At 42.2% G+C, this 1,153,433-nt stretch overlaps 1 protein-coding gene and 1 long non-coding RNA gene across 2 annotated transcripts; one reads left to right on the plus strand and one right to left on the minus strand.

Annotated features, from left to right (window-relative positions):
- Positions 1-15,403: 15,403 nt before the first annotated feature.
- On the plus strand, positions 15,404-958,334 carry GRIN2B (glutamate ionotropic receptor NMDA type subunit 2B). Its single transcript, XM_089687695.1, has 14 exons — positions 15,404-15,543; positions 16,404-16,787; positions 238,061-238,474; positions 501,789-502,387; positions 676,344-676,458; positions 786,420-786,628; positions 853,489-853,660; positions 860,756-860,909; positions 875,656-875,781; positions 876,007-876,236; positions 926,880-927,040; positions 928,181-928,368; positions 934,988-935,226; positions 956,333-958,334. The coding sequence occupies exons 3-14, from the start codon at positions 238,079-238,081 to the stop codon at positions 958,094-958,096; spliced, it is 4,353 nt and encodes a 1,450-aa protein (XP_089543821.1). The 5' UTR covers positions 15,404-15,543; positions 16,404-16,787; positions 238,061-238,078; the 3' UTR covers positions 958,097-958,334.
- On the minus strand, positions 658,092-659,235 carry LOC149454172 (uncharacterized). Its single transcript, XR_016314357.1, has 4 exons — positions 658,804-659,235; positions 658,592-658,699; positions 658,320-658,498; positions 658,092-658,237 (listed from the first exon to the last, which is right to left on the minus strand). It is a non-coding gene; the product is annotated as an uncharacterized LOC149454172 (long non-coding RNA).
- Positions 958,335-1,153,433: the final 195,099 nt, after the last annotated feature.

The raw sequence follows: 1,153,433 nt of genomic DNA on the forward strand, positions 1-1,153,433 counted from the left end.
CAAGATCTGACAGCAAGGTTTAAATCTGAGATATGAAAGAGCTGTTTAACTAGGGTAGTCAATATCCCTTTAAACGCAGTGAGGAGTCTTCTGCATGCTTGTTGGGGCCCAGTTGGTGCACTACAATGATCCAGATCTTTTAAGTGGAAAGAGATGAAGGTGCTAGTCCCTTAAAGAATTAATAAAAGGAAAAAGATTGACTTGTACTATCCCTTTAAGTGGCTCTTGACTTGGGTGGTGTCTCTTTACTGCACTGAGCAAGCTGCAAATTTTAGGCAAAAAGATGTCAGAAGTTGGAAGAAACACTTGCTGGCAAATGGCAATTCCTCTCTGGGCTGCAGTAACTAATGGCAATGATGGTAGAGGTTCCTTCAAGAGGGTAAACCGATGATTAAGGGAACACTGATATAAGGTGTGCACTGCAGTCAGCTCTGATGATTGGACTGTGCTGAAAATGCGTTTAACAGTAGAACAGTGGCCACAACACGTGTTAACTATATACATTGTCCATATCTGTGTGCAGGAAAGTAGCAGATATGAGAGGAATGTCAGTGTTCACTTGTTTGCCTGTTGTATGGGACTTTCTCACCTGATCGGTGGCTTCCATCAGGTCTTGACAGTCTCTCTCTCTCAGCAGATGGGGACCCCACAGGTTCTCTGGTTTCCCTTGTAGCGTTCCGTCTGCACACCGCGCTGGCAGAATTACTTGCTGAACAAGGTGTCAAGGCTGGTGGTCAGTGACTTCTCCTTGCCTCTCTCCTATCTATCTCTATGGCCTAGTCTGGTACCCACACACCAGCTCCTCTAGAAAATGTAGTCCTCTGGTACACTGCTCCCCAGTAAAGTCTTGTGGTTAAGCATACAAGGTCCATGGGGCTGTTTTACAGAGTGTGAGTGCCAATGAATTTCCATCTCATGTTTCTTTTAACATCCTGCACCTAGCATTATAGCTGGGAGTTACACTAGTATTGTACGGATACACTTGTTACACTAGCATTGTAAGGATTACACTTGTAATGTAAGTAGCAGTCTTCCTTCTGTAGCAGGGTGCCTTTTTACCTTAACAAGTGGGAGGCACATATGCAAACTGTTGTAATTCCTACACCGTTCACCTAATTTGGATGTAAATACCCTCAAATTAAAGCTTACAGTCTGCAGTTAAAGCACATCTTGTTAGTTTCATTTCAAATCCATTGTGGTGGTGTATAGAGCCAAAAATGTTAGAATTGTGTTGATGTCCCAATATTTATGGACCTGACTGTATACAGAGTATAGGAGATAAGCAAGGAGATAGATTGTCTCCTGACCTATGAGCAGGATTCTATATCAAGGGAGCGTGAAATGTGGAATGTTGAGTAAGAACAGCACAAGATGCAGCTTAATTCTGTTTCGTGTGTCCATGAATTGGATATGTGATTTATGTGGAACATAGCACACCTGTTTGAAAGTTGATGCTCTGTGTCGTTTATGATATAAAAATGATAGGAGTTGAATACAGGTGTGAACTAAAGATCCGACAGAGAGGAGGTTAAATAGAAAAGGGTATGTAGTGTAGCATAGTGGTAAAGGTAAGTGTATAGGATAGAAAGAAAGGGTAGAGAGAGAAAAAAAAAAAGGGGTGGGAGGGGAGGGCTTTGGGTAAGGTGAAAAGTGGAGTGTATACTTGTGGATAAATGGCTCACTTCATGTTGAGAGAGTCGCACTAGAAATATTGACCTATAGCTTAAGACGTGGTATGTATCAAAACAGTCAACAAGGTAAAACGTGGATTGAGAGTCCGAGAGAATAAGTCATGGTGAAAGACCAAGGCACGTCCAGACGTGTATCTAAATGTATCTCGGAAAACAGTGTACTCCCCAGTATCATAATATGTCCAAGCATTTAGTCCTGTACTAGTATGTGGTAAGTAGGGGTGGTTTTAAAATGCCTCCAACAAGCCCAGGTTTCCCTGAATCTCTCAGGATGTTCCTTAGCAACAGAGATCAATTCCTCCATTTCCTCAATTGTATTGATCCTAGCAAACCATTCATGGATAGTGGGAATACGCGTTGAGCGCCAATGGACTGGGACACACTATTTTGCAGCATTAATTATATGCATGGCGAGTGATTTTCGATATGTCTGGAATGGTAGGGAGGAGTGGTGCAGCAGGAATTGTGCAGGGGAGAAGTCTAGGTTATACATGGTGACTCGTGCAATTTTGGATTGGACTTTCCCCCAAAAAGGCTGCAGCACTGGGCAGTCCCACCAAATATGCATGAGAGTACCCATCGTCTGATGACATCTCCAACAAGAGTTTGAGATATTGGGATCGAATTGGTGAAGGAGGGGTGGGACTCTGTACCATCTAGAGTATAGTTTGAAGTTGCTTTCCTGTGTGGAGACATATGGATCCTTTGTGGATATGTGCGTAGATGTGATCCCAATCTTCCGGCGTTAGTTGGAGTTGTAATTTAGAGCTCCAGGCCTTACACGCTTTCCTAGACTGAACATCAATAGTACTTTCAAGGCAAGAGTAGACCTGTGATATAACATGTCTCTGGGGGGAGTCCGTAGAGTAAAGTTTTTTGAATGGGGTAAAAAGTCTAGTATATTGGTCAGTATGCGAGGAGCTATGAACAAAGTGGTGCAGTTGTCTGTACATCCATGGCGTCAAGGTCAGAAGTGGCCAATTATTTAGAATGCTGTCTCTGGATAGAAACGTCCCATATTTAAAATGTTGGCACATACTCAAACTGTCTGTGGGACTGGATCCTGCAAGAAATGCATGCGACAAACCTGGAGGGAAGTCGGGGTTCATTGTAACGGGCGAGAGTGGGCCCGGGGTAGAAGAGAAATCTGTTTTCTTAATTATCTGGTGATAGCAGGATAGAGTGGGACCTATAAGAGGATGTGACAATTATAAATAAACAGCGCAAACATAGACTATATTAATAGTGAAAGTCCATCATAATAATAAACACCAAAAGTTCGTAAATCACAAAAAAATTGTGTGAAGATAAGAAATCCAAAAATTCTTCAGTTGCAAAGAAAACTTCCACCGTCCACCCGTGCAAACCAACATCAATTACACTCACCAGATTTTGGTGAATGAAACGCCTTTTAGGGATTTAAAGGGATCCTAAGCCCTCTTTCGTATCCACTCTATAGGATTCCTCACCATCAGAATAGGCTCCACCATTCAACCAGGGAGAAAAAAATCTCAGATAGTGTGATATTGCTAATTGCTACTATTAATAAAATCAAAGATTAAGGCCACTCACATTTCAACCACTTTAAAAAGGCACATTTATTGAAACAACCTCTTCCAGATGGAAAATGAGTGATATACAGCCTCCTCAAGAATCTCACATCACAGCTCCAGGGTACAGCAGAAGCTCCACAGAGAAAACCATACACAGATCCCAAAAGATGGCCGCTGGAACGCACCGCTAAGCGTGTGTTCCACTCACCGGAAGTGACATCAGACGTACGGGGTATAGACCGGAAATGCGTCAACGCGTTTCGCCCCTCCCATCAGGTGTTCACGAACTTTTGGTGTTTATTATTATGATGGACTTTCACTATTAATATTATTTATGATATATTTAGTATTATTATGCACTTTATAGATTGATTATATTTAGAGGTCTATGTTTGCGCTATTTATTTATAATTGTCACGTTTTGTGTGTTTTTTCACATTGCACAGCAGCAGGGTAGATCCTGTATTAGTTTCTTTGGCGCAGGAAGAATTTTCAGTCTATAAGAGGATGGGCCGTGAACTCAGACGGAAGGTAAGAATTTTCCAGCCAGGGAGAGGAGGCGAGTGGGGTCTTGGAAAAGGCAGCTTCCAAGTTAACCCTAGCTTTACGACGATGATTCGTAGACCAATCTACTATTCTTGCCATTTGGCATGCTCTGTAGTAGCAGGCAATGTCCGGTACCCCAATACCTCCGCTGGTTTTGGGCATAGTAATTTGGTCGAAACCGATTCTGGGGCGTTTGTTACACCATAAGAACGAGGTACATAATGTCTTATAAGACTTAAAGAATGAATTAGGCAGTTTAATCGGAATCATTTGCATTAAGTATAGAAGTCTAGGAAGCACATTCATCTTAAGGATCGCTGCTCTGCCGAACCAAGAGAAAAACGTTTTATCCCAAGTTTGTAGGTCTTTAGTATGCTACCAAGGATAGGTAAGAAGTTTTGGGCATAAAGATCTGAAAGATGGGTCAGTAGTTGAATTCCTAAATACCTAATGGCTTCGGATTGCCGGGTAAAGGGAAAATTGAGTTTTGCCTGCCGAACCATATCTTGTGGTAGGGAAATATTTAGGGGTTGAGATTTATTGAAGTTGATCTTAAAATTGGCTAGATAATGCAACAGCCTAAAATCATGTAGTAGGTTAGGCAATGTAATATGTGGGTCTGTTAAGAAGAGTAAAATGTCATCAGCGAAGGCCGCAGTTTTGTGCGTTTTTCCATTAATTGTAATCCCTTTAATATTGTCATTCTGTTTAATACAGTTCAAGAACAGTTCAAGTGTAATGATAAATAGGAAGGGGGATAAAGGGCAGCCTTGTCTGGTCCCATTGCTGATTGAGAAGGCTTCTGAAAGAAGACCATTTGCTCTCACTTTAGCCGTTGGTGTCATGTATAGGGACATAATGAAGTTCAAAAAGCGGGGAGAAAGCTCGAGGCCAGATAGAACAGCCTCCATATAGTCCCATGCCAGTCTGTCAAAGGCCTTCTCAGCGTCTAGAGAGAGGAAGAAGTCAGATTGCTTCTTTTTGTCAACCAATGGTGTATGTTAATAGCCCTGATCGTGTTATCTCTAGCCTCTCTGCCAGGAACACCTTTTTACCTTTCTATTCTGTTGGCATTATTAATTTATTCTGTATCTATTTTTTATTTCAATATCAAGTTACCATTACCTTTTGTCTGGTTATTTGGCCAATTCCACACTGTTGTTCTCATGCTTACCACTAATATAATCAATAGTCTTACACAGACAACACAGTAAGGGGCAGTCTTTTTCTAACAGACAGCAAAATAGCCTTTGTCCCACTAACAAAAAGAACATTCTTCCTCCCAATAATACCAATGTACAGGACACTCCTCTTTCCACTGTCAACAGGCACAATGCACCATATATACTCCTGATCACTGTACTTTGTAGGCTGGGCTGTATGTTACATTATCCTGTCTGCTGAATGCTGTGCTGTACATTACATATTTCTAATTGTTGCACTTTGTACACTTTGTTGTGTGCAGCATACTTCTGACTGCTGCATTCTTTATGCTGTGCTGTTGAGATGGAAACTGATCCTTATAGTTACTTGTCCCATGTAGGGATAAGCTCTTTGTTTGGGTCAATGTTGGGTTTAAGACAAACCAACCCATTTGCAGCTCAAAGGCTGAACGAATCCGCACCACAGCAACCAACTACCAATAATGCACTTCCTGATTTCTGAAATAAGGCCAGGTGGCTTAGAATAGCCTATAATTAGGGCTTTCTTTTTGTGCCAGCCCCTTACTTTAAAAAGGCAGGTATATTGAAAATCTATTTAGTTGGGATAGGGAAAGGATAGGGGCCACTGGTGCTTTTAAAGTTTATAGGGACCGATTAATGTAGGGCTTGTATGCACCAGTATCCTACAACAGATGCAAACCCTTCCTTGCCGACTATTAGGGAACAAAATGCTGTGTATCTTGGGGAATTTGGGGGTGGAGGACAGGATTTTTACATCTTAGTCCTGCAGCCTCTATACAGGCTCTTAGCATGCACTGTCTACAGTTCTAAGGACTGAATTTGAGTTGTTTTTTAAAGGCATGTTTTATTTTTATTTTTTGTTGGCTGCAATTTTTTTTTTACAGCTTGAATACTCATGCATGTGTATTTTCACAGGGCATATTTCCCTGGGCATCTGCTGGCTGCATAATTGTTAAAAAATACTTGAATGTATAATATTCCTGGACAAGGTGCAGCTGCACAGAAGCTTATTTTTTTCCTTTAGGAAAGCATGTGACAGGGCGATTGTGTAATAGGGTAACAATGCTCAGCAATTGTCTCCTGTCTTTAAAAGTGCCCAAACACTGACCTTTTATATCAGTGAACCGAACACTTGTAGTCCATTGAAGCTTCCTCTAGCTTAGTATGTGAAAGCCCATACTGTACCTCAGTATAGGCAGGGAGCTGTAGAAAGAGTCTGCAAAAAATATATATGTACATTTTATTTTAAAGGTGGACTTAGCTTTGAAAGAGGAGGTTGATTTTGGAGTGCATTTACTGCCCCCATAGCCCTGCCTGTAGGGATGAGAATCACTACTATGAGGACCACTGCAGCCCCAGGAAGGAATTGATATAGGATCACTGGAGTGGAGTGGGTGTCAGGACACTACTAGGGATCTGTTAAATTTTCACAGGAATATGGAATATGCGTTTCAGAAGCACGTAAAGTCTGATGAAGGAGGCGTTTTACTACTTCCAAAATATGTCCAAGAAAGGAGACATTGTACTGCTTCCAAAACACGTATCCCACAATCCTGTGCAAATTTGACAGGTCCTTATCAATGTCCTGACACTCAGTGGCTGCTCCAGTGATCCTATACCAGATTCAGTGAGAGGTTCTTGCCGGCTGCCGTGGTCTTCATAGTGGTGATCCTTATCCCTTTTGGGTCTGGACTCTTTCCGGCACGAACCTTCCTGCAGCCTGCCACCAGCATAATTAAGACATGCTAACATGTATCAAGTGTTTGCTAGTGCAATACATTATTTTAAAGTGTTATTCAATAAATGTTATGCTACACTACTTGGCTGTCTTGTACCCTTCTCTCCCTCCCTTTTGATTCTTTGCAGATATTGGGTTCCCAGCCTGATTAAGAGGAAGTAGCCTAGCTCAGCCAGTTAGCTTATTATTATTTAGTATCAGGCTTACCTCCTGGCCTGTTGCTTGATTTGCCCCTTCATTGATAACACATAGGTGCTGCAGGGTTCTTCCCCATTAATAATCATTCTAACAGCTTTTGTAGTTGGAGACTATAGAATATACCAGTTCTGCAGGTGTTTCCCTACAGGTTGTGCGCCATAAACATTTTGTTTTCTTTTTATGTCTTGGACTTTCCTGGTTGGTGTGCCTGCTCTGTTTTAATTTGAAGTGGTTCATTTTCACTGTTGCTTAAGGAAAAGTCTGTTGTTTTTCTGTTTGGTGACAAATATTAAACAGCAGATTTTAAGTTTATGCAACAGTGGTGTGTCGTCAGGGGCGGACTGACAACTCATGGAGCCTCCGAGCAATAGGGGGTCATGGGGCCCCTGTGTCCTTGCCCACACTCAAAAAAGCCTATAAAAGGTACAAGGGGCATTTCATGGGCCCCCTACTGACTCAGGGCCCTCGGGCAGTGCCCGAGTGCTCAAATGGTCAGTCCGCCCCTGTGTGTAGTTATGTTTTCCTCCTATCGCTCGCAATTGGTGGAGGATGCAATTGGCAGTTGAGGTGTTCAGGCCAGTCCCATGTCTTGGGGTAAATCTGCATAGGCTTCAATAAACACATAAAAAGCTGGCACTGGCCAGCAGGCAAGCACAAACCCAGCATAAGCAGGCAACAGTTGCACAACAGTAGGCCATAGCACAAGCAGTCGCAATCCAACAAGATTCCTTTGCTGACTGAACAAATAATGGTTCTACAGAATGCAGTAACCTATGCGCTAGAAGACTCCAAGATTTACTGAAACATATTTTGCAATTTAAAAGTGAACTAACCCTTTAAGGTTATGAAGGCACTCTGTAAATTTTTTAACGTTAAGCACTTCTGTGTTATATCTGCAAACTGATGGGCTATTGGAATAGTTCAACAAATGACTAAAGCTGATTCTAAAGATAGTGGTTGAAAAAGATACTCCTAACAGAGATTGTTTACTGCCTCACTTATTGTTTCCTATACAGAAGGTACCCTGGCATTCACAGGGATTTTGCGTTTGAGCTGGTGTATGGAAGATACCCCCATAAATTGCTGGATGTGGTTAAGGAGACATGGGAATTGGAGGCTATGCACTATAAGACGGTAGGGGAACATGCCATCTAGCTAGATAGGATTTTTGTCTGTGAATCAGTCTTGCTGGAAGCCTGGGAAGAGTAAGCCTGGGGGTGAGGCAGTGAGGTTATTTCAGGTTATCTCAGGGTGCGAAGCTCTACAAGTCAGAGCTTCTGAAGCCCTCCCACCCTTAGAGAAACTGTTGAAACTTTTTAGAAGAGGGGCAGAGGAGGGGAGGAGGCCTCAATTTACATGTTTAAGGGAACCTGGCCAATCCTCAGGCAGGAGGCCTGGCATGGTGGTTAGGACAACCCTTAAATATGGGAGAGCCTGATCAGCAGTGGAGTTGTTGGAGTCAGGTGGAAGATGGGAGCAGGGGCGGACTGACAACTCATGGAGCTCCCAGGCAATAGGACATCATGGGGCCCCTGTGTGCTCACCCACACTCAAACCACACCCAAAAAAGCCTATGAAAGGTACTAGGGGCATCTCATGGGGCCCCCTACTGACGCCGGGCCCTCGGGCAGTGCCCGAGCGCCTAAATGGTCAGTCTGCCCCTGGATGGGAGTGAAGGAAGGTGCTGATGTGGAGCCTGGGTGGGGGCCCCAGTACAGGATGGCATGCCTACAGGCTGACACTGGACAGAAGAATGTCCACTGTTCCACAGTCTACCAGGAATGAAAGCCTATCAGCAGGGAAGCAGCCAGCCCAGCATAAGGCCTGAAAGCAGCAGCAACCCACTAAGCTACAGGAAAAGGACAGTGTGAGTGCTTCTACACCCCCTGGGCCAGAGGGGGAAAAGGATGGTTAGGTGCAATAGCAGGGGCGGACTGACCATTTGAGCACTTGGGCACTGCCCAAGGGCCTGGGGTCAGTAGGGGGCCCCATGAGATGCCCCTGGTACCTTTTTCATAGGCTTTTTTGAGTTTGTGCAAGGACACAGGGGCCCCATGATCCCCTATTGCCCGGGGGCCCCATGAGTTGTCAGTCCACCCCTGTGCAATACATAACTGGTTCTGCTATGGGACTACTTCATTGCAGATCTTGGAATCCCAGTGAGGCAGTGAGGTTATCTCAGGTTATCTCAGGCTGGGAGGCTTTACAGATCAGGGCTTCTGGAGCACTCCCACCCTTATAGAAACTGCAGGAACTTTCTAGAAGAGGGTCATGGGAGGGGAGGAGGCTTGGATTTGCAGTTTTGAGGGAACCTGGCCAATCCTCAGGCAGGAGGCCTGGCATGGTGGTTAGGACAACCCCTAAAAATGGGAGAGCCTGATCAGCAGGGGAGTTGTTGGAGTCAGGTGGATGATGGGAGTGAAGGAAGGTGCTGATGTGGAGCCTGGGAGGGGGCCCCAGTGGAGGGGGGCCATGCCTACAGGCTGAAGCTGGACAGAAGTATCTCCACTGTCCCACTGTCTGCCAGGAAAGACACTCTGTCAGCAGGGAAGGATCTGGGACTACTTCACTGTAGATCTTGGAATCCCTTGTCCAGGGATATTCTCAAGACAGCTGGGTGGATAAGATTTTCACCTGGGGTCTGAGGAAGTTCACCAAGGGAGACTCAGCGTTCCTTACTAAAACTATGATTTAAAAAGCTGACTTTTGTCCATATTATGTACATTTTTTTTTTGCTAAGAAGTGTTCTTCAAAGTTCTACAGTTCCTTGGCTTCCCATATACCACTAGATCCCATCCAAACCTAGCTCATGGACTGTTTTACTAATTCTTGGAGAAAGTGTGGAAATTGCATGTTGCCTGGCTGTGGCTGTAGGGGGACCCAGCAAAATCCAGTGGATCTCACAGGGGTAGCACTACACATGTAACTTCCCTTGACTTCCTAAAGTGTTACACTTAATCTTTTATCCAGCATTTAAATGATTGTATTGCTTTTTGAAAACACCAGTATAAGGGCCTGTTATTGACAGGCTTTTGTGTCAGACAGGTCTGCATTCCTATACAAGACTATGAAAATGTAAAACCCTCTTGAAGCAGATTAAATACAGATCAGAACAATGTCAACTGCAAGGCAAATCTACCTGTCAATGACTACCGAATGTCAGAAGCATCTGAAAATGAAGACAAATTGATGCCATCCACACAAGCCAAAAGTCTATCAACATACTTCATGATCAAAGGTGTCCCTCTTTTTCATCATAGAAAGTTGGGAGGTATGCAACTAGAACTGACTACTACTAGATATTGCCAAAGGGCTAACACGGTAGTAACGTCTAAGCAAAGTGACTTTCAGGTGTTTTCTAGCATTTGTGAATACAAGTGGTTCAGAAGCATATTTCAAGTGTCTAACGTGTTCCAGCTTTAGGCAGTTTTGTTTTAGCCAACAAAAACCTGTTCTTAGAGGTTATAACATGCTTGATTCACACATTTTGAGGTAGTCCTCTCCTAAACTGTGAGGCTAAAAATATCCAGTTCTGACTCAGAAGTAGTTTGTGTACCTTTGTCAATCTATAGATGCCTTAGTGCTCATATGTGAACAGGCACCATTGAAATAAATGGGATTTGGGATGTTGAACATTTTGGAGCTTTGACCTCCAAAATGTTCAGGTGTGAATGGGGCCTCTTTAAGTGGAAATAAACCTAACTTTTGGCAAACCGGGAGCAGGCAGATAGTTATTGCAAAATTTACTGGGCTCCCTGATTGAAAAAGGCTGCTCTATTGAATGTACGCTGAGCTCTGCATTTGCAGCTTAGTGTGCATTCCCAGCACACTCTGGCTGTGCTGGAATGACTGACGCATAGAGGGATGCCATCATTCTTCAATCAAAAGGCTCAGGATCCAGAAGTACTGTAGCCAAGGGAGAAGATGACAGTGGCCAGTAAGGGATGTAATCGCCATATCTCTGGAAGGTGGAGATGAGTTTTTGCAAAATGAAACAATTTGTTTTGTTTTGTTTCAATTTGTTATTTAAATAATTTTGTTTCATTTAATTCTTTTTCGAAATTAGTTTTGTTTTTTTATTTGAATTAGATTTGAATTCAATTCGACCAAATTCAAATTGGCTTTAGAATTCTAGTTTATTCTATTCGAAATTCGAATTTCAGAAGATCATTTTATTCTTTCTATTTTATTCTATTTTATTGGTTTTTTTTCTATTCTATTCTCATATTTTCTATTCTATTCTTTTCTAATCTATTTGAATGTATTCCATTCGAAATTCGAGTTTCAGAAGGCTGTTATAATCTTTATATTGTTTTTTCTATTTTATTCTATTCTATTCAAATTTCAATTTATTCTATTCAAAATTCAGATTTCAGAAGACAGTTATTTTGTATTGTATTCTATTCTAATGTTTTGTCTGTTTTATTTTCTATTCTATTCTCCTTTTTTTCTGTTCTTTTCTGTTGTTTAATGTTTTATTCTTTTCTAATCTATTCAAATTCAAAATTATTCTAATTGAAATTCAAATTTTGGAAGACCGTTATATTCTTACTATTGTTTTTTCTATACTCTTCAAATTCGAATTGATTATATTAGAAACTTGAATTTCAGAAGACAGTTATATTCTTTCTATTTTAGTCTATTGTTTTTTTCTATTCTATTGTATTTTTTTTTATTTTTTTCTATTCTTTTCTATTCACATTCAAATATATATATTTAAAATTTTAATTTTGGAAGACAGTTATATTTTTTCTATTTTATTCTATTCTATTGTTTTTCTGTTCTGTTCTATTCTTTTCTATTTTATTCTGTCATTTTCTATTCTATTCTTTTCTGCTCTATTATATTCTACACTATTTTAATCTATTCTATTCAAAATTGAATTTATTCTATTTGAAATTTAAATTTCAGAAGACAGTTATATTAAATTTTTTCTATTCTATAGTTTTTTTCTATTCTATTCTCTTTATTATTATTTTCTATTCTATTCTTTTCTATTTGATTAATTACTAATCTATTCTACTCTAATGTATTATATTCAAATTTATTCTATTTGAAATTTGAATTTTGGAAGACAGTTATATTCTTTCTATGTTATTCTATTCTATTCTAAAGCACCTGGACCGGATAGCATACACCCACGGGTCCTTAAAGAACTGAGCTCTGTAATTTCAATGCCATTGTTTCTAATTTTTAGGGACTCTTTAATGACTGGCATAGTACCACTGGATTGGTGTAAGGCCAATGTGGTGCCAATATTTAAAAAGGGGTCAAAATATATACCAAGTAATTACAGACCTGTTAGTTTAACTTCTATAATTGGGAAGATACTGGAGAGTTAAATAAAAGACCACATAGATGAGTTCTTGCTGGAAAAAAATATTTTAAGCAACAGACAGCATGGGTTCATGAAAGACAGAAGTTGTCAAACAAATCTGATTTCTTTTTATGAGGGGATGAGCAAAACCTTGGACAGAGGAGTGGCTGTGGACATGGTATACTTGGATTTTGCAAAACCATTTGACACAGTTCCCCACACACGGCTAATGTGTAAGGTAAAGTCTACAGGCTTGGAAAAATCTGTATGTAAATGGCTGGAAAACTGGCTAAAAGACTGTATTCAAAGAGTAGTGGTTAATGATTCATACTCTGAATGGTCTAGGGTTGTTAGTGGTGTACCCCAAGGTTCAGTGTTGGGACCCTTACTTTTTAATATATATATAAATGATATAGGGTCTGAGATTAAAAATCCCATTTCAGTCTTTGCAGATGACACCAAGCTGTGCAGTGGAATAATGTCCTTACAGGAATTCTCCAACTTACATGCCGACCTCAATGCACTGTTTAATTGGGCAACTATGTGGCAAATGAGATTTAATGTTGATAAATGTAAGATTATGCACTTGGGGGCTAAGAATATGCATGCATCATACATACTAGGGGGAGTACAACTGGGGGAATCAATGGTGGAGAAGGATCTGGGGGTTCTGGTAGACCACAAGCTTAATAATGGCATGCAATGCCAAGCTGCAGTTTCTAAAGCGAGCAAAATCCTCTCTTGTATTAAAAGAGGTATAGACTCCAGAGAGAGATATCATATTACCCCTGTACAAATCATTAGTAAGACCTCATCTGAAATATGCAGTTCAGTTTTGGGCACCAATTCACAAAAAGAACATTGGGGAACTTGAGAAAGTACAGAGAAGGGCAACTAAACTGATACGAGGCATGAAGAAGATCAGCTATGAGGAAAGATTAGAGGAACTGAATTTATTCTCTCTTGAGAAGAGGAGATTAAGGGGGGATATGATCAACATGTATAAATACATCAGTGGTTCATATAGTGAACTTGGTGTAGAGCTATTCACCCTGAGGTCATCACAGAGGACAAGGAGGAACTCTTTATGTCTGGAGGAAAAGAAATGTAATCTCCAAACACAGAAAGGTTTCTTCACAGTGAGAGCTGTGAAAATGTGGAATAGACTCCCTCAAGAGTTGCTTCTGGCCAGCTCAGCGGATTGCTTCAAAAAAGGCCTGGATTGTTTCTTAGATACACAGAATATAACTGGATACTAACATTTATAGGTAAAGTTTATCCAGGGAATATCTGATTGCCTCTCGGGGGATCAGGAAGGAATTTTTTTCCCAGCAGGTGCAAATTGGATCATGCTTTGCTGGGGTTTTTGCCTTCCTCTGGATCAACTGTGGGTATAGGATTATAACTTTTTTTTTTCTATGGTTGAACTAGATGGACTTTTTTGTCTTTTTTTAGCCAGACTAACTATGTAACTATGTACTGTTCTATTCTTTTATATACTATTATTTTTCTATTCTATTATTTTCTATTTTATTCTTTAATTGTCTATTCTATTCTTTTATGTTCTATTCTATTCTTTTATATTTTATTCCAAGTTATTATATTCTGAACTATTATAATCAGTTCAAATTTCAATTTATTCTATTCGAAATTTGAATTTTAGAAGACAGTTATATTATTTCTATTTGATTTTATTCTATTGTTTTTTCTATTCTATTCTTTCCTGTTCTATTCTATTCTTATTATTCTATTATTTTCCATTCTATTCTAATCTATTCTATTTGAATGTATTCTATTTGAATTTCGAAAGAAAGTTGTATGCTATTTTATTCTATTCTATTGTTTTTTGTATTCTATTCTGTTCTTTTCTGTTCCATTCTATTCTTTTCTATTCTATTCTGTTATTTTATATTGTATTCTATTCTTTTATTGTCTATTCTTTTCTTTTATTTTCTATTCTATTCTGTTATTTTATATTAGAATTTGATTTGAATTAGAACTTCATCCAAATTTCGTTTTGTTATTTTGGATTCGTTACTAATGTAATTAGGAAATTTGGAGACATCTGAATGTCCGAGTAACAAAAAATGTGTTTGAATTCAGAACAAGACGAACCGCACATGTCTATTTCAGAAGTTTAGTTGTGCTTTAAAGTGGAACTACCCCATTGATTTAACCACTTGAGCTCTAGAAGGTTTTACCCCCTTCATGACCAGGTTATTTTTTTCTATTTAGCACTGCTCCACTTTAACTGCTAATTGCGAGGTCATGCAACACTGTACCCAAATTACATTCATATAATTTTTTTTCACACAAATAGAGCTTTCTTTTGGTGGTATTTTTCACATGATCAGCTCCAGCTTCAGTATAGAGGAGGGACAGCTGGCAACAAATGCCCCATAGTAAGCCTATGGGTGATGTCACTTCAGTAAAGAGAGCTCTGAGAGCTGATTGGAGGAAAGAGACACAACCCCTTCCACACAGCACACAGGAACAAAGCTGAGGCTGTCAATCTGCTGGAGCTCACTCCCCTTCACCATTTTTCTCCTGGTGTCAAAGCTTGTCAGAAGTGACTCATGCTGATAGTAGAGGAAGGAGGCAGCAGAGAGAAATGACAGTGCTCTGGACTGAGGAAAGTACACACTATAGAGGGATGTGCTTTGCTCATATTTCATGTCTGAGGTTTTCAACCACTTTATGATTTAAAAAACCTCTGAGTTTAGAACCACTTTAACTGTTTTGTTTTTTGTTGTGCTGTAAAAGACAGGAGGGTTTAGTTCCCCTTTCAATGAAATCAAACATCTAGAACCAGTGGAGTCACATGTGGGGCACATGGGTGCTGTAATTACAAGGCGCAGTCATTGTAGAAAATCTATTTGCCGTCATATAATGCACACCCACTGATCCTGCTTTCTAAAAAAGCATGGATAAAAGCAGAAAAAAGTGCAGTGCTAACAAAACACGATGATGTCGTTAAACTCGTCTTCGGCAGATGAGATGTTTCCAGGCGTCTTTGAAGAGTGAGGAAGTTTGTTGGAACTTCTGTGGTGAAGGGAAAGGTTACCAAAGGTACCGGCACTGAACATAACGAAGCAGAGCTGCAATGCCCTCTGCCGCCATTAGGGGGAACTCCCTCTCTCCATCTCTCTCCCCTGTTGCAGAACGTGACGTTGGAGATGGTTTGAAGACAAGTCACAGGGAAGGGATTCTTCCAGGGAATTTCTCCTTCTCCCACATCCCCACACTGTGTGTATAGCGTGGATGGCAGCACGATCCCGGGCTCTGCAATACAGGGCTGCAAGACACGGGCATGCCTGTAAGTAGTAGAAGCGCTCATTGCACCTTCCTGCTCCATCCTCCAGCCATGCGATCCGTGGCAGTGACAGCTGCAGTGTGTGTCAGGATCCCTCCTCATGTGTGATCGGGGATCAGGCTCGATTTTAGGGGATCTCTGGAAATATGGGCGCCATTTCATCTCCCTATAGATGCATGTGAGCTGTCTTTTACAGATCTGTGAATAGATGAGGAGGAGGAGGATAATGATGGTGAGGATGCTGATGAGGAGAATGATGATGGGAAGGAGGATGATGATGAGAAGGATAATGATGGTGAGGAGGAGGATGATGGTGATGGGTGCTCCTGGTACAGGTTGAATGATGAGGAGGATGAGTGCCCCTCGTACAGGTTGGTTGAGGAGGATGGTGATGGAAATAATTATGATGAGGATGATGATGGGTGCTCCTGGTACAAGTTGAATAATGATGAGGAGGACGACATTGAGGATGATGAAGGGTGCCTCTGGTACAGGTTGAATGAAAAGGATGATAATGATGGTGAAGAAGAGGATGGTGAGGATAAGAAGAAGAAAGATGAGAAGGATGATGAGGATGATGATAGGTGTCTTGGTACAGGTTAGTGGCCAGGAATGGGCTCCATGTGCATGGAGGGAGGGGGGGGGGGCAGATGGTTGCTCCATGCGGTCTATCTTTAGCCCTGTGCATATTTTGGGGATGCTGTAGCGGAACCGATCTTATTAATAATGTATAGGCTATCTTTCGGCCATTTCCCTCTCCTATTCGGGGCTGTAGATGCAGATGCCAGCCTTTTCCCCCCTATTTTTTTTTCACCATCTTCTCTCTAATAAAATATTGATTGAATCTTTTTTCTCCTCTCTAGGATGGGGGTGTTGTAAGGAAGAACAGTATGCTGCAGATAGCAACAGCACTGATCAGCTAAGGAGAACCTTGTGACAGCTAGCAGGCACCTTCCTAAACCTGCCGGATCTCAGCACAAAGGGATTTACTGAACAATTCCTCCTTCATTCATCTCATCCCTGCACATTTCTTCTTTTCCCCTCATCACAGCCACTAAAGGATTCTGCTTACTACACAAAGGATTTGATCTGCAGCTCCCAAATCCTCCACTCTTGCATTGATTTAGATGTATTTCTGCACCCTGTTTGCCTATGTGGATATGCAAGGTAGAACAGAGAAGAGCATAATCCCACCATGTCCAGTGCTTTAACCCAGCAGACTAAGGGATCTGTGTCTTCAAGTCCAGGTATGTACGCCAACCACGTCCTCTGCCTGAAAATATCCAAATGTGCTTCTTTAGCAAGCCTTGTAGACGTCTGCTTTCCTCGTATACCTGTAGTAGCTGTTGCATCTTCCATCTTCTGTAAACATCATGACTGTGGTTATAGTCAGGAATGAAGCCCAGTGTGAATTATACGTATCCCTTTCCATCAAGATGCAGTCTGTGAAAACCAATATTGATCATGTTGATTTGTAATGTGAAATGTGAACCATGTATGTTTTATATTGAATGTGCTAGTCCTCAGGAAAATGGAAATATTTGTATCAGCCTTTCCTTTTCAGTGGGAGTAAATTCAAGATCACTATTTTTGACTTTATTTCTATGAAAAAAGCCCCAATTCTTCTTGTGGTTTTAGTTAAGCACGTGCACAATATGGTGGTCTTCACTATGGGCCTTCACCTGCTCCAATCACATATTGATGCAGGACAGTTGTACAAATGCAGGTTCTGTTCTGGGCCCTGCGAGTGGAGGAGGCCTGGACTTTGATCCACTGCGATCTCTTGTGGAATTACAGGTTAGAGCCATATACCATAGATCTACACAAAGATTCAAAGCAGATCGTCTCGTGTCAGTGTATGCAGGCATGTGATCAGTTATATAAGATAAAAATTAGACCCCCAAATTTAAGTGTACATAATTAGCTCAGTGATCATGTCCCATTACTGGATGCAAAAATAGGCTTGTAGTTGACTGATCCGTAAATGTTTCATTCCAAGTATCATTCGGATGATTTTATTGACTCATTCCTTACCAACACATATCACATCCTTATGGCTGCCTTAGAGACCAGATATATAGAAATCGCAAGGTGATCATGTTTTAAAAGTTCAGAGTAAAAAAATATCAACAAGTTATTCAACATTTTTATTTAAGCAGTGCCAATGTTACATTCTAATTAACCTTTTTACATAGCATTTTAAATTCTAATTTCAAAATGAATGTTGTGTGGTAGCAGCCAGAGTACAGCTTATTACCATAACCTATATATTGTGCTTTTGAAGTTCATCATCAGACTGCTTGCAGTGGCAGTGTAATAGGAAAGGATTATACATTAAACCATCTGTAATATATATCTGTCATGGGTCATTTTTTTTTCCAAATTTGAATATAATTTCCAATGACATTTTACTAGGGGGCATGTAGGCAAACACAAGGTTGTCATAGATTACAGTAACCCAAAAAAGACATTGTCATTGGACACATGTAGATCAAGATTCCTTTGCCGTGTTTGTGCATCTGTGTATATGTACAGATGTATGTATGTATTTGTCTGCACATACTTGTGTGCCTGCGTGCATGACTATATATATATATATGTATATATGTATATGTGTGTGTGTGTGTGTGTGTGTGTGTGTGTGTATAAACACACTCACACACACACTGAGAGTAGTGCATCTTGCACAAAAGAAGCAAGTCATTGCAACTGTACAATTCATATGTTCTTCTGGAGTCTATTAGCATATTTTCTGAAAAAGAAGTGGAACGGCATATATTCAGAAGCTGATTGCCCTGGAAAATAACATTTGGAAACATTGCCTGTACAGATGTTTGATGTGTTTTATTCTATACATCAGCCATGTAATAATGTTTCAATCTGATTTGTTGTTCCATTAATGCTGTGTGTAGTTCACATGCTGATTTCTACAAAGACTGGAAAAATGAGCTTTGCATTCCTGCAGGTCTATCATAAGTAATCATCAGGAAGCCTCATGACTTAATTTTATGTTAAAGAAAATAGCTTGCCTTATTTTAACAATGGTGTACAGAATGGTGCTGGTGCCATTGCTACTTTCTTTTATATATTGGCAATATATTGCCATTCATAGCACTATGAACATTCCTGTAATCACCATGATTGTGATGGCTGTTGTTCTGTATGCTCAACCAGTGTTCACAATATGCCATATTCCACAGTGATGTCACTTGTTCTCAGTGAAATATCTATAGCTAATTTGACAAAATGGCTGCTTCCATCTTTTGTGAGTGGAAACTATAGATTAAAGTCAGGGATTGGGAATCGGAGAAAGGTAAGTATGTGTGTTAAATAGTGCTACCCTGCTTGGTCATGGCCTGTTGGCCATGGATATTGCAATCAACTTCTGGGACCTGTAGCCAGTATCACCAAGTCTCTAGTATTAAATCCTCAACCCCTCGGGAATTTTAAACCATTGCAACATGCTCTGAAGCAGGATTGCGCTCCTATACTCCATTATTTATTGAACTACTTTTTTTTAGCTAACATATTCAGTTTATACATTTTTGCTGTGGGCTTGGCTTTTTTATAGCATTTTCTTTTTAACATAATAACATTTTTTTAGATATATATATATGTATTGTGAAGTTGATCAATCATTTTTACTTTAGAATTATATATAACAGATAATGTATTACTTCATTCTTAATATTGTATACAGGATCAGTGTTATGAATGTCCTTGATGTAGTCATAAGAAGTCAAGCACAAGATTTTGATGGGACTGGCTTGGTGATTTTGAGACATTTATTTATTATTATATATTGCCATTTAAACTCTTATCAATAACTGATACACAATTATTTCTAACCGGAAAAGAAATATATACAAATCCTGTATATTTTTCATCCACAAAATACTCTGCTTATCCAAAACCTTTTATCCCCCCCCCCTTGTGACCGTCCTGTGCTAAATATAGAAAGTTCCTGGACAGAGGAGGGAATTTTAGATGCGTGTATTGCCCCAGTGTTCCCTGTGAGAATTGCAGATCAGAAAGGGAAACATGATTTGTAGTAGACCTTAATGGTTATCTATTGTATCACTGCCGGTTAAGTATTATGCGTTCATCCTGAAGTAGAGACTGATTAAAAAAATCTAATCTGTTTAAATCCTTTAAATTTTTTTACAGAGCTGTGATTTTTAACATTGATAGTTTTAGAGTATATATGTGACTGATTTTGTGTGTCATTAAAATCCTTTAACTGAAGCACCAGTGTTCCTATAATGAAGCAAAATCTTTTATTTAACAAAACAATCTTGTTACAAAGATTTTTAAAGATACAAAATATTTGTAGAAATTGATAGCATGTTGTTATTATTTTTGTTTCATTGTTGAATGTAGCACTGTATTACCATAGCTTACTATCGTCGGTTTTTGCCCATATACCATGCTTATAATATACAGTTACAGTGCATATAAAAATACATACTGGGGGAAATTCAACAAAGTATTTGCAATTTTTGGCCATATTAAAATGTTCTGCACTAAATTTATGACCCTTTTTTTTGCTATTTCCAACATATGCAACAAACTCATGTTGTTCCCACACCGACACGTTCACATTCTGATGCTATGGATACAACAAATTATAAATAAATACTGCTATATCAGTGATAAGAAAAGTGGAGGTAAATAATATGCTTTCCAAGTTGGAGTAAATTGTGTCACATGTGTAAGTAGGCCATGCTGCAAAAGATACGTGTACACCTTACTGACAGTTACTGACGATTTGTCTCAAGCTGCACCATTTGTTGCTCGAATGGGACAGATTTTTAATAAGTGTCTAGGACACTCTGAATTCCTGGGATTGATTGTCAATATTTGACCTTCATAAAGCAGACAGCTTTTATCCATGTCATAACTTGTGACCTTTACCTAACCCTCACTCCTTGTGATTTCCCAGTCTTGAGATACACTGCAGCAGTTTGTTCCCTTGTGGTTGGATTTAAAAGTTACTGAAATCCAACTCTAAATCTTTTTCAAGAGCACTCTCAGAAAATTGTAGGAACTTCTTTCCTTTAATATCTATATTTTGTAATCTCTCCTTCTACAGCTCTAGGAGGCACTCCACAGATGAGGACAATGCTGGGGGTGGTACATCTTTATGAAATAGGCTCAAAGTATTCGTCTAGAGTTCTATAGCTGACACTTTCCCCTAGGAAGCTGGTAGACTTATTTTTCAAGTGTATTTATGCTTCTTTGCACTTGGAGTTTAAGATATGGACAGCCTGAGCTAGAGAAAAAAAAATATTTTAGAAACAATAACTCTTAAGCCACGAAATTATTGCTAGGGGCTGGGTTTAGGAAGAGACGCCAGCAGCTGAACGTAGAAAGGCACTGATTGTCGAAGAAGCATGTCAAATGCTGTTACATAAATGCATGCGATGCTGTCTTAGTGGTGCTTTTACTATTCTAACATTCAAAGCACAACTATAAGCATGGGAAATGTCCAAATACATAACTAAAGAGCATACTCTGGAAAGAAATATTACACATATTACATAAAACAATAAGCTATTGCTACTTGATACTAATGCATTTCTCAGAGAGGAGATGCAGTCATTTTGTGAGGCTGATGTTTTTTTTAAGAGCGTAGTTCTTGTGTTAGGCCCCAAAGTCAGAATATACCTCAGCAAGGGCACTCAGCTTTACTGCAATACAGGGTAAGTCCTTCAAAAAGTCTTGGGTGAATAGAGGAAGGTTCAATCCTATCAGCTCTCAAAAACTTCAGCTGCGTTCTATCCCTAACCCTAAACTTTACTTTAGGGGCCTATTTATAAGGTTTGCCATTTCCTTTCAAGATCATCTTGCAAAATAAGCAAACATTCAGTTTCCTGGAAATGTATAAAAGGGCAAATTGATTTTTGGTGTAATGTGAAAACAGCTAATAGGCACAAGTGTCCAATGCCAATACCGCCAATAATAGTGCCTGGGACAGGATCTTAGTTGTGGTCTCAATGCCAAGACAAAATGATTTACTGGATCACAACATTAGCTAACCAGAACTTTTTTGGAAGGTAGGCCAAATCATATATATATATATATATATATATATATATATATATATATATATATATATATATATATTTCAATTTTATATTGAGTTTAGTTTTGGTGGTTGGCCTACAGTAGACTATTATGGCCAGTTTTCTGTAAACTTGATGAAGATCTCTGTCTTTCTTTTTGGTAGATAAGATTCAGTAAATTGAACATTAACATCAGGCTCAAATACAAAGCATTGTTGTAATATAATCCTGGGAAATATTTCACAAAATAATAAGTATATGTAAATTTGACATATAGTTGGAACATTTCATACCTGTGGATGCAGGCTTTTGGATGTATTTTATGGTATAGTATGGAAAGATAAACATTTTTGGAACCTTGAATTGCGTACAGCAGGGTTCTCCAAACTATGGCCCTCCAGCTGTTGAAGTACTACAAGTCCCATTATGCCTCTGCCTCTGGGAGTCTTGCCTGTGGCTGTCAGAGTCTTGCAAGGTCTCATGTGACTTGCAGTTCCTCAACACCTAGATGGCCATAGTTTGGAGACTCCTGGTGTACAGAATCGCCCATACTGTATATATTTATTGGAAATGGAAGTAGATACATTTTGTATATCCATTTGCATATGTACTTCATACCTATCAGTTGCATCCAGGAGGTGATGAGACACAAACAACAGCAACATTTTTTCTCCAGCTCATTCAAATGCTTTGCCCTGAAATAACTGAAATGTATGATGAAAGTTTATTCAGAATACTGAGTGGGTCACATAGTAGGGGCACTCCATTTCGCTCTCTTCAAGTAGAAACTGAATCGTCTGCTTTAGTTATACACAGGACTCTACCAAGCATGGAGGCTGTGCTGGCTCTTCGTAGAAATGATCATATCATGGATATTTTCTATTAAACCGGAACTAAATCCTCCTGTCCTTTACACCCAAGGAAGCTGCCTTCTATTTGATGTGTAGTTGCCATGGTGTTGCACATGTGATCAGTTATGACACCAGCTATGTGATGGCTTGACAGTTTGGTTGAAAGCACACACAACTGTGACAGTCATCATTCCAAGCATACCTTGAATGTAACTTTTTTAGAAAACTGTTAAATCAATGAGTTTAGTTCTGCTTTAACTGCTTATTTGCAAAAGAGAAAATGTTATATAACATATATTTCTAAACGTTAACAAAAAAACAAGTTTACCAAAATCCGTTGAATTACCATTTTGTATAGTTTACTTTTAAAAAACTATTTAGCTTGTATCCACCTAATGCCAGAGAATTCCTATTAAAGACAATAGAATACATATAAACTTCCACCCCATTTTACATGGCTGCTCGGATGGAGAATTTCTGGTTCATATCCCCGGGAGAAAACGCCACAGACTGCACCTTCAGGTCTAATCTGAGAAAGGATGTAGGGAACACGGTTTCAGGTCTACAATTTATTTTAAAGCTTTGGTTGGTTTATTAAAAGCAAATAGTCTGTGCACTGCAGTGCACAGTCTATTTTCCTTTAGTAAATCGGCCCCTATGTGTATATTTACCTGCTTGCAGCACATAAGTCATCATTTAAAATGGCTGTAGCACTTTGCAAAATATGTAGAACATTGCTTTCTAATGTTTATCTCCATTAAATTCACTTCTAGTAATGGAACTTGTACTGATAATAAAGATGGGTGCCAAGTTTGCCTATTCTAAGGTCTCAGCTTCTGTGTTTTTTTCAAGTGGGATATCCCCTGGGGGGCTTTGTGATAATAAAGGCTGCAGTGCTAGTGTTGACAGATGCTGCAGCCAAAGATCATCTTTAGCTAGATGCGAATGAGCGTTTCAGTGTATTAACCACACTTTTGTTTCCAGATATTATTGAGCGGTCAGCAAATCAAGCATCCTTATCTACAGGAAATGTTTGTTCCACAAGATGTCAAAAAAGAACATAGTAGAAGACTATATGAAAATATATACTTGTGTCTCGTCCAGGAAATTTTTGTTCAGGTTTTTTAGCAATGTTCTCTAGGGACTGCTAAGATAACGTGATTTTCAATAGGTCTTAGTTTCAGTAAAGCTAAAGTAATTAGCGGTTGAGTACTTTTATTGATTATATCAGCACCTAATTGATTATACAATTGATTCTAATAAATTATTAAGCTAGTTGTATTCTGCCTGGAAGATAGTAAAATGTATACTGCCAGCTATGGAAATATATTTTATGTCACTGGGGCCAGTCCTGTTTATATCTCATTTGTAGTTAATGCAGATGTAATAAGGTGACTTAACTTCGTGGTACACACCCAACCTGAACAAAACCCAATTTCCATTTACTTTTTAGGAGAAGTTAATTGCTAAGTGTGGCATTATCATTATAATTTTTTGTATACTTACTTATAACTATCTTCAGACTGAAATTTATTGAAAAGGACAGAGACCCCAGTAAAAAAATAATAAAGAATGTTCTGTATAAAATATGCACATACTGGTATTTACCAAAGTATGCCATTGGTGATACTCACACCGTCTGTTAATAGAATATTCAGAATTTCCGTACAAAACTGCTTTGTGAAGAAATATGCTCACTTTGGTGTCAGCTACCAGTGGCTTCTAGGAGCCTAGTAAAAATTTGCATAATGGCTGTATGTGTTCTTTTATACATTATTGCCTAACTAACCTAAAAACCCTCCATGTGGCTGCTTTCTCAAATTAGCAAGATAACTGTGTCCTCCTCCAGTATTTATCTCCCCTGAGCCAAAATCTTCTTCAGCACTGGTCACCCTGCAAAATGAACCTTGTAGACCTGTATAGGACTGTACCCCAGGCATCCGTAGTGGGAGCACAGCCCTGTACAAGTTTAGGTGGGCTCATTACAAGCATACAAGCATGGGCAGTGCTGAAGAAGAAGAGCTCAACTAAATGATCTTGTCTTTTGAGGGCCCTTTGCAACATCACTGCAGAGTAACATGTTTTGGTGTGATGCAGTTCCTTTCATTCTAAATGGCATCCCAACAAACCTTGCCTATCCACATGCTTTCCAGTACACTTGTGCATTGTACTGTACTAAATTACAGAAGTCTAGATTGGAGTGTAGTCTTTGCATTCTGCATTCCAAGCAGATTTTTAGCACTGGTTACTTACTTCACACAATGATTAATTCACATGTATTCCTGAGAGCCATTCTTAGAGCAGTCTGGTCATAGGTTTGAGAATCTATGGTCTAGACCACGGGTCTCCAAACTACAGCCTGCTACAAGATTTTATCTGATCCACAACTATGGTCAATGGCACTGACTGAGGATTAAGGTCAGCAGAGATTGCTTTTTATCTCCAGTTTACAGTGTTAATGGGAACTCTGATGGGGATCCTGGTGTAAGGGGGGGGGGAGCTCTGTTGGGAAACCTGATTTAAGGGGGGACTTTGATGGGGACCCTAATGTTGGGGGGTACTCTGAAGGTGACCTTGATGTAAGGGGGGGGGCTCTGATGGGGACCTTGATGTAAGGGGTACTCTGATATAAGGGGAACCCTGATATGATTTTTTTTTTTGGCCTGCAATAGTTTGTAAAATATACAATGTGGCCCATATACTGAAAAGTTTGGATACCCCTGGTCTAGACAAGTTCAAAATATTTATAATTGAGGCTACATTTATACTTGTATTTCTAAGCATACGTTTTCTAATGAAATCAGTGGAAATGCATGAAAACATAAGTTGATGTGCAATCCGTTTTGCACTGTAATTTAGTGTGTGTAAAAAAGCACTCCAGTGCATTGTGAATGTGGGTACATGTGCGTTTACACAGCATTCATGTACATTTTGTATATGTTCAGGCATGTTTCAGTGTACATTACCATGCACCTTACCATGTTTTTTTTTTATTTCCACACATAGATGTAATTTCAGAGTCTCTTATGGTTCTTGACATTCTCCATAAAACTTTCACACAGTACTTTGTTGAAGCGTCCATATGAAATGATGGAAGGAGGATGATTATAGTTCCATTTATAATTATGAATCACTATCCCAATGAACATTGAACCTAGAGGTAAAAGAAGTAAGAAGTGTATTCACCTTCCAACCCTTTTGCTGCTGCTGTCAGTCACAACACATCCACATTAAAAAAGCAGATGTTAATATGTGTCACTGTATACTTATTCCTGCAGTTATTACATGCAGAAGTGATGAATGCCCCCAGGCACTGTGCAAATTGGAGGAAGTATCTAGGGGCCTCAGGCAAGGTGATAACCGTTTCACTTGCAAACCTAGAAATGTAAAGTTCTTGCCTTACAAGAGTATGTGCTGTATATGTATTTATGGCACACTTTTTAATCATTTAGCAGAAACCAATCAGAAACCAATCTAGTCTTTTTAAGTACTTCTGCATTGGTGTGAATCCAGTTTTGGAAGGCTTTAGAAATGAAGAAAAATAGGTAGGAAGTAAAAGTGAAGACCATCATCAACAACTTGGAAACATAAATTTAATTTTCCCATAATTGTGACCATTTATGGAGAATACAATTTTATTATGATGCAGAGAACTGACAGGTTATAAGACTTATCATACGCTACACTTTCTGATTGTACAGCCTCCTTTAGACCCACAGTCAACTATGTAGTGCAAGAGCCTGTCTGATTTGATACTAATTGAATTGATAGTTTAGCGTTGTTCTTATACATTTTTGGTATGGCCAGCTTATGAAAAACACTTTAGACCAGTCTCAACTAGGGTTCAATGGAACCTTAGGGTTCCTCCAGAAGTTACTTTTTTAATCTGTAAGTAGGGCATTCATTACAATGACTAAAAGTGAAAGGAGTATTGTTCCCAGTGTCCATCACACTAATGTACCATGAGCTGTAAATGTAGTAATTATTAGCAGAGGTTCCCTGAGACCAGAAAGTTATTTCAAGGGTTCCTCCAAGTTAAAAGATTGAGAAAGGCTGCTGTAGACTGCAAAAGATAAAGTTCAGCTGGTCATAAAATGTTTCCCCATCAAATAAGGCTTACATGTTCAACTTATTTTATTATCAAAAATAACTCCCTCTGTATATACCTGATTGAAATACAGAATACTGGCAAGCCTATGCCTTCAAGATTTTTTTCTACATGGGAGTGTGTATTATACTACCAGTGCAGACACAGGGCATTTGTGTATTGAAGACAAAGATAATACTGCCTCCTTGTTAGAAACTAAGACTAAAGATGAAGAAAAGAAAACTGATGCAGCCCCCACATCTAATGATTTCTCTCTTCTCCACCCCTCTCTCTCTCCTCCCCTCTCTCTCTCTCTTCCCCCCTTTCTTCCCCCCTCTCTCTCTTATCCCCCTCTCTCGGCCACCCCCCCTCTTTCTCTCTCCTCCCCCCTCCCTCTCTCTTCTCCCCTGTCTCTCTCTCTTCTCCTACCCCCTCCCTCCCCCCTCTCTCTCCCCCCTCTCCCCCTCTCTCTCTTCTCCCCCTCTCCCCCCTCTCTCTCCCCCCCCTTTCGCCCCCCTCTCCCCCTATCTCTCTCACCCCCCTCTCTCTTCTCCCCTGTCTCTCTCTCTCTCTCTTCTCACCTCCCTCTCTCTCTCCCCCCTCTCCCCCTCTCTCTCCCCCTTCTCTTACCCCCCCTCTCTCTCTCTCTTCTCCCCCCTCTCTCATCCCCCTTCTCTCTTCTCCTCCCCCTTTCTTTCTCTTCTCCCCCCCCTCTCTTCCCCCTCTCTCTTCCCTCTCTTCTCCTCCCTCTCTCTCTCTCTTCCCCCTCTCTCTTTCTCTTCTCTCCTATCTACCCCCCTGTTCTCCTCCCTCTCTCTCTGTCTTCTCCTCTCCCTCTCTCTCTCTCTTATCCCCCCTCTCTCTCTCTGCCCCCCTCTCTCTTCTCCTCCCCTCTCTTCTCCTCCCCTCTCTCTCTTCTCCTCCCCTCTCTCTCTCTCTTCTCCTCCCCTCTCTCTCACTTCTCCTCCCTTCTCTCTCTCTTCTCCCCTCTCTCTCTGTCTTCTCCCTCCCTCTCTCTTTCTCCCCCCCGTCCCCCTCCTCTCTCTCTTCTACCTCCTCTCCCTCCCCCCCCTCTCCCCCCCTCTCTCTCTCTCTCTCTCTCTCTCTCTTCTCACCCCTTCTCTTTCTCCCTGTCTCTCCCTCTTCTCCTCTCCCACCCCCCTCTCTTCTCCTCTCTCCACTCTCTCTCTCCCTCTCACCCCTTCTCCTTTCCCCCTCTCTCTCTCTCATTTTGCACAAGATAAAAGTAATCTGGGGCTAACAAGCCGCTGGGTTACTTTTACAGGCGGCGGAAGGGCGTTCCTCCCCTCCTGCCACCGACGCCTTTACCAGGCTCTACCATGCAGTCCCAATGCAAGTGATCAGAGTGATCTGTGTCTGATTTCATGCATTGGGAGGCCAGAGAAGAGATTTGGGGTCTAATAGACCCCAGATCTCTCCATAAACAGGAAAAGTAATGGCCCATGCTATCACAAGGGATGTTGTTCATCCCTTGTAATAGAAATAAACTACCGTCCTGGGACTCCAGGAGGTGCAACGGGGACACAGGGAGGGGAAGAGCCCAGCCAGGCTGTGTGTGCATGACAGGGACTGCCCACCTCTGGAGGGGTGACACCAACCCTAGGGACGCCTCTGACACTAAGGCTAGGTTTACACTAACAGCAGAACTTGCAGCTCCGTGTTTCAAAACTCAAAATGCCAACCCACTGTTTTAATCAAAATGCTGATTCATTGTGCTGTAGCCATATGTAGTGCAGGCAGTTGTGGCATGGAGAGTCAACACCAATGGCTTGAATGAGATGCATTTGGCAGTACTTCCAAACACAATGGAGAGGATTATTTTTGTCACAAAGCATTGTGTTTGCATCATTTGTACACCCCTCTCTGGCTGCCTTTACAGCTTAAAGGGGGGGCACAGTAAAAACATGGTCTAACCATGTGTATTTACCACTTCCCCCAACCGCAAATGTGAATGCGCCCTAATTTATGAGAGAATATATAAATCAGGGAACTCTAATAAAGACCATGCCAGAGAAGCCATGGAAATAAAGTGTTTTGGGGGGCGGGTCTTCTAGATCTGGGATAGCAGGGCAGAAAATGTAGGTGAACCTCATGAGTGTGAAAAGACATGGCACAAAATTAACCAGCGTAGTGTAATGTATTCACATTTTTCTTTGTGTTTAAACTAAAACAAGAGTATAGATACACTTTCGTATGTTTGTGCATCCTTATTTTGTGTTGGATAAAAATTGATTGTGAGTTGTCTTAACTACCTTTCTAATAATGAAAGTTAATGCTTGAGGTAGGCCGTAGCCTATACAAATCATGGCTGTTTTGGGGACTTTAAGCATATCTAATAACAATTTGATATATTGCAGTGTACCAGTCTTTCTATGGGATGGCTTCAATAGTTTTCTTTTTTTTTAGGCTAGGTACATTTTCTTCAATGATCCTGTCAGAAATCCAGTGTGCTTGTAACTGTGCACTGAACTGAAATCCAAGAAAAGTTTTAAGCTTTTACTGGTTCTCTTTTGTAAACTACAGAACATCTCCCCCTATGTCATTAAGATGAGGCAAGGAGGGGGTTTGTGTAGTCCTGATCAGGAGAGCAGCCTACGGTGACAACATTGCTCATCCATATATAAAGTACGGTGAGTGAGCGTTGTCATCCTAGGACAGGAAGTGTGTTACTGAAAATGACCAGGTGAAAATATAAAGGAAAGAAAAAACTCATAAAAAAGAAAATATGCAGCCACCCCATCTAAGAGCTGATAAGCTGCAATATATTAAATGTTTTATAAGTTTTGATAAACTTTAAATACCAAACATAATTTACAGGCAAATTGTTTTAAAAACCCACATTAGAAAATTGATTGAAGAGCATTTATTTTCAGTTTGTGTGTAAAAGAAATATATAGGGGTTTAATGTTGAAAAACCAACTCTGGGCAACTAAAAAAATATCCTTTGCAGTGGAGCAAGGGATAATTGCTTGTTATGGTCTACTGGAAAACAAAATATTTTCTTACATGATGCTCTGCTTCTCCCCACAGCTAGACACCCCCCCCCCCCAGCTTCTTCTTCCCCTAGGCTACAGAAGTCTAGGGTCCTGACATCATCAAGACCAAAGTAGGGTCCATAGTACTCTACTTGGACATGATGGCATCAAGGTACAGTCCAACAACAGAGTGTGGGGAGTGCCATATGTCAGAGGAGCGAAGGATCAGGTGGAGCCTGCCACACATGGAAATTCAGCTAGCCCGATCAACTTCTAGACATTCAGCCTGTTGGAAAGCGGTGCTGATCAGTGTATTCAGTGGGTCAGTCTCCCAGCCATCAGAATACAATAGCTCCGTTATGTGGATAACTCATATTGAGTTATCCACATAACGGGGAAACCAAGTTATTTTCTTTCGTTCAACCTGCTCATTTCTCATGTAAGGCCAGGTTAAGTAAAACTGGTTCTTCTCCGCTCTGGACCAATTGAACTCTTAATCCTTGCAGTGCAGGTGCAGCCCCACTGCAAGTCCTTCCAGTCCGGCCAGCTCTGCCCCACACTCCACCTATGGACAAGAAAGTGCACTGAAGACAGTGTTACAGTGTTGGTCTTGAAGTAAAATGCTCGGTGGGTGTTCAGTGGCTGTAGTCTTTCATATCTCTGTATCAGAAAGCAGGATTAACTGTGAGTAGCTGAATGCAGCTATGGAAACGTATCGAAAGCTCCTATGGGGAGCTGTGACAGAGGAAAAAACTCTGCTGACACTGCACATAGACCCACCCATGTAACACCCAAACCGCAAACTAATATCCCAATACATGGTCAGATGTGAAGTTGACTGTGGAGAGATAGGAGGAACTTATGAGCAACATCACTGTCTTCCCTCCCACACAGACCAGGCAGACCAGAAACAAACTGCTACTGTGATGACATCACAGGTACCTGTGCTTTAATTTTTTCCCCCTATGTAGCACTACCCTCTTAGGAGCTGCTGAAGATTTGGGTCCTATAGTCCTGCACAGCCAGGCAACACACATTTTTCATAGACTTGCATTCAGAGTCAGTTAACAGTCCTTGAGCTTGTTTTTTTTTTATGTTTTATTAAGGGATGTTAAACTTGGATAGGGTAAGGGGTGTATGGGATGCCCAATAGAACTACAAACCGAGGACAAACTCCTTAGTAACTATTTACAAGTCTTTAGACAGCAGAAACTCTTCTTGAAGAGCTCGCCAGCATCTCCTGGTTTACTATCACAGATCCCAGATAATCCTCTCCTTATCCAGCAGCCTGAGGGAATTCCAGTGCCTGCCACTTTAAAAGAAACAGTCCTGGGTAAGGAGCTAATCAGGTTTCCCACAAGAGTGCTCTTTTTCCCTTATCTGGCCCAGGGGTTGTAAGAATACTCACTCACACTCAGTCCTGCAAGCATATTTAGATAGATGGATGCCTTCAGGCCTTCTGCTGGGCTGTCTTCTTTCTTGGATGTACAGGTGGTCCTCGCTCTGGGGGCTGGTTAGGTTGAGCGATCCTCCTTTCCAGTTCCCTACCTGTAGGTAAGTCCCTTCCCGCTAAGCCCCCCCCCCCAGACTCCTGCATCTCAGCTTCCTCATATCATCCACCCAAACTCTCCTGCTGCTGAGCAGGCTCAGCCACTCTCAAGGGCCGTCCTGGCCCCATGGCAAACCTCCTGCTGGGGACTGGCCAGGATCTCCTGAGAGTTCAGACCAGCCCCTTCTCACCCCCACTCACTCTTTCTAGAATCTTCTTCAAGATTCTAAAACAGTGGGAGGTATCAAGAAACTGGTCTGCAGAGCCTCTAAGCCCTGACCCATATTTGACCCAGCTGACTATTGCCCAGGCTGCTGCTCAGCCTTCCTAACTAAAAAATAATCAGCTAGCTCCCCCTAGCTAACTAGGAGGGTGCTACACCCATTTGAAGCTGCATGTTAAAAAAAAGGAATTCTAGTTAGATTCAGTGGATCAGCAGAAAATATTACAGTGGTTGTAAACCCTTACATATACCCAGTGACGTGACTGACCTCAGGTGATACACAGAGATTAAACAAATCCTCCTGCTTGGGTTGTACCTGTTTATCTGCAGGCATCTTTTCTCTACATGTGTTCAATTCCAGAATTTATAAAGCTTGTCTGAGCTTTCAGAAAACAGGGCGGGAAGCTGAAATTACACACTGCAGAGCTCAGTGAGGAGAGCTGACTGCTAATTGGAGGGAACACACCCCTTCACACAGCTCACAGGAACAGAGCTGAGTGATTCATGCTGATAGCAGACAAACAAAGCAGCGGATAGAAATGATAGTTAGTGACAAGTACACACTATAGAGGGACATGCTTTGTTTATATTTCCTGTCTGAGATTTACAACCACTTTAGTGTTTTTGTTAATGTTATCCTAAAGTGGCTTTAAAGTGGAACTAAACACTCCTATCCTGCCATCTTGGCCTCTGTTAGATCTGCATGTTTATGGCACAGACATTTGATAGTTTGGCAGTTTAGTTGAGAACACAAGCAATTGTGACAGCTAGCATTTCTGGCATGCTGGGAATTAAACAGTTTTTTAATTAAACTGTTAAATTGATTGGTTTAGTTCCGTTTTAATGCTGAAATTTTTACTCTTGGTATTGTGCCATATCAGGAAGGTATCTGTTTAGCCCTGTAAGTTATTGAAAGATCCATGAAGAGGCAATGAGATATACTTTGTGTAAATATTATTGATGGGTGATGAGCAGGGTAATAAAAACCTAGGCTGTATATTGTGCACTTATCATAATCTGCCACTTTCTCCCCGTGTTTTCCTTGGTCCTTGTAGCAGCTGTTTTGGCGCTGCACCTGCCGTTGCACCGATTTTATCAAGGATAAAAAGTAACACTTAGGCCCTGTTCACAAGGGTTTTTCCGTTCAGGTCTGCCTGTCAATTTTTCAGGCCGACCTGATCGGAAGCTCCATGCAGGCCTATAGGTTGTGCACGGACTTGTGTCCATTTACATCCGCCTACCTCTTAGTCCAGGTCTGAGAGAAAACAGAAATGGACTGCATCCTTTTCTGTTTCATCACCTAAATGTGATGAATCAGAAGTAGCTGGTTGTAAATGGACACAAGTCTGTTTACATAAGGCAGCCTATAGATCCAGCATTGGTCAGCCACAGTCTGCTGTCAAACGTGGACATCTTAGTGAACGGGCACAGCTGTCAAAAAAGTGACATCCGTCCTGTTGTGCTCCAATTCAGCAGGGGATCTGCTCACAGAGCTGAACGGAGTAGAGCATGCCGTGTAAAAGACCCCTTATACAGATATATATTGTGCACGATAACTCTGTTAGGCCTAAAATACATAGAAGATTCATAAACACTCAGCAGTATGAGATGAGATTAGCCTCTTTTTGGCAGTCACTTCATTTGTAACACCTTAGTTTGAATCAAGAAGGGGATTAAGCTCAAACTACCGAGTGCTTAAAAGTTCCCTCTGTCATTTAGACTTTTCCACACATGCCAGCTTTAATGTCAGTGTTCAATGGAAAGTTGTGTCAACCAGTGCTAGAACGTGATCTGTGTAAGCCACCTGAATAAAGAAGAGCTGGTCTCACCTTTCTTAGTATTTTTCAGTATGTCACATACAGTATGCATTTACCTAACGATAATCTGTAATAAATTATTCACAAAATCATCGGTGAATGGGTTAATGTAAATCTCGCCAGGACTCCATAGCTGAAGATAATGGAAATGCTGGTTTGGGTAGCTGTAAAAGCCAAGCACAAGCCGTTTTTGCCTCCCACACAAGAATTGCTGCATTCTAAGTTAGCCCGGATATGCTATCTCCATAGTAACTCATTGCAGAGTCACGGGAAGCTCTGCAGGTCCACTCTCCTTTTATGTGCTCGCTAGCAGCAAGTAGGTTTAAACAAAGCAATAGCAGAGGGGTTAACGGAGATTGAAGAATACAAAAGTAAATGGATTGTAGATTTTGCGGGGAGAGGTATTGGCAGTAGAAAGGTGGAGGTGGTTGTACTTGCTATGACGGTATCGTTAATCTTCTTCTACATGGTGTGCAGGAATGTTTTACTACTATGGTTCCTGGTCCTTCAAACCAAGATCTTTCCTTGTTTTACTCAGACATCGGACTATCATCATTTTCCAAACATACTGATATATGAGATGTGTTTAGCAGTGTAATGAAAACTCTCTACAGACAGCTCTCTCCTCTGCCTGTGGTTATGTAAAGTGGAACTGGCTTTGTAATTAATTGTCTTGTATTGGACATAGACATCAGCCTCCACGAGACAAAATCAATTAAATGTAAGGGTCCTTGCCCAGAAAGCTACATTTTAATGAGAAAGTTCAGATTTGTTTTTGTGATTTTAGTATGAAATAATAATGTCGAAATAATATTGAAGTGATGTCTGACTGATACATTTAAATATACATAAAAAATGGAGAATAAGGCTAGGTTCACACTGCTGCATTCCAATTTTGATCCCACTTTCAGGGCGATTATATAACTTTGGTGCCATAAGATTTGTATATTTTATGGGGTCAAAATTGTGCTGGGATCGCACAAAAGTAGTAAAAGAAGTTTTTCCAAAGTCACACCGTGCTGAGTTGCATTGATGTGAACGGGCACCATTGAAAACAGTGTGATCTCCATTATCATGCAATTCTTTGCAACTGGGTTTTAAGGCTGATACTCCAGGGAAAGAAAATTTTCATCTCAATGTATTCCAATGTATTCCACAAAAGATATGCAGAAAATATCATTTGGGACGGTCAAAATTCCTTTTTTTTCTAATTGCTTACATAGTTAGTCTGGCTGAAAAAAAACAAAAGTACATCAAGTTCAACCATTTAAAAAAAAAAGAAAAAGAAAATATGTATAATCCTACACCCACAATTGATCCAGAGGAAGGCAAAAAAACCCCCAGCAAAGCATGATGCAATTTGCTCCTGCAGGGGAAAAAATTCCTTCCTGATCCCCTGAGAGGCAATTGGACATTCCCTGGATCAACTTTACCTATAAATAGTAACCAGTTCTATTCTGTATATCCAAGAAAGAATCCAGGCCTTTTTTAAAGCAATCCACTGAGCTGGCCAGAACCAACTCTTGACGGAGTCTATTCCACATATTCACAGCTCTTACTGTGAGGAAACCTTCTCGTGTTTGGAGATTAAATTTCTTTTCCTCCAGACGTAAAGAGTGCTCCCTTGTCCTCTGTGATGACCTCAGGGTGAATAACTCTACACCGAGTTCAGTATATGAACCACTGATGTATTTATACATGTTGATCATACCCCCCCTTAATCTCCTCTTCTCAAGAGAGAATAAATTCAGTTCCTCTAATCTTTCCTCATAGCTGAGCTCCTCCATGCATCGTATCAGTTTGGTTTCCCTTCTCTGTACTTTCTCCAGTTCCCCAATGTTCTTTTTGTGAATTGGTGCCCAAAACTGGACATCATTTGAACATATTCCAGATGAGGTATTACTAATGATTTGTACAGGGGTAAAATGATATCTCTCTCTCTGCAGTCTATACCTCTTTTAATACAAGAGAGGATTTTACTCGCTTTAGAAACCTCAGCTTGACATAGCATGCCATTATTAAGCTTGTGATCTACCAGAACCCCCAGATCCTTCTCCACCATTGATTCCCCCAGTTGTTCCCCCCATAGTATATATGATACATGCATATTCTTAGCCCCCAAGTGCATAACTTTACATTTATCAACATTAAACCTCATTTGCCACATAGTTGCCCAATTAAACAGAGCATTGAGGTTGGCTTGTAAATTGGAGAATTCCTGTAAATACATTATTCCACTGCACAGCTTGGTGTCATCTGAAAAGACTGAAATGGGATTTTTAATCCCTGACCCTATATTCGTATGATCATAGAAGATCATTATATAACACAGAATATGACAATTTTTGTTAGAGTTGTGCAGATGTATGTCACATTTGTTCGGCACACCTTGTATACACAGACCCAAATGCATATAAAGCAAATGCATTTACAAACCCAGTTATTAGTTTGTAAATGTAGCAGAGACATCATCACTGTGCAGCCTGTGCAAAGAGCAGAAATGTGGGAGGAATCCAGAAGACCCACCCACTGCAGGCTGACTACAGAAAACTACAGGGGAGGAGACCAGTCACAAGGAGAGCAGAAGTGACCATTCTTTATTATTGGAAGCTCTCGCACAAGTAAAGTTTCACACTGGATTATTTCTTAGGTTTGGAAGAAATAAACAAAGGACCGCAAGATTCAATTAAGAATATACACGTCTCTTGTATTTAGACAATATTTGCTTCATCCTGGAGTTCAGCGCTACGCTTAGCTCTACTTCATACACCATCTTATACGGTTTATTCTATAGTAGAGGTTATAGTAGAGCTTATGGAACATATTTAATTTGCTCCACCAATGATTTCCCCAATTTTTTAAAGACTTTTTTTAGCTTGGTGATTCATCATGGTTCAGCAGCTGGACTATAATCTCTATCATGTCAATTAAACTGAAGTGGCTGCTGCTGCTCCTTGCAATTCTGGCAGAGGCGGTGGAGCATTGATGCAGAGAGGAACAGAGAGGAGTCTTATCCTCAAAAGCAGAAGTCATAGCCATCTCTTCAGTCCGAAATGTAAGATGAGCGCACAGTGGGGGTTATTTACTAAAACTGGGGAGTACAAAATCTGGTCCAGCTCTGCATAACAACCAATCAGCTTCCAGGTTTTATTGCCAAAGCTTAATTGAACAAGCCAAAGTTAGAAGCTGATTGGCTACCATGTACAGCTGCACCAAATTCTGAGTGCTCCAGTTTTGCTAACTTCATCATCCAGTGTGCCATATTTGAATATTCTCTTTCCAAAGTAGTACCAGTGAATACTGGTAACCTTGTTAGTATCAGATTTGCTAAAAATCGCATAGACTTTCCTGGTTGTTGCAAGACATCTTGTTTTTTTTACCCCTTATTTTGATCTCACCTTGCTGAGTTTGCTGATTATATCAAATTGCCTACCATATGCAATTTTACAATGCTTGTGTAACAGAAAGGAGAAGCAGTTGGCAGCCATGTTTAGAGAAGGGAGCATCCCTGCTTGGAATATGTGAATTCCAAAGATTAGCATCTAGCCTCAGACTTTAGTCAGACCATGTAGGGACATTTACATTATGTCACATAATATTATTGCAAATTTCAGGAAAAATCACACTAAAGTGAATTTTAGGGCAAACAAACGCAATAAATTACCAAAATGTTTTGTAAAATATAAAAGATGAGTTTGTGCAGAGTAAATAGATACCCAACTTGCCAAACCTTAAATTTGTGTGCCTATGAAATTGCGTCCAAATTCACTACCCTATATTTTTTATAGACTAAAGCCCCTATAGGTCATCAGTTTAGCGTTATGGAGGAGGTCTGGTGCTAGAATTATTGCTCTCACTCCAGCATGCGTGGTGATATGTAACATGTGTATTGCAATCAACGTTTTCACACGTTCGTACATGCGTATATGTGGGAGGGGCTTTAAAAAATTTTTGGGGCGATGTTATGTGCTTGGGTGTAACTTTATTTTTTTACAAAAAAAAAATATTTTATACATAACTTTTTTTTTCATCACATAGGGGACACAAAGTCCCCTATGTGATGATTTTTTGGTGACAGGTTCTCTTTATTGAGACATACAGGGTCTTTCAGACCCTGCATGTCTCTGTGATCCATTAGATGTATTGTAATGCAAACTGCATTGCAATACATCTTTCCCTGGCTACTCTAGTCAGGAAAATGACAGCTGTTACCCGGAAGTGACATCATGGATGTCGCCTTCCAAATCACACAAAGAAGGGGCAACGGCATGGCTCTCCCCAAGCCCAAAGAATGGCAAGCGGAGCCTGGATATGTGGTAGGAGTGCGCACATGGGGGGGGCACCATCACTGAGGGCTGTGGATGCAATAGGCAGCAGTGGAGATGCCTAACTGCTTCCATCTAACAGGGTGGAGTCTGTCTGTCAGTTATATACACAATTCCAGTGGCTGCAGATTGTGTATAAACCCCCCCGCGCTGTCAAGTCCAGATGGACCTGGAAGTGAAAGGGTTAAGCCACACCTATTTTAGTTTAGTGTGTGTTGGCTGGTGCCACACGCTGCTCCTCTGCTTCACACAAGTAGAAGGTAATGGAAATGTCCCCCCAAGAAGAAGGAACAATGGTTCATATGTGACTTTAGCTGGCCCTAAATGGGTAGAATTTTGAATGAAAATTCTTAGGAATAGAATGTTCTAAGAAAGTACATTCGTTTTTCTAATCATTAGTGGGTCAAATCGACATTCGTTTTTGACTGCAGTGATGAGAAAATTCAAAGGAGCAGAATGGAAAATTTTTCTTGAATGAATGAATTTAGTTCAGTAAAGTCCATTCATTTTGAAATCAAATGTTAAAAGCAAACAACATTCAAATGTTATGAGAATTCTAGAGTACTATTAGAATATTATAGTGTATTGTAGGTAAAATCATTGTGTATGACTCATGGTAGTTGTGTGAGTCTGTGATGGAGGTCAGGTTATTGCAGGTCAGCTGGAAGACTCAACAGGTTGTGCCTCTATCACCTCCTCCTGACTCTGGAGGGCCATAGAACCTTCCAGAAGTCAATAAGCAGGAAGGGGTGGAAACCTAATCTGCATGTTCATGGGAGGCCCTGGTGAACTGGCCCATAAATATGGGAGAGTAAGGCTGACTGAGGAGCCGGGTGGAAGATGGAGTGCTGAGGAGACTTTTGGTGCCTGGGAGGGGTCCCTTAGATTTGGGGGGGCGGCCACCAGGCTGGGCTTAGGATGACTCAGGAGAATACATTCAGCAGTGAGGCATCAATGGGATCGAAACCTGGAGCAGCAGGGAACAAAGAGGACAGTGTGAGTACAGCAGCACTCTCTGTTATCTACAAAGACTGACACACATAGCAAGCTTTCTAAGGACAGCGCTGAGCTCAATTCTTTGTCCTTGTCCCGAATACCATACCTCTCCTCTGAGAAAAATGTAGTCCATATTTAATAATTTGATCAAAATAAAAATGTAAAGAACAACATGTATGTTAATGTACAATTCTTATATAAAGTTTAATTTCATGTTTGTTGAAAAAAAGGCCAATAATATAAATTGTGAGGATTTTAGCAAACTTTTGTTTTTATCACATCATTTTCATGCACAGTATCAGCGACCACAGCTTTTTAAAAAGCATTTTATCTAATGCTACACTGATGAATTGTCACATGTGGTCTGCTGAGGATAGTCACATGATCCATGCCAAAGTTGTCTTAAGCGAAGGCAGAGAGAAGCAGTGCTTGGTATGCTAAGCACGAAAGGGGCTTCCCTTGTAGCATAGTGACCTGATTAGCTTGTTTCTGGTTGGCTTACTAGAAGCAGTGTTGCAACCCCTTTTAATGTTTATCATTTAAAGAATGGGTAGATTTTTACTACACAAATATAAATATTGTGATTTTTATCATTTTATTCAGAATTAAAAGCTAGGTGTAGGTTTTTGAGCATATTGTGCTCCTCCCACACAGCTGCGTCATACGTGTCTGGATTTGTTTACGTGCATTTATTACAAGTTTCATCTGCCACCACAACAGGGGGACATGTGCAGAGTGTGCCAGCGATTCCCTCCTCCCTCTTTCTCCTGTAGTCCTGCCACACTTCTCCAGCCCCAAGGTAGTGGGTCTGTACCTCTGCACGGACCTGAGGCTGGGCAAAGACTTTACAACACCCTGTGTATTGTGCCCGCGATGCACTGATCATGTGTGCAAGCTCTGCATACTTCAGTGCGAAAAATGCTTAACTACACATTGATTGAGAGATCAATATTGCTGCATTTACTGGATTTTTGCTGAAAGGTGGACATTTTATTTATTTATTACAGGTACTTATATAGAGCTGTCAATTGTTGCAGGGTGTTACATTGTAATGTATATTGTACATTCACATCAGTCCCTAACCCTCCAGGGGCGTACAATCTAAAGTCCCTAACTTACATTCTTACACATACTAGGGCCAATTTATGGTGGTGGCTGTCCTGGAGTCATAGTGGTAAGAGGAAGCAGGATAGAAAGCTTTCACTGTCAGCACAGCAATTTGGACATTTTTAACAAACTGGTAGGTAATAAATATTCAGTTTGGGGTGCATTTACTATTGAAAATCTTTTACTGTAAAGCAGCAGTGAAACTAAAATGCACTAACCCTCTGGAGCATACAACCACTTTTCATTATGTTCATGGGCTTCCTCCATCAGCAATTTCTTACTGTTTCTTCCTCATAAAGGGCAGGCCAAAAATGTGGCTCCACTGTGCGTTTTTAAACTCCCCCCAACCACAAGTTTAAATGAGCCCTTATTGGCCCCCCTTACGTCAGTCGAAGTTCAAAGACCAGGCAGTGCATTATAGTTACTATGGCAAATTTCCACATTATTAAGCTGGGTCCTTGAACATGTAGGATTCATTGTGAACACTAACTTCATCCCAATTCTTCACCTTGCATAGCTACCAACTGGACATTAAATTTGCCCTTTATGAGGAAGACACCATAGGAATGTGCAGGAAGAGCAAGCCCATGAACATAATGAAAAGTAGTTATATGCTCTGGAGGTTTTCTGTAATTCATTTTGATTGCTGCTTTTTGGAGGTGCAGTAGCTTAGAAACAAGTCTAAACTTAGCCTCAGGAAATTTTTGGATAGGTCAGTCCCCTCGTTAACCACTTCCCACTTGTAGTATGGCATGTGATATCCTGGACATTCAGTTACAGGCATCATCCTGGTATTGTTTTTGGTCTGGTGATTCTCTACTATGTAAAAGCCATCCTAGCAGCTAATTAGCTACTGGATTGCTTTTGCAGGCAGTGGGAGGGGTTGTCCTTCCCTGCCGTGGCTCTCTGGGCTCTCCTGTCCTTTTAGATACTGGAAGCGATGAGTATTGTGTCACTTCCGGTTTCTGTCTTCTGTTTACCCGCCATTGCCCGCTAGTACAAGCATTGGATCAGATCAATATTGGTCTGATCTGATGCTGTTATAGGCAGAGGAGACAACTGGGGTCTAATAGACTCCAAATATCTCAGTAAAGAGGACCTGTCACTGCTGATTGTTGTCACAATGTTTACATTCCCTGTGACAGCAATAAAAGTGATTTAAAAAACAAAAAAAAGAAGACAGTGTAAAAATTAAAGTGCTCCTTCTCACCATACTTAGTGCAAAGGTGAATGCACGCGTCGGTCCTGCATGTATGCGTAAATGGCAATCTCACAATGCATGTAAGTTATCATGGCAAACATCACAGCAAGAGCAATAATTCTAGCACCACACATCCTGTGTAACTTTTAACTGGTAACCTGTAGTCTTTTAAAGCGTCACCTATATATTTTTAGGTACTGTAATTTGGCACTGTTCCACAGGCATATGCAGTTTTAAAGTGTGACATGTTAGGTATCTATTTACTTGGCGTAACACTATATTTTATATACTTTATATTGGGTTTTATGCACTAAAAGTCATTAAAGTGTATATTTTCCCAAAAAATTGTGTTTAAAAAAACGCTGCACAAGTACCCTGTGACATAAAAATTGCAACACCCACCATTTTACTCTCCTGGGCCTCTGCTTTATATATATATATATATATATATATATATATATTGTTGTTTGGGGGGTTATGCTTTTTACATGTAGGAGATAAATGGCACAATTGGCCTGGGTATGGAGTAAATAAACAGTGAGGTCACAGTAGCCATATTCACAATGTAATTTAGCTGTGGTAGGAAAGGCACAGGGGGGGCTGTTAAAAATACATAAGAAGAGATTAATGTTGTGCTTGTAGGCCCTGCAGGTTTGTTAAATTAGATGGTTATGTAGGTAGCAAAATGCTGTGTGCCTTGGAGGGAGGGAGGGAGGGAAGGGTTTTTACTTTTTTCTTTCATTGTTCCATCTGAATGCTGCTGATATCCTGTAGCTTCTTCACATACTGGCCACATGCACTACAAAGATTACAGTCTGCATATGGTTTTGTGCACACATTTTATTAAAGTTTTAAGACAACGCAGTGCGGAACAGTGAAAAAAGAAGCTCACAAACTATATTATTAAACTCTTTTGCCACTGGCCAATTTGTATGAAGTTGAAGGCTTTAGCTTCATTTATTTATTTTTTTTTAGAATAAACTTTCTTTTAGCTGTGGATGCAATTTTCACCAATTTACAGTATGTCGGGATAAAGAAATCCGGTTTTCCTGCTAAAAATACCTAAAGATGCTTTTTTTTGAAGAAAATGGACATAATGGACAGAATTTAATAAGACTCACACATCAGCGGGGTTCACAGCTAAGTTCGGGCTTAGAGTTTTCTAAGTATCAGGGCTCCTGGGGGCTCATGATGGTAAGTGTAGGCACCTGACAGTGCTTGTACTTTTTTTCACACTGCCAGTTTAGGTAATTTTTAGTATTTCAAAGCTCACATTAAAAAAGACCAATTTTTCATGAAATACTGTTTTTACTATTATACCAAGCAAACGTTTTGATCAGCATAAACGTTTCAGGCATATGCACATACATTATTGGATTGTTACTGGTTTTCAGCTTAATTGAAGGGACTATTTACTGCCTTCAATAAATTATATTATTCACTACAGAGTGCAGTGACCATACAGTATAAATATATGAGCTAGCACATTTATAATGGTCTTAGTAGAGAACACACTGACAGATGCATCCAACACAGAAGGACACTAACTATGATAAATGGACATGCTGTAGATATACAAACCTAGTTGAAGTTTCAAATAAAAAAAAAATTTTGTTGACACAAAAAATCCCCAAAACCACAAAGGTCATTTGAAATTAAGATGGGATTTATTAGATGGACATATATGCATTATGCTAACAGCCTTAAAAATATATGTATGAAGGTAAAAAACCTTGAGCCTTTACAACCACTTTAAATGCCCCGTGTGCATGAGGCCTTGTGGAGACACAGACAGCAATAGAAACCTGACATTGGTTTTATCACAATTCACTGAGAGCCATGATTGGCCAAAGCCACGATTACTTTGGCCAATCCTGACTCACGGCCCACACTATATAAGGCTGCTTACACTGCAGCCTTATGCAGCGTGTTGCTGGACACTGCCAAAGACAGAGGGGAGAATACCCCCCCCCCAAAAAAAACCTAAATAAAATAAAGCAAAAAATACACTAACAAAAAGAAATAGTGTGGGTACCCCCCCCCCCCCCAATCCATACCAGGCCCTTTAGGTCTGGTAGGAGGCTAGGAGGGACCCTACAGTAAAAAATTATTTTTAAAATAACCCCACCCCAAAAATGGGGGGGAGAATGAAGTCCCCCCTAAATTCCTACCAGACCCTTGATACAAGCACAGACCTGGCAGGGCAGGGAGACGATCAAGCCCCCTCCCCTCTCTGCGGCTTACCAGGCCATGTGCCTTCGGCTTTGGGATGGTTTCCCCATGCTGATGGGAGCAAGTGCCTCTTCCCCACAACCCTGGGATCAGCATGTTCCTGTGAAGTACACACCACCGCCCTCTAGTAAAACACTCCCCTCACACAGATAACCCTTTCATTGCCTAAAAAAAGTTAACCCCTTCCTCCCCAGTGCCGATAGTACAGTGTCAGTGTTTTTTTTTGCATTGATCACTGCATTGGTGTCACTGGGGATGTCAGTGACCCCAAGTCAATTTCCCCCCAGTGTCAAAATGTCCGCCGCAGTCCCGCCATAAGTTGCTGATCACCGTCATTATTAGTATAAAAAAAAGAATCCCAGTATCTTTCCCGCCATTTGTATACGCTATAACTTTCACGTAAACCAATTAATTTACATGTATTGGGATTTTTTTTAGCAAAGACACGTCGCAGAATACATTTTGGCCGAAATTTATGACGAAATTTGATTTTTAAATTTTTTTACTGGACTTGTTTTATAGCAAAATGTCCAAAATATAGTTTTTTCTCAAAATTGTCAGCCTTTTTTTTAAAAAACGCACAGGCAATCAAATACCACCGAAAGAAAGCTCAATTTGTGGGAAAAAAAGGATGTAAATTTAATTTGGGTGCAGTGTTGCATGACCGCGCATTTGTCAGTTAAAGTAACGCATCGATGTAACACAAACCACTTCTGTAACCGCTTTCTGACCGCCCTATAGCAGAAATACTGCTATATATACGTGATTCGCGCTCCCGTGGTTTTTCACGCCCCTCCCAGATAGCGTCAGATTGCCCGTCAGTACACCAGTCACCACATTTAACCCCTTGATTGCCAGGAGCACGCTCATGCACAATAAATCTCCATTGCTAGTATAGTGTCTGAACGGATCAATATCTTTGATCAGATCAGCACTATACCAGCGTTCACATTAGTACAGTGTCCCCAAAAACGCAGCGTCAGCCCCGGCACCTGCCAGCACCTGTGTTTAGCCCCTATGCTTACCCCCCCTTCTCCCCCAGCAAGTGCAGTGTCAGTAGGTCACTGTCACTTGATACATTGCACACAAAACCACAGTGTTCGCAGAATCAGGCCTGATCTCTGTTAGCACTTGCCGGTAAATTTTGATGAATCTCATATGCAGCAGAGTGCCAGTACTAGTGCCGCTCTACCTTTTGGTGAACTGGCGAGTACCAGCGGTCTAGTACATCTTGGTCTTTCACCGCCGTGATTTTTGGAGCTGTTTTTTATCTGTAAGTGTTGCTTGTGGATCAAAGCAATTTATATGCACAACAATTTATCGCCACCAACCCAAATTCAAACCTTGCCAGACCAGTCGCATGGAAACTCATTACGGTTTCCGAATTTACATTTTTTTGGGGCCTAACCCTCAACATGGGCATTACTAAAAAAATGAATTGCGGTTGTATTGGTCCGCAGACCCAATTCATCATATGCCCGTGTTCTCTGCTGCCATGGCCAGGCAACGACAATACACTCTGTCATCCTCGGGGTGACCCTGAATTTGATTGGCTCCACAAAATTCAGCCCCTCGCAAATCACCTTAACCAAAAATTTGCATTTGCCTATACTCCCCAGCAAAAAATCTGCGTTGATGAGTCCCTGATTAATTTTTCTGGCCGCCTTGCATTCAAACAATTTCTCCCCTGCAAGAGTGCCAGATATGGGGTCAAGATGTAGAAGACCTGTGAGAGGGCAACAGGCTATACTTATAAGTTTCGGATTTACGAGGGAATAGATAGTCACGTGGAGCCCCCCGGATGCCAAGACTACATGGGGAGCAGTGGCAAGATAGTTTGGGACTTGGTGTCATCCTTTTTCCATATGGGGTACCACTTATACATGGACAATTTTTATTCAAGCGTGCCACTATTTATGGGGAAAGAACAAAGAGAGGGCGCACAGACCTAGTGCATTACCATAAAAAATGTTTAATAAAAAATAATAAAGTAGGTGTTGTACTCACAAACGACAATATAGTCAAGGCACATCATAAAAAAACAGCTGGGTCAACACCGCGCTGAGTAACAGTCCGCAATAGGGAGTTTAGACATCCACAAGGCTGACGCGTTTCGAGGACTTGCCTCTTCCTCAGAGCCAACTGACCAAATGTCTGCTCCCTCTTTTATATGCTCTTTTAAATAAATGGAAAGTTACACATATATATAAAAAAATAAATAAAAATCCTTCCCTGGTGATGCACTGCACTGCTCGCCTTTAAATAAATGGATGGATGGATGAGCAACGCTACAAAGCTGCCTAGTGCTCTGCTTGCCATAGACAACCATGGGACATGGATTTAATATAGAGAGTAGATCTGAAACCCAGCAGAGACACTTATTAATTCATAGAGATGCAGCCTACAGGGTGTGTGCTTATCATTTTTTATATATATGTGTAACTTTCCATTCATTTATTTTTCACTATGCACACTTATGGTTCATATGATTTTATGATTGTCACTAGTTTCAATGGTTTTATTTGTACGCGTATGTGTGTATATATATATATATATATATATATATATGTATATATGTATGTGTATATATATGTGTATATATTTTTATAGACCTTTCGTGTTTACTTACACTATGTCGATTGCCCCTGTGACTCCTCCACCTTCACAGGGGAGTGTCCAGGATGGCCCATGTGACCTTTGGTTTAACTAGTAGTGAGCATATAAAAGAGGGAGCAGACATTTGGTCAGTTGGCTCTGAGGAAGAGGCAAGTCCTCGAAACGCGTCAGTCTTTTGGATGTCTAAACTCCCTATTGCGGATTGTTACTCAGCGCGGTGTTGACCCAGCTGTTCTTTTATGATGTGCCTTGACTATATTGTCGTTTGTGAGTACAACACCTACTTTATTATTTTTTATTAAACATTTTTTATGGTAATGCACTAGGCCTGTGCGCCCTCTCTTTGTTCTTTCCCCATTCAGTATATTTGGATTCCCCCGGTCCATTTGAGGGCAGCAAGGTGTGCATGTTCCAGGACATTCTTAATGTGGTTGTAGCCTGCATCGAGTCCATCCCCAAGCGCAGGAGCATTTGTGTTTGCTGGTTCTTTGTGCCACTATTTATACATTTGTACAATCTTGGAACTGGCGCATGTAGCAAAGTGTGACCTAATGTGTGCCCACCATTAGAAGTGGGTGGATGCAGGGTGGTATATTCTAATGGTGGGCATACCACACACCTTTTCTGGCAGAGATTTCTTCTTTTTTTTCATTCAGTTCACAGGCTGCATACAAAAAAAAGAACATAGCATGTACACCCAACAAGGACCAGTGATGTACTGGTACATCACTGGATTTTGAATGGTTATACCAGGATGATGCCTACAGCTGCAGGCATCATCCTGGTATCGTTTTTTTCAGCCGGCGATTGGCTTTCATGTAAAAGCAATCCTAGTGGCTAATTAGCTGCAGGATTGCTTTTACAAGCATCGGGATATGATGCCCCCCCTCCCCCGCTGCCTTCCACGGCCTTCTCGGGCAGTCCTGTGCCATCGGAGAAACCGGAGATTGCAGCCGGTGTTTCTGCCAGCTGACCATAGAGCTGATTGGAGACCAGAGTGGTGCCAATCATCTCTATAGTCTAAGATTTTGGAAGCTACAAGCATTTCATCACTTCAGTTTCACAGGATATAAACAGCGCCATTTGTAAATTGGGAAAACGTCTGATCACACCGATTTTGGTTTGATTAGATAATGTAAGAGCAGAGGAGATATCTAGAGCCTGATAGGCCCCAGATTTCTCAAAAAAGAATATATGACAATGCCCATTGAAGTTATAGGGGATATTTGCATTCCCTGTGATAGCATTAAAAGTGATAAAAAAATAAAATGAAAGTTACAGGTAAAAATAAAAAAAAAATCTAAATAACTTAAAAAAAAAAAACCTCGCCCCTCCTACGCACGCACACCTATGTGCACAAGCGTTGACCCTGTGCCGGTATGTAAACAGCGGTTGCACCATACATCACCGGTATCGCCGTGAATGTCAGATCAAGGGCAGTAATTCTAACACTAGAACTCCTCTGTAAATCTAAAATGGTAGCTTTTAAAGGCTTTTAACCATTTCAATACCAGGCAATTTTACACCTTCCTGCCCAGGCCATTTTTCAGGTTTCAGCGCTCTCACACTTTGAATGACAATTGCGCGGTCATACAACACTGTACCCAAACTAAAATTTTATCATTTTCTTCACACAACTAGAGCTTTCTTTTGGTGGTATTTAATCACCGCTGGGGTTTTTATTTTTTGCTAAATTAACAAAAAAAGACCAAAAATTTTGAAAAAAAAACACATTTTTCTTTGTTTCTGTTATAAAAGTTTACAAATAAATAATTGTTCTTCATAAATTTAGGCCGAGATGTATTCTGCTACATGTCTTTGGTGAAAATAACCCAAATTAGGATGTATTTTTTAGTTTGTAGGAAAGTTATAGAGTTCACAAACTATGGTATAGATCTGAATATTGATCAATCCTGAAGTACTGACAGCCAATCTAATTTCTTGAGGTCCAAGAATGTCAGAACAGTACAGATATCCCACAAATGACCCCTTTTTGCAGAGTAGACAGTCTGACGTACTTCATAAGAGGCATGGCGAGTTTTTTGACGTTGTATTTTTATGTCATAATTTTTCGGAAAATTAAAAAATTAAAAAAATTATTTTCACAATTTTTTTTTTTTTACATACTGTCACCAGTGCAGTACAGCGTCATCATATAACTGGCATGGCGGTTAACAGGGACACTGACTGGTGACAGTATGAAAAAAAAAATATTTTTTTTTTTTTTTTTTTTTTTTATTTTATTTAATTTTTTATTACATTTTTTTTATTTTTTTTAAGATTTTTTTTCATATTTTACTATGACCAAAGTAGTACAATGCTACCATAGTAACACTGTACTACTTTGGGGAAGTGATCAGTATTTTATTTTTTTTTTACACAATTTGCTTATAGCAAAGAATTACTTTGCTATAAGCAAGCATTTACCTGAATGAAATCGATTCATTCAGCTTTTTTTTTTTTTTTTTTTTGTGCTTAGCTGTGATTTGGTCACAACTAATCACATGACATGTGCATGTGATTAGCTGTGACCATTCACAGCTAGGCACTAGTATACAATGGATGGCATCATGAATGAAGCCATCCATTGTATACAACTGTCATGTGACCTGCTGTGATTGGTCACAGCAGGTCACATGGTACCAGCAACGGGAGCCGGTACTCGGATCTGTCATCGGCCGTGTCCGAGGTGCACGGCCCGTGACAGATCCCGCTGCTGCGCCGCTCTGCATTACCGCAAATGGCGCATGTGCGGGAGCACGCCAAATGGCGTGCACCCGGAATGAAGAGGCACATCTGAAGCCGCCAAACGGCCATTGGCCGGGCGGCTAATGGTTAAAGTGTTGCCTATGGATATTAAAAAAGTATGCAGTTTGTCGCCATTGCACGGGGCATGCACAGTTTTAAAGCATGTCATGTTCGGTATCTATTTACTCGGCATAGGATCATCTTTTATATCTTGCCAAATAATTGGCCAATATTGTGTTTTTGTGCATTAAAAGTAAAAAAGTTTTTTTTTTTTAAATTGCTTTTGAAAAATCGCTGCGCGAGTACTATGTGCCATGAAAAAATTGCAGTACCCACCATTTTATTCACTAGGGTGTCTGCTTTAAAAAAATATATAATGTTTGGGGGTTTAAATTAATTTCCTAGCAAAAAATACAGATTTTTTTCATGTGAACAAAAAGTGTCAGAAAAGGCTTGATCTTCAGATGGTTAGAAGAGTGAGTGATGTGTGGCATAAACTTCCAATGCTGGGCATAAAATGCCCCCACCTCCCAAAACGACCCCTTTTTGGAAAGTAGACACCCCAAACTATTTGCTGAGAGGCATATTGAATCAATAGAAGAATTTATTTTTTTACCACAAGTTTTTGGAAAATGACAAAAAAATTTTTTATACAAAATTGTCACTTAAATGATTTACTGCTCACACATGCCATGGGTATATGTGGAATAACTCCCCAAAATACATTCTGCTACTTCTCCCAAGTATGGGGGTACCACATGTGAGAGACATTTTGGCAGTCTAGCCAAGCACAGGACCCCAAAATCCAATAAGCACCTTCAGGCTTTTAAAAGACTTTATTTCCTCATTACACTTCCAGACTACCTATCACAGTTTCGGAGGCCCTGAAATGCCAGGATAACACCAACCCCCCCCCCCAAATGACCCCTTTTTGGAAAGTAGACACTCCAAGGAATTTGATAAGAAGCATGGTAAGTATTTTTCAGATCTCATTTGTTGCCACAAGTTTTTGGAAAATGAAGACAAAAAAACAAAAACATTTTTTCTATTTTTTTTTATATTTCAAAACCTTGTGAGAAAAAATGAGATCTGCAAAATACTCACCATGCCTCTTTTTAAATTCCTTGGAGTGTCTACTTTCCAGAAAGGGGTCATTTGGGGGGGTTTGGTGCTATTGTGGCATGTCAGGGCCTCCGAAACTGTGATAGGTAGTGAGGAAGTGAAATGAGGAAGTTACGCACCTTCAGACTTTCAAAGTGGTAATTGGATTTCAGGCTCCTGTATGTGGCTAGGCTCCCAAAAATTCTCACACATGTGGTATCCCCATACTCTGTAGAAGTAGCAGAATGTATTTTGGGGTGTAATTGCACATATACCCATGGCTTGTGCGAGAAATAAATGATTTAAATGACAACTTTGTGTAAAAAAAAAAATGTTTTTGTAATTTTCCAGAAACTTGTGGAAAAAAAATAAATCTTACATGGACTCAATATACCTCCCAGCAGATAGCTTAGGGTGTCTACTTTCCAAAAAGGGATGTTTGCACTATCCTGGTATTTTAGCACCTCAAGAAATGTGATGGTCAGTCAGAGAGTAAAAGCTGTATAAATTCCATTATCTATACCATAGTTTGAAGACGCTATCACTTTCACACAAAGCAATAAATATACACTTACTCTGATTTTTTTTTAACCAGAAACATGTAGCAGAATACATTTTGGCCTAAATACCTAAATATATGACGAAATTTTAGTTTTTTTGGATATTATTTATGACCGAAATTAAAAATATTGTTTTTTTTTTAAAATGTTTTCTTCAAAAAATATTTTGTTTATAGCGCCAAAAATAAAAAGTGCACAGGTGATCAAATACCACCAAAAGAAAGCTCTATTTGTGTGAAAAAAGGACATAAATTTCATTTATGTACCGTATTGCATGACCGCGCAATTGTCCGTTAAACTAGCGCAGTGCTGTATAGCAAAAAAATGGCGTAAATTGCAGTATCTATACCATAGTTTGTAGACGTTATAACTTTCACACAAAGCAATCAATATACACGTATTGGGATTTTTTTTTACCAAAAACATGTAGCAGAATACATTTTGGCCTAAATTTATAACTAACTTTGAGTTTACTATATACTTTTTATAGCTGAAAGTAAAAAATATTGTTTTTCTTGAAAATGTTCAGTCTTTTTTTGATTATAGCGTGAAAAATAAAAAGCGCACAGGTCATCAAATACCACTGAAAGAAAGCTCTATTTGTGTGAAAAAAGGACGTAAATTTAGTTTGGGTGCAGCATTACATGACTGTGCAATTAGCAGTTAATTAATTGCAGCGCCGAGTAGCAAAAAGAGACCTGGTCATTAAGGGGGGTAAATCCTCAGGAGTGCAAGTAGCTAATTGAACAAAAAACAAAACAACAGTTTTTGACAAGTCCTTTAATAAAAAAAAACAAAAGAAATGGTTCCATCAATGTAATCCATCCTCAGTCGTGGTGTCCAGCATTGCTCTGACGACGCCGACTCGCTGAAATAAAAAAAAACAGCCCACCGACCCTTCCGCACCCGCCGAGCACTTGCCACAGTACGATAGGTCTGACAGTTGGCGGTCGGATGTAAACGATTGAGCGGAGCTAGCGATCACATCGGCAGTGACGTCACCATCACTAGCCATTCCTATTTGTTTACATCCGATTGGCAAATGTCAGACATTTCATATTGTGGCGAGTGCTCGGCTGGTGCAGTTGGGTCGGCGGGCATCGTTTCTTTTTTTTCATTTCTGTGAGTCGGCGTGACAACACTGGGAGCTGTGAATGACAATAAACTACAATGATGGAACCATTTTTTGGCTTTTTTTTGTTTATTAACCACTTGCTTACTGGGCACTTTCACCCCCTTCCTACCCAGGACAATTTTCAGCTTTCAGCGCTGTCACACTTTGAATGACAATTGTGCGGTCATGCAACACTGTACCCATATGAAATTTGTATCATTGTTTTGATAAACAAGCCAAAAACAACTGGAAATTTAAATAAAAAACTTTTTTTCTTAGTTTCTGTTATAAAATTTTGTAAATGAGTAATTTTTCTCCTTCACCTATGTGCGCTAATGAGGCTGCAGTGATGGGCACTGATAGGTGGCACTGATGGGCATTGACAGGCATCACTGGTGGGCATTCACAGACATCACTGATGGGCACTGAAAGGCAATACTTATATATGGCACTGATAGGTGGCACTGATAGGCACTGTTAGGCGTCACTGATAGACGTCACTGATAGGCAGCACTGATTGGCACTGATAGACGGCACTGACTGGCACTGTTAGGTGGCACTGACTGGCACTAATAGGTGACACTGACTGACACTGATTGGCAGTACTCATAGGCAGCACTAACTGGCACTGATAGGTGGCACTGACTGGCACTGATAGTTGGCACTGAAAGTCAGCTCAGATGGGCACTGATATGTGGCATTGATGTGCATTGACAGATGGCATTGATGGGCAATGACAGGTGGCATTGATAGACACTGACAGGTGGCACTGATGGGGCTACACTGATCATCAGGGCACTGATTATCAGTGTAGATGTCCCCTCTGAGGAATGACAATTACCGGCTCTCCTCTCCTCATGAGCTGTCAGCATGGCAGCTCATGTGGAGAGAAATGCCAATAACTGGCATTTCCTTAGTTACATACGCTCAGCTGTGATTGGATACAGCTGATCACATGACCGAGCCAAAGTCATCGGCTCTTTCCACTGATCGGTGATCCGAGGGAAACAGCGCTCCACCGATCGCCGTGCAGCGCAACCCCAGGGGCGCGCAAGCACGGTTAGAGTGGGAGAACGTCATATGACGTCCTCCAAGAACAAGAGAACCGCCTTGGGCCCATCATTTCCTTATATGGCGGGAGGGAGGCGGTTAAAGGACTTCTCAAAAATTGTTGCTTTGTTCTTTATTCAGCATCAGGGTGCCGTCCCAATGCAGTGGGCAGCTGGCTCACTAAGTTGCAGAGGGGGGGGGCACTCGATCATCTCCCCCCCCCCCTTTCCTGCCCTGCCAGGCCTGTGCTCAAATCAAGGGTCAGGTAGGAATTTAGGTGGGATCCCACACTTCCCTCCCCCCATTTTATTGGAGTTGGGTTCCCCTTATAAGTCCTACCAGGCCTGGTATGAGCCTGGTATGACTTTAGGGAGAGCCCCACGTACTCTATTATTTAAATTAATGTGGGGCCCCTGTTAACCTTCCTACCAGATCTAAAGGGTCTGGTATGGATTGGTGGAGGGAGACCCCAAGCAGTTTTTTTTTTTTTAATACATTTTTTTTTCTTTCAATGTCAGTCCTGCTGCAGCAGGTTCTATACATTGTAGAGATGTGCAACTTTGCAGGTAGTTTAAGGGGCCCCCCAAGCCTGATATTTAAAGGAATGTTACTTTTTTTTTACTTTAAGCAATGAAAAATGACTGCCCCTTTAAAAACTGTACTTTTTGAATTTTTTTTCACTGATTTATGTCCCTGGGGGCAGTACCTGAGTCCCTATACCCCTTTTATGGCCAATAACTTGCATATAAGCCTTCAAAATGGGCACTTTAATTTAAAAGTTAGAGTCCCATAGACTTGCATTGAGGTCGAAGTTCATGGTCGAATGTTCATTAGATTCGAACGTTCGACAACACGGGGTGTTTGGCCCATCACTAGTCTTTAGTTATACTTCAGTTTTGCTATGTAGCTGTGTTACATCCCACAAACTAAGAAGAATCCCTCAGCGGAGATTAGCAGCACACTTATTGTGGAAATGGAGATGTGTGGCAAAATTTAGCATCATCAATATTTTTGGTAAAATTAGTGGAACCTTGGGGTGACTACACTTAAAACTGAATTTTAGTTATGGGATTATTGGACTAATGCAAGTTTACCAATGCCTCTGGAAGTAAAAAATCACTGTATTAGTCACTGCTACTACAATGATCCTTGCCGTTTTTTAGGTCTCATGCTGAACGGCTATGAGGACATTGTAGAAGTGGCAACTACTGCAGTGATTCTCCATTTCCACAGGGATCAGCCAGATATTGTGCATGCATGCTTTGCTAAGCTGGACCATTGTACAGTAACTCTGCAAATACATCTCTACCTGAAATGCAACTTGATGCAAGTATGTTAATTTAAAAATATAAATCAGGCAAACTGAAATCAATGTAAATTGATCTAAACGTTTATACTTAGATACGTGAGCTGCTCCAGAATCTAAAATGTAGAGATTTATAACTGTTCCATGCTAATCCTAATTGTATTTACCATGTCTCTTTAAGAACCCAACTTTATTTTGTAAAATATTTTATATCCCCATTTTATCTCCAACTAATCGGATATGTAAGGGACAAATTCTACACTGCAGTTGGAGCTTTTCTGTTTATAAAACTGGCAGACAGCAGGCACACTTTGTAGAAATGAAAAAGGTAGCTAAGCCCGGGTTCACATATGTGAGGGTCGCTTTTGACAGTGTGATTTCATCAGTTCAGGTGCAATTCAAATGCAAATTCATAAAATGTATAACATTGGAAATCACACCTGACATGTGCTGAACATCTTATTTGACTCTTTTTTAATTTGCACTGTGACCAGCCTCCGTAAAAAAGGCTACAGGTTCACATGTCATGCGAATAGAATGTAGTTCCAAATGCATCCAATTTGCATATAAGTGAACCGGGATGAGAAATGAATGGCAATAACTGTGATGGAGACGTATGATGCTTGTTATAGGCTAGGCTATCCAGGTTAGTCCTAATAATATAGGCTAGTATTTTATGAATTGTTCCCAACTGTCTCTGTTCAGTGGAGCAAACATAAGCTTTCTGCCATTCATCTAAAAGCTTGCTCCGTAGTATTCTTCAGTTCCACACCAGTATCACATATAATCTTTCTCTGCCACATAATACTTTAAAAGCAATTTTGAAATTAAAATCCAATAATGGAAGAATATCACTCATAATAAATACAGTTTTCACTGGCCATCACATCACTTCAATGAACGTATTCAAATCGGTATATTATCACAGTATTACATATAGATAAAGATGTGTAAATTACACGAAGGACTTACTTCAGCAATGTAAACAGTGTGGGGGTTATTTACTAAAACTGTATGGTGCAAAATCTGGTGCAGCTCTGCCTAGAAACCAATCAGTTTCCAAGTTTTATTCAAAGCGTAAGTCCTCATGCACACTGGAGGTTTTTACAGCTGATGTTTTTGGCTTTTGGCGTTTTTTTTCTAAAGCCAGTAAACTCCCCAGCATGTTATCCTATGTGTCCATACACACATAGACTGTAATCAACGTTTTTTGGCAGGGGTGTTTTTTGGCTGGAAAAACCCCCCAGAACTAGTGGGTTTCTAGAGGAGTTTTTTAGCTGTAAAAACGCACTAATGCTGGAAAACATGGCAAAATGCAGTAAAATGTGGTAAAATGCAGTAAATCATGGTAAATTGCAGCAAAGCAGTGTTTGTAGACTTTTATTGATCAAAAAACATTTTGTTTGGTCAAAAAAACTTCTAAAAATGCTAAAAAAACCACAAATGTGAAATAACTCCGCTAAACGCTAATGCAAAAACGCTGAAAAACTCACGTTTTTAATGTGACTTTACACAGCTAACGTTACCAGCGTTATTAAAACGCCAAATGTGCATGGAGCCTAATTGACCAAGCTGAAGTTAGAAGCTCATTGGCTACCATGCACAGCTGCACCAGATTCTGAGTGCTCCAGTTTTAGTAAATCTCCCCCGTATGTCCAGTCTATTTTTTTTTTAGTTTTTGAGTGTGGGGATGGAATAGAACTCCTGTTGGATTTTTACTACTATTTTGGGTTCCATTAGGGAGGTTTCCTATTGTTTTCCTCAAACAGGAAATGAGGAAATATCTGCAACAGATGTGTTCTTGTTAGGATACCACATACAGTCAGGGCTGCTGTTAGAAACCAAGGGCCCACATACAGCCAACCTGACAGCCCCCCCCCCCCCAAAAAAAACCTCATACTGTTTACTATGCTTCGCTTATGAGTGAACACAGTGAGTGATCGGTACCAACTACTTATTGTGTTAATTCAGGAAAGAAAGGAGCTGGTAAATGTGACATATTTACTGGGAAAAGGGAGAGCCATACAAGGGATCGGTTCCAGAAATTGCCTCCTACCATGCCGATCACCCTCCGTGCTCACATCCAATTCACCCAGCTGCTTGGGCCCTGAACAGCCCTGCATACAGTATGTTGCAGATTGTATATTTCCATATGTGTTGCTGCGTTGCTGTTGGAGGATCTTTACTCACTTTCTGTCTGATTAAACTGTTATACCCAATACTGTAAGTTAGGGGAAAATTTACTAATGTAGTACTGAATCACAGTATACAACTTCTATTTTGGGAAACATGAAAATGGCGTTATTATGAAGACTTCAGAAGTTTTATAGAATGTTTATCTTTTATTTACTGTATAAGCAGATCTGAACATGGCAAAATTGTACCTAAAAACTATCTAGCAGAACACATCTCGTTGATATTGCTGAGAAATACTCTCTAGTAACAACACCAATGTCACATGAACTTTCTTTTTCACACAATACAATCCCATCAGGAAACAATCTGAGCCTAGAATGCTGTTTTCTGCCCTCTGCTGTTTGACTCATAAAAAAACGTTTTATGATGCTTTTCATCGAGAGTTGGAATTTGAACAACAATGCAAGAGTATCACTCAAAATCAATTTACAGTCTCTGCTGGCCACCACTCCACTTGAACATATCAAATCAATAGACTATCTCTGTAACAAAGAAGAATTTGACAAATAACTGAATTCAGCTTATAGTCACATTGGAAAGCTGCACCAAAAAAGAACTTATTCATAGAGTCATCCAGTGTAGTAAGCCTTGTGCCTGCTCATGCATCCTATTAATTCCTGCAGTAGAACAACTCTTCTGACTCCTGCCTCCCCTGTGTTGCATCTTAATTGCTCTCACTCCAAATAGCACCATCTCTTTTTATAGACTGGCTAATATCACCACTATGTTCTTACAGGTAAGCAACATAGTTATATAGTTACATAGTTAGTCTGGCTGAAAAAAGACAAAAGTCCATCCAGTTCAATCATAGAAAAAAAAAAAAGTTATAATCCTATACCCACAGTTGATCCAGAGGAAGGCAAAAAAAACAGCAAAGCATGATCCAATTTGCACCTGCTGGGAAAAATTCCTTTCTGATCCCCCGAGAGGCAATCGGATATTCCCTGGATCAACTTTACTTATAAATGTTAGTTTCCAGTTATATTCTTTGTATCTAAGAAATAATCCAGGCATTTTTTGAAGCAATCCACTGAGCTGGCCATAACCAACTCTTGAGGGAGTCTATTCCACATTTTCACCTTTCCGTGTTTGGAGATTCAATTTCTTTTCCTCCAGACATAAAGAGTGCCCCCTTGTCCTTTGTGTTGACTTCAGGGTGAATAGCTCTACACCGAGTTCACTATATGAACCACTGATGTATTTATACATGTTGATCACATCCCCCCTTAATCTCCTCTTCTCAAGAGAGAATACATTTAGTTCCTCTAATCTTTCCTCATAGTTGATCTCCTCCATGCCTCGTATCAGTTTAGTTGCCCTTCTCTGTACTTTCTCAAGTTCCCCAATGTTCTTTTTGTGAATTAGTGCCCAAAACTGAAATGCATATTCCAGATGAGGTCTTACTAATGACTTGTACAGGGGTAATATGATATCTCTCTCTCTGGAGTCTATACCTCTTTTAATACAAGAGAGGATTTAGCTTACTTTAGAAGCCACAGCTTGGCATTGCATGCCATTATTAAGCTTGTGATCTAGCCGAACCCCCAGATCCTTCTCCACCATTGGTTCCCCCAGTTGTACCCCCCTAGTATGTATGATGCATGCATATTCTTAATCCCCAAGTGCATACCCTTACATTTATCAACATTAAATCTCATTTGCCACATAGTTGCCCAAATAAACAGTGCATTGAGGTCGGCTGGTAAATTGAAGACATCCTGTAAGGACGTTATTCCACTGCACAGCTTGGTGTCATCTGCAAAGACTGAAATGGGATTTTTAATCTCAGACCCTATATCGTTTGTAAATATATTAAAAAGTAAGGGTCCCAACACTGAACTCTGGGGTACACCACTGATAACCCCAGACCATTCAGAGTACGAATCAGTAACCACTACTCTCTGAATACGATCTTTTAGCCAGTTTCCTATCCATTTACATACAGATTTTTCCAAACCCGTAGACTTTACCTTACAAATTAGCCATGTGTGGGGAACTGTGTCAAACGCTTTTGCAAAATCCAAGTATACCACGTCCACTGCCACCTCTCTGTCCAAGGTTTTGCTCACCCCCTCATAAAAAGAAATCAGATTTGTTTGACAACTTCTGTCTTTCATGAATCCATGCTGTCTGTTGCTTAAAATATTTTTTTCCAGCAAGAACTCATCTATGTGGTCTTTTGTTAAACTCCAGTATCTTCCCAACTATAGAAGTTAAACTAACAGGTCTGTAATTACTTGTAAAGATTTTGACCCCTTTTTACATATTGGCACCACATTGGACTTACGCCAATCCAGTGGTACTATGCCAGTCATTAAAGAGTCCCTAAAAATTAGAAACAATGGCTTTGAAATGACAGAGCTCAATTCTTTAAGGAGCTGTGGGTGTATGCCATCTGGTCCAGGTGCTTTATTCACCTTTATTCTGTCTGAATATTTTTGGATCATATCAATTGTGAGCCAATGTGGATCATCTGGAGCTGTGTCAATACCTTGCCCATTATGGACAAGAGCTCCCCCATGCTCCTTTGTATATACAGAGCTGAAGAAGGTATTAAATAAATTTGCCTTCTCTTTGTCCCCAGTCCCCTTGGTCTTCTATCTTTTGCAATCTGTCATTCGTTTTCAATTTTTGCAGCCTTTATTTCCTTTTTGCATATTCTGTTATATTCTTTGTAATGTGTAAACAATGATAGCGTTCCTTCATTTTTATATTGAATAAAAGCTTTTTTCTTATTATCTATAGCTTTTTTAACTTTGGCCGTAAGCCACATAGGTTTGATTTTTAGCCTTTTAAACTTGTTGCCCATGGGAATATATTTTTCAGTGTGTTCACATACAGTCTTTTTAAAGAACTCCCATTTCTGTGATGTGTTCATCAATGCCAATATTCCCTCCCAGTCTAAGTCTTGGAGAGCAGCTCTCAGCCTTGGAAAATTACCTCTCTTGAAATTGAGCGTTTTTATTTTTCCGTATGTGCTTGCAGTTTACAGCTAACAATAAATGAAATCATGTTATGGTCAATGCTACCCAGATGTTCTTTTGTATGGACATTCGTAAATAAGCTCTGCATGGTTTGAGATTACCAGGTCCAGCACAGCATCATTCCTAGTAGGGGCCTCTATGAATTGTACCATAAAATTGTCCTGTAGTAGGTGTAAAACTTTTTGCCCTTGAACTGTTCCCGCATAACCATTACTCCAGGCAATTTCCAGGTAGTTAAAATCCCCCATTATTATCACTGTCCCAGCCCTTTTGATCTGTGCAAGGAGCTGAGTTTCCACCTCCTCATTAACACTGGGAGGCTTATAACAAACTCCAATGTTTACCTTTGTAGTATGCACCCCCATGTGCAGTTCCACCCATAATACTTCAGCCTCATCACACTCTCCATCAACTAGGTCCTCTTTCACACTCACTCTGAGATCACTTCTCACATAGAGACATACACCACCACCTTTCCTATTTACTTTGTCTCTCCGAAAGAGAACATAGCCAGGAATATTAATGGGCCAGTCATGCAAAGAATGAAGCCAAGATTCAGCAATACCAATTAAAGCATAGCTATCTTCATGCAACAAAGCTTCCAACTCACTTATTTTGCTTGGCAGACTTCTGGTGGACAAACACTTTAATTGATTGACACCTTGTTCACACGTATTTTGCATATATTTTATTTTCATACAAATGGTACCAATTCCACTGGTTGTTTGCAACATGGGAACCTTCTTATCATCTGCCATAGCCTTCCCCCCATCTTTCCCCATTCCACCCACCAATGAGTACTGTCCCCTGTCTGATCTGTCTACCCCATTATAATCTAATTCTCCCTCCCCCCGTCGATCCTAGTTTAAATACTCCTCCAGCCTTCCCATAAACCTCTCCCTCAGCACAGCAGACCCCCTTCCATTTAGGTGCAGACTATCTCTAGCATATAGGTTGCACCCAAATGAAAAGTCAGCCCAGTGCTCTAGGAACCCAAATCCTTCCCTCTTACACCAGGTCTTCAGCCATGCATTGAGTTCTCTAATCTACCCCTGTCTTTCCTGAGTTGCGCATGGCACAGGTAATATTTCAGAGAATATCACCTTGGAGGTCCTTCCCTTCAACTTGAAGCCTAGTTCTTTAAATTGATTCTTAAGGCGCCTCCGCCTTTCATGTAGTCTGTCATTGGTTCCAACATGAACCAAGACAGCTGGGTCATGCCCAGCACCTCCCAGTAATTTATCAACCCGGTCCACCACATGCCGAACCCTGGCACTAGGGAGACAGCAAACCATTCGGTTGAGGCGATCCTGGCGATAAATTATTCTATCAGTCCTTCTGATCATAGAATCCCCTACTACCACCAGCTGTCTAGGCCTTCCTGCACTACCCTCACCACCCCTCCCAGATGGTCTGCCCTCCCGGCTGTTAGGGATAGCAGTGACATCCAGGGCTGCCATCCCTGAGCTTGCCACCCCCCCATCTTCACCCAACTTGGCAAATCTGTTTGGGTGCTCAAACCCAGGGCCAGCCTTCCTTTTCTGTGAGCCCCTACCACTACCTCTCGTTACAGTAACCCATCTTCCTACCTGATAATCCTGATTAGCCTGTCCGCCCTCCACATCAATCCCAATAGCTACCTGCTCAGAGAGCAGAAGACTCCTTTCAAGGTTGATAGCTCTGCCTAGTGTTGCAACTTTCTCCTCCAAACCTTTAACGCGAGATTCCAGAAGGGCAAGCCGCTCAGATCTGTCGCAGCGGTATCCATCCTGGAGCTGTTGCTCCATTGCTGCATACATGCGGCACAATGTGCACTTCACAAAACCTTCAACCCTGCTCATATCCCCGTTACAATATTAACAGGAAAGATCAGTTGTCACTTACAGGTTAGCAGACTCCTGTTATAATTTCCTGTTTTCAACTCTGGTTTTTAACTCCACTTATCAAATGTCCAGCAAGCAAAATACAGGCAAGCTGAAAAATGAGCAAGCTCAGAGTGAGCTCTACAGCAAGTTATATAGGACCTGTATCACCTGTGACCAATTAACCCCTCCCCTTAATTAGCAGAGTGAAGGAAAACAAGGAAAGGAAGAAAATAAATGCTATTTAAAAAGTGACAGAAAAAGGGATTTAAAAAAGTAAAAGCTTTTAGCAAGACCCAAATAAGAAAGTAAAACAACTACAAGCACCAGCAGTCACTTCCCACTCTTTTTAGCCATCATCCAGCATAAAATGCCATCATCATTCTAAATCCCTGTGATTTTTGGGTAAAAGTGAGAATGTTGCTTAGCCACCGCAAGCAATATGTCACAGTTCAGGTCCATCCTGCTTTTTTTTGCTACAAAAAGTCACAGGTTTTAATCGCAATACATTACATTACATATTAGAACTTCATTTCTTTTCTTTTTTAATTTAAACTGAATGGGTTGTTTTACAAGGTAAGGGTTCACATTTACTTTACAATCCTTTTTGATTTCTCAACCTCTGTATTTTAACTTTAAAAGAACACCAGTGCTTTAGCAGAAAATAATGGCAGAAAAAAATGCTAATTTTGAGCATTTTTTGTACTAGTGGTTAGGCACGTTTAACATTCTTTTCTGCAAGAAAATCGCTCTCAAAAATGCGAAAAGGGTTTTTTTCTGCCTCTAAACGCTGAGCATAAAATATGCCTCTAAACAACATAATGTGCATGGATGCATAGTATAACATTAGTTGCTTCTCTAGGAAAAATACTAAACTCCTCTCGGAGCAGCATTGTTTTTAAGCCAGAGTGCATGGACCCCAATTGTGGCTATTACAATGCTCCTTGGTCCACAGGTGCCCACCAAACACACTAGTGGACCTTGTATGAAGACTTACAAGAGTACAACAGATAATTGTGTACTAAGGAACAGATCAGTAGAACAATCAGAATGTATTTATTTAGAGTCGATAGCCTATGTCTCAGGAGACATGTGAATTTCTCTTCTTTGGGAACTGGCATCAGATGCATGCTGTCTAATGCTATTGCAGGGATACAAGACAGATGGCCATCAGGTCAAGGTACTGCTTTAATGTGGTTCCCATATGTTTTTTTGGGAATGCAGAAAATTGTTTTTGTATCAAAAATAGCAAATGTACTAGCAAATATAGTATGTCAGTAAGGGGACCTCAAGTTGGTATGTTGTCTGTACATCTAGAACACCTAGGGGTTGATTTACCACAAATGGAGAGTGCAAAATATGGTGGTGCATGGTAGCCAATCCGCTGATTGGTTTCTATGCAGAGCTAATCCAGATTTAGCGCTCTCCAGTTTTAGTACGTCAGCTCCCTAGTATTTAGCAGTTGTGCAGAACCCCAGTTTGTTCATTTGCTTGTCTAGAGTGTAGTGTCATACCACAAAGTCCAGTTTTAAGACCATATTCTTTTGTTTAAAAAATAAATGTAATCAGTGCTGCACAGTACTATGCAATAAACAGACCAATGTATACCCTTTAATTGTTCTTCATAAAGTGTTCCATGTCATCACTCAAAACAAAACAAAAAAAATTATCCACATTTTTTTTGTTTTATTTTGTTTGGGTGATGATATGGAGCACTTTATGAAGAGCAATTAAAGGGTATAGATTGGTCTGTTCATTTCATAGTACCGCGGCACTGATTATATTTATTTTTTATTTCTTTAACTTGTGGGAATACATGAGTGTGTGCAGCAGTACATAAAGTATACATATATTCATAAGTGGAATTATAGGAGTGATTGAGCTCGGGTATTATTGGTTGATACTTTTTTGTTTATCTATAAATTATACAAATGAGATTTTGATATTAAAAGGTTAGGAAACTTTCCCACAAAGTTTCCTTACCCTTTTGCTCCCACCCACCTAAGTAGGTTCAGTTAATAACCTCACAAATCGCTATATTTTCCTATATGTGGCTCCAAGGCTATAAGAACCATAAAAGTATTTGGAGCCAAAAAGGACAGACACGGACACAAGAAGCAGGCAGAAAGGTATAATGGGGGGGCACATGTGCAGGCTCCATCCATAGACACACACGGCTTAGCCCTGCTCCCCGCTCACTGCTCACTGGATTTGACCGACAGCAGCAAGAGCCTGTGGCTCCAGCTACTCTCATTCTGTCCTGTGAGAAGAGGAATAGAGAACAGTGCTGCTGTAGACGGGCATAGCGCCGGATCCAGAAAGAGTTCAGTTAAGTGTTAGGGAGGGGGGAAAGATAGAGGTTGTGGGACATTTTTAATGCATTAATTGAAAAAATTATTTGACTTTATAACCACTTTAACCCTTGTAGTGCTGGGGTAGCCCACTTAAAAGGAGTATCTTTTCAGAATTAAAGTGTATTTGCAGACAAAAATTAAATCAAGCAAGTAGAGTAGAAAGCATTCAGAAAAAATAAAGAAGCAAAATGTTTTCTATTTGTACATAGCACAGGTGTTACATTTTAATCCATGTTCCTTTGGGTGCAGTTTATATTAACAGATTAACCTCCTTCCAGCTGACCGAGCCGTTACAGGGTACAGTTTAATACATTAAAGCTAAGAAGACATAAAAGTCCATCAATTAATCCAGTTTTCTATTCCTTTAAAAAAACATTGACTGTATTTGAAATACATCTGATTTAAGTAACCAAATCTGGATTTTTATTAGCTTCCAATTTCTTGCACAGCAGGGCTCAAACTGGGAGAAGGAGGGTGTTAAATATTGGATGTAGAAATATTTGTTGAGAATCTGCTGATAACGGGATTTATTACTGGAGCTCTGTGTTAGGTTTCTTTTGAATGTTTTCATATGTTATTGTTTCAGGTTTCCTACTACAGTACGCATGACTACAAACACATGGCTTGTATCTATTTCTAAAATCCTCTCAATCACAACAGAGGGGCAATGCTGTGCATTTATCAGTGTGGTTATTCAGAAACTCCTCTTTAATATCAAGTTCAGGGAGGAATGGCATTCATTTCAGTGTTCTTTTTCGATGATCAGCATATTATTGCTACAATCATGATAATCCGTACAAAAAAGTAATTAATGTACTTTGTGATAATAGACATTTTTCAGGGAGAAATGATAAGTTTGCATTAAGTATACACTAAAAAAATTACATAAAAAACATTAAATGAAAATAAATAAAAAAATATTACTGCATTTAAATCCTGATATATGGAGGGAATGCCAAATATAGTAAATGACAGTCCTAATTATCCATGCAGTATTCTCATAGGGTTCTACTGCGCTTATGGATAAATTCTATTGCTATTCCTTTCCTCCTTTGCTTGGTTTCTGGTTCAGTAAGGGTTATTGTTGCAAACATTATTGCATGCTTCATTTGCTCTGAGTCCATCTCTATGCTGACAAGCCTGCAATATATGGACCCTAGTGGACAGATTCAGCATTTGATGGACTGCTTCAGGAAGCCACAATCTTAGATCTTATTTCCTTGGTTATACAGCAGAGATTGTACAAAATGCATTTTAAGAAACCCTAATGTGTATGTGTGTGTGTTATTTCTAAAGTACTGTGAGAAATGAGAAAAATACATATGAGAAATATATGTAAAAAAATACAATTTGGATGTTAGGTGGCATTAGAAATGTGCAGCAATATAGCTCTTTTTTCTGAATTTTGTTTTCATGTTGCATTGATACTGTAGCTATTAGTATTTTAATACAAGTATTTTTAATATTTTTTTCCCGGTTTAAAGTCATATTCAGCCAGGAAATAACTGCAAATGATGGAATATTGCATGTTATTGCAGGGATGAAAAGGAGATTCCCATAATTTTTGGGGGAATGTGAGAAATGATTCTTGTATCAAAAATAGTAATAAAATCTACTAGCACATATGGTATTGTAGTAAGGGGACCCCAGGTTGGTATTGTATTGTAGTAAGGGGGCCCCTGGTAAGGATTTTATTTTGTCTGTACACCCCTGGGTTAGAACACCTAGTACTTAGCAGTTGTGTAGAACCCCAATTTGTTAACTTGTTAGGTGGCATTGGGAAATGTGCGGTATTATAGTTCTTTTGTGAAATTTTACTTTCATGTTGCTTTGTTACTGTTACTATTAGTAGTTTAATATCAGTATTTTTAATATTTTCCCCCAGTTGCAAGTAATATTCAGCCAGGAAATAACTGCAAGTGGTGGTAAACCTTAAAGGAAGGGCTGTTCCCAATGTAAAACCAGGTGACTATCATGTTCTGGCTGCTGACTTAGACTTTGGCTGCTTCTTCTCTTTTGTAATGTTTGGAGGTTAGAAGATGCAGTATTGCCCTGGCACTGAATCTCTTATATCTGCTATATATTAACGATTAGTCCTCAGCCAGGCCTTATGCATTACCGATTTAACTGCTGGAGCAAGGAAAAGATGTCCAGGATTTATAGAGCAGTTACAAGAAGAATCATATAAAAAATAGCTTTTCAGAACTGGCTCTGATGAACACTAGCTGCAAAACTGCAGCAGTGACCGTAACAAGAGCTTTCCTTGTTATATAAATAAAAGGTGCAATCTAAAACATGTTTTCAAGGGTGGGTGAACAGGGCAGTAACTTTGACCATGGGTCAACAAGTACCTGATTAAGTGGATAGGTTTTCCACTCAGTGAGTATTCCATTATCCCAGACACTAATACATTGCATCTCAGTCATAGGAAAGTTTCCTTACATTTATGCTAATATGATATACTTTTACATTACATGAAAATACTTGGGAATATTTGTAACCTTGTAAGTGTGAGATTCCACAGGGGAATGCTAGTGGCACACATAGCCAAATTGTGAACATGGCCAAAATTTCTGAATTTTAGTTGCATGGTTTGATCATTACTAGCCTGGGAGGGAAGGAGTCAAGGGTAAATAGGCAGTGGCTGTATATCGATATCCACACATCCAAGTGCACAGGAATGTATGAACTGCCCCCTTTGTCTTTTAGGTAAAGTTTCAACTGTGCAACATGAGAACAAACATCGTACTTACCTCTAAGCAGAGCAGATTGTTGTAATACTAAACTTACTGAGAGGCTAGTTCAGCATTTATATCCATAGCTCCTTATTGTTTGTGTTATGGCAATCTACTATAAGCCAGCCTAACATCAACCCTATGTTTAATTGTAATATGCTGCCTGCCGCCTTGACTCTGTACTCAGTGGTCATATTTACAAAATACAATCCAATGATAGAACCAAACAAATGTCCAAGGTAATTTAATGATAACATTTATTTGTAGCAGAATAGAGCCAACACATTTGGGGGACCAAACACACTCCCCCTTCATCAGGGGTTAAGAATTCTGATTGTAATAAATCAGAATAGAACTGCGCTGTGATTTACTGCTTGGAAAGTTTCTGGAAGGCAGGTAATGCCAGTGCTAGTGAATGCAGCAAAGGCCATATTTACACAATATGTACAGTAGACTTGTTTCAGAGTTCAATGTTATTATAAATATAGCTATTCCTTAAGAGCAACTCTTTTTATCATTACCCACGTCCCGTCCGGCCCATGTACAGAAACTGCCGGACGGGAGCAGTACAGGAGTGGGTTGCCGTTCATAAATGGCACCCGCATTTACAGCCTGTGCACGCTCCCTGATCCGCTGCATCCCTGATTGCTGCATGGGACCACTGTGTGAGGTCCCGATCATGTGATCACTGGTTGGCCAATCAGTGATCACATGAATAGTAGTAAGCAAGATGTCACTTCCTGACATCATTGCTTACTACTAGTGAAATCTGTGAATGATCACAGAGGTTACATGGTACAAGGCTATTCACAACAGCCTTGTACCATGTGACAAGCTGTGACCAATCACCGATCTCACAGTATTTCTCAATGGCTGCAAGAATGCAGCCAGGGAGAAGAAGAAATGATTGCATTTACAGCCTTTATGGGTGTAAAAGCAATCAGTGTAAAAAAGAAAAAAAAAAATCATCACCCCCACAAGTAGTACTTCTAGGGTGACAGTATGTAAAAAAAATAAAAAATAAATTTGGAAAAATTATAATTTTTAGTTATAAACTAATTTGGGTTTTTTTTTTTTTTTTACTAAACAGATAACTGAATAAATTTTGGCCAAGAAAACACTTTTTTTTTTCAAAATCTTTGGACGTTTTCATTTATATAGCAAAAAAAAAAATCCTAGTGGTGAATAAATACCACTAAAATAAAGTTTTATCTGGTTAAAAAAATGATAAAAAATTCATATGGGTACAGTGTTGCATGACCGCGCAATTGTCATTCAAAGTGTGATAGCACTGAAAGCTGAAAATTGACAGAAAGGGGGTAAAAGATGCCGGACTTGAACTGGTTAAAAGCACAAGGCAAAAAAACCCAAAAAACTATTTTACACTTAGATCAGATGTTTAGAGTATGGTGTGCAGTTTCTTCAATAAGTAAATGATTCCTAGTATAGCTGACTTTAATGGGTTTGACGCATAAATGATATATGAGTTATTTAAGTTATTTATAGAGGGCTGGGCTGAGCTCTCAAAGAATTTCACTATGCTTTGGTTCAGGGGTCTTCTAACTACAGCCTGCAAGCCAAATCCAGCATGCTGCAAGATTTTATCTGACCTGCAGCTAGGGTCAGTGACTTCTCACACAGGTCTCACACAGATCTTCAGATCAGCCTATGGCCTATGTTTTTCCCCAACATCTACATTTCTTCCATTGCGGTCCATGCTATGTTTCCATGGCTGCACTGTCATTTTATCTGTCTTTGGTTTCTAGGACTGCTGGTGTCCTAAAAACCAATCATGCGCTTGCCCTAGCACTCAAGCAAGGATTGCACTTTTTCTGCCCAGAGTTGCTGCACCTCCACCTGCTCCTACAGCCTGACTCACAAGCTTTCCAGGCTCCCAGCCATGCTATTAGTGTGTGAGGTAAGGGTGGACTCTGATGGGGATTCTGATGTAAGAAGGACTTTGATAGGGACCCTGATATAAGAGGGAACTCTGATGTACGGGGGACTCTGATGAGAATTCTGATGAGACCTCCAATGTAAGGGCAGACTTTGATGGGGACTGTGATAGCAGAGGGACTATGATGGGGTCCCTAATATACCATAAAAGCTCCAAGTAAAACATATGCATTCAGTTTTTATTCATTCATTTTCATTTGAAAAACTGATTTTTTTCAGACCCCAAATATTTATGATAAATATATGAAGTGGCCTTCATACTGAAAACTTTGGATACCTGCCTTTGTTTGAAAACTGATCAACAGTTACAAATATGCTTAAACTATTCCGAATTTTACACTGAGAACAACAGATTCTTCTTCACTTGAATCGAAAACCAGTGATGTACAATGGAGAATTTTTCTATATACATTAAAAGGAACCTAGTCACAAAAGCAGAAGGTTGAGTAAAGTCTTAGTCATTTGCCAGATATAAAACCGTGAAAGAGAAGTACAGCCAAATCTTTTGTTGTTATACTTCTATGGATCACAGGAGTGCAGTTCGTTCTGCAGTCCTGTGACCTGTTTTCAGCTGACGTCATAGAGCCAATCCAGGCTCTGAAAAGATTCTGAACATATGGTTGGGTCCACCCAAAAGCCCAGACTGGCAGCTGGCTCAGTCTCTCAGAGAGCCACCAAGATCCTGAGCAACCCCTCCCGCTTTCTCCGCAGCCCAGCGCTGACATCTTGGTGACACCTCTCTCTGGCCAGGTTTAAGGTCTTTATTCAAGCCCTGTGAAGTGTCCAGGAGCTGTGATGCCTATCCCCACCCCTATCATCATGAATGAATGAATGAGTTCTTTCGATTCTTTAGACACTAACAAAGTCCCATTTGTAATGTCATTTTTGTATCTTACAAAGCTGGAGAATCTTGTTTATATTTATTTCTTGAATGTTCTTACATTATTTTTTTGGCTGACTAGGAATTATGAAATTTAATTTAATTTAGAGACCTCCGACTATTACATTTAACATCACCATGGCAGACATTTGACAGGCAGTATTTGACAGGCTGCTAGACAGCATTATGTCACCTCCTTGTCATTTGTTTTAAAGCAGAAATAAACCTTCCTGTCCTTTATAGCCAAGGAAGCTGCCATCTTAGCCTTTGTTTGATCTGCAGTTGCTTTAGTGATACAGATGTGATCAGCTACGAAACCGGTCATTTGATGGCTTGACTGTTCGCTTAAAGAGCACACATGGCATGTCTTGAGTGTAACAGGTTTGAGAAACTATTAAATTGATGGGTTTAGTTCCAACCTGAAAGCCCACAGTACTGTGCCACAACTGCGCCACAACTGCATGCAGTTGCAGGGTGGCTGCGCCTCAGCCCTCGTTCACTTGAAGGGATCACGTGTGGTGGCGAGTTTAATTGAGACCCTATCCTGTAAAGAAACCAATCATTAAATAATTTTTTGGTGTTGTTTAGTAATTTTCCACAGATACATCAATAAGACAGTCTGGTGGTACCTTTCATGGGATAGCAGGAGTAAGATTTCCTTCTCAGTTTTTGTTCTTTTGCTCTGCATTTTCCTCTGCATTTTGATAAAGCAGAATTCCAGGCAATGTGTAAATCATTTCTCGTCTGAATAATCAATGTATTAAATATATGCATCTATCTCCCACATGCAGCTTCTAGGTCTTACAGGAACCAAAATCTTCCATTTCAGATGTTACCTTCAGCTCCCTCTACAAGGAAAATATTACATCAGGCTCCAACCATACTGACAGAATTGTTGTTTATGAGGATATGTTTGAATAGTTTTACTTAAAATAGAAGTCCAAGCTATACATAAATATTCCGAAAATGCCCCCCCCCCCCCCAACACCTATGCTGATGTAACTGTGTAAGAAAGATAGATAGATATATATATATATATATATATATATATATATATATATATATACAGTTGTGTTCAAAATAATAGCAGTGTGTTGAAGAAAGTGAATAAAGTTCAAAATCCTTCTAATTGCTTTTATTTTCATACACACAAATGCATTGGGAACACTACACATTCTATTCCAGATCAGAACATGAAAAAAAATATATCAAATTTGTGTTGTTCCTCTAAAAAAATTGAAGAAAAGTGAATATTAGACTGTTCAAAAAACAGCAGTGTTTGTATTATTCTTTACAAACTCAAACATTCACTATATAAACTGAAAAATTTTGAAGATTTTGCTTTCCTTTGAATCACTTCATGAATATTTAGTTGTATAAGCACTGTTTCTGAGAACTGCTGTACATCTGTGTTGCATGGAGTCAACCAACTTCTGGCACCTGTGAACAGGTATTCCAGCCCAGGATGATTGCACTACATTCCACAGTTCTTCTCTATTTCTTGGTTTTGCCTCAGAAACTGCATTTTTGATGTCACCCCACAAGTTTTCTATTGGATTAAGATCCGGGGATTGGGCTGGCCACTCCATAACGTCAATCTTGTTGGTCTGGAACCAAGATGTTGCACGTTTACTGGTGTGTTTGGGGTCGTTGTCTTGTTGGAACACCCATTTCAAGGGCATTTCCTCTTCAGCATAAGGCAGCTTGACCTCTTCAAGTATTCTGATGTATTCAAACTGATACATGATCCCTGGTATGCGATAAATAGGCCCAACAACGTAGTATGAGAAACATCCCCATATCATGATGCTTGCGCAACCATGCTTGAATTCAGTATTGTTCAGCTTGGCTTGAATTCAGTGTTTGGGGGTCGTCTGACAAACTGTCTCCGGCCACTAGACCCAAAAAGAACAATCTTACTTTCATCAGTCTTCAAAATGTTGCGCCATTTCTCTTTAGGCCAGTCAATGTGCTCCTTGGCAAATTGTAACCTCTTCAGCACATGTCTTTTTTTCAACAATGGGACTTTGCGGGGGCTTCTTGCAGATAGCTTGGCTTCACATAGGCATCTTCTAATTGTAACAGTACTCACAGGTATCTTTAGACCTTCTTTGATCTTCCTGGAGCTGATTGTTGGCTGAGTCCTTGCCATTTTGGCTATTCTTCTATCCATTCGAATAGTAGTTTTTTGCTTTCTTCCACGTCTTTCAGGTTTTGGTTGCCATTTTAAAAGCATTTGTGATCATTTTAGCTGAGCAGCCTATCATTTTCTGCACTTCTTTATATGTTTTCCCCTCTCCAATCAACTTTTTAATCAAGGTACACTGTTCTTCTGAACAATGTCTGGAACGACCCATTTTCCTCAGAATTTCAGAGAGAAATGCACTGTAACCAGCATGTACAACATTTGCTGCCTTCCTTCCTTAAATAAGGGCAATAATTGCCACCTGTTTTTCAAAGAATGAATGACCTCACTAATAGAACTCCACACTGCTATTATTTTGAACATGCCCCTTTCAATTAGTGATTCAATTACACAGAATCAGCAGCATGCATGTGATGACTGTTGGGTCTGTTGGATTTCTATTACTCTACTACACCTGCTAGTAAATTATTTGCCATGTAGAAATATCATTTCTACCAAAAACAGTGATTGATCAGGTTAGTGATGTCTGACTGCTATTATTTTGAACACAACTGTATATATTTGCCCATTTTCAGGCCGCTCCAGTCCAGTCATGCGATACCCCTTGTGTAAGTCAGCAGCGGCTGCAGGGGAGAGGACAGGGTGCTCAACAACAGCTGGTAATGCTTGGGAGTGGTGACATCACACATAGGCTCCTATGGCCCCTCTGTTGTCAATGCTCCATCCTCCCCACCGCAGCCACTGCTGACTGATACAAAGGACATGGATTGTGTGACTGGAGTGGCCTGAAAATAGGAAAGTATATACGTCTTTTTTACAGGTTAGAGAGCATGGTGTTTGCAGGGGGAGAATGCATTTTTAAGATTAGTTACAGTGCTCAGCAGAAATGAGAACACCCCCTTTGAAAAGTAAGTTTGTAATCAATATCTCAATGAACATAAGAACAATTTCCAAAATTTTGACAAAACTGACTTTTATAGAACATTTGTTTAGCTCATTACATGAAAGTAAGTTAAATAATATACCTTAGATTACAAAATATTCAGTTTTACTCAAATGAGTTGATGCAAAAATGAATACACCCCACAACAAAAACTGCTCCATCTAGTATTTTGCATGACCCCCATGATTTGTTAGGACAACACCAAGTCTTCTAGACATGGAGTGAACATGTTAGTGACATATTGCAACATCGATCTTTTTCCATTCTTCAAAAAACAACCGCTTTTAGAACCTGGATGCTGGATGGAGAGTGATGCTCAACTTGTTTCTTCAGAATTCCACATACTGTAGGTGTTTGATTGGGTTCAGATCAGGAGACATACTTGGCCACTAAATCACTTTCACCGTTCTTCATAAATTCAACAGTGGCCTTAGATGTGTGTTTTTGGTCATTGTCATGTTGGAAAAGTGCACGACGACCAAGGGCACAGAGTAATGGTAGCATCTTCTCTTTCAATATAGAGCAGTACATCTGTGAATTCATGAGAACATCAATGAAATGCAGCTTCCCAACATCGGCAGCACTCATGCAGCCCCACAGAATAATACCAGCATGTTTCACTGTAGGCACCATGCATTTTTTTGTAGTCCTCATTTTTGCGACATCATACAGTTTAGAAGCCATCAATTCCAAAAGCATTTATCTTGGTCTCATTACTCCAGAGTACAGAGTCCCAGTAGTCTTCTTTTTCAGCATGGACCCTGGCAACTTCTAGGTGGGATTTTTTGTGCATGGGCTTTAGGAGAGGCTTCCTTCATGGATCTACCCATGCATGCTATTCCTCTGCAGTGTACGCCGTATTGTGTCACGGGAAACAATCACCCCAGTTTGGATTTCTACTTCTTTAGCTAACTGCAGTGAACTTGCATGGTGATTGTCTTCAACCCTTCTCATCAGAAGACTCTCCTGTCGAGGTAGTAACTTCTGTGGACAGCCTGGACATCTCTGTGAGATGGTTGCAGTTCCATCTTTGTTAAAATTTTTTATCATTTTTGCTACAGAATTCTGACTGATAAGTTAAGCTTTGCTGATCTTGTAGCCTTCACCTTTCTTGTGTAATTGAATTATTTTCTTTCTCAAGCCTTGTCACATTTCTCTTCCATGTGGTGCCATTGTTGACAGCATGAAATGGGAAGGGGTTTTCTTTGTTAAAGCAGGACATACATGGGTCGAATCCCAAATGATTTTTCGCTCAAAAATCGAAAACACCATTCGTTCTGTAATCCAATGGTGCCACCAATTATCGGTGCCACCAACTGGTCCTTTTTCACAAATTTTCCAGCATGCCCGATAAACGAAATCGGCCATTGCCCCACTAACAGAGCAAAAATCGGCCGATTATTCTTAGGTCCGATTTTCGAATGAAAAATTGTTCGAAAATCGACCCATGTATGGCCGGCCTAAGTAACGCTCTTTTATAATCATCTGCCTGCTGGACACTTAATTAATGAATAATTAGACTCACCTGTAGTCGAATTCTTGTTAATTAGGATTTTGTTGTCTAAAATTTAGCTTTGCTCCTAAGACTTTCATTGGGGTGTATTCATTTTTGCAACGTGGTCTTGAATGAATTTGTTAGGAAAAATAATTTTTGTGTGTGCAAATTAACAAATCTTCTTTGCAATCAATGGCCCACATTTGTGTGAGTATTTAGTGGTATAGTGTCCCATAGAAAATGTTGATTCTGAAAGGAAAGTAAAGGTTTTCTGACAAATCTGTTGGGGTGTACTCATTTTTGCTGAGCAATGTATGTATAGTCTGGAATTCTACTTTAAAATAATTAAGTAGTTTGAACAGTGGGTTTAGAATTCATTAGCGGTTTAAAAGAGACCAGTGAGACAGGATACATGATATGAGGGAGCATGCCTCTGTGTTTACACAACAAGGTCTTAATTAGTTTGGGGTTTTCATTTTACACCTAAAATCGTCATTAAAGGTCAGCGCTGAGTTTCTTAAGCCATCATTTATTTAATCCTAAAAAATATTTTAGATAGGTGGAATACTTGCCCTGCTTTCTAAAGCAGACCTGTGACCTTTTTAAAAATCTTAGACTTTCGACACCTGGGGATGCCTCTATGCCAGTCCCAATTCACTTCAGTTAGCACACATATTAGCATACCTTCCAACATTTGAAATTGACAATGAGGGATAGCCTCAAAGGCAAAAAGATGCAGCACAGAGTGGGTGTAGCTAAATTGCACTGGATATTGGGCCTAAAGGAACATAGTTAAACTAGTGCTCTGTGGAGGTAGAGGTGGGCACTGGTGTTCTGGGGAGGTAAATGGGAGCATTAAAGTTGATCCAGGGAATATCTAATTGCCTCTCAGGGGATCAGGAAGGATTTTTTTTCCCCTGCAGGAACAAATTGCATCATGCTTTGCTGGGTTTTTTGCCTCCCTCTGGATCAACTGGGTATAAGATTATAACTTTTTTTCTTTGGTTGAACTGTATGGACTTTTTTCAGCCAGACTAACTATGTAACTATGCTCTGCATGAGGGTGAGTTTAGCAGCATGGCACAAGTATCAGTTCTGGGTCGAGCTCTTTTCAACGTATTAATAGTCTGATGAAATAGATCGTAATAGGGACATAGTTGCTGATGACACAAAATTATGCATAATTATTAAAAATCAGCAGCATAATATATTGTAGTGCAGATAGCAGGCCATCCAGCCAGGCAAATCCTTTGAGTCAATATACAGTGGGGCAAAAAAGTATTTAGTCAGCCACCAATTGTGCAAGTTCTCCCACTTAAAAAGATGAGAGAGGCCTGTAATTGGCATCATAGCTAGACCTCAACTATGAGAGACAAAATGAGAAAAAAAATCCAGACGATGACATTGGCTGATTTGGAAAGAATTTATTTGCAAATTATGGTGGAAAATAAGTATTTGGTCACCTACAAACAAGCAAGATTACTGGCTATCACAGACCTGTACCATCTTCTTTAAGAGGCTCCTCTGTCCTGCACTCATTACCTGTATCAATGGCACCTGTTTGAACTTGTTATCAGTATAAAAGACACCTGTCCACAACCTCAAACAGTCACACTCCAAACTCCACTATGGTTAAGACCAAAGAGCTGTCGAAGGACACCAGAAACAAAATTGTAGACCTGCACCAGGCTGGGAAGACTGAATCTGCAATAGGCAAGCAGCTTGGTGTGAACAAATCAACTGTGGGAGCAATAATTAGAAAATGGAAGACATACAAGACCACTGATAATCTCCCTCGATCTGGGGCTCCACGCAAGATCTCACCCCGTGGGGTCAAAATGATCACAAGAACGGTGAGAAAAAATCCCAGGACCACACGGGGGGACCTAGTGAATGACCTGCAGAGAGCTGGGACCAACGTAACAAAGGCTACCATCAGTAACACACTAAGCTGCCAGGGACTCAGATCCTGCAGTGCCAGACGTGTCCCCCTGCTTAAGCCAGTACATGTCCGGGCCCATCTGAAGTTTGCTAGAGAGCATTTGGATGATCCAGAAGAGGATTGGGAGAATGTCATATGGTCAGATGAAACCAAAATAGAACTGTTTGGTAGAAACACAACTCGTCGTGTTTGGAGGAGAGAGAATGCTGAGTTGCATCCAAAGAACACCATACCTACTGTGAAGCATGGGTTGGCAACATCATGCTTTGGGGCTGTCTCTCCGCAAAGGGACCAGGACTACCGATCCATGTACAGGACAGAATGAATGGGGCCATGTATCGTGAGATTTTGAGTGCAAACCTCCTTCCATCAGCAAGGGCATTGAAGATGAAACGTGGCTGGGTCTTCCAACATGACAATGATCCCAAACATACTGCCCGGGCAATGAAGGAGTGGCTTCGTAAGAAGCATTTCAAGGTCCTGGAATGGCCTAGCCAGTCTCCAGATCTCAACCCCATAGAAAACCTTTGGAGGGAGTTGAAAGTCTGTGTTGCCCAGCGACAGCCCCAAAACATCACTGCTCTAGAGGAGATCTGCATGGAGGAATGGGCCAACATACCAGCAACAGTGTGTGCCAACCTTGTGAAGACTTACAGGAAACGTTTGACCTCTGTCATTGCCAACAAAGGATATATAACAAAGTATTGAGATGAACTTTTGATATTAACCAAATACTTATTTTCCACCATAATTTGCAAATACATTCTTTCCAAATCAGCCAATGTGATTGTCTGGATTTGTTTTCTCATTTTGTCTCTCATAGTTGAGGTCTACCTATGATGCCAATTACAGGCCTCTCTCATCTTTGTAAGTGGGAGAACTTGCACAATTGGTGGCTGACTAAATACTTTTTTGCCCCACTGTATGTGTTTCTAGAGGCATAGTTCAAAAACTACAGAAATGGCTGCAGGCTACCAAAAAAATGTCTCACAGGTATATGGTATGACTTTTACTAGCAGAATCACAGGTTGGAAGCAGAGAAAAATGTTTCTTCTTTTTGTAGACTTTTTTCTTTAGAAAACAACATAAGTTATGTTTCATAAATAAGTTTGCTTTCAAGAGTGTGTTGCATTTGTGGTCTCTGCCTCTCTGCAGCCTGGGACAACCGTGTTCATGTTGTCCCAGGTTCAAGTCCAGGCTCCTTCTAGGGGATTCCTCTGACTGGATGACTGTGTGTGCAGGGAGGGGTCTTCCATCTGAAAGTTATGGGGGTGCCCACTAGAAGGATGTGGCTGTGTGTATTGAATGTGCCATCTTTTATTAACAATTGCTATATGGGAATGTCTCTTTGCTGGATTGGGATGTCTCTTTGCTATATGGGGATGTCTCTTTACTGAATATATGGGTGTGTCTCTTTGCTAGATTGTTCTGTCTCTTTGCTGAATATATGGGGATATCTCTTTGCTGTATTGGGCTATCTCTTTGCTGAATATATGGGGCTGACTCTTTGATGGATTGGGATGTTTCTTTGCTGAATATATTTGGATGTCTCTTTGCCGGATTGGACCCTCTCTTTCCTGGATTGGGTAATCTCTTTGCTGAATATATGGGGAAGTCTTTTTGCTGAATATTTGGGGCTGTCTCTTTGCTGGTTTGGGATGTCGCTTTGCTGAATATATCGGTCTGTCTCTTTGCTGGATTGCACCATCTCTTTGCTGGATTGGGCCATCTGTTTGCTGAATATATCGGGATGTCTCTTTGCTGGATTGCACCATCTCTTTGCTGGATTGGGCCATCTCTTTGCTGAATATATGGGTCAGTCTCTTTGCTGAATATTTAGGAATGTCTCTTTGCTGGATTGGGCAATCTCTTTACTGGATATATGGGAATGCAAGCCCCGATGACTTGGAATACATTTTTAATTTTCATATATTTAGTTGTAAGTTCCCGATCACACCGGGTGCGACTTGGCATACGATTTGCAAATTGCATGGCAGGCCGCACCCTACTGTCCGCAATTACAACAGTCATATCGGCGCGGTTCCGACTTGGTTGGAGCCACACCGATCTCTAAAGTAGTACATGCACTACTTTTGGTGCTATTTGCTTAGACATCTGTATCAGATGTCTTGCAAATTGCACCTCAAATTGGCATGTTATCCGACTTTGAAATTGTGCGACTTCACATCATTGTGACCGCAGTGTAAGAATGTTAAAATAAAAATGGATGCACTGAAAGACTCGGTGGGATGGCCAGTGGGTGGATGCAGTGGGACAGCCAGTGGGTGGGCCCTGAGGAATGTTGGTGGTCAGGTCCTGGGGGGGGCAAGTCTAAAGCTAAGTAAGGAGCTATGCGATGGCTGACCTGCTCAGGGAATAAGATGAAGCTAAAAAAAAGGAAATCCATACTTCTTTTTTGATGTTTTGTAGATGTTCCCTTTACTCTCAGTTCAGCTCCCCTTTACAAAACACTGCAAGTACAGAGAAATACCTGTTAATTCTGCTAAAAATCCAGTGAATTGACAATTTTGTCTCTGCTAAACTGGAATTTCAAGCTGTGTTATCAGCCCTGCTCAGTTCCTCTGTGCTAGACTACAGAACTCGTGGACTGTAGATAAGGAGATGAGGAAAGTGTTGTCTGTAATTAGAAATCTGTTTTGAAACTTCAACCTTTATGAACTTGTAAAGCATTTTTTCTATTAATACCTGTTTAAATGTCTTTAACAGTATAACTTCCCAAACTATGATACTTAAGTGGAATTCCAGGCTAGAACTAACTAAACTTAAAATTGCTCTAACCCCCCTTCTAACTCCTATACCAACTACCCTATAGAGAAGGAAGATGCAGTGGTGTATCATTCATGTGTACAGGGTGTGCGGTGCCAGGGGGGCCCATTGTGCCTGTCGCACTCTGCCCACATGGAGTGCCACAACAAAGGGAATTACATCATGCCCCATGGGGGTCCCTGTAGTGTACAGAGCTGGCAGCTTTGGGGACTTTCTTTGTTAAGTGTGTACACAGGTGGCGGCCGCATTTGCTGATGCCTGGCCCATAGATCATGCTGCTGCTACCCACAGCCGCTGTAGTGGCAGAGTGATCTGACTGCAGCCAGTGTGCTCCGCCCTACACTCCATAAATTGCAAGGGAGGAGCTGTGGAGATACACATCCGGGCAGCAGCGGAGGAGTGAATGGGAAGCTACAAGTCAGTGGCAAAACTGCCAGGCCCTGGTGTTCATCCACTGTGGGGGGGCCCCAAGCCTCCCCCTTCCCCCCCCTCAGAGCCCTCCTTGCAGTCGCTTTGAGATTTCTGGGGAAAGCACCAAGTGGCATAACAGCATAGCGCACCTGATCAGTGGACCTGATCCTACCCGAACTGAGCTTAGCCGATTACTAATCCAGAGTCTGCTGATCAGTAATCAACTGAGCTCAGCACTGGTTCAGTCTCAGCTGGCTCTCAGTTGTGACAGGAGCTGGAATTTCCCCACCGTCATTCAGAGTTCTGCTCCAGGCTTACTATTTTAAATTGCTTTTTCCATCACATTCAGCTGAAATTATGCTTACTAAAGCTGATGATTTTGTAATTTTCTTCTCTTTGATCTGTCCTCTCTTTTTGACATCTTTGTCCATCCTCCAGTGCTGGAAACCCTGTACTCTCTTGGCATTAGGTGCACTGCCTACCCATGATTTCTCAGGCATTAGACTGTTGCTTCAAAGATTTCTTGAATGGTAAATTAAAGCTGAATTCCTGTCAGTGGTGGAACTACAAGGATTGCAAAGGTCACACTTCAATTGGGGCTTGATGTTCCACCACTACGGGGGGGGGGCCTCAAGCCTCCTCCCCCTCCCACGCGCATCCATGCAGTGGCTTTCAAATTTGCGTCACCAGGTGCCTGACCAAAGGACCGCCCACCCGTCCAAGCCAAGCTCAGCCAATTACTGATCAGCTGGCTCCAGAACTGCACTTGCGCATTTCCGCAGCCGGATGGTCAGTAATCGGCTAAGCTCAGCACTGGATTTGTCTCAGCTGGGCTTCGGCCGCTAGTCAGGTACTCGGTGAGTCATGGCGATTTTCCCGTTAATTTAAAAGCGAATGCAAGGAGGCCATGCAGGGGGAGAGGAGGACAAAACGATTAAGCCAGTCAATTACAGGAGATCAGTGTGTGACAGCTCCAGGTCACTGTGGAGTCTGTGCAGCAGTCAGTCACTGGTTGGATGGTCACTGACATAAGGGGGGACACTGATATCAAGGTCCCCCTTTATATCAGTGTCCTTACTCCCCTCTTACATCATTGAACTCCATTACCTTAGTGTATTCACTCTGCAGACTCTGGTGTAAAGGGGAAATCTGATATAAGGGAGTCTTTGGTCATCAGAGCTCCCCCCACATCAGTTCCCAGTATTTCACCTTAAATCAGAGCTCCCAGAATTACCCCTTACATCAGAGTCAGCAGAGTTCACTCTTACAGTGCAAGAGGAAGCTTTGTGGACTCTGCAGTACGGAGGAATTCTGTGAACTCTGATGTAGGGGAGAACACTGAACACTGTGGACTCTGATGTAAGAGGGAACTCTATAAAGGACCCTGGGTTTGGGTCAGGGGGACCCTTCATGGTTTCTTTCACTGGGGCCCTAAGGGTTCTAGTTATGCCTCTGCTGCATGCAGCTTGTTGTACTGATGGGGTTGGCAGTGAATTTGGGTGTATGGTACCTGGTGACCCTGCTGAGTGGATTGGCACACACAAGTTTTTTTTTTTTTTGGTAAGAGAGCCCCCCCCCCTCCAGCAGCGGGAGTACCTGGGTCCTGGCCCTGCTGAGTGGAGTGGCACACGTGTTTCTTTGGTAAGAGAGACCCTCCCAGGTCCAGCCCAGATATATAGAGTGGCAGTGAGAGTACCTGGATCCTAGCCCTGCTGACTGGAATGGCACACATGTTTCTTTGGTAAGACTGCAGCCTGTACTGATGCAGTGGCTACTGTGGTGGTGGGACAGGGGACTCGGGTATACCTGGTGGCCCTGGTGAGGTGAGTTGTGCACGTATGTTTTTTTGGTAAGAGAGACCCCCCTCAGCCAGCTGAGAAACCCCTTAGCCAGCCCAGACAGTGGGAGAACCTCAGTCCTGGCCCTGTTGAGTGGAGGGGCGGATGTGTTTCTTTTGTAAGAGAGACTCCCCCCCCCCCCCCCAGACCCAGCCCAGGTGTTTAGAATGGCAGTTTGAGTACCGGGGTCCTGGCCCTGCTGAGTGGAGTGTGTTATAAGCTACCTTGTTTCCCAGATAGCAAGATTAACTTTGTTTCACCTTTTTTTTTACTACATTCCACATGTGAAACACCCCTCCCTATCCTGTAAATTTTCTTAATGGTTCAAAAATCTAGGGTTGTCATTTTGGTACAATATGCAAACACAGCCACTCTATACAAGATTCAACCGTTTTGGTTTGGGCAAGGTTCGCACGTGGCATCTTTGCCCCCTCGTTCTGCACTGTACATTCCCTATTTAACATTACCGCATTCTACATTATGTAAGTAATCTGAGACTATTCAACCACACCCTGTAAGCCACAGCCAGTAGTTAGCACAATTTAAACCACGCCTACTTTTCACTTCACATGCCTAATTTTTTCCCCTTTTCAATGCTTGGGGGGGGGGGGGGGGGGGCTACTTTTGATCTTTCACACAGGCTCACTGATTTCATGATACAACCCTGGGAAGATTCATATACTTGCCTATTTTCAGAACTCTCCGGTCCAACCACTTGATCTCCCCAGTGGCCGGATTCAGGGGAGAGGAGAGAGTGCCGACAATAGATGGAATGTCTTAGCTATGATGTCACTTAGAGGCTTACTATGGGACATTCATTGTCGGCTGTCCCTCCACTACCCTAGGAGCTGATCACGTGACTGGACTAGAGTGCTTTGAGAATAGGTACAGTAAGTATCCTCCTTTCACAGGCTGGTTAATGTAGGCATTAGAAGGGACATGCAGTTTTAAGCTTAGATAGTTCTAGCCTGGAATTCCACTTTAAGTGCTTGTACTTTCCTGAAATACATAACTTCTGGAACACCATTGCCAAACATTTTTGTTAAAAATCAACTCAAATGTACTGTGGTTACTGTTGCCCAAATGCTTCCTAATTGTCACCTTAGATATGTTCTGGTCCATTACCTATGCCAAAATCTAGACATTTGTGAGATAAAAGTGGTGTGGTGGTGTGCCAAACTTGAGGCATTTTCCCATAATATCACTAAGAAACTATCATAAGTTGTTTTGCTTCACAGAGAATGTATACTTCTGTTTAGCCTTTTTACTGCCAGAGTTTTTTTTTGCTTTTTGCACATGTTATAATGAATATTTTATGCCAGAAGATTATGTGATGGTTGCGCGGCGTCAGACTCCAGCCCTTCTCACCAACTTGTGACCGAAGGACCATCCAATCTCGCACCGCGCTGTCACTTGCGTAACAATGCCACTCTCAGTTGCGCCCTGCACAAAGATTTTCCAGCTTGCGGAACCACAATCTATGTGCCAGCAGCCTGAGAGCGATTGTTACTGGGTCAGGTTAATTACGCAATTAAACCTTTACACTGCCACCACCACCTTTTTGCAGAGAAGGAGGAAACTCACAACTCTTAGCAGCAACGCTATGATATTAATATAAGCTTCTGTAATACATACTTTCACCATAGACAGATGTATTCAGAGGATTATCACATACAGTAGCACTCTTCAGAGACAGGGACTCTTTAGTTTGCATTAAAAGCTTTAAAGACAGTTCAACACTTTTTAAAAAAATAGGATTTAATACTAAAAAGGTCAAAATGGTGCAATTAAAATATTTACAGAACAAGTGACAAATATATATATATAAGAGAGTAATAAAACAACAGAGAAATAAAAGAAAGAAGTTTCAGAAGGCAGAATACTTGCGAAAGTCCTTGGTTTGAGCAGAGTCCAATTGTCCAAACAAAAGGTTGATTTTGCTCTCAAGATGGTTCCTGATTGATGTTAAAGGGAGAGCTACCTTTTCTCCAGGCTGTCAGTCTTTTTCTATTATAGGGGTGTCCCTGAGAACAAATAGCCAATCACCCCATTTGGGGATGGGTGTTAGGCGGTGACCAAGGTTAGGACCAAATCCCTTACAAGTTCATACTACGGTCAATAACCTTCAATAGGTACAGGTAGCATCCTAGCAACTGGCAGATTCATATTTAGAATTATATTCCGCTCGCACAGATACCAAACTTTAGCATATCTTGCCACTCCGGATAAAAGATATTGCTTTCAACCCTCTTGTAGGCGCTACATAGGGATGTAAGGTGTCATGTGACTCATATTAAAATTACAAATATATACTTCATATCAATGTGCCCTGTTCCTGCTGAAGTTTATGAATTTGTATGAAAAATGACTCTTGTGGAATGTACGTTTTATGGCCCAACAGGTCATGACCGACTGAGTTATGGTTTTACGACCGGGCAGAGGAAAGTGGTTTTTCCAGCAGACCTTCTGGAACCAGGCTAATTAGGGATTTACAGCCATGGAGCATATCCAGCTGTGCATATGCACTTTTGACCCCTGTTCACTTACAGACTCACATTCCATTCAAAAGGGAGGAGGGAGGATCAGGAAACAAAATGGCTGCCAGTGTCCAGGTCTCTATGTGCACAATTGTCACAGAATACTTTAACCACTTGCCTACAGGGCACTTATACCCCCTTCCTGCCCAGGCCAATTTTCAGCTTTCAGCGCTGTTGCACTTTGAATGACAATTGCGCGGTCATGCAACACTGTACCCATATTACATTTTTATCATTTTTTTGAGACAGATAGAGCTTTCTTTTGGTGGTATTTAATTTGATAAACAAACCAAAAACAACAGAAAATTTTGAAAAAAAAAATGTTTTCTTATTTTTTGTTATAAAATTTTGTAAATAAGTGATTTTTCTCCTTCACTGATGTGCGCTAATGAGGCTGCAGTGATGGGAACTGATAGGCTGCACTGATAGGCGGCACTGATGGGCACTGATGAGGAGGCAGTAGTAGGTGGCACTGATGAGGAGGCACTGGTAGGTGGCACTGATGGATATTGACAGGCATCACTGATGGGCACGGAAAGGCAGAACTCATATATGGCACTGATAGGCAGCACTGACTGGCACTGTTAGGTGGCACTGATAGGCAGTACTGAAGGGTACTGATAGGCGGCACTGACTGGCCCTGATAGGTGGCACTGACTGACACTGATAGGTGGCACTGACTGGCAGCACTGATAGGTGGCACTGACTGGCAGCACTGATAGGTGACACTGACTGGCAGCACTGATAGGTGGCACTGAAAAGCAGCTCAGATGGGCACTGATATGTGGAACTGATGTGCACTAGTAGGCACTGATATGTGGCATTGTTGTGGCACTGATGGGCTCTGGCAGATGACATTGATGGGCACTGATAGCTGGCATTGATGGACACTGACAGGTGGCACTGCTGGGGCTACACCTGCAGTGTACATGTCCCCTCTGAGGGATGCCGATTAACGGCTCTCCTTTCCTCTCGAGCTGTCAGCATGACAGCTTGTGAGGAGAGAAATGCTGATAACCGGCATTTCCCTATTTACATGCGATCAGCGGTGATTGGACACAGCTGATCACATGACCGAGCGGACATCGTCAGTTTTTTCCATTGATCGCTGAGTTGCTGTGTCTGAGGGATACAGTGCACCACCGATCTCCGCTGCGCTCCCCCGGAGCCGCGCATGCGCGGTCAGAGTGGGAGGACATCATATGACGTTCTCCCAGAATGAGAGAACCGCCTTGCGCCCATCATTACCTTATATGGCGGGCAAGAGGCGGTTAAACACCCAAAACATTTTATATTTTTTGAAGGCAGAGACTTGATCCAGTTTATCAATTGTACAGTTGTGACCAAAATTATTCAACCCCCACTGAAATTGAGTGTTTTGGCCAGTTTGACATTGCTTTTGATCATTCAGTCATCTTGCTTACATTTACATTAAAGAGGCACTTGTAGGTCAGACAAATATAACATAACAGTTATAATGAAATAACCACAAATGTCTTTTCTGTGCTCACAGCATTATCAGTTTTATTCAACCCCCAAGTGACATTCAATCTTAGTACTTAGTACAGCATCCTTTTACAGTTATAACAGCTTTTAAACGTGAAGCATAGCTTGACACAAGTGTCTTGCAGCGATCTACGGGTATCTTCGCCCATTCTTCATGGGCAAAGGCCTCCAGTTCAGTCACATTCTTAGGCTTGCGCACTGCAACTGCTTTCTTTAAGTCCCACCAGAGGTTCTCAATCGGATTTAAGTCTGGTGACTGCGATGGCCACTCCAAAATGTTCCAGCCTTTCCTCTGCAACCATGCTCTAGTGGACTTGGAGGTATGCTTGGGATCATTGTCCTGTTGAAAGGTCCAACGTCTCCCAAGCCTCAGGTGTGTGACGGACTGCATCACGTTTCCATCCAATATCTCCTGGTACTGAAGAGAATTCATGGTACCTTGCACACGCTGAAGCTTCCCTGTACCTGCAGAAGCAAAACAGCCCCAAAGCATGATTGACCCTCCACCATGCTTCACAGTAGGCAAGGTGTTCTTTTCATCAAAGGCCTTGTTCTTCCTCCTCCAAACATAGCGTTGATCCATGGGCCCAAACAGTTCTAATTTTGTTTCATCAGTCCACAGAACACTATCCCACAACTTTTGTGGTTTGTCCACATGGCTTTTGGCATACTCTTCTTATTCTTTGGAGACAGCAAGGGGGTACGCCTGGGAGTTCTGGCACGGAGGCCTTCATTACGCAGTGTGCGTCTTATTGTCTGGGCTGAAACTTCTGTACCCACATCTGACAAATCTTTTCTCAGTTCCTCAGCAGTCACACGGGGACTTCTCTCCACTCTACGCTTCAGGTAGCGCACAGCAGTCGAAGTCAGCATCTTCTTTCTGCCACGACCAGGTAGCGTTTCAACAGTGCCCTTTGCCTTGAATTTGCGAATGATGCTTCCTAAGGTGTCTCTTGGTATGTTTAACATCTTTGCAATCTTCTTATAGCCATTGCCCTTCCTGTGAAGAGAAATCACCTCTTCTCTTGTCTTCCTGGACCATTCTCTTGCCTTCACCATGTTTGTAACCACACCAGTAAATGTCTAGAAGGAGCTGAGTATCACAGTCATTTTAAAGCTGCCTAATTGGTGCTTATTATGCTTGATTGCTGCTCGGTGACATCCACAGGTGTTTTCAATACCTGATGGAAAGCACCTGTATGAACCTCTGTTCTTCAGAGTGGTAGTCTTTAAGGGGTTGAATAATTGTGGCAATGAAGAAACCACATAAGAACCATTTACTACTGTATTACATAAACAATTGATGTCATTTTAGTTGCATTTGGGTAGTTACAACGTCCTTGTAGGATTTGATTCTGAATACAATTCCAAATGTACACTATAGTCCCTAAACCCCTTTACAGCATTGGGGGTTGAATAATTTTGGTCACAACTGTATATATTCGGTAGAATATATAATCAAGTTAATTTTAGCGTGCACAAACACAATATAATGCCCAGTCCTTGAGTAAAATATAAAAGATCAGGTTGTGTTGAGGAAATGGATACCAAATATGTCAAGGCTGAATATTGTGCATGCCCATGAAATGACAAAAAACTATGGTACCAAAATTGTCCATAGGTGACAATTTAAAAGCCTTTACAGCATATCAGTTTAGAGATAAAAGTAAATGATGGCTGTAGTATGTTTGCCCTCTCTGGTATGTGTGGTTGTTTTTGATACATGCACACACGACGCAAGTATACATGTGTATGTGTGGATGGGGGACTTTAAACATTTTTTGGAGTGTAAGGCCCCTTTCACACAAGCGGTTAGATTTCAGCTTTTAGCTGCGTTTAGAGGAACTTATTTACCGCAGTTAAATGCAGACAATGCATACCTATGGCTTAATTCACACACTGTGTTTAGCAACGTTTACATAACATACCGTTTTTTGCGTTTAGGAAAAATAAAGTTAACAGCGTCCAGGAGTGATGTACTGCAGCTATCTGTACATAAATGCAGGTAATCGCAGTACAAAGAAAAAACTAGAAAAGCTACAATTTCTGGGGACATTGTGTGAAGTGTTCTTGCCTCCACCATTAGTCTACAACTGGGCAGAGTAACTGGGTGGAGTGGCTTGAGTAACTGTTGTGTGGTTGGAGTGGCTGGAGTAACTGTGAAAAGGTTGGACTGGGCAGAGTAACTTTATGGAGTGGGCAGAGTAACTGTGTGGAGTGTTTGGAGTGAGTAAAGATAGTAAACATTACACTAACCAATTGATTGATCAAATTTAAAAAGTGCACATGGCAGGCTTGATAGAGTGAGAAATGCATTTTATATTGTGAGAATCACAAGACCCAGACCTACATTTTGGTGCATAGTTTGTGAAATATTAAAAATGAAGGCACAGTTGCAGTTTAGATATTGCCCTTCAAATTTGAGGTGGCTAGAGTGGAGTTTCAATGAATGTCAATGGGCGGCGTGAGTTGCAAACAAATGGTCATATTGTGAAAACTATCAGGACTATGGCTTAGCCGTTGACATTTTGCAGTGGCAGCAGGGATAGCTGAACGTTTTGATATAAGATTTGTGTAGGTGGGCTTGAAAATGAGGGAGTAATGGCAGTTTAGAAATCATGTCCAGATTTTTCAGGTCACACTCTAGCTTTTGTCAGCTCCCACTCTAGTTTTGAAAATTCCGCTATTCATTCCTATGGGACCAATCTCACCACAAAAACGCCGATATTTTGTGAACCATTCGGCGAAACGTTCCACAAAGTAATAGCTCACCAATCGGAAACAATCTGCACGTTTCAGTATATTACTGTCTATGTAGTGTAAAAATTGTGGGAGGAGTTAGGGTGGTAAATTTGGCTATAAGAATATATATGTGAGATAACATGCAAGAACACTTAATAAGTAAATGGTTTCTATAAAAAAAGGCAAGAATTTACTAAATGCTAAATGCAGTGGCATGTAAATGCACATAATCGCAGATAAACGCAACATACAAACGCAAGTGATTGCATAGTGCCAGGAGTGTTGGAATTTCAAAATAAAAAAATATGCATTTACAAGCGGCAGAACAACCGCCCATGTGAAAGAGGCCCTATTAATTTATTTTAATAAACTTTAATTTACTTTTTTACTTTATTGTTATCACAAAGGGGTTTGTAAGCCATGTAATAGCATAGTGCAGGTAACAGGTTCTCTTTAAGGAGACATAATGGGTCAGTTAGACTGCTAATATCATCTATCGCTCTGTTAGGGCCAGTTTACAACAGAACTCAGAGAGGAAAACCCACACTCTGTGTACATTTCCCGTGTTCAAAACGTACTGCAGTTGCAATCTGCAGCGGGTGTAAATAATAAGTTAAGGGCACCCTAAACACAGGTCGCAAATGCAGTGCATTTGCCCACACCAGATCGCATGGTACAGAAGTACCATGGAATGCGGTTGCAGTGAGTTTCTAAAAGTAGTAGATGCACTACTTTTGTTGCAGTGCGGTGTGATTTCATCTCATTCAAAATTAATGGGCTGAAATCACTCTGAACAGAGCTGCATGTGAATCATACCGGAATGCATAGCACGTTCCTGAGCGATTCCTGGAGTGAACCGGCCCTTACAGGGAATTGAGCCCATAAAGTCCTATACCACTTAGTTAAGTAAGTGCAGCCTAGGCATCTGTCTTGTCTTGGATTCATTCCTATCTACATTCTCAGTGCAGCAGTTATTCTTCTGGTTTCTAGGGCATATATTCTTCTGCAGCACAGCTAATCCAGGACTTACATCCCCAAAACTAGTCAGACATATTTATTAGGGTCTGTCAATTAAGGACTAGTCTTCCTGACACTCTTCCTATTACCCCCTCTTCTGATTGCAACTTTGGATTGGTCACTTCCCCATCTCCATCCCTCTCTTCACGGGCCCTAGGTCAGTGCCTGTTCAGTGACCAACAACTTCTTTTTGCTGTCTTGAACTTGGGTACCCATATGATTGCTATATGTCCCCTAGTACAGCAGCATTCACCCTTAAGACAGCATTATCAAACATGGAGCACATATTAAATAACAAGATGAGGATTCTTTCAATAAGGCATTGAACATAGAAAAAACGTTTTATAATGGTAGGAGGCTTTACACTGCCTAACCCAGCTAAAAACCAACACTCTAGGGAACGAAGAGCAGAGGTTTGACTTATTAAAGTGTATGTAAAGCTAAAACTGTTTTTGGATTTGGAGAGTAGTAAATGGTTAAGATCCCACAATTTCTTGATATATGTGTTTTGCTTGGGATATTTCCCTTTCCTTCCTGTTCCACAGACACAGCAGAAAGTAAGAGGTCTCTACAAAGTGAGGGGACATTCCCACCTATACAATTCTCATGAGAACATGTTTAACTGCTCATTCTCTCTTGTGCCAACATGGGCACACTATAACTGCTACTGATACAAAATGGTTAGTTGTTCCCAGTATAGTAATTGTGGGCCAGCAGCAATTGGCATGCGGACCATTTATTATTATTATTATTATTATTATTATACAGTATTTCTAAAGCGCCAATAGTTCGCTCAGCGCTGTACATTACAAAGGGGGACAGAACATGTGACAGAACAATACCAATACAATGCAAAACATGAGGGGATCGAGGGCCCTGCTCTTTCGAGCTTATAATCTAGGAGGGAGGGGGTGGTGGCACAGGAGGAGATAGCTGTGGGGGATGGAGTGGTAGGAAGAGTGGAGGAGGTCGGCAAGTTAGCAGGGGGTGGGGTAGGCTTCCCTGAAGAGATGGGTTTTCAGGGTGCGCCTAAAGGAGAGGAGAGTAGGTGATAATCTGATGGGTTGGGGCAGGGAGTTCCAGAGGATGGGTGACACCCTGGAGAAGTCCTGGAGGCGGGCATGGGAGGAGGAGACCAGGGAACTAGAGAGAAGGAGGTCTTGTGAGGAGCGGAGTGTGCGTGCTGGGCGGTACTTGGATATTAGGTCAGTGATGTAGTTCGGGGCAGTATGGTGGACAGCTTTGTACGTCAGCGTTAGGATTTTGAATTTGATCCGTTGCGCAATCGGAAGCCAGTGGAGGGATTGGCAGAGGGGGGTGGCAGAGACAGAGCGGTTGGAAAGGTGAATGAGTCTGGCAGCCGTATTCAGGATGGACTGAAGCGGGGATAGCCAGCGGCGAGGCAGGCCAGTGAGGAGGGAGTTGCAGTAGTCGAGTCGTGATATGATGAGGGAGTGGATGAGCTGTTTAGTGGTTTCTGGGGTTAGGAACGTGCGGATTTTGGCGATGTTGCGGAGGTGGAGTCTGCACGAGTTTGTTAAAGATTGGACTTGGGGCTGGAAGGATAGGTTGGAGTCCAGAATGACACCCAGTACTCTGGCCTGTAGGGCGGGTTTGATGGTAGCGTTGTTGGAAGTGACGGAGAAATCAATGGGGGGTGGTGTCCGGGCTGGGGGGAAGACAAGAAATTCGGTTTTGGAGAGGTTCAATTTAAGGAAGTGGATTCAGGTTCTACCTTTACATTGCCACTTTTAATTACTTTTAATTACACATTCTTTTTTTATGTATATACAAAATTGCTTTTGATACAAACACACATACTGTACATACATATACAACAAAATCTTGTAATTGAATACATGTTCGATTGTGGGTTTATTGACACAATTGAACAGCCAAATGTATGTGACTAGAAATTTTAGCATCAAGTGTGTCTTTTAGAATAATTCCTTCTATGTTGTCACAAAACCATCCCACTTTCACTTGACCAATCTGTTCTGCATAATGCAACATGGCTCAGTTTAATTTAGTTTTTGTCTTCAACAAATAAATCACTTGGGTATTAATTATATTATGTTGTCTACATCCTTCATCACCTCACCTGTGTTCCTCACCTGTCTACATCTCCTTTCACTTAAGTAAATCCCTGGAACTGTTTTATTGCAATTAGAGTCTTCTTTTTATACAGCTATCCAGATCTACTATCCTCAGCAATAGCTTTGTGGCCACACCTTGACCCTGCTGGAAAGGATGTTTTAGGGCCTGCTTGGAATGTGGCCTTCATGTACTGGACTTTCATTGTGGTGCATTCCAGATCTATGTTAGCTGTGGACTGCTTTTCAGGTCCACTGCATTTGCACAATCTTGTCATTCAGTATGAGATAGAGCTTTCCTGTCAATTCTCCTATTCACAAGACATACGCGGTTCAACCTAGGTTAGCCCATGCTGTTGCCTGGAGTTACCTGACCACCTACAATCTTTATGAACCTCTCCTGCTTTTAACAACTGGTTAATGAGTATGTGTTTCATGGGCCAGATTGCAGATTGCAGATTGATTGTGGACTCTGACTGCAGAGACTTTAAGTGTTCCTCAACGCCTTCCCCTCTTGAACCATCATCTGATCTGCCTGCAGCTTTATTGGCCTTTGCGACCTATTGCGGCTTTATCTGATGAAGCATCTCGGAAACTTTTGCCAGATAATATTGTGCCCAAGGAGTCACAGGAAGCTTTATCAAGAAGTGGGCTGTTTTCCACTGTTCATGTCTTAATTAAGCACCAACCATTGCTGCGAAGGATGAACATGTGGAGAACTCTTTGGTTAAAATTTTGGTCTTCGGAGCAGATATGTAAAAAACAACTTCTGCACATGCCCTTCAGGGGTCACCATCTCTTCGGAGCTGCATTTGACACTGTCATCAAAAATGTTACTGAAGGTAAAAGTACTCATCTACTCCAGCAGAAGAAGTGTTTGCTACTTCCAAGCTTCGTTATCTCCTTTCCTTACTTCCAGTCCTCAAGCTCTAAGACCAAGCTAAAATCAGGAGCTCAGTTCAGCTGCAAACCCTAGATCTCAAAATCCTTCAAACCAGTAAACAGATAAGATAAGAGAGTGCAATGCTGAAAACTATATAAAAATTATAATAATAAACAAATCCTCTTTGGCAGAAGAGATACTCTCGCTTTTCATAGTCGAAAGATGTCTGTTCGCCTTTTGGACACATGGCATCTCAGATGTCTGGGTATGGGGGTGGTTTTCAAGGGCTAGAAACTAGAGAACGTCGCTCAGAATATCCCCTGCTCCATGTCTTTTAATTTCCTGTGTCACCACATAAGCTAGCAGCTTTCCATGCTGCCTTTGCGGGTTTTCTGGATCAGGGAATTATTGTCCTAGTTCCTGTGGCAGAAAAGGTTTCAGGGATTTTATTCCAACCTTTTCATATTTCCCACAACAAAATGAAGCATTCAGCTCATTTTGGATCTTAAGGCTCTAAATGCATTAATTTAGACCTCAAAATTCTGCATGGAATCCACCAAGTCTGTTATAGACTTCCTCCATCAGGAAGACTTTCTGGCCTCTGTAGACATCATGGAGGCATACTTGCATGCCTTGATTTTCCAACATGTGAGCTATTCCTTCACTTTGCAGTGGGCCCCCAACACTTTTAGTTTGTGGTCCTACTATTTTGTCCCCCTTCCACACTCGTAATATTCACCAAAGTTCTTGCCTCTTTTGCTTGCTTTGTTATGCTCCAGGGCATCACCATTGTGGAATATCTGTACATTCTTCTGTTTAGGGAGCACTCAGTACAATTCTTGAGTGACAATGTGACGTGGACAGTTCAAACCCTAAAAAACTTTCAAACCCTTAAACTTTCAGTTGTTAGTGTTGGCACCAACTCATTGCTTGGAGTATCTGGGCTTCAAAAATTTTCCTAGTACTGTTATTTTTAAAATCAGGCTTTATGTTTGTAAAATACATCAAAAAGCCTGCAGTCAATGTTTTTGGACATTTTTATGCATCACATATAGGAGTTCCCATAAAACCAGATTACCAAATGAAATTTGCTGGGATAGACTAGTGCACTGAAACAATGCCTGTATGAAAAACTGATGCACTGTGGAGGTAGAAGTGCTCCCAGTATGCATTTCAAGACTTTACTTTCAAGTCTTATTGTAATGTACCTTTCATTAGAATCTTTGAATAGAAAAAATGTGAGCCGCGATTGATGACTTGATTTTAAAGGTATGGGCTCTCGGGCTGTTATGCTGATCCTGGCTTTAAAACCTAATGAGTGTATGACCAAGAACATACAGTTAGGTCCATATATATTTGGACACAGGCACAATTTTAGTTTTTTTCAGGTATTTACCAAAACATATTCAAGTTATAGTTATATAATGGATATGGGCTGCACACTCTCAGATTTAATTTGAGGGTATGTACATCCAAATTGGAGGAATAGTTTAGGAATTACAGCTCTTAAGAGTAGCCATTCTGCCTTTTTCAAGGAACTAAATGTAATTGGACAAATTAATATAATCATAAATAAAATATTCATTTTTAATATTTTGTTGAGAATCCTTTACTGGCAATGACTGCCTGAAGTCTGGAACCCCTGGACATTACCAAAGACTGGGTTTCCTCCTTTCTGATGCTTTGCCAGGCTCTAACTGCAGCTGTCTTCAGCTGTTCTTTGTTTGTGGGTCTTTCTGCCTTTAGTTTTGTCTTCAGCAAGTGAAATGCATGCTCAATGGGGTTGAGATCAGGTGATTGACTTGGCCATTGCAGAATATTCCAGTTCTTTTCCTTCAAAAGCTCCTGGGTTGCTTTTGCAGTGTGTTTTGGATCATTGTCCATCTTTACTGTGAAGCGCCGTCCAATCAACTTTGCTGCATTTGGCTGAATCTGGGCTGACAGTAAACACTGAAGAATTCATCCGGCTGCTTCTGTCTTCTGTCACATCATCAATAAACACCAACGACCCAGTGCCACTGGAAGCCATGCATGCCCATTGCATCACACTGCCTCCACCATGTTTTACAGATGACCTTGTGTGCTTTGGATCATGAGCTGTTCCAAGCCTTTTACACATGTTTTTCTTCCCATCATTCTGGTACACATTAATCTTAGTTTCATCTGTCCAAAGAATGCTCCAAAGAAGTCTGGCTGTTTTAGATGCTTTTTGGCAAAGTCTAATCTGGCTTTTCTATTCTTCAGGCTTATGAATGGCTTGCACCTTGTGGCAAACCCTCTGTATTTGCTTTCATGAAATCTTCCCTTGATTGTAGACTTTAACAATGATATGCCTACCTCCTGAAGATTGTCCTTCACTTGTCTGGATGTTGTGAATTGGTTTTTCTTTACCATAGAGAGGATCCTGTGATCATCCACCACTGTTGTCTTCCATGGACATCCATGCCTTTTTATGTTGCTGAGCTCACCAGAGCTTTCTTCTTTCCTCAGAATGTACCAAACTGTTGATTTGGCCACTACTAATGTTGCTGCTATCTCTCTGCTGGATTTGTTTTGTGTTTGAAGCCTTACAATGACCTGTTTCACTTGCATGGACAGCTCCTTTGAACGCATGATGTAGGTTCACAGCAATAGATTGCAAATGCAAATACCACACTTACAATCAACTCCAAACCTTTTACCTGCTTAATTGATGAAGAAACAACAAATGAGTAGCCCACACCTGGCCATAAAACAGCTGTTGATTCAATTGTCCAATTACTTTTGGTTCCTTGAAAAAGGGGGGGATGGCTATTCTTAAGAGCTGTAATTCCTAAACCCTTCCTCCAATTTGGATGCACATACCCTCAAATTAAATCGGAGAGTGTGCACTTTCAGCCCATAGCCATTATATCACTATAGCTTGAATATGTTTTGGTCAATACCTGAAAAAAAAATAAAACTGTGCCTGTGTACAAATATATATAGACCTAACTGTATATGCGATATGGGAGTTAGACTTGTCATATTTCAAAGGATGCATGGTTGTTACAGGTCCTTACTACAGGTCACCATGGGATCTAATGTTAGCATATCTTCTTGTTGCAAAACCTGCTAACTTCAACATGTACACATGGAAAGGCCATGCATTAGCTGTTGACTTAAAAACTTTTACCCTTTGCAATTCTTTATGGATATTTATTTTTTGATCAGGTTAGTTTAAGGAATTATTTTATGTCTTCTGAACACATACTGCATGTGAAGCTTCCTAATAAGGCTTGTGCTAATATGCAAACTTCATTGAATACCGGCAACAAATTCTTGCATCTCATACAAAATTTTGGAAGTTCAGCATCCAAATAATGCAATTTTTTTTATAAAAGGTTTAGCAGAGTGTATTGTTTTGTGAGAAAGACGTTGTTTTGAAATATTTAATGGACAGTAATCTAGACAGTAATGTAAATCCAGTAAATTACATTGATTTTTGTAAGAGGATGATGCCATTAATGTTTACAGCCAGGGGCGGACTGACCATTTGGAAACTCGGGCACTGCCCGAGGGCCTGGGGTCAGTAGGGGGCCCCATGAGATGCCCCGGTACCTTTTTTATAGCCCGGGGGCCCCATGAGTTGTCAGTCCGCCCCTGTTTACAGCTAAACTATAGGCTAATCAAATGTTGTTTAAATACAAGAAGTATGTGTATTCTAAGTGTTCTTTGATACTGGCCCGGTCTGTTTGTTCACATGCGCATGTACCTTTTATCAAGTGAGTACAATACTTTGATTATAATAGCATTTTAAAAGATTTTTGCACTATGGAGAGGCTTTCTCTTTTATACGTTGCCTAATGACATACACTATATTTCCAAAAGTATTGGGACTCCTGCCTTTACACGCACATGAACTTTAATGGCATCCCAGTCTTAGTCCATAGGGTTCAATATTGAGTTGGCCCGCCCTTTGCAGCTATAACAGCTTTTACTCTTCTGGGAAGGCCGTCCTCAAGATTTAGGAGTGTGTCTATGGGAATGTTTGACCATTGTTCCAGAAGTGCATTTGTGAGGTCAGGCACTGATGTTGGATGAGAAGGCCTGGCTTGCAGTCTTCACTCTAATTCATCCCAAAGGTGTTCTATCGGGTCGAGGTCAGGGATCTGTGTAGGCCAGTCAAGTTCCTCCATCGAAAACTCGCTCATCCATGTGTTTATAACCCTTGCTTTGTGTACTGGTGTGCATGTTGGAACAGGAAGAAGCCATCTCCAAACTGTTCTCACAAAGTTGGGAGCATGAAAATCTCTAAAATATCTTGGGATGCTGACACCCTAAGAGTTCCCTTCACTGAAACTAAGAGGCCAAGCCCAACCCCTGAAAGACAACCTCACACCATAATCTCCCTCCACCAAACTTTACACTTGGCACAATGCAATCAGGCAAGTATCGTTCTCCTGGCAACCACCAGACCCAGACAAGTCCATCGGATTGCCAGACAGAGAAGCGTGATTTGTCACTCCAGAGAACATGTCTCCAATTCTCTAGAGTCGAGTGGTAGCGTACTTTACACCACTGCATCCAAAGCTTTGGATTGCACTTGGTGATGTAAGGCTTGGATGCAGCTGCTCGACCATGGAATCCCATTCCATGAAGCTCTCTATGCACTGTTGTGCTAATTTGAAGGCCACACGAAGTTTGGAGGTCTTTAGCTGTTGACTTTGTAGACAATTGGTGACTTCTGCTCACTGTGCACTTCAGCATGCGCTGACCACGCTCTGTCATCTTACGTGGTCTACCACTTCGTGGCTGAGTTGCTGTTGTTCCCAGTTGCTTCCACTTTGGTATAATACAACTAACAGTTGACTGTGGAATATTTAGTAGCAAGGAAATTTCATGGAATAACTTATTGCACAGCTGGCAACCTATCACGGTACCATGCTTGAATTCACTGAACTCCTGAGAGCAACCCATTCTTTCACAAATGTTTGTAGAAGCAGTCTGCATGCCTAGGTGCTTGATTTTTTACACCTGTGGCCATGGAGGTGATTGGAACACCTGAATACAGTGATTTGGAGGAGTGTCCCAATACTTTTGGCAGTATAGTGTATGTGCATGGGTGACAGAGTTCCTGATTCCCATTGAAATGGTCCCTGGAAGGGAGTGAAACACCTTGAAACATCATACAAGCACCCTTAAACTATTTTTTTATTGTCAAGGAGAGTCTGTAAGGAACCATCCTTATATCACCTTGGGTATCCGGTTGGTGTTGGCAGCACTTGGATATTAATATTGACCTTTTGATTATCAGATCTTGGACGGGGTGTTTTCTTGATGCTAAATTGATTTATCACTGCTTTTAAAATTGAATGCTATTTTGTTTATTTAATACAGTATGTGGTTGTTTTCACATTTGAGCACAACACTGTTTATTTGCATACACTAGTTGGGATTTTTTCTAGTTTGTGTTTGCTGCTACTAGTTGTGTGGTTTCTTCTTTTTTCCATGTGTATTCTTACTGTAATATGTGCATCTTTTGCATATTTCCTCCAGATCTGTGCGGTAATCCAGCAATAAACAAAATAAGCAATAAACAAAATCAGAACTTTTCCTTTGTTCAGCAATTTCCTGCAATAAGAACAGTCACTGTTGACTAGTCTACAGGTAGACTAGCAGGAGGATCTGCTTTGTCCCTCCCTTTGCTCTGCCCTGTGTGCAAGCTATGTGGAGTTATGATGTCACACCTACCTTTACAAGGTGATATCTGGGTTCGAAAGGTATTTTACGAACATAACGTGTATGCATGTCCTGCATATCCACTTATTAATATTTTTAAATGACAGCTTTTGTGTCTGTAGTTAGGCTGTCTGATTAATGAAATTCCTTAAAGAGTTGTTAAGTCTTTTTGGGACATCTGATTGCATAGGCCTTGTTAAATGTGAGTGGGTGTAGTATAGCAAATCTTTTTTCTATGCTTCTGGCATGTGTGTAGTATCTGCCATGCTCTGTCTCCATGGTGAGTTAATCAAGAATTCTGGTTGGAAGCTGAATCATCTTGTTGTCATTACAGTGTGCTGAACAGAGGACAGGGGGAGGGCAGCTGTGCGTTTCTAAACTGCCATTGTTCACCCTGGTAAGCTTGTGTATAATTATACTTCGTGATTGCAGACCCTCGGAAAGCTTGTCACTGAACTGCAAGCTCAGAAATGCATTCACCGTAAGGTCGCCCACACAGAAGTATTCACAGGCATTACATGCGGTGAATGGGAAACAACAAGCATATGGCCACATGAACATTCAGAGGCAAAAAACGTACATCCATCAGCCACCAAGAAACATAACAAGTCAGGATCCCGGATCTTAAGAACAAATATCTGCACAGACATTCATTCTGTAATCCTGAAATATGTTATATTGCAAAATGGTTAGTGCAAGAGAACCAGAGCTTTTTTTCTCAGAGAATAGGTGCAGGTCACCCCTTGTCTCCACCCCTACCCACCTCCGAGCTCTGCTCCTTGGTTCCACGCCCTACCCACCTCCCAGTACCACCCATTTAGAGAATACAGAAACAAGTATTATTTTGTGGTGCTAAATAATTTGTATGGAATTTGTTAATGATAACAAGAAAAATAGTAAAATAGATGCCCTGTAACCAGCAGTAATGGACCCCCAGCATCAATAGGTCCTCCAGCAGTCAGCAACAATAGATCCCTCCCATAACAGTAGATCCCTCCCAGCAACAATTGACCCCCCAGCAACATAAGATCTGTCCCTAGCAATAATAGATCCCCTACCAGCAACAATAGACCTCCACAGCAACAATACACCCTCCAGCATTAATAGATCTCACAGCAGCCAGCATCAATAGACCCTCCAGTGCACCCCAGCACCCCTTGCTAATGCATTCAGTCAGTGATGGAGGTGCCAGAACTGCATTCCCTCATGTTCCCGCTAAAAGCTCTAAAGAAAACACATCTAAAGCCCAACTTTGGGAATCTAAAAACTATTACTAGCAGTGGGATTGTGCCTGTTTAGGTCTAGGGCATACAGAAAATCCGATTTACTTACTCTATCCTCCTCTCCTCTTCAGCGTCTAAGGCCCTGACATCATTCAGACCAGTGCAGGGTCCAAAGTTGATCTAGGGAATATCCAAATGCCTCTTGAGGGATCAATTTTTCCCCTGCAGTAGCAAATGGGACCATGCTTTTTGCCTTCCTCTGGGTAAACTGTGGATACAGTTGATGTTCATAGTCATAGTTAGTCTGTCTGAAAAAAAGACAAAAGTCCATCCAGTTCAACCATTAAAAAAAGGCAAAAAAAACAGCAAAGTATGATTCTATTTGCCTCTGCAGGGGAAAAAATTATTTCCTAATCCTCCGAGATGCAATCGGATATTCCTTGGATCAACTTTACCTATAAATAGTAACCAGTTATATTCTGTGTATCCAAGAAAGAATCCAGGCCCTTTTTAAAGCAATCCACTAAGCTGGCCCAGAACCAACTCTTGAGGGACTCTATTCCACAATTTCACAGCTCTTACTGTGAAGAAACCTTTCCATGTTTGGAGATTAAATTTCTTTTCCTCCAGATGTAAAGTGTACCCCCTTATCCTCTGTGATGACCTTAGGGTGAATAACTCTACACCAAGTTCACTATATGAACCACTGATGTATTTATACATGTTGATCATATCCCCTCTTAATCTCCTCTTCTCCAGAGATAATAAATTCAGTTCCTCTAATCTTTCCTCATAGCTGAGCTCCTCCATGTCTCTTATCAGTTTAGTTGCCCTTCTCTGTACTTTCTCCAGTTCCCCAATGAGGTCTTACTAATGATTTGTACAGGGGTAAAATGATAACTCTCTCTCTCTGGAGTCTATACCTCTTTTAATACAAGAGAGGATTTTGCTCGCTTTAGACACTTGCTTAGCATTACATGCCATTATTAAGATCTACCAGAACTCCCAGATCCTTCTCCACCATTGATTCCCCCAGTTGTACCCCCCCCCCCCAGTATGTATGATGCATGCATATTCTTAGCCCCCAAGTGCATAACCTTATATTTATCAACATTAAACCTCATTTTCCACATAGTTGCCCAATTAAACAGTACATTGAGGATTATAACTTTTTTATGCTTAAACTAGATAGACTTTTGTCTTTTTTCAGCCAGACTAACTGTGTAACTATAGCCATGCACTGGACATGAGGATGTTGAAAAATGTCCATGCTGGAGCATTGGAGAGCACCGTCAGCTGGAGGAGCAGAGGATCAGATAAGTAAAGGCATTTCTCTTCTCTCTTAGACAAAACCAGCAGTTAATCCTCGCAGTGCAGGCGCAGCCCTTCAGAAAGGGATCATTTTATTGTTTCTCGGAGTTGGGAATAAATACAGGCATATTAGACAATATGCTCAATTCACAATGCTGTAACTGCTTCCTGCCCTCCATATAAGGAAATGATGGGAGGGCGGCGGTTCTCTCGTTCTAGGAGGACGTTATATGACGTTCTCCCACTGTAGTTGCACATGGGCGCCCCCGGGGGCACACGGCACAGCTATCGCAGTAAAGAGCCGATGACGTAGGCTCTATCATGTGATCAGCTGTATCCAATCACAGCTGATTACATGTAAATGCCAGTTATCGGCAGTCCTCTCCTCACGCTGACAGCATGTGAGGAGAGGAAATCTGGTAAGCGGCATTCCTCAGAGGGGACATGTACACTGATCATTAGTGTCCTAATTATCAGTGCAGCCCCATCAGTGCCACCTGTCAGTGCCCATAATTGCCACCTGTCATGCCCATCAATGTCACAATACCAGTGCCCGCCAGTGCACATGAATGCCACATATCAGAGCTGCCTTTCAGTGCCACCTATCAGTGCCAGTCAGTGTTGCCTATCAGTGCCAGTCAGTGCTGCCCATCAGTGCCGCCAATCAGTGCCACCTGTCAGTGCCAGTCAGTGCTGCCTATCAGTGTTCATCAGTGCTTCCTAACAGTTCCAATCAGTGCCGCCTATCAGTGCCAGTCAGGGCCACCCATCAGTGCCACCTATCAGTGCCATAGATGAGTGCTGCCTTTCAGTGCCCATTATTGATGCCCGTCAGTGCCCACCAGTGATGCCAGTCAATGCCCCTCAGTGCCTCCTCATCAGTGCCGCCTATCAGTGCCCATCAGTGCAGCCTATCAGTGTCCATCACTGCAGCCTCATTAGCACACATCAGTGAAAGAGAAAAACTACTACTACTACAAAATATTATAATAGAAACTAAGAAAAAAAAAATTTTTTTTCAAAATTTTCATTGTTTTTTAGTTTAGCAAAAAATACACACCCCCCCCCCCCCGTTATTAAATAACACCAAAAGAAAGCCCTATCTGTCTCAAAAGAAATTATGCAAAATTTTGTTTGCATGATCGCACAATTGTCACTCAAGTGCGACAGCGCTGAAAGCTGAAAATTGGCCTGGGCAGGATGGGGGTGAAAGTGCCCGGTAGGCAAGTGGTTAAACCAAAACATAACCCATTGATTTAACAGTTTCAAAAACAGTTAAATTCCCGACATGCAGGGAGTGCTAACTGTCACATTTGTCAAATGGCCGGTGTCATAGCTGATCACATGTGCAGCACCATGGCAGTTGCAGGTCAAACAGAAGCCAAGATGGCAGCTTCCTTGGTTGAAAGGGATAAGAGGGTTTAGTTCTGCTTTAACACAAGGATAAGGATTTTTAGTTTAGCCATGTGAATGTAATTTTCAAATCTCATTGGACTGTAAATATTTGGCTGTAAATATTTGTCTTCCTGTTATGTTGCCTTTGTGACTTAAGCCTTAAGCCCGGTACACACAATGAGATTATTGGATGAATGATTGTCCATTTTTTTTTCTAGCATGCTAGTGTCCATATCAAAAATGAAAAGGTTACTAAAGTTATGAAAAAACTTGTATGATAGAATAAAAATTTTGAAGTGATGTAATGGAATGTATTGTATTGTATTAGTATTGTATTTTTGGACGAAAACTGTATTGATTAAACAAAATTTGTACCTTCCGCTATCGTACGAGAAAACATTTTGTGCTTGTCCCTTTGGATAATTTTTCTCGGCCTGTCCTGATTGGCTTTCAAAAGCTGTGTACTAACGATCAGATTATTGTACAATTGATTCGAAAGTGGTATTTTTTGTACGATTTGCTGATCGTGTGTACGAGCTGTAAGGCTCACCATACATATTTCATTTGTATTGTGCAATCTCCACTAACAAATATGTAGTTCAAGGGCCTGCCTGATTGGATACAAATATTTAAATAGTTTATGTAGGTTGAATGCTTGAACTATGGAAGCTGTGCCCGAAAAGCAAGCAGAAAGCAAAACTAGTTACCAGTATACCTGTATCCTTAGCTGATCTTTTCCCTGTTACCGGATTACCATGCCTTGTGCTGCATTTTGTCTCCATATGTCGGAAGCCGTCTTGGCACAGAAACATGGTCAGAGCTTTGATTCCTCATGTCAGAATCACCCCCTTATGACTGATGATCTAAATACTTTTGATTAAAGGGTTAGTTCACCTTTTCTGAAAAAATGAAGAAGTGAACTAACTCCATACAGCTTCCCCAAATCCAGCTTTAGTTTTTTTTTTTAATTTCCCAGGTGCAATCAATTTTGGTGCTTGCCATATTTACTGTAGAATACAATTGCTGATTATATTGTGTTTGTATGCACTAAAATTTATTTTAATACAACATTTACTGCAAAGACCCTGATGTAAGGGGGGGGGCTCTGGTGACCACCTTACATCAGAGTACTCCTTTAAACCACAGCATTCCCTCTTAAATCATGGTCCGCAGCATTACCCTTTACATCAGAGTTCCCCTTTACATCAGGGTCTGCCGAGTTCCCCCTTGCACTCTGAGAAGGAATCCTGCAGACTCTGATGTACAGTGGGGATCGAAAGTTTGGGCACCCCAGCTAAAAATTTGTATTAATGTGCATAAAGAAGCCAAGGAAAGATGGAAAAATCTCCAAAAGGCATCAAATTACAGATTAGACATTCTTATAATATGTCAACAAAACTTAGATTTTATTTCCATCATTTACACTTTCAAAATAACAGAAAACAAAAAAATGGCGTCTGCAAAAGTTTGGGCACCCTGCAGAGTTAATATCTTGTACTGCCCCCTTTGGCAAGTATCACAGCTTGTAAACGCTTTTTGTAGCCAGTCAAGAGTCTTTCGATTCTTGTTTGAGGTATCTTTGCCCATTCTTCCTTACAAAAGTCTTCCAGTTCTTTGAGATTTCTGGGCTGTCTGTCACACACTGCTCTTTTAAGGTCTATCCATAGACTTTCAATTATGTTGAGGTCAGGAGATTGTGAAGGCCTGGCAAAACCTTCAGTTTACACCTCTTGATGTAATCCCCCATGGATTTTGAGGTGTGTTTAGGATCATTATCCATTTGTAGAAGCCATCCTCTCTTTAACTTCAGCTTTTTCACAGATGGCATCAAGTTACCATCCAAAATTTGCTGAAATTTTATTGAATCCATTTTTCCTTCTACTCGTGAGATGTTCCCTGTGCCACTGGCTGCAACACAACCCCAAAGCATGATTGATCCAACCCCATGCTTAACAGTTTGACAGAGGTTCTTTTCATTAAATTCTGTGCCCCTTCTTCTCCAAACGTACCTTTGCTCATTCCGGCCAAAAAGTTCAATTTTAACCTCATCGGTCCACAGAACTTGTTTCCAAAATGCATCAGGCTTGTCTATATGTTCATTTGCAAAGTTCAAACGATGATTTTTGTGGTGAGCATGTAGAAGAGGTTTTTTTCTGATGACTCTTCCATGAAGACCATATTTGTACAAGTATCTCTTTATAGTGGAATAGTGTACCACAACTCCAGTGTCTGCCAGATCTTTCTGGAGGGATCGTGCAGTCAAACGTGGGTTTTGAATTGTATTTCTCACAATCCTGCAAGCTGTTCTGTCTGATATTTTTCTTGGTCTTCCAGATGTTGCTTTAACTTCCACTGTTCCTGATGACTGCCATTTCTTAATTCCATTCCGAACAGAGGATATTGACATCTGAAAACGCTTTGCTATCTTCTTATAGCCTTTGTGAGCGTCAACTATTTTCAGTTTCAGTTCTAGACAACTGCTTAGAAGAACCCATGGTGCTGATTATTGGGGCAAGGTCAGATGAGTCTGGGCATTTAAAACCTTTGAGATTGACATCACCTGGTCTTCCCAGACAATGATTGAGAACAATCCATGACACTGGCAGGTCTCAGCTTGCAAAGGGGGCAGTGCATGCTATAAATTCTGCAGGGTGCCCAAACTTTTGCAGATGCCATTTTTTTGTTTTCTGTTATTTTGAAAGTGTAAATGATGGAAATAAAATCTAACTTTTGTTGACATATTATAAGAATGTCTAATCTGTAATTTGATGCCTTTTGGAGATTTTTCCATCTTTCCTTGGCTTCTTTATGCACATTAATACAAATTTTTAGCTGGGGTGCCCAAACTTTCGATCCCCACTGTAAGGGGGAACTCTGTGGACTCTTTTTTAAGGTGAGGGCTCTGGTGACCAGAGACACCCTTACGTCACAGTTCCCCTACATCACAGTACTCCTTTACATCAATGGGGTCACCTCCTGTTCACCTCTCCCCGATGTGGGGGTTTCATTGTGCTGATGTCTTCAGGGGGTTAAGACATCAGCACAAAAAAAATGCTGTGACGGGCGGGCTGGACAGGAGGCGACATCATCCCACTGATTGATGAATGCTGTGGTGAAGGATATCTCAGTAAGAATAGCACTGCTCGTGCTGGGAATTGTGAATGACCAGTTACATAGAAACATAGAAAAGTGACAACAGCTATACACTCACCAGCCACTTTATAGGGTATACCTTGCTAGTACCGGGTTGGACCACCTTTTGCCTTCAGAACTGTCTTAATTCTTCATAGTATAAATTCAATATGGTGTTGGAAACATTCCTCAGAGATTTTGGTCCATGACATAATTGCATCACGCAGCTTCTACAGATTTTTTGGCTGCACGTTCATTACACAAATCTTCTGTTCCACCAGATCCCAAAGATGCTGTATTGGATTGAGATTTGGTGAATGTGGGGGCCGTTGGAGTACAGTGAACTCATTGTCATGTTCAAGAAACCATTTTGAGATGATCTGAGCTTTTGTGATCATTTAAACGATGCTCTATTGGTACTTAAGGGCTCAAAGTGTGCCAAGAAAATATCCCCCACCAAAATTACACCACCACCACCAGTCTAACCCGTTAATACAAGGCAGGATGGATCCATGCTTTCATGTTGTTTACGCCAAATTTTGACCCAACCATCTGAATGCCGCAGCTGAAATCAAGACTCTTCAGACCAGGCAATGTTTTTCTAATCTTTTATTATCCAATTTTAGTGAGCCTGTGCGAATTGTAGCCTTCATTTCCTGATCTTAGCTGACAGCAGTTGCACCGGGTGTAGTCTTCTATTGCTGTAGCCCATCTGCTTGAAGGTTCAACGTGTTGTGCGTTTAGAGATGGTATTCTGCGTAACTTGGTTGTAACGAATGGTTATTTGAGTTACTGTTACCTTTCAGTCATCTCGAACCAGTCTGCCCATTTTCTGACCTCTGACATCAATAAGGCATTTTCGTCCACACAACTGTCGCTCACTGGATATTTTATCTTTTTTTGAACCATTCTCTGTAAACCCTAGAGATGGTTGTGTGTGAAAATCCCAGTAGATCAGCAGTTTTTTAAATACTCAGACCAGCCCGTCTGGCACCAACAACTATGCCAAGTTGAAAGTCACTTAAATTCCCTTTCTTCCCCATTCTTATGCTCGGTTTGAACTTCGACAAGTCTCCTTCACCATATCTAGATGCCTAAATGCATTCAGTTGCTGCCATGTGATTTGCTGATTAACAATTTGTGTTACCAAGCAATTGAACAGATGGACCTAATAAAGAGGCCGGTGAGTGTAAATGTATAACTAATATTTTGATGCACTGTGGTGTAGGATAGCTATAGCTTGAATTAATAAATATAATAATTATTATATTGTTCTATGTATGTATATGTGTATATATATATATATATTTATATATATATATATATATACTGCTCAAAAAAATTAACGGAACACTTTGAAAACACATCAGATCTCAATGGGGGAAAAAAATCATGTTGCATATCTATACTGATATGGACTGGGTAATGTGTTAGGTATGTAAGGATGCCCCATTGTTTGATGGAAATAAAAATTATCAACCTACAGAAGAATGAATTCAAAGACACTCTGAAAATCAAAGTGGAAACATTATGCAGCAGGCTAGTCCATTTTGCTGAAATTTCATTGCAGCAACTCAAAATGGTACTCAGTGGTTTGTAGGGCCCCCACGTGCTGAGATGAGACAACAGCTGGTGTCCTGGGAAATTTCCTCCCAGATCAGGACCAGGGTATCACTGAGCTCCTGGACAGTCTGAGGTGCAACCTGGCAGCGTCGGATGGACCGAAACATGATATCCCAGAGGTGTTCTATTGGATTTAGGGCAGGCGAGCGTGGGGGCCATTCAAATTGTATCAATTCCTTCATCCTCCAGGAACTGCCTGCATACTCTCGCCAGATAAGGCCAGGCATTATCATGCACCGGGAGGAACGCAGGACCCACTGCACCAGCGTAGGGTCTGACAATGGGTCCAAGGATTTCATCCCGATACCTAATGGCAGTCAGGGTGTCATTGTCTAGCCTGTGCGTCCCTCCATGGATATGCCTTCCCTGACCATCAAAATGGTCAAGCTGAATGATGTTACAGGCAGCATAACGTTCTCCACGGCTTCTACAGACCCTTTCATGTCTGTCACATGTGCTCAGGGTGAACCTGCTCTCATCTGTGAAAAGCACAGAACACCAGTGGCAGACCTGCCAATTCTAGTGTTCAACGGCAAATGCCAATCGAGCTCTATGGTGCCGGGCAGTGAGAACAGGGCCCACTAGAGGATGTTAGGCCCTCAGGCCACACTCATGATGTCTGTTTCTGATTGTTTGGTCAGAGATATTCATGCCAGTGGCCTGCTGGAGGTCATTTTGTAGGGCTCTGGCAGTGCTCATCCTGTTCCTTCTTGCACAAAGGAGCAGATACCGGTCCTACTGCTGGGTTAAGGACCTTATACGGCTGTGTCCAGCTCTCCTAGAGTAACTGCTTGTCTCCTGGAATCTCCTCCATGCTCTTGAGACTGTGCTGGGAGACACAGAAAACCTTCTGGCAATGGCACATATTGATGTGCCATCCTGGAGGAGTTGGACTGCCAGTGCAACCTCTGTAAGGTCCAGGTATCGCCTGGTACTGCTACCATTTGTGACACTGACCATAGCCAAATTCATAACTAGCGAAAAACTGTCAGAAAAGATGAGTAGGGAAAAAATTGTCAGTGGCCTCCACCTGTAAAACTATTTCTGTTTTGGGGTTTGTCTCATTGTTGCCCATCTAGTGCACCTGTTGTTAATTTAATTAACACCAAAGCAACTGAAACTGATTAACAGCTCCCTCTGCTACTTAACTGACTGGATCAATATCGCAGGAGTTTAATTGACTTGATGCTATACTCTTAACACTTAAAAAGTGTTCCTTCAATTTTTTTGATCAGTGTATATATTTTTTTTCTGTGGTGCAGGTTTGTAGGATTTTTTAGTTAAACATTTTGAACTGTCAGTAGAAATGTGGCGGTCAGCAAATTTTTTTGTTGTGTCAGTAAAAAAAATGGCTCTGTCAGTACATTTTTTGGGGTCGTGTCAGTAAATTTCACATGAGAAGGTTGGCAACCCGGATGTTAGTTGCAGTCTTGTGCACTACTCTATGCACACTACAGATCCCATTGTCCATAATCCATCTCAGGAGCAAGCAAAAGAGGGTGGCTACATTCCTACCTACAGTGGGACCATGGAGAACAAACGTAGCCACCCACCTACTAGGTTCACAATATTGCATCTCGAAAACATGCACACAATTGCAAACGTCCCTGACATGCAAGAAAAACGTGGATCTTTTATTCATTTTTAAAGGCACCCCCTACACATCAGTAAATTGCATGGGGCCACAGCTCGATCCCACCCCCTCTCTTCTCATTGGCTCAGTGGCTGTGATTGACAGCAGTGGTAGCCAAATGCTCCTGCTGCTGTCTCAGCCAATGAGGAGAGGGAGTCCTGGGATAGCCAAGAATCCAGTGTACATCGCTGGATTGAGAGGGCGGTTTAGGTGAGTACTAGGGAGGGTTGGGGGGGCTGCTACACAGAGAAGGTTTTTCACCTTCATGCATTCTGCATGAAGGTAAAAAACTTTGAGCCTTTACAATCACTTTAACATAAGAAATAGGAAACACTGTAAGTAAAATGTGCACTTTCCAAAATAAGTTATAGTTTTTTGTTCATGTACCCAATAAACTTTGTAGATTTTTCTTTCACTGTTTTTGTATTCATTTTTGCATAGTGTTGGTACAAAATGTCCACAACTGCAAAAGCAGTTGCTTTTTCATTTAAAAAGTAAGTATATAAAAAGGTCTATGTTTGTCCTATTCTAGGGATTCATGTACTAAGGGTGTAGTTTTCACTTGTGGAAGCGAATTGTGCATATATTCATATGCATTGAATGTTCAAGCTGGTTCTCCTGCACCAAACTGAAGTTAACCACCGGATTAATTCACCAACAGTAAAAAAATTATCTTCTGGTAAATTATATTCTAGAGTGCAAATTAAGAAAAACTGGAGCATAGAGAACAAATAACGGAACATAGGAAAAAAATATCTATTTGCCAAGGAAACTGGTTTTAGGTTATACTTGATAATAGCTTGAGCATGTACTAGCAATCTCTATGCTTTTCTTTAGCTCAGTTCAGGCCCTGTTCTCTGAATTTGAGAAAGGTAATGTGGTTATGAAGTTAGTCCCACAGGTTACCTTTTGCCTTCTGTTTCTTTGCTTTGTTATCTTCTTTCAGTGAGATCTCATAGCACCATGGATTAAAAAGAGTTGATTTAATTCCATGGTATGAATCTTCTATGCAATAGTGCAATGCAAGTATAGCACATATGATTAATACAAAACCTATTGTAATTTATGTTTACAATAAAAATGGTACCATTATGAAAACTCAACACAAAAATACCTAATAAATGTAAAGTAATATTTAAAACTAGTTGTCAGAACATTTGTAAAAAATGAAAATTGGTGGTTATTGAAGTGTCAAGCAATTTCAGCGTCCGTCTTCAAGAAATTAGTAGTGATCTTCATGAATATTTATTTGTTTTATTTGGTCTTTAAATATGCTTTGTGCAAAGTAAATTTCCCTGCTGTATGGAATGACATATTAGTGAAATAGAATTTATGCTGTGCATACTAATAGGCAAATTCATTAAAATACCAAATGTTCAGTGCATACCAATATTACCCATGCTTACACGGTGTATGTCATATTACATTCCCTGCATGTAAAAAGGAACACCAAAGCACAATGTGATAAAGATACCATTAGACTACAATTTTCAGCAGCAGATGTCACTGCTGTGTGGTTTGGAGCACCTTTCAAAAGGTCTTTCACTCCACTCTTAATTGTGTGTATGACTATAATAAGAAAGAGTCATAGCATGTAGGGCTTTTTACAGTTTTCTAACTGCACACCACTGAACGTGTGTTGGATATAGATTTACACTTGTTTTTTTGCCCTGTAGTACACAAAGAAAAACACATGTAAAATGTACTTCAGTCAAATATAAAACAGCAGTAGTCATCTTGGTTAACACAGGGGTCTCAAGTACAGCTGCAACCATAAACAAACAGAGAGCACACCAGCCTAGTGCATTATCCTTAGGTATCCTTTATTGATGAAATAAAAATGTATTGTATACTCACAATCCAATGTATGTTGAAGCTCATTAGAACAAGTCCAGGTTCCGACCTGCCAAGGTTCCTGTATATCATCTCAACACATCACAAGGAGGAGTAGTACAAGTCTAGAAGGCTAACGCATTTCTAGAGACATGCCCTCTTCCTCCGAGGAAGGAAGAGAGTATGTCCCTTGAAACACGTTAGCCTTCAGGGTCTGTACCTGGACGGTTCTGATGAGCTAAGGATATCTAAGGATAACGCGCTAGGCTAGGGCGCCCTCTGTTTGTTTATTGTTGCAACTTGTCCAGACTACCCCAGTCTTAAGAGGGCAGCAAAACATGGCTTTTCCGTTTGAGTCAAGATTGGAACAAGGAATGGAATAAAGTATCTATAGCATCTGAGTACCACATTCAAGTGCAGGAGGCTTTTTTCGGTCTCAAGTAAGGCCCCTGAAATATTCAAAATGTCAAACACAAGCTTAATTTCTTAATTGTATAGTACAGGACAGAGGCTTGTTTAAATCATTACATCTGGCTTGTATTCAGCTACTGTACCATCAGGTGATTGAACACTGAAAAAAAAGATTGCAGGGATATCCCCCTGTATAAACCCTCCAACTCTCAGCTAGCTTCAGATTTATAGAAAACAATAGGAAGATAATAAGAACAAAGCAGATGGTTCTGTGGTCTGTACTATACTCTAGGAGATCCTATTTTCCTGGTTGTCAAGTACAGGGCACAGAGTCCATTATATCATTAGGACTGGGATATCTAATAGCAGTGAAAGATACTAAGAGGTCCACATGACAAACAGGTCAAAAAGGACTCAACAGACTCAGAAACAGCTTGTAGCACCTTGTGCCCGTATCTGGCATCACAGAAGGCTTCAACACCTACCTGTTAGAATTGAATAAGTGTTTAAATAGAAGCCTAGCTGATAGCCCTGAAAATCTGAGAAATAGATGCCCAATACTTTAAGTCCCATGAAGCCCTAACAGATCTGATAGAATGTCCTTCAGACTATAGCCCAAACAATATCCTGTCTCATACACTCAGCAATGGTGGAGAGAGAAGCAGGGAAATCCTTACAGGAACCTTCAGGTGTGAATCTGATGTCCTAAAAGTGGCAGTAACTGAGAGGTAAATTCAGGATGCTTCAGGGCAGGACATAAGAAAGGAAGGACAATATCCTGATTAAGGGTGACCATACACTGATAGATGTTTGGACAGATTCCACCTGCTAGACCAATGGATTTTGTCAGCTGCTGATGGCAACTATCAGAACAACAGCTGCATCTGATTGGATGCAGACCCTTTGTGGATGACAATTTTATGTTTGGCTGATTTGATTGAAAAATAGTAGGATGTTGGCGGGGGGCTGATGGGATAAGGACAGGATAAGGCTGCTAACTCAGACTCTCCTTGCAGAAAGGAAGGCTACCATACAAGAGATGTCAGAAAAGGGAATATCCCTAATAAGTTCAAAGGGCAGCTTCTGAAGATCTGAGAAAACCAGATGGGGAATCCAAGCATACATGGAAATATACAGGGAGCAAATGTAAGCTACTTTCTGAACATAGGTATTAAAGAGTATAAATGATCAAAATGTAAAGTCATATATTCATTTCCACATTGTATTTAAATTATTTTTAGCATTTTCTCTTAATGTGAATGATCTTGAAGTTTGTAAACTTACTTTTTTCGTAGATTCCCACACACTTCTTTGAATTCTGTGACATATATTCACTATGCCCTTTAGAGTAGGCACGGCTGTGTCACACATTTCACAGAACCTGCCTTCTCAACTACAGAGGTACTGAAAGGAGGAGTTTCAGGAAGCGAAGTAAGTACAGGAACCACTGCTTGCAGGCAGCAAGGTACCATGGGATATGTAATCTATTGTAGCACCCTCTAGTGTGCTACTAGAGTAGTGTAGTGAATTATAGATAAAATCATTATGTATGACTCATGGTAGTTGTGTGAGTCTGTGATTGAGGTCGGGTTATTGCAGGTCAGCTGGATGACTCAACAGGTTATGTTGCCTCCTCGTGACTCTGGAGGACCATAGAACCTTCCAGAAGTCGGTAAGCAGGAATGGGTAAAGACCTAATCTGCACATTTATGGTGATCTGGCTGATCCCAGGCTTGGAGGCCCTGGTAGAGTGGTGGACTGCCCCATAAATATGGGAGAGTCAGGTTGACAGGGGAGTTGGGTGGAAGATGGAGTGCTGAGGAGATTGTGTCTAGGAGGGGGCACCTAGGTCTGGGGGGGGTTGACGGCCTCCAGGCTGGGCTCAGGCTGGCTTGGGAGGATACATTCATCAGTAAGGCATGAATGGGATCGCAACCTGGAGCAGCAGGGAGCAAAGAGAACAGTGTGAATACAACAGAATTCTTGGGTATCCTCAAGGGAAATGACTGCCATACGGAGCAAGATTTCTAAGGACAGCTCTGGACTCAATCCTCAGTCCTTGTCCCAGTAGAACTTATGAGAAGCCAGAAGGGCTGGTAGTGCTTGCAGGCTGTGGAACTGGGAGCAGCTGTAGAGGGGTAGAGAGAAGCTGTCTCTGCATGTAGCTACTTGAAGTTAAGTTGATATTTGAGGGGCTGCTAGTTCCTTGCCCATAAAGGGCAGCTGCTACTGATCCACAACAACTGATGGCTTTCAGGAAAAGGACAGTCTAGGATCTGCCTTTGTACATAGGAAGAAAATGTCCCGCTTCCATTGATTCAAGCCAACTGGGCATCCCATAATCCTTATCCAAGTTGAATTCCCCTAATAAAACAACAAAACTAGGTCCATAGTCTGGTCACTATCTTTGCATGCAAGTCTGTGTGAAAAGTACCTGTTGCCTGGCTGTGTGGAGGGAAGCTTAGGGATACCCTCAACACAGTGGCTCTCACGAGGGTAGTACTACATTTAAAAAACAAAAGTAAACAGCAGAGGAGAAGCTGCAAAGCATGCAGGGAATCTAGGCAGTTATGGAATAAGATGGACAGAAGACAGGTAACACTTACAAAATGAAAGGAGTTTTTTAAAGCAAGAATATATTGGATCGTCAAAAATAACTTTATTGTATTGCTATTGCAATGTTGATGTTATACAATTTAAGTGTGCGCTGCGACCAAAGATTTTGTTTACCTGAAGAGTGAGTGGGCAAATGTCTCTGAAACAGAATGGCCAGGGATGAAATTTGTCCATTAATGGTGCACAAGGCCAATGTTTGGTCCAGATCAGACTGGAGGAAAGCCAGGTTACATCTCACAAAGTACTTTCTTGGACAAAAGTTCTCAGCAAGCTGTCTAAAGCTTTGTTCACATGGGCTTTGGCTTGTATAAGACCAGTGTGTACAACAAGCTTTTTTTTGCAGGGCTTTGGTAAGCAATCCAAAACTTAAAGGGTTAGTTTACCTTTACCAAAAAGAACTGCCTATGCAGGAAAGGAGCATCTTTAGATAAAAAAAAGCTGTGCAGCTTTGACTGAAGTGAAATAATTCCCTTGCTATAGGTGAAGGCCATTTACATACCTCGGAAATCCCTATCCCAGGATATTGCTAGGATGTTGCTAAGCTAGGCCAAACTATTAATATTTATCTTTACCATCACAGGAGCAAACTCTCAAACTCTGAGCTCAGAGCTACTACATCAGGGGAGAGAAAGTGCATGAGGGGAGGTTTGAAACAGAAAAAGAGCTTACTCCTGTGATAGGGAAGGTAAACAGAATAAACACCTATACCTACAGCTATAGAACTTTGGTCAAAGCTGCACAGTTTGTTTTTGTCTGCAGACATCCCTTATCTGCATAGGCAGTTTTTTGGTAAAGGGTGATCAAATCCTTTAAATGTGAATTCTGCATGTCACTGTAGGGGCTCGTTTACATGTGCAGCCATGATTGCTGAGATTGATCAGAACGCACGGTTGTGGCCCCATACGTGCTAAAGTCCATGTGAACAAGGCCTAACTGGATTCATTAGTCAGTAAAAAGATGTACCTTTAAATTATAGCCACTTGCCTACCGGGCACTTTTACCCCTCCCCTGCCCAGGCCAATTTTCAGCTTTCAGCGCTGTTGCACTTTGAATGACAATTGCACGGTCATGCAACATTGTACCCATATGACATTTTTAGCTTTTTTTTTTTTTACACAAATAGAGCCTTCTTTTGGAGGTATTTAATTGCCGCTAGTTTTTTTTAATTTTTCCACTATAAACAAAAAAGAGCAAACAATTGGAAAAAAATGTTTTTCTTTGTTTCTATTATACAATTTTGCAAACAGGTAATTTTTCTCCATCACTGATGTGCATTGATGAGGCTCCACTGATAGACAGCACTGATGGTTACTGATGGGCACTGATGAGGTGGCACAGATAGGCAGTACTGATGGGCACTGATAGGCTGCACTGATGAGGTGGCACTGATGAGGCGGCACTGGTCGGCATTGATGAGGAGGCACTGCTGCTGCTGCTGCACTGATATGCAGCAATGATGGGCACTGATAGGCGGTACTGATGGGCACTGGTAGGCGGCACTGTTGGGCAGCACTGACTGCCGGCACTGACTGGCAGCACTGACTGGCGGTACTGACAGGCGGCACTGATGGGCACTGATAGGTGCCACTGCTGGGCACTGATGGGTGGCATTGCTGGGCACTGATGGGCGGCACTGCTGGGCACTGATGATTAGGGAACTGATCATCATTGCTCTGATTATCAGTGCAGATCTGCTTTGTGACATTTGCCGGTTATCGGCAGTACTTTGTGTGACGCTGTGACAGCATGAGGAAAGTGCTGCCGATAACCGGCAACTCTATTTACTTTGTGATCTGCTGTGTCATTGGACACAGCTGATCACGTGGTAAAAGGCCGCTGTGATTGGCCTTTTACCTAGCCATGTGATCAGCTATGTCTGTAGGACACAGCGATCACTGACAGTGTCGGGTGCTGCCGCGGGGAGGGCGAATTCTTGGAGGACGTCGTATGACACCCTCCCAGAACTGGACAAACACGCTGTAGCCGTCTTTCGGCTATAGCGCGGTTCTAAAGCAGATAACCAAAGGCAAAACTTTTTTTTTTAGTTTTGGATAGAGTGGAAAGGGATTAGAATGCTTGTCAGTTTTTATTGCTGTTTGTGCCCACGTCAGGGAAATGCATCCTCTCTATTTGTCCTGTTTACCATTATCGTTGAAAGTGAAAGTAAAAGAAAATCACAAATTTTGGGTTGTCCCCAGAGGAGGGATCTTCAAATGGGGACATCAGTTCTGGTGACCTCTCACTTCCTGTTTGGCTATGGGACAGGAAGTAAAGTAAAGAGAAGTCTCTGCAATGGGACACAGATGACAAAAAAAAAAAATCTGACATGGGTTACAACCCTCCCATGCTCTATCCAAAAAGAAAAAAAAAAAGGTTTTTCCTATAGTTATACTTTAAAGATAATTCCCCAAAGCAATAGAGAACAGCCTCAAATGTGACAGTGCCTAGGAGATCTTCCAGCCATACAGGAGCCTATCGGGTGTTATCAAGCGACGGGTCTACAAACAGCAAGAACCTTTCAACAGAGATGCTGTGCAATGGAGGAAAAAGTAGGCCTGGCCAATAGAGCAGCTGCAGAAAGTTTATTGTAAGTGCTATCTGATTTACAATGGACTGTTTAACCCTTTTGCTGCCAGAGTTGTTTTTGTGTTTTTTGCACATAGGATAAATTCACATTTTAGACCTGAATTAGTTTAGATTAGTTACAACCCCCAAACCTGATATGTACATTTTCTGAAATCAGAGACCTTGGAGAATAACAGGGTGGTAGTTTTATGCCACACAATTAAACTGTATTGTTTTATCAAACACATGTATTTTGTGAAAAATGATACCCTCATGTCAAGTCTTAAAATTGTTCAGCACAATTGTCTTTTCTTTGCGTAGCTGTACCTGCATTTATGAATGTATGTACATGGAGGGGTTTTAAATCTTTTTAATTTGTCATTTCAAATCAAAGGCTAGGTGCTACAACCTGATCATGCAATTCTCATGCTAAAGCTCTATTTGCCGTGCTAGAGCAGCAGTCTCCATTTGCTTATATATAAAGTCCTATATATTGAACAAGGTGAAAAAAAATTCTTCTTTCTTTTTTTATGCAAAGAGTAGAATATTTCAAAGAGCAATAAACGCTAATGCGTTTCAGTAAAAAAAAAAGACCTAGTCTATGAATAACACCTGTTGCTCTATGGAATATTTTACTCTTTGCATACAATAAAGAAGAATTTTATTTTTCACCTTGTTGCCGACATGCAGTATTTTGGAATCTTTTATTTGTTACTTTAATTTTTAAACTTTTTTTTTTACATAACTTTATTGCCATCATATAGGGGACAAACATCCGCCTATGTGATTGCATATTTTTAGTGTCTCTCTCCTGCACTCCACTGAAGCACATATTGTGCTGCAGTAGCACCTTCCCTAGCTCTGAATGTAGGCTCTGAATCAGGAAGTGACAGAATGCACTTCGCTTCCTGGTTCATTCACTTGTGGGAGGATCAGCAAATGGATGTTTGCTGAGATCCATCCGCCCTACCCAGTGACACCTGCCATGCCTGTCTTAGGCCTGCAGGTGGAACAGCAAAGCCCAGGTTGTGCAGGGAAGTAGGTTTACCTGTGGAAGTGATTGGTTGACTTTAAATGCATACATACATATACCCTGGGACTTCTACTTCCTCCATTGGTAGGAGGCTATCCTTGGGAATACTATCCCACTTTGATTCCCAATCTTTCTTCCAAGGAGTCTGATAACATTTTGGGTGCTTGCACTTCTTGCAGTGCTCATCTCTCTCAGGCCTGTCTTTCACCTGAGAGACTGACAAGCAAACATAAGTTCCTACTAATTTCTCCCAAAAATAAGAAACTGGCTGTGCCAAGTCCTCAAATGGTTCTGGATTCTGTATACAGCACTGACTATTAGACCTACCTAATTGCCCCTTTTTGTCTGGTCTCTTTTATGTGACACTCAGCAGACCTTATCTAAAATAATCCAGTTCTGAGAATTTTACACAAATTCTTGTCCTCTGAAATCCTAGTACAAAAGTTCACTCTCTTTAGATTAAGTTATTTTCCCATTTACCCCTATGGAGTTTATGGGATTGTTCTGAACTGTATCCATCCTATGAATTGGTATTTCAGGCCTTTTCCAACCAGAACAGCCTTCATTGTTATTGCTGGACTTTGCCAGGTTGTAGCTGTTCTCTCCATCCTGATGGACTGTTTTTCTGGAAGTATCCTCAGCTATGATATCCAATACTGTTTCGTGTCATCAGAGAATTCTTCTTGATCATCCTATTAATGTAACCTATGTCGCACTGCTTCTAGAAAGTATCAGATCACCCCTTGCTATACACAGGTCTTCTTCTTAAGTTGGACCCATTTTCAGTATATCTTTTGTGTGCACACAATTTTTCATAGTGTCTAGATGTTGTTGTTTTTTTTATTTCAGATGTATCTATCTAGTCGTGGAGGGGTCTTCATGTATGTACCCCCTTTTAAATTTTAAGAAAATATACATCTGTTGCAGGCCCAGTATTTCTCCAACAGTCATGTCATGTTTACCCTCCTAGGGGAACAGGGTATTCTGAAGGCACCTCATTGAACCTGCGTGTACAAGATTTTTCTTCTTTATTATTGACCTGCAATACCCTACCCCTATAAAGGGTTCTGGGGCAGTTCAATTAAAACAGTTTTTCTCTTTTTATGTTTAAATCTTCCTCTCCCTCATGTAAACAATAAGTTATATCCTGCAGAGCTGTAGCAGCTCAGCTTTTATTTGGACATGCCATGCCTATCCAAGATACCTTCCCTAAAGTTAAGGGTTACTTGTGCTAGGCTTAAAGTGGTGGTAAACCTCAGACATGAAATATGAACAAAGCATATCCTTCTATAGTGTGTACTTGTCTCAATTATGAGCACTAAGTGTCATTTCTGTCTGCTGCTTTGTTCTTCTGCTACCAGCATGAATCACTTCTTACAAGTTTTCCTGACACCAAGAGAAAAATGATGACATAAGAGAGACCTCCAGGAGATTGACAGCCACAGCTCTGTTCCAGTGATCTTTGTGTGTGTGTGTGTGTGTGTTAACTCTCCAAATTCTTACTGAACTCTGCAGATTGTAACTTCAGCCCTCCGCCCCCTTTTTTCTGACTTGAATTCTGAGACAAGCTTTAAAAATCCAGCACTTTGAATGAATGTAGAGAAGACTGCAGATAAACAGCTACAACATATGAAGTTGGATTTGTTTCATCTCTGTGTATCACCCGAGGCCAGTCACTTTTCTGGGTATATGTAATAGTTTACAACCACTTTAGGCCTTTTCTGTAATTGTCCAAAGTATTTTTAAGACAACCTTCTGTTTCCTGCTATAGGCTGCATTTTTAGATTGTTTAGTGCCCCTGTTTTGTCCAGGTATTATACTGTTCCACCTATTTTTGGTAGCTGTTACTTGGTCCCTTATTTTGTAATTGAGGCTCATAGTTCCTAGGTACACTTTTTCCTCTTAGAGGTGCTTTTCTATCCTGATTTGTAGCTCCAGGCTTTGCCTTAGTGCTCTTCTTACTTGTGTCATTTCTTTTTTATCAGTCCTTCTCCACATAGCCTTCTATTTCAGGCATTGCTTTCTTCTATTTTAATGTTTGGAAGAATTTCTAAGTTTATTGAATCTCTCTGTTGCTATTGCAAGCCCCTCTGTTGAACTGCTTTCAAATGTCCTATTTGTCAGAGGTTAACTTCAATTACTGAGTCCCTCGATGGACAATAAAGTAAGATTTTTGTGCTCACTGTAAAATATTTTTAGGTACATTAAAAGATACCAGTTCTGCCCCTCTGTGTTATTGACCTTATTGTTTGCATCCAAACCTCCTGCAGACAGTAACATTCCTAATTTTACTGAAATTATCTGCAGTTCCTGTGTCCTTCAATGGACTTCAAGAAAAAGGTTTTACGATAAGTACAAAAATCTTATTATATGTACTAATTTGCATTAACATTGGTTTTTCAAGTTAACTCCTAAAAAGAACTCGTACAGAGATAAACATGAAGGCTACCATTACTGACCTCATTCTGAAACTACTAATTACCTAGCTGTTTCTGGTTGCAAAGTCAATGGCTTGGCACAAGTATTCAGCAAGTAAGGTCAGACTCCTTGATTTGCATAGCTGTGCTAGGTCTATGACTCAAACCCACTGAAACCATTGGATAATAATGACAGTTAGACAACTCAAATTTTTGAGTTAGCAATAGAAGCCTACCTGGTTTATTTTAAAGCACACTCTCCTGCTTGCATGCCTAAGCAGATGGATTCCAGGAAGTGAATGCTACATGAATCATCTGCCCTTACTCAATATGGCCATATCTAGAAATGCAAGGTGGTGGTTTTCCTTGTTCAGTTTGTTTATTGAGTTTACAAAGAACAGACAAGTAGACATTTCATAAATAGACAGAGTACAGGCACATGTATGTAAAATTAATATAAGAGAATGCATGCCTAAGGTGTCGTGGTGAGCATTAGGCAAAAAACAGTATTCACAGTAGATGGTGTACATAGTGGGCAACATCCAATTCCAATAAAAAGGCAATTATAACCTACGTTACATATAACTGCTTTAGTATAGTAAGACCAACTAGATACAAGCCACTTTATCAGTGTTGTTCATTGAAAGCCTAAGGCATCAAGGGGCAACATTTGCTAGAGTGCCAAGTGATTTATCAGGTACCATAAATGGACTACTGTCATGAACTTGCTCAAGAGAGAAGTAACATAAAGAAGGAAAGGAAGAAGAAAGAAAATTAGTATTGAGCATGAAAGAACGAGAGGGAAGTTCCCCGAAGAGAGTGCGATCCCCAACGTCTAGGTGCCTATGGCCATTGTGCCAGGATAAGTCACCTGGGCATAAGAACTGTATCGTTGATGTCCAAGGGCTAGGTGGTGTTTTTTAAAGTGATTTCTCAACAAAATAAAGCATGGAGACGTGAATGGATGATGAGTTTGCTTTGAATATTAAAAATAAATTAAATAGAGTTTTCAGTTTGTGGTGCTCAGATACAGTTTAGTTCTGCTTTAACACAGGTTTCCTTCAATGTCATACATCTGTACCGTTAAAGATTGTTGTAAAAGCAGCTCTCTCAGTGGCCATATTATATTCTTGTCATGGTGTTGTGTTTTTATCATATAAATTTTTATTAGTCGGTACATGTTCCATTATTTATTTATACAACAAATATAAATAGTTTCCTTTCATCACACTGCATAGCTCTCTTCAATCTCACTTACCTGATCATCACTTCTCTTCCTTCCTTCAGCATCTTATTTTTTTACATTCCCATAAATCATACCCTACTCCATTCTGTGTGCTTGGCAGGCTACAGAGGGATGCAATTTGGATTCAAGAGAAGTAGGTTTTAGCAAGCCTAAAAGGACACAGTGCATACAAATGTTCTTGCCAATAAAAGCAGTGACAGGGCCAAGGAAGGTCATTTATCATGGTAAATCCTTATAAATAAATCATTTTTCTATTTGAAGACAATACCCATGCCAAATTCATACTATTTAGGGTATTTTTAGGGATGAATCATATTTACATTGCAAATCATGATTACAAAATACACATGTTAATATCACACATGAGAATAGGATTCAAAATGTACTAATAATAGGCAAAAGAGAAAATATCTAAAATATGCAAAATTGGAGTTAATTGTACTGATTTACTAAAGTTCACTTAGCCAAGTAAATCTTTGTTCACTTTAAATATCCATCATGTGCAGGAAAAGAGCTTTACTGGGTTAGTGAATTTTGTAATTCCACCTCCTTCAGTTTGTCCAGGGCAAGTGAGAAATTCCAATACAAAATATTGAGATTACACACTTAGCTCCCACAACAAACTTTTACTGATCATACTCTGCCCACATGCATTTTACCTTACCTTGCAGTCTCTATGTTTTATATTAAAATACATTTTCAAGGAAGATAAATATACAAGGTATTTTATATGTATTAAATTATTTTAAAATAGCTACATTGACACTTAATCCTATAGTAAAAGGTCATCAAAGCCTAGATGCCCAGAACAAACTTAGTCATGTCAATATGTATCCAGTAACTTGACAACAACTTTATGACATCTCCCTACCTAAATAATTGTAGCATTGCTTTTTAACCCCTTAACACCACCTCACTTTTTAAGTGGGCTTTAATGCCCTGGAGTCGGCATGGCATTTATAATGTGACTGATGTAATTGACAATCACAGCAGTAACATAGTCAAGATCTATTAGAAACTTTGGCTGAGATCTGTAAATTACAGCTCGTTCGGTGTGCTGGCAGTTTGTAGTGTACACTCTCAGCACATAAACCTCATACTGCTGTAGACGTGTACTGTAGGTGTGGTGGCTGGGCATTAAAGCCCGCCTTTCTTGTCATTGCATAAATGCATTACATGGTCAGCAAGAGAATACATTTTTACTTATTACACAGTTTTCAAGTGTATTTGTTTTTTAGGTTTTTATAGTGTCAAGTTTTTTTTTTTACTGTCTGTCCCCACTGGGGAGATTTTCTCCTTTTTATTTGTGCTGTTGACCAGTGTCACCAGCAAAGAAAGTGAGGGGAAATACAAAATATTACAGTTGTCCCCAAAACAAGTGGTAATGGTGCATTTTCCAATGGGAACCTCTGTTTCTTGGACAACTGCCTAAGAGAGGACTTACCCAGAAGGGAAATCACCTCAAAGGTATACAGATATCCAGAGTTTTAAAACTTCTCTATTTTATTTAAAAAAAAAAAAAAAAAAAAAGGTTTTGGATAGGCATATGCGTAATAAGGTACCCTTTCTGGAATGAATGAATATTCTCCTGTTTTCTGAATAAAAAGCACTGAGATTAAATAATAAGTTCATCTTTAATAACATGTTATATGTCAATAAGTCACACCCATATTTGGGGTGAAACATGTTACTAAAGTAAGCCCCCCCAACCCCAACTCCCCATTGTGACCGATCCTGATACCCTCCCCACACTCGTTGTCACAATTTAAAAACAGTGTGGCTGTGCAGGACTCTGACAACACAGCTGCTTAATTTGTTCACAGTGATTTGTGCATGCATGAACTACAAGTACTGTCTGCCACTGGGGAAGACGGTACTTGTAGTTCTCAACAAACTGTGACTTGTAGTTTTCAATGAACTGTGAGGGTGCCGATGAGCATTCTTGTAGTTTATTGATTCTTTCTGCACTTCAGTAACTATCTGACCATACAGGAGGTAAAGACAGACAGCTGTACTGAATGTCTGCAGCAGCCTGACATTGCAACCATGATTTGCTTACCTGAAAAAATGTACATTTATTATTTTTTGAACCTATCCTTTAACTAAAAATGTCAAGGGATGTGAGCGGAAACTAATCTGTGTTTTGAGAGTCATCATCTTTTGCTTTCTAAACCATGTGTGGTCATAATGATTGTCTGTCAAGGTGATCATATAAACGAGATCCATACTAAATGGCTCTCAATAGTTGGTATGAGGTCTGCAGCTGACAGTTCAAACACACTTTAGCGTTCTCATGGCACATGGATTTGTGAGTTATTCTACAAATAAAAGGTTTTTGGAGTTTTGAACTCTTAAAGTAGAAATAAACCCAATTGCTAAAATCACATACAAGGTTTAACATGCTATTGTAATTTCAGAAGTAATTTTAAATCGTATTTAAATTGGCAGTTTTTCTTAAAACAATCCCTGGTGATGTTGCTGTGAAGCTCCTTAGTCAAGCATTTGCTTTTGATGGACGACAACTGTTCTCCTAATTGTTCTACTGAGTTGTCACTCTGCATATAATGGATACTACAAGTTCCCATTATAACACACATTATGCAGGAATGGTTCAGAGTTTTCACCATCAGGAAATCTGCCCTATTTAATGCAATGCCATAGAATGCATGTAGGCAGAGAGTGGCTGCAAAGAATCTATACGAGATCAGTAACACTCATAAAAAATATTTTTGAAAAATGGCAATGATTCAAAATAAAAGACATTTTGCGTTGGTTTCCATCTGCGGTAAACTTTTCCTAAACACTTAACTCCTAATTTGAGCCAATAAAATGTAATCCCTAAGATCTAACTCTACCTAAACAAATCAATAACACCATCTTTTGCATGATCACTTTGCCCTACAGTGAAAATTAAACAGTGTCTGTACCGAACCTTCCCAAAGCCGATCTCCTGGTGCAAAAGTAACTGTTTATAAGTTTATATGATACCCAGGCATGACAACTGCATAGAACAGAAATGTAAAGAAAAATCTGCAGGTGAGTGAGAGAAACAAATGCCAGCCTCGTTTTTCATTTAAATATAGAGGATTTACTATTAGATTATGGATTCAGGGAGATGGCACTTTCCAAGGAATCATTAAACATCCACATGTGCACACTCATCTCTTGAAGCCAAAGCAACTTCAGCTATTGAAAGGCTGTTCTCCTGAAGCACACATGCAAACTAATCTCTTGAATAAAACATTCCCACAAGCACACTGATCTTGAGAGTAAGACATTCAAATATGCACAGTGATCTCTTGAAGTGAAAATGATGCACTCGTGAAATAATATAGCAAGGCTTGTAAGGATGAGTGTGACAATGTCTCAGGATGATAGAGACGAGCAAAGTGATTTAGAAAAGTTTGTAAGTTGTCTGATTTTGGCATTTTGCACAACACAGGATTATTAATAATTTCTTGTCAGTTAGTAAATGTAATGTCTAAGTGTGGTTTACCATCATTATGTAAACAGCAACACAACATGACTACGGTAACCTTCTTATGAAATGATTTTCAATTTATGTCAATCAATATGTTGTATAGTAGTTAGAGTACAGGAATATCACACTGTCAGAAGGCTGTTCATTTCTAAAATGGGTCAATTTTCACTGGCTTTTTTTAACCTCCATGCAGTTTAGGGAGTTTTGTAGGGCTAAAATTCTGTGTACAAATTGCAGTAGAGGAGGGTGAGAGAAACACAGTCAGTATCAAATTTGTTGCTCTTTGGACATTTGCTAGTTTTGTCATGCTGCAATATAAACCCTTTTTAAAATCATATTTACCACATGCAGGCAGTAGCTTAAGGTGAGCATGAGCCCAGATCATGCACACTAAATGATTCATATATTCTAAACAAGCATCACAGCACTTAAGAAAAAAACCCTTGTTCATATCTGTATCTTTGAAAGAAAGAAATCTTTAAAGTTCACAACACAGGCGCTGAAATCTTCATCTTTGTCTATGGGAGCAGATCTTGGCAGGCTGCCAGCCCTCTACAATCTTTATTTTGATCTTTTGAGATGTGCAAGATTATTAATTATTAACATCATATTAAACTCAGTTAGGGAGGTCAGGAATGACTTGTAAAGCTCTCTTATTGCTGGTTTACACTTACATCAGCCTATGCCACCCCTCTAAAAGGTAGTGGTGTTACTTTTTATAGGGCATTTGACAGGCTACAGGGAGGTGATATGTTGCCTCCTTACTGCCTGTTTCAACCCTGGTACAGTCCGCACAACTGATACTGTATACTGAATATGACAGGGGGTATAATTTTTGCTGCAGGGGGGGCAGTTAGGGGGCTGAAAACCATTGCTGAACTGCTGATTTTTACCATCCCAAAACTGCAAATGAAAATAAGCCCTTACTGCTTGTTAACAATCTGAAAATACATCTGGACTGGACACAAGTTTACTTTAAGACTCAGACTAGGAAGTAAAAAATTTTTCTTGGTGTGAAATTTAAATGCTTGTTGACATTCATCTAATTTGTGTTAACGGTATGACAATGGGTTCACTTTATATATTTAAGAGCTGTTCAATCACTAAAATGTTAAGGCCAGTCAAGTGTATTAGGCAAATTGTTAAATATCAGGGCATCCTCCCAGAAGGGGCTTGGATCTTGGATCCTAGGTCCTGGAACTTGGTTTCTGATGGCTCAGCCGTCTGGGTTGAGAAGCAAAAGTATTTTGCTTCTTAAAACTGCCCATATGTCTTAGATTGGGAGCATGGAATCCTGGAGTATCACTTGAACCACCAATGGCATAGTCTTAAGCCTATTACACACTATGAGAAAATCAGATGACCAATCTTTGGATCTTCCACTAAAGTGTATATCATGATGTAGTAGGGATGGTATTGACCTAAAAGAAAAGTCTCAGCCTTCAAAGACAAACATAGGCAAATGTAACTACGTTCTAGCGTAGTAATATTGGAAGTATAGGGTCGTTCTTTGCTTATGATTATGCGCTTTTCTTTCCATTTGATTATTTCCATAAGATTACTGTACATATTAATTGAAAATCAGACGTTGAGTTCACGTATGATAAAAATTTTCTAACTTGCACCCTCAGTTTTGTCATCTAAAAAGTCAGAATTGGTTATCGAAAGCACTATACTAATGATTGTTCCTTTTGCAGAATTTTCGTATGGTTTTCTTATCATGTGCATGGGCCATTCACCTTGAAAATATACAAGAACCTCTGCTCTTTTGAAAACTGTTTTTGTCTGCTGTAGGGATTACCATACCGAACACCGTGGGGTTTATTTACTAAAGCTGGAGAGTGCAAAATCAAGATTACTACTGCATGGAAACCAATCAGCTTCCAGGTTGTATTGGTAATGCTTAATTGAACAAGCTGAGGTTAGAAGCTGATTGGTTTCCATGCAGAAGTGAGCCTGATTTTGCTCTCTCCAGCTTTAGTAAATAAACCCCCAAGTGTCCACCTGAGACTTGTTAGCAGTGAGAAACTGAGGGTGTAACACTTCTTGAGTATTCTATGCACTTTTTTGCTCCTCAAGTAAACCTCAATAAAGCTTTAGAAAAAGGGACTTGCTTTATTCAGCAATTAAAAAGTAGAATAACCCAGGGGCAAAGTTTGTCCATCTTAATTGGGGGTTTTAATCCTATGGCCCAAGCGGGAGGCTGCACCACAGAAATGTTCGGAGAGATAACCACATTATTAATATTTCAGGTACTTATATAACGCCATCAATTTACGCAGCGCTTTACATATATATTGTACATTCACATCAGTCCCTAACCCTCAAGGGGAGTACAATCTAAGGTACATATTTCCAAAAGAGCAGATGCTCAGCCTTAAAATGCCATAAAGATGTAAAATATGTTAGAAGTTACATAAAAGGCCACCAAGACAGCTAAACAAATTCTTTAAAGTATGTAAAACAGTTTATAAAATAGTAACCTTCAAACAATAAAATTGACCTTCACGCTTTAAATCATATTTGACAGTGTAATGTACAGCATTTTGCACAGTAGCCCATAGCTGCCAGTCAAAAGTCAGGTTTTATTAGTATGTTTAGTGTACAGTTAAATTGGTGGGTGCTACTGAATCAGCACAGTAGTATTCTTTACACTTTTGAAACAAAAGTGATATGATTTTGTGAGTATTTAGAATCAAATGCAAAACATTTATCTGTGGTTGGCTTTAATGTGAAGGACCATGTGACTGTTTTTTTGCATTATGCCAATAGTTAAGAATTTTAATTTGTAATATTCTACTAAATGTGGATTTTTTTGAACTTGATAAGAAACAAGTTCTTTAAAAGGTCTATCAGGATTCTGATTAATGTAGCGTATAATAGGTAAATCTCTCTGAGTGCAGTCATGCTGAATGATTTTCTGCACTGTCCAGGCTTAGAGAAGTGTTAGGAACTCTGACTGTACATAGATTTTGTACAGTTTTATGCCAACATTTGGAAAATAAAATGTTATAAAAACTCCTATTTTCCACTGATGATTAGTTGACAACAGCATCATGAATTAAAAAGTAAAATACATTTCTGCATGTTGGTATCTTGTATGTAAAAGTGTGATCTTAACTCTCATGTGACAGATTTTCTTCAAGCTAACATTCTCTTAATGCTGGTCAAAATGAGCTCAGTTGGATTATACAGTACATTAATTACTACAATACAGCAAGAAATGCATTTTGAGGATGCTGCTTATCATTATGTTCCTACCACATTAACTATGACATAAAACTTCATGTGACCAGTAGATATTCAGCAAATCTGCCAAATTGCTGACTTGCTGGCAGTGTTACACATATGCTATGCTACAAAATGTTACTGGTCCTTATGGTATGGCTACACTAGCAATGGCTTTACTGAATAATTAAGCATTTCGTTAGATTCCTATGTATATCATGGTTGGTATTCACTTATAGGTGCATTCTCACCATCAGATATGCTTGAAGACAACACATGCATTCTGGGATGTTGTGTATCCAAGCATCTTTTGGTAGGTTTCAGTTTAGTTACCTGAATGGAAAGCTGCAGTTCACCACAGTTAAAATGCTCCATGCTGGGATATTTTGCAAAGCATGGTGCCTTCATATTCGTGACAACAGGTCCAACTGAAAATATTATTATATGAAACTAAAACTTATGTCCATTATTTTGTTTTTCCTCTACATTGGAAACACAGCAAAACAGCAGGTATATAGAGAATTAACTTCTGAGAGAATGGGTGAAAAGGTCAACTTACTGTTGAGCTACAGTCGTCATTGGCCAAGCTGGTGATGTAGCTCTCCACTGGGGTCACATGTAACAGTAAAGTCCTAGCAAAGGACTAAACTATGCTTCACTCCACCCAAAACAAAAAAGTTATCCAATTTTTTTGTAGAGCAAAAAAACAATAAGGCAGCAGTGCCTGCATCCAAAATCCTCAGTGGCCACAAACAGTACTTATTTCCAGGATATCTTTCTAGAATAAGAGGTGAAACAAAAAATGTGAGGAAAAAAATCAATGAAATTATTACACACATTCATATGGATGCGAAATGCAGTGTGTGTGGTGTAAAACTCAGCAGTATATATCATATGTTGTGATGAGGTTGGATTTGCTCAGACCCCATCACCTCTGTTCATCCCTTTTGAATGGAAGAGTCCAAGGTATGGATATACTTCAGGAAATAGTTTGATGACCGATTTGCTAAAATAATCTTTTATCTCTGGTGTTAATTTCAAATACACAGTTAGGTATCTTCCATTAAATCACTTTTCTGCTTTTTTCTCAATTTCAATGTAACTTATTTATCTGATGTAAATACAAACTACAGTGAAAGTCGCTATTTTAGTAAATGAGTAATTTGTTCTGTTGTAGCAACATCCATTCCCTATTTAAAAATCCGTATTTCCACCTGACCATTAACAGCTACCAATGGCCAGGGATTTACAGTCCCCAAGTTTAGTGATGATAGAGCCTCCAACTGTATAACTGAGGTGATTGTAGAGTTGCTATGTAGCCAGTTCAGCTCTTGCATCTGTATACCCCTTATAGTCCAGAGTAATTTTTGCATTTCTCTCATGAGCTTATTAATTTGGCAATACCTTTGACATTACTTAATATAGTAATAATAACACAAGTAATTAATGGTAATTGTTAACAAAGTAATGCATGCACAGTATTTTTCAGAGCAAAGATTTTTTTGTTAACTTTACCTTGCATTACAAACATTATTTTTGCTTTCATTAGTGTTTGTTTTAAAGCACCTAGTGTTACTGTAGAAAATGTGTAAGCTTTATTTTATAATTTGTCCTGTTCTATAATGATTTTAAAATTGTATTTCTGGTGCAAAGCATTGCAAAGTGTTTTTAATAAATTAAATAAAGATTTTTCTTTTACTGCTGTGCCAATTTTAAGGTTACACACAAAAAAATAAAATAAAATAAGAAATAAAGTTTAAATAGTAATGGTAAAGAAATAGATATTAGAAACATCAGTAAAAAGATAAGTGGAGGAAGGAGTTAATTAGGGCTGATTAAAGTTAACTAAGCAGTAATAAGTGGTTAAATGGAAAACAAAATTGTGTCTTTTTTTTTACCTTCTTTTAAATTGCATTGTATGCAGACCAAAGTTCATATTAATGCAATATTGCAAAAATTGCATCTCATTTCTTAATGAAGCTTTGAAATGCTGTTCAGAAGCTTTATTTTACACAGCAGGTTTTGTTGACAACAGTGGCTGAGGATTTCTAGTAGGTAAAAAGGAACAGGGTGTACAGGGGACATGCCATAAGATATGCAATATGCCCTAGGCCATATTGGACTATCATTTAAAGGTTCTATATCTGTGTGCAGCATCCCACAGTCCCATCCAAAAAAAGCTTGGGGGAAAAAGTGACCCAACAGAATATAAATGCCTGCGCATCTGCTGCTGTTTGCCATATCACTGGCAGCAGTGAGATGCAACATAGGATGGAAAAAGGTGAAAACGAGTGTTATATTAAAAAAAGAAAATGTCTATGACACATGGTACATTAGCAATTAAATATCATTCAGTTATGCTTTATATCTACTTTAAGGATTCCATTTCTGATGTGCTAAGAATTCTGATATTGGAAATGTTCAAAGTACAATACTTTATAAAGTGTTTTGAGTGCTTCAAAACTGTAGCCAGTTCTTTAAGAATGAAGTTGTCTGATTCTGACGTTTTATCGGACAAGAGATATTAGCAACTCTTCAGCTCTACTAACAGCAAAATCAAGTCTATCAAGCAATTCATGTTTTTATATCTAGAAAATAGCCATGAAACAGTTGATTGGGTAGTTAATAAAAATTATTTTTTTGATGTCAGCATAAAAAAAAACAAAAACTATAAAATTGGATTTCTAGCAGTAATTAGAATTATATTCTGTAGTCATAATATAATTAATAGAAAACATTCTTCCGAACAGATTATTAGAAATTCATACTGTCAATAAGATTTATGCTCAAAATATGCATAGTTGTCAAAATAGGACACTTGGTATAATTTTATGATGCTATAGAGCACTACCCAAATACCTGGGCCTGAATGGCTTACTTGGCTTAATGAGATCACCTATTTATGTGAAGTAGTGAAGCCTTTACTCTACTTTAAACTCAGGAATAGTACTTACAGGGGTTGATTTACTAAAGGCCCATAGACAGTTCACTTTGCAAAGGGAGGTGCACTTTGCAAGGGGATTTTCTGTTGACTTCCATCATCCAATCATGTGCAAGCAAAAATGCATTTTTTTTCCTTGTATGTACTTGGGTATTCTTTGGAAAGTGAAATTTCTCCACATTTACTTAGCTTTGGGCCAAATTCCCATGCAAAGTGAAAAGTTTTTTTCCTTTAGTAAATCAACCTCATGGTGTCTGACTGGCTTTAACACTGTAGCACCTGTCAGTAGCTCCCCTCTAGAGAGCACAACATTTTTTGTCATAAAAGAAGAACTATAAGGGCTACCCTTAATAGTAACCTTCAAAAAATACTACTTAGCTGGCTGTGTCTAACTTCAGTATTGTCCACTCACAAGGCTGGAAAAAGCACTCAGCATAAGAGAAAAGTTGAAACTCCATATGTATCTATGTATTTATATTTAAAGTATAAGTTCACCTTTCAGATCATGTTACACATAACAGCTATAATGGGTGTAATGTGTAAGATGCTGCAGACCTGCCTTCCCCACGATCCCCACTCCCTGTGACAGTGGGTGGGGGATCTTCTCCCTGTACCGCTGTCAAATGTGGAAAATAGTGTGTCTGTGTGCAGTTCCGCAGCTGTCTGTGAATGAGAGAACTACAAGTACCATCAGCCATTGCAGCTGATGGCTTGTAGTTCTCAATGAACTGTGAGAGCGCTGATAAGAGCTCTTGTAGTTCATTCACATGGGCTTGTCATTCACAGGATTAGTCTGTAGAAGCCTGACATTGCACCCCTGATCCACTGATCATGGGTGTAATGCTTTGCAGGCTTCTAAGAGACAAAATAATAAATGCGTATTTTTTTACCTGCAAAAATATGTTCATTTAATATTTTTTTCCAAAAGATGAACCTAGCCTTTAAAAGGATATTTTTAATATAATTCCAAAAACATGAACACAAAAGGAATAAAATAAGGTACTTGGGTCCCGGTGAACAGTAACAAAATCAAGGCAAACCAAACAAAGAAAGAAGAATAAATATGAAAACATAAGTATAAAGATAAAATTGTGATGACAAATCATAACAGTAATAATATTATTATTATTAATAATAATAATAATAATAATACATTAACACCAATTTGTTTAATGTGAGCAACAACTACAGAGGAAAAGCAGCAGGATGATCAATAGGACTGCAATATTATCAATTATAAAGTGCATTAATCTCAAAATGCTGCATTGCTCTGGAAAGAAATAATACTAATATAAGCAGCAATAATTCAGGGTGATGCAGAATTTGTCAATTTCACAACATTACTGAAAAGCCTGTTCCTCAGCCTGGTGGTTCTAGGCCAGGGGTGGGCAAACTTTTTGACTTGAGGGCAGCAATGGGTTCATATATTGGACCCGGGGGCCGGACCAAGAGTAGATGAATGATGTGTATGTGTCATCCATAGTAAGTATAGTAATATTCCCCCATAGTAAGCATAGTAATTAATCCCCCATATAGTAATTCATCCCCCATAGTAATTCATCCCCCATATAGTAATTCATCCCCCCTATAGTAATTCATCCCCCCTATAGTAATTCATCCCCCATAGTAATTCATCCCCCATATAGTAATTCATCCCCCATAGTAATTCATCCCCCATATAGTAATTCATCCCCCCTATAGTAATTCATCCCCCATAGTAATTCATCCCCCCTATAGTAATTCATTCCCCATATTAATTCATTCCCCATATTAATTCATCCCCCATGTTAAGTCCCCAAGTCCCTCCTGTGTCAATTCACTTACCTTTGCTCCGCGCGTTCCTCTCGCCGTGTTCCCGCGCCGTTGCGGTGTAGCATGAAAATCTGTCTCCTATGAGGATCTGTCCCCCTCGACGTATCTGCGCATGTGCCAGTTTCAGGCATTAGCAGCCGATCGGCGATCTCCGGCACATGCGCAGATACGTCGAGGGGGACAGATCCTCATAGGAGACAGATTTTCATGCTACACCAGTCTTCAGGGCGGACTGTTAGAGGAGCCTAGCGGGAGCCTAGCTCCGCGGGCCGGATTAAAAGGTCCGCCGGGCCGTAGTTTGCCCATTGCCGTTCTAGGCCCTAATGCTGTATAATGCCCGACCAGAAGGGTGGGGGGCAAACAGTCCATGAGCAGGATAAGAGGAGCCTCTCAAACTATTGAGGCTATACTCCTATATCTGCTTCTGTAAATATTACTGATGTTGGGCAGATTGCTGTCAATAATCATCTTGGCAGTCTTTACCACCCACTGCAGTGTTATTTTCTCCTTTTTTTTTTTTTTTAAATTATGGGTCATTGGAGTTTGCTGCCTGCGTATTCACCTGGCGATTCTACCAGTAACACACTTCAAGAAACAGACACAAGATGGGTTTACAGAACACCAAACCTCTCCTAACATAACATAGTGGATGGGTATGTAGTCCTAAGAGAACAAAGTAACTAATAGAGTCAGCACAGGGTTTTTTCAGTTCACAAGAGTTTACAAGATCAACTGATTTTTGTTGAAATTATCAAACAAATGACAAAACTGTTTTTTTTTTTTAATAAGAATCTTTATTAAAATTTTGCAAAAATACAAAGAAGTCAAAGAGACATTTCAGAAATTTGAGTTTTTGAACAACACAAAAATCAACATAGGTTTTCATACAGATATATTACCAAATGAAAATTGCTCCATGGGTGCAGGGTCATTGGTTTTCCTGTAGTTAGGATGATTGTGTTTTTGGGTGGTGCACGATTGAATGTGTTGATAGGATGATTGTGTTTGTGGGTGGTGCACGACTGAATAGACAGAGAAGCAGGTCTTATCCAAAATATACAATGGATAACTTGGTTCCTGTAAGTCTGTATAGGTGTGCACAACCAAAACCAGTGAAAAAGAGTAGGTCTAGGAGCTCCACACCACGGACAGACAGCCATTGACGGGGTTGATGCGTCCATCTGGGCAGGTATAAATGCCCTGTGAATTAGTTTAAATTGGATCTCCCTCCATTTCTCGATTTTGTGGATTGTTTTGTATCCGTCCATTATTTTAGTGGTGTCATCCAGCTACGGGATGTCTTTGGACCAGCCCTTAAATAGGGAGAAAGTCTGTGGAGAGGAGTTGTGTTGCAGGAGCTGAGAGTACAGTGACGAGATAGAATAATGCTTCTGTCTTATTGCATTATCCACCACTGGGTGTGCCAACTGTAACCTGCCCCTGCCTAGCTGAGATTTGATGAAGTTTACCAGCTGAAAATAATAAAAAAATGTGATGGGGGGGGTAGATGCAACTATTGGGATATCTCCGTGAAAGAGCGGTAACACATATTAAGCCTTTGGAGGATCAGTAGCTGAAGGCCTCATGGGTCATTCCTGGGGGGAATTGAGGATTTCTCTGATGGGCAGGTGTTTTGAGATGGTGGAGGGGGCGCCAGTTAGCCTGCATATTTCTTGCCATGCTATCACTGTGTCTCATATGAGCAAATTATTTTTCAAATGGTGGGTAGGACTTAAGTGGTGAGTGTAGAACTGTAGACAGATTGAGGGGATATACCAGGGCTGCCTCTAGGGCATAGTTAGAATATGTAGACCTGTGTATCAGCCAGTCTATACCCTGCCTAAGAAGACAGGCCAGATTGTATAAGCGCAGATTAGGTAAACCCATTCCCCCATCGCTCTTCGGGAGATGTAGTTTGCAAAGAGCAATACGGAAGCGTTTGGAGCGCCATAAAAAATTTGTCAGGGACTTGTTGAGATTTTGAACATCCTTATGTTTGAGTAAAAAGTGTAGTGTTTGTAAAGGGTATAATAGCCTGGCAAAGGATACCATCTTATAGAGACGGCATCTTCCGAAGTGCGAGATGGGAAGCGAGGTCCACACTTCCAGTTCCCTTGTGATTCTTTCAAAAATCTGAGGAAAATTGATCCGAAATAGCGCTGAAAGTTTCCTCCCTGTTCTGATGCCCAGATATGCTATATATTGGGTGGCTACTTGGAGTGGAGAAGATTTTGCCCATGGTTGGGAGCGGGATGGATTTAGCGGGAGGATTTCACTTTTAGTGAAATTGATACTTAGACCCGAACACTACTGAAATGTGGAAAAAGAGATATTGAATGATGGGGAGATCAGAGGGGACTGCCGAGGAAAAAATAATAATGTCATCTGCAAAAAGAGCTGCGCACATGTTGACGTCGCCAATTTTGATCCCTGTAAGGAGGGGGTGAGAGTTGAGCAGTCGGGAAAGGGGCTCTATAGCCAAATTGAAGAGTAATGGGGATAGGGAGCACCCCTTTTTAAGATGAATGGGGGTGGACATATTACCCAAATAACCACTGAAGGTTAATATTGTCGAAAGCTTTTTCTGCATCGAGGGATAGGATGGCAGTATCTTGGTTGGGGAAAAGTTTGACTTGTTCTAAAGCCAAAATGACCTTGCGAATTTGAAGAACGGTTGATCTGCCCATAACAAACCCCACCTGTGCTGGGTGTAGGAGGTTGGGGAGGATACTAGCCAGTCGAGAAGCGAGAATTTTAGATAAGATCTTGGCGTCAACATTAATGAGAGATATGGGATGTTAACATCCAGGGAGGGTAGGATCCTTGCCTTTTTTTGGCCAATAGCTTTATAAATGCTGTTGATCCCGTGGGAAGGTAGGGCCCATCCTGCCATATACCATTATATTCATGGAGTAGGGTTTGAGGTATTTATTCTTGGGTCAATTTGTAAAAGCATATTTGTGGAATTGCAGGGATCTGTAAGAGGATTTGATCCTTTCCCTTTGATCTACCCATAAATCAAAACACCGCTTAGCCTCCAGCCATGCCCATCTTGTGTACGGGGATTGGTTTTGATTTAACTCTATTTGGGCTTTCCGGTGGGTACTGCTGGCCTGGCAATATTGTTCCAAGGAGTGCTTTTTGTATTGGGAGATATAGGAGATAATCTTGCCCCTCAGGACTGCTTTGCCCATCTCCAAAAATAAATTGGGATCAGAGACATGCTCTGCATTAGTGAGAGTGTAGTCGTTCTAAGCATTAAGGATAGCATGGCAAAAATCTTCATTGTCTGCCAGGTAGGAGGGAAACCTCCACTGGGGGGTTGTGTCACGGGGCTTGTAGTCATCTATAGTGACCACTATAGAACTGTGATCAGAGATAGCTATTTCTAAAATCTCAGTCCTGTATTGCTAGATGTAATGAGCATGAGCAGAAAAAATAGTCAATGCATGTTAGAGCATCATACGATGGTGAATAAAATTTAAATTCCCTGTCTGTGGGGTGGGATAGATGCCAGACATCCGCCATGTGCAAGAAAGAAATAGTGTAGGCCAACAGTGTTGTAGGTTTTTGGGTATGAGGCAGAGTTGTTTTGGTTAGTGTGCGTGTGAGGCTTTATCTTCAGCAGTATTCATTAGGCTATTGAAGTCCCCGCCCCTGATATGGAGAGGCTCAGGGGCATGTGCAACCCACAAGGAAAGATCCTGAAAAAAGGTGTGCCTGGAGAGTTAACTGCATAAATGTCCGTGAGTGCTATGACTTTGGATGCGATAGTTAGATGGATTGTTAATTTGTGACCTTCCTGGTCCCTATTTAAAAGTGGATGGAGTAAGATAGTCGTTTATGGAAAATAATGGCTACTCCTGCCTTATGTCCTACAGCTGGGGAACCAATAGCCTAACCTACTCATAATTTCTGGAGACGATGGAGATAATTTTCTGGCAAGTGCCTGCTCCTGAAGAAGGGCTATATTGGCCCTTAATAGTTTCAAATGGCATAGGATCTTCATCCTCTTGTTTGGGGATCAAAGTCCCCTGACGTTCCAAGATATGACCCGCATGCTGCCAGGTGGTGCACTGCGTATTCACCAGAGGAAACGTTCCCAAGCAATAGGATGAGGAAAAAAGGGGAGACGCATGAGTGTCTTGGCTCTGTGGGTATTATTTCGCCTGTGCCAGACAGAGAGGGCAGGTAGGCTATGTGGGACCTCAACCCCCTATTATCCCCAGAGTGAGAAACCTTTGCTAGTACAGTAAGCAACTCAGAAATGGACAAATTATTAGGCTGATCTTGTTCCTAAAGATCAATGAATAAAACAGGAAAAAAATAACCAAATATCACTAGGGACTTCACTTTTTTATGTGTGAGAAATATGCATACACCAGAATGTCTAGCTTCCATGCCCCAAGCAAATGGGTGGTACGCGAGTGCATAACAAAGATGTGCCGGTGTCCATGATGCATGGAAGCTAGTAATTCTTGGCTAGATATCTTATGTATTATAACTGCATAACAGGGTTCTTCGGCTAGAAAGCCTGTGGAGAGAAAAAAATACCAGTTTGGAAAACGTGGTACAGCTTAAGCTGTAGCTAGCATACCCTCCTTGAATTGAAGTTCGATGTCCCTATATTTTCAGGTGTTGCCCCGTTTCCTGGGAACAGTTGCGTAGCTTCAACTCTTGCAGGGGTGTTTCATGGGGATGCTTTGATGTTTAGCAGTGTTGGATCCTGTAGCGGATGGATCAGCTGGTGTATCATCCATGAGATGAGTAGAAGTTATGTCGCCAGCTAGCATGGATTCCACATACTGTTTAGCCATCAATGGAGATGTGAAGGATAGTTGTTTCACTTTGGTAGATCGTATACGTAATTGCCGGGTAGGCCAGAGAGAATTTCAGGTTATGTTGGTAGAGAAGGGAGCAGGTGGTGGGGAAGGACTTGCGCTGTTTCGATACTTCCACCAATTAGTCAGCGAATTATAGTAATTTGTGACTGTCCATTGTCCAATAATATTGCAAAAGGAGCTGTTTGTCTGCATAATTTAGATACCGCACAATGACCGTTTTGGGTTTAGGCTGTTGTTGCGGAGGGCCCACACCTCAGGGATGCTGTGGCTGCATAACTCCATTAAGGAGGATGGTTTATATAATTCTGGCAATCTTATAATGCGTAGGGTATTCCTACGAGACCTGTTTTCAAGGTCTATTATTTTGCCAAGTAGAAATCGGGCCCCCCCCCCCCCCCACGAGTAGAGAGTGGTGTGGTGGAGTTGTTTTACGATGATATACGCCGTGCTGCTTCCTCTAGCCTGTGTGTTTGGCTGTGAATCTCTTGCCGCAGCTGTTCAATGCCATGTTGCACCGCCTTGTCCACAGCCTCCAAGATCAGCGGGGTAAGTATGTGAGCAGCCACCTGTGCAATCCCAGCATGCAAAGCTTCAGTGTCCTCCACTGTCCGCTCAGTCAGAGGAGGAGGCACAGGAGGAGGAGGAGGCACCAAACCCCAAAGGGTCTGGTATGGATTTTAAGGAAAACCACACACCAAAAAAAAAGACATGTGGGTCCCCTCACAATCCTAAGGTATTTTGGGTCAGGTATGGATCTGGGGGAGACCCTACGCCATTTTTTTTTTTTTAATAAAATTTGGTGCCGGTTCCCCTTAATAGCCATACCAAACCCTTAGGGGGGGATCCTCTTGCTGCATCTGAAAAAGTACCACATTTGATACCGCCAGCAAAACCCTAGTGATAAATATCACATTTTTTAAAACTTTCTGTTCCGTTGGTGAATTGGACTTAACAGCTTACCGCATGATTTTTTTGCAGAATTGTTATTTTTTTGTGTGAATTGGTCATTGGTCTAGTCCACTGCTAGATTGTACCAAGCTTCCAGCTTGTCTCAAGGCCAGACACCTTACATTCATCTCCAGTCTTTACCTATGCCATTTATCCAAGCCATTTTACATGGTACACACAATTTTTCTTGAGCTGCTAGGAATCACTTCAGTTCTGTAAAAATAGCATGTCCTGCCTTAAATCCTGGGAGCCTTAAGGGAAAGGTGGCAGAGTTAGGTTAAACCATACAAAAGCCTTGTTTTGCAGCAAAGGATACAAACTGGTAAACCTTCCACAGAGGTCCTAGCCTAGCATTGTGAGAGTAAGTTAGGGTAAATCTCTCTAATGGAGCTACAGATAGCATTGAAACCCACTATAGATCTAATCCTTCCTCAAAACCAAAAAACATTTAACTGGACATACATTTTTAGCTAAAAAGAGGGTAATTTTTTCTGACAATAGGAGTCAGGAAAGCTTACAGTGTTCTGGGAAACCCTGTAGAAGAGGATGGCAAACATGATGGTGAATAATCCTTAATGTACAGCTCTAATGAAAATTTTACTGGAAAAATGATTACAACAAGTACAAGAATTTTTAATTTATTTGGTTTCCCTTATTTGAAATAGAATTTTATTTATTCCAATACATGTTAGAAGAAAATAAAATGTTACAGTTTTTGAATGTGTTATATAACTGTAGTTTAGCTAAGCACACTGTGCATTTCATACATGCTAGAGATTAGGGCTAACATGGCAATCAAACAAAGGAAAATTTGAAAAGGTGCCACCATCTTCAATTTCACATAGAACATAGAAGCAAGTTTTAGGTGTATGGAACTTTAAAGGCATCAAAAGCCCCAATAAGATTTTTAAAAATATATAACTTAAAATTAATGGCTGATCTCCTAGTAACAGTTGACTTTCAGTGGCTTATCAATTATATTGTAATAAAATACATTTACTGCAATGTTCATTGCATATAACAAAGGAAGATAAACATAAATATATCCTCCTTTGTCATCATATGAACATTGATATGTAATTTATTACATTACGATGAATATCTGAATGAGAGTCTAGTGTTACATGTGTAACAATAAAAGTTTGATTTTTTTTAAATAAAAAATATGTTTTCTTATTGCAGATATTGGTGCCTTTAAAGCTCCTTATACCCAAAAACGTCTTCTATGTTCCCTCTTAAACCGAGGATTAAAGGAGATTAGACTGAAATACAGTATTAGCTCATTCACCTTGTTTTGAGCACCATAATTTTGGGGGCCGGATCTGGGATGGGTCACGATGATGAGTGCTAGTCACTTCGCTTTTTTTCAATATATTATCATCAAATAAGCTGAAGGAAAAAGGTTTGAAAATAGAGATGTACTCAGTTCAAATGTAGGTTTGCAAAATTAGAGTCCTAATTTTCCATACATTTTTACAAGATTTTTCCCTGGAAAAGTGACATTGTCCAGCTTTACATCAAGATTTGAATGTGTCCAGCCTATTCAAAGTACAGCATGCTTTCATGTGCAAAAAAACTATTTGAGTTCCAAAACCTGTACTTGTAAATCCACCCTCTCCCATCTCCATTGTCTCTAACTTGTATAGCAATGAGGTGTAGATAGTGAGAGGGGCAGACTCAGGCACAATTTCAAAAACTTTGCATATTGGAGTGCCTCGTGTTCTTTTCATGCCAAAATAATTTTTTCCCGGTGTGGATAGTGAGAGGGGCAGACTCAGGCACAATTTCAAAAACTTTGCATATTGGAGTTCCCCATGTGCTTTTCATGCCAAAATCATTTTTTTTTCAGGTGCCAGGCCTTGTGGGTAAAGTCTGCTGCACTCCTGTTTCTCTTAGCAGCAATGTACAGTCCTTCTATTATGAGTATAGTGTGTTTGCCCCTTGTCTGGTAATGGTCAGGCAGAGACAGTGGGTGGACACACAAATAAACAGCAAGGAGTTTGAGAGTGTGAGGGGCAAGAATTTATTAAAGGATTACTGACAAAATAGCTCCAGTAATGGAGCCAAGTGTAACTAAAGTTGCATACCTCTTGTTACTCAAATAGTTAAGCTTTCCTCTTTGTGCCAAGACCAGGGAGAGTCGGATGTTTACTTAGCAGAGCAAGAAGTAACAAAATAGTTTTTTTCTGTTGGGAATACCTGACCCCACTTAGGCCACCACTAGGAAATCCAACATTAATCAGGCAGGCTAGAAAACCTGTCCTGATTACTATTAATTCTCCCTAATATAAACACCTTCCAGCACCACTCATCTCATCAACTCTTACCACTTCATTTACTGAACAAGAATGATCCGTTAAGCAGAATATTCCTATTCATGGAACTGCCAACTGATTCTGCTGTCTAAGCAGAATGTGTCATTGTAACACCACTACTTCTATGAAATCTGGATCTTTTTTTGCACAATATTTATCTATCTCCAGATGCAAAAGCTATAACATAATAATGACTTTGTTTATAAAGGTAACACATGGTATAGCCTTGTGTGAAAGAAGAAAGGGAGTTGTGGTGTAGCTTGTGCATAAAGCAAGATCTATAAAGACATGGATGGAGGAACTTGACTGGCCTGAACAGAGTCTTGACCTCAACCTGATAGAACACCTTTGGGATAAATTAAGCAGAGACTGCGAGCCAGGCCTTCTCATCTGACATAAATACCTGACCTCACAAATGCGCTTCTGGAAGAATGGTCAAACATTCCCATAGACACACTACTAAAACCTTGTAGACAGCCTTCCCAGAAGAGTTGAAGCTGTTATAGCTGCAAAGGGTGGGCCAACTCAATATTTAACCCTACGAACTAAGACTGGGATGCCATTAAAGTTCATGTGCGTGTAAAGGCAGTCATCCCTATACTTTTGGCAATATAGTGTATATGTGCAATGTTTACCTGCCAAACGATTTCTACCCTATTTATATGTAATTTAATTACATTTTTAAAGTGAAAATCAACCCTTTGTGCCAGTGTGAGGCTGTGCCACTGTGGAAATGGAGGAGAAAGTGACACATGCAGAGTCCAGAACTCCAGAATGTAAGTTCTGAGCAGAGAAAGGTGTTTTTTAAATTTTTCTACAGGTTTTGTAATTCCTGAATAAGGGGCTGTAGGTTAGAGGCTCTGACGTGTTATGGAATGGAAGCAGTTTCCAACCTAGTGTCTGGCTTTTGCCAGAAACAAGCAAACAGAGTGGGCAAATTTTCACAATCCCTATAATCTGGGATGTGACATCAATTTAAAGGCTCCACCTGAGAGACAGGATGTCTCTACAAAGGAGTCAGGAGGACCCCAATGCTTCCCCAGGAGTCAGAAAGGCTGCACAGTGCAGCCAGAGTATGTATGTCTGTACAGTACAGGAGCAGACTGTGACAGAGCGGCAAGGAGCTGGAAGAGAGGCCAAGGTACAGAGTGTGTACAGGGTCTGTGTTTAATGGCCTGGAGGACCATGGCAATAGACCTGAGAAGTGGCATTGCTAGAGAGAGCCACAAGGCTGAAGTCGTTTATGTTCGAGTTGATGATGAAACCCCCATGCTTGTGAAACTGATTTTTCTGAACTTTTCCGTTTTATTCATAAAAGTTAGTGCCCTAGCTCTTTTACTGTCAGGCCAATGTTTTTTCACAAATATTCTAAAATGCACATTTTTACTTGAAAATGTTCTTAATAACCTCCAAGAGGTTTGTTACTGCTCTGTGGGGATGACTTAGAAGTTCAAGAAGTAAAGTCCTGTGGGAACATCCGCTAATGGACTTTGGTGATGGCTGGTACTTACAGTAGGCTAAAAAATAGGTGTAGATGGAGAGACTTCAAAAGTAGTTGTCCTCAGAATCAAGTAGCCAGAGAGCTTCTAAGTTTTCCTTGTCTCATCCATAGATGTAAAGCAGTAGGATTTCCTGTCATAAGGGGATCATAGCTTAAAAACCTTCTCCATCTCCCCGTCCTCCAACACCTCCGCCCCCAAACGTCAAACCTTCACCAGTCGTAATCTCCGCAACCTGAACCCAGCCCCTCTCCACTCTGCAGCTGACTGTCTGTACGACAGTATCCTTCCACTGTCATGCCCTGACCTGGTCACTGCTGCGTATAACATGCTAAAAGCTGCCCTAGACTCCTTAGCACCCCTAGCCACACGTAGCATTAGACCCCGACCGCTTCAACCCTGGCAGAATGACCACACTAAACATCTTAAATGACGCAGTCGCGCGCTGGAACGATTCTGGCGCAAAACCAAATCCCCTCAAGCATTCTCCCTCTACAAATCCGCCTTCCTCACCTACACCTCCTCCCTCCACGCCGCCAAACAAACCTACTTCATAACCCTCATCAACACCCTCTCCTCCAATCCACGTCGGCTCTTCTCCACTTTCAACTCCCTACTCTCTTCCCCCCACCCAGTACCTCACGCACCGCCCACGAGATTGCCTTTCATTTCCAAAATAAGATTGACGCTGTAACGGAAGCGTAGGCAGGACAGAGCACACGGAGAAGATGGGGAACACACAAAACTTTATTGAAACAACAAATTGACAGACACTCAATAGGGAAATGGCAGGGAGGGTGATGTGTGCGCAAACCAGGGACAATTCCAGGCACAGGGGGGGTCTTCAGGCAATCTCCCCCCTTTAGGCTTGGGGCCTCAGCCGGGCTCCCTCCGTGACTGGACAGCGGATTGGAGACTCGGGCAACAGGCGACAATCTACCCCTGGGCAGGGGCTCGGGCAACAGACGGCAACCTACCACTGGGCAGGGGCCTCGGGCAACAGAAGGCAATCTACCCCTCAACAGGGGCTCGGGCAACAGACGGCAACCTACCACTGGGCAGGGGCCTGGGGCAACAGACGGCAACCTGCCACTGGGCAGGGGCCTCGGGCAACAGAAGGCAATCTACCCCTCAACAGGGGCTCGGGCAACAGACGGCAACCTACCACTGGGCAGGGGCCTCGGGCAACAGGCGGCAATCTACCCCTGGGCAGGGGCTCGGGCAACAGACAGCAACCTACCACTGGGCAGGGGCCTCGGGCAACAGGCGGCAATCTACCCCTGGGCAGGGGCTCGGGCAACAGACAGCAACCTACCACTGGGCAGGGGCCTCGGGCAACAGCCAGCAACCTACCACTGGGCAGGGGCCTCGGGGACTCAACGGGACTCTAGCTGTGGAGGCTGGCCACAGCACAGCTCCCACCCAGCTTTCTAGGGTCATTGGGTTCACGGGGACTCAACAGGTAGCGATGGCTCAAGCACTCAGGGGCACCACAGGTAGCTATACTCTGGGCATGCCATCAGGACACGGGTGGTCAGTGCACACACAGCGGGGAGGTTCGGAACACGGGTGGTCGGTGCACACATCGGGGACAGTTCAGGACACGGGTGGTCAGTGCACACAGCAGGAACAGTTCAGGACACGGGTGGTCAGTGCACGCAACAGGAACAGTTCAGGACACAGGTGGTCAGTGCACACAGCGGGGACAGTTCAGGACACGGGTGGTCAGTGCGCACAACAGGAACAGTTCAGGTCATGGGTGGTCAGTGCGCACAACAGGAACAGTTCAGGACACGGGTGGTCAGTGCACGCAACAGGAACAGTTCAGGACACAGGTGGTCAGTGCACACAGCGGGGACAATTCAGGACACGGGTGGTCAGTGCGCACAACAGGAACAGTTCAGGACACAGGTGGTCAGTGCACACAACAGGAACAGTTCAGGACACAGGTGGTCAGTGCGCACAACAGGAACAGTTCAGGGCACTCACGGTAGGCAGCTTGCAGACCCTCAGCGGCAGGCGGCTCCAGACAGGGATGACCAGCGGTCAGCGTTCCAGGGACAACCAGCGATCAGCAGACAGTAGCAGCTCCCGGGGCACTCAGCAGAAGACAGCCTCCAGGGACACGCAGCCACGGATAGTATGCAGGCCCCCTCAGCAACAACTCCCAGGGCACTCAGCAGCAGACAGGGTGCAAGGGTGCTCAGTAGACAGGCTTACAGACTGGCAGAGTCTCAGTTGTGGGGTCTGACCTTTGAGGAGAAGGCTCATGCAGAGCTGTGGAGACTCCCAACCCCGAGGTATTGCAGAGGGCTACAGTCCTGACCTTTTGGGGGTCTGCAGAGCGCGCAGGGGGGATGGCTGGGGAGACTCGATCCCCCTCACCCGAGCCTCCCAGCATCTTTCTGGGAGCAGGATGATTCTACTCACATGGCCAGGAACAAAAGGGAAAGCTGCTTCCTGTGTGGGTCTCTTTAAGATCATGTGGGACGCGGCTAGGTTGCCTCGGCAACGGCTGGCCCAGCCCTGTCCATGGAAGCCCCACAGACCTTCTAATGTATAAGGGGGAAGGGAGGGGTGGAGGAATATGGCGGGGGATGGGAGAGGCACTGGCAGTCCGTGACAGACGCAATCTGTAAGAACATTGCCAATGCTCCACCTACCTTCCCACCTAGCCTCCCTCCCACTACAACCCCTCCAACTCTTCCCTCCTCTGACCTCGCAACCGCCCTGCCCCCACCACCCTTAACATCCTGCACACCATAACCTCCCCAACACTCTGCTCCTTCAGCCTTGTCACTACTGAGGAGGTCACTAAGGTCTTCTCAGAAGCCCGCCTCACCACTTGCCCCCTTGACCCTGTCCCCACACAACTCCTCCGGGCACCCTCCCCCTCCATCCTACACTCCCTCACCCACACCTTCAATCTCTCCCTCTTTACTGGGGCATTCCCCTCCCCCCTAAAGCACACTCACATCACCCCCATACTCAAAAAACCGTTCTTGGACCCTACTGACCTGAACAACCTTAGACCCATCTCCCTGCTGCCATTCACTTCCAAGCTCCTTGAACGCTTAATCTACAATCACCTAAGCTCCCACCTCACTGACAACAACCTCCTCGATCCACTACAGTCTGGCTTCCGTCCCCTACACTCCACCAAAACCGCCCTACTCAAAATCACTAATGACTTGCTAACCGCCAAAGCTAATGGCCACTAGTCAGTCCTCTTACTCCTTGACCTCTCCGCGGCCTTCGACACAGTTGGAAAAAAATGTCACCAGCACACCGAGGATCACCAATATGGGTCCAAGGGTTTTAATAAACCATCACATAGTTACAGCTAGGCAATGTTTCGGAGTCTCGCAGAACCCTTTCATCACATGCCTGATGAAGGGGTCCTGCGAGACTCCGAAACGTTGCCTTGCTGTAACTATGTGATGGTTTATTAAAACCTTTGGACCCATATTGGTGATCCTCGGTGTGCTGGTGACATTTTTTCCTTGCTGATTTTGTTCGGTTCCAGCCGACGGTCACTGCAGCACCCACTTATACACACAGCCATTTTTAACGCAGGAACGTGTGCGTTTGGATCATACACTTGTAAATCTTCGACTCAGTTGGACACCCCCTCCTCCTCGACAAACTACACTCCCTCGGCATCAGAGACTCCGATCTCTCCTGGCTCTCCTCCTATCTCTCCCAACGCTCCTTCAGCGTTACCTATAACGCTACCACCTCTCCCTCTCTCTGTTGGGGTCCCCCAAGGCTCTGTCCTCGGGCCCCTTCTCTTCTCCATCTACACCTCCTCCCTTGGCAAACTGATACACTCCCACGGCTTCAACTATCACCTCTACGCCGATGACACGCAAATTTACCTCTCCACCCCTCAACTCACCCCTTCAGTCTCCGCCCGTATCACCCACCTGCTGAATGACTTATCAGACTGGATGTCGCTCCACTTCCTCAAACTGAACCTTTCTAAAACTAAGCTCCTAATTTTCCCCCCAGCCTGCACCCCCCCACCCTCTCTATCACGACCAACAACGCCACCATCAGTCCCACCCCACAAGCCAAAGTCCTAGGTGTCACTCTAGATTCAAACCTGTCCTTCCAACCCCATGTCCAATCGCTAGCAAGCTCATGCAGGCTCCACCTCCGTAACATCTCCAAAATACGTACGTTCCTAACCCCAGACACTACTAAACAACTCGTTCACTCCCTCATTATCTCACTCCTGGACTACTGCAGCTCCCTGCTCACCGGCCTACCTCATCACATACTATCTCCCCTTCAGTCAATCCTGAACTCAGCAGCCAGACTCATCCACCTTACCAACCGCTCCTCTTCTGCCCTCTCCCTTGTCATTCCCTCCACTGGCTCCTGATTGCCAACGCATTAAATTCAAACTACTAACACTGACATACAAAGCCATTCATAACGCTGCCCCAAACTACCTCACTGACCTGATACCCAAATACCACCCAACCCGTAATCTTCGCTCCTCACAAGACCTCCTACTTTCTAGCTCCTTGGTCTCCACCTCCCACGCCCGACTGCAGGACTTCTCCAGGACTTCCCCCATCCTCTGGAACTCACTACCCCAATCCATCAGACTGTCACCTACTCTCCTCACCTTTAGGTGCACCCTGAAAACCCATCTCTTCAGGGAAGCCTACCCCACCCTCACCTAACTGCTGATCTCCTGCACTCCTCCTACCACTCCATCCCCCACAGCCACTTCCTCCTGTGCCACTATCCCCTCCCTCCTAGATTGTAAGCTCGAAAGAGCAGGGCCCTCGAACTCCTCGTGTATCGTTTTGTTACTGTACTGTCTCATGCACTGTCCCCCCCTATAATGTAAAGTGCTGAGCAAACCTTTTGGTGCTATATAAATACTGTATAATAATAATAATAATAATAAATGGTAATCCTCATTAATAGTGAAGCTGCCAGGATTGCAGTTGCTGTAGGACTGGCTTGAATTCCCAGCATATTGCAATTGTTGCTGGGGAGAGGTCTGCAAATAACTGGTATGTGTGCCCTGAAATTCCAGGAGCTCATGATCTCTCTCGGCCTGCAGCAAATGCTCCTTAGTATGATAATAATGGAGGCATAGTATTATGTCATGTGGTAGATCTGTTTGTAAGAGCCCAGTAAATTATGTCAAACTCAAAATGATTGACAGGTATCTCTCATTCCAGTTCCTGAAGTAGATCAGTGACGGGAGTTTGGAGGTCCACTATTGACTCTGAAAGACCTCTCAATCGCTAGTTGTGCCTACAGTCTCAGTTTTTGGAGTTCTGAAGTGCATTAGAGAGGACAGATATGTGGATATCAGTTTTTTTTTTTTAATCTTCGTGTCTTTTAAGGACAGCATTAATGTAGTATTGAATCTCCAGATTGATTTGCATTTGGTGATGCCTCACATTTCTTTGATGAGCTGTTTAGAGATCCTGTTTAGGGCTTTGTGTGTATTGGCCTCATACTTGGCAATCAGGGCTTGAGAATGTATCGTTTGAAGTTGTTGTGCTGCTTAACCATTCTAGAAAGGACCAGAGGATGCCCCTGATGCATGTGTTTCATCCTCAGCTAGTTCTATCACCTGTGCCATTTTGCAGGATGTGTGGCCTAGTGCCTCACACAATGTGGTCTGAGCTGGTTTAACCCTCTTTCTGTGCAGCATTTCCAACCTACTCTTTCACGACACTGTGGGACCGATTTACAAACAGTAAATCGGTCAGTAATAAGGCCATAAAAAAAACAAAAAATAAAACAAAACACAAGAACATTTATAAATCTCAGTGGTTGAAAAATAAAAACAACCAGTAGGAAAGCCTGTTATATATCCTATCAAAGTCATATTCTTCTAATCATAAGTTCTTTCTGTTGCCGTCAGTAGAGAGAATTCTGTGGTACCATAGGCTCAATAGCACAACTGCTTTTATTATTGGACCACAAGATGCAGGCGGTAGTATTAAGTGAAATTGCAGAGTGCAAAGCAGATAGCAGTATCAGCTCTTCATTATAAATCAGCCTCTATATGATCATTTTTGTTTTGTGCACACTGTATATTTTTGTAATCTATTCTTGTCATTTGAATAATTATCCCAACTTATTACAGAAGCTGTTTCAGTTTTAGAAGGACGTCAACATGCACAGTTTGATCATTTGTATCCGGATTCCCAAGCTGTGTACAGACTTAATTTGTGGTATATTACATAATGAGGACAATATCCCTCAATTTCCTTTCCTGATAACTACTTCCTGTAAGTATCCTTTAAACTGAGAGATCCATCCTAAATACACTTGTCATAACATAATTGCCTCCAAACAGCTGAAATATAAACCCACTGACCTTTTAATCAACTATGAAGTGTTATGATGGAATGGACAAGTTATAAATAATGACAAGAAGTGACAAGACAATGAATCACTCCTCCTTATGGCAGATACATTCTGCTGCTTTTTTAAGCATGTGGAACCCTGGAGACATACAGATCTACAAATGTCTGTTAATATATAGTGAGCAAACATGGATAAATCAGATCACTGAATCGTTTTCACTAACTATAGGAACCTGAATTTAGTGTGTTTGACGTTATTGTGTAGTTTCTAGAGGTCAGAATGGTACTAGTTGCCTAGCAACAAAGATCTCAGCATGCAATAAGCAGAAGTGTTTTATTTTTGTCCTAAAAGAAGCTAAAATCATTACTATTATGATATTGTACATCTGTCGAAAGTAAAAACAAAAATCTGAACTTTTTTTTCTAGATCAACAGCTAACTAGTGTCTAATTACTCAATTATAATAGCTAGTTGACTGAGCATTGCTAAATGAAACATACCGCATATGTCAGCAGAAGAAAGAGTGCTTTTTTCCAGGTCATTTTATTGATTTTTAGAAAAGTTGGAGATAGAGGGAACAAGGGGTCATACTAAAAGGTAAAAACAAGAAAAATACACATCATAGACATTTGCTCGTAAAGAATCACAACTCAAGGAGCGAAGATCTCAAAGATCTCAAGTGATAACATTGCACAGGAATTTACCATTTTAGAAACCTAAGAAGGATATGAACATTGACAGCACTTAAACAGTTGAAGTGACAACAATCACAAGTAGTTGCACAAATAGTCCAGATTCTGAGTCAAATAGGAGGGAAGAGCTGAAAGGAGGATTCAGGGTGTGTGTAGAGTGGAGGTGCACCTAGTATTGGGAAATAGGAGGATAGATGAAAGTTCTGGATAGATTGATGGTCAAGCCAGATAGACCACATTTTCTCATATTTTGCAAGACAGCCTCTAAATATATAGGTGAGTTGATGCTGTGCTATACCAGTCTACACAAGACAGGGGGGTGAAAGTTTCCACTTAAGGAAGGGGGGGGGTTCTTGTCTGACAAAAAATGCTGTATAAAATATTAGGAGTTTTCGGTATCTGTGTATAGTCAGGACATTATGGTAGCCTAGAAGAAATATCAGGGCATTCGGGTCCAGGGACAGCCTCAGAATGCTGTGGAGCTTACTCACAACTTTGTGCCATTAGATATGAATCAGAGGACCGCTCCAGACAGGTTGCAGGAAGGACCCAGTTTTGACTTGGCTGGGATTTCAGGGTTAATTTTGTGCAGTATTTGAGGGGTATAATACATAAATGTTTCTTTAGCTAAAACAGTGTGGTAAGTTGTCTCAGGCTTTTCCACCAGTCTTCCTCCAGGAGAACCAGAATGTCTACTTTAGATTTATGGAATAAAGTGTTCAATTTGGAAGAATGAAAGCTCATACTGTACGTTTTGCATACAGGGAAGACAGTGGTACAGGTAGGATAGATTGCAACATGATATTTATAAGGTCTTATGGCATAAATAGCTTCAAGGGAAATTGAGATTTAATAGCATGCATGACCTAAGTTTATAAAAAAATACATTCAATTAGGCAACTCATATTCTCCCTTCAAGACATCAGGGGTGAGAGTAGATAGCCTATTGGGAGTAATTGACCAAAGGTTGATATTGCCAGTCTAGGTCAAATGTGCATGTCTTGGTTCATGTTTAGGTGTTGGTGATTAAGGTTGTCACAGAGGGGAGTAAGGGGGGGGAGCAAAGATATAAAAGGGTGGGTCTGTTTGCAAACAGTTTTCAAGGTGCTGAAACTTACCTTCATGAGAACAGTAAGGTGAGGAGTGTGGACCTATATAAATAAAGATTTTAATTCCTTTTTTATGCCAAGAATGGCTGCCTCTAAACATTCTGCTGGGTTGTCTGCAGATAGGGTAACCCACCAATCGTGACTATAATGGATGCTGAGTGATAAAAAAGTAATTTGGAAGAGCTAAGTCTGCTTTAGTTGATGGTAATTGCAGGTCAGTAAGTGATATTCAAGGGTTTCTTTTCACCCATATGATGGAGGTGTGTATGCTATCAATTTTGTGAAATGTATGTCGGTATCCAAAAAATGGTTTGTCTAAAATCATATTTCAATTTCAAGGAAAAAAAAATCCTCTTAATAAGGTTGGTTCTACCAACCTCTGAAAGAGGTTAAGAGCACCAGATCTTACATTTTACAATGAGTTGCTGGACAATTGGGTCCTCATACTGTGCACCAGCTTTTGTTGTAGTTATGCCCAGAGAAACTGAAGAGTGTGAGTTGTCAGCTGCTAAGCCTAGTGGTCTAAAGGGAATTGTGTGGCCTTGATCTAATAGATTCTGATGTCTAAGTATTTTCCAAAATTGTCAAAAGTTTGTACAGCAGCCAAAAGTCAGGATTGGGTGCCAATAAGATAAAGTAATGCATCATCTGCAGATAGGGCAAGTTTATTTTTCAGGAATCCTGCCCTTAAACCTCTAATTTCAGTGGATTAGAGCCACGAGGGGCTAAATTGCTAAGGCAGAAAGGTCCTGGGAGAGGGACACCACTCTCTCAAATCCCTCCAGAGGCCAAAGCAGGAAAGGGTTTTGATGGCATACACCCTAGCTGTTGGTGTTTAATCCATGTGGTATATTTAGGACTAAATCTAAATTTGGCTAGTATTGCCGAGAGTTATGGCCACTCAAGTCAAAAGTCTTTTCTGCATCAGAGAGGCAATACCTATGGTGCAATTTTTAGAAAGTGGCCTCTCAGGCTTATATCTGTGCCTTTACCCAGCATGAAACCACAATGATCCTTATGAACTAATTAAGCAGGGACATTTATAACCCATAATGACCACTGAAGCAGGGGCATTTATTATTCCCACTGACCACTGATGAACGGGCATAGTTTTTTCTTACTGACCACTGATGTTGGAACATGTATTTTACTCTCACTGATGAAAGGGCATTTAAAACTCCCACTAACCCAGGACCATTTACTACTTACACTGACCGCTGAATTAGGATCATGTTTTGCTCCCACTGGCCACTGATGCAGAGGTGTTCACTACTACTACCACTGACTATGGATGCTGATATATGCTTTGCTTACTTAAAATCTGAAGAAAAAATAAATCTAAAGTAAAAATACAAATAAACATTTAAGCATTGGATACAGTAGTTAGGGGTTAGAACCCCTGTCAGGATGTCTACACTAGATAAATTCATTTGACTGGATGACCAGTCATTAATACTGAAAATGAAGCAATATCTATTATGTTTTAATATGAAGGTTCAGTATTGTATTGTATCATAATCTATTTTATAGTAATGTGAGCATACTACTGACAATGATTCAGTGTAGATTTTCTTTTACTATAAGTATGAAAATAAATGGTGTGCCCTGCAGAAAAAGTGATGGCTACTGATGGATTATTTACTAAAATTGTTGGGTGCAAAATCTGGGGTAGCTCTGCATATAAACCAATCAGCTTCCAGGTTTTATTGCAAAGCTTAATTGCACAAGCTGAAGTCCGAAACTGATTGGCTGCCATGCACAGCTGCACCAGATTCTGAGTGTTCTAGTTTTAGTAAATCTCCCCCAATCTGACAAGTGCTGGTGAGTAAAATTTAGGAGCTTAAAAAAAAACATTAATTTAAGCTTTGAAAACAGGCAGGCAGAACAATGTGGTTAGTTGCTATAAAGATTTTACACATCAATCCATGGCATTCTGCTGACTACTACATATGTTCTGCATATATGAATTGTCTGTTTTGGCATGTGATTGATGTGGGAAATAATATGACTTCCAAGAACAGATGGCAAAGATCCATCATAGAAGCCACTATAATAAAGGATCATATATCGTCCTATTTTATAGATGGTGATTCTGGCCTGCTAGTCTTTATGCTTTCCAGTTCTTAATTTCTTAATGCTTTTATTACTCTGTGAGCCTGAAGCCTGGAACATATGACTAATATATATTATATTGATGAATCCATCCATTTGTGATTGTTCTGTTCTGCAGTTAACTGATGAACCTGTGGGAAATTGTGATTTTCCATCCACCTAAGTAAGAGCATGCCCATATGTGGCAAATCTTTCATGATGGTTTTTTATTGGCCTCTTTATTTGGAGATCGACCCCTGGATTGATCAGTGATTCACCTAGCAATATTGCATATGTTTATGTAAATGTATATGTTGTAAAGCCTGCATATAACTAGTTCTGTGTCCATTTATTCAGTAAATGCTTCCCAATTTGCAACTCATGCACTGATAGAATTGCATTAAAATATCATGAATCTACAGATCTGAAGTGTTCTGCTCCCCTTTTCACATTGTATAGAAAAAACTACAAGTTACAAGTATAGGAATTGGTGCGGTCATGTTTTTATTCTGTTCTAATTAATATATTTTCATTTCAAATGTACAGTATTTTGAATAATAATTAAAATATTGATTTATTTGTTACATACTTTTTTTTGGGCAAAGCAGTTTAAATTTTAAAATATGTGTTGGAATAAGTTAAGTTTTAATATTGCATTTTTATATAATTTACTGTATATGATTTGCCAGCATATAAAATGTGTTTAATTTTTTCATTTTCTCCTTGCTTGCCATGTATCTACTGTACATAGCAGCAGCAGCAATTTAACATGCTATGCTTGAGCATATTAATTGTTGTCATTTTTTGTGTATACTGTTGCCAAAATGTACTTTTTACCATGAACTGATGTTTTAAAACACATCACATGTGAATCACCTTTCACTCATGGCCGGATTCAGGGGGTGCTGGGGTGGGCTGCACCACCCCCAGAATTCAGGTCTTCCCCAGGCCAGCTTTCCCACAGACATTGTGCCTGGCTGATAAGCCCCTCTCCCCATCCCCACACTAAGGACCAGGACAAGTGGAGGGCAGTGTTGTACAGTTAAGTGAAGGTGGCAGGACAAATGACAGCAGCAGAGAGCGGGAGGAGGTGCGAGCTGTGCTCTCTCTCTTTCTGTCATAAGAGCACTCCTCTATGCAACAGGTTAGAAGGGATCACTCTTACATCGGTCTGTACACTGACTGTACCCGCCCCTCTACCCACGTGTTCTGCAGCTGGGAGATAGTTTGCGGGTAATGAAAGAGTATGTGAATGATCCGATGTCAAAGCAATCCCTTCTCATCTGCTGTATAGAGGAATAGAGAAGCACTTTTATGACAGGATGGGAAAGCACAGCATGGCTTGCACTTCCTCCCAGCTCTTGGGGGGAGGTATGTGGACCTTAAGGTAGGAGAATTGTATACAATGGAGGTGGGGGATTTATGCCATAACGGTGGATTGAGGGAGGGGATTTGGGCTAAGAGGGAGATTGGGGGGGCTAAGAGGGAAGTTGGGGAGGGAATTTGGGCTAAGAGGGGGGATTTGATCTGGGATGGGGGATTTGTAGGAGAGGATTTGTTTAGGGAGGGGAGATTGGGGGTGATGATTTATGTTAGGAAGGGGATTGGGCTAAGAGGGGTATTTGAGGGGGGATGGGAGGAATTGTGCTAGAAGGAGTGATTGGGGGGATTTGTGCAAGGAGGGGTAGTTGGTGGGATTTGTGCTAGGAGGGGGGATTTGTGCTAGAAGGGGTGATTGGAGGTGTCTGTGCAAGAAGGGGGGACGGGGGGGATTTGGGCTAGGAGGGCGGACTTGAACTAAGATGAGGTATTGGGGTGATTTATGGAGGGGGGATTTGCCGGAGAGGATTTGTGCTGAGAGGGGGATTTGGGGGTGAGGATTTTTGCTGTGAGGGGAATTGGCCTAAGTGGGGGATTGTGGGGGGGTTGAGCTAGGAAGGGGTGGAGGGATTTGAGCTAGGAGGTGGGATTTGGAGGTGAGCATTTGTGCTAGGATGGGAAATTTGAGGGGAAAGAGGATGTGAGGGGAGATGGGTGGGGGGGGTAGATTAGTGCTAGGAGGGGTCAGTTGGAGAAATTTGAGCTAGGAGGTGGGATTGGGAGGGGGGCAAAGATTTGTGCTGAGGTGGATGTGGAGTGGGAGGAGGAATTTTTGTATTTTTGTTTGGGAAGAAGTTTGGCTTGCAGGGGGAATTTTTGCTTATGGGGTTAGTGTGCTGATAAGTGCTTTTTAAAACATTTTTTTATGCTGAGACATGATGCTCACACTGGGGATGGGGGGGACACAGTTTGTCATTTCGCGGTACGTGCTAGATAACCTTGTCTTGGCACTAGCCACACTGCACACAGGACATTTAACAGATCTCCTCCTCCCCACACCGCCCATAGCTGACATCAGATTCCTTTACAGACACAGCCTCCATCTGCACAGTGTATGGCGGGCTGCTATATTACAGTTCTGACTTGTGAAATTCCCAGATTGGAATGGCAATGCAGTTGTAGTAGTAAGCTACACACTGTGCAAATTGAGCCTTTGTCTGTAAGAGAATTCAATGTGACGTGTTGTGTTGGGTATATGTAAAGGAGGAGATCTGCTGAGTACGCAGGCTGTGTGCGGTACAGGGATGGAAGGAAGGGCTCCGCTGAATACTCTGCTGGCAGTGACCCTGTCCTGTTTTCTGCTGACCCCTGTCCACTCACCTGCTAACCCCCTGTGCCCTGCTGATCCTTGTCCTCTGTCTTACTGACCCCTGTCTTCTACCTGGATAATCCCTGTTCTCCCTCCTGCTGACCCTTGTTATCTGCTCTGCTGACCTCTGTCCTCTGCGTTGCTACTCCCTATCCTCTGCTCTACTAACTGCCTGTACACTGTCCTACTGATATCTCATCCTCTGCCCTGCTTACCCATTTCACACTTCCCTTCTGACCCCTATACACTGCTTTGATAACCACATGTACACTACTGACTGCTGACCCTATCCTCTACCCTGCTGACCTCATATTCTCTGCTCCCCTGACATTTTTGACTGCACCCCCACAACAGACAGGCTAGATCTGGCCCTTCTTTCACTAGGAAAAAATGGGGGAATGTATTTTTTTTTATAAATGTTAATAATTTGTTAATTATTACAACTATGTATTTAATACTGCAGAGTAATTTATATATTTTTTTTAATTTTTACCAAGACTTGAAACACCAAGATGTTTGTGTTTGGCAGTATAGCTACAATTGTGTTATGTAGTAGCCAGTACGTGTCAGAAATTGGCTCTACATTAAGATCAGAATTTTTTAGCTACAGATCTTCTCCTGCAGATTGCTGTATTTAACGGCTGGTAGCCGTGGGCGACTTCAATCTGTACGTCGTCATAGCTTCCAATTTAAGTGCCTTCTGTGGGAAGCAACCTTGCCTCTCACACTGCACACAAAAAAGATCCCAAGCAGTGAGGTTTTATACATATATATACTATATATATATATCTGTGTATTATATGTGTGTATATATATATATATATATATATATATATATATATATATATATATATATGTGTGTGTGTGTGTGTGTGTGTATATATATATATATATATATATATATATATATATATATATATATGTATATTTGGTGGGAACAGCACTGGTAATAACGCTGAGTCTCTGATAAACATATAAATCTCTGAACCTTCGAAAACACTGTTTAAGTAGACATCAAACCACCACATGAATGAAAAATGGCCAAAAAGTGAATCCAAAAACTGTCTTCATAGTTATGTTTATTAATACAGCTATCCACTACAGATACACTATTAGCAACCACGGTAACAAACCCCATTAAAAACTGTGGTCTGCTGCAAAAATATATTTCCCGGTTGTAGAAAATATACCCAAAATTTGTTGAACAATTATATGTGGCAGTTTAACAGCAAAAATGACAGTTCTAGATGATTTATATTTCAAATACATATTTATGCCACATTATAATTTATTCAATGAAGCTGATTAACTTATGACATATCCCTCATTAATACTATCCAAACCCACTCTTATAACCCACATCTGGAACACTGTGAATTTCCATAAGACAGCCTGAATATTTATCCTTATCAAGATCACTTGGAGCAAGATACCCGGATTCACTCTTGCTTGTCCCCACTTACCAAACTATGGGCGTTATTTACTAAAACTGCATGGTGCAAAATCTGGTGCAGCTCTACCTATAAACCAATCAGCTTCCAGGTGTTATTGCCAAAGCTTTATTGAACAAGCTGAAGTTGGAAGCTGATTGGTTATTATGCAAAGCTACACCAGATTCTGAGCGCTCCAGTTGTACTAAATCTCCCTTTATACCTTTAACATGTACACACATTCCTGTTTGTGAACTCTCTACAATGTTGGAGAAACTGAGGGGAACAAGACTGTGATCACTGGGCCTATAGCCTGACTAGAGCCATGTTCACATCCCTTACCGCCCTCAATAAGCATATGTGCATATGAAGTCAGCCCTAGTAAACCTAAGAATAAAGCATTTAAATGTATGTTTGTCATATCTATATATTTAAACACTTGTCATCTGCTTAGTTTGCCATCATTCACTATATCTCCATGAACACTTTGACTGACAAAATATGATATCCAACATATGTATGCAAAAATATATGTAAGAATACAGCATCTGCATTATGCTGCAAATATATGTTCTAGAAACCATGAAAAAATAATCAGCATGAATACTCCCAGCAATTTACACATATATTTTCTGGATATATTTCTTTGCCCAGAAGCACACAAAATCTCTGTAATAAACTTGACAAGTATGAATGAAGTGCATGAATCTGTTGCTGATGACCATGTCATCTAATTCCCAGTGTACTTGCACAAATCTATGTATATTGAAAAGTATGTCCTTGGAAGATTTTGCTAATAAATAAAAAAAAACTGTACACTGACAGTGCAGACTTATTTGCAAGTAAAGATATGCAGAGATGTCACCAATCCAAGCAGTTATGAATATCATTTGCCTTAGGCCAGTTTCACACTGGTGGTCTTGGCCACAGTCCTATAGATTTTCTATTAGGCTGCACATTTTTACTGCAGTTTCTGAAAGCGCATCAAAGATGCAACATTCAGGACGTTTGGTACACTTTCAGAAAATGCGACAAAAATGCACGGCCTAGAAAAAAGTCTATGGGACCATGGCTAAAAAAAGTGGGTAAAGTTCATGAAAATTGGGGAAATACCTGCACAACGGTCAAACCACAGTGCACCAGTGTGAAGCTGGCCTTAGGAACTGCAGGTGCCAACCAAGGGGAGCCCAACCATGAACTCAGCCCACATTGCACCACTCTAGAGAGGGGCAGTCCTTGGAAGGACTGCAGTGTGCAAAGTTCATTCTGTGAGTGTGATGGGGGGGGGGTGAGAATCCTGTCATTAATCCACCCCTCCCCACTCACAGACTAGTTTACATTTAGTGAAATTAATTAATTAACTTTTGTCAGTGGAGGAGAGGGTAGAAGTGGGCTGCTGTCAGGGGCAGCTCTGGAAGTTAAAGCAGAACTTCACTTTAAAGGGGATGTTCCACTTGTCTGCATCCTCCCCCTCTCCACTGCCACATTTGGCACTTTATGGAAGGAAGTGGGTACTTGTGTTTGATAGGTACCTGCTCTCACTTCTAGTCAGATGCACCATGGCAATCTGAGCCGGAAGTTTAGCCCCCCCCCTTTTCCCGCAGCCTTCTGGGACACTTCACAGGTCCCACAAGACTGTGACCCATTCACAAAGTGCAGCATGATTTGTGCATGCGCAGTAGGGAACCAGCTGTGAAGCCATAAGGCTTCACTGCTTGTTTCCCTTACTTAAGATGCCGACCCCTGCACCCGAAGCTGATTGAAGAATTGGCTCGGGTGAGGACATGACTGGATATCTGGACAGGTAGGGGAGAGGGGGGAGCCTGGCGCTCGCTTTAAGAGATGTGAAGAGGCCAGGGCGTCACAGGACAAGATTTTATCAGGAACAATCAGCCTGCAGGAGATGAGAAATTCCTCATGAAAGGTAAGCTTTAAAGAGACTGCTATTCAACATATGTCAGTGGTGACATAGTGACTGACATTACTGCTGTTCCTGTGCAGGTATTTAGTTTTTTGCATATGCAAAGTTCTATAGGAAAGCTCTCCAGTGTGGTATTTCCCTGCAGCCTTTGATATTATAGCCATTTACAGGGCAGATCAGATGCTTGACTGATAGCTCTAGTCCACTCTGCATGGTCATGAGATGGATCTGAAAAAACTGATGTCATGTTACCAACATGTAATGATCTTCAGCTTAGCCATGTCCTGGGCTGTGCTGACAGAAGCAGGTAGGATGATTTGTAAGGCATGAGGCATACTTGTTACGGAAGCATGTGCACTGTATTGGTAACATTACAGAGGCTCTATAAGCCTGCAAATCTGTATCACCAAGCAGGAAGCATAACTCATTAGACAGTGCTGTCTAATAAAGGAAAGTTTCAATGCATAAAGGGCACAGAGAGATTACAAAACACACTAGAAAAGTTTAATATAGTTATCTCTATTTAGGGGGTGGGGGCTAATTGACACCTTATTAAAATCTTGATATACTCTATATTGGGACGCCTGTTTTTACACACACATGAATTTTAATGGCATCCCAGTCGTAGTCCGTAGGGTTCAATATTGAGTTGGCTGACCCTTTGTAGCTATAACAGCTTCAACTCTTCTGGGAAGACTGTCCACAAGGTTTAAGAGTGTGTCTGTGGGCATGTTTGACCATTCTTCCAGAAGCGCATTTGTGAGGTCAGGCGCTGATGTCAGACGAGAAGGCCTGGCCTCCATTCTAATTTATCCCAAAGTGTTCTATTGGGTTGAGGTCAGAACTCTGTGCAAGCCAGTCATGTTCCTCCACCCCAAACTCGCTCATCCATGTCTTTATAGACCTTTCATTGTACACTGGTGAGCAGTCATGCTGGAACAGGAAGTAGCCATCCCAAAACTGTTCTCACAAAGTTGGAAGCATGAAATTGTCCAAAATGTCTTGGTGTGCTGACACCTTAAGAGTTTCCTTCACTGGAACTAAGGGGCCAAGCCCAACCCTTGAAAAACAACCCCATACCATAATCCCCCTCCACCAAACTTTACACTTCACACAATGCAGTCAGGAAAGTACCGTTCTCCTGGCAACCCCCAAACCCAGACATGTCCATTGGACTGCCAGACAGAGAAGCATGATTCATCACTCCAGAGAACATGTCTCCACTGCTCTAGAGTCTAGTGGTGGCGTGCTTTACACCACTGCATCCGACACTTTGCATTGCACTTGGTGATGTAAGGCTTGGATGTAACTGCTTGGCTATGGAAGCCCATTCCATGAAGCTCTCTACACACTGCTGTTGTGCCAATCTGAAGGGCATACGAAGTTTGGAGGTCTTTAGCTATTGACCCTGCAGGCAGTTGGCGACTTCTGCGCACTGTTCGCTTCAGCATGCACTATGTTTTTAAAAATATCTAAAATCTAGAAATCTGTAGAAATGTAAAATATACATGTGTTAAGCGACCTTTCAGCACATATACATATATATATATATATATATATATATAGTATTATACTGAAATTATGATTTTGATAGGTATAGTGGTTGTGGTTGGGTAAACTGGGGCATATCAAAACTGGTATTTCAGTGCATGGTCCTTCCATAAACAAAGAAAGATCAATGTAAAGCCTATACATACCAGATTATTTATAGAATGTTATCAAATTCTGTTCCAAGTAAAGAAGGTGAATCTTGTTAGCAGGGCAGCATCATTGCTCCAAGGTTGTGTCCCTAAAAGCTCTAAGAATTGTAATCCAGCCACAATTTAAACTAATGTACAACAAACTACCATTAAAATTAAATATATACCTTTATTTATATTTGCCCCATGTTGTGTGTGTGAATAGAAACGGTAATCAGTGTTTTCCTTGCCGGCCTTGCAGTGGGATTTATATAAAAACAACCACAGAAATATCTTGCACTTATATAAATGACTGTGTGAAAGTTCACATACTAGTATTTACAATTGGCTGAAAAGCAGCATGCAACACTAAAGTCCCTATTACAGTGTATATAGCATTTTATTGGGTCTTTATACATAGAATTTTATTGGTTCTAGTAAATGACCAATTTTTTATTGACATTGCAATACAATTATCTTGTACAAGAGGTGGATGAGCAAAAGAAACTGCCCTTCTGAAAAAGCTCACAATTAAAGTGAACCGTCACTACAGCGTTGGACATACAAGCTGGCTGAAAGGACAGCAGCGTTCAGAGGGGGAGCAGATATTCTATACACTTGAGGGGTTGAGTATATTGTTCCTTGTTTTGCAGGTATGTGTTCTTTCAGCTTTGGCCCTTTAGAGCTAGGATCATATTTATACATCAGAAACTTCCTGCCACCAGTGATCATGCACCACAGTAAAGATGGACATGTTTCTGGTGTCACAACCCCTTTCACAAAACCCTAAAATCGGAAATATCGGTGCCCAATTCTGGGCCCTAGTTATGATTTTTCTCAATATCTTTTATTTGTTAATTCTTGTAGATCATATGCTTACCACACTGCCCTGTCCCTCAACATCTGTTTTTTTCATGTTATGCACAATTAGTGCAGGTTGCATTTTTAATATTTTTTCTGTAGCTCACCACAATGCACACCATGTTATCAATATTTCTATCTTCAGTAACACTAGTTTGGTCAAAGTAGCAAAACATGTCTTTTTCAGTTTTGTTAATTTTTTTATCTATAGATTGCATAGAAGCATTATGTTTACAACAATCTGCTACAAACCAGTCTACAGAGCGCTGTGTAGGAAGATCGTAAGCCAGAAGTTGATCAGAGAGGTAGCAGCCAAGGTCCACATGCACTAAACCTCCGTCATGGATCAACTTTGTCTGCAGGTAGCTCATAGACAAAAGACTAAAGTACTAATTCTCCAGCGCCTCGAAGAGGTAAATACCAGGGAGAGGCCAGGGATCAGGTGTGTGAATGACCTATGGATAAAGTCCCGGAGATGCAGCCCTCCTCAGATGGGGAGAATAACAAACTAGAAGAAAGCACACAGGTGGCGCAAAAACCTAGCTCTTTATCCAAGGTTTATTAAAGAGCTATCTGAGGAAAGGGGCATGTTCCTGAAACACATCAGCAGGCAGACCACACCACCAGTCAGACACTCTACCATCATTACGGCCTTCTCTGTGGCCTTACAGGCTTTATATATGCGCTAAGTTTGTGAGTATGTTTTTTGTCTTTTTATACTTTTTAATAAACCTTGGATAATGTGCTAGGTGTTTGCGCCACCTGTGTGCCTTCTTCATAGAAAAAAGACTGTCTGGAAGTAATTTGAGCCCTTGCCTTGGTGTGGAATGTCATAACAAATCGCTGCTTTCTGTTTTCCTCTCAAAATATTCTTCAGACTTGAAGTGCATACTGCGTGCTGGATCAGCATTGTACAAGCCAGGTAACTCAAAGCACACAATATTCTGCAAAGAAATACCCAATTATACGTACACTTTTGCTGTGTATCATATGCCTCCAGCCATCTAACCTGAGTCTCATGCATTACTTTAATCAAGGATTACCCAACCCAACACCATAATCCGTTAACCACCAAGTACAGAGTGTTCCACCTGAATAATAATTTGTTTACATATCAAATGCTAAAGTATATCTCTATGTTTGTGTTTTGCAATGGTAATGGATGGTTAAAACCCCTGTTAGTTTTCTTTTTTGCTGTCTCTGTCCCATTGGGGAGATTCCCTTTAACGCTGTGTTGCAGAGACACAACAGAAAATAAGGGGAAATGTGTCTCTAATATGAGTGGCACTCCTCTATGACATAGAACAGGTGTCCCCACACACCTTCTGTTGCATTGACAACTGTGAAATGCTGGATTTCCCATAATGTTCTGTTGCAGTGAGAATAGTCACCTAACTTAGAGAGGGTGGATCTGCCCAGACATAAGCACAGGCAGCAATCAAATCCTATAGGAGTCCAAATCATTCCCCACTCTATCCAAAGCTAAAAAAAAACACGTTTAGGCTAGAGATACATTTGAATCCAAACAAGCTGCACACTGAATCAGTCTTCAATGCAAAATACTATATATACAAGAGTTCTACCCATTTACTGCACATTTTCTATATCTATACCAGGACAATAGAACCTGAACTGTTTTCTCAAGTATTTAAAGTCCATTTGGATAGTGTAGTTTAGGGTTAAAACTACTGTCAGTGTTTTTTTTGGCTTGTCTCAGATTTCCCTTCATGTCTTGTCATGTAGACTGAACAGGAAGTGAGAGGATATTGTTCAAATGTGAGGGTCATCAAAGTGCCCCTATTGACATTTCACCACATCCACTTGGCATGTTTCCAGTTATGCAGTATTGACTCAGGTGCCCTTTGCTATCTTATCTGTGTTGTCACAGATGCATGCTGACAACATTAACCACTTGCCCTCCAGAGGATTTAACCCCCTTCCTGCAAAGGCCATTTTTTGCGTTATAGCACCGCGTTACTTTAACTGACGATTGCGCGGTCATGCAAGGAAGTGAGGAGAAACTTGGTTTCTGTTTGGATTCCTGGTCCCCTGAGGCAGCATACCAGTTGGCTATGCTACATTCAGGTGACCTCTGGTGGCTATTTTGGGTCAGGAGTATCTTCTTAAGTCCCTTCCCCAGATTTTGGTGCACATTTTGCGCGTGGATAGGGAAAGAGCACCCTTCTGTCAGAGAAAGTATTAGTGGCATGGAGAGGTTCATGGTGAGGGGAGATAGGCTAGGAACATGCTAAACTACTTTGGAGGACTCCCCATTGAGACTGGATCAGCCAGGCAGCATTCCACCCTCTGAGACAGATGCAGTTGATTAATGATTAAATGCAACTTCTTGTTTCTTAAACTGGACTGTGTAATTACTCCTCCGCACCAAGCTGCACCTACCCACATGCCTTGCCTCAATCCTGTCCAACCTCTAATAGCTTACTTTAGATGAGCTGCTGACTAGACCTCAACTACTCATAGGTACCCATATGAGATGCTGTGATATGTGATTGTAGAAAGATTGTTGACCCACCTGGTAATTATAGTTGATCACATAGTTATTAGCACCTCCTGACTTCCCATATATCTGGTATCGTTTACCAGAGATAAGGTCAATGTCAGGGTTGTTTGCAGAGTGGATAACAACACATGCTTAGAATTTGAAACTCTACCTGTTCATATAAGAATCATTCTTTACAACGATTTGCAGTAAGATTTTCCTAATGCCATAATACATCTGTGAACACCAACTCTGAATTGCCTGGTCATGGCTGACCCCACTGTCTACTGCTACACCTCTCTTCTCCCATATTTCCACATCCTTCCCCACTTACTGTATATGTACCCCATCTATGCACCCACTCTGTTTTGCTCACAAAAAAATTGGCCACATAATTAATCATTAGGAATTAGATGTGGATCAAACTTTCAGGCTTCATATTCGTGGTCAGCAAATTTTATTGCTGATCCATAATGCCGTGTGCACCTTTTCTTTACTAGACAGTGTCATGATCGCGGCGTCAGACCCCAGACCTTCTCACCAAACTCGTGACCGAAGGACTAGCCAATCTAAAACCGCGATGTGACGTGCGTAACAATGCCACACCCAGCTGCACCCTGCACAACGATTTTCCAGCTAACGGACTACGATCGATGTACCGGCAGCCTGGGCAATTGTTACTGGGTCAGGTTAATTACGCAATTAACCCTTCACACTGCCACCACCTCCTTTTTGTACAGAAAAAGAGGAAACTCGGCGTTATCAGCTATAACACTATAATGATTGAAATAATCGACTACATAACACGGTCATAACACAGGCCTGTTCTACAGAGGGTTAAACAAACAGTAGTGTTCTCTTTAGAGGCAGATAATTCGTAAATTGCAATACAGAGCAATAGAAACAGTTCAACACTTTCAGAAAGAAAGATTTATTACTAAAAGGTCAAACGGGTGCAATAAAATATTTACAGAAAAAAGATGTAACTAAGATATATATATAAATATACAAAGAACCATAGCACAGCAAAGAGATATCAGAGAGAGGTGAAAGGGTTAAGGTACTTGCCAAAGTCCTGAGTTAGCAGATCCAAGTTTCAGAGCAAGAGGGCACGTGTCTCCCCAGGTGGTATTGATGTTAAAAATGGGAGACGTCTTCAACTTCTTACACTCTTAGGTCTGACAGCCTATTTTGTAGTCCCCAGCAGGGGGTGTCTCTTAAGTCAAGGCCCGATAACCCGTTTAGGGCGTGTAGTTGTAGGCGGATGCCTCAACTAGAGCAAAGGATTGATTAGATATGAATTATGAAATTATATACTGCATGGTTCACGAGATCTATGTTTCTGCGTTCCTATGTGTCCAAGACAAGGCGAGTGACCCATCAAACTGTTCGCCTGCTCATTGGCCATCTGACGATATGTCTGTTTTTTATGTAAGTCTCTCATATTCCAAGATATGAGACATAGGGGAAACTTGGATTTTAACAAAGGTTATGATTCTGTCACCTACGCTGAGTTAGGTTTATGAGGTTGGAATCTCAACTCTTGGGAAAGCTTGCCTTATCTCTTACGAGGTGTGAAATGGCACAGGTTCTTGGGACAGTGAGGCACCTCGTGGCTTCCTGCTGGGATCTGGCCTGTGGAACTTTTAACACACACATCTGTCACTGTGCCTCTCAGAGTGAGAGGGGGGGAAGAATGAGGGAATAACATGGCTACTCTTAACAAAATGGCAGACTGCGTCAGTCTCTGGTGCGCACGTTTACGACAGACAGCATCTAGTAAAGTCTTGAGCCGAATAACCCAGTCCCACACTATGGTGCTGGCGTTTGTGATAATGACAGAACAGGGAGAACTTATTCACTAGAGGCAGATTGATGTAGGTGATTTAATGAACTGTGCTGAATTTTTTTGTATTGCAGGTGTGGGGTACACTCTTTGTCACCCTCTAGTGTTCACAGAGCTTTATTGAAACCAGCTCCCCACTTTGGGGTGATTCGCATTTGTAGTTGATCATCCATTTGCAATCTGCCTAAAAAATTAAAAACAGTGTGCACCAAAACACTTCACCCCCTCCCCCCCTTTCCCCACACCCCCATTCCCATATCTCCTTTAACCACTAGCCTACAGGGCACTCATACCCCCTTTCTGCCCAGGCCAGTTTTCAGCTTTCACTTTATCATTTTTTTTTAGACAGATAGAGCTTTCTTTTGGTGGTATTTAATCACCTCTGGGTTTTTTATTTTTTGCTAAACAAACCAAAAAATGTTTTTGAAAAAAAACACGTTTTTTCTTGGTTTTTGTTATAAAATTTTGTAAATAAGTGATTTTTCTCCTTTACTGATGTGCGCTAATGAGGCTGCACTGATGGGCACTGATAGGTGGCACTGATGGGCACTGATGAGGAAGCACTAGTAGGTGGCACTGATGGGCATTGACAGGCATCACTGAAAGGCAGCACTCATATATTGCTCAGAGCTGGAGAATCTGAGAAACCGCAAACAAAGCAGCGATAATTTACCTCTGCTTAGTAAACTGTGTTTGACTGATCTCTTACTGTAATCTCGCAAGATTATAGTAAAAGCAGCCATTTTCCAGCGTTTGTAGATCGCTTCTGCCTTCATTCAGAGAACTGATCTACACCGCTTCATAAAAAGGCATTCAGAGGAGAACTGTGCTCTCCGAGAATGCCGGAGAACTAAGCAGCGGTCAATTACCGCTGCATGATAAAAGGACACCTAAGATGGCTGCCGTATGGGTCCTTATAAGGGACAAAATAATAAAAAAGCATTTTTCCCCAATAGAGTTACATGTAGCATTTCAACACAATGCACCACACTGGAACTAACACCAATGTTGTGGTGTAAACAGGTCACATAGAAACCAATTGTTTTCTGTATGTCCACGGAGTGACCTCTGTTTTCCAATGCAGGTCAACGTGGTATTTGTGAACAAGCCCTTAATTTAGAAACACAGGTTGCTGTTCTCCTAAATAAATTGTAGTTGTGAGTAAGTAAAAATTGGCTAGTAGCAACACAATTTGATGGCAGCCAAAACGATTTGAAAAAACACAAGCTACAGAGTTGTGTATTTCAAAAGCTTTTAGTGTTCTGAAAGCGTTTCTTTTTTTATTGTTTAGTTAGTCACTATATCAATTTCATTGTTTTGCCTTCTCTACCTCTGTATGTATGCCTCGCTAAAATGATACATCATAGTTTTTTGGTGTTACGTTGTATTAAATTGACGAGGTTATTATGTCCAATGCTCTTGAAAGGCACTTCCCCTAACACCACAATAAGCTCAATCAATTTCAGCCTGCTGCCATTTTGCAATTCCCTTTAAAATCTAACCCCACTTTTGTTGAGAAAAAAAACATTCCCCTCTGGGTGATCTACGTACATTGCAAGTATTTGTTGCAGATTCCTACCTTTTGTTATTCTCACGAAATAGCTGTTTATCTGTGTCCATGTGCAAAATGAACGTGAATGGGAGTGACTTTATAATTATCAAAGAGCTGTTGTACTTGCAGAGCTCTAATGAGGAAAGTGGCAGGGTTTGAGCCCCTCTAGACATGATTTCCCTCTGGGATTATTTCACCAAAAGTGACAGTTTTTTTGCCGGGGATGCCCAAAATCTGACTTGTATCATAGTGCAGACTTATGGGAAAATCAGTGAACCAATCACACAAGCAGAAATGACATGTCTGAGGGGTGTTCTGTGCACCGTCTGTGTACAGAATGCCTCCAGGTTGCTATACTGCATTCCTTTTTACAGAAAATTACAGTTTTGCAGTTTGAGAATTAAAGGTAACTTTTAATAACATTCAATTACAATATGACTTGTGTACCAATTGTATGAGGGGCGTTCAAGTCAAACCCGGACGTTTGAGTTTATTTAATAAAAGAACAAATTTCAATGAGTGAAAACTGCATTTATTTTTTTACATACTCCCCCGCTACTAATATACACTTATCCCAGTGTTTGCCTAATGCATGGAAAGTTTTGTCATAGAAAGATATGTCTCTTGTGCAATTCCACAACAGGTTATGCATTGATTATCCAGGATCGGGCATTCCACACACTGAATGTTCACAGGAATGACTGCTGTGGGCTGGGAATCACCACAGCCGGGATCATCACTGTTGGACGTATGGCCATCTTTGAAATGTTTACACCAGTGGTCCCAAAACTGCGGCCCTTTGCTTGCTTTTATCTGGCCCTTGGGTATAATTTTCCCCACTGTCAGCAACAGTGGGGCATTATTCTTGCCACTGACACAGACAACAGGGCACTATTCCTCCCACTGACACCAATGATGCTGCACTATTCCTACCATTGATGCCAATGATCGGGCACTATTCCCCTCATTAATATCAAAGATGGGGCACTATTTCTCCCCCAAATACTAATCATGGGGCATTGTTTACTCCCAAGGCAGGATATATTTTTCTCCCGCTGACCAAAGTCCGGCACCCCTAAAGTTTGAAGGACAGTGAACTGGCCTTTTGTTTAGAAAGTTTGGAGACCCCTGGTTTACACCATTCAAATGTCTTACTGCGGCTGAGCGTCTCATCACAATACTGTGCTTGAAGTCATCTGTAGATATCCGTGGGTTTTACACCTTCGTTCACAAGAAACCTCATCACTACACACTGTTCCATAAACGCACTGACACTGTTGTGTGCCATCTTGATTAACAGTCTCTGGACTGGCCTGCGACATATGCGCCATCTATCAGTAATAGGATACACTTGCCACTTACTACTGCATGTAGTACTGTCATATTAGCATCCTTTTTTATACCTGTAAAATTAAAAGTCCTAGTTCAACTTGAATGCCCCTCTTATATACGCTGTATATTTTTTTTATTTGTTATTTTTTTCCCACAAAATTGGAGTTATCCTTTAAGTGCAGGGTCGACTAGTCAGTGAAAGAGAGTAAAAGCATGCTTGCAAATTAATAATAATTTATAAACAATATTCTATATGTTTTCTATGCTAGCTAGTTTCTTCAAATTGGTACAATAGGACATGCGCCTTTATATTTGGCAGTGACAGATCCTTTAAGATCTCAGATAAATAGGATAGTTATTTCATTTCTTGTAGCTGATGAAAAGTTTTATATCTTTCAGTGCCTTGGGTAGTTACTGCATATTTAGTGGTGCTGCTCAGACTGACATGCATTTGACTGCAGATAAGCCATGGATTTTTTTCTGCAGCAGCCTATTTTATCTTCAGCTCCTGTGGGTTATGGTTTGGAACTGCAGAATCTGTACCTGCCTTGGGTGCAAATGTGTCTCTCCTGCAGAACAACACACTGTGGAGGAAGAGGCTGAGCTCAGTCCTCTTTGCTGAATATCACTGACAACCCTGCGCCTCTTCCTACCTTTTGTAGGAGTTAAAAGGGAGCCTGTCATTAGCTGGTATTAATATGCAAAGTGCTTGTTAGGGGAGGTCAGATTAGGATGAAATCCAGATGTAGGCAGCACAAATAGAAGCAGGGCAGCTTGTTATGGAGTCTCCGAGTCGGCTTGGTCTGGTGCACGCTGCTAATGTACTGTGAAAGCAGATTGAAATCAGTCAGGGACTTTTGCCATTTACTGGTCATTACCTTTATACAGAGAGGGTAGGGAATCAGGGGCTTGTTCTGTAGTCACAAAGTCTTTATAAAGGTGTACAGGCATACAAAGGATCACATTCTGTGAAAGAGTTTAGCTTCAGATTTCAAATAAAAATATCCCTTTGCCATTCATTTACTGTGTCATTAGCCTTTATAACCCAGTGTATCTACTGTACATTAATGGCAAACATTGGAGCTCTTCAGTATGCTTTGTACACTAATCTGTTCAGCAACCAGATGAATTTCCTATGAAAAAAAAGTTATTTACAGCAAACAGAACTGCTGGCTTATGTCCTTTCTATTATTTACATATTGTTGCATACGTTAATATGATCTAATACATATAACGAGATACAGCACATTTTCATTTTAATGTTTTTTGAAGTAAACAACTAGAAAATAAACAGGAAAAAAGTAAATTATACAGTACAATACAAAACTACAGTGCAAAACAATACAATATGTAAACCAAACATTTCATATTCCTGTTATGTGCCTCCTGTACCATGTACTTGTTTGAAAAACCATTCTGTTCTCTTTGTAGTGCCTCCTTTGTGTGAAATCCCTGGTGTTCCTGCCAGTCCCTCTGCTACCCTAATAAAAACTAACCAAACTATGCAGGAGCTCAGCATTTCACTGGGAAGTTCAGTGTTCTGCTGTTTCTCCTCCCCCAGCTCTTTATGCAGCTAAGAACAGAGGATATGTGATCACTCATAACAAAGGAGAAGAAAAGGTATTTATAGTACTTATTAGATCTATACACAAATGTGTTGCCTTTCATTTCTCTTTTAACACTAGACAACCAGGCTATAGCAGAATGACAGCTACAGTGTGGTCCTCTAGTTCTGGGAGAGCGTCATATGACATCCTCCAGAACATTGCCTCCCACGCGCCCCCTGGGGAGCGTACCCAGCGAGTTCTGTGATCCCTCAGACACAGCTGGTCACATGACATGGTAAAGGGCCAATCACAGCGCCCTTTTACTACGTGGTCAGCTGTGTCCAATGACACAGCTGATCACAATGTAAATAAATTTGCTGGTTATCGGTTGCATTTTCCTCACGTTGTCACGGCGTGAGGAAAGAGAAGGGCCGGTAATCGTCAAATGCCAGAGGCAGTCCAGTGCAGTCCCCCAGCCCCAACAATGTCCATCAGTGCAGTCCCAACAGTGTCCATCAGTGCTGCCAGTCAGTGATCATCAGTGCCGCCAGTCAATGCCGCCTATCAGTGACCTTTAGTGCCGCCTATCAGTGGTGCCTATCAGTGCAGTCTCATCAGTAAACATCAGTGCAGCCTGTCAGTGCCACATATCAGTGGAGCCTCATCAACTCACATCAGAGAAGGAGAAAAATTACGTGTTTGCAAAATTTTATAACAGAAACTAAGAAACAAAAAGTTTTTTTCAAAATGTTTGGTCTTTTTTTGTTTGTTTAGCAAAAAAATAAAAAACCCACTGGTGATTAAATACCACCAAAAGAAAGCTCTATATGTCTCAAAAAAATTATAAACATTTCACATACATGTGAAACGTGTACAGTGTTGCATGACTGTGCAATAGTCATTCAAATTACGACAGCATTTAAAACTGCAAATTGGCCTGGGCAGGAAGGGAGTGAAAGTGCCGGGTAGGCAAGTGGTTAAACTGAATGGGTTGTTTTACAAGGTGAGGGTTTATAACCACTTTAAGGCCCCATGTACACGGAACACTTCTGAACGATGGAAGCTGACTGCTGGAAAACATAGGTTAAAAAACGTCTGTTTAGCCACAATTGCATAATGTGTTTATGCGCGTTTGCGTTTAAAAGCGTTTTTTAAAGATAAGCACAGGAGAACCTCCCAAATGCCCAGAATCCACTATAAAGTGGTAAATTATTAACTATTTCAGACTGTTTCGGAGAAATACAGAGAGTAGAAGCAGAGAGAGCAGTAAGTGTTGAGATTAGCTTAGGTGTGAGTTGCTCATTAACATTTCTTTTGTTTCCAAGGGTGGGATAGGTGTCTGGTGGAGTGAGTCAATAAGGCCACCTGGCAGGGGGTCTTCATGAGGAAATTGAGGTGTGAATGGTCATTAACATATCTTTTGTTTCCAAGGGTGGGAGAGCCCTGAGGTGTGAATTGGTAATTACAATGTGTGACAAGCTTGGTAGAAACATCCTGTGTTAAGTGTTTTGTCCATTTGAGTACCTTGAAAATGCTTAGCATGCATTTTTCATGATGAGAAAAAAGGCTCTGGACAGCATTGGGAACTATAAGAGTTCAAAAAAAATTTCAAACGCAAATGCTTATAAGCGTGATTTTCAGCGTTTAGTCGTGCTTACAAGCATTTTGCTTTTGAAACACTGATAAAATCGACTGCTGAACACAAGTTTTCTGCTTTCAAAAAAATTGCTGTAAACTCACATGCCTGTAAATGAAGATGTGTACATGGACACATAGGAAAACATTAGGGTGAGTTCAGGAGCTGCTGAAAAAAATGCTGAACACCTCCTAAACGTGAGTTTATCAGCTGCAGTGTACATGAGCCCTTAGGCTATACCTGTGATTGTGGTATTGTACTCAGCTGAATCACATAGGGAGGTCGGGACCAGACTCCCAATTTGGCTTTAGGAAAAATGTGGAATACAAGCATAGTTACATAAAAAGAAATCTAATTACCATACAACCACCGTGTTTTGACATGATTAGCTATCATCTGTCACAGACCATGACATAAAGGCCCTGATTCACTATTGGGCGTGGGTGCATATTTATGGGCTTAAGCCCAATTTTCATGGGCGTCCGTCATTTTTTACCCTGCAACCTAATTCACTATTGAGCAGAGCCCATAAGCAGATGCCCAATCTAATTCACAAAAAGACACACGCCCGAAATCAGACTCACAAAACAGACTTGCTAAGAAGCAAGTCTAAAACCATGAAAAATCACTGCAGAGACATGTTCACTTAGAAATTTGCTTTGCCAAATATCAGGACTTCACTTTAAACAATATCTGCTATTTCCAAAAAAATTAAGAATGTGTTAAAAATCGTTTTTTTCAAGGAAATCGACACAGTAAAAATCTAGAAGCCCGTGCAGTGTCTTTGGCAGATACAACTGAGCATGTGCAGAACACATTTTAGACTTCTGCCATGGGCGTTTGCTTTTTAGCCACTGACTAATAGTGAATCTGATTGTGGATTCCTCTGACAGCCGGCACTCGCTCGCGTCTATTGTGTTTAATAAACAGCACTCGGCATATCTTCATGTCATCTAATTAGATTTCCTTAGTTCTAGTGATTCTATTTTTGTTTCTTATCCTTTATAATTATTTCTGTAATGATTTTACTTATTTCAAAGGTCTAGATAATATTTATTTTGACAGCTGAATGTAAAAATAAAGGTCCACAATAAAAAAAAAACAAAAAAAAAAAACAGCGTGGGTCCCCCCTCTCATCCTTACCAAGCCCTTCAGGTCTGGTATGGATATTAAGGGGGAACTCCACGCTGAAATTTACAAAAAAAACAGCGTGGGTCCCCCTCAATATCCATACCAGATCCTTATCCGAGCATGCAGCCCGGCAGGTCAGGAAAGGGGGGGGACGAGCGAGCGCCCCCCCTCCTGAACCATACCAGGCCACATGCCCTCAACATGGGGGGGTGCTTTGAGGCAGGGGGGGTCTCCCCCCCCCCAAAGCACCTTGTCCCCATGTTGATGAGGACAAGGGCCTCTTCCCCACAACCCTGGCCGGTGGTTGTGGGGGTCTGCGGGCGGGGGGCTTATCAGAATCTGGAAGCCCCCTTTGACAAGGGGGCCCCCAGATCCTGGCCCACCCCTACGTGAAGGAGTCTGCGGTACATGCTCCCGCAGACTCCTTCACAAAAAAAAAAAGTGTGGTGTAAAAAAAACACAGTACAGGGTCTTTGACAAGTCCTTTATTAAAACAATGTCCCCCGAAGTAGATCCAACGTCAATCGCGGCGGCGGCGGCAGGGACCCAAAAAAAGAAAAAAAAAAAAGGTTCCGCTCCCGTCCCAGGCTTCCAGCCTTGTGAAGAAGAGGCTAGCTGACAGTTCTTATATAGGTATGGGGCGGGGCCAGCCAGGGACATCATCCGAGTGACCCGCCCCATGTCACATGCTTGCTGTTCCCGGCTGGCCCCGCCCCATAGCTATATAAGAAATGTCAGACTGTCTCCTGCATTCAGCTAGTTAGCCTCAGTGGAGAGACAGGGTGACATTTCTCAAATAGGTAAGGGGCGGGGATGATGTGCCCGGCTGGCCCCGCCCCATACCTATATAAGAACTGTCAGCTAGCCTCTTCTTCACAAGGCTGGAAGCCTCCGACGGGAGCGGAACCTTTTTTTTTTTTTTTTTTTTTCGGGTCCCTGCCGCCGCCGCCGCGATTGACGTTGGATCTACTTCGGGGGACATTGTTTTAATAAAGGACTTGTCAAAGACCCTGTACTGTGTTTTTTTTACACCACACTTAGTTTTTTTGTGAATAAGTCTGCGGGACCATGTACCGCAGACTCGTTCACGTAGGGGGGGGGGCGGGATCTGGGGGCCCCCTTGTTAAAGGGGGCTTCCAGATTCTGATAAGCCCCCCGCCCGCAGACCCCCACAACCACCGGCCAGGGTTGTGGGGAAGAGGCCCTTGTCCTCATCAACATGGGGACAAGGTGCTTTGGGGGGGGAGCCCCCCCTGCCCCAAAGCACCCCCCCATGTTGAGGGCATGTGGCCTGGTATGGTTCAGGAGGGGGGGGGGCGCTCGCTCGTCCCCCCCCCCCTTTCCTGACCTGCCGGGCTGCATGCTCGGATAAGGGTCTGGTATGGATATTGAGGGGGACCCACGCTGTTTTTTTTTTTTTAATTTCAGTGTGGAGTTCCCCCTTAATATCCATACCAGACCTGAAGGGCTTGGTAAGGATGAGAGGGGGGACCCACGCTGTTTTTTTTATTATTTATTTAATTCACGGAAATAATTTGAAATTCAGCTGTCAGTGGGAAACCCCGATGACAGCTGAAACATTCCTTCTGTCCCTGCAGAGAGCTCCGCTATTATATTTGACATTAAAAAGTATAGAGACTGCAACATTGTATCTATTTGTATCCATTCCGGATATAGATGTTTTTATTCGGATATAAATAGATACAATGTTGCAACCTTTATACTTTTTAATGTCAAATATAATAGCGCAGCTCTCTGCAGGGACAGAAGTAATTACTTTGCTATTATATTTGCAGGCCGTAGACGGGGCGAAAATCGAACAATTTTTTTACCATTGGTGGTAACGTCGGCCCATTGAACAACCGATTTTTTTTTTTTTTTTAAAACGGTCAGTTTTCGCCCCATCTATGGCCTGCATTTTTCTTTTTCTTATTCTTTTTTTTTATTCTTCTTTTTCTTGCAGGTCATGGCTCATGTGCAGATTTTTTATCTGTTAAAAGATCAGCCAATTTGCCGATCAATGCAGCTAAAATCGGCCGATCTGCAAAATCGGCCAATTTTTATCCAAATTTACCAATTAAAAAAAGTTGCAAAATCCCCAAAAATGGCTGACCAATTAACCCACTAACGGGCCGAAAATCAGCCGATTTTTTTTGCGGACGATTTTAGACCCATGTAAAGCAGGCCATAGATGGGTCTAAAATCGGCCGATTTTTCTGCCGAAAAAAAAAATCGAACGATTTTCGGGCCGTTAGTGGGTTAATTGGTCAGCTGTTTTTCGGGATTTTGGCACATTTTTTTTATCAGTAAATTTGGAACAAAAAATTTTCAACTTTACTGGTAAACAAAATATGCTAAAATCCCACAAAATGGCCGACCAATTATCCCAATAACGGAAGAGGCCCTTGTCCCCATTAACATGGGGACAAGGTGCTTTGGGGGGGAGCCCCCCTTCCCCAAAGCACCCCCCCATGCATGTGGCCTGGTATAGTTCAGGAGGGGGGGCGCTCGCTCGTCCCCCCCCTTTCCTGACCTGCCGGGCTGCATGCTCGGATAAGGGTCTGGTATGGATTTTGGGGGGATCCCCAAGCTGTTTTTTTTTTATTTCAGCGTGGAGTTTCCCCTTAATATCCATACCAGATCCGAAGGGCTTGGTACGGATGTGAGGGGGGACCCCACGCTTTTTTTTTTTTTGTACATTCAGCTGTCAGTGGGGAACCCCGCTGACAGCTGAAACATTAACACATGGCTGTCGCTCCTACAATCCCGCATGAGTTATGTTATCAACTCATGCAGCATTTTAGTAGCGAAAACCAATGCAGCGCTCATGTTTCAGCTGTCGGCGGAGTTCCCCACTGACAGTTGATGTAAAAGTATTGCAGGGAATTATAAACAATTTGTAAAAAACCCGGCATGGGGTCCCCCCTCTCATCCATAATAAGCCCTTCGGGTCTCGTATGGATGTTAAGGGGTAACTCCACGCTGAAATTAAATAAAAAACAGCATGGGGTACCCCCCAAAATCCATAACAGATACTTATCTGAGCATGCAGCCCAGCAGGTCAGGAAAGGGGGGGGGGGACAAGCGAGCGCCTCCCCCCCTCCTGAACCATACCAGGCCACATGCCCATACCAAATTATTCAAACATTTGTAAACAGACCAATTAACTGAAATGGTTTGGCATTTGTACCCCAAATATGACGTTCCCTGAGGCATTGGTAAACCGAGGTACGCCTGTATTAGTATTGCAATCCTTTGTATTGGGATACATAGAACCAACATACATCTGAATTGGCAACATAGCACAACATTTGTGTCACATTGGAGATATCTGGTAGTTATACTGACCTTGCCCAGGGACCTAAGATTGATTCACAGCACAGAAATATAGGCTGGATTAGCAATGTAGCTCCGTGGATTAGTGGTTAGCACTACTGCCTCACAACTCTAGGGTTGTTGGTTTGAATCCCAACCCTGGTGAGGAAGTAGCATGATCTCCGTGTGTGGCTGTCTTCAAATAGATGTTCTGGCAACATCTTTGCTTTCTGTCTAAATGATCCCTAAAGTGTGAATTAGAATGAGGCCTTGTCTGTTGAAACACCTTCAAAGCTGCACCTTATGTGAATGTCATACAATGGGATAAGAGCCTGGAGCACTAATAGATTTGATAATGATGGTTTACACTCCATCCACTTTTGTGAAGGATTTGGCAAGCAAAGAGCTGACAGAGAGAGGCAAAGTCGCACCCTATTGTATGCTATTAGAGCGACCACATGGGTGTGTTTCAAACATTGATTTCTATAGTACATATAGTATATGTATATAGTATGTAGTATATGTATATAGTATGTAGTATATAGTATATAGTAGTACATGTACTACTTTAGTGGCAATTTGCATAGAGATCTGTGTCAGATGTCTTGAAAATTGCATTGAAATGGTCAATTTTACTGTAAGTCGCAGGATTTGTAAATCAGCTTTGCCCAGAGTGTAATGTTTGGTGAAGTTTGATTTCTGGAGTGTTTTGCCAATTGATGGGAAATTCACCATACTAGTCAAATCGATTTGTCATTTTCAGTATTGCATACAAGATGTGGTCATGTGACTGTCTTAACTCATGCGAGAATCTGGAGGGAATTGTGACCATAGTAGCAATAACGGTTCCAATTGGGGTTCCCTTTCACATCCCTGCTCAATGTTCTGTTGTATGCTGCACACGTACATTTCACTGTATATTTCTTTCTGCTTTGTGGGGCCTGTATACCAAGGGTTAATGCAGGTAGGAAGCGGATTCATCAGGTGAAAACACTTTCACTGACCAAATTAAGGTCAGTGGTGGGTGAGGCTTCATTGGGTGTGGGGCCTTGTTTGGCACGCTCCAAATACAACCTAGCTTATATAAAGACGTGCAGTAGTGAGTAATTTGGCCTGTTACTAGGCTGGGTGGTTTGTGACTAAGTCCTTGCATGGTGTGGTTTGGGGGAAGAAGAGATTTTGTGCTGAATTGCCCCAGACACCACTCAGGCTGTGTTTGGAAGTGGGCTGGAAATGTTTGTGCAATAACACACAAACACTTTACAAGGCCAAAAATATGCAATGATTGTGTTTTTTCTCTTTGCATTGAAAGCCTCACACATGTCAATCGTTTTGTTTAAAATCTGCTCTTGTTTTAATTTTGTTTGCTTATTTAGACTCCAATGCATTTTTCTGACAAACCTGCTGACAAATGTATGTGTAGGGGGTTTGTAGAGGTGGGAGGGTTTTTTTTCACATGCTTTGTTTTCTTGATATTTTGATCTGTAGACTTTTTTTTTGTGAATGGATCTTCATACTAAGTGATTGTGTAAGTAAATCTTATGTGCACGAAAATGTTACTTGATTCATCTTCCCCTTTGTTTCCTGCTATAACCTGAGCACACACAGTTCATTAGAAGTATCTTTAGATTGTAAACTCTTATGAGCAGGAGTGTTTTATTTTTGCCACATCAATCCTATTTTTGTGACTCACCAAGATATTGACTGTACCTACTTGTTCCTGCTGACCAAATAAATGAAGATATATTTGATCAATAAATGTTTGACCGATGTTTTTGTGTTTATTTTATGTTCAATATATGAACAACCTTAATAGTTACTTTGTATATTTATATAATCTGCTCAAATGTAGCTTGTAAGAGCGTGAATATGCAAGTGTGTGCAAACTGGCTTTTTCAAAACCAAAAAAAAAAAAAACCCACTTGCACCACAATATTGTTATGTACTAATGAATGTCACATTCTCTGTGCAGCCAGCTACAGGTTTTCTACAATTCGATTTATAGTAATAAAATAGTCCACACTTTGTTGATTTTTGGCCTTTGGCAACAAATATTAGCCAAGGTTAAAAAAAACAAATCAATAAGAAACACACATTTGCGAAAGCTATCATAGCCGTGCATAGAAATGCGCGATTGCAAACAAATAAGTACCAAACAGGTGTCCGCATGGCGCATGAACGGCTATCCTGGAAGTCCGTCATCACGTGCGCACGCACCCAGAAGTGGTTGTGGGGAGTGTAAGTGGATGAGAAGTGGTTGGAGGTTTTGTGTTGGTTGAAAATTTTGATAACTTTATTGGCATTTGGACATGGCGAGAGCACAGTTCTCAACTGAGGAGATGATCCTTATATGTAAAGTAACTGTGGCCATTGCAAATATGTTTATAACATGTGAGGGACAGGTAATTGCAATTTTGTGGGTGGGGCCTAGCAGAATCTCACTTGGTGCACATGCTACTTATCTGTACATTAGCTCCTGGGTATTGATGGGTCAATGATATTAACCACTTGCCTACTGGGTACTCCTACCCCCTTCCTGTCCTGGCCAATTTTCATCTTTCTGCACTGTTACACTTTGAATGACAATTGTGCGGTCATGCCACATTGTACCCATCTTAAATTTGTATCAGTTTTTTCAGACAAATAGAGCTTTCTTTGGGTGGTATTGACTTGCTGCTGTGAGTTTTACTTTTTGCTCGATAAACCACAAAATAGCTCATAATGAATATAAGTCTGTTTATATTATAACATTTGGTAAACTGGTAATTTAGCAACACTGATGTGCGTTGATGAGGCAGTACTGGTGGGTGGCACTGCTGGCCACAGGTGGGTGGAACTGTTGGGTGGCACTGGTGGGCACTGATCATCGGGGCCGACCCCTACTTTGATAACTGCTGGTTCTCGGCAGTACTTTCCACACATTCTGACAGCGTGATGAAAGTGCAGCCAAGACCCGGCAAATGCATTTCCCGGTGATCAGCGTGTCATTGGACATGGCTGATCACATGGTAAAAAGCCGCTGTGATTGGCCTTTACCACATCACGTGATCAGCTGTGTCCTTAGGACACAGCAATCACGGAGAGCGCGTTCTGCCAGGATGTCATATGACACCCTCCCAGAGCTGCCTGGATGCAGTGTAGCGTTATTCGGCTATCTGCGGTCGCCAAATAGGAAACTAGCTAGGCCTTCATGGCTAATCTTTGAATATCTGGACATGTATACTGCGTATAATGCATTACATTCTACAATGTGTTGGTGTACATGGTATTACAGTGTGCAATGCGTTGCTGGATTCTGCATGACAGTGGACAGCGTATCACAGTGTGCAATGCGTAGCTCCAGCCTGCATGACAGTGTACAGTGCATTACAGTCTACAATGTGTGGGTGTACACGGTATTACATTGTACAGTGTATTACAGTGTGCAATGCGTTGTACACTGCAGTGTGCACTAAAGCATTTTACACTCATGCACTGTACACACTAACGCATTTGACATTTCTAGTGTGCAATGCCTTGGACAGTACAATGCATTTGCAGTATTGGTGTATGTTTATGAAGCACAGATAATTAATCTGATTTTAGTTATCAAGGAGAAGTCTTCTCTGTCCCCCTGTTTATGAGGTGGAGGACAATTGTTTTCCGAAGAAGAGAGGAGACATTTTTTCAAGGAGATCTGTATAGATTTCCAGAGATATGTGTAGATGGTTGAGGGGCTGCATGTGATCTCCGGAGATAATTGTGATTAACGATCACCTGAGTTAAACCAGTGAATGAAAAGTGTAAAAAAACATGGATTGAAAATAATCTGCAGTGACCACTGTGCTTTGTCAAGCCACATATTGGCACATTCTGGTGTCACACAGATGCGATGTGAAATTTGCAGTGTTTTCTGTGCAAGCGCTGCACCGCATCACAACCGCAACCCCTTCATGCCACCTGCTGCGGCTTTCTAGGTGAAGTTACCAACACACCAATATTGGTACACAAAGCGTATTGCGATTTGCCAAATTGGATGGCATGCCTATTCACACCCATGTGCATACCCTGAAAAAGGGTCCTGCACATTTTTGGCCCGGATGCGGTGCAATTTGAGGTGTGCAAAATGTTTGTCTCTAATTGCAACGCACACAAATTGCATGTGATTTGCCCAGGAGTGCGGTGTTAGACCACAATGCATGTATGTGAAGCCAGAATAAAAGGATGTGGATTTTGTCTATTTTTACTTGCGCATGTTAACATTATGGAAGTGCATTTTTCTTCTGTTTAACATGCTATAGAAATGCAACATGCATTTGGATGTAGTGTTTTTGTATGTGCACTTTGGAAGTATTCTAAACACACATTGACCCTAGGGCCACACCATATCTTATGCAGGCCATAGATGGGTCGAAAATCGGCCGATTTTTCGGCCGAAAATAAAATCGGCCGATTTTCGGATCGTTAGTGGGCTATTTGTTCGGCCGTTTTTCGGTATTTTGGCAGATTTATTTTTTCGGTAAAGTTGGAAAAAAACGGCCGAATTTGCCGATCGGCCGATTTTCGCGGCAATGATGGGCAAATCGGACGATTTTTTTACTGATAAAAAATCTGCACATGAGCAGTGACCTGCAAGAGGAAGACAAAAAGAAGAAAAAGAAGAAGAGGATGATGATGATGAAGATGATGAAGAAGAGGATGATGATGATGAAGAAGAAGAAGATGATGAAGAGGAAGAAGAGGATGATGATGAAGAAGAAGAAGAGGATGATGATGATGATGAAGATGAAGAAGAAGATGAGGATGATGAAGAAGAGGATGATGATGAAGAAGAGGATGATGATGAAGAAGAGGATGATGATGATGAAGATGAAGAAGAAGATGAGGATGATGAAGAAGAGGATGATGATGAAGAAGAAGAAGAGGATGATGATGATGATGATGATGAAGAAGAAGAAGAGGATGATGATGAAGAAGAGGATGATGATGATGAAGAAGAGGATGATGATGCAGAGGATGATGATGAAGAAGAAGATGATGAAGAAGAGGATGATGATGAAGAGGAAGAAGAGGATGATGATGAAGAAGAGGATGATGATGAAGAAGAAGAGGATGATGATGAAGAGGATGATGATGATGAAGAAGAAGAGGATGATGATGAAGAAGAAGAGGAAGAAGAAGAGGAAGAAGAAGGATGAAAAATGAGAGGAATTCCAGTATGGCAAAAGTGTCCCTGCAGAGAGCTCCGCTATTTCTTTGACAGTTCCTTGACATTTACAGCGGTTGCAACATTGTATCTATTTGTTTCCGAATAAAAACATCTGTATCCGAAATGGATACAAATACATTGTTGCAACCGCTATAAATGTCAAAGAACTGTCAAAGAAAAATAGCGGAGCTCTCTGCAGGGACACTTTTTGCCGGCTGTATACGGGATGAAAATCGGCCGATTTTTTTTTTTACCATTGCTGGTAACGTCGGCCGCTTGAACAACCGATTTTTCATTTTTTAAAAGAAAAATCGGCTGTTTTTCTCCCCGTCTATGGCCTGCATAAGCATTAGTGTGCCTGGGGGAGGGGGGGACCTTTGGCCTTTCCAAACACAGTAGATGCTCCAAGAATGTTTCCTTGAACTCTTGAAATGGTTAAAAAGGAAAGACACTCTAGATAGCCTGCACTGAGAATTGACTGTCATGATGACGTGTCAATGATTATTTGCTCTCATTTTTCAGGAGTGGTACTGCTTGCGGTTGAAGCTGGTAGAAATCCACCTTCACGTCCTCCACTCACCTTCACTTGTGGACAGTGGATATTTTGTGGCCGCAGGCAAGAACTGGCATCGAGGACCTGCATAATGACCCTGGCATGCCAGAGGTGGTTTGGAAGCAGCACAGCAATTTGACCATCCCTTTCCTCTATGTTGGTTTTAGGGTGCAGAATTGCTTCTCGTTCGTGAACGGACTGTCGCCGGATATCAGAGTCCCCATATTTTCAAGATATGTTTTAGCCATGTTGGCTTATTTTTATGTTATTTTCCAAGTGTGTCGCACCTAACCGCACAGTAGTGTGGTGCCATGCGTATTTGTGGCTGTGAATGGGGCTGTTTTTAATAGACGTGTGTAGGTGCAACAACGTTTTCATCATGGTACCTGCGCACATCTACATAGGGCATTGCATTTCTTTGCTGTGCTGGAAAATGTGTGTTCTTGCATGCGTTTCTGCACCACCATTGGTGTGAACAAGTCCTAAGGGCTGGTTCACACTATAGAAACAGTCTAGATGTGTTCCTGATGGGTTTTTTTCATGCCCTTTTGGCATGCATGTTTAGTGTGTTCCAGTACATTTTGGATGCGTTTTGGACATGTTTACATTGCATTTTTGTATCCCTTCCACTTATTTTTTTCTATTTTCTTTGTATTCAATGTAGTTAGGGACATGTGCGTTTTAGTACATTCAAGGACGTTTCAATGTGTTCCAGTACAGTTCTGTGCAGAAACAATGCAGCGTGGTCAACTTTGTTTACAGCACCTGCAATGCATTGAAAATGCAAGCGCTGATGTGAACTATGACATTGACAACCATATAACCTTCTTTCTGTGCGTTTGTGATGCTGAAAAAGCAACTGAAACACATGTAGTGTGAACTGGCCCTAAAGGTTATTAGAGGTCAGGGAACAGGACTGACCAGGAATTGTGAATTCAATCAGACTAGTGGTGAGATACAATCAGCAATTGTATAATAATGTGAGATCTGAGCTGTAGCTGATAGAAAATGAGACACATTCACTTGATCAGTAAATAGATAGTTAAAGAGTGGGGCGGTGATCCATAGATTTGCATATGGGACAGGTGATGATGGGGTGGGGGAGGGGGTCAAGTTGTATAAGGAGACAGATTTAAAAGAGAAAAAAGTTACAATGAAATATACACGGCATGAAACTTGCACATGACCTAATTGGCAGAAGAACAGTACGCAAGTAACATTCATCCACTTTCTAGTCATTAGGCAAAATCATAATTGATTGATCAATATTCCTGCCACAACCCAGAAAATTGATCTCCATTTTTTTGGGATGTTGCCAAGACTGGGATTAGAACCCATGACCCAAGTGCTGTAAGTTCTGAGCTCTAACCACTAAACCACTGTGGGAAACACAGTTTGAGTTATAATGTAGAATAGTTACATTGTTTAAAAATGATAAAGCGAGCGCTGGTCAAATGATATAGACTAGTAAAATGGTATTACACAAGATAAATATAACCACGAACAGTAGTGCATGAACTCGTGAAAGGTCATCCACCCCTGTGACAGTGTACTACACTATTGAGCACCTTTCTGGCTCCTGTGGCTGAGCTAATTCCTCCCCAGGATCATTTGGGCACCCACCCTGATGGATGGATGGATGGAGCTGGATGACTAACCCATAGCTGCCAGCATACCGCTGCACCCCCAGATGTGCGATGTGTATAACCCATGCACATTAATACTTTTGTTCTGGTGAGTGTAGACCAGTCCCAAGGGTGGTTGACCTTTCACGTGTTCATGCACTACTGTCCATCACGGAGAGACCACACGTGCCATTCATAGGCACTCTCTGAGTTGGTACTCTCACACGAAGGACATTCCATTATTCAGGAATGATTATATGAACTTATTTTAGCACGATTTACCAGTTTACATCATTATTGCAATTCTTTGCACTTTTTGGTTTTTACATGTGTTCATTATTGATCACATGCATTTATAGCGCTGCACTTGTCTTTAACATAGAATAGTTATGTGATTAAAGAGAATGAAGATATATAACTATATTGGGAAATTAGAAGTATATAAATTATTTGAGATATAAGTGTGAAAATGTTTAACATTTGAAAATAGAATGTATGACATTCATTAGTAAATGCATTACTTTCCTGATCATTTTAGAGAAACAGCAAAAAAAAAAAAATAGAAAATTCTAATACAGCTGTACTCTTTATTACATTCTAAAAATTCTCTTTTGCTATCAGAAAAACGCCAATGTTAATAAAGCCTGTGCTTGTGCGCCATCTAGCGAATATATCCGGTATTGCACCTAAAAATGTGCCAGACAGGATACCACATTCACTAATGGCAAAGTAGACGCTCGTTAATGAGCTTGCTAGACGCTGGTCAGACGACTGATTGATTGACCGGAGTCTGCCTGAATGGTCAGTCTCTGCTAATACACTCACATCTTAGTGAATCAAGGCCAAAGTTTCAATGCATAATATCCATTCATCCCAAATTCTGTTGTATTTCCATGAGTGCCCTCATTGTGTTTTTAAGCTTCCACTATAAGAGACTAGCATTGGCTCTACTTTTCCATTCTGCCAAAGTTGGGATTTCAGCAATTATTCAATATTTAAAGTGGTTGTAAAGGCTAAAAGTTTTTTTTTGTTAACCTAAATGCATTGTCTCCCTCCTCACTGAACTCAGTGAGAATAGTGGGAGCCGTTGCTTCCTGCTGCTGTCAATCCGGTAATGAGAGAGTGGGGGGTGGGGTCATGTAGCACTGTGTATGTCAATAGACACACACAGCACGGCTTGGGATTGAACCTGCACGTGTACCAACATAGGAAACAACTCCTTATGGTGGCACACAGAAAAGAGGAGGAGCCCAGAGCATTGGCAGGGAGCTCAGAAATGGAGAATCAGGGCTTCTCTGTGCAAAACCATAAGTGCAACATGTTTGTTATTTAAAAAAAATAACTTTACAATCACTTTACCAAGAAGTTTTCTAACAGTAAAGAGTACTGTATATCTATCAAACATCTGAGATGACTCTATGGGGCAAAAAATCCAGCAGCCCAAGTAGGCACAATTGGGAATTTAAAGCCAGAGTTTGTTTAATCATCCTTCAGGCATCTATGAGAAAGATTTGTGTACTTTTGGCTGGTTTTGAAACAGAAGCGTTGGGCTATTTATTGTATGTTAACACTGTCCTCTTATTCTATATGCAGGAATCTCTTATCAGTCTTCTAGTTATTGTATCTACCTGTACAGTGGGTGTAATTTTGTATGTGTTCCTCTGTTGACTTCATATGTTAAATCTGAATGAAAGTTGCCTTCAGCTGTCCATAGCAACCAAAATGAAATGTTTCCTTCATTTTATACCCAAACAGAAACAATCTGGTTGCTTTGTGGAAAGTACATATTTCTTTTCTCAGGATCGTGTGATCATCAGTAGAGATGAGCGAATCGAAGTAGGCGAAGTGGAATTCGAGTCGAATATTGGAAAAATAGCCGAATCCGAAAAATAGCCTACTTCGGACGCGCGAATCGAAATTTTTCCTAAAATGGCGGCGGACATGTGCGGCGACGGAGCGGGGATGTCTGGGAAGGCGCGCAGACAAGGCGCGCTGACCCATAATGCATTCCTTAATGACATGTGATCGCATTAGACAATCAGCAGCCAGCCAGCCAGCACTGTGTAATGGTCGAGCTATAAATAGCGGCCATTTTAGAATTCTTCATTTGCCTCCAGTCATTCAAGAGAGGCAGACCGCTCTGTATTAGGGACAGAGTTAGGGCCACAGAAACGTTACTTGGGGACAGAGAAACGTTACTTAGGGACAGAGAAGCATTACTCAGGGACACAGAATTGTTAATGAGGGCCACAGAATCGTTACTTAGGGCCAAAGAAACGCTAGTTAGGGCCACAGAATTGTTACTCAGGGACAGACAGAATTGTTACTGAGTGCCAGAGAATTGTTACTTAGGGCCACAGAAACGTTAGTTAGGGCCACAGAATTGTTACTCAGGGACAGACACAGAATTGTTACTGAGGGCCACAGAACTGTTACTTAGGGCCACAGAAACGTTATTAGGGCCACAGAATTGTTACTCAGGGACAGACAGAATTGTTACTGAGTGCCAGAGAATTGTTACTTAGGGCCACAGAAACGTTAGTTAGGGCCACAGAATTGTTACTCAGGGACAGACACAGAATTGTTACTGAGGGCCACAGAACTGTTACTTAGGGCCACAGAAACGTTAGTTAGGGCCACAGAATTGTTACTCAGGGACAGACAGAATTGTTACTGAGTGCCAGAGAATTGTTACTTAGGGCCACAGAAATGTTAGATAGGGCCACAGAATTGTTACTCAGGGACAGACACAGAATTGTTACTGAGGGCCACAGAACTGTTACTTAGGGCCACAGAAACGTTAGTTAGGGCAACAGAATTGTTACTCAGGGACAGACAGAATTGTTACTGAGGGCCACAGAACTGTTACTTAGGGCCACAGAAACGTTAGTTAGAGCCACAGAATTGTTACTCGGACAGACACAGAATTGTTACTGAGGGCCACAGAATTGTTACTGAGGGCCACAGAACCGTTACTTAGGGCCACAGAATTGTTACTCAGGGACACAGAATTGTTACTGAGGGCCACAGAACCGTTACTTAGGGCCACAGAATTGTTACTCAGGGACAGACACAGAATTGTTACTCAGGGACACAGAATTGTTACTGAGGGCCACAGAACCGTTACTTAGGGCCACAGAATTGTTACTCAGGGACACAGAATTGTTACTGAGGGCCACAGAACCGTTACTTAGGGCCACAGAATTGTTACTCAGGGACACAGAATTGTTACTTAGGGCCACAGAAACGTTACTCAGGGACACAGAATTGTTACTGAGGGCCACAGAACTGTTACTTAGGGCCACAGAAACGTTAGTTAGGGACACAGAATTGTTACTCAGGGACAGACACAGAATTGTTACTGAGGGCCACAGAATTGTTACTTAGGGCCACAGAAACGTTACTCAGGGACACAGAATTGTTACTGAGGGCCACAGAACCGTTACTTAGGGCCACAGAATTGTTACTCAGGGACAGACACAGAATTGTTACTCAGGGACACAGAATTGTTACTGAGGGCCACAGAACCGTTACTTGGGCCACAGAAACGTTACTCAGGGACACAGAATTGTTACTGAGGGCCACAGAACCGTTACTTAGGGCCACAGAATTGTTACTCAGGGACAGACACAGAATTGTTACTGAGGGACACAGAATTGTTACTGAGGGACACAGAACTGTTACTTAGGGCCACATAATTGTTACTCAGGGACACAGAATTGTTACTGAGGGCCACAGAACCGTTACTTAGGGCCACAGAATTGTTACTCAGGGACAGACACAGAATTGTTACTGAGGGACACAGAATTGTTACTGAGGGCCACAGAACCGTTACTTAGGGCCACAGAATTGTTACTCAGGGACAGACACAGAATTGTTACTCAGGGACACAGAATTGTTACTGAGGGCCACAGAACCGTTACTTAGGGCCACAGAAACGTTACTCAGGGACACAGAATTGTTACTGAGGGCCACAGAACCGTTACTTAGGGCCACAGAATTGTTACTCAGGGACAGACACAGAATTGTTACTGAGGGACACAGAATTGTTACTGAGGGCCACAGAACCGTTACTTAGGGCCACAGAAACGTTACTCAGGGACACAGAATTGTTACTGAGGGCCACAGAACCGTTACTTAGGGCCACAGAATTGTTACTCAGGGACAGACACAGAATTGTTACTGAGGGACACAGAATTGTTACTGAGGGCCACAGAACCGTTACTTAGGGCCACAGAATTGTTACTCAGGGACAGACACATAATTGTTACTCAGGGACACAGAATTGTTACTGAGGGCCACAGAACCGTTACTTAGGGCCACAGAATTGTTACTCAGGGACACAGAACTGTTACTGAGGGACACAGAACCGTTACTTAGGGCCACAGAATTGTTACTCAGGGACAGACACAGAATTGTTACTCAGGGACATAGAATTGTTACTGAGGGCCACAGAACCGTTACTTAGGGCCACAGAAACGTTACTCAGGGACAGACACAGAATTCTTACTCAGGGACAGACACAGAATTCTTACTCAGGGACACAGAATTCTTACTCAGGGACACAGAATTGTTACTGAGGGACACAGAATTGTTACTGAGGGACACAGAATTGTTACTGAGGGACACAGAATTGTTACTCAGGGACAGACACAGAATTGTTACTCAGGGACAGACACTGAATTGTTACTCAGGGACAGACAGAATTGTTACTGAGGGCCACAGAAATGTTACTTAGGGCCACAGAAACGTTACTCAGGGACACAGAATTGTTACTCAGGGACAGACACAGAATTGTTACTCAGGGACAGACACAGAATTGTTACTGAGGGACACAGAATTGTTACTGAGGGACACAGAATTGTTACTGAGGGACACAGAATTGTTACTGAGGGACACAGAATTGTTACTGAGGGCCACAGAACCGTTACTTAGGGCCAAAGAATTGTTACTCAGGGACAGACACAGAATTGTTACTGAGGGCCACAGAACTGTTACTTAGGGCCACAGAACTGTTACTTAGGGCCACAGAAACGTTACTCAGGGACACAGAATTGTTACTCAGGGACACAGAATTGTTACTGAGGGACACAGAATTGTTACTGAGGGACACAGAATTGTTACTCAGGGACAGACACAGAATTGTTACTGAGGGCCACAGAACCGTTACTTAGGGCCAAAGAATTGTTACTCAGGGACAGACACAGAATTGTTACTGAGGGCCACAGAACCGTTACTTAGGGCCACAGAAACGTTACTCAGGGACAGACACAGAATTCTTACTCAGGGACAGACACAGAATTCTTACTCAGGGACAGACACAGAATTCTTACTCAGGGACAGACACAGAATTGTTACTGAGGGCCACAGAATTGTTACTCAGGGACACAGAATTGTTACTGAGGGACACAGAATTGTTACTGAGGGACACAGAATTGTTACTCAGGGACAGACACAGAATTGTTACTGAGGGCCACAGAACTGTTACTTAGGGCCACAGAACTGTTACTTAGGGCCACAGAAACATTACTCAGGGACACAGAATTGTTACTGAGGGACACAGAATTGTTACTGAGGGACACAGAATTGTTACTCAGGGACAGACACAGAATTGTTACTGAGGGCCACAGAACTGTTACTTAGGGCCACAGAACTGTTACTTAGGGCCACAGAAACGTTACTCAGGGACACAGAATTGTTACTCAGGGACACAGAATTGTTACTGAGGGACACAGAATTGTTACTGAGGGACACAGAATTGTTACTCAGGGACAGACACAGAATTGTTACTGAGGGCCACAGAACTGTTACTGAGGGCCACAGAACTGTTACTTAGGGCCACAGAAACGTTACTCAGGGACACAGAATTGTTACTCAGGGACACAGAATCGTTTAATTAAAGAGTATGTCAGACAACATGCAGAGGAGTGGCAGAGGAGGCAATGTTTTAGGAGCGAGCAGACGTGGCAGCAGAGGAAGGGGTCGAGGCAGCACTATTCGCAGCCAGAGGCTAGTGCTCCCGGTGTCATCCAGTACAGTGAGGAAGAGCTAACAGAGGGCGGTCAGGAACGGGGGGAGACATCCGCCTCTTCAGCAGCCAGGCGAAGAAGTAGTGGCGAGGAGAGTGGCTCGGTAGCCGGTGTAGAGACAGGTTTGTCTCCTGACCCACACGCAGCCGAGGGGGCTAGTAGTGAGGCGGAGACCCTAATTGATGATGATGAGGCTGATTGCACTTGGCAGCCTCGACGTCATCAGGCTATTGCTTCCGCATCATCAGGAGAAGAGGGTGGCAGCTTGGCAGCGAGCAAAACAGTCGGTGGGTTGTCTCCATCGCCACACTCTGCCATGTGCCACTTTCAGATCTCCTCACACACTGCTGGTGTGTTGAATTTTTTGACATAGGGTGCTGGCAGATTACGGGTCTCCCATAGCTGCTGCCAGGCCTCTAATCTGCCATGGGCCCCTATACCGCCTCCTCATGCTGCTGCCAGGTCCACAGTCTCTCATGCCATGTGCCACTTTCAGGTCTCCTCACACTGCTGGTGTGTTCAATTTTTTGACATAGGGTGCTGGCAGATTACGGGCCTCCCATAGCTGCTGCCAGGCCCCTAATCTGCCATGGGCCCCTATATACCGCCTCCTCATGCTGCTGCCAGGTCCAGAGTCTGTCATGGGTCCCTGTACGGCCTCCCATTGCTGCTGTCTCCATCGCCACACTCTGCCATGTGCCACTTTCAGGTCTCCTCACACACTGCTGGTGTGTTGAATTTTTTGACATAGGGTGCTGGCAGATTACGGGCCTCCCATAGCTGCTGCCAGGCCCCTAATCTGCCATGGGCCCCTATATACCGCCTCCTCATGCTGCTGCCAAGTCCAGAGTCTCTCATGGGTCCCTGTACGGCCTCCCATTGCTGCTGTCTCCATCGCCACACTCTGCCATGTGCCACTTTCAGGTGTCCTCACACACTGCTGGTGTGTTGAATTTTTTGACATAGGGTGCTGGCAGATTACGGGCCTCCCATAGCTGCTGCCAGGCCCCTAATCTGCCATAGGCCCCTATATACCGCCTCCTCATGCTGCTGCCAAGTCCAGAGTCTCTCATGGGTCCCTGTAAGGCCTCCCATTGCTGCTGTTTCCATCGCCACACTCTGCCATGTGCCACTTTCAGGTCTCCTCACACACTGCTGTTGTGTTCAATTTTTTGACATAGGGTGCTGGCAGATTACGGGCCTCTCATAGCTGCTGCCAGGCCCCTAATCTGCCATGGGCCCCTATATACCGCCTCCTCATGCTGCTGCCAAGTCCAGAGTCTGTCATGGGTCCCTGTACGGCCTCCCATTGCTGCTGTCTCCATCGCCACACTCTGCCATGTGCCACTTTCAGGTCTCCTCACACACTGCTGGTGTGTTGAATTTTTTGACATAGGGTGCTGGCAGATTACGGGCCTCCCATAGCTGCTGCCAGGCCCCTAATCTGCCATGGGCCCCTATACCGCCTCCTCATGCTGCTGCCAGGTCCAGGCGAACGTAGTCACACAGGGGAGGAACTTCTCAGTGTAATGAACAGAGAAATCGACAGATGGCTGTCTCCGCGCAAACTGAAAATCGGAACCATGTTGACCGACAACGGAAAGAACATGGTGTCTGCTCTGCGTCAAGTAAGGTTGTGCCATGCGCCATGCATGGCTCACGTGTTCAATCTGGTTGTCAAGCGGTTCCTAAAATCCACCATCCCACTGCAAGACATCCTTAAAATGTCACGTAAACTTTGCATGCATTTCAGCCATTCCTACACCGCAAAGCACACCCTCCTTGAGCTGCAGCGGCAGAACGGAATTGCACAGCATCGCCTGATCTGCGACGTTGCAACAAGGTGGAATTCAACCCTACACATGTTAGACCGCCTTTACGAACAGCGAAAGGCCATCACAGATTTCCTGATGTTACAAGCCGATAAAGGTACTCCCCTGTGTAACTTCGATGTCAGCCATTGGCAGCTCATGCGTGACACCTGCCGCTTGCTCAGGCCCTTTGAGGAGGCCACGCTATTCGTGAGTCGGCAGGACTATGGGATGAACGACGTCATTCCTCTGTTGCACGTCCTGGAACAAATGCTGTTAACAATGGCTGGTCAGGGTGCGGTAGACGTGGCGCACAGATCTCAACGCCACATGACCCCTGTGGGGGCAGGACAGGAAGAAGAGGAGGAGGTAGAGGAGGACATTTGTGCTCAGGAATTATTGAGTGAAATGGGTGGTTTTTCCACTCAGCGGACAGGAGTGGAGGAGCAGGAGCATCTGGTAGAGGAGGAGGAGACAGAGGACCCAGACGCACCATGGCAGTATGCTGTGGAGATGGAGGCAGGGAGTCCCTCGCATTCCTTGGCACAAATGGCCCATAGCATGCTCGCTTGCTTGCGTAGCGACAGCCGAATAATAACCATCAGACAGAGGGATGACTTTTGGCTGTCCACCTTGTTGGACCCTCGCTACCGTTCCAAAATGGTGGCCTTTTTCACACCTGCTGAGAGGGAGGCCAAAATAACGTACTATAAAAACCACCTATGTAGTCAGTTGGTCTCTGCCTTTCTGCGCCAATGTCCATCCTCAGACACTGTGGGCCCTGTGCGCTCGCGTTACGCTGCCATGGCAGCAGGGGAGGGGTGGGGTGGTAGGAGCAGTGGCAGCTCCACCAGCAGCAGCTGCCTCAGTCTGCAGTCGATGATGAGTAGCTTTCTTCACCAGCGCAGTGAGGAAACTACTAACCAGCCGCAGCAGCAGCAGCATCAGGTGGACCTGGAGCAGGAGCTCAAACAACAGGCTTGGGCCTACTTGGACAGCACCCTGCCAACCGAGGTAGACAATCCCCTTGACTACTGGGCAACGAAACTTGACCTTTGGCCCCAACTAGCTGAATTTGCCCTTGAAAGGCTGTCATGCCCGGCCAGTAGCGTGGCATCGGAGCGCGTGTTTAGTGCGGCAAGAGGTATTGTAACTCCGCGGAGGACACGACTGTCCACCCAAAGTGTGGAGAGACTCACGTTTGTGAAAATGAATCAGGCGTGGATTAGTCTGGATTTCAAACCACCAGTTCCTGACACAACTGACTAAATCCGCCATGAATCATGCCCCAAACATGTGCCACTTTCAGGTCTCCTGACACTGCTGGTGTGTTGAATTTTTTGACATAGGGTGCTGGCAGATTACGGGCCTCCCATAGCTGCTGCCAGGCCCCTAATCTGCCATGGGCCCCTATATACCGCCTCCTCATGCTGCTGCCAGGTCCAGAGTGTGTCATGGGTCCCTGTACGGCCTCCCATTGCTGCTGTCTCCATCGCCACACTCTGCCATGTGCCACTTTCAGGTCTCCTCACACTGCTGGTGTGTTGAATTTTTTGACATAGGGTGCTGGCAGATTACGGGCCTCCTATAGCTGCTGCCAGGCCCCTAATCTGCCATGGGCCCCTGTACTGCCTCTTCATGCTGCTGCCAGGTCCAGAGTGTGTCATGGGTCCCTGTACGGCCTCCCATTGCTGCTGCCAGGAGGCAGCAGGGTCGCAGCAGTGTCAGTGGAGGCAAACGGCCACGGAGTAGAGCACCAGCTCCACTGCAGCCTACCAACACGGCCAGTAGTGGTGCCGGTGTGCACGGAGGAAGTAGCAGTCAGCCAGTGAGGAGTAGCGGGGGCAAAGTTTCCTACTCGGCGGTGTGGCAATTTTTCGTCAAGCCGCCCGAGGAAGTAAACGTAGCCGTATGTCGACTATGTGGCCAGAAAGTCAAGCGTGGCCAGGGGGCCCATGTTGGGACTACAGCGTTGCGTCAGCATATGCAGCGTCGCCATTCGGTGGCCTGGGAAAACCGTGATAAAGATACGGCGGTTCTGCCTGCCCCAGCCCAGGGTTCCATTTTGTCATAGGGTGCTGGCAGATTACGGGCATCCCATTGCTGCTGCCAGGCCTTAATCTGCCATGGGCCCCTGTACCGCCTCCTCATGCTGCTGCCAGGTCCAGAGTCTGTCATGGGTCCCTGTACGGCCTCCCATTGCTGCTGTCTCCATCGCCACACTCTGCCATGTGCCACTTTCAGGTCTCCTCACACACTGCTGGTGTGTTGAATTTTTTGACATAGGGTGCTGGCAGATTACGGGCCTCCCATAGCTGCTGCCAGGCCCCTAATCTGCCATGGGCCCCTATATACCGCCTCCTCCTGCTGCTGCCAAGTCCAGAGTCTGTCATGGGTCCCTGTACGGCCTCCCATTGCTGCTGTCTCCATCGCCACACTCTGCCATGTGCCACTTTCAGGTCTCCTCACACTGCTGGTGTGTTGAATTTTTTGACATAGGGTGCTGGCAGATTACGGGCCTCCTATAGCTGCTGCCAGGCCCCTAATCTGCCATAGGCCCCTATATACCGCCTCCTCATGCTGCTGCCAGGTCCAGAGTCTCTCATGGGTCCCTGTACGGCCTCCCATTGCTGCTGTCTCCATCGCCACACTCTGCCATGTGCCACTTTCAGGTCTCCTCACACACTGCTGGTGTGTTGAATTTTTTGACATAGGGTGCTGGCAGATTACGGGCCTCCCATAGCTTCTGCCAGGCCCCTAATCTGCCATGGGCCCCTATATACCGCCTCCTCATGCTGCTGCCAAGTCCAGAGTCTCTCATGGGTCCCTGTACGGCCTCCCATTGCTGCTGTCTCCATCGCCACACTCTGCCATGTGCCACTTTCAGGTCTCCTCACACACTGCTGGTGTGTTGAATTTTTTGACATAGGGTGCTGGCAGATTACGGGCCTCCCATTGCTGCTGCCAGGCCCGTAATCTGCCATGGGCCCCCGTACCGACTCCTCATGCTGTGACGTTGCAACAAGGTGGAATTCAACCCTACATATGTTAGACCGCCTTTACGAACAGCAAAAGGCCATCACAGATTTCCTGATGTTAAAAGCGGATAAAGGTACTCCCTGTGTAACTTAGATGTCAACCATTGGCAGCCCATGCGTGACACCTGCGCTTGCTCAGGCCCTTTGAGGAGGCCACGCTATTCGTGAGTCGGCAGGACTATGGGATGAACGACGTCATTCCTCTGTTGCACGTCCTGGAACAAATGCTGTTAATAATGGCTGGTCAGGGTGCGGTAGACGTGGCGCACAGATCTCAACGCCACATGACCCATGTGGGGGCAGGACAGGAAGAAGAGGAGGAGGTAGAGGAGGACATTGGTGCTCAGGAATTATTGAGTGAAATGGGTGGTTTTTCCACTCAGCGGACAGGAGTGGAGGAGCAGGAGCATCTGGTAGAGGAGGAGGAAGAGGAGACAGAGGACCCAGACGCACCGTGGCAGTATGCTGTGGAGATGGAGGCAGGGAGTCCCTCGCATTCCTTGGCACAAATGGCCCATAGCATGCTCGCTTGCTTGCGTAGCGACAGCCGAATAATAACCATCAGACAGAGGGATGACTTTTGGCTGTCCACCTTGTTGGACCCTCGCTACCGTTCCAAAATGGTGGCCTTTTTCACACCTGGTGAGAGGGAGGCCAAAATAACGTACTATAAAAACCACCTATGTAGTCAGCTGGTCTCTGCCTGTCTGCGCCAACGTCCATCCTCAGACACTGTGGGCCCTGTGCGCTCGCGTTACGCTGCCATGGCAGCAGGGGAGGGGTGGGGTGGTAGGAGCAGTGGCAGCTCCACCAGCAGCAGCTGCCTCAGTCTGCAGTCGATGATGAGTAGCTTTCTTCACCAGCGCAGTGAGGAAACTAATAACCAGCCGCAGCAGCAGCAGCATCAGGTGGACCTGGAGCAGGACCTCAAACAACAGGCTTAGGCCTACTTGGACAGCATCCTGCCAACCGAGGTAGACAATCCCCTTGACTACTGGGCAACGAAATTTGACCTTTGGCCCCAACTAGCTGAATTTGCCCTTGAAAGGCTGTCATGCCCGGCCAGTAGCGTGGCATCGGAGCGCGTGTTTAGTGCGGCAGGAGGTATTGCAACTCCGCGGAGGACACGACTGTCCACCCAAAGTGTGGAGAGACTCACGTTTGTGAAAATGAATCAGGCGTGGATTAGTCTGGATTTCAAACCACCAGTTCCTGACACAACTGACTAAATCCGCCATGAATCATGCCCCAAACATGTGCCACTTTCAGGTCTCCTCACACTGCTGGTGTGTTCCATTTTTTGTCATAGGGTGCTGGCAGATTACGGGCCTCCCATAGCTGCTGCCAGGCCCCTAATCTGCCATGGGCCCCTATACCGCCTCCTCATGCTGCTGCCAAGCCCCTAATCTGCCATGGGCCCCTATACCGCCTCCTCATGCTGCTGCCAAGTCCAGAGTCTGTCATGGGTCCCTGTACGGCCTCCCATTGCTGCTGTCTCCATCGCCACACTCTGCCATGTGCCACTTTCAGGTCTCCTCACACTGCTGGTGTGTTGAATTTTTTGACATAGGGTGCTGGCAGATTACGGGCCTCCTATAGCTGCTGCCAGGCCCCTAATCTGCCATGGGCCCCTATACCGCCTCCTCATGCTGCTGCCAGGTCCAGAGTCTCTCATGGGTCCCTGTACGGCCTCCCATTGCTGCTGTCTCCATCGCCACACTCTGCCATGTGCCACTTTCAGGTCTCCTCACACTGCTGGTGGGTTCCATTTTGTCATAGGGTGCTGACAGATTACGGGCCTCCCATTGCTGCTGCCAGGCCTGTAATCTGCCATGGGCCTCCGTACCGCCTGGTCACGCTGCTGCTGGGTCCACAGTGTGACATGGGTCCCTGTAACGCCTCCCATTGCTCCCACTCTGCCATGTGCCACTTTGAGGTCTCCTCACACTCCTGCTGGTTTCCATTTTGTCATAGGTTGCTGTATGACCTCCCATTGCTGCTGCCTCCACCGCCACACTGTGGCTCCAAACACTGGTTTTGGCCCCGTGACTGGCCAAATGAGTGAAGTGTGCGGTGATTCTAAGATCGACGGCACTCATCTGCATGTCATACTGACTGACAGTATTATTTCTCTTCCCCAGCAGACTCCAAGGACATTTAAATTAAAGGTACAGTGTTCTGCACTAATATTAAGTCTCTCTGAAGCCTAGAAACACCCTTTTTTAAGTTAAATTCACAGCGAATATATTCGACTCGAATCGAATATTGTCCACGAATTCGCCGAATCAGTCGAATCGAATTTTTGAATACTTCGCTCATCTCTAATCATCAGTGTCAGATGAAGGCATACCTGTGGATTTTTTAAACGTGGTTCAGTGTCCCCTGCCCTGTCAAGCAGGTATGTTTAGGTGACTACTGCAGGGGAACTTAAGTACATATGCATTAACCTGGGTTCACAGTAAATCTAGTCAATCCACAGTGACCAGATATCAACTATGAATCATTGATTATTTCACTGGCAAACTAATTTATTCAGTGAACTGGTAAATGAGGTCTGTAAAAAACTGCAGAACACGCAGCAACCTCCTCCCTTTTACCAATTCAGGGAGCATGTGCTCCATTCAAAGTCATAAATTGTGGGCGACATTTTTATATATATATTTTATGTACAGTGTATGTTGATATTTGCATGTAGTGGTCTCTTCTGGTTCTGGGTGGGGGTTTACATAGTTAGTAAATTTAAAAAAGGCATGTGTCCATCAACATGAAAAAACTGAAAACCTTCATCCACAAAACTTTAAAAGAGAAGTACAGCCAAAGCTCATTTGGCTATACATTATATTGCCAAAAGTATTGGGATGCCTGCCGTTACACAGACATAAACTTTAAAGAGTTTAGGAGTGTGTCTATGGGAATGTTTGAGCATTCTTCCTGAAGCGTATTTGTGAGGTCAGGCACTGATGTCAGACGAGAAGGCCTGGCTTGCAGTCTCTGCTCTAATTCATCCCAAAGGTGTTCTATTGGGTTGAGGTCAGGACTCTGTGCAGGCCAGTCAAGTTCCTCCACCCAAAACTCACTCATCTATATCTTTATGGACCTTGCTTTTTGCACTGGTGCGCAGTCATGTTGGAACAGGAAGAGGCCATCCCCAAATTGTTCCCACAATGCTGAAATTGTCCAAAATGTATTGGTATGCTGACGCCTTAAGAGTTTCCTTCACTGGAACTAAAGGCCAAGCCCCTTAGTTAACACTAGTTATTCAGATTGTATAACAATTGAAGAACACCAGACAAAAGAAAATAAAAAATGCAAGAATCAAATTGTTATACATTTTTGGCTGTTATTTCAATGAATACAAGCAGTGATCAAGACTGATCCAAGTAACGAAGAAAGTTAGTATGGATTCCATTCATACAGTTGCAAGAAAAAGTATGTGAACCCCTTGGGATTACATGGAGTTTTGCATGAATTGGGCATAAAATGTGCTCTGAACGTCATCTAAGTCACAACAATAGAAGAACACAGTCTGCTGAACATAATACTACACAAACATTAGATGTTGCCATGGTTTAATTGCACATAACATGTAAACATTCACAGTGCAGGGAGGAAAAAGTATGTGAAACTTTGGGCTTAATAACTGGTTGACCCTCCTTTGGAAGCAATAACGTCAACCAAACATTTCCTGTAGTTGCAGATGAGACCTGCACAACGACCTGGAGTAATTTTGGACCAATCCTCTTCACAAAACTGTTTCAGTGTAGCAATATTCTTGGGATGTCTGGTGTGAATTGCTCTCTTAAGGTCATGCCACAGCATATCAATGGGGTTGAGGTCAGGACTCTGACTTGGCCACTCCAGAAGGCGTATTCTGTGCTGTTGCAGCCATTGTTTTGTTGAATTACTTGTATGCTTTGGGTCATTGTCCTGTTGCATCACCCATCCTCTGCGGAGCTTCAGTTGGCGGACAGATGGTCGTACGTTTTCCTGCAAAATGTCTTGATAAACTCTGGAATTCATTTTCCCATCAATGACAACAATCCGTCCAGGCCCTGAGGCAGCAAAGCAGCCCCAAACCATGATGCTCCCTCCGCCATGTTTTACAGTAGGGATGAGGTTTTGATGTTGGTGTGCTGTGCCTTTTTTTCTCCACACATATTGTTGTGTGTTCTTCCCAAACAACTCAATCTTGGTTTCATCTGTCCACAGTATATTTTGCCAGTAGTGCTGTGGAACATCCAGGTGCTCTTTTGCAAACTTCAAACGTGCTGCAATATTCTTTTTGGACAGCAATGGCTTCCTCTGTGGTGTCCTCCCATGTACTCCATTCTTGTTTAGTGTTTTCCTTATTGTAGATGTGTCAACAAAAATGTTAGCATGTGCCAGAGATTTCTGTAGGTCTTTAGCTGACACTCTGGGATTCTTCTTTACCTCGTGCAGCATTCTGCGCTGTGCTCTTGCAGTCATTTTTACAGGACGACCACGCCTAGGGAGAGTAGCAACAGTGCTAAAATGTCTCCATTTGTAGATAGTCTGTCTTACAGTGGACACATCAAGGCTTTTGGAGATACATTTGTAACCCTTTCCAGCTTCATGCAAGTCAACAATTCTTGATCGTAGGTCTTCTGAGAGCTCTTTTCTGCGAGGCATGGTTCACATCAGACAGTGCTTCTTGAAACCAGTAAACCCAAAACAGGTGTGTGTTTTTTAAGGGCAGGACAGCTTTCAGCAACACATCCAATATCATCACACTGATTGGAGTCAAGGTTGGCTCACTCCTGGCTCCAGTTAGCTCTGGGAGAAGTCATTAAGCTAGGGCCTCACATACTTTTTCCTCCCTGCACTGTGAATGTTTACATGTTACGTGCAATTAAACCATGGCAACATCTAATGTTTGTGTAGCATTATGTTCAGCAGACTGTGTTCTTCTATTGTTGTGACTTAGATGACGTTCAGAGCACATTTTATTCCCAGTTCATGCAAAACTCACTTACTTTTTCTTGCAACTGTATACTTTCAAAATCTGTGATAATTCAGGAATCTGCCAGAACTATATATTATATATAGAACAATTAAAGCTGATTTCCAGGCAACCACTAAAGCCTACCTGTGAATTAAAAATACTATCCTGTAAACTCTGAACATGTGCTAAAGTCAGGAAGCACACTTGTTTCAACCATAATCCAAATTATTATCAGTTCACTGCAGCCAGAATCCAGAAAGTGACTTTACAGGATTATTAGAAATGTCTCTCTTTCTGGTTCCCGTCTCACAAAATACTTTCAGGCACACGAGGCAGAGTTGAACCTGAAGTGTGGTTGTGAGAAACAATTTTAGTACTGACTGTAGCAAGTGTGCACACAGAGATAGACGCGGTTCAACCATTTTGCTCCAACCCTCCATTTGTTTAAGAATTCCCCATGTTGTCCCATCATCTCCCCTCCCTCTCTGTTCATTTACAGTGACATGTGGCCTGAGTGATGAGGAGTGTCACAGGAGGCCAGAGCTATAAAACCCCCAAGGGAGCTGGGGCCTCACTGTCTAAAGAACCTGTGCAATCTGGCACATTGTAAAAGGATAACCCAAGCCTTCCCCTGAGTTCAAAGACATTCCAGAGGAGTAAGAAACTAGATAACACTTTTAAAATCCATTTTTCCCCTATGTCTCATATCTTGGAATAACAGGCATATCTTCAGATTGGCCACGAAAAGACAAACAGTTTGATATGCCACTTTCCTTGGCTGGAATATATAGGAAAGCAGAAAATTACATCTCTTGAACCATTCAAGTCTGTATTTTATATTTCATATCTAACCGTTCCGCAGATGCGTCTGCATATAAATCTACCCGCAGGTGGAATGTTACTTGTGCCTAGGAAAAGTTATGAGCCAAAATATAAGCTATGAGGGATTTTGGTTCTAGCTTGGGTCTCCGCCAAGACAACCCCTCCCCAAATGAGGCATTGGTCCTTGGCTTCAGAGACACCCCCTGCTGGGGGACTACAAAATAGGCTGTCAGGCCTAAGAGTTGAAGTTGAAGAATTCTCCCTTTTAACATCAGAACCAACTTGGGAGACGGTGCCCTTTTGATCTGAAAATTGATCTGCTTAACCCAAGGCTGATTGGCAAGTACTTTAACCCTTTAACCTCCTTTCTGTTATTTCTTTGCTGTGCTATTGTTCTCTGTATATTTATATATATATATATATTGGTTACATCTTTTTTCTGTAAATATTTTTATTGCACGCGTTTGACCTTTTAGTAATAAATCGTACTTTCTGACAGTGTTGAACTGTTTCTACAGCTCTTTATTGCAACTTACGAATTCCTGCCTCTAAAAGAGTGCTACTGTGTGTGTTTAACCCTCTGTATAACCTGTCTGTGGTGACATTGCTATACAGACGATTATCTCAACCATCATAGTGTTATTGCTCATATTGCCGAGTTTCCTCTATCTCTGTACAAAAAGGAGGTGGTGGCAGTGGGAAGGGTTAATTGCGTCATTAACCTGACCCAGTAACAATCACACCCAGGCTGCCGGTACATCGATTTGTGGTCCATTAGCTTGAAAATCGTTGTGCACGGTGCAGCTTGGCGTGGCATTGTTACGCACGTGACATAACAGTTTTAGATTGGCTAGTCCTTCGGTCATGAGTTTGGTGAGAAGGGCTGGGGTCTGACGTGCGATCGTCACACTGACGTCTTTACATCAGGCTTTCTGAATGTAATAAGAAACAAGGAGCCTGTAGTAGCTGTGTTTGGAAATACTTATCATAACATTATAACTAGAGTGTGCCTTAAAAACCTGTAAGTGCTAGGATAAGAGATCATCTAAAAAAGTCCTAGTGCTATAGAGGTAGATTATTGACATTAGTCGGTTAGTAGGTTGACAACCCTGCCTATAACCAAAATTATCCAGCTTACCCACTAATCTGTTTTGGGCACAATTTGTATCAATAGTTTTAGATTACATTTAAATTGTATAGTTTTCATTGCCATGCGTATGGCAGGGGCATGCAGTGCTTTAGTCTCACTGCATTGAATTAGATATGTGACATTTTATTTGCATCTTATTAGCATTCAATAATTATTGTATACAATCATACAATACACTGTCCAAGACTTCATTCACCATTAGGTTGCACAGAACTGTATAAACTCTTTGGGTGAGATTCAATATAATGTTTATAACAGATTTCTGGTGGTAATCCACTAAAAGACAGACCTAAAAGACAGGTGCCAAACTAAAGCCATGCAACACTTTCGTTATTATTTCCCACATGTGCAACAAACGCACAAAGTTTTTATTTGTGACTCTTCACTGTCAAGTAGCTCTTATTTTGTCATGACATTATTCAGCCACTGGTGCCCTTGTAACCATGAATGCAGTTATAAAATGTACTACATCAGGGGAGTAGCTACAAGTGCCGCAATTGTGACCTGGCCCCATGCTGCAGGGGGCCTGTGTATATTCCTGGATAGGAGGCGCGGCAGAGGCGACTGCATATTGAGGAGCTGATCTTTCCAGGTTCCTCCTACAGCCACAGAATGCCTGTGGGAGAGGATGAGCATGCATTCAGTGGCTGCAGGAGGAACATGAAGAGATGGATTCCTCTATATGCAGCCACCCCACCTCTCCTCCTATCTAGCTTCTTTCGGCTGCACCTGAGCTGAGAGAGTTAGCGCAGACAGTTCCCCACCTCCAGCCCCACCCCACGGATGGGAGAGGAGGGAGATCTGCTTCTGCTTTGCACTGACAGTTCCCCCCTTCCCCCCTGCTTCGCACAAATGGGAGAAAAGAGGGAGCTGCTTCTGCTCCTTCCTTCCCTCCCTTCTTTTCTTTCCTTCCTTCCTTCCTTTTTAGATTCCTGATATCTCACTTACACCTCCCCCAACTAGGTTCCTAAAAATTAAAAAAAAAATTATATTTAAATTAAAAAAATGTAAATACTGAAACCAGCAGCGGAACTATCAGGGTCTCAAAGGTTACACTTGTGACCGGCCCTGGCATTCTGCCACTGGGCTCAGAGGGAAGGGCCCCCTCTAGGGGTCAGGGGGGCCCATCATGGTTTCTTGCACCAGGGCCTTGAAGGGTCTAGTTACGCCACTGTACTACATCATAGGTTTGCTTCATCATAGATTGACAGAGCACAGATAGCTTCTAGACAGCCTGCTAGTGCCAATGGAATCGTCCTACTGCCATCTGCTGTCAATCACAAGGAAGGTGGACCTGATGAAGAACTAGCCTAGAGAGACAGACCTGGTGGGGAAGTTGTGTCTTAACTAATTAATTGGGTACCACCCACCCAGCTGCTCAACTCCACACAGCAGACCTGAAATATACCAGTCATTCAGTAACTGAACAGATTCAGCCATTGCACCTGTCACCAGGCAGAGTGCTCAGTAATGCTGAGCCTATTAAATTTATCAGGAATTACTAAACTGAACTGAGGAGGGAGTGCCCGGTATGAATTAGTGATATTTTCCACTCTAAAGCTGGCCATACACGCTTCTAATTTCTTTCATTCAGCCCACAGGGTGATTAAAAGAAATTCATTGATTCCTCCAGCCACACTAAACAGCATTAATAGAGGAATGTTAGTGGCCATCTATTGTATTCAGCAGTTGCTATTCCAGAGGCTGCACAGTGCCTGGTTAGATGCAAGTGCTGCGATGCTGAGAATTTTTGGACAAGCTGCCTCACCCCTATTATAAACTCAGCAGGTGCACTGGGAGGGGGGCAAAATGAGCTCTTTTGTGAAATCTGATATGTTGCTCCAGAGTGCTTGCAGCTACAGAGGTGAGTGAGGGCTTGTAATAAATCTCATTTATTGCTAGTTCAAATATAAAATACTGTAAATACTTGAATGTACATACCTAATCACAGGTTCCCTTTATGGGTGAATTGAATATTTCTCAATTTAAAGTAGAAATTGCATTTCATAACTTTATATACTCATATACAGTAGCTAGAAAAAGATTGTCTAAAAGATTTTAACATACTGTATGTAAGTATGTTCCTTTTTAGCAGTCACACACTTAGACAAAAAGGTTATATTGAATCTGTGTAGAAACATCAATAAGAAAGTATCGTTCACATTCTATACCTTGTGACAAGACACAAAAAGTTTAAATAATAAGGCTTTTCATGTTGCAGTTTGGCAATAGGAGACGACAAGGCTGAGGTTATATATAGAAAGTATGTTACATAATCATAGTCCGAATTTAGTAGAAAGACGTAGGGTAACGCTGATTGATTTTTTATAGGGATAAAAGATTCAGGAGAAACTCAGAAACAGATCAGATTTGCATGCAACTCACTGTTATTTGCTGCCAAATGTTTGTAGAAACTCTTTAGGCCATCAGTATTGTTAAAATACTGGAGAGCTGGAGAGGTGAGGTGTATAAGAGCCTGTAGAGTATTTGTAAACATATTTTCTAGAGGAAGTATCATTGATTTGTAACCTGTCTCCTTAAGCCCTCATTCACATTATGTTGCATGGCATAAGGCATCGCGTGTATATACGTTTTTGTGTGAATTGTTATACTTCACATACAGCAATCCATTCAATTTCAATGCTTCATGAAGCAAAGAAACTCATGTGCCTTTTGAGCTTCAGATTTTATATATGTTTTACCTACAATTTTTTGTGAACAAAACATGAGTCTTACTTGTGTTTGGGTGCTATTAACAATAACTGGCAAAATCATGTGATTTTACTTCTATTCATGCGCCACTATAGCACGAATGCAGCCTAAAGGTTTTTTTTTTTTTACAAAACAGGAGTGCTTTATTGAAGCATAAGAGCATTACATGGAAGAACTGAAAACAATTTGGCATAGTACAAAGCAAGTGTGAGATACAAGGATGAAATCCAAACATACTGGCCCTGATTCACTATTGGGCGTGGGCGCATATTTATGGGCTTAAGCCCAATTTTCATGGGCGTCCGTCCATTTTTGACCCTGCAACCTAATTCACTATTGAGCAGAGCCCATAAGCAGACGCCCAATCTAATTCACAAAAAGACACACGCCCGGAATCAGACTCACAAAAGCAGACTTGCTAAGAAGCACGTCTAACACCATGAAAAATCACTGTAGAGACATGTTCACTTAGAAATTTGCTTTGCCAAATATCAGGACTTCACTTTAAACAATATCTGCTATTTCCAAAAAAATTAAGAATGTGTTAAAAATTGTTTTTTTCAAGGAAATCGACACAGTAAAAATCTAGACGCCCGTGCAGTGTCTTTGGCAGATAGAACTGAGCATGTGCAGAACACCTTTTAGACCTCTGCCATGGGCGTTTGCTTTTTAGCCACTGACTAATAGTGAATCTGATTGTGGATTCCTCTGACAGCCGGCACTCGGTCGCGACTACTGTGTTTAATAAACAGCATTAAGCATATCTTCATGTAATCTAATTAGATTTCCTTCGTTTTAGTGATTATATTTTTGTTTCTTATCCTTTATAATTATTTCTGTTATGATTTTACTTATTTTGAAGGTCTAGATAAAATTTATTTTGAAAGCTGAATGTAAAAATAAAGGTCCGCAATAAAAAAAAAAAAAAAAAAACAGCGTGGGTCCCCCCTCTCATCCATACCAAGCCCTTCGGGTCTGGTATGGATATTAAGGGGGAACTCCATGCTGAAATTTAAAAAAAAAACAGCGTGGGTCCCCCTCAATATCCATACCAGACCTTTATCCGAGCATGCAGCCCGGCAGGTCAGGAAAGGGGGGGGGGACGAGCGAGCGCCCCCCCCCTCCTGAACCATACCAGGCCACATGCGCTCAACATGGGGGGGGTGCTTTGGGGCAGGGGGGCTCCCCCCCCCAAAGCACCTTGTCCCCATGTTGATGAGGACAAGGGCCTCTTCCCCACAACCCTGGCCGGTGGTTGTGGGGGTCTGCGGGTGGGGGGCTTATCAGAATCTGGAAGCCCCCTTTAACAAGGGGGCCCCCAGATCCCGGTCCCCCCCCCTACGTGAATGATTCTGCGGTACACGGTCCACAGACTCATTCACAAAAAAACTAAGTGTGGTGTAAAAAAAACACAGTACAGGGTCTTTGACAAGTCCTTTATTAAAACAATGTCCCCCGAAGTAGATCCAACGTCAATCGCGGCGGCGGCGACCCGAAAAAAGGAAAAAAAAAAAAGGTTCCGCTCCCGTCCGAGGCTTCCAGCCTAGTGAAGAAAAGCCTAGCTGACAGTTCTTATATAGGTATGGGCGGGGCCAGCCGGGGACATCATCCCAGTGACCCGCCCCATGTCACATGCTTGCTGTTCCCGGCTGGCCCCGCCCATACCTATATAAGAACTGTCAGCTAGGCTTTTCTTCACTAGGCTGGAAGCCTCGGACGGGAGCGGAACCTTTTTTTTTTTTTTCCTTTTTTCGGGTCGCCGCCGCCGCGATTGACGTTGGATCTACTTCGGGGGACATTGTTTTAATAAAGGACTTGTCAAAGACCCTGTACTGTGTTTTTTTTACACCACACTTAGTTTTTTTGTGAAGGAGTCTGCGGGAGCATCTACCGCAGACTCCTTCACGTAGGGGGGGGGGCCGGGATCTGGGGGCCCCCTTGTTAAAGGGGGCTTCCAGATTCTGATAAGCCCCCCGCCCGCAGACCCCCACAACCACCGGCCAGGGTTGTGGGGAAGAGGCCCTTGTCCTCATCAACATGGGGACAAGGTGCTTTGGGGGGGGGGAGCCCCCCTGCCCCAAAGCACCCCCCCCATGTTGAGGGCATGTGGCCTGGTATGGTTCAGGAGGGGGGGGCGATCGCTCGTCCCCCCCCTTTCCTGACCTGCCGGGCTGCATGCTCGGATAAGGGTCGGTATGGATATTGAGGGGGACCCACGCTGTTTTTATTTTTAATTTCAGCGTGGAGTTCCCCCTTAATATTCATACCAGATCCGAAGGGCTTGGTACAGATGGGAGGGGGGACCCCACGCCAGTTATTTAAAAAACTGTTTCTAATTCCCCGCAATACTTTGACATTCAACTGTCAGTGGGGAACTCCGCCGACAGCTGAAACATGAGCGCTGCATTGGTTTTCACTACTAAAACGCCGCATGAGTTGATAACATAACTCATGCGGGATTTTAGAAGCGACAGCCATGTGTTAATGTTTCAGCTGTCAGCGGGGTTCCCCACTGACAGCTGAATGTAAAATAATTCCCTTTATAGCATAAATAATAATAAAAAACAGCGTGGGGTCCCCCCTCCCATCTGTACCAAGCCCTTCGGATCTGGTATGGATATTAAGGGGGAACTCCACGTCGAAAATTAAAAAAAAAAACAGCGTGGGTCCCCCTCAATATCCATACCAGACCCTTATCCGAGCATGCAGCCCGGCAGGTCAGGGAAGGGGGGGGGACGAGCGAGCACCCCCCCCCCTCCTGAACCATACCAGGCCACATGCCCTCAACATGGGGGGGTGCTTTGGGGCAGAGGGGCTCCCCCCCCCAAAGCACCTTGTCCCCATGTTGATGAGGACAAGGGCCTCTTCCCCACAACCCTGGCCGGTGGTTGTGGGGGTCTGCGGGCGGGGGGCTTATCAGAATCTGGAAGCCCCCTTTAACAAGGGGGCCCCCAGATCCTGGCCCCCCCCCTACGTGAAGGAGTCTGCGGTAGATGCTCCCGCAGACTCCTTCACAAAAAAAAAAAGTGTGACAAGTCCTTTATTAAAACAATGTCCCCCGAAGTAGATCCAACGTCAATCACGGCGGCGGCGGCAGGGACCCGAAAAAAGAAAAAAAAAAAAAAGGTTCCGCTCCAGTCCGAGGCTTCCAGCCTAGTGAAGAAGAGGCTAGCTGACAGTTCTTATATAGGTATGGGGCGGGGCCAGCCGGGCACATCATCCACGCCCCTTACCTATTTGAGAAATGTCACCCTGTCTCTCCACTGAGGCTAACTAGCTGAATGCAGGAGACAGTCTGACATTTCTTATATAGCTATGGGGCGGGGCCAGCCGGGAACAGCAAGCATGTGACATGGGGCGGGTCACTCAGATGATGTCCCCGGCTGGCCCCGCCCCATACCTATATAAGAACTGTCAGCTAGCCTCTTCTTCACTAGGCTGGAAGCCTCCGACGGGAGCGGAACTTTTATTTTTTTTTTCGGGTCCCTGCCGCCGCCGCGATTGACGTTGGATCTACTTCGGGGGACATTGTTTTAATAAAGGACTTGTCAAAGACCCTGTACTGTGTTTTTTTTACACCACACTTAGTTTTTTTGTGAATGAGTCTGCGGACCGTGTACCGCAGAATCATTCACGTAGGGGGGCGGGATCTGGGGGCCCCCTTGTTAAAGGGGGCTTCCAGATTCTGATAAGCCCCCCGCCCGCAGACCCCCACAACCACCGGCCAGGGTTGTGGGGAAGAGGCCCTTGTCCTCATCAACATGGGGACAAGGTGCTTTGGGGGGGGAGCCCCCCTGCCCCAAAGCACCCCCCCCCATGTTGAGGGCATGTGGCCTGGTATGGTTCAGGAGGGGGGGGTGCTCGCTCATCCCCCCCCCCCTTCCCTGACCTGCCGGGCTGCATGCTTGGATAAGGGTCTGGTATGGATATTGAGGGGACCCACGCTGTTTTTTTTTTTACATTTCGACGTGGAGTTCCCCCTTAATATCCATACTAGATCCGAAGGGCTTGGTACAGATGAGAGGGGGGACCCACGCTTTTTTTCTATTATTTATGCAATAAAGGGAATTATTTTACATTCAGCTGTCAGTGGGGAACCCCGCTGACAGATGAAACATTAACTCATGGCTGTCGCTCCTACAATCCCGCATGAGTTATGTTATCAACTCATGCAGCATTTTAGTAATGAAAACCAATGCAGCGCTCATGTTTCAGCTGTCGGCGGATTTCCCCACTGACAGTTGAATGTCAAAGTATTGCAGGGATTTAGAAACAGTTCTTTAAATAACTGGCGTGGGGTCCCCCCTCCCATCCATACTAAGCCCTTCGGGTCTCGTATGGATGTTAAGGGGTACCTCCACGCTGAAATTAAATAAAAAACAGCATGGGGTACCCCCCAAAATCCATAACACATACTTATCCGAGCATGCAGCCCGGCAGGTCAGGAAAGGGGGGGGGACGACGAGCGAGCGCCTCCCCCCCTCCTGAACCATACCAGGCCACATGCCCATACCAAATTATTCAAACATTTGTAAACAGACCAATTAACTGAAATGGTTTGGCATTTGTACCCCAAATATGACGTTCCCTGAGGCGTTGGTAAATCGAGGTACGCCTGTATTAGTATTGCAATCCTTTGTATTGGGATACATAGAACCAACATACATCTGAATTGGCAACATAGCACAACATTTGTGTCACATTGGAGATATCTGGCTAGTTAAACTGACCATGCCCAGGGACCTAGGATTGATTCACAGCACAGAAATACAGGCTGGGTTAGCAATGTAGCTCCGTGGGTTAGTGGTTAGCACTGCTGCCTCACAACTCTAGGGTTGTCGGTTCGAATCCCAACCCTGGCGAGGTAGTAGCATGATCTCCGTGTGTGGCTGTCTTCACATACATGTTCTGGCAACATCTTTGCATTCTGTCTAAATGATCCCTAAAATGTGAATTAGAATGAGGCCTTGTCTGTTGAAACACCTTCAAAGCTGCACCTTATGTGAATGTCATACAATGGTATAAGATAAGGGCCTGAATCACTAATAGATTTGATAATGATGGTTTACACTCCACCCACTTTTGTGAAGGATTTGGCAAGCAAAGAGCTGACAGAGAGAGAGAAGAGTGAGACGAAGAAGAGTGAGCGAGAGATACATATGAAGAGTGATAAAGAGAGACATTCAGAAGAGTGAGCGAGAGAGAAGAGCGAGCCAGTGAGACGAAGAAGAGTGAGCGAGAGAGAAGAGCGAGCCAGTGAGACGAAGAAGAGTGAGCGAGAGAGAAGAGCGAGCCAGTGAGACGAAGAAGAGTGAGCGAGAGATACATACTGAGGAGTGATAAAGAGAGACATTCAGAAGAGTGAGCGAGAGAGAAAAGACTCGGTTGGTGAATCCACACATCAAACTTGTCACAAATCCTGGCGTGCATTTTTCCCCCAAATGCATAGCAGACCCTTATCCCAGCAGGCAGGTACCGCACGCCTTCAAAGATTTATTTCCTTTGTTGATTTTCCTGCTTCGCTCACACTATATGCAATTGAAAATTACTCTTTAAGTTGCCAATTTTACTGTGTTTTCTAGAGAATTACTAACTAGTTGTGTTTTCAATTGTGTGTAGCATTGCGATTTCTATTTGAGTCTAGATGTTAAATTGCTAATAAATGGCCACAATTCTCAAATACCTTTGAACTCTCGCTGCAACAAATGGTGTATGTTAATACACTCACATTCATTATATCCAATATCAGGTACGATGTCAATGCACAAATCGCACCTGAAATTGCACACCCTGGATGTGACTTGTCATGTGATTGGCATGGCCAGCAGCTTGCTCTTTGCATGGCAAATTGCACCCAATGTTACTGGGGGCCAACACCACTGTCACATCTAATCCGATGCGGCAATTGTCCAACTTACAGTGAAGTTGCACGAGTTCACAATCCAATTGGATGTGAACAGAGCCTACAGTGGCCAATAGGGTGCGACTTGGTCTACGATTTGCAAGTCGCCTGTCATGCCAATTGCATGGCAATCGCAAACAATGTTACTGGGGGCTACCCGGTCACATTAAAGCAGATTTCTAAGTGGTGTTATTGACACCACAGTCACATCATGTGACTTGCATAGAAGTTGCATGATTTCAAAGTCGGGGTACATGGTGATTTCAAGTGCAATTTGCAAGACATTCGACATCGATCTCTCAGCAAATTGCATGAAAAGTAGTGTATTCATTACTCTATTATTACTTGCGGCTCCTACCAAGTTTGAACCACAACAATATGAACGCTCCAATAGCGTGCTCATTGAGTGGGACTTGGCATGTGATTTGCACAACATGCAAGTTGTAAATCGTCTGCAAAGTCGCACCCTATTGTCTGCTATTAGAGTGACCACATGGGTGCGTTTCAAACACTGATTTCTATAGTAGTACATGTACTACTTTAGTGGCAATTTGCATAGAGATCTGTGTCAGATGTCTTGAAAATTGCATTGAAATGGTCAATTTTACTGTAAGTTGCATGATTTGTAAATCAGCTTTGCCCAGAGTGTAATGTTTGGTGATGTTTGATTTCTGGAGTGTTTTACCAATTGATGGGAAATTCACCATACTAGTCAAATCGATTTGTCATTTTCAGTATTGCATACAAGATGTGGTCATGTGACTGTCTTAACTCATGCGAGAATCTGGAGGGAATTGTGACCATAGTAGCAATAAAGGTTCCAATTGGGGTTCCCTTTCACATCCCTGCTCAATGTTCTGTTGTATGCTGCACACGTACATTTCACTGTATATATCTTTCTGATTTGTGGGGCCTGTATACCAAGGGTTAATGCAGGTAGGAAGCGGATTCATCAGGTGAAAACACTTTCACTGACCAAACTAAGGTCAGTGGTGGGTGTGGCTTCATTGGGTGTGGGGCCTTGTTTGGCACGCTCCAAATACAACCTAGCTTATATAAAGATGTGCAGTAGGGAGTGATTTGGCCTGTTACTAGGCCGGGTGGTTTGTGACTAAGTCCTTGCTTGTAGTGGTTTGGGGGAGGAAGAGATTTTGTGCTGAATTGCCCCAGACACCACTCAGGCTGTGTTTGGAAGTGGGCTGGAAATGTTTGCATATTTTTGGCCTTGTAAAGTGTGTTTGTGTGTTATTGCACAATGATTGTGTTTTTTTCTCTTTGCATTGAAAGCCTCACACATGTCAATCGTTTTGTTTAAAATCTGCTCTTGTTTTAATTTTGCTTGCTTATTTAGACTCAAATGCTTTTTTCTTACAAACCTGCTGACAAATGTATGTGTAGGGGATTTGTAGAGGTGGGAGGGGTTTTTCACATATGTCTTGTTTTCTTGATATTTTGATGTGTAGACTTTTTTTGTGAATGGATCTTTATACTAAATGATTGTGTAAGTAAACCTTATGTGCACGAAAATGTTACTTGATTCATCTTCCCCTTTGTTTCCTGCTATAACCTGAGCAGACACAGTTCATTAGAAGTATCTTTAGATTGTAAGCTCTTATGAGCAGGAGTGTTTTCTTTTTGCCACATCAATCCTATTTTTGTGACTCACCAAGATATTGACTGTACCTACTTGTTCCTGCTGACCAAATAAATGAAGATATATTTGATCAATAAATGTTTCACCGATGTTTTTGTGTTTATTTTATGTTCAATATATGAACAACCTTAATAGTTACTTTGTATACTTATATAATCTGCTCAAATGTAGCTTGTAAGAGCGTGAATATGCAAGTGGGTGCAAACTGGCTTTTTCAAAACCAAACAAAAAAATAAAAAACCTGCTTGCACCACAATATTGTTATGTACTAATGAATATGTCACATTCACTGTGCAGCCAGCTACAGGTTTTCTACAATTTGATTTACAGTAATAAAATAGTCCCCACTGTATGTTGATTTTTGGCCTTTGGCAACAAATATATATTAGCCAAGGTTTAAAAAGAAAAAAATCACTAAAACACACATTCGCGAAAGCTATCATAGCCGTGCATAGAAATGAGCGATCGTGCATAGATATGCGCGATCGTGCACAAATAAACGCCAAACAGGTGTCCCCCATGGCGCACGAGCAGCTATCCTCCTGGAAGTCCGTCATCTGGTGCGCACGCACCCGGAAGTGGTTGTTGGGAGTGTAAGTGGATGAGAAGTGGTTGGAGGTTTTGTGTTGGTTGAAAATTTTGATAACTTTATTGGCATTTGGACATGGCGAGAGCACAGTTCTCAACTGAGGAGATGATCCTTATATGTAAAGTAACTGTGGCCATTGCAAATATGTTTATAACATGTGAGGGACAAGTAATTGTAATTTTGTGGGTGGGGCCTAGCAGAATCTCACTTGGTGCACATGCTACTTATCTGTACATTAGCTCCTGGGTATTGATGGGTCAATTATATTAACCACTTGCCTACTGGGTACTCATACCCCCTTCCTGTCCTGGCCAATTTTCATCTTTCTGCACTGTTACCCTTTGAATGACAATTGTGCGGTCATGCCACATTGTACCCATCTTAAATTTGTATCAGTTTTTTCAGACAAATAGAGCTTTCTTTGGGTGGTATTGACTTGCTGCTGTGAGTTTCACTTTTTGCTCGATAAACCACAAAATAGCTCATAATGAATAAAAGTCTGTTTATATTATAACATTTGGTAAACTGGTAATTTAGCAACACTGATGTGCGTTGATGAGGCGGCACTGCTGGCCACAGGTGGGCGGAACTGTTGGGTGGCACTGGTGGGCACTGATCATCGGGGCCGACCCCTGCTTTGATAACTGCTGGTTCTCGGCAGTACTTTCCACACATTCTGACAGCGTGATGAAAGTGCAGCCAAGACCCGGCAAATGCATTTCCCGGTGATCAGCGTGTCATTGGACATGGCTGATCACATGGTAAAAAGCCGCTGTGATTGGTCTTTACCACATCACGTGATCAGCTGTGTCCTTAGGACACAGCAATCATGGAGAGCGCGTTCTGCCAGGATGTCATATGACACCCTCCCAGAGCTGCCTGGATGCAGTGTAGCGTTATTCGGCTATCTGCGGTCGCCAAATAGGTAACCAGCTAGGCCTTCATGGCTAATCTTTGAATATCTGGACATGTATACTGCGTATAATGCATTACATTCTACAATGTGTTGGTGTACATGGTATAACAGTGTGCAATGCGTTGCTGGATTCTGCATGACAGTGGACAGCGTATCACAGTGTGCAATGCGTAGCTCCAGCCTGCATGACAGTGTACAGTGCATTACAGTCTACAATGTGTGGGTGTACACGGTATCGCAGTGTGCAATGCGTTGCTCCAGCCTGCATGACAGAGTACAGTGCATTACAGTCTACAATGTGTGGGTGTACACGGTATTACTTTGTACAGAGTATTACAGTGTGCAATGCGTTGTACACTGCAGTGTGCACTAAAGCATTTTACACTCATGCACTGTACACACTAACGCATTTGACATTTCTAGTGTGCAATGCGTTCGTGTGCAATGCCTTGGACAGTACAATGCATTTGCAGTATTGGTGTATGTTTATTAAGCACAGATAATTCATCTGATTTTAGTTATCAAGGAGAAGTCTTCTCTGTCCCCCTGTTTATGAGGTGGAGGACAATTGTTTTCCGAAGAGGAGAGGAGACTTTTTTTCAAGGAGATCTGTATAGATTTCCAGAGATATGTGTAGATGGTTGAGGGGCTGCATGTGATCTCCGGAGATAATTGTGATTAATGATCACCTGAGTTAAACCAGTGAATGAAAAGTGTAAAAAAACATGGATTGAAAATAATCTGCACTGACCACTGTGCTTTGTCAAGCCACATATTGGCACATTCTGGTGTCACACAGATGCGATGTGAAATTTGCAGTGTTTTCTGTGCAAGCGCTGCACCGCATCACAACCGCAACCCCTTCATGCCACCTGCTGCGGCTTTCTAGGTGAAGTTACCAACACACCAATATTGGTACACAAAGCGTATTGCGATTTGCCAAATTGGATGGCATGCCTATTCACACCCATGTGCATACCCTGAAAAAGGGTCCTGCACATTTTTGGCCCGGATGCGGTGCAATTTGAGGTGTGCAAAATGTTTGTCTCTAATTGCAACGCACACAAATTGCATGTGATTTGCCCAGGAGTGCGGTGTTAGACCACAATGCATGTATGTGAAGCCAGAATAAAAGGATGTGGATTTTGTCTATTTTTACTTGCGCATGTTAACATTATGGAAGTGCGTTATTCTTCTGTTTAACATGCTATAGAAATGCAACATGCATTTGGATGTAGTGTTTTTGTATGTGCATTTTGGAAGTATTCTAAACACACATTGACCCTAGGGCCACACCATATCTTATGCAGGCCATAGATGGGTCGAAAATCGGCCGATTTTTCGGCCGAAAATAAAATCGGCCGATTTTCGGATCGTTAGTGGGCTATTTGTTCGGCCGTTTTTCGGTATTTTGGCAGATTTTTTTTTTTGGTAAAGTTGGAAAAAAACAGCCGAATTTGCCGATCGGCCGATTTTCGCGGCAATGATGGGCAAATCGGCCGATTTTTTTACTGATAAAAAATCTGCACATGAGCAGTGACCTGCAAGAGGAAGACAAAAAGAAGAAAAAGAAGAAGAGGATGATGATGATGAAGATGATGAAGAAGAGGATGATGATGATGAAGAAGTAGATGATGAAGAGGAAGAAGAGGATGATGATGAAGAAGAAGAGGAAGAAGAAGAGGAAGAAGAAGGATGAAAAATGAGAGGAATTCCAGTATGGCAAAAAGTGTCCCTGCAGAGAGCTCCGCTATTTCTTTGACAGTTCCTTGACATTTACAGCGGTTGCAACATTGTATCTATTTGTTTCCGAATAAAAACATCTGTATCCGAAATGGATACAAATACATTGTTGCAACCGCTATAAATGTCAAAGAACTGTCAAAGAAATAGCGGAGCTCTCTGCAGGGACACTTTTTGCCGGCTGTAGACGGGATGAAAATCGGCCGATTTTTTTTTTACCATTGCTGGTAACGTCGGCCGCTTGAACAACCGATTTTTCATTTTTTAAAAGAAAAATCGGCTGTTTTTCTCCCCGTCTATGGCCTGCATAAGCATTAGTGTGCCTGGGGGAGGGGGGGGCCTTTGGCCTTTCCAAACACAGTAGATGCTCCAAGAATGTTTCCTTGAACTCTTGAAATGGTTAAAAAGGAAAGACACTCTAGATAGCCTGCACTGAGAATTGACTGTCATGATGACGTGTCAATGATTATTTGCTCTCATTTTTCAGGAGTGGTACTGCTTGCGGTTGAAGCTGGTAGAAATCCACCTTCACGTCCTCCACTCACCTTCACTTGTGGCCAGTGGATATTTTGTGGCCGCAGGCAAGAACTGGCATCGAGGACCTGCATAATGACCCTGGCATGCCAGAGGTGGTTTGGAAGCAGCACAGCAATTTGACCATCCCTTTCCTCTATGTTGGTTTTAGGGTGCAGAATTGCTTCTCGTTCGTGAACGGACTGTCGCCGGATATCAGAGTCCCCATATTTTCAAGATATGTTTTAGCCATGTTGGCTTATTTTTATGTTATTTTCCAAGTGTGTCGCACCTAACCGCACAATAGTGTGGTGCCATGCGTATTTGTGGCTGTGAATGGGGCTGTTTTTAATAGACGTGTGTAGGTGCAACAACGTTTTCATCATGGTACCTGCGCACATCTACATAGGGCATTGCATTTCTTTGCTGTGCTGGAAAATGTGTGTTCTTGCATGCGTTTCTGCACCACCAATGGTGTGAACAAGTCCTAAGGGCTGGTTCACACTATAGAAACAGTCTAGATGTGTTCCTGATGGGGTTTTTTCATGCCCTTTTGGCATGCATGTTTAGTGTGTTCCAGTACATTTTGGATGCGTTTTGGACATGTTTACATTGCATTTTTGTATCCCTTCCACTTATTTTTTTCTATTTTCTTTGTATTCAATGTAGTTAGGGACATGTGCGTTTTAGTACATTCAAGGACGTTTCAATGTGTTCCAGTACAGTTCTGTGCAGAAACAATGCAGCGCTGATGTGAACTATGACATTGACAACCATATAACCTTCTTTCTGTGCGTTTGTGATGCTGAAAAAGCAACTGAAACACATGTAGTGTGAACTGGCCCTAAAGGTTATTAGAGGTCAGGGAACAGGACTGACCAGGAATTGTGAATTCAATCAGACTAGTGGTGAGATACAATCAGCAATTGTATAATAATGTGAGATCTGAGCTGTAGCTGATAGAAAATGAGACACATTCACTTGATCAGTAAATAGATAGTTAAAGAGTGGGGCGGTGATCCATAGATTTGCATATGGGACAGGTGATGATGGGGTGGGGGAGGGGGTCAAGTTGTATAAGGAGACAGATTTAAAAGAGAAAAAAGTTACAATGAAATATACACGGCATGAAACTTGCACATGACCTAATTGGCAGAAGAACAGTACGCAAGTAACATTCATCCACTTTCTAGTCACTAGGCAAAATCATAATTGATTGATCAATATTCCTGCCACAACCCAGAAAATTGATCTCCATTTTTTTGGGATGTTGCCAAGACTGGGATTAGAACCCATGACCCAAGTGCTGTAAGTTCTGAGCTCTAACCACTAAACCACTGTGGGAAACACAGTTTGAGCTATAATGTAGAATAGTTACATTGTTTAAAAATGATAAAGCGAGCGCTGGTCAAATGATATAGACTAGTAAAATGGTCCTACACAAGATAAATATAACCACGAACAGTAGTGCATGAACTCGTGAAAGGTCATCCACCCCTGTGACAGTGTACTACACTATTGAGCACCTTTCTGGCTCCTGTGGCTGAGCTAATTCCTCCCCAGGACCATTTGGGCACCCACCCTGATGGATGGATGGATGGAGCTGGATGACTAACCCATAGCTGCCAGCATACCGCTGCACCCCCAGATGTGCGATGTGTATAACCCATGCACATTAATACTTTTTTTCTGGTGAGTGTAGACCAGTCCCAAGGGTGGTTTACCTTTCACGAGTTCATGCACTACTGTCCGTCACGGAGAGACCACACGTGCCATTCATAGGCACTCTCTGAGTTGGTACTCTCACACGAAGGACATTCCATTATTCAGGAATGATTCTATGAACTTATTTTAGCACGATTTACCAGTTTACATCATTATTGCAATTCTTTGCACTTTTTGGTTTTTACATGCGTTCATTATTGATCACATGCATTTATAGCGCTGCACTTGTCTTTAACATAGAATAGTTATGTGATTAAAGAGAATGAAGATATATAACTATATTGGGAAATTAGAAGTATATAAATTATTTGAGATATAAGTGTGAAAATGTTTAACATTTGAATATAGAATGTATGACATTCATTAGTAAATGCAATACTTTCCTGATCATTTTGGAGAAACAGCAAAAAAAAAAACATAGCAAAAGAGAATTTTCAGAATGTAATAGTACAGCTGTATTAGAATTTTCTATCAGGAAAACGCGAATGTTAATAAAGCCCGCGCTTATGCGCCATCTAGCGAATATATCCGGTATTGCACCTAAAGATGTGCCAGACGGGATACCTCATTCACTAATGGCAAAGTAGTCAGTAGACGCTCGTTAATGAGCTTGCTAGACGCTGGTCAGACGACTGATTGATTGACCGGAGTCTGCCTGAATGGTCAGACTCTGCTGATAGACTCACATCTTAGTGAATCAGGGCCACTGAGTCCAGCAGACATAGAAGCATGAATATGCATCCAGCTATAAATATACACTATATTGCCAAAAGTATTGGGACGCCTGCCTTTACACACATATGAACTTTAATGGCATCCCAGTCTTAGTCCGTAGGGTTCAATATTGAATTGGCCCACCATTTGCAGCTATAATGGCTTCAACTCTTCTGGGAAGGCTGTCCACAAGGTTTAGAAGTGTGTCTATGGGAATGTTTGACCATTCTTTCAGAAGCGCATTTGTGAGGTTAGGCACTGATGTCGGAAGAGAAGGCCTGGCTAGCAGTCTCTGCTCTAATTCATCCCAAAGGTGTTCCATCGGGTTGACGTCAGGGTTCTGTAAAGGCCAGTCAAGTTCCTCCACCCCAAACATGCTCATCCATGTCTTTATGGGCCTTGCTTTATGCACTGGTGTACAGTCATATTGGAACAGGAAGGGGCCGTCCCCAATCTGTTCCCACAAAGTTGGGAGCATGAAATTGTCCAAAATGTCTCTTAAGTGTTACCTTCACTGGAACCAAGGATCCAAGCCCAACCTCTGAAAAACAACCCACATCATAATCCCCCTTCCATCAAACTTTACACTGGGCACAATGCAGTCAGGCAAGTATCGTTGTCCTGGCAACTGACAAACCCAGACACATCTATCAGATTGCCAGACAGAGAAATGTGATTCATCACTCCAGAGAACATGTCTCCATTGCTCTAGGGTAAGGTGGCAGCGTGCTTTACACTACTGCATCCGACTGTTTGCATTGCATTTGGTGATGCAAGGCTTGAATGCAGCTGCTTGGCTATGGAAATCCATTCAATGAAGCTCTCTACACACTGTTGTTGTGCTAATCGGAAGGCCACAGGAAGTTTGGAGGTCCTTAGTTATCAACTCTGCAGACAGCGACTGCTGTGCACTGTACGTTTCAGCATGCGCTGACCCCGCTCTGTCATTTTATGTGGCCTACCACTTCGTGGCTGAGTTGCTGTTGTTTCCAGGTGCTTCCACTTTGTTATAATACTACTAACAGTTGACTGTGGAATATTTAGTAAAAATAAAATTTCACAAATGGACTTATTGCACAGGTGGCAACCAATCACAGTACCACACTTGAATTCACTAAGCTCCTGAGAGCCACCCCGTTCTTTAACAAATTTGTAGAAGCAGTCTGCATACCTAGGTGCTTGAATAAATACACCTGTGGCCATAGAGGTGATTGGAACACCTGAATCCAATAATTTGGAGGGGTGTCCCAATACTTTTGGCAATATAGTGTATATCAGTATGAGAAATAATGGTAAGGCTCACAAGCACGCCAGGGTAACGTAGATTCATTATGGGGGCAGACAGGGGAGGACCAGAGGAAGGCGAGATAGGCATTCGACCAAGGACCTCACATATCTCAAAGGTAGAGGCTCCAATACCACAATCCCCAATCAAGATGTCCAAGGGAGCCATACCTTGTCAAATTTCCATGGATATCCTTAGTTAATATATGTCATCTTATTCAAGGGCAAGGCAGCATCCACCATGGCTTCCCAGGAGAACTGTGGAAGCTCATTTACATAAGATTTCATCCATGGCATAATAGATAAGAGATCAGCAGTTTTGTATGAAGTGGTCTCTGAGCATCATTGTGAATTCCCAACAGAGCAAGCTCTGGGGAAACAGAGGGATAATTTTAGTCGACTATTAATAAACTCAAAAACATCAAACCAAAAAGTAGCTATCTTAGGACACTCCCAGAACATGTGAAGGTATGAACCTGGATGAATGCGACAGTGAGGGCATACAGGGTCATGATCTGAGTATATTTTATGGAGTCTCAGGGGAGTGTAATATACTCTGTGGATAAATTTAATCTGAATAAGCTTGTCTCTGGAAGAAATTACCAATTTAGGGTAATGCTCAGGACACTCCTCCCGATCTTCTTTATCCAGGGACCGGATGTCACCCTTCCGCTGCAACTCGATTTTAGAAGAATCTACACACAGGAGGGAACCATATAAAGCAGACAGAGGTTTACTGAGTTCACCCTGGGCCAGGAACTATTTTAAAGGATCATCTTGAAGGACAGGCATCTGAGGAAATTGAGATCTGGCAGCATGTCTTAACTGAAAATATCTAAATAACATCCGGCCTGACAACCTGAAGGACCCAGAGAGCTGGGAAAATGACAGCAAGGAACCAGTGGGTATAACATCACCAAAGGTTTCAGTTATATACCTTACCCGAATCTGGGGGTCCAGAATGGTACGGAAATGTGCTAAATTGGGGTTTATCTATAAAGGTTGGGCAGGGGAACGCTGATTAACCAGCAGGAATCTACGCCTAGCAATAGCCCAAACCAGTAGGGTTCTCAGAGTAGGACCCAGAACCACATCATAATCCCTCGCTCCTCTATACACCAGACTGCGGAGGTCAGACAGGGAGCACAGATAGGTCACCTCCAGGCATACTGCAGCAAATATTCAAACCATCAGTAAACCGTTACTAAGAGGTCAGCCCAAAATATACTTGAAAATTGGGCAAAGCCAAACCCCCCAGTCGTGTGGGGAGATGTAGGGTAGATTTCGCTAGTCAGGGAAGGGCACCATTCCAAATAAAGTTTACACAGCGAGCTATGTCTTGGAAGAAAGAACCAACCGCGGACTACCGGAGACTCCCTGACTAAAATTTCCAGAGGCTCCAAGGCTAGGGTGAACAGACCAGGAGAGAGAGGACAACCGTGGTGGTTGCCCCGATGGATCCTGAAAGAGTCTGACAAGCAATCATTAGTACGAACTCATGCCTGAGGGGCTCTGTAGAGTAATTGAGTCCAACAGAGAAATTTAGGACCAAAGGCAAAGCGATGGAGAACTTCCCAAAGATACTCCTATTCTACTAAGTCAAATGCCTTTTTGACATCAAGGGAGACTATTACCTAAGTGCCGCAGTTGTCATGCTCCAGAGAGGTTCAAGAAAAGATGTATGAAATTGATGTCAGTGACCTTGCCTGGCATAAAGCCTGTTTAGTCTACATGTATCAAATCATCTATCACCTTAGCGAGATGACTAGACAATACTTTAGCAAAAATGCATGCATCAACATTTAATAGGGAATTGTAGGAGGCGTAGGAGTAGGAGGGAATTGTAGGAGGGCTTCTGTAGGAGGCGCAATGCTTACCAGGCTTGGGCACCAGCACAATATCTGCCTCCTCCATAGATTCAGCCAGAGAATCCAAGGAGGCGAGTTCAGAAAATAAAGCTGTAAGCCTAAGAGCCAGAAGTTCAGCAATGTGGGAATACTGTATGCCCCCCTATAACTGCCCAATTGCTTCCTGGACCTCTTCAAGAGAAATATCTGCATCAAGCTGTTCCTGGTCAGAGGTCTCCAATGTAGGGAATGGGATAGGGTCTAAAAAGGCAAGAAGCTCCAAAGATGTGATTTGGGCTCTAGAAGAATACAATTCTTGGAAGAATTCAAGAAATTGAGCATTGATCAGGTCAGGAGAAGTCAAAAGATGGCCCATCGCCATCTGAGTCACGAGTAGCTTGTGTAGAGATGCTTGAACAATAGAAGAATATAAAGTCTCCTGGATATCAGGGGCACAAACTTAGTAGGATACTACATAGAGCTACTAGAGGCAGAAGGTTTCTTCACAGTGAGAGCTGTGAAAATGTGGAATAGACTCTCTCAAGAGTTGGTTCTGGCCAGCTCAGTGGATTGCTTAAAAAAAAAGCCTGGATTCTTTTTTGGATACACAGAATATAACTGATTACTAACATTTATAGGTAAAGTTTATCCAGGGAATATCTGATTGCCTCTCAAGGGATCAGGAAGGAATTTGTTTCCCCTGCAGGAGCAAATTGGGTCATGCTTTGCTGGGTTTTTTTGCTTTCCTTTGGATCAACTGTGGGTATAGGATTATAACTTTTTTTTTTCAATGGTTGAACTCGATGGACTTTTGTTTTTTTCAGCCAGACTAACTATGTAACTATGTAAAATCCATACAGTAGTATGCAAACATACACATATCCATACAAAATGGGGAGGGATCAGCCCTCTGGTTTCCTGAGAAAGCATAGATCTGATGGTATAGAAACACAGTCTCCTGGGTACTCAGGAGTGTGAGTGTGTGTGTGTGTGTGTGGGGGGGGGGGGGGTAGAGGGGGGTGTACACAAATTCTAAGTTATCTGAGCACACCAAACCAGAAGGCGTATGGTCACCTTCATTTGGTCAAATGATTTCCGCAACTTCTGCGTTTCCACCAAATAATAAGGGAATATGGGTAGCTTGCTGTTCTGATATGCCAGGTCAGCCCCAGCCCCAGCCCTGGCAGCACGGAGCACTTCATCTTGATTCCTGAAGTCTAAAAGGCATAGAATCAAGGTGCAGGGAGAGGAGTCTGTTGGCCCAAGCTTAGGTAGAATGCGAAGTACCCTCTCCACAGTGTGGTAGGGTGAGAACTGGGCTGCTGGTAGTAGAGTGCACCAGTACCTCCACAAAGATCATTGGATTATTGCCCTCCACTCCCTCCTGCAAAGCCCACAATGCAAGGATTATTTTTCCGACTGCGATTCTCGGCATCCTTGGCTTTATACTCCAGGACTCTTATCTTGTTCTGTAGGGAGTGAATGGAGGAGATATGCTCCATGACGGTATGCTCGGCCTGGGCAACCCGCTGCTCCGCTGCTGTGAGCCAACAATGAATCTTGTCCAGGTCTTGTCTAAGCAGTCCCACATCTAGCTGCACAGCCTCAATCTTAGATGTCAGAACAGCCTGACATGAGGTGATGGCTGTCATAATAAACCGCAGTCCAAGTTGTGGAGCTAATGGGGGTTCCTCAGCCTCCGTTGGGACACCATTTTGGAGACCGTTCTAGTGCACTCCTCCACATGGTTTCCTGGGGCCGGGACCGCTTCCTGAATTAGCGGTGGAAAATGCAGTTCCTTCCCCCCCTTCGGCTTTCTGGAAAGCCTGTGTGGCATCAGGGCACAGGAAGACTGCAGATCAAAAACAGAGGCATGCAGGGGACAAAGAAAAAGATATCTCAACCAACAGAGCTCTGAAACCTGCAGCCATTCAGGTTGCCATTTTGGCCATGCCCCCAGCCTAAAGGTATTTAAGGTGCATAAATTAGGTCTACCATTTAGATTGGGTGACAGCCAATTCAATGAACCATCAACAATTATAATTGTTAATATTTACTGGAGCTTGTATCTTGTAGAAGCTGTTAAACCTGGAATGAAAAGTGTAAGATATACATTCTATGCGGTAGCTCCACATGTTCTTGGATACCATTTTTCCAAATGGAGGGATATTTTGTGTTTGAATACAATTTGTAAATGTTGGAGAGTCAGATGTGTCACAGGATCCTCTCTCCCAGATGCACTAATGATGTTACACGTAGTGTACACTATGGAACAACTTTTCACAGTGAAGGACAAGTGAGGAAGTGGTGGGTAATGTCAGGAGCTTGTCTATTGCAGCTTCACAGAAGACTTGTAGCTATTAACCACTGCAGCATCAGTAGTTCAGAAGCAGGAAGAGCACTGGGCATCCCTAAAGGTAGAGAGAATAGTTTTTTCTTTTTAGCTAAACTTTTTGTTTATAATCCATTTATGGTCCATATTTTCCAGTTGTGATGAAGAAAATAGGTGGAAAATGTGAATTTTTAAAGACTGGTTCCAGTAGAGAGTATGTATTTCTCAGTTGCAGCACTTTGCATTCAAAATTCCACGGCCTGCCTATTATATGGCAGGCAGTAGAGGATTTCAAGAGGTTACTTTTTTTTTTTTTTTTTTTAGTAATGAAGTGAAATTGGACTAGAATAAGACTCCCTTTTCTGTTCTATGATGGACTCCTATTCAGTGTTATGTTATTCAACATGTTTGCCAGAATCTTCTGTTGGTGGACCAAATAGAAAGAAATCGCCTCAATAGACAAAACTATTCAAAAAGCTGAAAGAGATTTAGAAAACCAGTGTTTGGGTTGATAACTGTAAATAGGTTTACTTTTACAGAAAATTATACATTATATGTATTGTCTCATAAGGTGACTTCTTGTATGTTCTGTGAAGCTCTAACCATTTTGGATAGTGGTTTGTTGCAAATAATAAAGAGGAGAGCAGAAATCCCAGTCGTGTGTAATTTCTTATAGGACAGGATGTAGTCATCAAGCCTGTGTTGCAGATAGTAGCGAAGCAATAGTGCATAAACTACAAATTCTGGTGAGGAACAGGCCTGAGATGCCAAAGGTTTTTATGCTTTGTTTGAAGTCAAAAAGTATCCTGAAAGGCTTGCTTAGATTTTTCATGCAAGGTTTAGGGTTCATCTGATGTTGTACTTTGTCTGGTAGCCAATATACACCTGGTTTGATCAGGATACATTCATTTGAAAGAAAAATTGCCTGGTGGAAAAAACATTTTTTTATTTTATTTCTCTATCCAGTCCTGGAATTTACACTACTCTGACATACAGCAAACAGTTACACACACTCAGCGTCACCATCATCACACAGTGATCATCACTGGGATGACACCCACCACATATTTTAATAAAAAAGCACATTGTTCACAGCATCTTCTGTTGCAATTCTGACCTTTTCAAAATGTCTGTATCACTTTTACACTCACATTTACATGAAGAAAAGGTCAATTTAAAATATAATCAAGCAGCATTACACACACACACACACACACGCACACACACACAGAGTCGCTTCTCCCTCATATCTTCAGGCTCCACCTAATGTGTTTCATCATCAATGACATCACTGGGGATTCTGTTGATTATATTTTAAAGTGGCCATCTCTTCATGTACAGTAAATGCAAGTGTAATTCTAATGTAATTTGGAATAAAGTTTCCACGGAGAACACTATGGTTTTTTCTACTTTTCTTTTGAGTTTATATGTGGGATCCTTCCTTGGGCTGTCATTTGTGATTGTTTTGTGTGATTGAACCATGAGAGCTGGTTGATCCGTGCTGGAGATCCATATGTTTGGGAAGGCATCTACTTACTTATCTGGGTCCTGATATTAACACCATGCCTATTTGACCTTTTTGTGTAGGTCAAAAATTTGAGGGGAACAGACACTCATTAAGGGGTCAGTGGAGATTTCTTGGCTGGGAGCCTACCTTCTTTTCTTTGAAGACTTCAAAGTATTTATGAACTTGGTTGGACTGAATATTTTGAGCACTAGAGGTGTATGCAGTATATAATTGTTACATATTTAAGAGACACATTTAGATGTTCCATATTTTATTTTATTTTTTTTGTCACATATTTGAGAGTTATACTTTGATGTTTCACGTTGTCACTTTAATTTTCCAGATTTAATTTTTTATTTGAATATTGATTGTTATGTTTGGGTGACACATTTGTGATGTTCCATATCTCATTTTGATTTGAACATAAAATATGTAGAAGTTATGCCAATATATAGGCACTTTCCTAATGGGTTACTTGGAGTAGATGTATATTGCCTCTGTTTAATTTATTCTTTTGAGGCTATTATGCACATATAAGGGACATTTAGACTTTTTGACATTATGGGAAATGATGGTGAACAGGAATGATCTCAGGCATGTTCAGACCCTAGTCCAAACCCACCTGAGCAAGCCTACTAGGAAGATGTCACTGTACTGTATCAATAATAAGCGGCCAAGGTATTCCCAGACCTGTAGCCACATTTATACATTCACCTTGTACCCAGGATTGTACCTTGTTCCCAAACTACTGTGTGATTTAGCTATGTATTCAGCCAGATAGGGTGAAATCGTACTTCAACTCTCAGAGATAGATCTGTACTTGCATAGCATTCTTACAGCAAAATAATTTTTAGGAAGAAAACGTTTTCAAGCAGCTTGGGATTCCTTTGTTCAAATCCTACTCGGTACAATATCTGCATAGAGTTAGCATGTCCTCACTCTGCAAAGACATTTAGAGGAACTAAATAAAACTATAAATCTTAACAAGAAGAAATAAAACATTTTTTTTTTCAAATTTACAAAAGAATGTAATAGGGTATATTACCCCTAATAAACCTAACATAAACTGTATACTATACAAGTGCTGGAGTACAGTGCTACAAGCATTACAGATAATAAATTATATAACTAAATAAATAGTTATGTGAAACCTTTACCTAGCTCTTGGGTATAGATTCAATATAGGATGTCTGAAGGTGTATACATTTTTGGCAGGATATTCCACCTGTGGCCCAGGTTGCAGTAGGGGAAGCCTCCCTCAGCTGCTTGCTTACCTGAGTAGGACAGCCACTGCCTCCTTTAATGTTTGTATATAGCCAAAAGACGGCTACAGCGTGGTCAGCTAGTTCTGGAACGGCATACATGGATGTTTTCCCAGAACCACACCCCCTGTGCGCCCCCTGCATGAGCTGTGATCGCTGTGTCCTTCAGACACACCTGATGACGTGTCCAGGTAAAGGGCCAATCAGAGATGCCTTTTACCATGTGATCAGCTGTGTTCAATCACAGCTGATCACAGTATAAATAGGAAATGACGGTTATTGTCAGCACCACATATTGGTGCAGCCTCATCAGTGCCTTCTCATCAGTGCCCATCAGTGCAGCCTATCAATGTCCATCAGTGCAGCTTCATCAGCTCAGCTGAAGGAGAAAAATCACTTATTTACAAACCTTTATAACGGAAGCTAAGAAAACATTTTTGGTCTTTGTTTAGCAAAAAATAAAAACCCCAGAGGTGATTAAATACCACCAAAAGAAATCTCTATTTGTCTCAAAAAAATAACAATTTAGTTTGGGTACAGTGTTGCATGACCACACAATTGTCATTCAAAGCACTACAGCGCTGAAAGCTGACAATTGGCCTGGGAAGGAAGGGGCTAAAAGTGCCCGGTAGGCAAGTGGTTAAAATTATGTTGCTTCCAAAAAAGGAATGTTTGTTCTGGGTCAAAAAATGTGAGGTTGTTAAACATGTTACAGTTGTCATATTAAATTAATTACATCTAATAATGATGATGTTGTGAAAAATATTTGTACTACAACAAATAAGATTGGGTGTCAGAATCTAGTATTTTAGAACAAGCTCTGAACAGGGAAAATAATTCCCACAAAAAGAACAGAGCGAAGAACTTTATTTTTTCTCATATAAAATATTTTATGTTCATATCATACAAAATTAATTGTTAATTGCAACATAATTCTTTCCATCTAATTCATAATTCATTGTTAATAGGAAAAAGGGATGATGGTACATAATCTATCCCTCAAATGTTTTTTTAATTGATGCTGCAAACCAGTTTCTATAAACTTTTGCTACACAGCACATATAAAATTCACCAAAAACCCATAATGAAATTATCTAAGCTCCCACATGCATAGCTCCATTAACAGGGCCAAATTCATAAAGCAGGCATGATGAGTACTTACATAATAAACAAATACAGATGGCAAGAAAAAAAAAACTAGCATGCTTTAGAAGAGGAAGTGTTCAATGCCCATGAACAAACACTCACCGGCCACTTTATTAGGTACACTTTGCTAATGGCAAGAAAATATCCCCCACACCATTACATCATCACCACCAGCCTGAATCCTTGATACAAGATAGGATGGATCCATGCTTTCATGTTATTTACATCAAATTTTGACCCTACCATCTGAATGTTGCAGCAACCAGTCTGCCCATTCTGTAATGACCTCAGCAAGGCATTTTCATCCACACAACTGCCGCTCACTGGATATTTTCTCTTTTTTGGACCATTCTCTGTAAACCCTAATGATAGCTGTGTATGAAAATCCCAGTAGATCAGCAGTCTTTGAAATACTCAGACCAGGCTGTCTAGCACCAACAACCATGCCACATTCAAAGTCACCTCAATCCCCTTTCTTCCCCATTCTGATGCTCGGTTTGAAATTCAGCAAGTCTCCTTCACAACATCTGGGTACCTAAATGCATTGAGTTGCTGCCATGTGATTGGCTGATTCAGGGGCGGACTGAAAACTCCTGGGGCCCCCGGGCAATAGGGGATCATGGGGCCCCTGTGCCCTTGCCCAAACTCAAAAAAGCCTATGAAAAAGGTACCAGGGGCATCTCATGGGACCCCCTCCTGACCCCAGGCCCTCGAGCAGTGCCCGAGTTTCCAAATGGTCAGTCCGCTCCTGGGCTAATTAGCAATTTGTGTTACCAAGCAATTTAACAGGTGTACCAAATAAAGTGGCCGGGGAGTATATAATAATAATAATCATAATAATAAAAAAAATACTGACAATTTTATTCAGTGTAGAGAAAAGATACTGGTCGCAAGTACTGAATAGGAGCAGATACTTAAAAAGACCCCCATTGTGAAGCATTAGGGAAGGGCTACTGTGACGCACACAGGAAAAGTGCAAATGTGAAAGACAAGAGCAGCACTTTTTGAGTGTATTATTTCAAAAAAGCAAGTTTAATAAAACAAAAATTAGCAACTCAGGTGGCTTGAGAAAGGAGCATGCACACTCCAAACACGTGCCGATCCAGCCAGACTGCAGTCCTGCTTCCGCTCACAGCTGACAGCTCTGCAACTCTGTGGATCCCCAGAAGTCTTGGAGCCCTGGAGACCACCAGCGCACTGAGCAATCCTGGAACGCACCATTTGCAGCAATTTGGTTCTTTGTTTAGGGCAAAGGCTTTACATTCACTCTTTCCTGATTACTGTGACTTTTGTGAGTTGCTAATTTTAGTTTCATTAAACTTGTTTTTTTGACATACTACACTCAGAAAGTGCTGCTCTTTCACATTTGCTCCCTAGAGTCCCTTCTTCACTGACAGCTGGCTGCTTTCCTGCGGATTGTATTTGGACTATCTTTCCCCCCATGGACTTCTGACCCTTATGTGGTCAACATATGGACATTTCTACTGTTATTTATCAGATGTCCTAATTATTTCCCTTATCTCTCTGCCATCCTCCAAGTGCTACTGCCCCTCTCCTTAACAGGAAAAGTGCAGTTGCTAAAAATTAGATGCAAAATATGGAATAATAGCAGTGGTAAGGTGAAACATCCAAATATACAAAATAAAATAGATAGTAAATCAAATCTAGCATACAGAACAAGAGAAGTGGTACTGTGCAGCAACCAATGAGAATGAGAAGACATAGGATATCACCCAGCATAAAGAACAAGGAAAGTGGGGCGCCATAACATATCAAATAAGAGTGGGTACCTAGATTTACCCCAGTATACAAAAGAAGAAAGTGGTGGTGTTTTATGTCTATAAATAGTAAACATGTGGATTCACAATCTCTAGTACCGATTGATACATGATGGGAATGTATAGCTTTTGTAGTAGTATTGATGTGCTTATAAAATGTAGAAAATAAGGGACATTTTGTCTGTTGTAAATCTTGCACCCGTCTTATCCTAGTTTTAAATCATGATTAAGGGGCCATCATTGTTTTTCTCTGCTTTTTCTGTCTCTGAGCCTCGGAAGCCTTACTTTTATATGTCAAGAAAGCAGTCCCTCATCTGAATCTTGATAAATGTTAGCTGATGCAATAATGCAATCAGTGGTACAATGCTCGAAACAGAAGGAAATCCATATTTTGTAATGGTGAAGTCCAAGTACAGAGCTATTCTCAGTTGAGATGCTATAGTAAGACCTAAACACATCTGTTTAAATAATGTTTCCAGAAATGTCAATGAACTTTTGTTTTAATGAGAGATGGTCTTCTATTCATCCCAACTACTGAGTAAGCCATATCAGCAACCAGAGGAAATGTTTGGTGAAGATTTTATCACGTACAAAATACAAGTGTTAAATATTTTTCCAGCCAGAACTACATGTCATGTGATATATTGTATTTGCCTATTATTATGGCATAGTGGAAGAACAGATGATATTGTAAAGTAATTCCAAAGGATTCATAAACGTTTTGCAAAGTGTATGTGTATATGAATGATTTAAAAATGCTATTTCATCTTCACCTGCTTCCAATAGTAAAAAAGTAGCCCTTTTTAACAAACAATATGCACAGCATATTAGTTTGCCAAATCTCTGTACTAAACAATAGGTTCATGCTTAGCCCTGGTTCACACTGATGCGGTGCTGAATTTGCACCCTGGTCATGCGAACCACTGCGGGTGTGTATGTTAAGTTGACAACACCCCGAAAGAGGTTCGCAAAACGCGGTGTGATGTGCAGAATCTGATCGTATAGGTGTAAATACCTATGTGATCCGATTCTAGTGCGGACCCAAAAAATGGTCCTGCGCATTTTGGGTGCGGTGCAATTAGAGCCATACAAAATATATGGCTCCAATCGTACCACACAGAAATCACATGTGATTTGCATAGGAATGCAGTAATACAGAAAAGGAGGCCAGTTCAATCAATTATGTATGTTTCTCTCCAATTACCTTAAGCCTGTGTTCACATATGTGCGGTGCGGTATATCGCATGTGATTCGCACAGGAATCGCACCGCACATATGTGAACACAGGCTTAAGGTAATTGGAGTGAAACATACATATTTGATTGAACTGGCCTGCTTTATAAGAAAAACAAAATCACAGTTTTTGTTGATTGCTCTTCATAACAGAGTTACCAGTCCTTATCATTTTACGTTGAAGCTTGTAAGAATAGAAAGCACTACAAAAGATTTCTAAAGACTGGAATTTCCGTTAGTAGTATTTATCTATTTGAAGTTAGTAGCAAAACGTTTGCAAAAAAATAAATGATTAATTAAATAAATATTGAGCTTTGTTGCTGCCAATCCTAGGATTAGCCATTCTATAGTGGTTCATGCAGGGGACATGGTGCATGGGTTTGAACAGGTATCCGAAAGTGACAGCTAAGGTTCTATTCTCAAAAATTCAACACACAACAGGTGATTTGCTGTCATCATGAGACTAGTACTAAACCAGAATGCTATGCTCAGGCAACTCATTAGAGCAGAGGTAGATTTTTCCCCACCCATCCCCCACCCATAGGGAGATATCTACTAATGTATGGCCACCCTAATACATAGAACTCCTTTTAATATCCGTTTGGGTTGTCAAGGCTGTAAAATAGGCAGTCACTGCAGTGAAATGTATTACTTGAAAGATTTACAACTCAATACACAAAGAATGTTGGAGATGCTATATATCAAAGGACACTGGGAGTTTTAAGTGGTTGTCTTTAATAGTGGTTGTCTTAGGACAAATAATTAAAAAGAAAAACATCTGTACTTTCCTATTAGAAATAAGAACACCATTTAAAATAACTACAATGTTATATTATTTTCCATTCAAGATAGGTCTACATTTAGAGGCGCCTCTCTTTCTTCCCTTTTCTCTGTATATACATCCTGGAATGAGCTTCAATTCTAGACATAGGTAGCCACAAGTGAATGGACATTATTTCCTAATTTTGTTAAGGACTATATTGCAGTACCCCATTTATTATCTCAATCAATGAAATTGTTATTTTATGGTACTATTCGTTAATTTAGATCACTATTGTTATTTTATGGTACTATTGTTTTACTAGATCACTGTTGGTCTATACCAGCAATGGGCAAACTACGGCCCGCGGGCCGTATACGGCCCGGCGGACCTTTTAATCCGGCCTGCGGAGCGTGGCAAACATCGGCTGTCAGAATGTGTGTAGGCGGGGCAGCGTGAGGAATGTGAGGGGAGCTAGGCTCCTCTCACAGTCCGCCCTGAAGACCGGAACGGCGCGGGAACACGGCGAGAGGAACGCGCGGAGCAAAGGTAAGTGAATTGACACGGGGGGACTTGGGGACTTAATATGGGGGATGAATTAATATGGGGAATGAATTACTATAGGGGGGATGAATTACTATATGGGGGATGAATTGCTATAGGGGGATGAATTACTATATGGGGGATGAATTACTATGGGGGATGAATTACTATATGGGGGATGAATTACTATATGGGGGATGAATTACTATGGGGGATGAATTACTATATGGGGGATGAATTACTATGGGGGATGAATTACTATATGGGGGATGAATTACTATGGGGGATGAATTACTATGGGGGATGAATTACTATATGGGGGATGAATTACTATATGGGGGTTGAATTACTATATGGGGGATGAATTACTATGGGGGATGAATTACTATGGGGGATGAATTACTCTATGGGGGATGAATTACTATATGGGGGATGAATTACTATGGGGGATGAATTACTATGGGGGATGAATTACTATATGGGGGATGAATTACTATATGGGGGATGAATTACTATATGGGGGATGAATTACTATGGGGGATGAATTACTATATGGGGGATGAATTACTATATGGGGGATGAATTACTATATGGGGGATGAATTACTGTGGGGGATGAATTACTATGGGGGATGAATTACTATATGGGGGATGAATTACTATATGGGGGATGAATTACTGTGGGGGATGAATTACTATATGGGGGATGAATTACTATGGGGGATGAATTACTATATGGAGGATTAATTACTATGCTTACTATGGGGGAATATTACTATACTTACTATGGATGACACATACACATCATTCATCTACTCTTGGGCCGGCCCCCGGGTCCAATATATGAACCCATTGCGGCCCTCAAGTCAAAAAGTTTGCCCACCCCTGGTCTATACCATAGAAAAGTGTATTTATACTATCTTCATTGTGCCTTTACATCCTAAGTTCTTTTCAAGAAATAAATAAATTTTATTGAAGTCCTTCTTCAGCCCATTAAAGTATTGAGGACCAAGTGTACAACTTGCTATGAAATATACTGATTTATACATTTTGAACAAATGGAAGCTTATCACCTTCTAGTACCTCACACCATTCCATAAATAATCAAACACGCATCATTACATTACTGCATTGTCAGTATGGACCTATATTAATATAGTGAAACAATATTATCTAAAGAATGGAATGAAACGTACTATGTGTACAGTAGGTTTCGTTCAGTTAATACTAACATGTACATAGCTGAATTGTGTCCGCAGTATTTTCTTTTCTTGGTAAACTCCCTTAATTAGTTTAAATATATCAATACAGGCCATGAGAAATGGCTGCCGCAGTTAAATCTGTTTATTTGTGGAAGTGAATACTAATGAGACTTGACCATGCAGTATATCATTAGATGGCTGTAATAAAATGGAAAGAAGATTTGAAAGAATAAATAAATGAAGATTAGAGCCCAACTGTACATGCAACAGGTTGGGAAAAAATATATTCTTAACTGAGTTAAAATGGAACTCCAGTCAGAGAGAAAATAATTAGTAAACTTGAACAAAATGTCAAGTTGTGAGCAACTGGTGTTTTTTCTGATTTTAAGCTATAGTAGTATCCATACACTGACCAACACCACCACCCCCCCTTTCCCCTCCCACGGAGAGAGCCTGATATTGACCAACAACACCCCTGCCCCCCATTCAGAAGAGCCTTCCACTACCCCCCTCCCGACGATAGAGAGAAAGACACTCATCTTCAATGCTCCAGACATCCCTGGGAACGAGAGTCAGGCTCTACATACACCATCAAGCAGCCCGCAGCCTCTCTTGGATCCCACCTGGTTCCCATGGCATGCGTGTCCCTTCTTTCATCCCTTCTTCTGAAGGGGGTGCTACCGCCCTGAAAAATGTCACCCTAGGCAAGTGCCTTGTTTGCCTTGTAGTAAATACGCCCCTGATAGTATCTCTCGCTGAAGTTTACAGTGCAAAATTCTCTCTCCTTTCTCAGGACACTTTTTAATTTCTAGTTTCCAACACTCAAGTAAAATTAACATTTGACATATTTATTTTTTCAATGATAAACATCAATTCTTTGTGGATACCCACCATGTATACTCCTCGAATGCACTGGGGTTTAGAATCCAATTCAATTTGCATACTTTGACACTCTTTTTATAAAATGTATCTAGAGGGCCATTTTAGTCATTGTTTGTTTAATTTTCTTTAAACACTGTAACCTATTTAGGCTTGGGCAAAGGAGAAAGGAAGAAGTATGACAGGAGGATAGGTGCGGTACACTCTTCCCATAGGCCCGTAGTAAATGTTCTCTGCATCCTGCCACCTTCTTACAGTTGTAAACTTACACATGTGGCTCCATGTCCTTTTATATAACAGCATCTATCATAATTTTGCTGACTTGCACATATGAATACCTAACAAGAACACACGCTTGACACACTTGTGGCCCACCATTTTCAGATATTCAGAGCTGGTTCACCTGCAAAATGACCTTGGTAAAAGCCTCTTGTTTGGCAGGTGTTTTCTTGGCTGCACTTGCACTTTTTTAATCTGACACCCTAAATGCCCCCAAGCTCCCCAGACCCTGCTAAATCAGTACCTTCTTACTGTGCTACCCAGTCAGAAGCGGGGACTGAGATTACACATTGCGTTCAAATACTGTAACAGTCTATCATGTCAGTAATATAGCTTGCCACAGCCTGTTAAGTGCTGAAGGTGGCCTGAAACCTGATAAATTCTTTTAGATGCCAAAGTAACTATCTACATAACAGAGAGCCCCAGGTTTTCAGGGTGACGGGGCAATTAAGGGACTGTGCTAATGTACCTGAAAGCACCTGTGAGTTTTACCACTTCCTTCACAATATCACTTTATAATGTTTAAATAAAACAAAGGGTTACTATCAGGGGCAGACTGACAACTCCTGGGGCCCCCGGGCAATAGGGGATCATGGGGCCCCTGTGTGCTTGCCCAAACTCAAAAAAGCCTATAAAAAAGGTACCAGGGGAATCTCATGGTGCCCCCTACTGACCCCGGGCCCTCGGGCAGTGCCTGAGTTTCCAAATGGTCAGTCCGCTCCTGGTTACTATATGGATGGCCTGTTATTTTTTAGATTTGACAGCTGAGAAGTAAAATAAAATAAGTAATAAAAAATCATTTTGTGTGACACACATTGGCAGCATTGGTTGGCTTTGCAGCATGTTTATTAAACATTTGTGGAAGTATCTCCCTTCCTGTAGAACAGGAAATATACTTATTATGGTATAAGACAGAAGAACTTACAATCTAATAGGGTATTGGAGAGTATAACAGAAGAGCTAACAGTCATTTATAGCATTAGGACATAGTAGTGAAGAGCTTACAGTCCATTGAGATAATTAAAAGTGATGTACAAGCTGTAAGAATGTAAAGTCTGTTAGGGTATATGGTACAAAATGTGGGATAACATATACTGTAGTCTGTTAGGGTATTAATTACAGAAAGTTAGAGAGCTTACAGTCTGCTTTACACAAAGAGGAACAATGTAAATTGTAAATTCAGGAGACACAGAAAGATTGACAAATGACTGTTTATAAAGATGTGAGGGGGGTAAAAGGAGGAAGAAATCAATCATTCTATGAACATATTTTTACTGAAGTAGTATTTACGGGGATGCACAAACCTTTGTGTCTTTTGAGAAGAGGGAGGGGACGGTAGTTGTGAACCTGCCTTAGGTAGGACCCTGTTGGCTCTGAAGATACTAGCTGAATTCCTTTGCAAACCAAACTGGGATTCCTTTGTGCTGTTTTAAAAATACTTTTTCTTTTCCCTTATAACATGAGAGGAGCAGTGCCTGTAGATATAAAAATGTTTTTTATGGTACATACCTTTTTTTTTCTTTTTTTATAAGTGATCACATACCTCTGTTCTCTGCTGCATAAGAGCTAGGGAAGGAGAAACAGCAGCACACTGATCTTCCCAGTGAAAGGCTGTGCGGGGGGGGGGGGGTGTCTGACCTTTGGGAGGAGAGCAGACTGACCACGCTGTGTTCTCTTGCATAGTGTAGTCAGTTTTTAGTAGGAAAGCAGAGGGACTGCCAGGAACACCATCATACATATCAAGAAGGTGAAATGTTGGATTTATAGTACATATTCTTTAGGGGTTTATTCATAAAGCTGCAAGTACAGTGTAACTGCGGTCTTTCTATGGCATTAAAAATGCTCCAGCACATTTATAAAACACAACTTTTTGCTTGCTCTACACTTGCTTCAGGACTTTGAATATAAAAAAAGTTGCAGGAGGAGGTGGAAATCTGTCACATTCCTTGTTTTAAATAGTCCCTAAAGGTTTGCTTTTTCATGCAGTAAAGAAGCTTCATGAATTAGATGTTCATATCAGTAGCATGCCTTTTTTTACCCAAGATTCAATTTCAAAAATGTGTGAATCATCTTGTGAAAACATTGTTTAATAGACCTGCTAATGTGCACCATTTATTCAGGTCCTCTAAAATATTAGAAAATTCTACACAGAAGGAGAGCTAAATTTCAGCAAGGAAACTTTTTTTTTCTATGTCTGATATTTGCTACTGCCAGAATGTCTGGAAAATTATTTAAAAAAATGCTTATTCCCCTCAAGCAAGAATCCAACTTGAGTTATTTTTAAAGACACTGATAAATAATCTGCAAGTGATTACTAAAGGTTCTCAGGGTGCACACTTGCAGCATTGGCTTCATTAATATAAAATGTTTTATAGCTTAATGCACACTTACAATCTTAAAAAAACACTGACTGCTTAGTTTATTTCAGTTTATCAAAATGAAAGCATATTTTTATTTAGTATGCTAGAAGTTTGCTTACTGGAAATGTAATTTTTCACAGTCAATAAGACTGATTATGTACAATAACAAACATTGCAGGCACCCAGGATCTTGAGCACTCAGTCCTGTTCCTCACAGTGCCCTGTGTTAAGAAGTGGGAGGCAATGGTGTATAAAACCGGCTTCCATTCTTTCTGCATGCCTGGTATGGGAGAAAGGAACAAGTAGAGACAGAAAATAAAGCATACTCCTGCAGTTTCCTGTGTAGAGAGTAGGAGGGAATAAAGTGGATTGCAATAAAAATGTCAAGGTTAATGAACACATGTGTAGCGTATTCACTCACTTCATACAGAGTAATAATGCACATTGTGCTTACATAATTATGATTGCTCTAAAACTAAAACTGGCGGTGCAATTCATTTTATCTTTGGTTCTTTAATGATTATATTTATTGCAGTTAAAAATATTTAATGGTGTTAGGTTACTATTCAGTGGTATTTATCTACCAATGTTTCAAAACAGTTATGTGTAGAAGAATGTTATGTATGGTCTTTAATTAAAAATGCCACACATTTACTTTGACATGAATGTAAAGTTTTTAGTTCTTCCAAGTTTTGTGATTATCCTAAAAGTAGAACAATAAAACTTGAGTACTTGATTGCAAGCTTTCATTTACATAGGAACAGGAAAGCCTTCACTCTGGGACAACACATCTGGACAAGGGAGCTGCTCACCTAGAAAGGACATGAAATGAAAAGAGTGTACATATGCTTCACCTTCTTTTATCACGTTCAAACCCTTGCAAAGCACAAAAATACTTCACGAGTACTTCAGTGAGATATTTTTTCAAAGTTTCTTCCTTTTGGCTCGCAAACAAGTTATCAAATATTAATCCTCTCCATGTTCAGATCTGGAATCCATAGTTTGAGTTGACAATGTATAGGTTGTGGATTGGATTGATCTGGTAGAGCTAGTCTTAATGGTTTCCCTGCTTAGTCTTCTGGGTTTGCAATTGTTTTCCAACCCTCTCCCCCACTTCCTCCAGTCTTAATTTGGAGATGGTTCCCGGTGCCAGAGGACCTCTGAGAATGCCCCTGATTTCCTTTACAAGGACATCAATTCGCCATGCCCTCCTGCAGCTTCTCCCCCAATTCTATTCGAATAACGGGACATGCAGTACCTCATCTATGAGAGGCGTGGCAAACTTCTCAGATTCTCATTCTAAGATTAAAAAGAGTGCTGCATCCTTTTCACAACTGCACAGTATTGGAATGGCTTCTTTGTGTAAGTCACTAGTTTACAGAGTGGCAGGTTTAGATACAGTTGCAAGAAAAAGTATGTGAACCCCTTGGGATTACGTGGAGTTTTGCATGAATTGGGCATAAAATGTGCTCTGAACGTCATCTAAGTCACAACAGTAGAAGAACACAGTCTGCTGAACATAATACTACACAAACATTAGATGTTGCCATGGTTTAATTGCACATAACATGTAAACATTCACAGTGCAGGGAGGAAAAGGTATGTGAGGCCCTAGCTTAATGACATCTCCCAGAGCTAATTGGAGCCAGGAGTGAGCCAACCTTGACTCCAATCAGTGTGATGATATTGGATGTGTTGCTGACAGCTGTCCTGCCCTTAAAAAACACACACCTGTTTTGGGTTTACTGGTTTCAAGAAGCACTGTCTGATGTGAACCATGCCTCGCAGAAAAGAGCTCTCAGAAGACCTACGATCAAGAATTGTTGACTTGCATGAAGCTGAAAAGGGTTACAAAAGTATCTCCAAAAGCTTTGATTTTCATGTATCCATGGTAAGACAGACTGTCTACAAATGGAGAAAGTTTAGCACTGTTGCTACTCTCCCTAAGCATGGTCATCCTGTAAAAATGACTGCAAGAGCACAGCGCAGAATGCTGCATGAGGTAAAGAAGAATCCCAGAGTGTCAGCGAAAGACCTACAGAAATCTCTGGCACATGCTAACATTTTTGTTGACACATCTACAATAAGGAAAACATTAAACACGAATGGAGTACATGGGAGGACACCACGGAGGAAGCCATTGCTGTCCAAAAAGAATATTGCAGCACGTTTGAAGTTTGCAAAAGAGCACCTGGATGTTCCACAGCACTACTGGCAAAATATACTGTGGACAGATGAAACCAAGATTGAGTTGTTTGGGAAGAACACACAACACTATGTGTGGAGAAAAAAAGGCACAGCACACCAACATCAAAACCTCATCCCCACTGTAAAACATGGCGGAGGGAGCATCCTGGTTTGGGGCTGCTTTTCTGCCTCAGGGCCTGGACGGATTGTTGTCATTGATGGGAAAATGAATTCCAGAGTTTATCAAGACATTTTGCAGGAAAACGTACGACCATCTGTCCGCCAACTGAAGATGCGCAGAGGACGGGTGATGCAACAGGACAATGACCCAAAGCATACAAGTAATTCAACAAAACAATGGCTGCAACAGCACAGAATACGCCTTCTGGAGTGGCCAAGTCAGAGTCCTGACCTCAACCCGATTGAAATGCTGTGGCATGACCTTAAGAGAGAGATTCACACCAGACATCCCAAGAATATTGCTACACTGAAACAGTTTTGTGAAGAGGAGTGGTCCAAAATTACTCCAAATCGTTGTGCAGGTCTGATCTGCAACTACAGGAAACATTTGGTTGAGGTTATTGCTGCCAAAGGAGGGTCAACCAGTTATTAAGTCCAAAGGTTCAAATACTTTTTCCTCCCTGCACTGTGAATGTTTACATGTTATGTGCAATTAAACCATAGCAACATCTAATGTTTGTGTAGTATTATGTTCAGCAGACTGTGTTCTTCTATTGTTGTGACTTAGATGACGTTCAGAGCACATTTTATGCCCAATTCATGCAAAACTCCACGTAATCCCAAGGGGTTCACATACTTTTTCTTGCAACTGTACATAGGTAGAGTGATGACAGATGTGGAAAGAATGTATGAATGGGGTTGGCTATAAAGCTAGTGGGGCACAAGATCAGGATTTATGAACGATGGTGAGAGCAGTCAAACAGCTATTGTCTGAGGAGCCCTTGTGGCATTGAGAAAGTGCAAAATCCAAATAAATCTTAAAGAAAAGGGAATTTTTCTAAGGTCACTGAAATGCGTAAAACATTACCCAAGATATTCTGTAGTCTAAATAGCATTGCCTTTGCATTAGAGGCTGTGATGAAAACATGAAGCAGAGAAGTAGGCTCCTTCTGTGCTCTCTAAGGATAATCAGGTATGACAACTATGGGAAGAGAGGTGTGTGAAAGGAATCAGGAAGGAAATTTTCCCCCCATTGGAGTAAATTGAATCATGCTTTATTGGGCTTTTTTTTTGCCTTCCTCTGGATCAAATGTGGGTATATGATTGTGTATACGGGGTTTTTCAATACCTTTTTCTGCTGGTTGGTTGAACCTGATGTACTAGTGTCTTTTTTTCAACCTCACTAACTATGTAACTAAGAAAGGAAATGGTGTCATATTGGTGCTTTCATACAGCTGTCTTATCAGATTACTATAGGAATCTGAATGCAATCCCATAGTGATCGTTTGTCTGTTTGGCCAGGTCATTTGTACTGCTTAGCATGCCCCCTCCAGTGACATGGCACCCCACAGTTTCAGAAACTCTACACTAGAGTGTAATAAACTGTAATGTTTGATAATTTTAAGGTTTGTTAGCAGCTAAAGAGTATGAGGTCCAAAACATTTGTAATTTTAGAACAGAACTCAAGAAAAAACTAACTGTTATAACTGCTGCTGCTAGATGTCTTCAGTCTGAGGGTCAGTATCATTCAAGCCACTTCCTTTGAGCCCAGGTGTTCCTGTTCTTTCCCAACCTGTTACTGGACTGATAAGCTTATCTCTTTCTACTACTACCTCTTCCAGAGTGCTTCTTGTCAGCACATAAACGCATTGACTTCTTCCTCTCACACTCCAGATATGCTATACAGGGATGGCTGATACCAGATTAAATTTATGTATTTACTCTACTTGCATTTAAAAATACATTTAATTATGTATTACTGACTACAGAGCTGCCTTAATTTGTGTCTTTTGTACCTACCTAGAGTTCAGCCTAAAATATTTTAATAGAAATATTTAAATGATGTCTCTGTTTAGCTATTTCTAGTGCTGTATATATCTGTGTCTATCAGCCTATCTCTTGGTTTATATGTCCCATATTAAATATATGTTGCTTATTTAGCATATGTTTTTTTTTTCAGGGAGAATAAGAGTTGAAGATGAGGCCTACAGAAGCCTGCTACGTCTTAAAAATCAGCCTCTTGATTCTTTTCTACATGGGTTCCTATGCCCAGAAACATCCCAGTATGGACATTGCGGTTATTCTTGTAGGCACCTCAGACGAGGTAGCCATCAAAGATGTCCACGAAAAAGATGACTTCCACAATCTGTCAGTGACACCAAGAGTGGCTTTGGTTACCATGAATGAGTCTGATCCGAAGAGTATAATTACACGAATTTGTGACCTCATGTCTGACAAAAAAGTACAAGGGGTTGTGTTTGGTGATGACACTGACCAGGAGGCTATTGCTCAAATTTTGGACTTCATATCTGCCCAGACACTTACCCCTATTTTAGGAATTCATGGTGGATCATCAATGATTATGGCTGATAAGGTAGGCAAAACAGTTTTTTTTTATCTTTTCAGAAACAAAGTCTTTCATAGATAATAGTATTTTAATTCTATTCTATAGTATGTACTGCATGTACAGTGAAATACAAGCTTGCTTTGTGACTGTAAACTAACCTGCTTCACACAAAGTTTCATACTGTATTTGGCCATGGCAGTTAGTGGACACTTTAATTTGGTATAAAGCTTCCAACATTTAGGCTATGTACTGAAATTAACACACATTTTGTTTCATATGGAAAGTAAATGAGAGATGTGTCTCATACCAAACACTGGTTGAGATAAAAAAAAATGAAAATGTTCCTGCTTTTAATACATGAAATTTATTTGCAAGTGGTTTTAGTTAGCTGCAGTCAGTTACACTATTTACATCCCCACTGACCTGTCTGTCATAAATGATGATTGTGGGCAGGGGCGGACTGACAACTCATGGGGCCCCCGGGCAATAAGGGATCATGGGGCCCCTGTGTCTTTGCCCAAACTCAAAAAAGCCTATGAAAAAGGTACCAGGGGCATCTCATGGGGCCCCCTACTGACCCCGGGCCCTCGGGCAGTGCCCGAGTTTCCAAATGGTCAGTCCGCCCCTGGTTGTGGGTTGTACTGTAGTTGTCTGTGAATGTTTGCACAATAGCATAAACAAACAGTTGTCGGAGCATCACAAGTAAACCAAAAAATCAACTTACCACTGTGACCATGTCCGAACTTTCATTTCCTATGTAAAAACATGGTTAACAGTGTCAAAGGCTGAGGACACACCAAAAAGAATGAGACTGTAGTTGTGGCCCTTAGATTTTGTAGTTAGGACGTCATTTGTCAACTTTGGTGATAGCAGCTTCAGTGCAGTGAAGCAAACTGAAGATAATCAAACAAGGGGTTCGTAAACAGATAGCTTGCTTGTTGAAAGGAAAAGTATACTTTGGCTAGTTTGGATAAGAGGAGGAGGACAGAGCAATAGCTGGAGGTGGCAGATGGGTCCAAAAGTGTTTGCTATGACTGCATGTATGAATTGAGATTGGGAACGTCCAATGTCAAAGCTACTCTGTCAATCACATAAACTAATTAAAAATCAGGTTCTCCTATAATAGAAGAGCACTTATAGTTACAGCACATGCCTGTTACCTTTCCAGCATGTCAGCTTCCATCAGTCTCTTCTGCATTTGATATTTCTGGCAGTGTCGGATGCCTGTGTCCCCCACCATATGCTGTTTTTCCTTACACACAGCAGTGATGTAGGGGTTGCAGGATGGAACCATGGCACGCAGAAGGGGACGTAGGCATCAAACATACATAGAAGTGTTGTATGCATAAGAGACTGACAGAGACTGCAACATTGGATCAGAGGGAGGTAGAAGACCCAGGCTGTGGGAAAGCTGACTATAAGAGCTCTTTTATTTCATGGAAACCATATTTTGATTTTTTTAAGCTATTGACAGGGTTGCTTTAATTAGTTACAGATTGGTGTTACAGCAGGAATGAATAGTAAGGAGGGATTAGTAAAATAAAATGAAAATGATTAGGTTGAAAAGGAAAGGAATAGTGATGAAATGAACAGGTAGAAATATATGATTTAAAAATTCACAAAGAAAGCATTTGTTCAGTCTAGGGAAGAAAGCTTGTTAGAGAGGAGGCTACAGAAAGGTTGTAGTGGCATACTGGGTTGTTTTAGGAAGGCTTTTTGTATGTGGTCAATTTGTTCAGTGAAATATGTGGTCTTCAGACAATAGGCAGGAGGAGGACACAGAGGACAAAGAAGCGATTCAAAAGTATTGAAAAGCTTGTCTAGGTTGTGGGATTGTGTGGTTATGAAAAAGTGAGAAGTTTAAATTAGATAAGAGAGCACTCTTGAATTTCTGATTTATCAGCCTACAAAGCTAGCCCTATAAGACCATGATCAGCTTTCAGTTTAAATGTATGTTTATTTAAATTGGAGCTGAATCCACAAAGATTTTCTAGGTTACAGGGAACATCTAAAAGTGTTAATTATGCCTAAGCGGTACCTTAAAATGTTTGTCTGAAATTCTTTCTGAGAAATTGCTGTACACTTCTCAGTGTGTGATGGTGCCAAGGCTTCCATATTCTGTGGCTTCATAGCTGTACACCAATAAAACAGCTGACATACATATTTTTAGCAGCACATTTAGCTGTTTCTGCTGTAATGTATGAAGGCATTTTAAAATAGAGAAGTTCTTTAAACTCTTCTGTCAAACATGCCTGCAATAAAGAATATTCAATCTTATGTATGATGCATCTGACATCTGCATCTGAGCAATCTGTCTTTCCAAATTAGCCACCAGTCAGTGTAAACCTTAACAACAAATTTATCTTATATAAATATATTTCTCTTATCTCTTAATTTATTTATTTAAACACACAGTTAAGTATTTTTGTGTTATCTGTGTTTATTAAATGCAAACAAATAGCCATTGATCATGTCAGAAATTCAAAGCCATACTGTGCATACATCCTATAAAAATAGGACCATAAGTACTTGGTGGTGCCGCTTCAGGCTTAGGTGTAGAGCCCCATTGGCACTCAGGACATTAGGGATACCAGAATAAGAAGAACAGAAGAACTTGGCAATGAACATTTTAGCCTGGAACCTCTGCTTGCCTTAGTCAATCCTAGTATGAATGTATACATGTGAAAGCCTCAGTCAATGTCGCTCCTGGAGCGGGAGGAGCAGCACTGAGGCTTTCACATGTATACATCCATACCAGGATCAGCTAAGGTGAGGGGTAGTTTTGAGCTAAAATATTTCCTTTAATAAGTTTAATTAGCACCCCCCAACTAGTTCATATCTTTAACTACTGAACAATTAGTCCATTTGTTGTGTAGATGAGGATTGTGAGAGGGATAAAACAGGGCAGGGCTAACACCATTCAGTCCACAAAAGGCTGTGTGTTGTCAGCTCACAACATAAATTAGAAGCCAAGAGCATTTCTGGCAAATCAACAGGTATTTTCAGTACTTGCAGGACCTTCATAAAACATGGGGAAACTTACATGTACTGCAAAGTTGCACTGTGTGGTTTTTTTTTTGCCCTGAAATATACTTTGACAGATGGACAATACCATTAGATCCATTCAAAACAGATTGTAAAACATGACACTGCATATGCACATAGTTCCAGCCATGTCAGTGTCTGGGAAGCCATAGACAGGAAAGACAAAACTGTCCATTGTTGCTCTAATCGACACACTACTAAACACAACACAAGACTTTCCCAATTGAAGCCATGTTAAATCCCAATATATATATATATTAATGTCCTTTCACAACAAAAACATACACATTTTTGCATGGATCACTGCTTGCATGAATGTGCAATTTTGTCTTTTAACATATTATGCAAAGTGATGGAGAAATATATGGAATAGAGATTTTTCTATCATGTAGCTGCACTAAAATGCAGGAAAATGCTATCTATCTATATATATATCTATATAGATATCTATATCTATTTATATGGGCAGCACAGTGGCTAAGTGGTTAGCAATTCCGTCTGACAGTACTAGAGTCATTGGTTCGAATACCAACCACAGCACCACCTGCCTGGAATTTGCATGTTCTCCCTGTGCCTGCGTGGGTTTCCTCTGGGTACCACATATTCGTCCCAGACTCCAAAGACTTGCTGGCAGATTAATTGGCTCCTGTCTACATTGGACCTAGTACGTGTATATATGAATGTGAGTTAGGGACCTTAGGAGCCTTGAGGGTTTGGGACCCTTGAGGGTTTGGGACTGATATGAATGTATTATATATGTAAAGCACTGCATAAATTGACAGCACTATATAAGTACCTGTAATAATAAATGCAGTTTTGTGCAATTAGTGTTAATTTAATGGGCTTTCATAACACATATAAATGCAAACAATGCTATGTTTTATTTTTTTTAAAGAAGCATGCTACATAAATGCAAATAGTCATGAATAAGATTTCTACTTTCATGCAGTAAAATGGACAAGCATGAACAGGCCTAATGATCCACTTATATTTCTATGCGGAAAAGAAAAAGATTGTTCATAAGTCACATAGATTTTGAATCATGTTTAAAAATACAGCAAGCAATAGCAAGGACCTCTATGTTTGCTAATTATTGAAACCATTCAATGCCTTGTAAAAAGGTGGACTTATCTTGACAGTCCTATTTGTATGCATTTGATCCACTTATACAATGTTTCACAAAAACATGCAAAAAGATTAACTCACTGGTCACACCACTGTGATTTAAATTGCACGATTTGTGTGCGATTTCTGAAGACTTTATTGCTACTTGTGAAGATTTTCAATGATTTCTTGCAATTTGCAGTGCGATTTCCATTATATTCTATGTATGTGAAATTGCAGCAAAACTCCAGAAAAAGTAATGCAAGAACTACTTTAGAAATTGTATTGCAGCAAATCACAAATGTTAAGACAATGACATTCACATTCATTAGATGTGATTTCAGGTGCGATTTAAATTCTCAAATCGCAGCTGAAATTGCACCAGTATGACCGGGCACTGTAGCTGGATTTTTTTCCAAGAAAAAAAAATATTTACATTTATATATGCTGATATCAACAATTTATACAAATATTTGTAAGAACCGGCCATTCTTAGATACAGTACATATTTTAGTAGCAATGTGTTAAGGTAGCCTATTGACTTTTAATGGGCAGTCAACGTGCCTCTACACATAAAGAAAGCAGCTGCACTATTTTTGACAATACGCAAGATATTCACATCTGTGTATTGTGGTGCACTATAGCTCAGGTGCTTTTTTTTTACTGTACTAGTTCAGTGTGGTGCCATTTAAAGCAAATGACCGAGTACTGTGTTACACATATACTGATAATGAAACTTGGACACAGCGTTACACCATTATTTTCTCTCCCAAGTTGGCCAAATGTCTTACATCAATGATACACATGCAGATACGCAGTAAAATCCAGTTTTTAAGTTTTACCTGCAAATGTGCCTTGTATGACTATTTTGTCATGAGATCTCATATGCTGTGACAAGGACAAATATACTGTAATTTTAAAGTATTTTTAGAAGAACACTTTAATTAATAACAACTTTTCCATTTTCTCCTAAAATAAAGTTCATTGGAGCATCACTTATATTCTGGATCTAAATAAATCATGAGATAAGACAGCATCAAGGCTGGTTTTAATTCATGTGCCACATTTTTAAAATATAATGTTTTAAATATATTGGATTATGTGCACATAATATGATTTTAACCCATAATGTTCTCTGAACATAATGGACAAGAATCAGTTAATGGCACCTTAGAGGATGTATAAAAATCAGTTCATTTTGGGGAGAGAGAGCGTGTGATGACTTTTTGGGAATACTCGGAATTAGAACATTTAATCTAGATATGTAGAGTTTCTAATCAATAAAATTGACTTTACCATTTTAACTTCAATGGCATATCTGAAAAGATGAACATGGCTGAACAATCTGAAAAGGAGATCTGATGTGTTTTCTAGTTTAAACTTTATTTTAGGTATTCTTATGAAAATAAGGGGCATGGTAAGATACATATTGCAAGCAAAATAAGGTATGACAATTATCAAATAATTTAGCAAACTGATGTAGCAAAAAAATGTCTGACAGTATGTTGTCAGCATATATGTTACCTTAGCTAAAGACTGAAACCCCAACCTAGTTTTTATACCCTTCTGTCCTATCAACTAAACTGCTGTTTAATACTTAACTCTTGGTAGTACAAACAATAATGTGGCCTGTGTCAGAGGATGACAGAACCAACACATGGTGACTCTGCCTGAACAGTGGCTCTACCTTTGACTGTGACCACACATTCTGAAACAAGCAATTATTACACAGTTTTTTCACATCTTAGAATATATGATGTGGAAGTAAAATTCTAAAATAGGTTAGTATTGGGTCTGTTTTATACATGAAGCCTACTGCCTGGGAGGTTTGGGCAGACTACAGAGAATGGAACTAATAAAAAAAAAGGCATGTAACTGTGACTAATTTTATTGATTTGCAAACTAAGATTGCAGTGGTGTTGTCACTAGTTGTAAGGAAAAGGGAGGTCCATGTTAAAACCTTTTGTAATATTAGAGCCTGTCTTGTAAAAGTCCCAAATCATCACCCTGGTCACAACAAGGTATTTTGTGTTTATATTTATATTGATAATGTCCATTTCACCTAAATATGGCACAATATCTATTCTGCTACCTGAGTTGACCCTGCCTCTTTTCTGTTTCAAGAGTGGTTATTGAGTTTTCAACAATTTAGAGTTAGTCAAACATAGAAGCACATAATTTAGGTAGTACATAATTAGAGATGAGCGAAGAAATGAAAAATTCGATTCGGCTGATTCGGCGAATTCCAGTGTGAAATTCGATTCGATGCGAATTTCTCCGCTACGAAGATGACTTATTTAAAGGGTTTCTAGGCTTCAGAGAGCCTTTAAATTAGTGCAGAACACTGTACCTTTAATTTAAATGCCCTTGGAGATGAGGAAGGAGAAGGAGAAGGAGAAGGATGAGAAGAAGGAGAAGGAGAAGGGTGAGAAGAAGGAGAAGGAGAAGGGTGAGAAGAAGGAGAAGGATGAGAAGAAGGAGAAGGATGAGAAGAAGGAGAAGGAGAAGGATGAGAAGAAGGAGAAGGAGAAGGATGAGAAGAAGGAGAAGGAGAAGGATGAGAAGAAGGAGAAGGATGAGAAGAAGGAGAAGGATGAGAAGGAGAAGGATGAGAAGGAGAAGGATGAGAAGAAGAAGGCTGAGAATAAGGAGAAGGATGAGAAGAAGGAGAAGGAGAAGGATGAGAAGAAGGAGAAGGATGAGAAGAAGGAGAAGGAGAAGGATGAGAAGAAAGAGAAGGATGAGAAGGAGAAGGATGAGAAGAAGAAGGATGAGAAGAAGAAGGATGAGAAGAAGGAAAAGGATGAGAAGAAGAAGGATGAGAAGAAGGAGAAGGATGAGAAGAAGGAGAATGATGAGAAGAAGGAGAAGGATGATAAGAAGGAGAAGGAAGAGAAGAAGGAGAAGGAGAAGGATGAGAAGAAGGAGAAGGATGAGAAGAAGGAGAAGGATGAGAAGAAGGAGAAGGATGAGAAGAAGGAGAAGGATGAGAAGAAGGAGAAGGAGAAGGATGAGAAGAAGGAGAAGGATGAGAAGAAGAAGGATGAGAAGAAGGATGAGAAGAAGGAGGAGAAGGATGAGAAGAAGAAGGATGAGAAGAAGGAGAAGGATGAGAAGAAGGAGAAGGAAGAGAAGAAGGAGAAGGAGAAGGATGAGAAGGAGAAGGATGAGAAGAAGGAGAAGGATGAGAAGAAGGAGAAGGATGAGAAGAAGGAGAAGGAGAAGGATGAGAAGAAGAAGGATGAGAAGAAGGATGAGAAGGATGAGAAGAAGGAGAAGGATGAGAAGAAGGAGAATGATGAGAAGAAGGAGAAGAAGGAGAAGGATGAGAAGAAGGAGAAGGATGAGAAGAAGGAGAAGGATGAGAAGAAGGAGAAGGATGAGAAGAAGGAGAAGGAGAAGGATGAGAAGAAAAAGGATGAGGAGAAGGAGAAGGATGAGAAGAAGGAGAAGGAGAAGGATGAGAAGAAGGAGAAGGATGAGAAGAAGGAGAAGGATGAGAAGAAGGAGAAGGAGAAGGATGAGAAGAAGGAGAAGGAGAAGGATGAGAAGAAGGAGAAGGAGAAGGATGAGAAGAAGGAGAAGGATGAGAAGAAGGAGAAGGATGAGAAGGAGAAGGATGAGAAGGAGAAGGATGAGAAGAAGAAGGCTGAGAATAAGGAGAAGGATGAGAAGAAGGAGAAGGATGAGAAGAGGGAGAAGGATGAGAAGAAGGAGAAGGAGAAGGATGAGAAGAAAGAGAAGGATGAGAAGGAGAAGGATGAGAAGAAGAAGGATGAGAAGAAGAAGGATGAGAAGAAGGAAAAGGATGAGAAGAAGAAGGATGAGAAGAAGGAGAAGGATGAGAAGAAGGAGAATGATGAGAAGAAGGAGAAGGATGATAAGAAGGAGAAGGAAGAGAAGAAGGAGAAGGAGAAGGATGAGAAGAAGGAGAAGGATGAGAAGAAGGAGAAGGATGAGAAGAAGGAGAAGGATGAGAAGAAGGAGAAGGATGAGAAGAAGGAGAAGGATGAGAAGAAAAAGGATGAGGAGAAGGAGAAGGATGAGAAGAAGGAGAAGGAGAAGGATGAGAAGAAGGAGAAGGATGAGAAGAAGGAGAAGGATGAGAAGAAGGAGAAGGAGAAGGATGAGAAGAAGGAGAAGGAGAAGGATGAGAAGAAGGAGAAGGAGAAGGATGAGAAGAAGGAGAAGGATGAGAAGAAGGAGAAGGATGAGAAGGAGAAGGATGAGAAGGAGAAGGATGAGAAGAAGAAGGCTGAGAATAAGGAGAAGGATGAGAAGAAGGAGAAGGAGAAGGATGAGAAGAAGGAGAAGGATGAGAAGAAGGAGAAGGAGAAGGATGAGAAGAAAGAGAAGGATGAGAAGGAGAAGGATGAGAAGAAGAAGGATGAGAAGAAGAAGGATGAGAAGAAGGAAAAGGATGAGAAGAAGAAGGATGAGAAGAAGGAGAAGGATGAGAAGAAGGAGAATGATGAGAAGAAGGAGAAGGATGATAAGAAGGAGAAGGAAGAGAAGAAGGAGAAGGAGAAGGATGAGAAGAAGGAGAAGGATGAGAAGAAGGAGAAGGATGAGAAGAAGGAGAAGGATGAGAAGAAGGAGAAGGATGAGAAGAAGGAGAAGGAGAAGGATGAGAAGAAGGAGAAGGATGAGAAGAAGAAGGATGAGAAGAAGGATGAGAAGAAGGAGGAGAAGGATGAGAAGAAGAAGGATGAGAAGAAGGAGAAGGATGAGAAGAAGGAGAAGGAAGAGAAGAAGGAGAAGGAGAAGGATGAGAAGGAGAAGGATGAGAAGAAGGAGAAGGATGAGAAGAAGGAGAAGGATGAGAAGAAGGAGAAGGAGAAGGATGAGAAGAAGGAGAAGGATGAGAAGAAGAAGGATGAGAAGAAGGATGAGAAGGATGAGAAGAAGGAGAAGGATGAGAAGAAGGAGAATGATGAGAAGAAGGAGAAGAAGGAGAAGGATGAGAAGAAGGAGAAGGATGAGAAGAAGGAGAAGGATGAGAAGAAGGAGAAGGATGAGAAGAAAGAGAAGGAGAAGGATGAGAAGAAAAAGGATGAGGAGAAGGAGAAGGATGAGAAGAAGGAGAAGGATGAGAAGGAGAAGGAGAAGGATGAGAAGAAGGAGAAGGATGAGAAGAAGGAGAAGGATGAGAAGAAGGAGAAGGATGAGAAGGAGAAGGAGAAGGATGAGAAGGAGAAGGATGAGAAGAAGGAGAAGGAGAAGGATGAGAAGAAGGAGAAGGAGAAGGATGAGAAGAAGGAGAAGGATGAGAAGAAGGATGAGCAGAAGGAGAAGGATGAGAAGAAGGAGAAGGATGAGAAGAAGGAGAAGGATGAGAAGAAGGATGAGAAGAAGGATGAGAAGAAGGAGAAGGATGAGAAGAAGGACAGTTCTGTGACAGTTTCTGTCTATTTCTGACAGTTCTGGGACATTCACTCCATACAGCGGTTTCAACCGCTGTATGGAGGGAATGTCATAGAACTGTCAGAAATAGACTATTAATGACAGTTCTGGGACTGTCCTTCCATGCAGCGGTTGAAACATTGTATGTATTTGTTTCCATAAATGGATCCATTTATGGAAACAAATACATACAATGTTTCAACCGCTGCATGGAAGGACAGTCCCAGAACTGTCATTAATAGTCTATTTCTGACAGTTCCATGACATTCCCTCCATACAGCGGTTAAAACAGCTGTATGCAGTGAATGTCCCAGAACTGTCATAAATAGTCTATTTCTGATAGATCTGGGACATTCACTCCATACAGCTGTTTTAACCGCTGTATGGAGGGAATGTCATGGAACTGTCAGAAATAGACTATTAATGACAGTTCTGGGACTGTCCTTCCATGCAGCGGTTGAAACATTGTATGTATTTGTTTCCATAAATGGATCCATTTATGGAAACAAATACATACAATGTTTCAACCGCTGCATTGAAGGACAGTCCCAGAACTGTCATTAATAGTCTATTTCTGACAGTTCCATGACATTCCCTCCATACAGCGGTTAAAACAGCTGTATGCAGTGAATGTCCCAGAACTGTCATAAATAGTCTATTTCTGATAGATCTGGGACATTCACTCCATACAGCTGTTTTAACCGCTGTATGGAGGGAATGTCATGGAACTGTCAGAAATAGACTATTAATGACAGTTCTGGGACTGTCCTTCCATGCAGCGGTTGAAACATTGTATGTATTTGTTTCCATAAATGGATCCATTTATGGAAACAAATACATACAATGTTTCAACCGCTGCATTGAAGGACAGTCCCAGAACTGTCATTAATAGTCTATTTCTGACAGTTCCATGACATTCCCTCCATACAGCGGTTAAAACAGCTGTATGCAGTGAATGTCCCAGAACTGTCATAAATAGTCTATTTCTGATAGATCTGGGACATTCACTCCATACAGCTGTTTTAACCGCTGTATGGAGGGAATGTCATGGAACTGTCAGAAATAGACTATTAATGACAGTTCTGGGACTGTCCTTCCATACAGCGGTTGAAACATTGTATGTATTTGTTTCCATAAATGGATCCATTTATGGAAACAAATACATACAATGTTTCAACCGCTGCATTGAAGGACAGTCCCAGAACTGTCATTAATAGTCTATTTCTGACAGTTCCATGACATTCCCTCCATACAGCGGTTAAAACAGCTGTATGCAGTGAATGTCCCAGAACTGTCATAAATAGTCTATTTCTGATAGATCTGGGACATTCACTCCATACAGCTGTTTTAACCGCTGTATGGAGGGAATGTCATGGAACTGTCAGAAATAGACTATTAATGACAGTTCTGGGACTGTCCTTCCATGCAGCGGTTGAAACATTGTATGTATTTGTTTCCATAAATGGATCCATTTATGGAAACAAATACATACAATGTTTCAACCGCTGCATTGAAGGACAGTCCCAGAACTGTCATTAATAGTCTATTTCTGACAGTTCCATGACATTCCCTCCATACAGCGGTTAAAACAGCTGTATGCAGTGAATGTCCCAGAACTGTCATAAATAGTCTATTTCTGATAGATCTGGGACATTCACTCCATACAGCTGTTTTAACCGCTGTATGGAGGGAATGTCATGGAACTGTCAGAAATAGACTATTAATGACAGTTCTGGGACTGTCCTTCCATACAGCGGTTGAAACATTGTATGTATTTGTTTCCATAAATGGATCCATTTATGGAAACAAATACATACAATGTTTCAACCGCTGCATTGAAGGACAGTCCCAGAACTGTCATTAATAGTCTATTTCTGACAGTTCCATGACATTCCCTCCATACAGCGGTTAAAACAGCTGTATGCAGTGAATGTCCCAGAACTGTCATAAATAGTCTATTTCTGATAGATCTGGGACATTCACTCCATACAGCTGTTTTAACCGCTGTATGGAGGGAATGTCATGGAACTGTCAGAAATAGACTATTAATGACAGTTCTGGGACTGTCCTTCCATGCAGCGGTTGAAACATTGTATGTATTTGTTTCCATAAATGGATCCATTTATGGAAACAAATACATACAATGTTTCAACCGCTGCATTGAAGGACAGTCCCAGAACTGTCATTAATAGTCTATTTCTGACAGTTCCATGACATTCCCTCCATACAGCGGTTAAAACAGCTGTATGGAGTGAATGTCCCAGAACTGTCATAAATAGTCTATTTCTGATAGATCTGGGACATTCACTCCATACAGCTGTTTTAACCGCTGTATGGAGGGAATGTCATGGAACTGTCAGAAATAGACTATTAATGACAGTTGTGGGACTGTCCTTCCATACAGCGGTTGAAACATTGTATGTATTTGTTTCCATAAATGGATCCATTTATGGAAACAAATACATACAATGTTTCAACCGCTGCATGGAAGGACAGTCCCAGAACTGTCATTAATAGTCTATTTCTGACAGTTCCATGACATTCCCTCCATACAGCGGTTAAAACAGCTGTATGCAGTGAATGTCCCAGAACTGTCATAAATAGTCTATTTCTGATAGATCTGGGACATTCACTCCATACAGCTGTTTTAACCGCTGTATGGAGGGAATGTCATGGAACTGTCAGAAATAGACTATTAATGACAGTTGTGGGACTGTCCTTCCATACAGCGGTTGAAACATTGTATGTATTTGTTTCCATAAATGGATCCATTTATGGAAACAAATACATACAATGTTTCAACCGCTGCATTGAAGGACAGTCCCAGAACTGTCATTAATAGTCTATTTCTGACAGTTCCATGACATTCCCTCCATACAGCGGTTAAAACAGCTGTATGCAGTGAATGTCCCAGAACTGTCATAAATAGTCTATTTCTGATAGATCTGGGACATTCACTCCATACAGCTGTTTTAACCGCTGTATGGAGGGAATGTCATGGAACTGTCAGAAATAGACTATTAATGACAGTTCTGGGACTGTCCTTCCATGCAGCGGTTGAAACATTGTATGTATTTGTTTCCATAAATGGATCCATTTATGGAAACAAATACATACAATGTTTCAACCGCTGCATTGAAGGACAGTCCCAGAACTGTCATTAATAGTCTATTTCTGACAGTTCCATGACATTCCCTCCATACAGCGGTTAAAACAGCTGTATGGAGTGAATGTCCCAGAACTGTCATAAATAGTCTATTTCTGATAGATCTGGGACATTCACTCCATACAGCTGTTTTAACCGCTGTATGGAGGGAATGTCATGGAACTGTCAGAAATAGACTATTAATGACAGTTGTGGGACTGTCCTTCCATACAGCGGTTGAAACATTGTATGTATTTGTTTCCATAAATGGATCCATTTATGGAAACAAATACATACAATGTTTCAACCGCTGCATGGAAGGACAGTCCCAGAACTGTCATTAATAGTCTATTTCTGACAGTTCCATGACATTCCCTCCATACAGCGGTTAAAACAGCTGTATGCAGTGAATGTCCCAGAACTGTCATAAATAGTCTATTTCTGATAGATCTGGGACATTCACTCCATACAGCTGTTTTAACCGCTGTATGGAGGGAATGTCATGGAACTGTCAGAAATAGACTATTAATGACAGTTGTGGGACTGTCCTTCCATACAGCGGTTGAAACATTGTATGTATTTGTTTCCATAAATGGATCCATTTATGGAAACAAATACATACAATGTTTCAACCGCTGCATTGAAGGACAGTCCCAGAACTGTCATTAATAGTCTATTTCTGACAGTTCCATGACATTCCCTCCATACAGCGGTTAAAACAGCTGTATGCAGTGAATGTCCCAGAACTGTCATAAATAGTCTATTTCTGACAGTTCTGGGACATTCACTCCATACAGCGGTTTCCGGCAAAAAGTGTATGTGCAGAGTTCCTCTATTCTGCAGATACACTTAGAGGAGCTCTGCAGATACACTTAGAGGAGCTCTGCACATACACTTTTTTCCGGTTTGGAATTATTCTTATTTTCATCCTACTTCTTCTTCTTCTTCTTCATCCTCATCCTCATCCTCTTCTTCTTCTGAGGATGAGGATGAAGAAGAAGAAGAAGAAGAAGAAGAAGTAGGATGAAAATAAGATTAATTCCAAGCCGGCAAAAAGTGTATGTGCAGAGCTCCTCTAAGTTTATCTGCAGAGCTCCTCTAAGTGTATCTGCAGAATAGAGGAACTCTGCACATACACTTTTTGCCGGCTTGGAATTATTCTTCTTTTCATCCTACTTCTTCTTCTTCTTCTTCTTCATCCTCATCCTCAGAAGAAGAGGATGAGGATGAGGATGAGGATGAGGAAGAAGAAGAAGAATGAAAAGAAGAATAATTCCAAGCCGGCAAAAAGTGTATGTGCAGAGTTCCTCTATTTCTGACAGTTCTCTCACAGCTTCTTCACATGTACAGCGGTTGAAATATCTGTATCCTAAATGGAAACTAATAGATACAAATTGTATCTATTAGTTTCCATTTAGGATACAGATGTTTCAACCGCTGTACATGTGAAGAAGCTGTGAGAGAACTGTCAGAAATAGAGGAACTCTGCACATACACTTTTTGCCGGCTTGGAATTATTCTTCTTTTCATCCTACTTCTTCTTCTTCTTCTTCTTCTTCTTCTTCTTCTTCATCCTCATCCTCATCCTCTTCTTCTGAGGATGAAGAAGAAGAAGAAGTAGGATGAAAAGAAGAATAATTCCAAGCCGGCAAAAAGTGTATGTGCAGAGTTCCTCTATTTCTGACAGTTCTCTCACAACTTCTTCACATGTACAGTGGTTGAAACATCTGTATCCTAAATGTAAACTAATAGATACAATGTTTCAACCGCTAAACATGTGTTCCTTCTGTCAGAGAACTGTCAGAAATAGCGGAGCTCACTGCAGGGACACTTTTGCCGGCTGATCGGGAAATGTTCGATTCGCGCACCCGAAGTAGGCAAAATTTCGGTTTCGACACGAATCGAATATTTCCTGAAATTCGACTCGAATTCCGGTTCGCCTAGTTCGATTCGCTCATCTCTATACATAATGTTTGTGTTACACTCAAAATAACATCACACAGAGTAGGCCCTACAAGGAAAAACAACTAAATAAAACTAACTAAAACCAACTAACTAAAAGTTGTTAGTCTGTTTCTGCATTTGTAACATGCACTAGAAGTAACAATCCCAGGGATATCTCATCCTGCAACTGAAGGTTAGGGAGCTGCATAACTTGAAAAGGGAATAGCGTCTGGTGGACAACTGAGGGGCAAGAAGAGGACAGCAACCAGTAAGGACCAGCGTTGTCAATAAAGGGTAAGTCAGAACCAGAAAATGAATAGGTGGGAAGCAGGGGGAAATGAAGAGGAGAAGGAAAGGGTAAAAGGTAATAAAAAGGAGGGGAGAGAGAAAGAGGAAACAATGCCTGCTGGGGTAGGATCCAGATGTCAAGGGTCTCATCAGAAAGTTTACAGAGTAAGGATGCAATCATAATCTGCTGGTAAATGGTGTGTAATCCAAGGCTTCAAACGTTTGTTGAATTTAGATGTTAACCAGAGAGGTTGCCATTTTATTAAACATCATTCATAAGGTAATACAAGATTTAAGTTCCTCAAAAAGGATCTTTGGGTTTTCTCCAGGACCAAGCCATTGTCTGTTTTGCTGCAGTAAATTTGTGGGTAAACAAATTGAATTCTGATTTTTTACAGTCAAAAATATTGGCTGTTCAGGCAGTCCCACCATACCATGGGCGCTGCATCCCCACTAGAGCTGGGAGGCATACCCAGGTATTGCACTGGAAAGGCAGAAGGGGAATTAGTATCAATGCAATAATAACTTATAATTGGTTTCCCTAGCTAGAATGGTAATGGAACTCTTTGAAGTGTTGGACCAGATATCTTGCCAATCTTCTGGAAAGATAGGAGAATCTAAATCTAGTTCCCAATTAGTAGTTTATGTAGTTACTGAAAGGAAACAAGATAAAACAAAAAATGGATGGATGATAGAAATAATCCCTGGACCCCACCACTTTTTAACACTTAGCATTGTAAGCATAGTAATATAAATCTTTCTTGAGATGTAAAGCTTGTCTCTAAATACAATAATATGATAATATTGCGTGTAAGGGAATATGATATTTTTGCGTGTAAGGGAACAATAAAGAGGGGGGGCAGAAGACCTTCCAATCTGCTGGGTTTTAAGAGCCTACACAAATATATAATTTTATAACTTATTTATATAAAGAGGTAATACACAAGGTGAAAATATCAGGGAAGAAGCATGTGATACAGAAATCGGACGTTTACAATTTCTCAAAAAGGAATTCTACAAACTGGAAGTTCCTGGAGGAAATTTATCAAAACTGGAGCAGAAAAAATCTGGCAACGAATCAACTTCTACCTTTAACCTGTTCAGCTTTAAAAATTAAAGAAATAAGTTGATTGGTTGCCACGCATAGCTGCTGTAGAATCTGGCTGCTCCAGTTTTGATACATTCCCGTCACTGTAGATCAGAGTACACAGGAGTTTCCAGAAGGTCATAGAGCTTATTAACTAAATGATTAATATTTCTGAAACGTGGTTTAGTGTGTGGGGGCCAGAGCTGTTACCCCGTCTAGGACCTGTTTAGCTCTGCTTGTGCTTTAGGTTGTAGATACCGCCAAGCCTAATACTGAGGAATGGTAAATTAGATAACTTACAGGAGGAGGCCTGCAATTGAAGCTCTAAGATTACTGATATGTAACCACGCTGCACTGTCAAGCTACTTACTAACAGTATGATGCAATACTGTTGGTGTTGTATGTGTTTGAAATTCATGGGTCTATAATCCTAGACAGCCTAGACAGCCAATTGTGACATCTTTGTTAAAAAAGTGCCCTAAATGTATCATATCACCTGTTTTAACCTAAGGGTATTGTACACTTTCAAATGTCTTCATTGTTTTAACGAAGTATTAGAGTAGTTCTATTCCTTGAGTTGTCTGTTTGTCTTACCTTGTAATGATTGGCTCACATGTTGTGGCTGCAGGTTGTAGTGTCATGGCAGATCAATTTTCCTAAGTGGGAATGCTAATATGATAAAAGAAAACAGCTTCCCACTGCATGGTGATCTCTGTGTGTGTCTGGAAATGATCTGCCAGCTTGTGTCTGTATCAGATCTAATTATTATTTAACTCTCACTTGCAGAGCACTAGACTAACAGACCAAAGGATTGTGTGATATATAGTTTCTTCACAGGAAATGTCCATTCTCAGTTTACAGACAGAGGTCATGCATTATTCTGTGTAGTACCATGTGGCATGCCTCATGTTTGAACACAAACAGAAACTTCTCAACACAAGAATGTAAAGATTTACACAATTCTAGGCTGTGCATACAGGGCAGCAGTGACACCACAACACTACATGATCAATGCACTTCTGATGCAGGTGAAAACTAGCGATGCACCAATGTATCGTCTGTCTAAAATTATCAGCCAAAGATAAGGTTATCTGCATTTTGCAGATAGATAAAAAGGGTGCTGATAATGGCCATTTTTTTAAATGATTGTGCAGCATATTTACATTTTTTAAATATATTTCATTTTATTTTCTGTTCAGTTTTTGTGTGTTACTTTCAATAAAAGTTATTTTACGCTACTGGATTGTATTTTTTAATTAATATTCATTTAAATTCATGATGTAAATTAAAAAGTCAAATATAATAAAATTATATATAAAAATATATACTTCATTTTTTAAAAACTGTTCATTTTGTTTTTCGTGCCTCATGAATTTTCAGTTTTGGTTTCGGTCCAGAATTTTCATTCTGGTCACCACTAGTGAAAACACAAATTACAGGTAGGAAGGTATATCCTTTAGTGTTTGTTACGCAGTTATACTGAACATAAAGTAAAACTGTCTGTGATGTACTGTTTTTACCTCAATTCAGAATATTTGTTAGAAATTAGAAACTGTACTGCATTGAGAGTCCCTCCGTATGTTACATTGCACTTCCCTCCGTATGTTACATTGCACTTGATGAATTCTTTGCATACATCTACCACTAAACTGGTTGCTGCTTTTCCCCTCACAGTTTTCAATGGGCAACATGGTCAGCAACAGTTCAAACTTATCCCTGTCCCATACTCAGTAAACCTCATGCACTATCCCCATTTACCTGATGTTATTGTTTTGGCAGTCCTATAATGCAGGGGAACTATCCACATTTGCTGTATTTGACTAGCAAAGTCAGTTCATGCTTTTTGAGATCATACCCTGTAAAACATTTTCTACAGGAATTTATATACAGCACATAAATGATGTAATGTTATAGGCAGAACACACCTGCCCCATGTGGATTGTCAAGAAAAAAGGATCTAGGATCAACTTTCTGCTGTGTACTGCTGTACAGGACTGATTATTATCTACCCCTAATGCATAACCCCTTTGATGTCTCTACCAGCACCTACAAGGGCAGCAGGGCAAGCCATGTAGTACATTATTTTCTACCACAAAATATTTTACACTGTTACTTTTGTATGCCTGCAGTGTTGGCACCAGTGCATTCAACACCCATAATACAGTTGAAAAAGAACACCCAAAAAGCTAATGTATCACACCAGGAATATACAGTAATTGTTAGCATTCATATTAACCTAGACCCTGAACCCAATCTGAAAGCAGCCCCTAACTTCTGGCATACCCTTAAATCTAACCATTGGCCCAACTTCTAAACCTAACTCTGCGATTATCATTTTTTAGACTGGCACTCCACCAAATTTGACATCATGAAGTTATGTTGCATTGCAGGTTATTGCTTAAATATCTCCTATACTATCTCTGCACGCTTGAAGCTTGAGACTATGATATCGGTATATATTAAACTACTAATAACCCTTATGATTACTCTGCTGCTACTGTGTTCTGTCACCTTTCTCTTTGTCAGCAACCAGAGAAGGTATTTTCACTGTGTGACTGAAAATTATAATTTCTGCTGGTGCATTGTAAAAAGGTAAGAGATTTTTACAGTGAGAGATTTTCATTTTACTTTAGTATAAATCAGAACACATGATTGAAAGCTGACAAATTATTTATTGATCAAAGTGTCCACCCCCCCCCAACCGAAGGAGAAGAGTGAGGGATAGGATTTTTTTAAGTAACACGCCTTCATTTATATGTCCTATAGAAATCAAATCAGGTCTGACCTTCGTCCTCTCAACCCTTCTGTGCACTGTGTCCATTAGTTATTGGATTACAGTGCATGGCCCTAGATAAGTCATGGTTTATGGCACCACTTGAAAGCTACTGCTTAGTGTTATACCCTTAGAGACTTATAATTACAGTATATAAATTGACATAGTGCTTTTCATGGCTAATGATATTTAGCCAGTGTTGCATAAGCATGCACTTACTGAATACTGCCATATATGTCAGGTAACTATTGTACTAGATAATAAGTAATGATATACTGTACCTCTTACGGTAAAGAATTGTGTACAGATTCATTGATGAATCATTGTTTCATGCACACAGACTTTTTCGTTGTTATGTTCCTACAACAGCTTGATGCCCAGAACAGCCCATATTTCTGTTTTTGTGCTTTTTTGTGAATTAAGTCTTAAAGTCACACACTGTCAGGTCACAACATTGATACTTTTCAGCCCTCACCTATGCTATGTGTATGTTATTGGCTGAGGGGTACTTTTATTATAGTAAATACAGTCTAAATTTATTTTCAGTGTAAAAATAAAATATCTTTATATAGCAAACTAAACTGACCTGCCTCTGTCAAGTTCTGATCCTATGCCGTTTTGTTAGCAAATGGGATGCTCTTATTCACATTCATTTTTTACTGGCTTGGTCCAAAAGAACCTAAAGCACACCTAAATTTAGCAAAATGGCTTTAGCACCCAAATACTTATGAGTGCCCACTCTATTCTGACAGACTCTCTAATACCTGGTTACTTCTTGCCTCAGGCAGTGAGAAGGGCCAGCAAGAGAGAGGCATGTAGGGCAGAATGAACATAGCAGGGAATCATGAGGCTTTTTGGGTTTTTCCCAATCACAGTAAGTATTTGGGTGCTATATTTAGCATTTACAAAACATAAGCAGCTTCTGACTTCTGGTCAGCCTTAAAGAGCCTATATAAAAAGATTGGCAAAGTAATCTTTTTTATTTCTCCATACCTTTACCCCTTTTTTGCTGTTATATTTTTACATATATATAAAATGAGCCAATGCAAACTTGCAATACATTGTTCATAATAGTGAAAAAATGGTTAAACTGGCCAAAAAATGTAATTCAGCAAATGTGGGAAAACGAATTCTTAGCCTCACTTGAACTATAGTAAAGGTGAGCCATTGATATATCTAAGAACCATTCCAAACCCCTATTTTACATGAAGCAAAATGTAATATAAAGTATTAAAGTGCATCTGTGGTCAAAATGTAAAAACATATTAATTCAACTTTGCATTCAATTTTTTCTAACCTATCCTTTCTTGAAGTTTGAAAAGTTACTTTATGAAGGTACCCACAGATTTACTTCTTTGAATGCTGTGGCACATATTCACTATTCCCTGTGGAGCCCTAAAAGCCTACAGGTATGACAATAAATTCAATGAACTTTTACAAACCTGCACAGTTTAAAATCTACTGAGACCTCTTGACTGCAGTAGCTTATTTCCTGGAGAAGGCAAACTTAGCTTTTGAATTAACCACTTGCCATCTTGAGGATTTACCCCTCTTCCTGACCAGGCCATTTTTTGCATTATTTTAGCTGAGAATTGCGCAGTCATGCAACGCTTCACCCAAATTAAATTTTGTCCCATGAATTGAGCTTTCTTTCCGTGGTTTTTGATCACCTCTGCATTTTTTATTTTTTGCGCTTTAAAAAAAAAGACAGACAATTTTGAGAAAAAAGCAATATTTTTCAAATTTTGCTATTAAACATGTCCAGTAAAAAAATTTAAAAAATCAAATTTCATCATAAATTTAGGCCAAAATGTGTTCTGCTACATGTCTTTGCTAAAAAAAATCCCAATATGTGTAAATTAGTTGGTTTACGTGAAAGTTATAGTGTTTACAAATGGTGGTATAGATACTGGAATTTTGAGCTGACAGGGAGAACTGTGCTGTTTATAAACAGTTCTCTTCCCTGTCAGAGATCCTCAGCAATCACCGGGTGCCGACAAATAATCACTCGATGATTGACAGCTGCGGACGTGAATGGCGTTGCTGGTTAGGGTGTGCACGTGCCTCATATGTGCCCCCTATCCGGAAATGAAAAACCACGTATATATCCGTGATTTTGCGCAATTTTTTATATAATTTTTTTGGGTAGTTTTCTTACAGTGGCAAAATTAATAGAATGCCATGAACGTCTGTTGTAAATTGATGTTAACATCAAACAATTTCTAAATGCTGCAGGCATTTTAAAATTTGATTTATATTGATATTGTACCATAATCCAGCAAGGAGCCAGTGACAACTTTGCTACAGGTCTTAAAGAGGAACTGAACTCTAGAATCTGTGTCCAAAACAAAGCATACAAAAGGCAAATGAATAGTCATCAGTATTAAAAACCGTGGTCTCTCTCCAGCTGCTCTTTTTTCCTTTATTGATTTGTCATGCTTTGTTCTGCACTGTGTATCTGTGAGGAGGCAGCTATCTTGGTAGAGGCAGGGCTTTTACTTCCTCCTGTCAAATCCTTCAACAAGAAGTACAGTGAGCAGCAAATAGTGACTTTACCAAATCTAGCTTTAAATCTACAGAGACTAGCAGTTGAGGCAGCAGTAAGTGGGAGCCAGCTGTTGTTATCAGGTTCTTGCACCTGGTCCCCGATGCCGTTCTGTCAGGTCCACACTTCAGCTGCTGTATATTCCTAATACCGTGGCCTCCAGTGATATGTGATGGGGGCAAATATGGTGGTTGCAAGAGCAGGACACATCGTTCTTGCCTAGGTGAGAATAAAGGAAAGGGGATGGGCCAGATTAAGAAAAAATAAGGGCTGGGGAAAGAGGAGTTTGGTTGCAGGGAAGAAACATGTATTTCAGGAGTGAAGGTTTGCTATAAAGTAAAGCTGGTCGTGGATGGGCCAAAAATTGGCCAAGAACTGCCAAATTTTGATCCAGAGAGACATTGATCTACTGATTAGCTTCTCTTGAATAGGAATGTTGGAAATTTTTCATTTGATCAGTGTATTCTGACAGCTGGGACTCCTCAGCTGTCAGAATACACTGATCGAATGAAACATTTCCAACATTCCTATTCAAAAGAAGCTAATCAGTAGATCAATGTGCTATACAATAGTGCAATGGGGAGGATTCCTCCATTGACCTTGAATAGGAGAATCCATTTTTTTTTTCTCAGCCTAATGGCTGATCAAAAAACAAGTGATTCATCTTTGACCAGCCTTAATTTCCTAACCCCTGATCCTAACAACTAACCTAAACCCTAATATAATCCCCAAGGCTAGTTTAATCCCTTCTGCAGCATATTCACCTTATCTGGAGCCAGAGCTGTCAGAATCAAAAAAATCACAGTCCTGCTGCAAAATAACATGTACAGGATCCCAGAGCTAAAATCATTCAATAGATAATCCGTTAGAGTGGATGTGAGAAGGCAGTATGGGTTAATTGTTATCGTTGCTCCACAAGGCTTGGGTACGTTTTCCTATGTATATGCCTTAGCCTGTACTACAGTGAAATAGTGCAATCTGGATGTCATTATTTTGTTTGCTTAGTCTGTCACATATTGCAAGAATATAGATAAAAAGTGAATCTTTCATCTCGTGTTCTTGTTAAGAAAATGTATTTGTCCCTCATTCAACCAGGAATGTTGGTTTTGTTCACAAGCAATTCATTCCCCAGCTCTCACAACTTAGCTTCTCCCATGCATACCAAATGCAGTGTTCATATAGAGAGAAAGCGAAGGTCATTCTGACTGACAAGGAATCATATTCATTTATCGTGCATGCTGCTCCACAGCTGTCAGAGATTTTTATTTTAGGAGCTGGACTGTGCCGGCTTTTGTCACCAGCTGTTTCTGCAAAGTCAAACAACAGTGCAGCAAGACATACGTATTTTATACAGGGACATCCTACAGTCAAGATTTGTTAAATCAGAAGTACTAAAGCGAAAAGAGATTGAAAAGCTAATGATACAATGCCAGCATAATATAGAATGCTATGTACACAACTATTAAAACTTAGTTCATGTTCAACCCAATTGCAGTGACCATTAAAGACACAATAGATGGTGTCAGGCTCTAAATCAGTGACTCCAACTGAAAGACTGGTCTTCTGAGAAAGGATTAAGATACAAATGACTAAAAGGAAGGTTCCTGTGATCGTCAAAAAATAAAAGAAGTCAGCGGGTTTTTACCTATCGGTGTTTAGACAAATCTGAAAAGACAATTTTGGGGAAAAATTTCCTTTATTAAGCTAGATTTATTTATATTAGGATAGTATATTTTCTTACAGAGGAATTTAAGACTTGGTTGATATGGACATTGACTGCCAAGGGTTGTTCGTATGACTACTTTGGCGATGCTTTAGTGACATTTTTCCACACTCTAGTCACTTGGCGAGCACAGTACTTTGCACAGATGAGATATGGTTCTGTTAAAACCCATGAAGATTGTACTTGCCTAAATTCAAAGGGAGACTTACTGTAATGGTATCCTGGAACAAAATAAGATACTTAAGTGATTGATATATACAAGGCTATATGGGGATTGAATACAAATTCTGGAGAATCTTTAATGTTTTTGTAAAGACTGTGGTGGAAGGCACCTTTAGAAATGCTTAGTAATTGCAATCTACAAACAGGTGCTTAGAGATGGTTATTCTTTGCAAACATGTTTTCTTTTCATCCACATTCTTCTCACAGTGACCATTTTCACTAAACGCTGGATATACATCGGATCAAAATTTGCCTGGTTCAGCAGGGACTGGATGAAGTTTGATCCATGTGTGGTCACTGTGATTGAACAGAAGTCAGTCTACCGATAGACTTCTGTTCAACTGCCCTGTCAGTATATTTGCACTTGAGCAGCGTCACAAGCAGGGGCGGACTGACCATTTGGAAACTCAGGCACTGCCCGAGGGCCAAGGGTCAGTAGGGGGCCCCATGAGATGCCCCTGGTATCTTTTTCATAGGCTTTTTTGAGTTTGGGCAAGGCCACAGGGGCCCCATGATCCTCTATTGCCCGGGGGCCCCATGAGTTGTCAGTCCACCCCTGGTCACAAGCAATAGGCTGCAGCACTGACTGGGGTTTATTTACTAAAGCTGAAGAGTACTAAATCAGACTCACTTCTGCATAGAAACCAATCAGCTTTCAGGTTTTATTGCCATAGCTTAATTGAACAAGCTGAGATTAGAAGCTGATTGTTTTCTATGCAGGAGCGAGCCTGATTTTGCACTCTCTAGTGTTAGCATATAAACCCCAGTGTGTATTCTGATGGCGGGGGAGTCTTCCTGCTGTCAGAAAACAATACCACAGTGGGGCGGATTTCCACATCCACATTTAGGCTAGGTTCACATCTGAGCAGGTGGTGCCGCTGCGGATCCGCATGAACATCCGTGCAGCTGCACCACCCGCACAAAGAAATGAGGACCCACACCGAGGTTCCCTTGCGAGCTGAGTTTTCAGAAGAAGTGCAGGGACTTCTTCTCTGCATGTCACGGGGCACAGGAGTCCATTCAAATGAATGGGCTCTCGTGCCTGCACAAAACGCGGCCCGCACGGCTGCATATATGTGAACCAGGGCTTAATGTGTGGATGGGGGAATTAGGTCAGTTTTCTTTCGTTCAACCTGCTGGCTGAACTAAGAACACTGACCCATGTATGGCCAACTAAAGGGCAAATGAATCAATCCTACTACTTCCTGGAACTCTTGTCTGCCTCTTGGAACATGTGACAATGCCTATCATTTGAGGGGAAAGGCACCTGTGATGTAGACTTCCCAGAATGCACCAATGAGGCCCTGGTTACAACACCAGTACTTCACTTGGTCAAGAAGTGCAAAAACAGTCATTATAATTAAAAGCAAAAAAAAAAAAATGAATGAATGTAAAATGATTCCGTGTGCTGCATGCTGTTGTGATTTTTAGTGATAGACAGGAAAAGTGTGCTTTAAGAGAGGGGATATTTTCAGGCAGTTTTGTACTGTGGATTTTATGTGTAGTTATAGGTGGTGATATTCCTGTTAAATTAATTCTAAGCTTTTTGACTCATATGTGACGACAGTGATACTGTGTTCAATATTTAGTGTATAGATGCTGAGAACTAATTATGTCATGGTTTACGGTTGTATAAAACTGCAGTTAAATACAGGATAACATTTTACGTTACAAAAATGCTGGACAGTACAGAATTTTTTTTTATAATTCTACAGCTGTTTTGAAGATTGCTTAGTCTTTCCAGTCTATTTCATTACTTGCTACACCATGTCAGGTTCTATTTAATTTACCCATCACTGACCTATATCAACCACCTGTGCTGAGATTCTGCGTGTTTATAAGCTTGATGATGTTCAGTTTAACAAAATGCAATACCATAGTCACAGAGCAGCCAAAATTACATTTTCTTGTGCTTTCAAAAATGCCTTGAATAATGAAAATGACTTTTATTTGCATTTTACTATAGAATATGCATTGTATGGATGTCAACATTTTTTCCTATTAATGCTTTTAGCATTCAGTTCTGTTTATAGCACTGATGAAGTGATGTAATCAACAAAGAATGAGTATGTTGTGTGGACTTGTGATGCAAAAAAGAGAAAATCACCCTATTGCATTTGCTTTTAATGTCTGCATTGGAAAATGGATTTCAGAATAATTTAAGTTAACCCAGGGTTATGCAGGTGATTTTAAATTTCAGAGAACTAAAAAAATTAGCTAGATGTAAAGGGGTAGGACTCAGCATGCTGCACACTGAACCTGTTACACAGGTACTGTATTTGCAGTCTAGGCATGTGCAGGATGAAAAAATTTCGATTTGTTATTTAAATAAATTAATTTACTTAAATTCATAAAATTTGTTTTCAGAATTTGTTTAGTTTAGTTTTGTTTATTCTTTTTCAAATTCAACTGAATCGAAAAGTATCGAATTTGCATTCAAATTTATTCTGTTCAAAAAATTAGAATTTTGGAAGACAGTTAAATTCTTTCTATTCTATTCTATTCTTTTATCTTCTATTATTTTCTATTCTATTCTAATTTATTCTATTGTATTCCTTTATTCCATTTTGTTATATTCCTTTATTTTCTATTCTATTCTGTTTCACTCTATTCTATTCTCATTTATTCTATTCTTTTCAAAATTCGAATTTCAGAAGACGGCTATATGCTATTTTATTCTATTCTCTTCTATTCTATCCTATTCAAATCTATTCTATTTTTTTTCTATTCTATTTTATTATTTTCTATTCTGTTCTTTTTTTTCTATTCTATTTTTTTCTATTCAATTCTATTTTGTTTCAATGTATCCTATTCTTTTCGAAATTTGAACTTTCCAAGCAGTAAATCACAGTGCAAATTTCTATTTGGCATCTACTCAGTCCATTTAAGCATAGTCAGTCATTCTTAATCCATGATGAAGGGGACGTTTGTTTAGCCTTCATATCAGCGTTGGCTGCTATGAATCAATTTTATAAATTTCCTTGGACTCCTGGATGTTTGTTTGGAGCTCTCATTGGATTGCATGTGGCTAATTGCTAGGAGGCTGTTAGCTGTGAAATGACAGGTAAAGAGAGGAAAGCAGCAAATATGCTACCTCTGTATTCCAAGTTAAAGTTGGTCTTAATTACCTCCAGTTTTGTAATCTGTGAGTTGAAGGTAATTATTTTTTAAATTGGTGCAGTAAAAGCACCACTGTATGAGTGGTGAAATTAATAACTACCTGAATCTGTTGCATGTGTCAGTAAAGCTAATGCTTTTGAATCTGACCCAGGCCATTTTAAATGGCCCTACCACCAGAAAAAACTGTTGGTAGGACTGTATAGAATTTCCCTGATTGTGCCTTGTTCCTGCTGATGAGTAAAGTGACCTGATACAAGTTAATAATACTAGTTAATAATGACCATATTGGGTTTGTTTGTGATAGGAGCTAACAGGTCATTTGCCATACAACAGATAGGCTCTGTACAGACATAAAGTCTGGAATAATAACAATGATCTTTGAGAAGTGTAATGCCCTTAGCATAGTACATTTTCAGACTGCTACCTAGACTTTGCTGGCTTTGTGCAGACTTGAGCTCTGGAATAATAATAATGATCTGTGACCAGTGTAATCACTCTTATTGCAGTACAGTGTCAGGCTATTACAATGAGGAACAGAAGTATTTGAACACCCTGCGATTTTGCAAGTTCTCCCACTTAGAAATCATGGAGGGGTCTGAAATTCACATTGTAGGTGCATTCCCACTCTGAGGGACAGAATTTAAAAAAAATTCAGGAAATCACATTGTATGATTTTTAAAGAATTTATTTGTCTTGCACTGCTGAACATAAGTATTTGAACACCTGAGAAAATCAGTGTTAATATTTGGTACAGAAGCCTTTGTTTGCAATTACAGAGGGCAAACGTTTCCTGTAGTTCTTGACCAGGTTTGCACACACTGCAACAGGGATTTTGGCCCATTCCTCCACACAGATCTCCTCTAGATCTGTCAGGTTTCGGGGCTGTCGCTGAGCAACACGGAGTTTCAGCTCCCACCAAAGATGTTCTATTGGATTTAGGTCTGGAGACTGGCTAGGCGACTCCAGAACCTTGATATGCTTCTTACGGAGCCACTCCTTGGTTATGTGCTTCGAGTCGTTGTCATGTTGGAAGACCCAGCCACGACCGATCTTCAATGCTCTGACTGAGGGAAGGAGGTTGTTGCTCAAAATCTCACAATAAATGGCCCCATTCATCCTCTCCTTAATACAGTGCAGTCGTCCTGTCCCCTTCGCAGAAAAGCACCCCCAAAGCATGATGTTACCACCCCATGCTTCACAATAGAGATGGTGTTCTTGGGATGCAACTCATCCTTCTTTTTCCTCCAAACAGGACGAGTGAAGTTTAGACCAAGAAGTTCTACTTTGGTCTCATCTGACCACATGACTTTCTCCCATGCCTCCTCTGGATCATCCAGATGGTCATTGGCAAACTTCATACGGGCCTGTACATGTGATGACTTGGGCAGGGGAACGTTCCGTGCAATGCATGATTTGAAACCATGACGGCGTAGTGTTCTACCGACAGTGACCTTTGAAACTGTGGTCCCATCTCTCTTCATGTCATTGACCAGCTTCTCCCTTGTAGTTCTGGGCTGATTCCTCACCTTTCTTATCATCAGTGATACCCCACGAGGTGAGATCTTGCATGAAGCCCCAGTCCGAGGGAGACTGACAGTCGTATTTAGCCTCTTCCATCCTCTTCTAACAATTGCTCCAACAGTTGATCTATTTTTACCAAGCTGCTTGGCAATTGCCCCGTAGCCCTATCCAGCCTTGTGGAGGTCCACAATTTTGTCTCTGGTGTCTTTTGACAGCTCTTTGGTCTTGCCCATGGTAGTAGTTGGCATCTGACTGACTGTGGGGTGGACAGGTGTCTTTAAAGAGCTCAGACAGGTGCTACAAAGTTAGATTAATAAGTGGAGTAGAGGTGGACTTTTTAAAGGCACAGTAAAAGGTCTTTGAGAGCCAGAATTCTTGCTGTTTCTTTGGTGTTCAAATACTTATTTTCAGCAGTGCAAGACAAATAAATTCTTTAAAAATCATACAATGTGATTTCCTGATTTTTTTTTTTTAATTCTGTCTCTCAGAGTTGGAATGCACCTACAATGTGAATTTCAGACCCCTCCATGATTTCTAAGTGGGAGAACATGCAAAATCGCAGGGTGTTCAAATACTTCTGTTCCTCACTGTATATAGAATATATTGGCTTTGAACAGACATGTGCCCTAGGATATTAATAATGATCTGCGATTAGAGTGTGATGACCCTTATTGCAGTACAGTGCCAGGCTGCTGCAGGTGAAATATCTATATAGAGTGGTGATAGTACTTTTCAGCATTCAGTGCTACTATGTATGCATGGGATATCTTTTGCATATTGCTCATCGAGGAGCAGACAGGTCACCTTAAACGGAGACATGCCCATTTTTCAGGAATCAGTCTCTGCATGTTCTCTATATTAAAGGGGCTTAGTCCTGAAAAATGATCTTGTCTCAGGGTAAAGTGACCTGGCTGTCCTCATGCAGCTTTTGGGGTATTAGCATGTTGTCTGAAGTTCATCTAATATTGCACAGTAGCTGAATTGTTAAAACTAGTACATACGTTAAACTGTTGGCCATAGCAGTTAAATTTTTCCATCATGATCTCTGGTTGACTGCGAAAGCTCCATTTATCTGCATTTTCACAAATGAGGACTCCCTTGATCAGGGCCCTTATTGTCAGGAGTGTTTGTTTGGAGAGAGGGGGGTTACCCCTGATGGAGATCCCATCCCTAACTACTACACTTTATATATTAGGTTGTAAGTTACATAGTACTGACCAAAGTGTTCATTGTCTCAACAGTTACTATTTTTATTCAAGTTCTTCTTTAACCACTTGTCTACCAGTGCTATTTATAAACAGCGGCTGTTAGATAGGGATTTTAAACACAGCCTGCTGGAGGCACCTCCATTCTGCCCGACTATTCCCACAGTACAGTATATCTTGGGCTCCACTATCCCACCTGCAGAACCAGGACTGGCATGGTGGGTGTCAGTGCATGGAACAGAGGAAGACCAGCTAAAGCCTGTTTGCTGATCTCCCATCCGGCAAATGACCATAGAAGCAACGTGTATTGCATTACTGCCATGTTCAGCTGTCACCTGAAATATGCAGTTCAGTTTTGGGCACCATTTCACATAAAGGATATTGGGGAACTGGAGAAAGTGTACAGAAGGGCAATCAAACTGATACAAAAACATAGCATAGCTTTCAAGTGCCACATCCCAATATGTATATAAGAAAAAAATGATTAGGAACTTGTATGGTAGAAGGAAGACTTTTATAGCACAGCATGAGACAATTTGTGTACAAAACCTTTCTTTAACAAAACCCCATCAAGTGTCCAAAACAAATCCCCACTTGTGTAAACTAAAAGTTCAACCAAGTCTCTTTCGTTTCTTCTTTCAACGAAAATTCTTTTCTCAACACCCGCAAATTCTGATGACCGTATCCCTCAAAAGAAGAAAACTTAACATAGTGTCATACCTTTTTAAAAATTCAAATACACACGTGCCCCTTCCAGTGCAACATGCAATAATAGTGAACAAACAAACACACAAAAAAAAAAAAATAATTATATTGTATCCCCTTATTCAGTGCAACACTCACAAACCGTGTACACTCTAAACTCTGTGTTTAGATAACTCAAAAATTATCACTGCAAATGTGTACCACCACACTAGATATGCATCAGTGATCACTAAATCCTCTACACATCCTCACACCCAAAAAAATCTCCAACTCGTGTGTAAATGGATAATTACCCTATATACCAGAAAATAGGGCATAACAAAGATCTGGATTCACTTCTTAGCTGTCGGATTCCATCCAATATTAGGTCCAGTATTAAAGTTCTCCTTCCATTCTCCTCATAAGAAAGACCGCAATTATATATAGTAGTTTCAGTAAAATACCATTCTTTATTCAATAACTCACATTACAATTCGGATAAGGCAGCTCCTCCTCATAAGAATGCACATGCAGACTGACTAGGGAACACTGGCCACATGTTCCCACTTCCAAGATGGCCGCGATCACACTTCCTGTCAACGTCGATGCGTCTGATGTCACGTGTCGCTGACGCGTTTCGTCACTTCCTGTGACTTTTTCAAAAGGATAAGGACGTCTGCGCATCTGTTCCTTAAATACCGCCCTTCATCCCTTAAGGGCGCCACGAAACGCCATCTTGGAAGCTGGAAAATGCCGCCCATACCTATCTCTATACAGCCTCACTAAAATAACCGATCGAACAACCGATCGAAAGACTAATATGAACTATTTTGAGCATCTCATCACAGTCTATAACCCTATTCATGGAATATCTAATAATAACAATCCACAATACAGAATACAACATACAATATACAAATATAAATAAAACGATACTGTACAAACATATATAACAATAAAGCATATATATATACATATATTCATTTCTTTTACAGTATCCTACCTACCTATAAAATATAGTTAACCCCATCTTTCTATACATATCTATATCCATATCCATATATAGTATATCATCAAAATCCCCAATACTCCCTCTGCTGGTCACCATTTAAACAACCACCTTTAAAATATTCCCTAAGCATTTCATATTCTTCTAAAACCAACCCCTCATTATAATTCATAGTAATTCAATATATAAATACATCATACTCCTCTACTATTTCCTATCCATACCGGCATCTATTAGTTAATTCAGACACATTACCTAACTTCCTACCTCTCTCATATTACCTAAAATTACATAACTAAAATTCATAAATACCATCACTCATTAAAATTTGGATTAATACATTAATTACTCAAATAATCAATATAATACCTTTTGGGAAATATTATTTTATAGAAACTTATATTACATTACCTCCATATGTCCAAGTATTAATTTCATGATTCTATCCATACTTCCCTTAATAACTATCAATTTATATAATTTTCCCATAAGGTAAATAGTATCAAATTAAAACCCATCTCCAATAATAAATATAATCCAATTAAAAATCCGAAATGAAACAGTTTAAGTCCAATTCTACATTTAAACCGTTCGGCTTCAAGGTATTCAATTTAAAAATCCAAAATGTCTCATTTTGTGAGATGCTTTTTACCCTATTGCTTCCCCTCCAATGGGCATCTACCGTATCTATACCATAAAACTTAATTCCCTTTGGGTCCGAATTATGATGCTCCTTAAAGTTTCGTGAAACACTATGGTTCTTTTTACCTTTAATTATATTGGCCACGTTCCTTTAATCTGGTACCTAGATTTCTTTTAGTTCTTCCTACATATTGTAATGGGCAAGGGCACTCTAACACATAAGTAACATATTTAGTATTACATGTAATCAATTTTTTAATTAGAAATTCTTCTCCCGTACAAACAGATTTATAACTTGTTATTTTTCTATCCTTAACACCTGTTACCCTACAGATTTTACATTTTTTACAAGGATAAAAACCCTGTAAATCAAACATCCTTTTTTTTTTGGGGGGAGAAATAACCCCCTTCACTAACATGGTTCTCAAGTTGTCGCTTTTTCTATAAATAAAATGAGGTCGAGTGGGTAACACCTTACTTAAAACTTGATCTTTTTTCAAAATAGGCCAATATCTTTTAAAAATATCCTCTACTTCTTTATACTGACAGTTAAATTTGGAAATAAACGCATACTCAGCTCTATTTTTGTCCTCTTTCATCTTCGTTTTAGCCTTCATCCTTGTTCCCCCTATATAATTTTTACTCACTTTAAATCTCACTTTTTCTAATTCGATTGGATTATAACCTTTCTTTACAAATCTTTGTTTTATCAATTCAGACTGGGCAATATAATCCTCTAATTTTGAGCAATTCCTCAATATTCGCATAAATTGTCCAGTGGGGATTCCACAAATCCATTTAGGATGGTGGCAACTCGTAGTAGGAATAAACCCATTCCTGTCAGTTTCCTTAAAAAAAGTTTTAAAACAAATTCTCTTTTCATATTTAAAAATATTCAAATCTAAAAAATTGGCCGATACCCTATCAATATTACATGTAAGTCCAAGCCCATATTCGTTGTTTTTTATAAAATCTAAGAATATTCCTAAATTCTCTTCAGTGCCCTCCCACATTAGTAAAATGTCATCAATGTATCTTCTCCAAATCCTAAGGCCTTCCCATTGCTTTCCAAAAATGACCTTATCTTCCCATTTGGCCAAAAAAATATTGACCAAACTTGGGGCGAATTTGGCGCCCATTGCCACGCCCTTCTTTTGTTCATAAAACTCCCCTTTGTACCAGAAAAAAAAAAATTTTCATACTAAATTCAAGCAATTGAATAATGAACTTCCTCTGTTTTATATGCAAGTCTGAAAATTTCCTCAGACCCCATTTAATAGCTTCAATACCATCTTGGTGCCTAATATTGGTATAAAGGGAATTTATATCTATTGTAACAAAAAGAGTATTGTGTGAAATCTCCATTCCCTCCAGAAGGTCTATCACATCTCTACTATCCTTAAGGTATGATGGCATTGCCTTCACAATTGGTTGCAGAAAAAAATCTGCATACTCCCCAATTCTTGAATGTATAGACCCAATGCCGTTAATAATTGGCCTCCCTGGCGGTTTTGTCAGACTTTTGTGTATTTTTGGTAAAATATAGATAAACGGAGTTCTACAATGCGAGGGAATTAAATATAACGCTTCTTTCTCATTTAAAATTTTATTTTCTTTCGCTTGATTCACTAATTTTTTCAACTGTTTTTTATATACTAAAATCGGATTATTTAAAATCTTAACATATGTGTCTGAATCACTTAAAATAAGTTCCAACTCTTCCTCATACTGTTTTCTATCCATCACCACCACCCCTCCACCCTTGTCCGCCGGTCTTATCACTACATTTTTTTCTTTTTTTAGAGTATTCAAACCCTGAAAAATTGATTTTTCTTCTCTAACCTTAGATATATGTAATTTATGAAGGTCCTCAATCACCATTTGTTTAAAAACTTCTACATTTTGGTTCTTCGAATTGACCGGATTGAACGTGGATTTATTTTTGAGATTACTATGGACAAAAGCTGAACCACTATTTCTATTAATCAAGGTAGTGGGTCCTGGCAGAGACGTAAAATATTTCTTTATATTAAGTTTTCTAATGTATTTATTGATATTAATATATGTATCAAATTTATTCAAATTACCTTTAGGGGCAAACTTCAAACCTTTATCAAGCACCTTAATTTCATTTTCTGTTAAAGTCACGGAACTGATATATATACCTTCCCCTATGTTTCCTGCCTTTTCCTCTTGTTTTCGTTTCCCATCTCTTGTATATGGTTTTCTATTCTCTGATACTGCATTCCTCCCTCCTCCTCTCTTCTTGGGGCTGGTCTGCCCTCCCATTCCCTCCTGTACGGGGATTGCTCCCTTGGTTCCCTGTTTTCCCATTGATATGGGTAATATGGAACCATTTGCTGCGGGCCCGGACCTGGAGGGCGACCTCTGAATTCCCTCTGAAAAAAATTCCTTTGAAAACCTCCTCTCCCCCTATTTCCTCTGGGGTTGTTTGAATATCCATTTCCATAGTTATTTTTCCAGCCCTCCAATGGCTGAAATCTGTTATAGACTGGGACATTATATGTCTGATAATATGGACTATTAGATTTCCCATATCCATTTCCATTATTCCTTTGGGGTGTCCTCGATTGACCTGGTTTCTTTTGGAATATAGGAGCCTTTATTGGCATATTAGGGGGAACCACCCTCTGCAACTCCTGATCTCTTCCCCCCTCTTCACTCAGTGATTTCACAGGTGATGACTCATTAGACTGGCAGTTGTTAGCTACTATTTCTTGCCATTTGTAAATCTTATTATTCCGATAGTCTTCCATATCACTATTGAACTTTTTCTGCTTTTTTTTCCTAATTTCCAAATCCTTCTTGTTCAAATGTTCATATACTACCTTAAATAATTCATTATACTCTTTTTTATCTTTAAAAATTTCCACTTTCATTTTTATATCTGATATTTTTGATTCTACCATTATCAACTTCCTTCTTTTCCTTTCTAGTAGTAAATTCAATAACTGATTTTCACATTTATGGAAAAAACTCATCCATTCTTTCATAGACTCTTCATCCTCATTTAGACCATCATTAGGTCCCAGCATGAGACAAACCGTTTGTTAAAAAGAAAATACACTTTATTGCACAATGTTTAAAAAGCTAGTGAGTTAAAAATTGTTGATTCACAACAAACCAGGGGTATATCCCCACACTGGGGGTTCCCCTTATTCCTTCTGACAAGATTGAACTTCAATATTAGATGATCACAATATTAACAAAGACCATTTTTGTAGTCAGAAAATACTCTTATCCAGTTCTCATGGTTTCACTTGGATAGCTTCTTCAGGACCATATAGCATGGAGGGAGCAACTATTACTATCACTAAACAGATAACAATTAGGTTTTTATATACATTACATACAGAATATACAAAAATAATACACTATAGAAAGACTGCAATGCTTACATAGATATGGTGGGGATACCTGGAATCCAGACAAAACTAGTCTTGGGGGTGGAAACAAGGAACAGAGATGTAATAAACCCACCAAGCAGCCAGACACATATGAAAAGGTGAGATGATATCCTACAAAATACAACATATGGCATAACTCCTAGTATGTCTATGACTTACTGGCCCAAGCATATTATACGTAAACGCCCGTGTAGCACAAGCAAAGGTATACTTACAGTGTCTTCACATTAATTACGGTAGCAAAGACCAGAATACTCAAAGATATGGAGAGAGGGGCATTCAGAAGGGCCAAACATCCATAAGTTAGATAGCATACCTAAAGAGAACCAGACAGGCAAATTAGTATATATGCAATGGTTACCATCTATATAATAAGGAGGGAATAAACTAAAAAAGGTTGTACCCACTTACATTGGTCAAGACTGGATTATATGTTGGTAAATATTCATTAAACGAACACTAAATCTCCATTTGCCATACTTTACAAAGACAAGTATCAAAATTCCATGATATAGTCAACGCCCCCAAGAAAGTAGGTCTAAACCTAGTAAAACAAACAACAAATAACCACCGAAATAAAATGTTTCTCTAGTAAGCAAGATATTCAAATATTTGTATATACTGTATATATGTAATCACAAAAGATGTACTCCATCCATCTCACCTGCCACCAAAAGGGGGGCCCAGAGCAGAAAATCAGACTACCCTTCAATGTTTATCCTACCCTCAATGCCTACAAACATGACCACAAAAAGCCAACATTTAGCATATGGTAATAACACATATATATATATATAGAGGGGCAAAAAAGTATTTAGTCAGCCACCAATTGTGCAAGTTCTCCCACTTAAAAAGATGAGAGAGGCCTGTAATTGGCATCATAGGTAGACCTCAACTATGAGAGACAAAATGAGAAAACGAAATCCAGACAATCACATTGGCTGATTTGGAAAGAATTTATTTGCAAATTATGATGTAAAATAAGTATTGGTCACCTACAAACAAGCAAGATTTCTGGCTCTCACAGACCTGTACCTTCTTCTTTAAGAGGCTCCTCTGTCCTGCTCTCATTACCTGTACAAATGGCACCTGTTTGAACTTGTTATCAGTATAAAAGACACCTGTCCACAACCTCAAACAGGCACACTCCAAACTCCACTATGGCGAAGACCAAAGAGCTCTCGAAGGACACCAGAAACAAAATTGTAGACCTGCACCAGGCTGGGAAGACTGAATCTGCAATAGGCAAGCAGCTTGGTGTGAACAAATCAACTGTGGGAACAATAATTAGAAAATGGAAGGCATACAAGACCACTGATAATCTCCCTCGATCTGGGGCTGCACGCAAGATCTCACCCCGTGGGGTCAAAATGATCACAAGAACGGTGAGCAAAAATCCCTGGACCTCACGGGGGGACCTAGTGAATGACCTGCAGAGAGCTGGGACCAACGTAACAAAGGCTACCATCAGTAACACACTACGCCGCCAGCGACTCAGACCCTGCAGTGCCAGACGTGTCCCTCTGCTTAAGCCAGTACATGTCCGGACCCATCTGAAGTTTGCTAGAGAGCATTTGGATGATTCAGAAGAGGATTGGGAGAATGTCATATGGTCAGATGAAACCAAAATAGAACTGTTTGGTAGAAACACAACTCGTCGTGTTTGGAGGAGAGAGAATGCTGAGTTGCATCCAAAGAACACCATACCTACTGTGAAGCATGGGGGTGGCAACATCATGCTTTGGGGCTGTTTTTCCGCAAAGGGACCAGGACGACTGATCCATGTACAGGACAGAATGAATGGGGCCATGTATCGTGAGATTTTGAGTGCAAACCTCCTTCCATCAGCAAGGTCATTGAAGATGAAACGTGGCTGGGTCTTCCAACATGACAATGATCCCAAACATACCGCCCGGGCAACGAAGAAGTGGCTTCGTAAGAAGCATTTCAAGGTCCTGGAGTGGCCTAGCCAGTCTCCAGATCTCAACCCCATAGAAAACCTTTGGAGGGAATTGAAAGTCCGTGTTGCCCAGCGACAGCCCCTAAACATCACTGCTCTAGAGGAGATCTGCATGGAGGAATGGGCCAACATACCAGCAACAGTGTGTGCCAACCTTGTGAAGACTTACAGGAAATGTTTGACCTCTGTCATTTCCAACAAAGTATTGAGATGACCTTTTGATATTGACCAAATACTTATTTTGCACCATAATTTGCAAATAATTTCTTTCCAAATCAGCCAATGTGATTGTCTGGATTTTTTTTCTCATTTTGTCTCTCATAGTTGAGGTCTACCTATGATGCCGATTACAGGCCTCTCTCATCTTTTTAAGTGGGAGAACAATTAGTGGCTGACTAAATACTTTTTTGCCCCACTGTATACAGTTGTGTTAAAAATAATAGCAGTCAGACATCACTAACCTGATCAATCACTGGTTTGGGTAGAAATTATATTTCTACATGGCAAATAATTTACCAGCAGGTGTAGTAGAGTAATAGAAATCCAACAGACCCAATAGTCATGACATGCATGCTGCTGATTCTGTGTAATATAATCACTAATTGAAAGGGGCATGTTCAAAATAATAGCAGTGTGGAGTTCTATTAGTGAGGTCATTCATTCTTTGAAAAACAGGTGGCAATTATTGCCCTTATTTAAGGAAGGAATGCAGCAAATGTTGTACATGCTGGTTACAGTGCATTGCTCTCTGAAATTCTGAGGAAAATGGGTTGTTCCAGACATTGTTCAGAAGAACAGCGTACCTTGATTAAAAAGTTGATTGGAGAGGGGAAAACATATAAAGAAGTGCAGAAAATGATAGGCTGCTCAGCTAAAATGATCGCAAATGCTGTAAAATGGCCACCAAAACCTGAAAGACGTGGAATAAAGCGAAAAACTACCATTCAAATGGATAGAAGAATAGCCAAAATGGCAAGGACTCAGCCAACAATCAGCTCAAGGAAGATCAAAGAAGGTCTAAAGTTACCTGTGAGCACTGTTACAATTAGAAGACACCTATGTGAAGCCAAGCTATCTGTGAGAAGCCCTCGCAAAGTCCCACTGTTGAAAAAAAGACATGTGCTGAAGAGGTTACAATTTGCCAAAGAACACATTGACTGGCCTAAAGAGAAATGGCGTGACATTTTGTGGACTGATGAAAGTAAGATAGTTCTTTTTGGGTCTAGTGGCCGGAGACAGTTTGTCAGACGACCCCCAAACACTGAATTCAAGCCACAGTACACTGTGAAGACAGTGAAGCATGGTTGCGCAAGCATCATGATATGGGGATGTTCCCCATACTACGGTGTTGGGCCTATTTATCGCATACCAGGGATCAGTTTGAATAAATCAGAATACTTGAAGAGGTCATGCCTGCTTATGCTGAAGAGGAAATGCCCTTGAAATGGGTGTTCCAACAAGACAAAGACCCCAAACACACCAGTAAACGTGCAACATCTTGGTTCCAGACCAACAAGATTGACGTTATGGAGTGGCCAGCCCAATCCCCGGATCTTAATCCAATAGAAAACTTGTGGGGTGACATCAAAAATGCAGTTTCTGAGGCAAAACCAAGAAATAGAGAAAAACTGTATAATGTAGTCCAATCATCCTGGGCTGGAATACCTGTTCACAGGTGCCAGAAGTTGGTTGACTCCATGCAACACAGATGTACAGCAGTTCTCAGAAACAGTGGTTATACAACTAAGTATTAATTAAGTGATTCAAAGGAAAGCAAAATCTTCAAACATTTTTCAGTTTATATAGTGAATGTTTGAGTTTGTAAAGAAGAATACAAACACTGCTATTTTTTTGAACAGTCTAATATTCACTTTTCTTCAGTTTTTTTAGAGGTAAAACACAAATTTGATATATTTTTCTTCATGTTTTGATTTGGAATAGAATGTGTAGTGTTTTCAATGCATTTGTGTGTATGGAAATAAAAGCTATTAGAAGAATTTTGAGCTTTAATAACTTTTTTCAACAAACTGCTATTATTTTGAACACAACTGTGTATATATATATATATATATATATATATCTATATATATATATATATATATATATATATATCTATTCCAGACCTCTCTTATGAAAAACTTCCACATTGGTTACCTTCTGCGTCACCTCCTGAAATTAGAGAACCACTATGTAGGATCCACTCCCAAATGGGACTCATCTAAATACCCCTATGACGCCAATAATGACCGGTCAATTACATCATGCATGCATCCTACCCAGTGCGTCTGCGCAAGATGGTGCCTGGCACAATGACGTGTGCTGTACGACAAGTCCTGCCACACAAACCCACAGGAGATTATCTCAAGGGGGCGCATGTGCTGGCCACGCACAAACCCAACCCAAGTTGCCACACCCAGAAGTGAGGCAGAGGCACAGGCCAGATCCACATCACCTACCCAAAAAAACAGCCTTGGGAGGTATGTAGGATGCATGTGTCCACACACAGACCATTCTGGCTCCACTGATCCAATCCCACCATTTTCCTGGAGACCAAAAACAATATACGATACAAATATAATCAACAAATATACAATGTGCTTACTAAATGTACAAACTTTCTAAAATGTCACATATTACCCAAATAGCGGATACTCTAGGGATAGATAACAAAATCCCACACTCTCCTAATGTGAACCTCATTTACATTTATAGATTCATATAGGTGGGTACCTAGATTTACATATCCCCCCCAGGCCAGAACAAGTTTTAATAAAGTCTAAAGGAATGGTTTGAAACTTAAGGTCTCATTTAGACCGGGTAGGGATGTTGCCTTCAACTAATATACCCAACGAGTTTCCTGTTGCAAAATACTTTTGTCAAAATCACCTCCTCTGGGATTTACCATAATTCATTCTAACGCTGCAAATCTAATGACATCTATATTATTTCCATGATGCAAACTTACATGTCTCGCTATCGGGGTCGATAATAAATCAATCAAACTAATACGAGGCATACATTAATTCGTCTATGAGGAAAGATTAACTGTTCTGAATGTATTCACTCTTGAAAAGGGGCGATTAATGGGGGACATGATCACTATGTATAAATGCATACAATAAGTGGTCCATATGCTGAACTTGGTGTAGAATTACTCATTTATTCACTCATTTAAAAGAACATCTGGGTAGCAGTGACCATACACATACTGGAAAGATAAAAACACTCAACTTTAAGAGAGCAAATTTTCCAAGGATGAGGGCTGCTCACCAAGGCTTAGACTGAGAGGGAATATTGACATCGATGAATACAGACCAGTAATGGAAATTCTTCAAAAACACTGTAAGGGAACACACTGCAAAATATATTCCCAAGAGCAAGTATAAAATGCTAAGAATAAAACCTATGTGACTCACACCCAAAGTTAAAAAAAAGCTATAAAGAATAAGAGAAGAACTTAAAAAATAAAAAAAATGAAGGAACACTATCATGATTTAATTGTTACAAGGAATATAACAGATTGTGCAAAAAGAAAATCAGGGCCGCAAACATTCAAAACGAGTGATATGTTGCAAAAGAAAGAAATGAAGGAATGCTATTATCGTTTAAACATTACAAAGAATATAACAGAATATGCAAAAAGGAAATAAAGGCTGCAAAAATTGAATACAAATGACAGATTGCAAAAGATAGCAGGACAAACCCCCAAACATTCTTCAAATATGTTAATAATAAAAAGGTCTGGTCCGAGCATGTAGGCCCTTTACATAATAATCTAGAGTGGTGATTGGGGACAAAGAGAAGGCAAATTTATGAAATACCTTCTTCAGCTCTGTGTATACAAAGGAGAATGTCCATAATGGGGATGGTATTGACACAGACCCAAATGGTCCACAATGGCTCAAAATTGATATGATCCAGAAATATTTAGACAGTATAAAGGTGAATAAAGCACCTGGACCAGATGGCTTACACCCAAGGGTATTAAAAGAATTGAGCTCTGTCATTTCAAAGCCATTGTTTCTAATATTTAGAGGCTCTTTAATGACTGGCATAGTACCATTGGATTGGTGTAAGGCCAATGTGGTGCCAATATTTAAAAAGGGGTCAAAATCTAACTAACTACAGACCTGTTAGTTTAACTTGTATAGTTGGGAAGATACTGGAGAGTTTAATAAATGACCACATAGTTGAGTTCTTGCAAAAAAAAATATTGTAAGTAACAGACAGCATGGATTCATGAAAAACAGAAGTTGTCAAACAAATCTGATTTCTTTTTATGAGGAGGTAAGCAAAACCTTAGACAAAGGAGTGGCTGTGGACGTGGTATACTTGGATTTTGCTAAAGCGTTTGACACAGTTTCCTAAACACGGCTAATGTGTAAGGTAAAGTCTACAGGCTTGGAAAAATCAGCTTGTAAATGGATGGAAAACTGGCTAAAAGATTGTTTTCAGAGGATAGTGGTGATGATTCATACTCTGAATGATCTAAGGTTGTTAGTGGTCCCAAGGTCCAGTGTTGGGACCCTTACTTTTTAATATATTTATAAATGATATAGGATCTGGAATTTAAAGTACTATTTCAGTGTTTGCAGATGACACCAAGCTATGCAGTGGAATAACGTCCTTACAGGATGTCTCCAACTTACAAGCTGACCTCAATGCACTGTTTAATTGGGAAACTGTGGCAAATGATGTTTAGTGTTGTTAAATGTAAAGTTATGCACTTGGGGGCTAAAAATATGCATGCATCATACATACTAATGGGAGTACAACTGGGGGAATCAATGGTGGAGAAGGATCTGGGGGTTCTGGTAGATCACAAGCCTAATAATGGCATGCAATGCCAAACTGCAGTTTCCAAAATGAACAAAATCCTCTCTTGTATTAAAAGAGGTATAGACTCCAAAGAGAGAGAGATATCATATTACCCCTGTACAAATCATTAGTAATATCTAATCTGGAATATGCAGTTCAGTTTTGGGCACCAATTTACAAAAAGGATATCGGGGAACTGGAGAAAGTGCACAGAAGGGCAATCAAACTGATAAGAGGCATGGAGAAGCTCAGATATGGGGAAAGATTAGAGGAACTGAATTTATTCTCTCTTGAGAAGAGATTAAGGGGGATATGGTCAACATGTATAAATACATAATTGGTCCACATAATGAACTTGGTGTACAGTTATTAACTTTATAGTCATCACAGAGGACAAGGGGGCACTCTTTATGCCTGGAGGAAAAAAGATTTAATCTCCAAATATGGAAAGGTTTCTTCACAGTAAGAGCTGTGAAAATGTGGTATAGACTCCTCCTTCAAGAGCTGGTTCTGGCCATTTGAGTAGTAAAAAAAGGCCTTGATTCTTTCCTAAATGCACATAACTGGATACTAACATTTTGATCCAAGGGAATATCTGATTGCCCCTTGGGGAATAGGAAGGAATTTTTTCCCCTGCTGAAGCAAATTGGATCATGCTTTGTTCTTTTTTAATCTTCCTTTGGATCAACTGTGGGTATAGGATTGTGTATGTAGGATATTATATATTTTTCCCTTTTACTGGTTGAACTAGATGGACTTGTGTCTTTTTTCAATCAGACTATTTAAATATGTAGCTATGTAATATGCAAAAAGGAAATAAAGGCCGCAAAAAATGAAAACGAATGACAGATTGCAAAAGATAGCAGGACCAACCCCAAAAAATTCTTCAAATATATTAATAGTAAAAAGGTCCAGTCCGAGCATGTAGGCCCTTTACAAAATAATCTAGAGTGGTGACTGGGGATAAAGAGACAGCAAATTTATTTAATACCTTCTTCAGCTCTGTGTATACAAAGGAGTATGGGGGAACTCTTGTCCATAATGTGCATGGTATTGACACAGCTCCAGATGAACCACATTGGCTCACATTTGATATGATGCAAAAATATTTAGACAGTATAAAGGTGAATAAAGCACCTGGACCGTATGGCATACACCCATGGGTCCTTAAAGAATTGAGCTCTGTCATTTCAAAGCCATTGTTTCAATGTGGTGCCAAAATGTAAAAAGGGGTCAAAATCTTTACCAAGTAATTATAGACCTGTTACTTTAACTTTTATAGTTGGGAAGATACTGGAGAGTTTAATAAAAGACCACATACATGAGTTGTTGCTGGAAAAAAATATTTTAAGCAACAGACAGCATGGATTCATGAAAGACAGAAGTTGTCAAACAAATCTAATTTCTTTTTATGAGGAGGTGAGCAAAACCTTGGACAGAGGGGTGGCGGTGGACGTGGTATACTTGGATTTTTGCAAAAACGTTTGACACAGTTCCCCAAACACGGCTAATGTGTAAGGTAAAGTCTACAGGCTTGGAAAAATCCATATATAAATGGATAGAAAACTGGCTAAAAGATCGTAATCAGAGAATAGTGGTTAATGATTCATACTCTGAATGGTCTAGGGTCATCAGTGGTGTAACCCAAGGTTCAGTGTTGGGACCCTTACATTTTAATATATTTATAAACGATATAGGGTCTGAGATTAAAAATCCCATTTCAGTCTTTGCAGATGACACCAAGCTGTGCAGTGGAATAACGTCCTCACAGGATGTCTTCAATTTACAAGCTGACCTCAATGCACTGTTTAATTGGGCAACTATGTGGCAAATGAGGTTTAATGTTGATAAATGTAAGATTATGCACTTGGGGGTTAAGAATATGCATGCATCATACATACTAGGGGGAGTACAACTGGGGGATCAATGGTAGAGAAGGATCTGGGGGTTCTGGTAGATCACAAGCTTAATAATGGCATGCAATGCCAAGCTGCGGTTTCTAAAGCAAGCAAAATCCTCTCTTGTATTAAAAGAGGTATAGACTCCAGAGAGAGAGATATCATATTACCCCTGTATAAATCATTAGTAAAACCTAATCTGGAATATGCAGTTCAGTGTTGGGCACCAATTCCCAAAAAGAACATTGGGGAACTTGAGAAAGTACAGAGAAGGGCAACTAAACTGATATGAGGCATGGAGGTGATCAGCTATGAGGAAAGATTAGAGGAACTGAATTTATTCTCTTTTGAGAAGAGGAGATTAAGGGGGGATATGATCAACATGTATAAATACATCAGTGGTTCATATAGTGAACTTGGTGTAGAGCTATTCACCCTGAGGTCAACACAGAGGACAAGGGGGCACTCTTTACGTCTGGAGGAAAAGAAATTTAATCTCCAAACATGGAGAGCTGTGAAAATGTGCAATAGACTCCCTCAAGAGTTGGTTCTGGAAAGCTCAGTGGATTGCTTCAAAAAAGGCCTGGATTCTTTCTTAAATACACAGAATATAACTGGATACTAACATTTATAGGTAAAGTTGATCAGGGAATATCCAATTGCCTCTCGAGGGATCAGGAAGGAATTTTTTTGTTCCCAGCAGGTGCAAATTGGATTGTGCTTTGCTGGGGGTTTTTTTGCCTTCCTGTGGATCAACTGTGGGTATAGGATTATAACTTTTTTTTTTTTCTATGGTTGAACTGGATGGATTTTTGTCTTTTTTCAGCCGGACTAACTATGTAACTATGTAAGGTAATCACAGAGGAAAAGGGGGCACTCTTTATGGCTGGAAGAAAAGAGATTTAATCTCCAAATATGGAAAAAAATTTTCACAGTAAGAGTTGTGAAAATGTGGAATATACTCCCTCAAGAGTTGGTTCTGGCCAGCTCAGTAGACTGTTTTAAGAAAGGCCTGGATTCTTTTCTAAATGCACATAATATAACTGGATACTAATATTTATAGGTAAAGTTGATCCAGGGAATATCCCATTGCCTATTGGGGGATCAGGAAGGATTTTTTTTCCTCTCCTGGAGCAAATTGATTGGATCATGCTTTATTGGGTTTTTTGTCTTCCTCTGGATCAACTGTGGGTATTGGATAGTATATATGGAGGTTTTCTATTTGTGTGCATGTGCGAACGTGTTTTTTTTTTCTGTTTGTTGAACTGGATGGACTTGTGTCTTTTTTTAACCAGATTAACGATGTAACTATATGTAACTATGTAATGGAGTGCGTTCTGTGAAGTTAAGGTGTTTTTTTCATTTATTAGAAATAAATACTTAAAAAAAAGAAGCAAAACATATCTTTATTGTTGAAATGGAAGCCAATGTTAATTACATCACTTTAAGGAGTAGCTAGTGGGAGGTCTCTTGTCATCTTAAACTAACCTAACACTGAAAAGTGGGGCCAGCATGTAATTCAGGAAAAAAGAAACATCCAAAAGCAGTAAGACATTGTTAGCACTGTGCAAATGCTTTAATAATAAAAGGAGATAGTGGCAGCATTATACAAGTGGGGTTTATTTATGGAAAAAAAAAATCACACGGCAGTTTACACAGTGAAAGTGCATGTGCATTTGTTCTGTGCGAATGGGGAAAGAAAGGGCCGTTATTAGGTTATTTCCTGTGCTGGATGAATGTGGCATTTGGCCACTAGATGACACAAAATATTTTTTGCTCCATTTGCACAGAACAAATGTACATGTACTTTCACTGGGCTTCATTGCTGTGCAGATATTTTTATAAATACACCTTATAATGCAAATATAAAAAACACTAAATGGTCAGTGTAGCACATTTTAAAAAAATGAAAGAAAACACCCTTTATAATCACTGGTTAGGTGTTGATGGCTTTTGTGTAAAGTCATCTAACTATCTGGTCTTAGACATTCTGGAAATTATTTATTTATTTATATAAAAAAATAGAAAAGAGAAAATGAGAAAAAGACTGAACTGTTAGCCATGATACAAAGTCAATTACCTTGATTTGTCACTAAGGACAAGTAATCTGTTTTTTGTTCTCAATTATCTCTAGTTTATTTTTATAGCTAACTCACGTTTTATTGTAGTTTTTCTGTTTCAATATTTTTATTAAGAAAGTTTTGTTTTAAGAATACAACAAGCTCAAGATACGCTCACGCAGGGGCAGAGCAGAACAATGACACATAAACAGATACATCCTGCTGACTTGCATTAGCCAAATAACGAAATGTCCAATGACATCAAGGAGGGTATGGCAAAAAGCCAAACCAAATACTAGCAGCAGCAATCCAATATATTTCCAGAAAAAGAAGAAGAAAGAAAAAAGGTTAGAAGAAAGGAAAAAGAAAATAAAACAAAAAACATAGCAAAAAAAAAAAAGAATCAGAAAGAAAACATGGAGGAAAGGAAAACCAGAAGGATCATGGATCCAGGGCTAGCACAGGCAGCGAATATGAGAGGCCATAACTAGTAGGAGGCAGGGATGGCAAGGAATAACGTATCCAAGGTTCCCAAACCTTAAGGAATCTTGGATGAGAATCATGAAGAACGCTAGACATCTGTTCATTGATCAACATAGCATTCATCCGGGTCTTCACCCCCTGGAAGACAACTGAAGGGGTTCTCCAAGCTTGAGCTATAGCACGTTTGGCTGAAATAGGAGGATGACAATTTCTGCTGAGACCTAGACAGACCCAAAATTGGGCAATGCAGGAGGGCCACCCTTGGACCGTAATATGAAATAGCGTTTGTAGCAAACCAAAAACCCTAGACCAGAAGCCTATCAATTGTGGGTATGACCACCAAATGTGCAAGACATCCCCACGTGGACCTCAGTTCCGGAAACACCTATCTCCACCAGTTGGATTACAGTGAACAGTCTGAGCCAGGACCCAGTACCACCGCAGGAGAACTTTGTAGGCTGCCTCAAGAGTGACTGTATTGAATGAACATTTCGCCACCATCCCCCAGGCCCTACGCCAATCCTCAGCCGCAATTGAGACACTCAGATCTCGCTCCCATTGAGAGACATAAGACAAGGGTGGTGAGGAGGACCTACTGTTAAGGGAGGCATAAATTACTGAAATGAGACCGTGGGGACCCTGGGGAATGCTGACAGACCTGTTCAAAGGGCGTTTTGCGGTAAGGGTATGTAGAGGTACGACGGAGGGATAGGACCCAGTGGCACAATTGAAAATACCAATAAAATTCCTGTGGTGGGACCCCCCTTGATGGAAGAGACTCCCATGATGGAAACGTACGAGCGCTCAGAAAATCATGTACAATAACAAAGCAATGGGAGGTCCACCAAGATAAAGAAGGAGGATGTTCTAGGCCTGGCGGAAATAAAGGATTATGCGTAATCGGCAAAGAGGTAGAAATGATGATATTAAATGACCCAAATATTTTGCAGAATCTGTCAGGAATCAAGGAGTGACCAGAAAGGTGTGGACTCACACAGGGAAACGCAGGTTTCAGGTATAGTATAATACAGGTTATTATTAGCCACCCAGATATATATATATAAACGCACAGTGAGCAAACTAACCTTCCACTAATCTTAGGAGGTGCAGGAACACAGGCGTAGTCAGGGCTGGAGAGGTGGAATGGTCAGGCCGGCCGTAGGGTTCTGTAACGACTGCCTGGTGGTACCTCTAGCGGTCCTCAGGGCAGGATTCCCCAGGGCGCGGAATCTAAGTCCCAGTCTGCTATTCACCAGGGCCCCTGATGGTGGGGATGGACTTGGAGCAGACAGGAACCAGGTCGCGGCCCCTGAGTACACCTGCTAGTGATAGAGGGATCCGCCAGAGGTATGTGCAGGTACGGCTGGATCCGTGCAGGATGAATGGATGGCAGAGTAGTGAGCGTGGTCAGACGGGCCAAGTCGGCAACGTGCGGGCAGCAAGGTATCAAAGGAGCAGGCAGAGAATGGTCAAGGTCACAAGCCGGGTTCAGTAACTCACGGACAGCGCAGTACAGAGGATCAGGCAGAAGGATGGTCAGGGATGAGCCAGTAGTCAGAACAGGAGACGGTCAACAGGAATCAGGATCAGGCAGGGTCGGCAACAAGGTATCTTCTCACAGGAACTAGGAACAGGATACAGGGGCTCATGGGAAAACATACACCAAGGCCCAGAGCACAGGCCTGGTCATGCCTTATATACACCTTTCTGTAATCAGCCCCAGGTTTGGCTGATTGTGAGCTTCTGGCTGCTAAGAGCACCCGCTGGTCAGCTCTGGTACTGCAGCCCACACGGCAGGAGAGTCCCACCACCAGTGCTGAGAGCACCCGCTGGTCAGCTCTGGTACTGCAGCCCACACGGCAGGAGAGTCCCACCACCAGTGCTGAGAGCACCCGCTGGTCAGCTCTGGTACTGCAGCCCACACGGCAGGAGAGTCCCACCACCAGTGCTGAATCCATTCCTGACAGAATCCCAGGTTCGTAAACTGTGAAGCATGATAGGGCTCAAATCTGGAGGGCGCAACTTAGGCGGGAGCCAAAGCAATGTAGTTAAGGAAAACGGAGCACAGTTGGGTAATTCCAAGAGTACCCATAATGGGATATCTGTCGTGGCATGAAGCATAGACAACTGGGAAATCTAAGCTGCCAAGTAGTATCTAGAAACATGTTGCACTCCCAAACCTCCCTGTAATCTATGAGTATACAGAGTGTCTCTAGGCACCCTGGGACGTTTGTGAGCCCAAATAAAACTGAGAATCCGGCTTTGCAGTACACAAAGAAAAGACGCAGGGACCTGAATAGGAAGAGTGCGGAAAAGTACAGGACCTTTGGCAAGATAGTCATCTTGACAGCATGTATCCATGATAAAGAAGGAAACTGCCAAGAATGAAGCAGGGAAGTAACATAGCGCAATAAGGGGTAATAATTAGCCGAAAATAAGGCAGAGTAGGAGGAAGTAAGTGTAACGCCAAGATAAGCCAGAGAATGGGATGCCCAATAGTAGGGAAATTGAGTCTGCAACCGTTCAACCAGGTTGGCAGGAGCGTAATATTCAATGCTGTGGTTTTAGACAAATTCATGCGAAGGCCAGATATAGTTGAAAAATGGTCCATAATGACCTGGAGATTGGGTAGAGTGATGAGAGGATTGGTTAAAACCAAAAGAGCATCATCCGCATAAAAGTTGGCCTTGTATTGAGTGCTGGCATATGGGACACCAGAAATATCTGGGTGATTTAGAATGGCTGCTGCTAGAGGTTCAAGAGCGAAAACAAAAAGAGCAGGTGATAATGGGCACCCCTGTCTCGTGCCCCTGAAAATAGGGAAGGATGAGGAAAAAACGGGCCGAGGGAGACGAAGCTTGCGGTTCAAAGCCATGTACAGTTTTCTTAGGGATCATAGTAATATGCGCCTGAAGAGACTCCAAAGAAAGCCGGGAACCCTGCTTCAAAGAATTTAAAAAGGCCGTCAAATGAGGAACCAGAACGGTGGCAAATTTTTTATAGTAGAGCCCAGAAAACCCATCTGGACCTGGAGCCTTGGAGGCCTTCAAAAATTTGATGGCTTGGTAGAGTTCAGATTCAGAGATATCCGCATTCAGGGCATTTTGGGCTGCAACGGATAAAGAGGGTAGGTGCAGCTCAACGAAAAAACTATCAGCATGTTCAGCGACAAAGGTGTTCGGTTTTTGGTAAAGAGAGGACAAAAAATCCACAAAGCTATGAGTAATCTTCAAAGGGTCTGAGGTAAGGCCACCGCCCCTCATTCAGAGTTGAAAAGGTTTATGCGTGCGACCAAGAGAATTAAGTTTCTTGTCCAACATTGGCCCCGGTTTATTGGTGCATGCCCAACGTAAGGTCTTCTCAGCTCGTGTAGTGGAGAGAAGATCAAGTTCAGCAGCCACCACATCTCAAGCTTTCCTATTGGCCATAGTTGGGCAGGCTTTCCAAGTTGCGTCTACCACAGCCAATCTCGAGGTAAATTCCAACATCCTCTTCTCTCTGGCCCGTTTTCTGGACGAGGCAATCTGAACCAAGTGACCCCTAATGGTGGCTTTGTGAGCCTCTCACAGAGAGAAGGCCGAGGATACAAAACCCACATTGTCCGTAAAATAGGATTGAATGTGCAAAAGAACCTGGGAGCAAGAAGCCTGAGTGGTGAGCAGGGATTCATTGAGTCTCCACAGAAAAGAGGGCCGAGCCATACCATAAAGACACAGTGAAAAGACCAATGGGTCATGATCAGACCAGGGTGAGGTCGAGATTACAATCTTTTGAATTAAAGATAAATGTTGGAAGGAAATTAAAACGTGATCGATTCTACAAAAGCTCAAGTGTGGGGCCGAATAAAAAGTGTATTCCCGCGATGTAGGATGCATTTCCCACCAGACATCAACCAAACCATAAGCTTGCAGCGTATCATGCAATTTAGATTCCTGAGAATCCCCTGTGGCTAGGGGTCCCTCCTGTCGGGTAATGGCGATCGACAGAGGAATTAAGAGCAACATTCAAATCGATCAGCAATAAGAGAATACCTCATTGGTGGTGCGAAATCACCTTCAACAAGTGAGAAAAAAATTTGTGTTGAAATCTATTTGGCGAGTAATAATCTACCAGGGTCACCTCCTGGACCCAAACGGTACCCCGGAGGAGCAAATACCTACCAGATCAGCTATTTCCACGTTGCAAGAAAACAGCAGATTGTGTCTAAAAGAAATCATCACGCCCCTATGCTTCTCAAGGGCTAAAGCAGAGAAAAAGGTCAGATAATGGTGAGAGAGGCAGCGCGGTGCAGAGGATTGAGAAAACCTTGTCCTGGGACTTAAGATGATGGAACACTTTAGAACGCTTGGTCGGAGAATTAAAACCATGGATATTTTGAGAAAAAATCTTCAAAGGTTTTAAAGCCATACTGAGTCAAGGGAATTCAGCTGCCAAAGTACGCTAGGAATAACTGTCCAATCCCTAAATGCAGCCTTACCCTGGGCTGCCCCGGATCTGTGAGAAAAGAGAAAAAAAAACAGACAAGAAACAAGAGACAGAAGAAGAAAATGTACACTCTAAGGTAGTGTAACGAAGCCACAATCAGTGGAAATTGTATCCCAACCCCAAGGACACACATAGGGGGTGGTTCTACCACCGGGCACATGGGTGCGTCATAAACAACATAATACAAAAAGAACCTTCATGGGGAGGGGAAGAAAGGGGGAAGGGGAAGGAAAAGGAGGTCTGTGGCCTGCATGGAGGACTGTGGGAGATCTGTGTCCCGCAAGGAGGGCTGTGGGAGGTCTGCAGCCAGCAAGGGGGGCTGTGGGAGGTCGGCGTCCCGCAAAGCGGGCTGTGGGAGGTCTGCAGAGATGTCAGGCAGGCTCTCCATGTTCAAGGCGGCAGGTAGCGGCGGGGAAGCGACCAAAATTGAGGCCGGGGCTTCTGCCAGCGAGTAGGCCGCATCGGTGGACCAGCTCGGCAATCGAGCGCTGTGGATTTTTTCCCCATAGGTGGTGGGGGATCAGCGGAGGCTGAGGGCAAGGGTGGGGGAGAGAGCGGGCTCCCCAGGAGGCAGAGAAAGACTCAATGTGCCCGATGGTGGAGGAGCGCTGCTAACGAGTGGCCAATCACATGCGCTGCTCACGAGCGCCCCCTTTATTGTAGTTTTTAAAGCAGTAGTGAACACCACTTACACACTTGTACCTACAGGTAAGTTTATAATAAAGCTTACCTGTAGGTACAAGGAATATATTCTATAGGTGCACCACTTTGGAGATATTCACTGTTTCTACAGCCAGTGATGTCGCTGATGCATGCGCTCTGAAGGGATGGCATACTCAAGCCGTCCCATCAGGGCTTTGTGCTGCGGTCTTGACTTCTCTGCGCATGCCATTCAAACGGCCAGAGCTCACAAGCCCAGAAGGAAGACCAGGTGAGGATGGAAGCCCTGTCAGTGGTGACAGCACACTGCTGGAGGGCTTCATTTTTTTAATGCAAGAGTTTACTATCATTTTAAAAGTGTGTACACTGTGAACAGCTTTTCGGTTAGTATGCCATTTTGAAGTGTATCGGTTGCTTCTAAAACTGAGCATATTTTAGTACTGTAAATGCAAATCCCTTTATTTAAAAAATGAAGGTATTATGTAGCTAAACTCAGAAATTATTGTGAAAAGGATGCTCTTCTGACAAGACCCTGTCATTTTTATGAAGCTGAGAGGCACTTAAAATCAATGTATAGATTGAAAGGCTCTTCTTCCACAACAGAATTCCGCCATCTTTGGTAATAATACCAGTCTGGCACTGAGCTTAATAATCCCTTAAATTTTTGACCTTTAGCGCTATTGATCTTGGTTCTGTTCTGTTTGGTGTGATTTGCTTCAGTGAATTTGACACTGTTGCAAAAAGACTATTGGTTCAAAAACACACACAATGTAATTTGTATTAAACAGCAAATATGCTTCCCTGGGAGAATCAGAATGGCAGTGCACTTAAGTAATATGTATTCCTTTTTTGTATACATATTTTACAGCGTTCACAGTTTAAAGAATTTGACTGGTGAACAGAAATGCAGACATTCTTATGTAAGTTCAAATTGTTAGGTCAGGTAAGCTTTTCAGGAGAACCTCTGTGATTTATATGTAGGACATTGTACTGGTGACTGAGAACTAGTTTTACCTGTTCCATTCTATGATATCAGGTGTTATGGGCCTTCCAGTCTGGGCGGCAAACTCTTATTCACTCATGCCTGGTTGCTGCACCATGGCTGCATGGTTATTCACAGGGATGTCTCTCAATGTGATTTGTATGTAAGGCATAACTTTACTAATGTCTTATAGCTTTTATGACATGTTCCATTTATTGATGTCAGTTGTTATAGGCTTCCTTATCTGGCCAACAACGTCATGCTTGCCCATGCTGGCTTGTTGCCCCATAACTGCATCTTTATTCACAGGAGTGTCTCTGTGATTTGTATGAAGGACATAAATGTACTAGTTGAAGAATATAGGCATGGCACGTTTTTAGTTTGTGCTAAATTTACAGAAGTTGTCATTCACATTAAAGCTACGCTGCAGGTATGATCTTAACTGCATATTACATTGGTCCAGCTTGGACTAATGACTTTACTTGTGTGCTTTACTTTTGTGCTCACAGTTTTTATTGTATCCCCTAACTGGGACTACTGTATGTGTCAGCAACATGGAAAAGACACAAATCCTTTAAATTACAATTTTGGGGGATGATTTAAAGCCATACGTGATGTTATGGAATAGCGCAACATTCATTGACAGCCTCAGCAACAGTGTACTTTGGGAAATACATATTTGGCTGTGGAACTTGTTTAGTCTTTTAAAACTTGCTTTGCTTCAACAATACAGCATCATCCCAGTCTGATCATTTAAAGTGATACAATATTCACCTCAGCTCCAGCAATGTGGTGTGTTCGAGCTACCCACCCAGCCCCTGACATCTTTGGGAGGCTGACTTCTGGGTCTCGACCACTGGTCACTGCCTTTAGCCATGCACGTGCCGGAGTTTAGTCAGATTCAGCATTGCTGAACTTGTACAGTTAGCTCACTGTGCAGGGGCAGACAGGCAAGTAAGTAGCTTTAATGCAGTAGAGACAAAACATGTCTCTTCTGCATTAAAAATCCTGCCTGACCACCCATTTTAATGCCTCAGCCTAAAGTTTCACTTTAAGTTAATCAAAAGATATTTCTCAGGTAGTTTTAGCAGTGAACCATACTTTTTCATCAAGCATTGATAAGCCTGGTTTTGACTGGCAGATAGAAATTGGCTGGATTAAGGATTAGGAAGCACCCCCTTCACTAAGTAGCAAAACTGCTCCTCCTTATTTCCTGAAAGACTAAAAAAAAATATATAACAGGGGATGTGGATTTTAGGATATTCATTTCTTTTTAGGATTTTGATTTAATTTGATTTTACTAGGCCCTTATTTTAAGTTTGGAGTGCTCAAAACACAGTATTCACTTGGTAAGGTTGTTGACTGTTTGTTTGCAGCATACCAATGCACTGTTTAAGAGAAAAAAAATTAAATAATGCATGCATGTAAATGCCATTACATTATGTCACTCACATGCATATCAACATAGCAACAATAAAGGTTAGGAATGTACTAGTTAGGCCTATTCTCCCTGACTAAAAATGTCCTACCTCTGGCTGTATCATTTGTGTAGTGACTCTTTCTTCTTCTAAGAAATCACCTACCTTTGCCTTGCATCTCTGCATTTTGGCCTGCTCTTGTTGATTAAAACAGTCTTTCTGCTGGGCAATTATTACACAGCTAAGCTAAACTATCACTTGGTTGTATGCTCTAATTCTTGTATGTAAACACCTGACTCCTCAAACTGCTATCCAGCTTCTATCTGCTGGTCAAAAGTAGGCTCTGCTAAAACTACCAGAGAAGTATCTTTTGCAAAACTGAAATTATCAGATTGGGGTGGTGGTGTTGTATGTAAGCAAAACAACTTTTAAGAGAAAAAAGTCAGTTCCACAGGCCAGCCAAATATGTTTGTTGTTCCACAGCCAAAGTATGCTGTGGCTGAATCTATTCCATAACACTACATACAGTTTTAAGGTATCCCCAAACCTGTAATTTCAAGGATTTGTGACCATTGAAGCTGCATGAAAAGGACCCTCTCCCCAGTGTAAGGCTTTTTTATTGTAAATTTGGGCTTTGGTACATTTCCCATGATTTCCATTCCTTTTTTGAGCCACAATGGCCACAGTTGACTAATAGGATTCGCCCAGCATAGATTCTGCAAAGTTTCTTAAAATTTGTAACAAGATTCACATAACTGACAAATCAAACCTGAATGGATATACTCATCACTAAATCATCATGATCTATAATATCATATATCAATATACTTAAAAATGTTTGAGACAAACATAAATATATATACTTAGACAAAGAGGTTCAAAAACAAAAGCAAACAATCAAATAGATAAATAAATACATAAATAAATAAATAAAGGAGCACATTTCATAGACCCCCTCTCTTTTTCTGCTGTCACTCTTATCTTTTTCTGAGCACTTCGAGTCTTCTTTAAAATGTTACTAAACCCACAACAGTGAAATCAGTCTGTAAATGCAGTAAAGCATGCTTGTTATTCTGACTGTTGAACCTAAAGGGTTAATCCTCTGCATTGTTTAAAAATGCTGTTTGATCCTGACTTCTGTGATCCTCTCCTTCTTTTAGTGTCTCCCTCTTATCTCCCGATAAGACATATCATGTGGAGACACTCTGCACATGCTCAGTTTAGTGTGTATTGCTAGAGAGGCTTTTTTTTTTCTTGGGAAACTCCTCTTTTTTAACATGTGCTCTGCTGGACACTGATAGAAGTCACAAGACTGCTCTAACTGCTGATGAGAAAAGGTATTTAGCAATTTATATTTACTAAAATATTTGCATTTCCATGTTCTGTGTACTTTGGGAGACCAGATAGACTGAATGCAGGGTCCTGGGTTTAGTAACACTTTAAATAACTTCACTGCTATATCTTCAAAGGTATAAGTTTGGTCATACATGAATCAATTTTTTTTGATCAGCCAGAGGGCTGATTGAAAAAATTCAATGGATTCTACCTCCCATACAAGTGAGGTGAATGAAGAAATCCTCCCCACTGTGGTATTCTGACAGTAGGGACTCCTCCTCTGTTAGAATACACTGATCAGTGCTGCAGGGAATCAATAATTAGATCAACTTCTCTGGAATGAGAACGGCCATTGATGGATGGAAATTCAGCCAGTCCTTGCTGAAGCTGCCGAATTTCAATCCATCTGTGGCCATCTTTAGATTCCCAGTGATGGCCTATGTTCTGTAGCATTATTAATGTGCATATAGTACACTGCATTCTTTGTCCCTTACTTGGTCGGCATACAGATATATTGCACAAGGTGATGGATCTGATACATTCTTACTCCTTGAACAGCATTCTGATGTGTTACAAAGGAAGGAATTGAAACAGAACAGTCATTGATCGCAAACATCATTTTGCATATTCTCTTTGTATGATGTTTGGAAATAATCATTACTGCCTTACTGCCTAGAAATAAAGTCTGTACAACCTTATTAAATAGCAAGTGATGATTGCTTCCAAATATTGGGTTCTATAAGGTATATTCTAATAGATATCACAGATCCTCATACATTACTTTTTTTTACCGTAGATCAGTCTGACTTGGATTATTTTGTTTTACAGCAATATAGCTAATCATTTCTTTTTAGTAACACTAACTTAGTCCGCTTGTAGAGCTGTGATGGTAATGATATTTCCGTATTTCACAAATTCTGTTCCAATGGTTAATTTTCAAATATGTATTTTGTGCTATTTATTTACTTCTTTACCATGTAAATAACTTCTGTAGCAGTTTGTGTTGGACTACAAAACTTCTTCTGTAGCTAGCTATATCGCATGTCCAAATAGCTGCAAGATCATTAGTAGATGTAATGGACAACAAGTATCTATTGACGCTGCTGATTGTGTAGCCAGCTCCAAACATAAATTGCTTAGCAACTGAGTAACAACCTGGTAGAATTACTGTGACACGTTCCTTTAATTTTCTTCCTTCTATGCAAACTACCTTTCACCAATGTGGTTTTGATGTTATCAATTCCCTTCGCATCTGGTAGAGTTGGCAACCTTTTGTTTATTAATGATTAATAAAATAGTGTTCCTATGACCTGCATTTTTCCACATACCATTGATCAATGCTTAAAGTGGACCTTGCATTACAGACAAGGTCTGTTATTTACTTTGCTTCTCCAGCTCATTCTAAAATGCTGCAAAAAAAGAAAAAAAATGAATAAATGTACTTACTTTTCCATACTGCAGGGGGTGATGTTATCGTCCTTCACAGAGATTTGCCTACTCAAGGGTTTGACAGAAGAACCAATAGATCCCCTACCCCCCCCCCCAAAAAAAAAATAGATTCCCCTAATCTGACAGCCAGTGCAACCAGATGTAGTGAATATATGCTAACAAATACAACCATGTTAGATACATGGCCTGACTGCAATTAAGTAGTCCCATTTCCTGGCATCTGCTAATGTTGGCAATAACCTAGCTAGAGATGTAATTAAAATATATTAATAGGATATAGGGGTCTCTATGGCCACTACTGTTTGGGGGTGCTTGCCTTCATGCCCAGTCACCCCCTACCATTACATACTGTACAGTGCTGAAGGGGCCTGTACAGGCTGTAGCAATTCTGACTTTTAAGAAACATCTACAATACACTCTGTCACACCAGACAGGAATATGCAAGTATTTAAACTATGGTAATGTTCTTCATCAAGCAAGAATAATTTTAAAATATTGTTTTAGTGCAAGCAAAATATTTAAAGAAAATGGTATTACAAAATAGATAATAATAGATATTACTAAAAATAGATAGATAATAATAGCAACAACAAAATAAATGGGAATAAAAATTAAAATTACTTTAGAAGGTTTTCCAGCTCTTTAGACTCTGCAGTCTAGTTCAGTGTAGCATAAGTTTGATCCAGTGTATCAGAGTCATTGGCCCTCAGAATGTCTCTCAGGATGTGTGTGTTGTTTAGATGGAAAAGGAGAGATGGAGAATCTTTTCAGGACCCCAAGAATAGCTTTTACAGCAAGTACATGACCAATAAAAGAGGGGATGTGGAAGGATTCATGGTAGTCAGCAGACCCTTCTTTAGATAGTTTTCCTAACTATATTAATACAGTGGGTATAGAAAATAGTCACCCCCTTTAAAAAATTGCGTTTTTTGCTTTGCAGCCTGAAATGAAAACAGACACAGTTTTGTTTTATCCAGCTGTAGTTACTTATAACATCCAAGCTATAACACCAACATGTCAGACAATGACCCAAAGCACACTGCAAAAATGACCACACCGTGGTTGATGGAGAAAAAAATGAATGTCCTTGCATGACCTAGTCAGAGCCCAGACTTAAACCTCATTGAAAATCTGTGGGATGACTTGAAGACTGCAGTCCACAAACGGTCACCAATAAATTTACTGAACTTGAGCAGTTCTGCAAAAAAGAATGGGCAAATATTACAAATTATAGATATGCAAACTTAGTAGAGAGATATCACAACAGAGTAAAGGCTGTAATTAAAGCAAAAGATGGTTCAACAAGATACTGACACAAGGCGGTGATCCTTTTTCCATACTCAGTAATTCTGTTTTTTACTTTTTTTCTGACATGTGGGTGCTATATCTTTCACTTGGATGTTATAAGTTGCACAGTAAATACAGTTGGATAAACAAAAACTACTGTATGTCTGTCTTTATTTCAGGCTGCAAAGCAACAAAATGTGATTATATTAAAGGGGGTGATTCTTTTCTATACCCATGGTATTTCCCTATGATCACATACTATAATCTAACAGCTGATATGTTCTTACCCAGCATAGAATTATCTTTTGAACAAGACCACACATTGTATATCTTTTACATGTGCCTTCCTTAGAAGAAGTAAGGAACCCCATTTGCACCTTTGGCACCCTGCAATTTAGGGGTATTTAGTCTTAAATTGATTGTGATTTTAATGTCCTCCTTTGTTTTGGTGACTGATTGTTATTAACATAATTTAATAATATCAAGAATTATGAATTATGTGTAGATTTTGGCTCTGTAGTATGGGATAAACAGGAAGGACTATGGCTGCCAGTTCATTTCTTGCTAATATATGTTTGACATGCCATAAAACCTCAGATATTAGGCTGTTGGCTTGGCTGTTGGCCTAATGGGTTTAGTTACCATGCCTAGATCGTGTCAGAGACTTTATAAACTCAAAATGTTTTCATGACTATTTTACAATAGGGTTATTCAAAATCTCTGGGTTTCTGTGATTATCTTTAGTGCTGATAATGTGTAAATTACTGCTAAAATTGTAATGGTACCATTATGAAACTTAATGGAGGTCCTTTGAAGCTTAATGAAAGGTCTCTGTTTGTGTATTGCCTTATTTGTGTTCCTCTTAGACTGTCTAGATGTATTCTACTATTAATGTACTTCAGCTGTGTGGGAGAAGGAATCAGAGAAAGAACATCTCCTTAAAAAAATGCCATTGAGTCAGAGAAATAATGTAATTTAGAAAAAAAATGTCCATGACTGGGACTGGCAAACTTTAGAAAAATACAGTTGCATTGCATTTTCTTGCACAGTTTTGGGGTTTCTCAGACCTCATCATTTTCACACTCACCATTCATCTTACCATGTCATAATTTGTATCCTTTCATCTTGTCATTTTCTGTTCAGAAATATCCTGGAGTTTTGTTTTGAGTCATTATATTGCATCAAGAGGAGACCAAAACCTACTAGGCATAAACCAGAGAGTATCGCATAGTGCTTCAAAGCATACCCTTGCTTTCATTGTGTCTGTAACAGCAGCTAGGATTTCTGCTAGATGTACCCCAAGCACATCGTTAAAGCCTTGACTATGCATTGCAGGTCCTTGCTTGTTGCAGGTCCCTGCTTGTTGCAGGTCCCAAGTAGCCTGCTGGGTACCTTTTGGTCCAAACATTGGGTACCATGTTTGACACACTTGAAACCCCTTCTATATGATTTTCTAGGTGAGGTTCTTACGCGATAGATCGCCAAGTATTTTTTCTTTACAATTTACCACTTAACTTTGTAACATTTCAGGTTATTAATTGGACTTATATTTATATTTTAATAAAGCCAAAGCCTCCGGTCAAAAAACAGGAAGCTTGAATCCTCTTTTTTAATATAGGAATAGGATGGTTTGCAATGGTGTTGTAAAATGTTTTAATTGAAGAGTTGTTTTGGTTAATGTGAATATTTTATACTAATGCAAAGTGAAAAATAACACAGTACTTATACCCAGCAAATCTCTCAGCACAGTAATCCATGGAGACATGGATGGATGGGTAAGTTTGCTTTGAATTTGAATTTTGGTTTCTCATGCTCAGATGTAGTTTAGTTTTCCTAAACAGTTACATTCAAGGCTACAGCGGGTAAAATAAATATTGAACAAGTCACCATTTGTATTAATAAATATATTTCTGAATGTGATATTGACATGACATTTTCACCACATGTCGGTAACAACCCATGCAACCCATACGTACAAAGAAACCAAAACAAATAAGTTCAGAAATTAAGTTATGTGTAATAAAATTAAATGCCACATGCAAAAAGTAATGAACATGAAGCAAGGGAGGTGCAAAAAGGCATGGGAAGCCAAGAAAACAGCTGAAATCTATCAGTAATTAGAAAGCAATCCTGCCAATTGTCAGTGCAAATTAATAGCAGCTGGTTCAGTCTCAACTGATATAAAAATGTGTCTCGTTACCAAGGTGTCACACAAGAAACATTTCTTAATGGATAAACGCAAAGAGCTCTCTCAAGACCTTGTAACTTTATTGTTGCAAAACATACTGATGGTATTGGTTACAGAAGAATTTCTAAACTTCTGAATGTTTCAGTGAGCACTGTTGGGGACATAATCCAGAAGTGGAAAGAACATAATTTCACCATAAATTGGCCACGACCAGGTGCTCCTAACAAAATTTATGACAGAGGAGTGAAAAGAATTATCAGAAGAGTTGTCCAAGAGCCAAAGACCTGTAGAGAGCTTCAGAAAGACCTGGAAATAGCAGGTACAATTGTTTCAAAGAAACAATGACCTGTATATACGCGCACAACGCAAGCCTTCATTGCTGAAGAAAAAACATGTTGGAGCTCATTTAAAGTTTACTGCACAGCATTTAGACAAGCCTGTGAAATATCGGGAGAATATATATTGGTCAGATGAGACCAAACTTGAACTCTTTGGATGCCATAGTATACATCATGTTTGGAGGTACCAGTGGCAGGCACTGTACATCACCCCAAGAACACCATACCAACAGTGAAGTTTGGAGGTGGGAACATCATGGTGAGGGGCTGTGTGGCAAACTTCACATCATTGAAAGAAGGATGAATAGAAAAATGTACCAAGACATTCTTGATAAAAAATCTGCTGCCATCTACCAGGATGATGAAGATGAAATGAGGGTGGACATTTCAGCAAGACAATGATCCCAAACACAAAGCCAAGAAAACTTTCAATTAATTTCAAAGAAAGAAAATAAAGATGCTAGAATGGCCCAGCCAATCACCTGATTTGAATTGAATAGAAAATCTATGGAAAGAACTAAAGATCAGAGTTCACAAAACAATGAAGATTTGAAGACTGTTTGTGTAAAAGACAGGGCCAAAATCACACCTGAGCAATGCATGCAACTAGTTTCTCCATATAGGAGGCGTCTTGAAGCTGTCACTACCAAGAAAGTATTTTGTATGAAGTATTAAATAAATTTCAGTTACCATGTTTGATACTTTTTCCCTTTGTCATTCCATTTTTATTACACGTAACTTAGTTTATGAACTTACTTGATTTGGTTTCTTTGTTATGGATTGCATGGGTTGTCACCGACATGTGGTGAAAATTTCATGTCAATAGCACCTTTAGAAATATATTTACTGAGAAAAATGGTGTTGTGTTCAATACTTATTTTACCTGCTGTATATTTAATGTCAAGTCATCAAATAACATGTGTCATAAGTGATCACATGAACAGCTCCATGAAAACTGCAGACCAAGCAGAGGCTAAGATGGCAGCTTGCTTGGCTATAAGAAAGAAGAATGTTTAGTTTTACTTTAATTAAAGTGATACTAAATCCAGGACTTTGCATTCACTATATCTGGTCTCCCACAGTACACAGAACATGGAAATGCAATTATTTTAGTAAATATGAACTGCTAAATACCCTTTGTCATCAGCAATCAGAGCAGTCTTGTGACTTCAGCAGAGAACTAGTTAAAGCTTGTAGGAGGAGTTTTCTTAATGCTCTAGGAGGACGTGAAACCTCTAGCCCTCTGTCTGGATTGGCCCTGTGCTGATCACATGCACCCTCCTAAGAAAAAAAACAAACTTCTCTAGCAATACACACCAAACTGAGCAAGTGCATGTGACCACGAGTTCAGTCTGTATCAGGTGGTCATTTCAACAAGAGGAGAGGCAGAGAAGAAAGGATCAAACAGCCTTTTTCCACAATGCAGAGGATTAACCCCTTAGGTTCCACAGTAGGTATAACAAGTATGCTTTACTGCATATACAGACTGATTTTACTGTTGTGGGTTTCATAACACTTTAAAGAAAGCATGGTTTAAATGTTTATTTAATGCAGCTGGGGGTAAAGGCAATACATATAGATTTATCATGGGGTATTTTGGAATAGACTGACCCACATACACTTGGGTATGCTTTGCCAGGGGTTGTATACATTTAACAAAGTTGAGAAACACTGTATTAATGACATTGAATTCTTGCATTATCTGTTACGGTTGCTAAGTTCCCTTACCTTATTAAAAAATAAAAAGAGGTAATGTTAACTGTGTTTGTTTTTAGCATCTCTGTCATATTTGGGCTTTGTAGACTTTAGGTTCTAAATGATAAATCCTTGTTGCCACCAGTTATGTCTGATTGCTTGAATTCAGCTATTTTCCGATCACTCAGCAAGTATTATTCTGAGTTGCTAATTGTAATCCAAGTAGGAGGATGGATGTATGGGAATGCAGGTAGCAGAAAGAACAAAAGTCCTAAAGAGAAGATGAGAGTGTCAGTAAAACGTTGATACGGGGGAGTTATTCTTTCTACTTTTTTGTAAGACATGATTTCCCCTGTCCTATTCCAGCATGAGCATCCACTATCTGCTAATTGAATAGATTGTTATCGTTATAGCAGGAAACACTGATTGTGTTGCCATGGAGACCCCACGTTCCTTAGGAAGACAGGCTGGGGGTGGGAATAGAGTGGGCGACCTTGAGAAACATAAAACAAGGGGGAAAAAAGAGGAAGAAACAGGTGGGAATTTGTGACACCAACCAAGAGACGAAGATTCGGGAGGGCAGATGAATGTGTGTGTCTGTGAGGGGGAGGAAAATGTAAGACCATGTTGTAAGCATCCTCTGACGTAGGAGGGAATCCCAGCAACAGGACACATTATTAGGCTCTTAGTTTAAGCTTCGGCGTTTTTCTATTTTTGTCCTTGCTGTAAGATCACTGTTCATGTCAAATTGCCTGTTCAGATTGTAACATCAGTTCATTATGTTTGACTTCACTAGTGCTGTTTCACTTGAAAGAGAAGGCATCCATGTGTCTAATGGTCTATGTGCCATTTCTCCTATAATTTAGGACAACTTTTTTTTTAGGGGTTTTTTTGGTTTGCCATCATTTCTTCTTTGGTCTCAATTTTAGGCTTCTACATTGTAACGATGTTTCCAAACATCCAGGGCCAGGCCCAAAGACAAACTCATCACATTCTAATTAGTGACACTGATTAAAGAGTTAACAGGCCTAATTTACAGAGCTACAAGGCCAGGATGGTATAGGTATTTTTTTAAAGTGAGAGTTATTGTCCAGTGAGTTTATAGAGATGTGAAAATAACAGTTATGTGGCTAAAATAAAGTTTCACATCCTTTTGTTAAAGTGGAACGTAGTGATAAAATCAAGTCCTGATTAATGACTCCATGTTGACCTCTTTTTTAGGTATAGCTATGTAAAACATTAAAAATAAGTGCCTGTACTGTTTAAAATCAAGTAACGCATTGTCTCACCCTGCACTACACATTCTCAGTTGCTCTCTATTCTCGGCATTGTGCCTAAATTTAGAGCCACTAAAGGCTGATCAGTTGACAGCTTTAAGAGTTATTGTATCTGAAAGGAGATGAAAGCAAAAGGAATGACACAGACTGGGAACACAGATTAGGAAGGGAGAAAAGAAAAGTAGGAGAAGTGACAAGACCGACCGTGATTCGAACAGTCTATGGCCAGCTTAAAGCCTCTGACAGCTTTCCTGTTTAGCTAAGCCAAGACATACAATCCAAGCTGGAAATGTACACATTTTAATTGAAGAAAGTTGCATATAGTTTTTAAAACTAAGGAGAGGGGGAGAGTTTCCAATAGGGAAGTGACTGCTCTTGGCTTCAACAAAATGGAGTCCGCCAGCACGAAGAAGCAGGAGCAATGCTAGAGACATATTTACAGCACACACTAATTTTGTTAGCATAATTATTAATGTTGAATGTTAAGTTATTATGTTAAAAAACATTAATTGTTATCAAACTGTAATGGGTAAATTTCCGCTTCAAAGGGCTAGTTCAACTTTTCTGAAAAATAACATGACACTATCCCATATGGGTATAGCAGCACGGTGTGCTAAGCCTACCTTTCAGCCTGGGCTCCCTTTCAGTTCAAAGAATGTAGGCCAAAGCTGCGTTAAAAATTTTTGTAAGAGATTTGACACACTATTACTTACATGTATAAGCTGGCTTACTAATGCATATCAATGTGCAAATATTGTTGTAGTGTTAATTTATTAATATGGGGCCACATGTAGTTCTTTATCCCACAACTATAACTCACGCAGACATCAGAGGGTAAGTGTACTCAAATTAATAAGAGGTGATCTCTTGTTTATTATCTTGGATCACAGTACATCACTGCATTAAAAGTATTTCAAAGTCAAAACTTTTTTTCATTTCTGATAGAGCCATAACAGGAAAAAAATGTCTCAGTGTCTTGTTTTCTTCTTTTTTCTAACAATTTTGTGTCCTACTGGAAAGATTTTCTTTTACTCTTTTCCCTGAAGACACAAAAGGAAGTAACTTATAAATACCCTCTTAGACAGTTGTCACCAGTACAAGTGTCCCCACTGAAAGATCCTCCTATTTTTGTTCTGGTAACTCAAAACTTAGAATTTTTCCTTCCTGTTCACCGGGACAATAAAGAGAGTGTATCTTCCTACTGGGGACACAGATAGCAATGAAAAAGCAACAAAGGTCCACCTGTATCCAAAAATGAAAATAACTCATCTGCTCTAAACGCATTTTAAATAAGCCTTTTAACTCCTAAAACCCTGCATCTGTCCCAACAACTGTAATAATGGCACAATATAAAGTAAAGGACATATTGGAAAAGAGATATGAGGGTCTTTCAAGTCAAACCGGGACTTTTTATTTTAAAGGTATAAAAAAGGATGCTAGCATGGCTGTACTACATGCAATAGTAAGTAGCAAGTGTGTCCTATTACTGTTAGGAAGTGCAGAAGTCAAGGCCAGTCCAAAGACCCTTAATCAAGATGACAGACAACAGTGTTTGTGCGTGCATGGAACAGCATGTGGTGATGAAGTTTCTTGTGAATGAAGGCTTAAAACCTGCAAATATCAACAGAAGACTTCAAGCACAGTATTGTGATGAGACACTCAGACGCAGTAAGACATTTGAATGGTATAAATGTTTCAATGATGGCCATACGTCCGTCAGTGACAATCCCAGTCCTAGCCCACAGCAGTCATTCCTGTGAACATTCAGCATGTGGAACACCTGATCCTGGATAATCAACGCATAATCTGCCGTGAAATTGCACAAAAGACTAATCTTTCTGTGGAAACGGTGAACATAATCATTGGTGAATTGAAGCAAACTGTCCTAGGATAGTTCAGGCATACTGCAAGTCTTTCTCTGCCGAAGCATTCCATGCATTAGTTAGACGCTGGGATAAGTGTATAAATGTAGCAGGGGAGTATGTAAAAAAAATAAATGCATTTTCCACTCAATGAAATTAGTTCATTTATTATATAACCTCAAAAGTTACGCTTTGAATTGAATGCACCCATATAATTATATATTCATTAATTTATATTAGGTTGTAAACTCCTCCACCTTCTGTATCATCCCTTATATGCTAATAGATTATAAGCTCTTCACTTACACTATATATTACTTCACAGTTCAGCAGAAGAAGATCAAAGTCTCAGTCACAACCTAGTCCACACTGCTCACTAAACTGTGTTCTGTTCTACTCTGATTCTGATTCTTTTCTGCACCTCTTCAAGCTTCCCTGGTAAGCAAGTTAACTCTTTTCGTACCAAAATCCTTGTAATTAGGGTTTGGAGGCTCTTTCTAATCCAGAGTCTCTCTGAGCCTCTGAATTCCGGGTCCCAAATAAGGGCTTGCCAGTACTGAGAGAAGTGCCAACCAGTGCTTTCCTCTCCAACTGGTCCCTCACACTGCATTGGGAAAGAACCCATGAGTACTCAAAAATGTCTTTTGAACTCTCCCTTAAAGGGACAACAACCCAAATAGTGGGGAAATATACTGTACCTCCTGCTCTACCCTGGCGACCTGTAGAATGCTTATTGACTTGTGTACATTTAATGATAATGACTAATAAGCAGAGCTGTGGTTGAATAAAACTATAGCATATATGCACGGGACTGAAATACAAGATTTTAACAAACAGCTGTACAGTGCTGGTGAGGCTATACAGCACTGGGAAAAGTCAGTGAAAGACTGGCAGGGGGGATAGAGGTGCAGTTACACTTTAATCTTTGCCACTAACAAAATTAAAGATACTGTTGCCAAAATCACTGGGGTCAAGGTCAATAACCAAGCTTTTACCTTTGAAATAATCTACAGTGTTTTTCAAGTTTTTTCTTTTTAAACCTTATTTTTAGGCAAAAAAAACCCCAGGACTGGGGACCTGACTTTTTATTAATTCAGTGTTTTTCTTGTACTTCTAGCTCCTGGATTCCTTCAAATATTTATCTGTTTATCCTCTAACCACCCCCACCATCATAATCTGTTGGTTTGAGTAAAGCTTTAATATAAAATAATTACTACTGGCATAATAAAAATAATCTTGTCAGTATGGGTTAATATTTTAATAAAATTTTAATTGGTTTGTAATGGCATCAAGTGCCAATACAGTTCCTCCTTTTGTTCTAAAACAGTGCATCTAATTTAGTTTTCTTGACACAGCTCAACAAAAAATATAATCTTCAATGCAATGTAAATGTGGGTTTCTATAATTTACACCCTCCATTTCTGTCAGATAATACACCACTTTGCCCAGACACCATAAAGTGGAGAAACAAAAAGCCAAATCTGACACATTCAAAGCAAACCCCCAAAAATGGACTGGAAAAAATTATTGACATTTTCTCAAAATTGTAAGAAATAATTGCATTCCAAGTTTGTGATGCTCCTGTAATTAAACTCACCTGTGTCAATTCACAGACATTATAGAAATCATGCCGGCAATCAGTTAAAATGGTGAATTGACTCAACCTTTCTGTTGTGTGTCTCTTTGTGCCACATGGAGCATGGAGAAGAGAACGAGCAGCAAAGAATTGTCTGTGGATATGAGAACAAAAATTGTGGAAAAACATGGACAATCTCAAGGTTACAAGTCCATTTCCAGAGATCCTAATGTTCTTATGTCAATTCTGTGCAACATCTCCCTGGGTGTGGATGAAAGAGAAAATGATCAAAGATTGCAATGAAGGATTTTTTGAATGGTGGCTAAAGAACCTCAATCAACTTCCAAATTCAAGCTGACCTTAAGGCACAGGGTACAGCTGTGTCAGCTTGCACTATATGTCGCAATCTGAATGAAAAGGACCACTATGGTAGGAGCTCCAGAAACAGAAAAAAAGCCAGATTGGAGTTTGCCAAAACTTACATGAGGAAGCCAAAATCCTTTTGAGAGATAGTGCTGTGGACAGACAATACAAAGTTACAGCTTTTTGGTAAAGCCCATCATTCTAATGTTTTCAGAAGAAGCAATGAGGCCTTTAAAGAAAAGAATGCATTCACTACAGTCAAACATGGTTGAGGTTCACTGATGTTTAGGGGTTGCTGTGCTGCTTCAGGCACTGGATGTCTTGACTGTGTGCATGACATTATAAAATATGAAGACTATCAAAGAATTCTGGAGTGCAATGTAGGGTTCAGTGTCAGAAAGTTGAGTCTCCATCAGAGGTCATGGGTCTTACAGCAGAACAATGACCCAAAGCATACGTCAAAAAGTACCCAGAAATGGTTTCAGACAAAGCGCTAGAGAGTACTGAGCTGGCCAGCAATAAGTCCAGATCTCAATCCCATAGAGTACCTGTGGAGAGATCTCAAAACAGCAGTTGGAAAAAGGAACCCTTCCAATCTGAGAAATTTGAGGTGGTGAAAAAAAAAGTGGTCAAAAATTCCAGTAGAGTAGAAAAAACTCATTGATGGTTACAAGAAGCGATTGATTTCAGTTATTTTTTCCAAGGGGTGTGCTACCAAATATTAAATTGAGGTTGTCAGTAATTTTGTCCAGTCCATTTTTGGAGTTTTGTGTAGATTGTGTTTGGCTTTTTGTTTCTCCATTTTTTTTGTTTCATACCAATATAAACAAAAGAAATAAACATGAGAATGCCCAAACATTTGTAATTGCATCAATTTTCTGGGCAAGTGGTGCATTATCTGAAAAAAATGCAGGGGTGCCAATATATTTGGCCATGACCATATATATACTGTATATATACACACACGCACACACACACATTCTCTTTAAAGGGTAAGTTCATAAAAAAAAATAATAATAAATGCATACATGTTTGCAGGAAAAAAATGTGCATCTATTATTTTTTCCACTGGAGCCTGCAGAGCGTTGCACCTGTGGGTCAGGCTCTTGCACACACTGCCAAGAGCTCTCTACCTGTATGGGCAGACAGTTGCTGAACTGTAGGCAGTGTGAATGAACTACAAGCATGCTAATCAGTGTGCTCGTAGTGCATTGATACTTCCAGTCTGTCTGCCATGGTAGAATGACTTGTGGAGTAAACGAATGATACAGCTGTGTGAGTGGAGCCCAGCACATTTTCCAAATGTGACAGTGGGTTTGAGGAAAATATGCCCTGCTGCTGTCACAGATTGGAGAGTTCTGGAGATGGGAGGCAAGTACATAGGAGCATGGCACGTGGTACACCCTAAATATAGGTGTATCACATAACATGCTCCTAAAGGTGAACTTATGCTTTAATATGACACACCTACATCCTCACTGGTGCAGCCACTTATTTTCCAAAGTACTATAATTAACCACAGAGATCATTCCTGTATAGTCAAGGGGTTTTAACTGATTGTAGTATAAATAAATGAGTATATGGTAGGCCACGCTTCTGGTGATTCAGTATCATGGCACAACATATACCGTGATGACAAAAGAACACTCCAAGCAACTCAATAAAAAGGTGACTCAAAAACACGAGTACGGGACATATAGTATACACGTATATTTCAAAGCTGCTACTATATATACCTTCAAGTACAGGTAAATCAGTTGTTTAAAAATAGCATAGCCACATAGAGTATTTACCATGAACAGCTCATCCACTAAAGGTGAGGAACCATACAAGAAAGTGAGTAAGTAGTAAGAAAGCTATAAAAAACTATAGAGGAGTTACAAGCCCCAGTGGCTGAGATTAGAAACTGTTGTCTGTGTATTTCACCAGTCGCAGCTTTATGAGAGAGTGGAATACAAGCCTAAAATTTACATGCCATCTCCTCTACAGTTAGCTAGAAGGAATGTGCAAACTCTAAAGTCATTTGGATGAAAATGATATGGTCTGATTAGAATAAAATTAAGCTTTTAGACTATCAAACTAGATACCATATTTGGCAAAAGCCAAACACCGTAGATCATCATAAATGTACCACAATGAAGAATGGTGCAGGCAGCATCATGTTATAGGAACGCTTCCCTGCAGCGGGCCCTAAAAAGCTTGTGAGAATATAATAATTGCAGTAAAGAACAGGGAAATCCTGTAGGAAGACTACAGTGTAGCTCGGGGAAAAGTTTCAGTACCACAAGCGGTAACCCCGAGCTACACTCGGGCTTACCATGCGGCGCTGCTCCGCGATCCCTCAATCACTTACCTTGTCCTGCGTTCCCGCAATTTCCCTCCTGCAGTGTCCCCAGCAATGTAATACAGCAGATGCCGGCATCTGTCATCTGGGTTCCGTCCCCTGTGAGCATCAGGACGTACGGAGGATGGAACGGCGGGAAATTTGAAAATGACAAAAAGTGACATTCACTAAAATCACATAGTAAAACATTACTGTATCAAACCATTTCACATGCATTTTGTCCCGAGTGATTTGTCCTGTGCCCTGCCTGCATTTTTACTGTTCTTTCTGGACCCAACTTCACAAATGGAAAGCTGCACTCCACCTTCTTCACTGTACGAATACCTTTATTGTGTAGAAAGGGGCTTATACCACCTCCACCTTAGGCCAATGATCTATGTTGGCTATTGTATGTAGAAATCCAGCCCCATCTCTGTCAGTGTCAATGCAAGTCAGAAGTAATTCAAGTTGATCTCAAATTTGAGCCATTTTCCCTGAAAGCGTGGTTGACTTGCTTCTGAATCTAGGGACCATATATATAGGCCATAACAGTGTTGCACAGTGATTGTGCTGTATTCCTTTTCTCTCTCTCTCTGATTCCAAGTCTGTCACTGCTCAAAATGCTTAAAAACAAATCTTTATTTGGCTATTTTTGTATTTTAATATCTCTTCTCTAAGATCTACATCCAACAATGCCACCATCAGGCCCGCCCCGCAGGCCAGAGCACTTGGTGTCATTCTTGACTCCAATCTATCCTTCCAGCCCCAAGTCCAATCACTAACAAACTCATGCAGATTCCACCTCCGCAACATCGCCAAAATACGCACGTTCCTAACCCCAGAAACCACTAAGCAGCTCATCCACTCCCTCATCATATCACGACTCGATTACTGCAACTCCCTCCTCACTGGCCTGCCTCGCCACAGGCTATCCCCGCTTCAGTTGATCCTGAATATGGCAGGCAGACTCATCCACCTTACCAACCGCTCCGTTTCCGTCACCCCCCTCTGCCAATCCCTCCACTGGCTTCCGATTGCCCAATGGATCAAATTCAAAATCCTAACACTGACGTACGAAGCTGTCCATCATACTGCCCCAAACTACATCACCGACCTAATATCCAAGTACCACCCTACACGCACTCTCCGCTTCTCACAAGACCTCCTTCTCTCTAGTTCCCGGGTCTCCTCCTCCCATGCCCGCCTCCAGGACTTCTCCAGGGCATCACCCATACTCTAGAACTCCCTACCCCAATCCATCAGACTATCACCTGCTCTCCTCTCCTTTAGGCGCACCCTGAAAACCCACCTCTTCAGAGAAGCCTACCCCACCCCCTGCTAATTCCCGACCTCCTCCACTCCTCCTACCACTCCATCGCCCACAGCTATTTCCTCCTGTACCACTATCCCCTCCCTCCTAAATTGTAAGCCCCAAGGAGCAGGGCCCTCGAACCCCTCGTGTATCGCATTGTATTGTTATTGTACTGTCGCATGTTCTGTCTCCCATTGTAATGTACAGCGCTGAGCAAACTGTTGGCACTTTATAAATACTGTATAATAATAATGTTAGACTACAGTACATTTGTTTTCATCATCAACTTTGACACAGTAGTTTTAAGCATAATCACATAGCTGCAAAGCGGTTTACCAAAAACATTCATTCGATAGTATTTCATGTTGCCCTGCCTCATTCCTCTCTATAGTTGGACATAAGCCTTTGGTGTTTTTGTGCATGTGCAGGAAATCACCTGTGTGTGCACAGACGGCCATAACTCAAAGGTGGAGCTACCTAAGAGAGGGACTGAAGATCTGCATTTAGTTTCAAAAAAGTATTCAGGGACTCCCCCTCTTACTGTCCCCCCCCCCCCAAAACAAAATCACATACATACCAAATTTATTGCACTTAAAACACTAAAGGGAAATAGGCTGTTCACTTTGTAAATACATTTTCTGTTTGCATGAGTTTTTTTTTTCATTTCTGTGCACCAGATTAAGCATTCTGTGTGATGTGAATTTTCTCCACATTCACAAAGCTGAGTAAAAATTCCCTTGCAAAGTGAATATTCTCTTGTAGCTTGAACTGCCTATTTACCTTTAGTAAATCATCTTCTATATTTTAATTTGGACATACCCCAGAGCAAACCCTTTACTTACCTACCAAAATGTACTGAATACCCTGGAGGTACTGTAGCTCTAACTGTTATCATAAAATCAGAGAGAAAACAGAGGGCATATTCTAAATGTAGAACTTTAACCCCTTGCCCTCCGGAGGGTTTTCCCCCTTCCTGACCAGGCCATTTTTTGCGATACAGCGCAGTGTTATTTTAACTGACAATTGCGCGGTCATACCATGTTGTACATAAATGAAATTGATGTCCTTTTTTTCCCATATATAGAGCTTTCTTTCGGTGGTGTTTGATCACCGGTGCAGTTTTTATTTTTTGTGCAATAAACAAAAAAAACCTCACAATTTAAAAAAAAAAAAACACAATATTTTTGACTTTTTGCTATAAAACATGTCCAGTAAAAAATTAAAAAAAAATCTAATTTCATCATAAATTTAGGCCAAAAATGTATTCTGCTACATATCTTTGCTAAAAAATATCCCAATACATGTAAATTAATTGGTTGACTTAAACGTTATAGCATTTACAAATGGTGGTATATATTGGATATTTTTTTTTTTTACTAGTAATGGCAGCGATTAGCGACTTATAGCGGAACTGCGGCGGGCATTCTGACATTGACATCCCAATGACACTAATACAGTGATTAGTGCTAATAAAAAGCACTGACACTGTACTAATGACACTGGGCAAGAAGGGGTTAACATCTGGGGCGATCAAAGGGTTAACTGTGTGCTGTTTTACATAATGTGCTGTGTGTGTTTTACTAGGAAGACATGCTATACCTTTAAGATATATACCTTTAAGATAGTTTTATACTACTTAAAATCTTTTCCTATTGGAACCCTGAACAGCATCATTACAGTACAGTGATTGCAGCCATCTTGGATTCCTCCAGGAGAGATAGGGGCAAGTGATAGATATCAATGATCAACCCTCACCTGCTCTCATTAGTTCTCAATGTTGCATTTTTACTCTGTTCTTGTCCCCCTACGCAGCATTTGGGAGTGTAACCACTAAACTGAATTATAGCAAATTCTTTAACTTACCTTAACGCAGAAGGATAAAGTTGACATTTTTGTGTGTTAAATAAGATATTATGCTTCAAACTCATCACTCAAAAATTCAAACTCATTAAAAAAAACCTTGTTAGTTGTAATGTGTGGTACTAATTAAACCAACAGAAAGACTTAAGCCGGCCATAGATGAATCAAAAGTTGTCTGGTTCCACAGAGAACGGCCAAATTCGATCCATATATGGACAGGCTGGTTATATAGAAGTTAATCTCTTGATTGACTTTTGTACAACCAGCCTGTTGGAAAATGTTTGCTCGATCAGTGCCGCGGCTATAGCCAGAAGTGCTGATGAGTGTATTCTGACTGCAAGGAGACCTCAGCATAATCAGAATACAATAGCTCTTCTGGAGGGATTGCCCCATCCACCATGAATGTATGGATGGGGCAGTCGATTCATTTTCTTTTGTTCAACCAGCAGAAAATGAATCATGTATGGCTTAAGAGGTACAACAAACAGAAATAAAGCAACACACTGCCCTTGATAACAGTTCAAAAACTGTAGAGGAATACTGAAAGGCATTATGCAGCTCTGATAAAGGTAACACTCAAATGACAAAGAACGTCAGAAGATTTATTATATGTAATTATCTCGAATCTGTCTCCACTGAATTTTAAATCTCCCATGAGTACTGTAAGAAATCTTGTTTTCTCCCAAGGGTGCAAGGGTGTTTCCATAAAGTGTATCTGAACCCAAGAAAAAAAATGAATTTATTGCAGCTTACCATATCTTATATGTAGTGGCTACAGTGGTTTTCTTTTTCCTTTCCTAGGCTTTTTTTCACTTTTTTTTCACCTAGTGTTCCTGTCAGTAACACACATCCTGTTTTAAGATGGCTAGGCTCACTACTTGACTGTATCTATAGCAGAACCATGTAGCCATCCTTGGAAAACAGCATTGTTAACCTTTGGAGAGGGTAATGTTGGATTGATTAGTAGATTTAAGTGGACTTTACAAACTAACAGATTAAAGACTAACTCATTTCAGTATTTACTTTGCAGATGACACAAAGCTGTACAGTGGAATAACGTCCTTACAGGGTATTTTCAACTTACAAAGTGATCTCAATGCACTGTTTATTTGGGCAACTATGTGGCAAATGAGGTTTAATGTTGATAAATGTAAAGTTGTGCACCTGGGGTCTAAAAATATGCATGTATCATATATACTAGGGGGAGTACAACTGGGGGAATCAATGGTGGAGAAGGATCTGGGAATTCTAGTAGATCATAGGCTTAATAAGAGCATACAATGCCAAGCTGCAGTTTCTAAAGTGAGCAAACTCTTTTGTTGTACTCAAAGAGGTATAGATTGCAGAGAGATATTTTGCCCCTGTACAAATCATTAGTAAGACCTCATCTAGAATATGTTAGAATACAGTTCAGTTTTGGGCACCAATTCACAAAAAAGATATTAGAGAACTGGAGAAAGTGCAGAGAAGGGCAACCAAATTGATACGAGGCATGGAGGAGCTCAGCTATGAGAAGAGATTAGAGGAACTGAATTTATTCTTTCTTGAAAAGAGCCCATTAAGGGGGGATATGATCACCATGTATAAATACATCAGTGGTTCATATAGTGAACTAGGTGTAGAGTTATTCACTTTAACCGCTTGCCCACCACCCTATAGTAGAATTACTGCTTCAAGGCAGCAGGTCTGCGCAAAATCTAGTATATATACATGTATGTATGCACAGTAGAGAAATACACAGCAGCATGTTTCACTAGTAAAACACACACAGAACATTAGGTAAAACAGCACACCATTAATCCTTTGATTTCCCTAGATGTTAACCCCTTCCTGTCCAGTGTCATTAGTACAGTGTCAGTGCTTTTTATTAGCACTGATCACTGTATTAGAGTCATTGAGATGTCATTGGCAGTTAGTCAGTTCCCACCCAGTGTAAGAATGCCCACTGACGTCCCGCAGTCCCACTATAATTCGCTGATCGTATAAAAAAAATAAAAATACAAATCCAGTATATATACCACCCAGGGGCGGACTGACAACTCATGGGGCCCCTGGGCAATAGGGGATCATGGGGCCCCTGTGTCCTTGCCCAAAATCAAAAAAAGCCTACGAAAAAGGTACCAGGGGCATCTCATGGGGCCCCCTACTGACCCCGGGCCCCCGGGCAGTGCCCGAGTTTCCAAATGGTCAGTCCGCCCCTGATACCACCAATTGTAGATGCTATAACTTAAACCAATTAATTTGCATGTATTGGAATTTGTTTTTAGCAAAGACATGCAGCAGAATACATTTTTTTACTGGACATGTTTTATAACAAAAAGTCAAAAATATAAATATTTTTTTTTTCCAAAATTGTTGGTCTTTTTTTGTTTATTGCACAAAAATAAAAACCACACAGGCGATTAAATACCACCAAAAGAAAGCTCTATTTGTGGGAAAAAAAAGGACATAAATTTAATTTATGTACAGCGTTGCATGACTGTGCAAATTGTTAGTTAAAGTAATGCAGCGCCGCAGCGCAAACAATGGCCTGGTCAGGAAGGGGGATAAATCCTCTTGAGGGCAAGTGGTTAAGGCACAAGGGGGCACTCTGGATCTGGAGGAAAAATTATTTAATCTCCACATACAGAAAGGCTTCTTCATAGTAAGAGTTGTGAACATGTAGAATAGACTCCTCAAGAGCTGATTCTGGTCAGCTCAGTAGATTGCTTTAAAAAGGTCTCGATTCTTTCCTAAATTTACAAAATATAATTGGATACTAATATTTACAGGTAAAGTTGATCCAGGAAATATACGATTACCTCTTAGGGAATCAGGAAGGAATTTTTTTGGATCATTCTTTATTGTAGTTTTTTTGCTTTTCTCTATATCAACTGTGGGTATAGGTAAGTGTATATGGAGGTTTTCTATGTGTGTGTTTGTGTGTTTTTTTCCTCTGTTGGTTGAACTAGATGGACTGTGTATTTTTTCACTCAGACTAACTATGCAACTATGTAACTCCAGCCACCACTTTTTAAACAGTTACAACATTTTTTTTTTCTTTTTGGGATAAAAGTTTGGGTTTTAAAGGTTGCCACTTGTTTAAAAGTGACACTGTGGTGACACGGTCATTTTAATGCTGGTCTGTAATCAATAATACATCATCAAATGTATTTTTTAAAAGCAAGCAGTATACCTTCCTAAAATGTATCTCTTGTAGTCCCTATACAGAAGAGCTTAGAGTAGAAAAGGAAGAAGCAGGTATGCTACAGAAAAAGAAACATGCTGATAGGAGGAAAAATCAGAGTGACAGACAGATTAGTTCATTAATCTGCTGCTTTTCCTTTTATTATCCAGTCACAGGATTAGGGTAAAAAGATTACCTGTGTGTGAAAATAAAACTGCAGGTCCCCTGCCCTGTCAAGCAGGACCATGCTCTGAGCTTAAGTTGTTGTGCACATCTCAGGATTGGATGGAAAGAAATACAAATCCTTTGGCAGGCAGTACAGCTTTCATAATTGTATTTCACCTGTTTTTGGCTGTATACTTGAAGTAAATGTTTAATTAGTCTATAAACATTTTCATTTAGTCAGGGTTTGGTAAAGCTAGAAGTAGATGTTCCCTTTAACTGGAAATGTTCTGTATTGTTAAAGATGATTTATAGATTATACAGGCCACGTCTTCATTTCTTATGCGTGTCAGAAACATATCCTAGCATTTATACATTTATATACTGTACAGGCAGGTCCACACAGTCATTTATATCTAGTCACCATGAAATGTGTCAAGCCAGATGTTAATTGTACAAGAACAGGAAAGGAGGTGTGAAAGTTATGGAACTACCCTTTCCTAGTTACATAAACTTGTCCTTAGTGTCAGGCTGTCTACGTAGGTGTTAATCCATTGATTTACTTGGCTGAAGGTGTAAATTGTTGTCAAATTTCTTGGTCAGAGATAGGGAGGGAAAAATTAAGAAGGAAATTTAACAAACATCACAGCTCTGTCTTTTTGAAGTCCAGCAATGCACAGAGACAGAGGTTTGTACAACCAAAAATCCTAACACCCACACACACGCAAAATAACTTTGTATAAGCTTTGCATTGTAGTGAGGCATGGAAAGACCTGTACATTAGGGAGACAAAACAATCTGTCAACAATTGAATGCCCCAACGAAAGAGGGCAAATTCGACAGATCAAGACTCAACAGTATTCCTATACCTTAAGGAAACACATTCTTTGGAGAACAGTGAGGTGCATATTTTAAACATAGAGGATAACGGGTTTGCAAGAGGCTATCTACCTCACGCTGGAACAATCATTCCTCAGGGGTGGGGTCTTCAACACTGTCTGTCTTCCACATTTAATGCCATTTTTCATCACTAGCCAGGAGATTTGACAACAATTCACACCTTCAGCCATATTAAATTAATGATTAACACCTATGCAGACTACCTGCCACCAAGAATGAGATTATGTATCTGGAACAGAGTGTCTCCACAATTTTTATACCTTCCACCATGTGATTGGATATAGGTGACTGTGCTACCTGTGTAGATCTAAATTCTATGTATTCTCCTGACACTTATTAGAACTTAAGAATTGGCTTGGATAAGCTATAAAATGTCTTCAACATTATGAAACAAGTCCAGTTGAATGTGATTAACTACTACTAGCTAATTTTATTAACTCCTTTCCTCTGACGGCCTTTAAGAGCTTCCAGTATGCATTGGGAGCTTACCATTCCCCTGGCTTCCATGTTGGGAGTGTGCAGAGAGCACAATAAGTTGTTTATACAGGGGTGCATCTATGTGGCCACTTGATGTTAACCGCTTCCCCGCCGCCGTATAGCAGATATACTGCTACACAGCGGCACGGGTGCACAAAATCATGTGTATATATACGTAATTTCGCATTTCCGGGTAGAAGGCGCGCGCAAGCCATGAGTGTGTCCTATCTGCACCACCATTCGTGGTCGCGGATGTCAATCACCGGGTCCTGGCCGGTAATTACCCGGCCTAGCCCGGTGATTACCAAGCATCTCCGGTGAGATCGGGCACACTGCTCAGGATAGCTGTGCACAGCACAGCCATCCTGATCGGTGTGCTTACAGTAAAGCATACACCCCTCGCCCCCTAGTAAAACACTCCCTGCACATAGTTAACCCTTTGATTGCCCCTCACATTAACCCCTTCCTGCCCAGTGCCATTAGTACAGTGTCATTGCTTTTAGCACTGATCACTGTATTGGTGTCAGTGGGGATGTCAGTGACACCATGTTAGTTCCCCTCCAGTGTCAGATTGTCTGCCACAGTCCTGCTAAAAGTCACTGATTGCCGCCATTACTAGTAGAAAAAAAAATCCCAGTATCTGTAACACCATTTGTAAATGCTATAATTTTCATGTAAACCAATTAATTTACACGTATTGGGATTTTTTTTAGTAAAGATATGTCACAGAATACATTTTGGCCTAAATTTATGACGAAATTTGATTTTTTTTACTGGACATGTTTATTAGCAAGAAGTCCAAAATAATGCTTTTTTTCTCAAAATTGTCGGTCTTTTTTTGCTTATAGCGCAAAAAATAAAAACTGCACAGGCGATCAAATACCACTGAAAGAAAGCTCAATTCATGGGAAAAAAGGACATAAATTTAATTTGGGTGCAGCATTGCATGACCGCGCAATTGTCAGTTAAAGTAAAGCAGCACCGTAATGTAAAAAATGGCCTGGTCAGGAAGGGGGGGTAAATCCTCAGGATTGCAAGTGGCTAAGGCCCACCTGTCAAGAGACCGCGTATGTGTATGGCTGGCGGGAAGTGGTTATGGTAGAGGAGAGGATGTGTACATAAGACCAGTAACACATGACAACCAATACATTTTACCTTTAGAAGTCAGAAAAGTGGAGTTTGGTTACTGATTTATTGCTATGAGCTATTGCTTTATTGTCTAACTACAACTAGCATTTTGGTCTTTGCCCTATTGAATGTGCTGGACTGAGCTACACCTCTTTAACTAAATTACTATGTAGACATTTCCCTTGCCACCAGTGGCATGATATTTACCTTTTAGAAGAAATTGTTATAGTCAGAGGTTGAATACATAAAATATTTCTTGTTAATGCCAGGATAAATGGCTGCTATTATAAGCAAAAGCCAATGTGTACCTATTTGAGACACAGAAAGGGTTGGCATAAAGGGAAAGGCAATACTATGCATTACTATTAATTGAAAAGTTATGCATTTTGTTATTAAAAATACATATTTTAATTGATAGTTGTGCTTTGATGTCTGTGATTTGAAAGGGTGCGCACTTTCATTTACAGAAACAGGAGAAATGTAAGTAAAATGTGCTGAAACTGGTACTTCTAAATAGAGAGGAGCAATGTAATTATGGTATCCTGGTGCCCATAGCTCTATTGAAACATTGCTTGAAGGGCGAGAGGAGGAGCAGAGACATATTATTGCTTTAATATATGATCACAAACATAGGCAGTTCAGTGCAACATAGAAATTCTTATACTTTTCAAAGTTTGTAAAAAGAGCCTTCAGGTCACTTAAATGATCTTCAATCTTTTCACATGGTATATATCCAGGGCAGCGATTCCTTCTACAATGATCACAACGATTTTTTTCACATTATAAAGGATAGAATATATGCTAAATTATTTCTTAGCTATTAGATAAGTTTTTAACAGCAACATCATGATATTGACTCAGAAAATTAGAATTTATTTCAGCCTGCTTAAAAAGGTCATTTCACCTCTCATGATCTAATGCAGAAATCCATCAGACTTGGACAATGCTCGGCAAATGTTTCTGCATGTTCTAAGATTAACCTTCTCATCACCCTGTGGCCTAATGAGCTGTGAAACATTTTGTACATTAATACAACTTAACAGTGTGAAGTAAGTATGTATTAAGGGCTGTACAGTACAGTTCATTTATGTAATAATAGTATATGCTATGCCAACTACAGGAAAGTACAAAATAATATGCTTACAGAACTGTACAACTGATATTTTTAGGTTCTAAAATTAGCATCAGGAAAATGGAAAGATTGTATTAGTAAATGAATTTGTTGTACAGCTTCTTATTAGTTTGTCCCATAACTGTTTGATCATGTGTATGAACTAGATATTAATCAGCATATAGATGCACAGTTTTCACCCTCCTGTGTGGTCATATAAGACCACAATTATATCCAGTTACTAAGGAAAAAATAAAGCATATGAATACTTTACATCAGTATGGTAGAAAAATTGCATGCATGCAAATTAATGGTGGATCTGTACTGCCACTGCTGCACATGTGCTGGATCTGGCCACTATGTTTCTGATATTGCAATAATGCGACCTTAGGGATATTGAGCTACAATGCATGAGCAGTATACTGCTGCCATATTATGATGTCAACTGAGCATGCATGTTGCTTGTATGGAAGCTTGATTGTGTGTGCTCATATTAATGCTGTGTTTGTGTAAATATCATAACAGCACTCCATAATGTAGTTTTAAACCTTATGCATGCAATATGAACAAAGCATATCACCCTATAACTTGTGTACTTGTCTCAGTTAAGACTCCAAGTGGCATTTATGTCTGCTGTTTCATTCCTCTGTTGTTAGCAAGAATCACTTCTGACAAATATTCCTCACACCAAGACAAAAATGGTGACAGGGGAGGGACCTACAGCAGATTGACAGCCTCAGCGCTATTCCTGTGAGCTGTGTGGAGGGGCAAGTGTCCCTTCCCTCCAATCAGCTTTCAGAGGTCTCCTCACTGAGCTCTGCAGAGTGTACCTTCAGCTTTCCGCCCATTTTTTCAGAACTCTCAGACAAACTTTATAATTTCAGCACTTTGAATGACTATAGAGAAGACTGCAGATAGACTGGTACAACGTATGTAGGAGGATTTGTTTCATCTCTGTGAATCATCTGAGGCCAGTCACTTCACTGGGTATATGGAAGGGTTTACAACCACAATAATGACCCCACCAGCAGCTATATTTGATGAGACCCCAAAGAAACCCTAACACCAACGTGGAAAATGCCAGGGGGGTGAAGTTGTTGCTTAAAAATGTGTCCTTTGCTTATCCAATGGTATTATTATTAACCTGAGATATGCATTTCAATATAAAACTAAGAGGGAAAAACACATAAAAACTTAACAGTGGATGTGATTTTTACCATTCTCTGATGGAAAATTAATCACTGTCTTTTAAGACATGGCACTGGCAGATGCAGCTTTTTAAATAGACCGCATACTGTCCAACACTAAAGCCAACATATTCTGAAGCTGGTTCTCCTAATAGACAATAGCCTTCATTTTTCAGTGATTTCAAAAGGAGATTCAGAAGGTGATTGTTTGCTATGAGCAACTGCACCTGTTATGATGAAAATCTCTCATATTTAGAGCCTTTAGTATAATATATAGTATAGGCTACTATAGACTAATCAACACATACACATAATGTGTATAGCTAATGTTTACATTCACACTATATGATTGAAACATACATAAACTGTCACCAATAGTTGCACCTCAGCAGACACGCTCTTTTGCATGTTGGGTTCAAGATGGGTAAGTTGGGGGTTAGAAAATCTCTAGCAGCTTGTTAAACGCAGAGCTAGACATGCGGGACAAGCTAAAAAAAGGTCTCCTCAACAGCACCAGCAAGATTGCTTGATCGATCAGATCCAGCCATCTTGATCTGTTAACTGTCCATCTAGATACTCTAGAGAACAACCTCACACCTCTCTCAGCAGCAGGAAGCAGCAAGCAGAAGAATATGGCCTCATTTATTTTTTAAATAAACGTATGCATGCGCAGACAATTCTGGGATTGAATGGGAGCTAAAGGAAGAATAACTTTATGGATGTAAACTCACTATTACATCCAGTTTTTAAACAAAATCTTTATGTCAGCAAGGTAAGTTGTAACACAGTACTGCTGTTTCACCTTTAGTAATTTACATGATTGTGTATGTCTCTAAGGTGAAGCCTATGAACTCCAATAATTGAGATATTCACATTACTATAAAAGGTTCTATGGTTAATAAGTCTTGCAGCTATTGAGCATCATTATGATAAGGAATTCAATGAGCACAATGTGGAGCCACAGAAGTGGAATAAGAGTTGTGTGAATATTCTATTTCCTATCACCGGTTTTCTAAAAAGACAAAAACACTACTATTGCAGCAGATGTTCATAGCTGCAGTTCCATTTAACAACCGTGTACAATTCAGGTGCCAATATCAGATCTGCTGGCTCTCTAGTCTAGTACTCAACCCAGGAGTAGGTTTAGATTCTGCTGATAAATGCTATGTAAGGCTCCATGCACACTAGTATTTTTTTTAAACTACAAAAATGCTGGAAAAATACTGGATACAAAACGCTTGTAATAGCGTTTTTTTAGTAGTGTTTTTGTAGAATTTAGGAGTGTTATCATTTTATTAATGTTTTTACAGCACATGTGGAAAATAAGCTAGAAAAAAACCTGTTAGGAGCATTTAGTAATTTTTTTTCTGCTAGAAAAACACTAGAAAAACTCCAAAAACATTTCTTTCCTGCTTCTAGACGCTGAAGCTCAAAAAATGCTAATAGCCTAAAGTAGTGTGCATGGACACATAGGATAACGTGAAAAACAATTTCTAGGAGCTGTAAAAAACCGCTAGTGTGCATGGAGCCTAAGAGTGTCCTAAAATACACAAAAGGCTTATGCAATGTAGTTGCTAGAGAAATTCTTATGAAGTCTCTTTATGTCTTTAATTTTTTTAATACAACCTAGGCAATATTTTGATCATAAGACGCGAAGCCTGCTTCATTAGGTAAGCATTTGGGTGGGGGTAGTGGGTTACTTTTGTTCAGGGATGCAAGGCAGTTAGGATAATTGACATTTTATGGAAGTTGAGCTATGCTTTTGAATAAATGTAATGCAAGGAAATTTTAAGGCCAGTTCTAAAGGCCTCCATAAACAAGAGGGCACTAAGGCATACAGGAACAATCATACCACCCTAGGCATCTATGACAAATGCACAGTCACTAATCCCAGTGAAACAGTGGCACTGTGCATTCCTTTGTGTTTAGACTATGCAAAGTGGTAGAGGAAGCCCACTGCAGATGCCTTATGAAGTCATAAACAATAGAAGTTGCACAAAGTATTAAAAAATATCGAATCAGCTTCCCTGGAAAAGTGTTGGCTGGTGATATCTGATCATATCCAACAGATATCTCCTCTCCTGATCTAACACTGAGGCTGTAGTTTGGGTTCCCATCTACTATGAGTTTCTTGCAAATCACTGGGATTCTTCAAGTGCGTTGATTGCTGAAAAGATCTCAGGTTTGCCACAAGATATAAGGAACAACCTATAATGCAGTGCATAGCTTTTGACCCTTGTCAGCTGAATCACAGCAGCTAATAATTTGAAGAAATCAGTAACCCAGCACCCCTTCTAGTTTTTTAACTACTGATAGATATTTAAAGTTTACAAAAAGAAAATGTTACAGTATAGACTTTGGTATACAGTACATTTCCATATATTTCTAATTATGGTGGGCAGTGCCATATCCATAGCTGAATTAAAATGATAATGGGAAAAAGAGAAACCTGGATTTTTGAGGCAACACATAAACCCCGTATTCAAGTTTCAATAAAAACATTTATTACAATAAAAATATCTACATATGCTTAAAATACCCAGAAATGTTGGATATTATAGCAATATACAGCCCCTATATATTAGGCCTCCCCATTTGTACATTCTGTGGAAGTAGAGCTATGCTTTTGAATAAATTCAGCTGATGTACCATTCACATATCAGAAATATCACTTTGTGTACAAATTACAACAAATCAACTGTTGGCTTTACTATCAAACAGGGACAGGGGCGGACTGACAACTCAGGGGGCCCCTGTGTCCTCGCCCACAATCAAACCAGACCCAAAAAAAGCCTATGACAGCGACCAAGGACATCTCATGGGGCCCCCTACTTGAGTGCCCAAATGGTCAGTCCGCCCCTGAACAGGGGTGACTTCACTCAATATGTTTCACAGTCTATTAACACTGCTTTATCAGAAATATCATTGGAGACACTGATGCACAGGGAAGGATCTGGACAGGGCCCCCTTCTTACCACATGATTATATAACCTCTGTGGACTTATCAGTGAATGGGTGGTTTAACAGCTGGAGGCTAGAATTAAATAAGGTTTTCTACCCAAGTTCCATTCAAGTGGTGATCCTACACCATGATACACCTCATGGACTCCATGGGCTTTTTTGCGTATTGTGAGCAAAGTTGAAAGCGACCATATTGAGATGCTCCAACTTGTGGCAGTAAGTCACCCTCTCCCGGATGTCTGGGAGTGGGGATAATCTGCCTGCACATGGTGGGTCAGGCGTGTTTGACAGTCAAAAACAATGCATTAGATTATGTGATTTCACCTCTTTTGATACTCCTGACAAAACCTTGACAGTATATTGTGAAATGCGTTGGGTAAAGCCACCCCCATTTGATCGCAAAGCCAACAGTTGGTTTGTAATAATTGCACACAATGTGATGGTTCTGATATGTATGTGATACAACAGCTGGATGGATACAAAAGGGGAAGTGTATGGGGGAGTATATTATTGTAGAATCCAGCATTTATATGGATATCCCATGTTGTTTTATGGGTAATTTATGCATATATAGCTATTTTTAAGAATGTTGTCATAACATAAGTTATGATTGAAACTTGAGTGCAGGATCTGTGTGGTGTCTCAAAAATACAGGGTTCATTTTTTTCCTTTGTTGATATTGGTATACTTTCTGTCATGTTGATGGCAATATGCCACAGCATTCCAAAATGAGTTGAAAAGAACCAAATGAGCAAGTTTCAGCTTTTCTATTAGGTGTAATTTCTACCTTTATTGAAATTAAATTATGTTCAGTAACCTGCTGCAGTAAGGTTTTTCTTTAATGCATATTGTGCTAAAATATTGGATTCTGTGTTTAATACCAACATACTGTTCCTACGTCAGTTTTATGGTCATAAAGCTTTTGCATTGTATTATGGAACACGGCTGAACAAGGTCAATATCTTGCTTGTCTTCCACAATCCTGAGGGCATTTTATCCTGCAGCTATTTTGCAAGAGATAAATTGAAATTGTTACCGCCTTGATGAATGTACTGTTACTGTGCATTAACAAAGCAGCTGAATGTAGCTCTACACATAGTTAAGTGCAATGCAATACATATATACATTATATACTGTGTATATATACTACAGTATATATATATATATATATATATACATACACACACAGTTGTAATGGTTATTACAATTTGTACTTAATTTTAGCTCATTTGCATAACTGGTGTGTGGTAATGTGCATTATATCATGCTTTAACATGCGTTGCGCTAAGGCAGCCCATTCATTTGAATCAGCTGCCTAATACACCAGACCCCACAGAAAATGTGCAACACAGGAGTGTTTGGAAGGTGCACCAGGGAACCACTCAGAATGCAGTGCAATAGTGTGAATCCTGCCTTAAGGTGATGTGCAGCATTTCTTGTGCCTGTGATACTTTTGATAAGCTGCACCCAAGGCAGATACTGCAGCCAGGGTTTAAGGAAACATTTGACCAATCATTAGTACAATGTCTACCTGGCTTTATATCTTTTTCTGTAACCTTCAATTGGGTTTATATTTTTCTTAAAACATAAACCTTGGTGTACAGAGCTCAATAGCTAAAGATCGAACAAAGCATATATCTTAATGAAATATGTATAGTAGGGTATGCAGCGCTGTAGGATGATAAGGTGAATATTATGATATATAGATTAACCACATAATATTAGATAAACATATAGCAGTCCTTATATTGAGACTAGAGATGAGCGAATCGAACTAGGCGAACCGGAATTCGAGTCGAATTTCAGGAAATATTCGATTCGTGTCGAAACCGAAATTTTGCCTACTTCGGGTGCGCGAATCGAACATTTCCCGATCAGCCGGCAAAAGTGTCCCTGCAGTGAGCTCCGCTATTTCTGACAGTTCTCTGACAGAAGGAACACATGTTTAGCGGTTGAAACATTGTATCTATTAGTTTACATTTAGGATACAGATGTTTCAACCACTGTACATGTGAAGAAGTTGTGAGAGAACTGTCAGAAATAGAGGAACTCTGCACATACACTTTTTGCCGGCTTGGAATTATTCTTCTTTTCATCCTACTTCTTCTTCTTCTTCATCCTCAGAAGAAGAGGATGAGGATGAGGATGAAGAAGAAGAAGAAGAAGAAGAAGAAGAAGAAGAAGAAGAAGTAGGATGAAAAGAAGAATAATTCCAAGCCGGCAAAAAGTGTATGTGCAGAGTTCCTCTATTTCTGACAGTTCTCTCACAGCTTCTTCACATGTACAGCGGTTGAAACATCTGTATCCTAAATGGAAACTAATAGATACAATTTGTATCTATTAGTTTCCATTTAGGATACAGATATTTCAACCGCTGTACATGTGAAGAAGCTGTGAGAGAACTGTCAGAAATAGAGGAACTCTGCACATACACTTTTTGCCGGCTTGGAATTATTCTTCTTTTCATTCTTCTTCTTCTTCCTCATCCTCATCCTCATCCTCATCCTCTTCTTCTGAGGATGAGGATGAAGAAGAAGAAGAAGAAGAAGTAGGATGAAAAGAAGAATAATTCCAAGCCGGCAAAAAGTGTATGTGCAGAGTTCCTCTATTCTGCAGATACACTTAGAGGAGCTCTGCAGATACACTTAGAGGAGCTCTGCACATACACTTTTTGCCGGCTTGGAATTAATCTTATTTTCATCCTACTTCTTCTTCTTCTTCTTCTTCTTCTTCATCCTCATCCTCAGAAGAAGAAGAGGATGAGGATGAGGATGAAGAAGAAGAAGAAGAAGTAGGATGAAAATAAGAATAATTCCAAACCGGAAAAAAGTGTATGTGCAGAGCTCCTCTAAGTGTATCTGCAGAGCTCCTCTAAGTGTATCTGCAGAATAGAGGAACTCTGCACATACACTTTTTGCCGGAAACCGCTGTATGGAGTGAATGTCCCAGAACTGTCAGAAATAGACTATTTATGACAGTTCTGGGACATTCACTGCATACAGCTGTTTTAACCGCTGTATGGAGGGAATGTCATGGAACTGTCAGAAATAGACTATTAATGACAGTTCTGGGACTGTCCTTCAATGCAGCGGTTGAAACATTGTATGTATTTGTTTCCATAAATGGATCCATTTATGGAAACAAATACATACAATGTTTCAACCGCTGTATGGAAGGACAGTCCCACAACTGTCATTAATAGTCTATTTCTGACAGTTCCATGACATTCCCTCCATACAGCGGTTAAAACAGCTGTATGGAGTGAATGTCCCAGATCTATCAGAAATAGACTATTTATGACAGTTCTGGGACATTCACTGCATACAGCTGTTTTAACCGCTGTATGGAGGGAATGTCATGGAACTGTCAGAAATAGACTATTAATGACAGTTCTGGGACTGTCCTTCCATGCAGCGGTTGAAACATTGTATGTATTTGTTTCCATAAATGGATCCATTTATGGAAACAAATACATACAATGTTTCAACCGCTGTATGGAAGGACAGTCCCACAACTGTCATTAATAGTCTATTTCTGACAGTTCCATGACATTCCCTCCATACAGCGGTTAAAACAGCTGTATGGAGTGAATGTCCCAGATCTATCAGAAATAGACTATTTATGACAGTTCTGGGACATTCACTCCATACAGCTGTTTTAACCGCTGTATGGAGGGAATGTCATGGAACTGTCAGAAATAGACTATTAATGACAGTTCTGGGACTGTCCTTCAATGCAGCGGTTGAAACATTGTATGTATTTGTTTCCATAAATGGATCCATTTATGGAAACAAATACATACAATGTTTCAACCGCTGCATGGAAGGACAGTCCCAGAACTGTCATTAATAGTCTATTTCTGACAGTTCCATGACATTCCCTCCATACAGCGGTTAAAACAGCTGTATGGAGTGAATGTCCCAGATCTATCAGAAATAGACTATTTATGACAGTTCTGGGACATTCACTGCATACAGCTGTTTTAACCGCTGTATGGAGGGAATGTCATGGAACTGTCAGAAATAGACTATTAATGACAGTTCTGGGACTGTCCTTCAATGCAGCGGTTGAAACATTGTATGTATTTGTTTCCATAAATGGATCCATTTATGGAAACAAATACATACAATGTTTCAACCGCTGCATGGAAGGACAGTCCCAGAACTGTCATTAATAGTCTATTTCTGACAGTTCCATGACATTCCCTCCATACAGCGGTTAAAACAGCTGTATGGAGTGAATGTCCCAGATCTATCAGAAATAGACTATTTATGACAGTTCTGGGACATTCACTGCATACAGCTGTTTTAACCGCTGTATGGAGGGAATGTCATGGAACTGTCAGAAATAGACTATTAATGACAGTTCTGGGACTGTCCTTCAATGCAGCGGTTGAAACATTGTATGTATTTGTTTCCATAAATGGATCCATTTATGGAAACAAATACATACAATGTTTCAACCGCTGTATGGAAGGACAGTCCCACAACTGTCATTAATAGTCTATTTCTGACAGTTCCATGACATTCCCTCCATACAGCGGTTAAAACAGCTGTATGGAGTGAATGTCCCAGATCTATCAGAAATAGACTATTTATGACAGTTCTGGGACATTCACTGCATACAGCTGTTTTAACCGCTGTATGGAGGGAATGTCATGGAACTGTCAGAAATAGACTATTAATGACAGTTCTGGGACTGTCCTTCAATGCAGCGGTTGAAACATTGTATGTATTTGTTTCCATAAATGGATCCATTTATGGAAACAAATACATACAATGTTTCAACCGCTGCATGGAAGGACAGTCCCAGAACTGTCATTAATAGTCTATTTCTGACAGTTCCATGACATTCCCTCCATACAGCGGTTAAAACAGCTGTATGGAGTGAATGTCCCAGATCTATCAGAAATAGACTATTTATGACAGTTCTGGGACATTCACTGCATACAGCTGTTTTAACCGCTGTATGGAGGGAATGTCATGGAACTGTCAGAAATAGACTATTAATGACAGTTCTGGGACTGTCCTTCAATGCAGCGGTTGAAACATTGTATGTATTTGTTTCCATAAATGGATCCATTTATGGAAACAAATACATACAATGTTTCAACCGCTGCATGGAAGGACAGTCCCAGAACTGTCATTAATAGTCTATTTCTGACAGTTCCATGACATTCCCTCCATACAGCGGTTAAAACAGCTGTATGGAGTGAATGTCCCAGATCTATCAGAAATAGACTATTTATGACAGTTCTGGGACATTCACTGCATACAGCTGTTTTAACCGCTGTATGGAGGGAATGTCATGGAACTGTCAGAAATAGACTATTAATGACAGTTCTGGGACTGTCCTTCCATGCAGCGGTTGAAACATTGTATGTATTTGTTTCCATAAATGGATCCATTTATGGAAACAAATACATACAATGTTTCAACCGCTGCATGGAAGGACAGTCCCAGAACTGTCATTAATAGTCTATTTCTGACAGTTCTATGACATTCCCTCCATACAGCGGTTGAAACCGCTGTATGGAGTGAATGTCCCAGAACTGTCAGAAATAGACAGAAACTGTCACAGAACTGTCCTTCTTCTCATCCTTCTCCTTCTTCTCATCCTTCTTCTCATCCTTCTTCTCATCCTTCTCCTTCTTCTCATCCTTCTCCTTCTTCTCATCCTTCTCCTTCTGCTCATCCTTCTTCTCATCCTTCTCCTTCTTCTCATCCTTCTCCTTCTCCTTCTTCTCATCCTTCTCCTTCTCCTTCTTCTCATCCTTCTCCTTCTCATCCTTCTCCTTCTCCTTCTCATCCTTCTCCTTCTTCTCATCCTTCTCCTTCTTCTCATCCTTCTCCTTCTCCTTCTTCTCATCCTTCTCCTTCTCCTTCTCATCCTTCTCCTTCTTCTCATCCTTCTCCTTCTCCTCATCCTTTTTCTTCTCATCCTTCTCCTTCTCCTTCTTCTCATCCTTCTCCTTCTTCTCATCCTTCTCCTTCTTCTCATCCTTCTCCTTCTTCTCATCCTTCTCCTTCTTCTCCTTCTTCTCATCATTCTCCTTCTTCTCATCCTTCTCCTTCTTCTCATCCTTCTCATCCTTCTTCTCATCCTTCTTCTTCTCATCCTTCTCCTTCTTCTCATCCTTCTCCTTCTCCTTCTTCTCATCCTTCTCCTTCTTCTCATCCTTCTCCTTCTTCTCATCCTTCTCCTTCTCATCCTTCTCCTTCTCCTTCTTCTCTTCCTTCTCCTTCTTCTCATCCTTCTCCTTCTTCTCATCCTTCTTCTTCTCATCCTTCTCCTCCTTCTTCTCATCCTTCTTCTCATCCTTCTTCTTCTCATCCTTCTCCTTCTTCTCATCCTTCTCCTTCTCCTTCTTCTCATCCTTCTCCTTCTTCTCATCCTTCTCCTTCTTCTCATCCTTCTCCTTCTTCTCATCCTTCTCCTTCTTCTCATCCTTCTCCTTCTCCTTCTTCTCTTCCTTCTCCTTCTTATCATCCTTCTCCTTCTTCTCATCATTCTCCTTCTTCTCATCCTTCTCCTTCTTCTCATCCTTCTTCTTCTCATCCTTTTCCTTCTTCTCATCCTTCTTCTTCTCATCCTTCTTCTTCTCATCCTTCTCCTTCTCATCCTTCTCTTTCTTCTCATCCTTCTCCTTCTCCTTCTTCTCATCCTTCTCCTTCTTCTCATCCTTCTCCTTCTCCTTCTTCTCATCCTTCTCCTTATTCTCAGCCTTCTTCTTCTCATCCTTCTCCTTCTCATCCTTCTCCTTCTCATCCTTCTCCTTCTTCTCATCCTTCTCCTTCTTCTCATCCTTCTCCTTCTACTTCTTCTCATCCTTCTCCTTCTCCTTCTTCTCATCCTTCTCCTTCTCCTTCTTCTCATCCTTCTCCTTCTTCTCATCCTTCTCCTTCTTCTCATCCTTCTCCTTCTCCTTCTTCTCATCCTTCTCCTTCTCCTCATCCTTTTTCTTCTCATCCTTCTCCTTCTCCTTCTTCTCATCCTTCTCCTTCTTCTCATCCTTCTCCTTCTTCTCATCCTTCTCCTTCTTCTCATCCTTCTCCTTCTTCTCATCCTTCTCCTTCTCCTTCTTCTCTTCCTTCTCCTTCTTATCATCCTTCTCCTTCTTCTCATCATTCTCCTTCTTCTCATCCTTCTCCTTCTTCTCATCCTTCTTCTTCTCATCCTTTTCCTTCTTCTCATCCTTCTTCTTCTCATCCTTCTTCTTCTCATCCTTCTCCTTCTCATCCTTCTCTTTCTTCTCATCCTTCTCCTTCTCCTTCTTCTCATCCTTCTCCTTCTTCTCATCCTTCTCCTTCTTCTCATCCTTCTCCTTATTCTCAGCCTTCTTCTTCTCATCCTTCTCCTTCTCATCCTTCTCCTTCTCATCCTTCTCCTTCTTCTCATCCTTCTCCTTCTTCTCATCCTTCTCCTTCTCCTTCTTCTCATCCTTCTCCTTCTCCTTCTTCTCATCCTTCTCCTTCTCCTTCTTCTCATCCTTCTCCTTCTTCTCATCCTTCTCCTTCTTCTCATCCTTCTCCTTCTCCTTCTTCTCATCCTTCTCCTTCTCCTCATCCTTTTTCTTCTCATCCTTCTCCTTCTCCTTCTTCTCATCCTTCTCCTTCTTCTCATCCTTCTCCTTCTTCTCATCCTTCTCCTTCTTCTCATCCTTCTCCTTCTTCTCCTTCTTCTCATCATTCTCCTTCTTCTCATCCTTCTCCTTCTTCTCATCCTTCTCATCCTTCTTCTCATCCTTCTTCTTCTCATCCTTCTCCTTCTCCTTCTTCTCATCCTTCTCCTTCTTCTCATCCTTCTCCTTCTTCTCATCCTTCTCCTTCTCATCCTTCTCCTTCTCCTTCTTCTCTTCCTTCTCCTTCTTCTCATCCTTCTCCTTCTTCTCATCCTTCTTCTTCTCATCCTTCTCCTCCTTCTTCTCATCCTTCTTCTCATCCTTCTTCTTCTCATCCTTCTCCTTCTTCTCATCCTTCTCCTTCTCCTTCTTCTCATCCTTCTCCTTCTTCTCATCCTTCTCCTTCTTCTCATCCTTCTCCTTCTTCTCATCCTTCTCCTTCTTCTCATCCTTCTCCTTCTCCTTCTTCTCTTCCTTCTCCTTCTTATCATCCTTCTCCTTCTTCTCATCATTCTCCTTCTTCTCATCCTTCTCCTTCTTCTCATCCTTCTTCTTCTCATCCTTTTCCTTCTTCTCATCCTTCTTCTTCTCATCCTTCTTCTTCTCATCCTTCTCCTTCTCATCCTTCTCTTTCTTCTCATCCTTCTCCTTCTCCTTCTTCTCATCCTTCTCCTTCTTCTCATCCTTCTCCTTCTCCTTCTTCTCATCCTTCTCCTTATTCTCAGCCTTCTTCTTCTCATCCTTCTCCTTCTCATCCTTCTCCTTCTCATCCTTCTCCTTCTTCTCATCCTTCTCCTTCTTCTCATCCTTCTCCTTCTCCTTCTTCTCATCCTTCTCCTTCTCCTTCTTCTCATCCTTCTCCTTCTCCTTCTTCTCATCCTTCTCCTTCTTCTCATCCTTCTCCTTCTTCTCACCCTTCTCCTTCTCCTTCTTCTCATCCTTCTCCTTCTCCTTCTTCTCATCCTTCTCCTTCTCCTTCTCCTTCCTCATCTCCAAGGGCATTTAAATTAAAGGTACAGTGTTCTGCACTAATTTAAAGGCTCTCTGAAGCCTAGAAACCCTTTAAATAAGTCATCTTCGTAGCGGAGAAATTCGCATCGAATCGAATTTCACACTGGAATTCGCCGAATCAGCCGAATCGAATTTTTCATTTCTTCGCTCATCTCTAATTGAGACTCATATATCCAGATGATCAGGAAAAGTAGCACTTATAGTGATAAGTTCATAAAACAATGGTAGCCGATATAAAAGATATGAAATACACCAGGTGATATCAAAAGCAATTGGTGCTCGGTGCGTTCCAAATCCAGTTCGTATATTCAGAAAATCTAGTGCAATTATGCACTTACCACAGGAACATACAGACTGAGCGTTGTATGTATGACATCAAGTACGTCGTTGGTGGACATCAGGGCCCCATCAGCAGTAAAGATAGCATCCGGTCATCGGGGATGGTGAATCTCACTCTGGAGTCATCTCAGTCTATCAAAGGGGATAACGAGCTTGTTGCTTGAAACATGTCAGGGGATCCACCCAATCGACGCCACTTATTTATGAACCCATTCTAATGAGGCAACCTCATATTTAAAATAAAAGTTAAAAAAAAAATATATATATATATATATATTCTGAGAATGTGAATTTGGGGTTTTCATGAGCTGTAAGCCATAATCATCACAATTATGACAAATCACGGCTTGAACTATCTTGCTTTACATGTATTGAGTCTATCTCATATATTAGTTTCACCTTTTAAGTTGCATTACTGAAATAAATAAACTTTTGCACGATATTCTAATTTTTCAAGTTTCACCTGTATATATATATAAAAGAGATGGTATCAAAAAGCTTCTAGACTAGTTTTGTAACACGCCAACAGATGGCAGCACAAGGCTGCACGCAGAAGTCACAGGGAGCACCAACTTCCATAAGACAGTGTGCCAAAAGACATTGTCGTTTGTACATCGGGAGTTGTGCAACTGGTGCTATTCTGAGTACAAAAAAAATGGATACTGCCCCAACTTCTAACTGGCCTTCACAGCAAGGAGGACATGGAAGGGCGATGCATGTGAAACAATAAAAAATAAAAATTCCCAGCTCAGCTTTCTGATCAGCCTACAACCAACCGAATTGTCCTGTCTAACAATTTGTGTTAAAAACAGGTTTAGTTTGCACACATTTGCAAATACATGTATAAGCTGCAGAGCCTCTTCACAGCACCCCAATATTCAGCAGTTCCTAACTCTATAAATTGTGAGAGCCAACACAATTCAGTTGGTTGCAGACTGGTCGGTAACTTGAGCTGAGTATTTTTTTCTTTTATTGTTTAATATGCGTCGCCCTTCCATGTGCGCCTTGCTGTGAAGGCCAGTTATAGATTGTACATGGATAGTAGCCATTTGTTTGTACTGTTGATAAACCGTTGAGGGGACGCACTGAACATCTTGGTTGCCATTGTGCCATATGCTGGGTGTCCAGTGCACCCCTGTGCCTTTAAGGAGGTGTGGACTCCCTCCAGGCTCGCCTTCCCTCAGTCTATCCATTATGATTCATGTGCTTCTACTATGGAGGTTCTCAAAGTTTTCACTTTTGGTGCTGACATTGAGAGAAAGATCCACAATACAAAAGAAAAATAATAGCTGTACACAGGCAGGGTTTTATGTTGTACTTTGTGCGAAACTTTAAACGTACATGTACAGTATTTTGGGACAAGTTTGGTTTGCAGTCATTTTTTCTTTCGTATTTAGAAAATGATAGGAAATCTTGGTCTAAATTCTGTAGAAACTGCCATTCTGCACCACCTTAATCTTACTTTTAGGCCCCATACACAAGGGACATTTAGCCCCAATGCATGAGGCTCTTGCTTTTAGGTGTGGGCAGCAGGCACAGAGGCTGACAGCTGCTGCGGCTGACTTTGGCACCTAGAGGTACTTGCTTTTACGGCAGTATGTGTCCAGGAATGAATGCTCAGAATGCAAGCAGTCCACATTCCAGACATTCTACCCTGAGGATATGCTGCCCTAAACACACAGTCCTGTGAGGTGCACCATCCAGCCACAGCAGCTGTCACTCTCTCATAGAGTTTGACAGGCTGCCGCCAGTGTGGCTGGATAGTATACCTGTACACTGGAGCCTCATGCCTTGGGGCCAAACACACAATGTGTAAGGGGCCTTAGACCAATGTTTGCAGAGTGTTTGGCAGTAGTCAGGACTGCCTGCCAAGCTCCTGTAAAAAAAAAAGCCTAGGAAGTGTGAGCAAGCTATTAGGGAACCTATATTTTATATCATTTTTTAGATAATGCTTGTTTCCTGGCTATCCTTGTAATGATCTTTACTACTTATTACCTTTTTCTCTTTTCTCTGTTATGCATACAAAGAGCAGACAAAATACAGCAAATGTTCTTCTGCAGTAGTAGCACATGCAATGTAGTGAGCAAACATTCTGATCTGCTAAACCAGCCTGAATTATCTGTTTATGGGAAATTATAAATTATATATATTTTTTAAAGTCTAAGAGGAGGTGGTAACACTCTCAAATCCTATCCGAGAAAGAAAAAATAGTACTCCGTGTACTGAAGTCTCTGACTCCTACTAATCTGTGCTGGCTTGAGGCTAGTAGAGTCTGAAAATGTGTTATATATGTGTGGACTGACTGCAGACAGAACCAACTGTGCGTTCTGTTGCAGTGTATAAATACAACATTGTGGGGCAGACTTGTAAATAAATATTTTTTTTGGTACATTGTAGAACACAGGATAGTATTTTGAAACACTGAGTTATACTGCCTCCTTCAGGAGAATTGGATACTGACAAAGCAAAGCTGTAAGGATAGCTCATTTTTACCCCTCCTGCTCCCAGCATGCCTCCATTTTTTGCAAATGTCCTTAGGATAACAGACATCTTCTCTCTGCTCTAACAGAAGCATTTTTTTCTACTTTTTATCAAGACATTTATTTTACTTCTAGCATGAATCTTTGTTTGTTTTAGAATCACTGGGGCTCTTTTATGCAACCTACAAATTGGTTACTCTTCCACTTTGCCTTAAGCCGGTACTTGGATTCTGCCAGGAAGATGATGTGTAATCTAACTATTTGGCACTAGATACTGTATTAGTTGCAACACAGTAAGTTAGCTGTGCTACAGGTCCAGGAATGTGGTCTACCCAACTCGAGAAACCCAGATCCTGAAGACACCTTTGGTTTATGCCCACCAGAGAGCCTAAGACTGCCTTAAAGGGGTACATCCCTCTGGCCCCTTCATGGCACTCTCCAATGTGCACTGTGTGAGCCACAGGGCATATTCTGGGCTGCCACTGCAGTGCTTTACATTGCTCCTGTCGCATCTTCCAGGGGTTAAATCTGGAGACACCTTCTACAGCTCTTTTAAAGCTATCTAGTGGCAGGAACAGAGCAATAGACACTTAGGAAATGGCAACTTCACCATAGCATTCATGCATGGGCTTGGTGTACACACTTTACTGGACACTGCTTCCTGGTATGTATGCACACCCTCTACTTTCCTGTCCTCTCTGAAATCCACACAACCTCACGCTCTGTAAAAACTCATACAAAGCTTCCTGCAGCCACAAACGATGCAGTTATAGACAGCCAGACAACCTCACCTGCTCCTGCTATTGGTTGTGAATACCTTTTATGGGATCTCCCAATACACCAGCCGCTCCTGATTTGCCTATGGTTCCAGGATGGTTTGCAGCATTCCTGTCCATAGGCCTGCTACTAAACTTGGTCTCTTATAGCCTACTAGGATCTTCATGTTCAATGCAGCTCCTCTTCACTCCTTATGTGGGAATTCCCCTACATTATCCAGATGTCTCCCAGATCATCCAGACCTTCTGTTCCAGTGGCTATTTTGCTACTGTGTTTTTTAATTCAGTCATCCCCATGCTCTTTAAAGGTAGATACCAGATTTCTCGATAAGTTTACCATCGCATTTGGAGTGCATATTTTCTCTATGCAAGACTAGAAAAATACAGGAAGTTGATCCTGTTGATCCTTGATAACCGTTTTGTTAACCATCAAGTTTCAGACTTAATGTTTGCCTCTCCCACCCTAGTAAAGGCTACAGGGTGTCTCTCACGTTGTTCACCTGTACACATTCCTGTGGCTTCAGGGGATCTCAACCCGATTGTGTTGGTTGTTGACAATGGGGAACTTTTTAGGTGCGCTGTGTGTTGGTATTGTTGCTTGTATTTTATAGCAGGAGCACATGTAGGGGTGTCAACACTGCCATTACATAGGAAGCTGGTGGTTAACAGTGTCACCCTATAGCAGAAAGTTTATAGAAAGAGCAAAAACTTGCAGGACCAAAAGGCTTTATTTCAAACTTCATTATGAACAAGCTAGCATATGTGTGCCACTGTATTGAGGAATTGAAAAAAGAGCTTTTATGGAATTTTACTTTTTGAGTTTATATACACTTCATTGTATAGTTTTCTATCATGTATTTTTATTTTCATATTGTATGGATATATTCCTGAGTACATAGCAGAGAACATGTAACTGTAAATATTAGTTGTTTTACCTAATAGTACTAAAATGAAACCTAGGACTGCTGCAAGAATGAATGAACATACCTGTACTAGTTTGCATTTGGAAATAATATTGGCTTTAGCAGTGTGAAATAATATGTAACCAAGAAAAAATGTCAGCCCTGTTGGATATACACACACTGTTTAGCACTGTTGTTACCTTGGGTATTTTCTAGATCATTTCAGGTAACCTTTAGGCCCCTTTCATATGGGCGGACTCTGCCTGCTCAGTGGGGGATCTGTCCGCTGATCCCTGCTGAGCAGGCGGATGACAGGTTCATGTTCATTCCACTTATGTAGAGTGGACACAGACATAGCCCACTTTCCTCTATGGGCGGTCAGATGTTAACAAACACATGCCTGTTTACATCAGCTGCTCTTTAGAGGGCAATGGATGGTCCAATTGGGTCCTTCTGAAAAACGGACAGACGGACCCAATCAGTTTGCCCGTGTGAAAGGGGCCATAACATGGTCTATAATGCTGGGGATTATTACAGAAATAAGGGTTAGTTTACTAAAACTGCAAAATCTGGTGCAGTTCTGGATAGAAACCAATCGGCATCCAGTTTTTTTCATTAACGCTTAATTGAACAAGCTGAAATTAGAAACTGATTGGCTACCATGCACAGCTGCACCAGATTTTGCACTGTCCAGTTTTAGTAAATAAACCCCATAGTATATCTTTCATCTCACTTTTTACATTCTCTAAACCATAGGTCATAACCATTCATGGGTGTAAAGTGCATACAGTATATGATATAGAAATATTGAAATGTAAAGAGGGAAAGTTACTAAAACTGGTTCAGACAGAATCTAGAACATCTGTGAATAGTAACCAATCAACTTCTATCTTCTATCACAGTGGGGGTATATGTAGCCCCACCTGGCCACCATTGCAGCCTAAAGGGGTGGTCATGGGGCAGTAATACCCCAACTCAGCCACCTATTTTTATCACTCCCCAGGACTGGATTTAAAAATAGAAGATACAAGCGGATTGCTTGCCATGCACAGCTGCTCTAGATTCTGGCTGTTCCAGTCGTAGCAAATTCCCCTCAGTATATTTATTATACTGTTCACTTTAGTATAATATGTATTTCTATGTGCTGTGTTTAAGGATATTACATGAGATTTACACATAGGGCTTTAGTCCTATTAGCATAGCAATAGAAAAAAAAGACTGGCAAGGCAGCTCTTAAAGTATTTAAAAGCAATACTTTGCAGCCAATTATTTATTCACTTTGTATATCCACTTGCGGACCGCCCGCCTGCAATGTACTGCAGACGGGCGGCCCGTACAGACACAGCATTGTACCTGTACGGGAACAATCTCTTTGCAAACAGGGAGAAGAATCAGAGAAATATTTAGTAATAAGTAGCACACACTACACAAATTAACACGTTAGGCACATATTTAACCCATTGATTACCTGAGATGTTAACCACGTCCCAGCCAGTATAATAGTACAGGGACAGTGGATAGTATTATCACTGATCACTGTATTAATGTCACTGGTGATATCAGTGATAGTCAGTTCCCTCCCAGTGTCAGTTAGTGTCAGTTTATCCGCGACACTATCAGAGTCCCACTATATGTCGCTGATCACCGCCATTAGAAGTATAAAAAAAAAACATTCTGGCATACAGTATATACCATAGTTTGTAGATGCTATAACTTTCACACAATATACACTTATTGGGATTTTTTTTACCAAAGACATGCAGCAAAATACATTTCGGCCTAATTTTATGAAGAGATCTGATTTTAAAAAAAATGTGATGTTTTATAGCAGAAAGTAAAAAAAATATTTTTTTTCCTAAAGTTTTTTTTTTTTTTGTTTCTATAATAAAAAATAAAAAAAAACAAGTAGTGATCAAATATCACCAAAATAAAGCTCTATTTGTGTGAAAAAATGATATAAATTTTGTTTGGGTACAGTGTTGCCGGACCGCGCAATTCCCAGTTGCAGTAGCGCAGTGCTAAGTAGCAAAAAATGGCCTGATCATGAGGGGCGTAGAAATGAAGCTGAAGTGGATATTGATGCCTTGTAGTATATACTGTCGCATACAAAATGCCTCTGAATATATTGTACTGCAGTTATTCTATTATAATGTATTTTCTCCCTAATCCTAGTTCTTATTTTGCAGTCTTGTCTTCTGTATGTGCCAAGAAATGCATGCAGACTGGACTGTGCCCACCTGACTGCAGTAGCTAGTAACTATTTTCATATGTAGATTTCATGTTATTTAGTAAGCAAAGTGCTTTTTTTTTTACAAGCACTAAGCAACAAGAGCTGTCCTTGGTGCAGTACTGGTAGATCAAGGGCTGCATACAGAGTGTTCTCAGAGCTGCAGTCAGACAGCACGCTTCAAGATCTGTGCATTTTAATTTACAAATCAATGGAGAGAGAGCACTGAATCCCAGGGCTGCATGGAATGCGTGCACAGAATTTTCAGCGTTGTTCCTGCCTGACCATGCCGAATGCCTTTCCTGATCTGCTTGTTTTAAACTGTTGATTTCCTTGCTGCAGTCTTATTTGTTACTCAAGGTCACACAGCTTTGACATTATGCTTAAATAACTTTTTGCCTATAATTTTATATAAAAAAAAAACAGTCCCAAATTAGACAAAGCAAATAGACATTAATATCAGGGCTATTCAATAAGGCAGTACAAAATGCAATATTGATGTGTCAAGTGCAGTAACCCAAGGCGACCAAACTGCGTTCTGTTCATTGAAATCAATTAAAAGATAAGACTAAAGCTGAACTTTGGGCAAATAGAAAAAAACCACACAGGCATGTATTCCTATATTTTATGTGAGTTATGAGTCTCATGTAATCAGATATATCACAGCATATTTAAAGTGTTACTAAACCCTGGATCCTGCATTCACTATATCTGGTCTCCCACAGTAAACTGAACATGAAAGTGCAATTATTTTAGTAAATATAAACTGCTAAATACCTTTTCTCATCAGCAGTTAGAGCAGTCTTGTGACTTCAGCAGAGCACTGATTAAAGCTTGTGGGAGGAATTTTCTTTCTTCTCTAGGAGGATGAAAAACCTCTGACCCTCTGTCTAGACAGTGCTTGGCCCTGTGCTGATCACATGCACTCTCTCATGAAAAAACCCCAAAAAACCTCTTTAGCAATACACACTATCCTGAGCATGTGCATGTGACTACCGGTTCAGTCTTTCTTATCAGGTAGACATTTGAACAAGAGGAGGGTCAGAGAAAACAGGATCTAACAGCCTTATTACACAATGTAGAGGATTAACCCCTTAGGTTCCACATATAACAAGCATGCTTTTACTGCATATGCAGACTGATTTTACTGTTGTGGGTTTAGTAACACTTTAATTCCCTATACAGAGATTGGGAGAAGCAGAGGCAGAGCTAGGACACAATCAGGTATACTTCATGCTTAAACATGCTGACAAGAGAAGTGTGAGCACCCAGGTAAGCTGTTCAATCACAAGCTGGGGGCAGAAAGCTTCATTGCTACAGCAGAAAAAAAAAGTCCGCTCTCCAGCTTAACTGTACAGTTTGGCAGGGATGTGTCAGTTTCAGAACTGCACGGACAGAAATTCTAATACTTTGGCAGTAAAACATCTTCCATAAATGTATTTCATTTGTGTATTTAGCTGTTTGCCAGGAGTTCAGTTTTAAAGGTTGCATAGTGATTGGTTGCTCAGGGATTCCAAACTTTGCACATTATTGCTGCTCATTATTTTATTAAATACGTTTATTAGCATGGCAATTGCGATACTATGTAGTGCTTGTAGTCCTAACTGGAGTGGAAGAACAGGGATTAAATTAACTCTTTAAAGAAAGCCATTGTATACAATGTTATGACCAATGCATTCTGACTATATTAAAGCAGAGCTCCACTCAAAAGTGGGAGCTCTGTTTATTTGCCTCCTCCCCCCCCCTCCACTGCCATATTTGGCACCTTTTGAGGGGGAGGGGAGAACGGTACATGGTTTTGACAGGTAGCCGCTCCCACTTCCGGCTCAGTGAGAAGGAATTTCGGCCCCCTCCTCCCTTCTGCAGTCTCCTGGGAACTTCACAGGTCCCAGAAGACTGCCAGACCAATCAGGAAGTACAGCACAACTTGGGCATGTGCAGTGGGCACCAGGCTGTGAAGCCACAAGATGTCCCAGCCTGGTGCCCACAGTTGAGATGCCAGCGCCGTAGAGGGGAGAAGGGACTGTGTGGGTGAGAACATGGCTGGACTCTGGGGCAGGTAAGTGTGTGTTTATTAAAAGTGAGCAGCTCCAGTTTTTGTAGCTGCTGACTTTTAATAAACACAAAAACATCTGTAACTCCGCTTTAATTATTATTACAATCATATATTGTAACATCATTAGAATATTATTATTCATAAATAAATTAAATCTCTCCTTATTCATGTTATTCAGAATGAGCGAACCAGGCAATGTTCAGTTCACTGGTAGCTTGATGTACTAGTTGGGAAGTTTGCAAGCCCTGAACATATCAGCAAACCCCATTGACGTTGCTAGATATGTGCAAAACAAAAAAAATAGTTTTATTTCATTTCGATTCGAAATCTAACAAGTTTTGAGTAGTTGGATACGGTAAATTAATTCAATTCGCTTTCGGGATTCGTTTTGGTAATTCGTATTCAAATTCAGTTCGAAAACATTTCAACCAAATTCAAAAAGTCATTTACATTCGAAATTGATTCTACAAAATTCGAAAAGTTGGTCAAAATCAAAACGATTTCAACCGAATTCAAAAATATTCGACCAAATTCGAAAAGTTAAGCTGGCCATATACGTGTAGATTTGAAAAAAAAAAGTTTTTTTAAACAACGGACACTTACCTGTCCCTGGATCCCACGTTGTCCCCACCCCCGCAGCCCGTTTCACCAGCTGCCCTGTGTTCCCGGCGCCGGCATCTTCAGTGTGGGCACCAGGCTGTGACAGCTTGCGGGTTCACTGCTCACTGTGCATGCGCAAGTAGCGCTGGGCTTTGTGAATGTTTATTACCTGTTTATTACCTACTTTGGTAGTTGGCTCATGGCAACTACTACTTCTTTCCGCAGTCTTCTGGTACCTGTCGTGTGTCCCAGAAGACTACAGGAAGAGAGGGGGGGGCAACTTTTGCTTCCAATCGCCTAGGCAATCGCAGAGGATGTGGGAGCGGGTACCTTTCAATTTTGAGTACCTGCTCCCCCCACTCCCCAAAGGTGCCAATTGTTAATGGGGAGCAGGGGACCAGTCCTTAAAGCGGAACTTCCCCTTTTGGGTGGAACTCCACTTTAAATTGGTTTTGGAATGTTTGTTTGATTTTGTTTTCGAATTCAAAATTTGTTTTCAAATTTGTTTTCAAATTCAAATTTGTTTTCAAATCAAATTTTGGTCAATTTTTTGTTTTGTTATTTCAGATTTGTTTAAATTAGTTATTTTTGTAATTCAGAATTCTGATACATCCAAATCTCTGAATAACTTTCCTAAATTCGATTTGGAACGAAATGAACTGCACATGTCTAGACGTTACATAGTTGATAAGGTTGGTGTGTGTGTGTTTATGTCAATATAATTTTCAATATCCCTGTGCATTGTGTTAGCTGCGAAACAGGTCTCTCATTCATTGTGAAAACAATAGTTTTTTTTTATTTATCTACACTTCCTGCTGACACAAGCAACTGTGGAGGGGAGATCCACATCCATATAGCTCTAACAGTAAAGAACCTCCGCAGTTTGAGTTTGAACTGCTTCTCATGCAATTTCTTTATGCGGCCACATTAATAGATTCCTCCAAATGCTAGTCCGCATTTAAAGATTTGTATATTGCAATCATATTTCCTGTTAAGAGTCTCTTCTCTGGGGAGAAGATGTTTAACGTTTGTACTTGTTCCTCATAACTGAGATCCTCCAGCCCCCTTATTAGCTTTATTGCCCTTCTATGGACTCTCTCCAGTTCAAGCACATCCTTCTTGAAGATTGGTGACCAAACCTGAGAGGCATACTCAAGATGTGACTGAACCAGATTTTTAGAATAGAATTGTAGTTTTAACTCTTGAGTAGATTCCATATTTCATTCATGGTAATATTCTGCTGGCCTTTCTTGCTGCAGCATGGCAATGCATGTTATTGCTGAGTCTGTGATCTAGAAAGAAAACGAACTCTCTTGCGCTCTATGACCCAACACGGGGTAGGTAGATGGAGTCAGGACTTGGAAGTTTCTACCACCAGTGAATATGGGGTTGTGCAGCTCCAAACAAGGCTGGGGAAGCCCGACCAATACTGTGAAGTGAAAACAAAGAGCGCACCAACCTTGCGCATTACCTCAGTAAGCCAAAATTTATTAATTACAGAATAATACTCACAAACACTGAAGTATATCATGCATGTAAGTCCTCAAAGGGACTAGGGATAAAAGCAGCCTGCGCAAGTCCCATCAGAGGCGTGGACACAGGTAATGCGCAAGGTTGGTGCGCTCTTTGTTTGTTTTCACTTTACAGTATGAGTCTGTGATCTACCAGGACCCCCAGATCCTTTTCCATCCTCAATTTCCCCAGAGGTTCTCCCCTGACTAACTACCGTTCATATAGTTTAGCTCCCAAGTTCATTATTTTACGTTTTTCAGCATTAAACCTCATCTTCCAAAAAGCTGGCCACCCCTCTATTTTAACTAGGTCTTTTTGTAAAAGTTCCATATTCTGTTGTGAAGTTATCACCCTGCTTAGCTTTGTTTCATCAGTAAACACAAAGATTTAGCTATTTATTTAAACATCTGTATCATTTTTGAACAAGTTAAATAGAATTGGACCCAGGACAGAGCCATGGGGCATACCACTCACAACTCTAGACCATTCAGAAAAAATATCATTAATCACCGCCCTCTGGATGTGTTCCTGCAACCAGTTTTCTATCCAGATGTATGCAATTTCATTGATGCCAAAAGAACTTAAGAAGTATAAAGCTAGCCATACACTAGTCGAAAAATCGTATAAACACATGACTGAAAAGCAAAAACACGGTCATGAGAGCAAAGGATATTACCATCATGTAATGACTGAATTTCGTACAATAAATTGTTCAATGGACATAAATGAAACAGTTTTCCATTAATTTTGTCACATATGCGCAGTACAAACAGTTTGATTTTTAATGGGCGAGAAACAAATTAACTTTTTTCGTCTGTAAATTTATCGTCTGTTCGGCAGAGGTTTTCCAAACTTTTCTTTCGATTATTTGGCTCAAAAACTTCACTGATTTTCTGTTTGTGCCCATTAACTGGACCAAAAATTAACAAAGTGTACTAATGACAGATTTTCAAACTATTTTTCTTCTAGTGTATGGACACCATGAAGGGAGCAGAATCTTATTTTTGTTTCCTGGCCTTTTTCAAGACTAATTGGCAAGCATATTAAAAAAGAAGACATGGGTAGCTGTATGTTTCCCTGGGGGAGGTCTTTTTCCTTATAAATTATGGGTCCTTAGAGCAGAGCCATAATTATAGAGGTCCAGGCAGAAATATTGAACTCTGACGCTTATTTTGTTTTACCTACTGCAATGAAGCACAAAATGCACAATAGGGTTGTCAGATGGCACATACTGCTAGAAATATTTCTTGCACGGTCCAATTTGCTCCCACAATTCCAAAAACATACTGGTAGGTGAATGAATATATATTTTACATAGAATATGCTATAAGATGTAAGATGTTTAAGTATATTTGGGATTTGTGACCAATGTTTTTTAAGATATACTGTATTTTCAAAGCTTTTGTTAAAATGTTTCATAATAAGAAAAAAAAAGAGACAGAAACAAAGCAAAATACATCATATCCAGAATATGATGAACACAAATGTTTAATCAGGTTTAATGTTGATAAATGTAAGGTTATGCACTTGGGGGCTAAGAATATGCATGCATCATACATACTAGGGGGGGGACAACTGGGGGAATCAATGGTGGAGAAGGATCTGGGAGTTCTGGTAGATCACAAGCTTAATAATGGCATGCAATGCCAAGCTGCGGCTTCTAAAGCGAGCAAAATCCTCTTTTGTATTAAAAGAGGTATAGACTCCAAAGAGAGAGATATAATTTTACCCCTGTACAAATCATTAGTAAGACCTCATCTGAAATATGCAGTTCAGTTTTGGGCACCAATTCACAAAAAGAACATTGGGGAACTTGAGAAAGTACAGAGAAGGGCAACTAAACTGATACGAGGCATGGAGGAGATCAGCTATGAGGAAAGATTAGAGGAACTGAATTTATTCTCTCTGGAGAAGAGGAGATTAAGGGGGGATATGATCAACATGTATAAATACAGCAGTGGTTCATATAGTGAAGAGTTATTCACCCTGAGGTCATCACAGAGGACAAGGTGGCACGCTTTACGTCTGGAGGAAAAGAAATGTAATCTCCAAGCACAGAAAGGTTTCTTCACAGAGAGCTGTGAAAATGTGGAATAGACTCCCTCAAGAGTTGGTTCTGACCAGCTCAGTGGATTGCTTCAAAAAAGGCCTGGATTGTTTCTTAGATACACAGAATATAACTGGATACTAACATTAATAGGTAACGTTGATCCAAGGAATATCCAAGGGAATATTGCCTCTCGGGGGATCATGAAGGAATTTTTTTCCCAGCAGGAGCAAATTGGATTGTGCTTTGCTGGGGTTTGCTGGGGTTTTTTTTGCCTTCCTCTAGATCAACTGTGGGTATAGGATTATAACTTTTTTTTTCTATGGTTGAACTGGATGGACTTTTGTCTTTTTTCAGCCATACTAACTATGTAACATAGGCAACACGTGGAAGAGATTCATATAAAAATTGCATTAAGCATTGGGGACAATGGCTGCACGAAAATCATTCTCTAACATTTACAGGTTGCGGGTACGTACTCATTTAAACCTTGACATGGTCACCAACATTCTTTATGTAAATAATAAGATAATAAACAAGAGATAACAACATGCAAATAATCATCTCATTTCTTATACCTATCATCACCATCAGAGGGCCAATGAGTTATCTGGGTTAGAGCAACCTTTGGGAAGGGTTGAGCCCTGAGGAGCTATCAATTCTCTCAAGCCAGGGAGACCATAACTTCAGAAATTTTGATGACAGACTCTATCTGAATATGTCAGCTTTTCAGATGAAAGGGCATAGTACATTCCAAAAAAACACATCCTGGCAATTAGTTTCCATGCAGCACTCAAGAGAGATGCCAAACACAGTGTTTAGTGAAAAAACCACATAATGTTTATATCTGAACAACATTGGGCATCTCCATAAGATATTCAGTCCTCTTCATTTTTTCCACACTATGTAGTTCTATATTAAACAGAAACTGGGATGTGCATTATGTCCAGTATAGTCTAACCTAACTGTGATAGAGACATTTTAGGTAACATACTAAGAATCTCCTTCCATTGATCCTCCTAAATATGTCCTAGATCTACCTACAACAGCCTCAATATAGAGATAGACTTAAATTGTTTCATCTCTTACTTTTAAGCTTGTAGTAGTATGATTGTATGTTCCACCATTCAGTTTTTAGTTGCAGGATAATAATGATGTATTGATTATAGGGTTATTGTAATTAGCATAATATACTCAATAGGGCACTATATGGTTTCTATAGATAAGCAGCACAATATTTATTTATTTTTTAGGATTGATTTTTTAATTAAGTGGATTTTATTTTGGTAGCAGTTATTTCTGTTATTTGGTGTAATTTTATGTAATTTATTGTAAGCATTTAAAATGGAACAAGCTCAGTCAGTTAAAAATGAGCCACAACTTTATTCAATCCAGTTACAGGAAGTGGCAAGTGGTTCCTGCCTTTCTGTACAAGATTGAAGTCAAGTACACCCAACGGGATGTGAGATCATAGCAGTTAGAGGAAGTGGAAATTATCTCTTCAGTAATGGGTGTAGTGGGAGGTTCTTTTGTCCCTGTTTAATATGCAGAGTCCATACCAGAGATTCCTGTTCCTGAGGATGCCCAGTAGGAGAGGTGAAATGTATTTGGCGGGGGTTCCAATTTTACATAAAAATGGTACACTATGATGGCCTATTCTCCCCCTTTTGCCCATAAAACTTCCTGAGTATTGGTGATCCTATACTGAAAGTGATACTTACCTGAACGGAAGCAGATTGTTTAGGAAAATACTAGTAGAGCAGACAGAGGAGTCCAGGAGGCCTACCACTTGAAAGCTGGTTTTGACTCTTTTGCTCACTGCAGGAGGCCATAACCTTCAAGGGAGTGTGGGAGCACTTAGGAGGTTCATGGAGCACAAAGAAGCACGTTGTCACTTTCTGGATGAATTTCACGCACTGGGCACTTTTTAATGATTATTGAAGAAAGAGAACTGTTTATGGTGGACTCTTTTATGCACTAAATGCATATAATTGATATCTCGGCTTACAATTTAAAGAGAAGTATGGCTTTCCTTATATTTACCTAGGTGGATGTAGCATCCGTCCAATGCTGCATTTGTCCCCCACTGGCTCCAAGTGTGAGAACTGTGTCACATGACCGCTGATCGCTGAGTTCTCACAGCCGCTCTGAGCAGAGAGTGGTGACTGTCAGATTTGTCAGTTGTGTGTCACAATGGAATGAAGTATCCTGGGTATAAAACAGCCCAGCCCTGACACAGGATTCATCAGTAACTGCCATATGCAGTGCAGAAGAGTAATTATAATATAGAAGTGCAGTAAGCAACATCAATCAGCCAGATTTCGGTTTAGGTCATTTATGATACCAGTTTCTATTGGATATTGCATTTAACACATCATAATTGCACTTTCCCTACTGATTAAGCTTGACTGAGGATGTATGTCCCTCTTGAGTTCCTAAATATATGTCAAATAATTCATGTTTAGTATATAAAGTTTACAATTTGGTTGTAAAAGAAATGGTTATTCTGCTGCACTACCCATCACAGTTCTCCCTAGTGAATCTGACATCAGCATAAAGAATGGTTTATTAGAAAATGGTTACTGCTGCTTGCCTCATGGTTGACCAGCCAAGCATGAATTAACCTAGCATTCATTATATCAGCTCTAGTATATGTGTAAGCTTTTGTTCCAAACCTCATTAGAAAATATAAAATATAGCATCTTCTTCAGCATAGTCATATACTTTTTGACCCTGACACTTTCCATGTATGTGTGCTGACATCTAGTCCAATAACCTTGTCAGTCCATCATATGACGCTTTCTGGTAAAGTTCCTTAAAGATGCATCTGTCTGCCACATCCAGTGTCATTAATGCATAATGGTGTTCAAGTTAAAGGAGAACTAAAGTCTCTTGATACTTCTGTAGAGATTATTTTACCACAAATGATTCCTTTCCACACAGTAACAAGAATAAAAAATGTTCAGATGAGCTCAATGGCACCACATGACAATTTTAAACAATAACAAGACAAAGGGAAAAAAAGGGGGAAGAAAAGGGGAAACCCCCCCAAATGCAGAGGAGATAACAGGATTTCTAAGGTGCCATCAATAATTTAACAGCAACAAAAGCTAAAATGTACACATTTTATTGCTATTAAAATTAAAAAAGACATAAGATTCAGTAGGAATAAAACGTCTGTATCAAAACATTAGCGATTGTTACTCATTCAAAAGATATTTCCGGTGTGATACTTCTCAACATGTTTCGCCTATTTCATGCTTCTTCAGGAGATATTTTATAACACAAACAACAGACAAATTCATGTTCATACAATGTATTTCCACAGTTACATTTGCTGTATCATCAAAGGCGTCAAAGCAAGTTCACATGTTTACAGACTGTTTATATCATACACCATGTATGTACAAAATACCTACCTTTGAAGTGATGCTTCAAAGGTTGAAGGAGGGCCACTTACCGAATAAATCCATACTTATACAATGAATTGAAAACCATGTAAGAAGTTCAAGGAATTTTTGGATGGCTGACATATCATGTGATTTAATTAGACAAACAATCAACTGTATAGCCCAGTCACGATGATGTATGTCTTAGCCAAGGGAGGGACTCATGAGCTGGATTGGACAATAAAAATAGGGAATTAATCGATATATATTAAAAACACCTATAGTGACAAACAAAATATCGGAAAGAGAGACAATACCATGAGACCCAAATGAATAGAAATTTACCTTTAAGAAATGTTGTTCACACCGCTAGATGACCAAGCAGCATATAAATACTCTTAAAGTCCCTTTATTTTAATTGTATCTCTTCAAAAGAGCCAGAAAAATGTCCCAAAATGGGTTCTAAAATATAATATAAAATTGATTAATATGATGGATACGTGAACTGCTGCAAGTATAATAATGCAAAGAATACGAAGGTCCTGTGGAATGATAGCTTACCTCTCACAAAACACCAGTGTGGGGATGGCTCCAAAAGCCATTTTTTGATCTAATTGGAACAAATGACCCTCAAACAAGTGTGGGAAATATCGACACATAGAGGCGGATAAAGCTGCTCTAGAACAAAAAAAATGCAATAAATTGATACCAGTGGGAGACCAAAACTTGTATGCAAAGAGCAGAAAATGGCAGCCGCAGGCTTATGATAATCAATATTTGCTGGGTCTCAACAGAAAGCACCAATGTTGCAAATACCACCTCCCCATCAGCCAACAAAACAATAGACCAAACCAGCTCCTTTGTATATGAGTCCCTCCCGCCACGCTCGACGTCAATGACATCATGACGAAGCACAGTGACGTACTGTCAGATGTCACTTCCGGCCATCACCTATACAGGGTCATCCACAACACACAGAAAAATGCTATTAAGCTCACCGCACGCTGGCAAAAAAAGGACATATGAAAAGAACACATCAGTGATACCAATAGTTAATGAAAATACCATCTTCTAAATTTACATGCGTTTGTGGTGTGATGATATTAATAACACCATCTAGTGGATTTACAACACATTACAAAATTAATCTGTAAATTGATATATCCATATCATAAAATGGACAAAGCAAACATCCTTGAGAGGGGGCCCTTTAGGAAATTGGGAACAACACAAACGGTGGTCAATTCTCATTTAATGTCCCAGGGGGCACCCGCAAAATGTCCATGTAGCCATTACAACATCACATGTCCAAGCCAGAGACAGGTAAAAATATATATCTCCATTACCAATTTTACCAAGCAATTAGGATACTAATTTGTTGAAACGTAGATGCCCTCCAGAAAACTTTTACAATCACACTTATAAAAAAACATATACAATAATTATGATGTTAATAAGCAGAAACAAAAATGGGTGGCTATACTCATGTTCAATCCGAGAATCAAATTTCTCATTTATTTTCCCTACAAAAAGGACTTAAAACTTATGGAATCATTTAAACCTGGAAATATGGTAGCTTAAAGTAGAGATCTACTTCATCTCACGCTGCAATAGGAGACAATCCACTTCCCCACCTCTTTCATGAATGGGGATATGTTCCAGTGCAAAAAAATGTGTCTTGCACAAATCATAGTTATGATATAGGCCTACATGTCTAATAATAGGGGTCTCTGGTCTTTTTTCAGTGATAAGTGATGTATGATCACATATACATTAGAAAAATATACGCTTAGTCTTTCCTACGTAGAATGACCCACAGTCACATTGCAAGAAACATACAATGCCCATAGTTTGACAATTTACTGAGCATCTTGGAGTATATACACATCCATTTAGTAAATTAGTGTTGGCATTTAAAAGAAAACGGCAAAAGTTACATCTTTCACAAGGAAATAAACCTGTTTTGAAGTATTTTTGCTGATATAATGATTCTGTACCAATTGGTCCTTTAATGATTTGGCTCCACGAAATGTAATCTGTGGAAGGGGACTAACATATTCCACACAGATTATAAATATTAATTTTTTATGTGTTTAAGCTGTATCTTCCAGGTTCCCATGTGTTGTTTCCCCGAACTTCCAGATAGGGAAGCGTGCAATCATAACCTGCCCAGTTACAAATCATGGTACTACATGTCCTGTCAGTCTTTGAGCTACTGCACATTTGTGCCTCTGCATTCATATAGTTTGCCCAATGTGGGGACACTGCGCAGATACACACAGGCAGCCTGGACTACACACACAAGATACACCCTCTGCTCCTCCTCCATGGAAGTGATTGATAGCAGATCATGAGGCAATAGAGATGGATGAGGAGCACAGCGTGTGTGTTCTGTGTGTATCCTTTCAGACTGCCTGTGTATATCAGTGCAGGCAGTATCATCACGTCACCTTACATTTTTTAAAGGATGGCTCCATAAGACCCTGCTAGGGAAGACAGCCACCTTGAAACAAGAAAGCAGGAGCAGTACAGAGGCCCAGCTGAACTGGGAATAAATGGTAACTTGACTACAACAATGTAGCCCCCTCTAGTTTAGGTAGAATTTGTGTGTTTATTTAAGAGGCTTGCTAGAAACCTGGGTATGAGTCAGCCTGGAAGTGAGTCAGTGAGGTCACTTCCACTTTGGTTGGAAGGCTCTACAGGTCAGGGCTTCTGGAGCCCTCCCACCCTTCTAGAAACTGCTGGTACTTTCTAGAAGAGGAGTAGAAGAGGGAAGGAGGCCTAGATTTACATGTTTGAGGGAACCTGACCAATCCCCAGGCAAGAGGCCTGGCATGGTGGCTAGGGTAACCCTTAAATATTGGAGAACCTAATCAGCAGGGGGAGTTGGAGTCAGGTAGAAGATGGAGTGAGGAAGGTGCTGATGGGAGGGGGCCCCAAAGGAGGTGGGTCTGCCTACAGGCTGAAGCTGGACAGAAGGACCTCCACTGTCCCACAGTCTACCTAGGAAAGACAACCTGTCAGTAGGGAAAGAGCCAGCCCAGTGAAAGACCTCAAAGGAGCTGCAACCCATTAAGCTACAGGAACAGGACAGTACGACTACACCCCCTGGGCCAAAGAAAGGAAAGGTAGCCAGGTACATTACCCAACTAGTTCTCCCTGGGACTACTTAATTTGTATGTCTCGGAATCCTTTGCTCAGGGATACTCTTAAGACAGCCAGGTGGATGAGGAGATTTTCATCTGAAGTCTGAAGGAGTTTTACTAAGGGGACCAAGGGGACCTCCTTGCAAAGACTGTGTGCTGCTGATTTTTGTCCTTTTTACTAAGATGTTTGTACTCCAAAGTTGTACAGTTCCATCGGGCATCCCATATACACCCTAGATTCTATCCAAGTGCCCAAATCCATCCTAATGCCCCTGTGCAGAGCTTAGGGGGACCCAAAAACTCAGCGGCCCTCAAGAGGGTAGCGCTACAACAAAAAGCATAATGCATAGTAAGTCTTCACCTCAGCAGTAGAAATGAAAAAAAGGGGCTCTGCTTGCATGTGTTTGCACCATTTCTATAGACCCATAACTATTGTTTTTGGTGTTGCACTAGCTTTATTCTGTATAATATCTATGAAAGTAATCCGATATCTACCTAAAATGTGCCTTCAATTTGTAATACAATAGTGATTCAGTGACATTCCCAAATATGTATTATTTACATTGATCTCATTTCAGCAATTTTAGACCTAACCAAATGCACAACATAAGCATTCTGCATAAATTATTTGATTGTTCATTTTGATGATTTACATTTTCTTTATAGCAAAAATACCTTTTGATTGGTTTTAAAGGGTAACATTGAGTGAAAGGGTAAATCCCTTATTTTCAGCAATGACATCCAGTTGGATTTTTAACTTAAAAGAGAAGTTGGGGTATTTTTTTTCCCCAATTATACTTACCTAGGTGAATGATGTATCGGACCGATGATACATCTGTCCCCCTCCAGCTCTAACAGTGAGAACTCAGCAATCACATGACCGCTGATTGCTGAGTTCTCACAGTCGCTTTGAGCAGAGAGCGGTGATTGTCAGTCACAGCTATCTGCTCAACCCCTCTGCACTCACTGGAGTTCTGGGCTGTGCAGGGAGGGAGTGGCTGGCTCAGGCTCTCAGTGCTTTTCTTAGAAGCTGAGCCATGTGCTGTTCTAGACTCTGGAGTAGATCCCGACTTTAAAGTCGAGATCTTTCCCCAGCCTGGACCGACTGAGTGACGTCAACCAACAGCAGACTTCAGCCCTCTGTCAGCTGAAAATTTGTCACAGGAGTGCAGAACGAACTACACTCCTGTGATCCAAAGGAGAAGTACAGCCAAAAGAGCTTTGACTATACTTCTGCTTTAATCTATATCTCACCAGTACTTACAAAAGTACATAATGATCTCCACTGACAGTAAAATCTATATAAAAGTAGAGTTTCCCTTTATATTAAGTTGTCTAAACATGAAATACAGAAAGGCTTGGTAATCCAAATGTCCTGGAGTTTGTGTGCTTTCTGTGATGCTGCTATATAAATATAATAGAATATAGTGCGCATATTAGTTGTGTTGTAAAAGAAGAGACTTACAGTCTGTACTGTAGGACAAAACAATGAAAGCCGACATTATATCTGCTAGCTAGAGACATAGATGACAGTTTTGTTACCCTAGCAAGAATGTAGAATAAATCACTTCAAATTTAACATGCTGAGGATACAGATGTAGGAAAACTAGCCTTAAAGAGAAGTGGAACTCCATGAAAATATAAAAACTTTCATTTAGTCCAGTTACATGTTTAATAAATATTTTAAAAAGTATCTTTAGACAAAACATCTTTTTTGTTTTTGGATAGCATAGGGATGAGATAAAACTTGTTGCTATCTTTGCCCCTGCAAAGAAGATTCGCTACCTCTATCTGTCTTGGTGACAATTTTCCAGATCAGAAATTGATGGGAAATTCAAGTGCCACAACATACTGTATTGCTTTTGCCTTTTTATTTCTGCAGCACACCACATCAAAACACACATTGCACGTTTTATTGTTCTGCAGCGTATGGAAGCGCATTCTCTGCAGTGCCAAGTGGAATTCAGGTTGACAATGAAACAACACAATGTATGAACAGGTCCTAAGGCTACTTTCGCACTGATCCACTGCAAAAAAGCAGCAAACCATATATGCGGTTTTCCAGCATTTTACCTAGTTTTTTACCACTTTTGCAGTGCATTTTTTAAAGGACATGTGGCTCAAAAACCACACCAAAAACGCAAAGTAGGTGCAGTTTTTATGCATTTTTTTGCCACAATTTCCATTGATTTCAATGGGGAAGTGTGTTTTTGATGCAGCAATTAGGACTTTGAAAAATGCACCTGACCTGATCAGTGTGGAAAGTTCCATAGGAATACAAAAGTCACACATTTTTCTTCTGCTTTTTTAATGCAAAAGAAGAAGAAAAACGGATCAGTGTGAAAGCAGCCTAAATTATTCTTTTTATAGTATACAAAATTCTGAATCTAATAAATGGGTTTTCAATGCTGGAAATAGTGAAAAATATGTTCACATTTTCCCTTGCTGCTTTTTGGCAGGAGCTACATACACTCCAATTCTGTTCACCAGTTTTTTTAAAGTAAGCTACCAAACATCTCCAAAACTACTACCATTATAATAGCTACTTGGCTCTTTTCATTTGCTATTTGTTATTTTCAAAGATTAGGTTTTGTCCCGCTGGAGAAGGCAGAGGAACTTTGAGTCCTATGGCAGCATCAGAGTTTTTTAATGTTTCTTCAAACAACTCCTGGGGCAGGTAGAATGTGCTCACGTTTTCCACATTCCGGCAGTCTCCACTTGGTTCTGACTCTACAGCTCAGACGCAGCCCTGCTTTGTAATTATCCATTGTGGTACCTTAAAGGCCAATAGAGAGGAATTAGAGATTATTAAGGAAAGCTATATTTGGTAACGTTAATTTTAAGCAAATAACCCTGTATTGGAACAAGTACAGTTTATAAACAAGTTCTACCCTTAGGGCCATATTAATTTTTTGAGGCTCCAAGAAATGTTAGTATTTAAATAGTGATCAAAAAATGGCATGGGTATATTAGACAGTCTTCAATAAACCTATTATAAAGAAAAATGGCATGGATGAATGCCAATTGTCTTTTTTATTTCAGTATCTAATAAAAATTATAAATTATTCATGACTTCATATTTGGATCATGAATAAAATGCTTTTCAACCCTAGAGTAAAATGAATTTCAACCGTAAATGTATGCATTTCAACCATACAACATTATCTTTACATAGTTACTGGGACCCTTGAACCAAATGTAGTTGGGACAAATGACCTCCTGGGGTAGGCAGCTTTGTTTACTTTTACCAAGAATATCATTACGAGAAATTGTTAAAGATAGACTTCCTGAGGCCTCATGCACACGGATGTTTAGCTTTTAATGAGGCATAGGCTCTCTGGTGCTTTCTGGCACCTGGGGAGCTGCATGTGCTGCATACAGCTGCCATTACAATGAATGGCTGTACCTGGCCATGCTTGGGTAAATACTGATGAACACTGATGCAGAAGCCATCAGCATTTTCCCTAGCATTGCTGCATACAATCATCCAAAAGGTGGAATAACCCCTTTGTTTTTGGGATTTGGCATGAAGGTGAGAAATGCAGATAACTTCTGTTTTAAGGTGTACCTTGTAATCTAAACTTACTATTTACCTATCTGTTGGTTCCCCCCACTTTGCAAAATTGCTAGGTGAAAAAATAAAAGATTACTTACATAGACTCTAGCCTTCTAGCCTGTTTGTCTAGGTGCTGGTGATTTCACCGAGCCCTCTTGTGCTCTCCTAGGAAATCAGACCTTCTATGCTATTCTATTTTTATATCACAACATGTCAGTCCAGGTATTGCTGGGTAAGTTTATATATAATCTTTTTTGTGAATGGTTGAATGGTTCATGATATACTGTATGTTTGGTTATAAATAAATGTGTTGTGGAATTGAATATTATTGTGTATGTTTAGAAATCTCAATTAATTTTTTAATACTTGACGAGAAATATTTATCAACATAAAATGTTTAACCACTTGCCCACAGGGCACTTATACCCCCTTCCTGCCCAGGCCAATTTCCAGCTTTCAGCGCTCTCACACTTTGAATGACAATTGCGCGGTCGTGCAACACTGTACCCATATGAAATTTTTATCATTTTTTTGTGACAGATAGAGCTTTATTTTGGTTATTTTCTATTTTTTCTTAAACAAACCAAAAACCACTGAAAATTAAAAAAAAAAAAGTTTTTTCTTAGTTTTTGTTATAAAATTTTGTAAATAAGTGATTTTTCTCCGTCACTGATGTGCGCTAATGAGGCTGCACTGATGGGCACTGATAGGCTGCACTGATGGACACTGATAGGTGGCACTGATGGGCATTGACAGGCATAACTGATGGGCACTGAAAGGCAGCACTCATATATGGCACTGATAGGCGGCACTGATAGGTGGCACTGACTGGCACTGATAGGTGGCACTGTCTGGCATTGTTAGGTAGCACTGACTGGCACTGTTAGGCGGAGCTGATAGGCAGCACGGACGGGCACTGATAGGCGGCACTGATGCACACTGATAGGCAGCACTGACTGGCACTGATAGGTGGCACTGACTGGCACTGATAGGTGGCACTGATTGGCAACACTGATAGGTGGCACTGACTAGCATTGATAGGTGGCACTGACTGGCACTGATGGGTGACACTGAAAGGCAGCTCAGATGGGCACTGATATGTGGCACTGATGTGGCAATGATGGGCACTGGCAGGTGGCATGGATGAGCACTGAGAGCTGGCTCTGATGGACACTGACAGGTGGCACTGCTGGGGCTACACAGATCATCAGGGCACACTGATCATCAGTGCTGTGATGATCTGTGTACATGTCCCCTCCAAGGAATGCCAATTACCGGCTTTCCTCTCCTCACGAGCTGTCAGCGTGACAATAAAACTACACTTAGCTGGTCGTGCCCTCTATTTTTTATGCTTTTGCAAATGTGTACAAGTGGGATTTTCCCAAGATCCTGCCTTTAGCGAGGTGTTGCAGCTATGTTCCCTTTCATCTATGGATTCTCAAGGATAATCATTATCTTTTGCTTAAAGCACCATAGGGGCAACAGATTTTTTTCGAATTATTGTGTGATTTTTAAGGTATTATTTGTATAACCATTTTTGCTCCCACTAATCATTGATATCAGGGATTCTTGCTCCCACTGATCACTGATACCAGCCATTTTTTCCTTCCACTGATCACAAACTCTGGTGCATTTCATTATGTTCCTTCCACCTGACCACCAAAGCCAAGTATCTCCCCCTCACCCCCCCCCCCCCCCCCTACACACACACACACACACATACACACACATATGTATACACTCACTGGTGCTAGGACATTTTTTCTTCTTCCCACTGATGTCAGGGTATTTTTTTTAGCCCTCTGACCACCAATAAGGGGATCCCCCCCCCCCTCCTCAATGACTCCAGGACATTTTTCCCTCCACTGATTCATAAGCATTTATTTCTTACATTGCTGCCAGTGCATTTACCTCCCACTGACCACAAGTACTGAGTCTTTATTCCTTCAGCTGATGCTGAGGTATTCTTTTTCTACTAACTAGCAATTTAAGGGGACATATGATACGTACTCCTGACCACTTCACTCTGTACACTATGTTGTACATTTCATAGTTCTGACACTCTGCTGTGTATAAAGTTACATAGATCTGACCCTGAACTCTATATATTATGTAGTTTCTTACATTGTCTCAGCAGTTGCCATGTAGTGTGCTGTGTTTCCAAACTTTTTTTTAATGAAGTTCTTATTTAAGAAATTCTCAGATATTATATTTTATTAAAAAAAATATCTTTTGTCCTGAGATACATGTATATCTGTGAGACTTTTGCTCATTGCACAGTAATTAAGATGTATTTTGTATTTAGGGTGCAGACTATGTACAGTGTATAATGTACGTTTGGTTCAGACTCTGTTTAACCATCTCCATATTCACAATATTCAGAGCAGTTCAGGTGTGATCATTGTGTGCTGCATGCGTTTTCCCACTTTTCCAAGTGTCTCTCTTTCCGAAGTTCTGATTTTGGGACGTATGACATTGTGCCTAAATGTCAGCTGCAATAACTGCCTTCTTGTTCCTCTTTTCATTTCAAGGGGGGACTGCATGGTTACAGTGCATGCCTCCGCTGTTTAATAACAATGTGCAGCTCCTCTTGTGATAGCGAGGCTCCTATGAGCAGGCTGACAGTTAGGCTGGCTATAGGGACTACAGGTAAAACACAGCGCACTGAAGGTCTGATTCAATATTGGAGATGTAAACTGACCACATCAACAGTGATCTTTTTCTCTGCTTATAATGGTCAGAAACCAAAAGGAAGGTGACATTGATAAAATCACTGGATAGTTGCTGTGGATTTCACACATAACATTAAGAAAAAAAACTTTTATGAGGATTAGGAGGAACAGAGGATTGCACTAACAAAGTTTTACCATGATGTACAAACATGTTAGGCCTTGTCCTTTGTGGCCTGCCAAAAACGTAGGCCTCTTTAAATTAACTTATTACGACAGTTAAGTTACTTTTTTGTTCACTCTTTAATCTGCATCAATGTATTATTGTGGGCCAGAGATGCCATCCTAGCTGCTGGGGGATAATAACAATAACTGTTATTACTTTATGTGTAAGTTTCCCTGAGCAAAGGTTGCCCTTTACTAGGATGTGCCATATTTTCATTAAACAAATGATTCCTCGACCTGCAATTTCACAGCAATAAAAACAATAATATATACTGTATGCTCTTCCACACAAGATTAAGGACAAGGGAATATATAGTTAGATCAATAAATATTTGGATAATTTTTTGCTTTGTATGCCAGCATCATCAGTTTGAAATGGAACAGTCATAATATAATTGAAATGTAGACCTTCCGCTCTAATTCAAGGAGTTGAAAAAATTTCATGAGGCGTTTAGGAATTGCAGTTCAAATGTAATTGAAAAAACTAATATAATCATAAATAAAATGCCAACGGACATCCCAAAATTATAGGGTTTCTTCGTTGCATATTCCAGGCCGTCACTGCAGTTGTTTACAGATTCTGATTTTTCATTTCTTTTCTACTTTCGGTTTTGTGAAAGACATGCTCAGTTGGGTTCGAGGTCCTCTGACTGACTCCCCATTGAAGACTTCAACCTATTTGCCAAAATATCTTGGTTTGCTTTGGGTCAGTATGCATTTGTGTTGTGTAGCACTGCCCCATCAATTTCACAGCATTAAGCTCAATATAGGAAGTTTGTATAGCCATATGTACTTCAGAATTCATCTTGCTTCTGTCAGCACTAGCAACCCAGTACTTTTGGCAGCCATACATTTCTATGACCATACACTAGAGATGTAGTATGCTTCAAATCATGAGTCATTCCTTATCTTCTCCATACTCTTCTGATCTGGCCTTCCTATTCATGAGGATTACAAGTGGAGTGCAGTTTGCATAAACCCTCAATGTCTTTTTCTGATGGTTGACTTGACTTGTTGTGAAAGGCTTTATTTTCCACTGTATGACTGACTGATAGTGTTTTAACCGACCTTATGTTCAATAGATTTTGTTTTGCTCAGTAAACAACAGGAACAAGACCAAAAGTACCTTTACAGGATTCCTAATGTTTTATTTTGCTTTAGTATACATACATTCACAATACAAAGACATAGAACAGTGATTTTAGTCTCATCCCTTAGGACTGCTGTATCAACAAGGTGTTTTACATGCAGGTACCCCGACTATTATTCAGTTTACGGCCAACTAAGAAGAAAGCTCATCTGAATCAGATGTTTACAGTTCAGTTTCCCTTTTACTTTATCTTGAGATTGCCAGCTCTGTGGGACCTTTTGTGAATCTCAGAAATGCCTAAGGCTGCAGTGACAGATCATGTACTCATCTTGCTTCTAAAGTGTTTCAATTCAAGAAAAAGGTTAGGCAGACGCACCCAAAGGACTGCAACCCTTGCCATGATCTTTGCCTAAAGGACTTTAGCAAGCAAACAGGAAATAACTTTAAGGCAGCCATAAGGCCTGGAGTATTATAGGAACAGTCTATCATTGTTTTACAAATAGCTGCAAAGGAATACTAGTTGTATTTCAGTAGGGAAGCTTTGCTATTGTTTAACTCATCAACGATACCAATATGGACATGAGAAAGTCATTACAATAATTGTTACTGAGATAAAAATATTGAACTATTTTCTCCATCGATGCTGTTATAGTGTCACTCAGCTGATCACATATTTTATTATTTCCTGGTCTTGCCTCAAAACTATCTGAATTAAGATAGATGGACACATTTTAGCACAATGTATTTAGCAAAGGCCCTTTCATGCCCCCAGTTATGGGGACTATGAAAAATTATTATTAAAAAAATGTTCTGTAAATATACAGGTGTTTGTTTTCCACCTTTACCTTTCCTTTATACTGGCATTTCAAAATAACAAATGCAATATTTTATAGGTAGGGTGAGTGATTTAGAATAGTATAACACTTTTGATACTTAATATGTTTTTTTGACAACTTCAAGTAAGGAGGAAAGAGAGAACAGTCCCTACAAATGAAGGACAAATTAGGAGTTATGCCAGGGTGCAAAAAGCAATACAGAGATGTACAAGCAACAATGCCTCTAGCCAAGCACGTCCTTTTGGGTTAATTGATATAAATACATTTAATTCTATTGTTTTCATGCTTTAACTGCTTGATTCCCAGGTGCTGTTATAAAATGGCACAGAGACGGTGGCTGTTTCTCCCAGTGCCATTTTAAAATGTCATTGGGATTCAGCAGCTTTTGTGAGTTCCAACCAAACCGTGCATGCTGGAACTACTAGCTGTCACTACCAGCCAATATACAGCACTAGTCTCACATACAGTATTGATCATGTCCTGGGATTCTGATCTTGCTATATAGGAGCACTAGTAGCAGATCACTGTAAACACAATGCTTCTGCATTGCGTTTACAGATGAAGTGACATCACCAAGCGTAGGACATACAGTATATAGTCTTGCATGATATATTCAGTACAGAATAATATCAGATCATCCTGGATTATCTATCACTTGTTCTTGCTTACATTTGTATATAGTTGCTGTATCCCAAGTTTATCAAATACAGATATTGATAAAAACTGTGACTAGCATATAAGCAATGCTAGAGTGAAGGTTTGCAGGTGGTTCCAAACATAGTTTGTCTATATCCGTGCAACAATAATTATATACAATATATATATATATATATATATATATGTACTGTTTATATATTGGGACAGTACAAGATTCTGTCACTGTCTAATTGGTCAGCAAAAGGACACAAGGTGTGCACTTTTGCTGAGTACAGGACTAGGGAGCATATGATTTGAATGGAGAATACTGTTTGTGCAACTTTCTGCAGATTTTGGTAGTCCTGGATGGGGCTCCACAGTTTGGAGATTCCATAGTGCCTTGGGCAGTACGAAATATCAAACTCAGTGTCCGGGTTTTGTGGAGGAACAGCAGGGTGTGTCCAGGTGCACACAGCCCTTATAATGGAGGTTTAGGAATACCTCAGGGCTCCACCCAAGAGAGACAGGAGGTATCCTATAGGAGTCAGAGAGGCTTCATGTGGCAGCCAGAGTATGATTGTCTGCAAGAGACAGTTAACAGCCTGAGGACTAGGCCAAAGGAGCTGTGTGTATCTGAGATGCTCTACGCTGTGTGCCTGGAAGAGCTGGTAGTTGGAGGGACCAGTATCTAGAGCAGCAGTGCTGCTGAAGAGTAGCCAGATGGGCTAGCATTTTCATTTGGACTGTGTATATTTTACTGGAGAAGAACCCCTACATGGGAAACCTTATGTTGGACTTTTGTTTTTGTCTTTCCTTTTAATAAAAGTGGGCTACCAAGCCCTGAAATAAAGTTCCTGACGTGTGAACTCTTGAAAATGCATCTACCACTGAGCTAAATATCCCTCATGTCACAAATATATACAGTGGGGATCGAAAGTTTGGGCACCCCAGCTAAAAATTTGTAATAATGTGCATAAAGAAGCCAAGGAAAGATGGAAAAATCTCCAAAAGGCATCAAATTACAGATTAGACATTCTTATAATATGTCATCAAAAGTTAGATTTTATTTCCATCATTTACACTTTCAAAATAACAGAAAACAAAAAAATGGTGTCTGCAAAAGTTTGGGCACCCTGCAGAATTTATAGCATGCACTGCCCCCTTTGCAAAGCTGAGACCTGCCAGTGTCATGGATTGTTCTCAATCATCGTCTGGGAAGACCAGGTGATGTCAATCTCAAAGGTTTTAAATGCCCAGACTCAGCTGACCTTGCCCCAACAATCAGCACCATGGGTTCTTCTAAGCAGTTGTCTAGAAAACTGAAACTGAAAATAGTTGACGCTCACAAAGCTGGAGAAGGCTATAAGAAGATAGCAAAGCGTTTTCAGATGTCAATATCCTCTGTTCAGAATGTAATTAAGAAATGGCAGTCATCAGGAACAGTGGAAGTTAAAGCAAGATCTGGAAGACCAAGAAAAATATCAGACAGAACAGCTCGCAGGATTGTGAGAAAAACAATTCAAAACCCACGTTTGACTGCACGATCCCTCCAGAAAGATCTGGCAGACACTGGAGTTGTGGTACACTATTCCACTATAAAGAGATACTTGTACAAATATGGTCTTCATGGAAGAGTCATCAGAAGAAAACCTCTTCTACGTCCTCACCACAAAAATCATCGTTTGAACTTTGCAAATGAACATATAGACAAGCCTGATGCATTTTGGAAACAAGTTCTGTGGACCGATGAGGTTAAAATTGAACTTTTTGGCCGGAATGAGCAAAGGTACGTTTGGAGAAAAAGGGCACAGAATTTAATGAAAAGAACCTCTGTCCAACTGTTAAGCATGGGGTTGGATCAATCATGCTTTGGGGTTGTGTTGCAGCTAGTGGCACAGGGAACATCTCATGAGTAGAAGGAAAAATGGATTCAATAAAATTTCAGCAAATTTTGGATGGTAACTTGATGCCATCTGTGAAAAAGCTGAAGTTAAAGAGAGAATGGCTTCTACAAATGGATAATGATCCTAAACACACCTCGAAATCCACGGGGGATTACATCAAGAGGCGTAAACTGAAGGTTTTGCCATGGCCTTCACAATCTCCTGACCTCAACATAATTGAAAATCTATGGATAGACCTTAAAAGAGCAGTGCGTGACAGACAGCCCAGAAATCTCAAAGAACTGGAAAACTTTTGTAAGGAAGAATGGGCAAAGATACCTCAAACAAGAATTGAAAGACTCTTGGCTGGCTACAAAAAGCGTTTACAAGCTGCGATACTTGCCAAAGGGGGCAGTACAAGATATTAACTCTGCAGGGTGCCCAAACTTTTGCAGACGCCATTTTTTATTATTATATATATATATTTATATTATTTTATATATATATATATACACATACACTATATTGCCAAATGTATTGGGACACCTCTCCAAAGCATTGGATTCAGGTGGTTCAATCACCTCCATGGCCACAGGTGTATAAAATCAAGCACCTAGGTATGCAGACTGCTTCTACAATCATTTGTGAAAGAATAGTTCGCTCTCAGTAGCTCAGTGAATATATGCGTGGTACTGTGATAGGTTGCCATTTGTGCAATAAGTCCATCCATGAAATTTCCTTCCTACTAAATATTCCAGGGTCAACTGTTATTGGAATTATAACAAAGTGGAAGCAACTGGGAACAGCAGCAACTCCGTGTCTGGGTTTGGGTTGCCCGGAGAACGGCACTTGCCTGACTGCATTGTGCCAGTGGTTGGGCTTGGCCACTTAGTTCCAGTGAAGGGAACTCTTAAGGTGTCAGCATACCAAGACATTTTGGACAATTTAATGCTCCCAACTTTCTGGGAGCAGTTTGGTGATGGCTCCTTCTTGTTCCAACATGACTGCACACCAGTGCACAAAGCAAGGTCCATAAAGACATGGATAAGTGAGTTTGGGGTGGAATAACTTGACTGGCTTGCACAGAGTCCTGACCCCAACCTGATAGAACACCCTTGGGATGAATTAGAGTGGAGACTGCGAGCCAGGCCTTCTCGCCCGACATCAGTGCTTGACCTCACAAATGCCCTTCTGGAAGAATGGTCAAACATTCCCATAAACACACTCCTAAACCTTGTGGACAGCCTTCCCAGAAGGGATGAACCTGTCATAGCTGCAAAGGGTGGGCCAACTCAATAATGAACCCTATGGACTAAGAGTGGAATGCCATTACAGTTCTTGTGCGTGTAAAGGCAGGCATCCCAATACTTTTGGAAATATAGTATATATATATATATTTTTTTTTTTCTTTTATAGTGAATAATGAACTACCGGCGTATAAGACGACTGGGCGTATAAGATGACCCCCTACTTTTCCTGTTAAAATATAGGGTTTGAGCTATACTCGCCGTATAAGACCTCTTCCAACGCACACCAAATAAAAATTAAAAAACATCAGATTTGATTTCAATATGGTATGGTATTTCAGTATGGTATTCCAATGATGGGGTGCTATTCCTCCCACTGACACCAATGATGGGGCACGATTCCTTGCTCTGACACCAATGATGGGGCACTATTCCTCCCACTGACACCAATGATGGTGCCCCATCATTAGTGTCAGTGTGTGAGGAATAGTGTCCCATCATTAGTGTCAGTGGGAGGAATAGTGTCCCATCATTGGTGTCATTGAGAGGAATAGTGCCCCATCATTGGTGTCAGAGCGAGGAATCGTGCCCCATCATTGGTGTTAGTGGGAGGAATAGCACCCAATCATTGGTGTCAGTGGGAGGAATAGCGCCCCATCATTGGTGTCAGTGGGAGGAATAGCGCCCCATCATTGGTGTCAGTGGGAGGAATCATGCCCCATCATTGGTATCAGTGGCAGGAGTAGTGCCCCATCATTGGTATCAGTGGGAGGAATAGTGCCCCATCATTAGTATCAGTGGGGGGAATTGTGCCCCATCTTTGGTGTCAGTGGGAGGAATCGTGCCCCGTCATTGGTGTCAGTGGGAGGAATAGTACCCCGTCATTGGTGTCAGTGGGAGGAATAGTGTCAGAACATTGGTGTCAGTGGGAGGAATAGTACCCCATCATTGGTGTCAGTGGGGGAAGGAAAAGTGTTTCATCATTGGTGTCAGTGGGGGGGGAATAGTGCCCCATTGTTGGTGTCAGTGGGGAGGAGGAATAGTGCCCCATCATTGGTGTCAGTGGGGGGGAGGAAGAGTGCCCCATCGTTGGTGTCAGTGGGGGGAGGAATAGTGCCCCATCGTTGGTGTCAGTGGGAGGAAAAATGTCCCATCATTAGTATCAGTGACACCAATGATGGGGCACTATTCCTCCCACTGACACCAATGACACTTGCTGACCCATGTTCCAGCATGGTGTTGCTGCAGCCAGCATACGTGGTTGCAGCAGCACCTCTGCACGGCACACTTACCAGCCGCTCCCTCACTCGATTTTTGTGGGGCCGCTCAGCTCTGCCTCCTCACCGGTGATTGGCCGCCTGTGTGCCTTTCCTGAGCTACAGTTCTGGCGCCCAATCACCGGTGAGGAGGCGGAGCCAAGCGGCCGCGTGAACATCGAGCGGCCGAACTGAATGAAGGAGCAGCCGCAGTTCCTGGACTAGATCATCGTGGGACTGGGACCGGAGCCAGGTAAGAAACAGCAGCCCCCTGCCCACCCCTGTACTTAGTGTCCCTTCCGTTGGAAGGGGGGGGCGGTGGCGGCACCGCACCGCCCCCCTAAAAAGTGCCGACCTGACACCAAGTGTCAGCATGCAGTATACCGGTGTATAAGATGACCCCCGACTTTTGAGAAGATTTTCATGGGTTAAAAAGTCGTCTTATACGCTGGAAAATACGGTAGTTTGATGGTCCTCTAAATGGATTATTTATAGTTACATAGTTAGTCTGGCTGAAAAAAGACAAAAGTCCATCCAGTTCAACCATTAAAAAAAAAAAAATTATAATCCTACACCCACAGTTGATCCAGAGGAAGGCAAAAAAACCCAGCAAAGCATGAACCAATTTGCTCCTGCAGGGGAAAAAATTCCTTCCTGATCCCCCGAGAGGCAATTGGATATTCCTTGGATCAACTTCACCTATAAATGTTAGTATTGCATTATATTCTGCGTATCTAAGAAAGAATCCAGGCCTTTTTTAAAGCAATCCACTGAGCTGGCCAGAACCAACTCTTGAGGGAGTCTATTCCACATTTTCACAGCTCTCACTGTGAAGAAACCTTTCCGTGTTTGGAGATTAAATTTATTTTCCTCCAGACATAAAGAGTGCCCCCTTGTCCTCTGTGATGACCTCAGGGTGAATAACTCTACACAGAGTTCACTATATGAACCACTGATGTATTTATACATGTTGATCATATCCCCCCTTAATCTCCTCTTTTCAAGAGAGAATAAATTCAGTTTCTCTAATCTCTCCTCATAGCTGAGTTCCTCCATGCCTCATATCAATTTGGTTGCCCTTGTCTGTACTTTCTCAAGTTCCCCAATGTTCTTTTTGTGAATTGGTGCCCAAAACTGAACTGCACATTCCAGATGTTGTCTTACTAATGATTTGTACAGGGGTAAAATTATATATTTCTCTCTGGAGTCTATACCTCTTTTAATACAAGAGAGGATTTTGCTCGCTTTAGAAACCAAAGCTTGGCATTGCATACCATTATTAAGCTTGTGATCTACCAGAACTCCCAGATCCTTCTCCACCATTGATTCCCCCAGTTGTACTCCCCCTAGTATGTATGATACATGCATATTCTTAGCCCCCAATTGCATAACGTTACATTTATCAACATTAAACCTCATTTGCCACATAGTTGTCCAGTTAAACAGTGCATTGAGGTCGGCTTGTAAATTGGAGACATCCTGTAAGGACTTTATTCCACTGCACAGCTTGGTGTCATCTGCAAAGACTGAAATGGTGTTTTTAATCCCAGACCCTATATAGTTTATAAATATATTAAAAAGTAAGGGTCCCAACACTGAACCTTGGGGTACACTACTAACAACCCTAGACCATTCAGAGTATGAATCATTAACCACTACTCTCTGAATACGATCTTTTAGCCAGTTTTCTATCCATTTACATACAAATTTTTCCAAGCCCGTAGACTTTACCTTACACATTTGCCATGTATGGGGAACTATGTCAAACGCTTTTGCAAAATCCAGATATACCACGTCCACCGCCGTCCACCGGGGGGATCACAGCAATGGTTTTGCTCACCTCCTCATAAAAAGAAATCAGATTTGTTTGACAAAATAAAGGGGGTGGACTCATGCGCTGCCAAAGATATAAAAACGAAGAAGCTGCTGACACCTAACTAGACTACAATGGATGAAACATAAGTAGATTAGGTGGTGTAGTGCTAATACCATGTGATAATAGACATTAAAAATGAATAAAGGACTTGATATTAAATGGATGAATACATAAATTATATGAATAAATATATAGGTGTACAGTGGTGCACCTAATGTGTAGCCCAACAACATGCCATCAAGAATGTGACTAAATATAAGTGATATTTCACTTATATCACCTATCACTTATATTTAGTCACATTCTTGATTTATATTCTTGATATTTTTTTTTATGTCTATTATCACATGGTATTACCTACTCTCCTCTCATTTAGGCGCACCCTGAAAACCCACCTCTTCAGGGAAGCCTAACCCACCCCCTGCTAATTTGCCAACCTCTTCCACTCTTCCTACCACTCCATTCCCCACAGCTATCTCCTCCTGTACCACTATCCCCTCCCTCCTAGATTGTAAGCTCGAAAGAGCAGGGCCCTCGAACCCCTCGTGTATCACATTGTACTGTTTTCGTACTGTCGCATGTTCTGTCTCCCTTTGTAATGTACAGCGCTGAGCGAACTGTTGGTGCTTTATAAATACTGTATAATAATAATAATAATAATAATTAGCGCTACACCACCTAATCTACTTAGATTTGTTTGACAACTTCTGTCTTTCATGAATCCATGCTGTCTGTTGCTTAAAATATATTTTTTTTCAGCAAGAACTCATCTATTAAATATTGGCACCACATTGGCCTTATGCCAATCCAATGGTACTATGCCAGTTACACCCCGTTCACATCAGAGCAACTTGGCATGCGATTTGCATGCCCTTGCAACTTGCAAATCACATGCCAAGTCGCACCCTATTGTCCGCAATTGGAGCAGTCATATACTTCAAAAGTAGTACATGCACTACTTTTAGTGCGATTTGCATAGATATCTGTATCAGATGTCTTGCAAATTGCACCAGAAATCGGCGGGTCCCCCGACTTTGAAATCGTGCGACTTCACTGTAAGTTGCACGATTTCAAAGTCAGGCTTGATGTGAACAGGGGGCTTAACCTCACTTGCCATGTAGTTGCCCATCCCTTTATTTTATTGAGATCTTCTTGTAGAGTTTGTACATCCTGCTGTGCCGTTATTGCCCTGCTTAGCTTTGTAAAATGAGTGAACAGTGAGATTGAGCTATTTATACCAATCTCTGTATCATTTATGAATAAATTAAACAGAATTGGACCCAGAACAGAGTCTGGGGTAACCCATTTACAACTCCAGACCATTCTGAGAACACACTATTTATTACCACCCTTTGGAAGCACCCCTGCAACAAGTTTTCTATTCAGGTACATATCATAAGGTCCATGCCAGCAGACATCAATTTTGAAAATTAAGCGATTATCGGGAACTGTATCAAAAACTTTGGCAAAATCCAAATATACCACATCCACAGACATTCCTTTATCTAGATGGCAGCTCACTTTCTCGTAGAATATTAACAGATTGGTCTGACAAGAATGCTCTTTAATTACTACTAAAGATACTGTTTTCATAAGCAAATTCTTGGATAGTATAGTCCCTTATAATCCCCTCCAATAATTTGCAAACTACTGGTGTTAAACTGTTTGGTCTGCAGTTACCAGGCATATATCTTGGCCAGGGGCGGACTGACCATTTGGAAACTCGGGCACTGCCCGAGGGCCCGGGGTCAGTAGGGGGCCCCATGAGATGCCCCAGGAACTTTTTTCATAGGCTTTTTTGAGTTTGGGCAAGGACACAGGGGCCCCAAGATCCCCTATTGCCCAGGGGCCCCATGAGTTGTCAGTCCACCCCTGATCTTGGCCCTTTTTTAAATATTGGTACCACATTGGCTTTTCACCAAACAACTGGTACAATTCCTGTCAGTAAGCTGCACTTTAAAATTAGAAATAACAGCCTGGCTATAAGTTCTTTTTATTAAAAAGGAACACAAATAGGGTGAGGAAACATATTCCATTTTTTTTGGCATGAGTGTTAGGTCCAGAGGTGACCTGAAGTTTTAAAGTTTTACCCAACTCTTAATACTACAAAATATCATAGAGCTGTAATTATCAGGAATAAAAACACCTAGACATGTTAAATGGCATGAGTATGAAGACACTGAATAAGGTGATCAGTTGCCAGGGCAGCAACTGTCAGACTTTCAATGACCTCTCATTCTTGGCAGTCAAGCTGTTAGTGTCAGACACATTTTAGTTTCAGGCCAAAGCATCAAACACAGTAAATAAGCGAAACAATTAAGCTAATATACATCTTTTTAGATGAGCCTGCACAATTACAATATATCAAGGCTAAATATTCAGATTCTTACATAAGCATAGTGATGACCAGTTCTCTTTAAAACACACTGCATGGAAGTTAATTAAAGCATACATTTATTTAAAGTGTGTAGGAAAAAGTCTATATTTATTCTGTGTGCGTGGGAGAGGCTCTGGTGGCTTGATCAATATGCTGATTGGGAAGCTTAGCATACTTATCATCCCATCCATCATGCTAAAATGTTTGTCTGTTGTTGTCAATATCATCACTACATCTGTGCTGGATATGAGCAGAGGGCTGGAGAAAAGGACAGACAGATATTTGGTGTGCAGTTCACATGTTGTACATACTGGTCTTTTTTATTATTCCACAAGCTTGTTTTATTCTTCAGATGTTGGCAAGATGATTGAGCTGTCATTTTTTTTGTCTTTGCTAAAACCATTGCTAAAACCATCATAAACCACAGATGGCTTCCTCTGCATATGGAAATGGTAATTAGCTAGTCTTGTGCTCCTCACCTTGCCCTACTCTTGAGATTTTTTTTTCCATTGGAAGCAGGTTTACTCCGGTGTTTACATACTTATCTTGAAGTCCTGTCCTCTAATTAAAGTTACTAAAGTGAATAAAAAATATTTTTTTAAAATACAGTAGAACATGTAATAAGGGCGCCTCGACAGTGTAATAAAAACACCTCCACATCCATACATGATAAAAGACTGTTGTCTTGGAAATTCGCTTTAACGAATTTCTCCTTACCGTGAGTACTCGCAGTTGGATGCGCAGAAATCCCCCATAAAGCTGTGCGGATCTCGCTTACCACGACTGCAGCTAAACTACACGATTCCTGCCCATCCAGCTACTTTAGCTTCTGTTGAATTGTGGGTGATGGAGCTCCGTTACCCTAGAATCATCACACGACACTCTAAAGCTAGTGTTGCAATTCACATAAAGGGCCGGCTTCAGACTCAGCCCCCGGTTTTATTACAAGCACACACATGCCCCCCACATGAATAAAGTCAATCCCCTCCAACTGAACAATGCAATGGGGAGTGCCTATACACAGGATATACATTCCGATTGGAGCATAGCCTTTCCTATTATCTATCACTGGTCCTCCCCCACGAGCCTTCTGAGGTCAGCAAACTTCCTCCCCTTCCCCCCCATGAGCCTTCTATGGAGGGCATATTTCCTGTCCTACTAGCTCCTATTGGTATGTAAATTCTTTGTACAAGCATTCCCTAAGCTAGACACCAGTCTGTACCTGGATGGGCCCGGTACGATCTTTATTAAAACACATCCATCCAAGATACAGTTTCAAGTTGGTAATGGGTTGTAAGATATGCATAAGCCTACACGCGGAGTTCGTACTGCTTGGCGCCTTGTGGCACGAAGTCCATGTGGTACTATGCTGCTGATATGTGGATACAGGCCCGCGGTCTACTGCCAGCGGCATTCGCATCGAATGCCGTGGTGGTATACACGCCGGTCTATAAGCGCAGATCCGCCATCTCATCCATTACCGAGCTGAGTACTGTAATACATACATTGTACATGCGCATGGCCCAATTGCAGCCTTCAGAGCTTTAATTAAGCCACACGAGAGACATATGAATAACACGAATATATGACACATTTAAAGTTCGACCAACAATACAAAATTTCCATGACATTCCCTCCTGTTTTATCATATTCTCCTCGTGTCCCTTCTTGATCTTCTTCAGCTTGATGGGTGTAGTCTCAAAACCTCAAAGAGTTCCTGTAGTTGTCCCTGAGAATAAAGCTCCACGGGGTACCTGAAACAACAAGACCCGACGCAGACTCGACGCAAACAGGCTTGATTGAAGCGATGATCCTCAAGAGCGTTGGAACCTTCACTACAGGAAGGTTCTTGCAAAAACCACAAACAGACTTGTAGTATGAATAAGGCTTGTGATCCCACGGTGGTCTGGGGAGGTCCAGCAGCAGATTCTCAAATTGCCCCTGCAGACGGGGCCACACAAGGCTGGTCTCGACCCAGACAGTTTTCCAAATCGCAGACACAAACCATGATGAGGCTTGAAGCTTGCTTGGAGGTCTTGGAGAATGTGGTCTTCAGGGAGATAAATTAGAGGGAAGCCAGGACGTAATCTGTAGAGAAGGTGGTTGGTTGGTGAGGTCTTCCTCCGATCAGTGGTTGGAGTGGGATCCCAGGAGCGGGCATGGAGATGTGGTCGTCTGCCCGAGCTTGGCTTACACGGTCGATGAGGCAACAGGAACATCTCACCGCGGCATATAAGAGGCAGAGGAAAAAGAGAAGCATCAGGATATACACTCCCACTTCCTTCAACCAAGATCCGATGGAGAACAAGAAATCTCCCAATCCTCCCAAACCCTTGAACGGATTCCAACCCTCACTAGCTATAGCTCTAGCTTTTCCCTGTAGTTCACTAACTTTGTCCACATGGGCCTGGACCTTGTCATTGGTGTCTTCTATCCAAGTACAACAATCCTCTCCGATGAACTCACAGAACCCCCCTTTGGCGGCTAAAAGGTAATCAAGGGCCATCTTCTCCTGAAGCACTAAAATTCCCATCTGCCGTTGTTCTTGGGCAATTTCTCTGACAGCCTCTACGGTCTCGTTAAACATACTATCCACGATGACAGAAAAATTGTTCAGGCGCTTCATAAGTTCTATTCCCCAACCTGTCCATGAGGGGAAGCAAGCCCATGCCTGGTCGCCCTCAGAGAACAGCTCCCTGCGAACTCTCCCTGTCATCCTTACCTTCTTGTGGACCATCAACTCTTCATGATCCATCACTACATAGGATGCTGGGACTAGCTTTATGAGGGCACATGAACCTTTCGCGTTCTGGGGAAATGTTCTATAGGCTGCCGAACAACACAGAAAATAGTATGGACCTGTCAGAGCAGAGCAGGAGGAGTTCCTCATTCGGCCTCTGGCACTGAGCAACAGTTGCACAGACTGGGGGATTGCTCCCTCAGTCTGCACATCACATCCGTCCTTCCAACACACGTGGTCTGGTCGGTCAGTGTGGTTACTCAGAAGGGAAGTCTGGTTAGTCAGATTGACAGTTATACCTCCCTCACAGGTGGTAGTCCCAACAAACTTGTTACCTGTGCCAAAGCTGATGTTAAAGCACACCTGAGGGCTGCCTAGCTGTCCAGTTACCCATAATGGACTGACGAGGGTCCTACAGGAGCTAGAGCTAATATTGGTGCTAAAACTGATGTTACCTGCTAAAAATGTGTCATTAAGTTCTACCGACAAATGTCTACGTGGGGGCTGACCAGGGGTCTCTTGCTTTTTCATGCCGACGCGGATGTCATATAGGGCATGAACAGCGGCCATTGCAGACATGTGATGACTGGGTGGGGGCTTAGAGCATACCCAACAGTTGGTTTTGTTGGCGGTTCTGGCTAAACGCAGATGCATTTTAAATAAAAGGTTGGGGTATCTGCCGTCTTTTCCTCCGTTCACACACATGTAAGACATACAAACAAAAAGAAAAAGGAAAATGACACCCCTCATTCTCTGGTGTAGCTGAAAAGCTTCTTGCAGTGGCTTGCGTGCACCCAGTTGTCTCGTCCCTCGAGCTTGAGTGAGGTAGGTGTCGTCAGCTGGACTTGGTATGGTCCAGTGAACCGTGGCTCGAGTCCGGTTCTTTGATGTTTCTTTAGGACGACCCAATCACCTGGCTCAATAGAAAGAACACCTGTTATTGCATTTGGATCGGGGAGCGATTTGCGAACCCGATGGTGTATCTTCTGCAGCTCCCGTTGCAGAGATTGCACGTAACCTGTAAGCTGTGAATGCAAAAACGACAACTGTTGAGGAAAGTACAACCCTGTTTTGGGAGGTCCCCCAAACAACACCTCGTAGGGTGACAGCCCATGTGGTTGCCGAGGGGCATTCCGGATGGAATAGGTGGCAATGGGGGGACACTCAGGCCAAGGTTTTTGGGTATCGACCATGATGTTGGAGATCCTGTTTTTAAGGATTCCGTTAAGACGTTCAACCTTACCGCTACTCTCGGGGTGATATGGGGTGTGTCGCCGCTGACTCCAGTTCCACCAAAGAAATGCAGTCGTGTCCTTTGGAAGAGAGGTTAGTAGTGGACAAAGAAGACATGTTAGCAGAAGAGGTGTTAGTATTGTTAGTCGGGTTGCAAAATTCAGCACTGTCGTTGCTGTCCTCCCCCCCTTCTCATCTTCCGACACAGGAAGAAGAGAAGCTGGGTTAAGAATAGTGCATCGTTTGATAGTGAGGTTAGTAGGGGTTAGGAGGGCTTCCCCCTGAGAGGGGTACCTTGCCTTGGATGTCCTGTTTTCGCAAGACCGTTCTTGCTGCACTGGTGTTGGTGAGGCAAGGGAGGGGATATTTTAATTCCTCTAGAAAAAGATGGATCTGGGCCGACACCGATTTGTCAACTTCCTATGAGGATTCATAAGAGTTACTTACCATGGTGGTCACCGGGGCGGAGGACTCATCAGGAATGAACTGCCACCGACCTTTAGGTAATTGGGGACAGCTCCTCCTCATGTGCCCCGTTTGGTGGCATTGGAAGCACCTGGGTGGGGGCCTATCCTTCCTGTGACCCAGATCCCTTGGTTTTTCGTGTGGGGTCTGGGACATAAGAACTTTGGCCTTGTCCTGTTTTCTTCTATCCATTTCCCTCTCTATTGCCGCAAGAGTGGAAAGGATAGCAGGGATAGACATCTCATTATATTCGGGTCGGGCCAGAACCAGCCTTTCCCGAATTTTAATATTGATGCCTTCCAAAAATTTGGCCCGCAACAGAATGTGCGTCGCGGTCACCTTTACCCCTTCAGTTGGAGCATCAGGTCCAACTTCCAGATCCGCATCCAGTGCCGTCTGCTTGAGACGGCGCCAGAAGCAGGCGCTTTCCTCATTAGGACCCTGGGTGAGCTTCATCATGTCCGTAGTAGAGGTAGCACCATACATTTCTGGAAGCTTTGCCTTTAGCTGTGTACAGAACTCTTTGCCCCCTGAAGTCATCTCCTCATGAGTGGTTATAGAGCACCCTGCAATCACTGTACTGGCCACTTCCATGCCCACCTTTGCCCGCAGGATCTGCGCACAATCTGACCCGCTCATACCATAGCTGAACTGGTTTTGTCCAAACATTCGAGCAAATCCTCTCGGATTGACTCGATAGTCCGGGAGCTCAGCCAGAATAGTGCGGATCTCTGCCGGGGTGAAGGGGACATGCCAAACTACCCGTTCCCCTAAAGTCCGTTCCCCCTGTGCATTGGGAGGACCTTCAAATTGCTGCACCCTGACTGGATAGGCCTTGGTCCGGGAAGAGTGCAAGGGCTGGCCCAGCTTCATCGGTGGGCTTAGATTAACCACCTTGCTTACTGCACCTTCAGGTTTGAGGTCCCTCAGATCAGGGTATAGCTGGGGGGCAGGGGTCTGATCAGTGGTTCGTAGCGCTTTGATGCAATCCGCCCTGTTTCTTAACCGGGTGTCTATTCCCCTTGATTCACAGATAGTCTGCAAATCGGTTGTTGAGAAGGCTTCATAGTTCGAAACAGAAGGAGCTGGGGTGAAGCAGGGAGAAGGGAGAGGTAGAGGTAGAGGCTGAGGCATAGATACAGAAGACACGGAAGGTACGTCAAGAGTGACGTCACTAACAGAAAAGACAGGTGCAGTTATACTTATCTCAGCCACTGTTGGTTGTTCGGGGGCCCCAGCAGACCCTGATCCTGCCAGCCTTAGTAGAGTCAGCCCTGAAAGAGCTTCCTCCACCTCTGACATTGGATCCTCCTGTTTTATTCCCTCTGGAGGCCAGGTATACATCACCTGGTTCTTCTGGACAGAGACCAGTTTCTGTATGCCCTGCTTCCCTAATCGGATTGACCTGTGAAGCCATAGCTGTGCGATCTCTAGTTCTGACGCCTGCATCCGTGGTCCAAATTCAGAGATGAATTTTTCCCACCTCCATGCGTCAAATGTACCTTCCCGGGGAATTTCCCATCTGGTACCCTTCGACCATTTATTCCACCTTTTGAGGGGTTCTGTAGACTTCCCCCCCAAACTCACCTTCATCAGTTGTGCAGCTGTCCTTACCCTGAAGAGGGCTGGTTCCCCCTCTCTCTTCATGGACTGACTACTGCCCATCGTGACTAGTCACTGGTATATATCCCGCGTCCGGGTACCTTCGATCACCCGAAGCGCATCAAGTGGCGGTCAGACTGAGAGTACCCCTCCCACTCCCACAGCGCAATTTATGTGATCCTGACCACCCGAAGTGTTTGTGGTAACCAGGCTAAGCGTTACACTTCCTGGACCGCCCACTCGCACAGCGTAATTTATGTGGTTCTCATCACCCACTGTGTTTGGCAGGCCACACCGCACAATGATGAAAGTGGCTTTTCTCTCCCTGCACACAGTAGCTAACACAAGTCAAAACAAAAAGAGGGGTTCTTGGATGTTACTTAGGGGTCACTGGTTGGCCGGAAACCTGCTAACTGACCTTTAGGAAATTTGTGTAAAGAAAAATCTTTCCTAATACACACAGAAAAACCCCTTTTCAACCTGAAAAACCGTTAAAAAGGACAAAGTGGATCCTTATGAAAAACACGGGACGTTTCACAGTAAAACAATTACACTGAGGTAAACCGAAAAACTGCGCCAAAAGTAACCTTGTTGCTGACGCAAAAATCACTCATACCAGCACCGCTAAATGATCCACGTTACACACGCAATCTTCGCTGCAACCACCTAAAACCGTTTACACAAAAAGTCTGCTGGAAGTGAAACACGTGACGCAGTAGCTTAAAACAAACCCGCTTTACAATAAGGAACTACTTTTAACAGGAAAAACACAAGAAAAACATAATCACTATACAAGAAATCTATGTGCAAAAACCCAGACTTCACCGCGCTCACTAAATGTGGAACACGTGAGGGAAAAACTCGCTTAACATACTTTAAATTGGCCGGCAGTACGCAAATTTAAAGCTAAAAACAAACAACTTAAACTGTAAAAATTTGGATTAAAAACACAAAATGGGTCAAATGCATATAGGAAACTGCATGCACATTGCATAGAGATTACTACACATGTGGTAGTCAACAAAATGGCCACCAACAGGGAACACATGTGGTAGTCAACAAAATGGCCACCAAACAAAAGGAGCACATGTGGTTAGTCAAGAAAATGAGCCCCCACAGAGGAGCACATGGTAGACACTAGAATGGCCCCCCACAGAGGAGCACATGGTAGACACTAGCCTCAAAATTGCTTCTAACCTCTTACATAAAACAGACTTTAGGACAGAACATACACTGGATAATTACACAGCAATATACAGCACACATACAACACAATTTGGCACGATCACAGAACGGACATAAAACACCAACATATCACACTAACATGCACATGTAACAGAAAGGACCCCCTGCTGCATGCTTGCTGGGAGCAGTAGTACCACAAAACATTGCACAGACTACATACACACAAAGGTCTTACAACAGTTAACAATTAACCTAAACCTTTCAGCACTGTAATAATTACCTCACGTGGAGGGGGGTAGAGCAATCACCACAGTACCTACAACCCACAAATACTTACCTAACACTATGCAACAACTTTTACCCACTAAGACATATACTCGTTTAATTTTTGGTTGGAAGATTTTTGAACTTGACCAAATCCAGCCAACCAAACCCACCCCTCTGCTGCTCTCCGCAGAGACAAACCCTTGTCTTTCACCCACAAATCAAGATTTTAGGACAAAACTAGGTCCTTGCTAAGCGGTAATTCTTGTTAGCTAACAGAGAGCGAAATCAGCCACACGAACGTGCAAAAAGCGATCCTCTTAATGGCAGAGAGACCTGAAATGTGCCGGCATACTTTTTGCTAGTTCATGATGGCTCATTCCCCCCTCGTACTGGGTTAGCTATCCCAGAATACGCGTTAGTATCCACCAGGCTCGCCAAACTGTCTTGGAAATTCGCTTTAACGAATTTCTCCTTACCGTGAGTACTCGCAGTTGGATGCGCAGAAATCCCCCATAAAGCTGTGCGAATCTCGCTTACCACGACTGCAGCTAAACTACACGATTCCTGCCCATCCAGCTACTTTAGCTTCTGTTGAAATGTGGGTGATGGAGCTTCGTTACCCTAGAATCATCACACGACACTCTAAGGCTAGTGTTGCAATTCACATAAAGGGCCGGCTTCAGACTCAGCCCCCGGTTTTATTACAAGCACACACATGCCCCCCACATGAATAAAGTCAATCCCCTCCCACCGAACAATGCAATGGGGAGTGCCTATACACAGGATATACATTCCGATTGGAGCATAGCCTTTCCTATTATCTATCACTGGTCCTCCCCCATGAGCCTTCTGAGGTCAGCAAACTTCCTCCCCTTCCCCCCCTATGAGCCTTCTATGGAGGGCATATTTCCTGTCCTACTAGCTCCTATTGGTATGTAAATTCTTTGTACAAGCATTCCCTAAGCTAGACACCAGTCTGTACCTGGATGGGCCCGGTACGATCTTTATTAAAACACATCCATCCAAGATACAGTTTAAAGTTGGTAATGAGTTGTAAGATATGCATAAGCCTACACGCGGAGTTCGTACTGCTTGGCGCCTTGCGGCACGAAGTCCATGTGGTACTATGCTGCTGATATGTGGATACAGGCCCGCGGTCTACTGCCAGCGGCATTCGCATCGAATGCCGTGGTGGTATACACGCCGGTCTATAAGCGCAGATCCGCCATCTCATCCATTACCGAGCTGAGTACTGTAATACATACATTGTACATGCGCATGGCCCAATTGCAGCCTTCAGAGCTTTAATTAAGCCACACGAGAGACATATGAATAACACGAATATATGACACTATTAAAGTTCGACCAACAATGCAAAATTTCCATGACACTGTGACTACCACTAATCATAAAAAAAAACAGATTGTATTTGACAGAGATCCTGTTTACATGAAAAAGATATATATATATGCTATTTCATTATACAATTCATTGTGAACTGCACATCAATGGACTTGTATTCCAGCATACCGCAACACATGGTAATGTTGTTGTCTGCGGCATTGCTTAAAATGCTGCAAGTTGTTGTTTTCTTCTGGTGCATTTGCAGCCCATTTGAATGTTTGGCAGCTTTAATACAATGCACCAGAACTTAACTGTGTGAATGGACCCTTACACCAACAATAGTTTGTAAATAATAAACAGTATATTGAGGATTGTAGATTACACTTCATTGTTCCAATGCAACTAGTTTTCCTTTATCAGGAGCCAAAATGTTTTCTATACAGTACCTGCCTTCAGTTCAAGGTTAGTTCACAAACAAAAGCCTATATAGGAATTGTGCAGCATAAAGTTCCCAGCAAGCATTTAAATTTCTGCATATCAAATGGATGTTGTTATGGCGTCTTTGGTATTAGTCTCGGTTCGCACTACTGCGACCTGAAAGTCACGAGACTTACTGTGCGTCTTTGCCAGGAGACTTCCTGGTGACTTTGATGTGAATTGTTGCGACTTTGAAGCAACTTTCAGGGAATGCCTGGGTAATCTTCCTGTAATTTTGGATCCAAATCACATCAATATAGATGAAGATCTGACTTGGAGAATAATAAAAATAGCAGTTTTTTCATTATTCGCTCTACTTACTGCTGTTGAAAAAACGTATTGTTTACAGCGATGGATAGAGCTAGCCGAAATATTTATAGAGCTGCATGAAATGACTTGGCCTCCATCTGTCTGAAAAGAGTATATGTTTGCTGTGCTGACCCTTTAGTTAGTCCATAGTGCTTTGGCAATCCTTTGTAATGTATTAAATTAAAACAGACATTGTGTACATGTAGTACAGAAATATACTGTATAAAATATCAGTTAATATATAAGCATAAAAGAAAATTCACCCCAAACTATTATAGTTTACTTTAAGTGTCTATACACCTTTCTCTATAGGCTTAATCTTCTCATGACATGTGAAATCCCATGTTAGTCAATGAGAGCCATCTTAATTACCACTACTAAAGTTGCTCCAACTTTACAAAAAGGTTCCTGTACTACTTCAAGGCGACTTCTCTCCGATTTGTGCCTATAGACTTTAATAGAAGTCGCCTTGAAGTAGTGCAGGAACCTTTTCTAAAGTCGGAGCAACTTCAGTAGTGCTAATTAAGATGGCTCTCATTGACTAACATGGGATTTCACATGTCATGCGACTTGGGATCTCACAAGTCACATCCCAAGTTGTGGCAGTGTGAATCGAGCCTTACAGCTGCTCTGTCTGTGTTGTGGTTGAGCCAATGTTTACTTGTAGAGCTTCACATTGATGAGACCAAGCCCATTATGCTCCTGTGGCTCTGATTTAAGTATAAAGCCAAAACATGTTTTCAGTGGGTTTTCTTTGTTTTTAGTGTCAGGATTTTATTTTAACAATAGAAACTGAATAAAAAAACTTGCCTTTTTTGAGTCATCCGTGTCCCATTGGGAAATCCATTTAAGTTCTTTCCTGTACATGCAATGGGAATTCAACATGGTTCATACATATAATGATAGTATTCTGTGAATGCTATTTTTGTTTTATTTACAGTATATTCATATTTTTTCCTCAACATTTACAAGTAAACTAAGCGGTTTATTAAAAGTGACAGTAACAGGGGTTGAGCAAACTAGAAAGCAATTTTCATTATGTGTGCTAAAGTGTATCTATGGTAATAATTTAAAATCATATATTCATTACCACATTGTATTTGAATAATTTCTAGTCTACTCCTATTACTTTGAATGATCTTGACATTTGTAAGCTTACTTTGTGAAGAATCTCACACTTTACTTCCTTGCATTCTGTGACATGTAGTCACTATATCCTGTGAGTAGGCACTGCTGTATCACACATTCCACAGAGCCTGCCTTCTGAACTACAGAGGTTCTGACTGGTGGATTTTTAGGAGACGGAGTCAGTACAGGAATCACTGGAAACATGAAATATTGCATGTTAGAATTGTGTGTTTTATCCAGCCAGGTGGAGCACATTTTTTACTTACTGCTGTTGAAAAAGCTTGTTGTTTACAGTGATGGATAGAGCTAGCCGAAATATTTATAGAGCTCCATGCAATGACTTGGCTTCCATCACACGGTATAGTATAATGTTTCATTCAGAGATAGCTGTGTCTGAGAAGAGTATACTTTTGCTGTGCTGACCCTCTAGCTTGTCCAGCTTTGTAATGTATTAAATTAAAACAAACATTGTGTACATGTAGTACAGAAATATACTGTATAAAATATTAGTAAATATATAAGCATAAAAGAAAATTCACCCCAAACCATTATAATTTACTTTAAGTGTCTATACATGCATGATGGTGCAATTGTGACTTAACCACAGTGCAGAGTCGGGTGGCCGTTTATAAACGGCCTCCCCGCACCCTGCTTGTGCGCGCTCCCTCAGAGCGCGCAGCACCGCGATCCGGTGCCCGCTGTATCCTCCGGACACAGTGAAACATCGATCATCGGACGGGACCTCTGTACGAGGTCCCGATCATGTGATCACTGATTGGCCAATCAGTGATCACATGCAAAGTAATAAGCAAGATGTCACTTGTGACATCATTGCTTACTACGTGTGAAATCTGTGAATGATCACAGAGGTCACATGGTACAAGGCTATTCACAACAGCCTTGTACCATGTGACAAGCTGTGACCAATCACAGCTCACTCAGTACTTCTCAATGAGTGCAAGAATGCACACAGATAGAAAGAGAAATGATTGCTTTTACACCCATATAGGATGTAAAAGCAATCAGTGTAAAAAAAAAAAAAAAAAATCTTCATCACCCCCCACAAGTAGTACAGTGTCACCATGGTGACACTGTACTGCTAGGGTGACAGTATGTAAAAAAAAATAAATAAATAAATAATAATATAAAAAAAATAAAATAAAAATGTAAAAAAAAGTTTAAAAATTTTAATTTTTGGTTATAAACTAATTTGGATTTTTTTTTTTTTTTTACTAAAAAGATAACGGAAAAAAATTTGGCAAAGATTTAGGATGAAATATTATTCATTTGCAAAATTTTATTAAAAAAACCACTTTTTTAAAAAATTTTGGGACTTTTTCATTTACATAGCAAAAAAAATAAAAATCCCAGCGGTGAATAAATACCACCAAAATAAAGCTTTATCTGTCTCAAAAAAATGGTAAAAAATTCATTTGGGTACAGTGTTGCATGACCGCGCAATTGTCATTCAAAGTGTGATAGCGCTGAAAGCTGAAGATTGCCCTGGTCAGGAAGGGGATAAAAGTGTCCGGTCTGGAAGTGGTTAAAGTAACGCAGCACCATATCACAAAAGTGGCTTGGTCATGAAGGGTGGTAAATCTTCTGGAGGCAAAGTGGTTAAAGATTATTCTCACTTCCATATTTATAAATTTCACAGTCTTTCTTCATTTAAAGAGTTACTAACCCCAGGACCATGCATTCACTAGATCTGGTCTCCCACAGTAATCAGAACATACAAGTGCAATTATTTTAGTAAATATAAACAGCTAAATACCTTTTCTCATCAACAGTTAGAGCAGTCTTGTGACTTCTATCAGTGTCTGGCTGAGTACTGGTTAAAGCTTGTAAGAGGAGTTTTCATTCTCATCTGACTGTCCTATCAGGCTGCATGACCCCTAACCCTCTGTCTGGACAGCACTGATTGGCCCTGTGCTGATCGCATGCACTCTCCCAAGGAAAAAAAAAACCTCTCTAGCAATACACACCAAACTGAGTATGTGCTGCTTGCCCCCAAGGGTCTGTGTCTGTCAGCAGATGGATTAGGGACAGTAGAGGAAGGGAAAGATCAGACATCCTTTTTACACAATGCAGAGGATTAACCCCTTAGGTTCCACAGTGAGTATAACAAACATGCTTTACTGCATATACAGACTGAGTTTACTGTTGTGTCTTTAGTAACATTTTAACTATTAGAAGAATTTGATTAGTTTAATAGTGATCTACATTAATCAGGAGCAAATCAACAAATATGAACAGTGAATAAATCTGAGGTGCCATTGACCTTGGTTCTTGCATGGTCTGCTGCTTGTGCTAGTAAAGTGCAGCTTTTGGTTTGTTAAGAAGACTAAAGATTGCAGAGCAGAGATGACACCTAACATATAAAGATTATGCACATACATTGGCACATTGATTGTGCACAAATATCCATATCTTATCCTCACAGTACTTGCTAGACTACTGCACTGTGCACAAGCCACACCATACATGCAGGGAATGTATTCAGAATTATGTTTTGCTACAAGGTGTTGATTCCAGTGGTATGCCTAAAATAAAAATGAGATTTGTTTGTAATGTTCTGACCACTAATAGAGATTTAGCATGTGCATCCTATAAAGAAAAAACTGAATGTGAACTGTACTAAGCCACTATTTCTAATTTTTAAAAACACCTTACTGACTGGAATGGTAGCAACTGATTGACATTGTAAAGAATATATGGTACCAATTTACAAAAAAAGATCGATATGTATACCACGAAAATGCAGACCAGTCAGCCTAACATCAATTGTCTTCAAGGTATTTTAAGGAATGGTAAGGGCCTCTATACAGAAATGTGTTTGTGATAGAGGTATGATAAGTGACACCAGCATAGATTTATGAAAGACTGTTCTTTTTAGACTAACCTGTTACCATTCTATAAGCAAGTAAGTGAGAATTTGGATAGTGGGAGTCCAGTAGATGTAGTGTGACGGGAGTGACCTTGGGTGGGGGGCCCATGGAACACAGCCCCCTTTTGGAGAGGTGGGGAAACCCCTGTCTCAACTCCCCATATTCCAGTTATGTGTAAGTCACCCTGTGCCTGTTAGGGGTACAGGGTGATCTGTCCTGATATTGTGTAGACATGTATAGGTGGGGTGTGGGGGTTGTTCATTGTTTACTGCCATGTGGTCCCATTGTTCTATTGTGTGTCCTGCTTGGGAGCAAAGGATTATGGGATATATGTGTTTGTACTGGCTCGGTGAGGGGTGTTTCTGGCAGCCCTTCCCCCTGATGGGACGGCCTGGTGATGTGTTTCCTGTTACTGGGTGTATGCCCCCACCCTGTGTATATATCTTGTATCTGTGTTAAAATAAAGCAATCCACTTCCTGTTTTAAGATGAGTCTGGTGCTATTTCGTCTTGTATGGCCAGCAGCGGTGTCCGTGGATCTGTGTTCGGACAGGGAAGCGGGAGTCTTATGGAAATACCCTAGCGCAGTCGGGGCTTGGCTCCTTTACATGTAGTTTATTAGTTTATTGTCATACATTAAAAGGGGAAACTTTACAGAGATAAATGAATAATTTTACCCCTTTACAAAACACTAGCTCAGCCTCATCCGGAATATGCAGTTCAGTTTTGGTCTCCAATCCTCAGGAAAGACATTGTTGAATTGAGTTCAGCAATGGGAACAAAATTAATAAGGGGGAAGGAGGACCTCCGCTATGAGAATCGTTTACATAGCTTACAGTCTTCACTCTGGGGAAGAGGCCCTTAAGAGGGGATATGATTACAATGTATAGATATATCAAAGATGACTTCAGGACAAATGGCTTATTCTAAGATCTCTGAAGAGGACATGTGGCCATGATTTTAGGATAGAAGAAATTAGGTTTAACCTTAAATTCCGAAAAGGGCTCTTTGCTGTTAGAGCAGTAATATTGTGGAACTCCCTTCCCCAGGAAGTGGTACTAATTAAGAGTGTTGACAGCTTGAAAAAACTTTTTAGATGTTTTCCTCAGGACATAAAACATACAGGGCCATGGGAATTGTTACTGAATAAAAGTCAAATACACACACCACACACACACACGTTAAACTGGATGGACCTGTCTCTTTTTTTTCAATCATATAAAATACATTATGTAACTTATATATATAAAATATTAAAAGCAACTGTAAAACTGTTGTCTGGGGTGTATCACAGGCATGCCCATGTGTATGCACTGTAACCATCACAGAATGGAGGTCCCGATGATAAATATCCTTACATACACTTTTTTTTTTTTGTCGGCACAGCATACAGTTTTTGACCCACTGCTTTGCTTGAGGAATTTCATTTTTCATCAGGTTTGTCACATTCTATTTTTTTCTGCTGAAATATTGACACTTGTATTCCTTAGTGCACTTTATCTGAAGAGAAGTCATAAAACAAGATTATTTGGATGTTCCACACTCAGGGCAAACATCATTGTACAATTTGCTAGAAGATGTATGTATTGTTTTTGGTATTGCAAGTACATTAATGAGTTGCAATGCAGTGTAATAAGGTGATTTATCCCTATTGCTAATTTCCTTTAGTATTTCAGGCCCATTGCCTGTAGAACCATGTGCAGCACTGGCTTGACCGCTAATTTGCCAGCACTGCTTGTACCTGCCTCTGCTTATTGCCTAACCAACAAAACACAAAATTAACTCCGAAACAATTTATTAAGTTTATTTACCTATGAATAACAGTTAACCTTATTTTCATACAGGCGATTCAACCGTATTACATATGGTCAATAAAGCCATACTACATACTGTATGATTAGTAAGGCAATACATGAGGTAGAAAACAAAACTTCAATGAAAGAGTTACAGCCAGGACGTAGTCTGAATCAGAAACAAACGGGTCCTGCATATTGCATCCACTCACAGATGAAGCTTCAGTCTCCCCGTTCCAAGTCTCCATCTTTAAAGTTTGCTTCAATGACAGCCTTATTCTATTTATCAAAAGTGTTTACAATTATCTGGATCAGGGTAGCTTGGTTGCACAAACTGAATGCTAGCCAGGTGCCCAAGCATGCTTAAGAAAGCAGCCCCAACCATTATACTGGGGCAAATGACCATAGCATGTTCTCTGAACAAAAATAGGTGATACAGGTGACCACAAATCTTTGCACAGTGCTTTTCATTGTTAATTGTGTGAGGTTAATTATGCAAGATATTGCTCAAAGAGGCATGTGAGAACTTCTATTTTGCACCATAAGTTAAAATTTAGATTTAATTAACCCCTAACTCACTGCTGACATGTAATCAGTAGTCAGCTTTAACCCATTTGCACTACACTCTGGTTCTTTGTTATATGCTGCAGCTGAATATCTTTTTGCTTCTACTCCATCTTTTCTATCTTCTTCCATCATCCCAGCTAACAGCAGCCAATGCTTTAGCTTCATTGACCTGAGTGGGTCATTGCTGATCTCTTCCCCATTTATTATTTTCATAGCCATGGATGTTACTTGGGGTTGGAATAAGGGGTCAATTTTTATTCCAAGCAGTTTACAAAGGAGGGTGGACACTAGGCTCAATAGAGAAAAGAAGATTTTACCATTGCTGTAGCAAGATGTTATTTATGATGAGAATGGTTAAGTTGTAAAATTACCTACCTTTTGGTGTATTTAAAGTCAGTAACAGGAATTTTAAAATAAGGACTGGATGATTTTCCAAAAACTAATGAAATTATCTGAAATATTTTGATCCTGGTAAAAGGCTTGACTGCCTTTGTTGTCAGTACAGATTTTTTACACTTGTGAGGCAAAAATGATCACCAATGTGCAGCAGGATTTTTTTTTTGCCCCCACTCAGAATTGCTTCGATCATTCTTGTTTCAGCCTTGTTAACTGTTTAAAAGAGTACTATAAAATTGTGCAGTCTTATTTCTGACTCATCAGATTAAAATACACTTTACTCTTTTGTCAGTCACAAGATAGTTTTTTTTTTAATTAATTAAAATAATAATTATTTTTACTTGTTTGTTGATGATGATCAAAATGCTACTCTTTACTTTTCTTCTTAAAATTATTTTGAGAAAAGCTACTGAGATTTCTTATCATTTAAATAACAATTACAATGAGTTTTGATGAAAGGGTTGTTTTTCCTTGAATATGGATCTGCTTTAGGATTGGGAAATAATTGGCAACTGACAGCATGAGAATCTGCCAGAATTCTCCATGTTATTCATAAATGCTCAAGAAGCCTGACTCGAGAAAGGAAAGTCTGGTGTGGATTCCTTTTTTTAACCCTTTAACCAAAAAAAGGGTAATTTTCTTTTCATTGCTCTGTAGATGCTGGTCTTCAAGCCATAGAGGGAAGGGAAACTTTAGATGGATTTTTTTTTTTGTTATTTTGCATAGCTGGTAATTTAAGAATAGATATGCAACCTGTGGGGTTACAGAGGCCTCTAAATTGCAATATACAATACATTATTTCTGGAACAACCTTATTTTGGCACTTATGACAAAACTGCAGTTAGTGTACCAGACAAAAAGAACCCTAATATGGTTTGGGTGTACTGTACCACTGATTTAAACTCATTGAGTGCATTTTTTGTGGTGAAAACTATGTCATAGCATACATAAACCAATAACAACATTAAATTACAATACAGAACCTTAATATTTAAGTCTTCAGATTTCAGATCTCATTTCTCTATAGCTAATTAGAAAAAAAAAGAATAAGAAAATGGGTTGTCAGAGGAAACACATATATGTATTCCTTTACAATTCAACTGCAGAGCTGATAAATACTAACAGAATTGTTTAAAACTGAGCTCCAGCCACTGATTAAAAACAAGGAAATCACCAAGTAAAATATAATCATTTTCAATCCATAGCTGTCCCTTACAGTTATTCTTTCCTGCCAATAGATGTACTCAGTCTTTCTGTTTAAATGTGGGCTAGTGTTATCCAGCCCACTTCCTCTGAGCCCAAAGCTGTCATGGATCTGCTCCTAGAGGTGACATCTTCATACAGCCTGGGCTCAGAGTAGGATCCCCTCCCCCTACTGCCACTGGAGGGGTATGAACATTATATGAAAAGTATGTATTTTTCTTATTGAACTTTGGTGGAGAGTGGATGTTTATATTAAGTGTGTTGTTCCTTTTATGATTGGGACCTTCCATATGGAACTGGCATAATACAAAAAAAGTATTGCCAGTGTCCTGCAAAGGTTACAGTCAAATTTCAGAAAATAATATCAAATAAAAAGAAAACATAAATCAGAGTCAACTTAATGATAAGTCAGATATCAAGTTAGCATTGCTTTATATTAGGATTACAGCTCAATTGATCAATAAGGATATGACCTAAGATTGGATCATCTCCTTCTTGCATCGTAAGAATAGGGAGAAGAGAGTCCAATTCACTGCATTCTTTTTTGGACATCCAAATATGAGCCTGTGTACTGACAGTTCATCAAACCAGTGTATTCGTGGATACCAGTGATATAAATAGATTAAATTATCCTCCTGTTTTCTAGTCAAAACATGTCCACAGTGCTGTAATCAGGGACCTTGTGACCTTCTTGGTTGGAATTGCTTTCAATTTATAATGACATGGCTCTCCACTACAGCCCTGTACACATGAAATGTTATTCTGTACTCATTTCACACATTGCAAGCTGACTTCATTGTAACTGCCTCTACATGAATTTTGTTTGGTAAAGCAATGATTTTAACTCTTCCAGCTAGAGTAGCACAAATTTGTATCCATTCACTGACATTACTTTTTAGATACTTTCCCACTATCTTTCCAAAAATTTCAAATTCACTGTGACATTTCAGTGCTTAAATACGGACTGCATTGTTTACTGATGATCAGCTGAGAATATGGATAATTGCTCTGCAGGTGTTCTGTGATATCCAAATCTGAGATTCCTTTTGTTGTGCTAGATTATCTGTTGCTGACCTCTAGCATTGAAAAAAACCTGGTAAATAGGTTCAGTAGTAGAATACATGACAAACCTCCATTTGTACAATGCCAAGTGAATGTGTTGTCTGTGTGCAGGGCTGAAGGAGAGAGGCCTTGTTAACTGCATAGCAAAGATTCTGTTTTGTATGATCCATCCCTGGTAGTATTGCCACGATTACCAATTCTGTATTGGTGACGTAACAACTTCTCTGGTGAAGTATATTGTCTGTATGAGTGTACTGAACTACTGTTGACCAAACCAAAGGATAAGAGTCCAAATTCATTTATTAGGTTATACTAAAAACAGCATTTGGGGGGGTCAGAAAAAAACTCCCCTTTCATCAGAGCTTCAGTTAAGATAATAATCTACTTAAAAAAGAGCTTTCCTGTGTGAATCTGTTTAGGGAAGCTAATTACTGGATCGAGAGTATGATTATGTATGCCTCGTGTGAATGAGGCCTAAAAGTCACTAAAAAATTTAAAGTCAATACTCCAAGAATTACTAAAAATGTATATTAATCAATAAACCCCTTTCTGTTTAATGAATTGTGTAGTTACATAGTTAGTCTGGCTGAAAAAAGACAAAAGTCCATTTAGTTCATGAAAAAAAAAGTTATAATCCTATACCCATAGTTGATCCAGAGGAAGGCAAAAAAAACCCCCAGCAAAGCATGATCCAATTTGCTTCTGCGGGGGAAAAAAATTCCTTCCTCATCCTTGCCTTTTTTAAAGCAATCCACTGAGCTGGCCAGAACCAACTCTTGAGGGAGTCTATTCCACATTTTCACAGCTCTTACTATTAAGAAACTTTCTTGTATTTGAAGATTAAATCTCTTTTCCTCCAGATGTAAAGAGTGCCCCTTGTCCTCTGTGATGACCTCAGGGTGAATAACTCTACACAGAGTTCACTATATGAACCACTGCTGTATTTATACATGTTGATCATATCTCCCCTTAATCTCCTCTTCTCAAAAGAGATTAAAATCAATACCTTTTAATCTTCCCTCATAGCTGAGCTCCTCCATGCCTTGTATCAGTTTGGTTGCCCTTCTCTGTACTTTCTCCAGTTCCCCAATATTCTTTTTGTGAATTGGTGCCCAAAACTGAACTGCATATTCCAGATGAGGTATAACTAATGATTTGTACAGGGGTAATATGATATCTCTCTCTCTGGAGTCTATACCTCTTTTAATACAAGAAAGGATTTTTCTTGCTTTAGAAACCGCAGCTTGGCATTGCATGCCATTATTAAGCTTATGATCTACCTGAACTCCCAGATCCTTCTCCACCATTGATTCCCCCAGTTGTACCCCCCTAGTATGTATGATGCATGCATATTCTTAGCCCCCAAGTAGATAACTTTACATCTATCAGCATTAAACTTTATTTGCCACATACAGTTGTGTCCAAAATTATTCAACCCCCAATGCTGTAAAGGGGTTTAGGGACTATAGTGTACATTTGGAATTGTATTCAGAATCAAATCCTACAAGGACGTTGTAACTACCCAAATGCAACTAAAATGACATCAATTGTTTATGTAATACAGTAGTAAATGGTTCTTATGTGGTTTCTTCATTGCCACAATTATTCAACCCCTTAAAGACTACCACTCTGAAGAACAGAGGTTCATACAGGTGCTTTCCATCAGGTATTGAAAACACCTGTGGATGTCACCGAGCAGCAATCAAGCATAATAAGCACCAATTAGGCAGCTTTAAAATGACTGTGATACTCAGCTCCTTCTAGACATTTACTGGTGTGGTTACAAACATGGTGAAGGCAAGAGAATGGTCCAGGAAGACAAGAGAAGAGGTGATTTCTCTTCACAGGAAGGGCAATGGCTATAAGAAGATTGCAAAGATGTTAAACATACCAAGAGACACCTTAGGAAGCATCATTCGCAAATTCAAGGCAAAGGGCACTGTTGAAACGCTACCTGGTCGTGGCAGAAAGAAGATGCTGACTTCGACTGCTGTGCGCTACCTGAAGCGTAGAGTGGAGAGAAGTCCCCGTGTGACTGCTGAGGAACTGAGAAAAGATTTGTCAGATGTGGGTACAGAAGTTTCAGCCCAGACAATAAGACGCACACTGCGTAATGAAGGCCTCCGTGCCAGAACTCCCAGGCGTACCCCCTTGCTGTCTCCAAAGAATAAGAAGAGTCGACTGCAGTATGCCAAAAGCCATGTGGACAAACCACAAAAGTTGTGGGATAGTGTTCTGTGGACTGATGAAACAAAATTAGAACTGTTTGGGCCCATGGATCAACGCTATGTTTGGAGGAGGAAGAACAAGGCCTATGATGAAAAGAACACCTTGCCTACTGTGAAGCATGGTGGAGGGTCAATCATGCTTTGGGGCTGTTTTGCTTCTGCAGGTACAGGGAAGCTTCAGCGTGTGCAAGGTACCATGAATTCTCTTCAGTACCAGGAGATATTGGATGGAAACGTGATGCAGTCCGTCACACACCTGAGGCTTGGGAGACGTTGGACCTTTCAACAGGACAATGATCCCAAGCATACCTCCAAGTCCACTAGAGCATGGTTGCAGAGGAAAGGCTGGAACATTTTGGAGTGGCCATCGCAGTCACCAGACTTAAATCCGATTGAGAACCTCTGGTGGGACTTAAAGAAAGCAGTTGCAGTGCGCAAGCCTAAGAATGTGACTGAACTGGAGGCCTTTGCCCATGAAGAATGGGCGAAGATACCCGTAGATCGCTGCAAGACACTTGTGTCAAGCTATGCTTCACGTTTAAAAGCTGTTATAACTGTAAAAGGATGCTGTACTAAGTACTAAGATTGAATGTCACTTGGGGGTTGAATAAAACTGATAATGCTGTGAGCACAGAAAAGACATTTGTGGTTATTTCATTATAACTGTTATGTTATATTTGTCTGACCTACAAGTGCCTCTTTAATGTAAATGTAAGCAAGATGACTGAATGATCAAAAGCAATGTCAAACTGGCCAAAACACTCAATTTCAGTGGGGGTTGAATAATTTTGGACACAACTGTAGTTGCCCAGCTAAACAGTGCTTTGAGGAATGTACAAAACAGTGCATTGAAAGGTTTAGTCTTAGTGCTGATATTTGTTCTTGTTCAGTGATAAAATCAGCTGCTGCAGCAGGTCACTAGACAGGATTCCATTACTGATTAGTGTGGATGGAGTAGAGTGATCAAGCATAGATTAATTTATTAGTGTCTTTCTAGCTTTTAATTTATGTTATGCAAGTGATTATATTGGTCAACCAAAACATGTATTGTACTGAAGAAAAATACATTTATGTTATCCCACAGTGAAGATGTTCTCCTTGAAGTTGTCTTTTGGATTCAGAAACGAAAATGTGGTGACCAGAATTAGAATGTGCAAAATGAGTCTATACTTAGTGAATATTTATAGGTAAAGTTGATCCAGGGAATATCCGATTGCCTCTCGTGGGATCAGGAAGGATTTTTTTTCCCTGTAGGAACAAATTGGATCATGCTTTGCTGGTTTTTTTTGCCTTCCTCTGAATCAGCTGTTGGTGTAGGATTAGAACTTTTTTTTTTTTTTTTTTTTAATGGTTGAACTGGATGGACTTTTGTCTTTTTTCAGCCAGACTAACTATGTAACATGTATATTACATTTTATCTGACTGGTATAAATATGAAATGAACATTTTACAGTTAGAACTATGAAAGATGGTATTGCTAACCTCCTTATGAAAATGCTTGCTACCTGGATGGCATTTTGGTCCAGTGCTTTCAATGACAGAGCCAGAGCCTTATTTCTGTATTGCCAGCATAGGTTGTGCCTTAGAGAGGTAAGGCTGTCAGGGGCAGCACACACTTTTCCATTGTTTTCTGACAAGGTCTGTACACATAAAACCAATATTGTAGCAAAAACCAAGTACAGTTGCTTCTCTGCTTCAAGTCTTGGCATGTCTTGGGTGGCTGTGATGTCTGATTCTGTTAGTGTGGTTCTAAGGCTAGCCAGCCCAAATGAACAGAAGGGCATAAAAAAAATCCTATAGGGGTAGGAAGTGTAAATCTAGCACTGGACCCAGAACATGTATGCAGCCAGTGAAGTCAAGTTGATGCTAGAACTCCTGATCCTCACATCTGTTCTGGGTCAGTGATTGTGAGAGTATTGAAGTCACTGGACCAGGATAACAGGAAGGCATCTTGAATTTGCAGAATAATGTCTAAATGTATGTTGAATCACTGAATCACTGATCAATACAAAAATGTAGTTTCAGTCCCAAGGGTAGTCACCACATTGTACATGAGGTAAGTGCCCTTGTGCTCACTCACAATAAGAGATCCATAAAAATCCAAAAAAGGTATAAAGACAATCACGCATCTTGAAGTGTAGATTAAACTGTAGTTTCATGTATGCCTGAAGGTAAACACATTAGCCTACATTATTAGCTTGATCTGCCCTCAAGAAGTGGTCTGTTCAAAGTGCATGTATTAGGAAAAACACTAGAAGACTGTACTTCTTAACAGTGCACATGAATCAAGGTTGTGGTCGGTTTATTTTACTGTGTGTATGCTTTGTCTAACTGGAGAGGACTTGCTAAACCACTGTGGACATTTTAATCAAATACCATATGTTATTTGAATGCCTGTTTAATGTGTCTATATCTTCAAACACAAATGCTTATGTAAAACGTTTGTAATTTGTACAAGTTATTCATTCTCAGATGGATAATTTGTAGGTGCCAGGATGCCAGGGATCCTAAACTTTTATTTCTGCCACTGGGGTATTCTATATTTCTGCTAATGACGCAGCCTTTTATTTGTGTGTCACATGTTTTGTCAATCCCCTTACTTACATGCAATAATTCAGAGATAAGAACATCTCTACATATTTTACCTTTGAAACATATAGAGACTCTTCAAGAAGCTGCAGAAATGTTTTTGTTCTGTATGTTCTCAAACACAATGATTTTTCAAGCTGGATTTAAGCTTCCGATAGACACTGGAGGTTTTGCTTAAACACACTCATTTCTCCAAATTGGAGCATATTAATTATGGAAACTATGTTCCCAGAAGACGGCAACTCTTGCCTCATAGAACAGGCAGGGACCATCAGCTCTTTCTTAATTAGGGAGAGGCTGCCTTGTAAAAGCTTCCTCTTCAGGCTCTCTTGGGACTAGACTGCATATAACCACACTGACAAGCAGAATTAAAACATTCATGCAGGACATTGTACAGTGCATAAAACCTTTCATAATTGCACCATATTTCACATCCAGGTACTAGAAAATATTAAGAGGAATTATTAATTAGTGATGAATTGGGACATAGAGGTAGAAAAATATTAAATTGCATCAACCCCCAACAGATAGTAAACGCAGACATTTTGGAAGGTTAATCAACAGGTATTTCTAGCTAATCTTTTTTACTGCTCTGATCTATTATGCTCTAGGTCACAAATAGAATGTATGGTCATCATGCAAATCAGTCCAGGTCATGCAAATTAGTCACTGTTAAAATGAAACTAACCATTTGATGTCCTCACATTTATCACACTCACACTCTCCATGAGCAGTGTTTTCCTTCCTTTTTTGGAAAAAATGGCAAATGGAAACCAAAGCAAACATGGGGGAACATAACATCCTAATGAACATAAGATCTGGTGAAATCAAAACCAAGGACTTTAAAGCATTAATGCAAAGTGCTCTTTAAAGTTGGTCTTAGGGTGTATTTTTTAGTAAAAATGGCTCATATTCAGGAACATTTGCTTTGCTGGATTCACCTTGGAACATTGCACCATATTGCTTGTATATGAAACTAAGAATGTTTTGCTCATGACTGCTGGAGAAAGCAAATGTTCAGCTGGCAGCTTGACAGGTCTTTAGGGAATTGTTCTTGATGTTGGACAGATGCCCATTGGAAATAATAGGGTTCACCAGATCAGAGTAGGCAAATCCAAATCAATAGATCCCATCAAGCATGAACAGCAGCATAAGTTTATAAATACTATAGCAAGAGAGGCAACCTGGTGGAAAAGTGACAGAATGAAGACTGAAAACAGGCGAATGACAACAAATGCTCCATCTAAGATGCATGTAAAACATGCATTATTACCCTTAAAATGTATGCATCTGATACAATAAAGCTCAATTGGGGAACAGGAATGGTTTTCTGGAACAGAAGCTCTGCAAGATATGCAAGCTAAAGTGATTGTATAGGGTAACTCTCAGCCAAAAACCAAATGGTCTACTTTTGCAGACATCCAACAACCTTGGTGGTATAGTATCACCACCTTTCAGTTATGCTAACTGACCAAATAACTGAGGAATCTATGGCCGTGAATTACAGGACAACAGCTCTCTATCCCAGAGTGTAATTTGGTGTATGCCCCTGGTATTCCAGCAGCTATGCCTATATTGGATAATTCATACTTTTTGAAGCTGTATGCAATACTAGATTCTAGTTGATGGACATCACAAAGCATTTTGACTTTATTTCAGCTGTATTTTAATTGTTTCCTACGCTTTTTCTTTCAACTGCAAGACACATTGGGTTCCCATGAACTAAATTTTGCAGATACTTATAATTGCATCATGATTTATAAACTCAACTTTGAAGCTAGCAAGGACTCATGTTAAAGTGGAACTTCACTCTCTCAGTCAGCATTGACTATTTTTAATACTTATGCTGCTAGCAACATAGCATAGCAAGACTATAACAGAATACTCAAAAAGGAAATAAAGGCCGCAAAAATTGAAAACGAACAACAGATTGCAAAAGATAGCAGAGCTTCTTGGGGGATCAGGAAGAAATTTTTTTCCCTGCAGGAACAAATTGGATAATGCTTTGCTGGGTTTTTTTTTCCTTCCTCTGAATCAACTGTGGGTATAGGATTATTTTTTTTTTTTGGTTAAACTGGATGGACTTTTGTCTTTTTTCAGCCAAACTAACTGTAACTATATGAAAGCAGACATTTTGTGCAGAAGACAAGCGCAGAGGGTATGAGAGCAGGCCGTATGTGCAGAAGGAGTGCAGAGGGTATAACAATGGTCAGTATGTATCAGAAATGATTTTTGAGGATATGAAAGCAACCAATGGGTGAAGGACATAAATTCAGTATGACAGCAGGAAATACAGTATATCATAAAAAACATACAAATGTAGGCTGCACTCCCTATGTCATACAACTAAATAATACTAACTCTGTGAAATCATAAACAAATAGCCCATATTCATACTTTCTTCTTTCAATTGTAAAAAAATGATTACTTTCTCAAATGAAGGTAAGTTAAATATTGTTCATGATATCCTCTGTACTTTGTATTCTCTTTTTTAGTAGTAACAGACTCAGCATATAAAGTGATTTCCCTAGTAGGTCCACATGGCCTCCCATCAGCATTGCAAAGTATAATGCTCAAGGAAAGAGAAGATATAGGCTATATGTAGTCCCTATAAAGGCTATAGGAAGTTGTCTTGTCTATTTCACAAATAGGAACAAGCTAGCTGCAGCAAACCATGGACATAGGGAAACAGATCAGCCATGACACTACAAACTTCAGCCACAACATTGTGAGCCCATCATTACAAGGTAAGGCAAATAAATAACTCAGGGAATATTTGCAGTAATACCTAGTTAAAACAATGAAAATGTGCAAGGGTACAATGTATTTAAGCAACTAGAAGCTTGTATTACTCAGAGCACTTCCAAGTATAGCAGAAATGTATAATGCTGCAATGGTCCTCTTGAACAGAAGTGTTGAGTTTTAGGGTTATAGCAGTACATTCAGTAACTGCATTAGAAGCTCTGCTAGTCTCAAACTGTAAATAAAATTTAAGCTGGAGAGTTGGCATCAGGCAGTCACGGTTGTGGTGGGCCCTTTGGACTTGCAGACCCAATCTGCCTTGTAGATAAGGCGGCCAAGATGTAGACATGGAAATTGTAACTATATAAAAAAACAAACGTCTCCTTTTTTACTCCAATAAGGGGTAGGGAAATAGCAGCTGAAATCTAATTTATTGCAAATGGCAATCCAAAAACTCTAGTTCATACACCATTGGCACACAAAACTGGTTATTTTTCCTCAGAGACCAAATGATATGTTAGGAGGTGTTTAAGAAGTGTTATTTGCCTCCGTCAGATGTACATGGTAACAGTTTGGTCTCTCAGGTGATTGTGTTCTCCAATCAGGAGCAAGTGGAAGGAGGGGTTGGTTGGAGTTGGAGTAAGGAGCAGGCATGTTATACTCTGTGAATACAAAAACATGTTGTTAGCATGTGACTGGTATTGCCATGGCCTTGGGGGAAGTAAGTTCCTGTTAGCTGTGTTCCCTCTAATCATTGTATAGTATGAAGCCTAAGATAATTTATCCATTCTTATCTTCCAACCTGTTAGGTTGTAAAGAGATTTTTAGCAAGTACACCACAAATTAACAAAATATCATGCTGCATGTTACAGGAATGGCTTGTAAAGTAAAAAGTTCATAGTTTTTTTATATCTCCAGTCGAATGGACCTCTACTACTGCTGTCAGACTATGAAGACAGCCTCTCCAGAGGTAATACAGGTATTGGCAGAAGGGGACTGAAGGTGAGAAGACAGAGAGTATAGAGAATGTTCAGTTCTAAAATGAGTAGCTTGATGGGTGGAACTTGGGGCTACAGTCAAGCAAAGTTGGTAACCTTCTTGTGGGAATTTTTGTTTTCCCACCCATAAAGCCCTCTGAGAGGAGTGGAGTTGGTATAAGTTTGTGGGAGCGCAAGCTGAATAGGCACTCAATAACAGAAGTGGCATGTCTGACTTTTAGTGAGGTCGTGACCAGCATGGATGAGGAAGCATCCTGAGTAGGGTGCATTGACTGCAGTGTGGCCCTGGAACATGTTTTGCCATCTGCTTCAGTGATGGGCATCCTGGGTTGTTAATCAAACAATCTTATTCTGCTTTAATACAGCTCATACTTTATCCCAAGAATCTTTCCTTACCTGTTAAAGATATATTTTACCTTGATTCACTGACATTGTAATGTCTACCTTTAGCTTTCATGCAACATGTGCTTACATGGATGTTTTGTTCTGTAGTACCCATGTTAATTGAAACTTTAATTTGTACCATAGTTATGATTAAGGCTAAATTATGAGATGCCCTCTTTATATCAGCAAAATAGACTGTGGTTAAATACACTGCAAAACAATATAATTTAAAGTAATCTGCTAGGCCTCTTTTTCAATCCACACTGAATCCCTACTGCCAGTGCACCGGACATATGTGAACAGGCACCGTAGGAAGCAATGTTATTCCACATGTCATGCGGACTGGATGCGGTTCAAACCACATTCAATCCGTATATATGTGAAACAGCACTTATACATGATTTTGATGTTCAAAGTGAACACAGGTTTACCTCATGTCACACTTTTTATCAGTAGTGTTTTATTGAATTAGTACAACGGTTTACAAGCCAAACCTTATGTGACACTTTAATAATTCAGGCCCATAGACTATGTGAATGCAGTGCAGCTCTGAATAGACTGTAAACCTGGCTATGCACACTTCAGTCTAATTGTACATCTCTGTTCAGTCTTCTTTAGATGTATTAACAGCTCTTTAGTTTACAGGCTTGCCTAAGCAATTATTATCCAACAAGGCAGCTTTAGGATGCAGGGGCGGACTGACCATTCAAGCACTCGGGCACTGCCCAAGGGCCCGGGCTCAGTAGGGGGCCCCGTGAGATGCCCCTGGTACCTTTCATTGGCTTTTTCATAGGCTTTTTTGGGTGAGGGCGAGGACACAGGGGCCCCATGATCCCCTATTGCCCGGGGGCCCCATGAGTTGTCAGTCCACCCCGATGGCCACATATATTATAATCTGGCTGTGCAATATTATTTACCTAAATGACTATACCAATATTGAATGGAGTGTTTGTATCTAGTCCTAAAGTGTATTTAAACCCAAAAATGTAATGTGTTGCAATTTATCCATCCTTAGACAAAGTGGCTTTTTTCAGGCTCTTTTCCATTTATTTTCACTTGGTAATCCTGTAAATAATACACTTACTGTTCTTGGGAGGGCACGCTCCCTCCTTTTCCTTCCATATCTATGGAAGGAACCATGGAGTAAACCAGACTTTACACATGAGTGTTTTCTGTTTCCACTACATAGTGGGGGGAGGGGGGAGGGGGGATTAGTAGTTTACACAAGAAAGATTACAATGATTTTGCTTCCACTTCATCTGAAGAATACTTTGTTTCTAGCAATATCAGCAGGTATTTTATGTACTTGCTAAAAATGTTCTTAAAGCGGAGCTCCACCCAAAAGGGGAAGTTCTGTTTTAAAGACTGGTCCCCCGCTCCCCATTAAGGATTGGCACCTTTGGGGAGCGGGGACCCAAAATTGACAGGTACCCGCTCCCACTTCCACTCGCCTAGGGGATCGGAAACTGTCCTCCGCCCCCTCTCTTTCCCCGTAGTCTTCCTTGACAAGTGACAGGTCCCAGAAGACTATGGGACCATTCAGAAAGTGCAAAGCTACTTGTGCATGCGCAGTGGGCACCCGGCTGTTAAGCCGCAAGCTGTCACAGCCGGGTGCCCACACTGACGATGCCGTTGTCGGGAGCACAGGGCGTCCGATGAACTGGGCTGTGGGGGGGAGACAATGCGGGATCGAGGGACAGGTGAGTGGCTGTTTTTTCAAAAGTCAGCAGCTACGGCTTTTGTAGCTGCTGACTTTTATTTTTTGACAGTGTGATTGGAACTCCACTTTAAGGTGTTACTAAACCCACAACAGTAAAATCAATCTGTATATACAGTAAGGCATGCTTGCTATATTCACTGTGCAACCTAAGGAGTTACTCCTCTGCACTGTGTAAAAAGGCTGTTTGATGCGGTCTTCTCTGATCCTTCCCTTGGTCTACTGTCCTCCATTAATTTGCCATAGTACAGACCAGCAGTGGCAAGTTTGCACATGCTCTGTTTGGTGTGTATTGCTAGCGAGGTTTTTGGGGGGGGTTTTGGAAGGGTGCATGTGATTGGCACAGTGCTGTCTAGACAGAGGGTCAGGGGTCATGCAGCTTCATAGGACAGTCAGAGGAGAATGAAAACTCCTACAAAATTAACCAGCACTCGGCTAGACACTGATAGGAGTCACAGGACTGCTATATACTGCTATTGAGAAAAGGTATTTAGCAGTTTATATTTTCTAATATAATTGCATTTCCATGTTGTATGTACTGCGGTAGACCAGATATTGTGAATGCAGGGTCCTGGGTTTAGTAACACTTTAACCCTAAAAATGAAAACAAGTGCAGCACCCACATCTGACTCTCCATTCTTCTTCAACAAGTATAAAAACATGTCTGATTGAACACAACATGATTTATAGTTTAGCTATGTCCTCATATTTCATAGTTTTATTATATCTTAGGCTTGTCATACACATTACAATGTGACTGTACAGTCTTCTTTATATTTCCCAACTATAGAGTGCACATTTTTCATTATATGTGGAATAGTGACTGTTCCAAAGTTCTATACAGTATATAAAATAATTGCAACCCTAACCATTTTATAATGTAATACTGTGAAACGACTACCCTTTTTTGCAGTCTGCATGCAGCTGATTTTTCTAAAACTGCCAAATAATGCAAATTTAGTGATTCATTTAGATGATGCAATTGGCTACATCTCAGAGTTAGAGGTAACATTAGGCATCCCTAGCAATTTGCCCAGGTTTCTTGCATTAAATCTGACCTAATGAGATACATGTTTTGCTTATCAGAAAGGATGGGGTGTGGGCTTCAAAGTGTATGTAGAGCCAAAAGGCTAGAATACGAAAGTATCAGAACCACTGTCAGGCATTTATTCTATTCGTCCTGTTGCATTTATTGTATTTCCTGTTGCGTCTTTGAGACAGGAGATAAATATCGCCTGTCTCAAATATCTCAAAAGGGAAAAAATAAAAATTAAAGGGTTTTAATCTATTCTTACTTAAAAACAAACCCCAAAAAAACAAACAGAAATGTTTGTTGTACATGCACTTTAATGTTACTTAAAGTGGACGAAAAGCCCAATTATTCTAATAAAAACCTTCGCTCCCCTCCTTCCTATCTATCCTGCCTAACCTGTATAAAAAAGATCTGTGTACTTACCTATTGTTAATTCACTCTGGTCCGGTCATGTGCTTCCACAGCTCCAGCTCCCCTGTGTCAGTGAGTGGCTGCTGCAGGAGATCAGAGGGAGTGCCAACAAAGGCTGGGCAATGGGAGAATATGGGTGATCTCACAGCTCCTAGAATTCCGAGCCATTGTTGAGCGCTCCTATAGCCACAGCTGCGGATTAGCAAATAGGTAAGTATACACATCTTTTTTTTACAGGTTAGGGAGGATATGTTGGGGGGGGGGGGCATTTTTAAGAATGGTTAGACTTAGGCTTTTCTTCCACTTTAAAGCTGAACTCCAATCAGACATACCAAACAAATTAATATAGCTGTTTTCATTAGGATAGCATTTATTTCCTAAATATAAACACTGTAAGTACCTGAATTTGAACTGGTATCAGGTTCTAGCACTCCTTGTACAGAAGAACTTAACTTTGGAGAGAAGCAGCACAAGGTATCAGTCAGTTGTGCCCCAGTACAAGGAGTATGATGGGAGGAGGTATAAGGAGTATGATGGGAGGAGGTACAAGGAGTATGATGGGAGGAGAGAAAACACGATCAGTTTGCTGATTCTCCATTTCTGTCCAATCAGAAGGTAGGGAAGGGGTAAAACCTGTAAGTGTTACTGAGTTGCAGCAAACTAAAATCAGGTCCCCTGCTCTGCCAGAAAGGGATGTGCTGTGTTATGGGAATGTGTAAATCTCAGGACTGAACCTAAAAAGACTCAAAGCCTTTGGCTTGTAAACCAGTTCTCATATACTCTACAGTATCTATTTCAAATGAATATTTATCTGTTTGCCAGGAGTTCGGCTTTAAGAGAACACTGGGCTGATAATGATGATTTTAATGGGCAGACTTCCCCACTTAACATTCACTTTCGTGAAGTTTGCTAATATCCCTGCAATGTATTGTATTTATCTGATCCAGAGCGAATTCACAAACCTTTATCACCTTAAATAGAAAAAATTTGGACTATTTTTCATAGCCTAGTCAAGTGACTTCTTTTACGTAACAAAGATCGCTTCACCTACATGTTTTTTGGCAATATGCTGAAAAAGCCAATATGAATGCATGCATTTTTTACTGCTTGAATGCACAATGATATGCACACTTTGCCTGATTGTATTTCTGCTTTGCTGTGCACATTGAAAACACAGCAGACTTATTTAATTTAACAATGTCAAAACATAGGTTTCCATTTACAATTTTCATGCTGCACACTGGATAGCATAGTGAAGTCCCAGAGTTGCCTCAGGAAAAAGGATCATGTCCATGGATTTTGCTTCTAATTAAGATAGGCCAAACAGTTAAAGTGGACCTCTCATTAAAATTCATATCATATATAAGTTTATTAAGTGCATGTCAGCATTATCAAATCACATTATAATTCTGATTTAAAAAGGTCTCTTTTCTAGCTGTAAATAAACGGTTGCTTCCAAGCTCCCTTAGCCTAAGCGTTTTTTCTAGCTACCAGCCAACACTGCAGAAAATCCAGTGTTTTCTAATCGGCACTAAGGCTAGCACTTTGAACATAGTTAATTATAAACCATACATTGAAGATTTTTCATATATTAACAAATGGTATTAACATCAAACTGATATATTTTGCACATACCAAATATACAGTATATTAGTTGTTTAAAAGACTATACCTTTTTATTAAGAGGATGGGTTAATTCTTTCATCAATGGTGCCTAGACGCCCAGGCCAAATGTAATCAGAATTTAGTCAGAATGATTTGGTTAACTTGACAACAATTCTGTAGTTAATTAGCATGCCTAAAATGTTATACGTTTTTAAAGACATATAAGGCTTTTTTCAGTGCCCTGCTTTTTTTTTTGTTGTTCTTATATCTGACAATTACTGTATTAAACAGAGGCCCAGTGCCCTCTTAAGGCTATAGAACATCAGTAGGCTGAAGGCTTATTTTGTCAATGAAGTCTCCATTTTGGATATGTGATCATAGTGTCATAGCTGATATAGTGATACCTTTATTGGGAATGACACTGATTGGTTCCCGATTCTTAGTGAGGATCTGAGCTGTCAGTGACAGCTGGGTTTTGAGAGCTAGCACAAAGTGTCAGCTGTAAGCTTTCAAAAGGAAGGTATAACTGAATCCTCAGGACATATCATCATGCTTATCACACTCGGCCATTCAAGTCAATAGGACCATGCCACAATGTGCTAAACATAGTTACATAGTTGGTAGGAAAAAGTGACAGTGCTAATAAACAACATGGGTAATCGCTCATATACAATACATGTACAGTCCCATCTTCACAAAAAATTCTAGACACTCTATATACGTGATTTTACACACCCATGCCATCCTGTAGCAGTATATGTGCTATAGCACGGTCGGGAAGCTGTTAACATTGGTGTGAAACACTGTTCCATTGCTGGCTTGCTTTCAGTTGTTTTGGGTTTTTTTTGGGTAATGCAGTTAGGCATAATTAGCAATACAGATGTTTTGTATTTTGATATCACATAGTTTGTAAGGTTGATACCTAGACACTAGCCCATCCAGTTCAACCTGAGAGTGTATGACTTCAAATGAAAGTCAAAACAGCACACCCTGGTGGTGAACCACCCATTAGTAATACCTCACCTGGAATATGCAGTTCAGTTTTGGGCACCAATTCACAAAAAGAGCATTGGGGAACTAGAGAAAGTACAGACAAGGGCAACCAAACTGATACAAGGCATGGAGGAGAGGTTAGAGGAACTGAATTTATTCTCTCTTGAGAAATGGAGATTAAGGGGGGATATGATCAAAATGTATAAATACATAAGTGGTTCATATAGTGAACTCAGTGTAGAGCTATTCACCCTGAGGTCATCACAGAGGACAAGGGGGCACTCTTTACATCTGGAGGAAAAGAAATGTAATCTCCAAACACGGAAATGTTTCTTCACAGTGAGAGCTGTGAAATTGTAGAATAGACTCCCTCAAGAGTTGGTTCTGGCCAGCTCAGTGGATTGCTTCAAAAAAGGCCTGGATTGTTTCTTAGATAGACAGAATATAACTGGATACTAACACTTATAGGTAAAGTTGATCCAGGGAATATCCGATTCCCTCTTGGGGATCAGGAAGGAAATTTTTTTCCCAGCAGGAACAAATTGGATCATGCTTTGCTGGGTTTTATTGCCTTCCTCTGGATCAACAGTGCGTATAGGATTATAACTTTTATTTTTTTTTTTATGGTTGAACTGGATGGATTTTTGTCTTTTCAGCCAGACTAACTACAGGTGAAACTCAAAAAATTAGAATATTGTGCAAAAGTTCATTTATTTCAGTAATGCAACTTAAAAGGTGAAACTAATATATGAGATAGACTCATTACATGCAAAGCAAGATAGTTCAAGCCATGATTTGTCATAATTGTGATGATCATGGCTTACAGCTCATGAAAACCCTAAATCCACAATCTCAGAAAATTAGAATATTGTGAAAAGGTGCAATATTCTAGGCTCAAAGTGTCCCACTCTAATCAGCTAATTAAGCCATAACACCTGCAAAGGGTTCCTGAGCCTTTAAATGGTCTCTCAGTCTGGTTCAGTAGGAATCACAATCATGGGAAAGACTGCTGACCTGGCAGTTGTGCAGAAAACCATCATTGACACCCTCTATAAGGAGGGAAAGCCTCAAAATGTAATTGCAAAAGAAGTTGGATGTTCCCAAAGTGCTGTGTCAAAGCACATTAATAGAAAGTTATGTGGAAGGGAAAAGTGTGGAAGAAAAAGGTGCAGCAGGGATGACTGCAGCCTGGAGAGGATTGTCAGGAAAAGGCCATTCAAAAGTGTTGGGGACTTTCACAAGGAGTGGACTGAGGCTGGAGTCAGTGCATCAAGAGCTACCACACACAGACTGATCCTGGACATGGGCTTCAAATGTCGTATTCCTCTTGTCAAGCCACTCCTGAACAACAAACAACGTCAGAAGCGTCTTACCTGGGCTAAAGAAAAACAGACCTGGTCTGTTGCTCAGTGGTCCAAAGTCCTCTTTTCTGATGAGAGCAACGTTTGCATCTCATTTGGAAACCAAGGACCCAGAGCATGGAGGAAGAATGGAGAGGCACACACTGCAAGATGCTTGAAGTCCAGTGTGAAGTTTCCACAGTCCGTGTTGATTTGGGGAGCCATGTCATCTGCTGGTGTTGGTCCACTGTGCTTCATTAAGTCCAGGGTCAACACAGCCGTCTACCAGGAGATTTTGGAGCACTTCATGCTTCCGTCCACAGACGAGCTTTATGGGGATGCTGACTTCATTTTCCAGCAGGACTTGGCACCTGCCCACACTGCCAAAAGCACCAAAACCTGGTTCAATGACCGTGGGATTACTGTGCTTGATTGGCCAGCAAAGCCGCCTGACCTGAACCCCATAGAGAATCTATGGGGCATTGCTAAGAGAAAGATGAGAGACATGACACAGAACAATGCAGAAGAGCTGAAGGCCGCTATTGAAGCATCCTGGTCTTCCATAACACCTTAGTAGTGCCACAGGCTGATAGCTTCCATGCCATGCCGCATTGAGGCAGTAATTGCTGCAGAAGGGGCCCAAACCAAGTACTGAGTGCATATGCATGCTTATACTTTTCAGAGGTCCGTTATTGTGCTATGTACAATCCTTGTTTTATTGATTGCATGTAATATTCTATTTTTCTGAGATTGTGGATTTGGGCTTTTCATGATCTGTAAGCCATAATCATCACAATTATGAAAAATCACGGCTTGAACTATCTTGCTTTGCATGTAATGAGTCTATCTCACATATTAGTTTCACCTTTTAAGTTGCATTACTGAAATAAATGAACTTTTGCACGATATTTAAATTTTTCGAGTTTCACCTGTATGTAATAGTCACAAACATGCACAGATTAGCTTCAGCTCAGTCTCCTCCCATCAAACCCCTCTAACATTTTCCCCCAATAGGGATTATTCATGGAGGAGGGTATGACTCGCCTTTCATTTGGAGTTCTACTAATGAGTCAGATGTGCCCTAGTAGCAGACTAACACCTGGTAATAGTTTATTTGAACTGACAGTTCTGAATGGCATTGTTCTTCTCAGCTTTTGAAGTGAGTTTGTGTGTGACTTCTGTTTTTGATATCCCTGTATATTGTGCTCACTAAGAAATACATCTAAAACATTTTTGAAGTTATCTAAACTCCCCGCTGACGCCACAACTCCAGACCATTTAGAAAATATGCCATTAACCACCACCGTCTGGACACACTCATGCAGCCAATTCTCTATCCAGTTTCAGTATCATCAATTATTATTATTATTATACAGTATTTATAAAGCGCCAATAGTTCGCTCAGCGCTGTACATTACAATGGGAGACAATACATGAGACAGTACAGTAACAATACAATGCGATACACGAGGGTTTCGAGGGCCCTGCTCCTTGGAGCTTACAATCTAGGAGGGGGGGATAGTGGTACAGGAGGAAAAGCTGTGGGGGATGGAGTGGTAGGAAGAGTGGAGGAGATCGGCAATTAGCAGGGGGCGGGGTAGGCTTCCCTGTAGAGGTGGGTTTTCAAGGTGCGCCTAAAGGAGAGGAGAGTAGGTGATATGAGTGTATAACATCTATAAACATTAAATAGGAAAAGCAAACCTGTCATAACATGAACTATCCATTACTTATCTTTTGGAAAGGTAAAGTTCAAATATTTTAGTAACCCCCTTTATCTTATACATCCAGAGTGCACCGCTGGTGAAAATATTTCCTCCAAAAATGTCACGTCATATATGGCAATTAAAAGTCCGCAGAAGGCAGAATCCTGGCAGAATCAGATGGTAGAATGTGACGGAATCAGATTCAGAATATTAGAACAGACAGCACAGCACAGTTCAGTGGTTTGGGACTCACGCTAACTCAGCCTTTAGTTTAACCCCTTCCCGCCGGCGCCTCCCGGTCCTTTAAGAGTTCCAGAAGCCAGAAGGCGGGGTTTACAGACCATGTGATTGCCGTGACACGTCGTCATGGCGGTCACATGATTGGGAAAGGTCCCGATCGAAAGAGCAGACGGGGACCTTTCCGTGACTTTCAGACAAAATGCCAAAAGACCTTAATTTGTAAGTTAATCATTTGTGGTGTACTATATCAAATGGCTGTGAACCCAGCATAACAGAAATTTGTATTGAATCTAGTTTCAGCTATGCATTTACAGCAATACTAAAGGTTTTGTATTTTTTTTTTTTATATATCTACCTGTTCTGTGCAGTGGTTTTACACAGAGCAACTCGGATGCTTCTCTTCTCAGGTCCCCCACCGGCACTCCTGGTTCCTTCTTCCTGTCGGGTGCCCCCGTGCCAACAGCTTGCTATGGGGGTACCCGAGTAGGTGCACTCCTGAGCCGCTGCTCTATGTATCCATTCACACAGAAAGCCGTGGCTCGGCCCTGCCCCAATGGCTCCCACTGCTGTCTCAGCCAATGAGGAGGCAGAGACCCAGGACAGCCGAGGTTTTTGTGTATATCGCTGGATCGCGATGAGGCTCAGGTAAGTATTAGGGGGCTGGGGGGACTGCTGCACACAGAAGGTTTTTTACCTTCATGCATAGAATGCATGAAAGTAAAAAATCTTGAGCCTTTATAACCACTTTAACATTCCCTATAATTGGCTTAATAGAAATTGCAGTGGATTTGTTTGAGGAAAAAGTATTTTATAGACATATTAACAGGTACTGATGTAAAATACTAAGATGGTATTGACACAATTTCCAAGGCAGAACAGGGTTAGTTTTAAAGTGGTCCTGAAAAAAACTGGACTAAGTACAGGTGATTAAAGTGCCTGAACCAGATAGTTTATACCCAAAAGCTCTCAAACAGTAGGGAGGAAAATAACTGTTTTTGCCAAAATCTTTTTCTAAAATCCCCACGAAAATTTGAACATGTTGCCATAATCTTGCTATTTCACCAAGATGCATTCAAATCAGTGCTAAAAGCAAAATTCAGGTTGCTTTTGGTAGTTTATAAGGGGAAAATGGCCCCTGAGGGTTGTTGCCCCATTGAAAATATGACAAAAAAAAAAGTAGAACATTTAAAGTGATAGTTCACAAATTACGTCCTGTCACTGACTGTTTTTTAATGGAAGCATTAGTAAAAACTCAGCTGCAATATATGGTTTATTTTTGGGCATCACTCCACAAAAAAAGATGTTGTGGAACTTCAAAGGATGCAAAAAAAACAAAACAGCTCAATATATAAGGGGTATGGAAAACTTCAGCAATGTGGAAGGTTAACTGAACTAAATGTATTCACCCTTGAGAAAAGGCATTTTGCCAGTATATGATTACCTTGTATATTATATAAACTGCCTATATAGAATATTCAGGGGAAAGTTATGCCTTTAAGGTCACCACAAGGGATGTGAGGGCACATCTTACAACTGGAAGAAGACAGGCATCTCCCCTGTAGTAGCTAATACGTCTTTCGATGGATTGTTTTAAAAATTATTTTCTGTATTTCTAAATCCACAAAATATAAATGACTACTAATAGGTGCACAATGAAAGGTTAATCCAGGTAGTTATCTAATTGACTTTGGATGACTTTTTTTGTCAAATATTATCATACTTTATAAGGTTTTTTTTGCCTTGTTGGATCTAGATCAGCTGGGCTTTAAAGTATAGCTAAAGGCAAAACTTTTGTGGGGGTTTTGGATAAAGTGGAAAGGGGTTCTGAAAACCTGTCAGTTTTCATTGCTGTGTGTGCTCCCATTAGGGGGATTCACCCTCTCTATTTGTTCTGTTACCATTAAAATGGAAAGTAAAAGAAAATCCCAAATTTTGGGCTGTCCCCATAAAAGTAATATTGGGGAATCTTTCAATGGGGACAGGAAGTGAAGGGAGTTCTCCGTAATGGAACACAGATGGAAAAAAAAAACCTGACGGGTTATAACCCTCCCTTACCAAAAAGAAAAAAGTTTTGCCTACTGTTCTACTTTAAACTTAAATTCCAGGCAATGAGTTAAATATATGCACAGTTGAAATACAAAACACACCGAAAAGTAGTCAACTCTTTCAACATTGTTACCTCCTCCTATCTGTATAGTCCCTGTCAGCACATGTGCATGCTGCAGAGCCTGATTGGTTCTTGTGCTGCCCCTCCCTTTCCCTGTTGCTGTGCAAAGGATGACACAGGTTAATACTGATACAGATTCAGGTAATTATACTAGTTTTTTATAAATAGATTTAGTTTTTTTTATATAAAGAAATGCAGAACTGCATTCATTTGTGTTTTTTAAATCTGATTGTATTTCAGCTGTGAAGCTGAATGCCAAGCATATATTAAAATAAATACATTAATAAATAATGGCACTCTGTATTTGTTATCCATTATTACATATGTTTTTAAATGCAGGCAGCAACCTGAATTTGACTTAATATTAGCCTCTTGCACTCACTGTACAGTAGTTCTCAGACTGGGAGAGAGAGAGACATTATACTGGGACAGTCAATTGTGCTGTAATAGTCATGTACTAACAAGGAGCATGCGGATAGTACGGGAGAGCAGAAGGAAATAGAAAAGAGCTCATCCGTCTCCTGATTCTCCTTTCACTTTCTAGCCACAGGCCAGGAGAGGGATAAGAACGGTCAGTGTTGCCTAAGTACAGTGTAGAAAAAGTTTATTTTTGACAATCCAATATAAGTAGAGATGAGCGAATCGAAGTAGGCGAAGTGGAATTCGTTTCGAATATTAGGAAAATTTCGATTCGCGTCGAATCCGAAAATAAGCAGACTTCGGATGAGCGAATCGAAATTTTTCCTAAAATGGCGGCGACATGTGCGGCGACGGAGCGGGGATGTCTGGGAAGGCGCGCAGACAAGGCGCGCTGACCCATAATGCATTCATTCATGACATGTGATCGCATTAGCCAATCAGCAGCCAGCCAGCCAGCCAGCACAGTGTAATGGTCGAGCTATAAATAGCGGCCATTTTAGAATTCTCCATTTGCCTCCAGTCATTCAACAGAGGCAGACCTGGCTGTATGCAGGGAGAGAGTTAGGGACAGAGAAACGTTACTTAGGGACACAGAATCATTACTTAGGGCCATAGAAACGTTACATAGGGCCACAGAAATGTTTACTTAGGGCCACAGAATCGTTAGTTAGGGCCACAGAAACGTTACTTAGGGACACAGAATTGTTACTCAGGGACAGACAGAATTGTTACTGAGGGATACAGAATTGTTACTGAGGGCCACAGAATCGTTACTTAGAGCCACAGAAACGTTACTTAGGGCCACAGAATTGTTACTTAGGGACAGACACAGAATTGTTACTGAGGGACACAGATTTGTTACTGAGGGCCACAGAATCGTTACTTAGGGCCACAGAAACGTTACTTAGGGCCACAGAATTGTTACTTAGGGACAGACACAGAATTGTTACTGAGGGCCACAGAATCGTTACTTAGGGCCACAGAATTGTTACTTAGGGACAGACACAGAATTGTTAGTGAGGGACACAGATTTGTTACTTAGGGCCACAGAAACGTTACTTAGGGCCACAGAATTGTTACTTAGGGACAGACACAGAATTGTTATTGAGGGACACAGAATTGTTACTGAGGGCCACAGAACCGTTACTTAGGGCCACAGAAACGTTACTTAGGGCCACAGAATTGTTACTTAGGGACAGACACAGAATTGTTATTGAGGGACACAGAATTGTTACTAAGGGCCACAGAAACGTTACTTAGGGCCACAGAAACGTTACTTAGGGCCACAGAATCGTTACTTAGGGCCACAGAAACGTTACTTAGGGCCACAGAAACGTTACTTAGGGACACAGAATTGTTACTCAGGGACAGACAGAATTGTTACTGAGGGATACAGAATTGTTACTGAGGGCCACAGAATCGTTACTTAGGGCCACAAAAACGTTACTTAGGGCCACAGAATTGTTACTTAGGGACAGACACAGAATTGTTACTGAGGGACACAGATTTGTTACTGAGGGCCACAGAATCGTTACTTAGGGCCACAGAAACGTTACTTAGGGCCACAGAATTGTTACTTAGGGACAGACACAGAATTGTTATTGAGGGACACAGAATTGTTACTGAGGGCCACAGAAACGTTACTTAGGGCCACAGAAACGTTACTTAGGGCCACAGAATCGTTACTTAGGGCCACAGAAACGTTACTTAGGGCCACAGAATTGTTACTTAGGGACAGACACAGAATTGTTACTGAGGGACACAGATTTGTTACTGAGGGCCACAGAAACGTTACTTAGGGCCACAGAAACGTTACTTAGGGCCACAGAATCGTTATTTAGGGCCACAGAAACGTTACTTAGGGCCACAGAATTGTTACTTAGGGACAGACACAGAATTGTTATTGAGGGACACAGAATTGTTACTGAGGGCCACAGAACCGATACTTAGGGCCACAGAACCGTTACTTAGGGCCACAGAAACGTTACTTAGCGCCACAGAAACGTTACTTAGGGACAGACACAGAATTGTTACTGAGGGACAAAGATTTGTTACTGAGGGCCACAGAAACGTTACTTAGGGCCACAGAAACGTTACTTAGGGCCACAGAATCGTTACTTAGGGCCACAGAAATGTTACTTAGGGCCACAGAAACGTTACTTAGGGCCACAGAATTGTTACTTAGGGACAGACACAGAATTGTTACTGAGGGCCACAGAATTGTTACTGAGGGCCACAGAACCGTTACTTAGGGCCACAGAAACGTTACTTAGGGCCACAGAAACGTTACTTAGGGCTACAGAAACGTTACTTAGGGCTACAGAAACGTTACTTAGGGCCACAGAATCGTTACTTAGGGCCACAGAATCGTTACTTAGGGACACAGAAACGTTACTTAGGGCCACAGAATTGTTACTTAGGGACAGACACAGAATTGTTACTGAGGGATACAGAATTGTTACTGAGGGACACAGAACCGTTACTTAGGGCCACAGAAACGTTACTTAGGGCCACAGAAACGTTACTTAGGGCCACAGAAACACTACTTAGGGCCACAGAATCGTTACTTAGGGCCACAGAAACGTTACTTAGGGCCACAGAAACGTTACTTAGGGCCACAGAATTGTTACTCAGGGACAGACACAGAATTGTTACTCAGGGACAGACACAGAATTGTTACTCAGGGACACAGAATTGTTACTGAGGGACACAGAATTGTTACTGAGGGACACAGAATTGTTACTCAGGGACACAGAATTGTTACTGAGGGACACAGAATTGTTACTGAGGGACACAGAATTTTTACTCAGGGACAGACACAGAATTGTTACTCAGGGACAGACACATAATTGTTACTGAGGGACACAGAATTGTTACTGAGGGCCACAGAAACGTTACTCAGGGACACAGAATTGTTAATCAGGGACAGACACAGAATTGTTACTCAGGGACAGACACAGAATTGTTACTCAGGGACACAGAATTGTTACTGAGGGACACAGAATTGTTACTGAGGGACACAGAACTGTTACTTAGGGCCACAGAAACGTTACTTAGGGCAACAGAAACGTTACTTAGGGACACAGAATTGTTACTCAGGGACAGACACAGAATTCTTACTCAGGGACAGACACAGAATTGTTACTCAGGGACACAGAATTGTTACTGAGGGACACAGAATTGTTACTGAGGGACACAGAATTGTTACTGAGGGACACAGAATTGTTACTCAGGGACAGACACAGAATTGTTACTCAGGGACAGACACAGAATTGTTACTGAGGGACACAGAATTGTTACTGAGGGCCACAGAACTGTTACTTAGGGCCACAGAAACGTTACTCAGGGACACAGAATTGTTACTCAGGGACAGACACAGAATTGTTACTCAGGGACAGACACAGAATTGTTACTCAGGGACACAGAATTGTTACTGAGGGACACAGAATTGTTACTGAGGGACACAGAATTGTTACTGAAGGACACAGAACTGTTACTTAGGGCCACAGAAACGTTACTCAGGGACACAGAATTGTTAATCAGGGACAGACACAGAATTGTTACTCAGGGACAGACACAGAATTGTTACTCAGGGACAGACACAGAATTGTTACTGAGGGACACAGAATTGTTACTGAGGGACACAGAATTGTTACTGAGGGACACAGAATTGTTACTGAGGGACACAGAATTGTTACTGAAGGACACAGAACTGTTACTTAGGGCCACAGAAACGTTACTCAGGGACACAGAATTGTTAATCAGGGACAGACACAGAATTCTTACTCAGGGACAGACACAGAATTGTTACTCAGGGACACAGAATTGTTACTGAGGGCCACAGAATCGTTACTTAGGGCCACAGAAACGTTACTTAGGGCCACAGAAACGTTACTTAGGGCAACAGAAACGTTACTTAGGGCAACAGAAACGTTACTTAGGGACACAGAATTGTTACTCAGGGACAGACACAGAATTCTTACTCAGGGACAGACACAGAATTCTTACTCAGGGACACAGAATTGTTACTCAGGGACACAGAATTGTTACTCAGGGACAGACACAGAATTGTTACTGAGGGACACAGAATTGTTACTGAGGGACACAGAATTGTTACTGAGGGCCACAGAACTGTTACTTAGGGCCACAGAACTGTTACTTAGGGCCACAGAAACGTTACTCAGGGACACAGAATTGTTAATCAGGGACAGACACAGAATTGTTACTCAGGGACAGACACAGAATTGTTACTCAGGGACACAGAATTGTTACTGAGGGACACAGAATTGTTACTGAGGGCCACAGAATCGTTACTTAGGGCCACAGAAACGTTACTTAGGGCCACAGAAACGTTACTTAGGGCAACAGAAACGTTACTTAGGGACACAGAATTGTTACTCAGGGACAGACACAGAATTCTTACTCAGGGACAGACACAGAATTCTTACTCAGGGACACAGAATTGTTACTCAGGGACACAGAATTGTTACTGAGGGACACAGAATTGTTACTGAGGGACACAGAATTGTTACTGAGGGACACAGAATTGTTACTCAGGGACAGACACAGAATTGTTACTCAGGGACAGACACAGAATTGTTACTGAGGGACACAGAATTGTTACCGAGGGACACAGAATTGTTACTGAGGGACACAGAACTGTTACTTAGGGACACAGAATTGTTACTCAGGGACAGACACAGAATTGTTACTCAGGGACAGACACAGAATTGTTACTCAGGGACACAGAATCGTTGAATTAAAGAGTATGTCAGACAACATGCAGAGGAGTGGCAGAGGAGGCAATGTTTTAGGAGCGAGCAGACGTGGCAGCAGAGGAAGGGGTCGAGGCAGCACTATTCGCAGCCAGAGGCCAGTGCTCCCGGTGTCATCCAGTACAGTGAGGAAGAGCTAACAGAGGGCGGTCAGGAACGGGGGGAGACATCCGCCTCTTCAGCAGCCAGGCGAAGAAGTAGTGGCGAGGAGAGTGGCTCGGTAGCCGGTCTAGAGACAGGTCTGTCTCCTGACCCACACGCAGCCGAGGGGGCTAGTAGTGAGGCGGAGACCCTAATTGATGATGATGAGGCTGATCGCACTTGGCAGCCTCGTCGTCATCAGGCTATTGCTTCCGCATCATCAGGAGAAGAGGGTGGCAGCTTGGCAGCGAGCAAAACAGTCGGTGGGTTGTCTCCATCGCCACACTCTGCCATGTGCCACTTTCAGGTCTCCTCACACACTGCTGGTGTGTTCCATTTTTTGTCATAGGGTGCTGGCAGATTACGGGCCTCCCATAGCTGCTGCCAGGCCCCTAATCTGCCATGGGCCCCTGTACCGCCTCCTCATGCTGCTGCCAGGTCCACAGTGTCTCATGCCATGTGCCACTTTCAGGTCTCCTCACACTGCTGGTGTGTTCCATTTTTTGTCATAGGGTGCTGGCAGATTACGGGCCTCCCATAGCTGCTGCCAGGCCCCTAATCTGCCATGGGCCCCTATACCGCCTCCTCATGCTGCTGCCAAGTCCAGAGTCTCTCATGGGTCCCTGTACGGCCTCCCATTGCTGCTGTCTCCATCGCCACACTCTGCCATGTGCCACTTTCAGGTCTCCTCACACTGCTGGTGTGTTCCATTTTTTGTCATAGGGTGCTGGCAGATTACGGGCCTCCCATAGCTTCTGCCAGGCCCCTAATCTGCCATGGGCCCCTATACCGCCTCCTCATGCTGCTGCCAGGTCCAGAGTCTCTCATGGGTCCCTGTACGGCCTCCCATTGCTGCTGTCTCCATCGCCACACTCTGCCATGTGCCACTTTCAGGTCTCCTCACACTGCTGGTGGGTTCCATTTTTTGTCATAGGGTGCTGGCAGATTACGGGCCTCCCATAGCTGCTGCCAGGCCCCTAATCTGTCATGGGCCCCTGTTGTCGCTTGTTGGCATATTCCGCTCGTTCAGATGCTCCTTCTCCTGCTACTCCTCTTCACGGATTCCGTCAGCAGTCTTTCTTGGAATCCGTTTCCAAGAGACAACAGTTTGCGAGCACGCACCCGACGGTGCAGAAGCTGAACGTCCTCCTGTCCAAGTTGCTGCTGCCAGGCTCGTAATCTGTCATGCGCCCCTGTACCGCCTCCTCATGCTGCTGCCAGGTCCAGAGTGTGTCATGGGCCCCCGTACCGACTCCTCATGCTGCTGCCAGGCCCGTAATCTGTCATGGGCCCCTGTACCGCCTCCCCATGCTGCTGCCAGGTCCAGAGTGTGTCATGGGTCCCTGTACGGCCTCCCATTGCTGCTGCCAGGCCCGTAATCTGCCATGGGCCCCCGTACCGACTCCTCATGCTGCTGCCAGGCCCGTAATCTGTCATGGGCCCCTGTACCGCCTCCTCATGCTGCTGTTAGGTCCAGAGTGTGTCATGGGTCCCTGTACGGCCTCCCATTGCTGCTGTCTCCATCGCCACACTCTGCCATGTGCCACTTTCAGGTCTCCTCACACTGCTGGTGGTTTCCATTTTTGTCATAGGGTGCTGTATGGCCTCCCATTGCTGCTGCCTCCACCGCCACACTATGGCTCCACACTCTGGTTTTGGCCCCGTGACTGCCCAAATGAGTGAAGTGTGCGGTGATTCTAAGATCGACGGCACTCATCTGCATGTCATACTGACTGTCAGTATTATTTCTCTTCCCCAGCAGACTCCAAGGGCATTTAAATTAAAGGTACAGTGTTCTGCACTAATATAAAGTCTCTCTGAAGCCTAGAAACACCCTTTTATAAGTTAAATTCGCAGCGAATATATTCGACTCAAATCAAAATTTTTCCACAAATTCGCCGAATCAGTCGAATCGAATTTTTGAATACTTTGCTCATCTCTAAATATAAGCTTACTTGGAAAATCTCATTTCATGTTGTGTGTTCTGCCTGTGTCAGGGCCTGGATTTGAACCTGGGACATCTACTGTGTCAGGCAGTAACTCTACTCACTGAGCTACCTAGGATGCTGGACAACACTTTGCCTCATCTATTGGATAATCCTGCCTTGTGCCTTGTTTGCTCTTGAACCTTGAACTCCTTGCTCCTCCCATGAACTTCCTATATAAGCCATGTCCTTGGACTTCCTCCTTGCCAGATTATTGTGCCTTTCCAGCCAATATCCTGCTACTGTTCCTGCTGCTGTCTACACCTCCGCTACTGACCTTTGGCTTGTTCCTGACCACGATTGATCTGCTACCATTTGTGACCGACCCTTGGCTTGTGACCGACTCTGCTTTCATCTGATCCCTAACCTGTTGATCCGCTATTGGTTCCCAGTCTGCTCATTCCCTGGTGGGGTGATCCTGAGATCTGCGACCTGGTATTAACACGCAGCCCAATCCATCTCCACCATTAGGAGCTCTGGTGAATACCGGTTAATACTTAGACCCCGCACCTCAGGTGAGCCTGCGTCATTCCCAGGGGGATCCGCTGGTGTACCTATCCTGCTGGTTCCAGGTAAGCCTTTTACTGCTATAGCAACTGGTCTCTGAACCTGAGCTTACACCGTGACAGCCTGTCTGTTGGCCATCTCTTTTCACAGCTTCCCAGATTTCCCGAATGCTTTACAGCTTCTCCTCTGCTGTTTACTTTTAATTTCTAAGGACTACATATCCCATGGTTCCTGCTGCCTGTACTGACTCCGCTTCCTGAAACTCCCCCCTCTCAGCATCTCTGTGGTTCAGAAGGCAGGCTCTGTGACATGTATGACACAGCAGTGACTTTCAACAGGGGATAGTGAATGTGTGCCACAGAATTCAAGGAAGAAAATACATGAGGATCTACACAAAGTAGGTCTTTGAACTTCAAGGTTATACACATTAATAGGATAAAATATGAACAATTGAAATACAATGTGGAAATTAATACATTTTGATCACAGATACACTTTAGCTAACAATGTAGTTGTTAGCTAGCAGTAATAAAACCAAAAGCAAACATTTATTATATTGCAGATTGCCTGTTCTTAGATATGATGGCTGCACTAGTTTTTCCTTTTTAGTCTTTCTTTCATTTTCACCTGGTGATCCAGCTAGTAATTCTGTTGTTATGCAAAAGAACAAGCTGTCCCATATATAGCAGTTGGAGGGTTGAGACAAAGCATTTACCACTGACAGGGGAGTTTACACTTATAAACATTGTGTTTTAACCTTTTGCCCTCCTGAGGATTTACCTCCCTTCCTGACCAGGCCATTTGTTGCGTTACGGCGCTACATTACTTTAACTGACAATTGTGCGGTCATGCAACGTTGCACCCAAATGAAATGTACGTCTTTTTTCCCAAAAATTGAGCTTTCTTTCAGTGGTATTTGATCGTGCGTTTCTTATTTTTTGCGCTGTAAAAAAAAACAACCGACAATTTTGAGAAAAAACAATATTTTTTTACTTTTTGCTATTAAACAGGTCCAGTAAATGAATTTAAAAAATCAAATTTCATCATAAATTTACACCAAAATGTATTCTTCTGCATGTCTTTGCTAAAACAAATCCCAAAACGTGTAAATTAATTGGTTTGCATTAAAGTTATAGTGTTTACAAATGGCGGGTTTTTTTTTTTAATTTTTACTAGTAATGGCGGGGATCAGTGACTTGTAGCGGGACTGCAGAACTGCATCGGACATTTTGACACTGGGGGGAACTGACTTGGTGTCACTGACTAAAAAAAAAAGCACTGACACTGTGCTAATGGCACTGGGCAGGAAGGGGTTAACCTGAAGGGTGATCAAAGGGTTAACTGTAAGCTGGGAGTGTTTTACTAGGGTCTGTGTCTGTGTGCTTCACTGTAATCCCACTGCTCTGGATGGCTGTGCTGTGCACAGCCATCAAGAACAGTGTGCCCGAGCTGACAGGGAGGAGGACTGTTAGTAAACAAAACAGTCCTCCTCCCCATCGGAGATCTTCAGAAATCACTGGGCACTGGCAAGTAATTACCCAGTGATTGACAGCCACAGCCACGAATGGCGGCATGGGTAGGGCATGCGTGCGCCTAGCACATGCCCCCGACCCAGAAATGCGAAATGACATATATATACGTGATTTTGAGCACCTGTGCCACCCTGTAGCAGTATTTCTGCTATAGGGTGGACGGCAAGCTGTTAAACAATGTTTACAATGATCAGCTTTTATTTATTCATGTAAAAACCTTTATCCAAAAAGGAAAAAAAAAGTTTTCTGTAACTGCTTGTAAAGTAGCTGCTTGTGCAACTGCAATGGGAGCTGGAGTTTGGCTTCAATCAGTTTACCAAAATCTACTAGAACATCAAACACTCCCCTCCTCCCGGACTGACAATGCTGCTTTCCAAAAATGTCTCTTTTGCTCCTTCATCCAGAGTGTAAGCACTCTAATACAGAGGGCCATGGATAAGGGGGTACCACCTGTCCTCCTGTACAGGGCCCAGGCCAGCAGGGGGGACCAGGCAGCTGAGTGAATTGAATGTGGGCAGGGAGGGTTATCAACACGGCAGGGGCAGTTACTGGAACTGATCCTCTGCATGGCTCTCTGCAGCAGCTGAAAGCTGGCTTCTTCTCCTCTCCCTCCCGCTGGATTTCAACTGCTGCAGAGAGAACTATACAGGGGATCGGTTCCAGTAAATTGTCCCCATCGCAACCATCACCCTCCCTTTGCATCATACGTTTCCCCCTGCTGCCAAAGCGCCCCTGTGTGCCCTCATCCCTGCAGTGCTGCTGACTTCCCTCCTCTCCTTCCCACCGGCAGCTGCAGTCACGCAATAGGATCCTTCAGGATGGAGACTGGGGGAAAGGTCTGGTAAATATGTCACATTTACCAGCCCCTTCCTTTCCTGAATGAATACAAATGATTGGTACCAGTCACTTACTGTGTTCATTTATAACTGAAGCATAGTAAACTGTTATTTTTTTTCAAGGGGGCCCTGTCAGGTTGGCTGTATGGGGCTCCGTGATTTCTAACAGCAGCCCTGCTAATACAGGAGGTGTGTTACTGGTCAGATCACCAGGTAAAAACAGAGGGAAAAAGACCAAGAAAAGTAAACGAATGCCACCACCACACCTAATAATTGGTAAGCTGCAATATATTACATATTTGGTTCTGGGTTTAAGACCACTTTAAACTTTAAAGAAAACCTTCACCCATAAGTATGACTTCCTCTCCTCTAAAATCTCCCCCCTTTCTCATAAACATTTGGGGGGAGGTATTTTTAAACATTTTTAAAATGTATTTAACTTCATTCTTGCCTAGGCAAGTGAGGCATATATATTGTGATTTTACGCATGTGCAGACATATCATTGGATCTATAAGACCTGCATAGCCTCTCAATGTCTGCGAATAATTGAAATCAAATCATGTGAACAGCCCTGTGCACATGCAGAAAGCATCAGATCTCTGCCAGGTCTATACGACCTGACAAAGTCATATGGCATCTCTGCTCATGCATAGGGGGAGGGTTCGTGCTATTCCACCCATGCATAGACATGCCACGCAACTCTGCTAGGTCCTATAGACCAAAGAACAGTGGACTGGAAGGAGGACAACATTGGACTCCATGGACTAGTAAGTATGTATCTTTTATTTTAAAACTGGAACAATTACCAGGGAAAAAACCAAAATAGCTAGGTAGGGGTGAAGTTCCTCTTTAAATTAACCACATTCCCATATCGAAAAAAAAATGCTAAACAGACTAGAGGCTCCCTTTACATTTTTGTAGACATTGCAGCATAAATGTCCGTGGATGGAAACTGCTGTGCAACACGCACCAACACTGTAGGGTTGAAGGATTTCTCCAGAGCGGATAATAAGAAAAGATGCTCAGCATGGATTTTTACACTGTAATTTTCTGGATATAACCTACACATTCCTTCCATCATATTACTGCCAGGACAGTTACTGCGCTCCGGGAAGCTACATTGAGCTGGGATCACTGGTATTCTGTCTTTTAACCTACTGACCCAAGTGCTGTCTGCAGGTCTTTAAGATAAGCAATCCAGTAATGGAGATCTCCATAGGGAGAGCAGCTGGGATGTTTCTGCTCTGCAGAGTTATGTACTTAATTAATCTCAGAGGGATATTTTTTAACTCTTGTGCTGTCTGCTGAGAACAGAACTACATAGAAATACGAGTCACTGACCATTTGGTTAACAAGTTCAAACATACAGTAGATTATGACATTGTTAATAAATATTTGATTCTATTTACAGTTTGCAATCCTTTTCCTATTGCATTAAAAATACATGCTTCTCTCTCCGTGTAATAAAAACTGGTTGTAATCATGTTTACTGAACTCATGCTATTTTATTTCAGCGATATACCAGGCAGAAATATTAAAGTGCAGCTATAACTTTGGCTGTCTGTGACTTGTGGGGAAATTTTATACGGAAAAAATGTTTCATGTGTGAAATGTTCCTGTTTGCTCTGATGTCATATGCTCTGTGGGAGAGCCCAGCTTGTTGACCATGCTGCAACGTGAGTTTTGTATGATCAGTGTGGTTCCTGATTGTCATTACCCACTAGAGTGATCAATGTTCATATTTGCCAGCACACCACGGATCACCGGTATCATCTGAAAGGCTATTTTTATTGAAGAATGATCACATCACAAAGGAAACGTTTCAGAGTCGCGCAGAGGCCCTTCGTCAGGTATCACATCCATGGCGAAGGGTCCCTGTGTTGCTCTGAAAAGTTGCATTTTTTCTTTGTTGGTGATCCGTGGTGTGCTGGCAAAAATGAACGTTGATCTTTGATGGTTTCAGTTTCCAGCTGGATGTTGCTGCAGCACCCGTTTCTTTTGAGCCTGATCCAGGAACGTGTGTGATGGGAATATTGACATACCCACTAAAGTGGTCACAGCAAGAGTCTCTCACATTACAGTTGTAGCAAACAGCCCGATCTGCTTGCCTTGCTGCATCTTTCCAGGGATCGATGTATCAATGTAAAAGAAAAAAAAAGTTACAAAAATACAATTGTATCCCCAGCTATTCCAATTAAAATGGTATTAAACCCAAAAGCAGACATTTATTATATAACAGCTCTTTTATTTATTAATGTAAAACTTTTATTCCAGTAGGAAAAAAAACTGTTTGCTGTAACTGCCGAGCTGGAGTTGGCTTTAATTTGTAAGTGTATTTAAATCTGCTAGTATATCTAACACTTCCCTCCCCCCTGACTGGCAAAGGTGCTGTCTGCAGTGCTGCCTGTACTCCTTCATGCCGAGTGTAAGCACTCTACTACAGGAGGTGTGTTGCTGGCAGGATCACCAGGTGAAAACAGAGAGAAGAAAGCCTTAAAAAAAGAAAACAAATGCAACCACCACATCTAAAGATTGGTGAGCGGCAATATATTACATTTTTGGTTTTCGGTTTAATACTGCTTTAATGTTATCACAGTAATTGAGGTTTATTAGATCAATTTACAATTTAATCCATTGATTGCTAGGTCGATACTCTTAAGTGATGTCCCCTTATTGCTTTATTGTCCAATTCTAGTCAGTTGGAAGTCTTGCATGCACATGTTGACCTGCTATGGCTTCTTACACCCTTGCACTCTTCTGTCAAACAGCAAACATGTACCAGTACTTAGGGCACTTCAAGACCATCTCACTTACTTAACACCATATTTTACTAAACAATCCAAAATCATTTTTGTGTTTAATACCCAGTTTCGTTTTGGGCCAAAATAAATTAAACTGAATCCCCTGGCAAATGGTTAAAAAGAAAAAAGTAGCTCCAACTACTATACTCAACTAACCTCCAGTGTTTTTCCTCTCAGAGCCAGTAATGTGGCCTCTTTTGGGTTGAATGGTGCCCAGTGCCATTCTACCCACTTCCTGTGAACCAAGGGTATCAAAGCTCCACTTCTATTCTGAACTCACAGAAAGCGCATCATTAGCATGTAGGATCTGGGGATCTACCGCTGGAGGAAGAAGAAAGTAAATGAGGTCCAGTGGAAGACACCTGTAAAAGAGGGTGGGTATACTAAATTTTTCTTAATGGGAGTTGGGGTGTTCCACTGGGGTGGGAAGTAGGGAGAAGCCCAGAGTAGGGCTTTAAATTAGAGCATATATGCACAGGGTCTATGGTTAAATCTTCATCCAAAAAACTGTCTGGTGAACCAGACACTAGGGTTGATTTACTAAACCTGGAGAGTGCAAAATCTGGTGCAGCTGTGCATGGTATCCAATCAGCTTCTAAATTCAGCTTGTTCAATTACGCTTGGACAAAAAAACTGGAAGCTGATTGGTGCCTATGCAGAGCTGCACCAGATTTTGCACTCTTCAGTTATAGCAGATCAACCCTTTTGTAGGAAAAGAAATTTAATCTCCAAAAATGGAAAGGTTTCTTCACAGTAAGAGCTGTGAAAGTATGAAATAGACTCCCTCAACAGTTGGTTCTGGCTAGCTCAGTGGATTGCTTTAAAAAAGGCCTGGACTCTTTCTTGGATACACATAATATAACTGATTACTAACATTCATAGGTAAAGTTGATCCAGGGAATATCTCATTGCCTCTTGGGGGATCAGGAAGGAATTTTTTCCCCTGCAGGAGCAAATTGAAGCATGCTTTGCTGGGTTTTTTTGCCTTCCTCTGGGTCAACTATGGGTATATGATTAAAACTTTTTTTTTTATGGTTGAACTGGATGGACTTTTGTCTTTTTTCAATTCAGACTATAACTATGTAACCCCACTGCTTATGGAAGTTATACTTTGTGCATAAGCATGAAGCTGTCCAATTTGTTTTTATCTTTCAGCTCTTCTGTATATGTCTCTGACTGGTACCTCTGCAGCAAGCCCAGGCAGAGTACAGTGACTTGCAGGACTGTAAAATACAGACTGTAAAATAGGACACTGGAAATAATTGTTTGCTTATGTAGAAACTTCTGCTGGAGTTCTGCTATGCTGGCCAGTTGAACTGTTTTGGAGCTTCTATTTGCATATACTGTCGATAGATAAAAGTGTTTCACTTCTCAGTGGCTGGGAGTCACCTAGGCTCTCTATTTCCTCTGTTTAAAAGATGGGTAGCATGTGCTCCTCCATAGGTATATGCAGTGGTGTATTTAGGTTTTGTGCTGCCCTAGGCAACACAAAAATTGTGCCCACCCCAATGAGAGAGCGAGTGAGTTCAATAAGTGTGTGTATATATGATTATCTCTCTCTCCCTTTCTCTCTTTCCCTCTTTCTCTCCCCCCCCCCTGTCTCTCTCTCCTTCTCTTTCTCTCCCTCCCTCTCTCTCTTTATATCTCTCTTCTCTCTCTCTATCTTCCCTCTCTCTCTCCCTTCCCTCTCTTTCTCTCATCTATGTCCCCTATCTCTTCCCACTCTCTCTCCAATCTCTCTCTCTCTCTCTCTCTCTCTCTCTCTCTCTCTCTCTCTCTCTTTCTCTTTCTCCCTCTCTCTCTTTTCCCTCTCTTTCTCTCCCTTCCCTCTCTCTTTCTCTCTCTCTCGCTCTCTCTCTCACTATCTTCCCCCCTCTCTCTCTTCCCTCTCTATACCTTCCCCCCTCTCTCTCTCCCGTCTCTATCCCCTACCCCCTATCCCTTCTCTCTCTGTCTCTCTCTCTCTCCAATCTCTCTTTCTCTCAATCTCCCCCCCTCCCCCCCCTCTCTCTCTTGTCCGTCTCTTTCTCCCCCTCCCCCTCTCTTTTTCTCTTACTCTCTCTCTCTTCCCTCTCACAGATCGCATGGGACTGTATACACACACAGTATGATTACCCCCCCCCTTCCCCAACACCTCCTTCAAGGGCTGATCTCCGGGCAGCAGGAAATGTGGGCAGGAGGTGGTAATCACACTGTATGTGTGCAGTCACATATGATCTGTCAGTGATGATCATGTGCTGGATGGACAACAGGAGGGAGAGCCCAGAGAACACAACACAGCTCACCTCCTCCCAGCTTTTTCCTCTCCGCCACTTCTCTCCCTGCTCCAGGCTGTCCCCTGGTCCCAGCTCTGAGTGTGTGTGGGGGAAGGAGCTCAGAGACGAGCAGCCATTCAGGAACATCAGGGCACCCCCTCCATCTGTCCAGGTCTGTCTCTCCCTCCAGCAGCAGAAAGTCAGCGGGAGGGAGAGGGGGAGAAACCTCAAACCGGCTTTCAGCTGCTGGAGGGAGAGATGCACAGTGCCCTCCTCCACCACACCGATCTTCCTGCTGTCCGGGCCACTTACAGGAGTACTAGTGGCACCCCTCTGAGGGCAGCCCTGCATGGCTCTGTCCAGCGAAGCTCACCAGGCCCCTTCTTCCAGGGGGTGGTGCCACCCCCCTAAAAATTGCTGCCCTAGGCAAACGCCTTGTTTGCCTTGTGGTAGATATGCCCCTGGGTACATGTTGACAAGGCACAATTGATCTTTTCACAAGACACAGAATAGCAAGAATTTTACAGTGACATACACTTTAGAAATGTCACCCCAGATAAATGCTTTATAAAATATATTATGAAAGGGATAAAGCATGACATCATCTTAATTGCCTTTCAGTCCGTAAAAATATGCATTAAAGTCTTAGTAAACTCATTAGTTCACAATCTGGTAAATAAGATCTGCAGTGCAATCCACATTACAATCTAAGCAGACATGTCACAGCAGCATTGGGGTGTCCTTACTTTTATTGCAGATGACGTTTTATTTCTTCTAATGCTGATGAAGCTCCATCTTTAGGGAAACCTTCCGATGCCATTCCCAGCCCTATTTTCACCCTTCTTCTAAATCACTGTGGCAATCTTGCGCATGCGTAATACATTATAGTAAACCTTAATGAAAATACTCCGATCTCTTGTGGGACTGAGCTACAATGCCAGGAAGTAAGGACTATGTCAATACAGTACATTCACGGCACGGACAATGTCAGTGAGCATGTCATTATTGCTGCGAATGTGCGAATGACATCACACGGAGAACAAGCAAAATCTCCAAGAGCATATACAGGAACTTACATGCAAGTCGTATGTTAAAGTTTTAAATGGAGCTAAGTAAAAAAGTAGTGTTTACTGCCACTTTACTTCCTGTAGAATAAGTTTTTAGATCCATGAAACACAACAAATTTAGGTGACCAAGAAAATCCTGTGCACTTAGGACTCTTTCTGCTTGGAGGTTCTAAGCACAGCAACAATTAATGTTCTATTATCTGGCCTATTCTGAAACTTTGCCAGGGTGACAAACTGGAGCAATGCTTGCTTACTGTCGTGATGTTGAAGCAGTGTGGTTACCCGTTTTTATCCTGGCCTTAATCTTGTCCCTTTAGGCTTGGTTCACATTTTTCAGTGCGTTTTCAGTTTTGCAGAAATGCACTACAGTCCATTATATTGGTTTCCTATGGGTCACGTTCACATCTCTGCATTTTCCACCGGTGTATTGTTTGGAAAGTGTCAGGGACTTTTTTCACGCAGCAGGTTGCAATATTAATTCCGTAGACCTCAATGGAAATGCAGAGGAAATTTATCAAAAACGTATCAAAAACATAAGCACTGCTGTGTTTTCACTGGTTTCTCCCACAAGACAAGAGGCACCTCCCAAAAACACAAAACGCATCAAAAATGCATTAAAATGCATGTAAAAAAAAAAACACAAAATGCACTGGGAAAACACTTCAACCACAACCTGCATATGTGTGAACCAGCATTAATAAGACCTCATTTTGAATGTGCAGTTCAACTTTGTGCACCAGTTCCTAAAAAGGATATTGCCATTTTGAAGAGAGTGCCGAGAAGGGGAACTACATTAATAAGGTGCATGGGGGACCTCTGCTAAGAAGACATTAACCTAACTGAAGTTATTCCATCACGAATATAGGCAAATAAGGGAGATGTAACCATGTAAAAGTGTATTATCGGTTCATATATTAAAATGCTGCAACATTGCTTTCTATAAAGCTGAAGTTTACCCATAAAACATTACTTTAGAACTTACCTGCAATGAAGATGTCCTATGTATTGTAGATAGCTGGATTGCATCAAAATCTTCACTGCGGAGATGTCCTGTCCTCTTCCTGTCTTTGAACTTCTGGTACTGCAGGGGTTAATAGCTTCAGGTCTTTTGTGAAGCAGCTGAACTTCCTGGCCTGGCCTTTTTGCCCTGTATCCTTTAATAAGAAATGTTCTTTCATTGCATTAATTGTCTGTAACACAATCTGTGAAGCAATGAAAAAACATTTCCCAATGGAGGAGGAGGGGCAGGTCCTTGTCTGAAACCTTTCACTGCAGCTTCAGGGAAAACCCAAAGCTATTAACCCCTCTGGAATGTATGCCCTTTTTAATGCATGACAGTATTTTGATTTTGTTAACTGTGGCTTGGCATTGCATGCTATTGTGGGGCATCCTTTATAATGGTAAGTTAACTCACTAAACTGTAGAGGATTTTTTTATGGCTAAACGTCAGCTTTAAGGTAATTGCAGAGGACAAGAGGGCACTCCATGGACCTGGAGGAATAAAGGATGGTGTCCACAGTTTGCACCAGTAAGAGGTGTGTAAATGTGAAATAAACTTCCTCAGGAGCTGGTTCTAGCCATCACTGTAGATGGGTAAACAAGGTTAGATCTATTTTTAAATTCAGAAAATATAGCTGGCTAATGAGATTTATAACATTAACACAGTATATGTTTATTGCCTTAGAGGATCCAGAAGGAATGCTTCCCTGCTTGGAGCCAATGTAACCTTGCTTTCTTGGGGATTTTTGTTTTCCTTCCGGATCAGCTGTGGGTTTAGGGTTGTGAGGATGAGGATTTTTAAAGTGGTTGTAAACCCTTACATATACCCAGAGAACTGACTTGCCTCAGGTGATACACAGAGATAACACAAATCCTCCCACATAAGTTGTACCTGTTTGTCTGCATTCTTTTTATCTCTACATCTGTTCAAAGTGCAGAATTTATACAGCTTGTCTGAAAGTTCAGAAAACTAGGAGTGGAGAGCTGAAATTACATACTGCAGAGCTCAGTGAGGAGAGCAGTGATAGCTGATTGGAGGGAAGAGACACACCCCCTCCACACAGGAATAGCGCTAAGGCTGTCAATCTGCTGGAGGTCCCTCCCCTGTAACCATTTTTCTCTTGGTGCCAGGTAAACTTGTCAGAAGTGATTCATGCTGATAGCAGAGGAATGAAGCAGCATACAGAAATGATAGGTAGGTGTTGATTTACTACAGCTGGAAAGTGCAAACTCTGCTGCAGCTGTGCATGGTAGACAATCAGCTTTTAACTTCATCTTGTTCAATTAAGCTTGACAAAAAAAACCCTGGAAGCTGATTGGTTGCCATGCAGAGTTGCACAAGATTTTACACTCTCCAGTTTTAGTAAATCAACCCCTTAGTGCTCTTAATAGAGTACACACTATAGAGCAGGGGTGGCTAACCTGTGGCTCTCCAGCTGTTGTGGAACTACATTTCCCATGAGGCATTGCAAAGATGGGAAGTTACTGACTTGCAGAGGCATGATGGAACTTGTAGTCCTGCAGCAGCTGGAGAGCCGCAGGTTGGCCACCCCTGCTATAGAGGGAAATGATTTTATCATATTTAATGTCTGAGGTTTGCAACCACATCAATGTATTTATTGTTGTCTTTTCATTTAATTCAGTGGACTTTTTTTCAAGTAGACTAACGCCATATGTAGTAAAGAGGAGGAATTGTAGACAGTCATTAGACCTATAAAAAGGCGACTTCAGCTTTAATTAATGTGTGCATTATGATGCATTCACATTACCTTCATCTTTCCTCCGTGCTCTCTCTTTCTACACTGTTTGCATCAGCTAGCATTTTATATTCACCAAACATTCACATTGCAGTCTTGGCGAATGCAATTTATTTCACACTTCTCTGGTCTTTGGTTGTCTCAATGGCTTACAACAGCTAACTAACAGTCCCATGGGTGTTATGGGCCCTCCCTTAGGGTTTAAACAATGAAAATTATCTGAGGGTCATGTATGATCTAAAATATATTCTTTTCCGGGTAAACTGCTATGTGTTTTCCTTGCCTCCTTGACAAAGGTGTTCTTCCTTTGAATCAAAAAATTGTCAGGTCCTTTGTAGCCTTCATTAAATTTAGAGCTTATGTCTCACAGGAGACTTTGTCTGGTTCTTTTTCCCTATCTCCAGCACAAGCTTGTCAGGTTCTCATTTTTTAGGTCGTTGAGACAGATGGCAAAAGAGAACCAATCACTTGGGATCCTATAAGCAGGACAAATTGTAATACAAAGAGTCCTTTATAGGACATTAAGGAGTGTTGTTCCTTATACTTTGGTGAATATATTTTTCTACAGTGGATCCAAAAGCTAGTTCTATATTAGAGCATTCCACTGGGTGAATAACAGTTTTCTCATATTAAGTGTTCAAAAATCAACTTAGACCATTACCTTTTAAAGGGTCAGTTTCAAACATTACACATAATGTTTAGATGATACTGACATATTAAACCACCTGCTTCTCATTTTCTTCAGGCTAAGAACATTTTAAGCATACTGTATATATTGAATTATCTTGCAAGAAAAGCAGTATCTTTGTCACTTCCTGTGAATTGCACTGAATGCAAAAACAATGTAATCTTTCTTATGGAAATGTCTAATTTCCCCATCCTTATGTAGGGGAGATGAACTGCTAACATATTTATAGTTAAGCCTGTATGACAGCCATGGCTTCCTTCATAGATACAATAGAGTGAGTGACTGTAGCCACCCAGGCACAAGACTTGAAAATGAAAATAAAGTGAATAAAAAAATAAAGGATTAAAAGAAGTAAAAAGAAAATTAAAAAAGCCAAAAAAACACTAATGTAGTCACCCCATTTAAGGACTGGTAGGCTGCAACGTGTTAAGGCCCCATTCATTCTTGGCAATTTGGAATAACCAGTGGAATTGCAGTGATTCTGCCTGCACCCATTGGGTGCCATTCATTCTAAATGGCACCCCAAAGGTGGTGTGATTTTGCCATGATTGTTGCGTGACAGAATTGTGCCCATAAAGCTCACCTGAAGTTTATTGCCAAAAAAGGAACAGAATCTTCTTTTGAGCAACAAACCTGCATAGGGCAGCCCATTGCAATCGCCTGAAATTGTGAACAACAATGTGAGTGCCAACTAAAAGAAGTATAAATGGGGCTTTAACCCCTTGACGTCAACTGCACACAAATTAGCAGCCTCACAGAACTTGACTTTTTTCCGTGGAGCCGCTAATTTGCATACATGTCTTTCTGCTGGGAGCAGCCATACAGCGCACTCCCAGCACAAAGACCGGGGTGTCACTAAGAGCCCCAGGTCTTGTTCTAACGATCGGGACCCAGAACTCCCAATTCTGGGTCACCTGACCGCTATGATAGCCTCTGATTGGCTGTCAAAGTGATCAGTCACTGTGAAGCCCACCCCCCCTTGTTTTCTCTCTCTGCATGAAGGACAGAGATATATTGTATCTCTCTGTCCTTTCAGAGAGAAAAAAACAAGTGTGCATAAAAAATAAATAAATAAATACATATAATAAAAAAATAAACAAAAATACCTAGATCAAGGTTTGATCTAGGTCTGTGCCAGGGTTAGTCTTTTGGTCAAGGTCAGGGTCAAAGGTCAGGGTCAGTTTTTTTTGGGGTGGGTCAGGTTGTTTTCTTAAATTTTTTAATTAATAGTGTCAGAATAAAAAAAAAAATCAAATTTTGCATTATGGTTTCCGGGCTGTACTACGGGTACAAACAACGACTAACATACACACATCATTGTGATCGTCAGAAGCAGGAGAAATTATATTGGGTTGTTCTTTGGTGGTAGGTAGCAAGAAATATACAGCTAAATTTGAAAAAAAGTTTTTTTTTTTTACTATTTTGGACCAGTTTTCCTTTGGTAATAAAAAAAAAAGGAGATATCCATTACCATTTACCACCAAATGAAATTCCAATTTGTTCTGAAAAAAAAACAAGGTATAATCCACATGGATGCACAAAGTAGTTGCAATGATTTGTATGGTTATGCTAACTCATGTCAAAGTTGCAAAATTGTGCTTAGGTGTTAAGATTTGTTTTACCCTTAGGCATGAAAAGGTTAATGTTTGTTTCTCTTTTGTTTTCTTCACTGCAGTAAGGAAGTTCTGGCAGGCACCCTAAAAAAACTTTCATGTGAGAGGGGCAATGATTTCATACCCTCAGATAAGCTCCAAAACCATTGCCATACTTTAACCGCTTCCCGACCGCCCTATATCAGAAATACTGCTACAGGGTGGCACAGGTGCGGCTGTCAATCACCTGGTCCCAGCTGGTGATTACCTGCCGGCGCCCAGTGATTACCAAACATCTCCAACGGGGAGGAGGGCTGTTTTGTTTACTAACAGTTCTTCCTGTCCGCTCGGGCACACTGCTTTGGATGGCTGTGTATAGCAGTGAAGCACACTAACACTCCTTGCACACAGTTATGTCTTTGATCGCCCCTCACATTAACCCCTTCCTGCCCAGTGCCATTAGTACAGTGTCAGTGCTTTTTCTAGCATTGATTACTGTATTGGTGTCACTGGGGATGTCAGTGACACCAAGTCAGTTCCCCCCAGTGTCAGGATGCCCGCTGCAGTCCCGCTATCACTGATCACCACCATTACTAGTAAAAAAATAAACCAAAACAGAAATTCCAGTATCTATACCGTCATTTGTAAATGCTATAACTTTCACATAAAACAATGAATTTACATGTATTGGGATTTTTTTTTAGTAAAGACATGTCGCAGAATAAATTTTGGTATAAATTTATGATGAAATTAGAGTTTTTTAATTTTTTTACTGGACATGTTTAATAGCAAAAAGTCTAAAATATAGTTTTTTTTCTCAAAATTGTTGGTCTTTTTTTTTTTTTAGCGCAAAAAATACAAAATGCACAGGTGATTAAGTACCACCGAAAGAAAGCAAATTCGTGGGAAAAACAGATGTAAATTTAATTTGGGTGCAGTGTTGCATGAACGAGCAATCGTCAGTTAAAGTAACGCAGCGCCGTAACACAAAAAATGGCCATGTCAGGAAGGGGGGTAAATCCTCAGGAGGGCAAGTGGTAAAAGAAAGAAAGAAGGGCCAGGGAAGTTTGTCATCAAAGAAGAATGTTGCTGGCAAATCTGTCTGTGGTTAAGGCCCCTTTCACATGGGTGTTCTGTTTGTCCATTTTTCATCCATCCCTTGAAGAGATGAAAAACACATGTAAACGGACAAACAGTCCATTTTTGTATGTTTTTTTGGCTTTGTATTGGATGTAAAAAATCTGATGAAAAACTGATGTCAACTGAATTAATTTTTTCTTTGAAAAAACGTGACCGAACTGATGAAACAAATAGAACATCTGTGTGAAAGGACCCTTAATACGAAGACAGATTCCCAAATGAAAAGTTGACTTTTTTTTTACAGGCAAAAGAGAACAAGTTGGACATTAATCAGGGATAAAGTAAGAGAAAATAAACAATGCATTTATAATGGAACAAACATTTAAAAACAACAAACTAAGGGCAGGCCATTTTTTTTTTTACAGAAGATGCATCCTATGTTTCATTTGTAATAAAATAAACTTCTCTGCCTGTTTGTAGTCTTTACAATGTACACAGAGCTGTGCATGAACAATTATCAGTAGGTGCCTGTGTGCAAGATGAATTGATTCCTGTGCACCAATGCGACATGTGCCATCCCATGTCAGCCAATCAAAACAGCTGAAAAATTCCTGATCCACCGAGGGCCCTCTCAGGTGTCAGATTGTTGGAGCTTTAGTTCCCCCATACTTCGGGGGTGCACTGTTCCTCACCATCCTCATGTCCAGTGTAGGGTTATGGTAAGGGTAACTAAAAGTTCTTTACCTAGTCCTCTAGACATAAACAAGCTGCCCTTGCAAGGTGGAGGACTTTAACTGCTTCCCAACCATGCTATAGCCAAAAGACGGCTACAGCGCAGTTGACCAGTTCTGGGATAGCGTCCATGGACATCTTCCCAGAACGCGCCCCCTGCGCACCTCTAGTGGCGCGCACCCAGTGCTGTCGGTGATCGCTGTGCCCTACGGACACATCTGATCACATGATTAGGTAAAAGGCCAATCACAGATGCCTTTTACCACGGGATATGCTGTGTCCAATGACACAGCAGATCACAATGTAAATACAGTTGCCGGTTATCGGTAGCACTTTTCTCACGCTGTCACAGCATGAGCAAAGTACTGCCGATAACTGGCAAATGTGACAGGGCAGATCAGCACTGATTATCAGTGCCACCCAGCAGTGCCCAGCAGTGTCACCCATCAGTGCCCAGCAGTGTCACCCATCAGTGCCCAGCAGTGCCACCCATCAGTGCCCAGCAGTGTCACCCATCAGTGCCGCCCAGCAGTACCACCCTGCAGTGCTGCCCGTCATTGCCCAGATGTGCCGCCAGTCACTGCTGCCAGTCAGTACCATCTATCAGTGCCTCCAGTCAGTGCTGCCAGTCAGTGCCGCCTGTCAGTGCCGCCTATCAGCGTCCATCAGTACCACCTATCAGTGCCCATCATTGCTGCATTTCAGTGTATCATCAGTGCCTCCTCATCAATGCCCACCAGTGCCACCTCATCGGTGCCCATCAGTGCTACCTATCAGTGCTGCCTATCAGTGCCCACAAGTGCTGCCTATCAGTGAAACCTCATCAATGCACATCAGTGTAGGAGAAATATTTCATATGGGTACAATGTTGCATGACTGCACAATTGTCATCCGAAGTGCAGCAACACTGAAAGTTGAAAATTGGCTTGGGCAGGAAGGGGGTGAAAGTGCCCGGTAGGCAAGTGGTTAAGGTTTCGTGGAGTTCAGCTTTAAGTAAAACATTCTGGTAAAATATACTGCAGTTGTAGTAATTTTACTGCAGGCAGCGTTGCAGTTTAAAATCAAATAATAGTATTGGTCACCATTTTCTCTGTGATCACTTAAAAAACACTATAGTACATTCAAGGTTCTCATTTTAACTGAAGTCCTGATGAAGGGGGAGCTCCTTTGACCCCCAAAACATGTTGGCTGTCTTTTAACACAATATCAGTAAATTCATTTGGACTCTTTTACATAGTTACATAGTTAGTCTGGCTGAAAAAGACAAAAAGTCCATCCAATTCAACGATAGAAAAAAAAAAGCTATAATCCTATACCCACAGTTGATCCAGAGGAAGGCAAAAAAACCCAAAGCACGATCCAATTTGCTCCTGCAGAGAGAGAAATCCTTCCTGATCCCCCGAGAGGCAATTGGATATTCCCTGGATCAACTTTACCTATAAATGGTAGTAATTTGGACTCTTTTATCTTTCAGTATGGTGCTCGTTCCTTGTTTTCTGCTACAGAGAGCTTGTCATCATGGTACTAGCCCTAGTTATCAGTGCTTAAAATGCTGAAAGCATTCAGGACCCGAGAAATGCTTTGTGTTTTGTGACATTTTATTATGGGACAACACTGTTGGACTCATACTGGTGGAGTGCACTGAAAATGAATGAGAGTAAATTCTCTATTTGGTGTGAAACCCATGATTTCCTCCTTAAGGCCTTGTCTGCAGTTCAAGTTCCCAGCTTCTTGCAGTCCGTTTTAGATCAGTGCTTGCTGATTAGAACAATCAAAGGTCAGATCACATATATTGGAATCCTGATTCAACACCCATTGGGATATTTTACGGGGTGTTTACTGGACTATAACCAGGTTCTATGTGTTCTTCAGGACACTTCCTTTGAGCCCTTTCATGAGGTAACTTCTGTGACTGAAGCACACTGAAGCTAGGTTATATTTCAGGTATACCGGAGCTGTAGGTGCCTCCTGGGCCTTTCAGCACAAGGCACCTGTCTCTAAGGTATGCAAAACTACTAGATGGGCTTCAGTTTGCTTACCAAGTCCTGTTGTATGGTTATTATAGCATCAGCCAATGCTAATTTTGGGCTCATGGTCTTTCTGGCAGCATCACAACACTTGAGAGTCACCTATTGGTGTAACTTTGTTTCTTTCTTTTTAAGGTACTGCTTTTGGACATCCCAAAGGTCTCTTTTACCCCAAAAGAATGCGGGAAAACTGATTTTTTTTTCACTTACTGCGATATATTTTTCTCATTAGGAGACAACAGATCCCACACATTATTTGTATTTTTCTGCATATTGAGCTTGTTGCCATGGTTAAGTCTGTTCTTTCAGAAGGCTATGTTCTTTTACTGTAATTTTTTTTTACTGTTCACTGCTCTTGGGCTTGCCTAGTATTTGCAGGGGTGCAGCCACTAGGAGGAGCTGTGTCCTCCTGATTTGTCTCCAAGAGGCCCAAAGCCCACTTACAGGTTGTCAAGGTATCTTTTTTCAGCAAGTAGAATTCAATCTTTGCATGTACCAGGAATTGGATGCAAGGGGGAGAAGATTTTGAAGACAGGCAGACCACACACACTGGAGAGATGCATTTTTGGTACGTATGTTACATTTTAAAAAATTCAGCAGAAGGGATTTCTAAAAAGAATATATGCATCTTACCTCTAAGCTTACTGATTGCTAGAAATGTTTCCCCGGCTAGCATAAGGATTTCTCCTTTGGTATATCGGATTCATTATGAGAATAATGCCCAAGTTTATTTATACTTCAAGGGTCAAACCAACCTAAGTATACATATTAAACATGAAACTTTTTTTCCCCTCATAATAACCAGAGACTTGATTGCAGAGCAAATTACACTCACCGGGCTATAATTTCCAGTGCTTAAAAACAGAATGTGTGTCCAACTGTGAACACATGGGCTGTGCTATGTTCCCAAACATTAGAAAGAACTAAAACCTGTTGCCTAGCAATCCATGAGGTTTGCTCCCACATACAACGAAATGGCGTTTCACAAACCATCTCTCTAAAGTCAAAGCTGTAATATAAAGACTTCATGTTTCTCTTATCAATGCAAGGAGATAGATATTTACAGAACTGGCTGTGTGATTTTTTTTTTGGATAGTTTTAGCTAAATAGATTTCCTTTATATTTTTGCAGAAATATCTATAAATATAGCATATCATTACTAAAGACCTACATTTCCCGACAATTAAATTGGGTAAAGAGAGACACACTATACATAAATGAGAAAGCAGTCACGCATAAAGTGCCACTGTGAAAAAGCATTGCTAAATAGGTATTGTACTAAAGCGGTAAAACCAAAAGCAATCATTTACTATATTGCAGCCTACCAATTCTTAAATGTTTTCTTTGTAGGCTGTATTTTCCTTTACTTTCATCTGGTGATCCAACCAGTAAGTATGTTGTTTTTAACAGAACAAGCTGTCCTGAAAATGTAGCTGGTTAGAGTGTTGAACAAACCATTTACTGACAGGTGTACTTACAATGATCAGCATTTATTTATGTAAACCTTTATCTCAAAAGAAAAGAATATGTTGCTGTAACTGCTTGTGTAACAGCAGCGTGAGCTGGAGTTTGACTTCAGTTTGTTAGTATATCTAAATCTGCTAGTACATCTAACACTCCTTGCTGCTGTCCAAAGGTGCCCACAGTGCTCCTTTTTCTAGAGTGGGGGAACTCTAATACAGGAGGTGTGTTACTGGCCAGATCACCAGGTAAAAACAGAGGAGGAAGAGACTAAAAAAGAAAAAATGCTGGCACCACGTCTAATGATTGGTAAGCTGTAATAAATTTCAGATTTGGTCTTGGGTTTAATACTGCTTTAAGGTTAAAATATTGCCAACATCTTGAAAAAGTCTTGTTCATAGCTGTTCCAGCTTGTCATAGTCGCTGTCTCCATATTTATTGATATATTTATTTATTGCTAGAGCGCCCTCTTATTTCTTCTAGTATGTAGCATGTCTCTGTTTGATTTGAATCCCCTTCCCTCAATTCCCAACCACTGAATGCACCTTCTTCAATGAATTTCATTGCCCCAGGCAATTTCCCCTCATATAATCCCAGGCACTGAGTTTTTCATTACATGCTGCCCCAGACACTTTGCTGTTAACGCATGAACCCCTAGACATTGGACCAACATATACTTTGCTTTTTATCACCTATACTGCAGGACATTTTTCTCCTTCTCACATGGGACATCAGATACTTTTCCTCTTATCACTTGCACCTGGAGAAACTTTGCTCAATGTCACATGGACCAACAAACATTATGGGGCTGATTTCCTAAAACTGGAGAGTGTAAAATCTGGTGCAGTTCTGCATAAAAACCAATCAGCTTCCAGGTTTTATTGCCAAAGCTTAATTGAACAAGCTGAAGTTAGAAGCTGATTGGCTACCATGCAGACCTGCACCAGATTTTGCCCTCTCCAGTCTTAGTAAATCAACCTCATAGACAATTGTTTTTTATCATATGATCTCCCACATGTTAAGTTTGCCCCCTTATGTGCTGAGAGTGCAGTGATGGTTCCTTTTCAGAACATCCAGTCTCATGCAGCAACATAGCAGTGCCAAAAAAGAACATTACTAGTGGAAGTTTGAGACAGCAGGTGAACCTGGGAATTTGGATGTGCCAAGATTAGTGTGCTTTTTATAAGAATGCCCCTGTGAAGTTTTTTGTAACTTTAATGCTTTCATATCTTGGCTGCAACTGATACTGAAATGATATAAGCCTGGCTTACCATGAAGTATGAGAAGAAATTTGCTTATACCTCCCCATTATGCAGGTTTGAGTCTGCATGTTTACTGTATATAAATAAAACATGCAGAGCTTTCTTGCTCTGCAGTTCCTAGCTCTTGGGTTGTCAAGGTATTTTATTTATTCCCCGCATCACAGGTTTCACTGCAATGAGTTTTTACTTACTCATAATACTGACAGCAAGATAAGGCCTCTCCCATTATCTGTCTCATTCACCGCTACAGAGCTTTATTCACAGACATGTCTGGGGCTCATTACTCTGCAGTGCAGCCTCATTCATCATTCTCAATGCTTGTGTGATACGAACATATCCACTGCAAGGGGAATTCACCAGCAAGCTACTTTGTGGTTCCAGAGATCACTAAAGATGATTTCTGCTAAGATGAGAATCACATACCAACTCTTTTATTTTCACCGTTATCAGGAACACATAAGGTTTAATCTTCTTTCATAATTTTATATTCCCCATCTTTACTAGACCAAACATGAAGATACACAGTGTTGCTGCATGTAAACAGTGCCATCATTTCAAGTGTTGTATAACTCTGTCCTTCAGGGTTTTGGTAAACGAGAATTCTGGGTATGGATATTGTATACATAATTACATCAGTCCAGCTTGGCCCAGTGTAACTATCCATATACCATACCTGACCGATGTCGCTGGAAATCACTGAAGTAGACACTGCTACTCCACTGATCGCTACTTATTTTTGGGTCCTGTGCCAGGCGGCTGCCCTGCTGCATTTTTGACACAGGAGGACAGTGCCAGTGCATTTACTAAATGAATGCAAAGCATTCTTTGATTGGACAAGGTGGAGAGGCAGGCTGGTGACTCACTTCACTAAATTCCATCTTCCAGGGGGATCGACCAGGTATGGTATATACATAGTTACAAGCTGGACCAGTGTATAAAATATCCATAACTGGAATTCTTTTTTAAACTCCCAATTTGATGTAAGACCATACATTTACAAACACAACTCCTGCATAAGATGGCCTTAAGACCTGCTTCACAGCATTGCACAAAAATGCACATCATAAACAATACAGATGGGTTTATTTCCCAAAACTGAAGAGTGCAACATTTGGTGCAGCTCTGCATAGAAACCAGCTTCCAGGTTTTTTTTGTCAAAGCTTAAGTGAACAAGCTAAAGTTAGAAATCTGATTGGTTTCTATTCACAACTGCACCAAATTTTGCACTCTCCAGTTTTAGTAAATGGACCCCATGGAATCCATTGGGGCTGTTCACAGCTCTGTGCTGCATTATTAAAAATGATGTATGCCTTATTGTCTAGGCTGTGATTCCCAATAGAATAATAAAAATGTGCATGCAACGCATGTTAAAATTGGACATGGATAGATGTGAATCTGGCCTTAGGGACATAGGTGAATGCTTAGTTTATACTTATGGTCAGCTGAACAGTGTACTTGATAGGAAAGGAACTCTTTCAACAGATCGCCAAGGGACAGCAAGTTTGGGTAAAAATGTGAAGGCCAAAAAGGTGACCGGCTGATTTGAAGATTGAAGCCTATGACTTTGTAATGGATGCTAATATTTGAATTTAGACATTTATTTCATTTTTTTTATTAATGTCTGTTATAGCAGTACATATTTCAAGCTGCTTCAGCTGTTGCCTGCACTATGCCTGTCAAAAATTTCCTCCTTCTGTTCCTTTTCTCTTGGAATTTTGAAGCAGAAAAGAACTGAACACCCTGCTGCCTTTGACTAACGTTGCTACAGCAACAAAACTTGTCTCTCTAAATTAGGACATTTTTTCTAAGCTTCATTTTTCTTCCTGTTCCAGAACCCCTGTTCCTCCCCTTGTTCTCTCTCCTTCATTCACCCTGGAGAAGAATCATCTGATCTTGACAACACTGGCCGATACATAGATTCCAGGCCACTTCCCTGAGACTGATCTCTATTGGGTTTATTTACAGTATGGGTGAAGCAGAAGGTTCCAGATACATTTTATATATTAAAGAAGATTAAGATTAAAGAAGATATTAAAAATATTTCTATAGTTTGTAATGCCAGAACTGTTAAGATATTCATTATAACCTATCAACAATGTGTTAGAAGGTGAGAGAAAAACTTATATGCAAATCTGCTGATACATACACCAGGATAACTTGCACCTACCTTATACACCATGTAAAATGGTAAAATGTAAAATTATTGTTTTGCACATGTGTGCACACATAAACACACACTTATTTTCTTATGCATTGTCAATACCTACAATGGGGAAATTAGTTATTTGTTCCCCTGCAGATTGTAAATTTGCCTACTCACAAAGAAATGAAGGGTCAATACATTTTTATCATAGATGTATTTTAAATGATAGAGATAGAATATTAACCAATAATCCAGAAAAAAACATATGATACAAATGTTATAAATTGAGTTGCAGTTCAGTGAGTAAAATAGGTATTTGATCCCCTACCAACCAACAATAATTCTGGTTCCCACAGACTGGGTATGTGCTCATGTGGTACACAGATTAGTCCTGTCAGTTTAGGAAGGTGCTCCAAATGAGAACTCAATATATGTATTAAAGACACCTGTTCACAGAATCTCTTTTTTCCATTCAAACCTCATAACCATAATGGGCAAGACAAAAGAGCTGTCAGAGGAAGTCAGGGACAAGATTGTAGACGTGCACAAGGCTGGAATAGACTACAAGACCATCAGCAAGAAGTTTGGTGGAAAGGGGATAACTGTTGGAGCGATTATTCGCAAATGGAAGAAATACAAAATAACCATCAACCGCCCTCGGTCTGGAGCTCCATGCAAGATTTCGCCTCATGGGTAAGGATGATCATGAGAAGAGTGAGGAATCAGCCCAGAACTACATGGGAGGAGCTTGTGAACGATCTCAAGGTTAGTTGGGAATACAGTCACCAAACAAACAATGGTAATACAATACGCCGCCATGGATTGAACTCTTGTAGCGCCCCAAGGTCCCCCTCCTCAAGAAGGCACACATACAGGCCCGTCTGAAGTTTGCCACTGAACATCTAAATTATTCAGAGAAAGATTGGGAGAAAGTGCTGTGGTCGGATGAGACCAAAGTGTATCTCTTTGATATTAACTCGTCTTGCCGTGTTTGAAGGAAGAAAAATGCTAAATATGACCCTAAGAACACCATCCCTACAGTCAAGCATGGAGGTGGAAACATTATGCTTTGGGGCTGTCTCTCTGCTAAAGGTACAGGCCGACTTTGCCACATTGAGGGGCCAATGAACGGGGCCAGGTATCCTGAAATCTTGGATGAGAACTTTCTTTCCTCGACCAGAGCACTGAAGTTGGGTCGTGGATGGCTCTTCCAGCATGACAATGACCCAAAACATACCGCATACAAGACAACAAAGGAGTGGCTCAAGAAAAAACACATTAAGGTCATGGAATGGCCTAGCCAGTCTCCAGACCTTAATCCTACAGAAAACACTGGCCTGTGTTTAAAAACTTTTTTTTCAAAGGTCAAACGTTTCACAACAGATATAGGATCATTTTTGCATGCTGAATTCAAAAATATCATTCATTTTCATTGTTCTTTGTCCGGTTTCGAGGATAAGCTGAATTTTTTTAAAACATGTTTTTCCAAAATAGTGCTATCATTAAAGCTTCTATGAGCTTTGTTTTTGTTACAAGTGGTCATGGATAACCGTAAATAACCTTTTTTTTCCGGTGTATTTAAATGAATCGGAAGTGTAAGAACCATCCTAATAGGTTCTGCTATATCTGCGGACATGTGGTTCTTCCAAACCGTAAAGCAAAAATCACAGGTTTTTTGAAGAAAGCATATCATGCTTACTTTGGAGTCAAACTAGGGGACCAGGATAAGCCAGTCACTCCCCATATCTGCTGTAAAACATGTATGGATAACCTATGGGATTGGAGGAATAAGAAAAGGAAGAGTATGCCATTTGCTGTCCCAATGGTGTGAAGGGAAAGATCACATCACCGACTGCTACTTCTGCATGACAAACCTAAAAGGCATCAATGGCAAGAACAAGCATCATGCTCAGTACCCTGATGTTCCTTCTGCCATACAACCTGTCCCCCATGGTGACCATCTTCCTGTTCCTGAGCACGATGTTACCATGGAATCTAGTTCTGATCCAGAATGTAGCGAGACAACTGATACAGCTGAGTGTGATGCATACCAGCAAGAAGAGGCCGACTGACCGATGCCATTAACCCAAGTCGAACTCAACGACCTGACACGAGACCTGAACCTTTCCAAGGAGCCTGCTCAGCAATTGGGTTCACGTATTCGAGAGAAAAATCTGCTGGCACCAGGGACAACATTCTATTGGTATCGGGACCGTGAGAGAGAATTTAGAAAGTTCTTCACGTTTGATAAAAGTCTTCACTGGTCTATTGCAACAACATTGCTGACCTGATCAAACTAATGGGTGTGAAATATGATGCCATGCAATGGAGACTTTTCATTGACTTATCCAAGAGCAGTTCTTGTGAATAACGGAAATAAGTTGTCATCGATCCCCGTTGGACACAAAGAAGCGCACAATAGCATGGACCGTCTGTTGTCTGCTCTCAACTACAAGAAACACAGTGGTTGATCTGTGGAGATCTTAAGGTTGTTGGACTCATTCTAGGACTTCAAGGTGGGTACACAAAGTATCCATGCTTTCTTTGTTTGTGGAACAGCAGGTCTGACGACCAGCACTATGTCAGACAAGAGTGGCTTGTGATTAAAACCGGCACACACAACGTTCTGTCCGACGCTCTGGTTGAAAAGAGCAAGACATTGCTTCCACTCCTACACATAAAACTTGGACTTATGAAAATCTTTATAAAGGCACTGGACAGGGAAGGTGGAGGATTTGCTTTCCTCCATCAGACGTTTCCATGGAAAAACTTAAGGCAGGTATATTTGATGGTTCTCAGATAAGGAAGCTCATCAAGGATGCTAGTTTTGATGAAGCATTGAATCCTGCTGAACTCTCTGCCTGGCTGTCCTTTAAGTCAGTCATTGCAAATTTCCTTGGCAACCACAGAAGTCCTCAGTATGAGACGGCCATTGATGAGTTAATGGAGAACTTCCGCCAACTTGGTGCGTGCATGCTGGTGAAAATGCATTTCCTTCAGTCCCATCTTGATTATTTTCCAGAGAATTGTGGAGACTTCAGTGAGGAACAGGGTGAGCGTTTTCACCAAGATCTCCGTGTGATGGAGGAATGCTATCAAGACCAATGGAATATCAACTTTCTGGTGCCTGCCAAGGGATGTGATGGCTGCTCAGCATAATTGGAAGTCCCTGAAGAGACCTTTCATTCATGATTAGGTTTTTTTGTGTTTTTACTATTTTTGGTATATTTTAAGATTATTTTAAGAACATTTTGTAAATCTGTGAATAAACAAAAAAAATTGCAATAAAGCAATATCTGGTATGTGCTTATATCTCAAAAACTTGATCTGATTTGGGTAAAATGAGCATGATTTTTGGAATCATTGCAAAAAAACTGGCTTAAAATCAGGTATTATATCTTAGACCTTCAAAATATGGCAGGCCAGTGAAACTTTATGGAGGGAGCTGAAACTTCGAGTTGCCAAGCGACAGCCAAGAAACCTTAAAAATTTAGAGAAGATCTGTAGAGACGAGTGGACCAAAATCCCTTCTGAAATGTGTGCAAGCCTGGTAACCAACTATAAGAAACATCTTACCTCTGTGCTATGGAATGCACCTTGGAGCGCAATGTCAGCATCAGCGTGATGATGTAGAGAGGACCAGCATCCAATGCGACGCATTTCGGAGCATGCGCAAAGCCAATGGACGGCAAGTGTGCTCCCTTCTCAAGCACCTTGCCAATGTTGCACTCCAAGATGTGTTCCATCATTCATTTTCTGAGAGACACACACAAGGCGGCCGGCTCTCTCCATCCACAGTCTCCCCAAGCGTGGATCGCGGCCCACCCAGCGAAGATTTCTCCTTACAATCCATTATGGATGAGCCTTTTTAATCTTTCACCAAGTGAGTGATTTTCTATTGTTTCTGGAATAAATGTCCTTATACTGCACTTAGAGGAGCTTTTTCTTTTTCATTGTGTCGTACCCAGAGCCTGCGACATCTGCAAGAGCATGCCCTAGTGCTATGCGGACTTACATACATTGAACTTTAATATGAACTTTAATATTTTCCTTTACTTTGTTCTCTGGCACCTTGATTTGGGGAATTATTTTGCGCTGATTTTTCTGTTCTTTGTTTTTAGTAAGCCATCTCATCCTGGTGGTTTATTCACAGGAGGTTCAAGTGGATATAAAGACATACTTTTTTACCTTGCATTTGTTGCCCAGTAGAATGCACTGATAAATGCCTTTGCTTATGTCTCCTTTTTCTATGTTTTATGGCAAATGTAAATACTCTGTGGTCACTTTTATCTAAATTATCCCTAATTCCACCTCTGAAATCAGCTCTTTGTTGTTTGTCATTAGTAGGTCCAGCAGAGCATGACTTATGTTCACCATGACAATTGGAAATACAAATAATGTTGCATATATTCTAAAAGTTGCATCACAGAATCCACCCATTACAAATGGTGTTAAAATAACATGAATGTGTCATAGGGAACCCAATGTTTGGTCCCGGGAAAAGTAATTGTCAGTTTCCTCTGCCTTTCAGAATGGTTGGCTTAAGCCTCTGACAGAACTGCTAGGAGACTTGCTTCATACCCCTGGACTCTGGTGGCAATATTTCCAACTTTGCCTGTCCAGGTCTGCTTCCCTAGACAGGGATTTGACTCCATTTGAACATTTATGTACACAGGCCAACCCACCTATACATACCATGGCACAAATTTATGCTATTCTCCGGAATCACTCCCACAAGGGAACCCCTTTCTTTATAGAGGAGTGGGAAAGAGATTTGGATACTAAATTTGCAGGTCCTGACCGGATAAAATCAACACTCTCACCCATAAATCCTGTGTCTGTACAGCGGTACAGGAGAAGAGCTATAAAATTCTAACACACTGATACAGCTGCCCCGCAACACTTCACTGGATGTACCAGTCATCCTCCCCAAACTTCTGGTGGTGCGATCATCCATAGGGCTCTATGTTCCACATCTGGTGAGACTGTCCTGTCATTCATGACAGGACAGTCCCACCAGATGTGGAACAGTCCTGTCATTCATGAGTTATGGTCCCGTATCTTTCGTATTTATGACACTGTAACCACCTCTCATACTCCGGTGGCCCCTTCGATTGCTCTTCTATATTTACTTCCGGGTTCTATCTCCTCTGCTAAAAATATATTGTTGTGCTTCTTTCTCATGGCAGCCAGAAATGTGATCGCTAGGCACTGGAAATCGGCAGAAGCCCCCACAATTACAGAATGTACTTCTGAGCTTAATCATATACAATGTCTTGAGGAACTGGTGGCACAGCATCATGATAGATTTTCAACCTACAGTATATGGCCCCCTGGTGTATCTGGATATTCTTTTCAGACACTCCCTGATTTCAAACCATATTCTTCTAAATGAGCTGTCTCTACGATCTCAGTATAAGCCAGAGCTGCCCACGTCAGTGCCCCAATCCCCAGTCTTTCTTACTATCTCCCCTCCGTTTCCTTTCTCTATGTCTGTGCTTTGTTTTTTCTTTCAGTCCTTCTGTCGTCTGGGCATTATACCCAACTGATACATATATTTCCATAAGGAACTTCTTGTTGTTTTTTTTCTCATTTAAGTGAGAAGTGGTTTAGGATAACCTACAGTTGATCTCCAAAGAGATTCTAAGTCTCTGGGAGGAGCAAGTTTTTCTTGCTATATGATTTGATGGAGAGAAGTCTTTGTTTTGGATTTGCCCCAATTTTCTTTTTTTGTATTTTTCTTATGGAAAAGTTAATAAAATCTTATTCTTTAAAAAAATAATAACATGGATGTGTAAAAAAAAAAATTGTGTTAAGAATAACATGAAATAAAAAAATGTGACCATCTTACTTGAAAACAAAGCATGCATATGCTGCTGTATAATGAAGTCAGCATATGTATATTAATCTGCTTTCCAGTCACCAGCATATGGAATCTTTTATGCTGACTATTGCTCGAACTTCTGGGTGTGCCTAAAAAGATTTGCCCAAGCACAGTTCATTTGCCCCAAGCACATTCACTAAGACCTCCTAAAATAATGTTTTTTGTCTGATTTACTGTTAGTCTTGTGTATATCAGGCAGTTATATTTCTACATGATATGTGCATAAAATTGCTAAAAGAACTTAGACCTAGCAACTATAGAGAAAAGCTAATTTTTATTTTAAGCACACCAAGGGTTGGCCAGCTTACATTTAGACACAGAATTATATATTTTATAGCAACCACCATTATCAATAAATTCAGTGCAAATACACTGTAACCTGTATGTTCTGCCCTGAACTGATGAATGATACATTTCATTTTAGTAAATCTGATCCCTTGTCACCAGTGTTCCAGAATTACATTTGTAGCTGGTGGTTAGGTTAATGCATTAGGGCTCTGATTCATAAAGCTATAGTAGTGTTAAAGATGCCAAAGTGCTGTATACTATCACATTTGACAAAATTGTTTCTTTGTAACTTGTAGCATGCTTTAGTTTAAATTCACAGAGCTGTAACATAAGAATTGTGGGAATGAAAATAACTGTCCCTTTTTTAAAAAAATAAGGATCCTTATCTCGGTGTGTTAGCTTTGTGAACTGAGCAGCCTCTGTGATATTTGAGCATGATAAATCATGTCCAAGATCTCTGAACTTCCAGATCCACCTACTTCAAACAAATGTTGCTGGATTATCAATTTATTAGTTATTTGATTAGTTATATACAAGGTGAAGTGAGATTTCATTGCTTGGGTTCACAAGAGTTTGTTCACTTTGCAACTACTGCATTAGCAGATACTTAGCTGATGACCGTGACATAAATTGAGATGTGTATTGTGGTTGCTAGAGGAGAAGCGGCATTGTTTCACAACTACCTAAATGCTATATTCTGCATTTGGCCCAGTTTGCCCATTGTTTCCTGTTGCTTCTGCCAGTAGAATTTCCTATTGGGACAGCAGGGAACACAAAAAATGCAGTGTTGGATGATTTTTTGCATCCAACGAAGTGTGAACCTTGCCTAATGGTTATACCTGGTGGGAAGGTACCATGAATTCACATTTTTTTAAGGTGAAATAAACATTCCAATGGTCATTGCTCAAGTGGGAAAAAAGGATATGATTCTTCCACAGAAATAGTGATTATAAAATGCCATGTTCACGGTTTGCTGCTTCCTGAGAGGCATTTGGAACATGTGTAGGACAAACACCATCATCATGTAACATATGTGACACATTCACAAAACCTTTATTGTATGATACCAAAGACTAGTACTCACATTTTTTACAAACTTTCCTTGACATGTAAAAACATCTGGGAAGAGATCTGCTCAACCCGCAATACATGGAAGAAATCCCTGTAGCTGATCCTGTTAGACAGAATGCAGCTGCTGCCTCTAGCGTGTGTTATGTCATCAGAGCTATAGTGTTCATTTCATCTGCACAATCCTTGATATACATGAATGTGAGAAGCTTATGCAGTCTACCAACATCCATGGTAGTATTAAACCACCGGAAATTTTTCAATCATAATAAAGAGAATTTTTCTGCTGAAGCCTTGTACCAAGTTAAAAAATTGCATAGCTTTTTCTAGGCCACCATAGTGCTAATGCTCCAGTTTTATGGCTCTTTATTAATGTATTATCCTATATTATATAGCTGTTAGCCTTACTTCAGGGTGAGCTGGTTTAGGGATCCTTAGGACTCCTTAGTTGTACACTACAAATAATACAGACTCCAGCATAATGTGACCCCAAATCCAGGGACTGCAATAAACAGCAGTGTTGAACATGGAAGCAACTACAAGTGCGCGGAGAGCAGCATGAATAGTACAGGAAGAAGTAAAGGATGTTATCTGTTGCATATAATTACCCTAACTTATTTGAATTTGAGATTTGAAGTTCTGCAAAGTCTGCTGGCTAATATTCATGGTGTGTTGTTAATGGTCACAACGAATGTTCTTTAGGGCGTTGTATGCATTGATATGCGGTTCAAGATATTGGTCTGCTTTAAAGTTAATATTATTGAGTGACTTGCATGATTAGCTATATATTATATGTAATGCATTGTAAAGCCATTTCTGGAGTTATATACAATTTAATATTCTGTATATTGTTATAAAAATACTTTACTATAAGCAGCATGTTACAGACCTCCTTTTATTTTAACATCCAACAGAATGTTAAGGTTGGTCCTGGAGGACGGTATTCCAGGGACAGTGTACAGTATTTTGGCTGATTCGCAATGCCATTGTTTCTTTCCTGTATAGCTTGATTAAGGGAGGGGGTTGAGTGTTAATAGGATATATGGCAACATTGTCAGTTTTAATTGATGAGGTGGGTGTTCAATGTGATCTTTTGATGTGCAAATAATTTAACATAATAAATTATTGTGAATTTGCATAAAAGGGGATATGCCTTGGTGGTGTCTTTTTTCACCAGTTCTATTTTTTGTTTAATTATGCTTAGAGTGATGACACCTGCCTAAATTATGGGATGCAATCTCCTGTATTTGTAAATAATTTTTCACAATTCTCCTTGGTTATCTTTTTATTTTTTCTTAGGACAATTAACTCTAGTGGTGATATTGGAGCAGCACAGGTAGTGTGTACAGGAAGTTAGCAACTCATTAGATATTTGGGAGGATCAACAGGGTTTTCTTGCACTTATTCAACAGACATGACAAAACACTTTCAATGATACATGTAACAGACCAAAAGGCAACATCAAGAAGACGTTTATTCTTAGGGTTTACATATGCTCTAAATCAGTCTCTCAACCTCTTTTCAGTCAAGACGCCCTTTAAAATTATTCACAAATTTTGAGGCACCCCATTCTACAATGTAAAACAATTAAACTAATAGTTTTACATAATGCAGCAACATCCACACGCACAGGACTCCCAATGTTAGAGATGAGTTATTCTTCTAATGCACCTTTGCACAATGGAACTGACTAGTATTCCAATGTTTCTCTAACTTAAACAGCTAATGTGACCCAAGGGCAAAGGAAGGGCAAACAAGAATGCTGTTTTCTTTGCCCGAGATCCTCCTTATCAACCAATCATGTCACTGGTTATTATACTGGCGGCTAGAAGGTTGTAATGGTGCACAATGAAAACCTATGGCTTTCTGTAACTAAAAGACATGCTTCATCCACCTGCTAGCTTGTAAACAATTTTTGGGCAATTTTTTGGCATTTTGCAAAGGAACCCTTGAAGAAACCTGAAGGCACCCCAGGGTGCCTGGGCTCCCTGGTTGAAAAAGGTTGCTTTAAATATTGTTACAAACATATTGCACAGAACTCCTGTATTATTGTACAGAACTCATTATTATTGGATTAATATAAATATTCACATTTAACTAAAATACTTTATTTTCTTGAGTTGCATTCAGTGAGGGGGAGTTGCTCTGGACAATGGCAAAACCAGGGAAGCGATTTGATTCTCTTGAGAAGCGAAGTTGGCAGAAGGACAAGAATCAAGAGACTGACGAAATAACTGTTGCCATGGTAGCAATATGAAAAACATCTCTTCTTTTCCAGCTTCTCGGAGAATTGTACAGTTTACTTAAAGAAAAGACCATAAGTGCTGTGTACATTTTGTATTTATTCACTAAGAAAGGGAAGAGGAGTTGAAATAATCTGCCGATCGTTCTTGATTTCAACCCTGATTTGTAATGAATGATGTGCTTTGGTTTGTTTTCTTTTTCTTTTTAATATGCTTGTTGGTATAACAAAATTCTTTATAGAAGAAATCCAGGCATGGCATATTTTTACAGAGTTACATTGGTCCAGCTTGGACCAATGTAACTATGTGTAAACCATACCTGGTTGATACCCCTGGAAACTGAAAATCACTGAAGTAGACTCCCATACCCCAGTGATCTCTACTTGCTTCTGGGTCCTGTGCTAAGCAGCCGGCCTGATGCATTGTGAATACTGGATTTCCACTGGTTGGTACAGGTCTCTGATTATTCAGTCTGTTACCATCTTTGTAGAGGTAGAAAAGAAAAAAAGGAACATACAATTTAGTTTTTTTATCAGAGAGCAGGGTAATGAGATAATAGATCAACATAACATTTCACTTTGGCAGAAATGCATCACATACAAGCTTTGTATTAGTATAAAAGAATTGTTACAGAAAAGGGCGCAGAGCACCCATATTGGGAAAAGTATGGGTTCATAACTAAAATGTATTAACAGAAGACTTAGTAACACACAATGTGAAGGAAATAAGTATTTGATCCCCTGCTGATTTTGAATGTTTGCCCACTCACAAAGAAATGTTCAGTCTAAAAATTGAATGGTAGGTTTATTGTAACACTGAGAGACAGAATAGCAACAAAAAATTCAAAAGAAATGCATGTCTAACAAATTATGCACTGATTTGAATGTTCATGAGGGAAATAAGTATTTGATCCCCTTCACAAAACATGACTTAGTACTTGGTGGCAAATCCCTTGTTGGCAATCAGAGAGGTCAGACGTTTCCTGTAGTTGGCCACCAGGAGGGATTTTGGCCCACTCCTCTTGACAGATCCTCTCCAAGTCATTAAGGTTTTGGTGGTTGACGTTTGCTACTCCTTTGTTGCCTTGGCTGTGTGTTTTGGGTCATTTGCATGCTAGAACACCCACCCATCCACAACCCATTTTCAATGCCCTGGCTGAGAGAGGAAGGTTCTCACCCAAGATTTGATGGTACATTGCCCCATCCATCGTCCCTTTGATGTGGTGCAGTTGTCCTGTCCCCTTAGCAGAAAAACACCCCCAAAGCAGAATGTTTTATAGATTATTTTCTGTAGTTACACATATTGTTGCTTATAAGCCACCGTAGTTTTCCCATCATCCTATGGTCTTCACCATGAGGTTTTAGAGACATTTCCTAGCAGCCATCTTGCATCTCCTCCTCCTTATTCAGCTGCAGTTCTGTCGTCAGCGTAACGGAAACATCGGCAGTATGTTTAAAACCCTTTTTTAGTTAGACTAGTGTGTCAGGACCGTATATTTTGTATATTGTATACACTGATTGAATGTTATTTATTTCATTTTTAGTTTTACTCTAACTCCCCTGCAATAAAAGTTGAAAAGAGGATCTAGCGCCTGCATCAGTGAGTTGTTAAGGGAGGAGGGTTAGCTGTCTGTTTAATTATACCTCAGTCACATGTAGTGAGAGCAGAACAGTTTCCACCACCATGTTTGACAGTTGGGATGGTGTTCTTGGGGTCACAGGCAGCATTCTTCCTCCTCCAAACACGGCGAGTTGAGTTGATGCCAAAGAGCTCGATTTTGGTCTCATCTGACCACAACACTTTCAACCAGTCATCCTCTGCATCATTCAGATGTTCAGTGGCAAACTTCAGATGGGCCTGGACATGTGCTTTTTTGAGCAGAGGGACCTTGCAGGCACTGCAGGATTTCAATCCTTGTCGGCGTAGTGTGTTACCAATTGTTTTCTTGATGACTGTGGTCCCAACTGCCTGGAGATCATTGAAAAGATCCCCACATGTAGTTTTGGGATGATTCCTCACTGTTCTCATGATCATTGACTCTCCACGAGCTGAGATCTTGCATGGTGCACCAGACCTAGGGAGACTGACAGTTGTTTTGTGTTTCTTCTATTTGCGAATGATTGCACCTGTTGTCACCATCTCACCAAGCTGCTTGGCGATAGTTTGGTAGCCCAGTCCAGCCTTGTGTAGGTCTACAATCCTGTCCCTGACATCCTTGGACAACTCTTTGGTCTTTGCCATGGTGGAGAGTTTGGAATCTGATTGTTTGATTGCTCTTGTGGACAGGTGTCTTTTATACAAAATGAGATTAGCAGCACTCCCTTTAAAAGACTGCTTCTAATCTCAGCTTGTTACCTGTATGAAAGACACCTGGTAGCCAGAAATCATGCTGAATGATAGGGGATCAAATACTTATTTCCCTCGTGAACATTCAAACCAGTACATAATTTGTTAGACATGCATTTCTTTTGAATTTTTTGTTACTGTTCTGTCTCTCAGTGTTACAATACACCTACCATTCGATTTTTAAACTGATAATTTCTTTGTGAGTCGGCAAACATTCAAAATCAGCAGGGGATCAAATACTTTTTTTCTTCGCTGTATAAAAACAATATTGATGGGAGCACATCTCAGGCTACAAAGTGGTGATGGTAAGTGTAGTGGGCTACACACTGCTGCAAATGAGCAGACAAAAAAAAGAGGGATATAAAGGGGGAGAAGGTAAAATGTATCCTCTGACAAGGCTACACAGAGGAAAGATTTTTGTCACTGTCAACCCAAGAAAGAAACTCAGAAAAGTAGCAAAACATGAACCATGAGATCCAGGTGAATGAGAACTGGTCCTCTTTTCTTGCTTCCTGTGCCAAAAGGTGTTACAGGGCAAGCATTCTCTGATTGGACAAGATGGAGAGACGGTACAGTGATGTTACATTCTTCAACTCATCCAATCAGAGAGAGCTTTGCATTCATACAAAAATGCTTTTCGCTGAATGGCGCCCAGGCTGAGCACAGACCTTCTGTATTCACAATGCATCAGACCAGCTGCTCAGTACAGGACCCAGAAGCAAGTGATCACTTGATTGGCTGTGTCTGCTTAAGTGATTTCCAGCTTCCAGGGCATCAGACAAGTATTGTTTATACATAGTTATATTGGTCCAAGCTGGATGGAGATGTAAAAATATACTATACTTAGAGTTCATCTTCAAAGTGATTCTACATGCAATTTTTTTTTTTTTTTTTTTTTTTACATAACAAACATGTCATACTTACCTGCTCTGTGCAATGGTTTAGCACAGAGCAGCCCGGATCCTCCTCTTCTGGGGTCCCCTGCCGGTTCTCCTGGCCCTTCCCACCACTTGCTATTCATGCATGCTTGCTTCTGAGCCAGTTCTGTGTGTCCATTGAAAACATTGCGCAGCTCAGCCCTCCTTCCCTCTTTCCTCACTGGCTGTGATTGACAGCAGTGGGAACCAATGTCCAATGGGGAGAGAAAGCTGAGAGAGCCACTCCTCTTGTGCACATCACTAGATTAAGATCAGGCTCAAGTAGGTTTTGAGGGGGGCTGCATACAGAAGGTTTTTTTTACCTAATGCATAGAATGCATACAAGGTAAAAACCTTCTGCCTTTAGAACTACTTTAAATCTGGGAGATGATATTGCAGAATTCCTTATAAACCAAATTACATCATACACAGACTCAACTGCAAAATTATTGCCAGTCAGTAGCTGTTTAAAAGCTCCCTAGAAAGGTGCAACAGTCTGTGTGTGTCTAGGGAGCCACAAAGCAGAATTAAAGTTTATACAAGACATTGTGATCAGACATCTCCCAGTTGATCAGCTCTGCACAGTGCAACCACAAGCTGATTTCCCGTTTGGCTATCTCTACAAGGTCCTTGGCAGGGATAATGTTCCTGCTGATATGGGCAATAAAGTTTTCCACACTCAATACAGCTAGCAACAGGCAGATTTTGACAGGAAACATTAGTGTCAAAAAGAAAGTAGAGACGGAAAGGTGCAACAGAATGGCAATAATTTTGTCAACAGAAGGGACAATTTAATATATTAGTTGATAGAAATATTCCTATGTGTGCATTCAGTAACACATTGTTCTGCACTTGGCTTCTGGGTATCGGTCCTCCTACCACCATATTTTCCATTAATTTCTTGTTCCCACCTTAGAAAACTATCATCCTGTGTGTGCTGTATTTTGTTTTAGGACACTGCTTCTAGATTGTTTAAGCATGTTATAAAAGTACGCAGTAGAAACCTTTTTCTTGCAAGTGTTGTTCTGTGCTTGGAATTTAGTATATGCTTCCTTTAGCTATTTAAGATTGATGTCATTATAGAATAGCTCAGTAGAATTGGAATCTGTCAAACTCTAAAGGTAACTATATGTCAGGATTGAATAGGACACACACACATACACACACACACACACGTGAGACCATGATGTGGGAAAACTAATTTTCACGCTACTAAAGGTACCTCGTATATTGACACGAGTGAAATATTGTACTATATATAATGTCTCTTTACTGCTTTATTTAATGCTTTATAAAACCAGTACTACATTATATTTTGTGAACATTTAATTGGGATCTGCCTAATCTTTCATAAGCAATTTGCATCTGCTGATGGTACTGTATTTTTCTTAAAAGGTGAAACAAAATTGCCAGTAACCTCAGATATCTCAGATTTCTTGACAATCAGTGCACAGCTAGCAAATCATTTCACAGAAATGTCCAGCATTCAATTATGAAGCAAGACTGTAAAATCTACTCTTCTCTATTACATAAAGTTTGTTAAAAAGAGTTTTCGGTTCACTTACATTCTATATGAATAGTTTGCAACATATTAAGGTTAGGGGGTCTTTCACATGAAACACGTTGTCATACATTTTCCTGCCATTTCCTAAACAAAATGTATGGGCAAGAGAAACTATATTGTTTTCAGAAGGATCTATCTCCACTAATGCATTGCAGTGCATTGAAAAAATGTTCTGCACACTACATTTTTGGTGTGCTGACTTATATTTTGCCATTAAAATCAACAGAATTAAAACTTTAACAAAACCTAACACAATGTGCTTAACTACTTTCATACTTTGGGCATAGACAGACCCTAAACACTTAAACTAAAGCTGGCCATAGATGGATTGAGTTTCAAATGAAAATTCCTAAGACAATTTGTATGAAAATTCTCAGAACATTCCAATGCCATTTGAAAGATTTTGTGCACTTAGAAATTCCTTTGTGTGAGAAAAATTTTCCATCCTACTCCTTCAAATTTTCTCGAAACTGTGGGGCATGTCCAAGATGGCGACCGGAGCGGCCGCCTAATCCAGAGCTCCGGTGACTGGGATTGTAATCCGCTGTCATCCGGGCAGCGGGGACATCGTGCAGGGTGCCGGAGGCTGCCTTACTGTCCCCTGCATCTGGGGGAGGGGATCTGGGCTATATTGCCCGTCTCCGCAATCGCGGACATCCACGGCCTAGTGCGGCTGCGGAGCCTCGGCACCTCGGCCTCATCTCTGCTGCAATCTGGTGGCTACGGACCCATCCGAGGTACAGGGGGGCTCCCTCACTATCATCTGCATCTGGGAGGGGGGCTCAGACTGAATTACCCCTCTCCGCGACCGCGGAGGTCTGCGGCCTGGTGCGACCGCGGAGCCCCAGCGCAGAATCCGCAGCCATCCAGGTGGAGGTGGACCCATCCGGGGCATCGGAGGCACCTTGACCACCCCCTATATCCGTTGGGGGGCGCTGGACCTTATTTCCCCCCTCTGAGGCGGCGGAGGCCTCTGGCCTAGCGTGATCTGCTCCATCCAGATCTGGTCCTATCTCATCTAGATCGCAGTGAGTACAAGCAGTATAGAGGGGGGCGAGTACTGGTTATCTGGTCTCCCTCCAACGTTCGGTGGTCTGTGGCCCCCACTCTCTGGTCCGCGTGCTCCTCCCCCTGTGAATGTGACCCCTGCTGGGCCCAAGGGCCTCCTGTGGTGGAAATTGGATCCAGCTCTTGGATCCTTGGCCTTGTTTGGGGGAGCCTGTTGCAGCATATGTCCACTCTGCATTTCTGCGGCTTAATAATCATTTTTACAATATAAAGATCCTGCTGATGTGCCTGACCGCATCCATGTAACTATCATCATTTACCTGCTTAGGGCGTTATAGGTCTCCTGGGGTTATTTTCCTTGGCCATCTAATTTTCAGCTGATCACCCTCAAGGGACTTCCTATATGCCATCCACCAAGAAAAAAAAAGGACAAGCTTAGAAGTCCCTTACGACATACCTACTTAAAACGCACGAGATAAGTAACATGTCTCAAGATAATATAGAACGAGCATCTGCATCCGGTCCCACGCAGGATACCGTAGTTCATCCATTAACTCAGGACAATGAATATGGACAACAATTTACAAGGGGGGACTTATAATCTTGCTTGGAAACTATGTACACTAAGCTAGCTGCTAAATTCCAATCAGAACTCCACAATAGCACGAATGTTCTATCCCAGGAAATAGCAGCATTGGGTTCCAGAACCGACCCCTTGGAAACCAAACATGATGAACTCAGCCTGGCTTATGGTGAGCTTTCCAGGGATTATGATCATTTACAGGCAGCCTTTGCACAATTGCAGGCACAGGTTGAAGATCTTGATAATCGTAACCGCAGGAATAATTTGCGAGTCAGAGTCCTGGAGTCTGTGAATGACCTTTCAAAAGCCATGACCAAGATATTCCAATCACTCCTCCCGGACCACAACACCGGGTCCTTTGCTTGTGACCGCATTCACAGAGCCCTGCGCCCAAAACCTCCTAACGATAAACCTCCTCGTGACATTGTCCTTTGTATGAAGGATTTCCTGATTAAAGAAAATATACTCAGGGCTGCCCGCAATATCCCAACAATCACATTTGAAGGCTCCGCTTTGCAAATATTCCCAGATGTCTCTCCAGCTACGTTGGAGAGATGTAGAAAAATGAAGGAGATTACGTCCACCCTTTTTTTAGCTTGTATCCGCTATAAATGAGGCTTCCCCTTTAAGTTGATAGTCCCCCACAATGGAAGCACATACTCAGCTTCATCTTTTCCTGAGGGCCAGGATATTCTGGCCAAATTAGGCTTGGTTGGTCCTCCTTCCCCTCGACGCCCTCCTTCCACTCCTCGGGTATCTCCAATATGGCACACTCCATCTCCGAGAAGGGAATGGAGGAGACTCCGACAAGAACCAGGATGAACCGTTATAAATGGATTTTGCTCGTTTGTATCTCATACATCCTTTGGATGGTTTTCATGGTCACTGCTGAGATGTCTCTATATACCTGCATATTATGTTGCGTTTTTGGTATTTATATCTGGATGTGTTAAAGTTTAACTAAGGTCTTCGGACCTATATTACACCGCCCATATGTTCATGATCTTAAGACTCTTGGACACGTGACCCCACCCTGCCGCTTGGCATGGCTGGAGATGTCACCGCCCGATTGTGGGGTGGCAGCTCTGGTTTTCATGTTTCAAAGCATCAGGGTTTGGGCCTGATTGGCCCTTCGATGTTTGATTTTTCTGCTTTTTCAGGTATGGCACATGGCCCACCTGATCCATGTTTTCTAGCTAACCTTTTAATTGTAGAGGCTCTTAAAGCTTCACCTCTATTGGTTTCTATCTCTCTTCTTCATAAAGCTTTAGTACATGATATTGGTTTTGTGCTGATTTGTGGATGTCCTGGCGCCCACACGGGGGTCTGGATGCTCCTTAAATTGTCAATACAGATTATTGCTCTTTTTGTTGTGGATCTGCTGATTCTAATGTCTAACCAAATAGTTCTCAGAGATGTCCTGTCAATATGTACTTTTATGCTGATAGCTATTATTTCCGTTTGCCATGGTTATTCAATGTATTTCGCATAATGTCCAGGGTTTCAATTCACCAAACAAGCGCAAAACAGCCTTTCTTCAATACAAGCGATTAGGGGCTAAAATTATTTTACTACAGGAGACCCACTTTGCAGCCCCAAAATACCTGACATGTTTTCATAAATCCTATAGGCAGGGCTATTACACTTTACATTCCTCTAAAAGCAGAGGTGTAGCCATTTTTTTGCATAATTCATTCCCTTTTGAGGTTCAACATGTGTACCGTGATCTGGACAGTAGGTTTATCATTCTTAAAGGTACCCTTTCGGGTCATGAACTTATGATTGCTAATATCTATGCGCCTAATTTGGCACAAGCTTCTTTTTTTTCTCAATTTTTTAACATTCTGGATAAGCTTTTATCCCCCCAACTATTGGTGGGTGGTGATTTTAACCTGGTAGCAAACCCACTTTTGGACCGCAGCTCTCCCTCGCAATCTTCCCAAGCTTTCCCAAAATCACTCACTAAAAAACTGGATGCCCTCCAGTTGGTTGAAACCTGGAGGGCACATAATGTGGGAGCCAGGGAATATTCATTTTATTGTCACCCACATGACTCTTATGCTAGATTAGATTATATCTACTGTACCCCCATTTTACTAGCTAATTCTAGGAAAGCTTGCATTCACTTGAGTCCCTGGTCGGATCACAATATAATAGCCTTATCTATCACATTTATAGGGTTGGCACCTACCCCCTACTCTTTGAGACTTAATGACTCTATGCTCACTGATATTAACTCTTGCCAAGCGGTGGTTACCTCTATTCAAGAATATTTTCAATCTAATTCTACTCGTGATATATCTCCAGCCACACTATGGGTAGCACATAAGGCGGCCTTATCTTCATGGCTTCTTCCAGAAATAGAAAACGATGGCAGCAGATTCTACAACTTACCCGATAATTAGAAGCACATCACAGAAGTCACATTGGGAACCCATCTCTCCTCAATAAACAGCTATTATCTCAAAAGCGTTTAGAATTGAATACTCTTTCTCAAAAGACCGAAAAAGCTCTTTGCTGGTCGAAAGCCTCGTTTTTATTACACAGCAACTCAGCGTCTACTATGTTCGCAAAGAAATTGAATCACTCTTTGCGCCCCCCACATATCTATAAGTTACGCACTAACTCTGGCGCTGTATCGTCTCTTCCTCAAGAAGTTATGGGTATTTTTGAAAATTTTTATTCCAATCTATTAGCTCCTCCACAGTCGAATTCTGTTCCACCACCTAACTTGTGGCTGGATTCTATACCCCTCCCTGCTCTCTCACCTTCTCAGTTAGCCTCTCTTAATGCCCCTTGTACTTTAGAGGAAATAACCTGTGCGATTAGCACGCTAAAAAGCCCCACTGCACCGGGTCCTGACGGATTTACTGCTCATTATTATAAGCACTTTGCTTCTACGTTGGCTCCCTATCTGATAACTTTATTTAATGATGTTTTGCAGGGAGGTAAGTTTCCTGAGGAGATGCTGCTGGCTAATATGTCTTTATTGCCCAAACCACAGAAAGACCACCATCTACCACAAAACTACAGGCCAATTTCAGTAATGAATAACGATCTGAAAATATTCAGCCGCATTTTGGCAGACAGGTTGGCCCGTCATCTCCTCTTTGGTCTCTCCAGACCAATCAGGTTTTATCCCGGACAGATTTATCACTGATAATATTCGCCTCACTTTAAATGTTATTCAAGATGCCAATTTGCATTCTAAAGAGGTTTTGTTGCTAAGTTTGGACATTAATAAGGCCTTTGATAGTGTCCTTTGGCCTTACTTGTTTACATTGCTGCAGAGAATGGGCTTCAATGATGAGTTTTTGTCTGGTATACACACCCTATATGACTCTCCTAAAACGAGAATAAGGTTTCCCGGATGTAACTCTGACTTTTTTACATTGGGAAGAGGTCCCCGTCAAGGTTGTCCTCTCTCACCCCTATTGTTTGCGCTGGTGCTGGAACCTTTGGCAATTGCAATCAGATCACACTCAGATATCTCTGGTTATCCATTATTAGTCTCACATTTCAAAATATGCATGTATGTGGATGATGTAATGCTTTTCCTCAGTAACCCGTTAACTTCATTACCTAATTTATGCACAGTATTGAATGACTTTGCTAAAGTGTCAGGTCTTACTGTTAATTTTACCAAATCGGTGATTATGCCTATTAATATTCCTGATTTCCTAAGTGCATCTCTTCGTAGCTCTTTTCCATTTCGTTGGGCCACGAATCGGATTTCCTATTTAGGTATCAATCTCACTCCCAGATACTCAGATACATTTGCTGCTAGTTACCCACCATGTGTGTCGCGCCTTTCTACTCTGCTGAAGATTTGGCATGGTTACCCCATTTCCTTTCTGGGTAGAGTCACGGCGGTCAAGAAGAATATTCTGCCCAAACTACTTTATCTATTTAGAGCACTTCCAGCCCCGGTTTGGAAAATATTTCTGGATCACTTTCAGTGGATTATTAATAATTTTATTGATAGATGTGTCTTTCAACTCACTTTATCGTATACATTCTTCATGTACTTAAATTCTTTTCTCTTTCTTTTTCCTCCCTATCTATCTTTTTTACGCATATGTACTCTTCTGAAATGTACTTTTCAAATGTGCCTTGTTATCAATGTATGCATTACTTGTAACTGTACTGTTGTTATCCAGTCTACCCTTGAAAAATAAAACCGTTTGTAAACAAAAAATTTTCTCGAAAATGTGGTACAAAAACGAACGCCAATTGCACCCACTACTGTTCAGAACAACAAACAAACTTAGAATGTTCTTTTCTAAGAATTTTCATTCAAAATTCTACCCATCTGTAGCCAGCTTAAAGCGGAGTTCAAGCATTTTTTGTGTTTACTAAAAGTCAGCACCTGCAAAAACTGGAGCTGCTGACTTTTAATAAACACACACTTACTGTAAGTAGGTAGGTGGTCTTTTTCCTTTTCCTTGGGGGCCCCCTCAAGATACCAATGGTCACACCTGGACACAGCTATGAGATCTCGGAAAGTGAATGCACTCAAGTCACCTCAGTTGCTATTGCAAACACTTCAGTTTTATTGGCATAACATCAGGGTTTTTATGCTGTAGTCTTTGGGCACAACACACCCTCAGACCATCCAATCAAATACATGTACATTTTTTTACCTTAACTCAACAATTATTTGTATGAGGTTTGCATTTTCACTCTTCTGCTTTATCTGTCACACCATATCTGGTCTAACGCCCAGACCATAGCTATAATCTGACCCAACGCCCAGACCATGGCTATAATCTGACCCCATGCCCAAGCTGTGGTTACAACTTTTCAGAAATGAGAGTAAAGCTAATCTCTTTTTTTTGTAAAGTTTGAAAAACACACTAATTTCTACATGAAGCTGGCATAGACAGTTTTGTTAGTGTGTACAAATCTCATATATATGTATGTTAAACAAGCATCTTGTATTAGTGTATACAAAATGGATTCAGTTATATTCCATTTAATCCTTTCACTTACCTGTCCCGGAGTCCAGTGATGTTCTCACTCATGCCATCCCTTCTCCTCTTCTCTCCTTCACGGCACCGTCATCTCTACTGTGGGCACCAGGCTGTGACAGTTTGCAGCTTCACAGGCTGGTGCCCACTGCACATGCGCGTGTCCCGCTGCACCTCCTAATTGGTCCGGCAGTCTTCTGGGACCTGTGAAAGTTCCTAGAAGACTGAAGGAGGGAAGAGGGGACTAGGGAGGAGTAGGAGCGGGTACCTGTCAAAAACAGGCATCTGCCCCCCCCCTCAAAAGGTGCCAAATATGGCAGTGGAGGGGGGGGGGCAAATAAGTGGAGCTTCCACTTTTCAGTTGAAGACTACTTTAAGTTCATAAGTGTATCTCCCTTGCCCTACCCCTTGTCCCCTGATAGAGCTCCCCATCCGCTGTTGCTGGCAAATCCCTGGCTGCAGATATTCCTGTGTAACATCACACTTACATATAGTGTCTGCCAGTGTCTTTGGGAAATATGATGTAACACTGTATTGTTACGGTACATTGTATTTACTTCATTTTTCATTTTGATCTGCATACGGCATTACTTTAGTTAAAGCAACCTTACAAGCAAAATAAATATAATTTGTTCCTCATTTAACCCTAAATTGCTCTAGTCCATAAAAGACATACAGATATGAGAGCTGAATTGGTTAAAGTGCAATTGGTGTTAGTGGGAAAGGAGCCCCGGTCATTGGTTTGAGTGAGAAAAGGGTCCCCTATCATTGCTATGAGTAATAAACAGCAACCTGTCTTTGGTGTCAGTAGGTGATTTGCCCCTTGTTGTGATAGTCAGTAAAGAAGGATTGTCATTGTTGATGTCAGTGAAAAAAGGTGTTCATGTTATTGGTGTCAGGGGTGAATGCCCCACTGTCATTGGAGTCTTTGGGAAAAGGCCCACCATCATTGATGTTAGTAGGAAAGGTCCCGCCCATTGCCTGAGGGTACTGTAATGTATCTGAAATTACTCCAGTGGCAGACAACTAGTTTTTGAGGCCCAAGGGCCTGTTACAGGCAGGGACATACTGTAGAGACCTCTGCCTTTAAAGTGCCCCAGGTCCTCAGAGGCCCCTTACACTCACACCACTGCTGACAACAATATTGATACTTTTTTATTCTCCTATGTCTTAGGTGTATGCCAGGCCCTATTTCTTGTAAAACATAGCAGATTATAGAGGGAAAGATACCACACTACAAGTCATACACCAACTTTCTGGCTACAACAACATGTATTTGGGTGAGCTATACATGTCACATTTTTCTTCTCTATCCCTTTTAGGCGTCCCTCCTAATGATATTGCTAATTATGCTATTGTTAAATGTGCTGAACAACATTATTCAATCCAATTTGTGATCTATAGCATGCTTACAGTATGTGAAGAGTGTCCTATCTTAATTCTCTACTTAGTCTTTCCTACATAACCAAGATCACAAAGTTATTTAAAAATATAAATAACAAATAAAGAGTTGCATGCAAATGATCTGACCAGAAATATCCCTCCTATATTAGAGTGCCCCCACTCTGGATGAAGGAGCACAGAGGGCACCACTTTATAGCAGCATTGTCAGTCTGGGGGTAAGGGAAGTGTTAGGTATACTAGTGAAGTGAAATACATTAACAAACTGTAGCCAAACTCTGGCTAATGCTTTATAAGCAGCTACAGCAAACAGTTTTTCTTCACTTAGGGATAAAGGTCTACATAAATAAATAAACACTGGTCCTTGTAAACACCCCTGCTAGTGTTAATAGCTTTGTCTCATCTCTGTAGCTGATACATTTGCCAGAGAGCTTGTTATTTTGAAAAAGCACAACAGACTTATTGTCTGGATCACCAGATGAAAATAGAAGAAAAAAAGTCTTAAAAAAAGGAATGCAGCCATTACACCTGGTATGGTAAGCTGCAATATAATACATTTTGTTCTTTTGGGTTTAATACAAGAAACTTACAACAATACCAAGTATTTTGCAGAATGACAAATGTCCCATTCAGACCTCACTTTATATATGTACCTTAGACTGCAATTTGTAGAGAAAGCCCTGCAAAGTACATTTTTTAGCACTGCATTTTTGTGTGTGTTGTACAGTGGGCCATGAAGCATGCTAATAGTTGAAATGGTAATATGATGGTTAGATACAGCCTCAGCTTCTTTTTTTATGTAGCACCCTGTCTTAAGCAGGGACTACTGACCAAATTTAGTTTTTAGCTGGGTGGTAGTCAGCCCATATTGATGTGTGTAGTTCCTTACTTGCTCTTTCGCTAAGCTAAGTGGGGTTGTGATTTTTCAGTATTGCTAGTAGGTTTTGCTGGGTCCACTGATAATAGTATGAGATTTTACAACAAGACTGAATTATGAATATTTATATTTCCTTCAGCCAACCCAGCAGAGGTTCAAGTCACTGGTGCACGTTAGGGGAATATATAGATATTTGGGGCAGACCATGTGAATGCTCTTTTCCCTCAGGCTGAGGCCTGGGGAGGTGCTGCTGGATTGGACTATGCTGTTAGGCCCAATAGCTTGTGTGTGGCCTAACATGTTCTCTGGATGTGGAGATAGGTATGAAGTGGTCCTGGAACTCTCCTGCCTGTTAATGGGGGGGTGCCAAGATCTGGACCCAGGCTGGAGTAAGGCAGGAAAAATAAGGTTTCTCACAAGGCCTGGTCATTCACTTGGCAAGGGATGCACCAAGGCCTAGGATACATCACAGAGAGCACTTGGACCAGCAACAGAGAGAGAACATCTGTGTGACAGCCAGCATACTACTTGCAGTGTTGCAGATTAAAATGGTTGTAAACCCTCTCATATACCCAGTGAAGTGAATAGCCTCAGATGATACACAGGGATGAAACAAATTCTCCTACATACATTTTACTTGTTTATCTGCAATCTTCTCTTCTCTTCATCCCTTCAACAGTGCTGAATTTAGATATAAACCTTCTACATCTGTCAGTAGCACAGAGGATGGGGCAGGGAGCTGCAGTTAGGGCTCCTGTACAATGTGAGAGCTGATTGGAGGAAAGGGACACATCCCCTTCTCACACACACACACACAACATAGGAATGATGGCGCGCTGTGTTGGGAATAGACGAACTCTCCTCCCCTGACACCATTTTTTTCTCTGGTGTTGGGAAAACTTGTCAAAAGTGACACATGCTGATAACAAAGGAATGAAGCACTGTAGAGAAATGGCACTCAGAGCTTTGGAGAGAGACAAGTAAACACTACAGATATACAGTTGTGTTCAAAATAATAGCAGTCAGACATCACTAACCTGATCAATCACTGTTTTTGGTAGAAATTATATTTCTACATGGCAAATAATTTACTAACAGGTGTAGTAGAGTAATAGAAATCCAACAGACCCAACAGTCATGACATGCATGCTGCTGATTCTGTGTAATTGAATCACTAATTGAAAGGGGCATGTTCAAAATAATAGCAGTGTGGAGTTCTATTAGTGAGGTCATTCATTCTTTGAAAAACAGGTGGCAATTATTGCCCTTATTTAAGGAAGGAAGGCAGCAAATGTTGTACATGATGATTACAGTGCATTTCTCTCTGAAATTCTGAGGAAAATGGGTCGTTTCAGACATTGTTCAGAAGAACAGCGTACCTTGATTAAAAAGTTCATTGGAGAGGGGAAAACATATAAAGAAGTGCAGAAAATGATAGGCTGCTCAGCTAAAATGATCGGAAATGCTTTCAAATGGCAACCAAAACCTGAAAGACGTGGAAGAAAGTGAAAAACTACCATTCAAATGGATAGAAGAATAGCCAAAATGCAAGGAGCAATCGGCTCCAGGAAGATCAAAGAAGGTCTAACGTTATCTGTGAGTACTGTTACAATTTGAAGACGCCTATGTGAAGCCAAGCTATCTGCAAGAAGCCCCCGCAAAGTCCCACTGTTGAAAAAAAGACATGCTGAAGAGGTTACAATTTGCCAAAGAGCACATTGACTGGCCTAAAGAGAAATGGTGCAACATTTTGTGGACTGATGAAAGTAAGATTGTTCTTTTTTGGGTCTAGTGGCCAGAGACAGTTTGTCAGACGACCCCCAAACACTGAATTCAAGCCACAGTACACTGTGAAGACAGTGAAGCATGGTTGCGCAAGCATCATGATATGGGGATGTTTCTCATACTACGGTGTTGGACCTATTTATCGCATACCAGGGATCATGGATCAGTTTGAATACATCAAAATATTTGAAGAGGTCATGCTGCCTTATGCTGAAGAGGAAATGTCCTTGAAATGGGTGTTCCAACAAGACAACGACCCCAAACACACCAGTAAACGTGCAACATCTTGGTTCCAGACCAACAAGATTGACATTATGGAGTGGCCAGCCCAATCCCCAGATCTTAATCCAATAGAAAACTTATGGGGTGACATCAAAAATGCAGTTTCTGAGGCAAAACCAAGAAATAGAGAAGAACTTTGGAATGTAGTCCAATCATCCTGGGCTGGAATACCTGTTCACAGGTGCCAGAAGTCGGTTGACTCCATGCAACACAGATGTACAGCAGTTCTCAGAAACAGTGCTTATACAACTAAATATTAATTAAGTAAATATTCACTTTTCTTCAATTTTTTTAGAGGAACAACACAAATTTGATATATTTTTCTTCATGTTTTGATTTGGAATAGAATGTGTAGTGTTCCCAATGCATTTGTGTGTATGGAAATAAAAGCTATTAGAAGGATTTTGAGCTTTATTCACTTTTTTCAACACACTGCTATTATTTTGAACACAACTGTACATGTGCTTTGTTCAGATTTCATGACTGAGGTTTACAACCACTTTAAGTCCTCATGCACACTGGATGTTTTTACAGCTGCTGTTTTTGTCTTTTGACATTTTTTTCTACAGCTAGTAAATCCCCCAGCATGTTATCCTATGTGTCCATGCACACTTAGACTGTAATCAACATTTTTTGACAGTAACATTTTTTGGCTGGAAAAAAACCCCAGGACTAGTGGGTTTCTAGAGGAGGTTTTTAGCTGTAAAAACGCTCTAACGCTGAAATACGCTGGTAAAACACAGCAAACCGTCTTTTTTGGACTTTATTTGACTTTTTTTATTTTTGTAAAAAAAAGCTAAAATATGTTAAAAACCGCAAACGTGGGAAAACACCACTAAACGCGGCAAAACGCTACTAAATGCTAATGAAAAAACACTAAAAAAAGCTGAAAAACATTACACAGCTAACATTACCAGCATTATCAAAACACACAGTGTGCATGGACAGTAAAAGTTCTGATGTTGTGAAGCTGGACATGGAAGAGCCTGTGAGTGATCTGCTTGGGTATCTGTGACAGTTAAACCTCACCTCCTTCTATGTTGTCCAATAAACCTTCTAAATGATAGAAAGTGATTGTCACCCATCATTCTTTCTTGGTCCCCCATCTTAGCAATGGGCTTAACCCTGCGGTGCAATGCTGGCCCATCCTTGTCTATGGAGGTGCCACCATGCCCCTGGGGTTCAGGGGGTGCTACATTTAAATTTTGTAAACAGCACTGCTTTCAGTAAAAAGGCTCTTCCACAACACAAGCAAGATAGCCTTAAATATGCTATTTTTTGCCTACTTGAAATCAGCTGTCAGTACATGTAGTGTATAAATAAATATGTCAGCAATAAACACAGATCTGTTCTAAGTCAAATAGCTGAAAGTAGCAATAGTTGAAAATAATTATTATGACAAGTAACACATGCATTGTATATCTTAGTGAAGTGGTTTCTTAGTAGTGGGAGTATTTATAAAGATGACATTCAGCAAACATTCACTGCAGTTGAATCTTTCAGGTACATGTGTTTTAAATGACAGTGGTTGATTCATCACCAGTAAATGTTTGTTGAAAGTCACATTCACCACTTTAACGTGTGATATATGCAGTTTTAAGATGCATACTGTTTATTTGTGTGTGTGTCTATTTGTACGTGTATGTATGTATGTGTATACATATATAGAGAGAGAGAGTGGGTAACATAAATAAGTATTGGACACAGCACCATGTTTCTAGGTAAATATATTTCTAAAAGTGCTATTGACATAAAATTTTCACCATATGTCAGTAACAACCAGTGCAATCCATATATATGAAATATGGTGGCATGTTCAATACTTATTTATACCATATATATATATATATATATATATATATATATATCCAATTGCTGAAAATAAAGAACAATAGCAAACACAGCAACTACAATACTTCCAGGGTTGTTTCTCTGCATGGACTCCGAGACAAAAGACTGTACTCAGAAAGTATTGATTAATGATTCATACTCAGAATGGTCTAAGGTTATTAGTAATGTACCCCACGGTTCAGTGTTGGGACCCTTCCTTTTTAACCTATTTATAAATGATATAGGGTCCGGGATTAGGAGTACAATTTCAGTCTTTGCAGATGACACCAAGCTTTGCAGTGGAATTACAGCCTTACAGGATGTCTCCAACTTACAAGCTGACCTTGATGCATTGTTTAATTGGACAACTACAGTATGTTGCAAATGAGGTTTAAAGTGTCACTAAACCCAGGACCCTGAATTCCCTATATCTGGTCTCCCACAGTACACACAATATGGAAATTCAATTATTTTAGTAAATATAAACTGCTACATACCTTTTCTCATCAGCAGTTAGAGCAGTCTTGTGACTCCTATCAGTGTCCAGCTGAGCACATGTTAAAGCTTGTAGGAGGAGTTTACATTCCGCTCTAGGAGGATGCAGGACCCCTGACCTCTGTCTGGACAGTGCTGATTGGCCCTGTGCTGATCACATGCACTCTCCCAAGAAAAAAACAGACCTCTCTAGCAATACACACCAAACTGAGCTTGTGCAGAGTGACTCCACATGATATGTCTTATCAGGAGATAAGAGGGGGCACTGGAGGAAGGGGAGGATCAGAGAAGACAGAATGAAACAGCGTTTTTATGACATGCAGAGGATTAACAGTTTGGGTTCCACAGTGAGTATAACAAGTATGCTTTACTGCATATACAGACTGATTTTACTGTTGTGAATTTAGTAACACTTTAATGTTGATAAATGCAATGTAATGCACTTGGAGGCTAAAAACATCATACATACTAGGAGGAGAACAGCTTAGGGAGTCAATGGTGGAGAAGGATCTGGGTGTTCTGGTGGATCAAAGACTTAATAATAGCATGCAATGCCAAGCTGGAGTTCCTAAAGCAAGCAAAATCCTTTCTTGTATTAAAAGAGGTATAGACTTCAGAGAGAGAGACAGAGGTTTGCCCTGTACAAAGTATTACTCAGACCTCATTTAGAATATGTAGTTGAATTTTGGGCACCAACTCGCAAAAAGCATATCAGAGATATGGAAAAAGTACAGAGAAGGGCATCCAAACTAATAAGAGGCATGGAGGAGCTCAGTTATGAATAAAGATTAGCTGAACTCAGTTTATTCTCTTTTGAGAAGAGTAGATTAAGGGGAATATGATCACCACATATAAATACATAAGTGGTCCATGTAGTGAACATGCTGTAGAGTTATGCACTTTCAGGTCATTACAGAGAACAAGGAGGCACTCTTTACAGCTGGAGGAAAGGAGATTTAAGCTTCACAAATGGAAAGGCTTCTTCACAGTAAGAACTGTTAAAATGTAGAATAGACGCCCTCAAGAACTGCCAGCTTCGTAGATCTGGCCAGCTTCGTAGATCAGGTAATAACACCAGGAGTAGCTGATCCAGGAAATATTGGAAATATGACTCCCCCCTCTTGAGGGATCAGGAAGGAATTTTTTTCCTGCACTTAGGCAAATTGGGTCATGCTTTATTGGAGTTTTGTTTGCCTTCCACTGGATCAACTGTGGGTATAGGAGAGTGTATATGGACGTTTTCTGTGTGTGCGTTTATGTTATTGGTTGAACTAGATGGACTAGTTTCTTTTTTGCAGCCTGATTATGTGACTATGTAGCTATGCTTTATGATCCACTTAGGGGCATGCATCCAACATTTCCTCTAAAATATTCCACTCATGTTCTGTAGTAGCTCTGCAAAGTGCAAGCACAAAAGAAACTGCTAATCAGATGTAGGGATTTGAAAATATTGCACTTATAAAATAAATCAAAGATTGAAAGTATGTACTCCACTAAGTATCGATACCACTAAGTATCGGAAGGTGCTAAGAATGAGATTTCTACCATGGTGTTTTACTAGCATTAAAATATAGGTATATTGGCAGAAGCAATGTATTGATAGTTTTAAAAGGAAATCTATCAAGGACAAAATGTCTATTTAATTAAGGCAAAGCATAGTTGCTGTTTCTTCAACAATGCCTGCACACTGAAGGCAACAATTTGCAAAATAACCTTCCCTCTGCAGAGGAAAAATATTTGATTGGAAAGGTGGCACTGCAGTGGAAATTTGCATTTTGTGCAGTGGTTATTAAGATTGTCTGAGTGTTGTTTGTTGTCTAAGATAGGCTCTTTTTTGCTACAGGCTAAAAACAATTATGAAACTATTCTTTTTATTTTTTGTCATTTTTTTAAATTATATTCAATAGTGCACCAAAACCCCAAAAATAGATAGTGGTAAATACTTTTCCATTTGAAATATGCATGACTTTGTGAATGAAATTACAAATTATTAGAGACTAAATATGATGTAGATATGTTGTGTGATTTGCTTAGGAGATCTAATGTTCCTGGACATTGTAATATAGTCCCTCCTATTTTTCTTATTATTTCTATTTAAATAGAAATGTCCAGGGGTGTACAGAATAGGGAAACAATTTGTAGGTTTTTAAGTGTGGTACTTAATCCTGCTGTTCAACTTACTGGCCCCCATGTGTCATTATGTTGAATGCAACTCTATGTAGGCTCCTGGCACTTTCTTGTGATAATAGTAGTGCAACACTAAGGACACATTCACAATGGGGTTGACAAACCTGTGATTATAAGCATTTATAGGACATTTTAAAAGACAGATAAATGCATGTAAAGGTTTTAAATAGTAAATTTCACAAAGTATTTACTTGTGCTTATGTGTGTTCAGTTTAGCTGCATTTAGAGAAAAATAATTCTACACATCCAGGGTCATAATAGATACTCCAAATGCATCTAAATGCATATAATTGCATGAAACAATGTGTACACATATGAAAAGGCAAATACATCTAGAAGCATAAAGTTTGTTAATACTTCCCAGATAATTCCCCCTGTATTTAACACTGGGTGTTTAGTCCATATGTGTCAAATTCCAACATTTTTGTATGCTTGGGAGACACAGTTGCAGCGTCCAGCCCAACTGCCTGCATCCTGTCAAAGTCTGGCAGTCTGAAATACATTGCTAGTAAAGAAAGGAAAAACCTCAGCGCCCAGGATTCTCTTATTCCATACACTATTCCCCGTGAGATGCTGCTGTACACAGGTGCAAAACCAAAAAAAAATTATTTCAACTTATACCAGCGCAAAACCCACAAAACAATAAAATACATCACCCAACCCATAAATAATTACTAAATATCACAAACCTAAAATACACTGTGACACAAAAATATTAATTAAAATATTAATGAAATAAAAAATTTATATAATTTAGAAAATAATAAGTCCAGTGACAAAATCCAAAAAAACAGTCCCGTGAAACAATTATATTTTCATTGGATTCTTCCGTGCCAGTGATACCTCCACCATCCACCAGTGCAAAACCAACATTAACCGCACTCACCAGATATTGGTGAGTAAAACGCCTTTCAGGGATATTAAGGGCTCCTGGACCCCCTTAATTATTGTTTTGTGGGTTTTGCGCTGGTATAAGTTGAAATATGAAATACATTGCTGTTGGACACTGTGAGTGGTACTAACATTTATGGCTGTATGCAGCCATATGCACAAGAGGATAGTGTGAATGTAGCATACGATATACAATAACTTCCAGTATTTTCCTGCTATTATCTTTTACTGTTTAAACCTTATTTCTATTCAATTTCAAATGCACGTTTTGGTTAACTTCTACTTATCTTTTACCTCCTTTTCCTGAAGTTTTCTATTTCTTTAAGGGTTTCATCGGTGTACAACCATAATATTGTTAATAAAGTTTATAAATCAGATAGAATTCTACCTTTAATAATGCTGAAAGACTTAATTGAGTGGGTCATTCTATCACAAATGAGGTTAATTAGACTCTTAAGAAATAAAGATTGTCTCTTTTAATGAAGGGTCTATTTTGATAGTATGAAGGAACAATCCCTGCAACTGTTTTTGCTTCCAGGATCCTGCTCACATTTTCTGTTCTAGCTGGCAAAGTCATCTTTATTAACCAGTATATATTTTCTGAAAACAGAGATTAGATAATATAGAATTAAAAGATAGTATTCTTGTTTTCGTGTTTTTAATCAAATTTACATAAAGCCTTTTATTGGCAAAAATACAATATAAATATATGTAATATATATATATATATGCTTGAGTATATTATATGTGTAATTCCATATAGCGCACACACTGTGATTTGTTGGGTATGTCATATTTATTTTCATTATTTGCACTGATTTTGTTATGATACAGTTACGTTATTGTGCCAAGGAGCAGTTTTGCCCTGTGTGACATATATTATAAACTCCCCTTAGAGAAGCATGTTGTTTTCTGAGGGTTTCAGCTTGGAATCAAATGGGAGAGGGGAGGGAGCTTCTCTCTTTGTAGTTTGTGAATATGAACAACAGCCAATCACATGGGTATCTAGGTAAAGACCCTCAGGGGTCCACTTGGGCACAAAGTTGTGGTTATTTATCAACCATGAGCTTGTAATCAGATGGAAAGGAGAAGGATGTTGATTTAACAGCAGTGATAGCAAAAAAGAGAAGCACCAAACACTGCCATAGTATAATAACTAGAGCAATTTATTAAAGTGGTTCTAAAGGCAGAAAGTTTTTTTTCTACCTTTATGTGTGCAGCAGCCCTCCCAGCCCCCCTAATACTCACCTGAGCCCCATTGCGATCCAGCAATGTGCACGGGGGCCTCAGATGTTTCGGGACTCCCTCTCCTTATTGAGTGAGACAGCAGTGGGCGCAATAGGCTCCCACTGCTGTTAATCAAAACCGGTGGGCAAATGAGAGAGAGGGGGCGGGGCAGAGCCTTCGCTCTATGTGTAAATGGACACACAGAGCAGCGGTTCAGGAGCACATCTGCTCGGGTGCCCCCATAGAAAGCTTCTTGCTCTGGGGCACCCGTCAGGAGGGAGGAGTCAGGAGCGCAGGTGGAGGGGACCCGAGAAAAGGAGGATTGGGGGCTGCTCTGTACAAAACGACTCCACAGAGCATGTAAGTGTGATATGTTTGTTATTTAAAGTAAAAATCCCTTTAGTATAGCTTTAAGCAAAAAAAGGTTAAATGCACATTGGATGATGGATGATTCCGTTTACATGACTGAATGCTTATTTACCATTACTAAGCTTTTTAATGGCAAGAGGTAGTCAGGCACGTTAGGCTGATAAAGGGGAAGTGCTTTCCCAAAATGCTTTCTGTACCCTGTGACATCATACCTGGAATGGGCAGGGTGATCTTGTACTCTTTGCAATTACATAGTTACATAGTCTGGCTGAAAAAAAAGTCCATTTAGTTCAGCCATAACAGGGAAAAAAATATATCCTATACTCACAGTTGATCCAGAGGAAGATAAAAGAAACCCAGCAAAACATGATCCAGTTTGCTTCTTCAGTGGAAAAAATTCCTTCCTGATCCCCAAGAGGCAAGAGGATATTCCCTGGATCAACTTTACCTATAAATGTTAGTATCCAGTTATATTCTGTGTATCTAGGAAAGAATCCAGGCCTTTTTTAAAGCAATATACTGAGCTGGCCAGAACCAACTCTTGAGGGAGTCTATTCCACATTTTTACAGCTGTTACTGTGAAGAAACCTTTTCGTATTTGGAGATGAATCTCTTTTCCTCCAGACAACAGTGCTGCCTTGTCCTCTGTAATAACCTTAAGCTGAATAACTAACTGTGCACCAAGTTCAGTATATGGGGCACTTATGTATTTATATATGTTGATCATATCCCCGTTAATCTCTTGTCAAGAGAGAATAAATTTAGTTCCTCTAACCTTTCCTCATAGCTGAGCTCTCCCATGCCTCTTATAAGTTTGGTTACCCTTCTCTGCACTTTCTTCAGTTCCCCGATATCCTTTTTATGTGTGGCCAGGGTAGTTCTTTACAAACAAACTAAGTTCTTTAGACTGCTGAGAGGCTCTGCTTTTGATAGATGTTTGTACTGTATTGAGCTACTTTCTGGTATTGTACAACTAAGTGCATTTATCCATGTTTTCAACTAATAAATGGTGCTCTAATTGCTATGCTATGCTTCAGTAGATGCCTTTGGAGTCCCCGCTTCTCTCCTTTTTTCTGAGTTGGCTACATAACTTTTTTGATCACAAGAACTGGTCAGATAGGGTATGCTCATGCAGGAGTAGGGTCTTCCTGAAATGTTTTCCACACCCTGTGACATACCTGGAAGGGGCAGGGTTGTCTCACATGCTGATCTTGTTCCTCCTTGCAGTTGCCAGTTCTCCTCCCCTGACAGAATGAGACTAGTATTCTACTTGTAGACAGGGTAGGTGAGAAGGACTGCTTGTTATGGACATTTGTACATATAAAGCCACCTCCTGGATTAATGCTAGTGAGTGCATTTAAACATGTCTAATAAATAGTTATCATTTTGCACTACTATTTGCTTGTTTCAGTTGATGTCCCTGTTTTTCTGTTGGCTGCATCACTCCTCTATAGTCTAGTGATAGCTGATCTTTATTTAGGTTCAAGACAGGGGTGGACTGACCATCCGAGCACTCGGGCACTGCCCAAGGGCCCGGAGTCAGTAGGGGGCCCCATGAAATGCCCCTGGTACATTTTATAGACATTTTTGGGTGTGCTTTGAGTGTGGGCGAGGACATAGGGGCCCCATGATCCCCTATTGCCCAGGGGCCCCATGAGTTGTCAGTCCGCCCCTGGTTCAAGACGATTATCTTTTCACATACCAGTGTATTCTCTCTTGTTCATGTGCATTGCATAGCCCAATTATTCTTTCTATTTATCCAAGTGCCACAACTTTTTTGTTGAATGCTCTTAGTAAAGTCGTAATATGCTGTCAACTAGAGATGAGCAAATTATTCAAAAATTCGATTCGGCCGATTCGCCGAATTTGCGGGAGAAATTTGATTCGATGCAAATTTATTCGCCGCGAATTTAACTTATTTAAAGGGTTTCTAGGCTTCAGAGAGCCTTTATATTAGTGCAGAACACTGTACCTTTAATTTAAATGCCCTTGGAGTCTGCTGGGGAAGAGAAATAATACTGTCAGTCAGTATGACATGCAGATGAGTGCCGTCGATCTTAGAATCACCGCACACTTCACTCATTTGGGCAGTCACGGGGCACGACGAAGAAGAAGAAGAAGAAGAAGAATGAAAAGAAGAATTAAAAGAAGAATGAAAAGAAGAATTAAAAGAAGAATGAAAAGAAGAAGAAGAATGAAAAGAAGAAGAAGAAGAATGAAAAGAAGAATGAAAAGAAGAAGAAGAATGAAAAGAAGAATGAAAAGAAGAAGAAGAAGAATGAAAACAAGAAGAAGAAGAAGAATGAAAAGAAGAATGAGAAGAATGAAAAGAAGAATGAGAAGAATGAAAAGAAGAATGAAAAGAAGAATGAGAAGAATGAAAAGAAGAATGAGAAGAATGAAAAGAAGAATGAGAAGAAGAAGAAGAATGAAAAGAAGAATGAAAGAAGAAGAAGAAGAATGAAAAGAAGAATGAAAAGAAGAAGAAGAATGAAAAGAAGAAGAATGAAAAGAAGAATGAAAAGAAGAATGAGAAGAAGAAGAAGAAGAATGAGAAGAAGAAGAAGAAGAATGAAAAGAAGAAGAAGAATGAAAAGAAGAAGAAGAATGAAAAGAAGAAGAAGAAGAATGAAAAGAAGAATGAAAAGAAGAAGAAGAAGAATGAAAAGAAGAAGAAGAAGAATGAAAAGAAGAAGAAGAATAATGAAAAGAAGAATGAAAAGAAGAAGAAGAATGAAAAGAAGAAGAAGAATGAAAAGAAGAATGAAAAGAAGAAGAAGAAGAAGAATGAAAAGAAGAAGAATGAAAAGAAGAAGAATGAAAAGAAGAAGAAGAATGAAAAGAAGAAGAAGAAGAATGAAAAGAAGAAGAATGAAAAGAAGAAGAAGAAGAATGAAAAGAAGAATGAAAAGAAGAAGAAGAATGAAAAGAAGAAGAAGAAGAATGAAAAGAAGAATGAAAAGAAGAAGAAGAAGAAGAATGAAAAGAAGACTGAAAAGAAGAAGAAGAAGAATGAAAAGAAGAATGAAAAGAAGAATGAAAAGAAGAATGAAAAGAAGAAGAAGAAGAATGAAAAGAAGAATGAAAAGAAGAATGAAAAGAAGAAGAAGAAGAATGAAAAGAAGAATGAAAAGAAGAAGAAGAAGAATGAAAAGAAGAAGAAGAATGAAAAGAAGAAGAAGAAGAAGAATGAAAAGAAGAAGAAGAATGAAAAGAAGAAGCAGAAGAAGAATGAAAAGAAGAATGAAAAGAAGAATGAAAAGAAGAAGAAGAAGAAGAATAAAAAGAAGAAGAAGAAGAATAAAAAGAAGAATGAAAAGAAGAAGAACAAGAAGAATGAAAAGAAGAATGAAAAGAAGAAGAATGAAAAGAAGAATAAAAAGAAGAAAAAGAAGAATGAAAAGAAGAATGAAAAGAAGAATAAAAAGAAGAAAAAGAAGAATAAAAAGAAGAAAAGAAGAATGAAAAGAAGAATGAAAAGAAGAATAAAAAGAAGAAAAAGAAGAATAAAAAGAAGAAAAGAAGAATGAAAAGAAGAATGAAAAGAAGAATAAAAAGAAGAAAAAGAAGAATGAAAAGAAGAAGAAGAAGAAGAATGAAAAGAAGAAGAAGAAGAAGAATGAAAAGAAGAAGAAGAAGAATGAAAAGAAGAATGAAAAGAAGAAGAAGAAGAATGAAAAGAAGAAGAAGAAGAAGAATGAAAAGAAGAATGAAAAGAAGAAGAAGAAGAATGAAAAGAAGAATGAAAAGAAGAAGAAGAAGAATGAAAAGAAGAAGAAGAATGAAAAGAAGAAGAATGAAAAGAAGAAGAAGAATGAAAAGAAGAAGAATGAAAAGAAGAAGAAGAATGAAAAGAAGAAGAATGAAAAGAAGAAGAAGAAGAAGAAGAATGAAAAGAAGAAGAAGAAGAAGAAGAATGAAAAGAAGAAGAAGAAGAAGAAGAAGAATGAAAAGAAGAATGAAAAGAAGAATGAAAAGAAGAAGAAGAAGAATGAAAAGAAGAAGAATGAAAAGAAGAATGAAAAGAAGAAGAAGAAGAATGAAAAGAAGAAGAATGAAAAGAAGAATGAAAAGAAGAATGAAAAGAAGAAGAATGAAAAGAAGAATGAAAAGAAGAAGAAGAAGAAGAATGAAAAGAAGAAGAAGAAGAATGAAAAGAAGAAGAAGAATGAAAAGAAGAATGAAAAGAAGAAGAAGAAGAATGAGAAGAAGAAGAAGAATGAAAAGAAGAAGTATTCCAGTACAGCAAAAAGTGTATCTGCAGAGAGCTCCGCTATTTCTGACAGTTCTCTGACAGTTCCTTCACATTTACAGCGGTTGAAACATTGTATCTATTTATTTCCGAATAAAAACATCTGTATCCTAAATGGAAACAAATAGATACAATGTTTCAACCGCTGTAAATGAACTGTCAGAACTGTCAGAAATAGCGGAGCTCTCTGCAGTGACACTTTTGCCGGCTGATCGGGAAAAATTTGATTTGTGCACCCGAAGTTTGCTAAAATTCGGATTCGATGCGAATCGAATTTTTCCTGAAATTCGAAACGAATTCCACTTCGCCAGGTTCGATTCGCTCATCTCTACTGTCAACATATAAAGATAGAGCAACACTGCTGTCAATTGTTTATATACTTATGTAAAATGACCTAAAACCCCTTTTTTTTACATTTTTGATCAGCGGGTATGTGATCTGCTCTTCTCTCAAACCAGCTCCGCAGGATGGGGATGGAGACAGAAAAAAATGCTCAGTGGTAGCAGGCACTGCCTACAGCCTCCTAAATAACACTGCTGTCAATCGACAGCTAAGGGCAGGCTGCCTGTGTAACCAAAGGGTGACTGAAGTATTGTGCAAAAAGCGTATTTCTCTTCAGCATGCAGACTAATGCATATATGTTAAACTTTGTGCTCAATCACTAGTGCATTTTTGCTTACCCCTCAGTGGCCAGTCCTAAGCACATGGGCATTTTCTCCTTACCTCATAGTCTTCAGCTTTGGTGTAGTAACCCCTCAGTACCTGTAATAAAATAATACCAAGTCACTAGAACATGTGCATCATGTGCAATAACCCCTCAGCGCCCCATCACTGGCACATGTGCATTAACCCCTCACTGTCCAATTCCAAAATGATGTGCCTTGATCCCTCAGTGCTCAGTTCCCAGCACATGGGCATTAACCCGTAAGCATCCAGTGTTAACTCCCTGGTAACCATTCCTCCGTATACGTTAATCCTTAATCCCTGACATCCCTATGCATATGGGGTAATCTGTCCGCACTCAGTGCATTAGCCCCGCAGAACTCTGTCCCCAGCTGAGCTATTGTACGTTAACCTTTAAGCCCCCATTTCCCAGCTATTTTGTATTAGCCTGTTAACTTCCAGTTCCAAGTGCATGTGTGTTAACCTTTTAGCACCCGGTTTGTGTTTGTGTGTCTGTAAGAACTGTTGCCAGAAAACAGAGAAGCTTCTCTTTCTTCTTTTATTGAACATAGGAATAGCCAACACAAGCAAATCTTTTCAGTTGGATATGATGCCACTTGGCTATTTTCTGTTTCATCTCAACTGCAGATGTTTCGTTTTTGTTTTATGTTTGGGATCAGCCATATATTTATCCATATTTTTGTCTGCATTCACTAGTTCTCATTTTAATCCCATTTAGTATGTTATTCCTCCATTTTGTTAAAAGAACAAGGCATTAATTAGTTGAAAAGACTGAGATGGTAGGTAGGATACAGTTAATGTGACCTTTCCCCTTCATTTATAAGATACACTGTAACCACAAACATGAAAAGTTAATTTCACAGCCCAGTGCTGCTGACTCCGAGGGTTTCAGCAGCAGTGATGAGTGTTTGCTTGATGCCTTGACAGCCTAGCACAAGGTATCCTATGTTATTTGTACGCCAATAGCATAAGAATACCTTTAAAAACTCTCTGACACATTGCTTCTACACAGCACTGTAAATGTAGCTGAAGAATAGAAAACCCTACTTTAGAGCTTTGTATCAAACCAAATATGGCAGTGTGCTGTAGGTACCTATCATACCTTCAGTATTAATACCTATATTAAAGCTAAAATAACACGTAGTAAATAAAGCCCTGTTTGTGCTGATGAAACATAACAAAGTCACCCATCTTCTGGACTTCAGGAGGGGATGGCGCCATCCTTCCTAGAAGATTCAGGGGAATGCCAAGTAGCCCAAACAGACAGTGCTCTAAAACAGTGAAAATCTCATCTTTTTGTTTAAACCCCAAGAGCTTGCCAGACAAGATGGTGGCACTAAACTTACCTATCTACTTTACCTACTCTCCTATATTTTTGATTTGTAGTGTAGTGCAGTGTTTTTGCAAAGGGGGGGGGGGGCTTCAGAAAAAGCACAACTTATCTTTTTTTTTTCTTTTTACTTTTTAATTGAGTACATTTGGGCACAACTGATCTACAAACTTATTTTAACCACTTGACTTCAAGAAGGTTACCCCTTTCATGACCAGATAATTTTTTGCTATTCAACACTGTGCTTCTTTAACTGGCAATTGCTCGGTCATGCAACAAATAGACTTTTCTTTTGGAGGTAATTGATCAGAACTGAGGTGTTTCTATTATATAGATGAAAAAAGTAAAAAAAAAATATGTTCTACTTTCTGTTATAAAACATATCCAACAAAAAAAATTCAACAATCAAATGTCTTCATAAATGTAGGCCAAAATGTATTCTGCTACATGTTGTTGTTAAAAAAAATCACAATAAGTGTATATTAATTGGTTTGTGTGAAGTTATAGCGCTTACAAATTATGGTATACTGTATATACTGGAATGTATGCAGCTATGACACTATACTGGTAATGACAGTGATCAGTGACTTACAGTGGGACTGTAATAGTGTGGTGGGCATACTGGCACTAACAGACCCTTGCTGTGAGGTACACTAACTGACAGTGACATCAAACATGACACTAATACAGGGTTTAGATCTAATACTGTACACTGTCACTGTACTAATCAAACTGTCTGGAAAGGGGTTAACAACAAAGGGCAATTAAAGGGTTAACTGTGTAATGTGTGTGATACAGTGGGGCAAAAAAGTATTTAGTCAGCCACCAATTGTGCAAGTTCTCCCACTTAAAAAGATGATAGAGGCCTGTAATTGTCATCATAGGTAGACCTCAACTATGAGAGACAAAATGAGAAAAAAAATCCAGACAAACACATTGGCTGATTTGGAAAGAATTTATTTGCAAATTATGGTGGAAAATAAGTATTTGGTCAATATCAAAAGTTCATCTCAATACTTTGTTATATATCCTTTGTTGGCAATGACAGAGGTCAAACGTTTCCTGTAAGTCTTCACAAGGTTGGCACACACTGTTGCTGGTATGTTGGCCCATTCCTCCATGCAGATCTCCTCTAGAGCAGTGATGTTTTGGGGCTGTCGCTGGGCAACACAGACTTTCAACTCCCTCCAAAGGTTTTCTATGGGGTTGAGATCTGAAGACTGGCTAGGCCACTCCAGGACCTTGAAATGCTTCTTACGAAGCCACTCCTTCGTTGCCCGGGTGGTATGTTTGGGATCATTGTCATGTTGGAAGACCCAGCCACGTTTCATCTTCAATGCCCTTGCTGATGGAGGTTTGCACTCAAAATTTCACAATACATGGCCCCATTCATTCTGTCCTGTACATGGATCAGTCGTCCTGGTCCCTTTGCGGAGAAACAGCCCCAAAGTATGATGTTGCCACCCCCATGCTTCACAGTAGGTATGGTGTTCTTTGGATGCAACTCAGCATTCTCTCTCCTCCAAACACGACGAGTTGTGTTTCTACGAAACAGTTCTATTTTGGTTTCATCTGACCATATGACATTCTCCCAATCCTCTTCTGGATCATCCAAATGCTCTCTAGCAAACTTCAGACGGGCCCGGACATGTACTGGCTTAAGCAGGGGGACACGTCTGGCAGTGCAGGATCTGAGTCCCTGGCGGCGTAGTATGTTACTGATGGTAGCCTTTGTTACGTTGGTCCCAGCTCTCTGCAGGTCATTCACTAGGTCCCCCCGTGTGGTCCTGGGATTTTTGCTCACCGTTCTTGTGATCATTTTGACCCCACGGGGTGAGATCTTGCGTGGAGCCCCAGATCGAGGGAGATTATCAGTGGTCTTGTATGTCTTTCATTTTCTAATTATTGCTCCCACAGTTGATTTGTTCACACCAAGCTGCTTGCCTATTGCAGATTCAGTCTTCCGAGCCTGGTGCAGGTCTACAATTTTGTTTCTGGTGTCCTTCGACATCTCTTTGGTCTTCACCATAGTGGAGTTTGGAGTGTGACTGTTTGAGATTGTGGACAGGTGTCTTTTATACTGATAACAAGTTCAAACAGGTACCATTGATACAGGTAATGAGTGTAGGACAGGAGCCTCTTAAAGAAGAAGGTAAAGGTCTGTGAGAGCCAGAAATCTTGCTTGTTTGTAGGTGACCAAATACTTATTTTCCACCATAATTTGCAAATAAATTGTTTCCAAATCAGCCAATGTGATTGTCTGAATTTTTTTTCTCATTTTGTCTCTCATAGTTGAGGTCTACCTATGATGCCAATTACAGGCCTCTCTCATCTTTTTAAGTGGGAGAACTTGCACAATTGGTGGCTGACTAAATACCCCACTGTATATGCTGCTTTTAACTAGGTATCTGATTGCTGATTATTGATCTGTGTATAGAGTCAGTTGTGTTTGTAAACACAGGGCTCTGTGCTGTGATTGCCTACAGCTAATCAGCAGGTCTCAGCCTTAAATCATTGGCCAGGACCTGCTGACAAAATCCCGTTGTAGCCAGTGACAGTGGGGGTTAGCATTGGGCGTGCACCCCGACCCGGAACAGCCTGGATGATGTTCATGTATGTGATCCAGCCTGCTGGTGCCACCTGCTCACAGTAAATGTACTGTGGGCAGGCTGGAACTGGTTACTGTATCACTCAATGTTATTTTCACTTGATGTTGACAGTTTTTGTTGGTATTATGTAATTTAATTTTAATGTATTACTTTTCAGTTTTCATTTATTTATTATTTGTTACTTTTTACTGTACAAACATTGAGAATAATATGGGCAAAAGCAGGTATACGTCACTGATCAGGTCATGTTTAGTCTCTCAGGTGCTTGAAATGTCCTCCATCAATGTTGCAGCATTCCTGGATCCTGTCCCCAGCACTGTGACCCACAGTAACACACAAATTCCAGCTAGCATCAATAAATGCTAGAGAGATGAATTCCTTCAATTTGTCCACTCTGTGAGGCTTCTGTCAAAAAATGTATGCTTTACTACAGACCAAAAAAAGAAGTCCATTTATATCAGGTTGAGTGATAGTGGTGGCCTTTGAATGCAGTCATTTAGCCTGATCAAACGCTGTGGGAAGGGCTTGTAAAGGACACGTCATACCAACAAAGCAACATGAGGATGGGTCCCATTGTAACGTGTAGTGTACAATAATGTATCATTTAGAATAAAGTATACCTACTTTTGCCCCATCCTGTATAAAAATCTGTAGCTAGGCTAGAAAGCCCCAGCGGGTAGATTATTATTATTATACAGGACTTATAAAGCGCCAACAGTTTGAGCAGCGCTTTACAATATAAAGGAAGACAGTACAGCTGCAATACAATCAAAACAAGAGGGTTAAGTGGGCCCTACTCATAAAAGCTTACAATCTAATAGGGTGGGGCAATTGGTACAAAAGGTTATAACTGTAGGGGATGAGCTTAAGGAAGTAATAAATGTCTATTTGAAGGCATGATAGGCTTCCATGCAGAGATGAGTTTTCAGGGACCACCTAGAGGCAGCCAGAGTAGGGGATAGCCAGACAGATTGAGGTAGAGTTCCAGAGGATGAGAAAGGCTCTGGAAAAGTCCTGGAGATGAGCATGGGAGAAGGAGACAATGGAGCTTGAGAGCAGGAGATCATGGGAGGAGTGGAGAGGACGGTTTGAGTGATACTTGGAGACATGATTGGTGATGTAGCTCGGGGCAGAGTTGTGGATGGCTTTGTATGTTGTTGTTAGTATTTTGAATTTAATTTGCTGGGCAATCGGAAGTCAGTGAAGGGATTGGCAGAGAGGGGTGGCAGACACTGAGTGGTTGGTAAGGTAGAGTATCCTGGCAGCAGCATTCATGATAGACTAAGAGAGATGATAGCCTACGGAAAGGTATGTCTATGAGAAGGGAGTTGCAATAGTCAAGGCAAGAGATAACAAGGGAGTGAACGAGTAGCTTGGCAGTTTCATTGGTTAAAAAGGGAGGTGAAGTCTACAAGCATTAAACAATGATTGGATTTGGGGCCAAAAGGATAGGTCAGAGTCTAGGACTGCACCAAGTACCCTGGCTTGAGGAGAGAGACTGATAGTTGTATTATTGATCTTGGGAAACGTCATGTAGGACTGCACGAGCAAGGGGAAATTATCAGCTTGGTTTTAGAGAGATTTAGTTTAAGGAAGTGGTGTGACATCCATGCTGATATGTCAGTTAGTAAGTTAGTAACACAAGAGGAGACTGATGGAGTGAGGTGAGGAGTAGAGAGATAGATTTGGATGTCATCGGCATAGAGGTGGTATTTGAAGCCATGGGAGGTTATCAGGTGACCAAGAGAGGATGTGTAGATAGAGAAGGGGTCCAAGAACAGAGCCTTGGGGGACCCCTACAGAAAGAGGAAGTGGAGAGAAGGAGACAGAGTTGTAGGTAACACTGAAGCAGCGCTGTGATAGGTAGGAGGAGAACCAGGATAGAGCTGAATCTCAGAGACAAAGGCAGTAGAGTTTATTGAGAAAGAGCAAGTGGTCAACAGTATCAAAGGCTGCAGAGAGATCTAGTAGTAAGAGTATGGAGTAGTGGCCATTGGTTTTAACACCTAGTAAATCATTAGTGAGTTTCAGTATGGCAGTTTTTGTGGAGTGCTGCGATTGAAAGCTAGACTGTAGGGGGTCAAGAAGGTTGTTTTCAGTTCGGTTGGAGCTAAGACGGTTGTATAGTAAGTGTTCTAGAAGTGTAGAGGTGAGTATAAGCAAGGAGATGGGTCTTAAGTTGTTCAGGTTGTTGGGGTTAAGTGAGGGCTTTTGAAGTATGGGAGTAGTCTGCGCATGCTTTAGGGGGATGGGAAGGTGCCAGTAGAGAGGGAGAGATTGAAGATGAAGATTGTGAGTGAGAGAGCATAGGATAGAAGAAGAGAGTGATCGTAGTAGTTAGGTATTGGTTAGGTTAGGCATCTGAGAACAATTTGGTAACCTCTTCAGTAGTAGCCAGGTCAAAAGAGGAAAGTGTTGACTGCGCTCTTGGACAAGGTATGTTAAGTGGGGAAGATATTTGTATCTGTGAGCATATGAGTTAGTGTGTAAAGGAGGTGGGGGACAAAGCAGAGAGTTAAAGGTAGCGAAGAGCCGGCGAGGACTGGATTACAGGGTCTTAATAAGAGAGATAAAGTAAGTTTGTTTGGCAGCATGGAGGTATTTAGGAGGGCAGATTTATATAGGGTGAAGTCCTGCAGGGATTTGGTTTTACACCACCTAAAGAATAGATGTATTCTTTAGGTCTGTGTCAATAAACTGAAGTAGACACCTCAGTTAAGTACCTATTCACAGTTTAGACTGTTTTTATGAATAGGCTAAACCTCTGATAGGTACTCACTTGAGGTTGCCTACTTCCAATGTCTGGGTAGCAGCATTGCAAATGTCAATTAGTATTACAAGTACTTATATAGCACCATCAATTTACAGAGAACATTACAAATATATACAGTATATATATTGTACATTCACATCAGTTCCTAACCCTCAAGAGGTGTAAAATCTAAGGTCCCTAACTCACATTCACATTCATGCATACACATACGAGTATGTCTTTGGAGTGTGGGAGGAAACCAAAGTAAACCCATGCAGGCACAGGGAGAACATGCAAATTCCAGGCAGGTGGTGCTGTGGTTGGGATTCAAACCAATGACCCTAGTGCTGCCAGGCAGAAGTGCTAACCATTTAACCACTGTGCTGCCCCAATTATCCTAACCTGGTAAATTTACCTAATTAACAGTATGTAAGATCTCCAGACCACATTTTCCCTGTTTCTCAAAGGTACTGTATATAAATGAATTTTTAGAATTGGTAATGCACCACTTTCCTCCTCAGGAGTGTGTTTGAATGTAATTTGATAATTGTTTGAAAAAATACATTTTTTTGGATTACAGATTAATAATTGTATAGCCGAGATACTGGATGTGTGGAATTTATCACTGGCTGTTACTATGGACTTTTTTTATTTCCTTCCCATGTGAACCTTAATGCACTACAGTATCTGGAAAATGATGTCTAATGTTGATAAATCCAAAGTACTTGCACTTGGGGGGCTAAAACATGTATGCATCATACATTCTAGGGGGACAGTGGGGGGAATCAATGGCGGAGAAGGATCTGGGTGCTTTGGTAGACCAAAGACTTACTAATAGCAAGTGATGTCAAGCTGCAGTTTCTAAAGCTAGCAAAATCCTTTCTAGAATGTATTCTCTCTTGAGATGAGGCAATAAGGGGGGATGTGATAACTATGTATATATACATAAGTGGTCCATACAGTGAATTTTGGTGTAAGGTTATTCACTTTAAGATAATTACAATGGATATGAAGCACTTTTTTCATCTGAAGGAAAAAGAGATTTAACTTTTACATATGGAAAGGCTTCTTGAAAGTAATATCCAGGGAATATATGATTGCTTTCTGGGGGATCAGGAGGGTATTTATTTTTCCCACTGGAGCAAATTGGATCATGTTTTATCCAAGTGTTTTTTCTTCTCCTGGATCAACTATGGGTATAGGATTGTGTACATGGAGGTTTTCTATTTATTTATTTTTCTATTGGTTGAACTAGATGGATTTGTATCTTTTTTCAACCTAATTTCGGAACTCTGTAACCACAAGTATACATTCATAGCCAAAAGTTTCCTTTTTTTTTTGCTAGCTAGTATTTGGTAGATTACAAATTATTAACCTACATAGTTTTGAAATAGATGCAGACTTGTTCTTAGGAAATGACCATTTGTCTAATAATTCCAATACCATTTGTTGATATACATTTCTGTATTCTTTGTTTTCAAGAATTGTTTTCATGCCACATTATTAGGCCTGTACCAGCATTTTTCACAAACAGAACATAAAGTCTATAAACCTTTTATTGCTATTTTGTCTGCATGGTGTTTGTTCCCCTGGCTACCCTTTTGGTACTGACATTTTACCCCGAGCTGCACTTGGGAATACCGCTAGGGAGGTTAATGCTACTTTGATAACACATGATGCCAAGCTGCAGTTTCTAAAGCTAGCAGAATCCCTTTTTATACTAAAAGAGGTATAAAATCCAGAGAGAGATATCATATTACCCCTGTACAAATCATTAGTAATACCTCATCTGGAATATGTAGTTCAGTTCTGGCCACCACTTCACAAAAAGGATATCTGAGAACTGGAGTAAGTGCAGAAAAGGGCAAACAATCTGATCAGAGGCATGGAGGAGCTCAGCTATGAGGAAAGAATATATGAGTTGAATTTATTCTTTCTTGAAAAGAGGCAATTAAGGGGGGTAAGTTCACCATGGATACATATGCAATTGGTCCATATAGTGAACTTGGTGTAGAGTTATTTACTTTCAGGTCATTACAGAGGACAAGGGGGCACTCTTTATGTCTGGAGGAAAAAAGATTTAACCTCCAGATGTAGAAAGGTTTCTTCACAGTAAGAGCTGTGAAAAAGTGGAATAGACTCCTTCAAGGATTGGTTTGGTCCAGCTCAGTAGATTGTTTTAAAAAAGAGATGGAATCATTACTAAATGCACAAAATAAAACTGGATATTAATATTTATAGGTAATAACACCAGAGATTGTTGATCCAGGGAATATCCAATTGACTCCAGGGGATCAGGAAGAATTGTTTTTCCTTGCTGGAGAAAATTGGACCATGATTCATAAGGGTCTTTTTTCCTTCCTCTGGATCAACTGTAGGTATAGGATTGTGTATATGGAAGTTTTCTATTTATTTTTTCTATTGGTTGAACTAAATGGACTTGTGTCTTTTTTGAACCGAACTACCTATGTAACCTTAAAACTCTTTCCATTGTAAATTTCAGTTTCTCTTCTGTGGCAGTGTGTGGCGAGACAGGGGTACACAGAGACATTGCAGCTGGATCTGCTGGAGGGGAGACAGCACTGCAGGGTGTGCTGGAAAACTCCTCTTTCAGAAGACTGATATGGTCACTTGGTCAGCTCCTACAACTTTTACTTATTTGTTGCTGGTTGCTTTGAAAGTGTTCTGCTGTGGGTGTCATTCCAAAAACTTTTGTTTTTTGATGAGGTAGTATTTTCTATGCGATCTTATGTACATTCATGTTGCCCTATACCAAGTGTATTACACGATTGGCATACCAATCATTCCAATATGGATGGTTCTAATAGGTTACTTTACCTGATCAATGCACTTTGAACACTGGGTTGTGTTTGACATACTCCTGACCATGGCTCAACCTTCTTTCTGAAACTTCTCCAAGTAGTAGATCACAGTATGGAGTTATTTGGTATCTGCTTACCAGAGTCCGCTTAAGCACAGTCAAAATTCCTAAGCCCTCATTGGATTGTATGTATGAATTCTCAAATCCCCTTCCTCTATTCCTGAAGGAAGTGGAGTGTTGCTGATATAGAGCCTGTGTACCCAGTGGCAATTTCACAGACCCTCAGAAAATCTGAATCCAGCACTCTGTTCTTGTGTTTAGTAATGAGCTATGACTAGGCAGTGCTTGGTGGTGAAATTGGGTCTTAGGGCTATGCTGTGATTGTGAAAACATTTAGAAAAACATCTCTATAAATTATATTTATATTAAAAAGCAGAGAATGCTATCACAGTACATGTCTGAGATGGTATTAATCCTATTTGAAATGCTCAATCCAGAGTTAGGTATGGTAAAGAGCTGGTGTAATAATGGGTAATTTTAATACCCATCTGACACCATCTGCCTAAATCTCCTTCCAAACAGGCACTGTCAGTCTGAAATGAGGTAAATATGGTTTTCAGGGGAACAATTTAGGAGCTTTGATGAAGGTGATAACAGGGTAGTACCCACACATTATGCTAGATGGACCTCAGAGTTAGGTAGTGTCAGTGGAGAGAACCAAGCAACCAAATGTTTTCATTGTCCTACTAAATAATGTAAAATATTCCCAGAAGGACTATCCCTACTTCTTTCCTTGGTTCTTTGGCGTGTGGTCAGTTTCAGCTTCAGTCTAAATTTGCACCAAATAAATGGGAAAAAGCAAGCCTTCCAATTTTAATGCAAGATTTGCTTTCAGGTGAACCCCAGGCAGATAGAGATACAAATGATTGCATCTCTGTATTACCTACTACATCATTAAATATATACATTTTTAATGCAAGCAGTGTAAATACCTTATTTTGACTTGATATCTGCATCTCACAGACTTTATACAGCAAAGTTTCAAGTGGGTGAGGGAGGGGGCAGCACAAAGAGCCAATCGGTTGTGCTGCAATACAAGAAATATGCTAATAGGAGGAGAGAACAAAGTGACAGAGATGAGCTCATCAGTCCATTACTTCTCTTTGTACGGTCTAGTCACAGGCTGGAGGTAGGGAGGAGACCTGTAAGTGTTAAGCTGGCCATAGATGGTTCAAATCTCATCCAGTTCAACAGGGACCGGCGAAGATTCAAACCATGTATGGGCAGGCTGAATGTACCCAGGTTGATTGATGGATTGATCAACTTGGGTACAACCAGCTTGTCAGATTTTACATGTGATTATTGCGAGCAGCTATTTTTGCCACTAGCAGTAATAACTGTGTTCTTCACGGGAGGCATTCCCTCATCAACACTGACTGTTAATGGAAGAATTAAGTGATTTTCTTTCCTGCAGACCATGTTTGCAGGAAAGAAACTCACACCGCCTATGGCTGGCTTTAGTGAACTTGTGAACAGCAGCAGACACAAATCAAGTGTCCTGCCTTGCCAGACAGGGCTGATCTGTGTGTCAGAACTGTGAAAATTTAAGGACTGGATGACTATAAATAAGATTTCCTTGGTGGGTGAATGGCCCTCTTATATCTAGTTGGTCTCTGTATGTAAATGTATTAATGATCTTAATAGAAGAACTTCAGAGAACTTAAGAATGTATTTCCTTTGTCAGCTCTTCAATTCATCTACTGTATGTATATGACATCAGTGAGGTAGATTGCCATTTTGCAACATGGACTAAACATCAAGACTTATCGGGGTTGATTTACTAAAGCACTTTGTCGTCAAATTGTCGCAGTTCCTTGCATGACCGACTCATTTTAGATAGAGAAGAGATTTACTAAAGCACTCAGTCAACAAATAGACACAATTTGGAATTTACTAATGATCACAAAATTTAGCGACTATCTGACCTCTTAGAACCAGGTGAACAACAGACAAAAATCTTTTTAATGACATGATCTCAAGTAATGTATACTTCCTATACACAAGTTGAACATTTTAAAGAATACCTGCTTTAAAAGAATTCTAAATTTGTCTGTATAAAGTGATATATTTCAAAAAATCCAAACAGGCATTGACTTCACCTAGTTCAAACATCTCAGTAGTGACACTACTGAGCATGCCCAGATCAGGAAAACTAAAGAGTGCTTTCACTCTGTTGTGTTTTTGGGAAGTGCTAAAGTAAATGCCTTTGTTGTCAAGCCTGGAAAATGTTGTTGAAAAGAGTGAACCTGTTTTTGTGAAAGTGTGATTATTAAAAGGATAACATTTATATTTATGTATCTAATGGTATACATCAATACTTGTAACTATAGAACTATGCACAAAAACACCAACATAGATATTCTAAGAACTTTTTCATTTCCTTTGTAATTTTATTTAGCTTTCTTTTTTTTTGCTTCTTATACAATACTCTTTTTTTTCTTGGTTTTTAACCCCTTGGTGCCGGCACCTCCTGGCCCTTTAAGGGTTTCAGAAGCCGGGGTTTTAGGGTCATGTGACCGCCGTGATTCGTTGTCACGGCGGTCACATGATCGAGAGAGGTCCCGATCGCAAGAGGAGATTGGGACCTTTCCGTGAGTGCCAGACATGTGTGCTGGGAGCTCTCAGGGCACGAGCTCTCAGCAAATATGTTTTTCTTAATTGCAAGCAAATGTGCGGCCGCTCGGCCACAAGGCCCAGATGCCGGGAGGCTACACATTTGCATGCGGCCGGAGCCAAGTGGTTAAATAATGCTAGTGTTGTGTTGTATTCTTTTTTTTTTTTTTTTTGAGCATATATTCTCTGCAGTATATACACTAATGTACAGTATGTACTTCCATGTGCATTGCTCATGTCCAAGGACTTTTGAGATATATTAACTAAATGGTAGAAAAACTGCACAAAAATGTATTTTTTTACTGTGTGAATCCAAACTCCTTCAGCTTTCTTCATGAACCACACACAAAACCAGTGCTGAAGCAAAACAAAATGCGATGTTGTGTTGGTTATACTGTATGTATCCCAATACAAAGACTCATGATATTATTCCAAAAACTGTGATATGTGCCTCAATATCATAAATATACATAAACTGATGAAAAATGAAGAGGGTGACACCACTATTCCACAGTGACACACCAATAAAGAAAAAATATCAATTCATAAATCAATAAACATAGATCAGATGGCAGTCCACCACCTATATGTAAATGTACAAATAAAATAAATAGTTATGTGTAGGAGAGTTTCACCATTATTGCAAATCTTGCCATATGTTTTCACTCGTGAATGTCAATAGCAGCCTTGTGAAATCCACACCAACACCAATTATCAAACGATAAGGCCCCAAATTATAGGTGGTCTTATAACAGCATGTTGTCAGTTATCATCCATCACCAGCCTTGGAACCATATGGCAGATCACAGCAACAGGTTTTCAGTGGCACTCAGGAACTCCAGGGCACTTCAGCAGGGATTCACAGTTTGCAATCCACTCCACCCCCACCTTTCCTGGCCTACAGGATTGTAAGCTCAGATAAGGGTATCTTTGTGATTTTGGGGGAAGCCACACTTTTTTTTTTTTACCATGGGGCTCCTCTTCAAATCCACAACAGGCTGAAGGGTCCATGCTCTTTTAGTCCATCTTGGATATTTTCAATCTGCTGTCATTGGGGAATCACTGGTTATTATAATGCCAGCAGGTGTCATCTCCTAACAACCCACAGAATCTGCAGGCAACAATGCATGGCAGTGCGCTTAGGAGGTGCTTGGCCATGTCCTAGTGTAGGTCCATGCAGAACACATTGATCGTGATCTAATTTGGTGGACTGCACAAGAACACGCTGCATTGGGGTGAACTAGAGCCATTTGAATAGATGGGAAATACTGGACATGTGTTTTGGCTGCTGATGACGAATGTGCTTGTCAGCAATTTGGGGGAAGCAGCCATCACAAATGTGAGATTTCCTGCTCTGTACCCTGCCTATGTCCAAGGACTTACCACTTGCATTTTTTTTTTTTTAGCACTGAGCATGCCCAGGGACTTGGACATTTCACATTTTATATTGTATACTGCACAGGTACATAGATAACTGTTGCTTTCTTTTTGTGCATGCTAATGTACTTAGATCTTTGGCCTTCAGTCTGTGAACTGATGCACATAGCCAAGGCAGGGCTAACACATTTGGGAGGAGTATTTGCCTGCTAATCAGGTGCAATCACTTGAGGCATTTATGAAGAGACAGATTGTATGGGCTTGTCTTTCATTGGGCATATGAAGTTGTTTGGTGTGCTAACAATACTACCTATGTTATATAAAGGACTGCAGTAGTGGAGTTTGCTTGGCTTAAGAAGAGGCCAGATTATTTGCAGTCAGTCCTTGGTGGCTTATTGGTTTCAGGAGGGGAGGGAGAAAGAATATTGTGTGTAATGACCAACACTCCATATTTGAAGGTTGTTTTGTGAGTTTGCTGTAATTGTTGTGCATTTGTCTCTCAAAAGTGAGCTTTTGTGGGCATGGCTTCAATTTTGTGTGTATTTTTCCAGTCTGACCATGTGTTCATGGTTTGTGAGCATCTGCTAACCCTTGTTACTAACAAATGTCATTTGTTCTACTACTACAACTCCTAACTTTGCTATAGTTTGCTTCATCATGTAGTGTAGACAGAAATACAGCTTCCTGCTTACCATCATCAGAAATGTAGAAGTGTGGGAACTGGGGGGGGGGGTGCTGGAGCTATGTGTTTTTTGTTTTGTTTTGTTTCTCTTTTTTAAGCCCTGTTTTGTTTTTGAGAATCTTGCAACAAATTAATGTGGGTGGAATGCTGAGATCTGTTGTAATTGTTGTTGTGCAATGTGTTGCCTAGTTAATATTGGCCTTATTTTGTTCCTAGCTGTACACTGTGAAAGTTAAGTTGTGATCCCTTTTAGAATGTAAGCTCTTATGAGCAGTGCCCTTCTAACCCTCTTGTAAAGTGTTGTACAAAATATAGTACCATTAATACTGCTGATGTGTAAAAAAACACACAAGTAACTGAATGTACCTAATTGTGTTGCTGCTGTCAAAATGTAGAATATTGACCTATTTCTTAGATCAATAACTTTTTTTCCTCAATTGGAATGTATTAACATCCATACAAATAGTCTACAACACTAAACCTTTTATCATTTGTCCTCTAGAGGATTTACCCCCCTTCCTGACACGGCCATTTTTTGCGATACGACACTGTTACTTTAACAATTGCATGGCCATCCAACGCGGCAGCCAAATGAGATGTACATCCTTTTCCTACAAATAGAGCTTTCTTTCGGTGGTATTTGATCACCTCTGCGGTTTTAAATTTTTGGCACTATAAACAAAAAAACAACAATTTAAAAAAACAAAACAACATTTTTGACTTTTTACTATAAAACATATACAGTAAAAAAAGTCATAAATTTAGGCCAAAATGTATTTTTCTACAGGTCTTTGCTTAAAAAAAAATCCCAATACGTGTAAATGAATTGGTTTATGTGAAAGTTATTGCATCTACAAATGACATTATATATACTGTCTTTTTTGTATACTTGTAAGGCAATTAGTGACTTATAGTGGGATTGCAATGGGCTTTCTGACACTGGGGGTGGGGGGACTGACTAACTGCAACTGACATCCCCAGTGACACTAATACAGTGATCAATGCTAATAAAAAGCACTGGCACTGTACTAATGACACTGGGCAGGAAGGGGTTAACATCTGGGGGATCAAAGGGTTAAATGTGCCAGGGGCGGACTGATAACTCATGGGGCCCCCGGGCAATAGGGGATCATGAGGCCCCTGTGTCTTTGCCCAAACGCCTATCATAAACGCTTTCATAAAAGCATATGAAAAAGATACCAGGGGCATCTCATGGGGCCCCCTACTGACCCTGGGCCCTCGGGCAGTGCCCGAGTTTCCAAATGGTCAGTCCGCCCCTGCTGTGTGCTGTCTTACTATGTGTGCTGTTTGTGATTTACTGTGTAAGCATGCTGCTTTGTATTGCTCTGCATGCTGGAGCTGACAGGGGAGACATCTGTATTTTGTATACATACAGACCTCTCCCCTGTCAGTGTTCTTTGGCGATCGCCGGGTGCCGGTGGGGAATCTCTGGCTGGGACCCGGTGATTGATAGCCGTAGCCGCCAATGGCACACACCTCTTATCTGGAACTGCAAAATCACGTGTATGTATGTGTGTGTGTGTGTGTGTGTGTGTGTGTGTGTGTGTGTATATATGTGTGTGTGTGTGTATATATGTGTGTGTGTGTATATATGTGTGTGTGTGTGTGTGTGTGTATGTGTATATATATATATATATATATATATATATATATATTGTATGTATTAGGGTTGGCACTCATGTCTTTAACCACTTGTCTACCGAACACTTTCACCTCCTTCCTGCCCAGGCCAATTTCCACGCTGATGCATTTTGTATGACAATTGTGCGGTCATGCAACACTGTACTCATATGAAATTATATTTTTTTTAAGACAGATAAAGCTCTGGGTTTTTTATTTTTTGCTAAACAAACCAAAAACTGAAAATTTTTAAAGTTTTTGTTTCTTAGTTCACTGATGTGCACTAATGAGGCTGCACTGATGAGGAGGCACTGGTGGGCAGCACTGACTGGCACTTATCGATGGCACTGACTTGCACTGTTAGGCAGCACTAACATGAACTGTTAGGTGGCACTGCTAGGCAGCACTGACTGGCACTGGTAGGTGGCACTGAAAGGCAGCTCAGATGGGCATTGACAGGTGGCATTGATGTGCACTGACGGGTGCCACGGATGGGACTACACTGATCATTGGGGCACTGATGTCTCCTCTGAGAAATGCTGATTACCGGCTCTACTCTCCTCACGAGCTGTCAGCGTGACAGCTCGTGAGGAGAGCAGTGCTGATAACCAGCATTTCCTTATTTACATGCGATCAACTGTGATTTGACACAGCTGATCACATCACAGAGCCAACGTCATCGGCTTTCTGCTGATCGGTGATCCGCTGTGTCACAGGGACACAGCGCCCCACTGATCGCCACGCTTAGTGCCTTGGGGGCATGCACGTGCAGTTGGAGTGGGAGGACATCATATGATGTCCTCCCAGAACGAGAAAACCGCTGCCAGTCCATTCTGTATATGGCGGTCGGGAGGCAGTTAAAACCGAACACATATTAAATGCTCAGATTCTCACTTGGTGCCTTATCTTCCTCAGAACCTATGTAATAAATGTGTTTGGTTTTAAAGGGATGAGGTGGAAACCCTAGTATATATGCATGATTTTGTGCAGCCCTGCAGCAGTATTTGTGTTATAGGGTGGTTGAGAAGCGGTTAAAAAAAACCTAAAGAAAACAAAAACCCCTTAAAAAAAAAAATAAAATAAAACTTTAATAGCTCCAAAGCCTAATTTCAGCTTTCATTGAATTCAGCTGGTGGATAGGTATAGTCTTTAACATGTCAACTTGGGCATTATTTTTTTTTAATTCACCAGTTGCAATCTGAGGCACACCAATCAATTTGTAAAAGTAAAAAGATTTTCATAATAAATGTATTGCACACAAAAGGAAATCTATTTGCATGTGTTGGAGCCAATGATTGTGCATAAAAATGTATTATCACACAAATGGTATCAGGACCAGCTCCTGGACTGGAATGGTGTTGTTACATTTGCAGAAGTATGTTCGCATGTACCCAGAGACCAAGAAATGTCAGTTCCTTGGCCAAAGGTAAACACACAGCAGCTGGAGGCAGGTGACACTTACCAAACTCAAAAATGTAGGAACACCAAACAAGTTTTAATGTTGTGTATTTATTTGCGCCAATAACCACTTCTGCCTGAAGAGGAGGTGGTGCTGCATTTCCAAGAGCCTTCTGCAAAGCAGAGAGGAGGCATGCATCCTAGCACCTTTTGCATCATGTCTATACTCAGGGAACATGCAGGACTCTGATGTCCATTGCAGGTTTTGTTTAGGGAAGAGGCATTTATACACCTCTTTGAGCTCATCCCTACCCTCAAGGAGCTCAGAGTCATACAGACTAGTACCAACTAATCTACCAGCATGACTTTGGAGTTTGGGTTAGAAACAGGCACAGGGAGAACATCCAAACTTTAGGCACGTGGTGCCATGGTTGGGGTTTGAACCAATGACCCTAGTGCTGCAGAGCAGAAGTGCTAACTACCAAACCACTATGTTGCCCTTCCCATTAATTAGAATATATAGTAGTACCATGATTCAAGAATTAAGATATATAATTATAAGTAGATAAAAAAAAAAATCAAATTAGACATTAAAAATGTAAAATAAAGTGCAGCGCTAAACATATATAGATAATGACATGTATTCAATCAGTTCGATCAATAAAAAGTCCTCCTCAATTAGGTGACAGAGATTAGGTGCTCAAGTATGCAGGTGACTTAGGTATTCAGGTGACTTGGTTCAGGTATCCGTGCACGAAAGTGATAAAGCAATGCGCACTCACCAGACCCGCATAAAATATGCGCCTTTGTGTATAAATGATCCAGATGTCATCCGATACTGGGTGGTCCTCCCTCAGCTGTGTATGAGGCTGATGATCCTCTCCACTTAGGGGTCCCCCTGGTGTTGGACGTTAAAGGATCTGGTCTGGGTCCCTCCGGTGTATCCAGGAGCAGGTCTGCAAATTAGAGTGCTCCTTGCTGTTCCTTCACATGTGATCCTTTAACGTCCAACACCAGGGGGACCCCTAAGTGGAGAGGATCATCAGCCTCATACACAGCTGAGGGAGGACCACCCAGTATCGGATGACATCTGGATCATTTATACACAAAGGCGCATATTTTATGCGGGTCTGGTGAGTGCGCATTGCTTTATCACTTTCGTGCACGGATACCTGAACCAAGTCACCTGAATACCTAAGTCACCTGCATACTTGAGCACCTAATCTCTGTCACCTAATTGAGGAGGACTTTTTATTGATCGAACTGATTGAATACATGTCATTATCTATATATGTTTAGCGCTGCACTTTATTTTATGTTTAGTAAGGTCTTCTAGGGGTTATTGGTACCTCATTCGTGCATAGCAGCTTTACAATTGTTTAGTACTAAGGCGCTTCTCTCCAGTCACTTTCAGACATTAAAAATGATTTGTCATATAACAGAGATAAAACTGTCATGGATGTGAAGGAAAACCCCATGGTCAAAATTTTTAAAAAAATTGTGGTTTCTCCCCAAAATCACTAACACACCCTTATCTGAGCAAACAATCCTGCAGGCCAGTAAGGAGGGGCGGTAAGCAAGCCCCCCCTCACAAAATTAGTTCAGGTACTTATATAGCACTGTCAATTTGCACAGCGCTTTACATATATATTGTACATTCACATCAGGCCCCGCCTTCAAGGACCTTACAATTGAAAGTCTTGAACTCACATTCATACTAGAGACAATGTAGACAGGAGCCAAAACAACTACAAGCATGTCTTTGAAGTGTGGAAGGAAACCCACACATGTAAACTCCATGCACTTAGTGCCATGGTTGGGATATGAACCAGCAACCCTACTGCTGCTAGGCAGAAGTGCTAACCACTAAGCCACAGTGCTGACCATAATTTAGTGTATATAGTAGTACCATTATTCAAGAATTAAGATATAGTGAAGTAGATGTTATAAGAAAATGTGAATTAGATAGTAAAAATTATTTGTCATATAACAGATATAACTAATTTTTATATATATATAACATTAGAAAATTGTATGCATTACTCTGTAACATTCATTAAAAAAATGCATTTGTTTGCAGAATATGTAAAAAAAAAAAAACTACAAAAGAAGAGAGTTAATAAAAGAATTAGCATCAAAAGAAGCCAAACAAACATAGCAGAACTGCCCAATTACACACTCACACACTCACACACTCACACTCTCTCTCTCTCTCTCTCTCTCTCTCTCTCTCTCTCTCTCTCTCTCTCTCTCTAATCCTGTGCGCCTACGCCCTCTATGCAATTTAGCCTTGCCTATTATGTAAATGTAACTATGCCAATTTGACATTTACTAAAATTAATTTGCCTATGTGAAGATACTTTTCCATTCACAACGTTTCAATTAGGTCAAGTTTGGTGTCTAACATCTATTGCTTCACCTTATTCTTAGTAAACCAACCCCATCATGTCTTATTCAAATTTACTTTTCAGGCATTATTGTTTTAAATTATTGTTTTAATTGTATCATAGTGATTTTCTGACAGTGGAAACCCACACTGAAACAGAAGAAACCAATTGATTTAAGAGTAGAATGTATTTTATTCACAAATGCCAGACATTGGCTGTGATCTTTTTTTTCTGACTTGGCAATTTTGCTGTGAAATTACTAAGCAAATTGAGGACAATCCAACCCATTTGCAGCCAACGAAATGAGCTTAGAAATCCAGAGGCAAACCCCCACCTATCCTTTCGGGCTTTCCATTCATCTCATTACCCCTACTATTTTGAAATGGTTTATTTCCCTGATCTCATTGTGACAAGCTGGGACACAACACAAGCAGCAGTTGCTTCTATGACCAGAGCCAGAGAACATATAACAGATGTCAGCAGCTGGAAAACAATCACTTGGGAGAATATTAGAATATTAGCATGTGGGGCTTTTCTCTTAAAGGGATATTTTACCTATATCCTGTATAAACATTAAAGCAAGGGCTATTCAACTGAACAACTAATAAGATGCTGTGCAATGTATAGGAAATGGAATAGAATTTATTTTCAGATGAAGAGTGGTTAGCTATCTTTTATAAAGGCCACTGCTGGGTTCTCTGATATGTGGAATGGGGCTGCAAAAGTTGAGGGAAACAATGTGTAGAATGTACAAAGGATAAGTTACTGAAAATATGCTTTAGTATATTCTGCAGTGCATGTTCTTTAATACTACATATCTGAAACCATATCTGTACATTACAACTAAGATTAAACCACTGAGCCAATCACTTTGCTGGCTAATGCTGCTGTTCACACTTCACAAATAAGGGGGGCAAAGAAATCCTGATGGGTGCAAGCTTGTGTTTGAGAGGGTAAGTGTGAAGAAAATGAGGCTTTGCGGACACATAAATTATCACTTGTCAGACTAATGAATTGCGGGTTTGCTACACTATTGACATATTACAGACTTCATGGTAAGTTTCATGGAAGCTCAATGTCCTTAAGTAATCAGATAAATCTAAATGAGAAGTAATTCACACCTCTTGTCCTTAAGGATAACAGCTTTTCTTTGCACAGCCAGTGACTACTAAACAAAAGATGTACTAGCCCCATGATAGAAAAGATCTTAAAAGTAATGTAAAAGTACTTCTAAAAAGACATTTGCCAGGAATCAAACACAATAGGCAAAGTGCAATTAGCAAATTTTATGGATTAGCTACAGCAAGCTCTGCACTTTTTAGCCTTGAAGGTTTAGAGAAACTATGTAGTTTTGGTATTTAACTATTTTTGTTTTTAATTTTTACTGCTATGCTGCAATCTCCTGAATAATATGATCCCCTGCTGCCGAGGTCAGTTCACATACAGTAGAGACTTCAGTATTTTCAAATAAACCAAGATAATTTAAACGTAAGCAGTCAGTGCTGGGTTTTCTTTTTAGAAAACCCAGTATGCTTTGCAACTTAAGTATTAGGTTAACACACTGTTTGTTTTTTTTTATACATTTTTTTTATTATGTATGGAACAAATGCATAAAAGATTTATTTATCTTTATCTTTTTTTCTTTAAGTAGAAAAGCATTTTATGGGTTTAGACTTATTTAACAAGGCAGTGGGTGTATGCCAAGCTCAATATCTCTTAGCAACTAATTAATTCAAGTTAACTGTAGTCAAAACAGTAAAGAAATTAATTCTGGCTATTTGCTATCCATTTTTCACAGTGACTACTATTTAAACTACCTTATTAAGTATGTCTAAAGGTGTCACGTGTTTTGTTTTTATTCCCGAATGAAAGAATATGCATAGATTTATTGTACAGCGAGTTATTACATTAAGTAGGCATACTTGAGGTCCCTGTGCATTGTCCTATAAATAAAAATACCCATACTTACACAAAGGTTCCCTGCAGCAATAAATTGGATATGTTCTTTCACTTTGCAAACTGATGATCTGATTAGTTGATGCACAGCATCTCCACCTTTTTCCTCCAAATTTTTTTTGTTTTACAAAAGGCAAAGTGTTGGGAATTTCTTTAAATGTACGCTTGGGGCACACAACACTTTCATTGTCTTTAAACCTCTGTAAAGTTATCTTGCTGAGGTAGAAATAGTCAAGAAAAAGGCTTGATTTAATGCATTTACAGTTTTTTTCAGAATTATTTTAAGGGGCTTAGATATTCTATGGATACATTAAAATGAATTCAGAGTATAACTACAAAGATACATTGAGGTTAAATAGGTAGATTGGCAAAACGCAGAAACACAGGCATCAATAAATATGTAACTGCTGCTAAATTAATTTGCAGATAAATACACAAAGAGCTTGATCACACCATGTCCATTGAGCTGTGCTGTTCTATGTGCCCTCTTCACACCCTAGATGTTTAGTGGTTTGCACTGTATAAAATGCATCATGGATGCATTTTTACATAGCTTATTTCACCCCATCAGAGCACTGCAATGTGCTTTGGTGCATTGAATGAAATATCATGCCCTATACAAAGCACACCAGCATGCATTTTAGCATGTGAGATGCTGTAAATGAGCCTCAAAATATTTAAAGGATCATTCGCATTTAACTGGTTACATTTTAATTTTTTTGAATACTTGGATTAGATTGGAGGAGATATAATTCTTACAGTGTACCAGAGCATGAAGTATACTTTATATAAGCATGGGTATATGTGATGGCAACTGGCATTATAATCTTGCATGCACATTATAACATTTCTCTATCATTTGATCTGGATAGTTTGAGAGGTAGAACAAAAGTTAAATAGTAGCATTATGAATACTACTATTTTTTTCCCTTGAGGGAATAATTTCACTGAAATCAATAACTAAATTATAAACCAGGTAAAACATTCAACAAATCACAGAGCTGGATTATATGGTGTCACATATATTGTTCAATACAGTTTTAGTGAAAAAAAAACAGGTTGCGCTAAATAAAAAATACATCCAAATAAATATATATATATCAGTTAAACCACATATAAATAATATAATTAAAAGTCCAGAAACAGAAAGTCCAAAGTGAAGTGATGCTTGATAATTGCAGGAGTGTTCAAAACAAATATCACCAAAGTGAATCCACCACCAAAACAGGTTAAATAAACTCACCAGAGCAATATGCTGATCATATTATAAATCAGCATACAGCGCTTGTTGCTCTGGGAGCAATGATCTGCAAATGGTTGAGGCAACACTGGGAGCTTTATATCGAATCTCCAGGGAGCAATACTCTGCAGGACTATATACCATATGGATCCACTTCAAAAGATCCAGCCACCAAATTCTCAGGATAATCAGACTGCCACTTGGGATATAAAGAAGTAAAGACTCATGGTGCAGTATGTACTAAAAACTTCCAATTTAATAAAAATATTGCACTTGCAACAAGTGGTGTCTATGCCGACACTAGCATATAAGGCGGAGCCTTTGGATGTGACGTCAGGACGCTCCCAGGTCAATTGGTATGGCTCATGCGCGGCCAGGCTGGGTTCGCGTTGTGTTTTATACTGATCATGCTGTGTATTCCGGTGTCGGCATAGACACCACTTGTTGTAAGTGCAATATTTTTATTAAATTGGAAGTTTTTTTAAGTACGTACTGCACCATGAGTCTTTACTTCTTTATATGCCGAGTGGCGGTCTGATTATCCTGAGAATTTGGTGGCTGGATTTTTTTAAGTGGATCCATATGGTATATAGTTCTGAAGAGTATTGCTCCCTGGAGATTCGATATAAAGCTCCCAGTGTTGCCTCAACCATTTGCAGATCATTGCTCCCAGAGCAACAAGCGCTGTATGCTGATTTATAATATGATCAGCATATTGCTCTGGTTAGTTTTTTAACCTGTTTTGGTGGAGGATTCACTTTGGAGATATTTGTTTTGAACACTCCTGCAATTATCAAGCATCACTTCACTTTGGACTTTCTGTTTCTGGACTTTTTATTATATTATTTATATGTGGTTTAACTGATATATATATAGATATAGATATATATATATATTTATTTGGATGTATTTTTTATTTAGCGCAACCTGTTTTTTTTTTCACTATTCATGCACCCTATATGTGTTATAGGTTAGGTTCTGCAGCTTATTTATTTGTCTATATATATTTTTTCTGTGGCGCTATTTCAATTACCCTACTCAATACAGTTTTACCATGCATTTTCCCCAGCACCATTGTTACTCTAATAGAGAACCCAAGCACAACTCTATGCACTGTAATAATATGAAAATGTTTGGAAGAGGACACAAATTGTGTGTCACAGTAAAAATAAATACATACAGCAGGTAATAAATAGTTAAATTAATGGGGCAGCACAGTGGCTAAAATGTTAGCACTTCCTGTAGCAATTGTGCACACAGATATGGATGCGAACCTCCATTTTGCCAAAGGCCCTCCATCTTGTATAATTTCTACTCCAAATCAGCTCCCCCCTCCCTCTCTGTTGAGTGACACGTGGTCCCTGTGTGCTGGGTTCAGAAGTGCACAGGACACAGTTGGATGTCCTTCATGGTTGTAAATCCAATTAACTGATACCAGGGTGTCTGACAAACTCTTGCTCTGAAGCTAATTGTAAAGCCATAAACCAATCCTTCACTGGACTTCAAACGCATTCCGAGATAGCCGTAAAACAAACATCACATTTGAAACCCACTTTTCCATATAATTTCGTATCTTAAGCTAGGAAATAATAACAATGAAGCAAAGCATATATTCGGAGAGCTCAGTTTTTCATGCGAGTCGCCTGATATCTTACACCCCTAGTTGAAGTCTACAGGAGAGCAGAGAGCCATGTAGTTCTAGCTGAAATAGTGAGATATGGCATATTTGATGTCGGAACATTCAGGATATAATTCTGCATATTAATCTACTAGTGGCTAGGCTGCTACATGTCCCTATGGAACGTTATTGACCATGATATAAACTGCAAGGGATTTGGTCATAACCTGAGTTCCCCCACCTAAACACCCCTCCCCAAATGAGGCGATTGGTTCTCTGCTCTAAGGAGACACCATGCTGGGTTCCTAGAAAAGAGGTTGTCAGGTTTGGAGAAGTAAGTTAAAGAATTCTCCCTTTTTAACATCAGGAACCAACTTTGGGAGAAAAGGCACCCTTTTGCTCTGACACTTGAAAGCTGCTTAAACCAAGGCTGACGGCAAGTATTCTACCTCTCTAAACTTCTTTCTGTTATCTCTCTGTTGTGGTATTGCTCTTGGTATTTATATATATTTATTGGCTACATCTTTGTCTGTAAATATTTTTATTGCACCCTTTTGACCTTTTTAGTAATAAATCCTATCATCTGAAAAGTGCTGAACTGTTTCTAAAGCTCTTTAATGCAAACTAAGAATCCCTGTCTCTGAAGAGCGCTACTGTGTGTTTTTAACCCTCTATATACATCTGCCTGCGGTGACAGTGTGTATACAGATGATTATTCAAACATCATAGTGTTATTGCTAATATTGGCGAGTTTCCTCCTCCTCTGTACAAAAAGGCAGTGGTGGCAGTGTGAAGGGTTATTTGCGTAATTAACAAGACCCAGTAACAATCGCTCTCAGGCTGCAGGTACATAGATTGTGGTCCATTAGCTGGAAAATATTTGTGCAGGGTGCAGCTGAGCGTGGCATTGTTATGCACGTGACGGCGCGGTTTTAGATTGGCTAGTCCTTCGGTCACGAGTTGGTGAGAAGGGCTGGGGGTTTGACGCCGCGACCGTCACACTTCCGCCTGGCAGTACTAAGGTTGTTGGTTCGAATCCCAGCCAATGCACCAGCTGCCTGGAGTTTGCATGTTCTCCCTGTGCCTGCGTGGGTTTTTTCCGGGTACTCCAGTTTCCTCCCACACTCCAAAGACATGCTGGTAGGTTAATTGGATCCTGTCTAAATTGGCCCTAGTATGTGTATGTATGGATGTGAGTTAGGGACCTGAGATTGTACGCCCCTTGAGGGTTAGGGACTGATGTGAATGTACAATATACCGTATTTTCCGGCGTATAAGGTGACTGGGTGTATAAGACGACCCCCTAATTTTCTACCTAAAACATAGGTTTTGGGCTATACTCGCCGTATAAGACTACCCCCCTTCCGAGGCGACACCATTTAAAAACATCATATTTTTTAATTGAAATGGTTATGACTTACTGGTACTTAAAATCCTTCAAAATCCTCATGTTCATCCTCTGACATCGTAAGTTCATGAATGACCTCATGTGATACATTTGTAAGACAGTCATCATATGGATCAAATTCCAAATCAGATGGTTACCTCTGGATGTGCGGTAATACGGCAGCTTCGGCTACATACAGTATACAGTATATATACAGCCCGCTGGATGTGCAGTAATGTACATACAGTATACTGCGCTGAGCCAAGCTGGCTCAAAACAAATTTCCCCATGACAGATTAATCTGTCAGCCTGCTGGATGTGTGGTATATACAGTATACTGAGCCAAGCTGTTTCAAAACGTACCGGTACGTCCCTACTGTAATCAGCCCACTGGATGCTTGTATGTACGGTACCTGCGGCTACATACAGTATACACTGGGCCAATCACGGCGAGCGATGTATTCTACTAATAAATACGAAGCCTGCTCGGATTGGCTGAGGTTGTGACATCATCAGCCCACCTCTCTGACTCAGCCAATCAGAGCAGGCTTCATATTCATTAGTAGAATACATCGCTCGCCGTGATTGGCCCAGTGTATACTGTATGTAGCCACAGCTACCATACATACACGCATCCAGTGGGCTGATTACAGTAGGGACGTACAGGTACGTTTTGAAACCGCTTGGCTCAGCGCAGTATACTGTATATACCGCACATCCAGCGGGCTGACAGATTAATCTGTCATAGGGACATTTGTTTTGAGCCAGCTTGGCTCAGCACAGTATACTGTATGTACAGTATTACCACACATCCAGCCAGCTTGACCCAAACAAACTCAAGGTTCACATTTTATACCCCGCGTATAAGACGACCCCCATATTTTTAAGTATAAAAAGTAGTTTTATACGCCAGAAAATACTGTATATGTGTAAAGCGCTGCGTAAAATTGATGGCGCTATATAAGTACCTGAAATAAATAAATAAATGAAGAAGAACTTTACTAAATGGTATTTCAATATTGGGTAGGCTTTGTGGCCGGAGTCATTTATTGTATATTTCTGAGACTTTAGTGGGTGGGTTTCCCTGCAGTCCTGTGTATCTCTGTCTCCTTCCATACAACCATAACAAAGATGTCAATTTCTACATTATGAAGAATTCATCTCATGAACCTAATTGCTTTGTTATTTGCTATGGCAGCTAAGAATTCTGGTAGGGATATTTCATAGTGGAGCAACTAAAGATAATAAACCAGTATACAATTGTGCAACTACACAAAACTAAAGAGTCATCTGTAAGTGGAGTTACCATTTTTGTAAAATTTCTTTATTTATATATATATATATATATATATATATATATATATATATATATATATATATATATATATATATATATATATATATGAAAATACAAAAATACATCTTGTATATCTCCCAAGAATACAAAAACAAACGTGCAAACTATGATACACATCATAATCCAAAGCACAAAAAAAGGCATATAAACTTATTACAAAAGTAACTAAATACTAAATGAATATTGAAATTGAAGATATATGCTGCTCTACTATTCAGTAACCTGTCTACATACCCATCTCGGCAAAAATGTTGTATCCTTCAGTTTTCAAATACTTAACCAAATAAAACAAAAAAAATTATGTTACCATTTAACAGGCTAATATTCTGCTTAACTTAGTCTAAAACATAGCGACTAACTTACTGAACCTGAAACAAAGTAAAAGTAATGAACTTGCTAACAGTCACAATAAATTTCAGACATATGACTGTTTTTTGCTGATAACACCCCCATTTCCTGCACAATCCTTTTCTACAAAAGATCTGTATTTGTGGCTCAAAGACTTGGAGGTCTTTGGACTGGGGTTCTTGCACAAGGTAACAGACACTCAGTTGGGATTGATATCGAAAGGTAACTATTTTTAGGGTACATTGTCCTAGAAAATTAATAATGTGCTATTATCTATTTATTAAAGTTTCTTCATCCTATTACAGACTGTGATATGATGTTAAGCATGCAGACTGTTAACTGCTCTCTTTACCTAACTCTGGTTTCTTTTTAATTATAGGAGGAATCGTCAATGTTCTTCCAATTTGGACCCTCCATCCAGCAACAGGCTTCTGTGATGCTAAACATTATGGAGGAATATGACTGGTACATTTTCTCCATCGTCACCACATACTTCCCAGGATACCAAGATTTTGAGAATAAGGTGCGGAGCACCATTGAAAACAGTTTTGTCGGTTGGGAGTTAGAAGAAGTTATCCATTTAGACATGTCCTTAGATGACAATGATTCAAAAATACAAAACCAACTTAAAAAGCTTCAGAGTCCTGTCATCTTGCTGTACTGCACAAAAGAAGAGGCCACTTATATATTTGAAGTGGCCCATTCAGTGGGATTGACGGGCTATGGCTACACATGGATTGTACCCAGTCTGGTGGCTGGAGACACTGACACTGTGCCAGCTGAGTTTCCTACAGGGCTCATCTCAGTGTCCTACGATGAGTGGGACTATGACTTACCTGCTCGAATCAGAGATGGAATAGCTATAATCACAAGTGCAGCTTCTACAATGCTGTCTGAGCACAAATCCATTCCACAGTCCAAGAGCAGCTGCTACAATATCCAAGAGAGCAGACATGATGATGCGCACGTGTTAAATAGGTAGGATATTGATTTTTATTTCAATACTGCTTCTGTTGGTTGGCTCATTTTTAAGACAGTTCTGCTTTGTTTGTAGTATGGATGTAGTGTTGATTATTCCATAGCAGCAAAAAAGTATTAAAAACGTCTCAAGTCAAAAACATGAAATCTACTTGTTGTTATGGTTAACAGTGAAGGAACGTCGATGTGTAAATGTAATGGAGAAACTAAAAACACTAAAAGGATCAGTGGCTCTTGTGGTTATAAGAGTTAGTATATATAGATTTGAAAAACAAAAGACAAAAACAAAGATATATATCAGTAACCCCTAAAATGTATTTTATAATAGATACAAAGACTGGTCTATGTACACTGTTATTGATTGATCTCAACCCGTGATAAAGTACAAGAGCCAATTCTTCAGTCTCACACCAAGTTCTTTAGAATTGTGAAAGGCAAGAAGCTTTTGAGAGGTTTGTAATGTGTCAACCCCTGTTACTAGGCTTTAAATAGATAATTTTTTCTTGTGTGGAGAAAAACATTGCCACACTGCACTACACACCATACCTCCTACAAAGGTGTCAAAATTTCCAGAGGTTTAAATATGCTAAACCCATAACATCAAGCACAGAGGCTAACTGTCAAAAATATCCAACACCTATCTTTATAAATAGATACATTGACCAATCTCCTATCAATACAAATTAGTTCTTATGTAAATATGCAAATGATAATAATGTGTGTAGTGGGAGATTTACAAATCTGAGTACAAGATGAGTAGGTTTTATATGATAATCTCTTATGGGCAGTTCCAGGTTTAATGTGCCCTCTTTAAAGATATTTGTTGCATGCAATCGGTGACCTTCTTCTTCATATGCTAGTTGCCCATCTGTGTTTGGTTCCAGTAATTCGGATTCAGATTCACAGACCAGCAACAGGGGCCTATTTAAATGTTTGCAGTGCCTTAGCACATGTGAATGTTAACATGTGTTACATTGAGGCAGCCTATTGAAATGTGCCAACTGGTGGATGCCCCGACTAGAAAGAATGCATTACTATATCTAGTAATTACAAATAATGCAGATCTGATCGCAGATGTTGAGATAAAGGATAGCTTGGGAACCAGCGATAACAGGGTAATTACATTCAGCATAAATCATGGGAAAATGAGGCACGTGGATAATACAAAAACGCTTAATTTCAAAAGAGCCAACTTTCCTAAACTGAAAATCCAAGATATTAAATGGCACCAAATTCTTGAAACATTGAACACATTGGAAAAATGTGAGTACTTTAGGAACACATAAATAGAATTATTAGCCAGTGTATCTCAATAGGCAACAAAAATAAAACAGGTAAGATTAAACCAGGGTAGCTAAACTTTAGCATAAAAAGTAATATTAAAAGGAAAAAATGGCCTTTAAAAAATATAAGGCAGAGGGATCTTTGACAGAATTCTGACACTACTGCAATAAAAAATGTAAGAACACAATCAGGATGGCTAAGATACACCACTAGAAACACATAGCAGAGAAGAGTAAAACAAATCCCATTATTTAAAGTGGAGTTCCAGTCACATTGTAAAAAAATAAAAATGAGCAACTAAAAAAAATGTAGCTGCTGACTCTTAAAAAAAACAACCACTCGATCCCCCACATCCTGGTTCATCGGCCACCCTGTGTTCCCATGCATCTTCAGAGCCGGGTGCCCACTGCACATGCGTGAGTAGTGCTGCACTTTCTGAATGGTCTCATAGTCTTCTGGGACCTGTCACATGTCCCAGAAGACTATACGAAGGGGGGACAACTTCCGCTTCCGATCACCTAGACCAGGGGTCTCCAAACTGCTGCCCAAGGGCTGGATGAGGCCCTTTGCTAGCCTTTATCTGGCCCTTGGGCACTATTCCTCCCACTGATACAAAACATTGGGACACTATTCCTCCCACTGAAACAAACGTTAAGGCACTATTCCTCCCACTGGTACAAACAATGGGGCACTATTCCTCCCACTGATACCAACGATGGGGCACTACTCTTCCTTCTACTGACTACCAATCCTGAGACCATGTTTATGTTCACTAATGCTGGGCCCAGGACGTTTTTACCTCCACTGGCCACAACTCGGCCCTCTTAAAGTCTGAAGGACAGAAAACTGGCCCTTTGTTTGTTTGAAAAGTTTGGAGACCCCTGGCCTAGGTAATCACAGTGGGAGCAGATACCTGTCAATTTCAGGTACCTGCTCCCCAAAAGTGCCAATCCTTAATGGGGAGCAGGGGACCAGTCATTAAAGCGGAACTTCCCCTTTTGGGTGGAGCTCTGCTTTAAGTATATTAATAGTAAAAAAGCAAGGCCAGAACATATTGGCTCCATAATGGATGACCAAGGGAAGTTGGTTACAAATGACAAGGAAAAGCCAACTGTACTAAGTACATTCTTCTCTTCAGTTTTTACTAAGGAAAAGTAGGGTTATAGTAGTCAAAATTGCATTATTAGTAACGCACCAGATAATGCACCTTTGTGGCTTACAGAAGATGGTGCCCAAAATAGACTTGAAAAGCTTAACGCAAATAACTTACCAGGACCAGATGGCTTACAGCTGAGAGTCCTCAAAGAACTCAGATTATTGCCAGGCCATTATTTCTAATTTGTATTCCTAATTCCTAATTTTTATGGCCAGCATGCTAACAGGAATAGTACTAGCTGATTGGCGAAGAGCCATCGCGGTACCAATATTTAAAAAAGGGCAGAGATACAGTCCTGGAAACTACAGGCCAGTCAGTCTAACATCAATAGTATGTAAACTATTGGAGGAATAATAAGGATACTAAAAATGATAAACAACTGGAGGATAATAAGGGACTATATCCAAGTTTTTGCCGATGAAAACAGCATCATTAATAGTCATCGGCATGGATTTACGAAAAGTTGTGCTTGCCAAACCAACCTGTTAACATTTTATGAGAAAGTGAGCGGCCATCTAGGTTAAAGAAGGGCAGTGGATGTGGTGTACCTGCATTTTGCTAAAGCAATCAATACATTTACCCATAAATGCTTAATTTACAAACTGAGGTCTGTAGGCATGGACCAGAGGGTTTGTAAATGGATAGAAAACTGGTTACAGGGGCATGTCCCAAAGGGTGGTGATTAATAGCATTTATTCAGACAGTCTGGAGTGGTAAGTGGGGTACCCCAGGGCTCCATCCTGGGACCGATTCTTTTTAATTTTTTTCATAAATGATATACAGATTGGTATAAATAGCTCAACCTCAGTTTTTGCTGATGATACAAAGCTAAGTAGGACAATAACATCATAGCAGGATATAGAAACCTTACAAGAAGACCTCAATAAAATTAGTGAGTGGGCAAATACATAGAAAAGGAGGTTTAATGTTGAAAAATGTAAAGTAATATACTTGGAGGCAAAAAAATATGAATGTAGGTTTCATACTGTGGGGAGAACCTCTGGGGGAATCCAGGATGGAAAAGGATCTGGGGGTTATAGTAAATGACAGACTCAGCAATGACATGCAATGCCAAGCTGTAGCAAGCAAAAGTAACAGAATTTTAACATGCATAAAAAAGGGTATTTACTCCAGAGATAAAACAATAATCCTTCCATTTTACAACACTCTGGCTCGACTGCATCTGGAGTATGCCATCCAGTTCTGGTCACCAGTCCTCAGAAAGGATGTGCTAGAACTGGAGAGAGTACAGAGAAGAGCAACAAAGTTAATAAGAGGTCTGGGGGACCTCAGTTACGAGGAAAGGCTACACACATTAAACGTATTCCCCTGAAGAAGAGATGCTTGATAAGACAGCGATTTACTAATACCTCAAGGGTGATTCTACCATAAGGAATAAACTATTCTGTCTCAGGGAGTATAAGAAGACACGGGGCCACTCAATGAAATTGGAGGAGAAGCGGTTCAGCCTCAAACTGTGTAGGGGTTTTTTTTACTGTCAGGGCGGTAAGGATGTGGAACTCACTTCCACAATCAGTGGTGTCAGTGGGAAGTACTGATAGCTTCAAAAAAACTCTAAGATGGGCATCTTAGTAAACACAATATACAGGGATATAGGATATGAGTTTTGACCTGAGCACACACCCACATAGGCTTAACTGGATGATGTATTGTCTTTATTCAACCTCACCTACTATGTCACTATGAAATTAATGGGCTGTCAATGCAGCAAAATGTCTATACTTAGTCATTATATGTCAATACTTTTGTAATGCAAGGCTCGTGAATGGCACAGCAACACATATAAAGTGTAAAGATATGAAGGATAAAACTATAAGTGGGCCTTAAAGGGTAACTCCTCTTTCATGGGAAAAAATAGCAAAAAAAAATATAGCATATACATTTATGACACAAGCCATATTATAATTACAGTAATTGTTATTAAAAATTACATTTCCTTTTTAATCTGCAGAGCTGTAATTTTCTGTAAAATGCAATATAGCAACCTGGAGGCATTCTGTACAAAGATGGTATACAGAGATGTCATTTCCTGCTTGCGTGATTGGCTCACTGATTTTACCAGAGGTCTACACAGCCTTGGCATCCCCTGCACAAAATTTAAATTTTTAGTGAGATACTCCCAAAGTGAAATCAGGTGTAAAGCGATATAGAACCTGTAATTTTCCATATTAAAACCCTGTAAGTGCAGAAGCTGATTGATAATTATAAAGTCAATCCCATTCACATTAATTTTGCACACGGAAACACACAGACAAGCATCTATTTCTTCAGAATAACAAAAGATGGGAATCTGCAACAAAGTTTGAAAAAATCCTTGCCACGTACATAGATCACCCAGAGAGGGAGGTTGTTTTCTCAACAAAAGTGGAGTTACTAATTCACTTATACACTAATATTTCTTAAAGCCCAACTGAGCTTTAAGTTTGAATCAGCCAAACATATTCCAGGTGCATGAAAACAAGAGGCCTGCAAAGTCTGACAGTTTGTTTTCTTTGAAAAGCAGCCCCAGCCTAAGTAGAAAAACCTGTTGCATTGCTGGGGCCTTGCTATTTATGTGGACACCGTGATCTCCCTTTAGAGGTCTGAGATGCCCCCTGTTGAGTCAGAGCTAGAATTCTCCAATCAGCAGAAAAGATAACATTTGTGAATTGCAGAGCTACTGTATAGTTCTAACTCCACACGCAGAGCAAAGGTCCTTCTCTGCAGCATGCTGGCAGGGGACAGACCTCTCTACTTGTTCTGCTTCTAAAAAAATAAATGAACTGTAAAACTTTGTACATTTTTTATTTGATGCATCTGAAATCAGAGCTCTAGGTATGTAATCAGAGCCAATAGGTATACAGCTATTGGTGCCCTAAGTAAAATCCCTCAGGTAGGGTCATCATTTTTACACAGGAAATGTCCTTGTTATTCTTACCTGTCCTAGAATGTTGTGATAATGTGTAGCTAACCTCATATGAACTGATTATTCATATTTATAAAGAAATTGCCAATAGTTATATAGGATAAAGCCACCTCTTTACCTCTGCTACCTATATGCACATGCCTACTGTGCATAATGGGGAATCCTCCTTACCTGGAATACATTTACAGCTATCACAGTACTTGTTCAGTGACTTCTAAAACATGTGACAGGAAACTAGCATTGCAATGGCAACCCACATATGTCTGCCATGACTATATAAGATAGGTTCTAGTTTCAGTTAAAGTAGTTGTAATAAATCTATCAGAAATAAACAAAATAGAAAAAAAATGCTTTCCAGAAATACCAGCATGGTATTGCAGCACCTTGATAAAATGAGCCTTTGCATTGAGCAGGGCAATTATCTAATGCTAATGGTAACTGGGACTGGCAGAATGTGTTTGCTACATTTGTGCAGGTCCATACACATGAACAGATGCATGCAGAAGATAGATTAAAAGCTTTGCAGAAGACCCCAAGCTGTTTTTCTGAAATATTCAAACCATCTATAAAGGTGCCCATAGCCGATACTTAATCAAGATAACTTTCAGTATCTGGAGATCTCAAAAGACTTGAGCTAATGGATCTTGAGATACAGAGGCTGGAACCAGAATGTATTGCAATATGATTAGACATCTACGCTCATTGGAGCCCATTCTGAATATCATTTTTTTTTTTGTCAAAGGGGATGGTCTTTCTGTGACACCCTACTTCTGGCAAACATGTGTAGCCAGCTTGAGTTCTTGGCTGGTTTACACCTGAGATCTCACAGGAAGTGTTCTCAGTGTCTAACTTTGATGTCTATACTTTCTCTTGTCTTTCCCTACTTCTTTTACCTGGCTGGTAGCAGTAGCAGACTGCTGCAGTATTTGTATTCATCATTTATTAAGAGAAGAAATATAGAGTTGTCTGTTTGTTACACGGCCTACCTCAGGATGCCTGCCTGTCCCTGTTAACAGTTCCCAGTGTCTTAAAGGAAAACTGATGCTGAACTTGCTTATAAACTATGAATTGCCTGGCAGTCATGTCTGATCTTCTGGCCTTAGTACATTTTTAAGTTGGCCATAGATAGATCGATATTCGGCTGGTCCATGAATGTCATGCCTGTTCAACACAAGTCAATAGAATACAGTGTCAGAATATGCTGTTAGAATACAATGTCCCAGCGGAGAGCATTCCCCCACCCACCTAGCTTGTGTGGATGGAGGAATCCATTTGTTTTTGTTTTCGTTCAGTACTTGCTGATCACAAAAAAAAGTCTATGACCAGCTTAAAGTGATTGCAAAGGTTTTGATGTAAAAAATAAATAACAAACATGTCATACTTACCTGCTTTGTGCAGTTGTTTTGCACAGAGCACCCTGATCCTCCTCTTCTTGGGTCTCCTGCTGGCGCTTCAGGCCTCTCCCTCCTACTGAGTGTCCGAGGAGCAAGCTGCTTGCTCTGGGGGCACTTGTGCATGCTCGCTCCAGAGTCACCTCTGTGTGTCTATGAGCTCAACCCCACCCCCTCCTTCCCACTGCTGTGTCTCATCCAATGAGGAGGCAGAGGCCCGGGAGAGCTTCTGCTCTCATGCACATGGATCGGGATTGAGCTCAGGTGATTTATAGGGGGGGGGGGGGAGCTGAGGGGGCTGCTGCACACTGAAGGTTTTTTACCATCATGCATAGAATGCATAATGGTAAAAAACCTTCAGGCTGTAGAACTACTTTAAGTCACTGATCTTGTCACTGATCTGAAACATCTATGCAGGCAGTGGACTCTTTATTTGCATACTTGTTCCTGAACCGTGATTCAGAAGGTACTAATTCCATTAAATCAGTATAACAGCCAGGTAACTGCAATGGCAAGGTCCAAATTTTCTCAGCACAGGTTCTTTACAGTTTTGTTTTCTCGCTAATACTGTCACTAGCTTTTGTTGCTATTGGAATATATCTTGCTCTGTTTAGTTTGTCACAGCTGGCATCTTATCTCTGGTCTGTTTCTTTGTTGTCTTGTGCCTAATGTCTCATATGCGGCCTGATCATGCACTCAGTTTTCATGGTCTGGAATGATAATTAAGCTTACACCGGAGTGATATGGGTTACCTTGAGGGTAACGATGGACATCCTATGTAGGAAAGTCTAAGCTATCCCTCATTGAGATGTTTTACACTGTTCGTAAATCTCAGGACAGTGGATATAATCATATACTCATTTTTCCCTGAGAAAGGTAAAAACAAAAGCAAGACAGACTGTGTGGAACAAACAAGTCATATTTATACAGGCCAGATGTATGCCAATGTGTGCAGGCCATGAAAATGGCGTCATCCATAACTCTTCCCATCTATGGTCTCCTTGGCATTGCATTGCTTCTTAACTCAAACTCTTAACATATCATTTGTCCAATCATCTACATATTATTCTTGTCTTTTTTCATATTCTCATACCTTAAAGTGGTTGTCAACCTCAGACATAGAATCTGAAGAAAGCACATATTTCTATAGTGTTTACTTGCCTCTCTCCAAAGCACTAAGTGTCATTTCACTCTGCTGTCTAGTTTCTCTGTTATCTGCATTAGTTACTTCTGAAAAGTTTTCCTAACACTGAGAGAAAAAAGGTGATGGAAGGGGATCTTCAGTACATAGCTTGTGATTGACAGCCTCATTTCTATTACTGTGTGCTTTGTGAAGTGGGGAGAGGGGTTGTCCCTTCCCTTTAATCAGCTCTCAGAGCTCTTGTACAGTGTGTGACAGCAGCTCTCCGCCCCTGCTTTGTGAGTCTGTGAGAAATCCTTCATCTCTGAGTTTTCAAGGATGTACAGGATAAATTGCTGCAGATAAACAGGTACAACATATGTAGGAAGCTTTGTTTCATCTCTCTGTATCAGCTGAGGCCAGTCACTGCACTGGGTATATAATATGTAAGGGTTTACAGCCACTCTATTTTGTTTTATACACAATGTACCTCAGATATTTATTTAGATTTTTGGTTTTATAACTTGGTACTAATGAATGTGCTTTTAAAAAACCTTCTGTTGTGATTGCACACTAGGACAGTCTTTGTTTTTTGGATTTTTCCTTTACAAGTGTATAATTGTTTCTGATAGATCACAAGGCAATGAACCTCACCTGTGTAAAGGGAAGCTCTGGTTTTGATCCCTTCCATGGCTTTGATTTTGTCCTCATCATTATATATTTGTCCTTTTTGTTCTCTTCTCAACTCTTAGAGATTCCAAATTCCAAGTCTATGACTTGAAGTGGCGTAATCACAAATACACCAAGCATTACTTTGCAGGAAAGAAATGAGTTCATTTCCACGGTTTGCCTCCAGTTTCGCATCAGTGCTTTATTTGTTAAGATAATTTGATTACAAATATCACAAAATATTGTCACAAATAGCCAGCAGCACCGTGAACTGTGATATTACTTCATGTGAAAATTTTGTACTTTATATAAATTGGTTCTTTCAGAAGCTTACAATCACTTAGTGACATATAGGAGTTCCATGGTGCCTGATTGTGCTGCAACCTTCTTTTGTTAGTTATGTGCTTTTCCATAGATGTTCTGCTGCTTGGAACAGATCAATGTTATGACTTATTTAAGATTACTGTTCAGATATTACATTTATTACTGGGATTAACAGAGGTTAAAGTGCACATTCGCTTTTCTGTAATATGTTGATGCACAGGCAAGGCAACATACCTTACTGGTACTCTGGTCCACATGTTAACAAAAAGTGGAATTCAAAAATCACCTTTGAAAAAAGTTTCTGAAACGTGTGGTAAGTAGAGAAATCTGATGCACATCCAAGTCTCTGTACACTGATCAAGTTAATTGATGTTTGATTGTTGTGGAACATGAAGCATATCTGTTCTAATTTCATCATATTGTTCCAGAGGTTCTAGAACCTCCAGGGCCTCGGCGCAAGACATCACAAAGGGCTCCCCTGACCGGAGCCTTTCCCACTGATCCCGGGGTCCTTTACTCCTGTTGCCGGTCACTGTATTCTGTCCCACAGCAGGACCCTTTCTCATGTTTTGCAGCAGATACCCTTTCGGCCATCTTGGAGTGCCCCCATGGTGGGGCACCTCCAGGGCCAGGTCACAAGTGCAACCTTTGAGACCCTGGTAGTTCTGCCACTTGTGTTAGTTTTTTTTTTATTGTTGTAATTTTTTTTTTCATATTTGTGACCATATTATTTATTTATTTACAATTTAATTTTTTATAATTTTTACAATTTTTGGTGAAATATCAGGGGTTTAAACAGACCTCTATTGTTCCACCTTTGAGATAGAGAAAAGAGATTGAGGACATAGCCTTCAAACTCCATCTCCGTAGCCTCAGCAGCACATAATGAATAGAGAGGAATAGCTCTGTGCAGAGCTTTCCATTCATTCACAAACTGAAGCATGGTAAACACAGTTTATTATGCTTCAGTTATGAATGGACAGAGTCAGTGATTGCTACAGGTACCGGACATATTTACCGACCCATTCTCTGCTCTCCATGCTGGGAACATGGCTGGTAAACTGGCAGCTATGTGGGGGGGGGGCAGGGGATCACACAGGGGCCTGGGGGCAGCAGGACCTGAATAGAAGGGGCAGGGGCAGCATATAGAGGAGCCAATTGCAAATACATTTATCCAAATGCACACATTGCTGCAGAATGGCTGTATGTATAGATGGGTGTTGCAGCAATCACTGACTGGAAACCAAAGACATCAAAGTGAAAGTATGTCACCAGCACACCACGGATCTCCAGAAAGGGTCCACCGGGTTGGACTCATTCTGCAGATATGTGGTGTGCTGGTAACATATGTTAACTTTCATATAGTTGAACTGATCCCCTCCATTTGGTAGTCTCATGTACAGTGTCTCCAGTCTATGGTTATCTCCAGAGTCAGGTTTGCAGTTTTAAACAAAACTTATAGTATGTTCATAATGTCTGACCACCTCCTGTAGGATGTCTATAATCTCTGACCATCTTTCGTAGCATGCTAGTAGGTGCTGACAATTTCCATAGAGTTACACTTTCTGAATATTAGGTGCAACCCTTTAGTGATGTCAAGGGCTAACATAGGAGTTTTCCTATATTAAATAAGTTGACCACTACTGTTTTAAAGCAATGTTGTGTCTGTTGCATGAGAACGATCAAGCTTTGGGGGGCCCAATAATGGTACAGCTTTTTTACAGGGACTTGGTCCTAAAGGGTTAGTTTACCTTTGCAAGAAAAACTGCCCATGCAGATAAGGGATATCTGCAGATAAAAACAAACTATGCAGCTTTGGCTAAAGTTGAATAACTCACTTGATATAGATGTAGGCCATTTACCTATGGCATGGCAAAAAAACTCCCAGAGGTGGCATGTCACCATCATGCCTTGTTGCTAGGACATTGCTAAGATGCTCCCCCTCAGCATCACAGGAGCAAGCTCTGTCTCCCATTCCAACCCCCTCACATGCCCTTTCTCTCCCCTGTCGCAGTAGCTCTCTTCAATGAGGAAGATAGTGAACCACGCATGTAGGGATTTTGTTCCTGTGATCGGAGCTGAGCAGTAACAGCTAGCAGTGTCTTAGCAATGTACTAGCAACAAGGCAGGACAGGATGATGTCATTCTTGGAGTTTTTTTGACTGAGCTTCATGGAGTATGTAAATGGCACTGTTTAACTTTGGTCAAAGCTGTTGTTTTTATCTGCAGGTTCCTCCTGCAGGAACCTGTAGACAGTTTAACTGCTTGCCATCAAGCCACTGTAGAAAAATGGCCACAAGTCGGCACCGCTGGGCAAAATCACGTTTTAAAACATCATTTTGCAAAACAGGTAGAGGGCGCGCACGAGGCGCGTGCCCGCCCTACCCGTTCCGCCGATCGCGGCAGCGGGTGTCAATCACCGGGTCCCGGCTGGTCATTACCCGCTGGGTCCCGGCGATTGCCGGCAAACAGTGACACAGAGCACAGCTGCATTGTTTACTGTCAGCTGTCAGCTCCTAACACGCTGATCCTGAGAGTGGAGTTTATCTCTCGGGATCAGCATGTTCCTGTGAAGCACCCCCCCGCCCCATAGTAAAACACTCCCCTCACACAGTTAACCCTTTCATTGCCTAAAAAAGTTAACCCCTTCCTCCCCAGTGCCATTAGTACAGTGTCAGTGTTTTTTTTTGCACTGATCACTGGGGATGTCAGTGACCCCAAGTCAGTTCCCCCCCAGTGTCAAAATGTCCACCGCAGTCCCGCCATAAGTCGCTGATCACTGTCATAAATCGCTGATCACCGCCATAAGTCGCTGATCGCCACCATTATTACTATAAAAAAAAAAGCCCAGTATCTTTCCCGCCATTTGCAGACGCTATAACTTTCACGTGAACCAATTAATTTACACATATTGGGATTTTTTTTAGCAAAAGACAACGCAGAATACATTTTGGTCGAAATTTATGCCGAAATTTGATTTTAAAATTTTTTTACTGGACATGTTTTATAGCAAAAAGTCCAAAATATTGTTTTTTTTCTCAAAATTGTCAACCTTTTTTTTTATAGCGCAAAAAATAAAAAAACTCACAGGCGATCAAATACCACCGAAAGAAAGCTCACTTAGTGGGCGAAAAAAAGGATGTAAATTTAATTTGGGTGCAGTGTTGCATGACTGCGCATTTGTCAGTTAAAGTAACGCATCGATGTAACACAAACCCCTTCTGTAACCGCTTCCTGACCGCCGTATAGCAAAAATACTGCTACAGGATGGCATGGGTGCGCAAAATCACATACAGTCATGGCCGAAATTGTTGGCACCCTTGATATTTCTCCAGGAAATCATGTATTTCTCACGAAACGTATTGCATTAACACATGTTTTGCTATACACATGTTTATTCCCTTTGTGTGTATTGGGACAAAACAAAAAAAGGGAGGAAAGAAAGCAAATTCGACATAATGTCACACAAACCTCCAAAAATGGGCTGGACAAAAGTATTGGCACCCTTTCACAACTGCGGATAAATAAGAATGTTACAAGCATGTGATGCTCCTGTAAACTCACCTGGGGCAAGTAACAGGTGTGGGCAATATAGAAATCACACCTGAAAGCAGATAAAAAGGAGAGACGTTCACTTAACCTTTGCATTGTGTGTCTGTCTGTGCCACACTAAGCATGGACAACAGAAAGAGGAGACGAGAACTGTCTGAGGACCTGAGAACCAAAATTGTGGCAAAATATCAACAATCTCAAGGTTACAAGTCCATCTCCAGAGAACTAGATTTGCCTTTGTCCACAGTGCGCAACATTATCAAGAAGTTTGCAACCCATGGCACTGTAGCTAATCTCCCTGGTCGTGGACGGATGAGGAAAATTGATGAAAGATTGCAACGCAGAATAGTCCGGATGGTGGATAAGCAGCCCCAAACATGTTCCAAAGACATTCAAGCTGTCCTGCAGGCTCAGGGAGCATCAGTGTCAGCGCGAACTATCCGTCGACATTTAAATGAAATGAAACGCTATGGCAGGAGACCCAGGAGGACCCCACTGCTGACACAGAGACATAAAAAAGCAAGACTACAGTTTGCCAAAATGTACTTGAGTAAGCCAAAAGCCTTCTGGGAAAACGTCTTGTGGACAGATGAGACCAAGATAGAGCTTTTCGGTAAAGCACATCATTCTACTGTTTACCGAAAACGGAATGAGGCCTACAAAGAACAAAACACAGTACCTACGGTAAAATATGGTGGAGGTTCAATGATGTTTTGGGGTTGTTTTGCTGCCTCTGGCACTGGGTGCCTTGACTGTGTGCAAGGCATCATGAAATCTGAGGATTACCAAAGGATTTTGGGTCGCACTGTAGGGCCCAGTGTCAGAAAGCTGGGTTTGCGTCCAAGATCCTGGGTCTTCCAGCAGGACAATGACCCCAAACATACGTCAAAAAGCACTCAGAAATGGATGGCAAAGAAGCGCTGGAGAGTTCTGAAGTGGCCAGCAATGAGCCCAGATCTAAATCCCATTGAACACCTGTGGAGAGATCTTAAAATTGCTGTTGGGAAAAGGTGTCCTTCCAATAAGAGAGACCTGGAGCTGTTTGCAAAGGAAGAGTGGTCCAAAATTCCGGGTGAGAGGTGTCAGAAGCTTATTGAAGGTTATAGGAAGCGACTGATTTCAGTTATGTTTTCCAAAGGGTGTGCAACTATTAAGTTAAGGGTGCCAATACTTTTGTCCAGCCCATTTTTGGGGTTTTGTGTGACATTATGTCATATTTGCTTTTCTGCCTCTGTTTTATATTTGTTCCAATACATACAAAGGGAATAAACATGTGTATAGCAAAACATGTGTTAATGCAATACCTTTTTTGTGTGAAATACTTGATTTTCAGGAAAAATATCAAGGGTGCCAACAATTTCGGCCATGACTGTATATATAATACATGATTTGTGCTCCCGTGGTTTTACCCCCCTCCCAGATAGCGTCAGATTGCCCATCAGTACACCAGTCATCACATTTAACCCCTTGATTGCCAGGAGCACGCTCATACACAATAAACCTCCATTATTTATTTATTTCAGGTACTTATATAGCGCTGTCAATTTACTCAGCGCTTTACATATATATTATACATTCACATCAGTCCCTAACCCTCAAGGGGTGTACAATCTAAGGTCCCTAACTCACATTCATACATACACATACTAGGGCCAATTTAGACAGGAGCCAATTTACCCACCAGCATGTCTTTGTGTGGGAGGAAACCAGAGTACCCAGAGGAAACCCACACAGGCACAGGGAGAACATGCAAACTCCAGGCAGGTGGTGCCGTGGTTGGGATTCGAACCGACGACCCTAGTACTGCCAGGCAGAAGTGCTAACCACTTAGCCACTGTGCTGCCCAATTGCTAGTATAGTGTCTGAACAGATCAATATCTTTGATCAGATCAGCACTGTACCAGCGTTCACATTAGTATAGCATCCCCATAAATGCAGTGTTAGCGGGATCAGCCCCGGCACCTGCCAGCACCTGTGTTTAGCCCCTACGCTTACCCCCCCTTCTCCCCCAGCAAGTGCAGTGACAGTAGGTCACTGTCACTTGATACATTGCACACAAAACCGCAGTGTTTGCAGAATCAGGCCTGATCTCTGTTAGCACTTGCCGGTAAATTTTGATGACTCTCATATGCAGCAGAGTGCCAGTACTAGTGCCACACTACCTTTTGGTGAACTGGAGAGTACCAGCGGTCTAGTATATCTTGGTCTTTCACATACCTTCTTGATTTTTGGAGCTGTTTTTCACGGAATATCTGTATGCGTTGATTGTGGATCAAAGCAATTTATATGCACAGCAATTTATCGCCACCAACCCAAATGCAAACCTTGCCAGACCAGTCATATGAAAACTCATTACGGTTTCCGAATTTACATTTTTTGGGGGCCTAGCCCTCAACATGGGCATTACTAAAAAAAATTAATTGCGGTTGTATTGGTCCGCAGACCCGATTCATCATATGCCGTGTTCTCTGCTGCCATGGCCAGTCATAGATATGAGAGTATAATGTGTTTTATGCATTTCAACGACAATACACTCTGTCATCCTCGGGGTGACCCTGAATTTGACCGGCTTCACAAAATTCAGCCCCTCGCAAATCAACTTAACCAAAAATTTGCAGATGTCTATACTCCCCAGCAAAAAATATGCGTTGATGAGTCCCTGATTCATTTTTCTGGCCTCCTTGCATTCAAACAATTTCTCCCCAGCAAGTGTGCCAGATATGGGGTCAAGAACTAGAAGACCTGTGAGAGGACAACAGGCTATAATTATAAGTTTCGGATTTATGAGGGAATAGATAGTCACGTGGAGTCCCTGGGATACCCAGACTACATGGGGAGCAGTGACAAGATAGTTTAGGACTTGGCGTCATTCTTTTTCCATATGGGGTGCCACTTATACGTGGACAATTGTTATTCAAGCGTGCCACTATTTAGACATTTGTACAATCTTGGAACTGGCGCTTGTGGCAAAGTGTGACCTAATGTGTGCCCACCATTAGAAGTGGGTGGATGCAGGGCGGTATATTCTAATGGTGGGCATACCACACACTTTTTCTGGCAGAGATTTCTTCTCTTTTTTTCATTCAGTCCACATGCTGCATACTAAAAAAAAAAGAACATAGCATTTATAACCAACAAGGACCAGTGATGTACTGGTACATCACTGGAATTTGAATGGTTATACCAGGATGATGCCTACAGCTTTTTTTCAGCCGTCGATCGGCTTTCATGTAAAAGCAATCCTAGTGGCTAATTAGCTGCAGGATTGCTTTTACAAGCAGCAGGATATGATGCCCCCCTCCCCCGCTGCCTTCCACGGCCTTCTTGGGCAGTCCCGTGCCATCGGGGGAACCTGAGAATGCAGCCGGTGTTTCTGCCAGCTGACCATAGAGCTGATTGGAGACTAGAGTGATGCCAATCATCTCTATAGTCTAAGAACTCCGAAGCTACAAGCTTCATCACTTCAGTTTCGCAGGATATAAACAGCGCCATTTGTAAATTGGGAAAGCATCTGATCACACCGATTTTGGTTTGATTAGATAATGTAAGGGCAGAGGAGATATCTAGAGCCTGATAGACCCCAGATTTTTAAAAAAAGAATATGTGACAATGCCCATTGAAGTTATAGGGGATATTTGCATTCCCTGTGATAGCATTACAATGATCAAAAAAAAAATGAAAGTTAGAGTGCAAAATTAATTAAAATAAACAAAATAACTTAAAAAAATCCCCAAAAAACTCGCTCCCTTCCATACACGCACACCTGTGTGCACAAGCGTTGACCCTGTGTCGGTATGTAAACAGTGGTTCCACCATAAATGTGAGGTATCGCCGTGAACGTCAGATCAAGGGGAGTAATTCTAACACTAGACCTCCTCTGTAAATCTAAAATGGTAGCTTTTAAAGGCTTTTGAAGTGTTGCCTATGGATATTAAAAATGTATGCAGTTTGTCGCCATTGCACAGGGCATGCGCAGTTTTAAAGCATGTCATGTTTGGTATCTATTTATTAGGCATACCATCATCTTTTATATCTTACCAAATAATTGGCCAATATATTGTGTTTTTGTGCATTAAAAGTAAAAAGTAAAAAAAGTATATAAGTAAAAAATTGCTTTTCAAAAATCGCTGCGCGAGTACTATGTGCCATAAAAAATTGTAGTACCCACCATTTTATTCACTAGGGTGTCTGCTTTAAAAAAATGTATGATGTTTTGGGGTTTAAATTAATTTCCTAGCAAAAAATACTGATTTTTGTCATGGGAACAAAAAGTGTCAGAAAAGGCTTGATCTTCAGGTGGTTAGAAGAGTGAGTGATGTGTGGCATAAACTTCTAATGCTGGGCATAAACGCCCCCACCCTCCAAAACTACCCCTTTTTGGAAAGTAGACACCCCAAACTATTTGCTGAGAGGCATGTTGAATCAATAGAAGAATTTATTTTTTTACCACAAGTTTTTGGAAAATGACAAAAAATGTTTTCTTTTTTTTACACAAAATTGTTACTTAAATGATTTACTGCTCACACATGCCATGGGTATATGTGGAAATACTCCCCAAAATACATTCTGCTACTTCTCCCGAGTATGGGGATACCACATGTGAGAGACGTTTTGGCAGTCTAGCCAAGCACAGGACCCCAAAATCCAATAGGCACCTTCAGGCTTTTAAAGCACTTTATTTCCTCATTACACTTCCAGACTACCTATCACAGTTTCGGAGGCCCTGAAATGCCAGGATAGCACCTAACCCCCCCCCCCAAATGACCCCTTTTTGGAAAGTAGACACCCCAAGGAATTTGATAAGAAGCATGGTAAGTTTTTTTCAGATCTCATTTGTTGCCACAAGTTTTTGGAAAATGAAGAAAAAAACAAAAACATATTTTTTCAATTTCTTTTTATATTTCAAAACCTTGTGAGAAAAAATGAGATCTGCAAAATACTCACCATGCCTCTTTTTAAATTCCTTGGGGTGTCTACTTTTCAGAAAGGGGTCATTTGGGGGGGTTTGTTGCTATCCTGGAATGTCAGAGCCTACGAAACTGTGATAGGTATTGAGGAAGTGAAATGAGGAAGTTACGCACCTTCAGGCTTTCAAGGTAGTCATTGGATTTCAGGCTCCTGTATGTTGCTAGGCTCCCAGAAAAGTCTCAGACATGTGGTATCCCCATACTCGGTAGAAGTAGCAGAATGTATTTTGGGGTGTAATTCCACATATACCCATGGCTTGTGCGAGAAATAAATCATTTAAATGACAACTTTGTGTAAAAAAAAAAATAAAAAATATTTTTGTCATTTTCCAGAAACTTGTGGGAAAAAATAAATCTTACATGGACTAATTATGCCTCTCAGCAAATAGCTTAGGGTGTCTACTTTCCAAAAAGGGGTCATTTGAGGGTGTTTGTACTATCCTGGTATTTTAGCACCTCAAGAAATGTGATGAGCAGTCAGAAAGTAAAAGCTGTGTAAATTCAATTATCTATGCCATAGTTTGTAGACGCTATAACTTTCACACAAAGCAATAAATATACACTTACTGGAATTTTTTTTACAAAAACATTTAGCAGAATACATTTTGGCCTAAATTTATGATGAAATTTTTTTTTTTTTTTGGATATTTTTTATGACTAAAATGAGAATATATTGTTTTTTTATGTACCATATTGCATGACTGCGCAATTGTCCGTTAAACTAGCGCAGCGCTGTATAGCAAGAAAATGGCGTAAATTGCAGTATCTATTCCATAGTTTGTAGACGCTATAACTGTCACACAAAGCAATCAATATACACTTATTGGGATTTTTTTTACCAAAAACATGTAGCAGAATACATTTTGGTCTAAATTTATAACCAACTTTGAGTTTACTATATATTTTTTATAGCTGAAATTAAAAAAAATCGTTTTTCTTCAAAATTTTTGGTCTTTTTTTGTTTATTGGGTGAAAAATAAAAAGCGCACAGGTGATCAAATACCACCAAAAGAAAGCTCTATTTGTGTGAAAAAAGGACGTAAATTTCATTTGGGTGCAGCATTGCATGACCGCACAATTATCAGTTGCATTAGTGCAGCGCCAAGTAGCAAAAAGAGGCCTGGTCATTAAGGGGGGTAAATCCTCAGGAGTGCAAGTATTTAAGGTGAACTAACCCTTAGATATTTACAAATTAATTTCTGCTGGTTATCATGCGGTTATCAAGTTATCATGCGGTTTGGATGCACATTGCCCAGACGTGCACTGAAATTTGCAAATCTATTTGCATTTATACTTGCTATGACTGGGATGTTGCCAATAGCTACAATCACACTAAAAGGAACAGAGACCAAACACAAAGCTGGTGATCATAGTCATCTGACCTGACAACTGTTGCCTAAACATTGCTTTGCCATAACAATCTATGTCCCTCTCTCCAGTCATGAAGGCATAAAATGCAGATGGTCGGGTCATGAAGGATTTATTAACTGTGTTTGCTAACAAATTATGGACATTGTTTATGGACAGTCTTTTTAAGTGTGAGTGATGTGTGAACGTGTACAGCAGCTGAGACATGTTGACCCTTAATCCCGGGAGCCAGCCCTATTTAGCAACATTTCAGTAGTATATCCCAGGGGAATCCTCTTGTCTTTTTTGCTGTGTATTTTCAGGGTCTGCTTCTCAGTGAATTTCTCCTCCAATTGGTTTTATGATTTACAGTTGTGCTATAATCTCTCTCCACCTAAATTATTAACCTAAATTATGCACATAGACTTTTGTATAAAACAATATTGTGCTAAGTTTTGTAGAACGGTTTTTGCATGGCCTTGTGGGCCTGTAAACCTGTAATGTGATCATGGGAAACAAGTTCTACTTTTTATTTGTATTTCTGCTGAGCGATAGTGTTCAGCACATGGTGTTTTAGGGGGTTGATTTATTAAAGGTAAATGGGCTGTGCACTTTGCAAGGGAGTGCACGTTTCACAAGGGAATTTACCCTTAGCTTGATGAATGTGGTAAACATTTACTTTGCAAAAAATACCCAATTAGGTGCAAGAAAAAAAAACAAAACAGAGTTTTACTAAGCTAAGGAAAAATTCTCATTCAAGAAGAACAGTCTTGGTAAATCATCTCCAACATCAGTCAGACAGCTTTGTAAATGTTTTTGTTGTGCACAGAGCTGAACTTTAAGACTAAACTTTCCAGTGAATATAGCATGTTTTGTCTCATGTCTTGATTTATAAATAAGTAAGGGTATATCAGCTCTAACTAACCTAGGCCTCATGCACACTTCAGCTCAAAAATGCTGCTTTTACAGGACTTTCAGCTTTTGTTTTTTCTGCCTCTAAACACCCCCCATGTTAACCTATGTGTCAATGCATACAGTTTAGAGGCAGGGTCATTTAGAGGCAGAAAAAAGCATCACTTGTACATTCAGGAGAGGAGCTTTTGAGCACAAAAGAACTCAAAATCACCGAAATGCGTGTTAACGCACATTAAAATGCATCAACACTAGGAACATTCCCCTATTTATGTGAGAATGCATTTTAATGGCCAGAGTTCTGGCCAATAGAATGTATTAACACCAGGCACTGGAGCACATGTAAGTGCCCATAAAAGTGCATGAATGTGCATGCACAAACGTAGCTTTTAACTAAAAGCATAAGAGCCTGTGAGGGACTAGATGCCAGGTCAGTTTCCAACCACCTTTCCCATGCTTCATAAATATGCCTGGACAAACTGGGGATGATAAATAGGTTTTTCTCTTTAAATAATGAATCAAAAGTAGGGGGAGCAGATGATATCTATTTGGTGCAACAAATAATAATTGAACTATAGCAGTATGTATTTATGGAGTATTATTTTCTTCATCAATTAAGCCCAAAATACACATTTTTGAATTAAAGAGATTGTAGAATATAGATTTGTTTGAAATGCATTATAAATAGTGTTAGTTTCTGCACTCCAATATTTGAATCATTTGGTGTATCACTGTGTCTATGCCTGTCTCACACCTGGTGCGTAACGGAATGTCTCTGGGGGTTATTTACTAAAACTGCCTGGTGCAAAATCTGGTGCAGCTCTGCATAGAAACCAATTAGCTTCCAGGTTCTTTTTCTCAAAGCTTAACTGAACAAGCTGCTTGGCTACCATACACAGCTGCAGCAGTTTCTGAGTGCTCCGGTTTTAGTAAATCTCTTCCTCTGTGTCCCCACTGATGTGATTTTTGAGGGATATGATAGGTCCTGTGTCGGATGTAAAGCTGACTGACTTTTTGAGTGTGGGATATAGCTACTTTATACAACACCAGACTATTCTGCATCCAACGCAATCCCACGTCTGTTTACCAGCCCTTCTTACAGAGTGGGATAGCCTGTTCATGTTTTGAAGCACCAGTGCTTTATAAACAGCAGAAATTATGCTTCTTTTAGGTTCTACACTGTCTACATGCCTAAGGTGTATCAACATATAACCACTTGCAAAGTTTTCACTGTTACAGCAAAGTTTGGTGCAGTTCTGACTATTTTTTACAGTATTAGGAAGTACTTGTATTGATGAATTCTATTGCATACATTTTTTGAGATTAGCTTTTATAAAAATTGATAATAGTTATGGACAATACAACATCCCTTAGCATCTAATCATCGGTTACTTCCATTGATCTGACTGCTCCAAAGTGACAAAAGTCATCTTAACTGGAATAACAGACAAAATAAACAAAATGGAGAATTAAAACTGTATGTGATATTTCAGGAAAATATGTGTATCTTTTCACACCAGTAAATCTTGTGCAGGTCCAAGGCATGATAGCATAAAACTTATACAGCTAATATGAAGCTTTAAAGTGTATTCGGCAAATGTAGCCACATTACAAGTATTTAGTGAGCCATGTTAGCAGGCTTATTTCATTAGACTGTATTGTACTGCAGACCAACCTGTGACTGATGACTTCTGATAACTGTAAATGAACTTTACACATCGTCTTTACTGTTTGCATCGCCTTATTAAATCTGCTTGGTTTTGTGCATCTTGCTAACTGATCAGCAGATCTTGTAGACAGTCAATGTGCACAAAGTAAAAATCGTTATTTGGGTAATGTTATGTTTCTTGGCATGCAACCTCATCCCTTTCTTTTCAGAACAGATATCTCTAATGAGAAAAGTAGATGTTTAGTAAAGACAAACAAGTATAAACAAAAGTGGCTATATTTTAATGAATCTTAGGCCTCATGCACACTGACGTTTAATTGTAATTCCCTTAGAAGCCAGCAGCGTTTTGGTCATAAAAATGCTTGAAGGTTGTAAAAGTGTGTACCGTGTTTACCCACGTCAAGTGTTTGGGCTTTAATTAATTTCATTGGCCAGAATGAATAATTTATTCTGGCCATTTAAATAAATTAACGTTCAGGCTCTAAAGGCGCCTAGCGTTTAGGCGCATTTACATGTGTTTAAGCACATCAAGCATTTTTTCAGCCAAAACGTCACTGCTCAAGGATGCCCTGGCAGTCTTTCTTTTTTCTGCCTTTAAATTCTCCTGCCACAAAATGCTGCTAAAATCCTATGTGTATGGGCACATAGGATAACATGCAGGTGAGTTTAGAGGCAGTAAAAAAAAGAATGCATGACACCCCTAGGAGCAGCTGTTAAAGCGTCTAGTGTGCATAATTTCTTAAACATAAAACTCATAGGGTCACTCTTAGTATAAAGTAGTTACACTCTATGGTAAATGCATCTCTGTCCTTCATACCTAGTTAATAACTGATATAAAATGCATTACTGGATTTAAATTTAAAATAGTTTGAACTGCTGAACTCTTCATTCCTTGAGAGTTTCACTCATTTTTAGTATGTTTTCAAGTAACGATTAGTACATTAAGCAACATTTTTGTGACTATCATTGACTATTATTGTTTCTCATATCTACCGTAATTCTTAAAGATGAGAGTTGCAGAGCTTGGGTGGTCTGTGTAGCAATTTGTTTCTACAGACGCCACCATGTGGTTATCATATGCACTGTGCTGACACTATTGTGCATGCTGTACAGATCATGCTGCAGATATCATAAGCTACACCAATATTTCTCATTGCTAAAAGAAAGAAACACACTGAGCGGACTGATCCTTTTAAAACACACCTTCTATGGCTCTTTTCAAGCCAAAACACAGTGATATTTAAGAAAAAAAAAATAGTAGTAATAAATGAATAACAATCATCTATGGCATATATATATATATATATATATATATATATATATTTGTACAGTATATAATTCTTTATAGAATTGCTCTATAGAAATTGGTGTTTGTAGGAAACAATAATTCCTGGAAATGCATATAAACCGGTTCAAGGCCATCCCAACAAGCAGGAACTTAGAGGAGTCCATCATTTTCATTGGCTACTAGATCTGTTTCCATGACAATGTAACTTGCATGGGTTTCAGCCTTTATTGCTAAAACATACATTATATCTAGTTTGTCATCCATCTGTTCAGGGAAATGTGCGTTTTTTTTTCAATATCTGTTTCTTTATGGGATTCTTAGTATTAGTTAAAGTGTATTTCTGATAGTTGTTTCCCCTGAGCTTTTAGTGTAATGTGATTAAAAAATAATAGAGCATTTTACAGATAACTATGTATAAATCCAATCATTTTCATGAATCAGTATAGCTAAAATAATATTCCTCTCTTGCATATCATTTGTATTCGTCATCTTTTTTCCTGCTTATGTAATTTGTTCAGGTTAATGTTCACATCTGGTAAAATATATAATTTTAATTAAAAAAAAAAAAAAAATAAGGTTTATGCCTATAGATGCAATTCATGCTTTAATGATAGTCACATGAAAATTCATAGTTGCAAACATTTAAAAAAAGTTTAAAGGGGCACCTTTTTTCTGTGAGTAAAGCCGCTGTAGGCAGAGCATGTACTTTAATTAGGGGTGGGGCATTTATTTATATGGGTGTGGTTCTACAAAAAGGTTAATCATGTCCAGCCACAAAGGATATGCTAGCAATAAAAGGGTTAATCATGTCCATCCACAAGGGATCTAAGGCTAGTAAGAGCGCTGGTGGCTAGAGACATGATTAACCCTTTTATTGCTAGCAGACCCTTGCTGGCTTTACATTCTTGTCAACTATGCCAGCTACTAAGATCTCTGTGGCTAGAGACATGAGCTAGCAGAGATCTACCTTGCTGCACACACAGACTTACTGTTCCCATAAGATCAGGACAGTTGACAACTATGCAAACACCTCTACATCATTCTACATTTTCACACATCCCTGCTTGCCCCCTGTACACCTCTGCCTCCACTGTAGCCATCTCACACCTCTCAGTACCCCTTGAGAACACCTCTGCCTCCACTGTAGCCATCTCTCACCTCTCAGTACCCCTTGAGTACACCTCTGCCTCCACTGTAGCCATCTCACACCTCTCAGTACCCCTTGAGTACACCTCTGCCTCCACTGTAGCCATCTCTCACCTCTCAGTACCCCTTGAGTACACCTCTGCCTCCACTGTAGCCATCTCACACCTCTCAGTACCCCTTGAGTACACCTCTGCCTCCACTGTAGCCATCTCTCACCTCTCAATACCCATTGAGTACACCTCTGCCTCCACTGTAGCCATCTCACACCTCTCAGTACCCATTGAGCACAGCTCTGCTGCAACTGCACTCCCACTGCACACACACCTCTAACATCATTGTGCCCCTCTGCACAACCCTGTCACCACTGTACTCCCTTGCACACCTCTCTCAACAACTGCACTCCCCCTCACTCTTGTGCCACCCCTGTTCCCCCTGCCACTACTGGATTTCCTCCCTCTACCACTAATGTTCCCCCTGCATACCTCTGTACCCCCCTAATATACCTCTGTCACCACTATACTCCACAGCATACTCCTATACCTCTCCCCTCCCTCCACATTTCAGTAACTAACACATCTCACATCTAGGTAATATTAGTAGGACACCACCGCCACTTATACTGCTGCAATTACTGTGGGACTCACAGTGCTGAGATCTTTCTGCAGCCACACCACCCTCCTACTGTGTAAACAGCAGCAGATAATAAGAACAAAGCATGCTGTGCCATTGATGAGGGGGTGGACTTCAATGAAAACGCTGCAGAAAAGCATGTATTGTGTTTTTGCTGCATTTTTGCAGCATTTTTTATACATTTTGCATTGGGAATCTGCCTAGCAACAAGGAAAAAAAAAAGAAAAACCGCAAAATGCAACAAAAAAACAGGTGTAAAAAAAAACACAAAACGCAATGCAAAAGACATTGCAAAAACGGTTCAAATGCAACCTGCATAGATGTGAACCTAGCCTTATAGTGATCCTATGCTTGGCAAAGTGACTGGGTCACCTAAATGCTTCCCCCACACTGTTTATACTTCCCTTCGCTCCTGCACTCCTACATTCACCCACAGGGGTAAGGAGAAGAAGCCACGTTCAAGTCACTCTGGTCACAGCATAAACTAGCTCTTGCCCCACAAGACAGCCACTGGGTCTGACAAGTTAGCTGCTCAGGCATTCAGTGATTTTTCATAGGAGAAAAGCGAAAGAATTTGCATACTTCTCATACCTGTAAGTACCAGATATATCTGTTAGCTCAAGGCAGCTGAACAGAGCAGTGGGGGAGTAAACAGAAGATGAGTTTTATATATTTTATATACTGTTAATGATCATATGTATTTGTCCAGGTGTATAGCACCGTGCCCTTTTGTTCTGTTTGGGGCTTTATGATATTTAGGTTCAGGTTACCCTATTGGTGCCTTTTGGCAGCAGCTGACACGGGTAAAATTTTTTAGTGTAGGTGTTACTGCACCATTACATTTATTACATATATATATATATATATATATATATATATATATATATATATATATAATTTTTTTATTTTTTTTACTATAACTGGTTTATGCTGCTTTAAACTATCACATTCTTTAGTGAGAAGGATTCACAGGTAGCATTTTCACTCACTGCTGATCCAGGCTTTGGAGATTTTCAGAGACACACTGCTGCCGATCTGAGGATGAAGAAACAATGGTAATCTTATGGGTACTGCAAAGTCTGGGATGGGAGGGAGCAGTATTTTCAGGGACAATGTGCAGTTGAGTAAATGGTGAACATTACAGAGATTTCCAGATACTGTCATATGTAAGGATGGAACCACAGGAACATTTCCAGAGACAATGCAGGACTGAGAAAGGGATGAGGTTGTTTTAATACTGCTAAGGTTGAAGGTAGTGATATACCCAGAGACAGAACACTGTTGTGTGGAAGTGGAAAGAGTGATATTTCCTGGAACAGTGGAGAAAGAGGCATGGATGCTTTGACTGTCCCACTCATTGGATTACTGTTGCGCTAGGAGCGTATCCTACCTTTTCTGACCTTCTGCATTTGGTAGCTGCCTAATTGGAGAGTGGTAGGGAACCCTAGTTTCCTGTACTATAAAGAGGTGAACAGGTTGTTTGAGCATCAGCCAGCAGTTTATACCTCAGAGAGTGTCCTTTAAACCCAACAACTTTTCTTGTTGTGCCCAGATAATGTTGTTGCTTGTTTGTTTTTTGTTGGGTTTTTTTGGGGGGGTGCAGTGGTTTTCAATTTGATAGTGTATGAATAATTAATACACACCTTGTATTCCTATTCATCCGAAATCAGTTATAAAGGGTCATTTTGGAATAATGTAATGCTTAAAACATCCCTTTGTAATGTTGCATTACATTATACATTTCAGTACCATGAACAGCTCACTAGCTGCATCTCCCACTTCCTTCAGCATTTCTGTGGAATGTGCTGGCTGGGCAGTCAGCATTCCAGCCCTACAGGCAAAGGTTGCCTAAGGATTCTGTATTTCAAATGCAAATTCCAATTTTCTCCATTGAGGGAAAAATTTTCCTTCCTAATCCTCTGTGAGGCAATTGGATACTCCCTGGATCAACTACCCCGTTATTATTATCTCTAAATCCATGTTTCTCAAGTACTGGGTCACAACCCAAAAGTGGATCGCGACCAGGGGCGGACTGGTCCCCCCAGGCCTCTCTAATGCCCCAATAAAATGTGCGGTGCCCTGACAATGTAGCTCACTAAAAACCACTGGCTTCACTAATGTAAATGTTAAGATAGCCAGGACTGAGGCCAGGACTTTCATTTTCACTAGCGCTGTGAGTACTGCAGTATCCATTTTGGAAGGAAGCAGATTGTTTACTGTTTAAAAAGTGCATATACATTGTAGAATACTGCACAAGTTGTTTTGTGGAATAAATTATAATGTTTCTGAAATTAAATTATTTTTCAATCACAACTTAATGAGCAAGGACAAATGTGGATCCTGGGGCTCCACAGGTTGAGAACCACTGCTCTAAATTATTACATCCAGTTATATTTTGTGCATTTAGGAATGCATTCAGCTCTTTTTTTAAAACAATCTAGCCAGTACTAGTTCTTGAGGGAGTCTGTTCCACATTTTCACAGCTCTTACTCTGAAGATGGCTTTCCTTATGTGAAGGTGAAATCTCTTTTTCCTCCAGGTGTAAAGAGTGCCTCCTTGTCCTCTGTATTGAATTGAAAGTAAATAACTCAACACCAAGTTCACTATATGGACTACTTGTATATTTCATAAAGATTGATGATATCCCCCTTAATTTTTTCTCTTAAGAGAGAATACATTTAATTCAGTGAATCTTTCCTCATAGCTGAGCTCCTCCATGCCTCTTATCAGTTTGGTTGCCCTTCTCTGCCCTTTCTCCAGTTTGCCAATATCCTTTTTGTGAACTGGTGCCTAAAATTGAACTGCATATTGTAGATGAGGCCTTACTAATGGTTTGTACAGGGGCAAAATTATATATCTCTCCCTCTTTTACTAAAAGAAAATATTTTTCTAGCTTTAGAAACTGCAGCTTGGCATTGCTATTATTAAGCTAATGACCTACCAGAACACCGAGATTCTTCCCCACCATTGACTTCCCCGACTGTTCTCTTCCTAGCGTGTATATTTCATGTGTGTTTTTAGCCCCCAAGTGCATAACTTTACATTTATCAATATTTTTTTTTCCAAAAAAAATATTTTATTAGTATAAGAGCAGACAAGTTAGCATATACAGCTTTAGATCACAGTCAGAACATAGACATGACACGTTGTCTCCTGTTTCGCAGACGGGACTTATTGTAAACTGTAAAACAAGGCCATGTGGAACGGAACAGTAAATCAAACATACACTACAACCAATGGATACGCAGAGGAAAGAGAATCCAGCAATGTAGGTGTGCGTTATCTCGTCTTGAATCTCAGCATATATTTATGATGGAGTGGTATGAAGATTAGGGTATGGAGGGCACTGAATGTTTTGGACATCATGGCTTACTTATTCATAACTTAAGTATATGATACTGTTGAGGTGAGTCATATCTGTGTAAAGGTAGGTGCTCTATTCTGGTTGGTGATGAAGGAATGATAAGGTGGTGTGACAGGTGTGAAAAAGGAGAGGTCGGAGAGAAGAACAGGACGAAAAAGAGATGCGGGATGAAATGGTGGGGGGATATGGGGGAAGGGAGAAAGAAGAAGAAAAAAAAAAAAGGTATATGGGGAAGGGGGGGAGGGGAAGTAAGAGGTTACGCGGAGGTAGCGTGTATAGGAACTAGAAAATTAAGGTGGAGCACATCCCCAAGTATTAGCCAAGCCAGAAAGGTAGTTATAAAGCTTAGAGTATGGAACGTGCAAGGTCGGACAGCGGGGTAACACTTGGATCAGAGACCCTGTTAGGCATGTCATAATATATCTCTACAGCCCATCTTTACGCATGGTAAAAGTGTCCACGGTGATCCGGGTATTCCCTTATACAGCGTTGTATTGGGTCATTTAGTCCGGGGATATAGATTGATCATTTACTATTAAGTGATAGGTAGGAGTGGATTTGAAATGATTCTAGCAGGCCCATGTTTTCCTAAATCTCTCCGGATGTTCCTTAGCTATAGAAATTAATTCCTCCATTTCTTCAGTTTTGTTGATCGTAGCAAACCATTCTCGTACAGTGGGAACATGTGTTGAGCGCCAGTGTACTGGGATACATTGCTTTGCAGCATTCACCATGTGCATAGTGAGTGACTTACGGTATGTCCGAAATGGAAGTGCGGTATGGTGTAGCAGAAATTGTGTGGGGGAAAGGTCTAGGGCATACGTGGTAACTTGTGCGATTGTAGATTGAACTTTCTCCCAGAAGGGTTGCAACAATGGGCATTCCCACCAGATGTGCAGGAGTGTACCTGCCGTTTTATGGCATCTCCAACACAAATCAGGAATGTTGGAGTCGAAGCGGTGAAGCAGGGATGGAACCCTATACCATCTAGAGTATACTTTAAAGTTATTTTCTTGTGTGGAGACACATAAAGACTCTTTGTGTATGTGTTCATATATGTGGCTCCAGTCTTCAAGTGAAAGTTGGATTTGTAAGTCAGCGCTCCAGGCCTTGCAAGCTTTCCTGGTTGAGAGATCACTGGTGTGTTCTAGACATGTATAAAGCAGGGATATAACATGTCTCTGGGGGGAGTCCGTTGAGCAGAGTTTCTCAAAGGGGGTAAGATGTCTAGTGTAGTCTTTTAGATGGGGTGAGCTGTGGATAAAGTGGTGGAGTTGCCTGTACAGCCACGTACATTTATCAATATTAAACCTCATTTGCCACATAGTTGCCAAATTAAACAGTGCATTGAGGTTGTAAGTTGTATACATCCTGTAAGGCCATAATACCACTACATAGCTTAGTATCATTTGAAAACACTGAAATGGTACATTTAATCCCAGACCCTATATCATTTATAAATATATTGAAAAGTAAGGGTCCTAACACTAAACCTTGGATTACACCAATAATAACCTTAGACCATTCAGAGTTTGAATCATTAACCACCACTCTCTGAATTTGGTCTTTTAGCCAGTTTTCTTTCCATTTACAAACTTATTTTTCAAGCCTGTAGACATTAATTTGCACATTAGCCATGTTTGGGAACCTGTCAGATGTTTTTTTTTTTTTTGCAAAATCCAAGTATACAATGTCCATTGCCACTTCTTTTGTCAAAGTTTTTGCTTACCTCCTCATAAAAAGAAACCAGTTTTTGACAATGTCAGCCTTTTGTAAATCCATGCTGACTATTGCTTAAAATATTATTTTCCAGCAAAAACTCTTCTATATGTTATTTATCAAACTCCTAAGTAGCTTCATGACTATAGAAGTTAAACTAACCAGTCTGTAGTTACTTGGTAAAGACTTTCATCCATTTTTAAATATAGGCACCACATTGGCCTTGCACCAATCTGGGGGTACCATGCAAGTCATTAAACAGTGAGGAGCTGCTGGGGTCACATACCATTTTTGTGACAGTATCTTACCTGGCAGCCCTAAAAAGATCCAAAAGTGAAAAGCAAAGTGACATAACTATTATTCATTGATTTGTATGCAATTTGTCATCAAATATGGAAAATTTTCATGTGTAAATTGTTACATAGTTCACACTTCACTATTTTTTGCATGGTCAATGAGGGTGCACTTCAAAATTGTTAGAGAATGCAAGCAATTATGAAGTACTCTGACTAACAATGCCAAGACACAAGCATGTAAATTGGCAGTTCACTTTGAAAGGTGAAACTGGTGAGTGCCATCACCCAATTATGTGCAAGCAAAATACTGTTTTTTTCTTATATTACTTGCAGTTGATTGGGTATCATCTGCAGAGTGAATTTAACCAAATGCTCTTGCAAAGTACTATTTGCCTTTAGTAAATCAACCCCATTGTCCTTTCCATCTCAGTTGCCCTGCGGCCTCTCACTCTGTGAGCTGCCAGAGTTGAAATATTTGTCCAAGAGGAAAGCAAGAAATAATTTTACTTAGTCTAAAGCAAACTGATTAAATTATTCTCCTAAGATGCTTTTCTCCGGATGAGGTTTAGTCACTTTAGTCATAATGCATAGTGCACAGATCGCAGGAGTGCAGAACACAGTGAGTACAGGGGTCAGGAGTACGTAATTACTGTATATGAGAGAAGGGATCATGAGTGCGTAACACACAGAGTGCAGGGGTCAGGAGTATGCAACACAGAGAGTACAAGGCATAGGAGTGTGTAGCACACAAATTGTAGGCTCAGAAGTACTCACACAATGCAGGGATCAGGATTGTATAACGCACAAAGTGCAGGGGTTAGCAGTGCATAGCTTACAGAGGCTAGAGAGTGCATAATGCAGGGAGTATATAGGTCAAGAGTGTGTAACGATAAGTGTGCAGGAGTCTTGAGTGCATAAGGCACAATGTTTAGGGAATAGAAGTGTATAACACACAGAGTGCAAGGCTCAGAAGTGCATATTTGATAGTGCAAGGGTCAGGACTGCCAACACAGAGTGCAGGGGTCAGGAATACTTAACATACAAAGTGTAGGGCTCAGGATGTTAACCTGGTGAGTGCAGGGTTGTAACACACAGGGTGTAGATGTCAGAAGTGCATAGCACACAGAGTACAGTACCCAGGAGTGTGTAACAGGGAGTACTGTGTTCATGTGTGCATAATGGAGTGAGCACAGTGGTTATGAGTGCCTAATGCAGTGAGTACAGGAGTCAGAAGTGAAAAATGCAGAGAGTTCAGGGCTGAGGATTGCATAACTCAGTGCAGGGGTCAGGAGTCATAGTGCAGAGAGTTCAGGGTCAGCAGTATGTAACACACAGGACACTCTACAGCAGTGGTTCTCAACCTTCCTAATGCCGCGACCCTTTAATACAGTTCCTCATGTTGTGGTGACCCCCAACCATAAAATTATTTTCGTTGCTACTTCATAACTGTAATTTTGCAGTGGGAGGAGTAGTGTCACATCATTGGTGTCAGTGAGAGGAGTAGTGCCACATCACTGATGTCAGTGGGAGGAATAGTGTCCCATCGTTGGTATCAGTGGGAGGAATAGTGCCACATTGTTGGTGTCAGTGGGAGGAATAGTGCCCCATCATTGGTGTCAGTGTGGGAGGAATAGTGCCCCATCATTGGTGTCAGTGGGGGGGATAGTGTCCCATCGTTGGTGTCAGTGGGGGGAGGAATAGTGCCCCATCATTGGTGTCAGTGGGGGGAGGAAGAGTGCCCCATTGTTGGTGTCAGTGTGGGAGGAATAGTGCCCCATCATTGGTGTCAGTGGGGGGGATAGTGTCCCATCGTTGGTGTCAGTGGGGGGAGGAATAGTGCCCCATCATTGGTGTCAGTGGGGGGAGGAAGAGTGCCCCATTGTTGGTGTCAGTGGGGGGAAGAATAGTTCCCCATCGTTGGTGTCAGTGGGGGGGGGAGGAAATAGTGCCCCATTATTGGTGTCAGTGGGAGGAATAGTGCCCCATCATTGGTATTAGTGACACCAATGATGGGGCACTATTCCTCCTACTGACACCAATGATACTTACCTTGCTGACTCCTGCTCCAGCCTGGGCTCGCTCTCTCCCTCTCCCATCTACAGCCAGCATACCTGGCTGCAGCAGCGCCATCTGCACGCTACAGACACTTACCTGTCAGCTGTCTTCCTTCTCTGGCTGCTCCCTTGCTTGATCTTCTTTGATCTTCACGCTGCTGCTCGGCTCCTCCTCCTCGCCGGTGATTGGCCGCCTGTGTGCCTCTCCTGAGCTACAGTTCTGGCGGCCAATCACTGGCAAGGAGGCTGAGCTGTTGAGTGATCCCGGGGATGTGGCCAAATGACAGGGGCGGCATGTCATCCCACGCACACATCGCAGTCCAGGGAAATGTGGACGTATCTGCATGTGGGCGGACCCGCCTGGAGACTGACAGAGGAGCGGTGTCTCGGTTCCTAAGACCATCGGAAATATGTGTTTTCCGATGGTCTTAGGAGACCCCTGTGAAAGGGTTGTTCGACCCCCAAAGGGGTCGCGACCCACAGGTTGAGAACCGCTGCTCTACAGAATACAACTGAAAGTTACCTCCTCTGCCAGTACAAATCCTTTACCCCCAAACTGATATTTCCCATCTTACAGATCTTCAGTAGTCTGGTTGGGAGGAGATACCACTGTATTCCCTATCTGTGCATGAAGAAGTGGCATTATCCTCCTTGCTGTGTGGCAGAGGTGTTTGAATCACACAAGTGACTACAGAGAATGACAAATCCTTTGGCAGTTAAGATGATTATATAGGTAATTGTATTTCAGCTGTGTATTTGGCTGTTTGCCTGAAGTTCTGCTTTTAGTGCCATACAGCAACCAGTCAGAATCCATGTTGTGTTCAGCAAAATGAATTCTGGAAGATTACAGTGGGACATTGACTCAGGCACAAAGTTTTTGCTTAGAAGCTCTTAGCTTTACCAGATTGTTTTTAAAGCTGAACTCCAGGAAAAGTAAAGGTCTATCCTTGCAGTGGGGCTGTGCCCTTCTGTACACCAAGGGTTAACTGCTTGTCAGTCTCTATGTAAAGCAGTTTTATTTATCTAATCCTCCTCTCCTGCAGGCTCCTTTGTGCTGCTAGATCCTGGCAGTCTCCTCTCCCCGACACTCTGGTGGTCAGATGCCTATGATGTCATCAAGGCAGATGCAGGGACCATAGTCCTACAAGGGACATGAGGTTACCAAGTAACAGTCCACTGCTGGAACTGAGGGGCATACCATTTTCTGGAAGAGTGGTCAAACATGCTGCTCTTTAGCAGACGCATAAGGGTGTCATTAACTCTTACTAGTACCCCAATGCAAAACGCGGTGCATTTTTTTGGTGCAGCACAATTTTTGGGCTGCCCTACATGTAGCATGCAGCTCCTCACACGTGAACCAAGGGCTTATTCATATGTGATGTTGGAGGAGGGAAGTAAAACCGCACTGCCAAACCATTTTTTACCACTCCAACTGCTCTCCCATTAGCTGCAGAGCCAACAGCCAAAGTTGTACATACACTGTGACTGCAGCTGGAAGCGTACCCCCAGGTGAATGGGGTCGTGCTGCAACCACTTGGTGATGCTGTATTTAGGGGTTAAAACAGATGTTCAGGCAGTTGTGTTTCACACATTGGGATATAAATATACTGTGTTTCTGAAATTAGTCATAAGAAAAGATGCACTTTGTTCATTGAATAGAATAGGAAAAGTATGACACAATGATGATGGTGTGCAATGACAATTAAAACAAGAGCTTCCAATCCCAGCTCTGGGTTCATCTGTAAAGTAGTGATGAATAAGAGGAAAATGACTTGAGCTGGTGTTTTGCAGTTTCAGCCCAGAGTCGAGGCATTCTTACTCTTTATAAAGAAACAGTATAGTCTTACTGTATGGTTTGTTTCCTAGGTTACAAAGATGGAGAGACTGTTGCTAGGTTACCCCCTCCCACATTCCATTGCTGGAAGGATTGAATCTGGAAAGCACCTCCTTTCCCTGTTTAACTCATTTCAAACCATAGAAGCTCAGCACCTTGCTCTGGATGGTCATAGTCTGCTTCTAGTGGTATAAGAAAGAACTTCAGCTGATCCTGAAAGGATTTTACTCCTTAATGAATTAATGAATGAGATTTTAAAAGATGTATTCTGCTGCACGGGGACACATCCATTGAACTGCTTTCTTTTTTTTTTTCATTTTCTGAAGATGTCTTTTGTTCAGGTAGAAGCGAGTGTGTGAGATCTGTATACAGCACACATATATTTTTATTTTTAGGTCATGTATGAAAACAAGGCATCTTGCTACAGTTAAAAAAAAATGATAGATATAGATTGCAGATGTTATTTTTCAGTTTCAGCAAAGAAAAGATCTTATCTTCTGCTACACCTTTCTCCTAAAGGATCTGCTTTATGATTTGCCTTCAGATGGATGTAGAGATGAAAATGACAGTAGAGTATTCATTTTAATTATGGAAGTGTGAACTGTCTAACTTATAACAAGTTTTAGAATAACATAATAATAACTTATAGTACCTCCATTTTTTAGTTATATAACATAACTGATTTAATTCACAGTCAATAAGATGTATGTACTGAAAAGATACCTGATGGCCTATTTCTAGACCTGCACCATTCAGACAATCAGTTCAAAAACGACTAAACCAAACATTTCCAAATTTGCTTAACTGGGAACAGATCAGGTGATCTAGTATTGTCGCAAACATATCGAGTTCTTGTCTAGTGAGTGCACTGCTATAAAAAGAAGCATAACTTGTTTGGCATTTTTTTCATTGGTTTAACACCAAGGTGTGAACACTACCTGGATGTCACAATGCTTTTGGCTAACACTTTTCAAGTTAGTGTCTTGTACTCAAGTCCTCCGAATTATTTGTCTTTAGGTGCCACCGATGTACGATGTTCCAAAACTGTCAACTCAGCTTTCTTCTGCTCTTTTCTAAGCATATTGTGTTAAGTCAGATTTATCCAAAGAGAATATGAACTCATCATTGAAAACATCTTTCTATCACTCAGTCAACTAGTTCTCCCATGATGTATAGCACATTTATCAAGCTGTGTGAAAAAAAATGAAAGCTAGAAGCTGATTGGTTGCTATAGGCATTGGCACCAGTTGGGACAGAACTCACCTCAGATGCTCTTTAATAATTCCCATACTGTGTGACTGTAAATCAATCCCAGCCTAGGTCATTCATTTCACATGAATGCTGCTTTACTCATCCACTTATTTGTTCTCTTATATCTCTGATAAGCCCTCTACCTTGTCTTCTGGTATATGCCCCTCATTTCCTGTTGAATGACTTTACAGTGAAGTGTACGTATTTATTTCAGTGGTAGAACGAGTCAGTGCAAAAAAAGGCGATTGTCAGAATTGCCTAATTTGGTTGGTCAAAGGATAGGCACAAGACATTCTCTTTAGTAAAACATCCAATTACTTTATTTCTCAGAATAAAATGTTTGTGGCAGTGTTGTCATCTAGGTGGATTACATGTAGCTGGGAAGGCAGCTGTTTGTGTTGCTTATAAGTAGAATATGTTCCACCATACTGAGGCTTAGAGTGTACCACTTCCGTCCCTCCACAGGAAGTGTGGCTGTGGAATACAATCTACTTCTAGGCAGCAGAAAACAAGCGCCCGCCCAACTACATGTGATCCACCTATATGACATCACTGTCACAAACTCAACTCTCTACCTAGTGGCCAATAAAGAATATTTCCCAAGTGGAGCACAATAACAGCTGATACTAGACACCAATTGTATTACCTTGAACAGAAAGTGGAAAATTAAACCACTAAAGGCATTTTATTCAGTGAAATAAAGTAATTGGATGTTTTTACTAAAGCAGACCACTTGTACTTAGCCTTTGAACTACGACATTGGGTGCTTTTGCCAATCAAACTACCCACGGGCCCCTTTTTTTGCACTGACTCTTTCTACCATTTCATTCATCCACCTGAGAACCCCCACAGAGGAACCAGGATGGGAATGCCCATTGAGGCATAGAGAGCAACCACACTGACCCTGCGTGGAGACAGGTTTTCTCCACTCGTGCAATAGGAAGGCCGCATGCTCCTCACTAGCTGGGTAACTGAACATCTATTTTGACCTTTTTTTCCTTTTATTGTGGAAACACTGTATACTGGTTTCTGAATTAATCTACTACACTATAAGAGGTCTCCCACCTCCCTCTTTTTTCTTTTTCAGTGGAAACTCAGAAATCCCTGGCCAGCTCCTCAGGATCCTTTGGTCCGTGGTCTACCACCACAACCCAGACAAATATTTTTTTCAGCTCTTAGGGCAATTTTATGTACAGTTAGGTCCATACATATTTGGACACAGGCACAGTTTTAGTTTTTTTCAGGTATTTACCAAAATATATTCAAGCTTTAGTTATATAATGGATATGGGCTGGAAAGTACATTCAAATTGGAGGAAGGGTTTATAAATTAAAGCTCTTAAGAGTTGCCATCCCCCTTTTTCAAGGGACCAAAAGTAATTGGACAGTTGAATATAATTACAAATAAAATGTTCATTTTTAATATTTTGTTGAGAATCCTTTACTGGCAATGACTGCCTGAAGTCTGGAACAGATGGACATTACCAAAGACTGGGTTTCCTCCTTTCTGGTGCTTTGCCAGGCTCTAACTGCAGCTGTCTTCAGTTGTTCTTTGTTTGTGGGTCTTTCTGCCTTTAGTTTTGCCTTCAGCAAGTGAAATGCATGCTCAGTTGTGTTGAGATCAGGTGATTGACTCGGCCATTGCAGAATATTCCACTTCTTTTCCTTCAAAAGCTCCTGGGTTGCTTTTGCAGTGTGTTTTGGATCATTGTCCATCTGTACTGTGAAGCACCGTCCAATCAACTTTGCTGCATTTGGCTGAATCTGAGCTGACCGTATATCTCTAAACACTGCAGAATTCAGCCAGCTGCTTCTGTGAAATCATCAATAAACACCAATGACCCAGTGCCACTGGAAACCATGCATGCCCATGGCATCACTCTGCCTCCACAATGTTTTTCATATGATGTTGTGTGATTTGGATCATAAGCTGTTCCGAGCCTTCTCCACACTTTTTTCTTCCTGTCATTCTGGTACAGATTAATCTTAGTTTCATCCACCAAAGAATGCTTTTCCAGAACCGGTCTGGCTTTTTAGATGTTTTTTGGCAAAGTCTAATCTGGCTTTTCTATTCTTCAGGCTTATGAATGGTTTGCACCTTGTGGTGAACCTTCTGTATTTGCTCTTGTGAAGTACTCTCTTGATTGTAGCCTCCTGGAGAGTGTCCTTCACTTGTCCGGATGTTGTGAATGGGTCTTTCTTTACCATAGAGAGGATCCTGCGATCATCCACCACTGTTGTCTTCTGTGGATGTCCATACCTTTTTATGCTGCTGAGCTCACCAGTGCGTTCTTCTTTCCTCAGAATGTACCAAACTGTTGATTTGGCCACTCCTAATGTTGCTGCTATCTCTCTGATGGATTTGTTTCATTTTTGAAGCCATACAATGGCCTGTTTCACTTGCATGGACAGTTCCTTTGAATGCATGATGTAGGTTCACAGCAATAGATTCCAAATGCAAATACCACACTTAGAATCAACTCTAGACCTTTTACCTGCTTAATTGATAAAGAAATGAAGGAGTAGCCCAAACATGGCCATGAAACAGCTTTTGATTCAATTGTCCAATTACTTTTGGTCCCTTGAAAAAGGGGAAGTGGCTAATCTTAAAAGCTGTAATTTCTAAACCCTTCCTCCAATTTGAATGTACATAACCTCAAATTAAACCTGAGAGTGTGCACTTTCAGCCCATATCCATTATTTAACTATAGCTTGAATATGTTTTGGTAAGTACCTGAAAAAAACTAAAATTGTGCCTGTGTCCAAATATATATGGACCTAACTGTATGTAATTTTGGTCTTAGACGTGCCAAACAATGCCTCAGGCAACAGTAACTGTTATAATAGGTTTTCGGTCTGATTCCCTGGCATGTCAGTTCAACACACCATTTTGTCAATTCAAGCTTTGAACTTTTTAATAATAATGGCAGCATTTTTAGGGGAAGCAAATAATATATGATACAGTGTAGTACCTTAATATTAACATTTAAATTATAAGATTAAATTCTTTTAACATTTAGGAGGAAGCCTAAGTAAACTTTGACATTGTTATGTATGTAATTAGTCATTATGTTGCTGTGCATTCCTAAGTCCACTCCTTCATCAGATCATTGCAGCAGTGCGTAGTTCCTTCTTCTTCAAATGTTTCTCAGTCATCACTGTCCCTAAGAAATCCTCTGGGATAACATCTGTAGTCATGATGTCCTTTGAAAGACTAGTGTTGACCCACCGAAAGGACATCATAGGCCCCTGCTGGACCCACTGCAGTTTGTGTATAAATCAAACTGTTTAGTGGAAGATCTGCCACTGTGCTACATCCTGTGCCACTTCTACTTGGAAAAGGATTATCAACATTTTGACAGAAGGAAGCAGCAGAGATACTGGGGAATACCATATCTAGCACCTGGATAATCAGTACTGGAGCTCTCCAAGGATGTGTGTTCTTCTGCTACTTTGCCACAGTGGCTAAATGATTAGCGCTTCTGCCTGGCAAAACTAAGGTTGTTGATGTGAATCCCAACCATGGCACCACCTCCCTGGAGTTTGTATTATCTCCCTGTGGCTGTGTGGGTTTCCTCCAGGTACTCATGTTTACTCCCACACTCCAAAGACATGCTGGTAGGTTAATTGGCTCCTGTTTAAATTGGCCCTACTATGTGTGTGTATTATGAATGTGAGTTTGGGACCTTAGATTGTAAGCTCCTTGAGGGCAGGAACTGATGTGAACGTATATATATATATATATATATATATATATATATATATATATATGTAAAGTGCTTTGTAAATTGGCAGCTCTATGTAAGTACCCGTAATACATAAATCTATACCAAGAACAGCACCTCAGGGAAGTTATAAAATATGCAGGTGACACAACTGTAATTTTTCTCATCTGAGATAAGTCAACATACAGACATGAATGAGACCTGCTGGCCTTGTGGTGCAGTCGTGGTAACCTGGAGCTCAACATGCTCCAAATCTTGCAGCTGATAGTGGATTTAAGGAGTTCCACAAACACCTGCCTTAGGATTTGCTGATTTAATTTTATGCTGCAGTAATCAAGTCTGTTCTTTACACTTCCATCATTGGTTGGTTTAGCTTCCAAACAGGACTACAAGAGTGGACTACAGCGAAAAGTTAGGACTGCAGAAAATATCATTGGTACTGACCTGCCCACAATACAACTCCTGATTCACTAAATATGCAGAGAAGATTACTGCAAACCCCTCGCATCCTGGACATTATCTGTTTCAACTTATCCCCTCTGATTAGTGTCACAAATCAGTGTACTCTAGGACAACCAGGACAACCAGATGTAAGAACAGTTTCTTCTCTCAATCACACTCATTAGTACTTGAATCCATTTTCACAATTGCCATTTTGCACTGTTTTACTACTTCACCTTTAAGGGTTTATTCCAATGGGCACTCGCACTGTACTGCATGCAAAAGACATTTGTTTTGGAGTCTGCATCTGCCCCTGCCTCCAGCTGCATGCAGACAGCCTATTGAAGTGCATGCAGATGCAGCACGTCCGGTGACACAACAGCATGGAAAATATGAGAGACATGCAGGAGCACAGTCCTGAATGCACACTGTCCGCACACAAACACATAAATGTTTTCTATGTGCAAAGTATGTTGAGAGTCATTTTAAATTTTATACTGTAATAACACAAAACTAATACTAAGTTGCTTGTAAATCAATAGCCCTTAATGACCTGCAAATCATCTAGAGATCACATCTGTTTCAGAGGGAAAGAAGTAGGAAGAAATTAGTAAAAGTGTAGAAGTAGTTGATGATAATAACCAAGTACAATATACATGAGGATTAGTTGTTAGCTGTGACGTATATTATGTACTGATTGATTGCACTATGAGCCCAATGGAAGCCACTGTGAATATGAAAGTCAGGAGACAAAATTATCTATTGGTATAGTCAGGGGCCTTCATAATCACGGGAACCTCTTTGGGGGTTCCTTGAAAATAACTCTTATACAAATTGATATATGGCATTTCTGTAACTCTTTAAAGCAGTATTAAACCCAAAAACAAAAGTTGAATAAATTCTTAGATGTGGTGGATGCATTAGTTTTCTTTCATTAGGCTTTTTTCTTTATTTTCACTCAGTGATCCAGCCAGTATGTCAGTTATTGTTCAGTTTACTTTAACAGACCAAGCTGCCCAGACAAAGTAACAGTTAGAGGGATGATATAAACCACTTAACACTGATAATGGGTGCTTACAATGGTCAGATTTTATTCAGTTATGTAAAACCTTTAACCCAAAACAAAAATACAACTGTTGCTGTAACTGCTTATGAAGTGTTGGCTGGAGTTCATCTTCAATTTGTTAGTCAAGTCTGTTGATTTCTGCTAATCTGACACTACCCTCTACCCAGACAGACAATGCTGCTGTCCAAAGGTGTCTGCTTAGGTACTGCATCCAGAATGCAGACACGTTAAAGCTGGTCATAGATGGGTAGAATTTCAAATGAAAATACTTAGGAAAAGAATGTTCTAAGAAAGCTTGTTCATTTTTATAGTCATCGGTGGGTGAAATCTATGTCTGTTAACTGCGGTGAAAATTTGAAGGAGCAAGATGGAAAATGTTTTCTTGATTTGGAGCTTTGCAGTGAAGTTCACACAGTAAGTTTATATGTAGGGCTAGGCATGTGTTGTTGATGTACAGGTCTAAAAGTTCTGCAATTGTTAATACAGTAAAATTAGGAAATTGGATAAGAGCAAGATAACATTGTCAAAAACGGTTTATGATGATACCTCGCTAGATGCAGCCCTCGCATATTGGCAATTTGCCTTATAAAAATTACCAAGGTTTCCTTAGACAGTGCAAAATGCAAAGGAGACAGGACGCTGTATACCCCTGCAGGGTGCTTCTGTGAATCCCAAAACATAGTTTGGAGTCAAGATAATGTATAAAGGCCCTGGGGTTTGTATATAGGGCATTGATCCTCTTTGAAAAATCGGGTCCAAAACCACAGATTACATCTATTGATATATTTTTGCCTTAAACAAGTAAATGGGACTGTGTTACTACAAAGGTCTATGGTGGCACAAACACAGTATGAATTGGGGGAATATTGCACAGTGGAATACAAATAAAATTTCAAGGTTTGTTTATTTAATAATTTATTAAAACAGCTAAGCAACAACAAAGAAAAATTCCCAGCTCAACTTACCAGCCAGCCTGCAACCAACCAAATTATCCTGTCTAACAGTTCACATTAAAAACTGAGGTTTCATTTGCACACATTTGCAAATACATGGGAAAGCTGCAGAGCCTCTTCATGGCACCCCAGTATTATCTGCAGTCTTAACGCTGTAAATTTTGAGAGCCTTCATAGTAGAAGCACATGTATAATATTGGATAGACTGAGGGCAGGTGAGCCTGGAGGGAGCTCTCTCCTCCTTAAAGGCACAGGGCATCCACCATATAGCAGAATGGCAGCTAAAGTATCCAGTGCATCCCTCAACAGTATATCAACAGTACAAAAAAATGGCAACTGCCCCAATCTATAACTGGCCTTTGCAGTAAGGAGCACATGGAAGGGTGGCATATGTCAAATAACAGCAAAAAAAAATTCCCTGCTCAACTTACCAACCAGCCTGCAACCAACCAAACTATCCTGTCTAACAGTTCACGCTAAAAAATGGGGTTTCGTTTGCACACATTTGCAAATACATGCAAAAAATGCAGAGCCTCCTCACGGCACCCCAGTATTTTCTTCAATCCTAACTCTATGAATTTTGAGAGCATCCATGGTAGAAGCAAACTCCAGCTAATACTGTATACACAGTTTTACAGCAAACATTTTTTTTTCCGTTTGTGATACAGAATTTACAATAATGAATAAAAGCTGATTATTGCAAGCACCCTTACTAGTGTTAAATGGTTTGTCTCATCTCTATAACTGATTCATTTTGCTGGAAAGATTGTTCTTTTGAAAACAGCAGACCAGATCACAAAATGAAAATAGAAGAAAGAAAGCCTAAAAAAAATGAATGTAATGTGCAAAAATGAATAATGCAATATAATACATGTTTGCTTTTGGGTTTATTACTGCTTTAAGTAAAATGTAGTTCACTGATTCCAATGTCTTTGGCTGTTCTAAAATCCAAACCTGTTTGTATGTATCCAGGGCAGTGTTTGGACACCCCTGTTTTAAAGTGACGTAAGATGACGTTTGAGAGGCCAGATAACCTTGTGTTGATTTTGGTGTTCAGTGCAGTCAGTTAAAGTTATGCCCTTACGTAAAATTGGTGATTTTGTTTTGACTTCATTCCTAAATTTAAACAGCAACTGGTCTCCTCTACACCAGCCAAGGATGAAATCAATTATACACTTAACATTTAGGCTGCATGCTAGGCTCACAAACCACGGCAGAACAAAAATGAGTATCCTTATGTTAATCCTTTGAGTTCTAAAGGTGAACGATGCGAGTGCATATAATCCACAGGATTACCTGTTGGCAAATGAGGACCACAGTTTAACCTATTGATTGTCTGATGTTTGCTGGATGGAGAAATACAGAGGGAACATCAGCAATATTTATGCACAAAGTAGTTTTCCAACTGATGAACCTTTTAAAATTGGTAGCTCTAAAAATAGCTTTTATTCAGCATAATGCTAGGTTTGCATCTCTTTGCCACCTGGATACCCACAGCAGTGCAGTCTTGAGAGATCTTTAACCCTTTTTTCTGCAAAAGTGATTTATAAATGTTTGTTACCAACTTCATAAATCTCATGGGTATATCAAGTAGAACCGATTTTTATATTTTATTTCTTCGCCAAGCTGTTCATGCATCAGTTCAGTTCTGTGAAGAATAAGGTAATGTGTAACACACCAAAAGGACATTTTAGATATAAGCCACATTTTAGCTTTGCTGATTTGTGTATTTTATTTCCAGATGTCTGTATCTGTTACATAGCAGTGCCTCCCTCAAGTTTTCCTCATAGTTACATAGTTAGTCTGGCTGAGAAAATACAAAAGTCTATCTAGTTCAACCATTAAAAAAAAAAGTTATAATCCTATACCCATAGTTGCTCCAGATGAAGGCAAAAAAACCCAGCAAACCATGATCCAATTTGCTCCTGCAGGGGTAAAAATTCCTTCCTGTTCCCCCGAGAGGCAATCGGATATTCCCTGGATCAACTTTACCTATAAATGTTAGTATCCAATTATATTATGTGCATCTAGGAAACAATCCAGGCCTTTTTTAAAGCAATCCACTGAGCTGGCCAGAACCAACTGGCCAGAGGGAGTCTATTCCACATTGTCACAGCTCTTACTGTGAAGAAACCTTTCCATATTTGGAGATTAAATTTCTTTTCCTCCAGATGTAAAGAGTGCCCCCTTGTCCTCTGTGATGACCTCAGGGTGAATAACTCGAGTTCACTATATGAACCACTGATGTATTTATACATGTTGATCATATCCCCCCTTAATCTCCTCTTCTCAAGAGAGAATAACTTCAGTTCCTCTAATCTTTCCTGATAGCTAAGCTCCTCCATGCCTTTTATCAGTTTGGCTGCCCTTCTCTGCACTTTCTCCAGTTCCCCAATGTTCTTTTTGAGAATTTGGTGCCCAAAACTGAACTGCATATTCCACGAGGTATTACTAATGATATGTACAGGGGTAATATGATATCTCTCTCTTTCTGGAGTTTATACAAGAGAGGATTTTGCTCGCTTTAGAATAGCTTGACTTTGCATGTCATTATTAAGCTTGTGATCTACCAGAACTCCCAGATCCTTCTCCACCATTGATAGCTTTATATTTATTAACATTAAACCTCATTTGCCACATAGCTGCCCAATTAAACAGTGCATTGAGGTCGGCTTGTAAGTTGGAGACATCCTGTAAGGCTGTTATTCCACTGCACAGCTTGGTGTCATCTACAAAGACTGAAACAGTATTTTAATTCCAGACCCTATATTGTTTATAAATATATTAAAAAGTAAGGGTCCCAACACTGAACCTTGGGGTACACCACTAACAACCCTAGACCATTCAGAGTATGAATCATTAACCACTACTCTCTGAATACGATCTTTTAGTTATTTTTCTATCCATTTACATACAGATTTTTCCAAGCCCTTAGACTTTACCTTACACATTAGCCATGTGTGGGGAACTGTGTCAAACACTTTTGCAAAATCCAAGTATACCACGTCCACAGCCACCCCTCTGTCCAAAGTTTTGCTCAGCTCCTCAAAAAAGAAATCAGATTTGTTTAACAACTTTCATGAATCCATGATGTCTGTTGCTTAAAATATTTTTTTTTCAGCAAGAACTCCTCTATGTGGTATTTTATTAAACTTTCCAGTATCTTCCCAACTATAGATGTTAAACTAACAAGTCATACTTGCATTAAGCTGCCTGCTTTAAAGTGGAACATCACACTGTCAATTAACATTGACTATTTGTATCCTTACGTTGCTAGCATTACTAAATAGATAGATCTACTGATTGTATATACTGTCAGTCATTTTTTTGCTTTGTTTTATATGAATATTTAAAATATTTAACATAATCTAATTTTATATTTTGTGTACACATATTGTGAATGCCAATAAAGTCCCATGCATTTTGGGTAGTAGTATGTTAATGGTGTGCTAAGACTTACCACAAAGGCATAACTAGAGATTGGGTCACATCAGAGGCAGTCCCAATACTCTGAATTAGCAAGGTACACTGCAGCTAAAATAAAACATTAATCTAGAATACAGAATAATGCAGAGTCCTATGCTTGTATTTTCACCTCTTGTGTAGGCGTATTCCCAAGTGAATCTTCAGAGACTGGGTCACACCAGAATCTGTGCCATGGCTCTCGGCCCATATAGCGCACTGTGGCATTTTAGGGGCTAAGGCATCAAAACTGGCAGAAGAAAAGAAAAACATAAGTGGAATTGTTTTTAAATGAACTTATAAAACATCCACCATCACATCCTTAAGGATTTTTTTGTATTCACACTTACAAACTCCTAAATTTGAATACTGTGCAATCACTTTTCAACATTTAATTACTCAAAAAAAAAAAAAAATTAAAGAATTTATGTTGAGGGCTAAGAGACACATTTAATTTAAATTTCATTATAAAAACAAGTGTAAAATTCAGAATCTGTGCCATGGCTCTGGACCCATAAATCGCACTGCGGCTAACAAAATAGTACATTGTATGGGGAGCACCACAAGCAGAGCCCAGTGCTTTCAGTTTACATTTAAGTAGTAACTCACACTCTTCGTTCCAGCAGGGTCCAAGTGCGACCTCCAAGGCAATGTTGAGGATTAGCTAGTTTAGATAGCTGTTTTACATAACTCAAACAGTGTTTTCGAAGTCTTTATTGAAGATAAATTGAAGAAAATATGTTTTATCTATGGAGTATGGAAATGATGATAGAATAGAAAAATGAAAAAAAAAACCTCAAGTTACCCTCAGTGGAGCTGAGGGAAAATGTATCCATCTACCTAGGACATTAGCAATAAAACTGTGACATGATGGTTGGAGGCAGGGCTATACAGAGGGCTTTCTTTAGTTTTTCTTCATGGTTTCCAAGCCTCCTAAAGGCAGCAGTATAACTGAAATGTCTATAAAATTGTTCCTCTTTTCCTCATTGAATGATAAAGAAAAATATTTATTTTGGTATTTGCATGTCCTATATGGTTTTCAGGTCTGCAATAAAGTTCCATTAGGATTGTTGGAAATTATTTTGTAATAAACAAGCAGGCAACACATATCACAGTTATTTGACCACTGTCAAAACACCTAATGATAAAACAGTTATTACACTTAGTGATCAATTAGCATTAGTCCATCAAATTCCACTATCAAATCCTTATTAATAAAAGTGTTTATATGTTCACGTTTGCAACTATTCTCCAAAGGATTAGCATTAGGCTCAGTCCCTTTGTAGCTTTCTGCTAATGAGTAACATTTTGCTGACCATGGAAAATTATTAAATACAATTGCATTCAGCCAGATAGCATTTTAGGGGCTAAGGCATCAAAACTGGCAGAAGAAAAGAAAAACAAAAGTGAAATTGTTTTAAATGAACTTATAAAACATCCACCATCACATCCCTAAGGATTCTTTCATATTCACGCTCAAAAACTCCTATATTTGAATACAGTTCAACCACCTTTCAGCATTTAATTACTCCCAAAAAATTTTTTTTAAAATGAAAGAACTTATGTTGAGGCCTAAGAGACACATTTAATTCAAAAGCCATCCTACTACTACCCACTGCTATTTGACTCTGCAATGCCTATGTACCCTTAGTTTATTATTAAATCATGGCAATTTTTTCATACGGATATGTTTCAACTGAAAGGTGTCTTAGGAATTTGTCTGCTGCCTAATTTGCTTGATATGTTTTTAATGTACCCACGATCTGTTGAGCCATCTCTAACGTACCTGAGGAGATGTCATGAGACCATTTCTTTCACAAAAATCTTCACATAAGATGATATGTGCATTTAACATATTTTAGTCATACTATTAACCTATAAAAGCCTCCCTTGTGTTGACATTCAAAAGCCCTGAAACTGCTGCTGGGTGCTACCATCTTGGATGTAATGTCAGCAGCCTTAGCAGACTGTCAGTCAAGTCACACTGTATAATATTCCCCTACACTTATCTCCAGCAGCTACCTAAAAATGATGTGGGGGTAAAGGGGGGCTAAGGACATTGGCCAGCACAGACTGTTGGTAGATACTTGGAGTAGGCTATGATGTGCAAGGAAGGATGGGATTGTGCTAGAAAACTGACTGGTCACATTTTCTAACAAGTTCAGAGGCACATTGCAAGTGAATAAAAAACTATTTATGGAAAAGAAAAAAAAACAATGCTTTTAAGAATGTAAAATACTTGACTTTTCTGTGCTTTTACCAGCAATTTTTTTAAAGTTTAAACTAAAATAAAAACTGAGCTTAGAGCTCTTAGTGGAAATCTCAATACATTATACACAGCAGAACTCAAAACACAAAAATACAAGTGCACAAAATATGTATAAATATTGTTGCACTGTACCTTTTAAATAAATCAAATGTGCTAAAAATAAATAAATATAAATAAAACAGCACAAAAATAGACCTCTAAACAAATACTCAGGCTCACAAATATATGATGCTCATAAGTAAATCACAAATCATAAATGTCCACTCAAAATTAGTGAATATCCCATATAATAATTAATTTATCTTTCTCCAGAACCAAAATAATAAACACCAAAGGACCGTGTGTGATGAAGACTGAAGATTCCAAACAATCTTTAGATCAAAAAAAGCTTCCACCTTTCACCCGTGCACACCAACATCAATTGCAGTCACCAGATAATGGTGAATGAGAAGCCTTTAGGGATTTTTAGGGATCCTAAACCCTCTTTTCATCAGCTCTATAGTATCCTTACACCGCCAGGTTATGATCTTCTTTCAGGTACCCACCACAGCCCTATGAATCCTCTCCACCGTGTCACCAGGGAAAAAATCTTATTTAGTGTAATATTGCCAGATCAATAGTATAGATAAAGAAACAAAATCCAGGCCACTCACATTTTACCAACTTGTAAAAGGCACATTTATTGAACCAATACCAGCCAGATGATAACGACCAGCTCACAGCCCCATAATCCAGAATTCTCATATCAAATGCCACAGGATGGAACAGAGGATCAGCAAAGAAACCAGCACAGATCCCAAAAATTGGCAGCTGGAACGCACCGCTCAGCGTGCGTTCCACTCACCGGAAGTGGCGTCAGACGTATGGAGTGTACACCGGAAATGCGTCAACGCGTTTCGCCCCTCCCATCGGGCGTTCTCAAGACGCATTTCCGGTCTACACTCCATACGTCTGATGCCACTTCTGGTGAGTGGAACGCACGCCAAGCAGTGCGTTCCAGCGGCCATTTTTTGGGATCTGTGCTGGTTTCTTTGCTGATCCTCTGTTCTATCCTGTGGCATTTGATGTGAGAATCTTGGATTATGGGGCTGTGAGCTGGTCGTTATCATCTGGCTGGCATTGGTTCACTAAATGTGCCTTTTACAAGTTGGTAAAATGTGAGTGGCCTGGATTTTTGTTTCTTTATCTATACTATTGATCTGGCATTATTACACTATATAAGATTTTTTCCCTGGTGACACGATGGAGAGGATTCATAGGGCTGTGGTGGGTACCTGAAAGAAGATCATAACCTGGCGGTGTAAGGATACTATAGAGCTGATGAAAAGAGGGTTTAGGATCCCTAAAAATCCCTAAAGGCTTCTCATTCACCATTATCTGGTGACTGCAATTGATGTTGGTGTGCACAGGTGAAAGGTGGAAGCTTTTTTTTGATCTAAAGATTGTTTGGAATCTTCAGTCTCCATCACACACGGTCCTTTGGTGTTTATTATTTTGGTTCTGGAGAAGGATAAATTAATTATTATATGGGATATTCACTAATTTTGAGTGGACATTTATGATTTGTGATTTACTTATGAGCATCATATATTTGTGAGCCTGAGTATTTGTTTAGAGGTCTATTTTTGTGCTGTTTTATTTATATTTATCACTGTTTGTGTTTTCACGTTGCACAGCAGCAATTTAGATCATTATTAGTTTTGTATTGGCGCAGGAATATTTTTTTTTCAAAAATAAACAATCAAATACAAACCTAAAACGAAAAGCAATAAATAAAGTGCCAACACCTCAAGTGATATGTGTACTCTGTGTTATATAATAGGAACCAAAAAAGTCCATCCAAGTGAAATTCGAAATCTTCCGGTGAGTTATACCACCTTTGCCACACACAGCCTCTTACCAATTGCAAAGACCCCAAATCATAGGTGGTCTTAATGCGTTCATAACCAAATAGGATCTGTTGCAGTGAGATGTCTCCTGAAACATGGAAACCACAGGCAACACCAGCAAGGCTATAGCAGCAAGGTGTTTCTTAGGACATGGGAACTGCAAGACACATCAGCAGGGTCACTGTACAATCCCTTCTCATGCCACTCACATCAATCCGCTAAGAGAAATAAACAGCATCCCATAGTTCAAAACTGATAGCTTTAATGTTCTGCATACCGTATATCTACTCACATCTCTCACCCCCTCTTTTTATGAGGGGGCAAGCAAAACCTTGGACAGAGGGGTGGTGGTGGACGTGGTATACATGGATTTTGCAAAAGCATTTGACACAGTTCCCCACACACGGCTAATGTGTAAGGTAAAGCCTACGGGCTTGGAAAAAGCCATATGTAAAAGAATAGAAAACTGGCTAAAAGATTGTATTCAAAGAGTAGTGGTTAATGATTCATACTCTTAATGGTCTGGGGTCATCAGTGGTGTACACCAAGATTCAGTGTTGGGACCCTTACTTTTTAATATATTTATAAACGATACAGGGTCTGAGATTAAAAATCCCATTTCAGTCTTTGCAGATGACACCAAGCTGTGCAGTGGAGTAATGTCCTTACAGGATGTCTTCAACTTACAAGCCAGCCTCAATGCACTGTTTAATTGGGCAACTATGTGGCAAATGAGGTTTAATGTTGATAAATGTAAGGTTATGCACTTGGGGGCTAAGAATATGCATGCATCATACATACTAGGGGGGGTACAACTGGGGAAGCAATGGTGGAGAAGGATCTGGGAGTTCTGGTAGATCATAAGTTAATAATAGCATGCAATGGCATGCAATGCCAAGCTGCGGCTCCTAAAGCGAGTAAAATCCTCTCTTGTATTAAAAGAGGTATAGACTCCAGAGAGAGAGATATCATTTTACCCCTGTACAAATCATTAGTTATACCTCATCTGGAATATGCAGTTCAGTTTTGGGCACCAATTCACAAAAAGAACATTGGGAAACTTGAGCAAGTATAGAGAAGGGCAACCAAACTGATACGAGGCGTGGAGGAGATCAGCTATGAAAAAAGATTAGAGGAACTGAATTTATTCTCTCTTGAGAAGAGGAGATTAAGGGGGGATATGGACAACATGTATAAATACATCAGTGGTTCATATAGTGAACTCGGTGTACAGTTATTCACCCTGAGGTCATCACAGAGGACAAGGGGGCACTCTTTATGTCTGGAGGAAAAGAAATTTAATCTCCAAACACGGAAAGGTTTCTTCACAGTTAGAGCTGTGAAAATGTAGAATAGACTCCCTCAAGAGTTGGTTCTGGCCAGCTCAGTGGATTGCTTCAAAAAAGGCCTGGATTGTTTCTCAGATACACAGAATATAACTGAATACTAACATTTATAGGTAAAGTTGATCCATGGAATATCTGATTGCCTCCCGGGGGATCAGGAAGGAATTTTTTCCCAGCAGGAGTAAATTGGATCGTGCTTTGCTGGGTTTTTTTGGCCTTCCTCTGGATCAACTGTGGGTATAGGATTATAATTTTTTATTTCTATGGTTGAACTGGATGGACTTTTGTCTTTTTTCAGCCAGACTAACTATGTAACTATGTAATGCATGTAACAGTCAACACAAAAGCTCCAGCATGCACAATGATGTCTACACAGGCTCTGCTTCCATGCGTTTTATCCAATAACACATTCTCAAGGGGCCGATCCCTCTGAGAATGTCCTATTTGCAGCAGCTCTCTTCATTATTGGTGAAAGCTAAGCATTGCTAAGGCTGTCCTGACCTTGTGAAGTGGGTACTTGCTAATTACCTTCAGCAGACTGAATAGTGGCATGTCATCCTGCCCTAGAATTATGGGGCCTGGGAGGTCTGAATAACCAACCAGTGCATTAATGTATTTCTCTTGCAAATAGAAAAAGTATTACAAATAATGAAGCGCTATCAGTGCAAAAATCCCAAATCAATAAAGCATAAACACTATATAAATAAATGGATAAATATATATACAAAATCTGTTAAGATATGATAAATTAATGAGTGGATCAAACCTCAATGTGCAGTTGGCCTCCTTTTATCAGTGGGGGTCCAACAATTAAGGTGAATTGATACCCTTAAGGCGGGATGAAGGGCACTCTAATGTGCATGGTGTGGGAACTGGAGCTTACCTGCACTGTCCGAAGATCCACATAATTGCAATAGCACTTTATATTGACTTTGGAATGGATATATTTAATATCACTGTAACATATGGATTGATTATGTTATTTATTTAATCATTTACATGATTCAGTGCACCTTTTTTGTATTGAGGTTTGACCCACTCAATGATTTATCATGTCTTAACAGATTTATATATATATATTTATACATTTATTATATAGTGTTTATAATTATTGATTTGGGGTCTTTGCACTGATAGCGCTTCTCTGTTTGTAATATTTTTTTCTGTTATAGTGTGATGAGTGCACATTTTGTAGTGATAGCTGCTTTCTGATGATTTATCCTTATTTTTTATATATTTATATTTTTTGGAATAGCGTGTGGGGTTTTTATTATATATCTCTTGCAAATAGGCTTTAAAAAACTGTTGCTAACAGCAAGCAATCGTTTTTCGCCCTTGATGTAAAAAAAAAAAAACAGAAGTATTTTAATTGATTGCTGTTGATGAGTCCAATTTGTTACCATTTCTGTGTATATAGTCAAAATAAATCAGCTACTTAGAGGTGTTCTAACTAATATCTGCAAATATTGTGAAGTTCAGTACAAGGATTTGACAGAGGAGCTTTTTATACCGAAGACAGTACAAACAACAATCAGTTGCGTATAATTAAAAAGTTTTACCATTAGTATGGAAATGGGTTCTTTAAAGTAAAATAGTTACGTAGTGTAATGTTTTATCACAAGAGGTAGTAAAGGGAAAATCACTTAGGGAATTTTTAAAGTTTGAATTAATTACTTACAACTAATGGTATGCAAAGTTATAAATACTAAGGATAATGTGCTATTATTTCATCCAGGTGCTCTCCCTGGCTGCTGTTCATCTAATGTTTTAGCTCCCTTTGTTGGATCCTCCTTTACTGTAGATTGTGTGAACCTGCATTTTATCCTTGCATTCAAAATCAGCGTGTATCCTAATCAGTCTGGCAGCTTATAAAACAATGTATAAGCAACTTGTTTCACTCTCAAGATACCAGCTGTACCTGTGTGTGACTTTCTGTTCTCAGTTTAATTCTTGTTCCTGAGCTCACCTAAACCTAACTTTAATCTGACTCCTGCCTATCATTTTGTTCCTTGCTCTTGTTTTGAGTCTTAGATCTGTATTTTCTTGGCCATAACCTCTAGGAACTATGCTTCCCTCTGATCTTTTGACGTCTGTTTATACTCAACTGGTTGTGACCTCTGCCAGTTTATGCTCTCTATAAACCTCCTGGATCACTGTTCTGTACAGACTTTGAATTGGTTGCTCATCCTCTAGCCCTAGTTGGTCTCATTGGGGTTTATTTACTAAAGCTGGAGAGTCCAAAATCAGACTCCCTTCTGCATAGAAACCAATCAGCTTCTAACCTCAGCTTGTTCAATGAAGCTTTGGCAATGAAACCTGGAAGCTGATTGGTTTCTATGCAGAAGGGAGTCTGATTTTGAACTCTCCAGCTTTAGTAAATAAACCCCATTGTGACAATGATCACCATTCCCATGTGCCATGATCTGTCAGATAAAATTGTGGGTGCACTTGAATACCAGTAGATGCATATGTGGTTGCTTAGCACTAAAGGCCATTGCAGCTGACATTATAGAATCTAAACTAATGCCCCTTACACTATGGACTGGCTGTTTTTATCAGGTAAAGAGGCAAATGTGGGTCTAGTTTTCCAGGATTTAGTTCTGTCTTCCTTTAGACTATAACAAGTTGAACTTGACTGACATTTGTCTTTTTTTGTCCCCATGTAACTCACTATGTTAATAATAACATGGACTATATTACAATGAGTATCATGCCTTAGTATTTTTTTTATTATTTTCAGGAATGCATAAACAAGTTATAGAAAAGGCACTACCACTAACTCTGTGAATAGCTTGCATCCTATAATGTAATGATGATTATACTTATTTCACATAAAAGTACTTTACTTCCAGCATTGACATTTACTCAAACACCTATATTAATAATAAAATATATAATAGTTTATTTACATCTACAAAATAAAATGAGCAAATACAGGACACCCTGCCCTACCATTGTTCTGGCACATTAAAGGAACACATCACCAGATAATATGAAATCAAACACAATCATATGCATGCCACATATTAATAGTACTGCCTCTTGTGGGGTCTATGTGTTTTGTGTCGACATATATAAACCTGTAAAAGTTTGTGTCTCCTTTACATGATATTATTTGATTTGAAATAACCTGGTAATGTATTTGTCATAGTTCAACGTACCTGTATTTTTTAGTACGTTTCTCTGAATGCTGGAAGTAAAGTCCCATTGTGTGAAATGGATAGAAATGTGATATTTCCAGGGATGGACAACATTAATTTAGGAAGTTTAGGCATGGATGCTGCATTTTCACCATACACAGATTTTAATTTTAAAACTTTATTATCAATTACCTTGATAGCATTTTTTGGTAAATATTTAAAACTTATCTCCATGCACAAAAACTATACATTTACAGATATTCCACAAGAGCAACAAAAAGATATACATTCACTTTGTGTGCACCTAATACCTTGCAAACCCAAACATTACCTTGTAAAGGTAGTGGTGATACCATCATTGAGTATAGGTGATCCTGAGATCAGAGATGTGGGGCAGCTACAATCATCGAATGCGGAAGATTTCTCAGCATGTTTTGCTCTTGAGTGTAGCAAATGTAGCAAGTAAATGGATAAACCTCCCAGTATTGCTAATACTGGGCCACAGCTAGAAGGACTGCTAATGATTTGTAGGGTGACTTCCAGAGACTAACAACCAACAAGCTAACACTAAACTCAGAATAAGTGAGCAACATCTGTTTTCTGTTCTGATCTCGAAACTGGTTAGTCACACTTGGTTTTTGTTATCTTTGTTCAGTTTTCTGTTTGTTCTGACGCTCACTTTCTTTGTTTAGTATCCTATATGTTAGTAATGGTAACTATCTAACACAAACTGATCTGCTTTTGCATGTGGCCTGTGATGCCACTATAAAGAAAGTAAATTATCCATTTCTACTTGCAACATGAAACTTGGAATGAAAGGAATTAGCAAGTGAGCAATGTGTGTTTTCTGTTCTCCTCTTGATACAGATACTGCAGGCTGCATCTTTGCCATACCTTACACTCAGATCACAGATAATCCTGTAACACAAACTTGGCCGCATTGGTCATGGGACAGATGGCTTAAACTGCTTGCTTTACAGGGAGCTGATAATTTCAGGTTTTTCCAAATCCTGACAAAGGTCACTATAAACTCATTTTTGATGTGACTTTCAATTCAAATGTTAAATTCTTCATGCTCAGTGTATGCATTTGTTCCCAAGTCTAACATGATTCAAGCATAATCTGCATTTAAAGTAGCAACATAGATGGCATTATAATTCGATTTTTCCACCTAAAGCTTTAGGCAATAGAGACTCTAATCCTGAAGGATGTATTAGGTCAGCATTATTCACATCAATGGGAGTGGGGGGGGCGATACACAGAAGCCCCACTCACTGATCAGCCTTAACTCAGCCTTCCCTGTGGGTTGTCCCTCTCACTGGTATCCTGCAGCATGATATGTTCCCTCCTAGTGGCTATAGCACTATACATCACTATAGCAGGAACAACCCAACAATGGAACCCCATTGTGAATCAGGGTGGATCAAGTATTTACCACATCTGGAAATGGGATACCTGCAGTTCCTGGAGACTAGGATCATGGCAGAAGTTTAACAAACAAGGTGACAGAAAGGTAAGTATAAATAATCTTCTTTTACAGGCTGGCTTTATTTATTTTCCACCCTGTAGCCTTTTGTTTCCTTAGCAGTGTCAGTGCTACTATGGTAGTAATTTATGTGAAGCTAGTGTGGGCTGGAGTGTGATAGTTGCTGACTAGAAAAACATATATTCAGACTTTACTGCATGAATAGAATGATAATATTGACCTTGTTGTGTGCTGACTGCTTTAAAAAGGACATCATTAGAATTGAACTGATACAGTTGAAAGCACATTTCACATGGATATATTAAAAACTTACAAAACCTGTGTAGAGTGCTGAGGAAAAAGGAACGTTTTGTTTTACTTTTGAGAGAGCATAGGTTACCCGTGGCTTCAGGGAGATAGTGTGCTACTAATTTATTATAAAACTGCAGAAAATGCGGGACCAGTTCAGCAAAGCTGTATTTGCACAGGTCGCATCAATGTCCATACATACGCTGCTCAAAAAAATTAAAAGAACACTTTGAAAACACATCAGATCTCAATGTGGAAAAATAACATGCTGGATATTTATACTGATATGGACTGGGTAATGTGTTAGGAACGTAAGGATGCTCCATCGTTTGATGGAAATGAAAATTATCAACCTACAGAGGACTAAATTCAAAGGCCCCCTGAAAATCAAAGTGAAACAATTATGCAGCAGGCTAGCCCATTTTGCTGAAATTTAATTGCAACAACTCAAAATAGTTCTCAGTAGTTTGTATGGCCCCCACGTGCTTGTATGCATGCCTGATAACATTGGGGTATGCTCCTAATGAGACGACGGATGGTGTCCTGGGGTATTTCCTCCCAGATCTGGACCAGGGCATCACTCAGCTCCTGGAGAGTCTGAGGTGCAACTTGGCGGTGTCGGATGGTTCGAAACATGATATCCCAAAGGTGTTCTATTGGATTTAGGTCAAGCGAGCGCAGGTGCCATTCAATGGTATCAATTCCTTCATCCTCCAGGAATTGCCTGCATACTCTTGCCACATGAGGCCAGGCATTGTCGTGCACAAGGAGGAAACCAGGACCTACCGCACCAGCATAGGATCTGAAAATGGGTCCAAGGACTTCATTCCGATGCCTAATGAAACATGTGCTCATTCATGTGGGTGTCAAAATTATGCAACAACTGGAAAAAGAGCAAACAGGAGGAGCAAACCCCTAGTGCATTATCCAAGGTTTATTTATAAGTAGAAAGGATGAAAACATACTCACAAACATGGCATAAAAGTAAAGCTTACTAGAAAGGTAGAGATGGTGTCACGTACCTGATGGGAGACCGAAATGACGAGGTCGGCCTCACTTGTGTCACTAGCCCTGACCCCACAGGAATTGGTACAGAGGGAGTCTAGGGACCAGGGGGACAAGAGGGCCAGTAGTTGTTGTTTGCAGCTCTTGCGGATGATGACCTTGGAAGGCTGATGATCCTCTGATTCAGGAACGGTAGTAACAAGCAGAGCAGGTCTTGTAGATTGCCAGGCGTGCACCAGAGCAAGGCAGGTAATGAGGACAAGAGACAGGAGCAGTGTCATAGGAATAGCCAGGGTCATCAACAGTCGGGCAGCACGGTACAGAATCAGAAGGAAAGCCAAGGTCAGGAGCAGAGCCGAAGTCAGGAACCAGTATCAATCAGGAGAGCAATCAGAGTCAGGTCAGGGACAAGCCGGGTCAGCAACAAAGGAATCACACGGGAACAAGCAGGACACAGGGGAGCTGAAGACCAGTCAGCACTAAACATGGGCAGAGACACTCTTTAAATAGGCTGTCTGGCGCCAATCTTTGCCGTACGTGTGCACGTGCGCGATCGCGCATTTCTGCACGCATGCGCACAACCGGCAGTTCTTCTCTGGGAATTCCTATGCGCATGTGCATTTCTAATCGTGATTTGTCTTGATGGAAATCCCTTACAGATGGCCATAACAATGGGGTGTCTGACTGTCAGTGTGGTCAGCTACTGACGCGTTTCGGGGACAAATCCCGTTCCTCAGAGCTACATCCAAGTTGGTCACCAGCTCTGAGAAAAGGGATTTGTCCCCGAAACGCATCAGTAAACAGACCACACTGACAGTCGGACACCCTGCCATTGTTATGGCTATCTCTACCTTTCTACTAAGCTTTACTTTTATGCCATGTTTGTGAGTATGTTTTCATCCTTTTTACTTATAAATAAACCTTGGATAATGCACTAGGGGTTTCCTCCTCCTGTTTGCTCTTTTTCCAGTTGTTGCATAATTTTGACACCCACATGAATGAGCACGTTTCATGTTACACCCTAAGTATGGATATAAAGTAACAAGTAATATAACATGGTGTAAATAGTGGACTTAGCTTTTAGGGTTGGCGTCACACTTGTGCATTGCGGTAATGAGCAATGCAACGCTTTTTAACAAATGTTTTGTGTATATGCAAAAATGTAAAGGGGACTTTAAAGTGAACCTATAGGCAAAATAAAAATAACATACAGTGGGGATCGAAAGTTTGGGCACCCCAGCTAAAAATTTGTATTAATGTGCATAAAGAAGCCAAGGAAAGATGGAAAAATCTCCAAAAGGCATCAAATTACAGATTAGACATTCTTATAATATGTCAACAAAAGTTAGATTTTATTTCCATCATTTACACTTTCGAAATAACAGAAAACAAAAAAATGGCGTCTGCAAAAGTTTGGGTACCCTGGAGAATTTAAAGCATGCACTGCCCCCTTTGCAAAGCTGAGACCTGCCAGTGTCATGGATTGTTCTCAATCATCGTCTGGGAAGACCAGGTGATGTCAATCTCAAAGGTTTTAAATGCCCAGACTCATCTGACCTTGCCCCAACAATCAGCACCATGGGTTCTTCTAAGCAGTTGTCTAGAAAACTGAAACTGAAAATAGTTGACGCTCACAAAGCTGGAGAAGGCTATAAGAAGATAGCAAAGCGTTTTCAGATGTCAATATCCTCTGTTCGGAATGTAATTAAGAAATGGCAGTCATCAGGAACAGTGGAAGTTAAAGCAAGATCTGGAAGACCAAGAAAAATATCAGACAGAACAGCTCGCAGGATTGTGAGAAAAACAATTCAAAACCCACATTTGACTGCACGATCCCTCCAGAAAGATCTGGCAGACACTGGAGTTGTGGTACACTATTCCACTATAAAGAGATACTTGTACGAATATGGTCTTCATGGAAGAGTCATCAGAAGAAAACCTCTTCTACGTCCTCACCACAAAAATCATCGTTTGAACTTTGCAAATGAACATATAGACAAGCCTGATGCATTTTGGAAACAAGTTCTGTGGACCGATGAGGTTAAAAGTGAACTTTTTGGCCGGAATGAGCAAAGGTACTTTTGGAGAAGAAGGGGCACTGAATTTAATGAAAAGAACTTCTGTCCAACTGTTAAGCATGGGGTTGGATCAATCATGCTTTGGGGTTGTGTTGCAGCCAGTGGCACAGGGAACATCTCACGAGTAGAAGGAAAAATGGATTCAATAAAATTTCAGCAAATTTTGGATGGTAACTTGATGCCATCTGTGAAAAAGCTGAAGTTGAAGAGAGGATGGCTTCTACAAATGGATAATGATCCTAAACACACCTCAAAATCCACGGGGGATTACATCAAGAGGCGTAAACTGAAGGTTTTGCCATGGCCTTCACAATCTCGTGACCTCAACATCATTGAAAATCTATGGATAGACCTTAAAAGAGCAGTGTGTGACAGACAGCCCAGAAATCTCAAAGAACTGGAAGACTTTTGTAAGGAAGAATGGGCAAATATACCTCAAACAAGAATTGAAAGACTCTTGGCTGGCTACAAAAAGCGTTTACAAGCTGCGATACTTGCCAAAGGGAGCAGTACAAGATATTAACTCTGCAGGGTGCCCAAACTTTTGCAGAAGCCATTTTTTTGTTTTCTGTTATTTTGAAAGTGTAAATGATGGAAATAAAATCTAACTTTTGTTGATATATTATAAGAATGTCTAATCTGTAATTTGATGCCTTTTGGAGATTTTTCCATCTTTCCTTGGCTTCTTTATGCACATTAATACAAATTTTTAGCTGGGGTGCCCAAACTTTCGATCCCCACTGTATATGATACAGTTTGTCGCTAGCACGCAGCGGTTTTTGTTTTTTGGAGCCCTGCTGTATTATAGTTTTGTTACTGGCTCATCCTACCAGTCAATTTGTTATTTTTCCATTCCTTTAACAGGTCAAGCTGTTTATGAAAATTTTCAGTTAGAGGGGTTGGAACAGCCCATCTAACAATGTCGGAGGTACTTATAACAGTCAACGTTTATGTTTATATTTTTGTTTCCAAGAGTAAAGAACCTGTTGCAATAACAATTAAAGTTTTAGCTGGAATGTGCTTTAATGTATTGGTGCCTTACATAAATTCCATTTAAAACTAAATGTTCCTCTAAGACTACCCTGTCCACAAGGTGGCAACACTCTTCATTCTGCAGTAAAATTACACAGTAGTGTTGTTACTCTGTAAACAGCCTATTACTGGAACTATAACAAGAAAAAAGGTTCACACTTATGCAAATTTCAGTGCATTTTTCCGTTTTCAGAAACGCACTACAGTCCATTCACCATGATTTACTATGGATCTAGTTTACATCTGTGCGTTTTGAGCAGATGCATGCTTTGGAAAGGGTTGGAGACTTTTTTTCTCGCAAAAGATTGCGTTTTGCGTGTAATAACTTTTCACTGCACCAAAAACGCAAGTGTTGCGTTTTTGGTGGATTTTTAATGCGTCTTTGATGTGTTTTGGGTTTTGCTTTTTTTTTTTTTGCTAATAGAAAAGTATGGCAGTTCTGTTCATGTAGAGCACAGGTATTGAATTAAAATTCAAGGAGGTCCAGTCACTAAAATTTTCTTCTGGCTGAGGTCCGAATAGGGTGTGCCCATCAGTGTTCCCCCTTACATTAGGTGTCGCCATCAGAGTGCAACTTTACATCATGTATTCACATCAGGTGTGCCCATCAGAGTGCCACCTTACATCAGGTATTCTCGTCAGAGTGCCCCCTTACACTCAAAGTATGCCTTTCCATCATAATTCCTTATCAGAGTGCCCCTTTACATCATATTCCCCATCAGAGTGCCCCTTTCCATCACATGTGCCTATCAGAGTGCCCCTTTCCACAATATGTGCCCATTTGTGCCCCCGTAACATAAAATGTGCCCATCAGAGTGCCCCTTGGCATAAAATGTGCCCATCAGAGTGCCTCTTGACATAAAATGGACCCATCAGCATGCCCCTTAACATAAAATGTGCCTGTCAGAGTGCCCCTTGACATAAAATAGGCCCATCAGCATGCCCCTTAACATAAACTGGGGCCATCAGAGTTCCCCTTAACATAGAATAAGGGGCTGTCAGGGCAGGGCTGTGGAACGGACAGGTAGGCCTAGTGGCAGGGTAATGCACTGGCTGACGACAACCACCACCCACAGACCGAAGTCCCTCAGGGCGCGGAGTCTAAGTCCCAGGCTGCCCTTCACCAGGGCCCCTGATGGTGGGGATGGACTTGACGCAGCCAGGAACCAGGTCGCGGCCCCCAAGACACCCCGGCTGCGGTAATGGCCACCACCAATGGCGTGTAGCTGGTGAGAATGACAATAGCGTGGTCAGGCAGGCCGGGTCAACAACAACGGGACAAAACGGTACAGAACAGTAGACAGAGAATCACAGGTCACGGGCCAGGTTCAGCAACGGAAGGTCAGATCGAAGGAAAACACAGAGAATGGTCTTAGTCACAAGCCGAGTCAGATACCAGAAGAGTCACGAGCATATACACAGAGTTGTAGCAAGACAAAGACACAAGACACAAGTGCAAAGAGCATGTGCAGATCACAGGCTTATATGTACTCAGCCACACCCCTCTGGGGGATGGACCTCAGAGACCTGAAGGCATAAAAGATTCCCACCATGCTCAGCAGAAATCCAAGATGGATGCCAGCACATGGAGTAACATAACCTCTGGGAAAAGGTAGGACCTTGACAGGGGCATGCTGATGGGCACATTTTATGTTAAGGGGCACTCTGATGGGTACATTCTATGTTGTGTCCATCAGAGTGCACCTTAACATTAAATGTGCCCATCAGAATGCCTCTGTACGACTACACCCTACCTTGAGGTCAGACAGGAGCTGGGCCAGGATCCTTGCTGAACGATGTTTGTGTACAGGCAGGGAGCGGGAGCCAGAGAGAGACAGTGATCTGCAAGGGGCGGAGCGCACACGTGATGTCATGTTGCCATTACTACTGCCCTGCTCAGTGGCGGGCTGGTGGTCCAGAAGGGAGTGCTGCTGGGACTGTTCTCAGACTGCGGTCTGCCATTTAGTGACGTAATGAATTTAATGCGACTTTAAACTCTCTGTCACTCAAGTAGCATCAAAGTCACATCAAAGTAGTGCAGGAACCTTTATGTGACCAAAGTTGCATGTAAGTGTTAAGGGCTAGGTTAGGGTTAAGGGCTAGGGTTAGTGTTAAATGTTAGGGTTACGGTTACAGTTAGGGCTAGAGGTAATTGTTAGGGTTAGCAGTAATTGTTAGGGTTGAAACGCAACAATTACTGCTAACCTTAATGATTACCGCTAACCCTAGCCCTTAACTCTAATTTAACCCTTAACTCTAACCCTAGCTCTTAACCCTAACATGTGACTTTGGTCAAATAAAGGTTCCTGCACTACTTTGGTGCAACTTTGATGCTACTTGAGTGCCAAAAAGAGTGTAAAGTTGCATCAAAGCCGCACTACATGAACAGAACTGAGTGAATGAAAAAAAAATGTGAACCTAGCCTTCAACTATGTTGGAAGACTCAGAAAAATACAAACTGCTGATGTTAGAGACAGACTGCCTCATATATGTCATTTTTTTTAATTTCCCAAAAATCACACTTACACGCACAGCCACTGGTGTGTCCAGGGCGGAACATTGCTGATCGTGGCACATCACGCTGTTTCCTTTTTTCCTTCTCTCTTTTTTTTTGTTAAATTTTATTCACATGTCCCAAGTGACATTTCATTCAGTTCTAATTACTGCAGCGTTGTAGTGTAGTATTTGTAGTACTTTTCCTCAGCACACACCACAGCAATGCAGTGATGTGAACTGACTCCATAGAAAAGAAGTAAAATTGCTTTGTCTTTGCATTAGGTCCAATGCAAATGGTGTGAGCAGCCCAAAGGATGAGAATCCATTTTCTGATGGTTATTTTTTTTAAATTTATTTAGTTGCAGTTTTTGACATTAGTACAAGCATATCAGTATCCAAAGAGATATATAGCATATAGAAACATATTACAACCAATATCAGCAGTAAGTCATCGTAGATCAAAGACAAATTGGACGTAGACCAGAGTCTAAACGACCATTGTACTCTTGAGCGTAATCACTCAAGGCAAAACATAGCTTCTAAAAGATGATCAAAATATTTAAAGACACTTAACTCTAGATCAGAAGGGAACCTGTGCCTCCAGCTGCACCACACATTTTTCCATTTTAGACAGAAAAGAGGCCCCAAAAGGGGCAAAAGTATAAAATCAGAAAGTCCACAAGCGGAAAGAAGAACAAAGAAAGAAATATAGATAAGGAGAAAGACAGACAAGAAAAGACGAGGATAGGGCACAGAAGGGGGAATACATACAACACCATCCTCTCCCTGGCCAAACCCACAGCTTCTTAGGACCAACAGCAGAACCCCAAAATAATCACAACACTAGGGAAGCATATTCCTCAGAGTATATAAACTCGTGCCAATAATATAATTTTTAAAGGAAGCGCTGCCGATCGACCCCTGTCCGTTGCCACCATATCCTCTGTGGCGTTAATTTCTGCCACTCTCCGCAGCCATACCGAAACAGTCGGGGCCTGCGTCTGCTTCCAAAACATGGGGATGCAGCTCTTCGCTGCAGTCAGCAATAGAGGTAGAATAGAGCGCCTGTAGGACCTTTCCAGAAAACTGGTGGTGCAAAAGATGATGGGTGCCTGACAAGTACGTGATCAGTAAACTTTTAAATGATATGGTGTACGCCGTCCCAAAATCCCTGTAAGTGGGGGCAGGACCAAAAAATGTAAAGCAAGGAACCAGAATCTTCCCCGCCCGCACTGCCAGCATTGACAACTACAATGAGCAAACATCGCCCGCAATTTAGCCTTAGTGTAATACCAGCGCATCAGCAGCTTAAAGCCCTTCTCATGAAACTTAGAGCAGATCGATGATTTAAAAGAAAATTTGAAAATCCTCTCTACCTGTGCGTCCGTAAAGTCCTGTTCCCATATACGAATATAAGGTAACTCGTATGACGAAGACTGGGATACCAAAAGTTGATAAGTTTGAGAAATCGCATGATGAATCGGGGAATCCTCCAAACAAAGTATCTCAAAGGGAGTAAGTGCCCGCCGAAATACTTGTGCAGCCGGTAGCACTCCAAGGTAATGAGATAACTGCACTTTATGCCAAAAAGATAGTCCCGAAAATGATGCTGACTCAAACAGCTGGCTCCTGGAAATCCAACCATCCTGTGATAAAAAATGCCGGGCCTGATAGAATCCAAACTATCTCAGGACCTGAAATCTCAGCTCTCGTAGATGCGGGCTAAAGGCAGGGTTCCCCACAATGGGAGTCAGAGGGTAGGGCATCGGCGCTAAAGACGAGGTGCAAAATAGTTTCTGGCATACCTTCCATGTTTTTCCCACCATAGGGTGTCACAAAACTGCTAATGGCAGGTCTTCTTGACACCAAGGCAGCAAGCCGAGCGGTAATCCTGCCATTAACTGTTCCAGGCGTACCCACTGCTTCAACGTCCCATTCTTACATCAGTACAACACTCTGGTCAGGTGGCATGAACAAGTTACGAGGTTTATGAGCCCAGATGGAATCAGAGATACAGCATTCACAGAAAGCAGAAACTGTGGAACACAGAGCGGTAACATTCATCTTAACTATGCATCAGCGGCCAAACCATGAAAACAAACCACCCTGTCAATTCGTCAGGTCTTTTCGATTAGCTGTCAGTAACAGTGGAAAAGTCAACTGAAAAACATCCTCCAGTCTCTCCATCAGATAAATACCCATATAAATACCCAGATATTTAATATGCGTAGTTGCCCACTTAAAAGGGAAGTCCGCCTTTAGCATGGTAGATATGGAACGTGACAGTGAGATCCCTAAGGCTTCTGACTTTTGGTAATTAATCCTCAACTGGGCAAGGCGTTCAAAAGACTTCAGTTCCGGAATAAGATTCGGGAGGGAGACCAAAGGGTTGGAGAGAAAAAAAAGTAAATCGTCTACGTAAGCGGCAACTTTCAGACCCAAACGGGAGTCGACAAAAATGCCTTGAATATTGCATTTCTTTCACACCATACATAGGTTTGGCTCCAGAGTGAGCATAAAAATCAGTGGCAGAAGGGGACAGCCCTGGCGGGTCCCGTTGGTCAACGCAAATGGAGAGGAGAGATGACCATTTGCCTTCACCTGAGCCGAAGGACACGAGTAAATATCCCACATCCAACTGCGCATCCTCTGCCTTAGGCCAATATGTCGCATGGTTTCTGGTAGGAAGGTCCAGTCCACATGGCCAAAGGCCTTCTCAGCGTCAGTGGAAAGTAATAACATTGGCAATTTGCTCTCGCTGGCAAAATGTATAGCCTTCATCGTGTTATCCCTGGTCTCCATGGAGGGAACAAAACTCACCTGGTCATCATGTGCTAGAGCTGGGACATACTCCATCAGCCGCATCGCTAAAAGTTTGGTAAACAATTTGAGATCGCTATTTAAGAGCGATATAGGTCTGTGATTTTGGCTCAAAAGCTTATCCTTCGGAATCACTGTGATGTGCGCCCGTAGCGTATCCCGAAGGAAATCATCTCCCGTCCCTACCCTATTATAGGCGCAAGAAAATGCGGGGAAAGTATCGCACCAAACACCTTGTAATAAAGCAAGGAATAGCCATCCGGACCTGGGGCCTTTTCCGTGTTCATGTAGGAAAGGGCCACTCCGAACTCCTCTGTCATAAAGGGAGCATCCAAGGAAGCAACTGCCTACTCCAGTATATTCGGTAGGCCTGAATGCAACAAATAACGTGGAATATCCTATACTCCAGCCGACTCCCCCCCCCGACGATGATTCCGCTGATGGTTATTTTTTTGACACTTGTATAATAAAAAGATGTTTTGATAAAGTTCACTAAGATTTAAAGTATATCTAAAGCCATGTTTTTTTTCTTGATAGTATATATAATGGTTGAGTTGATAGTGGTACAGGTATCCCCATTTAAATATTTCCACTTGCAATTCTAAAATGTTGGATTTTTCAACAAATGCTCCAAGGGTTGAAAGTGGTGACTAAGGCAAATAAAGTGGATCTTCCCAATCTCTCTGGACACAGAAAGCAGTAATAAAATCATTTTTGTCTAGCTTTGGGTATGCTTGTGGACTGTTTTTTTTAAAAATATATTTTTAGAATACATTTAAATGCAGGTCGTGCCCATTGATTGGATATATGCATTATAGTTGTATAATATGTATAAACCAAAAGGAAAGATTTTGTCCTTTATATCAACCTGCTTATTATACATACTGTTAGATTCTTGGTGTAAAGCAATATAATAAAACCCATGTTTGGAGCAATCGAATGCTTTCTCATAGTATCACCTTCCAGGTCTTTTCTGTATGTGCAAATATAAAACTTGTGAAAACTGTCATTTTTAGGAACAGCATTACAAGCTAGACTCTGAGACTGCATGTTCCTCATTTAGTAGTGCATTTGCAAAACATTGCTGAATATGTTAACTTTGGTTGTATTCAGAAAACAAGAAGGTAGTACAACTGTAGTCTGTGTTTTTTTTTTTTTTTAATATCAAACTACAACGTTTTCATTAGATTTTACTCAGACAAAGAAAGTATAGAAGTGTCCAACAATACCAAATAGCTCCTGGACTTTGAGAGGAGAGAACCATGCAAGATCACCGTTCTGTTCTGCATGAATGGTTTAAAAAAGTAGTGCATGTGACCTGCCATTCATTAGTCCTACTAAGAACTAAGTCCGTCTTATTTAAAAAACCAAACAAACCTAGCAACAGAATTTTGTTAAGGCTGAACCCCACGTGGATATAAAGAAAACAGAATAATGTAGCTCTGTGTTCATGATTATATCTTTAATCAGTTTAAGTACCTGAATTTGGATTGGTCTTTTGTAGTTCACAGTATAGTAGAGCTCAGACTGGGAGAAGAAGCACAAGGAACCAGACAGGTATGTTGTAGTGCAAGGAGCATGCTGTTAAGCAGAAATGAAGCAACTGAGAGTGTGCTGCTTCTCCTTTTACTGTCCAGTCACAGGACAGGGATAGGAAGGAGACCTTTAAGGGCCTTGTTCTCACACCCAATGTCCTCTGAAGAAGAATTCACATTTGTCAGATTTGCCAGTGTGCTTATGTCAGCTCTGAAATGAGCTTTCAAGCCCTCAAATGGCTGATGTCATAGATCATCACATGTGTAGCATCATTGCAACTACAGATCTAAATAGAGTCTAAGATTGCACTACCTTCTGCTGCAAAAAGATACAATGATTTAGTTCCACTTTAAGTAAGCTCTGACAAATTGTTAGCTCTATATCTGTATTCTGTTTGCAGAAAAGTATACTGTATGCAAGAAGTGCTTCATTTTAAATAATTCTTTGATCCTCAGGTTTATGTTTGCCTATGGTACTCTTATGTTAGAGTATTTAAGACAAATTATTGGGTAGAAAGGCTGTGGCAAATGTGTTCATTATCTACAGTACATAGGCATAGGCTCTCAATGTTCATGTGGTCACATGCACAATGCATCACATATTTACTCTCCTCGAAGAATCAAAGTGTGCTACAAGTGTTTCATGGTCCTAAAAACACCCTTGAACCTCCACCAAGATGTCCTTTCTCATCAGACGAGAAGAAATGGTAAGCAGTCAAACACACTCCATAAAACTATACCTACATTTAGGTACACTGAGCTTTGCAATGCAAGCACTTTATGCCCCTCATTTCATATTTTTTCCTATGCCCCACATTTTTGTGCCATCCCTGATCCTCTTCATCCAGTTGCAGCTACTCTTGTCTTCTATCACCATTCTTTTCTTATGCAAATTTTCTACAGTCCTGACAGTTTTCAGAAAACTGATTTAGTGATATAAAATCAGTCTGTCAAAGGAGCTGGCATGTGTTTCTTAAGAGAGCACAGATTTTCACACCTTTAGCATTGTCTGTAGGAGAAGCCTATTTTGTTACAGGGGATTGAGCCGTGGACAATGGAATTAGGTCTTAGCACTGATGGACCAGATCATGATAACCTGAATATTTTGGTCTGTGGGTCAGACTAATCACCAAGCATTCCAACATTGCCTCACAGGTAGCGTATTGCATGCCTCTGACATAAAAAGTTGTACGTTGAATCTCAAAAAAATGTAAATAAATCTGCCTGGCAGACTACAAACAGGCTGAAAATATCTAATGTCAGCAATGTCTAGATGCTGTGCTCTGCAGTCATTTATAAAACAGCTGTATTCAGGAGCTTGCTTTGTGTCAGAGGAAATCTCTGTCAGCCTATGGCCAACATTGATAATGCATTCACATATCTTGGGGGTGACCTACTAAAAGTTTGCCAGACCAATCAACTTTTGTTTGATACAAATACCCATTTAGGGTTAGCGATTAAAAAAAAATTGCAATTACTAACTTGCTGTTTGATGCAGAGGTTTGCTGGTCTATAGTCAGGAGAAAAACAGACCTATTTTCAAGGAGAATGCCATACTTGTTTATTAAGGCAATCCATACATTATTCATATTTTTTATTGAACAAAGAAAAATGATCCGATTCACCTATCTACACATTCGAGGTGGATGGGGAAATCACTCCCACTGTGCTATTGTGTTCTAGCGGTGGGGAGACTTTTCCTCCATCTGTATACAGAGATCATTGCTGCTGGCTATGGCACTCATTGATTGGGAAAAATCCAACAAGCTGGTTGTACAGAAGCCAAACAGTAGAATGATTTTATGTACAACCAGGGTGCCCATACATGGATTGAAATTTGGCCTATCCCTGCTTAAAATGATGAATTTTGATCTATGTATGGCCAGCTTTAGTAATGTTTAGTTAGTAACATCCTAAGGCAAAGATGCTTATTTAAAAAAAATGTGCTAACATAGGAATTTCTTGTTACCTGTAGTAACTAATTCGATTTTAACCACCTTAAAATGAAACAACAATTGTGATGATAGTGAGGTCTGATGAGGCTTAAACTGAGTGGGGAGAATGGAGGAGTCATACTGAACAAAGTGTCACCTTAATTTTTTTCCCCAAAAAGTGGTAACAGAGGTGACACATTTGAGGAAACACATACCAACTTAAGATATGTTGAACAAAAAGCAGAGGTATCATAGAATTTCACTGTAAGCCCTGGTTCACACTAGAACTTGGTGCTGGAAACCCATGGTCCATGTGCATTTTCCACACCACATTCAAATCACACTGCCATTGCAATCTGCATTGAGTGTTAGTACAATGTTAACGACACCCCAAATGCCGGTAGCAAATGCAGTGTGTTTCCCTGGACCATATTACATGGTCCAAAACGACTATGAGTTATACACTACTGTGATGCAGCGCAGTGCAATTTGAACCCATTCAAAATGAATGGGCTCAAATCGGACTGCACTAAATTGCATGTGAATTGCACAGGAACGCGACGCATATATCTGTGTGATTCATATGTGATTCATGTTATTCGTTGATAGTGAACCTAGGGACCAAAAAGATTACTGCATTTACAGATCAGAGAGTCTCATTTACTTTCACTCTGGTCTTTTATGGGGGCCATTGACTCTACATTAGATTGGATTTACTTTGCATACTTTGCAGATGAAGAGGAGTTGGCATGGAACCATAGAAGAGGTGAATGTTGCTTAACCACTCTTAGACCAGCAACCCCCCTTTCTGTCTAGGCCATTTTTCAGTTTTCATGATACTTTGACTAACAATTACTTGGTCATGCAACCAATTTCCAGCCACAAAATGACCACGAAGAGGTATAATGAGTCTTTTGAAGATTGTTATCTGCCACAAGCTTTTGGGAAATGTGGAAAGAAAATTAAAATGTACATTTTTACACAAAGTTGAAAATTAATAAGGTATTTCTACCACATAGCATGGGCATACTTAGAATGACACCCTAGAACATGTTCTGCTACTCCTCCTGACTATGAGAATACCACAGATGTGAGACTTTTATGTAGTCCAGCTACATAGAGGGGCCCAAAATCCAAGGTTCACTTTCAGGCTTGCAAGAGCATAAATTGTGCAATAATCAAAGCTTTTTTACCACCTTGAAAGAAATTTACTCTAAAGAAAAACCAAATCTAAGACTTTGTCCCCTGGGTTAAAAGTTCTGATTTCAACAGACTGGCTATAAACTCTATCCTGCACCCTTGGGCTTGCTGCATATGTTTTTGAAGTATTTGCGATCCTATCCTACATCCAAGGATGCACCCAGACATCAACCCCTTTCATGTGAATAAATGGTACATAGTATAACTACGTAATTACTCATTTACAAAAAAAAGTAAACAGTAAACAAGTTTTAGAAAATACCTGAAAAAAAAATACTACAATGTACATACATTGTCAATCAAATCACCAGTGATGCAGATCCATATCCACATTCACATGCAAACTCAACTGTGAATGAGAGCTCCACTGGATGACAGTATATATAAAAAAAAGAGGGGTCTGCCTCGTGACATCATTGACCAAATATGGCTATGTCTATATTTGGTCAGTGACATCTCCTGGGATTTCCCCTTTGTTTATATAAGTTGTCATCCAGCAGAACTCTTATTTGTGGGTGAGTAATTGCTGAAATTGCACATGAACATGCATTGCTGGAGAACGTGATTTTCAATGTATGTACTTTGTGTGACATTTTTGGGTTTTTTTACTCATTCGGGGGGAGTGGGTAGTATATTTTTTAAAGTGGGCTTCCAGATTGTGTTAAGCCCCCTACCCTCAGACTCCCACAACCATTGGGCCAGGATTGTGGGGAAGAGGCCTTTGTCCTCATTGATATGGTGTTTTCCCAGGGGGTCCTCCATGTTGAGGTTATGTGGCCCAATATGGTTTAACAGAGGAAGTATGTTTTTGTTGCCTCCTTTCCTACATGCTCAGATAAGGAACTGGTGTGAATTGTTTTGGGGGGAGACCCAAAGCAGTAGGAGAAAAACACGCTACTATATATGATGTTTATGAAAGTTAAAACTTGAAGCACCACCACATAAACTGAATATTTTTACATTTTATATATTATACAATCAAAATATTAAGAAAAAATTCTGAAAATTCTCAGAAAACACCAAGCTTTACAATCAAGTGTTATATTCGTGGATCAGCCACATATGTAAAATCATTGTCCAACACATACAGTTGTGTTCAAAATAATAGCAGTGTGTTGAAAAAAAGTGAATAAAGCTCAAAATCCTTCTAATAGCTTTTATTTCCATACACACAAATGCATTGGGAACATTACACATTCTATTCCAAATCCAAACATGACGAAAAATATATCAAATTTGTGTTGTTCCTCTAAAAAAATTTAAGAAAAGTGAATATTGGACTGTTAAAAAAAAAAAATAGCAGTGTTTGTATTCTTCTTTACAAACGCAAACATTCACTATATAAACTGAAAAATGTTTGAAGATTTTGCTTTCCTTTGAATCACTTAATTAATATTTAGTTGTATAAGCACTGTTTCTGAGAACTGCTGTACATCTGTGTTGCATGGAGTCAACCAACTTCTGGCACCTGTGAACAGGTATTCCAGCCCAGGATGATTGGACTACATTCCACAGTTCTTCTCTATTTCTTGGTTTTGCCTCAGAAAATGCATTTTTGATGTCATGCCACAAGTTTTCTATTGGATTAAGATCCAGGAATTGGGCTGGCCACTCCATAACGTCAATCTTGTTTGTCTGGAACCAAGATGTTGCACATTTACTGGTGTGTTTGGAGTCGTTGTCTTGTTGGAACACCATTTTCAAGGGCATTTCCTCTTCAGCATAAGACAGCATGACCTCTTCAAGTATTCTGATGTATTCAAACTGATCCATGATTCCTGGTATGCGATAAATAGGTACAACACCGTAGTATGAGAAACATCCCCATATCATGATGCTTGCGCAACCATGCTTCACTGTCTTCACAGTGTACTGTCGCTTTAATTCAGTGTTTGGGGGTCGTCTGACAAACACCACTAGACTCAAAAAGAACAATCTTACTTTCATCAGTCCACAAAATGTTGCGCCATTTCTCTTTAGGCCAGTCAATGTGCTCTTTGGCAAATTGTAACCTCTTCAGCACGTCTTTTTTTCAACAGTGGGACTTTGTGGGGGCTTCTTGCAGACAGCTTGGCTTCACATAGGCGTCTTCTAATTGTAACAGTATTCACAGGTATCTTTAGACCTTCTTTGATCTTCCTGGAGCTGATTGTTGGCTGAATCCTTGCCATTTTGGCTATTCTTCTATCCATTCAAATTGTAGTTTTTTGCTTTCTTCCACGTCTTTCAGGTTTTGGTTGCCATGTTAAAGCATTTGCGATCATTTTAGCTGAGCAGCCTATCATTTTTTGCACTTCTTTATATGTTTTTCCCTCTCCAATCAACTTTTTAATCAAGGTACGCTGTTCTTCTGAACAATGTCTGGAACGACCCATTTTCCTCAGAATTTCAGAGAGAAATGCACTGTAACCAGCATGTACAACATTTGCTGTCTTCCTTCCTTAAATAAGGGCAATAATTGCCACCTATTTTTCAAAGAATGAATGACCTCACTAATAGAACTCCATACTGCTATTATTTTGAACATTCCCCTTTCAATTAGTGATTCAATTACACAGAACTAGCAGTATGCATGTCATGACTGTTGGGTCTGTTGGATTTCTATTACTCTACTACACCTGCTAGTAAATTATTTGCCATGTAGAAATATCATTTCTACCAAAAACAGTGATTGATCAGGTTAGTGATGTCTGATTGCTATTATTTTGAACACAACTGTATATTATTGATTGATACCCTTGCAGTCAGAATTTAGACTGTGCTTGATCAGCTTCTACACCCGCCAGGGCAGCTGGTGTTTACAGCTCAGAACCTGAAAGCGATCAGAGCTGAGTGCCTCTGGGTTCAGTTTACTCAGAGACACCTTATTTCTACAACACGTAAGGGCCAGCAGCTGTGAGCAAAAATGTAAATAAGATCCCAGTTGTTTTAGTGGCCGCGTTGGTTTAGATGCTTTCCTTTATTTTGGCAGCACCAAAAGGGTTCAATATCAGGGATTCTAAGCAAAAAGGCAGAGAGATGATCAGGAGGAGGGTGTTCTGTGCCAATGGAATAGGCCATGTTAGAGTGTCTACAAGCAAAAAAACAATATCCTACAGTTAGACAATTTCCATTAGTCATATATGACCCTTTATTAAAGTGTACATCAAGGCAATAACTTTAGTTTAGTTTTGGATAAAGCTGGGAAAGATTAGAACCTTTTAGAGCCCTGGAGGCCAGTAAAAACCTCACGTCAGTACTAACCCTTTACCACTCTATCCAAAGTAAGAAAAACAGAAACATTTCGGCTATTCATACACTTTAACACACAATCAGAACTCATGAAAATACTCACACACAGGTCTGTACTATATACACATACTGACACAGTCCTGCACTATAGACAGACTCATACAAACTAACCAGCCTACCTGTACTAGCATAATACTGGTCCAGGCTGCAGTTCCTAATGCAAATTCCTCCTACAAAGAAAGAAAGATCAGTGCCAATGTCTGTTGAGAGGACATGTACACTGCTGAATGAACAATATCTGTGGGCAAAGACATGGACATCAGTCCGTAAGCAATGTGTGTGGATGCTGCAGAGTGAGGATGAGGGGAGTGAACACTGGAGAGTGAACAAGCTGTGTACTGAGGAGGTGCGTGGTGTGTACAGCTAAATTCATTACTAGAGCAGACTTCTTTGGGACTAAAACAGGAAGTTGCAGTCTCACTTTATATTTTTTATGAATCAATAAATGAATATTAATTTTTAATGTACAATATTCACAGCGTATGCTTGTAATTGTTATTTCTAATATGCATATAATACCACATTTTTCAAGCCCCAAGTGACACAAGTATGGCCAAGCCATACTTTGAATATAGGTTTCCCTACTGTGGCTTCACGTAGAATTTCCCTTAGTGTTCTAATTATGTTCATTTATATAATTAGTTAGGCACACTGAAGATCTTTTGTGTCTGGCTTGTACAGATGGTCTCCAGAGGCTATTGACTTTGAGCTGATATATTTGTCTACAGCTGCTGAATAGAGACGATGTTCCTGCGATACCTTCAGTTCTCCCGTTAGCAATGTCAAGAGGTCTGTTAATGTACATCTGTAATCTGCAGCTTGGGGTTTGGAGAACTGGCAGTGCCAAAGGAAAATAAAAGCACTACAAAGAGAGAAAGTGAAAAAGAAGAGTCATGCATTAAAAGGACAGAACCCAAAATGGACTTACACACAACACTCACACACGCACACGCACACGCACACACCACACATACACACAACACACACCACACAAACTTTCTCACTACAGATATTTGTAAATCCTAATGAATATGTTTAAAATTATTTATTTTGCTTAAATATTTTTATTTCCTTCTATCTTTGGTAGCAGTTAAGAGCGTTTTTGGTATATCTCGCTAAAGTTGAAAAAGACATAGTACATTGAATTCAACCAGAACAAAGGAAACCATAAATAAATTGAAAAGATCCAAATAGCCACATTTGATCCATTTTAGAATTTTTTCTTCCATAAAGTTTATTAATAAACTCAGAGCATTCAATAAGTACAGGTAATACAAGGTATCATTCGGAAATACAATAGGAGGTAATGCACATACAGCAAACAAAAAGATACATAACAATACATAGACAAAGAATCAGACGTAAGTCATCCCAGGGAAAAGAAAACAGGGGAAAAATGAGAACATGCGAGCGCAGGAACATTAAAGGCATATCTGGTCTCAAGCCCTTATTCAGCATATTGGAATCACAGCACTGGCAGGGTCAATGATATATAACCTCAGTTACCGAGCAGCAGCAAAGAGCAGGGCCAGTGAGTCAAAGGTATGTGTTGGAAATGTATACAGTATGTGTGGAGGGGGGGTGCAAGGGCTTGTAGGATATGGCCTTGTACTTTTAATGAAACTGAGGTAACCCACTACAGGTTGCCAGCACGTGGGTAAAGGGTTCAGGAATGGAGATATGTAAAAGTAAGACATATGCGCAGCTGGATTGCAGATAGGGAGTAGGGCTCCTATGAGTAGAGTAGTGTACCAAAATAGAAAGGGGAGAATGAAAGCTAAACTCTGAGTAAGAAAGCAGGGAAATGGGGATTAAGAATTTAAGAATAAGCATGAAAAAGAAGGGAAGAGAGGAGAAGAAGAAAAAAAAGGGGGGGGGGCTGGGGGGTTGGCAAAGGTCGGACAGGGAGGTGTGGAGGAGTAGGAGGGTAGGTAAGTCACCTTTACTCTAGACTCCCAGGACATGAGAGATACGCGCAACCCTGGCAGAGAAGCGAGCTGGGGACAGTTGCAGGCACATCAGGGTGCCAAGCGTAGCTTGCTCCAAGCAGTACAGGACATCGAGACAAAGGACCTCAATCACAACCTTGAAAAAACAGAGAGCCGATATATCGCCAGAAACACTACGGGGTATCAGAGAGATTCAGAATCAATCAGCAAGGCCCAGGAAAGAACGATATTCAGGGGTCGTTCATAAGTGAATCCAACAGGACCACGTATGATAAAATTTAGTAGGGTTTTCCAGAGAAGAAGCAATCAGCTCTTCCATTTCAGCAATTCTATTCAAGCGTATTAACTAATCTCGCACTGTGGGGGGGGGGGGGGGTGAACAAACCCCCAGAGAACTGGTAAGCAGAGTTTGGCCACGTTAAGCATATGCATAGCCAGAGATTTGAAATATAGACGTTTGGGAAGGGGAGTGTGGAGGAGGAGGAGTTGGGCCGGAGAGAACTCAATATCAAGAGTAGACACCGAAGAAGTAATCCAATGTACCTCCTGCCAAAAGGGCTGAACCATAGGGCAGTCCCACCAGATATGAAGAAGAGATCCAACAGGAGCCCCACATCTCCAACAAATACTGGGTCTGGATGGATTAAAATGATGGATTCTAGAAGGTGTATTGTACCAACGTGTCGCCAACTTGTATCCGTTTTCTTGTGCCGAAACATTCAAGGAGTACTTATGAGAAAAGGTAAAGATTTGGTCCCAATCAGAGGAAGAAAAGTCAATGTTTAAGTCTCTTTTCCAAACTTTGCAGACGGGAAGTGAATCAGAGGTTCTGTCACCAAGAAGAAGCAGATAGGTAAATGATACTAAATGCCTCCGTGGTTCATCCTTTAAACAGAGTGACTCAAAGGAGGTGAGAGGGCGGACCCATTTATGGCGATATGCAGGAGAGAGAAGAAAATGTCTGATTTGAAGATAGGCCCAAAAGGGAAAGGTGAGATCATCCATAGTACTTGCGAGGGAAGAACAAGACTTCAGCTGACCTATGTGAACAAAATGGTTCGCTAAAACTTGATTATGTGGCCAATGTGCTGATGGAAAGGACTTATGCATACCGGGAGGGAAGTCCGGATTGAGGCGAAGAGAAGTTAGTGGGTTGGGGGCATCCGAAATGGAGGCCGATTTACAGGCTAAGCAAAAGGTTTTAAGGGAAGGACCGATTATTGGATGTAGGAGGAGGTCTTAAGGAATGTGTTTGGTCAGAAGCCACAGGATCGAAGCCAAGGGGGAAGTGGAACAAGAGTGTTCCAGCTGGACCCACGCTTTGGTGGTAAAGTGAATATTCCAATCGATTATCCTAGTAAGATGGCAGGCCCGATGGTAGAGTTGCAGGTCAGGTAGTCCAATCCCCCTTTGGATTTGGGGAGCACAAGTTGGGAGAAGGAAATATGTGGCCGTTTATGATTCCAGAGAAAAAAAGAGCACACCCTTCTGCATGAAACAAAAAAGGTGGGTGGTAAATGGATAGGTAAAGTTTGAAATAGAGGAGGCACGGGAGGATATTCATTTTTAGTATAGCAGCCGTACCAAACCAGGAGAAGCATGGGCAATGCCACCTAATTAGGTCTGCTCGGATGGCACCAAGGGTTGGAAGAAAGTTTTTGACATAAAGATCAGAGAGGTTACTCGTAAGCTGTATTCCCTGATAGGTAAGGGAGTCCCTTTCCCATTGAAACGGGAACTGTGACTGACAAAAGGAAACCAGATCTGGAGGAAGAGTAATGCTTAAGGCATAGGATTTGGAATGGTTAATTTTGAGGTTCGAGATATATTGAAAAAAGGAAAAATCCTTAAGTAGGTTGGGCAAGGTGATCCGGGGCTCCATCAAAAACAAAAGAATGTCATCTGCGTAGGCAGCAAGTTTGTATTCCTTGTTCGCCACGGAAATACCCCTGATATCTGTGTTTAAGCTGAGTTTGCGTAAGAATGGTTCTAGTGATATCACAAAAAGAAGCGAGGATAGGGGGCAACCTTGGCGAGTACCATTCCCAAGAGGGAATGGATGAGATAGATGCCCATTCACACGGACCTGAGCCGTTGGACCAGAATACAGTGCCATAATGAAATTGAGCATGGTGTCCCCTAAACCAATCGCCTGTAGGGATGCCTTTAAGTAATCCCAGGACACCCTATCAAAAGCCTTCTTAGAATCTAGGGAAAGAATAAATCCTGGACTGCGAGAATCGTGAAACTGGTGGAGAAGGTTAAGAGCCTTGATGGTGTTATCCCTTGCTTCCCTTCCCGGGATGAAGCCCACTTGGTCAAGGTCAATCAGGGAGGGTAACAAGGGAAGGAGATGGTTGGCTAGGATCTTTGCGTAGATTTTGATGTCTACGTTCAAAAGAGAGATGGGTCTATAATTGGTAACCAGAGTGACATCTTTACCTTTTTTGGGGATGACAGTGATATGAGCTTCCAGGAGGCGATGATGTTGTGTGAAGGGTGAAGAGAAAGTGTTGAAAGCAGAGAGGAAGGGTCCACTCAAAATATCTAGAAACTCCTTGTAATATGACACAGAAAGACCATTAGGGCCTGGGCTTTTACCAGGTTTGATTTGCTGGACGGCTCGGGAGAGTTCCTCCGCTGTGATATGATGTTCCAAATCCCGAACAGTATCATCAGGTACAGAGGAAGGACTATAGAGGCGAAGAAAGTCAGAGATTAGGGTGTCTCTAGGTTTATTGGCCTCAGAAGGGCGACGTTCTGGAGGGAGATTGTATAATGTTTTGTAGTATTGCTCGAAGTGAGATGCTATATCTGCATTTGAGGTGGCCAAAGAGCCATCCGAGCCCCTAATCTTGTGAACCGTTAAACTCGACTTTTTTGTCTGGAGGAAACTGGCTAAGAATCTCCCGCTTTTGTTAGCAAATTCATAAAAAAGTTTGTGCGACAAAATGAATCTGCGCTTAGCTGCCTTGCCTAGTTCGTTTATGAGCTGTGTGCGGTTGTCCGTAAGATCAGATAAAGTTGAGGTGGCCTGATTATGATTGTGCTCCTTTTCCAGGAATTTAATGTGATCTAAGAGTTGTTGTAAGCGAGTCTGTCTCTCTCTTTTTTACATTTTGTGTCCATATCTATTAGGACTCCTTGAATGATGCATTTATGTGCCTCCCATTGAGTTAAAGAAGAGGTATCTGGAGTTTGATTGTTCGAAAAGCAGTCCGTTAATTGGAAGCGAACCTCTGCTTCATTGGCCGAGTCAGAAAGAAGAGAGGCATCGAATCAAGGAAAATCACGGATATGAGATGTGTGCGATACTGACAACTGCTGTATTTCCACTATGGTATCAGCATTAGATCTGCTTGTGAATTCCACCTCCTCTATACTTTTACTTAACAAATGAAGGTCTTCCATTAGGTCACTGAGGGCTGTGGTAAAAGTAGCTTTAATGTCAGCTGCAACTGCCTGCAGATCTCTTAAAGAAAGTGTATGAGTGTCTGAAGAGAGATCATGCTGTGGGACAGATGCAATGCCAGCCCCAGTGTCTGTGCTCTGAGCACATGTTGCTGTAGTGGAGGGAGGAGGGGGGGGAGAGGGGGATGCTGCATGTGGCCTGCCCCTCTGCTGAGAGCTGAACAGCTCCTGAATATGTCTGGATTGCTGGGGGTTATGTGCCCGAGGAGAGTGGGAACGAGAGCCGGTGAATTTCCGGTCCGCTTTACCCATCATGTAATGGCTCTGTCTCACCCGCTCCTCTGCTAATATCGATGCAAGGTCTCTGGCTGGCAGGAGCTCCTGTATCACACGACCATCTTGGATCTCGGCAGACCACGCCCCCTCGATCCATTTTATCATATCACCTATTATATAGATCTATATTACTACCAGCTGTCTTGGCCTTCCTGCATTGCCCTCAACACCCCTACTAGGTGGGCTCCTAGGGATAGTAGTCACATCTAGGGCTGTTTGTTTTGGTTCTCGAACACAGGACTGACTTACCTTTTCTGTGAGTCCCTGCCATTTCTTCTGACTACTGTAAGCAAGCTTTGTACTTGACCATGGGATTAAAGATGGCTTGATCCAGTCCCACTGAACCAATACCTACCCCCCATCCTTAAACCTAATTAACCACACAGACAACAAAATGGAGTTAATGGCCCAAAACTGCCTTTTATTACAACCATTAATAAATAACATTTCAATAACAGAAACACAGTATAACATACATTTTTCAAGGTCCCAATAGGCATCAAGAAAACGAATACCTGCATCCTGCTTAACTAGTCCTCCAGCCGCAACACCACCGACTTGAAGACACCACCGCAGATACCCCTACCAGAACAACTGGAAGCCGTACCTCAGACGGGTTCCTACAAAGTGCCTTTCTTGTGCCCACAGTAACCAATGAGGACCATGCATCCTGCCACTACTGCACAAACATGACACCTTATGTTTGTGTGGACCGCCACACCCGCAGGGCCCGTTCAGTGCCATCCTCCAGACCCAAATTCCACAAATCAACACCAACAGCATTCAAGTGGACCCCATCACCCCTCAGATAACGCCAAGTGTTTACCTCCAATTCCTGATGCCACACCACTAAACCACTATTCCACTCAACAAACTGAGAAACCTCCTTATTAATTTTAATACGAGCCTTGTTCAAGGCCACAACAGACCTGGCCAACCGCCACCATGTACGCGCCACCAGCTCGACCACACGAAAACCGTCTTCGGATACGCCGTACAGAGGCAAAGAAAATCAAACTTAATGTCCCTCACCAGATCACGCATGGAGCAAATCACCAAATCATTACCCCCCCCGCATGAACCAGCAACACTGCTGGAGCCCTATCTAGGCAAACAAAACGCTCCACCTCTGGCACCACCCTGCCCCACAATTAGCCCGGCACGCCAATCCAATGCAAAGTGGCCTCCTCCCTAGGGATCCCAAGCTGTTGACCGGCTGGTTGCACGTCTCCCCATCGAGCACCCCAATACACGTAGGAGTGCCCCAGGATCCACACCAAACACGGACCCGCATCTGTGAAGAAAAAACAGGAAAAAAACAAACATCCGAATAGTCATCCAGAAACAACTACAACACCACCACCCACACAGAGAACACAGAAGAACCACTACAACAACTGTGCCCGAACATACAAGCGATATCGCCGCAATTCCCAATGCCCAATACAGTGAAGCACACCCTCACGTAACCCACATCTAGCTGCCTCGGTGGCAGCCCCAATACGGAAAGAGTGCGAGGCAAAATCAGTTGCACAAAGCCCCAAATTCAACAAACCCTTTCGAAAAAACTGAAATTAATTGAAAACGAGATAGCGCAGAGCCATCAGTGTGCAACAAAAAAGAACCACCTTGCCCCGGACATACTTCCAAAAACCGGGAAACCACGTGAACTGGACAGACAGTAGAACCGGGCACTGGAAACAATTCCACCCGAACACCACTTCCTGCCTGGTCCGTCTTCGACCGACGGATCCAAAAGACAACAGACACCTCGCTACATACAGTACCACGTCCTCCACCGACAAACCATCCAACCCCTGTCTAGAAGAACTTACAAGTTCTCTGATGCGCAAAGCCCCAAAAAAGACCAACTCAAAGGCCGTCCGGAACATAACGACTTTGCAAAGTGAAGAGCATACCCGAGGAAAAACACCCGACAAGGAACATGACAATGCAAAAGACACAGGCCTATGGGTATCAGACCGCCAACCCTTCCGATACCCCTTAACCACCTGCCACACCAAAAACTCCTTAGTATAGTCCGCCCAGCCCGACAATTTAAACAAAAAGGCCAAACCTGACAACTTATGGGTGAGTATCGACACCGAGACCAGTCCTCAAAATTCCGAGCAATAAAATACAACACCAAAAACTTAGCTTCCAGTTCCAAAAAACCACCCCCCTTACTGTGAACCAGATTAAATCACTCCTCCCACACCCCAGAGTAAGCAGACCAGGTAACCTCGCTCACCGAACGACGAATCAGCGCAGCCATCACTCCAAGGCAACCTTCCACAGCCAAGCTGGAGAAGGAACCTCCAGTTGCGCCGCTCCCTGAGCCAACGAGCGAGACTTGTCCCACTGAAACCAAGGCCAAGGAATTAGTACAACCAAGTACATGAACAGCATAGACAAGACAGTTTAAACGCAGACAGGACCAATCCAACTGGCATAGCATACGAACCACCGGAGGCGAGGGTGCGGTAACATTGTTAATCGCCCCCACCACCCCAAGGTTATCACAATTGAAACAAAGCTTCTTATCACGAAAAAGCGGATCCCACAAAACCACCGACAAAACAATCGGGAAAAGTTCCAAAAGAACCAAATTGCGCATCAAACCCGCCTCCCTGCAGTCCACAGGACATGGGCCGGCACACCACTGACCATCAAAATAAGTACCATAGCCAGCCGACCCCGCCGCATCTGTGAAAAGCTACAAATCGGAACTACTCAAAGCCTCGGACATCCACACTGACCTCCCATTAAAGGACTCCAGAAAGGTTTCCTACACCAACAAATCAGCCTTAACCACATGCCGCCCAGCCACTGTAGAAATACGTTGGCAGGGCGGCACGGCTGGGCAAAACCACATTTTAAAACGTGTGTTTGCAAAACAGGTAGGGGGCACGCAAGGCACGCCACTGCCCTACCTGTCCCGCCGATCACGGCCGCGGATGTCAGTCGCCGGGTCACAGCCGGTCGTTACCGGCTGTGTCCCACCGATTAGCGACAATCACTGCAGTAGCTCTGCTTTCTGTCAGTTCCCTGTCAGCTCCTGACATGCTGAGCCGGAGAGAAGAGTTTATCTCTCCTGATCAGCTTGTCCCCTGTGCAGTACACACCCCCGCCCCCTAGTAAAACACTTCCCTCACACAGTTAACTCTTTCAGTAAATAAAAAAGTTAACCCCTTCCTCCCCAGTGCCATTAGTACAGTGTCAGTGGTTTTTTTTTTTGCACTGATCACTGTATTGGTGTCACTGGGGATGTCAGTGACCCCAAGTCAGTTCCCCCCAGTGTCAAAATGTCCGCTGCAGCCCCGCAGTCCCGCAGTCCCACCATAAGTCACTGATCACCGCCATAAGTCGCTGATCGCCGCCATAAGTCACTGATCGCCGCCATTATTAGTATAAAAAAAATTAAAAATCCCAGTATCTTTACATCCATTTGTAAACGCTATAACTTTCACGTAAACCAATTAATTTACACGTATTGGGTTTTTTTTTTAGCAAAGATGTCGAGGAAAGCATTTTGGCCGAAATGTATGACGAAATTTGATTTTTAAATTTTTTTACTGGACATGTTTTATAGCAAAAAGTCCAAAATATTTTTTTTTCTCAAAATTGTCAGCCTTTTTTTTTCTATAGCGCAAAAAATAAAAAACACACAGGTGATCAAATACCACCGAAAGAAAGCTCTATTTGTATGAAAAAAAGTACATAAATTTCATTTATGTACCATATTGCATGACTGCACAATTGTCCGTTAAACTAGCGCAGCGCTGTATACCAAAAAAATGGCATAAATTGTAGTATCTATACCATAGTTTGTAGATGCTATAACTTTCACACAAAGCAATCAATATACACTTATTGGGAATTTTTTTACCAAACACATAGCAGAATACATTTTGGAAAATATTGTTTTTCTTCAAAATTTTTGGTCTTTTTTTGTTTATAGCGTGAAAAATAAAAAGTGCACAGGTGATCAAATACCACCGAATGAAAGCTCTAGTTGTGTGAAAAAAAGGACGTAAATTTTATTTGGGTGCAGCACTGCATGACCGCGCAATTATCAGTTGAATTAGTGCAGCGCCGAGTAGCAAAAACAGGCCTGGTCATTAAGGGGGGTAAATTCTCAGGAGGGCAAGTGGTTAAGCACACGCGTCAAACGAATACGGTGCCCAGGTGCAGTAACCCTGGCCGCGGCAGCCGCCAACCAACGGTTAACAATGCGACCCAAAGGCATGATCCGACAAACAAAATTAAGCTTCCCCAGAAGAGACTGTAACTGGTGCAACGTAACCTTACCGCACTGCCGAACAGAACACGCAGTAGCCTGCAAATCAGCTACCTTGTCATCCGGAAGCTGACATTCCATGGCCTCTGTTTCAATCAAAATACCAAAAAAACTCAAAACCGTGGAAGGGCCCATCATCTTGTCTAGAGCCAAAGGAACACCAAAACGGGATAAGACAAATGATGAATAACTTATTCGGCTTCTTCTTAGGTACCACCCCCAATGGCAAAACCACCAGATCAGACAACAGTGGAGAGCCAAAAGGACCCGCCATGCAACCCAGCACCACCTCCTTCGCCAGCTTCAAAGACACAACCAGTTGGTGAACAAAAACCGAGCGCAAATTATCTGCTGGAGGAGGGGGCGAGTGAAAATCGCAGGGGATCCTGAAGCCATAAAAAAACCCCTCCTGAAGCAGGTGAGCCCCTCGAATATCTGGATACTTACTTAGAAAAGGAAGCATCCTTTCCAAGCTCACCGGTGTTGTCCCTTTTTCCTGCAGCATTGCCCGATCTAGCTCTTTCTCTTGCGTTACATCGCAGACCGCGATGAGAGCCTCTGCAGCTGAGCACTCATGCTTAAAGCGGCACGATGCTCCAAACCGACAGGCTCCGTTGTATAGCTAACAATATCCCTTCTTATGACCGGCCGGGGGACCCGAGGCTGTGACCCCACCAACCCCGGACTGAAAAAACGAAGTACTCACCTGAGCCGAAGTCATCAGCCGCATCCAAAGACTAATGTCCTTGTGATCCCAATGTAAGGACGGTCGAAATGCTCCGGCGCCTTCTCACCAATAACACTTGTGAATATAATGAATGCTTGCAACCAATTAGGAAACTTGCTCAGAATCAGGTAATACCGATGCCTTTCCTCCTTTTCCCGGTTTCCCTCCTCCAACCGACCCCTGTCCAGGTTAAATTTTTCAAACGAAGTAACTAAAAAATTTCGACGTAATCACCCGCCCAAATCTTTTCCATTACCTCCAGCTTCAAATGTGGGCACACCAACGGGCCCTCAAAACACAACATAAACTACGCAGTTCGCGGAAACCGCTAGGCGAAACCTCTCCACCTCAACATCACCATGCTGCCCCGTTGCAGAAGACACGCCAACCCCCTCCGCCATCCATGAAGAACCATCCAGGGAGACCACAGGAACAGAAACAACCGCTGGCGCAGACCCTGACGCTGCATCCACAGGCGGGACCGACACTGCCGGAGCCAAAACGGCACCATCCAACAGGACACCCCATTCACCCCCCAGCCCTGGGAAGAACAGGCTCGTGGGGAACCCAAGCAACAACTGGCGAAACACCCCCTGAAGCAGCCTTCAAGCGCACAAGCAGGTCATGCACGCCCCCTAACAAGACCCCCAGATCCGCTGCACCCACCACACCGCCAGGCGTAGCCATCCTGACAGCAACACAACCCCCATCAACCATCCCCAGATGCAAACTGGACCCCTGCACCGCCGATCCTGCACACCGGAAGACGCCACCACAGACAAAGACAAAGGAGAAGACAAAACAGACTTACCAAGCTGCACAGGAGGACCCACGGGAAGAAGGGGTGGCTGAGCTCCTGTCCTGAACAGTAGAAGAAGAGGGAGGGGAAGAGGCCACAGGATCCACCGCACACCTCCCTCTGGGTCCCGCCGAGAAAGAGGATTCCTACCAGGCTGCTCTGGATGTCTCACAGACGGACGTCTCGGTGCAGGTCCTGAAGGGTCTCTCGAGGCACTCTGAGAGGGGCTCCTAAGATAACGCTGGACCCGGGGAGTCACTTCAGGGCTCAAGCTCTCCGGAGGCCTCGACCACCGAGCACACCGGGTGGCAGGGGAAAAAGAAGCAGACTCCCTCCGCCCGACTCCCACCAGCAGACCCGTGACCTGGGAATGCAGCCAGCCCATCCCTTACTCAGTTGCAGCAGATCTAAGCTGAGAAAGAAGGCTCTCCAAATCCCCCATACTGAGGCCCAGGAGCCAAAATCAGAAGAGAGAGAAACTGGCGTGAAGTTTGCCTTGTGAAAACTCTCTTCAGACTGAAGACCCCCTGCCACACCTTGTCAGACCACCCTTTGTAGCTCCATCCGCTCCCTCCTTAAAACCATTTAGACTCCCCCTTTAGCTAATGGGACTCTCCTCTCCCAACCCCTTTAACCCGTCATGCCAACCCTTCATTCAGGCCTTCTTTCTCTCTTTTACTCCAGGCCTTCCTTTATTGCTACTGACTTGCCCCCTCACCCTATACATCAGCCATGTTAACTGTCTGCTTGATGAGCAGAACACTCCTCTTAGGTTGATGATGTCTCCTCGGTGCTGCTCGTTATCACAGTTAACAATATCTTTCTTACAGTATTATTTACCAGCACTAAACCTGGGCTGTGAAAGGATCAGCTCCTTGCCTTTGGATCCTGCTACACAGCATGTTGTGCTGACATGCATACCCCCTATGACTGTGTGCTAGAGCACAAAACACGTCAGGGAGGAGCTACAGCATCGTGACATCACACCGCCAGTGGCGGCAATCTTTGGAAACACATGGTCAGTCTGTTTTATTTTTACCAGTACACCCTATTTTGGCATGCAATAAATTCCTCTGTTAAGCAGTATCACACTATGTGGCATCCTTTTCTTAGGCTCTTTGTGAGTCTAACCATCCGCAGAGCCATTTAAAGAGAAACCTAGAGGTGCTGATACCAAACGGAGGAGCCAAAAGGGGAACTGTGACCAGGCTGTACATACCACTAGATGATCTGGCTGACCTGATGAGACAGTTCTCAAATGCAGGATGATATTGCGCATCTGGTGAGTGCGCAATTTTTCTATTACCAGATATACCACATGTAATTTGGAGATAGGAGGTTGGAACACCTATTCTGAGATCTCTTGGAGGATCCCCACGTTCAATAATTGGACTTTCACACTATTAGCACTTTAGCCACCTTTAGTGGCTTTCTCCAGATTCATACACACTGGATCACTTATTGGACTTTTGTATATGATCATTTCACAAGCACGTATGTCACTTTATATCTCATGATTTATTTATGGTCACCAATAGCACTATTGGCACTTTATTGTTTATTTATCGATTTGATTTTGAATGATTCAGTATTTACCATTTACATTAGCACTTTACTTTTTGATTTTACCACTGCACCCATTTATTATTAGTATTGACTTTGGGAAGTTTTTGGTACCTTTTGGTGTCTCAGCAGCTTCATTGTAGCGCTCACTTTGCCTTTCTTGTTCTAGCCTGCAATATATCTCTATAGCAGTGATCTATTGCTGGCTGCTTACCATTTTTCTTAAAAATGTAAATAAATATATATATATATATATATATATATATATATATATTCTCCCCCAGATCAATTCCCAGGTCCCAACAATGAAGTTGATATGAATGCCATCTGCATTTGCTGCGCATTTACATATGTTATCTGGATTTTTAGAAATCACAAGCCTGTGAATGTGACATCATTTTAATCGACAGTCTTTGAAGCTAATGTTTTGGGGTAAATATTTTTGGGGGGGGTTGTATGGCGTGTTTTAAATAGTACAGGAAAATTATTGATTTTATTTTTTAATATTTCTTCTAAAAATTTCAGAAACAAAATGATTCAAGTCTGCTATCTAATTATAGCCTCGTATGTCCTAAATAAAGATATAACACATTAGGGTAACCTACAAACACTAAAAGGTACAAGAAGTAGAACTGGGACATCTCCAAAACATAACAAAAAAAACATTCTGGAACCCAAGTTGATTAAGGCAGAAAAAGGCTTAGCGACTCAAGTTAATGTGAATATATTTCTCAGTCTGTTTTTCAGTTTGTTTGACATCGTGTTTCACTATATACAGTTTTTGTAAACAAATACTTTTTTGTGAAGCTGTTGCAGAGTCTCTTAACTTGGAGATTCTGCGGGTAACAGCACTTGCTGTTGCAGGCTGACACTAAAGCTGGCCATACATGGTTAGAAAATCAAATAAAAAATCGAGTTGGTAGACTGATCGATTTTTGTATGTTTACTGTGCTTACTGTGACATTCAATTTCCATTTCAAGATCAAAAATGAATGAATGAACATGTTGGAAATATTTTTTTTTTTTCAAATAAATTATTTTCTAATTGTTTGTAGGTAGGTCAATCATTTGAAAAAATATTAAGTGACAAGTACATGAGCAGTAGGGTTAGCAGTAGAAATTAGTCAGAAAAAAACAATGTTTTGTTGTCAAAAATCTGGAAAATGTTGAAAGTTTCTGAAAAATTTCCTATACAATGGTTTTTTAATTTTTTGTATTTGTATTCATTTTTATACTCATCTATGGCCAGATTTAGACTTTACTTCACAATTATCAGCAGCATTGTCATCCTACTTAACCTGTTCCTGTCCTGCCAATAGCAAAATGATGAATGAGCGTGACCCTCGTTGATCCGGGTGAGCGTCATATGAGGAGCCATGCTGTGGCGAGATCTGCTGATGATAGATCCGTGTACTAGCCTGATGCCAGTACCATGTGACCAATCACAGCAGGTCACATGACAATTGTAAACAATGGATGGCTTCCTTTCATGCCATCCATTGTATACAATTATGTCACTAGCTGTGATTTTGGTTACAGTGATCACACGTACAGACTGGGCCAATCACAGCCCATCTGTGTCATGTGATTAGCCATTGCCAATCACAGCTAATAACAACAAAAAACCCTAAATTAATCGATTTCATTCAGCTAACTGCTTGCTTAAAGCAAAGGAATTCTTTGCTATAAGCAATCATAATGTGTAAAAAAAAATACTGATCACTTCCACAAAGTAGTACAATGTTACTATAGTAACATTATACTAGTCTGGAAACAGTATATTATGTAGAAAAAAAAGAAAAAAAAAGTATTTAACCATTTGCCACCCACCCTATGGCCGAATGGCGGGTGGCAAATGTCATCAGCGTTTCGGGTGGATGCCATATGGCGTCCTCCCGCACATGCGCAGATTGCGCTCCTTCAGAGCGGCGCAGCGGCACGATCTGTCACCAGCCGTGTACCTCGGACATGGCCGATGACAGATCTGAGTATCGGCCCCGTTGCCGGTACCATGTGACTTGCTGTGACCAATCACAGCAGGTCACATGACAGTTGTATACAATTCATGTCATCCATTGTATACTACTGCCTAGCTGTGAATGGTCACAGCTAATCACATGCACATGTCATGTGATTATCTGTGGCCAAATCACAGCTAAGCACAAAAAAAGAAAAAAAAAAAAACCCTGAATGAATCGATTGTCATTCAGGTAAATGCTTTGCTATAAGCAAATTGTGTAAAAAAAAAAAAAAATACTGATCACTTCCCCAAAGTAGTACAATGTTACTATGGTAACATTGTACTACTTTGATCATAGTGAAATATGAAAAAAAAATCTTAAAAAAAGAAAAAAAATTTAATAAAAAATAATAATATATCATTTTTTTTTTCATACTGTCACCAGTCAGTGTCCCTGATCACCGCCATGCCAGTTATATGATGATGCTGTACTGCACTGGTGACAATATGTAAAAAAAAAATAGTGAAACAAATTTTTTTAATTTTTTAATTTTCCAAAAAATTTTGACAAAAAAAATACAACTTAACAAAACTCGCCATGCCTCTTATGACGTACGTCGGACTGTCTACTTTGCAAAAAGGGGTCATTTGGGGGATATCTGTACTGTTCTGACATTCTTGGACCTCAAGAAATTAGATTGGCCGTCAGTACTTCAGGATTGATCAATATTCAGATATATACCATAGTTTGTGAACTCTATAACTTTCCTACAAACTAAAAAATACATCCTAATTTGGGTTAATTTCACCAAAGACATGTAGCAGATTTTATGAAGAACAATTATTTATTTGCAAACTTTTATAACAGAAACAAAGAAAAACTTTTTTTTTTTCAAAATTTTTGGTCTTTTTTTGTTAATTTAGCAAAAAATAAAAACCCCAGTGGTGATTAAATACCACCAAAAGAAAGCTCTAGTTGTGTGAAGAAAATGATAAAATTTTAGTTTGGGTACAATGTTGTATGACCGCGCAATTGTCATTCAAAGTGTGGGAGTGCTGAAAACTGGCCTGGGCAGGAAGGTGTAAAATTGCCCGGTATTGAATTGGTTAAAAAATAAAACAAACAATTAAAAAAAGGTTTTATTTTTTTTTTTTTTTACTGTGACCAGTCAGTGTTCCTGATCACTGCCATGGCAGTTATTTGCTGATGCTGTACTGCACAGGTAACAGTATGTAAAAAAAAAAAATGTGAATTTATTTTTTAATTTTTCCATTTCCCAACAAATTATGACAAAAAAATAACTCATCATGCCTCTTACTAAATAACTCAGACTGTCTACTTTGCAAAAGGGGGTAATTTGGGGGATATCTGTACTGTCCTGACATTTTTGGGCCTCAAAAAATTATATTGGCCATCAGTATTTCAGGATTGATTAATCTTCAGATATATCCCATAGTTTGTGAACTCTATAACTTTCCTACAGACTAAATAAAAAATACTGATTTGTGTTATTTTCAAGAAATGTAGCAGAATATATATTGGCCTAAATTTATGAAGAACAATTATTTATTTGCGAAATTTTATAACAGAAACAAAGAAAATAACGTGCTTTTTTTTCGAAACTTTCAGTCTTTTTTTGCTAATTTAGCAAAAAAAAACCCAGTGGTGATTAAATACCACAAAAAGAAAGCTCTAGTTGCGTGAGCAAAATGATAAAAACTTTGTTTGTGTACAGCATTGAATGACCGCTCAATTGTCATTCAAAGTTAGAGAACTGAAAGCTGAAAATTGGCCTGGGCAGGAAGGGGGTAAAAGTGCCCGGTAGTGCCCAGTGGTTAAATGACTAAGAATGCTCCAGAGTCCAGACCATAGCTATGCACATAAGCTTTGCATTCCCTAAAGTGTTTTGTTCACCTAATCTGATGAAGTGGCCATTTTGATGCCACAAAACACATTGATTGTAACAGATTTACTGTTGCTTGAACAGTAAATACCTTTTAAGGGGAACGCTTTCACATTTCTTCTTATTGCTGCTTTCTTCATTGATCTCAACCTTTCTTTTTACAAGTTTTTCTGCCACCTAATTAACTACTGTGACTGTGACATGCAACTTTAAGGCCTCTTGCACACTGCAGCTTGAAAAAGCTCAGTACAGTATTTTTTTTACTGAGGTAAAATGTATCCCATTATTTACAATATGCATTTGCACACAGGCATGTAAATAAGCGCTGCGTATTCCTCAGTAAGAAAAAAATAGGAAAATCTGCATTTTTGGCCAGTAATTCACACCGCATGCGCATAAATATTAATACATTTTCCCTAAGAATATATTGGGCTTACTAAAGCTGAAGAGTGCAAAATCTGGTGCAGCTGTACATGGTAGCCAATCTGCTTATAACTTCAGCTTGTTCAATTAACCACTTGCCTACCAGGCACTTATACCCCCTTATTTACCAGGCCAATTTTCAGCTTTCAGCGCTGCCGCACTTTGACAATTGCGCGGTCATGCAACATTGTACCCATATGAAATTTTGATCATTTTTTTCTCACAAATAGAGCTTTCTTTTGGTGGTATTTAATTGCCACTGGGTGCTTTACTTTTTGCGCTATAAATAAAAAATTGCCAAAAATTTGAAAAAAAAAAAAGTTTCTTTGTTTCTATTATAAAATTTTTCAAACAGGTAATTTTTCTCCTTCGCTGATGTGCGTTGATGAGGCAGCACTGATGGGCACTGATAGGCGGCACTGATGGGCATTGATAGGCAGTACTAAAGGGCACTGATAGGCAGTACTAATGAGGTGGCACGGATAGGCGGCACTAATATGCAGCACTGATAGGCGGCACTGATAGGTGACACTGATGGGTACTGATAGATGGCACTGACTGGCATCACTGCTGGGCACTGACTGGCGGCACTGACTGGCACAACCGCTGGGCACTGACTGGTGGCACTGACTGGCACAACCGCTGGGCACTGACTGGTGGCACTGACTGGCAGCACTGCTGGGCTGCACTGGTGGGTGGCACTGGTGGGCAGCACTGGTGGGTGGGCACAGGTGGGTGGCACTGGTGGGCATAGGTGGGTGGGCACAGGTGGGTGGCACTGCTGGGCACAGGTGGGTGGCACTTCTGGGCACAGGTGTGTGAAATTGCAGAGTGGCACAGGTGGGTGCACTGCTGGGCACAGGTGGGTGATCTGCTGGGCACAGGTGGGCGGAGCTAGTGGGCGCACTGCAGGGCACAGGTGGGCGGAACTTGCGGGTGGCACTGCTGGGCACCGATCATCAGGGCACTGATCATCAGTGCCCTGATGATCGGTGCCGATCCCCGCTCTGACAACTGCCGGTTCTCGGCAGTACTTTCCTCATGATCTGACAGCGTGAGGAAAGTGCAGCCGAGAACCGGCACTTGCATTTCCCTCTGATCAGCGTGTCATTGGACACTGACCCCTGGGGCGCGCAGGAGAGCGCGTTCTGGGGGGACGTCATATGACGTCCACTCAGAACTGGCCGGCCGCAGTGCAGCCGTCATTCGGCTATTTGCGGTCGGCAACAAGTTAAAAAACCTGAAAGCTGATTGGTTTCTTTGCAGAGCTACACCAGACCAGCACTCTCAGGTTTTAGTAAATCAACCCCATTGTGTGCCTGAAATGACATTAAAGAAATGCAAATGCTCAAACATCAGTACTGTATGCAAGTGGCCTAATTAGATGTAACCCTAAACAGATACCCATATTCTCCAAGTAAATATATATTCTTGTAGAAATAAACATTCCCATGCACAGGTTTTAATAGTATTTTAAACACAAAAAGCACAAATTGTCTAGTGGCGCTGTCAATTTAAGTTTTTTTGTATTTAATTTCAGTTATTTAATTTAAGGTGTTTGATATTTGTTAACGGGTTCCCGTCTGCCCTATAGCAAAAATACTGCTACAGGGCTGCACGGGTGAGCAAAATAACGTGTATATATACTGTATGTATATATATATATATATATATATATATATATATGTGTGTGATTCTCGCTTCCACAGTGATCGCGGGCCAAGGGGCATGTGCGCACCTGCCCGCGACCCACAGGTGCTCGTAATTCAGTGCCCAAGGGATCAGTCATCTGATTTAGGCCAGTGATGTGCGGACTAAATCGGATGACTGATCCCTAGCCTATCACAGATCTTCCTGTACCTGGGTTTACACTTGCACAGGTACAGGAAATGAGGTAATCTTCTCTCTCTGGGCACATCCCATCCCAGAGAGAGAAGAAAGAAGACACAGTGGGTAAAAGCAGCACTTTTTTACAGTTAGAATAGTTTTAGGACACATTTAACCCCTTGATCGCCTCCCAGTTAACCCCTTCACTGCCCTGTCACCAGTGTCACTGATCACTGTATTAGTGTCACCAGTGACTTCAGATAGCTTTAGTGTCAGTTAGCGTCCCTCCCAGATAGCGTCAGATTGCCTGTTACTACATCAGTGATCACATTTAACTACTTGATTGCCAGGAACATGCTCACATACAAAATAAACCTCCATTGCTAGTATAGTGTCTGAACGGATCGATATTTTTGATCAGATCAGAACTATACCAGCGTTCACATTAGTATAGTGTCCCCAAAAATGTAGTGTTATCAGGATCAGCCCCAGCATCTGCCAGCACCTGCGATTAGCCCCTACGCATACCCCCCCTCTCCCCCAGCAAGTGCAGTGTCAGTAGATCACTGCCACTTGATATATTGCACACAAAACTACAGTGTTCGCAGAATCAGGCCTGATCTCGGTTAGTACTTGCAGGTAAATTTTTTTGTAGCGGTTCAAGCAGTCCCTGACAGCCAGGTGTTCTATAAATTTAGTGGCCAAAATGTCCAACGAAAGATACTTTAGTGAAGAGGCCTACAGGATTCTGAGCATGTCAGATGAGAGCGAAGGGGAAGCCTCACTGACAGAATCTGCATCAGAATATGAACCTGTAGACAGCAGCGGCACCCTGACAGATAGCTCAGGCAAAGGAGAAGAGGTCCCTGCTAAGGTCAGGCGTACCCGACCCCATTCCCAGGCTGCTGAAATGTTACAATCGCATGATGATTCTCATATGTAGAAGAGTGCCAGTACTAGTGCTGCTCTACCTTTTGGTGAACTGGTGAGCAATAGCGGCCTAGTACATCTTGGTCTTATACATACCAGCACTGCAGTATCACTTGGTGACATGGCGAGTCCCATAAGTACAGTACAAGCTGGTATGGTGGCTAGCATAAGTAGTGTCCTTCCAGATGTGCTTGCAAATCTCGATTGGCAGCCCACAAATTCTGAAGCACCCATACTTCCCCCATTCCCCATTCAACATACATTCCCCCAATCAGGATTGCCCAACCCCAAATTTAGGTGGAAATAGCACATTTAACTACTCCCCTTGATTTTTGTGGAGCTGTTTTTCAAGGAAGATCTGTATGCATAGATCGTGGATCAAAGCAATTTATATATGCACAACAGTTTAGTCACGTGGAGCCCCCCGGATGCCCAGACTACATGGGGAGAAGTGGCAAGATAGTTTGGGACTTGGTGTCATCCTTTTTCCATATGGGGTATAATCTTGGAACTGGCGTATGTGGCACCGTGTGACCTAATGTGTGCCCACCATTAGAAGTGGGTGGATGCATGGCAGTATATTCTAATGGTGGGCATACCACACACTTTTTCTGGCAGAGATTTATTTTCTTTTTATTATTCAGCCCACAGGCTGCATACAAAAAAAAAAAAAAAAACCATTGATGTGACCCCAGATTTCTCAAAAAAGAATATATGACAATGCCCATTGAAGTTATAGGGGATATTTGCATTCCCGGTGAGAGCATTAAAAGTGATAACAAAAATAAAAATGAAAGGGACAGTGTAAAATAATAAAAAAAAAAAAAACCTATGTGTGCACACCTGTGTGCACGATCGTTGACCCTGTGCTGGTAAGTAAACAGCGGTTGCACCATGCATGTGAGGTATCGCCGTGAACGTCAGATCAAGGGCTGTAATTTTAACACTAGACCTCCTCTGTACATCTAAAATGGTAGCTTGCAAAGGCTTTCAAAACATTGCCTATGGATATTAAAATGTATGCAGTTTGTCACTATTGCACTGGGCATGCGTAGTTTTAAATCTTGTCATGTTTGGTATCTATTTACTCAGCATACCATCATCTTTTATACGTTAGCAAATAATTGAGCAATATATTGTGTTTTTGTGCATTAAAAAGTAAAAAAAGTGTATTTTATTTTAAAATTTGCTTTTAAAAAAATCGCCCCCCGGATGCCCAGACTACATGGGGAGAAGTGGCAAGATAGTTTGGGACTTGGTGTCATCCTTTTTTCATATGGGATACCACTTATATGTGGAAAATTTTTATTCAGGCGTGCCACTATTTAGACATTTGTACAGTCTTGGAATTGGTGCATGTTGCACCGTGCGACTTAATCGCTGGGGCTTCTCCCAACAGCTTGTAAATACCCGTCTTAGAAAGGGGGAAAAAGCCTGCTTGAGAAATGAGGAATTGCTCACAGTGAAGTGGAAGGACACACGGGATGTTCTAGTCCTGTCTTCCATTCACGCAGACACAACCATCCAAATTGCCACAGCAGCTGGTGTTGTTAAAAAACCCCTCTGTGTCCATGGCTATAACCTTAACGTGGACTTCAATGACCAGATGATGAATCCGTACTTAGTTTCTCGAAAAGCCAGATGCTGGTACAAAAAAAGTGTCTATTTATTTCAATAGGCTCTATATAATGCTTTTGTGCTTTGCAAAGCAACTCAACGCAGTGGATCCTTCATAAAATTCCAGGAAGAGATCATCATGACCCTTTTGTATCCAGATGGTGCTATGGCCCAAACCCACAACCCAGATGCAGTTAGCTGGCTGCATAAGAGGCATTTTCCTGATGCCATTCCTGGTACCCCAACCCAAAGGACACCCCAAAAAAGATGTGTCTGTAGCAGACATGGAATTAGGCAAGACACCCGCTTTTTTGTTCCTCCTGTCCAGGCCAACAGGGTCTCGAAAGATGTTAGGTAGTCAGGAAACTGGTTATCACATTTTGAGAGACCCTACAATCTGGTTAAGTTCAAAAATAAAAAGTAAAAGTACAAAATAAACTAAAAAATGTAAAAAAAACCAAAAAATTTTTTTTTTGTCGTTGTCGAGTTACTGTTTTACTGTTACGGTTTTACTGTTTTATTGTTAACCATTGCTGTTTTCTTTGCAGGAATGCCATTCAGCTGCAGCACCGACCTGTTTCTTCTGAAAGCAACAGGGGTCTTGCTCTCACAATATACATAAGTGTGTGCAGCGCTGTTGAATGAGATTTTTTTCATCCGCAGTTAAAAAAAAGAGCATATATGCTGAAGCATGGGGGCCTGGGGTGGCCAGTGGGTTGATGGCCCCAATGGTTTGGTATATATTTACAAATAAAATTTGGGCAGAGATTTCTTCATCCACTTTGACCGATGTGAATAGAGGAATCTGTTATGTTCTTCATTTTTCCTTCAGCCCATGGGCTGAATGACAAAAAAAAGAACATTTCATGTGTGCCCTCCATTAGAAGTGGGTGGATGCAGGGCGGTATATTCTAGTGGTGGGCATACCACACAGTTTTTCTGGCAGAGATTTCTTCTCTGTTTTTCATTCAGCCCATAGGCTGCATAAAAAAAGAACATAGCATATATACTCAACAAGGACCAGCGACGTACTGATACATCACTGGATTTTGAGTGGTATCGTTTTTTTCAGCCGGCGGTTGACTTTCATGTAAAAGCAATCCTAGTGGCTAATTAGCTGCAGGATTGCTTTTACAAGCAGCAGAAGAAGATGCCCCCCATCCCCCACTGCCTTCCACAGCCTTCTCGGGCAGTCCTGTGCCGTCGGGGGAACCTGAAAATGTATCCAGTGTGTCTGCCAGCTGACCATAGAGCTGATTGGAGATCGGAATGGCGCCAATCATCTCTATGGTCTAAGAAATTGGAAGCTACGAGCATTTCATCACTTCAGTTTCGCAGGATACAAACAGCGCCATTTGTAAATTGGGAAAGCATCTTATCACACCGATCTTGGTGAAGTTAGATAATGTAAGGGCAGAGTAGATATCTAAAGTCTAATAGACCCCCAGATTTCTCAAAAAAGAATACCTGTCAATGCCCATTGCAGTCACAGGGGATATTTACATTCCCTGCGATAGCAATAAAAGTGATTAAAAAAAATGAAAGGGACAGTTTAAAAATAATTTAAAAAAAATCAAAATAACTGAAAAAAAAACACCCCCACCCCCCGCACGTGTGCCCCTGCGTGTGCGAGCGTTGACCCCGTGTCGGTATGTAAACAGCAGTTGCACCATGCATGTGAGGTATCGCCACAAACATCATATGAAGGGCAGTAATTCTAGTACTAGATCTCCTCTGTGAATCAAAAATGGTAGCTTGTAAAGGCTTTCAAAGCATTGCCTATGGATATTAAAAATGTTTACAGTTTGTCGCAATTTCACGGGGTGTGTGTTTTAAAGCATGTCACGTTTGGTATCTATTTACTCAGCATACCATCATATTTTATATAATACCAAATAATTAGCCAATATATTGTGTTTATGTGCATTAAAAGTAAAAAAAGTGTATTTATTTAAAAAAAAACGTATATACTATGTGACATAAAAGATTGCAGCACCCACCATTTTATTCACCAGGGTGTCTGCAAAAAATACGGATTTTTTCATGTGAACAAAAAGTGTCAGAAAGGCTCGGTCTTCAGGTGGTTAGAAGAGTGAGTGATGTGTGGCATAAACTTCTCATGCTGATCATAAAGTGCCCCCCCCTCAAATGACCCCTTTATGGAAAGTAGACACCCCAAACTATTTGCTGAGAGGCATGTTGAGTCAATAGAAGAATTTATTTTTTTACCACAAGTTTTTGGAAAGTGACAAATGAGAGACTTTTTGGCAGTCTAGCCATGTACAGGACCCCAAAATCCAATATGCACCTTCAGGCTTTTAAGGACTTTATTTCCTCATTGCACTCCCTGACTACCTATCACAGTTTTGGAGGCCTTGAAATGCCAAGATAGCACAAAACCCCTCCAAATGACCCCTTTTTGAAAGAAGACACCCCAAGGAATTTGTTAAAAAGCATGGTGAGTATTTTCCAGATCTCGTTTGTTGCCACAAGTTTTTGAAAACGAAGAAAGAAAACAAAACATATTTTTTCTTTTCTTTTTTTATAGTTCAAAACCTTGTGAAAAAAAATGAGATCGACAAAATACTCATCATGCCTCTTTTTAAATTCCTTCAACTGCAGGGGGAGCTTGAGAAGAGGTGTTAAAGATGGCCGCAGCTCTATCCAGACTGCTGGAGCACACGCTGGAACACACGCTGTCCACGGACTGAAAGTGACGTGAGCATGGAGTGGACTTCCAAGCCGTGGACAGCGTGGGTTCCAGCATGCGCTCCAGTGGTCCGGATAGAGCTGCAGCCATCTTTAACACCTCTTCTCAAGCTTCCCCTGCAGTTGCTGGCTGGCACAGCGGCTTCATTGCTTAGAGGACAGAGCCCTGCTATTGACGGATTATATTAGAGCCTGTTTATATTACCACATTGTAAGTGTTTTAAACTGCTTTTATTAAAAGTTGACCTTGGAATACTGCACTTAGAAGCGTCTTCCTGTTTTATCTTCTTCTGCACAGAGTTTGCTTCCACTCTTTATAAGTGCTGCTCAGTACCTGTTTTCCTAAGTATCATCATTGGCTGCCATACTTCCACAGCATCGTCCACCGACGCGCCCTGCTACCCACTTTACTGGCATTTCAGGGCCTTCGAAACTGTAGTAGGTAGTGAGGAAGCGAAATGAGGAAATTATGCACCTTCAGGCTTTCCAAAACTTGTGGAAAAAAAAAAAAATCTTCCATGGGTTCAACATGCCTCTCAGCAGATAGCTTAGGGTGTCTACTTTCCGAAAAAGGGGTCATTTGGGGGTATGTGTACTGTCCTGGTATTTTAGCACCTCAAAAAATGTGATAGGCAGTCAGAAGGTAGAAGTTGTATAAATTCCAGTATCTATACTATAGTTGCTATAACTTTCACACAAACCAACTAATATACAGTTATTGGTATTTCTTTACCAAAGACTTGTAGCAAATACATTTTGGTCTAAATTTATGATGACATTTTTGGGATATTTTTTATCAAAGAAATGAGAAAATATCATTTTTTTCCACAATTTGTGGTCTTTTTTTGTTTATAGCGCAAAAAATAAAAAGCGCGCACATGATCAAATACCACTGAAAGAAAGCTCTATTTGTGCAAAAAAAGGACATAAATTTTATTTATGTACAGTATTGCATGACTGCGCCATTGTCAGTGAAACTAGCACAGTGCCGTATAGCAAAAAAATGGTGTAAATTCCAATATCTATACCACCATTTGTAGACGCTATAACTTTCACAAAAACCAATTAATATATACCTATTGGGATTTTTTTCTACTAAAGACATATAGCAAAATACATTTTGGCCTAAATTATGACGAAATTTGAGTTTATTGGATATTTTTTATGACAGAAATGAGAAAATATCGGGCTTTTTTTTCAAAATTTACGGTCTTTTTTGTTTATAGTGTAAAAAAAAACCCAGAGGTGATCAAATACCAACAAAAGAAAGCTCTATTTGTGTGACAAAAAGTACATAAATTTAATTTATGTACAGTATTACATGACCGCACAATTGCCAGTTAAACTAGCGCACAGGGGTGGACTGACAACTCATGGGGCCCCCGGACAACAGGGGATCATGGGGCCCCTGTGTCCTCGCTCACTCTCAAACCACACCCAAAAAAGCCTATGAAAAGGTACAAGGGACATCTCATGGGGCCCCCTACTGATCCCGGGCCCTCGGGCAGTGCCCGAGTTACCAAATGGTAACTGCCCCTGCTAGCGCATTGCTGTATAGCAAAAAATGGCGTAAATTACAGTATCTATACCATAGTTTGTAGATGCTATAACTTTCACACAAAGCAATCAATATACACTTATTGGGATTTTTTTTACCAAAGACATGTAGAAGAATACATTTTGGCCTAAATTTATGAATAACATTTAGTTTACTATATATTTTTTATAGCCAAAAGTAACAAATATCATTTTTTTTTTAATTTTCAAACTTTTTTTTGTGCTATAGGCACAGAAAACCCCCCAAAGGTGATCAAATACCACCAAAAGAAAGCTTTATTCGTGTAATAAAAAGGACATAAATTTAATTTATGTACAGTATTGCATGACCGTGCAACTGTCAGTTAAACTAGCACAGCGCTGTATAGCAAAAAATGGCGTAAATTGCAGTATCTATTCTATACCATAGTTTGTAGACGCTATAACTTTCACGCAAAGCAATCAGTATACACTTATTGGGATTTTTTTACCAAAGACATGTAGCATAATACATTTTGGCCTAAATGTATGATGAAATTTGAGTTTACTATATTATTTTTATAGCCAAAAGTAACAAATATCATTTTTTTTCAACATTTTCAGTCATTTTTTGTTTATAGCACAAAAAATAAAAAGTGCACAAGTGATCAAATACCACAGGAAGAAATCTCTGTTTGTGTGAAAAAAGGACATAAATTTAGTCTGGGTACAGCATTGCGTGACTGCGCAATTACCAGTTGAAATAGCGCAGCACCGAATAGCCTGGTCATGAAGGGGGGTAAATCCTCTGGAGGGCAAGTGGTTAATTATCGCCAAAGCAAGATAATTTATTTATAGGTTATATTGAGCACGCATTGAGTGCAAGGTTTTTATTACTGATTGTTTAATAGTATTTTGTCCATAACCTGAAATCTTACAAGGGTGTTCCAGTTAATCCTCACAGTGGAGAAACTACTTTTTAATTTTACTGACAACAGACTGTAGCTGGCTATAAACATGAAATGCCGTTTTTAAAAGATCATGATATAAACAGTCACACTCTGAGCATTTGCTTATGCCTGTTGAGAGGATAGGAGGGATAGTTGGCATATACACAAGCTGCCAGACCAATTCTAGGGAAATGGCAAACTTTTTACGCAGATGATCACTTTTTCCCTGAGTGCGGGCAGCCAGCAGTTTCTACTCATGCCTCGTAATACTCCCAGACATGAAGACTGTTTCCAAAACTGTTGTGAGTGAAAAACATTTGTGTTCATTGTGGAAGTAAGTCAAGCAATATAAAGTCATCCCAATTTGTAGGGTTTGTGAAAAATTTACAGAATATTTTCTAATGTAAACAAAATTCCCAGAGGGAAAATCACAAGCAACAGTCTACAAAACCACTGAAATCCAATCCAGAAATGTTTATCGGCAATATGGAAGCAACATGGAACTTGCATTGTCCATACTTGTGCTCTAGGGTTTCAGAGATACAAAGAAATCCCTTGGGCATATTTTGCTGATTGTGGGAAAATGAATACAGTGAAATTGTAAGGAAGTAATTTAATCTCAAAGGCTTCTTTTGACTGAAATAAATGATTTTTCTAGTGCATTGTGTTTGAGAATACGATTCAATGAAATTATTTTTAAGTATGTCGTTTGTTTTGTCCTTAGCTAAAGATGTGCAAAGCAAAGATTGCAGCACAGTGGTAAAAAAAAAGATTCAGCTATTAGATTAGACATCAAGTTATCAGTCCTTTTCTTTCTGGGAGTGAAATTCTATGCAATTATTTAGTATTCTATTTGTTCTTAAGTCAGAAATTTTTGTAAATGAACACTTGATACGCCTATCGTGTATTGATATACATTATTGAACTTCTAGTCAGTGCACTTCCCTACTGACTTTGTTTTCTGCAAAAGAAATGTTGTTTCTAGGAGACATTGCTAAATATACTTCTTAAAGTGAATGTAAAAGCACTTTGTACATATTTTATTTTCTTATTATGGTTTGTAATAAAAAAATTAAATGAATAAACGGTAAATCTTGATTCATATACTCTTTTTTGGCCAGCGGATGGAGCTCTCAGCCACTTCCATACAAAAGTTGAATTGGATGACTCATCCCAGTCACTCGTAGAAACAACTCATTCCATAGCTGATGACTTAGTGGGGAGCTTCCATCAAAAAAAGCGAGGATTAAGCAGGCAGCTTCTGCTGAGCTTTTCAGCTAACCTATAGTGCTCTACACAATTACATTACATTTTAGAGTCACCCTCAAATGTTATTATATTTATAGAAAAATATCTTTATTCACTAAGTTAGTTAGTGTTAAAACAATCATAAATTATATTTAATACATTGACAGGGTCCTAACATTTTTATTTACAAAAGTGTTCTAATCATCAAATATTGCATTCATCAAATAAAGCTTAATTTCAAACAAATGCAGCTTTGCAGCTATTTAGCACTTTTTAATGGTATACAGTAAAATTTTAGAGCATTTTTGTCTGGCCTTACTGGGAACTCCTTCCACAAGCTCTTGATTGGATTGAGATAGAGGGATTGTTCCAGTTAGTCCATAAAAAATCAGTACTCAAGGTTCCTGTTTCACCAGATTTCTGGATCATTGTCCTGCTGCTTGATGAAATTTGTACCAATCAAGTACATCACAGGGGATGCAGTGACATTGTAAAAGAGAATGACGAACTTTCTGGTTCATTTTGTTGCACTCTGTGTAAATTTCTCACTTTACTAGCACCATAGTAGAGCCATATTGCCATGGTAGTACTCCAGAATCATATGATTTGGTCCACATCTTCATATGTTCTCCTTGATACAAACACCTTGATCTTAAGCTCACTAAAGCCAGCATGCTGGGGCTATCTTCATGTACTATTTAAAGAGTATCGAAATCCAAAATAAAATTTCAGAATAAAATGTCATTGCAGCTTAGATATGGTATCTGCATTGGTTTTCTTTTTTTTTTTTTATTTCAATAAATGTTTTTTTTTTAAATATTGTTTTCATGTACTATTTAAAGAGTATCTAAACCCAGAATAAAATTTCATATATTGCAGCTTACCAGGCCTTAGATATGTTGCCTGCATTGGTTTTCTTTTTTTATTCTTTCAATAAATGTTTATTAAAAAGTATTCAAGTTTACAAAACATTTTTTGTATGAAGAACATTACAAGTAATACAAGGATGCCTGACAGTGGCAATAATAGACATTGGGCTCCATTAACAAAAACAGATCGCAAGTGGCATTGAGGTGTCCAGACCCATTTTCCCTAAATATCGCATGCGACCCTAAAACTGTCAATTCACTATGCCGTTGTGCGTATTTACTGCAAAACGCTCGGTAAATACTGCATGAAAAGGCGTTAAAGTCAATTCATAGAATGAAATAGATAATTAAATGCATGCTGATATTAGGTATAGGTCGAGGCAGGCAGTATTTAAGGAATATAAAAATATAATAGCCAATTTGGAATAGATTCTACCTTTCTGGATCATTTCTTTCAGCAGTAATGCATAGAAACATAAATATGGAAATATGAAAATCATTGGGGTTGATTTACTTAAAGTAAAGACATATTTTGTTGTTTTGCATAGAGTGGAGGTGGATTAGAACACCTGTCAGTTTTTTTTATTGTTGTCTGTGCCCCCATTAGGAAGATAAACCCTCTCTATGTGTCCGATTTACTTTTTTAATCATTGAAAGTGAAAGTAAAAAGAAATCCCAAATTTTGGGTTGTCTCAATAACAATAATAAAGGGGCAATTTTGCAATGGAGACACTGGTTCTGGTGATCTGGGGGACCCCAAGGGGTTCCTTTAAACTGTAGGGATTTCTTCTCATTTCCTGTTTTTCTATGGGACAGGAAGTGAAGGTAAACCTCCCCAATGGGAAACAGATGGCAAAAAAATTAAAAAAAAAAAACCTTACAGGGGTTATAAACCCTCCCTTACTCTATCCAAAATGAAAAAAGAGTTGTGTCTATAGCTTTACTTTAGAGCAAATAGACTGTGCACTTTGAACGTTGTCCCAGAGCTTACTAAATGGTCTAGCCTTGGCATCCAGATTCTTTGAAACTTTTAAAGTTAGTCCTCCTGTAATGCTGGAAGAACATGGTTAGAAACATTTTGGTCAGAAATTCTGCAAAAGGCAGTGTTTGGATTTCCATTCTTTATTAATAGTCACCATAGCCACTGTGAAAATGTGGGTTACTAGCTGAAATCTGCTGTTATGGCAATTGTCAGGTTTCATGAAAAGAAGTTCCAGTGGATTTAAATGGAGGCTTCTGCCTAAGAACTTTTCCAACTGTTTGGTATACCCCAGTCCAAAAGGTTGCCACAGGGTAATCCTACCAAATATGTATGAAGGTGCCCTGTGAAGAGCCCTCTCTAAAGCATATAGCAGGATAAGAGGGAATTGCCTTAGATATCTAAAAGGGAATAATGTACCACTGAAGAAAAAGCTTACAATTTGCCTTGACAACCAACACATTATCTAAGCTTTTGGATAGAATAGATATGCTATTCTTTAGGAGATACTGATAACTGTTACCATCAAGGATGGGCAGCACAGTGGCTAAGTTGGTAGCACTTGTGCCTAGCAGTGCTAGGGTTGTTGGTTCAAATTCCAAACCAAGTGCTACCAGCACAGAGTTTGCATGTTCTCCCTGTGCCTGTGTGGGTTTCCTCCCACGCTGCAAAGAACTGCTGGTCAGTTAATTTGCTTCTGTCTAAACTGGCCTTGATGTGTATGAATGTGAGAAAGGCACCTTAGATTGCTCCTTGAGGACAGGGACTGATGTGAATATACAATATATGTGTAAAGTGCTGTGTCATTTGATGGTGCTAAATAAGTACCTGTAATAGCAAATAAATCAAGGATGACTAAAATTGGAAGTATAGATGTGATATCATATTGATTTGCTTTGCATTTTTGTTCAAAGATAGTAAGTGTATGACTATCAGTGGTTGACTTTTGTATGACAGAATTTGATTTTAAGTAACGGTATTTTGACAGACCCAGCCAGGACAGTAGCTTTTGGAGTGGACTAGGGGCTGGCCTTGTACCCACTGATTATGGCTCATGGAGGATGTGATGATCGCAGCGTCAGACCCCAGCTCTTCTTACCAAACTCGTGACCGAAGGACTAGTCAATCTAAAACCTCGCTGTCATGTGCGTAACAATGCCACACCCAGCTGCACCCTGCACAAAGATTGTCCAGCTAATGAACCACAATCTGTGTGCCTGCAGCCTGAGAGCGATTGTTACTGGGTCAGGTTAATTATGCAATTAACCCTTCACACTGCCACCACCTCCTTTTTGTACAGAGAAAAAGGAAACTCGGCAATATCAGCAATAACACTATGATGTTGAATAATCGTCTGTATACCACTGTCCCCGCAGGCAGCGACATATAGAGGTTTAAAAACACACAGTAGCGCTCTTCAGAGAGAGGGGTTCTTAGTTTGCATTAAAGAGCTTTAGAAACCGGTCAACACTTTCAGAAAGTAAGATTTATTACTAAAAGGTCAAAAGGGTGCAATAAAAATATTTACAAAAAAGATGTAGCCAATATATATATATATATATATATATATCTATATATATATATATATATATATATATATATATACACGGAGAGCAATAACACAGCAAAGAGATAACAGAAAGAAGTTCAGAGGGATAAAGTACTTGCCAAAAGTCCTGGGTTAATGTCAGGGATCCGGGTGTGACCAGAAATATGTGGACTGATACAGGGAAGTAGCAGGCATCAGGAACACGGGCGTAGTCAGGGCTGGGCTGGAGAGGTGGAATGGTCAGGCGGGCCGTAAGGTACTGTCAGGCACCGCCGGCGGGATCTCTAGTGACCCACAGAACAGGATTCCCCAGGGCGCGGAGTCTAAGCCCCAGTCTGCCTTTTCACCAGAGCCCCTGATGGTGGGGATGGACTTGGCGCAGGACTGAGACCAGGTCGCGGCCCCTGAGTGCACCCAACTGTGGTAGAGGGGTCCGCCGAGGGTATGTACCAGGGGAAAGCCTGATGTGAAGGAGCTGGCAGGTTTGCACAGTAGTGACTGGATCCGTGCGGGATGGATGGATCGCCTGGGTAGCATCAGGCATAGTCAGGCAGGCCAGGTCAGCAACGTGCGGGCAGTGAGGTACCGGAGGAGCAGGCAGAGAATAGTCAGGGTCACACGCCGGGTTCAGTAACTCACGGGCAGCGCGGTACAGAGGATCACGCAGAAGGATGGTCAGGCAAGCCAGGGGTTCAACAGGAGACGGTCAGCAGAGGTCAGGATCAAAGCAGGGTCAGCAACTAGGCAGATAGGCAGGAACAGGGGCTCATGGGAAACATACACCAAGGCACCGACTGCAGGTCTGGCCATTCCTTAAATACACCTCCTGCAATCAGTCCCAGGTGTTGGCTGATTGCAGGAGTGAGCTTCTGGCTGCTGAGAGCACCCGCTGGTCAGCCCTGGTACTGCAGCCCACATGGCAGGTGAGTCCCACCACCAGTGCTGAGTCCATTCCTGACAGTTAAGCAGCTTTCAAGTGTCAGAGCAGAAAGGCTTTATCTCCCAAAGTTAGCTCCGATGTTAAAAGGGAGCCTCTTCAACTTAGCTCAACTTAGCTTAGCTTTTCTAGGAACTCAGCAGGGTGTCTACCTGAAACAGAGAACCAGCGGCCTCATTTGGGCAGGTGTTGCAGGCGGAGACCCAAGCTAGAACCAAAATCCCTTCCAAGTTGATACCAGGGTAATAACTTTCCCTGGATACATGTAACACTCTATCCACGAATAGATTAATCTGCAGAATCACCTGCCGAACGTCTAGATATGAAATATGACATACCTGCTGGGACGGTTAAGGAGATATCATTTTCTGCTCTCCTGTAGATGTCAGCTAGGGGGTGTAATATATCAGATGACTTGTATTAACCTCCCTGGCGGTATGATTATTTCAGATTTTTGGTGCTGAAAGCGGTACCATTTTTTTGCATGGAAATATGTATTTTTTTTATTGTAGGCTGTAATTTTTAGGAAAAACTCACTGAAATCTGTCCGAACAAGAGTCTAGTAAACATCCCGGGTATGATAAAATTTGAAACACAAAATCATAAATTATAATTTAATAAATAATCATAAAAATAATATAAAAATAATAAAAAATTTAATTCAATAATATAATCAAACCAAAAACACTGAAATGTGAAATATAGCGCCAAGTTCGCACATTGCTGAGCTCAGTCGCAAAATCGTTTTCAGTTTCTGATGACGAATTTCCCCCACGAATCATTATCACTCAATTCTGAAAGTGGTTCTGATTTACTATCGCTGTTCTCTAGCTGATCTAAACCCGCTTTTGACCTAAAGGGACACTTTTTGGACGCCATGGACATTTCTCAGTTTCCAGGCAGAAAGAATAGACAAAATGCAGGCAGGGCGCAGGACAAAGCACTAGGGACAATATGTATGTGAAATAGGTTGAAACAGCAATGTTTTACTGTGTAAAGTGTAAAAAAAAAAAAATGAAATTTTTTAAAATTTTTAAATTTCCCGCCGGCGGCGGCGCCCATACGTCCCGACGTCACAGGGACAGGACACAGAAGCCGGATGCCGGCATCGGCCGGAGGAGATGGCCGGGGACGCTGCAGGGGACACATCGTGGGAGCGCAGGGTAAGGTAAGTGAAGACAACTTGCCGGAGCAGTGCCGCAGGGTAAGCCCGAGTGTAGCTCGGGGTTACCGCTTTTGGTACTGAAATGTTACCCCGAGCTACACTCGGGAATACCGTCAGGGAGGTTAAAGTGACCGATCTGAATATATGCCTGGTTTTTATGTAAGTTTTTCATATTCCAAGATGTGAAATCATAGGGGAAAATGGATTTGGAATGTGATGTCTGTTTTACGGTTTATCTGGAATGTCTGTGAAGCTCAGTGAAGGGCTTGGTTTATGGCTTTTCCAGCAAGAGTCTTGCAGACATTAGGGGGTCCAATTTAATTGGGGTTTATAACCATGAGCTCTCCCGTTGGGCCTTGATGCCTTTTTGAACTCCGCATCCAGGGACCACGTGTCACTCAACAGAGAGGGAGGGGGGGATTTGTCTAGGAGAGAGAGATACAAGATGGAGGATCCTTAGCAAGATGGAGGACCGCGTCCATCTTTGTATGCACAATTGCTACAGAGGAGAATGGGGATTTTATCTGCTTCTCCCAGTCAGAGACTGGAAAAGAGAAATTTCAGCCTCTAATCCCATAGTCATAGGGAGCAGATCTTTCTCTAATGATGGACAATAGCATGATAAATGCTGAGAGCCAGGCTTGGATTAATTCTCTGCTTAAAGACAATAAAGCTTCCCTTCTGGAGTGGATGGAAAGGTGTAATATTAATCTTGTACAGGTTAATGGTCAGAGGAAATATTGCAGGCCTTTTGCAGACTGGGTTCCTATACTTGGGATACAAATATTTATCAGCATTTACCTTAAGAAATCAATGAAGATAAATTATTTACACTTTTTCAGACTTTTGGAATATTGTATGAGTTTTGTCTTATGATGGACAGATTGTAATGTATTTTGTGTAATCAGGGTTCGAGATGCCGAGCTGTCTGGGGTGGGGTCCTGGCTGGCCTGGGTGCCTGGCTTTTGATCAGTTTTGCTGTTTAGATTAGTGTTAGCTGTTGACTGTTCATTAGATGTACTGAAGATGTTACTGTTTGCCATTTGCAGTTTTTAGGATAATGTGATCAAGCCTGATAGTGTGGGATGTTTATACCAATGTGTAATACAGTTGCAAGAAAAAGTATGTGAACCCCTTGGGATTACGTGGAGTTTTGCATGAATTGGGCATAAAATGTGCTCTGAACATCATCTAAGTCACAACAATAGAAGAACACAGTCTGCTGAACATAATACTACACAAACATTAGATGTTGCCATGGTTTTATTGCACATAACATGTAAACCTTCACAGTGCAGGGAGGAAAAAGTATGTGAAGCCCTAGCTTAATGACTTCTCCCAGAGCTAATTGGAGCCAGGAGTGAACCAACCTTGACTCCAATCAGTGCGATGATATTGGATGTGTTGCTGACAGCTGTCCTGCCCTTAAAAAACACACACCTGTTTTGGGTTTACTGGTTTCAAGAAGCACTGTCTGATGTGAACCATGCCTCGCAGAAAAGAGCTCTCAGAAGACCTACGATCAAGAATTGTTGACTTGCATGAAGCTGGAAAGGGTTACAAAAGTATCTCCAAAAGCCTTGATGTTCATGTGTCCACGGTAAGACAGACTGTCTACAAATGGAGAAAGTTTAGCACTGTTGCTACTCTCCCTAGGCGTGGTCGTCCTGTAAAAATGACTGCAAGAGCACAGCGCAGAATGCTGCATGAGGTAAAGAAGAATCCCAGAGTGTCAGCTAAAGACCTACAGAAATCTCTGGCAAATGCTAAAAATTTTTTGACACATCTACAATAAGGAAAACATTAAACAAGAATGGAGTACATGGGAGGACACCACAGAGGAAGCCATTGCTGTCCAAAAAGAATATTGCAGCACGTTTGAAGTTAGCAAAAGAGCACCTGGATGTTCCACAGCACTACTGGCAAAATATACTGTGGACAGATGAAACCAAGATTGAGTTGTTTGGGAAGAACACACAACACTATGTGTGGAGAAAAAAAGGCACAGCACACCAACATCAAAACCTCATCCCCACTGTAAAACATGGCGGAGGGAGCATCATGGTTTGGGGCTGCTTTGTTGCCTCAGGGCCTGGACGGATTGTTGTCATTGATGGGAAAATGAATTCCAGAGTTTATCAAGACTTTTGCAGGAAAACGTACGACCATCTGTCCGCCAACTGAAGCTCCGCAGAGGATGGGTGATGCAACAGGACAATGAGCCAAAGCATACAAGTAATTCAACAAAACAATGGCTGCAACAGCACAGAATACGCCTTCTGGAGTGGCCCAGTCAGAGTCCTGACCTCAACCCGATTGAAATGCTGTGGCATGACCTTAAGAGAGCGATTCACACCAGACATCCCAAGAATATTGCTACACTGAAACAGTTTTGTGAAGAGGAGTGGTCCAAAATTACTCCAGATCGTTGTGCAGGTCTGATCTGCAACTACAGGAAACGTTTGGTTGAGGTTATTGCTGCCAAAAGAGGGTCAACCAGTTATTAAGCCCAAAGATTCACATACTTTTTCCTCCCTGCACTGTGAATGTTTACATGTTATGTGCAATTAAACCATGGCAACATCTGATGTTTGTGTAGTATTATGTTCAGCAGACTGTGTTCTTCTATTGTTGTGACTTAGATGACGTTCAGAGCACATTTTATGCCCAATTCATGCAAAACTCCATGTAATCCCAAGGGGTTCACATACTTTTTCTTGTAACTGTATTTGTTTTTATTGTTGATGTGGGGACTGCCCCTATTTCTGAAGAGTATAAAAAAAGAGTATAAAAAACCTTCAATAAAGAGTTCCAGTTGCACCTAAGCTAGTGTTGTCTAATCCTTGGGTGCATTGCTCAGTTATAGTAGTTTGGTCTTGGGTCCCAGCAACGAGGAAGCACTCCGTCCATCACAGGTATAGTTCTCTTCCTATGGTGTTTGACTCTCAAATAGTTGAAGGCCACTATACTACCCTGTTTAAATAAACCTAAAGTGGTAAATTCAAAATATTTTTTACATGAATGCATTCCCTCCATTAAGGTTAAAAATGTCCCACTACTTTCCTCTCCCCTTCCTAAACACTTACCTTTCTCAATACAGAGCTGTGCCCATCTGCAGAACAGCTTTTGTCTCCTATGGTTCTCACAGGTCACCCTGAGAGCAGTGGAAACGATATGCTCTTGTTGATGTCAGTCAAATCTTGTGAGGAGGGAGTGAGGGGAGTGGACGAGCCACACTGTATGTTTGTGAGCACACACAGATTGGCTCAAGAGCATGTGGCTTGCTGAGGGAGCACCTACAGGGAAGGAGAAGCAGAGCATGTCAGCGTGGAACTTCAGAAGAGGTGGTAATGGACAGTTCTGTGCAATACCATTGCACACAGCAAGGAAGTATACCTTGTTTTTATTTTAAGAAAACAAATTGCCAGAACCACTACGTGTATGAAACCATTGAGCTTGAATACAAAGAGCTGCAATATTTATTGAAAAGAACGTAGGCAAAGTAGAGAAATTTAAGTAGCAAAGTCACCTTTACTGTTGAAATAAGGTCATCTCTTTCCACTGGTGCAGTAAGTTGTATAATTTTCTAAAGAGGTGGAGTAATGGGCTTGATATTGTAGTCTGAATTGAGACAAAACCCTAGATAAGGGAACCTGGAAAAAATTCAGATGTACGTAAAGTTGTCCTTTAGGTGGTTGCAGAGAAGTGGGGAGAGATAGAAGAATTGATTTCAAGTTGCTTTTTTAGATAGTGAGTCCCGATACTGCACCAAATTTTTGGATGATAATGGGGGGGATAATGAGGTTGATTAACAAAGCAAGGCCATAAGCGGCAAACAAGGTTATCATATGTTAGTGGCCATTGCCCCTGAATATGGAGAATTTATCAGAGCAATAACCACTATATTTTATGAAGGTAGAATGGTGAGAATATACAGTAGGGCCTGTATCCATGTGATAAATCTAATCCTAAAATCCCAACACTCTAGAAAAAAGAAGAGTTATTCCTAGGATATGCTTATGTACAGTTGTGTTCAAAATAATAGCAGTGTGTTGAAAAAAGTGAACAAAGCTCAAAATCCTTCTAATAGCTTTTATTTCCATACACACAAATGCATTAGGAACACTACACATTATATTCCAAATCAAAACATGATGAAAAATATATCAAGTTTGTGTTGTTCCACTAAACAAAAATTGAAGAAAAGTGAATATTAGACTGTTCAAAAAAATAGCAGTGTTTGTATTCTTCTTTACAAACTCAAACATTTACTATATAAACTGAAAAATGATTGAAGATTTTGCTTTCCTTTGAATCACTTAATTAATATTTAGTTGTATAAGCACTGTTTCTGAGAACTGCTGTACATCTGTGTTGCATGGAGTCAACCAACTTCTGGCACCTGTGAACAGGTATTCCAGCCCAGGATGATTGGACTACATTCCACAGTTCTTCTCTATTTTTTGGTTTTGCCTCAGAAACTGCATTTTTGATGTCACCCCACAGGTTTTCTATTGGATTAAGATCCGGGGATTGGGCTGGCCACTCCATAATGTCAATCTTGTTGGTCTGGAACCAAGATGTTGCACGTTTACTGGTGTTTGGGGTCGTTGTCTTGTTGGAACACTCATTTCAAGGGCATTTCCTCTTCAGCATAAGGCAGCATGACCTCTTCAAGTGCACCATACACCAACACCGTAGTGTGAGAAACATCCCCATATCATGATGCTTGCGCAACCATGCTTCACTGTCTTCACAGTGTACTGTGGCTTGAATTCAGTGTTTGGGGGTCGTCTGACAAACTGTCTCTGGCCACTAGACCCAAAAAGAACAATCTTACTTTCATCAGTCCACAAAATGTTGCGCCATTTCACTTTAGGCCAGTCAATGTGCTTTTTGGCAAATTGTAACCTCTTCAGCACGTCTTTTTTTCAACAGTGGGACTTTGCGGGGGCTTCTTGCAGATAGCGTGGCTTCACATAGGCATCTTCTAATTGTAACAGTACTCACAGGTAACTTTAGACCTTCTTTTATCTTCCTGGAGCTGAGTGTTGGCTGAGTCCTTGCCATTTTGGCTATTCTGCTATCCATTCGAATGGCAGTTTTTTGCTTTCTTCCACGTCTTTCAGGTATTGGTTGCCATTTTAAAGCATTTGCGATCATTTTAGCTGAGCAGCCTATTATTTTCTGTACTTCTTTATATGTTTTCCCCTCTCCAATCAACTTTTTAATCAAGGTACGCTGTTCTTCTGAACAATGTCTGGAACGACCCATTTTCCTCAGAATTTCAGAGAGAAATGCACTGTAACCAGCATGTACAACATTTGCTGCCTTCCTTCCTTAAATAAGGGCAATAATTGCCACCTGTTTTTCAAAGAACGGATGACCTCACTAATAGAACTCCACACTGCTATTATTTTGAACATGCCTCTTTCAATTAGTGATTCAATTACACAGAATCAGCAGCATGCATGTCATGACTGTTGGGTCTGTTGGATTTCTATTACTCTACTACACCTGCTAGTAAATTATTTGCCATGTAGAAATATAATTTCTGCCAAAAACAGTGATTGATCAGGTTAGTGATGTCTGACTGCTATTATTTTTAACACAACTGTATATGCTATGTATAATGTCCAATGATAGGGGCTTGGCAGGAAGAGATCTTTGTCTGTTAATGTAGATTGGACGAAAATCATGGACTTTATAGGCACTACTGTAATTGTCTGTTAATGTAAATAAAGTACACGTTTCTTTTGATATTGTCATTAGCTTCTCATCCTGATTTGGTCCTTCTTTGTTAAAACATTTAAACCAGTGCTGAATCCGGAGGCTAGTGTTTTGGCCAGTATCTTTATATCTAAATTGATTAAGGATATAGTTTGGAAATTGACACAAGAGGAAGTGTCATTGTTAAGCTTTGATAGCATACAGACTGCAGCAGTGCAGGATTCTTCATTAAAAGGTTTGTTTTTTGTATGTTGGTGAAGGATTGGATCAAATAACGGCATAATTAGTCTGCAAACTTTTATAATAGTTAGTTGAGAAGCCACCAGACCTTGTTTTTTTTTCAGAATTTCAAAGATTTGATCGCTTGAAGAATTTCAGGAGATCTCTTGGTCAGGTAAGAGAATGGGGAGTATCGATTTATCGAAATCAGAAGATCGATTTTTGCAAAAAGATTATCCACTGACTGTTAAACTGGTCTGGAGATGAGTATAAGTGAGCTAGTTGAATTTGAAAGGTGTGTAGTATGTGTTTAGGTTTGTCAGGATTCCTTCTACCATGGTAATATGAATGTGTGATTTGGGTTGCATAGTTTGCTGGCAAGTAATGAGTCTGACTTGCTGCCATTGAGGAGGAATTTGTGTTATACCCATTTGATATGTCTTTTATCTGCTTGAAAAAGACCAAGATCTAGTTCAGTTTTAATGTTAAATACTGTAAAGTTGTTCTATTTGGAGGTGTGGGATCCAGGTTTAACTTGTCCAGACAGGTAGTATAGTCATATTCTAAGTCTATTCTGTATGCTTTTCTAAATATTTTTCTGTTGCAAAGCCCTCTGCAAAAGAAGTCCCTGGGTTACAACTTTGTGCAGCCCCCAAAGTGTAATAAGGGAAGAGACTTATTGGTTTTACATGAAAATGGAAAGGGCAAATTTCCAAAAATTGTCAGGCTGAAAAAAAAAAATCAAACTTGCTAGGCTCAAAAGGAACATTTTATGAAGATGAAGCAAAAGTACAAATGGCCACTTGCGTTTTTATCCCTGAAAATTAAAAAATTATGAAAAAATTAAGATTGGCAAGCATCATGAGGTAAATAGGGAGAGATATAGGCTGACAGTATGTAGAATCACCTACTGCATTGTATATACTTAACATCAGCAGGGCATGTTGATACCCAGTGTGAGGAGGCAGCAGGGTCATTTCCTGTGAATGAAATCGGCCAATTTACCAGCAGTTTCTGGGAGATCCTTCATATGATGTATATAGAGAATGTTAACTGTGCTGGAAATCATGGCGACAAGCATTCTCTTAGTGTTGTAGGTTAATCCTAATGAAACCTTCAAGCCTTTGTATAGCATACATTGAAAACATAACATACCAGAACAGTTAATACTGTAAAAATCGTGACAATTTGCACATATTTGGCTGGGAAGGTACTAGTAACCTGAGGATTGGTTCCTGGAAGCCAAATATGAGGCTGTCAGGGATCTCCTCGATCCCTGCCGCGATGGTCCCGGCGCAGGCGCAGTGCACCGCCCTGTGCAGGGACACGGGCACTAGGTCCGGGCCGGCCGCGGCGTTCGAGTTCGCGCATGCGCAGTAGAAGCCGCGGCCGCCCGCTGGGCACCAATGGCAGCGCAGGGCGGGATATTTAAATGGCCCTGAGCTGTCATTCAGTGCCTTCTGGTCTTTCCTGCATCCTGTATCCTGTGAACCTGTACCCTGTAAGTTATTGACCCGGATTGTACCTGACCTTGCTGTTTTCTCCTATTCTGACCCTTGCTTTGCCTGACCTCTCTCCTGAATGCCCCCTATTGGATTTGACCTGCTGTTGCTGACCTGGCGTGTGACCCGACCATTCTATGCCCGCTGCCTTGTACCTTGCCGCCCCCTCTGTTACCGACCCGGCCCGTCTGACCTTGCTCATCCATCCATCCATCCCGTGCAGTGGGGTCTTCTGACCTCCTCACATCAGACTCTTCCCCGTGGGAGCCCCTTGCGCATACTACTACCACTGACGGACGCACCCAGTAGTCACGACCTGGTCTCAGGGAGCTCCAAGTCCATCCCCACCATCAGGGGCCCTGGTGAACAAGCACCCTGGGACTTAGACTCCGTGCGCTGGGGACGCCTATTCAGTGGAGTGCTAGTAGTACCGCCGGGCGGTCCCTTACAGTACCAGAAGGCCATGACTGAGTCTAGAGGAGGTCCCTCGCCGCTGGAGGAGATCTGCAGGCACCTGTCCAATTTGACACAGACCGTATCGGCCCTGCAGGATAGATGTCAGCGGATTGAAACTCAATTCCAGACCTGCACTATATCCGCTCCTGCCCCACAGGCCGCGGTCCCCACATCTCCAGCTGTAGCAGCCCCTGTGCTGGTGTCTGGGGCATCCGCACCACTCCCGGCGGCCGACCCCCGAGTACCCTTACCGGAACGTTTCCACGGGGACCGCACACGTTTCAGATCATTCCGCGAGTCCTGCCTCCTCTATTTTGAGCTACAACCCCGAACCTTCGTGACTGAATCCGTGAAGGTGGGGTTCGTCATCTCCCTCCTGCAGGGTGAACCCCAAGACTGGGCCCATCGATTACGGGGAAAAAACGACCCTCACCTCAGTTCGGTTGACAGTTTTTTTGATGTTATGGCCATCCTTTATGATGACCCGCAGCGGGCAGCTTCTGCTGAAGCTACTCTGTACACGCTCCGGCAAGGCCGCCGAGCGGCGGAGGAGTACGCAGCTGAATTTAGGCGGTGGATGGGGGATACTCGCTGGAACGAGTTCGCACTCCTGCATCAGTTCCGTATTGGCCTATCAGATGGCCTGAAAGACGAGCTCGCCCGGGTGGAGGTACCTGAGACTTTAGAGGACTTAATAGCACTGACCATTAAAATTGACCGTAGACTGCGGGAACGCAGGTTTGAGAGGTTTGGCCAGGGTCATGGAAATCCCTGGGGATCATTTCAGGGTCCCAGTCAAACACCTAGGCCAATCATCCAAAACCGGCCACCTGGAGACAACCCCGAACCCATGCAGCTCGGCCTGGCACGGCCTAAACTGTCCCCAGAGGAACATCTGCGCAGACGATCCCAGAACCTGTGCCTCTATTGTGGCGAAGCTGGTCATATGGCGCGTTCCTGCCTGCAGAAACTGAGTAAGTGCACCTCTTCTTCCTTATCCATTGGCAATGTTGGTCCATCCCAATACTTAGTGGTACCCCTTTCCTTTCAGCTTCCAGAAAGGACCGTGGAAGTATCGGCCATAATTGACTCTGGGGCATGCAGCTGCTTCGTGGATATTAATTTTGCTCACCAGCAGGGTATTCCCCTTCAATTGAAACAGAAGGGGTTCAATATTTATTTGGCCGACGGTTCCCGAATAAAATCGGGGGTAGTGAACCAGGAAACCCCCTCCATCACCACTGTCATTGCCGGCCAGCACCAGGAATTCCTCCGCCTGGATGCTATAGCTTCACCCCTCTTCCCAGTCATTCTGGGGCTCCCATGGTTACGGGCCCATAACCCCCAGATTGACTGGGAGACCGGAGTAATCACGTTCCCTTCCCCATACTGTCGGATATACTGCCGCACTTCGGGCCCGGGGGCCCCCCAAATCCTCCTGTGCTCTGAGGGGGAAGCTGAATTAAAACAAGTAATCCCTGCGGTCTACCATGGGTTTCTAGATGTGTTCAGCAAACGGGGAGCTGATACTCTACCCCCCCACCGCCCTTATGACTGCCCCATTGACCTGTTACCCGGCTCAGAAATTCCTTTTGGGCGAATCTTCCCCCTTTCAGAGCCCGAATTGGGGGCCCTAAAGGAATATATCGAGGACAGCCTCCAGAAGGGGTTCATCCGCCACTCCACCTCACCGGCGGGGGCGGGAATCTTCTTTGTTGAAAAGAAGGACAAAACCTTAAGGCCATGTATCGATTACAGGGAATTGAACAGGGTCACGATAAAAAACCGTTACCCACTACCGTTAGTACCTGAGCTGTTTCAAAGTTTAAAGTCAGCAGTGGTTTTTACCAAGCTGGATCTGAGGGGGGCGTACAACTTGATTCGCATAAGGGAGGGGGACGAGTGGAAGACGGCCTTCCGCACCCGCTTCGGTCATTTTGAATATCTGGTCATGCCGTTCGGGTTGTGCAATGCTCCGGCCACTTTTCAACACTTTGTAAATGATATTTTTAGGGACTTTCTGGATGTCTTTGTGATCGTTTATTTAGACGACATTCTGATTTTCTCCCCGTCTTTGGGGGAACACAGAATACATGTAGCAAAAGTATTGGGGCGGTTGCGGCAGCATGGGTTGTACGCCAAGGCAGAAAAATGTTGTTTTGAACAATCCAGCATTGCCTTCTTGGGCCTGATTATCTCCACTGCGGGGGTCGCGATGGATCCCCAGAAGGTCGCTGCAATACTGGATTGGCCTGAACCCACAGACAGGAAAGGCGTCCAACGATTCATCGGCTTTGCAAATTTTTACCGGAAGTTCATCAAGAACTTCTCGGGTCTGGTCTCCCCCATTACTCAGCTAACCAAGCTGGGAACCCGATTCAGATGGACACCAGAAGCGCAGGGAGCTTTCGAAGTCTTAAAGAAGCTGTTCACTTCGGCACCCATTTTGGGTCACCCAGACGCCGCTCTGCCCTATATCTTGGAGGTAGATGCATCGGAGAATGCGGTAGGCTCCATCCTCTCCCAACGAAAAGGCACCAAAGAACTGCTCCACCCTGTAGCGTTCTTCTCACGGAAGCTGACCCCAGCGGAGAGGAACTATTATATCGGTGATCGAGAGCTACTAGCGATCAAAACGGCGTTAGAGGAATGGAGGTACCTGCTGGAAGGTGCGGTGCACCCCATCTTAATATTTACTGACCACAAGAACTTAGAGTATCTGAGAACCGCCAAGCGTCTACGCCCGCGACAGGCGAGATGGGCACTATTCTTTTCGAGATTCAACTTCCACATTACGTACCGGCCGGGATCAAAGAACACTAAGCCGGATGCGTTATCACGGATGTACGAAGACGCCAAGGAGACCCCAGTACCTGACACCATCCTGTCCTCGGGTAACTTCTTGGTCCTTCAGTCGGACCTTCGTTCCAGGCTAATGGAGGCATCCACAAACTTCTCTACCCCAGGCGGAGGGCCGCTCCGGAACAAGGGGGGACTCCTATGGAGGGAAGACCGAATTGTGGTGCCGGAAGAAGCCCGAACCTTGGTCTTGGGGCATTGCCACGACCACCCAATGGCGGGGCACTTTGGCCCAGAAAAGACCCTGGAACTTCTCCGACGCTCATTCTGGTGGCCAGACATGGCTAAGGATTGTAAGGGCTATGTCAGGTCCTGTGTCACCTGCCAGAAGAACAAGCCATCAAGAAACAAGGTTTGGGGTCTGCTACGACCCTTACCTATTCCTGAACGGCCTTGGCAAAAGATCTCACTAGACTTTATAGTCGAGCTTCCGCCATCCCGAGACCACACGGCAATCCTGGTAGTCGTGGACCGCTTGTCCAAGATGGCCCACTTCATCCCGTTGAAGAAAACCCCCTCGGCGGCCGAGACCGCGCGAGTCTTCATTCGTGAGGTAGTCAGGTTGCATGGGGTCCCCGAAGACATTGTCTCGGACCGAGGGGTCCAGTTCACGTCCAGATTCTGGAGGGCACTGTGCAAAGCCCTGGACATCAAATTATCTCTCTCCTCTGCGTTCCACCCTCAAACTAACGGTCAAACCGAAAGGACCAATCAGACCTTGGAGCAATACTTAAGATGCTATACCTCGTTTACTCAAGATGACTGGCTGCCACTTCTTCCTTTAGCGGAATTTGCGTATAACAACACCCGCCACTCAGCAACAGGGCAGTCCCCGTTCTTTGCCAACTATGGCTTTCACCCAGTCTTCCTCCCGGATTTGGTGTCGGAATGCCCAGTACCAGCAACACAAGATGTGGTAACGTTCTTCGCTGCGAACAATAAGAAGCTTCAAGTGGCCATCAGTCGGGCCCAGGAAGACTACAGGAAAGCATTCAACAGGAAACGGAGAGGAGATCTGGTATTGCGGCCTGGGGAGAAGGTTTGGCTGGCGACGTCCAATCTAAAGATGCTTTGCCCGTCAAAGAAATTGGGACCCAAATTTATAGGCCCCTTCTGCATTAAACGGATGGTTAACGAAGTAGCCTACGAACTCGCCCTCCCTGACACGCTCAAGATCCACCCGGTCTTTCATGTGTCCCTGCTGAAGCCAGTGGTCCCAGATGCCTTCCCTGACCGGGAATCTAGACCCCCGGAAGCGGTAACGGTCGAAGGAGAAGAAGAGTTTGAGGTTGAAACAATCCTGAAGTGTCGAAGGAGGGGAGGCCAGACCCAATTCCTTATCAAATGGAAGGGCTATGGTCCTGAGGACAATTCTTGGGAACCAGCCCATAATGTCCATGCACCCAGACTTGTCCGGAGGTTCTTTCGCGATCACCCGTGGTGGAGAGATCGGGTGGGCATCCGGAGGCTGCCCGTAGGGGGGGGGCAATGTCAGGGATCTCCTCGATCCCTGCCGCGATGGTCCCGGCGCAGGCGCAGTGCACCGCCCTGTGCAGGGACACGGGCACTAGGTCCGGGCCGGCCGCGGCGTTCGAGTTCGCGCATGCGCAGTAGAAGCCGCGGCCGCCCGCTGGGCACCAATGGCAGCGCAGGGCGGGATATTTAAATGGCCCTGAGCTGTCATTCAGTGCCTTCTGGTCTTTCCTGCATCCTGTATCCTGTGAACCTGTACCCTGTAAGTTATTGACCCGGATTGTACCTGACCTTGCTGTTTTCTCCTATTCTGACCCTTGCTTTGCCTGACCTCTCTCCTGAATGCCCCCTATTGGATTTGACCTGCTGTTGCTGACCTGGCGTGTGACCCGACCATTCTATGCCCGCTGCCTTGTACCTTGCCGCCCCCTCTGTTACCGACCCGGCCCGTCTGACCTTGCTCATCCATCCATCCATCCCGTGCAGTGGGGTCTTCTGACCTCCTCACATCAGACTCTTCCCCGTGGGAGCCCCTTGCGCATACTACTACCACTGACGGACGCACCCAGTAGTCACGACCTGGTCTCAGGGAGCTCCAAGTCCATCCCCACCATCAGGGGCCCTGGTGAACAAGCACCCTGGGACTTAGACTCCGTGCGCTGGGGACGCCTATTCAGTGGAGTGCTAGTAGTACCGCCGGGCGGTCCCTTACAGTACCAGAAGGCCATGACTGAGTCTAGAGGAGGTCCCTCGCCGCTGGAGGAGATCTGCAGGCACCTGTCCAATTTGACACAGACCGTATCGGCCCTGCAGGATAGATGTCAGCGGATTGAAACTCAATTCCAGACCTGCACTATATCCGCTCCTGCCCCACAGGCCGCGGTCCCCACATCTCCAGCTGTAGCAGCCCCTGTGCTGGTGTCTGGGGCATCCGCACCACTCCCGGCGGCCGACCCCCGAGTACCCTTACCGGAACGTTTCCACGGGGACCGCACACGTTTCAGATCATTCCGCGAGTCCTGCCTCCTCTATTTTGAGCTACAACCCCGAACCTTCGTGACTGAATCCGTGAAGGTGGGGTTCGTCATCTCCCTCCTGCAGGGTGAACCCCAAGACTGGGCCCATCGATTACGGGGAAAAAACGACCCTCACCTCAGTTCGGTTGACAGTTTTTTTGATGTTATGGCCATCCTTTATGATGACCCGCAGCGGGCAGCTTCTGCTGAAGCTACTCTGTACACGCTCCGGCAAGGCCGCCGAGCGGCGGAGGAGTACGCAGCTGAATTTAGGCGGTGGATGGGGGATACTCGCTGGAACGAGTTCGCACTCCTGCATCAGTTCTGTATTGGCCTATCAGATGGCCTGAAAGACGAGCTCGCCCGGGTGGAGGTACCTGAGACTTTAGAGGACTTAATAGCACTGACCATTAAAATTGACCGTAGACTGCGGGAACGCAGGTTTGAGAGGTTTGGCCAGGGTCATGGAAATCCCTGGGGATCATTTCAGGGTCCCAGTCAAACACCTAGGCCAATCATCCAAAACCGGCCACCTGGAGACAACCCCGAACCCATGCAGCTCGGCCTGGCACGGCCTAAACTGTCCCCAGAGGAACATCTGCGCAGACGACCCGGATTGTACCTGACCTTGCTGTTTTCTCCTACTCTGACCCTTGCTTTGCCTGACCTCTCTCCTGAATGCCCCCTATTGGATTTGACCTGCTGTTGCTGACCTGGCGTGTGACCCGACCATTCTATGCCCGCTGCCTTGTACCTTGCCGCCCCCTCTGTTACCGACCCGGCCCATCTGACCTTGCTCATCCATCCATCCATCCCGTGCAGTGGGGTCTTCTGACCTCCTCACATCAGACTCTTCCCCGTGGGAGCCCCTTGCGCATACTACTACCACTGACGGACGCACCCAGTAGTCACGACCTGGTCTCAGGGAGCTCCAAGTCCATCCCCACCATCAGGGGCCCTGGTGAACAAGCACCCTGGGACTTAGACTCCGTGCGCTGGGGACGCCTATTCAGTGGAGTGCTAGTAGTACCGCCGGGCGGTCCCTTAGAGAGGCTTTGCTCCTGGAAGCTGAAAATGAGACTTAGTTCCTTGAAGCTGAAAATGAGTCTTGGTTCCTTGAAGCTGAAAGTGAAGCTTGGTTCCCGGAAGATGTAAGTATGCACAGCAATGATTGGCTTATCAATGAAAATATACTGATTTTGGATACTGGTATTGTGCTTATCTTTTTTATTTTGGAGGCGGTTTAAGGAGAAGAGGAAGCACTACAGAGCTATGATTTAATAAGGACACAAAGGCCACATAAGGTAAAGTATCTGATGGAGCTAGGACAACTAGAGCCAGTGTCTCAGGGTCTCAACAGATGAGCTGATAATGCTTTTTTCTGAGGGGGCATGGGAAGCATTGTGGATCAAATGTATGCACTGAGGGGATAATTTAACTTCCTTAATCTATTTACAGAGCACAGAGAGCCTTGATTCAACCATTACATTTTTTACCAAATGACTATAAAATAGCCATTAAGAATCACCTCCTTTACAATTCCTATCCTATACTGATTATTGTCCTTGACAAAGCACACAGTTTTGCCTGGCTAAACCACACCTGCATTATTTCACTGTTTTTCATAATTCTTTATTAATCTGTGCCATCGCTATCAACCCATCCCAAATTTGCTTAGACCAGATTTGTAAAAACTGAAAGAAAACGTAGCTTAGGAACTCCATATAGCAACCATATTCAGGCAATTTTTGCAGACTTGAAAATTAAATGAATGAAAACCTCCATCATTCTTCATACAGTAAGTTTCCTAATTGTGCATTGTTGTCCTTAGTTAACCCTATTCCATGCAATTTTTTTCTGGGCACCATCTAACCCTTTACTAAGCTATGCCATTATGTGACTGAGTTTAGAAAAGTTCAATTGAATGTAACTTTTTTTTTTCCTAACACAATAAATCCAGCTTTGGCAGCGTGTAAAATTCTCCCTCTCATCTGCACATTCTGTATCTGGAAACAAGTTCAAAGTCGGAGACAGGGGCTTGAATGAGGCTCGTGTTTTATGTGGCATTTTAAAGTAGTCTTTGAAATTCCAACAGACTAGTTTCATTAAATGCATTCTCATTATATCTATTCCCCTCATGCAGAGTTCCTCGGGGGGAATGGGAACACGAGCTATTTTATAACTAACAAGCAACAAGCCTAATCTATTTGTCTGAGAAAGGAAGTTTTGGTTTATATATTCCTTTTGCTTTGGGTTAAGAGTTACTTTGAATCAAAATTATTCTGCAGCTTTCAGACTTTTTTTTTTTAATACTTTGGTGAACAGTATTCATAATAAAAAGCGCTTATTAATAGGGAATTGATAACTTACCGAATGCATGAAACACTGATGATATAGACTATTTTTTTTTCAAAGGGTGAGGCAGGTTCCACTGATGGTATACTTCCTCCATTGGGGTGGTTTGTGGTAGAACTTGTGATAGGCATTAAAGAAGAATGGTCAGGTAAGGTACACATAACAGCTATTTTGATCTGATGCCGTAATAATCTAATATCAGTGGGGAACCTGTAACCACAGGAGGCTAAGGCTTATTTAAGAAATAACACTCAGTAAGATTTAACTTTTTTTTTCTCATTACTGTTGTTGTCCTCTTGATATTCTCTTGATAAATTTCCTCTTGATATTCTCTGGATAAAAATATAGAGCACCTTAATCCCTCTCCATAGGCCTAGAAAAAAAGCCACCCAAAAAGTCACCCTATATGACTAGAGAAACTCAACCTGAGAAAGTTGCCTAAGGGAGGTGGATCATGTCTGCACATCTGAGCATCCTCTAGGTCAGGGGTCTCCAAACTTTCTAGACAAAGGGCCAGTTTACTGTCCCTCAGACTTTACAAGGGACGGACTGTGGCCAGTGGGAATAGAAAAGGTCCTGACTTCATTGGTGCAAGTGGGGGAAATTATACCCAATTGTTGGTATTAGTATATGAAATAGTGCACAAAGGGCCAGATAAAAGCAAGCAAAGGGACGCTTCTAGCCCCGGAGCCATAGTTTGGAGACCACTGCTCTAGGTTATATGTCCAGCTTAAAACCAATAACCAGAAAATGCCTATTAGACTAGATTGTTGTGAATATTGTGGAGAGAGCAGCGTTATGTAGTGTTCATCTGACAGATAAAGCTGCCAAGATATTGTCAATAGGCAAGCTTATTAGATAATGGAAAATGTGCACAATATTAAACTATACTATACTATTAAAGTATATGTGAACCCTTACCCTGCAAAACTTCCCATTTTGTTTAAAATAGAAATAAGAGAAAAAACATTTGTTTGTATGTATGTATGTATATATAAAAATGTTTTATATATACCTTTATACCTACGTGATTACACAATCTCTGTTCACAGCTGCATAAAAGACTTAAAGAGCTGGGGGAGGAGAAAAAGCAGGACACTGATCTTCCCAGTGAATGGCTGGGCAGAGGGGGCATGCCAGAACTAGTCTGACCATTGGAGAATAAGCAGACTGTTCTTCCAGCACAGCCAGAAAACTGTACACACTAAGATGAATGTGTTCTCATGCTTAGCGTGGTTGGTTTGAAATAGGAAAGTAGGGGGACTGGCAGGATCATATGCTATTTCACCCAAAGGAAGCAATACAAAGAGAACAGGATATTTGTTTAACACAAATACATTGTACAACAGACACATATCAGGAATATGAAATGTTGGAGTAACATATTATTTAACTATTAAAACACTCATCCAAAAGAATATTTTTTTGCAGAGGTTTATGTTAAATGTCAAAATGTTTTCTACATCCAACATTGTTAACCACTTTCTGACCAGCCACTGTAGAAATACAGTGGCAGGTCGGCACGGCTGGGCAAAAGCATGTTTTAAAACGTGCATTTGCAAAACGATCCCGGCCGCGGGTGTCAGTTGCCAGGTCATGGCCGGTCATTACCGGCCGTGTCCCACCGATTAGCGGCAATCACTGACAGAGAGCAAGGCTGCAGTAGCTCTGCTTTCTGACAGTTCCCTGACAGCTCCTGACACGCTGATCAGGAGAGAAGCGTTTATCTCTCCCGATCAGCGTGCCCCCGTGCAGTACACACCCCCACCCCCTAGTAAAACACTCCCCTCACACAGTTAACCCTTTCAGTGAATAAAAAGTTAACCCCTTCCTCCCCAGTGCCACTAGTACAGTGTCAGTGGTTTTTTTTTGCACTGATCACTGTATTGGTGTCACTGGGGATGTCAGTGACCCCAAGTCAGTTCCACCCCAGTGTCAGAATGTCCACCGCAGTCCTGCCATAAGTCGCTGATCGCCGCCATAAGTCGCTGATCGCCGCCATAAGTCGCTGATTGCCGCCATAAATCGCTGATCGCCACCATAAGTTGCTGATCGCCGCCATTATTAGTATAAAAAAAATTAAAGATCCGAGTATCTTTCCCGCCATTTGTAAATGCTATAACTTTCACGTAAACCAATTAATTTACATGTATTGGGTTTTTTTTTTTAGCAAAGACATGTCGCAGAATGCATTTTGGCAGAAATTTATGATGAAATTAGATTTTTAAATTTTTTTTACTGGACATGTTTTATAGCAAAAAGTCCAAAATATTGTTTTTTTTTCCTCAAAATTGTCAGCCTTTTTTTTTTAATAGCGCAAAAAATAAAAACCGCACAGGCGATCAAATACCACAGAAAGAAAGCTCAATTTGTGGAAAAAAAAGGATGTAAATTTCATTTATGTACCGCATTGCATGACTGCGCAATTCTCCGTTAAACTAGCGCAGCGCTGTATAGCAAAAAAATGGCGTAAATTTCAGTATCTATACCATAGTTTGTAGACACTATAACTTTCACACAAAGCAATCAATATACACTTATTAGGATTTTTTTAACCAAAAACATGTAGCAGAATACATTTTGGCCTAAATTTATAACCAACTTTGAGTTTACTATATATTTTTTATAGCTGAAAGTAAAAAATATTGTTTTTCTTCAAAATTTTTGCCCTTTTTTTGTTTATAGCATGAAAAATAAAAAGCGCACAGGTGATCAAATACCACCGAAAGAAAGCTCTATTTGTGTGAAAAAAGGACGTAAATTTTGTTTGGGTGCAGCGTTGCATGACCGTGCAATTATCAGTTGAATTAGTGCAGCGCGGAGTAGCAAAAAGAGGCCTGGTCATTAAGGGGGGTAAATCCTCAGGAGGGCAAGTGGTTAAAATGAAACCTGTAAAAATACAAATGTATGAGATGTCATTGCTCCAGCTCTAAGTAGAGCTCAGCGCTCCAATGAGAGCTGGAAGGGCAGAGCAGAGAGCTGGTGACCGACAATCACTAGCTCTGCAGCCTCCAGGGGTGGCTAACCTGTGGCTCTCCAGCTGTTGTGGAACTACATTTCCCATGAGGCATTGCAAAGATGGGAAGTTACTGACTTGCAGAGGCATGATGGAACTTGTAGTCCTGCAGCAGCTGGAGAGCCGCAGGTTGGCCAAGACCAAGAACCAAGTGATGTTTGATCATTCAGTTGTGGTCTTAGATGCAGCATCAGTATGATATACTCACAGTAGGTGAGTATATTTTTTTCTTTTTACTGAAACATTCTTCAACTTTAAAGTGTTGCCACATTAGATTTAAAGCTGAAATATAAGCGGATTATATTTTGTCTTTCCTGGTTTGAATCCCTCCCACATTAACATGCTTATGAAGTTTAATAATGAATCCTTTTCAGTTTCCTTATTTTAGACCCAGTGATGTTGTCACTGGACCTCTGGGCTTCATTGCGCAGTGCAGGCTGTTTATGGTTAGTGAAAGGGAGGGCTGGCAGGGTACATGCCTTCCTGAAAACATCACAGCACCCTGCCTCAGTACTCCTCTACTGGCAAATTAAGTTAATAAAAATGCAAAGGTTTCTCTCTCAGGCATTCTATTAGGTTTGCCAATAAAGGGTATCACATAAACTCCCATCTGTCTATTTTAATCACTAACTAACATGTATAAAGAGCTGCTGCTTCTCTGACATTCTGACATACCAAAAGACAGTCATGTATTACATGTTTATGTTTGTATATACAGTATATACAGAATAGAAAGATAGATACACTATATTGCCAAAAGTATTGGGACACACCTCTAAATCATTGGATTCATGTGTTCCAATCACCTCCATGGCCACAGGTGTATAAAATCAAGCACCTAGGCACTCAGACTGCTCATACAAACATTTGTGAAAGAATGGGTTGCTCTCAGGAGCTCAGTGAATTCAAGCAAGTACCATGATGGGTTGCCACCTGTGCAATAAGTCCATCCGTGACATTTCCTTGCTACTTAATATTCCACGGTTAAATGTTAATGGTGTTGTAACAAAGTGGAAGCAACTGGGAACAACAGGCCATGTAAAATGGCAGAGAGGGGTCAGCACATGCTGAAGCACACTGTTAGGGATCCGGGTATGACCAGAAATGTGTGGACTGACACAGGGAAACACAGGCTCCAGGTTTAGTATAAACAATACAATTTATTAAAGACTAAACAGTACATAAACGCAGTGCAAGACTAAACATAACCACAGTGCAACCAAACCTCCAACAGATAACAATAAGAACAATACTAAACGTAGTCGGGCAAGCCGGGTCGGTAGCAAATGGGCAGGCAAGGTACAAGGAGCAGGCGGAACCATAGTCAGGAATAGCCGAGGTCAGGACGGGCAGAGTTCATGCAGAGTCAGGATTAAAGCAGAATCAGGATCAGGCAGGAAGCAGACAGGATGCACGTACAGGGGCTCATGGGAAACATACACCAAGGCCCTGATCACAGGCCTGGCCATTCCTTAAATACACCTGCTGTAATCAGGAGTGAGCCTCTGGTTGCTGAGAGCAACCGCTGGCCAGCCCTGGTACTGCAGCCCACAAGGCAGGTGAGTCCCACCACCACTAGCAAGTCCATTTCTGAAACACACAGTGCACAGAAGTCACCAACTGTCTGCAGAGTCAATAGATAAAGACCTCCAAAGTTAATGTGGCCTTCAGGTTAGCACAACAACAGTGCGTAGATAGCTTCATGGAATAGGTTTCCATGGCCGAGCAGCTTCATTCAAGCCTTACATTACCAAGTGTAATGCAAAGCATCAGATGCGGTGTTGTAAAACATGCCGCCACCGGACTCTAGAGCAGTGGAGACTTGTTCTCTGGAGTGAGGAATCACGCTTCTCTGTCTGGCAATCCAATGGACGTGTCTGGGTTTGACAGTTACCAGGAGAACGGTACTTGCCTGTCTGCATTGTGCCATGTGCAAAGTTTGGTAGAGAAGGGATTGTGGTGTGGGGTTGCATCAGCATGCCAAGACATTTTGGACAATTTCCTGCCCCAATTTTCTGGGAACAGTTTGCTGATGGCCCCTTCCTGTTCCAACATGACTGCACACCAGTGCACAAAGCAAAGGTCCATAAAGACATGGATGAGTGAGTTTGGGGTGGAGGAACTTGACTGACCTGCATATAGTGCTGACCTCAACCTGATAGAACAGCTTTGGGAAGAATTAGAGCGGAGACTGTGAGCCAAACCTTCTTGTCTGACATCAGTGCATGACCTCACAAATGCGCTTCTGGAAGAATGGTCAAACATTCCCATAGACACATTCCTAAACCTTGTGGACAGCCTTCCCAGAAGAGTTGAAGCTGGTATAGCTGCAAAGGGTGGGCCAACTGTAAGGGCAAGAGTCCCACTATTACTACTACTACTTTTAGCAATATAGTATAGATAGATAGATAGATAGATAGATATTTTTAAAAGATGGAATTATGACAGCATCCAAAACTTTTATAATGAGGGAGGCAGCATACAAGTGATCATATTCTATGCCAACACAAACACATTGGCTTTCTCTGATATTGATTCATTCATGGAAAGAGATCATTTTGATCAATACAATTGTTACTGACCCAGAGATGGGTTATGTTTGTATATTTTCATGTTTACAATATGCAAAGGGTTTTGGAATCCATTAGAAGCAGCAAATAATCTAAGATGATAAACCCTCCAAATTCAAGTGCAAGGTGTTAAAAACATTGTTTAAAGTGGATGTTAAGTGGGTTGAACAAAAAAACGTATTCAGTCTCCCCATCCATACCTTTGAGGTGATGGAGGAATCCTCCCTGCTTAGCTACTATATTCTGACAGCGGGGAGACTTCACTATACACTGATCAGTGCTTCTGGCTACAGCTGGCGGCACTAATTGAGAGACGGCAGTCTGACAGGGCAGTTGTACAGGAGTCGATGGTAGAACCTCGGTGCCCATGCATGGATCAAAACCCAGCCAGTTCCTGCTGAACTAGCTGACTTTCAATGCATGTATGGTGGCTTCAGTGTTGTCAGCCTGCTGTGCACGCTTCATGTGGCTGTTGGGCTGTTTATCTGAAAGACCTGATAAGCCAAGTCAACATGTATGTAAAGGCAATTTGTTTAGTTTTGGATAGAGTATGGAAGGGTTAGACACCTTGTCAAGTATTTATTGCATTCTTGTGGTGTCTACAGGGCTGGAAATGAAGAGAAATCTCCCCAGGCTCCCCATGGGGGTCAGGAGAGAACTCTTAAGCCGGTGTAAGCTCTGACTGGAGTAAGTCAACTTCCTTCACTCACTCCTGACAGAAATGCATTATACTGTCCTATAATTTAAGAAGCCAGCACAAATTTTCTAATTCACTAAATTAAGTGAAAAATCACCTTGAAAAAATAACATTCACTTAATTTAGTGAATGAACAAAGTTGTACTGACATTTATCATCTAATCATGTGCAAGCAAAAATCAATGTTTTTCTATTCACTTGTTTTTGTGCTCTATCAGGTTACATAGCTACATAAAGTTACATAGTTGGTAAGGTTGATAAAAAGACACCAGTCCATCCAGTTCAACCTAAGTGTGTATGTGTGTGTGTATGTGTGTGTGTGTGTGTGTGTGTGTGTATGTCACTATCATTTTCCATAGTCTTGTACATTATGTTTGCTAAGAAACACATCTAAAAATGAATTTTCACTTTAATTCACCTAATTCACTAAGTCAGGGGTCTCTAAACATTTCAGTATGAGGATCACATAATATATTTTACAAATATGCACAAGTTTTCTATAATATTTATAACTAATATATTTAATATATCATAATACATACATAATAATAATGTAAATAAATGAATATGTTTTCCTTAGATTTGTTTTGTAAAGCATTGTGTGCCAGCAGTTACTTTCCCAGCCAGGGTCTGATCAGTACAGGGGAAGACAAGGAACAGGACAAACAAAACGTTTTAAACAATCTATGCAGCCATTGTGATCTGTACTAAACTTGTAGTGCTGCTCCAAGTCGGAAGATGAAAGGTTTTCACCACTGGTGATTCAGAATGGGAGCAGGCATCTATACACCATTCAGAAGTGTAGACCCGACAGCAGTGGCATAGCGTGGGGGGGCAGCTGGTGTGGTCACCCCGGGTGCAACATTTAGAAAGGTGCAGGCAGGGAAATCTCAACAGTGGGGAGACTGCTTTAGATCCAAGGATATAGTGGTTGAAGCAGTGCCCTGAGGTTCTTCCATTGTGGCCGCCAGGTGTTGCTGTTGTGCGCCGACACTAACCCCGGAGATTGGCTGGCTGGTGTTATCCTATTGGAGGAGTCAGGTGGTGGGTGTGTCCTTGTGTCAGTGAGAAGCAGTTACCTGGTCTGTCCGCTCACTTTCTGCCATGCTTAGGTGGTTGGGGGAGGAGGAGAGGGCCCCTGGGTGACTGGGAGAGGGGGAGAGGGCCCCTGGCTGGCTTGGGGGAGGAGGAGAGGGCACCTGGGTATTTTTAAGAGGAGGAGAGGGCACCTGGGTGGCTGGGGGAGGGGGAGAGGGCCCCCAAGGTGTTTGGAGAAGGAAGAGTGTGCCCCCAAGGTGGTTGGGTGAGGAGGAGAGGGCCCCTGGGTGTTTGGGGGAGGAGAGGATCCCTGGGTGGTTGGGAGAGGGCACCTAGGTGTTTGGAAGAGGAGGAGAGGGCCCTTGGGAGGTGGAGAGAACCCCTGGGTGACTGGGGGAGGAGGAGAGGGCACCTGGGTGTTTGGAGGAGGAGGAGAGGGCCCCTGGTGGTTAGGGAGGGGGAGCAAGCCCCTGGGTGGCTGGGGGAGGAGGAGAGGGCCCCCAAGGTGTTTGGAGGAGGAGAAGCAGGCCCCCAAGATGGCCAAGGGAGGAGGAGAGGGCCCCCAAGGTGTTTGGAGGAGGAAGTGCGTGCCCCAAAGGTGTTTGGAGGAGGAGTCGACCCCCAAGGTGGTTGGGGGAGGAGGAGAGGGCCCCTGGGTGGCTGGGGGAGGAGGAGAGGGCACCTAGGGGAGGGGGAGAGGGCCACTGGGTGGTTCGGGGAGAGGGCCACTGGTTGGTTGGGGGAGGGGGCCCCTGGGTGGATGGGGGAGGAGGAGCTGACTACCAAGGTGGTTGTGGGAGGAATAGAGGGCCCCAAGATGGTTGGGGGAGGAGGAGAGGGCACCTGGGTGGCTGGGGGAGGAGGAGAGGGAACCTGGGGGAGGGGGAGAGAGCCACTGGGTGGTTGGGGGAGGAGCTGACTACCAAGGTGGTTGTGGGAGAAGGAGAGGGCCCCAAGATGGTTGGGGGAGGAGGAGAGGGCCCCTGAGTGGCTGGGGGAGGAGGAGAGGGCTCCTGGGTGGTTGGCGGAGAAAAAAAGGGCACCTGGGTGTTTGGAGGTGGTGGAGAGGGCCCCTAAGGTAGTTGAGGTAGAAGGAGAGGGCCCCTGGGTGCTTGGTAGAGGTGGTAGGCCCCGAGTCTGTCAGCAGTAGAAGTGTGGGCCCTTGGGTGGTTGAAGGAGGAGGGGGCCCCTGGGGAGCCTGGGTTAGGAGGAGAGGGTGGTTAGGAGGGTGGTTGATGGAGAAGGAGAGTCCTTCGGGTGTTTTTTTAAAGAGACGGGGTAAAATGGGCAGGGGGGGCAATTGCCCCACAGGTCACTCTGATGCCCCATAAAAAAAGCCGCACCACTGTACACACTCAGCCTCCGCTTGCTGGAGACCTGGCCGTGCCCCTGCCCCTGTAGTGACACCAGAGCCGGTTGCCAGGGAAGAGAGTGGAGCAGAGCCAGTCCCACATATCCGAGCTGGACATGACATGAATGGCACAGCCAAACTGCCCAGCTCCCTGGAGGGCACTGCTCTGGCCTATAGCATCCTGCTGGAGATGGCTCTGCTTGCCATCTTCTTGAGGGTCTTGAGAAGTGTTAGCTGTGCCCGGGGAAAGGTGAGGGGGAGCGGAGATCTGACATTATATAGCATATGGACACTGTACATTATTAGTAGTTTTGGTTGGAGTTTGCCTTTGGATGTTTATCCCTGCGTTGTTTGCCCCCCCCCCCCCCAGCTGTGGGGGACTGAGCAATGACAGGCCACTATGCTGGGACTTATAGTGGCCTAGACTGTGGGGGACTAAGGAATCCTCAGTCCCTCACAGATGGCACTACAAGTCCCAGCATAGCAGGCTGCCATGCCTCAGTCCCCACAGAGGGCAGTAAAAGTCCTAACATCCTAGATTTTAAGCTTGAAAGAGTAGGGCCCTCGAACCCCTCGTGTTTTGTCTTGTTACTGTATTGTCTCGTGTACTGTCCCCCACTATAATGTACAGCGCTGAGCAAACCTTTTGGCGCCATATAAATAATGTATAATATAATAATAATAGCGGGCTGCCATGCCTCAGTCCCCATAGAGAACACTACAAGTCTCAACATAGCTGGGTGTCATTCCTCAGTTCTCTACAGAGGGCACTACAAGTCCCAGCATAGCAGGCTTCCTTTCCTCAGGGATAAATGGCAGCCCACTATACTGGGACTTACAGTGCCCCCTATGGGGACTAAGTTATGCCGGCCATGCTGGTCTTGTAGTGCCCTAGACTGAGGGACTGAGGAATGGAAGTGTAAGGGGGACTCTGAAAACTCTGATGCAAGGGGTTGCTCTCGCACCCATGGAGTTCCCTGTTACACCATAGTCCACATCATTCCCCCTTAAATAAGGCTTCCCAGAACTCCCCTTACATCAGAGTCTGCAGAGCTCCCTCTTGCAGTGTAAAGGGAAATTGTGGAGACTCTAATGTAAAGGAGGCTCTGCGAACCCTGATTTAAGTGGGGAACTCTAATGTAAAAAGGACTCTGATGTAGGAAAAAATGCTGGGGAGAGTCTGATTTAAGGGAAAACTCTGTGGACTCTAATGTAAAGGGGAAGTCCTATGTAAGGTGGGCACTCTGGTGCAAGGAGGAACACTGTGGACTCTGATGTAAAGAGGGACTCCATGAACCTTGACCTATAGGTAAATGCTGGAGTCTGTGATATAAGGGCAGACTCTGATGTGAACAGAGGGTTCATCCTGATTGCTGCACTCTATATGCTGTTTTGTAGGTTAGTTACTCCTGACCCCTGCACTCTATACATTATGTCGGTCATTACATAGTCCACAGGTTAGGGTTAGGCAATTACTTACCTTGCTCTGGGCGCTGACAACCTACCCTATGCCACTGCCCAACATAAGCAAAGACAATGAGATGCCGCTCAAACCTACCTGGTGCCACGATTGTGTGTGGACTCAGCCAGTGCTGCTCTGGCCACATCCTCTGATGCATTTTGCCCCGCCCACTGGGCGGCTTGATCACAGAGGTCCTTGACCCTTGGGCAGGGCAAAACGCATCTTGCAAAACCGCATCTCTCTTTTCATTAATACACGTTAGCATTAACTTTAGTGCGTGTTAATAGATGTGTTAGACTCGCATTTAACGGGTGTTAAAAATGCTCCCCCAAATTCCCTATGTGCAGTTTTTTGCGTGTTTGACGCGCGTTAAAACTGCACCACAAACACCTATTTTTTTTTACAATAAACTGTAATGTTATTAACGCAATGCAACCATGCTGCAAATGTGCCACAAACATATGCCCAGTGTTTGCAGCTCCTTACCATAGACTTGAATGGAAGGAGTTGAAAGGAAACAACTCCTTCAAACTCCACATGAAGCTTCAATTTTGAAGCGAAGCAACATAACACAATGCTAGTACTTTATGTTTTGATAATGCGAACAACACTGTGTGCTGTCCGTATTATCATTTGCTAAGGAGTTTGAGGAGCATTAAAAATGCCCCTCAAACTCCTGCTTTCAATGCCAGTGTGAACTAGGCCTTAGTTCTCATGCACACTGGATGTTTTTTCAGCTGCTGTTTTGGGCTTTTGCCATTTTTTTCTACAGCCAGTAAACTCCCCAGCATTTTATCCTAAGTGTCCATGCGCACATAGACTGTGATCAATGTTTTATGGCAGGGGCATTTTTTGGCTGGAAAAAAAACCTAGAACTAGTGGGTTTCTAGATGAGTTTTTTAGCTGTAAAAACGCTCTAATGCTGTAAATCACAGTAAATCGCGGCAAACCAGCGGTTTTGGACTTTTTTTGACCAAAAAAACCCTAAAAAATGCTAAAAAACACAAACGCAAAAAAAAGTGGCAAAAGGCCACTAAACGCTACTACAAAAATGCTAAAAAACGCTGAAAACCTCCCATTTTTAACGTGACTTTACACAGCTAACGTTACCAGCGTTATTAAAATGCCCAGTGTGCATGGAGCCTTAGGCTGTCAGTGATGTTGCAACATCTTTGCATGTGTTATTGAGTCTCATTATCACGACATATGCCTCCACTCTTGGCATCTCACATGGCCTGTGCATGTATTGCAGGCAGTGTACAAAAAAACAAAATGTTACCAAAAAGACAAATAAGTAATTTGGTAGAAGAAGAAAAAACTTGATTTAATAGGCAATTCTTGTTTTTCTTTACGAAAACCAGTGATTTGATTGTTTTTTTCTATTATTTGGTACAATATTCACAATACCTGTCAAGAATGTGCATGTGCCCTCTGAAAAGACCTTGCACCAGCTACTGACTGTAATTTCTTGTGTATAAAAGAATAATTCCATCCTTTTCTTACAGTTCCTGAATTGGGTATCTATTCTGCTAATTGTATTACACTTAACATCTTCCAAATGCCTAGAGGTGTCTCTGTAATCTGTATCTAATTGCCTTTTTTCCTAGCATTTACCAAGGATTGTGCAGTCGGTAAACTATGTCACATATACTGTACATGTTTTTGCAAGGCTTCCTGAAATTGATTCTTGTCAGCTTTGGTATAACAAGGTTAAAAAAAAATATTGCAGAACTGATCTAGTTTCTGGAATAATTCCCACAGATGTTCTAATGTAAAAAGTACATAGAAGTGAAATTATGGGATAAGATCTATTCTTCATTTCACTAACAGTGAAAATTCAAATAAGTCTGCAAAGATCACTTTTTCTGACATTCATGGGATATTCAGCTTACACACCCTCTTTATAATATTCGGCCAACTGATATAAATAATTCTCCCATGGCAAATAAAATTTTCCAGTCAGCAGGGAAAGCGTTGGTTATCCTAACCCCATCCATTTGAAGATGCTCATTCTTGCAAGGGAAGAACACCTTGCTTCTGCGGTTTTGGAGCCCTAGGGAGTAACTGAAGTTATGTACAGATGCCTCTATCTGTCTACATTACCAGTCTTTGCCCTTTCTGCCTCTCCTAAAGCATTTTTAGGATGTCTCCAATTTACAAACTGCCCTCAATGCACTGTTTATTTGGGCAACTGTTCTGTTTCTCCAATCTAAGCATTGATAGTGTGATCTCTGTAACTTACAGTTGTGATGAGAGTCGGTGACTCAATCAGAATGATATCTTGCAGATCTTGTGAAGTTTATTCCATAAACTGAGGGAATCTTACAACAATAAACATTCGATAGGTCAAAAGATCATACTGTTTCTGCTTCTTGCCATGAGACTTGCTGCAATGCATTCCTGGAGAAAAGGGGAGGGCTATCTATACAACATTAGCTAAACCAAAGGAAAGGGAGGAGCAGAGACAAAATATTGAAAACATTTAAAGCATATGACAGTCAATATGACAGCCATGTGAAACATGACACTCCCTGTCGAAATCTATGATTTCTATTATAATAAACTTTAGTTCAAGTCCAATATAAATAATGAAGATTCTTTCCAGGAACATCTGCAAAACAAGAGGGAAGGGAAGAACAAAGGAAAACAATGCAAACATTTAGCATAATACTTGCAGATGTTGGTCTTGAAAGTCCAGGCTGAGACATGAAAATCCATATTCAGAGGGGAAGGCAGCAACACACAAGATTCCTTCTTACCTACCTTTAACCTCCCTAGTGGGCTGATTATGTCCATATTTCTGTGCTCAAAGCGGTACATTTTTTTGCATGGAAATATGTATTTTTTTATTGTAGGCCTGTAATTTTTAGGAATAACTCACTGAAATCTGTCCGAACAAGAGTCTAGTAAACATTCCGGGTAGGATAAAACTTGAAACAAGAAATCATAAATTATAATTTAATAAATAATCATAAAAAATAATAATATAATAATAAATTTAATTCAATAATATAATCAAACCAAAAACACTGAAAAATTTGAAATATAGCACCATGGACGTTTCTCAGTTTCCAGACAGAAAGGACAGTAAAAATGCAGGCAGGGCACAGGACAAAGCACTAGGGGCAAAATGTATGTGAAATGCTTTGATACAGTAATGTTTTACTATGTTATTTTAGTGATTTTAGTGAATGTCACATTTTGTCATTTTCAAATTTCCCACCGTTCCATCCCCCGTACGTCCCGACGCTCGCAGGGGATGGAACCCAGATGACAGATGCCGTCAGCCGCCGGATTACATTGCCGGGGACACTGCAAGAGGGACATCGCGAGAGCGAAGGATAAGGTAAGTGATTGAGGGATCGCGGAGCAGCGCCGCATTGTAAGCCCGAGTGTAGCTCGGGGTTACCGCTTGTGGTACTGAAACTTTACCCCGAGCTACACTCAGGAATACTGCCAAGGAGACTACATCAGGTTGATGACTTGTCTTCCTCTGTGGGCAAAAGAAGTACTAGTTCCTTTATAGGCCTGAAGTAAAGGTGTGTAGAACCTTCTTTCATGGTGGATATAGCCAAGATGTGTCCCAAATTGCAGTGGTAGGTACTGCACGACTGCCACGGTCAGCAGGGTTGAGGCTTGTGGGAACATACTGCCATTGTTCAGGCATAGAAAAGACATGAATCTCTCTTCTGGTGGCATTCTTTAGGATGCTTGGGTGTAAGAGCGTGGTATCTGGAGTTGTTCTAATGCTTTTAGAGACTGTTTCCAGGATTCCCACCGTTGTTGTTTCTCCTTGGGTAAGGGGGTATCTCAGTCTGAGTTTTCAGAAGTAAGTTGTCTCAGCAGTATCTTACCCTGAATGGTGAGAGGTGTAATGAAACCTAATGGATCATAAATGCTGTTTACTGTAGACAATACTCCTCGTTTTGTGAAGGGCTTTTCACAGGCTGATGCTTGAAATGTGAATGTGTCTTGTTTAACATTCCAAAGCAATCCAAGACTGCGTTGTGTAACAGAAAGGTCAGATCCTAGTTGGAATTTCTTCACACTGACAGCATGGTCGTCAGAAGGAAAGGCTATCATGACCTGGTCGATGTTAGAGATGATTTTGTAAAGTCTGAGGTTTGCAGTGGCAAGCATGTTCTGGGTTCTAGTAAGAAGGTCAATAGCTTCTTCTTCATTGGGCAGAGATTTGAGTCCGTCCTCTACATAGAAATTACGCAAATCTATGTTCTTCCTTATACTTTGATCCAAGCGCTGCCCATCTTTCTTGAATTCCATATGTTAGTTTGAGAACAATAGATTTGATGCCATGAGAGGTGTCAAGGTAACTGAGACCAGGTACGTTGATATCAGCCTTAGCAAGTTGAAGCTCTAATAGAACATTGCTGAGTTCTTGAAACTTTAGATTGTCGCTAGCAGAAATCCTTGGGAAGCTTTGCAACCTTTTGAATAAAGCAGATTCAATGGCCTCTGGGCTGCCAAAGGTACAGTTGTATTCAGAATAATAGCAGTCAGACATCACTAACCTGATCAATCACTGTTTTTGGTAGAAATGATATTTCTACATGGCAAATAATTTACTAGCAGGTGTAGTAGAGTAATAGAAATCCAACAGACCCAACAGTCATGACATGCATGCTGCTTATTCTGTGTAATTGAATCACTAATTGAAAGGGGCATGTTCAAAATAATAGCAGTATGGAGTTCTATTAGTGAGGTCATTCATTCTTTGAAAAACAGGTGGCAATTATTGCCCTTATTTAAGGAAGGAAGGCAGCAAATGTTGTACATGCTGGTTACAGTGCATTTCTCTCTGAAATTCTGAGGAAAATGGGTCGTTCCAGACATTGTTCAGAAGAACAGCGTACCTTGATCAAAAAGTTGATTGGAGAGGGGAAAACATATAAAGAAGTGCAGAAAATGATAGGCTGCTCAGCTAAAATGATCGCAAATGCTTTAAAATGGCAACCAAAACCTGAAAGACATGGAAGAAAGCAAAAAACTACCATTCGAATGGATAGAAGAATAGCCAAAATCGCAAGGACTCAGCCAACTATCAGCTCCAGGAAGATCAAAGAAGGTCTAAAGTTACCTATGAGTACTGTTACAATTAGAAGACTCCTATGTGAAGCCAAGCTATCTGCAAAAAGCCCCCGCAAAGTCCCACTATTGAAATAAAGATGTGCTGAAGAGGTTACAATTTTCCAAAGAGCACATTGATTGGCCTAAAGAGAAATGGAGCAACATTTTGTGGACTGATGAAAGTAAGACTGTTCTTTTTGGGTCTAGTGGCTGGAGACAGTTTGTCAGACGACCTCCAAACACTGAATTCAAGCCACAGTACACTGTGAAGACAGTGAAGCATGGTTGCACAAGCATCATGATATGGGGATGTTTCTCATACTACGTTGTTGGGCCTATTTATCGCATACCAGGGATCATGGATCAGTTTGAATACATCAAAATATTTGAAGAGGTCATGCTGCCTTATGCTGAAGAGGAAATGCCCTTGAAATGGGTGTTCCAACAAGACAACGACCCCAAACACACCAGTAAACTTGCAACATCTTGGTTCCAGACCAACAAGATTGACAATATAGAGTGGCCAGCCCAATCCCCGGATCTTAATCCAATAGAAAACTTATGGGGTGACATCAAAAATGCAGTTTCTGAGGCAAAACCAGACAATAGAGAAGAACTGTGGAATGTAGTCCAATCATCCTGGGCTGGAATACCTGTTCACAGGTGCCAGAAGTTGGTTGACTCCATGCAACACAGATGTACAGCAGTTTTCAGAAACAGTGGTTATACAACTAAATATTAATTAGGTGATTCAAAGGAAAGCAAAATCTTCAAACATTTTTCAGTTTATATAGTGAATGTTTGAGTTTGTAAAGAAGAATATAAACACTGCTATTTTTTTGAACAGTCTAATATTCACTTTTCTTCCATTTTTTGAGAGGAACAACACAAATTTGATATATTTTTCTTCATGTTTTGATTTGAAATAGAATGTGTAGTGTTCCCAATGCATTTGTGTGTATGGAAATAAAAGCTATTAGAAGGATTTTGAGCTTTATTCACTTTTTTCAACACATTGCTATTATTTTGAACACAACTGTATGTTCAAGTCTGGCCCAAGCAGCATGAAGGCCTGCAGCAGGGTTGTCAATATGAACTGCTTTGAGTCTCTTGATGCATTCAGTAGACTGGGGACCTAGCCATCTGATGAGTAGATTGAATTCCTCTGTGGCATTGATGTCTAGGTCACTCATTGTGGCCTTAAATGTGAATTTTTAGCCTCTGTAATTTTGATGCTTGTCATCAAACTTGGTGAGACCTGTGAGACCTGCGGAGCATGTATTTAGCAAACTGTGACATGTCTGTGTTTTCATATTTTGGGTGCATGACTGCAGATGGAACAGAGTTGGTTGTGACGGTTGGTGGACTTACATGGAGTGATTTGGGAACATATGTTGCTGCTAAGGAATTCAGTGCCAGAGCTGGCTTAGAGTCCATTGGCATGTTGATTTGTAGAGTAGTGCGTTTGCTAGGAGGTACTCTGTTGGTGCTAAAGTATGATGGACGGTCTATTAAATACACACCAGTGTCTGCGGCTAGCTGAGATGCTGCAGTCTGATGTATTGGAGGATATAAGGGTAAATGGTCTTGAGGTACAGTGGGTGCAGAGAAGAGACTTTGATTGAGCACTTTGGCTGCTGTGAAAGGGAGTTGATGTTCTGGAGGTGTGTGTGAAGAATCTGAGACATAAGATACAACTGAGTGTCTGGAACTGTTGTCTCTTTCGTTTTCACTAGTGGCTTGTTCTAAGACTCTTAACCTTGCCATGGCTGTAGCATGCTCACATTGTTTTTCCAAAACTTCAATTTCTGCCTTTTGGCGTGTGGCATCAGCTTCTTTTTCTGCGGCCTGAGCCTCCATTTCTGCTTTCTTTTGGGCGAAAGCTGCCTGAATTTTAGAAGCTTCAGCATCAGCATGGGCTTTTATTAGTTGTTGACTGAGTGTAGAAGACCTTGACTGTTTGGATTTGGAAGATCTTGAGGAGCATCTAGTAGATGCAGAGTGATAAGGTCTGGATTCATGGAGCAGTGTTATTCTCACTTCTGCCTTTGTATTTGTTTGCACCACTAAATTGTCTCTTTCAAGATTGAGCTCCTCAAAACTCCTTAATTCTTTTAATGACCTTTGAGTGTGGCACCGCTTTAGTAGAGCAATATATTCAACACACAGTCTTTGATAATTCTCATGAGCAACATTCAATTGCTGGATAGCACCATCTAGTTGTATTGGCTCATGTGGCTCAGTATTAGACCATAAGTCATTAATATTAGACAGCAATTTTTCTTTATCAGTATTACAATTCTCTTGCACTTTCCAGGTTGGATTTCTTAAGCGTTTTTCTCTTTTATCTAAGTCCTGCTCTGGATGTAGCTCTGATTGTGGTTGTGTATTAGTTTCCCCAGACTGTATATTACTTTCCTGAAACATCATGTTAGCAAGGAGAGGGGTTGATAGAGTTTACAGAGAAATGTATCATTTTTTTCTGTGGGTGTGCAGGTTTCCTAGGCATTGGCTGCAGGAAGATTTTCTTTTTCTTTCTCATAAGTTCACAGACAAGAGTTGTGTGGTAATGTGTACACATGCAGTGAATAAACTGGCAGTTGTAAAACATTCACATCAACAATTTGTCCTGACAGTGATGAGTTTTATGCTGGGATATACTTGGAGGAATGTACAGACTTGTGTAGAGGTAGCTGCACTCTCTATAGCTGTTATATCCAGTATCCATGTAACATCTCACTGTGTATACTAGCTAGCAAGGATTCCTATGAAGACAGTTCACTGTTCCTTTGATTAGTCAGGTTCATATGAAGCATTCCACTGATCGTTTGACTGTTCTGTCTCTCCAATCTAAGCATTGATAGTGTGATCTCTGTAACTTACAGTTGTGATGAGATAGCGATAACTTCAACCGTCACGGTTGAGGTCAGGTTCAGAGACCAGTTGCTATAGCAGTTTAAGGCTTACCTGAAACCAGCAGGATAGGTACACCAGCAGGTAACCCTGGAAAATGATGCAGGCTCACCTGAGATGCGGGGTCTAAGCACTAACCGGTTTTCACCAGAGCTCCTAATGGTGGAGATGGATTTAGCTGCGTGTTAGTACCAGGTCGCAGATCTCAGGATCACCCCACCAGGGAATGAGCAAGGCAGAATCCAATAGCAGATAGAGCAGGTAGGGATCTAGCAGAAGCAGAGTCAGTCAACAAGCCAAGGGTCGGTAACAAGTGGTAGTAGATGGGATGAGGCAGAATCATAGTCCAGGAACAAGCCAAAGGTCGGTAGTGAAGGTATAGACGGCAGCAGGAAAGACCAGTGAGATACTGGCTGGAGAAGGCACAATAATCTGGCAACCAGGAAGTGCAGAGACATGGCTTAAATTAGGACATTCATGGGAGGAGCAAGGAGTTCAAGGTTCATCAGAAAAAAGGCACAAGGCAGGATTGTCCAATAGATTAGGCAGAGTGTTGTCCAGCATCCCAGTTAGCTCAGTGAGAAGAGTTACTGCCTGACACAGTAGAGGTCCCAGGTTCAAGTCCAGGCCCTGACACAACCTCAGTTGGATACCACAATCAGTGACTCAATCAGAATGAGATCTTGTGAAGTTTATTCCATAAACTGAGAGAATATTACAACAATAAACATTCGATAGGTCAAAAGATCATACTGTTTCTGCTTCTTGCCATGAGGCTTGCTACAATGCATTCCTGGGAAAAAGGGAAGGGATATCTATACCACATTAGCTAAACCAAAGGAAAGGGAGGAGCAGAGACAAAATCTAGAAAACATTTAGAAGGCATAAGACAGCAACTGTGTGGCAAATGAGGTTTAATGTTGATAAATGTAAGGTTATGCACTTGGGGACTTATGCATGCATCATACATACTGGAGGGGGGTACAACTGGGGGAGCCAATGATGGAGAAGGATCTGGGAGTTGTGGTAGATCACAAGCTTAATAATAGCATGCAATTCCACGCTGGGGTTTCCAAAACAAGCAAAATCCTCTCTTGTATTAAAAGAGGTATAGACTCCAGAGAGAGAAATCATTTTACCCATGTACAAATCATTAGTAAGACCTCATATGGAATATTCAGCGCAGTTTTGGGCACCAGTTCACAAAGAGGGTATTGGGGAACTGGAGAAAGTGCAGAGAAGGGCAACCAAACTGAGAAGAGGCATGGAGGAGCTCAGCGATGAGGAAAGATTAGAGGAATTTATTCTCTCTTGAGAAGAGAAGATTAAGGGGGGATATGATCAACATGTATAAATACATTAGCGCTTATCATAGTGAACTGGGAAAAGAGATTTAATCTCCAAATACAGAAAGGTAAGAGCTGTGAAAATGTGGAATAGACTCCCTCAAGAGCTGGTTCTGGCCATCTCAGTAGATTGCTTAAAAAATGCCTGGATTCTTTCCTAAATGTACATAATATAACTGGATTCTAACATTTATAGGTAAAGTTGATCCAAGGATTATCCAATTTCCTCTTGGGGGATCAGGAAGGATTTTTTCCCCCTGCTGGAGCAAATGGTATGATTCTTTGCTGGGTTTTTTTGCCTTCCTCTGGATCAACTGTGGGTATAGGATAGTGTATATAGGATTGTATACATTATTTTCCTCCTTTTTTTGGTTGAACTAGATGAACTTCAATCTTTTTTCAACCAGACTAACTATGTAACCTTTTACAGGTACACTTTATATATTTCAATTAAATCACACAATCATATTGTTTCCCATAAGTGATTGAACTAATCAAACAGTTGGCACAGGGAAATCTCCCAGAAACCTCTGCTGCAGTGTACAGCAATAAGATGGCATTCATTTATTCTACTTCAGGAAACCACAAAGTACAAATAAAGGGAAGAAAAGTTCCCATAACTTTACACCTAGAAGACTTTTTTTTTACTGGAAGAGATCCTCTCCTGCACCAAAGGCTTGTAGTTGTACATAGCGCCACCCCACACAGTCCAAAGCCCTAGAGCAGTACTGGAACTGATGAATACCTCAGAGGCATAAGGCTGATAGTTTGAGAAGTGATACAAAGTTACATGGTTGGCAAGGTTGAATAAAGACACCAGTCCATCCATTTCAACCCAAGCATGTATGTGTGTGTGAATGTATGTGTGTTTATGTCACTACTCCTTTCCATATCCCTGTATATGGTGTTTGTTAAAAAAGGTTCTAAAAGTTTTTGGAATTTATCTACACTCCCCACTGACACCATCAACTATTGATGGGCTCTCCACATCTTTACTGCTCTAACAGTAAACAGTAAATATCCTTGAACATAGTTTAAAATTGAACTGCTTCTCATCCAACTTCATTGTGTAGCCACATGTTCTCTTTAGAGACCTTATATAGTTTACTCCCAATGCTAGAGTCACCATTCAAAGAATTGTATATTGTGATCATATCCCCTCTTGTGTCTCTTTGCCAGGAAGAATAAGTTTAATGTTTGTAATTATTCCTCATAGCTGCGACCCTCAAGTTCCCTTATCAGCTTTGTTGCCCTTCTCTGGACTCTCTCCAGTTGAGGGACTTCTTTCCTGAGGATTGGTGGCCAAAATGAGATTGCATACTTAAGATGAGTTGTTGATGAGTTGTTCTGGTTCTCTTGAATCTCTGACCTAGTGCTGCTTCACATGGCCTTGTATCAGTTTAGCAGGAGACTGCATTCCTGCCTGCCCTCTTGCTATACCAATTCATATAGGCTTTGTGCTTGGGCTGGTATCTCTGGAAAGAAGAAAGGCCACAGTGTTGTTTTCATTTATTTATCTAAAAAGCAAATTCATGGACCTGAACTTGGGAAGCAAGATCTCAGGGGGTGATTGAGTGCCCTGAAAATGTATTCATAAGTATCTAGACATGAAGTTCCATAATCCTTGGGCATGACAGAAATTGAGGAGGGACCTCAACATATAAGTATGCATAACATGATCAAGATCATCTGGGAAAGTAATAACTGCTGAAAAAATGCATTCATTTCTATAAAAGCACTGCTAGTAATATTTATATGTTCAGCATTTTTTAAGCTCTAAAGTGAGATTTAACCTATAAACGCTGTCAAACCTACTTCAGATGCAAGGTTCACTCACCACATATCCCAGAAAGAAAGATGGTAAATACATATTGCATAAGTCCTGTCTTCAGAGACTTCCAGAGCATGCTTAACCACATTTTAAGAAGCTGATGAAATGTGTCACAGCCTTCTGGTGTCTGCTGCCTTACCATAACCTTACATTGCCTATCATAGTATTAAATTAAAGTTATATTTATAATTAGAACATCAGTAAAGCTGGCTACATAAAGTAGTCCAGTTGTACAATCTGTGTACAATCTGCTTTATTTTTACCCACAACTATATAGTGCAAGGACCTACCAAAATGATCCATATAAATTCCATACAGTCAGGAAGGCTCTTGTACCACACACTTTGTATAAATCTAAAGGAGACTATACAGTGATATATGTAGCTTAATGCATATCACTGCTTACATTTGTATTTATAAATATACAGTATACATATTAGAAAGAAGACCTTTCAAATGTGTGCTTCCCTTCAGGGTCAGTCTTAGTTTAAATTGCTCTCTATGCAAGATTTGTTTAAGGACTACTTGGCAATTAGGTACTTATGAGACAAAAGAATGTCATTCTGCGCAGCTTAAAAAGTACTGCTGTCAAGAATATGTAACATACAACCCAACATATGCAATGCAGGTGTCAGGAGGATGTTATGTACAACAGGACATATATACTGTAGTGCAGGGGTATGGACAATTAGGAATATGTAACTGTGCAGAGGTCAAGACTGTGTTGTGTACAACATAGCACGTAAAGAACAGTGGTCAGATGTGTGCAATGTACAGCAACAGTGAAATGGTCAGAAGTATTTACTATAGGGCCTCTTATATTGCTGATCAATGGGAGGAAAAATGCCTCAACATTGGTTCTCAAGGGAGGAAGAATACCCTTGTGTTGGGTGCTCAGTGGGAGAAAAAAATATCCTGGTGCTTGTTATCAGTGGGAGAAAAACATTGACCTGGAGTCCGTGAATGGAGGGAGCAATGTGCCAGGGTCAGTGAGAGAAAAGAGTATGTAGTTGTAGGTGATCAATGGGACGAAAAAATGTCCTGCCATTAATGGCCATTGGGAGGAAATATTCCCCCACGTTAGTGGTCAGTGGGAAGATAAATGTTTCCTAATTAGCTGACAGTTAAAATCAAATAATTCTTGCTTTGCCCTTCTCATGAACGTTGGACACCCCACAGACTGGCCCTAGCTAATCTGTCCATTGTATTTACTTTATTGGAACACTATTTTATAATATTTTCATTGATCATTGGATCGTCATTGATCATGAGTTCATCATAAAAAACCGTGTTGCTACTGCAAAAAAATAAGCAGGTATTTAATGTAACACTTTTTTCTATCTAGCTTAGTATGAATTATGCTAATACTTGATAGCTATGTATTACAAATTTACTACATAATAATAATTAGTTACATCTTTAAAGCAGTATTAAACCCTAAAACAAAAATGTAATATATTGCAGCTCACCAGTCATTAGATGTGGTGACTGCATTCATTTTCTTTTTCCCTTTATTTTTACCCGGTGATCCAGCAAGTAAATCGATTATTTTTTAACTTATCTTAACAAACTAAACCAAGCTCTCCAGACAATGTAGCAGTTAGATGGCTGAGAAGGAATCATTTACCACTGACAGGGGTGCTTACAATCATCAGCTTTTATTAATTTAAGTAAACCCCTTAAAGCGATACTAAAGGTTCATATTTTTTTTTTATAAATAACAAATATGTCTATACTTACCTGCTCTGTATAGTGGTTTTGCACAGAGCAGTCCAGATCCTTCTCTTCTCGGGTTCCCTGCCGGTGCTCCTGGCTCCTCCTTTCTCTTGGGTGCCCCCATAGCAAGCATTCCTATGAGGGCAGCCGAGCAGGCGTGTTCCTGAGCCACTGCTCAGTGTATCCACTCACACACAGAGCTGTGGCTTGGCCCCACCTCCTCTCTACTCTTTGGCTGACTGGCTGTGATTGACAGCTGTGGGAGCCAATGGCTCCTGCTTGCTGTCTCAGCCAGTGAGGCGGCAAAGACCCAGGACAGCCGAGGCTGTCGTGCACATCGCTGGATCACAATGAGGCTAAGGCAAGTATTGAGGTGGCTGGGGGCATTGCTGCACACAGAAGTTTTTTTACCTTCATACATAGAATGCATGAAGGTAAAAAAAAACCTTAAACCTTTACGACCCCACTTTAATCCCCCCCCCCAAAAAAAATGTTTGCTGTAACTGCTCATAAAGTGTTAGCTGGAGTTCAGCTCTCCAAAGGTGTCTATTTTACTGCTTCATCTACAATGTAGACACCCTAAGGTAAAGTTCACATTTGTGTGATTTCTGTATGCCACAGTTGCATGGGCACAGGGGCTCATTCATTTAAATAGTCTGCTGTGCCTGCATTTTCGGCAGAAAAAAAGTCCCTGCATCTTTTTTAAAATGTGGCCGCATGCAAGCCTCGCCATGTTTTTAGTGTGGCTGCGGAAACATGTGTGATTTACATACAACTCTCATGTGCACACACACAAGTGGAAACCTAGCCTAAGACAGGAAAAGTGTTGCTGGTAGAATTACCAGGTGAAATAAAAAAAAAGCCATACCAAAGAAAAATAAAGTAGCCACCACATCACAAGATTAGTAAACTGCTAAATATTACATATTTTGTTCCTTGGATTAATACAGCTTTAATTGTCTATATCTCTTTCACCCTTTTGGATTTTCAATTATCAAACTAGAATGGTGTTTTTATTATGCACAGTATGATAAAACAGACTGTTTTTTCATAAACTACAGTATGCACTTAACACCCATAGGATTTTCTTCTCACTGGAGATTTGTTTCATTTTATTCTGCATGGCTCATAACTGGTGAACCAATAAGCGGAGCTAGGAAAGATTTGTATGAAAGCGAAATGGAAAAAGGTCATTTTGCAGTATGATATATTTAGATATATTTAGTTCAACTGACACCTGTGGGCTTGATATTCTAAATGATATTTCCAAATTTGATTTTTTTTTTCTGGCAATGTCAGATCCAACATTATGGATATCAATGGAATATATATCCTATGTAAACTATGATTTATTAAAGTGAAACTCCAGGCAGACAGTTAGTTGCAATACAAATATTTGTATTGTTTTACCTTTCAAATGATTTATACTTCTGCATGGCTAGTCTTGTGATTTACACAGATCTTTCACAGTGCAATGCGTGAGAGGGTACACATGTACATTCTTATTATATTAAAGCCAGATTCTGCACATGGGAGCCTGGCTCCCACATTTGCCCCGACACCCATGCAGCACCCCCCCCCCCATCTTTTTTTTTTAAAGTAGCTATAACTTTTACCAGGTATGTACAGTCCAGTAGTGTGGGTGACATCATCTACTTCCTCTGGCAGTGGGCCATAGTGTTTTCTGTATTGGTAAGCTGTAATTTTTTTGCCCACTCTTCACTTGGGCTTTAGAGTGGGGAAAACAGAAGAAAAGAAAAGAAATTGGATAACAGTCCTTGGACTTTATGGGCAGTACATCAAAAAAGTTTTTTTTTTTAAATACAATCTTTAATTTTGCACATGTTAAATAAATTACAACTCAGAGTAGCATGTTGCACCCTTATGTTGATTAGGGTGGTGAATCACACTTTACACTGGCAAAAGTGCTCTCTAAGGCTGGTGCCTCCTATACACTCACAGCTGCTGTTGTCCTTAGGCCTCCCGGACATATATTACAAAAAGTAATTTCTAGCCATTAGTAATGATATGTCAATATCTGGGAATCCAACACAGTAGATCTTAAATGTAAAAAGACAGGATTCCACAAGGGTCTGTGACCATCTGCCACTACATTTGGGATCCCTCAGCCATGTCCTTTAAAGTGGTCATTACAGTGGTTATAAAGGCCCAAGGTTTTTTACCTTCTTGCATTTATGCACGAAGATGAATAACCTTCAGTGTGCTGTTCCCCCCTCAGCCCCCCTAAAACTTAACTGAGACCCATCTTGATCCAGCAATATGCACGAGAGCCTCAGCTCTCTTGGGTCTCTCCCTCTTCATTGGCTGAAGCAGCAATGGAAGCCTTTGCCTCCTGCTACTTTCAATTACAGCCAGTAAGCCAATGAGGAGAGAGTGGGGAAAGTGCTGAGCCATGCTCTGTGTGTGAATGGACCTGCTTGTGTACCCCCATGGGAAGCTGCATGCTATGGGGATACTAGGCAGGAGGGAGGGGCCTGGAGCTCTGGCGGGGGACCCAAGAAGAGGAGGATCAGTACTGCTCTGTGCAAAATCATTGCACAGCGCAGGTAAGTATGAAATGTTTGTTATTTAAAAAAAGACAGCAAACTTTTAGGCTCCATGCCAATAGCATTTTGTAAGCTAAAAAAAAGCTGGATAAAAAATGCTGGCAATAGTAGTTTTTAGTAGCGTTTGGAAGCATTAAGGTTTTATTAGCGTTCATAGTACATGTAGAAAAAGCTGTTAGGAGTGTTTGAGTAGCGTTTAGCATTTTTTCTGCTGGAAAATTGCTCAAAAAAACTCTACAAAAACATTTTTTTTTTTTGGCTCCTAGACTCTGAAACTCAAAAAAGGCTACTAGCCTTAAGAAGTGTGCATGAACACATAGGATAACATTATTTAGCTTCTAGGAGCCAAAAAATGCTAATAACAGCTGCTAGAAGGTTAACAAATGTTAGTATGCATGGAGCCTTAACCGCTTTAAGACCGCCCACAGTAGATTTACTGCGCGCGCCCTATCTGCGCCACCGATCGCGGCCTCAGGTGTCAATCATCGGGTCCCGGCGATCACAGACAGGGAGGAGGGATGCATTGTTTACCAACAGCCCTCCTCCCTGTAAGTTTGGGCACACTGCTGGGGATGACTGAGCACACACCCCCTGCCCCCTAGTAAAACAGCTCCTAGCACACAGTTAACCCTTTGATCGCTCCTCATTGTTAACCCCTCCTCCCCAGTGCCATTAGTACAGTATCATTGCTTTTGTTTAGCACTGATCACTGTATTGGTGTCTCTGGGGATGTCAGTGACACCAAGTCAGTTCCTCCCAGTGTAGGAATGCCAGCCGCAGTCCCGCCATAAGTCGCTGATCACCGCCATAAGTCGCTGATCGCTGCCATTATTAGTATAAAAAAAAAATTCCAGTATCTATACCGCCATTTGTAAACGCTATAACTTTCACATAAACCAATTAATTTACAAGTATTGGGATTTTCTTTTAGCAAAGACGTCGCAGAATACATTTTGGCCTAAATTTATGATGAAATTAGATTTTTTAATTTTTTACTGGACATGTTTAGTAGCAAAAAGTCAAAAATATAGTTTTTTTCTCAAAATTGTCAGTCCTTTTTTTTTCATAGCGCAAACAGTCAAAAATGCACAGGCGATCAAATACCATCAAAAGAAAGCTCAATTGGTGGGAAAAAAATTACATTAATTTCATTTGGGTGCAGCATTGCATGCCTGCGCAATTGTCAGTTAACATAAAGCAGCGCCGTAATGCAGACCGCTTTTTTAACTACTTCCTGACTACCCTATAGCAGAAATACTGCTACAGGGCGGCACTATGCGCAAAATCATGTATAAATACGTGATTCACGCTCCTGTGGTTTTCACGCCCCTCCCAGATAGCGTCAGATTGCCCATCAGTACACCAGTAATCACATTTAACCCCTTGATTGCTAGGAACATGCTCATACACAATAAAACTCCATTGCTAGTATAGTGTCTGAATGGATCAATATCTTTGATCAGATCAGCACTATACCAGCATTCACATTAGTATAGTGTCACCAAATACACATCATTAGTGAGATCAGCCCCGGAACCTGGCAGCACCTGCGTCTAGCCCCTACGCTTACACCCCCCTTCTCCCCCAGCAAGTGCAGTGTCAGTGTTCGCAGAAGCAGGCCTGCCGGTAAATTTTGATGACTCTCATATGCAGGAGAGTGCCAGTACTAGTGCCGTTCTACCTTTTGGTGAACTGGTGAGCACCAGCGGCCTAGCACATCCTAGTCTTTCACATACCAGCACTGCAGTATCACTTGGTGATGTGGCGAGTCCCATAAGTGAAGTAGAAGCTCGTGCGGTGGCGAGCACAAGTATTGTCCCAAAACCACCAAGAATTCGCATACAGGCCCATAGAGCCCCTAGTATCCTTCCGGATGTGCTTGCAAATTCTGCAGCACCCGTACTTCCCCTATTCACTTCCCAATGCAGAATTCAGGTGGAAACAGCAACTTTAAACCAAACCCCCCCAAATGACCCCTTTTTGGAAAGTAGGCAACCAAAGGAATTTGAGGAGAAGCATGGTGAATATTTTGCAGATCTCGTTTGTTGTCACAAGTTTTTGGAAAATGAAGAAAGTAAACAAAAACTTATTTTTCTTTTCTTTTTTTATATTTCAAAACCTTGTGAGAAAAAATGAGATCTGCAAAATACTCACCATACCTCTTTTTAAATTCCTTGGGGTGTCTACTTTCCAAAAAGGGGTAATTTGGGGTGGTTTGGTGCTATCCTGGCATTTCAGAGCCTCCAAAACTGTGATAGGTAGTAAGGAAGTGAAATGAGGAAGTTACGCGCCTTCACACGTGGTATCCCCATACTCAGTAGAATTATTTTTATGACAGAAATGAGAAAATATTGTTTTTTTTTCAAAACATTTTTTATTTATAGCTCCAAAAATGAAAAGTGCACAGGTACTACCACTGAAAGAAAGCTCTATTTGTGTGAAAAAAAGAACGTACATTTAATTTATGTACCGTATTGCATTACCACGCAGTTGTCAGTTAAACTAGTGCAGCACTGTATAGCAAACAAATGGCAGAAATTGCAGTATTTATACCATAGTTTGTAGACGCTATAACATTCACACAACGCAATCAATATACACTTATTGGGATTTTTTTAACCAAAAACATGTAGCTGAATACATTTTGGCCTAAGTTTACTATATAATTTTTATAGCCGAAAGTAAAAAATATTGTTTTTCTTCAAAATTGTAGGTCTTTTTTTGTTTATAGTGCGAAAAATTAAAAGCACACAGGTGATCAAATGCCACCGAAAGAAAGCTCTATTGTGAAAAAAGGACGTAAATTTTGTTTGGGTGCAGCTTTGCATGACCGCGCAATTATCAGTTTAAATAGTGCAGCAACGAATAGCAAAAAGAGGCCTGGTCATTAAGGGAGGTAAATCCTAAGGATGGCAAGTGGTTAATGTCACTTTAAGCCATTGATTTCCTTACCTAAGTAGTTCCGTTTCCTATGTCATTGTTCTGTCTACAGCCTTGTCATTGGACAGTGAATCCATATTTATTTCTTCTGTACCGTGAGCATGGAGCTGACCGAAAGAGCAGAAGTGCTAAACCAGGAACCAGTGATCTGTCTAGAACAGGTGTTTGTATCACATTAGTAATTCACAGTACGGTAGCATATATTACTATATAGTACATACATATGTCCTATACTAAAATATATTGCAGAAATTCATCCATGTAGCAAAGCTTTGTCAGACATTGCCAACTGTGCAGGTATCTTATGAAATATTCTGAACCATAGAAATCTTGGTTTGATCACTGGACTGTGACATCCATGGGTAATATTCCGGCACCTTGTTCACTTTTCTCTTCTTCCTACAGTCTGCATCTCGCCCTCTGTGGGTAGATGTTTCCATGGCAACGTTATCCTCTATGCTTTTGAAATTACACTCTAAATTGTTAACCATGTAAGGTATGAGCAGAGCTCAGCTTTATTTAGTAACACCAATGGTTATAATGTACAAACATGTGTCTGAGTGTATGCACCTTCTCTATCATTTACTGTTATATACTCCTAAGTCATTTAACATATTCAAATGATATAAGATATGGTATTTAACTTGTACATACAAAAATGTAAATATTTGATAAGTTTTACTTTTTATATTTGTCCTTTTATAACTTTAGATCTTACACGCATCTATTGTATGAACAAAAACCAGTAAAATAGAACCATTTAAAATAGTATTTCATGTGTTTGTATGCTTATTTATGCACATATAAATATTGTTTTATGAATACATATTTACACTTGGAGAAAATGTAAAAATAAGAATGATAAGGATTGAATTAAGCATTGCCTACTGACGTATCTGAAAGGCTGTCACAGTCTTTGCTCCTTGCATGGTATTATCAGTAAATACAATCAGTCTACAATAGATCAATTCATAAATGATACATAATTAGAACTGGTAAATATATATTTTTATAAAAGTTAAATTGGCCTCTGATATAGATTCAAATGCAATGGTAGAATTAAAATAAATCAGTGGTAATATCTAGTGGAGTAAAATAAGACTTGCATCTGGTGACTAATAGCATAAGCAATCATGGCATGCCTTTTTGCTCGTAAGTATAGGTTCTCCAATTTCCCTTCTAAAGGTGGTGTAAGTGCATGCCCCCTACTTCTATCCCACGATGTAGTACTCATGACCTGAGAAAACCATTAGCAGGATTGGACTTTGCAAAATTGGTATGGGCATGTGTACAGGTTTGCAGTCATTGGCTCTCAGAAAGTTGCTATCTGCATATCCTTTTCAGGAGAAGTAAAGGTGGTACTGGAACTGCAGATAACTACAAAAAAGTTATTCACAAAATTCTGATTCACAGTCAGATATCACCATAGGTGTTCTGTAAGCTGAGGAGGGACCCATCAACGAAGCCTTCCTTGCACCATTGCAAACTGTAGAATGTACATTTCCAACAGTATTTGTGATAACATCAAGAGGTTAGCAACAGATTATTCACAAGTACTGACTTATGTCAATCTTACAAACCTATTGACTGGCAGATTATGAGAAGATCCATTGGCCATTTGGCGCACTCTTCTCACAAAGGAAGTTCTCAAGCAAAATGAGGTATGATATATGTAATGAAAAGGCTGATTTTTTTGCCATGGTTGGGAGGAACATATATGAAATTCAACATCACACTGTCAAAGTATGGAGAGACATGCCTTTGCAAAGGAGGAGGGGGGGTGCATTGAATGAATTTTCCAAAATGCTTGTAAACCAGCTACAATGTAATGCACACTATTTCCCATGTCTTTGGAACAACACAGTAAAAAGACAGTTGTCTGTCTTTGTCAGCTTCCTTGTTCTGTTAAAACTGTTATTTTTCAGGCTTTATCTCAAAATATATTTTGGCTACATGAATACTTTATATATTTTGTATGTATACTGACAACCTTATAAGTCCTTTATGTGAAATTATGAGGGGTGGTAAGCATGTCAGACCTGGAACTGTTTATAATTTAAAGCTGAGCTCCAACTAAAAGGGCAAATTCCCCTTTAAGGCCTTGGGGGAGGGAGCAGATACCTGGTTTTGTCTAGGCGATCAGAGCAGGAGTCCCCCCTGCAGTCTTCTGGGACACATCACAGGTCCCAGAACTGTGGGACCATTCACAAAGCACAGTGGGCACCCGGCTGTGAAGCCGCAACTTGTCACAAATGGTTGCCCACAGTTATAATTATTATGCAGGATTTATATAGCGCCAATAGTTTGCTCAGCGCTGTACATTATAATGGGAGACAGTACACGAGACAGTACAGTAACAATACGATTCAATACACGAGGGATACGAGGGCCCTGCTCCTTGGAGCTTACAATCTAGGAGGGAGGGGATAGTGGTACAGGAGGAAATAGCTGTGGGGGATGGAGTGGTAGGAAGAGTGGAGGAGTTCAGTAATTAGCTGAGGGCGGGGTAGGCTTCCCTAAAGAGATAGGTTTTCAGGGTGCGTCTAAAGGTGAGGAGAGTAGGTGATAGTCTGATGGATTGGGGTAGGGAGTTCCAGAGGATGGGGGAAGCCCTGGAGATGGGCATGGGAGGAGGAGACCAGGGAACTAGAGAGTAGGAGGTCTTGTGAGAAGCAGAGAGTACATTTTGGGTGGTATTTGGTTACCAGATCAGTGATATAGTTTGTGCCAGTATTATGAACAGCTTTATACGTCAATGTTAGCATTTTGAATTTTATCCGTTGGGCACTCGGAAGCCAGTGGAGGGATTGGCAGAGGGGGGTGGCGGATACGGAGCGGTATGTAAGGTGGATGAGTCTGGCCGCAGTATTCAAGATAGACTGAAGCGGGGATAGCCTGCAGTGAGGTAAGCCGATGAGGAGGGAGTAACAGTAGTCAAGGCGTGAAATAATAAGGGAGTGAATGAGTTACTTAGTGGTTTCCAGGCATTAGGAACGGACGTATTTTGGAGATGTTGCGGAGGTGAAGTCTAAATGAGTTTGTCAGCGATTGGGGCTGGAAGGACAGATTGGAGTCAAGGATGACACCTAGTACTCTGGCTTGAGGGGTGGGACTGACGGTGGTGTTGTTGGTCTTGATGGAGAAGTCAGGGGGGGGGGGGGGGGCGCGGGCTGGGAGGAAAACTAGGAGCTCAGTTTTGGAAAGATTTAGTTTGAGAAAGTGAAGTGACATCCAATCCGATATGTCGCTCAGTAGGCTTGTGATATGGGTGGAGACTGAAGGGGTGAGGTGAGGGGTAGAGAGATAGATTTGCATGTCGTCGGCATAGAGATGGTAGTTGAAGCCAGTTGGGATGCCAACCTGCGCCACACTGGAGGATTACAGCGGTGGGGGTGGATTGATGAGATGAAGTTTTCAACTAAAAGCAGAAGAATGAGCACAAAGGACACACCCTACTTATGTCCCATGTACTGATTTTTCTGTTCTTGATTTTAACTGCAGTTAGGCTTTATTCTGCATGTGGTAATGCAAAACACCAGGATGGAAGCTGAGAAAGTTCCTATTAGGATGAAAAGAGGTATAAAGTCTAGCATTTTCAAACTAAATGTGTAAATGTGCATCTCGATATGTAACAAATATAACATACAAAAATGTGGGCACCCCTGTTCAAATTGCACACTTTGTTGACTTATAAGTTATAACAATCCATGCATTGAACAAACTTAGTTTATATATTTCTACAATTCTCAGTTACTTTTTATTTTTTTAACTTTCATAACTAGAACAATTATTAAAACGTAAAATAATCTTGAAATGTAGATCAGTATTAGTGTGTAAATCAGTGAGCTAAGAATGAATTTCTGTGCCCACATCAGGGTCTTTAGGGGTTTCTTCTATCAACCTGTATTTAGTATACAGCCAGACACCCTGACACTGGCTATTTGGCCCAAGCCTGATGTCTGAGCCCCTTTTATGATAAAAAAAAGAGTTTGTTCCAGAGACCAACACAAAAACTCTCACTGCTGCAGGGTCTCTTTAGAAGGAGACCATCATGGTGAGTGACAGATGAGAGCCTGCTCTGAGGCAAAGCTCTGTCTGTTTATTTAGAAGAAAAGCAGCACAGAGGACAGCACTTGGGCTAATCTGGCAACTGCACTGAGGACAGCATCTGCATTCATCCTGGGTGGACTGCCTAGCATCTGTGGTCACTGTAAATACTTTGCTGGACCTAAAGTTCCATAACTGCTATATGCTGCTATATGGATACTAGGATTGCTGAGATTTGTAGTGCTATACCTGCTATATGCCGCTACTTGAGCACTGGGATCTGTAGTTCTATATCTGTTGTATGCTGTTACTTGAATGCTAGGACTGTTGTGACTTTGGGACCTGTGGCTGCTGCAGACTGCTATTTTAATACTGGAGTTGATGGGATTTGTAGTGCTCCAGGCATTGTGTAGGATTTACAGCTGTTCCCTAGACATGTGGTTGGATCACTGATGCTGAATTACCAGGGGGTGCTCCTGGACCTGTATTTTGTGAATTGTTGGAACGCTGACTCTTCCTTCTTGTATTTGTGCCTGATGTTACTGTCTTTCCTGCTCTGTTGTATACTAGACCCAACAAGAAATGGCCCTCTGTCAGGGCCAATGTAATTAGCCTTGGTGTGTGCGCTCTCTCTCTCTCTCGTTCACTACAGTGGTATCTGCAAATGTTTAGGCAGCATGTCTCTGTATTGCATATTGTCTTTTTGGTAGAAATGCAGCCTCCAGATGCTTTTTTTTTCTGACTAGCTAGCTGTCTGTCTATTCTTGCTTTAGGGGTTATTTCTCACTCTTTTACAAACAGAAATCGAGTATCTGGCTGCTCATCTCAATATAAATACAAGAAAATATGACCCTCTTTGGAACTTTAAAGTGTTCCTAAACCCAGGACCATATATTCTATATACCCGGTCTCCCACAGTACACAGAACATGGAAATGAAATTGTTTTAGTAAATATAAACTGCTAAATACCTTTTCTCATCAGCAGTATATAGCATTCTTTTGACTTCTATCAGTGTCTGGCTGAGCACTGGTTAAGGTTTGTAAGAGGAGTTTTCATTCTGCTCTGACTGTCCTATGAGGCTGTATAAATCCTGACCCTCTGTCTGGGCAGTGCTGATTGGACCTGTGCTGATCACATGCACCCTCCCAAATAAAAATAAAAAAAACTCTCCAGCCATATACACTAAACTGAGCATGTGCAGAGTGACTCCAAGAGCTCTGTAATATCAGCAGATGGATTGGGGACAGTGTAAGAAGGGGAGGATCAGAGAAGACAGGATCAAACAGGCTTTTTACACAATGCAAAGGATTAACCCCTTAGGTTCCACAGTGAGTATAACAAGCATGCTTTACTGCATAAACAGACTGATTTTACTGTTGTGGGTTTAGTAACACTTAATGCAGCTAACATAACATGACACATATATTCATAAGAAATTTTTTTTGTATATACTTTATTGTACAAAAATATTATTTAAAAATCCATTACAACTTAAAATCATACTGGTAACTGATAACTGTTCAAAAAATATAGTCCATTGAAGGGTTACAGCAATACAATGTTCCCAAAAAGCCCCAACGCATTTTAATAATTTCATTCCAAGATCTTCTTCAGGGGAGATGAAATCCAGGGGAATCTCTAAATGAACACATTTAAAGTTAAAGGCAAATCATTGTCATGCCATCAATAACAGTCATACAATCTCCATTTTCATACTTACAGAGCAGCAATTGGACAGTTGATGTGTATCAGAGCGGTCCTAAAAACTCTGGCGTTCAAAGTGGAATTGTATGTTCTGATATTTGATGGTGTGAGCAGTCAGGTGGACTTGAGTGATCACATGGACATCTCATAATAATGGCAGCAGAGGAGGAAAACATACAACCCTTCTAAATCTTTCTATAAAGTCATTATAAAAGAAAACATAGATATTAGAAACAGAACATCCTAAACGCAAACAATTTTACACCTATCAATACACGGAATACTGACCATATATAGGGTGGAACCAACAGGGAACGAGAACCCAAATATTCCTCTTTAAACAAAAATGGGTTGCACAAACTCCAACTGACTGGAAAATATCCCCAGTTACCTCATCTATAATAAATACAAAAAACAGAGCTATATAGATTTAATTATAACCAAAGAGAGAGATTTATATATGTGTATAAAAATTGGGCAGTATTTTAGTGAATACATACCATTATCTAAGGGAATAGGGGAGATGTTATCCAAGCCCCTAGGCAGCTGTCCATAAATGCCTCCCTCAATAAATCCACTTACTGTTGTAAAAATACATACAAAAAAAATTGAATTGAATCTTGAATTGAAATGATTGAAACGTGCTGGGTTTGGGAACATTGTATACCCTTCAAGGGACTATCTTTTTGGAACGGTTACTGGAGCTACCAATATGATTTTAAGTTGTAATGGTAATATTTTTTAATAATATTTTTGTACAATAAAGTATATACAAAAAAGAATTCTTACGAATTTATGTGTGATGTTATATCAGCTGCATTAAAGTCCCAAAGGGGGTCACATTTCCTTGTTTTTCTCACTCTTTTTTGCACATGCTTGTCTCTACCACAAAATCACCCAATCTGGTGTCAGCACTGATCTTGTCAGCACAGGGACATTTGTATTTAACGGCTAAGGAGCAGAAACTTTTGAACACACAGGCTACCAGAAAGGTAAATATATTCACTTTACTTTAGGATGGCTTCACACTGCCCTGGTGTGGTCTCTCTGCATTTGGGCAAAGCGCAGCTAAGCAGAGCTTTCCCATAGACTTCTATGATGTCCCGTGGTTTTAGAGCAGTTTCAGGAAGTTCAGAAAGTCTGTGCAAAAGTACAGCTAACCTGCACAAAAACCACAGATTAGCTGTGCTTTACAAAAGCACAACAGGGCAGTGTGAAGCCACCAGGTATGGGTTTTTATACAAAAGACCAAAAACGACATTTGCTTTAAAATGTGTCTTTCAAGTTAGTATAGTTTATTTTAGTTTGTGTTCTTTGTATTTGTTTTCCTTTTTTGAATTATTGTAATTTTTTTTTCACTGTGTGCTTTTTTCCTGTAAATATATATGTAAAAAATTAATCTTACGAAAGGCCAACTTTTTGGCACAAGAAAAGGTCCAGGGTAGTTAAAGTATATGTGAGCCTTCACCTTGCAAAACAATCAATTCAATTTAAAATACAAATGAAAGGCAAAACAGTTGTGTGTGGGGGTATATACTGTATATTTATTTATAAATACCCTCTTTTTTTAATAAGTGAGCATAAAACCTCTGTTCTCAGCTTGGAGAGGTGGGGGTAGCAAAACAGAAGTACAGTGATCTTCCCAGTGAATGGTTGTGTGTGTTTGTGAGGGGGGGGGGGAGTGTTAACACAAGTTTGGTCATTAGAGGACAGGTAGGCTGTTCTCTCAGCACAGCAAGAAAACTGACTGTACTGGGATGGATGAGCTTTCATGCCTAGCATGGTCAGTTTGCTAAAGAAAACAGGAGGATTGGCAGGAACACATGTTATTTCACACAAAGGAAGAAATGCAAAGAGAGCAGCATACTTTTTAACAAACGTATATGGCATGACAGAAACACGTCAAGAATATGAAATGTTGGGGTAAAATATTCTTTAAAAACATTTTCTGTAACCAGTGGTGTTTTCAGATTTTCTGCTGCCCTAGGCAACACAAAAATTTTTCGCCCCCCCCCCCCCCCAATGAGAGAGCGAGAGAGTCAATAAGTGTGTGTGTGTATATATGATTATCTTTCTTTCTCTTCTCCCCCCCCCTCTCTCTCTCTCCCCTCTCTCTCTCTTCCCTCTCTCTTCCCTCTCTCTCTCCCCTCTCTTCCCTCTCTGTCTCCCCCCTCTCTATCTCTTCCCCCTCTCTCCTCCCTCCCTCTCTCCCTCTTCCACTCTCCCCCCCTCTCTCCCTCTTCCCCTCTCCCCCCCTCTCTCTATTCCCTCTCCCCCCCCTCTCTCTTCCCCCCTCTCTCTTTACCCTCTCTCTCTATTCTCCCCCCTCCCCCCCTCTCCCCTCTCTCCTCCCCTCTCCCCTCTCTCCTCCTCTCTCTCTCCCCCCTCTCCTTCTCTCTCTTTCCTTCTCTCCCTCTCCTTCTCTCTCTCTCTCTCATCCCCCTCTCCCTTGTCCCTCTCTCTCTTTCCTCTATCTCTTTCCTTCTCCCTCTTCCTTCTCCCTCTCTCTTTTCCCTCTTTCTTCCCCCTCTCTCTTCCCTCTCTTCGTTTCTCAGATCGTGTGGGACTGCACACACACACCTGCACCAAGGGCTGCTGATCTCCGGGCAGCAGGAAGGAGGGGGGGGGAGGTGTCTGCAGCACCATACGATCTGTCAGTGCAGGGAGGGAGGCAGGAAGATCCCACAGAACACAGCACAGCTCACCTCCTCCGGGCTTTCTTCTCTCCCTGCTGCAGGCTGTCCCCTGGTCCTGGCTCTTCAGCTGCTGGAGGGAGAGGTACAGGAGCATCGCTCTGCAGCTGCCCTCCCCCACATCAATCCACCTGTTCTCCGGGCCACTGAAAGAGCACTGAAGGTACTCCTCTGATGGCGGCCCTGCATGGCTCTGTTCCCCGCTGCTGTGGTGCCGCCCCCCTAAAAATTGCTGCCTTAAGCAAACGCCTTGTTTGTCTCACGGTAGATACGCCCCTGTCTGTAACCCTCCTGATCTATTTAATGCCAAAAATAATGCCTTAATTTCCCCTTTCCTATTTACTCCAATGCTTTTCCCTGAAATTGCAAGGTTTTACCAGAATCTCATGATATCACTCATTACTATTAAAGATCTTATGCAAATGCTGACTGTTTAAATAGTTAGTATGTTAATATAGCCCAGACCAACCCCTGCCTCTTTATGGCAGTGCTCAGGCCTAGTAATATTTTGTGCAGACACTAAGCACTGGATTTCCCTTCCTCCTAGATTGTAAACTCTAATGAGCAGGGCCCTCTGTTTCCTCTTGTACCAAATTGTATTGTAACTGTCCAACCTTCATTGTCTACCTTTACTTTGTAAAGCGCTGCGCAAACTGTTGGCACTATATAAATCCTGTATAATAATAATTGTGGGAGGTGGAGGGAAGTGAACATTTGCTCATACCCAGGCTGCACTTTCTGACTCAAGTTCAAGTCAAACCAGGACTTTTACTTTTACAGGTATAAAAGGGATGCTAGCATGCAGTAGTAAGTGTGTTCTATTACTGAAGTTTCTTGTGAACGAAGGTGTAAAACCCGTGGATATCTACAGAAGACTTCAAACATAGTACGGTAATGAAACGCTCAGCTGCAGTAAGACATTTGAATGGTGTAAACATTTCAAAGATGGCCATACGTCCATCAGCGACAATCCCAGTCATGGTGGTTCCTAGCCCACAGCAGTCATTCCTGTGAACAGTTAGCATGTGGTAGAAATGCTGGATAATCGACCTGCATTTAACCTGTTGTGAAATTGCACAAGAGACAAATCTTTCTGTAGAAACGGTGAACACAATGATGACAAAGTGAAGCAGACTGTCCTAGGATGGTTCAGGGGTACTGAAAAACCTTTTTATGCCAAAGCTTTCCAGGTATTATTTAACTTGTTGCCGACCGCAGATAGCCGAATGACGGCTGCACTGCGGCCGGCCAGTTCTGAGTGGACGTCATATGACGTCCTCCCAGAACGCGCTCTCCTGCGCGCCCCAGGGGGCGCGCACCTGGCGATCTGCGTGATCGCTGTGTCCTACGGACACAGCTGATCACGTGATGTGGTAAAAGGCCAATCACAGCGGCTTTTTACCACGTGATCAGCGGTGTCCAATGACACGCTGATCAGAGGGAAATGCAAGTGCCGGTTCTTGGCTGCACTTTCCTCACGCTGTCAGATCGTGAGGAAAGTACTGCCGAGAACCGGCAGTTGTCAGAGCGAGGATCGGCACCGATCATCAGGGCCCACCCTTTGCAGCTATAACAACTTCAACTCTTCTGGGAAAGCTGTCTACAAGGTTTAGGAGTGTGTCTATGGAAATGTTTGACCATTCTTCCAGAAGCGCATTTGTGAGGTCAGGCACTGATGTCAGACGAGAAGGCCTGGCTCGCAGTCTCCGCTCTAATTCATTCTATAGATGTTCTATTGGGTTGAGGTCAGGACTCTGTGCAGGCCAGTCAAGTTCCTCCACCCCAAACTCGCTCATCCATGTCTTTATGGACCTTGCTTTGTGCACTGGTCATGGACAGCCAACAGTCATGTTGGGACAGGAAGGAGCCATCCCCAAACTGTTACCACAAAGTTTGAAGCATAAAATTCTCCAAAATGTCTTGGAATGCTGACACCTTAAGAGTTCCCTTAAATGGAACTAAAGGGCCAAGCCCAACCCCTGAAAAACAACCCCAAACCATAACCCCCCCACCCCACCAAACTTTACACTTAGCACAATGCAGTGAGGCAAGAATCGTTCTCCTGGCAACCGCCAAACCCAGACACGTCCATCAGATTGCCAGACAAAGAAACATGATTTGTTACTCCAGAGAACATGTCTCCACAGCTCTAGAGTCTAGTGGTGGCATGCTTTACACCACTGAATCCGACACTTTGCACTACACTTGGTGATGTAAGGCTTGGATGCAGCTGCCGTGGAATATTTAGTAGCAAGGACATTTCACGGATGGACTTATTGCACAGGTGGCAACCTATTATGGTACCACACCTGAATTCACTGAGCTCCTGAGAGCGACCCATTCTTTCACAAATGTTTGTAGAAGCAGTCTGCATGCCTAGATGCTTGATTTTATACACTTTATACATTTGTCATTATAGCAATATAGTGTATGTGTGTGTGTACATATATATGGTATGTAACCTTAAAATGTGTGAAATGCAAAAGGCTTTTCATTAAACATTTAGGACTTCAGTACTCTGGGAGTTTTAGACTGTGATGCTCCAAACCAGCCTTATCATCCAGAAAAATGGTATGCTTAGCTAAGCAAAAGAATAAGAGCTTATCATTCTTATGTTCCATGTTATCATTCTTCCACACGCAATGTTTATGGAACATTTTGTAGTGCACATTAATGGTGCAGCTTGCTGAGTCACACATAAAATTTCCTAATAATTGAAACACATTTAAATATAATAATAATGGGTCATGCTGAAAATAATAAAAAACAAACACATTCTTACTGAATGCATTTTACCCAAAAATGACATAGTTTACGATAATAAATGCGTTTCTATATTGTAACTTTTCAGTGCAATACCACAGAAGGGACCTTTGAGCACTCCCTTCAGCTTTATGCAATATTTGTATCCTCATTCTGATGTTGTTTATTGTGCAGTATGTTTGAAATAATATGTTCTAAGGCCTGGTTCACATATATGCGACTGCACGTGCTGTGGTCGTGGGGGCACGGCATTCCATTCATCTGAATGGGCTTCTGTGCCTGCGCTTTCTGAAAGAAAAAGGTCTTTGCACCTTTTTTTAAAATGCAGCAGCACAGAAAACGCATAGTGTTTTTGCATCATGCAATTTCTGTACTTGGAAATTGCACCCCCATGCAGTTTCCTTGCAGTACTGCATTTTGTGTGCACCTGCATGCGGGTGCAGGAATGTATGCGATTTACATGCTGTGTCACACCCGCATATGTGTGAACCTAGGTCTATGGCTCTTTCACACTAGGAATCGCACAAAAATCACACATGTGGTTTGGTGTGATCTAATTTCAGCCCATTTATATTGAATGGGCTCAGTCATACAGACCCCACTGAAAGTAATGCATGCGCTGCTTTCAGAAATGCACTGCACTGTATTTCTGTACGATGTCACCCAGTGCAAGCAAACGCACTGCATTTGTGACCTGAATTTGGGGTGTCATTAAAGTGACATTGCCACCTGCTGCAGATCAAGAATGCAGCTTGTTTTGAATGTAGGAAACCTGCACATAACATGTTGTGGTGAAAGGGGCCTAAATAAAAAAGTGTATTGCTTGTAAAGTGTTCGGTTTACTTCACTGGTGGATACCTAGTGCAAGGCTGCCACATGCAACACTAGAGAGAGCCAAGAGTTACATTCTGACTTAAGATATTATGCCATGGTTGGGTATCTTCCTCCACAAGAACATAATTCAGAATGCTTTTTTTTTAGGTTGGCAGAGATTAGCTACAGGTCATTGGAAACCTGTACTTACTTCTGTAATGTAAGTAAGTAATGGAGGCTGCCTTTCAGAGACACAACTTGAAGCTTGTGGGTCCTGATGTAAAAGTTGACCTTGGGGCCCCCCACTACAACCTGCCGCTTCCACCGTGTGCCAACATACTCAAAGTTATTTCAGATCTATATTTACATATTGAGAGGGCACTTCAAAAGATTTTGAAGAAGCTGTCCACATTTAGATATACCTCTCCAACTATTTTTAATACTTCTAAGCAGACTCCAGTGTAGAATGCAAAAATGTTTGCAAGAATTTATTACGACCTTTTATTTCCATCCCCCCAGTGAAATCATAAATCTCTCTCTCTTGTCCGTCTCTTTTTTTGTCTCTGTCTCTCTCTCTCTCGTCCTTCTCTTTTGCCGCCTCTGTCTCTCTCTCGTCCTTCTCTTTTGCTGTCTCTGTCTCTCTCTCTCGTCCTTCTCTTTTGCTGCCTCTGTCTCTCTCTCTCGTCCTTCTCTTTTGCTGTCTCTCTCTCTCACCCTTCTCTTTTGCTGTCTCTCTCTCTCGTCCTTTTCTTTTGCTGTCTTTGTCTCTCTCTCGTCCTTCTCTTTTGCTGTCTCTCTCTCTCTCATCCTTCTCTTTTGCTGTCTCTCTCTCTCTCGTCCTTCTCTTCTGCTGTCTCTGTCTCTCTCTCGTCCTTCTCTTCTGCTGTCTCTGTCTCTCTCTCGTCCTTCTCTTTTGCTGTCTCTGTCTCTCATCCTTCTCTTTTGCTGCCTCTGTCTCTCTCTCTCATCCTTCTCTTTTGCTGTCTCTGTCTCTCTCGTCCTTCTCTGATGCCTGTCTGTCTCTCTCGTCCTTCTCTTTTGCTGTCTCTGTCTCTCTCTCGTCCTTCTCTTTTGCTGTCTCTGTCTCTCTCTCGTCCTTCTCTTTTGCTGTCTCTGTCTCTCGTCCTTCTCTTTTGCTGTCTCTGTCTCTCTCTCTCTCTCGTCCTCTATTGCTGTCTCTGTCTCTCTCTCTCTCGTCCTTCTCTTTTGCTGTCTCTGTCTCTCTCGTCCTTCTCTTTTGCTGTCTTTGTCTCTCTCTCGTCCTTCTCTTTTGCTGTCTCTGTCTCTCTCTCTCTCTCGTCCTTCTCTTTTGCTGTCTCGGTCTCTCTCTCTCGTCCTTCTCTTTTGCTGTCTGTCTCTCTCTCTCTCGTCCTTCTCTTTTGCTGTCTCTCTCTCATCCTTCTCTTTTGCTGTCTCTCTCTCATCCTTCTCTTTTGCTGTCTCTCTCTCTCGTCCTTCTCTTTTGCTGTCTCTCTCTCTCTCGTCCTTCTCTTTTGCTGTCTCCGTCTCTCTCTCTAGTCCTTCTCTTTTGCTGTCTCTGTCTTTCTCTCATCCTTCTCTTTTGCTGTCTCTGTCTTTCTGTCATCCTTCTCTTTTGCTGTCTCTGTCTTTCTCTCATCCTTCTCTTTTGCTGTCTCTGTCTCTCTCTCTCGTCCTTCTCTTTTGCTGTCTCTGTCTCTCTCTCTCGTCCTTCTCTTTTGCCGTCTCTGTCTCTCTCTCTCGTCCTTCTCTTTTGCTGTCTCTGTCTTTCTCTCGTCCTTCTCTTTTGCTGTCTCTGTCTTTCTGTCATCCTTCTCTTTTGCTGTCTCTGTCTTTCTCTCATCCTTCTCTTTTGCTGTCTCTGTCTCTCTCTCTCGTCCTTCTCTTTTGCTGTCTCTGTCTCTCTCTCTCGTCCTTCTCTTTTGCTGTCTCTGTCTCTCTCTCTCGTCCTTCTCTTTTGCTGTCTCTGTCTCTCTCTCTCGTCCTTCTATTTTGCTGTCTCTGTCTCGTCGTTCTCTTTTGCTGTCGCTGTTTCTCTCTCTCGTCCTCTTTTGCTGTCTCTCTCTCGTCCTTCTCTTTTGCTGTCTCGGTCTCTCTCTCTCATCGTTCTCTTTTGCTGTCTCGGTCTCTCTCTCTCTCTCGTCCTTCTCTTTTGCTGTCTCTCTCTCTCGTCCTTCTCTTTTGCTGACTCTGTCTCTCTCTCTCATCCTTCTCTTTTGCTGTCTCTATCTCTTAAATTCTCAAACTTTACTTTTATCTCATTCTCTCTTTTCATCTTTCTCTTTTTCTCTTTCCATTTCTCTCTCTCCCCTTCTCTTTCTCATTTTCACTTTCCCCCTTTTTCATCTTCATTCACCCTAGGTTCACACCTAAGCGTTTTTCTATAGCGTTTTTCAGAAACGCAGTGCAGTCCATTTAACATGATTTCCTATTGGACATGTTCACACCTGTGCGTTTTCACCCAGTGCATTTTTTGTAAAGGATTAGGGACTTTTTTGAATGCAAAAAGTTGCGTTTTTGATTCTATAGACTTCAATGAAAGCGCTGCAGAAAAGCATGTATTGTGTTTTTGCTGCGTTTTTTATGCATTTTGCATTTGAAATCTGCCTAGCAACAAGAAGAATTTAAAAACTGAAAAAAAAAACAGCAAAATTGTGCAGTGCGATCCCAGCGCATTCATTTTTAACAGGCAGAAATTGCATGCACTACTGTTTAAAATGCACTGCAACAAAAGTACTATGTGATCTGGTGTGGACAAACACACTGAGCTTGTGACCTGATGATATACAGTATAGGAGAAATCTGCTTCTGCTTTAAAGAATGGGAGCACAGTAGCTAAATGGTTAGCACTTCCACCTGGCAGTTCAAATCCCAACCACAGCACCACCTGCCTGGAGTTTGCATGTGTCTGTGTGGGCTTCCTCCAGGCACTCTGGTTTCCTCCCACACTCCAAAGACATGCTAGTAGGTTGATTGGATCCTGTCTAAATTGGCCCTACTATATGTATGAATGTAAGTTAGGGATCTTAGATTGTATGCTCCTTGAGGATTAGAAATTTATGTGAATGTACAATATATATGTAAAGTGCTGCGTAAATTGATGGCACTATATAAGTACATAAAATAATATAACAGGAGTTGACAGGCAGTCCCTAGGGCTCCCTGGAGCAGGGACCAGGTCACAAATGCAACTTCTGCAACCCCTAATGTTATGCCATTGATGTGTTTTTCTAAATAAAAGCAGCACAAATACCTGAATAAGACTTGCTATAGTTCCTGTACAGCAGTGGTCAGACAGAGAAGGGAAGTAGCAGTGCAGGGAGGCAATCAGTTATGTTCTGGAAAGAGGCATGCTGATAGGAGGAGAGAACAGAGTTAGAGAAAAGCTAATCGGTTTTCTGCTTCTCCTTCATTGTCCAGTTACAGGCTGGGGATGGGGAGGAATACTTTAAGTGTTGGCTGCAAGAGAAATAAAAAACACGGGCCTCTTGCTAGACAGGGCTGTACTGTGCGAAGGAGCTGTGTAAATGTTAGAAGTGGATGAACAGAAATACACAGCCTATGGCAGGTTTAACAACTCCCATATATGTATTTCATCTGTGTATTTAGCTGTTTGCCAGGAGTTCATCTTTAATAGTTATGCAAGGAGGCTGATTCTGGGTTCACACTGATGCGGTGAGGAATTTGCAGCGTTTTCTGTGCGAATTCCGCACCGCATCAGAAACGCACTCCATTCATGCGAACCACTGCAGGTGTGTAAGTTAAGTTAACAACACCCCGAAATCAGTCCGCAAAATGCGGTGTGATGTGCAGAATCGGATCGCATGGGTGTGAATACTCATGCGATCCGATTCTAATGCGGACCAAAAAAAAGGGTCCTGTACCTTTTTGGTGCAAATGCGGTGCAATTGGAGCCATACAAAATGTATGGCTCCAGTCGCACTTCACAGAATTCACATGTGATTTGTACAGAAATGTGGTGCGGTTCCTGCACAAATCACCCAGGGGCATATCTACCGCGCGGCAAACAATGCATTTGCCTAGGGCAGCAATTTTTACGGGAGCGGCACCACCCCCCGGAAGAAGGTACCTGTTGAGCAGCGGCAGACAGAGACATGCAGGGCCGCCATCAGAGGAGTCGCACTGGTACTCTTCTAGTGGCCCGGACAGCAAGAGGATCGATGTGGGGGAGAGCAGTTGCAGAGCGATGCTTGTGTATCTCTCCCTCCAGCAGCTGATGAGCCAGGAGCAGGGGACAGCCTGCAGCGGGGAGAGAAGAGGTGGAGATGAAAGAGCCCGGAGGAGGTGAGCTGTGTTGTGCTCTGTGGGATCTCCCCCCTGTCATCCATGCACTGATAGATTGTATGACACTGCACACACCTCCCCCCCTTCCTGCTGCCTGGAGATCAGTAGCCCTTGGAGGAGGGGTGGGTGTGTGTGTATGTATCATACAGTGTTGTGTGCAGTCCCATATGATCTGAGAGAGAGGGGGGAAGGGAGGAAGAGGAGGGAGAGAGGAGAGAGAGAGAAGGGAGAAGAAAGAGAGAGGAGGGAGAGAGAGGGGGGGGAGACAGGGAGGGGAGGGGGGGAGAGAGGAGGAAGAAAGAGGGAGAGGGGGGAGAGAGATGGGGGAGAGAAGGAAGAGGGGGGAGAGAGAGGGGTGAAGAGAGAGAGGGCGTAGAGAGGGGGAGAGGGGGGGGGAGGGGGGAGAGGGGTGAGAGAGAGTATAATTATAAATTTTTTCAAATAAGTGGGGTTTTTTTTTTCATAAATTTAGGGCAAAATGTATACTGCTATACTGCTACATAGCTTTGCTAAAAAAAACCCAAATCAGAGTATATTATTTAATCTGTGTAAAAGTTAGTCTACAAGCATTGGTACATATCATTGAAAATTGATCAATCCTGGTGTACTGATGACTTATCTCATTTCTTGAGGCTCTAAAATGCCAGGACAGTACAAATACCCACCAAATGATCCCTTTTTGGAAAGTAGACAGTCCAAGATATTTAGTAAGAGGCATGGAGAGTTTTTTGAAGTTGAAATGTTTTCTCACAATTCTTTAGAAAACAAAGAAATTAAACAATGTGGTTTTTTTTTCCACAAAATTGTCATTTTAACAAATTATTTCTCACACACGGCATCAGCATACTTGCAATGACACCCCAAAATTCATTCTGCTACTCTTCCTCCATGTGGAGATACCACATGTGTGAGACTTTTTCACAGCCTAGCCACATAGAGAAGCCCAACATCCTAGGAGCATCGTTCTAGGGACATACAGTAAATTACACTTCTAATTTCCTGACTACCCATCACACTTTTGAAGGCCCTGGAGCACCAGGACAGCAGAAATACCCACAAAATTTTGGAAACAAACACCCCCAACGTATATTCTATGAGGCATATTGAGTATTTTGAACATGTCATTTTTTTCCACAAGTTTTTGGAAAATGTGGAAAGAAAATGAAAATTTTTTGATAACTTTATAAGATACTTCTAACACAGAGCATGGACATACCAAGAATTACACCCCAAAATACATTCTGCTACTCCTCCTGAGTATGGTGATAACACGTGTGAGACTTTTTCAAAGTCTAGCCACATAGAGAGGCCCAATATCGCCCAACATCCAAGGAGCGCCTGCAGGCCTTCTAGGCACATGATAGGCTGCACTGATGGCTGCAGTGAAAGGTACACTGATAGGCTGCACTGATGGGCTGCTGTGACAGGTACACTAATTAGGGCTGCACTGATTGCTGAAGCTGTAACATGCAAACAGACAGGCTGCACTGATGGGTGTTTTGTGACAGGTACACTGACAGGCTGCACTTATAGGTGTTTTGTGACAGGTACACTGAATGGCTGCACTGATGGCTGCTGATGTAACAGGTACTCTTTTATTACAGGGTTGATCAGGCAATCGGCACAGTACTGAAGGGGTTAAAGCAGTAACCCACTGTTCCTGTGTTTTCCTCCTCACAAAAGATCTGTGTGTGAGAGAAGAAGCCAGTAACAGTGAATTACTGCTGTTTGTTGAAATGATGTGATTGGCTCTGATTGGACACAGCCGATCATGTGGTAAAGAGCTGCTGTCATTGGCTCCTTACTCTGATCAGTGATGTGCTGTGTCCAAGGGCCACCTGGGAAGAGGTTAAAGTAAACACTACATTAAGGCTGCATTCACACCTGAGCAAAGTGTAAACAGGCATATTATAGGCATTTAACATATTGTGTATTCAAGCTTCAGGCTTTTTGTTTTAGGCAATGGAAGTCACTAGGGGAGGAGATCAGATAATATAGGCTAAAATTTTGCTTGTTGAGCGTTTTTGAGCTTCGAGCTACAAGCTACAAAATGCTCAAGTGTGAACGGGGCCTAAGGTATTACACTTAAAAACAAAAATTTTATATATTGCAGCTTAAAAATTCTTGTTCTTTTTTCAGGCTTTTCCCCTTATTTTCACCTGGTGATCCAGCCATTAAAGCTGCCTATATATGGATAGAAATGGCTCAGCAAGGACTAGGAAATGTTTAATCTATATATGAGCAGGCCAGATGTACAGCAGTTGATCCAAGATCAACTTCTGTACAGCCAGCATGTTGGAAAATCTCTGCACAATCAGTGCCGCCAACTATAACCGATGGTGCTGATCAGTGCATTCTGACAGTGAGGAAGTTTCCCTGCACTTAGAATACAATAGTTTAGGGGGGAATTAGGTAATTTTTTTTCTTTTCAACCCCCTTGTTGAACCAAAAAAAAATGACTAATATTTGGGCTGACAGTCTGTTATTTTTTTCACGTTTTTTTTCACGTTCAGACCAAGCTGTCCAGTGAAAGTGGCAATTAGAGGATTGAGACAAACCATTTAACAGTGACAGGGTGCTTACAATGATCAGCCTTTATTTATTTGTGTAAAACATTTCCCAAAAGGAAAAAAAAGTAGCTATAACTGCTTAAAGTTGTTCTAAAGGCAGAAGGTTTTTTTTTTTTTTACCTTATGGCATTCTCTGTGTTAATGTACTAAACCTTTTGCATGCAGCTCCCCTCCAAGCCTCCTTATACTTACCTGAGCCTGATCCCTATCCAGCAGTGTGCACAGGAGCAGAGGCTCTCTATGATCTCTCTCTCTCCTCATTGCCATTGGCTCGCACTGCTGTCAATCACAGGCAATAAGGAGGAAGTGGGGACAAAGGTTGAGCCGCTCTTTGAGTGCCAATGGACAAGACATGAAGCAAGCACGCATGGGTGCCCCCATATCAAACGGCTTGCTATGGAGGCACTCTGCTGGGGGGAGGAGCCAGGAGTGCCAGCAAGGGATTCGAGAAGAGGAGGATCAAGGGTGCTCTGTTCAAAACTATTGCACAGAGCAGGTAAGTATGACATGTTTGTTATTGTAATGAAAAAAAAAATCAGAGTTTACAATCACTTTAAAATTACTTTAAAAAATGTTAGCGTGAGTTTTGCTTTTATTTGTTATCAGGTCAGTCTTCAGTAAAAAGCCAACAAGAAGTATAATCTCTGATGCATAAGTGCAGTGGCCCAGTAGGTATAAAGAGTATTCCACTTCACATGCGGATAATCTCATAAAGCCTTGCAGCCTAGGACTGGGGATGTCCTGTAGCCACTAAAAGAAAACAACAGACAATAGAGGTCGTAGTGTATTATCCAAGTTTTTAATATAAATTTGATTTAAAACATTTCTCACAAGCATATAAGCTAAAAGTGCTCATCCAACCACACATCTGTAGCTAAGTGTTTCAAGATTAGACAGGCTCCAAAGCATAGGGGGTCCCTGCAGGCTGACGCGTTTCGATGGAATATCCTTCTTTCTCAGAGCCAAACAACAAGTGATATTTCAGCCAAATAAATACACTCTTTCTTGCCCACATCATGAGAACCAGAAGCACCTCCCTATGAATGGGAGGAGTCAAACCATCGCAAAATTTGTAAAAAATGAAAAAGATGAATATATGTAATCCCTTCCTTATATAATAATGGAAACTCTAATAAAAATCTCAACAATAATATTATTTGCCCATAAAGTAGACATATTATAATAATAGCATAGCAAATAATATATTATGGGCAAATAATATATTGTTGAGATTTTTATTAGATTATCCATTATTATAGGTCTATATATCTAATCTTGAAACACTTAGCCATGGATGTGTGGCTTACCCCTGGTTCACGTTTTGCGCGGGCACAAGAGCCCATTCATTTTAATGGACTCTCATCCCCCAGGACACGCAGGGAAGAAGTCCCTGCACTTCTGAAAACGCAGCCCGCACGGTAACCTCGGTTCCCAGTACGGTTGCAATTTCCAGTGCGGGCGGCATGCCATTAGAATTAATGGCACCCGCCCGCTGGTCAGCATTCATCTGTGTGGGTGGTGCGGCTGCACAGATTTGTGTGCGGATCTGCAGAGGCACCACCCGCACATATGCGAACCTAGCTTTAATGAGCGCTTTTAACTTCTATACTTGTGAGTAGCTTTTATCAAATTTATATTAAAAACTTTTTGGATAATGCACTAGGCTGGTGCGCCCTCTGTTGTCTGTTGCAATCTAGTGCATCTAACACTACTCTCTCCCCAGACTGACAATGCTGTTGTCCAAAAGTGTCTCTGTTGCTCCTACCTCCAGAGCTGAGACACGCAGGCATGTGTGATTATCGGGTGAAAATAAAGAGAAAGAAGAAAAATAATAAAGGCATCATGGAATATGGAAAGCTAAGAGTCGCATTGTAAATTCATCTTGGTGCTTTATTTCATAATCAATAAAAAGGCTGCATACATGTCTCCACCACAGTGCTGTTATTTGGGTGAAGAAAACATGCATGCAGCCTTTTTATGGAGTATGAAATAAAGCACCAAGATGAAATTACAATGGAGTATGACTTTTATCTTTCAATATTTCTTGTTGGAGCAGAGGCGAGCTACAAGAAGCCAGCAACTGAATGGTCGGTGTCTATCAGGAGGCTTGGAGTGGTGCCGTGTATCTGGAAATTCTTTTACAATAAAGCCATTACATTTCAGGATTAGTGAGCTGCAATATATAAAATGTTTGTTTTTGGATCCAGTACCACTTTAATGGCTAAAAATATTTGCTCACCTAAAATAAACAAGAAAAATATCCCAAATGGGTGGAATAACATTGTGCAGTATGTGCCTGGAAGTCTTTGGGTACGACACTGACAGGTTACCTGTTTTTTTTGTCTCTTTAATGTTAATACATTTATATACATATTCCATTTATGTTTGTACAAACATCATGAATGTGAAACAAATTATGGCAATAAAAAAAGGACATTGCTAGTTGGTACTCAGAATGGTGCTGACCTGCTGTATAGTGCGTGGGCACTCCCACAGTCCAACTACCTAAACAGCATATCATACCACATAGCATTTATTTCTGGTAAGGAGGTTTTCCCACTGCGCTCATACATACAACTGGAACTAATGAAATCAGCCACAAGGGAGCCGTTTTACAACTGGATGCAACTTATCTGTGTTTTCAGAGAGCACAGATGCTGAAAATCAATACTTGAAAGTATGAAATTACACCTCAGTGTTGTCAGTTGCACTGATGAAATGAATCACTAAACAATGACAGCTTAGAAAGTATTTTCTATACAACCTAAGTGATTTTAAGAAGTGATTATGGCTAGCCTGTTTTTCTAGCAAACAACCAATCACCTTAAAACAACTATTTAAAAAAGTGGAAATAGATGGTCCCTGCAAAGAAAGCGATTAATATTTACCTGTCTGTGCCTCCGAACTCTGTTGTGTTGTAGACAAAAGCTTGCAAAGAATGTTAAGTATCTGGCACACTTCTTGGTGTCCAAAGCCTGATCCCCTGCTGCACTCTGGTTCCATTTACTGACCTCTATGCACCTACTGTGCATTGCAGTGAGCGTGGGGTTCCAGGCAACTGATACTCTTGGAAATGTTGGATATGATTTTTTGGCTGTTTATTCAGCACAAAGAAATTTTGTGGCAATGCAGAAGGACAATAGATTTACCTTTTTTTATTTTTTGAAGACAGCTCTTCTTTTTAACAAAAAAAAAACAAGTCATGTGATTAGAAAGATGATTACACATGTTAAACAAACCCAAATGATCATAGTACAGTGGATAGATGAAAAGGTACAGAATATAATTAAATACACAAGTACAAGTTGGCAAGTACACACATTTTCATATAATTAAGTTAGGATGACTGACATTTTAGGAAACAATACCAAGGATTGGCCTAAAAGGGAAAAACAACAAAGGCACCTTTAGAAATGTTTAAAATGGTAGTCTACAAACTTATAGTTAATTGCCATCTTTTTATTATATGCATACTTTTTTTTCTTCCCTGTGCTTCTCACGGCGGTCATTTTCACTAAGAGTAGATTAATTAATTTCCCTTTACTTCTTGCAGCTTTGGGTCTGCTTCCTAGAACATGTGACAGTGCACATCATTTGAAGGGAAGGTATGGGCAGCACAGTGGCTAAACGGTTAGCACTCCCGCCTGGCAGGACTTGGGTCGTAGGTTCAAATCCCAGCCACAGCACCACCTGCCTGGAGTTTGCATGTTCTCCATGTGCCTGCGTGGGTTTCCTCCCACACTCCAAAGACATGCTGGTAGGTTAATTGGATCCTGTCTAAATTGGCCCTAGTATGTATGCATGTGAGTTAGGGACCTTAGATTGTACGCCCCTTGAGGGTTAGGGACTGATGTGAATGTACAATATATATGTGAAGCGCTGCATAAATTGATGGCGCTATATAAGTACCTGAAATAAATACTGCTGATGTTGCCCTCCCAGGATGCATCTATGAGGTTCTGGTCACATCACCAGTGCCTCACTCAACCAGTAAGTGAAAATACAGCAATTGTAAGCAAAAGCAAATATTTGTTCAAAACTTTAAGCAGTTGTTCAGTCTTGAAAAAGAAAATTCAAAGTGAGCACCTACAAATCCTGTAGCTGGTGACTTTTAATAAAAGGACACTTACCTGTCCAGGGATCCAGCGGCATCCTCATCTGGGTTAGGTCTTTACTAGCCTTCAGAATTCCAGTGCTGGTATCCTAACTGTGGGCAGACAGCTTTGCTGCATTCGGTTTCACAACCGGCTGCCCACTGCGAGCTCTGATGCACTCTGTGAATGGTCCCGCAGTCGTCTGGGACCTGTGACATGTTTCAGAAGACTGCCGGGAGGGAGGGGGTAGGAGAACTTTTACTCGGGTCGCCTACAGAATCCAAGTGGAAGTGGGAGTGGGTACCTGTCAAAACTAAGTACCCACTCCCCCAAAAAAAATGATATGCCAAACATGGTAGAGGGGGAAGGAGGACTTAAAGCAGAACTTTCACTTTAACTTAAATTTTTTTTAAATTAGCACAACATTAGGATGGGACTTACAGTACATTGAATGAGAAGTGTTTGTTGTGTTGGTGATTGCTCTGTTCATTGAAATGTTTATTCCTCTATCCCCTGCATAACCAAAACTGTGATCTTCTGGTTCTGAAGGGGTTAATAAGATCGTGGCTGGACCTGTCACAGGCACTCATCCAAAAGGCTGACTATTTCCACTCCCTGCTGCATTCATTAAAGCTGTATTATCAAGGTAAAATAAAATAAATGGGAACAAAATGTTAGTGCAAATAAAAAAGTATCATGCACAGTGCTCAACTAAAAACAAAAGACTAATGACTAAAATCCAGGCCAAGCTTGCATAACAATTCTTTTATTGAATAGTTTCAGAATTAATTGTGTTTAATATTTTTAAACCTTTTTCTTTCAGGTACTTGATGAATGTAACATTTGAGGGTCGGAACCTCTCATTTAGCGAAGACGGATACCAGATGCATCCGAAACTGGTCGTTATTTTACTCAACCAGGAAAGGAAGTGGGAAAAGGTAAGTCCTGTATTTGAGTTTGAAAAGTGCAACTATTCTGTTGTTTTATGCCAAAAAATGATTTATGAAAGTACAGATATGACATTTCATATGGGGTGTATAGTATGGTCTGTTATAGTTAAAGTATAACTAAAGGCAAAGCTTTCTTTTTTGTTTTGGCCAGAGTGGAGAGGGATTAGAACACCTGTCAGTTTTTATTGCTGTCTGTGCCCTGTTAAGGGATGTTTACATAGTTACATAGTTAGTCTGGCTGAAAAAAGACAAAAGTCCATCCAGTTCAACCATAAAAAAAAAAAGTTATAATCCCATACCCACAGCTGATCCAGAGGAAGGCAAAAAAAACCCCAGCAAAGCATGATCCAATTTGCTCCTGCAGGGGAAAAAATTCCTTCCTGATCCCCCGAGAGGCAATTGGATATTCCCTGGATCAACTTTACCTATAAATGTTAGTAATCAGTTATATTCTGTATATTTATTTTTCATGTTTCCATTATCATTGAAAGTGAAGTTAAAAGAAAATAGCAAACTTTGGGTTGTCCCCAGAAATGTAATAAAGGGGACATTTTCCAATGGGGACACTAGTTCTGGTGACCTGGGGGTCCCAAGGAATTCCCTTAATTTGCAGGGATTTCTTCTCACTTCCTGTTTGGCTATTGGACAGGAAGTGATGGGAAATCTCCGCGATGGGACACAGATGGTGAAAAAAATCTGACAGGGGTTATTCCTCTCCCTTGCTCTATTCAAATAGAAAAAAAAAGTGATGCCTATAGTTCTACTTTAATGCCTGAAAGCTTTGTCAGCAAGTTAAAACAACAGAATTTTATTCCATAATCTGTCTGACACAGGAGTATCATCCCCATAAGAGTCTCACTCTAATATCAGAGTCCTCATCAGAGTACGCTCTTACAGTCCCCCTTATATTTGAGCCCCCATTTTCCCCATAAGAGACTCCTCTTACTTCAAGGTCCCCATCAAAGTACTACCTTATGTCAGAGTCTCCATCAGAGTGCCTCCTGGGGAACCTGTGCTGGAGACTAGAGGAGGGGGATGTTGGGGGGAAATGGAGACCATAGGCTGACCTAGAGACCTGTGTGAGTGGCTTCTGATCCTAGCTGTGGGCCAGAAAAATGTTGCAGTGGGTCAGATTGGAGACCCCTGATCTACCAAATACATTGTAATAAATATTATAGTTAAAGTACAGCTAAAGGCTCCTGTATTACTAAACAAGTCCTATATCCAGTTACTGTGGGACTGCGAGATGTACAAACCTCATAAAGTAAACAGAAACAGGAGCAGTATGGTCAATCCAGAAAGCAAGGGGCAGGTCATCCCTAGATGTTAACCCCTTCCCAACCAGTGTCATTAGTACAGTGACAGTGCACGGTATTAGCACTGATCACTGTATTAGTGTCCCTGTTGATGTCAGAGTCAGTCAGTTAGTGTACCCCCCCCCAGGCCAGTGTCAGCTAGTGTCAGATTGCCCATTACAAGTCTCTGATCGTTGCCATTACTAGTATAAAAAATAAATAAATAAAAATCCCTGTATAAATGCCATAGTTTGTAGACGCTATAACTTTCCAAACAAACCAAATAATATACACTTATTAGGATTTTTTGCCAAAGACATGTAGCAGAATACATTTTGTCCTAAATTTATTAAGAAATTAGATTTTTTAAATGTATTTATTGTTTTATAGCAGAAAGTAAAAAATATAGTTTTTTCCCAGAGATTTTCGTTTTTTTTAAATTTATATAACACAAAATAAAAACCCCAGTGGTGATCAAAAACCACCAAAAGAAGCTCTATTTGTGTGAAAAAAATATATATAAATTTCATTTGGGTACAGTGTTGCATGGCCACATAATTGCTAGTTAAAGTATTGCAGTGCAGACTAGCAAAAAATTGCCTGGTCATGAAAGGGGTAAAACTTTCCAAACAGCAAGTGGTTGAATAGTTAGTAGTTAAATCCTAAGTAATTATGTATACCACAATAAAATAGCCTTTAAGGAAACAAGACAAATGCATTTCTATACAGCTGTACTATGTTAGGATCATGATTGCCTATCTGGCCACCATGAAATCACCTTTACCACCTCTACATCATTGACCAAGACCTGTGACTGGAGAACTCCTACTCTACTATCACATTCCAAGTCTCCCACAATCGATATTCAAGCACAAAACCACCATTTTGAAACCTGATACATACAATTAAACTAAACAGTCTTCCCCTACTACAGATTGATCTCAGGACAAACTGTTGCCACCTCAGGGTAGTTTTAATGAAGGAGTATTTTGTAGTATTTGCCACCCATCAGAAAAAAGGGCACTTGCTAGCAGATTTGGTTACCAAGAATCATGAGAGCTGGTGATATAAACTACTGTCATTTACAGCTGAGCCACTGAGAACAAATAAGACAACTGACCCATAATTTTAAGGACATGCTTTAACTGTTAGAGCATTACAGTCCTAACTAAGCAGTGAGCGTTCCCTACAAATTAAAAATTTTTTTTTTATGCAGTAAAAAATATTGTAGGTGTGCTGCTTTCTTGAGAACCTAATACAGGTCTCCTCTGGGATATACATGACATTTTATATGTAAAGATAAGACAGCATTCTTTGAGCCCTGTTTGGTCTCTCCTGTTTGAAAGGAACCTGTCTTTAAAGAAATATGGAGGCTGTCATTGCTGTCTTGTTTTTACAAGTGTATGTTTTAGGGATTGCTGATATTTTTCTTTCTCTTCTTGGTGAATCACTGACGGGGAAGAATTGTGTATATGTACGTTTCTGAAATACATGATATGCACATGTTTATTGCAGGTCAATGAGTCAGTAAGTAGTAAAGAAGTTACAATGACTATGGCCCTGGAGCAGCTTCAGAAATAAATCAGATTGCATTTAATGGTAATCGGCCATGATAACAAAATATCAAAACAAAATATCAAGATGTCTCTATTCAGACTACCTAAACATGCACGCTGTTTAGCCTTATCAGCGTACCCGTCATGATCCAGCAAGCCATGGAGTGTTTTTAGTGTTCTTTAACCACTTGTCTACCGGGGCAATTGTTTAACTGTTTGCACACATGTTAAAATCAACATTTTTGCTAGACATTATTGTAAACCCTCCAAAAAAGTATATATTTTCTGAAAGCAGAATATTATACCCACTTTTTGGTAAAATATAAAACATCGGGTTGTGTCAAGTCAATAGATACCAAACCTATCAAGTCTTAAAATTGCACACGCCTGTGGAATTGCAAAAAACTATGGTACCCAAAATTCTCCATAGGCAACACTTTAGAAGCCTTTACATGTCATCTCTTTAGCGTTAACCATAATTATGGCCCAAAAACAATTGCTCTCATCCCAAGGTTTACAACAATACCTCACATGTATGTGTGCAATTTACTTAAACATACATGTGCTCACTCACTTAGTTTGTGCTTTTTATATGGGTTGTGTGCGAGGGTGCTTTAATAATGTTTTTGAATTATCTTTATTTTAAACAATTCTTTCTTTTACACTTTTTTAACATTATTGCTATCACAATGGGGCTAACAAGCCCCCTGTAGAGAGGCGGACTGACAACTCATGGGGCCCTTGGGCAATAGGGGATCATGGGACCCCTGTGTCCTTGCCCAAACTCAAAAAAGCCTATGAAAAAGGTACCAGGGGCATCTCATTGGGACCCCTACTGACCCCGGGCCCTTGGGCAGTGCCCGAGTTTCCAAATGGTCAGTCCGCCCCTGCCCCTGTGTGATAGCATAGGCAGGTGACAGGTCTTCTTTATGCATACATTGGGAGTCTCCAGTGCAGCTATCCAAACATGGATCGTGCTTGAATAGCTGCATCCTTAACTACGCTAGCCGAGGAATGACAGCTGTGACCCGGAAGTGATGCAATATTTTTATTTATTTCAGGTACTTAGTTGCAGGAGGGATGAGGGAACAGATGTTCCTGGAGTTCCTCCTGCCTTCACTGGGGAAGTTTTTGGTCTGTTACAATGGAATGGGAGAGTCCAGGAACCACAGTGGGCTCCACCAGGGAGTTGGGGTGCTCCTTTTGAGAGCGCCATAAAAGTGAACGAGCAGCTTTCCAACCACCCAAGGCAGTCCAGATGCGTTCCAGATGTGTTTCTGCATGTGCATTTTTTACACGTTGTTCCGGTGCATTTTTGATATGTTCCAGTGCATTTTTGATGCATTACAATGAATTTTTTGCCCCTCTCTTTTTCTTCAATTTAAATAGAGACATGTGCGTTCCAGTGCATTTTTGGTGCATTCCAGTACAGTTCTGCAGCCTGTGCTATTTTTTTTCTGCATCTGGAACACACTGGAACTATAACATTGACAACCATATAATCTACTTTCTGTGGGTTTTGGATGCAGAAAAAAAAGCACGCTGAAACGCTTGCAGTGTGAACTGGCCCTTAAAACGGAGCTCCACCCCAAAGTGGAAGTTCCGCTTTAAGCCTTTGGCTCCCACTCCCCATTAAGGATTGGCCGCTTTGGGGAGCGGGGGGGGGGGGGGGTACCCGAAATTGACAGTTACCTGCTCCCACTTCCGTTCCAATTGCATAGGCGATCGGAAGCAGAAGTTGTCCTCCCCCTCCCACCCCGTAGTCTTCTAGGACATGTGACAGGTCCCAGAAGACTACAGTGCCATTCACAAAGCGTACTGCTTCTCACGCATGCACAGTGGGCACCGGCTGTGAAGTTGCAAGCTGTCACAGCCGAGTGCCCGCACTGAAGATGCCGGCGCCAGGGAGAGAAGATGGGAGGTGAAACCAGCGGTGGTGAGGACATTTTAAAGTCAGCAGCTACAGTTTTTGTAGCTGCTGAGTTTTATTTATTCATTTTTTTCAGGTGCAACTCCACTTTAATCAGCCCTATAAATGGCTATGGATAGAGCACTGCTAATATACCACATACTCTGTTTTCTTTAAAAATGTTAAGGAAACCTGTAGAGAGGTTACATATCTAAAAAGTGTATTGCATTAAAATTGTAGGCATTGAAAGATGCCCGGACATATCTTGCTGTTTTACATACCAACTCCCCTACTTAACTCCCAGAGTGCCAGAAAGGCAAGCCAAATAGCTACCTTAGGAAAGTCAAAAGTTTGTTCAGTTGAGTGATGTTTTCATATATGAATGAATAGATATACTGTAAGTATATCATGTATAGCTCAGGGTTGTCAATCGTCAATAAATTTACTGACAGTTTGTAAAAATGGGCGACTTTTACAGTTGTCAGTAAATATCCGTTAGATAAATTTTATATCAGTAAAAATCAGTAATTTTTTTCACACAGGTTAGCATTTGTGTAAGAAAGAACACCTTGACAGCTTGATGCAACACCAGCAGTCATTTATCCAGGCAGACTTTGGATCCAGTTGGGATTATTTTTAAACAGAAGCAGGCTGGAGCCAACGGCAGAAGGAGCAGGTGGCCACATTTGCTGGTCTTGCTCCTCTAATTTCAGTTGTGGAGTGATCTCAATTGTACTCCGCCTGCCCCCTCTCGTGCTTACCTGGCAGCAACAGCTCCTGAAGCCTGTGTCCATGGCACTACATGCCCCGCAGCTACACTATACTCTCCTCCTAAGTAACCTATCCTGCTCTTCTACAGAACCAGTTCTTTATCAGGTACTGTTAAGGAGGGGGATTTGGGGGGGAATAGAGCACTGTACTGGGGAAGGGGGAAACTTGGGAGAAAAGGAGGCACCCCTGTACTCTGCATTCTGCACACAGTGCACCCCTAAACCATGCACTCTGTATGTAGTGCACGCTTGAACCCTGTCCTCTGTATGCAGTGTACCCCTGAACCCTGACCTCTGTATGTCGTGCACACCGGAATCATGCACTCTGTATGTAGTGCACACCTGAACCCTGACCTCTGTATGTAGTGCACACTTGAATCCTGCACTCCGTATGTAGTGCACACTTGAACCCTGCACTCTGTATGCAGCACACCCCTGAACCCTGGCCTCTGTATACAGTGTACCCCTGAACCCTGACCTCTGTATGTAGTGCACTCCTAAACCCTGCACTCTGTATGTAGTGCACACTTGAACCCTGCACTCTGTATGTAGTGCACACCTAGACCCTGCACTTTGTATTTAACACACACTCCTGGTATGTATTGCCAATTTAAGACCCTCCCACTGTTAGTGCAGAAGATGATACTGCTGCCTCCTGAATGTGTTTTTTTTCCAGCCAAATGGGAATTTTGCATTGAAATACTGTGTTACAACCGCAAGCCAAGCATTTGGCTTGTGTATGGTGCGCAGCCCCATTGAGCTCAACGGGCAAGTTTGACAGGCAATGCCGTCTGTGAAACTTGACATGTTGAGTTAAATTGCTCTATGAAGCTAAGCATCAAGGTCATGGCAATGTGTATTCACCCAAGCAACTGCTATGTTCATTTAGAGGTAGGTGTTCAGGGACCGGTTCTGTTTAATTATCCTCTTTTAGGCCACTCCCACTATTAGACACAGTTTGGTCATGTCCATTGCTGTCTTTGACATGCATAACAGAACTTATTTTTCAACTGTATCCCAGCTGGGTGACTGATAATTTGTCATGCTGTGTTGACTTTTTAAATGTAAACCAGGCCAAAAACCTGTTATGAGTATTGTCAGTGTTTAAAGATTGTTCATGCTGTTTTAACATTATTGTTTTAGTTTCTAAAAGGAGTCCTGTCATTTTTTCAGGTTGTCAGTAAAAAATGTGCTCTGTCAGTAAATTCTCCATGCTCTGTCAGTAAAAAAAAGTTGTGGGAGGTTGGCAACCCTGGTATAGCTATCTAACAAAGAAAAAAAATATCTATTAGGGAATTAGGTGTACATTGCATCTAAAACTGGCATAAGTTAAATGCGTGTGTTCTCAAGGAGCACATTATGCTAGTAATTGTGCAAAATATAAGTGCACATCAGGATGTCCATTAGGATCTAAATGTTTCTAAACAATATTTATTGTGGCGTGTTTGTGTTTTTTATCAATTAAAATGAAAAACTAAAATAAGATAAATTCTACAGCAATTTATAGTCTTGCGGTACCTTGAAATTCCCACTATCTTCTCTTTTGCCGTGATATAACAGAGGTCTAAATTAAAAAATTAAATTTAAATAAATGAACACATTTTACTTGGAGTTTTTCCTTGTAATCAGCATGATAGCCCCAGCTGATGCCCCTTCACCGAGCGCGGGATGTTGTATTTTCGTCATGTTCATGTTGCTGAGTGACATCATCAAGACCCACCGACACTCACAACGTTTGCTCATCAAAAAGATGCTGCAGGTGGGGGGAGGAGGGAGATGGACAGACCAGGAACCCAAAGGGGACTACTATCACATCATGTGACGTCATCCGAATGAAGCAAAAGAAATGCCCGTAGCGAAATAAAGAAGAAATAGCGCAGGGCATACATGACTAGGCCTAGAGTGGGGGAAAGAAGAGCAGAAAGGGTTAAGGTAGCTCCAGGGGGATTTGTTATTGTTAGTGGGGGGTAGCTGATTGGTAGAGGTTGGTGTAGGTGGGGTTTTGCTGCACCTTAGGGTGGGAGGTTCTGTGAGGGGGCGTCAGTTAGCTGGACGGCAAGAGTGTGAGCTTGGTGTCCGTTTAGCACACCTTGCTTCAGGCCACCTTTAGCCCTGCCATGGACGGCCTTTTGGCTCAGCTGCGGGAGGCAGCGGAGGACAGGGGGATGGACTGGCTGCAGAGCCGTGTCTCGGATCTCTTGCAGGATCCGGGCTCATCACCTGCAGCAGGGGGGCGGGAGCGCCCACGTGCTCGGAGGTCTAGGCCTCCGGAGCGCTTTAGCCCGGGCTCCCCCCCTCCCCCAGAGCTCTGCGCCACCCTGGGAGCCCCGCTCGGGCCCCTCTGGCTCCGCTTGCAGGGCGCTCCTTTGCCTCTGCTAGCGGGGAAGCCGGGAGGAATCCCCGCCATCGGCGGAGCTCGGTGGGCGGGGCCTCGCACGGGGGAAGCCCCGCCCCTCCCAAAGCTCAGCGCCACCATGGGAGCCCCGCTCGGGCCCCTCCGGCTCCGCTTGCAGGGCGCTCCTTTGCCTCTGCTAGCGGGGAAGCCAGGGGGAATCCCCGCCATCGGCGGAGCCTCGCGCGGGGGAAGCCCCTCCCCCCCGCCCGCACAGCATGGAGGCAGAAGAGGAATCTGCGGCTCCTCCACTGACAAGGTGCCGGTCAGGGAAGGAGCCCTGCGTGGGAGGCGCACTGCTGCGGCTGCCGGGCTGTCTCCTGCCGCGGCCGGCGGGCCCCCTGAGAAGTCTGGGGCTCCGGTGAGGCAGCAGCGTGGGATCGGCACTGGACGGAGTGCAGCAGGGAGTTCTGCGGCTGCTGGGCTGTCTACTGCTGCGGCCGGCGGGCCCCCTGGACGGTCTGGTGCTCTGGCTCCACAGCAGCATCAGCGGAAGACTGGAGCTGGGTGGAGGGCAGCTGGAAGTGCTGCAGGTCGGAGCCCAGGGACGGCGGTGAGCGTGTCTGGTGCCGGGAGGCGGAGTCGTGTGCGGTGCAGACCAGCAGGACCCGTGGCTCCTGGGACCGGGAGGCCATCTGAACAGCGTGCGGAGGACGAGAGGTCGGAGGGCGAGCTGTCGGAACCCGATGCGGGGGCGACGGCTGGCCGCTCTACAACGGTGGATCGTGAGCGCGCGGCTGAAGGGGCATCTCCTGGGCAGCCTGGTGAGTTACCTGTTCTGGGGTCTATCTCTTTTTCTTCTGCGTTACGGGACCTGCTGGGGGGTGGTAGGGCCGCTACGGTGGGCGCGGCCTCTGCGGCGTGCGCTGTCGGCGTTCCCATGTCGGGTATGGGTGGGGGTCTCAGTGATGTGATTTCCGGTTTGCGGGACCTGTTGCGGGGTCTTGAGTGGGGCGGTGGTGGGGCGCTTGGGCCTGCTTCTGCGTGGCTCCCGCCGGATGGTGGGGAAGGTTTCGGGGTTCTTGTACAGGACAGCGGAGACGTGCGGCGTCTGGGGGTCTCTTCTCCTCCGGGGTCTGGGCTAGGGGTTGTTCCGGCCATGACAGGTGATCGGGGTTCTGCGGCCCCCTCCGCGGTGTTGGGTACGGTTTTGAGGGTGTCCGGGCCTGTCAGCTTGGCGGACTCGGCCAGGGGCGATGTGTACGGGTGTTTTGAGGGCCCTTTGGGTGTGCACTTACAGTCTGAGGTACGGGAAAAGATTTGGAGTGGGGAGTACGTTGATATATTCTCACTCTTGCCTTTGGAGCATTTTCCTTTTTTGAAGGGTCCCGGGTTGACGAGAGTAGGCGGGTGGAAGCGGAGCAGCGACATTTTCGTTTTATCCCGCGTGCCTTTGCAAATTGGTTGCAGGCGTTCGCGATCTTGGCTAGTGTGATTGGGGAGAAGCCTCCTGAACATTGCTCGGCACTGGTCTGTTACCTTGATGCCATTGGTGAGGCTCACAGGGTTTATGGGGGTACTGCGTGGCTTCGGTACGATGAGCAGTTTAGGCGGCGGAGGGCGGTTCGCCAGTCGTTGCGTTGGGATCATAAGGACATTGGCCTCTGGATGCGACTCATGACACCGGTGAGGGCCCCCGGCGGTTCGTTCTCCCCGGGACAATCGGCCTCCAGGCGTCAGGGGTTCTGCTGGCAGTTCCAAGAGGGGACGTGTCGATTTGGTGGGTCTTACCGTTTTCGGCACGAATGATCCGGGTGCGGGGGCTCCCATCCCTTGTTGCGCTGTTTCCAGCGGGGTCGAGGCCTTCCCGGAGAGCATGCTGGTAAGAGGGACGACTCCGGTGCGTGTGGAAAGGATGGGGCCTTTCTTAAAAAGGTTTCCTGATTGGGCAGCTGCAGTGCTGCTGACGGCGGGTTTTTCGGAGGGTTTTCGCATCCCGTGTACTTGGACTTTGATTCCTCCCTTAGCTCGGAATTTGCGGTCGGCCTTGCGGCATGAGGAGGGGGTTTCGGCTAAGTTGCGTAAGGAAGTGGGGTTGGGACGCATGGGGGGGTCCGTTTGCTTGCGCTCCGTTTTCGGATTTGGTTGTTTCTCCCTTGGGGGTGGTGCCCCAGAAGGAGCCGAATGCGTTTAGGTTAATTCCCCACCTGTCTTTCCCTAAGGGGGAGTCGGTGAATGATGCTATTGATTCGGAGTCGTGTTCGGTGTCTTACACGTCTTTTGATGCGGCTGTTTTCTGGGTCCGTCGGTATGGGCGCGGTGCGCTCATGGCGAAATCGGACGTTGAGTCGGCGTTTCGGCTGTTGCCAGTCCATCCGGACTGTTTTCGTTTTTTGGGTTGTCTTTGGCAGGGCTAATTTTACGTTGATAAGTGCCTTCCTATGGGGTGTTCTATATCTTGCGCTTTGTTCGAGAAGTTCAGTTCATTCATGGAGTGGTTGGTGCGGGATGTCTCTGGGGTGAATTCGGTCATCCAATATTTGGATGATTTTCTTTGCGTGGGTCCGCCGGATTCCGGAGTATGTGTAATTTTGCTGGCCACTTTGCAACACGTTGCGGTACGTTTCGGGATTCCTCTGGCGGTGGATAGAACTGTGGGCCCGGCTACGGTGATGCCTTTCTTGGGCATGGTTTTGGATTCCGGCACGATGGAGTGCCGCTTGCCTGCGGTTCAGCTGGTGGCTCTACAAGGGGAACTCCGTGGGGTGCTGGGGCAAGCGAGAAATTCAGCTGCGGGCCTTACAGTCGTTGTTGGGCAAAACTTAACTTCGCTTGTCGGATTCTGCACATGGGTCGGGTGTTCTGCTGCCGGCTGGCGGCGGCGACGGCAGGGATTACCTCCCCTTTACATTTTAGTCGGTTGACTCGGGATCATCGGGAGGATTTGCATTTGTGGCACGCCTTTTTGGGATTCGTTTAATGGGCGGGCTCTCTGGATGTCTGGCCCTGTTAGCAATTTTGACTTGGAATGGTTCACGGACGTGGCGGCGTCGGCGGGCTATGGGGCTTTTTTCCAGGGGCGATGGAGTGCGGCCTCGTGGTCTGCTTCCTGGCGGGAGGCGGGTTTTCTTCGCAACTTGGTGTTGTTGGAATTTTTTCTGGTGCTGTTGGCGGTTGAGGTTTGGGGAGAGAATTTTTCGAAATCTAACTGTGCCTTGTCACTGTGACAATTTGGGGGTGGTTCAGGTCGTCAATCGGGTCTCAGCTTCTTCACGACCGGTGGTGGCCTTGCTTCGCCAATTAGTGTTGCGTTGTCTGCGTCTGAATGTTTTTCTCCATGCGCTGCGTCTCCCTGGAGTTGATAACACCGTGGCTGATGCTTTGTCTCGCTTTCGGTGGGACAAATTCCGAGAGGTGGCGCCGGCGGCAGAGCAACACAGGGTTCCTTGTCCCGACGGGCTGTGGGAGATTGCCTTGGAGTCCTTGCGGGCTGGATCCGGCGTTCGGTGAGTGAGGCGACTTGGTCTGCATACTCTAGGGTCTGGCGGGAGTGGCTGGATCTGCTACAGCGGGTTGAGATTGATCCCTGGGGGCCGGAGGTGGTTTTGGCGGTATTTTGTGATGGAATTTTGAGCGGGGGGTGTCGGCTGCTGCGGTGGATCGCCGACTGGCGGGTTTGGCATTCTTCTTTAAGTTGCAAGGGGGTCTGGATTTCACTGACGATTTTTGGGTTCGGCAGGCTCTCCGGGGTTACCGGAGCGCTCATCGCTGTAAGGATTCTCGTCGTCCGGTGTGTTTTGAGTTGTTGGGGTCTTTGTTTGTGCATTTGTGGTCTGTGTGTTCTTCGGACTTTGAGGTGTGCTTATTTCGGGCGGCTTTTGCGGTGGCCTTTTTTGGGGCATTGCGTATTGGGGAGCTCGTTAGTCCGTCCAAATCGGTTCTTGGGGGGTTATTAGTGGATGAGGTCAGGCGCTCCGGTGAATGGGTGGAGGTGCTGGTACGTCGGTCTAAGGCAAACCAATTGGGACGTGGTGGTCGGGTGCGTTTTTTCGTTCTTCCGGCTTCGCTGGTGTGCCCAGTGCGGGCGGTTCAGGAATTTTTGTCCCGTCGTCCAGTGGGGCAGGGGTATTTTTTCAGGCACGCTGAGCGGGAGCCGGTGCGAGATGTCAAGCTGGACTTTCTTCAGTTGCGGCGGGCTTATCCGGGGATGGTGGTGGTGTGGTCCGACATTGCCGCCCGTACCTCTTGGCGTTGGGCGCGGTCGGTGGAGAGGCTCAACAAGGCTCGGATCAAGGTTAACAGAGAGGTGGGGCGTTTCTTTAGTCACCATGGGGGGTTGGTGGTCCAGCACTTGGAGTTGGATACTTATATCTCAGGTGCGATGGGGTGCATTTGACTGCGGTTGGGACGGATTTATGGTCCTTGGATCTGCAGGATGACATACAGCGGGCTGTTCGTTTGTGGCGTGGCACGCATGGGTAAGGGCTTACCCAGCGTGCTGTGGCGGTTGTTGGTCTTTGGAGGCGGTTCTTATTTGGAAGGTAAACAACAATGGTGTGGGACCCATCCGTGGTATGGGATGCCCGGAGACATTCCCAGTTAACCAAGGTTTAACTGGAAGGTGGTGGTGCTGCACTGCGGACGGTATGGTTGTCTCCGAGCTGGTTGGTTGCAGCTGGAGGCCTAGTGTATATGGTTGTCCGCAGGTGCATTTCGGATCATTTTGGGGTGCCTTCGAAGACCAACAACAATTCTGTGGGTTTCTGTTATAAGGAATGGTTGGTGTATTGTAACTTGAGTTAATAAAAGGCCATGTTGGCCATTTACTCCAAAATTGGTGTTATGTCTTTTGTTAGTATAATTGGTTAAGGGGAAGGGGGTTGGCACGGAACGGTAATGGTGGTAATGGGGAAGTGGACGAGCCTATCTCTGGTGCAATAGTCAAGAAATGCCCGTAGCAAAATAAAGAAGAAATAGCGCAGGGCATACATGACTAGGCCTAGAGTGGGGGAAGGAAGAGCAGAAAGGGTTAAGGTAGCTCCAGAGGGATTTGTTATTGTTAGTGGGAGGTAGCTGATTGGTAGAGGTTGGTGTAGGTGGGGTTTTGCTGCACCTTAGGGTGGGAGGTTCTGTGAGGGGGCGTCAGTTAGCTGGACGGCAAGAGTGTGAGCTTCCCTCCCACCCTCCCTGTTTGGGTGAGTTTTGGGTCCCTCCAGGTAGAGGGGGGGATTATGTTGGTTCATGGACGGTTGTTGGTCTTTGGAGGCGGTTCTTATTTGGACGGTAAACAACAATGGTGTGGGACCCATCCATGGTATGGGATGCCCGGGGACATTCCCAGTTAACCGAGGTTTAACTGGAAGGTGGTGGTGCTGCACTGCGGACGGTATGGTTGTCTCCGAGCTGGATGGTTGCGGCTGGAGGCCTAGTGTATATGGTTGTCCGCAGGTGCATTTTGGATCGTTTTGGGGTGCCTTCGAAGACCAACAACAATTCTGTGGGTTTCTGTTATAAGGAATGGTTGGTGGCGGTTGTTGGTCTTTGGAGGCGGTTCTTATTTGGAAGGTAAACAACAATGGTGTGGGACCCATCCGTGGTATGGGATGCCCGGGGACATTCCCAGTTCACCAAGGTTTAACTGGAAGGTGGTGGTGCTGCACTGCGGACGGTATGGTTGTCTCCGAGCTGGTTGGTTGCAGCTGGAGGCCTAGTGTATATGGTTGTCCGCAGGTGCATTTCAGATCATTTTGGGGTGCCTTCGAAGACCAACAACAATCCTGTGGGTTTCTGTTATAAGGAATGGTTGGTGTATTGTAACTTGAGTTGTTAATAAAAGGCCATGTTGGCCATTTACTCCAAAATCGGTGTTATGTCTTTTGTTAGTATAATTGGTTAAGGGGAAGGGGGTTGGCACGGAACGGTAATGGTGGTAATGGGGAAGTGGACGAGCCTATCTCTGGTGCAATAGTCATGCATTTGTTAATTTTGTTATAACGTTTTTCGGACAGATTTGATATTTTCGGATGCTACTCCAACCCACTAAGAGAAATGGCATGAGCTGATTGGACATCATGTGCATCCAAATTAATGAATATAGCAAAATTCAGATCACTTTGTTTTCCAAGTCTGAATTATCGAACAGATTTGTCAGTTGAATTTATTTCTCCATGGGCTTAAACTACTATTGCATCATACAAAGACTATATTCTCCCAATAGGACTTTCAAGGCACTGTTACCACAACTTATTATAAAAACTTTTTTATATTTTTATTGTAGTACAAAACCATTAATATGGCTTACAACATAGAATGTCACAAAATACAAAACTGGCATTGGATGACTTACTGTATGCTTTATGATGTGTCTTCATTAACCCAACGCGTTTCAGAAAAATGTGACTCTTTCTTCAGGGGTTTGGGATACCACATCTCTATGATACAATACGGAATTATTAAGCAGCTCGTACAAAAATATATGTGCTTACACGTATAAAAATCCCAAGTATTACAAGTATTTATCTGTTACTTACAGTTAGACAAACAGTAGTGAACAAGTAAAGCCATATAGATTAAAAACATGCAATTGTCACCACCACCCCAACCAGCCACGAGGGGCCAGCCGCCCAATCCCACCTAGAAAGGAAGGGGGCATATATTGACCACTGGGGTCCACAAATGCCAAGCCTAGGAAATAGATAAAATATAGGGTTTTACATTGCATGTCTACACAAATATGAAAAAAGAGTTGTCAGCAAAGGAAATCTTACCCGTAATGTGTGGCTGACTTGCCACTTACTGTATATGACGTTGATATAATCAAAGAAACTTCAGGAGATATATAGCAATACCTGAAGCAGGGGTCCTCAAACTACGGCCCGCGGGCCACATGCGGCCCGCCAAGGCCATTTATCCAGCCCACCAGCAGGGGCGTATTTTCCGCGAGGAAGGGACACTAAGTACAGGGGTGGGCAGGGGGCTGCTTTACCTTACCTGGCTCCAGTCCCACAATGATCCAGTCCAGGAAGCGCTGCTCCGTCATTCACTCCGGCCACTCCCTCACTCCTGCCGCTCGGCTCCGCCTCCTCACCGGTGATTGGGCGCCAGAACTGTAGCTCAGGAAAGGCACACAGGCAGCCAATCACCTGCAAGGAGGCAGAGCCGAGCGGCCCCGCGACCATCGAGTGAGGGAGAGGCCGGAGTGAAGAAGGACAGCTGACAGGTAAGTGTGCCATGCTGATGGTGCTGCTGCAACCAGGTATGCTGGCTGCAGCAGCACCATGCTGGAGCAGGGGTCAGCAAGTTAAGTGTCATTGGTGTCAGTGGGAGGAATAGTGCCCCATCATTGGTGTCACTGATACTAATGATGGGGCATTATTCCTCCCACTGACACCAACGATGGGGTACTATTCCTCCCCCCACTGACACCAACGACGGGGCACTATTTCTCCCCCCCACTGACACCAACAATGGGGCACTATTCCCCCCCCCACTAACACCAACGATGGGGCACTATTCCACCCCCCACGGACACCAACGATGGAACACTATTCCTTCCCCCACTGACACCAATGATGGGGTACTATTCCTCCCACTGACACCAATGACTGAGCACTATTCCCCCCCACTGACACCAATGACGTACTATTCCTCCCACTGACACCAAAGATGGGGAACTATTCTTCCCACTGACACCAAAGATGGGACACTATTCCTCCCACTGACACCAATGATGGGACACTATTCCTCCCACTGACACCAATGATGGGACACTATCCCCTTCCCCCACTGACACCAATGATGGGGCACTATTCCCCCCCCCACACTGACACCAACGATGGGACGCTATTCCTCCACCCACTGACACCAACAATGGGGCACTATTCCTCCCCCTACTGACACTAACGATGGAGCACTTTTCCTCCCACTGACACCAATGATGGAGCACTATTCCTCCCACTGACAACAATGATGGGGCACGATTCTTCCCACTGACACCAATGATGGGGCACGATTCTTCCCACTGACACCAATGATGGGGCACTATTCCTCCCACTGACACCAATGATGGGCACTATTTCGCTCCATAAGACACACTTGGGGGGAAATATCTGTGCGTCTTATGGAGCGGCTGGCCCAGTATTCCCGCCGCCATTGTATGTCCGCAGTCTCTGGTCAATGCTGTGTCAGCATTTGTTCATAGTTTTTTTTTTTTGAAACTATAGTCCGGCCCCCCAACGGTCTGAGGGACAGTGAACTGGCCCCCTGTTTAAAAAGTTTGAGGACCCTTGACCTAAAGGATAATAACAGTATATATATATATGATTACAAAATATATATCTAAATATAGTATAGTAATCATTATAGTAATAATAATCTAACTGATTTGATAGGATTCCCAAACTTAAAAAAAATCTAAATCAGAACAAGCCATGAAGGAAGTGAGGCATATACAATACACTGCATGAAAAAGCTAGAATGCCTCTTCCACTCCTCCTTCTCATTTTCCTCTCCTCCATTCCCAAAATCCATTCACTATATCCCTCTGCTCCTCCCAAACAATTGTATATTGTGTCCTCACTGCTTCCTTCACCCCTCTACGGCACCCACCACCTCCTCCTAATTCTCCACTCTCCCACTGACCCGAACACCTCCACTAATAGTTTCACACGCTCCTGCACATTCCGCCTTTCTCACCCTTCTCCTCCTCCTAACCGCAGGGGACATCTCCCCGAATCCTGGCCCTCCATCACCTCCCTCACCCACACAACACCCTCCCGCCTCCACATCCTGCCGCTACCCCCGCAACTTAGTATCTGTCCCCCTGCTCCCTAAAATCACCCCCCCGTTTTCATGTGCACTCCTGAACGCCCGCCATCCACGACCTCTTTGTTTCCCCCTCCCTCAACCTCCTAGCGATCACAGAAACTTGGATCCAGGCCACTGACTCTACCTCCCCTGCTGCACTCTCCTACGGAGGTCTCACCTGGACCCACTCACCCAGACCCAACGGTCGTAAAGGTGGTGGGGTTGGTCTGCTCCTGTCACCACAGAACACCTTCCAAGTCCTCCCAAACCCCCCCTCTCTATCCTTCTCCTCCTTCGAGGCCCACTGCGTCTGACTATTCTCCCCAACCCCCCTGAAGATTGCTGTGATGTACTGGCCTCCTGGATCCATATCCCGCTTCCTGGATGACTTTTCCTCCTGGCTACCCTTCTTCCTCTCCCCTGAGCTACCCACCATCATCCTTGGGGATCTCAACATCCCTGTCAACCACGACAACCTGGCCACATCCCATCTCCTCCACTTAACCTCCTCCTTTGCCCTTGCACAGTGCATACAATCCACCACTCACTCCGACGGTAATATCCTTGATCTCGTCTTCTCCAACTGCTGTGCTCCCCACAACCTCACTAACACCCTCTCTCTGACCACAACCTGATTACCTTCTCTATCTCCTCGTCCTCCAAGGCCTACCCCTCCAAATGTCACACTACTACCAGCCGTAACCTCCGCAACCTTAACACTGCCCCCCTCCACTCTGCAGCTGATCAACTCCACGACAGCATCCTCCTCCTGTCCTGCCCCGACTTGGCTATGACTGCCTATAACAAAGCGCTGTCAACAGCCCTTGACTCACTAGCGCCTTTAACCACAAGCAACATCAGACCCCGACCGCTCCAACCCTGGCAGACTGATCACACCAAAACCCTCAAACGACACAGTCGTGCCCTGGAGCGACTATGGCGCAAAACCAAATCTCAACAAGCCTTCACCCGCTACAAATCTGCCTTCCACACCTACACCTCCTCCCTCCACGCAGCCAAACAAGCCTACTTCCTGATCCTCATCAAGGCCCTCTCCTCCAATCCTCGCCGACTCTTCTCCACCTTCAACTCACTACTCTCTCCACCCACACCTCCACCCAGCACCTCACTCACCGCCCTTGAGATTGCCAATCACTTCAAAAACAAGATTGACACAATTTGCAAGGACATCGCCACAACTCACACTCCCTCTCAACCTGTTCCCTCTCACACAGCTACCCCCTCGTCCCCCCTCTCCCACGACATAACCCGCAGGGACTTCGTCACTGCTCATCCCCCCTCTCCCTCGACATAACCCGTGGGTTCGTCACTGCTCAAACTCCCTCCAACCCGGTTCCCCCTCACTCAGCTACCCCCTCATCACCCCTCTCCCATGGCCCCACCACTGCTCTGACCTCCACTTCCACCCCACCCTACATTCCTCATACTGAAGCCCCCTCAACACTCCGCACCTTTGACCTTACTACCATCGAGGAAGTCTCCAAGGTCCTCTCTGATGCCTGCATCACCACCTGCTCCCTCGACCCTATCCCCTCACAACTCCTACAACCTCCTTCCCCCTCCATCCTTTGCTCCCTCACCCACATCTTTAATCTCTCCCTCTCCTCCGGCACTTCCCCTCCCCTCTGAAGCATGCACACATCACCCCCATACTTAAAAAGCCCCTTCCTGGACCCCAATGACCCGAACAACCCATCTCCCTGCTCCCATTCACATCCAAACTCCTCGAGCGCCCAGTCTACACCCGCCTAAGCTCTCACCTCAACGACAACAACCTCCTCGATCCCCTACAGTTCGGCTTCCGTCCCCTACACTCCACCGAAACTGCCTTACTCAAACTCTCCAACGACCTGCTAACCGCCAAAGCTAATGGCCACTATTCAGTGCTCCTACTCCTTGACCTCTCCGTGGCCTTCAACACAGTCGACCACCCCCTCCTCCTCAAAAAACTACACTCCCTCTGCCTCAGAGATTCTGCTCTCTCCTGGCTCTCATCCTACCTGTCACAACGCTTCTTCAGCGTTACCTATAATGCTACCACCTCCCCCTCACTCCCCCTCAAGGCTCTGTCCTCGGGCCCCTTCTCTTCTCCATCTACACCTTCTCCCTTGGCCAACTCATACAGTCTCACGGCTTCAACTACCACCTATATGCGACGACACGCAAATCTATCTCTCAACCCCCCACCTCACCCCTTCAGTCTCCGCCCGAATCACACACCTACTGAGCGACATATCAGACTGGATATCGCTCCACTTCCTTAAACTGAACCTCTCCAAAACCGAGTTTCTTGTCCTCCCCCCAGCCCGGACCCCCCCCCCCCCCATTGACTTCTCCATCATGTCCAACAACGCCACCATCAAACCCACCCCGCAGGCCAGAGTACTTGGTGTCATTCTGGACTCCAACCTATCCTTCCAGCCCCAAGTCCAATCTTTACCAAACTCATGCAGACTCCACCTCCGCAACATCGCCAAAATACGCAGGTTCCTAACCCCAGAAACCACTAAACAGCTCATCCACTCCCTCATCATATCACGACTCGATTACTGCAACTCCCTCCTCACTGGCCTGCCTCTCCACTGGCTATCCCCGCTTCAGTCGGTCCTGAATACGCCTGCCAGACTCATTCACCTTTCCAACCGCTCCGTTTATGCCACCCCCCTCTGCCAATCCCTCCACTGGCTTCCGATTGCGCAACGGATCAAATTCAAAATCCTAACACTGACGTAAAAAACCGTCCACCATACTGCCCCGAACTACATCACCGACCTAATATCCAAGTACCACCCAGCACGCACACTCCGCTCCTCACAAGACCTCCTTCTCTCTAGTTCCCTGGTCTCCTCCTCCCATGCCCGCCTCCAGGACTTCTCCAGGGTGTCACCCATCCTCTGGAACTCCCTGCCCCAACCCATCAGATTATCACCTACTCTCCTCTCCTTTAGGCACACCCTGAAAACCCACCTCTTCAGGGAAGCCTACCCCACCCCCTGCTAACTTGCCGACCTCCTCCACTCTTCCTATCACTCCATCCCCCACAGCTTTCTCCTCCTGTGCCACCAGCCCCTCCCTCCTAGATTGTAAGCTCGAAAGAGCAGGGCCCTTGATCCCCTCATGTTTTGCATTGTATTGTTATTGTTCTGTCACATGATCTGCCCCCCTTTGTAATGTACAGCGCTGAGCGAACTATTTGCGCTTTATAAATACTGTATAATAATAATAATAATAATAATTGCTGGTTGGAGCATAACACTGTCCAAGCCCCAAAAACAAAAATTCTCTTGTATCTCACCTGGAGTAACAAATGGCATAGGTAACAATTCCGGAAGGTAGTAGGCAAACACATCGCCTGCTGTGCTGTGTGTCTTAAATATATTTGAACACTCGCCCCAAATTCTGAACACCTGGATCTGGAAGTGGGTGTCAATCACAGTGGATTGGCATGCATAATGGCCTCCCTGCATCTCGGCCTGCACCGCCACCCCTCCACCGAGTGCGGGATGATGTAATTGCGTCATCATGTCCATGTTGCAAAGTGACATTGCGCACCCAAGGCCCACCAACATGCACAATGCCTGTGTCAGGGCAGGGCTGTGGAACGGACAGGTAGGCCTAGTGGCAGGGTAACGCACTGACTGCATCACCAACAGACCGAAGTCCCTCAGGGCGCGGAGTCTAAGTCCCAGGCTGCCCTTCACCAGGGCCCCTGATGGTGGGGATGGACTTGACGCAGCCAGGAACCAGGTCGCGGCCCCCAAGACACCCCGGCTGCGGTAATGGCCGCCGCCAATGGCGTGTAGCTGGTAGGAATGACAATAGCATAGTCAGGCAGGCCGGGTCGACAACAACGGGACAAAACGGTACAGAACAGTAGACAAGAATCACAGGTCATGGGCCGGGTTCAGCAACGGAAGGTCAGATCAAAGGAAAACACAGAGAAGGGTCTAGTCACAAGCCGAGTCAGATACCAGAAGAGTCCCGAGAGTATACACAGAGCTGTAGCAACACAAAGACACAAGACACAAAAGTGCAAAGAGCATGTGCGGATCCCAGGCTTATATGTACTCAGCCACACCCCTCTGGGGGATGGACCTCAGAGACCTGAAGGCATAAAAGACTCCCACCATGCTCTGCAGAAATCCAAGATGGACGCCAGTACATGAAGCTGCAATATCTCTAGGAAAAAGTAGGACCTTGACAGCCTGCTTATCAAAAAGAAGAAGTGGATGGGAGGGAGGAAGGAGATGAACAGGCCGGGAACTCAAAGGGAACTACTAATGTATCATGTGATGTCATCCAAATGAAACAAATGCAGTCGTTAATCTCGTTAAAACAATTTTCGAATTCATTGCTATTCATTTCTGTGTCCAATCTCCAAAAGTTAATTTTTTGTCTGAAAAAAATGTCTACTTCTCACTAATACCAATTATGGAGGACTATTCTCCTCTTGATGATTACGGGTGCTATGTAATTTTTGTTACTCCCACTGGCCATCAAGCCTGAGGCATTAAATACTCCCACTGATGCTGGGGCATTTTCTATTGCCAGTCTGGCCTCTCTCAAGTCTGAACGAGAGTACACTTGCCCTTGCTTAGAAAGTTTGGAGACCCCTGATTTAGAACAACAGAAACGTACTTCAGTAAAACAAACGAAAGACACTTCCAATAAACTTGAGCCCACCAGAACCCCCCCTTAAAACAGAGTCTCCATCAGAACACCCCCTTACATCAGTAAAACCAGCCATAGACAGTTCGAATCTTGACTGGTTCAGCAGGGCCTGCTCGAGATTCGAACCCTGTATGGGTAGGCTAAATGTACCCAAGTTGATCAATCAATCCCCTGCTGGGAGAACACAATGGTTCAGTAAGAGTCAGTGTTCAGTCAGTGTTGATGGGGGAACCAAGCAATTTTCTTTCCGGCAACCCGTGGTTGTCTTAAGTCCTCCTTTGACCAGAGTCTCCCCCCTTACATGAGACTTTCCATAAAAGTTCTCCCTTATATCAGGGACCCATCAGAACCTCACAGGCCATTGTTTGAAGACCCCATGTGTTATAATATTATGTTGTTGGCACAGAGCTTAAGCTTATTAGTTTGGGAGATCCCATATGTTTACTGGTTGTCTGTATGCATGTATTGTGTAAAATAGTATCTTCAGATATCCTGTCTAATGCTCTGTACGCTGTCTGTTCCCATGGACCACTTTGTAAGGCTGCAGGACACATGTAAAACTGGTTACTCTACAAATTCTGTGCACACTGTAATGGGAATTTTCAGTAAGATAAATTGCATAGCCTTTATCAGTTAACAGAAAAAGAACATTTTCTGGTTTCTGTGGGTTACTGCAATCTACTCTGTCCTATGCATTTACTGAAGGCCTTGTGTAGGAATGTGTGAAAGCTGAAAATATTTCAAGAAGCCATTTACAACAAAATTGTAACTAGCTTGTACAATTGTAAATGTGTACTATAACTTAACTTTTGGTCACCTCTATAATAACAGTCAAGAAAATTGTTGAAACAAGGATTTCTGAGGTTGTTTTCATAGGAAAGTGTTGACTGTTCTGGTATCTTTTTTTTTTTTTCATGTAGCGGGTTTGTACTAGAGCCATATGTTAAATGCAAAACATTTGTCAGCTATAAAATTTACATTTGACCTAAGCATCAGAAGTATATAAAATATTTTTTCCACAATGGTTTTACCTAAAATAAAAATCTTGTTCAGCAAGGTTGCTGTTTTGTTTCATGTCCCACCTCAATCAGGTTTTGTTCAGTAAAAGTCTTTTTCAATGTTTTGATTTCCCAGTTCACATTTCTTCAACAAGCATGACCCAAATATTCCTGCATCTGTTTATTGCATCTCTTTAAACTGTCCATCATAAGCAAGCTCTCCTGTCATCCGCCCAGGCTCAGAAAGTACAAACAAGTGAGAGAGAGAGAGTGATTAAAGAGGACAGCAGGAAGAGAGATAAGGAAGGAAGAAAACAGAGAACAGCAATGTTGAAATTACTTTACACTTTTAATAATCAGTATTTAAATACTAAAACCTAAGCGGTCCCATGATGCTGTATTTCCAGGGTGCATGGTATGAAGCCACGGCAGGAGTGCTCTAAAGCTCTGATGTCAACATAGTTTTCAGTGAAGGCAAATAAGGATGGGGATGGTGTTGACATCCAAACAATATAAACATACGGGTAAGGGCTTAGAAGGGACTAAAGCACCCAAAAAGTCCTCACATGAATCGAGGCACAGCACAGTAAAGTTAATGGGATACAGTGGAATTAAAGCAGTAGCAAATCCAAAAGCGTACATTTATTGTATTGCAGCTTACTAATTCTTGGATGTGGTGGCTGCATTCATTTTATTTTCATCTGGTGATCCAGCCAGTAAGTTTGTTGTTTTTCCAAAAGAATAAACTCTCCAGCAGAATGTGTCAGTTACAGAGATGGGACAAACCATTTAATACTAGCAGGGATGCTTTCAATGATCAGCTTTAATTTATGTATTTATATTCTAGTGCATCTAACACTCCTCCGAGACTGACAATGCTCCTGTCCAAAGATGCCCCCTGTGCTCATTCATCCAGGCACTCTAATACGGGAGGTGTGTTACTGGCCAGATCACCAGGTGAAAACTGGATAAAAAAAAGAAAACCAATGCAGCCACTACATCAAATGATTGGTAGGATGCAATATATTACATTTTTGGTTTTGGGTTTAATTCCGCTCTAAATTTACAGTTTAGATCTACTCTATGGGCTTGTTCACAATAGTGTTCTGATCACACTTCAGAGAGCATTTGACAGAGAGGAGGTGTTGTACTGCATCCTCACCACCTGTTTTAACTCCTTAAACCTCGCACTACCACAAGCACAAGCACAACCATATGCATTGCATACAGTTGCTGGGCAGTTGTAGAGTGGAACCATTCAGGGTGTGTATTTCCTGATGAGAAGAAAAGCATTGCTGATGTAGCCTGTGTACATCCACAGCCTCTAGGGCAGTGTTTCTCAACTCCAGTCCTCATGGACCCCCAACAGGTCATGTTTTCAGGATTTCCATTATTTTGCACAGGTGATTTGATCAGTTTCACTGCCGTAGTAATTACCACAGCTGTTTCATCTGAGGGAAATCCTGAAAACATGACCTGTTGGGGGTCCATGAGGACTGGAGTTGAGAAACACTGCTCTAGGGGAACGGTGGTGGTGGTGGTGGTGGGAGGGGGGTTTGGGTAAAAGCATGGTTAAACAGTGGGGCTTTACACCCCCCAACCACTAGTGTGAACAAGCCCTGATGGATGTGTGCTTTCAGGGCACTTGTCCTTTTATCCTTTACCTGTCCTAGATGTTAAATCATAGTTTATGCTTGCCATGCTCCTTTGAGATCTTTGCTGTGTGGCCTACAGGCTTTCATTTGGACTTTTCAAAATTTGATGCAGCTTTACCCACACATTCTCACACATATACAGGTGCATTGCAAAATTCTAAAGAGTTTAGTTGAAGGCCACTGCATAGTGAAAATCTTGCAGAAGTGGGGGTGCAGGTAAGTAGGGAGGAAGAGCAATAAGGATACATGCATTAGAAGACCTTTAAGATATTTTAGGCCGGGCTCACTTTAATTGTTGGGGATATGTAAGTGTCAGAGATTGGTTTTATGTTGGAGGACTTGCTGCATATATCTTTATTCACATTTGTTTTTTTAGCCCACATTAGTCCATGAGAGCCCAGGAACTCCCCAGCAATGCCTAGGTTGAGGCCTTTCTGTCTGGTTACAGCCAAAGATCTTCTATATATGAAGGTATCTAGGTGGCTTACCAGATTCCCAATCTACTTCTAAAGCACTGCAGAGAGATCATCAGATAATAAAACAATTATAGGTTTACAACACCAACTGTAAAGAATGTACAAAGTGCTAATACCCAAATGTATTACATTTTGGATGGGTTAGAGCAAGGTTTTTCAACCAGGGTTCCTCCAGAGGTTACCAGGGGTTCCTTGAGCAATGAGAAATTTCTACTTCTCAGATAAGTTCTCATTGACACCACTGATCTTTTTAGCTATCTGTAAGGGAGTAATTCTTTTCACTATCACACTATTGTATCAGGAAATGTAGATACACTGCTAAAAAAAAAGTAAAGAAACACTTTTTAATCAGAATATAGCATCAAGCCAGTTAAACTCCTGGGATATTGATATGGTCAGTTAAGTAGCAGAGGGGGTTGGTTAATTAGTTTCAGCTTCTTTGGTGTTAATGAAATTAACAGGTGCACTAGATGGGCAACAATGAGACGACCCCCAAAACAGGAATGGTTTTACAGGTGTAGGCCACTGACATTTTTTCCCTACTCATCTTTTCTGACCAGGGGCGGACTGACCATTTGGAAACTCGGGCACTGCTTGAGGGCCCGGGGTCAGTAGGGGGCCCCATGAGATGCCCCTGGTACCTTTTTCATAGGCTTTTGTGAGTTTGGGCAAGGACCGAGGGGCCCCATGATCCCCTATTGCCCGGGGGCCCCATGAGTTGTCAGTCCGCCCCTGTTTCTGACTGTTTTTCACTAGTTTTGCATTTAGCTAGGGTCAGTGTCACTACTGGTAGCATGAAGCAGAACCTGGACCCTACAGAGGTTGCACAGGCAATCCTACTCCTCCAGGATGGCACATCAATACGTGCCATTGCCAGAAGGTTTGCTGTGTCTCCCAGGACACCCTCTGGAGCATGGAGGAGATTCCAGAAAACAGACAGATACTCTAGGAGAGCTGGACAGGGCTGTAGAAGGTCCTTAACCCATCAGCAGGACCGGTATCTGCTCCTTTGTGCAAGGAGGTACAGAATGAGCACTGCCAGAGCCCTACAAAATGACCTCCAGCAGGCCACTGGTGTGAATGTCTCTGATCAAACAATCAGAAACAAACTTCATGAGGGTGGCCTGAGGGCCTGACATCCTCTAGTGGGCCCTGTGCTCACTGCCCGGCACCATAGAGCTTGATTGGCATTTGCCATTGAACAACAGAATTGGCAGGTCTGCCACCGGCACCCTGTGCTTTTCACAGATGAGAGCAGGTTCACCCTGAGCACATGTGACAAACGTGAAAGGGTCTGGAGAAGCCATGGAGAACTTTATGCTGCCTGTAAAATTCAGCATGACTGTTCTGGTGGTGGGTCAGTGATGGTCTGGGGAGGCATATCCATGGAGGGACGCACAGACCTCCACAGACTAGACAATGACACCCTGACTGCCATTAGGTATCGGGATGAAATCCTTAGACTCATTGTCAGACCCTACGCTGGTGCAGTGGGTCCTGGGTTCCTTCTAGTGCACGACAATGCCCGGCCTCATGTGGCAAAAGTATGCAGGCAGTTCCTGGAGGATGATGGAATTGTTACCATTGAATGGCCCCCACGCTCACCTGACCTAAATCCAATAGAACACCTCTAGGATGTCATGTTTTGGTCCATCCGACAATGCTAGGTTGCACCTCAGACTGTCCAGGAGCTCAGTGACACCCTGGTCCAGATCTGGAATTACCCCAGGACATCCAGTGAGCATTGGAGGAGCAGAGAGCAGTGATTGACAGTTACAGCTCTCCTCTTGGAGCAGATCAAGAGTGATCCGCAGTCATGTCATCACTCAGTTCTTGGTATTAAAGTTGGCGTGGGACAGCTGCAGCATTACACAGGTGCTGCAGCATAGAGGGGAGTATGGACATTTAAAAAAATAAATAAAAAAGAGATCCTGCTTACAACCAAAAAAACATCAAGAGACAGAGCAGCTTGCCATATGTTCTGGTAAACAATATATAAATTAAACAAGCTTCCTAAAAGGCAGTGCCCTAAAAGGCAGTGCTAAATCTCAGCAAACAAAATAGCAAGTCACAAATAATTAAATCCTAAGACAAAAGTGAAAATAAAATATACTGAGCAAATTGTGTATTAAACATAACATATATGCAACCTATGCAGTGATATGATTGCTACATGAGTGCGCCACAATATGACAATAAATCATATCAATCAACAATAGAACAAAATAGTGTATCATGAACTGACTGTGCGTTTAGTGCATTGTATGTACATATACAATAATGCAATATATATCAAGTGTCAAGCAATGTGATAGCAAAACATATAAGTGGCCGGCACAGTGGTTAAATGGTTAGCACTTCTGCCTGGCAAGTACTAGGGTCATTGGTTCAAATCCCAACCAAAGCACCACCTGCCTGGAGTTTGCATGATCTCCCTGTGCTTGTGTGGGTTTCCTCCAGGTACTCCGGTTTCCTTCCACACTCCAGAAGACATGCTGGTAGGTTAATTGGCTCCTGTCTAAATTTGCCCTAGTATATGAATGCAAGTTAGGGACCTTAAATTATTATTATACAGTATTTATATAGCGCCAACAGTTTGCTCAGCGCTGTACATTATAAAGGGAGACAGTACATGAGACAGTACAGTAACAATACGATTCAATACACAAGGGGTTCGAGGGCCCTGCTCCTTGGAGCTTACAATCTAGGAGGGAGGGGATAGTGGTACAGGAGAAAATAGCTGTGGGGGATGGAGTGGTAGGAAGAATGGAGGAGTTCAGTAATTAGCTGAGTGCGGGGTAGGCTTCCCTGAAGAGAGAGATTTTCAGAGTGTGCCTAAAGCTGAGGAGAGTAGGTGACAGTCTGATGGATTGGGGTAGGGAGTTCCAGAGAATGGGGGGAGCCCTGGAGAAGTCCTGGAGACGGGCATGGGAGGAGGAGACCAAGGAACTAGAGAGTAGGAGGTCTTGTGAGGAGCGGAGAGTACGTTTTGGGTGGTATTTGGATACCAGATCGGTGATGTAGTTTGGGGCAGTATTATGAACAGCTTTATAAGTCAATGTTAACATTCTGAATTTTATCCGTTGGGCAATCGGAAGCCAGTGGAGGGATTGGCGAGAGGGGTGGCGTATACGGAGCGGTTAGTAAGGTGGATGAGTCTGGCCGCAGCATTCAAGATAGACTGAAGCGGGGATAGCCTGCGGTGGGGTAAGCCGGTGAGGAGGGAGTTACAGTAGTTGAGGCGTGATATAATGAGGGAGTGAATGAGTTGCTTAGTTGTTTCCGGGGTTAGGAACGGACGTATTTTGGAGATGTTGCGGAGGTGAAGTCTGCATGAGTTTGTCAGGGAATGGACTTGCGGCTGACAGGACAGATTGGAGTCTAGGATGACACCTTGTCACGGTGTAAGGTCAGGTTCAGAGACCAGTTGCTATAGCAGTAAAAGGCTTACCTGTAACCAGCAGGATAGGTACACCAGCGGATCCCCCTGGGAATGACGCAGGCTCACTTGAGGTGCGGTGTCTAGGTATTAACCGGTATTCACCAGAGCTCCTAATGGTGGAGATGGATTGGGCTGCGTGTTAATACCAGGTCGCAGATCTCAGGATCACCCCACCAGGGAATGAGCAGACTGGTAACCGATAGCGGATCAACAGGTTAGGGATCAGATGAAAGCAGAGTCAGTCACAAGCCAAGGGTCGGTCACAAATGGTAGCAGATCAATCGCAGTACGTTAGGATGAGACGAAATCGTGGTCAGGAACAAGCCAAAGGTCAGTAGCGGAGGTGTAGACAGCAGCAGGAACAGTAGCGGTATATTGGCTGGAAAGGCACAATAATCTGGCAAGGAGGAAGTGCATGGACATGGCTTTTATAAGGAAGTTCATGGGAGGAGCAAGGAGTTCAAGGTTCAAGAGTTTTCAAGGCACAAGGCAGGATTATCCAAGAATTGTCAAGGGAGCTGTCCAGCATTCCAGATAGCTCAGTGAGAAGAGACATTGCCTCTCACTGCAGAAGGACCAGGTTCGATCCCAGGCTCGATCCCAGGCTCTGACAGTACTCCCCTCCTCACAGGACGTCCCCTGGACGTCTTAGGACCAGGCTTGTGAGGAAACCTCTGGTGAAATTCTCTTGTCAATCTAGGAGCATGGACATTTTCCTCAGGCTCCCAAGAATTTTCCTCTTGCCCATATCCTTCCCATTGGACAAGATACTGCAATTTTCCTCTAAACATCCTAGAGTCAAGAATATTCTCTACCACATATTCTTCTTCACCCTGTACCTCAACAGGAGGAGGAGGAGGAAGAATTCTTCCAGAGAAAGGATTTTCATGAAATGGTTTGAAAAGTGATACATGAAACACAGGGTGAATCCTCATACTGTCAGGAAGTTTTAAGCGAAAGGCGACTGGGTTAATCTGAGCAGAAATCTGGAAAGGTCCCACAAACTTTTGGCCCAACTTTGCAGATGGAACATAAACCTTTAGATTTTTAGTAGATAGCCAAACCTTGTCACCCACATGAAAGGTAGGAAGTGATCTGCAATGACTGTCGGCAGCACTTTTATAACATTCCTGAGCCTCCCCCAAGGTCTCGATCAACTTCGCTTGAGTCTCCTGCAAGGTAGTTAATCTGTTGGCAACAGCAGGAATTTGAATTGTGATAGGGAGCTCCGGAATAAAAACTGGATGATACCCCATATTGAGGAAAAAAGGGCTTTGGGAGGTGGAGCTATGTTTAGCATTGTTATAGGCAAACTCTGCCGTAGGTAAATAGTCCACCCAGTCATCCTGAAGATAGCTGACAAAACACCGAAGGTACTGTTCCAAAGTTTGATTGGTCCTCTCTGTCTGACCATTAGACTGTGGATGAAAAGCAGAGGATAGGTTAACAGTTACCCCTAAGGCTGAACAAAAGCTTTTCCAAAATTTCGATGTAAACTGTACACCTCTATCAGATACCACATCATCAGGAATTCCATGTAATTTAAAAACATCTCGAATAATCAACTCTGCAGTTTGTTCGGCAGAAGGTACCCCCTTGACAGGTATAAAATGAGCCATTTTGGTAAGGCGGTCGACGACTACCAAGATAGTAGTCATTTCCTTTGAGGGAGGCAATTCAACCACAAAGTCCATAGAAATTGACCCCCAAGGTCTCGATGGAACAGGAAGTGGCTGGAGTAACCCCAAAGGAGAAGCTCGGGGTGTCTTATGACGTGCGCACGTCAGACAAGAGGCCACGTAGCGCTTGATATCCTTCTTGTAACTGGGCCACCAGAAGGAACGTGACAGAAGGTCATCAGTCTTTGAAATCCCAAAGTGTCCTGCCAGTTTGGAGTCATGAACTAATTTGAGGACTTCCACCCGAGCAGACTCAGGTACATAGAGACGATGTGCTAGAGTCCAAAAGCCATTCTTGTACTCAAGGTTTATGTCCCTAGGAGGATCCCTAAGAAGTGGATCATTCTCATACCCCTCTTTAAGAAGATTCAAGAATGCCTTAGGACTTGTGGCCCCTAGAAAGTTCTTTTGAGGCAGGATTGTGCATTCAGAAGTGTTCTCCTGGAGAGGCCCAGACGACATTCGTGATAAGGCATCAGCCTTTCCATTTCTTGACCCAGGTCGATATGCGATAATAAAATTGAACCTAGAAAAGAATAGTGACCAACGTGCTTGTCTAGAAGACAATCTCTTGGCAGAACGGATGAATTCTAGATTTTTATGATCCGTGAAGACAGTCACAGGATGCTTAGCCCCTTCCAACAGATGCCTCCATTCGGAAAAGGCTTCCTTAATTGCCAGCAACTCCTTATTCCCAATGTCATAATTCCTTTCAGCAGATGACATCAAACGAGAAAAATAAGCACAGGGATGAAGCTGCATTTTTTCCCCTCGTCGCTGAGAAATGATAGCTCCCACAGCGGAGTCTGAGGCATCCACTTCCACAATAAAAGGTAGCTCAGGATCAGGATGTACCAATATTGGTGCAGATGTGAAGAGAGTCTTTAGCTTACTAAAAGCAGTTTGTGCCTCAGATGACCATGCAAAGGGCACTCCTTTCTTTGTCAGCTGTGTAATTGGTGCTATTACTTTAGAGAAGTTTCTTATGAATTTCCTATAAAAATTGGCAAATCCAATAAATCGTTGTATTTCCTTAACGTTTCCAGGGGCAGTCCAATCCACCACTGCCTTGATCTTTTCGGGATCCATGCTCACTCCTTCTGAAGAAACGATATATCCCAAGAACTGGATCTGGGCTCGTTCAAACTCACACTTCTCCAGTTTGATGTAAAGTGGGTTCATCCTTAACCTTTTGAATACAGTGCAGACATGCTTGCGATGCTCCACCAGGTTGTCCGAAAAGATGAGGATATCGTCCAGATAAGCAATAACAAACTGGTCCAACAAATCTCGAAACACATCATTTATGAAGTGCTGAAAAGTCGCGGGAGCATTACATAGGCCAAAAGGCATAACTAGGGACTCAAAGTGTCCATATCTGGTTCTAAAGGCAGTCTTCCATTCGTCGCCTTGACGCATGCGTACCAGGTTATATGCCCCCCGTAAGTCAAGTTTTGTGAAGACTTTGGCAGAGCGGAGTCTTTCCAACATCTCTGCGATTAAAGGGAGTGGGTAACGGTTTTTAACAGTGATTTTATTCAAGCCCCTAAAATCAATGCATGGACGCAAGGTGGAGTCCTTTTTCTCAACAAAGAACAGGGCTGCTCCTGCAGGAGATGTTGAGGGTCTGATAAAGCCCTTCTCCAAATTCTCATCAAGCCACTCCCTCAGCACTTTTAACTCAGGTTCTGATAAATTGAAAATGTGGCTGAATGGTATTTCTGCGCCTGGAAGCAGTTCAATGGGACAATCGTATGGACGATGAGGAGGTAGTTGATCCGCATTTTTCTTATCACAGACATCTCGAAACTCATGGTATTGTGGAGGCAGATTGTCATATGACTGTGTAGTCACCATATCAGCCTGTGATTTCCTGATTGGTAGACAACTTGTAGCACATGGTTTCCTACAATGTTCCTCACAATGGGGAGATGTAAAATTTATGGACCGTGCTCCCCAGTTGATGAAGGGATTATGGGTAGAAAACCAAGGGATGCCCAGGATGACAGGAAATTTAGGTGATGTAATCAGCTGAAAGCTGATGGTCTCAAAATGGTCAGCCTGAAATTGGAGTACTAGAGGAACTGTTTCATGAGTAACTGGTCCTGATGATAAAGGTGAACCATCAACTGTCTCCATATCAATAGGGGCAGATTTGTTTCTCCTGAGAATATTATTATTGTGGGCAAACTCTATGTCCATAAAGTTTCCCCCAGCCCCAGAGTCCAGCATAGCAGAACAAGGAATTTCATGGCCCTCAGTGAAAAGTTTGATAGGGACAACAAAATGAGACTTTTAGATTTGTTAGATTGTACACTCCTTGAGGGTTAGGGACAGATATGTACATATGTAAATTGACAACACTATATAAGTATCTGTAATAAACAAATAAAATATATGAGCAAATAAAAGAAATAAAACCATATTAAAAAAGTCCAAATAATATGACTAATCAAGTGACAAAACAGAGAAAGAGTCCTCCACTTCTGTGAAAATGCCGCAACGAAAAGACACCAAAATGCCATGACCCCCAATTACAGAGCAGTCATGGCAGGCATGTTAAAATAATCCAGCTCAAGATGCTAAATGTTCAGCTCTCAAATCTTGCAAGGGTGTATATATAAAACCAATATGTTTGCAATAGTGTAATTCTAGAAAAACACTTTATTTTTTTATAGTTAAAACCACTCACAAAAAAAGTTAAAAAGGTGGTTTGTCTGGGGATAAAACGCTGCAATTTAAGTTGGCAAAGCCAACATGCGTGGTGAAGTCACTGCATTCAGGTCCCCCTTGTATACATTTAGTAAACAAATGTCTTCAAGGGATGAGAATGCCATTCATCCCGCATTTACATAGTATAAGAGAAGAAGGATGGACCAATACAGCTTGATTGACATCTAGCAGAGCAAAATGAAAATTGAGCATGAAACGCTCATTGCTCCCACAGAGGTAGAGATGAAGTAAAGGGACATTTCCCCACAGGACTCCAAGCAATGGTTTTAAAGCTGAATTCCAGGTATGGCAATTTTTACATAGTTGTACCGGTCCAGCTTGTACCAATATACTGTACCTCTCATACCTGTGGGATCCCTGTGGAAGCTGGAAATCCTTGTAGTAGACACTATTACAGTGATCTCCATTAGCTTCTGGGTCCAGTGCCCTGATGGTTTGTGAACACAGGAGGTCATGCTCAACATTGATGCCATTCAGAGAACACTTTGCATTTTCTCAGTGAATGCAAAGTGTTTTCTAATTGGATGCATAGGAGAGTTGGGACAGTGATGTCATAATCTCCACCTTGTCCAACCTGAAAATACTTGGCATTAATTAAGATGCAAAGTGCTCTGTGAATGGCAGCCACCTATGTTTTGTAAATAAAGTGCAGCTGCTCTACACAGGATCCAGAAAGTTAGAGGGTCCTACTACAGAGATTTCCATCTTCCACAAGTTGTGGAATTGTCATACATGGAATTTAGCTTTGACTCTTCTCTACCAAAACGTAAAGTGGTATTAAACCCAGAACCAAAAATAGAATATATTGCAGCTTGTCTATCATTAGATGTGGTTGTTGCTCTAGTTTTCTTTTTTTTGTAGGGTTTTTTCTCTCTGTTTTGTCCTGGTGATCTGACCAATAACACATACACACACTCTTGTATTACAGTGTCCCCACTCTGGATGAATGAGCACAGGGAGCACCTTTGAATAGCAGCATTGTCAGTCAGGGAGGGGGTGTTAGTTACATAGTTAGTCTGGCTGAAAAAAAGACAAAAGTCCATCCAGCACAACCCAAAAAAAAAGTTGTACTAGAAGATTTAAATACACTAACTAATTGATGCCAAATTCCAGCTCACACTTTATAAGCAGTTACAGCAAACTGTTTCTTTTGGTATACAAATGTTATATAAATAAAACATAATCATGTAAGAACCCCTGCTAGTGTTAAATGGTTTGTCCTATCCCTGTAAGCTATACATATGCAGGAGAGCTTGTTTAAAAAAAAACAAAAAAAAACAGACTTACTGGCTTGATCACCAGATAATAGAGGAAAGAAAGCCTAAAGAAAAAGAAAATGAATGCAGCCACCGCATCTAAGAATTAGTAAGCTACAATATAATATTTGCTTTTCGGTTTAATATCACTTTATAAAAACCGTGTTATGCAATAATCAATTTTTCCTGTGAGATTTAAACTTGCCCGCGCCCCCCCCAAAAAAATCTCTGGATTATTATTATACAGGATTTATATAGCGCCAACAGTTTGCTCAGCGCTTTACAATGTAAAGAGAGACAGTATAGCAATGATACAGTTCAATACAAGAGGGTTGGGAGGGCCCTGCTCTTTGAAGTTTACAATCTAAGAGATCTACTTGCATGCAGTTTTAAATGAATCACTTTTTATTATAATATGCTCAGTTCGAAGGTTTATAACAGGATTTCTTTATTACGATTAGTGTGTGCTGCAAATGTAATTTTTTACTTAGTTTTGTACTTGCTATAGAACTGAAGATGATCATTGAGGCCATAGCAGCCTGGAGCTCCAAATGCAGAAGATCTCCTGCTGTGGTGTTCAAATGCCTCAAGAAGCTGAATATACCTGTAGTGTTTCCTTAAAAAAGAATTCCCACTTTTCTGTGGCGTTTTAGTTTAAGCTTTCAACTATAGCTGTAGGAAAAGTTCAGTTGACATTTTCATGACTGTTCCAGTGTCATTTCTTCTTTATTTTTCAAAAATGTATGAACTATATTACTAAAAACATGCATAGAACATTATTATCTGAATATGAGGGCTATTACCAAAAACTGTAAAAATGAAATGAAAATACAGATACATTCCCATTCCTGGATTTGACTTCATTTGAAGTTCCTTAGTGACAGGTCGAATGCTAAAAAGGTTTTTTAGGCTAACATCCTTATTTGTGGTAAATTGGACATACAGAGAATGCATAGCAATGCTGCAGGATGAAACACAGAGAGTGTTCCATAATAAATTATATATATATATATATATATATATATATATATATATATATATACAGTGCCTAGCATAAATGAGTACACCTCTTTTGAAAAGTAAGATTTTAATCAATATCTCAATGAACACAAGAACAATTTCCAAAATTTTGACAAAACTAACTTTTATAGAACATTTTTGCAACACGGTCTTGAATGAATTTGTTAGGAAAAATACTTTTTTGTGTGTGCAAATTAACAAATGCTGTTTGCAATCAATGGCCCACATTTGTGGGATTATTTTGTAGTATAGTGTCCCATAGAATATGTTGGTTCTGAAAGGAAAGTAAAGGTTTTCTGACAAATCTGCTGGGGTGTACTGATATATGATGAGCATTGTATACATAAATGGTGAATGCATAAAATTGATGTTGGCCAGAGAATATAATGTTGGCTGATTTATAAATAGAGCAAATGTTACTGAAAACTGGATATCCAATTGCAAATATCAACTGTGTTAAAATGTGGGGAAACCTGGCCAACATAGGAGCTATCAGTGCAGCATATGTCTCAATACATGTACAGCAAAAAAAAAAAATGCAGGAAATTGTTAAATGAATCATAGGACTGAACCCTCCTAGTCCATTCTTTGTAATCCCATATACTATCCTAAGCTAAAAAACCCCTTTCACACATTTGAACACTTTAGCACCTATGATGTCAGCCTCCCCTGTTGTTTACATCCTGACTGGCAAACTCTGAGATGGCACTTCCCAGGGTCTGCTGGGTAATATCCCAACACTATTCTCGGCACTTCTTATTCTGTAAGACATTGCTACAAAGTACAGGCATCACTACACTAGATTTTGGGCTGGGGGGATGGGGGATACTTAATAGTAAAGACAGACACAGACTGCACGCTAAAGTATTTACATAGTCAAAATAAGAAGTAAAAGTCCTTAAAATAAAAGCCCTCATTCACCTCTGTAGCTAGCATAGCAGTTCATTTTCTTTAGAAAGGAGCCACAACCTGAGTAGAAAAAACAACCCCCTGCCAGCATGCTGCAGGAATGCCTGCCTGAGCTAGAGCTCATTCCACTCTGCTGATGGGAGAAGACTTGTTCTTACTTAGCAGGGGAGAGTCAGACCTTTGCAGAGAGACTACTGCTTTGACACAGAGCGCAAGGGTCCTTCTCTGCAGCATGCTAGCAGGAGATTGTTTTTCTACCCTATGTCCAGGATTTCATGCATCTATTTAGATGATTTAAACTGAAAGTTCAGTTGGCTGTTTAAACAATAGCCACCTTCCTTTAACATGCTTCTACATGCTGGGGAAAGCTGCTCTCAAGTAAGCTTACTTTTTGCCATGGGGTCTTATGTCCTGATTTAAACTAAAGGCTGACGAAACTGTTTAACCACTTGCCGACCGGAGATAGCCGAAAGACGGCTTCACGGTGGCCGGTCAGTTCTGGGAGGGCGTCATCTGATGTCCTCCCAGAACGCGCCCTCCCACGCGCCCCCGGTGATCTCCATGATCGCTGTGTCCTATGGACACAGCTGATCACATGATGTGGGAAAAGGCCAATCACAGCAGCCTTTTACCACGTGATCAGCCATATCCAATGCAATTGCCGGTTATTGGCTGCACTTTCCTCACACTGTCACAGCGTGAGGAAAGTACTGCTGATAACCGGCAATTGTCAGAGGACGGATTGGCACCGATCATCAGAGCACTAATAATCAGTGCCCAGCAATGCCACCCACCGGTGCCGCCCATCTGTGCCCATCAGTGCCACCCACATGTGCCCAGCAGTGCCACCCACCAGTGCCCCCATCAGTGCTGCCCAGCAGTGCCACCAGCCAGTGCTGTCAGTCAGTGCCACCTATCAGTGCTGCCTGTCAGTGCCCATCATTGTTGCATATCAGTGCTGCATATCAGTGCTGCATATCAGTGCCGCCTATCAGTGCCACCTATCAGTGCCCATCAGTGCTACCTATCAGTGCCCGTCAGTGCTGCCTATCAGTGCAGCCTCATCAACGCACATCAGTGAAGGAGAAAAATTACCTGTGTGCAAAAGTTTATAATAAAAAAAAGAAAAACTTTTTTTTTTTAAATATTTCCTATTTTTTTGTTTATAGAGCATAAAATAAAACACCCAGTGGTGAGTACATACCACCAAAACAAAGCTCTATTTGTGTGAAAAAAATGCTAAAAATTTCATATGGGTACAATGTTGCATGACCGCGCAATTGTCATTCAAAGTGCGACAGCACTGAGAGCTGAAAATTGGCCTGGTCATGAAGGGGGTATAAGTGCCTGGTAGGCAAGTGGTTAATGAGCTGTGCACTACAGCATAATGTGTAATGTGTTTGCAGGTATTTTTCTTACTGTGGTCAGAACTAAAATAATTAACTAAATTATTTAAATAAATAAATAAATAAATGTAAAGGAAAATATCAAGAAAAAACATCAGGATAGGTAAATGCAAAATACTGGGTTGTCTTTTATCCAGCATGGAGCCATAGGGTCCTTTTTATATTTATCCCAGGTCACACCCTCTTGAAGAAAGCTCTTTGTTTACAGGTTCTGTTGCTCAAGCTTCAATTGACATATACAGCTGAGTAAATATTAGCTTGTAAATTTTTGCTTTTTAAATGTCAGCAGCTACAGTACTTGCAGCTGCTAATGTTTAGTTTTGTAAAATCCAGGTGAAGTTCTACTTTAATGCTCACCCAGTTAATGCATAACGCATATTTATTAGGACCTAGAATTTATTTTTTGCATTGAATTAGACATATCAATTATAAATGTATTTTTTACACATTTTTTCTTCATGAGTGTTTGGATCAGGTTACCCCATATACCTACTTATAATAGTAAACTTTTACTTCCTGTTATCAGCTGAATCAACAATCAATTACTTAAGGATGGTTGCTGAACTTGTAAGTTCCAGTTCTGACACAGAAGTTGTAATGGCACCTTCATTTTAAATACAATTCAGAAGCATTGTGTGGCACTATGTTATTGAGAAGCATTCTCAATGAACACTCTGTAGAATGACCACAATCCCAAGAACTGATTATTTTAGCTCCTGGACCCAGCGATGGATTTTGGCTGTCACTGACAACATCCAGCTATAGATTAAATCCTTCAGGAACTGACACTGCCACTGTGACTCATTTTGATCTATAGAAGGGACATAAAGCCAAACTAAACTAAAAAATACTTACCTCTATTCCAACGGACCATTGCCCCTGTTGCTCTGGTTACTTCCAGATGTTGGTCTTCAGCCACGTTGATTAGCCAACACAGGATGAGGTCACTGCAGGCCATGGGCAGAAATGCACTCATCCCGGCACACAGGCACTGTGCTAGAATACACTATACATATGCGCAGCTCTGTGTAGATTTTACAGAGGATTGTGAATGGGCAGGTAAGTGTGTTTTGTTGCAGAAGAGACATTGCATGTCTCTTCTGCAGTAAAGAACCTATCTGTTAACATATTTTTCAACTTTCGTTCCACAATAAGTGGTTAAAGGGCAGCACCGGGCAACAACTAAAATCAGAGAGTTTACCTAATGTACCTTGTTCTAAGTTCTTGAGAGTTGATAGAATGGCAGTAGGAGTGTCATTTTTGAAGCATACATTGTATAACATTTATTCTCTCTTTCTCTCTTACTCTGCTGACTATCAAAATCACATTCAGTAATAGATGTATCACAATTCCATATTTCCTCTAAGCCAGATGTTTTGTCAAGCACTATAGAATTATTTTAGGATTTAAAGGAATAGGCATATTTTGTAATTAGTTCAAATTCATTTTTACTACATTCCCACACAGTATGAAAAAGGAACCCACAACTAAACTGCACATTGTAAACATGGTTACAGATCAAAGAGTTTGACATGTACATCACACTAGAAATAGGTTTTTAGACATGGACACTTATAATTGTGCACAGTGGGACATTCCTTTCTTTTTCTACATTATTAAATGTTGAAGGGGATGAAAAGAATGCTTATAAAAAATAGTTATTGTCAAAAACATTGCTTTCTTTAATCGAGCAGTGGGGTTTAACACTGATCGACAGTGCTATTCTTATATACAACATTGCTGCAGTTTGTATAAACTAACATTGAAAAAGGCAAAGGGCTGGTTTAGAAGCAAGAAACTTAATGGTGATATACACATTGTCCTATATAGTAGGACTTCAGTTATGCTGCTCAAGATATTCCATAGATTGTCAGTCATAGCCTTTATGTTTAACAACTTTATGTTTAAAATAAACAAAAGAGAGTAAGTAAGAGGTAAAAAGTGTTGGAGTGGTGAGGTGTTGACAGTAAAGGTAAGTAGGCACCAGAGAATGGCTGGGACAGGGCGGGCGGAAACCTTATATAAAATGAAAAGCAATAATACCACAGCCACATGTGGAGACACATAGGAGAGAGCACCAAATCTCAACTGTTGGCAGATCTGCTGTAACTCCACCTATAGTTTGCAAAGGCTAAAATGATAAGATCTTCTGATGATAGATATAAGGTCCAAATGTTCCAAATTAGTGTAGAGATAGTAAGCTATAATGGTATCTTCCAGGTATAAACATGAGGTTGTAGATAAACCTTTCAGACCAGGGGGAAAATTATCAAAAAGCAATATAGCCCCAATAGGCAAAAATGTCCAGTAAGGAATAAAATGTATATGCAGAAGTTGGGGTGCAACCTATATGCTAGAGATGGTTTGCACCTAAATGGAAGGGGGTCTGCTGTGCTAGAGGAGAGGTTTATGGGAAGGTTTGAGGAGTATTTGAACTGGGGTCGAGGGGGCGAGGGAGAATTAGATTGTAACGGGGTAGACAGATCAGACAGGGGACAGTACTTATTGTTGGGTGGAATGGGGAAAGATGGGGGGAAGGCTATGGCAGATAATAAGAAGGTTCCCATGTTACAAACAACCAGTGGAATTGGTACCATTTGTATGAAAATAAAAAATATGCAAAATACGTTTGAACAAGGTGTCAACGAATTAAAGTGTTTGTTTATTAACCAATGCCAGAAGTCTGCCAAGCAAAATAGGTGAGCTGGAAGCTTTGGTGCATGAAGAGAACTATGATTTAATTGGTATTGCTGAATCTTGGCTTCATTCTTCACATGACTGGGCCATTAATATTCCTGGCTATGTTCTCTTTCTGAGAGACAGGGTAAATAGGAAAGGTGGTGGTGTCTGTCTCTATGTGAGAAGTGATCTCAGAGCGAGTGTGAAAGAGGACCTAGTTGAGGGAGAGTGTGATGAGGCTGAAGTATTATGGGTGGAACTGCACATGGGGGTGCGTACTACAAAGGTAATCATTGGAGTTTGTTATAGGCCTCCCAGTATTAATGAGGAGGTGGAGACTCAGCTCCTTGCACAGATCAAAAGGGCTGCAAGGGCTGGGACAGTGATAATAATGGGGGATTTTTAACTACCCGGAAATTGATTGGAGTAATGATACTGCAGGAACAGTTAAAGGGCAAACATTTTTAAACCTACTACAGGACAATTTTATGGTACAGTTCATAGAAGCCCCTACTAGGAATGATGCTCTGCTGGACCTGGTAATCTCAAACCATGCAGAGCTTATTACGAATCTCCATATAAAAGAACATCTGGGTAGCAGTGACCATAACATGATTTCATTTATTGTTAGCTGTAAACAGCGAGCACATAAGGGAAAAATAAAAACGCTCAATTTCAAGAGAGCTAATTTTCCAAGGCTGAGAGCTTCTCTCCAAGACTTAGAGTGGGAGGGAATATTGGCATCGATGAACACAATATAGAAATGGGAGTTCTTCAAAAAGACTGTATGTTAACACACTGCAAAATATATTCCCATGGGCAACAAGTTTAAAAGGCTAAAAATCAAACCTATGTGGCTTACGGACAAAGTTAAAAAAGCTATAGATAATAAGAAAAGAGCTTTTATTAAATATAAAAATAAAGGAATGCTATCATCATTTAAACATTACAAAGAATATAACAGAATATGTAAAAAGGAAATAAAGGCCATAAAAATTGAAAATGAATGACAGATTGCAAATGATAGCAGGACCAACCCCAAAAAATTCTTCAAATATATTAATAGTAAAGAGGTTCGGTCTGAGCATGTAGGCCCTTTACAAAATAATCTAGAGTGGGTGACTGGGGACAAAGAGAAGGCAAATTTATTTAATACCTTCTTCAGCTCTGTGTATACAAAGGAGCATAGGGGAACTCTTGTCCATAATGGGCATGGTATTGACACAGCTCCAGATGATCCACATTGGCTCACAATTGATATGATCCAAAAATATTTAGACAGTATAAAGGTGAATAAAGCACCTGGACCGGATGGCATAAACCCACGGGTCCTTAAAGAATTGAGCTCTGTCATTTCAAAGCCATTGTTTCTAATTTTTAGGGACTCTTTAATGACTGGCATAGTACCACTGGATTGGCGTAAGGCCAATGTGGTGCCAATATTTAGGAAGGGGTCAAAATCTTTACCAACTAATTATAGACCAGTTAGTTTAACTTCTATAGTTGTTAATAAAAGACCACATAGATGAGTTCTTGCTGGAAAAAAATATTTTAAGCAACAGACCGCATGGATTCATTAAAGACAGAAGTTGTCAAACAAATCTGATTTCTTTTTATGAGGAGGTGAGGAAAACCTTGGACAGAGGGGTGGCGGTGTGGACATGGTATACTTGGATTTTGCAAAAGCGTTTGACACAGTTCCCCACACACGGCTAATGTATAAAGGAAAGTCTTCAGGCTTGAAAAAATCTGTATGTAAATGGATAGAAAACTGGCTAAAAGATCATATTCAAAGAGTAGTGGTTAATGATTCATACTCTGAATGGTCTAGGGTCATCAGTGGTGTACACCAAGATTCAGTGTTGGGACCCCTACTTTTTAATATATTTATAAACGATAAAGGGTCTGGGATTAAAAATCCCATTTCAGTCTTTGCAGATGACACCAAGCTGTGCAGTGGAATAACGTCCTTACAGGATGTCTTCAACTTACAAGCCAGCCTCAATGCACTGTTTAATTGGGCAACTATGTGGCAAATGAGGTTTAATGTTGATAAATGTAAGGTTATGCACTTGGGGGCTAAGAATATGCATGCATCATACATACTAGGGGGAGTACAACTGGGGGAATCAATGGTGGAGAAGGATCTGTGAGTTCTGGTAGATCACAAGCTTAATAATGGCATGCAATGCCAAGCTGCGGTTTCTAAAGTTAGCAAAATCCTCTCTTGTATTAAAACAGGTATAGACTCCAGAGAGAGAGAGATATCAATTTACCCCTGTACAAATCATTAGTAAAACCTCATCTGGAATATGCAGTTCAGTTTTGGGCACCAATTCACTAAAAGAACATTGGGGAACTAGAGAAAGTACAGAGAAGGGCAACCAAACAGATATGAGGCATGGAGGAGATAAGCTATAAGGAAAGATTAGAGGAACTGAATTTATTCTCTCTTGAGAAGAGATTAAGGAGGGATATGATCAACATGTATAAATACATCAGTGGTTCATATAGTGAACACGGTGTAGAGCTATTCACCCTGAGGTCATCACAGAGGACAAGGGGGCACTCTTTACGTCTGCAGGAAAAGAAATTTAATCTCCAAACATGGAAAGGTTTCTTCACAGTGAGAGATGTGAAAATGTGGAATAGACTCCATGTTTCTTAGATACACAGAATATAACTGGATACTAACAATATAGGTAAAGTTGATCCAGGAAATATCCAATTGCCTCTCGGAGGATCAGGAAGGAATTTGTTTCCCAGCAGGAGCAAATTGGATCATTCTTTGCTGGGTTTTTTTTCCCTTCCTGTGGATCAACTGTGGGTGTAGGATTATAACTTTTTTTTTTATGGTTGAACTGGGTGGATTTTGTCTTTTTTCAGCCAGACTAACTATGTAACTATGTAAAAAAGCCCACACTGGACCCCATCAATCTTAACAACCCACGCCCCAACTCCTTTCTCCCTTTTCCTTCAAACTCCTTGGACACTATTCTGTACTCCTTCTCCTGGACTTCTCTGCTGCCTTTGACACAGTCGCCCACTCCCTCCTCCTCAAAAAACTCTACTCCTTTTGTCTTTGTGACTGTACTCTTCCCTGGCTCTCATCCTAACTATTCCACAGCACCTTCAGTGTCACCCAAGGTTCTGTTCTTCGACCTCTCCTATTCTTGATCTATACTTCCTCCTTGTGTCAATTAATAGCCTCCCATGGTTTCCAATACCATTTCTACACTGATGACACCCAAATCTATCTGTCTACCTCTCAGCTCTCTCCATCATGCATTACTAACTTACTAACAGACATATCCATCTGGATGTCACACCACTTCCTGAAACTCATTCTATCCAAAACCAAGCTCATATCTCCTCCCCCATATGCCCTTTCCCTGACTTCTCTGTCAAGATCGATATCTCAACTATCAAACCGTCCCTGCATGCCAAGGTTCTAGGTGTAATCCTGGACTCTGAACTATACTTTCTGCCCCACATCCAATCAATGTCCAAAGCTTGTCAACTCAACCTCTGCAAAATCTCCAAAATACACCCTTTCCTAACCAATGACACCACAAAGCTCCTACTTCACTTCCTGGTCATCACTTGCCATGACTACTGCAACTCCCTTCTCATTAGTTTACCTTTACATAGGATTTTCCTCCTTAAGTCCATCATGAATTCTGCTGCCAGACTCATTTACCTTACCAACTGCTCAGTGTCTGCTACACCTCTCTGCCAATCCCTCCACTAGCTTCTGCTCACCCAACTAATTAAATTCAAAGTACTATCAAAAACTTACAAAGCCATTCACAACTCTGCCTCCAACTACATCATGACCCTAGTCTCATAATACCAATCTAATCATTCTTTTTGTTCCTCCTAAGACCCCCTACTCTCTAGTTCCCTTGTTACCTCCTCCCTTGCTCGTCTCCAGGATTTCTCCAGAGTCTCTCCCATCTTCTCACACTCCCTACCCCAATCTGTCCATCTATCTATTACTGTGTCCACTTTTAGATGATTCCTAAAAAAATCCTTGTCTTCAGAGAGGCCTACCCTGCCCCCACCTAACAACTGTATTTTTATTTTCTCCATCAGCTTATCCCTCACAGTTATTACCTTTTTGTATCTCTTGACCCTCCCTCTTAGATTGTAAACTTTAACAAGCAGGGCCCCCTGATTCCTACTGTATTAAAGCATATTGTAATAGTACTGTCTGCCCTTATGTTGTAAAGTGCTGTGTAAATTGTGGTGCTATAAAAATCCTGTATAATAATAACAATAATAGTAATAATAATAAAACACAGCTACACTTTTTTCTAAATATCTTTGTGGGGGATTGGCACACTGAAAACTCTGTGGCCTTATATTTCTTTTTCTTTCCTTAAATCCCTATTCCCTACTTTCTACCCCAAGGGAGTTCCCGCTTTCAGCTAACACCAAAATACGCCCAAATATTTAGCTCACCCCTTCCCCTCTCCTCATTCTCCTTCTCTCTATCTTTTGCTCTCTTCTTTCCTTTCTGAATATCCCTCTAATACCAGAGAGAATATTGTAGACTGCACTTTCCTTCTAAATTAATGATCATTAACATAAACTTGCTATAAATAACGATGCAGCAATTATGTAGCACTTTATGAATATCTACATCCTATATAAACGTATTAACGGTGACAATGATCAATATGTCACTCCTTGTGACTCTGAAAAATCTCTTTAGATAAAAACCATTGAAACTGAAAACATTTCTATATACAGTATTCCCACAAAATGGCAATGCCAATAAAACATTCACACATTTTTCTGCAGCCCCCAAGAGAACCTGTTTCATGCCACAGAAATACACATGACCAGTTAGTATTCCCACTTGGCCTACAAGAGCCTAAATATGTGCCTTGATTATAGTCTGGTTCAATTTATCATTTACCTCTTTGTTTGAGTCAAGCAAACACCTAATATACATACAACAGTCATGCACTTCCTGTATTTGCCAGTTATGGGCTGCAGTTACCTCTTCCATGTAAGGACATACCTTTTGAACTACCCACAGTTTGCCAAAGCTATTAGCTGCCAGAGAGAAAAATGTATTTAGAGTATAATCAGTCAATTTGAATAAGCAGCACATTTGGCTATGCAACACATTAACTTTCTAAAAAGATTGTAGAGTGCAAGGATTAATTTCAACAATTTAGTGTTCATTTGTTCCTTTCATTGAACTGGTTTATTTCATTGAAACCTTTTCCCAGTATGTTGCATTAAAAAAATAACAAAATACCAGTTGAACTATTTTTCGCAAGCCTATATGTATACCTATAAATGTAATTCTCCAAAAGTAATAGCCTCACTCAGAAGTTATTGTCTATCTCATTACAGTAAAGCTTCAGACCTTCATAGATATTTCGACAGCAGTACCCCTGAAGCCACCTTGGCTTCAGGGGTCTGGCAAATAGTGTCTAATCACCAAAAAATTATCTAGTGCTCTAAGAATGTTGTTGGTATAGCAGCTCAGGATCTGGCAATAAAGTAAACATTTCGGAACATAGGTCAGTAAGTGTATGTTGTAATTGAATGACATGTTTAGTAAAAAATTTCCTGAGCCAAGGTGAATGATGACAATATATTAACAGTTCAGTCATTGGTGCTTGTGCAAAATGTTTCTCAAAAGGTGCAACATTTGACTACTCACTGGGTGTTTGTAATATAGATGAGGAATAGATTAAAAATGTAAGCTTATCTTAGCCTGTTTGCCCACGTATCTTCCCAAGTTTATTTCCCAAAGTAACATCATATCTCTTCACTTTCCCACTAACTTCGGGGGGTGATGTAGGATTTGAATACTGATGTAACTTCAACCCTTTTTGCAGTGGCTTTAGCTGATGCCCCTTTAATTGTCTAAGCTTCTACCCATCTCAGAAAATAAATCTGTACACACACCAACACAATACTCATCAACATACACACAGCATCACCTACATATCTAAACAGATCATACTTTAGTAATTGAATACAACACATGCAGTATGAAACCTCTGAAAAGAGATTGCCTCTGCCGCTTATTAGCATATTTCAGCAAAATTAGTACAGATATCCTTTAAATGCCCCCTTCTCCCCAGCAATCCCCAAAGTCCTCTAGGTACCTGTCCATGCTCCTCCAAAATCTTCAGATCTTTCAGATACTCTTCACTGAAAGTCTTCTAGATAGGCACTGCTTCTTTTACACATGATAGTATATATACATATACAAACAGAAAAACCTCCATATACAGAATCTTATACCCAAAGTTGATCTAGAGGAAGTAAAACCCCTAAAAATCATGGTCCAATTTGCTCAAGCAGAGGAAAAATAAATACCTTCCCGATTCCCCATAAGGCAATTGAATAGTCCTTGGATCTACAATGAGGGATAGAATCCAAATCCGGCGGAGGTGAGCCTGCCACGCAACCTACAGCAGCCACAGACTCCGGGCCCTACAACACCTACAGACGCCTGACCCTACCGCTCCCACAGACGCCGGGCCCTATAGCACCCACAGGCGCTGGCCCACAGCACCTACAAGCGCCGGCCCACAACACCCACAGATGTCGGGCCCTACAGCACCTACCGACGCCTAGCCTACAGCACCTACAGAAGTCGGCCTACAGCACCTACAGAGGCCGGGCCCTACATCACCTACAGACGCCGGGCCCTACAGCATCCACAGACGCCGGGCCCTACAGCACCTACAGATGCCTTGCCACAGCACCTACAGATGCCGGCCCACAGCACCTACAGACGCCGGCCTACAGCACCCACAGACCGCCGCGACTAGCCAGCAGTTGACCCAGCTGCCCACCACTCTCCCTCTCCTCCCACAGATGAACCCAGCCTTCGAGACCCGACTCAGCCTCCGCCACTGCGCAACAGACTCTCCAAATCACTATGCCCTGATGTGAAACCTTTCACCTCCCTCAATTGACCAGCACTCCACTCACCCTCCTAATATGCCACCTGTACTCCTCCTCCTTGTACTCCTCTCCTCCATTCCCAAAATTTCCTCCTTCTACCCCCCTACTCCCCCAAAACAACTATACATTGCGCCCTCACTACTTCCATCTCCCCACTACGGCTCTCACCACCTCCTCCTGATATTCCACTCTCCCACCGACCCACATGCCACCAGTAACAGACTCACACGCTCTTGCACATCCCGCTCCCATGCCACCCTTCTCACCCTTCTTCTTCTCCTAACCGCCGGGGACATCTCCCCGAACCCTGGCCCCTCACCACCTCACTCACCCAGTAGGCACCCACCTACTCCCACAAACCGCTGCAACCCCTCAACCTTATACCTGTCCCCCTCCTCCCCGCATCCACCCCTCCACTCTCGGTTGCACTCCTGAAAGCCCGATCGGTTTGCAACAAACTCACCGCCATGCATGACCTCTTTATCTCCCACTCCCTCAACCTCCTAGCGGTCAGCGAAACCTGGATCCAAGCCACCGACTCCACCTCCCCTGCGGCACTCTCCTATGGAGGTCTCGTCTGGTCCCATTCTCCCAGACCGAGCGGTCGTAGAGGTGGTGGGGTCAGCATGCTCTTGTCACCGCTGAGCACCTTCCAGGTCCTCCCAAACTACCCCTCTCTATCCTTCTCCTCCTTCGAGGCCCACTGCATCTGGCTCTTCTCTCCCACCCCTCTGAGGTTTGCAGTAATCTATCGGCCTCCTGGACCTGTATCCCGCTTCCTCGATGACTTTTCCGCCTGGCTACCCATCTTCCTCTCCTCTGAGCTACCCACCATCCTCTTTGGTGACTTCAATATCCCTATCAACGTCAACAACCCGGCTACATCCCAACTCCTCCACTTAACCTCTTCTTTTGCACTCACACAGTGCACACAGTCCTTCACCCACACCGACGGGAACACCCTGGACCTCGTTTTCTCTCATCTTTGCACCCTCCACAACCTCACAAACACCCCTTTCCCTCTCTCTCACCACAACCTCATTACATTCTCCATCTCCCCGTCCTCTAACACCCCCCCCCCCCCAAACGTCAAACCATCACCAGCCGTAACCTCCGCAACCTGAACCCGGCCCCTCTCCACTCTGCAGCTGACCGTCTGTATGACAGTATCCTTCCACTGTCATGCCCTGACCTGGCCACTACTGCGTATAATGACTTGCTGTCAGCTGCCTTAGACTCCTTAGCACCCCTAACCACACGCAGCATTAGACCCCAAACGCTTCAACCCTGGCGGAATGACCACACTAAAAATCTTAAACGACGCAGTCACGCGCTGGAGCGATTATGTCGCAAAACCCGATCTCCTCGAGCGTTCTCCTTCTACAAATCTGCCTTCCTCACCTACACCTCCTCCCTCCACGCCGCCAAACAAGCCTACTTCGTAACCCTCATCAACACCCTCTCCACCTATCCTCACCGGCTCTTCTCCACTTTCAACTCCCTACTCTCCCCCCCACCTCCACCCAGTACCTCACTCACTGCCCACGAGATTGCCAATCACTTCCAAAACAAGATCGATGCAATCCGTAAGGACATCGCCAATGCTCAATCTACCTCTGACCTCGCAACCACCCTGCCCCCCACCACACCTAACATCTCGCACACTATAACCTGACTATGACTATGACTTCGCCGCCTGGCTTCCCTTCTTCCTCTCTTCTGAGCTACCAACCATCATCCTCGGGGACTTCAATATCCCCATCAACGACAACAGCCCGGCTACTTCCCAACTCCTCCACCTAACCTCCTCCTTCGCACTCACATAGCACACTCAGTCCTCCACCCACATCATTGGGAACACCCTGGACCTCGTCTTCTCCCACCTCTGTACCCTCAACCAGTTCTCTAACACCCCCTTCCCTCTCTCCAACCACCACCTCCTCACGTTCTCCATCTCCCCTTCCCCTAACTCCCCCCCCCAGAGCGCCAAACCATCACCAGCCGCAACCTCCGCAACCTGAACCCGGCCCCCCTCCACTCAGCTGCCGACCGCCTACACGACAGCATCCTTCCACTGTCATGTCCTGACCTAGCCACTAACACGTACAACGACTCACTATCAGCTACCCTAGACTCTCTGGCACCCCTAACCACACGCTACATCAAACCCAGACCGCTCCAACCATGGCAGAACGACCACACTAAATGCCTCAAACACCGCAGTCGCGCGCTAGAGAGACTATGGCGCAAAACCAGGTCCCCCTGTTCATTCTCCCTCTACAAATCTGCCTTCCTCACTTACACCTCCTCCCTCCACGCCACCAAGCAGGCTTACTTCGTAAACCTGATCAACACCCTCTCCTCCTGCCCTCGCCGACTCTTCTCCACCTTCAACTCCCTACTCTCTCCCCCCCCCCTCCTCCACTCAGTACCTCACTCACCGCCCACGAAATTGCCACTCATTTCCACAACAAGATTGATGCAATCCGTCAGGACATAGTCAACTCGCAATCTACCTCCCCACCTAGCCTCCCCCCCCTATCTCCCCCTCATCTCTTCCCTCCTCTGACCTCGCAACTGCACTGCCCCCCTCCACACCCAAGACCCCGCTTACCAGAACCCCCCCAGCTCTGCACTCCTTCAGCCCCGCTACCACTGAGGAAGTCACCAGGGTCTTCTCAGAAGCCCGCCTCACTACCTGCCCCCTGGACCCTATCCCCTCTCGACTCCTCCAGTCACCCCCTTCTTCCCTCATCTGCTCCCTCACCCACATCTTCAATCTCTCCCTCTCTACTGGCGTATTCCCCTCCCCCTAAAGCATGCGCACATCACCCCCATACTCAAAAAGCCCTCCCTGGACCCCTCTGACCCAAACAACCACTCACTTCCAAACTCCTGGAGCGCTTAGTCTACGACCGCCTAAGCGCCCACCTAACTGACAACAACCTCCTTGATCCAGTACAGTCCGGCTTCCGTCCCCTACACTCCACCGAAACCACCCTCCTCAAAATCACCAACGACCTACTAACCGCCAAAGCCAAAGGCGACTACTCTGTCCTCCTCCTCCTGGACCTCTCCGCGGCCTTCGACACAGTTGACCACCCCCTCCTCCTTAATAAACTACTCTCCCTTGGCATCAAAGACACCGCTCTCTCCTGGTTCTCCTCTTACCTATCCCGATGCTCCTTCAGCGTTTCCTACAATGGTGCCACCTCCCCTTCCCTCCCCCTCTCTGTTGGGGTCCCCCAGGGCTCTGTCCTTGGACTCCTTCCCTTCTCCATCTACACCTCCTCCCTTGGCAAACTCATACACTCCCACGGCTTCAACTACCACCTCTACGCTGATGACACTCAAATTTACCTCTCCACCCCCCACCTCACCCCCACATTCTCCGCCCGCATCACTCACCTCCTAAACGACATCTCTGACTGGATGTCGCTCCATTTCCTCAAGCTTAACCTCTCCAAACCGAGCTTCTCGTCTTCCCTCCTGCCCGCGCCCCCCCCCCCATCCTATCCATCACTACTAACATCACCACCATCAATCCCGCCCCGCAAGCCAAAGTCCTTGGAGTCATTCTGGACTCTAACCTCTCCTTCCAACCTCATGTCAAATCACTTACAAACACATGCAGGCTCCACCTCCGCAATATCGCCAAAATACGCACCTTCCTTACCCCAGACACCACTAAACTACTCGTACACTCCCTGATTATCTCACGCCTTGATTACTGCAACTCCCTCCTCACCGGCCTACCCCAGTGCAGGCTCTCCCCGCTTCAGACCATCCTGAACTCAGCGGCCAGACTCATCCACCTCACCACCCGCTCCACCTCTGCCACCCCCCTCTGCCTATCCCTCCACTGGCTCCCTATCGCCCAACGCATCAAATTCAAACTACTCACTCTGACCTACAAAGCCATTCACAACACTGCCCCTAACTACCTCACCAACCTGATTCCCAAGTACCACCCTACCCGTACCCTTCGCTCTTCACAGGACCTCCTTCTATCTTGCTCCCTGGTCTCCTCCTCACACGCACGTCTTCTCCAGGTCCTCCCCCATCCTCTGGAACTCACTACCCCAATCCATCAGACTTTCACCTTCCCTCCTCACCTTCAGGTGCTCCCTGAAAACCCACCTCTTCAGGGAAGCCTACCCCACCCTCACCTAACTGCTACTCTCCTTCATTCCTCCTACCACTCCATCCCCCACAGCCACTTCCTCCTGTACCACTACCCCCTCCCTCCTAGATTGTAAGCTCGAAAGAGTAGGGCCCTATAACCCCTCGTGTGCTGTTTGTAGTTGCTGTAATGTTTCATGTATTGTCCACCCCTCTACTGTACAGCGCTGAGCAAACCCTTTGGCACTATATAAACTCGATGTAATAATAATAATAATAATAACCTCCCCAACACTCCGCTCCTGAGGAGGTCATTAAGGTCTTCTCAGAAGCCCGCCTCACCACTTGCCCCTGTCCCCACACAACTCCTCCGGTCACCCTCCTCCTCCATCCTACGCTTCCTCACCCACATCTTCAATCTCTCCCTCTCTACTGGCGCATTCCCCTCCCCCCTAAAGCACACGCACATCACCCCCATACTCAAAAAACCCTCCCTGGACCCCACCGACCTGAAGAACCTTAGACCCATCTCCCTGCTGCCATTTACATCCCAGCTCCTTGAGCGCTTAGTCTACAATTGCCTTAGCTCCCACCTCACTGACAACAACCTCCTCGATCCACCACAGTCTGGCTTCCATCCCCTACACTCCACTGAAACCGCCCTACTCAAAATCACTAATGACCTGCTAATGGCCACTACTCAGTCCTCCTACTCCTCGACCTCTCCGCGGCCTTCGACACAGTTGACCTACCCCTCCTCCTTAATAAACTACACTCCCTTGGCATCAGAGACTCTGCTCTCTCCTGGCTCTCCTCCTATCTATCCCAATGCTCCTTCAGCGTTACCTATAATGCTACCACCTCCCCCTCTCTGTTGGGGTCCCCCAAGGCTCTGTCCTTGGGCCCCTTCTCTTCTCCATCTACACCTCCTCCCTCGGCAAACTGATACACTCCCACGGCTTCAACTATCACCTCTACGCCGATGACAAGCAAATTTACCTCTCCACCCCTCACTTCACCCCTTCAGTCTCCGCCCGTATCACCCACCTACTGAACGACATATCAGACTGGATGTCACTCCATTTCCTCAATTGAACCTTTCCAAAACCAAGCTCCTAATTTTGCCCCCAGCCCGCACCCCCCCCCATCCTCTCCATCACAACCAACAACGACACCAGCAGTCCCACCCCACAAGCCAAAGTCCTAGGTGTCACTCTAGACTCAAACTTGTCCTTCCAACCCCATGTCCAATCGCTGGCAAACTCATGCAGGCTCCACCTCCGCAACATCTCCAAAATACGTACGTTCCTAACCCCACTACTAAACAACTCATTCACTCTCTTATTATCTCACGTCTGGACTACTGCAACTCCCTTCTCACCGGCCTACCCCAACACAAGCTATCCCCGCTTCAGTCTATCCTGAACTCAGCAGCCAGACTCATCCACCTTACCAACTGCTCCGCTTCTGCCACCCCCCTCTGTCATTCCCTCCACTGGCTTCCTATTGCCCAACGCATTAAATTCAAACTACTAACATTGACATACAAAGCCATTCATAATGCTGCCCCAAACTACCTCGACGACTTGATACCCAAATACCACCCAACCTGTAATCTTCGCTCCTCACAAGACCTCCTACTTTCTAGCTCCCTGGTCTCCTCCTCCCACACCTGACTGCAGGACTTCTCCAGGACTTCCCCCATCCTCTGGAACTCACTACCCCAATCCATCAGACTGTCACCTACCCTCCTCACCTTTAGGTGCACCCTGAAAACCCATCTCTTCAGGGAAGCCTACCCCACTCTCACCTAATAGCCGATCTCCTCCACTCCTCCTACCTCTCCATCCCCCACAGCCACTTCCTCCTGTACCACTATCCCCTCCCTCCTAGATTGTAAGCTCGAAAGAGCAGGGCCCTCGAACCCCTCGTGTATTGTTTAGTTACTGTATTGTCTCATGTACTGTCCCCCACTATAAAGTACAGCGCTGAGCAAACCTTTTGGCGCTATATAAATACTGTATAATAATAATAATAATTCTGATGGAAATCCACCACTGGGATGAATAATAGATGGCCTTTCCATAGCAAGCCAAGCATATTGTAGTTCTTCCTAATTTGGAATTGCAGTGGAATACTAGTGGCATAACATAGCATGCATACAGTATCTAATTAAAAAAAATACATATACAATACTGTGCAAAAGTTATAGGCAGATGTAAAGAAATCCTGTAAAGTAAGTATGCTTTCAAACATATATATTTTAATGGTTTATTTTTTTCAACAATTTACAAAATGCAAAGTGAGCAAACACAAGACAAATCTAAATTAAATCTATATTTGGTGTGACTACCCTTTGGCTGCAAACCAGCATCAATTCAATTCATCAAGCTATTTTGAAGAAGCACAAAGAAATGGGCAACATTGATCCTCAAATACTGGAAGATGTACAACAGTGCAATCATGCTCACTTCTCTTAAATACTGGAAGATGTACAACAGTGCAATCAGCAAAGAACTGGCAGAAACCAGTGGGATCCAGGTACACCCATCTACTGTCTGGAGAAGTCTGGCCAGAAGTGGTCTTAATGGAAGAATTATGTCCAAAAAGGGTTTAAACAGGGATAGGGCATGAAAGCATAGGAACTGGTGTGCAGAATTTGGCATGAGGTGTTCCGGACTGATGAGTCAAAATGTGAAATATTTGGCTGTAGCAGGATGCAGTTTGTTCACCAACAGGCTGGAGAGCAGTAAAATAAATAGTTTCTGCAGGTAACAGTGAAGCATGGTAGAGGTTCCTTGCAGGTTTGGGGCTGCTTTTCTGTAAACAGAGTTGGAGATTTGGTCAGGATTAATGGTGTACCCAGTGCTGAGAAATACAGGCAGATCCATCATGCCATACCATCAGGGAGGCGTGTGATTGGCAGCAGAACAATGGCACAGGCAATGTCAATAAGAACTAACTTCAGCGTAAAGAAGAACAAGGAATTATGGAAATGGCAGTGATGGTTTGGCCCCAACAGAGCCCTGATCTCAACATCATCAAGTCGGTCTGAGATTGCATGAAAAACATAGAAGGATATGAGGCACTCTACATCCACAGAAGATCTATGGTTAGTTTTCCAAGATGTTTGAAACAACCTACCCACCAAGTTCCTTCAAAAACTTTGTGAAAGTGTACTTGGAAGAATTTTTACGTTTTTTAAGTCAAAGTGTGGTCACACCAAATATTGATTTGATTTGGATTTCTTTTCTGTTCATTTACTTTCCATTTTGTTAATTGATAATAAAATATTACCACTTTTATTTCTGAAAGCATTCTTAATTTACAGAAGTTTTTCACAACTACCTATAACTTTGGCACAGTACTATACATATCAGTTTTCTTTTTTAAAGCACCTTTGAAACCTGAACATATTAAATATTTCAGTGAAATTTATAAATGGACATATAAGTTGTGCAAATTTACTTTAGCAAATGTCTTGCAATGCTACTAGTAGTGGTTTACAGATAGAATGCAAATAGTTGATCACATAATTATGGCAAATGCAGCGCATTTTCTTCTTTATTTTCCTTGTGCTGTTCTTTTTTTGCGTATCCTTCTACATAATCAGATGTTTTTAATAAGCCAGTTTGACATTGAGAGCATTCTACCATCTATAAGACAATATAAAATGTACACATATCTTGGATCTGTTATCCATCTATTTAGGTTTTGCTGTTTTTATTTTTTTTCTATTTAGATCTAAATGCTGCTGGTCCCTGTTCTAGCCCCCACTCTTTATAATCCTTCTTCACACCCACTCCTCTTTTTTCTTCTCACTGCACTTTCCGTTCTTTCTTTCACACTTGGCAAGCTTCCCAGCCTGCAACATGCACTCTTAGTAACTCAAAGCCCTGTTTTTTTTTATCAGATTAGCTTTGCCAATTGGCAATCATCATGACTGACACTTTGAATAGCCTTTAATTGATGACTCTTAACGCTCTATCAGATCATTCAGAGAGGAGGAATGGGGCCTCAGTCCCATAAGGCCTTACATGCTGAACAGAGCTGTCCTCCTAACAGTGACATGCTGTATATAGCAGCCTGAAATGTAACTGTCACATAAACATTGCATGTACTTTGTTTTGTTTTCCAGAGTGAACTTAAAGTGAACCTGTGCTTTGCCCATGCATGTGGTTCTCTGATGTAAAATCTAATCTTTTTCTTCCTAATGTCAGTCTTGTCTCTACCTGTGCACCAGTCTTATTTGTCGCAATCTGTCCTATCATGGCAAACAACTTGATTGTCCATATCTTTTGGGTAGTATCCCAATAATTGATAGCTATGCATCAAAATCAAAGATTGGCCTACTGTGTATAGGGGATAACTAGACTATGATAACAAGCTCTTGTAACCACTGGAAGCATTTACCATAGTGCATAGAGAATTGCACCAGTCTACATGTGCTACATGCAGAATAGTTGTTGGGAAAATCATAGATATTTATGGTGCAGTAATGCCAGCGAATTTCTGTTGTTCTTGGGCATTTTTCTGCGGCCAGTCTTGGATGTGTTGGAGTTGATTTACTTAAAACAAATAGGCTGTTCACTTTGCAAGGGAATTTTCACTTGTCTTAGTGAATGAGGTAAAGCTGTGCTGACTTCCATCATCCCATCATGTGCAAGGGAAAATGCTATTTTTTTTTCTAATTTCCTTGCATGTGATTGGGTATTCTTCACAATGTGAATTTTCGTCACATTCACTAAGAAAAGGGAAAATTTCCTTTCATACCAAATATCCTATTTGGATTTAGTAAATCAACCTCATTGCATCTTGTATTAATTCAGTATGTTTTCTCCTGTTCCCTTTTACCATGTCTATCCACTTTGTTTCATTTAGTTCTACACTTCTGTGCATAATTCAGAAAAATCTCCAGGACTGTAGGGATTCTGGCATCTTATAGAAGCAGACGTATCTGTAATTGTAAGATTCAGATTTTAGACTAAGGGACCTGTAGAACTGGAATAGGCAAAACACAAACACTTTTTTTACTGTTCATTCAGATTTCAGATGGTTTATTGTAGTGTGTTAGCTAATGCACATTGATGTACGTTGTGTTAAGGAAGGCCGGTAATTTGAGTGGAGTGCTAATGCACCAAGAAATTAAACAAGAACCATTTTTTTCTGATGCAGAGCACCACATTTTGTGGTGTGCTGCAAGAGGTGCATTGGGGGTGTGTTACTGTAGTGTGTTGGGGTGCCATTGAAAATTAATGGCAACACAATGCACAAGCATGTGTATGGTCCATTACCATGTGTTGCAGTAATATGCACATTGACACATTCTATCACAATGTACTACAATGAATAGGTGAGAATGGACTCATAATACAGTAATGAAGGGTCAGAACGTTTTATAAATGATTTATTGCTCCATGATGAGAAATCTCCATAACAGGATCAAACACAGAATAAATACTCAACAAAAATGTTTACTCCCCACCTTGTCAAAAAAACTTTTTAAAAAAAGGGCACCGTTGGGATTTAACTGTACTATGAATGAGCATTAGGTCTGATTTACATTTATGAATGTAGAATTAGCCATACTTCATAGAAAGTGTGATGCCCCTGTATTAAATGATAATGTGTCTGGGCAGATACTTGCAGATACAGAATGACGTTTTATGTCTGATAAATGTTTAGTCTGGTAAATATTTGCTATGTTCAGTGAATTCTAATTAAGGGGACGAATAGCTCAATCAAAGACCACTTCCTCTAGTTATATGGATAATTGTATAGATAAAATGAGCGATGCATCCTCATAGTCTCCTGATTGAGAGAACATTTTGTGCTGTTTTTCCAAGGTAGGAGGTAGATACAGGAATGTGTCTGGTGGGTGGTAAAAAGCTGGCATTTCTCACAACTCTACAACTCATCAATGCTATGCTGAAAAATCAGTCAAGGAGAACAGAATTCACCACCAATTCCACAGAGAAGAGCCAGTGAATTACATTATCAGTGAGGCTGAAACAGAAGCTGTGGAGACACATCACATCACTTAACCTGTCCTGCACATTACGCCCTTTATTGTCTTTTTTAGTTCTGTCCTAGCAATCAAAGGTATTAACAAGCTGGTGAGCAGTGAGTAATTATTGTCTGATAGGTAACCTTTAATGAAATTTGATGGCATACAGTCAATGTGATGGCACACATTGTGGCCTCAACAAGTCAACATGTAATCATTGCCTGACAGGTTCACTTTAAAGAAATTTGATGGCATACAGTCAATGTGATGGCACACATTGTGGCATCAACAAGTCAACATGTAATCATTGCCTGGCAGGTTCCCTTTAATAAAATGTGATGGCACACAGTCAATGTGATGGCACACATTGTAATATCAACAAGTCAACAAGTATAATGAAACAATCCACATGAATTACAGACTTTCAGCTTTAATTCAAGGGGTTGAACATAAATACCAAGTACACATTTTAGGAACTGCAACCATTTTATACACAGTCCCTCCATTTTCAGGGGCTCAAATGTAATTGGACAAATGGATATAATCATAAAATGTTCATTTTTAATATTTTGTTGAGAATCCTTTTCTGGCAATGACTGCCTGAAGTCTGGAAACCATGGACATTACCAAATACTGAGTTTCCTCCTTTCTGATGGTTTGGTATGCTCTAACTGCAGCTGTCTTCAGTTCTTCTTTGTGGGTCTTTCTGCCTTTAGTTTCGCCTTCAGCAAGTGAAATGCAGAATATTCCACTTCTTTTCCTTTAAAAGCTCCTGGGTAACTTTTGCAGTGTGTTTTGGATCATTGTACATCTGTACTGTGAAGCGCCGTCCAATCAACTTTGCTGCATTTGGCTGAATCTGGGCTGACAGTATATCTCTAAACACTGGAAGAACAGTCTGGATAAAAGCGCACAGATGTGTCCCAAAGGAAATAAGTGAATGGTATATGTCAACTGTGATTGGTGGGGAAAAAACTCACTGCTGCCATGGTAAAAACACATCGGTTTGTGGGAAGTATGAACAGGAGCCAGGCGCTGTGTAGTTTTGTGATAAAAGTAATACACCTTATATGGAGGTGTGCCTTTAATAATTCATATGGTAAAAAATAAATAACCAGCCTGTGGCTTTAAGAAGCCAAGTTCCAAGATGGATGGCCCGTCCGCTCAGAGGGAAGCAGTGGAGTAGAATACCTGTCAGTGCAGAGGCCACGTGTACCCGACGTCCCAGCGTCCTGGATGACGTCACCACGATGTGGAGAGACGGAGGGGGGGAACTCTTTAGAAGGAAGAGGCCGGTACAACATGTTTCGCGCACATGTTTTTTTCCACACAAATAGAGTTTTCTTTTGGTGGTATTTGATCACTGCTGGGGTTTTTATTTTTTTGTGCTATAAACAAAAAAAAAAAAAACTTTTGAAAACAAATTATATTTTTTTAATTTCGGTCATAAAAATATATAGTAAACTCAAAGTTAGTCATAAATTTAGTCCAAAATGTATTCCGCTACATGTCTTTGGTAAAAAATCCCAATAAGTGTATATTAATTGCTTTGTGTGAACATTATAACGTCTACAAACTATGGTGTAGATACTAAGATTTACGCCATTTTTTGCTATACGGCGCTGCGCTAGTTCATCTGACAATTGCGCGGTCATGCAATACTGTACATAAATAAAATTTATGTACTTTTTTCACACAAATAGTGCTTTCTTTTGGTGGTATTTGATCACCTCTAGAGGTTTTTGTATGCTATAAACAAAAAAAGCCAGAAAATTTTGAAAAAAAACCCCAATATTTTCTCATTTCTGTCATATAAAATATCCAATAAAGTCACATTTTGTGGTAAATTTAGGCCAAAATGTATTTTGCTACATGTATTTGGTAAAAAAAATCCCAATAACTGCATAGTAATTGGTTTGTATGAAAGTTATAGCGTCTACAAACTATGGTATAGATACTGAAATTTACATAGCTTTTCCTTTCTGACTGCCTTTCACATTTCTTGAGGTGCTAAATGCCTTGGCAGTACAAACACCCCTTAATGACCCCTTTTCGGAAAGTAGACACCCTAAGCTATCTGCTGAGAGGCATGTTGAGTCCATGGAAGATTTATTTTTTTTCCACAAGGCTTTCGGCTGAATGAAAAAAAGAGAAGAAATCTCTGCCAGAAAAAGTGTGTGGTATGCCAGCATTAGAATATACCACCCTGCATTCACCCACTTCTAATGGTGTGCACACAAGAAAGGTTATTTTTTTTTTCGTTCAGCCCGTGGGCTGAACAAAAAAAAAAAGAACCTAACAGATTCCTATATTCACATTGATCGATATGGATGAAGAAATCTCTGCCAAACTAAATTTTAAAAAATATATGCCAAAGCATAGGGGCCATCCACCCACTGCCCACCCCAGGCTCCATGCTTGGGCATATATGCTCTTTTTTAACTGCAGATGAAAAATCTCATCCAACAGCGCTGCACACACGTACGTATATTCTGAGAGCAAGACCCCCCCCCCCCTGTTGCTGTCAGAATAAACAGATTGGTGCTGCAGCTGAATGGCATTCCTGCAAAGAAAACCGCAACCATTAACAATAAAACAGTAACTCAATAAAACAACTTTTTTTAAATTGAAATCTATGCCAAAAAATATTATAAAATATATATGCCGAAGCATAGGGGCCATCCATGCACTGGCCACCCCAGACCCCCATGCTGGGGCATATATGCTCTTTTTTAACTGCGGATGAAAAATCTAATCTAACAGTGCTGCACACACTTATGTATATTCTGAGAGCAAGTCTCTGTTGCTGTCAGAATAAAGAGATCGGTGCTGCAGCTGAATGGCATTCCTGCAAAGGAAACAGCAATGATTAACAATAAAACAGTAACAATAAAACCGTAACAGTAAAACAGTAACTCGACAACAATAAAATGACAACTATTTTTGTTTTTATTTTAATTTTTTATGTTTTGTTTACTTTTTTAACTTTTAACCAGATGGTAGAGTTTCTCAAAATGCGGTAGCCAGTTTCAGGACTACCTATTTTCGAGACCCTGTGCATATGTGTCCTAGACTGTGACGTTCTGTATCCTATACTAATAGTCCACTAGTATATGGTAGCTTTGGAAGCAGTCCTTGAGGCAGAGACCAGGTTGGCCAGGACAGGAGGGACAAAAAAAACGGGTGTCACACCTAATTCCATGTCTGCTACACATCTTTTTTTGAGGTGCCTTTTGGGTTGGGGTACCAGGAATGGCATCGGGAAAATGTCTTTCATGCAGCCGGCTCACTGCATCTGTGTTGGGGATTTGGGCCACAGCACCTTCTGGATACAAAAGGGCCATGATGATCTCTTCCTGGAATTTTAGGAAGGATCCACTTTGTCCAATTACTTTGTAAAGCATAAAAGCGTTATATAGAGCCAATGGAAATAAACTCCCATGTTAAGGTTATAGTTGTGGACACAGAGGGGCTTCTCAACAACACCAGCTACTGTGGAAATTTGGATGGTCGTGCCTGTGTGAATGGATCATAGGACAAAAACATCCCGTTTGTCCTTCCACTTCACAGTGAGTAATTTGTCATTTTTCAAGCAGACTTTTTCCCCCATTCTAAAACAGGTATTTACAAGCCATTGGGGGAAGCCCCGGAGATTAGGTCGCATGGTGCCACATGCGCCAATTACAAGATTGTATAAATGTCTAAACAGTGGCACGCTTGAATAAAAATTGTCCAAATATAAGTGGTACCCCATATGGAAAAAGGGTGACAAAAAGTCCAAAACTATCTTGCCACTGCTCCCCATGTATTCTGGGAATTCGGGTGGGCTCCACGGGACTTTCTTTTCCCTTGTAAATCTGAAAATTACATGTATAGTTTGTTGCCCTCTCACAGGTCTTATACATTTTGACCCCATATCTGACATGCTTGCTGGGAAGAAATTGTTTGAATGCAAGGCGGCCAGAAAAACTAATGAAGGACTCATCAACACAGATGTTTTGCTGGGGAGTGTACACATCTGCAAATTTGTGGTTAAGATGATTTTTGAGGGGCTGAATTTTGTGGAGCTGATCAAGTTCAGAGTCACCCTGAGGATGACAGATTGCATTGCAATTGAAATGCATAAATCGCATTATATCCTCATATCTATGCCTGGCCACAGGCATATGATGAATTGGGTCTGTGGACCTATACCACCGCAATTCATTTTTTTTAGTAATGCCCATATTGAGGGTTAGGTCCCCCAAAAAATTCGGAAACGTAATAGGTTTCCATGCAAATGGTCTGGCAAGGTTTGAATCTGGGTTGGCAGCGTTAAATTGTTGTGCATATAAATTGCTTTGATCCACAATCAATGCATACAGATCTTCCATGAAGAACAGCTCCAACAAATCAAGGGGAGTAGTTAAATTTGCTGTTTCCACCTGAATTCTGGGTTGGGCAGTGAATGGGGGAAGTACGGGGTTTGCTGAATTTGTGGGCTGCCAATCAGGATTTGCAAGCACATCCGGAAGGACACTATGGGCTCTAGGCATCTGTGTTCGAATTCTTGGTGGCTGCGGGACACTACTTGTGCTAGCCACTGCACCAGCTTGTACTGCACTTATGGGACTCGCCACGTCACCAAGTGATACTGCAGTGCTGGTATGTATAAGACTAGGATGTAGTAGGCCGCTGGTGCTCGCCAGTTCACCAAAAGTTAGAGTGGCACTAGTACTGGCACTCTGCTGCATATGAGAATCATCATGCAATTGTACCACCTCAGCAACCTAGGAATGGGGTCGAGTGCTGCTGCTGTGTACAGGTTCGTATTCTGAGGCAGATTCTGTCAGTGAGGCTTCCCCTTCACTGTCAGCTGATATGGTCAGAATCCTGTAGGCCTCTTCACTAGAGTAAGAAAAAGAGAGAGGCGTTTTCTAAGTGCAGTATTACACAATTTAATAAGCCACTATATACATAACACTTACAATGGTTAAGTAATAAAAAAGTCCATCAATAAAGGATGATCTCTAGGTATGCCGCTGTCATCCACATCCTGCAGAAGTCCGTACAACTGCCATAGGGGCCACCTATGGCCACCTATGGGTAGAAGGTCCCAGAATGCTGTGGATGGTAGAAAGGATGTTGCTGCCAGAACCGGAAGTGTCTGTGACCAGCATGAAGCCATCCTTTATCAATGGCCTCTTTTATTACTTCAGTATTGTGAGTGTTTATGTGTATAGTGGCCTATTAAATTGTGTAATACTGCACTTAGAAAGTGCCTTTCTTTTTTTCTTCCTATACATTATCCTTATAGAGTTGGATTACTCTGGGATGGCTGCCACCTAAGCGGTTATACAGTGATGAACATTATGGACTATTATGGACTTTTGTATATTCACAGGATATGAACCTCTAGTGTGCTGAGAGAGTTCTTTACATTGTTTGTCTCTTCACTAGAGTACCTTTTGTTGGACATTTTGGCCACTAAATTTAAAGGTACCTAGTGCGACTCACTGGAAAAAGAGCACCTGGCTGTCAGGGACTGCTTGAACCGATACTAAAAAAATTTACCTGCAAGTGCTAGCAGAGATCAGGTTTGATTCTATGAACACTGCAGTTTTGTGTGCAATGTTTCTACTGACACTGCACTTGCTGGGGGTTAAGGGGTAAGCATAGGTGCTAAACACAGGTGCTGGCAGGTGGTGGGACTGATCCTGCTAGCGCTACATTTTTGGGGACACTATACTATTGTGAACGCTAGTATAGTTCTGATCCGATAAAAGATATTGATCCGTTCAGGCACTATGCTAGCAATGGAGGTTTATTGTGTATGTGAGCATGGTCCTGGTAATCAAAGAGTTAAATGTGATGACTGATGTAGTGGTGGGCAATCTGATGCTATCTGGGAGGGACGCTAACTGACACTAACGCTATCTGAAGTCGCCTGTGACACTAATACAGTGATCAGTAAAAAAGGTATACATTGTACTAATGACAGTGGTGACAGGACAGTGAAGGGGTTAACTGGGGGGCGATCAGGGGGTTAAATGTTACCTATCAGTGCTTTTACTGTGTATGTGTAGTGCTTTTAAATGTAAAAACAGGTACAGGAAGATCTTTGGCCTGAATCTGCTGATTGATCGGTCAAGCACCAAATCACAGCGCCGCCGGGTCGGCGGGCACATGTGTGTGCTCCCCCAGCCGCGATCACGGTTGGAGCTCGAATTACGTATATATATGTGATTTTGCGCAGGGAGCCCACCCTGTAGCAGTAATTCTGCTATAGGGTGGAACTGAATCGGTTAGCATACTTTACGTAATTTCAAAACCCATTTTTGAGCACGTTTGCCATCATGTCTTACTATATACTGTTTTCTTAAGTGAGTTACTTTTTTGTGAATCTGCTTTTTTTTTTTACCTGTAGATCCTCTCAGTAACGACTCTTCTTTTTGAAGACTGAAAACAGTAAACTATTGCACACCCAGTAATCAATGGGATCACAGGTTAGGTTATATGGTATACAGGTAAACCAGGAAAGCTTCTCAGAACCCCCTTGCATTGCTCTGTGAAGGGTGGTGTTGCTGCAGGTATTTTTGTGCTGGTCCCGCAGCCGCACCACCCACACATATGTGAACCTAGCCTTAGGGAGTGTTTGGCACTATCCAGGTTAGTAACAATTGGTGAGAATAAATGGCAACTGCCTGCCTGGAATAATGCAGAGCTACTGAGGATGTCACAGAGGAAAGATAGTCAACTACTTACACATGCAAGGCTCTGTTTTATGTACGGAACATATAGGCCAGTGCCTAGGGCCACAAGAGGGTTTGCGGCTGGTCAAATCTCTACATTTACAAATGATGTTAACTTGATGGTAACTTTTGCTTAGTTTCACATATGAAGCAAATTGCACGCATTAAATAAGCACATGAAACAGGGGATCTGGTTTTATAGAAGGACATCAACATTCAGGTATTGTTTTTTTAGGTTTGAAGCCTAACTGCACAGCATTATGTCTGTGTGTCTGTGATTTTTGTCTGAGCAGACTTTGACAAATGTAGACAGGTACACCTGGATGATTTGGTATAGAGCACTTATCTGGTACAAAGATTTTTGAAGTAGGGAATACTTTTCAGTATTTACTTGCTGTCTTAATGAGAGCACTAGTTTGGCTCTTTCAGAAATTCAAAATACTAGACTGAACATAGACTGAATATTGAGGATGTCTATTTTAACACAATCCATTGAGGGATGATAATGCACATCTTACTGTTTCCTGATGTCTGTTTTAATCTTTACCTAAACCACTTATGAAATAGGACGTGTTACTAATGTTGGGAATCCTGTAACTATTTTAGGATATTATAGGAAACATGTTCTAGGGGAAATACAATGGATGTCATTGATGACCTTTCCTTCTAAAAATGCTGGCTGTCATTGATTCAGTGGCTTAATTACTTTGTAAGTAACTGAGCTAAAGCAGGTATGCAGATCCAGAGTTCTGAACACACTCTAACTGCGCTTGCTGCTTGCTTGTTTTGGTCCTCAGAGAGAATTGAAGTCAGAAACAACCAGGTTACTTGCATTTTCAGAAGGACAGAAATGGCAGCCGTTAAATCTTTATCAATATAAATCAACTTTAAAGCTATGAAAATACATCAGAACCCTTTTGTACAATCTACTTGGGTTTTTTCAACAGCTTTGTAGTGTGAGGACCTATCTAATTGAATAAATAGTCTGTAGCACTTACTTTGTATAGTTCTTGTTGGAAAATCTAAAGATCTGAGATGAGATGATATAGAGATAATAAATCAGATTGTAATGTTTGTGGCAAAGTCCATTAAAAATCAAACAGAAGGGGGAAGATCGAGGCAGCGGTACATAGCACAAAAGGTTGAAAAAAGACACAGGTCCATGTAAGTGTTGTGGTATGCTTAGCTGTCAAACTAATTTAAAAATTTCACAGAGCTGGATGATCTCACCCCCTTTTGGGTGGCCTTATTGGATAGTTTAGTCTGGAGTTTTAATCAGACAGGGCTAACTTTTTGATGTTTTTTGATTGTTTGGCTAACCCATAATACTTTAATGTTTACTTGTAAAACTAAAGGATATATATACTGTGTATGTGCGAATATGTATATATACATACATACAGTGCTCAGCATAAATGAGTACACCCCTTTTGAAAAATAAGATTTTAATCAACATCTGAATGAACACAAGAACAATTTCCAAAATTTTGACAAAACTGTTATACAATAGAACATTTGTTTAGCTCATTGCATGAAAGTAAAGTTAATAATATAACTTAGATTACAAAATCTTCAGTTCTACTCAAATGAGTTGATGCAAAAATAAATACACCCCACAACAAAATCTACTCCATCTAGTATTTTGTATGACCTCCATGATTTGTAAGGACAACACCAAGTCTCCCATGGAATGAACAAGTTTGTGACATATTGCAACATCTATCTTTTTCCATTCTTTAAGAATGACCTCTTTTAGAGCCTGGATGCTGGATGGGGAGTGATGCTCAACTTGTCTCTTCAGAATTCCCCATAGATTGGGTTCAGATCAGGAGACATACTTGGACACTGAATCACTTGCACCCTTTTCTTCTTCATAAATGCAACAGTGACCTTAGATGTGTGTTTTGGATCATTGTCATGTTGGAAAAGTGCACGAGGGCATGGAGTGATGGTAGCATCTTCTATTTCAATATAGAGCAGTACATCTGTGAATTCATGATAACATCAATGCAGCTCCCCAACACAAGCAGCACTCATGCAGTCCCGCAGAAGGACACTGCCACCACCATGTTTCATTGTAGGCACCATGCATTTTTCTTTGTACTCCCTACCTTTGTGGTGCCATACAGTTTTGAAGCCATCAGTTCCAAAAGCATTTATCTTGGTCTCATCACTCCAGAGTACAGAGTCCCAATACTCTTCTTCTTTTTCAGTATGGGCTCTGGAAAATTTTAGGTGGGTTTTTTTGTATATGGACTTTAGGAGAGGCTTCCTTTGTGGATGACACCCATGCATGCCATTCCTCTGCAGTGTACGCTGTTTTGTGTCATGGGAAACAAACAGTTTGGCTTTATACTTCTTTAGCTAACTGCAGTGAACTTGCATGGCGATTTTCTTCAACCCTTCTCATCAGAAGACGCTCCTGTCGAGGCGGTAATTCCGTGGACATATTTGTGAGATGTTTGCAGTTTCATCTTTGTTAAATTTTTGTATCACTTTTACTACAGTATTCTAGTTCTAGTTAGTCTGATTGAAAAATGAAACAAGTCTATGTAGTTCAACTGACATGACAACTATGTGTCCCAGTAATGGCATTCACTCATGGGAGTAATGTTCAATTGAACAAACTGTACACTCTACAGGGGCAGTAAACCCCTGTTAAGCAGCACTGTAGGAGTATTGAGTGAGTCAGGAAATATTTTGCATATGACCTACAGATCAATATGAAACAAGAAAAAATAAGAGACCGTCAGGAGAACAGGCAAAGTGGTGAAGGGTGGGTCTGGATTGGTAGGGGCGGTGGAGTCAGCCAGGGAGGGGCAACAGTGAGCATGGGTCTATTAACCTAAAAGTGTCGATTTTCAATAGTTGGTCATCAAAATATCGTGGGAGGTAGCTGGCAATCCACAGTTCCAAGGATCACTGAAACTTAGACATATTGCCCTTAAGCCTAGCTGTCAGCTTCCCATTAAGCAAAGACTTGGGATTTGACCTCAGACACAGATATGCACTTCAAGAGTCAGACGTACTCTATCGTTTGTTTTGCAGCTGTTAGGATGTGGATCATGGGAATACTTAGGATTTGGACAACCTCTCTGGTTTCTGATTAAGAAGGGCTTCAAGTGGATTCATTGGTAGTGAATGGAGGAATAGAGTATGCATCATACTATACACTTGTTGCCTGCCATTACATTTTAATGGGATTCAAATCAGGGTTTTGACTAGGCCAGAACTAACTCCCATTTCCACATTTGAGCCATTCCTGGTGAATTTGATAGTGTGCTTCAGATCATTATCATGTTAAAAGACATGGTTCTAGTTTCTGGTTGAACTTTAGGCAGATAGTCTCACATTCTCAACAGTCATACTTTGATAATATGCAGAATTCATAGTTGACACAATGATTGCAAGCTGCCCAGGCCCTCAAGCAGCAAAACAACTTCAAACCAAATTTTTTTTTCCATTACCTTTTTCATAGGTGGTATGAAGTTCTTCTCCTGAAATCATGTCTTCAATTTGCAACAAGCATGTGTACTATTACTGTGGCCAAACAATACTATCTTTAATTCTTTGGTCAATGTTTCAGAAGACCTGGCCTTTGCCTCTTTGTTCAATGGGAAACTGTAGTTTTGCTCTAATATAGTTTTTAGATGGCACACGTCCTATGCAGGATATACAGTATTTACGGAGTCACTTTCTAATTGTAGATGCGTGCTGTTTGGTGCAAGCGTTACCTGCATATCCCACAATTACATTTTGGCATTATTTGAGAATTCTCTTAACTTCAAATGATCAGCTCTTAGGCTGATTATATGGGTTTGGTTATTTCTTGACAAACGGATAGTCGTTTGAAACCTACACCACTTAAATATTATTTTTCTCACAGTGGAATGATCAAGTCAGATACATTGGCAAATGGCAGTCATTTTATATACCATACCAAACTTTCGAATCCACAGCCTTCTTTCTGAGGACCTTTTTTAGTCATGGCATGATGACAACATACACACGTCAATAGAACAGCAAACTCCAGATGTCTAAGGTTTAAATGAGACACATTTCACCTGCATACTTCCTAAGGAGGTTTTAATAATTGGCATGAAGTTTGGAACACTTGGTTTTAACTTCATTGAAGTAAATATAGTGAAAGGAGGTTACAAGAAACAGATTTTTAGAAACTTAATAAATGTTAGCAAGTTCACTCAAAACTGTTATAGATCCTTTCAAAGCAATGGGGTTGCTTTACTAAAGGCAAATTGACTATTGAATTTTCATGGAAAGCTGCACTTTGCAAAGGAATTTTCCCAGAGCTTAATGAATTAGGTGAAGCTCTGCTGACTTCATCATCCAATCATGTGCAAGTAAAAATGCATGATTGTATATTCTTTGCAAAGGACAAATTCTTCAATGCAGACACTTGCTCCAGTGGCAATCGACTAAGAGGGCATTTCCTTCACTTCCTGTTTTAAAGGAAGTCTTAAGTGAAGTCTCCCCATGTGGGAGTCTGGGGCAAATTCGCTTGTGAATGGCAACATGCCTTGCAAAGTGAACAGCCTATTTGCCTTTATTATTATTATTATTATGCAGTATTTATATAGCGCTGTACAGTTTGCTCAGCGCTGTACTAAATAATGAGTATAAATATTTGGTCCCAGAAACCTGCAGGATCCCAGTCATCTATACAGTGCCTAAAATCCATAAGAATAGCACGAATCCACCTGGAAGACCTATAGTCAATGGAATTCAATCGGTCTTAGCTAGAATGGGCCAATATGTTGATGAATTCCTCCAGCTAGTAGTTAAGCAGGCTAAATTGTATCTGAGGGATATGAAACATCTGATCCAACAGTTGGACACATATGAAAGTGACACAAATATATATATGGCAAGTGCTGACGTAGCCTCGTTGTATACTATAATCAATCATGAAGATGCCATGAATTCAGTAGGGTGGGGTCTTAGACAGTATACCAATATATCATGGAAACAGAGAAAATATTTACTGGAATGTCTAGAATTCTGCCTTAACCATAACTATTTTTGGCATGCCAATAAATACTACAAGCAGATTAAGGGGGTCGCTATGGGGGGCAAGATTTGCTCCCAGTGTAGCCAATATTTTTATGGCCTATTGGGAGGAAGAGTCTGTATATCGTAACTATCCTGAAGGCCTGAGGTTATATAAGAGGTTTATTGATGATGTCCTGATTATATGGAAAGGCGATCTTGACACTCTTCTCACATTCTTGAATAAGCTAAACATTAACAATAAAAATATCAAATGCACCTGGGAGTACAATAATAAAGAAATTAATTTTCTGGATTTAAATATAAGTAATATTGATGGGAAATTTTACACTAAAACATTTTTCAAAAAAGTAGACAGAAATGGCTATATACCGCTAGGAAGCTGCCACCATCCTGTTTGGCTCCACAGTATTCCAAAGGGGCAGCTTGTTAGAATTAGGTGGAATTGTACCTTAACCTCCCTGGCGGTATGATTATTTCAGATTTTTGGTGCTGAAAGCAGTACCATTTTTTTGCATGGAAATATGTATTTTTTTTTACTGTAGGCTGTAATTTTTAGGAAAAACTCACTGAAATCTGTCCGAACAAGAGTCTAGTAAACATCCCGGGTATGATAAAATTTGAAACACAAAATCATAAATTATAATTTAATAAATAATCATAAAAATAATAAAAAATTTAATTCAATAATATAATCAAACCAAAAACACTGAAATGTGAAATAGAGCGCCAAGTTCGCACATTGCTGAGCTCAGTCGCAAAATCGTTTTCAGTTTCTGATGACGAATTTCCCCCACGAATCATTATCACTCAATTCTGTAAGTGGTTCTGATTTACTATCGCTGTTCTCTAGCTGATCTAAACTGCTTTTGACCTAAAGGGACACTTTTTGGATGCCATGGACATTTCTCAGTTTCCAGGCAGAAAGAACAGACAAAATGCAGGCAGGGTGCAGGACAAAGCACTAGGGACAATATGTATGTGAAATAGGTTGAAACAGCAATGTTTTACTGTGTAAAATGAAAAAAAAAAAAGACATTTTTCAAAATTTTTAAATTTCCCGCCGGCGGCGGCGCCCGTACGTCCCGACGTCACAGGGACAGGACACAGAAGCCGGATGCCGGCATCGGCCGGACGAGATGGCCGGGGACGCTGCAGGGGACACATCGTGGGAGCGCAGGGTAAGGTAAGTGAAGAACACATGCCGGAGCAGCGCCGCATGGTATTCCCGAGTGTAGCTCGGGGTTACCGCTTTTGCTACTGAAATGTTACCCCGAGCTACACTCGGGAATACCGCCAAGGAGGTTAAAGGAGGACTACTTGGAATAAGCCAATAGAGTAGGAGAACGATTCATGGAAAAAGGATATCCGGAAAAGGAAAAGGAGAGAAAAAATTAATGAAAAAATAGAGGAAATCGGTAATACTGATCGATCGACTCTACTTCATGATGTCAAGAAAGAAAAAGTATCTGAAGATCAACTAGCGATAATACTAGATTTTAATAGCCAACATAAGAAAATAGAACAAATTTTTATTAAGCATTGGAATGTCTTAAAATTACATCCAGTTTTAAACAAAATACTGTCAGACCACCCCAGGTTCATCTACAGGAAAGTGCCGACCATTAGATCCAAGATAGTGAAAAATGTATTGGACCCTCCTAAGAATAATAAGGTTACATTTTTAAATGATAAGGGATTTTTCCCTTGTAGGAGTTGTTATGCTTATCTAGCCACTAAAGGATTAAATAAAAAACGCAGAAAGTTTGTAGCAAATACTACTGGTAAGGAGTACAAAATCAGAGATTTTATATCCTGTAGAACTGAAGGTGTAGTATACTGTCTTGAGTGTGAATGTGGCCTCCAGTACATTGGATGAACGAAAAGACTGATGTGGAAAAGAATTAGAGAACATGTACAGAATATAAATAAAGGCTTCCCTAAACATAGTGTTTCAAAGCACTTCGCCATACATCATAATAAAAAATTTTGGGGTATTGAAAAATTTAAAAAACATTGGAGAGGCAGTAATAAGGTCAGATCGCTGAGTAAAGCGGAATCAAGATGGAATCAAGATGTGGGTACACAGGCTCCAAAAGGGCTAAATGTAGAGTTTGACCTAAATTGTTTTATTAGTGATTTTTAACAGGTGTAGAAAAAGGATATTCAAGGTGTCATTATTTGTATTCTTTTATTTTTTCTGACTGTGTGGGTGTTTAGTATTCATTATATACATATAGTTATATTTTTAATATAAACACTTAGTTATGTTTTGATTATTTATTACATTGTGGATATATTGTAAATGTATGGGTACACTGCATGGGGAGACATTAGGAGATTTGTAATATATATTATTTTTTAGAATTCCAATATTTACTTGGCCTGATATTTTCCTTGTGAGGTGGATTTTGCTCCTGTAATTTATACTAGCAATGGAGGTTATCCACGGGAATGCACTGCAGTAACCACCGGACTCCAGCAATATGGCCACCGCCAGTGAATTTGAGGACAGATAGATTACAGCTGACCATCGCCAATTAGATTCATATATATAAGGGAGAGCTGCGCACCAATGGTGTTATCCTGAGGAAGTCACGAGACACAGCGATGTAACGCGTAGATACGCCATGACGCAGCTTCTGGTTTAGCTCGCGGTGACGCGCATCCGGTCCAGTGGCCATCTTTAGACACTCAAACAAGCCAAAACCCATGCAGTGTATCCAGGCATGAGGTTTTCAACTTATTGAAGTGGATTATCATTGTTTGTAAGTGAGCATTACCTACCTATATTAAATATTGATTCTTACAAGAAATACTGCACCATGGAAGTTTCTCTTTTTTGCTTATCATGGTTCTGATGAGTGACCTTCCCAGTTGTAAGCAGTACTCAGAGGGTCCTGAATACCTATCCATCATTCAGGGGTCCATTGGAGCGTCTTTAAGAGAGTGGCTGAGTTATCCACTCTGGGAGAAAGATCCTATAGTAATCTTAAAGGCGTGAGGGCCCATTGGGTCGCAGATTTAAGGTGAGGGGGCAATCTTACCACAGGAGGAGTGTGCTGACACCATCACTTGATTGCACATGTGTTATTGCCACATGCATGTTTTGTTCAAGTTGAGCACGATTGTTTATATGTATGAATTATCAAAAGGACTGTTGGCCTTCACTTTGATCACTGTCAAGGTTCACCAATCAAGTTGTTTGAATGTTTATGAGATTTAAAAGAAATTAGTACTGACTATCATGCATGTTTGAGTTGGTACAGGACTTTATACCATTCACTCTGTTGCATGTTTATTTTATTTTATGAGCACATGTGACTTATGTTGTTGAATAGCTCTCTTTTTTTGCATCTCATGATATGTATTATTGTGGTATTTTAATGCGCTGCACCATATGATCTAAAGCGCTGCACATTATAATGGGAGACAGTACACAATACAATACAATAACAATACAATACAGGGGTTCGAGGGCCCTGCTCCTTGGAGCTTACAATCAAGGAGGGAGGGGGGAGTGGTACAGGAGGAAATAGCTGTGGGGGATGGAGTGGTGGGAAGAGCGGAGGAGATCAGCAATTAGGTGAGGGCGGGGTAGGCTTCTCTGAAGAGGTGGGTTTTCAGGGTGCATCTAAAGGTGAGGAGGGTAGGTGACAGTCTGATGGATTAGGGTAGTGAGTTCCAGAGGATGGGGGAAGCCCTGGAGATGGGCATGGGAGGAGGAGACCAGGGAACTGGAGAGTAGGAGGTCTTCTGAGGAGCGGAGAGTGCGTTTTGGGTGGTAGATGGATATCAGGTCAGTGATGTAGTTTGGGGCAGTGTTATGAATAGCTTTGTATCTCAATGTTAATATTTAGAATTTTATGCATTGGGCAATCGGAAGCCAGTGGAGGCATAGAGATGGTAGTTGAAGCCGTGGGAGTGTATCAGTTGACCAAGGGAGGAGGTGTAGATGGAGAAGAGAAGGGGCCCAAGGGGCCTGAGGACAGAACCTTGGGGGACCCCAACAGAGAGGGGGAGTGAGGGGGAGGTGGCAGCATTATAGGTAACACTGAAGGAGCGTTGAGATAGATAGGAAGAGAGCCAGGAGAGAGCGGAGTCTCTGAGGCCAAAAGAGTATAGTTTTTTGAGGAGGAGGGGGTGGTCGACCGTGTCGAAAGCAGCAGAGAGGTCGAGTAGTGGCTATTGGCTTTGGTGGTTAGCAGGTCGTTGGTGAGTTTGAGTAGGGCGGTTTCAGTGGGGTGTAGGGGGTGGGAGCCAGATTGTAGGGGATCAAGGAGGTTGTTGTCGGTGAGGTGGGAGCTTAGGCGATTATAGGCTAAGCGTCAAGGAGTTTGGATGAAAATGACAGCAGGGAGATGGGTCTAAGGTTGTTTAGGTCGGTGGGATCCAGGGAGGGTTTTTTAAGTATGGGTGTGATGTGCGCGTGCTTCAGAGGGGAGGGGAATGTGCCAGTAGAGAGGGAGAGATTAAAGATGTGAGTGAGGGAGCGTAGGATGGAGGAGGAGAGTGATCGTAGGAGTTGTGTGGGGACAGGGTCAAGGGGGCAGGTGGTAAGGCGAGCTTCAGAGAAGACCTTAGTGACCCCTTCAGTGGTAGCAGGGTCGAAGGAGTGGAGTGTTGAGGGGGTTTTAGTATGAGGAATGTTGGGTGGGGTGGAGATCTGGACAGTGGAGAGGTCAAAGGAGAGGAGTGTTGAGGGGGTTTTCGTGTGAGGGATGCTAGGTGGGACGGAAGTCTGAGCAGTGGTGATGTCCCAGCGAATTGCATCGATCTTGCTTTGGAAGTGATTAGCAATCTCGTGGGCAGTGAGTGAGGTACTGGGTGGAGGTGGGGGCGGAGAGAGCAGAGAGTTGAAGGTGGAGAAGAGCCGGCGAAGGCTGGAGGAGAGGGTATTGATGAGGTTTACAAAGTGGAGGGAGGAAGTGTAGGTGAGGAAGGCGGGATCTGGTTTTGCACCATAGTCGCTCTAGCGTGCGACTGCGTCCCTTGAGGTTTTTGGTATGATCATTCTGCCAGGGTTGAAGCTGTCGGGGTCTAATGTTTCACGTGGTTAGGGAGTGAAGAGCGGCTGTCAGCAAGTTGTTATAGACAGTAGTGGCCAGGTCAGGGCAGGACAGGGAAGGATACTTTCGTAAAGTTGGTCAGCTGCAGAGTGGAAGGGGGCAGGATTCAGGTTGCGGAGGTTTCGGCTGGTGATAGTTTGACGTTTGGAGGGGTAGGTGTAAGAGGACGAGGAGACGCAGAAGGTGATGCGGTTGTGGTCAGAGAGGGGAGTGGGGGGTGCAGAGATGAGAGAAAACAAGGTCCATGGTGTTCCCGTCAGAGTGGGTGGTGGACTGTATGCACTGTGCGAGTGCAAAAGAAGAGGTTAGGTGGAGGATTTGGGATGTGGCCGGGCTATTGATGTTGGTAGGGATGTTGAAATCTCCAAAGATGATGGTGGGCAGCTCGGAGGATAGAAAGAAGGGTAACCAGGCGGAGAAGTCATCGAGGAAGCGGGATACGGGTCCAGGGGGCCGATAGATTACTGCAATCCTCAGAGGGATTGGAGAGAATAGTCAGATGCAGTGGGCCTCAAAGGAGGAGAAGGATAGAGAAGGATTTGGAAGGACTTGGAAGGTGCTCTGCGGTGACAGGAGCGTACCAACCCCACCGCCTTTTCGACCGCTGGGTCTGGGTGAGTGGGTCCAGGAAAACCTCCAAAGGAGAGTGCTGCAGGGGAGGTAGAGTCAGTGGTTTGGATCCAAGTTTCGGTGATTGCCAGGAGGTTGAGGGAGCGGGAGACAAAGATGTCGTGGATGGCGGTAAGTTTGTTGCAAACCGAACGGGCCTTTAGTAAATAAACCCCTATCTGTCGTTAGTAGAAGTGTATATGTCATGCAGCAGTTCAGTTATATAATACAGTGGCTTACTTTCACCAAATCAATGCTTTTGCCTTAAATAAAATCATAAGTTAAATTAATTAGGTAGAGCAAAAGTGAATTGTTCTATGCAAAAGGCAGTATTCCAGTAAATTCCATTTTCTTCAGCATAGAGCAGGAGAATTAATAAAAGGTACTGTAAATACTTTAGTGATGCTACAAGTAACTGTTTTGCCTTTTATTTCCTGTAGTACCTCCACTTAGCATTCATGTACACTAGGGCAGAAAAAATGCCAGAACCTCTGCAAGAAAAAAGGTGCATAAAAATGCTTATAGTGGCTCGTACTGCACAAGAGTTTATGACAGTTTATAGGCATTTTTTTCCGAAACAATCCTCTCAACTTATTTTTCAACGTATGCTTGAAAACACCAAACACTTCTAAACGCCGCCTTTAGGTGCGTTTATGAGCACTAGGCATTTTTTTCTGCCCGAAAGCTCCTCTAACAATGCAATTCTGAATTGTTTTTTTCTGCCTCTAAACACTCCTCTGAAAATATGTCTGTAAACTCCCTAATGTGCATAGACACATAGGCGTAGATTTATCAAAACCTGTGCACTCAGAATCTAGTGCAGCTGTGCATGGAAGCCAATCAGCTTCCAACCTCAGCTTGTTCAATTAAGCTTTGGCAATAAAACCTGGAAGCTGATTGGTTTCTATGCAGAAGTGAGCCTGATTGTGCACTCTCCAGCTTTAGTAAATAAACCCCATAGGATAACATAGAGCTGCTTCTACAGGCTGAAGAAAAAAAAAACTCAAAAGGCCTTTATAAGCAGCAGTTTTAATGCCCATTGTGCTTGGACCCTTACAGTGTATCTAAAGCCAAATTATTTTGTTTGTTTTGGATAGAGTGATGAGGGTTTAGAACTCTTTTCAGGTTTCTTGTTCAAACATTTGGCATTATAACATATGGAGAGAGACATTAAGAGTAGGCATTGGACATTATATTGACAGCAAAATACAGGGGGAAATATGTACAGTGTCAATGTCCTTATATAGAGGGGGAGAGAAAGAGTCAAGAAAACAATGCAGCACAACTTATGGTGTCAAGTAAATAAAAATGATTAGCAAGAGGTAGTAGCATATCATAACGAGATTGATCATTGGGGGTAATGACTCTCCAGAGCTGAATGAGGAGTTAGGGGTAGACAGAGGAGGACCGAGAAGGGGGGGGGGTTTGGCGGAGATGACTCCATGGTTGGCAGGGAAGGATGTAGTAATTTGTGTATTCGGTTAGAAGTGGTACCAGATTAGTGCTGAAAATATACAGTTTTCATATCAAGGAAGAAGAAGTGATTCATCAAACGTTTGCGGGAGGAAACATTCTACCCAAGGATTCAAAACATTCAGGAACTTAGGGATTGTATCAAGGATTGTGGCTTCCACCTTTGCGTGTATCATGGCCTGTGTTACACTAGTTTTAACAGCAGCAATGCTTAGAGTGGGGGGATTTCCAGGATTTTGCTATAACCTGCTTGGCTGCTGTGGTTACTTGCAGGATGAGTTTGAATTGCGATGTAGTTACGCCAGGGGGGCGTAGATTCAGAAGAGCTGTTGTCGGGGTAGGTTGAAGCGGGTTTGCGCTAAGTTTGGATATCACATTACAGACATCAGCCCAGAAGGTTTGGGCTATTGGGCAGTCCCACCATATGTGATAATGTGTTCCCGGGTCTGCACAGCCTCTAAAGCAGTTAGGGGAGTAGTTAGGGGTGTATTTTGCGATTCTTGCTGGAACCAAGTACCAACGAGTTAGAACTTTATAGTTGGTTTCCAAGGCTACAATATTCTGTGAAGATGATTTTGTGTTGGCCCAGATGTGGTCCCAATCAGATGGATCTAATTGTCTGTTTAGGTCTGTTTCCCACCTGTGGGTATATGAAGGGGGGATGCGGTGGCCGAAGTTGTGAGAAGGGAATACAGGCATGAAATGAGGCCGCACCTATGGGGATTTTTATAACAAGCCCATTCAAAGGGAGACATGGTATCAGTTTGGTTAGATGTTATAGAGTAGGGGCCGTAAAAGTGTTGTAATAGTAAATATCTGAATATTTCAGATGCTGGGAGTCTATGTGTTTCTTGTAATGAGGCGAAGGATTTGAATTTGTTCCTCTGCAGGAAATGATGAGTACGGAGAAGGTTTGCAGAGGTCCATATTTTGAATGAGATTGGCGATGACCATGCTGGGGGAAAAGCTGGGTTCTTGTGATATGAAAGTAAGGGGTTATGTAATGATTGGAGAAGGTAGCGAGTCTTCAGTTTGTCCCACAATGATAGAGAGTGAGAGGTGATGGGATTTGTTATTGAGCGGCGGTCAATTGGTCTTAGCCAAAGTAAATTAGCCGTGGACAGGGGGTAACATTCTATGGATTCAAGAACAACCCATTGAGGAATTTAATAGGTCGCATGGTATTTTGGCAACTGTGCTAAGTGTGCCGCCTGGTAATATTTACTGATATCGGGAAGACCAAGACCGCCTCTGAGCTTGGAACGTTAAAGGGTGGAACGGGGTATGTGGGGGTGGACAGTACCCCATACATAGCAGAAAATGCGACGTTGTAGTATGCGAAGATAATGGGAGGTTACTGGGATTGGGAGTACTCTGAATAAATACTGTATAACATTTTTGGAAGGACTGACATCTTTATGACTGCTATTCTGCCTAGCCACGCAAGTGGTAAGGAGGACCATTTAGTCATAAGAGCAGTTAGATGAGTTAGCATAGGAGTATAGTTAGCTGCATAAAGATCTGATATGTTGGGGGTCAGTTTGATTCCCAAGAAAGGAATATGATGCTGTGACCAAGAAAATGGGAGGATCTGTTTCAGATTGGCCAACTCTTTAGGGGGGAGGGAATTATTAAGTGCAATAGATTTGTGGGAATTTATTACAAGGCCAGAGAGTGAGCCAAACCTCTTGAGAAGCCGGGGGAGGGAGGGAAAGGAAATCAAGGGAGAAGTGAGAAAATGTAGAACGTCATCTACAAAGAGGCATAATTTGTGAAGAGAGCCACCTAATTCAAGTCTCCGGACATCCAGATTAGCTCTGATTAGGAGGGCTAGTGGTTCTATGGCCAATGCAAAGAATAAGGAGGAAAGAGGGCAGCCCTGTCTTGTGCCATGGAGATTTGGTAATGAGCAGACTTGTGTCCTAGGTATCTAACTCTGGCCGAGGACTCTTGATATAGTAAGAAAATCCAGGTTTAAAGATGGGGGCCAAAGCCCCAACAGCGCAGAATGTAGTGTAGATATGGCCATGATACCGTATCAAATGCTTTCCGGATGTCTAAGGACAGGAAACAGGCAGGAATGTTGCAGGATTTAGCGAAATGTGTCAAGAGAGTTGCGCGTCTGATGTTATCTCCGGCTTGTCGAGTTGGAATAAAGCCCACTTGATCATTATGGATTAGAGAATCTATACACAAGTTAAGGCGTGTGGAGAGGATTTTGGCTAGTAGTTTGATGTCAATGTTGAGGAGAGAGATCGGCCTGTAATTAGACCACTGCATGCCATCTGAATTGGGTTTTGGGATCATTGAGATGTTAGCTTGGACTGTTTCTAGGTTGAAGGTATGGCCCGATAGTATGGCGTTAAAAGCATAAGTGAGGATATGTAATATGTGGCGGAAAAACCATCAGGTCCTGGGCGTCTACGAAGCTTTCAATTTTTAATAGCGTTTAAGGTTTCGGTTGGGGTGATGGGTTGTTCTAATGCTACCAGGTGGTGTTAAAAAGTGTCTGGAAGGAGATGGAGGCCAGGAGGGTGTCGACCTGGGTGGGGTCAATGGGTGTGGAGTGAGAGTAAAGTCGTAAAAGGATTACTAGTGAGGTTGCCAGAGGAGGTGCGTAATCGGATAGGTCTAGTAATCTGATCAAGCCTACGAAGCGAAAGAGCTAGGAAGGTACTGGGTTTATTTGCTTTTGTATAGTATTTGTGCCTAGATCTGCAAAGTGAAAGCTCCGCCTGATCCGTGAGAAAAAGATCAAGAGCTAATCGAGCTCTGTCTAGAGCTTCACGGTTGGCCGGTGTCTAGGTCGCTTGGAAGGCTTGATGGGATTGGTTGTAGGTTCGTTTGAGAGAGAGACATTGCTGTCTTTTCACTTTATTTAAAAAGGATGCTTTCCTAATACAGAAGCCTCGTAGAACCGGTTTATGCGCTTCCCAGAGGAGGAGAGGAGAAATTTCAGGTGTTTGGTTTAGAGATAAGTAGTCTTTGAGAGCGGCTTCAATTTCTGAGCAGTGGGTTGAGTTTGCTAGTAAGTTGTCTTTAATGACCCAGGAGGGAACAGTAGGGGATGGGGCTAGGGAGGCCATGGAAGTAAATACGGCGCTATGATCTGTCCTCGGGCCCCTCCTCTTTTCCATCTATACCTCCTCCCTTGGCAAACTTATTCACTCCCATGGCTTCAATTACCACCTCTATGCCGACGATACCCAAATTTACCTCTCCACCCCCCACCTCACCCCCTCACTCTCTGCCCACATCGCCCACCTCCTAAACGACATATCAGACTGGATGTCGCTCCATTTCCTAAAACTTAACCTATCCAAAACCGAGCTCCTGGTCCTCCCCCCACCCCGTGCCCCACCCCATCCTCTCCATCACTACTAACAACGCCACCATCTCTCCCACCCCACACGCCAAAGTCCTGGGTGTCACCCTGGACTCCCACCTCTCCTTCCTACCCCACATCCAACTGCTATCTAGATCTTGCAGGCTCCACCTCCGCAACATCTCCAAGATACGCACATTCCTCACCCCAGACACCACCAAACAACTCGTACACTCCCTCATCATCTCACGCCTGGACTATTGCAATTCCCTTCTCACTGGCCTACCCAAATGAACTGGCTATCCCCACTCTAGTCAACTCAGCGGCTAGACTCATCCACCTCACCAACCGCTCCACATCTGCCTCCCCCCTCTGCCAATCCCTTCACTGGCTCCCGATTGCCCAACGCATCAAATTCAAACTGCTAACCCTGACCTACAAAGCCATTCACAACGCCGCCCCAAACTATATAACTGACCTGATACCCAAATACTACCCTACCCGTGCCCTCCGCTCCTCACAGGACCTCCTACTCTCTAGCTCCCTGGACCCCTCCTCCCACGCCCGATTGCAGGAATTCTCTAGGACTTCCCCCATCCTCTGGAACTCCCTACCCCAATCCATCAGACTGTCACCCACCCTCCTCACCTTCAGGCACACCCTGAAAACACTTCTCTTCAGGGAAGCCTACCCCAACCTCACCTAACACCTGACCTCACCTAACAACCTCCTCCACTCCTCCCACCACTCCATCCCCCACAGCCATCTCCTCCTGTATCACCGTCCCCTCCCTCCTAGATTGTAAGCTTGACAAAACTGTTTTGTTACTGTCTTGTCTTATGTTCTGTTCCCCTTCCTACTGTACAGCGCTGAGCATACCCTTTGGTGCTATATAAATACTGTATAATAATAATAATAATAATAATAATGATCAGACCAAGGGATTGGAAGTATTTCAGAGGTCAGAAGCCGGGACGAGGAGCTGGCAGTTATGAGAATGTGATCTATCCTAGAGAAAGTCTTATGGGGGTAAGAGTAGAAAGTGTATTGGCACTTAGTTGGGTTAAGTTCCCTCCAGGTGTCTATCATGGAATGACACTGCAGTACGGCTTAATGGGTTTGCTTCGAGGTGGGGGGGGGGGGGGGGGAGGTTGAGGAGATTTGTCAAGGAAGGGATATAAGGTGAAGGTGCAGTTTGAGTCTCCACAGACAAACAGAGTACCTCGCTTGTGGTGATTTATTATCGATAATAGGTGGGAAAGGAATGGTAAGGGACCTTGGTTCGGGGCATAATATGTAGCGATGGTGACATCCACATCTAAGAGTTTTCCTATTAGCAGGAGATAACGATCCTCTGGGTCTTTGATTTCATTACATAGTGTAAAGGGTGTTGTGTGGTGGAAGGCGATTAGTACCCTTCTGCATTTGGTTGTGGCTGAGGCCGTGTAGACCTGCAGGTAATGGGGGCCAAAGAACTTGGGTGTAGAGGTGGGAGTGTAGTGTGTTTCTTGCAGGCAAACTACATGGGCCTTAAGTGATGCAAAACAGCGGAAGGCTTTGTTGCGTTTCTGTGGCGTGTTGAGGCCCTGAACGTTCAGGGTTAGAATATTTAACAAGCCCATAGGGAGAGTGTATGGTGTATTGAGTAGTAAAGTATTGCCAGCTGGGAGAGAGTCTGGTAGTCACTGTGTGAGATAGTCTGATTGTATAGAAGGTTGGGTGAGGTCATGGAGTCATATGAAGAGGAGGGTGGGGGGATATGATTGGGGAAAGGTATCAGGAAAAGGGTGTAAGGGGCCATTCTAGGCCTGAGAAATGGTCCCCAGGGGCACCCAGAATCAGGGTAGTCCGGGGAGCAGTAATAACCCAGGTTCTATTAAATAGACAATAGCACAGGGGCTAGTGGAGCATGCACAGGTATGCGGACCGTGGGGATGACAGCGTTTAAATAAATATACAGTAAGGAGATCCCGGAAAAGAGTAAGTAAATACATTCCCAAACAATTCGAGGGCTCCTGAGCTCGGGCAGCATCGGTTATGAAGGCGGACCGATAAGAATGGGGAGAAGTGGTATCCTATGCCGCCAGAGCTGAGGCCTCCATACACAGCCTGAGATATAACCTAGGTAAAATAATGCCAAAAATGGTATATGTGGTCTAACAGGCTCTCAAGGATATAGGAGAGACAAAAAGTTAAAGTAATCATCAACTTGTGAGAAAAACCAAAAGGAAAGGGTTTTCCAAAAATATATATCAAAAAAGGGGAGAAAAGGGGGGTTAAACAAGCCCAGGGGGCTTGCATAGGGATATACAGCACCTGCATCAGAGCGTGAGGCAGGGAAAGTAGGCACCATGGGCGGTAACTTCAACACTGGCTAAATGATACGTAGTCTGGTGTACGTGGTAAAGTAGAAGTTGAAGGATGCGGTTCAGTCCATGGTATCTTGTGGAGATGGGCCTGGTGATAAGAAACGCCCTCGTTTGTGGATGCTGAGCTGACCATCGGTGGAGCGTGGGGGATAGGATTTCCGTGGTGAGCAGGATGTGGATCTCCGTTTGGAACTCTCTGATGGTGTTGTTGGAGAGTGTAGCTGAAGGTTCCGCAGGGTGTCCAGTAGGTCTTCGGGGGTTTTGCAGGTGTAGTCTTGGGATTGATATCGGAAACGTACAGCGAAGGGGAAGCTCCATTTATATGGAATCGCATGTTGCTGAAGCATTTGCAGATGGGGTTTCATAGCCCTGGGTTTAGCGATGGTTGTAGGGCAGAGGTCTTGAAACAGTTGATAGGTGTGACCTTGAAATTGTAGAGATTCCGCATTGCGGGCTACTTGAAAAGTGAAGTTTGGCTATGATGTCACGCGGTGGGCCATCAGGGTGCCATGGGGCTAATGCCCTATGTACCCTGTCCATTTCTAGTCATTCAATTGAAATAGCTGCAGCGAGCCTTTGGAATAGCGCCGTAATGGTTGATTGGACATCGACGATTGATTCTGGGAGGCCACGGATTCGTAAATTTAAGCGCCTTGCCCGGTAAGTCCTCAAGGCACGTTAGCAGCGTTGCGTTTTCGTTACGCAGGAGTTCAAGGTCGTCGGCATGTGTCTGAAATGAGGCGTCAAGATCGTCTACTCTCTGTTCTAGGTCAGCAGTACATTGTCCTATTTCGCGGATTTCTCTGGACAGTGTAGCGGTGTTGCGGGCAGAGGTTTGTTTCAGAGATTTATGCAGAATCCTCTCAAAGCGTGCTAGAAGGTCAGCGGGTGTAAGATCAGGTGTTGAATCGTGAGTGGGGGTGTCTGGTTCAATATCAGACTCACCCTCCGATGCGCAGGGATGGCTGGGCTGTGTATCCTGTAGGGCTTCATAAGATTTTGCAGCCTGCTTGCTGTCACGTGTTGGAGCGGTGGCCATCTTGGAGGAGGCCAGTGCCTCCTTAAAAGTTTTGTTCTGTGGTGGAGCCTGGTGGCGGGTTGCTCCCCTAACCATCTTTATCTTGTCAGGGGGGGGGTTGCCACTGGGTTTAGAGCCCCCCTCTATTGCCCAGTGACACCGTGCGGGCTCGGATCTGAGGACGGCGGGTGGGCCTCTGCTCTGGAGTGGAGACAGAGCTGTAGCTCTCTGTAACTATCCCTGCTGGCCGCCGATCGAGCCAGATGGGGTCTGGGTGGGGTTGCCTTGGAGACAGGTATCTCCCGATACCTCTTGATCTGCTTCGCTTACCGGGATCCACGGACGGACTGCTGTGTCACCCGATGCATGCTCACTCCTCTTTTCAGGTTTCTATTTTTGCATGTGTCAGTGCTAGGGAAAAACCCTCACTCTTTGTCCTGTAATCATTGTCAGCAAGTGCATTGTTGAAGTGCATTGGGTTGACATTTAATGATGTGAAAGGGCCCTAACACAGGTTTTTCCCAACTATTTTCAAATACATTATGTAATACAGGACAGGAAGTAAAAGAAAATCTATCAAATGAGACACAAAAATTGCAATTTTAACCATTCATTTATATATAGTGTGTGTGTATATATATATATACACATATATACACACACACACACACACACACACTAAATTGCCAAAGGTATTGGGACACCCCTCCAAATCATTGGATTCAGGTGTTCCAATCATCTCCATGGCCATGGCCACAGGTGTATAAAATCAAGTACTTAGGCATACAGACTGCTTCTACAAACATTTGTGAAAGAATAGGTCATTCTCAGGAGCTCAGTGAATTCAAACGTGGTACCGTGATAGGTTGCCACCTGTGCAAGAAGTCCATCCATCAAATTTCCTTGCTACGAAATATTCCATGGTCAACTGTTAATGGTATTATAACAAAGTGGAAGCAACTGGGAACAACAGAAGTTGCCAACTGTCTGCAGAGTCAATAGCTAAAAACCTCCAAACTTCATGTGGCCTTCAGATTAGCACAACAACAGTGTGTAGAGAGCTTCATGGAATGGGTTTCCATGACTGAGCAGCTGCATCCAAGCCTTACATCACCAAGTGCAATGCAAAGCATTGGATGCAGTGGTGTAATGCATGCTGCCACTGGACTTTAGAGCAGTGGAGATGTGTTTTCTGGAGTGACGAATCACGCTCTTCTGTCTGGCAATCCGATGGATGTCTGGGTTTGGTGGTTGCCAGGAGAATAGTACTTGCCTGATTGCATTGTGCAAAGTGTAAAGTTTGGTGGAGGGGGGATTATGATGTGGGGTTGTTTTCCAGGGGTTGGGCTTGGCCACTTAGTTCCAGTGAAGGGAACTCTTAAGGCGTCAGCATACCAAGACATTTTGGACAATTTCATGCTCCCAACTTTGTTGGAACAGTTTGGGTATGGCCCCTTTCTGTTCCAACAGGACTGAGCACCAGTGTACAAAGCAAGGTCCATAAAGACATGGATGAGCAAGTTTAGGGTGGAGGAACTTGACTGGCCTGCACAGAGTCCTGATCTCAATCTTACAGAACACCTTTGGGATAAATTAGAGTGGAGACTGCGAGCCAGGCCTTCTCGTCCGACATCACTGCCTGACCTCACAAATGTGCTTCTGGAAGAAAGGTCAAACATTCCTATAAACACACTCCTAAACCTTGTGGACAGCCTTCCCAGAAGAGTTGAGCTGTTATAGCTGCAAAGAGTGGGACCTACGGGCTAAGACTGGGATGCTATTGAAGTTCATGAGCATGTAAAGGCAGGCGTCCCAATACTTTTGGCAAAATAGTGTATATATATTTATACATATGGTTGGTCATTGTTCAGATTCCTCCACCCCAAACTGCATTTATCAAGGGAAATACTTTTTTTATATATAGTTATGAGGCAATGATTTACTGTACCTAAATTACACCCATAATGTATTCTTAGCCTACCCTCTACACATTAATTCCTGTGATACCAACATCATCTGTAAACTACATGCATTTTGAGCTTCAGAAAGCAATGTTCCCTTTTGTGGTCAAGGAACCCCTGTTCATATTTAATAAAGGTACAACCATGCATAAGATTTTTCTTTACTGTCATTGCTGACATTATATACCTGTGGTGTAACTAGATGTTCAGCATTTTGACAATCCAGCTGGTTCTCAGCTTTTATTCACTAAATGCCCTTTCAAAGCCAGTAAATAATTAAAAAGATTGCTGCTTAAAAGAGTAAAAATAACACCAGAAACACAGAAACACCATTTAGCGCCCTGCCACACAGCGCCTACCTGAAAGCAGATTTATTTTTTGTAGCTGGCATGTTTATTTCCATGTCTCCTGTAAACTTTGTTTTAGAATCTTAAAGTGTCAGCAGCACTTTAAAGTGAAAATCCAGTATATATTTTTTTGAGTTTTCAGGCTCCTCCACCTGTATTTAAAAAAAAATGTGGCAAATTGTACTTACACGTTCCAGTCGTGTCGGGCCGCCTGCTCCTCCTCTATCCAGTGTCATGTTACCCATTTTCTTTGAACCCAGTCCTCGTTGACACATCTCTTGGATATATGTCATCATACAGCCTGGGCTCCCAGTACTTCAGAGCTGAGTGGTACTCACACGTTAATACATGGGCAGTTCAAGAGGAAGGCCCGTCCCTGACAAGAAGGATGGGGAAGGACCCCATGATGTGATCAAACTGGCTAGAAGATTGTTGTAACAAAATGTATGTTTAGGGTGTTATGTCTGAAAGAAAAATATGGGAGCCTCAAAGAGGGAGGTGAGCAGTGGAAAAAGACATACATAAAGCTGGAGTTAGACATTAAAGCCCAAATGAGCGGGGGCGTGGCCGGCTAGCAGAAGAAAATGGCTGCTTAACTCACATGATCCTCACACTGGCGGCGAACAGGAGCTATTTACTTGCGCACAGGACATTCAAGAATGGTGGTTTTGACACCCACAGGGTCGGGAACATCCAGGCTCCATGTCCCACAAAAGAAAAGACAGGAATCATTTGGGTAAGATGACAGACTTCTTCCCCCAGCCACTGTGACATCCAAAATGGTTCCTGCAGCTCATACTGCACACAAAACAGGGGGAGAGATCAGTGCAGCGCTCTCCTAAAGATCAGAACCACTCCCAGCACCACAGAAGTCTGCCTTCTCAAACCTTCTCCACTACCTCTAGTCCTGTCAAAGCCAAGCTGAGATCCTCCCTGCCTTCTTAGTCTGCAGTAGAGGTGAGTAATGTGCCCACATGTTTGAATGATACTAGGGAGCTACAGGACTCCATTCTGGAGTTTTCTACCAGCGACCAACCAGTGCTCGGCACAACTTTGAAAGACATGCTTGTTTCACTGAGGAGCTCAATCCACTCAGATATCATGTCGCTTGAGTTCAGATCAGATATTATGAATTCGGAGATAGATTCACCCATATTGAAGATAAAATGGGAGAATTCGCCAGGACATTTAATGTCCTAGTAGATGCCCACAATGAGCAGGAAGATGACATTGCCTCAATGAAAGCCAAAATTGCAGATCTAGAGGACAGATCCCGACGAAACAATGTCAAAATCAGGGGCATTCCTGAAATAGTCAAACCGCACGAATTGAACACTTACTTTACTGACATCCTCAAAACAGCTCTACAAGATCATCCATTAGAAGACCTAACAATTGACCGTATTCACACACTGTCAAAGCCCAAACATATCCCTGTACATCTCCCAAGGGATACAATTGTCCACATTTCTTTCAGACCAAAGAAAAGCTGCTAATGGCCTTTTGAAATGCAGACCAACTTCCAGAGCATCTCCATACCCTAACTCTGTTTGCTGACCTATCAGCGCATACTATGCAACAACATAGAAAGCTAGCTACCATTACCAAACCTTTAAAGTGGAGTTCCACCCAAAAGGGGAAGTTCTGTTTTAATTCTTTGTGCCCTGCTCCCCATTAAAGATTGACACCTTTGGGGAGCGGGTACCCGAATTTGACAGGTACCTGCTTCCACTTCGGCTGCGATCCCTCCCTCCCTCCCCATAGTTTTCTGGGACACGTGACAGGTCCCAGAAGACTACAGGGCCATTTACAAAGTGCAGCGCTTCTCGCGCATGCGCATTGGGCACCCGGGTGTGAAGCCACAAGCTGTCACAGCCGGGTGCCCTCACTAAAGATGCCGGTGCCAGGGAGAGAAGATGGCCGGTGAAACCAGTGGTGAGCACACTGTTGGACCAAGGGACAGGTAAGTGGCTGTATTTTAAAAGTTAGCAGCTACAGTTTTTGAAGCTGATGACTTTTTTTTTCAGCTGGAACTCCGCTTTAAGGAGATACCCAGCAAAGCTCCTCGTCACCAAGGGTGATCACACCTTTTCGGTCACCTCTCTTGATGATGCAATCCGCCTTTTACGGGACAGGCATATTTTGGAAAATGACAATACACCGATGGAAGGCTCTCACTCTCCCAACATTACATCCTCGGCTCATGAGGCATTTTCTAACGACTGATTCCCTGTGTGTGTTTACTTACTAACGATGAAACAGAGTTCCGGCAAGCTCATTTAGTGTTCCTACAATTTTTTGACACAGCTTGCCCTCTGTGATTTCCGGTACCACTCCGCTCAATTCCAGTTTGGAATTAATTTCTATTTCCTCGCTCCTTTAAGGAATTTTTGGTTATTCAGTTCCTTTCTATGGAGTTTACAGAGTTGGACTCTCTTACACATTATTTGTCTAAACCCAGATTCCAGGAATCAATCAAGCTAGTCCAAAATTTCCACCAGCACCACTGACTTATTTTTTAAACAACCTCTGAAAGTCCCAGTTCTAGGTGCCATTGGCATCCCTATGATGCAGTTTAAATTATCCTCCTAAATGTGAAAGGCCCAAACAGCCCAGCTGAACGACAATTCACCTGGCGAGAAGCCCAGAAGCTCTATCGAGATGTTTTCACCCTACAAGAAATTCACTTTTCATCACAAACACCACCTAGTTTCCAACACAGAATATTTCCTTATATATTTATTTCTAATGCCACATCCAAGAAGAGAGGCGTATTAGTTGCCATTAAAGATACAGTGGCATTCACACTCATGACTTCTGAATAGGACTCACAAGGCATGTTGTAGTAGTATGCTCAATTAATAACACCACCTACACTATAATTAACGTCTACCTACCCAATATCAAGCCACTTATTTCACTTCGGAAAATATGGAGAAAAATTCAGCACATGTCAAGGACACATTGTGTGTGGAGATTTCAAAGTGGTCCACAACAAGCAAATTGACACTTCTGATTCTACACACAACAGATCTCACAGAGCAACTTGATCTCACTTTCTGAATGTTTCTAGCCTTTTTGATGTCTGGTGATGCCAGCATGCCACAGAAAAGAATTATACCTTTTTCTCTCGTGCACATAATACATACTCTCGCATTGATCTATTTATGGTAGATAGAGTTCTCTTGCAAACTGTATGTAAATCTGAGATTGGTAATATTACTTGGTTAGACCACGCCCCTGTGTCCATCATAGTGGGGGGCAAACGAGAGCTGACAGGTGGCGTAATGATGTATTATCAATGTTACATCCAGATAACAAGAGGATCATACAACATTCTTTAAAAGAATTCAATGCTCTGTGTGTGGCTGACCCCTTTGTTCTGTGGTGCTTACATAAGAGGAGTGTTACTGAAGTTAAGTTCTGCTACGAGAAGGTGCAGGACACAGCAGCTTAAGGATACTGTAAAAACTATAAAACAACTGGAACAATCTCGTAAACAAACCCCCACACCCTAAATTTTGGAAAAATTTAACCAAGCAAGGCATGAGCTTACATCTCTCTTAATGACCCATCACCAGTCCTGGCTGAAATCTATGAAATTTAACTTTTATTAATATGGCAATAAATCCAGAAAACTCTTAGCCAAACAACTTAGGGATAAAAAGGCTCACCATAAGCTACCACATTTATTCTACCCCAAACAGGCAAAAAATTATTAAATCCATAAGAGATAGCAGACAATTTTAGGGTCTGTTATAGCTCACTCTACAACCTACAGCAGGACATAAACACTCCAGAACCTACCCCTGAATTTATCAAAGGCTTTCTGTCCCCAGTATCACTACCTAGCTTATCCCCAGACAACTTCCAGATTCTTAATCTGCCTTTCTCTACAATAGAGATTATAAAGGTAACTCAGGCTCTTCCACATAATACATCCCCAGGTACTGATGGATTTATCTTAGAATACTTCCACACAATATTATCTCCATGTCCATATTCAATGCTGCTGTGTCCAGGGCATCCTTCCCACCAGAAATGTTGACTGCCACCATCATTACTTTACCCAAAGCAAGGAAAGACCCAGTATTGACGCAAAATTTCAGACCTATTACTTTACTAAATGTGGATTTGAAAAGTTATGCCAAACTTATAGCCAACAGACTACTCCATTTCCACGTTAGTGAAACGGAATCAAGTGAGGTTTGTGTCAGGGCACCAGGCTTCTGATGCTACAAGATGTGTTCTCAACCTATTACACCATGTGGAGCGTTCTCGGAGGTCTTCTCTGCTCCTGACCTTGGAAGCAGAGAAGGCCTTCGACAGGGTCCACTGGGGCTATCTTTCACAGGTCCTGCAGATGTATGGTATACAAAGTGTACTTTTCACTGCTATATTAGCATTTTATACCACCCCTTCGGCCTTTGTGTATACAGAGGGCTTGTTCTCTAAGAACGTTATCATTTCTAACAGAACTAGACAGGGATGCCCCCTTTCACCACAAATTTTTGCCCTAATTATGGAGCCCCTAGAAGAAAAAATATGTTCTAACGCTGCTATTAAGGAAATATCCATAAATGGTAAATCACATGTCGTTACACTCTTTGTGGACGATATTATTCTAACCATGGAAAACCCAGCGCAATCTCTCCCCGAGGTGCATAAGAATCTCCCAATTGTCCAGTCTGACGTCATACTACAAGGTGAATGAATCAAAGGGATATTGATAGATAATGCAACAAGACTCTCATTGCAATCCCAGTTTTCATATCCATGGACATCTGAGTGTCTTTCGTACTTGGGAATAACACTGACCTCCCCAACTTCCAACCTCTGTAAAACCAACTATATCCCCTTACTGAATAATAAACAAAAAGGCTTGAATAAACTGGGTAAATGCTACCTATTTGGGGCTGACAAAGCAGCAGCCTGTAAAATGACAATTCATCCAAGGATTCTATACCTGTTTAGAGTACTTCCTATACCAGTACCCTATCCCTATACCAGTACCACCCATCTTTTTCAAAACATTACACAAAATATTATCTGCTTTTCTATGGAATGATGGTAAACCTAGATGTGCCCATGAATCCCTCCTGAAGCATAGGAAAGTGGGAGTAATGGGAGTTCCTGACTTACAGGACTACTACATGGCATCCCTATTAGACCATGCTAGATTCTGGTTTCAAGAATCCAGTCGCAAACCATGATGTGACTTAGAACAGGAGCTGATTGACTTAGGTAGCTTACGCTTGCTCCTATTAGCTAACACAGGCCCACAAGACCTCAAAATAGGGCATAACCACCCAACTATTTCCGCAACTTTAAAGGCATGGAAATATTACTTAACTTTTGGCATACCTTGGGGCAAATGGTCTCAGTCCCTATGTCCATACCAGTATTCAAATTCTTTCTTCCAGACATTTCAAATAATGTCTGGGAAACCAAAGGGATTTCCAAAATTGCTGACATTTTTTACTTAAATGTTCTATGCCATTCGACAAACCAGCTTTAAAATACAATTTACCAGGTGGGGAGTTTCTGACATATGCACGGATAACATCATATCTACAGCAACATCCAATGCCTGGTTTAATTCTTCCTCAACATATCTGGCAGTTTTGGCACACACCTACTCAGAAATGTAAGGGTATTTCCCTTTTTTACAATAATTTACATGCAAAGCTCGCTTTTGTTAAATCTAATCCACTGATAAAATGGTCATCTGACTTAGGCACTTCCTTCACTAACCAACAATGGCGTAAAGCCATTTTGACAAATGTAACCGCTTTTAAATGTTCAATTTACTGGGAAATAGTGCAAAAAGCTTCATCTGAGATGATATTACACTCCTTATGTTATCGCTAAACACTATTCTCATAACTCTAATCTATGTTGGAGAGGTTGTGGAAAGATTGGCACATTACTTCATATGCTGTGGTATTGCCCACATGTGCGTAGTTATTGGAATTCTGTCTTTCGTTTGATAGCAAAACTAACAGGCATCATCTCCAAGACCAATATACAACAAGCCATATTGAAAATTGATATGGATAAATTTCCATCCGACTTGAGGCCCATAGCAACACACATGCTATTCGCTGCAAGTCTGGTTCTAATGCGTAATTCGAAATCAAATGCAGCCTCAAATCTCGGTGAGGTGATCTTCTATCAGGAAACATGCACTTGTGAGCATATTATGGCTCACAAACAAGGTCACCCTGGAAGGCATTCAGGAAAGATGCATAAACAATATCTACCTTTTTCGAATAGTTAGTTCCAGAATTCAGATTTAGCCCCCTCCAGGGATATGCAAACTAAATTTGCCTTTGATTCTATACTCCATTTTGTTACTTTCTTTCATTATTTCTTTTCTTTGTGTTTCTCTATTCAATTCTTCAAGTATGAACAATCTGTAAGGTTATGCTTATACGTTACAGCTTATCCTTTAAAAAAGTTCACTTCAATGGTCGTTATTCTTTCTTATCCTTTCGATTTTTTGATGATTAGATATTGTACTATTAACATTATGCACTATAGAATTGAAAATCAACGCAATTCTTCAACAAACTGGTTGATATCTTAACCGCTTCCATACAGGGTACTTTTACCCCCTTCCCAATTTTCAGGTTTCGGTGTTGTCAAACTTTGAATGACAATTGTGCGGTCATACAACACTGTACCCAAACTAAAATGTTACCATTTTCCAAACACAACTAGAGCTTTCTTTTGATGGTATTTAATCACCACTGGGGTTTTTATTTTTTGCTAAATTAACAAAAAAAGACCGAAAAGTTTCTGTTATAAAAGTTTGCAAATAATTGTTCTTCATAAATTTAGGCCAATATGCATTTTGCTACATTTCTTTGGTGAAAATAACCCAAATCAGTATTTGTTATTTAGTCTGTAGGAAAGTTATAGCGTTCACAAACTATGCGATATATTTGAAAATTGATCAATTCTGAAGTACTGACAGTCAATCTAATTTTTTGAGGTCCAAGAATGTCAGAACAGTACAGATATGCCCCAAATGACCCCTTTTTGCAAAGTAGACAGTCTGACTTATTTCATAAAAGGTATGGAAAGTTTTTTGAAATTGTAATTTTTTTGTCATAATTTTTCAGAAAATGAGGAAATTAAAAAAATGATTTTCATAATTTTTTTTTTATATACTGTCACCAGTGCAGTACAGCATCATCATTTAACTGTCATGGCGGTGATCAGGGACGCTGACTAGTGACAGAATGAAAAAAAAAATTGATAATTTTTTTACTATTTTTATTTTTTTATTAAATTTATTTCTCTTTTTTTAAGATTTTTTTTTTATATTGCACTATGGCCAAAGTAGTATAATGTTACCATAGTAACATTGTACTACTTTGGGGAAGTGATCAGTATTTTTTTTTTTTTTTTTTTTTTTTTTTTTTTACACAATTTGCTTATGGCAAAGAACTACTTTGCTGTAAGCAAGCATTTACCTGAATGAAATCGATTAATTCAGGGGGTTTTTTTGTGAATAGCTGTGATTTGGCCACTGTTTATCACATGACACAGCTGGGCTGTGATTGGCCCAGCTTGTGCATGTGATTGCTGTGACCATTCACAGCTAGACACACTTGTATGCAATGGATGGCATGAAAGGAAGCCATTCATTGTATACAACTGTCATGTGACATGCTGTGATTGGTCACAGCAGGTCACATGGTACTGGCAACAGGGCCGGTACACAGATCTGTCATCGGCCGTGTCCATGGTACATGGCCGGTGACAGATCTCGCCACAGCGCGGGCTGCGGGCCTGCGCAATGCGTGCTCTGGAAAAGACGCCATATGGCGTCCACCCAGATGTACGAGCTGTTCGCCCGGCCACCATCTTGCAATAGTCCGGGTGGCAACTGGTTAATGTACATATTTTCGTCTTTTTCAATAATTTGTGTTACCTAATGGTTGTCAATATTCTACGCCTTATCTTCCTTTTGTATTTTTTTATAACACTCTACAAAAAACATTTGCAATAAAGCCCAAATGAATCTTCAGTACGAATGCGCTTAGTTCAGACACTGTTCATGGTGAAAAATCCCCTCCTTCCCTCATAAGGACTCCTGAGATGTATGTCATCATTTGCCTAGGCATGGAAACCAGGAAGTAATTGAAGAAAAGTAAAAAGAAAGTTTATCACAACTAAATATGACTGTTCACAATAACCAGCAAGTGATTGGTTGCTAGGAAGCTTGGTGGTCCTAGCAACCAATCACCAGCTTGTTCATGTTAAAAGTTAACCCTGGCAGCTCCTGCTCCCACCTTCCATCCATGACTGTGACGCCTCTTGCTCTCCGTTTTGCTGCACAATGTACACCAGTGTGAAGAAGGAAACTGCCACCTTCACTGTGTGTGTGTGTGTGTGTGTGGGGGGGGGGGGGGTGATGGGGTACAGAAAACTACAATGGGGGGGGTGAAGTAGACAGATGACACTCATTTTGGGGGCACAGGACACTGCTGGGGAGGGTGCAGAGGACACTACAGAGGGAATGTGGATGGAACAAATGACACTAGTTTGGGGGGCACAGGCCACTGCTATGGGGGGGGGCACAGGACACTATGAGGGGGTGTGAAGGGGACAAATGACATTTGTTGGAGGGGCGCAAGACACTGCTATGGGGAGGGGGAGGCAGAGGACACTATTATGGGGGTACAGTGCACACTACAGTGGGGGTGATGTGAAGGAGGCACAGGACACTATAGTGGGATGGAGGGGTGATGAGAAAAGGGCAAATGGCATTGTTATGAGGCGGGGGAGCAAAGGATACTACAGTGGAGGGGTTATGTGAAGGGGGGCAGAACACTGGTATGCAGAGGAAGAAGACACTACTGTATGGGGGGGGGCACAGGATAGGACACTATGCTATGTTTTTATTGGGGGCTTGATATTATTTTTGTAAAGGGCATTTCCCCTCTCCTCCTTATCTGGGGAACTTTGACTTCCTCCATGTTGTCCAGGTAGATCTCAGCCTATTAAAGATTGCCTACCCCTGCTATAGGGCATATGTTGGCTATCCCTCTTCTCACCAGAAGCCAGCCGCTGGGAGCCAATTACATGACTTGATCGGAGCAGCTGTGAATAGTCAGGTATAAGCATCTTTTTTCTACAGGATAGTTAGGTGTTAGGAGTGGGAGAAGTTGTATAGCTAGTTAGTTTTAGCTTGGAATTCAACTTTATATACTGTATCTTTCTATTTATTTTCCAATCTTCTAATTGTATTTTTTGGAAATGGTACTGCAAGTCACTTAGGTTTAGTGTCACCCTTGCCCAAACCTTTTCTATTCATTTTCAGAACTTCATTGCAAAATATGCCCCTTCTTAACTTAAAGTGGAACTTTACGCATAACAATAAAAAAAACAATGTGCTTTAGAAAGGAACACATATTCCACATGAATAATTACGCTACCAAAATTAGTGTGAGCTGTAAGTTGCCTCCACAATTGCTCCTGTTTCTTCTTAGTGGACTCATTTTGCTGAAGCCTAGAGCCCCTAAACAACAGTAAATGTTTAGGCTGTCAGCAGATCGGCCTCTATATTTTCAGCACAGTGCTGAACTATAAAGAGAAACTGAGCATGTGCAGAGCAGGATGAGACAGTGTATTACTGGATTTTAAACAGTATACTCACTTATTTTTTAATGTTTTACATAGCTACTCTATCTGCAAAACGGGCCAGACTGAAGTGATCTAGCAGGACTTAAGTTCTGACTAAAGTTCTCCTTTAAGAACCAAAGTACTTGTTCATATCCTCAAAATTTCTCACCTTGACTAAAGCAGTATTCTTCAGTCTAGTCTATTAACAAGAGTTTTAGCTCTACAACTGCCAATGAATGCAACAGCAAGAATTGCACTCTTCATGTTGCCATTTCTTACCCATCTCTGTCATTCCCTTCACTGGCTTCCAGCCAGCCTACAAATAAAGTTCAGGGCACTATACTTTGCCATCAGTTTAGAATTCATTCACTGCCCATATTTCTTCATTGACCTACTCACTCATCTATCTATCCATTCAGTCGTATCTGACCCTGGGCGATTGCATGGACCGCCACTCGTAAGCAACTTTTTCCATGAATTCTCTTAGTTGTTATTTTACAAGGTAGGTTGCCAGGTCTTTCCCCACTCACTCAGGAGTCCATTTCTATATATATATAAAAAAAAGCTAAGCCCTTATGTGCAAACAGTTTATGTGAATTGGACAAAAAAAAAATGTTGTTTTTTAGGCAATTTTCTCTTCTGAACAAATGCTCCTTTTTGTGTGCAGTAGTAAATTACTGCATTATGGCCACTAGATGAAGCTGATAGGCATAGGAAAGACATATGTCTTTGTAACAAGAGACAGGATTTAACATTTTTACCTTTGCTGTTTTACCTTTCACGCTTCTCTCCTGCGTATATTGTCTGCTTTCCTACCCTCTTCCTTCTTACTGTGGGGAGTTTTGATGAAGATACTGTTAACTGTTGTGATTATGACAAAAAAACAAAAAAGATTTATACTCATCTAGGTGGATGCAGCATCTGTCCTCCGTCCCTTCCAAGCCTGAGAACTGAGCAATCAAAGACTGCTGATCATTCATTTCTCAGCCTTCAGTGAGCAGAGAACTGTGACTGTCAATCACCAGCTCTCTGCTATGCCCCTCCAGAGCTTACTGGAGTTCAGACCTGTGGAGATGGTGGGAGCGGCAGGCTGAGGTTCTCAGTGGTTCACTAAGAGGCTGAGCCAGCTGTCGGTCCAGACATCTGGGGGGATCCTGACTGTAAAGTCAGGATCGATCCAGAGCGTGGACCAACTGAGTGACATCAGCCAACAGTGGGCTTTAGCCTGCTGTCAGCTGAAAACAGCTCACATAAGAGCAAAACAAACTGCACTTTTGTGACCCCCAGGAGAAATACAGTCAAATAGCTTTGTCTAAACTTCTCCTTTAATGTTTATGACACATAGGGGAAGATTTACTAAAACTGGTGCACACAGAATCTGATGCAGCTCTGCATAGTAACCAATCAGCTTCTAGGGTTTACTGTCAAAGCTTAATTGAACAAGCTGAGGTTAGAAGCGGATTGGCTACCATGCATGGCTGCATCAGCTTCTGTATGCACCAGTTTTAGGTAAATCTTCCCATTTTATGGGGTTTTGTACACTACAATTGAACAGACTTAATAATAAAAAGGTCTGTGCAGAATATGGCATGTGTTACGAGCCCTTTCTTTATCAGGGCATGGTAGTACCCCAGCAAACCAGTGGATAATAGATCAAGTATTTTTGTGGAACAAATCACAGTAAAACATCTTGTAGCATCTTATTTTCTACAACAGAGCAGCCTTCATAGCCCAGCAAACCAGCTGAGAAATAACTTTTCATTTGGGATTTAAAATGAATAGCAGCATTGTTAGGCTAACTCAAAAAGTGATGTTTTATTGTAATGCATGCTGAAAGCTAATCTGTAGTAATGAGATTAGCAATGAAAGGGTATGTAATTTACCTCTTGGTCCTTCATGCAGACCAGTGTTCACTGATTTCTGCTGTCATCGAAGAGGTCTGTGTAGATATGGCCATGGCTTTGTGCAAATACAGGAAGTTCAAACAATGGCTTTCTATCCATACATGCGCATACACTAAGCATGCCAAACTGGTGGTCCTCTCACGCCTTCTCTGTTGACTTCAGTGTTGTAACCTGTTCCTGCTGGCTGTACGCATTTATGTGGCTGCTGGGCAGGTGGGCTCTAACACCAAGCAGCCACATATATATGTCCATGGGGAACAGCTTTTCTGTGCTGAGAGCTCCCTCACTGCATGCTCCCAGCACAGAAACTAAGATGCCATAGGTAGCCCTCAATGCATACTTGTGATCGGGAGCGTGATTGGGAGCATGATCAGCAACATGTGACCCTTGTGACAGGCAAGATCTGAAAGCCCACCTCGGCCTCCCAACATTTAGATCCTTTTAACCACTTGCCTACCAGGCACTTATACCCCCTTCCTTACCAGGCCAATTTTCAGCTTTCAGCGCTGCCGCACTTTGATTGACAATTGCGCGGTCATGCAACATTGTACCCATATGAAATTTTGATCATTTTTTTCTCACAAATAGAGCTTTCTTTTGGTGGTATTTAATCGCCACTGGGCGCTTTACTTTTTGCGCTATAAATTAAAAATGTGCAAAAAATTTGAAAAAAAAAAAAAAAGTATTTGTTTCTTTTATAAAATTTTTCAAACAGGTATTTTTTCTCCTTCACTGATTTGCGTTGATGAGGCGGCACTGATGGGCACTGATAGGCGGCACTGATGGGCACTGATAGGCGGCACTAAAGGGCACTGATAGGCGGCACTAAAGGGCACTGATAGGCGGCACTAATGAGGTGGCACGGATAGGCGGCACTGATAGACAGCACTAATTAGGGGTCACGGATAGGCGGCACTGATAGGTGACACTGATGATGGGTACTGATAGACGGCACTGACTGGCATCACTTCTGGGCACTGACTGGCAGCACTGACTGGCACAACCCCTGGGCACTGACTGGTGGCACTGACTGGCAGCACTGCTGGGCTGCACTGCTGGGCTGCACTGGTGGGTGGCACTGGTGGGTGGGCACAGGTGGGTGGGCACAGGTGGGTGGGCACAGGTGGGCACAGGTGGGTGGCACTGGTGGGTGGGCACAGGTGGGTGGCACATGTAGGTGGCACTTCTGGGCACAGGTAGGTGGCACTGCAGAGTGGCACAGGTGGGGGCACTGCTGGGCACAGGTGGGGGCACTGCTGGGCACAGGTGGGGGCGGGGCTAGTGGGCGCACTGCTGGGCGGAACATGCGGGTGTCACTGCTGGGCACCGATCATCAGGGCACTGATCATCAGTGCCCTGATGATCGGTGCCGATCCCCGCTCTGACAACTGCCGGTTCTCGGCAGTACTTTCCTCACGATCTGACAGCGTGAGGAAAGTGCAGCCGAGAACCGGCACTTGCATTTCCCTGTGATCAGCGTGTCATTGGACACCGCTGATCACGTGGTAAAAGGCCGGTGGGATCGGCCTTTCACCACATCACGTGATCAGCTGTGTCCGTAGGACACAGCGATCACGGAGATCGCCGGGTGCGCGCCCCCTGGGGCGCGCAGGAGAGCGCGTTCTGGGAGGACGTCATATGACGTCCACTCAGAACTGGCCGGCCGCGGTGAAGCCGTCATTCGGCTATGCGCAGTCGGCAAGAAGTTAAAGAGCCAGAGGCAGCAGTAACAAGGGGTTAAGTAAAAACATCCCCAGTTATTCTCTGCTGCTACATTACACTTTCATGCATAGATGTGCAGCTAAATAACAGAAAAAGTTTTAAGGCCCCATTTATTTATATAATGTTTATTTCAAAATTGATACAATTTTTTTTTTCTGGAAAAGATGCAGCCCTCGGTACACTTAATGCAGTCCCCTAAATATTTAGTCTTCTCAATTTGGCCCGCTGTTTCATTAGAATTTGACATGTCTGACATACACAGATTACAAATTTAAGTAGGGGTTTTTTGATGGTGCTACATTTTTTTTCACCTTTATAAAGAGTAACCTTCCCCCCCTTAACTAAACTGTATTTAAAGCCAAAACATAAAAACAGAATGCAATAAAAGAGATTTTAGTGAGCGCTACCAAAAGAACAACAAAAAGTATATATATATATATATATATATATATGTAAATACATATTGTGGGGTTAGCTCAGGTGGGGGATCTCCTTCCCTGGGACAAAGGTAGACCGCACAGCAGGCTTTCGTCAAAATCTGACTGGATGTCCGTTTTATTAAAAAGGTTTGCAAGAAATATCAAAATAAACAAAAAACATCAAAATAAACCCTTGCCATCCAGGCACTAACTAAACAGCAGATGATTCCTCTCTCAGAGGTGAAGGGCTTCTCCCTGTCACCAAAACAAAGTAACAGCAAACCTTTTCTTGCAGGTATAGTCCATACACACAGCTCTCTCAGAACACCCCTCTGAGTCCCAGGCCACGAGCAACTCCTTGCTCCAGCCCTGCCTTATTTATACCACCTGTTGGTGGTCATCAGTGGAGCCCAAACTCTGGTCCGGACCCACCTGCTTAACTGTGGCCCCGAAAACCCGGAGTGGACTCCACCTAAACGGTCAGGTATGAGCATATGCGAGGTGACACATAGCGTCCCTCTATCACCTCGCCGTTCATCCTGTCACATATCCCCCCCCTCTGCTCAAGCCCCTGCGGCTGAGCAACTGTCCCAACCAGACAATGGACCCGGGAGAGGGCATCTACATTACTTTGCAGTTTCCCCGCTCTGTGTTCCACTGTGAATTTGAACACTTGTAGCGCGAGAAACCACCTTGTCACTCGACTGTTTTTCTCCTTATTATCACGCATCCATTTGAGCGGGGCATGATCAGTAACCAACTTGAACGGTCTTCCTAACAGGTAATATTTCAGGGCCTCCAAGGCCCATTTGATAGCCAAACATTCCTTCTCCACAATGGCATAGTTTCTCTCATGTTTGTTGAGCTTTCTACTTAGGAAGACCACAGGGTGCTCCTCCCCATCTCTGATTTGGGACAGTACCGCACCTAGTCCCACGTCAGAGGCATCAGTCTGTACCACAAACTCTGTTGTGAAATCTGGAGTCACAAGCACAGGTTGAGCACAGAGAGCTTGTTTCAGCCTTTGAAATGCGGTCTCCGCCTCAGGATTCCACTTAATCATGACTGACCCCCTACCTTTTGTCAGATCTGTCAGTGGGGCTGCAATGGTGGCAAAATTGGGGATAAACCGCCTGTAGTACCCCGTGATTCCAAGAAATGTCCGGACTTGTTTTTTATTTACAGGTTGGGGCCACTTTTGAATTGCCTCAATTTTATTGATCTGAGGCCTAATGAGACCTCCACCAATGATGTAGCCAAGATATTTGGCCTCCTCTAAGCCAATGGCACACTTTCTGGGGTTGGCGGTAAGACCTGCTTCCCGCAGCGAATCTACGACCGCTTGCAAGCGGGACAAATGAGACTCCCAGTCTGGACTGTGGATGACGACATCGTCCAAATAGGCAGCTGCATGTTGGCGATGTGGTCTCAACGTCTTGTCCATCATCCTTTGGAATGATGCAGGAGCCCCATGCAAACCAAACGGCATCCGCTTATACTGAAAGGACCCCTCGGGGGTGGAGAATGCCGTCTTTTCTTTTGCAGCTTCCGTTAAAGGAATCTGCCAATAGCCTTTGGTCAGATCTAAGGTGGTTATGTACCAAGCCGTTCCCAACCTGTCAATGAGCTCATCCACCCGAGGCATCGGGTATGCATCAAACTTAGACACACTGTTCAGTTTCCTGAAATCATTACAGAAACGAATGGTTCCATCTGGTTTTGGGACCAACACTATGGGACTCGACCACTCACTGTGAGATTCCTCAATCACTCCCAACTCTAACATGTCCTTTGTTTCCTTTGCCACCGCTTCCCGCCTGGCCTCAGGTATTCTATAGGGCTTTACATTTATACGGACCCCGGGCTGGGTAACTATGTCATGCTGTATGACCGTCGTCAGTCCAGGTAGGGGGGAGAAGAAATCTCCATTTTTCCTCACAAACTCCTTAACATCATTTTGTTGGGCTACTGACAAGGTTTCCGTTATCGGTACCTGAGGGGCCACGGGAACCACGTCCTTTTGGGGGCTTGGTACTGCCAACAAACTTTCCCTGTCTTTCCAAGGTTTTAAGAGATTAACATGATAGATTTGTTCGGGTTTCCTTTTTCCTGGCTGGTAAACTTTATAATTTACTTCCCCCACTTTCTCCCTAATTTCAAAGGGACCTTGCCACTTTGCGAGGAATTTACTTTCCACGGTGGGGACTAGCACCAGCCCTCTATCCCCAGGGTTGAAGGTACGGATCCTGGCACCCCGGTTATAAACCCTTCTCTGGACCTCCTGGGCTTGCTCCATGTGTTCCCGAACGAGTGGCATGACAGCTGCGATTCTATCCTGCATCTGTGAGATATGCTCGATGACACTTCTATAGGGCGTGGACTCTGTCTCCCAGGTTTCTTTTGCAACATCTAGCAATCCCCTGGGATGTCTACCATACAGTAATTCAAAAGGCGAATATCCTGTAGATGCCTGAGGTACTTCTCGTATAGCAAACATGAGATATGGTAGCAAAAAATCCCAATTTCTCCCATCTTTGTCCACCACCTTTTTTAACATATTCTTAAGGGTCTTGTTAAACCTTTCCACAAGCCCATCGGTTTGGGGGTGGTAGACCGAGGTACGGAGATGGGAGATTTTGAACAATTTGCATAACTCTTTCATAATTCTAGACATAAATGGCGTGCCCTGATCCGTTAATATCTCCTTTGGAATACCTACACGACTAAACACCCGAACAAGCTCTTTGGCGATATTTTTAGCGGAGGTATTACGCAAGGGGATGGCTTCAGGATACCGGGTGGCATAGTCAAGTATAACCAGTATGTGCTGATGGCCCCGGGCAGACTTTACTACTGGACCCACTAGGTCCATGCCCACTCTTTCAAACGGTACTTCAATTATGGGTAGAGGTACTAGCGGACTGCGAAAATGGGGTGAGGGCGCAGAATATTGACATTCCGGGCATGATTCACAATGCGCTTTGATGTCTCCATGTAAGCCTGGCCAGAAGAATCTCTGGGTTATTCTCTCCTTTGTTTTCTCTACACCCAGGTGTCCACCCATTATATGCCCATGGGCTAAATCCAGTACCATCCGGCGAAAGGGTTTGGGGACCACTAACTGTTCTACCACCTCCTCCCCTTGCTTTACCACTTGATACAGCAAGTTATTGTTAAGAGCCATGTAGGGAAAAGACACCGCTACATCATTTTCAACTGGTTCCCCATCAATCATTTTAATGGTTTCACGGGCTCTATTAAGTGTGGAATCTCTCAGTTGTTCCGTACAAAAATCCTCTTTTCTGACCTCTAGGTCAGGCACCACATTCTGTCCACTCTCACTAGAGCCAGCGATCATCTCTTGTTCTATATCCTCAATGTCTGGGGTTGGATCCAACTCCTCCTGCTCCCCAGCCATTACAGAGAAAGGGAAAAGATCTACTCCTTCCTTGGACACACCAACAGTTTCCCCTTCCACCTTGCCGTCAAAGGGGTCAGGAGTGAGTTCAGGAGTTAGTTCAGGAGTTTCCGGCGTTTCCCCAGCAGGGGGAGCTTGGTCTTCCTGACTCCCCTCCTTATCCCATAACTTCCAGAAATGGGGAAAATCTCTCCCCACTATGGCTTCATGAAGCAGAGAGGGCACCACCCCCACAGAATGGGTCACAGGGCCCCAGGGAGTACCAATCTCCACCAGAGCAGTCTGGTAATTACGTGTATCACCATGAATACAAATAACCCCAATCATGCTAGGGTGTAAGCTTGCAGGGTTTACCAAATCACTTTTCACTAAGGTCACAACACTACCCGAGTCTAGCAGAGCAGTTACTGGCTTTTCATCAATGGCAATCACACACATTTGCTTTTCCATGCGTTTCTGACATGCTGCAGTACATACCACCTGTGCAAACAGAGACATGCGTTTTCCTAAATAAGCATTTTCACATTGCATAGGTTCATCATTTAAAGGACAGTTTGCAGCAATATGACCTAACGCATGACAACGATAACAGATTATATGTTCAGTGCTTAGACCTCTAAATGGCTTTGGGGACCTTCCTGACCTATTTGGCCAGTCTCTAGGTCCTAAGCCTACAGTCTCATTATCTGACACAATAGTCTTATCATTTTTTTCTGAGCCTTTGGCCCATGGAACAGTCTTACCGGATCCTCCGGATAGTTTTCCACCCCTAGTGACCTTGGGGTACGGCCCAGGTGAATGAAGAAAGTCCTCAGCGGCTGCATATCTCTCCACCAGGTCCACCAACTCGTTTGCAGATTTAGGGTCTCCACGGCCGACCCACTTCCTCAAAGTGGCAGGGAGTGCATGCAAATATTGGTCCATGACCACACGCTCCACAATCTGAGGGCCTGACAATACCTCTGGCTGGAGCCACTTTTTGGAGAGATGTATCAAATCGAACATCTGAGATCTGGGTGGTTTGTCAGCCCTAAAATGCCACTGATGCACCCGCTGAGCCCGGACTGCAATGGTGACACCCAGGCGTGCAAGGACCTCAGCCTTCAGTTTCTCATAGTCCTGGGCATCCCCTGGTTCCAGGTCATAATAGGCTTTTTGGGATTCACCTGTCAAAAATGGTGCAAGCAGTCCTGCCCATTGCTCCTTTTTCCATCCTTCCCGAACAGCAACCCTTTCAAAAGTTGTGAGATAGGCCTCCACATCATCCGCAGGTGTCATCTTCTGCAAAACATAGCTGGCCCGCGCCATTTTCTGCTCCACTGGCAGTGGATCTGCAGATTCCTTCTTTAATTCTAATAGGTGTTGGGCCACCTGCTTAAGGAGCTCTCGGTCTGCTTCTTGGGCCTCCGCAAACTGGCGATTTGTCTCCCGTTGTGCTGCATTGGCCTGCAGCAAGGCTCTTATTATTTCCTCCATCTTCCCACTTGCTCAGGAAGTGCCCGCCAAATCCACCATATGTGGGGTTAGCTCAGGTGGGGGATCTCCTTCCCTGGGACAAAGGTAGATGATTCCTCTCTCAGAGGTGAAGGGCTTCTCCCTGTCACCAAAACAAAGTAACAGCAAACCTTTTCTTGCAGGTATAGTCCATACACACAGCTCTCTCAGAACACCTCTCTGAGTCCCAGGCCACAAGCAACTCCTTGCTCCAGCCCTGCCTTATTTATACCACCTGTTGGTGGTCATCAGTGGAGCCCAAACTCTTTTCCGGACCCACCTGCTTAACTGTGGCCCCGAAAACCCGGAGTGGACTCCACCTAAACGGTCAGGTATGAGCATATGCGAGGTGACACATAGCGTCCCTCTATCACCTCGCCGTTCATCCTGTCACAATATATACACACATACATACACACATATATGTATATGTATTCAAATAAATAAGCAGCTGATACACCGAAAGGCAACCAAAAGAAAACCTCCAATAGTATATATGTTCAAATAAGTTGGTGCAGCGCTAAACAGTAATACATATTAACAAATATACTGCCATGCAATTTCAAATAAATGTGGATAGGTGATATCACCTTAAGGTGATTAATCGTGATATATAGTTCAAAAAGAATCGTGTGGATCAATCAGAGATCACAATTCCAAAGTGTGTGGACGTCCTGATCCGGGAGTGACAACAGGTGCAAGCCACACGAATGGGTAAAAAACGCACTCACCAGATGTGCGTTTAGAATGCACAATAATAAATCCTGCGTCATCAGGTTATAGAAAGGTCATCAGATCTCGGGTCAGGTTACCATACGAGTCACTATCCCAGCTCCACAGAAAAGGTCACCAGAAACCGCTACCAGGTATCACCATCAGGGTCATCTATCCTCCAAAAGGGCACTGTGAATGATGACACTCACACAGAGTGCCCAATGAGAGACCACATAGTGTGATATTGCTTAAGGTACCTTTTATTCAAGGATAATAGGTGCAATGGTAAAAACAAACTTTCAAAAAGTTCCAAAAAGTTACTGACCATGTATTCAGGGTATGCTGTGGTTAGATGTCCAGTTGCTGTTGCCCCCCTGACGCGTTTCGTGCATTGCACATAGTCATAGGGATAAGGGCTTACAGCCTGGGCATCTGTGCTAGTGCTATTTATATTCTGCAGTGAAAAAACGATTTGAAGTGCCCGCCATCTTGTGTGGCTTGCACCTGTTGTCACTCCCGGATCAGGACGTCCACACACTTTGGAATTGTGATCTCTGATTGATCCACATGATTCTTTTTGAACTATATATCACGATTAATCACCTTAAGGTGATATCACCTATCCACATTTATTTGAAATTGCATGGCAGTATATTTATTAATATGTATTACTGTTTAGCGCTGCACCAACTTATCAAAACATAAAAACAATTCTACTAGATTGGTGATGGGTTAGAGCCCCTATCATATTTGTATTGCTTTCTGTAAACCCGTTAGGGAGATTCACTCTCTCTGTGGGGTCAATTGACTAAGGGTAAATGGGGTGTTCACTTTGCAAGGGAAGTTTCATTTTGCAAGGGAAGTTTCACCAGTGCTTAGTGAATGTGGTGAAGCTCTGCTGACTTCCATCATTCAATTCATGCACCAGAGGTCTTGCTCACCAGTTGAGCAGTCCTAAAGCCAAATATGCAACGTTGTTCTCTCAATGGGTGCATGGGTCCACTTAAGATGCAGACTCTTACAAAGTGGCTGAGAGATTCCCATACAAGACATTTTAAAGTCTGGTTGTTTAAACTACATTTAGTTGTTGACACAGGTTGCCATTTTGTGAGAGTCTGTATTCTAATAGGATGCTACACTCTCAGTCATGGTGTGCCTGTGAATTGGTGTTTTTGGGTGGTAGCTGGAGGCATAATATCTATGTGTCCAATTTTGATAAGTTAGGAATCTGTCAACTAGAATTATACTGTTGGTTATCTAACAATTTATATATGACAAAACATGGGGCCCATGAATCAATAGATACGATGAATACAATGGATTGTAGGATTTGTAGGGCCTGGGAGAAGTGATCCCTCTGTCTTTTTTTCTTTTCCTTTCTTCTTGGTTATTATTTTCATCTACATTTTCTTTTTCTGTTTCTCTTCCTCTCTCCATTTTTCTTTTCCTCAGGTGGAACCCCATCTAAATTTAAAGGGGTTACATCTATCTGTGTTTGCTTTTGCAGTCTTTTGATGCCTCAATAAGAGGCCATAATTAATCCTTTAGCATCTCTGGGATAACCCAGAATCAATGTAAAATTTCTAGGTATGATTCCTGAAAAATTACAGGTTTGTAATTCCTGTTAAATGTGGTCTCACTGTAGACGAGATATTGAAATATTTATGAATGTTACTGTTGTACATATTCTTCTGACATTTATATATTATATTTATATATTAATGTTGGATGGGTGTACCTGACTTTTTTTCTGTGCAAATATTAATAAAAACAAATTGCATTTAAGTTGCACAAATATTGCCACCCTAATAGAATTTAATGTCTAAAGATCGAATCTTAAAGTATGTGTTAGCCCTCACCTTGTTAAACAACCCATTCAATATAAAATAGATGTGAAAGGAAAAACATTTGTGTAGACATATAAAAACATTATGAATATCTTTTTTTATCCCTTGTTTTATAAATGATACATACCCGCTAAGCTGTCAATGCAGCTGAGAACAAAGAGCTGGGGGAGGAGAAACAGCAGTACACAAAACTTCCCAGTGAGTGGCTGTGCAGGGAAGGCGTGTGAGTACAAATCTAATCTTTGGAGGAGAGCACACTGAGTGCACAGCATAGCTAGAGAACTGACCATGCTGTGCTTTCATGCCTAGTGTATTCATTTTTTATTAGGAAAGCAGAGGGAACACCAGAGGTTTCACACAAAGGAATACAAAGAGAACAGATTACTTTTTTATACAAGTACATGGTACAGCAGGCACATATCAGGAATATGAAATGTTGGGTTTACATATTCTTTAAATGCATGCAGTGGTCATGTAATAGAAATGATCAAACTTCTCAGCATAATTATAAATGATAACCTCTAATGTATATAATATTTACAATGCATCCCACTGTCCCCTGTACACATTCAAAGAAGAATTAATTCTGTTTCCATCAATCTCATTCTAAAACTGCAGAATAAGCCAGATGAAATACCTGATTTTGACTGTATTATCTGCGTTATCTTTAGCATATCTTACATAGCTGAGTAGACAATTTATGTCATTAAATATACTCCTCAATGCCTAAATACCAAAAACATATACATTTCCACGTGACATATGATTAAATGTAGCTTCCCCATAACAATCTCTGCCATAACCTAAAACTGGTTGTATTTTGCCTCCCTCTGCCTTTCCAGTCTGGCACAAACTCCTAACAAGCTGTTCCCTGTTAATTTTAATTGCTCCTCCTGGGACATTCTTCAAACAAGACTGTTATCAGAGCCATTAGAGAACAGTAACAACAACAAAAGGTTCTAATGCAGTAAGGAATCTGCATGGAAGGAGAAGGGATTAATCAACAAATATTAGAAATGGAAATCGAATGTGGCTTCTTCTAGCTGCTGCTTGTTGCATACATACTTTATACGTTATGTAAATATTTTGCTCGTCACAGAAGAAGCAAGTTTCTGTATAATTCTGCCGTATTTATCTTGCTTTCCGCATACATTAGTAAATAATAAAAGTGAAATACATTCATATGTTTACCCCATCTTAACTCTTAGGGGTTTATTTATGTCACCCGAGGCTTAAACAAGTTTTACCCAGGATTCACACATTTTGACAATTTAAGAAAATGTGTGAATCTTGAGAGAAATTTGTGAAAGGGCTCATGTACACTGTAGCTGTTAAATTGAAGTTACTGAGCAGTTGTGTTTTTTTTTCAGCAGCCCCTGAACTCTCCTTTATGTTTTCCTATGTGTCCATGTACACATAGTCATTTAAGTAGTTTACAGGCAGTTGAGGTTACAGGGATTTATTTGAAAGCACAAAAATCGCATTCAGGAGTACAGTTTACCGGCGTTTCAAATGCCTGTGAACGTGTATAAACGCGTTTATGCGCATTTGCATTTAGACGCGTTTTTGGGCTGGTCCATATCCAGATGCTATCCAGTACCTTTTTTCTTTATCAAAAATGCATGCTCATCATTTTCCATGTATTCAAATGGACCTAGTACACCAGCGCAATCAGTTCCAGGTTTCGCGTGAAGGAAAAAATGGTAGAATGTGCTGCATTATTTCTGCACAGAACTGTACTGGAACACATCAAATCACAGCAAAAAAGCACAAGGAGTTTTGTGTGCACTCCAAAATGTATCCCAAGGCATTACAGGCATTACAACACTATGTAGCTCCTCCCACAGTGCCAAGCATGTTTCACGAGCCACTTTTGATACAGTTGCGACATCCATCAGAAAGTAGTGCTCTCTCTGCTTCTGCTCTCTCTATTTCTCACAAAATTTCTGAAATAGTTAACTATTTACTATTTTTCAGTGTATTATGGGCATTTGGGAGGGTCTCCTGAGGTTATCTTTTAAAAACGCTTCTAAATGTGAACGTGCATAAACGCGGCTAAACACTCATAAATTTGGTAGGTAAATGCGGCTAAACTGATGTTTTTAACCTACGTTTTCTAGCAGTCAGTTTCCAGTGTTCAGAAAAGTTTTTCAAACACCCTGTGTACATGAGCCCTAAGTCTTGGGTGAAAAAACCCTCCCTGCCCCATCTTGTGTGGCTTCTAACTGGCTCATAGTTATGGGAGGTGACACGGGCTTTCTGATCAGGTCATCACTGTGATTCACTGTCACAGTGGTCACATGATTGAAAGCCCATCTCACTGGCTCCAGGTCACAGAGATCGGGAGCTGTGTGTGAAAGTTTGGTCACTGAGCTGTGGGAGTGTGCTCTCGGCACAGAATGGTCCTCAACCATGAATGCATATGCATATGTGTGATGTGTGGGCATTTAGACCTGGCTTCTCTGCCGCTGCACATATGTGTTACGTGGTAGGCAACAGGTTAAGCTGCAAAGTGTAAAAGGAAATAAGAAAAAAATCACAAAGCTTCTTGACATATGTATTTCATTGCAATTATATTGTTTGATTAAAATGAAAATGAATCAGGAAAGAAAAATTAAAGAGAAGTGGAGATGCTTTAATTCTGATCACTCAGAGCCCACATTTTATTTCATAACATTATTATTGAACATTTTCAAAAGGGATAAAAGTCAAATACAAAGTACAAGTCATAGCCAGAGTTACAGACAAAGAAATATTACGCATTACAATAACCACATAATTTTTCATATAATAACAAACAATCACAACTTCAAGGTGAAATGGTTTTCTAGGAGCAAGAGATACAGAGTGCACGCCAAAAAAACATCCTTTGTAGGAGATACTAGTCTACTAATTGTGTTAGGTGAAACACCCAATGATAGGGTCGCATGTCAGGTAAACCAATTTCATCCTTTTTCTTAGGTAGCGTTAGCTGAGCTAGACTAAAGTCACCCATAGATGGATAGAATCTCATCTGGTTCAGCAGGGACCGACCGAGATTAGACCCATCTATGGGCAGGCTGGGGGTATTGAAGTCAATTCATTGACTGACTTCAGTACCACCAACCAGTCAGAATTTTTTCATGCGATCACTGTCGGCAGTTATAGCTGTCAGCAATGATCAATGTGTTCTGCTAGCAAGATCAACTTCCTGCAGATACAACACAGTAGCACTGTGGGAGTGATTCCCCCATCAATAATGACTGTATTGATAGGGGGATCAAGTAATTGCATACTCTATGGGCTGCTTTAGTCTAGGGATGTTATCGTACCAAAAAAAGGTTCTGAAAATCCTGCAAAAACGGCTGAAGATTATTTTATAGGAATAGTCTGCATAAGATCAGTGCCCACATTTTTATCTCCAAGGCTGAATAGCAAATGAGAAATATCTGACTAGACGATTTGGTCAAAATCTGACAGGACATGATTTAACAACAAAATTTACATGTTGACCATGGTTTGTTATCAATCATTATTTTATGGAAGCTATTTTATTTTACTGTAAAAAAAAAAGCACAAGCATGCAGGTTTATCATTTTAAATAGTTCTATTTTTTTGGAAGGAGCAGCTGCAAACATTCTGACGCTCAGCTGTCATTCACTCAAGCAGAAGTGAAAACAGCATGGTTAAAAAATGGCAAAGAAAGGTACATGCACAGTACTCTTCCTTGTTTTTGTGTGAAACTGCTGCTTGTATTAATGACAGCTGCTTATCAATATAGCGATCAAGGATCCTTATGCCTGAAGCACTCTGCCTCCGGTTCTCTTCTAATGTGATGATTGAAATATTACATTTTACAATTGCTGTATTTTTAGTGGGAAAAAAATATTACAGTTGCAACACATTTTGCTTAGCTCGGTGTGTTCCAAAACAATCTTCAGGAGCCATTATTAGATCATGTTTTTTAGGTTTCTTTACAGAATCACAGAGGAAATTTCTCCTTCTTTAAAACTGTGGCTTGTTAAGATAGGGTTGGAGGTGTGTGAAAGTTAATCATGACCCCAGTTGTATTTCAGGACTATCATAACTAGTAACCTAACCTGTCCATTATTGCGCTTAATTTATCTGTAAAAGAAATACAAAACTGTCTTTCGAAGTGTTTGGTAATAATTTGATGACTAAATCTTGTTTGTTATTTTTTAGGTTGGAAAGTACAAGGACCGTGGTCTTCAAATGAAATATTATGTGTGGCCAGTATTTGAATTGTACCCAGACTCCGAAGAACATAAAGATGAACATCTGAGCATAGTAACATTAGAGGAAGCTCCTTTTGTTATAGTCGAAGATGTTGATCCGTTAAGTGGAACCTGCATGAGAAACACTGTTCCCTGTCGCAAGCAGATACGTGTAGAGTATGTAATATATGTGTTTGTGTTTGATTTGACACTATAACTTCATTTGATATGCTTACAGAGTTAAAAAATGTAATGGAAAAGTGAATATCCATTCGGTTGAATGGATCTAAACTTGGGGGGAGACAAGGTTGAGATGTTGGCAATGAAAATGTAGGTTATGGTTAGGATTTGATTGAAACATTCTGCCACTTGATCTATACATTACATCTAGGTATTGCTGTATTTTTATAGTTTCTGTAGTATCTTATGACATTGCTTTGATGTGCCCACGGGCTGTTTGTGTACTTGAACAGCAGTGTATTCTGAATTTTGTGTTATTACATCTCAGGCAGGGTTGCAATTATCCCCATCTATAGTACTAATTTTACTGATCTTCAAAAAGACTCAGCCTTCTACTGACCTGAAGATAGCCATCATTTCCTATGTTATCTGTAGGTGCCAACATTATTTTCTTCCACAACAGAGAAAACCTGAGTTTAGCCAATGCAGGATGCAGGGTACTGCAATATGTTTGCCTTAAGTATGGCTACACTTTTGCTAAAAAACCCCGGCCTCCTAAGCAAATCTAATCTAGAATCTCTCTACACTGTTGCATGCTCTTCTCACTGCGATGTTTACATCATCAGTGTAGTAACTCCACATAGACATGAATAGACCTGTACTTCTACTCTATAGACACAAGCAGTATAGTTTCCCTCAAATATATGGGACATTACTGGCCAGCATCAGAGACGTTTTTCACACCGAGGATAAAAACATTGCAGGAGACTGCCACAGATAGAGGGAGTAATGGGTGCTGGTTCATGGTTTACTTAGCTTAGTGGCTAGAAGAAGGCTGGGGGGTGGGTCTCCCCTGTATTGTATGCACACTTTTACCTTGTTTAGTCACAGTTCCCTTTAACCACCGGGAGCAAAGTAAATGACCCATACTTCTGGGTATGGAAGGACATGTGACTCATTCCATGTGACAGTGGTGTTTTTTTGGTTCTGATTCTGTAGAGAATTACTTGCAGCATTTGCTATGTATATTATGTTGTATAGCTTATTAAGTTAATTAAGTCGAGGCTTAAAGCTTAATTAAACCCAAAAACAAAAATGTCATATATTGTAGCTTACCAATCATTAGATGTGGTGGCTACATTCATTTTCTTTTTTCAGGCCTTCATTCCTTTATTTTCATATGATGATTGACAAGTAGCACACCTCCTGTCTTAGAGTGGCTACATTCCAAGCTCCACTGTGTCTATGGAGAAGCAGCATAACCACTCTTAGAAAACATCATTGTTAATCAGGGAAAAGAATAGTGTTAAAGTGGGGTAACAGTTTTTTCCTTCATGCATTCTCTGCATTAAGGTAAAAAAACCTTACAAAATCTGTCCCCCCCAGTCTCCTGTTAAATACTTACCTGATCCTAATCTCAATCCATCGCTGTGCCTATCTGCAGCAGCTTTTTTCTCCTCGCTCTCTTTTCACAGGATACTTGGCAGTAGTGGGAGCCATTGGTTCCTGCTGCTGTCAGTCAAATCCTGTGACGAGAGGGCAAGGGGCAGGGTTGAGCCACATTGTGCGTGTGTATAGATGCACACAGCCTGGATTGGGATTGAGCCCACATGAGTGCCCCAAAAACAAGTGGCATGCTATGGGGGACACTCGAAGAAGAGGAGGAGCCAAGAGTGCCACAAGGGACCCCAGAAGAGGAGGATCGAGGCTGATCTGTACAAAACCATTGCACAGAGCAGTTAATTATAACATGTTTGTTATTTTAGAAAATATTAACCTTTACAATCACTTTAAGTAGACTAGTAGACTTAGATTGACTTTAAATTAACTAAGCATTTAAATCCCAATTCCAGCTAACACTTATTAAGCAGTTACAGCATTTGTTTTTTTTCCTTTTGTAATAAAGAATGAAGGTTTTATATAAATGAATAAAAGCTGACAATTGTAAGCACCCTGTCAGAGCTAAAAGGTTTGGAGTTGATTTACCAATGGCAAAAAGGCTTTGCACTTTACAAGTGCAGTTGCACTAATTTTCCCCAGAGCTTAGTGTGATGATTTCCATTATCCAATCATGAGCAAGCAAAAGTGTTGTTTTTTTTTTTCAACACAGATAGCTGCACACATGGACCGAAAGTCATCCAGTTCCTGCTGGACTGGCTGATTATCGACCCACATGTACCGGGTTTTACTGGCTTGATTCCCGGGTGATAAACAGTGTTGCAGGGGGACTCAGAAAAACAAAGATTGCTGTGTTGATGCTAGTGACAGGCTGTATCATATATCATTTTTGATTTTGGCAATAGTGTTCTATAAAATGTTCTATCATTTATATCAATTACACCATATATGCACAAACCCTAATATGTTGTTTTTCTCCTAGAAACATTTTTATGCATATACATTTTTAATTAGAATGTTTTGAAAACATAATTGTATTATGCTATGTTATTTTAGTTACATAGTATGGCTGAAAAAAACTAAAGTCCATCCAGTTCAAAGTTTTTGAAGCAGATAAAGGAGTAATCATTGTCTGAATTAACAACTATATCATATACTTCTACTTGCATGGACTTGTGTGTTATTTCCTTATGAAAATGTAAATTTTCATAATGTTATTAACTCACACCTATTGTTCTCAGGGTAGGTTTGGCTCTAAAATGTGTAAAAACCAACAAGGAACACAAAGCCATGGGATGGCAAACAGAAGATTTAGCCAAGACTCTTTTGTTTTCTAAAATAATTAATATACTAGTTTGGCTGAGTGTGCATTTTTATGCTTTGACAGACATCCCTGCTGCTGATACTGTTTCTGGTAACTATGTAAGTCCATGAAAATACATTTCAGATGATCAGTTCTCCCCCATGATCAAATGGCCTGGGGGTGTTGAGGTTTTAGAGTGCTCTAAAATCCTTAGATTATTTATTGAATGTAAACAGCCAGAACAAGTGAAAGTCATCTTATGTTTAAGGCAAGCATGAGAGTATTTGTGTCCGGTGCTCTACACTTTGTGTTAAACTAAACTCTTAAAGCTGAACTCAGGACAGATTCTCTAGCCATCTGCTCCTAGGTATTCTGTAATTTCATTTCAAAGAAAAAATAATGTTTCTTAAACGTAAATTGTGACTTATTTCATCTGTCTGGATCACCCCACAGCCTTGGCTTGTGGATTTTCTTTGTGTCATAACTCCAGCACTATTTTCAGTTCAGGCAGTAAGAATCTTCAGAAGCTTGCAGGTGTTTTATGGAAACCTGAACTTGTTTTTAAAGCATTCTCACACAAGATTTGCATTGAGGATGTCTCTTCTATCTTTATCCAAAGTGTACGAATGGAGAGAAAATCACAGTGAAAGAGTGCAAATTGTTCACGAAACCTTCAAAACCACTATAAAAACAGCCAACATGTTTCAGGAACAACAGAACTCCTTTCTCAAGGCCTAGAAGAATGGAATAAGGACTTGAATGGACTCAAAAGAAACCAAATGGATTTATACTTGATTTAGTACAAATTCCCATTTCATTTGGAATTAAAACAAATTAATCAACAGTATAATGAACTGCTGCTGGTTACATTGTTATATTTTGGTTATAGTGTCCATCGAGTGCATTCAAGTGCTTATTTCATTCTTGTAAGCCCTGCACCTTTTCTTCCACACCCTGGTGAGTCTCAAATGCCTTTTCTCATTGGATTCAGATGTTTGAGAATGATATTCTTTAATAAGGGTGACTTACCTACTGCTAAAGACTGCAGGTTATTCACTGCCTGGAGGCAGAAGGACAGAATATTTTCTATACTCTACCAGCAGCAAATAACACTTATGATACAGCTCTCACTATAGTATAGGATGTATTTGTTCCTAAGGTAAATTTGTTTGCAGAACAATTTAAATACTGGCACCATGGACAACATTGTCATAAACCCACAGTACACTTTACTGTATCGCAGCTTTAGGAGAGCTGGTTGAGCAGCTAATAGAAAAAAACAAACTCATCCTGCATTAGAGAAAGATTGGGAAAAATGCTCAGCCAGGGGACCACTGGCACCATACAGGCTGTGAACTCAGAATCTGCTTCTTACAAGGCACATGGTCAGGCCTAGTACAAAAGTATAATGAAAAATGTATCTAAACTGCACATACACAGAGCAAGCACTGCATAATGTATACTTCAACACAGCACATTGCAAACTATGCTGCACATTGCAAAAGATGCATGATGCCATAAATGATACTGAATAAAAAACAGCCCCACGTGCTCCTGTCAGATATATTGTTCAGTTCAAACACTGTTAGTGAGTATTAGGTCACTGATAAGAACATGTCAAGCTCTACCACATAGCCACAAATGTTTTCCAGGACTGCACACCAATATAGTAAATCACAAAACAAATGATCGCAAAATGGCTTTAGCTTGCTATCCATTCACCAGGAAAGCCCCTCTAACATGGTTTCACCAGTGTAGAGCATAGAGGCAGATGTCACCCACCTTATGCTATATTAATACATTTTTATTTTTTTTTATTAGAGAATTGTATATAATCATATGAGTTAATATATTTTACAAGGCTGAGATATATTGATTTTTAATTACATCAGAATTATATTTCTTGGAGCAAAATTCATATTTTATAGATATGCTAGCATATTTTAATTTAAACGATGTGAGGTTTTTTTTTTTTGTAATACCTGTTTTATTATTTTATGTGGCTGAAATTGCTCAGAGAGTCATAATCGCCTGCACCTAGGAAGCTGCATGTGTTTCATACAGCCTGGCATACAGGTGAATGACCTTACATGGCTATTCTCTTGTAAACACTGATGTTTCTGTGCATTGGTATTTATCCGCACATACATACAGTGGCGTCACTAGGGTTGGTGTCACCTGGGGCAGTAAAACATGATATCACACCGCCCCCACGTACATGATTACATGATACAAGAGATAGTGGACATGATGCAAGACATGGTTAGAGACTGTGGACATGATACAGGAGATGGACAGAGACTGTGGACATAATACAAGAGATAGTTGGAGACTGTGGGCATGATACAGAAGAAGGTCAGAGATTGTGGACATGATATAGGAGATGGTCAGAGACTGCAGACATGGTACAGGAGATGGCCAGAGACTGTGGACATGATGCAAGAGATGGTCAGAGACTGCAGGCATTCTACAGGAGATGGTCAGAGACTGTGGACATGATACAAGAGATGGTTAGAGAGTGCACACATGACACAGGAGATGGTCAGAGACTGCAGACATGTTACAAGAGATAGTCAGAGAATGCAGAAAAACCACAAACTGTCATGGAGTGCCTATAAGTCGATCAAATTAACAATGTATGATAGTCCAAAGGATCAGTAAGAAAAAAGTAATAAAAAGGTAATTCCCAGGTATATTAAAATAAAAGACACATTTATTGTCAATCCATTAAAATCATGAATGTAAAATTCTTGTGCAAAGGACATACCTTACATTATTATTATTATTATAACTAGAGATGAGCGAATTATTCAAAAATTCGATTCGACTGATTCGGCGAATTCGTGAAAAAATTTCGATTCGAGTCGAATATATTCGCTGCGAATTTAACTTATAAAAGGGTGTTTCTAGGCTTCAGAGAGCCTTTATATTAGTGCAGAACACTGTACCTTTAATTTAAATGCCCTTGGAGTCTGCTGGGGAAGAGAAATAATACTGACAGTCAGTATGACATGCAGATGAGTGCCGTCGATCTTAGAATCACCGCACACTTCACTCATTTGGGCAGTCACGGGGCCAAAACCAGAGTGTGGAGCCACAGTGTGGCGGTGGAGGCAGCAGCAATGGGAGGCCATACAGCACCCTATGACAAAAATGGAAACCACCAGCAGTGTGAGGAGACCTGAAAGTGGCACATGGCAGAGTGTGGCGATGGAGACAGCAGCAATGGGAGGCCGTACAGGGACCCATGACACACTCTGGACCTGGCAGCAGCATGAGGAGGCGGTACAGGGGCCCATGACAGATTACGGGCCTGGCAGCAGCATGAGGAGTTGGTACGGGGGCCCATGGCAGATTACGGGCCTGGCAGCAGCAATGGGAGGCCGTACAGGGACCCATGACACACTCTGGACCTGGCAGCAGCATGAGGAGGCGGTACAGGGGCCCATGACAGATTACGGGCCTGGCAGCAGCATGAGGAGTCGGTACGGGGGCCCATGACACACTCTGGACCTGGCAGCAGCATGAGGAGGCGGTACAGGGGCGCATGACAGATTACGAGCCTGGCAGCAGCAACTTGGACAGGAGGACGTTCAGCTTCTGCACCGTCGGGTGCGTGCTCGCAAACTGTTGTCTCTTGGAAACGGATTCCAAGAAAGACTGCTGACGGAATCCGTGAAGAGGAGTAGCAGGAGAAGGAGCATCTGAACGAGCGGAATATGCCAAAAAGCGACAACAGGGGCCCATGACAGATTACGGGCCTGGCAGCAGCATGAGGAGTCGGTACGGGGGCCCATGGCAGATTACGGGCCTGGCAGCAGCAATGGGAGGCCCGTAATCTGCCAGCACCCTATGACAAAAAATGGAACACACCAGCAGTGTGTGAGGAGACCTGAAAGTGGCACATGGCAGAGTGTGGCGATGGAGACAGCAGCAATGGGAGGCCGTACAGGGACCCATGAGAGACTCTGGACCTGGCAGCAGCATGAGGAGGCGGTACAGGGGCCCATGGCAGATTAGGGGCCTGGCAGCAGCTATGGGAGGCCCGTAATCTGCCAGCACCCTATGACAAAAAATGGAACCCACCAGCAGTGTGAGGAGACCTGAAAGTGGCACATGGCAGAGTGTGGCGATGGAGACAGCAGCAATGGGAGGCCGTACAGGGACCCATGAGAGACTGTGGACCTGGCAGCAGCATGAGGAGGCGGTACTGGGGCCCATGGCAGATTACGGGCCTGGCAGCAGCAATGGGAGGCCCGTAATCTGCCAGCACCCTATGACAAAAAATGTAACACACCAGCAGTGTGAGGAGACCTGAAAGTGGCACATGGCAGAGTGTGGCGATGGAGACAGCAGCAATGGGAGGCGGTTCAGGGACCCATGAGACACTGTGGACCTGGCAGCAGCATGAGGAGGCGGTACAGGGGCCCATGGCAGATTAAGGCCTGGCAGCAGCAATGGGAGGCCCGTAATCTGCCAGCACCCTATGACAAAATGGAACCCTGGGCTGGGGCAGGCAGAACCGCCGTATCTTTATCACGGTTTTCCCAGGCCACCGAATGGCGACGCTGCATTAGCTGACGCAACGCTGTAGTCCCAACATGGGCCCCTTGGCCACGCTTGACTTTCTGGCCACATAGTCGACATACGGCTACGTTTACTTCCTCGGACGGCTTGACGAAAAATTGCCACACCGCCGAGTAGGAAAGTTTGCCCCCGCTACTCCTCACTGGCTGACTGCTACTTCCTCCGTGCACACCGGCACCACTACTGGCCGTGGTGGTAGGCTGCAGTGGAGCTGGTGCTCTACTCCGTGGCCGTTTGCCTCCACTGACACTGCTGCGACCCTGCTGCCTCCTGGCAGCAGCAATGGGAGGCCGTACAGGAACCCATGACACACTCTGGACCTGGCAGCAGCATGAAGAGGCGGTACAGAGGCCCATGGCAGATTAGGGGCCTGGCAGCAGCAATGGGAGGCCCGTAATCTGCCAGCACCCTATGACAAAAAATGGAACACACCAGCAGTGTGAGGAGACCTGAAAGTGGCACATGGCATGAGACACTGTGGACCTGGCAGCAGCATGAGGAGGCGGTACAGGGGCCCATGGCAGATTAGGGGCCTGACAGCAGCTATGGGAGGCCCGTAATCTGCCAGCACCCTATGACAAAAAATGGAACACACCAGCAGTGTGAGGAGACCTGAAAGTGGCACATGGCATGAGACACTGTGGACCTGGCAGCAGCATGAGGAGGCGGTACAGGGGCCCATGGCAGATTAGGGGCCTGGCAGCAGCTATGGGAGGCCCGTAATCTGCCAGCACCCTATGACAAAAAATGGAACACACCAGCAGTGTGTGAGGAGACCTGAAAGTGGCACATGGCATGAGACACTGTGGACCTGGCAGCAGCATGAGGAGGCAGTACAGGGGCCCATGGCAGATTACGGGCCTGGCAGCAGCAATGGGAGGCCCGTAATCTGCCAGCACCCTATGACAAAAAATGGAACACAACAGCAGTGTGAGGAGACCTGAAAGTGGCACGTGGCATGAGACACTGTGGACCTGGCAGCAGCATGAGGAGGCGGTACAGGGGCCCATGGCAGATTAGGGGCCTGGCAGCAGCTATGGGAGGCCCGTAATCTGCCAGCACCCTATGACAAAAAATGGAACACACCAGCAGTGTGTGAGGAGACCTGAAAGTGGCACATGGCAGAGTGTGGCGATGGAGACAGCAGCAATGGGAGGCCGTACAGGGACCCATGACACACTCTGGACCTGGCAGCAGCATGAGGAGGCGGTACAGGGGCCCATGGCAGATTACGGGCCTGGCAGCAGCAATGGGAGGCCCATAATCTGCCAGCACCCTATGACAAAAAATGGAACACACCAGCAGTGTGAGGAGACCTGAAAGTGGCACATGTTTGGGGCATGATTCATGGCAGATTTAGTCAGTTGTGTCAGGAAGTGGTGGTTTGAATCCAGACTAATCCACGCCTGATTCATTTTCACAAACGTGAGTCTCTCCACACTTTGGGTGGACAGTCGTGTCCTCCGCGGAGTTACAATACCTCCTGCCGCACTAAACACGCGCTCCGATGCCACGCTACTGGCCGGGCATGACAGCCTTTCAAGGGCAAATTCAGCTAGTTGGGGCCAAAGGTCAAGATTCGTTGCCCAGTAGTCAAGGGGATTGTCTACCTCGGTTGGCAGGGTGCTGTCCAAGTAGGCCTAAGCCTGTTGTTTGAGGTCCTGCTCCAGGTCCACCTGATGCTGCTGCTGCTGCGGCTGGTTAGTAGTTTCCTCACTGCGCTGGTGAAGAAAGCTACTCATCATCGACTGCAGACTGAGGCAGCCGCTGCTGGTGGAGCTGCCACTGCTCCTACCACCCCACCCCTCCCCTGCTGCCATGGCAGCGGAACGCGAGCGCACAGGGCCCACAGTGTCTGAGGATGGACGTTGGCGCAGAAAGACAGAGACCAGCTGACTACATAGGTGGTTTTTATAGTACATTATTTTGGCCTCCCTCTCAGCAGGTGTGAAAAAGGCCACCATTTTTGAACGGTAGCGAGGGTCCAACAAGGTGGACAGCCAAAAGTCATCCCTCTGTCTGATGGTTATTATTCGGCTGTCGCTACGCAAGCAAGCGAGCATGCTATGGGCCATTTGTGCCAAGGAATGCGAGGGACTCCCTGCCTCCATCTCCACAGCATACTGCCACGGTGCGTCTGGGTCCTCTGTCTCCTCCTCCTCCTCCTCTACCAGATGCTCCTGCTCCTCCACTCCTGTCCGCTGAGTGGAAAAACCACCCATTTCACTCAATAATTCCTGAGCACCAATGTCCTCCTCTACCTCCTCCTCTTCTTCCTGTCCTGCCCCCACAGGGGTCATGTGGCGTTGAGATCTGTGCGCCACGTCTACCGCACCCTGACCAGCCATTGTTAACAGCATTTGTTCCAAGACGTGCAACAGAGGAATGACGTCGTTCATCCCATAGTCCTGCCGACTCACGAATAGCGTGGCCTCCTCTAAGGGCCTGAGCAAGCGCAGGTGTCACGCATGAGCTGCCAATGGCTGACATCTAAGTTACACAGGGAGTACCTTTATCCGCTTGTAACATCAGGAAATCTGTGATGGCCTTTCGCTGTTCGTAAAGGCGGTCTAACATATGTAGGGTTGAATTCCACCTTGTTGCAACGTCACAGCATGAGGAGTCGGTATGGGGGCCCATGGCAGATTACGGGCCTGGCAGCAGCAATGGGAGGCCCGTAATCTGCCAGCACCCTATGACAAAAAATGTAACACACCAGCAGTGTGAGGAGACTTGAAAGTGGCACATGGCATGAGACACTGTGGACCTGGCAGCAGCATGAGGAGGTGGTACAGGGGCCCATGGCAGATTAGGGGCCTGGCAGCAGCTATGGGAGGCCCGTAATCTGCCAGCACCCTATGACAAAAAATGGAACACACCAGCAGTGTGAGGAGACCTGAAAGTGGCACATGGCAGAGTGTGGCGATGGAGACAGCAGCAATGGGAGGCCGTACAGGGATCCATGAGAGACTCTGGACCTGGCAGCAGCATGAGGAGGCGGTATAGGGGCCCATGGCAGATTAGGGGCCTGGCAGCAGCTATAGGAGGCCCGTAATCTGCCAGCACCCTATGACAAAAAATGGAACACACCAGCAGTGTGAGGAGACCTGAAAGTGGCACATGGCATGAGACACTGTGGACCTGGCAGCAGCATGAGGAGGCGGTATAGGGGCCCATGGCAGATTAGGGGCCTGGCAGCAGCTATAGGAGGCCCGTAATCTGCCAGCACCCTATGACAAAAAATGGAACACACCAGCAGTGTGAGGAGACCTGAAAGTGGCACATGGCAGAGTGTGGCGATGGAGACAGCAGCAATGGGAGGCCGTACAGGGACCCATGAGAGACTCTGGACCTGGCAGCAGCATGAGGAGGCGGTATAGGGGCCCATGGCAGATTAGGGGCCTGGCAGCAGCTATGGGAGCCCGTAATCTGCCAGCACCCTATGACAAAAAATGGAACACACCAGCAGTGTGAGGAGACCTGAAAGTGGCACATGGCATGAGACACTGTGGACCTGGCAGCAGCATGAGGAGGCGGTACAGGGGCCCATGGAAGATTAGGGGCCTGGCAGCAGCTATGGGAGGCCCGTAATCTGCCAGCACCCTATGACAAAAAATGGAACACACCAGCAGTGTGAGGAGACCTGAAAGTGGCACATGGCAGAGTGTGGCGATGGAGACAGCAGCAATGGGAGGCCGTACAGGGACCCATGAGAGACTCTGGACTTGGCAGCAGCATGAGGAGGCAGTATAGGGGCCCATGGCAGATTAGGGGCCTGGCAGCAGCTATAGGAGGCCCGTAATCTGCCAGCACCCTATGACAAAAAATGGAACACACCAGCAGTGTGAGGAGACCTGAAAGTGGCACATGGCAGAGTGTGGCGATGGAGACAGCAGCAATGGGAGGCCGTGCAGGGACCCATGAGAGACTCTGCACCTGGCAGCAGCATGAGGAGGCGGTATAGGGGCCCATGGCAGATTAGGGGCCTGGCAGCAGCTATAGGAGGCCCGTAATCTGCCAGCACCCTATGACAAAAAATGGAACACACCAGCAGTGTGAGGAGACCTGAAAGTGGCACATGGCATGAGACACTGTGGACCTGGCAGCAGCATGAGGAGGCGGTACAGGGGCCCATGGCAGATTAGGGGCCTGGCAGCAGCTATGGGAGGCCCGTAATCTGCCAGCACCCTATGACAAAAAATGGAACACACCAGCAGTGTGAGGAGACCTGAAAGTGGCACATGGCAGAGTGTGGCGATGGAGACAGCAGCAATGGGAGGCCGTACAGGGACCCATGAGAGACTCTGCACCCGGCAGCAGCATGAGGAGGCGGTATAGGGGCCCATGGCAGATTAGGGGCCTGGGAGCAGCTATGAGAGGCCCGTAATCTGCCAGCACCCTATGACAAAAAATGGAACACACCAGCAGTGTGTGAGGAGACCTGAAAGTGGCACATGGCAGAGTGTGGCGATGGAGACAGCAGCAATGGGAGGCCGTACAGGGACCCATGAGAGACTCTGCACCTGGCAGCAGCATGAGGAGGCGGTATAGGGGCCCATGGCAGATTAGGGGCCTGGCAGCAGCAATGGGAGGCCCGTAATCTGCCAGCACCCTATGACAAAAAATGGAACACACCAGCAGTGTGAGGAGACCTGAAAGTGGCACATGTTTGGGGCATGATTCATGGCGGATTTAGTCAGTTGTGTCAGGAACTGGTGGTTTGAAATCCAGACTAATCCACGCCTGATTCATTTTCACAAACGTGAGTCTCTCCACACTTTGGGTGGACAGTCGTGTCCTCCGCGGAGTTAAAATACCTCCTGCCGCACTAAACACGCGCTCCGATGCCACGCTACTGGCCGGGCATGACAGCCTTTCAAGGGCAAATTCAGCTAGTTGGGGCCAAAGGTCAAGTTTCGTTGCCCAGTAGTCAAGGGGATTGTCTACCTCGGTTGGCAGGGTGCTGTCCAAGTAGGCCCAAGCCTGTTGTTTGAGGTCCTGCTCCAGGTCCACCTGATGCTGCTGCTGCTGCTGCTGCGGCTGGTTAGTAGTTTCCTCACTGCGCTGGTGAAGAAAGCTACTCATCATCGACTGCAGACTGAGGCAGCCGCTGCTGGTGGAGCTGCCACTGCTCCTACCACCCCACCCCTCCCCTGCTGCCATGGCAGCGGAACGCGAGCGCACAGGGCCCACAGTGTCTGAGGATGGACGTTGGCGCAGAAAGGCAGAGACCAACTGACTACATAGGTGGTTTTTATAGTACGTTATTTTGGCCTCCCTCTCAGCAGGTGTGAAAAAGCCCACCATTTTTGAACGGTAGCGAGGGTCCAACAAGGTGGACAGCCAAAAGTCATCCCTCTGTCTGATGGTTATTATTTGGCTGTCGCTACGCAAGCAACCGAGCATGCTATGGGCCATTTGTGCCAAGGAATGCGAGGGACTCCCTGCCTCCATCTCCACAGCATACTGCCACGGTGCGTCTGGGTCCTCTGTCTCCTCCTCCTCTACCAGATGCTCCTGCTCCTCCACTCCTGTCCGCTGAGTGGAAAAACCACCCATTTCACTCAATAATTCCTGAGCACAAATGTCCTCCTCTACCTCCTCCTCTTCTTCCTGTCCTGCCCCCACAGGGGTCATGTGGCGTTGAGATCTGTGCGCCACGTCTACCGCACCCTGACCAGCCATTGTTAACAGCATTTGTTCCAGGACGTGCAACAGAGGAATGACGTCGTTCATCCCATAGTCCTGCCGACTCACGAATAGCGTGGCCTCCTCAAAGGGCCTGAGCAAGCGCAGGTGTCACGCATGAGCTGCCAATGGCTGACATCGAAGTTACACAGGGGAGTACCTTTATCCGCTTGTAACATCAGGAAATCTGTGATGGCCTTTCGCTGTTCGTAAAGGCGGTCTAACATGTGTAGGGTTGAATTCCACCTTGTTGCAACGTCGCAGATCAGGCGATGCTGTGGAATTCCGTTCTGCCGCTGCAGCTCAAGGAGGGTGTGCTTTGCGGTGTAGGAATGGCTGAAATGCATGCAAAGTTTACGTGACATTTTAAGGATGTCTTGCAGTGGGATGGTGGATTTTAGGAACCGCTTGACAACCAGATTGAACACTTGAGCCATGCATGGCACATGGCACAACTTTCCTTGACGCAGAGCAGACACCATGTTCTTTCCGTTGTCGGTCAACATGGTTCCGATTTTCAGTTTGCGCGGAGACAGCCATCTGTCGATTTCTCTGTTCATTACACTGAGAAGTTCCTCCCCTGTGTGACTACGTTCGCCAAGGCATACCAGGTGCAGCACAGCGTGACACCGTTGCGCCCTGCACATGTGATATGCCGGTCGGGTAATGGGACTTGGCACGGGGGTGGCGGCTGAGGACACAGCGGAAGAAGAGGTGGTAGAGGCGGACATCTTTTGTGGACCAAGGACGTGCAAACGTGGAGGCAAAAGCGGCGTGACCTGTCCAAGTTGCTGGTGCGGCTGTGACGGCACCACGTTCACCCAGTGGGCCATAAATGACATGTACTGTCCCTGACCGTAGTTACAGCTCCACACGTCGGCGCTGCCGTGCACTTTGGCAGAGACCGACATGCTCAAAGACTGGCCCACCATCTCTTCTACATGTGAATGCAGGGCTGGCACTGCCTTTTTGGCGAAGAAATGCCGGCTTGGCACTCTCCACCGCGGCGCGGCACAAGCCATCATTTCTCGGAAAGGTGCTGAGTCCACCACTTGGAAAGGGAGGGACTGCAGCACCAGCAACTTGGACAGGAGGACGTTCAGCTTTTGCACCGTCGGGTGCGTGCTCGCAAACTGTTGTCTCTTGGAAACGGATTCCAAGAAAGACTGCTGACGGAATCTGTGAAGAGGAGTAGCAGGAGAAGGAGCATCAGAACGAGCGGAAGATGCCAACGAGCGACAACTCCCCTCAGCAGAGGTGTTGGAGCCTTGACTGGCTGATAGAGGGCGATTGACGTCGGGTGACGGAGCAAGTAACGGAGCGGGTGATGGAGCGGGGGCTGGGGCGGGCAGAACCGCCGTATCTTTATCACGGTTTTCCCAGGCCACCAAATGGCGACGCTGCATATGCTGCCGCAACGCTGTAGTCCCAACATGGGCCCCCTGGCCACGCTTGACTTTCTGGCCACATAGTCGACATACGGCTACGTTTACTTCCTCGGGCGGCTTGACAAAAAATTGCCACACCGCCGAGTAGGAAACTTTGCCCCCGATACTCCTCACTGGCTGACTGCTGCTTCCTCCGTGCACACCGGCACCACTACTGGCCGTGGTGGTAGGCTGCAGTGGAGCTGGTGCTGTACTCCGTGGCCGTTTGCCTCCACTGACACTGCTGCGACCCTGCTGCCTCCTGGGCAACCCACCGACTGTTTTGCTCGCTGCCAAGCTGCCACCCTCTTCTCCTGATGATGCGGAAGCAATAGCCTGATGACGACGAGGCTGCCAAGTGTGATCAGCCTCATCATCATCAATTAGGGTCTCCGCCTCACTACTAGCCCCCTCGGCTGCGTGTGGGTCAGGAGACAGACCTGTCTCTAGACCGGCTACCGAGCCACTCTCCTCGCCAGTACTTCTTCGCCTGGCTGCTGAAGAGGCCGTTCCTGACCGCCCTCTGTTAGCTCTTCCTCACTGTACAGTGGGGCTGAGCCCACAGCATACGATACTTCGCTTGGTGAGGGAACACCAAAGGACAGGGGCAGGTCGAGGACACGTGATTTCAGTGGGCTTGCTCCCGGGCCATGCCAACTAACGGTTGTGTCTGACGTACCCACCGACCGTTGGCTGTAGGTGTCAGAGGTGACCTGGGAAGAGGAAGACGACCGAGCCAACCAATCGATGACGGCAGGGTTGTCGGTGGAGACACGACCGCTGGATGACACCGGGAGCACTGGCCTCTGGCTGCGACTAGTGCTGCCTCGACCCCTTCCTCTGCTGCCACGTCTGCTCGCTCCTAAAACATTGCCTCCTCTGCCACTCCTATGCATGTTGTCTGACATACTCTTTAATTAAACGATTCTGTGTCTGTCCCTGAGTAACAATTCTGTGTCCCTGAGTAACAATTCTGTGTCCCTGAGTAACAATTCTGTGTCCCTCAGTAACAATTCTGTGTCCCTCAGTAACAATTCTGTGTCCCTGAGTAACAATTCTGTGACCCTGAGTAACAATTCTGTGTCCCTCAGTAACAATTCTGTGTCCCTCAGTAACAATTCTGTGTATGTCCCTGAGTAACAATTCTGTGTCTGTCGCTGAGTAACAATTCTGTGTCCCTCAGTAACAATTCTGTGTCCCTCAGTAACAATGCTGTGTCTGTCCCTGAGTAACAATTCTGTGTCTGTCCCTGAGTAACAATTCTGTGTCTGTCGCTGAGTAACAATTCTGTGTCCCTCAGTAACAATTCTGTGTCCCTCAGTAACAATTCTGTGTCTGTCCCTGAGTAACAATTCTGTGTCCCTGAGTAACAATTCTGTGTCTGTCCCTGAGTAACAATTCTGTGTCCCTGAGTAACAATTCTGTGTCCCTCAGTAACAATTCTGTGTCCCTCAGTAACAATTCTGTGTCCCTGAGTAACAGTTCTGTGTCCCTGAGTAACAATTCTGTGTCCCTCAGTAACAATTCTGTGTCCCTCAGTACAATTCTGTGTCTGTCCCTGAGTAACAATTCTGTGTCTGTCGCTGAGTAACAATTCTGTGTCCCTCAGTAACAATTCAGTGTCCCTCAGTAACAATTCTGTGTCTGTCCCTGAGTAACAATTCTGTGTCTGTCCCTGAGTAACAATTCTGTGTCTGTCCCTGAGTAACAATTCTGTGTCCCTCAGTAACAATTCTGTGTCTGTCCCTGAGTAACAATTCTGTGTCTGTCCCTGAGTAACAATTCTGTATCTGTCCCTGAGTAACAATTCTGTGTCCCTCAGTAACAATTCTGTGTCCCTCAGTAACAATTCTGTGTCCCTCAGTAACAATTCTGTGTCCCTGAGTAACAATTCTGTGTCCCTCAGTAACAATTCTGTGTCCCTCAGTAACAATTCTGTGTCTGTCCCTGAGTAACAATTCTGTGTCTGTCGCTGAGTAACAATTCTTTGTCCCTCAGTAACAATTCTGTGTCCCTCAGTAACAATTCTGTGTCCCTCAGTAACAATTCTGTGTCTGTCCCTGAGTAACAATTCTGTGTCCCTCAGTAACAATTCTGTGTCCCTCAGTAACAATTCTGTGTCCCTGAGTAACAATTCTGTGTCCCTCAGTAACAATTCTGTGTCTCTCAGTAACAATTCTGTGTCCCTCAGTAACAATTCTGTGTCTGTCCCTGAGTAACAATTCTGTGTCCCTAAGTAATGTTTCTGTGGCCCTAAGTAATGGTTCTGTGGCCCTCAGTAACAAATCTGTGTCCCTCAGTAACAATTCTGTGTCTGTCCCTAAGTAACAATTCTGTGGCACTAAGTAACGTTTCTGTGGCCCTAAGTAAAGTTTCTGTGGCCCTAAGTAACGATTCTGTGGCCCTAAGTAACATTTCTGTAGCCCTAAGTAACGGTTCTGTGGCCCTCAGTAACAATTCTGTATCCCTCAGTAACAATTCTGTGTCTGTCCCTGAGTAACAATTCTGTGTCCCTAAGTAACAATTCTGTGTCTGTCCCTGAGTAACAATTCTGTGTCCCTAAGTAACGTTTCTGTGGCCCTAAGTAACAGTTCTGTGACTCTAAGTAACAGTTCTGTGTCCCTCAGTAACAATTCTGTGTCTGTCCCTCAGTAACAATTCTGTGGCCCTAAGTAACGTTTCTGTGGCCCTAAGTAACGATTCTGTGGCCCTAAGTAACGTTTCTGTGGCCCTAAGTAACGTTTCTGTGGCCCTAAGTAACGATTCTGTGTCCCTAAGTAACGTTTCTGTGGCCCTAAGTAACGATTCTGTGGCCCTAAGTAACGTTTCTGTGTCCCTAAGTAACGTTTCTGTGTCCCTAACTCTCTCCCTGAATACAGCCAGGTCTGCCTCTGTTGAATGACTGGAGGCAAATGGAGAATTCTAAAATGGCCGCCATTTATAGCTCGACCATTACACAGTGCTGGCTGGCTGGCTGCTGATTGGCTAATGCGATCACATGTCATGAATGAATGCATTATGGGTCAGCGCGCCTTGTCTGCACGCCTTCCCAGACATCCCCGCTCCGTCGCCGCACATGTCGCCGCCATTTTAGGAAAAATTTCGATTCGCGCATCCGAAGTCTGCTTATTTTCGGATTCGGCGCGCAATATTTTTCTAATATTCAAAGCGAATTCCACTTCGCCTACTTCGATTCGCTCATCTCTAATTATAACACAGGATTTATTTAGCGCCAACAGTTTGCTCAGCACTTTACAATATAACGGGAGACAATACAGCAACAATATAATTCAATACAAGAGGGAAAGGAGGGCCCTGCTCCTTGCATGGACTTCTGCAGAGCCTGGGATGGAGGATGACTCATTGACCACGTCCCAAGACCCGACAGCTGTGTTCCCTGGGATTCTTGTGTAGTGCAGAAGGAATACACACACCAGCAACCGCCAGAATCCGGTGAATACAGTCATCTAGAAGTCCTGGGGGACACTGCCTTTGGACCAGAAGTAACGTCAGAAGTGTGACAAGAAGCCAACAGGAGAATGCTGGATGTGGGCAGAGAAGGTATTCAAACTGCCTGTGGAATGTGAACTCTGAAATGGCTAAGTATGTCCGAGCCAGGTGGCTGCCCATGCGCATTTCCAAAGTCATCATGTGACCTTTTTTTTTTTTTACAGACAATTGGCAACCCGGGTGTCAGCCCTCTGGCGGGTGTAAGCTGGGTGCAGTGCGCACCTCCATAGCAACGCCACTGCATGCGCTTCCAATGTAACTCCTGAACAAGAAACCTCTGATGGACAAGCATGTGTGGTTAAATGCTGATACAGAAAAGCATTCAACATTTAAAGAGTATGACCCTGTACAGCCATTTACATGAAAGTCAGTCTGTTTGAGGTACATGCGGCTCCCTTGGCGTGGGGAAAGTGCAGGAAAATTTTCACTAGGCATGAAAAATAACGAATATAGTTTTGTAAAGTTACTGCCCCAGAGGTTACCTTTTAATTAGCATGATGCCTCCATTAGATATAAACATTTGTGCACTGTACCTATCACTACTGCTTCTGCTAACAAGGGCTACTCCATTATCTTGATCCCTGATACAGAATCTGCTGTGTCTATACTGCCTAAAGAAATCCATCAGAAGAAGTTTTGCAGCTACTCCACAATTACTCTGAAACTGGTCAGCTATCTTACAGACCCTATTTCTATGCTTGGTTGCATGTCAATGACTGTAAACTTTTCAAGCAAACAGTGTGTGTGCTGAATACTGCATTGTAAATAAAGACATCGCTATATTGGGCAGGGACATTTTTGCTGCACTAAATCTACAATTAGTGGATAGTAGAACTTTTCTTGTCCCCTTCCTACCAGTGTCCAGCTTTTCACCTCTCAATGATGCCTCACTGAGCTGTGCAAATAACTTTAAACCCTAAATTAAAGTATAATTAGATAGGAAACTATTGTGTCAGAAATTGTGATGCCTATCCTTTTCTGTGAGAAAAACTGTTTCCTAAGAACTTAAAGGGTATTTCTACTTTTGCAGTCACATTTGAGAGAATCCACTTATGTTTTTTATGTGTTCCCAATTAAATTATTAGAATACCTAAAATGTTTTTTAGGGAGATAGTGTCATGGCTGATTCAAAGAATTTCTAGACAGTCTAAAGCTGGATTCACACACAAAATGAATGAACCCCCCCCCCCCTCCATCCAGACAAGTGGGCCCTGATTCACTAAGATGTGAGTCTATCAGCAGAGTCTGACCATTCAGGCAGACTCCGGTCAATCAATCAGTCGTCTGACCAGCGTCTAGCAAGCTCATTAACGAGCGTCTACTTTGCCATTAGTGAATGTGGTATCCTGTCTGGCACATTTTTAGGTGCAATACCGGATATATTCGCTAGATGGCGCACAAGCACAGGCTTTATTAACATTGGCGTTTTTTCTGATAGCAAAAGAGAATTTTTAGAATGTAATAAAGAGTACAGCTGTATTAAAATTTTCTATTTTCTTTTTTTTGCTGTTTCTCCAAAATGATCAGGAAAGTAATGCATTTACTAATGAATGTCATACATTCTATTTTCAAATGTTAAACATTTTCACACTTATATCTCAAATAATTTATATACTTCTAATTTCCCAATATAGTTATATATCTTCATTCTCTTTAATCACATAACTATTCTATGTTAAAGACAAGTGCAGCACTATAAATGCATGTGATCAATAATGAACGCATGTAAAAACCAAAAAGTGCAAAGAATTGCAATAATGATGTAAACTGGTAAATCGTGCTAAAATAAGTTCATATAATCATTCCTGAATAATGGAATGTCCTTCGTGTGAGAGTACCAACTCAGAGAGTGCCTATGAATGGCACGTGTGGTCTCTCCGTGACGGACAGTAGTGCATGAACTCGTGAAAGGTAAACCACCCTTGGGACTGGTCTACACTCACCAGAACAAAAGTATTAATGTGCATGGGTTATACACATCACACATCTGGGGGTGCAGCGGTATGCTGGCAGCTATGGGTTAGTCATCCAGCTCCATCCATCCATCAGGGTGGGTGCCCAAATGGTCCTGGGGAGGAATTGGCTCAGCCACAGGAGCCAGAAAGGTGCTCAATAGTGTAGTACACTGTCACAGGGGTGGATGACCTTTCACGAGTTCATGCACTACTGTTCGTGGTTATATTTATCTTGTGTAATACCATTTTACTAGTCTATATCATTTGACCAGCGCTCGCTTTATCATTTTTAAACAATGTAACTATTCTACATTATAGCTCAAACTGTGTCTCCCACAGTGGTTTAGTGGTTAGAGCTCAGAACTTACAGCACTTGGGTCATGGGTTCTAATCCCAGTCTTGGCAACATCCCAAAAAAATGGAGATCAATTTTCTGGGTTGTGGCAGGAATATTGATCAATCAATTATGATTTTGCCTAATGACTAGAAAGTGGATGAATGTTACTTGCGTACTGTTCTTCTGCCAATTAGGAAATGTGCAAGTTTCATGCCGTGTATATTTCATTGTAACTTTTTTCTCTTTTAAATCTGTCTCCTTATACAACTTGACCCCCTCCCCCACCCCATCATCACCTGTCCCATATGCAAATCTATGGATCACCGCCCCACTCTTTAACTATCTATTTACTGATCAAGTGAATGTGTCTCATTTTCTATCAGCTACAGCTCAGATCTCACATTATTATACAATTGCTGATTGTATCTCACCTCTAGTCTGATTGAATTCACAATTCCTGGTCAGTCCCGTTCCCTGACCTCTAATAACCTTTAGGGCCAGTTCACACTACATGTGTTTCAGTTGCTTTTTCAGCATCACAAACGCACAGAAAGAAGGTTATATGGTTGTCAATGTCATAGTTCACATCAGCGCTTGCATTTTCAATGCATTGCAGGTGCTGTAAACAAAGTTGACCACGCTGCATTGTTTCTGCACAGAACTGTACTGGAACACATTGAAACGTCCTTGAATGTACTAAAACGCACATGTCCCTAACTACATTGAATACAAAGAAAATAGAAAAAAATAAGTGGAAGGGATACAAAAATGCAATGTAAACATGTCCAAAACGCATCCAAAATGTACTGGAACACACTAAACATGCATGCCAAAAGGGCATGAAAAAAACCCATCAGGAACACATCTAGACTGTTTCTATAGTGTGAACCAGCCCTTAGGACTTGTTCACACCATTGGTGGTGCAGAAACGCATGCAAGAACACACATTTTCCAGCACAGCAAAGAAATGCAATGCCCTATGGAGATGTGCGCAGGTACCATGATGAAAACGTTGTTGCACCTACACACGTCTATTAAAAACAGCCCCATTCACAGCCACAAATACGCATGGCACCACACTACTGTGCGGTTAGGTGCGACACACTTGGAAAATAACATAAAAATAAGCCAACATGGCTAAAACATATCTTGAAAATATGGGGACTCCGATATCCGGCGACAGTCCGTTCACGAACGAGAAGCAATTCTGCACCCCTAAAACCAACATAGAGGAAAGGGATGGTCAAATTGCTGTGCTGCTTCCAAACCACCTCTGGCATGCCAGGGTCATTATGCAGGTCCTCGATGCCAGTTCTTGCCTGCGGCCACAAAATATCCACTGGCCACAAGTGAAGGTGAGTGGAGGACGTGAAGGTGGATTTCTACCAGCTTCAACCGCAAGCAGTACCACTCCTGAAAAATGAGAGCAAATAATCATTGACACGTCATCATGACAGTCAATTCTCAGTGCAGGCTATCTAGAGTGTCTTTCCTTTTTAACCATTTCAAGAGTTCAAGGAAACATTCTTGGAGCATCTACTGTGTTTGGAAAGGCCAAAGGTCCCCCCCTCCCCCAGGCACACTAATGCTTATGCAGGCCATAGACGGGGAGAAAAACAGCCGATTTTTCTTTTAAAAAATGAAAAATCGGTTGTTCAAGCGGCCGACGTTACCAGCAATGGTGAAAAAAAAATCGGCCGATTTTCATCCCGTCTACAGCCGGCAAAAAGTGTCCCTGCAGAGAGCTCCGCTATTTCTTTGACAGTTCTTTGACATTTATAGCGGTTGCAACAATGTATTTGTATCCATTTCGGATACAGATGTTTTTATTCGGAAACAAATAGATACAATGTTGCAACCGCTGTAAATGTCAAGGAACTGTCAAAGAAATAGCGGAGCTCTCTGCAGGGACACTTTTTGCCATACTGGAATTCCTCTCATTTTTCATCCTTCTTCTTCCTCTTCTTCTTCTTCTTCTTCTTCATCATCATCATCCTCTTCTTCTTCATCATCGTCCTCTTCTTCTTCTTCATCATCGTCCTCTTCTTCATCATCCTCTTCTTCTTCATCATCTTCATCATCATCACCATCCTCTTCTTCTTCTTCATCATCATCCTCTTCTTCCTCTTCATCATCTTCTTCTTCATCATCATCATCATCATCTTCTTCTTCTTCTTCTTCTTCTTCTTCTTCTTCATCATCATCCTCTTCATCATCTTCTTCATCATCATCCTCTTCATCATCTTCATCATCCTCTTCTTCTTCTTCTTCATCATCATCCTCTTCTTCTTCTTCATCCTCATCCTCTTCTTCTTCACCATCATCCTCTTCTTCTTCTTCATCATCATCATCCTCTTCTTCATCATCATCCTCTTCATCATCATCCTCTTCTTCATCATCATCATAATCATCATCCTCTTCTTCTTCATCATCATCCTCTTCTTCTTCATCATCATCCTCTTCTTCTTCTTCTTCATCATCATCCTCTTCTTTATCATCCTCTTCTTCTTCATCATCTTCATCATCATCATCCTCTTCTTCTTCTTCTTCATCATCATCATCCTCTTCTTCCTCTTCATCATCTTCTTCTTCTTCATCATCTTCTTCATCATCATCATCATCCTCTTCTTCTTTTTGTCTTCCTCTTGCAGGTCACTGCTCATGTGCAGATTTTTTATCAGTAAAAAATCGGCCGATTTGCCCATCATTGCCGCGAAAATCGGCCGATCGGCAAATTCGGCTGTTTTTTTTCCAACTTTTTTCCAAAAAAAAAATCTGACAAAATACCGAAAAACGGCCGAACAAATAGCCCACTAACGATCCGAAAATCGGCCGATTTTATTTTCGGCCGAAAAATCGGCCGATTTTCGACCCATCTATGGCCTGCATAAGATATGGTGTGGCCCTAGGGTCAATGTGTGTTTAGAATACTTCCAAAATGCACATACAAAAACACTACATCCAAATGCATGTTGCATTTCTATAGCATGTTAAACAGAAGAAAAATGCACTTACATAATGTTAACATGCGCAAGTAAAAATAGACAAAATCCACATCCTTTTATTCTGGCTTCACATACATGCATTGTGGTCTAACACCGCACTCCTGGGCAAATCACATGCAATTTGTGTGCGTTGCAATTAGAGACAAACATTTTGCACACCTCAAATTGCACCGCATCCGGGCCAAAAATGTGCAGGACCCTTTTTCAGGGTATGCACATGGGTGTGAATAGGCATGCCATCCAATTTGGCAAATCGCAATACGCTTTGTGTACCAATATTGGTGTGTTGGTAACTTCACCTAGAAAGCCGCAGCAGGTGGCATGAAGGGGTTGCGGTTGTGATGCGGTGCAGCGCTTGCACAGAAAACACTGCAAATTTCACATCGCATCTGTGTGACACCAGAATGTGCCAATATGTGGCTTGACAAAGCACAGTGGTCAGTGCAGATTATTTTCAATCCATGTTTTTTTACACTTTTCATTCACTGGTTTAACTCAGGTGATCGTTAATCACAATTATCTCCGGCGATCACATGCAGCCCCTCAACCATCTACACATATCTCTGGAAATCTATACAGATCTCCTTGAAAAAATGTCTCCTCTCTTCTTCGGAAAACAATTGTCCTCCACCTCATAAACAGGGGGACAGAGAAGACTTCTCCTTGATAACTAAAATCAGATTAATTATCTGTGCTTCATAAACATACACCAATACTGCAAATGCATTGTACTGTCCAAGGCATTGCACACTAACGCATTGCACACTAGAAATGTCAAATGCGTTAGTGTGTACAGTGCATGAGTGTAAAATGCTTTAGTGCACACTGCAGTGTACAACGCATTGCACACTGTAATACACTGTACAAAGTAATACCGTGTACACCCACACATTGTAGACTGTAATGCACTGTACACTGTCATGCAGGATGGAGCAACGCATTGCACACTGTGATACCGTGTACACCCACACATTGTAGACTGTAATGCACTGTACACTGTCATGCAGGCTGGAGCTACGCATTTCACACTGTGATACGCTGTCCACTGTCATGCAGAATCCAGCAACGCATTGCACACTGTAATACCATGTACACCAACACATTGTAGAATGTAATGCATTATACGCAGTATACATGTCCAGATATTCAAAGATTAGCCATGAAGGCCTAGCTAGTTTCCTATTTGGCGACCGCAGATAGCCGAATAACGCTACACTGCATCCAGGCAGCTCTGGGAGGGTGTCATATGACATCCTGGCAGAACGCGCTCTCCGTGATTGCTGTGTCCTAAGGACACAGCTGATCACATGATGTGGTAAAGGCCAATCACAGTGGCTTTTTACCATGTGATCAGCCATGTCCAATGACACGCTGATCACCGGGAAATGCATTTGCCGGGTCTTGGCTGCACTTTCATCACGCTGTCAGAATGTGTGGAAAGTACTGCCGAGAACCAGCAGTTATCAGAGCAGGGGTCAGCACCGATGATCAGTGCCCACCAGTGCCACCCAACAGTTCCGCCCACCTGTGGCCAGCAGTGCCACCCACCAGTGCTGCCTCATCAACGCACATCAGTGTTGCTAAATTACCAGTTTACCAAATGTTATAATATAAACAGACTTTTATTCATTATGAGCTATTTTGTGGTTTATCGAGCAAAAAGTAAAACTCACAGCAGCAAGTCAATACCACCCAAAGAAAGCTCTATTTGTCTGAAAAAACTGATACAAATTTAAGATGGGTACAATGTGGCATGACCGCACAATTGTCATTCAAAGGGTAACAGTGCAGAAAGATGAAAATTGGCCAGGACAGGAAGGGGGTATGAGTACCCAGTAGGCAAGTGGTTAATATCATTGACCCATCAATACCCAGGAGCTAATGTACAGATAAGTAGCATGTGCACCAAGTGAGATTCTGCTAGGCCCCACCCACAAAATTGCAATTACCTGTCCCTCACATGTTATAAACATATTTGCAATGGCCACAGTTACTTTACATATAAGGATCATCTCCTCAGTTGAGAACTGTGCTCTCGCCATGTCCAAATGCCAATAAAGTTATCAAAATTTTCAACCAACACAAAACCTCCAACCACTTCTCATCCACTTACACTCCCCACAACCACTTCCGGGTGCGCGCGCACGTGATGACGGACTTCCAGGATAGCCGTTCATGCGCCATGCGGACACCTGTTTGGTGCTTATTTGTTTGCAATCGCGCATTTCTATGCACGGCTATGATAGCTTTCACAAATGTGTGTTTCTTATTGATTTGTTTTTTTTAACCTTGGCTAATATTTGTTGCCAAAGGCCAAAAATCAACAAAGTGTGGACTATTTTATTACTGTAAATCGAATTGTAGAAAACCTGTAGCTGGCTGCACAGAGAATGTGACATTCATTAGTACATAACAATATTGTGGTGCAAGTGGGTTTTTTTTTTGCACACACTTGCATATTCACGCTCTTACAAGCTACATTTGAGCAGATTATATAAGTATACAAAGTAACTATTAAGGTTTATATATTGAACATAAAATAAACACAAAAACATCGGTCAAACATTTATTGATCAAATATATCTTCATTTATTTGGTCAGCAGGAACAAGTAGGTACAGTCAATATCTTGGTGAGTCACAAAAATAGGATTGACGTGGCAAAAATAAAACACTCCTGCTCATAAGAGCTTACAATCTAAAGATACTTCTAGTGAACTGTGTGTGCTCAGGTTATAGCAGGAAACAAAGGGGAAGATGAATCAAGTAACATTTTCGTGCACATAGGATTTACTTACACAATCACTTAGTATGAAGATCCATTCACAAAAAAAAGTCTACAGATCAATATATCAAGAAAACAAAGCATGTGAAAAAAAACCCCTCCCACCTCTACAAATCCCCTCCCACCTCTACAAATCCCCTACACATACATTTGTCAGCAGGTTTGTCAGAAAAATGCATTGGAGTCTAAATAAGCAAGCAAAATTAAAACAAGAGCAGATTTTAAACAAAACGATTGACATGTGTGAGGCTTTCAATGCAAAGAGAAAAAACACAATCATTGTGCAATAACACACAAACACACTTTACAAGGCCAAAAATATGCAAACATTTCCAGCCCACTTCCAAACACAGCCTGAGTGGTGTCTGGGGCAATTCAGCACAAAATCTCTTCTTCCCCCAAACCACACCATGCAAGGACTTAGTCACAAACCACCCGGCCTAGTAACAGGCCAAATTACTCACTACTGCACATCTTTATATAAGCTAGGTTGTATTTGGAGCGTGCCAAACAAGGCCCCACACCCAATGAAGCCACACCCACCACTGACCTTAATTTGGTCAGTGAAAGTGTTTTCACCTGATGAATCCGCTTCCTACCTGCATTAACCCTTGGTATACAGGCCCCACAAAGCAGAAAGAAATATACAGTGAAATGTACGTGTGCAGCATACAACAGAACATTGAGCAGGGATGTGAAAGGGAACCCCAATTGGAACCGTTATTGCTACTATGGTCACAATTCCCTCCAGATTCTCGCATGAGTTAAGACAGTCACATGACCACATCTTGTATGCAATACTGAAAATGACAAATCGATTTGACTAGTATGGTGAATTTCCCATCAATTGGCAAAACACTCCAGAAATCAAACTTCACCAAACATTACACTCTGGGCAAAGCTGATTTACAAATCCTGCGACTTACAGTAAAATTGACCATTTCAATGCAATTTTCAAGACATCTGACACAGATCTCTATGCAAATTGCCACTAAAGTAGTACATGTACTACTATATACTATATACTACATACTATATACATATACTATATGTACTATAGAAATCAATGTTTGAAACACACCCATGTGGTCGCTCTAATAGCATACAATAGGGTGCGACTTTGCAGACTTTCACTCTCTCTGTCAGCTCTTTGCTTGCCAAATCCTTCACAAAAGTGGATGGAGTGTAAACCATCATTATCAAATCTATTAGTGCTCCAGGCTCTTATCCCATTGTATGACATTCACATAAGGTGCAGCTTTGAAGGTGTTTCAACAGACAAGGCCTCATTCTAATTCACACTTTAGGGATCATTTAGACAGAAAGCAAAGATGTTGCCAGAACATCTATTTGAAGACAGCCACACACGGAGATCATGCTACTTCCTCACCGGGGTTGGGATTCAAACCGACAACCCTAGAGTTGTGAGGCAGTAGTGCTAACCACTAATCCACGGAGCTACATTGCTAAGCCAGCCTGTATTTCTGTGCTGTGAATCAATCTTAGGTCCCTGGGCAAGGTCAGTGTAACTAGCCAGATATCTCCAATGTGACACAAATGTTGTGCTATGTTGCCAATTCAAATGTATGTTGGTTCTATGTATCCCAATACAAAGGATTGCAATACTAATACAGGCGTACCTCGGTTTACCAATGCCTCAGGGAACGTCATATTTGGGGTACAAATGCCAAACCATTTCAGTTGGTCTGTTTACAAATGTTTGAATAATTTGGTATGGGCATGTGGCCTGGTATGGTTCAGGAGGGGGGGAGGCGCTCGCTTGTCCCCCCCCCTTTCCTGACCTGCTGGGCTGCATGCTCAGATAAGTATCTGTTATGGATTTTGGGGGGTACCCCATGCTGTTTTTTATTTAATTTCAGCGTTGAGTTACCCCTTAACATCCACACGAGACCCGAAGGGCTTATTATGGATGAGAGGGGGGACCCCACGCCGGGTTTTTTACAAATTGTTTATAATTCCCTGCAATACTTTTACATCAACTGTCAGTGGGGAACTCCGCCGACAGCCGAAACATGAGCGCTGCATTGGTTTTCGCTACTAAAATGCTGCATGAGTTGATAACATAACTCATGCGGGATTGTAGGAGCGACAGCCATGTGTTAATGTTTCAACTGTCAGCGGGGTTCCCCACTGACAGCTGAATGTACAAAAAAAAAAAAGCGTGGGGTCCCCCCTCACATCCGTACCAAGCCCTTCGGATCTGGTATGGATATTAAGGGGGAACTCCACGCTGAAATAAAAAAAAAAACAGCTTGGGGATCCCCCCAAAATCCATACCAGACCCTTATCCGAGCATGCAGCCCGGCAGGTCAGGAAAGGGGGGGGGACGAGCGAGCGCCCCCCCTCCTGAACTATACCAGGCCACATGCCCTCAAAATGGGGGGGTGCTTTGGGGAAGGGGCGCTCCCCCCCAAAGCACCTTGTCCCCATGTTAATGGGGACAAGGGCCTCTTCCGTTATTGGGATAATTGGTCGGCCATTTTTTGGGATTTTAGCATATTTTGTTTACCAGTAAAGTTGAAATTTTTTTGTCCCAAATTTACTGATAAAAAAAATGTGCCAAAATCCCGAAAAACAGCTGACCAATTAACCCACTAACGGCCCGAAAATCGTTTGATTTTTTTTTCGGCAGAAAAATCGGCCGATTTTAGACCCATCTATGGCCTGCTTTACATGGGTCTAAAATCGTCCGCAAAAAAAATCGGCTGATTTTCGGCCCGTTAGTGGGTTAATTGGTCAGCCATTTTTGGGGATTTTGCAACTTTTTTTAATTGGTAAATTTGGATAAAAATTGGCCGATTTTGCAGATCGGCCGATTTTAGCTGCAATGATCGGCAAATTGGCTGATCTTTTAACAGATAAAAAATCTGCACATGAGCCATGACCTGCAAGAAAAAGAAGAATAAAAAAAAAGAATAAGAAAAAGAAAAATGCAGGCCATAGATGGGGCGAAAACTGACCGTTTAAAAAAAAAAAAAAAAAATCGGTTGTTCAATGGGCCGACGTTACCACCAATGGTAAAAAAATTGTTCGATTTTCGCCCCATCTACGGCCTGCAAATATAATAGCAAAGTAATTACTTCTGTCCCTGCAGAGAGCTGCGCTATTATATTTGACATTAAAAAGTATAAAGGTTGCAACATTGTATCTATTTGTATCCGAATAAAAACATCTATATCCGGAATGGATACAAATAGATACAATGTTGCAGTCTCTATACTTTTTAATGTCAAATATAATAGCGGAGCTCTCTGCAGGGACAGAAGGAATGTTTCAGCTGTCATCGGGGTTTCCCACTGACAGCTGAATTTCAAATTATTTCCGTGAATTAAATAAATAATAAAAAAAACAGCGTGGGTCCCCCCCTCTCATCCTTACCAAGCCCTTCAGGTCTGGTATGGATATTAAGGGGGAACTCCACACTGAAATTAAAAAAAAAAAACAGCGTGGGTCCCCCTCAATATCCATACCAGACCCTTATCCGAGCATGCAGCCCGGCAGGTCAGGAAAGGGGGGGGGGGCGAGCGAGCGCCCCCCCCCCTCCTGAACCATACCAGGCCACATGCCCTCAACATGGGGGGGTGCTTTGGGGCAGGGGGGGCTCCCCCCCCAAAGCACCTTGTCCCCATGTTGATGAGGACAAGGGCCTCTTCCCCACAACCCTGGCCGGTGGTTGTGGGGGTCTGCGGGCGGGGGGCTTATCAGAATCTGGAAGCCCCCTTTAACAAGGGGGCCCCCAGATCCCGGCCCCCCCCCCCTACGTGAACGAGTCTGCGGTACATGGTCCAGCAGACTTATTCACAAAAAAACTAAGTGTGGTGTAAAAAAAACACAGTACAGGGTCTTTGACAAGTCCTTTAATAAAACAATGTCCCCCGAAGTAGATCCAACGTCAATCGCGGCGGCGGCGGCAGGGACCCGAAAAAAGAAAAAAAAAAAAAAGGTTCCGCTCCCGTCCCAGGCTTCCAGCCTTGTGAAGAAGAGGCTAGCTGACAGTTCTTATATAGGTATGGGGCGGGGCCAGCCGGGGACATCATCCGAGTGACCCGCCCCATGTCACATGCTTGCTGTTCCCGGCTGGCCCCGCCCCATAGCTATATAAGAAATGTCAGACTGTCTCCTGCATTCAGCTAGTTAGCCTCAGTGGAGAGACAGGGTGACATTTCTCAAATAGGTAAGGGGCGGGGATGATGTCCCCGGCTGGCCCCGCCCCATACCTATATAAGAACTGTCAGCTAGCCTCTTCTTCACAAGCCTGGAAGCCTCGGACGGGAGCGGAACCTTTTTTTTTTTTTCTTTTTTCGGGTCCCTGCCGCCGCCGCCGCCGTGATTGACGTTGGATCTACTTCGGGGGACATTGTTTTAATAAAGGACTTGTCAAAGACCCTGTACTGTGTTTTTTTTACACCACACTTAGTTTTTTTGTGAATAAGTCTGCGGGACCATGTACCGCAGACTCGTTCACGTACGGGGGGGGGGCGGGATCTGGGGGCCCCCTTGTTAAAGGGGGCTTCCAGATTCTGATAAGCCCCCCACTCGCAGACCCCCACAACCACCGGCCAGGGTTGTGGGGAAGAGGCCCTTGTCCTCATCAACATGGGGACAAGGTGCTTTGGGGGGGGAGCCCCCCTGCCCCAAAGCACCCCCCCATGTTGAGGGCATGTGGCCTGGTATGGTTCAGGAGGGGGGGCGCTCGCTCGTCCCCCCCCCCCTTTCCTGACCTGCCGGGCTGCATGCTCGGATAAGGGTCTGGTATGGATGTTGAGGGGGACCCACGCTGTTTTTTTTTTTTAATTTCAGTGTGGAGTTCCCCCTTAATATCCATACCAGACCTGAAGGGCTTGGTAAGGATGAGAGGGGGGACCCACGCTGTTTTTTGTTTTTGTTTTTTTATTGCGGACCTTTATTATTACATTCAGCTGTCAAAATAAATATTATCTAGACCTTTGAAATAAGTAAAATCATTACAGAAATAATTATAAAGGATAAGAAACAAAAATAGAATCACTAGAACTAAGGAAATCTAATTAGATTACATGAAGATATGCCGAGTGCTGTTTATTAAACACAGTAGTCACGACCGAGTGCCGGCTGTCAGAGGAATCCACAGTAAGATTCACTATTAGTCAGTGGCTAAAAAACAAACGCCCATGGCAGAAGTCTAAAATGTGTTCTGCACATGCTCAGTTGTATCTGCCAAAGACACTGCACGGGTGTCTAGATTTTTACTGTGTCGATTTCCTTCAAAAAACGATTTTTAACACATTCTTAATTTTTTTGGAAATAGCAGATATTGTTTAAAGTGAAGTCCTGATATTTGGCAAAGCAAATTTCTAAGTGAACATGTCTCTGCAGTGATTTTTCATGGTGTTAGACGTGCTTCTTAGCAAGTCTGCTTTTGTGAGTCTGATTCCGGGCGTGTGTCTTTTTGTGAATTAGATTGGGCATCTGCTTATGGGCTCTGGTCAATAGTGAATTAGGTTGCAGGGTAAAAAATAGACGGACGCCCATGAAAATTGGGCTTAAGCCCATAAATATGCGCCCACGCCCAATAGTGAATCAGGGCCGTGATGTCCATGCAGGAATTTCCACTACTGCGCTTTTGTATTCTGACAATGGGGAATCCACCTCCATCAGAATACACTAGTTTTCCAGCAGGATCATTCAACAAATCCCTCATTAACATACAATGCAGGAGGGTGGTTTTGAAATGTTTAACCTATTGTTAGGACAGACAGTGTTTAAACCTAGTTTACAGCTGATAAATTCTTGCAAACACAGTACAGACAGGGTTAATTATGTTAAACATTACTCCACAGCCCCCTCATAAGCATCACAAAGCCAGGAGAGCATGTAAGGATTTTTGAGCAAGTAAAAAGCACATTAAAGGGTTACTAGAATGTAGTACTGGGTGGGTAGATGGGTAACACTCTCTGCATGTTCCCCTACTTGTTGGGCACAAGTGTGGGTACCATTGAAGGCCTACCTCGGGGCAGGTTCTTCTGGGCTATGCTAGGCACCTGTAACAGGATCACTTTCAATTCACATGGGGTACCTTTACACATGACACATGACTGTGTAATTTTCACCAATACCCTGGGACAAGGCTGAGGTTGTCATCAGGGAATACGCAACTTTAAGGTGAGCCTCTACTCTTTGAGATGAATGTACACAATGTAATCCATGCACCATACCTGTTCTCCAGTTAGCACTCATGTCCCCGTGATGAGGTACACTGTCTCTGTAATTTGCATTTAGGAGGGACATGCTAAGCCCTGTCCACATCTACCCATCCAATGTATCATCGCTACCTCACTCCCAGTGTTGGTATGGGGTCCCTGCACCCATTGCGTACTCCATACATGCGCTTAACTTCACGTAACTTTTCTGTACCCGTGTACAGGCTGGGGACCTCTGCGGTGCAAGTCCGCCCTCATTGCTATGAGAGACAGCCTTCTTACAGAGAGAGGCTACCCCACCTATATCAAGCACACACTTATCAACAGTAAACTTCAATTACCCTAGGTAACCACTAGCTTGTACTTCACACTTTGGTAACTCTTATGGAGCTATCTTCATACATCAATGTGTGTATTAATCCAAAACTTAGACTATAGGTTACTTGCATTACACCCCTTAATTAACTTCAGACCAGGTAGGAACAAGGTTTCAAGGTTTTACTTGGAAAAGTGCAAAATTAACATCCAACATACAAAAAAAATACATCCCTACTTAGGTTATGTGCTGTCCCAGCATACCTACCAAGGTAGCGTTCATGTACAGAGAGGAGTCCATCAATGGCATTTTCCAGTAGCTGGTATCTTCGGGGGTGAACCCCAGGTGCTGAGCACCTTTTATGTTACGACAGTAGCAGGCGACATTCTTGTACTCCTCATGGGTGTGAATTTCAGATTGTCTCCCCTACAGGCTTTCATTCACATTCCTCTCAGGGGTTCTCAGACTCGGGGTTCAGGTCTCTCTCTTCTGAATCACTGTCTCTCTTTTAAAGCACAGGACCAGTAAACCAGGCCTAGAGATAACCCACCAAAATCAAAGATTCGGGAAAGGCATTAACCCTTACCCTCCTGTCCAGGGCAGCACCTAACACATTCTTCAATCTTCCTACAAACAAATACATTTTTTTAAGTGATGCTATGTTAATGGGAATGTATAAAAATAAGTGGGTGTTATCCCAATTTGGCTGCAAATGTAGAAATGCACTTCAAGAATGTATTTACAAGCTTGTCTTGCTTTCCCAATACAAATAAAATTATAAGACATTCTACAAAGCAAATGGCCAATTCAGAAGATAAATTGAACACTGTTCTTCAACCTTATTACAGGATTAGACATGACCTGTCCTTAGTTGATGGCTATACTGCCTATGAATCTCATGATTTACTAGTAACCAGGATCCTTGAGATAGTACCTCATACAATTTGAACATGAGAGTCACCAAGGAATTGTAAGAGCAAAGTAAAAACTACAAGAACTATACTGTTTTCCAGGAATGGATGCCTAAATTACTAACTGCCATTTAAACTTGAGTTACTTGTCAAAGAAAACTTGCTGTCACAACATTCCACTACTACATCTAGCATCATTTCCTGGTTCTGCTTTGGAGATGCTTCTTATTGCTATTGTATGTCCTGCCACTGAGACACCTGTGGACTGCCAATTTGTTTCCTCTGGGTTTAAGTCTTTCCTGAGGGAGAGAGAAGTATTGTGCATAGGAAATCCTCGGTTTATAACCCTCAAGCAAAGGGGGAGATTAAAAGACTTGGCAGAAGCCTTAAAGAAACTATAGACTGCAAATTTTACAGACGAATCTAGAAATGATTACTACAGAATTCTAAAACGTCTAAAGACCACTTAGACATGCAACTGCACAAAGATCACCAGCTGAGCCACTACATGGCAGACAGAAGGTAGTTCCTTTTGTTGTTATGAAATAGTCGACAGCACACAACAAAGCTCAAAATGTGAAGTGGGCATTGCCAAAAATATCCACCAAAATATCCAGGGATGAAGATCAGAGAACTGTGGCATGGCCTGTGGCACGAATGCTGGTTATTGTAGAAAACTGGGACTCTTTTTTTTTTTTTTTTTTTTTTTAAATGACAATGCCTTGGACATAAAAATGGGTTTTTATGCCCAGGGTGCAGCTTCAAAGAATACTGATAGACATTAGGAATAAAAACAGGTATTAGGGAGTGCAGTTAAACTCTGGCTGCAATCAGGATAGGATTACACTTGTGACCTTATTACTGTATACTCATAATGTATAATGTTTGCACTGCTTGTGGATGCTTCCAGTGTGCCCCACTATGCATGAAAATAAATAAAAGTATCTTCATAGATTTTAGCATACAGTTTAGCAAGTGCAGAGGCTACAGATGTATGACAACATAATCCTGTTGTTACTATGATGAGGTTATTACAGTACAGCTCTGTGACCCCTGTGGGTAAAACATACACAGAGTGGTCAGAGAGATTAAAATCCCTGAATATAGAAATAACCAGGCATCACTTTGAAGTTATCCACACATTTCTCAAATAAGAGTCCTTCAGGCATGTTATAGTGCCTTCCTTACTGTGCTTCACCTTTATTTTAAAGACTGCATTTTTAGAAACCAAAGATTTAGTCCAGCTGTCTAACATTTCTCCATCCATTGCTAACTGAGTGGAAATGTGAGATATATTGATTAACCTTTTCAGTGCAAATTCAATAAAGTCTGAGAGCACTATAGGGGGTTGCAAAGATGTAGATTTCTTACTGTACGCTACCTTGAAAAAATTTAAGAAGTTTTTCCTTTTTCAGTGAAAACTTGACTTTGAGTTACATATTTTGTGCAAAAGGAGAATTAACCCTTTGCACTGTGTATACTTTGAATTGTATGATGGTACGCTTGTTCCCAAATCCCAAAATAACAGCTAAACAGCTGTTTTTTTCTATGAAAAGAGACTATTGGTGTAGATACAATAGTAGCTGTGCAATGGCACATCTTCAGATTTCCTGACTTGCAGGGACTATGAACTTCACAGACATTAAAGTGGTTCTAAAGACAAGACAATTTTTACCTTCCTACATTTAGGTAAAAAAATTACTTGCTATCCACCGCCCAAGACCTACCTGAGTCCTATTTCGATCCAGCACTGTGCCCATGAGCATCTCTCTTCCTCTCCTCACAGGACCGTGCTGTGTGTCTATGTTTGTAAATGTACACATCCTGACTCAGGAGTGTGCCCGCACGAGTGCCCCCTCAACACACAGCTTGCTGAGGAGGCACTTGCAAAAGGGGAGGAGCAGACAGCGCTGGCAAGGGACCCCAGACAAAGAGATAAGCGGCCTCCCTGTACAATACCATTGCAAAGCTCAGGTAAGTATAACATGTTTTCTATTTTAAGAAAAAAAGAGCCTTTAGAACCACTTTAATAGACACAATTTTTGTTGTTTTACCTGTGAGAAATATAGTTCCATTTGAAAAATGGGGCTGCACATTGACTCACGGTTAGCACTCTAACCTTACAGTTCTGGGTCCTGCACAAAGGCTTATTTCTCTCTCTCTTTGCATGGTTTTGCTCCTGTTTTTCCCACATACCTCACACAGTAGTAGGTTAATTGGCTTTGCTTTAGAATTGCCCTAGTATACAGTACATATGGGTGTGGTAGGGGCAATTAAACTATGAGCTCCTTCAGGCGAAAGGGACTGATTTAAATTGATCTCTGTACTCTGGAAAGTGCTGCATAAATGGGTGATGTTATATAAATGCTGGAAAGACAGAAATGTATACACAGACTAACATTCAACTTGATCTCATGCCTTCTGCATCACAAGAACATTGTCTTATCCTTAAATTTTTCTGCTCTGCTTATTTAGCAACGGTGTAATGTATTAAATTAGAATTCAAGCCAATTTTTTTTCTAGTTTGGTAAAAAGTAGGGAAGGGTTAAAGAAACCTTGTCCTTAGTATAACAAATATCAAACAAAATATTTAGGAGGAGGATTTTCTAGGTGTCACACCATTTACCACAAGACATTTTCAATAAATGGTTAAACTTTACTTATTATTTGTTTAACAGGTTCCAATGTTTCATATATGTAAATGTGGTGCATAATTTCAAACGACTCAAAAGTAGTAAAACCATAAAACAAATTTGCTTAGCTTGGTTTAAAGATGTATTACAGATGATAACAAAGATACAATTTTATTTGAAATTCCAGAAAGAGACAGTCCTCTTTTCCCAATCTCCCTACCCTCAGCCCTGGGTGAGCGCCACTTGTATTTTATTTTCCAGCCATATGTATTGACTTGGAAACTAGTTAAAACCAATTTCACGAAATAATTGCTTTAAAGCAGTCTGGCCAAATAACATTTCCAAAATAGGGAATATGAGATCAGAAGTAACAGTATACAGAGTATACATAAATAGCCATAGATATATACACAGACATTATTACCTTTACACAACCATAATTGATAACATATTACGTACTATGTTTCTTGTAAATGTACAACTATTAAAAACCTCTATTTTATTATATCATTTATTTTTCCCAAACCATATTTCAAGGAATAATAAATTTAATTTACAGTAATACATTTAATACAAGAAATAATACATTTTATTTGCAATGCCATTTAATTCTACACACAATTCATAAAGGATTATAAAAAACAAAAGTTGTTATGACTCTTAGTACCATGATAATGTAAATCATCGTATATTGTCCCCATACATTTAAAATGTAACTATTTACAATTCAGTATGAACACTCCAACATATAAATTGAACAGACTTTATCTTGCAGAATGCATTGAGAATATAACAAATCTCAAGCAACTGCCCTTTGTAAAAGAATAGGTGGTGTCTTTCCACTGTCCAGTGGGTGGTGAGTGGATTCTTTACTCTGTTCATACAGTGTACTGTAAAGCTTGTATCCACATCCTAGTTAAACCTGGATAGATTCCAAAGGAATCAACATAGGTGCAACATAGACCAAATTCTCCTTACAATCTTAATTTATCAAATTATTATTATACAGAATTTATGTAGCGCCAATAGTTTGCTCAGCACTTTACAATATAAAGGGAGACAATACAGCAACAATACAGTTCAATACAAGAGGGATAGGAGGTCCCTGCTCCTTGGAGCTTACAATCTAGGATCAAATGATTCTGTTATAATAGTGCACACATATGCCCACTACTATACTTTTGTGTTCATATATTTCTGTTCTGTTTTACTATGTTCAATGAGCCTACACTGAACATATCTACTGCAGATAGATTAAATCTACACTACATGAACATGAACAGTTGTATTTTTAGGCATGTATTCTGTTGTTGAATGAATTGCTTTGATTTTGGTCAGTGCATGATGAGCATTTACAAAATCTATGCTAATATAAGCTCAATTGCATATTCAAGCAAATCTGGCCAATATGCATTTTTAGATTTGTTTAATGCTTTTCTCTCAGAATTGCTAATGTGTCCAAACGTGAAATATGAGAAAGAAATGCACAAGAGTGTTTGAACTGTAAGTGCATTTTGTCAAAAGTCTTACATTTTTCAGGCCTTTGATGGATAGCTGCTTTAAATAGCTGCTAATGGAGATGGGGAATGCTTCACTGCCTGACATCCTCAGAGATCTTTCAAAGCTCCAATATGTTTTCATACTCTAAGAAATAAGGCTGACCTCTGGACCTTCCCTTTCCTGTGACTATATGAGAGAGGCAGCTCTCCGTGTTCTGAACACTGGAGAAATCGGCCTGACAGTTACAGACATGCCCTATGTCATGGTTGAGATGTTATCATATCATGAGGCATATGTCACTATGTGAAGTGACAAACAACTTTGCACAGAATTCAAGGCTATCACTTGTACTGTGTATCACCTTGAAAATGTCAAAGATTACCCATAGGATTTGTAATCTTCATGTGATCAAGACGATCATCACCCATTACTATTGCATACATTACAGTGAAGACAGGAAATATGGCTTATTGTGACAGAAAACGTTGGATAAAGATGAGGTGAGTAAAAAGGAAGCAGAGTGCCTGGGTGCCTAGTAGAGGATGTTGTCATTACAAAAGCAAAAAGAGTCACGTGTGCTGCAATGGAGCTTATGGGACTGGGAGAACCCTGCTGTGTCGGGAAACAGTATGGCAATTAGTGGATTGCTTTAGGATGTGGCTACCTTTAAAATTCAGTACAAACATTGCAGGTGACATGAAGCTTCCCATACTGTGATGATCCCTTAGGCCTATTCAAAAATTGGCAAGGGGATTATGGGCTAGTGAAGAAAATAAACCCTAGTAGGAGAAAATAATGGGGCTTTTAAGGTACCATACCATTATGGGTATAAAGATGCATAATTATAAACAATATTGGATAAAATAGAGCATACCTACAATGCCTACATTGGCGTTTGTCTTGCTTACCACTCTGTGTGTTTTTTTTATAATGTCATAATAAAATATACTCTATTTTATCCAATATTTATGATTATGCATCTTTGTACCCATAATGGTATGGTACCTTAAAAGCCCCATTATTTTCTCCTACTAGGTTTTGATTTCTTCACTGTTCCAGTAGGGGTGTGCTACCTGTAAAACCTTCACACAAGGACAGGTGAGACCTAGTATCTCTCCAGCTCCCATCAATCTCCAATCTAATGGATTATGAGCTAGGGCTGTCCTAAAATAATGGGGTTCTCAGACTTCAGTGTCATCAGAAAGGAGAAGGATGCTCCATAGTTAGGGTTTAGTGAAATAATTATTGAGTCTGGAAAGAACAGAACCATTAACTGCAGAAATCCTATGTGGTCCTTTTAAGGCAATATTAGGAATCTACACTCACCAGCCTTTTTATTAGGTACACCTGTTCAATTGCTTGGTAACACAGATTGCTAATCAGCCAATCACATGGAAGCAACTCAAGGCATCTAGACATGGTAAAGACAACTTGCTGAAGTTCAAACCGAGCATCAGAATGGGAAAGAAATGGAATTCAGGTTACTTTGAACATGGCATGGTTGTTGCTGCCAGACGAGATGGTCTGAGTATTTCATAAACTGCTGATCTACTGGGATTTTCATGCACAATTATCTCTAGCGTTTGCAGAGAATGGTCTGAAAAAGAGAAAATATCCAGTGAGCAGCAGTTGTGTGGATGAAAATGTCAAAGGTAGAGGAGAATGGGCAGACTGGTTTGAGATGATAGGCAACAGTAACTCAAATAACCAGTCGTCACAACCAAGGTAAGCAGAATACCATCTCTGAACACAGAACATGTTGAACCTTGAAGCTGATAAGCTACAGCAGTAGAAAACCAAACCGCGTGCCACTCCTGTCAGCTAAGAACAGGAAACAGAGGCTACAATTCACACAGGCTCACTAAAACTGGACAATAGAAGATTGGAAAAATGTTGCCTGGCCTGATAATTGTATGGTGATATTTTCTTGGCACACTTTGGGCCCCTTAGTACCAATTGAGCATCGTTTAAATGCCACGGCCTACCTGAGTATTGTTGCTGACCATGTCCATCCCTTTATGGCTACAGTGTACCTATCTTCTGATGGCTACTTCCAGCAGGATAATGCACAATGTCACAAAGCTCAAATCATCTCAAACTGCTTTCCTAAACATGATAATGAGTTCACTGTACTCCAATGGTCTTCACTGTCACCAGATCTCAATCCAATACAGCACCTTTGGGATGTGGTGAAAAGGGAGATTCGCATCATGAATGAGAAGCTGACAAAACTGCAGCAACTGCGTGATGCTACCATGTCAATGTGGACCAAAATCTCTGAGGAATGTTTCCAACACTTCGTTGAATCTATGCCAGGAAAAATTAAGGCAGTTGTGAAGGCAAAAGGGGGTCCAACCCGGTACTAGCAGGGTGTAACTAATAAAGTGGCCGGTGAGTGTAATACTTAGTTACCAGGGTCTAAAGAATAAAACTGTTGACATTGACAGAGAGGGCAGGAATGGAAGGTTTTGGCCTAGGTGGCAAATGCCACCAAGTGGCCCGTTTACAGTAGGGACATTTTTGTGATGCGACACCAGAGTGGTTGGATTGTATGATGAAATGTAGATGTGATCTCAAAGTGTGTTATATATATATATGCTATTTATGCTAAACAAAGCGTGGTGAATCATAAAGTACAAAGTACTTTAAGCAAGATAACTGCTATGCTTTGAAGACTACACAAACTCACATAAAATGCTAAATAACACACAATGGCATCATCAATCTGATCATTCAGCTTCCTTTAAAACTGAAATTCAGTCAGCACAAAAAATGTAGTGCCCCCCCCCCCTCTCAGCAAGACATAATTGCTCTTTTTATGTAGGGGGTAAAAAAATAGGCAGGGATACTTACCTGAATGACCATGACCTCAATGACCATTGAATGAGCAGTCCCACCTATAATAACCTGACAGAACACATCATCTAGTATTGTACAGTGAGTACAATTATTGTAAGAAATAATAAAGCAGAACAGAAATGACTTGCTATGTGGCATAACCTACAACAACATATTTAGTATACCATATACATTGCAAGATATTACAGCCAAAGTAAATACTAGCTTGCAAATATAGTTTGGTGAAAAAAAATCACTATAAAAAAAGTTTGACCATCAAACATAGATGTTTGTCCATAATAACATATTGACATCCATGATTTACTAAAGGCAAATAGGCTGTGCACTGCAAGGGAAAATAAACATTCAAGGAAAATAAAAAATACATAATTTTTGCTTGCACATGATTGGATGAAAGAAAACAGCAGAGCTTTGCCTCATTTCAGAGTTTCCCTTCGGATATATAATGCAACTGCACTTGCAGATGCACTTGCGGTGCACTTGCAGTGCACAGTATATTTACTTTTAGTAAATCAACCCCAATGTGTTGCATACCACATTTGAAGGTGGCACTGGTGTTTTTCTCAGTCCTATGACCTATTCATATTGAGACATTGTTCGCTTGTTTCCTGATATGACTCTAACAGCTGGAAAAACAACCCGAGGTGTCACTGGTTGTTGGCTGCCCTGCCTTATAACTTTAGTACATAGTTGTTTTTGTTACCTTCTTTCTAAGGAAGTCTGGTGTTTTCTGTACCCATATTTTCTGGTGTTCCCTAAATACCGTCTGTTTTTCATTTATTAACGAACACAGAGAATCAGACACACATTCAGAGGATAATTGGGTTACGCTGCCACATACAGCCTTGAATACCCCTCCCACTCCCAGCACGCCTCAGTTTTGTTTTGCTAGTGGCTTAGAATGGACATTTTTTTTTTCTCTATTGGAAAACTTCTTCAGCTACAAGTCACTTAAACTGGACTGTTTTAAGCAGCTACCCAGATTGATGTATCAGAAATAGCTTTGAAGGCAGTACCCAGACCCCGCTGGATGGGCAGTTGGGAGACTTGAAATGTGAACTTTGGGCAATAGGCTCTGCTTGTGGCACTTTGTAGGTGACTATGTACTGTGTTAGCTGCAGAGCACTTTCCAGTTCCAGAGATATGGCACAGCCGCTAGAGTGACCCAGTCCCTTAAAACTTATTTGTGAGTAGGTCAAGTGGGCCAAGCTACCATGTTTATTAAAACTGTTGGGCATCATTATTACCCCTATTTTTTGTTGATCTTAAGGGAAAAAGTTTATACTGGGCAGTTAAGTGCTGCATCACTAGATTGAAGGTCCTGCGTGCATATTCCATGTTCTGTTCCTGCTTTTCAGCATTATGATGTTTCTTCCTGCTGCTATTGCTATTTGCAAGAGACATTCAATTCGACCTTGCTTAGGTCTTGTTGCGGTCTACAAAAACCTAGTCACTTCTGGCTATTTAAACCGTTCCTGCTCTTAGCACTCACCTCCTGTTAACATAACAACTCCAGTCTCTTAGTCTTGAGACATGTTGATATAGGAGCACCCTGTATCAACATGTTTCAATACAAGACTAAGACCTGGTTCACACCTATGCATGTTGCAATCTACTGACCCTTTCCAAAAACGTAGCAGCTGAAAACACATAGATGAGGCCTTAGAGACCAGAGTTGTTATGTTGACAGGAGATGTAGGGTATGTTGCAGAATTCATGTTGTATTTTATGCATATACAGATAACAGCCGTATTTGGATTTTATAACTATTTTCTGATTTGTATAAGTAAAGTATGATATGTTTGTTTTGTAACACAGTTGCAATTAATTGCCTTTAAAGTCCCATAAATAGAGTCATTTTCATGTCTGTTGATATCTTACTTAGGGATGTTGGCAATTTCGGATCATTCTCATTAACCACTTAGTATAATGGCAATTGGGAACCACAGAATAGTGTCTGCAAGGTCCCCAGGGGCTGCTCAGAAAGTGCCAGAGGGCTGTAGGTTGGGCAGCAGGGCTCTAGACAAACTGACTTGCATTACTTTGAGTACTAGATTTTCACTGGTCTGGTGGCTCAAAAATCTGACACTTGAACCAGGAAAATCCTTTTGTGACAGACCCAACCAGGACAGGGGCTTTTGGATAAAACTAGGGGCTAGCCAAGCATCCAGAGAATGCTTAAATTAATTAGGGTGTCCACCGCAGACAGCCCGGCAACAAGCCCACCCCTGAATAAACAAAATAAATTACACATGCTGACTTTCAGGTGTTTGCTTTCACTTGTACAATCTGTCCATCATAAGACAAAACTCATACAATATTCCACCTGTCTGGAAAAGAGGAATTCCTCTATCTTCATACATTTCTTGAGGGAGATTGTTGATGACTATTTCTTTCCCAAGTGGAGGAGCTTCTCCAACCCAGTCTGTAGGAAGGCCCCATATTTCTTCTGGCCATTAAGCTATATAAGACTAATATTACACCATTCCATCCACTTCAGATAGGAAGCTGTACTGTCTTTACTCAGAGAAATTATCCAAGCCTCGCTCTCAACATTCATCATGTTATTGTCCATCAGTAGAGAATGATCTGCTCTGTCCATGGCCCATAATCAGTGGGTAGAAGGCTAGCTCCTAGTCCCCTCCAAAAGCTCCTGTCCTGGTTGGGTTTGTCACACCTTTCTTCCAATATTTTGGCAGATCCTAACAGCAGATTCCTGCCTGAAAGGGTGGGGAGGAGTCCTAGACACTTTGTTGGTGCAGGAGACTTGGATGCCAAAGGAATGTCTTCGCCCGATCAATATTCTAGACTTCTAGGTAATTTGGTTACCTCAACAATGTTTGACCTCCTGATTGGAGAGATCAAATCCAATTTAGTTGGACAATGCCATAGTAGATGCATACCTTAACTATCAGGGAGGAACCAGAGGTTTTGTTGAGGCAAGAGAGGTAAAATGGAATTAATGTTCCAGCCCTGTCAGCTGTTCACAGTGCAGGCATAGATAACTGGCAGACTACTTCAGCTGACAGCATGTGGGTTCAAGAGAATAGTTCCTACATCTGAAAGTTTTAGGAACCATGTAATATGTGAGGGATGATGGATATAGACCTCCTGACCTCAGGTTCAGAAACAAACTGGAAAGATTTGTCTCAAGGTGCAGAGATCCTCTGTCAGAAGCAGTGGATGCTTTGATGGCTCAGTGGGATTAGTCTGATCTGAAACACCTTCCTCATCTACTCCAAAAAGTTTGAAATGAGGGCATTCCGGTGATACCATTAGCTCTGAAATTGTCCAGGTGGATGTGGTACTCCAACCTGATCAAACTTCTGGTAAACACACTGTAGGCTCTAACATATTGACTGAATCTTCTATCCTAAGGGCCAGTTTACCACCCTGCTGCTTAAGTGCTGGCTTTAACAGCAATGCTGTTGAAGCCCAGGATTTGAGAGACAGGTCCTCCCTGACTGGGTAATTCTCACAATATTAAAAGCTGGGAAGTCTTTTATTGCCCATGGGAGGCATACTTCGTGTGGTGCCAGGAAGAACATTTTAATTCCAGGTTTTACTCTGTGAGAAGAACATTGACCTTTTCTGCACACAGGCCTGAAATAACATTTGGCCATAAGTACCATCAATGGACGAATCCTGGCCCTTGCAATCTGATTCCAAAGCCTGATAACCTCCAATTGTTTGGTTAAATGCATTATAAATCTTCCTTTCTGCACCTTGTGTTTTTCACCTGCATAGGATGTATATTGATCATGTATTGCTATGGTGTCATTTGTTGCGCTGTAGGAGAACCTATAATGGAGTAAATCCTCACATTCCTTTGACATAAGTTTTTGTTTGTGCTTAAACAAGAGGCAGCCGCATACCTAACACTGACATACAAAGCTGTCCATCATACTGCCCCAAACTACATCACCGACCTAATATCCAAGTACCACCCAACACGCACACTCTGCTCCTCTCAAGACCTCTTTCTCTTTAGTTCCCTGGTCTCCTCCTCCCATGCCCACCTCCAGGATTTCTCCAGGACATCACCTATCCTCTGGAACTCCCTACCCCAATCCATCAGACTATCACCTACTTTCCTCTCATTTAGGCGCACCCTGAAAACCTACCTCTTCAGGGTAGCCTACCCCACCCCCTGCTAATTGCCGACCTCCTCCACTCTTCCTACCACTCCATTCCCCACAGCTATCTCCTCCTTTACCACTATCCCCTCCCTCCTAGATTGTAAGCTCGAAAGAGCAGGGCCCTTGAACCCCTCGTGTATCACATTGTATTGTTTTCGTACTGTCGCATGTTCTGTCTCCCTTTGTAATGTACAGCGCTGAGCAAACTGTTGGTGCTTTATAAATACTGTATAATAATAATAATACCACTGCACAGGTTAATGCATGACCTCAGGTTAATGTAGTCTGAGAACTAACATTTCCTATGAGGAAACTATATGTCTCAAAATCCCTGGGTCTGTCAGTCATGTGCAATTCAGGTGAGAGCTAAACAGTAACTAGATCTGACACAGACACAAGCAGACAGAGAATTCACTGACATACAGAGAGCACTTCCATCTTTGTGATGCAGCAGGGAGTAAATGACAAGGCATATACGGGACATTGTGTGCCCCAGAACATGGCACTGCCTGTCCTAGGAGCATGCTAGTTAAATTAATACATAGAGGAACTGATCGGCCATGACACTACAAACAGCAGCCACAAAATTTGAGCTCATGATTGCAAGCTAAGGCAAACAAACAACACAAGGGGTATAACTATACTAATACCTAGATAAAATGTTTGAAAGTGTACAATGCTTTTAAAACATTTATACAGGGTGCCTCTCATGTAGCTCCCCCTATGCAAACAACTGGGGCAAAGTGGGATTTAAATTTGGCAATTTCATGCCTGCTATTTGAAACAATCCTTGCCGCTATCACCTCTCCAAGGTGTGGCGGGAGTCACTTTGGGTGGGGGGCCCATGGAACACAGCTCACTTTAGAGAGGTGGGGAGACCCCTGTATCAGCTCCCCATATCCCTATTATATGTAAGTCACCCTGTGCCTGTTAGGGATACAGGGTGAAATGTCCTAATATTGGGGTTGGGGGTTTGTTCATTGTTTAATGCCATGTGGTTGTATCCCATTGTTTTATTGTGTGTCTTGCTTGGGAGCAAACTATTATGGGATGTATGTGTTTGTGTGTATCGGCTTGGTGGGGGGTGTTTCCAGCAGCCCTTCCCCCTGATGGGACGGTCTGCTGATGTGTCTCTTGTTACTGGGTGTGTATTGCCCCGCCCTGTGTATATATCTTGTATCTGTGTTAAACTAAAGTAGTATATTTTCCTGGTTTTTCCTTCAAGAGTGGTGTCTGGTCTGTGTTCGGACGGGGAAGGGAGAGTCTAATGGAAATACCCAAGTGCAGTCGGGGTCCGGTTCCGTTACATTGGTGGCAAGCGGTGGGATTGTGCTTCCAAGCTGTGAACAAGTCTAAACCACCACCGGGATTCAAGATCAGGAAAGGAGACGTTGATCAACCCAGTGGAGATATGGACCTGGCATCAGAGTTCCCGGGGCTGCTGCAGATCATTCTTGCAACATACCCCAGACCTTTGTCTGCGGATGAGTACCTGGAGCTCAGGCAGCGGATTCGGGAGGTACTTTGGAGTGGAGCCCTCCAGGTTGCTGGTATGTACAAGGGCAAGTGCTATCCAACCGCAGGGGAACAGGCCAGGGACCATTAGAAGTTACGGATGCCATTCCTGGGGGAGCGACCCCAGGAGAAATGGGTGACTGAGTTGGACAGGTTGGTCCAGCAGGATATAGAGCTGGACAACTGATATCGGGCTCTGCAATGGTACGCAGAGCAGAAATATTTAGGGGTGACAACAGAATGCTCTCCGGAGGGATATGACTTTGGTGGCCCTGGATTGCTGTGGGAGAGCCTTACAGATCTTTTTGTGTTTGGCGATGAAGGAGAACCTACCCTTGAGGACTTGCGAGAAGACAGAGAGGCTATGTTTGGTCTCACAGGGGTCTCACAGATTGAACCAGATCTGGAATACCTACTGATGAAAGAATAGCATCTGGAAAGGGCATACAGGCAATTGCTAAAACATGTTCAGCAGCATGCCCAAGAATCGGCAGTGGAAATTCCAGAGACTGGGGATTTGATAGACTTCTCTGCTGAGGAAAAACAACCTAGTGAGCCTTCAGCAGAAGAGCTGGCAACAGAGCCAAAGATTACTGAACTCTGCCCAGCACTGGTAACATCTTCTGGGTTCCACGGACAGGAGTGTGGCATTGGGACAGGAGGATGTCAGCCTTACTTTGCAAACACTGGGGGATGTGCATCAAGTCAAAGTGGATGAGACTACAGTCACCACCTAGATACCCCAGGGATGCTGGGCAGTCGTCCCAGATCCCCAACAGCATGATGGAGTCGGCCCAGCCACCCTGTCTTCTCTCCAGCGGCTGAGAGGACTTCAGGGAGAAGGATCAGTCCGTACTTCTCCCCAGCGGCAGGTATGTTCTACGAGAGAGGCAGAGGTTGGCTGGGTGAGTAATGGTTTGTTTGGGACAATCTGATTGGGGAACTGTGTGGGTGCTGGCATTGGGGGACTGGAAGTACAGACTAACTTCGGAGTCCACCTGTCTGGGGTTTACTCCTGCGTTAGTCTCCTGCCTAAAGGGGAGATATGTGAGGGGAGTCACTTTGGGTGGGGGGCCCATGGAACACAGCTCACTTTAGAGAGGAGGGGAGAACCCTGTCTCAGCTCCCCATATCCCTATTATGTGTAAGTCACCCTGTGCCTGTTAGGGTACAGGGTGAAATCGTCAGGGAGCGAGGAGCCAGACACACAAGGAGGTGCAATTAAAGGTAGGTTTATTAATATAAAAATAAGACAAAAGTCTATGCAAGTCCAACAGCGGAAATCGTAGCCAAAGCCGGGGTCAAGAGCCAGGAAGAATCGTCGCCAGAGCCGGGATCAGGAGCCAGGAAGAATGGTCATCAGAGCCGGGGTCAGAAGCCAGGAGGAGTCTTAGCCAAAGCCGAGTCGGTATCCAGGTAAGCAATGAGTAGCTAAACAGGAGCTTGCTGTTGTGCAACAGACAGGACACGAATGCAATGGACAGCCACAAACAGCAGACTTATATGTGATAAGCCACCACCTCCTGGGGGAGGAGCTGCAGAGGGCTGAAAGCATAAAGGATCCCACAATGCTTTGCAGACACCTAAGATGGATGCCAGCACATGGAGCAGCACAAGGTCTGAGGAAAGGTAGGACCTTGACAGTACCTCCTCCACAAGGGCCCCTCCCCCTCCGCGGCTCAACATAAGGCTTCTGTGGAAAGCGGGCGGGAAAAGTGCGGAGGAGGGCAGGAGCATGAACATCCGCGGAAGGAACCCAAGAACGCTCCTCAGGACCATAACCACGCCAATAGACCAAGAACTGCACCGGACCGCAGACCAACCAAGAGTCCAGGATGCGGCTCACCTCATACTCCTCATGGCCGTTGACCCGGATAGGACGAGGCCGAGGCGGAGAGGCAGTAAAGCGATTACAGACCAGAGGCTTCAACAGGGATACGTGGAAGACATTGGAGATATGCATCCCAGGAGGAAGAGCAAGGGCATAGGCAACCGGGTTCACCCTGCGGAGGATGCGGAAAGGACCAACAAAACGGGGAGCCAGTTTTGGTGCGGGCACCCGAAGATTGAGGTTACAAGTGCACAACCACACCCGATCTCCGACCTGGTATGAAGGAGTGGGCAACCATCTACGATCAGCCTGGAGCTTCTGGCGCTGAGCTGAGTCCTTCAAGGAGCTCTGGAGCTGCCCCCACGAGGAACGCAGGGCAGCAAGATGGTTATCCTCAGCCGGAATGTCCTGTGGCGAGAACAACTCAGGCAATACAGCTGGTTGGAACCCATAGTTGGCCATGAAGGGAGACATCCCGGAGGAAGAGTTGACAGCTGAGTTCCTTGCAAACTCTGCCCATGGCAGGAGATCGACCCAATTGTCTTGATGGTCAGAGATATAGCAGCGAAGGAATTGTTCCAGGGTTGTTCCTGGTTGAAACGCTCCGCAGCCCCATTGGACTGCGGGTGGTAGGCCGAAGAGAAGGAGAGCTTGATACCCAACTGGGAGCAGAAGGCGCGCCAGAACCTGGACACAAACTGGCTCCCACGGTCCGAGACAATCACCTTAGGCAACCCATGCAATCGAAAGATCTCCCTGGCGAAAAGCGTAGCCAGTTCTTGCGCAGTCGGCAATTTCTTGAACGGAACACAATGGCGCATCTTGGAGAAATGATCAATGACCATAAGAATGACCATATGGCCTCGAGACACAGGGAGGTCTACAATAAAATCCATGCCCAGGTGTGACCAGGGACGCTCCCCATTGGGAATGGGTTGCAGAAGGCCCAATGGAAGATGCCGAGGAGATTTATTCTGGGCACAGACAGAACATGCCGCTACATATGAGGCAATGTCGGAACGGAGAGATGGCCATCAGAATAAATGAAAAATGACCCAGGACAACTGGTTACTCCCTGGATGACCGGCGGTCTTGGAATTATGGTAGGTACGCAGCAAGCGGATGCGCAATCCCTCCGGTACGAAACATATACCAGCCGGTCTCTCAGAGGGAGCATCAGTTTGAGCCGCCAAAATCTGCTCCCCAAGGGGAGAAGTCAGGTTGGTACGAATGGCAGCCAGGATCTGATCCGGAGGTCGGCTCAGAGTCCTCTCTGGACAGCTCAGAGTAATGCCGCGACAAGGCATCAGCCCTGACATTCTTGGAGCCAGGCAAATAGGAGACCACATAGTTAAAACGTGACAAGAACAGAGCCCATTTGGCCTGACGGGGCGTCAACCTCTTAGCTTCCGAGAGATACGTCAGGTTCTTGTGGTCAGTGAGAATTAGAACCGGAACCGCAAAACCCTCGAGCAGGTGCCTCCATTCCTTGGGAGCCTGAATAATGGTCAACAACTCCCTGTCTCCAATCTGGTAGTTGCATTCTGCTGAGGAAAGCTTCCTGGAGTAGAACCCATCGGGCAACCGGCGCTGAGACAGGTGGGCGCCTACTCCTGTCTCAGATGCATCAACCTCGAGGACAAAAGGCAACCCAGGATTGGGATGAGACATTATCGGAGCCGAAGCAAAGGCGGATTTCAGAGCTTCGAAAGCTAAGATGGTCTCGGATGACCACTCGTGGGGATTACTGCCCTTCTTGGTCAGATCTGAGAGAGGCTTGGCCAGCGTGGAGAAGTTCCTGATAAACTTCCGATAATAGTTGGCGAATCCCAAAAAGCTCTGAATGGACCGAAGACCACTGGGACGAGGCCACTGCAGAACTGCCGAAACCTTCTGAGGGTCCATGGAAAATCTCACAGCGGAAATGATGTAGCCCAAAAAGGCAACTTGGGATCGGTGAAATTCACACTTCTTAAGCTTACAGAAAAGCTCGTTCTCACGTAATCGTTGCAGCACTCGCTTAACATCCTGGATATGAGACCTCATGGACGCAGAGTAAACCAGGATGTCATCCAAGTAAACCACCACGCACTGCTGCAACAAGTCACAAAAGACATTATTAATGAACTCCTGAAAGACAGCGAGCGCGTTACACAACCCGAAGAGCATAACCAGGGATTCATAGTGGCCGGTTCTGGTGTTGAATGCGGTCTTCCACTTGTCGCCCTCCTTGATCCGCACAAGGTTGTACGCAGCCCTAAGGTCGAGTTTAGTAAAGACCGTTGCTCCCTTGAGGCGGTCAAACAACTCGGTTATCAACGGAATTGGGTAAGCATTCTTAATCGTGATTCGATTGAGACCCCTAAAATCAATGCAAGGCCTCAATTCACCGCTCTTCTTTTTCACAAAGAAAAAGCCAGCTCCTGCTGGAGAAGTAGACTTGCGAATGTGCCCCCTGGGAAAGCGCATCCGCAACGTACTCCTCCATGACCTGATTCTCCGCAACCGAAAGAGGATATACCCTGCCACGCGGAGGAGTGGCACCGGGTTGTAAGGTTATGGCACAATCGTATGGACGATGAGGAGGCAGGGCACCGGCGCACACCTTGTCAAACACGTCCAGGTACTCCCCATAGTCAGTGGGCAACACAGAGTCCGAGGAGGCACACAACACCTTAACAGGTCCACGGATGCAACCGGCCCCACACTGTGAAGACCACAAGAGAATCTCGGCCGACCGCCAATCAAAGGTTGGGTTGTGCTTCTGAAGCCAGGGATATCCCAAAACCACGGAGTAGTGCGGGGAAGAAATTACCTGGAAACAGGCCAACTCCCTGTGAACAGCCCCAATAGCTACTTCCACCGGCAGGGTCTCATGAGTAACCTGCGGCGGTTGCAGGGGCCTGCCATCTATCGCGTTGAGGACCAATGGAGTAACTCGAGCCTGCAGAGGAATGGAGTACTGAGCAGCAAACGAACTGTCCATAAACAACCCGCCAGCACCAGAGTCTACCAACGCCTGGGCCGTCACTGAGCCTTCCGCCCAAGAGAGGACAACGGTGATTAGCGGTTTATCTTTGTGGGAAACCGGGGACGAGGAAACTCCACCCAAGATCTGCCCCCCCGACAGGATCTCAGGTGCGAGCGTTTCCCGGACGGGCCGGACAGGACTGCCGAAAATGCCCACCAAGACCACAGTACAGGCAGCGACCCTTCCGACGCCGAGGGGCCCGCTCCCCCTCGGAAAGGCGAGCAAACCCCAGCTGCATAGGCTCACCGCCAGACAAGCCATCCCCAGGAGGCGTGGGAGGAGAGGGAGGAACAGGTGGGACAGAAAACGTAGGCGCCAATCGGTCAGGAGGCCTCCGCAGACGCTCCTTAAGTGAAGGCCTCTCCCTGAGCCCGGTGTCAGTCAGGATTAGGAAGGAAATGAGTGCCTCGAGCTCCACAGGCAGTTCTTTGGCTGCAATCCCATCCTTCAACGCATCTGAGAGACCATGAGAGAAAGCAGCCACCAGAGCCTCATTGTTCCAACCCACCTCTGCCGCCAGGGTACGAAATTCTATGGCGTACTCGGCAACGGTTCGTGAACCCTGATGCATGGACATGAGCAGCTTAGCAGCAGAGGCGGAGCGAGCAGGCACATCAAATACCGTACGAAAGGGGGCAACAAAACCGGCAAACTCGTGAATCACAGGTTTATTGTTCTCCCATAAGGGATTTGCCCAGACCAAGGCCTTGTCCGAGAGCAGCAAGATTAGGAAGCCCACCTTTGACCTCTCAGTAGGAAAAGCGTGGGGTATCAATTCAAAATATATGCCCACTTGGTAAAGGAAACCCTCGACACTGACTCAGGTCACCCACAAAGCGCTGTGGAAGGGGGGCTGAATCAGTCATACCTCTGGGCACCGCAGGTGTGGCAGCAGATGCGGAGGTAGGCGCAACAACCGGAGCAACAATGGGAGCGACCACAGGAGTGACAACCGGCCTAATAGCACCAGGAGCAAGGTGCCTGTGCGTGCAAGCAGCATCTACAATCCTGCTTGATCCTGCTGATCAAGTCTGGCAACCAACATAGGGAGCGGGGGGTGTACCTGCACCGTCAGGATTCATGGCATTTGTGTAGTGTCAAGGAGTGAGGAGCCAGACACACAAGGAGGTGCAATTAAAAGTAAGTTTATTAATATAAAAATAAGACAAGAGTCCAACAGCGGAAATCATAGCCAAAGCCGGGGTCAAGAGCCAGGAAGAATCGTCGCCAGAGCGGGGATCAGGAGCCAGGAAGAATCGTCACCAGAGCTGGGATCAGGAGCCAGGAAGAATGGTCATCAGAGCCGGGGTCAGAAGCCAGGAGGAGTCTTAGCCAAAGCCAAGTTGGTATCGAGGAAAGCAATGAGTAGCTAAACAGGAGCTTGCTGTTGTGCAACAGACAGGACACGAATGCAATGGACAGCCACAAACAGCAGACTTATATGTGATAAGCCACCACCTCCTGGGGGAGGAGCCACAGAGGGCTGAAAGCATAAAGGAGCCCACAATGCTTTGCAGACACCTAAGATGGATGCCAGCACATGGAGCAGCACAAGGTCTGAGGAAAGGTAGGACCTTGACAGAAATGTCCTAATATTGGGGTGGGGGATTGTTCATTGATTAATGCCATGTGGTTGTATCCCGATGTTCTATTGTGTGTCTTGCTTGGGAGCAAACTATTATGGGATGTATGTGTTTGTGTGTATTGGCTTGGTGGGGGGTGTTTCCAGCAGCCCTTCCCCCTGAGGGACAGTCTGCTGATGTGTCTCTTGTTACTGGGTGTGTATTGCCCTGCCCTGTGTATATATCTTGTATCTGTGTTCAAATAAAGTAGTATATTTTCCTGGTTTTTCCTTCAAGAGTGGTGTCTGGTCTGTGTTCGGACGGGGAAATGGGAGTCTAACAGAAATACCCAAGTGCAGTCGGGGTCTGGTCCCGTTACACAAGGCATATGTCTGAGAGTTTTGTCTTCTAAAGGACCTTTCCTGCTGCCAACATGGCAGAATACCTGTGATAGAGCTCCGCCTCTAACCACTCCCTCAGGACCAATGAGTAGCATAAAAGAAAGACACCTAATGCCCCCTGTATTCTCCTTTTCTTCCTCATACCCCATGAACCAGTAAAATAAGCAGTACATAATATGCATACTTCTGCCAAAGAGCAATTTCCATCTATGTTCAGCCTCTACCAGATGCAGTCCCAGGTCTAGGGCTGCTAAATTCTCTAAATAGTCTGGGAGCCTATCTGTTGGTCTTGGGGCATTGCAGTGTTTCCTCATTAGGAAAAAAATCTGCCTTAGCCTAAAGTTGCCCCAGCACTGCCCTGCTAGATTGACAGTGGCGCCTTCCTGTCAAAGCTTTAGCTGCTCATTGTCTGTATACAACACTGGAGATCTAGTAGACAGACACACCCCCTGCACTCAGGAATAGGGATGGAAAGGAGATGTGTTAGCATTTGGTTGTGGAAGAAATCTCACCAGGCTCCTCTGTGAGCTAAACTGCAATGCTGACCTGTGATCAGGAGGAGGTCATTGATTGTAGTTTCCATGTCTTCTTTGCTTAAATTGAACCCAGAAATGCTTGGCTCTGAGCATTTCTGGGTTTTATTAACATAATACAGTCTATCTAGTGAACTTGTAGATTATGTTGTGTTTGTGTACACTATTTTCTTTCCACTGAAAATACAGACTTCATAAATATTTGTGCATTATATTTGTGACATACACAATCGATACTGCCATTGTTTAATTTTACAGGTCCTCTGGTTACAAAAAATCTGTATATTTGGGTGTCCTTTGTAAAAATGTTTAAGTCCACACTGTCATCACAGGTGACAGCCAACTATCTGCCAGAATCATTCACAATGAATAATCCATAACACAAACAGTCATACAACCCTTAATCCAGAGCATCAACTGAGAAAAACCCATTGAATAGGCTTAAGCGCCATATACGTGATCAAAATATCATACAAAAAATGCTGCTTTTAAAGTGATCATACAATAATATGATCATTAGTACACACCAATCATCCAAAAAAAATAGAAGGGACAAGCACGAAAATCTTTAGCATACAATACCGGATCGTACAATTTTCGTTTAACCAAAAACACAATACAAATACATTACCTTCTTCAAAATTTTTATTCTGTTAAAGAATTTTCAGAACTTTAGTAACCTCTTCACTTTTGATATGAGACTAGTATGCAGAAAAAAATGGATGATCATTCGTTCGATATTCTAAACATGTATATGGGGCATTAGGCTGCTTGTGCAGCAGTTTGCTTAAACTCTCCTGCTTAGGGTAAATGTGTGTGCTACAGAGATCTGAGCTACAGTGTTGAGTCTCAGGACTATATGGTATAGATAAGATTCCAGTTTGATTAGTATGCTGATATTTTTGCTATACAAAGCCCATTTTTATCATATTTTCAGCTCCTTCTAAGGGTGGAAGGGGGCATCTGCTGTAGGACGAGGTGTAAACAAACTGCTTCTACCCTGAAGGTCCAGTTTCTGAAATGCCTGTTTATGAGCAAAACAGATACCCTATTGTGGTTCACTTTTCTGAGCAAACTACAATGACAACTGTGAATAAAGGATAAGTGCTGGAAGTGCACTCATTCCTGAACAAGAAAATAAAGCAGAGACTAACGTATATAACAAACATATATACTTACTGTAGTTATCAATATATTCATTCATTGATAATTAGAAGAATCCAGTAAATGAATCACATCAGTCCAAAACAAAGACCACATAAAAGTGAGATTATAGGCTTAGTTCACAAAACTAACACGACAGGATAAGTATCCTTATGTTTAAAAAAGTAGCATGTATTTTTAGTCGAGTCTAATATAAAACAGTATATATATGTATATCGTAAAAAAAGAGGAAAAGGGTATTAAAAAATGACTCCATAGCCTAAAACAAAGCAGATACCAACACATACACTGTATATATCATGCATGCATTGCTATGAAGATATTCATTCATTGATAATCAGAAGAATCCAATAAATGGATCATATCAGTCTAAGGGCAAAATCACAGTACAAAAATGCACTCCGGATGCATTTTGAATAGATTTTTGCTTATAGTTCACACCACATGCAGTTCTGGTGCAGTTTTAATGCAGTTTGCCATGTTCTAGTATGGTTCTGTGCAGAAAAAATGCAACGTGTTCTACTTTTTTTTCTGCACCGAAAACTGACTGGAATGGACTGCACTGGTGTGAATCAGGGCCATTGGAATACATGGAAACACTGTGCATGCATTTTTGATGCGGGAAAAAAGGGCACTGAACTGCAGCTAGTGTGAACTAGCCCTACAACTAAGACCTCATAAAAGTGAGATCATAGGCTTAGTTCACAAAGCTAACACACCAAGATAAGTATCCCTATTTGTTTGAGTCTAACATACAAAACAATATACATACTGTATTTACACTAGCACAAAAGATAAAAGATAAAGATTAAAAAAAAACTCCGAAACTTACACTACAAATTAAAAAGTTCTACCGGAAGATCAAGAATGTTTTGTATTGTCAAAACATATTGTAGCATTGAAACACACACTTATGGTGAGCTTGCTTCAATAACAAGAATGTCAGTAATTCTTAAATCAATTATGGGCCCCCGAAAATGTCTGGCGGCATTGTGTTCTTTTGTAATATTTTTAATGTTCTTTTTGTGCACGCTATATTTAGCATTCAAACTCTAATTGTATGCCTACCATAATGTGATTTAATGAGTAGTTATTAAACTATTTGATGTCAAATGTTTTACATTTAGAATCACAAATTGATTTCTCTTCATGCATTTTGTACATAAAATATAATAAGTGCTGCAACTAGTTACTTTACATTAATAAGTGCCTACTAAATGAAGGACCTTTTCTGCAATATTTCTGTCAGATTTTGCCTTACTCTGTGCAACCTATTTTTGATGTCTTTTTTTTAAACAACATCCATAGGTTCCTTTTTTAGGCCTCATTCAATAGATTTTTACTAAATCCCTTTACAAATTAAATTCTTTTAAAGATCATACCCTATTTTACATGATCTTCTATGATTAAAACGTTTTAAAGATTGAAATAGTGCTGCGCTGCCAATCCTGCTCCTTATTAATAGGGTTGAAAAAGCCAACTTATCACAAAGGCGAATCAACATATCAAAAAAATGTGTCAGTAATTAGTGTACTACAATACACCTCCCCCTACTATAGTTGATTAGAATGTGCTAATGTATAAATCACAACCTCTATACATCAAATAAATATAAAAAAAACGTGCCTGTGAAAATATTAAATCAATGTCCAACAATTTTGAAACAGTTCATTCCTTGTTAACAGTTTAGTGGTATTCCAGAACTTCAAGACACCTTCCATATCCGTAGAGAAGCTGTTCGTGAATTAGTGATTATACGTGACACCATATAGGATAGGGAAAAACCTCCCGTGCTGCCACTATAATACTAAACTCAACCCTAGTCTAGGAAAGCAGCTAGCACCCAGCTATATAACCAAATAGTGAAGATGCAACAAAGGAGGGGGTTGGTGCTGCGCTAATGAATCTAAATGAACTACAAAAGGTGGGAAAAATGGATAACCCACAGAAAGCGTAACACATGTGAACCACAACATAAACAGCACAAACAACATAAGTACACTACCATATCTGAAAACAAAGCAAATAAACACGTCCTCAGCTCAAGACATGTACCATAGTAATATATGTGAACTATATATATGAAAGAGGAATAAAGTAGTAACAATATATAAATAATAGAAAATTGAATAATAATAAACTGATATAACAATAATCAATACATAAAAAGCCCAAAAGTGATATATACCAGTGCAAGACTAAATATGGATGACATGAATGTTAGAAAAGAATATATATAAATGATGGGTGAAAAATAAGCACAAAAACAAACATGTCATAAATATTACCACAGAAATGTGAATAAACACAAATCTCACTAGTGCACTAACATATGTGAAAACAACACAAATAGGCATGTCCTCAACTCAAGACATGTGCCATAGTGATAAAAGTGAACTGTACATATGAAAAGGGAGGAAATAATGTGAATGAAGTGGTAAAAATATATAAATATATAAATAATGAAATATAAGATAATGATAAACTGGTATAACAATAATCAATACATAAAAAACCCAAAAGTGATATATGCCAGTGCAGGACTATACGTGGATGACATGAATGTCAAAAAGGAATATAAGTAAATAATGGATGAAAAATAAGCACAAAAACAAACACATCATAAGTAATGGCCTAAATATTGCCACATAAAATGTGAATGAACACAAAATATGGTGTAAAATCCACGGTACACTAATACGTGTAAAGTCCAATATTTAAATTCCCAAATAAACTTGATGGGTGATAGTGAAAGTGATTGACTTGACAAGAAATCCACCACCGGCTAAATTGCCTCCTCATCTCCATGCTGCAACCCCTAGGGGCCAACACACTTCCAAGGCACTCAACGCCAAATAGATCAGCATCCCATGGGGGCCTTACGCACCAATCCAGGAACTGTCAACAACAGTGGTGGTATCCCCCTCACAGAGAAAAATGCACCGGACAGCCTCTCACAAGATCCTTTTTTCACACTGCTCCAAAGTAGAATAAAAAGGGTGCTGCAGATCAGACCTACACAATCTGCTTCTGTAACCAAGTAACACACCATTGTACAGCCAGCCACTCCCTGCCGAGACCTGACCATAGGATATACGTGACATTTCAAAACAATCAAGTGATAAATCTGTGATGACACTCATGCTCCCCCTCCAGAACCGCACTCACTGCAATGAATTAACCTCCTGTTTATAGGTAGGTCAAATGCACTTTTTGGGTGAGATCTTCCTACTCCTCAGCCTTCCACTGTTATTGTGAAAAACCCTCTGCTCTAATGAATTCCTTATAGTAATGCGTGTTCACTCCTCCTCCACCCAGGTCATGGAGTTGAAATAATCAAAAGGGAACCTTCCATAGTGTTATACCATATATCGTAAGAAAAAAATACATAAAATATTGCACTTACAAGATACATGTCTTATTGGCGCTTTAAAAGGCAATGTGTTCTGGGACACCACTGCGTTCCACAGCCAAACAGTTTTTCTGTGGAATGCAGTGGTGTCCCGGAACAGTTTGCTTTCTTTAGAAAGCAGTCACTTTATCCTCTTAGAATCATTTTCTCAGGAGAAGTTTTTTTTTTCCAGACCCGATACCTCTATTGCACAAATAGCAAAAGAATTCTGCGCTGGGTGTAAATAATGCAATGACAAAAAAGAGAGAACAACACTCTAAAAAAAGTCTTGAAATTGTAAGAGCTGTTTCATACATGTGCGGTGCGGACTGCAGCTCACGTTTCACAGCTAATTGGCACAGTAGTTGTTCAGCGATTCAAGTCAGATTTACATCAGGTTCAGGACAGGATTAGGTCAGGATTTTATCCTATTCACACATGTGCGGTGTAGAAATGGTTCCCATAGAAGCCAATACCCTGTAAGCCACACCTGAACCTGATGGCACTGCTCAGAAATCATACATGACTCTTTTTCAAACCTCACTGAATCCCCACTGCCAGTGCCCCAGACATATGTGAACAGGCACCATAGGAAGCAATGTTATATCACATGTCATATGGATTGGATATGGTTATATATAAATAGCAGCTTCGCTATCTAAAAAGATAAATAAAAACACCAAAGCAAATTAATAATAGAAACCAAAAAATATCAGTCCAACATGTCCATATGTGATGTGATCAAAAGTGCATGACATACCAGAAATTATGACCCCTAAATACTGAGGTCAAATGATCTTGTGTATGCAAATTATGCCTCTAAATAATTTGCATTAGCCTCTAAAGCATTAGAATCTCAAACTGATCAGACCAACTCGTCAGGACTTCAAATTGGAATGTCAGTTGTGGGAAAATGAAGTGTATGGTTTCTTTAATAGGTTTAAAAAGTGAAATAAAAAAATGCTGCTCTACATAAACCAATGGTACAATCCATTTCCAAAAAAAACCTGAAAAAATAAATCAATAATTACTAGAAGAAAAATAGTAGTAGTAAAAATATTAATTTTGAAATTGAAATATAGATGTATGAATATATATATATATATGTAAACAATAAATAACCACAAAAAAAAAATTATATGCAAATTCAAAAATATTTTTAGTATTAATCAAATGATAGTCAATCAAAAATCAAGTTCAATCAATAAAGTGTTCATTCAGTGAACCCTCCTTTTGGATATGGATTATGGGTGGAACTGCGCATGGGGGTGCGTACTACAAAGGTAATCATTTGAGTTTGTTATAAGCCTCCCAGTGTTAATGAGGAAGCGGGAACTCAGCTCCTTGCACACATCGAAAGGGCTGCAAGGGCTGGGATAGTGATAATAATGGGGGATTTTTAACTACCCGGAAATTGCCTGGAGTAATGGTACTGCAGGAACAGTTAAAGGGCATTTTTAAACCTACTACAGGACAATTTTATGGTACGGTTCATAGAGGCCGCTACTAGGAATGATGCTCTGCTGGACCTGGTAATCTCAAACCATGCAGAGCTTATTACGAATGTCCATATAAAAGAACATCTGGGTAGCAGTGACCATAACATGATTTAATTTATTGTTAGCTGTAAACAGCAAGTACATACGAGAAAAATAAAAACGCTCAATTTCAAGAGAGCTAATTTTCCAAAGCTGAGAGCTGCTCTCCAAGACTTAGACTGGGATTGATGAACATTGATGAACATTGAATATTGGTATTGATGAACACAACACAGAAATGGGAGTTCTTCAAAAAGACTGTATGTGAACACACTGCAAAATATATTCCCATGGGCAACAAGTTTAAAAGGCTAAAAATCAAACCTATGTGGCTTACGGCCAAAGTTAAAAAGGCTATAGATAATAAGAAAAGAGCTTTTATTCAGTATAAAAATGAAGGAACACTATCATTGTTTAAATTGAGTGGAAAATTGAAGCACTATTACTACCTAATTTTTGCACATCAATGCACTATTTTTGCACCTAATTGTGGACCTTTGATTTACCACTTTGTTGTATAGTTGCATACACTTATTATTTGTGCAGCCTGAGCACTTGTCACTTTATAATAGAGTGTGATATTTTTATCCTCATATCCGTTTTACCCCAATGAGGGTTCCCTGTTTGGCACATTACTTATAGGTCATATATTGACTGAACTTCTTGCACTTTATCACCAGATATCCTTTATTTCAAGCATGATCTAGTAGAACCATCTAGTATGTTAGATTTAATATATACGCATGGTTTGTCTATATACTACAATTTTTTTGTGATCTATTTATATATGTAGATATATAGTATTGTGGGCATACATACCGATTATCGTTTATGTGTAGCGCTTCATTATCATTATAGTATATTGTGTATCTTCAGGTATAAGGTAAAAGGTGGTAGCAGCTTGCATAAAATATTCACTGTTTTATCACTACCAGTGGAGCGCGGGGGGATTATTACTTTTTTTTTTTTAGTGGTTAATGATTCATACTCTATATGGTCTGGAGTCATCAGTGGTGTACCCCAAGATTCAGTGTTGGGACCCTTACTTTTTAATATAATTATAAACAATATAGGGTCTGAGATTAAAAATCCCATTTCAGCCTTTGCAGATGACACCAAGCTGTGCAGTGGAATAACGTCCTTACAGGATGTCTTTAACTTACAAGCTGATCTCAAAGCACTGTTTAATTGGACAACTATGTGGCAAATGAGGTTTAATGTTGACAAATGTAAGGTTATGCACTTGGGGGCTAAGAATATGCATGCATCATACATACTAGGGGGGGTACAACTGGGGGAATCAATGGTGGAGAAGGATCTGTGAGTTCTGGTAGATCACAAGCTATGGCATGCAATGCCAAGCTGCGGTTTGTAAAGCAAGCAAAATCCTCTCTTGTATTAAAAGAGGTATAGACTCCAGAGAGAAATATCATTTTACCCCTGTACAAATCATTAGTAAAACCTCATCTGGAATATGGAGTTCAGTTTTGGGCACCAATTCACAAAAAGAACATTGGGAACTTGAGAAAGTACAGAAAAGGGCAACTAAACTGATACGAGGCATGGAGGAGATCAGCTATGAAGAAAGATTAGAGGAACTGAATTTATTCTCTCTTGAGAAGAGGAGATTAAGGGGGGATATGATCAACATGTATAAATACATCAGTGGTTCATATAGTGAACTCTGTGTAGAGCTATTCACCCTGAGGTCAACACAAAGGACAAGGGGGCACTCTTTACGTCTGAAGGAAAAGAAATTCGATCTCCAAATACGGAAAGGTTTCTTGACAGTGAGAGCTGTGAAAATGTGGAATAGACTCCCTCAAGAGTTGGTTCTGGTCAGCTCAGTGGATTGCTTCAAAAAATGCCTAGATTAGTACTTAGATACACAGAATATAACTGGATACTAACATTTATAGGTAAAGGTGATCCAGGGAATATCCAGTTGCCTTTCAGGAGATCAGGAAGGAATTTTTTTCCCAGCAGGAGCAAATTGGATCGTGCTTTGCTGGGTTTTTTTTTGCCTTCCTCTGGATCAACTGTGGGTATAGGATTATAACTTTTTTTTTCTTTTTATGCTTGAACTAGATGGACTTTTGTCTTTTTTCAGCCAGACTAACTATGTAACTATGTAACCACAAAACAAAAATATATATAAAAATTAAAAAATATTTTGAGTATGAATCAAATGAAAGTCAATCAAAAATCAAGTTCAATCAATAAAGTGTTCATTCAGTAAACCCTCCTTTGGATAACGAAAATATCTGCATCAGTCATCAATTCCCGACATCCTCCACCATATATCTGCTCACCTCATGTATACAATGTTACGGTCTAACTGCACTTTTGGTCCCATATGGACTCAGATCAGCTTGCTGAATGAAGACCCTAATTTAAGCTCCCTCCTGATGAGCGTCTTTGTATCAGCCATATTCCTCATTAAAAAGAAATCGACATAGTGCTTTATCCTTATAAACTTTTATTCATCAATTAAAACATAAAATACACTCACGTCCCGGAGGTGTGTTTTGCACCAGGTATGATGAAGATCCAGTGATGTACTAATTAAACACAAGATGGTAGTATAATCTTAGCATCAGAGTCCTGTACAAGCTCAAAACAGACACCATCCGTAATAAATTGCAAGGCAGATCACGAGCCCACTCAATGAATCCACACACTGTTGTCATGACATTGCCATTCATTGGGATAGCGGGCTGTAGTACTCTACAAACGGCTCTTGAAACGGCATTACAGCAGGCAATAGCATTCACTGAGTGGGCCCGTGCTCTGCCTTGCATTTTATTATGGATGGTGTCTGTTTTGAGCTTGTTCAGGACTCTGCTGCTGAAATTATACTGCCATACTACCTGGTGCAAAATACACCTCCTTTGCACGGGAATTGATGACAGATGCACATATTTTCGTTATCCAAAGGAGGGTTCACTGAATGAACACTTTATTGATTGAACTTGATTTTTGATTGACTTTCATTTGATTCATACTTAAAATATTTTTGAATTTGTATATAATTTTTTTGTGGTTATTTATTGTTATATATATATATATTCATACATCTATATTTCTGTTTTCAATATTAATATTTTTTCTACTACTATTTTTCTTTTAATAATTATTGATTTATTTTTTCACTTTGTTTTTTGGATATGATTTGTACCATTGGTTTATGTAGTGCAGCATTTTTTCATTTCACTTTTTGGTGGTATATTTGCCCCACTGAGACATGGGTTGTGTGCACTAGCGGCTACAGCAATACAGGTGAAACTCAAAAAATTAGAATATCGTGATGCCAAGTCCTGCTGGAAAATGAAGTCAGCATCCCCAAAAAGCTTGTCTGCGGAAGGAAGCATGCACTGCTCCAAAATCTCCTGGTAGATGGCTGCGTTGACCCTGGACTTAATGAAGCACAGTGGACCAACACCAGCAGATGACATGGCTCCCCAAATCAACACAGACTGTGGAAACTTCACACTGGACTTCAAGCATCTTGCAGTGTGTGCCTCTCCATTCTTCCTCCATACTCTGGGTCCTTGGTTTCCTAATGAGATGCAAAAGTTGCTCTCATCAGAAAAGAGGACTTTGGACCACTGAGCAACAGACCAGGTCTGTTTTTCTTTAGCCTAGGTAAGACGCTTCTGACGTTGTTTGTTGTTCAGGAGCGGCTTGACAAGAGGAATACGACATTTGAAGCCCATGTCCAGGATCTGTGTGTGGTGGCTCTTGATGCACTGACTCCAGCCTCAGTCCACTCCTTGTGAAAGTCCCCAACACTTTTGAATGGCCTTTTCCTGACAATCCTCTCCAGGCTGCGGACATCCCTGCTGCTTGTGCACCTTTTTCTTCCACACTTTTCCCTTCCACATAACTTTCTATTAATGTGCTTTGATACAGCACTTTGGGAACATCCAACTTCTTTTGCAATTACCTTTTGAGGCTTTCCCTCCTTATGGAGGGTGTCAATGATGGTTATCTGCACAACTGTCAGGTCAGCAGTCTTTCCCATGATTGTGATTCCTACTGAACCAGACTGAGAGACCATTTAAAGGCTCAGGAACCCTTTGCAGGTGTTATGGCTTAATTAGCTGATTAGAGTGGGACACTTTGAGCCTAGAATATTGCACCTTTTCACAATATTCTAATTTTTCATGTTTCACCTGTATATTGTATTTTTGTTTTTTTCACCATAGTTAGCGCTTGAGTTATTCAATATATGCTTTAATAAGTTTGCCAGCTCGCCTCTGCTCACACACAAATACAGCCACAAAATCCAAGGAAATACAAAAGACTATAGTGCATTACTTTCTAAAATACCTAGTTTATTATATAAAAACATACAAGGATGTTGGTTGTTCCCTACATCATTGTGACTATGTTTTTGTATTTATAATTTTCACCAGCTCTTCATAAGGTCACTTTTTCAGTTCTGGATAAATGAGAATTTTCTGGGCTTTTTATTTATTCTATTAGAGACTTAGGCTGGCCATACATTACACAATTTTCTTGTACAATTTTCCTTTAGATTTACCAAAATGCATATAATATGAGGTCAAACCTAAACAACACTTTCAATTGTATTCAATTAGACAGGCCCTTGCACTACATAGTTGAAGGTAAATCTAAAGGAAATTGTACAGAAAATTGTATAATGTATGGCCAGACTTATGCTTATGAATCAAGGAGATAAGGATTGTAAGCCATATAAAGAGAATGACAGGCGCATAATTCAGCAGTCCATGTATCTGTTAATAAATTAATAAGTTCCAATATGGGCAAAGACAATCCAGTATGCACTAGGGCAGGCTGCGATGGAGTGAAGTGAACTCTGCAGTAGAATAAACACAAAGGACACAGCACCTCTAAGTGTAAACTGTGTGATAAATTTTACATCTGTCATTAGATGTAAAAGGCTGTTCCGAAGAGGAGTGAAGCAAGCTTGCTCCTCCTTGCCTGATGAAAGAGCGTGCCGGCCGACGCTGGTACCGCGCATGCTCAGAAACACGTTGCATCCCGATGACGTCCGACACCCAACTAGCTCCTGACATATTGAAGACCCAGCCAGGCTTCACCATCCATGCCTTACTTGGTCAGCGCCTCCTGCTGACTGACCAGGGTTCACTCCTCTCCGGAACAGCCTTTTACATCTGCCAACAGGCGTATTACACTACATTCCTATGAACTTGTTTTTACTGTTCAAGGTAAGTTGTTACGCTTACCTTCTTATTAAAATGTGTCACGCAGTATACACTTTGAGGCGCTGTGTCCTTTTGTTTCTTCTACTGCAGGATTGTCAGTCACCCCTTCAAGAGTTTATGACCTATGTCAGTGGTCTCCAAACTGCGGCCCGGGGGGTCAGATGTGGCCCTTTGTTTGCTTTTATCGGCCCTTGAGGCATTTTTCCCCCCACTCTCAACAACAGTGGGACAGACATAGTTCCTGCCACTGACACCAACAATAGGGCACTAGTCCTCTCACTGACACCAATGATGGGACACTATTCCTACCACTGACACCAACTATGGGACACTATTCCTCCCATTGATAAGAATGATATGGCACAATTCTTCAGACTGATACCAACAATGGGGCACTATTACTCCCACTGATACCAATGATGGGGCACTATTCCTCCCACTAACACCAACGATGGGACACTAGTCTTCCCACTGACAACAAAGATGAACACTATTACTCCCACTGACATAAAAAATTAGGCACTATTCCTCCCATTGATACCAATGATAGGGCACTATTCCTCCCATTGATAACAACAATACAACACAATCCCACAGACTGATACCAACAATGGGGCACCATTACTCCCACTGATACCAATGATAGGGCACTATTGCTCCCATTGATAACAACAATACAACACAATCCCACAGACTGATACCAACAATGGGGCACCATTACTCCCACTGAAACCAATGATGGGGCACTATTCCTCCCACTGACACTAACGATGGGGCACTATTTCTCCTACTGACACCAAACATGAGGCAGTATTTCTCCCATTGATACCAACGATAGGGCACTATTCCTCCCATTAATAACAACGATACAGCACAATTCCACAGACTGATACCAACAATGGTGCACCATTACTCCCACTGATCCCAATGATCGGGCACTATTCCTCCCACTGACACTAACGATGGGGCACTATTTCTCCCACTGACACCAAAAATGAGGCACTATTCCTCGAACTAATACCAACAATGGGGCACTATAACTCCCCCCTAATATCAATAATGGGGCATTGTTTACTGACACCAGGATATTTCCTATTCCTAAAGTTTGAAGGATGGTAATCTGGCCCTTTGTTTAGAAAGTATGGAAACCCCTGACCTATGCTATAAGTGAGTAGGTGAGTGCTTGTTATCCCTTTGATCTTCATAGGAATGAAAAAGAGCAAATGCAATGTAACAATAATGTTATAGTGTAATTCCTAATAACACTTTTGAACTCACAAAAGCTCAATTTTACAAATACTTGTAATACTCAGCAATTGCCAGTAAGAGCTCGGATGAAGTAGTTTTGGGTGTGCGCTGCACACGGACGTTATGCAAGCTGTTAGCAATCAAAGCTGAAGGGACATTTGGATGTTTTGTTACTTTACAGCCTACTATGACAGATGACCAAATGACAGATGACAGGCTCTCAATATATGGTTACAATGCTTGTATGTTTTTTTTATCTTGGACCTTTGTGGGAATATGTGTCACTCTAACTACTGTTGGACCTTGATATCTACCCTCAGGAAAGAGATTACTGTGTCATTTATGACAACTCTAAGGAAAAAAGGGGTGTTAGTAGAAACATACAGCTGATGTCTATGTATGAGAACAGTCTCTCTGCTTACAATATAATGGGATTGATTTACTAAAGTTAAATATACTGTGCACTGCAAGAGCAGTTGCTTTATATCCAAGGGGAAGCTCTGAAATGAGGTGAAGCTTTGCTGATTTATTTAATCCAATCATGTGTAAGCAAAAATGCTGTTTTTTAATTTTCCTTGCATGTTCCCCACCAGATCTAGAGCAACTGAACTTTCAGTGCACGTGCAATGCACAGCCTATTTGCCTTTAGTAAATTAACCCCTGTGTATGCTTAAGTATCTACATATATATTTTACTTTCACTACATCTGAAATATAAGTTGGATACTAACATGCATCTTTCTGAATAGATTATTTTGTCTTATTTATCTATTAAAGAAATCTTTTTCCCTGGAAAGGCCTAGAAGAAATACCAATTCTGTGACTTTAGGGGATCATGTCAGTATTCTAGAACTCATGTTAATCTTATTCTGATCATTAGGAACCGCACAGAAGAAGGAGGAAACTACATCAAGAGATGCTGTAAGGGTTTCTGTATAGATATTCTGAAGAAAATAGCAAAGACTGTCAAGTTCACCTATGATCTGTATCTGGTGACCAACGGCAAGCATGGCAAAAAGATTAATGGCACATGGAATGGCATGATTGGGGAGGTAAAATTCTAATCCATGTGAAGTATATTTCTAAAATGTAATTTTATGTTGTACATTTTACTGCATGCAGCGTACATTACCCACTAAATATTGATGGTGCTTTATAAATACATAGCACAAAAATAATAATAAAAATAGAAAATGCTTTGAAACATGTGGACATGTTTGCAGCTTAAAGGCCAACTCCAGCCAAAACCTTTTTTAGTTTTCAATTCAGTGGGAAAGAGTTGGAACCTTTATGATTTTTTTTATTGCTAAATGTGACCTCATTTATGGTATTTTCCCCCACTTCCTGGCAACAGGAAGACACAAATAGCAAAAGAAACTTGACATATATTCCACCCCTTCCCTTCCTGAGGTTTGTTGCTGTCTCTGTCCCCATCCATGAGATATCTCATCACTTCCTGTCTACCCTTTCAACTGGACTAGAAACTGGGCTAAGCCTCTCCAATGCAATGAGGACACAGTTAGCATTTAAACCAAGAGTTTGTAACCCTTACCTCTTTTGATCCAAATAAAGTATGTTTGATCTGGGGTTGGGCATTAATGTAGATAAGGTAGAACATATGTAGGTATATTTATGATGAATGGCCAATTATGAAATATAAATAAATATATACTGTACTTGTGTATATATATATATATATATATATATATATTTGTAAATTAAAGGGTAAGTATCATGTTACATGTTACACCCATATTCAGGGTGTAACATGTAACATGTTATGAAAGGACCAGCCTCCGCTCCCCCCCGATCCCACGTTTTGACAGCTTGCAAGGTATCTTCTCCCCCACTAGCTGTCAGAACTTAAAAAAAAACATGCCCATGCAGGGCTCCACCCACCCGGTTATGTTACTTATTCACAGTATTCTGTGAATGGAAAAACTACAATTCCCAACAGCCTTTGCTGCTGTTGACTTGTAGTTCTCAATGAACTGCCAAGGCACTCTTGAGTACTGAGGTAGTTCATTGATTCTTCCTGCCAGGGTGTATTTGCTTGCCCACATGAGGTATGAGCACACAGAAACACTGACAGGTCTGCAGGAATCCTGCACGACACCAGCAATCTGCTGATCACTGGTGACATGCTTTCCAGGCTCCCAAAACAAAAAATAGTAAATGCACATTTTTTACCTGCAAGAAAAAATGTGCATTTATTCTTTCTGTTAAAAGGTGAACTTATCCTTTAATGTACAACCATGTGTTCCATTACAACATGATAGAGGGTTTTTTACAGATCATTTAACTCTAAAGTTCTTCTGTGAGACCTTCTTTACAACGTGAAATGATATTAACACTGGCCTAACAGTACTAGTAAAATGTCTTTCAATACTGGGTGGATAGAATGACGAAAGTGAGCTTTGTCAAATTTTAGCATACATTTTCTTGACATTGCTCTGTTTGTGTATATAAAAATGTTGTCATACAAATGTATGATATGCATGTAAGGTTGCGCTTCTTTCACTGAATTGAGCAGATTTACTGTACATATTGAAACACAGCAGTGTAATCAAAAATTTAGAACATAACATTTTGGATTATGGTGAGAACAGCAAATGAAAGAATGTAAGAAGGCAGTACACCTTTATATGAAAAATATACCGTATGTATAGGGATTGTATTGAGTACAGTAATTGTGCTTTCCTGATTGGATTATTCTTATATAGATATTACTCTGAGACTGAGTTGATGGAACATAAATTGATTGGATCACAACTGAAGCAACAATCATGTTTGAAAGATGAAAAATAACTTTATTATAGTTTACAAACGTAGTTAAAATCCATGCAAAACAGAAGGTAGAGCTATTCACACAAAAGAATGTTAAAAAATAGAGAGTTTCTGAGGAATCTAAATTGCTGGTGAAACTATAGGGGGTCATAATTTGTTAAGGATAAAAATATAGTGCAACTTCAGCTAGACAGTAAGTGTAGGCTAATAGAAAATGTGTTGTCTGCAAAATGTGAGATATTTGATATTTAGGGGTATTAAATACATGGAAGTTGTATCATTATTGGTAATAAAAGTTAGCATTACAATTGTGTTAGGACTCTTGGATTTGGATATATGAAAATCTGAGCATGAAATGCATCATGATAAAAGAGAAGTGTGGGATTGGATTTATTTTTTTTAAATCATACCTAGGTGGATGCAGCATTGGTCCGATGCTGCATCTGTCCTCCGCCTGCTCGAAGTCTGAGAACTCAGCGATCACATCCACTTACAGCCGCTCTGCCCCCCCCCCCCTCACTCACTGGAGTGTTGGGTTGTGGAGGGGGAGGGAGTGGCTGGCTCAGGCTCTCAGTGAATCACTGGGAGGCTGAGCCAGGTGCTGCTGCAGACTCTGGGGTGGATCTTAGCTCTGTAAAATCAGGATCTTCCCCCAGCATGCACAGGTTGAGTGTTATCAGCCATCAGCGAGCTTCAGCCCGCTGTCAGCTGAAAATGGGTCAGAACGAGCTGCACTCCTGTGATGCACAGGAGAAGTACAGCCAAAAAAGCTTTGGCTGTACTTCTCCTTTAAGTCAAAGAATTATCTTAAAAAGTGTAAATAGGCAACAGATATCGCAATCAGCCCAACATAAGTAATCTATATCCCTGTTGGGCAGTTTAAACATTTTAGAGATAACTGTCACTGATAAGCTCTTTGTGGTATAGCCTGTCTTCCCCTGTGTAAGAATTCTACCCAAAAAATCCTAGTAGCTATGGGGGGCCTAAAACGAATTCCAATTCTCACCCAGATTTTCTTATGACCTAAAATGCCTGACATTAACATTACTCAAAAAACTCACTTGGTATAATACATGTCAAAAACACTTTAGAGCAATGCTGCAACAAGTGCCTGTGTCTCTTAATGGATAAGTTCACATTTACAAAAAAAATAAATGCACATCTTTTTACAGGTAAAAAAAGGCATTTATTATTTATTACTGCAGTCTGTGAGGGATTGCACCAGTGATCCAGCAGATTGTGGGTCCAATGCATAGATCTTGCAGACACTCAGTAAGCTAGATACCCATACCTCACATGGGCAGGCAGTTGTTGTATGGCAGGAAGAATCAATGGACTATGAGAGAGCTCACCAGCACCCTTGCAGGTCATTGAGAACTACAAGCTGCAATGGTTGGCGGTACTTGTAGGCATTCATTCACAGAATGAATGATGTAGTGGTGTGGGAGGAGCCCCACACAATCACACTGTTTTTAAATTGTGCCAGCGGGTGCAGGGAGAAGATCCCCCATCCGCTGTCACAGGGAGGGAGGAATGGGGGGGGCTAGGCAGTAGCTGAAAATACGGGTGGAATATGTAATATGTACCAAAGGTGAACATAGCCCTTAGGGCAAGAATGCCAAATGGCAATGAGAGGGGGCATGAAGGGGGTAGTATTGGGCAAGAGCCATTGGTTTTTAAAATGTTTTTCACGATGACAATACCTGAGGGTGTTTGTACCATGGATGTGGCCTATTTAAAGTGGACATGTCTTAATAGGCATGATAAATCAGTTTTCAGTAATGTTATTGGAACCAAAGTGTTTTTATCTGTATGAAAACTAATACACTGTATACCTTTGCGTCGCCTCTTATAAATAAAATGTTACAAAAATTACTAACACAATGGGGTTGATTTACTAAAGATAAATATACTGTGCACTGCAAGTGCAGTTGCTTTAAATACGAGGGGAAGCTCTGCTGATTTCTTTCGTCCAATCATGTGCAAGCAATAATGCTGTTTTTTTATTTTCCTTGCATGTTCCTCTCAGATCTAGAGTAACTGAACTTTCAGTGCACTTGCAGTGCACGGCCTATTTGCCTTTAGTAAATCAACCCTTGTGTCTCTATAAAGAGGTAAGATTACCATGAAATCTCAGACATCCCTGTATAAAGAAAATTCTAGTAAGTCAATTTTAAGTTATTTTCCCATTACTGACATTATTTGCCAGATATGTTATCAATTCTGATACACATCCCTTTATATAACCTCGTAAATGCCTCATATTACCTTAATAAATATGTATGACAAATGGATTATTGCAAATATCCCTAAATGTCAATATCTTGCTTATAGCAGAGCTCAAGTAGTATAGCTTTCTGTATGGTAACATAGCCATTCAGGTGAGCACATTTCTTGTCAATACATACAATAACTTTTATACAAAGAATGGGGTTGATTTACTAAAGGCAAATAGGCTGTGCACTTGGAAGTGCACTGCAAGTGCACTGAAAGCATTTTTCTTTGATCTGAGGGGAACATGCAAGGAAAATAAAAAAAACAGCATTTTTTCTTGCACATGATTGGATGCAAGAAATCGGCAGAGCTTCGCCTCATTTCAGAGCTTCCCAGCAGACCTAAAGCAACTGCACTTGCAGTGCACAACCTATTTGCCTTTTGTAAATCAAACCCTGTGTGTGCATCTTTCTTCTGCTTTCTTGCAAATTGTCATGATGGTTGTTTATGGTGCCCCTGTACATTAAAGGCTGGATTCCTCCACACTTTCTTTTCTTCAACACTATTGCTTCTCAATGGCTCTAACCCCTTCTGTTTCTTTCAAAATGCCTATGGTTCCAAGACAGAGGAATTGTGCTTTTTTTTTAAATTTAAACGGCTTCCATAATGCATTAAACACAGTTGTTACAGGCTTGTTAGCCGTCAACCCTGTGAGGGCATTTTCTCTTCACCTTACCATATTGTGGCTAATTTTTCTGATTTATTGCTTCAACTGACAAGGACTGACATTGTTTTATTTGAATTGGAAACAGAGGGTTGTTTGCATAGTTAGGCTATATCTTTCTCATCAACTAGAATTTCTGCATGTGCAGTTGGCCATAGGTTCAAAAGGAACAATGTAAATGGTCTGCACAACAAATATGGCCCCTGCACATGCACATGCATTAACACAAGGCACTCTGCTGTTAGGTAGCTCATACATTCTGAAGTGGCTGAGCACCATAACCCACTAAAATACACCTTACTCTTTTTTTTTTTACACAGTGCTCCAAAACACACAGCATACCTGGCCCCCTCTTTTGAGACCAGATCATATCATTTCTGCAGCACAGTAGGTGCAGTGATTGATCAATTGCTCATTAATTTAGGTGCTTATATAGTGCCAACCATTTTACACAGCACTTTATATACACTCATCGGCCACTTTATTAGGTACAACTCTTCAATTGATTGGTAACACAAATTGCTAATCAGCCAATCACATGGCAGAAACTCAATGCATTTAGGCCTCTAGACGTGGTGAAAACAACTTGCTGAAGTTCAAACTGAGCATCAGAATGAGGAAGAAAGTAGATTTAAGTGATTTGAGTATTTCAAAAACTGCTGATCTACTGGGATTTTCACACACAACCATCTCTAGGGTTTACAGAGAATGGTCTGAAAAAGAGAGAGTAAATATCCAGTGAGTGGCAGTTGTGTGCACGAAAATGCCTTGTTGATGTCAGAGATCAGAGGAGAATGGGCAGACTGGTTTGAGATGATAGAAAGGCAACAGTAACTCAAATAACCACTCGTTACAACCAATGTATGCAGAATACATCTCTGAAAGTACAACAACTCAAACATTGAGGCAGATGGGCTACAGCAGCAGAAGGCCACACCAGGTGCCACTCCTGTCCGCTAAGAACAGGAAATGGAGGCTACAATTCATACAGGCTCACCAAAATTGGACAATAGAAGATTGGAAAAATGTTGCCTGGTCTGATGAGTCTTGATTTCAGCTGCAACATACAGATGGTAGGGTCAGAATTTGGTGTAAATAACATGAAAGCATGGATCCATGTATCAATGGTTCAGGCTGGTGGTGTAATGGTGGGGGAGATATATTCTTGACAATAGCAAGGTGTAGCTAATAAAGTGGCTGTTTATCCCGAACAATTCTTCTGGCAGTTGTGGCTGCAATCTTTCTTGGTCTACTTGACCTTGGCTTGGTATCAAGAGATCCCCAAACTTTCCACTTCTTAATAGGTGATTTAACAGTACTGATTGGCATATTCAAGGCTTTGGACATCTTTTTATGTCCTTTTCCATCTTTATAAAGCTCCATTACCTTGTTACGCAGGACTTTTGACAGTTCTTTTCTGATCCCCATGGCTCAGTATCTAGCCTAGTCAGTGCTTCCACATAAGCGCTAACTAACTCATTGACTATTTATAAACTGACACTAATTGCAATTTAAAAAGCCACAGATGTGGGACATTAAACTCTAATTGGCATTTTAACTTGTGTGTGCCACCTTGTGTGTCTGTACCAAGGCCAAAGATTCCAGGGTATGTAAACTTTTGATCCGGGCCATTTGGGTGATTTTTGTTATCATTATGATTTAAAAAGGAGCCAAACAACTATTTGATAATAAATGGCTTCATATGATCATCATCTGTCAATAAAAGAGCATTTTTTGGCATGATCAATCATATTTTCAATATCAATGGCAAAATTTCACAATTTCTCCCAGGGTATGTAAACTTTTGAGCACAACTGTGTGTGTGTGTATATATATATATATATATATATATATATATATAACATTCATATCAGTCCCTGCCCTCAAGGCGCTTACAATCTAAGGTCCCTAACTCATATTCATACATACACATTCATACACAATTTAGACAGGACAGCTAACCTACTAGCATGTCTTTTTGGGGTGTGGGATAAATTTTGAGTACCTGGAGAAAACCCACACAGGCAAATGGAGAACATGCAAATTTCAGGCAGTTAGTGCCATGGTTGGCACTCAAACTGATGACCCAAGTGCTGCCAGAGAGCAGTGCTAACCACTTAGCCACTGTGCTTTTTTTATAGCAGTAGTAACATAAAATGGATGGTCCTTCTTTCAGCAGACAATCCTGATACTGGCGATATCTTGGGGCAACAATTAATATTAACTGCCACTTTCAAATTTCCTATCTATAGAACAGGATATGGAGGTATCCTTCCACTTCTTAGTGGATGACACTAGCTATTTATACATGGCACTCGTGTAACTAAATGTTCTTATTTTTGAAGAGTGAAAAAACTTATATCCATTAAGATGCTTCATTTATGTAAAACTTATTAACTTTATTATTTTCTTAACTCATTAGGTGGTAACCAAACGTGCATATATGGCTGTTGGGTCACTTACCATAAATGAGGAACGCTCAGAAGTAGTGGATTTTTCTGTCCCATTTATAGAAACTGGTATTAGTGTCATGGTGTCAAGAAGCAATGGAACTGTGTCTCCCTCTGCTTTTCTTGGTAAGTTACAGTACAAATATTAAATTGAGGTGTCTCTGATTTTGCTCTTCTAGCCACTTATATTTTTCTACCCCATTATTGTCCTCAGATTAATTTCCCTCTACTGTTTTCTCTCACAAAATTGGTCCGTACTTATTTATCAGTCTCTTCTATTGTACATCATCCCATTCATAGTAATCATACATCAACATTTGTTAAAATTCTTTCACGGAAATGTTTGCCTCAGTTATTACTTATGGGACTTAGGAGCTGTGTTATGTGGTTCACCATCCATTTAGATTCAAAGTTAATTCATTCAGAACAAAAGCCTGAGCCAAATTAAAAACTTAAAATGAAATTCTGGTCAAAAATAATTATCTCTGGATTTCAGTTGTATTTACCGCATGTGTGCCATAGCTTACTCCTATATTGGCAAACATTCTCCATGCTAACATTTTTTTTAATATATACTTTATGTCAAAGGAAAAAACACACAGGAATTGCAATGGTTCTGAGAAAGTGGCACCATTCGCCAGAAGGCCAGAGTTTTTTAGTCATGTTCATATTACCACCCCTTTTCCTTGAAATAGGTTTTGATTCTTATTCAACTAAAGGGTGACTTTAGGAAAAAATACTGCTAAGACAATGAAGATCAGTATCATAGTGAAGAGTCATGCCTCTCCTTTTCCCTCCAAGCATGTTCCCAGTATAAAACTGATAGCATTCTGTAGTGCAATGCTACACTTAAATAAGAGTCAAGATATAGCACATATTTTGGCTTGTTAAACTACGGTCGTGCAAATAGTATGCATACCTTTATGTACTTTAGGTTACTCTCATTGTAAATATAAATTATTAAGAATATTTAGACTGACATCTAAAATTGTTTCTCTATTTCTAGTTTGAAGAAAACCTATGGTGCAGAGAGATACTGCATTCTTATTAATCTAATTTTGGTGAACTGGGTATACCCTATAAAGCTGCCAAAATGTATTTCCTTTTAAAATGGATAATATTTTTAACATCCTAAAGATGTGTGACTCTTAAAGTCTTTTCTGTGAACCATATTCCTTAACTGACTTGCTGTAGCTCGTCTATACAAATAAGATGCTATTCAAGACAAACAGCGGAATTGTAAACAACCCCCAATTCAGAAATTGTAAGAGCATCTTACACCAAAAGCGCAAAAGTAATTTATTCAGATTTAGTTTACGTTTTATGACATATCATTAGTGATTACACACACAAGTAAGCATGCATTACCTGAGCAGTCCTAGTATTGCTAGTGATTCTGAAGCATTATTTTGGGGGGCTTTTTACAAGTTTTCTGCAAGTGTATTTACTTGTGTATCAGACTTTGGGCATTTGCTTCCTGGGCTTGTCAAGGACAGGAAAGCAGTTATAAAAAATGTGTTTTTCTGGAGTACCTATTAATGCTATGGGGGCAAAAATGCCTAAGAATGATCAATGAAAAATACGTTTTTTTTAATGCGGGGTCTATAGCATAAGGCGACTAATTAGATTTTCTTCAAACCTAGAAATAGACAAACAATTTTAGATGTCAGTCTAAATATTCTTAATAATTTATATTTACAATGAGATTAACCTCGAGTACATAGGGGTATGCATACTATTTGTATGGCCATAGTTTAACAAGCCAAAATATGTGCTATATCTTGATTCTTATTTAAGTTTAGCATTGCAAAATGGAATTCTGCATGTTAAGCCTTGTTGTTCATAAAGAAACAAGCTGAAAAACACAGTGTTAGTGGTGGATAAAGAATAGCTGGAGTTTCCTGATCTTATTATAGTCTTTTCAGCAGAAAATTATGGTATCAGTTACAAAAGTAGCAATTCAGTAGCAGTCCAGTCCAATCAGGAAGCCCTAAGTAAATAAATAAAAAGTGAGCGCTCCAAAACCAGCAGCTAATGCACTCAAGGCAATCACAGCAAACCTTAAAGGAAAATAAATAAATAAAAGTGCAGCGCTAAATGTAGGTAATAAATATGAAAATGACAAATTGTCCCATAAATATAAATAAGGCAGTTCATAAATAGATAATCCACTTGATGCAGCCATATGTCAAAGAAAGTGGTCAAGGGAACAAGTGATAAAAATGCGCACTCACGGGACGTGCTAAAATCATGCGCATGTAGTTAATAGCCACTCAGATCACTTAGGAACAGCGGAGAAGATGAGCATCCGTCTGAAGGTGAATGATCCTGGTAATCCTGTCTCAATGGTATGTAGTAGAAACTTCCAGGTCCAGAGGTCCCCTTAAGGCTGGATGAATGCCTGAACTGGATACAGAGCTCCCTCCCTCTGGTGACAGTGCATAATGGTGAGATGTCCTGAAATTCAATTAGCTCCAATGGTAGCCAAGAACGGCGCCCATAGTGTAATATGGTTATTAAGATTTTATTCAAATAGATGTAGTGATAAAACAGGGTAGTATACACTCGTAAAGGATCAGTAAATGATAGAGTTGTACTGACCCCTTAGTAAAGATGGCCGCCGGGCCTCCTCGTGGCTCCGGGCGGCTGTGACGTCACGCTCTGTTGGCTCCTCCCAAGGCCTTTCGTGCTATGCACATTATCAGAGGGGAGGCCAACCTAGGTCACTTTCAGAAAATAGGATTTATTACTAAAAAGGTCAAAATGGTGCAATAAAAAAATATTTACAGAAAAGATGTAGCCAATATATATATATAAATAGAGCAATAACACAACAGAGAGATAAAGGAAGAAGTTTAAGAAAGTAGAATACTTGCAGAAGTCCTGGTTTAAGCAGAGTTCAAGTGTCCTGAACAAAAGGGTACCTTTTCTCTCAAAGTTGGTTCCTGATGTTAAAAGGGAGAATCTCTTTGTGACGGAGGGTAGGCAGGACAGAACCCACAGAGTAGATGGTAAACGCACAAAGCTTTATTGAGACAAAAGATGACAGTCTCTCAATAGGGGGGTTTGCCGGAAGGGTGACCTCGGTGGCAAGAGAACAGCAAGGAGGGGCTGAAACACTTATAGTCCAGTACAGGGGCAAGGAAGAGTCTCTGTAGCAGATTGTAATCCAACAGGGGGAGTAGGGGGGCCAACACGGGTGCAGTTTAAGTAGAACAGGGAAAAGCATATAACCACATGTCAAACAGGGTGCCTGGTCTCCCAGGGATAGAAAGTAAGACACAGGTACCTGTTGAGGTCTGAAGTAGGCGGGTGGTCTCTCCTGTTGGACCGGGATCTCAGGCAGCTAGCAGGCAATTCTTCCTGGACTGGGGTCCCAGGCACTGGCAGGCAATCCCCTTGGACTGGGGTCTCAGGCACCGGCAGGCAATCCCCTTGGACTGGGGTCTCAGGCACCGGTAGGCAATCCCCTTGGACTGGGGTCTCAGGCACTGGTAGGCAATCCCCCTGGACTGGGGGTCTCAGGCACCGTCAGGCAATCCCCTTGGACTGGGGTCTCAGGCACTGGTAGGCAATCCCCCTGGACTGGGGTCTCAGGCACTGTCAGGCAATCCCCTGGATTGAGGTCTCAGGCAGGCTTGGGTGCGGTTCCCCCCTTGGCTGGGGGTCTTGGAAGAGTCTGAGCCACGAGGGTCCCACCGCAGCTGGGCTCCCTTCTTTGGCTGCGCAGTGGAGGAGAAGATGACCGGAGCGCCCAGCATCAGCTTCTTAAGCCAATGCAGGACGCTCCCTGGTCATCTTGGTAACCAGGGGTGGGCCAGAGCTGATGTGCCTCGTTGCTTGGCAACGAGGCACACCCCATGCACACGGGCCATGCTTCTCGTGAGCGCGACCTTTGTCCAGGGACATCCGCAAACGCGGGAACTTCCCATGCCCACGCTGCGGATGACAGGGCTGGGGTGGCATCAGTGAGATGCCGCAGCCCGGAACATCCCTGCGGAAGGTTCGCACTTCTCCGCGGAGAGGTGTGAACCTTGCCACCCTCTCCTCGCCGGCCATGTCGGAGGGGATAGTGGCAGGGGTGGTGAAAGCCGCACCTCTTGTCCATCTGCAACAGGATGAGAGGTCGTGGGGGGTCAGTGGACAACAGGGAGAAATCATGTTTGGAGACAGGGGACACAATGAGGGGGGCCCGGATGACACTGGGCCCCCTGGGGACATCAGAAGGACCTGGTGCAGGAAATAATTTAATGTAATTTGAGGACATGTAGCAAGCTGGCAGGGAGGGGGGGACGCTACAGTAATTGAATTTGGCCATTTGGCAGGGTGACACGGAGGACATACAGTGATTGATTCTGAGGGACGTTTGATACAGGGAATTAATAAGGGGATTAAGTAAAATCAATAATTGGCAGGGGCCCCTATACCGTGACACTCTTCATCTTTCTCTCCAGGCATGACAGACTGTTTTCTAGGAACCTAGCAGGGTGTCTCCTTAAAGCAGAGAACCAATCGCCTCATTTGGGGAGGGGTGTTTAGGCGGAGACCCAGGCTGTGACCCAAATCCCTCCCAAGTTTATACCATGGTCAATAACCTTCCATAGGTGCATGCAGCAGCCTAGCCACTAGCAGTTTAATATGCAGAATGATATTCTGAATGTCCAGACATCAAATATGACATATCTGGCTGTGACGGTTAAAGCGATATCTCTTTCTACTCTCTGGTAGACGTTATCTAGGGGTGTAAGGTATCAGGTGACTCGCATTAAACTGACCTATCTGAATATATACTTTGTTCTATTGTACTTTGTTCCTGACGGGATTTATGAAATTGTATGAAAAAGTGGTTTCAAGTGGGATGTATGTTTTACTGCTCCTCTGGAATGCTTTCATGTCCAGTGACTGACTGGTTTATAGCTTTACGATCAGGCCGAGGCAAGAGCCTGACAGACATGCTGGAACCAGCTAATTGTGTTTACAACCATGAAGCATATCCAGCTGTGCCCTGTGCACTCCTGAACTCAGCACACACACAGAACACATGCCATTCAAAAAAAAAGGAAGGGGGAAGACTGATTTGGAGTGAGAATGACATTTGCAGAGTATGATCCAAATTATGGTTGTCATTGTCCGTATCTGTGCACACAATTATCACACCACTGACTACTTACTCCTGTTGTTTTACTCCAACCTTTCAACAAATTTTTTAGAAATTCACCCATTTCATCAAAATTTGTCTTTTTAAAATCTAAAACATTTGTTTTTGTATATAATTTTTCAGTTCTTACTTTAATATCAAACCAAAGAGATTGGTGATCACTACAACCCAAATGTTCTCCCACCTAAACATTAGACAGTTGATCCCAATTTGCCAGTACTGTATCTAGAATATGATTGCCTTGGGTTGGACTTTTTACTAACTGTTTTAGAGTATGCCCATTCAGTGCTTCCATTACAACCCTGCTTCTGCTTGTAATAGCAGTTTGAGAATTCCAGTTAATGTCAGACCTGTTGAGGTCCCCTTCAACAAGACCTCCCCCTTCATTGCCATTTGAGTTATCTCTTCAATCAACAAGTTATCATAATCTTCAGTCTGTTCTGGTGATCTGTATATTACACCAATTCTAAAGGAAGATCCCTCCCCAGAGGGTTTCGATTATCTAATTTGTTTTTTGAATTAATGTTAGACTTATGCTATTTTTGACATACATGGCAACTCCACCTCCCCTCTTCCCTACTCTGTCTTTCCTGTATAGTGTATACCCTGGTATAGTTATTTCCCAGTCATTTGAATCCTTGAATTTGAATACTCTGTAATTGCAACAAGGTCCAAGTTGTCCCTAGACATAAGAGCTGTCAGTTCACAAAGCTTGTTGCCTAAACTATGAACATTAGTGCACATGACATGGCAAACACTGCTATCTACTTCTTTATTTTTACCACCAGAAACTTTAACTGAAGTGACCCCATCACCCAGTCCATAGCAACACAAACCCTCACATTTGTTTCAACCTGCTGGGGACAGAAACGCTCCTCAACAATTACATCTCTGACCCCTATTCTCTGTTTAAATGCATGTCCAAAAAACTCTTAAATTGCATACTAAGAAGCTCAGTGCCCTTGTTTGAGGGATGCAGACCATCTCTTTTGTACAGCTCAATGTCAGACCACCTGATAGCATCATTACTAACATAACCAAAACCTTCAGCTTTGCACCAATCCTTTAACCAAACAATGAACTCTGCTATACGAAGAACTTTCTCTTGTCCATTATGCACAGGTAAAACCTCTAAAAATGTAACCTTATATCCTAACTGTTGAAGATCCTGTCCAAAAAACTGAAAGTCCTTCTGTACAGAACACATATCATTCTGGGACAAATTATTTGTTCAAAGGTGCACAACAACATCAACATTGCACTCTTCACTAGCTTTTTGACAATTTTTACAATTTGCCTTTTCTCTCTCCTAACAGTAGCAGCAGGTAAGCATCTAACTTCCTTTGACACTTTCACATGATTTCCTAAAGAAACACCTCTTACAATTGAATCACCAACAAGAAGATGACTTATCTTTTTAGGAGCCTTATCCACAACACTTGCCTGGAATGGAATCTCAGATAATATAGTTAATTTTGGCAAAGCAATTTTTTTCTCCAGGTCCTCCTTCCTACGCTCACAACAGGGGCGTACTGACCCTTTGGAAACTCGGGCACTGCCCTAGGGCCCGGGGTCAGTAGGGGGCCCCATGAGATGCCCTTGGTACCTTTTTCATAGGCTTTTTTGAGTTTGGGCAAGGACACAGGGGCCCCATGATCCCCTATTGCCCGGGGGCCCCATGAGTTGTCAGTCCGCCCCTGGCTCACAATCGGCTATGTTTGCAACGTTTGCATCTGCTTCTAGCTCAGAAAGAACACTATAGGAGTTATGCAGTTTCACAAAAAGCTACATGATTATGGTCCACAGGCCTCATTCTTCCTGACCCAACAGTTGTCCACGCTCCCTTTCTCCTGCACAGTATTTGACGAAGAGGTGGCTTATTGCAAGGCAGCTCAACAGAACAAATTGGCTTAGACAGCCTCCTGATCTAAGACTGCAGGGCACTAACCAGTGAATTTAGACAAGCAATGTCATCATGTAGGCTGGAAATCTGCATACAAATAGGACAGCATCTCAGCTTCCAAAGAGCACCATGAAAAACAAATGCCAAACAAGTACTGCACTGAACTAAATCAGACATTAAAAAAAAAATACTTAAATTCAACACAAGTACTAACCAAAGATAGTTAACTGTTTCCAAACTCCTGCTGTTTTCAAGCCACTGCTATTCAAACTATGCATTTTTGTCCTGCTGAATTTCTGTACAGCTGCACTTTCAACAAGCAAAGTCTACAAAGTAAACTCTACAGAGTTGCTACCCCTCTTACATACAACAGGTTACCTCTCTTCCATATGCTAATTGATAACACCCAGTACACAACACCTGCTAATTGATAGTACCCTTTACTCAACATGTGCTAATTGATAACTCCCAGTACTCAACCCCACAGCAGCACAAAAACAATTACTCCAGTACTTAGGAAACAATCACCAGTAGCAACACAGACCCAATATCAAGGTTTAAAAAAGTAAACAATATAAGAAAAGCAACTAGAAATGCTGTAAATAATTTAGAAATAACGTAAAATTACTGTATCCAGCTACTGCTGTTCAAACTATGCACTTTTGTCCTGCTACACTTCTGTACAGCTGCACTTCCAATGAGTAAAGTCTACAGGGTAAACTCTACAGAGTTGCTACCTCTATTAAATACAACAGGTTACCTCTCTTATATGTGCTAATTGATTATACCCAGTACTCAAAACACTTGCTAATTGATAACACCCAGTACTTAACACCTCAGCAACACAAAAACAATTACTCCAGTACTTAGGAAAGAAGCACCAGTAGCAACACAGACCCAGGTTTAAAAAAAATAGACATTTTTAAGAAAAGCAACTAGAAATACTGTAAAGAATTTAGAAATAGCTTAAACTTACTGTATCCAGCTACTGCTGTTCAAACTATGCACTTTTGTCCTGCTGCACCTCTGTACTGCTGCACTTCCAACGAGCAAAGTCTACAGAGTAAACTCTACAGAGTTGCTACTCCTCTTAAATACAACAGGTTACCTCTTTTAGATATGCTAATTGATAACACTACATATACTAATTGATAACAAGTCAGAGCTTACTGAGTTTCAAAGAGGGAAAATTGTTGGTGCTGCTTAGCTGGTGCCTCTATGACTAAAGCTGGCAATATATTTGATGTGTCGCGAGGTACAGTATCAAAGGTTATGACGGCATATACAGCTTCCAGGAAACCATCGTCTGATAAGCATAAGAGTGGTCAACATGGTGAACTGACTGAATGAGACAAAAGGACATTGCGCAGAATTGTGACCCTGAATAGGAAAACAACTAATACAAAAGTGACTGCAGAGCTCATTCTCAGTCTTTGGTGTGTTCATGGTGTAAACCAGTCTTAAGTCCTGGAGTACAGTGGTGGAACAAGTTCTTTCTGTTGCTCTCAGCCTCCTCCAAATTCCTTTTTTTTTTTCAGCTGTGATCTGACTTCCTAGTATGGGTGGCTACATTCCTTCCCCATGATTCCACTGTATGTAGGAACTTAGCCACCCTCTGTTGTTTGCTCTTGCAGTGGACTATTTGTAGTCAAACAGCAGTACACATACTTATGCCTAACAAATGAAATGAGAGATAAAAAGAGGTTTGGGAGCGCATGAGTGAGGGCATTACAAGGAGTCAGAAAAAAACAGTAAGAAATTATTTAGTGAAAAGTAGATTACAGGGTTATTCAGTAGTGGCTATGTATTGATTTGTTTTGGAGAATAAAGATATTGTTTAGTGTCACTTTAACATACATCTATACTCAGAGAAGCATGTCTAATCTCTGACAAACTGTCAGGAACCATAAAGCAGGTGGAGACAGAAAATGCAGTTAAAATCACACCTTTAATGAACTAGCAAAAATAACAGTTCAGGAAAGTAGTCAAAAACAGAAGCCAGGGTTTGGATGCCAGAGCAGGTAGTCAGACGAGCTAGGTCAGGAAACCAGAAGTCAGCATTGTCAGGAGCAAAAATCAGAACCTGGAATCGAAAGAGAAGTCAGCCAGACCGAGTTGTACACAGGAACACAGGCAAGAGCACACTGGAGGTCACAGACCACACAAGGGCAAGGAGGAAATGAGCTAAGCTGCTATAATAGCCAAAAGGGTTGGCTGTAGGCTGCACTAATGAGGAAGGTGATAGTATCCAGGTGAGCCGCCTTGGAGACAACGAGTAGCTGGTAATTAACTGACATCTGAGCAGCTTCTGAGCACTGGAAGAAAAGAGATGCTCATTAAGTAGCAGGAGCCCAGCCCTGACACAAACCTTAACATTTATCTGTGCATTTATGATAAATGTAAGGTTTTGGTATATGGCTCCATTTAAGCCTATGGGGAAGTCTGAAAATGTGGCTCAGCTGGACAGATTTGTTGGATGGGATGTAAAAAGTGCAGGAGCGTGTTATTTTGTATTGGAGGTTAAAAATCATCCCCCCCTTGCTAGTCTTGTATTCACCTGTGCCTAATCCAGGTAAATATCATATGGAAAATCTGAGTTTGACCGGCGCATAAACACTTTCCATAGCCCAGTTCAGAAGGTTTTGACAAGTAGCCCTGCAGCTTTGTGAGGGGTATCTTGCAGGTTCTGGGACAGGTGAGTATAAAACTTGCAACGGATGCTAAATGCAGACAAACAGGAGGAGAGAGATGTCAGGATGGGGGGGGGGTGTACAGAGAGACCTCAGGACTGGAGAGAATGCATTCTCAACACACTCACTGTATCCTCATCCTGCTGTAGAGTCCTGTACAGATAAAGCAGACAGGAGAACAAACTTTTCCATTAGGCTCATTCACCAGCTATCCTCTGTTAGAAAGTGCCTCCTAGGCTTCAGCATATATCAGGATATGTCCCCACAGAACACAGTGAGTGACCAGTACCGGATGATTGATTTCAGCTTTAGCCAATCACCATGTGTCAAAGCAGCCAGGAGGTCCATTCAGAGAAGGATTTCTCACACAGCAGAAAATACCAGGCTCCGGATTCTGCCTGTATCTGTGAGACTGCAGGACAGCCTTCAGTTTCTGGGATGATCCCAGTGGTTCAGGGACGGTTAGGAGGTATGGGCCCATACCATTTGGAAGCCCTCATGTGAATTAGTAGATTATTGGGTAAGTTCCTTCATAAAACAGGTGTGGTCGATTTTCTGAAACTATAATTATAGAGTTGGAGCAATCATTTTGTTCCAAAAGAATGGAACAAGAGATTTAGCAGCATTACATAAGTGAGGTGTAATTGATTGTATCAGTCTGCTGGTTTGTCTGTACAATGAAGCAAGATAGTCCAGGGGTTATATTCAACTCTGAAACCCTGAATTTATTCAACCAATATTATAGTCAACCCTGAAACCCTAAATTTGTTCAATCACTTTGGATACATTCCCCCAAAAAGGATTGAATAATTGGGCTGTCCCACTATATACACTATATTGCCAAAGGTATTGGGACACCCCTCCAAATCATTGGATTCAGGTGTTCCAATCACCTCCATGGCCACAAGTTTATAAAATTAATCACCTAGGCATACAGACTGCTTCTACAAACATTTGTGAAAGAATGGGTCGCTCGCAGGAGCTCAGTGAATTCAAGCGTGGTTGCCACCTGTGCAATAAGTCCATCCGTGAAATGTCCTTGCTATTAAATATTCCACGGTCAACTGTTAGTGGTATTATAAAAAAGTGGAAGAAACTGGGAACAACAGCAACTGTGCCAAGAAGTGGTAGGTCACGTAAACTGAGTGGGGTCAGTGTATGCTGAAGCGCACAATGTGCAGAAGTCACCAACTGTCTGCCGAGTCAATAGAAAAAGACCTACAAACTTCATGTGGTGGCCTTCAGATTAGCACAGCAACAGTGCGTAGAGAGCTTCATGGAATGGGTTGCCAGGGCCGAACAACTGCATCCAAGCCTTACATCACCATGTGCAATGCAAAGCATCAGATGCAGTGGTGTAAAGCACGCTGCCACTGGACTCTAAAGCAGTGGAGACATGTTCTCTGGAGTGACAAATCACTCTTCTCTGTCTGGCAATCCTATGGATGTTTCTGGGTTTGGCAGACCTCACAAATGCACTTCTAAACCTTGTGGACAGCCTTCCCAGAAGAGTTGAAACTGTTATAGCTGTAAAGGGTGGGCCAACTCAATATTGAACCCTACGAACAAAGACTGGGATGCCATTAAAGTTCATGTGTGTGGGTAAAGGAAGGCATCCCAATATTTTTGGTAATATAGTGTATGTGTGTGTATGTATATATATGTGTGTGTGTGTGTGTGTGTTTGTGTCACTGTCATACCACAGTCTTTCCAGAATGACAAAGACATTTCAGGGACAACACATGCAATCTGGCTGAGTTTATAGTTCATTTCATCCATCTTAGAAGATATGGAGGGGACATGAGAAAGTTGTAGAATTGTATCCTTTTGATCTTCTGATATCTGCTCATGAAGGTCTGTTTCCCACTGGGAAAGGAATCCAAGGTTAAAACGACATTCCTAATTGCCAAAGGCCTTTATAAAATTGAGATATGCTATTAATTGGAGGCTCAAGGGATGAGAGAGTAATTTCAAAAGCATTCAACTCCTTCAGGGTATGCATTAGCTTTAGTAGTGTTTGTATGAATTGAAGTAGTTGAGCATATTTATCATGTACACATATATCTATAGATAATAGTAGGGTGGAGTCCCTGAGTTCTACTAGAAGTTTGATCACAAAGTCTCGAACCACGTGTTGTAAAAGAGATGGCCTGGAAGAAAGTATGCATGAGCTAGTAATGGCAGCAAGGGCGACTTGTGGGTGGAAAGTGTTGGGTGAGAGCATCATGTTTTTTAGGAATCCAAGGTAAATTGTTGAATTTGGAGTTACTCAAGACATATTCTAGGTTAACCCATAATTTAAAGGGACCACCATATTTTCAGAAAGCTATTCTAGTTAAAACTACCTCTTGGTAATAATGTTTGAGGCAGTGCTAGTCCATCTGTTTTTTAGACCTAGATAGTATACTGTACAAGTGTGGAGATCCCTGATTTCTTTCAACCCCATATGTATTTAGTGACCAAAGAGTGTAATGTGATTAAAAGACCTGGAGGTACAAGCATTGGTTTGGTCTGTAACAAGAATAGCACCTTCAAAATAACATTAATTTTGATCACATTCATTTTGCATTTTGAAGAATGGTACAGGAAGACCATCTTTGGAAATTCCCCTAAGTTAGCTTAGAACAAATCCATTACGCAATGAGTTGGATAAATCCCTAAACATTTAAAGGGTTGAGGTTTCCAGGTGAAAGGAAAATGTAATTTAAACCTCTCGACCTCAGACCTGGAAAGTGTAAAGTTAAAAATTTCAGACTTGTTTAAATTAATTTTGAGATCCAAAAATATTCCTGAACAAGGAAAGGGCCATCATCAAATTAGAGGGATACAGGGAGAGATGCACTGTATTTGTTCATCAGTCTGAATCTTATGGATTTTTGGGTTTTGCCTAATGGTGGACAGGAGTGGTAATAGAGAGCAGGGGCGATGGGGGCACCCCTGCTGACTACAATTAGTAACATGTTCATTTAATGTGCCATTAATCTAGACTTGGGCCATAGGTGACTCATATAATGCCAAAGTTTGGCAGTGCATTTTATATCCAAAGCCGAAATGTGTAAGACTGATTGTCAGGAATGGACTCAGCACTGGTGGTGGGACTCACCTGCTGTGTGGGCTGCAGTACCAGAGCTGACCAGCGGGTGCTCTCAGCAGCCAGAAGCTCACACCTGCAATCAGCCAAACCTGGGGCTGATTGCAGAAGGTGTATTTAAGGCATGACCAGGCCTGTGATCTGGGCCTTGGTGTATGTTTTCCCATGAGCCTCTGTACCTGGTATCCTGTGTTCCTGCTTCGTTGCTGACCCTGCTTGATCCTGACCTCTGCTGACCGTCTCCTGTTGAACCCCTGGCTTGCCTGACCATCCTTCTGCCTGATCCCCAGTACCGTGCTGCCCGTGAGTTACTGAACCCAGCTTGTGACCCTGACTATTCTCTGCCTGCTCCTTTGGTACCTTGCTGCCCGCACGTTGCTGACCTGGCCCGTCTGACCACGCTAACTACTCTGCCATCCATCCATTCTGCACGGATCCAGACGTCCCTGCTCACACCTTCTGCCTCTTCACATCAGGCTTTCTACCTGCACAAACCTCTGGCGGATCCCTCTACCACTAGCAGGTGTACTCAGGGGCCGCGACCTGGTTCCTGTCTGCTCCAAGTCCATCCCCACCATCAGGGGCCCTGGTGAATAGCAGACTGGGACTTAGACTCCGCGCCCTGGGGAATCCTGTCCTGAGGACCGCTAGAGGTACCACCAAACGGTCATTACAGAACCCTACGGCCGGCCTGACCGTTCCACCTCTCCAGCCCTGACTACGCCTGTGTTCCTGCACCTCCTAAGATTAGTGGAAGGTTGGTTTGCTCACTGTGCGTTTATATATATATATACATATATCTGGGTGGCTAATAATAAACTGTATTTACTGTACCTGAGGCCTGCGCTTCCCTGTGTCAGTCCACACCTTTCTGGTCACTCCTAGATTCCTGACACAGATCATGAGGTAATCTTTGCCCACCTGTTCAAAAAATTTCTCTGCAGCGGTGGAGAGGAGTAGGAAGGGCTGGTATTGTTTGCATATACAGTGTAAGCTATAACAGAGAGTGACCCAAGGGAGTTGTCACTGGCGTCCCTACTGTAATGAGATACTGTATCTAAAACGAGTTTCAAGACTATGTTTTTATCTTTAGCAATAACATCTTTAGCAAGAACAGTAAGATGTAGCAAATTCAGTAAAGATCTGTGACAAAAAGGTGATTTGGAAATGATAAGGGCTGTAAATATTAGCCAAGTTGCAGGGTGTATTTTTTATGGTGTCTTTAAGAAACAAATATCCCCTGCATAGATCAGCATACATATCATAAAGTATAAAGGGAGCATTCTTTTAAAATTCAGTGGTGACCTCTATTGCTTTATCAGTGTCTGATAAACAATAACATAAGGTGGGATAATATATGGAGTGAAGTGGAGTCAGAAATGCAATATCACTAGAGACATTTTAATTTTCTGTAAATTTGGTGTCTCTTACCCAGAGTATTTACTCCTTGTACTTTATAAGACAACGGTCACCATGGGAGCATCCAATGGGACTAATCAAGATAGGGCAGGTCACCATTCTGTGAAAAGAAGATAAATTGGGACCTATACATCTATAGAGAAAACAATTCCTGTGAATGATGCATCCATAACATGTGTACTACATCAAATTTGGTTAGTGAAAACAGGAATGAGACTGGTTGTATAAAACCATACCTGGACATACAGCAGTTTGCAAACAAGCAAATGTTCTAGAAGTATATGGCAGCATAGATTGGGAGACACAGAAAGATCTCACAAATTTTGTTGTGAGGGAACAGACGTGTTGGAGGTTCTCTTCATGGAACATTATGCCATCTTTATAGCCAATCATCCACCATCTTCCTATCCCAAACAATATTGTTTTTCTCTCCTGAGTATATTTAATTCATTATCATCCGCGCACTAGAAAAATGTATTTTGTTTCTAAAATAAAAAGCAGTTATCTTTATGCTTTGCCTTTTGTCATTAGAAGGTTCATTCACTATTGATCACAGAAAACTTTGCTGTTCACTTTTTAACATTAATGCTCCTACCTTTTTCTCTCCTTAGAGCCATTCAGCGCAGATGTCTGGGTGATGATGTTTGTCATGCTTCTCATTGTGTCTGCTGTGGCTGTATTCGTATTTGAATATTTTAGCCCAGTGGGGTACAACAGGTGCCTTGCAGATGGAAGAGGTGAGATTACACATTCTCTATACCATTACAGTTTTGCCAAACATCCATCTGCCACAATAAAATATGTCTTTATTTTCAAAAAGTAAATTCAGAATACATGTGTGCTTGGAACACTAATCTGATTTAATAAAGACATGTTGTTGTGCTATCATGTTTTTCAGTTCTGATTTTGGCTAAACAATTTGATCTTTGTATGGTTTTCAATATTTGCTTTTTGACCAACAGAGCCTGGTGGCCCATCATTTACTATTGGTAAAGCCATTTGGCTTCTCTGGGGCCTGGTGTTCAACAACTCTGTGCCTGTGCAGAACCCAAAGGGAACCACAAGTAAGATTATGGTATCGGTTTGGGCCTTTTTTGCTGTGATCTTCCTGGCAAGTTACACAGCCAACCTTGCTGCCTTTATGATCCAAGAAGAATATGTGGACCAGGTGTCCGGTCTCAGTGATAAAAAGGTATGAGAGCAGACAAGATTGTTTATTATTTGTGAATTTAAGATTTGATTTCTTTCTTTCCTAGGTAAAGAAGTATTATATATAGCAAATTACAATACCATCTACATGTGTGGTGTTAATCATCAGAAAAACTATTTCTGGTGGCTTTAAAGGAAATCTGTCATGGTGTAAGTGATGTACTTTGTTTTCAGGGTGGTGCACTGCAAATGTCTGCAGAGATATTTCCTATAATGAAGTGTGGGTCATTTTTATGTGGTGCGGAAATATTAATAATTTATGGCAGCAGCATTTTGGTGTTTTTGAATTTGTGTGTATAAATCATAAATCTTCCATTGCAGTTATAACTTTGAGAACAGATTGAGTCAGTGCAATGGAATTGTTCATGTGTTGTAGAATTGGATATACTGTATGTTTCTTGCAAACCCAGAAGCTTAGCATGGATTATAGAATCCTATAGCAAAAATTGATTAGCACTAGCTCCTATGAAAATCAAATCCACATTTTCATACTGTGACAAAGCCTTTCCATGTGTAGAGGCTAACTCTCTTTTCATGCAGATGTAGAGTGCCATCTTGACATTTTTAATGGCCTTAAAGTGAATAACTTTGCACAAAGTTCACTATATGGACCCTTTAGGTATGTATTTAAGTTGATCATTTCCCAATCTTAAATGCCTCTTCTCAAGAGAGAATATATTTACTTCAGTTAAAGTTGAATTCCAGGTATTGGCCTAGCTTGGACCTATGTAAGTATGCATTTGCTATCCCTGTGGAAGCTGGAAATCACTGCTACAGCTGTGATCACCACTAGCATCTAGGTTCTGTGCATAGGTGCAATTTTGCATTTTCTCAGTGAATGCAAAAAAAATGTGGACAGTGTTTGGCCAGCTTAAATATAGCTTTGTACAGGCCTGATTATGTTTCTCTCTCGAGTCTATACCTCTTTTAATACAATAAAGTATTTTGCTTGCTTTGGAAACTGCAGCTTGGCATTGCCGGTTTTTGCTGGGTGTGTAATCTTCCAGAACACCCAGAACCTTCTTGATCATTGACTATGCCAGTTGTTCTTCTACTAGAATGTACGATGTGTTCATAATTAAGTGCATACACTGTATTTTACATTTATCAACATTAAACCCCATTTGCCACATAGTTGCCCAAATAAACAGTGCATGAAGATTGGCTTGTAAGTTGGAGACATCCTGTAATAATGTTTTCCACTACATATGTAACTTGATGTCATCTGAAAACACAGAAATGGTACTTTTAATACCAAACTCCTATATGATTGATAAATAGGTTAAAAAGTAAGGGTCCCACCCCTGAACTTTGTGGTACATTACTAATAGTCTCAGACCATTCAGCATATGAATAATTATTCACTTTTCTCTGAATACAGTCTTTAAGCCAGTTTAAATCTTAAATTGGCCATAGTTATTCCTTCATCCACAAACATCCAAACAATGTGGATGAGGATTTTCTTGCTGGCAGGACATTGTATTTTGACAGCAACACATACAGCTGTCAGAATACACTGCTCAGCAACTGCAGACATTGATCAAGAAAACATTTCCAACATGTCCCTTTAACAGAAGTCAATTACACAATCTGAATTTAATTCAGTGTATGAATAGCTTTAGAGAACAGTCCTAAGTATTGAAAAGCAATTTTTAAAATGATGCAATTTCTAGAAACAAATATTTTTTATTACTTTCCACCCATTAACTGTTCCAGCTGTGCCATTACACCAGTCATTTTCAGGGTAGTTAAAATCTCCCATTCCATTATTACCACTGTCCCAATGACCCCCTTTCTGTCTGTATAAGGAGCTAAACCTTTACCTTCTCATTAATAGTGGGAGGCCTGTAACACACTCCAATAACTAGCTTTACTGTATGTAGCCTCATATGTAATTTCACTCATAATGCCTCAGTACCATCACACTCTCTATTAACAAGGTGTTCTTTCACACTCAGTTTTAGATCTCTTCTCAAATAGAGACAGACTCCACAACCTTTTTTTTTCTCCTGTCTCTCTAAAATAGAACATAAGCAGAAATTTTAACCAACCAATCATATTAAGAACAAAGCCAGAATCCTGAAATACAATAAATCAACAAAATCATATTAAAATACTAAACATGGTGTTCTTCATTCAGCAAACCTTCAAACTCTCCTATTTTGCTTGGCACAATTCTGGCATTTGTGAATGTTCGTGCAAAGATTACTTTATGTACCTAATGCAAACTTCTTTAAACTGTGGCTTTTCTGCAGAACAAACCTCAGATAATTTATAGTATCAGGTTTTAATTTAGGAGACACTCTGGGATTTTTGACTGGATTAGGCATACATGGTTAATTTCAGTCAAGTGGGTTAATACTGTAGACTTCATAGTTTAATTTGTCTCAACAGCCCCACTCCCATCCCAGGCGTCATAGCTGTTACGCGGAGTGCTATGGCTATTGTTAAGCCACTGCACCTATCCACTGTTCTGTTGTGTAAGATCATGATGCACATTGTACTTAAAGCAAGCCTTTCCTCTGCTGCAGGACAAAGTAAAATGTTCACTTTACTCCTCTCCCATATCATGGGACTACTCACCTTTCATCTCTTCAGGTGCTAGGAGCAAATTGAAATAACCAGCACTTCCGGGTATGGGTGATAGCTGTGAAACAGGTAGAGCTTAGCCGCAGAAGAGGATAGGATTAATCTTGCAGAAGCTGAAACTCCATATACAGCTTAAATCTAAAATCCTGAGGGACTCCGCAGGCAAACAAGGATCAATTTGAAGACTGACATAGGCACATACAGTATAAGCACTAAATCTACCTGTATTTCAACAATGTTATTACCTTAGACTTATTATAGATGTGCTCCTTGCTTGGATGTTTTATGTGGGATTGTTTCTGTAAGATTTTCAAATAGGCAGGATGCACAGTCCCTTAATGCAATTAACAAACCAAAAACGAAGTTATTTGCAAATTAGTATACAGAGTAGATTAGTGTTAAGGTTTAAGTAGAATTCCAGGCATGGCATAATTTTTCCCAGTTTGGAGCACCGTATCCTGACCGAAGCCCCTGAAAGCTGGAAATCACTGCAGATACCACTATTTCAGTGATTTCCACTTACTTTCAGGTTCTGTGCTGAGTGATCAGCTTGATGCATTGTGATTACAGGAGGTTGGACACTAAGCATGGTTGCCATTTAGAGAATGATTTGCATTCTCTGAATTAATGCTAAGTGCTCTCCGATTGGACGAGGTGGAGAGCGTGACATCACTGCCCTGGCGATTGTAAATTCATCACTCCATTAAAACGTATTTACAGATGGAAACCATGTAGCACCACTGCATTATCTGAAATATATAAATCTTGTGAGCTGCTAAAATGGGTTATATCACTCGACCAAAATACAATGAAAATTATATAAATAATAATCCCTCCAAGATATGAAGTGTTGTGCCTTTAAAAATTATAAAGTGCTTAGACACATCTTATATCAGCTGCTACACACTTATTGCGACCCTCATATAATTCAGTAGACAAACATGTAACTAGTTAGTGCAGCACTGATTAAAAAGTAAAAAAGTCACCTTGCATTATCTGCCCTCCAAAAATACAATTCCTGCCTCCTCACTGCCTCCTCAATCAGACCTATTTTATCACTCTCATTAATACCTTCTCACCCAGCTCCTGTCAACTGTTCTCTACCTTTAACTCTCTATGTCGCTCTCCACTGCCTCCACTCACTAACTCACTCACTGCCCAGGAGATCACCAGTCACTTAAAGAAGAACTCCAGGATAGGCAAAAAATCACCCATTAGTACACCCCCCTAAATCAATAAAAACAGTGCAGCACAGTGGCTAAGTGGTTAGCACTTCTGTCTGGCAGCACTAGGGTCAATGGTTTGAGTCCCAACCATGGCCCCACCAACTCCTCTGAGTTTGCATGTTCTCCCTGTGCCTGCATGGGTTTCCTCTGGGTACCCCGGTTTCCTCCTACACCCCAAATACCTGCTGGTTGGTTAATTGACTCCTGTCTAAACTGGCCTAGTATGTGTATGTATGAATGTGAGTTAGGGACCTTAGATTGTACGCTCCTTGAGGGTTAGGGACTGATGTGAATGTACAATATATATGTAAAGTGCTGTGTAAATTGATGGCACTATATAAACACCTGTAATAATAATCTAAACATCCTTACCATTTAGGAGAAAGGTCTAATTTAATTTTCATGACCTCACCTCTGTAATTCAAAAGATAACAGCATCTTCTCTGCCAAGGAGGTGTACCAGCAGAGATTACATCATATCCTCTTCTCTCTCTCTCTGCAGTAAAAGGAAACTACAGTTCCCATCAATTGTAGTGAATGTGGGCGGGTACACTAGGCCTGTACATGTTGAATGTGTCTCAGAGTCTCGGACTGCCCACCACTGCAAGTGGGGCTGAATGACATCACTATTTCCTGGAGAAAGAACTACAGAAGGAATGTTGCTAAGACCAATGGCTGAGGGAATAGGGGGGCATAGCAGCCACTGGTCTTACAAACAGAAAACCAAAGAGAATTAACGGTTTGATTTGACAATGAATGGGCTATTTCAGAGCAACTACTGAGTGAACTAGAAGATGGATGACATTTTCAGTAAAGGTAGGAAATCAGCAACAAGGACATGTAAAAACATTTTGCTTTAAAAAAAGATTGACACAATTATTGATGAACTTTCTACTGTACAGGTGTCTTCCCCACTTAACAACCCATGTCCAGAGGTACACTCAACACTTCCCTCATTCAACCCCGCTACTATAGATGAGGTTGTTAAACTTTTTTCTAACAACCACTTAACCACCTGCCCCCTGGACCCTGTTCCCTCACAAATGCTATAGTCACTCTCTGGCTTTCTCCTATACTCTCTAACTCATATTCTAACTCTCCCTCTTTTCTGGCATCTTTCACAACTCTATAAAACATGCTCTAATCACTCCCATACTTAAAAAGCCTTACTTGGACCCCACCAGTCTTAATTTATGCCCCATCTCCTTGCTTCCCTTGTCCTCCAAACTCCTTGAACGTCTTGTCTATAACCAACTGAGCGACCATCTTCTTACTGAGAACAATCTTCTTGATTCCTTTCAGTCTGGATTTCGCCCTAAACACTCAACGTAAACTGCTGTGCTAAAACTCACAAATGATTTAGTAATAGCTAAAAACAATGGACACCATTCTATACTCCTACTCCTGGAGCTTTTTGCTGCCTTTGACATGGTGGACAACTCCTTACTCCTCAAAAGACTCTACCACTTCAGTCTTTGTGACTTTGCTCTACACTGGTTCTTATCCAACCTATCCATCCCACTGCCTAGGCAACACAAAAAGCAGCCCCCCCCTCAAATAGAAAAAAGAGAAGAGAGAGAGAGAAGGCAGCCTATCACCCCTCCGAGCCACAGACAGAGAGATGTGTTCATCCAGCTCTCACCTACATCTCTACGAAATGAAAGCAGCCAGCCATCCCCAGTGTCACCTTTGTGCAGGAACGAGAGTCAGCCTCTACCTACACCCTCCAGAAGCCTTTCTCGGATCCCATGGTGGAGCTCAGGCAGTGCCTCGCCTCATTCCCATCTTCTGCCACTTACCACAGGAGTCCCTCCTTCCTGTGGGCAATGCTGCCCCCCCCACTGAAAAATGCCTCCCAAGGCAAACGCTTTCTATGTCTCGTGGTAAATATGCCTTTGCCCACTGCACCTTCAGTGTCACAACTATACTTCATCTTCTCCTCTTCCTTTCTCTGTTGGGGTTCCCCAAGGTTCTGTTCTTGGACCTCTCCTATTCTCAATCTACACCTCCTCCCTGGGTCAGCTAATAGCCTCCCATGGCTTCCAATACCATTTTTTTTTCTTTTTTCATTATATCTTTTATTAAATTTTCTTTTGAGAAAAAAAAATACCTTACAAAACCATCATAAATCTTTTTACATCATACATATAAAGTGTATCCCCATACCCACCCCAACACGCCCCTGTCCATTCCCATCTTATCCTCTCTTTCCCCTCCTATTAATCTAATCATATATATAGATCTCTTTAACCATTTAAATTCTCTGGTACAACTATCTGGGGACCTTTCATTTATTTTTCTGAAGTTCTAAACTCATACCATTTACCCCAAATTTTTCTTAACTTTTCCATTTCAACTTTCTCCATGTAACAAAGTCCCTCCATTCTACTAACATATTCTACTCTGTCTCCAATCCCTCATTGTCCGTGGATCCTGGGCCTTCCAAAACCTAGGAATTAAACCCTTTGCCGCACTAATCAGATGATATATTAAACTGTTTTTATATTGTTTTACCGACAACTCTGTTCTATAGAAAAGACATATCCATGGATCCTTCTGGATACATGTCCCCCAAATCTCCTGTATATGATAAATTATCTCCTGCCAATATAGCTGAATTTTTGGGCATTCCCACCATATATGAGCCATTGTCCCTATTGCCCGACATCCTCTCCAACATAAAGGTGATACTTCTTCTCTCTATTTATGTGCCACACTCGGTGTACAATACCATCTAGACAAACATTTTTTTTTTTTCCCATAAAGTTTATTAATAAACTCAGAGCATACAATAAGTACAGGTAATACAAGGTATCATTCGGAAATACAATAGGAGGTAATGCACATACAGTGAACAAAAAGATACATAGCAATACCTAGACAAAGAATCAGAGGTAAGTCATCCCAGGGAAAAGAAAACAGGGGAAAAATGAGAACATGCGAGCGCAGGAACATTAAAGGCATATCTGGTCTCAAGCTCTTATTCAGCATATTGGAATCACAGCACTGGCAGGGTCAATGATATATAACCTCAGTTACCGAGCAGCAGCAAAGAGCAGGGCCAGTGAGTCAAAGGTATGCGTTGGAAATGTATACAGTATGTGTGGAGGGGGGGTGCAAGGGCTTGTAGGATATGGCCTTGTACTTTTTATGAAACTGAGGTAACCCACTACAGGTTGCCAGCACGTGGGTAAAGGGTTCGGGAAAGGAGATATGTAAAAGTAAAACATATGCGCAGCTGGATTGCAGATAGGGAGTAGGGCTCCTATGAGTAGAGAAGTATACCAAAATAGAAAGGGGAGAATGAAAGCTAAACTCTGAGTAAGAAAGCAGGGAAAAGGGGATTAAAAATTTAAGAATAAGCATGAACAAGAAGGGAAGAGAGGAGAAGAAGAAAAAGAAAAAAAAAGGGGGGGGGAGATGGGGGGTTGGGGAAGGGTCAGACAGGGAGGAGGTGTGGAGGACTAGGAGAGCAGGTAAGTCACCTTTACTCTAGACTCCAAGGACATGAGAGATACGCGCAACCCTGGCAGAGAAGCAAGCTGGGGACAGTTGCAGGCGTATTAGGGTGCCAAGCGTACAGTTGCAAGAAAAAGTATGTGAACCCCTTGGGATTATGTGGAGTTTTGCATGAATTGGACATAAAATGTGCTCTGAACATCATCTAAGTCACAAAAATAGAAGAACACAGTCTGCTGAACATAATACTACACAAACATTAGATGTTGCCATGGTTTAATTGCACATAACATGTAAACATTCACAGTGCAGGGAGGAAAAAGTATGTGAGGCCCTAGCTTAATGACTTTTCCCAGAGCTAATTGGAGCCAGGAGTGAGCCAACCTTGACTCCAATTAGTGTGATGATATTGGATGTGTTGCTGACAGCTGTCCTGCCCTTAAAAAACACACACCTGTTTTGGGTTTACTGGTTTCAAGAAGCACTGTCTGATGTGAACCATGCTCGCAGAAAAGAGCTCTCAGAATACCTACGATCAAGAATTGTTGACTTGCATGAAGCTGGAAAGGGTTACAAAAGTATCTCCAAAAGCCTTGATGTTCATGTGTCCACGGTAAGACAGACTGTCTACAAAAGGAGAACGTTTAGCACTGTTGCTACTCTCCCTAGGCGTGGTCGTCCTGTAAAAATGACTGCAAGAGCACAGCGCAGAATGCTGCATGAGGTAAAGAAGAATCCCAGAGTGTCAGCTAAAGACCTACATAAATCTCTGGCAGATGCTAACATTTTTGTTGACACATCTACAATAAGGAAAACATTAAACAAGAATGGAGTACATGGGAGGACACCACGGAGGAAGCCATTGCTGTCCAAAAAGAATATTGCAGCACGTTTGAAGTTTGCAAAAGAGCACCTGGATGTTCCACAGCACTACTGGCAAAATATACTGATGGGAAAATGAATTCCAGAGTTTATCAAGACATTTTGCAGGAAAACGTACGACCATCTGTCGGCCAACTGAAGCTCCGCAGAGGATGGGTGATGCAACAGGACAATGACCCAAAGCATACAAGTAATTCAACAAAACAATGGCTGCAACAGCACAGAATACACCTTCTGGAGTGGGCAGCCAGAGTCCTCACCTCAACTGGATTGAAATGCTGTGGCATGACCTTGAGAGCGAGTCACACCAGACATCCCAAGAATATTGCTACACTGAAACAGTTTTGTGAAGAGGAGTGGGCCAAAATTACTCCAGATCGTTGTGCAGGTCTGATCTGCAACTACAGGAAACGTTTAGTTAAGGTTATTGCTGCCAAAGGAGGGTCAACCAGTTATTAAGTCCAAAGGTTCCCATACTTTTTCCTCCCTACACTGTGAATGTTTACATGTTATGTGCAATAAACCATGGCAACATCTAATGTTTGTGTAGTATTATGTTCAGCAGACTGTGTTCTTCTATTGCTGTGACTTAGATGACGTTCAGAGCACATTTTATGCCCAATTCATGCAAAACTCCACGTAATCCCAAGGGGTTCACATACTTTTTCTTGCAACTGTAGCTTGCTCCAAGCAGTACAGGACATCGAGACAAAGGACCTCAATCACAACCTTGAAAAAACAGAGAGCCAATATATCGCCAGAAACACTACGGGGTATCAGAGAGATTCACAATCAATCAGCAAGACCCATGAAAGAACGATATTCAGGGGTCGTTCGGAAGTGAATCCAACAGGACCACAAATGAGAAAATTTAGTAGGGTTATCCAGAGAAGAAGCAATCAGCTCTTCCATTTTAGCAATTCTGTTCAAGCGTATGAACCAATCTCGCACTGTGGGGGGGTTACCAGACCCCCAGAGAACCGGTAAGCAGAGTTTGGCCGCGTTAAGCATATGCATAGCCAGAGATTTGAAATATAGATGTTTGGGAAGCGGAGTGTGGTGGAGGAGGAGTTGGGCCGGAGAGAACTCAATATCAAGAGTAGACACCGAAGAAGTAATCCGATGTACCTCCTGCCAAAAGGGCTGAACCATAGGCAGTCCCACCAGATATGAAGAAGAGATCCAACAGGAGCCCCACATCTCCAACAAATACTGGGTCTGGATGGATTAAAATGATGGATTCTAGAAGGTGTATTGTACCAACATGTCTCCAACTTGTTTCCGTTTTCTTGTGCCGAAACATTCAAGGAGCACTTATGAGAAAAGGTAAAGATTTGGTTCCAATCAGAGAAAGAAAAGTCAATGTTTAAGTCTCTTTTCCAAGCTTTGCAGGTGGGAAGTGAATCAGAGGTTCTGTCACCAAGAAGAAGCAGATAGGTAAATGATACTAAAGCCTCCGTGGTTCAGCCTTTGAACAGAGTGACTCAAAGGAGGTGAGAGGGCGGACCCATTTATGGTGATATGCAGGAGAGAGAAGAAAATGTCTGATTTGAAGATAGGCCCAAAAGGGAAAGGTGAGATCATCCATAGTACTTGCCAGGGAAGAACAAGACTTCAGCTGACCTTTGTGAAAAAAATGGTTTGCTAAAACTTGACTGTGTGGCCAATGTGTTGATGGAAAGGACTTATGCATACCAGGAGGGAAGTCCGGATTAAGGCGAAGAGAATTAGTGGGTTGGGGGCATCCAAAATGGAGGCCGATTTACAGGCTAAGCGAAAGGTTTTAAGGGAAGGATCGATTATTGGATGTAGTAGGAGGTCTTGAGGAATGTGTTTGGTCAGAAACCACGGGATGCCAAGGGGGAAGTGGAACAAGAGTGTTCCAGCTGGACCCACGCTTTGGTGGTAAAGTGAATATTCCAATCGATTATCCTAGTAAGATGGCAGGCCCGATGGTAGAGTTGCAGGTCAGGTAGTCCAATCCCCCCTTTGGATTTGGGGAGCACAAGTTGGGAGAAGGAAATACGTGGCCGTTTATGATTCCAGAAAAAAAGAGCACATTCTTCTGCATGAAACAAAAAAGGTGGGTGATAAATGGATAGGTAAGGTTTGAAATAGATAGAGGAGGCGCAGAAGAATATTCATTTTTAGTATAGCAGCCCTACCAAACCAGAAGCATGGGCGATGCCACCTAATTGGGTCTGCTCGGATGGCACCAAGGGTTGGAAGAAAGTTTTTGACATAAAGATCAGAGAGGTTATTTGTAAGCTGTATTCCCAGATAGGTAAGGGAGTCCCTTTCCCATTGAAAAGGGAACTGTGACTGACAAAAGGAAACCAGATCTGGAGGAAGAGTAATGTTTAAGGCATAGGATTTGGAATGATTCATTTTGAGGTTCGAGATATATTGAAAAAAGGAAAAATCCTTAAGTAGATTGGGCGAGGTGATCCGGGACTCCGTCAAAAACAAAAGAATGTCGTCTGCGTAGGCAGCAAGTTTGTATTCCTTGTTCGCCAAGGAAATACCCCTGATATCTGGGTTTAAGCAGAGTGTGCGTAACAATGGTTCTAGTGATATCACAAAAAGAAGCGGGGATAGGGGGCAACCTTGGCGCGTACCATTCCCAAGAGGAAATGGATGAGATAGATGCCCATTCACACGGACCTCAGCTGTTGGACCAGAATAGAGTTCCATAATGAAATTGAGCATGGTGTCCCCTAAACCAATCGCCTGTAGGGATGCCTTTAAGTAATCCCAGGACACCCTATCAAAAGCCTTCTCAGCATCTAGGAAAAGAATAAATCCTGGACTGCGAGAATCGTGAAGCCGGTGGAGAAGGTTAAGAGCCTTGATGGTGTTATCCCTTGCTTCCCTTCCTGGGATGAAGCCCACTTGGTCAAGGTCAATCAGGGAGGGTAACAAGGGAAGGAGACGGTTGGCTAGGATCTTTGCATAGATTTTGATGTCTATGTTCAAAAGAGAGATGGGTCTATAATTGGTAACCAGAGTGACATCTTTACCTTCTTTGGGGATGACAGTGATATGAGCTTCCAGGAGGCGATGATGTTGCATGGAGGGTGAAGAGAAAGTGTTGAAGGCGGAGAGGAAGGGTCCACTCAAAATATCTAGAAACTCCTTGTAATATGCCACAGAAAGACCATCAGGGCCCGGGCTTTTACCAGGTTTCATTTGCGGCTCGGGAGAGTTCCTCCGCCGTGATATGTTCCAAACCCCGAACAGTATCATTAGGTACAGTGGAAGGACTATAGAGGCAAAGAAAGTCAGTGATTAGGGTGTCTCTAGGCTTATTGGCCTCAGAAGGACGACATTCTGGAGGGAGATTGTATAATGTTTTGTAGTATTGCTCGAAGTGAGATGCTATATCCGCATTTGAGGTGGCAAAAGAGCCATCTGAGCCCCTAATCTTGTGAACCGTTAAACTCGACTTTTTTGTCTGGAGGGATCTGGCTAAGAATCTCCCGCTTTTGTTAACAAATTCATAAAAAAGTTTGTGCGACAAAATGAATCTGCGCTTAGCTGCCTTGCCTAGTTTGTTCAAGAGCTGTGTGCGGGTGTCCGTAAGATCATATAAAGTCGAGGCGGCCTGATTATGTTTGTGCACCTTTTCCATGAATTTAATGCAATCTAGGAGTTGTTGTAAGCGAGTCTGTCTCTCTTTTTTACGTTTTGTGGCCATAGCTATTAGAACTCCTCGAATTACACATTTATGTGCCTCCCATTAAGTTAACGAAGAGGTATCTGGAGTTTGATTGTTCGAAAAGTAGTCCGTTAATTGGGAGCGAACCTCTGCTTCATTGGCCGAGTCAGAAAGAAGAGAGGCATCCAAACACCATATCTTAGAATGGGAATGTTTCTCCGGAAATCGTAATGTCATAGTGATAGGGTGATGATTAGAGATGAGCGAATTTTTCAAAAATTCAATTCGGCTGATTCGGCGAATTCCAGGAAGAAATTCGATTCGATGCGAATTAATTCGCTACGAAGTTAACTTATAAAAAGGGTTTCTAGGCTTCAGAGAGCCTTTAAATTAGTGCAGAACACTGTACCTTTAATTTAAATGCCCTTGGAGATGAGGAAGGAGAAGGAGAAGGAGAAGGATGAGAAGAAGGAGAAGGAGAAGGATGAGAAGAAGGAGAAGGATGAGAAGAAGGAGAAGGAGAAAGATGAGAAGAAGGAGAAGGATGAGGAGAAGGAGAAGGAGAAGGAGGAGAAGGAGAAGGATGAGAAGAAATAGAAGGAGAAGGATGAGAAGAAGGAGAAGGAGAAGGATGAGAAGCAGGAGAAGGAGAAGGATGAGAAGAAGGAGAAGGATGAGAAGAAGGAGAAGGAGAAGGATGAGAAGAAGGAGAAGGATGAGAAGAAGGAGAAGGATGAGAAGAAGGAGAAGGATGAGAAGAAGGATGAGAAGAAGGATGAGAAGAAGGAGAAGGATGAGAAGAAGGATGAGAAGAAGGAGAAGGATGAGAAGAAGGATGAGAAGAAGGAGAAGGATGAGAAGAAGGATGAGAAGAAGGAGAAGGATGAGAAGAAGGAGAAGGATGAGAAGAAGGAGAAGGATGAGAAGAAGGAGAAGGATGAGAAGAAGGAGAAGGATGAGAAGAAGGAGAAGGAGAAGGATGAGAAGAAGGAGAAGGATGAGAAGAAGGAGAAGGATGAGAAGAAGGAGAAGAAGGATGAGAAGAAGGATGAGAAGAAGGAGAAGGATGAGAAGAAGGATGAGAAGAAGGAGAAGGATGAGAAGAAGGATGAGAAGAAGGAGAAGGATGAGAAGAAGGATGAGAAGAAGGAGAAGGATGAGAAGAAGGAGAAGGATGAGAAGAAGGAGAAGGATGAGAAGAAGGATGAGAAGAAGGAGAAGGATGAGAAGAAGGACAGTTCTGTGACAGTTTCTGTCTATTTCTGACAGTTCTGTGACATTCACTCCATACAGCGGTTTCAACCGCTGTATGGAGGGAATGTCCCAGAACTGTCAGAAATAGTCTATTTCTGACAGTTCTGGGACATGTATGGAGTGAATGTCCCAGAACTGTCAGAAATAGTCTATTTCTGACAGTTCTGGGACATTCACTCCATACAGCGGTTTCAACCGCTGTATGGAGGGAATGTCCCAGAACTGTCATAAATAGTCTATTTCTGACAGTTCTGGGACATTCACTCCATACAGCGGTTGAAACATTGTATCTATTTGTTTCCATAAATGGATCCATTTATGGAAACAAATAGATACAATGTTTCAACCGCTGTATGGAGGGAATGTCCCAGAACTGTCAGAAATAGTCTATTTCTGACAGTTCTGGGACATTCACTCCATACAGCAGTTTCAACCGCTGTATGGAGGGAATGTCCCAGAACTATCAGAAATAGTCTATTTCTGACAGTTCTGGGACATTCACTCCATACAGCGGTTTCAACCGCTGTATGGAGGGAATGTCCCAGAACTGTCATAAATAGTCTATTTCTGACAGTTCTGGGACATTCACTCCATACAGCGGTTGAAACATTGTATCTATTTGTTTCCATAAATGGATCCATTTATGGAAACAAATAGATACAATGTTTCAACCGCTGTATTGAGGGAATGTCCCAGAACTGTCAGAAATAGTCTATTTCTGACAGTTCTGGGACATTCACTCCATACAGCGGTTGAAACATTGTATCTATTTGTTTCCATAAATGACATTCTGCAGATACACTTAGAGGAGCTCTGCAGATACACTTTTGCCGGCTTGGAATTATTCTTATTTTCATCCTACTTCTTCTTCTTCTTCTTCATCCTCATCCTCTTTTTCTTCTTCTGAGGATGAGGATGAAGAAGAAGAAGAAGTAGGATGAAAATAAGATTAATTCCAAGCCGGCAAAAAGTGTATCTGCAGAGCTCCTCTAAGTGTATCAGCAGAATAGAGGAACTCTGCACATACACTTTTTGCCGGCTTGGAATTATTCTTATTTTCATCCTACTTCTTCATCCTCATCCTCATCCTCTTCTTCTTCTTCTTATGAGGATGAGGATGAAGAAGAAGAAGAAGAAGTAGGATGAAAATAAGATTAATTCCAAGCCGGCAAAAAGTGTATCTGCAGAGCTCCTCTAAGTGTATCTGCAGAGCTCCTCTAAGTGTATCTGCAGAATAGAGGAACTCTGCACATACACTTTTTGCCGGCTTGGAATTATTCTTATTTTCATCCTACTTCTTCTTCTTCTTCTTCTTCATCCTCATCCTCATCCTCTTCTTCTTCTGAGGATGAGGATGAGGATGAAGAAGAAGAAGAAGTAGGATGAAAATAAGAATTCCAAACCGGCAAAAAGTGTATGTGCAGAGTTCCTCTATTTCTGACAGTTCTCTGACAGCTTCTTCACATGTACAGCGGTTGAAACATCTGTATCCTAAATGGAAACTAATAGATACAATGTTTCAACCGCTGTACATGTGTTCCTTCTGTCAGAGAACTGTCAGAAATAGCGGAGCTCTCTGCAGGGACACTTTTGCCGGCTGATCGGGAAAAATCCGATTCGCGCACCCGAAGTAGGCAAATATTCGGATTCGCCGCGAATCGAATTTTTCCTGAAATTCGTATCGAATTCCGGTTCGCCTGGTTCGATTCGCTCATCTCTAGTGATGATCAGAGAGGATCATCGGTTCAATGGAAGAATCATGGAGGAAAGAGAGGTCAGCTTGTGTGATAAAGAGGTAATCGTTTCTGGAATATTTGTTGTGTGGAGGGGAGAAAAATGTTTAGTCTTTGACATTCAGGTGGAGGACTCGCCAAGAGTTATGAAGTTGCAGATCTTGACGTTGAGTGTGAATCTGTCTAATGGATTTATATGGCAAGAAAGAGCTTCCCGAGGAAGAGTCCAATAAAGGGCATAGGGGAACGTTAAGATCACCTCCCAAGATTAGGATACCCGTCTGGAAGAGGAGAGTGAAGAGGTAATGGAGCGGAAAAAGGATACCTGTCTAGTGTTGGGTGCATAAAGATTTGCTAAAGTGATGGGCCTATTGGCAAAATTACCTTTTAGAAACAGGAATCTACCATCCGGATCCAGAAGTGACTCCGAGATAACCAGAGGGAGGTGCTTTGCAATCAAAATGGAAATGCCTTTAGATTTAGCATAAGGGTTAGGAGCATGATAAACTGTCGGAAAACGGGAGTTAGTAAGCTTGGGTATGGCATCGTGACGGAAGTGCGTTTCCTGAAGAAAAACAATATCCGCTCTCTGTTTAAAAAGGTGTGAAAGCAGGAGAGAGCGCTTTTCAGGGGTATTCAGACCTTTCACATTAATAGACAGAACTTTCAGTGAAAGATGTCCTGACAGGGAGTTTAGAGAAGGCATGTCCGGGAGAGTAAAGGGATGGGAAAGGGGGTATGGGGAAGAGAGAGAAGAGAGGAAAGAAAAAAAAAAAGAAGGGGGGGGGGAGAGGGGAAGGAAAAGAAAGGAAATGAAAAGGAAGAGGGAAATGAGGGCAGAAAAGAGAGAGAGAGATTACCAGCAGTGGGGGTAGACCAGTTGACCCACCAAGATACGGGAAGGAGGAAAGAAGAACAAGAAAGAAGAAGGGGTAGGAGGGAAATGGCAGAAAGAGGAACAAGGAATGAAAGGAGATGAGAGGCAGAGGACAAGGGAGTAAAGATGGCCGGAAAAAGTTCAGCGAGAGCTCTCAAATCTCGCTGTGTGGGAAACACGATGGACTTAGATCCAAAAAGAAAGAGTCCGCCGGGCCATGGACCTTAAAAAATGCAAGAATCGGAGAGTGATGGTGAGCACAATTCGTTTGAATGAAGATATAGTTGGGGGCACAACCGCCATTATCCGATATAATGGGTGAGGTAAGACGCAGCAACAAGCTTAGGGATATCAGAAGGAAAATGTAATAAATGTCATGAGGGCAAGGAAACCGAATATATATCATTAGGGTGTATAGTGGTGGAAGCATTGTATGTAGGGAAATGAGAAAATGCACATCTAAGTGGAATGCAGTCGTGGCATGATCCTAAAGTTATGGGCAGAGTTGTGGTATCGTAGGTGTGCCGTGGTAGGGCCAGTGTGCGAGTCCATGCTGAAAATAAAACATCAGTGAAAGCCAGATGGAAAACCTGCATATCATTAAGATGAAAAGCAAATCGTATCATAATCTGTTTATGACAAAAACAATGCAACATCACAGAAACAGCAGAGCAACCATTCAAAAAAAAAAAAAACAACCATCAAAGGAAACAATTGGGAAAAATGAGACATAGTGCACCATTTCTTTTTGGAACCTTAAGGTATCTCTCATCTGTCCTAACTCTTCTCTTCCCGGCTTCCTCTCAAAAACTCAAACCATCCATCTCCCACCCCGCTCCCACAGGACTCCACGGCATTCTAAAAATCAAGTAACACCTCGTGTTTAAAAAGAAAAAATAGCGGTAGCTAGGCAAGGGGAGAGGGAAGAGGACGGGACCGGGGGGAGCTCAGCAGAAACTCTGAATGATGGTTTCAAAACCTGTAAGCAGAAAATGTGGTTTAGATGGGTGTTATGACATGAGGTGAAGGAGGGGGCCGGACCCCACAGGGAACAACACCTGGAGAATGTAACGAGGTGATACGTGATTTCAAACAGATATGTAACATAATAATAGTATGGAAATGACAGCCCGGGTCCCGGATCCCCTCTTCCCCCCAACCCAGTCTCCCCCCACAATCCCACACCACCCCTGGAAAAGGTATAAAGGCGAGCTGGAGTATGAAACCTCTCACAGTAAACTCTAATGAAGAACAGTAGGGATCATGGTCAGGGAAATACAGACAATATGTAATGGAGGGCATGGAATTCACCTCTGACCACTGCAAGATCATCAAAAGACCCCTGGGAGGCCATACAACCAACAGGGGCCGTGTCAGGGATCCGGGTATGACCAGAAATGTGTGGACTGACACAGGCTTCAGGAATGATATAATAACAATACAATTTATTATTAGCCACCCATTGTACAACGCACAGTAAACAAACCAACCTTCCACTAATCTTAGTATGTGCAGGAACACAGGCGTAGTCAGGGCTGGAGAGGTGGAATGGTCAGGCCGGCCATATGGTTCTGTTAACGACCGTCTGGTGGTACCTCTAGCAGTCCTCAGGACAGGATTCCCCAGCGCGCGGAGTCTAAGTCCCAGTCTGCTTATTCACCAGGGCCCCTGATGGTGGGGATGGACTTGGAGCAGACAGGAACCAGGTCGCGGCCCCTGAGTACACCTGCTCGTGGTAGAGGGATACGCCAGAGGTATATACTGATGTGAAGAGGCAGAAGGTGCGAGCAGGGACGGCTGGATCCATGAAGGATGGATGGATCGTCTGGGTAGCGTAAGGCGTAGTCAGGCAGGCCAGGTCAGCAACGTGCGGGCAGCGAGGTACCGAAGGAGCAGGCAGAGAATGGTCAGGGTCACAAGCCGGGTTCAGTAACTCATGGGCAGCACGGTACAGAGGGTCAGGCAGAAGGATGGTCAGGCAAGCCAGGGTTTAAACAGGAGACTGTCAGCAACAATGCAGAGGTCAGCAACAGAAGATAGGCAGAGGAACAGGAACGCAGGATACCAGGTACAGGGGCTCATGGGAAACAACACCAAGGCACTGACTGCAGGCCTGGCCATTCCTTATATACACCTCCTGCAATCAGCCTCAGGTGATGGTTTGATTGCAGGAGTGAGCTTCAGGCTGCTGAAAGCACCCGCTGGCCAGCCCTGGTACTGCAGCCCACATGGCAGGTGAGTCCCACCACCAGTGGTGAATCCATTCCTGACAGGCCGGGCATAGAGGGTCTGGAGATCCATACTCTCCAGAGACTCTATGCAGCGGACAAATCAGCATATACATTACAAACAGGGCCAGAGAAAGACTGTAGGACCATCCCCCAGGCTTCCATCAGAGGTAGTGAAAATGCAGCAATAAAAAGGCCAGTGACATGGAGGGTGCTTGCTGAGGTACATCAGGACTGGCGGTCCATTGAAGAAGCTGAGACGGAGAGGGAAAAGGTCTTCATGATTGATGAGGCGAATTTGGCAACATCTGCAGGGGCATCAAAAGACCTGGACCAGGGCGGATGGATTAGAGAGCAGAAAATGAAACGGTGAAGGTGTCTAGCTAAGGGGCCAAATAGGACCCGAGGTGCTACCGGCATGGTCCTGGAGTCAGATGAGAGGGATCCGGTAAGATCATAATCTGGATAAGTATTGCTGATGAGAGAAAGTCAGGGAAAAGATCGAAGAAAGGCCTTTAGGCATCATGGCGGGGTCTGCGATGTGCAGGAGAGGCCGCCGGGCTGTTGTTGGTGGTGGAGCCTCTGGCCTTGCCAATCCATGTCACTTGGTACTCGACCAAATTCAGTAGCATTTGGAAGATGCAAAGATCTGTACCAATCTGGAAGCTCAACTAGAGGAATGTCCAGTGCGGAGCAGAAGCTGGGGAGATCCTCTGGAACTCACAGGTAGGCTGTGCGCCCCTGAGCTTGAGTGGAGAGACAGAATGGAAATCGCCATCTGTATGGTATGTTATGAGAGCGAAGTGTGTCCAGCAGGGGGCGAAGTTCTCGTCTTTGTTGCAAGGTTATGGAAGAGAGGTCCTGGAACAGGTGCATCTCATAACCCTGAAATAAAAGGCGTCGTCTTTCTCTGGCCCTTCTGAGAATGTCTTCTTTGATTGGAAAGCTGACAAAGCAACACACCACATCTCTTGGGGGGTCAGAATCTCTGCCTCTGGAGCAAAGCGCTCTGTGTGCTCGTTCCAGATCAATGGGTGTAGCAGGTGGATGGCCCAGCAGATCATTGAAGATCGCAATTACTGTTTTGGGGATGCCGCTCGGCTCCACAGATTCAGGCAAGCCACGCAATCTGATATTATGTCTGCGACCTCTATTATCCAGATCTTCAATCTGTCTATAAAAATCATGGATATGAGATGTGTGCGATACAGACAACTGCTGTATCTCCACTATGGCATCAGAGTTAGATCTGCTTGTGAATTCCACCTCCTCTATTCTTGTACTTAACAAATGAAGGTCTTCCATTAGGTCACTGAGGGCTTTGGTAAAAGTAGCTTTAATGTCAGCTGCAACTGCCTGCAGATCTCTTAAAGAAAGTGTATGAGTGTCTGAAGAGAGATCATGCTGTGGGACAGATGCAATGCCAGCCCCAGTGTCTGTGCTCTGAGCACATGTTGCTGTAGTGGAGGGAGGAGGGGGGGGAGGGGGATGCTGCATGTGGACTATCCCTCTGCTGAGAGCTGAACAGCTCCTGAATATGTCTGTACTGCTGGGGGTTATGTGCCCTCGGAGAGTGGGAACGGGAGCCGGTGACCTTCCGGACCACTTTCCCCATCATGTAATGGCTCTGTCTCACCTGCTCCTCTGCTAATATCGATGCAAGGTCTCTGGCTGGCAGGAGCTCCAGTATCACACGACCATCTTGGATCTCGGCAGACCATGTCCCCCAAACATTTCTAATTCATTTCAACTATATTCGTGTTCGTCACCCCGTGCATTAACTTAAACATTTTCCTCTTCTGGTGATCATTCATATTTATACCCAATTCTCTTTCCCAACCCTCCAAGAACGACGGTGTCCCAGCTCCCTCCAATTCAATTAGGATCTTATAAATCCTAGATGTTATATGTCCACAACTTGTCTTGGAGATCAGCAGTCTTTCAAATGGGAGCATGATGTCCCCCTGTGACGGAAGTGTAGGCAAGACAGAACACGCAAAGAAGATGGGGGACACACAAAGCTTTATTGAACTATGAAAGATACGCAATCAGGACAGTTCAAGGCACTCTGCAAAATGTGGCTTGTAGGGACACCCACGGTAAGCGGGCTCATGGGGACTCAACGGGACCTTGGCTGTGGAGTCTGGCCTCGACACAGCATGCTAGGGGTGACATCAGGCTCATGGGGACTCAACGGGACTTTAGCTGTGGAGTCTGGCCTCAGCATAGCTTCCACCCAGCTTTCTAGGGACATTGGGCTCACGGCGACTCAACGGGACTTTAGCTGTGGAGTCTGGCCTCCGCACAGCTCCCACCCAGCTTTCTAGGGACATCGGGCTTGCGGGGACTCAACGGGACTTGGACTGTGGAGTCTGGCCTCAACACAGCATGCTAGGGATGACATTAGGCTCACGGGGACTCAACGGGACTTGGGCTGTGGAGTCTGGCCTCAGCACAGCTCCCAACACAGCGTGCTAGGGACGACATCAGGCTCACGGGGACTCAATGGGACTTGGGCTGTGGAGTATGGCCTCAACACAGCGTGCTAGGGATGACATTAGGCTCACGGGGACTCAATGGGACTTGGGCTGTGGAGTCTGGCCTCAACACAGCGTGCTAGGGATGACATTAGGCTCATGGGGACTCAACGGGACTTGGGCTGTGGAGTCTGGCCTCAGCACAGCTCCCACCCAGCTTTCTAGGGACATCGGGTTCACGGGGACTCAACGGGACTTGGGCTGTGCAGTCAGCAGCAGGAGGCTTCCAGAGGGGGGTAGGCGACTTGCGGGCGTTCAGCAGCAGGCGGCTTCCAGGGACAAAGCGATCAGCAGGCAGGACGGCTTCCCAGGGGCCCAGCAATCAGCAAACAGGGTGGCTTCCCAGGGTCCCAATGATCAGCAGACAGGACGGCTTCCCAGGGACCCTCAGCAACAGACGGCGGCCCTCACAGTGGCCAGCTTTTTAGGGGACAGCGATCCGCAGGCAGGGGCCCTCACAGTGGATAGGAACAGCAGCGGGAGTCATGGCTGTGGGGTCTGACCTTTGAGGAGGGGGGTTCATGCAGAGCGCTCAGCGGGGATGGCTGCGGAGGTTCCCACCCTTGGCATTCAGCGGAGGGCAGCGGGTACTCCCAACCCTGGGGTATTGCAGAGGGCTACAGTCCTGACCTTTTGGGGTCTGTAGAGTGCACAGCGGAGATGGCTGCGGAGGCCCGTTCCCCCCCTGCCCGGGTCTCCCAGTGGCTTCCAGGGAGGTAGGCTACTCCAGCAGAGTGCACATTAACAAAGGGGGCGGCTTCTTCCCGCGCCGGCCTTTTTAAAGCCGTGCGGGACGCTGCCAGGTTTCCCCAGCAACGGCTGGCCCAGCGCCGCTTTGCAAGGGCAACGAGGCACACCCCCTTGACTCGGGCCATGCTTCTTGAGAGCGCGGCTTTTGCCACTGTGGGGCGCAGAGTGCAGGAAGCCCCGCACCCGCGCGCAGAGACCCGGAAATCCCGGCGGGGGGGTCACAGCTCTTCCGGGTGAATTGCCGGAGAAGCTGTGACCCTTGCTGCAGCAGTCCCCTCCCCTCATCCCGCACAGCCTGCCTCAAGGCTGTGTGTTTCGAGGGGGGGAAGGGAGTGAGCGGCGGCACGTGTGACACCCCCGTTCTTCTTAGAGGCTGAGGAAGTGTTGAGACAAAATGTCTCAATTGGTAATATCTCAGTTTATCTAAAACAAAAAACAAATTCCTTTTATTCTTCAATTCTTGAAAACCTTATAGCTGCCCTTTATCTAATATATCTCCCAAACGTGCATTTCTATCTTTAAACCAAATTATATTTCCAACCCATATCCTTGTGTAAACCATCCAAACTCTCAATACATCCCGTGTCAGTGTACTACTATTTTCATATAATGCCCGAAATTCTTGTGGAATCCATATGATCTTCTCCAACTGTGTTTTAATTAATATGACTTCAATTTCAACCCAACTTTTTTCTTGTGAATTATATGTCCAATCCACCACCCTTGATAATAACACCGATAAATAATATTTCCTCATATTTGGCAAGTTTAGTCCTCCATTCTCTTTCTGATAGCATAAGGTTTCCTACTTAAATCTTGGTTTCTTATTAGCCCAAATAAACCTCGATATCAACTTTTTTATTATCTAAAAAAGGATCCTGGTTGTTTTTTAGGGAGCATCTGAAATCTATACAGGATTTATGAGACTATTACCATCTTAACCAAATTTATCCGCCCAATCCATGAAGCCCACCCTCCTGAGAGTCTTCTCAATTCCTCTTTAGTTTCATTTATTAATGGGATACTAGTTCTATGCTGATGACACCCAAATCTATCTAGGAATTACAGCTCTTAAGCGTAGCTATCCCCCTTTTTCAAGGGACCAAAAGTACTTGGACAAATGAATATAATCATAAATAAAATGTTAATTTTGAATATTTTGTTGAGAATCCTTTACTGGCAATGACTGCCTGAAGTCTGGAACCCACGGACACTACTAAAGACTGGGTTTCCTCCTTTCTGATGCTTTGCCAGGCTCTAACTACAGCTGTCTTCATTTGTTCTTTGTTTGTGGGACTTTCTGCCGTTAGTTTTGCCTTCAGCAAGTGAAATGCATGCTTAACTGGGTTGAGATCAGGTGATTGACTTAGCCATTACAGAATATTCCACTTCTTTTCCTTCAAAAGCTCCTGGGTTGCTTTTTCAGTGTGAGTATGAATATGCTAATAATACCAATATAATATTCCCAAAAATTATATCACACAAATAATGTCCAAAAAATATTTATATAGTTCTTACCAAAAATATATATAAAAAATCACTCTTTGTCAAATCCAAACATCAATCTTCATATTATTCCTTCCCTATGGCTCCTGTGGCCAATAAGAAACCTCAAAAAAGAGAAATATATCACATAGTGCATTATCTTAAGTAACCCTTTCTATATAGATCAAACAGGTGTGATAAACGCAAACAGAAATAGTGAAAAAAGTGAAAGTGTCAAAACCGTGCCAGTGAATCAATCAAGTGAAAAATATGCATCCAAAATAACACGTGTAACACTTTGTCCACTTCTATGGAGTAAGAAGTGAATACCCTTACCAAAAATTGTAAATAATATGCCTTTAAACCTCCCGGTGAAGGTAATTATCACAAATTCCGCTTCAACCAAACGATCATCACAGCTTCATGGATATGATCAAGATGTCATCCAAATATAACAGCTTTCATGTTCAACCATCAATCTCCACCAATCCACCGATGCCCACCATATATAGAATAAATCATAGTGTAAACCCGCATATACAATTCAAAATACTTTATTATATATGCTTACATAAAGTTTCCTCTTTAAAATTGCCTTTCACAAGATATCCAGACCTCTAGGAGTTTCCTGGTATCCTCCACATGAACCTCTATGAGGTATTGCCAGATTCTAAAATGGCCTAGTATGACACTCTTTATAGCGATGGGTATCATTATCTAGGTGTGATATGTATATTTCTGGTTATATGGTGGTTTATTTGGAGTATTATGTAAAGTAACAATCGTGCTATCAACTATATTCTATGTAGACCACGGACTGTAGATTGGTGACAATGTTTCCCTGCTCCAACATGGCGGTTTTGGTCTCGGCGCCATGCTGGAGAGGGATAAAAAAGAGATCCTTCCTGTCTGCCGTCATTATCCCTTATGATTAAGTCCGAGGACGAAATGCGTCAAGAGAAGTGATGTCAGACGCACAGCGGAACCAGAAGTGATCCAGTGGCCATTTTAGAATTGGAATAGAAGTGGACACAGTGTTACATGTGTAACACGTGTTATTTTGGATGCATATTTTTCACTTTCACTGGCACGGTTTTGACACTTTCACTTTTTTCACTATTTGTGATCACGCGTGATTTTTTGCGTTCATCACACCTGTTTGATTTATATAGAAAGGGTTACTTAAGATAATGCACTGTGATTTTTTTCTCTTTTTTTGAGGTTTCTTGTTGGCCACAGGAGCCATTGGGAAGGTATAATATGAAGATTGATGTTTGGATTTGACACAGAGTGATTTTTTATATATATATTTTTGGGAAGAACTATATAAATATTTTTTTGGACATTATTTGTGTGATATCATTTTTGGGAATATTATATTGGTATTATTAGCATATTCATACTCACAGTTTCTACACTTTTTGGGGGAAGTGTATATTTATGCTATAAATAGGTTTTGTTGTATTTAGCTATTTAGGGGATGCCGTAAAATGTATATACTGTTGCAAGAAAAAGTATGTGAACCCCTTGGGATTACATGGAGTTTTGCATGAATTGGGCATAAAATGTGCTCTGAACATCATCTAAGTCACAACAATAGAAGAACACAGTCTGCTGAACATAATACTACACAAACATTAGATGTTGTCATGGTTTAATTGCACATAACATGTAAACATTCACAGTGCAGGGAGGAAAAGGTATATGAGGCCCTAGCTTAATGACTTCTCCCAGAGCTAATTGGAGCCAGGAGTGAGCCAACCTTGACTCCAATCAGTGTGATGATATTGGATGTGTTGCTGAAAGCTGTCCTGCCCTTAAAAAACACACACCTGTTTTGGGTTTACTGGTTTCAAGAAGCACTATCTGATGTGAACCATGCCTCGCAGAAAAGCGCTCTCAGAATACCTACGATCAAGAATTGTTGACTTGCATGCAGCTGGAAAGGGTTACAAAAGTATCTCCAAAAGCCTTGATGTTCATGTGTCCACAGTAAGACAGACTGTCTACAAATGGAGAAAGTTTAGCACTGTTGCTACTCTCCCTAGGCGTGGTCATCCTGTAAAAATGACTGCAAGAGCACAGCACAGAATGCTGCATGAGGTAAAGAAGAATCCCAGAGTGTCAGCTAAAGGCCTACAGAAATCTCTGGCAGATGCTAACATTTTTGTTGACACATCTACAATAAGGAAAACATTAAACAAGAATGGAGTACATGGGAGGACACCACGGAGGAAGCCATTGCTGTCCAAAAAGAATATTGCAGCACGTTTGAAGTTTGCAAAAGAGCACCTGGATGTTCCACAGCACTACTGGCAAAATATACTGTGGACAGATGAAACCAAGATTGAGTTGTTTGGGAAGAACACACAACACTATGTGTGGAGAAAAAAAGGCACAGCACACCAACATCAAAACCTCATCCCCACTGTAAAACATGGCAGAGGGAGCATCATGGTTTGGGGCTGTTTTGCTGCCTCAGGGCCTGGACGGATTGTTGTCATTGATGGGAAAATGAATTCCAGAGTTTATCAAGACATTTTGCAGGAAAAAGTACGACCATCTGTCCGCCAACTGAAGCTCCGCAGAGGATGGGTATGCAACAGGACAATGACCCAAAGCATACAAGTAATTCAACAAAACAATGGCTGCAACAGCATAGAATACGCCTTCTGGAGTGGCCCAGTCAGAGTCCTGACCTCAACCCGATTGAAATGCTGTGGCATGACCTTAAGAGAGCGATTCACACCAGACATCCCAAGAATATTGCTACACTGAAACAGTTTTGTGAAGAGGAGTGGTCCAAAATTACTCCAGGTCTGATCTGCAACTACAGGAAACGTTTGGTTGAGGTTATTGCTGCCAAAGGAGGGTCAACCAATTATTAAGTCCAAAGGTTCACCTACTTTTTCCTCCCTGCACTGTGAATGTTTACATGTTATGTACAATTAAACCATGGCAACATCTAATGTTTGTGTAGTATTACGTTCAACAGACTGTGTTCTTCTATTGTGACTTAGATGACGTTCAGAGCACATTTTATGCCCAATTCATGCAAAACTCCACATAATCCCAAGGGGTTCACATACTTTTTCTTGCAACTGTATAATGTTTTTTCAGTGTGTTTTGGATCATTGTCCATCTGTACTGTGAAGTGCCGTCCAATCACTTTGCTGCATTTGGCTGAATCTGGGCTGACAGTATATCTCTAAACACTTCAGAATTCATTCGGCTGCTTCTGTCTTCTGTCACATCATCAATAAATACCAAAGACCCAGTGCCACTGGAAGCCATGCATGCCCATGCCATCACACTGCCTCCACCATGTTTTACAGATGACGTTGTGTGCTTTTGATCATGAGCTGTTCCAAGCCTTCTCCACACTTTTTTCTTCCCGTCATTCTAGTACAGATTCAGTTAAGTTTTATCCGTCCAAAGAATGCTTTTCCAGAACTAGTCTGGCTTTTTTAGATGTTTTTTGACAAAGTCTAATCTGGCTTTTCTATTCTTCAGGCTTATAATTAGCTTGCACCTTGTGGTGAACCCTCTGTATTTGATCTCATGACGTCTTCTCTTGATTTTTGAGTTTGACAATGATACACCCACCTCCTGGAGAGTGTCCTTCACTTGTCTGGATGTTGTGAATGGCTTTTTCTTTACCATAGAGAGGATCCTGCGATCATCCACCACTGTTTTCCGTGGACGTCCATACCTTTTTATGTTGCTGAGCTCACCAGTGCATTCTTCTTTCCTCAGAATTAGAGATGAGCGAATTATTCAAAAATTCGATTCGGCTGATTCGCCGAATTTGCGGAAGAAATTCGATGCGAATTTATTCGCTGCAAATTTAACTTATTAAAAGGGTTTCTAGGCTTCAGAGAGCCTTTATATTAGTGCAGAACACTGTACCTTTAATTTAAATGCCCTTGGAGTCTGCTGGGGAAGAGAAATAATACTGTCAGTCAGTATGACATGCAGATGAGTGCCGTCGATCTTAGAATCACCGCACACTTCACTCATTTGGGCAGTCACGGGGCACGAAGAAGAAGAAGAAGAAGAAGGAGAAGGAGAATGAGAAGAAGAATGAGAAGAAGAAGAAGAAGAAGAAGGAGAAGGAGAATGAGAAGAAGAAGGAGAATGAGAAGAAGGAGAATGAGAAGGAGAAGAATGAAAAGAAGAATGAAAAGAAGAAGAAGAAGAATGAAAAGAAGAAGAAGAAGAATGAAAAGAAGAATGAAAAGAAGAAGAAGAAGAATGAAAAGAAGAAGAAGAATGAAAAGAAGAATGAAAAGAAGAAGCAGAAGAATGAAAAGAAGAAGAAGAAGAATGAAAAGAAGAAGAAGAATGAAAAGAAGAAAAAGAAGAAGAATGAAAAGAAGAAGAAGAATGAAAAGAAGAATGAAAAGAAGAAGAAGAAGAATGAAAAGAAGAATGAAAAGAAGAATGAAAAGAAGAAGAAGAAGAAGAATGAAAAGAAGAATGAAAAGAAGAGGAAGAAGAATGAAAAGAAGAAGAATGAAAAGAAGAAGAAGAAGAATGAAAAGAAGCAGAAGAAGAATGAAAAGAAGAAGAAGAAGTAGGATGAGGATGAAGAAGAAGAAGAAGAAGGATGAGGATGAAGAAGAAGAAGAAGAAGAAGTAGGATGAGGATGAAGAAGAAGAAGAAGGATGAGGATGAAGAAGAAGAAGAAGAAGAAGTAGGATGAGGATGAAGAAGAATTCCATTCCAGCAAAAAGTGTATCTGCAGAGAGCTCCGCTATTTCTGACAGTTCTCTGACAGTTCCTTCACATTTACAGCGGTTGAAACATTGTATCTATTTGTTTCCGAATAAAAACATCTGTATCCTAAATGGAAACAAATAGATACAATGTTTCAACTGCTGTAAATGTGAAGGAACTGTCAGAGAACTGTCAGAAATAGCGGAGCTCTCTGCAGGGACACTTTTTGCCGGCTGTAGAAGGGATGAAAATCGTCGGATCGGGGAAAATTCGATTCGTGCATCCGAAGTTTGCTAATATTCGGATTCGACCCGAATTGAATTTTTCCTAATATTCGAAACGAATTCCACTTCGCCAGGTTCGATTCGCTCATCTCTACTCAGAATGTACAAAACTGTTGATTTGACCACTCCTAATGTTGCTGCTATTTCTCTGATGGATTTGTTTCGTTTTTGAAGCCTTACAATGGCCCGTTTCACTTGCATGGACAGCTCCTTTGAACGCATGATGTTGGTTCACAGCAATAGATTCCAATTGCAAATAGCACACTTAGAATCATCTCCAGACCTTTTAACTGCTTAATTGAGGAAGAAATAATGGAGTAGCCCACACCTGGCCACGAAACAGCTTTTGATTCAATTGTCCAGTTACTTTTGGTCCCTTGAAAAAGGGGGGATGGCTACTCTTAAGAACTGCAATTCCTAAACCCTTCTTTCAATGTGGATGTACATACCCTCAAATTAAACCTGAGAGTGAGCACTTTCAGCTCATATCCATTATATAACTATAGCTTGAATATGTTTGGCAAATACCTGAAATAAATTAAAATTGTGCCTGTGTCCAAATATATAAGGACCTAACTGTATGCACATTATTCTGCATTTCCGTACTACCCGTGCTGTCATTTGCTCCTGTAAATGTCAATCACTGGGTGATTTATAGCCGTCACTCGGCGATCGGCAGAGCTGCTGACAGGAGGGAGATCTGTGAGTGTAAACAACACAGATCTCTGTCCTGTCAGTTGGGATGTGCTGGTTTATATCTCCCTAAAAGAACATTATAGCAAGATTACATGTTGTCTTTGAACATGCAGACAAAAAACATGTCTTCAGGAACAATGTGTTGTGGACCGATGAGTCGAGTTGTTTTTGCCACAGTAATAGTAGACATGTTGGGCCAGACAGAAGACAGCATGAGAAGAAATTAATTTCATGTTGGTGGAACTGTTATATATTGGGTTACTTTGCTGCATCAAGGTCTGGGCAGCTGGCAGTTATCAAGTCAAATATACATTCTGCATCATATCAAAGTATGCTTGAGAAGAACGTGAGGCCAAATGACTAAAAGTTGAACATTCACCAGAAATGAGTTCAAAGATACAATGATCTGAAGCACACTAGCAAATCCACCAAGGTAGGGCTCAAAAAGAAGAGCTAAAGGGTTATAGACTTCTCTAGAAAAATCCCAGATTCGAAGGTGGATTGTGAAACAGGCAGATCAAGCAAGGAAGTCCACAAATATTGTGCAGTTTAGGAAATTTATGAGACTGGTGGTCAGTTATACAAAATGCCTATAAGAACTCATGTTTGTTATAGGAGGCAATGCCAGCTTTTTATGCCAATGATGTACTTATTATTCCCATAGTATACTATTGTGGATGCTGTAATCATTTAGATTTTTTCTAATGCACAAATAAATTATTGAAACGTTATTTCTTTGTGTTCTTATTCAGGTATATCACCTTTATCTGTGGAAACAGTTTCAATAAAGATCCATTGTTTGCATATTTACAAGAGAAGTATGGACATAAAAACCCCAAACATTTATACACACCTAGATGGATGCAGCATCAATCCGATGCTGCATCTGATCCCCGCTGGGTCTGCAGTGGGAACCAAGCTATCAAATGCCACTGATCGCTTAGTTACCCTCTCCGCTCTGCACAAGCTCTCTGCTTTGCCCCTCCAGTGCCCGCTGGAGTGTAGGGCTGAGGAGGAGGAAGGAGGGGCTGGCTCAGGCTCTCGGCAGATCTCTTACAGAGCTTTGGCTATACTTCTCCTTTAAATATGTGGAAAAGTCAACCATTTCCATGAAATATACCAATTTACATGAGGTGTACTTAATCAAAATTTTTAATATGACCGTGTGTGTATTTATACTGTATTATATACAGTGTATATCTGACTATATATAAAGTTTTTTTATTTAAAAAAATAAATACACAGTTTTTACAATAGTAATAGCTGTAAAAGATTGGTGTAATGAAAGAATTTTCTGAATTTAGCAACTCTATCGTCAAAGCTTTTATAGTACAAATAATACCAAAGTAACAAAGCAGTCACTTGGGTTTAAGCTTTGTGACGGCGGCTTTATTCTGTCATTATGAAGCCATGATAAATCCTTGAAATGTTGCCATCATTTAGAATTTCCTAATGCACAAATACATGCTTTAGTGATTTCTCACTGCATCTAAAATAAACTCTTGAGAAGGTAAAAATTCCCAAGGGGGAAAAGCACAGAATCTTTGGATGGCCATCAAAGTCTGCGCCAAGGGAACTGAAAGTGACAAAGCGTGAACGATGCAGGATACTGGGCTTCCTAAAAAGGCTCCTATGAAACCTGACTCATCCCTCAGCTCTGAGAAGCAATGTGGACAGACACGACCTGATGAGACCTTCTGACTCAACGCAGCGGAGACGGAACGCTATGCCGGATCCAAATCCTTCCTGACAGATCAGAGCATCTTCAGGCTTATCATCTTATTGCTGGAAATGTGGAAACCACAGAGTTGGGCTGTAAAATATTGTCAAACAACTAAAGCTGGTGTATTCCCTTTCCTTTTCTATGACAACTTGAAAATGCTGTATTTTTTTGTTTTTATTTTTGCCTTGTCTTGGCTTACATGTGTTCCATTCAGATGTAATTCTCCACCTATTAGCTCAAGAATCTCAGGAATCAGTACACACAGTGTTCTGTAGATTTGGAGTTCTGCAGTTTATAGGATTCATTTGAGATGCCCTCATATATTATCATAATAAATATAGTAATAACCTAATTATTAATGAGAATTAGATGTTTTTAATAATTTTCTATTTTGGTCCTATGCAATGGAGTGAATAACCATGTCATAGGTAATGCAATGCAAAGGCATGACAGCCAACTCCCCACTGGCATCTGGTGTTTTCCCTCACTGTCTGGAGATGTCTGCAGTTGGGCTTTAAAGTGTATTCAATATACAGTACTTTGCAAACATTTTAGTCAGTTGTGAAGAAGTGCTGAAAAGTAAGAATGCTTTAAAATATATATATTTTAAACATTCATTTATATCAATTTACAAAATTCAAAGTGAGCAAACAAAAGAAAAATCTAAATGAAATCAATATTTGGTGTGATTATCCTTTGGCTTCAAACCAGCATCAATTCTTACACTTGCACACTTTATGAACTTACACAAAGTCAGGGATATTGCAGGATTAGAGTCAGGTGTATGATTAACCAATTATACCAAGCAGGTGCTAATTATCATCAATTTCTTATGTGTGTTGCATAAATGAAACAGAAACAGCTGTTTAGGAGGCTTAAAACTGGGTGAGGAACATACAAACTTTGCTACTAAGGTAAGATTGTAGTAGACAGTTTTATGTCACAGATCCTATACCATGGCAAGACTGAGCACAGCAACAAGACACAGGGTAGTTATACTACATCACCAAGGTTTCTCCAATGGCAAATATTTCAAAGCAGACTGGGCTTTCAAGATGCACTGTTTAAGATCTTCTGAAGATGCACAAAGAAACTGACAAGGTTGGGGACTGTAGATGCAAGGAAACGTAATGCAGCAGATGGAAGACACATTATGCTTACATCCCTTCGACATCAGAAGATGTCCAGCAGTGCCATAAACACAGAACTGGAAGAAACCAATGGGACCTAAATACACCCATCTACTGTCCAGGGAAGTGTGGGCAGAAGTGGTCTTCATGGAAGAATTGTGGTCAAAAAGCCATACTTCTGTTGTGGAAAGACAAGGCTAAGTTACTCAACTATGCATGAAAACATTGGAACTGGGGTGCAACAAAATGGCAACAGGTGCTCTGGACTGATGACTCAAAATTTTAAATATGTGCTTGTAGCAGGATGCAGTTTGTTTGCCAAAGGGCTGGAGAGCGGTACAATAATAGGCAACAGTGAAGCTTGGTGGTGATTCCAAGTTTGGGAATGCATTTCTGTTAATCTTCTCTTTCTTATAAATATTTCTGATCAAACATATATAAAAAATGCTGTTAATTATATTTTTAAAAGACTAAAGGAGACCAAATTCTTAAAATGTAGTATTAGGGTTCATATAAAGTCATGATGTGAACATGGAAGCAGGTAGGCACAAAACAAATTTCCCCTATTGCAATTTATAGAACGTAAGCATAGTTTATTAACTGATCCACCAAACTAATCTCTCCCTATGCTGTCAGTCAGCTTTCTCGGCCCTCTCACTAAAGGAGCTCCAACACACTAACGTTATGGCTGGTTCTTGCCTCCATTTTATAGTGAGGGGCTGGGTTATTCAGCTACCACCTTTCATTATTGGTTGTTGTGAACTGCTGACCAGCATAAATTTGCTGAATTTATATTTAGGCAAGTATGAATTCCATAACTAATTGCACATCTGCCAGCAACAAAGAAGATGATGAAAATATTCTATCGAACTACATTAACAGCTATCTTGCAGAAAGCTACTATTGCGTCATCTAAAGATAAGACTGCTAAATTAATTGTTGCTCTGCCACCACCTTTCATCTGCCAGCACCCTAAAAGCCAACAACAGCAGGCAGTCTAGTCTGTTTAATATTTTATCCAAATCAAAATGCAAAAATATTTGTTGTAACACTAGACCAGTGATCTCCAAACTGTTTCCTGGGGACCCAGATGTGGCCCTTTGTTTTTTTTTATCTGGCCCTTGAGGCATTTTTTTCCCTCACTGTCAGAAACAGTGGGGCATAGTTCCTGCCACTGGCACCAGCAATAGGGCACTAGTCATCTCACTGACACCAACGATGGGACACTATTCCTATCACTGACGCCAACTATGGGATACTATTCCTCCCATTGATAACGATACGGCACAATTCTTCAGACTGATACCAACAATGGGGCACTATTACCCCCACTGATACCAATGATGGGGCACTATTCCTCCCACTGACACCAACGATGGGACACTATGACTCCTACTGACACCAAAAATGAGGCACTATTCCCCCCATTGATACCAACAATGGGGCACTATAACTCCCCCCTAATTCCAATAATGGAGCATTGTTTACTGACACCAGGATATTTTCTATTCCCATTGGCCACAGTTGAAGGATGGTAATCTGGTCCTTTGTTTAGAAAGTTTGGAGACCCCTGCACTAGACCAAAACTATAATGAGCAACTGAAAATGTTGCCAATGCCCTATATGGATAGTCCTATATTTACAAACAAATGGCAACCACCCCAAACTATAACTGGCCTTTGCAGCAAGCAAGGAGCACATGGAAGAGAGACGCAAATCAAAAAACAACAAACAAAAATTCCCAGCTCACTTACCAGCCAGCTATGTGGAATATTGCAGTTCAGTTTTGGGCACCAATTCACAGGAAGAACATTGGGGAATTGGAGAAAGTACAGAGAAGGGCAACCAAACTGATACGAAGCATGGAGGAGCTCAGCTATGAGGAAAGATTAGAGGAACTGAATTTATTCTCTCTTCAGAAGAGGAGATTAAGGGGGGATATGATCAACATGTTTAAATACATCAGCGGTTCATATAGTGAACTCAGTGTAGAGCTATTCACCCTGAGGTCATCACAGAGGACAAGGGGGCACTCTTTACATCTGGAGGAAAAGAAATTAAATCTACAACATGGAAAGGTTTCTTCACAGTGAGAGCTGTGAAAATGTGGAATAGACTCCCTCAAGAGTTGGCTCTGGCCAGCTCAGTGGATTGCTTCAAAAAAGGCCTGGATTATTTCTTAGATACACAGAATATAACTGGATACTAATATTTATAGTTAAAGTTGATCCAGGGAATATTTGTTTGCCTCTCGGGGGATAAGAAAGGATTTTTTTTCCCTGCAGGAGCAAATTGAACCATGCTTTACTGGGTTTTTTTGCCTTCCTCTGTGGGTATAGGATTATAATGTTTTTTTTTTTAATGGTTGAACTGGATGGACTTTTGTCTATTTTCAGCCAGACTGCAACAAACTGGATTAACCCTGTCTAACAGATCACGTTAAAACTAAGGGGGTTTAGTTTGCACACATTTGCAAATATATCCTTAAGCTGCATAAGCCACATCACAGCACCCCAGTCTACTGCAGTCCCACCTTTAAAAGTTTGAGAAAATTTGTAAAGAGAGATATGATGTAGAGCTAAATAATAGATACATTAAGGACAGATAAGCTCGGAGAGAGCCCACACCTCCTTAAAGGTATAGGGATGCACTGGACACCCAGAAATAGCATAATCGCAGTGAAGGCATGCAGTGTATCCCCTCACCAATTCATCAACAGTACAAACAAATGGCAACCACCCCAACCTATAACTGACTTTTGCAGCAAGGAGTACATGAAAGGGCAACCTATGTCAAAAAACAACAAACAAAAATTCCCAGCTCACTTACCAGCCAGCCTGCAACAAACTGGATTAACCCTGTCTAACAGTTCACATTAAAAACAAAATGGTTTAGTTTGCACACTTTTGCAAATACATGCGTAAGCTGCAGTGGGCATGTCACAGCTGTCCTATATTTCCACCAAATGTAGTGAATGACCCTATGAATTACATGCACAGTCACATACAGCCATTCACTTTTATGGCAGGCTGTACATAGTATGTGTGTCATCCCAGGCTTAGGTAGGCACTGGGAAATTATGCTAGGCATATAAAATGCCATGTAAAGCGCCTTGAACATGAGCTTTTAGGCAAGAGACTGCTCTGGATCCTGCATTCAAATGTGCTGTTGTCTCTAAATTGTAATGGCCTTATGCCATATAAATGATGGATAACTGTTTCTTTCTTTTTTTCATATAGCTAACTTCTAATATATTATCCTTCTGCCTGTAAAGTATTATCCACATATGCAAAACAACAAAGAAATTGAATACTGTAAAACACTTAAAGTGATCCTAAAAGTTGTAGTTAAAAAACAAACAAACATGTTATACTTACCTGCTCTGTACAATGGTTTTGCACAGAGCAACCCTGATCCTCTTCTTTTTGGGTCCCCTGTCGGCAGTCCTGGATCCCCCACCACCCCCACCCAGTGTCCCCAATAGTAAGTCGCTTGCTATACATGGACTCGATCAGGCTCACTTCCAAACCATGCTCCTGTGAATGGACATTTTCCTCATTAACTCACTGCCTGTGATTAATAGCAGCAGAGGCCAATGGCTTCAGCTACTGTGAGCCAATGAGGAGAGAGAGACCTGAGAGAGCCAGAACTTGCATGTACATCGCTGGATCGAGATGGGGTTTCAGTAAGTATAAGGGGGAGCTGACAGGGGAGCTGCACCCAGGTGGTTTTTAAAATGTATTAAGGTAAAAAAAAAACTTCTTGGGGCGTGTCCAAGATGGCGACCGGAGTGGCCACATAATCCAAAGATCCGGTGCCTCTCTTTCTAATCCCTTAGGCGGGCTCCGGAGGTCTTTCCGACCCTGCCCGCACCTGGAAGAGGGGAGCGGAGCGATTTTGGCCCCTCTCCGCAGCAGCGAACGCACCCGGCCTGGTGAGGCCTACCGTGGCCTGCCACGACATAGCCCGGCCCCGATTTGGACACCATCCGGCCGCCCTGTGAGTACAGTCAACGGGGGGAGGGTGACCCACACCCATCAGGTCCCCTATCAGTGCTCCTGTGACTGTGGCAGGTGTTTGTGGTCCCCGAGGCCCTTATTAATATAAACGCGGCCCCTACTGGGCTTAGAGGCTTGCTGTGGCCTGCAGTCACCTGGGAGTCAGGCATCTGGGCTCCCAACACCCCCTCTGACCAGATCTGGGGCTCAGAGTCCTGGAGATTCTATGCCAGGTAGTCCCTTGTGCCCTATCTGACCCTATAACAGGGGTTGGGGCCTGCATCTGGATCACTAACCCTTATTGAGCATAACTACCACAGCTTATATCCAGTCTTCCTCCACATGTTGAATTTCATTTTTACAATATGGAGACTGTGTTTAGACGCCTGATCGCATCTATGTAACTATATCCTTTCACCGGTACCGGGAGTTATAGATCCTCTGGGGTCATTACCACCCTTGGCTATACAAAATTCAATTGATCACCCCCAGGATACTTCCTGCATGCAGTCCAGCAAAAAGATAAGTAGGGGTAATGCTCAAAAATCCCTTACGACATATTTATTGAAAACGCGCGAGATATGCAGCATGTCTCAGGATATCACGGAAAGAGCATCTCCATCCGGTTCCACACAGGATACCGCAGCCCATCCTTCAGCTCAGGACAGTGAGTACACACAGCAACTTACAAAGGGGGATTTGGAATCTTGCTTGGAAACTATGTACACCAAGTTAGCCACTAAATTCCAATCAGAACTCAACAAGAGCACAAACGTCTTCTCTCAGGAAATAGCTGCGTTGGGCTCCAGAACTGACCGTTTAGAAACAAAACATGACGAGTTCAGCTTAGCTTACGGCGAGCTCTCCAGAGATCACGATCATTTACAGATGGCCTTTACGCAGTTGCAGGCGCAGGTTGAGCATCTTGACAATCGCAACCGCAGGACTATTCACAAGCCACAACCAAGCTATTCAGGTCCCTCCTTCTGGACCACGATCCTGGGTCCTTTGTTTGTGATCGCATCCATAGAGCTCTGCGTCCAAAACCTCCTAATGATAAACTGCCTCGTGACATTGTTCTGTGTATGAAGGATTTCCTGACCAAAGAAGACATACTCAGTGCTGCTCGTAATACTCCAACGATCACCTTTGAAGATTCAGCTTTGCAAATATTTCCAGATGTCTCTCCAGCTACGTTGGAGAAATGCAGAAAAATAAAGGAAATCACATCCGCCCTTTTTTCAGCTCATATCCGCTACAAATGAGGCTTTCCCTTTAGGCTGATAGTCCCACACAATGGTAGCACATCACTTCCCGAAGGCCGAGAAGTTCTGGCTAAATTAGGCCTGGCGGATGCTCCCTCACCTCCACGTCCACCTTCCACTCCTCGGGTATCTCCCATTTGGCATACTCCATCTCCACGAAGGGAAAGGAGGAGAGTCAGGCAAGAAACAGAATGAAAGGATTTTGCTCATTTGCATATCATACACTCTTTGGATAGGTTTTTGAGCAATGCTGCAATCTCTTCATATTCATATGTTTATTACGTTTGATTTCCTCTTCAGTTATCTGGACGAGCAAAAGTTCAGCAAGGGTCATCGGACCTTTACTTTACCGCCCGTATGCTAATGTTATAGGACTCTTGGACATGTGACCCCACCCTGCCACCTAGCATGGCCGGAGATGTCCAGTTGCGGGGTGGCCGCTCCGCTTCCCATGTTTTACGGTGGCAGAGTTTGGGCCCGATTGGCCCTTTGATGTTAAATTTTTCTGTCTTTTCAGGAAAGGCAAATAGCCTACCTGATCCATGGTTTATTGTGATTTCTTTAGTTGTACGGTCTCTTAAAGCCCCAATTCTATTGCTTTATGTTTCTATTTTTCTGACAATTTTGGTACATGATGTTGTTTATACACCAATTTGTGGACATCCCGGCCGCCATATTGGGACTTGGATGCTCCATAAATTGATACTGGCAGATTTTACCTTATCTGATGTGGGTCCGGATGTTGCACAGACTAGACAAACTATCTTGGATACTTTTCAGATGAATACCATAATGCTGACTGATATGATTCTTATTTGCCATGGTTATCCATTGCATCTCACATAATGTCCAGGGTTTCAACTCTGCAAATAAGCGTAAAACTGCATTCCTTCAGTATAAACGCCTAGGGGCAAAAATTATTTTATTATAGGAAACTTATTTTGCAACTGCTAAACACCCGACATATTTTCATAGATCTTACAAACAGGGGTTCTACACCTTACATTCTACTAAAAGCAGAGGCGTGGCAATTTTTTTACACAACTCATTCCCCTTCAATATTCAACATGTTTATCGTGATCCTGAGAGCAGATTTATCATTATTAAAGGTAACCTTTCGGGTTGTGAACTCACTATCGCTAATGTTTATGCACCAAATTCGGCGCAAGCATCCTTCTTTTCCCGTTTTTTTCAAAATTCTTGATAGGTTTATATCCCCTCATTTATTGGTGGGAGGCAATTTTAATTTGGTAGCTAAAGCCCTTTTAGACAGAAGCTCATCCTCACCATCCTCCTAGGCCTTCCCAAAATCCCTTACCAAAAAATTAGGTACACTTCAACTGGTAGACTCTTGGAGCGCACATAATGTAGGAGCTAGAGCTTATTCATTTTACTCCCACCCACATGACTCTTATGCTAGACTAGATTATATCTATTGTTCCCCCATTCTGCTAGCTAACTCTAGGAAAGCTTTCATTTATTTAAGTCCCTGGTCGGATCATAATATTATGGCGCTGTCTATCACTTTCATAGGTCTAGCACCTACTCCCTACTGCTGGTGACTTAACAACTCTATGCTTATGGATACTAACTCTCGCCAAGAAGTAGTTACTTCTATTCAAGAATACTTTCAGTCAAACACAACTCCCGATATCTCCCCGGCTATCTTGTGGGTAGCCCATAAGGCGGTCCTGTGAGGCCGCCTTATTTCCATGGCTTCTTCTAGAAATTTTGAGCGGTGGAAACAAATTCAGAAACTTACCCGAGAATTAGAAGCAAATTATAGAGCTCATGTTGGCAATCCATCTCTCCTTAACAAAACGATGTTATCGCAAAAGCGTCTAGAACTGAATACTTTACTTTCCCAGAAAACTGAAAAAGCTCTACGTTGGTCGAAGGCTTCTTTTTTATTACATAGTAACTCAGCGTCTACTATGTTCGCACGGAAATTAAACCATTCTGTATGACCCCCACATATCTACAAGTTATGTACTAAATTTGGCAGTATCTCCTCTCTTCCTCGTGAAGTCCTGGGTATTTTTGAAAATTTTGATTCCACCCTATTAGCTCCCCTGCAACCAACGTCCGCTCCCCCAAACGGTTCATGGCTTGATTCTATACCCCTCCCTGCTCTCACACCCTCTCAGATATCCTCTCTCAATGCCCCATGCACTTTGAAGGAAATAACACGTGCGAATAGCGCACTAAGAATTTCTACAGCACCGGGCCCTAATGGGTTTACAGCCAGTTATTATAAACATTTTGCCCCTACATTAGCTCCTTTTTGATGTCATTATTCAATTATGTTTTGCAGGGAGGCAGGTTTCCCGAGGAGATGATGTTGGTTAACATGTCTCTATTACCTAAACCACTAAAAGACTATCATCTACCTCAAAACTATAGACCAATCTCAGTAATGAACAATGATCTGAAAATATTCAGCCCCATTCTGGCAGATAGGTTGGTCCCTATTATCTCCTCTTTGGTCTCACCGGACCAATCGGGATTTATCCCAGACATACTTATCACGGATAACATTCGTCTCATATTAAATGTTATTCAGGATGCCAATTTGCATTGTAAAGAAGTTTTGTTGCTGAGCCTGGACATTAACAAGGCCTTTGATAATGTCCTCTGGCCCTATTTGTTTTCATTACTGCAGAAGATAGGCTTTAGTGAAAAATTTCTGTCTGGTGTACATGCTTTGTACGACTCTCCCAAAACAAGAATAAGACTTCCAGGCTGCAATTTAGATTTTTTTACACTGCGCAGGGGCACCCGTCAGGGCTGCCTTCTTTCGCCCTTATTATTTGCGCTTGTCTTGGAACCCTTGGCAATTGCAATAAGATCACATTCAGACATTTCTGGTTACCCATTATTGGTTTCACAATTCAAAATATGTATGTATGCAGATGATGTTATGCTTTTCCTTACTAAACCGTTAGTGTCATTGCCTAATTTATGCACTTTATTGAATGACTTTGCAACAGTATCAGGTCTTACTGTAAATTTTACTAAATCAGTAGTTATGCCTTGCCACAGCTGCCCCCCCCTCTCAGCCCCTTTCTCTGTCCCTGCTCTCTCTGCCGTGCCCCTCCCCCCTTGCTGCAAAAATGAAAGGCATTCCTAAGACAAGCTGGAGCCAGGCTACCTCCGGGCCCCCCCCGGTTGCCTAGGTGACTAGGGGGTCCGACCAGTTTTAAAAGGCTGATGCCAGAGCTCCCGAGGTATTCACCGCTGTGTAGCTGATGGAAGGGGCCCGGGCTGCGGCTTGGACCTTTTCATGGCCAGGCTCGGCAAAGACCCAAGGCTGCCTAGGACCCCCCTTCTCCCAGAGCTGGGGAAGACTGTCCATGAGTCCATGCTCTTTGACTGCTTCACTTGAACTGTTCTTGTGCTGACCTCACACCAACCCCCCCCCCCCCGTTGGATTACTTGCTACAGAGACTTACACCAAACTCTCTGTTGGATTACTTGCTACAGAGACTCTCCCTTGGCTCTCGGTGTTGGACTTTAAGTGTGTTGGTCCTTCCGTGTTGCCCTGGACTGGCGTATTCACCCTCCCTGCGAACTCCCCTATTCGGTGACTGTCATCTGTTTGCCTCAATAAAGCTTTGTGCGTTTGCCATCTACTCTGTGTGTTCTGTCCTGCCTACCCTCCATCACATGCCTATTAATGTTCCTGATTCCCTGAGTGCATCTCTCCGTTACTCTTTTCCATTTCGTTGGGCCACAGATCGGATTTCATACCTCGGTATTAACCTCACTCCCAGATACTCAAAATTATTTGCTGCTAATTACCCACCATGTATGTCACGCCTCTCTACTCTGTTGAAGATCTGGCATGGATACCCTATTTCATTCTTGGGCAGAGTCACAGCAGTAAAAATGAATGTCTTGCCTAAATTACTTTACTTATTTAGAGCACTCCCAATCCCTGTCTCAAAAACGCTCCTAGATCGCTTTCAACGGATGATTAATCATTTTATTTGGCGTAACAAACATCCTCGTTTTACTTCATCGGTCCTATACCGGTCGCAACGAGCGGGAGGCCTCGGTCTCCCCAATTTCTGGCTTTACTACCTGTCGGCCCATTTTGCACAGTTATCACAGTGGACGACTATTAATTCCCAGGACCCATGGATCAGACGTGAATCTCAGTGTATAAGTCTGTTCTATCTACAAGGCATATTATGGTCCAAAATTCCCCCCCCCCCCCACTCTTTATGGATCCATAATTCCATTGTTGCCCAATCATTGATGCTTTTGGTCCCGTTTCAGCCGTGACTCTCCTAGGGGCAGGGGTCTTATTTCAGATTTGTATCGTCAATTTTTGGTTAGTTCCTTTCCCTCACCCCATCTTTATAGACAGAAAAGGGAGGCTGATAGTGGTATCACCTTTTCGGATGAGGATTGGGATTCCATGGTGGATAACATGCGTAAGAGCTATAGATCTCTTTCTGTCCATGAGACAGCCCTCAAAGTAATAACCAGATGTTATTATACCCCATCTAGACTACACGTCCTGTATCCAGGGACGTCCCACCTTTGTTTCCAGGGCTGTGGCCTTGCTGGTACCCTAGTGCATACATTTTGGGCCTGCCCAGGCCTCTCCTTGGTGTGGTGCAAGTTCTCTGAGGTGGCCTCTGCAATGGGGGGAGCCCCAGTACATCTGTCTATGCAGTCCTGCCTATTAGGAGCTCATATTTCAGGAGTTCAGACTGAGGTTAGGAGGTTAATCCATACTTATTTATTTCAGGTACTTATATAGCGCTGTCAATTTACGCAGCGCTTTACATATATATATATTGTACATTCACATCAGTCCCTAACCCTCAAGGGGTGTACAATCTAAGGTCCCTAACTTACATTCATACATATGAAGGAAATCACATCCGCCCTTTTTTCAGCTCATATCCGCTACAAATGAGGCTTTCCCTTTAGGCTGATAGTCCCACACAATGGTAGCACATCACTTCCCGAATGCCGAGAAGTTCTGGCTAAATTAGGCCTGGCGGATGCTCCCTCACCTCCACGTCCACCTTCCACTCCTCGGGTATCTCCCATTTGGCATACTCCATCTCCACGAAGGGAAAGGAGGAGAGTCAGGCAAGAAACAGAATGAAAGGATTTTGCTCATTTGCATATCATACACTCTTTGGATAGGTTTTTGAGCAATGCTGCAATCTCTTCATATTCATATGTTTATTACGTTTGATTTCCTCTTCAGTTATCTGGACGAGCAAAAGTTCAGCAAGGGTCATCGGACCTTTACTTTACCGCCCGTATGCTAATGCTATAGGACTCTTGGACATGTGACCCCACCCTGCCACCTAGCATGGCCGGAGATGTCCAGTTGCGGGGTGGCCGCTCCGCTTCCCATGTTTAACTTACATTCATACATATACTAGGGACAATTTAGACAGGATCCAATGAGCCTACCAGCATGTCTTTGGAGTGTGGGAGGAAACCGGAGTACCCAGAGGAAACCCACGCAGGCAGAGGGTGAACATGCAAACTCCAGGCAGGTGGAGCCATGGCTGGGATTCGAACCAGCGACCCTAGTACTGCCAGGCAGAAGTGCTAACCATTTAGCCACTGTGCCGCCCATACCATTTGTATATCCACCCTATGGGCTATTGCCCTACACTGGAAATCTCTCATGGTACCATTGGCCACAGTTCCGCATAGAGTTGATGCTGTGATGCTCATGGAAAGAATTCATTATACTTTATGGGATAAGATGCACTTATTTGATAGAAAATGGGAAATTTGGAGACCTCATAGACATTTACTCTATGACTAAGGAACACCCATGTTTGGATTGATTGAGTTACTTTGTTGGTAGCTGTATAACTCTGCCTACCTCTCTACATATATTGCTCATGTACTTAAATTCTTTTCTCTCTTTTTTTCTTTTCTCTTTCTTTACTCTACATGATTGTACCTTTTAAAATGTATACTTCAGCTGTGCCTTGTTTCTGTTTTATATACTGTTTGAAGCTGTAATGTCATTTTACAGTCTATTTCTTGAAAAATAAAATTGTTTGTAAAAAAAAAAAGAAAAAAACTTCTTAGGAAACCCTGTGTAAGTATAAGGGTCATGCAGTGAGAATGATGTATGCGGGATGCTCATCTACACATTTACACAAGTGCTAAAACAAACATAGAAAACTCTGAGTTATATCCGTTTTATTTTTTCATGCTGTCCCTACACCTACTGAAAAACATATCTCTCAAATGGTGTTGACTGTAAGACTTTAATGAGGGTTTGTAAATTGCTCATACATGATAAATTGTCCCATGCAAACATCCCTTTGTTTTTTGATCGCATACCCAGCATGCAATTTTATGTTATGAAATTTGCTGAGATCCATGACATCAGACCATTTATTTGACACTATGTAATGATAATGAAAAATATCAATTATCTTAATGCATGTGTCTTGATACTTAATAGACGATAACATACTGACATTAGCATGGAAAATAAGAATTAATTTTCTCAAGGGGAGCTTCCTAAGTGCAGAAGGAGATAATGGTCTATAACCGCAATGGGCAAACTACGGCCCGGCGGACCTTGTAATCCGGCCCGCGGAGCGTGGCAAACATCGGCTGTCAGACTGTGTGTAGGCGGGGCAGCGTGAGGAACGTGAGGGGAGCTAGGCTCCTCTCACAGTCCGCCCTGAAGACCGGAACGGCGCGGGAACACAGCGAGAGGAACGCGCGGAGCAAAGGTAAGTGAATTGACACAGGGGGGACTTGGCTTACTACTTGGGGGGGAATAGTACTGTGGGGGATGAAATACTATATGAGGGATGAATTAATATGGGGGATGAATTAATATGGGGAATGAATTACTATAGGGGGGATGAATTACTATATGGGGGATGAATTACTATGGGGGATGAATTACTATATGGGGGATGAATTACTATGGGGGATGAATTACTATAGGGGGGATGAATTACTATAGGGGGGATGAATTACTATATGGGGGATGCATTACTATAGGGGGGATGAATTACTATAGGGGGGATGAATTACTATGGGGGATGAATTACTATGGGGGATGAATTACTATATGGGGGATGAATTACTATGGGGGATGAATTACTATATGGGGGATGAATTACTATATGGGGGATGAATTACTATGGAGGATGAATTACTATATGGGGGATGAATTACTATAGGGGGGATGAATTACTATAGGGGGGATGCATTACTATAGGGGGGATGAATTACTTTAGGGGGGATGAATTACTATGGGGGATGAATTACTATATGGGGGATGAATTACTATGGGGGATGAATTACTATATGGGGGATGAATTACTATGGGGGATGAATTACTATATGGGGGATGAATTACTATATGGGGGATGAATTACTATATGGGGGATGAATTACTATGGAGGATGAATTACTATATGGGGGATGAATTACTATATGGGGGATGAATTACTATGGGGGATGCATTACTATATGGGGGATGAATTACTATGGGGGATGAATTACTATATGGGGGATGAATTACTATGGGGGATGAATTACTATATGGGGGATGAATTACTATGGGGGATGAATTACTATATGGGGGATGAATTACTATGGGGGATGAATTACTATATGGGGGATTAATTACTATGCTTACTATGGGGGAATACTATACTTACTATGGATGACACATACACATCATTCATCTACTCTTGGTCCGGCCCCTGGGTCCAATATATGAACCCATTGTGGCCCTCAAGTCAAAAAGTTTGCCCACCCCTGGTCTATAACCACTAACATGTTGGTTGGGAAAGTGGAGGAATAGCACAGAGTTGCAGGATTTGCATGATTGTGCTTGGCTTATGACACCCAGACATGGGTCAAGGCTTATTATATAGCTAAAGTATATACCATAAAGTATATTTCACCTATATAAAGTATGCTTTGAGCCTATAAATAAAATGCTAACATTTGGTCATATGAACAGTTTTACAGGCTCAACTGTTTTGGTATTATTGTATATAAACACATACTTTTAGTAGCATTTTATGCATATAGACATTTTTTAGGAAATCATGTACAATGGATTACCTCTGCAGTGAATCTAACTTGTCTTGCTATCGATGTCAGTAACATATCTCTATCTTTACATAAATATATTTCCATTTTTGAGATAGCGATTTTCATGTTATAATGGACTATCCTATTGAAGAAGAATTCTTCACTGATTTGGCTTTGCAGGGAAAAGATGTATCAGAAAATATTGAGCAGCTGTCGTGCCTGATGCTCTTCTGAGACTGTGCTACACAGACAAAGAGTCAGCATGTCAGTTTAATTGTAGCCAGTCAGAGTCAAAGTTTTATTCTGGCCAATCAACAGATGCATTTAGCTATTTCATTATGTCAATTGAACTTACAAGCCCTTAACAATAGTTCTATCCAGAGCCTACTAATCAGTCTCTAGCAGATATAGGAAAATTCCCAGCTATCTCTGTGACAATGACATTGGTGAAAAGTTAATTTCATTTAATATTAAGCAATGGAAATATCTTCCTGTGTGCTTTCTTATTTTATTCTGACACATTGATTATCTACATTTCCTTTTTAACTTTACAAAATATCTGATAGTAGTAATAAATATTAGCTTAGGAAAGCAGGATATTTTGGCACCTAAATGTGTCATTTACATTTAATTTGATATATCTGGTTGTTCTCAATTTTACATTTATCTTCACCACGGAATGGGGTTAAATGTAGGCACAGTATTATTTGTGGTACATAATGAATATGAATATGATCTGTGTATGAAACATTATTTTATCTACAAATAGCTAAATAAGAAATAGCTAAATAAGTTGTAGTTAAAGGCAGATGTTGTATATTAAGCCTTGTCAAAGTTATTATTTAGTGTACCTATATGGGTGGAAACACAAATCAATGCTAGGGCACAGAAAAGTACAATGCTAATGCCCAGGCCTTTTTTTCTCAGAGAATAGGTGTAGAAACACCCCCCTCTAACTCACCCCTTTTCTGTCTCCTACGCACCTCTGAGCACTGTCCCTTGGTTTTACCCCTACGCACTTCCCAGTACCATACCCTTTTAGACACCCCCTGGAAAAATGGACCCCCACAACAAAATATCACCCCAGCAACATTAGACCCCCTGCAGCAGCAACAGATCCCCCCGGCAGCCAGCATTAATAGACCCTCCTGCAGCCAGCAACAGAAGACCTCTCCCTCAACAGTAGATCCCTCTCATCAACAATTGACCACTAGCAACATAATACCAACCCGAAAACAATATACCCCCCATGCAAAAAAGGATCCCCTCCCATGACAATAGATCCCCTAGCATCCAGCATCAATAGACCTTCCAGCACACCCCAGCACCCCTTGCCATTACATACATTAAGTGCTGGAGGTGCCGGAACTACATTCCCCACGTCCTGCTGAAAAAAAGCCCTGCTAATGCGATCCACTCAGATTTCAACTGTCATTTTTCAGGAAATGATAAAAAATTGGGCCATGGCATTATTTTTTTCTTAGTCTTTTGAGTCTTTAGAATTAGCTTTACTGGGTGTATTCCAGTATATACCATCTATATAGGCTTTCAAAGCAAATTACATCTCTTTAGATATCATGTATAAAGCCTGACTAGGCAAAATTCTTCCAGGTTTTGATTTCTGTCCATTCCCCACTGGGGAGATTTTCTCTGACAGCTATGTAAGAAATGGGGGAAGTGGCTGCCACCAAGACAGTAAAGAACAGACAGCAACAAAAATATTGTCACGATGTTCTAACTTTTCCTTGCTGTACTAAAAATGTGTTCTTGAGCTCTTGTATGAGAGATTTTCCATCAATTCTCGTTTCTGTCCTATAAATATATACCAGTGGCTCTAAACTCTTCCCTACAGTGTACAAAGCAAAATAAAATGTTTTGGCTAAAGATGTACTTTAACAGTGTGTAAATTTGTGAATGCACAGCTCTCTTATACTGTATGTTTAACCAACTGTCTATTTGTGATTTTTGAAACATTTGCAAACCATTTAAAAATGGTAGAAAGCTGCATAAATTGTTGGTGCTTTTTATCACAGAAAACAGATAAGAGTAAACACATTTTTTTCGCACTTTTTGTCAGTTTGTAAATTACTTGTACAGAATTGGCATGTTTTATTATTAGAATCTCACTAAAATTTAATAGTAGCTTTTAATTACAAAAATTGAGAAGAAAACAATGTACAGATATAGCAGTAACTGCCGTAATTCAGTAATTATTTCAGAGAATATCATGTCAAACATTTTTTCACTATACCCCACACTTACCTAACCTATAGTGGTCTAAGGTAAGTGTCATTACCATAACGATTTAAACAATGCTAGGCATCACCTGAGACTAAGTAAACCAACATTTATTTTTTAAGATTTTCCACTGAAATTATGTTTTGTGACTTTATTTTGTAGTTGTGCTTTAAAACATGTAGCTCTTGATTGATAAAGTAATTTGTGCAAATGAGTAAACCAATAATTAAAATGGTTACTGGGAGGGTGGGAGTTTACACGTCCACTACAAAATGGAATTAAATCAATTTAACTTAATTTTGTGTGAATACTTCTTTTTTACTATGCTAGTATAAAGCATGTATTTTTCCTCCACAAAGTAACATCAATTTCAACTCTGAAACTGTTTTTAGATAAAGCTTAAATTGTTCGGCACTTTTATTTATATTTTAAAGATTTTCCTTTAGTAATTGAAACCTTCAACACTTGCTGCTCATAAAGTGTAGGGCATTGACTGAACCTCTCTTTAAACATGGACTTTAAATTTTTACTGCCACACATACAGTAACAAGAGAGAATGGCCAGATTTATTGCCAGTAACATGCTCTCTGAACCCTTTATTTTTCACTGCTTGAGCAAAGGATTATGGGTATGTTATCTTTAATGAAATCCTCATTTAATTTCAGCTGAATTTCATGCTTTGGTGGAAAGCTGCAGTTTGGCTTTTTAATGAATAATGTATTTTTATCCAACTAATAACCATGGGCTAATTTTGAACAATAGCGTTTGATGATAGAATTCAAAAGAAAAAGACAAACTCTTAAAATATTTCAGTAGTAAAAATATCATGAAAACATTCACAGTGTTGTTGTGGAATATTACCTATTTTGTTTTCTTATGGACCTTTTTTAGAAAATTAAGACAAGGTTTAGTAACGGGAAAAATTAACTAAATGGGTCAATTGCAATTTAGAATAGATCTTTACTGACCATGTACATATGGTTGGAAACGAATGCTAAACCCACATATTGTTCTTTAATATGCCATTAGTATATTTTATATAGGTAGTCACGGTAAAGCATATACATGCTATGTATATGTCACAAATATGAGTGAAAAAGCCATATGGTGTGAGATTTAGTCCAGGCAGGTTTTAAGAGAAGTTATATTGGCACATCTTGCAACTGTCTGCTTGTCTGCCACTCACTGGAGCATTAGGTTTGTGGCAGAGGCAGGCTGTGATTGGGAGGGGGTGTAATAGAGGCAGGCTGGAATTGGTCAAGGGGTGTGATAGCAGAACAAATTACCCAATACAGGCATCTTGCATGTTTGCACAGTGTCCTGTAACTCTGAATGGCCAGCCAAACGATGAAAGCTGACCATGCAAACACAGATCAGCTCCTCTGCTTTGTGTGGCCAGTTTAGAACAAGGAAGGAAGGTGACTGGCAGGATCATCCAGGTACTTTAAAAGGATAAGTACATGAAAATGATAGAGACTGTGATTTATTAAATAGGCATGTAAACAAATGCATAGAAAAAATGTTTAGGGTAACATACTGCACATTTGTTTTTATTTTTCTACTCTGAAGTGATAGCTCTTGCATCATGCCACATTACTCATGTTTTAAAAGTTATGTCTCCTTCAGCTGTGGAAGATTCTCTATTGGTTGGATTCACTAACAAATATTAAAGATAGCAGCAGTCCCTAAAAACAGAACAGCATAGCATGACAGCACAGAGAAATTGCCTCTTCTGAATGGCTAAAGCCAGCATTAAATCTCGGAGCACCTGAATCATTATGGCCTCCCTCCAGGCAGATTCACACTCAGACACTGCAAGTCATCCAAAGTCCTTTTTACTGCTTACTTTGTGCCATGCATTTACAGTACACCTCCTTTCTCTTTTTTTTTGGCATGTAACTAGGCAGTAAATGAAAAAATGTTGAGTACAAAACAATGACATGTATGACCCAAGATTTTGTCTCTTTTAAGGATTTTACATTGATCACTGCTTGATCAACATCTGTACTGCATTTTATTTAGGCTCATTTTCCTTGATGTAATGAATATCTACAAATTATTCTTACACAATTAAGAAAATCTTTATTTTCCTTTTTTTTTTTCTTTTTGTTTGCTGAAAAAAAGAACTAGATTCGATTAACTACTGAAATTAGTTTTATAACTATTAATACAGTAGTTACTTCCTAGATTTCATCTTAATGAGTTCATGGACAATCAGTGAAATCCCAAGTAATTAGTCCAACTCATGCAGTCCCACTCAGTGTAGCCCTTGATGTATAATGTTCCTGTCATGCTTGCACATATGAAATGTGATAAAGTTGGGGGAAAAGGTTAGTTTGTGATTTTTTTTGCTGCTTGTTTCCAACTGACCTCCTCCTGGTGAATGAACAAGCAAGCGACATGTATTATGTCATTTCCAGGTTCAGCACTGCCATTCTGTGGCTGCTGTGGCCTGGGAAGCAGCTAAAGGAGCACAATCATTAGCACTTCATTAGCTTCAGTGGAGGGTAGGGAAGACATCATTATTTTAACAGACCTCTGACAACTCAATAGAGAGAACCTTTCTTTATAGTGTGCTATCAGATAGGGTGATATTGTGATATCAATAATAATAACTGTAGAAAATAAGGTGAAAAAAGTAACAGAATGAATAATGAAAGACAAAAACATTTTTAGAAGTTCCCCACCATATGTACATATGTAGCCGCAAATAGATGCAACAATTTTCATAAAATATATATTGTTTGGGAAGGGGGTTAACTAATCTTCAGGACTAAAATTAGCATTTTAACAAAACAGCAAAAAATGGTGAAGCTGTTAAATGCTAGTTTCTTTGCTAAGGTTTTAACAGAACCTTTTTTTGTTGTCCTCATTAGGCATACAGGGTTCATTTTTGGCTGTAGCGGAAGTTCAGAGGGCAATACATCTACACTGCTAAGATAAATAAGCAAATGCTTCTAACTGCACAGAGGAATGATACTGATTTCTGATTTTAGCTGTTTTACTGGAAAATCATAGTTTAGTCTAACAGCCTCTCTAATGGGGTCCCTCCTACATGAGGCCCCAAAGCAGCTATGTAGGCAGTTGTAGCTGTTGTTACACCACTATCTCATCAGGGTGTTATACATTTGCTTAATGAATCTTTTGAAAGGCATCTAACACTACTAATAAAGTGCGCATGAAGCTAAAATGTTCAAAATATGCTGGTTATATAGAAATGTACAGAACTGAACTTAGGGGTCGTTCACACCACAGTGCATATCATACAGCATTCACGGTAGTATGCTGGTTTTGTTTTCATTCATTTATAACTGAATATATATATATATATATATATATATATATATATATAGTGGGATATAGTGCACCACAAAACACAGATGTAAATGCTATGTGGGTGTGCAGGTGTTAACTTCCATGCGTTGAGGCACTTTAGGTCTATTCAGAGTGATTGAACTGGCTTAACACATCCTGTGTCAAGGCATAAAAATGCATGCATTAATACATGCACATCTTGATTTAAACTAACCCATTACCGCTACACATTTCCATAGATGTGCAAAATTAAACTATTTTCTGTTTGTGAATACACAAGTTGCAGTTTATTATATTTGGTTGATATAATTTATGTGTAATAAGGAAACCATTAGCTAATTTTTCTGTAAGGTTTATATACCACAAATATGAAAACCTTCATTGTGTTTTGTGTTTTGTTTGACTATGTTCTGGTCATTTGATAAAATGTAACTACTCAGTAACAGTGCAGATAGATGAATACTGTACATTGAAGATGTTTTTATGTGCTTTTTCAGTGAACTTATTATCTTTTGCAGTTTCAAAGACCCAATGACTTTTCCCCAGCTTTTCGATTTGGCACTGTTCCTAATGGCAGCACTGAAAGAAACATTCGCAATAACTACCTCGAGATGCATACATACATGGTGAAGTTTAACCAAAAATCAGTACAAGATGCTTTGCTTTCTTTAAAAACTGGGTAAGCTATAGGCAAGAAAATAACAGATAATTGGCTGGGAGATTATTGTGTGAATTATTTGTTCAATATTTATCAATGTAGAGGCTGCAAAACCATAAATCCAAATTAGCAAGCATACTGTATACATAAGTTACACAGTTAGGTTGAAAAAAGACACAAGTAAATCTAGTTGAACCAGCATGTAGAACATGTAGTTTACATACTTGGTCCAATGGGATTCAGAAGTGCTGCATTTAAATTAATAATTTCTATGTAAAGATTAGTGGAAACGTCAGAAACTGGTTAGAGCTGAAAACAGCAAAAGATTTGCAGATTATTCTTAACAGAATAAGCCCATTTTACATTTCCCATAAACTTTCAGACATTTGGGGTCTTACCTCCAAAAACAATAGTGGTCAATAACTAGCAATTTACCTTTTATTTTTTTCTAGGTAGCTGAACCAAGGTAAACCTGCAGTGAATATTGTGTCATCTCAGTTCTTTGGGGCTCTATTCAATTCTACTTTGAAAGGATAGTCAGTATGGCACTAAATAGGTGTGCACTGGGCTGGATCAAACTACCGTAAGGGAACTGGGACAATAGTTTGAGTGGATATTCAAAGGTCCTTTGATTTGTTAATGGATACAGAACCAGCACACTTGATGCAGCACTTCTGGGAGACTGAAGAAATCTCTATACAGACAAGCAAACAGCGGTTTGCAGACTAAGGGTAGCAGGTAACATGATATTTATTGGAAAAAGACAAAAAAAACATCCTATTTACCTTCAACCCCAAAAGTTCAAAATTCAACAATGCTAACTGTAACCATTTATTTGAATACATATATGTAGTAAACAGAAATTGGAGAAGTCAGTGCTGACAGCAATTCTAGAAGTCCAAACCCCACTTAGAGCTGATATTTTAAATTTGGGTTGGCAGCAATGGCTTTAATCACCTGGCAGATGTTTGTTACTTCAACAGTAAGACTTCAGCATTAAGATTTCTGAAAGAAGTTTATGCCATCAAGCAAAATACAAATATCAATTTTGTATGTAGTATAAATGTACCTTACTAAGTCTACAGAGTGGCATTTTACTGTTGTTAAACTTTAAGTACAGCATTTACATATATTTATGGCTTGCTATTTCTCTTTTTGTAGAAAACTGGATGCCTTTATCTATGATGCTGCTGTGCTAAACTACATGGCAGGAAGGGATGAAGGTTGTAAGTTAGTGACCATTGGCAGTGGCAAAGTCTTTGCATCCACTGGTTATGGCATTGCGATACAGAAGGACTCTGGATGGAAAAGACAGATTGATCTTGCAATTCTGCAGTTATTTGGTGATGGTAAGTATAGTCTGAATACTGACTATAAAAGAGGCATAGATAGGATAGACAAAAGAACAGCTGATTTCCTGTTATTAATACCATTAAATATATCATAGTCAAGTGCTTTTAAATCAAGAATAACTGTACACTAGTTAATAGTGTCCACTTGGCCACACAATACAGCTAAATAAGAAGTTCAATATATACACTGGCCATATATAGTGGCCACTTTACACACACCTGTGTAGTAACAGGTAGGACCCACTGCTACTGTAAGAACATCTGGAAGTTCATGTGGCATGGTTTCAACAAGATGCTGGTATATCCAGCCAAAAATGTGTTTTTGTAAGTTTTGGAGAGAGTGGGAAAGGGTTAGAACCCCTGTTTTCACTGCTATCCTTATCCCTCTCGTTCTGTCCTGCTGACAAAGTTTTACCAGCCAGGCAGTGAGGAGAACTCTCCAACGGTGACATGGACAGAAACAGAGAATTTTTAGAGGAGTAGGGCAAGTTTTTTTTAAAAATGTATTTTCTAAATTGTTACATAGTGTATATGGTTAAAAAAAAAAGACACCAGGTCTATCCAGTTTAACCTATGTGTGTGATTTTTATTCTTTACAATTCCCATAACCCTGTATATTTTACTTCCTGAGGGAGACTTCTAAATGTTTTTTTAAGTTGTCGACCCTCCCAGATAGTACCATTTTCTGAGGAGGGAGTTTACATTTACAGTGCTCTGAAAATAAAGAACCCTTTCTGCTGTCCAGGGCTAAAAATCTTTTCTTCTAACCTTAAATTTTGGCTGTATGTCCTCTTCAGGGACCTTTGAGTAAACAGTTTTTTGTTACAGTAACTGAAATCACCTTTGATACATCTTTTCATTGTAATTATATCCCCTTTTAATAGCCTCTTTTATACAGTTAATAACTGTATTCTATATAATCAATCCTCATAACTGAGGTACTCTATCCCCCTTATTAATTTTGTCACCCTTCACTAATTTAACAATGTTTTTCCTGAGGAATGGTAAAGAAAATGGAAAAGGCCAAACCAGTGTTTTGGAAAGGCATAGAATTATTGATTCTTCTCTTGAATGTATTCCTATTTTAATGCATGATAGTAGCTTGCAAGATTTGTTAGCTGTAGCTTTGCATTGCACTCTATTGCTAAGTCTGTGATGTGCAAGCAACCCCCAGTTCCTTTACCATCACTGATGCTCCTTGAGGAGCCCCTTCTAATGTTTTTTTTTGCATGTTATTTATTGGTACCCAAGTGCATAATTTTACATTTCTCAATATTGAACATCATCTGCCATGTAGCTGTCCACCTCCCTATTTTGTCAAGGTCTTCCTGTGATGATGCCACATCATGTTGCATAAGTTATTTCACTGCATCAGCAAACACTGAAACTGAACTCCTAATTGCAAGCTCTCTCTCATTAATAAACAAACTGAAAAGCATTTGCCCTAAGTCAGAACCCTGGGGCACACCACTTACAACATTACACCATTCAGAAACTTAGTCATTTAGCACTACTCTTTGGAGATGTTCATGTAACCAGTTTCTTATCCATGTTCATACAAGTTCACTAACTCCAACAAGCCTTATTTTATAAATTAAACGTATTTTTTAGATTAAACGTTCTGTTCCTGTTGCATATAATCTTCATTTCCTTTTTTGTGAATCCATTGTCACCAGAACAAAATGTTGGTGAAACTCTTTCTAAAAGAGCCTTAGATAACAGATAAACTAGAGGGATGTTCTTATGCTTTCCCACTCTAAAGAAAAAGTTTTTATCTTGATATACACAGGGAATGTTTGTCTAATTCCAAGTAATTCATAATGTACATGCCCGATATTATTTTAACCATCTGCATGCCACTGCACAATCCAATATTCATTAAACCAGCCATTATTTTCCAGTTTTTCATTGTAAACTAATTTTCCTGTGTTTAGTAGACAGGAGTTGAATTCCATTGTGGTTTCTCTTGCAGTAGCCTATTTTCTTCAGGGTTCAATGGAGTCCTTCTGTATACCACTATTATTAGAGGTTATTTGAACAGTTATGACTTTCCACCTTGACCTAATCTGGCCGTTCTCCTTGGCCCACAAAAAAACTCTGCACAGAATGTTTTTTTCCCTGTTTCCATGCAACATTCTTTAGGTAGAGCAGTGCAAGAAAATCTCAAGAGGTCTGTAGTTTCCAGGATACTGTAAACACCATGTCTGGTACCAACAATCATTTCATAGTTAAAGTTGTTTAAGACACTCATTTGTCCCTATTCTATAATTTTATTGAGCAACAAAGTGACCTCTTGGCCCATGGCAACTTCTTTTTTATGGTACTGCATTGCATGCACATCATTCAATCATTGCATATGTCTGTTGCATAAAAAAGTGGCCACTCACTGTACTTAATCCTCTCTGGATATAAACTTTTTTGCATAGACATTTATGAATATTATTAAAAGCACTTCCTAAAGCACTTGGGTAAAATGTAACTTGGTTTCTAAGATGACTTAGATGCTGCCTAAGACACTACAAATTGTTATAATGCAGTAGAAGTATATGACAATCAAATAAGAATGTTAAATAAGAAAATATTTGGAATACAAATATATAGTCAAAACACAGACAGCTATATTTATGATTTCCAGTTTTTTACATGTCCACACAGGATAGCATAATATCTTGACCTTTTTTTCTGGAAAATCTATTTTAGAGTGAGAATCTATTGAAATTACCAATTATAAATAATTAGCATTTGTTCATTTTTTACTTATTTTTAAGAGTAGTTGAGAGGTAGTACAGCAATTTAAACACTTCAAATATGTTTAAGTTGAATCCACTATACCTAATTGACAATATACAGTAGCTTACACAAGGAAAAAGATGTAAATTCCTGTTGCACCAAGAGAGCTGAGATTATATTCTGACCTGTTGAGCTTTGAATTGTAATTGTGAAGGCATTATGGTCCTCTTTTTTTTTTTTTTTATTCTTCCACATGCCTGTGAAGGACTGGAGATTCCACGAACAGTAACCCCAACAACATTAAAATTCCTTTTTACAGAAAAGGATTGTGAGTTTTAAGTCTAACACCACCAATAATATGATATGGCTCACTTTGCCCAAAAGGACTATCTCAGTTATAGCTGAAGTTTTTAATATTTTAGAGGAGTTTAGGAGGTAAGGGACTTCAACTATGGTTATACCTTTCAGCTTTATTCGGATCCACCTTGAATTTTTAATCAAAAAGAGTATTCTTACTTTTACTTACTATTCAGTATTGTAGGTGTCCAGACCTGTGACCCTAGGTACAGATGTCACCAGCAGAGTCCTTAATTGACTTGAAGAACTGGCTTTTTAAATAAAACTGGACTAATTAGTTATGCTTTGTGAATGCAGCCAGAAAAAAAATAATTATATCTAAGCAAAACCCACATCAATGATGTATAGATCTTTAATCAACACTATTTCCAAACATTTCAAAACATCTTTTTCTAAAGTCACTATTAGCACAAGTTGATACTGAAATAACCACACTGCTTTCAAAACATCTTGGAAGCTATTCCGTTATCTGCAACTAAAACATTTCTTGATTACCAACATTCATTGCCCGGAAGGCCCAAAGATGCTTACATCTTTTGAAAGTAAATGTGCCTCGGATTAACACACTATAGGTTAGATCTCATTCCTTTACACACAATTCATGGCAGCAGCCACACATTTGCCGACCTAAACCCAGATGTGGTCATCAAGCCTGGGACTTGACTTAAATGCTCAAGATTGGACCCAAATCTGGGAGTCCACCACATCTTGTTCCACTAATGTACTAGTGGTGGAGACAAATTACAAAATATCTAGATGGTACCTTGTCCATTCTAGAGTGACTCGCTATAATCCTAAGGGCTCACCATTATGTTTCTGCAACTGTGGATAAATAGGTTGTTTTTTCCACATGTGGTGGACATGTCCTGTGGCCAGCTGCTTCTAGACAAACATTTATCTACTGGTCTCTGGTCTCCTGGATACCCCTGTTCCCTTGCAGCCTAATATGCCCTTCTAAACCTTTAACCCCCAGGCATACATAAGAACTCCTCCAAACTACTACTCCAAGTTTTCAAAGCAACAAAACAAATATTTTCCAGGGCGTGGCAGACCCCCAACTTAAGCTAAGTCTAGGTTAATAATTTCCCCATACATGAAAAACTCCAAGAGAAACTTTTGGACAAGTACCTTTCAAATGTAACACGTGCTCAAAATACCAAATTTTACTGGACAAATCTTACATACTTTCCTTGTTACTTATTGTTGTATTCAGTACTGTACTAACTATTTGTATAAAATTCAATTAAAAAAAGATTAAATGTGAAAAAAATATGCAATTAAACTCAAAAGGCTTATAAGAGCACATAGGCTAGCACATAGGGTTCAGGAGTTTCCAACCTAAAAGGCCCCAAGGGCCACAATTTTATCCACAAGTTGAATGAAAGGTTGCATACAAATCAGCACCTCTGCTATACCCCATCCATGCTATACAGAAAATCCAAAGCCTTTTCATGGTAGATAACCCCATACATATCATAATTTAACCAGGAAAAGACATGCATATAGTAGGAATAACCCCCTTCTAGGAAGCTCATTTGCCATGTTCTCCTCCACTTACCTGCATACTGCCATCATCATTGTCATTAGGAGCAAAAATGCTCCTATAACTACACAGGTGTTTAGTTTTACTACCTGATCACATACAGTTGTGTCCAAAATTATTCAACCCCCACTGAAATTGAGTGTTTTGGCCAGTTTGACATTGCTTTTGATCATTCAGTCATCTTGCTTACATTTACATTAAAGAGGCACTTGTAGGTCAGACAAATATAACATAACAGTTATAATGAAATAACCACAAATGTCTTTTCTGTGCTCACAGCATTATCAGTTTTATTCAACCCCCAAGTGACATTCAATCTTAGTACTTAGTACAGCATCCTTTTACAGTTATAACAGCTTTTAAACGTGAAGCATAGCTTGACACAAGTGTCTTGCAGCGATCTACGGGTATCTTCGCCCATTCTTCATGGGCAAAGGCCTCCAGTTCAGTCACATTCTTAGGCTTGCGCACTGCAACTGCTTTCTTTAAGTCCCACCAGAGGTTCTCAATCGGATTTAAGTCTGGTGACTGCGATGGCCACTCCAAAATGTTCCAGCCTTTCCTCTGCAACCATGCTCTAGTGGACTTGGAGGTATGCTTGGGATCATTGTCCTGTTGAAAGGTCCAACGTCTCCCAAGCCTCAGGTGTGTGACGGACTGCATCACGTTTCCATCCAATATCTCCTGGTACTGAAGAGAATTCATGGTACCTTGCACACGCTGAAGCTTCCCTGTACCTGCAGAAGCAAAACAGCCCCAAAGCATGATTGACCCTCCACCATGCTTCACAGTAGGCAAGGTGTTCTTTTCATCATAGGCCTTGTTCTTCCTCCTCCAAACATAGCGTTGATCCATGGGCCCAAACAGTTCTAATTTTGTTTCATCAGTCCACAGAACACTATCCCACAACTTTTGTGGTTTGTCCACATGGCTTTTGGCATACTGCAGTCGACTCTTCTTATTCTTTGGAGACAGCAAGGGGGTACGCCTGGGAGTTCTGGCACGGAGGCCTTCATTACGCAGTGTGCGTCTTATTGTCTGGGCTGAAACTTCTGTACCCACATCTGACAAATCTTTTCTCAGTTCCTCAGCAGTCACACGGGGACTTCTCTCCACTCTACGCTTCAGGTAGCGCACAGCAGTCGAAGTCAGCATCTTCTTTCTGCCACGACCAGGTAGCGTTTCAACAGTGCCCTTTGCCTTGAATTTGCGAATGATGCTTCCTAAGGTGTCTCTTGGTATGTTTAACATCTTTGCAATCTTCTTATAGCCATTGCCCTTCCTGTGAAGAGAAATCACCTCTTCTCTTGTCTTCCTGGACCATTCTCTTGCCTTCACCATGTTTGTAACCACACCAGTAAATGTCTAGAAGGAGCTGAGTATCACAGTCATTTTAAAGCTGCCTAATTGGTGCTTATTATGCTTGATTGCTGCTCGGTGACATCCACAGGTGTTTTCAATACCTGATGGAAAGCACCTGTATGAACCTCTGTTCTTCAGAGTGGTAGTCTTTAAGGGGTTGAATAATTGTGGCAATGAAGAAACCACATAAGAACCATTTACTACTGTATTACATAAACAATTGATGTCATTTTAGTTGCATTTGGGTAGTTACAACGTCCTTGTAGGATTTGATTCTGAATACAATTCCAAATGTACACTATAGTCCCTAAACCCCTTTACAGCATTGGGGGTTGAATAATTTTGGACACAACTGTAACAGCATACAATTCTTGTAGATTTGTCAGTCACACTTTTATGCTGCATTCGTGGTGCAAAACCTTACTTTCATCTTTCTCACTTTATCAAAAGGAAAAATGCAGCTTGGATTTTTGGAATTATTATATTAGATAAGCAAATCCACTGGACAGAATATATTTTTGAATTATTTTTAAAAAAAATTAGCTTTAGGTGATATTCACTGGGGTGATAAATGTTCTTTCAATCCATTAGCTGAATGTGACAAGGATCTGTTCATTTTTGTAGGGGAAATGGAAGAATTGGAAGCTCTCTGGCTAACTGGCATCTGTCACAATGAAAAGAATGAAGTGATGAGTAGTCAGCTAGACATTGATAATATGGCTGGAGTCTTTTACATGCTGGGTGCAGCCATGGCACTAAGCCTCATCACATTCATAATGGAGCACCTCTTCTTCTGGCAATTTCGACACTGCTTTATGGGTGTCTGTTCTGGGAAACCCGGCCTGGTATTCTCTATTAGCAGGGTAAGTTATTCATAGTAGTCATACCTGATGAAAATTTGATATTGTCATTAGTCTTGGTAACATAAATTTGGCTTTGTAGGTAAATTGCTAATCAAGGTTAGTGTTTGAGATATAATCTTAGATATACAGGAAACATGGATATATAATTACTAAAATTTTTATTACTATAATATTTTCACAGTCCTTTTTAAAGTGGTGCGGTAGTAAACTCTTTTTTTATACTTTTATCTACAGGTAAGCTTATATTAAAAATGAATATCTCTTAAACGTGCACCGTTTAGGAGATATTCACTATTTTTGAGAGCCGGTGCATGCGCTGTGAAGGGACAGCATACCCATGCCGTTCCTTCAGGGTGCTGTGTCCCACATGCATGGGAGTGACGTCATTGTGGCTCGACCAGTCAGATGGCCGGAGGTCGCAAACTCAGAAGATGGAAGCCTTGTCAGTGGTGACAGCGTGCCACTGAAGGGCTTTGTTTTACGGTAAGTCCTTCATAATATGCTAATATGCAGTGCACACTAGCACATTATGACATTACCCTGCAGGGGATTTTTTATTTTTTTTCCTTAAGATGCAGTTTACTACCGCTTTAACTAATCAAAAAAAAAAAAGGTAGTTCTTCCCCTGGTCAACTTAAGTCACTAATGGATTGTATAAGCCTCTGCATCTTAATTTTGATGGTGGACAATGGGCTTTTTGTTTGCATTAGATTTTTGCTAAGTCTTAGGTCCTTTAGATTTGCCTTCAACTATGTAGTGCCTTGATTGCATACAATTTGAAATTGGATTGACTTCATATTACAGTATATGGTTTTGGTAAATCTAAAGGGAAATTGTATAATGTATGGCCAGCCTAAAAGAAGGCATGCAGGTCAAATGCAGGTCAGAAGAAGATCAACCGTCGATTAAATTCACCTGTTAATGAATTCTGAATGATATCATAAGCATCTTAAACTGATGTTAAGTTCATGCCATCGATACAAGACCAAAGCCCATTGACATGGGCCCTTAGTGTTGTTCTTGTGGCGTATGAATGTACTATTAGACTAATAAATACCAAGGAAACAATTGGTATAGCTACCACTATCTTGCCTATCTTATCAATCAGCCTGAGACAGAGGATCATGGTAGTTAGTGAGTTCTCTTCTATGTAATCCCTGTCAGAACCTAGGTGCAGAAGAGGATATGAATGCCCACATCATCAGTTAGGGGAGTGATTGCAGTGAGAATGAAATGGTGTAACTTTTGAATATTCCTAAAGTTGAAGGTTGTATTAGATTTATGGGGTGCCTTGTAAAGCATGTTGGCATTGGAAAAAGGCAAGGAAAATGAATCAGTACACTTTGAGACATTTGTGGATGATTGTATACTGTACTAGTGCGAAGGTTTAAAAAGTATTTACTGTTTAGGCAGATATCACTAAACAATGCAACAACTACTGAACGTTTCTGTGCACTTCTAAATGTTAGAACATTTTTATGTGCACTGTTGTCTAAAGTTATCTAAAGATAAAAGTAGGTAACACACAAAAAAATGTAGTTGCATGTAGCAGAAATTGCTTTAATTTTCTTTACTGTAGTATAATAATGTATGCTAATAAATACCTTATAATTTTTCATTTGTACATTTTGTTTTAATTAATCTTTTTGTATTCTGATCCTAAATTTAGATGATGATGCATTTAATTTAATTGTTAAAACATACACAATTAAAATGAAAAGCAGCAGTTGTTGTCCAGGCAAAGATACAACTAACAATATGCAGTTTTCATATACAATGGAAGTTCTCGTAACTGTGTACAATGTGTGGAAAGTTGTGTTAAAGCATATGTGTGCATGATTTGTGCAAGGCAAAGCAACATGCTCACTTTAATGGCCCTTCCACAGTAGCAGCCAGTATAAATGAAGAATGGAAGCCCTCTTTGACTGCACTGGGCCAATCACCAAACACCAGTTCTGACATATGAGAATAAGGAGAGTGATTTACGTGCTCCACCATACCTGCACATATTCTACACTCCTGGCAGCTGAAAGGAGCAAGAGGAAATTAATGAAAAGTGAAAATTCGCTGCTTGTAAACCTAGTGTTAGCAAACTTGGTTCTTTACCATACATGGGCAAAAGAATGTTTTAAGGATATGCCAAATGTATGTTTTTAGTCATTTGCACAATGCAACCAGCACATATATTGCTAAAGTCTAGGTCAAGGCACCAGATAAACACAGCAAAGCAGATAAACTCCTGGCACTTGTAACAGATAACCTCATTTATGAAAACATAGTACCGTAAAATCTTCTAAAATCAGGCCACCTATTCTATCTGCCCTTCTTTTAATTTTTTTTTCAATGATGTAGCCTAGAGAGAAGAATTGCTGTGGAGGTTGTCATTGGTAACATGTGATATAATCACATGACACTAGGAGAATCATTTGTCTGCAAAACAGACAACAGGCATGGCATGGAAAAATTCTGTACTGTCAGACAGCCTCTTTGGGCAGAAAGATGAAAGAATGATTTGGAGGCACATGTCAAATGTTCTAGGGAACCACTGTCTAAAGCTGTCCATAGATAAGTAGAAAATCGCTCAAAAAATCATTTGAAACATGATCATTTGTCTTTCTAAATGTTACTGTACTCATTTCCATTCTCAAAATTCAAAGATTTATGGTGTAAAAAATTAACAGAATGTCAGAATTTTGTTGTGCCAATGAATGATCTTCGAAGTGTAAGGATCAGGAATAACACAAAAAATCATACCGCACATATGCATATGAAAACGATAGAAAAAAATGTACTGTTTATGCTGAGAATGAAGGACAATATGTCATCAAGTGGGGGAAAAAATTGTATCAATGATGGCATAATTTCATGCTTATTCGACAGATCTTTATCAAATTTGAACAAATTTTCGTGTAATTTTCTACCCATCTATGGCCAGCTTAAGTCAGATCTGAGATTAATACCTGATAGATTAAGAATTTTGAATGAAGAGTAAAAATGTAAAAGGTAAAGCACACTGATTGGATTTAAATTTTGCTACATTTGAAAACACTTTTTGGATTCCACTATAAGAGATCACACTATCTCAAGAATAACTGCTAAATGCTCGAAAGTAATTCAGCTATCTGTAGCAGAGAAGCAATATAATAGTTTTCTTTATTAACACAAACACAAGGATTTATATCTAACAAAGTCATGTTTGGGGGTTGGATATCCATTCCTAATTAAAATGCTTGCATATGATGATGATGGTGAGATAGGTATAAACAATATTTCACTTTATAAGTCTATCTTTGCACTTATCCCGAAAGATCCAACTTTTCTGTTCTGCAGACCCTATCGCAAGATCAAATTGTGGTATAAAGCCAAGTTTGCAGCTGTGGAGCCTAGTCACTGATGCTACAGTTTAGGTGCAATGGTGAAGACAAAACTCTCCATAGACTATAATGGCACTCAACCAGTGCATGCAGTTGTATATGAATGAACTATGGTCTATGGAAAGTCCTGTCTTCACCACCATACATTAGCTCATTTTTTTGCTGTTTACTCAGATCAGGAAGCTCCATTTATTAGCTTCACAGCACTGTGCAACTCAGTAAAGCCAATTTGGCTTATAATAGTGCCTTACAATAAGAAGAAACATCTGGTTTTCATGACAGTCTAAATGTAGAGTAGCACACTTGAAATTGGCATACACAACCACCATAAAATTACAATAGCATGTAAATAGTGCTTTAAACAGTCTTTAAGAATTTGCAGATACACTTAAGTGAGATCCCAAGCCATAAATGTTTCCAAAAGTAAGTTCTTCAGAGCCACCTAATAGTGAGCTGACAGTTCACCTGCTAATACACTGAGCTACTTAGCAGACGGTTGAGACTTCTAGGTAATAGGAGGTCAGATTAAGCTTGTATGCAGTTATGGCCATGCAGATGGTTAAGCCCAAACTTTCATCAACTTGCCTTCTCTTTATTTAGGATCATATAGATTTTCTTTTCCCCTTAGCAGTTCATCCTTCTTAGGCGATACACTCAATAAAAGCTTTATATGATCAAAATTCAGTAAAGCATCCTACTTCATCTCTATTGACTGGAACCTGGGAAGTGTTGCATGGCCATTGATGTACCGAGACCACTCTTCCATATACATCATGTTGAGGCATACCTGGGACCAGAATTAACCAGCCTTCCAGAACAACTGGAATCATTTGGCTAAATGAAGTAATCAGGCACGTCCTCCTTATACCATGACCCATGATCGCGACAGATACACATCAATAAGGAAATATGCTGTATGGTAAAATAAAGTTAAAATATGATAGACAGTACTTATAGCACTAGCCCTTCCTCTCCCAGTTTGCATGCGGGTGTGCATGGTATTACAGGAGCCTAAAACAAAGGCAGATTAGGGCTCTGCTTAAAATACACTTAAAGTGTTACTAAACCAACAGCAGTAAAATCAGTCTGTATATGTAGTAAAGCTTGCTTTTTGTACTCACTGTGGAACCTAAGGGGTTAATTCTCTGCATTGTGCAAAAAGGCTGTTTGATCCTGTCTTCTCTGATCCTCCCATTCTTCTACTGTCCCTGATTCATCTGCTGATAATACAGATCCTTATGAGTCAGTCTGCACATGCTCAGTTTAAGGTGTATTGCTAGAGAGTTTCTTTTCTTTGGGAGAGTGCATGTGATCGGCACAGGGCCGATCAGCACTGTCCAGATAGAGGGTCAGGGTTTGTGTGGCCTCATAGGATAGTCAGAGAAGAATGGAAACTCCTCTTACAAGCTTTAAAGTGTTACTAAACCCAGGACCCTGAATTCACTATATCTGGTCTCCCACAGTACACAGAACATGGAGATGCAATTATTTTAATAAGTATAAACTGCTAAATGTATTTTTGCATCAGCAGTATATAGCAGTCTTGTGACTTCTATCAGTGTTCAGCAGAACACTGGTTAAAGATTGGAGGAGTTTTCTTCCTGCTCTAGGAGAATGCAGAACCCCTGACCTCTCTCTGGACAATTTTGATTGGCTCTGTGCATGCACACCTCCCAAGAAAGAAAAAAAAAAACCTCTCTAGCAATACACACCAAACTGAGCATGTGCAGAGTGTCTCCACACAATATGTCTTATCAAGAGATAAGAGGGGGGGGACACTGGAAGAAGGGGAGGATCAGAGAAGTCAGGATCAAACAGCCTTTTTACACAATGCAGAGGATTACCCCTTAGGTCCTACAGTGAGTATATCTAGCATGGTTTACTGAGAGGGTCAGCAACCAGTAGATCTCAGCCAGGTGACTGGTAGATCATGGTCAGAGCTTGCTGACCCACCATCCTAGAGCATCACACAGAGTACAATGCAGAGGGACTACTTGTAAAGGTGGAGCTGTAAGCAAGAGCCACATAAGCCAATGCCTCCTCTGTAGTGCCAGCTCCTACGCCCTGTCATGGTTAGTGGGTGAGCTATATGATCTGTCATGGTTGGTAGGTGAGGTATATGCTATGTCATGGTTGGTGAGTGTAGCACTTGCCAAGCATGACCCATTCAAGTGAATGCGGCCACTCTGCAAGTGCCCTGCAACCTTGTGCAGTGCAACTAACAAGGGTTTATAGCAGGCAGTGTTGTGTTGCTTTCTCACCACCTGCTTTAACTCCTTGAACCTCGCAGAAGCATGCAGTTGCGGGCAGGGGCGGACTGACAACTCATGGGGCCCCCAGGCAATAGGGTATCATGGGGCCCCTGTGTCCTTGCCCGAACTCAAAAAAGCCTATGAAAATGGTACCAGGGGCATCTAATGGGGCCCCCTAGTGACCCCGGGCCCTTGGGCAGTGCCCGAGTTTCCAAATGGTCAGTCCGCCCCTGGTTGCGGGGCACTTGCAGAGTGGCTCCATTTACGTCAATGGGTCTCAATTCACAGGTGGTAGCACCCACCAAAGGCAACAGGGGGTGTAATTCCTATTACGGCATGTGCACACCATTGGCTGCTACCTCAGCAGCTAAAGGGGTAGGAATTGGGGGTGGTAAAGCTGTGACTCAACCTCAGGGTTTTACCCCCCTCCAACTTTACATGTGAATGAGCCCTAAGAATGCAACTATTATTATTTATTTCAGGTACTTATATAGTGCCGTCCATTTATGCAGAGCTTTACACATATATATATATTGTACATTCACATCAGTCCCTAACCCTCAAGGGCGTACAATCTAAGGTCCCTAACTCACATTCATACATACACATTAGGGCCAATTTAGACAGGAGCCAATTAACCTACCAGCATGTCTTTGGAGTGTGGGAGGAAACCGGATTACCCGGAAGAAACCCATGCAGGCACAGGGAGAACATGCAAACTCCAGGCAGGTGGTGCCGTGGCTGGGATTCGAACCGACGACCCTAGTACTTCCAGGCGGAAGTGCTAACCATTTAGCCACTGTGCTGCCCCACTAAGGGCTCATTCACAAGTGCAGCAGGCACTGCTGTTGCTCTGCAAAGCGATCCATGTGTGTCTGACAGGTGGTGAGGAGGCAATATGTTACTTCCTCACCACTTGATTTAAACACATGATTGCCGTGCAATGCACGTGATTAGGACATAGTAGAGGTTTAAATCAGGTGTGAAGAGGTGACACTGGCCGACACTGTGCCCATTGATCTTTGACTTCTCCCATGTTGTTCAGGTAGATCTCCACCTATTGGTTGCATACCCCTGCTTTACTGCATATACAGACTGATTTTACTATTGTGGGTTTAGTAACACTTTAACCAGTGCTCAGCTGGACACTAATAGAAGTCACATGGCTGCTATATACTGCTGATGAGAAAAGGTATTCAGCAGTTTATAGCTACTAAAATAATTGAATTTCCATGTTGTATGTAGATATAGTGAATGCAGGGTCGTGGGTTTAGTAACACATTATTTTTTAAAACTGGATAGAAAGAGGGTCTTTTATATATTCTTAGATTATACTTATACTTAAGACAATACCCACTCCCTAGCCATGCTGACTTTTTTACATTGTACAAATCACAATGCATATTAAAGAGATGCTGGAACAAGTGATTCAATTTGTGAAATGCTCCACTGATTTATAGCCAAGGACCTGCTGATGTGATTTATACCACCAACCCTCAACAAAGTAATTGCTGCAAAGACTATTTGGTCTAAGTATTTATGGCAAGATGTATGCTAAAAGTATATCTTTAATTTGAATATAATAAAAATATTTAAACTGTTTACCTATCACAAATTTGGGTATTAAAAGAGACAATGACACCAGAGACTATAGATATTTCTGTATATAGGACCACAAGTAAATAAAATGATTCCCAGCATAGATAGCATACTGTTACCAGTCAAAGCTACTAATATTCTTTACATCTGTGTAAATTTGAAGACTGAGCCTCCACTAGGGTGAGAATTCTGCTATACATATACTGCTATACAAATTTACTATGTTAATGCAGATAATAAGCAGACCTGGAGTATCATCCTCAGCTGTTTCTTCCTCTGCATGAACAACAGGACTACAAAGCCCTCACTCTCAGCCACAAAGGACTGAGCTCTCTGGGCCTGAGCTGAAGCCCAGAATCCCAGACTTGGGCTGCAGCCTGCAGGAAAAACACCCTCCCAGAAGTGTATTTAATAAATCCTGGTCCAAACCACTAATAACAAATTCATCAGGGACTGACTAGCTAATAAACAAGCTAATAAACAAGCAGTGTTAACTTATTCAACAGTCTGACATGTAATACAACACAGGGAAAAAATGCAAAACACTGCAAAACTGAAACAACTCTTAGAAAACATCAAAACAGAAAGAAAAATCCAGGTTTTAGCTTTTATTTGTTGGATGAGGCCTTTTAGGTCACTATGAATGTGTGCTGATGAGTTTAAGAAAAAAGTCTTAGATCGCAAAAATAGATGTATCTGTTAGTTGTTTTAGGTAAAAATATATTTCCACTTTTCAACTATTTTGTCTACAGCCATTTCAAAGAACAAACTCAGTGGATGCTGTGGTGTGCCAGTTTGACTCTAAGAGCATCTGCTTCTTCAACACCATACATTATTCCTGGTCAGTTTGGCAGATTTAGTTTTGCTTTCTTCAGCTTTCTGAGCAGTTGAGACTGAAGAACACCCCAAATGGTGGGGTGTGCTGATTTAGGGACTTTATCTACAGGCCGTTCTGCCAGCCCTGTATGTACTACACACTTTTTGCAAATATGTCTGTTGGATATTGGACCTATTAGACATCATCTAACAGCATTTACCCAAGAAAGGGATCATGGGTTAGTGCAGATAATGGTCATTTTACTCAAACATCATGGAGGATTTACCAAAAATGTGTCAGTCCATCCAACATGTAAACGCCCAATTGTGTAACCCCAAATTTTAATAAACTATAAATTTACCTAAGTTAAGGGAGAGAACAAGTGAACCCTGTGCAATATGTCCTTTTCCTGGGGCAACTCTGTATTTATCACAGGCTTTTTAAATGGATGTGCTTTTGACCACCTATCAATCGCTACTGTGATATTGCTTCAAGTATCAGGCAGTTACATTTTCTTACATTATTTCTGCCCTACCTATCTATCCATTTCAGATTTTCAGTACTGCAGCTCTACTACTGTTTTTTCCATGATCCTTTTTGAAATCATATAGGTAGTAAATTGCAATGAACCAATACAATTTTCTTTGTAAACAGACCGACTATTAACATGTTGAGTGGTGATTTAGGATGAGTGGGCCATTTATCCTATGAAAAGTGACTCTGCTAGCCTTATATTGATATATATTGCACTCACCAGAGATGGTCTTTTATTTATAATGCATATATATTCCTTGATCAGTAAATCTTAAATCATTCAAGATGGGGGCTTAACTAAGAATTTTAATGTTTAACACTGTATGACAGACGGTTTCTGCCACAGTTAATTTCAAGGACAAAACACTGAATTTTGGTGTAGCCCATCAAATTTGATACATTCATAGTTATGTTAATTAAAATTATTTTAATATATTATACATTTGTAAAAGGCTATTAGTATATTAATTTAAATGAGTGATTTCACATAAACACATTAAAAGATGAACAGGATAAAAAAATGAAAAGACACATTAAAGGCCAGCTTGCCTTGTGTTGCAAAGAGCCTTGTCATTAATGTGCACTTAATGCCAAAATAATGTATTAAGGTATTAAAGTTGGTTTTCATCCTATTACTACAAATGGAAGTTTAAAGCAGAGCACTGAGTATTCCTTTTGCAACATTTCATCTAACACATTTAGTAAGAGATGTGTGCCTTAAGAAATTTCTAATGTAGATTTTATTTTATTATGAAGATAATGAAATGCACTAAAAATCATTTTTCAAGCAAAATGTGATAGGTTGGAAAGTATACAGTACCTCACAGCTTCTGGCACACTGTAATCTGGAGTGATGAGACCAAAATAGAGCTTTATGGTCACAACCATAAGCGCTATGTTTGGAGAGGGGTCAGCAAGGTCTATAGTGAAAAAAATACCATCCCCACTGTTAAGCATAGTGATGGCTCACTTATGTTTTGGGGGGGTGTGAGTTCTAAAGGCACAGGGAATCTTGTGAAAATTGATGGCAAGATGAATGCAGCATGTTATCAGAAAATACTGGCAGACAATTTGCATTCTTCTGCACGAAGGCTGCACATGGACCTTGGACTTTTCAGCATGACAATGGCCCTAAGCACAAGGCCAAGTTGACCCTCCAGTGGTTACAGCAGAAAAGGTGAAGGTTCTAAAGTCACCATTACAGTCTCCTGACCTTAATATCACTGAGCCACTCTGGGGAGATCCTAAACATGCTGTTCATTCAAGATCATATTTTAAAAATTAGCTGGGAAGAATCCACGAGGCACAAGTCTGTGGAGAAAGACCAGGGGGCTGTAAAGTATAGGGGAAGTAGGCCTCAAGCCAGAGGGGATACAGGAAATGAAGTGCTGAAGAAAGAAACAACAAAAAAAGGGGATGGGTAGTAAAGCTGAAAATATCTCAGACACACACCAATATGTTGCTGTCAATACCCTTACCAATCTGGTTGGGAAACAATAAAGCATCAGTGCGTGCATGAAGAGAAGATAGCCTATTAAAGCAGTTGTTTATATTTAGCTGAGCATTTAAATTCTTCCCAATAATACCATTTTTTTGGTCTGATCAGAATTCTTGCCCCTAAGGGCCACTGCATTCAGTTTAATAGTGTTTATTAAAAATAGAATTCTGTGCATTCAGGGGCAGATTGGATACTTCCAATGCATTAAAACTCATACAAACGCATGTATATGCATAATAAAGGAAAGGGTATGTATACATTTTGCATATAAATGCAAGTCAGTTTCTCCTGCATTTAATTAAAACAAATGCAGAAGACCCATGTGAATGATGCCTAAGACTACCCTGTCTACAGGAGGTAAAAAAATAATATATTTGGTAACAGGACCAATAGGTAATAAAATTATGTTACATGTGAGACTCATAAAATGAAAAACTGATGCAGCGACAAAATTACAGCATCATATATTTATTTTTTTATTTTACCAATAGTTCCACTTTACTATTGGTTTTATTACAGCTATCCACCATTTCTATAGCCACCTTTTCTTTTAAACTTAGAAAATTGCATAACTCGCAAGTCTTTGATACCACTCATAGGACCCATGATCTGTACACTTCAATCACGGGTGCTTGCTGCTTCTGAGATCTGTCACTTCCCCTTCTAGTTCCACTTGCAAAAAACATGAAGCGAAACACAAGTAATCCATGTAGCCTAAAACAATTAATTCAGCAGCACTCAGACAGTTCACCCATAACCACTACTATCCCATATCACTACCTTCTGAGGCTTAATTGTAGGGTCTTTTGGAAGTGCAATTAGAAAAATGCATAATAAAAAAAATCCATTATTTTCTACAATGTTGTACTCTTGGCTTTTTTGGACCCAATAGATCCTAAAAAATGACACATTTCAAAAGAAGCTCATGTGTCAAGATCCTAGTGACTGTAGCAAGAACAGTTTTATATAGTAGGGTATCTGGACAGGGTCAAAGGTTCAGAAAAGGTAGGTATGGAAGATAATGCAAAGTTATTAACTGGCTTCTGCCACCTTGCGAAAGATAATTCATAGCAGAGTTGTAATGAAGTGACCAATTACAGGGGGCATTTTGGGGAATTGTCTCCCCACTTGCACATACCTTCTTCCTTGCATCCTACAGTTGCAAGAAAAAGTATGTGAACCCCTTGGGATTACGTGGAGTTTTGCATGAATTGGGCATAAAATGTGCTCTGAACGTCATCTAAGTCACAACAATAGAAGAACACAGTCTGCTGAACATAATACTACACAAACATTAGATGTTGCCATGGTTTAATTGCACATAACATGTAAACATTCACAGTGCAGGGAGGAAAATGTATGTGAACCTTTGGACTTAATAAGTGGTTGACCCTCCTTTGGCAGCAATAACCTCAACCAAATGTTTCCTGTAGTTGCAGATCAGTCCTGCACAACGACCTGGAATAATTTTGGCCCACTCCTCTTCACAAAACTGTTTCAGTGTAGCAATATTCTTGGGATGCCTGGTGTGAATCGCTCTCTTAAGGTCATGCCACAGCATTTCAATTGGGTTGAGGTCAGGACTCTGACTGGGCCACTCCAGAAAGCGTATTCTGTGCTGTTGCAGCCATTGTTTTGTTGAATTACTTGTATGCTTTGGGTCATTGTCCTGTTGCATCACCCATGCTCTGCGGAGCTTCAGTTGGCAGACAGATGGTCGTACATTTTCCTGCAAATTGTCTTGATAAACTCTGGAATTCATTTTCCCATCAATGACAACAATCCGTCCAGGCCCTGAGGCAGCAAAGCAGCCCCAAACCATGATGCTCCCTCCACCATGTTTTACAGTGGGGATGAGGTTTTGATGTTGGTGTGCTGTGCCTTTTTTTCTCCACACATAGTGTTGTGTGTTCTTTCCAAACAACTCAATCTTGGTTTCATCTGTCCACAGTATATTTTGCCAGTAGTGCTGTGGAACATCCAGGTGCTCTTTTGCAAACTTCAAACGTGCTGCAATATTCTTTTTGGACAGCAATGGCTTCCTCCGTGGTGTCCTCCCATGTACTCCATTCTTGTTTAATGTTTTCCTTATTGTAGATGTGTCAACAAAAATGTTAGCATGTGCCAGAGATTTCTGTAGGTCTTTAGCTGACACTGTGGGATTCTTCTTTACCTCATGCAGCATTCTGCGCTGTGCTTTTGCAGTCATTTTTACAGGACGACCACGCCTAGGGAGAGTAGCAACAGTGCTAAACTTTCTGCATTTGTAGACAGTCTGTCTTACCGTGGACACATGAACATCAAGGCTTTTGGAGATACTTTTGTAACCCTTTCCAGCTTCATGCAAGTCAACAATTCTTGATCGTAGGTCTTCTGAGAGCTCTTTTCTGCGAGGCATGGTTCACATCAGACAGTGCTTCTTGAAACCAGTAAACCCAAAACAGGTGTGTGTTTTTTAAGGGCAGGACAGCTGTCAGCAACACATCCAATATCATCACACTGATTGGAGTCAAGGTTGGCTCACTCCTGGCTCCAATTAGCTCTGGGAGAAGTCATTAAGCTAGGGCCTCACATACTTTTTCCTCCCTGCACTGTGAATTTTTACATGTTATGTGCAATTAAACCATGGCAACATCTAATGTTTGTGTAGTATTATGTTCAGCAGACTGTGTTCTTCTATTGTTGTGACTTAGATGACGTTCAGAGCACATTTTATGCCCAATTCATGCAAAACTCCATGTAATCCCAAGGGGTTCACATACTTTTTCTTGCAACTGTATGCCATATAAAATAGTGGACAGTAAATATTGAGTCATTGGGGGGTGAGCTGGAACAGCGACCCAGTCACTGCTGCAACTGTACTTAAGATTGTGCATAAAGATTAGCAACTGCAAAGCATTCATTTAGTAATATCTGAACTAACAGTATTTTATGTCAGGAAGCATTCTGAAGAAGAATATTTAAAAAATGTTTTGTTTGTTGGGAGTCACAAGAACATAGAAAAGCATTACTGCTTTCTTTGTAGAAGACTACAAACTTAAACCAGGGAAGAAGGAACACAATGAAAATAAATTAGTATAGTTAATGAATGCTGTGTAATTTGTGGAAACTGGGCTAGGTAAATCTGGACAGTGTGTTGAGGTCATTGTTGTAGGCAATACAGGGGGTGTGCAATGTTTTTATAAGTATGTGAGGCTAAAGAAGAATTCCAGGCAAACTCCTAAATGTACATTAAAGAAGCAAATCTGTTTATCATTTTAGCAATGCAGCTTCCTATGCCAACTTTCCTTCCATAGCTTGTTCATGTGGCCATGGCTTTGCATAATCACCTCTATTCAATGAACAGGGTGAGTGATGCAGGAAATAGTAAAGCTGAACCAGAAAGAAGCTGAATAGTCTACCTGCCTGTATGACATAGCAAAGGTGTGAATCAAAAGTGAAACTAAATAAAATTTCCAGGCATTTAGCAGGCAAAACAGTACACAATAATGCATTTAACCTAATTATATGTTTCCCTGGACTTTGACTTTAATGCACATTAAGGGCACTCTATGGATTAGCACACATGCTCTGGAGACTGTACCTAGTAAGAGGTTGGTGCATATACTCTGAAAACAGGACACTGAGTTTAACATGCATACTCTGGAGACTGGTTACTAGAGGGTAATGCTGCTAGAGGCTGCTCACTGCTTTGTAGTGCATATGTGCCAGATACTGGACAATGAAGGGTTGCCATACATACTCTGGAGTTTGGTCACTGAAGTGTTAGCACACATACTCTGGAGACTCAATACTGAGGACATTTCACATGTAGCAAGGGAAATTAATCCTATCTATGACTGCTGTAATCTGCTGCCTGGCATCTCATCTGAAACCTGACACTTGCACTGGACACAGACAAGGCAGTGAGGGATTTCAGCCCCCCTTCTCCTCTCAGACTGTAATAGAGAGAGAGCCAATCAGAAGAGCCATTAAAGGAGCCAATGACAGGGACTTTCTCAAGCAGGAGGTGCATCTGCAAAGCATTGTGGAATATGCAGTCTTGAACAGAAACAGCCTGATAGGCTTATAAAGAAATAGAACTTCAAAGGCCATCATGCTTAGTGAGAGCAGAGTGAAGGACTCCATCTTGCTTTTTCCTGGGGGGAGGCAGTCTGCATGTGGCAAGGTAAAAGTCTGGACTTAGCAGAGAAGTGCTTAGTGTCAATTCACAGCATGCTGAGTTATCTGCATCAGTCAGGGGAACATCCAAACTGAAAGATGTGGATCTACAATACAGAAGCGCTCATCGTGAGGTGACCAGAGGAGCCTGTCATTTCCAGGATGATCGTTTGGGCCTTTGTCACAGGATCTGGTGAGAGGGATTTTGCCCACTGGCAGATGACAGGAACACTGCACACAGACAGAGATATTACACTTCGCCCATACTCACCAGGCACTGGGTTGTGTAGCTGGCCCTGCTAAACAGACACTGGTGATACACTCCCACGGCTTCAACTATCACCTCTACGCCGATGACACGCAAATTTACCTCTCCACTCCTCAACTCACCCCTTCAGCCTCTGCCCGTATCACCCACCTGCTGAACGACATAACAGACTGGATGTCGCTCCACTTCCTCAAACTGAACCTTTCAAAAACCGAGCTCCTAATTTTCCCTCCAGCCCGCGCCCCCCACCCACCCTCTCCATCACGACCAACAACACCACCATCAGTCCCACCCCGCAAGCCAAAGTCCTAGGTGTCACTCTAGATTCAAACCTGTCCTTCCATCCCCATGTCCAATCTCTAGCAAGCTTATGCAGGCTCCACCTCTGTAACATCTCCAAAATACGTATGTTCCTAACCCCAGACACTACTAAACAACTCGTTCACTCCCTCATTATCTCACGCCTGGACTACTGCAACTCCCTCCTCGCTGGCCTACCTCATCACAGACTATCAAAGCTTCAGTCAATCCTGAACTCAGCGGCCAGACTCATCCACCTTACCAACCGCTCTTCTTCTGCCACCCCCCTCTGTCATTCCCTCCACTGGCTCCCGATTGCCCAACGCATCAAGTTCAAACTACTAACGCTGACATACAAAGCCATTCATAACGCTGCCCCGAACTACCTCACCGACCTGATACCCAAATACCACCCAACCCGTAATCTTCGCTCCTCACAAGACCTCCTACTTTCTAGCTCCCTGGTCTCCACCTCCCACGCCCGACTGTAGAACATTTTCAGGACTTCCCCCATCCTCTGGAACTCACTACCCCAATCCATCAGACTGTCACCTACCCTCCTTACCTTTAGGCGCACCCTGAAAACCCATCCCTTCAGGGAAGTCTACCCCACCCTCACCTAACTGTCGATCTCCTCCACTCCTCCTGCCACTCCATCCCCCACAGCCATTTCCTCCTGTGCCACTATCCCCTCCCTACTAGATTGTAAGCTTGAAAGAGCAGGGCCCTCGAACCCCTCGTGTATTGTTTTGTTACTGTACTGTCTCATGTACTGTCCCCCACTATAATGTACAGCACTGAGCAAACCTTTTGGCACTATATAAATACTGTATAATAATAATAATATTTGCTATGCTATACAAATACTGCCACGGGATTACAATTATACTTTACCATAGGAGTTTAAGTGCACCAACGAAAGAGGCTAGCTGAAGATCCCAAGATTCATCCTGTTACCAAGAGACTGAGGTTACTGGTGCCATACGGGCACGCACATGCGTATTCAGGTCTCTATATTGCATGGTATGTGAGGGAATAGCTTTACCTTGGAAAGTAGCTATTAAGCATCAGTTGGGTACAGTGTTGGTACAGTGTTTGCCTACTGGGCTTGTGGTGTCAGGGGTTAGTCTGACACAACAGAGAGTCATTCTTCTGCTCTCCTCCTGCTTGGACATCATAGAGCCAAATTTATGTAAAGGGTTTTAGACCCACTTTGAGGTTGCCATTTAAGTGTTTACCTCTGCTCTTGGGGTTATTCACGGTTGGAATCCCCTGAAAGCAGCCTGAGTGTAAAAGTGCGCTATATTGCTTGCGGTCACAGTATTTGCTGTTCTCTTGATTCACTTAATGAATACCTGTTGTTAATGTTTATTAATTCCCATAGAGGTCTTACAGTAAAGCTGATCTATGTGTTTTATTATAAAGTGTGTGTTTTTCATTGGTTCTTGCACTTACACTATTGCCAGGTGTGTCAGTTGGGATTGAGACAGTTCTTGGGGTTGAGAGGCAGAGTGGCGGAGTGAACAAACTTAAGCAGCCCCTTCAGGGGTATCGCTACACACACATTTATAGAGACTATCAAGTTAGGGGTTACCTACCTTATACCAGAGACACCAGACTGAGGGATAACACATGAGGGATTGGCCATTGAGGGGTTAATACCCATGTGATGGAGATTATGGTAACAAATGTGCAGTAAAGACTGGCCCATGATGGTTTAACCTTTTTGTGACCAGAAGTCATTGATCGGGGGGACAGTCACAGGTGGGGTGCTGCTTTTGAGTAATGCTGCTATCTCCACTCCACTCTTAACTACAACAATGCATGGACTCCTGTTCATTTTAGATCAAATAGTGTATATATATTTTTGTCTGTTGATTAGTTCTCATCTCTAGTTGCACCCTTTTTTATTACTGTAGCCTGTGTTTGAGAAACATCCCCCCCCCATTCATGTAATCATTATCAGTTCTTAATTGGGGCGGAGCAGAGTACTCATTTGACCATCTCTCTATTAATTTAGATCAGCTCATGGGGGGTGGTCACAGATCGGGGGGACAGTCACAGATGGGGTGCTGCTTTTGTGTGAGTGCTGCGTTGATGGAGTGCTAAGACGCAGTTAAACACAGCAGTTTAACTAAAGCAGGATAACTCAAACAGTAGGAAGATACAACAGCAAGAAACTCTACTGCACTCTGGACAGACTGCAAGCAAACACCCTGGAAAAACATCTCTTACAAGTCTGAGTCCCTCTCTGTGTACCTTTTAATATGTCCCCTCTACTCCTCCTTTTCATATTACTTTCCTGCGTTCCCAAAATCTCACTTCTTTACCCCTCTGCTCCACCCCAAAACTTGTACATCTCACCCTCACTGCTACCATCTCCCTACTACTGTTCTCATCACCTCCTGATGATACTTTACTCTCTTGCTGACCCAAACACCAGGACTGGAAGGCATGTGCACTCGTGTACATCCTGCTCCCATGTTACTTTCCTCACCCTTCTTCTTCTCCTAACCTCTTGTGATATCTCCCCAAACCCTGGTCCTCCACTATCTCACCCCCACACCAGGCGTCCTCTGTCTTCTGGGAATAGCCGCAATCCCCTCAATTTAATATCGGTCCCCGTGCTCCCAAAAACCACACTCCCTTTTTCATGTGCGCTCTGGAATGCCTGCTCTGTCTGTAATAAGCTCACCTCTGTCCGTGACCTTTTTGTCACCCGCTCCCTTAACCTACTAGCAATTACAGAAACCTGGCTCCAAGCAGAAGATTCTGCTTCTCCTGCAGCACTTTCCTATGGAGGCCTCCTCTGGACCCACTCACCAAGACCAAGTGGTTGGAAAGGTGGTGGGGTTGGTTTGCTTCTATCCCCACTGAGCACCTTTCAAGTCCTCCCTAACCCTCCCTCTCTATCCTATTTTTTCGAGACTCACTGCATCCCGCTGTTTTCTCCCATTTCTCTGAGGATTGCAGTGATCTATCGGCCTCCTGGACCGGTGTCCCGCTTTCTCGATGATTTCTCCGCCTGGCTACCCTACTTTCTCTCCTCTGAACTACCCACTATCATTCTCAGAGATTTTAACATCCCTATTAATGTCAACAACCCGGCTACATCCCAACTCTTCAAGCTAACCTCATCTTTTGCAATAGCACAGTGTATACAGTCCTCCACTCACTCTGATGGGAATACATTAGACCTTGTTTTCTCCCGTCTTTGCACTCCCTACAACCTCACAAACACCCCCTTTCCTCTCTCTGATCACAATCTCATCACCTCGTCTTTAAACACCTATCCCTCCAAGCAGAAAACTATTACCCGCAGAAACCTTCACAACTTGAACCCTGCTCCTTTCCACTCTGCAACTGACCAACTCTATGACATAATCTCTCCTCTGTCCTGCCCTCACCTGGCCACTGCTGTCTATAACAGTTCGCTTTCATCCGCATTAGACTCACTTGCTCCTCTAACAACACAAAGCATCAGGCCACGAACGTTACAACCTTGGCAGACTGACCACACCAGAAATCTTAAACGACATAGTCGTGCGCTGGAGTGATTGTGGTGTAAAACCAAATCTCAACAAGCATTCACCCTTTATAAATCTGCTCTCTTAACATACAAGTTTTCCCTTCATGTTGCCAAACAAGCCTACTTTGTCACTCTTATTAATACCTTGTCATCCAGTCCTTGTCGTCTCTTCTCTACTTTTAACTCTCTACTTTCTCCACCTCCACCCCTACCCAGTACCTCACTCACTGCTCACGAGATTGCAAATCATTTCAAAAACAAGATTGATGCAATTCGTAGGGGCATTGCCACTGCACAGACATCCATCCCACTTAGCATACCTTATACTAAACCTCCCTCAACAATTTCCTCTTTTGACCTTGCTACTACCAAAGAGGTCACTAAGGTTTCTCAGAAGCCCGTCTCACTACCTGCCCCCTGGATCCTGTCCCCTCACAACTACTACGGTCACCCTCTTCTTCCATCCTATGCTCCCTCACTCACATCTTCAATCTCTCCCTCTCTACTGTTGCCTTCCCCTCCCCTCTAAAGCATGCACACATCACTCCCATACTTAAAAAGCCCTCCCTGGACCCCACCAACCTGAACAACTTAAGACCCATCTCCCTGCTGCCATTTACCTCTAAACTCCTAGAATGCTTAGTCTACAATCGCCCCAGCTCCCACCTCACCGACAACAACCTTCTTGACCCTCTACAGTCTGGCTTTCGCTCACTACACTCCACTGAAACTACCCTACCTATACTCAGTAATGATCTACTAACTGCTAAAACCAATGGCCACTACTCCATACTCTTACTACTTGACCTCTCTGCAGCTTTTGATACGGTTGACCATCCCCTCCTCGAAAAACTCCACTCTTTTGGCCTCAGAGACTCTGCTCTCTCCTGGTTCTCCTCCTACCTATCGCAGCGCTCCTTCAGTGTTACCTATAACGCTGCCTCCTCCTCTTTACTCCCTCTTTCTGTAGGGGTCCCTTTAAGGTTCTGTCCTTGGACCCCTTCTCTTCTCCATCTACACCTCCTCCCTTGGTCACTTGATAAACTCCCATGGCTTCAAGTACCATCTCTATGCTGATGACACATAAATCTATCTTTCTTCACCTCACCCTTCAGTCTCCTCTCGCATCACTAACCTACTAAGTGACATATCGACATGGATGTCACTCCACTTCCTCAAACTCAATCTTTCCAAAACTAAGCTCTTAGTATTTCCCCCAGCCCCTGCCCCCTCCCCTGACTTCTCCATCAAGATCAATAACACAATCATCATTCCCTCCCCTCATGCCAGGGTACTAGGTGTAATCCTAGACTCCCATCTGTCCTTTCAGCCCCAAATCCAATCACTGTCCAAATCTTGTAGACTTCACCTCCGCAACATCTCCAAGATACGCCTGTTCCTAACCTCGGAAACCACTAAGCAACTTATTCACTCCCTTGTTATATCTCACCTTGACTATTGTAACTCCCTCCTCATTGGCCTACCTCATCGCAGGCTATTCCCTCTTCAGTCTATCATGAATGCTGCTGCCAGAATCATCCACCTTACTAACTGTTCTGTATCTGCCATCCCTCTCTGCCAATCACTCCACTGGCTTCCCGTTGCCCAACGGATAAATTTCAAAACACTAACAATAACGTATAAAGCCATTTATAACTCTGTCCTAAATTACATCACCGATCTTGTCTCTAAATATCACCCAAACCGTACTCTCCACTCCTCGCAAGACCTCCTACTCTCTAGATCCCTTGTCTCCTCCTCCCATGCTCGTCTCCAGGACTTCTCCAGAGCTTCCCCCATCCTCTGGAACTCTCTACCCCAATTTATCAGACTATCGCCTACTCTGCTCACTTTTAGGCGATCTCTGAAAAGCTATCTCTTCAGGGAAGCCTATCCTGCCCTAAGCTAATACTGGAATCTTCTACTCTTCCAACCAGTCCATCCCCCACAGTCACTAGCCCCTCCCTCCTAGATTGTAAGCTCCAAGGAGCAGGGCCCTCAAATCCCTCTTGTATTGATCTGTATTGTTGCTGTATTGTCTCCCGTTATATTGTAAAGTGCTGAGCAAACTGTTGGCACTATAGAAATCCTGTATAATAATAATAACAATAATTGATACCTAAATTTCAAGACCAAATTTAGCAGTTTGGTATGTGTCGGTTTACTTGATAATAAGCCAACATTAAAATTTGTAACCTTACCTTTAAGGACATATGGAGCTTTTATTTGGCGTATTGTTTTAATCGATACCCTTTTCAGTTTTATTATTACCAGCTTACAAAATAAGAGGCATTCTGGCACGGGAATATTAATCTTCATATTTTAGATGCAGAGGGGTTAATAATAATGCACATGTGAAACTGGCTACCCTGGGGCTAATGTACCTAGGCTGGTCACTGAGGGTTCAATGCTTGTAGGCTGAAAACTAATCACTATTATTATTAAATAATCACTAATATTATTAAATTAAGCTCTAATATACAGCATGCACACAGTTATTTGTTGCTAGATCTTAGTCTTTAAGAAGGATTCTAGGGTGTTTGTGAATATTGGTGTGAGAGTTTTTGAGTAGTGTATAGTAAAATTCTAGGGCACAATGTCCTGCAGCTTACTGATATTTTAATATACTTTTCTTTTCTTTTTTTCACAAAATTGTTTATTATGCTATACAACAGTGACTTACCATTGTATATATTAATATGCTTTCATTTAAGTTTACTGTAATTTAAATTAGTCAATGCTACAAACTAAACTGTTTTTCATTTTCACTTTAGGGTATTTACAGTTGTATTCATGGAGTTCCTATAGAAGATAGACAGTCTGCAATGAACTCCCCTTCAGCTACAATGAATAACACTCACTCTAATATACTACGACTCCTCCGGACTGCCAAGAATATGGCTAATCTTTCTGGGGTAAATGGGTCTCCCCAGAGTGCATTAGACTTCATACGCCGGGAATCCTCAGTATATGATATCTCTGAACATCGGCGGAGCTTTACTCACTCCGACTGCAAATCTTTTCAGCCTGAGGAGAATCTATTCAGTGACTACATCTCTGAAGTGGAAAGGACCTTTGGTAACCTTCAGCTTAAAGACAGTAATGTCTACCAAGATCATTTTCACCATCACAGGCCACACAGTATAGGGAGTAATAGTTCTATTGATGGTTTGTATGACTGTGAAAATGCTCCTTTCACAACACAGCCCAGATCACTATCCAAGAAACCTCCTTTGGATATAGGTTTGCCGACTAAACACCCAACCACCCAAATAGGTGACCTTTATGGAAAATTTTCATTTAAAAGTGATCGTTATGGAGCCCATGATGACTTAATTAGGTCAGATGTTTCTGATATATCCACACATACCGTCACTTATGGCAACATTGAAGGCAATGCAAAAAGGAGAAAGCAATATAAAGATAGCCTAAAGAAAAGGCCAGCATCTGCTAAATCTCGAAGGGAATTTGATGAGATAGAACTGGCCTACCGTCGGCGTCCAAGGTCTCCTGATCACAAACGCTACTTCAGAGACAAAGAAGGTCTACGAGATTTTTATCTGGATCAGTTCCGGACCAAGGAAAACAACCCCCACTGGGAACATGTAGACCTGACAGATATGTACAAAGAAAGAGGGGAGGAGTTTAAACATGAAAGTTCTTGCTCTAATAGACAACATCAGAAACATACAAGTGAGTATGGGCAGAATGAAAGAAAACATGGCACTGGAGGAAATGCTTGGGAGAAAAATCTTTCTAACATGGAGTGGGAGGACAGAACTGCAACTAACTTTTGTCGTAACTGTCCTTCAAAGGTGCACAATTACGCAGGGCAGAACACCAACCGCCCAGCTTGTATTCGCTGTGAAGTCTGCAAGAAGGCAGGAAACCTTTATGACATCAGTGAGGACAACTCACTCCAAGACTTGGATGCTCGACCAATTCCACCTGCCAACTCCAAATATCCACAGAGCCCATCAAATGGCAAAGCCCAGAAGCGAAACCGAAGCAAGCTCCATCGCCAGCATTCATATGATACTTTTGTGGACCTTCAGAAAGAAGACGTGACCTTAGCTCCACGCAGCGTCAGCTTGAAAGATAAGGAGCGCTTCTTGGATGGCAGCCCTTATGCCCATATGTTTGAAATGCCTAATGAGTCATCCTTTGCAAGCAAATCCCATGGCCCAGGCCATAATCCAGGGGGGTACATGCTCAGCCGTTCCCTTTACCCTGACCGAGTCACCCAAAACCCATTTATTCCAACTTTTGGGGATGATCAATGTCTGTTGCATGGGAGCAAGCCCTACTATTTTAGGCAACCAGCTATTGGTGGCTTGAAGGGAAGATCGGACTTCCGAGGGACTGGTAAATCACTCACTGCTTTACATGCGGGTCCCACTGGACGTTTCCAAAAAGACGTTTGTATAGGAAATCAATCCAATGCCTGCGTTTCAAACAATAAGAACCCCAGATCTTTCAACAACTCTACCAATGGCCATGTGTATGAGAAGTTATCCAGCATTGAGTCAGACGTCTGAGAGGGGAATTTGGGCTGGGACCTAAATTCTGTGTTTCCCAGTTCCCAAATGTTATTCTCATACAGTGAAGCAGGACACAGGTGTTCTTGAATGCTGTTGGTATGGGATGAAATGCAGCTTTTCTATTCCCTTTCATTTTTCTTCTCTTCCTGGGGCCATCTCGTATTTCTATTCATACGGAGTTCATATCTAGCCTGAAGAAGCACCAAGCTGACAATAAAGAGGGGTAGGGGGGTTATTGTTTGTCTTAATTTTCCTGAGACCTGGGCTGAGCGCTGTAAGGAAGGGAGGAGAAATTAATATGTACAGACATTCTTGAATTTTCTTCCTAAACCATGAAATGAAGAGCTTGGAAAAGACTTAGAATCGGAAGGGTCAGTTGAACGAAAAAAAAGAAATGTTGGTGCAGGGGAAGTTTAGAATGAAAGAGGGTACTGCTTACACTATAGGAAGCTTCCAAAATCCTCTTAATGTAGGAATGCAAGCTGGGCATTCTGTGTAGATGAGGCAATGATAACTGAAGGGATAACTGGGAACTGCCCTGAATTAAGTGATAATGTATGCTTGTGTTGAGAATGTCTGAATACACAGGTGGCTGGAAATATATGACTACATAAATCCTAAAGTGAGATAGCTCCACTTGTCCATCCATCTCCAACTTACTTTGTTCCAACCATGCATTTGTTTTAAAACAATATTTTGTTTATTTGCATTCAGATCTGATCATTAGGGATTCCATACCCTGCACAGATATTTACTTTTCAAACACATAAAAAAAAAAAAAAAATATGTTGGTTCTTTAAAGAATTGAAAATGTTTTTGCTGCTCAGGAACATCACTTTAATATTTATAGCTACTTGTAATGCCCATAAAAATAGTATTCCACTAGCAGGATTGGGATTTTGTGCTTTTCATTCATTTGTAGAATAGTAAACTCAAAAATCCAGCAGTGTAATCTTTAAAAAATATATATTTTTTATATTTAGTTGGCTGTGCAAGACTTGTAATTCTGCTGTTCTGCAGTTCATTACTTCTATGATCTCAGCCATAAGACTGTTTAAAATTAGACATAGAAATAGAATTATCAGGACAATAGGCTATATGAATCACATCTGCATCCAAGGGCTTCCTAGTATGGCACTGTCTTTTCAGGAACAGATAGTACCAGTCTGGGTTTAGGAATTATGGTTGTCCTTCATAGTGAAGGCATTTTTTTAGCAATCTTGAGGCTCATCATTTCCCACAGCCTGTTTCCGTACACCATAAACAGCATTATATTTAAATATCATATGTCACAAGTGAGTGAATTTTGCCACTTCACTCCAGATTTTTTACATTTATTTTGTCCATGTAAAATCCCAGACTTCTAATGGCTGCAATGATAGATTTCAAACCGGTTAAATATAATTAAATGGAAAAATACAAAACTGTTTTCTGACCCTTGCTACAATGAATATACAAATCAAATGTAGAGTATTCTTGCCATTTGCCATTAAGCACATACTGGTTGATCATAGTAAAATGATCAATATTTCTGAGGGCTACCTGTAACAAGCTCTGAAAGTCAGCCTATAACATAATGTTCACGTATGCGTATTTCCATTAATGTTTACTGAAGCAGATAACACTTTATTGGATGGACGATGGAAGATGGCCTAGAAAGTGTACTGAGCACATGGTATGGTTGGTGTGGTGACTGAGGGCAGTATCCTAGCACAAGAGCTATGACCATAAGGGCATTAATCTTAATTTCTCCTAGGCGGCACATGGTTATAGCTGGAGATAATGGGAAGCGCCATCCTAGCCTCCAATTTGTCCTTCCATCACCATAAGTGTGAAGGGAGAGAAATCAGGGTGCCGCTTCGGTCATCAGAAAAACAGGATGGGGTCCTACCGCCCACTGTTATTTTTATTTATTTATTTTTTTGTAAATATGTGGTTGATTTTTTTTTTTCAATAGACTTTTTAATGAATTTGTAGTTACACAGAGGGAGATGGCTGTGTGTCTTGCCCCAAGACACCTATTTTATAGGTTTGAAGGCTCTGTATCCCTGTGCCATTTCCCTGAGCTATTGGATCATAGTTCTTTAAGATTCCTGGCTCATTTTTATTTTGTTTTCTTCATGTGCCAATTGACAGAGCTTGGTCCTGGAGTTGAGAAGCTTTTTATTATGTGCCAATTCCTTGAGACTCTGAATTTATGTGCCAAATTGCTGAAGCCACCTTAGAAATGAGGCTGTCATCAATTTTACCCCAACTTCATAGCCTTTACATCTATGAAGTCATTCAAGCAGAATGTGAAACTGGCAATATATTTGTCCCCAGGTATGGTGGCACTACTGACAAAACCATTTAACCTTTTTCTGCCAGAACATTTGGCAGCTGGCTGTTCTAAAGGTGTTAAAACAACATAAAGCATTGAATGCAAACTGAACTCTTACTTCACTCTTTGAGGCATGTGTATCAAGGCATAGATGTGGAATGTAAAATATGAGTTTCACTCAAGAAATGTGGATCAGGTTTCTGTGCCCTACAGAAGTCCACTTGAATTTTATCCCTGTGCAGGTGCCACTTTTAAAAGGAAACACACAAAGGCAATAAGTACAAGTTTGTATACTACATATAGTCAGTAGTAGCTTGCATATATTTTACATTGCATTTGTAAACATATTGCAAACACTTTTCAATAAATCTCATCTTCTTCCCTTTGCAGGAATTCCACCCCCCCCCCCCTTTTTATATACACCCACACATACCTCACACAGTTTTATATTTTAGCTTAGCAGTTATGTCATGAGTGCTATGACTGAAAGCACAAACATATTATTATTCTTGAATTTACATGAAAAATTGTCTTATTTTGGCATTGTACAATGAAGCCATAAATGTTTTTTTTTATGTTTCTGGGGACCAGTTTTGAATAGGCTTGAACATATTTTGGCCAATACAGCAAAAATGTTTGCCCTTTTTTCTACAGTAATCACTATGTACTTAATGATTGTAAATTGAACATTTCAGCAAAGAGTTTGCAGAAGTGATCCCAATTGCTGTGCTGTTTGGAGAAGTAGTTAAGGAGCCATTCTGCACAGAAAACCACCAGTATCAAAATATTCATTAAAACAGTTCAGATAGTAATGTATTAACTAGTTGAACATTTTTTAATTAAAATAACTAAAGTAATTAAAAGCACCCTCATCACCCTGCGTACTCACAAACACACGCAAAGCGTACACATGTGTAGACACTTGTGTCATGCATGTTATAAATGACTGTGCCCACCAGAGTTAGAGCAATCATTGCTGGAAAGACATCATCTATTAATAATTTTAAGTGCGGTAAAACAGTTACCTTATGCAGCTACCTCATCTTTTATTTTGTAAAATTGTAATTTAGAATTAAATTGTGTTTGTGTGCACTAAACTTCATTTACTGTAATTTTGCCTTAAAATAGAGAGTGTGCAAATATCATGCCAACATAAAAAATTGCAACTACCATATTTTAATTCTACAAGGCCTCTGTATCTGAAAATATTTAATATTGTAGCCATTATTGCTGATTTGAACATGTTTGTGAAAAATGAAAAAAATTGCTAGTGAGGAAGAGGCTAAAGGGTAACTATAGTGATAAAGTACTGCTTCTCAATATACCTTCTTAAATTCCCTTGTAATAAGTGCCTAAAGATATACTGAAAATTGCCCCTTTTCCCTGTTTCTACTCCTGTGTTCTACCCATGAACCAAGAGTGTCTACAGCTGGCATCTATGGGCTACTGCACCTTTTCTTTTCTGTACTAGCAATTTTTGCAGGTGCAGAAATGCCCCCCTAGTCTGTAGACAGAAAAAGGGGACAGTTTTGACTAGTATGCTCTATCTATAAGCACGGGACAAGAGGACGTATATAGGGAGGGCACAATACTTTATCAATTGAGGTATTCTTTAAATTTAAAGTCCAGTACTCAGACTAATTTATTCAAGAAAATGGACAGTCCCCCATAATTAATGAGGTAAAAAAAATGGGTCAACCTGCTCTGCTGACTTTCATCATCATGTTCAAGCAAAAATGCTGTTTTGTTTTAAATATTTTCTTGCACTTCTTTTAGTATTCTTTGCAAAATTAAATTTTACCACATTCACTAAGCTAAGGAAAAATTCCATTGCAAAGTGAAAATTTACTCTGCTCAGTGAACCACCTAAAATGCTTGTAGTAAATCAGAGACAGTGACTGTAATATAGTTGTCAGTTTCAAGAAAAGATCAGCAGATACACCTTTTCAATGATCTGTGGAAGAGGTTCATCCTTTACAAACAAAGATTTAAAATGGTAATAAACACAAAAGCAAACATGTATTATATCGCAGCTTATAAATGTGGTCCCTGTATTAGGTTTGATAGGTTTTTTTTCCTGCATTCTTACTTGGTGATTCAGCCGGTAGGTCTGTTATTTTTCAACTTTCTTAAGTGTTAAAAGAAACCATTTAACACTGACAGTTGTGCCTGCAATGATCAGCTTTAGTTCATTTTTGTAAAACCGTGTTCCTAAACATAAAAAAAAAAATTGAAGTAACTGCTGAAAATGTGTTAACTGAAGTTCAGCTTTAATATTTTTGTGAAGTCTCAACCTGCTAGTATATCTAACACTACCCTCTCCACAGATTTTCAATGCTATGTTAATTTTTTTTTTTTTTCTATTGGTTGAACTAGAAGGACTTGTGACTTTTTTTCAGCCTAACCGTGTAACTACTTGCTGGATCACCATGTTAAAATAAAGGAGAAAAGGCCAAAATAACTAGTGGAACCACCACATTTTAGGACTGAAAGCTTCAATATCTTACATTTTTGTTTTTGGGTTTAATACCACTTTAATCATTTCAATTTAGTCATCCCTATTTTAGGACTTCTTGATTCAAGACCTAAAAGGTGTACATAGTGATTTGAACATATTGCAACATATTTTTATAGGAAAGGATAAGGTATAGAATAGCTTTCAAGAAGCTGAATACCTCTTGACATTAAATCATTCAGTATTGAAGCCATTCTTAAAATTGAAAAAAGAATGAACTTGAGTTAAGGAGTAAATAATGCTTGTGACAGTTTTAATTCACTCAAAGTCTCAGCGATGTATCTGGGCTGGAAATGGACTAATCAAGTTCTGGGCTATGGCTTTGGTTCTTGTTTGGTGTTTTTTTCTTTTTTACAAGAGAGAAGAACAGGGACCATTATTCTCTAGTGTTGGAAAACTAGCTATTTGTTTTTTTCACACAGTTTACACTAAGAAGAAGAACTTTTTCCTAAGTGAAATTTTACTTGATGCTCATATGTACTTAAGATTAGCATGCTCAGTATTCTCAAGAATGGTTTTAACTGTAAGATTTATAGCTATGGTGGTATTGGGGAGATTGTACTCATGTGGTAAGTGCTTTTCTAATGAGTGGGACCAGTCAGAATTGTTGTCCATGCAGGGATACTTCCACATCATTGTAATGTACAGCGCTGAGCGAACTGTTGGCGCTTTATAAATACTGTATAATAATAATAATAACATCAATATGAACAGTCCAATGAAAATACAGAACCACCTGGCTCCTTTGTTGGCAACACTGCTGCTTCTCTTGCCAATCCCTCGGACTGTGTTTTTCAGCTCTACTGGATCACTTGGCTCTTAGCCTTTAGTCGCAGTGCCCTGCTACGCAACCCAGTCCTGGCCTATGAATTGGGGTTCCCCTGACAGCCCGATAGGAGCCCACCTGACTCCTGGAACAAGACCTCCTGTCTCTTGGCTGCTGGCTGGGGCACCTCTGACCCCTGGGTGAGTCCTCCTATCTCCTGGCTGCAGGCTGGAGCATGTCTGACCCCTGAGTGGGACCTCCTGTCACTTGGATCCTGGCTGGGGCTCCTCTGACCCCTGGATCAGACCTTCAATTTCCCACACTGGAATCTCTCTCCAAGCTGGGAGCACTGAGCTATCCTCAGGCTTGAGCATATAATGACCCTGCACACCTGTACACTCAGACAGGTTGCAGATATCTAATAAAACCCAGACACAAAATGAAAGGTTCCGTTCCTCCCAATACACTTTGGAACCTTCAAACTCCAGATCCCAATCCAGGAATACAGAATCTGGGGAAAGCCAAAAACACAGCTTTCTATGCTCAGAAACAATAGTTTGGAACTTCACATTCATCCTTATTGCGAATCCTGTGTTGCAGTCTCCTATATTCTCAGTGACAGGGCATCTTATTGTCACACTATATTAAGAGGGATGGCTCTACATGGCTGAAATTTCAGTTTATTCCTGCTGAATCAGCAGAAATGTGCCCTGTTGACATCACCCAGTATGACTGAAAAATCGAAGGAGCCAGGTGGGAAATTGTCAGTTAAACAGTGATAACATTAAATCAGTGTAGATTCCCCCATCCTTGTTGTTTAGAGTGGATAGAGGAATCTCTTGATTTTCTCTTGTTCAGCCCATGGCCCATGAAAAAGGAGTTTAGCTGTGTATGGATAGCTTTATTCTTGCCCTTGTGCTTTACATTTCTTCCAGTAGAGGGGTTTGTACCAAAGAAAATGACCCCTTCCTAGACACAAAATACTTTTTAGGGCTCTGAGATTTCTGAATATTTCACTTGTTGTAGTAGAATTTACTGTTGCAGAGGTTAATGGTTTCTGCATGCAATCTAGCAGTAATTACACATTCATTGCATGTATCTATATGTTCTCATGTATTCAGGAGATAATTGCAACAGCTGCACTGTAATTGTACTGTCAAATTAAGTTGTTGCAATAATGTTATGTATTAGCTTATAACACATCTATATAACAGGTTCATTAACTGTTCTTTGTTTAAACTAAAACAGCCATAACGAAACATGATGGTAAGACCTAGGAGCATAGTTTATTTACTTGTAGTCAAAGACTTTCCCAATTGTATCACAATGCATCTTGTTTAGCTAGCATCATTTTAGAGACAAATATAAATCTGAAGATACTACATGTAATTGGAAGCTTATGCCACAAGCTTATGCCATATACAGTCATGGCCGAAATTGTTGGCACCCTTGATATTTTTCCTGAAAATCAAGTATTTCACACAAAAAAGGTATTGCATTAACACATGTTTTGCTATACACATGTTTATTCCCTTTGTATGTATTGGAACAAATATAAAACAGAGGCAGAAAAGCAAATATGACATAATGTCACACAAAACCCCAAAAATGGGCTGGACAAAAGTATTGGCACCCTTAACTTAATATTTGGTTGCACACCCTTTGGAAAACATAACTGAAATCAGTCGCTTCCTATAACCATCAATAAGCTTCTGACACCTCTCACCCGGAATTTTGGACCACTCTTCCTTTGCAAACAGCTCCAGGTCTCTCTTATTGGAAGGACACCTTTTCCCAACAGCAATTTTAAGATCTCTCCACAGGTGTTCAATGGGATTTAGATCTGGGCTCATTGCTGGCCACTTCAGAACTCTCCAGCGCTTCTTTGCCATCCATTTCTGAGTGCTTTTTGACGTATGTTTGGGGTCATTGTCCTGCTGGAAGACCCAGGATCTTGGACGCAAACCCAGCTTTCTGACACTGGGCCCTACAGTGCGACCCAAAATCCTTTGGTAATCCTCAGATTTCATGATGCCTTGCACACAGTCAAGGCACCCAGTGCCAGAGGCAGCAAAACAACCCCAAAACATCATTGAACCTCCACCATATTTTACCGTAGGTACTGTGTTTTGTTCTTTGTAGGCCTCATTCCGTTTTCGGTAAACAGTAGAATGATGTGCTTTACCGAAAAGCTCTATCTTGGTCTCATCTGTCCACAAGACGTTTTCCCAGAAGGCTTTTGGCTTACTCAAGTACATTTTGGCAAACTGTAGTCTTGCTTTTTTATGTCTCTGTGTCAGCAGTGGGGTCCTCCTGGGTCTCCTGCCATAGCGTTTCATTTCATTTAAATGTCGACGGATAGTTCGCGCTGACACTGATGCTCCCTGAGCCTGCAGGACAGCTTGAATGTCTTTGGAACATGTTTGGGGCTGCTTATCCACCATCCGGACTATTCTGCGTTGCAATCTTTCATCAATTTTCCTCATCCGTCCACGACCAGGGAGATTAGCTACAGTGCCATGGGTTGCAAACTTCTTGATAATGTTGCGCACTGTGGACAAAGGCAAATCTAGTTCTCTGGAGATGGACTTGTAACCTTGAGATTGTTGATATTTTGCCACAATTTTGGTTCTCAGGTCCTCAGACAGTTCTCGTCTCCTCTTTCTGTTGTCCATGCTTAGTGTGGCACAGACAGACACACAATGCAAAGGTTAAGTGAACGTCTCTCCTTTTTATCTGCTTTCAGGTGTGATTTCTATATTGCCCACACCTGTTACTTGCCCCAGGTGAGTTTACAGGAGCATCACATGCTTGTAACATTCTTATTTATCCGCAGTTGTGAAAGGGTGCCAATACTTTTGTCCAGCCCATTTTTGGAGGTTTGTGTGACATTATGTCGAATTTGCTTTCTTTCCTCCCTTTTTTTGTTTTGTCCCAATACACACAAAGGGAATAAACATGTGTATAGCAAAACATGTGTTAATGCAATACGTTTCGTGAGAAATACATGATTTCCTGGAGAAATATCAAGGGTGCCAACAATTTCGGCCATGACTGTATATGATTATTTTAAATTTAGATTCTGACCATACATATGCCTTATCACTTTAATCAATATTTAAACATTGGTGGATGACACTCTAGTTTATAATCCTTTTGTGTCATACAGTATTTTTTTCATAAACAGTTACATGTTCATACATTTGCATCTAAGATGTTAACATTATACAGATAGATTCTATAATAGGTTGGTACATCATTGATCCAGAATGTAATTGTTAAAAACAAACCTGCTGCCCTCAGTCACATTTACCCTAAGACATTCATAAGCTTCTAATATTTGCTGTTTTTAGTCAGCTGGGCTGACGTCCTAAACTACCATTGCTCTTTCAGAGTGCAAACACGAGAAATTACATTTACATATGTCTAAATAAAAATGCAAAGAAGGTGTATCTAGCTAAACGTTGTCAGCCAATGACAGAGTAAAATATTAGTAATAACATGGTCCCAGCAGTGAACTCATATTAATCAATGTGTTGCCTGGCAGCATTATTTTTCAATTTGATATTCTTATTCCCACTAGTATTGATGTTTGCTGTGCTTTGTAATTAAAAAGACATCTTGCTGGGGAAGGAAAACACCTGACAAGGTCGAGCCTGTTCTGCAGGCTCAAATTTAAAGTGCAAGAAGCCTGTGGCTTTGTCATTCATGATGGTTACATTTTTGCAGTAGTTTTTGTTCTGTCATTGGCTAGGTCATGTAAACCAAGAGTTTATTCATTTGGAAATGCATATACTTAGTTTTAATACAGTTTCTGCAGATGTCCATTTATCACTCCTGTTCTGCACTTTGCTTCTCACTTATTAGCATTTAGAGCACACAAACCAGACACAAGACAACTTTGATTAGCTTAAACTACCAGATGCTTTTATCCTATTGCTTGATATGATTTACAGCACACTGCTATACTTTGCTCTATTTTATTAAGTAATGTAACTGGAATTGCTAAAGAGGAATGCAGTGGTCATATCTTAGCAACTAAAGGCAGTGCAACAAGTGCTAAGAAAGCATGTAGACTTCCATCTGACATCCAGTAGTACTTCATAATGGAAACCGCTGAATATCTTTCATTGGCGTGTACAGTTATTTCTATAGTAGGAAGTGATCGTTGTTCTCAGCTGTAGGGTTATTACACCAAATATAGGTAAATAAACAGATCTATATTCCTAAGAGCAATATAAGACAGCAGCCATAACACACTTTAAGATCCTGTAGAGTCCATCAGGGTTACTTTTAAAGGTATCAGACAAGGTAGCAATGTTGCTGGTTCAAATTACACTGTTGCAAGGTACTACTAACTTAAATATCCAAATATATTTTCAGAATTCTGCTGGGCTATACTTAAGGGCTTCTGTGTTTTTAATAAAGCCTATTCTGTGTAATTAAATATTATGCAGGCTAAGAGGATGAAGCTCAGTAGATCTTGCAGTCAACTTCTCTTTCCTTGATACACATGCTTTTAATAAAATGAAAAGATGTAAATAAAATAGCAATTGGATATGTTACTTTAGTGCCCACAATTCTCTGGGGTTCTGCATGCCAGACAAAGGATGGAGAGAATGAGATACTTCAGGGATACAGGTAATGATACAGTCATTCTCCTATGTAATTTCAAGTGTGTAATTTTTCTTCTTTGTGGTTTTCCACTTTTGGCTGTAGAAATGTTTGCCGTTAATGTATAGGAAATATTTCATTTCTTGAGTAGCTTTTTCTTGTGTGGTTGGTTCTATCTACTCATTTATTTATCTTTCTTCTTCACAATCAGCTGCTTTTCTGGCTGAAATGCATTATCTCTAGATGCTGCTACCATGTATGAAAAATCATGTAGTGTTCTGAACGTACCACGAGATGGAGCTGTGATTGGAAATCATGCTTTAGAGAAAAAAACAAAACTGTTGCCAGGAAGATTTTCAGTGCCAAATTTTTATTATGTTATTCAGTGCTTGAAAAAAAAAAAGAACATGTAAAATGTGAAATCCATACTACCAAGAGACAGTGCAATGAAGTAATTGTTTAATGTCTAGTGTATTTTAGTGTCACCTCACTTGATAGCAGCAAGTGATCACAAAATAATGCCACATGCCTTTTCAAAACAGTTATATACTGTAATGGGGGGATTCACCTATTAAAGTTAGTGGACCCATGAAAAAGTGCATTGGCACAAAGGACAATTTGGATGATAGAAACACTAATATCTCTATTGGTGAGCTCACTTTATGGTCACAGAAGCAAAGGATAAGATGGCAATTGGTTAAAATGCTCCCCACTAAACCTTTACTCGCTTACCCTGCAGGGGAGGTTATGATGCTGTTAAGAGAAAATGGAACAAAGAAGGATCACATTATCAAGGCGGCAGCACTCCAGAAGACATCTTCCAATGTTTTGACACTAGGCCTTTTCTGAAAAACTTAAAGAAATGAAGTGTTTAGAGAAGAATCTGTCTTCTTAAATTGCACTTCTTAGTAATATCATTACATTAACTGTATATCATTTCAGAGGAACATGACATTATATTCCAACCACAACAATTGCAGCGCCATAAGTACTTTTACGAAACTTTACATTAGGGTAATGAAAGACAACACTAACTAAATCAGTTAGTAAGTCCTATAGATCTTCTTTAAACTTACAGGTCCTTTCATACATCAAGAAAGATTTTAAGGAAGATTAAAAAGTTTTCAGTCTTCAAAACGAGGCCAGTTTTCCCCATGTTGGTTACATAATGCAGGAGAAAATGATGGCAATAACACTTAAAAACTGGTAACATCTTTGTATAAATTAACTTTCTATAAATTCAAGCTATTTTAAATGAATACAGTCAGTTGTTGGTAATAAATAGCAGATGACAGTGCGTTACATTTCCATGCAGGTGTTTGGACCTCCAGAAGCCGTAATCATTTAAACTGAAAGTTACATCACAGCCCAGGAGAGAAATGAGAGCAGCTATATTTGGTGTACAGAAAGCCAGAACTGTGATATTTTTTTTCTGTTGTGTTAATTTTTTAGGGTTTTTTTTAATGTGTTCATGAACAAGAAAAAAAAATTAAAAAATTGTTTACTATAATTCCTCCTCTGCTGTTTACAAATAAAAGTTTTAAAGGGACAGAAACTTTAAATGAAAATAACGTATATATAAATATATATATATGTACATATATATATTGAAGTTAATTCACAGGCGTTTTACATTATGAAACAGGGTGTTTTTTTTAAGTCAAATGTTTAAAGAAAAAAAAAAAGGAGTTCAAAATTATCTCTGACTTTCATGTTGTTTATATGTGTGTAAAATCGAACAAACAAATTTTGAAGGCAATTTTTCAACGCCTCTTAACTGGTATAATAAAAAGTATAAAATAAAGGACTCAATGGAATTTTGCCAGAGACTTTGCGACTTATGGGTATACAATTATCTGAGGAAATTGTTTTGTGCTACTTCACTGAAAATATTTTCATTTTATACATTTTAAGTTTGCCTGTTAAAATATATCTCAGTTTAGGTCAAGTTCACAAACTTTACATTACCTAAGTATCAGACAATGGAAACATACCTGATATGTTCAGAAATGTTTCATGGAAAATTCTATTTATGATTAAGTAATCGGAATTATTTTTAAATAAAATAACATACTATTATTAATTGGGGAAATGGTAAATGCTTTTAGTTTGGTGTTATGTGTTTCTTGAACTGATTATGTTAAGAAAGAACAAAAAGAAATGTAGACCCTGAAACTCTGTTGAATCAACACTCACACACTACCTGAAGAAACATGTTGTTTACAAAAAAGCAGGAAGGTTAAAGTGTAACTTCACTTTTGCTGAGGAAAAAGCAATCATTCCCTAGTCAGTAATATGCATACAAGGATCATAGGAAACTCAGTTTCAGAGTTTTACCTGCTGTCCATTGTAATAAAGCTCACAATCTGATTTCATTCACTTTCTGCAGTCAGTACCTTCTTCCTAAATGTTGAATGGGAGGGTTTCCTGCTACTGGTACATCATCAGTGCCAATGCTGGAAACAGCAGTGAGCTAATTATATGAGTATGACATTTTTAGGGGAGTCTATACAGCAGCAGTGAACAAAATGCCCTTTTACAAGGAGGCCATACTGATTTTTTTTTGTCTTTTTTAGCAAATCATAGATGGCTGCAGAAAAAAGCAGAAAGTTAATTTATATCAACACTTAATTGCAAAAAAAGACTTCTATAGCAATATTTTTTATATAAAATTTACACAAATGTGGAGTTTTTATGCATATCTCAGCTTTCATACAACTAATTACAGAAAAGTTAATTTAGCTAGTCAAACTTATCATTAAATGGACAAATTCCATCCTTACTACAGTCATACAACAAAGGTTTACAAATTCATCAGACAATTATTTGAAAAATCTGTGTTCTACGCATTTTAAAACTGAATTCCAGAAACTCAGTCACTTTTTAAAAAGTTAAAGCACACTATGCAATAAGTTCAACTAGGTGCATGACATCTCCTGGACTTCTCTATATTATTTACATTTGACCAGGGCTTTTCTTCAGCTGTCTTATGGGAGAACGCAGTTCCTGCACTTCCAGCACTGAATGTATATAATAGCAAGGGGTACTGGGGTGTGCTGGAGGGTCTGTTGAGGCTGGCTGTTGGGGAATCTATTGTCACTGGAGATGATGACTGATGGTGAAACTATTGAAGCTGACTACTGGGGAATCTGTTTTGGCTGCTGGGAGTCTATTATTTCTCAGGAGGTATTTTGTTACGGGGGTCCATTGATGGTGGGGAAATCTTTTGTTGCTGGATGGGATCTATTACTGCGGCCTCCAGATGATACACTTTACTGATTTTCATGTAATCGTTAACAAATTCCATACAAATTACTTAGCATCACAAAATTATACTTGGCTCTGTATTTTCTAAAAGGAGCCGTATTGGGAGGTGGGTAGGGGATGGAAACAAGGTACAGTGCTTGTAGGTTGAACGGGGTGGCAGGGTCAAGAATTGACTCATAAGGGCAGAGTTCTTGTACCTATTCTCTGAGACAAAAAAAACCCTGCATTTGACAGTTTTTGTTGCTCTGCCAGAGTGGAGATGTTCTAGGATCTGAGAGGAGAGAAGCATACAGAGCAGCTTTGCCTGCCCCTCCCTTCTGCTGCCCATTCACAGAATCCTTTGGTATTTTGCAAATGGGCTCACATAATACAAAGGCTTTTGTGATTGGGAAGGAGGTGGGTAAGAGCAGGCATAGCAGCTGCAGCAACTCTGCTGCCGTGACCAAAAGGATCGGTGTTGCTCTCAGAAATATAGTGATAGCCATTGTCACGTACCTGGATAGTGAGCCTGATGTGAAGAGGCAGGCCTCCCGTACAACTCCAGCTTACGGACTGCTGATAGTGGAACAGCGGCCGCAGGGGCACGGTGGGGTACGAGTGCCTGTGATCAGTCCAGTAGTAGCCGTTAGCTGCAGGGCAAGCTGAAGGCAGGAAGCAGGATCCGGATGCAGCCATGCTGGATGGATGGATCACTGAAGAGTGCGTTAGAGGATGCAGGGTCAGACGAGCTGGGTTAGGTAGCAGTCGGGCACATCAGGCATAGATGGCAGGAGGAAACATAGTCGGGTCACAAGCCAAGTCAGCAGCGGAAGATCAATCAATCAGGAGCAGGAGACAGAAGGGTAATCCAAGGTAAGCCAGAGGTCAGGGCAGGTAGTGGTCAAGCGGAGGTCAGGAAAAAGCTGGTTGGGTATCAGGAATCAATCACAGGAATCAGGAAACACAAGCAAGGATAAGACCAAACTGCAATGAGAAATTACTGCAGCCAGTTTAAATAATCCCTTTGGCGCCAGTATTAGTGACAGACGTGCATCTGGAATGCGAGAGTGCGCATGCACGTGTTCCTATGCCTAAGCACCTGTACATCTGTCGGTTCGTGTTCTGCACATGTGCATATTTGTGCGCCGCGGATCTTCACCTGCACTATGGGCAGGCCTTTCCTGACATTACCCCTCCCTATGGGCAGCCTCCGGATGCCCAACTGGCTCCTTTTTTGTGGGTGACTAAGAAAAAATTCACAAATTAAGTCCATAGCATGCACGTTATGTGCAGGTTCCCAGGAATTCTCTTTTGCCCATACCCTTTCCATTTAATCAGGTACTGTATCTGACCCCTCCTTTTCCTACAGTCCAAGACAGCATCGACCTCAAATTCTTCCTCTCTATAAATAATTACAGGTTCAGGAGGCCTCAACCTCCAATCAGGAAATGGATCTGGCACTGCAGGTTTAAGTAACGATACTTGGAAAACCGTGGACTTTAAGGGATTCTGGTAATGCTAATTCATATGAGACATTAATTCTACAGCTTACCGGAAATGGTCCCACAAACTTAGTGCCAACTTCCTCGAAGGACATGCCATCTCCAGGTTAGTTGTGGCAAGCCAGACCTGGTCTCCTGGCTGCAGGATCAGTTCTCCCCTTTTCCTTTTATCGAAAGCCCTCTTGTTGTCCTCCTGGGCTTTTGTGACAGTCTCCTGTAACAATTTATTGTTGGTATCGAAGAAAATCAAGGTATCTTGAGCAGCAGGAACAGAAGTTTCAGGCACAAGGTCAGGTACAAAAGTAGGGGGAAACCCATAGTTAGCAAAGAACGGGGACTGCTTGGTGGCTGAATGACTGGAGTAGTATGCAAATTCTGCCAGCGGGAGGAGCGATACCCAATCATCTTGGACAAATGAAGTGTAACACCAGATGTCCTGATCTAGAGTCTGATTAGTCCATTCTGTCTGCCCATTGGTTTGTGGATGATAGGCCGACAAAAAAGATTTTCAGGGTCTCACATAGTGCCCTCCAGAATCTTGACGTAAACTGAACCTCTCATTCTGAGACAATCTTTGAGGGAATTCCATGGAGCCTGACATTATCTTTGATAAAGACCCGAGCAGTTTCAAAAGTAGAAGGTGTATTTCTCAGGTGCAAAAAGTGGGCCATCTTCGATAATCGGTCTACTACCACAAAGATGGCAGTGCTACCTTCTGAAGTCCATAGAGGTCATCTTCTATGGTCTATTGGTACAGGTAGAGGTCTGAGCAACCCCCAGGCTTTATTTTGGATACTCTTATTTTGGGTACAGATGGTGCACGCGTTTATATAGGCTTTACAGTCTTTCCCAATATCTGGCCACCAGAATGTGCGTTGTGCTAATTCCACCGTCTTGTAGACCCCAAAGTTGCTCGCCAAAGGATGGTCATGACAATATCCCAGGACAAAGGTCCACATTTTTTCTGGTATAAAAATTTGCTCACCTCTCCACAGAAGTCCATCCTTGCCTTGTAATGTGACCCTGGGTGGGCTGGATGCTCCTGCCAATGCCTGCTGTAATTGAGATAATAGACTGGTCTGTAGTAGCAGAAAGTTCCCGGCTGGCAAAATAGTGTCTGGTATTGGGGTGTCTTTTGGGTCCTCGTACATGCATGATAGTGCATTGGGTTTGGTGTTCTTGGACCCGGGCCTATAGGTGATGTGAATGGTGAATCTTGAAAAGAACAATGCCCATCGGGCCTGACGTGGCTTCAGGTGTCTAGCAGTCCTTAAATATTCAAGGTTCTTGTGATCTGTATATATTGAAATTGGATGTGTGGCTCCTTCTAACAGGTATCTCCATTCCTCCAGAGCTACTTTAATCACCAGAAGCTCCCGGTCCCCTAAGTCATAATTCCTTTCAGCCGAAGAGAGTTTTCGTGAGAAGAATGCAACCGGATGGATTAACTCCTTGAGTCCCTGTCATTGGGAAAGAACTGCCCCAACTGAATTTTCTGATGCATCTACCCCTAGAATATAAGGTAGGGTGGAATCTGGATGGCTTAGGAAAGGAGCAGCTGTAAATAGCTCCTTCAAAGTTTTTGAAGGCAGCCTGCGCTTCAGAAGTCCAGTGGGAACAGACACCTTGTTTGGTGAGCTGAGTGATGGGTGAGATGAAGGCCAAGAAGTTCTTAATGAATTTACGGTAGAAGTTAGCGAAACCTACAAACCGCTGGATACCTTTCTTATCTGAGGGGACTGGTCAGTCCGGGATTGCTGAGACTTTATGCAGGTCCATCCTAATTCCAGCTGTAGAAATGATTAGCCGGATAAATGGAATGCTTTGTTGCTCAAAATGGCATTTTTCGGCCTTGACGTAAAGTCTGTGCTGACGAAGTAGACTTTAACATGTCCCCAATGAGTCTCCAAGGATGTAGAAAATATCAAGATGTCATCTAGATAGACAATGACAAAGATATCAAGATAGTCTCTAAAAATATCATTGCTAAAGTGTTGGAAGGTAACTGGTGTGTTGCACAATCCGAAAGGCATGACCAGATACTCGAAGTGGCCAAATCGGGTATGAAAAACAGTCTTCCATTCATCCCCCTCCCAGATACGAACCAAGTTATAGGTTCCCCTTAAGTCCAGCTTTGTAAAGATGGCTGCAGATTTGAGTCTTTGGAAAAGTTTGGGATCCAAGGGAAGGGGGTAATGATTCTTTACCATAATCTTATTTAGTTCATGATAATCCACACAAGATCGCAGGGACTGATACTTCTTTTCCACAAAGAATATTCCTGCCCCCGCCAGGGATGTAGTGGGATAAATTAATCCCTTTTGGAGGTTCTCCTCGATATATTCTTTTAATACCCCTAATTCTCGTTCTGATAGGAAAAGATGCGCCCGAAGGGGATTTGGGTTCCTGGAAGTAGGTCGATGGGGCATAAGATCTGTGAGGAGGAAGGGCATCTGACCCCCATTTACTGAAGACATCTAAGTATTCATGGTGGCTTGTGGGACTACTTGGGCAAGTTCAGAATCTGAGTCCATGCATAGTAGCGTGGTGGTGGATGAGGATGCTATGGGTAGACAATGTTATTTACAGTATGAAGATAGGAACTGAATTTTTTCAGACTTCCAATCGATCTGTGGGTTATGAGCCTGTAGCCATGGTAGGCCCAAGATGACACGAAACAAGGGTGAGGCCATTGCGTCTAGGCGTAGTAGTTCCTGATGATGGATAGCTGTAGTAGTCAGGAGTGGCGAGGTCTCTTTATTTACAAGTCCAGATTTGATACATGACCCATCAGCCAGAAATATATTATGTCCTTGCTCTTTTAGTTGCAGAGGAATGTGTTGCTGGGCTGCAAAAGACAGGTCAATGAAGCAACTACAAGCCCCGGAATCAATAATTGCAGTCACCGACACGACTGTTCTGGGAATCTGGAAGGAGATAGGAACAGCCATATGAGTTGAGCTGGTGGGTAATGGTGAATGGTTAACTGTAGAAAGGGAGAAGCACTTACGCAGCTTGGCTGGGAAGGAATGCAAATAATGACCAGTTTCTTCGCAGTACAGGCAAAGGTTGTTCATTCGGCGGTGTTGACGTTCCTCAGGAGTCAGTGGACCAAGCTGCATGGGTTCAGGTGTGTCTGGATCGGGATTCCTAGGTGGTGGACTGGGCTGGACCGAAATCTTGGGTAGATTCCATGTAGGCCTAAGTACTTGGGTGGATCTCTATAACCTGCGTTCATGCAGGCGGCGGTCAATCTGAATGGACAGCGTGGTGAGATCTGTCAGAGAGTTCTGTATGCCAACTCGAGCAAGTTCATCCTTGAGGCCCTCCAAGAGACCCAAGAGCAACTGGTGATGCAGGGCAGCATCGTTCCAGTCAGTGTCTGCACTCCAACATCTAAAGTCTGTGACATAGTCCTCAGCTGCTCAGCAACCCTGTTGGAATGCATGCAAGGTTGCTTCTGCTGTGGCGGTCTGTTGAACTGCCTGCATACTCTCGCCACATGAGGCTGGATCATCATACAACTGGGCCATAGAATCAAAGAAAATGGACATGGTATTCAGGTGTGCGTGGTTACTCCCTAGTAGATGATGAGCCCAAGCTTATGGTTAACCCTAGAACAGAGAAATAATGAATCCCACTTTAACAGTCTCTGTGGAGAACGTTCGTGGCTGGAGGTTGAAGAAGAGCTGGTATGCGTTACAGAAGGCTCTAAACTTGCTTCGGTCTCCAGTGAACCGCTCAGGAGTGGGTACTCAAGGTTCAGGAGATGGCATCATGCCAGCAGCATTAGCAAGAGTCTCTGTGGGAGCCATGACTATGGCCAGAGCGGAAGGAATTGCAGGCAAAGGAACAGGTGTAGCCAGAGACTACACATTTCTCAAATGCATATATCCTTCCTGCAGTGTCTTGGCTGCTTGGGTTAGCGCTACCAAGTGTTGGCAGATTCGTCTGGGGCGAAGGTCCTCTTGCAGGCTCAGACATGGCCGTTTGGTACTGTCATGTACCTGGATAGTGAGCCTGACGTGAAGAGGCAGTCCTCCCATGCAACTCTGGCTCAAGGACTGCTAATAGTGGAACAGCGGCCTCAGGGGCATGGTGGGGTATAAGTGCCTGTGATCTGTCCAGTAGCAGCTGGTAGACAGATGAGCTGAAGGGCAGGCTGAAGGCATTAAGCAGGATCCTGATGCAGCCATGCTGAATGGATCACTGAGGAGTGTGTTAGAGGATGCAGGGTCAGACGAGCCGGGTTAGGTAGCAGTCAGGCAGATCAGGCATAGGCGGCAGGAGGAAGCATAGTCGGATCACAAGCCAAGTCAGCAGTGGAAGATCAATCAGACAGGAGCAGGAGACAGAAGGGTAATCCAAGGCAAGCCAGAGGTCAGGACAAGTAGCAGTCAAGCGGAGGTCAGGAACAAGCTGGTTCGGTATCAGGAATCAATCACAGGAATCAGGAAACACAAGCAAGGATAAGACCAAATGGCAATGAGACATTACTGCAGCCAGTTTAAATAATCCCTTTGATGCCAGTATTAGTGACAGGCACGTGCCTGGATGCGCAAGTGTCTATGCCCAAGCACCCGCACATCTGCCCGACTCGTCATGGTCCTGTGCATGCTCATATTTGTGCGCCGCGGATCTTCGCCTGCATTATGGACAGGACTTTCCTGACAGCCATCTTCCGTGAGTACTACAAAATTTTCAGATACCAATAATAGAAATAAGCCCAAGATATGTAATGCACCTCCTTCAACTTAGCTCATAGTGTGCCTACACTTTTTACAAAAGAGCTGAATTCCTGGAATTCAGCATTAATTACCTATTGATCCAAATCAGAGACTCATGTGAATTGTACCGTTGGGAAACTTTGTGGGGTATATCATGAACATTTCACAAGGAAATAGAACATTTTCACAAAACTAGCCTCACCTAAAAAAAATTATACTAGTGTTTTAGTTCAACTGTTTTTGGTCCAACATTTACTGACATTTTAGGTTAGAAGCAAATGGCAGTTAACTAAGGTAAAGGAGGTACGCATCAATCAGGTCAATTTCCACTAATGATTTTTACTCTGAAGGTTAGAAAATTAAAGAGACAGTCAGTCTTTACCTGTCCTTTGTGTATGGCAAAGTATGATGTTGTGATGTTTTTTCAGTAAGTAATTTGTAGTCATTATTGTAGTTTTTAGCTCACAGAACCTTTTGATTTGATTTTCACAGCTTATATGTTTGCTCTTCCAATTTTTTGTTATTGCATTAGTTATAGAGATTAGTAGATAAATGTTTAATATTTAATTGCGATCTTACATCCTTCTTGCTTAACAAATATTGAGATGAGACATGAGCCTCATACAGTATGTAGTACTTTGTTTTCAGTGGGTCAGTGGATTCATTCACATTCACTTTCATTATGAAAAAGGTCCATAGAGCACAATCATTGTAAAGCATAGCAGAAAACAAGGCACTCACCGGCCACTTTATTAAGTACACCTTGTTAGTACCGGGTTGGACCTCCTTTTTGCCTTCAGAACTGGCTTAATTCTTTGTCCTTAGAGATTTTGGTCCTTATGGACATGAGTTACTGTTGTCTTTCTATCATCTCGATTCAGTCTGCTCATTCTCCTCTGACCTCTGACATCAGCAAAGCATTTTGTCCACACAACTGCCGCTCACTGGATAATTTCTCTTTTTGAACCATTCTCTGTAAACCCCAAAGATGGTTGTGAATGAAAATCCCAGTAGATCAGCAGTTTTTGAAATACTCAGACCAGCCTGCCTGGCACCATTAACCATGCCATGGTCAAACTCAATAAAATCCCCTATCTTTCCCATTCTGATGCATGGTTTGAACTTCAGCACGTCGTCTTTAACATGTCTAGATGCCTAAATGCTGCCATGCGATTGGCTGATTAGCAACTTGTGCCACCAAGCAATTGAACAGATGTACCTACTAAAGTGGCTGGTGAGTGTGTACAAATATATATATATATATATATATATATATATATATATATATATATATACAGTATAGACTGCTCTAAAAAATTAAAGGAACACTTTGAAAACACATCAGATCTCAATGGGGAAAAATATGCTGGATATCTATACTGATATGGACAGGGTAATGTGTTCGGAACGTAAGGATGCCCCATCATTTGATGGAAATGAAAAAGATCAATCTACAGAAGACTGAATTCAAAGACACCCCAAAAATCAAAGTGAAAAAATGATGCAGCAGGCTAGTCCATTGTGCTGAAATTTCATTGCAGCAACTCAAAATGGTACTCAGTAGTTTGTATGGCCCCCAAGTGCTTGTATGCATTCCTGACAATGTCGGGGCGTGCTCCTAATGAGATGATGGATGGTGTCCTGGGATATTTTCTCCCAGATCTGGACCAGGACATCACTGTGCTCCTGGACAGTCTGAGGTGCAACCTGGCGATGTTGGATGGACCAAAACATGATATCCCAGAGGTGTTCTATTGGATTTAGGTCAGGTGAGCGTGGGGGCCATTCAATTATATCAATTCCTTCATCCTCCAGGAACTGCCTGCATACTCTAGCCACATGAGACCGGTCATTGTCATGCACCAGGAGGAACCCAGGACGCACTGCCCCAGTGTAGGTAGGATCTGACAATGGGTTCAAGGATATCATCCAGATACCTAATGGCAGTCAGGGTGCCATTGTCTAGCCTGTACATCCCTCCATGGATATGCCTCCCCATACCAACACTGACCCACCACCAAAACGATGTTACGGGCAATATAACTTTCTCCATGGCTTCTCCAGACCCTTTCACATCTGTCACATGTGCTCAGGGTGAACCTGCTCTCATCTGTGAAAAGCAAAGGGTGCCAGTGGTGTACCTGCCAATTCTGGTGTTCAATGGCAAATACCAATCAAGCTCCATAGTGCCAGGCAGTGAGCACAGGGCCCACTAGAGGATGTCAGGCCCTCAGGCCACCCTCATGAAGTCTGTTTCTGATTGCTCAGAGACATTCACACCGGTGGCCTGCTGGAGGTCATTTTGTATGGCTCTGGCAGTGCTCATCCTGTTCCTCCTTGCACAAAGGAGCAGATACCGGTCCTGCTGATGGGTTAAGGACTTTCTACTGCCCTGTCCAGCTCTCCTAGAGTAACTGCCTGTCTCCTGGAATCTCCTCCATGTTCTTGAGACTGTGCTGGGAGACACAGAAAACCTTCTAGCAATGACACGTATTGATGTGCCGCCCTGGAGGAGTTGGACTGCCTGTGCAACCTCTGTAAAGTCAAGCTATCATCTCTCATGCTACCAGTAGTGACACTGTGTCTAGCCAAATGCAAAACTAGTGAAAAACAGTCAGAAAAGATGAGTAGGGAAACAAATGTCAGTGGCCTATACCTGTAAAACCATTCTTGTTTTGGGGGTCATCTCATTGTTGCCCATCTAGTGCACCTGTTTTTAATTTCATTACCACCAAAGCAGCTGAAACTGATTAACAACCCCCTCTACTACTTAACTGACCAGATCAATATTCCAGGAGTTTATTTGACTTAATGCTATACTCTGATTAAGAAAGTGCTCTTTTAATTTTTTTGAGCAGTGTGTATGTATATATATCTCAGATAGAAAGCTGCATGATACTACTGGTATCTTCCGTGCAAATACATCAAGCATGTCCAAGACCACCACCAGACAATTATCCAACAAATAGAGATGTGGCACTGGTTCAAATGCAATTTATTATCTCTTTATTCTTGCTAAATTTTAGGACATACAAGGGAAACAATATAGAATGTTGTATGGCATGCCTACCCTTTCTCAAATTTTCAGGTGTACATTGTAAAAACTCATTCAGTTAGAGTGGTTGTAAACCCTTACCTATACGCAGCGAAGTGACTAGCTTCAGGTGATACACAGAGGTGAAACAAACCCTCTGACATAAGTTATACCCGTTTATCTGCCACTATTTGTCCTGTACATCTTTGTAAAACCCAGAGATGAAAAGGATTTTTCACAAACTCACAAAGCAGGGGGTGGGGAGTTGCAGTAACACACTGTACAAGAGCTCTCAGAGCTCAATGGAGGGAATGAATATACCCCCCCTTCGCACAGCACACAGGAACTGAGCCAAGGCTGTCACTCACAGGCTGTATGCTGGAGGTCCCTTGATGTCACTTTTTAGCTCTTAGTGTCAGGAAAACTTGACATAAGTGACTCATGCTGATAACAGAGGAACAAAATAGCAGAGAGAAATGACACTTAGTGCTTTGGGGAGAGGTGAGTAAACACTATAGAAATATATGCTTTGTTCAGATGTCATGTTTGAGGTTTACAAGCATTTTAAATACAAGGAAAAGGAAAGACGCAATCCCTTGCATAGAAAGTAACCAATAGAATCGGCAAACTTGACATACATTTTATGGTCAAATGGCACTGAAAAGGTTCACTATGATAGTGATCTAAGATGTATGGTCATAAAATAAAGTGTTGTGGTTGAGGAGAGGTGCAGATCAGGTTTTAGCACTGAAGAAAAATTAAGTATGGTTGACAACTAAATTATCAGCATTGCACCCAGTGGGTCTGAATAAAGACTGTTTATTTCTATTTGTGTGATCTGATGAGGGGAGATTTTGACATGAGATGAAGGGATTGATTTACTAACAGCAATTAGGCTTTTCACTTTGCAAGGGAAGTTGCACATTGCAAGGGAATTTTCCCGAGAGCTTAGTGAATTTGGTGAAATTCCACTTTGCAAAGAATAGCCAATCACGTGGAAAGAAAATTTAAAAAAAGTTGCTTGCACGTGAATGGATGATGGAAGTCACTAGAGCTTCACTACATTAACTAAGCTTTGAGGAAAATTCCTTTGTGCAGTGCAACCTCTTTTGGAAAATGAACAGTGTATTTTACCGTTAGAAAATCAACCCCTATAGGTTTATATTAGAGTTGTTAGAAATATATTGGAGTAGGAACATACATAATTGACTGGAGATGCACCTGTTGCAAATTTGTATGTACCTTTGTTAACTTGATGCTATTTTGACAGCATATTTTGTTTTGATTTTGCAATTCATTTATGTCAAGTTTAATTATTCTATTGGTTGCTTTCTATATGTGTGAATGACATGCTTCCTGTTCCTTGTTGTTAACTGAATGAAAACATTTACAATGTACAACTGAGAACTTAAAGAGCAGGGATGCTCAAAATTGACTTTCTATATTGTTCTCTGAGTACGGCCTAAGATTTTGCAAGAATAAACAGATAAAAAATTGCACTTGAACTGATGCCACATCTCTATTTGTTGGATTATATATAGGGACAGATAGAGAGAGAGAGAGAGAGAGAGAGAGAGAGAGAGGGAACACATTTATGTTAAAAGAAATATTAGGGAACATTTCTATTCCTTACTTATTGTAATTTTACTTTCCTGGATCCTCCCCATGTCAGCCTACCACGGGTCAACTCCGCCCTCTCTGACCCCTCCAGGACAACCTATTTCCTAGCCCGTAAGAGCGGCTTTCTCCCCTCACTCAGCATTCAACATATGACTCCTCAAGACGGAGACTGGGCAGGAATCCGGCTGACATAAGAAGGATCCAGGAAAGGAAAATCACGGTAAGTAAGGAATACAATTTTCCCTATTCCCGGACCTCCCCATGTCAGCCTACTATGGTATTTACCAAGCAATGTTAAAAGGAACAAAGGGAGGGGAAAAAACACAAACTGAATGCTGCATATGAACCTCTATTACTGACAGCCGTGGCAAAGACCCAAGAGTTAAAGGCTCATCTTTTGCTTGCCATGGCCTAGAGGACTGAACAGGGGCGGACTGACCATTCGAGCACTCGGGCACTGCCCGAGAGCCCGGAATCAGTAGGGGTCCCATGACATGCCCCTGGTACCTTTTTTTATAGGCTTTTTTGAGTGTGGGCAAGGACACAAGGGCCCCATGATCCAATATTGCCCGGGGGCCCCATGAGTTGTCAGTCCGCCCCTGGGTCTGAAACTTGTAATTGCAACTATTTATAAGCCAGGCCACTTTTAAACCATTTTGCAGGAATTCAAGAACATTAGATACCGAGGTAGTTGAAGCATTCCAATTTTTGCCAGAAGAGAGCCCCAAAAAGGCTTTCCATACCCAACAGAAAGTCGAAATAGTTGACTTTTTCCTAGCTTGCAACAAGATGTCGACTATGCCCTTTGACAGTTCAAGTTGTCTTAGAGATCACCTCTCAACTTCTAAGCCATTAATTTCAGTCTCGTGGGATTTGGATGGAACCATTCTGAACCAGGAGATCCAAACTAACTGGGAATGTAATTGGTTGTTCTAGCCTCATTCTCTGTACAAGGGGAAACCAAGGCCGTCTCGACCAAAAGGGCAGGACTATTATTGCCCCCACTTTGCGTTGTATCTTCAGGAGAACCCTTAGAATTTGATGTGCACTAGGCAAAACCTTCATGGCCTGGAAAGGGTATCTTGGCCCTAGGCTTGCGGGTCCTGTGTTAGGATAAATAGAGGGAAGCTGGAAGTTCATCACTGATGCCATCAGATCCATGTCTGGTGTCACCCAGGCTTCTTGTCATGTTTCACATGACTGTCATATGCCTTTAAGTGTTCTTTGTATTTTGTCTCTGCTCCTCCCTTTCCTTTCATTTAGTTTATGCTGTATAGATAGCCCCATCCTTTTATTAATTTCCCAGTAATGCACTTCAGCTTCAAACCTCATATAATGAAGTAGATCACATTATGATCTTTTGACCTATCTGATGTTCATTGTTGTAAGATTCTCTCAGTTCATTGAATAAACTTCACAAGATCTACAAGGTGTCCTCTGGATTGAGTCACTGCCTGTGTTATTCAACTAAGATTAGAGTTATCGCTATTTCATCACAACTGTAAGTTACAGAGATCACACTTTCAATGCTTAGATTGAAGAGACAGAACACTTGTTCTGCGAGAATTTCAAATTGAGGATCCATTCACTGTGATCTACAAAACTCAGACTCTGGTCCGCCTCTTCCAATGACCTTGAACTTGGTGACCAAAGCTGTGGGCTCCCTCAACCCACCAGTCTGGTTCTGGAGGCTCGAGAGGGACACTGCCCTTCCAATTGAGCAAAACCATCCACCAGGTAAATAAACGGGCTATCAGACCTGGTATGAGGATCTTCTGGTTCAACACATGATGATCCTATTGGTGAAGGAAACTGAATTGAAACTTCCTTCTTAAGCAACTGACCCAAGGAATAACTGGGATGGTGGATAACAGAATGCCCAGGTACTGCATGCATTCTCTTGCCAGTAAGTAAGGACTGCTTATTACTTCCCTCATCTGAGTCTGATTTTTTGGACTTTCTTCTGGGGGAAAAAGATATTGCAGGATCTGCGTTGGTTGCAATTGACTCTTTTGATAGTTGATTATCCACCCAAAGCATTTGAGCGTGTTACAGGTTAGAGATATGTGATCCATCAGAAGACTTCTTGACGGGGCTAAGGGAAGGATGTCATCGAGATAATGAAATATCTGAAGACCCCTGAGTCTCAGAACAGCTATGATGACTGACAGCAGTCTTGTGAAGGTTCTGGGAGCGCTGCAAAGCCCCAATGGCAAAGAACAAAGTGCAAAAGTACCCCTTACATGGCAAACCTGAGAAAGTGATAATGAGCTAGAACTATGGGGGCATGCAGATAGGCGCCTGTCAAATCCAGTGAGGCCATTCAGTCTCTGACTTTTACAAATGAAATGATGGTCTCCAAGGAAGCCATTTTGAAAGGAGGGGCCTTCGTAGAGGATTTCAGATATTCCAGGTCTAGAATTGGTCTGAAGGCGCATGAGGACTTGATTACCAGAACCAAAGAGGAATACGTGTCTTTGCAACATTCTTGTCTTGGTACAAGAAAAATAGCTTAAGCCATTAACAATTCCTTTATATATGTGTGCAAACAATTCAATTTCTCTGGACACATCGGTACCCGAGTTCCCACAAAGTAATACTGAGGGGCCTTTTTTCAAATTATAACAGATATCCACTTCGGATAATATCCAGAATTCAAGCATCCTCCACTTCTTCCACCCAGACCTCCCTGAATAGAGACAATTTTGCTCTCACTTGAGAGGGCTGGGCAGAGACACCTTCCAAAGGCTTGGCGGAAGACTTAACTTGCTGGCTTGATTTGGACTTGACTCCCTTGGGAAATGCCACACTGACATTCTTCCAATGTCTGAAAAATGGCTCACCAGGCCAGTATGCACTGGCTTCTTTGAAACGATTCTTAACTCTTCTGAAAGAGCAAAGGACTGATGTTGCCATCTTTTCTCCTGCAGGATAAGACCTGAGTTCCCACCGGATACCTGCTGAATGGCAACTTTAATCAGATAGCCGAATGACGGCTTCACCGTGGCCGGCCAGTTCTGGGAGGGCGTCATATGACGTCCTCCCAGAACGCGCCCTCCCGCGAGCTCCCGGGGGTGCGCACCCTGTGATCTCTGTGACAGCTGTGTCCTATGGACACAGCTGATCACGTGATGTGGTAAAAGGTCAATCACAGCAGCCTTTTACCACGTGATCAGCAATGTCCAATGACACAGCAGATCACTGGTAAATGCAGTTGCCAGTTATCGGCTGCACTTTCCTCACGCTCTCACAGCGTGAGGGAAGTACTGCCGATAACCGGCAATTGTCAGAGGATGGATCAGCACCGATCATCAGGGCACTGATGATCACTGCCCTGATGATCAGTGCCCAACAGTGCCACCCACCTGTGCCCAGCAGTTCCGCCCACAAGTGACCAGCAGTGCCACCCACCTGTGCCGTCAGTGCCACTCACCTGTGCCCAGCAGTGCCACCCACCTGTGCCCATCAGTGCCACCCATCAGTGCCTCCCATCAGTGCTGCCCAGCAGTGCCACCCATCAGTGCCCAGCAGTGCAGCCAGTCAGTGCCGTCAGTCAGTGCCACCCATTAGTGCCCATCAATGCTGCCTATCAGTGCCCATCAGTGCCACCTATTACTGTCCATCATTGTTCCATATCAGTGCAGCATCATCAGTGCTACCTATCAGTGCCTCCTATCAGAGTCACCTATCAGTGCCTATCAGTGCTGCCTATCAGTGCAGCCTCATCAACGCACATCAGTGAAGGAGAAAAATTAAATGTTTGCAAAATTTTATAATAGAAACAAATAAAAACTTTTTTTTTTCAAAGTTTTTGCTCTTGTTTTGTTTATAGCGCAAAAAAAAACACCCAGCGGCCAGTACATACCACCAAAAGAAAGCTCTATTTGTGTGAAAAAAATGATAAACATTTAATATGGGTGCAGTGTTGCATGACCGCGCAATTGTCATTCAAAATGCGACAGCACTGAAAGTTGAAAATTGGCCTTGGCACGAAGTGGGTATAAGTGCCTGGTAGGCAAGTTTAAAGGTCTTGCCAAAAGGGAACTTCCCATCAAATAGAATCGAGCAAAGGCTGTGTTTAGAGGCATTATCAGCGTTATGTGGCGGGTCAGTCTCTGTAACAAGGCGTCTACTTTGGGAACTCTATTCCATAATTTGCCATCCCTTTGACAAAACGGGTATAACTTTGAAACTCTGTTATGGACATTTAATATTTTGTTAGGTTTTTTTACCTATTCATCCTTAATGGGCTCTTGGATTTCAAATATTAAAGGGAAAAAAGGAACTGTCTTTTTGATGCATCTGTAATGTACAATTTTACTTGCTGTGCCTCTGCAGCTTTGTCACGTGCCCCCTACCTAAGATAGGATGTACCAGCGGTGGACTGACAACTCATGGTGCCCCCGGGCAATAGGGGATCATGGGGCCCCTGTGTCCTTGTCCAAACTCAAAAAAGCCTATGAAAAAGGTACCAGGGGCATCTCATGGGGCCCCCTACTGACCCCGGGCCCTCGGGCAGTGCCCGAGTTTCCAAATGGTCAGTCCGCCCCTGGGATGTACACACCAATTTGCCCGGCAATGCCTCAGCTGAACAGCCCCAACAATCCACCACTTCAGGATGGGTTGGAGAATAGGCTCTGAAAGAGCTGGGATACCTTTCCCTGTGCTGGCCAGAGGATTTACTCTTCTTGGAACTTTTTTGGTGATGTGATTTTCCTCGCCCTATTTCTGTAGGACTGCAATGGGCCACTGGCGACAGTGTCCTAGAACGACCACTTGCTGGATGTTTAATCTACCCCGAACTGTTCTGGGGAAGCAACTTGTCCTGGACAACAGGAGTCAGTGCTTTGGACTGAGCTCTTGGCGGACAATTTATTACGAGCTGGAGCCTTCTTTTTTGCCAAAAAGGTATGCAGTAGCAAAAAAGAAATAAAATAAAAATGATAATTCCAGAAAGCAGGGAAAGAGATGAAAAAAAAAATAAAATAAATAACACATTGAAAAAAAAACTCTCCACTAGATCTTCAGTGCTTGACGTTGGGGCTTTAGTAACAGCTTAAGGGGGGATATAACCTAACCTACATTTCAGAGTCCAGGCTGGAGCAGCAGAGTGATTAGGTAAACAGGTGGAGCTCATAGAGACACAGCAGCTTCTGCAGTAGCCACAGCATCTTCCTGTGTCACAGAGCGTCCCAGCAGCTCCATGACAACCCGGGAAGTTCAGCGTCTACCACCTTTGCACGTGTACCACCTAGTCTGCTCTGTAGCCGGAACAAATGCCGCCTCCATGATGTAGGAATTACCAGCCATAGGCAGACCCCAGATGTGCTGAAACATGGGACTACAGGTGCCAGCCAGCCCACAGACCTGCTGAGATATGGGACTACAAGTGCCAGCCAGCCCACAGACCTGCTATGATTCAGGACTACAAGTGCCAGCCAGCCCACAGACCTGCTGAGATATGGGATTACAAGTGCCAGCCAGCCCACAGACGTACTGAAATGTGGGACTACACAAGTGCCAGCCAATCTATGCACAGGTAAGTCACCCCATCTTCCCAGCAGTACTTTACACTGCCCCATGGAAATAACTGCTGTAGGGTGGCATAATCAAAGCACAGTCATTTATACTGCATGCATAACAATCACCGCACTACGTGAACCTACTGCACAGGGAGATTTTCAGCCCAAATAAGGGTTTTTTTTACCCAGGAGAGGCTGAACCTGGGAAGGCCATAGGATAGAAATCTTTTTTTTTTCCAAGGTGTCCGGAGTGAGGACAAAAAAAGAACGCTGAGTAAGGGGAGACAGCTGCCCTTATGGGCTAGGAAAGAGGTTGTCCCGGAGGAGTCGGAGAGGGTGGAGTTGACCAGTGGTAGGCTGACATGGGGAGGTCCAGGAAATATATATATATATATATATATATATATATATATATATATATGTACTGTATATATATATATACCCTTTCTTATATTATTCTTCCTATATTCTTTCTCCCTGTATTTCGGTGTACAAAAATGTATATAACAGATACAGTATGTCTTGTTTTTGTATAATAGTTTAAGTCTAAGAAAAAACAAATAGAAGCTGAAGGCATATAACTGACAGGTATTATTCAAGAAATTTTGATCATTATAGGTCATAGTTACTTAACCTCCCTAGTGGTATGATTTTCATATGAAAATATTGATTTCAGATTTTTGGTGCTGAAAGCGGTTATATTATTTTGCATGGAAATATGTAGTTTTTGTATTGTAGGCTGTAATATTTAGGAATAACTCACTGAAATCTGTCCGAACAAGAGTCTATTAAACATCCCGGGTAGGATAAAATTTGAAACACAAAATCATAAATTATAATTTAATAAATAATCATAAAAAATAATAATATAATAATAATACATTTAATTCAATAATATAATCAAACCAAAAACACTGAAATTTGAAATATAGCGCCAAGTTCGCACATCGCTGAGCAAAGTCGCAAAATCGGTTTCAGTGTCTGATGACGAATTTCTCCACGAATCATTATCACTCAATTCTGCAAGTGGTTCTGATTTACTATCACTGTTCTCTAGCTGATCTAAACCAGCTTTTGACCTAAAGGGACACTTTTTGGACGCCATGGACTTTTCTAAGTTTCCAGGCAGAAAGAACAGTCAAAATGCAGACAGGGGACAGGACAAAGCACTAGGGACAAAATGTATGTGAAATGGGTTGAAACAGCAATGTTTTACTATGTAAAATCGTTTTGAAAAAAATGACATTTTTTTTAAATTTTCAAATTTCCCGCCACCGGCGGCGCCCATACGTCCCGACGTCACAGGGACCGGAACACAGGAGCCGGATGCCGGCATCAGCCGGAGGAGATGGCCGGGGACGCTGCAGGAGACACATCACGGGAGCGAAGGACAAGGTAAGCGCTGAAGGGACTCCCTATGCAGCGCCGCATGGTAAGCCCGAGTGTAGCTCGGGGTTACCGCTTTTGGTACAGACATTTTACCCCGAGCTACACTCGGGAATACCGTTAGGGAGGTTAAGTAGGATTAAAAAAGACACATCAGGTTCAGCCATTAATATAAATGGCTGAACTTGTTATCTAAAACCTGCATCTACAGAACCTTAATCTCATATTTCCCTAGAAAGTAAAAAACGTAATAAAATATGGTCCAATTTTCTTCAAAGGGGAAAAAATTCCTTTCTGATCTCATTAGGTATGTACCATATACAGTACCTGGTAATGGTGTATGACGTGAAGAACTAAGATTCTAGTGCACCTCCGGCTCAGAGACCCTGATAAGGTAACAGGGAGCACTGGAGTGAGTGTCATGAGTGCCCAATAGTTCTTGCGGTGATAGGTGTTGGTGAGTTGTCTGTGCGTTCTTTGAGGCATACTGGACAGTGGTTGCTGAGCAGCAGAGATGACAAGCAATAGGCACTAGACAGATTAGTAGATAGTCAGGTACCCACTGACAGGAACAGGCACTGAGCAGAAAGTTTAACAAAGTCAGGCAGGCCAGATTTTCAAAGTTTCACAAAGTTCTCAAAATCTTGATGTAAACTGAACTCTGTGATCTGAAATTATATTAGACCAAAAAAGGAGAAGTGGTCCTGGGATTCACCTCTTTTATGATGTGGTGCCTTACCCATGTAATGGGTGGTGTCCCCTAAAACCTATGGTACCAAAACAGAATAGGAAAATAGGGATCTGGCACCAACTTGAAGCTACTGCGAAGCATTCCTCCCTCCCCAACATGGAACCCCCTACCCAGGAAAAGACCAACCCCTCAGTCCCCTATCCCCCCTATAAGAAACCCAACTCCAACCACCCAATGCCCCGCTAACCTTGCATCTGAATTACTTTTCTGCCTGCTCCTTATGCTGATCTGCCTCTCTGTTACTGACCCTGGCATGAACCCTGACTATTCTCTTGTCTTCTGCCTACACCTGACCTGCCTACCAGTTACCGATCTGGCCTGCCTGACTTTGTTGATAAACTCTCTGCTCAGTGCCTGCTTTGCAATGCGGGTTCTCCACTAATGGCTGCATGCCATTTCTTAGAGCCGGTTTCTTGGTGCTGACAACAGTGGACCATGCCTGCTTACTGTAAGAACAGCCAATTTCAGTTTCCATTGAACGTCCCTGTTACAGGGTGCAGGAGTACAAATGGGAGACAGAGACAGAGCATCGTCACCTTATAACAGCAGTGCTTAGCAAGGGCCTATATGGCAAGATTGCCTTGTATTACTGTAATAAAAGTTGCAGGTTTAAAAAAAGATTATAAATTACTATTGAAAATACAATAACTTGTTAAAAAGTATAACTGATTTAAATTACTGACTTTAAATATCCTTTAATTGTATTTTACAGTCATTATTTAAGGTGCAAAAAGCCAAAGTGAAGAAGGCAACAGTTTTAATATTTATAGGACTCACTTTTTAAGTTGTTTGATTTCTCTGTGCTACTTCATCATTTCTCCCTAAATCACCTATAACTTGTATGCCTTGCAATGTCATGGCAGCAATAAAATTACATGTATCACATATGACTAGAGTGAACATTGCACTTCCTAAGAATATAAAACATTTATGTTTGGAAGAAACAGGTACCTTCCCTGTTATCAGCACCATGGTTTCTGTGTCAGCAGCCTGGTGATGGTAATTTTTGGAATGAGGCTTCTGGACCATAGGCCCATTGGACTTTAAAGTAGATTTAAATAGAGTAACTGACCAAAGCTAGATCTGTACCCTAGACTACCCCCTGCATCCAACACTTAAGACTTTCCTATCTGAACAATTAACACTTAACAATCTGCTAAAATGATCCCTTAACACTTAACCCTCCCTCCTCTTAAAACTTGCAATTCAAAAACGCTAACCCCAAATTAAGTTATGCAACTATAAGGTTAAATTCCATGTCCAGCTTGGGCAAAAAAGTAAATGTAAGAAAATCTGCAATACTCACCCAGACTCCAGAACTGTCCCCTTACCTGCTCACTGATCCAGTGCTGTTACTCTATCAGGTTGAATGATGCCCAGCTTCTGTCAACCCACTTCCTGTGAGCCCCTGATGTCACTCACTGCAGCATTCACATGAGCTGCCTACCTAGAGAGGAAAAAAAGGATAGTGGGGATCTGTGAAGTTCTTTGATTGGACCAAAAAGACTTGGGAAAAAAGGTAAGTATACACATTTTTAAAAGGTCAGTGGGTGCTCCAGTGCGGAGAAGGAGCACATGGGGATGGGTGGGGTAGTTGGGCTCTAAAGTAGATTTAAACTCATTGCTAAAATCTCATATAAGCAAGTTTTAAAAGTTGTTTTCACTTTTTTTAATCTGCTGCTTTCATCAAAATACAATCTTACCCAAAAATCCTTGTTCAGACATGGGATAACAGCTAATTTCCTAATTTTGCTACTGCATTGTCATAGTCTTACATTCACCTCTGGTGAAAACTACAAATGACCATACTGACACACATTCACATTCATTCTATCAGAAAGATTGTCCAGAGCAATGATGTGAAGCTGAGGCGCAAGTAGACCCTGCCACCAGACCATTGATTTTAATACAAAATCTTCCCATAGAATTATATGTACCTTTAACCTAGAATAACCTCCAATCAGTAATGAGGAAAGAACAAACAGAGGGCGCACAGGCCTAGTGCATTACCATAAAAAATGTTTAATAAGAAATAAAGTAGGTGTTGTACTCACAAACTACAATAAAGTCAAGGCACATCATAAAAGAACAGCTGGGTCAACACCGCGCTGAGTAACAGTCCGTAATAGGGAGTGTAGACATCCAATAGCCTGACGCATTTCGAGGATTGTCTCTTCCTCAGGGCCACTGCATGTGCAAGAGAGGAGTGTGGAGGGTCTGCCATTTGCACATCATGTGTAGGAGAGGAGTGTGGAGGGTCTGACATTGCACAGCATGTGCAGGAGAGGAGTGTGGAGGGTCTGACATTGCACAGCATGTGCAGGAGAGGAGTGTGGAGGGTCTGACATTGCACAGCATGTGCAGGAGAGGAGTGTGGAGGGTCTGACATTGCACAGCATGTGCAGGAGAGGAGTGTGGAGGGTCTGACATTGCAATCAGTAGCTGCTCCTACAGTGTTTTTTATTTCAACCACAAGGTGTTCTTTTATGTTGAAGTCTTAGGACAATCTGAAATACTGAGGAGATACTGTGAGCGCTGGGCTTTATGAGCCCGACTCATGAGGAAGTGTCACTACAGTACCTTGTTGTTTTTTTTTTTTTTAATTTAAATATTTATTAAATTTTTCATGTTAATACAAAAACCCAAAAAGGGAAATAATTCTCATACAAATAGACATTTATAACATTTCTACCTTTCCCTTACTAAAAACTCTATTCTTTCCCATCCCACTACCCCCCCTTCCCACCCCTCTTCCCCCCTCCTCCCCCTCTGCAGACTCTAGCCCATTCTACTCTCTTGAGGCTTATTGATTTTTTGCTAACATCCTAATTCATATTTTCCTATATTTCTCTTTCAATCCTGCTCTTTCCCACTTTTCCATCTCCTATAATAAACTCTCATCCTATCTTCCTGCATATGGTATGATCTTTCCATTCTACCTATCTGGTTTACTCTGTTGATCCAGTCTTCCTCCTTCGGTACCTCAGCCTTCCGCCAAAACTTAGGTATCAACCCTTTCGCCGCATTCAAGAAGTACCAAATACCTGAATCTTTATATTTATTTACAGATGTCTCCACATTGTGTAGGGGGCACGTCGTTGGGTCTAACCCTATGTCAATTTCAGTTATTTCTTTAATCAATTTGACTATTATCTTCCAAAAAGCCTGGATTTTCGGACATTCCCACCATAAGTGAAACACCGTGCCCATCTCTCCACATCCTCTCCAACACATATTTGAGTTTTCCCCATTCATCTTGTGCTCTACACTCGGTGTAATGTGCCATCGTGTCACACACTTATAATTAACCTCAACCTCTCTCATACTAACATTGCCGTGTATCAATCTAAACATCTTTCTCTGTCTATCTTCATCAAACCCAACTCCCATATCTCTTTCCCATTTTGTGATAAAAATTAACTTTGTGTTTGTGTCTAATTCTGTGAGTATTCTATACACTTTTGAGATACCGTGCTTCCCATCCCTTCGTGTCTCTAACAACCTTTCAAACATATTCCACTCCTGTTTTATTCTCAGGGGTTTCGGTAGATTTCCAATAAAACATTTCAATTGATGATATTTCCACTCATCTATTCTAATAAAAATATCTCCCTTCTTCTCTATTAAATCTTTAAGTGGTCTCAATTCACCCTCCACCAAAACATCTCTCAGTTGGGTATCCTCCTTTCTAAACCATCTCCCTGATATCTTATTCTTTCCCGGGGGAAAGTACTCAGTATTTGTGAGAGGCATTAATATAGAATTAAATTCCCATTTCATGTTTTTGTGTAAATTATCCCATACCCTAAGAACATTTAAAGTGTAGATACTTGTGCTTTCTTTAATTCCCCTGAACTGTGGTGGAACCCATATCATCTGGTTCAATCTAATGCCATTAAGATCATTTTCAATTGTTACCCAACTTTTCCCCTTATGGTTAAATGTCCAGTCATATATTCTTGCTAAAACCACTGCTTTATAGTATCTCTTGACATCTGGTAGACCCAATCCCCCTTTCTCTTTAATCCTACTCAATGTTTCATATGCTATTCTGGGTTTTTTATTCTTCCATATGTATCTTGTTAACATTTTTTTCATTATCTTAAAGAAGGCTTCTGGAATTTTAATTGGTACCATTTGAAATCTATACAGTATTTTAGGCATAATTACCATTTTGACTAGGTTTATACATCCTATCCAGGATGGATTTCCTCCTTCTAGTCTTTTTAAATCTTCCCTGATCTCATTTATCAAAGAGATATAGTTTAATCTATACAAATGCTTAGATGAGGCAGTGAGTTTTATTCCTAGGTATTTTATCTCTTTTTCTCTCCATTTAAAGGGGAATTCTTTTTGTAGTTTTTCTTTTTCATTCTTTGATATATTAATATTCAGGATCTCTGTTTTCGTTGGATTAATTTTTAAATTTGATAGTTCACCGTACTCCTTCAGAATCTTCATTATATTTGGGAGAGTTATTCGGGGATTCCCCACATAGAACAATAAGTCGTCCGCAAAGGCCGCTACTCTGTGTTCTATGGATTCTATCTGAATTCCCTTTACCGATCCACTATTTCGTATTATTGACAACAGAGGTTCGAGTGACAATACATATAGCAGGGGGGACAGTGGGCAGCCTTGTCTTGTACCATTAGACATTCCAATGGGTTCTGATCTCTCCCCATTTACCGTGATGACTACAGTACCTTGTACTCATATTGTATTGATGTACAGAATAGTGCTGAAATCATCAGGCCAGTGCCACTGTCTGCATCATGAAAAATTGCCTAATGCTAGGAAGACTGGAGAGGACCTAGCATGTCATTTGATCAGCCTAAAGATTTCAGAAAGTCAGTATAATAAAAATATAAAAATAATAAAAAACAACGTAACATACTGGGCAGAAGCCTATAGTGGGGATGATCAGCTGCTGGTGGTGGTGGTGGTGGTGGTGGTGGGGAGGGTTTGACTGCACCAAAATGGAACTAATGCTTACTTATCCAGACCCCTTAGTCCCTAACACCAACCCCTATTCTGCTTTATACTTAACTTGTCTTATGTCAGGAATCTCTATAAACAGTATAATGCCAAAATCATGCAGTGAAAAATACTGGCATTATAAGAACTCAAATAACCAGAAAATGACAAGTACATAAGTAACCAGTGAGTAAGACAGATCTGTGACAAACATTAGATAGCCACTTGACCTCCGCCCTATAGCAGATTTACTGCTACAGGGTGGACATTTTGTGCAAAATCACGTATATAAACATAATTTTGCATTTCCGCCACAGAGGGGCGCCCGCCTGCCGCTAGAGCGCCGCTTCTGCTGTGAATGGACACAGCAAAAGTCAATCAACAGGTGCTGGCCAATAGATGAAGGCAGGCACCCATTGATTGCCAAGGACACTGACATAACACAGCTCTGATTGTGTAAACAAGGCAGGGCTGTGTTATGTCAACAGTGAACTGCTAGGTTTTATCCAGAAAATAAAACCTAGCAGTTTGCCTTGTATAAACAGTACACAGTGCACACAAAAACATTGGCTAGGCACACAATTAACACTTTGATAGTCCCTTGATGTTTAACCCCTACCCAGCCAGTGTCATTAATACGACAGTGCATATTTTAAGCACTTATCACTATATTAGTGTCACTGGTTCCCACAATTAGTGTAAAAATGTCCATTGCAATATCGCAGTCCCGCTATAAGTCGTTGATCACCTCCATTACTAGTATTAAAAAGAAAAAAATTCCAGTATATATACCGCCATTTGTAGATGCTGTAACATTTCCGCAAACCAATCAATATACGCTTACTAGGATTTTTTTTAACAAAAATACACTATATTGCCAAAAGTATTGGGATACCTGCCTTTATATGCACATGAACTTTAATGGCATCCCAGTCTTAGTCTTTAGGGTTCAATCTTGAGTTGGCCCAGCCTTGCACAGTTCCAAAACCAGCCCCATGCCATATATTTTATGGAGGACGGCCATCCATGAACGGACATTTACAGACAGCCTGTAAATGGGTTAAATTTACAGACCGTCTGTAAATTTATGGACAGCTGGTAACCCTGCCCAAAATGGAGATTAGTAACTTTTAAATTCACCTAGATACTAAAAAACTGATGCATATGAATAATAATGTTGGTTTTATAAGTTCAAAGTGCAGCGCTTAAATTATAACTAATGTCTGTAGTTAAGACCAAATAAAATATATATAAAATAAATAGTTCATAAAGTGACAATCTGTGCTAGGGTGCCAGTTGCAGTAATAGAAATGCTTCAGTGCTTGAAGGTATGGTAAAATTACGCACTCACCAGATGTGTATTGGAAATACGCATGTAAATATACACTCAGAGGTCCCCTTTAAGGAAGAGAGGTAGGCCAGGTATGGAATATCCTCCCTCTGGGTGGCATACAGTAGAGCAGGTGTTCCTGTGTTGTAAAGAAATCCGACCAGCCAGAGGTCCCCTTTAAAGGACCTGGCCTACCTCGCTTCCTTATAGAGGACCTCTGAGTGTATATTTACATGCTTATTTCCAATACGCATCTGGTGAGTGCATAATTTTACCATACCTTCAAGCACATGCACTGAAGCATTTCTATTACTGCAACTGGCACCCTAGCACGGATTGTCACTTTATGAACTATTTATTTTATATATATATTATTTGGTCTTAACTACACACATTAGTTATAATTTAAGCGCTGCACTTTGAACTTATATATTTATTGAGGTTGTATCTGGTTACCTTTTAATGCAATAGCTGCTTTTATTAGAGGGCTCACTGATTTATATACATTTAATGTTGGTTTTATACTCATAGTGCTATATCTTTTTAATCATACCAACTATTTTAATGGTTTTACAAATCACAAATATATATATATATATATATAATATATACACACACACTATATTGTCAAAAGTATTGGGACACCTGCCTTTACACGTACATGCGCTTCAATGGCATCCCAGTCTTAGTCCGTAGGTTTAGTATTGACTGGGCCCACCCTTTGCAGCTAACACAGCTTCAAGTCTTCTGGGAAGGCTGTCCACAAGGTTTAGGAATGTGTCTATGGGAATGTTTGACCATTCTTCCAGAAGCACATTTCAGGCACTGATGTCAGACGAGAAGCTCTGGCTCGCAGTCTCAGCTCTAATTCATTCTAAAGGTGTTATATCAGATTGAGGTCAGGACTCTGTGCAGGACAGTCATGTTCCTCCACCCCAAACTCACTCATCGATGTCTTTATGGACCTTGCTTTGTTCACTGGTGCGCAGTCATGTTGGAAGGGGCCATCCCCAAACTGTTCCCACAAAGTTGGGAGCATGAAATATTCCAAAATGTCTTGGTATGCTGACACCTTAAGAGTTCCCTTCAATGGAACTAAGGGGCCAAGCCCAACCCCTGAAAAACAACCCCACACCATAATCCCCCCTCCACCAAACTTTATACTTGGCACAATGCAGTCAGGCAAAAACCGTTCTCCTGGCAACCTTTAAACTCAGACACGTCCATCGAATTGCGAGACAGAGAAGTGTGATTCATCACTCCAGAGAACATGTCTCCGCTGCTCTAGAGTCCAGTGGTGGCGTGCTTTACACCACTGTATCTGACGCTTTGTATCGCACTTGGTGAGGTAAGCCTTGGATGCAGCTGCCATGGAAACCCATTCCATGAAGCTCTCTATACACTGTTGTTGTGCTAATCTGAAGGCCACATGACGTTTGGAGGCCTTTAGCTATTGACTCTGCAGACAGTTGGCGACTTCTGCGTACTGTGTGCTTCAGCATGCGCTGACCATGCACTGTCATTCTACGTGGCCTACCACTTAGTGGTAGGAGTTACTGTTGTTCCCAGTTGCTTCCACTTTGTTATAATACCACTAACAGTTGACCATGGAATATTTAGTAGCAAGGAAATTTCACTGATGGACTTATTGCACAGCTGGCAACTTATCATGGTACCATGCTTGAATTCACTGAGCTCCTGAGAGCAACCCATTCTTTCACAACTGTTTATAGAAGCAGTCTGCATTCTTAGGTGCTTGATTTTTACACCTGTGGCCAATGGAAGTGATTGGAACACCTGAATACAATGATTTGGAGGGGTGTCCCAATACTTTTGGCAATATAGTGTATGTAGCAGAATACATTTTGGCCTAAATTTACAAAGAAATTTGATTAAATTTTTTTTATTGGCTATGTTTCATAGCAAAGAGTAAATATATTGTTTTTGTTTTCTTTTAATTGTTGGTGTGTTTTAATTTATAGCGTAAAAAATAAAAACAGCAGAAGTGATCAAATACCACTAAATAAAAGCTCTATTTGTGAGGAAAAAATGATATAAATTCTATTTATGTACAGTATTGCATGACTGCACAATTGCAGTTAAAGTAACACAGTGTCTTATCGCAAAAAATGACCTGGTCAGGGGGTAAATCTTCCAGAGGGCAAGTGGATAGTAAGCTCTTTCTGGGACAGAGACTGAAGTGACTGGTATTGTATTTTATTGTGTCAGCATACATAATGAAGGAATGACCAAACATCCTTAGTTGACATTCTTATAATGCTTCCCATAACCCATTCTTATAATGCTTCCCATAAGTTCCATCATGCCTCTGCCTTTGGGAGTCATGCTTGTAACTGTCAATCTTGCAATGCCTCATGGGACCTATAGTTTTGCAACAGTTGGAGGGCCATGAGTTTGACACCTGTGCTCTAGCATATTCTTAATGCGTGATCAAGCCTCTGCAACTGTGTTGGATCTTACAGTGCATATATTAATACATATATACAACAAAAGTTATTATTTTAACACATTAATGAGACCCGTAGAACATACTGTGCTTTATCTATGTTATAGGTACTATATACCATAAACTATAACGAAAAAAATTGCAGCTTGTGTCTTTACATGCTTTATATTGGACTTTCTAGCAAGAAAAAAATCCCACATAGTTCTCTTTGTTTATGAGGGGCTGGGCAGATGTTTTTTTCTGTACTGTTCAGGCAGATCTTCTTTATCAATTGTAACTAAATTTTAACAGTCTATCCTAACAAAGGGTTAAAGGAATAGAGGATTCTTGCACTGTATGTTAATGAGTACAGACTTAGGACAAGCTCATGCTAAATGCTAATGTAGTCAGCTATGACACCTCCTCCTGAGAAACATTTAAAAGATAAGAAAAAAATGATAACAAATGGCATGCTGTATGAATGGAAGCACTAACAAACAAACATATAGCAAATTTGACAAAAGTGGAAATACACTTTAACCACTTGCCTACCAGGCACTTATACCCCCTTATTTACCAGGCCGGTTTTCAGCTTTCAGTGCTGCCGCACTTTGATTGACAATTGCGCGGTCATGCAACATTGTACCCATATGAAATTTTGATAATTTTTTTCTCACAAATAGAGCTTTCTTTTGGTGGTATTTAATCGCTACTGGGCACTTTACTTTTTGCGCTATAAATAAAAAAAGTGCAAAAAATTTGAAAAAAAAAAAGTTTCTTTGTTTCTTTTATAAAATTTTTCAAACAGGTATTTTTTCTCCTTCACTGATGTGCGTTGATGAGGCAGCACTGATGGGCACTGATAGGCGGCACTGATGGGCACTGATAGGCAGCACTAAAGGGCACTGATAGGCAGTACTAATGAGGTGGCACGGATAGGCGGCACTGATAGACAGCACTAATGAGGTGTCACGGATAGGCGGCACTAATATGCAGCACTGATAGGTGGCACTGATAGGTGACACTGATTATGGGTACTGATAGACGGCACTGACTGGCATCACTGATGGGCACTGACTGGCGGCACTGACTGGCACAACCCCTGGGCACTGACTGGTGGCACTGACTGGCAGCACTGCTGGGCTGCACTGGTGGGTGGCACTGGTGGGTGGGCACAGGTGGGTGGCACTGGTGGGCACAGGTGGGTGGGCACAGATGGGTGGCACTGCTGGGCACAGGTAGGTGGCACTTCTGGACACAGGTAGGTGGCACTGCAGAGTGGCACAGGTGGGTGCACTGCCGGGCACAGGTGGGTGCACTGCTGGGCACGGGTGGGCGGAGCTAGTGGGCGCACTGCTGGGCACAGGTGGGCGGAACTTGCGGGTGGCACTGCTGGGCACCGATCATCAGGGCACTGATCATCAGTGCCCTGATGATCGGTGCCGATCCCCGCTCTGACAACTGCCGGTTCTCGGCAGTACTTTCCTCACGATCTGACAGCGTGAGGAAAGTGCAGCCGAGAACCGGCACTTGCATTTCCCTCTGATCAGCGTGTCATTGGACACCGCTGATCACGTGGTAAAAGGCTGCTGTGATTGGCCTTTTACCACATCACAGGATCAGCTGTGTCCGTAGGACACAGCGACCACGGAGATCGCCCGGTGCGCGCCCCCTGGGGCGCGCAGGAGAGCGCGTTCTGGGAGGACGTCATATGACGTCCACCCAGAACTGGCCGGCCGCAGTGCAGCCGTCATTCGGCTATCTGCGGTCGGCAGCTAGTTAAAGAGAGGTGCACTATTACTATGTTTCTAATTTCTAATTATAGCTCAAGGAAAACAATACAAAATTAATGTATATTGATCGTAGGCTGGGTTATAAAATACCAACTTTAATAACATCTAAAAATTAGCTCTTCCAATACGTTATTAAAAATGTGTTACAGGATGCTGAGTTAAATATGTAATAAATCACTCGCATATTGTTCAATTCTGATTGAGTTAAACCTTCAAATCACACCAGCCTCACGTCAGTCTAACATATCATTACATATTCTAACAGTAACTCCTGCTGGCAAATATTAGACAAACAATGTGTGTATCAACATGTGTACTAAATTCAATTTTCAATTGTTGGGTCATTGAACAAAACCATTAGTAATCACTAAGTGTTGGTCAATTTTCCATTAATATATCCAGAGGCCCTAAATTTAATATGAAACAGGTTCCCACTATTTTACAACCAAATCAGCTGTATTGAAATGATGCCACTACTAGCATGTCTAATTCAAAGATTAGTATGGTAAATCAGAATAATATCATAACCATACAACCTTCAAACCATGTCAGTGCAGGAAATAAGGATAGCTTTACTCCAACTTTGTGATATGCCTCCACGTAGTAGTCACTCCAGTCTGTCCCGTTACATAAAGACCAACTCTGGGCTTTTTTTGTCAGAAAAACTTTATGCAATACTCACTTTGGTATTGACACAGCTCCAGATGATCCACATTGGCTCACAATTGATATGATCCGAAAATATTTAGACAGAATGGCATACACCCATGGGTCCTTAAAGAATTGAGCTCTGTCATTTCAAAGCCATTGTTTCTAATTTTTAGGGACTATTTAATGACTGACATAGTACCACTGGATTGGCGTAAGGCCAATGTGGTGCCAATATTTAAAAAGGGATCAAAATCTTTACCAAGTAATTATTGACCTGTTAGTTTAACTTCTATAGTTGGGAAGATACTGGATAGTTTAATAAAAGGCCACATTGACGAGTTCTTGCTGTAAAAAAATATTTTAAGCAACAGACAGCATGGATTCATGAAAGAAAGAAGTTGTCAAACAAATCTGATTTCTTTTTATGAGGAGGTGAGCAAAACCTTGAACAGAGGGGTGGCTGTGGACGTGGTATACTTTTTTTTCTACGGACTTGGAAAAATCCGTATGTAAAAGGATAGAAAACTGACTAAAAGATCGTATTCAAAGAGTAGTGGTTAATGATTCATATTCTGAATGGTCTAGGGTTGTCAGTGGTGTACCCCAAGGTTCAGTGTTGGGACCCTTACTTTTTAATATATTTGTAAACGATATAGGGTCTGGGATTAAAAATCCAATTTCAGTCTTTGCAGATGACACCAAGCTGTGCACTGGAATAACGTCCTTACAGGATGTCTTCAACTTACAAGCCGACCTCAATGTACTGTTTATTTGGGCAACTATGTGGCAAATGAGGTTTAATGTTGATAAATGTAAGGTTATGCACTTGGGGGCTAAGAATATGCATGTATCATACATACTAGGGGGAGTACAACTGGGGGAATCAATGGTGGAGAAGGATCTGGGAGTTCTGGTAGTTCACAAGCTTAATAATGGCATGCAATGCCAAGCTGCGGTTTCTAAAGTGAGCAAAATCCTCTCTTGTATTAAAAGAGGTATAGACTCCAGAGAGAGAGATATCATATTACCCCTGTACAAATCATTAGTAAGACCTCATCTGGAATATGCAGTTCAGTTTTGCGCACCAATTCACAAAAAGAACATTGGGGAACTGGAGAAAGTACAGAGAAGGGCAACCAAACTGATACGAGGCATGGAGGAGCTCAGCTAAGAGGAAAGATTAGAGGAACTGAATTTATTCTCTCTTGAGAAGAGGAGATTAAGGGGGATGTGATCAACATGTAAAAATACATTAGTGGTTCATGTAGTGAACTCGGTGTAGAGCTATTCACCCTGAGGTCATCACAGAGGACAAGGGGGCACTCTTTATGTCTGGAGGAAAAGAAATTTAATCTCCACACATTGAAAGGCTTCTTCACAGTGAGAGCTGTGAAAATGTGGAATAGACTCCCTCAAGAGTTGGTTCTTACAAGCTCAGTGGATTGCTTTAAAAAAGGACTAGATTCTTTCTTGGATACACAGAATATAACTGGTTACTAACATTTTATAGGTATAGTTGATCCAGGGAATAACTGATTGCTTCTCCGGGGATCAGGAAGAAGATTTTTTCCCCTGTAGGGGCAAATTGGTTCATGCTTTACTGGGTTTTTTGCTTTCCTCTGGATCAACTGTGGGTGTAGGACTATAAGTTTTTTTTTTGTTTTTTTTTAATGGTTGAACTAGATGGACTTTTGTCTTTTTTCAACCAGACTAGCTATGAAACTATGTAACTTTTATTCGGGAGCTGTCCCTATGCAGCAATCTGTTTTTGTTCCAATATCTCATCAGTCTGCTGGGTTAAATGATACCCACCATCATTCAAACCAGAAAACTGAGGACATACTGTGAGTGCACTGCATTATGAGGTTTAAAAGACCTACCTGGTCTTTTTTGATAAAGCAAATGATAAAAATGTAAATTACATGCACCTGTCACATGCGGGTGGGTGTTGGTGGTGCCTGATTACTATAACAATAAACAAAGGAGCAATTGTGGGCTCCGAAACATGTTACCACCCATCACGCTTTGACGTCAATACATCCTGATGTCACTTCTGATTCCGGTCCTAGTACTGGCTTGTGTTCCAGTGCGGCTATAGTTGCTGCCCAAGGAAGACACAGCCTGTCATATGGACTCATACTGCATTCTGACAGAGTCCAGCTTTATTCTACCTATTTACTCTTCCTTTGTGAGTATATTTTAATCCTTTACTTTACTTGTTTTTAATAAATTGATACACTTAGATGGCACTTGAGATAGCCAATACCCTGTTGGAAGAGCTGCAGCCATTATAGAAATGGATTAACACACTTGGATCCACCATACAGAGACTACATCTTCTTGCTTGGGACTTAAATTGCTCTTTCTGCATTTGCGCTATAGAGTTTTATATGTTTTTGTACCCTGAACACTGTAACGCCTCACAAGTACTCTTTGTGAGTGCAGGAATGGGCCCCGCTGTTAAATATGTTAAAAAAAGCTTTAACAAATTTGTAAAAAATTTTAATTAGATGCACCTGTCAAACAGGTGCAAAAAATTGGGTCTTGGGTGTTGGTGGTGCCTAAACACTCTAACCCCTCAAAGTTACTCTTGCTGAGTGCAGGAATGAGCTCTGCTGTTAAAAATTGTTAAAAATTAGAAAAAAATTGTACAGAATTGAAATTACATGCACCTGTCAAACTGTAGACCATTTGCATATTGAGCAAGTCCTGGCCAGTGATCCATCCTCAAGACCCAGTAACCCAGTGGATCCTTAGCTGGAAAAGTCTGCAAGTCTGCTCTGGCCCCTAGATAATCCTGCACCATATCATGCAGATGCTGCCGATGGGTGCTTAAACCGAACAGCCCTGGGCGCTGAGGACTAAAGAATTGTTTAAAGGCATCGGTCAGCCGGCCGCTTTCTCCACTGCTCTTCCTCTGATCGAATGAAATCTCAGAAACACGTTGTCCAGGAAAAGGTGTTACACAAATTTTTCTTCAAGGCATCCTCAAGATGTTTCATCCTCTGCTCCCTCTGCTCTTGTAACGTGGAGCAAGAAGGGTTGCCAACCAGTAATGATCCCTCTGCTTGATAGCACGAATCCTCAGGTTCTTTCGAGGGCTTTGCAGAATCAGGGAGACCATGCAGTGTAAGTTTGAGGAGGTGTGAGATTCTGGGGTCTTCTCAGGATGACACTGTCAGGAGCTACCTCCTCCCAGACACATACTACTCCTGGGGTTTCTGGGGACTGAAAACCATTCCTTGCTGTATGTTACCCACTACTTCCATGCTGCCACAATCCTCTTCCTCTTCCTTCTGTCTGTTCTGCGGCCCCACAGGAATGATATCTGAATAAAGGGGGCCTTGAGAGGAAAAGAAGTCCTCCTCTTCCTCCAGCTGTTCTGCCTCAAGTGCCCTGTCCATGATTCCATGTATAGTGTGTTCCAGCAGGAAGACTAGAGGAATAGTGTCACTGATACATGCATTGTCGTGGCTGACCATCCTTGTGGCCTCCTCAAATGGTGACAGGACAGTGCATGTATCCTTTATCAGCAGCCACTAGTGTGGCGAAAAGATATCAAGTTCGTCTGCCCCTGTCCTTGTGCCATACTCACACAGGTACTCATTGATGGCCCTCTGCTGCGTGTGCAGCTGCTGCTGCATTGCTAATGCTGTGTTGCACCAGGTGGGCACGTCACAAATGAGGCAGTTGGTGGGCAGGATGAATTCCTGTTGAATGTCATCCAGCCAAAAACTGGCCGTGTATGACCGCCGGAAATGGCAACAGAAAGTCTTGAAAGCCTGGGTACCTGTTCAAGAAATGCTGCACCACCAATTTCAGGACATGTGTCAAGCATGGAAGATGTGTCAAGTGTCTCTGTCAGAGGGTGGAGAGAATGTTGGTGCCATTGTCTCATACAGCCATTCCTAGATCAAGCTGCCATGGCGTCAACCAGCTCTGAGCCTGCCCCTGCAGAGCTGACAGAAACTCTGCCCCGGTGTGGCTCCTGTCCCCCAGACAGACCAGCTGAAGCACTGCGTGGCATCTTTTAGCCTGACTGCTTGCGTAGCCCCTTGAATGCTTAGGGAGCACTGCTGATTCAGAGGACAACTTAGCAAAAGAGGCCATAGAGCAAGAGGAGGAGGTGGAGCAGACATATGTAGCAGAATCACCACCAGCTTTTTGGTGGTGGAACAAGCACCAACACTGAACCCTGTCCTGCATCATTTCCAACATCCAGCTGAGTTACCGAGTGCGCTGTGAAGGAAATGTAATGTCCCTGACCATGCCTGCTGGACCATGTGTCAGCAGTAATGTGGACCTTGCTGCTGACCGCCCTGTCCAAAGAGGCCAAAACATTGTCTTCCATATGATGGTACAGAGCGGGAATGGTCTTACATGAAAAGAAATTCGTTTTCAGAACCTGCCACTGTGGTACAGCGCATTCTGCAAATTCACGGAAAGGGGCAGAGTTCACCAGATGGAAAGGCAGCAGTTGTAATGCTGGCAATTTTGCCAAGCTAGCATTTAGATGCTGAGCATGTGGATGGGTGGGACAGTATTTTTTTTTTTACGGTTCAGCAACTTGGGTAGTGAAATTTGTCCGGTGAAATCAACAGGTGTTATACTGCTAGCAGATTGGGTGCAAGGACCTGTGGCACTCACTGCTATACCATTTTCCCTCTCAGTGGTGGCTGTTGAGAAGAATTTAGGTATAGTAGGGGGATCCCAGATGAGGAGCAAAGAGAAGTGTCTTGTCAAGCATGTGGTGCCTAAGCAATTGGTGTTTTTCCAACACTTGATCCGCTTCAGGCAGAGACTGCAACAGCAGCGCTGTGGTCTGCTGCACATGTGTTGAAAAAAGCCTACACCAATGAACTTTTGGAAGTTATCGGGGAGTCAGAAGCGCCCTGCACCTGTGAAGCTCTGTCGTGTGATGCAATAGGGTGGCTGCCATTACGCCTGCCCCTGGAGGACATCCTGCCTCGTTGGAGTTGTGCCTCCTCCTCACTCTCCTCCTCTGTTCTCTCAGGCATCCAAGTGTAGTCAGTTACCTCATTATCCCCTCCCTTCCCATCACTGGAGCCAACTTGGCAGTATGCTGTGGCTGGGGAAACATGACTGTCAATTTCTTGTCCGTTAGTGGCACTCCCTTTCTCTAGGCTCACATCACTTCCTTCCTCAACCTGGGAACCAAACATCGGAGCATTGAAATTGTTGCACATCCTCCAGCAGCAAGAGACTGACACTATGTTCGAATAATTCAGCTGATTCCTCCGTGCATGATGGAGGGGCTACAGAAGGAGTAGCTGTGGTCAAGGAGCCTGTGGAATAGGACATTTTGGCAGCTGCGGTGGAAGGCGAACTATTATGAGCCTGGGAGACAGAGGATGAGGAGGATGAAGATGGCTTAGTTATCCACTCCACCACCTTTTCTGCATGTTGTGGCTCAATAACATGGCCAGCACCGTAAAAGCGCGCCCGTGCAGAGGATGCACCATGTACACGACAGCCACTTTTCACTGTGGACACAGATGCTACTTGCCCTCTTTTAGCTGCATGTGAGTGTCTGCTTCTTCTTGTTGGCCTTTTGGAAACGATGGGGATTTTTTTCTGGGATCTTTATAACTTTTTATTCCAGCGTTTGGGATGGGAATTTGGTGTTTATAAAATATATACAATAAAATCAAATTTCTTCAGAAATTTAGGACAAAATGTATTCGGCTACGTCTTTGGTATACAAAAAATCCCAATAAGTGTATATTAGTTGGTTTGTGTAAAAGTTATAGCCTCTACAGACTATGGTATATATATATGTATATTTGACAATTGATCAATCCTGATGTACTGATGACCTACTTGAGGCTCTGTAGGTCAGGACAGTACAAACCCACAAATGACCCCTTTTTGGAAAGTGGGCAGTCTAAGGCATGGGTGTCCAAGCTGCTGCCCTCCAGCTGTTGAGGAACTACAAGACCCATGAGGCATTGCAAGGCTGACAGTTGCAAACATGACTCCCAAAAGGCACTGGCATAATGAGACCTGTAGTTCCGCAACATCTGGAGGGCCACAGGTTGGACACCCCTGGTCTAAGGTATTTAGTAAGAGGCATGGTGAGTTTTTCGCCACTTTTTTGGCAAATAAAGAAATTAAATAAAACGTGATTTTTTTACATACTGTCACCAGTGCAGTACAGCATCATCAAATGACTAATTTAAAAAAAATGTATTACATTTTTTTAAGCATTTTCTTTCTTTTTTTATTTTTTTTACTATTTTTTTACATACTTTAATCAGAGTAGTTCAGAGTCATAGTGACACTGTACTACTCTGGGGGATGGGGGTGATTTTTTATTTTTTTTTACACTTTGATTGCTGTTACAGTGATGTAGCAGCAATGTTTTGAAATTGTGGAATATATTCTCTCATGAATTAGTTCTGGCCAGCTCAGTAAAAAAGAGCTGGATTTGTTCCTAAATGCACATAATATAACCAGATTCTAACAGTCACAGGTAATAACGACTGAGGTACTTGACCAGGGAATATCCTCCCGGATCAGGAAGGAGTTTTTTTCCATAATGCTTTATTGGAGTTTTTTTGCCTTCCTCTAAATCAACTGTGGGTATAGGATTATGTATGGAAGGTTTCTATCTGTTTTTTTTCCAATTGAACTAGATGGTCTTCTGTCTTTTTTCGACATGACAAGCTATTTAGCTATATCTGGCCTTTATTGAAATGTATGGATTGAAAATATGTCATCATCTATGCCTGTCTCCAGCAGGATAAAATAGGGTGTATTCTGGTATTGTGATGAACATTCAAATTTTTTTAGGGGTTGGTGCGTATTAACAGGTCATCATTCAAAAATATTTCCCACTGTTTGATGCATAGATGTATCTAATTTACAACACCATTGAGTCTGTATCAAGGTAAATTCTGACTGGGCACACTGGTCAGGGCAGTAACTTCTCACAGTTGCTAAGAACATAGCATTTCAAAAATACACTTTTTTCCCTCATATCAGGAAATCAGTTCCAGTCCCCTTCAGTCACAGACCTGGGGTCACTCACTAGTGCATCCTATCCATGATGCTTCTTGATGTCATGGACAGGACATTCACTAGTTAACAGGATTATTTCTGCTGCTTTCTTTACCTCATCGCATATTTTTACTTTGGAGTCAGCCATCACTAAATGCTCCAATAATACTCATTTCATGATTTCTTCTGCAAGCCACACTGTGGGCCTTCTTGAAGTGGCAAATCAAACTTTCCATTCTGAAACAGCTATCATTCATTACTAAGACCCTCTGGCCCTTTTGTGAACACTACCATATATTTCAAGATCACTTCTCATACATGTATTTGTATCTTCAGTCATTCCCTTCTGTTGTGGATATGCCTCCCATCCCCTAAACACAGCATATTTTTAATGGTGCTGGAATAATGTAATGTCCAAACAATTGCAATAAGCAAAAAAAAAAAAAATCTTTACAAAAAGGTCTCTTCAGACTTTAAACAAACAACCCATTCTCCTATAAAGTGCAATCATTCTCTCTGATTTCTGTTAAGTTACAAATGGTTTAATGTATTCTATCTCCCTCTTTTGCGGGTTATTCCATTGTATAGTGTGTCCATGGACACACTTCAAATGTGTCTTCCCTTAACTCTCCACTAGGATTATGAAGAAATCTGCTGGGGAAACATAGCAAAAAGTACCATGCTATCCCAGGGTTAGAGATGCCAATAATCTGGCCTACTCTGTGGTGTAGATCTCCTTATGCATGGAGCAGAAAGATAGCGCTCCTCACTTCTTCTCAGCCTGGTACCGAAATGTTAAACCTGTCAGATTCAAACAATTACCAACTTCTCCTGATCAAACTACTCTCATCTCATTGGAGCAAGATCTCGCTCTGCCAACTGTTGTTAAAGACTCCCCGCAGATTAACTGTACCCTTAAAGAAACCACTAACAGGTATACATTTTACATAAATCTTGGGTCCAGGTCTAAGGAGTACATAAAGGTATGTAAACCTTTACACTAACAATAGAAACCCGTATAGTGTGTTGGTTTAATCCCACGCTGAACTGTTAGTTAACCCCCTTAACTTACCCACCATCCTCAACAAAAAGTTAAATGTAAAACAACACAGATGCTGCTCTAGGTCAGTGCACACCACAAAGTCTTTAAATGGCATACAAAGGGTACTAGCCCAGCTTGAAAATTGCATCCCATGGAATGTAAAGAAATCTGGACAGCTACCAAAGTCTTCCTTGTTCCACCTTGTTCCAAATTTACATAAAAGCAAATGACATACACTGTGGAGGGGGAGATAGTAGACTGTTTCACGCCTCCCTTAGCACTTACTCATAAGTCATGTCATATCAGTCTGGCCATGCAACTGTCTTAATATAACAGCCTCTACTAACAAACACAGCTGCAGCCAAATGACCAGTAACTGACACTCTCCCAAAAACACAAACAGCAATCTTGTAACTAGGAAAAACAAACAAACAACACACATACTACATACCTTGTTCACTGTATCAGACAGTACATTCGCCACCCCGAAGGCAAAATCTGAAACAATGAAAACTTAAAAAAAATAATAAAACCAAGATCACAAAATCCAAAATAATGAACAGCACATGACATGCAATACAGTACCATTGTGCAGGATCCAAGAGGGACAAAAAGATACAATCATACTTTCATATAGCTACGTATATACAGTAGACATACTGATTAACCATGCGTCATAAAAATTAATAGGATCCCATTTGACATTTAAACCACCAATTCTTGTCTGTAGCTGAAAATCCAGTGGACTTCCCACTAAATGAATCCCCACCTCTCTTGGAGCCCACAGATGTTTCTATGCTTTGTATATGTAAGCCTGAGACATCACCCCAAGATGATCATTGAAATGTCTTGCCACATTGGTGGAGTGTTTCACGCGCAGAGCTTCAGCTCTACCCCACACCTCTGTCTTTATTGGCTCACTGACTATAATTGACAGCAATGGGAGCCAAAGGCTCAGGCTGCTATCTCAGTCAATGTGGAGGGAGAATCCCGGCTCTCATGCACATTGCTGGATCGCAATTGGGCTCAGGTAAGTATTAGGGTAGGTGGAGGTGCTGCTGCACACAGAAGGTTTTTGATCTTCATGCATAAAGGTAAAAACCTTGAGCCTTTACAACCACTTTAATTCTAAATTCCTTCTCATTTACTATAGATACACATCTGTCACCCCTAGCGACATGGGGACAGCGTGAACATTTATCTTCCTAACATTTGTAAATACCTTTACAGTGGAGCCAGCTATTCCCACATGATGTCACACCCAAAGAAGATGCCCACCTGGAGACTGTCTTAGTACCCCCAGCTGAAATCTGAGCATACACATTGTCATTATACAACTCCAGGAAATAATGTTCCACAATACCTTTAAATTTCCTAAATTATAAACCGTATGCTGTTGAAAAAACAGGTACTTCTTAGTGGTCTGTTCTCTGGATGTCACCTCTCAACAAGTCTCTTCTGTTTATAGCCTTAACTATGTTAACTGGTCTTTTAAGTGTTGGTTCTGAGTGCCCATTGGTGAAGTTTATCAAACGTTATTGGTTTCTCTCTCAAAATCGCCAACAACAGATTCTTGCACCCACGAGCAGAGAAACAGAACTGATCTCTGCCTATATAAACAAGGCAGAGCTCCGTTCTGGCAGGGGGGGAAGTGCGGGATCTTGTGTCTCTGCAAAGCAGGGAACAAAATCCATCACTTCCCCTAGTAAAAGCACTTAACACAGTACACATAACACTGGCTAGGCACACAGTTAACTCTTTGATCACCCTAGATAGTTAACCCCTTCCCAGCCATTGTTATTGGTACAGTGTACATTTTTAGCACTGATCACTTTATTAGTGTCACTGGTTCCAACAAAGTGTCAGATAGTGTAAAAATGTTGCAGTCCCGCTATAAGTCGCTGATTGCCGCTATTACTAGAATTAAAAAAAAAATTCCAGTGTATATCCCATAGTTTGCAGACACTATAACTTTTGCTCTTCAATCAATATATGCTTGTTGTAATTTTATTTACCAAAAATATGTAGTAGAATACATATTGGCCTAAGTTTGTGAAAACATTTGATTTTTTACATTTTTTTATTGGATATATTTTATAGTTTTTTTTTTCAAAAGTTTCGGTCTTTTTTTGTTTATAACGCAAAAAATAAAAACCACAGTGGTGATCAAATACCACCATAATTTTTTTTCCTCTAGATGTACTGTAAAAATGTTAGTACAATGCTAACATTCCTAAACGTTCTTAACACTTCTGAACGCTAATAAAACAGTACTAAAATGCTACTAAAAACGCTATTACCAGTGTTTTTCTATCCAGCATTTTTCCCAGCGTTTTGTGAGCTTAAAAAAAGCGCTAGCGTGCATGGAGCCTTATGCATAATTATTTATTCTAAGTCACAAGGCTTTCAGAAATTACAAAATGAAATTTCTGATATTCAGAAATCTTTGGAGATGTGGATGCAAAACTGAATGACATGCTAGATGTGATGGAAAAAGAGTTTATTGCAAATAAGTACGACAAATTGCTGCAGGATAGATTTGATTATGGAATAAATAATGTTTACAGTGTTAATTGTGTCATCATATTTCAACTTTCGAGTTTTAGGCATAATCTTTTGACCAAAATGCCATTTTAGTTTTAGTCATATTTTAGTAATCTGAGTTGTTGTAGTTTTTGTCATATTGTATTCAACTAAAGTCTCCAGTACATTTTAGTCGACTGAAATCTCCTACATTTTAGTTGACTAAAATCTCTAGTACATTTTAGCCAACTAAAATCTAATGGGTCTAGTTAAAATGCAATGCGTTATTTAAGCATTGCTCTAGAATTTCCAAACTCATTATATACTTCTGAGTAAAAATCTAATAACATGTTATTATTTTGGTATTAGGGTTTGAACAAGCTACACAGGCACAGATTTAGCTGTTATATAACGTCTTTATAAGTAAAACCAAGTTTTGTTTCAAGAAACGTCCCTCGCTCACATTTTCATTATGTTTTTATTCATTGACGAATATTGAAATTTATTTTCATTATAATTTTCATCAATTGATGAAAATTCGAATTAATTTTCGTTTAGTTTTCGTCACTGCAAACACGCTGCGAATGAAAATATTTTCGTCAATGAAATTAGCACTAGTTGCACTAGGTTCCTGTAAATTTAGTGCCCAAAATGTCCATAGAAAGGTACACTAGTGAAGAGGCCTACAGGATTCAGAGTATGACAGATGAGAGCAAAGAGCCTTACTGTCAGAATCAGGTTGAGAATATGAACCTGTAGAAAACAGCGGCACCCTGACAGGGAGCTTGAATGATGGAAAAGCGGTCCCTGCTAAGGTCACCCCCAGGTAGCTGAAGTGCTAGGAATACATGACTTGTCTCATATGTAATAGTGCCGCTCTACCTTTTGGTGATCTGGCATGTACCAGTGGCCTAGTACATCCTGGCGTTTTACACATCAGCACTGCAGTATCCTTGGTGACTTGGCGACTCCCTGAAGTGCAGCCCAAGCTGGTGAAATGGCTAGCCCTAGTACCGTTCTATAGCCACTAAGAGTTCACAGGCCCATAGTGTCCTTTCAGATGTGCTTGCAAATCTTGATTTGCACTCATACTTCCCCCCTTTTCACTGCCCAATCCGGAATTCAGGTGGATACAGCAAATTTAACAACTTCCCTTGATTTTTCTGAGCTGTTTTTTACGGAAGATCTGTATCAATTGATTGTAGACAAAACCAGTCTATATGTCGACCAGTACATTGCCTCCAACCCAAATGTAACTCTTGCCAGACAATTTGCATGGAAACCTATCACGGATTCCAAAATTAAAACTTTTTGGGCATAACACAAATAGAATGAATTGTAGTCATATTGGTCCACAAATCCAATTTGTCATATGCCCTTTCCTGCAATGGCCAGGAAACGATATGCGGCGATAATGCATTTCACAACACACTGTCGTCTTTGGGGTGACCCTGAATATGATTGGCTCTACAAAATTCGGCCCCTCTAACTACCTCACTGAGAAATTTGCATATATGTATACTCTCTAAAATATATGCATTTTACTGGCTGCCTTGCGTTCAAGCAGTATCTCCCCAGCAAGCATGTCAGATCTGGGGTCAAAATAGATAAGCTCTGTGAGAGGGTGACAGGCTATACATGTAATTTTAGAGTTTATGAGGGAATAGACAGTGAAGTAATACCCCCCCAAATGCCCAGACTACATGGGGTAGCAAGATAGTATGGGACTGGGTGTCAACTTTGTTCTTCTAGGGATCCCACTTCTACGTGGACACTGTCTATTCAAGTGTGGCACTTTTTAGACACTTATACAATCTTAAAATTGGTTGCTGTAGCACTGTGCGATCTAATTGCTGGGACTTCCCCAAAAGGCTTATAAACACCACAATTAGAAAGGGGGAGAAAGCCTACCTGTGGAATAGTGAATTAATCACAGTGAAGTGGAAGGACAAACGGGCGATTTCATCCTATCTTCCATCCACGCAGATACAACAGACCAAATTTGCATCTGGTGTTGTTGAGAAGCTTCTCTGTGTCCACGACTATAACCTTAACATGGGAGGGGTGGACTTCAATGACCAAATGATGAAGTCGTACTTAGTTTCCCGAGTTAGACAATGTTACAAAAGGGTGTCTATTTATTTCTTTCAATTGGCTATATATAACGCTTTTATGCTTTACAAAGCAACAGGAAGAAGTGGATCCTTCTTAAAATTGCAGGAAGAGATCATCTGTCAGGGACCCCAGATCTTTCCGCAGCGCACGGGTCTGCACATGCGCGGTATGCCAGGCCGCACTAGCGTGCAAGCATTAGGACCTGGGCACCCAAGACGGCAGCAGCGGTCGCGCATGCGCACTCTCTATCGCGCCTGGCACCAATAAGGGTGCAGGGGCCCTATTTAAACAGGTCAGGTCTGTGCTCTAGTTGCTGTATGGTCTTACCTGTATCCTATGTTTCCTGAAGTAGATTGCCTTGTTGCCAACCCTGCCTGACCTTGATTCGCTGACTGTCTCCTGCTCTGATCCCTGGCTTGTCTGACCTTTTTCCTGTCTAATCCTGCACGTTTTGATCTCCTGTTACCGAACCCGGCCTGTGACCAGTTTATCCTTCTGTCTACCGATCTGCCTCCACCGCTACCGAAACCCATCTAGGAAATTGGCACCCAAATTCGTGGGGCCTTTTCAAGTAGAACGTAAGGTAAATGAAGTGGCATTAGCACTTCCCGAATCTCTTAAAATACACCCCGTTTTCCATGTGTCGCTGTTGAAACCCACAGTACCAGATCCTTTTTCAGATCGCAGATCTAGACCTCCAGAGGCCATAGACATTGATGGGGAAGAGGAATTCCAGGTAGAGGCAATTATTGACTGCAGAAGAAAGGGTGGTCAAACGCAATACCTCATCAAGTGGAAAGGCTATGGGCCAGAGGAGAATTTGTGGGAACCTGCTCAAAATGTCCATGCCCCCAGATTGATGCGGGAATTCCTTCGGAACCAGCCTCGAAGGGGAGATCGGGTGGGCATCCGGAGGCTGCCCGTAAAGGGGCAATGTCAGGGACCCCAGATCTTTCCGCGGCGCATGGGTCTGCACATGTGCGGTATGCCGGGTCGCACTAGCATGCGAGCATTAGGCTTTGGAACCCGTGACGGCAGCGGTGGTCCCGTATGCGCACTCGCGATCGCAGACGCGCGCCTGGCACCAATGAGGGTGCAGGGCGCCCTATTTAAACAGGTCAGGTCTGTGCTCTCGTTGCCGTATGGTCTTACCTGTATCCTATGTTTCCTGAAGTAGATTGCCTTGTTGCCGACCCTGCCTGACCTTGATTCTCTGACTGTCTCCTGCTCTGATCCCTGGCTTGTCTGACCATTCTCCTGTCTAATCCTGCACGTTTTGATCTCCTGTTACCGAACCCGGCCTGTGACCAGTTTTTCCTTCTGTCTACTGTTTTGTACCGTTCTGCCTCCACCGCTACTGACCCGGTCTGCCCGACTCCGCTCCCTCTACCTCCTTACATCAGGCTCTCACCTGCTATACACCTCCGGCAGGTGCTTCTACCACAGCTGGGTGCACCAAGGGGCAGCGACCTGGTTTTGGCCTGCTCCAAGTCCATCCCCACCATCAGTGGCCCTGGTGAACAAGCACCAGGGGCTTAGATTCCGCGCCTTGGGGAATTTCGGTCTGTGGAACGCTAGAGGCTACCGCCGGCAGGTCCTTAACATCATTACAGCCGTTTTGTATCCAGAAAGTGCTGTGGCCCAACCTCAAATCCAGATGCAGTGAGTCGGTTGCATGAGAGGCATTTTCCTGATGTCCTCCCTGGTACCGCAACCTAAAGGTCACCCCAAATAAGATGTTGTGTCTGTGGAAGATATAATAATCAATAGGCCGAGACACCCGCCAACCTGGTTTCTGCATCAAGGACTACTGCCGTCGCTACCACACGCTAGTGCAGAATTAGTATAGGATACAGCACAGTCTAGGACACACAATCCACACACAAGGGTCTCGAAAGAAGTCTATTGCATTTTGAGAGAATCAAAGGCTGGGAAGTTTACCGTTACAGTTATGATAAGTTATTAAAAAAGACTGAAACATTTTTTTTAAAGAAATAATTAAAAAAAGTAAAAAAAAAAAGTTGATTCTTATTTTGATATGGTGTTTTATTGTTATCCATTGTTGTTTGCTTTGTAGGATCCCCGATAAACTGTAACACTAATCTGCTTATTCTGACAGCATCAGGTTGTTGCTCTCAGAATATATACTGTACATCTATGCCTGTAGCTATTTCTCATCTGTAGTAAAAAAGAGAATGTATATGCTCAAACAAGAGGGGCCTGGGGTGGTCAGTGAGGGGGATTGCTCCTTTGCTTCTGCATATATTTTTTATTGGCAGAGATTTCATCTACTTTGATCGTAGTAAATGGTATTTTTTCAGCTCACAAACTGAACGAAAAAAGTAAACATTGCATGTACACATAAGTAATTAGAAATGGGTGAGCACACTTTTTCTGGCAGAGATTTCTTCACCCACAGGCTACATGAAAAAAAGAACATTGCATGCACACCCCACAAAGACCACTCAAAATCCTGTACATTGTTGGACTGTGAGTGGTTATACAAAGGTGATGCCCAGGTATTGTGTTTTCACCTGGCGGTCATTTTCTTGTAAAAGCAATCCAAGTGGCTAATTAGCTGCTGGATTACAAGCAGCAGGAGGGGACATTCCCCCTCCCCTTTCCGCTGCCATACACTGCTCCTTTCGTTTGCTCTCTAAATTGGTGGTGTATTCAGATGCTGTTAAGGGCAGAGGAGAGACCTAGAGTGTAATACACCCCCAGATTTCTCAGTAAAGAGTACCTGTCACTGCCTATTGCTATCATAGGAGATTATTTAAAAAAAATAATAAAGGGGCAGTGTAAAAAAAATTATTAAAATCAATAATTAAAAAAAAAAAACTCGCCTCCACATGCTCTCATGAGTCAGTCCCGTGTCGGTACGTAAACAGCGGTCACACCACCCATGTGAGGTATCACTGTGAATGTCAGATCACAGACAGTAATTCTAGCACTAGCCCCTGTGTAAATCTAATGTGATAACCTGTAAAAGCTTTTGAGTATTTGCCTATGGATAATAAAAATATACATAAATACGGTGCGTATAACAATGTGCGCAAAAACCGTGTCACATAAAAAATTACAACACCCACCATTTTATTCTTTAGGGCCTCTGCTTTTAAAAAAATAAATATGTTTGGGGTTTCAGAGTGATTTTCTAGCAAAAATTACTGATTTTTACATGTAAACAAAAAGTGACAGAAAGGCTTGGTGTTCAAACAGGTAAAAAATGACAGTTGCTTTTTGACAATTCAAAATGATAGTTATTTTTTGACAGTTCAAAAATTATAGCTAAAACAATAACTGTCAACTTTCTTTAAAAAAATGACACTTACAAAATGACAGTTGTAAAATGACAGTTGTTTTTTGACAGTTGGAAAATGACAGCCATTTTTTGACAGTTGGAAAGTGACAGTTATTTTTTGACTGTTGGAAAATGACAGTTATTTTTTTTGACAGTAGGAAAATGACAGTTAGTTTTTACAGTTGGGAAATTACAGTTATTTTTGGACAGATGGAAAATGACAGATGGAAAATAATAGTTATTTTTTTGACAGTTGAAAAAAGTTGAGAAATATTTTTTTTTATAGAAATGGCAGTTAAAAATTACAGTTACAGTTATCTGAAGGTCATCTGCTCAGAAATGTAATTACAGCAGTTCTAAAAGCTTTTATTACTCTGTATCACCTCTTTATTAAAATCAATAACATTTTTAAGTGAAAAAAAAACAGTTACAAATTGACATTTATTTTTTGACAGTTAAATGTTGACAGATACGTTTTGACAGTTAACAATGACTGTTATTTTTTGACAGTTATAAAATGACAGGTCCTTTTTCACTTCCCGCCCAACCTATAGTAGAATTATGGCTGGGATTGGCTGCTGCCATCCATTCTGGGTGGGCATTATATGACATCCTGCCAGACTTGCTGCTCATGCACACCCCCAGGGGGTGAATAGCACTAAGATCTGTGGTGAGCTGATTCCCCTGGACACAGCACATCACTGATCAGCGGTGAACCTGTCAAACAGCCACAAATTAGCAGTGTACGTGTCACATAGCCACCATCAATGGCAGTTTAACAATTAAAAATGACAATTATCTTTTGACAGTTAAAAAAAATTACAGTACCGTTTAACAGTTAACTAATGGCAGTTGCAAAATGACAGTTATTTTTTATGGTAAAAGAGTGACAGTTACTTTTTGACGGTTGTAAACTGACTTTTTGACATCCCGCTGGACCTATAGTAGAATGATGCCATTCTGGGTGGACCTCATATGATGTCCTCACAGACTTGTCACTCGTGCGCACCCCCAGGGTTGCGTAGCATGATGATCTGTGGTTAACTGATTCCTCTGGACACAGTGCATCACTGATTAGTAGTGTACCTGGTGCACAGCCACAAAACAGCAGTGCACCTGTCACACAGCAGCCATCAGTGCCACCATCAGCAGTGTATCTGTCACATAGTAGCCATCAGTGTCACCATCAGCAGTGTACCTGTCACATGGCCACCCATTAGCAGTGTACCTATCAAACAGCCACCATTAGCCAACAATGGCAGTTTAACAGTTAATAAATGACAGTTACATTTTGACAGTTAAAAATTGACATATTTTTGACAGTTAAAAAATGACATATTTTTTGACAGTTAAAAAATTACTTATTTTTTGACTTCCCATGCAACCTATAGAAGAATGATGTCCACAAGTGAACATTGCCATCCTGGGTGGACATCATATGACATCCTCCCTGACTTGATTCTCGTGAGCACCCACAGGGGCACATAACACAACGTTCTGTGATGAACTGATTCCCCTGGACAGCACTGTACCTGTCACACAGCCACCATGAAACAGTGTACCTGTCACACATTTGCTAATCAGCAGTGTACCTGTCACACAATCGCCCATCAGCAGTGTACCTCACACAGCAGCCATCAGTGCTGCCATCAGCAGTGTACCTCACACAGCAGCCATCAGTGCTGCCATCAGCAGTGTACCTTTCACAAAGCCGCCCATCAGCAGTGTACCTGTCACACAGCAGCCATCAGTGCCGCCATCAGCAGTGTACCCTTCATACATTCGCCCATAAGCAGTGTACCTTTTACAGTCATCCATCAGCAGTGTACCTGTCACATAGCAGCCATCAGTGCCGCCATCAGCAGTGTACCTTTCACACAGCCAACAAACAGCAGTGTACCTTTCACACACGTACTCATCAGCAGTGTACCTGTCACACAGGCACTCATCAGCAGTGTACATGTCACACAGGCACTCATCAGCAGTGCACCTGTCACGCAGGCACTCATCAGCAGTGTACATGTCACCCAGGCACTCATCAGCAGTGTACATGTCACACAGGCACTCATCAGCAGTGTACATGTCACACAGGCAGTCATCAGCAGTGTACATGTCACACAGGCACTCATCAGCAGTGTACATGTCACACAGGCACTCATCAGCAGTGCACCTGTCACGGAGCCGCAAATCAGCAGTGTACATATCACATAGCAGCCATCAGTGCCGCCATCAGCAGTGTACCTGTCACACAGGCACTCATCAGCAGTGTACATGTCACACAGGCACTCATCAGCAGTGCACCTGTCATGCAGGCACTCATCAGCAGTGTACCTGTCACGCAGCCGCAAATCAGCAGTGTACATATCACATAGCAGCCATCAGTGCCGCCATCAGCAGTGCACCTTTCTCACAGCCAACCAACAGCAGTGTACCTGTCACACACGTACTCATCAGCAGTGTACCTGTCACACACGTACTCATCAGCAGTGTACCTGTCACACAGGCACTCATCAGCAGTGTACCTGTCACGCAGGCACTCATCAGCAGTGTACATGTCACGCAGGCACTCATCAGCAGTGTACCTGTCACGCAGGCACTCATCAGCAGTGTACATGTCACGCAGGCACTCAGCAGTGTACCCGTCACGCAGGTACTCATCAGCAGTGTACCCGTCACGCAGGCACTCATCAGCAGTGTACATGTCACGCAGGCACTCATCAGCAGTGCACCTGTCACGCAGGCACTCATCAGCAGTGCACCTGTCACGCAGGCACTCATCAGCAGTGCACCTGTCACGCAGGCACTCATCAGCAGTGCACCTGTCACGCAGGCACTCATCAGCAGTGCACCTGTCACGCAGGCACTCATCAGCAGTGTACATGTCACGCAGGCACTCATCAGCAGGTCACCTGTCACGCAGGCACTCATCAGCAGTGCACCTGTCACGCAGGCACTCATCAGCAGTGCACCTGTCACGCAGGCACTCATCAGCAGTGCACCTGTCACGCAGGCACTCATCAGCAGTGCACCTGTCACGCAGGCACTCATCAGCAGTGTACATGTCACGCAGGCACTCATCAGCAGTGCACCTGTCACGCAGGCACTCATCAGCAGTGCACCTGTCACGCAGGCACTCATCAGCAGTGTACATGTCACGCAGGCACTCATCAGCAGTGTACATGTCACGCAGGCACTCATCAGCAGTGCACCTGTCACGCAGGCACTCATCAGCAGTGTACATGTCACGCAGGCACTCATCAGCAGTGCACCTGTCACGCAGGCACTCATCAGCAGTGTACATGTCACGCAGGCACTCATCAGCAGTGTACCTGTCACGCAGGCACTCATCAGCAGTGTACCTGTCACACAGCCGCAAATCAGCAGTGTGTATGTCACACAGGCACTCATCAGCAGTGTACCTGTCACGCAGGCATTCAACAGCAGTGTACATGTCACACAGTGTTAGGAATGGACTTGCCAGTAGTGGTGGGACTCACCTGCCTTGTGGGCTGCAGTACCAGGGCTGGCCAGCGGGTGCTCCCAGCAATCAGAGACTCAACCCTGCAGTCAGCCAAACACCTGAAACTGCTTATGCAGGTGTATTTAAGTGATGGCCAGACCTGCAGTCTTTGCCTTGGTGTGTGTGTTTTTCCTGGGCCCTGTATCTTGTAATCCTGCATTCTTGTTCCTGTTCCTGTGTTCCTGCTAGTACGTTTCCTTGTTGCCAAACTCTGCCTGTTCTGATTACGCTGACCGTCTCCTGCTCTGACCCTGGCTCGTTCCTGACCATCCCTCTGCCTGACCCTCTGTACCACGCTGCCCGCTACCTGCTGAACCTGGCTTATGACCCCGACCATTCTCCGCTTGCTCCCCCTGTACCTACCTGCCCGATTGTTATTGACCCGGCCTGCCTGACGACGCTTGCATTGTATGTACTGTTATCTGTGGGTGGTTGGTTTGGTTTGTTTGCACTGTGTTATGTTTTAGTATTGCACTGCGTTTATGTTTGTATTGTTAGTGTTAATAAATTATATTGTTTATAACATATCTGAAGCCTGCGTTTCCCTGCGTCAGTCACATACCTCTGGTCATACCCGGGAGCCCTGACATTACACCAAGGCCCATCCTGACCAGAAGTGGCTGCACAGGGAAGCCATCTTGGTTTGTTGATGGGAAGGATGGATCTTGATGAGGTTGTGTATTTATATCTGCTAGTGTTTGATGACAGAGAATATGCTTATCAGACTCTGAAGGAGTATCCCCGGGATGAACTGCTAGAATGTATACGGCTCGCTCATGTTCTAGTAGATCAGGGCACAGAGTTCTCTGAGGTGCAGCCATTGATTCAGGTTTGTGCGGAGTTGGTTTCATCTGGTACCCCCGAATGCAGGGATGAATTTTTGCCACCATTTAGTGCCGACCAGGTAGAGTCCCTGGTGTGGTTATTAGAGGATGATGTGGATTACTTTCTGGAGCGTTATTCTGCATGTTCACCACAGATACTAAGAGATTGTATAAACGCAGTGCAGTCTTTGGTCAGACAGGCTTTGTGTAAGCTCAGCTTTGTTCAACCCATACTGCAGACATGGACAGATTTGTTGCACCCAGCCTCAGTCAGCTTGCAAAAACCCAGTCCTGCTTCTAATCTATTTCCTCAAAGCTCTATTTCTGCATTCCCAACAGCTCCTCCTGCCCTGCTATCTACCGCATGTCAGTACCCTGTTCCCACTCGCTGCACCTATCCTGCCTTTAACCCTGTAAAGAAGTCCTCTGTAGCAACTGTTCACTCCCCTGTTCCATCCTCCAGCTCTTCTCTGTCTCCAGCTGCTCCATTCGTTTGCAGACCTGCGTTTACTTGCAGTGCTCCAGTAGTTAAAACCAGAAAAAAGCGAAAATTCTTTCCAACCAGTACCATCCTGCCAGTATCCAAACCGGTGAGCCTGCCGTCTGAGAACCGGCCTTCCGTGGTTCAGCCTGGTGCCTCAGCACCCGCACTTCAACCGGATGTCTGTACCCAGCCTGATGTCTGTACCCATCCTGATGCCTCTACCCAGCCTGATGCCTCCACCCAGCCTGATGCCTCCATTCAGCCTGATGCCTCCATTCAGCCTGATGCCTCTACCCGGCCTGATGCCTCTACCCGGCCTGATGCCTCTATTCAGCCTGCTGCCTCCATTCAGCCTGCTGCCTCTACCCAGCATGATGTTTCTACCCAGCCTGATGAACTGATCCAGCCTGATGATCCTATTAGGCCAGTTGACTCGATGCCCGCTGTTGATCCAGACGATCCAATGCCTGATGACCCAGTGCCCGCTGTCATGCCTGGTGACCCGATGCCCGCTGTCGAGCCAGACGATGCAGCGCCAGATGACCCGGTGCCTGCTGTCGAGCCAGACGATCCGGTACCTGATGACCCGGTGCCCGTTGTCGTGCCAATTGACTCAGAGCCCGCTGTCGTGCCTGGTGACTCGGTGCCCACTGCCTTGCCAGGTGACGCGGTGCCCGCTGGCGAGCCAAATGACCTGATGCCTGGTGACCCAGTGCCCGTGGTCATACCTGGTGACCTGATGCCCGCTGTCGAGCCAGACAATCCAATGCCTGATGACCCAGTGCCCGCGGTCATGCCTGGTGATCCGGTGCCCGCTGTCGAGCCAGACGATCCAGCGCCAGATGACCCGGTGCCTGCTGTCGAGCCAGACGATCCGGTACATGATGACCCGGTGCCCGCTGTCATGCCAATTGACTCAGAGCCCACTGTCGTGCCTGGTGACTTGGTGCCCACTGCCTTGCCAGATGACGCGGTGCCCGCTGTCGAGCCAAATGACCTGATGCCTGGTGACCCGATGCCCGCTGTCCAGCCAGACGATCCAATGTCTGACCCAGTGCCCGTGGTCATGCCAGTTGACTCGGAGCCCACTGTCGTGCCTGGTGACTCGGTGCCTGTCGCTCCGCCTGGGGGTCCGGCGCCCGCCGCTCCGCCTGGGGGCCCGAGACCTGTCGCTCCGCCTGGGGGTCCGGCGCCCGCCGCTCCGCCTGGGGGCCCGAGACCTGTTGCTCCGCCTGGGGGTCCGGCGCCCGCCGCTCCGCCTGGGGGCCCGAGACCTGTCGCTCCGCCTGGGGGCCCGAGACCTGTCACTCCGCCTGGGGGTCCGGCGCCCGCCGCTCCGCCTGGTGGTCCGGCGCCCGCCGCTCCGCCTGGGGGCCCGAGACCTGTCGCTCCGCCTGGGGGTCCGGCGCCCGCTGCTCCGCCAGGGGCCTGAGACCTGTCGCTCCGCCTGGGGATTCGGCGCCCGCCGCTCCGCCTGGGGGCCCGAGACCTGTCGCTCCGCCTGGGGGTCCGGCGCCCGCCGCTCCGCCTGGGGGTCTGGCGCCCGCCGCTCCGCCTGGGGGCCCGAGCCCCGTCGCTCCGCCTGGGGGCCCGATGCCTGTAGCCCCACCTGGGGGCCCCATGCCTGTCACCCCGCCTGGGGGCCCGATGCCTGGCGCCCCGCCTGGGGGCCCGAGACCTGTCGCTCCGCCTGGGGGTCCGGTGCCCGCCGCTCCGCCTGGGGGTCCGAGACCTGTCGCTCCGCCTGGGGATCCGGCGCCCGCCGCTCCGCCTGGGGGCCCGAGACCTGTCGCTCCGCCTGGGGGTCTGGCGCCCGCCGCTCCGCCTGGGGGTCCGGCGCCCGCCGCTCCGCCTGGGGGCCCGAGCCCTGTCGCTCCGCCTGGGGGCCCGATGCCTGTCGCCCCGCCTGGGGGCCCGATGCCTGTCGCCCCGCCTGGGGGCCCGATGCCTGTCGCTCCGCCTGGGGGCCCGATGCCTGTCACCCCGCCTGGGGGCCCGAGCCCCGTCGCTCCGCCTGGGGGCCCGATGCCTGTAGCCCCGCCTGGGGGCCCCATGCCTGTCACCCCGCCTGGGGGCCCGATGCCTGGCGTCCCGCCTGGGGGCCCGAGACCTGTCGCTCCGCCTGGGGGTCCAGTGCCCGCCGCTCCGCCTGGGGGTCCGAGACCTGTCGCTCCGCCTGGGGATCCGGCGCCCGCCGCTCCGCCTGGGGGCCCGAGACCTGTCGCTCCGCCTGGGGGTCCGGCGCCCGCCGCTCCGCCTGGGGGCCCGAGCCCTGTCGCTCCGCCTGGGGGCCCGATGCCTGTCGCCCCGCCTGGGGGCCCGATGCCTGTCACCCCGCCTGGGGGCCCGATGCCTGTCGCCCCGCCTAGGGGCCCGATGCCTGTCGCCCCGCCTGGGGGCCCGATGCCTGTCGCCCCGCCTGGGGGCCCGATGCCTGTCGCCCCGCCTGGGGGCCCGGTGCCTGTCGCCCCGCCTGGGGGCCCGGTGCCTGCTGCTCCGCCTGGTGGCCCGGTGCCTGCTGCTCCGCATGGTGGCCCGGTGCCTGCTGCTTCGCCTGGTGATCCGATGTGCCTCTGCCCGGAGTCCAGCCCGATGTGCCTCTGCCCGGAGTCCTTCCCGATGTGCCGCTGCCCGGAGTCCTGCCCGATGTGCCGCTGCCCAGAGTCCTGCCCGATGTGCCGCTGCCCGGAGTCCTGCCCGATGTGCCGCTGCCCGGAGTCCTGCCCGATGTGCCGCTGCCCGATGTGCCGCTGCCCGGAGTCCTGCCCGATGTGCCGCTGCCCGGAGTCCTGCCAGATGTGCGGCTGCCCGGAGTCCTGCCCGATGTGCCGCTGCCCAGTGTGCCGTTGCCCGGAGTCCTGCCCGGAGTCCTGCCCGATGTGCCAGTCTTTGATATCCCGCCAGTTACTAGACCCGGGCGGTGGAACATTTTGCCCAGCTAGGACTGTTTGGAGCGTCCTGAGGCCGCTCCTTGAGGGGGGGGTACTGTTAGGAATGGACTTGCCAGTAGTGGTGGGACTCACCTGCCTTGTGGGCTGCAGTACCAGGGCTGGCCAGCGGGTGCTCCCAGCAATCAGAAACTCAACCCTGCAGTCAGCCAAACACCTCAAACTGCTTATGCAGGTGTATTTAAGTGATGGCCAGACCTGCAGTCTTTGCCTTGGTGTGTGTGTTTTTCCTGGGCCCTGTATCTTGTAATCCTGCATTCTTGTTCCTGTTCCTGTGTTCCTGCTAGTACGTTTCCTTGTTGCCAAACTCTGCCTGTTCTGATTACGCTGACCCTCTCCTGCTCTGACCCCGGCTCGTTCCTGAGCATCCCTCTGCATGACCCTCTGTACCACGCTGCCCGCTACCTGCTGAACCTGGCTTGTGACCCCGACCATTCTCCGCTTGCTCCCCCTGTACCTACCTGCCCGATTGTTATTGACCCGGCCTGCCTGACGACGCTTGCATTGTATGTACTGTTATCTGTGGGTGGTTGGTTTGGTTTGTTTGCACTGTGTTATGTTTTAGTATTGCACTGCGTTTATGTTTGTGTTGTTAGTGTTAATAAATTATATTGTTTATAACATATCTGAAGCCTGCGTTTCCCTGCGTCAGTCACATACCTCTGGTCATACCCAGGAGCCCTGACACACAGGCACTCATCAGCAGTGTACATGTGACACATCCGCCATCAGCAGTGTACATGTCACACATCTGCCCTCAGCAGTGCACCCATCACACAGGTGTTATCAGCAATGCACCTCTCCCAGGGTCATCAGAGCCAGTCATGTCCAAAAAATGTTATACTAGTGAGGAGGCATTTCAAATCCTCAGTGTGAGGGATAAGGGCAGCTGGGAAATTTCACAGTCTGTTTCCAATTTGGAGTACGAAGATGTGGAAAGTAGTGCGTCAGTAATTGAATCAGAAGAGGAAAGGGTCCCTCCAGAAAGGTGAGGCACTCTGTAGACCAGGCAACTACCAGCAGTGTCGTACACCCCACTTCTGAATTGGCCAGCACCATCGTGCTAGACCCCTAGATGAAAGGCCCAGTACTAGTACTGGGGTATCACATAAGCCCCCTAGAATTAGGGCCCATACAAGTCTCCTAGAGGCACCTGTGAACCCATTATGGCTACCCTTCAACTCAGGATAAAAAGTTTTTTGACCTAAGAGAAAGGCGCTATTCATATCAACCATTACAGTGACCACTTCTTACATAAATACACTGCTCAAAAAAATTAAAGGAACACTTTTTCATCAGAGTATAGCATCAAGTCAATTAAACTCCTGGGATATCAGTCTGCACAGTTAAGTAGCAGAGGGGGTTGTTAATCAGTTTCAGCTGCTGTGGTGTTAATGAAATTAACAACAGGTGCACTAGATGGGCAACAATGAGATGACCCCCCCAAAACAGGAGTGATTTTACAGGTGGAGGCCACTGACATTTTTTCCCTACTCATCTTTTCTGACTGTTTTTCACTAGTTTTGCATTTGGATAGGGTCAGTGTCACTACTGGTAGCATGAGGTGAGGCGATACCTAGACGCTACAGAGGTTGCACAGGCAGTCCAACTCCTCAAGGATGGCATATCAATATGTGCCATTGCCAGAAGGTTTGCTGTGTCTACCAACACAGTCTCAAGAACATGGAGGAGATTCCAGGAGACAGGCAGTTATTCTAGGAGAGCTGGACTGGGTTGTAGAAGGTCCTTAACCCATCAGCAGTACCGGTATCTGCTCCTTTGTGCAAGGAGGGACAGGATGAGCACTGCCAGAACCCTACAAAATGACCTCCAGCAGACCACTGGGGTGAATGTCTCTGACCAAATAAACAGAAGCAGACTTCATGAGGGTGGCCTCAGGGCCCGACTTCCTCTAGTGGGCATGTGCTGACTACCCAGAACCTTAGAGCTCAGTTTGCATGTGCCATTGAACACCAGAATTGGCAGGTCCGCCACTGGCGCACTGTGCTTTTTACAGATGAGTGCAGGTTCACCCTGAGCACATGTAACTGGTCTGGAAAAGCCGTGGAGAACGTTATGCTGCCTGTATCATCATTTTGGTGGTAGGTCAGTGATGGTCTGGGGAGGCATATCCATGGAGGGATGCACAGACCTGTACAGGCTAGACAATGGCACCCTGACTGCCATTAGGTATCGGGATGAAATCTTTGGACCCATTGTCAGACACCACACTGGTGCAGTGGGTCCTGGGTTCCTCCTGGTGCACGACAATACCTCACCTCATGTGGTGAGAGTATGCAGGCAGTTCCTGGAGGATGAAGGAATTAATACCATTGAATGGCCCCCATGCTTGCCTGACCTAAATCCAATAGAACACTTCTGGTATATCATCTTTCAGTCCATCTGATGCTGCCAGGTTGCAGCTCAGACTGTCCAGGAGCTCAGTGATGCCCTGGTCCAGATCTGGGATAAAATACCCCAGGACACCATTCCTCGTCTCATTAGGAGCATGCCCTGATAGTGTCAGGCATACATACAAGCACGTGGGGGCCATACAAGCTACCATTTTGATTTTTTGCAATGAAATTTCAGCAAAATAGACTAGCCTTCTGCATCATTTTTTCACTGTGATTTTCAGGATGTCTTTGAATTCAGTCCTTTGTAGGTTGATAATTTTTATTTCCATCAAATGATGGGGAATCCTTATGTTCCTAGCACATTACCCAGTCCCTATCAGTATATACAGTATATCCAGCATGATATTTTTCCCCATTCAGATCTGATGTGTTTTCAAAGTGTTCCTTTAATTTTTTTGAGCAGTGTAATTATAATACACGCTAATCAACATAAACAAAGTGTCAAAATAAATATGAAAGTGTCCATAATAGAAAAGTCCATATGGGTATTCCACAAAGTAATTATCCACACCTTGTGCCCAAATGAAAAACCGGGTGATCCAGTAACGCAAATGTGTACACCACTTGCAGTGATAGTAATAACCCAACAGACATTTTAAATATTAGAAGGCAAATCATGTTTCACTATATGAAAATGACCAATATCTTCACAGTCTTCCACATGGCAAATTTTGCTAGCAGGGTAAAACAGCACAAACACTCAGAGAAAGAGAGGTTTCTATAGTGCAGCAAGTTTATTTAAAATCCAAAGAAGTATAAGATGTATACAGTATGTAGATAGTACAGACGCAGTCACATAACGATTTCTTGAAGAGAAAATGGGGATCCATATACAAATCCAGTCTGGGCCTCTGGAACATCTCAAAGGGCCTTGGAAATTAAACTATCAACATAATACAAGGGAACTCATTAATTCAATAACAAGGGAAGCTGTGAGAGTATCACATATGCCAGTAAGCAAAACCAAACGCAATTAGGTCAATACAATAAATGTTGTAGGTATTGTTCCAGCTATGGCCATTTGAGAGGTGGCCATTGAAATGTACCCAGCAGGTGTTGTATTAGAGATTATTTGAGAAGAGAGTGAAAATATGCTCACCAGCAAGTCCAAGTAGTGTGAACTTTTTCACTGTCCTCAGCTGCCAACATCTCCATTGCCACTATGTCATTGAGTGTTTGGACCCATTCCAAGAGCAAGGAGGGAGGCAGTCTTCCAAAAATGGGAGATAACAACTCTGGCTGCCAATAGGAAATGCTGTAAAATACCTTTTTTATTTTGCATATGGGCCCAGGGATCATTGACAAAACAGCGATTTTGGGAGTAGTTGGGATATCTGAAATACTCATAGATTTCTGCAGCAGCATGTATATCTTCTACTCTAGGTACTTCTGGATTTTGTAGTGGGGCACACAGCAGTGCTTTCAGAAAGTCTGTATTTGATAGGTGCCTACTATATACAATAACACTTGTTTTTGTGCTTTCTGGACTTCTGTGCAGACATCAGCATACATGCAGAGTTGTATGTGTCAACTCTTTGGTGGGATTTTGTCCAGAAGGCCCTAGCTGTAAATTTATGCAGTGAGTTCCCTCTCCTCTTATTCATTCAGGTGCTATTGCTAAAAGCCGCATAAAACCAAATAACTATGTATAAAATGTCTTTATCAAATGATCATGCTGACATCTGAACTGCAGGACTTTACTGAAGAACAGTGCACTGGGAAACTGCATTTCCCAAAGGAGCTTGCATGTGGGCAGGGGCGTATAAATATCAAAGCCCGGGAGACTGAGCAGGAAGTGTGAGGGCAGAGATCAAGAGAGAAGGAAATGTGCTGATGGCTGGAGAGCTGAACCAGGCCTTGGAGCCAGAGTTAGAAAGAGAGAGGAAGAGCAGAAAGAGCCTGCTAATCATCAGTCTTGCTGCGCTGCCCAGAAAGCCAGTCTGTTAGCAGGAAACCAGATGGGATGCCGGAACAGGACCGGAGAGTCTGTGGGGGCCCCCGTCTGCAGAGAAAGATGGACTGCTACGATCTGCCAGACATCATTGATTGAGTGAGAGAGTCCCATACTCCCACTGCCTAAGTGAATACTGACAGTTTCATCATATCAGCTATCTGCCTGCATATAGTTGTGGACATTACATACAGTTGCCCCAGTTTGCGGCTTAGTTCCCCCAGCTGCTTCTGTTAGAATACATCTGCATTACAGTCTCATCATCCAAGCTGACTGCAGGCCATACAGTTGCAGGCCAGAATATACCAGTGCCAACTGAAACAACAAGTTCCCTTTTTTTCCAGCAGAGACGGGTTCCTACTACTTTTGACTTTGGCCTTTGACATTCAGAAAGAGTTATCCTTGTCCATAGACACTTATGCCAGTTATTACCCTCCACTATTTCAAGTCTGCCTTTTATCTAGTGCTTCACCAGCAAAAGGAAAAGTGTTAAATCCTTTCTTTCCTCCTCATTATTTTTGTGTTATCATTTTGAGGAACTATTACCTAGACCTTAATCTAATGTCATGCCAACTGGGCCCCAACAAGCGTGCAGAAGACACTATAGTATTCTTAAAGGGACATTGATAAATTATAAATGAGAGCTCTCTTCACTTCACATTTAATCATTGCTGTCTAGTTCTGAAGACCTGCAGTGAGCTTACCTGTTGATAGTTGTTCTTGCTCACTGGAAATTCAATAGTATCCTCAGATTGAAGGCGTTGGATTATTTCTGAAAGCAGGCCTGCTACCAGTTACAGGTATTTCACTGCAAATGCTGTTACTTTTACTTAAAACTGACAAGAGTGATTATCTTTGCTGCATATACCCATGTTATTCTGTTATTTTTGACCAAGTTACATTCAATGCCAATATAAACTTCATATTAGCTTATACTACCTTGTGCGTTAGTCCATTTTAAAGTTGTGCTTTATTGTGGTCACAAGAGTATGGTGGTGTCAGTTGAGGGTGGGTCTGCAAAAGGAGGTCCAGATTGATAAGGAAGCCAAAAATTACTAAGCAACCCTTAACGGGGTAGTGCTACAAATGTAAGGGAGATTGTACAGCTAGATTGTAGTATGTGTTTATATATGTAGATTGTATGTAGTCATGCATTTAATTCATTGAAGTCATTCAATTAATTTGGGTGTGGACTTTCCCTGCCATATAAGAAAATAACCTACCTTTGGTTAGTTATTTGAAAAAAACTATTTCTTTTACTTTCATTGACACACACAGATCTTCTATTCTTGACCATATGTTTATAGCACCACCTACAGCTGTAGCACACTAAGCAGAAGAAGGAGCACAGCACCAGTTTTAGCTGGTATAAACCCCCATCTCTTCTATAGGCAAGCCAGTTATTTCCAGTTATTTTTAGTAATTTAGTAAATTTAGTAAACTACAGGCACACTACATGGAGCTGCTAGAGATCACTGCTATTTGAGCCCTGTACAAATCAACTACTTCACAATTGTGTTCCTTACAGCCCTCTTAAAAATTGTTCTGCCCATATTGTTGAAAATAATGTATGTAATATACTGTAATGTTATGTTATGTTGCTGCCATCTATTGGTTAGAGTTATTATGCCTAGTTATATCAGGATTTGTCAGGAAGTGGTAATTTTCACATTCAGTAACCTTCAACCTGGAAGTTCCTGTCCTCCATTTCATGACTGCTTCTGAAACTAGCAAGTAGCATACAGTGGAGCTCCAAGTTATTCCTGGACTTATGATGGAATTGTCCGTGAGTACACTCACTGATGGGATGAAGCTGTTGTATAATGTTTAATGTACTGACACATGTTTTGTTTGTGCTTATGTTGTAGTTTTACAAAGTTATTCAGAACAAAGAATACATACAGATCTGATGTCTCACATTTCTTGACTTCTGAATTATTGTTAGACTGTCTGACTAGTGTTATACAACAGTTTAATAATGCGAAGCAGAACAGTAAAAGGACACCCACGTGGCGGTCTGGAATAAACGGAGATGCCATTACTGCAACTTAAGTCTAAGATCAGGAACAAAGTATCAGGCTGATGACACACTACCGCCGACACAGCGAGTTAGGGATAACATCCCCAGTGCCCAGCAAGATGATGCACAGTCACATGTGTCCAGATCTACACGATCTAGCAAGATGTCCTCAGCAAGTTCCTCAGCAGTCAGAGCTCGTGCCAAGGCAGAAGCTGCCCGTGTCCAGCTACAGTACTCAGAAAAAGAAGCCATGATGATGCAGGAGATAGCAGCTAAGAAAGCTGCCTCAGCAGAAAAAGAAGCCATGATGATGCAGAAGATAGCAGCTAAGAAAGCTGCCACAGCAGAAAAAGAAGCCATGATGATGCAGGAGATAGCAGCTAAGAAAGCTGTCATAGCACAAGAAGAGAAGGAATTAGAATCAAAATTGCTTATCCTGCAGCGACAGACTGCAGTTGCTGAAGCAGAGGCCACTGCCTACATGGGAACAAGCCGGTCAGGAAGTGAAAAAGCATATAAAGACCCAAAGGTTCCAGAAAAACCTCTATCCTCTGCAGATCGTACAAATGAGTACGTCCAGAACCTTACTGATGTACATACAAAGGAACAGGCTCTTAAACCTGAAACAAAGGAATTCAGGCCAAGATCTACAGACCCCCTGGGCAGGCCCAATCAACCACAAGAGGTCAGTGGCCACCAGCAAACCAAAAATGAAGCACCAGAATCCCCTAGGAACAAAAAACAAGTGTTCCCACCACCTCAACCTAAAGATTACATGTGCGAACAACAATGTGCAGTGGATGTCACCAAATATCTCATCCGCAAAGAAATGGTCAGCTCAGGCTTTCTCCAGTTTGATTACTGTCCTGAAAACTATTGGGCATGGAAAGCTTAATTTCTGAATGCCACTAGAGGTCTGAACGTATCACCAGCAGAAATGCTTGATTTAATGATAAAATGGCTTGGTAACGAGTCAGCAGAGCATGCAAAGAGGATGAGAAGAGCAAACCTGTTCAACCCTGCAGCAGGACTCAACATGACCTGGAAAAGACTAGAAGAAACGTATGGATCCCCAGAGGTAATTGAAGGAGCACTGTTGAAAAAACTTGAAGTCTTTCCTAAGGTGGGCTACAGAGACAACGTGCGGCTACAAGAACTGAGTGATCTTCTGCTAGAGATAGAATATGCCAAAGAGGATGACTACTTGCCAGGGCTTTCATATCTAGATAAGGCCAGAGGCACTAATACCATAGTAGAGAAACTACCTTCAAATCTGCAAGACAAGTGGATGTCTGTGGGAGGTAAATTCAAAGAACATTATGGAATCGCTTTTCCCCCTTTCTCTGTGTTCTCTAGGTTTGTCCGACAGCAAGCGAAAATCCAAAATGATCCCAGTTTCGCCTTCACCACCAGCGGCAATCAATCGCAAAGACCTCACGGTAAGACCTCTGTATCCACACACAAAATAGTTGTACCTTTAGAAGTCACAGACTGTCAAAGAACCCATAAGGTACATACAATAGAAAACCCAGATAGACATTGCCCAATACACAAAAAAACACATCGACTAAAGAAATGCAAAGGCTTTAGAAGCAAACCTATTGCAGAGTGGATGTCCTTCCTTAAACAAAACGGCATCTGTTTTAAGTGCTGCGGATCTACTTACCACATTGCCAAAGACTGTAAAATATCAGTGGAATGTACAGAATGTGGCAGTGAGAGACATATTGCAGCTTTGCACCCTGGCCCTGCTCCTGCACCTCTAGAGACTGTAGAAGCCATGAAAGATCAGGGCAGGGAGAAACAAGAGACCCCACTCTCTTCAGTAATGTCGAATTGCACTGAAGTATGTGGACAAGGCAAGAGTGCACGATACTTGCTCTAAAATCTGTTTAGTGACTGTATTTCCCACTGGCAAGAGAGAAAGGGCAGTGAAAATGTATGCAGTGCTGGATGGACAAAGCAACAGATCCCTTGCAAAGTCAGACGTCTTTGATACCTTTAACCTTAAGGCAAGTGTAGTTCCATACACCCTAAGGACATGGGCAGGGACAATTGAAACCACGGGGAGAAGAGCTACTGGCTTTACCATTGAATATTTCAATAAGGAAATGTAGTTCCCACTTCCTACCCTAATAGAGTATGGCATGATACCTGATGAGAAAACAGAGATTCCCTCTCCAGCAGAAGCCCATCATCACCCTCACCTCCCCTCAATTGCTCACCTTATCCCAGCTGTTGAGCCAGATGTTTCTATCTTTCTACTTCTTGGAAGAGACATCCTTCAGGTACACAAGGTGTGCCAGCAAATCAGTGAACCTTACAATGCCCCCTATGCACAGAGACTGGACCTGGGGTGGGTCATTGTAGGATAAGTTTGCCTGGGGACAGTGCACCAGCCTGACAACATTAGTATTTTGAAGACATCTGTGTTAACAAATGGACGCACATCTCTTCTCAGTCCCTGTCAAAACAGCTTCATCGTCAAGGAAAGATTTGGCAGGTCAACACAACACTGGGACCCTTCTACACTATATGGCAAAGAAGAAGTCAATTCCGACATTGAGACAGACAATCTAGGGATTACAGTGTTCCAGAAAACTAAAGATGATGATAAACAGGCCCTCTCTATCGAGGAACAGATCTTCTTACAGATTATGGATAGAGAGGCCTACCAAGATGACAATCACAGTTGGGTGGCCCCTTTCCCCTTTCGCACACCCAGGCGTGTCTTGCCTTGTAACAGGGAGCAAGCCATGAAGTGTTTGCGTTCACTCAGCAAAACACTACAGAGAAAGCCAGAAGTGAAAAGAGATTTCACTGAATTCATTAAAAGGAAGCTGGACAACGATCACGCTGAAGTTGCAGGACCAATTGAGACAGATAGGGAACACTGGTATCTACCCATGTTTGGTGTTTACCATCCACACAAACCTAACCAAGTCAGAATAGTTTTTGATTCCAGCGCAGAGTATGAAGCACTTTCTTTAAACGACGTACTGTTAAGTGGCCCTGACCTAAACAATACTTTGTTAGGTGTCCTTATGCACTTCAGAAAAGAACCCATTGCTTTCACAGCAGATGTGCAACAAATGTTTTATTGCTTTCTTGTCAGAGAAGACCATAGAGACTTTCTAAGTTTTCTCTGGTATGAAGACAATGACATAGACAAGGAAATTGTCGCGTACAGAATGAAAGTGCACGTATTTGGCAACAGGCCCTCTCCTGCTGTCGCTATATACTGCATGCAAAAGGCTGCCCAGAAAAATGCGGAGTTCTATGGACAAGAAGCCAAACACTTTGTATTGAGGCAATTCTATGTGGATGATGGACTCGCTTCTGCTAGCACACCTGAAGATGCAATTTCCATCCTCAGTAAAGCAAAGCAAATGCTGGCAGAATCCAATCTGCGTCTTCACAAAATTGCTTCCAACAGCCAAAGAGTAATGGAAGCCTTCCCTGTAGCAGACAGAGCTAAGGACCTTAAAGATCTTTGCCTAGGTACAGACACCCTTCCTCTGCAGAGAAGCCTGGGCCTGAGTTGGGATCTAGAAACAGATAGTTTTGTTTTCCGAGTTTCTTCAGAGGAAAAGCCTTTTACACGTAGAGGAATTCTATCCACCGTAAATAGCCTCTATGATCCCCTAGGTTTTGTGTCACCTGTGACAATAAAGGGTAAGGCCTTAGTTCGGGAACTGTCATCTGGGAAAAGTGAATGGGATGCATTGCTTCCAGAAGGGAGACTATGTGAGTAGGTTCAATGGACAGAATCCTTGCAAGCATTAGAGCACCTAGAGATAGACAGATGATATGTTCTCATACCTCTATCAACAGCTCGCAGGAAAGAACTGTGCATTTTCTCGGATGCATCCACCATAGCGATAGGTGCAGTGGCTTACTTGAAAGTAATTGATGCAGAAAATGTGTGCCATGTTGGATTTGTTATAGGAAAGTCCAAATTAAGCCCTAAACCAGCCCACATGATTCCTTGTTTAGAGTTGTGTGCTGCTGTACTTGCAGTCGAAATGTCTGAGCTAATCATTTATTACCGATAAAAAATCTGCGCATGAGCAGTGACCTGCAAGAGGAAGACAAAAAGAAGAAAAAGAAGAAGAGGAAGAGGATGAAGAAGAGGATGAAGAAGAGGAAGAAGAAGATGAGGATGAAGAAGAGGAAGAAGAAGAGGATGAGGATGAAGAAGATGAGGATGATGAAGAAGAGGATGAGGATGAAGAAGCAGAAGAAGAGGATGAAGAAGAAGAGGATGAGGAAGAAGAGGATGAGGATGATGATGAAGAAGAAGAGGATGAGGATGAGGAAGAAGAAGAAGATGAGGATGAGGAAGAAGAAGAAGATGAGGATGAGGATGAGGAAGAAGAAGAAGAAGAGGATGAGGAAGAAGAAGAAGAAGAGGAAGAAGAAGAAGAAGAGGATGAGGAAGAAGAAGAGGATGAGGAAGAAGAAGAGGATGAGGAAGAAGAAGAGGATGAGGAAGAAGAAGAAGAGGATGAGGAAGAGGAAGAAGAAGATGAAGAAGAAGAGGAAGAGGAAGAGGATGAAGAAGAGGATGAGGATGAAGAAGAAGAAGAGGATGAGGATGAAGAAGAAGAAGAGGATGAGGATGAAGAAGAAGAAGGAGGATGAGGATGAAGAAGAGGATGAGGATGAGGATGAAGAAGAGGATGAGGATGAGGATGAAGAAGAGGATGAGGATGAGGATGAAGAAGAGGATGAGGATGAAGAAGAAGAAGAGGATGAGGATGAAGAAGAGGATGAGGATGAAGAAGAAGAAGAGGATGAGGATGAAGAAGAAGAGGATGAGGATGAAGAAGAAGAAGAGGATGAGGATGAGGATGAAGAAGAAGAAGAAGAAGAAGAGGATGAGGATGAAGAAGAAGAAGAGGATGAGGATGAAGAAGAAGAAGATGAAGAAGAAGAAGAGGATGAAGAAGAAGAGGATGAGGATGAAGAAGAGGATGAGGATGAAGAAGAGGATGAGGATGAAGAAGAAGAAGAAGAGGAAGAAGAGGATGAGGATGAAGAAGAAGAAGAAGAAGAAGAGGATGAGGATGAAGAAGAAGAAGAAGAAGAAGAGGATGAGGATGAAGAAGAAGAAGAAGAAGAAGAGGATGAGGATGAAGAAGAGGATGAGGATGAAGAAGAAGAAGAGGATGAGGATGAAGAAGAAGAAGAGGATGAGGATGAAGAAGAAGAAGAAGAAGAAGAAGAAGAAGAAGAAGAAGAAGAAGAAGTAGGATGAAAATAAGAAGAATTCCAGTCCAGCAAAAAGTGTCTCTGCAGAGAGCTCCGCTATTTCTGACAGTTCTCTGACAGTTCCTTGACATTTACAGCGGTTGAAACATTGTATCTATTTGTTTCTGAATAAAAACATCTCTATCCTAAATGGAAACAAATAGATACAATGTTTCAACCGCTGTAAATGTGAAGGAACTGTCAGAGAACTGTCAGAAATAGCGGAGCTCTCTGCAGGGACACTTTTTGCCAGCTGTAGACGGGATGAAAATTGGCCAATTTTTTTTACCATTGGTGGTAACGTCGGCCACTTGAACGACCGATTGTTCGTTTTTTTAAAAGAAAAATCGGCCGATTTTCGACCCATCTATGGCCTGCATAAGATGGGAAGGATGTTGCAGGCCAGATCATCGAGTAAAATTAAAGGGGAAAGAAAACTAAATAGAGAAAATGAATGCAGCAACCACATGCTGCAATATATTAAAGTACTGTGTTCAAGTTTAAATGCACTTAAATGATTCTTTTGACGTTTTGGTGGATTTTTACACGGTGATGTTGGCAGGACAACCACTTCTGGGAAGATTCATGTTACATGTATTTTCAGTTTGGATGTGATACCTCTCCCTGTGATGGAGTCCCAAACCTTTAAATGTCTTTGTACCTCTTTCCAGACTGAATGTTTTTTCTAATATAGAAGTTTCTTTTGCAGTGACTGTGGTGGTATGTGCTTGCTGGATCTTTATGCTGGCAACCTCACTCCAGTGGAAGGTTTTAGAAAAATAATATTTTGAACAGGGCTACCAATAAACATCACTGATCAAAACTTGATTGCAGAGCTACATATACAGTATCTAGAAAGTGCTAAAAAAGGTTCCTATTTTATTTATTACAGGCATTTATATAGCTCTGTCAATTTACGTATACTATTCATTTACAAAATTCCCTGCCCTCAAGGATCTACAATCTAAGATCTATATACACAGATTAGAGCAAATTTACTTACTAGCATGTCTTTGGAGTGTGAGTGTAAACCAAAGTACCAGGAGGAAACCCATGTAAGCACAGAGAGAGTATGAGAGCTCCATGTAGGTGAACCAGGATTTGTCCCAGGGAACCACGGAGCCACTGCACTATTACTGCATACTATTTGATTTTGCAGCCCACAGTTTGAACTGCCTATGGGGGCGACTGAACAACCTCCTCTACCTCAGCACACATAACACCATCACAGGGTCCAAAGGTAATTTTATCGCATGCTAGGAAGTAGGGGCAGACTCCAACTAGAACGCATTTATAGAGAATATGTTATAAAAGTGCTACAAATATAAATCGCATACCTGCTGTAATCTCTAATACCCTGCTTTTATGGCCAAATTCTGGGCCTTCCTGATATTCCCAAGGCTTGCTTGCACATTCCTATAGGACAGCATGGCTGCTTATCCTAATGAATGGCCAATAGGAATGTGTGTGGCGATGGCAGGTAGAGGCATGCTTTAGCACTGCTCGGAAGTATAAGAGGTTTGTTACCACAATGAACCAGCATTCAGCCATAACACAGAGTATTAAAGGTAAATGTACCTTTTAGTTGCTGCATTTTTTTTTAATTTGCCATGTTAAAAAAAAAATCCAGCAATACCAACCAACCATGACGTTGTACATCTAGTAAATGTTTTATTTTTTTTTAACAGCAAGATAGTATCCAGGCATCACAGAGATTGTTAGAACTCACCAGTCATGCAAATACAAAGCATCAATACCGGAAAGCGGAGACCTAGGCCACTTGATCAGATCACCTGCTATAAGGTCAGATATCCTTTTGTATAGGTGTATATGACACCTGTGTGTGTAGCTGAGAGGTTTTGTCTCATACCAACAAACCCCTGAAAAAAATAAATTCACTAAAAAAAAATAAAAAGAATCATCCCATTTATAGTTTAAATTATGTAGATTGCACCCATTGCATTTCTTTAAAAAAAAGAAAGAAAAAAATGCAGAGCTATTTGTCATGTGAAACTGCACATTTTTTTGTGCAAATGAGGGCAAAATTGAATGTTACTAGGCAGTTTTCTCTCCAGGTCAAATGTTATTTATTTATAGAGAATAGAATAAATCAAGAAAATACCTTATTATGGCCAATAGATGGAGTTGATCATAATAAATTATTATGTGTTTACTATGATTGTCAACTCCATCTAGTGGCAATTTTGTGGTTTATTTCCAAACCGGTCTATTTTTAATGAATGAATAACATTTGATCTAGAGAGAAAATACTGAGTAACATTCGAATTTGCCACTTTTAACACAGAATGCATATACATGCAGTTTCACAGGTTGAAAAGCTCTACAGTTTAAAAAAAAAACACACTTTTTCTGTCATTACTTTTGAATTGCAAGTATTACATGGAGTATGTATTTTACAATGAAAAGCAGGCATTGTGTTCCAACTTTTATCTAAATTATTTACAGCAACAATATGAACAAAACAATGCATAGTTCAAACAATCGACCAACATTGCAGGTCCTGTAACAGCAGTATTAACAAAATACATATGTTATTTTGAGAAACAGTCCTATAGAATCAGAATAGAAGAGATCTAGCTAATAAAAAACTTTGGAGAGAACATAGAGAATTGGAAAGGTGTATATATGTTCCAAATTTATTTATTTATTATTATCATCTATGTTTCTAAAAGGGAGAAAGGTAAAAAACTAAATTTTTAACCAGTGGGCAACTTTCAAAAAACTAGCTTTGCTGTAGATACAAAGTAAAATATTTTATTTTACCACAATACTTAGAGCCTATTCAGACCTGTCCATTCTTGTGCATTGTGTCAGGCAGCCTATTAGTTTTGAATGGGCTGCCAGTTGATAACAACTGACATCTGGCATTTTATACTAAACAATGCACCACAACACGTAGAAGTGCATTGCCATGCATTGTGTTGGGTTACAACACATGTATTGTTAGCTACATTGACAATTAATGTTACTAGCTAACGGACTGCATCACAAAGATTTTGTTGTTGGAATAGTGGTGAAATATGATAGGGTTTTTTTTAGCATAGGGAGTTAATTCAGAGTGAAGTGAAAAAAGATACAACACACAAATATATTACTGTGCAAAAGTTATAGGCAAGTGTGAAGAAATGCTGTAAAGTAAGAATGCTTTTAGAAATATAAATTTGAATTGTTTTTATCAATATACATTGGAAAGTTAAGGTACACATCTAAATCAAGTCAATATTTGGTGTGACTACTGTGTCAGGAAAACAGAAAAAACAAATGGGATGTGTCCATGGAAGATATATTTGTCCCAGGCTTAAGCAATACACAGGTTTTTTCCTTTTTGTGCTGTGTAATGAGCCTGTGTGGCTCAGTGAGGGATTAACAAGCTCAGCTGAAGCAGGTTGAGCACTATAAAACTCCCAGGCTGCTTAGGGAGGATGCTGCAACCTGGAACCAGATATCTGTGCAGGACAGACTGGGGAGCAGTAATTTACGTGTATGATGAAACTAAGGCTGTGTGAATATGGTCTATGAGTATATTCTGTGTTAAAGCCAAGTGTCTGGACAGCAGTAGGCTGTTTCAGAACAAGTTAGGTTCCTGTGTTTGTAGGTAGGTGCCCAACTTGGAAAGGATTTATTTTTTATTTTTGTTTTATTTTGCTGTTTTGATACCTGTGACTTGTACTTTGTGAACACTTATTTTGTAAATAAACCACACATGTTTCACTAAGATCTTGCTGTGCCTTTTCCACCATGCTGTGACTCAACCAGGGAGTCGTGTGCAACCTGAGCAAATTCTGCACATATGGTGGAGGTTTGTGGGCAGGTAAAGTAAGGCCAGGATGGAGGAGCTACTGAGACAGGTTGCTTTGGCAAATTCAAATCAACTGCAGACAAATGCAAGTTTGCAACAGAACATTGTAGTCTGACAAGCTATGCAACAGAGCCCTGGGACAGGCAGAGGCCCACCATAGAGAATCACAGGAACAGAAACACCAACCACAAATTAAGGTCATCATAAAACCGTTACAGCAGAGGCAGCAGCCCGAGGCTGGGAGTGATTCTGGTAACATCAACTTTTTGTGTGAGCCACCTGTTGCCAAACATGACTGCAGATGATGACCCTGAGATGTTTCTGACCACATTTGAAAGCTCAGCAGAAAAAGAAAGTTATATAGTTAGTCTGGCTGAAAAAAGACAAAAGTTCAACCATAAAAAAAAAAAAAAAGTTATAATCCTATACCCACAGTTGATCCAGAGGAAGGCAAAAAAAAAAGTAAGCCTAAAGAACAATGAGACTGGCACATTTTGCTGGCTGGAAACTAAAGAGTGGAAATTTTGAGTGGATAGTGCAAAACAGTTTTGCTTTTGTCTGCTGGTGGTTGTAGTTTCTTTTTCTTGTTTGGGGTCTTGCTAGCAGCCTTTACTTTTTTAAATAACTTTTTCTGTCACTATTTAAATAGCATTTTTTTTTTCTTTACCCTTTTACTATATAACTTTCTGTAGAGCTCGCTTGCTGGACCTTTTGACCAAGTGGACATTTGATAAGTGAAGTTAAAAAACCTGAGTTGAAAACAGGAGACTATAACATGAGTCTACTAACCTGTAAGTGACATCTGATCTTTTCTATTAGTAATATTGTAACTGATATAATGAGTACTAGCAGGGTTGAAGGTTTTGTGCAGTGCACAATACGCCACATGTTTACCACAAGGGAGCAACAGCTCCAGGATGGATACCGCTGTGGCAAATGTGAGTGGGTTGCCATTCTGGAAGTTCGCATTTGAGATCTGGAGGAGCAAGTTGCAACACTGGGCAGAACTAAGCAGGTAGCTAATGGGATTGATGTGGAGGGGCTAGTCAGGATTATCAGTTAGGAAGATGGGTTACTGTAGTGAGAGGGAGTGGTAGGGGCTCACAGAAAAGGAAGGCTGGCCCTGGGTTTGAGCACCCAAACAGATTTGCGAACTTGGGTGAAGATGTAAGGGTGGCAAACTCAGGGATGGCAGCCCGGGATGTCACTGTAATCCCTAAAAGTTGGGAGGGCAGACCATCTGGGAGGGTTGGTGAGGGTAGTGAAGGAAGGCCTAGACAGTTGGTGGTAATAAGGGATTCTACAATCAGAAGGACTGATAGAATAATTTGCCGCCAAAATCGCCTCAGCCAAATAGTTTACGGTCTCCCTGGTGCCAGGGTTTGGCATGTGGTGGACCAAGTTGATAAATTACTGGGAGGGGCTGGGCATAACCCAGCTGTCTTGGTCCATGTTGGAACCAATGCGATTACGTGGAAGGTGGCGACTCCTTAAAAATCAATTTATAGAACTAGGATGCAAGTTGAAGGGAAGGGCCTCCAAGGTGATATTCTCTGAAATGTTACCTGTGCCATGTGCAACTCAGGAAGGACAGGGGGAGATTAGAGAGCTAAAGACTTGATGTAAGAGGGAAGGATTTGGATTTCTAGAGCACTGGGCTGACTTTTCATTGGGATGCAACCTATATGCTAGAGATTGTTTACACATAAAATGGAAGGGGGTCTGCTGTGCTTGGGAAGAAGTTTATGGGATGGGTGGAGGAGTATTTAAATTAGGATTGAGGGGAGGGAGGCTCTGAATATAATGGGGGCACACAGGTGTCAGTCCTAATTGGTGGGTGGAATGGGGAAAGATTGGGGGAGGGCTATGGCAGGTGATAAGAAGGTGCACATGTTACAAACAACTATTGGAATTGGTAACAGTTGTACAAAAATATAAAAAAGTCAATGAATTGGTGTTCACCAATGCCAGAAGTCTGCCAAGCAAAATAGGTGAGTCAGAAGCTTTGGTGCATGAAGAGAACTAGGATTTAATTGATATTGCTGAATCTTGGCTTCATTCTTCACACGACTGGGCCATTTAATGTTCCTGCCTATGTTTGCTTTCAGAGAGACAGGGTAAAAAGGAAAGGTGGTGGTGTCTCTCTATGTGAGAAGTGATCTCCGAGTGAGTGTGAAAGGGGACCCATTTGATGGAGAGTGTGATATGGGTGGAACTACACATGGGGGTGCGTATTACAAAGGTAATCACTGGACTTTGTTAAAGGCCACCCAGTGTTAATGAGGAGGTGGCGAGTCTGCGCCTTGAACAGATTGTAAGGGCTGGGACAGTGATAATAATGGGGGATTTTAACTATCCAGAAATTGACTGGAGTAATGGCACTGTAGGAACAGTTAAAGGGCAAAAATTTATAAACCTACTACAGGACAATTTTATTGTACATTTCATAGAGGCCCCAACTAGGAATGATGCTCTGCTGAACCTGGTAATCTCAAACCATGCAGAACTTATTACGAATCTCCATATAAAAGAACATATAGGTAGCAGTGACCATAACATGATTTCATTTATTGCTAGCTGTAAACAAGCACATATGGGAATAATAAAAACCTTAAGAGGGCTAATTTTCCAAGGCTGAGAGCTGCTCTCCAAGACTTGGACTTGGAGGGAATACTGGCATTGATGAACACAACACAGAAATGGGAGATCTTCAAAGACTGTATGTGACCACAATACAAAATATATTCCCATGGACAACAAGTTTAAAAGGCTAAAAATCAAACCTACAGTATGTGCCTTACGGCCAAAGTTAAAAAAGCTAGAACTAAGAAAAGAGCTTTTATTAAATATAAAAATGAAGGAATGTTATTGTTTAAACATTACAAAGAATATAACAGGATATGTAAAAAGTAAATCAAGGTCACAAAAAACAGATTGCAAAACAGAGCAGGACAAACCCCCCAAAAATTCTTCAAATATATTACTAGTAAAAGGATCAGGTCTCAGCATGTAGCACTTTACAAAATAATTTAGAATGGGTGACTGGGGCCAAAGAAGGCAAATTTATTAAATACCTTCTTCAGCTCTGTGTATACAAAGGAGCATGGGGGAGCTCTTGTCCTTAATGGGCACGGTATTGACACAGCCCCAAATGATCCACATTGGCTCACAACTGATATGATCCAGAAATATTTAGACAGCATAAAGGTGAATAAAGCACCTGGACTAGATGGCATACACCCACGGGTCCTTAAAGAATTGAGCTCTGTCATTTCAAAGCCATTGTTTCTAATTTTTGGGGATTATTTAAGGACTGGCATAGTACCACTGGATTGGCATAAGGCCAACATGGTGCCTATATTTAAAAAGGGATCAAAATCTTTACCAAGTATTTATAGACCTGTTAGTTTAACTTCTATAGTTGGGAAGATACTGGAGAGTTTAATAAAAGACCACATAGATGAGTTCTTGCTGGAAAAAAATATTTTAAGCAACAGACAGCATGGATTCATGAAAGACAGAAGTTGTCAAAAAAATCTGATTTCTTTTTATGAGGAGGTGAGCCAAACCTTGGACAGAGGGGTGGCTGTGGACGTGGTATACTTGGTTTTTGCGAAAGCGTTTGACACAGTTTCCCACACACTGCTACTGTGTAGGGTAAAGTTTACAGGCTTGGAAAAATCCTTATGTAAATGGATAGAAAACTAAAGCTAAAAGATCATATTCAGAGAGTAGTGGTTAATAATTCATATTCTGAATGGTCTAGGGTTGTTAGTGGTGTACCCCAAGGTTCAGTGTTGGGACCCTTACTTTTTAATATATTTATAAACGATATAGGGTCTGGGATTAAAAATACCATTTCAACCTTTGCAGATGACACCAAGCTTTGCAGTCGACCTCCGTGCACTGTTTAATTGGGCAACTATGTGGAATATCAGGTTTAATATTGATAAATGTAAAGGTATGCACTTGGGGGCTAAGAATATGCATGCATCATACATACTAAGGGGAGTACAACTGGGGGAATCCATGGTGAAGGATCTGGGAGTTCTGGTAAATCATAAGCTTAATAATGGCATGCAATGCCAAGCTGTTGTTTCTAAAGCACGCAAAATCCTCTCTTGTATTAAAAGAGGTATAGACTCCACAGAGAGAGATATAATTTTACCCCTGTACAAATCATTAGTAAGACCTCATCTGGAATATGCAGTTCAGTTTTGGGCACCAATTCACAAAAAAGAACATTGGGTAACTGGAGAGTGCAGAGAAGGGCTACCAAACTGATAAGAGGCATGGAGGAGCTCAGCTATGAGGAAAGGTTAGCGGCATGGAGGAGCTCAGCTATGAGGAAAGGTTAGAGGAACTGAATTTATTCTCTTGAGAAGAGGAGATTAAGGGGGGATATGATCAACATGTATAAATATATCAGTGATTCATATAGTGAACTCTGTGTAGAGTTATTCACCATTAGGTCATCAGGGGACAAGGGGGTACTCTTTACATCTGGAGGAAGAGATTTAATCTCCAAATACAGAAAGGTTTCTTCACAGTAAGAGCTGTGAAAATGTGGTATAGACTCCTTCAAGAGTTGGTTCTGGCCATCTTAGTGGATTGTTTTTAAAAGGCCTGGATTCTTTCCTAGATACACCATAATATAACTGGTTACTAACATTTATAACATGGTGCCTATATTTAAAAAGGGATCAAAATCTTTACCAAGTATTTATAGACCTGTTAAGTTAAACTATTAACTTCTATAGTTGGGAAGATACTGGAGAGTTTAATAAAAGTTGATCCAGGGAATATCCGATTACCTCTCAGATCAGGAAGGAATTTTTTTCCCCTGCAGGGGCAAATTCAATCATGCTTTGCTAGGGTTGTTTTGCCTTCCTATGGATCAACTGTGGGTATAGGATTATAACTTTTTTTTTTGGTTGAACTGGATGTACTTTTTGTCTTTCAGCCAGACTAACTATGTAACTAGTGGCCCTACTACTATCTGGGGAGTCTTAAAAAGGCTTACTTTGACCTTGAGCCTATGGAGGCCAAGGACATATTGGCACAATGGGTGAAACCCTGGCTGTCTGGGCTCAGCATGTACACAGTTGAGTTTTTGGCTGGGAAAACCACCCTGATCCCAAATGTATCACCAAAATCCTTTGACTAGGAAATGGTTGCAGCCAGGAACATAGTCTAGACCACAAATTGTGGAACGGACAAATTTATGAACTTTCTCCCTACTACCTTGCAAAAAATGGGTGAGCCATGCAGATCCGGAAACAGCAGACCAGCTTGTGGACTTTGTGGAAAGGTACAGTACCTAGCGACCACCCCCAGCTATGGGTAAGACTGCACCAATGGGTGAAGGTGGAGAGAATGGAAAAGGGGGAACTCTAGGCACTTTGGGGGCTGCTTCTAATGTCAGGCGACAGCGGCCTGGAATGCCAAACCCACAGAGATGACTAGAAGGATAACTTTTTACCGCTGCTAGGAAGAGGGACTGACTTTTTGTTTTTTACAGCGAGATGGCAGTCCTTATTTGCATCTGTAACATGCACTGCGGTAAAGGGAAATGAGAAACCTTTATGCAAAATGTGTATACATTGTAAAAAATTTGTTGGATTCAGGTAGCCTTATTACCTTGGTAAAAACTGAACTAGTATTGGGAAAAACCTTAAGGCCTAGAAAAATGGTGGTCATTTATGTGCATGGGGACACTCACAAGTATCCGGTGGCAACAGCGTCCTCTGAAACCTCCCTGGGTAACCTGTGTCATCAGGTCGGTATGGTTTCCCAATTACCACATGATGTCATAGTGGGCAGCGATATTCCAACATTCTGGGATTACCCAGATGCCCCATTAGGTGCTTCTTCCGAGCCTGAAGGCTCTTCTAGGGAATCCTGAGCTTCCCTTGTCAGTATTAGCAGGGGAAATAGGGCCTAGGGAGGAGCCTGCAAATTCAAAGATGGAACAGCAACCTCTATTGTTTGATCTAGAAGTACACAGAAAATTTTTCCACTGAACAATAGAAGGACCCCACATTACCCCACATTACTATGGGCATGGGAGAATTTAGTGAAAATAGATGGGGGAATTAATGAACCCTGATGAGAGGATTGCCCTCCCGTATTTCATAATGGAAAGGGACCTATTATACTGGGTGTCAGAGGGCAGAGGAAACCATTGAGCAACTGATGGTGCCCAAACCTTATTGCAAGTTGAACAGGCCCATGGGCACATTCTTAGGGGACATCTAGGAGCTGTCAAGGGGTGGGCCTGCTTGACAAAGGAGGTGGAGCTTATGAAATGCGTTGCAGCCTGCCCTCTTTCCATTCATGGCGCCTGCCACTTCTCCCTACTACTGGTGGGAAGGCACGGAGAAATGCAGTGGAGTCCACCGCAGCGGGTCTCTCCTCAGGCCATGCACTGATCATCGGGTTTGCTCTTCTGGTGACCCTGGCTCCACCATCCCTGCTTATTACACACATTGAGGGAGTTTAAGATGTAAGTGTTTTTATAATAAAGCTCTACTGTTTTTATCCACACTGACCTGGTGCCCTGCTTATTGTTCCTTTGCATGCTTCTGTGGGATACCTCCCATTCTTGGCGAGGAGCTGCTGGTCTGTTCATGTGTCTCTGCAGCTGCCACAGTCCATCCCCCTCCCATTCTGCACATCAATTGGATGGAATTACTGACCACCGTATGCTGGTCACACCAGAGTTCGCCCAGAACCTTGTCCTCACTTCACTCAACCCTGTGGACTGGCTCTATTCTAATTATCCATTCATCCTTTCCATTCTCTGTGCGAGCGCTGGATATGTTTGTTGTTTGTTCAATGTACTAGATAATCTTCATATGTACTATTGGTTAGGGAGGATGCTCCATCCCGGTACCAGATATCTGTGCAGGACAGACTGGGGAGCAGTCATTTACTATGGTGAGATTAAGTCTGTGTGACTATGAAATATTCTGTATTTGGCAGCAGTAGGCTGTTTCAGGACAGGTAGTCAGGTTCCTGTGTTTGTAGTTAGATGACTAACGTGGCAAGGATTTATTTCCTGTTTTACTTTGCTTTTTTGATACCTGCACTTTGTGAACACCAACTCGTCGTGATGTAACAACTCATACATCAAAAAGTCTGCTGTGTATTGCATGGATCAGGGTTTAAATATGACGGCAGAATGCGTGCGCAGTACGTACCACAACATTTTTGGGAACCCTCAAAAATGACTACATTTCCATACAGTCAGTATGTGTGCCTTAGACACAATTGTTCGAACGATAGTGATTTCTTAGTGCAGGCAGACAAATTGAAAGAGAGATTACTCCAAAGGGATTACACCCCCACATCTTAAGAAAGCTTTTAGAAAAGCCAGAGTGAAATCTAGGCAGGACCTCCTGTTTTCCAAAAAAAAATTCCCCCAAAAAACAAGAGGTGTCAGCATTATTACGAGATATACTAAACAGCACCAACAGTTTCGAAAAATCTTTCAGAGATACTGGCATCTCTTGCAACTAGATCCGTCTATTAGTCACCATATTTCGGAGAATCCCACAATAACCTACCATAAAGCAAAATCTTTGGAAGATTATCTGGTACATAGTGACTTTGTGGGTTGCTCCAAAAAAGACCCCTGTAAAAATCTGGGCACCTTTAGATGCAGGGGCTGTCCTTATTGTCTATACATGAATACTGACAGCAACAACATTTTACCAAATGGGGATAGATATAGGCCCCGACACTTTGCCAATTGTAAGACTGTAGGAGTAAAACTGTAGGAGTAGTCTATATTTTAAGCTGCAACTGTGGAGGTTTCTATATTGGAAAAACAAAACCTGAATTCTGGAAACGAGCATATCGCCACATTTCCAGTATGAAATCAGTAAATCCCAACCTGCCTCTGGGTCAGCATGTTAGAGATATTCATGGCAGCAGGTTTCCTGGGTTTCATGCTTAACCGTTTTATGTATTATAAATTCAGTACGTTTATATTTAGCCTGTCTATACTGTGCTGTATTGTTCATTTAAATGGCTAGCTTGTATGTATGCATGTTTCCTCTCTGCCACCACTAGATGTCACCATGATGTGACCTGGGGTCTATATGTTGAGGGGTCCATGTTTGGGGGAGGTACCTCCCCGGTCTTCCTGTGTTCTTTCCACACCCGGCGCACCAGGGCAGGCAGTTATCTACGACTCAAGCCCAGGACCCTTTGATAACGTGCACTGCACGAAACGCGTCAGAAGGGCTGCATTATCTGGACGTCTGACCACCGCTGGTGGTCATCCTTTACAGTATCTGGTCAGTGTTCTATTCTATTTTACTGCTTTGTATTCATTTTCATGCTGCATCTTCAATAAACCTAGCTCATACGGTATTACACTATGTGGTGTCCCTTATTGGGCTCTCTTCTATGAGAGTCCCCACTTGCAGAATCTGCCTTAAAAGGGAACCCTGGATGGTGATATGCCTGAGATGCGCTTATGAAATTTGAAGCACATACCCAAGGGACGATCTGGAAGGTGTAGGATTCTATCTCTATCTTGGCAACGGATGATCGTTTTCTGATATTACAGGATAAAACCCACATGCGTTTTTTTGACGCACTTCTGGTGAGTGCGTAATTCTTACCTCAGAGTCACCGTGTGCTGCACAGAATCTTATCCCACGCACCTATTAGGATCGTTTGGATCCCCACTCCTGATTTATTTCAAGACTATTATTCATCTCATCTAACTTCACCGCAGTGTGATTTGATATTGGCACTTTTGTGTTTTATATGTTATTATAGCGCTGCACCTTATATATGGTCTTTATATATATATGTTTATGTATTTTATTTGAAGGTTTTCTCTTGGTTACCTTTTGGTGTTCTAGCTGCTTTCAGATTTCCGGATAGCGCTCGCTTTTATTTAATTATTTTATATTTTAGTTATCTATGACTGGCCTTGTCTATTATCCAGCAGTCCTTGAGGAGGTGGAGGGCTGTACTGCCCGCTTTCCTTCTCTCTGGGCATATCCATCCCGCCCTGTTACTGACATCCGCCAGTCTGCTGGAATTGTGCGCCAGGCGAGGTGCCTACGCGTGATGTCATCACGCCCATTTACGCTGTGCCACTTAATACTGACCTCCTGTACTCTGCATAACTTACTATTGACCCCTGAACTCCACACCACTCACTAATGATCTGTGAACTCAGCATCATTACTGACCCCTGCATGTTAGCATCATCTACACCTGACCCCTGAACTCTGCACAATTAACTATTGACCTCTGAATTCAGTGTCACTTACTCTTGATCTTTGTACTCTGCATCACTTACTAATGACCCCTGAAATCTGCGACACCTACTTTTGACCTCTGTACTCTGTGTCATTTGCTACTGATCCCTGAAATCCGCATCACCTACACCAGAGTTCAGGGGGTCAAAATGAAATGATGAAAAGTTCAGAGGTCAGTAGTGCCACAGAGCACAGAGGTCAATAGTAAGTGTCCCTCTGTCTCACAGTAGAATGAAAAAGCTTACCTCTGTTCTCCTTCTCTCTGGACTCAACACAGTACTAATGGTACTGCAGCCCCGGGTCCCCTCCTCCTCTTCTATGTTCCAGTAGGCAGGGCTAAATTTCAGCCAATCACAGCAATGCTACACTCCCCCACACACTCCCCATACTAATCTTTGGCAACTACCCCTCCCCAAGCATAAAATGTTAAAAAATGCTGCAGCTGTATGTGGACAAGTGCACCTGCAGCAAAGACACAGAAGGAGGAACTGAATGGCATTTTCCCACACTTGTGCAATTTGTGAGGACACTGTGGGCCTCATGCACACTGAGCTAAAACAAAATGTCGCTTTTGCAGGCATTTGACTTTTTTTCAGCCTGTAAACAAACCTCCACATTAGCCTACCATATTGGAAGAGGATCATTTAGAGACTGAAAAAAAAAAATCACTTTCTTTGTTCATTTATGGCAGAAAAAGCACTGTTAGAAAAATGCCAGCAGAGATGCGCTAGACCCACGCACCGAACTCAGAAAAAGCCCTGAAAGTGCCTCAACCCATTTAAATGCACCCAATCGCTGGACACATTTAGTGCTTCAGCATTAATTTATTCAGAAAACCAGAATAAATTAATATTCTGGACAAATGAATTACTGAATGCCCAAAATGCTTGATGTGCCTAGACATGTCTAAACACTCCTAAACATGTGTGCAAAACACGGCTCATGGCATGCTTTTTTCCTGCCAGGAGTGAAGGCATCAAGGGGAAGAAAAAAAACATCATGTGTGCATGAGGCCTTAATGTAAAACAAGAGCTGAACTTGCCAATTGCAGCAGTTTTTTGTTTGAACTCCAGAGGGCATCATAGAGTTAACTACATCCAATTAAAGGATCCAAGTAATGTGCTGAAGGGAGTTGGAGATTTTATTGTGCTTGAGCGCACACATCCTTACTGTCAATTACCCTAAATGCATCTATATTTCCATCTGATAATTTGTTGCTTGTTAAATTGCAAAACCTTATTTAAGAAAATTAAATTATGAGCTGTTAGAGACGAAATATGATCTGAATCCTATGCACATCCCACTTAGAAGGTATATGTGTCCTAAAAGCTATATGGGCCTTGTAAAATAGGTGTGTTTGGTATCTAACTGATTGGCATCTTCTCATATACTGTATCTGTGTAATCACTTTCTATAAATTTATCTCTATTACAGTAGGCATTATGGAATATTAGCAAAGTTAAGTGTTGCGATGCATGAAAGTAAAGCTTCAGGTCAAATAAAACCAGACTCACAGATATGCATTGTCCACAATGCTCTTCTGGACTGTTTAAGGCCTGGCTATTTACAATAGGGCTGCATTGAGGGATCTGGCTAATGAAGGTCTTGTGGTATTGTTTTGTAGCTAGCCTGTGTTTTAGAAAACGTGCTTCAAGCTAGTCTTTGACTTAATAAATGTGTCACCTGCTCTGGCTGCCCACTACAGGCATTAGATTTAGATCTAACTGATTATTTTACCTGTTACTTGTGCATTTTGGGGAAAATGAGGACGTTCAAAATGATTGCTCCACTTTCTCCACACAGTGTGGGGATTACCAGACCTCTTTCACTTCATACCTTCCCTCTTAAGGAGGTCACATGGTGGGGATTACAAATTCCTTTCCAACATGACCGACTTCTGCTTACTCTCCTTGCCATGACAATCTGTCTGCATTACCATGGTTACTTCCCTTGTGTTGTACAGTAAAATCCTATTGCTGGAGAATAAAGTTCTAACAGAATACCCTGTGGTTCCATCAAAATGGTTTGTATGGAGTGGGTTGTGGTTTGTGATTACTATGAAACTGCAGCCATACTGGTAGTGTTGCAACATTGCAGTGCCTACAAGGCACTTCTTCTTGATGGTGACATATGCTGTCTTCTTGGGGAGTAGCTTTCTTCTCAATTAAAAGATGGGATGTTCTTCCTGCACCTAAGCCATAGGCAGAAGCGTTGATTTGCACCAAAAAACAGCAGTTGAAATGTGAAGCTTGTTACACAAAAACATTTGCTGTGAGTGCCTATTTCAAGGCCTGAAATGCCCTCTCACACTCTGTTGTCCAGGACACCAGCTTAGGCATTTTTGTCTTGGTAGGTCAGTCAGGGGTTAGTCAAAGTACTGTAGTTGCTACCAAATTTCCTATAGAGGCTGGATGTCTCCAAAAAATGACAACCTGCTTGGTTAGAAGGGTAAGCCAGGACATGATGGTCTTGATCTATCCTGTCTCAGGTCTCAGGACGCCACCTCCTACCTGGAGTCCCAAATATTGGATTTCTGTCATGCCCATCTGATATTTACTGAGGATTACTGTCACATTAGCTGCTGTCAGATACAACAATAACATTATCTACATAAGAATAACATGTATTGGCTATATACGCATGCATGGTGGTTACTCCATCACCTTCTCCTTACCTAGGAGAACTGTGTATCTCCTACTCACTTCCCTCCCTCTGTCCATTCTGAAGTTGCCCAGATGTCACACCCACATCTTTACACAGTAACATGGTATGTCCACAGGTTCCAGTTGGAGAACCCTGAGAATAATCATGCATGTGGTACACCTAAGTGGTTCCCTGAACTCTGGTGAGCCTAAAGATTTTCTCTGTGATTATATCCAGTAATTGATTTCCCACAATGAAGACTGTAGGTTTCTACTTTTACTCCTTGCTATTACAGTGATGAACAGTACAGTGCAATTGGTGCTGGCTGGCTGGTTATATGCAGTTGACTTCTTCTGCTCAGGACAGGTATTCCTAAGGTGTCCTGTGGCTTGCCACAGGTATAATACCTGTAGATATATGGTGATGCCTGGCTGTTGCCAGGAGCTCCATGTGCTGGTTGCTAGGAGACTTGGCTAACAGCTGTAGCAGGGGTTTTCACTGGTGATTTCCCTCCTTTCTAGCCTCTAAGGAGAGTCTTGCAGTGGTCAGATACCAGAGAGTTTGTTGAACTTCTGTGGAATAGATGTGTAGTTAATTCTGGCTCAGCAAGCCCTCCAGGGACTTAAGGAATCTTTTTGAATCCTTTAGTCTAGTGTTTCTCAACCTTTTTTTAGTCAAGGCACCTTTTTAAAGTTATGCATAGTTTTGAGGCATTCCAATCTAAAATGTAAAAAATGTAAATGTTATTTACCATTAGTGGAAAACCTAAACCTGGGAGAATACACACAAACACTGTATTCTGGCAGGAATGGATAGAAGGCAGACACATACACTATATCGCCAAAAGTATTGGCAAACCCCTCCAAATCATTGGATTCAGGTGTTCCAATCACCTCCATGGCTACAGGTGTTTAAAATCAAGCACTGAGGCATGCAGACTGCTTCTACAAACATTTGTTAAAGAATGGGTTGCTCTCAGGAGCTCATTGAATTCAAGTGTAGTACCATGATAATGTTGCCACCTGTGCTATAAGTCCATCTGTGAAATGTCCTTGCTACTAAATATTCCACAGTCACTTATGGTATTATAACACAGTGGAAGCAACTGGGAACAAAAGCAACTCAGTCACTTAGGAGCATGCCACGTAAAATGACAGAGCGGGGACAGTGCACGGTGAAGTGCGCAGAAGTCACCAATTGTCTGCAGAGCCAATAGCTAAAGACTTTCAAACTTCATGTGGCCTTTAAACAGTGCCTAGAGAGCTTCATAGAATGGGTTTCCATGGCTGAGCAGCGGCATCCAAGTCTTAAAGTCTTACATCACCAAGTGCAATGCAAAGCGTCGAATGCAGTGGTGTAAAGCATGCCACCACTGGACTCTAGAACAGTGGAGACGTGTTCTCTGGAGTGATGAATCATGCCTCTCTGTCTAGCAATCTGATGGACGTGTCTGGGTTTGGTGGTTGCCATGAGAGCGGTACTTGCCTTACTGCATTGTGCCAAGTGTAAAGTTTGGTGGAGGGGGGATTGTGGTGTGGGGTTGTTTTTCAGGGGTTGGGCTTGGCCCCTTAGTTCCAGTGAAGGGACCTCTTAAGGCTTCAGCATACCAAGACATTTTGGACAATTTCATGCTCCCAACTTTGTGGAAACAGTTTGGGGATGGTCCTTTCCTGTTCCAACATGACTGAGCACCAGTGCAGTCACAAAGCAAGGTCCATAAAGACATGGATGAGCGAGTTTGGGATTGAGGAACTTGGCTGGCCTGCACAGAGACCTTACCTCGACCCGATAGAACACCTTTGGGATGAATTAGAGCAGACACTGCGAGCCAGGCCTTCTCGTTCGACATCAGTGCCTGACCTCACAATTACGCTTCTGGAAGGATGGTCTAACATTCCCATAGACACACTCCTAAACCTCGTGGACAGTCTTCCTAGAAGAGTTGAAGCTATTATAGCTGCAAAGGGTGGGCCAACCCTACAGACTAAGACTGGGATGTTACTAAAGTTCATGTACATGTAAACACAGGCATCCCAATACTGTTGACAATATACTGTAGTGTATAACCTGGTCCACAGCCTTAAATTGCTCTCTGCAGTTGTCTTTAATCCAGAGTTCAGTGGTCTGTAATTTGTAATGCAGGGTTTAATGGCCAGTAGGTTGTAATGCACAATCCAGCAAAAAGTAAGGAAAGGTGCAGGACCCTTTAGTTTATAATGCAGAGGTCAGAAGTAATGCAGAGTGCAGGCATCAAGAGTATGTATAACAAAGTGCAGTGTTCAACAGGAAGTATTGCAGAGTAGAGAAGTCAGTAGTTTGTAATGCAGAGGTCAGTAGTAAGGCAGAGTTCAGAGGTCAGTATTTAATAAGTAGAGTGCAGGGGTCAGGAGTAAGTAACTAACAGAGCAGAAGTCAGTAGTTTGTAATACAGAATTCAGTGGTTAGGAATATGTAACACAGAGTTTGGGGGTCTGTAGTAAGTAGCACAGACTGAAGAAGTGATTAACACTGACTGCAGAAGTCAGAAGTTTGTAACTTAGAAATATTGTTGCATAAAATTGTCATAACTAACATAACATCTGTGCAGTATCATCAGCAAACCAAAAATTATAATTTAACAGGTAGCCTTCAAACCTTGCACTGTACCTGTACAATATTCAATTCTTCTGAAATGGCCAGACATAGGCTTACAGTGACACTTGCTTTGTGCCATATTCTGAACAGGTTCAATTCAGTTTTGCAGAGTTGAGAAGAGCTCAGCACAGTCAGCCCTTATCCAAGTTTTCTCCCTCACACAGCAAGTGTGGCCCTGACACTGATGGAGAGAAGCAGGAGCGGGGTAACCAAGGGCACTGTGCAGGCATTTGACATTCCTCTTAATAACGAATGACATCATTGGTTGGTAGGCCACAGGCCACACAGCATCAATGCTAGTAATTCTACCTAGGAACAATCTGTGGCTCTGTGTGACACCAAAAAATGAGTAGATGGACAGACCCACCTTATTAAACAGTTTATCAACTGCGGCACTCTTTGTCATATACTGCCTGGTGTGCCCTTGTGGGTTCCTATATGTGGGCTGTTCTCTTAGAACTAGATTCGGTGAACACAAGCGGAACATACTACATGGCTTCGATAGACATACAGCGTCTTTCCACTTTAGTGAGTTGTATGATGAGACTCCTATGGGACTCAAAGTTTTTGGCATTGAAGCCATACAGGGTGACACCGACACATGTAGGAAGTTTTGCAAACTTTGCAGAAGGGAATCGTTTTGGATTCACCAATTGGGTACTCTGGTCCCCAATGGTCTGAATGACTCATTAGATGTTCAGTCTCTCCTTTGAAGTTGTTCACATTTCTCTGAGTGGTTTCATAAGGCTTTTCTACACAGGTCCCCACTTAGTTTTGAGAACAGGACCTCAGCTTTTTTGTACATTGTTCAGTTCATAGAGCTCTACCATGTGGGTTACATATACACCCGCCATCATGCACTTAAGGTGTTAATACTATCTCACATTAGCGCTGTACACACCATTACATCTGTGTTTATGTATATACGCCCCCTGCTCCGGCCTTTTTTTCACCGGTCCACTAACTGGCTTTACAGACTTTCACTATATAATTTTCCCACCAGTTTTTAGGTTTACCTACAGCTACCTTCTCCAATCTTCAGGTAGATACTAGATATTGTTTATGTCTACATTTGTCGCTTTGAGCATCTCGATATTGGTGCATTTTTTTGGAATATGGAACACTTATGCTTATGCGTTTTTACCTTTTTAAATTTATTATTTTTATATATATAAATATAATTTTTTTTCTCTCAGATATATATTATTTTTGTTTTTTTCTGTATATACATTTTTCTCATATATATTTATTTATTTATTTTTTCTTCCCCCATTATACATTTCATTTATACATATCCATCAATTATTTCTACTATATATTTTATTGGCATTTCATTATTCATCTATCATCATTTGCAGACAGTTTTTCAGATATACAGTATTTTGGCATGTGACAGTGCATCTAGACATGCACATAATATATCATGTCCCCTTTTTTTAATGTATATACTTTTTCATTAGCACACAAGCCACTCATGGTTTGGCATCTTTTTCGTTCCATTTCACACTCCATGACTTTGCTACCTAGTGCAAAGTCTGTTTAGCTCGGCATCCCAGAAGGTTCCTCTCATAGTGATCGTTCCCAGGGCTGCCAGTGTCATTTAATTCCCTTTGGCTACTTCCGCCCATACCCACGTCACTTCCTGCAGGCAGCGAGTATCAGCGCTCAGTGCGCATACACATTTTAATTCATAGTGAAGGCCGCCATACGGCTGGCTATGCCGGCGTCTTCACACACATGGAGGATGCCATTTACACTGGCTCCCATTCATGAATGTCTCCCCATCTGGTGCTATAATAAGTCAATGCAGCCAGTTTTATGCTTTTGAACTTTTCCACTTTTTCACATACCAGTACCAATAGCACTAACATTGTAAATACACACAGGTGTGAATATTCCTTTTTGTTTTGTTTTTGTATGGCAGTTTTCACAAATTTGTTGTCTGACGCCTTTGTCACATTATTCCTCCCCTCCCGATTGGTCGACCCATCAATTGAGCGGTCACCCGGACGGGGAGGAGCCTTTTTGGCCTTTCACATGATCTGCTCAATTGGCCTCTCATTTCATCCTACTCTTCTATATAGGTTTGCATCATGTATAGTTGTTTTAACCCCTGAAGAAGGGAGAACGTCTTCCGAAATGCGTTAGAATACCCTGTCGCCTGACTACCGTTTTGCTTGGACTGTCACATTGGTTACTAGCTTGTTTTTTGACACTTGGTTTGTGAGTATATACTTTTGTCATTTTTAATAAATTCATTTTTGTCACGGTAATGCACGAGGAGAGTGCACCTCTTTTTTCTTTCTTCCAGTAGTATCAAGATTCCCCAATCTTTAGAGGGCTGCACCTCAGCGAGTGACTGTTACTGTGGTCCTGGATGATTACAGACTTGAGTGCTTGTTTTGCTTTTTTCTCTTGATTCACCTGCCTGCCTTTGTTGACACTTATGGGGAAATGTTGGGGGTATTATCCCATGGCACCCCAATTGAGAGACTGCTTTAGTCCACCGCCAGCATGTGGTACATTCCTTAAAGTGTTTTGGATCAATCCTGCAGTGAAGAAAATGTATTTTAGTATACTTCTGGTGTCAATTGATACTTTATAAATGTCCTTTACTTCCCAACCCTGGGGTCAGAAACTGGGCCAACTTTTCCCGTAGCATGTGATATTCTGATTTCTCAGAGGAGAACCATGAAATGGTTAGTTGGAGCTAGGGACCCCGCTGGACTGATTTAGTTATTTTTGATCGGTATGCGGTGGTTCCATGGATGAATGGTGGTATTTAGCTCATTTATGAGGTGTGGGCTGCTACCTCACTGGTATGACTGTGATGTTGCTTCAGTGTCAAGGATATTGAGAAGATATGAGCACCTGGTGTCCAGAGTGATAACACACTTGATGAAAGGTTAGCAATAATTTACTGAGAGTGAAAAATGTACAAATCTAGCCAACATGTTTCAGAGAAATATGCCTCCCCTTTCTCCAGGGATAAACACCCAAATCCATTGGCACCAGAAGAGTAATGTTCAAACAGTAGTTGGTGTCCAACAATTTTTTTAATGTGTATAGGTTGAATTTGGGTGTTAATCCGATATGATGCTAGCATCTATTGATGTGGAGTCACATTACTAAAATTACCTACATAGGGAGGGCATTAGAATAGTGAAAAATGTTTTTGAATGAGAGAGGGCTAGAACAGCAAGGATTTAATGGTTTAATTTTGGACCTTCTTGAGTTTATTCTCGCTCACATAGTTTTTCTGTTCAGTGTCCCCCACTACCTCCAGGTACAGGGGGCGGTGATGGGGACCAAGTGTTCCACATCATACGCCAACCTGTACCTGGGGGAGTGGGAACACCGGCTGTTTTCCTGTGAGACCTTGTTGAGGTACCTCTGCCATGCTGAATTATGTTGAAGGTATATTGATGATATTCTGCTGTTTTGGTTGGGATCTTTGGAACTTTTAAAGGCATTTGGTGAAGTTTTGAACAGTAATCTCTTTAATCTATTTTATACAAAACAACAATTCCGTTGTTGCAGGCTGACAGGTAAGCGAGCTGGGAATTTTTCTTTTTTGTTTTGACATGTGTTCCATGTGTTCCTCTTCTTCCCAGTACACAGCAGGTAATTGACAGCCTTATTGCTAGTTTCCTAATGAGACTGTGTAGAGGAGGGTATGCCCTGTCCATCAATTCAGGCATATGATTACACTAAGCTCTGTGTTGTGTGATGTGCAGCATGTGACATCAGACACCCCACCCCTTGCCTCCTGGAAGCTGAGAAATACCAATAAACTGCATACTTTGGAAACCTTTGGAAGGTTGTGGAGGAGAGAAAGCCGCAGATAAACAAGTAAAAGGATTTAATTCATCATTGATTATCACCAGAGGCTAGTCACTTCAGTGGGCTTATGTAATAACTTATCACTTCAAATCCCATATCTTTATTATTTTGAATGTATAGTATTTTGTGGGGGGGGGGAGGTCTTGTGAAATATATTGGAACGGAGAAAGCTGTTGTAATAGTCTTTGGTAATAATTTTAATATATGATGCAGGGCATGTTTTAGCAAAATTAAAAGGATACGTTCACCTTTGGAACATGTTATATGTTCCACAAGTTCCATGCTCCAGCATCTACTTTGTGCAACACTGATGCCCCCCCCCCCCCTTCCCCTATGAATGCAGGCAGGGGATTTTCTCACTGCACCAGCTGTCACAATTTAAAAACGGAGCCCCCACATGACCACATCATTCATTCTCAGTTTCTTTTGAATGAATGGCCTACAAGTAGCATCACTCTCTGTGGCTGATGGCTTGTAGTTCTCAATTAACTACAAGTGCAGTGGTGAGCATTCTGGTGCTTCATGAATTCTTCCTGCTCTCAAGTAACTGCATGCCTCTACAAAAGTACAGGCCGACAGCTATCCTGAGAGGATGCAGGAGCCTGACATTGCACCCACGATCTGCTAATCAGGGGTGCAATGCTCTGCAGGCTATCCTGAGAGGCTAGACAGGAGCCAGGCGTTGTGCAGTTTTTGGTTATATAAAACACCTTATGTGGAGGTGTGCCTTTAATAACAATTCACAGGATAATAAATAAACCACCCGCCTGTGGCTTTATGTGGCACACCTCCACATAAGGTGTTTTATATGACCAAAAACTACACAGCGCCTGGCTCCTGTCTATACTCTTCACAAACCTATGTGTTTTTACCATGGCAGCAGTGAGTTTTTACCACTAATTATAGTTGACACTATTGACTTGTTTATTTTGGAACACATCTGTGCGCTTTATCCAGAGTGTTTATCCTGAGAGGCTGCAGGAGCCTGACATTGCACCCACGATCTGCTGATCATGGGTGCAATGCTCTGCAGGCTTCATAGAAAGAAAATAAAATAAAATGTGAATTTTTTTTCTTCAAAAGGTGAATTTATCTTTTAACAAAACAAAGACTTTACATGCTACCCTAAGCAAGCATCCAATCTATTATAAAGAATAGTCCCCTTGAATGATGTTGGATTTGCTCTGACAACATGGAAGTGGAGCATTCCTCCCAAAATCCTAGTTATCAAACAGGGACCTGATATTTACAGCAATATTTTGTATACCATTTTAAAATGTTAAGCAATATTTTATTTGTAATATAATTTATCAAATATTACTATTAGAGATGAGCGAAGTATTCAAAAATTCGATTCGGCTGATTCGGCGAATTCGAGGAATAAATTTGATTCGATGCGAATATATTCGCTGCGAATTTAACTTATAAAAAGGGTGTTTCTAGGCTTCAGAGAGCCTTTATATTAGTGCAGAACACTGTACCTTTAATTTAAATGCCCTTGGAGTCTGCTGGGGAAGAGAAATAATACTGTCAGTCAGTATGACATGCAGATGAGTGCCGTCGATCTTAGAATCACCGCACACTTCACTCATTTGGGCAGTCACGGGGCCAAAACCAGAGTGTGGAGCCACAGTGTGGCGGTGGAGGCAGCAGCAATGGGAGGCCATACAGCACCCTATGACAAAATGGAACCCACCAGCAGTGTGAGGAGACCTGAAAGTGGCACATGGCAGAGTGTGGCGATAGAGACAGCAGCAATGGGAGGCCGTACAGGGACCCATGAGACACTCTGGACCTGGCAGCAGCATGAGGAGGCGGTACGGGGGCCCATGGCAGATTACGGGCCTGGCAGCAGCAATGGGAGGCCCGTAATCTGCCAGCACCCTATGACAAAATGGAACCCACCAGCAGTGTGAGGAGACCTGAAAGTGGCACATGGCAGAGTGTGGCGATGGAGACAGCAGCAATGGGAGGCCGTACAGGGACCCATGAGACACTCTGGACCTGGCAGCAGCATGAGGAGGCGGTACGGGGGCCCATGGCAGATTACGGGCCTGGCAGCAGCAATGGGAGGCCTGTAATCTGCCAGCACCCTATGACAAAATGGAACCCACCACCAGTGTGAGGAGACCTGAAAGTGGCACATGGCAGAGTGTGGCGATGGAGACAGCAGCAATGGGAGGCTGTACAGGGACCCATGAGACACTCTGGACCTGGCAGCAGCATGAGGAGGCGGTACGGGGGCCCATGGCAGATTACGGGCCTGGCAGCAGCAATGGGAGGCCCGTAATCTGCCAGCACCCTATGACAAAATGGAACCCACCAGCAGTGTGAGGAGACCTGAAAGTGGCACATGGCAGAGTGTGGCGATGGAGACAGCAGCAATGGGAGGCCGTACAGGGACACATGAGACACTCTGGACCTGGCAGCAGCATGAGGAGGTGGTACGGGGGCCCATGGCAGATTACGGGCCTGGCAGCAGCAATGGGAGGCCCGTAATCTGCCAGCACCCTATGACAAAATGGAACCCACCAGCAGTGTGAGGAGACCTGAAAGTGGCACATGGCAGAGTGTGGCGATGGAGACAGCAGCAATGGGAGGCCGTACAGGGACCCATGAGACACTCTGGACCTGGCAGGAGCATGAGGAGGCGGTACGGGGGCCCGTGGCAGATTACGGGCCTGGCAGCAGCAATGGGAGGCCCGTAATCTGCCAGCACCCTATGACAAAATGGAACCCACCAGCAGTGTGAGGAGACCTGAAAGTGGCACATGGCAGAGTGTGGCGATGGAGACAGCAGCAATGGGAGGCCGTACAGGGACCCATGAGAGACTCTGGACCTGGCAGCAGCATGAGGAGGCGGTACGGGGGCCCATGGCAGATTACGGGCCTGGCAGCAGCAATGGGAGGCCCGTAATCTGCCAGCACCCTATGACAAAATGGAACCCACCAGCAGTGTGAGGAGACCTGAAAGTGGCACATGGCAGAGTGTGGCGATGGAGACAGCAGCAATGGGAGGCTGTACAGGGACCCATGAGACACTCTGGACCTGGCAGCAGCATGAGGAGGCGGTACGGGGGCCCATGGCAGATTACGGGCCTGGCAGCAGCAATGGGAGGCCCGTAATCTGCCAGCACCCTATGACAAAATGGAACCCACCAGCAGTGTGAGGAGACCTGAAAGTGGCACATGGCAGAGTGTGGCGATGGAGACAGCAGCAATGGGAGGCCGTACAGGGACCCATGAGACACTCTGGACCTGGCAGCAGCATGAGGAGGCGGTACAGGGGCCCATGGCAGATTACGGGCCTGGCAGCAGCAATGGGAGGCCCGTAATCTGCCAGCACCCTATGACAAAATGGAACCCACCAGCAGTGTGAGGAGACCTGAAAGTGGCACATGGCAGAGTGTGGCGATGGAGACAGCAGCAATGGGAGGCCGTACAGGGACCCATGAGACACTCTGGACCTGGCAGCAGCATGAGGAGGCGGTACGGGGGCCCATGGCAGATTACGGGCCTGGCAGCAGCAATGGGAGGCCCGTAATCTGCCAGCACCCTATGACAAAATGGAACCCACCAACAGTGTAAGGAGACCTGAAAGTGGCACATGGCAGAGTCTGGCGATGAAGTCAGCAGCAATGGGAGGCCGTACAGGGACCCATGACACACTCTGGACCTGGCAGCAGCAAGAGGAGGCGGTACAGGGGCCCATGGCAGAGTGGCGAAGCGTAAGCAGCTTAAATTGAAGGCCATACAGAGGCCTATGTTAAAAATAATAACATGTTTGGGGCATGATTCATGGCGGATTTAGTCAGTTGTGTCAGGAACTGGTGGTTTGAAATCCAGACTAATCCACGCCTGATTCATTTTCACAAACGTGAGTCTCTCCACACTTTGGGTGGACAGTCGTGTCCTCCGCGGTGTTACAATACCTCCTGCCGCACTAAACACGCGCTCCGATGCCACGCTACTGGCCGGGCATGACAGCCTTTCAAGGGCAAATTCAGCTAGTTGGGGCCAAAGGTCAAGTTTCGTTGCCCAGTAGTCAAGGGGATTGTCTACCTCGGTTGGCAGGGTGCTGTCCAAGTAGGCCCGAGCCTGTTGTTTGAGGTCCTGCTCCAGGTCCACCTGATGCTGCTGCTGCTGCAGCTGGTTAGTAGTTTCCTCACTGCGCTGGTGAAGAAAGCTACTCATCATCGACTGCAGACTGAGGCAGCTGCTGCTGGTGGAGCTGCCACTGCTCCTACCACCCCACCCCTCCCCTGCTGCCATGGCAGCGGAACGTGAGCGCACAGGGCCCACAGTGTCTGAGGATGGACGTTGGCGCAGAAAGGCAGAGACCAACTGACTACATAGGTGGTTTTTATAGTACGTTATTTTGGCCTCCCTCTCAGCAGGTGTGAAAAAGGCCACCATTTTTGAACGGTAGCGAGGGTCCAACAAGGTGGACAGCCAAAAGTCATCCCTCTGTCTGATGGTTATTATTCGGCTGTCGCTACGCAAGCAACCGAGCATGCTATGGGCCATTTGTGCCAAGGAATGCGAGGGACTCCCTGCCTCCATCTCCACAGCATACTGCCACTGTGCGTCTGGGTCCTCTGTCTCCTCCTCCTCCTCTACCAGATGCTCCTGCTCCTCCACTCCTGTCCGCTGAGTGGAAAAACCAACCATTTCACTCAATAATTCCTGAGCACCAATGTCCTCCTCTACCTCCTCCTCTTCTTCCTGTCCTGCCCCCACAGGGGTCATGTGGCGTTGAGATCTGTGCGCCACGTCTACCGCACCCTGACCAGCCATTGTTAACAGCAATTGTTGCAGGACGTGCAACAGAGGAATGACGTCGTTCATCCCATAGTCCTGCCGACTCACGAATAGCGTGGCCTCCTCAAAGGGTCTGAGCAAGCGGCAGGTGTCACGCATGAGCTGCCAATGGCTGACATCTAAATTACACAGGGGAGTACCTTTATCCGCTTGTAACATCAGGAAATCGGTGATGGCCTTTCGCTGTTCGTAAAGGCGGTCTAACATATGTAGGGTTGAATTCCACCTTGTTGCAACGTCACAGCATGAGGAGTCGGTACGGGGGCCCATGGAAGATTACGGGCCTGGCAGCAGCAATGGGAGGCCCGTAATCTGCCAGCACCCTATGACAAAATGGAACCCACCAGCAGTGTGAGGAGACCTGAAAGTGGCACATGGCAGAGTGTGGCGATGGAGACAGCAGCAATGGGAGGCCGTACAGGGACCCATGACAGATTACGGGCCTGGCAGCAGCATGAGGAGGCGGTACAGGGGCCCATGACAGATTACGGGCCTGGCAGCAGCAATGGGAGGCCCGTAATCTGCCAGCACCCTATGACAAAATGGAACCCACCAGCAGTGTGAGGAGACCTGAAAGTGGCACATGGCAGAGTGTGGCGATGGAGACAGCAGCAATGGGAGGCCGTACAGGGACCCATGACAGATTACGGGCCTGGCAGCAGCATGAGGAGGCGGTACGGGGGCCCATGGCAGATTACGGGCCTGGCAGCAGCAATGGGAGGCCCGTAATCTGCCAGCACCCTATGACAAAATGGAACCCACCAGCAGTGTGAGGAGACCTGAAAGTGGCACATGGCAGAGTGTGGCGATGGAGACAGCAGCAATGGGAGGCTGTACAGGGACCCATGAGAGACTCTGGACCTGGCAGCAGCATGAGGAGGCGGTACGGGGGCCCATGGCAGATTACGGGCCTGGCAGCAGCAATGGGAGGCCCTTAATCTGCCAGCACCCTATGACAAAATGGAACCCACCAGCAGTGTGAGGAGACCTGAAAGTGGCACATGGCAGAGTGTGGCGATGGAGACAGCAGCAATGGGAGGCTGTACAGGGACCCATGAGACACTCTGGACCTGGCAGCAGCATGAGGAGGCGGTACGGGGGCCCATGGCAGATTACGGGCCTGGCAGCAGCAATGGGAGGCCCGTAATCTGCCAGCACCCTATGACAAAATGGAACCCACCAGCAGTGTGAGGAGACCTGAAAGTGGCACATGGCAGAGTGTGGCGATGGAGACAGCAGCAATGGGAGGCCGTACAGGGACCCATGAGAGACTCTGGACCTGGCAGCAGCATGAGGAGGCGGTACGGGGGCCCATGGCAGATTACGGGCCTGGAAGCAGCAATGGGAGGCCCGTAATCTGCCAGCACCCTATGACAAAATGGAACCCACCAGCAGTGTGAGGAGACCTGAAAGTGGCATATGGTAGAGTGTGGCGATGGAGACGACAGCAATGGGAGGCCGTACAGGGACCCATGAGACACTCTGGACCTGGCAGCAGCATGAGGAGACGGTACAGGGGCCCATGGCAGATTACGGGCCTGGCAGCAGCAATGGGAGGCCCGTAATCTGCCAGCACCCTATGACAAAATGGAACACATCAGCAGTGTGAGGAGACCTGAAAGTGGCACATGGCAGGGTGTGGCGATGGAGACAGCAGCAATGGGAGGCCGTACAGGGACCCATGAGAGACTCTGGACCTGGCAGCAGCATTAGGAGGCGGTACAGGGGCCCATGGCAGATTGCGGGCCTGGCAGCAGCAATGGGAGGCCCGTAATCTGCCAGCACCCTATGACAAAATGGAACCCACCAGCAGTGTGAGGAGACCTGAAAGTGGCACATGGCAGAGTATGGCGATGGAGACAGCAGCAATGGGAGGCCGTACAGGGACCCATGAGACACTCTGGACCTGGCAGCAGCATGAGGAGGTGGTACGGGGGCCCATGGCAGATTACGGGCCTGGCAGCAGCAATGGGAGGCCCATAATCTGCCAGCACCCTATGACAAAATGGAACCCACCAGCAGTGTGAGGAGACCTGAAAGTGGCACATGGCAGAGTGTGGCGATGGAGACAGCAGCAATGGGAGGCCGTACAGGGACCCATGAGACACTCTGGACCTGGCAGGAGCATGAGGAGGCGGTACGGGGGCCCATGGCAGATTACGGGCCTGGCAGCAGCAATGGGAGGCCCGTAATCTGCCAGCACCCTATGACAAAATGGAACCCACCAGCAGTGTGAGGAGACCTGAAAGTGGCACATGGCAGAGTGTGGCGATGGAGACAGCAGCAATGGGAGGCCGTACAGGGACCCATGAGAGACTCTGGACCTGGCAGCAGCATGAGGAGGCGGTACGGGGGCCCATGGCAGATTACGGGCCTGGCAGCAGCATTGGGAGGACCGTAATCTGCCAGCACCCTATGACAAAATGGAACCCACCAGCAGTGTGAGGAGACCTGAAAGTGGCACATGGCAGAGTGTGGCGATGGAGACAGCAGCAATGGGAGGCTGTACAGGGACCCATGAGACACTCTGGACCTGGCAGCAGCATGAGGAGGCGGTACGGGGGCCCATGGCAGATTACGGGCCTGGCAGCAGCAATGGGAGGCCCGTAATCTGCCAGCACCCTATGACAAAATGGAACCCACCAGCAGTGTGAGGAGACCTGAAAGTGGCACATGGCAGAGTGTGGCGATGGAGACAGCAGCAATGGGAGGCCGTACAGGGACCCATGAGACACTCTGGACCTGGCAGCAGCATGAGGAGGCGGTACGGGGGCCCATGGCAGATTACGGGCCTGGCAGCAGCAATGGGAGGCCCGTAATCTGCCAGCACCCTATGACAAAATGGAACCCACCAACAGTGTAAGGAGACCTGAAAGTGGCACATGGCAGAGTCTGGCGATGAAGTCAGCAGCAATGGGAGGCCGTACAGGGACCCATGACACACTCTGGACCTGGCAGCAGCAAGAGGAGGCGGTACAGGGGCCCATGGCAGAGTGGCGAAGCGTAAGAAGCTTAAATTGAAGGCCATACAGAGGCCTATGTTAAAAATAATAACATGTTTGGGGCATGATTCATGGCGGATTTAGTCAGTTGTGTCAGGAACTGGTGGTTTGAAATCCAGACTAATCCACGCCTGATTCATTTTCACAAACGTGAGTCTCTCCACACTTTGGGTGGACAGTCGTGTCCTCCGCGGAGTTACAATACCTCCTGCCGCACTAAACACGCGCTCCGATGCCACGCTACTGGCCGGGCATGACAGCCTTTCAAGGGCAAATTCAGCTAGTTGGGGCCAAAGGTCAAGTTTCGTTGCCCAGTAGTCAAGGGGATTGTCTACCTCGGTTGGCAGGGTGCTGTCCAAGTAGGCCCGAGCCTGTTGTTTGAGGTCCTGCTCCAGGTCCACCTGATGCTGCTGCTGCTGCAGCTGGTTAGTAGTTTCCTCACTGCGCTGGTGAAGAAAGCTACTCATCATCGACTGCAGACTGAGGCAGCTGCTGCTGGTGGAGCTGCCACTGCTCCTACCACCCCACCCCTCCCCTGCTGCCATGGCAGCGGAACGTGAGCGCACAGGGCCCACAGTGTCTGAGGATGGACGTTGGCGCAGAAAGGCAGAGACCAACTGACTACATAGGTGGTTTTTATAGTACGTTATTTTGGCCTCCCTCTCAGCAGGTGTGAAAAAGGCCACCATTTTTGAACGGTAGCGAGGGTCCAACAAGGTGGACAGCCAAAAGTCATCCCTCTGTCTGATGGTTATTATTCGGCTGTCGCTACGCAAGCAACCGAGCATGCTATGGGCCATTTGTGCCAAGGAATGCGAGGGACTCCCTGCCTCCATCTCCACAGCATACTGCCACGGTGCGTCTGGGTCCTCTGTCTCCTCCTCCTCCTCTACCAGATGCTCCTGCTCCTCCACTCCTGTCCGCTGAGTGGAAAAACCACCCATTTCACTCAATAATTCCTGAGCACCAATGTCCTCCTCTACCTGCTCCTCTTCTTCCTGTCCTGCCCCCACAGGGGTCATGTGGCGTTGAGATCTGTGCGCCACGTCTACCGCACCCTGACCAGCCATTGTTAACAGCAATTGTTGCAGGACGTGCAACAGAGGAATGACGTCGTTCATCCCATAGTCCTGCCGACTCACGAATAGCGTGGCCTCCTCAAAGGGTCTGAGCAAGCGGCAGGTGTCACGCATGAGCTGCCAATGGCTGACATCTAAGTTACACAGGGGAGTACCTTTATCCGCTTGTAACATCAGGAAATCGGTGATGGCCTTTCGCTGTTCGTAAAGGCGGTCTAACATATGTAGGGTTGAATTCCACCTTGTTGCAACGTCACAGCATGAGGAGTCGGTACGGGGGCCCATGGAAGATTACGGGCCTGGCAGCAGCAATGGGAGGCCCGTAATCTGCCAGCACCCTATGACAAAATGGAACCCACCAGCAGTGTGAGGAGACCTGAAAGTGGCACATGGCAGAGTGTGGCGATGGAGACAGCAGCAATGGGAGGCCGTACAGGGACCCATGACAGATTACGGGCCTGGCAGCAGCATGAGGAGGCGGTACAGGGGCCCATGACAGATTACGGGCCTGGCAGCAGCAATGGGAGGCCCGTAATCTGCCAGCACCCTATGACAAAATGGAACCCACCAGCAGTGTGAGGAGACCTGAAAGTGGCACATGGCAGAGTGTGGCGATGGAGACAGCAGCAATGGGAGGCCGTACAGGGACCCATGAGAGACTCTGGACCTGGCAGCAGCATGAGGAGGCGGTACGGGGGCCCATGGCAGATTATGGGCCTGGCAGCAGCAATGGGAGGCCCGTAATCTGCCAGCACCCTATGACAAAATGGAACCCACCAGCAGTGTGAGGAGACCTGAAAGTGGCACATGGTAGAGTGTGGCGATGGAGACGACAGCAATGGGAGGCCGTACAGGGACCCATGAGACACTCTGGACCTGGCAGCAGCATGAGGAGGCGGTACAGGGGCCCATGGCAGATTACGGGCCTGGCAGCAGCAATGGGAGGCCCGTAATCTGCCAGCACCCTATGACAAAATGGAACCCACCAGCAGTGTGAGGAGACCTGAAAGTGGCACATGGCAGAGTGTGGCGATGGAGACAGCAGCAATGGGAGGCAGTACAGGGACCCATGAGAGACTCTGGACCTGGCAGCAGCATGAGGAGGCGGTACAGGGGCCCATGGCAGATTACGGGCCTGACAGCAGCAATGGGAGGCCCGTAACTTGCCAGCACCCTATGACAAAATGGAACACACCAGCAGTGTGAGGAGACCTGAAAGTGGCACATGGCAGAGTGTGGCGATGGAGACAGCAGCAATGGGAGGCCGTACAGGGACCCATGAGAGACTCTGGACCTGGCAGCAGCATGAGGAGGCGGTACAGGGGCCCATGGCAGATTACGGGCCTGGCAGCAGCAATGGGAGGCCCGTAATCTGCCAGCACCCTATGACAAAATGGAACCCACCAGCAGTGTGAGGAGACCTGAAAGTGGCACATGGCAGAGTGTGGCGATGGAGACAGCAGCAATGGGAGGCTGTACAGGGACCCATGACAGATTACGGGCCTGGCAGCAGCATGAGGAGGCGGTACAGGGGCCCATGGCAGATTACGGGCCTGGCAGCAGCAACGGGAGGCCCGTAATCTGCCAGCACCCTATGACAAAATGGAACCCACCAGCAGTGTGAGGAGACCTGAAAGTGGCACATGGCAGAGTGTGGCGATGGAGACAGCAGCAATGGGAGGCCGTACAGGGACCCATGACAGATTACGGGCCTGGCAGCAGCATGAGGAGGCGGTACAGGGGCCCATGGCAGATTACGGGCCTGGCAGCAGCAATGGGAGGCCCGTAATCTGCCAGCACCCTATGACAAAATGGAACCCACCAGCAGTGTGAGGAGACCTGAAAGTGGCACATGGCAGAGTGTGGCGATGGAGACAGCAGCAATGGGAGGCCGTGCAGGGACCCATGAGAGACTCTGGACCTGGCAGCAGCATGAGGAGGCGGTACGGGGGCCCATGGCAGATTACGGGCCTGGCAGCAGCAATGGGAGGCCCGTAATCTGCCAGCACCCTATGACAAAATGGAACCCACCAGCAGTGTGAGGAGACCTGAAAGTGGCACATGGCAGAGTGTGGCGATGGAGACAGCAGCAATGGGAGGCCGTACAGGGACCCATGAGAGACTCTGGACCTGGCAGCAGCATGAGGAGGCGGTACGGGGGCCCATGGCAGATTACGGGCCTGGCAGCAGCAATGGAAGGCCCGTAATCTGCCAGCACCCTATGACAAAATGGAACCCACCAGCAGTGTGAGGAGACCTGAAAGTGGCACATAGCAGAGTGTGGCGATGGAGACAGCAGCAATGGGAGGCCGTACAGGGACCCATGAGAGACTCTGGACCTGGCAGCAGCATGAGGAGGCGGTACAGGGGCCCATGACAGATTACGGGCCTGGCAGCAGCATGAGGAGTCGGTACGGGGGCCCATGGCAGATTACGTGCCTGGCAGCAGCAATGGGAGGCCCGTAATCTGCCAGCACCCTATGACAAAATGGAACCCACCAGCAGTGTGAGGAGACTTGAAAGTGGCACATGGCAGAGTTAACATGTTTGGGGCATGATTCATGGCGGATTTAGTCAGTTGTGTCAGGAACTGGTGGTTTGAAATCCAGACTAATCCACGCCTGATTCATTTTCACAAACGTGAGTCTCTCCACACTTTGGGTGGACAGTCGTGTCCTCCGCGGAGTTACAATACCTCCTGCCGCACTAAACACGCGCTCCGATGCCACGCTACTGGCCGGGCATGACAGCCTTTCAAGGGCAAATTCAGCTAGTTGGGGCCAAAGGTCAAGTTTCGTTTCCCAGTAGTCAAGGGGATTGTCTACCTCGGTTGGCATGGTGCTGTCCAAGTAGGCCCAAGCCTGTTGTTTGAGGTCCTGCTCCAGGTCCACCTGATGCTGCTGCTGCTGCGGCTGGTTAGTAGTTTCCTCACTGCGCTGGTGAAGAAAGTTACTCATCATCGACTGCAGACTGAGGCAGCCGCTGCTGGTGGAGCTGCCACTGCTCCTACCACCCCACCCCTCCCCTGCTGCCATGGCAGCGGAACGCGAGCGCACAGGGCCCACAGTGTCTGAGGATGGACGTTGGCGCAGAAAGGCAGAGACCAACTGACTACATAGGTGGTTTTTATAGTACGTTATTTTGGCCTCCCTCTCAGCAGGTGTGAAAAAGGCCACCATTTTTGAACGGTAGCGAGGGTCCAACAAGGTGGACAGCCAAAAGTCATCCCTCTGTCTGATGGTTATTATTCGGCTGTCGCTACGCAAGCAACCGAGCATGCTATGGGCCATTTGTGCCAAGGAATGCGAGGGACTCCCTGCCTCCATCTCCACAGCATACTGCCACGGTGCGTCTGGGTCCTCTGTCTCCTCCTCCTCCTCTACCAGATGCTCCTGCTCCTCCACTCCTGTCCGCTGAGTGGAAAAACCACCCATTTCACTCAATAATTCCTGAGCACCAATGTCCTCCTCTACCTCCTCCTCTTCTTCCTGTCCTGCCCCCACAGGGGTCATGTGGCGTTGAGATCTGTGCGCCACGTCTACCGCACCCTGACCAGCCATTGTTAACAGCATTTGTTCCAGGACGTGCAACAGAGGAATGACGTCGTTCATCCCATAGTCCTGCCGACTCACGAATAGCGTGGCCTCCTCAAAGGGCCTGAGCAAGCGGCAGGTGTCACGCATGAGCTGCCAATGGCTGACATCGAAGTTACACAGGGGAGTACCTTTATCCGCTTGTAACATCAGGAAATCAGTGATGGCCTTTCGCTGTTCGTAAAGGCGGTCTAACATGTGTAGGGTTGAATTCCACCTTGTTGCAACGTCGCAGATCAGGCGATGCTGTGGAATTCCGTTCTGCCGCTGCAGCTCAAGGAGGGTGTGCTTTGCGGTGTAGGAATGGATGAAATGCATGCAAAGTTTACGTGACATTTTAAGGATGTCTTGCAGTGGGATGGTGGATTTTAGGAACCGCTTGACAATCAGATTGAACACGTGAGCCATGCATGGCGCATGGCACAACCTTCCTTGACGCAGAGCAGACACCATGTTCTTTCCGTTGTCGGTCAACATGGTTCCGATTTTCAGTTTGCGTGGAGACAGCCATCTGTCGATTTCTCTGTTCATTACACTCAGAAGTTCCTCCCCTGTGTGACTACGTTCGCCAAGGCATACCAGGTGCAGCACAGCGTGACACCGTTGCGCCCTGCACATGTGATATGCCGGTCGGGTAATGGGACTTGGCACGGGGGTGGCGGCTGAGGACACGACGGAAGAAGAGGTGGTAGAGGCGGACATCTTTGCTGGACCAAGGACGTGCAAACGTGGAGGCAAAAGCGGCGTGACCTGTCCAAGTTGCTGGTGCGGCTGTGCCGGCACCACGTTCACCCAGTGGGCCGTAAATGACATGTACTGTCCCTGACCGTAGTTACAGCTCCACACGTCGGCGCTGCCGTGCACTTTGGCAGAGACCGACATGCTCAAAGACTGGCCCACCATCTCTTCTACATGTGAATGCAGGGCTGGCACTGCCTTTTTGGCGAAGAAATGCCGGCTTGGCACTCTCCACCGCGGCGCGGCACAAGCCATCATTTCTCGGAAAGGTGCTGAGTCCACCACTTGGAAAGGGAGGGACTGCAGCACCAGCAACTTGGACAGGAGGACGTTCAGCTTCTGCACCGTCGGGTGCGTGCTCGCAAACTGTTGTCTCTTGGAAACGGATTCCAAGAAAGACTGCTGACGGAATCCGTGAAGAGGAGTAGCAGGAGAAGGAGCATCTGAACGAGCAGAAGATGCCAACGAGCGACAACTCCCCTCAGCAGAGGTGTTGGAGCCTTGACTGGCTGATAGAGGGCGATTGACGTCGGGTGACGGAGCAAGTAATGGAGCGGGTGATGGAGCGGGGGCTGGGGCAGGCAGAACCGCCGTATCTTTATCACGGTTTTGCCAGGCCACCAAATAGCGACGCTGCATATGCTGACGCAACGCTGTAGTCCCAACATGGGCCCCCTGGCCACGCTTGACTTTCTGGCCACATAGTCGACATACGGCTACGTTTACTTCCTCGGGCGGCTTGACGAAAAATTGCCACACCGCCGAGTAGGAAACTTTGCCCCCGCTACTCCTCACTGGCTGACTGCTACTTCCTCCGTGCACACCGGCACCACTACTGGCCGTGGTGGTAGGCTGCAGTGGAGCTGCTGCTCTACTCAGTTGCCGTTTGCCTCCACTGACACTACTGCGACCCTGCTGCCTCCTGGGCAACCCACCGACTGTTTTCCTCGCTGCCAAGCTGCCACCCTCTTCTCCTGATTATGCGGAAGCAATAGCCTGATGATGACGAGGCTGCCAAGTGCGATCAGCCTCATCATCATCAATTAGGGTCTCCGCCTCACTACTAGCCCCCTCGGCTGTGTGTGGGTCAGGAGACAGACCTGTCTCTAGACCGGCTACCGAGCCACTCTCCTCGCCAGTACTTCTTCGCCTGGCTGCTGAAGAGGCGGATGTCTCCCCCCGTTCCTGACCGCCCTCTGTTAGCTCTTCCTCACTGTACAGTGGGGCTGAGCCCACAGCATGCGATACTTCGCTTGGTGAGGGAACACCAAAGGACAGGGGCAGGTAGAGGACACGTGATTTCAGTGGGCTTGCTCCCGGGCCATGCCAACTAACGGTTGTGTCTGACGTACCCACCGGCCGTTGGCTGTAGGTGTCAGAGGTGACCTGGGAAGAGGAAGACGACCGAGCCAACCAATCGATGACGGCAGGGTTGTCGGTGGAGACACGACCGCTGGATGACACCGGGAGCACTGACCTCTGGCTGCGACTAGTGCTGCCTCGACCCCTTCCTCTGCTGCCACGTCTGCTCGCTCCTAAAACATTGCCTCCTCTGCCACTCCTCTGCGTGTTGTCTGACATACTCTTTAATTCAACGATTCTGTGTCCCTGAGTAACAATTCTGTGTCCCTCAGTAACAATTCTGTGTCTGTCCCTCAGTAACAATTCTGTGTCCCTCAGTAACAATTCTGTGTCCCTGAGTAACAATTCTGTGTCCCTGAGTAACAATTCTTTGTCCCTCAGTAACAATTCTGTGTCCCTCAGAAACCATTCTGTGTCCCTCAGAAACAATTCTGTGTCTGTCCCTGAGTAACAATTCTGTGTCCCTGAGTAACAATTCTGTGTCCCTGAGTATCAATTCTGTGTCCCTCAGTAACAATTCTGTGTCCCTCAGTAACAATTCTGTGTCCCTGAGTAACAATTCTGTGTCCCTCAGTAACAATTCTGTGTCCCTCAGTAACAATTCTGTGTCTGTCCCTGAGTAACAATTCTGTGTCCCTCAGTAACAATTCTGTGTCCCTCAGTAACAATTCTGTGTCTGTCCCTGAGTAACAATTCTGTGTCCCTCAGTAACAATTCTGTGTCCCTCAGTAACAATTCTGTGTCCCTCAGTAACAATTCTGTGTCCCTCAGTAACAATTCTGTGTCTGTCCCTGAGTAACAATTCTGTGTCCCTGAGTAACAATTCTGTGTCCCTCAGTAACAATTCTGTGTCCCTCAGTAACAATTCTGTGTCTGTCCCTGAGTAACAATTCTGTGTCCCTCAGTAACAATTCTGTGTCTGTCCCTGAGTAACAATTCTGTGTCCCTGAGTAACAATTATGTGTCCCTCAGTAACAATTCTGTGTCCCTCAGTAACAATTCTGTGTCTGTCCCTGAGTAACAATTCTGTGTCCCTGAGTAACAATTCTGTGTCCCTCAGTAACAATTCTGTGTCCCTGAGTAACAATTCTGTGTCTGTCCCTGAGTAACAATTCTGTGTCCCTCAGTAACAATTCTGTGTCTGTCCCTGAGTAACAATTCTGTGTCCCTGAGTAACAATTCTGTGTCCCTGAGTAACAATTCTGTGTCCCTCAGTAACAATTCTGTGTCTGTCCCTGAGTAAAAATTCTGTGTCTGTCCCTGAGTAACAATTCTGTGTCCCTCAGTAACAATTCTGTGTCCCTCAGTAACAATTCTGTGTCTGTCCCTGAGTAACAATTCTGTGTCTGTCCCTGAGTAACAATTCTGTGTCCCTGAGTAACAATTCTGTGTCCCTCAGTAACAATTCTGTGTCCCTCAGTAACAATTCTGTGTCCCTCAGTAACAATTCTGTGTCTGTCCCTGAGTAACAATTCTGTGTCCCTCAGTAACAATTCTGTGTCCCTGAGTAACAATTCTGTGTCCCTGAGTAACAATTCTGTGTCCCTCAGTAACAATTCTGTGTCCCTCAGTAACAATTCTGTGTCCCTCAGTAAAAATTCTGTGTCTGTCCCTGAGTAACAATTCTGTGTCTGTCCCTGAGTAACAATTCTGTGTCTGTCCCTCAGTAACAATTCTGTGTCCCTCAGTAACAATTCTGTGTCCCTGAGTAACAATTCTGTGTCTGTTCCTGAGTAACAATTCTGTGTCTGTCCCTGAGTAACAATTCTGTGTCCCTCAGTAACAATTCTGTGTCCCTCAGTAACAATTCTGTGTCTGTCCCTGAGTAACAATTCTGTGTCCCTGAGTAACAATTATGTGTCCCTGAGTAACAATTCTGTGTCCCTCAGTAACAATTCTGTGTCTGTCCCTGAGTAACAATTCTGTGTCCCTGAGTAACAATTCTGTGTCCCTCAGTAACAATTCTGTGTCCCTCAGTAACAATTCTGTGTCCCTGAGTAACAATTCTGTGTCCCTGAGTAACAATTCTGTGTCCCTCAGTAACAATTCTGTGTCCCTCAGTAACAATTCTGTGTCCCTCAGTAAAAATTCTGTGTCTGTCCCTGAGTAACAATTCTGTGTCTGTCCCTGAGTAACAATTCTGTGTCTGTCCCTCAGTAACAATTCTGTGTCCCTGAGTAACAATTCTGTGTCTGTTCCTGAGTAACAATTCTGTGTCTGTCCCTGAGTAACAATTCTGTGTCCCTCAGTAACAATTCTGTGTCCCTCAGTAACAATTCTGTGTCTGTCCCTGAGTAACAATTCTGTGTCCCTGAGTAACAATTATGTGTCCCTGAGTAACAATTCTGTGTCCCTCAGTAACAATTCTGTGTCTGTCCCTGAGTAACAATTCTGTGTCCCTGAGTAACAATTCTGTGTCCCTCAGTAACAATTCTGTGTCCCTCAGTAACAATTCTGTGTCTGTCCCTGAGTAACAATTCTGTGTCCCTGAGTAACAATTCTGTGTCCCTGAGTAACAATTCTGTGTCCCTCAGTAACAATTCTGTGTCCCTCAGTAACAATTCTGTGTCTGTCCCTGAGTAACAATTCTGTGTCCCTGAGTAACAATTCTGTGTCCCTGAGTAACAATTCTGTGTCCCTCAGTAACAATTATGTGTCCCTGAGTAACAATTCTGTGTCCCTGAGTAACAATTCTGTGTCCCTCAGTAACAATTCTGTGTCCCTCAGTAACAATTCTGTGTCTGTCCCTGAGTAACAATTCTGTGTCCCTGAGTAACAATTCTGTGTCCCTCAGTAACAATTCTGTGTCTGTCCCTGAGTAACAATTCTGTGTCCCTGAGTAACAATTCTGTGTCCCTCAGTAACAATTCTGTGTCCCTCAGTAACAATTCTGTGTCCCTCAGTAACAATTCTGTGTCTGTCCCTGAGTAACAATTCTGTGTCCCTGAGTAACAATTCTGTGTCCCTCAGTAACAATTCTGTGTCCCTCAGTAACAATTCTGTGTCTGTCCCTGAGTAACAATTCTGTGTCCCTGAGTAACAATTCTGTGTCCCTCAGTAACAATTCTGTGTCCCTCAGTAACAATTCTGTGTCTGTCCCTCAGTAACAATTCTGTGTCTGTTCCTGAGTAACAATTCTGTGTCCCTGAGTAACAATTCTGTGTCCCTCAGTAACAATTCTGTGTCTGTCCCTCAGTAACAATTCTGTGTCTGTCCCTGAGTAACAATTCTGTGTCCCTGAGTAACAATTCTGTGTCCCTGAGTAACAATTCTGTGTCCCTCAGTAACAATTCTGTGTCCCTGAGTAACATTTCTGTGTCTGTCCCTGAGTAACAATTCTGTGTCCCTGAGTAACAATTCTGTGTCCCTCAGTAACAATTCTGTGTCCCTCAGTAACAATTCTGTGTCTGTCCCTGAGTAACAATTCTGTGTCTGTCCCTGAGTAACAATTCTGTGTCCCTCAGTAACAATTCTGTGTCTGTCCCTGAGTAACAATTCTGTGTCTGTCCCTGAGTAACAATTCTGTGTCCCTCAGTAACAATTCTGTGTCCCTGAGTAACAATTCTGTGTCCCTCAGTAACAATTCTGTGTCCCTCAGTAACAATTCTGTGTCTGTCCCTGAGTAACAATTCTGTGTCCCTGAGTAACAATTCTGTATCCCTCAGTAACAATTCTGTGTCCCTCAGTAACAATTCTGTGTCTGTCCCTGAGTAACAATTCTGTGTCCCTCAGTAACAATTCTGTGTCCCTCAGTAACAATTCTGTGTCCCTCAGTAACAATTCTGTGTCCCTCAGTAACAATTCTGTGTCTGTCCCTGAGTAACAATTCTGTGTCCCTGAGTAACAATTCTGTTTCCCTGAGTAACAATTCTGTGTCCCTCAGTAACAATTCTGTGTCCCTCAGTAACAATTATGTGTCTGTCCCTGAGTAACAATTCTGTGTCCCTGAGTAACAATTCTGTGTCCCTCAGTAACAATTCTGTGTCCCTGAGTAACAATTCTGTGTCTGTCCCTGAGTAACAATTCTGTGTCCCTCAGTAACAATTCTGTGTCCCTCAGTAACAATTCTGTGTCTGTCCCTGAGTAACAATTCTGTGTCCCTGAGTAACAATTCTGTGTCCCTCAGTAACAATTCTGTGTCCCTCAGTAACAATTCTGTGTCCCTGAGTAACAATTCTGTGTCTGTCCCTGAGTAACAATTCTGTGTCCCTGAGTAACAATTCTGTTTCCCTGAGTAACAATTCTGTGTCCCTCAGTAACAATTCTGTGTCCCTCAGTAACAATTCTGTGTCTGTCCCTGAGTAACAATTCTGTGTCTGTCCCTGAGTAACAATTCTGTGTCTGTCCCTGAGTAACAATTCTGTGTCCCTCAGTAACAATTCTGTGTCCCTCAGTAACAATTCTGTGTCTGTCCCTGAGTAACAATTCTGTGTCTGTCCCTGAGTAACAATTCTGTGTCTGTCCCTGAGTAAAAATTCTGTGTCTGTCCCTGAGTAACAATTCTGTGTCCCTCAGTAACAATTCTGTGTCCCTCAGTAACAATTCTGTGTCCCTCAGTAACAATTCTGTGTCTGTCCCTGAGTAACAATTCTGTGTCTGTCCCTGAGTAACAATTCTGTGTCTGTCCCTGAGTAACAATTCTGTGTCTGTCCCTGAGTAACAATTCTGTGTCCCTCAGTAACAATTCTGTGTCCCTGAGTAACAATTCTGTGTCCCTGAGTAACAATTCTGTGTCCCTCAGTAACAATTCTGTGTCTGTCCCTGAGTAACAATTCTGTGTCCCTGAGTAACAATTCTGTGTCCCTCAGTAACAATTCTGTGTCCCTCAGTAACAATTCTGTGTCCCTGAGTAACAATTCTGTGTCTGTCCCTGAGTAACAATTCTGTGTCCCTGAGTAACAATTCTGTTTCCCTCAGTAACAATTCTGTGTCCCTCAGTAACAATTCTGTGTCCCTCAGTAACAATTCTATGTCTGTCCCTGAGTAACAATTCTGTGTCTGTCCCTGAGTAACAATTCTGTGTCCCTCAGTAACAATTCTGTGTCCCTCAGTAACAATTCTGTGTCTGTCCCTGAGTAACAATTCTGTGTCTGTCCCTGAGTAACAATTCTGTGTCTGTCCCTGAGTAACAATTCTGTGTCCCTCAGTAACAATTCTGTGTCCCTCAGTAACAATTCTGTGTCCCTCAGTAACAATTCTGTGTCTGTCCCTGAGTAACGGTTCTGTGTCCCTAAGTAACGGTTCTGTGTCCCTAAGTAACGGTTCTGTGTCCCTAAGTAACGATTCTGTGGCCCTAACTCTGTCCCTCAATACAGACAGGTGGTCTGTCTCTCTTGAATGACTGGAGGCTAATGGAGAATTCTAAAATGGCCGCAATTTATAGCTCGACCATTACACAGTGCTGGCTGGCTGGCTGCTGATTGGCTAATGCGATCACATGTCATGAATGAATGCATTATGGGTCAGCGCGCCTTGTCTGCGCGCCTTCCCAGAGATCCCCGCTCCGTCGCCGCACATGTCGCCGCCATTTTTGGAAAAATTTCGATTCGCGCATCCAAAGTCTGCTAATTTTCCTAATATTCTAAACAAATTCCACTTCGCCAAGTTCGATTCGCTCATCTCTAATTACTATTGTAGGGTAATGCTAGGTATGTTAAAATTTGCACTGAATTATGGTAAATAATTCCATATGGAAATAACCATGATGGCTCATGAGCTTTAGCTCTCTGCAGAACTGTCATGTCTGTAGCAGCTTCTCATCCTAAAAACTCTTGTAAATTGTAAAACTACAGAAAGTAGACTGTTGTGTTTAGTTGACTGAATTGAAGCACATATTTACATAATCGGTCATGTTTTCTTATAATTTGGAGGAGCTGGGAATTCTCAGTGGTGTAAGCATTTTACTTTTACAACCCTACCCTTAGTTCTGAAAAATATTTTCCATGGTAATCTTTTAAATAATTAATAATAATTGATTTTGTGCAGTTCTTTAAAAATTCACCCAATAATGTCTGGAAGTGAAAGAGGCCAGAATATCATGGTAATGCCTTTTAATGCTGCGTAAAAGTAAAGTGTAGGCACACCAAATGCAAAAGGATTTGTGCTATCTTTTTTTTATTTTCTTAAATATCCATTAAACATGCCAAGAAAATTTTGGTGGTTGGTGTGTTATATCCAACTAACATTAAAGCAAAGTTACTCTAATTGTAAGACGATGAGAGGAGGATGCTGAGACACTGACTGCATTGGCTGGGACGCTGGATGCTGTTCTGTACGATGGGGCGGGAAGAGCTGAGCAGGAGCATGAGGAGCAGAGCTGCTGCTGCAGGGATGTGAGTGGCCATCTGTGTAACTGGAGCCACAAGAGGGAAGCTATGAGCAGGATTGTAGGGCTGCAGTTGTGACAGGTATGTGGGGTTGGAAAGCCAAGGGAGACTTTGAGAAAAGAAGCTGGAGCATCCAGAGGTCTGTGAGTGGCTGTACAGCTGAACTTTGTGGGTACTGAGAGCACTGTGAGTACTTTGGGCACAGTCAGTACTGAGAACATTGTGAGTACTGGGAGAACTTGGAGTACTGGGGTCACTGTGCATACTGAGAAGTACTGAGGGCATTGTGAGTTTGGAAGAGTACTAATGGCACTGTGAGCACCGAGTACTGATGGCATTGTAAGTATTGAAGAGTACTGAGCGCAATGTGAGTACTGAGAACACTGAGTATCAATTAGTACTGAGGGCACTGTGAGTACTGAAAAGTACTTGGGGCACGGTAAGTATTGTGGGATGCTGGGGGAACTGTGAGTACTGAGGGCACTGTAAGTATTGAAGATACTAATAGCACTGTGAGAGGAGGGTGGTGACACAAAAGAGCAAATGGAAGAGATGGGTAGATGGGTTACAGTTAGAAAGCAGAGTAGAAGCAGCAGCATTAGAGGGGCTAGTCCTGAATTGATAAATTCCAACATACTGCATATGCCAAGTTGCTTGGTTTTGGGGATATCAGCTTGACTACCTCCCCTAGCTGCCAGAGAGCACCTTCTCTAGTAAGGATGTGGCAAACTTACAGGGAAGGATAGACAAATACAAATGTTAGGGGACTCAATTATTAGGAGGACAGATAGGGCAATCTGTCACAAAGATCATCATTACCAAACAATATGTTGTTTGCCAGGTGCTTAGGTTAAGCACATTGTTGATCGAATAGACCGATTGTTGTTCGGAGCTGGGGAGAACCCAGCTGTCGTGGTACGTATTGGTAAACATGACAAATTTTGAGGAAAATGGAGCATTCCTAAAAATCATTGCAGGGACTTACGTTAGGTGCTATATAAAAGAAAAAGTATCTTCAAGGTAGTGTTCTCAGAAATATTGCCTGTACCTTGAGCCGCACCAGAAAGGCAGCAGGAACTTAGAGAGCTAAACAAAGGACTGAGGAGCAAATGCAGAAAGGAGGGTTTTGCAGTCATAGAGAACTGGAATGATTTTGCGGTCAGCTACCAGCTGTATAGCAAAGATGGACAAAGAGGATGCAGCTCTGTTGGAGGAAAAGATGGACAGAAAGTTGGAGGAATGTTTAAACTAGGATATGGGGGGAGGGATGAGTAAGAGGTATACCATAGAGTGAGCAAGGGTCAAAGTGTGCAGATGTGTGCAGAGGCACCTGTATGTCAAGAGTGATTTGATGGTGAATATGCAGGATGACATTGCTAATGGCGCTAGTGAAGAGGTGGAGTCTATAGACCTGGAATTTGAAATGAACAAAACAATCAGTAAATTAATTGTGGGTTTATGCTGTAGGCTCCCTAACATTAAGAAGCAGAAAGAGACCAATCTACTTTCATAGTTAAAAATGGGGAAGAGGCAGGGTAATGTTATAAACATGGTGGATGTCAACTCTCCTGATACTGACTGGGCATACAGAACTGTGCACTCAACTAAGGTTCATCATTTCTTAACCGGTTCCCGCCTGGCCTATGGCCGAATGGCGGCCGGGAAAAACCCTCGTCCCTCCGGGTGGACGCCATATGGCATCCTTTCAGGCATGCGCAGTCTGCATGCCAGCAGAGCCACGCAGTGGTGCGATCTGTCACCGGCCGTGTACCTCGGACACGGCCGATGACAGATCTGAGTACCGTCCCCATTGCCAGTACCATGTGACCTGCTGTGACCAATCACAGCAGGTCACATGAAAGTTATATACAATGGATGGCTTCCTATCATGCCATCTATTGTATACAAGTGTGGCTATCTGTGAATGGTCACAGCGATCACATGCACGAGTTGGGCCAATCACAGCCCAGCTGTGTCGTGATTAGCTGTGGCCAAATCACAGTTAAGAAAAAAAAAATCCTGAATGAATCGATTTTCATTCAGGTAAATGCTTGTTTATAGTAAAGTAATTCTGTGCTATAAGCAAATTGTGTAAAAAAAAAATATATATATAGATCACTTCCCCAAAGTAGTACAATGTTACTATGGTAACATTATACTACTTTGGTCATAGTGAAATATGAAAAAAAATCTTGAAAAAAATGTAATAAAAAATAATAAAAAAACTAATAAACAATTAAAAAAAAATTCTTTTTTTTTTCTGTACTGTCACCAGTCAGTGTCCCTGATCACCGCAATGCCAGTTATATGATGACACTGTACTGCACTGGTGACAGTATGTAAAAAAAAAAATAGTGAAAATCATTTTTTTTATTTCTTCATTTCCGAAAAATGATGACAAAAAAAATTACAACTTCAAAAAACTTGCCATGACTGTTATGAAATACGTCGGACTGTCTACTTTGCAACAAGGGGTAATTTGGGGGATATCTGTACTGTTCTGACATTCTTGGATCTGTGCGCTCAGTTCCCCTAATTGGTGCACATAGGGATTCAGATCTTCTTTGAGGCAAAGGTAGAAGTTCTTCAATAGAGGGTGAACACAAAGAAAAAGGAGCTGCCCCTTTAAGTAGTATTTCATTTGGGTGGTATTCTTTTAACACCCGCAAGGTGAGATGAAGAATTAGGCAGAGATTAGTGAATGGCCAAACACACTTCTGTAGGGATTAGCTCCTCTTTGGACCACAGTGGCAACTGCGGCAATGGAAAGAGCTCCTTGGCAAATGGGAGCCAACTGTGATAGAAGCAATTATACAGCTTGATCTGTGAAGGGCAGACACTGCAGTTGGCTCTTGTGATTGGTTATGCTCAGAGTGTAATAACTAGTAGGCTGGGTAAACTGGGCCTTAACACATATAACTTGAGAAAACAGTGTCAGTCAAACTGAATAGAAAGTAGATGAATTGAGTAATGCCATTTGCAACTTAAAAGGCTGGAAAATGGAACTCTCTCACCCGATCCGTGACCTCGGTCAGGTAACGGATAGTCTCTCTGTAGGAAGGGGTCCCCACATTCTTGTGGTTCCTCCTTCAGAGATCACTCCAGACAGCAGCAATCTAGTTTGCCAGTTTACAAGGCATTTCACCAGACACGTCAGCGGTCAGCAATTCCTCATTTCTCCTCCAATCTCTAAGGATTGGTCTGGCCTGAACCTTCAGTGCCCCACACAGCCTTCTCCTCACACCTGCTCTCCATCCACTTTCTGTCGTCAGGTTTCCGGGAGTCTATATTTATTTGCCTCTGCCCACATGCCAGCTCCTCTGGTAAATGTAGTTTTTAGCTCTCTGTCAAACAGCAAAGTCCTGCAATCAGCCTAAGAACCCCACAAATCTTTTCTACAGAGTCTGTATAACTGGGCTGCAGTACACTGCCATCTTGTGTTCGTTTAACATCTTGCAACCAGTATTATAGCAGAGTGTTACATAAACAATTACATCTGTCAGTGCATTTCAAGAGCCAATAAATATAAAAGAACAAAAGTTGAACTTGTGTGCCTAATACTAGCATAAAATGGTATATTAAATGAGAAATAACTGTCTTTTATAAAACGTAAGGCCTAAGGGTCATCATCGATATTCCCTCCAGTGCCCAGTACTGGGAATGCTACATCACTTCCTGCTTGTTGTCAAAAAAACTGAATCTACTCTGCTGAGGATCTTTGGATCTGTAGTCCTGAGTGATGATTAAACTACAACTACCAGAGAGTTGGTGAACAAGGAGGATGCTCGGAAAGCAGATATATTCCAAACCAAGGACTGCCTCTCTTTCTCTTGCCACAGGATTCAGAGCTGAACACAGGGGACTGCTGCTATCCTCCAGAGAAAGAATGCTGGCATACTGCTGTGGGACTCTGCACATCAGTTCAGCACAGCGGAGACACATTAGGATCATACCAGCATCTCTGCATTGGGTCTGTCATTGTCTGGTCTTCACAAAGACACCTCTGCTTGCCACACTGACAGGTTGTCAGTTGATAACTCTGCACATTCCTGCAACCAGCCAAGAGTCTGAGCAAAAACTCTGTTCCTAAGAAGCCATGCTTTCCATAGGATTGGTGAGCTGTACAGATGAACGTGTGTTTCAAAGAGGCAGATGAGGTTACTAAAAGATTATTAGTGCGAGGATACACAAAAGTAGGTCCTAAAAAGACCTTTAATCATGTAAAAAATTTGGATAGACAAGATCTTTTATTTAAGTCCAAAGATCATCAAAGGATTAATAAGGATGAAGTCAAGATCATTCTAAAATACTTCAATGAACATGCAAAAATAAGATATTCCAAAATCATTGGTCTGTCTTGGCGGAAGACCCAATCATTTGTAAATTAGTGGGCGATAATCCCTCAATTACCTACAAAAGGGCAGGGTCTTTAACCACTTGTCTACCGGGCACTTTTACCCCCTTCTTGCCCAGACCAAATTTCAGCTTTCAGCGCTGTTGCACTTTGACAATTGCACTGTCATGCAACACTGTACCCATAGGAAAATTGTATAATTTTTTGAGACAGTGCTTTCTCTTGGTGGTATTTAATCACCACTGGGGTTTTTATTTTTTACTAAACAAACCAAAAACAACTGAAAATTTTGAAAAAACAATACATTTCTGTTATAAAATTGTGTAAATAAGTGATTTTTCTCCTTCACTGATGTGCGCTAATGAGGCTGCAGTGATGGGCACTGACAGGCTGCAGTATTAGGTGGCACTGATAAGGAGGCACTGGTAGGTTGCACTGACGGGCATCGACAGGCATCACTGATGGGCACTGAAAGGCAGCACTCATATATGGCACTGATAGGTGGCACTGATAGGCAGCTGAGATGTGGCATTGATTTGCACTGGTAGGCACTGATATGTGGCATTGATATGGCACTGATGGACACTGACAGGTGGCACTGATGGGGCTACACTGATCATCAATGCCCTGATGATCAGTGTGCATGTTCCCTCTGAGAAATGCCAATTACCGGCTCTCCTCTTCTCGCAAGCTGTCACCATGAGGAGAGGACTGCCGATAACCGGCATTTCCTTATTTACTTAGTTATTCGCAGCATGAGGATGGGAATGCAGGATTGTGTAGCAATGGACTGTGATGCTTTATATGCTGTTTGAAACTCTCAATACACTACTTGAGTGGATACAATTCTACATCAGATTATTCTAAAGAAAAAGATTGTTTGCCGGGATGCTGACAAAGTCTGCTTGGTGTGGATTCTACAAGGTGCATGATCTAATCACCCAATTGTACTGAAACTATTACTCAAGGGATAACAAGCAATGCCCACTTTCCCTAAGTTAGTAAGAGGTGAGAGAGGAGGAAGCTTGATTGGAGCAGAAGAATCAAGAACTGAGAGAACTGCCAAAATCTTAGCAGAGAACATTTAAGGGCTCAGTGCCCCAGAAAAAGCCAAACCTAACGGCTGAAGTGCTAAGGGCAAGAAAGGGGAAAACATCAGGGAGCCTCAGTGAAAGAGTGAGGAACACCAAGAAAAGTCAGCACTCCAAAAGACAGAGTCTGAAATCCAAGCAAAAATGTAGGAAGAAGTCTCCTAGAAGCTGTGACCTTAGATGACCTTGACTCTGACACTATTGGGTGGGCCACTGTCATCACTCTGGCCTGTCAGCAAAGTAATCCCACTTTAACTGATTAGTTATGTAAATGGTTACAGATGAACCCTGATGTTTGTAAACTACTTGTAAATATGAGTTATGTTTGATGTCTCATTTACAGTTAATGTTCAAATTTATCATTGCATATTAAGTTATTAATATTACAGTGGGTTCCACTACCTCTTTGGGGACCAAAGATTTCAAGTGGGGGGAGAATGTAACCAGGTGACAGCTATATCATTATGCCATTCTGGGACATGTACAGATGAGACTATGGTTAATCCTTTCCCCCCAGTGCCCAGTACTGGGAATGTTACTTCACTTCCTGTTAGCAGAGTGGATTCAGTTTTTTTGACAGCATATAATCTTGGGACCAGTAGTTTTAAAGCCAATACATGCTGTATTTCTCAGTGCTGATTGAACTACAACCCAGAGAGCTGGCAAATGAGGAGGATGCTCGGAAAGCAGATATATTCTACAGCAAGGGACTGTCTCTCTCTCGGCATGAAATTCAGAACTGAAAACAGGGGGACTGCCGTTCTCCTCCAGAGACAGATTGTTGGACTACTGCTGTGAGACTCTGCACATAAGTTCAGCACAGCGGTGACACTGATCGCCACCAGCATCTCATCAGGTGTGTCATTGTCTTCACACAGACATCTCTGCTTGGTGCTCTGACAGGCCATTTAGTAATACTTCTGCACATCCCTGCACTCAGCCAAGAGCCTAAGCAAGAACTATGTTCCTAGGAGTCCATGCTGTCCATTGGATTGGTGAACAGGCAGATGCCCAACCCCTTTCTGTCATCATTCTACAGACACTGCATGCAGACACCTTTACACCTCAGTACCAGGGGATCTTTGCTTTGAGTAGTGCCAGTGTCTGTTTAATTTCATTGAATAGTGGTCTGGAGGGAGCTGATAAGTCAACAAGCCTTTTCTTCCCCCTCTTGCTACTGGCATTGCAATTAAATGGTTGAAGCTTACGGTTAATGACTGTTTAATCTGTTAAACATTGCTAATTGATTATTTCTATTTTACCAGTGTTCTGCTTTTATGTGGTAATTGAAGTTGTATATGGTAAACCCATTATTTCTATGGCCTACTCTTTTAAACAAGTTTAATATAGAGGTGTTACTAAAGAATTGTGTATGTTGTATTATTATTCTACAGTATACTGTTGAAATATGTCTGAACCCATATTGTCAGAGGTGTCCCGAAGGCTTGAAGGCCAGGGCAACTTCTAGGGGCAAGCATTACCAAGCAGCCTCTGTGGGGATAGCACTAATCTTAATGTTAACAAATCACCTAGACTGGATGGCTTACACTGAAGAGTTCTCAAAGAATGTAGCCATGTTATAGCCAGACCTTTATTCCTAATTTTTAAGGACAGTTTACTGACTGGAGTGGTACCAGTTGATTGGCTAAATGCAAACTCGGTAACAGCATTCAAAAAGAGCCAGAGATATATTCCTGGAAACTACAGATCAATCAGCCTAACATCATTAGTATGTAAACTTTTGGAAGGAATGATAAGGTACTGTATCCAAGAATTTTCTGATGCAAATAGTATCATTAGTGATAACCAACATGGATTTATGAAGAACCATTCTTGCCAGACAAATTTTTTAACATTCCTTGAGGAGGTGAGATAATTTGGATAGAGGAAGGCTGTGGGTGTACTGTATATAGATTTTTTTTAATGCATTTGATGCAGTGCCCCATAAATTTATAAATTAATATCTTTTAGCATTGATAATACGTACCTGGTGGTAATAAATGCCATATTTTCTGAATGGTCTGGAGTTGTGAGTGGGATACCCCAGAGATCTGTCCTGAGACCAGTTACTACCCCAGAGATCTGTCCTGAGTTACTAAAGGACAATGGATTGTTCAGTAAAATGTGGCAATGCTCTGTTGACTTCGACCATTCAATCATGTGCAAGCAAAATTGGGAATTCATTCCCACTAAATAACCTCTGTTGGAGCCAACAACCTTTTCTGTGCTTTGCATATGTAAGCCTGAGACATCACCCATGTTGATCATTGATATATCTTGCCACATTAATGGAGTGTTTCTTCACAATATTATAATCATGCTCATGGAGGTGATCTTCTAGTTGTTCTCCCCACATACTGACTGGAATAGATGCCACAGGTGATGAGCCAGATGATGTGTTGAGTATTACAATAAAAAGACTTAAAGTGGTACTAAAGGTTCCTGTTTGTTTTTTTTTTGTTTTTTTTAACAAACATATCTTATCTTACTGTATTTAATGGATTTGCACAGAGCAGCCCCAATCCTTTTTTTGGGTCCCCTGCCAGTGCTCCTGGCCCCTCCCCCTTGCTGAGTGTCCCAGGGTGAGCTGTTAGTTCTGAGGGCACTCATGTGTGCTCGCTCCCGAGCCACCTCTGTGGCTCACAGACACACACACAGAATGCAGCTCAGCCCTTCCCCCCACTCCCTTCTCTCTAGCTGTGATTGACAATTATCTGTCATCTGGTAATCATCCGTCCCGTAAATTTTAAATTTAACTGTATAATTTTTTTATATATTTAAATGACAAAGTACTCAACTGTTTGAAACCAGAATATCAAATTGTCAATGTAGCAACAAAATTATTTTATAAGTGAACAAAAAGGATTTGTATCTCCAAAGATGCGGACTTTGTCCCATAACCCCATATACAGGTTGGCGATAGTGCAGTCAAAGGAAAAAATATAAGTCAATAGATATTCCAAACATTCTAAAACTCTCTATAAATCCATGAACAGCCACTATAGTGATCCAAATAGGAGGATATGACCTTGAGCTCCAGATCGAAAGGAACAGAAGAGTATTAACTGGTCATGTCACATGACACCCACCAGTAACTGTCATCCCAAATAAAATCCTGCCACATGCTCAAAAGCTCTTTAGTATTCCTCAGATAACTGGGGAGTTTACTTACCAAAGACTGTAATTGATAATCCACCCATTGGCCAACCCTATCATTCAAATTAACCCCTTGTGGGTTTTGGGAAGGTGGTTAAAAACTGGTGTCATTGGGGCTTGAGAAATAGGCGTTGCTCTTTACTGTTTGGTGAAAATACCCAAATTAACACCCTTATGAACTAGGGTTATAAGCATTGGTTTATACCCAACTATAGGATTCCCCCTTAGTTTCAAATAGGTAGAACCATCAGATAACTCTCTGACAGCTTCAGCTCTATATGGTTAAAAACTGGTGTCATTGTTGCTTGAGGAATAATCATTTCTCCTTGCTGTTTGGTGAAAATACCCAAGTACACACCCTTATGAACGAAGGTGGTACATTTTGCTTTATACCTAACTGTAGGGTTACCCTTCATTTCAAATAGCTGGAGCAATCAGACAACTGTGTGACCACGTTATCTCTGTAAAAATTGGTATCCTGGATGACCACAAGGCCACCCTTGTCAGAATTGTTCATCACTATAGGGATCCTCGCTAAAAGATTGGATCTTGCAAAATCTAAGATAGCCATTCACTATGTGCCCTCTGGATGCAATGCGCAATTCCAATCTTGTTCTACCAGTTTTTGAATTGACCCATTTCTTTTCTCCTTGAGTTCACTGAAAAAACTCAGATGTCATCTTAACTGGGACAAATAAAGTGCATAGCGAACCATCCTACAGATGAACACTAGACTCCATAGCCAGTCCCTCTAGATCAGGGGTCTTCTAACTTTCTAAACAAAGGTCCAATTTACTTGTCCTTCAAACTTTTGTTGGGCCAGACTGTGGCTAGTGGGAGATGAAAATGTCCTGGTCTCAGTAGGAGTAAACAGTGCCCCATCATTGGTATTAGAGGGAGTAATAGTGCTCCATCAGTGGCATCAATGGGAGGAATAGTGCCCCATCATTGGTGTTATTGGGAAGAATAGTGCCTCATCATTGGTATCAATAGGTGGAATAGTGTCCCATAACTAGTATCAATAAGAAGAATAGTGCCCCATCAGTGGTATCAGTAGAAGGAATAGTGTCCTTTTGTCGGTGTCAGTGGCAGGAATTATGCCCCACTGTTGCTGACAGTAGGGGGAAATAATGCCACTGGGGCCATTTAAAAGCAAGCAGAGGGGAGCATCCGGTCCCGGGCAACAGTTGGAAACCACTGCTTCAGATCACACACTTCACATTGATGTCTAAAATCTAGATTCAATGTGTGCAAATCATTTTCAGCTATCTTTGCGTTTTCCATGTTCCTACCAGTAGAATTTTTAAAAATGTTTGCAGTCATATTCCGTGAAAATGTATTTACATCCAGTATGGTATCAAACAAATTAAAACGTACTCCTGAACAACAGTTTAGGTCCTTAGACAGTAAAGAAATATAATTTCTGACTAACTCCCTCCTGGACAAGGTGAGCACATTATTCATCATTTTCATTGCTTCCAAAAGCATAGTGATTTCTTCCACTTATTCTTTCTTCCCCCTCTTGTTTTTTTGTAGTTCTTCCTTTTACTCTTATGGTCATACCTGGGTGCACATTTAAATAAAGCTTTGATTTTTGTCTGTGATTTAATGTCCCATTGCCGTTAGACTCAGTGCCATAGTATGATCTAAAATCTCTCTCTGCATCTGAAAAGCTAACCTATTTTGTGACCGTACCAGGATGAGAAGGCTTCTTGTAGCTTTTTTTTCAAACACAATAGCTTGATCTTCTGATTCATGGCATGTAAGATACTACAGTGCCACCTAGAAACTGGAGTTAGGAAACCTCAGTGACAGGCTTTCACAGCGGTCCCACTGTCTCCCAATCAGAAGCCTTAACCAAGAGCTGTCAACAACACCTCTGTCACTGTACAGGGTGTGTGCAATGAGCATACTCTCAACAGACAGCCTCCTGCATATGTCTGGCTGGGGGTGTTAAAGCCCATCTTTGACACCACATATATGTGTTAAGCAATCAGCAAGCAGTTAAGTATCCAAGTGGTAATGAGGAACATTTTTTTTCTTGTCATTTAAACTCTGGCCATGACAGTCCCAATTTTATACCATGTGTTTATTTTACTGTTCTGTCAGTCAGGATGGTTGTAAAGTAAGCTTTATTTTTTATCTGTAGAAGGTCCATTACTTAACCTGTGGACTTCATAGCGAGATACTGTCTAATTATAGCACATTGTGCCCCTCACAGGCCTATCATCCATTCAGAATTTCATGACAGCCTGCACAAAATAAGGAGTTAAAGTGGTAGCTTCTGTTCAGTGTGCACCTGAATTAAAGGGGTTCCTGGAGCAAACTGCATAACAACTTTTCTATTTAAAGTGATACTTTTGAAGTTCACTTTCAAAAATAAAAACAACATACATATCATACGTACCTGCTCTATGCAATTGTTTTGCACAGAGCAGTCCTGATTCTCCTCTTATCGTGGCCCCTACTGGTGCTCCTGACCCGCTGGTATAGTGCTGATCTGATAAAAGATATTGATCCGTTCAGACACTATACTAGCAATGGAGCAATGGAGGTTTATTGTGTATGTGAGCATGTTCCTGGTTATCAAGGGGTTAATGCGATTACTGGTGTACTGATGGGCAATCTGGTGCTATCTGGAAGGGGTGCGAAAACACGAATCAAATATATATATTCTTATTACAGGTACTTGTATAGCGCCGTCAATTTACGCAGCACTTTACACATATATACAGTATATTGTACATTCACATCAGTCCCTAACCCTCAAGGGGCGTACAATCTAAGGTGTATACAGTTGTGTTCAAAATAATAGCAGTGTGTTGAAAAAAGTGAATAAAGCTCAAAATCCTGCTAATAGCTTTTATTTCCATACACACAAATGCATTGGGAACACTACCCATTCTATTCCAAATCAAAACATGAAGAAAAATATATCAAATTTGTGTTGTTCCTCTAAAAAAAAATTGAAGAAAAGTGAATATTAGACTGTTCAAAAAAATAGCAGTGTTTGTATTCTTTACAAACTCAAACATTCACTATATAAACTGAAAAATGTTTGAAGATTTTGCTTTCCTTTGAATCACTTAATTAATATTTAGTTGTATAAGCACTGTTTCTGAGAACTGCTGTACATCTGTGTTGCATGGAGTCAACCAACTTCTGGCACCTGTGAACAGGTATTCCAGCCCAGGATGATAGGTTTTCTATGGGGTTGAGATCTGGAGACTGGCTAGGCCACTCCAGGACCTTGAAATGCTTCTTACGAAGCCACTCCTTCGTTGCCCGGGCGGTATGTTTGAGATCATTGTCATGTTGGAAGACCCAGCCACGTTTCATCTTCAATGCCCTTGCTGATGGAAGGAGGTTTGCACTCAAAATCTCGTGATACATGGCCCCATTCATTCTGTCCTGTACATGGATCAGTCGTCCTGGTCCCTTTGCGGAGAAACAGCCCCAAAGCATGATGTTGCCACCCCCATGCTTCACAGTAGGTATGGTGTTCTTTGGATGCAACTCAGCATTCTCTCTGCTCCAAACATGACGAGTTGTGTTTCTACCCAACAGTGCTATTTTGGTTTCATCTGACCATATGACATTCTCCCAATCCTCTTTTGGATCATCCAAATGCTCTCTAGCAAACTTCAGATGGGCCCGGACATGTACTGGCTTAAGCAGGGGGACGCGTCTGGCACTGCAGGATCTGAGTCCCTGGCAGCGTAGTGTGTTACTGATGGTAGCCTTTGTTACGTTGGTCCCAGCTCTCTGCAGTTCATTCACTAGGTCCGCCTGTGTGGTCCTGGGATTTTTGCTCACCTTTCTTGTGATCATTTTGACCCCACAGGCTGAGATCTTGCGTTGAGCCCCAGATCGAGGGAGATTATCAGTGGTCTTGTATGTCTCCCATTTTCTAATTATTGCTCCCACAGTTGATTTGTTCACACCAAGCTGCTTGCCTATTGCACATTCAGTCTTCCCAGCCTGGTGCAGGTCTACAATTTTGTTTCTGGTGTCCTTCGACAGCTCTTTGATCTTCACCATAGTGGAGTTTGGAGTGTGACTGTTTGAGGTTGTAGACAGGTGTCTTTTATACTGATAACAAGTTCAAACAGGTACCATTGATACAGGTAATGAGTGCAGGACAGAGGAGCCTCTTAAAGAAGAAGGTACAGGTCTGTGAGAGCCAGAAATCTTGCTTGTTTGTAGGTGACCAAATACTTATTTTCCACCATAATTTGCAAATAAATTCTTTCCAAATCAGCCAATGTGATTGTCTGGATTTGTTTTCTCATTTTGTCTCTCATAGTTAAGGTCTACCTATGATGCCAATTACAGGCCTCTCTCATCTTATTAAGTGGGAGAACTTGCACAATTGGTGGCTGACTAAATACTTTTTTGCCCCACTGTATCTAGTATATGGCTGGAGTCTTTGACATATGATGAAAGATTGGTTACTATGTCTTTTAGAAAATGATCTACATAGCTGCCTAGATTGCTTGTCAGGCTGCCTATGCCAGCAAAATGGGTCTGCCAGGAGGGTTGTCTTTATTTTTGTGTATTTTGGGAATATGATAAAAGAATGGAGTGGCAGGGTGTTTAATAAATAGAAAAAGGAATTTCTCTTTGCTGAGTATTCCATCAGATAGTGCCGTTTCCAGTAGTATTTTGTATTTTGAGAGGTACTGGATAGTGGGATCATTGGATAGGACTTCATAAGTCTGACGGTCGTTGAGGAGTCTCAGGGCCTCGGTGATGTAGGTGACCCAGTCTTGGATGACCAGACCTCCTCCCTTGGCAGCTTGTTTAATTATTACATCCTTGTTTTTGAGAATTTTAAGAGAGGCTTTAAGTGGGTCCTGTTGTAAATAATGTCTCTATGTGGATACATTAGTGTTACAGATTTTCTTAAAGTCTGTTAATACTGACTCATAAAAGGTGGGTAGATGGTGACCTTTGACCCAATGAGGATAGAATGTGGATTTTGGTTTAAAACTGGTATGCATAATTTCTCCCTGCGATGCAGTCGCCATCTCTGCGAGTGTGAGATATTCTGATGCACTATCCATGGATACGCCTTCCATATACAGGTTTTCTAAAATATTTAAAATTGGTGTTTCTAGTCACCTATGGCACCTTGCGTTGCTTAAGGACACGTATTAGTGAGCATAAAAGCAACATTAAACTAGGGAAAGACAAATACTCAGTCCCCCCGCCATTTCAAAGAAAAACATCTGAGTAATCACTGCGGTATGAAAGTCTTTGGAATTGAGGCCATCTCAAAGGATTTGGATAGTGGGAGGAGACACCACGAGCTATGCAGAAGGGAAAGTTTTTGGATTTTCACACTGGGCACCCTGTCTCCTAGAGGCCTAAATGATGACCTTGAAATTCACACTCTCATTTAGCCACCAGTCACTGCTGATCAAATCTGGTTGGCGAGGTTTTCCCTATTCCAATATTATGTGTGGTTTTTAATGACAGAATTAATTAATCTATTCAGATTATCAATATTAATAATTATATTAACCACTTGAGCTCCAGAGGATTTACCCCCCTTAATGACCAGGCCTCTTTTTTCTACTCGGCGCTGCACTAATTCAACTGATAATTGCGCGGTCATGCAATGCTGCACCCAAACGAAATTTACGTCCTTTTTTTCACACAAATAGAGCTTTCTTTCGGTGGTATTTGATCATCTGTGCGCTTTTTATTTTTCATGCTATAAACAAAAAAAGGCCAAAAATTTTGAAGAAAAACAATAGTTTTTACTTTCAGCTATAAAAAATATATAGTAAACTCAAAGTTGGTTATAAATTTAGGCCAAAATGTATTCTGCTACATGTTTTTGGTAAAAAAAAATCCCAATAAGTGTATATTGATTGCTTTTTGTGAACGTTATAGCATCTACAAACTATGGTATAGATACTACAATTTAGGCCATTTTTTTGCCATACAGTGCTGTGCTAGTTTAACGGACAATTGCGTGGTCATGCAATATGGTACATAAATGAAATTTACATCCTTTTGTTCTCCACAAATTGAGCTTTCTTTCGGTGGTATTTGATTGCCTGTGCGGTTTTTATTTTTTGTGCTATAAAAAAAAAAGTCTGACAATTTTGAGGAAAAAAAACAATATTTTGGACTTTGCTATAAAACATGTCCAGTAAAAAAAAATGTAAAAATCAAATTTAGTCAAAAATGTCTGCCAAAATGCATTCTGCGGCATGTCTTTGGTAAAAAAAAAAAACCCAATACGTGTAAATAATTGGTTTACTCGAAAGTTATAGCGTTTACAAATGGCGGGATAGATACTGGGATTTTTAGTTTTTTCTTATACTAATAATGGCGGCGATCAGCGACTTATGGCTGCGATCAGGGACTTATGGCGGCGATCAGCAACTTATGGCGTGACTGTGGCGGACATTCTGACATTGGGGGGTACTGACTTGGGGTCACTGACATCCCCAATGACACCAATACTGTGATCAGTGCAAAAAAAAAAACACTGACACTGCACTAATGGCACTGGGGAGGAAGGGGTTAACTTTATTTTGCAGGGAAGGGTTATCTGAGTGAGGGGGAGTGTTTTTACTAGGGGGCGGGGGTATGTACTGAAGGGAACACCGCTGATCGGGAGAGGGAAACTCTTCTGTCCCGGTCAGCGTGTTCTCGAGCTGTCAGGGAAGTGACAGATAGCACAGCTACTGCAGCTGTCCTCTCTGTCACTGATTGCCGCCGATCGCCGGGCCATAGCCAGTAAGGACCAGCTGTGACCCGGTGACTGACATCCGCGGCTGTGATCGGCGGGACAAGCAGGGCGGCGGCGCGCCTTGCGCGCGCCCCCTACCTGTTTACAAAACACACGTTTTAAAATGTGGTTTTGCCTGCCTATGCCGCCCTGCCGCCGTATTTCTACAGTGGCAGGGCGGCAAGTGGTTAACTTACCATCCGTATGTTGGCTATAAGTATTGTTGCCATCCAGTTCTATTTTTGGCAACATCAGTCTTTCATCCACAATTCTTTATATTATACCACATCCATACAGGTTGCTCTTCCTGGGGGTATAGTGACTATCAGTGACCTCCTAACATTATCCCTTGTTATTGAGCTTATGTTACATTGGATACCATGTGTGTACAGTGAGGAATAGATAGGTGTACACCATAGCACATCATTTAATTAGCAAATTTGTGTCTAGTACAGTTTCATATACATTTATTTATACATTTACATCATATTATACATTTTTTTTTATATATTTTTTTTATATTCACAACTAATACTATTTGTGTATGTTCAATCAGTATATATATATATGTGGATTTATGTATATATATTTTTATTTATTTTTTATTGCATATCCAATATTCATTGGTATCATTTATTATACATATTTTTATATATTTTTATCCTTATTACTTTAATATGATAGGGTCTTTGGGGTGTGAGTGATGTCCTCGGTGCTTGGCTATTTTATGTTTTCATTGGGATGTTCATCATTTTTACTGAATACACTGGTGTACCACTACCTACATATATATGCAATTATATATGTGTATATATATTAATTTATTAACCAATATATATATATATTTTTTATATATATCACTATTTGTTTAATTTATGCATATGTTTATGTTTGTATATGTGTGTGTGTGTATATATATATATATTCTTTATCCATCTATTTATTTATCTATATATCATTGGTTATACCGTTCTCACATATATACATGTATTTCATTTACATCACAGGTGCACCCATCCGTGCATAAATTAATAATGAATAATAGTTATGTATTTAATACACGCAATCACAACTTCCACAATCCTTTCTTCATTGTGGAAGCTAGTGCCTTTTAAGATTGCCCCATTTGACTAGACACTATGGAGGCTGGATAGCGGTTTGGTCAGGGGAGTTCCCCTGGATTTTTCTCCCATCCTGAGCCTTGTCAGTGTAGTGTAGGGCCTGGCAGGGAAAACTAGGACCTTGTGAGATAGAGCAGCGCTGCCTCACGCGTGCGCATTGGCCGGATGTGCGCTTATGGGATCGCGCCGTTGGACCAGATCTTCATATACTGCGCATGCGCGTGCTGGATCGCGCAGTCAAGACCACGCTACACTGGCATGCGTTCCAGGGATAGAAGCAGTCTGCAGCCATATTAGGAGACTTAATATCTCCCTCTGCTTCCAAACATGAAATATTACTGATCCAACTGAAACATGATATCTCCACCTCCCTACCTACATAAGTCACGCAATTGCCTGGTAATACATGTGAATATCCACTTTTTATTTATTTATATCCATCTGATTATATATATATATATATACACACACACACCTATTTATTGACGAATATATTTATTATTTGTCATTTTTCATCTATTTTTAGCAAGCACTTTGGATGAATTGCCCATTTTATATTCAATATATTAGTTATCGATTGATCATTTAACAATTAGTTTTTCTTTCTCTTGTATGTATTTCACCATCAGTATTATTATTGTCAGGAATTTAAGCATTTAAATCTACTGAGTTATTATATATTTTTTATCTGTCTTCTGCTGGCTTGACAACTAGATATTAAACTTTGTTGACACCTTGGCCCCTCCTCCCAGCCTGAGACTGCCCAACCCAAAGGGGAGGGCCAAATTTCAGTCCTTGGGCATAAATGGGAGCGAATACTCTTACTTCAGTTAGCTCTGATGAAGAAGGCATGGCCTTTGAAACGCGTCAGCTGTACTGAGTGTCTACCTCTATGATGGGATTCGCGCTGGCTCTTTATCTTTGAAGTCCCTCTGAGGACTTACATGCCTGATTTTATTCGCTGTTTGTGAGTACCATTTTCTAATTATTACATTTTGGTTACAGAGGTAATGCGCAAGGTTGGTGCGCTTCTCATTTTTGTTTCACTTTGCAACTTTCACATACCAGCACTGCAGTATCACTTGGTGCGGTGGCCAGCACAAGTAGGGTCCCGCAGCCAACAAGAATTCGCACACAAGCCCATAGAGCCCCTAGTGTCCTTCCGGATGTGCTTGCAACTCTCGATTGGTAGCCCACAAATTCTTCAGCACCCGTACCTTGATTTTTTGGAACTGTTTTTCACAGAAGATCTGTATGCATTGATTGTGGATCAAAGCAATATATATGCGCAACAGTTTATTACCACCAATCCAAATTCAAACCTTGCCAGACCATTCACATGGAAACCCATTACAGTTTCCAAATTTAAACTTTTTTGGGGCCTAACCCTCAACATGGGCATTACTAAAAAAAAAATGAATTGCGTTTGTATTGGTCCACAGACCCGATTCATCATATGCCCGTGTTCTCTGCTGCCATGGCCAGGCATAGATATAAGAGAATAATGTGTTTTATGCATTTCAATGACAATACACTCTGTCGTCCTCGGGGTGACCCAGAATTTGCATGGCTCCACAAAATTCGGCCCCTCGTAAATCACCTTAACCAAAAATTTTCAGATGTTTATGTGAGATGGGGAAACAGCTCTCATTGTTTGAACACTGTTTGTGTGGAAGTAAATTAATGTTTTGACTGACATTCTGCGGTTTAGCCACAAGATGTCACTGTTCTTCTAACACAGCCTCAGACTGCATAGATATTTGTATATTGATGAAGAGGTGGGGCTTTTTTGCAGAGTTGGAGAGAACAGCAAGGATCGAGAGAAGCCATGTTTTGGGGCATGGTGAAACAGGCGCCCTGTGAGCTGAGAATCTGATGACATCTGATGACATCCAGGTGTGAAAGCGTCCCTCTGTAACCAGAGCTGCAGCTAAGTGAAGCTGATGAGATTGCTGCCAGGAAGGCTGATGAGAGCAGAGGATCTAAGCAACATATACGGCAAGAGCGCATGCTTGTTGGAGAGACATTTGTTCTGTTCAGAGTCACCAGCAGATGCAAAGCAGACCCGGGTCGGTAAGATCGTGCACTCACCTCATTTCAGTGTTGGCGCCTTGAGACTGAGTGCAGGCCTATAGTTAGTTAATTAGGGTCTCTGTTTGTGTCAGGCCACAAGTGTTGTTACTGATCATTGGAAAGACTCCACAACTTAAAGTGACATTTCACATTGGAGAGCTGATAAAATCCTACAAACTCAAGCCAGACTGGCGTTTTGTTAAGAAGGAATACTCAGGCACGTGCTACAGGACCAGTTATGGGAGAGGGAATACTGTAGATTTGTGTAAGATTGTAAGCTGGTGTGCTGCACCGCAGGCTAGCCCATACCACACACCAATACACTGATTCCTGCTCTTTTAGGGTAATAACAGGTAAGGTGTGGCAGCTTATTTGTGCCTGCCAGTAGGTAAATTACTTCACTTTCTACCTTCATCCATCAGAAGGCGCCGTGCTGTGCAGCACAAGGGTCTCAGCCTTTGGGCTGGGTGTATGTAAATTTATTGTATGTTTCCAGCCTTTGTGGTTGTGTTTATTTGCCACATCTAAGTAAAATTCTGTTGTGGCAAAAGCTGGTGTTGGGGTTGCTTTCCTCGTTCGTGACTTCACTGTATCCTGGAGAGCCCACCCCGATACACAGCTTACATCTATACTCCCCAGCAAAACATCCATGTTGATGAGTCCCTCATTAATTTTTCTGACCACCTTGCATTCAAACAATTTCTCCCCAGCAAGCGAGCCAGATATGGGGTCAAGATGTATAAGACCTGTGAGTGGGCAACAGACTATACATATAAGTTTCAGATTTACGAGAGAAAAGATAGTCACGTGGAGCCCCCCGGATGCCCAGACTACATGGGGAGCAGTAGCAAGATAGTTTGGGATTTGGTGTCATCTTTTTTCCATATAGGGTACCATTTATACGTGAGCAAATTTTAAATCAAGCGTGCCACTATTTAGACATTTGTACAGTCTTGGAATTGGCATAGGTGGCACCATGCGACCTAATCGCCGGGGCTTCCCCCAACAGCTTGTAAATACCCATCTTAGAAAGGAGGAAAAACCCTGCTTGAGAAATGAGGATGTCATTCAGCTGCAGCACCAACTTGTTTATTCTGACAACAGGGTCTTGCTCTCAGAATATACATAAGTAGGTGTGTGCAGTGCTGTTGGATGAGATTTTTCATCTGCAGTTAAAAAAAAAAGAGCATATAATCCAAACCATGGGAACCTGGGGTGGCCAGTGGGTGGATGGCCCGTATGCTTCGGCATATATATATTTTTTAAGAATTTTTGGCACATTTCCTGTTTGCCCACCCTTAGAAGTGAGTGGATGCAGGGCAGTATATTCTGATGGTGAGCATACCACACACTTTTTCTGGCAGAGATTTCTTCTCTTATTTTCATTTAGCCCACAGGCTGCATAAAAGAAAAAAAAAATGTAGCATATACACTCAACAAGGACCAGTGACATACTGGTACTTCTCTGGACTTTGAGTGGTTATACCAGGATGATGCCTGCATCATCCTGGTATCGTTTTTTTCAACTGTCAATCAGCTGATCATAGAGCTGATTGGAGACTGGAATGGTGCCAATCATCTCTATAGTCTAAGAAATCGTTAACTATGAGCATTTCATCACTTCAGTTTTGCAGGATATAAAAACAGTGCTATTTGCAAATTGGGAAAGCATAAGATCACACCGATCTTGATGAGATTAGATAATGTAAGGGCAGAAGATATTTAGAGTCTGATAGACCCCAGATTTCTCAAAAAAAGAGTATGACAATGTCCATTGAAGTTATATAGAGGATACTTGCATTCCCTGTGATAGCATTAAAAGTGATTAAAAAAAAAAGCACCCTCACACACGCAAGCGTTGACCCTGTGCCAGTATATAAGCAGTGGTTGCACCATGCATATGAGGTATCACCACGAATGTCAGATCAAGGGCAGTAATTCTAGCACTAGACCTCCTTTGTAAATACAAAATGGTAGCTTGTAAAGCGTTGCCTATGGATATTAAAAATGCAGTTTGTCGCCATTGCACGGGGCATGCTCAGTTTTAAAGCATGTCATGTTTGGTATCTATTTACTTGGCGTACCATCATCTTTTATATGTTGCAAAATAATTGGCCAATATATTGTATTTTTGTGTATTAAAAGTAAAACAAAGTTATTTTTTTCAAAAATTTTATTTTGAAAAATCTCTGTGCACATACTATGTGACATAAAAAATTGCAGCACCCACCATTTTATTCACTAGGTTGTGTGCTTTAAAAAAAAATATATATATAATGTTTGGGGGTTCAAAGTAATGTCCTAGCAAAAAATACAGATTTTTTTTTTTCAAGTGAACAAAAAGTGTCAGAAAAGGCTTGGTTTTTAGGTGGTTAGAAGAGTGAGTGATGTGTGGCATAAACTTCTAAGGCTGGGCATAATATGCCTCCGCCCCCCCCCCCCCAAAACGACCCCCCTTTTGGAAAGTAGACACCCCAAACTATTTAGAAGAATTTATTTTTTTACCACAAGTTTTTTGAAAAATAATAAACATTTGTAAAACACACAATTGTCACTTAAATGATTTATTGCTCACACATGCCATGGGTATATGTGGAAATACTCCACAAAATACATTCTTCTACTTCTTCCAAGCATGGGGATACCACATGTGAGAGACTTTTTGGCAGTCTAGCCAAGTACAGGACCCCAAAATCAAAGAAGCACCTTCCGGCTTTTAAAGGGCTTTATTTCCTCATTACACTTTGGAGGCCAGGATAGCACCCCCCATTCCCAAATGACCCCTTTTTGGAAAGTAGACACCCCAAGGAATTTGATGAGATCTGAAAAATACTCACCATGCTTATCAAATTCTTATTTTTCTGCCACAAGTTTTTGGAAAATGAAGAAATAAATATATATATATATATATATATATATATGTGTGTGTGTATATGTTTTTGTTTTCTATTTCAAAAGCCTTGAGAAAAAAAATGAGATCTGCAAAATACAGTTGTGTCCAAAATTATTCAACCCCCACTGAAATTGAGTGTTTTGGCCAGTTTGACATTGCTTTTGATCATTCAGTCATCTTGCTTACATTTACATTAAAGAGGCACTTGTAGGTCAGACAAATATAACATAACAGTTATAATGAAATAACCACAAATGTCTTTTCTGTGCTCACAGCATTATCAGTTTTATTCAACCCCCAAGTGACATTCAATCTTAGTACTTAGTACAGCATCCTTTTACAGTTATAACAGCTTTTAAACGTGAAGCATAGCTTGACACAAGTGTCTTGCAGCGATCTACGGGTATCTTCGCCCATTCTTCATGGGCAAAGGCCTCCAGTTCAGTCACATTCTTAGGCTTGCGCACTGCAACTGCTTTCTTTAAGTCCCACCAGAGGTTCTCAATCGGATTTAAGTCTGGTGACTGCGATGGCCACTCCAAAATGTTCCAGCCTTTCCTCTGCAACCATGCTCTAGTGGACTTGGAGGTATGCTTGGGATCATTGTCCTGTTGAAAGGTCCAACGTCTCCCAAGCCTCAGGTGTGTGACGGACTGCATCACGTTTCCATCCAATATCTCCTGGTACTGAAGAGAATTCATGGTACCTTGCACACGCTGAAGCTTCCCTGTACCTGCAGAAGCAAAACAGCCCCAAAGCATGATTGACCCTCCACCATGCTTCACAGTAGGCAAGGTGTTCTTTTCATCATAGGCCTTGTTCTTCCTCCTCCAAACATAGCGTTGATCCATGGGCCCAAACAGTTCTAATTTTGTTTCATCAGTCCACAGAACACTATCCCACAACTTTTGTGGTTTGTCCACATGGCTTTTGGCATACTGCAGTCGACTCTTCTTATTCTTTGGAGACAGCAAGGGGGTACGCCTGGGAGTTCTGGCACGGAGGCCTTCATTACGCAGTGTGCGTCTTATTGTCTGGGCTGAAACTTCTGTACCCACATCTGACAAATCTTTTCTCAGTTCCTCAGCAGTCACACGGGGACTTCTCTCCACTCTACGCTTCAGGTAGCGCACAGCAGTCGAAGTCAGCATCTTCTTTCTGCCACGACCAGGTAGCGTTTCAACAGTGCCCTTTGCCTTGAATTTGCGAATGATGCTTCCTAAGGTGTCTCTTGGTATGTTTAACATCTTTGCAATCTTCTTATAGCCATTGCCCTTCCTGTGAAGAGAAATCACCTCTTCTCTTGTCTTCCTGGACCATTCTCTTGCCTTCACCATGTTTGTAACCACACCAGTAAATGTCTAGAAGGAGCTGAGTATCACAGTCATTTTAAAGCTGCCTAATTGGTGCTTATTATGCTTGATTGCTGCTCGGTGACATCCACAGGTGTTTTCAATACCTGATGGAAAGCACCTGTATGAACCTCTGTTCTTCAGAGTGGTAGTCTTTAAGGGGTTGAATAATTGTGGCAATGAAGAAACCACATAAGAACCATTTACTACTGTATTACATAAACAATTGATGTCATTTTAGTTGCATTTGGGTAGTTACAACGTCCTTGTAGGATTTGATTCTGAATACAATTCCAAATGTACACTATAGTCCCTAAACCCCTTTACAGCATTGGGGGTTGAATAATTTTGGACACAACTGTACACACCATGCCTCTCTTTTCCTTTCCTTGGGGTGTCTACTTTCCAAAAAGGGGTCTTTGGGGGGGGGGGTTGGTGCTATCCTGGCATTTCAGGGCCTCAGACACGATGATAGGTAGTGAGGAATTGAAATGAGGAATTTATGCACCGTCAGGTTTTCACAAAAGTCTCACACATGTGCTATCCCCATACTCCATAGAAGTAGCAGAATGCAGAAGTAGCAGAATATACCAATGGCTTGTGTGAGAAATACATAAAATTTAAGTGGCAACTTTGTAAAAAAAATAAAAAAAGTTTGCCATTTTCCAAAAACTTGTGGGGGAAAAAAAAAAAAATCTTCCATGGACTCAATATGCCTCAGCAGATAGTTTAGGGTGTCTATCTTTCTGCATGGAAACCCTTAGTTTATCAAAGATGCATGTGCACAGGGTTTCAGCAGATACAGCCTCTGGATCTCTGGTGTATACTTGTGACATTTTAAATTGCCAAATGTCTGTCTCCACACAATGCGATCCTGATTGAGGCTTGCAAGTCCTGAGGGTGGCACACTAGTATCCATAGCCATAACATTCATACAGGAGATATCAAATGGAAATCGGTATCTAGCCTCCAATATATCATGGACTCCAGAGAGAAGGAAAGTGGGCAGTACAGCCCTCCACCTCCTCAAGGACTGCTGGAAAATAGACAAGGCCAGTCGTAGATAACCAACCGGCCCTGGTGCGCCGAGTGGGGAAAGAACACAGGGAGACCGGGGAGGTACCTCCCCCAAACATGGACCCCTCAACATACAGACCCCGGGTCACATCATGGTGAGATCTAGTGGTGGCAGAGAGGAAACATACATACTTACAAGCTAGTCATTTAAATGAACAATACAGCACAGTATAGACAGGCTAAATATAAACGAACTGAATATATAATACATAAAACTGGCAAGCATGAAACCCAGTGTTTCAAGACTGGGAGATGATATAATATGTCAATTATAATTCAAGGTCCAAATATATGGGAAGGAAGACCCCATTAATATGCAAACAGGGATGGACGTATGTCTCAATTTATCTTTCCCAACCACCCGAGACAAAACCATCCAGAAAGGGCTTAAAACCGAGTTTGTCATTCAGCCCCGGAGGGGTGGTCGCATTAAGCGACACAATCCACCTGGTGTCATTTTGAAGAGGTTGTTCCAGTTTCCCCCTCTACCACAGGGATGGCGAGGATAACTTTAGGATACTTGCCGCCATGAATATCTCTAGCATGGCGACCCAGAGGCAGGTTAGGGTTTACTAATTTAATACTGGAAATGTGGTGATATGCTCGTTTCCAGAATTCAAGTTTTGTTTTTCCAATATAGAAACCTCCACAGTTGCAGCTTAAAAGATAGACTACTCCTACAGTTTTACTCCTACAGTCTTACAATTGGCAAAGTGTCAGGGCCTATATCTATCCCCGTTTGGTAAAATGGTGTTGCTGTCAGTATTCATATATTGACAATAAGGACAGCCCCTGCATCTAAAGGTGCCCAGATTTTTACTGGGGCCTTTTTTGGAGCAACCCACAAAGTCACTAAGTACCAGGTAATCTTTCAAATATTTTGCTTTACGGTAGGTTATAGTGGGATTCTCCGAAATATGGTGACTAATAGACGGATCTAGTTGCAAGAGATGCCAGTATCTCTGGAAGATTTTTCTAACTGTTGGTGCTGTTTAGTATATCTTGTAATCTCGACACCTTGTTTTTTGGGGGAAAATTTTTTTGGAAAACAGGAGGTCCTGCCTAGATTTCACTCTGGCTTTTCTAAATGTTTTCTTAAAATGTGGGGGTGTAATCCCTTTGGAGTAATCTCTCTCAATTTATCTGCCTGCACTAAGAAATCACTATCGTTCGAACAATTGTGTCTAAGGCACACATACTGACTGTATGGAATTGATGAATGGATATGTATTCATTTTTGAAGGTTCCCAAAAATGTTGTGGTATGTACTGCGCACGCGTTCTGACATCATATTTAAACCATGATATATGCAATACACAGCAGCCTTTTTGATGTAGGAAATGTTACATCATGACGAGTTTGCCTCATGAGACTTATCTGGGAGTAAGGGCTATTTTGTACACTTTTTCTTGGTTACACATCTTGAACAACTAATCTCTTGGGAGGATCTGATGGGGTAGTCAAAAAGGCTCCCCCCTTGCTGTATTTGGTTTGCTGTTTTTATGCGGTGCACCACTATCAACTCATGCATTGGGGCTATTATCCACAACCAGTGCTTTTTATAAGATCATTATGCTGGTATGGATGAATTTTTTATATATCTACATCTATATATGCAGTCTATCCAGTATCCTGCCCTGATTCTGATAGGATATAAAAGGTCCAGACAATAATAAGTGCAAGGAGCCCGTGGCTACTGTGACACCTATATACTTACATCTACATATATGTATATATTTTCATAATTTTAAAGTCGATATGTCTAAAACTGTATTATACATATAGTCTATTTAATGTCTTGTTCAGTTTTTTGATAAGACTTAAAATGTCTGGATATTAAGTGCAGGGAGCCTGTGGCTACCGTGGCGCTTATATATTTATATCTATACTTATGTATATGCTTTCAGATTAAAAAGTCTTCTATGCTGACATACTATTTCATTGTAGCAAATCCACTAATATATATATATATATATATACACATACACACACACACACATATATATATATATATATACACACACTCCTAGAACGCTTAGTCTACAATCGCCTGAGCTCCCACCTCACCGACAACAACCTTCTTGACCCTTTACAGTCTGGCTTTCGCTCACTCCACTCCACTAAAACTGCCCTACTAAAACGCAGTAATGATCTACTAACTGCTAAAACCAATGGCCACTACTCTGTACTCTTACTACTTGACCTCTCTGTGGCTTTTGATATGGTTGACCATCCCCTCCTTAAAAAAAACTCCACTCTCTTGGCCTCAGAGACTCTGCTCTCTCCTGGTCCTCCTCCTACCTATCGCAGCGCTCCTTCAGTGTTACTATAACTCTGCCTCCTCCTCTTCACTCCCTCTTTCTGTAGGGGTCCCTCAAGGTTCTGTCCTTGGACCCCTTCTCTTCTCCATCTACACCTCCTCCCTTGGTCACTTGATAAACTCTCATGGCTTTAAGTACCATCTCTATGCTGATGACACACAAATCTATCTTTCCACCCCTCACCTCACCCCTTCAGTCTCCTCTCGCATCACTAATCTACTAAGTGACATATCGGCATGGATGTCACTCCACTTCCTCAAACTCAATCTTTCCAAAACTGAGCTCTTTGTATTCCCTCCAGCCCGTGCCCCCTCATCTGACTTCTCCATCAAGATCAATAACACGATCATCAGTCCCTCCCCTCATGCCAGGGTACTAGGTGTAATCCTTGACTCCCATCTGTCCTTTCAGCCCCAAATCCAATCACTGTCCAAATCTTGTAGACTTCACCTCCGCAGCATCTCCAAGATACGCCCGTTCCTAACCTCGGAAACCACTAAGCAACTTATGCACTCCCTTGTTATATCTCGCCTTGACTATTTTAACTCCCTCCTTATTGGCCTATCGCATCGCAGGCTATCCCCTCTTCAGTCTATCATGAATGCTGCTGCCAGAATCATCCACCTTACTAACCATTCTGTATCTGCCACCCCTCTCTGCCAATCCCTCCACTGGCTTCCCGTTGCCCAACGGATAAAATTCAAAACACTAACAATAACGTATAAAGCCATTTATAACCCTGCCCCAAATTACATCACCGATCTTGTCTCTAAATATCACCCAAACCGTACTCTCCGCTCCTCGCAAGACCTCCTACTCTCTAGCTCCCTTGTCTCCTCCTCCCATGCTCCAGGACTTCTCCAGAGCTTGCCCCATCCTCTGGAACTCTCTGCCCCAATTTATCAGACTGTCGTCTACTCTGCTCACTTTTAGGCAATCGCTGAAAACCTATCTCTTCAGGGAAGCCTATCCTGCTCTCAGTTAATACTGGAATCTTCTACTCTTCCAACCAGTCCATCCCCCACAGTTACTACCTTTTGTAACACTAGCCACTCCCTCCTAAATTGTAAGCTCTAAGGAGCAGAGCCCTCAAATCCATCTTGTATTGAACTGTATTGTTGCTGTATTGTCTCCCATTATATTGTAAAGCGCTGAGCAAACTGTTGGCACCATATAAATCCTGTATAATTATATATACAGGTGAAACTCGAAAAATTAGAATATCGTGCAAAAGTTCATTTATTTCAGTAATTCAACTTAAAAGGTGAAACTAATATATGAGATAGACTCATTACATGCAAAGCAAGATAGTTTAAGCCGTGATTTGAAATAATTGTGATGATTATGGCTTACAGCTCAAGAAAACCCCAAATCCACAATCTCAGAAAATTAGAATATTGTGAAAAGGTGCAATATTCTAGGCTCAAAGTGTCCCACTCTAATCAGCTAATTAAGCCATAACACCTGCCAAGGGTGTAACGGCTTAATTAGCTGATTAGAGTGGGACACTACCAAGGGTTCCTGAGTCTTTAAATGGTCTCTCAGTCTGGTTCACTAGGAATCACAATCATGGGAAAGACTGCTGACCTGACAGTTGTGCAGAAAACCATCATTGACACCCTCCATAAGGAGGGAAAGCCTCAAAAGGTAATTGCAAAAGAAGTTGGAAATATTTTTATTGATATCTTGCAACCAGCAACATAATTTTATACAAAAGTAAAAAATATAAATAACATAAAGCACCTACTTGGTATCAGACAAAGAAAAATACTGGATAACTTTCCTATGACAAATATAAACAATAAGACAAAGGAAAAAATAAACCTGGTCCTTATAACTACAGCACCAGGACATATAATTTGCACCCTACAAAGTGCAAAACTAAGAAGAAGGCCTTAACAGCCCTATATATCATCCATATTCTTATATACCTTACACAGCACAGATTTACTTGATCAAGTGTTTTAGGCCTTTCTGGCCTGCCAACATACATAAACAACCTTTCCTTTGTGAGGAAAAACCTCACTTATTAGAAATTATCAGCCTATATACAATTTTAAAGACAAAACCTAATACTCTACCCAACAAAGGCTAAGAGACCTAGACCTTCAGGTATACGTAGCCATTTCAAAAAAAAACAACCAACAAAATCTAAGGGAGTGAAAGAAGAGAAAAGACACAGGACAGCAACCACACCAAGAGATCAACAGACTGCTGCTACAGGCCTGATAGTCCTCTACACCTTTATCCAGACCCTTTGCCGCAGCCTGTCTTTCTCGAGACCCCGATTTTTCCCCACCTCACCAAGGATGTCACGCACCACCACCTGGACAGGAAGGACCTTCTGCCACAAGGAGACCTGACACCGTGCATTCCACATGAAATAACGGACAACTAGAAAAACTAGAAAAAGTGTGTTTAAATCAAAGCCAGCATGACTTTCTAATGCCCCATATACCCACTCTGCATAAGACATGCAGTGCAGGAAAGGGATGCCTAGAGCCCTCTCCACCTCTTTGTACACCTCTACATTGAAGGGACATTGAAGCAAGAAGTGGTCCATACTTTCCACTTCACCCCCACACTCCGTCCTCAGACAACCTCGGTCATCCAGAGAACGGTGCTTCAAATTTCCCCTCATGTAGAGCCTGCCGTGGAACGCAAGCCAGGCCCCTAAATTTCAAGGGAATCCTTTCCATATTTAACAAGCGCAAACCCTCCCTCAGAATATGTCCTGGGCAATCCTTCAAGGCCAGCGGTACATGAAACGCAGAGGCCGCAATCCTCTCCCTCAAGAGCCTCCCAGGGAGTGACCTGACCACCTCCGCATTCACACACCACCGCCTAAGAATCTTCAAGCACAGGGCGACATAACCCAGGAGCTTACCGTGCTTGACCCGCAAGCTTCTCACTGGCTCGCCTCTCTCCCAGCAGCCCAGAAAAGGTCTAAACCAAACTTGAAAAAGGCTCACCCATGCCAGCGGGTTCTCTTTCAACATATTACCAATGTTATGCTTTATAAACATTAAAGAGAAGAAAACAATCAGGTTGACCATACCTAGGCCACCCTCCCGCCGGGATCAGTAAGTCACATTCCGCTTCAAAAGGTTCAGCCTGTTCCCCCACAACAGCTGGAAGAAACAACTGTAGACCCTCATGTAGAGAGACTCTGGCAAGAGACAGACAAAACTGACATACAAGAAAATGAGGACCAAGTAGGTTTTAATTAGGTCGACCCTTTCCCTTAGGGACAACCGCCAACCCTTCCAGCATCTCACTTTGACATGAGCATCTGACAACCTGGATTCACAATTTGTTTTACTGTAATCATCAGGTCCAAATTCGATGCCTAACACTTTGATCTTCTGACGGGGCTCAGGGAAGGCATCCGGAAGCTCGAAATCCTCACCTTCCCTACCCATCCAGAAAACTTCACATTTGTCATGATTAATCTTGGAGCCTGAAACCTCCACATACTGCTCCATCACCGAGACCACCTCCTGCGCCTCACTAGTCCCAGAGATGAAAACAGACACATCATCAGCATAAGCCACGACCCTCAGAGGTGACTCACCAGTAGAGCCCCTGGACACCCCGCCATCTAGCCTCCTGATGAAGGGGTCGATGGCAAAGACATAAAGCAAAGGGCTCAGCGGACACGCCTGGTCCACTCCCGAACCGACCTCAAAGGGCTGCCCAACCCAACCATTGACCAACATGAAGCTCTCAGCCCCTTTATACAATGTCTGCAACCATCCAATGAACCTCCCCTCCAGGCCATACCTGCCAAGAAGATGCCAGAGGTACTTTTGATCAACCCGGTCAAAAGCCTTAGCTTGATCCAGCGCCAGCATATACTTCCCACAACCGTCAGCCCTGCACCGCTCCAGAGCCTCCCGGACAGCTAACACCGCCGAGAAGGTGCTCCTGCCCTGGACCGAACAGTGCTGCTACTGCGAAAGTAGACCATTCGCGCCACTGACGACAAGCGCCAGAAAAGGATCTTGACCAAAATCTTTCTATCGACATTGAGCAGGCTAATGGGGCGCCAATTCTCAATCATCGCTGAGTCCTTCCCTTTTGACAGCAAGATCACGGCTGATTTCCTCATGGAGGGAGGGAGTGAACCCTCATCTAAACAGCAATTAAACACCTCCACTAGGTGAGGTGCCAAGCGAGATTTAAAGGTCTTCAACTCAGCTGTCAAACCGTCTGGCCCTGGTGTCTTCTTAATGGCCAAACTATCTATCGCTTTGGCGACCTCTTCAGCCGTGATCTCACTCGTCAAACTTGCAGGCAGATTGTTATTTTCCAAACCCGGTGTAGAATCCAGGAAGCTTGACATCCCTGCTCGATCAAGGTGCTTCTCCTTCAGAAGATCTTCAAAAAAAGTCCTTGAGACCTCCAAGATCCCAGACCTGGATTTAGTCAAGGATCCCTCAGACCACTGATCGTTTTAACTGCTATGCTCTGTTTGCAGCTCTGGTAAGGGTCGGGCGAGTGGTACTTCCTGTAGTCCCTCTCCAGAACCAAAAGTGGCATGCCAATCGTACTGATACTTCTTCAAGAGCAGTTTAACCTCTGAGATTGCCCCAGAATCTCCACCCTCAGAGACAAGGCGATCAAGCTTCCTCCGCAACTGCTGATAGGCAATGTATTTTTCAAGCTGTTTTCTTTTACATAGGGCCTTGAAAAACCTGCTGATCCGCACTTTGGTAAGCTCCCACCACTCCGACTTACTGCTCCAGAAATCCAGGATGGTCTCCTGAGCCTGAAGAAGATCCTCAAAGGATTGTCTTACCTCTTCGTCCTCCAGCAGAGCCGAATTCAACCTCCAGACACACCTTCCCTTCAGAGGCAAATCTGAAGCATTCAAAGTCACAGTCAATAAAAGGTGATCAGAGAACTCCACCGGCCAACACTCAGGCGCCGAGAAAGCAGAGTCCCCCTTTAAAAAACAAAACAAAAAAAACTATCTATCCTACTCTCACACCCCTTCCTACCACTGACCATTCCTCTTCCTTAACTTCATTCTCCCTCCCAGGTCCTCCAAACCCGGAATCCTGACCTTGTTGGTCTTCCTCCCACCCACTCCCAGTGGCCCTAGTGGCTCTTGCAGACCTCCTGCGGCTCTTAGGGAGCAGCACTAGAGTTGGGGCCATAACATGATCTGCTATCCCAGCTCCTTTGGCAGCCTCATTGATTTTTGACACCTCTGATAGGGGTGACACATAAGGAGAGGTAGACAACACCTGGGGAGATACACTAACAGGGGAAGAAACAGAAAGAGGAGGCTCAACTGACTCCCCTATCTCTAGAGATATTGCAGCACTTTGCCCCTCAGGGCCCAAACTTCCTCTCGCCTCCTCAGTATCTATCCTCACCAGTTCCTCCATTACCTCAGGCATGTTGTGTAATGCCTCTGAACACCGGCTATAGGAATGACCCAGCTGCAAACAGAGGTTGCACCGGATGAGGCTGCAATCCTTGGGTAGGAGACCAATCCCCTGGCACAGGGAACACTTTTGCACACTACATGTGGACGCAAAGTGTCCCTTATTTCCGCATCTATAGCAGACTTTGGGCTGGCCAGCATAAAAGATCACCAGCCTGTCTTTGCCAATGAAGGCTGACGATGGTATATGTTTTATTTGGTTCTCAATAACCTGCAGCTTCACTACTGCTGACCACCCACCCGTCCATATTCCCCTGTCATCAAGCTGCTTCCTGAGCGGACTCATCACCTCCCCAAACCGGCTCAACCATACTATAATATCCACTGCAGGGATCAATTCGTTTCTGACCAATATGGTCACATTCTTTAATAGGGCCGGCCTGGACACCACTTTGGGGATAAACCCCTCCCACCTGGGGGTACTCTTCCATGCATTTTCATATCTTTGCCAGAACAGATCCAAGCTTTCTGGTCTGACAAATGAGATGTCAAACTCCCCTGTCCCCAAGGGAGCAATAAAGGCAAAGATATCTACAGCTTTGAATCCCATATCCAGGATCCTATCTACCACCTTGCGTCTATTAGGGGGGCTTCTGCCTTCTCATCTCAGCTGAACAACATTACGCCTCTTTATAGGAGATCCTACAACTCCTGTCTGCACCTCTGGTGCTCTCATTCCTCCCTTACCCCCCCTCACAGCTGCAGAGTAACTCACTGCAGGTCTCACACCAGGAGCAGGGATGGGGTGGAGCCAAGGGCGGGGGCAGGACCCCCCACAGAAGTCACAACGGATACTGAGGCATGGTTTGCTGGTACTGTGACCTGCCCTGACGTCAGAACTGACACAGAGCCAGGAGCAGGGACCACAGTCACACCAGCAGCTGAGACTGACATCAAGCTGGGGGGAGGGGTGGAGTCCTGAACACGGGTGGATCTAGGAGCTGGGATGGGAGCTTGGGTGGGGGCGGGGCCAAGAGCAGAGACGAGACCCCACCCTGAAGCTGTCATAACAGTAGAGGCGGGGATGACAAGCACTGAGTCCGGTCCTGACATCTGAGCTGAAACCGGATCAGGAGCTCGGGCTGTATCTACATTGGAAGTAGAGACTGACACAGAGCCTGGAGCAGGGGCAGGGCCCTGCACGGAGCTATGAGCGGGGACAAAGGTACTGTCAGAGCCAGGAGCAGGGAGGGAGACACAGACGGGGGCGGAGCTAGCAAAAGGGACGGGGACACAGACGGGGATGGAGCTAGCAGCAAAGGCTGAAGCCTGAACGGGTGCCATGATTGGTGCATGGGCGGGAGCCTGGACTGAAACCGGGTCAGAGGTGGGGATCACCCTGCTCTCCACATTAGACACAAGCAGGGGGGACACATCACCGACAGGCTTTCCTGCAACATTAGCTTTACCACTGGGAGCCATTACTGACACTGAACGGGGGGCAGGGGCGGGGCCCCGCACAGCAACAGAGCCAGGAGCAGGGACGGAGACACAGATGGGGGCAGAGCTAGCAGCAGGGATGGAGTCACCAATGGGGGCGGAGCTAGCAGCAGGGGCTGAAGCCTGAACGGGCGCCATGATTGGTGCATGGGCAGGAGCCTGGACTGAAGCTGGGTCAGAGGCGGGAATCACCCTGCTCTCCACGCTGTGCATGTTGGACACAGGCAGGGGGGACACATCACTGACAGGCTTTCCTGCAGCATTAGCTTTACCACCAGCAACCACACAGACATTCACATTGGCTGCACCTGACACACTTTTCCCCTCAATGTCCATAGCTTCACTTACAGTCCTGCATTTGGCTGCTCTCTGCAACTCCGCCTCCACACTACCCACTTTTAGTCCGGCAGCTCTCCCCTGAGCTCTGGAAATCCTTCCCAGCCTCACATATACTGCTCTCTCCTTCCCCCTCGGTATCACCTGTCTCGGGCACTTATCTTCCTCCATTTCTGATTCTGTATCCTCAGATGAGAAGGTAAACTGCCTGCCTTGCAGCGGGGACTCCATCTCTGTAATGAAATCCATCAGGCCAGCCTCCTCACACTCCTCCACCTGTGTTCCCCAATCCGGCTTCTGCTGTGCAGGTGGGTCAGACACAAGCACCTCACTCACTGCCTCTCCAGAAGTGGATCCCTCCATTGGGCAGACCGTTGCAGTCGAAGCCTCGGCTGTGGTGTCAGATGATTCTTCTGAAAACAGGACATCCCCAGGTTGGCCTCTTGCTGCAGCAAAGGTCTTCTCCCGCACTTGTTTAAAACGCTCTTCATTACTGTACTTCTCCCTTAGTAGCCCACTTGCAGCCTTCAGGGTGGACACACGCTCCTCCTGCAGACGGACCGCCTGCTCCATCCTCTCCAGCTCAGGCTCCATGGTCTCTTTGTGCTCCAGACCCTGTCATATGTTGATCTGTAACGCTTCAGATCCATCTTTAGCTGAGAAAGATTTTCCTCCTCTCTAGCGATCCTTTTCACATGCGTGGCCACTCGTCCGCGATACACCGTATAGGACTCACCGGCCTTGGGGCCCTCTCCCAGGTCCTCAATAGGTGAAAATATGAGGCCGGTACTGAGGCCCTTGGGGGGAACCCCGCCACCAGGGTCCTGCCTGGGAACACTCATCTCTCCTGGGCTGGAGGAGGAATCCGGTCCCTGGCTCCAAAACAAGGCCTCTGGAAGTCAGAGAGCAAGTCCACACACAACTCTCCACACCAAGCTCCTCCCAGGAAGTGGGCGCAAAAGAAGTTGGATGTTCCCAAAGTGCTGTATCAAAGCACATTAATAGAAGGTTATGTGGAAGGGAAAAGTGTGGAAGAAAAAGTTGCACAAGCAGCAGGGATGACTGAAGCCTGGAGAGGATTGTCAAGAGGCCATTTAAAAGTGTTGGGGACTTTCACAAGGAGTGAAGTCAATGCATCAAGAGCCACCACACACAGACGGATCCGAGACATGGGCTTCAAATGTCGTATTCCTCTTGTCAAGCCACTCCTGAACAACAAACAACATCAGAAGCGTCTTACCTGGGCTAAAGAAAAACAGACCTGGTCTGTTGTTCAGTGGTCCAAAGTCCTCTCTTCTGATGAGAGCAACTTTTTCATCTCATTTGGAAACCAAGGACCCAGAGTATGGAGGAAGAATGGAGAGACACACTGCAAAATGCTTGAAGTCCAGTGTGAAGTTTCCACAGTCTGTGTTGATTTGGGAAGCCATGTCATCTGCTGGTGTTGGTCCTCTGTGCTTCATTAAGTCCAGGGTCAACGCAGCCGTATACCAGGAGATTTTCATGCTTCCTTCTGCAGATGAGCTTTATGGGGATGCTGACTTCATTTTCCAGCAGGACTTTGCACCTGCCCACACTGCCAAAGCACCAAAATCTGGTTCAATGACCGTGGGATTACTGTGCTTGACTGGCCAGCAAACTCACCTGACCTGAACCCCATAGAGAATCAATGGGGCATTGCCAAGAGAAAGATGAGAGACATGAGACCGAACAATGCAGAATAGCTGAAGGCCGCTATTGAAGCATCCTGGTCTTCCATAACACCTCAGCAGTGCTACAGGCTGATAGCTTCCATGCCACGCCGCATTGAGGCAGTAATTGCTGCAAAAGGGTCCCAAACCAAGTACTGAGTACATATGCATGCTTATACTTTTCAAAGGTCCGATATTGTTCTATGTACAATCCTTGTTTTATTGATTGCATGTAATATTCTAATTATCTGAGATTGTGGATTTGGGGTTTTTATGAGCTGTAAGCCATAAACATCACAATTATGACAAAAAGTTTCTTTGTTTCTGTTATAAAAGTTTGCAAATAAATAATTGTTCTTCATAAATTTAGGCCAAGATGTATTCTACTACATTTCTTTGGTGAAAATAACCCAAATTAGGATGTATTATTTAGTTTGTAGGAAAGTTACAGAATTCACAAACAACGGGATATACTGTATTTTCCGGCATATAAGACGACTTTTTACCCCTTGAAAATATTCTCAAAAGTCGGGGGTCGTCTTATACGCCGGTATACGGCATACTGACACTTGGTGTCAGGGCGGCACTTTTTAGGGGGGCAGTGCGGTGCCGCTGCCGCCCCCCCCCCCCTTCCAACAGAAGGGACACTAAGTGCAAGGGTGGGCAAGGGCTGCTGTTTATCTGGCTCCGGTCCCAGTCCCACGACGATGCAGTCCAGGAAGCGCAGCTGCTCCTTCATTCAGTTCTGCCAATGGATGTTCGTGCGGCTGCTCGGCTCTGCCTCCTCACCGGTGATTGGCTTCCAGAACTGTAGCTCAGGAAAAGCACACAGGCGGCCAATCACCGGCGAGGAGGCGGAGCCGAGCGGACCCGCGAAAATCGAGTGAAGGAGCGGCTGGTAAGTGTGCCGTGCAGAGGTGCTGCTGCAACCACATATGCTGGCTGCAGCAGCACCATGCTGGAACAGGGGTCAGCAAGTGTAATTGGTGTCAGTGGGAGGAATAGTGCCCCATCATTGGTGTCACTGATATTAATGGTGGGGCATTATTCCTCCCACTGACACCAACGATGGGGCACTTTTCCTCCCCCCCACTGACACCAACGATGGGGCACTATTCCACCCCCCACTGACACCAATGATAGAACACTATTCCTTCCCCCACTGACACCAGTGATGAGGTACTATTCCTCCCACTGACACCAATGATGGAACACTATTCCTTCCCCCACTAATATCAATGACGGGGCACTATTCCTCCCACTGACACCAATGTTGGGACACAATTCATCCCACTGATACCAATGATGGGGTACTATTCCTCCCACTGACACCAATGTTGGGACACTATTCCTCCCACTGACACTAATGTTGGGACACTATTCCTCCCACTGACACCAATGACGGGGCACTATTCCTCCCACTGACACCAATGACGGAGCACTATTCCTCCCACTGACACCAATGACGGGGCACTATTCCTCCCACTGACACCAATGACGGGGCACGATTCCTCCCACTGACACCAATGATGGTGCCCCATCATTAGTGTCAGTGTGTGAGGAATAGTGTCCCATCATTAGTGTCAGTGGGAGGAATAGTACTCCATCATTGGTGTCAGTGGGAAGAATCGTGCCCCATCATTGGTGTCAGTGGGAGGAATAGTGTCCCATCATTAGTGTCAGTGGGAGGAATAGTGTCCCATCATTAGTGTCAGTGGGAGGAATCGTGTCCTACTGCCCGCCTGCCTGTATGCCTTGTCGAGATCCTGCGCATGCGCAGATTCATGCGCTGCGGCGATCTTGTTCCCTGACATTGCCCCCCCTTATGGGCAGCCTCCAGATGCCCACTAGGGCTCGTTTCTCAGGATAATGACATAGGTAGGCTCAAACTATCCGTGGGGCATGGAAATTAGTGGACGGTTCCCAGGAGTTATCCTCTGGTCCATAACCCTTCCATTTGATGAGGAACTGGGTCTTTCCGCCCCTTTTCCTACAGTTCAGAATAGCCTCAACCTCATACTCTTCGTTCCCTTCGACCAGCAATGGCACAGGCACCTCCGGATTCCGGTTGGGAAACCCACTTGGGATGTGTGGTTTCAACAAGGAGCAATGGAATACTGGGTGAATCTTCAAGTTTTTAGGCAATTCTAGTTCAAACGGTACAGGGTTCACCTTTCTCTTGATAGAAAATGGTCCCAGAAACCTTGGACCAAGCTTCCTTGATGGACAACTTAGTTTCAGGTTGTCTGTGGATAGCCAGACTTTGTCCCCTTGTTTCAGTTCCAGGTTACCCCTTCTTCTCCTATCAAAAAATTTCTTGTTGCTCGCCTGAGCTTCGGAAATTGTCTTTTTGTAGGATTTTGCCGTTACTCCTGAGGAACTCCATCCTTTCTTGTACTGCCAGCACAGCAGGCTCTACTGGTATTTCTGGAAGAAAGGTAGGGTGGTATCCGCAGTTAGAGAAAAACGGAGATTGCTTGGTAGCGGAATGGATGGAATTGTTATAGGAGAATTCTGCTAATGGAAGGAGCGAAGCCCAGTCGTCTTGTGAATACAAGGAGAAGCATCGGAGGTATTGCTCCAGAGTTTGGTTTGTCCTCTCCGCCTGTCCATTTGTTTGAGGATGGTAAGCAGATGAGAAGCGTAACCTGATCTCTAAAGCCTCACACAGAGCTTTCCAGAATTTAGTTGTAAACTGCACTCCCCGGTCAGATACAATATTCAGGGGAACGCCATGTAATCTTACGATTTCCTTGATGAAAACGGAGGCAGTTTCTGTGGCCGATGTAGTCCCTTTCAAGGGGATGAAATGAGCCATCTTAGGCAGGCAATCAATCACTATGAAGATAGTGGTAAATCCTTCAGATGGTGGCAGTTCGATGATAAAATCCATTGAGATCATGCTCCGGGGTTTTTCCGGTAAGGGCAAGGATTCCAACAGGCCCCAAATCTTGGCTTTATCAGATTTATTTCTCAGGCAGACTGTGCAAGATCTCACATAGTCCTGGCAATCCTTCACTGTGTTTGGCCACCAGAAAGAACGGGAAACCAACTCAGAAGTTTTGTGAATCCCGAAATGACCTGTATAGTCATGACATCGCTGGAGAACAGGAGTCCGGAGTTCTTCGGGCACAAAGATCTGCTCCTTGTGGAAGTACGGACCATCCTTTAATTGCAAATGTATATTCATGGGAGGTGGATGACTATTCATGGCTTCCTTAATCTGCGTGACAAGGTCCGTCTGAAGTAGTAAGAAGTTTTTGGCAGGCAGGATTGTGTCGGGTTCAGGCTGCACAATTGAGTCGGGGAACATACAGGAGAGTGCATCAGGCTTGCCATTCTTAGATCCAGGACGGTATGTCACATGGAAGGTGAAACGAGAGAAAAACAGAGCCCATCTAGCTTGTCGTGGCCTGAGGCGTTTTGCCGTTTTTAGGTATTCACGATTTTTATGGTCTGTGAAGATAATGGGATGAGATGCACCTTCCAGTAAATAGCGCCATTCGTCCAATGCTGCCTTAATGGCGAGTAATTCTCTGTCTCCCATGTCATAGTTCCTTTCAGAAACACTCAATTTCTGGGAGAAAAATGCAACAGGATGCAGAAGGGATTTGAGTCCCTGTCTTTGGGATAATATGGCTCCAACTGCGTTCTCCGAAGCGTCAACTTCAAGGACAAAAGCGAGAGCAGGGTCCGGATGCTTCAGAATGGGTGCGGATGTGAACATAGCCTTTAATTGCTCGAAGGCTGTTTGAGCTTCAGGAGTCCATTTAAAGGGGGTATGCTGTCTGGTAAGCTGCATTACTGGTTCGATAATTCCAGAGAAATTCTTGAAAAATTTTCTATAAAAGTTAGCAAATCCTATAAAGCGCTGCACTGCTTTCCTGTTTCCTGGGATGGGCCATTCTAAGATGGCGGACACCTTTTGGGGGTCCATAGAGATGCCCTCAGAAGTGATCACTAGCCCAAGGAACTGGATGGATTGCCTCTCAAAATCGCATTTCTCGGCCTTTGCGTATAAACAATGCTGGTGTAATTGATCCAGAGTCTTCTTTACGTGCTCCCGCTGGCTTTCTATGGAACTAGGAAAAACCAGAATGTCATCCAGGTAGACGATAAGGAATAGATCCAGGTAGTCTTGAAAGATATCATTGACCAGGTGTTGGAAAGTTGCCGGGGCATTACAGAGGCCAAAGGGCATCACAAGATATTCAATGTGTCCGAACCTAGTTCAGAAAGCCGTCTTCCACTCATCACCCTCCCGAATTCTCACCAGATTGTAAGCGCCCCTGAGGTCCAGTTTTGTGAAGAAGCATGCTCCTCGTAGCCTTTGAAATAGTTCAGGGATCAACGGAAGGGGGTAACGATTTTTTACCGTTATCTTGTTTAAGTAGTTGATACAGTGTCTGAGAGTATGGTCTTCTCCACGAAAAAGATAACGGCTCCTGCTGATGATGTAGAAGGCCGAATAAAGCCTTTTTACAAGCTCTCATTTATATATTCCCGGAGGACCTCTAATTCAGCCTCAGATAAGGGATAGATTCTACCGAAAAGGGATTTCGGCACCGGGCAGGAGCTCAATAGGACAGTCGTATGAGCAATGGGGAGGAAGGCAGTTGGCACTTTTCTTATTGAAGACGTCCAGATATTTATGGTACGCTGCAGGAACAAGTTTCATGGTCTCAGGATCAGAGCGAATGCCGAGAAGAGGGGTTGCCTCAGTAGTTCCTTTGGGGGTACAGTGATTCAGACAATATTCTGAGGTAAAGGAGATTTCTCTGGACAACCAATTGATGGTTGGGTTGTGGGCCTTTAACCAAGGCATGCCAAGAATGACTGGAAAGATCGGAGAGGTAATGATGTCTAAACATAGGAATTCCTGGTGTCCCAAAGTAGAGTAGCAGAATATTGGCACGGTTTCCTGTGTCACAGGGCCAGAACGGATACCAGATCCGTCTGCCAGGTGAGCTGCAAGTCTCTCTGCTTTGGTACAGAGTGGAATCTTGTTTTGTGTAGCGAATTGAGCATCCATAAAGCAGCTACAGGCACCTGAGTCTATAATGGCCAGGACCCCAATTGTCCTTTCGGCCAGTTGTAGCTGCAGATGAAAGGAGAGATTTTTCCCTTGAGGGTGCATCATGTGGAAACAGTTGGGAGAGGACTTGAGGGATTTGGCCAGGCAGGTGGCCATGAAATGACCTGCATCACCGCAGTAGAGGCAGAGGTTGGACTTCTGCCGGCAAAGGCGTTCCGCTGCAGATAATTGCGGTCTCCAGAAGCTTCTCCTAGTGGAGTTGGTGGATGATGCTGATGAGGCCACATTTGTAGGAGGCCCTATTTCAGAGCATATCAAAATCTTCCCATTGGACCTCTCGTTCTGCCTTTCCTGAATTTGGCGGTCAATCTGAATCACCAGGTCTATCAGACCCTCCAACCCGGTTGGCACCCCCACTCGAGCCAGCTCATCCTTCAGATTTTCGGACAGACCGAGACAGAACTGGTGTCGGAGAGCCGACTTGTTCCACTGGGTATCAGGACACCAGATACGGAAATCAGTGACAGTCTTCCACAGGTCTCTGGCCTTGCTGTAGCTTACTGAGCATCACTTCAGCAGTTTGGCGCCAGAAGGGATCATCATAGATTTGTGCAATCGCTGTAAAGAATGAGTCCACAGAAGCTAAGGCCCGGGTCATGTAGCTCACGGAGGTGGTAGGCCCAGGACTGGGGTTCATTTCTGTGGAGTGTGATAATGAATCCCACCTTAGTGTTAGGTGCCAAGAAGGTCCTGGGGAGCAGGGAAAAATATAACTCACAGGAGTTACGAAAAGTCCTGAACTCCCTGCGATCCCCTGTAAAGAACTCAGGCATGGGCACCTGGGGTTCCAGCAGAGCAGAAGCTTCAATGGTTATACTGGTCTCTGTTTGCGTGACTACATCAAGGGTAGTCTTGAGGTCTGTGTCTAAGAGGACATTAGAGTCGGTCCGCAGTTTACTCTCCAAGTGTTCAAAGTTTTTTTGTAACTCATGCATCACGTGGAACAAGGTGGTTACTGCTTGGCGAATGTCCCCCAGTTGTGAGGCCTCCCTTTCAGACTCCATCATGGCTGACTGGTACTGTCACATACCTGATAGGAAACTGAATTGACGAGGTCGTCCTCACTTTTGTCACTAGCCCTGACCCCGCTGAGGTTGGAACAGAGGGAGTCTAGGGACCAGGGGGACAAGAGCGCCAGTGTTGTTGCTTGCGGCTCTTGCAGATGATGGCCTGGAAAGGCAGTGTATCCTCTGATTAGAATACTGTAGTAGCAGACAGAACAGGTTCTGGGTAATGCCTGATGTGCAGCAGAGCAAGTAGGTAGCCAGGACACAGAACAGGAGCAGGGTCAAAAGAAGCCAAGGTCATCAACAGTTGGGCAGCGAGGTACAGAATCAGTAGGAGAAGCCAAGGTCAGGAGCAGAGCCAAAGTCAGGAACCAGGAGCAGGAGAGTAATCAGAGTCGGGTCAGGAACAAGCCAGGTCAGCACCAAAGGAATCGCACAGGAAACAAGCAGGACACTGGGGGAAGCTGAAGACCAGTCAGCACTGAATGAGCACTAAAGTGCTCTTTAAATAGCTCACCCAGTGCCGACAGGATCTTGGTGTCACCTACGTTTATAGCGCTGCATATTTATTTGCATTTCCTGCGGGAGTTGCAGTTTTCATCTTCTTATAGACATAAATACATTCTCACATGATGTAAGATGACAGCTAAGGCCACAGGTGCCAGAAGAATTTTTAAAGCAACATATCTGATAGGCCAATCCTTCTAGCTAGATCAGTTTTGGCTATTTCCAAAAAGGTAATTGTGTCCTATTCCCCCATTATCCTCAACCTGCAACAGCTGAAGAGTTGATGCAGGAATACAATACTGGTTTGTTAGTATTTAATATTTTTTCTTTATATGAGAGAGGGGCAGCTCCTTCCCCAACCCTGCATTTATTCTGAAGTAGCATTATTACCAACTTTACCTTGAAGTTAAATGTTTAAAAAGTCAATCAAATCAAATCAGTATAATTTTAGAGGGTAAGATGGATTTAAAGAGAGGAAAATATAATAGCTGTGCATGTAGCTATAACAGCTGTATGCAGACCCAGACTGGCCATAAGGCACACCGGGCACTTTCCCCGGTGGGCCGGGGCTGCTGGGCCCAACTCCTGGGCCATGGACCAGTCTGTGGCCTGTTGATGACCGGACCGCACAGCAAGAAGTAAGTGCCACCAGCAGTCCTTGCAGGTTTAATCCAGACCGCAGTTGCCGCTCACCTCCCACTATGCGGCCATGCCTGTGTCTCTTCACCCTGCTGCCCCACCCTGCTGTGGGAGGAGCTGGAGTGTTCAGAAGTGATTCCCCCAAGCCGATACACCCCCGATTCCTGTTCTGCTGAACGGAAGGACTGAGGAGCAAGGAGGGGGGCAGGGTCCGGACAGACACTCGGGGAGGAGCATTCAAAGGCCACACCATGCCCAGCCTGGCTGTAAAACTACCTGTGACCGACTTGAGCCAGAACCACTTTATAGAGGTACAGAGAGCGCTCCAGAGGCCCCAAAAGTGTGTGAGAGGGAGGTCTACTATACAGAGAGAGAGGGAGAGATAAAAGGAGATGGAAGGAGAGAGGGGGAAGAAGAAAGGGAGATAGGAGGAGAGAGTTGGATCTGTATACAGAGAGATCTACTGTACAAAGATCCCATATACAGATAGAGATTGGGAGAGATCTACTACATAGAGAGACAGAAATCCAAATCACAGAGAGATCCCATGTACAGAGAGGGGTCCCACAGACAGAGATCTACTATTCATAAATACAGAGTTCTGATACATGGGGAGATCCTCTATACAGAGAAATCTTTGATTGTCTAAAAATGTTAACCCCTTCCTCCCCAGTGCTATTAGTACAGTGTAAGGGATTTCTGGCAAGACGAATCGCGATTAGAAATGCGCATAGGAACTCCCGGAGAAGAGTTGTCGGTTGTGCACAGAAATGCACCATCGCGCACACGCACGGCGAAGATTGGTGCCAGACGGCCTATTTAAAGAGTGTCTCTGTCCATGTTAGATGCTGACTGGTCTTCAGCTCCCCCGTGTCCTGCTTGTTCCTGTGTGATTCCTTTGTTGCTGACCCGGCTTGTTCCTCACCTGACTCTGATTGCTCTCCTGATTGATACTATTTCCTGACTTTGGCTCTGCTCCTCACCATGGCTTTCCTTCTGATCCTGTACCATGCTGCCCGACTGTTAAAGACCCTGGCTATTCCTATGACACTGCTTCTGTCTCTTACCCTCACTACCTGCCTTGCTCTAGTGCACGCCTGGCAATCTACAAGACCTGCTTTGCTTGTTACTACTGTGCCTGAATCAGAAGATCATCAGTCTTCTAGGGTCATCATCTGCAAGAGCTGCAAACAACAACTACTGCTGCTCTTGTCCCCTTGGTCCTAGACTCCCTCTGTTCCAACTCCAGTGGGATCAGGGCTAGTGACACAAGTGAGACCGACCTCATCATTTCAATCTCCCATCAGGTAAGTGACATACAGTGTCAGTGTTTTTTTTTTTTCTGCACTAATCACTGTCTTGGTGTCACTGGCGATGTCTGTGACCCCAAGTCAGTCCCCCTCTCCAGTGTCAGAATGTCTGGCGCAGTCCCGCCATAAGTCACTGATTGCCGCCATAAGTCGCTGATCGCTGCTATTAGTATACAAAAAAAAAAATCCAGTATCTATACCCCCATTTGTAAACGCGATAACTTTCATGTAAACCAATTTAATTTACACGTATTGGGATTTTTTTTTTAGCAAAGACATGTCACAGAATACATTTTGGCTGAAATTTATGATGAAATTTGATTTTTAAATTTTTTTACTGGACATGTTTTATAGCAAAAAGTCCAAAATATTGTTGTTTTTTTCTCAAAATTGTCATTTTTTTTTTTAATAGCGCAAAAAATAAAAAAAAAAACCGCACAGGTGATCAAATACCACGGAAAGCCCCAAAAAGGTTGTAAATTTCATGTTTGCGCAGCGTTGCATGACCACGCAATTAAAATGGCACAGCGCCATAACACAAACCGCTTATGTAACCGCTTCCTGACCACCGTATAGCAGAAATACTGCTACAGGGCTGCACAGGTGTGCAAAATCACATATACAGTATATTATATATATATATATATATATATATATATATATACACATACACACACACACGCACACACATACACACACATATACACACACATATATATATATATATATATATACATACATACATACACACACACATATACACACACATGTGATTCGTGCTCCCATGGTTTTCACGCCCCTCAGTACACCAGTCATCACATTTAACCCCTCAATTTGCCAGGAAGACGCTCATACACAATAAACCTCCATTGCTAGTATAGTGTCTGAACGGATCAATATCTTTGATCAGATCAGCACTATACCAGCGTTCACATTAGTATAGCGTCCCCAAAATGCAGCATTAGCGGGATCAGCCCCGACACCTGCGTTTAGCCCCTTTGCTTACCCCCCCTTCTCCCCAAGCAAGTGCAGTGCCAGTAGGTCACTGTCACTTGATACATTGCACACAAAACCGCAGTGTTGGCAGAATCAGGCCTGATCTCTGTTAGCACTTGCCGGTAAATTTTGTTGACTCTCATATGCAGCAAAGTGCCAGTACTAGTGCCACGCTACCTTTTGGTGAACTGTTGAGTACTAGTGGTCTAGTACTTCCTGGTCTTTCACGTACCTCTTAGATTGTAAGCTCCAAGGGGCAGGGCCCTCCTAACCCTCTTGTATTGAACTGCATTGTTGCTGTATAGTCTCCTGTTATAATGTACAACGCTAAGCAAACTGTTGACGCTGTATAAATCCTGTATAATAATAATATCAGCACTGCAGTATCACTTGGTGACGTGGAGAGTCCCATAAGTGTAGTACAAGCTGGTGCGGTGGTGAGCACAAGTATTGTCCCGCAACCAACAAGAATTCGCACCCAGGCCCGTAGAGCCCCTAGTATGCTTCCGGATGTGCTTGCAAATCCTGATTGGCAGCCCACAAATTCTGCAGCACCTGTATTTCCCCCATTCACTGCCCAACCCGGAATTCAGGTGGAAATAGCAAATTTAACTACTCCCCTTGATTTTTTTGGAGCTGTTTTTCACAGATCTGTATGACTTGATTGTGGATCAAAGCAATTTATATGCACAACAGTTTATTGCCGCCAACCCAAATTCAAACCTTGCCAGACCATTTGCATGTAAACCCATTACGGTTTCCAAATTTACATTTTTTTTTGACCTAACCCTCAACATGGGCATTACTAAAAAAAAATGAATTGCAGTTGTATTGGTCCATAGACCCCATTCATCATATGCTCGTGTTCTCCGCTGTCATTGCGAGGTATAGATGTGAGAGTATGTGTTTTGTGCATTTCAACAACAATACACTCTGTCATCCTTCGGGTGACCCAGAATTTGACCGTCTCTCAAAATTCAGCCCCTCACAAATCACCTTAACCAAAAATTTTCAGATGTCTATACTCCCTAGGAAAAAATCTGCATTGAGGAGTCCCGCACTAATTTTTCTGGCCACCTTGTATTCAAACAATTTCTCCCCAGCAACCATGCCAGATATGCGGTCAAGATGTAGAAGACCTGTGAGAGGGTAACAGGCTATACTTATAAGTTTCGGATTTACGAGGTAAAAGATAGTCATGTGTAGCCCGCCAGATGCCCTTACTGCATGGGAAGTAGTGGCAAGATAGTTTGGGATTTGGTGTCATCCTTTTTCCATATGGGGTACCACTTATATGTGGACAATTTTTATTCAAGAGTGCCACTATTTAGTCGTTTTGTACAATCTTGGAACTGGCACATGTGGTACCGTGTGCCCTCCAATAGAAGTGGGTGGATGCAGGGCGGTATATTCTAATGGTGGGCATACCACACACTTTTTCTGGCAGAGATTTCTTTTTTTTCCCCATTCAGTCCACAGGCTGCATACAAAAAAAAAAAAAAAAAAAAAAAAAGAACATAGCATATACAGTAATACCTCGGTTTACGAATGCCTCTGTTAACATAATTGAAAATAATGCCTCGGTTTACAATTTTTTTACTAGTATTTTTCACAATACAAAGTGTATGTCAGTGCTGACTTTTAAATGCAATTGTCGTCTTTTTTCTTCACTATAGCTCACAACATTAGCTGTCAGTTGGAAGCTGAAGGATGCTTTGTATCTTTTAAGAAACTGAAAGGAAACATTGTTTCTTTTGGGGAAATAAACTAAAAGAAACTCTCTCTCTCTCTTTTAGCTGGGGGGGGAAAGTGACAGATGAATTTCTGAACTACTGTATAGTGAAGAAAAAAAAACAAACAAACGGTAATTACATTTAAAAACTGGCACCTGACAGCTGAGTGTAAAATAATTTTGCCAGCAATTCTTTTACATTCAGCTGTCAGTGGGGAACCCCTCTGACAGCTGAAACATTAACACATTGTTGTCACTACTAAAATACCGCATGAGTTAATAAAATAACTCCTGCAGTATTTTAGTAGGGTTTACTGTTTTTCTGACCTTTGGAATGGATTAATTGGTTTTCAATGCATTCCTATGGGAAACAGTGTTTCGGTTTACGAATTCTTCGTTATACGAGATGTCCTGCAGAACGAATTAAATTCGTAAACCGAGGTATTACTGTATATCCAACAAGGACCAGCGACGTACTGGTACATCACTGGTACATCACTGGACTTTGAATGGTTATACCAGGATGATGCCTACAGCTGCAGGCATCATCCTGGTATCGTATTTTTCAGCTGGCGATCTGCTTTTATGTAAAAGCAATCCTAGTGGCTAATTAGCTGCAGGATTGCTTTTACAAGTAGCGGGAGTCAATGCCCCCCCTCCCCCACTGCCTTCCACAGCCTTCTCGGGCAGTCCCGTGCCATCGGGGTAACCTGAGAATGCAGCCGGTGTTTCTGCCAGCTGACCATAGAACTAATTGGAGACCAGAATGGTGCCAATCATCTCTATAGTTTACTCTAAGAAAATCGGAAGCTACAAGCATTTCATCACTTCAGTTTCACAGGATATAAACAGTGCCATTTGTAAACTGGGAAAGCATCTGATCACACTGATCTTGGTTTCATTAGATAATGTAAAGGCAGAGGCAATATCTAGAGCCTGATAGAACCCAGATTTCTCAAAAAAGAATATATGACAATGCCCATTGAAGTTATAGGGGATATTTGCATTCCCTGTGATAGCATTAAAAGTGATAAAAAGAAAATGAAGGGGACAGTGTTAAAATAATTAAAAAAATCAAAATAACTAAAACAAAAAAAAAGTACCCTCGCCCCCCCGTGCACATCTGCATTCGTGAGCGTTGACCCTGTGCCAGTATGGAAACAGCGGTTGCACCATGCATGTGAGGTATCGCCACGAACGTCAGATCAAGGGCAGTAATTCTAAGACTATACCTCCTCTGTGCATCTAAAATGGTAGCCTGTAAAGACTTTTAAAACGTTACCTATGGATATTAAAAACGTATGCAGTTTGTCGCCATTGCACAAAGCATGCACAGTTTTAAAGCATGTCATGTTTGGTATCTATTTACTCAGCATACCATCATCTTTTATATTTTACCAAATAATTGGCCAATATTTTGTGTTTTTGTGCATTAAAAATAAAAAAAAGTTTTTTTTTTTAAATTGCGTTTGAAAAATCGCTGCACGAGTACTATGACCTAAAAAATTGCAGCACCCACCATTTTATTCACTAGTGTGCTTGCTTTAAAAATAAGTAATGTTTGGGGTTTAAATTAAATTCCTAGCAAAAAATACTGATTTTTTTTCATGTGAACAAAAAGTGTCAGAAAAGGCTTGATCTTCAGATGGTTAGAAGAGTGAGTGATGTGTGGCATAAACTTCTAATTCTGGGCATAAAATGCCCCCACCCCCCAAAACAACCTGTTTTTGGAAAGTAGACACCCCAAAACTATTTGCTGAGAGGCATGTTGAATCAATAGAAGAATTAAATTTTTTTTACCACAAGTTTTTGGAAAAATTACACTTTTTTTTTTTTTTTTTTACACAAAATTGTCACTTAAATGATTTATTGCTCACACATGCCAAGGGTATATGTGGAATTACTCCCCAAAATACATTCTGCTACTTCTCCTGAGTATGGGGGTACCACATGTGAGAGACATATTAGCAGTCTAGCCAAGTACAGGACCCCAAAATCCAATAAGCACCATCAGGCTTTTAAAGGGCTTCTATTTCCTCATTACACTTCCTGACTACCTATCACAGTTTCAGAGGCCCTTAAATGTCAACATAGCACCAACCCCCCCCCAAATTACCACTTTTTGGAAAGTAGACACCCCAAGGAATTTGATAAAAAGCATGGTAAGTATTTTGCAGATCTCATTTGTTGCCACAAGTTTTTGACTATTGAAGAAAAAAAACAAAAACATATTTTATCTTTTCTTTTTTTAATTTGGGGTGGTTTGGTGCTATCCTGGCATTTCAGGGCTTTCGAAACTGATAGGTAGTGAGGAAGTGAAATGAGGAAGTTACGCACCTTCAGGCTTTCAAACTGGTCATTGGATTTCAGGCTCCTGTATGTGGCTAGGCTCCCAAAAATTCTCCCACATGTGGTACCCCCATACTCGGTAGAAGTAGCAGAATGTATTTTGGGGTGTAATTCCACATATACCCATGGATTGTGTGAGAATGACAACTTTGTGTAAAAAAAAAAAAAAAAGTTTGTCATTCTCCAGAAACTTGTGGCAAAAAAAATAAATCTTCCATGGACTCAATATGCCTCTCAGCAGATAGGGTAGGGTATCTGCTTTCCGAAAAGGGGTCATTTGGGGGTGTTTGTACTATCCTGGTATTTTAGCACCTCAAGAAATGTGATGGGCAGTCAGAAAGTAAAAGTGTAAATTCCATTATCTATACCATAGTTTGTAGATGCTATAACTTTAACACAAATCAATACATATACACTTATTGGGATTTTTTTTAACCAAAAACATGGAGTAGAATACATCTTGGCCTAAATTTATGACGAAATTAGGTTTTTTTGGATTTTTTTGATCACAGAAATGAGAAAATATTGTTTTTTTTTAAAAAAAAATTTTTCTCAAAACGTTTTTTGTTTATAGCGCCAAAAATAAAAAGCACACAGGTGATCAAATACCACCAAATGAAAGCACTATTTGTGTGAAAAAAAAGATATAAATTTCATTTATGTACCATATTGCATGACCACGCAATTGTCAGTTAAACTAGTACAGCTCTGTATAGAAAAAAAAAGGCATAAATTACAGTATCTATACCATAGTTTGTAGACGCTATAACGTTCACACAAAGCAATAAATATACACTTATTGGGATTTTTTTTACAAAAAACGTAGCAGAATACATTTTGGTCTAAATTTATAACTAACTTTGAGTTTACTATATACTTTTTTTTTTATAGCCGAAAGTAAAAAATATTGTTTTTCTTCAAAATAAAAAGCACACAGGTGATCAAATACCACCAAAAGAAAGCTCTATTTGTGTGAAAAAAAGGATGTAAATTTTGTTTGGGTACAGCATTGCATGACCGCGCGATTATCAGTTGAATTACTGCAGCACTGAGTAGCAAAAAGAGGCCTGGTCATTAAGGGGGGTAAATCCTCTAGAAAGCAAGTGGTTAAATGGACAAGCTGAATTTAGAAGCTGATTGGCTAGAGTACATAGCTGTATCAGATTTTGCACTCTCCAGTTTTAGTAAATCAACTCCCATCTCTTGTAAATGTTTCAACTGGCCCAAAAATCAGTGCTACCTACCCCGTGAAGTGAAATTTACTAACAGGATGACCAAAATTTACTAACCGCACCAGTTCTTTACTTACAAAAATCATGAAATTTTGTGACAGAGCCACTTTTTTTATTAACACTTAAAAAGTACATAAAATGGGTGTTTTAAATGCAAAATAGTGCAAATATCAATATTTAAGCTATAGACATATACCTAGTGCTATTTTAGCAATGTGTTTAAGTTATAAGAAAAGTAAAAAAAGTGTATTTCTCCAGTTAAATGAAGGTCAGGTTAATATAACCCAGCACAGAGTTCCCCCTTACATCAGAATCTGCAGAATTCCCCCTTACAGTACAATAGAAACTCTGATGTAAGAGGGGAATGCTGCAGACTTCTGTGTAAAAGGGAACTCTGACATAAGGTGGTCTCTGGTCACCAGAGTCCCTCCTTAAAGTCAAAAGCCTTAACTTGTACATCAGAGTACCCACTTTCATCAAGGTCCACAAAGTTCCCACACGGTTAGGGGGTATTCTGAAGCCTCTGATGTAAAGGGGAACACTGGGAATAGCTGATGTGGGGGGGGGGGGGGGTACTCTGGTGACCACAGTTCACCTTCCGTAGAGTGAATACACTAAGTTAAGGGTGAGCCACTAATATAAGGGGGAACCTTTATATCAGTGCCCCCCTTAACTTACCATTTTCACTCCCCTCTTATATCAGTGACCCCCCGCCCCCCCCTCAGACTGGCCTGGTAACACTGTCACTGACCTCCTCTGGGGTGCACCATGCAGGAATCAGTCAGACGTTCCTCTCTGGGCTCTAGCTTGGCAGTTTTGGTTTCATCTTATATTCTCATTTCCACAGTCCACACATGTCTGACTCGAACTCCTCCCATGGCCCCAGTCCCAGCGGCGTTCCGCTCTTAACTCCGCACCAGGATACCCCTCAGAGACTGTGCAGACATGATGCAAGACAAGAGTTTGTGGACATGATACAAGAGATGGTCAGAGACTGCAGACACGATACAGGAGACGGTTAGAGATTGTGGAAAGGATGCAAGAGATGGTTGGAAGCTGCGGACAGTATACAAGAGATGGTTAGAAGTTGTGGACAAGATACAAGAGAAGGCTAGAGGCTGCGGGCATGATACAAGAGATGGTTAGAGATTGTGAACATGATACGAGAGATGGTTAGAGGCCGTAGACATGATACAAGAGATTGGTAGAGGCTGCATACAATATACAAGAGATGGTTAGGGGCTGTGACCCTGATACAGTAGATGTATTATGTCTGCAGCTTCTAACCAAGAGATATTTAGAGATTGCAGACAGGATACAGGAGATGGTCAGAGACTGCTGCCATGAGAGGGGGTGATGGAGCCAGGTGGTTGGGAAGATGGAGCCAGGTGGACAGAAGATATGGGGGAATAGTCAGGTGGACATAAGAGGGGGGGGGTCGAGCCAGGTGGAGGAGAGGACAGAGCCAGGAGGACAGAAGATAGGGGCAGATGGAGCCAGGTGGAGGTGGTGAATGGAGGAGAGGGGGGATGGAGCCAGGTGGATGAAGAAGGGGGGACAAAGCTGAAAGGATTGGGGGATGGAACCAGGTGGACACTGGACAGAAAAGAAGGGGAGACAGAGGCATGTGGAGGGGTCACACACCAGTGATAAGGTAATTCTCATACCCCCCCCCCCCCCCCGACATGTTTCTCTGGGTAAGAGGCAGCCCCTTTCTCATCCTACAGGGACCCACACACAGCTGTCTTGGATCTTCTTTAAGAAGGGCACCATCAGACAGAGCCGGGGAGCAGGTGAAAGGTGCTGCCCATATTGTGACATCTGCTGGGTTGGACTGTTACATTTAATCGGCATCACAACATCCCTTCAGACATGCATGCAATTAAAAGCATGGCATCCCCACTGGCAGCGTTCCAACGGCCCCTTTGATTGTCTCTGTAGATATAACACTTGCACACAATGTGCTAAACATAAAAAAGCACCAAGGTAACATCCTTTGTGAAAGGCAAAGTTTATTCTTTGAAACACTACATTACCTGTAATACCAAAATGGTAGTACATGTAATAAAATGTAGTATCTGCAAGATACAATATGTCAGATGCACATTTCGCTCTTTCAAAAATGTAGGATTGTGGAACACTACGATACCAACAATTTTAAAAACATACCTAATGTATCTAGATACTTAGGGAGGTGCATCAGGGCAACTTTAATTTATTTTCTTTTACTATTGACTAGATGAAGAAACCTATGAGAGAGGTGGGGGGGGGGCACATTGCCTCTCTTTCTCCAATGTGAGATGTGGTGGATATACAGGTGAAACTCAAAAAATTAGAATAATTTGCAAAAGTTCATTTATTTCAGTAATGCAACTTAAAAGGTGAAACTAATATACAGTTGTGTTCAAAATAATAGCAGTGTGTTGAAAAAAGTGAATAAAGCTCAAAATCCTTCTAACAGCTTTTATTTCCATACACACAAATGAATTGGGAACACTACACATGCTATTCCAAATCAAAACATGAAGAAAAATATATCAAATTTGTGTTCCTCTAAAAAAATTGAAGAAAAGTGAATATTAGACTGTTCAAAAAAATAGCAGTGTTTGTATTCTTCTTTACAAACTCAAACATTCACTATATAAACTGAAAACTGTTTCTGAGAACTGCTGTACATTTGTGTTGCATGGAGTCAACCAACTTCTGGCACCTGTGAACAGGTATTCCAGCCCAGGATGATTGTACTACATTCCACAGTTCTTCTCTATTTCTTGGTTTTTCCTCAGAAACTGCATTTTTGATGTCACCCCACAAGTTTTCTATTGGATTAAGATCCGGGGATTGGGCTGGCCACTCCATACCATCAATCTTGTTGGTCTGGAACCAAGATGTTGCACGTTTACTGGTGTGTTTTGGGTCGTTGTCTTGTTGGAACACCCATTTCAAGGGCATTTCCTCTTCAGCAGAAGGCAGCATGACCTCTTCAAGAATTCTGATGTATTCAAACTGATCCATGATCCCTGGTATGCGATAAATAGGCCCAACACCGTAGTATGAGAAACATCCCCATATCATGATGCTTGCACAACCATGCTTCACTGTCTTCACAGTGTACTGTGGCTTGAATTCATTGTTTGGGGGTCGTCTGACAAACTGTCTCCGGCCCCTAGACCCAAAAAGAACAATCTTACTTTCATCAGTCCACAAAATGTTGCGCCATTTCTCTTTAGGCCAGACAATGTGCTCTTTGGCAAATTGTAACCTCTTCAGCATGTCTTTTTTTCAACAAAGGGACTTTGCGGGGTCTTCTTGCAGATAGCTTGGCTTCACATAGGCGTCTTCTAATTGTAACAGTACTCACAGGTAACTTTAGACCTTCTTTGATCTTCCTGGAGCTGATTGTTGGCTGAGTCCTTACCATTTTGGCTATTCTTCTATCCATTTGAATGGTAGTTTTTCGCTTTCTTCCACGTCTTTCAGGTTTTGGTTGCCATTTTAAAGCATTTGCGATCATTTTAGCTGAGCAGCCTATCATTTTCTGCACTTCTTTATGTTTTCCCCTCTCCAATCAAATTTTTAATCAAGGTATGCTGTTCTGAACAATGTCTGGAACGACCCATTTGACTCAGAATTTCAGAGAGAAATGAACTGTAACCAGCATGTACAACATTTGCTGCCTTCCTTCCATAAATAAGGGCAATAATTGCCACCTGCTTTCAAAGAATGAATGACCCTTACTAATAGAACTCCACACTGCTATTATTTTGAACATGCCCCTTTCAATTAGTGATTCAATTACACAGAATCAGCAGCATGTATGTCATGACTGTTGGGTCTGTTGGATTTTTATTACTCTACACCTGCTAGTAAATTATTTGCCATGTAGAAATAGAATTTCTACCAAAAACAGTGATTGATCGGGTTAGTGATGTTTGACTGCTATTATTTTGAACACAACTGTATGAAATAGACTCATTACATGCAAAGCAAGATAGTTCAAGCCGTGATTTGTCATAATTGTGATGATTATGGCTTACAGCTCATGAAAACCCCAAATCCACAATCTTAGAAAATTAGAATATTGTGAAAAATATTCTAGGCTCAAAATGTCCCACTCTAATCAGCTAATTAAGCCATAACACCTACAAAGGGTTCCTGAGCCTTTAAATGGTCTCTCAGTCTGGTTCAATGGGAATCACAATCATGGGAAAGACTGCTGACCTGACAGTTGTGCAGAAAACCATCACTGACACCCTCCATAAAGGAGGGAAAGCCTCAAAAAGGTAATGGCAAAAGAAGTTGGATGTTCCCAAAGTGCTGTATCAAAGCACATTAATAGAAAGTTACGTGGAAGGGAAAAGTGTGGAAGAAAAAGGTGCACAAGCAGCTGGGATGACCGCAGCCTGGAGAGGATTGTCAGGAAAAGGCCATTCAAAAGGGTTGGGAACTGTGGAGTGGACTGAGGCTGGAGTCAGTGCATCAAGAGCCACCACACACAGACGGATCCTGGACATGGGCTTCAAATGTAATATTCCTCTTGTCAAGCCGCTCTTGAATAACAAACGTCAGAAGTGTCTTACCTGGGCTAAAGAAAAACAGACCTGGTCTGTTGCTCAGTGGTCCAAAGTCCTCTTTTCTGATGAAAGCAACTTTTGCATCTCATTTGGAAACCAAGGACCCAGAGTATGGAGGAAGAATGGAGAGGCACACACTGGAAGATGCTTGAAGTCCAGTGTGAAGTTTCCACAGTCTGTGTTGATTTGGGGAGCCATGTCATCTGCTGGTGTTGGTCCACTGTGCTTCATTAAGTCCAGGGTCAACGCAGCCGTCTACCAGGAGATTTTGGAGCACTTCATGCTTCCTTCCACAGATGAGCTTTTTGGGGATGCAGACTTAAATTTTCCAGCTCGACTTGGCACCTGCCCACACTACCAAAAGCACCAAAACCTGGTTCAATGACCATGGGATTACTGTGCTTGATTGGCCAGCAAACTCGCCTAACCTGAACCCCATAGAGAATCTATGCCAAGAGAAAGATGAGAGCCATGAGACCAAACATTGCAGAAGAGCTGAAGGCCGTATTGAAGCATCCTGGTCTTCCATAACACCTCAGCAGTGCCACAGGCTGATGGCTTCCATGCCACACCACATTGAGGCAGTAATTGCTGCAAAAGGGGTCTAAACCAACTACTGAGTACATATGCATGCTTATACTTTTCAGAGGTCCGATATTGTTCTATGTACAATCCTTGTTTTATTGATTGCATGTAATATTCTAATTTTCTGAGATTGTAGATTTGGGGTTTTCATGAGCTGTAAGCCATAATCATCACAATTATGACAAATCATGGCTTGAACTATCTTGCTTTGCATGTAATGAGTCTATTATATTACTTTCACCTTTTAAGTTGCATTACTGAAATAAATTAACTTTTGCACGATAGTCTAATTTTTCGAGTTTCACTTGTATATGCTCCAGACTAGGTCTCCAAATGGTTTAAATAACAGAATGGATGTGAATCTTTACTTAAAATAATTCACTTAGTTCCACCTGTATAATGGAACCCGTGTATAATTATTGTATTTAAGAATGTTTATGGCTTATAGGTTGCTTGTTTCCAGTTCTTTATTGCTTTCTTCTGCTTTTTTTTTGTTTTTGATTTCTATCCATGTATCTATAATTATCCTAATTGTTTTTAATTGATACACTCCCACATTAGAGCTTTGTGGGTAGTATAATTCTAAATCCAAAAATACTTTTATTAAGTAAGATAAGACATATCGGTGTACATACAAACACGGATCACAGTCCGAACATAGACACAACATGTAGCACCCCGTTTCGCAGACGGGCCAAGGGTTTAAACTGCATTACAAATCAAGGTGAAATATATCATTATGTCAAATGTATATAGCAAACAGGCAGATACAAAAAGTATAATGGATAAGCCGTTATAGGTGAAAGTAGGTAGGTGGTCTTTTTCCTGTTCCTTGGGGGCCCCCTCAAGATACCAACGGTCACACCTGGACACAGCTACGAGATCTCGGAAAGTGAATGCACTCAAGTCACCTCAGTTGCGATTGCAAACACTTCAGTTTTATTGGCATAACATCAGGGTTATTATACTGTAGTCTTTAGGCAAACACACCCTCAGACCATCCAATTAAATACATGTACATTGTTTTACCTTCACTCAACAATTATTTGTATGAGGTTTGCATTTTCACTCTTCTGCTTTATCTATCATACCATATCTGCTCTAAAGCCCAGACCATGGCTGTAATCTGACCCAACGCCCAAGACCATGGCTGTAATCTGACCCAACACCCAAGTTGTGGTTAAAACTTTTCAGAAATGAGAGTAAACCTTATCTGCTTTTTTGTAAAGTTTGCAAAAACACTTATTTCTACATGAAGCTGGCATAGACAGTTTTGTTAGTGTGTACATATCTCATATATGTATGTTAAACTAGCATCTTGTATTAGTGTATACAAAATGGATTCAGTTATATTCCATTTAATCCTTTCAATAGGTATATTAATTACTGACCTATTTACTTGTGAGCCCTTATGTTGAGGGAATGTGAAGTGCTGGGAAAGGATAGCACATGATGTAAATATTATGGTTAGTGTGTCCATTTTGGGAGCGTGTGAACCCCGTGAAATTAGTCACACCTGTATAAGAGAATAGATGCTATATTTTGTTGGGGATATATGAATAATGAATGTGTATAAAAAAGGTGTGAGATAAAGATAAGTCAGAAAGGTGAATAGTTAGAGGAGGAGATGTAGAGTGAGGTGGTGGGGGGGGGGGGGGGGGGGGGGAATATGGAAGAAAAAAAAGAGAAAAGAAAAAAAAAGGGGGGGGGAAGGTTTGGGGAGAGTGGGTAAGGGGTAGAGGGGATGTTAGAATGGGTAGCTGCAGATAAAATAAATCAATCACATCATTTTGTACGAGCCAGAAAGATAGTCATATAGCTTAGGATGCAATACGTGCAAGATCATTCAATGGTGTAACACGTGGGTCAAGAATCCGAAAGGCAGGCCACGATGCCGAGTCTCAGCCCATCCAAATGTCATCAAATGCGTCTTCGGTGGACAGGGTGTGACCCGGTACAGCAATGTGTCTAATCATTCAGTCGGGGGGTGTAGGCTGTTCATGCAATAATAGGTGATAGGCAGTGGTGGTTTTGAAATGACTCCAACAAGCCCATGTCTTCCTGAATCTCTCGGGATGTTCCTTTGCTACAGAAATCAATTCCTCCATTTCCTCAACTTTGTTGATCCTAGCAAACCATTCTTGAATAGTGGGAACATGTGTAGAGCGCCAGTTGACTCGGATACATTGTTTCGCCACGTTTACCATGTGCACGGCGAGTGATTTACGGTAAGTCCTAAATGGAAGTGTGGAGTGGTGGAGCAAGAATTGTGCGGGGGAGAGGTCTAGGGATTACGTAGTTACTTGCGTGATTATGGGTTGGATTTTCTCCCAGAAAGGCTGTAGCGATGTGCAGTCCCACCAGATATGCAAGAGTGTACCCATCGCCTGGTGACATCTCCACCAAGAATCTGAGATGGAAGGGTCAAATTTGTGAAGTAGGGACGGAATTCTGTACCATCTAGAATATAGTTTAAAATTATTTTCTCGTGTGGAGACACATATGGACCCTTTGTGTTAATGTTCGTAAATGTGGTCCCAGTCTTCTGGCGATAGTTGGAGTTGTAAGTCAGAACTGCAGGCCTTGCAAGCTTTCCGAGACGGAAGGTCAATGGTGTTTGAGGCATGTGTAGAGCTTAGATATAACATGTCTCTGGGGAGAGTCTGTTGAGCAAAGTTTTTCAAATGGGGTGAGTGGTCTAGTATAGTCTTAGGTGTGAAGAGCTATGTATAAAGTGGTGGGGCTGTCAGTACATCCACGGCATCAGTGTTAGGTAGGGCCATTTGTTAAGAAGGTGGTCTCTGGGTAAGAACATCCCATCCTTGAAGAGTTGATGCAGATTCAAATTGTCTGTGGGGTTAGACCCGAAGAGAAAGGCACAACACATACCAGGGGGGAAGTCTGTGTTCATATTGATCGGAGTGAGTAGACCAGGGGTTGAAGAGAAACCGGTTTTCTGACTTATCAGATGATAACACGATAGAGTAGGGCCTATAAGAAGGTGTTCCCTGAACTCAGACGGAGTGTGGGAGTCTTTCAGCCAAGGGGAGGTGGCGAGTGGGGTCCCCGAAAATGCAGCTTCCAAATTAACCCAAGCCTTATGTGGTTGTGGTTTGTAGACCAGTCTACTATTCTTGCCATGTGACAGGCTCTGTAGTAGCAGGTGATATCGGGCAGTCCAATACCTCCGCTCGTCTTAGGCATGGTAAGTTGTTCAAAACTGATTCTAGGGTATTTATTACACCATAGAAACAAAGTACATAATGTTTTTATAGGACTTAAAGAAGGAATTGGGCAGTTTGATTGGAATCTTTTGCATCAGGTATATTAGTCTGAGAAGTACGCTCATCTTGAGAATAGCTGCTCTGCCAAACCAAGAAAAAAATGGTTTGTCCCAAGTCTGTAGATCTTTGGTGATGCTATGTAAAATGGGTAAAAAGTTTTTGGCATAGAGTTCTGTAAGGTGAGTCGGTAATTGAATTCCTAAGTGATGGCCTCGGACTGCCATGCGAAAGTAAAGTTCGTTTTCGCCTGTCTGACTGTATCTTGGGTTATGGAAACATTAAGGGCCTGGGATTTATTGAAGTTAAATTTTAAAATTGGCCAAATACTGGAATAATTTGAAATTGTGTAATAAGTTAGGTAGCGTAATATGTGGGTCCGTCAGAAAAAGCAGGATGCCGTCAGCAAAGGCAGCCATTTTGTGAATTTGGCCATTGATTAACATTCCTTGGATGTTGTCATTCCGTTTAATGCAGTTCAGAAAAGGTTCCAACGTAAGAATGAATAGGAGGGGGGATAATGGACATCCCTGTCTGGTCCCATTGGTTATGGAATAGGTGTCTGAAAGGAGGCCATTGACTCTCACTTTAGCCGTTGGTGTTGTATATAAAGATGTGATAAAGTTCAGGAGACGTGGAGAAAGCCCAAGGCCAGTCAGAATGGCCTCCATGTAGTCCCATGCCAATCTGTCGAAGGCCTTCTCAGTGTCCAGAGAGGAAAAAGCCAGATTGTTTCTTCTGCGTCAACCAATGATGTACATTTATTGCCCTGATCATATTGTCTCTAGCCTCTCTACCGGGTACAAATCCCACCTGGTCAGTGGAAATAATGGGGTCTATGATGCAAGTAGACGATTGGCTAGTATTTTGGCAAAAATCTTTAAATCAACGTTCAGGAGGGAGATTGGACGATAGTTCGCTGGCGATGTCTGGTCCTTGTTTTCTTTCAGTATAAGCGTTATGTGGGCTTCAGAAAGATGGCACATGGACTATCCTGGGGTATCTAGTGAATTAAAGGCCTTTAGAAATGGGTGCAAGGATGTCTATAAAGGATTTGTAATATGTGGTTATAAGTCCGCCTGGGCCCAGGCTTTTACCTGGTTTTAATTGTGTGATGGCCTGTTGTAATTCTGTCAGTGTCAAAGCTCCATCTAGTTCTCTTGCTTGTGATTGGAAAATGGGTTTAGGAAGATATTGGGAGAGAAAAGTCTGGATAATGACCTTACGTGGTCTAATATCCCTGTCGGTTTTGGGGCTAAGGGTAGGTTGTAGAGGGTAGTATAATATTTCTCAAATTCAGCTGCGTTATCCGCAGAAGTTTTAAGTAAGTGACCTTGTTTGGAGTTAAGTTGATGAATGGTGCGAGCCGCTTTTTTAGATTGCAAGGCCCTGGCTAAAAATTTGCCGCTCTTATTTCCATGTTCATAAAAAAGTTTCTGAGACAAAGTAAAATTACGTTTGGTTTTCTTTTCCACTATGTCTTGAAATTGTTTGCGTACCTGAGCAAGTTTGGACGCAGAGTTTATATCCTTGGAACGTTTATGTGCGCATTCAAGTTTACATACTTTTTGAAGTATAGAAGTAAAAGATGCCTGAGCTAAGTGTTTTCGAGAAGCAGTGATGGAAAGCAGAAGCCCACTTATCACACATTTGTGTGCTTCCCATTGAATGAGAGGTATCTTTTCTGGGGACGCATTCTCCTAAAATAATTGGTCAGAGATTTGCGAATTTGCAGGGCAATAGATGAGTCCGTAAGGAGAAAGGGATCTAATCTCTATGTTTTGGATGTAGATGGGGCATCGGGAAGATGTATGGTCATCATGATCGGGTGATGGTCAGAAAGAATCATTGGTTCAATAGAGGCTGATTTTAATGTGTGTAAGTCTTTTTGTGAAAGAAAAAAAGATAGTCAGTGCTACATTAAAATCGCCCCCAAGAATCAGGATACCCAATTAAAATGTTGCAAGTGTTTTAGAAATTCTACGGAAAAAGCTCACTTGTGCTGTATTGGGGCTGTAAATGTAGGCTAAAGTAAGTGGTTTGTTGTAAAGGGTGCCTTTAAGGAAGAGGAACCTTCCCTCAGGATCCTCTAGAGAATCCGTAATTGTAAATGGAAGTGTTTTAGAGATCAAAATGGATACACCTTTTTGCTTTTACCTCTGTGTTAACTGAATGATAGACTGTTGGGTAATTGGCATTGGAAAATTTAGGAATATGATGAGCATGAAAGTGAGTTTCTTTAATGAAGAGCACGTCTGCTCGCAAGCTTTTCATGTAAGTCAGGAGTTGTGAGCATTTCTCAGGTATATTTAGGCCTTGTCAGGAATGGACTCAGCACTGATAGTGGGATTCATCTGCCGTGTGGGCTGCAGTACCAGAGCTGACTAGCGGGTGCTCTCAGCAGCCAGAAGCTCACACGTGCAAGCAGCCAAACCTGGGGCTGATTGCAGAAAGGTGTATTTAAGGCATGACCAGGCCTGTGCTCTGGGCCTTGGTGTATGTTTTCCCATGAGCCTCTGTACCTGGTATCTTGTGTTCCTGCTTCGTTGCTGACCCGGCTTGATCCTGACCTCTGCTGACCGTCTCCTGTTGAACCCCTGGCTTGCCTGACCATCCTTCTGCCTGATCCCCTGTACCGCGCTGCCCGTGAGTTACTGAACCCGGCTTGTGACCTTGACCATTCTCTGCCTGCTCCTTTGGTACCTTGCTGCCCGCACGTTGCTGACTTGGCCCGTCTGACCACGCTAACTACTCTGCCATCCATCCATCCTGCACGGATCCAGCCGTACCTGCACATACCTCTGGCGGATCCCTCTACCACTAGCAGGTGTACTCAGGGGCCGCGACCTGGTTCCTGTCTGCTCCAAGTCCATCCCCACCATCAGGGGCCCTGGTGAATAAGCAGACTGGGACTTAGACTCCGCGCCCTGGGGAATCCTTTCCTGGGGACCACTAGAGGTACCACCAAACGGCCATTACAGAACCCTACGGCCGGCCTGACCGTTCCACCTCTCCAGCCCTGACTACGCCTGTGTTCCTGCACCTACTAAGATTAGTGGAAGGTTGGTTTGTTCACTGTGCGTTTATATATATATATCTGGGTGGCTAATAATAAACTGTGTTATTATAGTATACCTGAAACCTGCATTTCCCTGTGTCAGTCCACACCTTTCTGGTCACTCCTAGATTCCTGACAGGCCTCTTGCATTAAGAGTAGAGATGAGCGAATCGAACCTGGCGAAGTGGAATTCGTTTCGAATTTCAGGAAAAATTCGATTCGCATCGAATCCGAATTTTAGCAAACTTCGGGTGCACGAATCGAATTTTTCCCGATCAGCCGGCAAAAGTGTCACTGCAGAGAGCTCCGCTATTTCTGACAGTTCTGACAGTTCATTTACAGCGGTTGAAACATTGTATCTATTTGTTTCCATTTAGGATACAGATGTTTTTATTCGGAAATAAATAGATACAATGTTTCAACCGCTGTAAATGTGAAGGAACTGTCAGAGAACTGTCAGAAACAGCGGAGCTCTCTGCAGATACACTTTTTGCTGTACTGGAATACTTCTTCTTTTCATTCTTCTTCTTCTTCTTCTTTTCATTCTTCTTCTTCTTCTCATTCTTCTTCTCATTCTTCTTCTTCTTCTCATTCTTCTTCTCATTCTTCTTTTTTTTCATTCTTTTCATTCTTCTTCTTCTTCTTTTCATTCTTCTTCTTCTTCTTTTCATTCTTCTTCTTCTTCTTCTTTTCATTCTTCTTCTTCTTCTTTTCATTCTTCTTCTTCTTCTTCTTCTTTTCATTCCTCTTCTTCTTCTTTTCATTCTGCTTTTCATTCTTCTTCTTCTTTTCATTCTTCTTCTTTTCATTCTTCTTTTCATTCTTCTTCTTCTTTTCATTCTTCCTCTTCTTCTTCTTTTCATTCCTCTTCTTCTTCTCATTCTTCTTCTTCTTTTTCTTCTTCTTCTTCTTCTTCTTCTTCTTTTCATTCTTCTTCTTCTTCTTCTTCTTTTCATTCTTCTTCTTCTTCTTCTTTTCATTCTTCTTCTTCTTCTTTTCATTCTTCTTCTTCTTTTCATTCTTCTTCTTCTTCTTCTTTTCATTCTTCTTCTTCTTCGTCGTGCCTTGTGACTGCCCAAATGAGTGAAGTGTGCGGGGATTCTAAGATCGACGGCACTCATCTGCATGTCATACTGACTGACAGTATTATTTTTCTTCCCCAGCAGACTCCAAGGGCATTTAAATTAAAGGTACAGTGTTCTGCACTAATATAAAGGCTCTCTGAAGCCTAGAAACCCTTTAAATAAGTTAAATTCGCGGCGAATAAATTCGCATCGAATCGAATTTCTCCCGCAAATTCGGCGAATCGGCCGAATCGAATTTTTGAATAATTCGCTCATCTCTAATTAAGAGATGCCACAGAAAGTGTACGGTGGGCTCGTACGGATGTGGGTTTAGTAGACATTGTCTTGTATGGCAGAAAAAGTATTATTCAAGGTCTATAATGTGCAGCAGATGGGTGTGAGAAAAGGAAAAGAGGGAAAAAAAAAAAACCCAAATGAAAAGTAGAAATAGGAGTGAGAAAGATAGAGAGGAAGAGTCAAGAAATCAGAAAATAGAGGTGAGAAGTGTTAAGCGTCCACAGTAAAAAAAACATACAAATGTAGTGGTATGTGTTCCTAAAACCTCTCTTACGAAACAAACTCTGGGGACAGTGTAGTCCAGCTACACTGTCCTGTATTGAGAATCGTATATGTTAGTGAGGTATTTAATGTATTGTGTGTGGATGAGAAATTCAATCGGAGGTGGCCGTTGTGTGGGTCGCGGGAGAGTCCAAGGAAGACCGTCTAGGACCTACTAGGTCTATCGGGGACAAAATGTATAAGATAGGGTCCAATAAAAGGTAGCAGTGACACACAGAGAGAGGTGGATGTCAGCAAATTTTTGTAGGGAGAGGTGTTCAATTTGTGATAAGGGGGCATAGGTAGGAGATGTTTTATGTAGAGGTGTGTTAGTTATAGTAGTGTGGGTAATCATGTGTAAATCTAGGAATGCTCACTAATAAGCATAAAGGTATGGTGGTGAAGGACAGTTCCTATGTGTCTAGATGTATATAAAAAAACTGTCTTGGGAAGGCATCAAGGTGGGGTTGTGTAACAGGATGCGGCATAGTCATACATTTATAATACTATAGTATCACAAGATAAACAGTATACACTAATAGTAAGTTTCATTCTGTGGTTGTCCATGAGCAATACATTGTGATCACAAAAGGCAATGCAAGAAGGTCTCTTTATACTGTGTCTGTTCGAATTTTATTATTATTATACAGTATTTATATAGCACCAATAGTATGCTCAGCGCTGGATTTAAGATATTAACCTTATATAAAACCTTGCAAGGAAACATTAAATACATAACGCAGTAGGATTCAGGGATGCAGGCCGAGGGCTAACCATCTGGTTAAACTGCAGCCCTGAAATCCTGACAGAAGAGAAATAATGGCCCTAACCGAGGCGTTCCACGCAGTGCAGCAGATCGCTACTACGGATGCAGGTCAACCCCAGAATTAGCGAGGTTGTGACAAACCTCTGGAGTAGCATCATGAATCTGTGGCCTGTCGAAAGCGTGGTCTATAATCTATGTACACATGTCAGAAACTTGCGCAACCATAAAGTCAACCAGTAGTATGCATAACAATTAAAGAAATCCCATGCCTTAGACAAATCTTAACACCTTGTCCAAGGGCAGTTAGGGGGTTTGCATTTGAAGATGACTTGAAACCTGGGTTTCGAAAGTAATCACACCATATACTGGGAAGAATGTGAAGGCAGCCAAAATATGTGGGGAGATGGAGAATATGTACAGAGGATGGCGGGGGGGAAGGAGAAGTGTATGAGTGCATAGCATATAGTATCTCAAGTGGTTATACATAAATCTGGGTATAATCATGAACGTGTAGGAGAGTATGGTATGCGGAGAGAGGTTCCTATGAGCTCATATGCAGTTAAAAAGCTCATGGAGAGACACTATGGGCAGGATATGTATCAAGGTATGGCATGGTCACACAATAACAGCACCACGGAACCACAATATAAACATTGAATAGGTTAGAAGGCTCGCTCTGGAATTGCTCATGGACCATAAAATATGTTCCCAAAAGCAATGCGAGAAGGCCTTAATAAACCAAAGTAGTTCAGACTCAAAACCTCAATCTTATAAGATTCTCTGTATAGAGACATCAATTGCAAAAATGTAGTGAGATCCAGGGACGCAGGCCCACATCGAGGCAACTGAGCAGTCTGCGTCTCTGGATCCCAAACCAAGAAAAACTCCGGTCTCAACCGAGGCTACCAGTATAATGCAGTAGGTAATAACTGTCCAAACAAACTCCAGAACCAGTAATAGTACGAACTGCGGCTCTATTAGCACCATTACCATGCAGCCCACAGAGAGCAAGAGCCAATATGATCTCAGTATATACAGTCAAAATCGGTATAATCATACCGTGAGCAAATAGTATACATGAGAATTAGAACAATCTAATGTGATACACATACCCTAGCATCTTAGCCCATGGCGGACAGAAGATTTTCCTTTGAAGGTGAAATGGAACCCGGGTTTTAGCAGAGAATCACATGATATAATAGGTCAGGTGTGGAAGTAGCCATAGAATGGGGGGGAAGAGTAATGCACGGGAGGGGGGGAGGGGCAAGGGAAAAGTGTCATTTGTGACGTGCCTTGCGGTGAGCTGGTGAAGCTGGTAGACTGTCCCCAATGATGAGCCTTCGCCATGCAGGAGAGGACGAGGTGCGTTGGGATGGTCTGCGGTGCCTTGCTCCTCCAGGGTGTCCAGCGGATTAGGCCTCCATCTGTCTGAGATGGGAGGTGGGATTCACCGGACCAGTTGGGTATTTCCACTATTGGGATATCTAGGATCTTGCAGAATGGTGAAATATCTTCCGGAAATCTCAGGATAGCAGATCGCCCCATATGTGTTGCTGAAAGGCCAAACGGGAATCTCCAGCGGTATGCTATACCCCTGGAACGTAGTAGATCCAGTAAAGGGCATAAATCCTTTCTGCGTTGTAAGGTGAGATGGGATAGATCCTGAAATAATTTAATTTCTGCTCCATTATATATAACGCGGTTTCGATCTCGTGCTCTGCGTAATACTTCTTCCTTAAGTCGGAAGTCAACTAAGCAGCAAATTATATCTCTTGGGGGATCAGTGTCCCTACCTCTAGGGCGCAGAGCCCTATGGAGGCGTTTGAACTCAATAGGAGACTATTGTAGTCTTTCCAAAAGATCATTAAAAATGGTTAAGAGCATTTGGGTGAGTTGGCCCGATTCAATTGCTTCAGGGACACCCCTCAAATTATGTCGTCTTCCCCTGTTGTCCAGGTCCTCAATGTGATGATCAAGCTCTCTTGGGTGCATAGTGTGCGTATCTACCAGCTTGCACATTTCATGCATGGCAAGGTCTTGCGTGATAACTTTATCCTCCACTGATTCAAGCCTTTGAGCCACTGCTTGTATGTCGATATGCAACTCAGCAATTGCTGCAGAGAGGGTCTCCTTAATATCTAATGCTACTGCTTTCAAATCCCCTATAGTGAGAGGGGAGGCTTCAGAATGGCAAGCTGTGGTTGTTGCGGCTGGGCTCCTGCTCCGCGAGTGGGACACTCTGTGAAGCGAGTGGGAGGAGGCAGCAGGGGAGGAGGCCTCAATGTGCTCTGGGACCGGAATAGATCTGGAATGCTGCAACTGGCAGGTCCGCTCGTCTGGCGAGGAGATCTCAATTGTGGGGCGGCGGGTCTCCTATCTGCTTTCCCCATATCGGCGGTGTCTCTCCCTGCTATGATCACGTGTTCCTATCTCCGTGTGTCAGGGCTCTGGAAACTAAGCTGTCATCTTCTCTGGGCTCAAGCCAAGCCCCCCAGCAAGTGTATGATCTCAGGAAAGGCCAGGGGCCCAAATGTAGGCCTCAGACTGTGTAGGGAGGCAGACAGACACAGGGGCGGTAAGACTATAGACTCCCTGGGGTGCTGGCTCCAGATCCTTTCAGGGAAGGTGCAGGGGGCACTTCTGTATCCCCCCAGTGGCTGTCTGTTAGCCTCAACAGGCCTTCAGGCCCAGTGGGGGCCGTTTTTACAGCTCCCTTTGATGTGGGACCCTCAAGGCCTTAATTGTAGGCCGCAATCCCCTGGGTCCAGGGGGGGCCCGATGGACCGGGTGGGGGGGGGCGATGGTCGTTAGACACCCCCTCCCACCGCAGACCGCACTCACATGTCCCATGGGCGCGAGTCCAACGTTCAACGAGGCCTCACTAGGCCGCAACGGTCTGCTGCCGCGGAGGGGAGCCAAAGCCACTTGGCACCCCTCTAACTTGTACCAGCAGGGATGGCGGGACCTCCAGCTAGCTCTGTCGGTCCGCTGCCACCAGGATGGCAGCGGATTAGATGGATTGTTGTCGGAGCTCCGGATTATGCGGCCGCTCCAATCGCCATCTTGGACACGCCCCCGGGTATTATAATTCTATACTATATATGTTGGGATTTTAGTGATATCTTGTATGTTATGAATAAGGATTTGTGAAGCCAAAACGTGTCAGATTTATGGATCCTGTAAGTATGTAACCAATAAAGATTTCCATTAAGAAGCTTTCTGAGTTGCCGGCAACTTGTATTAAGGATATTTGTTGTGAGGAGTGGATGCCTCAGCCAGTGCACCGGTCTATTGTATCCATGTGGTGAATAGAGCAATTGAGCTTGAGTAAGATTTGTTTCACATACTTTGTTCCATACCCGCTCTTGCTTTTCTCAAGATGATACTGTCCTTAGGGAGCTGGAGTATAACTTCATTGATCTATATTTGCATGATGGTTACGCAACAGGATCCATTTAACTTGGAGAGTAACCAAGCAGAAGATATCCAAGCAATACTCACCATGCCAGACTGACAACATAAATTGTCACAAGTCTTCATCAAGAATGGCTTTGGTCTCACATCGGAAGCCCAGTGCAAATTTGCTTTTGAGGACTTTGATGCATAAAGAAATGCAGCTCTGGTGGGATTACACAGGTCTCCAGAGGTATATTGATGAGAGTATGATTCCTAGAGGTTGAAGGATCAGAAAATTTCCTTCTACAATTAATTTAGATATTTTCCTTACAGAATGGAATGACATCCTTACTACTTGTTCTCTCAACCTCATGAAGTTAATACTGTCGTATGAAGAAAAATGATTGGTGCAAGTAAATCAAACCGTAATCTCCTCAAAAGAAACAATTTTCAAATATCGCCAGCTTTCCTCTTATGAAAATCTGAATTTGGATCTTCTATCTAATAAGAATCTGGAAGCTGAGATTATGGAGACTAAAATAACCAAATACCTACGTGATTTAAAAGTTTATGAGGAAGGCATGGTGAATGTTTGTAATAAAAGCAAAAGGTTTCCACAATCTATATTCAAAAAAAGATCTGGTCCTACAGCAGATAAAAGGGTTAATTTCAGCTCACCAGAAGCATAAGACACTCAAATCAGAATTTTCAAATATGGCTGAAAATAAGATCTCCAAACACCTCCAGAAGCTGTTGGGCTCAGTTTTTTCCAAAGAAGAGATCCCTGCTATATTTGCAAAAAAAAAAACCCTCTTAAACTATTTCCAGCAACGACCAAGAAAATAAGGACAAGACAGGGGAGGACATGTGGACAAAGCAGGATGCAGAAAATATCCACAATGAGTGAGGACGCCAAAAGACTAGGTACTAACATTGTGATTAGAGATGAGCGAAGTATTCAAAAATTCGATTCGGCTGCTTCGGCGAATTCGAAGAATAAATTTGATTCGAGGCAAATATATTCGCTGCGAATTTAACTTATAAAAGGGTGTTTCTAGGCTTCAGAGAGCCTTTATATTAGTGCAGAACACTGTACCTTTAATTTAAATGCCCTTGGAGTCTGCTGGGGAAGAGAAATAATACTGTCAGTCAGTATGACATGCAGATGAGTGCCGTCGATCTTAGAATCACCGCACACTTCACTCATTTGGGCAGTCACGGGGCCAAAACCAGAGTGTGGAGCCACAGTGTGGCGGTGGAGGCAGCAGCAATGGGAGGCCATACAGCACCCTATGACAAAAATGGAACCCACCAGCAGTGTGAGGAGACCTGAAAGTGGCACATGGCAGAGTGTGGCGATGGAGACAGCAGCAATGGGAGGCCGTACAGGGACCCATGACACACTCTGTACCTGGCAGCAGCATGAGGAGGCGGTACAGGGGCCCATGGCAGATTACAGGCCTGGCAGCAGCAATGGGAGGCCCGTAATCTGCCAGCACCCTATGACAAAATGGAACACACCAGCAGTGTGAGGAGACCTGAAAGTGGCACATGGCAGAGTGTGGCGATGGAGACAGCAGCAATGGGAGGCCGTACAGGGATCCATGACAGATTACGGGCCTGGCAGCAGCATGAGGAGGCGGTACAGGGGCCCATGGCAGATTACGGGCCTGGCAGCAGCAATGGGAGGCCCGAAATCTGCCAGCACCCTATGACAAAATGGAACACACCAGCAGTGTGAGGAGACCTGAAAGTGGCACATGTTTGGGGCATGATTCATGGCGGATTTAGTCAGTTGTGTCAGGAACTTGTGGTTTGAAATCCAGACTAATCCACGCCTGATTCATTTTCACAAACGTGAGTCTCTCCACACTTTGGGTGGACAGTCGTGTCCTCCGCGGAGTTACAATACCTCCTGCCGCACTAAACACGCGCTCCGATGCCACGCTACTGGCCGGGCATGACAGCCTTTCAAGGGCAAATTCAGCTAGTTGGGGCCAAAGGTCAAGTTTCGTTGCCCAGTAGTCAAGGGGATTGTCTACCTCGGTTGGCAGGGTGCTGTCCAAGTAGGCCCAAGCCTGTTGTTTGAGGTCCTGCTCCAGGTCCACCTGATGCTGCTGCTGCTGCGGCTGGTTAGTAGTTTCCTCACTGCGCTGGTGAAGAAAGCTACTCATCATCGACTGCAGACTGAGGCAGCCGCTGCTGGTGGAGCTGCCACTGCTCCTACCACCCCACCCCTCCCCTGCTGCCATGGCAGTGGAACGCGAGCGCACAGGGCCCACAGTGTCTGAGGATGGACGTTGGCGCAGAAAGGCAGAGACCAACTGACTACATAGGTGGTTTTTATAGTACTTTATTTTGGCCTCCCTCTCAGCAGGTGTGAAAAAGGCCACCATTTTTGAACGGTAGCGAGGGTCCAACAAGGTGGACAGCCAAAAGTCATCCCTCTGTCTGATGGTTATTATTCGGCTGTCGCTACGCAAGCAACCGAGCATGCTATGGGCCATTTGTGCCAAGGAATGCGAGGGACTCCCTGCCTCCATCTCCACAGCATACTGCCACGGTGCGTCTGGGTCCTCTGTCTCCTCCTCCTCCTCCTCTACCAGATGCTCCTGCTCCTTGACTCCTGTCCGCTGAGTGGAAAAACCACCCATTTCACTCAATAATTCCTGAGCAACAATGTCCTCCTCTACCTCCTCCTCTTCTACCTGTCCTGCCTCCACAGGGGTCATGTGGCGTTGAGATCTGTGCGCCATGTCTACCGCACCCTGACCAGCCATTGTTAACAGCATTTGTTCCAGGACGTGCAACAGAGGAATGACGTCGTTCATCCCATAGTCCTGCCGACTCACGAATAGCGTGGCCTCCTCAAAGGGCCTGAGCAAGCGGCAGGTGTCACGCATGAGCTGCCAATGGCTGACATCTAAGTTACACAGGGGAGTACCTTTATCCGCTTGTAACATCAGGAAATCGGTGATGGCCTTTCGCTGTTCGTAAAGGTGGTCTAACATATGTAGGGTTGAATTCCACCTTGTTGCAACGTCACAGCATGAGGAGTCGGTACGGGGGCCCATGGCAGATTACGGGCCTGGCAGCAGTAATGGGAGGCCCGTAATCTGCCAGCACCCTATGACAAAATGGAACACACCAGCAGTGTGAGGAGACCTGAAAGTGGCACATGGCAGAGTGTGGTGATGGAGACAGCACCAATGGGAGGCCGTACAGGGACCCATGAGACACTGTGGACCTGGCAGCAGCATGAGGAGGCGGTACAGGGGCCCATGGCAGATTACAGGCCTGGCAGCAGCAATGGGAGGCCCGTAATCTGCCAGCACCCTATGACAAAATGGAACACACCAGCAGTGTGAGGAGACCTGAAAGTGGCACATGGCAGAGTGTGGTGATGGAGACAGCACCAATGGGAGGCCGTACAGGGACCCATGAGACACTGTGGACCTGGCAGCAGCATGAGGAGGCGGTACAGGGGCCCATGGCAGATTACAGGCCTGGCAGCAGCAATGGGAGGCCCGTAATCTGCCAGCACCCTATGACAAAATGGAACCCACCAGCAGTGTGAGGAGACCTGAAAGTGGCACATGGCAGAGTGTGGCGATGGAGACAGCAGCAATGGGAGGCCGTACAGGGACCCATGAGACACTGTAGACCTGGCAGCAGCATGAGGAGGCGGTACAGGGGCCCATGGCAGATTACAGGCCTGGCAGCAGCAATGGGAGGCCCGTAATCTGCCAGCACCCTATGACAAAATGGAACACACCAGCAGTGTGAGGAGACCTGAAAGTGGCACATGGCAGAGTGTGGCGATGGAGACAGCAGCAATGGGAGGCCGTACAGGGACCCATGAGACACTGTGGACCTGGCAGCAGCATGAGGAGGCGGTACGGGGGCCCATGGCAGATTACGGGCCTGGCAGCAGCAATGGGAGGCCCGTAATCTGCCAGCACCCTATGACAAAATGGAACACACCAGCAGTGTGAGGAGACCTGAAAGTGGCACATGGCAGAGTGTGGCGATGGAGACAGCAGCAATGGGAGGCCGTACAAGGACCCATGAGACACTGTGGACCTGGCAGCAGCATGAGGAGGCGGTACGGGGGCCCATGGCAGATTACGGGCCTGGCAGCAGCAATGGGAGGCCCGTAATCTGCCAGCACCCTATGACAAAATGGAACACACCAGCAGTGTGAGGAGACCTGAAAGTGGCACATGGCAGAGTGTGGCGATGGAGACAGCAGCAATGGGAGGCCGTACAGGGACCCATGAGACACTGTGGACCTGGCAGCAGCATGAGGAGGCGGTACAGGGGCCCATGGCAGATTACAGGCCTGGCAGCAGCAATGGGAGGCCCGTAATCTGCCAGCACCCTATGACAAAATGGAACACACCAGCAGTGTGAGGAGACCTGAAAGTGGCACATGGCAGAGTGTGGCGATGGAGACAGCAGCAATGGGAGGCCGTACAGGGACCCATGAGAGACTCTGGACCTGGCAGCAGCATGAGGAGACGGTACGGGGGCCCATGGCAGATTACGGGCCTGGCAGCAGCAATGGGAGGCCCGAAATCTGCCAGCACCCTATGACAAAATGGAACACACCAGCAGTGTGAGGAGACCTGAAAGTGGCACATGTTTGGGGCATGATTCATGGCGGATTTAGTCAGTTGTGTCAGGAACTGGTGGTTTGAAATCCAGACTAATCCACGCCTGATTCATTTTCACAAACGTGAGTCTCTCCACACTTTGGGTGGACAGTCGTGTCCTCCGCGGAGTTACAATACCTCCTGCCGCACTAAACACGCGCTCCGATGCCACGCTACTGGCCGGGCATGACAGCCTTTCAAGGGCAAATTCAGCTAGTTGGGGCCAAAGGTCAAGTTTCGTTGCCCAGTAGTCAAGGGGATTGTCTACCTCGGTTGGCCGGGTGCTGTCCAAGTAGGCCCAAGCCTGTTGTTTGAGGTCCTGCTCCAGGTCCACCTGATGCTGCTGCTGCTGCGGCTGGTTAGTAGTTTCCTCACTGCGCTGGTGAAGAAAGCTACTCATCATCGACTGCAGACTGAGGCAGCCGCTGCTGGTGGAGCTGCCACTGCTCCTACCACCCCACCCCTCCCCTGCTGCCATGGCAGCGGAACGCGAGCGCACAGGGCCCACAGTGTCTGAGGATGGACGTTGGCGCAGAAAGGCAGAGACCAACTGACTACATAGGTGATTTTTATTGTACGTTATTTTGGCCTCCCTCTCAGCAGGTGTGAAAAAGGCCACCATTTTTGAACGGTAGCGAGGGTCCAACAAGGTGGACAGCCAAAAGTCATCCCTCTGTCTGATGGTTATTATTCGGCTGTCGCTACGCAAGCAACCGAGCATGCTATGGGCCATTTGTGCCAAGGAATGCGAGGGACTCCCTGCCTCCATCTCCACAGCATACTGCCACGGTGCGTCTGGGTCCTCTGTCTCCTCCTCCTCCTCTACCAGATGCTCCTGCTCCTCCACTCCTGTCCGCTGAGTGGAAAAACCACCCATTTCACTCAATAATTCCTGAGCACCAATGTCCTCCTCTACCTCCTCCTCTTCTTCCTGTCCTGCCCCCACAGGGGTCATGTGGCGTTGAGATCTGTGCGCCATGTCTACCGCACCCTGACCAGCCATTGTTAACAGCATTTGTTCCAGGACGTGCAACAGAGGAATGACGTCGTTCATCCCATAGTCCTGCCGACTCACGAATAGCGTGGCCTCCTCAAAGGGCCTGAGCAAGCGGCAAGTGTCACGCATGAGCTGCCAATGGCTGACATCGAAGTTACACAGGGGAGTACCTTTATCCGCTTGTAACATCAGGAAATCGGTGATGGCCTTTCGCTGTTCGTAAAGGCGGTCTAACATGTGTAGGGTTGAATTCCACCTTGTTGCAACGTCGCAGATCAGGCGATGCTGTGGAATTCCGTTCTGCCGCTGCAGCTCAAGGAGGGTGTGCTTTGCGGTGTAGGAATGGCTGAAATGCATGCAAAGTTTACGTGACATTTTAAGGATGTCTTGCAGTGGGATGGTGGATTTTAGGAACCGCTTGACAACCAGATTGAACACGTGAGCCATGCATGGCGCATAGCACAACCTTCCTTGACGCAGAGCAGACACCATGTTCTTTCCGTTGTCGGTCAACATGGTTCCGATTTTCAGTTTGCGCGGAGACAGCCATCTGTCGATTTCTCTGTTCATTACACTCAGAAGTTCCTCCCCTGTGTGACTACGTTCGCCAAGGCATACCAGGTGCAGCACAGCGTGACACCGTTGCGCCCTGCACATGT

This window comes from Staurois parvus, unplaced genomic scaffold (genome assembly GCF_062004578.1).
Source record: "Staurois parvus isolate SC_StPar_1 unplaced genomic scaffold, SC_StPar_1.0 ptg000436l, whole genome shotgun sequence".
NCBI classification, from domain to species: Eukaryota; Metazoa; Chordata; class Amphibia; order Anura; family Ranidae; genus Staurois; species Staurois parvus.

What these genes read in the sequence shown, in the direction of transcription:
- GRIN2B (XM_089687695.1), top strand. Translation starts at nt 238,079, where the DNA reads ATGAGGCCTACAGAAGCCTGCTACGTCTTAAAAATCAGCCTCTTGATT. An exon ending in CAATGATTATGGCTGATAAG is followed by an intron (nt 238,475 to 501,788) that starts GTAGGCAAAACA and finishes TTTTAATTATAG; the next exon opens with GAGGAATCGTCAATGTTCTT. An exon ending in GGAATGGCATGATTGGGGAG is followed by an intron (nt 853,661 to 860,755) that starts GTAAAATTCTAA and finishes TTAACTCATTAG; the next exon opens with GTGGTAACCAAACGTGCATA.